The sequence below is a fragment of the Ambystoma mexicanum genome, chromosome 1p (assembly GCF_040938575.1).
Source record: "Ambystoma mexicanum isolate Mex_15411 chromosome 1p, UKY_AmexF1_1, whole genome shotgun sequence".
NCBI classification, from domain to species: domain Eukaryota; kingdom Metazoa; phylum Chordata; class Amphibia; order Caudata; family Ambystomatidae; genus Ambystoma; species Ambystoma mexicanum.
Window position 1 is genome coordinate 1,320,723,517 of NC_090921.1, and position 1,153,433 is coordinate 1,321,876,949.

The 1,153,433-nt window shown below is 44.9% G+C and overlaps 3 protein-coding genes across 6 annotated transcripts; all 3 read right to left on the reverse strand.

The window, feature by feature from the left end:
* Window positions 1-21,746: 21,746 nt before the first annotated feature.
* Window positions 21,747-281,923, reverse strand: CD5L (CD5 molecule like). Its single transcript, XM_069606596.1, has 6 exons — window positions 281,695-281,923; window positions 280,500-280,526; window positions 212,321-212,635; window positions 119,795-120,112; window positions 31,983-32,300; window positions 21,747-22,011 (listed from the first exon to the last, which is right to left on the reverse strand). Exons 1-6 carry the CDS (start codon window positions 281,720-281,722, stop codon window positions 21,995-21,997), a joined length of 1,023 nt encoding a protein of 340 aa, XP_069462697.1. The 5' UTR covers window positions 281,723-281,923; the 3' UTR covers window positions 21,747-21,994.
* A 163,703-nt stretch (window positions 281,924-445,626) lies between these two features.
* Window positions 445,627-945,805, reverse strand: LOC138453575 (scavenger receptor cysteine-rich type 1 protein M130-like). 4 transcript variants are annotated; one of them, XM_069606556.1, is made up of 22 exons: window positions 945,653-945,805; window positions 903,154-903,186; window positions 886,212-886,526; window positions 884,389-884,490; window positions 866,118-866,219; window positions 819,759-820,073; window positions 791,554-791,868; window positions 751,544-751,858; window positions 749,819-749,986; window positions 700,791-700,892; window positions 682,607-682,708; window positions 668,019-668,120; window positions 650,207-650,308; window positions 635,621-635,722; window positions 617,930-618,031; window positions 597,098-597,199; window positions 579,286-579,387; window positions 566,501-566,773; window positions 543,472-543,780; window positions 507,790-508,062; window positions 506,434-506,742; window positions 445,627-447,519 (listed from the first exon to the last, which is right to left on the reverse strand). In XM_069606556.1, the coding sequence occupies exons 1-22, from the start codon at window positions 945,675-945,677 to the stop codon at window positions 447,104-447,106; spliced, it is 4,086 nt and encodes a 1,361-aa protein (XP_069462657.1). In that variant the 5' UTR covers window positions 945,678-945,805; the 3' UTR covers window positions 445,627-447,103. The 4 variants fall into 4 exon arrangements, with proteins under 4 accessions (XP_069462657.1, XP_069462667.1, XP_069462683.1 ...); XM_069606566.1 differs by lacking the exon at window positions 866,118-866,219; XM_069606582.1 differs by lacking the exon at window positions 751,544-751,858.
* A 90,953-nt stretch (window positions 945,806-1,036,758) lies between these two features.
* NAT14 (N-acetyltransferase 14 (putative)) lies at window positions 1,036,759-1,091,283 on the reverse strand. Its single transcript, XM_069606603.1, has 3 exons — window positions 1,091,178-1,091,283; window positions 1,053,389-1,053,499; window positions 1,036,759-1,042,205 (listed from the first exon to the last, which is right to left on the reverse strand). The coding sequence occupies exons 2-3, from the start codon at window positions 1,053,467-1,053,469 to the stop codon at window positions 1,041,666-1,041,668; spliced, it is 621 nt and encodes a 206-aa protein (XP_069462704.1). The 5' UTR covers window positions 1,053,470-1,053,499; window positions 1,091,178-1,091,283; the 3' UTR covers window positions 1,036,759-1,041,665.
* Between the last annotated feature and the right edge of the window lie 62,150 nt (window positions 1,091,284-1,153,433).

Below are 1,153,433 nucleotides of genomic sequence, written 5' to 3' on the forward strand. Positions count from 1 at the left end.
TAACCGTCACTCTGTTTCCGGCTGCCCATGCGAGTAACACCGAAGACCCACACGCTCCTGCCTCAGAGCCATTTTACCTGCCTCCTACTGCCCTGAGCTGCCTCGTACGAGCCATCTGCTGCTGCCTGCCCACTGTGTGTGCCTGCTGCCCGCCTGCCCTGCATTTTAAGTGCCTGCTGTCAAGCCATTGCCAGTGCTACTGTTCTCGGCCCTGTGACCACCTCAGCTGATTTAGAAGACTCGCAATGTTCCAGAACATCACCACCGCCGCTCCACAGCTCAGCCCCAGGACCACCTTGCCCACCCACACCTGTCTCGGGGGTTGCCATGTCTGAGCAAACATCTGCAGAGGCAAGTGACAACCACATGGCAGCAAGGCAGAGGGCTGTCAACTTCAAAGCCAGGGAAGTTGACATCCTAGTGGAGCATGTCCTGGGGCATTATGATGCCCTCATCAACCCTGCAACGCAAGTCGGCAAGCAAGGATGGAAGCTGATCTGGGACCAGATTGTGGGTGCCATCAACGCAGAGGGGGTGGCAACCCGTTACTACCAGCATGTGCACAAGCGCTGGGAGGACCTGAAGTCCAGGACCCACCCACGGGTGATGGGGTGGGGTGGGGGTGTCCCATGTGGAGGGGGATTGTGGAGGGGGATGCCTGCAGGGTGGGGTCACGGGTGATGGTGTCTGGGGTGTCCCATTTGGAGAGGGCTGCCTGCAGGGTGGGGTCATGGGTGATGGGGGCTGGGATGGGGGTGTCCCAGGTGGAGAGGACTGCCTGCAGGGTGGGGTCACAGGTGATGGGGGCTGGGGTGTCCCATGTGGAGAGGACTGCCTGAAGGGTGGGGTCACGGGTGATGGGGTGGGGGTGACCCATGTGGAGAGAGCTGCCTGCAGGGTGGGGTCACAGGTGATGGAGGCTGGGATGTCCCATGTGGAGGGGGCTGCCTGCAGGGTGGTGTCACAGGTGATGGTGGATGGGGTGTCTCATGAGGAGGGGGCTGCCTGCAGGGTGGGGTAGCGGGTGATGGGTGCTGGGGGTGTCCCATTTGGAGGGGGCTGCCTGCAGGCTGGGGTCACGGATGTTGGGGGCCGGGGTGGGGTTATCCTGTCAGGATCTGCTTGCCGTAGATTGCGAGGTACAGACGCACTATTTGACTGGAGTGCGGCCGGGGATTGCGAGGTGTTTTCGCGTGATTACTCTGGGGTGCGGGCAGGGATCACGCAGAGTTTTCACATAATTTGGCTGGGGTACGGCTGGGGATTGCAAGGTGTTTTTGTGTGATTACTCTGGGGTGCGGGTGGCGATCTGCAGATTTTTCATGTGATTTGGCTGGGGCGAGGCCAGGGATTGCCAGGTGTTTTTGCGCAATTACGCTGGGGTGCGGCCGGGGATCACGCTGAATTTTCACGAGATTTGGCTGGGGTGCGGCCAGGGGTCATGCAGAGATTTCATGCAATTTCGCTAGGGGGCTGTATGCTGTCCCAGGGATGGCACGGAGGCTTGCGCCTTGTTAGGAATTTCTCTTAGTTTTTCTGTGCGTGGGAGTGTGTTGGGGGCGTTACTGGCACAGCTTGCTGTTCCTTGCGCCTTTACTGCGCCAGATTCTATGAATCAGGGCCTTAGTCTCATCGGGCATGAGAAAAACATTTTGGAAGCGACAATGGTTGATTATTCATCACTGGTATCCAAGGCGTCTTTTATAACCTATTCTGTATAGCTATTTTTTTAATTTGTTTCTTCGCTCTTTATTTTGGGTATGATTAAGAGTTTGACGGTATTACCAATGGTAATATCCCCAAACTCATTTACTGTTACCGCATGTGGGAGGCATGCAGTAACAAATATTATCTGCATGATTCTGTGTCATATAGACCCTTTTGTTTTCCCCCATTTTAGAGTTCATAGCACATGCAGTGTTACTGCATTCAGTAATACCGCTTGGATTATACTGCACATGGTAATGCTTTTGTGTGGAGGATATTTACGTCGAACAAAATCAGGTGGAAAAAAGTATTTCGATACTGAAAGTCGGACTTTGGCAGAGGGTTAAAACATAAAGCATGTGAACATGTTGCATTTTTTATCACTACAGCCAAACTTGAAATCAGGTCAAATTGTGGGAGTTTTTCACGAAAATGTACTTTTATCTTTCCTTGGTTCACTGACTGAAATGTGACTACTCAAAATAAAAATGAAAAAGAATGCTCAAATGCTAAATGAAATATCTACATAAAAACACAATCTCGAATTTGAAGCTGTACAAGCGATTAAAAATGGGCCTGTTAAAATAACCCTTCAGTGGCTGAATGAAAGAGGAAGACCGGGGAGGCTGCCAAGAACAGTACTCTTGGATATGGTTTAGGTGGGGGTGCACATCAGTTTAAGAAGTTGGCCTAAGAAAAGTTCTGATAGGGTAGGGGTTTGCTAAACCATTATATGTTTGAAAGCCATTCAATATAACATTTATGATGTCATTGTACATAATATAGTTGTGCACTAGGACCCCAACCGGCCCATAGAGCTGGGATTTACCCAATAGCACTTTAAGATGAGGCAGGAGCACCCATGAGATGGATGGGGTGCAGATTAGTACTCTTGCACCCCATCAATAATGACAACTCAATGGTTTGGCAAAGGGGGTCCGTTTAATGACAAATACAAAAAACGGGGAGTTAATGAATATCAGCAATCGCTCGATCTTCCTTCTCGCTTCAACTCCAAGTACTTTAATAAAAAACACATCATTCATACTAAAAACTTGTCATCGCTGATGTGTAACGCTTAAAATCTTGCATGCAATTCTATTGGTTTTAGGAAGGTAACTTTAATATAGGTGCTATATCTGTATATGGTAACAAAGTGAGGGGATTGGATAAACAGTGTCAGGTGGGGCATCTAAGCCCTTCCTTCAAAATGGCTACTGTAGACGTCACTAAAAGTACGACGTCTCATTGGTTCTACTAACTATAAGACCCTAGATTACTTGGTCCACTATGATTGGGTTGGCATCAACCCAACTCATACCTTTCCACTAGCCTAGCAGCGTGCAGAAAAGCCGCCCAGGTGCAGTGAGTTTGTCTGCACCCCCAGCCTCCCTCCAATTATTGCAACAATCAATCATCACTTCAGTGATCATGTGTCAATTATTTCTTTGTATTTTGGCCTCAAGACTGCTTCTTGGTCTGGGAAAGTTAAGGCGTCTGGACATGGCACAAGTCCATGTGTAGGTGTGAAAGTTTCATCCCTTCTGCTTGCTCGGTCACGTGATTCCAACACCGTGAAATTGTCTCATTCTCCATGTAATTTGTGTATTTGATTTAATTTTGTCAGCCATTTGCCTTCTGTGGCTTATCTTGACCTTTCAGAATAGGATCCCCTGTTCTTTTCTTCATTAATTGTATCCACTGTTGGGTTATTTCAGCTTTACGACCATGGCTTCTTGGCATGACTTGCCTTCGTCTGAGTTTCTCTCTGTCTTTAATTCTCGATTTGTTCGCTGCAAAGCTCTCCTCTTGAGACCTTAAGTAACCTTTGGTCGGTTCTGCTCTTGTGCATAGTGGAAGTATACTTATTTAAAGTGCTCCTTTTGAGGTAGATATGTATATAAGTGGTGCTTGACGCAATGTATCTTACTACTAAGCTTAGCAAGCCTCATGAATTCTTGCTTCTTGCGGTTCCTTGCATATGTACACGTGTAAACTGGCTGAATATTCTAATCACGCTCAAGGCATACATTTCTGACATTTGACATCAATTATTTCACTTTAAACTCAGGATGTCACTTATTCATGGTGTTTTGTCTCTTTTCATTATTCACAGGTCGTCATATCTTCTATATGTGAGTCAATCCCAGTTCTTATGACGTCATCATTCGTCTTCTTTTAGCATCTTTTTAGCTTCTTCAGGTATTGCATTTTGACAATCATCATTCTGTCTCATTTGTCGATATGGTTTTCTCAATGGTTACCTCACTGTCTGGGTTTTCTTAGGAGTTGGTACTTCAATAGATGCTGTCACTCTGATATGTACTGGACAGAGCCCCACTGCTGCTCTCTGCTGGTTTGTTTGCTCAACTTACGTCACATATTTCAGCATGAACGTTCCTGGTACTTCAAAATGGGTGGTTGGAGTGCGAATTGTGCTTGGAACCTCCTCTACACTCCCCCCTCTGTGCGATCCATCGACCACTTTCACTTCTTCTTTTGTATCCACCTTTCCGTTATCTTTTGGATCCATTTTTTCTTCATCTCCTGAGTCCATTTTTCTTTCATCCTCTGGGTCCATACATTGAGGTCTGAAGAAGTGTCTCTTTGGAGTCCATATTTGTATGACTCCCTTCAAGCTTCCTGCTGTTCTCACGTGCTCATCCTTGTTCCATGTCATTATTTGGCATTGTCCACTTGAGCTGCAATAGCTCCATCTTCCCACATAGTTTGGTGTTTCCTTGGATACCGAAACTTTGTTCCTTCTGGTGCATGAAGGCTAGCTTTCACAACGTCTCTTATTTCTTCATCAGTCAGGTCCTTGGGTTTCCATCCAGGTTCGACATCAATCATGATCTTCATCCCTATGGCCTTTTTCGCTGTTTTTTGGCACAGATAGATTATTATCTTGATAACACAGAATCCGAGCAATATCATCACTAGCAGGACTCCTAGGAATTTGAATGCATCTGCCATCCATTGTGGAACCCATGAAAATAGTGATCCAAACCAGCTGTCATCATCAACTTCATCAGCTTAATCGATCATCTGATTCTGTAACTTTGTCAGAATACGTATGGCCTCTGTTAAAGTTCAATTTTCTTCGTCGTGAGATGGTATAAATGTGCAACATGATTCTCCAATGTTTGCAGAAACACCTCCATCCATAGCTGTGATCATGTCAAGGACATATCTGTGTTGTAGAGTCATTAGTCAAATTGCCCTCAGTTCTTCCCTGATTGCATTAAATCCTTTTATGGTCGCTTTGATGGTCTGCAGTAACTCCCATCTGGTTATCTGCAACCATTTAGTATTTGCTCCAACCTGAACTCTTGGCATAAAAATTAATGTGAACACCGAAGAAGTCTGACTGAACAGTCTATGTTCATATGGGAAAGCATCAACAGCTTCTATGGATTTGGCAGAAAAGTAATTATCTCGCTTCATTCGGTTCCTCAGTTCCACAGATCTCTTCTTCCTCACAATAGTTTAGAAAGTTTTGGCCATAATGGCTAGCATCCATTTCACACTATGTTGATGGTGGGCTCGTAGTGACCAAAGACCATCCATGCTCTGCAGATCACTACTCCTTTCTCCGATCCGTTTGGTGAAAGCACTGTTCCCCAAATTTGCATTTGACCTCTGTTCTTCCACTTTCGAGCTTGTTCTGGCGTCTTTCCTTGAACGTTCAGTTTGTGATTTGCTTCTCTTCTGATATCTGCTCCTTTAACTCCAGGCTTCTCATATCTGATCACAATGTGTTTTGTTTTTCCATTGTTTCTTGTCTTTATGTCTTGGACATAATCGTCTTCATCTGGATCAGTTGCTTCAGTTGCTTCAGTTGCCCATTTGAGTGGAGCATCACTTCCCAGGAACTGGCCTCTGGTCATGCACATTGCTACGTGTGATAGACAGTGCGCTGTCTGGACATCAATTTCCACAGCTACGAAGATCTTTGACTTCCCCATGCTGTAAGGTAGGAGTGCACAAACAAAGCATTCCTCCTCTGAATTTCGTTGTCCAACTTCTTTCATGTGTTGGTACCATATGTTATTTCCCAAGTGTGTTGTGCTGTCTAGGAAGTCATTTTATTTGTTGTCATCTTCTTGTACGTTTCTCTTTATTCTCAAGGTTTTCATGAAGTTTCATCTCAATCCATGGTTCAGGCACCTTCATCTGTACCATTTGAGTAGGCGAAGGCCTGGCAATTCTTTCCTTGTCTTCTTGCATCTTTTTTCTTCTGGTTATAAATGTCCATATCCACTCTGCTATTGGGTCAGTATATGGCTGTATTGTAGAACGTGTAATTGTCCCCTTCATTGGATCACGTGTGCTTGTCAATGCTGTCTCTGTTGGTTTATTCTCCAACTCCTTTCGTCTCGTTAAAAGTTCAGCTTTCTCCATTTGTCTTTTCACTTCACTTGTAGTAGAACTTCTCATAGTAGGTAGTCCAATGTTCTCCCCTTCTTTGGCCTGTGGTTCTGCAGTTATTGACACTAGACCTGGTGTGTGTGCACTTATCGTTTGTGTGCATGTATTTTTCATTAACCTTTTCTCATGCTTGCTCTGCCGACCCTGTTTCCGGCTTTTCAATTTGCTTGTTACCAAATGTGTGTGTGTGTCATTGCTAATCACACCCATTTAAAGTTCCCTCACCCCTTTGTCAGACTATCTAGGTACTGGAATGACTATAAAAGGTATGGGTGCCTTCGTGGGTGTCATGTGTACATTAGGTGGATGCACTGGAACCGGAACACTTTGTGCACCAATAAAAAATGCAGTCAGTGACAGTAAAACAATGAATACAATGCATAGGTACATTATACCTCTATAAGTTAACCTACAACACTTAGTTCTGGAACAGTATGAACGCCTCTCCTCTTGAGGGATGACAACGTTACTGCTTAAGTTGCGCATCTCTATCATTTAAGGAAACACAACTAACAGTTTAATACATTCTAAGCAATATTATCTCTGGATTCTGCTGTTTCTGCTCGTAGGTTACAAGTACTGGAACGATTGTCCGGTTCCATGTCATTTCATCGTGGGATGTTTTTTCGCTGGCTTTTTTACCGCAGATTTTTCAATTAAAAAAACTCATCGATTTTTTTTTTTGGGGGGTGTACCCTCAAACCCCCATCCCATTTATTTTTTTATATATCCCCAAACACCCACACCCAATATATATATTTTTACAAACCCCCCCAAAAGAATTTGATGAGTTTTTTCGGCAAAGAAATTGCAGTAAAAAACCCCATGAAAAAACATCCCACGATGAAAGGACGTTGTACCGATTGTCCTTCCTTGCCTGACGACTAGGTTGTTTCTCGTCACTGTACACAGTTCTCTTTTCTGGATATGAAAAAGTCAACATAAGGTAATAAGTTCAGTAAGTCTCTTTTTGTGCGTGTTCAAAATAAACAAGCTCCCAATCAATGTCCCTTATCTGTTTCACTCCAGAAGACATGTTGCTTCTCTGTCAACAAAAGTGTATTCTTTGTCAACACTTCCATGATCTGTCCCTCAGGGGAAAGTTTACAGTCTCTTCCGGAAATTCTGATGATGATTAGAAAGTTCAACCTGCATCACAATACCATGCAGGAGCATGCTCATCTGTGTAGAGTTTGCTGGGTCTCTCACGAAAGTGAGGACGTCAACACTGGCAGGCCTCCCCACAAGTTCTGTAAAGTCCTCAATTAGGCGAAAGAAGACATTGCTCGCCAATCTGCTATCTTCTGGTGACAGGGACATTTGCCTAGTCCTTGCTGAATTCTGGAACTGCGCGCTACTCACTGTGAGCAGCTTCTGTGGTTTCGATGAGCTTGAAGAGTAACCTGAATTATGATTCCGTTCAGGATTATGCTCAAATGTTGTGTGTTTGCTGGATCTCAAAGAAATGTCAAGACGTCAGTGTGTCTCCCAACAAGATCTGGACAGTCTTCAATTAAGCGAAAGAATAGCACGCTGACAAGCCTATTTGCTGCTTCTTCTGCTTGGGACATTTATCTTGTCCTCCCTGCATTCCGGAAGCAGGAGGAACTGCTCAGCAATCACGATCAGCAGCCTACTTATTGTCTTTTCGTTTTCAGGGTCTTGAAGAAATTCAGTGATGTTAGTGAGCCTTCCCACTAATGACGGATACGATCTCAATACTAGTTTGAAGTAAATTAGAACATTCTTAGTGATGTCGCTGCTGTTGGACACCATAAGTGAGTCCAAATAATGCTCCTGTTTGAAACGAGTCTGGATACTCTATTTTCTTCCAGTTTGAGTGTCCTCGAACAAAATTTGGCATATCCTTTTCTCATCAAGGCTTCATATGCCTCAGTCCAAAGTTCAAAGTCAACAGAATATGTTGTGGCTTATACGTGCAATTTTTCTTCTTCACCCTGCAACTAGGATGCACAAAGTGTCCGTGTTTTATGTCCCTATCCCCTTTTTTGCTCAGAGGAAATGTCCAAATTTAAGCCACAACTTGCACAAAAATCCTTTATCTTTGTTCTGCTGGTCATGTGTCCTTCCTCGTCATGGATCTCGTCTGCACGTGCTTTGGTTCTTCCCCGTTGTCTGTAGTCTCTGCATGTTGGGGTGCAGACAGGGGGCCTTCTCCGATGTATGGCTTGATATCACCCAGAAATATCCAATCTCTACTTCCTTCTAGTTTGACTGCAGAGGGAGTAAAGTTCTCCACTCTGAATGGACCATTGAACCTTGGCTCATCCCACTTCTTTCTCGTGTGGTTTCCCACCAGGACCGTGTCCCCAGGGAAAACTGGTGGCAGACGTAAACCTTGAATCGGGTCTGTTGTAGTATCTCCTTCTATATTCTATGCTGCCCTGCACCCTTTTTGTCGTCGCTGCAGCCGTCCTGAAATTATAATAAGACAAGATGTCATGCAATTCAAGTAATTTTGCATTTCAGACCCTAAAACTTCACCTGTTGGCTGAGCATCACATCTAGCTCTATCTCGGGGTGTCAGTGTCTCGGTGTGGTTGTCTGTGTGAGTACTGCTGTCATAACACTGCCATTCGTGTTTGAAAACAGGTAGACTCCCTCTGCATAATTGGGAATTCCTAAAACTGGTGCTGTGCAAATGGCTCCCTTTAGTTCGACAAATCCTTCTTCCATGGTATCAGTCCATTCAATTTTTTCTTTCGTCCCCTGTGCCTTCTTTAGGGCATGTAACAAGGGCTTGGTATATAAGCTGTAGTCAAAGACCTATGCTCTGACATAATTGCACAATCCTAGTTTGTTTGTTTGTTTTTTTATTCACTTTTTATGCACGCCAGACCCAAGGGTAGCAGGGCGCAGTGGCAAGAAAATGCAAAGTTTAGAGGTTACATCAAAGCATAGCGTACAATATAAAATACAGTGAATACAAAGTATGCAAAATTCGAGAAAGGTCAATCAAGTTACAGGTTACATCAAGGCAGAATGTACAGTAGAAAATAACGTGAGGTCATGGGACACAGATAATTACAAAATATACAAGGTTCAAGTGAGGGCAATCAGGGTTGTAGATGACATGGGTCATGTGAGGTCAGCTGAGGTCAGTCGAGGTGAGGAGTTGGATGACATTTTTTTCTAAAGCGAGGGTAGGGTATGTCCACTCTCAGGTCTTGTGGTAGTGAGGTCTTGTGGTAGTGAGTAGTGGTTGCAGCCTTTACCTGAAAGCTGTTACCTCCGATCGTCTTAAGTCTAAAGTTCGGTATTGTCAGGCAATTGGAATTGACAGTTCTAGTCGGTCTGAGGGATGTTCTCCTGTGGAATTTGTCAATCAGGTATTTGGGGGCGGAGTTATTAAGAGCTTTGTGGGTCAGGGATAACATCTTAAGTGTTATTTTGTTCTCAGTGGTCAACCAGTTGTGATGGTGTCTGGCGGCAGAGATGTGGGATCTTTTGTTTATGCCTAGTGCTGCTCTCAGGGCATTATTTTGTAATATTTGTAGTCTTTGCGTTATAGTTTTATTCGCTCCGGAGTAAAGAGCGTTGCAATAGTCAATCCTAGAGAGTATTAAGGCTCTAGCCAAGATTAAGCAACTCTTGTTGGAAAGGAAAGGTTTACCGGTTCTTATCAATTTGCACGTGTAAGCCGTGGAGGAGGCAAGGGATTTTAGCTGTTTGTTAAGAAATAGGGTAGAATCAAGATAGAATCCCAGGGCTTTTACGTCCTTGGATACTTGGATGATATTCCCGTCTATGTTAAATGAGGAGAATTCCTGACCTAGTTTTTTGATATTGGTTTGAGTACCCAGGATAATCAATTCTGTTTTATCATCGTTCAGACAGAGGCCATGAGTAGCCATCCATGCCTGGATGATAAGATATACCTTGCTCACCAATTCCGTGTCTTTCCCATGATCCCCAGAAAGCGGGAGGAGGATCTGTGTATCATCTGCATAGTTAGTGTAGGTGATACCGAGATGGTCCAAATCATCAAACAAGGGCTTGGTGAAGATGTTGTATAGAGTTGGGGAGATGCAGGAGCCCTGGGGGACATCGCATGAGATAGGGGTGGGATCTGCCCCTGACGAGGGGGAGAAGACTCATCGTTCTTTCACTCAGAAATGACTCAATCCATATGATGGCTTCCGGGGAGAAATGGGCGGCGGAATCCAGGTGACTACAGAGGACTTTATGATCCACCAAATCAAAGGCGGCTGATAGGTCAAGGAGTAGCAGAAGTACTGTTCTCCCTTTGTCTCGTAGCTCGTCAATTTGGGATTTCAAGTCAATAAGGGCAGTTTCAGTTCCATGTAGGGGACGGAAGCCCGATTGACGCTCTCCTAGGAGGTTGTGTAGTTCTAGATGCTTTTGAATTTGGTTATAAGTGGCTTTTTCCAGAATCTTGAGAAGAAACGGTACCGTAGTAATAGGGCGGTAATTAGTAGGGATGAGGGGGGTCTAATGTCTGCTTTTTAAGTAGGGGGAGTACCCAGGACTTTTTAAGATTGGCAGGGATGGTGGCTGAGGCAAAGGAGGCGTTAATCAGTTTGGTGATAAAGGGCGATAATTCTCTGGCAGCGTCTTTTATTAACTGTGCTGGGCAAAGGTCACCTTTACAGTTAGATGGTTTAAGCGACAGGATAATTTTTTCTACTTCCAAGGTGGTCATTTTAGAGAAGTGGAAGGAATCGCTGTACGCCAATAGATTATTAGTGTTGGGCATTTTAGGCGAATCCTGAATTTTAAGCACTTCTTTTTTTTGGTGGATTTTATTTTGGAGAGTAATAATTTTATTTGTTAGGGCTTGCTGGATATCTGTGCACCAAGGTTTGTCCTTGGTACAGGCGTCCGGTGTGGCGATAGGAGACTCAAGTTCCTTTAGAATAGAAAAGAGCTCTTTCATGCTGGAATTAGAGTTGGCTATTCGGTCATCATACGAATTACGTTTTGCCTGGCAGACCTCTTTTTTGTAAAGTGAGGAGAGAGAGGTTAGTTTGGCTTTGTTATCTACTGAAGGGAAGAGCCTCCAGGTAGTTTCACTTTTTCTTTTCAGGATGCGTACCTCTCTTAGCTGTGGAGTAAACCATTTGTTTAGGTGAGCTTTTGGTTTGCTTGGCCTGAGTTTGAGAGGTGCCAGTTTATCTAGGGTGACAAGCATGATATTATTGAATTCTTGCACCAGGGTGCTAGGGCTTAGATTAGCTGATAATGCATTGAGGGTCGGTAATATAGCTGGGATCACTTTCTCTACCGTAATGCATTTTTTATTTCTGGTTAAGCATGGCGGTGCTATTGGAAGGACTGTAGGGTTAGGTATGGAAGTGGCTAGGTTAAAGGACACTAAAGAATGGTCTGTCCAAGGTAGGGGTCTTATGGATAGGATAGTGGCTGAGCAGTTACAGTCGGCTATCCAATCTAGCGTTCTTCCCTTCAGGTGCGTAGGCTTGTCATCTCTTTGAGTTAGGCCTAGAGCGTGAATAGTGTTGGCTACCACTGTAGCATTAGTATCCGTGGTGTCATGAAAACCTAAGTTAAAGTCCCCAAGGAGGATTATTTGAGAACAAGGTTTGAGGTTATTAGTGAGAAGGTTGTGGAGATCCTCTTCAAAGGTTCCTAGAGGGCCTGGGGGTCTATATAAAAGGTGGATGGTGAGAGTTTGATTATTATTCATCTGGAATTTAGCAGATAAGGTCTCGCAAGATTGGATCGATTGGGTGGGTAGTAGTCTGAGTGAGAGGCTTGTTTCGGAGATTATGGCGATGCCGCCACCTCTTGCACCTTCTCGGTCATTTCTGATTATCGTATAGCTGTCCGGGATGGCTAGCATGAGCGAGGGTCCTGCTGCATTGTGTAGCCACGTCTCTGTAATAGGGAGAAAGTCAAGGTTGGCTTCTGAGATTAGATCGGCAATGTCTAGGGCATGGGCGATAAGCGATCTCACGTTCAGGAGTGCTCCAACGATAGTTGGGGTCTTGGAGACCTCTGTGGCTTGGGGGGATGGAGTAGTAGGTGTGTTAGGTGTAGTGGGCTTATTGTTCTGAGTTGGGCAGGTATTGGAATTGGGTGAAGGAGGTGGTCTAATATAGCGAGGATTACAAATCTGCTGGTGGTTAGTTTTCATGTTGGTAGGGGGAAGAGACCTACGGGGAGGTTCATGCAGTTTAGTTAGCCTGGCGCGGAGTTGAAGGTTTCTACTAAATGTATCACATGGATGTGATACAGAGGTGACTGTCTCAAGGGATCCATGGTTAGGATATAGGTATTGGCCTGGAGAGTTACAGGTCTGATGTATTACCGATGTCAAAGGAGGCAGGGTGTTAGGTAGGTTAACATCTAGCATGATGAGTAGATGTAGGATAGTCCTCAGTAGGACTGTGTAAATAGCTGGTAGATACATAGTTATGTAAGGAGGCCTATCTAGCGTACCACATTAGTAGTCGGTGGGAGCCGTTGGTAACAAGTACAAAGCACAATGTATGCTAGAGGTATTAGCATGTAGGAACGATTTGGTGGTAAAAGTCACCTAGATACTAAGTGCTAATATATATGTAGTCAGTGACTCAATATCAATGATTCAACTATACCGGCTAGGTAAGTACAGGCGCAAATGCAATCAGGGTCTCAGAGGCAGAGGTTTAACTGTGCTGGCTAAGAAAGTACAAGTGCAAGTGTAAACACTGACTCAGAGGTTGGGCCGACTAGGTAAGTACAGAATCAAATGCAAACAAGGTCTCAGTAACAAAGGTTCAGCTATGCTGACTAGGAGGGTACAGGACCAAAAGTACAATCAATAATTCAAGGCAATAGTTTGGGTAGGTCGAGTAGATGAATGCAGCAGGTTACAGGTAGGTAGGTAGACATCACAGTTATGTGAGTGGTGATCATGAAAGTGCAGTGCGGCATGCATGTGAACAATAGGGGAAGAGGTACGCGAGTGTCCATGAGGCACAAGAGAAGAGTACAGACACGAGTGTTTTGTGACCAAAGGTAAATTACAGCCGAGCCCGGAATTTTACCTTGAACCACTAGGAGTTAGGAGTCCAGGGGGTCTGGCAGACGGCAGTACTGGCAGATAACAGGCTGAGAACAGGCACCAGCCTTGTTTCCGAGGGCCTTGGAGGGAGAGGCCTGGCTTCGCCTGCCGGCGCCCAATGGCAGAGGATGTAGTCAGAGTGGCCAATCAGGCAAGGCCAAGACTACTGCTGTGTGCCTGGTAAGGCACAGGGTGAGACAAGCCTGAAAGCGGTGGCCATCTTGGAAAGGGTACATCGTGTACCTCGGTGCTGCAAACAGGGCGGAATCGTACTCTTGCAGGTGCGGGGTAGGTGTAGGGCTGCCTAGGTCCTTAGTAGGGCATCACAGAGCAATTGTGGGCATTTAGGCATCGATTTTGGATTTTCGAATTTGGATGCAATGAAAATTAGCACAATGTGGAGGCGCTTACCAAATTGCAGCAGCTGATCCGGGAATGATTCCTGGCTGGACCCGCTGCTCCTGCAGTGTCGGGGCCTCAGGAGATGAGCGCCTGCTCATCCAGGGGAATCTATGCTATCTCCCAGGCTGAGAACAGGCAACAGGAAACTCTGCATCTGTTTTATCGTGTGTGGCTTGGCTGTGTTCAATATGGCCTCAGCCCTTTCACAGGTAACCCTTTTCCCCTCATGTGAGATTAGCTGGCCTATGTACAGCACTTCTTGCTGACAATATTGTAACTTCTCTTTGTCAACTTTATATCCTTTTTCAGCCAATATAGTCAATAGCTGGATAGAATCGTGTCTGCACGTTTCTTCTGTTGTGCTGCACTTGTTGTCTGCGACAGTTGCATCGGCGACTGTTGAGACTGTCCTTGTGGAAAATGTATCAAGTTCTGAGGTTCCAAGCTTTGCTGTGCTCCTGGTACTTGCTGTTGCACCGTGTGATTCTGTGCAACTCCATTTCCACCCTGTTGTAAAAATACAGATGGATTCACCATTCCTACTCTTGTTCCTTGGTCGGTTTGCACCATGCCTTGACTTCTGCATGTGCGTGCTAGATGCCCTGTCATCCCACATGTCCAACATGTGGGCGGTGGTCTGATTATTTGTCCATTTGACATATCCTGATTGCCATTTTGCATGTTTTGAAAACCTCCCTGATTACCTTGGAAACCTCCCTGATTACTCTGCCATCCTCTTCCTCGAAAGCCTCTCCCTCTGGGGTAAAACCCATTACTGCTCTGATTAACCTGTTGTTGGTTATTGACCTGTTGTGTGTTCGATCCGTCTGTGCTAGTTATCATTGCCCCTTCAATGGCATACTTTTACAATTTCTTCTGCACCAATTTTGCCTTTTCAGCTTTTCATGCAGCCTCTTTTTTGCGATTCTTTTCTTGCAGTAGCCTGCAATAGTGAGCAATGGTCAACTGTATTTCAGTCCACAGTTTGGCCTCGATTCCTACCAATTTCTTGATCTGCTTCTGTACCTGATCTGGCAGCCCTTGGCATAATACATGGTAAAACACGGGTATAGATTTCCCCCACATCCCCGCGTTTCCAGCACCCAATGCATCTTGGAAGTTCTGAATGTAAAGTAAAGTATCTTCGGATTCCTTCATTTTGCGTGTCATTATAGTTCACATGTCAGATGTATCTGGGTATAGCAATCGTAATGCTTTCCATACCGCGACCCTGCAATTGTTAAATGGAGCTCCATCGTGCGCGGTATTAACTGTAGTCACGCCAGGATAACCTGCCTGTGTCCACACATCGTCAGCTCTATCACCAAGTGTGGCAATTAAAAGACTCTTAATATCCCCTATAGCTAACGTGTTCCCTCCCGTCATTTGTTCTAGCTCATGTGTGCATTTTCCGGCTCCCGATGTTAACATTGGAAGCGTATTTTTCAGATTTTCTCGATCCATGTGTGGCCAGGGTATATACTGTGGCCTCGTTCCTCCTTTTTCGAGCAGCGGGAATTGTAATACATGACACTCCTTTTCCTCCCTCATCATTTTTCTAACCACTGCAGGGGTAATAGTCCTGCAGTGCCGTCTACCTGGTAATGTCCTTAGTCGGCTCACATAGTGCAGTGGAGACACCCCACTCTGACTGTAAAATACTCCTTTGTGTCGATCTAATTGTGTGGCTGACTCTGATGCCTTAGGTGCAGACTCGCTAGAATCTGACCGTCTTATTCCTTTTCCTCCAGAGAAGCGTTTTTTGTGTCTCCTCTCGTCTTCCTTTTCTTCATATTCCTCTCTCACTGCGTCTGATATTGTCTGTGCCCAATTCGTGTAACTCCTCTCATCTTCCTCGTTCCTATTTAGTGTTAACGTATCTAGGGACAGCTCTCTATTTCTGCTACTTTGGGAGGCGTCCTCAGTGTCATACAACTGAGTGCTCTCAAGACGCTCGTCCTCTACTCTTCCTTGGGGTACCAGTTCTAGCCCCATTTCATCATATATTCTATCAATCATTCCTCCGATGCTTCTGGTGTCGAAGTCATCTTCGATATTTGCCCTAGCCGTGCCTGGTATAGAATCGTACTCAGGAAAGAATTCTTCTGTGTCGTCCCAGTCTACTACTGGATCTGATTTTTAAACCTCTCTTTCCAGATATTCAAGATCCTGTGCCCTCTGTCTTTGCTTGCGTTGTATGTCATCATCGAACTCTCTGCGCTTCCTCGCTTCCTCTCTGACTCTATCTTCTTCCTGCTTCTTCGCATATCTACGTTAATTTGCCTTTCGTATTTCCTCATCCCTTTGTCTTTTTATTCTCTTCTCCTGTATCTTTTGTTCTTCTTCCTCTATTCTCCATTCTTCCCACCTGTCCTGATCATTAGCTGCTCTTGGCTTATGATTACATTTCCTTTCTTGCTCTTCGCGATACAGCTGTTCTCGTCTCTATCTTTTTTCCTAATCCTTTCGTCTCTCAATCCTTTTTCCTTTTCCTTCTCTTTTTGCTTTGTATCGTCTGACTCTCCCTTTTGTCTCACATCCTCAATGCCCTTACCATCGAGTTTCAATAGAATCTGACCTCCCATCCATTTGTTCTGTGTGAATGCCATCTCATCATTTCTGTCCTCATCTCCTTTCCATCTCTTTCCTTCTCTATTCGTATCTGGAGATGTATTTGCTTGTGCCTGGATCTCCTTTTTCTTTCTCGCGCCTCTCCTTGTCCCTCGGGACTTTGGAGGTGATATATCTCTGTCTCTGTCTTTGTGTGGGTACTTTGCGTAGGTGACTCATATGCCGGGTTGCTATATCCCGTGGCTGCTTTAAGTTCCCTCAGCGAGTATAATTCTTCGTCTTTACTGGCTTTGCTTTTTGTTTCAGACGGGGCGGGTGGCGCAGAAGGCGTTTCACCCCCCTCTGTGCATATGTTAATTATCCAATCTAATGGCGGCTCCACCTCCTTATTCTCTTCTCTTGGTACATTTTCCAAAGCTATAAACTAGCAAGGCGTTTGTCTCACTTTTTGTCAGTATATGTGGCGTGCAAATATGTCGTCATGTGTTGCAAGACAGTTTTAGATAGCGAACCACCCTGGGGCCATGGCATAAACATTTTGTGGCTGGTTCCTTTAACCCATTTTGCACTGTACTTCTTCAGTTTAGGTGCATGTTTTGGCAACTGTTTGCACAAATGTATTAACGGTGTTATGTCTTCCATGCTTATATTTAATTATCTTCTCCTCATACAACACTTTGTTACGTTTTACGTTTCTTAAACAGAATCAACAATATGAGCGAGCGCCAATCGTCGCAAGCTCGAATCCCGTTTTTTCACAAAAAATGATTTGTACTTTTTCACACAACAATCATCAATTTGTGTCATACAACATCCTAGCTATACAATCGCGTAATTTTCATGCTGTTTCCCCCAAATAATGTTCTTACTTTATGATGTCAGAGGAAAAAAAAACATCAAACAGATGTAACAGACTAGACAGACTCCAGCCGGCTACACAAATCTCATGCCCCTATCATTATCCCGACATGGAATTTAAGCCCATCCCTTTCAGACCGCCTCTTTCATCGATTCTGGTTTCCTATTCTGCCCTATCTTTTCAGGACTTTGAATGCAGGCTTCTTCTAACCGCTATATTAAAGTGTACTTATTTGGGCGTATCCTCTCTCTGCTCAGGTATCCTCCTGGTATCCTCTCTCTAGCTCGTGTAGCCACCCGGTATCCCCTATGCTTGGGTATCCTACCGGTACCTTTGTGTATTGCTTGGTCACCCTTGAATCAATATTTCTTTCCCATATATATATATATATATATATATATATATATATATATATATATATATATATATATATATATATATATATACATTCTACTCTTAATGTAACATTATTTTTTGTCCCACCTCCATCCGTTACCTTCCCTTACTTGTTCTAAGGCATGAAACTGTTTGCCAAAATATTCAGTCTTTTTCACTCACTGTTTGCATTTTTTCCTCTCTGGATGCTCGGGATCACCGCCTTCATTACCGCCTCTCCTTGCTTTTCGCTCAATTAGCTGCTCAATTAGCTGCTCGTAGAAGTGGAAAGGGGTTTGTGGGAGAAAGCACAGGTTCCTTCAAACCTCAACCTGCAGGTTTTACACTTTAGTCTAACCACTATCTACAGGGAGCCTCTCGGTCTACTTAGCTGGATGGCAAAGGACTTGTGATGTTGCCGAGCACCTAGAGTTACTTATGTCGACAGTCAATGGGTGTCTTATCTAATCGATAGTCGATAAACCATCCTGTCTCTGCTACCAAGTGTGCACTAGGACCCCAACCAGCCTATAGAGCTGGGAGTTACCCAATAGCACTTGAAGAGGCGGCAGCAGCACCCGTCAGATGGATGGGGATGGAGATTAGTACTCTCGCATCAAATCAATAATGACAACTCAATAGTTGAACCGCCCAAATTGACGTTTGTTGTTACAAGAAATACCATTGTTGGGAGGTATCAAATCTGGTGACTTGGATAGAGTACAGATTAGAGCAAGAGGTGATCTATATAAAATACAAACTTGTGATGGACACGTTATTGAAGTAGCAAGATAATCTGAGATGTTTGGGTTATGATCTTTTGCCATTTAATGGCAACCTTCTGCTAGGCGAGGGCCCTTCTCAGGGGCCCTTCCTGGGGGCTTCAGCAAGGGCATAGGGGAAAGACATCACAACAACTGGGACAGAGTGCTACATTTGAAGATCAAGTTCTGTCCCTAAAGAGAAAAATTATGAACTCAGAGGAAACCAGGTACTGGTTTTGGCTCCTGGCATCTTCCTCAAGTTAGACTTTGAGGTCTCATCCTGGGGAGTAAACGGGACGGGGCCTCAAATGGGAAGGCTGGCCGCTTTTTGGTGTGCTCCTTAAACTCCAGAGGTCATGTTCACCTGTTCAACAATACATCCTTGGCTTGTTTACTTAGGCCACACACTGTGATTGTCTTACAAGAGAGCTTAGCTAATTGAAGGTGGTTACTAGCATTGACGTCCGCTTCGGGGTGTTGGCCACTCATATTAGACTTACAACTGGTGCGGATGTGAATGTGCTGACTGTTAACATTTATTATCACTTGGGTATGGGGGCAATAACAGAGGTGCTTTAATCCATCTCTTCATATGTGGTGAACTGGTACAATGCCACACCTGCAGGGCACATCCTGGTGGCAGGGGATCTTAACTCAGACTGTCTTCCTGTCCTAGAAATTAATGTAGGATGCTTACAAAATAAGGCATCTACATTTGGGAATGGAAGAGTTTGGGTAGACTGTTTTACAGGGATGGGACTCCAACCCCTTAATGGTTCAGTCTTTAGAGATATCCCCCCCTCTGTTACATGGTCAAATAGATGTAGTATTTCTACTATCGACTGACTATGTGTTTGTGGGACTCTGGTTATTGAGCATTGCTCTTGTTTTGAAATTCAGAAGACAGAATTAAGTGATCATTTCATCCTGAAAGCCTATTTTGATTTTTTAGACAATGTACCTGATCAGACTGAAACAAATCTGGGGCGGCGGGCTGTGGTACCTAAAGTGCAGGGCAACCAACTCCATTGGGCACCTCACATGTTACTAAGGGTGAACCAAGTGGTTGTGGAGGTTACAGCTGTTAAATCCAATCTAGAAATGTCCTCCCCATACTCACAGTTGAGAACTTTGAGTTTTTTGCAGAGGGTGTAATAATCGCCCCTAACATTCCTAGGGCAGGTATTGGGCAGTCTCGTTCACACCCCCACACACATACCTATAATGCTGAACTGGTTGTCAGACAAAGAAAATTGAGATGTTTGCTTAGGCAAATTAAAAACAACATCCACCTTTCCGAACTGTCAAAAGTGTTTCAAATCAAAAAAGCGCAGCATGGGTATAAAAACTGGCTCGCGCATCCAGAGCTTATTGTCTGCAATTGGATTCAGAAACAATGTTATCTGCACTTTTAGATTAGGACTCAAGATGCGACCAGTGGGTAGGATGGTGAATGGTGTCACAGAGGAAGACTAGTACAACATTTTGAATCCCTGTAAGCTATGCCCAACTCGTAAGTCAGATGTATAGGGGTAAATGAACTTCAAAAGGGTAACCCTTTGAACATAACTATATCTCAGCCATATTTAATGAAGTTAATTGGTAAAATCGGCAAATCAAGGGCACCAGGTCCGAACAGGCTTACAAATAGATTGTTCAAATTGAATCCACCACTTTGGGCGGAAATTCTACACACTTTATTGACATTATTGAACGTGAGCAATTTCCTCCATCATGGGGTAGTGCCCACATCTTCCACATTCACAAGAGAAGGGATAGAGCATCGCTTTTCAACTATCGCCCAATAGCCATGCTCGACACAGACTCCAAATTATTTTACTGCGTTCTGTTACAACACCTGAAAATCTGGGCCAATAGCCAAAATATAATACCCAAATGGCAAAATGGATTTAGGAAGGGTATGGGTACCATTCTGAACAGCCTGTTCCTAAAGTGTACAAAGGGTCAAGCTTGCACAACAAGGAGCAACCTGATTTATCTGGCAACAATCAACCTTGCAGCAGCATTTGATGTGGTCGACAGATCGCTGCTTTGGCTTAAACTTCAGAAATGGGATATACCACCAGGTCTACCAAGACTCATAATTGCGTGTCATAGCCGTTCGACCGTACAAATAAGTCTGAATCAACAAGGTTTGCTGTCTCGCCCAACAAAAACAAACAGAAGGGTAAGAAGGAAGGGGTGCGTACTAGCCCCTTGCACATATAATATGTATAAGGCAGATTCGGAACAACATCTACAGCCGATGACCCTGGCAACCCCTAAAATATCTATCTTAAGACCTTTATGGACTCACTAAGCAAATAACGATATAGTCTTTGATAATACCCCCATTGGCCTTCAGCAACTCTTGAATGGGGTTGTCGCCTTTGCAAAGGCTAATTCCTGAACACTGAATCCAGTAAAGACTAAGGTGGATGCCAAATTCGGTAAATTCTCCTTACTGCCCTGTAGGCATTTCTATGATGGCAACATCGTCCCGAAATTACTCTATGGGATCGAAGTATGTGATCTACTATTGATTGATAATTTGCATTTTTTGGAAGCCTCGATATGGAAAAGGGATTTGCATCTCCCATCTTCAACTCTGCTTGCATTCATCCAGTATGAATTGGGTTCCATCTCGCTGAAGGCAAGAGAATTTTGGTGCTACGTATCCTTTTATGAGAAAATGTCAACTGCATCGGAGAACTCACTGATGGGGGAATCTTAAAAAGGCATGTGAACGAGGAGAACTCTGTCCTTTGTCGGAGTTAAAGATGCCGGCACAACCTATTCTGACTGAGTTGGGATGCTCTATGTTAGATCTCATTGGCAACCCAGATAAAGTAAAGAAGGCATTACTTGCAGCGGATTGGGCTAACACTATTGCAGAATTTCATGCATATCCATCTCTAAACCACCTCAAATATGATCATAAAAAGCAGAGAGCATTAGCCCCAAATGTATCATTTTAGTCCAGTATACAGGTACGATGTACTTTGCTTAGATTTCGGTAGAATTTGGTCCGGTCAAAGGAAGTTCTATTGAGATATGGACAGACAAATGTGGACACAACTTTCTGTAGATCTTGAAATGATGAAACACCCAGTTAGAGACAGCTAGGTATTTATTGCTTGTTTTTGATACTTTGAAACCTATTAGGTCGAGAGCATTCTACAAGTACTAAATGAGTAGGAAATGCCAGCAGAATGTGGAATTACTGTTTGTCAGGTTCAAACACATCAATTGTAAATGCCTTCTCATCTTTCTTTGACGTAATTCATGTAGTCTATCTGCAAAATGGAAAAATGAATGGGCTGAAGATGATTATGACTTGTGTTGATTTGTGTTGATTGTACACACAGCTTCACTTTTGCGTGTTTTTATTTCTCTTAATCTGTAAATGGAAAGATGAATCTATTGTATGGCTTGATTAATTTTTTTGTCCTTTTTTTCTCCTTCTTTCCTTTTTTATTCTATTTCTTTATTTCTCGTTTTGTATGTTATGTTCTTGATGTGTTGTTCTTAAAGGTTGAATGGAAGTTTAACCAATAGAACAAAACAAAAAAATAAATAAATAAATGAATGCATGACCTGAACAAGTTTTAATAACACAACTGGAAATAGTATAAATGTAGCCCAGTGTCCTCAACAAACAATGCAAATGCTTGGGGAGAGGAGGTATATATTGATAATCTGATTTCCGGGCAGGCGACGTCCACCACAGAGCTCTTCCCATTCTTGTAGACAGCACGCAGGGTCCTAGAGAAGCAAAGTAATTTGGCAAAGTTGCTGAAGTGTGTGATCATGCCTGGAAGGAAGAGCTGAAGATGACTATGGATCTTGCACACCTGTATGGACAATATGAAGACGCAATTGGTTAGTAGGGTAACTCTTTAATGGAGAAAACGACTTTGTCTCAGGATTTCAAAATTGACTATCATGTGTACATATTGTAGGTGTTGTGTCAGAGGCATGCATCATACACCTCTGGCTTCTGAGCAGTATTGGTGAAATGAAATATGAAAATAAAACATTGAAGGCAGTTTTCTAAAATATAGCTATTAATAGCAGGATTTTTTGCTAAAATAATGCAGTATTTTATTTTTTATTTAAATGGATCTTGGTAGCAAAACAGGAAGGCGACCAGTATTGTCCACTCCCACATTCAATATACTAAGGCGTCATTACAGGTTTTGCAATAATATCACTAAATGGAATTACGGTTACTGGTTGGGGTAATATGGAGGGTTTGCATGATTCTATGGGCCTCATTACAAGTCTGGCGTTAACCGTGCCAGTAAAACCGGCAGGTTACCGCCGGACTTGCAACATTTTTCCGGCGCCTGATTTGCTGGAAACACCAGGGCACTACAGCCCCAGCAGTCCGTGAAGTCAGGTGCCAGAAAATGTAATTCCCCATTTCCATTGAGTCCCATACGACTCAATGTGAATGGGGAGTACGGAAGCACCAGCACAGTTAATAATAGTCCTGATGCTTCTGTGAAACTCTGCGGGTGGGTGCCGTTCCGCCAGGTCTGGGTCAGCCATAAATAGAATGAACAGGCAGGGCCAAGTGCCATTATCTATGTTTAAACAATACACCAATTGACATATGTACATTCCACAGTGACATAATGACTTGGGTTTTAGGTATATCCATTGGGAGGTGGTGGGAAGGGGGTAGGAGACACTCCCATGCTAGCTGGTGATGTTTGTGTCAGGGTCTAAAGAATCACACTGTTTGGCAGTTTTGATTGTAATTGGGAGGGCATCCCAATGTAGGGGAGGCAAGTAGAGAGATTAATCAGAAATGAGAGGATGCACCAGCAGGTCAGAATACAGATAGGTTGAAGAGAGTATAAGACCTGGGAGAATGGGAGGAATAGTAAAGAGAGATGGAGTCAGCAAGATATTGGGGTGGAGGCAGTCACTTGATAGATTTAAAGGCAAGCAATAGGCACTCTAAGAAGGAGTGATTGTGCATATAGATTCTTCCAGCTGGTGTCTCTAAGTAGAGGTGTGGGAGGTTCGAGGTAGGGTATAGAAGGTTGGTGTGGCAAAAATGAGGACTTGGTTCAGAGAGGATTAAGAGTAGAGGGGAATGCCGAGGTAGGCGGGAGCAGTTGTCAAGTTTGCCTGACTATGGTAGAAATCACTATCTTGGCTGTGAGATGGGCGAGGGGGGAGTGAATCTTTCTTATATTCAAGAGGTTGTTATTGGCCATTGTAGGAATATATTGATTGGATCTAAGGTTGCTGTCAAAGAGGACTCCAAGGATGCAAGCCTTTGGTGAGAGAGAGATAGGTGGTCAATGGGGAAGGGGATGGGAGGAGATGGAAGAGTGGAGTTTGCATTGAAAACTGTGAGAAAGATAACCCCTGTTTTGGAAAGAGTTTAGCATCAGTTAGCACAGTGCCATCCGGTGTTGGATAGCTGTGAGACAATTTACGATGTGTTCTGAGACGGCCACAGTCAAGGAGGGAAATGAGAAGAAACTGTGAGTGTCATTAGCAAATGGTTGAAATTGAAAGACAAAGGACTAAATAAGATTAACCTTGAAAGAGATTTGGAGTGAAAAGCGGAGTGTTCCTGGAACTGTTCCCTGGGAATACTGACCGGGAGGGAGTCAGTGTCCCCCCAGAGGGAGATGGAGTGGTTAGAGAGGCTCATATTCAAAGTTCATATTAAGGCAACCAGGTCAAGTGCAGCATCCATGAAGCCGAGGAAGAAGAGGGTTTGGAGGAGCAAGGTGTGGTAGGATGAGGAGGGAGCAGAGGTGAGTTTGGTTGGCAGAAAGTTAGCGACATGGACGGTAGTGTTTCCTGGGAATGCCTGATTGGAGTGGATTGCAGTGTTTGAGCCTAAAGGTAGTTCACAAAGTGATTAACAATGGCACACTTCCGAATTTTGTTGTGTGGCAGGAGAAAGGGATTGTTGGGATCAGAAATGAATTCCTTAAGTATGGGTATGACAGTGGCTAATTTATAGCAGGAGTTGAGGTGAGAGGAGGTGATGGGTGCCACTTCTTTAATACTCTGTATTGTTAAGGGGTCAATGGGAGCACAGAATGGGTTGGCAGAACAGAGGGTGGGTATGAGTTTAGAGGGACAGGTGGGAGAGCAGTGGGGAAAAGGGTGGTAGTTTGAGGAAAGGTGGTAGGGGTGTAAAAGAGATGAGGGTGTGCAGTAGAAGTAAGATGCAAAGTGTTCGGCAGAGAGGGAAGAAGATAGAGAGCAAGCAATTCTTGGGGAAGAGGGAAGCATGGCCTGAAGGGTCATAGATATTTCAACTGTGTGAGAGAGGATAGGGGTGTTAAGGTTAGTGTAGTAATAAGGTTTGGCATAATGAAGAGCTTTAGTGAGTAGAAGTGAGAGAGGGTTCACTATGTGTTTGGTGGTGCAGTAAAAGTACTGATAATTCCATTACCAGCGCTTTAACCGCATTGCAAAACTAATGTTTTGCCAGTGGGGGTCACTGATTTACCTCCTGCTAAGAGCCAGAGTTAAATTAGGCCCCCACCGGCAAGGAACTGCCGGTATTACTGACACCGGTAATACCGGTGTCTGTAATACTGGCATTTCCTTCCATGTAGTCCTATGGTACTCTATGGAATGGGGAAAGATAGCCCTTTCCGCCACCTGTAATATCCCGGCAATACCGGGCTATCAGGTGGTGGAAACGGTATTACCGGCGGGATACCAGCAAACTTATAGTTACCCCCAGTGTCTTTGTCAGTGGTAAGAAGAGTAGCAGATTGATTTTTCGGCAAAATTGTGTAGCAGCATGGCTATTCTTAGTATTTGTTAGCAGGAGAGATCAGTATGCAGAGCTGAGGGTGGGGAGGGTGAAGGAGTAGGCAGGGTAATGGCATTCAAGGGAGGTAGCCGGAGCAATGTTATATTTGATTAAGGCGTGTTCAATAGAGTGGGAGAGGGGAGGCGAGAAAGTAAGGAGGGAGGACATGGTTGACACAGGAGGGCATGGATTCATGTTTTCATTTTCTCTTGGAAATTACAGAAGGAGGGGGGATGCATAGAGAGGGGGAAGAGATGGTGAAGTGGATGGCGAGTGGTCAGAGGTAGAGGGGATGACAGATTGAGCAGAGGAGTTAAGAGTGGAGGATAGAGAGATGAGACTGACAGAGTTCCCTAGGGTGTGAGGATGAATATTATGCATGTTATGCAGGCAGTGATCAGAGGTAGTGGTGGTAAGTGGGGGTTTATAGACCTTTGTCATGTTGGCGAGGTTGAAGTGACCATAATGACCATAGGCACACCAGTGGGAAGTGTTTCAAGTATTAGACTAAGAACAGAGAAGAATAGGTTGAGAGTTCCAGGTGGACAGTAGATGAGGAAGATCAAAAGCGGCATCCGGCAGAGATGTTGTTTAATCCCCCGAAGGTACAAAATATGATCATAGGTAATGATTGGCATGTCAATAAGTAGGAAGGCTTGGGTTTTCAACTATACACCCAAGCTGTGTCGCCTCAAAAATGGTTTGTGTCTATGAAACAGTACCTACATCGTTACCCTAGTAAGGGAGTTAGAAACAATATTATGCGCTTTTGCTTCAATGTAGCGAAGACCAATGAAATACTTTCAATTCGTGACAAAGCGGGGGGAATGAAGGGTTTCTATATGTATTGCCAGATCAATCCCGAGGTATAATCACTATTTCACTCATTGCTCATGTGTTCAGTTCTTTAGAACTCGAGATTACATTATTTTAGGTCTTTTGGAAGCAACCCAGAATGGGTTACGAGTTACTTGTTTTGGTTATCTATGTTACACGGGGACTCTATGCCTTTAAAGTTAAGAGTGTTGTCATTTCTAAAGAAGGTTTGCAATTTGGAGGGAATTACGTAAAATCAAACAAAGCACCATACATATTGACGTTTGGAACGGTTGGTTCAGTCTTGTATGGCCTTGTATGTACCCTTTAAACCACTTGGGACTGTCTTGTAAGGTTCGCTTATTTTTATCCTTTGTTTTAAAGACTCAACCATTAAATTGTCAGCTGAGTTAGATTGAATGAAATTAGTAATGTATAATGTATTATTTTAATGTTAACTCTTAGTTTTGTAAATGTTTTATAAACCATATACAATTAAAAAAAAATAAAAGATGTATTTGAATGAGGAGGGAGTATGATGGGAGGACAGATAGTATTTGCTGATTATTAGGGCAACACCATCATGTGTTTTGTGTGTCTAGGGCAGCGGGAGAAGGTGCTAAAGTGAGCATGGAGGGCAGTTAGAGAAACAGGGCTGTTGGGATGATCAGTTTCAGTGACAGCCATTACTAGTTCCTGCTGGTCAGTGAGGAAAGACTTTTGATTGATGAGGGATTGTGCATTCCAGTGGTCCAGAATAAAGTCAGGGGGAGAGGAGGAGTGTAGAGGAGTAGAGAGGGGAGGTTGGTGAGTGGAACGATACAGTTAGAGTGGGAAGAGCATGAGGAAGGAGCACTTAGAAGGGGAGAAGAGGAAAAGACAGAGAGAGACAGGGTGGGGAAGACGAAGAAGAGGGGTAGACTATGTGAGTAGGTAGAGAGCCAATGCGAGGGGGAGGGAGCAGGTAGTGAGGTGGAGAAGCAACATAAATGGGAGCATGGTGGAGTGGGGAAAGTAGGGTTGTAACATAGAGGGTGGAGAGGACAAGAGGGACATGAGCAGAGGTATGGGGAGACATTCCTTATCTATTTCTCTGCTTAGGCAAGCCAATTGGATTAATGTGCATATTAATTGTAAGAAATGGGGTGCCAGCATGCAGTCTACTAGGATGACCAACTGTCAGGAGGACTCTGGCAAGCTAAAGTGCATTGATAGAGATATTAAACATGCCCTTAGACAACCAACAAGCAAAGCTGTAATGCAATAATTTAAAACAGGGGCTTAGCTGACCCACCTATAAGGTGATGTGGATTGAATTAAACATTGATGGTAAGTAAAGAGGGCCAAAAAAGGAAGGTCAGAGGAAGGGTGCACAATTTTCCCAGGCTGTTACAGAGCCATACAGACCTTAATGTATGCATTTCTGGCTTTCTGCTTTTTGCAGTGACAGTATGCCTTATAATGCACAGTCGTTCAAAAGTAAAATGCAGGTGAGCGGGCCGGCCTATAAAGTGGGGTGGTGTGGTCGGTGAAAATTTGAGGGGACTTTTACATAATGTTTTCCGCTGTAGTCAGCCAAGTGGTGGTGTGCTGTCTGTCTCATTGGTAGAGAAATAGATACTTCCTCACAGGTGAAGTCATGTTATTGTCGTTGAATGTTCGTGGGCTCAACAATTATGTAAAAAAGTCAGCCTGTGTTGCTTTCTATGCATATGCTTACCGGCACCGTTGTTACTGGACCGGCAAAGTACAAGTTTGCGTGCCGGATGCCCTTCCGCCCGCCAAGTCTGACTTGGTGGGCAGAATGGCAACCGCCCGCAGACCTTCGCGTAAACACTGGCACCGTTATTAACAGTGCCAGTGTTTCCGTGCTCCCCATTGTCACACTCTGCCCCTTGTCTCACCCGTTTGTCCTTTGAAGTCTTCTTTCTCGGAGGTCTTTCTTTGTTCTTGGACGTTCGGGACTTGTACAGGTATGGACGGGTATCCTCTGCCTCCAGTGTGTAGACTGGACACCAGCCTCGGAGAGAAGGTAAGCGTTCAATATTCCAGGAAGATTAGGTGAGTAATGATCTATGTCCGGGATGGATCTAGGAACCAGGGAGGAGTCGTGGTACTCGCAGAGTCCAGAAGGCAGTATGCGAGCACGGGAGGGACAGGACCGAAGGCCCGGGAAGGAAGAGGAACGAGCGGACCCTCAAGCGAGAGCGCAAGGAGCAGCACAATTAAATACCAGGAAGGATAATTGGAACCGCTAACTAGCAGGGGAGTAGCACGGAAGAAGAGGGAAATTTAGGTACACACTTGCCAGGTACTCGGAAAGGTAGCGTTGAGACACGCAGAGCCACGGGGGCATGCTTATTTTCTAGGAAGTGGCAAGTCTTGCATAAACACTAGACAACGGCTTCTCTCTGGTGTCGGGCACGTTGGTAGAATAGCGGCTATGACGTTGCGGTGCGTGATGGACCATTAAGTCCAAAAAGGGCAGAAACAGCGAATCATGACAGCATGCCCCCTCTTAAATCTCGATCCACCGGGTTTACCTGGATGAGTTAGATGGAATCTCCGTACCAAACGGAGGTCATTCATTTTGGACACTGGTTCCCATGTTTGTTTGCCGGGGGGATAACCTTTCCATTCCACCAAGTATTGTAGTCGACCTCTCCTATATCTGGAATCACATATCCTGGAGACCTCAAATTCGATCTGATTATTGACGAGCACAGGGGTAGGTCGATGAGCTGACCTGATGGATTGAGAATAGGGTTTGAGCAGGGAAGTGTGAAAAACGGGATGTATCTTCTTCCAGGATTGTGGTAATTGAAGTCGGTATGCCACTGGGTTAATGATTTCCTTGATGGAAATAGGCCTGTAAAATCGAGGGGCAATTTATTGGGTCGCAGGTGTCGAGGCAAGAGTCTAGAGGAAAGCCAGACCTTGTTGTCAATGGCATACATGGGACCGGGTCTCCTCCTGGTATCTTTTAACATCCATCCTGGCTTTTTCCAAATGATTCTTAACATCCTTATGCACAGTGATCAGATGTTCAATCCAGGAATCAACCGAAGGAACCGGGGTGGAGTGAGGTAGGAGTGTTGGCAGGACAGATGAATGGAACCCTTCACTGCAAAAGAAAGAGCTTGTCTTGATAGCTGAGTGGTCAGAGTTGTTGTATGCAAACTCAGCAACTGGGATTAAAACTGACCAATCATCCTGGACCTTGGCTACAAAGCATCGTAAATATTGTTCTAGGGTCTGATTTACTCGTTCGGTTATCCCGTTGTACTGAGGATGATATCCTGAAGATGAGGCACGTTGAATACCTAACATTTGGCACAGGTACTTCCAGAATCGGGAAATGTATTGAGGCCCACGATCTGAAATGATCTTGGAAGGGAAACCATGCAGCCTAAAGATGTGGTTAAAAAATATCCTTGCCATTTCTTGTGCTGAAGGTAACTTGTACAATGGAGTGAAGTGGGCCATATGGGCGAATATATCGATGGTAACCATAATGGTAGTGAAACCCTTGGAAGGAGGTAATTCCACGATAAAATCAGTGGCAATTATTTCACAAGGACGGTCTGGCAATGTGGGTTGATGGAGAAGACCTGCAGGTTTTCTATTGTTGCACTTGTTCTGAGTGCAAACAGTGCAAGCTTGGATGTATGCTTTTACCCCGTTCGATCATTCTAGGCCACCAAAAATGTCTTGGGATGAGATGGAGAGTAGCTGTAATGCCCCAATGCCCGCAATGGAAGGTATCATGACAGAGGTTTATTATCTTGGTTCTCAGGGTCTGAGTAGGTATCACCAATCTCTTGTCCTTAAAAAGGTAACCATCTTTAGCAACTAGCCCAAAACTTTGCATACAAAAATAATATAAAACCTGATGAAAACAAAGGTAGATATAGAGTGACAGAATGTGAAGGCAGCTTAGCGAAACTTACCAAACAAAGCTTAATTAATCATATCAAATTGTCATTAAAAACTCCTCAACAGAAAGAACTATATTACATGTCCCTGCTACAACTTTTTAAACCATGGAGAAAAGAAGAAAAGATACTAGATAACTATGACTGCTATGAAGACGCTTTCAAAGCAAATGAAAGCACTATCACCGATGTGAACTTTACGCAGTACAAAACAATGTTGCACAATGAACACCAACACGAAGAAGAACTCCAGGCCCAACTACATAAGGGCACTTCCGACAGTAGTCAACCTTCTGTAACAGGAAGCCAAGAACCACTGGGACATTTCCTATGCTGCCAAGAGTAAAACAGAAAATGTGCACCAAGTAAATCAGCCTAGGTGACCAATCAAACTTGTAAATTCCCGGAAAATGTGGGTGTTTAGTTGTCACCATTTACCCCTCCACTCTTAATTCTGACACTTACAGACATCTCATATGTGCCTTTAAGATTGCCTGCAAATCCAAAGGCTTGTTATCCATGGTCTTTGGGCGATTGGACAATTGTGTTCTAAAAATGTATACTGTGCCCTTATTTTTTCAAAAGATTTTTCAGCAACACTCGAATTACTCTTCGGGGATGGTGGTCTTGCTTGCTTTGCTTGTACTTACATCCTACCTGTTTCATAGTGTTCAAACCAAAATACTCGTAAAGTTTAGACATATCACTTTTTCCAAGTATTGGAGATTATTTCAAATCAATAACTAAAGCCTTCCTCTGAGCATACGTGACATTTCAAATGAAGCCAATGTGAGACTGAGAGGGAGAGAGGGGCATACAGAGTATGGTGAAACTCATCATTCTAGCCACTGAATTCTGCACAAGATTATATTCCCTGTCCATGGCATGAGGAGAAGGTCCATTCCAATGGACCACAATCAGACAAGTTGCCTATCACTCACATTCTCTTATCAGGATTTTGCCTGAATGGCTATTTAAAGGAAATGGTTATGTTCACCTTTCCTGTCTTGACCAAATATGCAGGGGTGGAATGGGAAGAAAAGAGGCCCTGGAAATAATTACTGAGAACCAAAAGAGGGCATGGAAATAATTACTGAGAACCAATAGAGGCCATGGAAATAATTGTCAAAGTGGCACCATATTACACATTTCAATGCTTTTCCTATGGGAACATTTTGGAAATACCACACAAAAGAGGCCGAGGGTGCAGAGCCCCACCGGGAAATCTCCAGAGTTCCCTATAGGCCAGTCCACCCCTGCAAATATGCATTAATATTCTCTGACTTAAATGCAACTCATTAGTAACTCGGCAAAGACTGCACTTTCTTTTAAGGGCCAGCTACTGGGGAAAGAAATAATCCCATCCAATCTTGCATCATCAATAATCTTAGGCAATAAAGATTCCAAAGTGATCCTGTGTTTGCTGTCAGATGTACATTTGGATATTGTGATTTCATTAGCTAGATGTGCTCCATCAAATCACATTGCCAAAGTTCACTTTTTCGGTGGTATGTTGATCTTAATAGTGAAACCTAGTTTTGATAGGTGCAGCTATCTGTTGACGTCGAGCACACTTTCAACCCGAGCCAATAAGATTCATTTTTGTTATCATGTACTCACTTCCAGTCCCCCCTTTCAGCCTCCAACTCCTCCACATGCTCTTTAAGCTGCCATGGACATACTCTGGAGCACAAATGATTGCAATTTCAAGATTAATCAAAATTGTAGGTTTTTGTTCAAGAATATGTGCAACTTAAACAGAAGAAATACAGTTAATGTTTTGTTGCTGGAACTATATCAAGGTGCTCATCAAGTTTCCTATTTTTTCACAAATCTCCAATTGATTCGGGAAAGATTTTAAATAGGGACATTGGGGCAGCCTTGATATATTTTCCACATATTTTTTATGCATGTGGAAAAAAATGTAAATTCTCCTTATTTGGATAAAGAAACACTGAAACCAATCTACAAAGAAGTTCACAGGAGTAGGTTGGTTTACAAAATGGTTATCTGTGGTTGCTGTAACGTACTCTTCTCTTTCTAGGCAGAAGTTAGGAGTAACTATCTACCTTTTTTTAATCAAATAGCCCTTTCCAGAAGAAAGTCAAGAGTTAGAGTTATTATCTGTAACTTCTTTGCAAATCAGCCCGGTTGGTATGAGCCCAATCCTACGCAAGGAGATGCTTCATCGGCTAGCTAATTGTAGATTACATTCTGGGTTTTCTTACTGCACAGTCAACATGGCCACATATTGCATGAAGTATTGCCACACCTGTACAGGTCACAGTGACGTCCTCTGCGTGAGTGCAGTCATGGAAACCCCAGATGCGATGCTTGCAGTTCTCCAGAGATGTTTCGCTTCCATGGCAGGCCACGTCATCGAGCCAGATGCGCCCCGAGGCCATGCCAGCCATAGGCTTGAGTGCTTTCCTGTGTTCAGGATGTCCACAGGCCAGCTCTCTGCACACCACCTTTGCATCGTTCAGGTCCCAGTCATCGTTGCACACTGTGCCCCACTCATGCTTGAAGAACACCTCAAGTCTCCCTGAGCACCTATTAGGGCCGTCCGCCAATCTCACCTCGAAGGGCTCTGAAGGTAAAGAGATGCAAAAGTTCAAATTGTTAGGCAAAGCATTGAACCACAACGTCCTCTTTGAAACATCAATTCCAATTAGATTGACATGGCTTCATGTCACTGTGCTTTTCTTATGACTTTCATTCTCAATGTCTGATCTCTGTTATGCAGTAATATATTTCAGGAGCTTCAATATGGACAATTGCAGAAAAAACATGTCTGTGCAAAAGAGCTTTTTCCCCTCATAATGCGCCTCCCCCAATTTACACTGGCTTTTAAGTTTTTAAGTTTCATGTTGAAAACAAAAATGTTTTTTAAAATTAAGATGGAGAAGAAAAAGGGCAACACATGCATTTTGCAGACGGTAAAGATACAATGTTAAGCAATATACAGTGTATGCTGATCAAACCAAACTAAGCACACTTGGCATCAAAATAGAAAGAATTATGTTCAAACAGTCTGTCGTGGCCCTTCCAATTTTCTTTTATATACATAAAGACACACAGAAGAGACAACAGCATAAACTGAAGGAAAATAAATCGGCAAGGGTAAACACAACAGGAAAAGGAATGTGGGGGGGGGACTTGTATAAACTCCTGCACCCCAAAGCACTTGTGTTTATTGACTAAATACTTAATTGAATGAAACTGCACAAAAGCTGCAAAATCTGTAGTGCAAATAGCTGTTGATGGTTGAAGTGGTTCCTTCCTGGCTGCAGGAGTACCCCGCTGGAGACAGATCACACCTTGTGCAAATGATAATCCCCTCTTTACTGCTAGTAGAACAGCCACTAAAGATAGATAAATAAAGTTTGGCTTTTCTTGCCCTAGTATCATTAGTTTGTTCTTGCACAAAGCTTTCCTTGGAAGTCAAGGGCACAGAGTATTATCTGCTATGGGGCAGGAGGTAGTGCAAATTCAGAATTGTGGTGCTGCTGGTCCACCCATCCTATCCCCTGCCACGACCCGCTCTCTTTCTCTGTCAACGTGCTTCTCTTCAAACTTCCTGCAGCCACAGTATGCCACGACCCACTCTCTTTCTCTGTCAAGGTGCCACGACCAGCTCTCTTTCTCTGTCAACATGCTTCTCTTCAAACTTCCTGCAGCCACAGTATGCCCTGACCCGCTCTCTTTCTCTGTCAACCTGCTACTCCTCAAACTTCCTGCAGCCACAGTATGCCCTGACCCGCTCTCTTTCTCTGTCAACCTGCTACTCCTCAAACTTCCTGCAGCCACAGTATGCCACGGCCCGCTCTCTTTCTCTGTCAACATGCTTCTCTTCAAACTTCCTGCAGCCACAGTATGCCCTGACCCGCTCTCTTTCTCTGTCAACCTGCTACTCCTCAAACTTCCTGCAGCCACAGTATGCCACGGCCCGCACTCTTTCTCTGTCAACATGCTTCTCTTCAAACTTCCTGCAGCCACAGCATGCCACGATCCGCTCTCTTTCTCTGTCAACGTGCTTCTCTTCAAACTTCCTGCAGCCACAGTATGCCACGACCCGCTCTCTTAACGTGCTTCTCTTCAACCTTCCTGAAGCCACAGTATGCCACGACCCGCTCTCTTTCTCTGTCAACGTGCTTCTCTTCAAACTTCCTGCAGCCAAAGTACCCTGTCATGCCTGAGGGATGGAGCACCCAGCTTCATGGGGCACTTTCAGGCATTCTAACACCTCCACTTAACTTTCTTGCTCATCATTTCACCATGAAGAAATGCTGTCAGGATTTCAGCATTATTCAGAAACTGAAGTTATGGCACAGCTGCAAAACTAGGTGAGGGGTGCCAGTTGGGAGGCATTCCATTTTGGCCTAGGGCTGTGTGTACTATGTTAGACGAATTTGAGGCATGTGGGAGACACTGAGGGTATGATCCAAGGAACAACAACCAGGGATTCTGCCCCCATCACCTGACAAAAACCTGAAAACACTTTGTGGGCAAAGGTCCCAGCAGTCCCCTGCATATAGCACCTGAGCAAGTTAGGGTGTGGTTTCAGAAGGCACTCTGCCTGCCAACCACCACATTTATTAAAGTGAAGGGGTGCCTGGGGTTATCATATCTCAGGCATCTCTGAATCAAAACTTATGGTAATAAGTTTCATCTCCAGGCTGCCCTCTTCCCACATCTCACAATTCCCAGATTCTTCAGGCACATAAGATATCCATGAGAAACAGAGAGTGAGAGATAGAGAAAGAGAAGGAGAGAGATAGAGACATGGTCTGACAGTGGCAATGTGAGAAAATTAAATGCAACCTGTCATCAAGAGGCTGGACACAGGAGCATTACGTGTGAGGACACATGGTTGTAAGGCCAGTTTCAGCTGCTCCTATGACATCTAATGCATTTTGAGAATGTCCATGCCTTTTTTTCATGCCTTGCTATGCTGTGTTATGATCTGCCATATCTGCTTTTGGGTTTGAAGGCCCATCACGGTCTCTAATTGCTAGCCATACTAACTTGCTCAAATTCTACAATCCAACACAAAATGTGCATACCAACAATGCTTCGGGAGGATAGCTCAGGGCAACGAATTTGCCTTGGAAGCAAGACAATGAGGAGCAACACGGGTTCGATCTCTGGGTCCATGCTTAGAAACCTCTGGTTATTACGCTCGTTATAAAAAACCAATTACAATTACAGCAAATCCACGCACACATGGCAACTGAACACCTCTCATAACAGACATCAAACACCATAACACTTAACCACTACAAACAACTTACACTCTACACCAAGACAATGCATCCTGGTACCAAGGGCACACAAAACTCCCCTTTGGACACACATTCTCCTATGCTCTTGACACAGAACACCTAGAAACTGACCTCCATGTAGAGCTCAGCGTACTTCCCGATCTGCATTCATCAGTACAGCAGCAAAGCTATCTTGCATTTTCCCAAGTATCCACTATAACCTCACCCACTGCCCTCTCTTTCAGATATGCCAGAGCCCCTGGATACCATGCAAATGGCATCTGAGTATGTTATAATTTCCAAAACATAGCATGATAAATAGCTGTTATGCTTATAGAATCATTCTCCATAGATGCCAACCTACTTAGAGCATCTAGCACAATATTGGCTAGTATATTGTTCAAAATACTAGACTCCCTACTATGTTTGGACCAATCAGGCCTAAGGCAGATACTTGGCAGACCCTACTAGGCTCCAAGGTCAGGTCATAGAGAATGGACCGGCTGTCGCTGCACTTTATTATCTTATGCCTTTGACTCAGAGAAAACATTCCATTGGGCCTCATTGTTAGGATTTCTAACCTTTGGTGTTCATTGAAAGTGTGGACCCCATTGGGGGGGGGTTTATGTCTGTTTCCAGGAAGATGGTGGCCACCTGTTATGATGCCCATACATAGAGGGCAGATGCAGCCATGTCTGCGGTGCTAAGAGAGGGAGAGTCCTAACGTGCATATATCGGCAGGTCAGCACACGCGTCAGGGATTGCATCCCTCTCTCTTCATCCCTTTGTTGACATGTATGAAGACTACGCAGAAGGGTAATTGAGGAATCAGACATTACAACTCGTCCACAAACAGAGGACACGCAAACAATCCTTCTCTTGTCATGCACCCACCCTCTGGAACTCAATCCCAGTGTCAGCTCAGAATGCCCGCACAATTCTCCAATTTCGCAAATCTCTCAGAATATGTCTCTTTCAAGAACATTTGACCAAGGGCTAATTCCAATAGATGCACATGCTGATGCACAGACCTGACAGTACTACTGCGGTACTGTTAAAAGATGCCAGCCCAAATGCCAGCTAACCCACACTCTGTACAGCGTTCCGCTGCTCTCAAGCTAGGTCTACACTTTAAACAATAAAATAAAAAAGAATAGGGAGGTGAGAAAGGGGTTACCTCCTATAATCTTGGTAATTATCGCTCCTGTATCAAAATTACTTTTGCTCTGCAGGAGATCAGGGATGAGTAATGGATAAACCTCCAACTCGTTCGAACCCTGCTACTAAACCAGCATTAATCCCAGTCATAAATGTTTAACAGGTACAACCCAACGAGTATGTCTCCTTCACCATTTGGGGTAGCAAAGGTTGATCGCAGCCTGTACTTTTCAATGGGGGATGGGAGCTGGTACAGAAGCAATCCAAACAGAAATGGTATTGTGATACCAAAATAAAAGAATGTCCAACCATGGTTCTATAAACATAGGATCTTTAATTAAACCAACAGAAATAAACACAAGTAAGAACAACACTACTGACCTACCACTGAAATGGAAAACATGGGGAAAGCATAATTTAAAATGAAGGGTCACTCTAGGTTTGTAGACAGGGGTGTTCAGACAAAGATTTCAGCAGCAGAAAGTTACTGGAAATGTCTTTCAAAAAGGTAGAGAAAGGGTTGTTAAAAGTCACTAGGGCCCTTTAGGTTGACCAGGGGGACAGGGCCAGTTCAAGTACCTTGAATTCTTATCTTTCAGGGCTTAACAGCATCAAGCCAGGCTTTTCAGGTTCGAACCAGGACTCTTAGCGCTTTTGTTGCCAGGCCAAGGTCGAGTTGGAGAGTAACAGGTTCCAATGGTGCAGTGCTGTTTGGCAGCCGCAAGAGCTTGCAGGTCGAAGACACTGAGAAACGTTAGGTTCTGTCCGTCCAGTTAGCATCACTGGAAGACACTCTGACCTTGGGAGCAGAGAAGTGGAGAGTTGCCTTCAGTAGCAAGCAGGCTAAACTGTCTTAATACAGCGTCATGGTACCGCATTGTTGATAGCTTAGAGCTTGTAGAGGCTTGTAACCAGGTAAGTGATGTTGAGTTATGGAGGCCAGAAGACAAGGCGGGTGTCGGAGACAGAGACAGTGGAATTTCACTGTCTGCTTCGAGCAAAACTTGGATATGGAAAGGAGGTTGATCATCCAGGTTAAAGATGACTCCAGCGGTTCCTATGCAGCAGCTTAGGTGGCATCAAAACTGCCCAAACTGAAGTTGAGGCCTTTTGGAGATGCAATAGCAAAGGGCTGCTTCCTCTGCTTATTTTGTGCCGGACGATCCAGTCCAGGGTCTGAGGAGTTTCTCCTTCCCAACCAGGAGGTTTTGTAGAGAGCACTTGCAGGTTTCTGTCGCCTCCAGTGAGCAGTGACCTGGGCATTCTTAGGAAGAGGATATTGCCTCATGCTTGGATATTCTGGTCTTCACCTCTGTGACTGAGGACTGTATTCCCAATCAGGTTACAGTCAATCTTTATTCAAAAGTATTCAAAAGATTAGTCAAATAAGAGGAGGATCTCCCCCCTCATATCAGCAAAATGCTACGTTGGATTGGTGCACAGCAAGCCTGCTGTTAAGGGTACAATCACGGCTGCTGTAACAAGTGTCATTTGCCTACTGATGTCATAACCAGAGTGTCTTGTACGCAGGAACTAGGGAGGGGGACATGAGGTTTGGGAGCCCTTGCAAAATCCAAGATAGTGAGACTCCTCTGTGGACTAAGTTGGCATTAACCATGACTCCATAATATTTTCCTGTGAACAGGAAGACATTCTCTGTCTGTACATGATATTTCCTGTACCAGAATAGAAGTTCTGTATCACAAATTAGAATAGCGATAGAGCTGCGACCAAAACACACGCATGCACTGGACAACAGCCCATGACACCCGACACGAGTGCACACTGTAAAAGCATTGAGGCAGAAGAAAAATCATACCTTGTCCCAGAACAACATACGTTGATGGGTCATGCCTAATTGCACATGACAAAAAAAGGTGTGGGGCAACATTTGTTTGGCTCTGCTTTGGAAAGAGAGTACTGTGTGGGCTGCTGCTGCTTGGGTAGGTGTATTTAGGCTTCTTCACCACCTATAGTGTAAATCTTGAAGAAAAGTTACACCTCAATCCATGCGCTCGTCTCCAACTGCTAATAGCTTATTAGCTACAAATTGCCTTGGAATAAAGATGTAAATTTGCAGCATCAGTAGTTGTGTCTCCTCTCTCATAAATGAGGATGTGTTCTTCACATTTCTGAAACTATTTATTCCATATTATTCCATGTTCCAAACGAAACAATCTGTGGTTTGCAAAGATTACAGATGCCCAAGGGTCACACGTGTTTCAACCTTTTCGTGGTCTTTATCAAGGCTGGGCTTATTCCACACGTTTATTCATTAGGGGCACAGCCCAGAAAAATAATAATAGCTCAAGTGAGCCGTTCCTTGTTTCATCAGTAACTCGCTCAAATGCGATATGAGGAATGTTTGCGTGTTGTCAAGGAAAGAAAAAGTTGCCACTCCTTCCCCTGATGGGGGTTTCAAAGTATCCAAATTGGCAACACACAGCCTCAAATCACAGCTACGAGAAAATGCATTGTTCACAATGAATCCAGTAGAAGAGAAGAAAACATTGACATTGCCAACAGTTGGGCTTTTGTGTAGGCATGGGAAAGGCACTTTCCAGGCACTGCCATAGTGGTGTTAACTGTCCATTGATACTATCAGCTACAAAATAGTGCGAGTGCCTGGCCATCTGATAGCACTGCCTGGCAAGTGCCTAATACCTATACACAAGCCAAGACGGTTAGTATTGTTTGTATAGTCCTTATATACCGAGCTGCTCAAGGCAGACCTGTTTAAGACATTTTTATTACAACGGCAGCGTGTTTACAGCTCCAATTAAGTGATTTCCCCTCAAATGTTTGTCAGTATCCTGGAGGTAATACTGCCAGGATACCGGCAAACGGTAATACCATTAGTGGCCCCTAATCTGCCAGAATTACCAGCAGATCACAGGTGCCAGTAAGGGCAGGGAAATCCCCATCCCATGGAGTCCCATAGGACTCAATGGGGGGATTGCCGGTATTACCGGCACCAGTAATACCGGTACTGGTAATACTGGCTATTTTTTTGCTGGTGGTGTGCCCGACTTCCCTCTAGCTCTTGGCTGGAAGTAAATCGGGCCACCCCACCAGCAAACTTGTAGTTTGCCAGTGCGGAAACATACCAGTAAAAAGAATTACAGGCACATTTATTCCAGGCCAGCAACCCTGTATTTAGACCCATAAACTCTCAGAAGACTGCTTTGACAAATGTTTGATGATAAGGCTTGAGTAAAGTCAGCTTAAAGAGTTCCCATGAGGGTGTGTTTGGGGCAGTGAGCGGCATGAACTGGGTGAGAATGGCCATTGGGATTAGCATGGCATGGGAAGTCAATGGGTGGGCAAATAAGAAAACAACACCTACAAACTTTGTGTCCCTCCATGTATGCTCTTTCGCCCCATCTATACTCTAATGCAATCGTGTTGGTTTATAGGTGGCGTTAAAGCATCACCTAAGAGGCCAAAATAATAAAAAATGCATGAGTCAATTGCAAGTAGGGCGGAGGAACTAACACACAGCAAGGTAGTGTGACACCAGTAGCCCGGACTAAATTGACAAGTACACATGTAGGACCTAAACTTTGTTGTAAAAATGCAAACATTATAATCACATGTGCTACTCCCACGAATTGTGCATAGGAAAGACATACATGTTACATTAAAGGCCATTTATACCGCACACTATCACTACCTGAGTGGTCCCCTGGCACTCTGGCAGATCTGGAAAACAAGCCAGGACTCCTCAGGACATGAAAAATAGCCACAGTACTTTAACAAGTCACTTGTGTGTGCGGGCTCCCGCCAGAGCACTTTATCATTAAAACGCAGTGTCCATCGAGGGTTTCATCCAACAAACCGACCTGCCGATGCTTCTCTGGCAAATGGTGAAACAGAGGGAGGTGGACGGGCCTCTGGGACATAAGCACCATTACAACGGATTCCAAACGCATCATCTTTTCTTGAGAGCCAGAAGGGAAGCAGGCGATCTTAAAATTCCATGAGGTGGGGAAGCTGAACCGCAAGGTCATCCCAAGGGATGGCTGTTAGGGAGAATTCTGATTTCTGTGCTAATTCCCTTCAACCTTAGAGGCTCCCAGCTCTTTCGCTGGACTTTAGGACTTTTACATTTTTATCCTGGAGTGAGCAACACTTTTTCTCACTGTCTCATGTATTTTGATTTGATTCGGATTATGTGTTTCCTTTGTTTTTGGAGTCTGACAAAATCCATAGGCATCTACATTTTGAATGGTGACACACTTTAGATTTCTCATAAGGTTTAAATACCTTTTCTTGGGTGGACTGCAGCTCCCAAGAAGAGTAACGTAAAATTGACTTTACTTACCTTTTTCCTATGTAGGTCCAGCACACCCCATCTTATGTGGCGTGCTGGCCGGGTTACTTAGTAACCCCTTTTCCTACTTACTCATGTAAAAAAAAAATGCCATGTTACCCTCACTACTTTAAATCGCTGGTGGCAGTGGTTTAATATTCCTACCATTGTGCTTTTCCTACCACAAGCTGAATCTTCAGCTGCAGTATAGCACCCATGGGTGGCCATTGTGTCAAAATGTCCCCGGTCTTCTTTTTTTGCCTTTTCTTGTTTGTGAGGTCTTTCTTGGGTTTTACTCTGCGTGCCAAACCAAGTTTAACCCTTTTGTTAATTTTGTCTTTGACGGTCTTCACTACTGAGACCCGCCTCTGGCTCCAGTGTATCTGGCAGGGCAGGAAGTGAGTGAGGTGTCCGAAACTCCCCTGACCTTAGTCTCCTTGGTTACCCGAAAGTACCCAGTCCAAACTGGCTGGCTGGCTGGCTGTCCCCTGCTGTGTGAGTGACAGCTAGGCTGTGAATGAATGGGAGAAACCTGCATAAAAGGCAAGGCTTCTTAGACTGAAGACAGGGTCGACCACTGGACAAAACATCCAACAAAGGAATTGTGAAGAGAAGCTTGCTGCATCCTTCTGGATTGTTGAACTGCCCGGTGAAGCCCTGCTGCTGTGCTGAAACTCCTTTTCCAAATTGACAAGAGAAGCTCTGGAGAGGACGACTTGTTCCCTTGGATTAGTGGGACCAACTAACCCTGAGACGAACTTTGCTTGAAGACCTTCCCCAATTGGCTGTAATTCTTTGCTGCTGCTGGAACCGAGTGTCAGGGGTCGAGAAATCCATAGTCGAGTGCAACATCTGTAAGCTGGCCAAAAGCGACAGGAGTCTCCTGAGGACCATCCCGAAGCAGGACGACCCAAGCTCGAGTCACCTCACCGGAGTGCTGGACTCAAGGAGTGAAGGAAGCCCAACCAGTGTCCAAGATCCATGGTGGTGCTGTTTACCACGCTGAAACCACGAAGTGCCGCTGAATTGAAAAGAGCCCGTAGCTGCAGCCGACCTCCGAACTGCTGTGCCGGAGTCCTCCAGACATCCTCCCCCTTGTCCCCACGACTGAGGTCCAGGAATACAGGATCTTCAACTCTGCAACCAGGACAGAAGCCAGCTGGATCCTCTTCTTCTAACCTAAGGTACTCTGTTCTGACTAAGGGTCCTTGTCTGTAGCGTGCTTTTCTCAGTTAAGATTTGCAGTAGTTGCTTTTCTAGAGTTAATCCCCAGCTCTTAACTTTCAAAAGTGCAACAGCTTGTGGCTCAACAGTGATTTTCTACAACAAACTCTCTAACTTTGTTCAAGACTTTTTGCTATCTAAGAAGTGCCTGGCCTCCATAGACTTTGTTCCAACTTGACTTTGGCTGTCCTGGCTCTCTGCAGACTCTTCTAACCCATTGACTTTGATTTTCACTGTCTCTCATAGGTGATACATTGGTTTGTAACTAATATTGCTGGGAAATGTTTTATCTATACTTCATTGGGGGATTTAAAAGTGCTCACATGCTTTGTGAACCTGTTAACCTTTTTCCTTCCATTATCCATTCCTTTTTGCCAACCTCAGAATTTTTTAAAGTACACACGTGATATATAAATGCCAATAGTGTTCTAGTTAGTGAAGTCACCTCAGGGTGTAGGAAGTGTGCATGAAGCATCTCTAAAGAGTATCTAATTGATCTGCCTTGATTCTGAGAAAGTATTTTGAAGTGTATTTTTATTATTGCATATTGCCCTTTTTAAAGAATGCTTATTTAAAACTGACCGTTAAATAAATAAATCATTATTTTACTAGAAAACCTTGAGTGTAAGTGTGATTTGGATACTTGCATTTGAGGATTTCGATGCTACAGCTCTACAGCTCGCATTTACTGCTCTTGCGATAAGGCTGGCTGCTCAGTCACTCTGGCAACTTGTGTAGTACCAAATACAAAGAGGACACGACTGGTGTAGTCTCCCAAAGAGTTACTGCATCAAATCTTGCCTACCAATGGCAAGCTTTGCTCCTCAACAGCCAGATAAAGGTAAACAGAATATGCACACTGTTAATGAATGAGCTCACTCAACGCCTCCTGCAGGGTCTTCACGGACCATTAACTTTATTACTCGCCCTATGTTTGATATGTGAACTGAGAGGGTTGCTGTACACAATGGGGCAACAGCTAGCAAAGAAAAGCAGTTAACTCTGGGGCACGTCTCTCCCCTCTTCCTTTACAGGGGTCTTCGTCAGGGACACTGATGAACACTTCAAGCTATGTAAAGTTTAATGTTGGAACCAACCATAGTGTAGTCAGGACAAACTAAGCCCTGTGTGCTCTGAAGCATGGTAGGAAAGACCTGACGCTGGTCACTATGGCGCCTGGAAACACTTGTGTACACGGGCGCGTTATAAATGCCAAATCATATCATACTGCTGCTGCAATTTAAAGTGCCTCCATATGAGGCTCTGCAGTTCCAGAAAGGGACAGACAGAGGAAATGTAGAGTTCCCTAACACCCCCCCCAAAAGAGGATGTTTCTTGGCGGGCTCAGTTTTGAGTTCAAATAACCTCATAGTTTGGGGGGCACTTATGTGCCTGTCGGTATCTCAAAGCTAGACAGATTGTGCTGGAGGCAGGTGTGCAAAAGGATGAACACTTTATTCTTCAGTCTCTCAGTTCATTACAAGCCCTCAAGTTACATTAAGACAAGAAGACACTCACTGGGAACCTCACTCATTCTAGTTCCCACCCAACTGATCTAGATATGAAATAGCCACTTACAGGACCCGCCCAACACTCTTTGAGCTCTCATGCACACAGCACTCACCAACATTCTAACTCCAATTCATGACAGGCAGGGCCAGGCCTAACAAGCAGGTAGGCTAATATCACAGCTGTTAAATGTGAAGTAGATTTCACAGTATTTTCCCCACTATGACTCCTAATGCTGTTTTTCTGCTCCAGTTTTAAGATGGCGAGGACTAGAGGCACACTTCATGTCCCTGATTTTCATCTTTACCATGAGTAGAGGATCCATGATTTGCTCTCCTCGCACATCCTTTCTATTAACAGACTGTTCGCTACAGCCTCTAACGCAGTGCTCCAGGAAACATGATTGGCCAAGTTATAGGTTGATAATAATTCCCATAGAGACATCGTATGCGGCAAACAAGAAATACTAATGAGAGGCAAGTTGCCTACATGACGTAGCTGGTGAAATAAATAATACGTTAAGTGGTTTATATAATGACAGTGACCTGCTGCTATTTGCTCAGATTATAGTTAAATTATGTCTCCCAACATTGGAGAACTTCCACTACTGATGATTGAAATTGTGTCTCACCTGAAGGAGGCACAAAGGGCCTGATCGCTGGTTGGGCGTTATCCCGGCTGGGATACCGCCCAACTTTATTAGCATTAGCAGCCATCACGGGTTGGGCACTAACTGTTAGTCACCATTCCCAATTGGGTCCATTGGACTCAAAAGGGAATGTTGGTGCAATTATCGCACAGTAATACCGCCAGCGATAATTGCGTTGAAAATGGGAATTTTTCCAGTGTGTTTACCCCGAGCTAAACACTCAAGACTCGAGATTAGGAGGAGCATTTAAGGGCTGACACCCAACTCGTGAGGAGGCCCAAAAAAGAAGCCATTCACTACCCCTCAGATTATGTAACTGGTCTCTGGGAATCAACAGGAGAGAGGCCAAATGGCTTCCAAAGTGTATCATGTCCGCAAATAGATATTTTACCTGGCTTTTTAGCTCCCAGGAGAAATGGGAAATCATTCCGGGCTCAATCAATGCATCAAATGCATGGGAGGCCATTTGCAGGAACATCTCTTTAAAGGTGGGTCTATTGTCCATTTCCCAAAGAACTATTTCAAACAACAAAATGTGTTATGGTCCCCACTGAGAATCCACAAAGTGAATCTCTGGGAATCGCCATTATCATGGCACTGCAGCTCAGAGGACGCCTCTTTGAAGCACTTGCTTTTTGCCTTTCTGATACGCAGGGCATACTGGTCGGATGTATGGAATCTTATTTAGGATATCCTCCGGCTCCAGAGAAATACTTCACTACCTTTCAATCTTTTAAGGACAGTATTAGTGGAAGACATCCACCGTCCTAAAATTGATCGCATTGGAAGTCGGTCAAATTCATTTCTGTGCACTGACGTTATCTGGGGCCCGCTGTATGACTATGTTACCAGTAATTCCAGCTGATTGATAGTACCAAGTCTGCCGTGATATTGGAGATTACTGGCACTCCAGTAAACTCCATGCGGCTGAGAGGGCATTTGGTATTTATCAACTGCTGATTTACTCATTTTCATCTAAATGTAAAGTTATAAATGAACTGGAATAGATTGATTCCTTTCCCTCGTTTACTATGGGGCTTATTACATTTTGGCCTGTGTGGAATTAACATGCTGCTATTACCGTATACCAGCACGTTTCCGCACCGGCCGACTACAAGTTTGCGGATGAGATGGGCGGAATGACCTCGAGCTAAAATCAAGAGGTAATTCTGCCACCTTACTGGCAAAATTGCCAGTATTGCAGGCACCTGTAATACTGGCACCTGTAATACCGGCAAATCCCCCCATGGAGTCCAATGTTACTCCATGATTGTGGATTTACCACTTTCACCGCCCCTCGTACTCTGTAACAGTACTACAGTTTGCCGGTGTCTGGCCAATTTAGCACAGGATACCGGCAATCCTGTAATGAGGCCCTTGGAACCTCATCACAAGTTTGCCGGTCCGGGAACTAAGGTACCAGTAAGCTTGCTGGTACCGAAGTTCCCGAACCGGCAAACTACGAGTTGTTCTTGCGGGTGCCTTTCTTTCTGTAATGGATTCCGGCCCCTGGCAATGGGGACATACAGGGACTGCCAAGGTCGGAATAGCCCTGTACGTCCCCATTGCCAGGGGCTGGAAAAAAATGCAACTCGGCAGGAGCAGTGCCTGTCTGAAAGGCACGGCTACCGCCAGGGATGTAATGAGGCCCCATATCTCCTAGCAGGAAAAGACAATTCACAACATAAAATATATCTTCAAGCAACATCTTGGCTTTCTAGTTGTTTTCTTAAATGTGTACCATTGAAATCACGTGAGTCCATAGTCCAATCATACTTACCTTGACTCCCCTATAAACTCGCTTCCTATTCTGAACTATTCCCCTTACATTGCTGCTCTGATCAGTGGATAATTACTTCTGTGAGGGCTCAGGATTATCTTCAAAGTGAACTATTCCTTCACGTCCACTGCTCGTTATCTCCATAATCCCTTCATTCAAACAGCATTTTAATATTATAATATCTAGTGTGGAGGCAGAAGAGTGACTGGAGTGTAGCTCATGTGCTCCTTTTCAGCCTTCCACTTTCAGCTGCTTGAGTGGAGCAGTGTTTGGGGCTGAGCTCATGCTGTCCTGCTTCACCACCATGCTCTTTTTATGTGTATACCTCCTTTACAGAACTTCACCACCTCGGGTAGACCCCAGTAAAAAGGAAGCCGCTCTAAGGTCTCAGGCATTTGCTGGCACTGAATCTCAGCGCATGTCCCTGGAAGGTGCTGCAATACCCGAACTGCAAGGATTGGCTAGACGGTCACGTGTGGCACCAGTGCGAACCACTGTTCATGCACAGTTACTGTGATATAGCTGCATTAGTATTTAGTGAATAAAGTGCAAGCTCCTAGCCTCCTTATTTTGTGCCTCTTCAAGATCCAACGTTCACTCAGTGCTTCCCAACTTCCTTGTGGTGGCATGAAGGCATATTTTGTCACTCTATGACCAGTTCTGCAGAAATTGGCCGGGAGGAAGCGGGCAGGCTTCCAGAGCAGTGCTATAAAGAGGAACGGTATAACTCACATGGCTATCGCAAATAGAGTCCAAAATGTAAAGCATGACCAAGTAAAGCCTAACACCACCTTAGTTTTGACGTTCAATAGGATTCTGTGAATCGGTGGACTTCACAGTATGCACCACACTTGCTGACATAATGCGACCAATACAGCAGCAGCTGGACCCCATGGAGGCAGGTTGGCACCAAGGAATTCAAGGGCCCACTGGATCTCTCAAACATTTTCACTTAACGATGACCCCGAGCAATTGGTTGGTGCTGGTGAATGGATCTGGAATGATCCAGTCAGGGGAATGCATGATGCCCAGACAAAGCATAGAAGAATGTCATCCTTATGGTTAAATCGGTCTTTAAAGGGATTCAAATGTGCTTCACCATTAGGGTAAATTGCCCAGCATCCAACCCTTCACCCTGGAGACAAATCCATGGGTTTATCATGACTCACTGAGGAACTAGATCTGCAAGGTGAATGCTGATGATACATACCATGAGGAAGGATTCTGAGAGGAATGGCATGACCATAAATTCTGGACATTGACTGCCTTACCCGTGCAGCCCAGATACATGGAGAAGCGGGAGTCGAGCATGGATATGTTCAATTCAACGTACTTTTATCACCCTTAATCTTCTGAACGGATATGGTCTGCTTGGGTGGCTAAATAAGTACAAGAATAAGTATGCAGAAAGCCCACTACAAGTAGTCATGTCCAAACTTAGAGCTGAATACCCCAGGCCTTTCTCGGCAGGTAAAGTGGCACCTACGCCTGTTGTAGACGTGCACATCTTGATTGTCATTTCTAAAGGACACAGAACCCTACAAGAGTAATGATTGTTCATGATAGTTCTGTAAAGAAAAGCTGCTGCACATCTCAAGTCCACTAACAAACATTATAGACCTCTATGACATGGCCCCAGACACGGCAGAACCTATTGATTGAGTTGTGAGGGCTGACTGGCCACCGGGTGCAGTTACATTCTTGCCAATGTTAACTGCACCATCTCAGCTGAACACCATAGGGGTGTGCTGATGAAGATGAACTCCACGGTCGATGTGTTGGTGTTTTTCATTAAAAAAAGAATGGGAGAAGAGAGTCTATGGTGTTCGGAAAAAATATTTTATGATTATATGCACATATGATTCAAATCTTAAATATATTGGTTATTTATGTTTATTAAAATTTCAAGCAAGCATTTTTCCAAAGGTTTCTCTGAAAAGGCTAACAAGATTGTCTAAATGTCTTTGAGTGAACACGATTGAAAATATGTTTGGTTCAAGATTGTCCATAAGACTTTTGACGTTTAAAAGGTGATTTTAAAATGACAAGCCTTTGCTCTGAAAGCAAGTTGGACAGTTATATGATTGCCGAAAACCAATTTGTTCCCATTTGCAAGACAAAATAGAACAAAATACTATGTTTAAATTTGAAAACCATGCTCTGAGAAATTATTTTTATCTACTTTATTTTAAAAGTGGATGGATTATGAACTGCCATCAAAGTAATGGCCTTTACTAGGCATATGACTCTAGTGTCCACATAGAGATTTAGATTAGAGATCTTTAGTGATAGATAATGCCTTTACTAGGCATATGACTCTAGTGTCCAAATAGACATTTAGATTAGACATCATTAGTCATAGATAATGGAGGTTTTATGTATAAGTATACATATATTTAGAGTTCTGTAAGGATATTTGGCGTGTTACAGCACAGAGTACAGCACTACTACACAGGTAGCAAACAGCACAGAGTACAGCACTACTGCACAGGTAGCAATTTTTTTTTGCAGCACCACCACAAGGGTGCGGTGCATTGCTATATGTGTTACCAGATTAACAAGAAAAGACAGGCTATTCAGTCAAAAACGATTTTAACATATAAGATGCAAATCTATTCTTACAGTTAAAAGCACACTTGCTCATTTAAAAATGCACACTATTTTTCACCTGAAATGCCTATGGTGCGAGAGACACATTTGAAAATAACAACTAACATAACTTATAACTAACCTGACTAATGAAACATAATCCACTAATAAAAATGTGTCTCCACTGCAGAATTAGGCCTATTCTGAAAGTGAACTTTTAAACGCACATCCATTTTTTTTCTGTTCTCTCTGCTGCCCTGTCCACATAACTACAGGAAGCAAATGGGCTCGAAAGGACAGGAAATCAGTTGGTTACAAAGTATTACTATAAAAATGAGCCATTGTGTAGAGAAGGAGGAGATGGCGTGATTAATTCTGATTGGAGCAGCGTCATAGCAAGTATCATGCTAGAGGGAGTGATCAGGTTTTTGCTGGGGGGAGTTTGAGGAAGAGGAAAGGGAGTCAAGATTTGGCAGAGCTGGAAGAAGGACCTTTCCCCTGGCTGAGGCATTCCTATCTGCAAAAGCTGAGGATTCCAGATAATGACCCCTGTTTGAGAAGGCAGGCGTTCCTTTTTACTGGGGTTAATCTTCAAGGGAGCCACATTCAGAAAGAGAACAGCTAAAGAAAACTTGACTGAACAGATAAGGTAATTACATAAGTGTGAGAGATGAGTGTAGGAGACGAGAATGTTCAGTCAGAGTAGGAAAAGAGATTCCAGTGCCTTAATCACACGTTAATGTTGCAAATAGTGTTCTGTTCTCCGCCAAGTTTTTTTTCAGAGTATTACAGACAATGCTGTTAATGTGCTGTTTTATTTATTTCTGTAAAGAGTGAGATCGTGTTTAAATGCAACTTTTATAATACAGAAAAATACTTGAAAGCAGACAGGTGGTGTGTCTTCTATTTACCAATACAGTGCTGATGATGAGGGGAGATTTTTAAACAATACAATTGTCATTTTAAGACAGATGTGTGCATGACATATTCAGTATGGAGGGTTGAGAGTGATTGTTTGTAGCATAGCTCGTTGGAGGTACATGAGCCAATGGGAAGAGAGACTCTCTGAACATAGTTCCCTACCGTATATAAGGTAGTGGAAATTACCACAAAATTACCACATATAGCTCTCTGTCGTAAATAAGTCAGTGAGATCACCCATGGTGGCACACTAACACTAACACTGAAAATGTGGTATTCCTAAAATGTAGGTCTGAGGTCTCTCTAGTGATTACACGAAAAATCTAAGCAAAGATAAGGGATTCTGGACATTGGGGCCACAAATAAAACAAGGGAATTATGCTCACCAAAATACCACCAACCACGTATACCAAATATGCATGTCTGGGTGCTGAAATAATGCATGTCCACTGTATTATTGTTGCACATGGCCAAATCTGAATACAAAGAGTGATTATTGCTAAGTTATTTTTCGGCGATAATAAAATACCGTCAGGCCCCAAATCTCCACAAAATACCCTACAGTTCCGAGCCATGTACGCAAGGGAACTGGGTTTAACAATTTCAGATATGTCAAAAAATGCCAACAACAAACAAATATTAAAACATATTCAGAAAATGTATATTTCTCAATATAACACACGGATAAAGTGAGTTTTCTCTGCATTATAGAGTTCCAAGTCATCTTATTAGAATCAGCACATGCCTTTAAACATTTCAGTGTTATTTAGCATACTCATATATTAATACAAATGATTTGGAAACACGTATTTTAAGAGAGATAAGCACTCATTCACATGAGTGGGGGGATAGAATGGAGGAACTGTCTCTGATTAAACTCCAAAACATTTAGATCAATGGGAGTTTGGTGGGTAGACTTTTTGGGTATGCATTTGTGAGAGAAAGCCAATCGAAGTGCCTTTCTAACATAATACAACTGAGTCAGTTTACACTGTTATCAGCAGTATAAGAAGAATACATATCAAAACCCTATGGGGAGTGGAAGATATCATTTTATGTTAGTACGCTGACAAACTAGATATTTTGATCAAGGAAATTCCTGACAAATTTACAGAGAAGGAGCTGTGGCACTTAATTCCAGAGCACAGGAGTATTCACCAGCAAAGCCAGATGGAGGGCAGCGCAGGGGATCCCTTTGTACCTTGATCTAATATATGAGAAGAAGAGTCAAATTACCAAGTTTTAAGATTATTTTTTCAGCTTTACGACAGAAGGGGACATCACCAACCAAAGGGCCCAGAGAGATACTCATCCCTGATGCCGACTAATACCCAAAAGTTTCTCCTCAACAGTTGGGATCCTAAGTGAACCGATGTCCCTTTTGTGTATTTATCTGAGTTTAACAATATATGTCTATGCTTTGATATTTTGTCTTTGCCAATAAAGTGATTCAAATGTAAGGATTCGTTGTTAAGAATAACCATTCGCTTATAATTACAAATTGATGTATGACTGTTTAAATAATGTATGTTTTTCCTGTATTCTATGATGACTGTTCATTAATAAGACCAAAAATATGTAGCTTGTATTAGGGTGACATATAATATTTTATGACAACCCATATTTAAGTGTAGTACCTTGGTGACTTCTCACTGCTGAGACTTGGGGATGTCTTGGGGATCACTTGCATTTACATTAATTATATAATTTTGAAAGAAATTAAAGCAGAATATTCTAGCCTAAAACAGTCTGTTTCTTGTCCCAGATTGTGGGAGGGAATGTCTTGCAGGGACAATTAAACTGGTCTTATTCTCCTCCATGTAATGGCCTGGATTAAATGGTTGTGTGATTTTTGGTGGGTTGTTAAATTGCCCAGAGGGGAGTATCGCCCCCTATCACATTTTTTGATTCTCGACAGATTAACTTACATTTAATAGGCTAGTCTAATGGTCTCATGTTCATTGTCCCTTTTACCAAGAATGTCATTAAGTTTGGGAGAATGTACACAGCCTTAGATAAGGCACAAGCATCATTTCATTCAATAATTCAATATTCCCTCAAAGATTTTTGGGAGGACTGGCCAAGGAAGGTGCTTCAGGGCTGGCCCCTTCCAATCTAGTCCAAACAGGTTCCATTGGGGTAGGGCACATCCAAATGCTGCGCCTTCTGTCAGCAAAGCCCATTCCCACAGAATATGGGCTGAGGTAGAGACAGCCATTTATAAAGGAACACCTGGCAACAAGTCACTACCACAAATTGATTGAATTATTGGCTAAGAATAATTACATATCACACCTAAATTTTGAGAGTACTCTGGGAGCCGTTCAGTGAACTGCTAGTGGAAGTGTAATATTTGTACTTGTTTCCTGATATTTAACCCTGTTGTAATGATCTTAGGTTTGGATCTACGAGTTTCCCTTGAATGCACAGGAATGATGAATTTAGTGCTGCTCTGCAGGAGTACAGAGATGAGCAGTTGCTAAACCACCTACTCAGACCAACACTACTACCAAACCAGCAGTGACTCCAATCACAAATGTGAAACAGGCACAGCCCAAAAGGAATGCTTCCTTTGCCTTGTGTGGTAATGCAGTCTGAAGGCTGGACACATCTCCAGAAGAGGTGTGGGCTTATAGCCATTGCATACTGGCTCTCTGTCCGCACCAGGAAGAGAACTCACATCCAAGCACGCATCTCTGCAGCACCTAACAACTCGGCTGAACTCTTTAAAATCTCCGAGGAACTGGGCAATCCTGCTGCAGTCTCTGGGCCTCATTACGAGTGCGGTAGTAAGGGGTTAACGGCGCCGGTAAGGATGCCGGTGCCGTTAACCCCTTACCGCTGCTTTACGAGTTCCTTTAGCGGGTCCCAAGAAGGCTGGCTGGTAAAACCAGTCGTCCTTAGCTGGAGCCGCTAAGGGACCAGGGAGCTAATAACGGCCCCACTATTTACAGGCCCGTTACTGGCTCCCTGCCCATTCCCATTTAGCCCTATGGGGAAGGGTATTTTCAATGGGGACTTACTGGGTCCTCCCAGGCCCTCTGCAGGGCACTGGCTTCTCATTTCATCTCCAAAACTCAGGACATCCAATCCTCTCTCTCTTCCTCTCCCCCTCACCCCTCTACTCCCTGCTCCTCCTCTAGCCTTTCTTTGGCCACCTTTCCTCCCTCCTTCTCTGCCCTTCCCCTGTTCTCCACGGATGAGGTTTCTAGACAAGTCTGATCTATGAAAGTCTCATAAAAACAGGTTCAGCCCTGTTCCTCCAAAACCATCAAAGCCCACATTGACACCCTGGCTCCTGATCTGGCTGACTTCTGCAACCACTCCTCCACCACTGGAGTCTTCCCTTCCCTCCTGAAGCACTCCCTTGTGCACCCTCTTCTTAAGAAACCCTCTGCCAACCCATCCTGTCCGGCTAACTATCGCCCAATCTTCATTACTCCTTTCCTGGTAAAACTCCTGGAAAAACTGGCCATCTCCCAGCTTAATCTTCACACTGTATCTGTTGGTTGTCTCCATGACCCTCAGTCTGGCTTCAGAGCTGCCAGAAGCATGGAAACTGCTCTCCTGAACATCCATAAAGACCTGCTCTCCAACCTCGATTTCAACACCCCCTGTGTCCTCATCTTCCTTGATCTCACTTATGCCTTTGACAGGGTCAACCATGCCATCCTGCTCAACCGTCTCCATGATAACCTGGGTATCACCGATCAGGCCCTGGCTTGGCTGACTTCTTTCCTCTCTGATCGACCCTCTCAGGTCCAACCTCGGTCCTTCCTCTCCTCTATCTCCATCTCTACCTGTGGTGTTCCACAGGGGTCTAATCTCTCTCCTTGGCTGTTCAACTAATACCAGGCACTTCTTGCCCACTGCATTGCCGCTCTCTGCTCCAACTTTCAGTGCTATGCGGATGACACGCAGCTCATTTTCAGGCTCCCTTCAGCCACCTCTTCTCCTTCTTTCATCTCCAACTGTCTGTCTGCTATCCAGGAGTGGTGTGCCGCCAATGATCTCTGCCTTAATGTCATTAAGACTGAGATTCTCCTCATTGGCACACCCGCTCCGTCCTTTCCTGTCTCCCTCTGGCCGGCCTCTCTTGGTCCTCTACCCGCTCCCACCTGTGAGACTAAAAACCTTGGGGTCATCTTCGACTCCACACTCTCCTTCTTGCTTCACATCTCTGATGTCTCTAAGAAATCACACTACCAGCTGCACCCCCTCAGAGGTATTCTTCCTTTCCTCTCTGTCCCCCAGATGCTCTCTGTCTCCAGAGCTCTGGTTCTCTCTAGGCTGGACTACTGCAACAGCCCCTTTCTAAATCTGCCTGCCTCTGCTCTCCGACCTCTACAACTCATCCATAACAGAACTGCGAGACTTGTCTTTCGCCTCAAGCCCAGGGATTGTATCTCTCCAGGACTGAAATCTTTGCACTGGCTCCCAGTGGCTGCGAGGATTATGTTCAAAACCATCTGCATTGTCCACAAGGCCTTCTGGGGCTTGGGGCCTCAATACCTTCAACTCTCTCTCTTCCTAAATATCTTCCCTCTCTGGCTCTTTATTCATCTGCCTCCAACTCCTTCACGGTCAGTCGCTTCTCCAAGCAACAAGTTGGCGGTAGATCTCTTTCTTCAGCTGAGGCCTCCCTCTGGAACATCCTGCCTGCCTCTCTGAAAATTGAGGAGAACCATCTCTGGTTCCGGAAGCACCTCGAGACCTTCCTCTTTGCCTCTGCTTTCTCTCTTCCTCTCCCCTGCTGAACTCCTGGCTGAAACTGCACTTGTCACCTGTCTACCTCTTTCTCGGGGCTAGGTCCCCTCCCCGCCAGATGCACACATGCCTCCACTGCCCCCCTGGAAACCCTTGCACTATGGGGCTGTTTCTGTATCCCACATCCCCCTACCAGCACTTGACACCTGATGTCTGCGCGTACCTGTGCACCTGCCACCAGCTGGCCGCACTTCTTATATATTGTTCCTATTTATTATTCTATTTATTACTGTTATCCTATGTACTGCACTTCCCCTCTCCCTTCCCCATCTCACTTTTCCCCTTCCCCACCTCCCCTGCACTTGCGTGATCTCAATGTCACCTGGCCTAGTAAAATCGTTGTCTCTGTCGTCCCTCTGTTCCCCTCCCTTGCCTCGTTGCACCTTGACACCCTTGTGTATAGGCTTGTTATAAATGCCATATCATATCATATCTCAAGCCACTTAAGTGCTTGGCTTAAGAAAAGAATGGTCCATCAAGTTCATCAAAAAAAAACACTTTCAGCAAACAATCAATGCAAACAAACCAAGGGAACCACAGAGAATGCAGGCCTTAGTAAAAGCACTCTCTAGGATAAAGAGGAGGTGTGTCCGGCCAATGAGATTGGGCAACAATTTCAATGTTTAAGAATATGTTGTTGGAAGAGAAAGGTATCGAAGGGGGCTTAAAAGTCACTATGGTCCCAAAAAGTGGACAGCATGGGGTCCTTACAGAGTACCTTTATTCGTCTCTTTGGGGCACAACAGCATTGAACCAGGCATTTTGGCATTATACCTGAAGTCTCTGCGCTGTTGGCGCTGGTCAATTTTGACTCGGCGAGTGGTGGTGCAAAGTCCAATGATCTAGTGCTGTACTTACTATTTAATTTAATGTGATTGTTTGAAGTGTGGCCCTTGCTCAAAAGTAGCAGAACACAGATCAGGCGGTGGGTAGCCAGCATTAGGGCTGGTGTCATTTAACAGTAGTACACTACTGTGAGTTGCAGTCTGTGCCTCAGTCTATGAGTCAATCAGGATAAGTGCTTGGTCAGGCGGTAGTGACAGCTTGTGGTTAGGAGGTGCTGGCATGTCAGGCAATGCTGGGTCGATGTCACTGGAAGACCCTTAGCCCTCTGGTGCAGGGAGGTAGAGAGTGGCCTTTGGCAGCAACTTGCGTGGCTGGCTCGACACAGCATTGGGTACTGCAACTGAACTGGTTTGCAACTTGAAGAAGCTAGCGATGAAGCAGCAGTGACCTGTTGTGTACGCTTTAAGAACTCCGTTGTCGTAGCAAGAAGACAGAGATGTTGAGGTGGCTGGCCATGGGGTCAGAGAGGACTCTGGCGGTTCCCGTGCAGCAGCCTGGATGGCGACAAAGATTCCCAATCTAGTGTAAATGCAGTTCAGAGATGCAGGAAGGGCAGGAGTCACTATCTTGAGTTGGTGGTCCGAACCCAGGAGCTCAAGGACAATGCGAGTCATTCTATGCTACACTGCAATCCAGCGAGCTGACTAAGGCATACAATTATTATAGTCTGCTGGCTATCCTAGCAAAGGTACATGTTTGCAAGAACACTTTGGCTGGGGGCATTTATGAAAGGGTGGTCTGATAAGCGGACATCATTCTTTTAATATGTAATAAAAATCACAAATCGAAAAAAGCCAGGGCTTTCACATCCTCTCAGATGGTAATACATCACAACGGGGACCTGAGGGCAAATTCGGGAAAGCAATCTGTGGGTCAGTGGTAGGCGACAGGTTCCCCTGCTCTGTGATCGTTCACTTTTAGATCAGAGGGGAGGTCTAGAGGATGTTATACCAAGCTTCAATACATGTGAACATTTAATGCCCCCACTGGAACTGATAGAAAGGGAAGTACTCTCAGAATCCCCCAGCAGGATTGGATGAGCAGTAAATACCAATTGAAGTCAATGAATGATCAACAAACATTTCTATATTGAAATTATGATTTAACCCCGCTCTGAGAGTAATCTTCATAGTGATGAATAAATAACCCCTCTCCAACTCTGGGGGTTGATGGTAGCAACCCAACGTTAACACATTAATCTCAATAAATATGGAATAATACCGGGTCAGATAACAGTCCATAGCCACTTTGCATATTAAACAGTGTGCATTTACATACAACATGTAACATATTGTATGTACAGACAACTCCAGGCCCAGTGATGTGTGCTTGTGATTCCCAATTCCCCTCTCCCTTCTTTCTCAATTCCTGGACTTTATAGTTCTTTCCCAGTTCGTTTTGGAACCAGACCTAATAAGGCAGTTCCTGCACAATTTTACATTTGAAAAGGGCATTTGGTCTTGTCCGAAAATACAGTTCTAATGGATCCTAAACTAAACACTGTTCCTAAGAGTCAATGCTAGCAAATGGTACTGCAGGCTAGCAAAGGAACAAAACAACAAAGCAAACAAGAGAACCCTTTGGATGCCTGGTAAAAGGATACGAGGGAAAAGATAGGCTTACATTTTCTTCCACAGTACCAGCTTCTGCACATTGGGCTGTCCAGGCCTGCGGGATGCACGTGCAAGCGGCTGGAGGTGAAGGCTGCTGGAGGTGAAGGCGGCTGGAGGTGAAGGCTGCTGGAGATGAAGGCTGCTGGAGGTGAAGGCTGCTGGAGATGAAGGCTGCTGGAGATGAAGGCTGCTGGAGATGAAGGCTGCTGGAGGTGAAGGCGGCTGGAGGTGAAGGTGGCTGGAGGTGAAGGCTGCTGGAGGTGAAGGCGGCTGGAGGTGAAGGCGGCTGGAGATGAAGGCTGCTGGAGATGAAGGCTGCTGGAGGTGAAGGCTTCTGGAGATGAAGGCTGCTGGAGGTGAAGGCGGCTGGAGATGAAAGCTGCTGAAGGTGAAGGCGGCTGGAGATGCAGGCTGCTGGAGGTGAGGGCTGGTGGGGGTGAAGGCGGCTGGAGGTGAAGGTGGCTGGAGGTGAAGGCTGCTGGAGGTGAAGGCTGCTGGAGGTGAAGGCGGCTGGAGGTGAAGGCGGCTGGAGATGAAGGCTGCTGGAGATGAAGGCTGCTGGAGGTGAAGGCTTCTGGAGATGAAGGCTGCTGGAGGTGAAGGCGGCTGGAGATGAAAGCTGCTGAAGGTGAAGGCGGCTGGAGATGCAGGCTGCTGGAGGTGAGGGCTGGTGGGGGTGAAGGCGGCTGGAGGTGAAGGCTGCTGGAGGTGAGGGTTGGTGGAGGTGAAGGCTGCTGGAGGTGAGGGTTGGTGGGGGTGAAAGCAGCTGGAGATGAAGGCTGCTGGAGGTGAAGGCGGCTGGAGATGAAAGCTGCTGGAGATGAAGGCTGCTGGAGGTGAAGGCGGCTGGAGGTGAAGGCTGCTGGAGGTGAAGGCGGCTGGAGGTGAAGGCGGCTGGAGGTGAAGGCTGCTGGAGGTGAGGGTTGGTGGTGGTGGGCGGCTTCTTCTGATGAATCTTCACTGGATCATCTGTAGCTTCCCAGTGATAGAGTTGAGAAGCTGGCTGGACTTGAGAAGGTGTCCTTACAGGCTCTGACAATTCCTCTGCGCTGAGCCAATGTATTTCTCTGACTTACCTACACTCTTATTATTGATCTTAATCCCATCCTAGGGCCATTTTGTCTCTTTCTTGAAGATACTTTTCTAAGAACAGCCCAAGGGCATGATGGGTTGAGACTGCATTTTACTAAACATGTTGTTCGTTGCTAAATGTTTTACTTGGGCACAGCAGGGCATAGTTTAGCTTTAGGTTTCTATAACGTTTCCTACAAAGTGGAAATACTTGCTTAGTCACTTCACCCTTATTTAATTAGAGGTCCTGACGGTCAGAGGAAGGTGCGGATGAAGCCTGAATGGGAAGTACAGAGTCCTTCAGTGGAGCCTCTGGGAAGAAGCTGTGTATTTACTCTTTAGATCATCATGCTACTGGTAGGCAGGCAACATGGGATTTAGTGCCACATTGGTCATCCTTTGTTCCTTGCTAAATGTTTCTCTATTCCACCGAGACTGCCCCTCAGAAGTCATTGGATGGCTTTAAATCGGGCCTATGCTGGGGATTAACAGTGGACCTGGGCAGCAGCCATTGTTTTTTTTTCTAACCTTCTGTTACTCAGCATGGCGAGTTGCAATAAGGGACTTTTTTTTTCTAGTCTATGCTCAGTACGCTGAAATGGCCAGGGATGCATGGACAGCGCTTCCCAAGGAAGCCAGAAGTGCTGTATGACAAGGTCGTCTTCTTTTTCATACTCCCTGGTGCTGCTTCCAGTAGAGACTGCACACATGGACTGAACAAACCCTTCTTCTCTACTAACTTCCCCTTGCACCAATAGGTTCCCTGCAGTGCTTTTCTCTAGCATGGTGTGTCAGTGACGTGATTCTTTTTCCTGTAAGTGTAATATGAGTGGCAATGAGGCAGCGCAAAGGATGTCTGAGCAGAGTGGGGGGAACTGGGCCTAGCTGTGTTCTGGGCATGGGCATAATGTTAGGGGGAGACAAGGGTGTTTGTCCCCCTCAACTTTGGTGGTTAACCAATGTATCCCCCTGATTTTATAAGGTGGGGGCGGGGGCCTGCTGTCGGTCCAGTGCGGTCCAGCGTCAGCATGTTCAGACCTCACCCTTGCTGGGCTGACTAAATTCAGAAGCCAGAGGGCTGGCCTGGGTGGTGGTGGGTCCAACTGCAGCAGACTGCCGCTGGACCTCCGCCTGTGTGGCGGTCACTGAGCGTGTCACTCTGCAGCTGCGCAGCAGCGCTTGTGCAACAGGAACCAGGAAGTGCTCCTGCAGATCTTCCTGGTTTCAGTCTGCATGGAGCAGGCATGGCGGAACTGGGGACAGCAGGGCCTGAAAGTCAGAGCATCAAGGCGCCGGCACTATAAGCACAGGAATACTTTTTATTTAAATGTCTGAAAATGTATGTGTGTGTTTATGATATATGTTTGCATTTCTATATAAATATGCGTGGGTTGTGTGCACAGTGCACGCGAATGGTGTGCATATGTGTGCTGTGTGTGTGAATAAATGAGGATGCAATGTGTTTGTATGCTCTGGGGGTGCAGTAAGTGCGTACAGAATGATGTGCGTGAATGTTATGTGGTGGCTTCTGACTGCACGTGTAAATGTCAGAGGTTGTCATACTCAGGTGTGACTGGGTGAATCAGAATGAATGGTAGTTATGGGTGTGTGTATGCAAGAAGTGCTGGGGACTTAAGGGGTGGGCCGCACGATGGCATTTATTATGGGCATCTATGATAAAGCAAGCATGATAATTGTTATACCATGGCCATACTGGCATTTTGGTGCAGCCAGCCTCTAGCCATTCAGACTTTGGCATGCTAATATGTTATACTGGGCATCTATTATAATAATAATCTTATTGTGAATTAGTCCAAAATCTGAACTTTACACAAATAATACAAATCAATCATTCAATCTAATAAGTATATACAGTCATTACTGCTTTAGAAAATGACTTTGAAATTACTATTGTACATAACCTATGCGTGTGACCTGAGCTTTGAGTCACATGCAGAGACTAAGCAACTGAGCACACTTTCCACCTCCTGCTATCTGAAAACATGTCCTGTTTAGCTGAAGGTAAGTAGAAATTCAGCTATGCAATACTTATTGTATTGATGAATTCCTTCTTACATTCAGCTAAAGAGGGCACCAGTGGAGTAACTTTGCTGAAAATGTTGGGGGGACAGAGGTGAGGTGGAGGGAGGGCGGATGGTATCTCGTAGGGATCGTTTCAGGGCAAATTGTTCGAAAATATTTGGTCAAATGGTAGATTTGACTGAATTCGGTCACCACCATTAGTTCGAAGCCGAAGATACCGAACATGGAGAGCTGGGGTTGCGGGGTGTCCCACGCTCCCCATGTTCAGTATTTTTGGCTTTGATGAATGCCTGGGTGTTCCCTGCTTCCTCTGCATTAGTGGCAGGGGACCCAACAAAAAAAAGATGAAAAAGGGACCCTACAGCGCCAGATGTGACCCTTGTTAGATGGATGGATTTGACACTGCAGAGTACAGGAGAGGCGGCGGATGGAGAAAATGTAAATAGGGGTGGTTATGGGTGTACTGGCAGTTTGGGGGGGGACATGGGTTTGGTTTTTTATACCAAGGTAAAAACGTATTCGCAGCGAAAATGAGTACAGTCAATTCCACCGTGATTGTGTACCTTGGTCAAACAACCTAAATCCCTGAGGGATAACACTAGACTACTACAACACAAGAGTCCATTGCTGACGCTCTGTTATAACTTTCATAATAAGACTGGTGGTGTATCTTTAAAATTCAACTGGCCCCCCACACATCTTCAGCCAGCCATGCACCTAGTGACACAACATAATCTTCACAAACTTAATTCCAATAGAACATACAAACAGTGCATTATTCATCATTTATTCAGACACAAAAGTCAACACACATACGCTTGCATACACTCTCACTAACACACAAATCCACCCAGCACCTCCATCGACATACACTGTGTGCACACAACATTTATATGTACATATACAATAAAACATCAAAACAGAGGCGCAACATCCATTGAGCAGACCAGACTTTATCACCCCCCGAAATTTTGGGCCAAGTTGACTTGACCTAGCTGAACTATAAAGCCATGGCCGAAAGGAACAGATTCACTGGAATGTCAGCAATTCCCTTGATGTTTCCTTTCATTCAAAAGCAGAAGCCATCGGTTAATGCAGTGCAGTGGGTGTACAAGTATACTTGGTATCAATTTCTAAATGCCATATATCTCCAAACTTGGGTTCTGCACAGCACCTTATATCTGTGCATGTTGATAGCTTTTTTCTACAAGATTCTGACAGATTAAAATTAAGGTATGTTTTCCTGTGTTCAAATTGCTCCAAGCAGTGGAGCACAGAGTGGGAGAGGCAGAGGGGGCAAGCTGCCCCCTCCGTGGCTCTTTTATGAGCCAGACCGGAACATTTGTCATTGGGACACCTCTCCCGTTCGGCACCTCAAAGAGGGTTCCCAACGGCAAAGGTGTCCCCTTGGCAGGACAATGTGTGCTGAGCAATTCCTGCTCAGCACGCTCATTGTTCTGGCAGCAGGGCACCTTACTCGTTCCGAATGGTAGAGGAGTCCCGCTCCCATGACAATGTCCCAAGGAACTACGGGTAGCAGAGGGTCCTCGCGTTGCTATGCATCAACAGAGCATTACAATGTGAGCCATTAGGCACTGATGGAAGGGAGGGGGTACTATTAGCAGGGACTTTTGTCCCTTTAGAAATCGGAATGGGAGGGAGTGATCAGAAGTGAGAAGGGTGCATAATGTTGCATGCTTTATGAAATAATGACTATGGCTTTAAAACCTAAGGGGGATTTGTTAGGCTCACATTAATCTACATGATGCTAATTTGACTTTGCATGCAGAATGGGGAGAATGAAACTAAAGCCATACTCCCATTGCTCAACATATTTCTATTACACTGTATATAGTGTATGGTTAGTTTACTATGAAAGGCTAGTTTATTATGTAATGTGGTTTGCTTCCAAGGCATTGGTATAAATAATGATTCAAGCACATGAAATGTAAAGTTGCTCCACATATAACAATAGTGCAAGTTAGGTATTTTGCACCACAAAGTTATTTGTCACTTGGTTTATTTATGACAACTTATTCTAAAGTCACTTCCATGGTGCCTCCAAGTATCAAAGACTGATGATGCGCCTTGCAATGTCATTTTCTGTGAAGTCACTTCTGTTGGTGCAATCCATATAATAATTAGGACGTGTGCATGTATTTTGCCTCAGAGGGCCTGGGAAGAGCTCTAATAGATGAGTTTCCTGCATCTGGAATGATCCTGCAGTTTTATTATTTTTGTTGTGTGTTAAAATGCCATCTTCCACTAATGTTACCAAAAAAGTAGATTGGGGAAGGGGTGGGCGGTTTGGGGGCACCAATGATACCATGTGGAATTCCACACACTGCATTTCGTTGCTCACCCGTGTCCCCCCACACTCGTACAATGCTGGATACTCCCCTGCTTAGTTTGGTAAGTGAAGCCGTTTTTGGTGGCCTGTAACCTGAACCATGACAACCATTTACTAATTTGCACCAAACCGTCCAAAAAAGTGTCTGGAAAACTCGAAATACTTTTTGCCAGTTTGGTGAAGATCATTTTTGCCAGCAGGGGGAAAAGTTATACAGGGCTCCTAAAAGTGTTCATTTAACACAAAATCCCATACGGTTCCTTCTGCGCACTTAGATCAAAAACTGCTTAACAAAAGTTCACCATGTTTGGAAGGCTTGGAGTACAACAGTTTTGGGTAACAGGTTTTCTCAGCGTGACTTTTTCCACTCTACTTGGGGAGGGCGCACCTTCCGCCAACTTCATTTTGAAATTAGGATGGTGGTGCTTTAGTAGCATCTGAAAAGTGACAATACTAATTTTAGAGGCGTTGGAGAGCTGTGGCTTGCCACAGAGAATGCATCATTTGTTATTGTTAGTGTGTCTTCATAATTGTGGCCTTAATGTGTGCTGTGAGCTCTGCTCACGTTGTCCAAATGTGATGCGCGCCCTCTATAGGGTCAGCCGCAGCCCAGCCCCCAACAAACATACACAAACACAATTAAAAATTATGCATAAAAAATACCTCTGCTCTGCTTTCAAATGCCGACTGGGCCACGTCTCATGTTACACCGACCAAACCTCTTCGCACTCACGAACCTCCAAACAGAAACCAGCAAGCTGAATGAGCTTCCTAATTCCTGTCTGAGTGTCTCATAAATACAAAGCCGGAAACCCCTGGAAGGGCTGCTGCTAGCGTGGCAGCACAGGCGCCATGCCCTGCAACACCCAGTTCAGCACCCTGGCTGGTGACTTTGAGTCAGGCCAGCCAGGGTGAGGGACTGAGCCATGCAGGGCATCCAGGACCTGTATGTGTTGCAGCTCGGCTGCCAGGCATCTCAACATTATGTAATGAGACAGCGCAAGCCTTGGTGGGCACCCCAGCCGGGCTTGCGCTGTCCAATTACATAATTGATGATTGCAGCCCCCCTGCCCTCCTTCCAAAATATGGGGGGGACAAAAAGGCATGCGGCAGAAGTTGGGGGGACAAAACCCTCTGTCCCCCCCTATAATTACCCCCATGCAGGGCACCTTTGCTTTATCTTTAGAATTGAACTCTAAAGGCACGGCATTGTTACAACTTTCATAAGACTAGTGTGTGTCTTTTATGCCAGTCTTAAGAAAGTTATAACACAGCACCTGCAAGGGACTTGCGTGGTCTAGTGGTTTACTGTTACCCCTCACAGCCACATTCCACCCTTCCTCCACCCTGCCCCTTTACTTCAGATGTCATACTAACCCCCACCTAGCACACAGCCATAATGTAATCCTCTACACATGTTCCCTCTTCACCAGCAAAGATACAGTGCAGGTGTCTCTGCAGCACACCCCAGGCTCATAGGGAACCACTTGCACACCTTTACTGGCCACATACAGAAGGTGCTGCAGTGTGCCAGAAATGACAACCTACACAAGGACTCAAAAGGTCTGTACAGGTACTGCTTGGAACATCAATCCTTCTGTTTTTTTTCTTGCGTGAGGGGACCGCGTAGGCATGTAGATAGGCGGGCTGGGCTGCTATGGTATCCCATAGCAGCCCAGTTCTCCCACAGACACCTGGGTTTTTCCAGTATTTAGGCAGCCAGGTGGCTGCACCACTTTTTTCTGTCCCAAGAGTGGCTACAGGCAAATGTTTTTCATTTACCTCAGAAAAGTACACTTTGTTCCCGTGCTGGACCACATTGGATGTCAGCCGTTATGCGGAGTGGCCAATCAGGTAAGTAAGAATGACATTTAAAATGGTGGCTGTGTTCAATTGATTATATTGCTTTACAGGAAAGGAATGTTTTGTGACAAACAGGTCATGTATGCAGTTAGAACATAACATGATTACACAAACAATGTAAAACAAACCAAAATGTGTTTTTTTCTTTTTTTTTAAAGAATGTGCATTACAATTACAATTAACAAGTAAAAAAGTGTTTTAACCATTTACGGTGTGCAGTCATAATGTCGACATCAATAATGTCGACAGTCAAAATGTCGACAAATTAATGTCGAAAATCAATAATGTCGACATACAAAAATGTCGACATTTTACATTAATGTCGACATTTTTTCGAAATGTTGTATAAATAAATAAATATATATTTATTGTTGTGTTGTATGTGTTGAGTATGAGGGGTGGGGGGTGGCAGGGGGTATTGGGTGAGAGGGGTTGGGGGGGACATCCCCATAGTAAATGATATTCTTTTTATTTATTTGTTTATTTATTTATTGAATAATAAATAAATAAATAAATATATAATTACTATGTGTTGGGAATGAGGGTGAGAGGGTGGTTGGGGGGGGTGTGGGGGGGTGTCAGGGGGGTGTTGGGTGAGGGGGGGTTGGGGGGGGGGCCCCCCCCATAGTAAATTAGACTCTTTTTGGTTATTTATTTATTGAAAAAATAAATAAATAAATAAATAAATAATTAGATTGTGTTGAGTATGAGGGGTGAGAGGGTGGTTAGGGGGTGTGGTGGGGTGGCAGGGGGGTGTTGGGTGAGGGGGGGTTGGGGGGGGACCCCCCCATAGTAAATGATACTTTTTGTTGGTTATTTATTTATTGAAAAAATAAATAAATAAATATATAAATAATTAGAATGTGTTGCATATGAGGGGTGGGAGGGTGGTGGTGTGGGGTGTGGGGGGGGTTGCAGGAGGGTGTTGGGTGAGGTGTTGATAGTGTTAAGGGTTTATAGTCATATTGTCGAAAAAAAAATGTCGACATTTTTTTTTCGACATTATGACTTTTTCCATTAAAAGTATAGAATGTCGACATTATTATTTTCGACATTATTTTTTCGATATTTTTGTCTGTCGACATTTTTTTGTCGACATTATGACTATAAACCCCATTTACAATGTGTCTGGGTCATTATTTCAAAGAAATAGTAAATATGTTCACATGACATAAAAACATGTATTCCAATAGAGACCACATGGCCTAGTGAACCCTAAAAGTATGTGGGGTTACACGTTAAGTTACCCAATATTTTGAATCTGGCTGGGGCGACAGACAAGAGTTTGAACTGTCAGAATGTAATAGAAGACGAGACAAATGTCCCAATGTACGAGAATGAACATAAATTACCAACAGGGGAGGACTAGCAACATTTTGCCTCAGGGGCAAGTTTACTTTACTGGCCCATAGTGTAATGGCCCAAGCCCACAGTGCAGCAGCCCCAACTTCCAGAACAGGTAATCTCAATCCCACACACTGCCAAGGATATATAGTAGACATTATTGACATTACTTTCCTTTTATGCAGAATATTTTTCAGTTATGCTGTGGTTTCTCAGAGACCTGGACCCTTGGAAATGTTCCCAAAACCTAATAACATTATAATTAGTGGAATTTGAAAACTTTGATTAGAGCCCGAGTTAAATGTGTTTCAGTTTGTAATTTGATAGCAGGCTACATCTCCTCCCATCTCATCTTTAGTTTTAGAACAATGTAAAAAGGTGGTGACGCTAAAGAATTTATTGGTAGAGCAGAGCCATTGCTGAACCAGAGAGTCTGAGTTTCCTCTCCGAGTCAAACATGAGCTGGAATGGCAAACAAGCAATTCCTGGCTTCCTGCCTGCTCAGCCCACAACACAAAACCCATACCTGCACCCTTTGTACCCACCCCTCACAACATAAGACCCTCACTTGTCACCCTGCCCCTTCACCAGTTTGCTTAACATACATTGTTAAAAATGTTTATAGAGTAAAACTACAGAGCATACATCCATTTAAGTGAGATGTTCTTTGCAGATAGTTAAGGAAAGTAAGTCACTTTCCTTAAATGATGAAAAGTGATTTGCACAGGATCACGTAATGTATGAAGCGTGAAGGTGAGGGTTTGAGCCCTGTCTTTCTGGATCCATGGTTTCCAATTCAGGAAGCAGGGGGGACTTCATCCCCTATTCAATCTTCAATCTTAGAATCAGAAAAAAAAATCTGTAGTTGTTATTCAAAGGTAAACTAGTATACTGTTCAATAAATCTGGTTTTCAAGTACCAATGTATCTACAAGGGAGTCGCTGTATCCCGAGGCAAATACATTTAAAAAACAGATTAAGATAATCATTAATTCTTATTCTAAAACCGAAACCATGGTAGCTAAAAGCAACAAGAAGCCATGGTCTAGGAAAATCAATCTTGTTATTGACAGTGCAAATGAAGAGGTTCAACTATTTGATTATCTCGGCATGCGTTTCTCTAGGGATGGGACACGGAATAAGGAAAAATCAATCTGCACTGTTAAACGGCTCTCGGAAAAGACAAACCCGCCAAGATACTGGAAAAGGCTATTACCGTTTCTGGCACTCAGTCCGGTGACACTGCTGCTGTATTATGAGTGCCGGAGTGATGGTGTTAATCCCCATTCATGGAGTCACATAAGACTCCAAGAGGGGATTTGTCGTTTTTACTGGCACTGGTGATACCGGTTCAGGTAATGGCAGCTTTTTTTGTCAGTGGGGTGCCTGCCCTACCTCCAGCTTTTAGCTGGAAGTAACTCAGGCGCCTGACTGGCAAACCCGTAGTCGGCCTGTACGGTAAAGTGCTGTATACATGTATACCGGCAGTTTAATACAGGATGACTCGGAATAAGGCCCATTGTACTTTCACAACAGCATGGCCAGAGAGCAGTTTGGCCTACCCTTGACTGTCTTTATGTCCAATGTCAGACAAGCAGCTACTTATGGTGACGTAATATGGGGTTACTCACAGGATACATGTTTTGGGACCTCAAAATAGGTTATTAAAAAAAGTGGAATGTGCCCTCAAATCGACGCCTACCTTGATTCTACACCTCGAACTCAACTGGCTGGGAACTGACTTAATTCTGAAGACAAGATCTCTTTACTATTGACTCTGTCTCTGGTCATCACCAGGTCCCGCCAAGTATAGGGAAGCAAACTCAGACCTGTTGAGTACCCAAAACAGCAGGATCTTACAGTGACTATGCCACATTAAATCCCTTTGTGTGATGTTTGGCAGGGTAAGTTAGTGGACTTCCACCAGCATTGTAGAGGTTAATTCAAAGGCCCTACTAAAATCTCAAATAACTAAGTGGAACCTCCACTTGCTGTTGAACAGTGCTGGTTCTATGTTCATTCATCGGCAGTTCATTTTGTTCAGCTTTTTTTGCCAAAAATGTTTTGCAGAAAAAATGCATCACCTTTTCTTTATTTGGGGCTAGAGGGGGCCGGGTCCCCCCAAACCTCCCCTCTGGTTTTTGTTTATTCCCTATACCCCACCCCCACCCTACCCCTATATGCCCTTACCCCTCCCCGCACCCATATTTTTTGATGGTTTTTTCCAGCAAAACATTTTGGGCAAAAAGTGCTGCAAAACGATGAATGCACGTTGTACCGGTCAGGAAGCCTTCTGATAGGTTTTCTGTGTGTAAAAGATGAGGTTGACATAGAGAAATACCTTGTTAAAATTCCATTTACACGCACCTTCCTTTTCGAACTAAGGGCAGTCATTCTGCCTTTGGGCACATTTACATGTAATTGGAAGGCTGTTGGCTGAAAAAGCTGTCCCTTTTGCTGTGAACAGAGGGAGACTTTATCCCATGTTTTATTCATCTGTCCAGCTTATGATAAAATCAGACAAATTCAAAACCTTGCCTTAAAAATCATCAAATTGTTTTTATTTCTTCGAGAAGCAGAAATATTTTGCAAGAACATGGAAACCATTGATGTTATTTTTGGCCATTTCCTCACCAGGGCTTGGAACAAGCAGGTCAAACATGTGAAAATGGCTGAAACCAACCGTATAATTGCTTCTACTGAGTCCTCAAATCCCACTGAATTTACTATCTAATTCAGCCACAATATAGTTATAGCTAGGAGGGGGTCACACTAGTATTATCAATAAATTTGCCTGTGTGATGATGATTTTTCCACCTCCCTTGATTTAACTTAATTTTTTGATTAGGTTGTTTTACTAGGTAACTAAATACATTATTCCCATCTTGTATTCATACTAAGGGAATACAATCTATTATAGAAGGCCATAGAGAAGGATCTAGGAAAATGGTTTCTTTTATTTGATCAACCAGAATGAAATAACTCTTCCCTCTCTGGATCTAGTTATTATGAGAACTTGAATTTCCTTCTTTGCAAATCTAATTTACTGATTTATTGATGTGTTTTGATTTTAACAAAGCAAATGTTGAATCCTCTGCTTAGTCAAACACTGATTTTAAAGTTCTTCTAATTATTACGTGAAACAAACAGCAAAACGTTGTTTCCACTTTTATGGATGTTGTATAAATTAATACTTCCTAAATTGTATTTCTTTTGTTGGTGATTCAAATGTATGTATTTGCTTGTATGGCTACTTTGCCGAAATAAAGCTCATATTGATTGATTGATAATTGAATGAAAATATACCACAATTATAATCTTAGTCTGTACAACTGTGTGTACTTTCAAAGCATCAAGTCGAAAAAGTTACCTGAAAAAACATAAGAGAACTACGGCCCTCATTAAAACCCTGGCGCTAAACCATGGCGCTATTAGCACCATGGTTGGTGCCGGTGTTGTAACGAGTCCGCCAAGGTGGAATGGGGAAATACCGCCCCATTCCAAGGTTGGCGGGGCGGTATTTCCCCATTTCACCATGGCCCTTCCCCATTCCCATTTTCGCCCCATAGGGCTCAATGGGACTGGGGAAGGCGCTAAGTACGGTACCGCAAATTGCGGTACCGTAATTAGCACCAAGGTCCCTTTGCGGCACCCTAATTTAACGGCTGGTAAAACCAGCCGTTAAGGTCGGGTCCCGCAAAGGGACCTCGTAATCAGGCGTTAAGGGTTTAACAGCGTCGACACCTTTTACGGCGCCGTTAAATCCTTAACGCTAGGGTCGTAATGACCCCCTATAAGTTGAGACATATGTCCATAAAGCAAGTATGTATCACTTAGGAAAAAGAAATGGGATCAAGCCAGTCCCCCAAAAGGGTGCACCAACAGGCAACCTGCTGGCCTACCATTCCAGGTGTGTACCTCCATCTCATTTATGTTATTTTCCTTACCCATTATTCTACAGTGTCCTTCCCTTGCACCACATTCCCAATGCTCCCCTGTTTCTTACAATTAACTTTCAGACCTCTGCAATGCTTATGAGAAATACGAGTTAAAACAACATGGCGTTGCTGGGCAGCCATCTTGGGCACTCATCTCCCATCACCGTAATGAAAGTCTATGTTTTTCATGGGCTCAGCAGAGTAAACATGCACCTCGGCAGTGAAGGCAACTCAAGGTCACACAAATATTGTTGCTGAGTGGACTTACTGTGGAGAATAGTTATTGTATTTTCCACTGAAGGACTAGCCAGCGAGGGAGTCAGAGCGCTCTGCAGGTGCAGTAATAAGGGGTTCTGGGAGAAGGCGAGGAGAGGGAAGCTGGGTTTTTCCACTTCAAGCAGGTTTTTTCTGCTCTTTACCCTCTTCCACTTGTGATCTGCTCTTCGGCCGAAGGCAGTCATAACTGAGAAGGGCGGGGACAAGCCCCCATAAAGAGAAGAGGTTTTTCCTTCGTGGTAAGCAGTTCGAATCTGGACTCCCCCACCCCCGGCCCTGGGTGATGCAGTCTCGCTGAGAGGAAGGACGCTCCACTCCAGTCGCCGTTGTTACGCGTGATCTCTTCGCCTACCTGCTCTGGGACTAAGCAGTGTCGTAGTGGCCAAGATGAAGGTGTCTTCTGTGACATTAATATCAGTGATGCTCTCTTTTTCTATGTATAACAGACTATGGGCCTCATTACAAGTGAGGCCGTAAGCGGTTAAAAGTGCCAGTAAAGGTGCCGACGCCGTTAACCCCGTGCCGCCTCATTACGAGGTCCCGCGAGGGGACCAGCATGCTAACAACAGGCCCGTCATTAACGGGCCAGTTGTTAGCATGCTCCCCATTCCCATTGAGCCCTATAGGGGCTCGAATGGGAATGGGGATGGTCCAAGTTCCCTGAATGGGGAAATACCGAGCCCTCCAAAGTCAGAATGGCCTGGTATATCCCCATTCAGACACCATGGACCCGGACCTGAGTTTAGAGGCAGCCATGCCCTTGTCAAGGGCATGGCTGCCTACAAACTCGTAATGAGGCCCTATGTGTTTATTTTGTGTATGATGTGTCCATATATAAAGAGTGAATAAAGGGCCTATAATGAGTCATTTACATTTTTTACCATAACTAATGGTCTATGTGTAATATTTACCAGTCTGAGTCCAAAAACCTGTTTTGCCATGGGCAGGGGAAAGGTAAGTCTAAGAGGTCTCCCTACGTGGCCAAGCAAATCCAAAACAAACTCTGTACCACTTTTGCTCCATCCTTTAACTATTTATTGCATCCCCTTCCCTCACCTTGTACACATCTCCTTGCCTTACCCACAGATTCCTTGCCATTCATGTACTATAAATGGCCCATCACACCAAGCCCATTTCTTGCCCTTCACCACCATTTCTGTGGCTTACATTTAGACAGTAGATCGTCTTGATTTGCCAGTCAGTCTCTGCCAGGCACAACAAGAAGCATTGGACTGGGTCTTGCTGGTAATTGTGGCTATGGGGTTTGCACTTGGATAATGCAGAGCAAAAGACGGTGAGGCATTGTGGCTTTTTATGTGCTCCCACGTTGCTCAAAGTCAGCTGCATATTTCAACTCACGGAAGCAGAGAGAACTGCAAGGAGAATATGCCTTGGATCTGGTGATGGAGAGGGAGCAAGAGCAAACTATTTTGTGTATGTGTTTTCAAATAAGGTGAAGAGTATGAGTGTGTGTTTCAGTTTCTGTGACTAGGCTAATGAGTTTGAATGCATTTGTGACAGTGTTAAGTATAGGTGGAAGGATGTATCTGTGTGCATGTGACTTTGAATCTATATATCTGAATCTGGTATTAATTTGCATGTGTGTCTTTTGCTGGTCACAAAAGAAGAGTGTTCTGGACAAGACAATGAACAACAATCACAGATTTAGGGGGTCATTCCGAGATGGGTGATAACATTAAACTCTTCAGTATCTGGCAAAAATCATTGAGTTTACCATCCACCCAATTCAGGGTTTGATCAAATACCATTGGTCATATTCCATGCGAATACCAGCAGTGGTATTTTAGGTGGACATTTTGGAGAATATTTGCCTATTGTTACCTCCACCTTTAAGGTGTAGATTAAAAAATCCAAACTGGCCCCAAATGTTTTAAATGTTTATGTTTCTGTACAGAACAGAAGCACATGTGCGTTCCTTCAATAGAGTGAAAAAAGGTTTTACAAATGGTCATTCTGAGGGTGTAATAATTTTAGCATTTCTGATTGCCTCCTCTCACCACCTTATCTAGATAATGCATAAATGGGCCTGACTTGACCCTGTAGATAACCTGTTTCTCCCTTCACATTGATGGGAGCAAAGGTTGAAAAACAATGCTAAAAAGACCTTTTCATATTACCGCCATACAAGGTGGTATTTATGAAATGTCACTGGAAGTATTCCAGAAATACCACCTCTGCTAGTGGTGAACTTTGAGTTAGGTGGATTTCCAGAAATACCACAGTTGGAGCTGGTAACTTTCTTCAGCAGTAGTAAACAAAATCCATCAAACTCTGAATGACCCCCTTAGTTTGTAGTCTTCTAATAATTAACACTTGAATATTACATCTTTGTATGTGTGTTTTTCAACTGTGTCCAGAAGTACCACAAACAGTCAAACAAACATTTCTATAACCACTATGTAAGTATCATCACTGTGTGCCATTCAGGTTGCTATGGAACTCTTTTTGGATTAAATCACTGGTGATGAAGAAATTCATCAGAACATAGGGGAAGCATTCATACAGAATCAAACACATAACAGACTCTACTAAGATATGGACCCTTACTTACTTTACAAGGAGGGGTCATGATAAGTTGCTGTGGATTGTAACAGGCCAATAGTGTATGGGGAGCATTTGTACCCACAATATCATCCAGGGTCACATAATCTGTTATTTAATGATAATGATGTGTTATTTATATAGCGCCTTAATCCAAAGCGCTTTACAGAGCTCATATTTACATACAATATCACCCAACCGAAATTGGTACTCATTTATCGACCTCGGAAGGATGAAAGGCTGAATTGGCCTTGCCGGGATTCGAACCTGCGACCAGCAGATCACGCTCAGATTGCAGCAGCGAAAGCTCAACCCGCAGAGCTATTTTACCGGCTTTAAATGCATACACTGCCACTGGATGGTATGGACATGCTTCTGCAGCCTAGAATCCTCTCCCCCTCAATCACTGTAGAGGTCCATGTGTGGGGGCTATCCAGGCACATCCACAACACTGCTGACATCAAGATGAATGCCTCGCCCTATTTACACAGAATCTGAGCAGGCTTTGCAGGGCTCAGTACCTTTGTCGCAGGCTAGATTCTGAAGGATTTGGTCTTTTTCGATTATTTTATTTTACATGTTGGAACTTTGGCCCATGGGGCAGCAGCCCAGCCAGTCTTTGGGGCAATTGCCCCTTTGCCCCCTCCCCCCCTTGCCAGCCCGCCCCTTATTACCAGTATTTTGCTCGGTGCCAAGGGAAGCATTTAAACTGAAGACTGGCCAGTTTGTATTATATTCTTTCATGGCCCCTGTTGGGGGGCGGTCCTGAGCCCTCCCGCTGCGTTCCCGTAAGCCCCAGCCCCGAAAGGAGACACTGACACAGCCTTTCGGTCCGGGCTTCCCGGTCGCTCTGCTCGTGGCCGGGAACGCCCCTTTATTTATACATTAGGCGGCGGCGTGCTACGTCACGCCGCCGCGTAAGCCATTCACTGCGGGCAACGCCACACTCCTCCTTTTTCGGGAGGAACCACAAAACAGTCCTTTTATTGTCAACCACCCGGATCCCTGCTTCACAATTTACACGCTAAGTGTCCAAGAACATACTCGTTGAGGTAAGCAGGTTTCCCTCGCCCAGCCCTCTGGGGGTACCTCCTGCCTACCTCCGGCCCATGGTGTCCCTCAGCTGCGGCTCCCCGGATTGGGGAGTCCGGGACCTCGTCCCGGAAGTCTCCGGCGCCGGGGTCCTCTGGTGGGTCAGGTTCCGGCAGAGTGTCAGTCCGGGGATCACCCAGTTTCTTGAAAAAACTCACATTCCGGGTGACGGCAGACCGCCCATCCGAGGCCGTCACCATGGACCCCTTGACAGCCACCACATCCAAAGGCTTGGGTTCATAGGGGAGCGAGAGCTTCCCGTGGGGGTGTCGGTTGCGGACCAGAACTTCGTCTCCCGGCTCCAGCCGTTGAGGCCAGAGACCCCGTTGTAGGTTTTCCTGGTCAATCCTTATTCTCCTCTCCGTCGCAACCCGCTGATCGTCAATCACTCCCGGTTCCTTCTCCCCAACCTCAGGGAGCAGACCTCGGGGACATCTTTTGAACAGCGCTTCCGCGGGAGCCACTCCAGTTGAAGCATGCGGGGTGGTTCGATACACCCGCAGGAATTGGTACAGGGCCCGTTGGAGGGGTTGACCCTGTCCCTCGGCGATCCGGAATGTCTTATTAAGAGTCTGCATGAGTCTCTCTGCGTCGCCATTGGCTCGGGGCGACAGCGGGGACACCTTCCTGTGCTGCACCCCTCAGCTCTCCATTAGCTCGGAGAACCGCTCACTTTGAAAAGGAGCCCCATTGTCTGAGCACAGGGTGTGGGGAAACCCGTGGGCTGCAAAGATCTTCTCCACCGCCACCACCACATGCTCAAACGCCACAGATTCGACGAACTCCACCTCTGGATATCTAGAGTATTTGTCGACAATGGCCAGGAAGTGGGTGCCCACCGACGTCAATCCAAAATCCGCATGGACGACCTCCCAGGGCCGGGTACTCGAGGCATCACTTCTATTTCGGTCTCCCGTTGCAGAGGAGAGGCTGCCTGGCACCACACGCATGCCGCTACAAAGTCATCAACCTTCCTTTCTAGTTCGGGAAACCAGACCTTCAGCCGGAGTCGTGCCTTGGTCTTGGCCGCGCCTTGGTGTCCATGGTGTGCCAGCGTGATTACCTCCCTCACTTTTGACAGGGGGACGACAATCCGGTCACCGCGGAGCAGAAGGCCCGACTCCGAAAACGACAACTCATCTTTGACCTTCCACAGCTGCTCAAGCGTTGTTTTGGCCTCATGTGTCCGCCCGGCCACCGCCTCAAGGACGGACTTCCAGGAGCCGTGTTGCATCGAGTGCCTTAATACTTGAAAGCACTCATCCTGGGCCGCCGCGGCCTCCAGCTCCGCCAGCGGCATCGCGTTTGGTGTGGCTGCCTCCACCACCATCTGCACATGGCCATCAGCCTCCTCCTCACAGGCATCGTGCCCCTCTCCCCCGCGCACCCCCGGGTGGCGGGACAGGTAGTCTGCCGCATTATTGGCCCCAGGCAGGTACACCAGGGTGACAGAATATTCAAGGAGGGCAAGCATCCATCTCTCAATCCTTGCCGGCGGCTTTGACGAAGACCCCACCAGAATCGGGAGCAACGGCTTGTGATCGGTTACCACCGTCACCGGACGACCCAGGACATAGAGTCGAAAATGTCTGCAGCCCCACAGCACCGCCAGGGCCTCCCGCTCGATCTGGGAGTACCTCTGCTCAGTCTCTGATAGTGCTTTACTGGCATATGCCACTGGTCGAACTCCCCCGTTGCTGTCCACCTGAGTCAGCACGGCCCCCAGGCCAAAAGGACTGGCGTCAACAACGATCTCCGACTCCAGGGCTGGGTCGAAGAACGCCATGGTGTCTTCCGTTGTGAGGGCTGCTTTAATGTCCTCGAAAGCGGCCTGCTCAAGTGGGCCCCAGTGCCACGCTGACTCCTTCTTTGTCAGTGCCCGGAGTGGTTCCGACCTGGAGGCGAGGTTTTGGATGAAACGTCCACAGTAGGTCACCATCCCCAGAAAACTCCTCACATCTGACACTGACTCTGGGGGCTGTGCCGACTTGATGTCCTGGACCTTTCTTGGATCAGGCGATACCCCTCCTTCCTTAAACACGAACCCGAAGAATTCGATGGAAGTACGCATGAACTCGCATTTTTCCTTATGCATGGTAAGGCCCAGAGATTGGAGTCGTTCCAGTGTCTTGCCCAGCCTCCTCATGTGAGCAACTTCCGTTTTAGCAAACACCAGGATGTCATCGCTGATGTTGAGGACGCCCTCGAGATCTGCCAGGGCGCCCCTGATGATATTCTGGAACACCTCCGCTGCAGATGACACTCCAAAACTCAACCTTTTGTACCTGTACAACCCCCGGTGGGTGGTAAACGTCGTTATGTACCTGGACTCCGGGTGAAGAACGACCTGGTGGTAACCAGCTCGGAGGTCCAGTTTCGAGAAGAACCTCGCCCCCTGCAATTCCACAATTATGTCGTCGATCGTGGGGGTGAGATGCCGCTCCCTCTTTATTGCCTTGTTGGGGAGCCTCATGTCGACACAGATGCGGACCGAATCAGGCTGCTTCGGCTTTCTGGCCACCACGATCGGAGACACCCAGGGGGTTGGGCCCTCCACCTTTTCTATAATGTCTAGGTTTACCAAACTGTCCAACTCCTTGTCCACTTGCTCTCTCAGATGAAACGGTACCCTGCGATGTTTCAGGGCGATCGGTTGGACCGACTCATCAATGTGAAGCCTAACCGGTTCGCCGGTCCTCTTCCCGATCCCACTGAAGAGGGCTGCGTACTTGTCCAGGAGATCATTGATGTCTTCCAAGTATACTGAATAGGCGAAGCTGACGATCCCCAGGGCCTCCGCGGCCGCACAGCTGAGCAGGGTGTTGTCACTCACCGGGGTAACATAGAAGCGAGCCTTAATCTGTGCGCCGTCATGCTCCACACGGGCTACAAAGGCACCATCCAGTGGTATCGGTTCCAGCCCTCCAAACGCAAAGATGCGAGCTTTCGGTGCGTCCAGACCCGGGAGGGGATCAAGCTTGTCATAATGTCCTCTGGCCATTACATTCACGGAGGCCCCCGTATCCACGAGCACCGGGACTGGGGAGTGGTTGACCTCCACCACACATCTGGGCTGTCTCCGGCTCTTCCTTTTCAGAACCTCCACACTCGAGACGAAGAAGATGTTCTCCTCGTCCTCCTCCTCGGCACCCTCCACCTGGGGATCCACCTCTCCCTGATCCACCTGGGCCACATTTGGCGGCGGGTTCTGGCGTGGAGTCCACGTCCTTGGCTGGCATCTCGGCACCATCACGGGCAGGGCTGCACGGCATACCCTCGAAAAGTGGTCGGCCAATCCACATCTACCACAGGTTTTTCCAACCGCCGGACACTCTGTCGGGTGAGGGAGGTTGTATCCGCACTTCTGGGACGACTCCACGGCTCTGCCTGCCCTGTCACGGGGTCCTCCACCAGGACGTCTCATGCCTCTGCCGCCTCGCCACACAGCACACACCTCCTCCGATCGCACTGACCGGGACCCTGCCTCCATCTTGTTGGCCCGAGCCTCTGCCACCTCATGGCACCGGCCGAGCTCCAGTATGCGGGGCAGAGTGATGCCTGGCTCTCTGAGGACCTGCCTTCTGAGTTTGCCGGATGAGCATGCCTGGATAAGCATTGTGCGCATCATGTCTTCTGCGTCCGTCCATGCACATCCAAGGGAGAGGCGGCGCAAACGGCCATAGAAGGTGTCCAGTGTCTCATCATCCTTCTGTTTGGCCGACAGCATGACAAATCTCTCATAGTCCACATTAGCAAGGGGGAGGAAATGTGCAAGGAGCGCCGCCTTAGCCGCATCATAGGAGGCATTAGCAGGTGTGAGGGATTCAAATATCTCCTGGACCACAGGTCCTGCGGAATACAGCATGGTGGCCACTCTGCTGTCATCATCCGTCACCTGAGAGGCTCTGAAATACATGTCCAGGCGACTCATCCACCTTCTCCACCGGGGGCCCATGCTCGACGGTGGCCCTGATGCATCAAACTCGGGAATGGGCTGCAGAGCAGCGTGGGCCGTAGGAGCTCTCGCCTGAGCCATGATGGGGATTCCAGGTTGGGCAGCTGGCAGCACTGCGGGAGGTCCTGGCAGGGGCAACTGTGGAGCCGGTGGCGGCTGTTGCAATGGACTCACTGGAGGCTGCCCAAGCAGTTGAGGAGTTGGCGCAGCCCCAGCTCCGTCATCCGAGTCTCCAGAGTCACTCATAGGTCTGAGCGCACAGGCACCCCCACCAGTTACCCTGGGGGCCGCAACTCAGCCACGCTTCACCACCCACAGTATGAGTGCCTTCAACAGTCACATCCGATGTCAAGTACACACCTGGGACGGCCACCAGCTCCCAAGACCACTACCACAGCATACAGGTGTGAATGGCTCCCAATCCCAGCCTTCCCCGATGATGAAGAGGACGAAGAAGAAGCCACAGCGACTTGATGATGAAAGGGATGAAGAAGATTGCAGTCTCCATCCACTGGCATCCACCAATATCTTGGTAGTTCCAAAAATTAAGCCATAAGCATGGCGTAGGCTAAGCAGGTCCAGCCATATTAACCCTTCTCCTGGCTTTCACACGACGTAGTTACACCAAAACTACATAAAAATCCACAATCCAAACATGGGTGTGCAGATCAAGCTGCCTGCAAGCAGAATTGCCAAAAATTAGGCCCGGATTCACTTCCCCTTTTCAACCGGAGCTCGGAGAACATCCGCGGCCTGTCACACAAAATGGCCTTCGGCCGCGTGTACGAGCGGCAGCCACGGGTTAACACGGAGCATCCAGGCGCTCCGTGTATGCAGAAAAAAATTCGGAAGCCTGCACCGCCGGGCCCGGGCATCCGCACTCGCTCGTCGCCACTGTTGGGGGGCGGTCCTGAGCCCCCCTGCTGCGTTCCCGTAAGCCCCAGCCCCGAAAGGAGACACTGACACAGCCTTTCGGTTCGGGCTTCCCGGTTGCTCTGCTCGCGGCCGGGAACGCCCCTTTATTTATACATTAGGGGGCGGCGTGCTACGTCACGCCGCCGCGTAAACCCGTAACTGCGGGCAACGCCACAGCCCCTAAGCCTATGCAGTGACTGTTGGGGCTCAGAGAAATGACCCCCCCCTGTGGAGGCCACAAATCAGCCTAAGAGACATACTCTGTAGTTGGTCAATAAAACAAGAGCGGGTGCTGGCATACAGAGCATTGTCATATTCCAAGCAGGAATTTACCAGTGCCCCTACAGAAATGGCACACTGATGCAAAGAGAGTAAAGGGAACACTTTAATAGTTTCCGTTGGAAGAAGTTATCGCTAATATCTGCAGAACCTATTGCTAATATCTGCATTGATCCGTGACCGTGATTTAGAAGACAACGCCCAGTGAAATATGACTCCTAGATGTGTTTACCTTTGAAGTTAAAGGAAGTGAGTAACCAACCAAGAGGGGTACCTAGAGATGCTGAACATGCCTCCTTTTCCCTCTGCCAAATAAGTTACCCACATGCTTAGAACCATTTAGATGTAAATGATACTCTTTGGCCTAAGTCAGTATTTTGTCAAAGCAATGCAAAAGGGTTGATATTCCCCCATACATGTATAGGATGTCCATTATACCGATGTGTCGTCTGCAATTTTATTGTAACATTACAGGAACAGATGTTAAACACTGAAAAAGCAGAATCAAGTATGAATTAAAGAGTTCTAGTAGAGGGGAGCAACTGGGGTACCTCCTCAGAGGGGACCTCAGAGGTGGCAGAGGAACATAAGCCACCCATTAGAAACGATTTAAACCAGTCATAGTTCACCACCACTGCCGCCAAGTTGTCCTCCAAGATGCCCAAAAGGGCTATTTCTGTCACAAGAGATTGATGACAGCTGGATTGAACTGGGGAGAGACACTGATGTTGATCCACAACTTTTCACCTAATTTAGGGACCAGCGAGAGGTTAGCCATCCGTCTAAAACTGGCAGCTATTGTAGTATCTCAGGAAGACCTTTTTGGTAAAGGTGGTAGAATGCCAGATTTCAGGAGTGGGGCACACAGCTGAAAAGTGAGTGCGATGTGTCTGCTGTATAAGCCAGGGACAGGATCAACCTGAGTTTGTGAGTTTCAGGTAATGTATAAAAACCTCAATACTGGTGATCATTGCAGCAGACCCCCAGCAGGAAGTTGAACACCCATGTTTAATCAGATCTGGGTTTTGATATCAGACAATGCCTGGGTACTGAAAACAGTGGTAAGGTTCCAGCTAGAACGGTATGGGGTCCCAATCCAGGCAATGCGCACCCCCCCTTGCCTTGTAGAACGTAATAGCCGTTGCCTCTTCGCCAGAGGGTTCTTCAGTAATCTTTTTCTAATACAGAGGAAGGGCAAGATTTGACTCGTAATCCATCTTCAGAATTTCAACAGCTGTGTAGTTTCCTGCCATTCCAAAGTGTTATGGATATTTTTGCTCACACGTATGGAAGGAGGTCCTTTGGTACACCTCTTAAAAATGCATACTGACAATCCCCATATTTCATCTCCACAGGGGGTTTCCTCAGTTATGATGGGCCTGTCAAATAGGGAAATTTATAAGCCTCTCTTTTTTATGAAAATCTGCATACACCAGCTTTTGTTATGCAAAGCTACTAAGGCTGGTGGTACCATTCTCCATGCACAGGGAGTTCAACTGCTGATATATTTGAATTGACAGAACATGTCAGAACAGGTCAGGATGGTGATACATTTCCTGCAGAGCTTTGATTTCCATACCATCTGGCATAAATCAAACATGACCTGGCAACTAGAATTTCTGGGACGTGGTTACAGCCATCCAACATTTACCATTGAGCAAGGTGGGGTACAACAAAATAGAGATTTGCTCTGTTATAGGAAGTGGGGTAGTCTCTCTCAGAGAGTTGGGCGGTCTGGTGGGCCTCTTACGTCTTATATTTAAGCAATCTTTCCATGACTACTGCATGATAGTGCACTGCAAAGACAGAAGATGAGTCTTCAGCGCAATCACTTATATGTTCAGCTCATGCCCCAAATGTGGAATTTCTGGCCGAACTTCAATGGTGGATGGAACACATGGACTCATTGATCAACCAAACCATTTTCAGGTCTGCCTGAGACATGGTAAAATAATCAGATGCATGCAGGTCACAGTGGGAAGACAGGTGTGGAAGTATCTCAAATTATCAAATTGGGGGAATTGGTAAAAAGTTGAACTTGCAGATCAGCTGCTTGGAGCTCCTGGCTGGTTACTTTACGATAAACTCTTGGAGTTGTGATCATGAGGGCGCAAGCAACCTGCTCAGGATGGACAATATTTTGACAGTAAAATATATCAACCACTTAGGAAGCCTGGGGTCCAAAATCCTAGATTTCTGGAATGATTGCTTGCAGAGGAGAATATCAGTGATAGGAAATTATGTTCCAGGCCCTTTCACTATGGTGGCCGACAGGAACTCCAGATATCTCAAGGATCTCAGGACTGGATCTAAGCAGGATCGTGAATTGTTTGGTAGATATTGGAAATTATGGTCCCACTCCAGACAGATCTCTTTGCATCCAAGCTCAAAGCTGAATGAGGTCCTGGCAATTTCTCACAGGCCGAGCGGCACCAGGCAAATGCTTTTGGCTCTTTGGTGACAACTCAGGACGGTACTTGTGGCCACTAATTTTCTGGTGGTTGATGGAGCAAGCCGGAATAGATGAGTCAACTTTTGGGGCTCATCCCTCCAGGTGTACTATGGAATCCCAGGCTTTCTCTTTGGGAGACAGGCTGAAGACACCAGGAAATTGGCAGATCTGAAGATTCTGTTTCACTGAATTATTTTCTAAGCCAATTGAGTATGTTGCAATGTTGTTGGTGAGTAAACTTTGAATGAACATAATGCTATATCATGCATTAAAAGATCATTCTAATTCTATTAAAGACACAGAGGTGAGTATCATCCCATTCCATGGATGCTAATATTATGTATCTTGAATTCATGCGCAGTATTAATGTTCTGTGGCATAAGCTTAGTCCCATCCCAATTAATTTTGGTTACTGTTCTTAATAGGTTTGGATCCCAAGACTTCTTGAATAATAAGGTATTGTCTATCTCTTCTGGAGGAATGACACTTCGGCCAACTGCTGTTCGTGCAGTTTGGGCATTATGTTGTTCATTTTTGGACTGTCGACTTTCTTGGAGTCAACAGTGAACTAATTTAAAGGTCACTAGTCTTTTGTTTATTGGTTGGAATGCAGGTGGATGGTCACACTAAGGAGTTCAGTGCAGGACTGTGAAGGCAGAGGAGAGCTAAGCTGTGAAGTACTTGAGTATGGCATAAGATTGTTTCAATGTTATGTTTTTCTACTGAAGGATTTAGAAAAGTAAATAAGGTATAACTTGTTTTATGAATATGAACCTGAACCCCCTTGCAATACATAGAATGGGGAATTTATATTGTGACCATTGCAAGCATTGTGGGAATTATTTGTCTAGCATGGATGCATCAGCTAACAAATTGTGGGAGTACAACTAATATATTTATTTGCTAAACTGTTTGTAAGTTAAGCTTGATTATACAATTACGGAATTGTTGGCTAACTTTACAATGAAAATCTACTGGTGTTCTGCTGATTCTGACTTGTGCTTGAATTGCATTTCAATACTATATTTGGATTTTTTTTTAAGTATCTTGCTAAGTGTCTTTGTCAGGTTTTGTGTATAATTTCCCTTTGGTCTTTGACAATACTGGCAGAACCTGTCATAATTCACCAGTGTAAGATGGGTCAGCTCCTTCGTCTGGCAATGTCAACTGGCAAATTATTGTCAAGGAATGCATAAAATGGTGCCATTTTGTATGTGAAAGAAGCTCGTCATCGGTCCTAAAATGGCAGATTGTTACATTGAGAGAAAGGTACTAAAAGTGAATGTGTTGCTATGGGCAAAGTTTCCAATGAATTGCTAAGAAGTGTAAGCCTGCTAGAACCAACTTGACAAAAAGTTGAGGCTTCTGACTGTTTCCATGTGATAATGTCCCTGCAAAAATGTTGTCTGCCAAAAATGTTGCCAAAAAATGGCTGTGGTTTGCAGGGACATTTCACATTGAACATGCAGGGGACACTCCTGCAACCCCCTAAACCTTTTTTTTTTCAAGGGGAGACAGGGAAACCCTAGTAACCCTTGCTCCCCTTGACCCCATATATATGGTCACCATATATAAAGTCACTACAGCCTTTTCCGGCGACCACATATATGGCGATCATATGTATGGGGATAATATTACCAGATAGCATCTGAATTTTGGGTGGTGCGAGGCTCCCCAAAACCTTTTAGCTGACCTTTTAGGTTTTAGCAGGCACGGCTGTTCTGTGGTTGCAGGCTGCCATACCTTGGAGGACCCTATAATATGCCACATTGGCCTGCACTTCCAGGCCCTAGCAGGGCATTGAGAACATATATTCTAGCACTCCTCCATGAGTTGGAAATCAGTTAAAAAGCTTTTCAATTTTTTTGTCCAAGCTGATCATTTTTCTATTTCCAATGAAAAAATACTATTTCTATTTACAGAAATAGAACATGGATTTGGAGGGCCATTATAGACATCTTATTTTTTTTATCTCTAGTGCAAGCCAGTCAAACTGTGACAGAGAATGAAAAAGAAAAACACCAAGATCACCACATTACAACATTACCACATTACAAACGATGTACCCGAGTATTGAAATAAATAAGTGAGGGTTGGCTGGGCTTAGAAGTGGACCGGGGGAGGAGGTCATTGAAGCAGCCTCGTCCAAATGAAATTGCAATGGTGTCGCCTAATAGATCAATGCCCTTCTACGTTGAGATGGTTCAGTGCACAATTGATGACTCACTCCATAGAGAGTTTTCACGTGAAGCCACCAGTCCTTGAGGGTGACTGTATGTGCAAACTGTGTGTGGTCTTGTAAGTGTAAGGTTTCTCTTAGCTTTGTGCTGTGTAGATGCAAATGTACAGCAGGGCTAGATTGGGGGGAAAAGAGGTGATGTTTCAGTACTGCAGAGACTCTTTTTTTCAACTGGTGCAGTAAAGACTGTGGTGATGGCCCCTACTAGCCCCTACTAGCTGTATATTGTGCCAGTGGTCATGGCCTCAGGACATGCTTAGTGGACATTGTGCCACTGGCATGCTCTTCACCAAGCCCAGGTTCCACAAAATGTCCTGATTCAGCCAAAGGGCCTGGGCTGTAGCCATGAATAAGAGGGGGTCTTTTGCCTGCCTGGTAATAGGCTCTCACAATGCCTGTGCCCCTCCAAGACACCCATTTTGCAAACTACCAATGACTGCAGACTTGCCCAATGAAACATGTGCCTGTGGCATGGCCTTTGGCCATGACAAAGGCACCTCCTGCTTACCCAATGTGCCCAGAGGGCATACAGTCAGGCCTTATCCTTTCAACACTTTACCAAGGGCATAGTCTTCAACTGTGTCACTAGCTACTATTAGCCAGCCATTGCTTCTACAAGACCTATCAAGCAACCTTGTCCAGTTGGCACTGTGCCCAGGGCATGGCACCAATGCGATAATGGACAATGAGTGTGCTCTTTCACCAGGACACGGCCTTCAGCCATTCTTTCTACTGGCACTTCCAAACCACCTGTTCTGCCCATTGTGTGTAGCCTGTGGCTGTGCCTAGTTGATACTGTAATCATGCTTGTGGTATCTAATCTGTGGGATAGCAGTGACACGGCACCAACCAGGATCAGGTCCAGCGATCTATAAACTGAATCCCGTGCCCTCACAGACCCGTCTCATACCAGGTTTCCTGCAAGTGGGCCCCAAAATGGGCCATGATCAGTGCCAGTGGGCAAACACAGGCGTGGCTCAGACCTGGCTTGTGGCCTTCCCAAGCTGGGTAAGCGATACAAAATAGACCACGGTCGGAGCCTGTCAGCTCTGAAGTAGATATGTGAGCTCACACAAACTTATCTAAGACATGGTTCAATGTCTTTACACCTCAAGCAAGTTTGCTAGCCACCAAAAGCCAGGTTCAGATAGGAATTTGGGCCCAGGATTTCACAGCTGGGTCCATAGCCAAGAACAGATGCAGCACAAACCCGGCTCAGAGACTAGAGACTATAAGTAGAGTCAGCAGGGCCACATCAACCTGGCCAGACCAGGCCTAGGTTTCAGGAGTCCAAAGACATGCTATCACACCAACCGATACTAGCTCAGGACCCACTGTCTTCAAAAGAGGTTCACACTTATAGACCTAGCACTGTTGATCATGGAAACTCTAATGGAAATGTTGATGCCGCCAATACGCTGGAAATTCCCAGTTTGACACAGCCCTCAGAGAGAGCCAGCAAGAGTGGTGTTGAAAAACAGTCCTGTCCAGTGAGTCAGCACCCTACAGTAATAAACCAGTGCGAGAGGAGGAGGAGAAAGTGGACTGTGATGGATTTCCATCTCCTAGCAGGAATTTCCTGATTTTATTTTACTACGCTTCGCTCGGGCCCTAAACTTGGGCAGCAGGGCATTACCGACATGGTCGACCCACTGCCTTTGGGGCATATCGCCTCCCTCTCAGAGCACTCTAATGAATGCCAATCAAAACAAATGATCAATTCAAGGTACTCTGCATCACCCACAGAGCACTTGAAGGTCAAGGAGCAGAATTCCTACAAAACAAAATGCACTCTACCAATCAACCAGGCATAAGAGCGAGAAACAACATACTATTTGAGACCAGAAGATTTTGTAGAGAAAGGTGCAACGGCTTTGCCGTTTCTACTATGGTGGCCCAACAATGAAATGCACTACCAAGGGAAATCCACACCCGAGAAGTAAAAAAATTGTCTCTTAAATGTTAAACAGACCAAATGTTTAACCTACACCTATCAAGCCATAGAGGCTCCTGGATGTCTGCCTAGTACAAATCGCAAGGCGTTCAAGAAATTAAAATGACTGAAACATATCACATCAAGATACCACAAAAACCCTAAGAAAACACCTTCTCTGTCTCCCGGAATATCTGAACCTCAGTCCAGGACATCTTGACGTATCAACCAGTATAGCCAAACAGCTCTCACCATAACCCAACAGACAGCAAGACCAATAATTACACAGTTACCACAGTAACCCAACAACATCTTACTCACCACATACAAATGAAAAACAGCCATTCGCACACAGTTTTAAAAAAAGATCCCCTCCCCAGACTCGACACATCACAGAATTACACCTCTATCTACAACTGAGATACTCACCCACTGGCCAACCCCCAGCCCCACCACATTATAGACCTGAGGTCACCCCTCAGTACACAAAGTGATCGAACCTCTTGCACTTCACACCTACAAACCTTACACGCACTCCGAGCTCAGGTTACGTCCGATCTGCAACCTCATCACAAAGCACTGGAATCTCTTCTTGCCTCCGATCCCAACTAACCAAACCCACGCACACTTTTCTACATCTGTCAGAGTGCCTGGAGATCATGCAAATGCCAGCTGTGTGCAGTACAATCCTAATAAAACACCATAACATGAAAGTCAGATCAGCTACAGACTCACTTTGAGTGTGTTTATGCCCAGATCATCCTGGCGGCCATTGGGTATATAAATGAATTTACTGGCATCCATATGTAAGTCACGTGTGTACACTTTCTGCTCAGCATCAGTAATTGCTATGTCAGCAGATGTTAGACCACACAGTACCCAACATAAAAGTATCCACTGCTGAAAGTGGGTGCATGCGGAAAGTGAATAACAGTTTCTCTTGTATTTTTTTATCTTATTTTGTTTTTATTTTTATTTTTTCTCATGTAGGATTCCTTTTTAAAACCATAATTGGCACTAAGGAAACCCGTTCACATAATGCGGCTGCCTATTGACACAGCTCGCCTTATTAATCCAGTAAAATCAGATGGGGGAAAGAATGGTGTGGAATTACAGACAGTCTTCTACAGCTAAAATCCTCTTTAGCAGCACTTGCGTGACACATGCAAAAGTCCACCAGCCAATGTGTTCACTTAAAAAGTGTAACCAAGCTTTTGGTTTCCAAATCTGCTCCGAAAGGGGTCTACAAATTGGAGGAAATATTCATAACTGCAACAGGATGGAGTCAACAACCAATTTCTGATGACTGTCTAGAACCAAAGTTATCTAAATTTTGCATTGCCGTTTCAGAATAAAAAAGAGAATTCCTTTGAAAGTAAGCAAACATTTTAATTGTTAACTGTATACAACCCCCCGCCCCAACACCCAAGACTGTGTGGCCGTTTGGTTAAAAAACATATAAAGCTATTTCTGGTTTTATATAGTGGTCTATGAGGAAACACATATGAGTAGGCTTTGCCCCCGGGGCAGGGGGGGCAGCTCAGCAGCTTCCTTGTCCTCAGTCTAGGAAACATGACATTCCCCCAAGCAGTAGTATGGGTGCTGATGCTTAAAATCCTCTGCCAGCACAAAGGGGATATCATACCAGCAAAATAATGACTGCCGCCTCGTTGGTCAGGTAGACGTGAGAATGGATGTAGTATGTGGAACCTAGGAGAATATCTGTTCACAGATGAAGAGTCCCGCCATCTTGCTTATGTTTAAGCACCCCACCTTATTGGGCCCTCTCCCAACTTTCCACAGAAAAGGCATTCTATGACAAGACAGGAGGCTCGCATTATGCTTATCTTTCTTTAATACTGCCATCTCAGCTTTTCAAAACTTCAACTTTTAACTTTTATGTTTTGGTTTTTCTTACATGTTACTTGGAAAAAAACAAAGCAGGAAGTTACAAGTTTCATCTCTCAACTTAATCAACTAGGTTTTAGAAACCACGCTTCCCATGATCCTGAGGCCCTTTGTAGTCCTGACCTCTACTCCCACACCAATCAGAGGCCAGATAGGGGTATAAACACTGGCTCCCCTAAGTCCATTCCTCTTTCTTTTTGCTGCCATACTGAGATAAGTGTTATGTCTCATGTTTCTGTTCTTAAATTGTCGTTTCCTATTATGATTTAGTCTCTAAATGTACTCATTATCTATGATAGTTAGCTGATAGACTAACAGGTGTTTGATTGATGGCTGTCGAGAGCTTATTTTACAGCGTTTGTACCGTTGTGTAGGAAGCGCGCGCGCGTATTACCAGTGTTTTTCCCCGTCATGCTTTTATTTCAATTATAACAGGAACGGGAGTGAGGAGAGGCGGGGCGGAGCCGCGGGCAAAGCCACTCGCTTCTGGCAGCTGCCCCCTTCTCCTCAGGCATAGCCGAAGTCTTCGCTCGTGAAGGCTCTAAGACCCTGCGGCAGCCTACATTATACGCGGCTGCGCGGAGGCGGCTCGCGCCGCCGAACGCGCAGGGCTTTAGTATCCAGCAGAGCAGGTTCAGCCTCATATCATTCCCGCATGCTCCACGTTCCCCTAACGCTCGCTTTTCGCGCGTACACATAGTGAAACGGAGCGGAGGGTCGTGTGAGTCAGTACCTCAGAGGAATTTTTTCAAAAAAAAAAAAAAACATTCCTTGGTGGCATCTGTTGGATCTACAGAGAACGTGAAACAGTTCACAGATAAGCTAGAAGGCGCAGAGTGCACAGGAGGTAAACTCTGATTTAGAGCCTTAATTTTCAGCTGTCCCCAAGAAGTTAGCGCTGCTAACAGTATTCAATGGCTCACTCATCGCACCCGAGAGATTCCCAGTCCACCTCACCAGAGTGGAGTGAACAAGAGTGGGAGGAAGAACCCACCTGGCAAGACACAGATTTATCCCTCAGCTTCAAGAGGGTACTGGGAGACTCACTTTCTCAAGCAGTTTCCCAAGGGGTGCAACCTTTGACTTAAAGGTTAGAAATGCTCGAAGCATGCATGGCTGAGCAGCAGGAACAGCTGGCGGCCAGGAAAAGACGGGCCGACAGCCCTGGAGAGGGGACCTCAGCTGGACATCCTCAGAAGAGGGTTGAAAATAAGGGAGGTAAAAAAGCCTGGAAGAGCGCTGACTCATTGACCCCCTCGGGCACAAAAGATAGGGTTGACTCCGTTCCCCAAAGTGAAAGCGACCCAGTCGCCAGATTGAAAGAAGCCTTTCTAGCAACATTAGCAGATGGCCACATCAGACCCCCTGCCCCGGGGGTGGATAATTCAGGGGAATATGAAGAGGGATACGCCCCCGACGAAGAAGGCGGCGAGGAAGAAGAGTTCCCTCAGCCAATTCCTCAAACTCTTCCCGAGGAAGAAGACAACGTAATAGATATGTTCGACCCGGAGTCCATTAGACACCCAAAGTCTTCTGAGTGGGTGCCCTCACCCAGAGTGGCATTATACATGTCACAACACATCAGGAAGCCGCTGGACAGAGAAGTTCGATCCCGCATGCGATCAGAATGTCCACGGCCTGAACTGCCCGGGAAGCTGGCAGATACACCAGAACTAGACCCAAAAATTGTCACTTTCGTGACCAAAACTGCACGAGACGTTAGGAAAGGCATCGATCGTGTGTGGACAGGGTGTCAAGATAAGCTCTTGGACTTAGCGGGTCCACTGGCAAAGATTATGGACCTTGTCGAAAAATCAAAAGATACTGGTACCCCAGTAGATATTCACGCCCTAGGTAACTGGGCTCAAAGGGCAGTGTGCTTGTTGGGTAACGCCAACTGTGCACTCTCTTCGGAGCGTAGAAGAGGCATCCTCCTAAAGATCGACAATAAGCTCAGCGATCTAGCCACGTATGAAGCAGGTGAGGGTGCCAAAGGCCTGCTTTTCGGGGAGGCCTTCGCTAAGGAAATGTCTCAATTTGTTGGCACCTACTCAGCCCTCGAGAGAGCTCAGAGCTCTATAAAGAAGATATTTCCCGGTCGTGTTTTTTGCTGGGACCGGACGAGTCAGAGGTCGTTCGTCCGGTCGCTACAACCATCAAAAAAGGCCTCAAGGTCCACGCGCTCAATATTGGGAAAACCGTCAACAGGACATCTTTTTCCCGGCCAGAGGAAGACATCCAAGACATCCAAGAGGCCGCAGAGGAAGAGGTTCTTTCCGCCAGTCCAGCGCAGCAGGCGGTGAGTACACCAATTGTTCCTATCTGTTCGTTTTCTGAGAGAATGGCAAGCTTTGTCATGCGATGCTTGAGTTTTACAAGCAGTAGCGGGCCTTCACCTAGATTTCATAGACATCCCAAAGAAGTACAGAGAACCTGTCCCCATTTACACGCATCTAGAAGAGAAAGCGCTTTTACACAGGAGTTAACCAAATTAGTAGAGAAAAATGCAATAGAGCGCGAGAGCACAGAAAGTCAGTTTTTCCTCAGCAATATGTTCCTGGTGCGCAGAGGGGAAAAGATTTGTCCAGTCATAAATTTAAAAGAATTGAACAGTTGGCTGCAATACAACCATTTCAAGATGGAGGGCATCCATCTCCTCCGAGACCTATTGCGTTCAGGAGATTGGCTAGCCCGTCTAGACGTCAAAGACGCCTATCTAGTGATTCCGATAGCAACTACCTTTCGGAAGTATCTCCAGTTCCGATGGGGAGGAGAGATTTGGCGCTTTGCATGCCTGCCGTTCGGGTTGGCGTCAGCACCATGGGCGTTCACGAAAGTGATGAAGCCAGTGGCTGCAGCTATCAGGGAGAGAGGTATCCGTATGATTATCTATCTGGACGATATCCTGGTGATGGGATCCAGCAAAGAGACCCTAACGAAAGATGTGCAGTGGATTTTCAAGTTCCTATCATCTCTGGGATTCTTAGTCAATTTAGAGAAGTCCCAATTAGCGCCAGTTCAGAGGTTGGAATTTTTAGGCTTCACCATAGATACCGTGAAAGCGACCTTAGAGCTTCCAAGTCACAAAGTGAGAGCGATAAAGAAGGAGCTCAGGACAGTGATTGCAAAGCGAGTAATTTCGCTTCGGAACCTGGCCAGAATAGTAGGCCTGCTTGCAGCCTCCATCCAAGCCATCTTCCCGGGACCGTTACATTATCGAGCGTTACAGAGGCTCAAGATCAAGCATCTCTGCGGAGGCCTGAAATACCATCAGCTAGTGCACCTAGACCAAGAAGCCATGACAGAGCTACGGTGGTGGCTAGAGAACATGGAAGCCTGGAACGGGCGAGCGATCTTCGGAGATGTTCCAGAACTGACCATCGAGTCAGACGCAAGCAGGTCAGGTTGGGGAGCCAGGTGCGAACAAGCCCAGACAGGCGGGAAATGGTCCGGCGAAGAGTTGAATCTCCACATAAATTGTCTAGAACTTCTTGCAGGCTCCTTCGCAGTTCGAGCATTCACAAAGGACAAAATAAGATGTTGCGTATTGCTCAAGATGGACAACATCTCAGCAGTCCGCTACATCAACAAATTAGGGGGAACGAGAACCAGAATGCTAGCGGAACAAGCGAAACATTTCTGGCATTATTGCCTTCAGAACGACATTTCGGTGACTGCAAGATATCTTCCAGGGAGCCAGAACAGTATAGCAGACTGGAAATCTCGGTATCTTGTATACTCCAGCGATTGGAAGCTACACCCTCTAGTTTTCAAGCGCCTCCAAGACATATGGGGACCCCTAGACATACATCTGTTTGCGTCCAGACTGAATGCGCAGACGCAGAAATATTTCAGTTGGAGGATAGATCCAGGAGCAGCGGGTACGGACGCTTTTCTAAATCCGTGGAACGGAGCAGTTCACTATGCCTTCCCGCCATTTGCAATGATCACAAGAGCTCTAGCGAACGTCCCCAGAGACAAAGCGGAAGTAGTGATGGTGCTACCCTGTTGGAGGGCGCAGGCCTGGTTTCCAGTAGCGATGGAACTTTCTACGGATTTTTCAAGGATAGTTCCGAGCATCCAGGGCCTTCTACTCGACCCGACCGGTCGGGTTCACCCACTCATAGAAGCGGGCTCCTTGCAGCTGATTGCCTGCAGGGTTTCAGGAGAAGATGGAACTTGCCAGGAATTTCGAACATCGCTGCAGATTGTATCCGAGATTCCTGGGCGCCTTCCACCATTAGAAGCTATAACACGGCTTGGAACGGTTGGGCGCAGTGGTGTTCAGAACACAGTCTGGATCCCATTTCAGCACCTCTAGTGAGCATCCTGAACTTTTTGGCTTCAAAGTTCCAGGAGGGTTCTGCTTACAGAACGATAGGAGTATACAGATCCGCAATTTCAGCAGGGCACAAGAAAATAGAAAATAATACAGTAGGAGAGCACCCAGCAATCTTACGGCTCCTCAAAGGTATAAAACTGAGAAAGCCGCCAGAGCCAAAGTATGCGGTTTTATGGGACGTTAGAGACGTTTTTCAGTTATTCCTTAGGTGGCCGGAAAATGAAGCTTTATCCCGGTCACAATTATCAGGTAAATTAGCTATGCTTCTATGTCTAGTAGCGTGCAGGAGAGTGTCAGACGTGAAAGCATTGGAAATAGATAGAAAGATTTTTTATCCAGAAGGAGTAGCGTTTACTATCGCGAAAAGAACAAAGACCGACTCCAAAGTAATTTCCTACCCATATTTTGCAGAGAATAAGAAGTTATGCGTAGCTCAATGTATCAAAGATTATGAAGCAGCTACAGCGCATCTTAGACCGTGCGGCGTAACTCAGTTGCTTATAGCGCGTAGGAAACCTCACCACGCAGTAGCGACAGTGACCATTGCGAGATGGGTGAGGGAGGTCATGCAGTGGGCAGGGATAGACTTATCCTTATTTGGTGCACATTCCGCTAGGGGAGCAATGGCTTCTAGAGCGTTTGCGACAGGAGTAGCCCTACAAGATATTATGAAATCTGCTGATTGGTCTTCTGAATCCACCTTTAAGACTTTTTACTTCAAGCCAGTATCTGATATACCGAATAGAGTAATAGCAAGCTTTGAACAAGCATAATGCGAGCCTCCTGTCTTGTCATAGAATAAAGATTGCCCACGCTAATAGCTCAGGAAAGTCTTCATTCTATTAAAGACAAGGAGGCGAGCATTATATCCCACCCTAATGTATGAAACAAATGAGATCAATGACTGAGCGAATGAAAACTGCCATGCATGCTGTTCCATTTGTAGTTCATTCCCGCCCTCATATGATTTTCTGTTCTCATAGGAGACGATCAGAAGGCGACATGAGCGAGTCAGGATATGCACCGAGGATCTTCTGGCAAGTTGTCCCGTTGGACCGAACAGTTACGCCAGCTGCGGATCGAGTGCAGGCCTTGTGGATTGTGTTTGACATTTTGGGGACTCTGTACTTCTAGAACTGATGGCAAAAGAAAGAGGAATGGACTTAGGGGAGCCAGTGTTTATACCCCTATCTGGCCTCTGATTGGTGTGCGAGTAGAGGTCAGGACTACAAAGGGCCTCAGGATCATGGGAAGCGTGGTTTCTGAAACCTAGTTGATTAAGTTGAGAGATGAAACTTCTGACTTCCTGCTTTGTTTTTTTCCAAGTAACACGTAAGAAAAACCAAAACATAAAAGTTAAAAGTTGAAGTTTTGAAATGCTGAGAAGGCAGTATTAAAGAAAGATAAGCATAATGCTTGCCTCCTTTTCTTTAATAGAATGAAGACTTTCCTGAGCTATTAGCGTGGGCAATCTTTATTCTAGAGCTGACACCAGAGGGAAATAACTCTTCATATAACAGCCGAGTTTGGCCTGCAAGTGTCCACTAGCAAGGGCAGAAGAAAGACTGACCTATCCCCAGAGACCCAGTGCAGGTTCTCTCAGCACCCAAGGTATTGGTGTTTGGAAAGTCTGCCTGCTCCAGGAACATTGGTAGCCAAGGCTCTGCCTACTGGAAGTGGCACACTTGCACGTGTTCTTTGGCAGCCTTCCTGGCTGGGAAGGATATAAGCCACACTCACCTTTCATTAGAGAGTCTGGGAAGGGTGTCACAGCACTCAAGGGAGACACAAAGGTATATAACAGTGGTTATGCCCCCTGCCGTTCACATAAGGGCCATATTGACAATTACGAACCAATTGTGTAACTTTTTAAAAGACATGTGGTCTCATTATGGGTCTGGCGGGAAACCGTGCCGGTGCTACCGGCGGGTTGCTGCCGGACCCGTAAATATTTACCGACGCTTGACTTCCCAGTGCCACTCGGAGATTACAACTCCTGCAGCCCGGAAAATCAGGCTCCAGTAAAATGTAAGTCCCCATTCCCACAGAGTCCCAAAGGACTCTATGGGAGTGGGGACACAGAAGCATCAGCACTGTTGCTAACGGTGCCGGTGCTTCCGTGACAGGTCTGCCTACCATGCCCGCTGTGCCCAGCAAGGTCAGACCTGTCAGGCATGGCAGCTCCGGCAGGCAGACCTGTAATATGCTGGTCCGGTGTTTCCTGACTGGCAGGGTCATAATGAGGTCCATAAACTTAAAATTGGTCACTGCAGCAAAGGTACTTGCTTGAATAGCCCTGACATTATACCCAAAGTGCCCTTGCAACCAAAATTCTGCCATTCTGTCTATTTCATTGCATAAGTGGGTTGTTGGTATTTTTATTAGTTTGTCATTTTAGTTTAGCTTATTTGTAATAGAACCTAGATTGGACATGTTTTAATTTTGGAATTGGTATGGACTTTCCTCCGTTTTATTTTTCTTTATCTTCAAGCTAATATGTAAGACCACATTGACCAGCATGCAAGATGCGAGACTTTCTGTGTGTAAATTCTCCTTTTCTTTAATCTGATATTTAAGTCCACTTCTTTCAGCAGGCAATGTGAATTACTCTCCTCTGATTCAATACGCCTAATGCTTGTGCTGGCATTTGGGACCACATACACCAGCCTGCAATATGTGTGCTGTTTCAGTTCTCTATCAGCTTGAGTTGGCAAAGGGGACATGTATACCAGCATGCAATGTGATTTACTGTCCTCTACTCCAAGCAGAGTTTGGAGGACATCATAATGAGGCAGGCGGCATGAGATGTGGCCAAGGAACTGAATAGAATGAATCCAAGCCCAAGCAGTCATCAGAGGAATACATCATAGGCCTTGGGCTGGATGTGGCCAGGTTGCTCCTGGAGTGTGCTCTGTTTCTTGATACCCGGGTCCTCTCCTTCATCTCGGTAAGGGCCCCCGTGGTTCAAATTGAAAATATATTTCCATCAGGGAGAAGTTAATTTCTCAACGCCCACTCTGGCACCATGTATACAGATATCTTCTGACGAAACAGAGGTGATGAGGAGTGCCTGCCTCATGATGAAGCTCTGCTAGTGCCAATGAGGAATGAAACATGTTAGACTTTTGAATCTGTGCTGATGTTGGTGAAGTCAATCCCTTTGAAGAATTGAACTGCATGAGTAGTATGGGACTGACATATAGAGGCAAGGGTCTGTCTCCCTTTCGGCATTATAATTTATATGTGTTAATATTGGGTGTTTTCCCCCACCTTGGCGACACAAAAGGTTGAGAGCTACGTAAAGAACCTATGATGAGTAATACTCCTAGCTACAAGAGTAGACTCTGAAGTATTGGATAAGTTCAGAAATGTCACCTCTGAACTGTTTTTGAACACTATTGACCTGATTCACAAAGCGCTTATCAAAGGGTGCATCCCATTCAAAAACACATTGTGAATCAGGCACATGGCTTTTCAGCCAGTTGTCACTTTCACCAGCCTTCCCAAGGCTCAGTCTCTTCCCTTCCTCCTCCGCCTCACCTGTAGAATCCGATTCTGGGCCAGAATGCAGCAAAGGTCTATAGTCCTTCTCTTTTTTTTTTCTTTGAAGAGATTGCCTCTCCCGAATTGAAGCCACTATGGAGACTAATTGACAGCCTTCCTAGTGACCCCCTTCCGGAAGGAGACTTGAATGGGGGAAAAAGCACTTGCGGCATAAAAAACCCTGTGTAGGCAATTTCGAGGTGTACCAGCAGCATGGAAGATGGGCTCCTATGACGATGATACCAGATACCGAGAAAAGGTATGCCGAGCCGACTGCCAACAGAAAGCGGAAGCACCAACCTGCTTAAACCCAGTCGGAGAATAGGGAAACCCTGCAGAGAACAGGGTGGAGAAGGGGAGACCGCAAGAAAGGAGCGGAAAGTGAGGGAGCAGGAAGAAGAGCGAAAGACAAGCAGGAGAGAGAGCAGGGAGCCGAGACTCCAGCGGAAAGGTAAGCAAACCGAGCTGGAACAGAGAAGGGGGAGCGGGCGAAAAGGGAAGAGCAAGCGGCAGGCGCTAAAAGAAGAGGAGAAAAGTTACAAGGAAAGAGGGTTCCTGGCAAGGAAGAAGCGAAAACTCACAGCGTTGTAGCAGCCAAATCGAAAGTAACCAAGTGGTTGCAATGCGACGTGGACCTGGATGGGTGTGTCTAAGTAGCCCCAGTGGGCGTGGAGGACTAGACCGCTACTAGGTTCTGTGAACATGGCGGCCAAATCAATGGCTGCCCAGTCGTACTCTGGGCCACAGGCGCCACGGTAAGAGGCGCATGACACCAGTAGTTAGAAATATATTTATGTTTTGCCCAATCAGAGATGCTAGCTTCCTCCTACTAATGGCTATTCACCTGAGCACCCAGTTGCAACATAGTTAGGAAAACTGGCCACACAAAAATATCATTGGAGCACAAAAAGAAAACTGGAGGGACCTTTGCATCCTTTGAAATATACTGCCTATATATTGCACCCCGGAAACCAGTCTTGTCCTGTTTTACGTAACTCTACAGACTTTTTCTCCACATGTGCTCTGGCACATATTAGTGCCTGTGATTTCTAATTGTATGGCTTTCTACGTTGACAGTAGGTTTGCAATCCGTCCTCCCTAAGAAATCTCTAAATCCTTGATATTCGACATCAATGGTGTACAAAGATTCCCCAGAGAAATACTTCTTTTGTTTGATATGTGAAAGGATTTTCAAACTTGAGCAGAGCGCCCACTCTATGGACGCTCTAGTGGTGGTTGTAGGGTGTTACTGCTACAAGGAACACACATTGTGCCCGATTACAAGTTTGGCAGTATTTCAGTGGTAAATCTGCTGAAATATTGCCAAACGGAATTGCTATTACCACCACTTCGTCCCCCAGATTTTACAGTGGTATAACAAGTGGTGGTAGGGCAATGTAAGTCCCCATTTTCGCAGTCCATAGGATTCCCTGCGGATTACATGCAGATTTTTGATGATGGGGTGGCAAAATTACCTCCAGCATCTTGCTGGAGGTTTGTCCTCCACCTTACCACCAAACCTACAGTACGGCGGTGTGGTAATGCAGTGGTAACAGAATTACCACCACGTTACTGTCATTTTTTCCTGCAACGTGATACTCGTAATGAGGCCCACTGTCTTTCTGATATGCTTCCTTTGGATGGCACTGTGGTCACAGCAATGGGGCTGAAGGCTCACGCAGAATTGCTATATTGCTATTGATGGTGTTCATTGGCCCACACGTTAATGTTTTAATCAGAGCCTTTGCTTGCACAAATATGCAACTTTCCAGTTCTTGGGCTAGAGTCATACTGGTGCATTGGATATCATTAATAGGGCATGGTGAAATTTCCTGTCAATCCTAAATAAGATGTTTGAAAATGTGGCGCCTGGAAACACTTGCGTATAGGCGCCTTAGAAATGTCCAATAAATAAATAAAGTATGCTTCCTTAAGAAATGTTTGACCCCATGTTAGTTCGGTTTTGAAGTCCCACAAACACAACGTCATGATAACTTTCTTGGAATGACCAAAATATTATGCTGGGATGATGACATTTACATTAACACAGTTGCAAATGTTTCTTTTAGGTATAAACCCCTTTTAGCAGGTCTACAAGTATTTCTTATATATAGAGTAGTTTGTTTAAAAGGTGATTTGTGCACTTTGCAAGTTGACTCTATAAAACAGAGCAAGTTATCTCCTGAAAGCCAAAGATGCTAAAACAGTTGTGCATTGCTGTATAAATAGACCTTGGAAGAGATGTGGTCGGTTGATTAAATCCCAGATTGGGATCCAATTCCAAAATCACGATTTAAATAAAGTGTGTGATGCTGAGCTTAATCAAAGGGTGTGATCGTGAGCAAATAATTGAATCCCGCTCCTGCACATCTTAAAAATGCCTCACTTATAGATTAATTTAAAACAGTGTTGCTCAATATATAATAGCAAAGGTGATCATTCATATTTCACAGTATAAGGCTGTTCCTTTGCTCACTCACGGCAACACTTCCTAAAACCATGGCCCTGTTCTGACAGGAATGTTCAATGCATGATATTTTACACTGTTTAGTAGCACGGTTGATTTAGATGTATGTATATTTACAAATAAACATTGAGGAGCTATTAATAAAATTAGTAACTTGGCAGTGGGGAGCCGTTACATGTTGACTTACATGTAGGCGGACCCCCGCCACCAGATTTCGCACTTTTGCACACCTCTGTGCAAAGTGAGTAAATGATGCCTGTCATGCTCGCATGCTAGACAGCGTTTGCTTTGAATTGTGAGCGCCGTTTGCCATGCTCAAATGGCAAGCAACGCTCATAATTACAAATAAATGCTGACCGACATGCTCCCATGTCAGACTGCATTTAATTTTCATTGTGAAAAAGGCTTACCATGCAAGCATGTAAGCAGTGTTTACAATTACAAAAACATGCTTGTTATTGGGTTTGAGGAGGAAACGAGCAACAGAACAACCAAAAACATATGCAGAATATATGCAAAAATATATGCATTTTCAGCCATAGGAAGTGTGGAATTCTTTCAAGATTTGGTATAGCTAGTTATAGCGCCTATCAGAAACTGCCACTTTACCGTCCAATACAAACTGACTTAAAGGGGGCGGGACCTCTACTATAGTTTATTAGGGGTTTTATTCTTATCCCTGCTTCCAAAACTGCGAATTATTTATTCGGATGTATTATCACGACATGGTGGCACTTCCTTACAGAAAGCAAGTGACACTCACCCGCCCTCCTTTTCTATACCGAAGGGCCCAAAAACTATTCATAACTCAATTGTTTGGAGGTGTGCAAAATATCAACACAAGGAATTGAACACCTTGTGGGAAATAGTTCATGCTTGTCAACCTTTGGATCATGGTTAAATGGGGACAGTTCAGTTTACAGGGGGCCTCAGCAAAAGTTAAACGGGGTGAAACCCTGAAAATAATCTCTAACAGAGTAATAGGGCAAAAACACCATATAGACTTATGGTGCAACACACTGGACACTGAAAAGGTAGTGCTAGTCCCGCGTCGTCAACAGCTGTCCTCCAAGTGGGGACATGGATAGCTGAAAGGACAGGGTGAGCAGCTAAACTACCCTGCCCCTAGGGTAGCGCTCCCTAATAAACGCGGGCGTGCCGCCTATCTTATAGTGGATGGTATACTTTCCAGGCAGTAAGGCACAGTCTAATCTCATTGATCTTGGTAATGAGTCTCTCCATTCCTCATCTGCCTCTGATTCTCATCCCTGGGTTAAAATGTATGGGACAACCAATATACTATCTTTGGTAAAACTAGCTTTATTAGCCGATATACTGTCCATTCCAACTCCTAAAAAACAACACATTGGTAAAAATACAAAGACCAAATTGATCACTACGTGTACGCAGATCGCTAAATGCCATCTCTACAGTTTCTTTGTCGACCGGTTTCAGTGGTTTAGTATTGCTTATACCCACTTTCTTCAGGGCGGTCTCCTCATTAATGAAGTGGTATACTCACGGTTACTCAGTTATGAGGCTTGTGGACATTACTTCTAACCACACATTAGTAATGTTGCATCAGTGATTAGTCTGCGACCATGACTCTGTAAAGACAGAATCATAGTGCCACAGTATTGTTACACACACAATAAATTAATCCAGAAAACAATTTTGCATTTAATAGCAACCTCTGTGGCCACAGAGAACCCCAACAGCTAATTACACTAGAATGAGCAGCATAGGTTTTCACTGTTCCCCATACCAGGAATTAAAAATATATAAATATCTTTGTGTCCCTATACATACTAACTCCAGGGGTGGACTCACCTTGGTAATGGCCATACGTCCCACTCTACCAATGCGAGTCAGGACCTTTGGTTCCTGCTTTGGGCCTTAAATGTCCTGTTCGACTTTCATATGGTTCTGCAGGGCATGGCGAGCTCTTTGCTATTCTCTAAGATAGGTGAATCTGATTATCAACATGTGAGGTGCACATACTGGTTCTAGTCATTCTCGTATTAGCCGTTCTAGGTACGTACTGTTTGTTTGCTTCTTGTTAGCTTGACATTCTTGCTTAATTCAAGACGCAGCTGCAGGATACGTGGCTAGTGTTCCCGGCACCGTTATAATTTCTTAGCATTGCAATAACCGTACAAGTTGTGCCACATGGATTTCCACATTGTTGGCACGTTCTCTATACCTGACGTGCGCCCGAAAAGGGGGTCAGGCAACCGCTAGGTTGTCCTCTGCGGGTACAAGTGTATTTGCCTGGTTTTACATTTATCGTTGGCTGAGATTTAAAGAAGGTGAATTACTGTGTACAGTCATCACTACCAAAAGGCATATAAATTCGAACAGCCTCTCAATATTAGTCCACTGGCTTGGAGGTCCCAGGTGGGATCATTAGGGATTTTAATGTTGTTGAGCCGGTTGCCTTTTGGTTATGTTAGTGCCAGTAAGCTGTAGGATTATTAGTCCTACTTATTTATTCACCATGGTCACAGTCAGTTGTCTGCTAGTAAGAGTCGCAATACTTGATGGTTAAATATAGCAGATCTGGCTATGTGTTAATTTAGTATGGATGTAATCATTGTAGAATGGCATGAGTCTGCCATAATGTCGACTTGTTTAGGCCAACTTTGTCTGTTTTTAGTTGAAATATCCATCTCTGTTCCCTCTTTAAGAGGAGGGCCTGTATGTCTTCCCCCATCCATGACAGGTCACTTTTTCGATGATGGTCCAACACAGGTCCTTGGGCATGTGCCAATGTCTCTGAAAGTGTTCTACTAATGGAGCATTTGCTCACCCCGAACTAATGCAGGACTTGTGTTCTTCGGTTCTTTTTTCACGGTCTGCTGGTCATCCCCACTTATTTGAGATAGCAGGGTCACGTGATAAGATATATCACATTGCCTGTGTTACAATTCGTCAGGTTGTGTGGTTTCCACAGACTTTTCAGGCCTAGGTCTATCGGCCGTGTGCAAGACATTAGTGTGCAAACAGTGCACTGGCCACAAGGTGAGTGGCCCTGTGGTTGTTCAGAGCCCCAGATCGTACCTTGAAGTTCTACAGCAGCTGGCGGTTGGTAAGACTGCATAAGTGTGTCTCATACGTTCTTTCTTTTCTTGATTGCAAAGTGCGGTGTCGGTAGGTTTGAGGAGCCCACATTTAGTACTGGCCCTCATTTTTAGGATTTCCTTTTTTATCTTGTTTGTTTCATGGGAATAACTCAGGACAGCAGTTATCTGATGTTCTCCCCTCGGTCGCTGTTCTTGTTGTTAAGTAATATCCTTGGGATATTACCGGCTCAAGTGAGGACAGGCCAGGTGTCAACGAAATCACACGTCATATGATTTTAGGGAAATAAACAAATGTCATGCAACCTCATTTAAACAACCTGTAATAACAGTTAGGACTTGATGATTGTCCTGTCGCCTGCTCCCGAGCCTTCCCTGATTGGGGCCTAACGAGGTGTTTGAGGTAGGGGATAGGGGATAGAGGGGGGGGGGGAGATAAGGGCCGAGGGAGAGTGTCGTCGGCGGCGGCGCCGCATATAAAAAAAAAAAAAAAAATTAATGAGGGCGGGGGTCGCGGGCCCCGAATAGTCGGGGGTACCGTACATAAGGTACCCCCCCCGCCCCCTCCTTACCGAAGCCGCCGCCCGCGGGTTGGCTTTAAGCAGGGCGGGTGGTTCGAGGCGGCAGTTGTTTTTTTTTTTTTTTTTTAGTGAGGGAGCTGGGCGGTCATTCCCTCAACGGCCGTAGTGTGAGCCCGCAGGGCGCGGCATTGATGTTGCCGGCCCCCGCGGCTCTTTAGTGTGGGGAGCCATGGGTTAGTTGAGCATGCGTGTGCTGGGCTTCTTTTCATAGTGCGCGGTGCCGGCGTGCAGCAGGGAGGGGGCAGAGCGGCCCTCTTAAAGGGACAGCTCCCCCTGTTATGATCCCATTGAGTCTAAGAAGTTACTGCGGTGCGGCGTTGGGGCCACTAGGGGGGGGAGGGGCGGGGGGGGCAGTAATAAATAAAAAAAATTAAAAAAAACAAAAAAAAAAAAAAAGAATTTAATAAAAAGAAAGGGAAAGCAGGAATTAGGGGGTTTAAGGAAAGGAAGGGGTTTTTGAGCAGGGGGTGGAGGGTGGGGGGGGGTCCTGTGGGGGGTTTTTTCGAGCGAAGCAGCTCGTAAGGGAGTGGGAAAAAGGGGGGGCTATCCGGGTGCAGGGGGTGGTTGGAAGTGGGGGGGGGGTTTAAAAAAAAAAAAAAAAAGCTAGTTTCAAAGCTAGCATTTTTTCAGTTTGGGGATTAGGTCCATGAGTAGTTTTGGCTCGGGGGCTTAGGTTTGTTAGGTTCATTTGCAGGGGGCATATATATTGTGCACAATCAGATTAGTAGTGCACGATGGTGGGCCAGAGAGCCGGCAAAAAGGGCCGGGTTAATGCGGAGGCTCTGAGGGAGGCTTTGGAAATAATTAGTTGGGCATCTGGGGCCCAGTGGGAGAGGGCAGTGGGGGAGGTCACAGGCGGAGAGGCCATGGGGGGGGGGAGATAAGTGGTGGTAGGCCGCAGCGTAGAGCAGCGGCAGATGGGGCTCTCGCGGCAATGGTGGCCTGCACCCCATCGGCGGGGAGAGGGGAGGTTTGGGAAATTAGGGGCGGAAAGCGAGAAAGGGGATAGACAGGAGGGCGGCAGGGGGAGAAATGATTTCGGGTCATGAGGTGGCTCAGAGGAATAAGAAGGGGGCAAGTGAAGGGGTGCAGAGGGGGGTGACAGGGCAAAGTGGAAGAAGGGGTAAATACCTGCAGAGGAGTGCAGGTGGTGAAAGGAGGGAGAGGTCCCCTTCAAGTGAGGAGGTTAGAGTGGGGCGCGGAACGGCCCCCCCGGGTAGGAGGAGTGAGGGCGGAGGGCGCTGCGCAGCCCCCGTTGGTCAGGTGGAGGGTGAGGGTTTCAGTACGGCCCCGCCTCAGTCAAGGCAAGGAGAGCCTAGAGGGCGCAGCACAGCCCCTAGCAATGAGGATTCCGGGGTGGAGGTCGGAACGCCTCGCCCGAGAGAAGAGGACCAGGCAGGGGTTCCCACAACTCCGCTGAGAAGAAGTCAAAGGAGCGGCGGGGCGGACGCCCCGGGCTCGCAGGAAGATCATCAAATCATCCCGGGCAGGAGCTCGCATCCACAATGTAGGAGCCCTCTAAGAATGGAGATGAGGAGCACCGGTGTGGACGCCAGGCCGCAGGTGGCAGGTGTGGAAAGAGGTGAGCGGGAAAGGGAATGGTCATCTGCATGGCAGAGAGGGGTTACAAATAGGTGGACAGGGGAGGAACGGGCAGGTTTCCAAGGTGTAAGGAAGGAAGTTGGTGTGCAGGCCATTGGAGCCGAGGGGGTTGGAAAGAGCATTTGCTCAGTGGAGGTCCAAACGGACAAGGTGGTGGAGACATTGGTGCTCGAAGTGCAAGCCGGAAAAGATAAGGAGTGTGAAGTGAAAAAAAAAAAAAAAAAAATGGCCATACATGGGGTTAACAAAACCATTGGGGGCGCACTTGATGGCAGCGACCAGGGAGAAGATTCAGGCAGGGGAATTTGTGGATGTCTTTAAATTGCTCCATAGGGAAGTGAGAGCAAAGGAGGGGTCTAAGGAGGAAGAGAGGGAACTGGCTTCACGCCCAAGGGTCCCGGTGACTATTGAGTGGACGTCGGCGTTTATTATTTATGCCAGTGTGTACTGTGAAAAATTCCCGGAGCGTTGCATGGCCCTGCTTAAATATATGGACGTAATTAGGAAGGCTTTCACGAGTTTTGGGAGTTTGCCTGGGTACGCTATGATGAGGAATTCAGAGCGAGAATGGCGGAGGACAGTCAGGCGGTCTGGGGGGAGATAGACATGGATCTTTGGCTGCAATGGATGGCTCCAACGAGGCCTGCCCCGACATTACACACAGCAAGTGGGCTGCCTGTGCCTTACCGGCCCTTTCTTGGTCGCCCCGCCCATGAGGGGGCGGGGGGAGGAGGCGGAGGACAGCCCTCAACAGCATGTTGGGCGTTCAATAAAGAAGGCTGCACGAGGTGGATGTGCAAATTTAAACACGAGTGCAGCAGGTGTGCGGGTCGGCATCCGGTTACAGATTGTTTTCAGGCAGGGGACAGTGGGTCAGGGCGAGGAGCGGGGCAAGGAAGTGTGGGGGAAGGACCGCATACCAGGTAAATTGGGGTGTGCTGGTAGGTCGGGCTCAGTTTAATGTAAAAGGAGGGGGGGCACAAGGTTTGATGAAAGATTGTTGGGGGCAACTTAAAGGGGGGCAGGAGAAGGGTGAGGAGGAAGACACGTAGGTAGGGGAGGGCCGCAGGGGGGATGTAACGGTGGTAATTGTTAAGGGGAGGTAGCTGTCGTTTGGAGGGCATGGACGACGGTGGTGAAGCCCTCACGCTTGCCGCACGACAAGGTGAGTAGGCTTCAGGCTGCATGGACGGAGGTGCGGGAGCGCCTCTGGTGCAGCAGGGGGAAGTGAGGAGTTGGGTCTGCATGGACGGGGGTGCACTAAGGCCCCTGGTGCAGCTAAATTAAAAAAAAAAAACAAAAAAAAAAAAAACAAAAGTGGAACAGAGAAGCGAGGTGCCGGAAGAGGAATTTATGTGTAATGGTCTGCATGGACGGGGGCGCAGGTTTGGCCCCTGGTGCAGCGGTGGAGAGGAGTAAAGGAAAAAAGGGGGCCTGCATGGACGGGGGTGCACTAGGACCCCTGGTGCAGGTGGGAAACAGGTGGTAATGGACGCAAGTAGCTTGAAGATGGTGATATGGAAGGAACTGCAGGGACGGGGGCGCAGGTTGGCCCCTGGTGCAGCGGTGGAGAGGAGTAAAGAAAAAAAAGGGGCCTGCATGGACGGGGGTGCATTAGGGCCCCGGGTGCAGGCGGGAAAAAGGTGGTAATGGATGCGAGGAGCTTGAAGAGTTATATGGAAGGGACTGCATGGACGGGGGTGCAGGTTTGGCCCCTGGTGCAATGGCGAGAGGAGGAATAAACTAAAGGGCCTGCATGGACGGGGGTGCACGTGGGCCCCCGGTGCAGGGGGGACAATGCAGGAATGTAAAGGAATAAACTGGGCACAACAAGTGGAACAAATGGTTTATTGCTTGTAGGGGAGCTGTCTGCGACTTGTTTTTACGTGGTTATTGTTTGGGGGCTTTCAGGGTTTTTAAGTTGGTCGGGGCAAAAGGGGGGGTAGGGGGACTGCAGTGGGAAGATGTTCAAATTACAGAAGAAGGTTTAGACATCAAGATTAAGAGGTCTAAGACGGATAAGAAGGGAAGGGGCTCTTGGTTTCGGCTGGGTCGTGGGAGCAAGGTCTTATGCCCAGTTCCAGGTGCTAGGGGTATCGCGGAAGGAGTTGGTGGCAGTGGGAGAAAAGGAAGAGGATTTCGGGACTCATTACTTTAGGTTGGGCGCAGCATCTGAGGGTACCGGGCTGGGTTTTTCAGAAGACAAGGTGAAAAGATTGGGACGTTGGAGGTCTGGGAAATATAAGGGGTACGGCAGGGAGTTTGATAATGGGGATGTTGAAAAGGTGGTTAGGACTTTGTGGGCCAACTGTTGTTGAAATATTTTTGACTTGTCAGTGATTTTGTATTTTCTTTTTCAGATGCTGCGCGAAAAGAAGGGGAGTTGGCGCAAGTTTTGATTTGTTGGCCATTCAATTGTTAAGTGGGCTGGGAAGGAAGTGGAGAAAAGGGGTTTGGAAGGTAACAGGGGTGCAGTTACAAGGAAGTGGTGGTGAGACGGCACGGGTTGGGTGGCCTGCGGTGGGATCAGCTGCTTCCTATATTGGCAGGGATGAGGGAACGCTTGGGGTTCCAGAGGTGGTGATTCTGCATGCAGGGGAGAATGACCTCGTGAGGGATACGGGTGGCTCTTCTTGTTTCTGGGCTGGGAGACTGGGTAAAAAGTTTGAGGTAGAAAAGTTTGAGGGGGGGGTGGGGCAGAAAGAACTCCTCGGGGGAGGGTTTTTCTGGTGCCGGGGGCATGGCCCCTTTTGATGTGGGGGGAGGGAAGCACAATGGGGGAATGACACGGGAAAGGATGGGGTGGCGCTGTTTGCACAAGCAGGTCACCCCGGGGGAACAGGTATTGAGCCTGGAGGGGCATGGCCCCTGGGAGAAAGCGGGACGCCTGGAAAAGGGGCAAGGAGACGGTAGGATACAAGGGATCATTAGGGAGGAATTGGGTTATTTAATTATTTAATTGTTGGGGGAAAATGAAAATGTTTAATTTATTTAAGTGGTGGTTAAAATATTCCTTTAGTTTGTTAGGCCATGGAGCCAGTTAAGCGTTTGATTGTAAGCTTTGGCCTGTCACATTAAAGCGACCTTTTCCACTTTTAAACGAGTCTGGGTTTTTTGTGCATTAAGCCAAAAGGGGGGCCCCGGGGGGAACGCGAAGCGTTTCCCCCCGGGGAGATTTTTGGCGATGCACATGGCCAGCGAGTGGCCGTGGGGCAGAGCGCCTCCTGGGGGGGGGTATTTAAGGGCTCAGGGAAGGTTCGGGAGGCAGGCGACAGTTAGGACTTGATGATTGTCCCGCCCTCCCACCCCTTTCACTTCGTTGGGTAGTGTCTGGGTATGTAATATGGGGGGGTCCATTGTTCATGGGATTATGCAGTTTTTTTTTTTTTTTTTTTTTTTTTTTTTTTAGATGACAGGGCGGGTTCATGAGTTTTGGGGTCTGTTAGGAAGGTAGGGTTGGTAGTTTTGTGTGACAGGTCAGGGCATTGTGAAAGTGTGTGTAATATATGTTGCTGATGTGGCAGGTCAGGCTGGCTGCAGGTCATAGGAAAGGGGGAGTTTGGTGTAGAGGGGAGTTTGAAGGGTGTTGAAGTGGGTCGGGGCGCCGGGGGCATGGCCCCTTTTGATGTGGGGGGAGGGAAGCACAATGGGGGAATGACACGGGAAAGGATGGGGTGGCGCTGTTTGCACAAGCAGGTCACCCCGGGGGAACAGGTATTGAGCCTGGAGGGGCATGGCCCCTGGGAGAAAGCGGGACGCCTGGAAAAGGGGCAAGGAGACGGTAGGATACAAGGGATCATTAGGGAGGAATTGGGTTATTTAATTATTTAATTGTTGGGGGAAAATGAAAATGTTTAATTTATTTAAGTGGTGGTTAAAATATTCCTTTAGTTTGTTAGGCCATGGAGCCAGTTAAGCGTTTGATTGTAAGCTTTGGCCTGTCACATTAAAGCGACCTTTTCCACTTTTAAACGAGTCTGGGTTTTTTGTGCATTAAGCCAAAAGGTAAGCAAACCGAGCTGGAACAGAGAAGGGGGAGCGGGCGAAAAGGGAAGAGCAAGCGGCAGGCGCTAAAAGAAGAGGAGAAAAGTTACAAGGAAAGAGGGTTCCTGGCAAGGAAGAAGCGAAAACTCACAGCGTTGTAGCAGCCAAATCGAAAGTAACCAAGTGGTTGCAATGCGACGTGGACCTGGATGGGTGTGTCTAAGTAGCCCCAGTGGGCGTGGAGGACTAGACCGCTACTAGGTTCTGTGAACATGGCGGCCAAATCAATGGCTGCCCAGTCGTACTCTGGGCCACAGGCGCCACGGTAAGAGGCGCATGACACCAGTAGTTAGAAATATATTTATGTTTTGCCCAATCAGAGATGCTAGCTTCCTCCTACTAATGGCTATTCACCTGAGCACCCAGTTGCAACATAGTTAGGAAAACTGGCCACACAAAAATATCATTGGAGCACAAAAAGAAAACTGGAGGGACCTTTGCATCCTTTGAAATATACTGCCTATATATTGCACCCCGGAAACCAGTCTTGTCCTGTTTTACGTAACTCTACAGAGTTTTTCTCCACATGTGCTCTGGCACATATTAGTGCCTGTGATTTCTAATTGTATGGCTTTCTACGTTGACAGTAGGTTTGCAATCCGTCCTCCCTAAGAAATCTCTAAATCCTTGATATTCGACATCAATGGTGTACAAAGATTCCCCAGAGAAATACTTCTTTTGTTTGATATGTGAAAGGATTTTCAAACTTGAGCAGAGCGCCCACTCTATGGACGCTCTAGTGGTGGTTGTAGGGTGTTACTGCTACAAGGAACACACATTGTGCCCGATTACAAGTTTGGCAGTATTTCAGTGGTAAATCTGCTGAAATATTGCCAAACGGAATTGCTGTTACCACCACTTCGTCCCCCAGATTTTACAGTGGTATAACAAGTGGTGGTAGGGCAATGTAAGTCCCCATTTTCGCAGTCCATAGGATTCCCTGCGGATTACATGCAGATTTTTGGTGATGGGGTGGCAAAATTACCTCCAGCATCTTGCTGGAGGTTTGTCCTTCACCTTACCACCAAACCTACAGTACGGCGGTGTGGTAATGCAGGGGTAACAGAATTACCACCACGTTACTGTCATTTTTTCCTGCAACGTGATACTCGTAATGAGGCCCACTGTCTTTCTGATATGCTTCCTTTGGATGGCACTGTGGTCACAGCAATGGGGCTGAAGGCTCTCGCAGAATTGCTATATTGCTATTGATGGTGTTCATTGGCCCACACGTTAATATTTTAATCAGAGCCTTTGCTTGCACAAATATGCAACTTTCCAGTTCTTGGGCTAGAGTCATACTGGTGCATTGGATATCATTAATAGGGCATGGTGAAATTTCCTGTCAATCCTAAATAAGATGTTTGAAAATGTGGCGCCTGGAAACACTTGCGTATAGGCGCCTTAGAAATGTCCAATAAATAAATAAAGTATGCTTCCTTAAGAAATGTTTGACCCCATGTTAGTTCGGTTTTGAAGTCCCACAAACACAACGTCATGATACCTTTCTTGGAATGACCAAAATATTATGCTGGGATGATGACATTTACATTAACACAGTTGCAAATGTTTCTTTTAGGTATAAACCCCTTTTAGCAGGTGTACAAGTATTTCTTATATATAGAGTAGTTTGTTTAAAAGGTGATTTGTGCACTTTGCAAGTTGACTCTCTAAAACAGAGCAAGTTATCTCCTGAAAGCCAAAGATGCTAAAACAGTTGTGCATTGCTGTATAAATAGACCTTGGAAGAGATGTGGTCGGTTGATTAAATCCCAGATTGGGATCCAATTCCAAAATCACGATTTAAATAAAGTGTGTGATCCTGAGCTTAATCAAAGGGTGTGATCGTGAGCAAATAATTGAATCCCGCTCCTGCACATCTTAAAAATGCCTCACTTATAGATTAATTTAAAACAGTGTTGCTCAATATATAATAGCAAAGGTGATCATTCATATTTCACAGTATAAGGCTGTTCCTTTGCTCACTCACGGCAACACTTCCTAAAACCATGGCCCTGTTCTGACAGGAATGTTCAATGCATGATATTTTACACTGTTTAGTAGCACGGTTGATTTAGATGTATGTATATTTACAAATAAACATTGAGGAGCTATTAATAAAATTAGTAACTTGGCAGTGGGGAGCCGTTACATGTTGACTTACATGTAGGCGGACCCCCGCCACCAGATTTCGCACTTTTGCACACCTCTGTGCAAAGTGAGTAAATGATGCCTGTCATGCTCGCATGCTAGACAGCGTTTGCTTTGAATTGTGAGCGCCGTTTGCCATGCTCAAATGGCAAGCAACGCTCATAATTACAAATAAATGCTGACCGACATGCTCCCATGTCAGACTGCATTTAATTTTCATTGTGAAAAAGGCTTACCATGCAAGCATGTAAGCAGTGTTTACAATTACAAAAACATGCTTGTTATTGGGTTTGAGGAGGAAACGAGCAACAGAACAACCAAAAACATATGCAGAATATATGCAAAAATATATGCATTTTCAGCCATAGGAAGTGTGGAATTCTTTCAAGATTTGGTATAGCTAGTTATAGCGCCTATCAGAAACTGCCACTTTACCGTCCAATACAAACTGACTTAAAGGGGGCGGGACCTCTACTATAGTTTATTAGGGGTTTTATTCTTATCCCTGCTTCCAAAACTGCGAATTATTTATTCGGATGTATTATCACGACATGGTGGCACTTCCTTACAGAAAGCAAGTGACACTCACCCGCCCTCCTTTTCTATACCGAAGGGCCCAAAAACTATTCATAACTCAATTGTTTGGAGGTGTGCAAAATATCAACACAAGGAATTGAACACCTTGTGGGAAATAGTTCATGCTTGTCAACCTTTGGATCATGGTTAAATGGGGACAGTTCAGTTTACAGGGGGCCTCAGCAAAAGTTAAACGGGGTGAAACCCTGAAAATAATCTCTAACAGAGTAATAGGGCAAAAACACCATATAGACTTATGGTGCAACACACTGGACACTGAAAAGGTAGTGCTAGTCCCGCGTCGTCAACAGCTGTCCTCCAAGTGGGGACATGGATAGCTGAAAGGACAGGGTGAGCAGCTAAACTACCCTGCCCCTAGGGTAGCGCTCCCTAATAAACGCGGGCGTGCCGCCTATCTTATAGTGGATGGTATACTTTCCAGGCAGTAAGGCACAGTCTAATCTCATTGATCTTGGTAATGAGTCTCTCCATTCCTCATCTGCCTCTGATTCTCATCCCTGGGTTAAAATGTATGGGACAACCAATATACTATCTTTGGTAAAACTAGCTTTATTAGCCGATATACTGTCCATTCCAACTCCTAAAAAACAACACATTGGTAAAAATACAAAGACCAAATTGATCACTACGTGTACGCAGATCGCTAAATGCCATCTCTACAGTTTCTTTGTCGACCGGTTTCAGTGGTTTAGTATTGCTTATACCCACTTTCTTCAGGGCGGTCTCCTCATTAATGAAGTGGTATACTCACGGTTACTCAGTTATGAGGCTTGTGGACATTACTTCTAACCACACATTAGTAATGTTGCATCAGTGATTAGTCTGCGACCATGACTCTGTAAAGACAGAATCATAGTGCCACAGCATTGTTACACACACAATAAATTAATCCAGAAAACAATTTTGCATTTAATAGCAACCTCTGTGGCCACGGAGAACCCCAACAGCTAATTACACTAGAATGAGCAGCATAGGTTTTCACTGTTCCCCATACCAGGAATTAAAAATATATAAATATCTTTGTGTCCCTATACATACTAACTCCAGGGGTGGACTCACCTTGGTAATGGCCATATGTCCCACTCTACCAATGCGAGTCAGGACCTTTGGTTCCTGCTTTGGGCCTTAAATGTCCTGTTCGACTTTCATATGGTTCTGCAGGGCATGGCGAGCTCTTTGCTATTCTCTAAGATAGGTGAATCTTATTATCAACATGTGAGGTGCACATACTGGTTCTAGTCATTCTCGTATTAGCCGTTCTAGGTACGTACTGTTTGTTTGCTTCTTGTTAGCTTGACATTCTTGCTTAATTCAAGACGCAGCTGCAGGATACGTGGCTAGTGTTCCCGGCACCGTTATAATTTCTTAGCGCTGCAATAACCGTACAAGTTGTGCCACATGGATTTCCACATTGTTGGCACGTTCTCTATACCTGACGTGCGCCCGAAAAGGGGGTCAGGCAACCGCTAGGTTGTCCTCTGCGGGTACAAGTGTATTTGCCTGGTTTTACATTTATCGTTGGCTGAGATTTAAAGAAGGTGAATTACTGTGTACAGTCATCACTACCAAAAGGCATATAAATCCGAACAGCCTCTCAAGATTAGTCCACTGGCTTGGAGGTCCCAGGTGGGATCATTAGGGATTTTAATGTTGTTGAGCCGGTTGCCTTTTGGTTATGTTAGTGCCAGTAAGCTGTAGGATTATTAGTCCTACTTATTTATTCACCATGGTCACAGTCAGTTGTCTGCTAGTAAGAGTCGCAATACTTGATGGTTAAATATAGCAGATCTGGCTATGTGTTAATTTAGTATGGATGTAATCATTGTAGAATGGCATGAGTCTGCCATAATGTCGACTTGTTTAGGCCAACTTTGTCTGTTTTTAGTTGAAATATCCATCTCTGTTCCCTCTTTAAGAGGAGGGCCTGTATGTCTTCCCCCATCCATGACAGGTCACTTTTTCGATGATGGTCCAACACAGGTCCTTGGGCATGTGCCAATGTCTCTGAAAGTGTTCTACTAATGGAGCATTTGCTCACCCCGAACTAATGCAGGACTTGTGTTCTTCGGTTCTTTTTTCACGGTCTGCTGGTCATCCCCACTTATTTGAGATAGCAGGGTCACGTGATAAGATATATCACATTGCCTGTGTTACAATTCGTCAGGTTGTGTGGTTTCCACAGACTTTTCAGGCCTAGGTCTATCGGCCGTGTGCAAGACATTAGTGTGCAAACAGTGCACTGGCCACAAGGTGAGTGGCCCTGTGGTTGTTCAGAGCCCCAGATCGTACCTTGAAGTTCTACAGCAGCTGGCGGTTGGTAAGACTGCATAAGTGTGTCTCATACGTTCTTTCTTTTCTTGATTGCAAAGTGCGGTGTCGGTAGGTTTGAGGAGCCCACATTTAGTACTGGCCCTCATTTTTAGGATTTCCTTTTTTATCTTGTTTGTTTCATGGGAATAACTCAGGACAGCAGTTATCTGATGTTCTCCCCTCGGTCGCTGTTCTTGTTGTTAAGTAATATCCTTGGGATATTACCGGCTCAAGTGAGGACAGGCCAGGTGTCAACGAAATCACACGTCATATGATTTTAGGGAAATAAACAAATGTCATGCAACCTCATTTAAACAACCTGTAATAACTCTGCATTTCTCCTAGACAGTGATGGATGAAAAAGGCAGTCTGTCTTCACCTGAAAACTTTCAATCAAGTTGTGTAATGAAAACAATTTTTATAGACTAAAAAGAAAAATGACAGGGCTGTACACTGATGCACCGGGAGGTGGAGTTATTTGTGCAAGATCAAATCCATGTCATTCCAGTAGGGAAACAGAGATTAGGATCTAGGTATAGCTCCATTGCAGATAACTTGGCACTTTAGAAAATGACCTCCTTTTTCTATCTTTGGCAAACGTTTTGATCCATTGGAACCCTTAATTTTGGTGTTCGATGTATTTCAACACATTCCCACATTTGTCAGACAAAGAAATTGCAGCATATTTTTCCCAAACCACACATTCAGAAAAATGGGACTGGGATCAGAATCAAAAGGATGACTTCAACCCTATTGAAAACAGTGTCTTGGACAGGCCCTATCAACCTATCAACTTAAGCCCGATCACAGCATCCACTGATGATCACCATATTTCTCACTCGCTTGCCATCACCCAGACCATGGAATCATAACCCCTTCTCTGAAAAGGCCCATTCAGACCTGCCTGCAAAAACTAGTTCAATGACTTCCTCAAACCTCTCAAAAACAATTGTTGAAAGTTAGACACCGTGTGACAGAAACAACAACACACCATCAGCAATTAAAAAGCAATGTATTCCATTGAGCCTTTCTTGACACCAGGAAGGAGTTCTATCCTACAAAAAAGAGTCAACCAATCAATTATACTCAAGAGCTCCTTAGATTTGCACATTCCTTCTTCTCCCTTTCCTGTACCGGATGTACGATCCAGAAGACTCTGTGACACATCTCCTCCGTTTTCATACGAAAGCTAGAGAAAATGAAAGAGGTCATCGCATTAACCCCTTTTTCCCAAATTACATCCGTATGTGGCCCTCAAATGTCTTCAAATGACACACCATACATTCCTACATACACCTTTCAAGACGTCTGAGTGGAATCCTTGTGAAAGCTGCTCTTGGCACTGCAGCCAGGACAGGGCACAAGCACCGCTGTACAATATCCACTGTTCCTAGCCACCTCAACATACATGCACAGTTCTTATCTACATTTATTAACAGCTCATTGCCAATGGAATTAGTACTCATCACATTACTTGATCACCCCCATTATTATATTTTTTTTGAAACCTTCCTTGGATCTCAAAACTCCTGGCCATTTCTGACCCATCACTGGACTCTCTTGGAGTCAGATTCCCACCCCTTCGACGGCACAGAGTCAACTTTGGTTGCTGCATGAGACAATACAGTGTTACTTGCTGAGTCTTGCATGTTATCTATTCTTGTGCTACATAACCTCTTGGCACCCTTCAACACTGTCAACCATCCAATATTCCTGCAGAAACTTCAGTCAATCACAGTGGTCTCTATTATTATTCATTAACATTTTCAAAGTGCGGAGCAGCCCGTGGGCATCGTGGCGCTGTAACAGACAGTTCTTGATTGCATACTGTCAAGGGGTTACCCCCTTCTCACCTGAGTTCGATCCTTGCTGGATTTCTTGGTTGATGCCTTCTTGCAGACGGATCGGGTCTTGAATAAGAGTCTCTTCCGACTCCAGCGTGTGTTCAAAGTTCCTGGGATGCAAAGATTCAGGAATCCGGGAAATTTACAGAGTGCGCTACTCAGCACACGAGTACAGGAATCAAGGAAGGAAGGAAATGGACTAGGAATGGGGTTGGCTGGGAAAGAACCAAGGAAAGTAATACCACGAGCTACGGAGCACACGTCTGGTCGCTACTTCGCAATAGTATTGAGACGCGCGGAGCCGCGGGAGGCGTGGTCTATAAATAGAACACACTACGTCCAATGTGTAGAGCGAGGAAGGTGTTTCACAGTGGACGGCCATGCTGGGAGTACCAGGGAGTGTAAGCCCCGTTGAGACAAGGACCAGGAAGTCCAAAAGGGGCGTGTTCTGTAGGTCATGACAGCATGCCTCCTCCGAAGACCCGTTCCTCTGGGTTTGCCCGGGTGTATAAGGTGAAATCTTCTGAGCAGTCGAGGGGCCTTGAGATTAGAAAGTGGTTCCCAGGTTCTTTCACTAGGAGGATATCCTTTTCATTCAACCAGGTATTGAAGCTGAACCCGTTTATACCTGGAGTCACATATTCGGGATACTTCATATTCCAATTTGTTGTCGACCAGCAGAGGAGGAGGTAGGCAGGATTTCCAGGAGGATTGGGTGTAGGGCTTTAATAAGGATGTGTGAAATACTGGGTGAATTTTCTTCCAGGAGTCTGGTAGTCTGATCCGGTATGAAACTGGATTGATAATTTCCTTGATGGGAAATGGACCCTAGTACCGAGGGGCCAACTTGTTTAGCTGTAGATGTCGGGGTAGTAATTTCGAGGACAACCAGACTTGATCACCAATTGCATAAGAAGGGCCTGGTCTTCTTTTGGAATCCGCATACCTCTTAGTCTGTGTTCTGGCCTTCTCTAAGTTTTCTTTGGCCTCCTGGTGTACGTTGATGAGGGTTTCTATCCAGGAGTCGACAGTAGGTACTGGTGTAAGATGAGGGAGAACAGAGGGTAGAACCGATGGATGGAAACCTTGGTTACAATAAAAGGGACTGGTCTTAAGTGCTGAATGATCGGAATTGTTGTAGGCGAATTCAGCCACGGGTATCAGGAGCGACCAGTCATCCTGAACCTTGGTGGTGAAACATCGAAGATACTGCTCCAGGGTCTGATTAGCACGTTCTGTGGTCCCGTTGGTTTGGGGATGATAACCAGATGAAAGGGCGCATTGGATTCCCAAAATGCGACAGAGATGTTTCCAGAATTGAGAGACGTATTGAGGTCCTCGATGAGATATGATCTTGGAAGGAAGTCCATGCAAACGGAATATGTATTCCAGGAAGATTCCAGCAAGCTCGGACGAGGATGGTAGCTTACACAGGGGTGTAAAATGAGCCATATGAGTGAACAAGTCTATGGTAACCATGATGGTTGTGTATCCTCTGGAAGGTGGTAATTCCACAATGAAGTCTGTAGCAATGAATTCCCATGGCCTTGTTGGCAGTGTAGGTTGCAGTAGAAGACCCTCCGGTCTCTTGTCATCATGTTTATTTTGACTACAGATAGTACAAGCTTTGATGTACTGCTGTACGTTGGTCTTCATTCCAGGCCACCAAAACTGTCTTTGTATGAGACGGAGGGTGTTGGTTATGCTACGATGTCCGGAGTGAAGGGTATCATGACAGAGGTTTATTATTCTTTGTTGTAATTTCTGTGTAGGAATGACCAGTGCATTGTCCTTGAATAAATATCCTTCCTTAACTCTTAGGTTCCATTGATTTTTCCTTGAAATTTCCTTCCAGAGATCAGAGGATTGGATTTGCACTCGAATTTCTTCCAGGAGATTGACTGCTTGAGCTACAAAGATCGTGTGGGGAAACATCTTAGGATAGGCCCTATCTTCAGTAGCTACATAGTCAGGACGTCGAGATAAGGCGTCAGCAATCAGGTTTTGTGATCCGGGAACATGAGTGATGTGGAACTGGTTCTGGGCAAAGAAGTAGGCTCAACGCGCCTGACGACTGTTCCTACACTCCAATGACTGTAGAATTTGAAGATTCCGATGGTCCGTGCGGACCTGAACTGAATATCTAGCACCCAGAAGTAGATGTCGCCATTCAGTGAAGGCTTGGTGGATGGCTAACAGTTCCTTTTCCAGGACGGAGTAATGTGTCTCACTGGGAGTCAGGGTTTGAGAAAGGTAAGCAATGGGGTGTTCCAATTTTTCCTCAAGTTCCTGCTTCAAGACCACTCCTATGGCATAGTTAGAGGCATCCGTTTCCACTAGGAATGGTCGATTTATGTCGGGTTGGGCCAAGATGGGGGCTTGCGTGAACTCTGTCTTTAAACGTTGAAATGCCTTATCTTGCAGTGTAGACCAGATAAAGGGGGTGTCTTTCTTCAAGAGAGCAACGATCGGCTGAGCGATCTCGGAAAAGGTAGATATGAACTTCCGGTAAAAGTTGGCAAGCCCCACGAAGGATTGAACTTGTTTCACGGACGTGGGAGCGTGCCATGCCAGTATGGCCTTTACCTTTGATGGGTCCATACCAATTCCTTCTGGGCTAAGGATGAATCCTAGGTAGTGAACAGAAGTAACGTGAAACAAGCATTTTTCAGGTTTGGCTAAAAGTTTGTGTTCACGGAGTCATTGTAATACTGCCTTTACATGTTCTTCATGCTTTAGAGGATCCTTGGAAAAGATCAATATGTCATCCAGTTAAACAATGACGAAGAGGAATAACATGTCAGAAAACACCCTATCCATAAAACGTTGAAAAACTGCGGGGGCATTAGCTAGTCCAAAGAGCATGACTAGATATTCGTAGTGACCAAAGGGTGTTCTAAAGGCTGTTTTCCATTCGTCTCCTTCCCGGACACAGATCAAATGATAGGCACCCCGGAGATCCAACTTCGTGAATATTACGGCGCCTCTCACAGCTTCCAGGATATCCGAGATCAGGGGCATTGGGTACCGATCTTTGAGGGTGCATTGATTTAAGCCACGATAGTCGAGGCAAGGTCTAAGTTCCTTGCTGTCCTTCTTGGGAACAAAGAACAACGAAGCGCCCGGTGGAGATTTTGAGGGTTTTATGGTGCTGTTTTCAAGGTTGGTATCCAGGTATTCTCGGAGGGCCTTCTTCTCAGGTTCGGAAAGGATGAACATTCTGCCTAAGGGAATCACTGCTGAGGGATCTGTATCTATGGCGCAGTCTTCAGGTCTGTGAGTGGGTAAGGCCTGAACTATGGCAGTTGAAAATACATCAGCATATCCCTGATAGGCCTCTGGGACTTGTATGATATTGGAAACCATGAGTGGTGTTTGCTGGTCTCTTGGTGGTTCTTTAGGGGGTGTCGAGGAGGGATCCAGGAAAAGACAGTGGGACATACAAAACTCTGAGCCTAGGAATAGTGATCCTGCTGTCCAATTAATATACGGATTGTGCTTCTGTAACCAGGGCATACCCAATACCATGGGGTAATGAGCTGACTTAATGATGTTGAATGTAATCCGCTCTTGGTTATGGTTTACAGAAAGCTGGATCTCTTTTGTCTGCAGGCTTATGGGTCCTGAAGTGAGGGGTCTTCCGTCGATTGCTTCCACCGGCTGCATGGTGCTTCGTGTCTCGTATGGAATATGATGACCAACAACCCAATCTTGATCAATGAAAATGCCCATAGCTCCGCAGTCTACCAAGACCACAATGGGATAGGTCTTATTCTTGGAGGATCACCAAATTGTATCACCAAATTGTTTTGTCCAGGAGAGTTCAAGGATGGAATTGATGTGGAGCAAACATCTCTCTCCCGAAGCTCTGCTCCATCTAGGATCGGGAGCTTGCGTTTCCCGAACGCTGAGGAGGGGCTAGAGGACACTCCATAACAAAGTGTTTGTCTGATGCACAATACATGCACAACCCCGTATGAATCCATCTCATCCTTTCTTGCGGGGGCATAGGTCCACGGAAGGCTCCTATCTGCATGGGTACTGGTTCAGAGACTGAGCCTGGGTTTGTGTCCGTCTTGGTGGTACTCTCAAGGGACACTTTCGGAGGATTACCTCTGGATTTCTTCTTCTCTGCCTTCCTTTCCTGGATACGGAAATCTATTTGCATGGCAAGGGTAAATCTCGCTTCAGGGGACCAATCAGCTTCCTTGACTAATTGCTTGAATCGGGTTACATAGGTGAGCATATCCTGGGATCCTTGCTGAAAGTCTAACAGGCATTCCTGGGCACTATACACCTGCTCTGGATGGTCAAACATGGTCTTAAGGGCTTGTATGAACCCATCATAGTCATCTAGGAGAGCATCGCCGGAATTAACGAGGGGCGTAGCCCAGGTTAAGGTGTTTCCTGAAAGGTGGGAAATTATGAACCCCACCTTAGCCCTGGGAGTCGAAAAGTAGTAGGGCTTAAAAGTAAAGTGGACCAAACATGAATCCAGGAATCCGCTAAGGGTTTTTGCTGACCCATCGTATTTGTCCACTATGCCGCCCAGCAACACACTTTCTTTTGTGGCAGAATTACGGGATAGAACTAATTGTTTGAGAGCAGCGTTTTCCGCTTTTAGATTCTGCACCTCGGTTGAAAGCTCTTGCATGCCACGCATCAGGTCCTGGACGGCCGCTTCCATGTCCAAATCGAGTTCGGTCGGGTGGCGTCTCAAACTGTCAAAGGGTTCCCCCCTTCTCACCTGAGTTCGATCCTTGCTGGATTTCTTGGTCGATGCCTTCTTGCGGACGGATCGGGTCTTGAATAAGGCTGCACGAGTCTCTTCCGACTCCAGCGTGTGTTCAAAGTTCTGGGATGCAAAGATCCAGGAATCCTGGAAATTTACAGAGTGCGCTACTCAGCACACGATTCCAGGAATCAAGAAAGGACGGAAAGGGACTCGGAGTGGGGTTGGCTAGGAAAGAACCAAGGAAAGCAATAACGCGAGCTACGGAGCACACGTCTGGTCGCTACTTTGCAATAGCATTGAGATGCGCGGAGCCGCGGGAGGTGTGGTCTATAAATAGAACACACTACGTCCAACGTGTAGAGCGAGGAAGGTGTTTCACAGTGGACGGCCATGTTGGGAGTACCAGGGAGTGTAAGCCCCGTTGAGACAAGGACCAGGAAGTCCAAAAGGGGTGTGTTCTGTAGGTCATGACACATACTACTTATTAGTTACAGGAAGACAAGCAAAAAACATACTTAGTACATGATGAGCAAGATGGACAGGGAGGAGGGGGGTCAGTAGCAAGAGGAGAGAAGACAGTGTTAGTTGAAGAGTGTGGTTTTAGCATTTTCTGGAAGGCTGAAAGGGAGGTCTCTGCTCTGACTGTGTTTGGTAGGGCGTTCCATAGTTTAGGTGCTATGTGGGGGAAGCCAATCTCCCTGGCTTTGGCTCTTTTTATGAGTGAGTATTATTGGTCTCTAGCCATCCTTTTAAATAGTTCACCTCCTTTCTTGGGACATAAATCAGTGTGGGACGACGCAACTTCATCTCACCACCCAAACCGGGAGTCCTTCAGAGTTCTCGAGGGCTCCATCCTCTCTTCTCTGCTACTAAACCTCTACAGCAAGGCATTCATGGACCTACTGTGGACACATCATCTTCTCTTTGAATCTTATGTGGAAGAGCCATTTCAAGGGACTGCATTGACTCCCGGACGAGCGTCAATTGTATGAAGCTCAAAATGCACAACGACAAAATCCTAGTGATGGGGCCCACACATCATCAAAGCAAATAGACGCGTCCTGACTGCACCCCACCTTTTGTGGAGAATCAATTCCCATCAAGCCCAAGGATGGGGTGGTCTTGTGAGGGTAGAGCTATCTATGAAAATGGAGGGCATGAGGCTGGACTGGATACCTGAGCAACACAACATCCAAGCTGTGTGATTTGCAATGATTTCAAATACTGTCTGAGATCCTTATCTCTTAAACAGTCTGGCGGTCGTCCTAAATATATTCAATACGATCAGCATTGCTAATTCTCCGGATGCTTTCATAATTAATTATCCCCGGTGGTGATCATTATGTGAAATTTCCCAGCTGCTCATCATCATTTCTAAACCATTCAAGATGCTACTAAACATTGCTAATAATTAACTGGTGGCATTATTTCTGACATCTAGCCTGCAGGTTAATATTGTGAAATCTGTCTGGTGGTCCTTATTTCTAATTATAATGATGGCCATTCATGCTAATCATGCCTGGTGTCATTATCTGTTCCTATTTGTCAGAGCCCTTAATAAAACAAAATGCTTCAAATGCAGAGGGAGAAACACCCTTAAATTGACTTAACATTGCTATGTTTCCTTGCTCGGTGGCTCCCAATATGTTGTCTTAGAGTTGTCTTAGAGCGGGAAACATTTCACATTGATGCACCGTTTGTGGGAATTCATTTGTTTGCTGGGGGATTTTGCAGTGTTGCTTGTTATCCTATCCCACTGATGCTATGTCAGGTTCATTCTCAGGCTCCTCTGCTTTCTTACTCTTAACTATTGATTATATGTTTGCCCACTGCTGTTAATTCTACAACACTCTGAACCTTTGCATCAGCTTCTGTTTAACAGGTACTGCAATACATAATTACATTAATAAACCGGTTTCACAGGCATAGTACTTTACCCATGCATTCGATGCCGACGTCTTCTGCATGTGTGCAGTCATGGGCACCCAGCGTGTTGGCTTTACACTCTGACAGTGTAGATTCTTGCCCGGTGCAGATCACTTCATTCAGCCATATGGGCCCGGATCCCTTCCCAAAGGCTTCACACTTGTTAGCAGAGATGGGTCTACTGCAGCCCAGCTCCTTGCATGCCACTTTGGTATCCAGCATGTCCCATCGGTCATTGCAGACGGTTCCCCATTGGCCATTGTAATTCACCTCTAGTCTACCGCTGCACTTATTTGGGCCATTCACCAGTCTAATGCCAAGATACTTCTCTGAAAGGGAAAAGATAGAGCATGGTGAACAATACAAATATTAGAATCCAACACTGCAGTACATATGTACTCCACCCAGAGGTCAGATCTTCATTCTATGTATTTCACATTGTTGCATTGATTTGTAAGCAGATTTTGGACTTTGAACAGAAACTCTGCTCAGAAGATTAACTACTGATGGTGGAGCGGTGCCTCTTAAGGATACTTTGTAAGAGGAACGAGTGATGCAACAGTAGACTGTGATCCTGAGATTGGCATGTGAAAAATAATAGCAAAATTAAATGCGGACAGAGAGTATTTACAGTATTTACAAATAATAACATGATTTAAAGAGTGAGTTTCTTCCTGAAACATAGACAGTTGAATTCTATTCTGAGATGGTGTGCAGGGACCTTCTGAATTAGGGGATAGGGGATTCCAGCAGGACAGGAGTGTCAGAGGAGGGATGCAATGACGGCGCGAGACTGGAAATTGGAAGCAGCATGGGCGGAAGTGGTAGGGAACGAGACATTGTGTCAGCCAATGGAGTGAAGGGTGCAAGTAGGGGAGAAGTGTGTTATAGGTTAGTAGGAATTTTGAAAAGGATTTGGGGCTGCATAAAGAGCCAGCCAACAGAGTCAATGTGAAATGGTGGGAGAAAAGAAGAGGAAGCATTAAAGAATGTGTGCAGTGAAATGTATAATTTTGTTAAAAGGTGAGAAGGAATCGAGAAGGTGGACCAGAAATAGACTAGATGACTGAGTACTAGAGTGTATACAGGCATGTGTGTTGAGTGGCGTGTTAGATGTGGCAAATATTTCTGATGTTACGAAGCATGAGACAAGCACTGGTCACGGCAGAGTTGGTAATTGGTGAAGTTTGAGACTTCTTCCAAGGAAGATCCAAAAGTAGTGATCTTTGCAAGATGTATGTGAAGTTAAGCAATGAAAAGGGGGTCGGGGGAGAAGGGGCAATGAGTCATGTTTGGCCAGACAGTAGATTAATGTGATTTTAGAGGAAATGAGTATAAGAAAGAAAAGAACCATCCAGTGGTGCATAGCTGAGAAAAAGCAGGAGAATTGAAGGAAGAGTTTAGGGGTAACGGCAGGAGAGTAGAATATCTGCATATCATCATCAAACAAGTGCAGTAGAAACTGCAGGGTGAAATTAACTTCCCTATTGAGAAATGAACTACCCTGCAGAGCCTTGAGGAACACTCACTAGATGGGGACTATGATTAGATGTTATCAAGTTATATGAAATGGGGAGGGATTGGTCACAGCAGTGGTAGGATTAAATATAGCCACATGCATTGTCTTGGGCGCAAAGGTTAGAGAGAATGTGGAGGGAAGTGGAGTGGTCATCTTTATTGGTGGCGGCCAAGAAGTGATAAAGGATGAGGATAAATCCACACTTGAAGTGGTGGCCAGTGATTGAGAAGTTAGAGACATGGGTCAGTGGTGTTTCTGTGAAGTGACTCTTATGGAAGCCAGATTACAGAGGGTTGCAAGGTCAAATGTCTTCTAGGTAGCTGGTGATCCAGCTGAAGAGTAAACATTCAATGGCTTTAAAGTGATAGGAAGGAGAATGTCTGATCATTAGGATGTTTACTTGGGTTAGCAGCAGTAACTTTTCTAATTGGTGGTAGCTCCCTTGATATTTATAGGCAGACATGGACATTGAGGATAGACTCTATTTCATCAAGGGAAGTAGGGAAGAAGAAACCAGGGAAGGAGAAAGCCTGGTTTGAAGGGTGCTGGATAAAGAACGTTGGCAGAGGAAGAGAGATAGAGGAAGATAGTTAGATGTTCCTGTCTTATGAAGGTCTTGTAAAAGATGTGCATGGCAAAGACATAGGCAGGCAGAGGAGATGGAGTGAGGATAGATGAGGCAGCATGGCCTGGCCACTAGTAGATCGTCTGCAACTGTTTGTTCAGTGAGAGGAAAACAGGTGGTTGAAATAGCTGGACTATGCTAATTAAAGAGCGGTAGTCAGGGTGAAGAGGGCGATGCCTTGAAGGAGGCCAGGATTAGTCGGGAATGATTGCTTGTCAGCATCATAGCTAAAGATGCAATTTGGATTGGATTTGGCAGATCTCAGGGGAGATCCAGGGCTTTGAGTGAGAGGTAATGGAGCAACAGCTGAAGAAAAGTAGCAGTGAACAATTGTGGATTCCATTGGCGAGTTGAATTATTATCGTCTCACTCCTGCTCTCCTCACATAACGGACCTTGCCAAGAAGGCCCACTTTCAGCTTCACCTCCTCAGAGGCATTCTCCTCTTTCTAACCTTCCCCCAGAAACTCAATGTCTCCAGAGCCCTGGTTCTCTCTCTCCAGGCTGTGCCTCAACAGCCTCTTCCTCGATCTACCTAACTCCTCCCTATGCCACCTTCAACTTGTCCAGAATAGACTTATCCTTGGCCTCAAGCCCAGGGTCCGCATCTCTCCAGCTGTTAAATCACTACATTGGCTCCCAGTTGCTGCGAGGGTCAGGTTCAAGACCCTCTGCATCATCCACAATGCGTTCTGGGGCCTGGGACCCCGCTACATCCAACTCTCTCTCCCTAAATAACTCCCTGCTAGAGCCTTTCGCTCATCTAGTTCGAAATATCTGCAAATCAGACACTTTTCCAAGCACAGAGTGGGGGGTTTATCTCTCTCCTCTGCAGATGCCTCCCACAGAAATTGCCTCCCTGCCCCTCTCACACTTGACCCAGATCTCCTTAAGTTCCAGAAGCTCCTCAAGATGTTTCTTTTCTCTCGTCTTCCTTCTCCCTCCCCTTTCCATGCTAATTTCCCCTTCTGCCCTAGACTGGTGGCCTGGTTCCTTCAGAGTCTTACAGGGCATCAGCCCCCCTCAGTCTATCTCTGCACATGTCCTCCACTGAGCCCCCCCAGTCTTACCTGCGTTTGCCCTCAAGGGCCCCCGCCTAGACTTGTCTGTCTGGCTTGCACCCTTGGAGCCATTCCAGCCCCTCAACTTGAACATAGCTGTGGAACCCCTTCTCTCCCTTCTTCCCCCTGACCCTGTCCACCCGGTCTCCCCTGGCACTCTTTCCCAGGGCCCTTCTGCCCAGTACCTGCACTTCTCCACCTCCCCTCATCCTTGCACTTTTTGCTACCGCACTTGCACAATCTGAATGTCGCAAAGCCTATTAGGATCGCTATTTCCCCAATCTATCCCCCTTCTGCTCCAGCTTTGCTGCACCTCGAAACACTTGTGTATTGGCGCATATCAAATGACCAATAAATAAATAAAATAAAGGAGCAAGTATTGATTTACACAGAGATTCAGTGCTTGATTGAAGCCTAGGGACGAGCAATCAGAAAGTGAATTATCTATTGATAGGATGGGGGAAGACAGGGAGGATCAAAGCAATAAACTATCAAGTTGAGTTCCAATGGATGGGGATACAATGGTCAAGGAGTATGATCAGGGTGTGGTCTAAGAGAAGGATTCAAATGCAAGTTGATGGATAAAGTAAAATCTTAGAAAGATGGCAGCCACATAGAAATAGGATAGGAAAGGAAGTCATGAAGCTGGTCAAGATCAGGGAGAAAGAGTCGAAAGGATGGGAGGCCTTTAGACAGCAAGGGCAAGGAGAGAGATCTGGGCCGGAACTTGGTAGCAGTGAAGGAGAATGGCAGAAATTAATTTAAAGGATAGTGGGTTGTAAGAAAATATATAACATTTTAACATGTAAGAAAAATTATAGCGTTTTACCAAAATGTAAAGGTAAAGGCATACTGTTTATTGTAAAGTGCAGTGGCATTTTATTGCCAGCAGTAATGTGGTACATACATTTATCTTTGTGTTGCCAGTATAACATGTGAATGTGTTGTTGGTTGCATGCAAGGTACAGAATTCATAACACAGCAAAAGCCCAATGTGAAACTGCAGAGAATGAAGTGCACATTTTTTTTTTTTGGAACCTCATACATAGCAGACTACAATATTTATATAACTGACTAATTCAATTAACATTACTAAATACTAATTCTAACTTTCTTAACATTATAATGTAGTCTCATGTGCAAAATGAGGTGAAAATACTTATTTTGGTGGCACTGCTGAAATGCATTTTAAATGCACAATGGCATTTTTTTCGTTTCTGTGTTAGCTTGTGGAGAGCAGAAAGTATGCGCAGCAGGAAATAAATGAAACAGTTGCTCAGAGACCAAGGATTTCTTTGTTCTGGAAATGAAGGGAGGCGCAGAAAACATGCTTTTGACCTGATTGGAAGAAAGTGTCTGCAGACATGCCACGTAAATAAAGTAGGAAGGCTCTGAGTTTTGCTATTGGCAAAACTTGCGGAGAGTAGTTAGTTCGTGGAGACTGGGCTGTGAAGAAAGAAGTCCAAGGTGTCACAGAGCGTTGGCTAGAGAGTTTCTCGCCATTCTTCATAGACACACAAGATGTACAGAAGCATTCCGTGCTGGCTGGACCTGTCTTTATGAGTGGAGCAAGGTCGCGTGGGGGACTTTAAAGAAACATTTTGAGTAAGATAAGTACAAGTGAGGATACTGTTAAATGCCGCATGAATGGCTGAGCTTTAGAACAGCGTAGAAAGGCAGGGAAGTCACTACATTTATTTGTTCGCCATGTTCAGAATGGGGGAAAATTAACCATGCTTTAAAAGGCTTGTTTGTTCTGTTTTGTCTTTCTTTTTGTATTTCAGATGATGATGCAATATAGATTACTGGACGTCCATGAGCCAATAATACTTTATGACATAGATCACTGGATGTAAATAAGTCAGATGGATTTATTTGCAAAGTAGCCTGACACGTGTTTCGAGTCTAAACCGACTCTTCATCTGAGGCTGTAAATGGGAGATGGGACCTAAGATAAATTGAATGAAAGCCAGTGCCAGAAAACTCTCTCACGGCTTTGCAATTGCGGTAATTTCAGCACAGCAGGAAAAGCCAAAGTGATGTGAAAGGAAGCAGCCTATGTGCACTCTTAATATTTATTCATACAAGCGCTGCGGTTTTGTGACTTTTTCTGCCAAACCTGGATGTAAATAAGCCAGTGATACCAGCCACAACCTATAGGTGGTTCTCTAAATAGAATCGTTGGGTTTCTATTATGTGCATAGGTCCAAGTCTCTGTATAGACCACTGGGAGGTGATCTAATAGAAAGGAAGGTTTTGCTTTATGATGGGGTTATAATATAAGTGAGAAGACCATGCTCACCACTAAATACCGCCCCAATATAAGATAACAAGGTATGGTCACTAAAATAATATGAGGCCAAACCCAATCTAAATGCAAGGCTAATTTAACACCAAACTACCGCTCATATTTTGACAGTAAGAACATACCGTCAAACCCCAAATTTACCCCAATAAGACGAAATATCAAACAGATTATGGTGCGTTGGCCGGGAAAGTGGCTTTTGAGCGCCTACTGGGCATGGCAAGTGTGTCTCACACTACCATACGTGCATTAGAAGGAACCCATTTTATGAGAGCAGTGTGACAGTAAAAGTGGATTTCAGAATGTCTCAAATGGAGGCCACATTCCCAGAGCTAGTGCAATATCTGGAGGCAAAGCTATATGCACATGGAACTTGGTCATCAAATAATGCCACAGAATGGCATGACCGCATATATGGTGAAGTGCAGAAAGAATCATTGGACAGCATCTTTGCAGAAGGTAGCATAATCCAAGTCTGTCTCTTGAGATTATTAAATGCTGCTGATAAACATGAAGAGAAAGATTGTCTAATACAGCTATGTATCAAGACATGATTCATATTAAATAGGTCTCTTCAATTGCAAGAAAATGATGACAAGCTGATTAGCAGATTAAAAATTGAGATGGATGGAGCTAGTGAACAAGAGGAAAAATTAAGAGCAGAATTAGAGGTATGTCAAAAGGACATCCAGTCAAAATGTAAAGATCTTGACATCCAATTGTCTCAAAGAAAGAAGCACTTTGAGGATATTGAGCAAGAATTAAAACACTTGAAAGCGTGGGTAGATCATATTAGACAAGATAAAGATGAAGTTGTTTTGGAAATGCAGCTTTTACAAAAAAGAACACTTTAAAAATGAAAGTGATCTTCAAAATGCTGTGCAGGAAATGGTTAAAATGTTTCAAGAAAGAGACAAGAGAGACAAAGAATTCAATTAATGCCAAATGCAAATGAGCGATATGCAAAGTGTGATTAATAAGATGAGTGATGAAAACAATTATTTGCGTAAGGTGGCATATAGGCTCCTTAAAAAGTGCAAGGATTTGGAACAGCAAATATGCATTTCCAGGTCCCAGGACAAACGGCAGGGTACCACATTCAATGGAGTTGAGGTGAATTCTATTTCTACACAGAGAACTAGTGCCCCAGTGGCTGAGCCGGTGACTGAACTTGGTTGCAGCACCCTGGGGGGATTTGACACACCCATTGGGGGCCGCCACCAATCACATCCACCTGAAACAAGGGTTAAATCACAAAGTAGTGCAATTCCATGCATAGCAACGAGTAGCCCTATTAAAATAATGAAATCAATCAAGGCTCTGATCAAACCATTTAAAAAAGGAGGGGAGCACTGCATAGAGGACCACTTAGAAGTGGTGCACGATATATTTAAAGCCCTTCAGATACCTAAAGAACAATACAGACAATGCTTTCACTTAACTCTGGATGCTCACACAGCCAGCATCATTAGGGGATTAAATGAACAGCAGAACATGACATGGGCAGAGTTTGAAAAAGAGATTAGATGTCACTTTTCTCCATTCCAATCATTACAGGAGGCGAAGAAAGTTGCTTACACAATTACGGCAGGGTCTAATATGTTACTTCACCAATTTTTGCAAGATTTATGAGCTAAAGAAAGACATCATATCATAGTTAGTCCGTGAATGTGACCGTGACAAGTCCCTTGAATGGATTGTGCACCAAAGTACAAAACTATATGAGGTGCTATATTGTCAGGGTAGAGAGAGTGATACAATGAAAGACACTAGACCAAAATCTAAAGAATCCTCAGCAACAGTGATGGAGATCAGATCAGCCAAAATGCCCCTTGAGTGCGCTCAAAGTCCAGGTAAAAATAATGTGACACCTGAACAAAGGGGTAATCATCAGAGGTTGTCAATCCCTGCACCAATGTTTCAATCACATGATCCCAGTAATAGGGAGAGCTACATTAGCCCTGGGTACTTAGGAGACAGAACCCGAGCAGGATATCGGCCTGATATGTCAGGTATGAACAATAAGGATCAAAGAAATAATGGTCCCTACCAGACATTGAGGACACAAAGCAGATTTGACCCCAACAGCATGATTTATGGTAATCAGGATAGACCCCGATATGTGGATCGATTTACTGAAAATGGAAATCAGCATAGGGGACAATACTCACAAAATGAGAGACAGGACATGAGGCAAAGTATGAATTATGCCCCGCGTCAATACAATGAATCACAGCCACCAGGGGACTATATCCAAAGGACAGGTACAACAACAGTCATCAAAGGAGGGGGCAGAAGGGCATAGTAATGACTGGGTGACTTCTGATAAGTGACTAAATATTAATGATACCTGTAATACTAAAAAGACAGATTGCCCAGGTTTGATTTGGCATAATGACTCTGAGATGCCTAATGATTCAAAAACAAAAAGACCTGCAGATAAACATGAGACAGAAATTACAAATACATCTAAAAAAGAAGTTCTGTTTAACCTGGAGTTAAATCAAATGTTGGAGATTTGTACAAATGAAAAAGGAAAACATGAGATTCCAAAAGAACAAAGGTACAGATTTAAGAAAGACAACTCATGCATGGGGAATACAATTGAACAGGGAATTAGTGGGGATGTTAGAACACTCTCCGTAGACAATCAAAACAATAATAAAATATAGGCAGAAAGAATAAGTACTCAAAAGAAGGGTACATATCAGTCACCTGAAGAGTTCTTTGAGCCACAGATTTTTGAGGAAGTTAAAAAGATTGGTACCATGCCAAACATCCACAGGTGCACAGAATCAGAAAATGAAAAATTATCAAGTGATGTATCTACGCATATTCAGTTGGAGGGTTGTAGTGTGAACTCTGATGATCCCCGGATGGAAGGGCGAACAGTGGTCACACTCCAAAGGACCTCTGAATATGGGGAAATGAGTAAGGTTTTTCACATGGAAAAGGACGAAAAGGAGGGGAAAATGTCCTTTCATTTACCAATGTGTTTAGCCAAAAGTGAGAAGGGGCTGAGAAGGGGGAATACTGAAATTAGTAAGAATTTGCACTTTTTGTGTGTGTTAGAGGAAGTTGAAGACAGATATTATGCTCCCATTACAGTGGAAGAGAAATGCAATACATTTGCAATGATTGACACAGGCGCACAGGCCACAATTATGTCCAAAGAATTGGTAAAAAGTATCAATGAAGGGAGATCTCCACAGAATCAGATCACAGTGAGGCAGAGTGAAGGCCCAGTGCATAACTTTAATGGTGAGGAGTGTGATGCTGGAAATGCATTGGAGGGACAGGGCCTCCGTATCCTTGTCCTTTACTGTTTTTTATCATGTGTTCTGTCGTGTTTTCCGTGCAGGAGTTCATGTGGGACTCCTGGCGGTGCAGCTATCTTTCTTTTGGTTTGGTGAATGGACCCGTGGGATACCCTTATGGCACCCATGGGTGGGGGTACAAACCTGTGCTCTAGTGTATGTTTTTGGGCACCTGTGGGTGGCCCACAGAGCAGGGTATGGGCTGGTGGCAGCTCCATGCTGAATTTGACAGGTGCGCGGAGTATCCTCCATTTTGAGATACCCGGGCCCTGCCATTGGGATCAGTTGATTCCTGATGGAAAACAAGATGGCCCCGGTGGCCTCTTGCTTTCTATTACCCATTACCTTGTTTTCCCAAAGTCCTGGGAAGCCCTGACTCTGTCCCTTGCCCCTGACTGGCTGTTGGGTGGAAGTGCCATATATGGTGTTGTTGTGAAGGCCCAGTCAGACTAGCTAGAGCCTTCCCGGTGATGTATGTTGTGGGTACCTCCTGTGGGTGGGACCTGGGTGAATAGAGTGTGTGACGAATATGCATTCTGTGTTGTGGGTGCCTAGTATCTGGTGGTTGACACAATGACTGAGACAACCCTGCCCGAAACCGGTATGAATGCTGCTTGGAGTGTTGAATGGCTCGGTACTTGTCCCAATACACATAACTTGTTGTGAGTGTCTGGAGAGAAGTGAATGGCCTGAATACCTCGTGTGCCTGATTGGCTGCCTGCCTGCATGAATGCCCGTAGTCGTGATTGGATGCTTGAGTGTGACCCAGCGGAATGAATGGGAGATCAACAGTATATCTGGGGACCTCTCACTGCTAGGAATTGTGTTCAGAAGCTGAAGTCCACTACGACGAGTAACTGGATTAACTGATGCTTGACCTTGAAGCCCTGCTGGATGAGAAGAATTGCTGTTGCTCTCCTTCACAATCTGAAAGCTTCGGTGCCTTCAAGGACTGACCCAGAGAGGACCTGGGAAGGCACCATCGTGCACAGCTGATCTTTGCCAATGCTCCCTGGTAGACAGACCTTCAAAAGGCTGCCGACCCGATATGGGGACTGCTGCAGAACTCCAAGGAGAAGCACTCGGACTGTTGTCCGCCACTGTAGACGACCGCCGTTGCCGACCGGAGCCTCCGTGCCCCCGTTTGCCTAAGAACTTCAATTGATCATCGGACGCTCTCGTCTGCATCGTCATCCGCGTGTCTCCCGCTGGAGAAGGCCCGACCATCGACGCGCTGAGGAGCATCCACCGGTGGGTTTCCCGCCACCTAAAGACCGCAGAGACGCCGACGACTCGAAGCCCTCATCTCTTTGCTGTCCAGAACTATTGTCGCCGAGGTGCCCCGCACGCCTCTTCCTTGCAGGACGTCAACGCTCTGTCATCGACGAGCACCGCTAGGAACGAAGCTGCCACTTCCCGGCCATAGTTCACCCTGTTCACCGTCGGATGTTCGATGACCCGTGACTCCTGCCTTAAAGGGAGGGCACTCAAGAAGGGCCGTCGATTCCCCGACACCGAACGCCAAGTTCCCCGACACCTCTACACGATCCGTGGCTCCCGCCTGAAAGGGAGGCACTCAAGAAGGATCGGTCGGTGCATCGTCGGAGAACTCTACTCCACCAGGTACATTGGGGGGGTAAAACCTTAATAGGAAGAAGTAAGACTATAGGACAATATATGGACTGGGCTTGTGCTATATATCTTTATTTACAGGTTGCCCAGGTGGGGGGATCTCCACAAAGAACTGTGCCTAGCGGTAGGGGTCAGCATTCTGCCTATTGTTTCAACCATTTTACGTGTCTGCCTATCTCTATTGCTGGTTTACTCATTATTGATCTGTGTGACATTTTAACCGTACAGTTGATGCACTTTAATGAGATTTGATAACATTAGTGGTTCCACTTTATTTTTTTTTTAATAACATATTTTATTTATTTTATAAACGTAAACATATACATACAAGTTAATAACAAGTCATCGCTCGGGCATACAGGCAATCACTAAGCATAGCTCTTCATGCACATTGCAAGTTTCAGAGTTTTAGGTCCTTCATGAAATGGGTTACTAGGCGTCCAAATTATACATTGTGCAGATGAGTCTTCGCAGGACTCCAAACGTTTATCAAGTCTATTCATGGGTTCGCAGATCCCTACGTGTCTTCCCATTTTTGCCAGATCTTGCGTGCTTTCCCTGTCAAGTCTATTCATGAGTTCGCAGAGCCCTACGTGTCTTCCCATTTTTGCCAGATCTTGCGTGCTTTCCCTGGGCACCCTCTGGTAGTGTATATTCTCATTTCCATTTGCACACAGATATCCACGTCTGTTATCCATTGGTCACATTGAGGGGATAAGGGTGAGCCCCACAATTGGGCCAGATTCCTCTTTATGAGTCCCGTGGTTGTTGCCAGCATGAGTTTCTCATATCGGGGGATGTCTAGGTCGTCATCCATCCCTAGTAATAGCAATTTGGGGTCCATGGGTATTCGTCGGCCGATGACTGCCGATAACCTGTCACAACATTTCTGCCAGAAAATTTGGATTCGTGGGCATTCCCACAAGATGTGAAAAAAGGTCCCCCTCGCCTGTTGGCACCTTAGACAGTTGGGATCAGTTGCTCTCCCCCATTGATGTAAAGCTTCTCTCGGATAGTATACCCTGTGTAGAATTTTGAGTTGGATCAATCTGATTCTAGCCGAGATGGCAATTTCCCTCGGATACATGAGTGCTTTGATCCATTCTTCCGGTTGTATTGGTCCCACATCTCTTTCCCATTTTGCTTTCAGATCTGTAAGTTCCGTTGTGGCGAAAGAGGCTATTGCATTGTACATTGTGGAGGTTATTTTATTATCGATACGATCTACCACGATGTTTCTCTCAATTGGTGTGCAATCTGGAATGTTCGGTGGGTCGATCTCACATGTGATAAGTGCGTGATGTATTTGTCTGTAATGGAAGTGTTCTGTGGGGGGTAGGTTGAATTTGTCCTGCAGGGTCTGGAATGGTATTATTGCTCCATCTTGTATTATGTCTGCTAGCCTTGTTATCCCAGCTGATTCCCAGGTCGCCCATTTTGGGATTTTACTTAGCTCCGGCAGACGTTTGTTACGCCATAGGGGCTGTGCCAGCGTGAGTTTCCCATCCCATCCCAGGTGCTTGTGTGCATCTAGCCATATTTGCGTTCTATGTGCTCTAATCGTGTTGGGGATCATGCGTACCCTACTATTGTAGAGGGTCTCTAATGGGGTGAGCCCGGCACTCATCTGGCTATCCGCTTTAATATGTGGTAGTTCAGGGTTGTTATGCAGGATATCATTTATCACCGGCATCTGGGCTGCCCAATAATATGTTTGTAGGTGGGGCAGTCCTATACCTCCTTCCCATGCGGAACGTTGTAGGGTTTTGAGCGCGATCCGTGGATGCCCTCCACCCCAGAGGAGCTTTCTGAGAGTCTCATCTATTTTTAGGAATTCTATCTTGGGTACATACAGTGGGGCGTTTTGGAGGATGTACACGAATCGTGGCAGAGTGAGCATTTTAAACATTGCCGCCCTTCCTAGCAGGGTGAGGGGTAGGGTCATCCAGTGTTTCACATCATTCGCGAATCTATCTCTGATTGGATGGAGATTTTGGGGAACATATTGCGTGAGGTCCGTCGCAACCTGTACCCCAAGATATCTGAAATGCTCGGTTTCTACTCTATATGGGCAATTGTGTAGAGCTGTCGTATCAGTTCCTTGGATCGGAAAAAGGATGGATTTGTTATAGTTTACCCGTAGACCACTAAATGCTCCGTATCTATTTAGTATTTGGGTGACGATGGGGTATGATACTAGTGGATCACTCATGTAAATCAGTAAATCGTCGGCATAGAGGGAAACCCTATCCTCCCAATCTCGGGCCCACCGGAACCCCTTCCACAACTGTGATTCTCTCAGCATTATTGCCAGGGGCTCGATTGCCAGTGCAAATAGCATTGCCGAAAGGGGACAGCCCTGCCTGGTCCCTTTACCCAGGTTAATACTACGTGATGTCCACCCGTTTACCCTTATCTCAGCTGTCGGTGTGTTGTAGAGCAGCTTGACCCAGCCTATGAATTGCTCACCCAACCCCATTTTACCCATAATGCTCCACAAGGCCTCCCAGTGGACTGAATCGAAGGCTTTTTCGAAATCAATCGCGAGGAGTGCTAGTGCATCCCGCAGCGATGGAGACTTCTCAATGGCGGCATGTAGCCTGTGGATATTCATTCGTGTGGATCTCCGTGGCATAAAGCCACATTGGTCTGGATGGATAAGGGTGTGTATGACTGTCTGGAGCCTGTTAGCCAGTGTCTTGGCCAGTATCTTAGCTTCTATGTTTATAAGTGAGATCGGCCTGTAGGAGCTGCATATGTTTGCTGGTTTGCCTTCCTTATGTATCACCACTATAGTGGCCTTTCTCAGATCCGGGGGCAGAATTCCTTTACCTTTGGCATATAGGAACATTTTATGCATCTGTGGTACTATGTGCTCATTGCCGATCTTTTTCCAAGCTTCCACTGGGAAGCCGTTAGGCCCTGGGGTTTTCCCATTTTGGAGTTGGGATAGGGCTGTCGACAGTTCTTCCTCTGTAATCTCTGTTTCCAAACTCGCTCTTTGCGTATCGCTTAGGTGTGGAATGGTGAGTGTGTCCAGGATGCTGGGATCCAGTGCAGTCGTCGGGGGAGCGTACAATGCCTCATAGTACTCTGCAAAGGTTTCAGCAATGCTTGAGTCGGTATAGGTCTGTTCTGCATTCCTGGTAGTGATACATCTTATCTGGTGTTGACCCTCCTCTCTTTTTTCCAGCCACGCCAGCATTTTGCCGGCCTTGTCTCCAGTCTCGTATAGCCTGGTACGCATTGTCCTGTGTGCCTGTTTCGCACAAGTAAGTGTGACATCATGCAGCTTCTTTTGTGTCGCTTGTAGGGCTCTGTTGTCATCTGATGCGCCTGTGTTTATATATCGCACTTCAGCGTTTCTGACCTCTGTTTCAGCGTCTTCAACCTCCTTCCTGTGCGCTTTTTTGTGTGCAGCAGTCCAGCTCAGTACTACCCCTCTCAGGGTTGCTTTGTACGCCTCCCATATGGTTCCTAGGTCCTCTATCGAGTCCTGGTTTGTTTCGAAATATGAGACAGTGGCTTCCTGCATCTTTTCTACTAACTCTTTGAACCCTAAATAATACGAGTTCAGGCGCCAAGTCAGTGGAGGCCTGGGTCGTTCTGTTTCGAGTAGGATCTTCAGCGGTGAGTGGTCCGAGATCCCCCTGGGCTGGAGTGTTGCCTCCGTTACTTTATGTATGTCTACACCAGGGAGGAAGAAGTAGTCTAGTCTAGACAACGATGCATGCGCGCCTGAATGGAAAGAGTATTGTTTCTCCATCTGGTGCAGATCCCTCCATGCATCCTTCAGTCCCAATGCTGTGGCAAAGATGGCTAATTTCGTCGGTATCATCGGATTTCTCCCCCTGATATGTGTACGATCTAGATTAATGTCCATTACATCATTGAAGTCTCCACCTACAACTAGTATATCCGCGGTGTTGTTGGCTATGATCGGTGTGATGTCGTCGAGTAAGGTATTTGTGAGCGCCGGGGGAGCATAGACCGCCAGTATGGCAATGGTTTGATTCCATAGCGTTCCATTTATGTGGACAAATCTCCCTCCGGTGTCCTGGGTTATGTTGGATATCTCTATAGGGATTCTTTTGTGTATTAATATAAGCACACCTCTCGAGCCCATTGAGAAACCTGCATGTATTGCTGTACGGTATTTGGTTCTTTTGAAAAATTGGCATCTTGTGCCGGCCAAATGTGTCTCAGTAAGCAGTATCAGGTCCGGGTTGTTTCGATTCAGGTATTGTGTTACTAGTCTTCTCTTGATACTGCTTCCCAGGCCATTGACATTCCATGTCATGATGTTAAGTTTTTTGGTGTCTGTCCCTTTCGCACTCATTTCTTATCTTGTTCGTATGTCTGTGCCATTGGTAGCAGTTTAGACGAGAGGAGTCCTGCTCTATCGGTGTTTGGACTGCCCTGTTGTCTTCCCATTTCAGCGTGCTTGTCTAAGCCGTGCTTTCCTTGTTGCCAGCATAGAACGTGAACAAATCCCAACTTACCCCCCTCCCTATACTCCTTCCCCAACTGAAGCATCTGTCGCCCACACAACCAAACTTAATCAAACCGTTGAACTTGGGGTATCTCTTGTCACTGTGGCGGTGGAGGTGCCGTAGTGAAGAGTCCGTAACTTGCTTAGGCCGCCGTGGGTTGGTGGTACCACGGCGGGTGATTGCAGGGTCTGTTCTATACCGATTGCAATCGGGGGGGTGGCTTGCGTGATGTGTCTTAACGCAGCCGCCAGCCGTTCTGAGTAGTGTTCTTTCCTGCTCGTGCCTCCGTATGTTTGTCGGTTGTGTTTAGGCGTCGGCATTCTGTGCTATTTCTTCCATCGGTTGCTGTGGCGGCTCATTTGGTGGCCTGTTTGGTCGGGGTCTATTTCTACGGTTTTCCTGTCTTCTCCATGGGCCCCATTCACCTTCTAGGTTGCGTTCTGCCCAGCTCCATGCCTCTCTTGGATCAGTGAAATGCACAGTAGTGCCCTTATGAAAGATTTTTAGCTGGGCTGGGAATAGCAGACCATATTTCACATTCAGCCCTTGTAATCTCTTTTTGAGAGTGTCAAAGGATTGCCTTGCTCTTTGTACCTCTTTGGTGAAGTCGGGGAAGAAGGCTATCCTGGAGCCGTTATAGGTCATGGCTCCATTCGTCCTTGCCATGTGGAGTATCGCGTCGCGATCTCTGTAATTTAGGATCTTGGCTATTATCGCTCGTGGCGGTGCTCCGGGAGTTGGTCTGCCAGTTGGTATCCGGTGTGCCCGTTCAATTGAGAAGAAGTTTGAGAGAGATTTAGGAGCGAATAAATCGGCGAGCCATTGTTCGAGGAACAGCTCCATGCTGGGTCCTTCTTCTTTCTCTGGCAGGCCGAGGATGCGGATATTATTTCTTCTCGATCGGCCCTCTCCCTCTTCCACCCTCTCCTCCAGTAGTTTAATGCGACCTAGTGCTGCATTCATTTGCTGGCCCATGCCTCTCACATTGTCTTCTGCCACTGATATGCGCGCCTCCGCCTCCCCTGTACGAGATGATAATTTCTGCAGGTCATGGCGCAGCAGAGAGACCTCCGTACAGATGCTATCCATTTTGACTTCCATGGCAGATCGAGAATTGGAGATAGCATTCATCACGTCCCTAAGGGATATGTCGGCCTCAGGGTCTGGTGATTCATCGGTTCTATTCTGGGCCGTGGAAGATGTCGGGGCAGGCGTTGTGTATTGTTCCATTGTGTTCTGGGTTCCAGTTCTTCTAAGCCTATCTTTGCCCATGTCCGGTGTGTGGGGGGGTGCTGCTCTTGTGTTTCCCCCCGTTATTCTTGGCAGAGGTCGGGGAAGCGTAGGCGGGCTGGCGGACGGTAAGCCCGGGGTGCCGTTTGCTAAGTTTCGGTGTCTCAGGATCGCGTCTCCCCTCCTCCCCTTCCTCCTTACCGGCTCCGCCGTATACCGCTCACCAGGCTTCGTTCGGCACCGCAGCGGCCGTTGCTGCTGTCGAAGGATCGGAGCGCCCGCTCTGCTTGGTCTGTCGTGCTGGTCCCGCAAAGTCCGTTGTTGTTGCAGGCCTCGGCGAAGCCGGGGGTCATTCCGATAGATGGGCGTCCCAGCAAGGACCGCGGGGAGTGGGGGGGGTCAGCACTGATAGCTTGGGCGGCTGAGTCCCCCAGCGATGGTTGGCGTCGAATCTGCTGGATGGGCCCCTCCCAATTTCAGACGAGTTTCTTTCGATTTCCACGAGAGGCAGCGCCTGTGGGTCTAGATTGTGTCTCTGTCGGCCATTTTGATTTCCGTTTGGCGCCGATTGCTTCTCCTTCTAAATGCCGATATCTCGGGATTGGCGCTTCGGAATCAGCTCCAGTTGCAGATATCGTTCCTACTAGGGTTCCGCCACCCTGTAGGAACCTTTTTTGGGGCTGGATTAGCCCAAATTCGCAGGATATTGCAGGATGTAGCTGGCGGCTTCGGGAGCTCTACGGGCTCACGTCTTCATCGGTCGCCAGTTGGCCACGCCCCCAGTGGTTCCACTTTAGACGTGTATATATTTTTAACATTATTGACTTCCAAGTACAAAGTGCGTCATTGTGATCGTGTACATACCTTTGAATATTAATTATATAAAGACTGTGTTTTCAGTAATACAGTGTGTGGACATTCCTTTGTGGGGGTTCGGGGATTACACTGTACTTAAGAACCAGCCCGCATCACCTCCTGAGAAGCTAGGCCTTGATTGTTCGTCCATTGCTACCTTATAGAGAATCTTGGCTGGGGTCTTCGGTGCCTCTCCTCTACCATATATAGAGCGGAAGTACGGACACCCCCTACCGGTCTTTACAAGGAGGTGCCTAATGTGGGTGTCACTGAGGTTGACATAAAGTTAGGAAAACACAGAATGAAACAGGAAGTGTTGATCACATCTTTTTGTGAAATTCCATTCCTAATGGCAACAGCTTGTCTGAAAAGATTGTCTCCTCTCATAGATGGGGTAAATGGAGTACTGTGGTCCTTAACAAAAAAAAACATTAAGACCTAAGAAAATAAAATCACAAAACAGCAGTATAAATGAATGCTACACTGTTGCTAAAACGAATGAAGCAGTGGAGGTATACCTACAGAATGTCAGTAGCGCTCTTGCCCTCGTAGTGTAGCCGAGGAATTCTTCTCGCCAATCTACCGAACTAGTCAGTACAATGAACAACCAGAACAATTGATTGGTGGAAAGATGGAATGCCAATGAAGATCCAGAACCGCATGGTACAGGATACTGGAACGGGATGTCTTCTCAAGGTGTACAGGCAAGACCCCCAGACAGCTGCAATAAGAGCAATAATCACACTGATGCGACTCTATGCCAAAAATGCAGACATCAAAATAGAAACCAACCACTAACCTGTGCGGTTCTTCAGAATCTCCGAATATCCCCAGGAAGGAATAAGAAGTAAGGTAGTGGCAAACCCAAAACGAAAGGACCAGGAAATCAATCCAGAAATGAAGGCAAAGCAAGAAGCAGGGTGAAGATCCAAGCTGAATGTCCAAAGAGCAAAATCTAACCCGACGGCACGAGGACGCCTAAAGGTACATTAAAGGCAGTCTCCAGTCCGTGTACCAATGGTGCAGAGTTCCAATGCAGGAGAAAAAACGGTAAGCGGGAGACAGTACAAATGAGTAGCAGGGCAGGTCCGTGGACGGTCCGAGGTCGAAGAGCAGGGCTGGCAGCAAAAGTACAAAGGAGTAAGCACTGCAGGTCCGTGGACGATCCGAGGTCGATGAGCAGGGCTGGCAGCAAAAGTACAAAGGAGTAAGCAATGCAGGTCCGTGGACGATCCGAGGTCGATGAGCAGGACTGGCAGCAAAAGTACAAAGGAGTAAGCAAGTCGGGTCCGGAGGCAGTCCGAGGTCGAGAAACAGGAAAACAAGGCAAAAGGGACAAGAACCTGGATACGAGAGAAAGCAAGCCGCTAGAATACAAGATTCAGAAGCGCCGGCAAAACGCAGAGGCATGGCTTAAATAATAGTCACATGATCACTATACGTCTTTCAACGTGTACGGGGAAAAGTGAAAGACGTGAGAGGACGCCATCGTCTCCATGCCAACTTCCAAGCTCCCGGCAGACGAGGTCTTAAAGGGACCGTAACCACTGTTCGTCGGCAAATACGAGAACCACAAGTATTAGGTCTCGTGGAAGCCGTGGAAGCCGGATAATTACGGCGTCCTAACACTGATGATTTCTGCCGATACTTGACACAGAATAGCTGTGTGCATAGTGTCACTGTCATTTTGATGTGTCAGGATAAAATGCAAGATGAAAAAGAAAAACAATCTGTGCAGATTTATTTGGATCCCAGGAAGAAATGGCAAACTGAAATAGATGAACACACATTGCGCTTCTATTTCAAAAAGAGGAAATGTCAACAGAATACTATCCCTAAAACAGACACAGAAGAACACATTACCACCCTTGGTGAAATAAATACGGATTCACATTTGTATAAATGACCATTCTAGAGTGATAAAAGCTACTTTGGCGCTTGAACAGGAAAGGAGTTTTATTAATGAGAAATTACTGCAGAAAATAATGGAGAGGGAGGAGATCACAAAATTTAGAATTCAAAATCAATATGTCTCTGGTTTGGACAATCCAGACTTTGAAAACCGAATTGCAGGAAGATGCATGCTAAAGATTAATATTGGACAAAAAACCATTTACCACAATGTGTGCCTAGTGAGTGGAACACAAAATGATTTTTACATGGGCAATGATATCATGCACAGAATGTGTATGTTGTTAGATTTCCTTCATCAAAAAATATGGTCCCGTTTAGGTGGGCCTGCACCTGAATTTGAAGAGAAGAGAAAGGCTTATCATTTTGCACAATTGGTACCATATGCAATTGAATTACAGGTGAAAAAAGGTGTTACCATTCCTGCATTCACCAAGAAGGCTACTATAACACTAAAGTGCAAGAATGGACAGCAAATGAAAGATTCTGATGCATTCTGTGCTTGAATGAATCAATAGAACAGCAAGGCCTGGATTATGAATACACCCCATTGATAGATGTTGGAGAACGATCTGTCAAAATTATGGTGAATAATAAAGGGGGTCAGGATATTCATTTAGAAGATAATTTTTCTTTAGGAATGGCCATACAAAAATCTCATTATACTGCAGATTTCAATAACATGGTAATTGGAAATATCCCTGAGAGATATGTAGATGCACAGGGTGTGTTGCCAGAATATTTGGATTCTCAGCCCAAAGGGATCTTTAAAATTCAATCTGTATATCCTTATGATTCAAATGAGACAGTGTGCTGTCACCAAGAGAATTGTATAGTGTTTGACTTAAATGAAAATGAAATAGAAAATCAGCACATTGAAGTGGAGGCTGATATGCCAACATATTTAAAAGTGGCAGCTTTACAGAGAGACACCGCTAACAGTTGGAAGAAAGCACAGAGATTCCTCCCCTGGAGGATTTCCCTGAATTTTCAAAAATGGTAGAGGAACAGATTTTGTTAGCATATATCTGTGTGATAGCGAAAAGGATAAAAATGAATTGAGGAAAATATTTATGGAATTTAAAGACGTGTTTGCCAAAGATGCATATGATTGTGGCCTAACTAATTTACATGTTGCCACATTACTGGAAGGGTGTGGTAGAAATCCAGTATCTGTGTGCCAATATCGGTTACCACTGGCATGTTTAGAGTCATTGGCAGAAATAATTAAAAATTTAGAGTCTAGGGGAATTATTAGGCCCATTCATAGCACCTCCAACACTCCTATATTGGGTTGGTTAAAGCCAAATGGTCAATGGCGTCTGTGTGGAGACTTGAGAGAATTAAATAAAAGAGTGCCAGTGTCCAGATGGACACTGCCATTCATTGATCAAGGCCTTGCTCAGGTGCATGGCTCAAAAGTATTTACTACCTTAGATCTCACATCTGGATATTGGTGTGTGCCACTGCCAGAGGATATTCAGAATCAATTATCATTTTCATTTGATAAAACGCCATACGCATGGGCTAGAACGCCATTCCGGTACGTCACTAGTGGGAGCAAATCTGGCATATTTTTGAGAAAAACTATGCCTGATGCAGCGGAAAGAGGAACTATAGTTTCTGTGGATGATGTTCTGATAAAAAATGAAAACTTAAAAAGCCATTTTGATGAAATTAGACATGTACTTGGCCAATTGCAAAAGCAGGTGCCAAAGTATCTTTACAGAAAGCACAATGGTGCAAGAAAAAGGTGAATTTCCTAGGCCATGAAGTAACTGAACATGGACTAAATCCACAAAAGAAAAAGGTCGAGGCCATACAGAAATTGAAAGATCCTAGAAATGTAAAACGTTTAAAAAGTTTATTAGGAATGACAGGATATAACATGAAATTTATTGAAAATTATGCTGAAATTACTCAACCATTAACTAAACTATTGAAGCTGAATACACCCTGGAACTGCGAAAAGGAGCAATCTGAGGCAGTTGCTAAATTAAAGGAATGTCTCATAAAGGCACCATGTTTAGCCTATACCATAAAAAGCAGGGATTTCTTTATAGAAATAGGTTTCACTGAACATTGTATGTCAGAAGTGTTATCTCAAAAACATGATTCCAACCACAAAACCATTGCTTATTCGAGTAAGGCATTTTCGCAAGTTGAAATTAAATTCTGTGAATGTGAAGAGGACCTTTTGACCACTGTGTGGGCGTTGCAGCATTTCCGCCCCATTGCTAAGGAGAAAAGGTAATCATTGAGACAAATCATCAACCATTACAGTTTTTACAGAGTAAAAGGATTAGGTCAGGCAACCTAGCACAGTCCAGAATTACTTCATGGACATTAGCATTACAAGGCTTTCCTGTAGAAGTAAGGTATGGCCAGAATAAAAAGAGCCCAGTTTCTCAAGGTTTAGCGGATTTACATGACTGTGCAGCTGAATGTGTATCAGATGAAGTAGAGGTGGAATCTAGTTTGCAGGAGTTTGAACAGTCACCACACAAAGCTTTTGGTGAAAAGACATGCAAGAATTTACCAACTGTATATGTTGACGGTTGTGCTTTTCATGTTGAAAATGACAGTAATAAACAATTGGTATCAGGAATTGGGAATGGCTGGTTGAAATGTGAAGGCATTCCTAGTATAGGGATGAGAATTGGGGCTAGGAGTAGTCAGGTAGCAGAATTGGCAGCCATTTATAAAGCAATTACTACTGCAGTTGATAATAAATTCAGTGACATTGTCCTGGTGACTGATTCTGATTATGCACGAAATAGCTTTGTGAAATATTTGCCTGGCTGGAAAGCAAGAGGCATGCTTGCATATAATAAAAAGCCCCTCAAGCATGGAAATATTATACAGGCTATAGACAAATTAGTGTCAGAGAATGATTTGACAATATATTGGAGGAAAATACATGGACATTTAAAAACTCCAGGAGAAGATAAGGAGGGAAATGATAAAGCAGATCAATTAGCCAAAATTGGGGCTGTGATGGGGGAGTTGCTACCCATTGAACACTTAATTGGTGAAATACAGATAGATGCAGTTACGCGCTCTAAGGCTCCAAAAGAGGTAGAACAACCAGTAGTGCAATGGAGTTATGATACACCAGATCAAGATCTGATTAAGGCACAAAAAGATGATCCAATTTTGGGAATCTATTATAATCATTTAATGGACCCCGAACAAAATCCTTTAAGTTAGAATGATTGTACAGGAAAAGAAGAGTTGAGGGTATTGTTAAAGAATAAAAAACGAATTAGACTACAAGATGGACTCATGATCAGGGAATCCATAACAGCAAAAATACAGTGAGTCGTACCCCTTTCATTCAGAGGGCTAATGCTACACCATGCACATGATGCAATAACTGCAGGACACAGAGGTTCACAAAAGACCTTAGAGATACTGAAAGATTGTGCTTACTGGCCACATTTGTCCCAATATGTGGAATTATATACTAGGGGGTGTCTAGTATGGGCCCAATTTAAACCCGCTTCACAAATGCATAGAGCTCCACTGATGAAAAGAGGTTTAACCCTTCCATGGTCAGATTTGCAAATAGACCATGTAGGGCCTGTAAAACGGTCAAGTAGGGGGAACCGTTATATTTTGAGCATGGTTTGTTTGATGTCAAAATGAATTAAGTGCATTCCTGCACCAGATTGTAGTGCGCAAACCGTAGCTACATTACTGGTAAACCATATATTTTAAAGATTTGTGTTACCACAAAGAAAAGAATCAGATAGAGGAAGTCACTTTACAAGCGATTTAATGAGTAAAGTATGGCAGATACTGGGGGTGAAAAGAAAACTGCATATTGCATACCGACCCGCCTCTTCTGGGAATGTTGAACGTTGCAAAAGATCTGTTGTGGAGATATTAAAGACAATTGTGGCAGAGGCAGGTTCCAGCTGGGATTTACGATTACCCTTGGTTTTGATGGCAATCAGATCGACTCCTGCCAAAGCAACAGGTATCAGCCCTCATGGGGTGTTAACAGGAAGGAAAATGGTACTGCCACAACATTTATTATACAGGACACATGAACAGACACTTGTAAGCGCATCTACAGTTCACGAATATGTGGAAGAACTGAGGAATCATTTACAACATGCACATTTGTGCAGCAAAAGTTGGAAAGGGCTGCTGACAGTGCAAAATCATATTATGATATAAAGACATCCGTGAAAGAGTATAATGTAGGGGATCAGGTATATAAATTGCATTTTGGAAAAGGTAAACAAAAACATTCTAAATTTTTGGCAGCCTGGCAAGGGCCTTTTCAAATTGTAGATAAGGTGTCTCCAGTAGTCTACAAAATATTGAAGACAGAGGGTGAAACGGTAACAGAGCAATTTGTTCATGTCAACCAAATCAAGCCCTGTCATCCCAAACATGAAATCAGGAGACTTGAGCAAGTAGAAACAGCTTAAGTTCCCTGAAGACATGGAAAGGAAGACACAGTGGCTGTGCTCATAATATCACACATCATGGAAACAAATATAGTTGTGGTCCCTATTATAGAGATAAATGTAAATGAAAATACCATGGGTGTTAAACATTGACATACATGGCTGAAGCAGATGGAATTATTATGGTACAATATTTACATATTTTGATGTATAATGGTGTTTTATGTATATGTTTGTTTTCTCTCTAACATGTGCTTAGTTTCAGCGGAAAAAAGCAAAATGTTTTGGATTTTTTTTATGATAGAAAGAGTGAAATTGGTATTATGCTATGTAATTAATCTGTCTCTTTTCTATTTGATTTAGAACGACTAATATATCTTTTGAGGTCGAGGTCGCAGGACCGGAGGTCACGAGAGATGACGGAGTCCTGGAGTCCACGGGATGAAGATCAAGTAATGCCTCTGGACCGAAATATGGAGGTGAAGACAAAGTAACCGGGAGGCCCAAAGAGATGACTTCTCTGGAAAAGAATACAAGGGTGCCAAAATGGATTTCACTGGAGGAACCAGATGTTGAAAAGTTGATGATCTAGATGATTGAACTTATTGAATTGAATTGAATTGAATTGAATTGAATTGAGATTCTGCAGTCTTGTGGGTGAAGAAGATTATCCCGTGTGACTGGAAGCATGGGCGATGGAGTCCCACAACTTTATTGTTTTATTTAATTATTTTAATTAGTTATGTTAGTTCTTTGTTTTATTTATTTATTTTATTTTATTGTTTTGTTATTGTAACTTTAAATATTGATTTCACAATTGAACAAAGACATTTGAATACACATGGAAATTTCAGTTGGAAAGAAACGTGTACAATATTTTATAAGGATTTATGAACTCAGTTGAGATGAATTTTACTTTTATTATGATTGAGCAGTGATGTATTATGAAAACTTTCAATATTCATTTTATTGAGTTGCTATGATGGAAAGAAAAAAGGATAACAATTTGGGTTTCCTCAAATTGTGGATTTGGGTAGCCATAATTGTCGGAAAAGGAGGGAACATGTAAGAAAATATATAGCATTTTAACATGTAAGAAAATATATAGCGTCTTACCAAAATGTAAAGGTAAAGGCATACTATTTATTGCAAAGTACAGTGGCATTTTATTGCCAGCAGTAATGTGGTACTTACATTTATCTTTGTGTTGCCAGTATAACATGTGAATATGTTGTTGGTGGCATGCAAGGTACAGAATTCATAACACAGCAAAAGCCCAATGTAAACTGCAGAGAATGAAGTGCACCATTTTATTTTGATACCTCATACCCTCATACATAGCTGACTGCATTATTTATATAACTGACTAATTCAAATAACATTACTAAATACTAATTCTAACTTTCTTAACATTATAATGTAGTCTCATGTGCAAAATGAGGTGAAAATACTTATTTTGGGTGCAGTGCTGAAATGCATTATAAATGCAAAATGGCATTTATTTTCGTTTCTGTGTTAGCTTGGAGAGAGCAGAAAGTATGTGCAGCAGGAAATAAATGAAACAGTTGCTCAGAGAGCAAGGATTTCTTTGTTCTGGAAATGAAGGGTGGCGCAGAAAACATGCTTTTGACCTGATTGGAAGAAAGTGTCTGCAGACATACCATGTAGATAAGTACAAGTGAGGATACTGTTAAATGCCGCATGAATGGCTGAGCTTTAGAACAGCGTAGAAAGGCAGGGAAGCCACTGCCTGTATTTGTTCGCCATGTTCAGAATGGGGGAACATTAACCATGCTTTAAAAGGCTTGTTTGCTCTGTTTACTCTTTCTTTATGTATTTCAGATGATGATGCAATGTATCCAGGGTAAGATTTGTTAATATGTGAATAAGGTTCCAAATAATAGGTATTCATGAAAACAAATGGCTTAGTGTCATTTTTGCATCTGTGAATTTATGTATAAATATACAGGGGAGATTCATTTTGTTCAGTAGTGCATTTGTCAATCTGCCACTGCAGATGAAACAACAATCCAAAAGAAGCTAATAATATTCAGTGATAAAGCAGTTTAGGGCCTGTATGTGTGTGTGTGTGTCTTCATTGCATGATGATGGGAGGTAATCTGAGATGATGTATAGATTACTGGACGTCCGTGAGCCAGTAATACTTTATGACATAGATCACTGGATGTAAATAAGACAGTGATACTGGCCACAACCTATAGCTGGCGCTCTAAATAAAATTGTTGGGTTTCTATTATGTGCATAGGTCCAAGGCTCTTTATAGACCACTGGCAGGTACTCTAATAGAAAGGAAGGTTTTGTTTTATTTTGGGGTTATAATATAAGGAAGAAAACCATGCTCACCACTAAATACCGCCTCAATATAAGATAACAAGGTATGGTCACTAAAATAATATGAGGCCAAACCCAATCTAAATGCAAGGCTAATTTACCACCAAACTACCGCTCATATTGTGATGGTAAGAAAATACTGCCAAATCCCAAATGTACCCCAATAAGACAAAATATCTTACAGGGTGAAAGTTAAATGGAGAAAGAGAGAGATGGGTTTGCCATGTTGACTGGGAGTTCAACCCAACATATGCCTGCCCATTCAAAGGGACTGGGAGAAAGTAGAAGTCTCAGTATGAATTATGTGGTAGATGTAGGTGGTCATGTCGGCAAGCTGGTAACTGTGCGTTAGTAGAGAAGTAAGTCTTTTTATAAAGTTATTGGGTATTTCATATGTCCATAGTATATGTAATATGTAAATAGCAAGAGGATAAGTAAGAGGTAGTGAAGTTGAATGGATGCAAGAGGATTCTGTGCATGTCACCAGCAATTATAATTTTGCCTGCAACACAACGCACCGTTGTCCCCCAAATACAAGTCCCTTTTTATCTGGAATAGGCCTAAACTAATTGCTAATCTCCACTCTCTCCACACTGTAGCCCTAGATGCAAACTGCACTGCTAATGCAGAACGTTTTGGCCTGGTGATATGTCAAACGGCTCTTGTGTATGGTTGGAGAGTCCTAAAATACACATTCATAGTAGTGAAGTGGTACTGTATTCGTGCTGGTTTCCAAAATGGTGGCTGTCATGGGAACTGGGTTTAACTCTCCGATTACTATTTTTAATTGGCCTTTTTTATTTTAGTTTATTTTGTTGCTTTTGTTTTCCCAGCAGAGACAGTAAAAAAAATAGTCGATATTGATTTCAAGCCTATAAGCTTGTGTATGCTTAGGGCAGCAATTAGCTTGACACCTTAGTAGCTGAGGGGATTGCGCTCCTCATTTGCAATAACATCAGTACTCTGGAGGTAGTAGAACACAGTTCCCAGGCTCGGAATCCCTTTAGAACCAATGCCATCATTTTGCATTCAATATTTACAGACAATTGTATTGTTTTTTGTAGCAATTGTTCACAATTGTTTATTTTTAAATCATTTAGAGCTACATGTCCGATAATACATTTAGTAGAGACATCGGGTTAGGGCCAGTTCTGGGACCATCAGCACTATATAACAGCCTTCTATTAAATGCATGGCTTATACACAACCCTCTCTGCCCGTCTCAGGTGAGATCCCATGTCATCCACAATGAGCAAGTGTCCGTGTTGTCTCAGGGCTCATTGTCCATGCTGTTATGTTTTCCTTCCATGGGTCAGGATGGCCAGAAATCGACACACAGACAGAATTAAATATGTAGTGCAAGAGGGTTTATTGAGGGATTGTGTAAAGTTTGCGGCCAAAACAACAAATGGGGTGGACAAACGCAGCTAAAAAGTCTGTCATGGTTCACCTTCTTACCTCTTCCTTGTGTCATTTCCCAATTCAGTCTCTCTCGCTGCACCCAGATCCCAGCTACGGTGGACTCTTCTTCGATGTTCCCAGTGTGAATTTAAAGGGGTTACCAGACTCAATTTAAATAAAGTCCAAATATGTGTTTCTGGGCAACTTCAAAATAGCTTCACAGTTTCTCATGGGGAGAGGGCTGGCTCAGACTAGGTTGACACCCCCTGAGGATTCCAGTCTCTATCGAGGTTCTGCAGCTTTCCCAGGCTCTGGCCAACCCTGTCCCAGTCATCTGTCTTGGATAAGCTCCCTTAATGCTGCATTGCCACTGGTTCAGTCCTCCTCCTCTTCTACTAACTGCCTTACAGTCAAACCCTCTCAAAACGTGTGCTGCTGTCTGGGTACCTGATTATTAACCAGATGACGAAGTACCCTGCTTCAAAAACATGCATATACGAAGAGTATGCCCACTAGTACGCCCGGCCCAAGCCGACGCCTGCAACATGGATCAGGCTGACTAGAACAACAGCCACAAGTATTCACATCATTAGAGATGACATGACGACATAGCCAACAGACAAGAACACACGTGCCACCATGCACACTGGTCACTCACACATCAACCAAAACCAAGAATATACTCAGTGCTATGACGTAGCGGACTGACATACCCACGGACATGCATCGTTGTTATTTTTCACATAGGTCTTCTACAGCACCGCAGAAACGCAAGACGCCTGAAGAGCTTGTGTATATGCCTGCCGATGCTTTCTTGCTACCTATCACTATGAAGATGCCACCATGTATATCTAATGCTGCGTATGACACTCTGTCACCCTGCAACCCCCATGGTCTGGATTATGTACCGCCACCCATGAACTAGGCCCAAGTAGGCCGCAAGCAAGAGTCCCCAGGAAGGAGTCTTGCAAACGAAAATCCTCTCAGAACGAAATGCAAGTGCAAGTGCTGACCATGCAGAACGAGCCCCAACGAGAGCCCACAGCCAAGGCTACGATGTTGCAACCTGCATGCCGTGCACCCAATGCCAAGGTTATCCCTACAGGTGCCAAGCCCTCAGAGACAAAATACAAAATCTAATGCTCATAATTCTACTCCAGCTACAGTCTCCCCACATGTGGCTAAGCCGAACTGACAAGGTGCCAAGCTTACGAGACAGAGAACCGCCAGGGTCCCACGTCTGGGACACAATCTGCAACAACGAAGCGTCAAGTTGGACACCTACAGCCATGGGAAAGACCTGCTCACCAGCCCGTAAGCAGACCTGTCCATTGTCCGCACAAACACATAGTTTCACATTGTTGCTAATGTCAGGTGCACCGCGAGCTGGGAATGACGATGGTCCCAGGCTTGGGGGCTCGCGGGACAACCAATCAGAACACAGGGGGGCTCATCACTGACGCTATTACTCTTAGCCAATCACCAAAGGTTCTCTTGTAACAATTCCAATGTAACAACTGTTAGGGACAACCCAAGTGTACCACCTGACCCGTCCTTATCCACTAACATTTCTCTCCATAGGGGGTCTTTACTAACCCTACCACTCTGGGAACCAACCCGAAGTGGTGATAGGTTTTGTGATGTTTTTCCCAGTTGACACAAGTAGCGCGTCATACTGCTGCAAAAAGGGCCTGCGAGCCCCGCTAACGACGAGAGCCTCTCCGGATGCATACGAACTGAGCGTATCCCTGCTGTTACTCTAATAAACAGCAGTAGTTGCCTTGCTCCTTGAGTGTGTCACATACTCCTTTTGGGACACGGGAGGAGTTGGGGCCTCCCTAGCCCCAGAGGTCTGCGGACGGCTCTGCCGGCCCCCGGGAGATCATCCCGACAAGTTGGAGGCACTGCTGAGATCTGTTTGAGGTCTATTGCCCTGAGAGCACCACTCCAAGGCCTCTTGCAATGAGGAGGCCCAGCAGCGCGGCCCCCTCTGCCGTTTCCCCCTTTTGAGGACTACTGGACCATCGCGGAACTGAGAGAAGACTGGCCTGCGCAAACCGGATATTGGCCCTCGGGAGCCGACTTGAGAACTATCCCGCCCACAGTTGGCGAGTGTCCAGACGTGGTCCAGACGAGGGGAGGTGGCAAGCCCCTTTGGAGGGGTGCACGCAGTCGGGCGGCCCCGCCTCAAGAGGACTTGGTGAGTATGACACACCCAACAAGCAAAGTAATGATGTGCGGGACAGGGGAGGAATTGTGAAAAGGGAGGAGGGAGGTGTTTACAGTGTGCCGCAAAAGATTCGATAAATAAGTAACGATAGACGAGTGAGTGGTGGCTGGACAGGCATGAGGGCCATCTCCTACCGCGTCATGTAATGAATTGGGTGGAGCCGAAAGGCACTATGTGTGGTTGTCGAAAGGCACTGATTTGTTCAGATCACGGGCACCTGTAGGGAAGGGGTGTGGCTTTCCTACAAATTGGCGTTATAGATCCATGGGTAGATGAGGATCCCTACTGATTGAGTGTTGAAGCTCGTTAGGTAGATGAAGTTTCCCCGCAGGAGGTAGCTAGTTTGTTCCCAAGTGCGGAAGATAATTAGTTTAGTTAAGGTAGTTTATTTATAGAGCACGACCGAACCCTTGGGTAGCTGGGCGCATAATCGTATGGTCAACATAGTTACATATTGTTGCGCACAGCAAGAAAAGTACAAATACAAGAAGATACATTCAATGGTACAGACAGAAGTTGAAGTAAAAAATAAGCAAAAAATACAATAGATAATAGCGGACCGGGTTACATAGTGATCCATTTCATGTATAGTTAAGACCTAGCGTGCACAAGTAGGTAGCATGGTGTTAGGCAGAGAGCCAGGATTTCACCATGGCTCTGAATGGCTAAAATTAAGCTTCCAATCTAATTGCAAGGGGGAGGGAGTTCCAACATTGAGCTGCAAGAACCGGGAAGCTGGAACCTCCTGCTGTTTTTAGATTGAATTTAGGGACCTTGAGTTGGTGCAAGTAGGGAGTTCTGGTGGGCCTAGAAGTGCTGCATCTAGCGAATTTGTCGGATAGCGGATAGGTATCGCGGGGCAGTCAATGACAGGCACTTGTGTATAATGACAAGAGTTCTTAGCTTGATTCTGTCTCGAATTGGGAGCCAGTGGGCATCTTTGCTAGCCGTGGAGATGAATGCCTTGCGCGGGAGGATGAGAGCGCATCTTAAGGCATTGTTTTGGAGGATCGGGAGTCTGTCTAGATTTTTGGTGGTGGTGCCTAGGAAGAGTCTGTTACAATAGTCTAATTTAGACAAAATCAGTGCTCTGGATAAGGTGAGGCAGCTGGAGGATGATAGAAAGGGTCTACAGGCATTGATAAGTTTGTTGGTGTATGTGGTTGATGAGATGGTGGCATTTATTTGTTTTTTTAACGATAGGGTAGAGTTGAGGTATCCACCTAGTGTTTTGACCTCTTTGGAGACTTTTATGATGTTTCCATCAATGGTGAAGGATTTGTACCTAGAATCTAATTTATTGAGGTGGGCCTGAGAGCCTACGATAAGCAGTTCCGTTTTATCGTCATTAAGGCAGAGACTGTGTGTGGCCATCCAGGAATGGATTTCTAGGTAGATTTCATTAAGCTTTGCAACATCTTCTTCGTAGCAGCCGGTGAGTGTGATGAGGACCTGGGTGTCGTCTGCATAATTAGTATAGCTGACACCCAGTTCGTCAAGACGGTCGAAGAGAAGCTTCGTGAAGATGTTGTAGAGTGTGGGAGAGATGCAGGAACCTTGGGGAACTCCGAATTGGATTGTGATGGGGTCAGCAGCCGCTGTGGGGGCGAAGACCCTAGTCGATCTATCAGACAGAAAAGATTGAATCCAATTAGTGGCATTCTGTGAGAATGCAGCAGCCAAGGAAAGGTGTTGTGTAAGGATCTGGTGGTCAACCAGGCCAAAGGCCGCAGAGAGATCCAACAGGAGCAGGATGGCCAAGTTGCCCTTGTATTTGGCTTCATCCATTTGGATTTTTAGATCCAGGAGGGCGGTTTCAGTCCTGTGCCTGGGTCTAAAGCCGGATTGTCGCAGGCCTAGGAGGTTATTGTCTTCCAATTGGCTGGTTAAGCTCCCCTGGTGAGGGGCGTATCACATGCGAGGCGACGCAGCATGCGCAGTCCGATTATAAGAGTTTGTTGTGAGTTGCCTTGCTCCAGTTGAAGCGAGAGGACAGCTGTAGGGTTTACGGGGGACAAAAGGGTTAAAGCATATCGCGCGCTCTTTTCATCTTATAAAGGTTTCTTACCGGTAATAGGTGCAGAAGGTGGTGACGTCACCCGCAGGGCTTGTATAGGACACCGCGAACATCTCGGGTTGATCTAGTGGTGGCTGGGGGATAGGAAGTGGGAAAGGGCGGGATAGAAGCGGTGAGAGGTGGCCGCACACGGAGAACACAACGGTCACGCTCAGCAAGGGGGTTGGAAAAGGGGAGGGAGAGGTTTGAAGAAGAAGGAAAGGTGGGCTGGCTGTAAAAGCACGCAACACAAGGCACGCAGCCGCAGGGGGCTTCATGCGCCATGGCCATAGGGGGCCATACTGGTGACATCAAGGGGGACAAATTATAAAGGAAAATAACTGTTTATTTGGCAATTGTATTACTTTTCAGCGGACGGTCAGAAGTCCCCAGTTTACGGGGCCAGGTAAAGAAGGTTGATATTGAGAAAAACAAAACTGTAACATGGTCACGTACTACGGGTCGGGGTCTCCAGTGAGGGGAAACGCTTTAACTACACCCCTCCAACACATTTGCACGTCACTATCACCATACAAGTAGAAAATTATCAAGTATAGTATCGACTAGACACAAGGAACAGACAATACAAAACTGACACCATGGCCGCCTAACGGCAGCTTTGACTTATACACCCAAAACTCGCTATTGACATACATACACAACACGTACAAGGGAAAGAAATTAGCTCACCATATAGAGATGTTTAACTTATGGAAGATGTTTCAGGGAAGAACTAATCAAGTTGCACTCCTAATTTTTACACAAGAGTATTTTTAAAGATATATCCTAAGAATTATTAGTTTTAATGTGCGGAGGAGAAAAATAACAACCCTGGCAAATAGGGTGAAAAAATGTACACAATAGATCAAGTTCCCAAATGTGGGAACTCCCGTCCTCTGCACTCTATGGGTGGCTCTGTGAGGAGTCCTTATATGTTTGATTATTTGTTAAGTAAGTGATTCAATAGTTTGATTTGCACAAAAATATAAATAATTTGCTTAGTGACATATATCAATACATATATCAATACACATTGACACAGTTAAGTATTTTTAGAAAATATCCATTGATTTATTAGAAGCCCAACGCGTTTCGTGAAATAATTCACTTCTTCAGGGGCAAATTGCTTAATTTTTCTTAAAGCAATCTGGAAGACATAATATTGAAGTAGATGCATATTAGTCCCAATAGTTCACAAAAGAAAATTGTATAATTTCCAATAGCAAAAAAACTTTCATGGACGATCCATATATATCCTATTGTCGAATATCTCATTAAGTTGACATGAGTTTAAACTTAAAGCAAATCATACAGTGGTGACCAATAGTGACCATTTAGAAATATCCTCACGTTCTAAACTTAAATCATGAGTATGACATGAGTTTAAACTTAAAGCAAATCATACAGTGGTGACCAATAGTGACCATTTAGAAATATCCTCACTTTCAACAATGATCAGTACATTGACATTTTTATGTTATAAGTAAATTACCTATGGACAAGATTCCATTGTTCCAAAATGTTGGCTGTTCATCACAAAGAGAGAATTTGTCAGTCTCCTGTGCTAGTACTGTGGTCTTAGTCCCTAGAGAGTTAACAAGAAAAAGTGGGAGAAGGGGGGAAAAGTCGTCAGGAAAAGAAATCCTGAATCTAGCTATCAAAAGATTAGAATAAATTAAAAGTGATGACTTACCACCTTATGTCAGAAGAAGATGGTAAATTGGGTAAATATCACTTCATCTTTTAGAACCTTTTGTGTAGGAACAAGCATCCTGCCCAAAGTGGGCGAGTTCCGAAATACCTAAGAATAAACAAAAATGTGGACTAAGTATATAGCCAAGAAGTCCGGCTAAAATAGCACAGATAATCCCAGAACACTTACAATTGAGTAGTCTTGTGGTGTGTAATGGTCGAGATCGTGATCTGCTTTCAGGACTTGCTAGTCAATACTGGCGTTGGCTTTCCTTAAATACCCATAAGATGGCTGCTTAACGTCAAGCGTATGTGCGTCAGAAGACGCATGACGTCACGATGTAAACATTGTGATGTCATTGCGCGCATGCGCATAGTCTTAATTAGATGTTCAATTCGATAGGATAAACTCGATGCACAAAACTGTTAGCTCCCAAGGGGGGCCTGAATATGACAAACGATAGGTTTTGAGAAAACGTAAAGTGCAAAGATACGCTTGAGGTGGAAAATGTGATTATTGTAGCTAGCGCTGGTTTAAGGTTAATACATGCCTGCTAGGGAGTGGGAGGACTTTAAAAAATAAATATGTAAAGGGTTAAAAAAAGGGCAGAAAAGCTAAATTAACAATTGAGATGAATCACTGAAATTTGATTGAAAAATGGTCACATGATCAAAGGACAGGCTGGTTAAAAGGACAGGTTGGTTAAATGTCGTAACATAATCATGAGATGTAAACTCACAAGATAACAACATGAAAAGAACCAGGAGATCTACAGACATGGTAACAGGTTATTTTAGCTTCTGTAGCTCTCTCATTAGGAGCTCACATTCTGGTAGGACACAATTTAATGGCACCAAATATAATTTGTAGCATATGCAGATTTTGGAGATTACAACCTATATCACAAGTCTTCAAAGTCTTGTTATGAACAGTACTGTGTTGTTCCCAAACAGTAATTTCAAGGATTCATTCATAAAAAAGGACCCATATAAAAATCTTCATTTAGCCCATGTGGGGCCAATGAGTCAAGTTTATGGATCCAATATAGCTCTCTCTGAGCAAGACGTTTTGCCAGGTCGCCTCCCCTTGGTAACTGCTTCATGATTTCCAAGACTACCCATCTAATTTGGGAAATATTATGTCTATTGTCTTTAAAATGTCTAAAGACTGGAGATTTCTGATTGCATGTTCTTATATTAGATTTGTGCTCCGTGAGCCTCTCTTTAATTTTTCTTGAGGTCTTCCCCACATAATATTCACCACAAGGGCACTTGAGGGCGTAGATCAGATTTTTACTCTCGCACGTAGCAAAGTCTTCGAGTGGGATTTTTTTGCCACTGTTGGGGTGTCTGATGTAATCTCCTTTCAGGATGTTGGAACAGTGTTGGCAGTTTAAGCATGCACATGTGCCATGCTTAGGTTTGGTTAAAAAGGTTTGTTGTTGGCTTTTCAGTTTTTCGGCTCTGATCAATGTGTCTCTGAAGTTTTTGTCTCTTTTGAAGGCTAACATTGGAGGTTCGGGGAAAAGTTTGTTAAGATTGGCGTCCGAACTGATGATGTCACAATTTTTCTGAATTACTTTTTTGATTTGGAAACTTTGGCTAGAGAATTTGAGGGTATGAATCAATCTTGTATTTTCTTTCTTCTTTTTTTCTTTAAGGAGTTCCTTCCTGTTCAAGGATGTTGTTCGTTCGATGGCTTGGTTGAATGTGCTCTCCGGAAAACCCCTTATCTTGAATCTTGTTCTCATGTTATCAAATTCTTGTGCCAATTGTGTTACATCAGATGTAATCCTTTTTGCACTTAGGCATTGGCTGTAGGGTAAGTTCTGTTTTAGATGTGACGGATGAAAACTAGCGAAGTGTAAAGTACTGTTAGCATCTGTGGGTTTTCTATAGATCTCAGTTGTGAATGAGTTGTCTATTCTTGTAATGTTCACATCTATAAAATGGATCTGTGGATTATCAATTTCCAGTGTAAATTTGATCTTATCATGGCAGCCATTCAGAAAGCTGAAAAATTGTTGTAAATCTTCATGTGATCCATGCCAGATACCGAAAATATCGTCTATGAATCATTTCTAGAAGAGCAAGTTCTTTTTCCACGGTTCTTTGTTCAGAATATATGTTTTTTCAAAATGATACATAAAAATATTTGCATATGCTGGAGCTACTGAAGAACCCATTGATGTGCCTGAGATCTGGAGATAAAATGTGTTGTTAAAGCGGAAGTAGTTATTGTAAAGGATTTTGTTAATTACTTCTATCGCAAATTCCTTATGTATAGTGAAGTCCTCCCACTCCCTAGCAGGCATTTATTAACCTTCAACTAGCGCTAGCTACAATAACCACATTTTCCACCTCAAGCGCATCTTTGCACTTTATGTTTTCTCAAACCCTATCATTTGTCATATTCAGGCCCCCCTTGGGAGCTAACAGTTTTGTGCATCGAGTTTATCCTATCAAATTGAACATGTAATTAAGACTATGCGTATGCGCGCGATGACATCACAATGTTTACATCGTGATGTCATGCGTCTTCTGACGCACATAAGCCTGATGTTAAGCGGCCATTTTATGGGTATTTAAGTAAGCCAACGCCCGTATTGACTAGCGAGTCCTGAAAGCAGATCACAATCTCGACCATTACACACCACAAGACTATACAATTGGAAGTATTCTGGGATTATCTGTGCTATTTTAGCCGGACTTCTTGGCTATATACTTAGTCCACATTTTGGTTTATTCTTAGGTATTCGGAACTTGCCCACTTTGGACAGGACACTTGTTCTTACACAAAAGGTTCTAAAAGATGAAGTGATATTTACCTAATTTACCATCTTCTTCTGACAAAAGGTGGTAAGTCATCACTTTTAATTTATTCTAATCTTTTGATATCTAGATTCAGGATTTCTTTTCCTGACGACGTTTCCCCCCTTCTCCCACTTTTTCTTGTTAACTCTCAAGGGACTAAGACCACACTACTAGCACAGGAGACTGACAAATTCTCTCTTTGTGATGAACAGCCAACATGAACAATGGAAACTTGTCCATAGGTAATTTACTTATAACATAAAAATGTCAATGTACTGATCTTTGTTGAACGTGAGGATATTTCTAAATTGTCACTATCGGTCACCACTATATGATTTGCTTTAAGTTTAAACTCATGTCAACTTAATGAGATATTCGACAATAGGATATATATGGATCCTCCATGAAAGTTTTTTTGCTATTGGAAATTATACAATTTTCTTTTGTGAACTATTGGGACTAATATGCATCTACTTCAATATTATGTCTTCCAGATTGCTTTAAGAAAAATTATGCAATTTGCCCCTGAAGAAGTGAATTATTTCACAAAACGCGTTGGGCTTCTAATAAATCAATGGATTTTTTCTAAAAATACTTAACTGTGTCAATGTGTATTGATATATGTATTGATATATGTCCCTAAGCAAATTATTTATATTTTTGTGCAAATCAAACTATTGAATCACTTACTTAACAAATAATCAAACATATAAGGACTCCTCACAGAGCCACCCATAGAGTGCAGAGGACGGGAGTTCCCACATTTGGGAACTTGATCTATTGTGTAGATGTTTCAGGGAGCCAGGCCAGGGGCAATGGGGATGTTTACTATGGAAGGGGCAGCCGAGGAGAAAGGGAGCAGAGAAACGAATGGAGGCAAAGAGGAGAAGGAGAACGGAGGGGGCACGGGCACGGCGAGCAGCAATGCTCTATGCGCAGAAGAGAGCAAGAAGGAGAGAGAAGGATCAGGTAAAGTATCAGAAGAGAAGGTGAAGAAGGAAGGGACAGAAAATATGCCACTGGCGAAGGTAGTGAAGAAGGAGGAAGGAGGGTTGTACCCAGTAACGGAATTAAGAGAAGCCGCCAGACAACAACTGACAGCCGCTGAGGGGTACTCCAACCCCGCATACAGCCCGCCACCATATGCCCCTACAGATAGCTACCAGAGGGGGGAGGAGGTGACAAGCACTATGAACTTAAACTCCATACAGGCAGGCACGAAGGGAGGGAAGGAAAGTGGGGAACATATCGCAACCATAGGACCAGACGAATGGGTAGCAGCACAGGTGCTCCTAAAGCTCTGAGGGACACTAACAGGGGAAGAAGAGGACATAGTGAGGAGGATGGCGAAGGATGAAATGGGTATCACACAGACAGGGACCGAGGTGAGTAAGACAAGAGAAGGTCAACTGTCACAGGTAGAGGAAGAAATGCTGGAGGAAAGGTTTGTTGAATTAAGAGATGCACAAAGTGCACTGATCAGACAGTTTGAGCAAGAAACACGAGGAAGGAAGAAGGAGAGAAAGGAGAATAGGGACGAGCAGGAGAGGATGAGGGAACGAATAGAAGAAAGGAAGAAGGAAGCAGAGCGGATGAAGGCAATAGCAGAGAGGGTGTCACGAGCGGAGCAACGAGAAATGAAATGGAGGGAGGAAGAGAAAGAAAGGGAAATGGAACTGTGGAAAAAGAAAATATTATCTGAAAGCGCCCGGAAATATGAAGAAGGTAAAGTAATAGAGAGCATATTAAAAAGGGAAATGGCCAAATGGGAAAGGAAGGAAGAAGAAGAGAGGATATTAGCGAAGGTAAGTGAGGAGGTATTGGAAGAACTAGAAAGGAAGAGAGCGGAAATAGGCGGTGATATAATAGGGAAAAAGGATGAGGAGAGTGGAGATAGGAGAATGGAACATGGAGTAAGAACATACACACGCCAGGATTTGGAGGTGGCTACAACGTCAACACAAGGGGCAGCTGTTAAAGGAGGAGAGCACAAGGAAGTGAACTTAATAGATCTAAGGACGGTGACAGTAGGTGGAAAATGCACAGAGTGGGTATTGTCTTTTCCTGATGGATTTTGCAGCGAGGAGGAAGAATGTTTAGGGAAAAGTGGAGGAGATGGCAATGGGGAAAGTTTAGACAAACTGTACATTACACGCACCAACTGCGAGTCACCATGGTCGTGCGAAAGGAGGGAAGAAGATATGAAAGGTGAAGAGAAGGTAAAAGAGGTAGCAAGGAGAGCGTCACAACCATTAACACCGACACCAGTACAAGCGCCACGCCCTCTAACAACACAACCTCTAGCACCACGCCCACTGACACCAACCACTGCGCACACTCCATATGTCGACAGACTTAGGGACCTCCCAGGGCGCAGACAGGAAGAACGGGCAAGCACGCCCACAGTGAAAGAAGAGGGTTAAAGGAGAGGGAGGAAGAATGAAGAGGACGATAGAGCAACTAACTGTAATATTGACATGATTGAAGAACTACCCGACACAGAGGAGAAGGACGAATACACAGACATAACCCCACGGGCACGGGGGGAAATGAGGGGGTACAATTTAATGCCACTTCTGGAAAGGGGAGGGGCCAGACCACAATATGTCCCCTGGAAGCATGCCGATAAAAAGAATATTAAATGCAGACATCCATCACTAAGTGGAGGAGTAGGGAAGTGGATATATGAGATGGAAAAACACCCTGCGGGGCAAAAACTAGCAGTAGGGGACGTGAAGGGACTCCTAATATCAATATTGGGGGATGTTGCAGATGACATTTGGAAAAGGGCGGGCTTCCCAGGGGTCACTATAACTGACACATCACATGATGGAGCACCATTTGCCAACTGCAGACATGTGCTATGGCAGGCTCTAAGGGTCCAGTACCCAGACACGTCAGACATAGGAGCTATAACGTCATGCAAGATGCGTGAGAATGAAGATCCTGTTAATTACATCCAGGAGATTCAGGAGAAGTGGCACCTGGAAACTCGGGAGCCGTGGGATAAAACGCTAGCAATTTTTTACTATATATTAGTACAAGGGCTCCCAAAGCAAGTACAAAGACAGCTGAAAAAATAGTGGGGATAGAAGCTAAGGCCTGGCCAGAAATAGAACTAACTATAGTACACCACTGCAGGATGTGGCAAGAAAAGATGAAACAAAAGGGGGAAGATAGAAAGGCAGAGGAGGCAAAATTGGTACAGAAAAAGCTATCTAAATATGCAATGGAAGGAGCACTAATAACAACGCCTGTGATAGTAACACCAACCCCCACACAAGTTACAGTTGCACAAGACACAACACAACAACAGGTAGCACAATTACAGTAGCCAGCCCAAATTATAACACAGCAGATGCCCCCACCCCACCATACTCGGCATATGCAGGAGGAGGATATGTGCCAATGGGAAATGGATACTATAACAACTACAGGGGGAGGGGCTGCATAATAAGAGGGAGGGTCTATGGCGAACCTGCACAACAGCAAGGCGGAGGGTTCCGGGGCTACTACCCAAACGGACAGCAAGGGTACCAGGACAACACGGGGAGTTTCCCATGGCAAACCAGAGAACCACCAATATGTTGGGTTTGCGGGATGGTGGGACACATGTCACGCACTTGCAGAATGAGGCCCACCCAAACAGCCTGGGGGAACAAGGGCAGCAAGGGCTTATGGGGGAACAACAAGCTTACCAACACCAACAAGGAATACAACAATGCCTACCACAACAACAAGCGTCACTGCAACAACCACAGCAGCAGGTACAAACATACACACAACCACAGCAGCAGGTACAAACATATACACCACCACAGCAACAGGCGATAGCAACGCAACAACCTCAAGTACAACCGGCACAACAGCTTACACAAATACAGGACAATGCAATCTCAACAACTGCTGAACCACTACAGCAGACACCGCTGGGGAAGGTAACAATATTGGGTCACAACCCTTACACAGGAAGCGGTCAGTCACTATATCCACAATAGGACAGCCCACAGATGTCTTTGATGTGTCTCTTCCTATCGGTAACACCTAATACTGCGGAGGAACCACGCATACAGGTAGCGATAGGTGACAAAAATATGTCCTTCCTAGTTGACACCAGGGTCACTAGGTCCTGCATAAGGGAGGGTAAATTTAAGCTGTCAGGCGAAGCCATGCACACTCAAGGATTTTCTGGGGCTCGAGGGTTGGTTCCCTTCACTGATAACATCTTTTTATCTATAGGAGATCACGACATGTCTCTCCCACTTCTGTACTTGAAGGAGTCACCAGTAAACATACTTGGGAGGGACATAATGAGCAGATTAAATATGACCATCTCCTTCACGGAGAAGGGCATAATTTGCTCTACACCAGGAATTAACATGCTCAAAGCACGACAAATACTCTAGGCTTACTGTGCCCAAACAGTGGCCCGGGCTGAGCCTGTTGATGCAGAGGTCTTCCAATATGGGACAGACATGGCAATTGCATGGTTGCCTGGAATTGAGGGCAACATTTGGAGGAGGCCAGCAGCATACTTATTCAGACCAGAGACACCAGCAAGTGAAACTGAGGGGAAAATGATTTCAGTGAGCATCGAGAGCATTATGGTAACTGCTGACTACATCGCAGTACATGCCTAAGACAAGGAGGGGAGAGCTTGGAGAGCTATAATAGCACTGATAGAGGGATGCAGGCTTACACAGGTGTCTGATGAGGAGCTCTTCTCAGACGACAACGGAGAGGGAGAGATGGTGTTTGGGATGAGCATCAACATCTGGTTGAAGGTAACATACAAGAAGGTGGCACAGATAATGGCAATGGCACTCGAGGCACCTGCCCCTACACCAGTGCCATTTTACGAGGAAGACATGGCAGCTGTACCAACATCACTGTGGACCACCAGTCCATATGAAGTTGGCTGCATCAAGAGCATTGGTGGCGTAAAAATAAAATTGAAAAAAGGAGCAATGCTACCAAGTGTCACGCCGTCTACCCCGGCCTCATTCCAGCCCAATTACCTGATGCGGCGTGCCACGCCTTGGAGGGTTTACCCCCGCTTTCGCCTGGGAGGTACAGGGCGTGCCGTTCTGCGCATGCGCGGCCGACCGCTTCCCGATTTCCGCGCATGCGCGGTGTACAAAGCCCTTGGCTCTGGCGGGTTTGCGGTCCAAGCCTTGTTTTGGGCCTCCCAGCACCTGGGAAACAACACGGCTTGCGTTCCAAGCCTCCCAAGTGTGGGAGGCCCTACTTAAGGAGACCGGCGGTTCGGTCAAATTGCATCTCAACGCGGTTTGATCCAGATCGTCGTTTCTCGCTCCTTGTTCTTGCCATTATCCTGCTCTACCTTGCCTGTTCCCTATTCCTTTCCCTGGTTCCTGGTCCTGTCCTTCCCAGTCCGGTTAGGGGGTCTCCCTGTTCCTTGCTCTTGGCTCCCTCCTTCTGCCTGGGGTGTTTCCCCCCTTCTCTGCTGTTCTCTGGTTCGCCTGGGTTTCTTGGTCCTCTCTGGTTCTCCTGTCTCTTGCCTTCCTCCCTTGCTGGTTACTCCTTCCTGGACTCCTGCCACTGGATTCGGCTCGCATCTTCATCTTTACCCAGCTGTCTTCAGAGAACTTCAAGCCAAAGACCATCAGGCTCCCCCTGCCAGTGCTTGCACTGTCCTGACGCCACGCTAATCAGGGGTGAGCAAACTTGTGGCGTTGGGAGCTGGTTCACCTCCAGTCCAGTACCTATTTGGACAGGAGTTGGGCTGGTTCCTTGCGTCATACATCACTTCACCACAGAATTCCTGGCATTCTGGCATCATCTACAAGGCCGACTACTGGACGAACAGGTACGCTGCGCCCAAGTGACGCCATCTTTAACAGATTGAGACGCCAGGCTTCAGGCTCTTCGGAATCGGAGATGGATGAGGGCACTAGTCTTCGTGATGAAATGCAAGCCTTACATACGGAGATGATTGCACTCCGCCAGGAGAATTTAACTCTACGCCAGATGGTAACCCAGAGCGCAAGTGTTGTTCCTCCACCCGAGAGAGCTATGGCGCACACCGCTCCCATCAAGTTCGATGGAGACCCCAGACGTGTGGGGGAATTCTGCAACCATTGCCGGATACATTTCCTGTACCGTCCAGCCCACTTCAACAATGATAAAGCCAAGATTGGATATATTTTGGGCAATTTGTCTGGAAACGCTCTTGCTTGGGCGACTCCACTTGTGGTTACTAACAGTCCCATTCTCTGTGACTTTGTGGCCTTTGAAAAGGCATTTCTGGAAGCATTTCAGTCTCCCAATTTGGCCTCAGCAGCTCAAAACCAGCTAATGGATATAAAACAAGCCAATGCTGACATAATCACCTATATTGGTCGTTTTCGTCAGCTAGCAACTGATTCCCAATGGCCTGAGATAACACAGAAGACTCTATTTCGCTGTGGGTTAAGAGAGGAATACAAGGATGAATTGTTACATATTCCTGAACCTGAAGATCTACAGAGACTCATTGAACAGGTGCTAAAGATCGACCAGAGACTGGCTGAGAGAAGAGGCGAAAGGCGTTGTTTTGAGAAATCGTTCCTCAGACCTCCAATCCCGCCTACTGGAACACCGGTGACTTCGAACACCACTCAAGAACCTATGTAGCTAGGCGCCGTCAGGGGTCCCTTGTCCGAAGAAGAAAAGAAGCGGAGGAGGAGCCAACTCCTATGTCTGTACTGCGGAGCCGCTGGTCATTTTCTGGGTACCTGTCCCCTACGACCAATCAAGAAAGGGGGAAACTGGGTGACCTGTCGTGTTCCGGAAAGGCCCCGACAGGTCCTATTCAACCACCAGTCCTTTCCCGTTCTGAATCTGTGTTTCCACCCATGCAGCCTGCAGTCCTTATGATCCTGAAGGTCAGTCTCAAGTGGCAGAATAAGACTGTCGAGATCCATGGGTTGTTGGATTGTGGAGCCTCCGGGAACTACATCAATGAGCGCTTTGCCATCAACAACGGCATACAGTTGCTTACCAAGGAAAAAACAATCCCAGTGGAAGTCATTGATGGAACCCCATTGGCTTCTGGCCCCATACAATTGCATACTATGGGTATGCTGCTACACATCAAGGGACATAAGGAAAAGATTGTGCTAGATGTCATAAGGACACCTTCATATCCAGTGGTGTTGGGGCTGCACTTGCTTCAACGACACAACCCCACAATCAACTGGGAGACACGCACTCTTGTGTTCACTTCCTCTTCTTGCCTTCAAGACTGCTGTAGCCCCAACACGTCCTCTGAGACGTTCGTCTCGACAGCCCTACTCCCGGGTAGAGGATCGTCTGGTTTGTGTTCCTTGTCTCTGATACCTTCTGAATATGCTGACTTGATGCCTGTATTCTCCGAACCAAGGGACATTGCACTTCCACCTCACAGGTCCTTTGACTGCTCCATAGACTTCGTTTCCGGAGCTGTGATGCCACATGGTAAGGTGTAGGCCCTCACCCAGTCTGAAAAACAGGTCCTCTGGGATTATCTTGATGACTGCATCAAGAAAGGATACATCGTTCCTTCTAAGTCACCTTCGGGTTTCCCATTATTTTTTGTAAAGAAAAAGGAAGGTTCCTTACGGCCTTGTATTGACTATCGCCAAACTGAACGACATCACCCTTAAGGACAGGTACCCGTTACCATTGATTCGGAATATCATGGAGTCCTTATGTGCAGCCAAGATCTTTACAAAATTTGACCTCCGCGGAGCCTATCATCTCGTCAGAATCAGGAAGGGAGATGAATGGAAGATGGCTTTCAAAACACCATTCAGGCACTATGAATACAAGGTAATGCCCTTTGGGCTGTGTAACGCCCCGGCTGTCTTCCAACGATTCATGGACTACGTTTTCAGTGATTTAATTGGCATCTCTGTTTGGGTGTACTTAGACGACATCTTGATCTACTCAAACAACCTGGAGGAACACGTCTCCCACGTTCGTGTAGTTCTTCAACGGTTATTACAGCATCATCTGTTTGCCAAGGCCGAGAAATGTTCCTTTCACCGGGATGAGATGGAATTCTTGGGATATGTGATCAATAGCACAGGAATTCACATGGATACCGGTTAGGTCCGGGCTATTCAGAACTGGAAACAACCTCAGGACATGAAATTACTTCAGCGGTTCTTGGGATTCGCAAACTTTTATCAGCGTTTCATTTCACAGTTTTCACGTCTCACAGCTCCATTGACGCGTCTGACCAGTGTGAAGATACCCTATCTCTGGGATGCTGAGGCATCAGCGGCATTCAATGCTTTGAAGTCAGCATTCAGTATGGCACCTGTTGTTTGTCAACCCAACGACGAGATGCCTTACATCGTCGAAACCAGTGCTTCCAACTTCGCTGTTGGCGCAGTCCTGTTGCAGAAACATCCTACTACTGGCGATGAGCATCCTGTGGCCTATTATTCACGCAAACTCTCTTCTAGTGAACAAAACTACTCTGTCATCGAAAGAGAGCAATTGGCAATCAAGACAGCGTTTGAAGAATGGAGACATCATTTGCTTGGTGGTCGCTTTTCTGTAGAGGTCCGCACAGACCACCGCAACCTGCAGTACTTGCGATCTCTGCAGTGTCATACCGCCCGTCAAGCTTGATGGGCCTTTTTCTTCTCTCACTATGATTTCAACATCACATACATTCCTAGTGCCCAGAATCTAAAGGCCGATGCTTTATCCCGCTCTTTGGAAAGAAAGGTGGAGAACGTCAATCAAGCCATTTCATTGATATCCCCCAAGCTCTTTCTTCTCACGATATCTCCTCATTTGCAGAGGATCCTCCAGGAGACTCAGATAGACCCAGATCGCGCCAACCTACTGCTGCGTCCACAAATCATGGTGCATGAGGGTTTCCTGTTCTTCTTAAACCGGTTGTACATACCTTCGAGATCTCTTCGCTTGGACATTCTCCATGGGTTTCATGATTCACAAGTAGGAGGTCATGGTGGCATCAAGGCAAACCAGGAGTTGATTGCCAGGCAGTTCTGGTGGCCGGGTTGGGCTAAGGAGATCAAACAATATGTGGAGAGTTGTCCCTTTTGTGCCCAGACCAAGACGCCCAGGAGAAAACCTTTGGGATTGCTTAAACCCACTAAACTACTGCCCTATCCCTGGCATACCATAGCCACAGACTTTATTGTTGAGCTTCCACCTTCAGAAGGACACACTTGCATCATGGTTGTGGTTGATTGTTTCACAAAGTCTGCACATTGCATTCCTTTTTCCAAGATTCCGACTTCCTCTCAAATGGCTTTGGCATTTCTACACCACATCTACCGCTTACATAGGTTACCGGAGAAGATCATCTCGGATCGTGGATCTCAGTTCCTCTTTTCCTTTTGGCATGAGTTGTGCAGTCACCTTGGAATTCGCAGAGCTCTGAGTTCAGGTTATCACCTGCAGACTAACGGGCAGACTGAAAGAACGAATCAGACTTTGGAACAGTACTTACGTTGCTATGCTAACGCCACCCAATCCAACTGGATTAAGTATTTGGATTTGGCGGAAGTTTCCTACAACAATGCCACCCTGTCAGGCTGAGAGGTCCTGTGTCCGTGGAAGCTGCTGAACCCCCGACGATCCCCTTGAAATGTAATTCCCAGAACTAGATATTAATTCGGCTCTGTAAACTACACCCCAAAGGGAAAGGGGGAAGTGGATAACATAACAACACCAGGCTGACTGCATCAAGGCTAACCAAAGCTGAATCTGCAGAGGATCCAAGAAAAGCAGATAGAAATCCTTTTATTACTTACTTAACCTTTAGAGTTGGAAAGACTTTAAATCCTTCACTAATAAGTAAGAATCATACCTGCTTCTTCTCTTTAAATTTCTTAGAGAAGCTTGTAAAGAAGCTGAAAATCTCTCTTACTTGAGTCTCTTGAAATTCACAGCAACTTCTTATTTTGGGCAAACCTGGAAAGTTTTGCTCTTTGCCTTTTTCCAAAGTTAACTAATTGTCAGTTAAATTGTGTTTAATATTTTCTCTTTTTTCTTTCAAACTTTTCTTTAGTTTCCAAAACCTTTTACAATTCTATAGAGTTTGAGAATTATTGAAGAAACACGTGCAAAGCACACGCGTAGATGATCTCAATGCTGAAGATTCGCACGTTGAAAACTTCCCGCGCTGAAGAACACGCGCACCATAAGAAAAGTCCACGCGCAGAAAACACACGCGCTTGTAAACACACGCGAAGCAGAATTCACGCGCAAACGGATTCTCGTGCAGAAAACACACGTGCTAGAATTCACACGCGCTGTTGAACTCCCGCGCCTATTCACACGCGCCTTATAACCCTCGCGCCAAAAAGTTCACACGCGGACTGAATCTCGCGTAAGAAAGCACACGCGCTGGAAATCACATGCGCTATTGAGTTCTCACGTAGAAGCACACGCGCTTGAAATCAAACGTGCAACAGAGTTCACACGCGGTCGGATTCTCGCGTTAAAAAAGCACACGCGCTGGTAATCACACGCGCAATTGAGTTCTCGTGCAGAAGCACACGCATTTGAAAACACACGTGCAATAGGGTTCTGACGCGTCGAACAGATTCTCGCGCTAGGAAGCAAACGCGCTGGAACTCACACGCGCAGTTGAATTCTCTCGCCAGGAAGCACACGCACTGAAACTCACACGCGCAATTGAATTCTCGCGCCGAAACAACGTGCACTCAAACAGTTCAAAATATAAATTCAAAGAAAAACATTTTACGAGTTCTCACTTAAATGTCTTTAAGATAAACAGAGCGGCAGTCTAACAATCTCTAAACAAAGTCACTTATCTCCAGAACGATTTCCTAAAGATCTTCAAAGTTTCCTGTCTTCAAATCGCATTCCTGACGGCTGAGAACTTCTCCTGAAACCCCCAAGAAAGTAGCCGCTCAACTGCTAGCGCCTGAAGGAATAAAATCCACCAGGCCCAAGTCTTAAGCAGGAGCAGCCACTACACACGTCCTCTCAGCTGGGGCTTAGATGATGAAAAGCAAACAGTGACAGTTTAGAATGTTGATTGTTGTTCTGCAGTGTTTTCTAACCAATCAGAGCTGTCACTGTGAAACTCCATTTTGCCTTGGGTCAGAACCAGGATTCTGAATCAGGAAGTTAAGGCCAAACCAACTACAATAGAAAACTTCCCTCCCACACAAGGCTAATCTAAAAAAGGATAATAAAAGAGAAATAAAGGGAAAGAAACTTGAATAAGGGAGAAAATAGCCTGAATAGGGGAAGGAAACCTGACAGTACCCCCTCCTAATGCCCAGTCCCTGGGCCTACCTTATGTGGATTTTTAGCATGAAATTTAGCAACTAAACTGGGAGCATGTACATCAACTGAATCTTCCCAAAATCGTTCTTGAGGTCCATATCCCTCCCAATCAATTAAATACTGCAACCTTCCCCTCACTCTCCTGGAATCCAAAATTTGCTTAACCACAAATTCCTCAGATGAATCCTTCAAAATCACAGGGGAAGGTGGTGTTCTAAATCTAGTTCCTGAACAAACTGGTTTTAAAAGGCTAACATGGAAAGTAGGATGTACCTTCAAATGCTTGGGTAATTTCAATCGTACTGCCACAGGGTTGATGATTCTCTCTACCTCAAATGGGCCTACAAATCGTGGACTGAATTTATTCTTCCCCTTAATTTTTAGGTACCGGGTAGAAAGCCAAACTAAGTCTCCCACCTTATATTCAGGACCAGCCTTCCTTCTCAAATCAGCACACATTTTATATTTCAACTTGTTTTCTCCCAGCACCTTTTTTGCTCTATCCAAGTTATTCTTCATTACCAGCAAACGATCTTCAACTCTAGGATTCCCGGAATCCTCCAACACCTCAAAACTCAGAAAGCGAGGATGAAACCCACGACCCAAAAAGAAAGGGGATATAAAAGTAGCATCTTTATCACAATTGTTGTAAGAGAATTCTGCTAACCATACCAAATCCACCCATTCCTCTCCAGCTTGTAAGTAACACCTTAAAAATTTCTCCAATTCCTGATTTACTCTCTCCACTTGTCCATTAGTCTCCGGATGATACCCAGAAGTTAAACTAACGTCTACCCCAAGATTCCTACAGAAGGCCCTCCAAAATTTTGAAATAAATTGAGATCCCCTATCAGAGATAACTTGACTTGGGAGTCCATGTAGTCTAACCACACCTTGCAAGAAACTATGAGCCAGTTTTTCCACGGTAACCTCTCCCTCCATTGGTAAAAAATGCGCTTCTTTAGTAAGAAGATGCACCACAACAAGAATGGTAGTACAACCCTTATCTTGAGGGAGATCAACAATGAAATCCATAGAAATAGTGTACCAAGGACGAGGAAGAACAGGTAACAGCTCCAATAAACCATGCGGCTTCCCAACTTGACTTTTTGCTTGTGCACAGACTACACATGTTTTAACAAAGTTCAATGTGTCTTGGCGAATTTTTTCCCACCAAAAGTTCCTTTGAACCAATTCCAGAGTTTTTCTGAAACCAGGATGTCCTGTAAAAAGGATTCATGACAATTTCTCAAAACCTTTTCTCTTAACTCTTCAGTAGGTAAATAAAGCTTGTTATCAAAAAATGGTAAACCGTCTTTCAAACTTCTGGCTGGATCCAGTCTCACCCACTCCTCCATCTTCTGCAAGGACAATTTCTGGCGAACTTTGTTCAAAAAATCCATTCCTTTAATGGCTCCGGCTAACAAAAAACGTTCTGGAGCAATTAGAGGTTCTGGCTCCAGAACCTCTCTCTCCTCACTACCAGGAAATTGGCGGGATAAGGCATCAGCTTTTTTGTTCAGACTTCTGGGTTTAAAGGTCACAACGAAATCATAATCGGCAAAGAATAAGGACCAACAAAGTTGTCGTGGAGACAAAGGTCTTGCAGATTTTAGAAACAATAAATTTCGATGATCAGTAAGAACCGTTACCGTATGTCTTGCCCCTTTCAGAAAATGCCTCCATTCTTCAAAAGCGGACTTTATTGCTAACAATTCACGATCTGCAATTGTATAGTTCACTTCAGCAGCAGAAAACTTCCTAGAAAAGAATGCAACTGGATGTAGCTGACCAGTAGTTTCATGCCTTTGAGAAAGCACCGCCCCCAACGCTAAATTTGAAGCGTCTGCCTCCACAAGAAAAGGTTTAGAGAGATCAGGATGAATTAGAATCAGACTAGAAGTACATTTTTTTTTTAACTCTTGAAAAGCTTTTTCTGCTTCAAGGTCCCAGTCAAATTTCACTCCTTTTTTCAAAAGTCTCATTATAGGAGCAACCAGCCGAGAAAAACCTTCGATAAATTTCCTATAAAAATTGGCAAACCCCAAAAAACTTTGTATTTCCTTAACCTTAGTAGGAGTGGGCCATTCAAGAACTGCTTGAACCTTTTTAGGATTCATTTCTAAACCCTTAGGTGAAATTATAAAACCTAAAAACTCCACAGAATCTGTATGGAATTGACTTTTTTCCAATTTGGCAAACAAATGGTTTTCTCGTAACTTTTGTAAGACTAAGCGAACATGTTTCTGATGTTGATCCAGGTCAGAAGAGAAAATCAAAATGTCATCGATATACACGACAACAAAAATATCCAGGAATTCTCTAAAAACCTCATCAATAAAAAATTGGAAAGCCGCTGGAGCATTGCATAAACCGAATGGCATAACTTGTTATTCATACAGCCCAAACCTGGTCTTAAACGCTGTCTTCCATTAGTCCCCTTCCTGCACACGCACAAGATGGTAAGCTCCTCTCAAATCTAATTTAGAGAAAATATTTGCTCCTTGTATTTGATTAAGCATTTCCGAGATGAGAGGAAGAGGATACCAGTTCTTAACAGTGACTCTGTTAACTGCTTGATAATCTATGCAAGTTCGAAGTGTTCCATCCGGTTTTGGTACAAAAAATAAAGGAGAGGCCCCGGAGACTTAGAGTGACGAATAAACCCTTTGGCCAAGTTTTCCGTCAAATATTCTTTTAAATAATCATTCTCTTTCTCTGTAAGAGCATATACTCTACTACTAGGCAAAATTGTTCCTGGCTCCAGCTCAATTTTACAATCAAAGGGCCTATGGGGTGGTAATTCTCCTGCCACTTTCTCATCAAATACGTCCCAAAAATCTTGGTAACACTGGGGAAGTTGACCCACTACAGCTCCCACATCATGACATCCAATTCCAGTCTCAGCCAGAAAGCTAGACACTGAATTACTTTGTGTTGTGTCTTGACTGTCGTGTAGCCGAAGAGTCCTCTGTCCACAAGTGCCGCACAGAGAGAATCAAAGTCACTCTCTGTGCCGCCTTTGAGGCTACAGGTGGGAGATGTTCTTTCCGGAACTGCGGTACTCGTGGAACCCCAAACCACTGTAAAGGAAACACCGGTTAAGTGTCAAGCCAAAACAGTATCAACAACCAATCAACAAGTAAGTGGAACAGTCTTACCAAAAGGTGTCTGTGGAGTGGCGGTTTAACCTATGGGAAGGTTCTGAGACCCAGCAGGGCTGTTCTTCCAGAATGTAAGTATCCCAGCAAGGTTGCAAGTGCCAGGCCCACCTGATGCCAGAATCCGCACAAGAAGGGCGGAACGTAGTAGGAGTCCGTGAAGCAGTCCGTGGTCGTAATAATGATCCAACAAGCAAGTACCAAAGCCAAGGGTTATCCGTTGCCAGTCCGTGAAACAAATCCGAGGTCAAGATCCAAAAGATGTGAAACAAAAGGTATGTAGCGCCTTACAGGAATCTGAAGAAACAGCAGTGAAGCACCGAAGCCCCGCAACAGAGCCGTTTAAATACTGCCGCTGCTATTTCCTCCCAGTCACATGACCCGCGAGCGCATCACGTGAGTGTAGTCCAGAAACACGTGAGCGGAAGGCGGCGGTCATGTGACACGGAAAAAGTCGGTCTAGCAGGCGCCACGGAAGACGCCAGGGAGGTAGACGTCTCCACATGCAAAGAGCATGCCGACCCAAGCTTTGTGGCAGTCGGCGCCGTGGCAACTGGACCGAAGAGACAACCTGTGAGTCCCGGAACCGGGCAAGAGGGCGAGGGGTGTTCGGGGCACAGGGATGAGGAATGGGACCCCCAGAGGGAGTGGAGTGCGTGACACTTTGTTTGACATCTTCCTCAAAAGACTTCCTGAAAAGCAATTCTCTTTACAGAAATCTGACTGCATGTTAATTGTCCTAGCACTCCAATCAATCAAAGGATTATGGAGAGTAAGCCAAGGCATACCCAAAATAATCTTTAACAAAGGAGCATCAATTAACTCGAACAAAATTATCTCTCTGTGACCTCCTGTTAACTTCAAAATTAAAGAACCAGTTCTGTGAGTAATGGGACCAGAAGATAGAGACCTACCATCAACAGCCCTAACTTGCGCTACAACCTCTTTCTGAAGAATTGGAATTCCCAAAGATTTTGCCAGACCCCAATCCATGGCACCTGAGTCAATCATAACGGGACCATTTACCTTACACTCCAACTCAAGGAACAAGGATACATTTACGTTATATGGGGAACAGCTGTCTGCACAGTATTGGCGATCTGTTGTACCTTGGCCGCTTAAGTAGAAGTCTTCTTGGGAGTTGTAAGGACAATTCCCTAAAAAGTGCCCACCTCTTCCACAATATAAACACAGATTGGTATCTCTCCTCCTAGCCCTTTCTTCCATAGTTAAAGGACCTCGGACCCTGGGAGGTGGATTATTCCCTTTGGATCTACTCTCTACTTTAGATATATCCACTTTAACTAGAGACTTTACGTCACTCTGACTATGTCGCCTCTCTGCCTTCCTTTCACTCAAACGAAAGTCTAATTGAATAACCAAATCAATCAGAGCTTCACAAGTAGAAGGGCGCTCAACCACTCCTGACAATGCATCCTTTAACTCATCTCTAAGGCCCCGATAAAACAACGAGGCCTGTTTATCCTCAGGCCACCTGCTTTCTAACACAAGGGACTTAAATTGTGTTACATAAGCGATCAAATCTCTATTACCTTGTTTTAGTTCTAAAAGTTCACCATCCACTTCCAGAGATAACTGTCTTCTATTAAACATCTTTCAGAATATCTCTAAAAAACTGGTGTAATTTCCTAGAACCGTACTCTTTTGACTCATCAACAATCCAGCCCAAGCAGATGCCTCCCCAGAAAGAGAGGACAACATAAAAGTTATCTTAGATGCATCCGTGGGAAAGATCTCTGGTCTACTCAACAAATGTAATTCACATTGCGTCAAAAACACCCTAAACCTCTTGGGGTCCCCATGATAACGTTCTGGAGGCGCCAGAGGAACTGGCATAATTAAACTCCTTACTCCTTCAGCCACTGGAGGGGCCCGTTGTATTTGTGGTAATCGATCTCCACCTTCCCTTTCTAACTCAGGTGGAGAACCAGCACCCCCTGACACCTCATCCTCTCTCCTTTCTCCCCTATGTTGAATTTGTATTACTTTAACACTCAAGTCATCCACCTTTTGACTAAGTAAAGCATTTTCATCACGGGATATTTTCAACTCCTCCCGTAACTCCCTGATCAAAGATCCTAACGCCTCCATGGATTCGTCGGGGTTCATGACAGCTCAGGTGGACAAAATTATTGGCCTTTCATTCTGTCAGGCTGAGAGGTCCTGTGTCCGCGGAAGCTGCTGAACCCCCGAAAAATCCCCCTGAAATGTAATTCCCAGAACTAGATATTAATTCAGCTCTGTAAACTACACCCCAAAGGGAAAGGGGGAAGTGGATAACATAACAACACCAGGCTGACTGCGTCAAGGCTAACCAAAGCTGAACCTGCAGAGGATACAAGAAAAGCAGATACAAATCCTTTTATTACTTACTTAACCTTTAGAGTTGGAAAGACTTTAAATCCTTAACTAATAAGTAAGAATCATACCTGGTTCTTCTCTTTAAATTTCTTAGAGAAGCTTTCAAAGAAGCTGAAAATCTCTCTTACTTGAGTCTCTTGAAATTCACAGCAACTTCTTATTTTGGGCAAACCTGGAAAGTTTTGCTCTTTGCCTTTTTCCAAAGTTAACTAATTGTCCATTTAAATTGTCTTTAATATTTTCTCTTTTTTCTTTCAAACTTTTCTTTAGTTTCCAAAACCTTTTACAATTCTATAGAGTTTGAGAATTCTTGAAGAAACACGTGCAAAGCACACGCGCAGGTGATCTCAATGCTGAAGATTCGCATGTTGAAAACTTCCCGCGCTGAAGAACACGCGCACCGTAAGAAAAGTCCACCTGCAGAAAACACACGCGCTTGTAAACACACGCGAAGCCGAATTCATGCGCAAACGGATTCTCGCGCAGAAAACACACATGCTAGAATTCACACGCGCTGTTGAACTCCCGCGCCTATTCACACGCGCCTTATAACCCGCGCACCAAAGAGTTCACACGCGGACTGAATCTCGCGTAAGAAAGCACGCGTGCTGGAAATCACACGCGCTATTGAGTTCTCACGTAGAAGCACACGCGCTTGAAATCAAACGTGCAACAGAGTTCACACGTGGTCGGATTCTCGCGTTAAAAAAGCACACGCGCTGGTAATCACAAGCGCAATTGAGTTCTCGCGCAGAAGCACACGCGCTTGAAAACACACGCGCAATAGGGTTCTCACGCGTCTAACAGATTCTCGCGCTAGGAAGCAAGCACGCTGGAACTCACAAGCGCATTCTCTCGCCAGGAAGCACATGCGCTGAAACTCACACGCGCAATTGAATTCTCGCGCCGAAACAACGCGCACTCAAACAGTTCAAAATATAAATTCAAAGAAAAACATTTTACGAGTTCTCACTTAAATGTCTTTAAGATAAACAGAGCGGCAGTCTAACAATCTCTAAACAAAGTCACTTATCTCCAGAACGATTTCCTAAAGATCTTCAAAGTTTCCTGTCTTCAAATCGCATTCCTGACAGCTGAGAACTTCTCCTGAAACCCCCAAGAAAGTAGCCGCTCAACTGCTAGCGCCTGAAGGAATAAAATCCACCAGGCCCAAATCTTAAGCAGGAGCAGCCACTACACATGTCCTCTCAGCTGGGGCTTAGATGATGAAAGGCAAAGAGTGACAGTTTAGAATGTTCATTGTTGTTCTGCAGTGTTTTCTAACCAATCAGAGCTGTCACTGTGAAACTCCATTTTGCCTTGGGTCAGAACCAGGATTCTGAATCAGGAAGTTAAGGCCAAACCAACTACAATAGAAAACTTCCCTCCCACACAAGGCTAATCTAAAAAAAGATAATAAAAGAGAAATAAAGGGAAAGAAACTTGAATAAGGGAAAAAATAGCCTGAATAGGGGAAGGAAACCTGACACACCCACGCTGCCCCTGATGCCAGCCCGTATTTTTGCTCTACCGGACAACATCCCAAGCTGTTTCCTTTTCGTCCAGTGCCACCCAGTGCCGTTCCATCGGCTGATCAGTTGATTCACGTTATCCAGAAGCAACATGACTTGACTCGGAGTGCCCTGGCAGAGGCACAACAGCGCATGAGGGTGCAGGCTAACTGGGTTCGGACCATTGAACCTAGCTTTCAGGTGGGAGATTTTGTTTGGTTGTCGTCCAAGAGATTACCTGTACACAATCTGCCCACTAAACTGGCACCCCGGTTTTTTGGGCCTTTTAAGATCTCCAAGTGCATCTCTGCAGTGGCTTTTCGGTTGGTATTGCCCCAATCCTGGCGGGTACACCCTGTCTTTCACGTTTCCCTGTTGAAGCCCTTTGTGAAAGACAATTTTGGGCGTTCCGGACCGCGTCCAGCCTCGATCCAAGTCCAGGGGGTTCCTGAATTTGAGGTGCAAGAGATATGTGATTCCCGGATTCGTCGAGGTGTGCTCCAGTTTCTGGTTGATTGGAAGGGCTACCCTGCTCGTGATCGTACTTGGGAGCTGCACAGCTTTGTGCACGCACCTCGCCTTGTCTGTGACTTTTTTCACCGATTTCCCTGGAAGCTTGGGGCCCCGGTTCTTTCTGGGAGGGGGCATGGTGTCACGCCATCTACCCCGGCCTCGTTCCAGCCCACTTACCTGATGCGGCGTGCCACGCCTTGGAGGGTTTACCCCCGCTTTCGCCTGGGAGGTACGGGACGTGCCGTTCCGCGCATGCGCGGCCGACCGCTTCCCGCTTTCCGTGCATGGTTCTGGCGTGTTTGCGGTCCAAGCCTCGTTTTGGGCCTCCCAGCACCTGTGAAACAACACAGCTTGCGTTCCAAGCCTCCCAAGTGTGGGAGGCCCTACTTAAGGAGACCGTCGGTTCGGTCAAATCGCGTCTCAACGCGGTTTGATCCAGATCGTCGTTTCTCGCTCCTTGTTCTTGCCATTATCCTGATTCCTGCTCTGCCTTGCCTGTTCCCTATTCCTGCCCCTGGTTCCTGGTCCTGTCCTTCCCAGTCCGGGTAGGGGGTCTCCCTGTTCCTTGCTCTTGGCTCCCTCCTTCTGCCTGGGGTGGTTCCCCCCTTCTCTGCTGTTCTCTGGTTCGCCTGGGTTCCTTGGTCCTCCCTGGTTCTCCTGTCTCTTGCCTTCCTCCCTTGCTGGTTACTCCTTCCTGGACTCCTGCCACTGGATTCGGCTCGCATCTTCATCTTTACCCAGCTGTATTCAGAGAACTTCAAGCCAAAGACTATCAGGCTCCCCCTGCCAGTGCTTGCACTGTCCTGACGCCACGCTAATCAGGGGTGAGCGAACTCGTGGCGTTGGGAGCTGGTTCACCTCCAGTCCAGTACCTATTTGGACAGGAGTTGGGCTGGTTCCTTGCGTCATACATCACTTCACCACAGAATTCCTGGCATTCTTGCATCATCTACAAGGCCGACTACTGGACAAACAGGTACGCTGCGCCCAATTGACGCCATCTTTAACACCAAGAGTGAAACTATACCCACTACCAAAAGAGGCAGATGAGGGCAGATATGAAACAATAACCGCCCTAATAAAGAATGGTATACTAGTACCATCAGAATCACCTTACAACACTGCTGTGTACCCTGTACGCAAAGCGAAAGGAGGGTCTTGGCGTTTTAACCAGGACCTAAGGCCCTTGAACCACATTGTAGAGGCAGAGTACCCCAAAGCAGCTAACCCGGCTACCATACCTTTGCGATACCAGCAGAGGCATCACGGTTTACCGTGATTGAGCTAAAAAAGGCCTTTTTCTCGATACCTCTGCACCCAGACTCACAGGACCTGACAAGCTTCACATACCGCAACACAAAATGGAAACACACTAGGATGGCCCAAGGGTACTGTGAGTCACCATCCATCTTCAACAGAGTGATACAAATGGATTTGGGAAACATCGAGATGGAGAGCACGGTGCTGCAATACGTAGATCATTTTCAGCATCACAGAAGATAGGTGTAGGAAGGACTCAATTAAGATGCTCACAGTGTTGGCTGAGAAGGTGTCATGATTACTGCCCCTCATGTCCCCAGCCCTCCAGGATGTCAGGCTGGAGCCAGTCCACAATCACCTACATGGCCCTCAAGGGCCTCTCCATCCCTCCAAAGACCCACTTGGAGTCAGACTTGGCGCTTGTGGCACCAGACTCACTCACTCCCATAGGCTAACATTGGGGATTCGACTTGTAGTGCATTGATGGGGACAAGATGGATGCCCCCACATATTTTGGTTCCCAGAACTGCATGTGTAGTCAAGTCTTTTGGGTGTGGTTCAGCCCAGAGACACCTGGGATACCCAGAGACTATTTAAGCCACGCCCAGGCTGAGAAACATGCTTTGTGTTTTCTGCACCTGCAGCGTGACACTCACCGTGTTCGGATCGGTCTCCAGTAGGCCTGCATCTTTCTTCTGTGCTCAGCTCCTGCAAGAACAAGAACACCGTTAGGAACAGCCTTACCTTGCAGCGCTTCTGCCCATCATTCATTGCTCCTTCTGTTCTGCGGGCATCTTCGGCGGTGTCATTCCCATCCCGGCACGCCACTTCCTAAGGAAAAGGGAAAAGAACGGAAAAAAGGCATTAGTAGCATTCAGCAAATCTTCACTTATTTTTAAAGACTGTATGAGCTTCAAACGCTTACCTGAATCCCAGCCGCTCTAGGGGAACTCTGTCTCCGGAACTTCTCATTCATCTGACAGAGGGAAAAGACACTCCAGGTTAGCGTGGAAACATCTAGAGGTGCTGCATACCGCGCTTACTCACCGCATTTCTTCTTCATAACCGGCATCCACGATGAAAACGTCGCAGCACCCAAAAGGCACAGAAAAAGAACTCAGTTCAATACAAATACGAAAGGATCGAATCGCGTATCGCGCTCTCACTCACCTTCAGCGCTACTCATCTTAGCAACACGTCGCCATCCCCGGACGCCGGCCATCATCTAAGGAAGGAAAGGAATGAAGTTAGAGAACTGTTCAAAAGACTCATTATACTCACCTGTCGGACTCTTGCCAGTGAAGTAACGAGGCAGCAACAAGCTCGCATCAATCAACGCGCCCCTGCGCTGAAAGCAGGACCGAGAGCACACTTTCCAAGAAAACAAGGTGACCTGTGGATCAAAGTGAAGGGTTGGACCCCGGGGAAGAAGGGGTTCAAGCACACAGAGACAATAGGGAGTTAAACTCTACCAATCCTGTCTTTCAGGCCCAGTCTCCAGTCGAGTAGACTACAGGGAAAGGTTTGAGGTCGTAAGAGGTCAGAACATCCCTGTGGATACCAGGTGAGCGTTACAGAAGGGGTACAAGGTAGACAAGGAAAAGCTACAGTACTGCCGAGAACAGGTACTCTACATTGGTCAGCTCATCTCACAGAATGGAAGGAGAATTGCACCACAAAAGGCACAAGCAATAACGAATACACCACAACCACAGACAGTGAGAGAACTGCAGCAGTTTCTGGGCCTATGCAACTACTGCAGGGCGTGGTTTTTTAACTACAGCTCATACATAGGACCCCTGCTCGAGGCCCTCAGAAAAGCACAGAAGGGGGACAAAAGGTTGGGGTGGACACGAGAAATAAAAGAAGCATTTGACTAATTAAAACACGCCATCTCAACAGCACCAGTACTAGCCACTCCAAACTATGACCATCAATTTTTTATCTTCTCACATTGCGACTCAGCAGTAATGAAGGCAGTGTTGACACAAAAGACAAGCATGGGAGACAAGCCTGTAGCATTTTATAGCCGACACCTAGATCCTGTAATGTTAGGTCACTTCCCTTGCGAACAGAGTTTGGCCGCTGCAGCCTTTGCGGTGGAAAAATCACCATCAATAACAATGGGGTGCCCCACCACACTATTTGTGAAACACGCCCTCTTTGCAATATTGAACAATCCCAAATCAACATTGACCACCCAGAGAGCATCAGGCTACGAAATTATTTTATCTAGACTGGAATTGAATTAACAATTCTAAGGTGCAGCAATGTAAACCCAGCGAGATTTATAGCGGAGGTGGTTGAAGATGGTGACTACCCTCATGATTGCACACAGGCCATCGAAATTTACTGCAGCACAAGAAAGGTTGAGGAAAATGCCTTAGAGGGGGGGGATACTGTACATTGATGGGTCCTCAACAATTGACCAGAGTGATGGGGTAAGAAGGACAGGAGCAGCAGTGGTCAGGCTGACAGAGGATTGGATGTATGTCCCAGTAAAATGAGTACAGCTGCCACAAAATTACTCAGCCCAAGCGGCAGAACTAGTGGCCCTAATATTGGCACTTAAAGAGAGCTAAGATAAAAGAGTAACAATATATTCAGACAGTGCATATGTCACATCAACGGTACACTCAGGTTTAATAAAATGGCAACGAAGGGGGTTCAGAAGAGCTGATGGTACCCCAGAACAACATGCCCTACTACTTGCTGAACTGATTGAAGTAATTAATGACCCTAGAGAAATAGCCCTGGTGAAGTGTCAAGCACACACTAACAGGGATGACCCTATCTCAAAAGGAAATGAAACAGCAGACTCACATGCCAAACATGCTGCATACTTTGGTGAGATGTGGACCCTCCCACAGAAACAAGAATATAAAGGGAGGGCGGGAGCAAAACAGATGCTAATGAAGGAGGGATACACTCACATCCCTGAAACACAGATAATGGAATTACAGGCAGCAGCACCCATGGCGTAAAAGGAGCTATGGGTTAAAAGAGGGTGCACAATGTCCCCCACAGATGCATTATGGCGTCCGAATAATACAGGCAAGGTAGTGATGCCCCTAGCCCTATTGAAAACAGCCCTGGCTCAGCTACACCATCCAGCACACACAGGAAATTAAGTGATTGCAGCACAAATATAGGAGGCCTGGTTCTGCCCCAAGTTAAACTCACATGTTGCAAACTTCATCAGCAAATGTCTAACATGTCAACAGTTCACAGCCGGTCACACGCTGCTAGTGATAAAAGGTACTATACCCCGGCCAGAAGGACCCTTCCTGCGCCTGCACATTGACTACGTTGACATGATCAATGTATGTAAAGGACACAGATACATGATTGTAGTGGTATGCCCTTTTTCAAGGTGGATAGATGCTGGGCCCTGCTCTCATGCAGATGCCTTCAGAGCAGCAAGAATTCTAGTGAGGAAAGTTTTCCCAAGGTGGGGAGTTTGCGAAGTGCTGCGGTCAGACAATGGCCCGCACTTTGCAAACAAAATGTTTGAACACATAACTGCACTACTTGGCATCAAACATAAGTTTGCATACGCATATCACCCGCAGGCTACCAGTTTTTGTGAATGCCTGAACGGCCTCCTGAAAGAAGAAATTGCAAAGATCCAACAGACAATTAAGAAAAGCTGGTTATACTGTCTCCCCTTGGCTCTGTTTGAGTTAAGGAATAGGCCAGGGTCAGATCACCACCTCACACCCCACGAGGTGGTGACTGGATGTCAGATGCGCCTTCCACTAACGCCACCATCAAGTCCTTGACAGATTATGACAGCTCTGCAAATGTTTCTGGTGATGAAATGTATCACTATGTGTCTTTCTTGATTACTAGTGTCGCCTTTATCTGTCAACAGCTTGAGCGTACGTGGGGCGGGTCGAAAACAACTGGACAAGAAGAAACAAACGAGGAGCAAGGACAAAAATCTAACTGGACCATTGCGGAAGGAGACCATGTTCTCCTCCGCAACTTCAACTGCAGGTGGAACAGCCCCAGATTTACTGAGCCCCACCAGGTGGAAGAAGTAGCTCCTCGAGCTGTAAAGCTCCGTGATAAGAAAGTGTGTAACCACTTACATGATGTCAAGCCCTACAAAGACCAGACCCGCCCTTGCGTTGACGACAGGGTCAACACTGCAACAACAATAACAAAGGGCAACAAAGCAGCAGCTGCAACGAAAGATAATTGTGACTCTGCCCCTGACCCCTCCCCAACCACAGACTATAAAAACTTTGGACATTTGCCCACAGCCCACCCCATGGTCACGAGATCCCAGGTCAAACAAAACGCTGCCCCAGCCAGCCCACCCCTGCCACTACCCAAATAAAGGACATTGCCTAACAAGTTGTTACGTTGCACCACACTTGTAGACATGTGCATGTTTTCTCTCTCTTTTTTGTCTCGCACATGCAGGTACTGTGCACAACTGTTTATGTATAAGAAAAAGTGAAGAAACTAACATTGCGTTTTGCCCAGGGGTAAATGCTACCCACTGATGATAACACCCCTGAAGCTTTGTCACACCAATTTGTATACGCTATAAAAAGACCAAAATATCTAAAGAAGAGAAGGATACGTGTATATTACAACACGTTCATTTTGGCCATAGAACAATCATTCCCACATCTCCACGAGAACTTACCAGCTCTGAGAGATAGGTCGCTGAGGTTAGCGTGGGAACAGCTTTTCGCTTGGGCATTAAACGACTACCTGATAGGGAGAGCTTAACAACTAACACTGAAACGCATATTTTTTAGAAATTTTCAGACGTGCACCTTTAACATCACAAAGAATAAGCTGCAGGACCGCAGCAAAGGTAAGAGTAAAATGCCAGTGATATTAGCTATTGTAATAAAAATTGTAGGAGTGTTGGTCATCACTGGTCTACTTGCTGCCTCTGTCTGGCAGACATACTATGCTTCTCGAATTATGGCTGCACCTAAAACTAATATACCCCCTCCCACAGCTGCAACAGGTCTGGTGTCAGGTGGTACAAGTAACACAAGAGGTCATGGGAATAGGGTTAAATGTAGCACACATGGAGATAATAATGGGATTGACACATATCTCACAGATTCAGCACACGTCACGAACAACATGTGGTATCAGCACATGTCAAAATTGGTAAGCAGACAACTAAGGACAATTGCTACGTGTGCTCATTGATCCCATACGCCATGAGCGCATCAAGGACATTTGTAGCTACTGAAGTACCGGCAAAGACAGTTGAATGCCTGATATATATGGCACTGTTCCAAACAAAAGGACGATTTAAAGGGACAGTGGTAGCATTGCAATGGAAGACAAGAGACTCAAACCCGTATGAAAATAACTTCATCAAAACACTTAGGATGTACAACAGCTACCGCCTACACTCTGAAGGGTTCCGATACGTAACGGATGGCCCTGACAAAGGAGAGACGAAGAAAGTAACGTTGCAATACCTGCCATGTGATTGGTATGCAAGTGAAATTGCTGGTGAACAAGATTGCTGGGAAAGAGCTCTCATTGTAATATATGGGAAGATATATACAAATGAAGGATGGACAGAGGGAGTGGTGGGGAGCAATATGTTAACAAACAAAAATATGAACTGAATAAACGAAACAAACCACAAGTGTTGGATGGAGTGGGTGAAAAGTGTACCACTGTTAACATGGCTGGAGAAAGATGAAGACCCGATAACTATACTACCGCTGACTGCACCTACACTATGCTATCAACACAACGGCCATGTTGATGTTGGAAATAACAACAACTGTAAAAGTACAATATGGATACCATAGGGGGGTGCCGGCACAGCAGTTCTAATGGACCACTATTGGGCCTGTGGCGATAGAGCTTACCCCACATTACCTGCATCATGGAATGGCATATGCACTATGGTACACATCAACATACCATCTCTGGTTGTGCCTCAGAAACATGTCAACATGGCCAACTTCCCCAAGATGGACGAAGGAGACAAAAGGAGGAAAAGATCTGTGACGTTTAAAGAAGGTGATGAGAACAACGACACAAACATTTTGTCGAGAGTGAAAAGGCAAGGAGAATCGCTGACGGGAAACTACCTGTGGGGAAGATCAGAAACAGCTCTCACTGCCATTCCACCGGAACACAGACTATTTAGCAGAGCAGCAATGTTCTTCTCATCAATAATACACCCAGGACTGCAGGCACATGCAAATGCAAAATGGCTCCAGATAACCCGATGGGAGCTAATGATGACAATTAATAACACCGTAAATGGATTTAATGCAATAAAAGAGAAACTGAGGGTGGTACGCATGGTAGCCCTACAAAACAGATATGTGCTGGACTTCCTCACGGCAAAGGAAGGAGGAGTTTGTGCAAAAATTGGACAATCATGTTGCACATTTGTCCCTGCTAATGACGCAGACAATGGAACACTTACTGAAGTAGTATCACAACTTGCCCTGATGCACTAGAAAATGGTTGAAGAAAATAAAGGAGTAAAGAAAGATGACAGCTGGTTCTCCTTTTTATAGTCATGGATGCCCTCATGGCTGATAGATGGACTGAAATTGATAGTTGGCTGTTTATTAGTAGGAATGGCCGTGTTAATTGGAATGAGGGTTTGGAAAGCAAGAAAAGCACGTACAACTGATGAGATGATGGAAATGGTCGGCATGCACGCCCTGCTACCAGCCGAAGACGACAAGCACACAGACATGATTATACAAGAAAGAGAAAGGCTGCGCAAACAGATACTTGAAAACCACCTAGACCCGCCATCTGTGAAGGTGGAGAACCCAAGGAACCCGAGGAGCTATGTTGGAAGATGGGTATACTGTAAACCCGGCGGCGGATGCATTTATATGTACTGGTCATTTGAATATCATGTCAACCACTATGGACACCTGGCTGGAATAACGAAGGTATGGAGAGTAAAAGGAGATAAGGAAAAGGATGATTTTGTAGTCGACAAGTCGACCAGAGGGGGGACTGAAGTGGGATAATGGGATAACATCCTCCCCCGATCTCATCCAGACCATGGCCTAGGGGATCACGGCCCAGACACCCCCCACGAGAGGAGTTTGCTTATTTACCAGATGGCAAAGTACCCTGCTTCAAAAACATGCATATACGAAGAGTATGCCCACTAGTACGCCCGGCCCAAGCCGACGCCTACAACATGGATCAGCTCGACTAGAACAACAGCCACAAGTATTCACATCATTAGAGGTGCCATGACTAGATAGCCAACAGACAAGAACACACGTGCCACCATGCACACTGGTCACTCACACACCAACCAACACGAAGAATATACTCAGTGCTATGACGTAGCGGACTAACATACCCACGGACATGCATCGTTGTTATTTTTCAAATAGGTCTTCTACAGCACCGCAGAAACGCAAGACGCCTGAAGAGCTTGTGTATATGCTTGCCGATGCTTTCTTGCTACCTATCACTATGAAGATGCCACCATGTATATCTAATAGTGCGTATGACACTCTGTCACCCTGCAACCCCCACGGTATGGATTATGTACCGCCACCCACGAACTAGGCCCAAGTAGGCCGCAAGCAAGAGTCCCCAGGCAGGAGCCTCGCAAACGAAAATCCTCTCAGAACGAAATGCAAGTGCTGACCATGCAGTACATGCCCCAACGAGAGCCCACAGCCAAGGCCACGATGTTACAACCTGCATGCCGTGTGCCCAGCACCAAGGTTATACCTACAGGTGCTAAGCCCTCAGAGACAAAATACAAAATCTAATGCTCATAATTCTACTCCAGCTACGGTCTCCCCACACGTGACTAAGCCGAACTGACAAGGTGCCAAGCTTATGAGACAGAGAACCGCCAGGGTCCCATGTCTGGGATACAATCTGCAACAACGAAGCGGCAAGTTGGACGCCTACAGCGATGGGAAAGACCTGCTCACCAGCCCGTAAGCAGACCTGTTCATTGTCCGCACAAACACATAGTTGCACATTGTTGCTAACGTCAGGTGCACCGCAAGCAGGGAACGACGATGGTCCCAGGCTTGGGGGCTCGTGGGAGAACCAATCAGAACACAGGGGGGCTCATCACTGACGCTATTACCCTTAGCCAATCACCAAAGGTCCTCTTGTAACAATTCCAATGTAACAACTGTTAGGGACAACCCAAGTGTACCACCTGACCGTCCTCATCCACTAACATTTCTTCCCATAGGGGGTCTATAGTAACCCTACCACTCGGGCAACCAACCTGAAGTGGCGATAGGTTTTGTGATGATTTTCCCAGGTGACGCAAGTAGCGCATCATACTGCTGCAAAAAAGGCCTGCGAGCCCCGCTAATGACGAGAGCCTCTCCGGATGCATATGGACTGAGCGTATCCCTGCCGTTACTCCAATAAACAGCAGTAGTTGCCTTGCTCCTTGTGAGTGTGTCATACTCCTTTTGGGACACGGGAGGAGTTGGGGCCTCCCTTGCCCCGGAGGTCTGCAGACGGCTCTGCCGGCCCCCGGAAGATCACCCCGACACTATAATCCCCCCATTCTCTCTGTAGAGCACCTTTCACCTGCTGATCCTCTCCTCTCCTCTTCTTCCCTCCAGTATCTAAAACATCTTGCTATTTTCTCCTGTATCTCTTTATCAACCATCTCCTCTAAAAACACAGCACTTTCATACTCCTACTCAAACTTTCAAATAACATCCTCTTCATCATTCTCCTCTTCCACCTCTGGTAGGTCTTCTCCTTCTTCCCTTTATACCATTCTCATTCTCAACTTTCTGGGTTCCTGTGTCTCTCCTCCTACTACCTCTTCAATCTTTTCTCCTTCCATTTCTCTCATGAGTTCCCTTACATATTCTTTTCCCCTCACGTCAAGCTCTCTCTTTCCTCCACTACCATTCATCTATTACGGACTTGCCCTCCCCAAGGATGCACCAAAAAGTCCAGGTGATTTTTTATTGTTTAAAATATTTTTAGAACTCTTCTGATTTAGCTAAAGCTGGCCCTCCAATCATTGCTAGGCAGCTCTTCTGTGATAACTGTCCCTAGTGGGAGCTGTTGTGCCGCCTATCTAGAGTTAGGGGACAGACTGAGAAGGCTAGTCCTAATTTATTTCTAACTGCAATCTCAGAGAAGGGTAACAAATAGCATGTAGAAAATAAATTCCATACTATACTAAAATCTGGAAATAAAGGACGAAGAAGCACGGCAGAGAGTGTAGTTTTCTTTTAATACCCCATACTCATCTGTTTACTTGTACAACTTTACTCTGGTTGGTGTTCAGACATTCTGCAATAAAAATGGTTGACTGGTTTCAATGGGATACCAATCGCTTCTGTTCCACATTATTCAGAACCCAAATACAGGCGTGACTTCTGTTGTGGCAAGTCACTATAAAGCTGAACGAGACCAGACTGCTAAATCATCACCCCTGTTGTAAATCATATTATTAGTGCTGTCTTTTAAGTGTTGTGCCAGGATGTGCGTCCTTTGTCACCACTGTCTGGTTTGGGGGACACAGCAACCGAGCAGCACCAGCAGACCATGGAGTGTAAGTATTGGCCCAGTCACACGGCAACTGTGGGTGTGAGGGGGGGGTATCGAGTATTGTCGAGCATTGTTTAGTATCGTCAAGTATTGTCAAAGTATTGTCTAGCATTATCAAACTTAGTAGGGACGGGAGCACAAGGTAGATATCATTAGTTGTGGTTGGGGCATATTCGAGCTTAGAGGTGAACGGTTCTGGTGAATAACCTAGACTATTGACTCAAGGGCACGGATGACAGAAGTTATGTAAATAGTGGATTTCCTGTGGGTTGGGCATTTTAGCTTGGGTCATAGATGACGGTATCCCTCTAAGGGTTAGCGAGGTGAGCTGGCATACATTGCGGAAGGTGAGTTGACTGTTTGAGTCTCCTGGAGGTAGACGTTTTGCACGTGAGGCGACGCAGCGGGTACAGTTTGATCACAAGAGTATAGTGGTATACTCTGCCTGGAGGCAGGAAGACAGCCGTGGGGTTTTGTGATGGGGGTCCACTATATGCAGTAGAGACTCTCAGTAACCAATCCCTCATGGCGATAGGTTATTATGGGAAGGGCCCGAGTGATGACACCATAGGGATATAAAACGGGCCTGGGTGCTGTGGGGCCATGAGCTGTACCTGAATGTTCCTGTTTTCTTGTACTGATCGCTGTTTGTTCTATTTGCAATAAACCACAGTTTGTACTTGCCGTTGACTGAGTCCTCTGTTTGTTCTGGGGAGGTTGTTGGGCCCTCCAAGTCCGCTGACCCCCAGCATCGCTCTAGCAAACCTGGGAGTCTCACCCCAACAATCACGAACATACATTAGGTCATTCACTACTTAAGGATCTTTATAATGTAAATAGTCACAGCATTGTCCTCACCTTGCTTTATATGAATAAAGTCTCCTGAATCCAAGTAGGCAGGATGATGCACAAACTGTCCCAACAACAGCAATCTCTGGGTTTGTAAGAAAGGGCAATCTGTCAGGATGTGCTCTCTGGTCTGTTTCACGGCCTCATTCTCACATAGAGCACAGCCTTTTGGATATTCCTTAGATGGAGATCCAACAAGACACATTTCTCCAGTGTGCAGCAAATTTAGCCTGTATCTTAAAAATGCAAGTCTCCAATATCCTTTGGGACATTTTTTAAGGTATCTAGGAATTACTTCTAAAGGCTTGTCGTAAGCTGATAGGCTTTTATACAGCTTGAATGATCTCATCCCTGCAATGGTCCCTATCCAGTCTTGTACAAGTGACATTTTCATGACCCTGTTAGGATTACTAACTAGGTCACTAGGAGATAGTTCCAATCTATCTAACACCACCATAGCTCTTTTTCTAAGGTTGGTCAAAGATTGTACCGTAGATCGCTTCATAGCATCTGCAAGATCCTCATACAGGGATCCCGTGGAAGGAACCAACAAATTCCTGTACAAGGACAAGATTCGCCAATCCAGCTCACAACCCAGCAATGTTAATTCCAATTCAGATCTGAGTGCAGGTATAGGCAAACAATCCGGTTACCCTAGGGCCTGTTTCCACACCGTAGACTCAACCGTATTCTCCACTAGTATAGTCATCCCTTCCTTAAACCTGAGCATTGTAAATTTCCCATGCTAACCTATGAGGGTAGCAGGCTGCTAGTTACAGGGCTTGTCCGGCTGCTACATGATGTTCCTCCCCGAAAACAGACCAGGTGGATCCTGCAAGCCCGTGACTCCCACCAAGTCATTGTCTTTCATCCCCAATGTTGGGGTTGACCTTTCCTTCAAATTCTAGAGGGAAGATGTGCTTGAGGGGGCCAAAAAGGAACTTCAGAACAGAAAACTGAGGCCTTTGGGGCTCAAAAGTGGAACCTGAGCAATGCCCATAGTCATGGCACTAAAACCCAGCCAGGCCGGCTCACAGTTTGCTCAGACATGTGACACCTTAGCCCTGAAGGCAGCCCCAGATAATAACAAACATCAGATTCCAACTGCCAGAAAGCACTACAAGGGGAAGGGCCAGTCCATGCACCGGAACAACAAACAAAGGACCATCAAATGAAGATTGTTTGCAAAATCACAGTTTTCTCTAACCTTTGAGAAATTACATTACTTGCTTACCTGAAAGGTTTCAAGCAGGAAAGCATTCTAGGACTGCACATTCCAATGTTTACCACATGAAATGTTGTCTGCCGGAAAGGGGTCATCATGTAATGATGCAGTGCCTCTGCTTAAAGTAAATCCAAGATGGCACTGCAATCACATTTGAAGCTTTGCAGCCCCTTATTAATTGTAATAGAAGCTACCAGTTAAGGAACCATTGCCAGAGGTGGACCAATGAGAGGAGTCAAGGACTGACAAGGCAATAGCCAATCTCAGGTGAAAGCCCTGGAACCACTGTTCTGGAAAGCCAGCTAACTGGAGGAAGGCATTAGAGGTCTGGAGAGGCTGGAAAGGAGTGTCTAATCCATAGAAGCCCTGGAAAAAAGGCTGCCCAGAGGGGTACTAAAGCACCTCTCAACTCCTTGGAGGAGCCGAGGAGCCAAAGCCTGAGGCTTTACTCCAGAGGCCCCTGATAAAAGCTAAGAAGACAGAGGCCATTGCAGAAAGACACAAACGGTATTGGCTGCCTGAAAGGGACCCAAAATTAGGGTGAGAGAAATACTAAGCCCATTCCAAATGGTATGTGACACTCAAGGTCTGGGAAGAGATTGTTTGTGAATTATCAGACTGTGAGTACCTGCTACCCAAACCTCCCTAGAGGAACAGTCCTTTTTTGTTGTAGTAGAATAGGTACATACTCTAAAGAGATGTTTATGAACTATTTGATGTGTGCCAAAGCATTGGTCTTTAGGTTATTAGCTTAGAGTAGCCAGAAGGCTACTGACTTATATAAGTTAGGATTGATACTTTTCTAGTTTCTATTCAACCCTTTGGGGCTTTCTTTATTAGAAGTAGGGTGTATCTGGAAGGGCGAGGACTTATTGAAATAGGTTTGGATTTTTATCTTTTAACACAAGAGGACCATCTGAAGCACTCATATCACAATTTAGTGTATCCCGTCATGATAAAGTGTTATTCCAAGTCGCTCCTTAGTTGTAGAGTTTTCCGTAGAACCTGTTAGGCATTTATCAAACCCTAACCAATTTGTTATAGAAATCAAGATACTGGTTGAAACACTTTTGAGCGTGATGTGTATCATTGCCTTAAGTACCTCAAAGGAGGTTGTCTTGACCTATTCATTCAACACCCTACCCCTGCAGGGATCAAAATAAAGATTAGGAGTGTGTGACAAGGCCAGTAGGCTTGCATTGACAAGAGGCGATGGAACCCCTCTCAGCCAGGGGGAAGGAGGGTGGCTTATCAGGAAGAATGCCAGAGCCCGTCCTACCGCTGAGGTGGATGTTTGCAGTTAAGGAGGGGCCAGTTCCTAACCCATGGCAGTGTGATGTAATGAAGTACCCAATTGTCTCACATCATCTTCCTGTACAGAATGATCCAGGGTTTGTTTTCTTTCTTCCACATAGACACCATGAACTCTCTATGTGAAGATTATTTCCTACTCAAAATTAATAATTTGCATAATGCTTGTGTCAAAAACACCCCAATAAAAAAATAGACAACAAAAAGAAAATGAATATATGGTTCTCTAATTCCCTTTGTGTCCAAAAACTGATTATCGTAAAAAAGAGAAACAATGGCAAAAACAAAGACCAAGTTTCTCATCTTGCTGCTAAAACTGCCCTCAGGGACTACAAGCAAAACATTTTTGTCAGCCAAATCTACTTTTCTACGGGTAAATATCACACAGGCTGTGAAAAAAACAAAAGAACTGTTCGAGGTTATAAAGAAATCTTGTAATCCTCAATGTGCATCCTCTAAATTGCCACCCAACGTACAACTGGCCAATGAGTTCAACAAAATATTACGGAATGAAGTTAGTTTGATTACAGGCAATATTGCTAATTTACCAGAAGGCCGTAAAAGCATACTTTCTACCCAAACCATACATTGATTACTCAGTCAAGCTTTGTGTTCTCGCCAGTATCAACTGAGGTTAATTTGTTAATACTCGCCTAACTGAAACCTACCAACTTTACTATGACTCTCTCCCAGCCTGCCTTGTGTGTCGCCATGCTTACACCCTCAATGAATTTATTTCTTGCTTTGCTAACATGTCCATCACTCAGGGGATGGTTCCCCAGGAGCTGAAAGCTGCTATCCCAACACTTCTACTAAAGGAAAACCTTGTTGATCCACTATATTTTGCAGAACTACCACCCCAAAGCCGGCCTTTCTTTGCCGGCAACGATACTTGAAAAGATAGTTACGCTTCAGCGGCAAAATGTCATTGAAACTAACCATCTATTAAATTCTTTTGAGTCAAGATTCAGGCCCTGCCATGGAACAGAAGCAGCCTTGTTGACCGTCTGGGGTGATATCCTGAAATCTGCTGATGAAGGTGCCCTTCGTTGGTGCTGCTCGAATTATTGGCAGCATTCGACATGGTGGACTTTGAAATATTGCTCTCCAGACTCTCCAGTGTCACCCACATTTCTCATAATTCCTTAAAATGGTTCAAATCAATGTCATCCAATAGGACTAAGCAGGTTAAGATTGGACCATACTACCTACTCTAGTTCCATACCGGTCACTTGTGGGGTTCCGCAGGGCTCGGTCTTGTCCCCAAATCTGTTTAATATATGTATCCAACCGCTCATGGGGATTTTTTCAAAATGTAAGTTAAACTATCACTCGTATGTGGAGGATGCATAGATTTACGTGTGTTTAACGATCTCCTCGGTCCATTACGGATTGTTCTCTAAATGTTCGAAACTGGGTGCAGGCAAATAAATTGCAATTAAATCCCTCTAAAACTGAGGTTATCCTTTTGGGTCCTAAAAACACCCACAGCACCCAATCAAAGCTGCCTTCTTGCCCTTTCCTGTTTGATCTCCTGACATCGTTTGCCCGTCAGGTGAGGAAACTGGGGTGTATCTAGCAATCAAATCTTGTCTTTGACCATCATGTAGGGGAAACCATGAAGGCCATCTATTTTTGCCTTCGTCTTCTACGACCTACTCTTCCTCTCATCCCCGAACCAGGCAAACCCCTATAGTGTTAGATTTTTAAATTAATTCTAGGTTGGACTATTGCAACTCCATTTTGGCTTGGATCTCGGTAAATCAACTCACACGGCTGCAAAAAAGCACAAAGGGCCTCATTACATGGACGGCAGTAACCATGGAGCTATTAGCGCCATGGTTGCCGCCGGTATTTTACCGAGTCCGCCATGGTGAATGGCGGAATTCCCGCCCTATTCCAAGGTGTGTGGGGGCGGTAATTCCCCATTCACCATGGCACTTCCCCATTCCCATTTTTGCCCCCATAGGCCTCAATGGGAATGGGGAAGGCGGTAATTATGGTACCGCAAATTGCGGTACCCGTAATTACCCCTGAGGTCCCTTTGGGGGTCCCGTCCTTAACGGCTGGTAAATCCAGCTGTTAAGGTAGGGTCCCACAAAGGGACCTCGTAGTAAGGCGGTAAAGATTTACCGGCACTGGTACCCTTACCGGTACCGGTAAACCCTTACCGCCATCCATGTAATGAGGCCCAAAATGTTGCTGTGAGGATCCTTTTTCAGGTCCCAAAAGTTTTCATCAGTTTCTCCATACTGGTGTTATTTGCACTGTTTACCAGTACAGCAAAGAATCACTTTCAAGATTCTTTGTCTTGATTTCAAGTGGCTTAATGGATACGCCCCTGCATATCTTATGGCTAAAATAGTTCCTTACTGTCCATCTCACACTTTGCGATCCTCTGATCAACCTCACCTGGCAGATGCTGCCTCCCACTTCATTCACAGAGGGGACAGGTGCTTTCCAGATCTGGGCTCTCAGCTATGGAATTCATTACCCACCAAACTCAGACAGACACATTCTTACCAGGCATTTAAAAAAGCCTGGGAATCCAAGATGGCTGCCGACGTGTGAGTATGTGCTATCCTGTCCTCTGTCTGGGCCTACAATAGCAGGCCTATGGGCTAACTAAGAAAGGAAACAGCCCCCGCATACATTAAGATTTGGAAACAGCAGACAAGCAGAGAGCATATGAATGAAGCTGTCCCTCACGATCAAGCAGCTATGACGTCCTCCGATGGAGAGGATCTCTAACCCCTACGAGCTGCGACGCGCTGGTGGAAGCAAGAAAGGGACGTGCCTCCCAGGGCCATGGATGAGCAGCAAGGGTCGTTTGGGAGTGGATCGGAGCGGTGGGGGCGTGCAAGCCCTAAAAGACTGGACGTGCCGGAGCAGTCTCAGGAAGCAGGTGGACCGGTACCATCTCCCGGAACCTACACAGGGGCGGCCTGACACCCGTGGCAGAAAACGGTGAGTGAAGGGAGGTGCGGGGTGGGTGAATTCTTCCCCGATGACCGTGGGAAGGCACACCGACTTCGAGCTGGTGCGGAGGCCCCTTCCCCTCCCCCTCTCGCTCCCTCACTTGGACACTGACGTGACTACACAGACACAAGGAGGAGGCTGGAGGAAGTGTGGCTGAGCCGGCGCAGGCTTCTCTTCCTCCCTGGGGTGACGATCGTGCTGATGAAGGCGGACAGGTCCTAAGAGATCACAACACCAGTAACACAATAAGGAGCACACCAAGAGAACAGTACAGGGGAGCAGGACAGGAGCAGAGACGGTGGCACAAGTGAAGATGGCAAACGCGACATACTTGTGACCGCCGATCCTATGAGAAACACAGAGGAGCACTGAGGGAATCCAACTGCTGCATACTTGCTCTGAGAAGGACACTGCACGCAGTAAGTCCGGGCAAGCCAGAAAGCAGGAGTACACCACCTGTAATGGACTGCAAAAGGAGGGGATAAGACACAAGCACAGGGATATAATCCCCATTGACTATTGGAAGCCCCTGGGCTAAATCAACATTGAGACTTGAGACAGATCGAGTGGCATCCGGGGCAAACTGGTGGCCTTTGACTCCCCCCACCTCCCACCCGTGCCCCGATGCCTCAGCATACTACGGATCCACCCACGAGGGGAGGACACCCAGAGGGGGTTAGTGGACAGGGGCTGCAGTGGTGAGCCTATTTGTTTCGGCAGCAAGGAGGGTGCAACTAAGGAGAACCCGATGAGAGCCCCATAGATGCCAGGAGCCAGGGGGAAGACCACCCCTGCCAAACTTACAGGGTCATCCGACCCACAGGAGAGACAACTTGGACAGTGCTGGTGCCAGGAGTCAGAAGAAGTCTTGAGTGCAGGCTCTGAGTGCCAACCGAAAGGCGGGCCCAAGGAGGGGTAACCCTATACCATGGCCCTGAACAAGGAGGACCTGCATGAGTGTCTTAGAGGCATGGAGGACAGAATGGTGAGCTTCTTCCAAGACCAATTCATTAAGTTGAAGGAGGAGTTGTGGGGCCCTCTGCAGGAGGTTAGGAAGGAGGTTACGGACTTGGGTGCCAGAGTGGACATGTATACACGGGGCCTGTCAGAAGTAGCGGAGGAAGTGAGACAAAACAGTGACCTTTTGGAACAAGTAGCTAGAGCCACCGGTAACCTCAAGCTGCAGTCGGAGGATCTGGAGAATCGCACCCGCAGGTCGAATATCCAAGTGAAAGGCTTGAGCGAGCAACCCTCGATAGGGACCTGAGAGACAGCATACAACAGTGCTTTGTAAGCCTTTTGACAGAAATGCAACCGGAAGATGTGAGAATAGACCGAGTTCATAGGGTCGGACCTAAGAGGCAAGATCCAGGGTCGAGACCTAGAGACGTCATAGTGGCCCTATCATTTTATATAATGAAAGAAGACATACTTCACGCAGCAAGTGCCCACTCAGGAGTGACAATCAACGGAGCCCAAATCCAACTCTACCAGGAAATGGCACTGTTTACTTTACAAAAAAGGAAGGCCATGAACCTGATGACTAACGCACTAATTGCTAAAAATATCTCTTACCAATGGACATTCCCGTTCGGATTCTCTTCCAGTGGGAAGGCAGACAACAGCGAGTCACCACATGTGAAGAGGGTCTGTCAGTGATGAACTTGGAAGAAGAAGAAAGGAATCCGCTTTGAGTATCCAGACCCTTGTCTCCTAACGGGGGCATCAAACCCTGGGAATGGACGGGAGTTCATGGAAGGAGGGGCAACAGAGGCACAAAATTGAGAGGCCCCCCCAGTCAAGACGGGAGGTGCACATCCCACTGATGGAAAATGACAATCTATTGGTTGCTTAAAGTATAATACACCAATTATAAAGTATGTTGATGTAAAAGATCCCCTGAACATAGTGAAACAGCCAAAAAGTACGGGTGGGAGCTAGGTGTAACAAACCAGGCGGAGGGAGGGATGTCCCCAGAGTTTCATCGGGACCGAAGCCCTAGGATAGTATCTGGGATACTTCTCGGGAACACTGGCCCTGACCGGGACAGGGGGGAGTTAAAGTTACTGGGGTTAGGGAGGGTGGGAGTTGCGTTTTGCTGAGTTTGGAAGATGGGGACAGTGCCTGAAAGGAGGGGGAAAGAGATGGGATTGAGAAAGACTCACATGTACAGAATAAGCTGGCAACTCATTAATGCCCCGGTAAAGGTAGGGAAACAGGAAACAACCCACAAAGGTCACAATGTCACTCAAAATGATATCCCATAATGTAAGGGGATTAAATTCCCCCGCTAAACGCAAGAAAGTGGAGAGGCAACTGAACCGTTATCGAGCGCACATAATAATGCTCCAGGAGACTCACATTAAGAAAACTGATAAATCTGTTCCCCGCTTTCACCACTTCACACAACCCTACCAGGCAAACTCACAGGGAAGGACGGCAGGGGTCTTAATAGGGCTCAAGAGCTCACTTCAAAGGGGCAACACACATTAGAAGACAAACAGGGGAGGTTTCTATTTTTGCAGGTAAAATTGGGACTTAATAAAGTGACTCTGGGGACATTATACGCAACAAATACTGGGCAAGAGGGCTTCCTATGAGATGCATTGCTGAAGCTAGAAAAGTTTGCAATAGGTGAAATTATCCTCTCGGGTGACTTCAACCTGGCATAAGATCCCAATACGAACGGGAGCTCAGGGAGTAGGTTTGGGGGAAGCCCCCCTACTAATCTCTTGAAAAATGCTTTCATCAACTTTTTCTCAACAGGCCTTTTCTCCCCTACAGGATTCTCAAACTTATGTGGCCTCATACTGGTTCGAGATTTGAACTACCACTCACTTCTTGTCTGCCTTCTTCCTTACAGTTTCTCCCTTACCCCCTCCTCTCCCACCTACTCTATGGTGCTCTCTGTCTCTTCTATCTTCTCTAACTGCTTCTCTATAGACTATCCTGCTCTCCTCACTAAATCTGGCAGGAAGAAGTTTAAAAAGGACATCCTGGTCTCAAACCCAGGCCTCCCTATCGCTGACACCTACACCAGTGCCTCCTCCCAGGAAACTCTCACCGACATCCTCTTTTTCGTGCCTTCACCTAACCTATGGACCCTTCATATGGTCTCTGTGCTCTCTCCATTCTCCACCTCTCCCATTAATGGAGGCACCCGTTGGGATGTCCTCTTGGCCTCCTTCCACTCCTCTAAAGCCATCATTAATGTCTATTCTAATGGGACCGTCCTGGTCCAAGGCTCTCAGGCCAACCTTCACCTCTTTGATAGACGCTTCCCGCGCCTCATCAACTTCCTTTCCTCTCCTGCTGTCCTCTCTCCTCTGTCCTCGGCTACCTTGCCTTCCCCCTCCCACCCTGCCCCCCTTCTTGCTCCTTCTTCTTCTCCGCAGGGCGTACCTCTTATCTGTACCCCTCCCCGGAAGTCCTTCAAGGATGGCAACCTTCTCCACATTGCTACTCTAAACTCTCGCTCTGCTGTCAAACATTCCTCTGATATCTGTCGCCTTCTAGTTGAACTGGACCTTGATGTCCTCGGTCTCACTGAGACATGGTTCAGGCCAGCTCTGTCACCAGCTTTGACACACTCCTACCTGACGGCTACAAGATCCTCTCCGTGCCAGTGCCAATGCCCAACCGCACTAGTGGGGGTGTTGCCCTCATCTTCCCTGAGTGGATTCCTGCCACTCCTACGCAGACCTACTCCTCCTTTGAATGCCTTGTCTGCTGACTCTCTCTCTCTCCAAGCCATTCCCTTACTGTGGCTACTATCTATCAGCCACCCTGGCAAATTTCCTCCTTCCTCTCCGAGTGGGCGGACCTCTCCTCCTCACTCCTGTCCTCAACCACTCAACTCCTCTTTCTTGGAGACTTCAACATCCACCTGGATGCCTCCTGTCCCCCCTCTGGACAATTTCGCGACCTCTGCGACTCTCTCCCACTTTCTATTCTCCCATCTGGGCCGACTCATTCTGCAGGGCACACTCTTGATGCCCTGATCTCTTCTGACCTTCCCCTCTCTGTCCCTCTCTCCACTCCTCTCTCCTGGAGTGATCACTTTCTCCTATCCTCCCACCTCCTCCTCCGTCCCCCTCATGCAAAGCCACCTTCATCACTGCCACCCTCCTTCTCCGTCATCCGACCCATGAAGCGCGTGTCAGTTGAGGCTTTCGCAGTGACCATCTCATCCCTCCCTCCCCCTTTGGCTGACTCCCACCCTGATACAGCCCTCTCCACTCTCTACTCTGCTATATCCGATACTCTTGATATCCTTGCCCCTGTCATGAGAATCCGCCTGAAGCCCAATGCCAAATGTAACTCCTGGTATAACTCAGATCTCGTCACCCTAAAACTCAAGTGCAGGGTGGCAGAGAGGAAATGGCGTGCTTCATGTTCATCCTCTGACAAACTGGCCTGCCGCCTGCTCCAAAGGCAATACCGGCTCTCTGTTCTCACCAAGAAGAGAGCCCTTCTCCAAGCCCGCATCTCTGCGGCATCTAACAACTCGGCTGAACTCTTTAAAATCTGCAAGGAACTGGCCAACCCTGCTGCAGTATCTACCTCTTCTGTCCCCTCCCAGGCCCTCTGCACGGCACTGGCCTCTCAATTCATTTCAAAAACTCAGGACATCCTGTCCTCGTTCTCCTCCTATCACCTCCCTCCCTCTATTCCCTGCTCCTCTGGCCCTTCTGCAGCCACCCCTCCTCCATCCTTCTCTGCCTTTCCCCTTTTTTCTGCTGATGAGGTTTCCAGACAAGTCCAATTTATGAAAGTCTCGTCAAAACAGGTTCACCCCTGCTCCTCCAAAACTATCAAGGACCACATCGACTCCCTGGCTCCTGCCCTGGCTGACTTCTGCAATCACTCCTTCACCTCTGGAGTCTTCCCTTCCCCCCTAAAGCACTCCCTTGTGCAGCCTCTTCTTAAGAAACCCTCTTCCGACCACTCCTGCCCGGCTAACTATCGCCCAATCTCCATCACTCCCTTCCTGGGCAAGCTCCTGGAGAAACTGGCCATCTCCCAGCTTAATCTCCATGCTGAATCTGTTGGTAGTCTTCAAGACCATCAGTCTGGCTTCAAAGCTGCCATAAGCACAGAAACGCTCACCTGAACATCCGTGAAGACCTGCTCTCCAACCTTGACTCTAACACTCCATGTGTTCTCATTTTGCTCGATTTCTCTTCTGCCTTTGATACTGTCAACCCTGCCATCCGGCTCAACCATCTCCGTGATAACCTGGGTATGACTGGTCAGGCTCTGGCATGGCTGACTTCTTTCCTCTCCAATCGACCCTCTCAGGTCCAACTGGGATCCTTCCTCTCTGACATCTTTTTCTCTACCTGTGGTGTCCCCCAGGGATCTAACCTCTCTCCCTGGCTGTTCAACCAGTATCTGGCACTCCTTGCCCACTGCATCGCCGCTCTCTGCCCCAACTTTCAGTGCTATGCGGATGATACCCAGCTCATTTTCAGGCTACCCTCGGCCTCCTCCTCTCCTTCCCTCATCTCTGACTGTCTGTCTACTATCCCGGAATGGTGTGCCGCCAATGACCTCTGCCTTAATGCCAGTAAGACTGAGATTCTACTCATCGGCACACCCACTCCCTCCTTCCCTGCAGCTCTCTGGCCGGCCTCTCTTGGACCTCTTCCTGCTCCCACCTACAAGGCAAAAAACCTCAGGGTCATCTTCGACTCCACACTCTCCCTCTCTCCTCACATATCTGACATCTCTAAGAAGTCACACTACCAGCTGCACCTCCTCAGAGGTATTCTTCCTTTCCTTTCCTTCCCCCAGAAGCTCACTGTCTCCAGAGCCCTGGTTCTCTCTCCAAGCTGGACTACTGTAACAGCCTCTATCTAAATCTGCCTGCCTCTACTCTCCGCCCTGTGCAACTCATCCAGAACAAGACTGCGAGACTTGTCCTTGGCCTCAAGGCCAGAGACTGTATCTCTCCAGGACTGAAATCTCTACAGTGGCTCCTAGTGGCTGCGAGGATTAAGTTCAAAACCCTCTGCATTGTCCACAGGGCCTTCTGGGGCCTGGGGCCAAAATACCTTCAACTCCCTCTTCCTAAATATCTTCCTTCTCAAGCTCTTCTCTCATCCGCCTCCAACTGCCTCAGGGTCAGCTACTTCTCCAAGCAACGAGTTGAGGGTAGATCTCTCTCCGCAGCAGGGGCCTCCCTCTGGAACAGCCTTTCTGCCTTCCTGAAACTTGAGGAGAACCATCTCCGGTTCCGGAAGCACCTCAAAACCTTCCTCTTTGCTTCTGCTTTATCTCCCCCTCTCCCCTGCTAAATTCCTGACTGAAACTGCACTGATTCTGGAACTGGGCCACTCTCACCGATCTCGGTCCTTGGCCCAGCCACTCTCCCCTGCACTGCCTCCCTGGCAACCCCTGCACTGCGGGACTGTCTCTGTATCCCTACAGCCCCCCTTCCCAGCACTTCTCTGCACTTACCTTGCACTTGCCACCATCTGGCCCTTATTATTTATCCTGTTATTCTTCTACACCTGTACTGCACTTTCCCCTCTCCCTTTCCCCTTGCCCTTTTCCCTTCCACTCTACCCTTGGACTTGCACGATCTGAATGACACCTGGCCTAGTAGGATCGTTGTCTGTCTGCCCTTTGTTCCCCCCCCCCTGCCTCGTCGCGCCTTTAAACACTTGTGTATAGGCGCGTTACAAATGCCATATCATATCATATCATATCATAACTTAGCTCTCAAGGATATCTGGCGAGTGAAGAAAGGGGAAGAAAGTGGGTTCACCTGTTTCTCACATGTTTATCAGACCTTGTCAAGGATCAATTACGTCTGGGTGTCGGCAGCTCTTCTGGGAGAGGTGGAGGAGGTAAAAATAGGAGCTATATCGCTATCTGACCATGCACCGCTAATAGTCAAAATACAAAGATTGGAATCGCATAGAGGGCTGTGGGCCTGGTTACTCCCCCGGGAGATCCTGGCAGATGATGTGATGGTGGGGCATCTGGGAGATAGGATAGATGAGTACTTTACAGACAATGACAACCAGGAAACAACACATGAAGGGATCTGGGAGGCCTTTAAAGCGGTAATTAGGGGGGAAATCATAGCTCTTCAAGTCCAAAAGCAGAAACAAAGGATGGCTATGGAAACAGACTTATAATCCCAGTTACAAGAGACCATGTTGACCTTAGGCAGGAGAAAGTGTAAAGCTACTTATAAAAAATTGAAAGAACTAAGAGGCCAAATAGAACAACTCCAATCGCACAGAGCAGAAGGCTTTCTACTTAGCACAAGGCAGTGCTACTACATAAATGCTAACAGGGCAAACAGGCTCTTAGCCAGACAACTGAGATGGGCCGAAGCAAGCCATACCATAATGAAACAGACAGATGGTTCAATAGCTACAGACACAAAAACGATTATGGGCTCCTTCAATGAATTCTATGGGTCATCATACAAATCTGATAATCCAGACCAACAAGCAGTACAGCAATACTTGGGGAATTTTCAAATGCGGAAGCTTACAACTTCAGACAGGGAGGAACTAGAGGAAGAAATCACTAAAGAAGAGGTGGAGGCTATTATCAAAGGACTGCAGAGGAACAAAACGCGGGTCCCAGATGAGTTTTCAGTGTGGTTCTATCAAATGTTCTGCAAACAACTGAGCCCAAGGTTGGCCCATCTCTTTAACGCAATGAACCACAGTGATTCTGTGACTCTGTTGATGATGGAAAGAAAGGTGGTGTTGCTCAGCAAACCCAACAAAGATCTGATGATCTGTGGGTCCTATCGCCCCATAGCACTGTTAAACCTGGACGTAAAAATGTATACAGGCGTCCTGGAGGCTAGTTTGTCACCTTTCTACAGGATCTGGTGGGTAAAGGCCAAGCAGGATTTATAAGGGGATCACGCTTGATGCTGAAAAGGCCTTCAATCGTGTAGAATCGCTCTTTCTGTTTGAGACAATGGAACAGATGGGGATAGGCCCTACATTCATAAGCAAGGTTAAGGCCAATTATAGCACCCCCACGATGCAGCTATCAATCAATTCCAACCTATCACAAAAGGTACACATTTCAGGAGGGACCTGAGAGGGCTGTTCCTTGTCTCTGCTTCTCTACGCGTTGTACCGCAAACTGCTTCTGACATTGATTAGGCATAATTCAGCCCTAACGGGGATATGGTTTGGGGAGGAGGAGCACAAGGTAGCCGCCTGCTCTGATTACATGATGATGACCCTGACAGACCCAGAAACTTCTATACTAGCATGGCTCATTGGTCTCTCCGACATGGAGACGGTCTCAGGACTAAAGATTAATATGACCAAATCCAAGCTTTTGAACTTGGAGCTTACAGAAAACCAGGTAATGACACTGCCGTCGCTCCCCCCGTTTAAGACGGCTAAGGGCAGAATCACTTACTTGGGAGTGAACTTAACGGAATCTATCTCTGGTCTACATGGGGCAAACTACCCAGAGCTGCTGTCCAAGCCCAAAGCAGATCTAAGCAGATGTACCCCATTCGCATATCCTGGATGGGTAGGATAGCTACAATAAAAATGACTTCACTTCCTAGACTATTATATCACTTGCAGTCGCTTCCCGTTAAAGTTCCACAATCATTCTTCAAGACAGTAAACAAGCTGGTATCACAATTCATATGGCAAGATAACACCCTAGAATAGCTCTAGAAACCCTAATGGCTCCCAGATTGAAGTGTGGGCTAGGGCTGCCAAATTTCACCAAATATCATGAAGCCGCCCAGCTACGGGTCCTACGCAAATGGTTCTCAAATTATACGTCTAAGCCAGGAGCTATGGTGGATCAGGTGGTAGCAGGGACTCCCCTGGAGTGACTGTTCTGGTTATAAAGAGAAGACAGGCCTCGGAATGTAGGGTTGAGTCAGATATTACTGGTATTATGCGGCCTCTGGGATCGCCTTCTTTGTCAGGGTCAGCTAACGACACTCCCATCTCCGTTTACTCCTCTGTTCGGTAATCCACAGGTTTCTCTGGGGATGAACAAAGGCTCATTTGTGAGATGGCAGAATGTGGGATGTAGAAAGGTGGGAGACATGATGGTGGATGGAGAAGTCAGGTTATTCGAGGATTGTAAGCAACAACTTGGGCTAACAGAGAAAGACAGATTGGAATATTACCAGTTGAGGCACTGACTGAAACAACCCGACATAAAGAAGGCAGCGCTAAGGGGTCTGACCCCATTCTAGAAGTTTATCACAACACAAGCAGGAGACAAACAGCTGGTATCGAGACTATATACGATCCTACAGGGGGAGGGTCCAGAATGTACTTGGACGTACATGAAGCGTTGGCAGAAGACAATCGGGGAAGAAATACCTGTAAAACACTGGGAGACCGTTTGGGAACAAATACTGAAATTAACTAGATCCTTTCAAACTAGGGAGGCATAGTAGTACAAGGTAATGGTACAGTGGTAGTACACTTCAGAAAGATTGCACTCAATGTGCCCAGGGGTAACACAAGAATGCTGGAGGGGTTGCTCAAGAAGAGGGGACTGGAGACTTGTATGGTGGGACTGCCCGATACTGGAGGGTTTTTGGGAAGAAGATAGGGGCCAGATGCAACAAATGGTAGGTGGACCGCCAATCTATTTGCTCAAGGAATGGATGTGCAGACTCTTTGACTCTAAGCTTCAAATTCCTATGAAACCCCAACGGCAAGCATTCATGATTCTGTTAATAGCGGCCTGGTTAGTCTTGGCAAGGAAATGGAAACAAAAGGCGCCTCCCACGAATATTGAATGGTTGCATAAGATCTTTGGGATTCTAGCTATGGAATGGGTGACATATGGGATACAGGGTGAAAGAGATAAATTCCACAAGGACTAGGGAAGGATATTGGACTACCTTCAGGGAGATTATATGCAACAATGGTGTCCCCAAAATTTGAAAATACTGGACATAATGTAAACGTTAAGTTACATCTGGAGGTGATAATATACACACGGTCTTACTGGAGTCAAAATCAGGCACGGGGAGGGGAAAAGGGTTGGGGAAGGGTGTGGGAATGTTTTTTATATGTTGAAAATGCCAATAAAAACACATTTAAAAAAAGAAAAAGCCTGAAAACCCACCTTTTTCAGCAACCTTTAAGAATCCATACGTATGTGCTGCTTAGATTATTATATATATATATATATATATATATATATATATATATATATATATATATATATATATATATATATATATATATATATATATATATATTTGGAATAGATGGGCATTGAGGTTGGAATCTAAGTTGTCAAATATCCCGACGATTCTAGTCCAGAGCAAAAATCAGAGAGATGAAATGCACTATGCACTTTATATTTATATCTCATTTAGAGATTAATGAGTGAAGCGATATGGCTACTGCGTATATTTTTAATGCATATTTTTCCTGCGTAGTTTTTGTGTTTATTGAACATGCATCTAGATGTGATGTCCAGAGCCTACAATTGTGAATGCACAGGATGGATGGCAGTATATATCTATACACGGTTGCAGTTACACAGATAATGGGGGACCAAAGAGTTCAGCCAGCCATACTCATGGACTATTGCATTCTCTCCTGATCCTGGACACCCAAAATACTGTGGGACTCATTAGGACATTCTATTTGACAAATAGATAGAATTATATTCTCCACAAACAACAGGCAACATTACTTTCCTCTACAAACACCATGATGTAAATTATGATACATGGTGCTATTTTTGAATGCAAACGTGAGGTTTATATTTAAATTTATAATCTGTATTTTTGAGAATTTCATGCAATTATGGATGTGATTGTATTGGATATTTGATATTGCAAATATATACAGACTAAGCATACATTAGGAGGAACATAGGGTTGCTCACGTAAGTATACGGCAGTGGAACACGCCTAAAGAAAAAACCTGGAACACAAAACACGAGATTTTCGAATTGGTCCATTGTTTGTTTCTATGCCCACTATGTGGAGGGAAGGGGAACGGAATAAAAGAGTGACTAGAAAGTACACAAGATCATGTGACCAAGCTACAAGGTGTAACAAAACGCGTCATCTGTGGAGCGCCTTTGCTCGGCCGGGCGAGGGTTGGAGGTTTCTCTTATGAAATTGTTTTTAAACCTAAATTTTTGAAAAATAAAGCCAAACTTTTTATTTTTATTCTATTTGGATTTTGGTGCAGTTTGTGGATTTGAGCTAGGAGCCTGCAGTCGGAAGTTCACTCCGTGAGTGCGGCTCAACCTCACTCCGCGCAGTCGGAGTGAAAGGATTGGAAATGTGTTTGCGCTGAAGTGTCTCAGCGTGGAGCGAGCACCAACTGCAAAGGATTACTTACAGCGACATACAAAGCGCGCAGCATGACATTTTGAAGACTTTAATGTCCCGAAGCAGCTCGAAACGAAACCTTTTTTTTGGACTGCAGCGACGCTGATGGAGGCCAGAGGCGGAGACACGATAACCGACAGGAACACGGAACTGGTTCGTCGGAGGACGCGGTGAGGCGTATACTGGACCGGTGAGTGCTCTTGTCTTTGATCCCCCCATGCACATTGAGAATAACTTCAACCAACTGCAGTCTGAGGTGACGAATCGTTTTATTGTCGTGCAGCTCCCACAAGAAAGACATCACATCTAAATTAAAAGTTAATAAAACCGGACGGAGTGTCCGAAGCTATATGACTCTCCGGCTCTACCACTTTGCACCATTATACTCGGCTTCATACTAGCTTTGAACCGGGTTAACAGTTGGGTATTTTTTCCGGCTGAATAAAACCTCCTCCCACAATGCAAAACGCCCTAGCCACAAAGGAGGCTTCTAGAAGGGAATTGGCATCCAGTTTATTTAATGAAACACTAAAGATCTCAAGTGGCTGCAGCAAAAAGTAAATCACCACCTCCCATAGAGACTAATGAAATTACACTTCTAAAGGAACTTGAAAAACTGTGTTAAAAAAAGAAATCAGCAAATGGTGGGAGGAGCATTCGCTCCAGAATTATATTGATGTTAAAAGGATCCCAAGAGGGCTAAGAATATTGACTACTCCCTCATTCGAGGAACAAGATCCGGAAATGTTGGAAGAATGGGGCGCAGCTACAAACCATTGTTCACAAAATCTACTTACAATTTTGGTGAAATATGCGGGAAACGATAGGAAAAAAATACTCACTAAAATCACTGAGATAGAAAAGAAATTGGAGAAACTGAAATTAAGTGAAGATGCAACGAAATTGAAAACCAATATTGACAAAAACCTCATTACCTATGAAGAAGAAATTCAACAAAGGAAACAAAGGAAATTTTTAAGGGATAAAGAGGACTATGAAAATGGCAGAGTGTACACGTTCGCCAGACGCTTTGATCAAATGAGAATTCAGACGAAAATGAATAAAGCACCCATGAATGGTAACAGAGCGGGAACTTCCAATGAGGAATCTACAGCCTCAGAATCAGATGTTACTGAAAATGAAAGTGAAGAGCCCCCAATACGCCTTAATTTTTTAGAAGAAATGCGCTTGCTCTGTCAGGATGGGAGGACAGGAAAGCAACCCGGAGGAGGAAAAACCCGGGGTCGAGGAAAAGGAGGCAAACAAAAACGAGGAGGGGCCAAAGGGGCAAACATGGAGATAAAGAACATGTCAGGGAGATCATTGCGCTCTGGGAACTAAATGAGAAGGCCCTAGAGGAGACTGTACAGATGTCCATTGTCAATCTTTCAAAGCATACACTAACGAAATCACAGCGTCAAGTACTTAGCTTGGGCCTCAATTTCTGTCCTGCACCAGAGTTCGACTATCCTCAAACTAGAATTGATCTTGATCAATATATTCGCAAAATTAAGCTAAAGAAATTTTTTGCAATGAATCCCCCGAAAGAAAAACAAAAACTGATACAAGAAGGAAGAACAGAAATCTCAAGACAAGATCTAAACACTCTATCTACACTTGTGTTTCTGCAAACAGGTGAAGAAGACACCTCTAAAGAAGTGGAGATTAATGCAGACGAACTAGATGTCAACATGGAATGGTACAAAGCAAGTAAACTGAAAAACAAATCTAAGTTTAATCCACCTATCATCATGGGGAGTACTATAGAGACGTTCCAAAATCTGGTCATTGAAGATCTTAAGAAAATAAGATGTAAAGAAGCGAGAAAATTCAAACCAAATATGGGTAATGAATATTTTAAATCTCTAAAGGAATTAAACCTTCTATCAAACTGCATTATCAAATCTTCGGACAAAGGCCGGAATATTGTACTTATGGACAGGGATCAATATGTACATGAGGCCAATAGACAACTTAATGACAGAACGTGTTATGAGAAACTAACAGAGAATCCAATGCCAAAGTTGGAATTAGCAGTGCAGGAATTCCTCAAAGAATGGTCAGATAAAGGAATGTTAGAAGATCTAGATGTGAGGTTTCTTTACAAACCCCTGCAATTACACCCACGATATATTTCCTTCCCAAAATCCACAAATGTGCTTCCAAACCTCCAGGCAGGCCAATTGTCACGCTAATGGGCTCATTACTAGAGAACATGTCTAAATACATCGACAAATGTCTCTTTCCCTTTGTTTTAACATTGCCATCATATCTGAGGGATACGAAGGACTTTCTGTCGAGAGTAAATGAGTTACCATGCGACCCAGATTTCCTGTTAGTCACTATGGACGTTGTTTCCCTGTATACTTCTATTACACACCTACAAGGAATGAAGGCTTGCGAGTATTTTTTAAATACCAGATCCTTAAACTATACTCGACATTCAGAAATGATCATGGCCATGATCCACATGTGTCTAACCAACAATGTATTTGTATTTAATCAAAAATACTATAGACAGAAACAGGGAACTGCTATGGGCACGACTTTTGCCCCGTCCTATGCTAATTTAATTATGGGATATTGGGAAAATCATGAGGCATGGAAATAAGAACATGGAAATTTCACTAACAAAGTGATCATGTGGCAGCGATACATTGACGACCTCTTTATCATTTGGAAGGGTACCTCCGAAGAATGGGTGGACTTTGTGAAATTGTTAAACATTAACAACTATAATTTACAATTCACAGAAACACATAGTCCCAAAGAGGTGGTCTTTTTGGATGTGACAGTCTATATAGAAGATGGTATAATCATGACCAAATTGTTTCCAAAACCGACTGGGGTCAATGCCCCATTACATGCAAAAAGCGTACATAGTCAGAATCTTATTTGGAGCATACCCTACGGTGAGTTTATCCGGTTGCGGAGAAACTGCTCTGAGATTACCAGCTATGATGAGGAAAGCAAAATAACAGCGTGGGATTTCAAGAAACAGCAATACCCAAAACAGATCATCCAACGTGCCTATATGAAAGCAAGGCAGAGTGATAGATCGTTGCTGTTAGTTGATAACGCAAAGAAGATCCCCAGTCTGGAGAAAGATGAAACAACACGCCTCATATTAACATATGGTCATTCAGCAAAAACGATTAAAACCATCATTTGGAAACATTGGAAGCCACTAGTGGTAGATACAGATCTAAAACCACTATTGGGGAATTACCCCAATTTTGCATTGGGAAAGTGTCAATCCATTAAAGACAAATTGCTTAGCAGCTACATGACACCAGAAACAACTCCCAGTCAACTGACTTGGCTTAACAGTAGGAACAAGGGTTTCTACAAATGTACGAAATGCAAGATATGCACATTTGCAGATGAGTGCTCGAGTTATCTACACCCTGTACTTAAGAAAATCATTACTATCACTCAAAGAATTACTTGTGAATCAGAGTACATAGTGTATGCACTCAAGTGCACTTGTAAGAAATGGTACATTGGCAGCACTAAGTGCAAATTGAAAATTCGTATCCAACAGCATATCAGAGCGATCAGAAATCGTGATTTTGCATATTCCATAGCCAAACATTTCTGGGAGAAACATAATGGGAAGCTTTGTGATTTTTCATTTATGGGGCTACAGCAAATAAACATTGGATTGAGGGGAGGAGACAGAGAAAAATTATTAAGACAGCAAGAAACACGCTATATTATTGACTTTGAGAGCAAGATCCCTCGAGGACATAATATAGATGAGGAGCTGTATACTTTTCTTGGACAATAATCAAGGGAATCTTGTACAATATTGGTGATGTTTACTTTTTTGCACAAACCATGAGAAACAGGGCACAATTGTGTGCTATTACAAACTATGATTAAATCCATTATTGAAGTTGGGTAATGTTGGATAGCCTATCCCCTCACACTGCTGTTTATAGTGATTGTTCTTGTAACATTTTGAATACTCCTGCCTTTATGAAATCAATTGTGAGGAGGCACGGAGCTTTTTAGGAGTAACTTTGGACACTCTGTAGGATTCCGGATATTCCCCTTCTTTTCCCTTTAGAGTGAAATCTAGTACTTACCACTTAGGTCTCATAGATGGGCATTGAGCCAAAAAATGGGTATTAGTTGGAATCTAAGTTGTCAAGTATCCCGATGATTCTAGTCCAGAGCAAAAATCAGAGAGATGTAATGCACTATGCACTTTATATTTATATCTCATTTAGAGATTAATGAGTGAAGCGATATGGCTATTGCGTATATTTTTAATGCATATTTTTCCTGCGTAATTTTCGTGTTTATTGAACATGCATCTAGATGTGATGTCCGGAGCCTACAATTGTGAATGCACAGGATGGATGGCAATATATATCTATACACGGTTGCAGTTACACAGATAATGGGGGACCAAAGAGTTCAGCCAGCCATACTCATGGACTATTGTATTCTCTCCTGATCTTGGACACCCAAAATACTGTGGGAATCATTAGGACATTCTATTTGACAAATAGATAGAATTATATTCTCCACAAACAACGGGCAACATTACTTTCCTCTACAAACACCATGATGTAAATTATGATACATGGTGCTATTTTTGAATGCAAACGTGAGGTTTATATTTAAATTTATAATCTGTATTTTTGAGAATGTTATGCAATTATGGATGTGATTGTATTGGATATTTGATATTGCAAATATATACAGACTAAGCATATATTAGGAGGAACATAGGGTTGCTCACGTAATTATACGGCAGTGGAACACGCCTGAAGAAAAAACCTGGAACACAAAACACGAGATTTTCGAATTGGTCCCTTGTTTGTTTCTATGCCCACTATGTGGAGGGAAGGGGAACGGAATAAAAGAGTGACTAGAAAGTGCACAAGATCGTGTGACCAAGCTACAAGTTGTAGCGAAACGCGTCATCTGTGGAGCGCCTTTGCAGGGCCGGGCGAGGGTTGGAGGTTTCTCTTATGAAATTGTTTTTAAACCTACATTTTTGAAAAATAAAGCCAAACTTTTTATTTTTATTCTATTTGGATTTTGGTGCAGTTTGTGGATTTGAGCTGGGAGCCTGCAGTCGGAAGTTCACTCCGTGAGTGCGGCTCAACATCACTCCGCGCAGTCGGAGTGAATATATATATATATATATATATATATATATATATATATATGACCTGGGCCCAGAAGCAGTGTAGTCTGCACCGTTCTGCTGTAAGCAAAGTTATGCACTTGACAAATAACTCAACTTCACCATGACAGGATGGAGCAGAACTGAGCACCTGAAGAGTGGCAGCAGCCCACAAGCAAGCAGAGTCACCCAGATGGAGCCACTGAACAGGAGGTAGAGATGTAATGGGGCCACAGAGGTTGCAGGACCATGAAGCAGGCATCAGTCTGGCCCAGAGCACTGGCAGGTGCCTAGCCTGCAAAGTAATCCAAACCCATGACCACCAATGACATGGACAGGGGGCAGAAACCCCACACAAAGACATAACAACTTGGGGGAGTGGCTGCTGAGGCACCCGTGACATGAACTTGAGCAGGATGAAACCAAGTCCCAATTTTTGGAGTGTGACAAACCTGTGCAAACGCTCTGGTCTCCCACACATGCACTTAGGAACCAAGATGCTCTCTGTTTCCGATAGCTAACTGGTTCCTGTTACTGCTGTGCGGCTGGAGCTGGAGAGCTTCCGTAAAGATGTCGTTGGAACCAGGACAGCAGGTAATGAAGTGTTTGTATGTATGTATGTATGTGTGTATGCATTTGTATCTAAGTGAATAAATGAGCACTTGTTGAGAGAGAGAGAGAGAGAGAGAGAGAGAGAGAGAGAGAGAGAGAGAGTGTGTGTGTGTCAGAGTCCGAGAAGGCCTGTTATTGTGCAGGGTTTTCCCATGCACAACCAGCCACTGATTGAGAGTGTGGAAAGGGTCTGCCTGACTTCCCCGCACACAACCAGCCTCTGATTCTTCATGGAAGTGACGGAGGTCTAGCAAATTTGGCCTTTCTGCACGCTTTGTGGTGCTTTGCCAGTCTGAGCTCTCTCCCTTCGGATCCCATGCAAATAAGTGGAATTCCACATGACTCCTCCTGAGATGTAAGCATTCATTGGTGTCAAGAAGGTAATTAAGAAACCTTTAATTTCTAGGGTACCCTGGTGAGGTGACATTTTACCATGAGTTACCTGGCTGAGAGGGATCCTTCAAACACTAACTTTGCCTGTGCTCACACCGAGTGTCTGCCATGACCTAATTCTGGGAGAAATCTGAAGGACTGTCTTCAGCAGCCTTTTACCATGCTTCATGCTGAGGGACCTGGCATACGTAAAGAAGTGTCTGTTCTCTTACCCAGGCCTGAGGGTTTAGAAAAACATAAGCCACTGCTGCCTTTACTGGTCATGTAATGTGCTCAGCCACCACTTCCCCAAGAGACTTTTTTGGAAGGTGTATAGCTGCTTCGCCATCACACACCTCTACCTCTCTGGAGCCAAGTCAAGCCAACAGACACCCCACTGCTCCTGCAAGAACCGCTCCCACAGACTCATAGGAAAAACACATAACAAGTGTGCTCTAAACATCCGACCCATTGGAGAACATAAATATCCTGCTCAGTGTATTCAACCACTCTACAGGGCTTCTGACAGCTTTAACATAGATGGACTTAGCTTGTACAACCATTGTTGGAAACTAAAGTTGTCCAGCAATTTGTGGTGGATTACATGGTACTATTACAATGTTTATGTTAAACATGTTGTGACCTGAATGGAGAGAATGCAGAATACCCATTGCATTCACATGTTTACAACATAAACATTTTGTATCTGTTCCTCTGTTCCTCACATTTTGAAAGTAATTAATTTAACAATCAGATAAGTCTGATTTACTCTTCTTAGAAATGTATATCACAAACACCTCTTGGTAAATTATCCATGTAACTCCTAAATTATTAACTGGGAAAGAAAATGTTGGGTTATTTATTTAAACAAAGTATTACTAGAGAAACATATTAGAATTTCAACAAATATAAATATTGTACATGTTTTCTACTGGGGATTTTGAACTCATCACACAGTAGTGGGAACACAGCTCCAAGTGGCACCATCTATCTCTGTGAAAGATCATGTGTTGCGGTGGAGTAAAAGAATGGATGCAGTGGCTCCTCATACTGCATGATGCTTCTGAAATGTTAAGTTACATCTGCCATTCCATTAATAAAATAAGATCAAATATTACAATAATCAGAAGTGGCCACAGAAGCATTAGCAAATTGAGATGAGGCTGTTTCTTGGAATTACATTACACATTTCTGATGCAATGTTCCATGGGAATTTCGGCACACCTGGTGAAAGCGCTGATGCTGTTCTGCAAAGTAAAACAAACCCGATAACATGTCTGTACTAACAGGGTGGTAGCATGTGTTTCTGAAATACATTTCACCTAGCCTATGAAACTGCCAATCCCTATCGCACTATAAAACCACTTTACACTCTCATTTGACTAGCTTTATAATGCTCTACTAGATACTTCAGAATTTGCACTATTGACCCTTTATCCTGGAAAATTGTAATAAGAAACTATAATATTTATCAGGACTAGGGGTACTGCTGATGATCCCTCTTCTAAGAACATCTCTTGGCTGTTTCCATCGTGTCCCGGTTAATAACAGCGAATGTTCACTGCTTATCTTTTGTCCTTGTAAACTTTAGCAAAACAACATTATTTAACAGGACAATGGGCACTGCTGACTGCTTCCCCTAACGCGATCTCTGAGCTGCTTTGATGGTCCCCTGGTAAAGAGTAGAAAATGTGCATTGTTTAGCCTTTATCCAGGCAAATAGTAAACATTTTGCACTATTTACCCTTTGTTCCATCGTCCTTGCAAATAGTTAAACTTTTGCACTATTTATCCTTCATCCCATCCTCCTTGCAAATAGTAGAAATGTTTCACTGTTTACCCTTTTTCCTTAAAAATAGTACACATTTTGAACTATTTACCCTTTGTCATGGCAAATAGTACACATTTTGCATTATTTACCCTTTGTCCTGGCAAATAGTAGAACTTCTACCTAACCTTTCTACTAGCGTCTATTCGCCAGGACGAAGGGTAAATAGTGCAGAATTTCTACTACACGCAAGGACGATGGGATGAAGGGTAAATAGTGCAGAAGTTCTACTATTTGCCAGGACGAAGGGTAAATAATGCAAATGTGGGTAAGTTCTATTTGCAAGGACGAAGGGTAAATAGTGCACATAGTGTAAATGATGCACTATTTACTCTTTGTCCTGGCAAATAGTACACATTTGCACTTTTAGCCTTTGACCTGGCAAATAGTAGGATTTCTGCACTATTTACCCTTCATCCCATCATCCTTGCAAGTAGTAGAAATGTTGCTCTATTTACCCTTCATCCCTTCATCCTGGCAAATAGTAGACTTTTTAATCTAATCAGATCTGTTCTGTCAGATTAAAACTGTGAAACAGATATAAGACAAGAGGGAAAACAATATTTATTTTGGGTCTATAAATTGGTGCAATTTAGGTAAAGTGTATTGCCCTCTTAGCCCTGTAGAATCTCAGGAGGCGCCTGCAAGAAGGTTACCTGCTGGAGATTTGCACAATTTCTTAAAGAGCTTTGTGTGTGGTCAATGTTGGACCGGAATGCCGCTCAGTCTGTTTTGTGCAGGAACTCATCGAGGCAACTGGATAGACTCACTGCCTGAGTTCAGTGCAGTACAACCGATAGTTTCGGCGCCTGGATTAGACATGAATAAACTCAGCTGATGAAAGAACATGACTGATAATGACCATATTTCCACTCTATTTCATAACTATTTAATAAAATATAAATAGAAGTGAGAAGCGGTGAGTCAGGGGGGGCATTTCACCAATGCACGCTGGCACTATGGGCGCACGAGGTCTCCTTTTCGGACACAAATGCCTAGGTGCATTTAACAGAACACACCTAGAAACTCATATGCACAGAGGTTAGGGTGCTTATGGTCTGAACGCACCAGCTCAAGCGCACAGTAATCTTCAATTTTCCCTCTCATCCTGACTAACCGACTGCCACACTCTCGCTTTCAGATGTGGCAGCGCATCTGGAGACCATGCAAAGGGCAGCGGTGTGTGGTACATATTCGAATAGCATAAAAAAACATTTAAGCCTGGGAACCATATTGTTACCTTGAATTGCAATGCCAATTTCCACATATTGAAGGCACATTCATTAAAGGACAAAGTCAATAGTATACTTTTGACAGACACTCCATTACCTGCACAGCCCACACCAGCATCTTCGTCATGGTCACACGTATCCTCTCTTTTATAGTTACATTCACCCAGGGAATGTTCTTGCCCTGAACAATATAACTCTGAAATTAAAATTGGATCAGAAGCCAATCCTGGCCCAAACTTAGGCGAGCTATATGCTTCTTGAGCTGGCCCGCAACCCAGTTGGCGGCACACAACGTTTGCAGCATTAAGAGACCAGCCGTCATCGCAGACGTTGCCCCAGCTCTCATCTACGTAGATCTCCACTCGGCCAGAGCACGCGGTCCCGCCCTTCAGTCTCACCGAAAACTGCGTCTCTGCAAAGAAACAAAGAAGCAAGTGAGCAGCCGGGCCAGAGCCCTGCAACAGCTCCCATGGAGCACAGCACTCACCAAGTGCAACTCTAACAGAGAGAGGCGAAGGCAAACAACTGCAGCAGGACACCTGTTTGACGGCCCTGCACCTGAACTTTAAAAACACATGATTCCCTTTCAAGCCCATTTGAAACCATTCAAACCACAATAAAGTTAGCACAAGGACACGTTTGATTTTGTTAGTGTGTTTTGTTATGCGATATGGTCATTAGTCCAATATACTGCAAAGTGAAAATGAAACAAAATTGCATGGGGGCAAGCATGGCATTGGTTAAGTAAATGTGAGAGTTCCAAATTAAAGCTGTAAAAGAAACCACATTATATACAGGTAAAATGAAAACAGTGGCTACTACTCCTGCTTGAATTAGTTGGATAACACATTATAATCTTTCTGTTCCTAGCATGAAGCTCCAACTTCACTGCACGTTTGCTCTGGGGTTCAGGACTGCCAAAGAGGACCCCGAATATTCATTGAGGACATACTTGTTAGAGAAGTGACCCAGGACTATTTAAGGGTTAGACTGACCTCCTAGAGGGACTAATGTTTATCGGTAATGGTTTTCTAAATACAAATTATAAAAAATATATCTTCACGTAGAATGGCCAGTTGGTCCACGTATCCCAAGCTCTTCGTACTATCTACGCAAACCAAAGTGCTTGGGGATGTTGGTCCAAGGATCTCTGATTTACTTAGTTGGAGCAAAGGTGCTGTTATGGATCTCTCACTAAAAGAGAAGAGTAGCAGTCAACCCTATACTCTCCTGCACCATTCACACAGACGCCCATCAATGCTGCCATTACGTACTTGGAATCTTCATTGCTTCTAGTCCTATTCTTCCTCATCACACTAAACCACTCCCAAATTCATCTATATTATTTCTTTTATTTGCAGCCCCCCCACCCTTACTTGTGGTTCCAGAGTGATTCTCCCGGCAAGAACCCAGGAGGAGTTGGAACACTTGAGCAGGATCTATTTTCTTTATTTGTATTTATTCTTACATTTATAGATATGTTATGCAATGCAAAGCTATGCTGTGTTATGCAATGTTATGCAGTGCTATGCTATGCAATGCAATGCTATGCTATGGATGCTATGCTATGGATGCTATGCTATGGTATGCTACATTAGGCTCTCCCATACAGTTAGGCCTCAGACCCTCCATGTCACCTCCCTCTGCTCCCTCTGTGTCCCTCAGCATGCAGCACCCGGGACAGGCCCAAACTCCTCCTAGGGCAGAGGAGACGTCGGACCTTCTCTTCCACTTATTCTCTACAAGTATTACATTAGCCCCATATATGGGAGATAACAATAGGGTTTCTGCGAATGCCACTTATCCATAATACAACACAATGTCCATGCAGGGCTGCATTACAAGGTCACAAGTGAGATGTCGACAGTACTTGCCAAATGTCTGCAATATCATGCCAAGTAACACCCCCATTGTGAAAGTACTGTAACATATTAATGTTTGCCTATGATGTGCTATATAACCGGCACTCTAGAGAGAGCTCTGTGTGCTGTCTGCCGGGACACATGTCTCTGCCGGGACACATGTCCTTCTGATTTACCACCAGTCTGTGGTCAGACGATCGTCTTATTTGCTACAACCTGAGGCTGATGCAGAGAGGAGCCCTTGGCCACCAGAGACCCATCCCGCTCTCAGCCTGTTGACAGAGAAACGAGAAATGCACTTCACTCATAGCACCCTCCTCTCCTTCAACATTGATGTATCATTGGTGTGAGAGACGTTATTCACTCAGACAGCCATTCAGAGCATACCCAGATGATGTTACAGATGAGACTAGCCTGCAATCAAGAGAGCAAATCGACTGACTGCAATCACAAGGAGCAGATGACGTCACGACTGACCTCATGACATCGATGCATTAGACATGAAGTACATATGCATCAAAGCACAAAGTTACACAGACATTTTAGTTCATTGCAGACAGACATGAAGGAAATGCTTATGACTCACATAGTTAGAGGACTGACCCACACACATATACTCTTTTGCTAAGCACAATCCTGCAAGATGCACGAGAATACATATAAACAGCTTGCTGACGCTTATTCATTCTGGTTAGATAGGGATGCCTGTTTGCATAGAGCTGGAGGCAGTTGGATGCAAATGTAAAACAGGTTCAAAGGCATATGTTCTGTCGCACGGCTTAGGAGATCGGAGAATGTAACTGAATGGGAACATGTAGCAACTTTGGAGTTGTTCCCACTACCTTGAGTAGTTGCACTCGACCTGGTGTCTGTCCAAGGCTCCAATGCTGAGAAGACCCTCTTTGTCAAGTCTCTGTTCACCATTCAAGCTAAGCTTACACTATGTTGCATTGGCCAACCACCTTTCACTAACTTGTAACTCTACTTTTGATACTTTTGGAGGTGGTCTCATTGGATAAACCATATCTGGTTGCTCATCCTAAGCATACTAATCCAGTATAGAACCTATATGTAGTTTGCCTCATTAACCAATCCCTTCCCATGTTAGGTTTTTGGAATGTAGCCGCATTTTGCGACATCATTTGTGAACAAAACCAGCTGACAACCGCCTAGACCATGGGAGTGTGTGGAGAATGTTACGTTGTTCCTGCTGCAATCCCTGTCATTTGAGTGTGCAATAAAGACAGTTGAACTTTGTCTTATGGCTGGGTCTTCCTTTCTTGGTGCAGGGGATTTCCAGGGCCCAGTTCCTCTTGCATGTAAATTGGGAGGCTGTTAATAGTCTCCTGACCGCCATTACTGGATGAATGAAAGTTAGGCCTGAATAGATTGGATCAATTAGTTTGTTTGTTTTGTTTATTTATAGGGCGCCAGAAAACCCTTGGGTAGTTGGGTGCACAGAATAACAAGAATGCTTAGAACTTGGGTTTTTATGTAGAATGTTACAGTTACAGAACAGCTTGTCAAGGTATTGGAGGTCGTCAAGGGTAACTATAAAGGTCTTAGCATTGGGTGAGATGGTGACGTTTACTAGGGATGTCACATAATTCAGTGGAAGCATGAGCCCAGGGGTGGGGAGGAAGCTAGGGTAGACACGGGTTGACAAGGGAGGGATGGGAAATGCTGAATGGCTGAATTGGTGAGAGCGACTCCGTGGAGCATAAGGGGACGGAATAGCTATGTCAAGCATATCAGGGTGGCAACATATTACGCAGGAAGAGGGTGGGGATCACTATGCTCTAAGAAACGCACCTCACAGTAGAGAAACAGGTCACTATTTATTTATTGAACATTTGTATGGCGCCTATACATCCAAAAGTGTTTCCAGGCGGCACAAGACAAGGGGATGGGGGACAGAGGCGGAAATAACAGTAACGGTCCTACTACGCCTTGTGACACTCATATCATGCAAGAGAAGTATCAGGAAGTGCAGGGAGTGGGGAAGAGGGAGAAGTGCAGGGGACAGCCTGGGACTGGGCAAGTGTTAACGGAGGCCCAGGAGGGCAAGTTGTGCTCCGGGAAGAGGGGATGGAAGTCAGCCAGTGTGAATTAAGGGGGGCGGACCAGACTCAGTAGGCTAGTCGGGAAAGGGTGCTGGAGGGCAGTGAAGGTAAGGGGTGAAGAGGAAGACTAGTTGAAGTTGGGCCTGGCCCCAGTAAGACTCATAAGGGAGACAGGCAACCAGACATAGTGGCAGGTGGAGACTAGCAGGGGAGGGACGGAGGGAAGGAGGAGGAGAAAAGGAAAGTCTTGAGAAGCTTCCGGAACTTAACAAGATCCGTCTGAAGATGGAGAGAGGGATAAGCAAGTGTTGTGAGCACAAGGGTTTCCTCAATTTTTTAAGGGGGCTGTGGTATGTGAGGAGAGATACAGCAGAAAAAAACGTACATATACCACTAGCTACCCACCTCTAACACACTGAAAGGTGGCTACTTGTCAGAAATTTACCTCACAGTAGGAATTTCATAGGATTATATCTCCCACCATAGACAAAGAAATGTGTTTAGCATATTTAAATTATTATATCAAACAACATGGTAAAACAACATAAAAAACCTATTTCCAGCGTTCGTTATTTGTAGAAACACAAATGGGCAGAAGAAGCAGACACCAAAACATTTGCAATGTACAATTAGCGTGATGTTAGTAATGGTGTATTTTGATCGCATTTTCAATTATACAACAACATGGTATAATAGCGTCAACATTTGAATATGTTTCTAGGGAGAAGGACAACACTGTTGCAGTTTAAAGCTCGTCAGTAAAGTCCAACGCCCCGTCTTCAGGACGCGATAGGTTAAAGAAACACGTTACACTGGCAACATGGCGCCTATGTGTCAGTGTAGTGACCTAAAAAGATAAATAAAAATTGTTTTACTCAAACATGATAAAAACGCTGATGGTGGTATTTGTGTGCATACAAAACAAGTAACCAGGTTGCTAACCTTAAAAGTGATTTCTTTTGGTGTGATGGGCAAAGCGATTGCATGAATCAATTTAATTGAGGCGGCAGACCAGTTTTTTCAGGGACAGGGGAAACGCGGGAAAGTCAGACAATGGGGCAATCGCACGGTGCCGACCAGACAGTGGCAACCGCCAGAGAACAACTGGTAATCCCGGTTTTCAATCTTAGTTCCCACCATCTCACTGAGACAGAAACCAGTGTCTTAAGTAAGGGACTATCCTTTGTTCCAACCAAAGCTGCCGATAAATTTACCACTGAGGCACAGATGAGAAATTTCTTCAGACTGATAAGGCTCAAGTATTTTTTGCGCAATCCGAAAGAGGGGCTGACTCCAGACGATAATATATCAGGATTTAAATGTCCTTCATCTTTTACACCAACACCAGCCATGATCTCTCCAGAAATTCTCACTTTCGAAAACAAAATAATAAGAGAATTAAATTATCTTTTTAAAAACAAAAAACAACAAAAAGATAATCTAGCACAAGCAGAGTGAAGAGCTCTAAAAAATCTTGAAAGCAATACCTCCTTTCTAGTGAAACCCGCTGACAAAAAGGGAAAAAGGGTGGGTATCATACTGTGGGATGTGAATACATACAATCTGGAAATTGAAAAACAGTTAGATAACCAACTCTGTCATCGGAAACGTGTGGGCAACCCTACTACGGGATTGACTGAAGAAATTCTGAGCCTTATGAAACATGCACACGATCAAAAGTGGATCTGTAAGGATGAGCTGATGTTCCTGACTAGACCCAATCCGACCACTCCTGCCTTTTACTTATTACCCAAAATACATAAGAAAGCGATTCATCCACCTGGTCGCCCGATTGTCTCAGCTATAGGCTCATTGTTGGAGCCCTTGTCCATCTATGCAGACTCCTTCCTGAGACCATTTGTGGCTAAAATGAAATCATATGTGCAAGACACTACAGCTAGGATACACATCATTGCCAGTCTACACCCAGGGGCCGATGACATCTTGGTCACCCTGGATGTAGAGTCGTTATACACTAACATCCCCCAGGACCACTGCATTGAAGTATTACATCAATATCTAGAGACAAGAACTGACCGTACAGTGCCATCCAATTTTATCATCGAATGCGTGAGGCTGGCACTGACAAAAAACTTTTTCTTGTGTAATCAAACCTTTTACCAACAAAGGCAAGGGACCTCAATGGGTGCTACATTTGCACTAGACTTAGCAAATTTATACATGGATCACTACGAATCTAATTTCATCTACACGGCGACTAATCCCTTCCATGAACACATTAGTTCATGGCATCGTTACATAGACGATGTGTTCATGCTTTGGCACGGAAGCCAGGACCAACTAGATCTCTTTTTAATATGGCTCAACAGCCAAACTCTAACCATCAAATTCACCATGGGGGTCATTACGACCCAGGTGCTAAGTACGCCACCTTTACCACCATGGTGTAAACTACGTTTACACCATGGTGGATGGCGGATTTACCGCCCCATTCCAAGGTGAGTGGGGCGGTAAATCCCCATTTCCCATTTTCCCTTCCCCATTCCCATTTTTGCCCCATAGGGCATAATGGGAGTGGGGAAGGCGCTAATTACGCCACCGTAAATTACGGTGGCGTAATTAGCATCATGGCGGGTGAGCGCCATGGATTTTAACGGCTGCTAAAAGCAGCTGTTAAAATCAGAATAGGCGTTAAGGGTTAACGACGGCGTTAACCCTTAACGCATGGGTCGTAATGAGGCCCCATGTCATCAAGCTATGACAATATAGCCTTTCTTGATCTGAAAATCTTCAAAAAGGAAAACCAACTGGGTACTAAATTATTCAAAAAACCCACAGACAAGAATACGCTTTAATTGTTCAGTAGCTTCCATCCATCTAGTCTATGGGAAAATTTACCCTACGGACAATTTCTTAGAATCCGACGGAACTGTAGTGAATTGGCTGACTTTAAAATCAATAGCCAGTTCTTGAGCGAAAAACTAAAACAGAGACAATATCCTCAGAAAATAATCAAGAGATCTATGAAGAGAGCACGTAACGCAAATCGCGAAGTGATCCTTCAGAAACACACAAAACCACAAGATGATAGAATTACATGTGTCTCATCTTTTTCGCCCTGAGTAATGACCTAAGAAGGGTGATACTAAAAAATTGGAAAATCATTCATACCGATGATTTTCAACCCAATTGTCCTAGATTTGCCTTCAAGCGGATGCCTAATCTGTGGGATAAATTAGTACACACTTACCCTATTAAAAACATTGAGACACCCATTCAATCTACATTATGGGGACTGCCACCAGTCAGTGGTCATTATGCATGCGGACATTGTTCAGTCTGCCATTTGACCAAGAATTTGAAACAGATTGATCTGTATGACAGGCTATGGAAATACCAATCCTTCTCAAATTGCTTGACTAAATGGGTGATCTATGGGATAAAATGCCCTTGTGGGTTAATCTATATAGGCAAAACGATCAGGTCAGACAAATTACGAATTGGCGAACAACATCGCTCAGCCATACAGAATGGTACTCCGGATAAACCATTGGTGGCCCATTATTTACAAGCGAAACACACATGCGAAGATATATTTTGGTTTGTTATTGAGACATCTAAAGCTCACCCACGGGGAGGGAATAGGGATTATGGGCATGGGAGAAACATCCAAATTATTTTTCCCCACTTAGCAAGCCCCGTCCACCTGGTGCCTTCCTGGTTGCACCTCTTTTTCGCTACTTAAGGAGCCCTTCAGACTCTTTTCCTTTGCAGATGGGGAGCAGGTGCAAGTGGATCTAGGTCACCTGGCCTAAGCCCTGCCAACCTGGTGCCTTCAGGTTGCAGCTCTTTTTTCCCACTTAGCAAGCCCCGCCCACCTGGTGCTTCCCTGGTTGCCGCTCTTTTGATCTACTTAAGGAGCCCTCCTTAAGTATTTTCCTGCATTTTCCTTTGCAGATGGGGAGCAGGTGCAAGTGGATCTAGGTCACCTGGCTTAAGCCCCGCCCACCTGGCGCCTTCCAGGTTGCTGCTCCTTATCCACACTTAGCAAGCCCCGCCCACCTGGCACCTTTCTGGTTGCCGCTCTTTTTCCCCACTTAGCAAGCCTCGCCCACCTGGTGCCTTCCTGGTTGCTGCTCTTTTTCCATACTTAAGGAGCCCTCCAGCCTCTTTTCCTTTGCAGATGGGGAGCAGGTGCCAGTGGATCTAGGTCACCTGGCCTAAGCACCACCCACCTTCTTAGCCCTGCCTTTTCCTTCATGCTCTTAACTCTTAGATCAAGTGTGTCTCTCACCGGGGCGTCCGTAGAGAAGGGCAGATGAAGAAAGGGGCAATTCCTGTTTGGACCTGTTTGGACCAGAAGGACCCAGGGCCTGACCCTCTGCTCATATAGCAGGTAAGCATGCACCAACATGTGTTTACTCCCTCTGTACCCACAGGCCATCCCCTCCCCCTCTCATCCCCCTGTGATGTTCCCTTGTGCCCCCCACCCTTCTCGCACACAGGTGTTGCCTCTGGTTTCACCGTCACTGTCTTGTGGCCAATGCTGATTTGACTTTTATGGACTTCATTGATTCACAGTGCGTCACCCTTTCTCAACTCTCATGCTGAACTTGCTTTGCATCTTGTACTCATGGTGGCCCTGTTCCCATCTTCATCTTGTATCCTGGCTTGCAACATTATGTTTCACTACTGACTTCTGCAATTGCATTCGCCCTCCCCAGTTGCTTCTCCACTGTTTCTGGCTGCTTACTTCCTGTTCTCTCCTCCTCTCCCTTTCTTCCTTTTCTTATCCCCTCTCCTCCTCCCCTTACTTTCTTCTATGCACATACTCTATCAGAATCGTCCCTGGACCTATTATGATAGCAATCACGTCTGTCTCCTCCCCCCTCCCCTTACTTGTTTTTTTTCCTCCCACCCCCCTCCAGCACTATCTGAAATGTCATCAGGCCTAGTGCGATAGTCGCTTGTTTTGTTCCTCCCCACCCTTTCTGCACCCTTCCCCCTCACCTTTTGTTTTTCTCCACCTCTACCAGAAATGTCGTCAGGCCTAGTACGGTAGTCGCCTGTCTGTTTCCATTTCCTTCCCACTCTCCCCCTCCCTTCCTTATATATGTCTTAGCTCTTGCACTATCTGAAATGTCGTCAGGCCGAGAACGATAGTTAATTTCACATCCTTAATGTTCATGGCCTGTAAGAATGTCATTGTATTTTCTCTTGTTCCCTCCCTTGCCTTGAAGCGCTTTGAAACACATTGTGTATAGATGCTATATAAATAAACTATATCATATCATACGAAGGAAGCAGGTGAGGAGAGAGAAACGAAGGAAGGGAGTTGCGGGTAATCTAGAAAAGTTAGAAGTGAGGCATTGGTAGATGAGGGTGCATCAGGGGAAGCAAGTGGAATGAGAAGACTGGGCAAGCTATGATGAGGCACTGAGGAGGATCGCGGACAGTGTTGCAGATGCGAGGAGGGGCAGGTGGGTCTTACCCACTCATTGAGGCAAGGTGATCCGGCATCTGATGATAAGGTGGCACAAACAAACAGGCCCCTCCAGGCTCGGACAGGGCCATACAGGGTAAGTCTCTGCCCTTTGAAGGAGGCCCTTCTATGGGGGCCGGCATTCGCCTGCCGGCTCCTGGCCCTTGCACTGATGTGAAGGTGCCGGCAAACAATCAGGTGATACGAGGGAGGCTGGTGAATGCCTCAGAGGCCAGCATTTAGTCTGGCGGCCATGATGGAAAAGGTCCAGGCTGGTAAAATGAATGCCAACCTTGAAACCCCAAGGGCCTTTGCAATGAGGTGACTTGACCGAGAGCTGGAAAGAATCAATAAATAGTGGCATGGTGGGGTAGGGTACAGTTCAGCATTTTCCTCCTACAGCCGGGGGTTCCTTATTTAGACAGGTCCATAGGTTCCTCTTTGGATGGTGGGAGTCCAAACAGATAATGAAGGGCATATGGGCTTGGTACATAGGTATTTAGATAATAGGGAAGGGTGCCTTATTAACACTTACTGTTCTAACCATCATATGTCCTCCTTTTTCTGATCCCTATACAAGAGACTGGCCCCCTTTAGAACGATTATGTAGATCTGAGGAGGAGACTTAATTTGTACATTGGATGCCACCTTGTAGGACTCTTTCAGATCACTCACCCCTATTTGCTGACCGGATAGTTAACGAGGACCTTCCCCCTGTGCCGACATGGAGGCTGAGAGAGGAGACCCTTTTAGACAGTCCTGTTCAGGACCGTATGGCAGAACACATTGATCAATATTTTGATATTAACAAGGGAGTGTGGGTAATAAAGAGGACACGGATGTGAAAGGAAAGTGGAGCCGTAATATCACTAGATGGAAGTACAGCGTTTGACTCGGTGCGGTGGGACTGGCTTTTTGCCACCCTTGAATTATTTGGGTTGGGGGAGGGGTTCCTCAGATGGGTCAACATTTTGTATGCAGCTCCCACAGCGAGAGTTAAAATGGGTAAGCAGATATTAGGACAATGGAAGGTACAGAGGTGCACGAAGCAGTGATGCCTGGTGTCCCCCATGTTCTTCATATTAGCTCTAGAGCACATAGCAGCGTTTTTGTGGAAATTATTTAGGGTGGTGGGGGTGACTGTTGATGGGGTTAGGCATTTTGTCTCCCTTTTGTTCATCCGGTACCCTGGGGGACAGGGTGGAATATATCCTAGAGTTGCTTGATAACTTTGCAATGCTCATGGGATTACGGTAAGTAGGGAGAAATCATGCATATTCCCATTGGCAGGATGGATGGGACTAGAGGAGTCTCGATTGCCGAATTTGGGGCTGAAATGGGAGATTCAGTCGTTTAGGTATTTGGGGGTCAACATGTGCCATGCCATTAAACGGTCACATGAATTGAATACCATGGAAGCGAGGCAGAGTTTAGTAAGATTCATCGACTTTTGGAAGAAATTTCTGCTCCGGTAATGGGGAGAGCGGCACTGATAAAAACTGATGCCCTTCCGCTCCTGCTGTAACACCTGATCGACATGCCGTATTTCATACAAAAGTTTTCTTCAGGGAGCATATGTCTGTAACTAGTGGATTCCTCAGGGGCACTGATAGATGCAGAATGGCCTTGGGTAAATTATGCAGATACTACCTAGACGACAGGGTGCGGTTGTCACATATCGAGCTATACTACCTTGCAATGGCAATTACAGTATGTTGCATAGTGGCTCTCAGATGAGGAAACGCTGGAGAATATCCTACTACGAGAGGCAATTGCACTATACTTTTTCAAAGGAGGAGCTTTGGCTGGCACGTGATAGCATAAAAGATGCTCTGCATATTTTGCTATGGGGAAGGAAGATATGGATTCGAACTAAGCAATTGCTAAAAGTGGGTGTAAAGAATGGAGGGGGGTATCTGTGCTTTTGCCCACTATATGGTTAAGGTAGAGGCACAGAGCACCCTAACCAAGGTTCTCTAATGGTAGCAATGAACAAGCAATCAAGGCTGAGACTCAAAGGAGGTGATGCATGCAGGTTCTCAGGTACAGTGAATCCCCAAGCAACCACAAAGGAATGTCCACGCACTATGTTATGTGTTAACACATTCACTATAAATAAAATAAGGTTCAAGTAAATATATACCCATAAATAACACACTATCTTAATACTGGTAAATATTTACATATCTATGTGGTATGACAAAATACTTTAGGTTCAATTTAAAATTCACCAACTGCTAACAGTTAATGAAAAGCATAAGAATCATAAAGCACTAGATAATTGCATAGGCATTACTGTAGAAAGGCAGGTTAGATTCAGGACATGGGCAGTATACTTTCTTAAGACTCAAATTAGTGACACTGTGTGAGGATCTCCTCACCAGGGAAACGTGTAACGGAAAAGTTAATTTGTACTTTATCTTATATATTATGCCCAGCCCAAATATGTTCAGTAAACAACAAATCTGGGACCCCTGGATGAATCCTGAGGATGTAATATGCTCTTCTTCATCACAGTAACTTGGGCTTTGGCAGGCATAGTGGTGGAGTTTCTCTGCTTTGATCAACCAGAACCCTGGCGGATGGATCCCCAATCCCCATTGGAAGAAGGAGTTGCTGGGATTTTCGGTGCTGAGCAGGGAAGGGCCCCAAGTAGTGTTGGAAAGGCAGCAATTCAGACAGTCGCAGTGGTCTCTGTTGGTGGGTTGTTACTATAGTTGTGGATGTCCCACGAAGGTGAAACTTCCTATGAACCTCGACAAGGCTTGGGCAAAGAGGATACAATCCTTGGTGTCTGTTGGTGACCTTCGGTGGCGATGGGTGCAGTGGCAGAAATAGGTTTCGGATTTTGGTATTTTGCAGATTACTGCCATTTAGTTCCTTTGTGCTGCAGCCAAGGCACGGACCTCAGGATTGCTTCTGGTGACCTGGACATGACCAATGGACTGCACTGCAGACCTCCACCAAGTGTGGACCCTCAGGACATCTGGCTTGAATTTTGGTGGTGGGAAACCTACTGGTGGACACTCCTATGCAGGCAGCAACCTTGGATCTTCTCCCGCATTGAAAAGTGGTCAGATGTCAGGGCAGGGATGTCCCTTGAAGGATTCTTCAATCAAGTGGAACTCTGGAAGCTCCAGGCATCACAATGCCTTTGTATCCCCTCTTCCGGGCAATACACAGCAGCTTATCTTCCAGCAGTCACGACCACCCCACCGGACCATGGGCAATGCAGATGGACGTCTTGGGCTCAAGATGTCCAGGCACTTCTCTTCTGGACTCCTGAAGATCCCTTCTCCGGATGGCAGGCACACAAGACTGGTATCCAGGATACTTTGGATGAAGAGCATCAGTTTCACAATGGTTTCTTGTAACTCGGAAAGAAAGAGGTTGCCTATCCAGTTACTCTCTGGGCCAGTCCTTGGAACAGCAGAGCAGTCTTTGGATTCCATGAAGAGTTGCAGCAACAGACTTCTTCCTCCAGATGGATTCCAGGGAACAGCTTCCTCTGGTTTCTGACTTCAGCTTCCGAACAAGGAGGTAATTGTGGGAGCCTCTGTTATACAAAAACACTCCCCATTCACTCAGGCTGATCCAGGCTCAAAAAGCCAATCACACACAAGTGCATTCAGGCAGGCAGCACACAATCACGCTCACAGGCATTCAGGCAATTCACCCAAAACCAGACACCCAAAACACTGGATGTGGATTGGAGGCTACTCCCCAGCCTTTCAGCACACTGCACTGCAATCACTCCAGTTCCAGTCAGTGTGGGCTCCGGCATTGTGTCATACAACCAAAACCAGACACCCACAACACAGAATGGGATTTGACTCCTCACTCTATTCATACAGGCTCCACTCAAGGGTAGGCCTTCAGCACAAAGTTCCTGTGGAGGATCCAGTCAGTCTGGCATGGCTTCCCAACAGGACTATATATGGTTCTTCCACCCAACATCCTTTCAGGATAAGGGAACAGAGCCAGATCTTCTTGGGACTTTGAGAAACAAGGAGGTACGGCAAAGGAAACAAAGAGGCCACCAGTGGCCATCTTTCCCTTGTGTATGAATCCATCGATTCCTATGGCAGGGCATGGGTATCCCAAAAATTGAGGATACCTAGTGTGGGATATTTTGACCCACTCAGTTATGCTTCACTACATCACCTTGCTGCATTGGAGCAAGAAACAGCACAAAATGGCCACGCTGACCCCTGTGCGCTCTAAGATCTCGAAACTGCATTTTGTAATAACCAGAAAATGGCTGCACTGCCCTACCAACACCATTTCAGGTGGGGGTAAAACAGAGTACTCACTGCAGGAAAGTGCCAGTGTGCTCTGCAACATTTTACATGGAGCAAAGGAAAGAAGCAGCATTACTTTGCTGTAAACCCAAAATGCCTCTTTAAAATGTCATCTTTTCAACCTTCAAAGTGCTGTTTGGCACTAAATTCATCAATTCCTCCTGAACCACTATGATCAAAAAGGCCCTGCAGTGCCCAGGATCAGTCTTGAGTCTCAGTGGAACCGGGCCTCATTTGAATGACAGCTACTGACAAATGTATCCTTGACAAATCAACCAGGGACTGTGTTTTTCATTTTTCACGGGAAGCACAGCTATTTCTTTGCAACAAGTATCAAGAATCGGCTAAACAGAGAAAGACCATAAACAGATGCATGATACATGTATCCATACTGCAAACAACTCCAGCACTCAAGGAAAGAAATAGAGCTGCCCAAAGTGTGTATTTTCTGCAGGTGAAAACCGAATCGAAAAGAAATAAGTTAAATGTGCTTTTTCCTGAATGAAGAGCAAACTCGCCTATTCAAAAGTACAATGTGGTGTAAAGGCATGCTCATTTAGAAATGTAAAAATATTTCTTACTGGTAAAAGTACTCCTATAAACTGTAGGATTCCTAGGTTTCAGGCAAGATTTAAAATGAGAAAAGAAAAGCTAAACCCAGGATAAGTTGGTAAACTATATATAAGAAAAAAACCTGCTCTGCCAGTGCTAGCCCTACGAAAGGGTGACACCTCAAACTGCTGGAAAGGCTAATTGCTACCTTGGAGGCTTTAAATATCCAGGACAATGGAGCTTTCCAAGTTACATTAGACATTCGTCTTTGCCCCAGGCTAAGACAATAGCAGGCTAAGACTCTCACCTTTCAAGTGGGAGGGGCAGGAAACTTCAGTCAAGGTAGAGGCCCCTCATTCTGCTTCAAAGGGATTGACATTTGCTTACACATGAAAAAGAAAAGAAAACTGACAAGAGACATTTGGTGTTTAAAAAACCTATTTTGCAACTGAACTTTCAAGACATTTAACTTTGCCACAAGAATGAGGAAACATCTGAAAGTTGGTAGTTTTAACCTAACTTTATTGTATTCATTTGAAGACTTGGTAGGACTCAGTACTGCATAAGGAACAGAAGTTATAAAGAATGACCGATTGCGCAGAAAGTATTAATATTGCAAACATAACATTGTGTACACATATCCCAGGGGTAATTGTGCATCTATGTACAAAATTGGGAAATGTTAGGCCAAACCTGTCATGGTTAAAATTGCTAAAATGTAGCAGAAAGGCAAAACCAGGTCCCACAGATTTGGGATTTGGATTGAAATGTGACCCACAAAATATGTAACCTGTGTATCTGATTTTCTCAGAGGTTCTAAATGCATGAATATGTATTTGTGGGAAAGTTAGATTTTGGTTCCAGTGGCTAGGGGAGGTTTCTGGACATTGTAAAAGTAACACCATTAACATGACATCCTTTTCTGTCATCCAATCAGCGAAAAGCTAGGTGGAAACTGTGCTCCTGCCCAATCCTAGCATTAGGGGTGTGGACAGTAAGCCGGCCCTTGCCATATCCTTTAGTGATGTCATTTGGTATGATAAATAAGGGAACTTGACACACACAAAGACACACTGATTCCTGACTTCTTCCTGATTTTCTGCGTGGAGTCCTGTTTCTGATTTCTTCATCCTGTTTGATCCTGATTCCTGATTTCATTACCAAGCCAAAGCCTATGCATTGCTGAACTCCTTTTTCAGCTAGGCCTCAATTTCTAAAGAAATCCCAAAAACCCAAAGGAAGCATTTTGATCCGGTCTGCTTGTTACTACTAAATGCACGTCTGCTGCAAACTCGCCATCCCATTGATCTCCAATCTCCAGTAAACCGTAAGGGCCAGTCCAGTACCGTCCAGGTGACCAGAACCGCCCAGCTGACCCTATCCTGCCAGATGTGCCCTGCTGTCCTTGGTTAGACCCGATCCGTGTGATGACCAGAACCCTTGATGGTCCAAAATCCTAAATTAAAGTGGACTGTAAGTATTAATAGAAGCATAGCAAATAATAGCATACCATGCCTTGTTTTGTTCCATCCCATCTCTAAGTCATCCAATCCGTATCCTGATCACTGTAATATCCTCACAACCATTCTTGAATCCCTGCCTTTGATTCTTTGCGCTAGTGCTAAATTCTTTAAATAGTTTTATCTTGTGAAATCCTAAACCTTTAATCCTCCCTCAGGTAATTGGATTGGATCCGCCAGGGCAGGCGCGGAGGTGCTAGGGTTGGTTCCGCGGATCAACTCTAGAGCTTACTGTGTTTCAATCTGGTAACCTAGCCTGAATGCCCTAGTGTAGAGCATAACTATCCTTGTAAAAGTTGATTTCTGTTTTCTTTTTTGCGCCTTTATTTTCCAAAAATGCCTCTCATTCAACATTGCAAAACTCACTCAGTTTAATAGCTATAGACTTCATTTCAACTCTGGATTATACCTAAAACCTATAGCTACATCCCAACTCAAGAATCAGTGTATTTCACCTGTTTTTCTTAAAAACCGTTTGGTTAAATTTAGGCGTGAATCTGCATTTCTGCAAAGTTTTACACGTGTGAATTTCATTCTAAATTATTTCCAACCTTCCAGTAAGATTCAAAGTGTTTACTTTTGCTCAAACTATAGCTCATGATTGTTATTATCTTTCCAATGATGCTCCCATAGAAATTCGTATTGATTTAAGAACTTTTGCACACTTTTCATTGTTTTGCTAAACCATTTTCGAATGTTCTTTTAAAAAGTGTAAGATTTCAGATCCGTTTTTCTCTCTTGTTTGGGGAGGGAAGGTTGTATTCAAACTCTGTTTACTGCTCTTTATTCCTGAATACCTGCTGCTTCCTTATATCTGTTCAGAATTGCTTATTTGTGGGTTGAGAAATATTACAGGGGGAAATTCTAATTTAAGTGCTATCTTTCCAAACAAGCCAAACGTGTTCTTTTCTCTGATGTTTTATATATTTTTTGTTGCTGAAAGTGAATGTAAATGCCTTACATAGCTTCTTATCTATTATTGTCACCACATTGGTGATTGCTGCTCCCTATTCCAAAGTAGATGTTTGATTTGAATTTTAAATAAATAAATAAATATTACCTTTACCTACCAGCCTGGTTCCCGGTCCATTGTGACCAGGGGTATTTTGAGAAGGTTGTGATATGAGTCGTATATCACTCAGAATATTGAACGTATAGACACAATAAAATAAGCAATTCAGCTGTGCGCTGCATACTAGGCTGAGACCAGAGTGTATTGCCTGATTGAAATACTTAACACTAGAGCCACTGTCACATCAGCATGTAGCTGCTCTGTGGGCAACACCCATGTGACCAAAAGCATATACTAGGGGTAACCACAACAATGGGTGCCATAAGGGAAGCCCATGGGTACTGTTCACCAAAAGGTAAAATGAAGAGCTGCACTTCCAGGGGTCCAGAGTGGACCGTCGTGGCAGAAAACATGCACAGAGAAGTGGTAGGACAAGTACTCAGAGGCCATGCCCCTCCAAAAGGCAGTTCCAGAATCACATTCACCCCCCAGACTGAGGTTAGGGTGGACTCATTTCCCACGAAATTGTCACCCTCATCCAGATGGTTAACATACTTTCTCAAAAGGCCATCTGCATTGTCATGACTCTTCCGTGGTCTATGCTCAATGGTGAAGTGTAGCCCTTGCAGACTGATGGACCACCTGAGCAGTTTGGGGGTTTCAGCCTTCATCTGCATAAGCAACTTTAAGGGTTTATGGTGAGCTTGGACCCAGTAAGGTAAGTTCTGAAATGCCTAAGTGCCCAAAATGATGCTAAAACATTCCTTTTCAACAGTGGGCCACCTAAGTTGTGTACATTTCAGTTGCCTACTGATGAATCCCATGGTCTCCATGGCACTGCTGTTTTCCCACTCGTAATCCATTTTAAATCTGGACAACGAAGTGGTGGTAACAGTATCTGAGTTGGGATTGACTTCCAAACTCAGAAGACGGCCCCTTGCCCTGCATTCCTTGGGTTGGACAGGAGCAATTTAACCATGGCTGGCTCTTGCTAACTGCATATGTTTTGCTGCTGTTAAAGCCTGCTCACAGACATGCCCACCATTCATGGGCAAAACGTGCGGGTGCACTGGGGCCCCTAACATTGGGGGCCCCCTGGCTTTCCAAAATAGTGTTGTTCACATGTAGGCTGAAGCCAAGAATGTTTTTTTACAGAATGACCAGTCCGGGGAAGCAACTTGTTCTTTCAAAATATTATCATGTTAATTTGTGGGGGGACTAGGAGGGTCTTAATCCAGTGTCCTGTCTCAAGTGTCTCCCTAGCTTTGATAATGGATTTTGGTAATCCCGGCGCCCTGTAATGCACTTAATATATGGCGATGCTTGTATTGGTTTTACAGGGGGCTGGAAACAGAGGGACCAGTTCTTTATGGAATGGAGACAATTGCACCCAGAGATGGTCACCACAGCTTTTACTGTATTTTTTTCTATTTTTTATTTTTTTACATTAGGGGAATCAGTTTACTATTCAATCCTGTTGTCAGAGACTTTGGGCCTTAGTCTAAGATTGGCTGGTAATTCCCGGATAATCACAGGCCAAACCTGGTTGCTGCCACCAGTTACAGTGGAATTTCCTTTCCTCTCTGTCCCCCCAGAAGCTCACTGTCTCTAGAGCTCTGGTTCTCTCTAGGCTGGACTACTGGAACAGCTTCTTTCTAAATATGCCTGCTTCTACTCTCTGCCCTCTGCAACTCATCCAGAACAGGACTGCAAGACTTGTCCTTGGACTCAAGCACAGGGATCGTATCTCTCCAGCACTGAAATCTCTGCATTGACTCCCAGTTACTGCAAGGATTAAGTTCAAGACCCTCTGCATTGTCCACAAGGCCTTTTGGGTCCTGGGTCCTCAATACCTCCAACTCTCTCTTCTCAAATACCTTCCTACTCGAGCTCTTCACTCCTTCACCTCCAACTCCCTCAGGGCCAGTCGCTTCTGCAAGCAACGAGTTGGTGTTAGATCTCTTTCGTCGGCTGGGTCCTCCCTCTGCAACAGCCTCCCTGCCTCTCTGAAACTTGAGGAGAACCATCTCCGGTTCCAGAAGCACCTCAAGACCTTCCTCTTTGCTTCTGGCTTCTCTCTTCCTCTCCCCTGCTGATTTCTTGTCTGATACTGCACTGGTCGCCTGGCTACCCTCTGATCCGGGCCCAAGTCCCTTCCAGCCCATTTGCACACCTGCACTGCCTCCCGGCAACCCTTGCACTTGGGTCTGTATCTGTAACCCTACAGTCCCCATACCTGAACTTTTTGACAACTGCTATCTACACTTAACCTTGTACCTGCCACTTGCTGGCTGCACTTCTTGTTATTGTTTTGATCCCATGTACAGCACTGCCCCCTCTCCTTTCCCCTGGCACTTTCCCCCTCTATCTCCCCTGCACTTGCAAGATGTCAATGTCATTTGGCCTAGTATGGTTGCTGTCTCTGTCCTCCCTCTGTTCCCCCTTCCTTGTCTCATCGTGCCTTGAACCACTTGTGTATAGGTGCGTTACAAATGCCATATCAGATCATATATCATGAAAATGATGGGATGTTCTCTACCTTTGTCGTCCAACTGGGACAAGGGAGCTCCAATTGCGGGATTCTGTAGGCAGGAGCACACAGCACAAGTTCCCTGCACAAACGTTCTTTCAAGCTATCAAAGTCCCTCTGACAGTCTTCGTTCCAAAGAACCTTGCTAGGCTTTTTGGGTGATGTTAGAGCTGTCAGAGGGGCATCAATGGTGTCATAGTCTGCCATGAAATATCTGTAATAACAAGTGAGGCCCAAAAAAGCTTACAGCTGAGTTTGAGTAGTGGGCGTCTTCGAGTCTTTTACAGTTTTACGAAATGTGCGCTTGCTGGCAGCAGCTGCAGATCCGCCCGAGGGGCAGCCCGCCAGGTAGAGGGCTCCCTAAGTGTCACGTACACCGTATCCCTCATGAAGGAAATTTCATGAAAGTCTGGGTCGTTCGACACGGGGATAGGAACCCCACCGGGTTATAGGGTGCAGGAGCCGATGTAGGAGTCGGCTCAGGCGCTCGTGCCTTAGCCATGCCGTAACTTCGGCCGCTTGCCCCGCTGCTCAGCAGGCACGCAGGAGAGTCAGAGCAGGATCAATGGATCGCTGGTACCTTCAGTGGCACTTCTGTTAAGATGGATTTCTGAACTCTGACCTGGTGGGCAGAGGTTCAGAAGGCCAGCCTAGTTTCTTGGAACAGGGTAACCTTCTAGACAAGGCAAGGTAGCATTGGCAGCGGTCAAGACTAGATCTCAGGAGGGGTGAGGCTGACTGAAGCCCACAATGAACACACACAGTAAAGGACACTACAAATAACTCCCAGTCAGGTGTATATATAATAAAAATACATGTGCATTTTTTCAATGCCTTTGAGTTTCAACACACAGTAATTATAAACAGTAATACTTTTAAACCAAAGCAATCCTACCACAATACATATATACAATACCAAGTGGCCTAAGGGGTTAATGCATGAAATGGTTCCACACCTAAAAAGGAAAAGGAGCAAGCAGTGAAAATAGTCTTTAGGCAATTCTGCAGTAATCAAATCCTAATCGAAAGGCAGTACAGTCCCTACGAAGAGTGGAACATATTCCTCAAATGTACTAGCAATACTGGTGCACGCGGTAGTGCAGAAGGGTGAAAACAGGGTCTCTTGTAGGGTCTGCAGCAGCTCAGGAAGGTGGGTGAGGTGATGCAGAATAAGCTCCCCCTATTTGTGGAGGGTCTCCCCAAGAGGGCAGAACAAGTTCCAGGAGTTGGGAATGGGACAGTAGCTCGGGCTACCTGTGGAAAGGTGAGTGGTCACACATTTGTAAAAATGCAGCAATTGTGCGGCTCTGCGGCTTTCAGCGGCGAAGTTATAGTGTTGATTCCCAAATGGGACAGTGGTGATTTCTCTGCTCCTGGTGGATGGATCAGGCCAGTTTTACTGTAGAAGGCTTCAGGGCAAAGAGGGACACAGCAGCAAGGCTCCTGCGAAGTTCGTCACCACGGCAGGGCGACACGGTAACCGCGTGTACTCCGGTTCAGACGCTCTCTCTTTACTTCAGACCTGGGAATGCCAAGTGTACGAAATTTGGTGTGAAAGTGCCGTGTACACAGAGCTTGCGATGTACCAAGTTTACTCCTCGAAACAGCAGCAGTGTGAGAGCAAAGGTCCTTCGCAAGCTGGGAAGCACACCGGTTGGCCCAGGAACACTTCTGAGAAGGCTTACTTGCAGGGTTTGATGAAGGTGCCGAGAATAGTTAGTGCCACTGTTCAAATGGGTAGAAGCATCTTCACAGACCTTCTAGTTCGATCAGATGCAGAGGGGTCCAGCAGGACAACAGCGGTCTCAGGGTGACAAACCTTCCAGCAGGTCACCAGCGGTTCCTCGACTCGGCTTCTTAGCTTCAGGATGATTGGATCCTATCCTAGGTTCAGTGAGAACTCAAGAGATCTGGTATGGGTGATTGGAGCCTTCTCTTATCCAGAATCTCCTTCATGCCAAAACGAAGAGGACCCAATGGGACATCTGCTCACATATACCAGACACCAGATGTAGACTAATCATGGTCCACAGTGGCCCCAGTCAATCACAGCACACCAGACTCTCTGGCACCCAGGATGTGGATTGCAACTAGACAGTCCAGTCCACATCCTGGGGGCACACACACAAGGCATGCAGATGCCCATGAAAGCTTGGAGTTTCGCGGGAGAATGCATGCCCAAATAAGGACTGACCCGGGTTGGCTCGACCTGGGGTAGGTGAAGGGGCAAGATGGCCAAAGGACAGGATAAAGAACCTCGTTGCATGGCCATTTTGGAGCCAGGCCACCTTTCTGTGCCAACCCCGGTAAATGTGGTTTGCATTGCAAGAAAGGGTTAAAAATACATGAAAAGATAAGCTGCCTCCAGCCCTGTCCCAGGCAAATCTGTACTGCTCCTAAAAAAATCCTTTGAGGGTGTACCTCTGGAAATGACAATAAGACCCAAGCGCACTGTACTGTAAGGTACATTTTGCACTTGTAACATGTTGCAGAAAAGTTGCAACATTGGAAAGGACTAAGGGAAACAATGGGCCTTATTATGAGTCCGGCGGTAGCTGTGCCGGAAAAAACGTCAGGCTGCCGCCGGACCCGTAATACCATTCCGTCTCCGTGATTGCCGGAATCACCGGGGCATTACAACCCCGGTGACCCGGTAATTCTGGAGGTGGAACTCTGCAAATCCCCATTATATTGAATCCCCATTGGAGACCATAGAACAAGAGTGCGCTTTTTAGAGACATTGGGCCTCATTACAAGTCAGCCGGTCCAGAAACTTGTAATGACTTGTAATGAGGCCCAATGTCTCCCAGTACTGACTGTCTTTAAGGGCATGTCAGTTTCCCCATAATAAAGTGAGCGGAAAGCCCAGTGGAGTGCAGCTGAAGGCTGTGCCCCACTGGCAAAGTCAGACTATGGTGTTTAACAGCAGCAACAAGTTGGGGGCTACACAACTGGAGGGAAATCTTCACATTAATTGGAATCTTTCCTATCAGTAACTTGCAGCCTCTTGACGGCGCTGTGTGCCGTAGCTCTAATGAAGATCCGCCATCTTAGCCAATGCGCAACAGCACCCCTATTGTACGTTCTTTTGTGATCAAAAGAATATTGTGCCTCCTGTATATGAATATATAAATAATTAAGTACATATTTACAGTTGAATATGCCCCCAGGACAACATCTTCAGGGTTATGCAGTTTTTTGAACAGTGGTGCATATTTTAAATACAGCCCCTGGACTGCAGATACTTGGGTGTCACTGCAGCTGTCAAGAGGACATCTGTGGCCTCTGAATCTGCTCTGTGACACTGGTAGAGCAGGTGTTGCGAATCAGGATACTGATGCAGCAAGGCACAAGTACACACTATTCTTATGGCATGGAGTTTATGAAAGGGGAATCTGATTAGCAGATTTCCCTTTCAGAGACAACATTATCTGCATCATTTTATTCTTTAATGAAAATCTAAAAAGTTAGGGCTTTCACACCCTTTCCAGATGGCAATTCATCACAAAGCCTAATCCCATTCAGCTCATTTCAAATATGCTTAAATATGCTTAGTGACAGCTGGCTCTCTAAAAAGCACACTCTTATCATAATGCAGGCATGCCTAAGGTATATATTGAAGCAGGTTCCACCTATTGAAACAGCCTAACAATGTGCCAACAAACAATGGTTACAATTATTCCAGATTGTGCTGTAAAATAGCACTGGTTATTTGAAGCTGTGCCTCTGTGCGGAAGGAATTTTTTTAATAGACAGACAACTCCCGTTCCCCACCCCCTACATTTGCACTTCTAGCACCACTCTCAATTCTCTTGACTGCTCAGTCCTGCTCATGGAAGCACAGAAGAAAGAGACACTCTGTGTGTATTTTCTCTCCAATATATGTTTTTTCATCAACATGGTTAAAAGCCTTGACGTGGTGTTAAACAAGCAACTTAATCGTTTGTGTTAATTGTAACCATTATTTAGATAAGGATGATGAACCAACCAAAAGCACAATGGCGGGTTTCCTATGAGCTCTAGCTACCTTTTTTCTGCAGGGCATTCATTGTGAAGTATGTGACGAATCAAATGCCGGGGTACCAGTGTTCCAGGGGTGAATATCGGTTTCTAAACCATCAATCAGACCCACAACTCTAATACACCAGAATGGATCTGAACAGATTGGATTAAACAAGCATACAATTAAAATGATATACCTCCTTGGTAAAGTGGATGGAACAGCAGGCGTATCTCTTATAAAGATCAAGGATCTTTGGTTAGTTGCAACACAGTGAAAATACAATTATGCACTCTGGATACTGGCAGGAGAGTCGTCTGTATGGTTAATAACCACAACAGTTTGTTAAAGGTTCTTGGCATTAGCACAAAGGTGGAAAAAGGTGTACAAATGTCACTAGGGGCCTTCTGGGAAGGACCAGTGGCACAGAACCACAATGTACCTTTTGCTATTGGTGTTCTTGGTGCTCTACAGGGTTGAGTCGGCTTCAGGGTGCTTTGCAGGCTTCTGTGACAGAGTTCAAGATGAGAGTCAGCTGCGGGTATCAGGCGGCAAGTTCAGCTCGCAAAGCTAGACAAACGGCTGCAGGCTGGCCTACATGGCAGCTCAGGGTCAGGAATCATTGTGTCAGTGCTTACCTGCTGCTCTGAAGCATTGGTCGAGATTTATCGGATGTCTTTATGTGACTGTGACTTGACAATGGTCATGGTTGTAGTCGGTTGTGAATCGAGGAACTCGAATGTCTCAAAAATGTCCTTTAAGGTGGATGTCGGTAGAGGCTCGTCGAGGCAACTTTCCCACCTTATTCAATGGGTTTGTTGCATCCTTTAAGGCAAATGGCCCAAAACTCAGGAGTGTGTTGCAGGCAGCTGCCTTGTCTTTTGTTTCTGGTCCAGAGAACTTCGGGCACTCCCTGTCCAGGGAGCTTGCTGCAGAGCCTAGCACGGCAGTATGTGTGCTAGCTGGGTACCACTTCTGGAGCAGCTGGAGGCCCTCTGAGTTCCTTTCCCCCCTCTGTTTCCTGGGAGAAGTTTATTGGAGGGATCCTGCTTCCCCCTATGGATACTCTGGCCTTCCTTCCATGACGAAAGATGTAAGGCAGACTGTACCTTCAGCCACGGTCCAAGGTTGAGTTCTTCTTTCTAACTTCTTGTGAGGTATTCAGATGATCTGCTAAAGAAGGGGCTCAGCCATTTATTAAAGCCAAGTGGGCCACAGTGATAGGTTTAGGCTAAGCCTACCTTAGTTAACCAATCCTGGGGCCCCTACCTACAATCTTCTGCATGTGTGAGGCCCTAACCAGAGTGCTTTGCAACAGGAAAGGTAAAGGGGTGAAAACAGGATCAAGGTGTGCCCCAGAACTAATATGGCAGAACCCTTCTCTCAACAAGATGGAGCTCTGTGCTCACTCCCTTGTGCTACTAAGCCCCACCCATCTTCCTCTCTGTTGTGCTCAAATAGTCTTTCTGGTTTTTGGTCCTCCCTGTTTGGTTCCTTTTAAAGTGGCAGGTCTCCCTTGAAGCTTCTGAGAGACCAGGCTCTCTGGCTTCTGCAAACTAGATTCTCGCACCTTATGAAAGGGTTGCCCCTACCAGGGCTGGCCTACTGGAACAACAGACCCATACATGACAGTTCACTGCCATTGATACTGAGAGGCGGGAGATGGCTTCAGGTTGACACAGTTACATATAAAATGTTGTTGGGTATCCTGTCTCATTTGTTATCCTCTGCAGCCAGGCCCCATGTTGGCAGGTTTGAAATATTTGTATTTGTATTTATTAGTCTTATATAGCACTTTATACCAAAGCGCTGCACATTTACAACAACAGGGTACATTTAACATAACAAAAACCGTAACAACAGAAGCAAATTACAATCTCGAATCAGTCACCAAAAACAGTATGTAGAGCAATTAGACAGAGGGGGAGGGCAGAGGAGAGGGAGAGCTAGGTGGAAGAGGGAGGGAGGGTAGGAGGAGGATGGAACGGAAGGGGTGGGGTGAGGATGGGTTGGGGAAAGTGGGGGGAGAGGCTAAGGGGGAAAGAAGGAAAAGGTTGGGGGAGGGGGAGTGAGAGGAGGGGGTGTCATGGTGGGGAATGGAGAAGGAGAGATTTAAGGGACGTGCGGAAAGAGGAAAAAGTAGGAGTAGAGCAGAGAGAAAGAGGTAAGGAGTCCCAGTGGAGGGGGGCCAGGAGTTGGAAGAAGCAGAAACGGGAGGAGGCACAAGTGGAGGGAGGAACAGTGAGGAGGAAGTGGTCAGCGGAACGAAGGGGGCAGGAGAGAGTGTAGAAAGAAAGAAGGGAAGAGAGATAAGGTGGAGCAAGATCGTGGAGAGATTTGAAGAGCAGGCAGAGAAAGTGAAATTTAAGTTGAGAGTGAAAGCCAATGGAGGATAGGGAAGCAGAGATGGAGTCTCGGGGGGGAGAGGAGACAGAGGGTACGGATGGCAGAGTGATAGATAGATTTGAGGGGGGCAAGATGTGAAGTGGGAAGACCAAAAAGTAAGGAGGAGCAGTAGAAGAGGAGAGAAAAGATAAGGGAGGAGATTAAGAGTTTAGTAGCATGGAAAGTAAGGGAGGGGCGACTTTGCGAATATTGTAGAGGTGGTAGTGACAGGCACGAGAGGTGAGTGAGATATGGTGGGAAAAAGTGAGAGAAGAGTCGAAGTGAAAGCCTAGGTTATGAGCATGGGGGGAGAAAGTAAGATTAGAGGGAGGAAAATTAATGAAAGGGGGAGGTGAGGGAGAGGGAAGGGAGTTGGAAGGGAAGAAAACTACTTCAGTTTTGTCAGAGTTAAGGGAAAGAAATCGAGAAGCCATCCAGTTTTTAATAGCAGTAAGACAGGAGGAAAGTTTAAGGTGGACGTCAGGAGAGAAGGAAGAGAAGGAAAGAAAGAGCTCCTTTTGGTATGATAATTGCTGCCACCAGCTGCAGAGCCTAACAAAAGAGCAGGGTGATTCCATGGAGCCTTTGTCAGTTAATCTGTCTGACCATGGTAGCAGGAAAGTTGGCCCCTCCCTTCCTTGTATGACATCATGCCCTCCTAGGCTGTCACATTCCAACTGAATATGGCAGGGGCAGACTGTGCCTGTAGGCAGAGTCCAGCCTCGAGTACACAGGTATATGCTTTTGTCGTGGTGTGAGCATAGGAAAATGTGTGTGTGAATTAGCCCCACACATTTTCCTGAGGTCGGTCTACCATCATTCGATTTAAATACAAATTTCAAAAAGCCCAGATGAGCGCATGCCCACCATGCGGATGGTCGAATTCCTCACAGTGCTAAGTATTCTTGAGATCCTCCAGCTCTTATTTTAGCACTTAAATATGAGGCAGAGGGCAGACTGATTGATATGCCACAGTGTCTGTGAAGCTGATTGACCAAAAGAAACACACACAGAGTAAAATGCACACTGATCTCTACAAAAACCTCCCACAGCCCAGTGCTGGCTGGAAATTCGAGAAAGCTTTAAGAAAGACATCCTACCATGTATGCACACACTCCCTGCACCCACACACGCCCTGTGTAACCTTCGCATCAAACTCTGAGGCACAAGGTCACCCATGTCCATAGACCTCACGTCATATTACTAGTTCTATGATTTGCCATGCCCCATTTGGCAAAAGATGGGTGGGTGTGGCGTGCAGGGGTCCTAATTTACATGTGTATTGATGCCAGAGAGAGTGGTATAAGACTTTGAAAATCAAAGGTATCGTTGCAAATTCATTGCAAGACGTTGGGTAGCCGTCAGTGTGAACTAAATCCCTTTTAGGAACTTGTGATCTTGGCAGGTAGTGCACAGATAGATTACATGATTTGCCCAAGTTCATGCACTTTAAGTAAGTGCCAAAGGCAGGGTTTGAGACGAGTCTGAAACTCGTCATGTGACTACATGGTTCCTAGCTGTAGCATTATATATTTGGCTTTCATCAATATGCTTTTTTATGACGATCACTTGAAAAGTATACACACACCCTACTAAAAGCCGAATTATTTAAATCCTTATAGAAATATGTTCAGCAAAACGGGCATGCTTGTAGAGGTTTTTTTTCCCATTTGAAAGGAAGGCTATGAGTTCCAGAATACAATTCAGCACAAGACTACAAAATGGTCTCTGGGTTTTGTACACTGTTTTTTTTGAGTAACCACAGGGTGTGTTTTTTCAAGGATAAGACTCCAGCGGGAACTGATTTTGCAGTGAATAGGCTTTGCTCTCGCCTCACAATCATGTCAGCATTGTGTAGATTTCTCCAGGAGAGCTTTGCAATAATTGAGACCAGAGGAGCGACTTTTTCTTGAATTGTAAATTTTAAGATGTATGAGACATATGAAATAGTTATTAGAGTGTTTTTCTTTTTTCTTCTTTTTCCTATCATATATGCTTTTATCTTTATTGTATTTATCATTTTAATGGTTATGAAAGGTTTATTTTAAACTAGAATCCCAATTGAAAAAAATAATAAAATAAGATTCTTTGACCAAGGCATGCTGCATATATGATGGGAAGAAAATGTGATTTTCCACCCAAAAAGCAATCACTTTTGGGAGCATAAGCGAAACAGCTTTAAAAGTATTTTTTGTCACATATTTTAATTTTCTTGAAAGAAGACACAGGTTTGCACAGTTTACGGAAGCTTTGTATGGGCTTTCAGAATAAAAAAGACCCATTACACTTTTTATTCCTGAAATGTGAACATTTAGGAGTCATTTTAAAATGGGGGTTTGTGAAATGGAGGTGTAAAAGCAAGGTGTAATGCGTTTATACCTTTCTTCAGACTCCAGTAATTGTAGAGTTCTCACAAGCTGGAGAAGGGCTGTGGAGAAGAGCTAACATCTCTGTCGTGCTTTCCTCCTCGGTCTTGTCTGCACACCGCATTTTACGCTTGCTTAAGAGTTTCATGAAAGCGTAAAATGAATACATTCGTTTAGAAGGCTGCAGTCAGCACGGCTTTAATGGGTACAGGCGAAAACAAGCATTGGTAATGCCAATAGTTTTGGTGTTTACTATTGCTCTTTGCATTTTGTATTTATAGGCACTAGGGTGCAAGGAGGAGAGTTAAAAGTTTCAAAGGTGGTTGTGATAGGGGCTACAAGTGTGCAATAGAACAGAAGGTGAATAGAGGACAGGAGGAAGCTATTAATAGAGAGTGCACGGGTGACGAGCAAGAGGAAATATGAGCAAGAAAGGGTGAGAATGTAAGAAACCAGCACAGACATAGGGCCTCATTACACGGAAGGCGGTAATCCAGGGTGCTATTGGCACCCTGGACCATGCCGGTAAATTACCGCCACTGCCTTGGTGGAAAGGGGAATTACCGCCCTATTCCAAGGTTGGTGGGGCGGTAATTCCCCCTTCCACCATTGCCCTTCCCCATTCCCATTTTTGCCCCATAGGGCATAATGGGAATGGGGAAGGAGCTAATTACGGCACCGCAATTTTGCGGTGCCGTAATTAGCACCAAGGTCCCTTAGCGGGTTGGTTTTTAACGCCTGCAAAAAGCAGGCGTTAAAGCACCAACCCGCTAAGGGACCTCGTAGTAAGGCGTTAATGGTTAACGGTCACCGTTACCATTAATGGTGGCCATTAACCATTACCGCCTTCCGTGTAATGAGGCCCATAGTGAGAATGCAGCGAGAGACAACACAGCGAGAGAGACAGCACAGAGAGAAACACACAGTACAGCGAGAGAGAGTTTGGCGGCAAAGAGAGAGCGCGGCAGCAAAGAGAGAGAGAGCAAGGCAGAGCACAGAGATCAAGGCAGTGCAGAGAGAGAGAGGCTGCAGAGAGAGAGAAAGAGAGAGAGGGTGAGCAGCACAAAGAGAGCAAGGCAGAGCAGAGAGAGAGGGGTCGCACAGAGAGAGAGGCAGCACAGTGAAGGAGGCAAAGCAGAGAGAGAGGCAGCACGGGGAGAGAGAGGGGAAGCACAGAGTGAGAGGCTGCGCAGAGAGAGAGAGAGGTAATGCAGAGAGAGAGAGAGGCAATGCTGAAAGAGAGTGCCAGTGCAGAGAGAGACAGCAGAGAGAGACATAACAAAATGAGTGACAGCAGAGAGAGAGAGGAGTGACAGTGCATAGAGCGACAGATAGAAAGGCAGCACACAGAGTGAGTAGCAGTGCAAAGAGTGACAGCATAGAAAGAGAGAGAGAGAGAGAGAGAAGGCACAGAGATTGACATGTATGGTAAATATGTGCATTGTAGGGTTGCTGCATCTACCAGGTAAGTCAGTGTTCATCAGTTGCAAGGCAGACAGGAAACTGTACTGAGCTGTGATGGGGCACGCCCCACAATCGCGATTCCAAATGCGGCTTAACAGCCTAGATTTGGCTCAGACTCCAGTTCTGGCTCCTTGTTGAGAGTGGTGAAGGTGGAAAGACTGATTTATTTTTGATACCCCTCCTTTGCATTACTGAAACTACAACTTTTTCGATCTGCAGCTCTGAAACCTCCCACCAGTGCTGATGTGGAAACATGCAGTAAATTGTTTGTATACAGCTTTGCTTGCTGGCTAGTGAAACTGACACTGAATAAAAGCCGAAAATGTAAAGCAAAAGTAAGTGGCCGACTACATTGTAACTCAGTGGCACGTTGGCCTATCATGTGTACACATCATTCAATCGTGCTGGCCAGTGAAATTGACATAGGGCCTCATTACGAGGTTGGAGGTAGCCTTGCCATAAAACCGGCAAGACTACCTCCAAACTCGCATCCGGGTCGGGCAGCCGCGAATGGGCAATTACCGGGCTATTCCAGCCCAGCCGGACTCGGTAATTGCCCTTTCGTGGGTGCTGGGCCCGGTACATCCCCATTCCCATTGAGCCACATAGGGCTCAATGGGAATGGGGACATGGGATGCACCAGCACCGTTTACAATGGTGCCGGTGCATCCGACATGCTGTGCTCGTGGGTGCCGCACTGCCCGCCAGGTCAGACCTGGTGGGCTGACAGGCACCCGCGAGCACAGCTCGTAGTATGGCCGTACGGTAGCAACAGTGTCGGTAGCACTACCGGCACCGTTGTTGCCTTACCGCCAAACTCATAATAAGGCCCATAGTCTGAAGGCAGGATTTGAAAGAGGTGATTTGCCATACTTTACTTTGTCGAAGTGCGGTAAATTGCCTATCTGCATACAGATAGTGGGACACTGCCGATCAGATGCACGCTCAACCTGCTGAGCTAACCTGTTATGTGAACCTAAAACCTGCAGAGCAACGGCGTGCATGCTCAATCTGCTGAGCCACCACCAGCGTGCGCTGTGCCAGTGCAGCCTTAATGCACCGTCATCCTGCATTGCCTTTAGCATATGAGCTATCAATGTAGTTGTCTGTGTCTCGCTAAAGAGAGCACGTGTGGCACACTGCTCTATTTAACCTTCTTACTTTCTTAACCATTTGTTGCTAAATTATAAAAATATGAATAAAATAAACTGCGTAAAGTGAGAAGATTCCTACCTCAACAGGTAAAATATTTTGTCAGGGAAAGAAGTCAAGTCTTAAAACGCTGGATTATTTAAGGCTCACAAAACATTCAGCTAACAAAGTCAAATTACACTGAAATATATTAAAGGTCAGTGCACAGGAATATCTACATTCCATAATAAATTGTTAATTTAGATTAACTTTGGGGGACAACCCTAGGATTTATAGGATGCAGAAACAGCAAGGCACTGCGCAATAAGTAGCATTTGTGATGGTGTCACGTGGGCGTGACGGCAACGCTCTCCGTCGCGCGTATTCTAGAAAATAAAGTGGCCATGCCCCAGGCTCGGCATTGCGCGCCAGGAGCCCAGTGAGTTAAGTCCTGTGTCTCCTTTCAGGTACGGTGGGCAAGGCCTGACCACAGAGGTCCCGGGTGCTAATACAAGTATCACACTGGCGACAAGGATGCTACTGGGCAGGGAGTTAACATTCTGACAGGTCATTTTGCATCAGTAATTATTTCTGACATCTGCCAGGAGCATTAACCCTTTCAGGGACTTTTCCACCGCAATTTTGTGAATTCTATGGTCGTGGCTCCATGTGTGGAGTGCTTGTGCACTATAAGAACACTTTTTGGAGCTAGAACTTCCTGTGAAGGCCACAGGGGCCATAGGGGATGCCATCCAAAAAGGATCTTCTCCTATGAGGACAGCATTTAACATCCAGAGGTGGGAACCTGGGAACCTAGGACAAGACCACCTTACTCAAGAGGTGCACATAGAGGTCTACACCACAGCCCTTGTGAGGGTGCCTGTGCAGTTGCGACGCCACGGTGGTCCATCGGAAGACGCAGATTGGGGCCTTCACGATTGTGAAAGGTGCCAATGCAATCTGTCAGCATGAGCAACGCCGACAATGCCGTCCAAGGAGTGGATGGGGCCCCACAAGCTAGAAGATTGCCCCGTCAGCAAGGCACACTGGCCCTGATGCCTGAGTTCGATACATCGGGTACCCCCTTGAAACTGGGGCCGAAATGGCTACTGTGGGTCAAAAAACTTGCATGTACTTTTAAAGTAACTGTTGAGACGGATGATGAAGCCAAAGTGGCGACACTCATCTATGCAGCCGGGTCCGAAGTGCATCACATCTTCAAATCCCTTGTTCCCACCGATAACTCATACCAGGCTGTGAAAGACTTCCTTAAGGAACATTTTATGCCACTTGCAAATCACGATTTTGAAAGATTCGTCATGTGCAGTGAAAAGCAGAGGGATGATGAATCCCTACATCAATTTTGTGGAAGGCTCCGCTGGTTAACATGCACGTTCCACTGGGAGAACAAAGAAGGCATGGTCCGCAACCAGCTGATGCAAGGGTGCAGTTCAGAAAATCTATGCAGACAGGTCCTCTGCGAGCCAGGACTAACGCTGGGTCGCATTCTCGAGATGGGGAGATCCTACGAACTTGCATATAGCCGCGCTACTAAAATGGATGCTGCAGGTAAGTCTCTAAAAGGGGAAGACGTCTGTGCAATTGGGTGGCCGTCGAACATCGGCCCATCAAGACCCTGATGGCCACCAAGGAGAGCCGAGGCGCCACAGCCATGCCCCAAATGTGGCTATGATATCCCACGTGCAGGTGACTGTCCGGGGAAGGAGAGAGTGTGTGGGCACTGTGGGGCAGCAGGGCACTTTGCGAGAATGTGCCGAGCAGCTGCTCCAGTTGCCATTCCCCGGATGACTAATGACACGCCTCAGCAACAACGACAAGTGGCTGTGGTGGAACAGGAGATGCAAGTCCTGGAAATAGCTGAAGAGGAGGAAGAGGTCTTCTTTATTTCGAGCATTGATTCCCTCAAAAAGCAAAGAAGACAACCCACGTGCATGGTGGCTGTATGTGGAACATTGACTCCGGTGCTTGTGGACACAGGTGCCTCAGTTTGTGTGCTAGCGACCCGCCATTATGAGGTGCTCCCAGGGCCTCCAACGTTGATGAAGGCACGTGCCAAAATATTTTCTTTTGGAGGGACCCAACCACTGCCCCTCAGGGGTGCTTTTGTGACTCAGGTGGCCCATGCAGTCAAAGTAATCAGAGCAAATTCTTTGTGACAGACATCAGCACACACTTCCTCTTAAGCTGTGCTGCATTGGAAGCGCTGGGGATTGCACATTTTACGCTCACATTTTACGCAGAAGACATCAACGACGTCTTGGAGAGTTTCGCCAAAGTATTCTGAGGAGTTGGATAGCTCAAGGGCAAGCCCATTACATTGCACATTGATGAAACGGTGCACCCAAGGGCACTAAAACATCGGTACATACCATTTCACCTGAGAGAACAAGTGGAGAAAGAACTGAAAAACTTGGTTGACCTAGACATAATTGAGAGAATAGAAGGCCCCACTCAGTGGGTGTCCCGCATCGTGGTAACAGCCAAACCGAAAAAAAACAGGGTCTGTCCGCATCTGCATGTACATGAGGCTGCCAAACCTTGCCATCAAACGCGAGGGACATATCACGGATATACTGGATGACGTGGTGGGGGAACTACAAGGTGCCAAGGTGTTCTCTAAACTTGATCTGCCGTCTGGGTACCACCATTTAGAACTACACTCGGACTCGCGCTACATAACAACTTTCACGACTCATCAAGGGTTGTATCACAAGCAACTGAGCTTCGGAGTCTCTTCGGTGGTTGAGGTTTTTCAAAATGTCATCAGGGGAGCTCTGGTCAGCCTGGAGGGTGTGATAAACTTAAGCGACAACATTTTGGTCTATGCTACATCAGAAACAGAACATATGACTCGTCTGGAGAAGATGCTGGAGAGGATTAGGAGTTTGGGATAAGTGAAAAGTGTGAATCCCTCAAAGAAAGTATCACATGTTTTGGTTTTGTCTTTCATGCCAACAGAATCGCCCCGTATCCACAAAAGGTCAGAGACAAGAAAACATCTCAGAGATTAAGAGTTTCCTATGCATGGTGACCTATTGCAGGAGGTTCATTCCAAATTTGGCAACTCTCTCAGAATCTCTCAGAACCCTGACCAGAAAAGACACTGCCTGGTCGTGGTCAGAAGCTGAACAAAAGGCTTTTGACACCATCAAGAAAGGGCTCACAGGAGATGAGACGATGGCTTTCTTTGATCCAGGAAAGGAGTCTGAAATCATTGTGGATGCCAGTCCGGTCAGACTCGGGGAAGTGCTCCTCCAGCCAGATACCCAATGGCAGATGAAGCCCATCGCCTATGCCAGCAAGGTGCTCACCACCACCGAACAAACATACTCGCCGATTGAGAGGGTGGTGCTGGCGGTTTTAATGGGTTGCTGGCACTTCTGCATCTACATTCTAGGAAAACCTGTCACAGTGATTACCAATCACAAGATGTTGATCCCCATCTTGGGAGGATCCTCATCCAAACTACCCCCTAGGATAGAGCAGTGGATGCTAGCTATCATGGAGTATGGGGTCAAGCTGAACTACATGCCAGGAATCCACAACCCTGTGGACTACCTGTCGCAACACCCCAGGAGTGGCAGTGACAAGAAAGTGACAACGGCGGACAGTGAGGAGCAGGTCGGCTTGGTGGTGGGCGCAGCAAAGCCCTTGGCCCTTATGCTGGAGGAGGTAGCAGAAGCCTCGAAAGAGGACGAGTGCTACCAACTGATTCAAGAAGCCATCATCAGTGGTGATTGGAGGTCGGTACTATCCAGTGCCAATCGCAGAAGCCAGGAGACTCAACGAGAACTGGAACAGATATGGCGAGTCAGGCATGAACTCTCGGTGACCAGAGATGGTTTGTTGCTATGTGGCCGACAGATAGTAGTTCCAAGGACACTGGTAGAAAGTGTAGTGGAACTGGCACACTGTGGCTACCAGGGCATGGCAAAAATGAAGGCGAGTTTATGCCCCGAAGTGTGGTTCCCAGGTCTCGAGACAAGGGTAGATGAGTATGTTGTGTCTGGTGCCAGGCAACAGCACCTGTGAACCGGGAGCCAAGTATTGAATCCATGGCTAGAAGTAACACCCCTTGGGACACCTTACATGTGGACTTCTGGTCGACAGGGAGATGAATGTACTTTCTTGTGATGATCGATCAGTGGTCAAGATACCTGGAGGTAGAGCTGGTAGAGTCGACATCCTGCGAACAAATCATCCAGGTGATGGAAAAGGTGTTCGCCACCCATGGGTTCCCACGAGAGATAAGCTCTGATAATGGACCGCCATTTCCACGGCGGAAATTTTGCAGAGTTTATGGCAGACTGTGGTTGTACACACCAGAAGGTGATGCCTGGATGGCCAAGGGTAAATTGAGAGGCTGAGTGTTTCATGCGGACGCTCAACAAAGTGTTCCGCATAACCCAGGGTCAAGGTAGAGAACTGAATAGAACCCTCTACCAGTCCCTGAGGGAATACCGAACCACCCCTCACCAGTTCATGGGAGTACCTCCAGCGGAAGCCCTCTTCAACAGATGCCCATGAGGGCTCATCCCAGAAACGGAAGGCCTACCGCCAGGCATCATCGATGACCTCAGGACATCAGAGGACCGACTAGCACACAACGAGGGAGAAAACATCAGACATCGGCTCAAAAAATCAGACATTGAGGTGGGGAACACTGTCCTAATGAGAAACCGCCATCTGGAAGGAAAACTATTCCCCAATTAGGAAACCTACTCCCATGAGGGTAACCCGAGTAAAAGGCTCCATGGTGACCGCTCCTGATCAGAAAGGGGCGTTTACAAGGAACTCCAGCTTCTTTCGGGAAGATGGGAGGGGTAGAGAAGCAGAGAGAATGTTGAAGTGAAGCCTCCCAGCGCCGAACCGTGGACAGAGAACAACCCCCAGAAGGAGACGCCAGGGATCCAGAACTCGCACCAGTCTACCTAGAGAGAGAAGGGTGAGAGGCAGAAGCAGAAGGGCGGTACCCCCGCAGAGAAGGCCGTTATTCTCCCGTGCGGTTCAAAGACTACATCATGGGTGACACTTGAAGACAAGTTAAGTGCCCTTGTATTGCCCACATTGGGCCCACCATGTGTTCATGTGTTATTAGATGTATATCTGTCATGTTGACAGCAGTTTGTGATTAACAGCTGTGTTTTATTTTTGTTATGAAAAAGGAGGAGTGTGATGGTGTCACATGGGTGCGACGGCAACGTTCGACGTTGCGTGTATTCTAGAAAATAAAGTGGGCATGTCCCAGGCTCGGCAGTGCACGCCAGGAGCCCAATGAGTAAAGTCCTATGTCCTGTGCCTCCTTTCAGGTACGGTGGGCAAGGCCTGACCACTGGGGTCCCGGGTGCTAACACATGTGTCACAGCAATAACCATTGCAATGGTGCCTAAATCATTTTTGCCAAAAGCCAAGTCCTGTGCTCATAGTGGATCTCATGGTGGGATGGGTGTTTAGATTAGGCTGATAGCATAGCTCTTTCACGTGCTATACACTTCACACAACGGGAGTCGAGCCCGATAAACCACTGTCATATGCAAATCGGTAGTTCTCCTCTGGCGTGGCACAGATATCTAAACTGAGATGCAGATCGTCATCCAAACCATGGCCTCACCTACCCACATGCACGCGAAAGTCCACCCGTTTTTCACAAATAAAGAGATTGCGTTTCCTCGAAACATGGCAATCTGTCTTCACGGTGGAAGCCGCCCTGCTTACAACGTGGGGGGCACACACAATGCATTGCGCGTAACCAGGACCTCCCATTTAACTCTATTTGGCTCGGAAGCCGCCATGCACATAACGCTGGCCAAATGCACTTACACATACATGGTGGGCGTAGCTACCACATAAAGCCGCAAACTAACTTTTCTGCACTAATTCAAACATCCACGGTTTCAACCCTTCTTGGCTATCATGTGAACATCCACGGTGATGGTAGCCGCACAACGAAGCAACATGGGCTGATGCCCCCAAACGTTGTACAGAAACCGCGACTTCCAAGCAGAGCAGAAAACTTAAGGTACTTCGGACACCCAACCCGCCATCATTAGTGACCATCAATTTCAGTAATTGTTGTAATTGCTTTTGGTGCCTACCGCAGTGATATGCACGAGCGGCGCCTGCCGTGTTCTACAATTAATTCATGAGTCACACAGTGCCACCACAACGAAAGTGGCGTGAAACCAGTGCCCCCTATTATTTTCACCACATGCATTACTTCGGGCTAATTGCCGGCACAACAGGCCAGCCACCAGCGGGCTGGCGCAACCGTCATCAAAACCTGTGCCTTGCCCTTTCACACGCTGGACACTTGCAGCACGGGTTAAACCAAAACAAAAACTGTGAGGGCCGGCGTCAGGATGCCTGGCCCCTTCAACTCCAGCTTCCATAGCCTCCTCACTCCTCTGTCCTCCTCACTCTGCATCTAAAGCCATTGTCCCTCTTCCTTCAATCCTGCTTCACTTTGTCTGTGGCTGCTGAACGGGACATAGTTCGGGGGCTGCAAGAAAGAGATAAATCTGCAGTGGACATTAAACATAGTTGGACAGAGGTTCAACTAACAAAAAGCATTGTTTGTTGCATGTCACCCTCCTGGGAGTATGTTAGCTCCCAGGACTTGTGCCTTGGTCTCATGGTGGTAACCATTTGACCTACCTAATAAAAGGGATGAGCCAGTTCCGGCTCGTCAGTCGATCAAGAGCTGACTCCTGCCTCTTTGTTTGTTGGCACCATGCTGGTGCTGCGCAGCATGGTGAGGGCCTACCTGCGTGGCCCAGTATCCAGACGGTGCCTCTGCTGGCCAACACCATCCCAAGGGATTTGTACTGCCATGTGATCATGGCCATTTCCGCAGCCTAGGCCTGGGTGCCCCCACAACCGAGGCTGCTGTTCGCTGGGTGCCCGCAGCCAAATTTAACAGCCATATAGTCACGTGCAATCATGTTGCTCCTACTTCGGAGTATGCACTGCTCCCCGGCAACAGCAGCAGGCCGTCAAATATGAGCGAGAGAGTCAAGGCCTTGCTAATTCTTAGGCCATTTCATCCCAAGTGTTTGGCAGGTTGCCATGCAAATGCCATACACTGCTCCCGAACTCCGCTTCACATTTCTTTTTACTGTAGCAACTTTTTGGCAATATTATGGTGTTTTCACCACCAAAATGCCCCAATACAAAAAAGGACCTTGCATCTAGAAGCAGCCCCTCTAGAATACACTATTTTCATGAGGTGGTATACACATGGTAGCTGCTGGCTGCAGTGCCCACATTGGTGCAAACCCTGGGAGACACCACAGAATACCTAGCACAAGGCATAACTGGTACTGGCCAAGAGGAAGAAACCATGCTACTCTACACCCACTTATATTACATTGCACTACTTGCGGATTGTTTGTGGGGGTGGTAGTATTTTTTTAATAGCCCACCCTCGATGTCCTTAGATGTATACATCCATTTTGGGTGTTATTTTTTCTGTTAATGAAATGTGGTAAATGTAACACTGATTGCATTGCACAGAGTTGCATGCACCGCATGTCTGCAGGATGAATTCTTTTAGGTGAGTTGGCGGCGTGTTGTCGTTGTTGTGAGATAAACCCCTGGTGTGGGTTGGTTCTGTGATATATGAGCACACGTTTGGGTGTGGTGTGTCTCTTTCCTGTAGTTATGGCCTGGCGGTAGGGCATCAAGTGTTGTTTTGTCTTAAGGCAGTTGTACCCCGTGGGTAGAGGTTTGGTTGATAGTGAGCAAAGGTGTGCTCTGTTGAGGTGTTCCTTGAGTTTTTGAGGTGGGCAAGTTGTAGTAACCTAAAAGGGTTATTGTGTTATGTGTCCGGTGTTGGCAGATCCCAGGTGTTTAGGAGTAGATTATGCGGTTTTAAAGGGTCGGAGTTCTGTGTAGGTTTTGTGGTTTGGTTTATAGGGAGCAAGGGTGTGCTCTGTTGAGTTGTTCCTCGAGTAGTCAGAGTTATGTTCCCATTATGTTTTATTGTCCTTAGTTTATTGAATTTTTGCTGAGTAAAGTGTTCTCAGTTACCTATCTTCTAGGGATTGAAGGTGGGAGATGTTGGTTGGGAATGTTGTTTTAGGAGTGGTGCAAGATGCCGAGGAGTACAATTGTAGCGTGGCAGGTTTACAAAAGTAGTGCTGAGTGCAAGTGTTTGGTTCGTTAGATTTTGGATTTGTTGTTTGTGAGTCCCTCAATGGGGTTTTTGGGCAATTGTTGTGGCTCGTAGTTGAGCTGGTTAGTGGTCAGAGATAGCAGCTCTGAGGCTCTAGGGGGCAGCCCAGAGTAGAAGGAGTTGGAGCGTTGTTGGTCAAGTTTGTTAGTTAGTGGTTGTTCTCTGAACAATTGGTACGCTTAGGCGTGGCAGGCCTAAGGTTCTGAGGGTCAGCTCGGGACAGGTGGAAGTGCAGTTTTGTTGTTTTCAGTCCTCTGTGGTCTCTGGTGACGGATGAAGTAGTAGTTGTCTTTTTATTTCCAAGTCGGTGGACATTGAGTGAGTGTAAGGAGGAGTGAGTGAGGTCTGAGGAGTGAGTTAGGTGGTGTTTGTTTAGTTGGGCATTTGGCATTTTGATTGGTCCATTTGGCCTGTGTGTCATGATTCCAGGAGACTGACGGCTCTGGAATCATTGGAGGCATCGACTCCATTGATATGTTCCATCACGCACTGCAAGCTTCGATCTGCACGGTCTAGTGTTTCGGCATCATAGCTGCCGCTGGGTGGCTCTTAGCCATTGCTCTCCCGGTCGCTGGTGCATTGCAACTTGTCAGGTTTTTTCCTCTTTGTTGTTGCCTCGCTCCCGTTGATGTTCCCTTAGCGCTGCTCCACTCGCTTTCCTATTTTTCTCTTTCCACTCCTGCTGCTGGGCTCCAACTTTGCCGGGGGGGGGGGGGTTTCTGTCACCCTTTGCCTCTCCCTCACCTTTCTTTCTCTTTTGCGACACTTCCTTTGCGGTTCTCATTCTCCGGACTGCTCCCATCCTCCAGCAGCCTCCCTCTCTCTTACTGATCACGGTCCAGGCTCCTCTTACTCTTCGCTTTTCTTTATCTTTCTTCTCTCGTCTTTTGTCCTTTCACTTATTTTCCCAGGATTTCTCAGTTCACCCACTTTCTCCTCTGGGTGCTGTCGTTCTTAAGCAGTTGTTTCCTCCTTCTCTCCGCCATACCACGAAGGAGATATTACAGAGTTTGCTACTTATCTGGACCAGTCTTTATCTGTGTGGCCGTTGGTTTTTTTATGCCTGAAGGCTTTTTCCCCATTTTCCGGCTGTTCCGGAAGGAAAGTCACTGGCTTGCCTTGCTGCATGGCCACAGTGGCTTCGTTCCATAACAGCCCATATCTTCTAAAAAAAAAAGCAGCCTCCATGCGCGAAGAAAGAAGAAGATACCTCCACCAGAACCAAGCACTTCAGGTGAGGAGGACGAGGTGGATTTTGAAACTGAATCAGCTGACTCTGAAGAGGGTACTATTGACACTGTGGAAGGTTTCCTCTTGTTTTCTTTGTTCTGGATTTTCGGGACATTGTCGGCCACTTTGTGTAGGAAGTCTGGTGCATGTATGCGTGTATGATGAGTGTGGGTTGTGCAGGTCACGGTTCCCTCTTCGTTCTATGTTTTGTGCCATTCCAAGGAGGGAGAAGTGTAGTAATAGTTGGTTTGGTGTCTGGTGATGTCATGGCACTGAATGTGGAATGTGATGCTCTGTGTGTTCTGTGGGTGACGGTTGGTGCTGGGAGTTGGAGAGTTGCTGAGGATGGGTGTGGGGAAGCCCAGTGTTCCTCTATGTAAGTCGTGTCTTCGTGTTCCCTACCATCCCTAGAGTATACCCGGTGCATGTATGCGGGTATGATGAGTGTGGGTTATGCAGGTCACGGTTCCCTTTTCATTCTTTGTTTTGTGTCATTCCAAGGGAGGGAGAAGTGTAGTAATGGTTGGTTTGGAGTCTGGTGATGTCATGGCTCTGAGTGTGGAATGTGATGCTCTGTGTGTTGTGTGTGTGCTGGGAGTTGGAGGGTTGCTGTGGAGGGGTGTGGGGAAGCCCAGTGTTCCTCTATGTAAGTTGTGTCTCCGTGTTCCCTACCATCCCTAGAGTATACCCTGAAGACGTGCAGGACCAGGACATTAAAGCAACATAAACATGCATGGAGTGGCTTACCTTCTTTATAACAGACTCTCCATCAGAGTATAGAGACTCTGATAGGGGTATAAATCAGCACCCCTCCCTGTTTACAAACACCTTTGTAGGCTACCTAGGGGGCTAGGTTTTACAATTACCCTATACACTACATCGCAGGAGTACATGGATTAGTAGGGGTGAAATGGCCCACTTAGCCCTCTCACTTCTGCATACAAACACAATACAATTATAAAGGTAAACAGGGACAATCAAGAGATATACCTCCTTCACCTCTTGTGCTGCTGTGGCCGAGGTAAGGCTATACTCCTAGGAGGGGTGTGAAGGTTAACCAGTAGTGACCCAAACAACACAGTATTACAGTCCAAAATAAAGGGAATGTCCAATCAAGGTGAAGTGTCTGTACAAACCCAGGCGAGACGTAAGTGCAACTCCAACTCCAAGTTTATTTCATAAACTGTAACCAGACCCGGAGCCCTGCACTGCTTCCACTTGCTCCATTCACCCGTTCCTCACTCACACTTCCACGTTCCAAGAATCTCTCTAACTTCCAAAGTAAACATTCTCTCTCATGCCTTCTCTCACACACACAGAGGCAGGGTGCCCCATGCACGGTAATGAAGTAAAGAACTGGCATAGAACTGGAATACTACATCACCCCCCCCCTATCAACAATTTAAAAGAAATTAACACAAAAATAAAGAACAATAAATATAGCCAAACAATAACTGAAGAAAACCTCACTAAACATATCGACAACGCCCTCAACAAAATCTTGTTACACGCAAGTTAGTCTCATCTTCAAAATGTTCATGACGTAAGTTTCACTTGTCCATGACATAGTCCTTTGACCACATAGATAGTTTCCTGAGTCTTGAACTACGAACAACTCTATCATCATTAACAACATCAGAAATATTCTCTCGATGTACATTTAGCTCTCCTTCTCCATTTCCTTGTTCCATATTTGTGTCACTATTTTGTGGACAGACATTATCCCCAAATAGCTCAACAGCTCTTGTGTTATATCTCTTCTCCTTCTGTTCTTCCACTCTATCTCCACCCTTCCAATTCCACTTACTCACCCTATCTAAATTCCAAACAGACCCACCACGAACCTTAACGGCTCTTTTAAATACTTCCACAACTTTAACAGGACTACTGTACTTAGACTCATCTTTTCTCACATCACGTCCCAATTTGATTCTCACCAAATCATCAGATGAGACTTTTACTCCACCTTGTTTCCAACACAAATCTTTTGCATCACGCAGTCTTTCTTTCCTACAATTTACCCACACCGGATTAAGCAAAGTGTTAGGTACTCTCCCTCTCATCATTTCAAATGGCGACCTTCCTGTGTCACTCCTGACAGAAACTCTCACACTCCACACTTTCTCCTTGAGTGCCTCATCAACAGGAATGTTGTTTCTCAACACTAGTTTCACTGTCTCGGCAATGACCTCTCCACCAAACTGTTAGTTTGTGGGTTATAAAGTGCTGAAAATCTCCACTCAACTCCTGAACATCTGGCAAGTTCCATCATCTCACGACTTTTAAACTGTACCCCATTGTCACTGATGATCACTTTGGGATAACCCTCCCTCCTAAAAAACTTTTATCAAAAATGTTATCACTTCATAAGAATCTATCTTATTCACTGACTTGACTTCCAACCACCCTGAGTAGTAATCCACCAACACTATCAAGAATTTCTTTCCATGTGTCAAATTTCCATAAGGGCCTACTATGTCAATACCTACCCTGTCCCACGATGCTTCTACTCTAGACATGTTTATATGTTCCAACTTAACACTTTTGCAACTTTTGCCACTATTTTGGCATGGCCAACAATTTCTGACAAATCTTTCAATCATCGAATCCATGCCAGGCCACCAATATTTAGCCCTTACATTGTTTTTGTTCCTGTAATACCTGGATGTCCTTGGTGAGCTTTTTAAACTAACTCCTTATACAACTCTTGTGGAGGAATTAATTTCTCCCCCCTTACTAAAAAATCATCTTCAACGAATAGTTCATCTCTAATCTCCCAGAACTTCATGCAGTCATTACAAGCTAACCTCTTCTCAGGCCAACCTGATTTGGTATATTCCATGACCTTTTGTAACGTCTCATCCTTATTTACTTCACTCAACCATGTTTCTTTTGATGTCACTTCAGAAACAGCTGCTACCATTTCACAGTCTTCCTCAATGCCAGTGTTCCTATCTATTAAAGGCAATATAGATAAGTGATCAGCTATACCATTTCTTTTCCCAGGCACATACTTTACTAAAGAATGATAATCCTGCAATTTGAGGCTTAATCTAGCCAACCTGGGCGAAGCTCTACACATCCCACGTATAGTAAGTACTTCAAGCAGAGGTTTATGGTCTGTCTGTATTACAAATTTGCTTCCCCATAGATATTTTCTAAAATAGTTAACTGCCCAAACGCAAGCTGCCACTTCCTTTTCAATAACTGAATACCTACTTTCAGTATCAGAGATCGCTATAGAAGCATGGTTTATAACCTTTTCATAACCATCATCAGCAATCTGTGACAAAACCGCTCCTAAACCACTCCCACTGGCATCCACAGTTACTCTGGTCTGTCTCCCAAAGACAAACCCTCCCAATTCCACAGCTCCACAAATTTCAGATTTTATACATTCAGTTGCTTTATTACATTCATCACTCCACTCAAAATTAGAATCCTTTTTCATCAATCTCCTCAAGGTTTCAGTCACACTGGCAAAATTCTTAACAAATTTATAATAATATTCGCACAACCCAAGAAACAACCTGAGCTCATCCTTATAAGTGGGATTAGGCGAATCTCTAAGTGCCTTCATGGCCTCTGACTTAGGCTTGTGCCCCTTTCCATTCACCAGGTGACCCAGATACTCGCCCTCTTTTACTTTGAACTTGCACTTACTATGCTCTATTTTCAACCCAACAGCATTCAACCTTGTTAACACCTCATTCAATCTTTTATCGTGTTCTTCAGAACCTTTACCAAACACAATAATGTCATCTTGGTATACTAATTTTCCGGCTAAGCCTTTTAAAACATGAGTCATAACTCTTTGAAAAACCGCTGCTGCGGATGCCAATCCAAAAGACATCCGCTTGTATCTGTAAAGACCATATGGTGTGATAAACGCTGTGATGTCTCTGCAGTCCTCTGTAAGTGATATCTGGTGATATGCACTCGATAAGTCTAACGTTGAAAATACATCTGCATCCCCAATACGGTTTAACATCTCCGATATTATTGGTAACGGAAATATATCTGTAATGATGTTCCTGTTAACATCTCTCAAGTCCACGCAAATTCTTGGTTTTCCATTTTTCTTTACAGCTACAACAATGGGACTCACCCACTGTGAAGATTCAATCTTTTCAATCACCCCTTCTGATTCTAATCTTCCTAACTCTTGTTCAACTTTATCAACAATGGCGCACAGTATTGGCCTGGCTTTTGTGTGTGTTACCGGAACTGCTCCTCGTTTGAGTTGTATCCTATGGGCAACATTTTTAAATAATCCCAAACTTGTTTGTAGTTCATTTCCAGGAGTTGATGCAGTTTTCTTACTTTGTTCTTTGCTACTGTTCACTATCAAAATGTGTTCTTCTTCACCCAGATCCAGCCTTTGCCAAATAATGTAGCTGTTCCTATGCATACGCGCATGTGTGTGGATTGAGCCTCTGTGCAAGGCAAAACTTTGACTGGCTCACAGGAGCCGACCCTTTTTGATCCTGCTTCATCTGAGATAGCCAACAGCACAAGCAAACACCAATGTTCGCTCGGAGCAACCGCTCTCTTTAATGTACTTTACATCCTCTTGTCGTGTGTACTGATGACGCCGGGTCAATCCTCGTCGCCAAATGAAGTGTCTGTACAAACCCAGGCGAGACGTAAGTACAACACCAACTCCAAGTTTATTTCATAAACTGTAACGAGACCCGGCGCCCTGCACTGCTTCCACTCGCTCCGTTCACCCGTTCCTCACTCACACCTCCATGTTCCAAGAATCTCTCTAACTTCCAAAGTAAACATTCTCTCTCACGCACTCTCTTACCCACACGCAGGCAGGGTGCCCCATACACGGTAATGAAGTAAAGAACTGGCATAGAACTGGAATACTACACTAGGTTCTATAAAAGTAAAAACACTTAAATTAAACACACCATTTGTACGTAGAACAAAAAAGAGATTACTATATAAAAACCCAACCCAAAGGGAAGAACAGAGAAGATGCAACAGAATGGAAAAAGAAGCACTATGAGTGTAGTTCCAGGGGTGGTAGTTAAGGTACTACCATAAAAAGGATATTGGGTTGAAAACCAGAGCGATGATCATGACCTAACCAGTCTCTAGGGTCCCATTGGACCATGGGGGCAGTTCAGGGTCAACAGTACCTGAATTCAGTTCATGGTGGGCTGACACATCAGCCCTGGTGTCAAAATATGATGCAAGCTCAGTTTGGGCATGCAGGATCATGGAGGCTCTGGCAGCAAGCAGACGTTGAGTAGGGTCAAATGCAGGTGCTCTGTGAGGTTTAATGTAGGCAGTTCAAGGGATGCAGATCGGAGCAGACCCAAAAATGCTTTGCAGTAGGCCAGGCTGAGTCAGCCTTTAGCCACTGGGAGAGGTTGGAGACTGATGCTCCAGCAGTTCAAGTCGTCGGTCGACGCTCATCAAAGTGTTAATCGAGGGTCCGTCGAGGTGCAGTCAACGAGGTGGCAGTTCTCGGACTAGCTGCGCTGAGACATGGTTGTAATCCTAGTTAGAATTGGCGAGTGACCCTCCAGAGATTCGGTTTGGGGACCGGCATGGAGAAGTTGCTTTAGGCCTATCAGAAGACGTGCATTGCTAGGACATGATGCAGTGTCAAGCTTGTTTTAGATGCAGTGCAATGGTTCAGCTAGTTGGAGGAATGCAGACACCAGCACCAGCAACTTCCCTATTGTTCATGATGCGGGGAACACAGAGTGATCGGTTCTGTGTTATAGAACAGGGAGCATCAGCTAGTCTGGTGTGCCAGTTGCAGAGAAGCCTTCGCAAAGGACTCTAGGACAGGATGCTCCATTTCAGGGCCTTCTGTTCTGGCACAGAGGATCCGTTGCAGAGTGGCTGGTCCTGGTCCACAGCACTGGTCACTACTGATGTTCCCTGGGCATGGTTAGGGGACAGATCTTCCTTCTGTCTTGGACAGCTCCTTCTTTATCTCCAGACTGAAGGCTTTGGACAGTAGAACTGTCCCAAAGGAAGTCCAGGTGAGAATGTTCAGAATGTCTCTTCGGCCTTAAAGGATCCTTGAGGAACTGAGGGGATTCTGCTGAAGGGGTGTGAAATCCCTCCTTTTAAAGGCACAATTGCCCGGGTGATTGGTTTAAAGCTAGTCTGCTTCAGGGGACAAATCCCTGCTTCTGGCTGGAGTGGACTTTGCACTGTTGATGTCACACCCAAAGTGCATTTCTCTAGAGGAAGTGGCGGAGACAGGAAAGGGAAAGAGAGACAGCGAGAAACAAGATGGTGGAAGCCTTCTTCCAGTGTCCTGAGCAGTCCTGCATATCCTACTCCCTGCCCCTTCCCTCCTACTCTCAACAAAAACAGCACCCTCATGTGAGGCTCCTCAAGGGGTGTGCTCATTTGATACCTGGGCCCAGGACAGCTACCTACTGTGCTGCTATCTCTGGGGGAGGTGGTTACTGGCCCTCACAAAGAGAGGCAAGGTCCTCAGGGTTTCTGTCCCCTGCATGTGGAAGCATTGGCCCATCTGACCTCAATGCATGTTCCTTCCACAGCACAGCTGACTGACAGGAGCTGACAAATGTGCAATGTCAATTGGGATGTGGCGGCGATGATCATAAGAAGCGCCATGCATTATGCTTAAACAACGGAATCGTTTTTTCTTAGAGATAACTCTACCATCCACAAGCAGTACTCAAGATCATGTAGTATGGGCACAGGGGGGCATACCTTAAATGTCGCCCCTGTGCTGCAGTGATGTTTCCATTGCTGCAGCGCTCAAGTGGGCATTTAGCCTACTCTGCGCCATGAGCAGAGCGGGTGCTGCGGATCAGGCTACTGATGCAGCACGGCACAAGTACACTATGATTTTGGAACGGAGTTGAGACAAAAGGGGATCTGGTTAGCGGGTTACCCTTTTGGAGAAAGAATCCTCTGCATCATTGTAAGCAGTAATACAAATCAAAAAAGCCAGGGCTTTGCATCCTTGCCAGATGGCAATTCCTCACATACACCCGCTGGCTAGGCTTCTGACTATACATGTGCCCAATCACCTGCCAAGTTTAAGGAGGAACAAGTAAACCAGCCTCCCGGAGGTGCGTCCCCAGGACAACCAATCACAAAAGACGCTCAGCAGGCCCTGCAGAGTTAAACCGCATAAAAGAGGACAAAGGATGGGTGGCCGATGAGAGAGAGAGAGAGAGAGAGAGAGAGAGAGAGAGAATGCCAGTGGTTCAGGGCAGGACCGCGACCTACACCAGGAGAGTTCAGCGAGTCGCAGCTGATGGCTGGCCAGAACAGCCCCAAGTATCTGCGCGAGAGAGGAGGGAGATCCTGGGAAGGCTGATGGAGCTGAAATGTTGTGTAAGGGATCAAATGAACAGTTTTTGTACGCATCTTCGCCATAATTGCAAAGTTGCAATGAAGAGCTTGCAGTACACCTCAAGCAAAGACTGAATGGAAGGATTATGCTACTACTGGAAGTCTGCTTGTGAAAAAAATTAAGCCAGTGCCAGGCTGACGCCAGGCAAGAAAGGCAGAACAGAGAATCTGCCCAGTGAGGCAGGGAAGCTGATTCACTAAATCGGCCCATTGTGAGCCTGATTCAGCCCTGAACATTTAATATGTGCATGTCCGCATGAGCCCTGACTGCAAGCAAGTGCATGCCCCGCCCTGCGACTCACATGACATCAGCACTTGGTGAGGTATAACAGGCCAAAGCCTAGCAACCAGTAACAATTGTTACTGGGAACCAAAGGGGCAGAAAGGAATTGATTTGACAAGGTCTTGAACTATGAAACCAAAACTGTATGTACAAATCTAGTTAAACCGCCAAAGAAAATAGAGAGAGAAATGTAGTAATAAAGCGATAATTATAGAGAAATGTAACAAAGGGAGTGAATTTGTGGAAGAAAGAGGCGTATATATGTAAACAGACCATTGCAGACAAATGCAAGTAAACTCAAGCTGGGCTTTACACCCATTAACAAATTACTACAGTAACAAAAATTTCAGTGTGTACCGCCAACCCATTTTTCTCGCCAATGCAAGGAAAACCTCCCATCACATGAAATAAGTGGGAAAAAAGGGTTTGAGCACTATGTGCAAGCTGCATATGGCACGAACAGTGCACGGGAAAGAAAGAATATTTGCTTATACACTGCTTGGTAACTTTTGGCCAGGATCAATTTGAGAACTTAGCACCATTAAGCCATGCAGAAAGCAAAGGACCTATCATATATGAAAAATGCATCAAATGCTGGACAAGCACTATGATAATAAAGTAAGTCTAATATTTGAACAATATAATTTTGGAAAGAAAGTGAAAGGTGTATCAGTGGCTAGATACATAATGACCCTTCATGGCCTCGCTGCCTCATGCAAATTTGGACCTGGTCTGGAAGAACATCTTAGAGACCAATTGATGCTGCAGTGTAGGGAGAGCAAAGTAGAGGTCTAAAGGGAACTAACTGATCCTTGGAAGAAGTACTCTCTGTAGCCAAGGAGGTGGAACATAGCAACCTGTGTGTGCAGTAGCTGGAGCGGAACGCACACTCACAGAGTTGCCCATAACAATCACAAGCATCTTCAGAAATACACCTAGTACAAAGCAAGTAAATAAGCTCACAAGTGGGAGAAATGGGCACCAAGAAGAGGTGGCAGGATCAATCATTTGGAGAAATCAGACTGTGATGATAAAAGAAGGTGCTATCGCTGTGGCATCCCGTTCCATCTCTCCAAAAGGGACGCATGCCCAGCCAACAGCAAGACATGTAATAAGAGAGACCAGAAATGTGTATTCCTCAACAAACTGCATAGAAGAACTATGTAAATAACTGAAATAATCTGTTTTCAGAGTGTAAGAGGCAACAGAGCAAAACCAATAGCTCCCATGAGGTAGCAGGAGAAGTCATAGAAATGGTGCAGATTTGGATGCAAAAGTACCAGAAAGAATGCACTTGTTGTTATTCCAACACAGCACATATTTGAAAGAAAATGATATGGATCAAGCACATCAAACTGATAGAGTAGTTCTGAGCAAAGCGCGTTCCAGAGACCAGAATGCGGGAAGAAAAATATATGTGTCCTGATATGGGAGTACACCATTCCTAAGTTAGTCACATCAGAAGAGAGTAGGGAAACGACTAAAACCCCAAGGCCATAGAGTTGGTGTTTCCTTGTGATAGTGTGCCCAAAATGAATCACAAATACAGAGCAGGAACCGCAGTGGGACATGAGCATGATATATTCAGAGAACAAGTAGTTTGCCTCACAGGTTTTGTACATTGTTTCAAAGTCAAGATTTCCTGTGGTTCACAAAGTCAGAAGCGTAACCATCTCCATACAGGATGAATTTAAAGCAGAACTGAGAGCAATAGAATCCCAAAGCATCGTTGAGACAGTGGAGACAGCATTACGTGTCTCTCGTTTAGTAGTAGTATGCAAGCCTGGCAGAATAAGGCTATGTATAGACCATAGGAGACTCAATAAGTGCATTGTCCCAGACAGTCATCCACCATCGAATATCACAAAATGATTGAGCACACTAGGGGAGGCCGGTGTGTTCTCCACTCTTGATCTTAAATCGGCATGCCACCAAGTGAGACTACATCCATCTTCCAAGAACCTCACTGGCTTTATTACACCAAATGGTTTATTCCAGTGCCTGGGGATGTCCTTAGATTGGTGTCAGTAGTGGAAGTTTTTCAAAGCGTTACATACCAATTATTTCAGGATGGAAAGGTCATAGTTTGTTTCCCAGACGGCATACAGATTCCTTGGAAAAACCCAGAAGGCCAAAAAGTGAGATTACTTTTAGTGTTGGAAATACTCAGCAAAGCAGGAATGACGCTAAGCAAAGACAAGTGTACACTAAACAGGAGCGAAAGTCAGTGTCTTGGACATGTGATATCAAAAGGAGGTATACAAGGCAGGAGAGATGTGGTCACTGCAGTTCACAATACTCCTGTCCCTCAAATTAAAGAAAAGTTTACATCCTTTCTAGGGACAGCTAAGTACTAGGCCAAATTCATACCAAACTTTGCAAACGTTACTTGTATTAAAAGAAAACGAGCGAAGAGATTTGCCTTCTTTGTGTGGGAGTAGAATGTCAAGTGGGGAAGTGGAGGGCAAGTGGTTACATATGGCACATTGGCTACGCTCAGTCTCTCTTCAGTGGCAGCTGTTTTGGAGGTGGAGCATTTACAACACTAACCATTAAAACCATAGCGGCAGCGCAGAGTGTGGCATGGGAAGTGGACGGCAAGTGGTTTGCTGTGCTCGCAAAGGTCAGCGACAGACTTTACGGTTAGTTTTGTTCTCTTTTAAGACTGACTTGCATGACTGTGCTCTCAGAGTTTGCCACTTAGAAGTGATGCTCTCCCACTCGGATGGAGTTAAAATTACGTTGCTCCCTGTATTACGCTGCTATTGAAAGTAAGGTGTGTGATGCCATTGGCAAAACGTAAATAGTCACTACGCAGTAAGGAGCATAGGGCTTGTGTCTGTGCAATATTAATGAGCCTCATTTTGAAAAAGAAAAGCTCTACTAAATCAAATATTCACTCCAAGTCACTAACTGTCCGTATTATGGATGACATTTGCGATGAAAAGGGTCTGGATGCAAAGGAAAAAGGGACAATTACTGCATTCCTGAACCGACTTTCAAAGGAAACACCTGAATGCATACATTCCCACAAGTATCTTATTGTAATCCCACCCAAGGAAGTGCCAACCACTATGGAATCATCGCTTTAGAACCCCATAGATAATAACGCACTCCTAAACATGGTTCTAAGTTTCCAAAAGGAATCCTCAACAGGAAACAATTTAGTGGTTATTTCTGGTTCAGAGGTCACAAACAATGAGTCTACGAATTTAGCTGCTGATCTGGAGGCTTCTATTTACTCTATGCAATAATATGTACAAGGAACATAATGTCATTAAACAGGGTTTAGCTAACTTGGTAGATGTAGTCTTTACGGCACAAGTCCCTAGTACGGAAAAGATTGGTAGAGCTGAAACTTCTCAGATCGATTCTTTAAATACTCTGATTTTTGTCAGTCCAGAAACAGTGCTGATTCAGGGAGATCACCACTCTGGCAAAGAAATTCCATGGTCACCAGATCTGTTATCATGGATAATGAAGCCGCCTCTACCTCAGGTTGCTGAGTAAATAAAATTGTGGTAGAGAAGAAGAAGTCACAAAAAAAAAAAATATGTGTAACTAAAACAGGAAGACCAGATAAGAAGATCCATACTGCAGTTACAGTAGCTACTCGGGCTCTGAATCAAATGTTCCAATTAACTCAATTTGTTGTGAAACTGATAGGAGCTTTCATATTGTCATGAATCTGGTTCCTAAGCTGGTCAATGGGAAAACACAGAGTATTATCCCTGATTCATGGATTAAAAGTAATAATGGGGAAAGTGTGATGGTATTACCCACTACAGCTGACCACGCCCATAGGGCCAGTTATTATTTTATGGATAATGCAGTGGGTGAGGAAGAAAATATAGTATTTGGGATAACCAAGAAGTGTCCTATGAAGAGGTTGGATGTTTAACTAATGAGCAGAAATCTACTTCCAAGAGCTTAAAGGTAAACTGGCACAATTTAAATGCCCCAGATAAAGGAACCATGGGGGAAATGGTAGTACTTTCCATTGGCTCAGGTATATCCATGACAAAAAAGATCAAGATACTGGATTTATATGCCATGGCACCCATCCCTTTTTTCAATAGACCTATTGTGATTGAACTAATGCATCAAATACCTACATTAAAAATGTTTTCTACTCATGATCTTACACTTGTAGAAATTCCAAACGTTTCTTGGGAGGCTAACTGGTTGGCGATTCATCTCCTCTCAACCATTGTTACAGAGCTTCTCATGTCTCAACTTTAAAGTTTTCTGAAGCTGGGATATTAGTTTGAAAAGTGTATAGAACCAGAACGAACAAGGGAAAAGTATTGGTAAACCAGTTGCAGACCCCTCTCCCGAAATTAAGACTTCAGATGCTATTAAGGAAATACATTGTTACAAAAATCTGTGCATCTCTACATTTAAATACTAATAATGAGACTGGTAACAAAGGCACAGGAACCATCAGCACTGAACTTGATGATGTAGAATGACGAAACAAGTGTAATTCCAATCAGGAAATTATTAGATCTTTGAATCAAAGAGGATTTAACTCTTTTTCGGGTCATTCACAAGGCTCAAGCTACTTGTTAATATCTACCAGTTCTTTGTTACAAGAATCATGGCTAATGCAACAATTTTTCCGAGATGGGTTCAACGTTTTTTCAAGAAATGGCACAATGAAATTGGAAAGGTTGACATTTAGGGGGCTAAATTATTGGTTTTACCTCTCATATGGATGCAGTTGAATTTCTACCATCACATCAATGTCCAAATGTAATTGCAGTACATTTTAAACTTAAAGGAGAAAATGAAAAAAAAAACATTCTGCTTATTAATGTCTACACCCCCGTGATGAAATTGTTTATGATAATCAACCAAATTGAAATACTTATAGAGAAATGGATAGAGGACTATCCAAAGAGCCAATGTTTTGTTTTGGGCGATAATAGCAAATAAGGAGGGTAGTGTGGGTGAACTACACATGTTGAGAAATAACTATGGCATCCAAGCAATTATTTTCGATGAGGATGAGCAGATGGATGTAAATGAGGATTGGTTATAATTTATTCACACATGGCAGCTAATCCAATTGATTAAAATTGATAAGGCTTGTTTATCTTTTATCTGGGCCAATGGTATTTGATTTTCATGGATTGACTATGTGTTAACTAATGAAATGGGCTATGATATGGTTAGGCACTTTGCACTGATCCCTAATAACATGAGTGACTATGCGGTAGCGCTGCTATTTTTTGTTTGTTGTCAAGGTGAACACTGTGAATACTTTAAGGGCCATTTTAGAAATAACAACTCTGGAAATACAATAAAATGGCCTGAGAAAAATATAAACAAGTTTGATAAACTCATACAACACAATCGGATGGGTGCTGATTGTTTAAGTTCTATTATCTGGAGAATTACCATCAAGTAATAGCTTCTACTTATAAGGAAGTTGAAAAATTGCAAAAGAAGCTGTTCTCTAATTTATAAAAGGAGAATAAAGATTATGATATATAATAGCTTACAAGAAGAAAGAACTACAGCTATTTATAAGACAAACAAAATAAACAAAATAAAATGTTAAAAAACAAACTATTGGTAAATTGAGGTTGAGATTTAACAACTGGATAAGGCTGCACAAGGGATCCATTGCTTCAGATCAGTGGCAAACTATTTACAGAGCTCTCAGGAACTCAGATTTGCGTAAATTCCTGCATGTCTATCATGAACATAACCATCTTAAATCGGGAAAATTAGAAATTAACCCTATCTTTAATGAAATGTGGAAAGGTTATATCTTGCATAAGTATTATAGGAAGGATATGCCTGATTTAGAAAATGATTTCCATGATTTTCAGGACCAAGGGTCCTTCACTTTTACTGTAGGGGTCATTGAAGATATTATACTGAGATTAAAACCATCTAGTGCCCAGGCAATGGTGGATTGCTAGACGCACTATATAGGAAAAATCCCAGGTTTTGGTCTCAAATCTTGTTTGTGATCTTTAAGGAAATTGTGTTAACATATTGCTTCGTAACAGCTGGAAGTGCTTGATGTTAATCCCTATTTATAAGAAGGGCTTATGAAAATCTACTTTAAATTACCAGTTTTTAGCCATGAATGATTCTAGTGCAAAAGTGTTTGCACCGTTGCTTTTAAGGTTTATAAATTAATGGTTGAAGAAGGAAAATATACTCAAATGTCAACAAACAGATTTTAGGAAGGGTTTTAGCACATTATCAAATCTTTGGACTTTAATGTATATTCGAATGACTTTGGCATCAAAAAACAAATCATTATATATATGTTTTATTGATTTACCTAAGCTTTTGATAGTGTTATTCATCATGTGCTATGGAAAAAAAAATAAAGATTGGAGATTATACACACACACACATTGTACTTCGTCAAAGCACTTAATTCTGACTCTATGGCTCAAATCAGAACCAACCAGGATGGTTTGGATATTGAGATTTATCAGGTTAATGAAATGCTGAAAAAAGACTGTACATTGGCACCAACTTTATATAATATTTACATTTAGGATTTAGATAGAATTTTTGAGTAACTGTCATAATTCCCCTCCTCCCCTCATGTCTGACAATGTCCAATTGCTTGGTAGTCCTGTGCAGATGATAATGTGGTATTGGATCCAACAGCTATTGGTGTCCAAAGCAGACTTTCAGGCCTTTAGCAATTTTCAGCGGGTTATGGATTGATGATGAATCTTACTAAAACTAAGGTAATGACTTTTAAGGCAAATAGAAAGCCATTAAAAAGTAAAAATGGGTGCAAAAAGAAATTCTACAAGAAGTAACTACTTGCATGTATTTAGGTATCCTTATGACCAGCACGATTGACAGGGTGACTTTCAAAAACTGTTACAAATAAGATCATGGCTGTTTCAAGCAATTAGATCATTTATTGAAAGGGCTGGTGGATACTCTATTGATAGTTTATTGATGTTGTACAAAACGTGCATTGTTCCTAGTATTTTATATGGTCTTGGAGTATTTGTATCAAAGGAAGTTGCCTGGCAAAGTGTATTGTGTGTTTTATTAATTTGTAATATGAATTGTAGGCAGCTTGTAGTCTGCAAATAGTTTTTTTATTGAGGATGATTTAATATATTTTTTTTAAAAACACATTGTCTTAATAAGATAATCTTTGTATTGTACAAGAAAATGGTCCTAGTAGTCAAGTGCTATTTTCAAATGTTTGTGGGTGTCTGAACCCAATGGTGTGTGTCGTCTCGTCCTTAAGGTTCAGCATGAAGGCAACGAGGTTCCTAAGTTAAGTAACTCTCGCTAGTTGTGTAAGGGGGACGAATCTGGAGGCAGTTAAATTATTCCCCTCAATCTTCCGATTGTACATGAAAGTGTATTGGAAGTCAAACTTTGGTGAAGAGCTTTGTGCTTCTCCAAATCTGTATCCGTAGAAGTGATTTGTAATGAGCTGGGGATCACCACCTTGAAACACTTGTGTATAGGTGTGTTATAAATGCCATATCATATCACCTGTACCATGTATCTAGAAATTGTAGGTAATTGTAATAATTTAAAGTCTATTCACTTTTTATTAATCAAATGGACCTTGCAACTTCCTTACCTGTTTTAAGAGTGTGGTTTGAAGAGATGCAGGCTTTTTTTAGGGGCTATAGGTTGCACATTGGTCGCAGAAGATAATCTGGCTTTAAAATAAAGAAAGTGGCTGTTTGGGATAGAAACAATAGAATATCTAAACGTGCAGTCTACGTTCAAGGATTATATACTTCAAAGCTTTCCTATTGAAGCACCACGTGACTATATAAAGAACTTGAAAGACGCCAAAGTTAGATGTTTCATTAAGTGTTTAAGATTGGGTCAGATCCCCATCCTCTCTAGAATAGTTGCTTGGCAAGCGATTCCATGATTATGTAGGTTATGTAAGACAGACATAGAGACACTCGGACACATTTTGACTGATTGAAACTCTTTGATGGACATTTATGAAAAAGGTTATGCCAGCCTATCATATGATTTCTACATACTGATTAATTTTGGTCTTTGATATTTGCAGGTGAAAATGTAGTTATGAATTTTACAATGTTTTATATCCGTTAAGGTTGTTGTGATGATAATCTGTTCAACTAAGTTTTTATATTTTAAAAGTATGTATGTTTGAATTGGTATATTAGGAGTTGTTTTAATGCAAGTAACACTTTTATCTTTGTGATTTGATATTTCTGTGTTATAAGGTTATATTTCACCGATAAAACACAATCAAATAAATAATAAAATAAATAATGTCAAGCGGCATTCATCATTCTCAAACAAACACTATAGAAGGCTAACAGGAAATGTGTCATTACAATGGGTGCCTGTAATAAAGGTTTAGGAAAGGTATTGATGAGGAAGGAAGGAAGGAAGGAAGGAAGGAAGGAAGGAAGGAAGGAAGGAAGGAAGGAAGGAAGGAAGGAAGGAAGGAAGGAAGGAAGGAAGGAAGGAAGGAAGGAAGGAAGGAAGGAAGGAAGGAAGGAAGGAAGGAAGGAAGGAAGGAAGGAAGGAAGGAAGGAAGGAAGGAAGGAAGGAAGGAAGGAAGGAAGGAAGGAAGGAATACACAATAGCATTTGCGACTAGAGTGCTGAAGGAGGCCAGGAAATACTATCCCATGATGGAAAATAATCTTTTGCAACTAAGTGGGCAATAGGAAAGTTTAGACCCTTTTTGTGGAACACTAGGTTTGACATGGAATTTGACCACAAACTCTTGAAGGAAACACTAACAATCAAAGGATTGGATACAGTTTCATTCCGTATCTGGAAATGGATAGCCAGTCTGTAGGAATACATGTGGGATGTGGCATACGTGTCCGGAGTGAGTAACAAGGCAGTTGATTGTCTTTCAAGACTCAGATACGGAAGGTGACAAAAATGATGGGGTGGAAGACTCACAGCAGAGCAAGAAATTGTATCAAAGGAGGAGTGGGAAATAGCAGGTCTGCCCTTGAGAACAATAGAGCCAGCAAGAGTCTGTTTCAGACATTTTTCAGTAAGGGGAATGTGATGCTTTGTGGAAGTTTAAAGAGGAACTGCACCTTAAACAAGTGTTTGTTATGAGAGAGAATCAAATGTTACCGGCAAGTGGTGTATGTGAGTGCATCATCAATCTAGCTCATGAAGGCCTCCAGAGCATGAGCAAAACTCAACAAAAAGTCAGGCAAGATTTCTGGTGGCCTGCATGTGATATGAGGTTAGAGTAATCAAAGAGTGCCACCCATGCGTATGCAGTGAGAAACCATGCTCAACATGCACCAATCGGTTGAGCACAATGACCATCACCAACATTCCATGGGAAAGGGTGGGTTTAGATAAGTAGCGACCCCTCCCGCATATTGCATAGTGCTGGTACACTTTGTAACCAGATGGGTGGAAGTACTTTTTTTCCCCCAGAACATTTGCACCAGGAATATCATCCAAGTAATGGTATTGAACGATGCACAAGTGCAGTATATCATCCAGAGACCAACAGGGATGTTAACATTTTCAATAGGGTAAGTAAGAGAAGCATTTAAGGGGCCTTGCCCACAGGAAAAATTTGGAAGCAAGCTCTGTGTTGACAGGCAGATTAATACATCATTCACAGCTAGCGCCCTTCCCCGACCCCACTATCACACAGGTGGGAAACACTGCTCATTAAGCGACTGTACCGCCCTTATTCAAGGCGCAGCAGGAAATGGACTTAATATAAATAAAATGGCGAGAATAAACAAGCTCACTGTGAACTGAAACACATGCATGCAATAGACACAAATCAAACAGGCAGTCACCTGGAAGAAACACAGACACTAGGTTAAATATGCATTTATACACAAAGAATATCACTTGCAACCATAAAGGCATGAAGAACATAGCATAAGCAATGTATACGCTGAATACAACATGAATGACACACGTATATAGCTCACTAACATAGAAACGTGACAGTTTCTGAGCAGCCATCTTTTTCAAAATGCGAGCAGCAACATGCATAGAAATGAATGAATTTAAGACCTCGAGGCTCAGTGCAAACTCAAACTGTTGAATTCACTGAAATACAGACCCATGCAGCGCACAGACAGTAGCTTCGCGGACCCAGCCAAGAAAGCAGTTCCTGGGCCTCTATCCCCCTACTCTCATCTGGCTCATGTGTTGACAAACTGTCAGTTGCCCATGCTTAGTCAGTAAGATGCCAATCAATGAAAACCCTCAATGCTAGGCTGCCCAGTGCATGTTGTAGTAACAAATCACATATTGTAGAGTTGACATGTATTCAATATTATCAATTTAGAGGTGGTCTCAGGTGGAGCCATCAGATATGTAAAGTCCAATTAGAAGACTAACCCCTATGTAACACATATATAGTCAATTTCCGTAACCAATCCCTTCACCGCATAGGTTTGTGAAACTAAAATTGTAGCATGATGTCAATAGTGACGTGGTATTGATTCATAGTTTGTTATTTTGCATGAGAGCTCTGAGAGATACGAAAATTCAATGCTTGTATGCTGTCCCAGCTTTATGTTGGATTGTTAATAAAGTGGGTTTTGCCTTTCACTCTATTTCCCGTAATGAGTACATGATTATCAGGCCTCCAATTTCTGCTTCAACTGAGGTTTCCCAGACCGTCGTAACACCTGATTGAGACCGACGCCCGCACTCAATGACACATGTCTCGTCATTTGAACTGCTAAGAGGTAGGAAACCCAATATGTCCCAACTTTTTCCCAGTGAAAGAGAGGGCCAGTTAAATGAGAGTTGATTTGGATACTATTAAGTGCAGCATTAGTGAGATGTAAGTTAGCAACTAAGTCCAGTATGTTAAGCACAAGACAGTGGTCATGAAGAGACTTTAAAGGAGGGGATTGGGTACACATTAAACTGCCACATGCTTTGAAAGGGCGGGGACAGGCATGGTCATGGCCATGTAGGTTAAAAGAATTGCTGCATCAGGTGTTCAAGATAAAAAAAGGAGGGGTGTGGAACCTCAGCCGAGTGTGTAGGTGGTACAAGCGTAGGATGAGCTATGGGTATAGCTATCAGACGGTTCTATGTGAGATTTCTGCTCTTTGAAGGCCGCACTTAAAAAAGACTGGTTTGTTTGGGTTGATTTTTCTCAGCCCTCAAAAAGCACGAAAAAGCACATGACTGTAGGTTGTCTTTGAATTTGGGTGTTTCACCCCTAAGCACACCTTTCCACCTTGCTCCCATGCACCCCCCACCACATACACACACAAGCACGCAACCACTTCCTTTTCCCCGCCCTCCCCTCCACAAACATTACTTTTCACACACAAGCACAGACAGACAGACACACACAGACAGCATCTCACTCACAAGGAACTCGGGCGACTCCTCCTCTGGGTCTCGCTGTGCCTGCCAACCCCTACGCGCACTCGTGTGCATCGCAGGGGCTGACAGTCCGATTTAGAAAGACGATTTAGAAAGACAACTCGGATCGGTCTCTGAGCTGTCTTTCTAAATCAGTCATTTTTTAGACCGATCAGACAGGTGGCTTCACAGGGAAATAATCCCAAAATAAGAAAGCATGTGGAACAAACACAGGTTGTTATGCATGACCATGGTGTTGGGCTTGGTGAGAAAAAAGGAATATGAACTTAAGAGAGTTAGAACGAAACCCAAGTACTCGACGGATTTTGTGAAGTAATTGTCTATTGTCACATGCACATGCTATCTCATATGCACACACACCACCGCACAAGGTGACACACACATATATGCAGACATACCTGCGCCCTAGTGTTGCTCTCCCCACCCCACAAAGCACATCACACCTCACCTTCTTGTTTGTTTTTCCCACCTTGTTTCCCCTCTTTGCTTCCCTATATCCCATGTTAGTGATGGTGGACAGGGGGATGTGTGGTATCCACGTGCATTTATGAACCCACGCTGAGGATCTGGAAGGAGTGAGGGGTAGACTATGGATGATTGGGAGCAGAAGCAGAGGACCGGTGGGGCTATGAATGAAGAACCCAAAACATAAATAGTTTACTACCTAATGCAGTGTCTTTGCCATCCTTGCAGTGTGTGCTTGTTTTTGGTTTTTGTAATGATCCCGCAACTTGTATAAGCCAATATACTATCCCAGCAAGGGCATCTCAGCCTTCGTCCTTCTGAGGTCGATAAATGAGTACCAACACAGGTTGGGTGATATTGTGTGCTTATTTGTTTTATAAAAAAGAGCGTAAGTGCTATACGATAACGGTATCCAGTTAAAATGTCGAAAACATTTTTTCAAATGCAATAATGTCGAAAAAAAGAATGGCAAAAAAAATTCAAATGTGTTTTTTTTTATTTGTATGTTCTTTTGGTTTAGCTAGTAAAAATAAATTGTAAATAAAAAAAAAATAAACAGGGGGTTGAGAGGGGGAACCACCGATTAAAAAAATAATCGAAATTATTTTTTTCAGCATTTTATTTCCCCACATTATGGCATTCGAAAAAATATCATTCGACATTCACTATAAACCGTGTGATAACATATTATCATTTGGCCTTTGACGTCTGATTCCATTCACAGTAATTTTACAATATGGATCTATACACACAGATATTAATGATACATATGTTGAACCATTCTTGTATGAAATGTATATCACATTAGTGACATCATAACCATATTTTTCTTAGTGTACGTAGGAACAATGCTATTTGATGGCACTTCCTGTTTTGTCAAGGGATGAAAGGTCGTATTTCTTCACTTCCCGGGATGTCACTCTCGGGTGGGGTCAAATGACATCACTTCCGGTGATGCCATCAGAGGTCAAGGGTCGTAAGGGTTGGGCCACTTTTTGGAGGCAAGGGGTGGCCCAATTTTTCTTGGGTATCCCGGCCTATTTCTTGTCCCAGTCTGACCCTGCCCACTGCTCTCTTTCCTCTCCTCTTGAGTGCAGACCTGGCTCTACTCCATGGGCACCAATATAAAGTGCCATTTTAGGTTTATTGACTTGAATATTTGGCCATGTAAATCCCTTTTCTTTCAGCCTCCTAAACATGTAAAGGAAGCTGCTAACGTTCATGCAAACGATAACAGCCCTCCAGCCTGCAGGCAGAGAACAGGCTTGCTCGCAACTTGTTGGTGTTGCATTGAGACTCCATTGTCACTTAATTATTTAATATTTCCCGTAGCGCAATATCGTCCATGCGTATCGCAACGCTATAAAGTTGCACAAACTAAAAAACCCAAAATGACAATTATATGACTACAACTATACAAAACAAAAAAGGCCATATAATAGATAAATCTAGGGCAAATATAAACATGTAATTTGAAAGAAAGATCACATTATCCAAAGGCAGAAACAAACACCCTCAACTAAAGACCTTCAAATAATAATAAACACGAAGTTCAAAGGCCTGAACCCATTGAACGAGTGTTCCAAGTGCGTGCAGCTGGGACCGCAAAAGGCTGCAGCCGCCTCCTGGATCTTACTTTTTTGATTCTGGGCGTTTATCCTCGGAATGCTACAGATCAGCGTTTCTCTCAACCATAGACACATCCAGCTTCTGGGCAGGGCAATTAGGCCTGCTGGTGTGGCTGCAGGAAAGAGACCACGTCCCACTACTGGGCTTTCAATTCTCCATCAGTTGCCTCCTGGGAATCGTAGTGTTAGGTCGCTTCCATCTAATATGTTAGACTGAAGTAAAACAAAGGTAAAAGCAAAGACCGTGAGTGGAGTAGGGCGTCCCGCGTGGCATGGAGTCACTTGGAAACCTACCTGCTGGTATGAAGGACTTTGTGGGCAAGACTGGGGATCTTAAATAATGACCTATGTTCTAGTGACAACCAATGAACAGCCCAGAGCGTTGGTTGTTTTAAACTCTTTTACTCAAAGGCAGAGCTGCAGGGGGGAGCCCTGCTTTCAAGGGAGGTGCAAAGTCCATTGGATAGCCAGCCTGAACAGCATCACCCATAATTGGGCCCTGTATGACCGTATGTAGGCCAGCCGCCTGATTTTGGTATGCTGCTACAATCCCTTAGGTGCTAAGGGTATGCATGTTCGTCCTGAATTCCCATAAGAAATCATTGTAGACTCCGCCCACTCTCGCTGTAGTAGACTCCGCCCACTCTCGCAGTATTTATTGCAACGGATTAACATTTTGGAGGGTAACAACATTAATTCAATGCTTAGCTATAAAAGAGGGTGGATTAGGGTCTTCAACCTTCAAATGAGGGTCACCACCAAACTATGTCTCTGATGATCCCTGGTTTATGCCCACTGCCAGTGTGTCGCACAGGGGCATGACCCTACTTTCTGGGCAATTGCCCTGATCCCCTCATCCTGCTCCGGAGTGTTTGTCCCTCCTCATGGGCGACCCCCTTTTGCTTTTCTTCACCCAGCATCAATCTGTACCCCAACACAGGCCACTCGTTTCAGGTCAGAACAATTGGGAGCTAAGTAAGTACGCATCTCTACACATACCTTGCAGAAAACCATCTAGTTAGAGATTATCTGTCGGATTTCAGGGAAAGGTTTCGCACGGATATCGCCATTGTTTGGATGATGCCCTGTACATCCTTGACTCAAGGGAAACAAGCCTTTTCTTTCTACTCGACCCGTGAATCACATTCAGTACCAGGGAACACACTGTCCTACTCAAAACAGGCTGCGTAGAAGAGACGTGCTCTTAATCTCGTTCCCATCTTTCCTGCAGACCCGCTCTCTACTCAAATCTTCACCATTACCAAGCACCACGTGATACGTGGAGGCCCAATCCTCTTCAGGACACCTTTTACCTTCTATATGCCGCCACACAGGGACCTGATTGGCAACATGAATCTATCCATTTGCCTCAGATGAGCATATACCAGTGTACTGGGTCCCAGGGTGTCAATGCAAAAAGACATTCATTACACGGATGGCGGTGAACCATGGCGCTATTAGCACTATTCCAAGGTTGGCGGGGCGGTAATTCCCCCTTCCACCATTGCCCTTCCCCATTCCCATTTTTGCCCCATAGGGCTCTATGGGAATGGGGAAGGCGCTAATTACGGTACCGCAAATTGCGGTGCCGTAATTAGCTCCCTAGGTCCCTTTGTGGGTTGGATTTTAACGCCTGCAAAAAGCAGGCGTTAAATTCCCCAACCCGCAAAGGGACCTCGTAGTAAGGCGGTAAGGATTTACTGGTACCGGTAAAATACCGGTACCGGTAAACCCTTACCGCCATCCGTGTAATGAGGCCCATTGCCCACTGGGCCCACTCTCTGGCTCCTGCTATTAAGTGCACGTGACTACATGGCCTGGTTACATTTATTTACAAAACAAGACAAATATTATTGCTCTTCTGCATCTTGGAACGCCCAATTTCAGTGCTGGATGCCTACATTCCCGCAGCAAGAGCTCTCCCCCACTTCAGTGCCTAAAGCAGAGTCATTAGGATTCACCTTGACTCGCACACAGCCAACATATGGCAAATGGAGCTGTGCTATACCTGTGAAGAACTTCCCAAAGTGTACCTAAGAGCCTAACTTGTTCAAAGTGGTTCAGGCTTTGTCCGCTTCAGACTAAACCACTGAAGTGCTTCCCTGACAGGCCTCCCAAAAAGCTGCGTGTCCCATCAGATTCATCACTGGCTCTCATTGCAGCAAAAGGCAACTTCTTATGGAAACCCTCGTGTTCAAGAGGAGAAAACCTTTCTCCGGGTGCCCCCGGAGTGTTCAAGAGGAGAAAACCTTTCTCTGGGTGCCCCCAGAGTGTTCAAGAGGAGAAAACCTTTCTCCGGGTGCCCCCGGAGTGTTCAAGAGGAGAAAACCTTTCTCTGGGTGCCCCCAGAGTGTTCAAGAGGAGAAAACCTTTCTCCGGGTGCCCCCGGAGTGTTCAAGAGGAGAAAACCTTTCTCCCGGTGCCCCCGGAGTGTTCAAGAGGAGAAAACCTTTCTCCGTGGGGAACACCCCACCTGCTCAATTAGGCTGCAACACTTCTCTTGCCATTTTCAAGAAGGATCTGAAAACCCATCTTAATAAAAAAAAACATCTAAATGAAGTGCCCTGAATTTCCTGAACTGAATTTAGCCCAAACCCAAAAAGTCCACCGCCCGCCACCTCTCATTTAAACCCCCTAAGCTTTCCCTTAGACCTGACCTGGTCCGCTCTAGTCATGGGTATATTCACAAACTAGCAAACTCAGAGCTAGCTATCTTTTCCCCTGGAGAGATTCATGTGATAAAGTGTTGCTTTCCTCCCATTTGTAACCTTCCTCTGCCCCGTTTTTCCTGCCCCCCCCCGCCACCTCCTCTATTGAGCATTGTTTACAGCTGCGCACAGGTCCGTCAGCTTCAGGGGTGGACTGGCCCATAGGGAACTCTGGAGATTTTAGGGAACTCTGGAGATTTCCTGGTAGGCTTCTGCACCCTGGGCCCCTTTTCTGTTGTAACCTATTTTTTTTTTCAAATGTTCTCATAGGAAAAAGGCTGGGCTTGCTGAAAATGTGTAATATGGGGCCACTTTGAAAATAGTTTCCAGGGCCTCTTTTGGTTCCCAGTCCACCCCTGGTCTGCTTTCTCCCTATTCCTGGCATTAAAATGTAGGTGTACTGAGGCCTCCTTTCCTTCCGACATCCTAGCTCCAGAGCCTGCATTCTGGGCCCACATTACAAGCTCGGCAGTAGCAGTACAAGCAGGCGGTATTTCTATTATCAGTATGGCAGTTACGTTATAAAGACAAGTAGACTCGTGGACTTTCTCATGCGTTATGGGTAATTACAGCATGCATAAATATGGGCGACAAATCTGCTCTAGTTCTTTTGAGACCCATAGATTTGACAAGTCAAGACACCTGGAAACTTTAACTATATGTATGTTCCTATCCATTATGCTGAATCGTGCCCTACCTAGTAGCCCTTTCATGCCAATTCTCTGTATATCTGCCATTTTGCAATGGTCCCTGTGGGACCTGGACTGGGCTATGAAAAACGTAAAAGAAATAAAGTAGCAAAACTTATCATTCGAACATACATTGGGCCTCGTTAGGACTCCGGCGCTAAACCATGGTGCTATTAGCACCATGGTCCATGCCGGAGTCCACCATGGCGGAATGGGGAATTACCGCCCCATTCTGAGGTTGGCGGGGCGGTAATTCCCCATTCCGCCATGGCCCTTCCCCATTCCCATTTTTGCCCCATAGGGCTCAATGGGAATGGGGAAGGCGCTAATTGCGGTACCGCAAATTGTGGTACCGTAATTAGCACCAAGGTCCCTTTGCGTGTCCCTATTTTAACGGCTGGTAAAACCAGCCGTTAAGGTCAGGTCCCGCAAAGGGACCTCGTAATTAGGCGCTAAGTGTTTAACGGCGCCGCAGCCTTTTACGGCGCCATTAAACACTTAGCGCCTGGGTCATAATGAGGCCCATTGTCTTTTTTGTTCTTGTAGTGGCTCCTAAATTGAATGCAATCGGAGTCGACAAGACTTCAACATTGTCAAATGTCACCACATCAGACAAATACGTTAATGTTAAAGGATATTTGTACTGCGCACTATCACCACCGGAGTGGTCCCCCAGTGCTTTGGCGGCTCTGAAAAAGGGAAGGGGATGGGGGGTGAGTTAGTGGGAATAAGCAGGAAAAGTGCAACAGAGCAGTGATGTTCTCTGACTGACTGACACCCATGCCTGCTATATTTTAATAAGATACGGCCGTTCTGTCCACTGAGAACAAAGACATTGAGAAAACCATTCCAAAATGCGGCTCCTGGCCAGCGGTTTCAAGCAGAACATATTTACTTCCGGTTTATGATGACATTTATGAGGTCAAGTGAGCATTGTTGCAGGAAGGATCCATCAGGCAGCCTTGGGCTTTGGATTTGGCATCTTCGCTATCATCCTTAGTTCACACCTGGCCCCCCATTTCATCACTTTTTCGTACCCCTTCCCATCGGTTTCACATTGCCTTTGCTGGCACTTTGGTTAACCCCTCTTGAGCCTGTTTTGCTAATTTCCCCCTGCTACCACAGATCACTTGGCAGCTAAGAATTCACTTTGTGACCCTTTTTTGAACAATGTACTTGTTTGTTGCCTCGGCGTGTTTATAGTTGGGTGTGGGGAGGAGTTGGGTGTATTTATTGCATGAACCTTGCATGAACCCTCCATTTTGTCTACTTTTCTCTGCTTGTCCCTTCAGTTAGCACATTTGTCATGGGCTGGATGCGCAATTGTAGAATTCTGGGTGTTAGTCATACCTGAGAACTAAGCCAAGGCACTCAAGGGTATGCCTGGCCACTTAACCACTCTTGTCTTCTCTAAACTGGACTGCTGTGCCAGCATCCTCTTTGGTCTCTGTAAATATGCTTTCTGTCCTTTGGACAAGATCATCAACTTCACTACCAGGACTCTCTTTGAACTCCCTCAATTCACACCTACTTCCTCGTACCGTCACCTGGCTGGATGCTGACAATTTCGCCAAATCTGATTTCTTATCTATTGTGCATTCATTTGTGATCAAAAGAGCGTTGCCCCGCCCTAGATATAAATACAAAAATAAATATAAATAAATTAAAAAACACTTTTTCTGGAAACAATTCTGTATTTTCCTCATGCACATCATCTAAACCAGAAGTGAACATTTCCTGTGTAAAGCCACGGGCCTAAATTCACCAGATTTAAATGGTTTTAATGATGTCTATGTTATCAGTCTTCTACCATATGTGAGTTGGTCATTTCTATCAGGTATAGAAATATTGAAAGACACCGCAACCTCCCTAAGATATACTCTTTCCCTTTGTTGCCCATCTGATGTCATCTGTGTCCATCCCCTCTTCCAGAGAATGGTCTCCGTAGCCGCTTTTCAAAGCCCTTGTTAATGCATCAGGGCAGATCAATAGCCCGCCAACCTCCATCGTCTACTGTTCCCTTGGCATAGGACCGGCATTGCACTCAATCAATAGTACCAACAACTGCAATCACAACAGCACACCTCAAAAGCAAAGCAACTGTCCCTCACACTGGCCTTAATTGGGGTTTTTCAGAGAGATTGACCCCATGATGGGAAAAAAATTGTTTTTAGAAAATGACAGAAACATTCTGGGGGTGTCCAATATAATTTGTATTGTGTTTTAACTGAGGGTTTGTAGAATAAGTGTTAATTATAGAACAATTACAGAAGGTGTATGTATATATGTTGTGAATAATTCATTGTATTATGTGCAGATATGTATTAATTGCATGACTGGAAGATGAATTGGGAAAGGTTTTAATTTCAAACCAGGCACAATTCATAATTAACTGGTGAAGGTTGCAAAGATGCTATACATTGTGCCCAACTTGTTTTTAATATTTTGAAAAGATGTGCCCCTCCATGTTGTTTCCCTATATAGTTTTAAAAAGGTCATTTATTTTTTAGAACCAAAAAATACGAGTTTGTCATTTTTGAGGACTGGCCTTGCTGGTCGGAGAATTAGTCTTCTGTAGGGGTTTTCCGATGGTATCAGCTGCAATGAATGGGGCTAAGGGGCACATTACTGGATCTGCAGCAAGTGTTTTCAGATTTTCCATTCCATAATAGGTTTGCCGGAGGTATAGCTGGCCTTGTCCATCTGCTCGAGACACATTTCCACCTTATTCCCTAGAGGAGTAACGAGCTATCGATCATGACTCTGCAGCTGCGGCAAGCATCCCTTCTTAGCCAAATCACAAGCGTTCATGTATTTGTCTATTGCACCTCTGCTACTGCAGAAGGGACCCCCAAAATGCAGTTATTGCCGGTACCGGTATTGCCAGTGCCGGTAATGATGGCAAACCCCCATGGGATTTACACTGTCATTCCGGCACTCGTAATCTGGTGGTAATGCCGCTGGACGGAGTACCAGAAATGGTAATAGCATTTGCCGAGATCCTGGTGTATTTACTGCCAGTATACCTGCACGGTAGTCAGGAGGCCCAATGAATCGCATCAACAACATTGAACATTGGCTACTTCAGCACGGTTATTTCCTACTGTGCGCACCGTGCTTGACATAGTGGATGTGGGCTCTCCCACTTTGAAAACAAACCTATAACCTACCAAAACAGAAAAGCACAAACTGAAAGTGCTAGCCATTATCATCCTGAGACCGTGCGACTTAAAGTCACAGGCTTTCTTGACTGTGAGGATGGTAGTGCTGCAGACTGTGCATGCAGTGAGCTTCAACTCCTTGACTTAAAGGGCCTGATTCACAGAAGCGTTTTATAATGGTGCAATCCCAAGGAAAACGTTCTATGAACCGGTCCCAAAATGTCTTCCAGCAAGCTAAGGGAAAAGGCTTCACTCGAGTTTTCCCACTGTGTGCCTGATACGAAATCCTTCGTAAACGTTCGAAGGATTTTTTGTCAGCAATATCACAAGAGGCGTAATTGGAAAACAAATGAAATCAGGCAAAGTGAACAATGATGAATTTCACTCAATTACGCTGCCTGCATTTTAATTTCACACGGCCCGACCGGAAACGATAAAATCTGGGGACCAGGTTTCAGTGATGGCCTTCAGGCTCTGCAGACAAGTTAGCTCGGGCACCCGAGACATGCAAGTTAAAAACAGCATGCAAACAAAGGACAAGGAAAGAGAGGGAATGCAAAGCGTGCTCTGTACCTGATATGGCGACTCCCAGGCAGGAGGCTGCAAAACAAACAAGTGGCAGTCATCATCCCACAAGGCGGAACAGGCAGTCAGATGTCACATAAAACCAGTAGTATTTCATCTGGAGAAGAGGCCCATCTAAAAAGATGTGCTTGGCCGGAAATCTTATGTGCATCTGGTGATTGCGCGATGCTTCATTGCCACGTGGCTAGCGCCCAGAAAACTTTCACATAGTCCAGGCACTAGAAAACCATGATCTGAATGGTGGCCCTTGTTTACTGCCTCAACACTGATGCCATGGCTTAAATCGGCTATAAAGGGAGAAATTGCCTGCCAAATTGTTGATAACCTCAGCCATAACCTATGGACTAAATGGTTCTGGTCCTGGACACTTAATTAAGTACCACCTCACCCAACCCATGCATCGCCCCTCGTAGAAAGGTTGACTTATATACATGGAGTGCCTCAACTGGGGGCTTGGCACCTAATAGGACCTCTTCTGAAACATCTGGTGGGCACTGGGGAGTTCCTACATTTCCAGCCAGCCTTGGGCATATGAGAAGACCCCTAATAGCTGGTGCTACCACCTGCTGGAGGGGCTGCAGGGGTGTCTCTTAATCCCTGTGCTGTACCCCATGTATGGAGAGGCAGACACTGTTTGCTTGTCATGATTCTCTATGCTTCAGATTTTGTTTTAGGGTGACCTCAACCATTTCCTACAACGTTCCTATACCTCCCTTAAAGGTCTTTAGCTTCTTGGGGCCAGATATGGAAAAAGATATGGAAACGGGGCCAAGATGTTAAATGCAGTAGCGTATCTCTTTCCATTGGACCAAAAAAAGCGTGCACAATATAGGAAGAACATCTAAATGTGTGCATTGTAGATACCAACAGTGAGATGACGCTTTCCCAAAGCGGGGCCTGAAACAGACCTTTCTATGCATTTTAAAGTGCATCCTGAATTCACAAACAGGATGCACTTTGGAATGTAAAGAAAGACAAAAGCGTTCCTTGCTCCTGGGGAAACCAAAGCATAAGAGGGTAACTTATGAATGTGAACCACTGCTGTACCACTTGCATTGCTATCCCTCAAACAGGGATAGAAATGCAATAAGACAATGTATATAATACAGATGATAAATAACTGCATTGCTGCCTCCTCTATAACCTATCTGCAAGAGGTTCAAGACACATAACTTGTACTCACCGACAAGAAGTGGTAGAAGAGACAACATGATGCCAGGAGTTGTTAGTCTTGTGTGTGCAATGCCCGTGGGTTTGGCTGTGTTTATGTGATGTGCTCCTCTGAGTTTCTGAGAACTGCTTCTAAAAAATGGAAATTCAAATGTGCTGATTGTCTGCAAGATCAGCTTCCAATTCCCCGCAACGTCTTTGTTGGGTTTCCCCTGATCACTTTGAGGAACCAAAAGTGAAGGTTTCAAAAAAACAAGAGTGGCATGCATGGCAGGGGCAACACTGAGGGGCAGAGATCCACGCAAGGGAGCCATGAATACATATGATGAATACCACAAAGCTATTTCTATCAAACCTCTTGCTTCTCTTTCCGGCAAGGAGTGGCTTGTGGCCTGTCCAATGCAACCTCAGCGTCTCCTCTTCTCTCTTTGAGCGGATTGCTTTGCAAACTCAACCGCAGTAACAGGCGGAATAATGTTCTGCGGCGAGCCCAGCCCATTCTTCTTTTGTCATTCCAAAAAGAGGCCTTGCTGGTATGCAACCAGGCCCAGCTGGTGCAGGACATTATACTCCCTCGGGCTACGTGCTTTGTGGTGCCCCCTCTTCCTTCCCTTGAAATTCGGACACAATCACTGTTTACAGAGCCAATTTGGTAACGATGGTGCCACTAAGTTGTAGATTTCTCCCTGCACAGGAAACAGGAGCTGGCTGGAGGTTTAGGAAGACATCTTAACCTCTGAACAACCCTTCAGACCACCGTTCTTCAGCCTGCCCAACTATTCCAAACAACCATTGGCAATGCGAACAGTTTGGGCTTTTGTGTAGGCATGGGAAAGGCACTTGCTAGGCACCACCGTAGTGCAATGAACTACCGATTGTTGGCAGCACGGGCAAAATGGTGCGAGTACCTGAGCATCTAATAGCAGGGCCTGGCAAAAGTTTAAAACGCATGCACAACTCAAAATGTTGCTTTTGCCAAAGCTTGTTTTAAACAGGACTTTAGGGAAGGACACACAGAGTGCTGATAAATCGAGTGGCTGAAGGTTGTGCTGTTAAGAGATTTGCATACACCAGTTACGTGTTTACAATTCCAATAAAGTCATTAACTCTCAGCAGACTGCTTTGAAAAAACATCGGCAGGCACTTTGAGTGCTACATTTTTAGGGTAAGGCTTGAATAAAACAAGCTCAAAGAGTTCCCATGAGCAGGTGATTTGGGCGGGCAGAGGCAGTAATGGGTGGGGATGGCCATAGGGATTAGCATGGTCAAGGGCAGGCAGTGGGTGGGCACATAACCAACCAATCTACACCTACAGACTTTGTGTCTCTCCTCATATGGCATTCCTCCCTATCTGTACTCCAATGTAATAGTTTTGGCTTATAGGTGTTGCAAGCGACACCTAATAGTCTAAACTGAAAAGAAAAACAGAACCACAAGTCCCAGAACACAAGCGCTGGTGTCTGAAAAGGCAGAACTGGCTCAAATTGTCCACTTGCAGCCCTGCCATTTCCGACCCTGCTTGCAGTATGGTAATACTTAGCATACTGGCAACTATAAAATGTGGAGGTAATTGGACTGACAAGGCAAGGGGCCTCATTAGGAGTTTGGAGGTAGCCATGCCGTTTATAGCGGAATGGCTACCCCCCAAGCGGGTACTGGGTCCGGGTCCTGAAAAAAGGGAATTACCGGGCCATTCCGACTATTGCGGGCCCAGTAATTCCCTTTTCTAGGGTCCCGGACACGGGACATCCCCATTCCCATTCGAGCCCCCATAGGGCTCAATGGGAATGGGGAGGCTGCTAACAACGGACCCGATAATGACGAGTCAGTTGTTAGCATCCTGGTCTGCTCGCGGGTGCCAGTATGCACGTCTGGCCAGACCACACGTGCACTCTGCACCCGCGAGCAGACCTTGTAATGATGTGGATGAGCGATAATGGCACCGGCAGCTCTACCAGCGCCATTATCACTCTACCGCCTGGGTCGTAATGAGTCCCAAGATCTTTTAACAGAACTGAGCCGATTGTGACATGTGGGAGCGGGACTCAATTCAATTTGAGATCTCAAGTTGACTCTTGTGAGGGGTGAAATGTTTAGCCAGTCTTAGCCTTTTAGCTCAAATCAGTTTACAGGCTGCCACTTGTTTTCTTTTACGCCTATGAAACGCAGGATTACTGGACTCAGAATGCAAAGTGGTGTATGCTAAAAATCACGGACTAGCTCTGAATCGCATAAAACTGGCATAGGCTATGTTAGGGAGAATTCTCCAGAATGGCTAATTTCCCTTACCTACTGAGTCACTCAGCAGCTTTGCTTTTTGTGCTTTTCACCGGGTTAGAGTGTGAGCCTTTCTTCCCACTCTTATATGTGTTTTGCTGTGTGTTTTACATTTTTGTGTTCATAGACTATGGAGCCTCACCTACTCCATAGGCATCATCTTTTTACTGTGTGTCACACAGCACCTTTAGTGCAGCCACACAGGGTTGTCTTTTTCAGACTTCCCACTTTAAACTCCATTTTCTGGGACTGACTACTATCTCCCAGAACATGTAAAGTTGCCATTGACTTTATTAGTCTTTTTAAATTCACAGACCCACTACAATCTTACATAGAGTACTGGAAAGGGTTACTAGTTAGCCCTTTTTGTCTGTCTCTCATGGAACATTATTTCGTTCCCCTTTCTTTAAGATTTGTCTGGTGGCAGTGGTATCTACCATATTTTTCCTACCGTGGTCTATGAAAATAGCCTTGGTACTGTTTTAAGCTATGTTAGTAGCCTGGAACTTAAATCCGCTGGACCCCATTTACTTTTATTTGGTTCCTGCCTGGTTTATTTGCCATTTCTTTTTGTAAAGGTCTTTCTTGTGTTTTACTCTGCGTGCCAAACCAGGTTTGGTTCCTTTGTTTGCCGTCCTTTGGTGGGCTTCTGCACATAAGCCCTCCTTAGGCACCTGAGAGTCTGGGTAGACAGGATGTGAGGGAGGGGTTTTAGGACCCCTGCACAGGATTCCATTGGAAACCCAAGTCGCACTCTTCTTTGATTGGCTAGGTGACTGTCCTGCCAGGACAGCCACCCTGCTGTGTGATTGACGGCCAGGCTGTGAGAATGGGGGGAAAACTGCATAAAAAGCATGTCTCTGGGACATGAAAAGCAGAGTTGCCACTGGATCGAGAGAACCGAAGAGAAGCTGAAAGAAGAGGACCACTACCAGGACTGAACCTCCCGGTGAAGCTCTGCTGCGGGTCTCCAAACTTCGATGACAGAGAAGATCTGCAAGGAATCTTCTTCCCTTGAGCTGGTGGGAACAACCAGTTCGCCAAACACCAAGCAAGGCCTCCCTTCCCTGGTCGAATTTGCTTTGCACAGCTGGAGTGAACCGGCTAGCCAGGAGGACCGGACCCTGTTTGGGTTTTAAGGAGCGCACCTTTAATCGTTGCTTTGCTCTGCTGCTGGTTTCTTTCCTGAGCAGTGCAGGACCCTCCAGTCTTCCTTCTTCATGTCAGTCCGACAGTTGCTTCAGGAACCGTGAGCCTGCAGTATCTGCCAGGAACTTTTGCCTCAGCTGCAGCATTCTTCTTCTTCTAAGCAACTGTTCAAACACGTTTGTTCGTTCCGTCCGACCGCGATGAAAGTGTTTTAAATCTTTCACCAATCCGAGGGCTTGTCCTTATTTAAGTAACTTTTCTTCCGACCAACTTCGTTTCGTACTCTTGGCAAAGACTTAACCGCAAACTACTCTAACTATGTGATCTTCTGCAAAGACTCTGAACTATCAACATTGGGCCAGGCCTATTGATTTGAATCCTCATTGTAGCAAGCCTTTTCTAGATTGCCCTGCCTACTTCCTTGTTGGTGCTGCTTAATTTTGTATAACCTTGTCTTTCCTGCCCTTTTTTAATTGTTGGAGTACCATTTTGCTCACACTTCATTTTGAGCTTAACTTGTCCAGAATTGATTGGGTGTTGTGTAGTATATTATAGAGTGTGATTTTTCTGCTGCTTTATTTAGTGAACTGTTTTTACAAATGAATGTATAAATAAATGTATATTCTTTTACTCAGAAACCTTGAGTAAGTGTTTGTTTGAACCATAGTAATTGCTGTGCTTTGTGTAACTGTTGATACTGCTCACTTTACTCTTGAGATAAGTCTGGCTGCTCAGCCATCGCTACCACTTTACTGTGTAGTACAGGCTTGTACCAAAGGTGAATTTGTACTTGAACTTGTAGTCTTAATTGTGTGTGGTGTTTCCAAAGGGTACTGCATATGATTCTGCCTAACAGGCTATTTAAGAAAGTCAGTGAAATCAAGGGATAGAGTAACCGAATGGCTACAATACCGCAACCTTCGGATTCTGGCCTTGCATTTAGCAAATCAATGAATTCTTTCCTTTGGACTTTCAGGTCGTCGATGCACCAGTAGAACTACAACTACCAGAATGCTTTTGTTTTGCAATACACAACATTAACCTGAATTCCTGGGCTTGAAGCTTGCTGTCTCTTTGGCCCCCTTAATATGGAACCATTCAAGAGTGAAGTAGCATGACAAAGTGTGAGACCTACTTTGCAATGAGTGGGACTCGCAGACAGAATGAGTTTTGTGTCAGACCACCTTGTGAGATTCTGTTCTTTTAAGAGTCAAAACACCTGCGGGGGGAGAAACGCCTCAAGCCGCCGACTTGTGTGCGTCAGAATATTCTGCTGTGCCTCTTTCGGGTAAAGCCATGTTGTGCTTGTGTGTCTAGTTAGGGACGTCATTTGGGGGTCTCCAGCGGTCGCTGTTGCAACCCCTGAGGTCTCCCTTGCTACCCCTGTGATCTCCCTTGCTACCTCTAGAAAAAAAACTTTTTTTTTAAAAACTTTTTTATTTTACTTTTTTTTAATGTAAGCTCCTGGGCTGTGTGTGGCCAGTGTCATGTGGCTCTTTATCTTTGGAGGATGACTTATAGTAGTGTACTTAGGATCAATATGTGATGTCCCTTCCTGTTTTGACAAGGGGTGAAAGGTTGGGTTCCATCGCTTCCTGTGATGTCACTTCGAGGTGGGGGTCAAATGATATCACTTCCTGTGATATCAACAGAGGTCAAAGGTCATGTGCTGTCACTTCCACTACCCCTGGCATTTTGGTGAAATGATGTCCCTGTGTCTAGTCTTGGTGGACTCCCCGAGGTTTGCAGTGCTTTAGGCATTGTGTGGCTCTTAAAGTTGTGCATTTTGTTTGTAACGCGCTTAGGAGTGGATGAGCCTTTGATGGCTCAGTAATTTGGGACTAAAAGGCTAGAGTCTTGGTGTGGCCATATGGAATGGCCGAAGTACTGCAATCTCACCAGCTTTGCTTCTTCATCCCATAGGCCTTGATTTGATTTGTACACAGCGCTTATTATTTTAGGTGGGAGTTTGTTGTGTATGTGCTCTAAGATGTCAATAAAAATAGAATTTAACAACAAAAAAAAGGCTAGCGCAGGTTCTGCTCACGGGTTAGTGTATTTGTCCACGCTGCTGAGTACACATCTTAACGAAAACAGCATAAACCACTTGAACATGTGTTGTTTCCTCAGTATTTGTATTGGCTTTTGTATAAATTGAGCAACCCTTCGACTTCATGTCATGATGTTTACAACTCCAATGAAGTCATTCATTCTGAGAAGACTGCTTTGAACAAACAGTGGCAGGCGCGTTGAATGCAAAGCCTGCTGGCAAGGTTTGATCACAGTGACCTCAAAGTGTTCCAAAGAGGAGGAGTTTTGGGCGGGCAGAGGCAGGAATGGGTGGAATGGCCATAGGGATTAGCATGAGGGTGGGCAGGCAATGGGTGGGCACATAACCAAACAACACCTATAGACTGTGTGTCCCTCCTCATATGCCATTCCTCTGTGTCCCTCAGCATATTACATTCTTTGCTATCTGTACTCCAATGCAATAGTTTCGGCTTATAGGTGTCGCAATCGACACATAACATCCGAAACTAAAAAGGGGAAAGACCATATGCAAATCAGGCTTGGTCCCACTCCAAAACTGCTTGGTCACATCCCTTCTGCACGAGTCCACGAGTGCCCCTAGACATTCTTGGGCCTCAATGGGTGTCATCAGTGAGGTGTAGCAATCAGGGTGACTAAAGCAAAGAAAACCAGGTGATGGCTGGAAGGTTTAGAATAAAACGGTACACAGTGCACCGAGGGGCTAACAATATATTATTTAAGCCACTATCAAGCACTTTCCCCAAATATTTTAGGACTGGAGTTTGTTTATATAATTGCACCAGTCCTGAAAGCGCTTTGAAGCACTTCACCTGTGTATAAATGCTTTACAAATAAACAATTACAGTAAACAATTACAAATATGTTTGGTGGGTTAAAAAATATATTGTTCACCACCAATGAATCTTCACTTCTGCCATAGCTCTGGCTAATGCTCCACACCATCGTTCTTCAGCCTGCCGAGCTATTACAAACAAGAATTGGCAACGCCAACAGTTTGGGCTTTTGTGTAAGTATGGGTTAGGCATTTTCTAGGCACTGATATACAACCTGGCCATAAGATTGCAACACCTGGAAAATTGAGTGATGACCTGGGCATATGATTTCAGTACCTGCAAAATGGCTATCCAATGTATCGAGTCAAAACCGCTGGCCTTGTCTTTGCTTTTTTCAACAAGGCCTCAGTGCAAGAGACATATATAAATCAAGTGGTTAAAGGCTTGGACATTGACATTGACCATGAACTAACAATTGACAAGGCACCATTTGGAGCATTTGTTTCAGAGTAGTTGCGCCCTGCCCTGCAGAAGACATGGCAAACCATGCAGGGGTAGCCTTTCTTCTTCAAAGATCTGACCTCTCCTTAAGTGTTACAGATGAGTGATGCACGCATGTTGTGTGCATGATTCCTACCCGGGGACAGCCAGCATCAATACTTTTCACAAAATGTTCCTTTTTACTGTTGGTGTCCTGGTTTCTATTAGAGTGTTCTCTGTGCGCCCTGCAGAGCAGCGTGTACCTTCTGCATTGTTACCCATTGTTTCTGAAATTGTTGCTTTGAAATGCGTGATTTCAACCCAAGGGCTAAGGTGAAGTACTGGCCAAAAGCTTAGTGCATTCGATTAGTTGCGCTTGCCCGTTTCCATTCAGGGAATACATTTACACTGCTGCATTTGACAAATTCACGTACAGAAACTGCGGCACGCATGGTTTTGTCGGAGTGGGAGTTTTGCGCCCATGAATGTAGTTAGGTAGGTCTTGCTATCTTCTTTGACCATGCATTGGGAGGACCCAATTCCCCCCAAAAAACAGGACATTCTCCATAGTTCTCCCCTCACCCCCAATCCTGTCCCGCTGGATGCTTTCCTGGGGTGCAACAGTGAGGTGAGCGAGTCCACACGTTTATAATATGGGGCTTAGGACCAGAATTGACTTTTCCAAAGTGCAGCCTTCTGCTTGACATGCAGGGGTCTGGCGCGATTGCTGTCAGCTGGAGAGGAAGTTTGGGCAGGGAGGTGTGTGGGTGCATCCGGTTTCTTAGCGGGGAGGGGTAGTTCACCTTTTGCCGTTACCTTTTCCTAATCTGGCAATTGCTCTCCCATACTATCACATCGCTGGGGTCACGTTACCTTGGACTCATATTAAGGGACCGGTGCTGTTTCTGGGGAAATAGTTCATTTGAAAGAATTCACGATCTATTCATTTGGGAAATGGGAAATTTTTCAAGGATCTAAAAGAAGATTTGTTTGGGGTCACGGATTGCTTTTGCGTCTTACATTGGAGGGTGCTACATCCGAGTATCTCTATTCCATGGAAAGTAATTTACAGAGACGCGGGACCGTTCTCAGGACCCATCTATAACTAGTGCTTTGAGGAGAGTCACAATAGTCCATAACTAAACGGGTGGACTGGAAATCAAAAGAGGCCCTGGAGGTTATTTTTAAAGTGGCCCCATATTACACATTTTCAGCAAGCCCCAACGCTTTCCTTTGAGACCTTTACATATGGAAATAAAATAGGTTACCACACAAAAGAGGCCAAGGGTGCAGAGGCCTACCTGGAAATCTCCAGAGTTCCCTATAGGCCAGTCCAGCCCTGCACACCTAGGAGCTCTTGCAACGGTTCTTGCATTTGCATTTACTCTACATAATACAATGGCACACTTTCTCTCTTTCCCCAGTTGCCTTGCTAAAAGCCTCACAATCAGACGTCTTAGGTCTTTTAGGCACTGCTCTTCTTTGCATTAAAAGTTTTATTCCAACATTTCAGAATACAAACAACATAAATGAACAACAAGTTTCTTATGCAAATACAAATAATGAATAATAAATACAAAATCAATTCAGCAAATGAGAAAAGTAGACTAACCAAGTGAAAAAGAAACCAGCAATTGAGAAAAGTAGACTGACCAGGTTAAAAAGAAAGAAAGTAAAGAAAGGAAGTCAGAAACCCAGAAAGGACAGAAAAACCAGGAAACAATCAGTAAGCAAATGAATCCAGCAATGCAGAATCAAAAAAGGGTACAAGCATTAATGAACACAGCAAAAGCATATTCCAGTTACAGAGATTGAAATTGAACCGTACACCTCCAGGAACCCGTTCCAAATGCCCCAAAATTTCTCAACATCATCCGCATTCTTGTAAATTGCCTTCTCATATGATGAAACAGTCAAAAGTTCATCTACCCATTCATCAATGTTAAGGGAGTTACTTGATTTCCATAGTCTCAATATCATCTTTTTGCAATCATGCTGGCACGGAGTATCCAAGTTGCCTGTCCAAAGGAGATGTCATCAACCTTTGAAATATCCCCAAGAATCAATAAGGAGGCAGAGAGGGGAACCGTACAACTCAGAACCAGGCCCAACCTCGCATATGCACTCCCAAAATTGCTTTGTCCTAGGACAAAACCATATCAGATGACCATGGGAACCTCTAGCACTCTTACACTTCCAACATAGTTCATTGTACATGAGATGTCTCTTAAACAACCGAACTGGCGTCCAATAGGACCTAAAGAGCAATTTTGTTTGTGATGCTTTAAGACCCCAATCTAGACTTACCAATCGGGTAGTTTCACAACAGCGCTGCCAACAGACATCGTCAATTTCTTCTCCTAACTCCTCCCCCCAGATAACTGGCAGCCTCAAATCTTCCTTCCTGAAGGATTTCAGGAATCCGTACATCGTGGCAGCAGGTCGGGCTGCACTTCCACATAACTGCAACATAGACAAGGCCGTATTCGGTTCTAATAAATCATCACCACCAAAACTAGCAGTGACAATACCTTTCAAATTTCTGTACTCAGAGAATGAACAACCAGCCATATCATAAGTCCGGCACAGCTGTGCGTACGGGATCCATCGCCCTGCATCAATGAGATCACAGAGGTACTTTATACCTGCCAGGAACCACTCTGGCCAGAAAAAAACCTTCCCTTGGCTTTTTAGGGCTGGATTCAGCCAAATGGAGGCCTCTATATGCAGGTAGGGGTGGGCCCCCATGTGTCTTGAGATGTCACACCAACATCCTTGCAGAAATCCAGTCAAAGGACTCGCACCCTTCGAGTTGATCTTTCTCGAAGTCAGCAGAGCTCTGGGTTATTGCTTTTCTCAAATGTGTATGATATGGCCTTAGTACGGCCGCAGCATAGGCTTGGCTTCTCTTTTTTTCTATCTCGCGTTGTACAATTTAATCACCACCCTTGCTCTTCATGTATGAGCAAATAGGGTGTTGCATTACATTATGTACATGCATGGCGTTACGTTTTCCAGAATCCTTCTTCGCCTGCACTGCCAGTTTGGGTCGGTCTCTAACAATGTCTAGCCCACCAAACAGGGAAGGGAGAGGATACTGAATACAGCGCGAACATTCACAGGATGAACAGCCATTTCGAGGGTGAAACAGACTTTCAATATTAAAGAACGGGACCGGCCACCAACATAAATGTAGGACTATGATTTGACAGTGGCTGCTAGCACTACACTTCTGTAGTGGGACAATGGGTGGTGGTGGCGGCTTCCTAACATACCCCAGGATATACATCATTCACCTTTGGTTGTGACTGCAAGTCATGCTAAACGCAAAGGAGCGAGTGCTCTGTTTGCTATTCCAGGCCTGCCTATGAACATGTGTATGCCAATCACTTGATGCAGGTAGCTGCTAGCGGAAAGGTTGGAGGTTCGAGGCCAGCAAGAGATCTGGTTTACATGGCCATTTAAACATACAGTAACATTTAGGACACAAAGATTGCACTGCCACACCTTTACCTCAACGAGCTTACCCTCACTAAGAGGCCATGATGGTATGGCTCCTAGAGGATAGTGAGTTAATCCTTGCCCTCCCTCAGCTTTCCTTCTATGTGCCCGGAATTTGCCCTTCACGCCACCAATTCTTCTTTGTGTAACCTCTGACAAATGGAAAGCGAGACCCTGTTTTACGGTGCCTCATATCAGCGCTGACAAACTTTGGCCAACATTTTAATAGGAAACGTCAAGCACTTCTTGGGTCCATTCCGCGCAAAGATTCACTAATTTCCAAAACACTTCTCTCAGAAGTTTTAGGAAAGCACCTTAACAGGAAAATACTCGTCTCGCTGAGGAATCACATTTACAGTTCCTTTCAAAAGGACCATTTTTTTCCACCACTGCATGAAGGCCATACTTATGCACATAGACTGCCACTTTCCGCATCCCCTTCGTGCTCATCCCTTTGGATTTCAATGTCTCTCATCACCTTATTTCTGTCTCTAGTGCTAAATGTATCCTTACCAATACTCTTCCTTTCGCTAGACTATGGTCTGGTTAACCCTTGCAGGATTGCAATGCCCCTGTTTACTCGACTACGTCTTTGCGCCGTAAGGCCACCATGGTGTCAGCCGATCCAGACAGCAGCCTGCAGAAGGAAGCGGTGTAAAGAGGGCAAGATAAGAGGATGGTAAAGAAGGAGAAGAACGATGGTCAATAGAAGAGAGGTTGCAGCAACAGGAAGAGAGTTTTTGTATTTTGTATTGGTGCCTGTGGATCCTTTGGGTGGACCATATGTCAAGTATGAAAGAATGCATAGTATATACAATCAGATTTAGTTCGAAATAAGTTATTCACATGAGGCATTTTCAATGCATATTATTATATAATGATCATAGAGAGGTTAGTTCGGAGAAGGGCACAAGAAGTTCTCAAACCGCGTAGTTTGACTGGTATAGATCTTAGACTGGTTGTTGTTAATTTCCAACAGTTAGTCAGATCTGGGATGGTAATTCCAGAGAACCTACCAGGCCTAGGGACAGTAGTGGCCCATTCAAAAATAGCCCATGTGAAAATGAGGTATCCGGTTAGAGAACATATAGGAAAGTGAGGGGGTGCGCTCTTCTTTTGATAGTATTTCAGGAGATACTTCAAGCCTAGTGCTGAAAGCAGAGGGAATCATCAAAAATGAAAGCAACACAGTTATGCTAGACTATTGTGGCTCGTTATTATGGTGGTCATGATTAGAGCTGGCTATATATAATAGGGGATGAGTATGACACGGGTGAAAATACATATATATATTCATGCCTCATTAATTGTCACAATAATAGATTAACCTCCAGAAGCACCCAGTCCTTCAGGCTGCAAAACAAATGAGGATGACAGACTGATAATAGCTTACTTATCCAAGACACTCTCACCCAGTCAATTGAATTATTCTGTCCTAGAAAAGGAGCTGTTGGCAATGAAATTGGCTTGCGACGAATGGCGCCATCTGCTCATGGGGGCCCGACATCCCTTCCTTATCAGGACTGACCCCAAGAACCTGAAAGCCCTCCAGGAAATGGAGTGTTCTAATTCCAGGCAAGCACGTTGGGCCTATCTTTTCTCGCAATATGATTACCAGATTTCTTACATTCCTGGGTCACTAAACCGTCTGGCAGACCCCCTATCCCACAAGGACTCCAGCAAGGAAAGGGCTTCATTATCCGCTGAACCCATGTTTCATCGCAACCGGATATTGGCCCTGGTTAGCTCTTTCCTATAAGAGGTAAAAGCCGCTGTGGTTCAGGAACTTCCCAAATTGCCGCTACACTCCGACTCTCCTTACCAGGAGAAGGACGGCTGGCTGTTTTTCAAGAAACGACTGTATGTTCCGGAAGGCATGCTGCGGAAGAAGATTCTAGATTGGTGTCACACTTCTCGCCTTGCAGGTCACCGCGGGGGAATCAACACCCTGGAGCTCATCTCGAGGAATTTTTCCTGGCCCACCGTGAGAAGAGATACCCTGGACTTTGTGAAGACCTGTCCTATTTGTGCTCGGTCTAAATATCCTACAGGGAAACCGTTGGGGTTACTCACCCAAGTTGAGATGCCTACTCGCCCCTGGGGGTTGGTTTCTACGGATTTCATTGTAGACCTACCGGTATCCGAATCCTGTACCTGCATCATGGTCACGGTAGATGCGTTCTCCAGGATGGCACAGTTCTCTCCTCTTTCTGGTGTTCCTACAGCCACTAGGATGGCTGAGGTGTTTGCACGAGACATCTTCAGACTTCACGGTTTACCTGACAAGATCATCTCTGATCGGGGTAGTCAGTTCACCTCGAGATTCTGGACAGCCCTCTGTAACCAATTGGGGATTGAGAGAGCACTCTCTTCGGGATTCCATCTTCAATCCAACGGATGACGGAACGTCTGAACGCTACTCTCGAACTATATCTGAGATGTTACGTCACTCAGCATCAAGACAATTGGGTTTCTCTACTGCCTACTGCAGAATTCTCGTATAACAATACCAGGCACGCTGCCATTGGTCTCTCGCCATTCTTTTGAACTTATGGGGTCCACCCTAAGTCCATTCTTCCGGAGGTTCCCAGTTTCACCAACTCCCCAGCGGCCGAAGAGGTATTGGATCAGATCAAGGATGCCCATGCCACGGCATTGCGGAGTTTAGAGAACAGCCGGAGACGATCGAAGATCGGAGCAGATAAACACTGCAAAGAATGTCCAGATTGGAAGCCAGGCGACAAGGTGTGGTTGTCCACTCGGTTTTTACCCAGATGGACAAGGCCCTCTAAACTCTTCCCTCGGTTTCTGGGTCCCTTTCCCATTCTTCTCAAAATCAATCCTGTGGCTTACCGTCTTCGGCTGCCTCCTTCTCTGAATCGCATTCACCCTGTTTTTCATTCGTCTCTCCTTAAACCTTTCTATTCCGATTCTCATCACAGACCAGTGCCCAGACACACTCCCACACAGACACCCAATCAAGCAGAATTTGAGGTCTCCAACATTAGAGACTCTAGGTTCTACCGAGGAAGGTTGGAATACCTTTTGTCCTGGAAGGGTTATCCGGAGTCGGAGGACTCTTGGGAACCTGCTTCTCAGGTGCATGCTCCTCGCTTGCTCGCCAGGTTCCACCGCCTGCACCCGGGGAAGCCTGGGGTGGTACGGACTGGAAGGGGGCATACTGTCACCCGCAGGCGTTCCGACTGGCGGTTTCTTCCACGCTGGGTTTTGGGACGTAGGTACGGGAGGTACCAGTCCCTCCTTTGTGTCCGTTACTTTCTCCTCCTTGTAGCGCGGGGCCGCTGAGAGTATATCTTCTCTCCCGGCCCAGCGGTCCCTGCGTTGCAACTATCCTTTGGAAGCTCTCGCTCTTCTGGGTTTCTTCGCTCCTGCCTCGCTCTGTCCAGGCTTCAGTCACTCGTGCCCTCCAGCGAGTTTTATTCTTACTTTCTCTCCCCTCCAGTTTTCTCTGCTGCCGCCGCGCCTCGGCGATTTCTGTTTCTCTTCTCTTGCGGCCCCGTCCCCGCGGATAGGCGCTGCCCCTTTCCCTTCGCTTTTCTTTTCTCTCTCCGCTACTTGCCTGGCGCTTTTCTCCTTTGCTTACCTCTCCTCCGGTCCTCGCCCCGCGTTTCGGCCTTGACTGGTGGCCGTTCCGGCTCCCACGACAGGACTCCCCTGTTCCGCTGCAGTGTTGCCTTCAGTTACGCATGCGGATCCAGTCTACTACCTACCTCCTACCCATCTGAAAGTCTACTTTCTGCTGGAACTACGCCTTCCGTGCTACAGACCAGAGGAGTCCAAGGGTTTTTCCCCATTCAGGTTTTTTTCCCTATTTCGGCTTGGTTCCGGAAGGGAGGTCCTTGGACAGCTGTTCTCTTCAGCGGTCACGGTGGCCTCCCTCCGTGACAAGCAAGCTCATCGGAAAAAGGAGAAGGATTATCTACTTCGACGGCGTCTGCAGGACCCCGACAGCGATTACGGCGGTTCAGGTGAGGAGAGTTCGACAGAAGGGGGAGAAAAGGGAGACCACGCATTTAAACTGTCACAAGAGTATTTGATCTCACAGCTATCTTGTGATCTGGGCATGCTGATCAGAAAAATAAAGCACATTTGCATCATGTTTCCTCATTCCATATGGTTGACTGCTGTAGTTTCTTGAGTTGAACATCTTGAAGAATTCAGACTGCCAGGGCATGGGGTGTAATGTGGATGGCCATGATGCCTATGGGCCACAGAAGCTTAACAGCTCCATTGGGATGCAGGAGATATTGGTGTGGCCTCCACACTCTCAGTGATAGTTTAGGCCATGTGTTTGTAGACAATTATTTTAGCTCAAGATGACCAGCCATGGATTAGATGTGTCCTGGTTCCAGTTCTGCCTGCTCCAGGTCCAAGTAAAGGTTATTTGGTGAATCAAAAGTCAGCATTGGCACTGAACGTGGGAGGTGAGGGTACAATTTGCATTTAGGTTCATTTGTTGTTTTATTCCTGCCTGTTGTCCTCTTTGACATGCCTGACGCCTCCTGTGCATGATAATTGCTTCCCTTGCCCTTGCAGTTGCCCTGCCGTTCCTCCGTGTGGCTAGCTAGGCATGAACGTATGACTACTCTGGATGCGGGTTGCCAGTTTTCTGGTGTAGGACAAGCTGCTAGTCTAGGACATTAAAAGCCTGCATTGTTGATTGTAGAAGCTAGAGCAGGCTTCACTGATCCTGAGGGTTGGGACATCATTCCCTGTAGGGCTTTCATCATACTTACCTACACCCCTCAGCAAAGCCTGCATTGTCTCTAGGTAATTGGTTGTGACTCTTCCGTCGATAGCATGACCACTGAGCAGTCTGCGAGGATGCTCAGGGAATTCCATGCTAACTAAACTGGAATTCTCCATGTTCAAAGATGGGGACTATGTGGCAGTATCAGTATCTGAAGACACTCCTGGGCTAACTTCCACCACATCTCTGCTGCTGCCAAAATAATATTGCAGATCTGGGATTTGTGTCTCCTAGTTCCGTTACCATTTTGTGTGCATAGCTATGCAGAGATAAAACTTCTGTTTGATACCAAATTTTAGGACACATTTTACCATTATGATTACCCAAAGTCAATGTCAAATGCTTTTCTTATAATTTGTATTTTTGGCTGTGGCAATTATAGTGGCACAACCACCAAAACATCTCCACCATTGGGACATAAAAGAGAGATAGTGTAAAAGGGGACCAGAAGGCTGACTTTGTGGTTGGCATGACAACTGAAAATGCTGTGGCATGATCTGCCAAGGCACTAAATGTTATTTCTTGTTTTATTACGCCAATGTAATCGCCTATTCGCTTGTTTAAGCTATTTTCTCCCAATCAAGAGTACTGTAACATGTCGTGTGTGTGTCAATTTCAAAGCTGGGGCCACGTAGTGATCTAACGTTTCTGAGTCAGAGGGAGCTGGCTATATTTGGGCTACTATCCTGGCTCTATTGGGCTACAGTTAGGTTTCCCTTTCTGGGTACTGTTGCAATACAAGCATTGTTATTTTGTAGAGGTTCAGTACCAATCATAACATACAGAGGTCCTCATACGAAATCAGAGAGAACCTTTGTATGCTGTCAGTGGTACTGCAGCTCATCAAAAAAGAATGCTTGTAATGCAAGCATTATTTTTGGAGAGGTGCAGTACCACTGACAACATACAGAGCTTCTCATGAGAAATCTGGGAGGACCTCTTTATGTTGTCAGTGGTACTGCACCTCTCAAAATATATGTTTGTAATGCAATGTAATGCCCAAATCCCAGTGATCATATCTGCCTTACGTTTTTATTGGTGGAAAAACATTAGTGCTCCGAGTGTGTCCCGTTTCTGAATTTGGGATGCACTTTGAAATGGTTTGAAATGCCCTTTGCCCTACGGCTTTGTCCAATTACATAACACGTTGGAAAAAGGGTATCAGAATGTGTTAATCTATGACTATGGATAAATGGCTCATTTCTTTTGAGCACATCTGTTCCGTGCCAAAAATGAACCCTATTGAGGATAAAACTACAATGTAGGACTACTACGACCAGGCCGCAATTCGACACACAACAAACAGATGTACTGCCCACTTGCACTTTTGGTCCTTTGGCCACTTGTGCTATGCCTCCCCCCACTCTTGTGCTTCCCTCCTCCCCGCTTTGCACTGTCCCTCCTCCCCTTTGCACTCTCTCTCCCCCCTTTGTGCTGTTTCTCCTCCTGCTTAGTGCTGTCCCTGCTCCCACTTTGTGCTGTCCCTCCTCCTTCACTTGCGCTGGCTCTCCTCACCCCTTGCACTGTCGTTCCATCCCTTCTGCACTGTCACTATGTCCCTTTTGGGGCGTCACTCCTTCCTGTGCGCTGGTGCTCCTTCCCCTCTGCACTGTAGCTCCTCCCCATCACAATGTTGCTTATCCCCCCGCGTGCTGTCACTCCTTCCCCTTTGTGCTGTTGCTCCTTCTCTCCGTTGCTCTGCCGCTCCTTTACCCACTTGCTCTGTCACTCCTTTACCCCCTGGCTCTGTCGCCTCCTCTCCCCTTGTTCTGTCACTCTTTGCCCCCTTTGCCTTGTCACTCCTTACCCCTTGTACTGTTGCTCCTTCCCAATTGTGCTGCTGCTCCTTGCCCCCTTAGCGCTGTACGCCTTCCCCTTGTTGTCGCTCTTTCCCTCCCATTTGCTCTACAGTCTCCCCCGGTCATTTGCATGCCACTCCTTTCTCCAAATATTGTGTAATGCTCCTGTGTTCTGTTGCTGGCCTTGCTTTCATTGATTGGATTTTTTTATTCTCCTTCATATGGCTATTTACTTCTTATTCCTCCCGCCGCAATGCTTCCCTCACCCCCAGCACTGCACTTCATTCACTCCCATGCTGTTATTTCTTCTTCCCTTTGCTGTCATCCTCATTCCTTCCCTCCACACTAAATTTAAAATACAATAAACAACTACAAACGCCAAAACCATTGGCATTGCTGCTTATTTTAGAAATGTATTGACATGAATTTCCACAATCAAAATGCTGCATCATTGAAAACGTTTCCACTGAATGACTTTTTTTCTTCATTCAGCAACAGCTCCTGAAAGTGCAATGAGCTAATTAATTGAAAAAATTATATAGTTTAATCAAATAGGCATCTTAGATTAACAATCAAATTGTTCTAATAAATGTCTCAAGGTTAATGTTTGTGTTTGTAACAACCAGGACCATCTTTCTGTAAGGTACTCACAAGAGTTTGCATTTTGTCTTAAATTTATAATCCAAAGAACGATCTCACATTTACACACAAGACAATACAATACAAAAAAGAGAGAGAAAATGATCAACACTTACCATCATAATTAATAAACTCAAAAATTCAATAAAGTCAATGAAGGATACAAAAACATTTCAAGGTAGTACATCCAATATTATGTATGTGATCTGTTATGCAACGTGTACTCAAACAATTGATTGTAACTGCACCCAGATACCTCCTGGTGAGGAGCGCTATATAAATGAAAAAACAACCAAACAATGTCTTAAATATGGGTCTGCATTTTTTCCCAACCTTTCCATACATTAAATAAGGCAATAAAAAAAACTTCCAGTGCATGAATTAATGCACTATTGCCAAAAACCTCCCTCTGTCAAACTAAGAATCTATGAGCAAAGCGTGCAAAAAAATGTAATCTGTAACTCCTTCATTCCCAAGCAAACAGTTAGAACGTGCCTGGCCGTTTCGATCATCAATGGGTATTTGCAGATATGCAATCTTCTCTAGGGATTCCTTGACGAGAGCCCACAAGAGAGAGCGTGGGTAACAAATTGCATCCAAGCAGTAGGTAAAATCGACGAACAGGGATCCAACAGCATTTTTAAAAAATATGGTTGTGGGGACATGAACCTATACATGATCTGATAATGACTCTGGAAGCTATGCAACCCTTCCAAGTATGAAAAATGTGCAATCCAATCCCAGAATTGAACTTCACTGACCAGCTCATCCTTCAATTTGAAGACGTCGAGTGACCATTCAGGGGTCCACCCAACCAAATCAAAGAAAGCCAAGGACATGTATGACAATTTACAGCAGACATTACCCTATATGTCATTGTACATTGCCTGCCCTAACAAATTAAGCAAGGGACAGCAAGGCTCTTCCAGGATTTAAGAAGAAGAATATCTCTTCTCATCTTAGCCTGTGACTCCAATGAAAGCAACCCCATTTCCAAATGTAGTCTTTCAATGGGGATTGAATTGGGTAAGCCTAGAAGAACACGCCAAAATGGAGCTTCAATTCTCTTGAGCCATTTATAATCACTCTTATGGGTTGTCTCCAGGTCATAAAGTACAGCCGGACAGAAGCTCTGTTTGTACAGTTTTATAATCCCTGCATCGCTAAATCCGTCTGTATTTGTCATACATTTTTTGATGACTAATGTTTGCCCCCATGCCTTATGCCACTTTTCAATCTTCAGAGCTACGTATTGTGCCTTATCAGTTTCTACCACCACATACCTATAGGTCAATACACAATCTATAGTGCCCTTAGATGTCACAAGGGGATCTACTCTACCTTTCCCAAAGCACATAAACAGGGTCTTTTCAAAGTTAATCACTAGATTGCTCATTTCCATGTAGTTTATTAACAAATTGGCTGCTTTACGCATGCTGACATAAGTGTGATCAAAGATCACTATTTTGTCCGCGTAGGACAGCCAATTGAAATGCTCACCTTAAATTCTGGGAGGATATCTACATATTAGCCTAGAAGCCTGGGAGGTCTGCCAAATATAAGTTGAACAGAAGGGGTGCGAGCACACATCCCTGCTTTACCCCACAATTAGTTGGGACAGTTTCTGTGCTCGCGCCACCTCCATCCAACTGTACATGTACACTGGTATTTGTGTAACTGCTAAATTGCAGCCAGTAGCCAAAGAGGAGTCCCCATGCCCTCCAATTTCACCAATAAACATACTCATATTCACTGTGTTGAAGGTGGCACATAGATCAACAAACATCATATACAGAGACAAGGCATCCTTTTTTGTAGCATTTTGAATCCAAAGATCAACAAGATAGATATAGTGCTTGGTTGCTGACTCTGGCGTAAAGCCAGTTTGAAATATATCCAGGATATATCCAGGATTCCAGCACGGTCGACCCATTCCAGAAGTAGTAAGGCAAACATTTTCCTGGTGACATCTAGCATGGCTAGAAGGCGGTAGTTAGCAGGATCAGTCCGCTAAGGGTCTTCTGTTCCCTGGGTCAGTCACAACCCGGGGACTGGTGGTTCTCCATCGGAAGCTTAGGCAACTTGGAACTAGGTGTTCTTTAGTTTGACACTCTGCTTCTTGTCCAACCACTTCTTTTTTATTACATACAGGTGTGATGCTCAATAGTGAGGGCATTGGCTTGATCTGTGAGCCTGATCCAGTGTGCATGCCACTGGCTCTGCATGGTGTGATGTCCAGGCATATGGTACATGTGGGTCTGGTGGCTGTGGATGAACTCCACCATCAGGTCCACCTCACCTTTGGTGAAGTTCATCTTGCACCGGACCTCCTTTTCAGCTTCCACTTGTGTAATTGTATTTATTGATTGTGAACTGTGGAGGTGGAGGCATTTGACTCTGATTGGGATGTGTGCTTCATTCAGTTTCATTGTGTTATCCATGTGCAATGCGTAAGGTTGAGTGTGTGGGCAGGTGTTGTGACTGTCATGTGACCAGCGATGCATCTTTTTCCTTGCGTGCACCTTCTTTGCTGATTGCAGAACCATGAAGTATTGATGGTGGCACATGTGTGTGCATTTGTTATGCTTGTGTCCTAGTATGTTTTGCAATTTGTATGTGTTGCTGCGGTGATGTTTATGTCCTGTGGATGGTGTGTCTATCTTGCATGGTGTTGGCTATGTTGACATGGTCGAATTAGTCGTAGTATACATGTGACATCTGGGGTATGTTTTTCCATTCTGTGGCATAATGTCAGAGCGGGGTGTGCGGCAAGTAATGTACACACGTCAGTGGTGTGCTTTCCACCTTCATTCTCCCTTTCCTGGCCATGTGGTATGGGCGTTTCTGTGGGTGTGTCCAGTGAATTGTGAGCATGTGGGTGTGTGTCTGTTTTTGGTGGGTGTGTTGCTGTTAATGTCCTTCCATTTTGGGATGGGTCAGTGGGTGTGTTCATGTTTTGTTAGGCGTGTCGGGAGCATATTGAGTCTCAACGAGTGTGATGCTCAGAGTGTAAGTATGATGGTATTTACTAAGTGAAGTCAGATCTTCGGAGATGTGTGGGAGTGTCGTGAGTTAACCATAATGTTGGTGGTATAAGTGTGGTGTGCGATGCAGGTACGTTTATTGATTTGCGCTGTGCCAACAGGGATTTTTGGTGAAAGTGTGTGGGTGCACTGGAAACATATTTGCGGGTGGTATGTGCACATCTGACTTCATTTTTTCTTGACAAGTTCACTTACAATGACATGTCTTTTGCCAGCGGAAGTTATGTGGGATATTTTTGGACAGCAGTTCTTTTTCTTAGTAAATCAGGTGTGACTTGAATCTAAATGTATGCAAGTTGCATGTTTTGTTGTTTTTCCGTCTCTGACTTAGTAAATTTAGCAATCTGGACATAACTTTATATGATACGATATGATAAATCATTTATAACGCGCCTGTACACAAGTGTTTCTAAGCGCGACAAGACAAGGAGGAAGAAACAGAAAGAGGACACACAATGATCTTACTAGGCCTTGTGTCATTCAGATCGTGGAAGAGGGGAGGGGAAAAGTGCCAAGGGGGGAGAAGTTCAGGTGACTCAGTATGTCCTGCCAGTGGGTGGCTCTGAAGTGAAAAGAGAAGGGTTACAGATACAGACCCTTAAGTGTTGAGGGAGCCCAGAGGCCGTGCAAGGGCAACTGGACATGGAGGAGCCTGGGCCCAATGTCAGGGGTGGCCAGGTGACCAGTGTGTGGAGCTATCAGGGACATTAGCAGGGGAGAGGAATAGAGAAAGAGGAAGTGAAAAGGAAGGTCTTGAGTTGCTTCCAGAACCGGAGGTGGTTCTGCTCAAGTTTGAGAGAGGCTGGGAGGCTGTTCCAGAGGGAGACCCCAGCCGAGGAAAGACATCGGCCCCCCCATACTCTGCTTGGAAAAGCATCTGACCCTCAGAGAATTGGAGGTGGATGATTGGAGAGCTTGAGAGGGAAATTGTTTAGGAAGAGAATGTTGGAGATAGTATAGTCCCAGGACCCAGAAAGCCCTCTGGACTATGCAAAGGGTCTTGGGCTTGATTCTTGCAGCCACAGGGATCCAGTGCAGAGATTTCAGAGCATGAGAGATACGATCCCTGGGCGTGTGGCCAAGGACAAGTCTCGCAGTCCTGTTCTGGATGAGTTGTAAGGGTCGTGGAGCAGAGAAAGGCAGATTTAGAAAGAGGCTGTTGCAATAGTCCAGCCTGGAGAGTACCAGGACTCTAGAGACAGTGAGCTTCTGGTGGAAAGTGAGAAAAGGCAGAATATTTCTGAGGAGGTGTAGCTGAAAGTGAGACATTGGAGATGTGAGGAGAGAAGGAGAGGGTGGTGCCTATATTTATTTTATGATATGTCTTAAGTGTGTTTAATTATATATTTCTAAATGGAAAATATATGTTGATGTTTTCATGTAAATTAGATAATTTATGAAATTTTTGTATATATTGTGTTATTAAAAATGTATTTTTAAGTACATTTTTTAAATAGGTTGAGTGTTTTTCATTTTTTAATATACCTGGTATAGATGGATTACAGGTATAGGTATTATACTAATGTGTGTTTTTAATTAGATACATTAATAGTTTTACATAGTTTGAAATGACGTTTTATTATGTGTCTGATATTAGGATATTTAAGGTTACCATGATATTTGACTTAAATATAATTATTTCATATAAATGTACTGATAATGGTTAAATTATGTTGTTAGTTTAATGTTATTATTTCTAATGTTTGTAGATTTTAACTTTTTTGGTTGAACCCTAACTGTTTTGTAAAAAAATTGTTTCTTTAAAATAATTTCCTATTTTTTTTTAAGGTTTTGCAATGTCTTAAATACTATTTAACTATTTCATTATATAATACATATTTAATCAAAAATAAATGAATGTGGTTATTTGTTGGAATACTGTTTATTTATGTAACTGTGCTAAATAAAAATTATTTATATTTGTAAACATGGAAATGTAATCTTTGTGGCCGCCTACACATCCCCCTTAAAGCTGTCCCTTACTTTAAATTTTAATACGAACCTTTGATAAAGAGTACAATTAAAAACAACTAACTATACATATTTAAAATTCCAAATACAGTTTATTTATGTATAATAGATGTCAGAAAAAATACCAGTTAAAGGTTCTTGTAATTATAAAAAGAAAACTTGTATGTAAGTGTTCAATGTTTTCTGGATATCATTACAAAAATCTCCAGAAATTGAGGAAGTGTGTACAAGTAGAGTTATATGTTATTAATATTAAATACATATATTTGATTGACCTTTATGTTATGTTAAATATCTTGGTACTTTTAAATTGTTTAAATTATTAAAAACTGTGCGTATTGTTAATGTACAGTATATTTTGTTCAGTATAAAGCACAGTTAAAAACAATATTATGTTTTGTGTGTCTTGTTAATGGCTGACATTATTTTAGATTGGTATAAAAAGATTTGATTTTGCTAAATATTTACTTTTTAAAAGCATTTCTTTGTTGATGATGTTTACATTTTTGCAGATGAGTATATGAAATTCTTTCTCTGACTGCAATTATTGTTCCACATTTTAAGCAGGCTAAAAAAGAATGAGCATACTCAGGATCAATACTTTGTAAATTTGGAAGTGACACACAATCACCAACTTGTTTTAGGAACTTTAGACAATCGAGGTTCTTTTTCTTTTTCTGGGAGTATAATATTTTTATTTTGCAATATAAACAGTTACCGTTTCTATATGTTTCCTTTTAGTATTTGCTTTTTATGTTGTACTAACTATGGTGGAACAGTATTTTTTATTGAAGTTTGTTCAGTAGTTTGATTTTTATAAACATGTGTAAAATATACCTGTTCATGTTTATTTTGCATATATGCTTACATTGCTGAATTTCCTAAATGATATTTTTGAGGGTTACCCCTTTTATCATTTTGATTTGCATATGGTGCAAATTACTTCAGTTACATTTCACACACCATCTGGGGCAGGAGTTTCAAAGTAGTCCCAAATCCAAGATATTAGTTTGCAATGAATATTAGTTCAGTTGTTGACATTTACGATGTAAAAGTAGTAATAAGGGGCACATTTATTTTCTGTTTGTTTTGTGGACCACGCTAGTTTGACATATGCCAAATGGAATTGTTCAAGAGGTAGTAATATTTTTGGGATGTTGCTTTTTGTTTTTGCTAGCACTAACGCTTGAAATGCTTTGACTAGTGTCAGTACTACAAACATTTATTTGTGATATCTGATGTATAAGTTAAAGGAGTAGTAGTAATAGATCCATTATATATAATATTGTTTTGTGTGTCACACGCGTTTCACTTTTTGAAATACTACTGCTTAAAAGTGATGAAGTTTTAAGTGTTTTTCTGCTGATGTTGTAGAATTTCTTATTCACATACTATTTGTTTTAGTTTTAGTTATTACAGAAGTTTTCTTTTCCAACATAGAAGTGGTATAAGTTCTAAGTTGTTGTCTTTGGGGTTCACTAAATGTAGTTAGCATCATTAAAATGGTACTCGTATTAGTAGTACTAGTAGTACTAGGGAATTTATATTATCTTTTTCCATTTGCATTTCAACTGTTGGGATTGTAGTATGTTTATAATTTGGTGAGGTAGGTTCTATTTTTTGTGGTGTAACAGCACTTTCACTTATTAAAGTAGTGCGCTAGAAGCAGTAATAGGCACTGGTGGTTGTATTTGTGCTGTAGGTTTGTATTTTGATAGGCAGTTTGTACTTTTGAAATATATTTTGATGTATTTTGAGTGGCTTTTAGTCATATTAATTTGTTAACTTGTGTTGTTTCGCATAGTGAATTTAATTAATGAGATGTGGTACAGGTAGGTTGAGTGACTAACATTGGGAGTACTTAAAAGGGTATTACTTATTGTTGTGGTTTATTTTACATGTATTAAATGATTTGTGGATACAGATGGTGCGATTTCAATTGGTTCAATAAATATTGTTTTGTAAGTTGTTCTTTTAAAAATAAATGTTCCACTACTTCTTGCATAATATTACCAATAGTTGGTATAGTTGTGCTGTCATGAGTTGTAATGTTTATTTGGCTAGTTATATATGTACCTTTATGTTATTTTAGTTTGTGAATTTTTAAATAATATTTGTACTGTTTTCCTTCATGTTTTTTCCTTTTCCGGCTATCTTTTCATGCTTGTGCTTGGTTGCTGCAATAAAATAAAAATGGATAAATAGATTATTACAATTTCTTTTTAATGCATTTTTACAGTTCCATGTTTAATATCCAATTAAGTTTGTGTTATTTGTGAAATCCTACATTTTGCGAACATTTCTGTGCTTTTAGAATAAATGATACAAGATCTAGGATGATGATTGTGTTTTTTTTGTCTTGTTGATGTTTGATCTATAGAAAATGAGACATGTTAAAATATGAGATGTTGTGCCAGTGGTATACTATGTTAGTGCTTATAGTTGTATTGCCATTTTGTATATTGTGCTGATAACATTACGCTAGTTGCTTTATGTGTATTAACATTTATTTAGCATTAGAAACATGTGAATGTTGTGTACACATTTATTGAATCTATGTAGCATAAGAAGCGTATTTCCTCGTCCAACTGTTTCCTGTACCCATCTATATGTTATAATTGTAAGATTGGATGCTTCTGCTTAAATTTGTATTAACATTATTAGTACTATTTATAATGTGGTAGTGCCTACATTAGTATTTACGTTTGTCATTTTCTGTTGATGTTGATGTTTCCTAAAGAAGGCATGTTACAAAATAAAATGTTGTATTGTTTACTGTATACAGAGTATGCTTTCATTTTGAGGAAATGTGATGCTACTGCTTAGTGGGACTGGTATGCCCCGACGTGTGTCCTGTGCCGGCTGGTTCTAGAGACCCAAGCTGATCCTCACTGATGAGACCCAACAAGGCCAAAACATGTCTGGTGATGCTTGTTGTCTCGTGCTTAAGGGATGTGACCTGGCAGTTCGGGCTGGACTGACACTTTTGGGGTGGGACCAGGCCTGATTTGCATATGGTCTTTCCTCGTCTGTACTGGCTTGGCAGGCAAATAACAATGGTCTGGAGGGTTGCCCAGAGCAATGTCAGAGGTTAAGATTAATTCTAAACCTTCCAGCCATCACCTCTTTTATTTTGTTTTACTTGTGAGGGCATGTAATGCTACTACTTTGATTTATTTTAATATTTTCTATATATTGGTATGTATAATACACCATTGGCAAGACGGGTATTTACAAGTTAGGTATAGTGCTATTAATGGTATGCTAGTAGCTACCTGCATATTTTTTTTCATGACATAGTGCTAATAATACTACGCTACTGCCTACATTTGTATTTACATTTTGCATATTGTAATATCATCAGCATGCAAGTGGCTACATTTGTATTCATAACATTACATGCTATTGCTTAAATTTGTATAAATATATTTTATCCAGTGACATCTTCAGTACAGTAATGCCTACATTCGTATTTACATTTTGTACATAGCGCTGTTTTTACTGTGCTAGTGCCTACCTTTTATCACCATTTTGCATTTTGCGCGCTCATCAGTACACAAATGGCTACATTAGTACGGATGACATTAAATACTACTGCTTACATTTGTAATTTCTATCTATTAATATTATTAGTATGGTATTTTGTGTACAGTGCTAGTTATAGAATCTGGGTAATACTGCTCACTTTGCGCTAATCAGTGATTGACGTTGTTGTGTATTTAACTGTTAGTGATCTTTGGACTTTAGCTGCCCCAGGTGCCGAAAAGGTTTACCTAAAACCTCAACATGCTCAGCATAGGTTTAGTTTGCTACGCTGGATCTGGCGCTAGTCCTGTTGCAAGTAGTAATGGGCTGCTTGCCATTAATCTTATTTGAAAAATCTGTTACTGGAATCTGGGGATTTGGCCCCCTATATATAATTTTCTGCATGCAACACACAGTGACTGTGAGCGTTATAGACACAAAGGTTCTTTTGCCCAGTTTTGAAAAAGACCTGTGATGAGGCTGAATCACATATCAACACAACACCGAGGGCACCCTTAATAATAAAGTCTTTCATTGATCACCACATCTTTTCAAGCAGCTCATATTACTTGCATCAGGACTAGTGCCAGATCCACCGTACCCAACTAAACCTAGTGCTATTTATTATTTAGTTCCTACATTTCTATTAACATTTTGTGCATCATGCTAACATAATTTCAGAAGTGGCTATATTTGTATTGATGACAGATGCTACTGCTTACTATCTAGTACTATTTATAGAATGGTAGTTCATATATTAGTATTGCAAGTTCACCAATGGTGATATTAATTATATGCTAGTGGTTTATTTTGATATTGCATTTTGAAATAAGTAAATAAAAGTGTATCTTTTATTATTGACAACGTTCACATTTAAACAATAGTTGCATTCAGTAGTAAAAGCAGAATTTGTGAAAAATTGTTCATTAACCTAGCTCTGTTGAAGGCTCAAAAATAGTGGTTGTTGACATTTTGAAATATGCTGCAATTAAATAGTTATATACTATTTATTTTAAAGTATAATATTATAAAGTTATAAGTTTAACAAAATTTAAAAAGTATTTACAGTTGTAATGAGTACTTACTTTGCATCAACATTGGTGGCTGTCTTCAATTGAAGTGATTTATATTTTTAATTGGCTTTGTCAAATAAGCTGCATGCTTAGGTGAAATTACGTGTTTGCTTGTTGTAACGAAGTACAGTGGAAGGTTTCTATATGTTGATTAGTTGATGCACATTACTCATGTGTAGTTAGTTATTATTTGCACATGCTGTTTGGTAAAGAAGAAGTTGTGGGGTTTTTTGGACAATTTCACAGTGAAGTTTTCTGAAAATGGAACACCAGGTAAGTGTGTAAGCAAATGTATTGTGTATGTATTATGTGTATTTGTCAATATTCAGTTTTGAATGTTTGTTAAATAAATATTCATCAACATCCGCAATGTGTCATTATGCATGTGTGCGTATTTGTCGTGTTGCTGTGTTAATCAAGTCACGTGATGGTAAGTATAGGTGCAGCGTTAGTACTGTTTGCATGTGCACAATGTTTGGAGCTAAAAGTGTGTGCATTGTTCATTAGGCATGTGTGCACATATGATGCTTGGTATGTAAGGCAAATTATTGCCTATACAAGTTTATTTTTAGCATTCTTTTATGTATATTTGTATGCACGTGATTAAAATTGTATTACTTATGATGTGTTTATTTGCTTTTTTCACATGTGTGTGTTTATCTAAACATTAGAAACACTCTTAATCATATGCGATCCATGGGTCTATTGACTGTACCATTATATTCGACACATGCTCACTGTTTCACCATTTGGTAATGTGAAGGTGGAATGGCTTGCTTTTAGAGGTGGCAAATTGTCAGAAGTTATAACATTTTGTTCATTTTGACAGTGCTGTGATGCAGCCCGATTTGATTTTAAGAAATGGTGGTGGGAACTATCTTTGCTACAGAAGAGGAACCGAAATCTGTTGTAACATTAAAACGGATATGCTATGCCTAGCAGGATTATTTCCAGCAAGGAAGATTTGTGTGTTTGGCAGCATGTAAAGGGTGGATGTGGGGAAGTATGAATCAATGAAAAATGAATCGTGCTTGCATAAGTGTAAATTGGTGTATTTATACATTTTCATTTGAACCTCAACTGCATTTTATTTTTCACAAGAACATTAAGAGTAACATTGACACGTTTTTTTCCAGATAGATGGAGTACATTTGACAAATGAGGGGAATAGATTTTTTCAGACAATACTGTTATGTTTCCCAGTAATGTGCTCCTTTCATTTTTTTTATTTAATAGCATATACTTTTTTGTTAATGCATTTGTATGTGTTGTAATTTATGTATATTATTGTGTATGTTGTGTGTGGTTGTTTGAAATGTGTACGCAGTGGGGACAGTAAGTATGCCGTGTCTGGTTAGGGTAAGGTCTGAATAGTGTTGATGTCATGTCTTTTCTTGCTTGAGTGTATGTTGGAATGCATATGCAGCGGGGGTAATTGCGTATGCTCTGTGTGGTTATGGTGATGTCTGAATATTGTTAATGGTATTATGTGTTTTGTAGATGCACTGTATGTTGGAATTTGTACACAGTGGGTGCAATTGAACATGCTGTGTGTGGTGATGGTAATGTCTGAATACTGTTGCTGGAATTATGTGGTTTTTAGTTTCAGTGCATGTTGGAATGTGTCTGGGAATTCTGTATTTCTTGCTTGAGTGTACGTTGGACTGAATTTGAATGTGTACGCAGTGGGTGCAATTGCTCACACTGTGTGTGGTTATGGTAATGTCTGAATACTGTTGCTGAAATTATGTGGTTTTTAGTTTCAGTGTATGTTGGAATGTGCCTGAGAATTCTGTATTTCTGACTGTGTATGCAATGTGGGTGGCTGTGTATGTTGTTTGTGTGTGTGTGTTGGGTGAATTATGTATTTGTTGTCTCAGTGTATGTTGTTCTATGTCCACAGTGTGGATGTGTGCATATTTTGTGTATGTATTTTCTATTACCTGTCTGAGTTTATGTTGGACTGTGTATGCAGTGTGTGGGGTTGCCTATGTTGTGTCTGTTTTGTGTGAATTCTGTATTTCTTGCCTGAGTGCATGTTGAACTGTGCATGCAGTGTGACTCTTTGTATATGTTGTTTGTGCATGTGTTGAGTGTGAATTCAGTAATTCTTGACTGAGTTTATGTTGGACTGTGTATGCAGCCGGTGTGGGTGGTTGCATAAATTGCAAGGTTTGCATGTGTGAATTCTGTAATTCTTGCTTGAGTGTATATTGGAATGCAGAAGCAGTGTGGGTGGATGCGCATGTTGCGTGTGTGTGAATTCTGCATTTCTTGCCTGAGTGTATGTTGGAAAATGTATGCATTGTGGGTGGTGTGATGAATCATTATACAACGTCACTTCTCCCAGGGGGAGACCTTCCCTGTAAGGCAAGGGTGGTGCTTCAGCTAACCAATACTGGCCCTACAGGCGGTAATATCCAGGAGGACCTTCCAGGGGAGGATTCCCCTCTTGGGGATGGAGACGTTCATTCTGTGGTTCCCTTCCCTGAGCCCGTTCCATCAGAAATCCCAAGCGACCCACCACAGTCTTGTAAAACTCCTCATGGTGCCAACATTCTATATTGTAATACAGTAAACTCCTCAAGTACTGAGATGAGGAGGCCCCCCGAGGAGGCATGAAGATCAATCCATTGAAAGTGATAAAGGACTCTGAGGGAGGAACTGATGACATTGTATAAAAAGAGACAGTAGACTTAACAAAGTGTCAAGTCCAGCTGGGAACAGCAGTAGGAGTGGAGCAGACCACAGGCGGGAGTTACAAACTCTGAGGACAGACTGTAGAACAAAGGATGCCAGCACCAACCTGAGAGAGTACAGCAGGGCTCTAGCAGAAGCAGACCCAACTATAAGCCAAGGGAGGAGAAACTGTGGTGTGACCTTGACAAAGTGGACCATTCAGTCCACCAACTACTCTGATATCAAACAGAGGAAAGGATTGCTTAGCCATTGCGGAACAGCAGAAACAGAACGGAAAAACCAGAGCAGCAACCGTCAACATGGACCCCAGTCCCAGGAAGAACCAATGACATGCCACAGCCCAGAAGAAGGTAAAGGGAGGCCTGGGAGACACGGTGGGAATACAGGGGAGGCTAAGTGAATGGCTGTTATTGAAAGAGACTGTGGCCTGTGAATCAGGTGTAATCTCCCTCAGCCCAGTGGCAGAGACAAGACTATTAGTGGAAGTGGATGTAACCTGTGCATTGAAAGTGATCTCCTTTTTGCCCAATGGTGGAAAAAAGCCACTGGTGGAAAGAACTCTAATTTCGATAACGGGGTGTTCTCCCTCATCACAGTAGTGGTGGAGATATTACTGAGGGAAAGAACTGTGCAGTGTGAGTCAATAGTAAAATCCCTCATACCAATCCCATCAAGAGAGATACTGCTCAAAGTTGGGAATTATTGTAAAATCCTCAGAGAACCAAAGAGAAGATCTTTGGACCATTACCCAGGGTGCAAAAGTGCAACACCCATTGGGGGAACTGTGGCAGGAGTTATAATGCCTGATGAAATGTTTTTCTTGATCATATCAAGGAACTATTTATACCAGGAGAAGTGAGACATTCTACTGGTTGGCAAATCGGTCCCCACACAAACCGAAACTTTGGAAATCCTTTTTGGAACTGCATCAGTAGAAGGGAGTCATTCTCCTGCCGTCACAATTTGAATTGTAAATGTTTAGTGTTAGAAGGTTAAAACCTTTTGTCAATCAGGAGGAGGGAGTCATCCTCTTGAATAGTATTTAGTGATTTTCTGTTAGTAGTGATAGGGCTAGGTCAGGAGTTTGGACGGAGTAGAGATTTGTTAGTTGAACGGGCATTCTGACTAAACTGACCCGAGATTATTGTTTGATAGGTAGGGCAGCCCCTCTAGAGTTAGGGATAGTTAGGTTTTGTTTTCCTATGAATAAATCTTACTTGGAATCATGCCACCTCTGTGTCTGACTCTTGCTTCTGACGCCTTGCCACAGTGGGTGCATATGTTGTGTGTGTGTGTGTTGTGTGCGAATTCTGTGTTTCTTGCCAGGGTGTATGTTGGACTGTCTTTGCAGTGTGGGTGGTTGCATAAATTGTGTTTGTGTGTGGTGTGTGAATTCTGTATTTCTTGCCTGAGAGTATGTTGAACTGTGTACGCAGTGTGGTTGGGTGTGTGTGTTGTGTGTTTGTTGTTTCATGCGCTCTGTTTGGAGGTTATATGAAGTATATGCATTGATTCTGCGCATGCGGCACATATAGATACATTTCAAACATTAAAATCTAAAAATTGGACAAGTTGATTTTGAAAATTTTTCTTCACTGCCCTAATCCCAGATACAATCTAGGTGTGTGCAAAATATTAGCAACACCGAGGCAGCCAATTTTGAGATGTTTGGGCTGAATTTCTTTTTTCCCATGGAAAAATTCAAGTAAAAAGCTATTCAAAGCTCGGTCATAGTAAACCGTTTTTACACTTAGAAGACTTTAATGTAGAAATTGGAAAGTTTGAATGCACAGGCAGCTGCCTCGAAATATTACTCATGAATATTTTCAGATATTTTCATTCAAGCGTTCCAAAGTTATTAAGAAAAGTCATTTTCTGAAACACTGTAGAGACTTTGTTATAACCTTAACTATGTCTTGCGCTGACGTGAAGGCATAATCAGATTTAATTTGGTGTACAAGTTGATTTGTTTTGACATGAAACATGGTTGAAAAGATAGAATGGTAAATGTTTTTATGTTTTTAATGGAGAATGTGGAAGAATGGATTTTTTTGATTTCAGATTGAAATTCAGACTGAAAATGGAGCAGACATATATATATAGGATGACTTAGAGAAACCATGTTGCTTTGTTCAAAGCAACCTAATAACAATGCTGAAACATGATTCAGATTTAGAGGGTTCCCTGGGATTCAGGGTACAAATAATAAAATACAGTTTCATACCTGAGCTTTTTGAGTGAAGGTGACAGCATAACTTTAGGCAGACATTTTGCCCCATTACAAGCTTGGCAGTCTGGAAATAAAGGTGCTGGTAGCAATGTACCGGCACCCTTTCCGGACCGCCAGACTGAAGGCATACTTTTCACTAAAGCTCTGGCACCATTACTAACGGTGCCGGTGCTTCACGTTTCCCATTCCTATGGACTCCTGTGGGACTCCATGGGAATGGGAAATAACCGTTCCTCAGCCTATGATATCCCGGTAGCACGGGATGTCAGGTGGCGGAAACCGTGTTATGGGGTTAGCAGCAACTCAATGGTTACTGAGTAGTTGTACCACCAACCTCAGAATGAGGTCAAATTGATATGATATGATTGTTTATTTATATAGCGCCTATACACAATGTGTTTCAAAGCGCTTCAAGGCAAGGGAGGGAACAAGGGGAAATACAACCACATTCTTACAGGCCATGAACAGTAAGGATGTGAAAATAACTATCGTACTCGGCCTGACGACATTTCAGATAGTGCATGAGCTAAGACATAGATAAAGAAGGGAGGAGGAGAGTGGAAAGGAAATGGAAACAGACAGGCGACTACCGTACTAGGCCTGACGACATTTCTGGTAGAGCCAGAGAAAAACAAAAGGTGAGGGAGAGGGGCGCAGAAAGGGAGGGGAGGAACAAAACAAGTGACTATCATACTAGGCCTGACGACATTTCAGATAGTGCTGGAGGGGTGGTGGGGAGGAAAAAAACAATAATGGGAGGGTGGAGGAAACAGACGAGGTTGCTATCATATTATGTCCAGGGACAATTCTGATAGAGTAAGTGCATAGAAGAAAGTAAGGGGAGGAGATAGGAAAAGGGAGAAGGGAAAGGAGGAGAGAAAAGAGAGTAAGCAGTCAAAAAGAGTGGAGAAGCAAGAGTGGAGAGCGAATACAGTTGCAGAAGTCAGTAGTAACACATAATGTTGCAAGCCAGGATACAAGATGAAGATGGGAACAGCATGATTCAGGGCCACCATGAGTACACGATGAAAAGGAAGTCCAGCATGAGAGTTGTGAAAGAGTGACACACTGTGAACAAATGAAGTCCATAAAAGTCAAATCCAGCATTGGCCACAAGACGGTCATGGTGAAGGAAGGCACCAGTTGGGCGGGTATTGCTAAGTGGTGAAAAAGAGCAGCAGGCAGGAAGGTACCAGGTGGGCGGGACTTAGGCCAGGTGACCTAGATCCACTTGCACCTGCTCCCCATCTGCAAATTGACCTGAAAAACCTAGGTGAGCCTCAAGTAGACCAAGAGCGTAGGGAATTTGAGTGGGATTGTTGAAAAGGACTTGTGTTTGTTTATAAGATTTGTATTTTGTGGGATGTAAACAATAAAATATAAATGAACGTGGAAGTGTTACATTTTGTGAGTTTTATGTGAATTGCCCCATCTGGCCCATCTGACTTTCTCCTTCTCTCCTCACTTCCAGTGTTATGCAGACGACACAAAACTCTCCTTCAAGCTTCACTCTACTGCCTCCTCTTCCTCCTCTCTCATCCCTGACTGTCTGACTGCTATTCAGGCGTGTTGTGCTGCCAATGATCTCTGCCTTTAATGCCAGTAAGACTGAGTTCCTTCTGCTTGGGACACCTGCTCTCTCCTTCCCTCCTACCCTCTGCCGCCCTCCATGGGTACACTCCCCTCACGCTCTTGTGAGGCAAAAAACCTTGGCATCATCTTTGACTCCTCTCCTTCTCTCCTCATATCGTGGGTGGACCTTGCCAAAAAGGCCCACTATCAGCTGCGCCTCCTCAGAGGCATTCTCCCATTCCTCACCTTCCCCCAGAAATTCAATGTCTCAAGAGCTCAGGTCCTCTCTAGTCTGGACTACTGCAACTTATATCATATATCATTGTTGTGGATCCATACTGACTCTGGCTGGTCTTTTCAAATGCAAAAGAGCGGACCGAATCTGCAGGGGTGCTTGGCTCTCCACCCGCATAAACCTTGTCACATGGACATATATGCAAGCTGATTCTCTGCACAAAACAGGGAGATGCACAAACCGGATTCACAACCCGTGCTGCACTGCATGCTGTGAATCTGTTCTGAAAGATCATGTGTATGCAGAAAACCCTTGGCTCAGGGGGTTTTATGGCATTCGTGCCAGTTTGTGGGGGCACTGAAATCAGGCTGTTAGCATTATGATTGTATCTTAAGAGAAATCTGAATTGTGGCTTAGAGGTTTATATAGAACCAGGTTCCCCCTTACCAGTATGGCATCACTATTTGAAATAAAAGTAGGGTGTCTACAGGTGCCAGCTTACACTGGCAGGTGGAAGGAGAGTGACAATGAGGCACGCAGTGGTTGCCCTCACACAAGAGCGAGCTGCAGAGTTGGTAGACAGCCCGGGGTTAAACGGGCAAAAGCTCCTCCTAAGTCTCTTTCTCCCTAAACGTTCCTTTCACCCCCACCCTTTTCCTCCAATCACCATTAAATATCACCTGCAATCGGTGAGCAGTTAACATCTCACGTTATATCCAGCAGTTTTCAAAAGCAAGTGGTAGAAATTCTGCAAAATTAAACTGTAAGCCACGCCTTTTACCTTTCTGCATTTCTCAAAGGACACCATTAATCGCAATCGTTTGGATACGCACTTTGAACACTAGCATTACACACATCCATTGTTTGCAATGTTTAATTTGTATGGTCCTGTCACCCTTACTTGCTGCGTCAGGTTGAGTATGAGGCTCCGGACATAACACAAAACAGACTTTAAAATTTGGCTGGATGACTTAATCCAGTTGGCAGCAGTAGAGAGGAGATTGTCAATTATAGAAGAAAAGTGTGAATGTATTCAGGAAGACGTGCTAGACCTTTGTGGCGTGTGTCAGGGTGACATGACATGTCTATTGCTTTGGTATTAAGCCGAGTGATCCATCCTCTAAAGTATCTCCCTCCCCAGCCCCCGACCTTACCCCTCCAGATGACACTGTTTAGTAACACTGGCCAGTGGCACAATCTAATGCCTTGATGATTCTGAATGTATAACAACATGGTTCATTGAAATGTGTTAACAGGTGGTAACTGTATAAAGAGCATACATATTACGTCTCAATTTTAAAACAATATCTTGTTACAAATCTTCTATTGGAAAGTCAACAGCTCAAATCTTGTTATTTCAAAAATCTTGATTTCACAAGCTAAAAAGTTGAAAACGAGCAAAAGTATAGTTTAAAGAGTCAGGCATACAAGGCATGTTTCTATGGAGTAAACGCTATAGAAAAGAATATGACAAGGAAGGAGAGTATAGCTGGTGAGAGAGGGTGGGAGAGTAAGGGGTTGGGGACTCCATCTATAAAAGGTTGAGTTGGTGTATGTCCTCAAGGAAGAGAGCAGGGAATTCTTGGGTTGCCCGCAAAAAACAAAGCAGTCTGAAACAAACATGAGTTAGTTAATCATAAATAAGTGACTGTCATTTTTTTTAAATTTTTTATTTTGTATAAACTTTATTTAGATTACCAATATTTCATTAAAAATATATTGTCATGGCCGCCCTCTAACACTACTGCAGTTCTCGTAGTATGCCCATCTCCACCAGTGTCTTCCTTAGCGCCACTTAAGGTCTCTCTCCTCCATCTCCCCAATGTATCTCTCATTTTCCTTTTTTGCTCCATCTTTCTCCCAGCTTTCACATCATTCCTTTCAACTCTTTTATATTCTGAATGACTTCTAGCTTTGTGTGGTGCACTGTCTGTACCAACGTCCTAACTCATTCATCCAGTAGTCAATATACCCATCTGTGTCTCTCCCACCTCTACCTATTATCGCGTCACCTCCCACCTCTTCCATCCTACGTCTAATCTCCGTCACACAGTTTCCTTTGCATTTCTTGCCCAACCTGTGTCATTATTTAATCTCCACTGTTCTCAATTTTACTGTCATCTCCACGGCTCCCTTTCTCCCAATTTAAGCTCCCAATGTCCTTGTTTCATTCCAGACATTGTCCTCTATCCGTGTAATCGATATCCCAGACATCTCTTTCCAAATTCCTATGTCTCATTTTCTTTTCGTCTTGGTAACTCGATCCTTCCCCCTTTATTTCTCACTATATCTATTTGAGTCTCTCCTCTTTTATTCCTTTTACTTTACATAATCTTTCTTTGCTGTACCCTTTTTGTTTTGTTGTGTCATTTTCTCGTTTTCTTTTTAATTATTTGACCTCGCTCCTCTCTCTCTCTCTCTCTCTCTCTCCTTCCTTTCCTCTCCCTTAGTCGCTGCCACCCACTACTTCTCGTTTGTGGTCGACCATTTCCTGCCGTATTCCTTTAAAGCTTTCAGCTTGGAGATCTCCGGTGCCAGCGGGAAACTTGAATCACACATAAAAACATTTGAAAGACACATTATAACAAAGGTGTTAGAATTTGTATCCTCTTTGAAAATCCCAAAGATCAGTTGCTTCCCTTAGCCTCGCAGCCTGACCCTTGAATGCCCGTGGGTCCCTTTGTGAATAAGTGGACCTGCATGCACACCCCTGGGGACTGGATGGTTGCATTTAGGTGGCTGATAATATGGTGAGAAAAGTGGGTTTATTTTAGATGACTTCAAGTAGGTATGATAAAAAAAAACTATACAATCAGTAATGTTTTTCTTTTTCCTATCATTTTAATATTTATTTGCTCAATGTCATAATAGTTAATAAGCTTCATTGAGGGGAATTTGTTTTACCTCCTTTAAATTGACATATATGTTTATTTTATTTGATATATTAATATTGCGCCAAAGCCCGCAGACATCAGGGCGCTGAACATAAAAACAGAGATAACATGTAAAAAGACAGGACAACCAGTAGAGTACTATCTAGCGGTAGAGCCCGTAGCTAGAAATAACATGATTTATTCAAATAGCCAAGTCTTCAATTGTTTCTTGAATACTGAAAGTCATGACTTTAAACGTAGATTCCATGCTACGGTGGTCCGAACAGCAAAAGAACACCCAAGTCCTTTAGACTTTTTTGTTCTTGGTACTGTCAACTGTCTTTGAGTGCTGGAATTGAAATGTCTAGATACTATGTATGGGGTTAGATGTTTCTTAAGGTAGATGGGGGCATTCCCAAATACTCATATGTGAGCTATAGAGAGGGTCTTGAAACTTAGTCTGGCAGATACAGGCAGCCAATGAAGTTCCCTTCTAGCCTGTGATATATGATGTCTTTTTTCTGGATGTCATGTAAAATTTGAACTGCTTCATTTTGAATAATCTGTAGTCTGGTGTTACATTGTTCGTTAGCTCCCAAAAGAAGAGCATTACAGTACTCCAGCTAAGGTGCAATAATGGCTCAGGGTTTTTTCTGGAACAGAAAGGACTTGTCATGCCTCAAAACTCTACGATGGTATTGAGAGCTGTTGACCACTCCATCAACATGCACCTTTGAGCTAAGAGAGGCTTCCAAATAGATACCCAAGGTTTTAACTGTATCTAGGGTGCCTATACGAGTACCCTCTAAATCCATATCCTTATGTTCCGGGCTAAGTTTTGCTCTTACATGTGGAGAGCCGAAAGCATAAGCTCTGTCTTAGAAGGATTAAGGCAGAGTCAATTACTAGACATCCAGTCTTTCATCAAGCCATAGGTGGAGTTCAACCTATCCGAGTCGATCTTATAGTCACCAATCAACTCCATCACGAGCTGAGCATCCTCAGCTTAGTTGCCAAAACATACTTCGCGAGTGGCTAGCAGATCAGCAAGTATAGGTTGAACAGGGCAGGAGACATACAAGCTTGTTGCGGAACTCCGTAACATGTTTTGTTTGCATCCGAGGACGCATCACCCCAGCCCACCCGAGATTTGCTATTGCTCAGAAAAGAGTAAATCCAGTTAACAGCTTCTTCTGAACAGTCGCCTTAGTGTACAAGACAGCCAGCAAAGGTTTGTGATCTAACAAATCAAACACAGCTGATAAGTCTAGAAAAATGAAAAGGCCAAATGTACCTCTTTCCATAAAATCGAGCATGTGTGACTGGAGAGCCAGTAAGGCACTTTCCGTGCCGTGAAACCATTGGATGCAGAATCGCTGATTTTAGCTCTTACTTTTACATTTCCCTTGTAACTGTTTTGACAGTTTTAACCACTTTCTCATTTTCTTTGGTGGTTTGTGATTCTGAATGTACTTATTTACTAGACTTGGTATGATCTGTACTTAATCAAACCTTGGAAATATCCCACACTTTGGGTTTCATTCCAACGACTGGATAATCATTTGTACTCAAAACGTCTTTGATTCCAGTAATAGTCTTATTTTCTCTCGATTATTTGAATTCTTGGTTTGTGTTGGGATGTTGTGTGATGTGTGCAGAGCTTGCACACATCACAAAATATTAATTGTGTCCCTTTGTTTTGTTGTGTTCTGTACCTTATCCCACCATTAGAGCTTCACGTGCCAAATTCTAAGGAACTGATTATGATTATGGCAGTTGTAAAAACATGGGCTATTTCAAATACTGCATACTTTTACTGCCCATACCAATTTTTAGAATTGAGGGCTTTACCTCAAGAGGGCTTTTAGAAATGTTGCACGCTGCAAATATATCATGATGAGCAAGAATCAGCAAGAATGCACATTTCATGATGAGCAAGAATCAGCAAGAATGCACATTTCTTTTCCACCACCCAGAAGGTGAAGGTAAAACATATTTTCATCCACCTGCTCGAATGCACTCTGTCACTTAAGGTAGAACCAGATTCTGTGATGTATTGTTCACATTCTCACCCACATCTCTGCATGCAGTTCCATAATGCACAGAAGGGTCACTTCCAACCCTTTCGTGCATTTTCTTCAAGGGATGTTCCATATGCATTTCCGTTTCAAAACGGGACTGGAAAGAATGTTTACATTTGCCTAAAAACCAAGCATTGGCTATTTGTGTAGTGTTGCACGCAGTATTGCAGAAATACTACATTTCTGGCATGACCTCACTAGCTCGATGTTGTTGAAGCCATAATGAATGTGGACCTCACAGAAAATAGCATATGCAAACAGTAATTACTACATGTGGTATTCCTATAGGCAATGCCATAGAACTCACAATAAACTCCTCATTTTGAGAATGTTGGCTCTACGGCTAGTGAACAGAATGTATATGTATCTATTTTTCTGTTTTATTTGTTCTGTTCATACACCAAAATCTTTTAGCACTACAGATAACTCAAGATTAGTCGCTCAACTTCCGGTTCCACTTCTCTTTTTTGTACCCACGCTTGTGCTAATTCAAGATCAACAGGTGCTTTCCAGATGTCTGTTTATATTTTCCATGGTATATGCAGTCAGTCCATTTCTGATTTCTTTCCCGTGGCACCAATATTTCTTTTGTGCAATTTTATTCCATTTCTTCTATTTTTGATTATTTTCGACATACTTTTCAGAATGTGGATGACTGTACGCGTTTGACCGTTTACCTTGCTCGGAGACTTTAGAGGGATGGGCTTTGAGTCCAATATAGGCACAGAGCTGCTCTATAGAAGGCTGTCATCGGTGGATAGCTATATGAGTAGAACGTTGGTCTCTGACAGGACGGCAACTTGCACTTTGGAACAACTTAGCCTTTCATCCATCAGAGGTGGATAAATCAATAACCCTTACAAAATAGTGTACAAAAAACACTGGCTATTGCAGCACATACAAGCTCAAGCAATTTGGCATGGAACTTCAGATAAGAACACAATTGGGCCTCATTACGAGTGTGGCGTTCCAGAAACAACATACCAGCACCCTTTCCAGCCCGCCATACTCTGAGAATGCCGCTAGGTGCAACGGATCCCCTGGCAGGCCTGACTTGCTGGGAAATTGTGCCCCTACGGCCATGTCTCTAACTGAAACACTAGCACCGTTATTGGACTCCATGGGAATGGGGATTTACAGTTCCGCGGCCGCGTGTAATTTCCCGGTGCCACCGGGATATCAGGCGGTGGAATCAGTGTTATGAGGTTGGTGGCAACACGCCGGTAGCACCGGCGGGTTACCGTCAACCTCATAAGCCCATTCATTCATACTTATAATGGAGTAACTGTTGAGTATTTGTCGCTTTTGATGTTGGTAACTAAGAGGATTGACCTGTAACAGTTGACAGCAGTTAAACAGTTTTGGGGATATTGGCTGCTACCCCATTGTACCCCCATTCTGAATCATATGCATTTTGGGTGATCCCATGCGCTGTTTGACAACTGATATTCAAACATGTTATTAAGAATACTCTGTGTCGTCCCCAACATTATCCTCATATGCCTTAACAAAGACCAATCTGATCCAATGACTGAACATTGCAACCGACAGTGCAAATCCCTTTGTGCCTTTTCCAAAGGAAACAAAGAGATTACCACCATTTCAGAACCGATTTGGAAGCCCTCTTTTATGAATAAGGGAGGGCTACATGCCTCACATTCATAGAAGTTAACCTCATCCTCCCCTCGGAGACAGGGTGAGGGAGAACGACATCCTGATCTAGATGGCATGGAATGCAAATCTTGGGGCTATACTCTGGACCAGAATCAAAATAAGGAGGTCAGACTGGTCAGACTGGTAGAGCCCCGAGATCACCCAAACTGCAGCCAGAGGAAATCACTTCTACAAACTGCATGTGACTTTGCAATTTCCCATCTCACCTGCGGGTGTGTCTTTGTACAATGTGCTACTGAAGAATACATGTTTCCACTATATAGAGGGCAGAGATGACAGAGGTTATGTCACTCTGAGGTCACCTCAGGTTAGCCATTGGCACCCTGTGTTAACCACAGAGCAAGTGGAGAAAGTGTGCCTGTTCAGCAGAAATACACTTTGTGGCAGTCAAAGCACCATCACGTTGGGTTACAAAAATGAAAAATTCAGAATAGTACTGCTTCTCAGGTGGCATTCCGTACAAGCCTTAGGAGCCATGAGCGCCAGTTCTTTCTGATCCAGGGTTGTATTGAATGTCCCTGAATCCCTAAAGGGATATGGATACATGCAAATTCTCCGGATTCTCCCAATGTCTACTCATTAACCGCTTTGGAGCTATGTCATAGGTCTGAACTGTGAAGTGGGCAGCAAAGATGGGTCCCAAGTTGTGGACTGGCCACACAAAACCAAATATTGCTTTTTCAATAGTTGCTCAGTTACGCTTCCTCTTTTTCAACCTTCTTCTAATGATGTGACATTTTTCTTCCCATGAAGAATTTTGTAGTGCTAAAACCTCTTACCAAAATCACTAGAGTCTGTCGGGATAAAGAAAGCTTGGCCATCCCTCAAGCTCTATAAGGTGTTTGGCAATTTCCTAGACATCAGTTCATTCAAGATACAAGCAAAAGAACCGTTCCTTTGATAAAGGAGCAATAGCACCTGATGACACTAAGGGCCTGATTGACAGAACGTTTTACTATGGGATTGCACCATCATAAAGCACGTCTGTGAATCAGGCACTAAGAGTCATTGGGATGCCTCATTCTTGAACAACTTCAGCATGAGCCTGGAGATTCAGTTTCTTACGTCAACTGACCTTGTGGTATAGGTATGTTATAGATACCTGCACTATATAACACTAGATGCTTTGATAATCAGGCTCGCCTTCTGCATGGCCTGGACTACTTGTTTCAGGTGGGATAGATGATCGTCCCAAGTGTGAGTGAAAACTGAAACATCATCTAGGTAGGAAACACTGAGATTTAGCACCCTTTGAAAAGTGTCAGGTGCATTTTTCTTGGGCAAAGTGCATTACATAAACTGCAAGTGAAATGTTGGTGTTTAAAATGGTGTCCTCTTCTTGACAACATATGTTATGTCAACTTGCTAGTGCCGTGCCATGAGGGTGAATGTACTCGTATTGGCAGCGCCCAAGTTATCAATGGACTCATTGATTCTGTGTATGCAATATGCATCCCTCTTAGGAACATAATTGATCCCTTTGTAATTTACACAAAAGTGAACTTCGGTAGTTCGGTTCTTCTAGTTCCTATTCTTGGGTGCCAGAACCGCATCATTCGACTATGTACGGCGTGATAGCTCAATATCGCCTAAAACTTCTTTGAAACTTCATTCTTGATGTTTTCCCTCATCCTGCCTGATATAGAGTGAATCATGCTCTTCGCCGGTTTATTGTCTCCTGTTTGTGTATCATGTATGCCTTAGGCACTCATTTCGACCCTGGCGTTAAGGGGTTAAAGGCGCCGTAAAAGGTGTCGGCGCCATTAAACCCTTAACGCCTGATTACGAGGTCCCTTTGCGGCTCCCTACCTTAATGGCTAGTCTGGACCAACCGTTAAAGTAGGGACCCGCAAAGGGACTTTTGAGGTAATTACGGTACCGCAATTTGCGGTACCGTAATTACCGCCTTCCCCAGTCGCATTGAGCCCTATGGGGCAAAAATGGGAATGGGGAAGGGCCAATGGTAAATGGGGAATTACCGCCCCGCCAACCTTGGAATGGGTGGTAATTCCCCATTTACCATTGGCGAAATCGGTAAGTTACCGGCGTTAACCAATGGTGCTATTAGCGCCATTGGTTAATGCCGGAGTCGTAATGCGGGCCCTAATCTGTTAAACCTGGAATCGGTGAGAACATTCCTATCCTAGCATGCGCCCATACTCTCACAGTTGTTTTAGCAACATGTGTATGTAATAAGTATGTAATAGGTTAATCTGAACCATTGTCAATTACAGGAAACATAACCATGTCATCTCCGCTGTAATCTGGTTTCTGCTGGTTGGCTAGAAAGACCCTATGCACTTGCTTAGGAATCTTTGTGTCAATACAGATGTGAGCTTCTGGAGTACCCTGTAAGGTCTAGACTACTTATCGTAGAGTCCTCTGGGCATGACCGGTCCAAATTTCCAAACTACCTGGCTTGGAGTGTACTCTGTCACAGTGACTTCCTGGTTGTGACAGTGTTTCACCAATGCCTGACTTGCTCTCAGATTTTCCAACAACATTGTCCATGTGCTGGGCCATTTTGGATCTGAGACCTAGTATGTAGGCAACTTAGTCATGAATAGGAGTTTGGACGCTACCCTTCCCAACCTCCTCTAACGAAGTTAGGACTACTCTCACAGGAAGGCCAAACAGAAGCTCAAATCGACAGAATCTGACTCCACCCTCTTGAACTTCCCTGTAGGGAGACAAGTGACCTGGCCCATGAATATCCTATTTTCTCCTTTGTGGATCTTCCAAACCATCCAACATGCCTTTAAATATTTTGTTCAATTCCACAAACAGCCCATTGCACTGTAGATGGACGAATGTAGAGAGCTTATTCCTTTGGTTCCTCTAACAGAGAAAACCTCTTTGTGAAAATCCATTTACATGAAAATCCCACTCCGATCCTTAGCCACTGGAAGGGCCTTGATACTCCACCAGGAACAGCTTCTGGTACTGAATAGCATGTTCCACATCCACTGTGATACACTGGTTCATGACACTGTTTGGAGACAGAATGGAAATAATATCCATAACAAGTCTCCCAAAAAGCCTTCCAACAACTGGTAGGAATTAGGGGGTCCAGGTTGTGCCCACTGTCTTACCAGATACTTGGCAAGCGTGATAGGCATAAACAAATTCTTTCATTTCCATCTGCGGCCTGTACAAATCAACTCACAACCTATCCAGTGTCTTGGTCACTCGTAATTGACCTGCCAAATATATGCCTTGAGCCAATTCCATGTGAAGGATTTTCCTGCATCATGGTGGGTTAACCCAACTTCTGTTATTCTCTAGCAGGTAGGATGTGTTCTCATTCTAACTGCGCTCTAACACAAAGGAAAATTTAGTGCAAAGGTCAATGTACATTTGAATTTCACAACGATGCACAATTGCAACTCAACAATCAACAATAACACATCCAACTACCAATAATGGTTAAGTACAGAGGCGATTTGTGATGTCATCTTTGATGTACTGGGTGTTTGTCTAAGCAGTGCAAGGTGGTGACGTGATTTAAGGTTGCATAGACTACCATAACTGGCGAATTTCTTTGGTTTTTCGATTTTACCTTGCAACCATAACGTCCCTTTAACAACTTTTTTAAAATGATTTCATAGCTTTTGTTGGTGCAACTTAAACATATCATCCGTTTAACAACGTGTTTTCAGTGAATTTCATAAGATTTTCTTAGTGAAAATGTTTCATGATCTTACAGCACTGTATATAAGTTATTCATAATTCTTCTTTTAACGTATATGAAAGAACTATAAACCTCCTTTAACAAACTTTTATTTTTGCAGTGCATACTGATGCGTGTTGTTTTCAGTAGCACATGCTGGGGATGCCAGTCATGGTTGAATTGGCTAGGGCATGAGGCTTGACCATGACCCCATCCCCACCAAATCACCTCTGTTATCCACTGCACCTAGCCTGCAATCTAGACCAATGTCCACTATACCCCCATAATGTGACCAATGCCCAGTGCTCATGGCTTGCAGCCATGACAAATGCCCCAACAAGCAAATCAGAGTAGACATTTTTCTTTGCGGAGGGTCAGGCTCACTCCCCAGGCTACAAAGTTATATCAAAGCTATATCACAATTTTCTGTACTTACACTTTGAAAATAAAACACAGGACAGAATTGCAAAACCATGCTTTCAAGTCCTTGCTGATGCTCCTCATGCAAGTTTGTTGCAATACTGTAAAGCACTTCGGGCTGTATCCGCAATCAGAATCTTATTTCCCATTCAAACCTATCCCTAACCCTACCACATAGCTGGTCCCTGGTGGCCAAGCCCAATTTAACCGCATTTTGTCTGTGTTTTATTTTTTGAAATAGTGTCAAAATATAGGTACAAAAAATAGTGATATAACTTAGCCCCCACTTGACAAAATCCATTCAAACTTTGCAAAAACATTCAGTTCCATGTGTTAAAATCGCAGCAAAAATGGCCATTTACACAAAAAATCATGGCAAAAAGGCTGTGGTTTTGCCGCCATAATCCATGTAATTAATGCGGGGGACACCCCCGCAATGCGCAGACCCATTATACTATTTAAGGGGGCCGGGGGACACCCTCACAACCCCCGCTCCTCTTAAATGGTATGATGGGTACACCTTTACCAGGTCAAACCACACAAATGTATAAGCTGTTCAAACATTTTGGGACCCCCCTCCAATTTTGCCACCTATTGTCAAAAAGGCACCACACTTTCCTTAGGCATTGAAACTTGGGTCTACAAATATATTGCCAAATTTCATGGAGTTTCATTGAATGGTGCTAAAGTTATAAGCCATCCAAAAACTGCTCTTCACCAACCCTGTAATGCATGGATGTCCTCAAACATTTGTCAAGTTCGCGAACATCACAGCAATGTCACAGAACATCTGAGGACATCGGAAAAAGAAAAAAACACATGGTTTTGGCTTTTTCCAGACATATCGCATCCCATCCTTATCCCCCCATAGATCCTCAGCGATTGTTTCATTGTTTGACAAATGAAATGTTGTGTTTCTCAATACGGTTTTACTCCAATGTCCGCGGAATACGGGCGCAGTTCGGGAATCCATCATGGTGTCCGTTTCAAAGGTTTTGATGTACCGCACGTTTTTAATTTACCAATCAGTGGGTACGTGTTATGTCCGCAAACGTTACGCAGCTCCCTGATTTGTACAGAGGTGTACGCGGACACCGTACCAGAAAGTGAGTCCACAGACAGGACGCAGATATCACTCTTTTTATTTGAACCTACTTTTTGGCCATTCAAAATAATCTACTTGGATGGATTAACACCAAATTTGCAAAAGCCTACTTTTGGGACCAGGCCTCCGCTCCTCACGCAAGTTTGGTGCAAATCCGTCCAGTGGTTTGGTTTTTAGCTGTGTCAGATGTATGTCTATCCGGATTACAAAACTTTTGGAATGCCCCTTATAACTTTGCTCCCCCTTGACGAAACCAAACTAAACTTTGCAAATGTATTCAGCGGTGGCCAAAAAACATATTAAGGTTTTGTGCAAATTTGTTGAATGGTGGCAAAGTTTTAAGCCACCCAAAATCTGATTTTTCTATGGGATGAGCAACTTAATCATAACTACAGGGCTGCTAACGCAGTCCCTGTAATAAATATATATATATATTTAGCAACAAAGAAAAAGCTCTCAATGGCCCACAAAGCTCCGTACACCAGTATCCTTGCGCAATAGTTGATTACCTAACAGAAACCGACAAAAATAAAAGCAGGAGGGAGGTCCCCGAGCGACGGCATGTTTCACCCTACCCGGGCGGGCTTCAGTCACATCACAAATACATTAAACCTACACCATTATATGCATATGGTAGTCCTTCTATAGAGCCCATGGTTCTCAGCCCCTATATGTATACATGTTTTACAAGGCAGTCATCTTATAATGATAAATGTACTATACACTATAATGCATCACATATATAATCCGACATATAGTTTGTCCTTTAATAAGTAAAACATTAAAAAGTATGACATGTTATTAGCACATAAACCATGATTGATCAGAGACAGAAAATTCATAAACATCATACAGTATTAGAAAAATTAAAAACATGAAAAATAATCTAAGCAACAATCCATAACTGTCTTAATAACAATAATCCATTAAACATTGATTTCAAGATGGAAAAACAGTCAGGTGTAAAAATGGGGCACCATAATAAATCAAGAATCAGAATAAAGTGAAAGTGCATATGCATGCATATTAACATATTAAAAGAGCGTCAATGGTACTTACAAACGGGTAAAAACAATCCTACACTGTGTGAGTAAAACCACAGTAAGGATAAAATGCACATGCAAAAATGCAAAAGGTGCAAAAAGCATCTGGATTGCACGCAGAAGGCTAATGCATGTGTGCATATACAAAGGTCTAATCCTGTTAATAATGAAAGCATATGCAAATATGCAGCATGGTAATGCATGCATGCATATATATCCCCATGAGCCAAGGTCTGACTGTATGAACAATGAAGTGCAAATGAACAAAATACTTTTTTCTCCTATGACACCGAATATGGGCCTCAAGAAAAATAAAAGGCAAGCATACATCATAAATACATTTCCAAAGGGCTCATATGGAGAGTGGAAATATACATAGCACCAAAAGGTAATAATAGTGTGCAGGCGCACACAATGACTCAAGCCTGTGGGGATCAAACATAAGCCCATCCCTACAGGTGTGCCCCAAATAAAGTTCAAATTCTAGTAACAGAACAATATCGAAGCTTCCATCACAATAGATCAATCCATTGAAAACGACCAAGTGCTAATGCAGGCGGTCCAAGGCTGCCAAGGATATCTAATGCCTGAACCTACAATAATATAAATTGATACATTAGAATGATAAAAATGCTATTACCCATATGAAGAAGCACCGAAAATGCCTATTAGAGGACTAAAGCGCAAGTGCACATAATTTCCTAGACAACCTGATCTGATCCTGAGAGAAATCAAGTGCAAGGGCAAATAATGAATCAGTCTCCTAAATGAATGATGATTAACTACACAAGTGTTAAAAACATCATAAAGATTACAAGGTCTTGTGCAAATGTACGCTACATTTTCAAGGATCACTCATGCAACATTATCTTCAAATCATATCTGACTAGGATATCAGTAGGGTTTGCACGGCCCACATATACCACAGTAATAAGGGGAAGGCAATTAAATTAAGAACCACTCATGCTAATAATGCCATCCCAAATGGGCACTGAACAACATATTTAAAACAATGAAATAATAGAGTATAATAAAAGGATAATAAATATACAAACATTCCAGGAATGGTACCAATCAGGCAGCCAACATTATCATCATACAATAGCACCACAGAATGTCATCATCAACAATAGACCATATACCTTAACCAATAATTAGGACCATTAATAGGCATAAAATGTCAGGAGGGAAAGGTCCATCACAGAACTCATATGTGCATATTATTACAGCTCCAGTTTCTCATAGAGATCATATATAGAATGAGTATGCATTTCTTCACTGGTCGACTATTGTAAATGTTTATTCGAATAAGAACTATTTATCAAACACATACATGTAACATCAAAGATAAAACCATTACATATTAAATCAATTGAAAAGGAAAATAGCAGTAGAACACATATTTTACATAATTTTAAAAAGCAGCAGCTTGTCCTCTTAAAAAACCTCTTCTGTGAAACATGGCAGCCTTCAAATAGAACAGCAGGGCCCAGGCCGTCAATTTCGTTTCCGCCCTTAATAAAAAAGACATTGCTGGCCTATATTGGAGCAAATCTGTGCATTTTAGAACTTGCAGGATGGTACGTTTTCTTGTTTTCTCATAGCCTGGGCAAAATAAGATGAAATGGCTAAAATTTTCATTCGGGGCACCACACGCTGGGCAGCTTGGATCATCTGGATAACCCACCCAGTTCACTGTATTACCTCTCAGCCGTAAGCAATTGAATCGTGCCCTTGTAATGAGCCAGCTTTGAATGTTTTTCCCCTGGGCTTTCATTATAAAGTGACACAACGTGGCATTTTTGTTCCTCCATATTCCCAGCCATAGGATGCTTGGAAGTGAGGATTCCCCCATCCTCTTCTTCAAAGTGCTTGGCCATAGGATAATTAGGATCTTTGTTCTGTGTGGCCCTAATATGTTGCAGAACACATAACTTCACTTCATGTTTGGTACTACCAATATAGCACTATACCACTTCTTACAAGCACATTGTAAGACATACACAACAAACTTACTGGTGCATTGGATTCTCTTGTTGATCATGACCTGTTTTCCAGTTCTAGGATTCTTATACTCCATGACTTTGATGCCATATCGGCATGCCTTACATTTATCGCATTTGAAGAAGCCTTTCTGATTTATTTGACTGTTTGGTTAATAAATACACCTTTTGCACAGACATTTGTAAACATTAGCACCAAAAAACGACATATACATCCACAATTATTATTATTTTGTTTTTAAAACATGTGATGCTAGTTAAAAGAACTTCACTAAAATTAAGTTTAGGCTTCAAGAGGAGAGCAAGCTCACAGCCTCCAGGGTGATCTATGGTTGCAATGGCTCAATGCCCATTAATTTACTTCTTAGGAGCCAAACGCGGTGGACATACCTAGCTGAAGCAAACACTACTGTCCACTCCAACGTACTGGTGAGGAACTGCATTGCTTCCCTTGTATTTCTTAGCTCCATATCAACTAGAAGGTGTTTTAAATACCTGTGCCTAGGCTCCATTAGGCTTGGACATATCAACGTGAAATTATTTAGTGTTTCATCTGCTTGGTTACAGAGTGGACAAACACCAGAGTTGTGTGGGGACCATTCACGAGTATACCAAGCCGTGTGCAAAATGTCCAGCCTAAAACAAACATATAGAGAGCGTTAAGGTCGAAACCAAGCTCCTTACATTTCACCGAGAAGATGTTAAGGGCCACTCTCAGCCCAGCTGGAGTAGTGGCGAGGATGTGCATGTCATTGGCGACAAATAGGGTATGCCATTTTTTTACCCAATTTTTGGAGGAGCCAGGGCACCTACCTCTAATGCATCCACAATTTCCTGGATATATAGCAGGAAAATAAGCAGAGCCAGAAGGCATCCCTGGCAGACCCCCTTAAATACATCGAAGTGATCGGTCTGGTCCCCTCCCAGACAATATTTCACTGTGACCTGGGTGTGCACATAGAGAAATTATATTGCATCAAGCAGCTCTTTCAGGACTTCCTGCTTCTTCAGAATGAGCCACAATAATGCTCTTTGTATGGAATCAAACGCCATTTTGAGATCCAGAAAAAATGACATATAAATACATTTTTAATAATTTCGTGTATTTCTGGATTAATAGTCAACAAAATCAGTGATCCACAGTGCCCCAACCAGTTTGAAATCCAAGCTAGTCATTACTGATAGTCCCTGTATCCTCCACCCATTTCTGAAATGTTCCCAACAGGACTTTTCCAAATGTTTTCCCGTCGGAGTCTAGTAGGGAGATTGGGCGATAATTTTCAGGCTGATATTTGGGCCCTTTTTTATGTATGGGTACTATTGTGGCCTCCATCCAGGATTGCGGAAGTTCATTGGGTCGAATGGCAGCACTGAATACTCCACATAAAATTGGGACCCAGATGATAATTTAATCCCGATAGAAATCTAAAGGGATCAAATCGGGCCCAGCCGCTTCCCCCCTTTTCTGTGAACCCAATGCCTCTTCCACCCACTTGAGTGTTATAACAAAGGCTAATGGGTGAGTTACGTCCAGTTCATCCACGATATGGTAAACAACGTGCCTTCCATGGGCTGCATAGAGATTTAAAAAATATCTTTGCCAGACTGCACCCGAGATGCAGCATTCTAAAGACTTGCCGCCATCCAGCTTACGCTGGGAAACCAGCTTCCAGAACCGCACCATATCCCTTTCTTCCATGGCCTCATACAGAGCGGCCCAAGAAGCTTGGGCGTGCACTTTTTTCTTTGCGAGCAAAAGTGCTTTGTGATTATGCCTCAGTTGTTGTAGTACACCTTTGTCCATAGGTCTCACAGTTCTTACATGCAACACTAGGTCTTTTTTTGATCAGCCCTATGTTTGGTCTTTGCATTTGTCGAGGACACTAGGGATATAATTGTTTTGCCCAAAATCTCGAACTCTGTGAATAGGGTAGATGCTGGTATGCCAATGTTACCAATATTGCCCAGATTTCCCACTATTGCTGCATATGTCTTGACCTTCCGCCTCTCTTGATCCACTCTGGCCACTTTATCGATGTCCTAGCATGCCCCTCGACCACTATATGTTGACGTGCCCCCAACCACATACAACGTCAAGAGAGTCTTGGGGTATATTTAACAACCACAGCAACACACCTCCAAGAATAAAGAATCAACACTAGACAAAAAGTGGTCCTGTGCTTCTATGTCACTCCTATAGCGGGTACTGCCACAGACTCTTAAAAAAGTCTACTAGACTCACACACAAATGTTCAGATCATTTTCAAGTATTTTTTTTTACTTATATTAGTCAAAGGTTCACTTGAATCATCAAAAATTCATCATCATAGCAATCCCATCAAACAATTTATACAGGTAAGGTGGATACTTCAGAACACATAATGCACAAAAAATTACGTTAAAATAAAAAACAGGGTATATCACATTAAATTAATCACCACTTCCACATTCATCCCATTCATACAATCCAACAACTTATACTCAATCACCCAACATGTTTCATTCCTTCCAGTCAATTTAAAAATGTATTAGTAAATTCTTCAGTGCAGCAATATTTTAAAGTCACAACATCCTATTTTACAATCAATAATTTGCTTTCCTTCATAACTTCTAACATAGTATCTTCTTCAAACTCTTTCAGGACTATGCCGGTTATTAACCCTTGCTATTTCTTCTTAGCCTCATCAGTTTGTGCTTGTCTGCGGGAGTAACCTATAGGACTGACATACAAAGAGGGCTTAAATACCTCAAATTCAAATTCCATTTTTTATTTCAGCAGATTAATTTATTTAATCGCACTATGAGCACATATTTTGTGCAAGGGAGAAAACATAGTTCTCTATATAACTATAAGAAGAACTACAATGTATGCCTACTCACCCAGCGTGAGTCTTATTGCTGAGGCTAGTGGAGCAGACTAAGGGGGTAATTCATAGATTTCAGCGCAGAGTCAGCGCACGTGAGCAGCGCAGAGAGGGATTGTGCGCCAGCGTGCGCCAGGCGTGTGCGCTAAACAGCTAAACAGCATTCTGGAATTCCCAAGCTAAAATGAGTGCTGGTGCAGAGAACATCCCGCAGCGCCAGTGATGCCCCCAAGAACGCCCCTTGCGCAAGGAAAAGCCATCAAAATCCCCAATGCAGCGCAAAGGGCTGCCCTAACCCTGGACCAGCTTACAGGGCCGCTACACAGCAAACGCTGAGCGGGGAACGTGTATTCCTGGGGTGCGCTGGAATTATCACACGCAATAGGGCTTGTGCGAGTGGGGTACGTGTATGTTGGGGGTGTGTGGGAAGTATCACACGCGATAGGCCCTGTGCGAGCTGGCTCTGTGTATTTGGGGGGTATGCGGGGAGTCTCACACGCGATAGGCCCTGTGCGAGCTGGCTACGTGTATTTGGGGGGTACGCGGGCAGTATCACATGTGGTAGGCATTGGAGGAGCTGGGTACGTGTGTGACTGGGGTTCGCGTGGAGTTTTACATGCGATAGGCCTTGGCCGAGCGGGGTACATGTATGTTGGGGGTGCGTGGGAAGTGTCAAACGCGATAGGCGTTGGGCGAGCAGGGTACGTGTGTGACTGGGGTTTGCAGGGAGTTTCTCATGCGACAGGCCCTGTGCGAGCAGGGTACGTGTATTTGGTGGGTACGCGGGGAGTCTCACACACGATAGGCCCTGTGCGAGCTGGCCACGTGTATTTGGGAGGTCCGCGGGGAGTCTCACACGCGATAGGCCCTGTGCAAGCTGGCTACGTGTATTTGGGGGGTACGTGGGGAGTTACACACACGAAAAGCCTTGTGCGAGCGGGGTACGTGTATTACGGGGGTGCACAGGGATTCTCACACGCGATAGGCCCTGTGCGAGCTCGCTATGTGTATTTGGGGGGTATGCGGGGAGTTACGCGAAAGGCCTTGTGCGAGCGGGGTACGTGTATTACGGGGGTGCGCGGGGAGTCTCACACACGATAGGCCCTGTGCAAGCAGGGTACGTGTGTGACTGGGGTTCGCGGGGAGTTTCACACGCGATAGGCGTTGGGCTAGCGGGGTACGTGTGTGACTGGGGTTCGCAGGGAGTTTCATACGTGATAGGCCTTGGCCGCACGGGGTACATGTGTGACTGGGGTTCGCGGGGAGTTTCACACGCGATAGGCATTGGGCGAGCGGGGTACGTGTGTGACTGGGGTTCGCAGGGAGTTTCACATGCGATAGGTGTAGGGCGAGCGGGGTACGTGTGTGACTGGGGTTCGCATGGAGTTTCACATGCGATAGGCGTTGGCTGAGCGGGGTACATGTATGACTGGGATGGCCCAACGAGAATTGCCAGTGTGTGTCCTCCCAGGTGGGCCCTCACCACCCTCCCCAGGGCCTGCAGGCACCCCACACCACAGGGGACTACCCTGCACCGCTGGCCATGCCCCGCAGGCAGCCCATCCACCCTGGTTATGACCCCCAGCCAGGCCACAGTCACCATGCACAAGTGAGTACTGACACATGTCCCCCTGCACCCCCCCACCCAGCAGTGAAGGGCACCTGCTGGCAGGCCCCGACTCATGTCCCCCTCACCCCCCATTGACAGGCACCTGCCAGCAGGCCCCGACACATGGACCCCTCACCCCCATTGACAGGCACCTGCCAGCAGGCCCCTGACTCATGTCCCCCCACCCCCCATTGACGGGCACCTGCCAGCAGGCCCCGACACATGTCCCCCCACACACTCCCCATTGACAGACACCTGCTAGCAGGCCCCGAGACGTATCCCCCCAACCCCCATTGACAGGCACCTACCGGCAGGCCCCAACACATGTCCCCCACACACCACGTCATTACAATACAGACCCATGGCCCTAATGCCAACCCAAATCCCACCCCTCCACCCCCCAGTGCAAACACCCAACGATCCACTGCACCCACTCCCTAGTAAATCACCCATTCCATGATAGTCTGAAAAGAACCAGCATGCCCATCAACAAATGTCCTACAGAGCCGCACAGTTGCAACACATGACTGTGCCAATGCTCATGGAGACATGCACAAAATAAATCACAGTACACCACACCAATAATGTTGAATAATGAAATGTATCAAAAAGTATAAAAAATGACAAAATGAAAAGCACACATGCAAATGAAGAAATAATTTGTGAAATAAGAAAAAGAAAGTCAAATCCAAGGAAAAAAAACAAATCCAAAACATGAAAAAATATAAGTGGTCCATCCCCAAAGTCCATAGAACGAAATCCGAAGATGAAAAGCATAAAAAAGCATTACTCAATGTGAATATAAGTAAAAGAAAGTATGCACATGTCCGGAAAATTGAAAACGAAAGTCTGAAGGGTCCATTATCCCAAAACCAAATGAAACCTACCAAAAACCCTATCTAAAATACAATTATATACAAAAAGTGGAGTAAAGTCCGTGGACTCCAAATCAGAATAAAAAACAAATGAAACCTAAACCTAAATAACTATATACAAATGCGGCGGGCTAGTACGACGGCTCACTTATAGATGTCTCGGGCCAGGGCATCATCGAACTCCACCTCTATGTCCTGGAGGCGGTCCTCTTCCATGGCCCCGAGGGTTCGCAGGGACGATGCCATGTTCAACTCCAACTCCCTGCGAATTGCCTCGAGGCACTCGGCCCGCCTCAGCGCCCTCTGCATGGAGTTCTCCACCCTGACCATTGTGAGCCGTGCCTCTTCCGCCCGCCGCCGCTCCGCATCTATGGCGTGGCCCAACCGCTGCCACACGGAAGACACACCCAATCCTGGGTCCTCCTGCCCTCTGGCCGATGCCTGCCCCTCAGATGTTGATGGCCCCGAGCCATCATTGCTCCCACCTTGTGCCTGCTGCTGCTGTGCCTGTGCCCTGGCTCTTGCTGCCTGCACGTCCTCCTCCGGCTGGAGTGCAGTTGTTGTGGTGGCCACCCCTGCTGGACGTCCGACTCCCGACTGTGGCAGGGACGTGTTGTCCACCAGCCTGGCCGCTGGGTCAGAGGCAGCTCCACAGGGTACCCAGGTGATACATGGGCAGGAAGATGTCATGGAGGATGACTGGCGCATAGGGGGCTAAGGTGAGGAGGGCGTCGGAAGAAGGTCCATCACACGGAGGAATCCAGCACTGGTGACCCGTCCCAGTAGGTCAACGTGGTCAAAGAGGCATCCGAGATGACATGCAGTGCCTTGACGAAAACATTGCAGGTCATCTTGCATGCCCCGTTGACGCAACACTATCCCAGCCAGGACATGCTCAACCCTGTCCCGGATTGCCACGTCCACAGGGAGAGGAAGGCCAGTTGTTGTGTGCTCATCCCCTCCCTGAAAACGGGTCTGGACGTAGGCATCCCTGCTGGTGCGGGATGATGCAGTCAGAGGATCGGGGACCGGATTACACAAAGGCACCTCCGTGGCAGCCTCTGCTGCCTCCTGTCCCTGCCCCTGCACTGCACCACTAGCACCAGTGGAATCCCCACCTCCAGACCCTGTGTGTGTCCCTTCCACGGCCTCCTCCTCCACCAAACCCCCCACCAACCTGGATGACTCCGTGCCATCTTCCACCGTCGGACCCTGTGGGGTCTCAGCTGCCCCTTCTGCTGCCGAGGAGTCCACCTCCAACAACCGCCTTTTGGACTTATCCTCGGCAGCTGCGGCCTGGGACGGGGCACCAGACTCCTCACTACCGACAAGATGACAACACGGGAGGGGAGCTGGGCCTTGCGTCTCCGGCTGGTGGTGCGATCCGTGCCGGTTTGCTCCACAGCACCCTCTCTGCCCTCTTCATCAGTTGACGCTGCAGACAGGGAGAGATAGAACACAGGCATCAGGGCACTGTACAATGGACTGATACACACATGACAGTAGTACATGAGTGGTAGTGTCAAACTTCACACATGTCATCACACTCCCCAACACACATGTCATTTAAACTCACACACATGAGCAAATCAACAGGAATGTTGCACCAGGCAGAACCATCCATATACAAACAACAGAATGAGCAGCCGAAGGTGAACCTGATGTCACATGCAACACGGGGAGTGCAGAACACATGCACACACGCCACTAGACTTACATGCAACTGTACATCTCTACCACCGGTCGCATTCATAACACGGCCATCCATGTCACATCTGGCAATCAGCCTCCTACATGTCAGTGTCACTTGCATCCATGTTGCATCACAGTTGCACACTTGTCAAATGCACACACATACACATGTACATAGTGCAGAAACATGCAGCAGGAACCAGCATCCATGTGTGACACCACAACCATGGCACAGTATGTACACATAATTTTTTGCATGTGTGGGTGCACACATGCTTTTGCACAGCATGCTTACCAACACATACACCATCAATGTGTCACACATGGGAGGAATCACATGTGGCAGGGTCATGTCCCTACAAAGACATATGTGCAACCTGAACACTCCTGGCACACCACAACAAGCACAGCGTCCAATCAGTACGCATGTACACTTACCACTCGACTCCAGACGGGTCTGCCTCTCAAGGACCTGGACTTGGAGCTCTGGGCATATACGTTCCAGGATCCTCATTTCGCTGTTGTTCAGACGGGCCCGGCAGTCCTTGTAGAGGCTCCTGGACCTGAAGTCCTCCCAGCGCTTCCGTACGTGTTGAATGTCGCGGACTGCCACCCCCTCCTCGTTGATGGCAGTCACGATGTCCATCCAGATCCTCTTCCGTCCTTCATTGTCGAGGCGTGAACTTCCGTAGAGGGCATCATACTGCCCCAGGACTTTATCCACCAGGACACCAACTTCACTGGCACTGAAGTTGGTGGCCCTCTGTCTCTCTGGCTGGGGGTTGCCAGTGGTGCCAGATGGTGTTGTGTCCGACATGGTAACCCCAGAGGCAGGTGTGGGTGGACAACTGGGTCCTGGGGCTGGGCTGTGGAGCGATGGAATAGCAGTCGGGACTCTACTGATCCAGCAGCGGTGGTCACAACAACTGGACCCATGCAGATGGCTGACGTGCAGGCACCAAAAAGCAGGACACGTGGGCAGCAGGCAGGCAGGCACCAGCAAATGGCAGGTGGGAGCGTGCTCGGGGCTCTGGGGGGCAGGGAAATGGCCTTCAGTGCAGGAGCGTCGTCTTCCGTGTGTTGTCGCCTGGCCAGCTTGATACGGAGTGACTTGGCACGTGAAAATAGTGCACGTCAGCGTGTAATTCGAGGAAAGGCCCTTAGTGCGTAAGCGCGTCTGTGACGTTACGTGTGCGGGCGTTTCCCTTGTGACAGGTGCACAGTGATTCAGCACATGAAAAAACAGCACGTCCGGGTGTCACTGCGTGTAATTGGAGGAAAGGGCCTAAGCGCGTATACGCGTAAGTGACGTTGCAGGTGTGGGCCGGTTTAAAAGGTACGCGTAGGATGCCATTTTCTTGTACATGCTTTTTGTGGAGAGCGAGTGGGTGAATTTTGTACTTCTTGTCGGTTCACACGCGATTACTTCACAACGGTTCCAGTTCGTACTCCCTGTTCCCTCAGAGAGCGTTCAATTCTTCTTTTGGCGGGGGTGTTGCCAACGCGCACACGCGCATCTTTTTCACGTTCTTTTTCCAGGCAGACGGTGAGTCCCGCACGTATTTTCCAACTGTGGTTGCCCCGTGTGTCGCGTACCCCTTAAGAGGTTATTGTAGGCTGCATGTATCACGCATACGCTTATTTTTGTGTTTCTGGGTGCCACAGCGTAGTGCGGGTTCTTTCTTCCACGCACGTGGTCTACCAGGGCTTGCGTGCATGTTAAATTTTGTTTTCGGGGTGCCTGTGTGTTGCGTGACCCGTCATCTTCCCCCAGGGGTCACAAACAGCCTTGCTAGAGTACTAGGGTACGAATTCCATCTAGTACCCTACCCCTTTCACCCCAATTGCCCAGGAGAATTGTTTACTGCAACTCTCATACGCACAACATCATCAGGGCCATGGTTGGGAGGCGACCAAGCAGTAAGGGACGCAAAGGTGGCCGAGCGCAAGGAGGTGGGTGAGGTGGACGCGGTAGGGGACATGGTCAGGATGTTCAGGGTGGCCCAGGAGGCCAGTGTGTAGAGGACCAATCAGGCACAGCTATGCCCCCCCCGAATGGGTCGGGGAGATGCAGCAGACACCATCCAACCTCAGGCCTTATTATTCACCCCCATATTGTCAACTGGACCAACACAGGATGATTCCCAGGCTGACTTCCGTGTCACCAAGTCTAAGCCACGTGTGGCGGTGAAAGTTGCTGTCACCAGGCCACGTGGATCTGGGGCAGCAATGCCATCTGCTGCCCCAAGTAGCCAGGGTGAGGAGGCTGCAGGGGCAGCTGCAGCTCAATCGACCCCAGCTCCAAGTCTCCCAGCCAATACAGTGTCGGTCCTAATCCATCCCACCGAGGTTGTTCCTGCCACCATCACCCTGCAGCCAATGCCTGCAGTGACACCTATGGTCATTGTGCCTTTGGAAACTCCTAGTAACCAGTCCACCTGTGGTTCTGCACCTACCAACCAGAGCGGTGTAAGCCACTCAGGATCTGCACCACCTTCCAAGAACAAGAAGGGTGCTCTTGCACTACAGGCTGGGACCCCAGACACGGCTACACACTCCGGCACGTCAAGGAAGCCTACCTTCAATGACGCCGAACTAGATGCACTTGTGGGATATGTGTCGTGCCATAGCCGCGAAATGGTGGTGACTGCAGGGTGCAAGACTACGTCTGCTCACCGTAGGGCCGACTGGCAGACCATCGGGGACCACATTAATGCCCTTGGATTTGTGAGGCGCACAGCTGATGATTGCTACAAGCGCAGAAATGACCTGAAATGCAGAGCAAAGAACAAGCTGGCTTCTCATCATGCCTCTACTCTGGTGACTGGCGGTGGGTCTCCACCAGAGGACGACCAACTCACTGAACATGAGTATGTTGCTGGCACCTTCATCACAGAGGAACAAATACGAGGCGTGGGAGACCTACCTGATCTTGAAGCATTGTCCGGTGAGTGGCAATGCATGTGTGTGCAATACATGTGTATGTTGCTTGGGTGATGTGTTCTGATTGAGTGCCAGGTGAGGCTGTGTAGTCATGACTGGTATGGGTCACCCATGTGGTCCCTCCAAAGCATTCCCCGGCCTTGGGTTTGTGTATGACAGTATCCCTTCTTAACACAGATGTCAATTTACTAGAGATTACTACAGTTGCCCTTCAACTGTCATCTTGCATCAACATGTGTGAAAAAATGTTCCTGTTCATTCAGCCTGATTGCTTAAATCCTTGCCATTTTTATCACAACATTTTTTCACGCACTGCCAATAATGTTCCATACTTCTGTCATAGATTACACCCCACAATGGCCCACATTTATTACCTTGTAATGGGAATGATTTTACCAATCAGGCTGATTGTGTAATGACCTGCACACAATCATTTTGGCACCTGTGTGAATGTTGAACATGCCTGTTGTTTTCTGTCAAGGTGAAGTGACCAAACATTGATATATCCATCTGCCTGCCATCACTGTATCAGTGACCACTGGATCTGTAGCAGCGTGTGGCACATGCATGTTTTGTCACACTATTTTGCATGTATTATCTCATGATGTCCATCTCACATGGATGGGTGAATGTACTCATTTCCTACCATATGGCTGTACTTGTGAAATGTACCATGGCTATTCTACGTGCCATCTGTGTGCTGGCATGTGTCATGTATGTGTATTGGACATCCCACTCACAGGCTAATGTGTGATGCCATTGCTATCCAGCATGCTGCAAATGTGTTGGTTTTCCGTCATGGAGTCCTCAGTGTCTGCTTTTTGCCTCCCCTTCCAACTCATTGACAGTGCATGCATTCCAGGGTTATAGTCATGTGGGACATGTGTCATTTATGTACTGCAATTCTGCCTCCTCAGGCCTATGTGTGTGCTACGGTGCTCATGCCTGTTTCCATTTGATATCTTTCATGTTTTTGCAGGTGATGAGGCACTTGATGCTGTTGAGGTGGAGGAGATGGTGCAGACCCAGGAGGTATCACAGCCACAAACGGGCATCAGTGGAGGACGTGGGGTGGTGGTGGGTGAAAAACCTATCTTCCTTCAGACCATACTGTCCACGGGTGTCACTGGGTACGGCTCCGCAGACCTCTATGATTCAGGTGCTGAATCGGATGATGAGACAAGTGAGTGTTTCTGGCAGGGATGCTGTTCTGTCCACCACACCTGCACCGGGGGTACAGCCCTCTACGGGGATTTTAGTGTTGGAAAGTCCACCTTTGGTGGTTACGGATGCAGGGTCACACTCCACAAGATTTGCTGCTGTTCCTGGGCCAGCAGAAGATAGGGGGAATGCAGTCCTGCAGCCTCAGGCAGTACCAGCACAGCAAGGTGCAGATCGCATTGCCGCACACAGGCGTGGTGCCCACCAACACGGTGGCTGTCCCCCACCTGGCAATACTGTATGGGAGAATTCAATTTACAGTATTGCAGCACAACAGGGAGAATCATGTGAAATGATGGCTCAGGCAATGGATAGGGTGGCCACTTCCATTCTCCCCCCTGAAAGGCAGATGCAGATTCAACAGCAGGCAACAGACTCCATTTGCCAGTCACACAGGGAGGACATGTTGGCGTCCAACAGGGACCGGCAGGCGGGACTGGAGACTCTGCGCAAAGCCATATCTGTAGAGTCACAGGCCCACAGGGAAGCCCTCAAGTTAGAACACAGGTTCCTCAGGGATACTCTCGGTGAACTTGAGGCTTCCCGAAATTTTAGGTCAGAACATGTTAACCCACTGTATATATATGTAATTAAAGCTGTTGTAGCACAAATTTTAGGTAAGAATCCACAAACAGCTCACCTTGACTCCAACTGGGAGAACCAAAGTAGATGGGAAGATTTCCCAGTGACAGTCCTGGCCACTCAGCCCAGGGTAAAGTGACCCAGGTGAGAGGGCAGGACTCCCAAGGAAACCCTCAATGGGAAGAATACCCTGAACGAAGTCCGCTCGTGCAGATCAGGCTGATGGTAGAAAGTTGGACGTCTCCGACAGGAACCCCCAGGAATCACACAAGACACCTTGCCTGCAGTTATGAGAAGGGAAGAAATAGGGAGCAGGTTAGAGGAGAACCCAAGGAAAGAAAATGAAAGAGAGATCACTGGAAATCCTCTCACCCGAAAAGGACTGAGGGAAGAGGACGAAAGTTCAGATCTGGAACCTGGCTGAGTAGAAAGGCTTCGGGAGAATCTGGAAGGATAACAGGAGATGAGAACCAGGTAGAAATACACAAGGGAACCCTAGAGGATGGGAACTTACTCAGATGGGAGACTGGCCAGAACGGGAAACAAATGAGATTGATCCGCAAAGCTGACTGAGAACGAAACTAGCGAAAGCTGAGGGAAGGATCTGATGAGGGAAAGTAAACACAGGGTAAGTCGGAACCGCAAGCACAGAGGGAAATGATAGCATGGAGAGAGAGGAGGATTCAGAAGCAAACTCACAGAGCGTCGAAGGCAGAAGCGACGCAAAGCACTGGCTGCTTTGTTTCCGGATAAAGGATCACATGATCGGTCGGCCGCACGTCAAAGGAGCGTGTAACAACTAGACCGCTACCAGCCGGTCGGGGAATATCACAAGCTTCCAACTTGGCGGTGTTAGGAATCAAAGCGCCGCACAAGCGGGTCCGTGCCCATAGAGACCACTTGCGGCGATGTGTAACAGAACAGCAGCTGGAGCAACTCACATGTTCACTGTCAGCAGAGCTCCAGTCTACCCGTGCGGCGATCCAAGCATCACGTAAGGCCATGCAGATAGAAATGCGGGCTACAGGTGAGGTGCTGCATGGGGATCTCCGCACCATCATCCTCCAGAACTAAACCTTCCACGCCCGCATGCTTGCTGCCATGGAGGACCATACCAGGGCTTTGTGTGGGCTGCCTCCCATAGCACGCCACCTCCTGATATTGCAGCAGAGGAGGAAGGAAGCGACTGCAGTTCTCCCACAATTGCGTAGCCATGCAGGCCATTAGCCCAAGGAGGTATTTTCTTTTCGCAACATCCACGCATGTGGGTGTGGGGGTGCACCCTGTCCTCGAACCTCCTGGGTGGGCCCCCGGTCCACACATGGGCATTTTATTTATTTATTTTTTTAAACAGTGTGTTGCCTTGTGTGGCTCCCGTGGGCATCCACTGTGTATTCCAGATGGGCACATGCAGGCTTGTCCTGACTTTGGGTTATATGCTTGGGTTACTGACACACACACCCCTCCTGCTTCCCCTTTCCATGGGCTTGCAAAGGGTTTGACCAAGTGACAGTAACTTACACAGTGACATTGGGCTCCCATGAGCTGTGTGGGCAGTCTGTAGTCAAAACTGTGTATACATCCCTAGTGGGGATTGTTGTTGGATTGTACACTGCATGGTGTATTGATATGTGCTTGTGAATTCATGTCTTTATCCTTATTCACATGTACCTTCTTCATGTTTTCGCAAGGCCGTCTCCTTTGCAGATGCAGTTCATGTCGTATGCAGTACACTGACACATTTGCCGGACAGCAACACTCTGCAGTTGGAAGGGGTTGATGTGATGCCTTATTCAGGTTGTGAGACTTGCAGTACTTGAATTTTAGACTGTTATATTTTTCCACTGTTTAATCCTATGTTGCTGTTTTGGGTTGCTGGTAAGTATTTGTTCATGTGTGCTGTTTCTTATTGATTACTGGGAGCATATTGTCTGTGGCCTGTTTCCATTAGGAACAGTGCACTTTGTGTCACTTGTGTCATGTGTTGTGCATTCATTTGGTTGCGTTCACATTGTATGACATGCCATGCTGTTTTGAGTAGCTGAGATGGGGAGGGGTTGGGTGGCATGGCACTCTTTATATGTGGTATTTTGCAAGGGGGTATTCATTCATGCTGCATGAATGTGTGTCTTTTTGTCACACAGCATTGGTTGCCTTTAAGTAGGTAGGGAGGCACACAATGTAACACTTCCAGGTGAACTATCTCAGGCTGGTATGGTTGTGACAGTTGACTGTCCCTTATGTCATCATCATTGATTGTCAGCTGGTATGTGCCAGGCCTGTGTGCACTCCACAGGGGTAGGATTTTAGGTGAAGTAATTAGCCACCAGCTGGGTACGGGCTGCCTCACCACATGCCCTTTCACCTCCCATGCGCAGTGGGCGTGCATGTGCTTGGGGGTGTGGGGGCACCACCATGTCCACCTGCCGGCCCCGGCGGGTTTCAACGTTGTGCAGGACACATGCTGCCAATATGATCCTGCACACTACTGGGGGCGCATATAGCAGCTGCCACCCAGAGCGGTCAAGGGAGCGAAAGCGTGACTTGAGCACTCTGAATGTGCGCTCCACTATGCCCCGGGTTGCAATATGGGCTGTGTTGTATCTCACCTCGGGTGGGTTGTTGGGATTCCGAATTGACGTCATCATGTAGGTGCTCAGAGGGTAGGCACTGTCCCCTGGGGAGGTGATGATGGGTATCATTAGTGGGGTTGTGACATTACTGTGTATCTGACAGGCATGCATGTGCAGAGGCATTTATATTCACCAATCAGCCACGTGTCGCCATGACGCCCAGCTTCTAGGTCCCGGTTTAGGGGTGACATTCTGAAAATGAAACTATCATGGGTGGACCCTGGATACTTTGCATATACTGAGGTGATGATTCCCTTGGCATCACATACTACCTGCACGTTGATGTAATGCCAGTGTTTATGGTTTCGATAGATGTGCTCAGTTGCGCTGGAAGGACGTAGAGCCACATGGGTGCAATCAATGGCACCTAGCACTTTGCAGAAGTGTGCCACCCCGTAAAAGTCCTGGACGGCAGTCTGCCTTTCTGCATGTGTTCTGGGCATGTATATGTGCCTGCGGACTGAGGGCCGTGCAGTCATGATGGCCAACACCTGGTGTAGGCAGCGTGACTGCGTGGCCTGTGAACCCCCCCCCACTATGGCACTTGTCCGCTGAAATGAACCAGTAGCCAAGAAGTGCAGTACATTGAGCACCTTTTCCAAGAGACTCAGTGCTTGGGAGCACAGGGTGGGTGATGTGAGGTCATCCTCCCACTCAGTCACCAGGTCGAGTATTATGTGTGGTGGAAACCTGTACCTCCCATACACCTGGTCATCAGGCATCCCAAAAAGGCTGGTCCTGGGTAAAAAAATGCAGGCCCTGCCTATCCTCCGCCTCCTGCGGTGTCCCATGATTACTGCTGCGAGGAACGGTATATTCATCGTAGGGTGTGAGCTTGTTTGTTGTTTGCACACACTTTTATGCTGCGCGGTCCACGTACGCTTGCTTCCTGCTGGAGTACGTGTTTCCGGATTAGCGCATCATTTTTGGCGCACGCGTTTCCCCTGTTCAATTCCATGAATACGTGTTGTAGCCCCGCGTCTGGGCGTTACGAGCATTTACCTCCTGTACTTCCCCCATAACGCCCACATTTTCACACGTTGTTCCCCATTCCGCGTGTTACGCCCTGTGTTATGCCCACTTTTGTTGTGTGCGCTGCGCTATGTGTGCTTTCGCTGTGCGCATAGCGCACACCGTTTAATGACGTGTGCGCCCGCATGCGCAACCCACGATTTTAGCGCACATCCCAGGATTTACACGTGCACTGACTTCCATGAATCGATGTGCGCGGCTTTGGCACGATTGTGCTGCGATTTTTTTGCTTGCGCTGCGATTCGCACGCTTGCGCTGCAATTTTTGGCGCACATTAATTCCATCAATCGGCCTGTAAGACGTGCTTCCACTTTGTGACGTTTTTGCAAGTATACAGTCACACACTGTGCCCACTGTTGTTAACTGCAACCGTAAGAGTGGTCTGTAACTCTCTCCTGGGCCCGCAAAACTGTGGTCAACGGTGTCAGTCACTCTTTTGACCTGCAAAGGATAATACTGGGCTTTGTCACTGTTGTGATAACTACCATTAGATCATTCACAACAGCGGACACAGTGTGTTACTCTGTATCCTTGTAAAGAAGTCAGCAAAGTGGAAGCACGTCTAAGTCTACTCCACTAGCTTCAGTAATAAGACTCACATAGGGTGAATATGCATAAATTGTAGTTCTGTTTATAGTTATATAGGAAACTATGTTTTCTCCCTTGCCCAAAATATGTGCTCATAGTGTGATTAAAATAAATTAATCTGCTCAAATAAAAAAAATTGAATTTGAATTTGAGGTATATAGCCCCTCTTTGTATGTCATTCCTATAGTTTACTCCCGCACACAAGCCCAAACTGATGAGGCTAAGAAGAAATAGGAAGGGCTAATAACAGATAGTCCAAAAATAGTTTTGAAAAGATACTATGTTAGAAGTTATGAAGGAAAGCAAATTGTTGATTGTAAAATAAGATGTTGTGACTTTCACACATTGCTTCCTTGAAGAATTTACTAATACATTTTTAAATTGAATGGAAGGAATGAAACATGTTGGGTGATTGAGTATACGTTGATGGATTGTATGAATTGGATGAATGTGGAAGTGGTGATACATTTAGTGTGATATACAATGTTTTTTAGTCAACATCATTTTTTGTGCATTATGTGTTCTGAACTATCCACCTTACCTGTATAAATTCTTTAATGATAATCCTATGATGATTGATTTTTGATTAATACAAGTGTACTTTTGACTAATAGAAGTTCATAAAATACTTAAAAATGATATGAATATTTGTGTGTGAGTCTGGTAGACTTTATTGAGAGTCTGTGGCAGTACCCGCTATAGGATGTCACAGAACCATAGGAACACTTTTTGTCTAGTGTTGACTTGGCCCCGACCCCCATTCCCCCCGAGTTCCACTGTTTCCAATGCAGCAAGAGAGGGACAATGGTTTATTGTCACTCTTCATACAATCAATGATGGTCAGGTTCCGGGTTACTGGCTAGTGGCTGGCTGAAATGAATATGTAGTCGCTACCTGAGGCTCCCTAGCCGCTGGTTGAGCGCCTGACAATCTGCCATTGCATGCTCTAAAACTCAAGCTGCCAATAATGCACGCTGACTCTACCGCTGCTTTATGAACTCTTTTTGGGGGTAAAGACAGTATTCGGGGATAGACCACGCAAAGGTCCTGATCTTCCCAGAGATCTTCTGTTGCTGCTAAAGGGTCCACTTGTAAATTTAAGTCCTGAGCCACCAAAATGAAGTGGCTTTTCAAAGTCAGGAGAGTGTGGGAGTTGCACAATTCTTGTAACTTCAATAGAGTGTCCAGGCCCGTGTTCACACTCGGCCTATTGTATAAATTGAAGATCAAGAATCGCTCCTCCCCTCTACAGTCACAACCACAAATTGGAGATCCGCAGAACCTGTTTCATTGGGTACCACTTCCCAGTCAAGCCTAACATCATACCAAATCTGGAGCCCACCCTTCGGTCTTCCTCGATGGCCTTTAGTGGCCAGAATTGTGATGTTGCATAGCCCTGAGAGTCAACTGGGTCCATAGCCCATGTTTCCTGGAACAATATGACCTGATATCCTCTAATGAAGTTACTCTAAGCCGGATCGATGACCAATTGATTTAAGCCGGCTCTATTCCAAGAAAGAATTCCTAGGGGGGTAACCACGTCTGATCTGTTCCCCAACAGTCAAACCAGCTGGTCTGAAGCAGGGTAGTGTCAGGGGTAGTGTCTGCACCACCTATAGTGGCCAACAAGGTTCCCCCTATCCGACCCCATAATGTGGGGCACAGAATTGGGTTTCTTGGGGATAGGGCCCCTGTGTCTAAGTTTGGATTCAAAGATTTGATGAGAGCGTACCTAGATCTGTACACCCTTAGGTGGGATGGCACGCATGTCAATGCCTAGAATACCCTCCACTAGAGCCCAGGAGCTTAAGTGCACCTCAATATAGTCTGTGGGAGAGTTCAACGTAGGGCCCCTAGCACATTTTAGGAGGTGCTTCCCAATTACCGAGAGGCACCTCCTGCTCTCCCTGAACCTATATAGGCATCTATTTCTAAGGGACTCAGCATCCTGAAACGCCCCTCTTGCCAAGCATGGAACATTGGTCAGGAAAACCTTTTGGACTGGTACTCCTCTTGGCGCACTGTTCCCCAACTGCTGCTGGCCCTTCCCCCAAGTGGCCCCTAGGGGAAGCTTGTTTGGGCCAGAAAGAGGGGGGCCAAAACCATGGTATGGGGTGCTAAATTGTCAAACCTGGGAGGCGGGGGTTTAGTCCTCACTGGGTGGGCAGGTGGCACATGCACCCGCAACTGCCACATACTCCCCTTTTCTAGGGGTTGCCTCCAACTGTCGTCAAAATGTCCTTGCCCCTACATAGATCAAGAGTTCTTACTGGGGCATTAACACATCCTGGAAGCTTTCCCACTACTCCACTCGGGGTCCTCCTTGTGATAACCTACTTCTGGGCCCTGCCCTCATAACCCCTCTTGCTCGGCCCCTTGGTGAGGTGACCACTACCTTCCCATTCTGGCCTAAGGCCTTCCACATTGCCCCCGAGTGGAGCGATCAATCCCCTGAGCACCTTTAATTCTTCAATGATGGTGCTCAGCTGTTTGCCAAGGGTCTTGGCCAAAGCTTCTTCCAATAGTGGGATGCACTGGTTGACTAAGTTGGTCGCCAGATTCTCTGGAGAGCTATGTTCATGGTCATGGCTAAAAGGTTCAGGGACTGAGTTTTGCAAATCGGTCTGAGTGCTCATTACTTGGGACCTGGGATGCTGTGGCCCCTTCTTAATAGATTGCTTTTCCAATAGGGGTGGCCTACATTTTTTCCCCTTACCCCTTTTTTTGTCGAGCCACCAACTTCCATTGGGCCTCTGGACAATTTTTTTTAGCCAGAGGCTCCACATGTTTCCCATTCTAAGATTTCTTTTAGGGGGGCATCAAACTGATTGAGAAGTTCAGAAGGGGTGTGGAGGGGGCTATTAGGGGTGGAGCGGGTCGCCCACCACGGTTTGCGTTCCCTCCCAATGCTCCAGTAATAGCATCAGTGCCCCAAGACACACTGAAAGCTGCACCTTTCTTCGTGGGGGTGGGGGAATGGGTCTCCACAATACTTAATGCAAGTGCCCCAGGGTATTTGCCTAAATGTTTTGCACAAAGCACACATTTCCGCTACCCTCCTGGGTAGAAGTAGGGAGAATTTCCAAAGGTGCCATATGATCCACCCTTGTAATATCCAGGTTTGAGCCAGCCACCCTCTTCTCCTTATCAGGGGGAAATTTCACAGAAGGTGATCAAGACCCCAAAATCTCCTGCCACCCAGTTTGAGGCTGAATTTTACAGCACCCTTACCCCTCGCCCCCATTTTTTGCCATGCCCGGCAATCCTCCCTCGGGGTCATCGATGTCATCCAAAACCCCCTTAATTCCAGTAACTAGCATATTGACTTCATTAATAGGTTTGAAGAGTCTAGATATTTTGGTCTGCCCCTCCCCCTGGAATCATGCCTCCGGCCTTCAATTTAACCATGATGGTCCAGTGATAAAAATAAGATGTATACTATGCACCACAATTATAGCAATTAACTTACCAAACATTAAATAGTTCAATATAGATAAGAAAAAACATATAATGCAAATGCTTAAAATGCTAAAACTGCTTAGATTGGCAATTTTGAGCAGCAAATTGGTGGAGGACACAAGGGCACAGCAAAATGTTTTAGTGGGAGCGTCACTGCTAGTCGCTACTGGTCCGTTGCTAGACTCCCAGGGGTTAAGAGGGCAACAATAGTCAATGACCAGTAGACCGTCAAGAATAAATCAAGTGCATCAAGTGAAGATTCCCACCATGGGGTGGCATAGGGAAAGGCAGGGCAGAGACCCAGTCAGGGTAATGTGGACAGGGCATGCCCGATTGCTCAGGAGGCAGTCAGAGTCTGTCTCCTCCCCCCGGTTCCACCTGGAGTGGGGAAACTAGCCTGCAAGTGGCCTCAGTCCACTACACGTCACCAGCAAGCAGTTTTTCAAGGAAATACAGAGAAGTTTAAAGTCAACGCCACTCCCCCCTCGATCTAGCACAACTCACGCAAGACACTCCTCGCACTTCCCACTACAAAACTTGCCTTATGCCTTGTAGCACTTCCACTCTACCAGACTCAAAAGATGTTGTGAACCGTCTACCATCCAAGGCGGCTGGGGCACATATAGAGCTGACTTTATTCATCCCTCGCCTTTTCAATGGTGCCGTGACAGTGGGTCTGGTGGCTCCAATTGAGCCAAGGTCAACCTCTCTTCCCCAGAGGACCCACAGACCACGCCTTCCCACCAAGACTGAATGCACCATAGACCCTGCAACAGAAATGTATGAAACTGGAGCAATGTTGCACTAAGGAGATTAACACATTTTGGGAGATCTTTACATTACAAATATATCTTGAACAAGACAAAATACCTTCTGGCCTCAGAATAATCATTTTTCCAGATTTTAATAACCCTTAGGATGTTGACATTGCCACCAAATGGGAGGAAAGCCTGACAAATGGCAAAAAAATGATCTTACAACTTATAATTGAACACGCCGAAAGAGAGCACAAGAGATTGGTGACAGAAATCGACAGTCTCAAGTCGAAGATTGAATCCAGTGATGCACTAACAAGCACTAAGGAACGTAATTTCAAAATCATGTATGACATTTTGAAGAATCATCAGGACGGGGTCAAGCTTAGAAAATCCCGCAAGTTTGCACGAGATGAACGGGACTATCGAAACAACCGTGTATATACTTTCAGGCCTAAATTCAATGACAACTGGCATTTTCTTGACATGCAAATGGCATACATTTAACATGCAAATGTACACAAGTTTGACTGCTAAACCAGGGCAGCAATTGTGCCCCAACCAACACACCATTAAAATCGACCAGCTTTAACATCTAACTGTGTCCTGCAGTTATTGGAGCTTTTTTGTTGGTTACTACCATACCGCATGCCAACTGCCATATCCAGCGCCACTTAAGCCAGGGTTCCAACCCCAATTTCTCAATTTTCACAATCGTTGGGACTTCAGGAGCTCTGTCCCACTGGAAACCCCGGTGTCGGCTGCAGGAGAACTATTATCAACTTAGACAGAGAACAGATCAGCGCAGGGGTCCCCTTTTCCTACAAGCTCCTACCTTCTCTTGCATTGAGGAACTGTCCTCAGCCTCGATCCCCCCTGCTTCTCTTAGGCTCTACACAAGGCTCTTTACAAATATTGCTCTTGACCTCACCTAAAACTAGTGTAGGGGGGAGATAATGAGCATTATAGTCACCTGCAAGAGTCACCATGCCGGCAGGGTATAAGTTAAGCCAGTGTAATAGTGGTCTCTCAACGTTTTTTTTAATGGTTTTAGTAACAAGACCTCTGGGAGGGTCATATAAATGAATAATTAGGGTGCTGTTAGGGGCGAGAAATTATCTTCAAAAATCACAGATAGAAAATACTGGATGACAGGTCTAGCCGTGAATGCCTTCAATCCAAAGTGGGCGTTAGCTCCAATTGCCACACCCAATTAGACATCCCCTTTCCTTTGATATTGCCGGCTGACACAGCACACTGTAGCCAAGCAAATTAAAGTCTCTGGTCACCCAAGTCTCTTGTAGGAAAAAGACATCCCTTGGTGAGATAAGAGTAAAGCCCACTGGATGACAAAGTAAAGATGTGTAACCCCAGGTGTTCCAAGAAAGCGATTTGGCACGATCTGAAAAAGTGGGGTGTCAGTTACTGGCAGCTCCTAATGTGTCCAGGATACAACAGTCCACTTCATGCAAGCTTGAGAGTCTATCCACAGTTTTGGTGAATTAAGCAAAAAAACAAACTCTTTCTGTGGTGTGATTGCAGGCCGATGTGAGCCTCTCAGACTCAGTCGATGGGAGCTGCACAGCGTCAGTGGATAAGATGCGGATCACACCGTCAGTTGGAATACTAGAAATTTAATTTCTGTAAAATGAAGAGCTCAACAATTCCACCACAATTTGAGAAATACATTCAATCAGCACCCAATTAGATGGACTGTCAGTCTCAGGGAGTTTGATGTGAATTATGTCCTCCAAGCCTATGGCTTTAAGATGGGGTATTTGAAAGAATAAATCCAGTAATTAGCAATGGTTCAAGAATGGGCTTGCACTTGTAGGGTTAATTTCCCCCAGTTTTAGCCATTTTATCCAAGCGTAGGGTTGCCTCCACAGCCATCGAGCCAGCAATGTCTGGGATGTAGGATGTGTGGCAAGCTAAAGTCAAGGCATGAGCATACTTAGTTTGGAGGGTGGCAGGGATAGCCCATGCGGTAGATGCAGGCAGCCTCAAAATAGGGGCAGGAGGAATATGCAAAGGTTCCATAAAATCCCCTGGAGCCGAGGGCCTCTTGTGATGAAGAGGGTACCCCACATGAGACTGGAGTCATTTGCGAGTTTGCCATGACCCTGGGGTCCCGTCTGTCTTGATATTGGGCAAAATCTTCCTCGGGGCCAGCCCTTTGAGAGCAGAAATACCCAATTCAGCCCAAAATACAGGTTCTATTGTGCTGAGCAGTGATCTCATGCTAGTGACAAATGACACCCTCAAAGCTTTAGCATATTTATTCTAAGCAGTGAATTTCATATACATTTGGTATTAATGTTAGAGAATATTACAAAGCATAAAACAAAGAGCAATGCAAAATATAGTGAAACATGGAACTTAGATAAACATAGAGAAACATAGAGAAATATAGAGAAAACATAGAGAAACACAGTCTTACGTCCCTTAATCAGCACTGGGGAGACCTTGGGCCCTCATAAGCTAGCTGTAAACAAGCCCCGCTCAGAGGACAATGCTGAAGGACACCGTATGAGCCAATGCCGGGCACCTGTTTCTGCACGAATCAAGTCCACAGGCGATCTCCCCCTGATCCATGTGTGCATGGATATTTTATAACCTCTTGCTGTCAGTCACCATGACGCACAGTTCCAGAACTTTCCCTGTGCAACTGGCTCATGGAAAAAACCCAGCTCTCTCTGAGATGCTCCCTGCTCGCTCCTACCCCCTCCCTTGTTCCCATCTGCGCTGGCTGAGGAATGTCTTATCAGTACCTTCCCAGAGAAAAGGAAGATTAGCTTGGAGCCAGGGCTAACGTTAGTGAGGCTGAATATTCTAAGGGAAGCAGGGATGTATTAACCCCATCTGCAAGCTCTAAAAGGCATGCACTCATAGCTTAGTGTTTATAGCGCTTAAGACTGGCTATCTAAGCGCTATATAGGTGCCATGATGTTCCAAACACTCCAAAAACCTATTAGCTACATAGCTGGGGGCCCTCCCTGCCTGTCTATCAACAATGTGACCTATTTCATACTAGGCCTGCATATTCCTTGTAGCTCACTACTGCATAATGGAAGTGCTACAACAGACTACTGTCAGCATTTTTAGCACATACTTTGAATACACTATTGGCTTTCAGCGGCTAATGCTGTCATCTAAAGCCCTGATTGGCAAGGTTGCAATTTCGTGTATCACTACATTCCACCCCTATTCAACGTTTGTGCGACAAATGCTGACTAATACCTATCAATATAGTATTTAGTGCAGTGATAAAGACCTTGGGGCTTTGCAAGAGGTTTAAGCAAACTATCTTATAGCGGTTAGTTAGCGTGGCATGCAAGGTAAAACACTACCTAAACAAAAATGTACACAAAGTGAACAGTGACATATACCCTTGCCAAAACCTGGCCTACACAAAAATACCTACGCCAAGTGAACATGGACATTTACTCTAGCCAAAACCTGGCCTACACAAAAATACCTAAATCAATTTTGTATAACTGATTGTCAGTTAAAAAGCAGCATGCAGTTAAAATGTCAAGGCAATCCAGTGTAGTCTAATCTACAATGCACTATTGCATTTATGTATGGTTACCAATTTTAAAACCTGGCAGCCTTTCACCCTAAGGGCCTACCCTCCCCCTGATCCCAGGGCATTCAAGCGTGACTATGGGCTGTGTGACTAGACACTTCCCCCAGGTAGGTGGAACCCAACCAGAAACCATCTAATTTCGTGAACAAGGTGAACCCATGAGCACCAGGTTGTCTAAATAAAAACAATTCTACTAATTTACATCAAAGCATGGCATGTGTTATTCATGCAATCAAAAGCAAGCAATTCAATCCATATGTATGCTGGTAACTGTAGCTCTGCGTGCCAGTGTGTGGAGGATGGTCGCCCCCACCCAGTAAAAAGCCAACACCTGCTGATTTAACAATGTTTGCCATACAATGCATTGTATGTATTTAGCAGTCTTGTTGACCTGCCCTATGGCAGACAAAAATGTCTACATGTCTAAAATTCTGTCATCTTCAATTGGCTGTCAATACTTGTAGCAGTGCTGGGCATATCAATGGGCCCCACTAGGCCAGAAGTTCTATAGCAGAGCTGGCATCAGAACCCATAGTGGCTAGCTTATTGTGCACAGTTTCTATGTCACAAGCATATAAAGCTCCTGCAATTAATGAATCTAGCTCCCTAGCTACGCGCACTCTAGTGATGGGCCATAGAAATGGACTCCATTTGTAGCAGCTTGGTAGTACTAAGGAAACATTGCCTCATGATAAATCTATGTCTAAGTGTAGCACTGTAATAATGAAGGTGTGCATTACCAGCCTACAATTTACATGTTGCCTTACTACTGGAAAATCTAACAGGTTCACAGTGTCTACCTTCTGTGACTTGGAGAATACCCTTCTTCAAGTGGGATATCTACCATATACAATATTAACTTTAGCCACAAACACCATACTACTATCCGGCAGTGGCTGTTTCATCACACCATGGAAAAAATTCATTTAGTCAAGTTATAGTTCATAAGATCTTGGCGAGAACACTCGCTGCAGTTCTTGGTCAGAAAAACATCACATTAGACAAATTAAACAAATGGTATCCATTCAGTGACAAAAGATGCCTGACAATGTGCCAGGCCAGTACACTAGCAATTCCATGTGGATACTCATTTGTAGCGCTTTTCCAAAGAATTATTCCAAATGTTTACAATCAAAAGGTGACTCTTTGCATTAGTGTGCTGGAGACAGCTGTCCCCACAAAAAACATGAAACTGGTTGGTTTAACAAAAAACCGTGTCACACTCTGTGTCATAAAATCAAACATCAAGTCAGTCATGGTTTCATTTACCTGCCTTAAGCTGGCTGTAAAAGTATCCAGTGTTTCAAAGATTACCATTTCAAATTATAGCTCATACACTTGGCAGCATTACTTCAATTAAGAATCTTAACCTACGCACAGGTGACTTTGATGTGCGCACTCATCTTATCTCAAAATTAATTACACTCCTGCTTGCATAATTCTGCTGCCCCAACAGTTCATAAATCATTCTCCTGCCTACGTGCAATGTAGAATATTTTTTTTTTTTTTTTTTTTCAAAAAACAAAACATCTCTGGTTAAAGCAATTCAGTTGGAAGAGTAAAACCATTTGGTTTTTTCAGATTCATCTCAACAGTGCATTTAAAAACCATTTTTCAATGTGTTAGCATTCAATTGCTGTGTCACACAGCTGTATGTGGTGCCTGATGTTACAGTCCACAATTCATTGTCCATAGTCCTTTAAACAAGAAAGGGCAAAACATGTCATTTAAATGTGTAGCATCAAATACTTGATAATTAGCCAAGTCTGCATCGTGCCAGTTCAGCAAAAGTTATTACTCTGTTGGACACTATTCGCAGGTTACAGCATTGAGTGCGGTGCAGGGCACGTTAAAGTTGAAATAGCATGTCGCAGTGGCTCGCTTTCTCTGAGAATGCGTCTGACCCTTCTTTGATCAGTGTCACCCACAAACTGCATATTAATTTCTGATATTATGAAATGTCTTGTCGTGCTTTGCCTAGGCAAAATACAAACAGAAATGTTAGGATTTCATCAAAACTTCAATATCAGCGTTATCCACCCCTTCCCATAATACCACCCCCATCTTCAAAAAGTCTCATCAGGTAACTACACACTTTGTCATTGCTACTGCAATTATTTATCACCTTTCTGCATGTTTCTGGGGGCTTATTTACACTCAACCATACGGGGTGTAACTGCCTAATCACAAACTCATTTGTGCAATGCAATCATAGCTGGTCAATGGTACCTCAGACTGATCTGTGCTTTTACAAAGCCATATAGTAAGTACCCAGGTCGCACAATGCTTTTCTTTTTCACCAAAGCGATCACAAATGCCAGGCGCCAACTTGCTTCCAGTGTCTCATGATCTTGGTTTAGGTTGCCCTGCTGGCATCACTCCATTTTTCAAAGGTAAAGTCTTTCAGTCCAATACCGCTTGCAGTTGTACAGGCAGCTTTGTTTATTTATCTTTCTTTTCTTAGCAGTGTCTTTTCAAGCCTCTGGTTTTTTCACTTGTCATTTTTTCAAAGGGCGTTTGCTGTTTTTGAACCACCCCTTTGAGTGCGATAGTCTAAGCCAGTTTCTTTTGTTGCTTCAACAAATCATTCATTCTTGCACTAAGCCGTGTGGCTTCTGGATCATGGCTAATGTGCAGTGTTCATGTTGTACTTCAAAGCCCCGCTCTGCATGTTGTCTCTTGCAAAACGGCTAAGCACTTTTGTCAGTTTTGCTTCCATCTGGAATGCCATAATGTCTTTGTCAGTTACTCCATCCCCTGGCAATGTAGCTTGCAGTTTGCCAGATGTGTATTTTCTCTTCTCAAAGCGCCTAGAGGTTTCTTCTCCAGTGCACAGCGCTTTACTTCAGTTCACATCACATGGAGCATTGGAATGCAGCTTGCACAGCAATAGCGCTTTACTTCACTTCACATCACATCACATGGGAATGCGGTTTGCACAGTAATGTCTGTTGGAATGGGCAGCTGTCTTTTCTTGGCCCATTCACAGATGCATAGGTAAATGTTCAGATGTGATGTGCCCGTCTGCCATCCTGCATGAAGCCTTTGCTCCGTACCACAGTTTACTGGGCAAATTCTTTACTTTTTGAACAGCTCTCTGTTTTTGCTCCCCCTTCCTCAGGAATGCAGGCATGTTTATCTTTCGTGTGCACCTGGCAGCGCCATTAGCACGCAGCTTATCTCTTTTGCCTATAACTCTTATACTGTGGCGGCTTCACTCGTTTCAGACAATTCATCCAGATTACCTCTTTCTTGTACTGTTTCTGCTTTTGTTTGCCTTCCTGCACCTCGCCCAAGACAGCTTCAAGGCACAAGCTCTGCACACACAGCAAGACTCTTGTTTTCAAAAGCGGCACTTTTCTTGTCATTTTTCTACTCCATGTAATTTTGCAAAATGTCAAAGCGTCTTTTTTTTTTCTTGTAATGTGCGATCTTTCAAGAGAACTCACAACCCATTAAATCTTTGTGCTATCTTATCACACACAGATGTTTCATTCTGTTGTACCATTGCCAAACTATAACCACTCAGTTCAGTGCATTTAAAAATAAAAATGCCATATTTAGTGCAGCTCCCTGCACGTTTTTTTTCTGCAAGAACAACCCACACTCTATTGCTTGTGGGCTGTTTAATGTGTCAACAACATTTTTCCCCATGTATCACAGTCAACAGGACACTATTTCCAAAGCATACATCACTTATAAGGCAGCAGCATAAATCCATGGCATAGCATGGGGACAGTCAAAAATACTCCAGGGGCAATTTAGAAAAATATAAATTGTTTTTCTCCCCAACCGTTGCAAACTGATTCTGCAATTTCAAATCAGTACACAAAAATCGAAAATCCAAATAACATTCACTCACTTTCCTTTTAAGTGAGTCTCTCACCCAATATAAGCATGGCACAGCCTAAAATGCAATATAACCATTTTAGTGTGTTTCCTTTAAACAGAATTTGCCACCATTAGCACATGGAATTTTACAGTTGCCAAAAGAAAGAAAAAACTCTTTAGGCTCTCAGCACAGATGTTACTCATTCTCCTAAGCATGGCTCATTCCCCTTCCTCATTATTCAGGAATGCCAACCCTTCAAAAGCATATATCAAAAAAGACGAACCTTCGCCTCCGAACATTACAGCCCCCACTCGCTAGCACACTGGGGCTGAGTCAATGGTTAAATCACTATTCACAATTTGCATGTCAAATACCTGCAATTATTTTTTTTTTCCTGCCCTCATGACAGGATAGAGATGAGAACTCCGTCTCATTATGCATTCCAAATTACAACTTTAAACTGGGAAACCACATGATAAAATTCTTTTTCTAATTGAGCATACATCTTTCTTAACCATTCATCGGAGTGCTTTAAACAAAGCCATTTCCCGCTCGTTTATTGCCTTGTACTCCCTGGCACCAATCCCATGCAATAAGTCAGTCACGACTGATTTACTGAAGGGAGTCTTAACCACACAAGCTATCGGCCACGGCAAGCCGACACAACATTGCTGCCTTTTGAAGTCTCAGAGCTGCAGTGAGACCATCAAGGAAATGCGACAGCCTGCTCCCCACTCTACACTGTGTTCTCTCACACCATTTGTCATGTCAGCATGGCACTGCTCTTCACAATCCCACAAAGCTGCCACCAAATGTCTTGATATTGGGCAAAATCTTCCTCGGGGCCAGCCCTTTGAGAGCAAAAATACCCAATTCAGCCCAAAATACAGGTTCTATTGTGCTGAGCAGTGATCTCATGCTAGTGACAAATGACACCCTCAAAGCTTTAGCATATTTATTCTAAGCAGTGAATTTCATATACATTTGGTATTAATGTTAGAGAATATTACAAAGCATAAAACAAAGAGCAATGCAAAATATAGTGAAACATGGAACTTAGATAAACATAGAGAAACATAGAGAAATATAGAGAAAACATAGAGAAACACAGTCTTACGTCCCTTAATCAGCACTGGGGAGACCTTGGGCCCTCATAAGCTAGCTGTAAACAAGCCCCGCTCAGAGGACAATGCTGAAGGACACCGTATGAGCCAATGCCGGGCACCTGTTTCTGCACGAATCAAGTCCACAGGCGATCTCCCCCTGATCCATGTGTGCATGGATATTTTATAACCTCTTGCTGTCAGTCACCATGACGCACAGTTCCAGAACTTTCCCTGTGCAACTGGCTCATGGAAAAAACCCAGCTCTCTCTGAGATGCTCCCTGCTCGCTCCTACCCCCTCCCTTGTTCCCATCTGCGCTGGCTGAGGAATGTCTTATCAGTACCTTCCCAGAGAAAAGGAAGATTAGCTTGGAGCCAGGGCTAACGTTAGTGAGGCTGAATATTCTAAGGGAAGCAGGGATGTATTAACCCCATCTGCAAGCTCTAAAAGGCATGCACTCATAGCTTAGTGTTTATAGCGCTTAAGACTGGCTATCTAAGCGCTATATAGGTGCCATGATGTTCCAAACACTCCAAAAACCTATTAGCTACATAGCTGGGGGCCCTCCCTGCCTGTCTATCAACAATGTGACCTATTTCATACTAGGCCTGCATATTCCTTGTAGCTCACTACTGCATAATGGAAGTGCTACAACAGACTACTGTCAGCATTTTTAGCACATACTTTGAATACACTATTGGCTTTCAGCGGCTAATGCTGTCATCTAAAGCCCTGATTGGCAAGGTTGCAATTTCGTGTATCACTACACCGTCCTAAATGTAGCCATTTATCAATGGGCCCCTGTAATTGCACCTGGCAGACGGAACCGTCCTCTAATAACCTAGTGATGACTGTTTTACTAGCTAATGTCTTATCTTTGGAGGAGCATTGATAGGACGGGTCTTGCTTGGTGTTTGGTGTAAAGGTGACTTATTTGCACTTGATCTGTTTATTGCTGATTTTTTGGAGGAAGTGCAGACAGTAACTTCTTTTCAGTAGAGGTTGGAAAGATGGTCCAAACGTCCAAGGTGGTAGCATTTTCATCTCCGAAAGCGGAAAGGATTTGTGAGCTGAAATTCCCTTCATGGACATTGATTTTCGTGGTTTTAGATTTAGTGCTGGGAGAGATGGTAAGGAACGGTGAGTAACGGTACCATTATTAGGTACAGACACTGTCACAGGAGCCTGCAGGACTCCAGGACAGCAGGGCAAAGCAGGCTGACACACTGGGTCAGACATGTTTTTATTCTGTGCACTTACTTCGTTGTAGCTCTCAGGATAATATCAACCACCCTTGCTAATATTCATTTCAGGGCCTGTTCTTCCTTGGCCATATTTGAGCACAATGCGAATAGTGCATCAACAGTGGAGTCCACTACATTCACTGTTGCAGTGGAGAGCGCCCCCTCTTCAAAGTAAGGCGCTGATGAAAGAGAAGAAGGGTCCACTTTGCTGTCACTAAATGAGGTGTTAGAGAATGATACCAGTCTTTTTAAATCCGGTGAGGCAGATTAATTCGTCCTAATAACATTGTCATAGAGTTCCAAAATGTCTGTCACTGTTTCCGGTAAGTTAATCGAGTCTCTTTGCAGACTTAGGCAAAGATTAAGTAAAGAGTTGTTATTGTCGATGGTGGGTGAGATATTACTGCCGGGGGCGGTTGATGGTTCACTACTAGCCGTAGTCCGAGGAGTAGAGCAGACAGTGTTACCTCCTTCCACCATGGAAGTAACGGCTCCAAAGAAGCCTGTCATTTTTGCTTGGGCTTCAGATACTTTTAACGAGGGGCTGTGCGCCCTCTTGCCTGTTCGCGCTTGGTTGGTATGCAAACCATAATCCCAAGATTTAACAGGTTTCATTGTGGCAGGCTTTCACTTTTGACAATATAGCATTAATAATAAGTTCAGATTAAATTCTAGTGAGAACAGAGCTTATCTACCAGCAAAAACATCCCACACAGTGGCCAACCCCGACCACCAGGCTGCTCCAAAACACTTTCCCCAACACAATGTGAACGCTTTGCGTGGAGGTGGGCACTTTGAAGAGCCAATACCTTAAAGGCACAGGCACAATCTAATTCAGCATTCTAAGCAGAAGCAAGGAGAAACGACCAGCGTCATCAAATGTCCAAACAGACTGAAACACTTCATGCAACACTTCATGAACGCTTCGCGTGGAGGTGGGCAATATTCAGCGGTCCGAGCAGCAGAAAGGAAAAGCGTTCAGCGGCATCAAATGTCGAAACACAGTGAAACACTACCCGTAAAATTTTGCAAATGCTTCACATGTAGGTGGGTAATTTGAAGAGCCAATTTCTTAAAGGCACACCCACAATCTGATTAAGCCATCCGAGCAGCAGCAAGGAGAAGTGACCAGTGGCATCAAATGTCCAAACACACAGAAACACTTCCTGCAACACGCTCTTATTTTTGGGTTTTCATTTAACCAGCATCATGATCCATCTGGCTAACTTTGTCAGAGAGAAAGAAAGAGTCAGCCGTCGACAACGGCGGACATTACAGATGCACACTTTTGCGCTGACACTCAGCCAAGCTATTTCCTTGAACTTAACGTATAAACTGAAATTCTTTTTTTGTAAAAAAATGCAAAAATATAAAAATATGTGTGTTTTTATTTTTCCATTTTTTCTCTTTAACACAGAGTTCTTAACAAGTTTATGATTCACTCATTTAGACCTTCAACAAAATTTCGTATCATTATATACATAATTTTTTTCACCTTCCTAAAACATATAACAAAATGTGTGACAACAAAAGTTTTTACTATAAACAAAATTCAATTCCACTTGAATACAATAAAATGTTCAAAAAAAGTGTTTCTGATATCCTGTATCTGTTGTTCTAGTATAACTGCCCTAATGACGGGCTTCTGGGATTTCCACTACGCGTTTCGGGCACTTAATAAGCCCTTCTTCAGGTGGGAATATCAGATTTTTCTGTCTTTTTTCTACAAAATTAAACGTAGAGAGGGAGCTCAATTAATATCTTTTTCTGTTAACAATATATTTAAACACATTAGTTAGGACTATTTACACTTCACTAACCTCTGTTCAGGTAAACCGTTGTGCGGTAATACTTTGCCCGCTGCTATATGATGGCTGCTTGTATCTGCATATAGCTGTTAGTATAATTGCTGGTATTCATCAAACTATAGAGATAAAACATAAATCAAAATACCAAAAATCACTACTCTGTTCCATATGTGTAGAGGCTCACACTGCTATGTCAGAAATAGGTAAATGTGGAGCGATCACGGGTGGGACCAGTCGCTAAAAACAGCGCTGGGTCCCACCCTGTGATCACATATTAGAGAAAGTAGATTTTCAATTCTTGTTGGACTCACCCATTACTGATGACTCAGTCCCCTTCTAGATCTTAGTTTCGGCGCTGAGTCCATTAACCATTCTGTATCTTAGTCGAGAAACGGGCTGTGAACAGCCTAATTTTTAATGTCCCGGACGGGGCTCCGCGTCCTGCCGTGGTGTCCGTACCACACAGGCCCTCCCTCGCTGTGCAGCGTCTCCGTGTCCTATACTTTTCGAAAGGATGTAAACGTGTTGCTGTAATTAAATCTCGCGTGGGTGTTATGCCTAGAAAACTCTTACTCTCTTTCAACCCTTAGTCGATTCCTTAGCTACACTGTTCGTTACGGTCACGGTACTGAGTTCTGGGTCCTGCATCGTCAGGTTGCCATGCAACCGCTCTCCACTTTTCTGTCTATTCCGTTGCCTGTTCCAGTTCAGGCACCCCTTTTGATGGTCGCCATGTTGGGTGAGGATGTAATCTAAGATGTGCAGATTAAATCGTGTATTGCTGATCATGTTTGTTAATACTGACTGTTGACTTATTTACAATAATGGTGAGTTTTAAACAGTACAATATAATACATTAAAACGCACTTTGAGAAAGAAAAACAGTTGGTGTATATTACATTTGCGAATACTGTTCTCAATGAATTACTGCATGAAAGTTCTCCAACAAGATAGTGAATGATGAACATTTCGGGCGATATAATCATATCTAAATCCATGATATCACATATACACATTTCCCTACTATCACAGATGACTCATAGTCCACAACTTCTCAATGTTTCATTCACATAAACCAATCTGACATCACATAATTTTAGTGTGTTGGTATATGCATCAACAAAACATTTCATTGATTGAGTGTGAGTTGGTTGGTCACCACTATACTCAGTGCTGGTTCAATGGGGGGGGTATAAGGGAGTGGAAACACCTTAGTTCAAATTTACAAAAAGCAATTTAAATCCCATTCCATATTCATGCCCCTCGGGTACATACTTTCCAATTTCTCTATCCAAAAAATCTCTCTCTGCTGTAAGAGTTTGTTCAAGTTCCCCCCTCTCCTGGGTAGGGTAACGTGTTCCAGAATCACAAATTTAATTTGTGCAATTGTGTGTTTTTCTTTCACAAAGTGTTGAGCCACCGGAGATTTTTCTGAGTAACTTTGTCATAGACCATATTGATAACAGCCTTAGGATATCGGTGAGCCACAAATCTTGTGGCCATTTCCCTGGAATGCCTGATGAAATCATCCAAAAACTCTGACGTAAAGCAAGATCCACGCACCAAAAACAAGGATTGGTGCTGATCAGATGCAGTACGCCACCGCGATAATAAATAGAAAGCAGAGGGACACAGACTGTGCCTAGATCACAATCACAGAAACCACAGTAATCCAAGACACAGGATGTCGTTAATTCAATTTAAATGGCATTTGATTCAGATGATCCCACAAGAACATGGGGGAGCCGCAAGAAGCAACACGTTTCGTACCTTCCTGGTGCTTGATCACACAAATGAACACAGCCTCACTAATGCATAAATAGCATTTACAACCCCTCATTTGTTTCTAATTACTAGACGGCCTAAGGCTAACAGTTTCAAAGTCCAAATGTTGGCCATATTGGAATCCATTTCCTGCTGATTTTAAAGTGCATAATGCAAACAGCAATTGGTTATAGCTTAATGGATGGTCAATCAAAAAATCTTAAATATGTATGGCAATCGTGTTATAAGTAAACTGCTCGATATAAAGTGCCTAGTGAATACAATGATGTGCTTGAAAGTATGACTAGCCTATAAACAAATTAACAAGAGGGGTCCTGGGAGTCCCTCTGCCAGACATTAGTCCTAGTTACGAGAGACTTACCCAGAGTCTTTAGCTCACTATCTTTCACAGAGGAGAAATATCCAAAACATATCAGTCTTTGTCCTGCTCTGGGGCAGTGCAGCACCGAAATGCTAGGCAATTCTCCTATGAACAAGAATACCAACAGCAACCCCAGACATGTGTTTCGGTTTGGTTGGACTTCATCTGTAGGATGGAGCTGTGCCTCTCTAAGAATAGTGAGCAAGGGATCCACGTCGGGATTCCCCTAGTAACTTAGGGTGAGACACAAAGTTACTTAAATATGCAAATTAACAAGGGGGGTCCTGGGAGTGCCTCTGCCAGATATTAGTCCTGGTTATGAGAGACTTACCCAGAGTCTTTAGCTCACTATCTATCACAGAGGAGAAATATCCAAAACATATCAGTCTTTGTCCTGCCCTGGGGCAGTCCAGCACCAAAATGCTAGGCAATTCTCCTCTGAAAAAGAGTACCAACAGCAACCCCAGAAACACATGTCTGGGTTTGCTGTTGATACTCTTGTTCAGAAGAGAATTGCCAGGCATTTCGATGCTGGACTGCCCTTGGGCAGGACAAAGACTGATAAGTAGTGGGTATGTATTTCTCTTCTGTGAAAGGATGGTGAGATAAAGGCTCTGGTTGAGACTCTAACCCGGGATATAGGCCGGTAGTTGAGAAACTCCCAGAACCCCCCTTGGTTGTGCATATTAAGTAGATTTGGGTTTTCACCCTAAGTTACAAGGGTAATCCAGACGTGGAACCCTTGCTCACTGTTCTTAGAGAGGCACAGCTCCACCTCACTGGCGAAGCCGAGCCAGGCCAAAACACGTGTCTGGGGTTGCTCTTGGTACTCTTGTTCAGAAGAGAATTGCCAGCCATTTCAGTGCTGGACTGCCCATGGGCATGACAAAGACTGATATGTAGTGGATATTTCTTTTCTGTGAAAGGTTGGTGAGCTAAAGAATCTGGTTGAGACTCTAACCCAGGATATAGGCCGGTAGTAGAGAAACTCCCAGAGCCCCCCTTGGTTGTAGCCCATAAACAAATCATCCATCTATATGGCAGCCATCTGAAGATGAATCAGCAGCACATTGTCAATAGTTTAGTTCAAATAGAAATATACCTGAGTTTTATGACTGGCCAGTTAAAGAACTAAAATAGTAACAAACTATATCAGGGTACAACCCAATTGCCAAACAAAGAAGAAAGAACAATACAAAGTGCAATTTCGAAAAAGAATTATAAGCACACACCAATAAAACATAGAATAATAGGTCTGTTATAATGATAAAATGTTACCTACTTGCCTTTTGCAGAATAAACACACATTTGCTACAATGGCATGCTGCATCAACACAAGACACAGTAAGGTACTAGGACATACATCAGATCACTAATATTCAATGGAAACGCCAAGGAGTAATACTAGAAAGGAATACAAAGTACATAGTGCAGAAATCAGCCAACACTGACAATAATTAACCTCTTAAATGCCGACATTTAGAGTAGGACAATGCCAGATACAGTTCTCGAAATGCCTCGCAGTTGCGGAAAGCTCAATGACCGTTTGTTTCAGTCTACTAGTGTTACCATTGCAGGTGCATTGTCCTACTCTAAATGTGGAGTTCTTATTGCTGCAACCTAAGCCTCTGATGAAAAGCTGTACACAGCTTGAAACACGTGTCAGGCTTCTCTTCGCACAAACAATAAAGGCTTCTCTTTGCACAAACAACTAATTATAATTTCTTGGCGCAGTGAGACTGGGAACACCTTTGTTTTTCTTCAACTATTCCTGTGGATGTGTATTGGCAGTACACCCACACCGCCCAGATACCCGCAGCCTTGATGTTTATTTTCTTAATCACTGTATAAGCGCTGTGGACTCGTGACTTTTTCTGCCATAACTTTGTTCTCTGCACAAATAAGTGTATTTGTTGTTACAAGCAGTATTGCAGAAGGAAGAATTGTAATTCTGTAAGTGTTTTGCTTTTTGAAGGTGCTGGTGGCCTCTTTCTTTAAGGGGTTCTTGAAGTATTTAGACATCTGTTGGCATATTTGAAAAGGAGCATTGCAGTACTTTAGATGTAGTTAGATACCAGTTGGTGTATTCTAACCATTGATACTTTAATAGCTCTGAAGGATATTTTTTGAAGCAGTTTGATACTTGTTGGTGTATTCAAACTATTTTGCTACTCAAAGGTAGCATTGGAGTAGGATGGCTGCAGTTAGATACCACTTGGCGTATTCTAACTGTTGATAGCTTTACAGTTTTAAAGGTTAGGTTTTGAAGCACTTTATTCCTGTTGGTGTATTCTAGCTATTTTGCTATTCAAAAGTAGTACTGAAGTAGTATGGCTGCAGTTAGATAAAATGTGGCGTATTCTAACTTTTGATTTTTCCACAGGTTAGTGACTAAACTTTGTAGACCCTCATAATCAGTACATTCTAAGTACTATGGGTGGAAAAACATTAGTGTGTGTGTTGCACAGCTGTTGTTTCTGTTTGCATAATCATTGGGTCTTTGGAAACGAAAATCTATATAGCATTACCAAAAATGTACTAAAGTTATATCTCCTGGCATATTGAAACTGCTTTACATTTCAAAAACACAATTGCAGCACTATGGATGTAGTTAGATACCAGTTGGTGTATTCTAACTGTACATAGTTTTACAGTTGTGAAGGGTATTTTTTGAAGCAGTTAGATACCTGTTGGTGTCTAAAGTGCACTAACATATGATAGTTCCACAGGTCAGTGACTAAATTTAGGTTTAAGGAACATAACGTAGGCATTTGTTAGATTTGCTGGTATTTATTTAATTGTTTTAATTTTGATAAAGCGCCACACACCCGTAGGCCTCAGAGCGGATGTTAAACATACCAGGACGACCACCAGAAAAATAAGGAGAAAGTTAGGGTTCAAGATTAGTGCAGGCAATAGAAGGAAACTACTAGATCAATACAGGTTGAGGTTAAATAGATGGGTTTTAATTGCCTTCTTAAAAGTGGGCAGATTAACAGCTAGAGGTATGGGGGCAGGTGAAGATTCCACAGTAGGGGAGTCTGAACATCAAAGCAAGTTCCTCCGAAGTGGGCCAGTTTAAATCTAGGCTGGTAATCTATATTTTATAGTAATGGAAGTGTCATTGCATTCAAACCAACCACATGTTTTTTAATGTAATGTATGCAGTGGTTGTGGCACCAGTGTGGTATATTATGACTACTGTTGTGAAGGTTTTCTTGCCAAGAGATACTTGCCTGTGTGTGAAGCTAATAAGCTTGCGGTTGTTTTTGGTAACATCTAGGTTGTACCTTAAAAGCATTACTATTACATATTGGCTATGTGAGTTTATGTGTAAGGTGGAACGAATGTCTGAATTGCATTTGCATTTTGCACCAGCTTTTGAAATGGAATGGATTCACAATTATGTATAGATACATACACAAATCATTAATTAGGGATGTGCTCTTGTGCAACATGTTTGCAGAGAGGGCAAGTATGCTTCCACGTGTATGAAATCTGGAAGATTTCCTTTATAGGTATATGTTTGCTTTCTAGTACTTGCAGTAAGTACATTGGACATTCTTGTGGATCTTCGTATGGGTTTAGTGAATTTGGCCATTCCTGCACAGTAGTCAAATTCTTGCCTTATTCCTGAGACACTGTAAGTGTTGTCAGGATTATTTTGCATTTCTATTAAGGATGAGCATTTGCAAACACAACTGGTCTGAGCCGATCAAGTTTATGTTTTGAACAATTGGTGGCAATTGGAACAGAAGATTGATTGCTACATTTGCATAGCAATTTACACCAGTTGTGTTTGAAAATTTAAATGGAACAGAGAGTTCTGTCTCTGTGTCATTTGCTCGACCTCCACTTATTTTTTTAGAAGACATATTTCTCTTTTTTTCTGCTGATGGATGTGCGCTTGCATTTGTACTACATAGCTTTGTGGTTGTACTACTTGATGCAGTAGTAGTTGTTTTTAGTTTCTTTGGTGATACTGTTGGGAGATCTCTTATAAATTCTGTTTGCATTAATTTTCTTTTAAAAAGTGTACCTTTTTCAGGAACAGGGTACATATCGAGATGCGGGTGTAGAGTGCATGTAGTCTGTTGTACTCTACGATGCAAGGAATGTCAGCCTTGACTTTGTTTGCATCCAAATTTACTAGAAATAGTCCTTCGAGTGTACATAGACGTGACAGTGCTACATAACTCATACCTTCTTTAAAGACTGTGCTGCCAATGCCAACCAATGCCTGATCTAGGGTTATACCTTGTGATTTGTGAATAGTGACTGCATATGCAAGAGACAGAGAGAATTGTTCTCTGTGTACATAAATGTCTTTGAAAATAAGTAATCATGCTGTTGAGCAACCTATCCTTTTAACTTCTGAAAGTGTGTCAAATTGGATGTTGACAAACTGAATGTTGTTGTCATGTGGATACGCCCGGAAGCCAACAACTGTACCAATTGCTACATTGACTAAACCTTGCTCCATGTCAGGGTTACGTTTCAGAATTACTCTGCTGTTTAAATACAATGTTAACATTTTCTCCAAACCAGCTGTGTTGGAGATACATTTTTCTAAGCTATTTAGTTGTGCTATTGCTTGTTGGCACATAGGGAGTGTCATGCCATGCACTTCCAGTTTGTCTGTGGAGCTAATATGCAGTATTGGATGCATTTCTTTTTTAACATGGTCTGATTGAATTGTGTACAGCTTGCTAGGGTTGGCATTAAGGACATACATTTTACATTTTTCTGTGCTAATTATTCCATGACATCAGGAGCAGATGTGTCATGCCCAAATAGCTCATGTATGAGTCTACTATTGAAGATAGATTGTGCATCTTTAGAAAGAAGACTAGTCCTAATGCTTTTTAAAATGTTAGCATAGCTGAGGTCTGCTGACTGGCACATGTTTTGAGTTAGTTCTCTGTATTGGAAATGTTGCCAGAGATTTACATTTCCTATGCTGCCAAGTGTGTTGCGGCACTGTTTGTGGCCTAAGGTTTTAAAAATAGGTTCACCTTTCACTGGTGTTAATTGTAAGAGATCTCCAGAAACAATAAGTGTTTTTATCCAAAGAGTTCCACGTAGTCCGTTTTAAGGATTTCTTGTAATCTGAGGTGAATTACAACCAACATTAGGTTGGAGACCATGCTTCCTCATCTATTTTTCATTTGTTTCAGAATTATGTGTGGTTCAGTAGCAGCTTCGGTTGATAGTTTGTAGTACTCTAATTGGTTTTGGTGTTCTACTGGAAGGGGTAGCAGTCGGTATCAAGTAACACCACCGATTTTGTAGGCAACTAAACCTGTGGGGCTGTGGTGGGGGCTGTTGGGGCTGTTAGAAAAGCTGAAAGGTTGTTGTTGTTTTTTTAACTTTGTAGGGATTTGCTGATGATTTTTATTAAGAATATTTTTCCAAAACCAGCTTCACCACTTACATGGAGGAGTACAGGTTTATAATTTTGACAGCTTCAAGTTTTACTTTCATGCTGCAAACCATGTTCAATTTCTTTAGTCATTACTAGGAAAATGCTAAGTTGCTCATCATTTAGTTGTGATTTCAGCAGTGCCAAATTTTCTTCTGATTGCTAATATTGATACCTGGTGTTCTCTACTTCTGTCATGGCTAATTCTGTTCATTTACTATGAGTGGCTTTCCAAGTAGTTATTGGCTTACTGTAACAGAAGGTTAACTGCCCTCAGGAGTGTCTTCATTTAGTTGTGCTTGAACTTCTTCCTCTTGTTGGCATTTATTGTCCAACATGTTTCTCTATTGCTTGGAATTGACATTTGTTATGCTGCTTTCATTTGCATTGAATGCAGCTTCAAATGAGTCATGGATGCCTAATAAATCTTCTTTTCTCCATGGTTTAATAAGTTGGAGTAGGACCATGTAGTAAAGTTCTCTATGTTGAGGAGTGTTAAATGATAACTTAATATGATTAATTAGGCTGGGTATGGTAAGTTTGATGATACTCCCTTCACAAGCAAAGACCATGTATTTTCCACTTTTTTCATCTTGTTTAATATTATTCTTGTAGGAGGAATGTTGGGCTATGTGGTATAGGCACATGTTTTCCAAAGCAGTACTTCTGTTTGGGTAGTATGTTTCTAAGAAATTGTTTTTCAAAATGTCCTGGCTGTTGGGATCATTTTTGGCTATTGTTTCTATGTCTTGGTACGATTTCAGCACTCTTTTTCTGGATGCAGCTGGACCCAGGCTTAGCCAGACTATGGGCCTCATTACGAGTAGGGGGGTAAGGGATACCGGGCGCTGGTAAGGAGACCGGTGCCGGTAATCCCCTACCGCCCTATTCCTAGGTCCCTTTTCGGGGACCATAAGGAATGTGGGGTCAGACCACATGTCCCTTACGGGTACCGCTAAGGGACCAGGGCGCTAATAACGGGCTTGCAAGTCGCGAGCCTGTTATTAGCGCCCTCCCCATTCCCATTGAGACCTATAGGGGCTCAAATGGGAATGGGGTATGGCATGTTCAGTGGGGACTTACCGGTCCCGCCAGGGTCGGGCTAGACCGGTAAGTCCCCATTGAACTACACCAATGCCAGACCCGTTATTGGTGGCAGTCATGGCACAAATAGCACCATGACTACCATCAATCTCAGAATGAGGCCCTATGTGTTCAGATTTGCCATAAAAGGCTGTGCCTGTTAAATGGTCTGCAGCTTCGTAGCATCCACATTCTCTATGGGAGAGCATTTTTCTGCCAAAGCTGTACAATTTTTGTGTCAGTGTTTTGTCAGATGATATGTCATCCCAGATGTCTTTTAGCACTGTTGTCTTAGCTTTGGTTAGGTAGGCTGTGACATATCTTGCAACAGCAGTGGAATTGTCTGCAATATAATGTATATCTATGTTTGCCTTCTACAAGAGGGCAATGATTACATTGTAATCATTGATGTACTTTGAAGCTTTATTTCATTTAATGCAGTATGTGTTTTTAGGCGATTTGCCTTTCACACTGGCCCTCATTACAAGTCAGGCGTTAAGGGTTTAACGGCGCCGTCGGCGACGTTAACCCTTAACGCCTGATTCATACTTTAACGCCTGCTTTTTGCAGGCGTTAAAGTCCAAGGCGCTAAACGACCTTGGTGCTAATTACGGCACCGTAATTTACGGTGCCGTAATTAGCGCCTTCCCCATCCCCATTATGCCCTATGGGGCAAAAATGGGAATGGGGAAGGGCAAATGGTGAATGGGGAATTACCACCCCACTCACCTTGGAATGGGGCGGTAATTCTGCCATCCACCATGGCGGAATCCGGCATGTACCATGGTGCTAATAGCACCATGGTCCAACGCCTGACTTGTAATGAGGGCCACTGTGTTTAACAGAAGACATGAAGCTGTTTACTTGTCCTTTTGCAGAAACTGGTCTAGGTAAACTAATGCGGCATTTGGTGTAGTATTTACCTTTGCTTTTATATCTGCTTCTACAGTATTTGCCACTCTTATGTTTTTTGGAAGCGTAAAATGTGTGTATGTAGCTCACTATGTGTGGTTTCTGAAGGAATGTTGCAGGTCATGTATTTGTGAATAAACTGCTAAACAGTTGCATCACTGTCATGACCAAATTTAGGAGCATCTTTTATTCACAAAAGCACATGGATGTGTGGTGCTCCTCTGGATTGATATTATTTTCTCCAAAAGAAGTGTTCCACTTCTCTGAGGGGAGGAATATTTTTATTACAGATGAAGTGCAGCATGGCAAAAAAGCGGTGTGAAAGTATCTTGATACATTTACAAGGTCAAGAGAGCAGCGTTCTCCTGGTGTTTTTATGTCTATCCCTTCTTTGTTTTGGTTTGCTATGTGTACGAAGTCATGCAAGCCCTCCAATGCATATTCTGCACAACTTAAAGTGACAAACCATGTGGGTGGGCCAAGTTTCCTTAGCATACACTGTACATCAGTGTGAAGTCGGAACCAGTATTCTTTTGTACCACACATGTTTGCCAAGAGATTTGTCATTCTTGACTGCAAAACATCACGTTTGTCTTTTATCTTTTGAAGTTAAATAATAATAATAATAATAATAATAATAATAATAATAATAATAATAATAATAATAAATGTTAGGTAGCAGACATGTTTTAAAAATTGCAACCTGTTTTCAATGTGTGTGCAACTCTGTACCATAGAGTTGCTAGTACACTTTTGTACAGGAGCTGGAATAATTATTCAACATTTTGTCTGAATCTGGGGTCTTCAGAATACATTCATAAATAGAGGTATTCTGATGCTGTCATTTCTGTCCATCTTTCATCATATATTCCCCCTTTTCCTGTAGGAAAGATTTGAGGAAAGGATTGTGCTTCTACACTTTTCTCCCATATGCTGATTGCAGATCCTTTGGCTTGATGCATTTGATATGTTTCTAATGCATCGTCTATGGTGTCTTCGGAGTCTAGTGGGTGAATTGGGTTCCATGTGATAATATTGCCGCAAAAATATTGCCATACAAACATTTCGCCATTTTTTTGCGGCGATATTAACCCATGGAACCTGCGGGGGACACCCCTGCAACCTCCATATATTTTAAAAGGGAGCAGGGGACACCCCCGCAACCCCACCATCCATTTACCCCATGAATTATCTCCACCAAAAATATTGCCTATGGCCGTTCCTGACGACCATTTGTACGGCGATATTTTTGGTGGTGATAATATTACCTGATACCGTGAATTGTATACTGGTCTAAAATATTGGATGACATAATAGGATCGACAAGTTCAAATTGGCCAGTTGGTGAGGACTGCTGAATTATTGGGTGGTTTCCCTTAAGTTCTGTTCAATGTTTATATCTTTGTAGTAGTCAGTGTTTTCTTTTAGATATTGTAGGGCTTTTCTAACTTTGTTTAAGTCTACTAGTTGTTGCCAAATTTGTTTGTCTTTCATTGGCACACCATTAACTAGGATAATCAAAGAGTGATCTATTGGCCGTTGCACTCCTAAAGTTTCTACATTTTCACTAAGATCTAATGTCAGATAAACTACTTTGACATGAATGCCTTGTAGCAATTCAGAAGGAGGCAATTTGGTTGCTTTTGGTTGAAGGCGTGTTACAGCTTGAAATATGTGTACTGTTTGGATTATTATGCTCTCATACAAATTAAGCTGCTGGAGAGTTTTGGGAAGTGGGAATAGTTCCAAGTTATTAGTGATAGCCCATGAAGGCATTTGGTTATTATCAAGCTTTGTATTGCAGTATGTGCAACATACTGAGGGTCAGTTATTTTGTATTTGTTTTCTGTTATTAGATATAGAGCTAATTGAAACCATTGTGATTCCTCATTGTCTTCTATTTTGTAAGTCATAGCTACAGTTGGTGTGCTCTTTTTATAAAAAGATCTGCAACAACACACACATACTTGGTTTGGTAGTTCAGCAGATGCGCTTTCAAACGTTGCTATTTCTTTTTTGTACGTCTTTATTAGAAGATTGGCATTTGGAAGATTTTCGCTAATGTTCTCTACAGTTACTGAATTTTCTTACCGATCTTCACTTCCAAAATATTTTCCTTGGATAATCAAAATAATACAACAATACTGTATTGTTTGGTATGGCACCTTTTTATTGAACATTCATATTATTATTCACTGCAATAAAATGTCTTGCAGTTAATTTCCACTTTGGTCTAAATTGATTATATCCTAAATACTCTCTTTAGGATTTAATTATGTCCTTATTTTCTTTGGATGTTGTCTATTTGCTGAAGGAGTTCTTTGGCTGTCCCATGTAGGAGAATGTTATTAAAATGTTGCAGTTGTAAAGCAGGTCTTTTTGCATTGTACAGTCTCTGGAGAAGATTCTGTATAGTGGAATGGTGTGTTGCTAACATTTTGATGTGGTAGAAGATGCTTTTGCAAGCAGGTCCCTAAATGCAGGTTAATGAATGTCCTCTCAGTCCAGTGCAATTGCGCACTGAAAAGGAGTCCATGGTTTGTAGAGTTTTTATTCTAATTTTGTCTTTTACTTTCACATAGTGATTGAGGAATTGTCATAAAGATTTGAAGGATTGTTTCTGTATGTTACACATTGAGGTGCATGGCAATTTTTAGACTGGATGCATTGGTTGGGGGAAGGAACAGTTTTTTGGGAATGTTTTTCAACGAGGGTTTCTTGTGCCATAATGGTGTTGTCTAGCAGTTCATAGCCTCGGCCACTACTATGTATGGCAATTGGGTTTTCTGTTCTTGTTTGTAAGCCTCTTCATTGAAATATGGTTCTGTGCTGCTTGTGTGAATCCATTCACCTGCACAGAAGTTTGCGAAGATATCTATGTTGACATTGCGCATGTTTAGAAGTACTTTTTGTAGTTTACTGATTGATTTTGTTAGTGGTTTCTTTTTGAGGAGCATTGCGCTGTCAATGAGAGCTTTCAGGATTAGTCATCTGCGGTAATTTTTAAGGGTCGAGCGTGAATTTTCTGCCGTTTTTATAAGATTCAGAAGTACTCTACGGTGGAATTTATTTTGTAAAATTCATTTTTTGGAATCCTTAACTGTGGCTACTTTAACATTGGTAGATATAGTGGTAGAGTTATTAGCAGCTTTATTCTTCTTTATACATTTGTTTTTATTTTTGCATTTTGTAAGAGGGGCGCTAGTTTTTTTTAGTGCTAGCTGGTTCAGTTTTGTTGACTGAGGGTATTAGCAGTTTTGTTTGAACATTTGCTATAAATTCTGCTAGAGGTGGATAAGTATTTTTCATGATTATATTTTTATCTGCTCTATTTTTTCTTTGTCTTCTACGGAGTTGCTTTTCAGTAGGCATTCTGCTCTCTGTCTGTTGGAGAAAAAAGGAGAGTGTGGGTTTGAAAGTTGTGGAATATATTTGCGTGCATTGTGAGTGAGTGTGTGAATATAAAAAAAAGAAATGGATATTGAAAATATTTGTTTGAACACTTTTTTTTTTTAACTTTTGTTTATTGGCATAAAGGGTTAAGACAGGCACAGCACAACTTACATAGCAATGAGCCGATAACATAACCGCACCTTTGACAGCCCACCATGGTTAAGATGACCATCAGAAAATAAAATCGAGGGGTAACGCAGAGAGATGTCCATAAGCACACACAGGAAAGGGGAAACCAATGAGAAAAGTTAGACTTCACATGGCATATCGGGCTGACCTGGTGGGGGAGTTGGAGTCCATTCCACCTCATCTCTACTATTCAAGTAGCTACAAAATTCTGACCAGACATTTTTGGGTCGTGATCTCGAAGGCAGGGAACCAATGTATTCTTCCTCGCACGTTTGTGTCCAGGTGAGGGCCTTTAGCCACATCGAGAAGGTGGGAGGATTGCGGCGCTTCTAACATTGCAATATACATCTTTTGGCCACAATAGCGCTTACATTCAAAAATGTTGACATTTTCCTTACATTCTCACCTTCCCAAGCACCAAACAATAGGGCAAGTGGCTCCCTTTTCACTGGCGAACCAACTATTTTGGAGAGTGCCTCTGTTACGGCCGCCCAGAATGTGTTGAGTACGGGGCAGGACCAGAACATGTGTATGTGATCTGCTTCGTGGGATTTACATTTAGGACACACGGGAGCTGGGGTTCCTTTAAATGACGCAACTCTGTACGGAGTGTAGTAGAGCCTATTAAGGATCTTAAATTGTATGCAGCGGAATCTAGCGCTAATGGAGACCCTACGTGTGTGTGTGCACATTGTGCCCCAGAGATCGTCTGTAATTTCCATTTCGAGTTCCCTGGCCCATGCGTCGCGTGGTTTGAGAGGGGTAACCGCAGATTTACTCAGCTGCATTTTGTACAGATGGGATATTATACCCTTGGCACCTCCGGAGTTTGCTATATATTGTATTTCAGGAGAGTCTGGGGGTTCAATAGGGCATGAGGGCCACACCGTCCGCACAGCGGCCCTGAGTCTATAATACTGCAGCATTTCAAGCGGAGAGCCGGAACGTTCAGGGCGCCATGTCTGAGGGGTGATAAAAGCTCCATCAGGGAAGAGGTCAGTAAGGGCACGGTAGCCCAGGTTTTCCCAGTGGTGTACAAGATGTTGGTCATGCGTGGGGGGGAGACCGGGAAACTACCACAGGGGAAGCCATTTATAGTAAGGGTGCTGTTCTTGGTCAGAGCCCAGGATACTCCCCCATGCCCTGAGCGTAATGGCCACCGGGTCTGCCTGGGCGTCAGTATGAAACGCGCGGTGCAGTAGTAGCGTCATGATATTAGTCCCCCCTCCCGCCAGTTTCTCAAGTTTTACATTTATGGGCGGATTCTGGAGCGTGTACCAATGGGAGGCGTTCTGGGCCTGTGCCGCATTCCAGTACAGGCAAAGATCTGGGGCTGTGAAACCCCCTTTGTCATAGGGCAGCGTCATGTGTTGCCACTTTTTCCGGACCGAGTCCGGGTGCCAGAGGAATTGTGCACACTCCGAGTGGAGCCTTTTGAAGTATTGTATCCCATGCCAGACCGGTACGTTAACAAAGACATACAGGAGCTTGGGGACCACTATCATCTTTATTAGAGAGAGCCTGCCCGCCAGGGACAAGGGTAAATTGCGCCATTTGGAAAACCTGGAGGTGACAAGTTGTGCCGCGGCTTCGTAATTGTCTTTCAATAGGGAGGACTTGTTTAGTGATACCTGCACTCCGAGATACTTAACCCCACCCGGGGACCATCGCAGAGGGTACTCACAAGACGGTTGTTGAGTTGCCACAGTCAGAGGGAAAATGTCGGACTTAGAGTAGTTGATTGTAAAGCCTGAGAACGTACCTATTTTAGTAATATCACGGATGATCGGGTCCAGGTTCGTGGAGGGATTTTTGACATATAGGAGCACATCATCTGCATATAGAGAGATGATCTCTGGTGCATCCAGTAGTCGAATGCCTTTATTGCTGTGGCGTCCTCTAACGTGGTCAGCCATGGGTTTGATAGCGAACGCAAAGAGGAGGGGAGAGAATGGGCATCCCTGACGAGTGCCCCTGTATAGTGTGAAGGAAGAGGAGGGAACAGAGTTAACAAGGACCCTAGCACGTGGGTCCGTGTATAAGAGTTTTATATACGAGGTCATATTTGGACCCACCCCCATTCTCTCCAGCACGGCCCATGGATATTGCTGGGCCATGAGACCATATCAAAAGCTTTTTGGGCATCCAGCGTAACCGCCACCGCATCGGCGCCTGGGTCGATTCTGGACACCACATTAAACAGGCGGCGGATGTTAAGCGCCGTGGAGCGACCAGGGATGAAACCGCACCGGTCCGCGTGGATCATGTGGGACATGAAAGGGAGAAACCTTTTTGCAATTATCTTAGCAAAGATTTTCATGTCAGTATTAATAACGGATAGGGGTCTGTAGGATCCACATTCATCCGGAGGTTTTCCAGGCTTGGGAAGGAGAGTTATCAAGGCTTCCGTAAGGGAGGGAGGGAGGCATTTCAAACAAAGTGACTCGGACCAGACCCCGTGTAAGACAGGCGCCAATGTGGCCACATGTTCCTGGTAAAACTCGGACGTGAGCCCGTCGGGGCCAGGCGCTTTGTTTTTAGGAAGGTCCGATATTACTTGAATAATTTCCTCCAGAGTAAACGGGGCGTCTAATATTTCCCGGGTGTCTTGGGAGATGAGGGTCATAGGGATGCTCTCTAGTAGGTCGTCTAGGTCTAGGGCCGAATGTTCCAGTTGGGGACCGTACAGATTGGCGTAAAAGCTAGTGAAGGTATCTAGTATGGATTTATCTGACCAGTGTCTCACTCCACCCCCGTCTATAATGTTATCAATGCGGGCCCTGCCAGTCTCTGCACGCACTAACCTGGCCAGGGTTCTGCCCGGTCTGTCCCCCTCTCCATATTTACAGGCAGCAGCAGGGCGTGTATAGTATAGCACCTCACTCGTAGCCAGTGACTCAAACCTTTCCAGCTCTGCTCTGATCGCAGCTAGGGTCTGTGTGGACTGAGTGGTCAGGTACTCCTGTTCGAGTTCTTTAAGTTTGGTTTCTGAAATGGTTAGGGCTTGCCTTATAGCTTTCAGGACTCCTGCCTCCCTAGAGATGCACATCCCTCTGATATAAACCTTAAAGGCTTCCCATCTAGTCCCTTCAGATGTGTCGGTTGTATTGTTCTTTTCGAAGAACGTGGTTATATCCGCCAGTATCTCGGCTTTAAAGACAATGGGCCTCATTACATGGACGGCGGTAAGGGTTAACGGTCACCGTTAATGGCAACGGTGACCGTTAACCCTTACCGCCGTACTACGAGGTCCCTTTGCGGGTTGGAGGAATTAACGCCTGCTTCTTGCAGGCGTTAAGTACCAACCCACTAAGGGACCTCGGAGCTAATTACGGCACCGCAAAATTGCGGTGCCGTAATTAGCGCCTTCCCCATTCCCATAGAGCCCTGTGGGGCAGAAATGGGAATGGGGAAGGGCAATGGCGGAAGGGGGATTTACCGCCCCTCCAACCTTGGAATGGGGCGGTAAATCCCCTTTCCGCCAAGGCGGTGCCGGTAATTTACCGGCATGGTCCAGGGTGCTAATAGCACCCTGGATTACCGCCTTCCGTGTAATGAGGCCCAATGTCAGCCAGGGCGGTGGATTTGAAGCGCCAAGCGGGTCTCGACGGCAATGTGTCGCTGAGTTGTATCCGCAGGAGCACGGGGGAATGATCAGAGATTGTGCGTGACAGGATCGCGACCTCCGAGACCCTCCCCACCAGTCTGCCAGATAAGAGGAATAAATCTATTCTCGAGGAACTGTCATGTACAGTTGAATAGAAAGTGTAGTCTCTGTCATGGGGATGGAGCGTTCTCCATACATCGTGTAAATTGAGAGAGTCCATGTGTGAGAGGAGACGTTTGGTCACTCGTGATGTGGGTCTGCGAGTGGTCGTCGTCCTGTCCAGCACACTGTCCAGTATCAGGTTCATGTCTCCGCCCCATATTATAGGGATGTCAATATATCTCATGAGTATGGCCGCCACACCGTCAAAAAATTCGGGGGAGTCAGTATTGGGTGCGTATACATTGACCAATAAGCATTCTTCGTGGGCCAAGTGTAGGATCACATATCTGCCTTCTGCATCAATGTAGGATGAGCGCAGAGTGAAATGGATTGACTTGTGGATGAGGGTCAGGACTCCTCTAGCTTGGGTGGAGTATTGGGTGTAATATCTATTAGGACCCCAAGTTAGCGCAATATTCGATGATAGGTGTTTAAGAGCATGTGTCTCTTGTAGTAGGAGTACCTTGACCCCGTGCCTCTGTGCGTAGGCCACAATCCTACGAGACTTCGTGAAATTCGTCAGACCGCGAACATTCCATGACATCATTGTGATCGCCATGCATGCAGCCTACGGGACATCCCAAACAAAACACCTGCCTCTGCAAAACGCCATGAGTGCTGCCACATCGTGATTGTGCCACCCTTTGTAACCCGTCTCAACCCCTGTGCCATTTTGATTGTAACCTACCCCAACTTTCCACCCCCCCACCCTCACCGCCCTGACCCAACTAGCGGTGTGTGAATACCCACCCTTAGAGTGACCTAATGCATGCCATCCCCAACTTGGCAATGCCTGGACCAGCGCCCAACAAGGGCAAAAACACAAACATTTAGATTCTACAGGAATTGCAGCTGCAGTGGGGGCCGCCGCTGCCGTTCCGCCCACCAGTAATAATACAAATTACTATTAAACAACCTAATTTGAAGATCGGCTGATATAAGTGAGGTTACAAAGCAAGGATGCATGTATTGAAGGGCATCAGGACACAATCATAGGGGGAGAGCAAGCGGCCGTTTCTAGTCGTTGTCCATCGGCACCTCGGGGGAGTCCGCCAGTGGGATCTGCGGCTTTATGAATTTTACGGCCTCGTCCGGGACCGTGAAAAAGTAGAGCCTGTTTCGATGGGTGAATTTAAGGCGTGCTGGGAAGAGCATTGCATACTCGATCTTCCTCTCCCGTAGCATTTTTTTAAACCTGTCGAATCTGCGTCTCTCCAGCTGCACCCCCACTGAGAAATCGGGGAAGATCCTGATTATTTGTGAGTCCAGCCTCATTTCCCCCTTTTCCCCCTTTTCCCTGGCCAGACGGAGTATGTGGTCCCTGTCTTTATAGCTGAGCAGTTTAGCTATGATGGGTCTGGGGAAATCTCCCGGCCGCGGCCGAGGTGCCAAGGAGCGGTGGGCCCTTTCAACGGTGAAGAATGGTGAGAGGTCGGGGTCATCCAGGAGATCTTTCATGAGTTTTTCCACCGCTAGTTCCATGCGCCCTTTGAGTGCAGATTCAGGGACCCCAATTATGCGAATATTATTCCTTCGCGACCGTGATTCGAGGTCGTCGCATTTAGATTTGACCTGTTTCATGTCACGGACCAGCTCAGACACTGTGTTTTGTAGGTTATGCACATTGTCCTCAGTAGTGCCAGTCCTCTGCTCCACTTCGGTAATCCTAGCTCCGTGTTGGTCAAGCTTGGCCTTTAATGACGCCACATTCGCATTAATGTCATCTAGCTTTTCATGAAAGGCTGCAAAGTTTTTGGCCATAGATTCCATCATAGTGGCCCAGTCTGGTTGCGGACGGTCCGGTGGGAGGTCGACCCCCTCCTGAACTGATGCGGATGATGCCTGGTCTTCCTTGGGCGTCGGCTTGGCGAACTTGTCCATAGCGCCCATCTTGCCAGCGCCGCGCGATCTGTTGGACATTGTTCCAGGTAGGAATCGAGGCTGACACAGAGATATTGGTGTTGGTGGAGGAAGGGTTCCCACCGCCGGGAAGATAGATGAGCAGTGGCACCAAAGCCGTCACAGGGGGAACAGGCCAGGGGGAGAAGTCCAAAGGGACGTCGCAGGTAGTGGCACCAGAGTATGGCTGGTTACAACAGACAGTGTGCCCCCAGCGAGGCCGGCGGATGCAGGTGACGCTGTCCCCCTCTGAATGTAATAGGGAAGAGGCTGCCCCCCCTTATCTTTAGTGCCTCAAGTTAAATGTGTGGATGTTCCAACAAGTGCGCGCATGCAGCCAGCAAGACGTCCAAGAGGTGATATTTGGATCTGTCCACGCACACACTGTCAAAGAATATCAGGGGAGGCAGGGCAGGGTGACCCACAAGCAGCGACACTGGGAGAAGGCAGGCGGAGGGGTAGGAGGGGGGCAAGAACACCCACCGCTTCGCTGTGTAGGGTGGCCAACTCGCACGTCTCCAGTGCAGCACCGTCCGTATAACAATGAGGGCACTACCTCCGGAGTCCAGGCCTGCCCCAATCCCAGGAGGCGAGGCAGCTCGTGAGGGTCCTCCACAGCAGCAGCGACCATGAACCGAGTGGAGCAGGTGGAATCCAATGGGTCCCCGCAGGTCGGCGTGTGCAGATCGACCCGCCCAGGCGGCCGCCGTAGGCCCGATGGCAAGTCCACGAGGCGAGGCGGGAAGGACCCGCACTACCAGCGGGGCGCGGGCCGGCACATATGATCACCCCGGACTCTCCAGGCCACACGAGCGGGGGAGCACCTCGGGGCAGGCCGCACACACAAACGGTCCGCCGGCCCTCGAGCAGGCGCTCCGCGGAGGCCCAGGGCCCGCCCGATGCAACAGGCGGCAGGCAGGCGACAGTGCCCGGAGCGATCCAGCAGGCCGAGAGGTTGCAGCGGGTCCAGGCGCCCGAACCTCCGGATGCGAGCCACGTTTTCTCCCCAAATTCCGTCAAGAGCCTCCGAAGAGCCCCAGCAACAATCTCCAGGCACCAACTCAGCGGAATGTAGCGGATGAGCGCCGATGTAGCGGATAAACTGGTGGGCGACAACGGAGCTCCCAGGCTAGGCGGCCATCTTCCTTGGCTGCTCAACAGCGCCCCCCTGTTTGAACACTTTTAAGTGGCACTTGTGTGAAGGTTTGTTATGTTGTTAGTACATAGATACTTGCGAATGGGATGTATTGTAGTGTGTTCATGCTTATTAAATGATGGTTCTTTTGGTTGTATTGTGGGAGTTGTGGTTGCAGTATTTGCATTAGAAATGCACTGCAAGTCCCAGAATGCAGAGAAACATTGAGAAGCCAAGAAGCATTAACAGATTAGAAAAGAGAATGTTAGCTAACAAGTATGCATGTGTGGGAAAGTTAATGAAATTGTATACACTGAGTGTTATTGCGATATGTTGGAGAAATTGGTTCCATTTTGTTTAATTCATGTCTTAAAAATTACACACAGCACTGTTGTAAATGTATGCATGCATTTGTTTGTTTTACTTGAAATGGTGGTGAAATTAATAGTTTTAAATGCATTGCATTTTGCCATTTTTCATTCTATGTACATGCCATGCTTTAGTAACATGCATGCAGTTTTCGTTTTGAGTTGAATTGTAGGAGTTTTAGTGCAACTTTGTTATTGGGACAAGTGGTTTTAAAAGTGACAGAATGAAAGAAGAAAATAACAGTTTGTACATTAGAATGGGTGATATGGGCAGCATTCATGTCTTTGTAATATATTGAAGTTTCACACAGGGTCTGACACTTCAACATGCTGTGGAAATGTTTCAAATGTGTTTTTCTTTTCTTTCACAAAAATGACACAAATATGTGCAAATTGCAAATATGTGTTTTGAAACTGTAATGAAAATCTTCATTAATAGAAAACTTTGCAACTTCACAGCATTGTAAGTGAGTGCCATTTGATGTCAGGAGGTGGGACAAACGGGAGTATGATTATTGAGTAAGTTAATGCAGGGTAAGTGGAAGGAACCCTGTTTATATGCATTTGTAAAAGAGTTGGAAATGTAATTTTAAAAATATATGCATACCTGTACTTTGTGTTGATAGATGCAGATGTGGATGAATCTGCAAGTAGAAATCTTTGAGAGTTTTACAGTATTTTTTGATGCAGGTGCTTGGGAGTCACAGGAGACATGTACTCTGAGTGTTCAATAGTACATCTGAAGTGTTGAACTGAGATGACAGAGTTAGATGTAGAGTTTTTGGATGTGATTGGTGGATGGGTGTATAACCGCTTGAAAGTAGCCAATGAGGGAGTGCTACAAAGATTAAAGTGGAAAGGGAAGACAGGCTGTTCTGTGTTAGGGTGTCCGTGGACAGCACAGTAGTCAGCAGACAGGGCGTGCCACATCTGGGTCTTTTCAGGATGCCTGGCATGGAAAGGGCACTGTGGGAATTAGCCAATCAGGTCTTCTGGTTGTGCTTTATAGGAAGAGAGGGTAATAGTTTTGGTCATTGCTGTGTGTAGTGAATATGGCTGTTTTTGCAGAGTTGAAAAGGCTCACTGTGTGGATGGTGGGTGATTGTTTTATGCTTAATTTGCAGAGGTACACAGAAATATGTGGCATTTCTGCCAACCTTGGACAGGAGGGAGTGCAGGCTTTTTGGTGTGGTGTACCTGGGCAAAACTTGAAAGGTTTATTTGCCTTTGCAAAAATATTGCTGTTTTCAAAACTCCAGATGTGATTGTGGTGCGTTGTGGAGGACAGAGTTTGGGGTACATTAGTGCAATAAGTTTGCACAGTGGTGCACGAGTTATAGTTGCTTACCTTACCATAACTGGTGAATTTCTGGGGTATTTGGATTTTACTTAAAACCATAATAACCTTTTAGGAAAGTTTTTTCCACTGACTTGGTTAGGTTTTTAGTAGTGCAACTTAACCATAACGTCCCTTTAACAAAGTTTTTTCACTGAATATATATATACACATATATATCAAGATACAAAGTCAACTTTTTATTTACTATCAACGAATCGTGATTATCCCACGGCCATGAAATAAAAATAAACACAACACACTACATTTTCAATATGATTAAATACCTTCTATAGATGGCTTTTAAAAGAGTTGTGTTTTTATATTAAAATTATACCAAAAAAATACAATTTTATTGTGAGAACCCCTCTACTTCTCTAATTCCACTACTGCAATCCTTCAAAGAATTCAAAAAAACTTGCAACATATCTCTCTGCTTTCCCTTAGATGGTTTATTAATTTTCTTTTCCCCAAAAGAAAATATCCTGTGTTCCCACTCAAAAATATCTGTCCACAGCATGAACACATACCTCCTTTTTCTAATACTCCATCTAAAGTGATGTTGTAAAATCAGAAATATTTAGTTAGCCATTGCTTTTCCTAATGTCCCCCTATATCTTCGACATCACTGTTAGTCTCATCCTCAAAATGAAATGTTCCTCCATAATCTTCTGAACAATCAGATTCATCAAATGACAACCCAGTGAATTAGTTGTCAGAATCTGCTTCTAAAACCGTCTCCATTGTTCCAACTCTGAACAATATTTTAAAAATGTCCACCAACAACAGTATATATGCACTCTTCAACTCCACATCTGCTAATGACACACCTCTCCCTCAAGACAATGGGGGTCATTCCAAGGTTGGAGGTAAGGGAAAAACGATCCCGGTAAAGGATTACCGGCATCGCTTACCGCTATGGGCTATTCTGACCAACCAGACTGCTATTTACGGCATCGTACTTAACAATGCCGTAATTAGCGGTCTGGGCGTGCACGCGCGACACACCATACTGGCATTAGCGGCATGCCGTAAACCGGAGATGATCACAAGTGATGCGGACATGCAAATAACGGCCTCCTGAAGGCCGAAATAGTGCTTACCAGCATGGTGTAAATACCGGCATCACCGACCAGGCATTAAGAACCCTAAGCAGTGTTTCCAAGTGCCACAGGTGCACACAATCAGCACATGTGGAGGCAATGGAGTCAGGGCCAGTACAAAAGGAGCACACACACACACCACACCCCCTCCCACACCAAGATGATACCAATAGTAGTAGCATTACTGGAGCTGGAGGCTCTGCTTGCAATGCCTCAACAACAACAACAACAGCCGCCACCACAGAGGAGACGCAGGAGGAGAAGGAGGGTGAAACAGACCCAGCAGCCCCACCAGTGCAGCCACCATTACCATGCCGGCAGCCCCCAATCCCGCGCATCAGAGCCACCCCCTTCAACCTAACACCTGAGCAGGTCCACACCATGTACCGGCTGACCGTGACACCATCACCACCATAGTGGACCTGATACACAATGACATAGTGAGCCTCATAGAAATACGCAGCGCCATCCCCCCTCTACTGAAGGTAGTGTCTGTGCTCCACTTCCTTGCCACAGGCACCTACCAGCACACAGTGGGGCACATGCATGGCATATCACAACCCTTATTTTCCCGTATACTGAACCAAGTGCTGGATGCCCTCCTCAAGCACATAAGGGACTACATATCCCTACCACGGACTCCCTAGGAGATATTCAAAACAAAAGTTGCCTTCCATGCACTGGCAGGCATGCCAAATTGTGTAGGTGCCCTCGACTGCACCAACGTGGAGTTGGTGGTCCCGCATGCCATGGAGGTGGTGTATCGCAACCGCAAGCAATACCACTCCATCAATGTGCAGATGGTATGCAACGCCAGCAAGATCATCACACATTGCTGTGCCCAATATCCAGGATCAACTCATGACTCTTTGGTACTGCGGAACTCCACGCTACCACGCTACATGGAGCGACATGCTGGACGACGTGCCTGGCTGCTTGGTGAGTTGCCTGACTGGGCCATGGCAGTGCATTGGGGTTGTGAGGTGGGTGGCTGCATACTCCACCTGGGTGGGAATGGGTGGGTGCATACTCCACCTGGGTGGGAATGGGGGGTCATACTCCACCTGGGTGGGAATGGGGTGGATACATACTCCACCTGGGTGGGAATGGGGGCGATGCATACTCCACCTGGGTGGGAATGGGCGGATGCATACTCCACCTGGGTGGGAATGTTGACGTCAGTGCACGATGTGCACATCACTGAACACTGTGCCCCAAAGCAACTGAAATGGTACATGACAACCAAATCCCATAGTGATGAAGTAAGGCCAACACCCATCACTACATGACCAACAGGTAATCAGCCCACATCCCACAACACATGCACAACTCATCACCGTCCCTCAGACACTGTTAGGTCATCCAGCACTCTGCACTGCATATGCGCTATGTTGCTGACTGCCGCATTTAACCACACAGGACAGTCATCCCTGGCCTGCATTGAACTGAGTCGACCTGAGACACCACAGTGTGTCACTGGTTCGGCACACCCATAGGAGTGATGCATGTCACCATGGAACTGATCAGTGGAGAACGCCCAATATAGAACTGACTACAGCCAAAACTCCCTACTACCAAATTCCACAGAGCACTACTCATCACTCATTTTACACCAAAACTGCTGTATGCATATACTATTCACGTGCAACAAGATGTCAGTGCACACCATGACCCATCTTGAAGATGCAACCCACACCATTAGTCCATTGCACAGGGCACATAACGGGGCCAGAAATGGGGTCAATGCATCCAGGGACATGTGCGTGTGGGCACAAATTACCTTCTTCCATGTGAGACTAGTACATTTGCCCTACATGAATGTGCGATCACTTACCTTTATTCCACTCTCATGCAGGTGATTGTGGCTATCCCTTGAAGCTGTGGCTCATGACCCCTGCCTGAAACCCACAGACCAGGCATGTGGAGGACTACAATCGTTCCCATACCCGTACACGTGTGGTGATAGAGCAGACATTTGGCCTGTTGAAGGCACGATTTCACTGCCTCAGCCGGTCGGGTGGGGCTCTCCTCTACAGCCATGAGAAGGTGGCCAAGATCACCATGGCATGTGTAATGCTGCACAATATGTGCATCCGTCAGAACGTGCCCCTGCCCCCTGACATGGAACTGTTACCACCTGATGATGATGAAGGGGAGGAGGAAGATGTGGTAGGACATCATCATGGTGCCAATGCACAGGAGGGACGTGCCATGCGGCAGTCATTGATTGCACAATATTTCTGACACACAAGTCAGCAGAGGGTGACATAATGTTAGGACATAGGGCACTGGGTGTGGGGATACATGTACACTATGCACTGTGCAAGAATAAATGACACATGCGCAATGATGAATGTCCACTCTGTACATTTTTTTGATGAACAACCGGTGTATTGAAAGTGAAAATATCAACGTGAAAAACAAACCCTCCACCACCCTCACCCCCTCCCCCACAACTCCCCAACACAGCCTCACCCTCCCTCCCCCTGCCCCACAACTCCACAACACACCCTCACCCTCTCCCTCTCCCCCACAACTCCCCAACACACCCTCACCCCCTCCCCCTCCCACCACAACAACCCCACACTAGTCCCATAGGGTCCACATAGCCCACATGTGGCTGGCAGTAAAGTCACTCTGCGCTCCCGGAGCCAGGGGGAGGCATGTGCGGTGGCGCAGTGCACAGAGCGACCGACGGAGTGGGCTGGGCTGGGTGGAGTTGCTCGGTGAAGGTGTGTCCTCATTCTGAGGCTGTTGGCCAGGATGAGCAGCCTCCAGAGCATCGGCTATGCGGCCGAGCACCTCGCAGAGGCGGTTGGTGCTTTCTGTTACTGACTGGCCCAGTGCCCTCAATTCAGCACGCCACTCCTCTCAGGTCTGCCAATTGTCCTGCACAAATTCTGTTATCAGGGCTGTGAGCTGGTCAGCCCACCGTGCATCGGCGGATGAAGCAGTGGCCCTGCTGGGGATCGGGCTGACATGTCCTGCCGGCACTTCCTCAAGGGAACTGTACACAGGACTGCCATGTCTGTGTACAGTCAGACTGCTCCAGTGTGTCATTCTCACCAGAGTCACTGAAGGATACCTGGGGGTTTGAGTAGTCTTCAGGGGTGTGCACGACTTCCACCTCCTCAGCCACACTGGACTCCTCGGGCCGTGGCATTGGGCAGGTGTCTGCAGCCAGTGCAGGGAGGGGTGGGGGTGGTGCACCCTCCACGGGTCTTGCTGGTGCTGGTGGTATACGTCCCAGTGTTCTCTTTGTTGCTGGGAGATGGCGGCCCCTGCCTTGGCCCCTGGAAGTGCTGCGACGGTTGCTCTCCTGCTCCTCACTGTCATGCTCACTGCCTGTGGGGGTGGAAGAGAGGGACGGCATGAGTGATGTTTGGATAGCCAGCATTCATACATGGCTACGATAGCACATTCTGACAATTGTGGGTAATCGGCATTTGTGTAGGGAACGGCACATCATTCCCTACTTGGGTGGTCAATGCATGCATATGTCGGTGTCACTCATGTTGGCCAGGTACTGTGCTGTCTAACATGCACACTGTTTACATCAACTACCCTGTGTGCCTCATGGGATGGGCAACTTTGTGTGGTATGTGGCATGTACGTTACGGCCTTGCACCTGGCACTGGCTTGGGTCTCACTTGCTTCGGCATGATTTACAGGGGGGGTGTGGCCAACCATGCCGTGACTCTTTGGCCAGACATTAGCAGTGACTTTCATAACATTTGCGTTAGCAGTATTTACTTTGGACACTCACCTCCATCAGCGGATGACGTCGCACCACACTCCATTTGTCCGACCCCTTCAATGGATTCGGCCCCTATCGTGGCCGCACATGTCTCCCCCCACTGGTTTCTGTTCACAGAGAGGATGCTCCGCACCCTCAGCCGCAGGTCATCCCACCTTTTGCGGCAATCCTTTATGGTGCAGGGGGTATTGCCCACTGCGCTCACCTTCTGGCATACTAGTGCCCAGATTTCTTTTTTTTTCAGCACCGCCTCCCTCCGCATGTTGCTGCTAAAAACAGTCCAAGCATGCTCGTGCAGAGTATCTACAAGCATTTGCAGCTCATCTGGGCTGAACCGCTCCTTTCGGAGGCGGGCAGCTCCCTTCTTTGGTGCTTTGGGCATTCCTGGGTGGTTGCAGTTAGTTTCCGGTAGGTCACCAGTGTGCCAGGGGTCCTGTCTGGTGAGGATGACAATGGATTGTGTTTTTAAAGATGGCCGCCGTGCTCCTTCCCGTTCCTGTGCGATGACGCTATTTCCGGTTCCGCAAATTAACGGTGACCGTACATAACGGTGACCGATATTTACAGTCACCATTAATGCCGCGTTGATCTATGCCGGTAGTGTTGTCTACGGTGCGGTTCATGCTGGTAGGGGAGTTTTCGGTCCCTTTTGCGGCATGCCGCTACGTCCATTACCTGCATGGTGCAAAGCTCGTGCCCGCAAACTCGTAATAGTGCACTTTTAGCGGTGTATTGCAAGCCCGTACACGCTATTTGCGCCATGCCGGTAAGGGACGGTACTTACCTCCAAACTCGGAATAAGGGCCAATATAAAATAAATAACACCTTCCAATAACATAACATCTTGCAAATGGACCTTGTATCAACCAATCACCTCATTACGGGTCCGGTGGTAACCGTGCCGGTGCTACCCGTAAATTGCTGCCAGACCCATAATGATTTACCGGCACCTGACTTCCCGTTGCCACCAGGAGATTACTACCATGGCGGTCCGGAATATCAACCGCTTGTAAATTGTAAGTCCCCATGGGAATGGGGACCGCAGAAGCACTGGCACCGTTGTTAACAGTGCTGGTACTTCCATGAGGGGTCTGCCTACCGTGGCCACTGTGCCCGGCAGGGTCAGACCTGTCAGGCATGGGGGCTCTGGCAGGCAAACCCCGTAGTTTGCCAGTCCGGAAACAACAGTGCCGGTAAGCTTACCGGCACGGTTATTACCGTACCAGCAAACTTAGCATGAGGCCCAATTAGTTTCAAACTCATAGGGCCACATTACACGGAAGGCAGTAGCCATGGTGCTATTAGTGCCATGGCTGTAAGAAGATTCAATTCAACACTACAGCTAAGTCAATGCCTAGTCTGGGATACTGAATGGAAACCCTTATTGATATATCTTTATGTCCAGTTCATGAGTTCTGGATGACTACCCCTATATAACACCCCTCTCTTAGAATCCCCCTGACCCTACTGAGCCAAGAAGTAGTTCTGTTTTGCAAGTTTAAAAGGTTTATTTGAGAAATAAGACAAAATATAGATACCACGCTTTTATAATAAATTAATAATCGATATCGCCCTTATAAATATAATGTTAATCAACAATGGGTAATCTGACACTAGCACACTTCTTTATAATCAATGAGGAGTTAGTATAGGATGGATCAAGTAGCAAAAATACTTTGATGATTTCAAGGGAAAAGCAATGAGGAATAAAATGCAGTACAGAAATACTTGAGATGATTTTAGCAAAAGATAATATAATCACTTTTTCTCTGGCAATTCACCCACCTCCCCTATGCAATGTAAGACATGGAAGTAGATGGAAAGGAGCACACAGTTCTCAGGAATGCAATCAAATACAATACGAAATTCAGTTCCCCCCCAGCAAGCTTAGAGAAAACCGGTATGAGTTTTAAAACACAGGCCCAAGTTCTTTGAATGTGGTGGCAATGAAGTGAGAAATATGCTGAAAATGCTTTTAATTCCCTTTAGGAGGTTCAGGGTGAGTGAGAGATACTTGGGATGAGTCCAGGCTCACTTTAGCAATGATGCAGAGATGGTGATGAAGAGGCAAACGAATTTTTAGCAAGGAAAGAAATGACTGCTGATGGTTACACGTGGCTGGATTTTTAACCAAATCGCAAATCGCGGTAAAATTCGCGAGTGCGTGAATCGTGATTACGGCAAAAGTATAAGGAGTAGCAAGTCGGTTCTAGGTTCGTTGGAAAGCTGAGATGCTAAGCTTTCAGAGGAAATTTCGTTCCTATCCCAAACGGTTCCGGAGATACGGACGATTAAATAAAGGTAGTTTTTCGGATTTAAAGTAAACTCAAAATGACAGGTGACAGCTTGCAGCTTCAGAATTGACAGGTGACAGTTGTGCAGCTTTACAAATGACAGATGACACGATTTCTAGGAGGCTGTTCTACTTAGGTTAAAATAGTTTGGATAAGATTATTTTAACTAAGAGATTGGTTCTGCACAGTTCTGCTAGGTACTCACAATATAAATTTGAAATAGGCCTCGCCACGGATCTGGTCAGGTTTTGGACTGGACTCCGGTTCTGGTCTCGGCACTTCACAGTGATCTGGGACAGCTCTCTGGTTCTGCTCACAGCGGTCTGGGTCACTCTGGATCTCTGGTCTGGTCTGTCCGGATACAGCAGTCTCTGCACGGCTCCTGGATCTCTGCACTGGTCCTGGCAAAAGTTCTTGACAAGGGATTCAAGCAGCTCGCCCGGCTGTGAGTAGCTTGCAATGATTTGAGGCCTGCTGCAGAGAACTCAGCTTGTGGTTTTAGGCCTCTGATTTAGGTTCTAAAGTATAGGTTCTAGGTTCTGGAGTATGTAGCTGGAGTCAGTCTGGAACTGGTATCTTCTGGATGTTGTGTGGTCCGGCAAAACGTTCCGCAGCAACTGGATTTGAATGTCTCTACCTGTCCCAGCAGTCTCTTTTTATGTGTTTTGAAAATGGGTGTGTGCCTGGGCCTAGCTAAGCCTGCCCCTCTCTACTTGTCATTGGCCCAATTCTCCCCTCTCCCATGATTGGGGGAAGGAAATGTGAGTCAGAGTGATGCTGTAGGTTTTATGGGTCAGAGGATCCTCCCCTGGTCAGTTTGCCCACAAATCTATATTTGATTCAAATACATCCTTCCCAGATATAAAATTTGTTGGAATTACATGTGCACATTATATATTCCTTATGGTCCATGCTTGTCCACCTCTGATCTTCCTGGGGGCTTGCATTCAAAAATGACAACATTTTGCGCTTTTTAACTGGTTTTGCAATATCGGACATTTACCCAAAATTACACACATGTGCGCAAGGAGTATGGACATTAATTGATGAAGTGTCAGATTTTTAACATGCAGACATTTGGAGTGAGACCCTATTTTCCGCTAGCAACCTCCCAGAATACACCACAGGGTCCTAACGCATCTCAAAATGTTCACAGAAAAATCACAAAAATAATGATATTACTTATATAATTCTGACAAGTCCGCACTTTGAGTTATCTATCTTTTTAAAATTATGCCCTGGTCAAAAAGGGGTGTGGCTTCCCACATCACAGGGTGAAATAACTGGTTTATCCACTTCCCCCAAGCTAAGCTGCTAGCAGAGGCACTGCCCCTCCCAGTTTCCCCTAAGAGGAAGCCACTTTACAGCCCCCCAATATAACATTTGCCTGAGTCCCGGACAGGCCTTTGTTCAACTCCCTGTAGTCCCGAGCTGCTCCACCCATAATCTAATCAACAGGGCCATGTGACCTCAGGATGCAGCCAGGCCTGGCAGCCAGGCCTGGGAACACAGCTGTTGATCCAGTATCAACTCCTGTCGGGGGTAGTTGTCAGGCAGAATTCAGTTTCATTAAGCCAGGTTTCAGCTAAATGTCACTTTTTGTTCCCAGTTTTCTACATTCAAATCAAACTGACGATTTTTACATATACATTAAATAATTACTTCCTTCAAGTCATTTCAGAATATAGTTTTACATTGTATCCACCTCTTAGCAAGTCTTTCCTTGGTCTGGTTTTGTTTCATTTGTTCAGTTTTACACAAAAGTCTGGTGGTTTTAAAACGCCGGCTTTCTGATAGTGGTGAGTACTGGTAATGCAACCATTTTTGGGATTAAGAAAATGAATTCCCCACAAGAAGGTTGTATCTTTGGAGTGGTCTTGTGCCAACTGCGCAGTTCTCCTATTCTGGCGTGAATGTGGGCGGCGATAGCTCATCCCCACATCCACCCAGTCTATTGATTTAGTTTGTTCTGGGATAGAATAATGGGCGGCGACAGCTCATCCCCACATCTACCCAGTCTATTGATTCAACATGGGTCAAAACCCATGACAAATCCCCCCGCCCGACTGCGCTTTGATTCAAGTCGAGGGGAAGTCGGGTGCAAAGGAGGTTTTGAGCCCTTGCGCTGGTAAGTCCCCATTATCTTCTTCCAATCCTGTAGGTGGCACAGTTCAGCATCTTTTCCTCCCTCCAGTCGATCAATCAGTTCTCCGTGCTGGTCCTGATGGGAGGATTGGGCGGTACCCTGGGCCCTTCGGGTCTCGGCTCCCGGTCCCCGGTCATCCTCCTTGGTCAGTCTCCAGGTTTTCTTTCTCCTAGGACGACAAAGGAAAAGCGGCAATACTTATTCGTAGACATTTTTCCACCACTATTAATGGTGTGATTCAAAGACAGTGGCTTACAAGAGTATAATATTTTAGAGACTATATGTGGGATATTTTAGGGTTGGAACTGAATTAATCTGGAGCGGTCCCCTCTGGTATTGCAGAGGACTCCTCCAGTTGCTGCAGAGTGTGCCTGGGATGGCAACACTTTAGCTGATTTATATGTACCCACTTGTCTTCCCCCTCTGCCAAACCGCCTTTGGGGATGCGGATCTTGTAGGGCATAGGGGAGATCTTGTCTATAATTTCAAACGGTCCCTTCCATGTAGGCAAACATTTTCTCTGTTTGGCCTGGTTTCTTTGGAAATTGTATAGATAGACCCGATCACCCACCTTATATTCCTTTCGGGTAGTTTTTAAATCATAGTGGGTCTTCATGCTCTCGGCTGATCTTTCTAGATTCCGCTGAGCATAGGCAAAAGGATGCTGAAGGTGTTTCCTTAAATTCTCCACATACTCATGAGTTGTGGAGGCATTTATCAACGTTTGCTCTTGGGTTCTGTAGAGTAAATGCTGGGGAAGCACCATCTTGCGTCCAGTCATCAACTCAAATGGCGACATTTTGGTTGCAGATGAAGGGGTAGATCTGATGGCCATTAGGACCAGAGGTAATCGGATATCCCAACTTGGCCCAGAATCTGCCACAAACTTTTTTAAGATGCTCACAATGGTTCGGTTATATCTCTCCACTGCTCCAGAAGAAGCTGGCCGGTAAGCAATATGTAGCTTTCTTTTGACCCCCAGTATCTCCCACATCTTTGTCATTACTTCACTGGTGAAGTGGCTACCCCTGTCTGACTCAATCCTTTGAGGTAGACCAAAACGGGAAAAGATGTGGTTAATCATCAGGGCAGCTGCTGTTTCTGCCTTGCAGTTTGGGGCTGGGAGACATTCCACCCACTTGGTAAACAAGCATGTAACGGTCAACATGTACTTGTTTCCTCTAGACGAGCGAATCACAGGGCCTACAAAGTCGATTTGCAAATCTGACCATGGCAGTGTCATCCCCCTCTTTTGGAGAGGCGCACGGTGTGTGAGGGATGATGGCTGAAATTGTGCACACACAAGACACCCCTTCAAGTATTGGTCGAGGTCCTGCCCCATGTGTGGCCAGTATGCAACCTCTCTTAAGATTTCCAGTGTTGTGTGAAACCCCCTATGACCGGCGGTGGCCGCATCATGGGCGTGACTTAACATCAGGCTTCGGAATGAGGTAGGAACCACCCACTGATCATGGCCAGCTTGGGATTTCCTTACCAACAAACCGTCTTGGATTCGGAACATTTTTGGACATTTCATCAACACTCTTAGGTCCTCTTTCCCAATGTAATCGGTATCCGTCAGGGGAAAGTTCTCAGGGTCCTCAAGGTGTTGGTAAAACTTACCAATAATTGGATCCCCCTTCTGAGCTGTAATTAAATCAGCATCAGGGGTCTCCTTACTCCATTGTGCAGTTGAAAGATCATTGTGAGCACTTGTCTGGGACCTAGTGATAGCGATGACCTGGATTTCCCCCAACAGGGACTCTATTTCGATTAGATCCCCTTGGATGGCCCCGGTTTTGGCCAGCTGATCAAGTCATTTCCAGTTTTGTCTGGTCCCTCTACTTTGGAATGACCCTTGATCTTCTTCCAGTAGATGGTCATCCCATTCGAGGTGACCAGATCATCAATGTTTTGGATTAACTTCCCATGTTTCAGGGGTTTGTTATTAGCGCATAACATGCCTCTGGTTTTCCAGTTGACCAGGTGCTCCACGAACCCGTTCCGTACATAATCCGAATCTGTGATTATGACCAGTTCCTGGAGTTGATGCTGGACAGCAGTGAGGATGGCCTGATGCACAGCCATCAATTCTGCCACCTGACTACTTCGGGGACCAATTTTGTATCCAGCGTAGGGTTCTGGGAACTCCTTCACCCATGCATTCCCTACGCCAGCCACCAGTTCTTTCTCCCCGTCGTTGTCAACATGGTAAGAGCATCCATCCACATAGACAGTGGGCATTCCCTCACACTTGTCTTCTTCAAAGACTTTGTGTGGGGAATTAAGGTATGCCTCCATGTTGTCCTTGATTTTTAGACTTTCGTCCTCGAGACAGCTTTCTCCGGCACAATCATGCAAGTCAGCCAGACCTTGCGCGAGGGGACTCTTCTTGTTTTGGCCATATCTGACCTCCACAGGAAAGCCTTGCATTGACAGAATCCAGGAAGTAATTCGGGAATTACTCACATTTCTGGCCCGGATTCTGTCACTTTGGAGATATTGCAGAGGTTGGTGTGGAGTCTCCACTATGATGTGTTCCCCATGGATTTCCGGGTGGTAATTCTTCAATGCCCACACCGTTGCCAGGAGTGCCTTCTCACAATCGTTGAATTTTTCCTCCACAGAGGATAAAGTTTTGCTCGCATAGGAGATTACTTTATTGACCTTGTCATGCTTTTGGTATAATACTGCCGTCAAGCACGTATTAGAGAACCCTGTCTCCAGGACAAACTCCTTGTTTCTATCAGGGTAAGCTAGGCAGGGCGCTTGTGAGAGGCTTCTTTTGAGTTCTCTTACTGCCTCGGCTTGTTCTGGACCCCATTCCCACTGGACCCCCCCTTCAAGAGATGAATCAGGGGTCTAGTGATCTCTGCGTAGCCTTCAATGAACTTTCTGCTGTAATTAGTCAGTCCAAGGAGGCTCCTTAGTTCCCGCAGAGTGGTGGGGTCTTTCATTTTCTGGAGTGCTTCCCCTTTCTTTTCTTGGGGACAGAGACCCTGAGGAGTAATCTCATGCCCCAAGAAATTAACACGGGTTCTACACCACTGTGCTTTCTGAAAGGAAAGTTTTGCTCCGGCGGCCCTCAACTGTGTCAGAGCATAATGGATCTCCGCTATGTGTTCCTCCACAGATGAACTTTTGATGAGGACATCATCTACATAAGCTAGGTTACCCCTCGCACCCAGGTCGGGCATGGCCTTATGTAGGAAAATGTTGAATTCATTGCCGGAGTTGAGGTATCCGAAGGGAGTCTGGGTCCAGGTGTACTGCTGGCCCCCAAAGGTAAAAGCCAGTTTGTATTGGTCCTCCCTACTGACAGGCATGGTCCAGTATCCATTGGTCAGGTCTATTGCAGTGAATACTTGTGACCCTTGAATCTGGGCCAGCCCTTGGTCAATGTAGGGCAGAGGCCATAGGGAAGTATGGACCCGTTTGTTGAGCTCCCTAAGGTCGGCGCAGAGTCTCCACAGGCCGTTTGGCTTCAATATCCCCAGCACCGGATTATTGAAGGTGCTGTGTACTGGACGTATTATTCCCCGGGACTCAAGTTTCTTAATTATTTCAGTAAGGGACTCCATGGAGGCGAGAGGCAAACGATATTGCTTCACAAACACTGGAGTCATTCCAGGGTCCGTGGGAATTGTTGTTGTGTGGATGTCGGTGCGGCCACAGTCATATGAGTCTACCGCAAAGAGATCTTGGAAATCCAAGAAAACTTGTTTCAACTTTTGCTTTTGTTCCAGAGTCACACAGGCATCAACTAGGTTGACTCTCTCTTCCACCATCTGCCTGAAGCCTGGAAAGACTTCTGGTTTGGCTATCTCAGTGGCCTCCTCCAGCTGGGTGGAGAAGTCCCTGGTCAGAGTGCTGATTTGGACTGGAGGCCTCAGGTGGGAAAGGCAACCCTCATGGACCTGGAAAATCACCTCATCCCTCCTGAAGTCACAAGTCACATCTTCCTTACCATAGGGGCAGGAAGTGTACACCAGGAAGTTCCCCCCATGCCGGGTAAAAATCCTGTCTGGTGTTGTATTGTCATCACTGTCACTGTCAAAACAGTCCTTGGGGATTGGTCCTAACAGTTCATTTCCTAAATTGATGGAAAAATGTCGGTCATCAACCGCCATTCCAATAATGGTGCCTGCGGCTAGAGTAATACTCTTTAAGTCGCTGTTATCCACCTCTATTAGAATGGTGTCATGTTCTATGTTGACTAATGGAGTTGGGTTTACCCCCAACCCTTGCTGTTGGAGAGAAGTGTTTAGATGTATGTAAGCATCAGGGTTTTTCAAATGTTGTCCTCTTTTAACTTTCACTTCCAGTGAGAATTGTCGGGTCCTTTCTGGGATGGTGACTTCCTCTTAGAGCTGAATTTCAACTGCATAAGGTAGCAATTGAGCTGACCTAAATGCTTTTTCTGGATCATCAAAGCCCATGGGATTATCCGCTAATCGGGACTAAGCTTTGAAGTTTATTAGGTCCAAACTAATGGCAAAGCGATTGAGAATGTCACTGCCTAAGTAAAAGGCGGCAGTGACGTCTCGCACGACCCAACAATTATGGACTATGCTCTTGTTGCCAATGGAGATTTTGAGCATACACCTGCTTGGCAGGAGATGTTTGGAATTAGGTGCTTCCAGGTCCATTTCCCATTTGTCTATCAGTTTGAATGTGGGAATGGCTGGATCTTTTGGGAGTTGGCGGAACATGGCTTCGCTGATGAAGCTCTTACCGTTGTTCACACACACTCGAGCGAGAACAGAGTCCTTCCCATCATTTAACTGAACAGGGATTAACAACTGCTCTCCAATTTGCTGAATATCAGCCATGCTCTGAGCTGATTTCACATCTTTCTGGACTATAGGAGTGGGAGTGTCTGATTGTGGATTAGTAAAGAATTTCAGGGTGTTTCCTTCCAGTGTGGAATACCACCTTAAACTGGAAGGAAGGTTGATTTTCAGAAATAGAGAGGACCCCCCATCACCAGTCTGCTGTCCTACTGCTATTACTGTCACGTCTGGAGTTTGGTTGTTCTGGAAGTGAAATTCTACTTGGTCAGATTTTTGTTCAACCATGTGGCAGGTGCCGTTTAAACTAACATGGTTGACACTCTGTTTTAATTTTATTGGTCGGCTAGTCTGGGTCCAGAGGACCTTGTTTACGCAATCTATTAGGGGTGACAACCTTCTCAGGAGGTCATTCCCTAGTAAACAAGGGGTGCCCTCTGGAGTCACTACTATGAACGGTGTTTCACCTTGTGTCGCCCAATTTTGATGTCCAAATCTACAGTCCCCTCGACAGGAATCTCCTTCCCGTCAAAGTTCTGCAGTTGTCCAGGAAGAGAGGTGAGAGGCATATGGTAATTCTCCCCCCTTCCTGCATTTAGTTCCTCAAAGGCCCTTTTGGACAGAAGGGTAGCTTGGGATCCAGTGTCCACCAGTGCCACAATTGTACCCTGCCCCTGTACTTGTACCGGGGCATAGTATCTTCCCTCCTTCTCCTCAAGGGGGCACAGATAATGCACATTTTTGGACAACTGGTGGGCTAATTTTCTGGTTTTGGACATGGCGAGAGAAGAGATTTGGGCAGAATTCTGTGGAGAGTCTTGGGAATCTGAAAGACAAAGTTGGCAACTGGAGATCAGAGCCATTGTGGGTTCCCCTGGTTCCGGTTCTGGGCCGCCCCCCCCACTTTTTGGAGGCAGTCACCAGGATGGGTTTGAACCAGGGGATTTTGGTATTGTGGGTTCTGGGATGAGATGATGGGCGGCGGTAGCTCAGTCTCCATATCTCCCCAGTCTGGATTGGAATCCCTTGGGACCCATTTTTCTTTGGGAGGAGTTCCCCCATCTCTGAAGGAGAAGATCCTTTTCCTAGGATCTTCTGAGGATCCCTCTCCCTCAAATTGGAAGACCTGTACCTCCTCCACAAAGTGGGTCTGTTTGGGTCCTTTGTTTCTCCTACCCCCCCTCTGCTCCTTGGGAGGCAGGCTTTCAGGGGCAGGAGATTTTGTTTCCGGTTCCTGGTTTTCCAGGGGCTGTTTACAAGTTGGGAAGGAAGCTTCCTCCAAGGCTTTACACCCCCTTCCCCTTGTGCCTCCTCCCTGGGAACCGGTGGGTTATCGGGGTGCTGCCCCCGTCATTGTTCTGGAGCACCAGGTCCCGAGTTTGGGGCATTCTGCGGTGGCATGCTCATCTGAGGGTTCTGTTGAGCCCTCAGTATGTGACCCAGATCTCGTGCCATATTTTGGACCTGGCGCTCAAGTTGTGAAACCCGCTCAGGCTGATACGGGGCTCTATTTTCTCCCCTGGGCTGATCCCGGGAAGGGTAGCTATCCCTTCTCTGGTAGTACCCCTGGTTGGGAAGATTTTGGTACCCCTCCACCCTTGGCCTCCCCTCTCCCGGATTAGGTTGTCTGGGCTCAGGGAATTGGGGAAAGAAGGATGGATGATTTTGGGGCTGGAAATTGGTTGGATACCTGGGGAAAAGTTCTGCCCAGGATTTGGAGAATTTCTGCCCTCCTGTGGGAAGTTGGGAGGGAAGTTCCCTGGGTTAGGTGCTTGGCCGGATCCCCCCCCCTTGGGCTGGAGGAGTCCACACATAACCCAGGATTGGTCGGTTTCCCTTATAGCGGGGACTTACATAGTCAGGGGAGCGGGGGACCCCATTTGTGGGACTACCTCCTCGGCTCCCTGTCTGTGACTGGCCCGAGGGCCTTCTGGGCTGTGAATTATTTGGTGCAGGCAGGTTTTTAGGCCCCCCATCTCCAAATCTAAAACGGGGGCAACCTTTACCTCTGGCACCTTGGCAGCAGCAGGGGTGCTGTTGGTTTTGCGGTTTTTCAGCGCGTTATTTTTATTTTTGATAGGCTTCTGCACCTCATAGATCCGGGTAGCCTGTTCAATGACCCAGTCTAAAGATCTTTTCTCATGAAAATCTCTCACGATCTGGGTCATTTTATATTTAGGGAGAGCATGGAAAAATGTATTGACAAACTCTTTGCTGTCTGTGCGCACCCTTCTGGTGGTCTGGGCAAAAGCAACCTTTAATTCTTGCACAAACTCTTGTGGGGCCTGATCCTCCCCACATTGCAAATTGTAGGCTGCCTTGCGAGCCTCTTGGGGATTTCTGTGCACAGAAAAATGTTTCAAGATGGCCGCCCTGTATGTGGACCACCTTGAATGATTTTGGTCCTCCAGCCCCGCAACGAAACTGGAGTACTCTGGTGAGAAGGTCCACTTTACATATTGAATACAGCTTTGGCTGTCCTTCAAATGAAAAGTCTCCATCATTTGCTCAAACAGCTCTAAGTGCTCCCAAACAGAATACTTGGCGTTCTTATGATAAGGCTTGATAACACTCCTTATTGCCTTTATTTGCTTCAATGGGTCCTTAAGCAAGGCCCTTTTTGCCTTATTGGCCTTTTTGGTTTGGGTAACCCTGGTCCATTCATCCTCTGACTCAGAGGCACTGCTCCCAGAGGTTCCTGTCTGATCTTCCAGGTTTTCCCGGATTCTGCGAGCCTGGGAATGGCTGGCAGAATGTGGGGACCTGGTCTCCTGTGTCCTGCGCCGTTCAGAGGAGTCTTCAGATTCCTCCTTGCTGCCAGGATTTGATGGGTACCCCCCCACTGACCTAACTGGGAAGAAGTTTTCAGGATGCCCTTAATGGGCCTACTCTCCTGGGGTTCCCCACTAAATTGCACTGTGCTTGGGTGCCCATACCCGGATGCCCGCCCCTCCATTCCTGGTAGGTACTGGCCTATGAGCCCCATACTTCTGGTTGGATAGTAATCTGCCATCCCTGTGGCCCGGTGCTCATGTGCGCCAGGGGACATGGGGTTGGCAGAGTCCAGGGACTGAGAGATATGAAGGCCTCTGGTACTAGGGCTCCTGAGGTTATGCTCTGGTGTCTCCCTCTCCCAGCGAACCAGGTCTCTATCCGCCCCTGCTCCCTGTTGCAATGCAAGAGCCTGCGCTTTCAGTTCCTCAGTTAAGGCCTTACTAGACTCTATCAGTCTCTCCTGCATCGCTACCTGTTGCTGGAGCATATAATTGTGCTGACAGAGAGCCTCATTTTCTCTCTGTGCCTCCTGATTGGTCCTGGAGTATTGGGCCAGTCTCTGCTGCAGGAGGGTTACCTTCTGAGCTGTGTCCCTATTGGCCTGCTCCTTTCTTGCCAGAGCATCCTCCACCCTCCTGGTGTGCTCTAACAAGTTCTGGTGTTCTTTTTGGAGGTCACCCAGCCCCTGGAGGGCCAGGTGATTTTCTTCCATTTTCCTTTTTAAGTGGCAGACTTCCTGGCCTAAGGTATCCCTTTCCTGACTAAGAGTCTGCATCTGTGCCACCAGGTCGTCCCTTTGCCTTTGGAAGGCACCAGCTTTCTGGTGTTCTTCATCAAACTCTGCCTGGGTATCCAGGTCTTTCAAAATCAATTTATTGCTTTCCTCTTTCTCTCTGTCTAGTTGGATTTGCAGGGTGGCTACCTGCCCTGTGCATGCCCTGTTGAAATTGATCTGTTGCTCCAGCTTTTTCTGGCTCTGCAGTAAGGAGTACAGACTGTCTTGGTGCTCCTTCTGCAAAGCCAGAATTCTGGTATCCTGGTCCGTCTTTTCCTGTTGCAGGATATCCATATCCTTCTTTATTTTGATGATGTACTGTCTACTCTCATTTCCGGACTCCTGGCTTCTGTGCAGCCTCTGCTCAGAAGAGTCTAGATCAGATTGGGCCTTCTGTAATGCCAGCAGTTGCCTACTCGCCAGATCTTGGCCTTCAGCACATTTGTCCTGCACGGCTCCCATATGTAAATATAAATATGCCGCTACCCTGGCAATCTTGTTGTGCTCATCCTTGGCCTTAGGGGCCATATATAGTTCACTCAGGGCCACATGTAAGGGACCCTGGTCTCTCCATTTATCTGACCCTGTTTCAGTGATCTGGAGTGCGATTGCCTGCAACCAGACCGTCTGGTCCTGATGAGTCCACTCACCTCTCACAAATAGCTTATGTAAGAAGTGCTCTCTGGCTATTTTCATATCTACCAAGGTCGTCATTCTGGAATTTGAGTTCCTTCCTGACTTACAGAAGTTTGTATTTTATTTTTGCAAAACAGACCTTTCCCTTAGAGCGTCCTTTTGAGGAGTGCTTTACAGCGTAACACAGCGTGGTGATCCGACCGGATGTATGTATCTTTCAGTTAGCACACTGTATTAATCTGCACAAGTGATAGCTCTAATCTGGAATCCCCGGCTACGAGCCCCCAATTTGTAAGAAGATTCAATTCAACACTACAGCTAAGTCAATGCCTAGTCTGGGATACTGAATGGAAACCCTTATTGATATATCTTTATGTCCAGTTCATGAGTTCTGGATGACTACCCCTATATAACACCCCTCTCTTAGAATCCCCCTGACCCCACTGAGCCAAGAAGTAGTTCTGTTTTGCAAGTTTAAAAGGTTTATTTGAGAAATAAGACAAAATATAGATACCACGCTTTTATAATAAATTAATAATCGATATCACCCTTATAAATATAATGTTAATCAACAATGGGTAATCTGACACTAGCACACTTCTTTATAATCAATGAGGAGTTAGTATAGGATGGATCAAGTAGCAAAAATACTTTTATGATTTCAAGGGAAAAGCAATGAGGAATAAAATGCAGTACAGAAATACTTGAGATGATTTTAGCAAAAGGTAATATAATCACTTTTTCTCTGGCAATTCACCCCCCTCCCCTATGCAATGTAAGACATGGAAGTAGATGGAAAGAGGAGCACACAGTTCTCAGGAATGCAATCAAATACAATACGAAATTCAGTTCCCCCCCAGCAAGCTTAGAGAAAACCGGTATGAGTTTTAAAACACAGGCCCAAGTGCTTTGAATGTGGTGGCAATGAAGTGAGAAATATGCTGAAAATGCTTTTAATTCCCTTTAGGAGGTTCAGGGTGAGTGAGAGATACTTGGGATGAGTTCAGGCTCACTTTAGCAATGATTCAGAGATGGTGATTAAGAGGCAAACGAATTTTTAGCAAGGAAAGAAATGATTGCTGATGGTTACACGTGGCTGGATTTTTAACCAAATCGAAAATCGCGGTAAAATTCGCGAGTGCGTGAATCGTGATTACGGCAAAAGTATAAGGAGATACGGATGATTAAATAAAGGTAGTTTTTCGGATTTAAAGTAAACTCAAAATGACAGGTGACAGCTTGCAGCTTCAGAATTGACAGGTGACAGTTGTGCAGCTTTACAAATGACAGATGACACGATTTCTAGGAGGCTGTTCTACTTAGGTTAAAATAGTTTGGATTAGATTATTTTAACTAAGAGATTGGTTCTGCACAGTTCTGCTAGGTACTCACAATATAAATTTGAAATAGGCCTCGCCACGGATCTGGTCAGGTTTTGGACTGGACTCCGGTTCTGGTCTCGGCACTTCACAGTGATCTGGGTCAGCTCTCTGGTTCTGCTCACAGCGGTCTGGGTCACTCTGAATCTCTGGTCTGGTCTGTCCGCATACAGCGGTCTCTGCACGGCTCCTGGATCTCTGCACTGGTCCTGGCAAAAGTTCTTGGCAAGGGATTCAAGCAGCTCGCCCGGCTGTGAGTAGCTTGCAATGATTTGAGGCCTGCTGCAGAGAACTCAGCTTGTGGTTTTAGGCCTCTGATTTAGGTTCTAAAGTATAAGTTCTAGGTTCTTGAGTATGTAGCTGGAGTCAGTCTGGAACTGGTATCTTCTTGATGTTGTGTGGTCCGGCAAAACGCTCCGCAGCAACTGGATTTGAATGTCTCTACCTGTCCCAGCAGTCTCTTTTCATGTGTTTTGAAAATGGGTGTGTGCCTGGGCCTAGCTAAGCCTGCCCCTCTCTACTTGTCATTGGCCCAATTCTCCCCTCTCCCATGATTGGGGGAAGGAAATGTGAGTCAGAGTGATGCTGTAGGTTTTATGGGTCAGAGGATCCTCCCCTGGTCAGTTTGCCCACAAATCTATATTTGATTCAAATAGATCCTTCCCAGATATACAATTTGTTGAAATTACATGTGCATATTATATATTCCTTATGGTCCATGCTTGTCCACCTCTGATCTTCCTGGGAGCTTGCATTCAAAAATGACAACATTTTGCGCTTTTTAACTGGTTTTGCAATATCGGACATTTACCCAAAATTACACACATGTGCGCAAGGAGTATGGACATTAATTGATGAAGTGTCAGATTTTTAACATGCAGACATTTGGAGTGAGACCCTATTTTCTGCTAGCAACCCCCCAGAATACACCACAGGGTCCTAACGCATCTCAAAATGTTCACAGAAAAATCACAAAAATAATGATATTACTTATATAATTCTGACAAGTCCGCACTTTGAGTTATCTATCTTTTTTAAAATTATGCCCTGGTCAAAAAGGGGTGTGGCTTCCCACATCACAGGGTGAAATAACTGGTTTATCCACTTCCCCCAAGCTCAGCTGCTAGCAGAGGCACTGCCCCTCCCAGTTTCCCCTAAGAGGAAGCCACTTTTCGGCCCCCCAATATAACATTTGCCTGAGTCCAGGACAGGCCTTTGTTCAACTCCCTGTAGTCCCCAGCTGCTCCACCCCTAATCTAATCAACAGGGCCATGTGACCTCAGGATGCAGCCAGGCCTGGCAGCCAGGCCTGGGAACACAGCTGTTGATCCAGTATCAACTCCTGTCGGGGGTAGTTGTCAGGCAGAATTCAGTTTCATTAAGCCAGGTTTCAGCTAAATGTCACTTTTTGTTCCCAGTTTTCTACATTCAAATCAAACTGACAATTTTTACATATACATTAAATAATTACTTCCTTCAAGTCATTTCAGAATATAGTTTTACATTGTATCCACCTCTTAGCAAGTCTTTCCTTGGTCTGGTTTTGTTTCATTTGTTCAGTTTTACACAAATGTCTGGTGGTTTTAAAACGCTGGCTTTCTGATAGTGGTGAGTACTGGTAATGCAACCATTTTTGGGATTAAGAAAATGAATTCCCCACAAGAAGGTTGTATCTTTGGAGTGGTCTCGTGCCAACTGCGCAGTTCTCCTATTCTGGCATGAATGTGGGCGGCGATAGCTCATCCCCACATCCACCCAGTCTATTGATTTAGTTTGTTCTGGGATAGAATAATGGGCGGCGACAGCTCATCCCCACATCTACCCAGTCTATTGATTCAACATGGGTCAAAACCCATGACATGGCTACCCCCTTACCGCCGTCGGAGGCCGGGTTCCCGGAATAGGGACTTACCGGCCAACTCCGACCTTTGCGGGACCGGTAAGTCCCCATTCCGGGAACCATTCCCCATTCCCATTTGAGCCCCCATAGGGCTCAATGGGAATGGGGAAGCAGCAAATAATGGTAGCGCAATTTGCGGTACCGTTATTTGCACTGAAGTCCCTCAGCGGGTCTTGTCCTTAAACTGTGGTCTGACCACACGTTAAGGACAGGACCCGCTGAGGGACCTCGTAGTAGGGCGGTGGGAGATAACCGGCACTGGTGCCCTTACCGGTGCCGGTAATCCCCTACCGCCTTCCGTGTAATGAGGCCCATAATCTCATTGGTCTAAACTTTTCACCTTTACCTGTATAATCGCGGTTACAATATATTTAGGTAAAAGCCTATAACCGCGGCTACCAAAACAACAATTATAGCCATGGCAATGTTAACCCGCCAAAATACACAACGTCCTATTGACCGATTCATAACCGCGGCTATATGCGCGATTTATCCGTGACTACTCTGCCGACACGAAACAAAGTTTAAAATAACATTTCTCAAACAAACATCCCCAGGACACACCAAAATCATACATGTGCAACACATTAATATCACAAAAAAGATGATTTTCTCATTTTTATTCGTGTTTATTTTTTGGTTTTCATGGCCCATTAACGCTGCTATGAAAGGCAATTCCCTATTGGCTGGCAATGTAACCACAGCTCCAACCGTGCCGTTTTAACTGCAATAACCAATGCACACTGAAATTACACTATGACCATTTGCTGACAAATTAACTGCAGAAACTGCATGCATGGTATGACCACGTTTACTCCAAAGACCTAAAAAAAAACTTAATATAATATTTCCCAAACACACAACACCAGGCCACATCACAAACAAACATGATAAATTAATTTAAATTAATTAAAAAAAAGTTTCCAGTTTTTATGTGCTTTCTTTTTCCGGGTTCCAGAGCCCATCACCGGGGTTATGCAAAGCAAATCCCCATTGGCCTGCAACATAACCATGGCTATGACCTGGCCGTTATAGCCATGGTTACCAATGTGAGAGGAAATCACACGATGGCCATTGGCTATTGTCATAACTGCAGCTATAACCACACTTACACAGCCTCATGTATGATAACGATGGCTATATGGGTGGAATTACATCAGTGAACACAGTTTTCCCATGGCTACATGTCAGATTTAAGACAAACCTTTTTTAGTACAACAACCATTGGCCACACCACAATCAATAATTTCTGGCCCATTAACCACATGAGAAAAGTCAAAATCATAAATTTTCAGTTCATTTTTTAAAATAGGTTATTGTGTCCTGTAACCACGGTTATGGACGACACCCACCACATAAACATAATAACGCCTACCACAGCTCAGCAACGTGGCTTCTGATTGGTTCTGTCATAACCGCAGTTATTCCACCACACCTGCAAGAAACCTGTATGATTCTCTCATTGCTTTTTTACTTCAGATGAGACATTTCCCACTCCAAGAAAACCAATTTCAATCTACAAATCCTATTTTTCGTTTCCCTGTTTACTTCCCTTATTCCTAAACATCTCTCCCTTGTCTTGTCATCTATAAGCATTGTGTATTCTTTATTTTAGCTTTTTTTTCCCTTTTTTAAAAACTTTTTCTTTTAGGTGGCATTGTGTTTTGTCTAGTCTTTTTTCTTTACTGTATACATGCTCCTTCCTGTCCTACATATACCATCATGTCAGGACACAGCAGTGACAGCAGTAACGACGTAGAGAGAGAGTCATAGTGCCTCTGCAAGACCATGATGACATCTGGGCTGCCACTGCCTCACCCCACCCTCGTAAGAAGTCCTGCAGCATAATTATGGCCTCCGACCACTGGAGGCACTTCCTGGTTCTGGAACACCACAGCCTCGAGGGGGTGGAGGAGGTCCGTTTGCACCTTCTGCCGCAAGGTACTGTGACGGGGCCATCCAACATGCTGACCCTAATCCAGCATCTAGTGAGGGTGCACTAGGATGAGGTGAATGAGCCTTCCCGGCAGGCCCACTACAAGCAGAAGGTGAAGGCCCAAGGACTTCAAGCAGCACAATGTGCCACATGTGCTGCATTCACCTCCTCACCTGCAGCACCATCAGCTCTGGCCACATCACCTCCTGCGACATCCAGCAGGCCACAGCTTCAGTACCTTCAACCAGTGGGACAATGGCAGCTGTACCACTTTCAACCTTGCTTGCTGTCATTCGACCAGCGGTCAACCTGAGCGAATACTGTGCCTCGTATGACACAGCAGGATTCCCGCTGTAGGTGCCAACCTAGATGAGTGGGCAGATGCATTTGCGAACCACCATGTCAACTGCCAGTGCTAGGCTTTTCTTTTTGTTTTTAAGTGGCACATTTTTTCCCCTTTGTTTAACAAAAAAACACCAAAGAAATTAAAAAACAAGAAAGAAAAACAAAACATATATGGTTCCTTTTCTATCCCTGTTACATGTTCCAACCATAATGTTCTCCCCATCCAAGTTCCTCTCCTTCTTCCACCTCAAAACGTTCTTTTCAGAATCACCCTTCAAGTAATAGAAATAAAAAAAGACCACTCAGACTGTATAAATGGATCAATAACCCTTATATGATCCATTTTATGAAGTATGTGTCAGTAGCACCCTATGTATGGACTTATTTTCTGATAGCCGCAGTTATGTAAAATGCACCATAATGCACCTTTTCATAACCACAGTTATTTGATGGAAACCGCACACATGCATTTTTCAGTGTTTGAACACCTCAAATATGCCTCAATATACCCAGTTACCCTGTCCACACCCAAACACACTCTGCCTCCCTCCTTATGATGCACCAGCACTGCCTCCTAATATATACTTTATGTTTTCTGTGACACACTTGCATTATCCATATTTCACGTTATAGATGAAAAGTCACGGTTATAAACACGAGTATAGCTGCAGTTATAGTACATTTCTTTGTGGCAATCTCATTACCTCCTTTGTCCTAAACTCCACAATTTCACATGGTGTGCTCTTTCCCCATTTCCACATCTAGCATGATGTCACTTCGTCTTTTTTACCCTTCCAAATGACTTTTTCCAACTTTTTATTTATGGCTAACCCTGGTTATAGCTACATATGCCGACATATAGCCGCGGTTATTGATGCGACTATAGGTGTGGTCATTGTAAATTCCTTTGTGGCAATCTCATTATTTCCTGTATATTAGACTCCAACATTTCACATGGTGTGTCCCCTTTCACCGTCCCCACCTCTAGAATGATGTCATTTCATAATTTTTCCCCCACTAAACAGCATTTTATTCACTTTTAGTTTTCAACTAACCTCAGTTATTCCTGTTATAATCCTGGTCATCTCTCGCATTGAACAAAAACAAAATGGTGGCTTTTCATCTGCTGCAAAGCACCATGGGAGATATAGCTATAATTTTGGGAGAAGGGGGCATTCCCTTCCCTGTCAATTATTTTAAAAATTACTGGACCCAATAACCTTAGATAGTAGGGAACTATGATGAGAAAGCGTGAGGTGGGGTAGTGGGCGATTACGATGGGGACGAGGGAGGTGCAGTAGTTTGGCACCGTGACGAGAAAGAGTGATGTAGAGTGAGGTAGCGGTAGTGGGGGACTGTGATGAGGAAGAGTGAGTTGGGGTAGAAGGTACTGTGAGGAAGGAGAGAAAGGTGGGTGCAGCAGGGGTCTTTGACGAGGAACAGTGAAGTGACAAAAAAGACTAAGGTGTGGTAATGGGGGACACTGACGAGGAAGAGTGAGGAGTTAGTGGGGCGCTGTGATGAGGAAAATGGATGTGGTAGCAAAGGTAAGCCTATTTATTTATTTATTTATAACACACCTGGCCTAAGGGCATCCGGGCGCATAACTTGGGATACAGACAGAATAAGCATTTACAGATAATATACAGGGAAGCATTTACAAATAATATAGAGAAGAGGAGGTCAATTGACAAGAAAACAGCAGTTACGAGTAAATAAACAACAAAAATTACAAATGTACAACAGGCAAAGGTTGGTTTGTCTAGGCATGTGGGTGGTGAGTGAGCAGTCTGACGCAAGGGTGGTTGAGGGCAGATAACCAGGCTTTAGCTTGCCTTTTGAATGCTGTGAAGGATGGTTCTGCTCTGAGGGGGTTTGGTAGTGAGTTCCAGAGTTTCGCCGCCAAGACAGGGAAACTGATCCACCCTGATCTCTGTAGGTTGAAATGAGGTATAGCTAGACGATAAGACTGAGCACTTCTGAGGGGTCTGTTAGAGGTATGGATAGTAAATCTATTGGCGAGGTAGCAAGGTGCTTGGTTGGCTATGCATTTATGAGTAAGAGCAAGGGTTTATAGGGATACTCTTTGTGTTACTGATAACCACAGAGACTTTGTCTAGTGTCAGAGATGTAATGATTCCTAGGGATGTTTAATGCAGCTCTAATAGCATTGTTCTGAATAATCTGTAACTTATTGAGGTTACCTTGGTTAGTGCCAACATAGAGGGCGTCGCAATAGTCAATTTTAGACATTACCAGGGTCCTGGCTAATGTGGTACAGTTGGCTGGAGATAAGAAGGGGCGGCAGGCTGTAATGAGCTTGCATGTGTAAGCTGCTGTGGACAATACTGCATTGGTTTGCCTAGAGAGAGAAAGGGTGGAATCGATATAAATGCCTAGGGTTTTAGTGTCCTTTGTAACTTTAATGATGATGCCATCAATGACGAAGGAGTTAAACGAGGGGTCAAGTTTCTTGAGTCTTTGATGGGTGCCTATGATGAGAAGCTCTGTCTTTTCGTCATTGAGACAGAGTTTGTGTTGCGCCATCCACGCTTGGATGACTTGGTAGATGAAGTTAACGGCGAGTATGTCAGCTGTATGATCACCAGTAATAGGTATGAGTATCTGGGTGTCATCCGCATAGTTGGTATAGATGACACCTAGATAATCCAAGATATCGAAAAGTGGCTTTGTAAACACGTTGTTTTATTGGGTACTTTGACAGGGAGAGGGATGTGGGGAAAATGTAAGAGTACCATTAGGTACTGGAATGCGCAAGAGGTATGTGGCGATAAAGGTACAATTACCATTGGGTACTGGGACAATGAAGAGGGATGTGGGATTAATTACATGGATTTCAGTTTGGTACTGGGACAAGGAAGAGAAATGGGATAGTAATGGTAGGATTACAAATGAGGCAATGGGACGAGGAAGAGGGATGTGTTATGTTATGTTATTGAAATCTATAGAGCGCACGGTCACCAAGGACATCATGGCGCTGGAAAGAAGGGTTCAGTAATCCATCAACCATCTGGCTGTGAATCTAGAACAGATAGGTTTTAAATGCTAGATGGTTTGACAGATTTGTCAGTGCCAAAGGGAGATCATTCCATAATTGGGCAGCAGCCACTGAAAAGGCCCGGCCTCTGACACAAGAAATGCAGAATGAGGGAATGCATAGCAAGCCAGCCAAGCGGGGAGATAGTGGATGAATTTAGCATGCAGGTATTCAGCCCCTTGGTTGTGCAAAGCACGATGTACCAAGCAGAGCACCTTAAACCTAACATACTGGGGAGCGGGCAACCAGTGCAGAGATTGCACAACAGGCAAAAAATGCACCCCATAGGGAGAGCCCGTGGCCACCCAGGCAGTCTGATTATAGAGGCGCGGAAGCCGCTGGACTATGCCCTTATGCTGTGCCAGGTATAATGCATTGTAATAGTCCAGATGACTCAGCACCAAGGCTGCCACCACTGGTAGCCTGATGTTCGGAGGAATAAAAAGAAGTCCCTTTCTTGGTAGCTTCAGATGGAAATGGCCGGCTTGACAGACCACCGATACATGTGCCTCCATAGAAAGGAAAGTAGAAATGGCCACCCCCAGATTCTTTACCTTAACCACCGGGACCGGAAGAGGACCAAGAGAGGACGGCCAAAAAAAAAAACGAGGGATAGGGAGTAGAACCCACCACCAACACCTCCATTTTGTCTCCATTAAGCTTTAGTCAATTGTGTTTCATCCAAACTCCCACGGAAGACAGGCCCCGATGCAAGTACGATGACAACTCAGCCTGATCCTGATCTGAGTGTCGTTGGCATAAGAATGTGGGAGTAATGCTATTGACTAAGACTGGGCTACTGTGGCAAGGAAGAGTGAGGTGTGTGTAGTGGGAGTCTGTGACAAGGAAGAGTGAGGCGGGTTAGTGGGGGACTGTGATGAGGAAGTGTGAGGTGAGGTACTGTGGACTCTGACAAGGAAGAGTGATGTGAACATAGTGGGAAAATGTGATGAGGAAGGTTGAGATGAGGGTAGTGGGGCACTGTCACAAGGAATAATTAGGTGGGTCTAGTCATGGACTGTGTAGAGGAAGATGGAGGTGGCGAATTTGGGGACTGTGATGAGGATGTGTGAGATGGGTTTAGTGGGGAACTGGGAAAGGAAGAGTGAGGTGGGGGTAGCAGAGACTGTGATGAAGAAGAGTGAGGTGGGATCTTGTGGGACACTTTATCGAGAAGAAGGAAGGTGGAGGTATTGTGATGAAGAAGATGGAGGTATGGTTATTAAAGGTCTGCGAGGAGGAAGAGACAGGTGGGGTAATGGGGGACTGTGAACAGAAGAGTGAGGTGGAGGTAGTGGAGGTCTATGACAAGAAAGAATGAGGTGGGGTAGTGGGCTGACTGATAATGAAGACTGCAATTGGGTAGTGGGGGAATGTAATGAGGAAGATTAAGATGGCATTATTTGGGAATGTCACGAGGAAGTTTGAGGTGAGAGCAGTTGGGGACCGTAATGAGAAAGAAGGATATGGGGGCAGAGTGCAGACTACTATTGCGTATTGGGACTGCTATTGGGTATTGGAACAAGGAAGAGGGAGGTGATGGTAAATATATGATTAATAATTAGATATTGGGATGAGGAAGCGGAATGTGATAGTAATGCTATTGATTATGATTGGGGGACTGTGATGAAGAAGAGGGAGGTTGGGGCAGTGAGGGACTGTGATGAGGAAAAGAGGGTGGGGTTACTGGTGAGACAGTGACAAGGAAGAGTGAGATGAAGGTAGCACGAAAAGAAGTGACTTTAGTGCTTTCCTGAAAGGAAAATACTCAACCAGTGCTCTCAGATATAGCGGAAGAACATTCCACAAGCTAGGGGCCAGCACTGAAAAAGAACAGCCACCCAGACGTTTTCAATGGTATTTAGGAATCTTAAGAAGTGCATGAGATTCAGAACGGAGACTTCTTACTGAACAATACCTTTTCAGTTTCCTTTTCAGATAATGAGGACAAATATTGTGCATGGCTCGGTGGACAATATACAAAATCTTAAACTCAATCCACGCTGCCACCGGCAGCCAGTGCAACCGATGTAGAAGAGTGACAGAAGGTGTCAGACAAGGAGCTGTAATCGCCAGTCGCGCTGCTGTATTCTGAAGGACTTGCAGCCGCTGAATCTGGTACTTCGGTTGTCTCAAATAGATACCATTACAATAATATAAGGAGCCCATTATAGTGGATGTCACCAGTGTAATGCGGTTTTCTAAGGGAAGTAAGGGCAGAATTTTCCTCAGAGCTTTCAATCTTCCAAAACCAGAACTACAAATGGCATAAATCTGGGCTTCGTGATCCTTTTGGAAGGAGTTTCACTCCAAGACTCTTTACTGAGGCACAGGGGGCTGGACATGGACCAAGTTATTCAGGCCAATATTGTGAATTCCAGAGGTGATCCCTTCCATGGGGCCCAACCACCAGTACCTCTTTTTTGTTTCAGTTTAATTGCAGCCAACTGGCTGCCATCCAGCTACCAACTTTCTCCAAGCAGTCACGCAGCTTCTTGGGAGATGCAGCTTGAGAAGAGTCCAGCTGGAAAATCAACTGTGTGTCATCCACATAAGAATAAAAGAGTACTCCACATTCTGTAATGAGGTTGGCCAACATTCGAACATACAAATGAAACAAAAGGGGGGATAAGGCCGATCCCTGCAGGACTCCACAAGACAACGTCACAGGAGAAGAGAGACACGCTTGAAAGGACACTGTTTGAGAGCGGCCTTCCAAAAAAGAACGAGTGTGGTGCTGGTAGTGGAGGACATTGACAATGAAGAGGGAGTTGAAGGTAATGGGGGACTGTGATGAAGAAGTGTGAGGTGAAATAGTGGGGGACTGTGACAAGGAAGAGTGATATGGAGGTAGTGGAACACTGTGATGAGGAAGAGTGAGGTGAGGGTAGCAGGGATTGTGATGAGAAAGAGGGAAGTGGAGAAATTGGGGGACTGTGACAAGGAAGAGGGAGGTGGGGTTAATTGGGGGCTCTGAGGCGGGAGAAAGAGGTGAGGGTAGTGGGGGACTGTGACAAGGAAGAGAGAGGTGGTGTTGTAGTGAGCACTGAAAGAGAAGAGTGAGTTTGGGTAGTGGCGATGTGACAAATCAACTTCCGGGGCACCGGTGGTCAAAGGATGAATATCGATTTCTAAACCATCAATCAACCCCACACCTCTAGTACACCAGAAGGGATCCGAACAGATTGGAATACAAGTGAATTATAAGAACCCGTTGTTCATTTTTGTTAACATGGACAGAACGGCAGGCTTATATCTGCAAGGTCATGGATCGTTCATTAGTTGCAACACAGAGAATATACAATATTACCCAATGATGAAAGGGACTGTCCAGTCAAGGTTGTATAAAAATATCTACTTTATTATCACTACAACAGACAATTCTAGCACACTACAAAATACAACCCACACTGTAAAGGAACACAGTTCTACCTCCAACTCTCTGAGGGTCATACGCTTCTCCAAGCAGTGAGTTGGGGGCAGATATATCTCCTCAGCTGGGGCCTCCCTCTGCCTCTCTCAAATTTGAGAAGAACAACCTTCGGTTCCGGAAGCAACTTAAGTCCTTCCTTTTCGCCTCCGCTTTCTCTCTTCCTCTCCCTTGTTGATGCACCTGACTGCTCCGCACACTGGTCACCTGGTCACCCTCTGAACTCGGGCCCAGGCTTCTCCATGTCCAGTTGCCTTTTCCCTGCCTCCGGGCTCCCGAGCTCTTAAGGGTCTGTATCTGCAACACTACAGTCTCTTCTCTCTGCACTTATGAGCCAGCCGCTGGCTGCACTTGTGAGTTAACTGCACTTCCCCCTTCCCCTCCCCCCTGGCGCTTTCCCCTTGCCTCTTCCCTGCACTTGCACTATCTGAATGACACAAGACCTAGTAAGATCGTTATTTTGTCCTCATTTGTTTCCCCCTCCTTGTCTTGTCACGCCTAGAAACACTTGTGTACAGGCGCGTTATAAATGCCACATCATATCATATCACAGAGGACAGACATTTTCACGAGGGTAAGGGATGCACTCTAGATACTGACAGGAGGGCAGTCGGTAATGTAATCAGTCTTACTGTTCAAGGTTATTCAGTTCCAGCACCAAAGGGGCAAAGGCTTGTAAATGTCTCTAGGGGCCTTCGGAGAAGGACCGGGGGGGTAGAAATACAATGTGCCTGGTGCTGAAGATGTTCTTGGTGCTCGACAGCATCGAGGCGGTTCCAGGGCACTTCGCAGCCCTTGATGCAGAGTAAGTGGCAGGAGACAGCTGTATGTACCAGGCGGCAGGCAGTTCGGCAAGCGAGGCTGGATGGATGTCTGCAGGCTGACTGGCACGATGGCTCTGGGCCAAGAATCGCTGTCTCTGTGCTGGCTGGCGGATCTGCAATGCTGGTCGAGGCATCTCAGACGGCTCTGGTGACTGTGGCATGACAACAGTCAGAGGTGCAGCCGGATATGGTTCGAGGACTCGAATGTCTTGAAAATGTCCTTAAAAGATGGACGCTGGATGATGCTTGTGTGGCACTCCTAGCTTCTTTGCAGGGCTCATGTCCTTTCAAGGTGGACGGCCCAAAGCTCAGGAGCGTGATTGCAGACAACAGCCTTGCCCTTAGTTCAGATACTCTCTAGCACTTCGCACGTAGGAAGCTTGCTGGCAGAACCTAGCAGGACACGCTGTGTGCTAGCTGGGTCCCGGCTCTGGAGCTGCTGAATGGGTCCTCTGAGTCTGGTATCTCCCTCTGTGTCCTGGGAGATGGTTAGGGGACGGTCATTGCTTCCCTCTTGGATTTCCTGGCCTCCTTCACTGGTGGAAGATGTAAGTTAGACTGTACCTTCAGCTCGGGTCCAAATGAGTCCTTCTTCTTACTCCTTTTGAAATATTCAGATGATCTGCTAAGTGAGGGGTTCAGCCGGCTTTTAAAGCCAAATGGGTCCAGTGATTGGTGCAGGCAAAGCCCACCTTTATGAATTTATGCTTATATGAAGTTTGATCCTCTGTCAGAAATGACTTCCTTGGGGAATCCAACACAGGAGAATATCCCAATCAGAGCCTTCACAACCACGGGGGCTTTGATGCTCCTCAGAGGGACAGCCTCAGGGTATCTCGTGGCGTGGTCCACCACCACCAAGATATATCTTTTCCATGAGCTGGTTTGAGGATCCAAAGGACCCACAATATCCATGCCTATTCTCTCAAAAGCCCGCCCAACCACAGGTAGTGTAATTAAGGGGGCCTTTGTGGCACCACCTGACTTGCCAGAAGCTTTACAAGTCACACAGGACCGGACAAATTCCTTAACTTTTACGCCAAACTGCTGCCAGTAAATGTGCGCAGATAACCGGTCTGATGTCTTAGTCACTCCCAAGTGACCTGCTAAAGGAATTTGGTGAGCCAAATCCAAAAGGAACTTCTGTGGCAATGGGGAACCACCAACCTTCTGGTGTCCTCGCCCTCAGAATCCTTTGGCACACTGTGCAGGATTCCATCCTCCCAGTACACTTTGAACAGTCCAGGGGCCTAGCCCTTATCCTGCTCCTCCACCCATTTCCACAGACCCGCCAGAGTGGGACACTCGTTCTGGGCTGTGTAGAAGTCTGTCGGATCTGGGCCCCCAGCTGATGCAAACACATCCAGCTTGGGCAGACCCTTCAGATCTGCGCCCACCTGGTCCTTCACCTCAGGTTCCTGTGCTGTGCCAGACAACTCTGAAGTCACGGAGTCCCCTGCTACCAAAGTAGGGTGATCCGTGGCTACTAGCCCCTCTTCCACAGGGGTTGGCAACTCAGTAGTCTGTGGAACTGGACTAGGGGCTACCGGCCACACCGGTCCTTCCAACACACCCTCCGGAAGCACTGCAGTACCTAAGGCTCTGAGAGCGTTCAATCTGGTGATCTCTTTGGCCCTCGATCGTGTAGCCGCTGTGACTATTTCGGGATCAGGAAGATCATTACCCAACAGACATGGGACAGGGATGGAGTCTTTCACTGCTACACGGTGCTGGGTTGTTTCACCTCGTCAGCTAAACTCTGCTATCAGCAACGGGCACTTACTCTTGCCATCAAATCCACTTATGCACAAATGAAGACCCAGAACTATACTGGCCTGGCCGTACCCACTGCTGGGTGACAGTGGTGACGCTAGCCACGGTATCTCGTACCGCAGGAGTTTTGTGTCCATTGATGTACACATGCTCTAGATAGTTGAGGTTTTTGGGAACTGGGGTCTATTGTGGAGATCCGGTACCGTACCCACTCATTGTAACCAATCCTAATTTGGCCACTCCCTGACTAGTGGGAAATCCTCCTCTCAAAGGCCCACAATAATGATGGCCTCCTCCATGAGTACAACATTCACTATGGCTTGCTTGGTTAAGTCTTTGCAAGTAGGGTCCCCTTTCCTATGTCCCAGCGTCTTACACACGAAACAACCTTACGGTGGTGAGAACGCAAGTATCCCAGTGTTAGGGGTGCCTGTGCTCTTCTTTTCGGTGTACACGGCTGGACTAGAGTTTGGGGGTTTTCCTTTGTTCTTTTGGGGACCTGCTTCCCATCCTTGTTTACTTTTTTGTCCACCAATTTCTCTTCCGGTTTGGTTGTGCTCTCCTGAGCCTTTTTCTGGACTCCAGTACTCACAAACCTGTCTGCATCCTTTGCAAGCTCCCTAGGGTCTGTGATAGTCTTGTCCACAAGATTCTGGTTTAGGTCAAACTCACAATGTTTCAACACATGCTCAAACGCAAGCAAATTGTACATTCCTTTAAATGTGTCAACTTTGTTACCAGTCACCCATCTGCTCAGATATTTCAACGACAAATGTGTGAACGCTTCAAATGTCTGCACACTTTCCTTTCCGAGCTCTCTGAAGCTCTTGAGATACTGTACTGGGGAGAGCTGCCTTCATGCTCTCATAAACAGGCCTTTCCTCAGCAGTTAGCTGAAGAAATGCATCAGTCCCTGGTGTCGGTAAGCGACTCATCAGTGCTGCAAACCCAAAGTACCTAATCCGCCTCCTGCAGCTGGAATGCCAGCTTGAGCACTTCAAACCAGTCAAACATATCCTTCCCCACTTCATAAGCCTGTATGAAATCTTTGGGGATGTGGCATCGGGGCTTATCTCGGGCACTCTGGTTTGAGCCACTACTGCTGTTCTCGCTAGATGCGCACCTGTTGGCCTCTTTCTGCTCCTCATGCGCCAGCTTGTGCAGCTCTATGGTGACCTTGTCCTTCTGTTTCTGTTCCTCTAGCGCAAGTCTCCTCTCCTCGAGCAGGCGCTTTCTAGCCGCTACTTCATTAACAGCCGGAACAATTACTGGGCCTCTTAGAGACTGTGCTGAGGCCTGGGACCTGCGGGATGCTGCGCTAGCCCCTGTCCTCACTTCCATTCTCGAGTGTTGAGAAACAATACTTGCCGCCTGGCGGGATGATTGGTGAGAAACAGTGCTCATGTGGTCATCCTCGTCATTTACCCCCTCTGGAAGGTCTTTTCAATTCAGGTACACGGGCCCTAGTCCGTCTGTCAAGACTTGAGGGTAGCGTGGAGTATATATACCTCCGTCCCTAAGCAACCAACAGTGAGAACAAGATACTTGCTGTTCGAGGATTAGGGCCACAGGTGGCAGGAACAGGAACAACAGGTCCTCCGAGTGGCTGCTGTAAGCAAAAGAGCAGGTTAGGGTTAATGGACAAAAACAATTCTCTATAGTACACAATAAGGAGTATAAATAAAAGCACCTACCAGAAGATGGAAGACTGGGCAGAGCTGTAGAATATGTAGATGGACACAGAGAGGGGAAAATACCTGATGGTAAGGGTAGCCCCTGTTAGCTCACTGGCAGAACCTGAGTGACGCTGAGACAGAGCATGAGGGCCAGACTCTATGAAGTACGTGGTTTACAGAAGCAAGAGTTCAAGGATGTAAGGTAAGTCCGAGCTAAAAAGGATCCAAAGGAATTGCCAAACAGTCCGTGGTCGTAACCAAGAGAATCACAAGGTGCGACGTAGCAGTTAAGGGTTTAGCAAAGAATATCCAGAGAACGTAGTCTGTGGTCAAAAACACAGTGAAGCACAATCCAAGGGCCCAGAACGCCAAACGCCGAAAGATCAGATGAGAAGCAATGTTAGCCGGGAAACAGCTGTTTTATTATGTGGCTACGTGGTCACGTGGTCTTAATGCGAGCATCAAGTGATCAGATAACAAAGCGTGTTGACATGGAGATGGACGTGAAGCAGTCCGAGACACCACGTCACATGATCGTCACCCTCACAAGATGCTCCTCCTGCGCATCGCTGCAAACGGCCCCTGCTGCCTCGTCACTCGTGTATACAGATGCCATGGAAGCTGCCATGAGTGACGGGATCTCGTCCGGAATCTCTGTGGTGCTCCTCCAGACCTCCGATGCTGCAGGTGAGTAACAGGATGCCCACAGGGGTGCGCTGTCTGGTGTTTCGTGAGGGGCCAAGCCAGGGACACCCCGGGCATACCAGAAGGGGTCTGTGAATGTAGGGGCTGGGACAACGTGTGCATGACAGACCCCCCCAAGGGCCCCTGACCCCGTGGGCTGGAAGGATTATCCCGATGGAATTGAGAAACAAAGAGGGGGGCATGAACAGCAGAAGTGGGCTCCCAGGACCTTTCCTCAGGACCATACCCCAACCAGTCAACAAGATAGAACAAGCGACCGTTGGTAACACGGGAGCCCAAGATAGAGTTGACCTTGTATTCCTCGGAACCATCCTGAACCACGGGAGTAGGAGGCAACATCAATCTCGTGGCCTCGAGGAAAGGCTTGAGGAGGGAAGTAAGGAACACAGGGTGAATACGCCAGGAAGGGACAGACGGAAAGCCACTGGGTTCACAACCTTGGTAATTTTGTAGGGCTAACGAACTTTGGAAGTAGCTTCCAGCAACCAGGCAAATGAAGATGTCTTGTGGATAACCAAACCGTGTCCCCTGTCATATAACCGGGAGCTGTGGAACCCTTTTTGGTAGCAGCACATCGTATCACCTCCTGGGCTTCACGCAGGTGTGTGAGTGTGGGTGTCTGTGAATATACCAGGCACAAATCCCTAACACAACCTGAAGCGGCAGGAGTCTGGGAAACTGACAGAACAGGGAAGGGAAGGGAAGGGTGCACGTTTTTTGACCATACAGGGAATAAAAAGGAGAGAAGCCAGTGGAGGAATGAGGGGCACTATTGTAGGCAAATTCTAGAAGATGCAACAACCGATACCAGGAATGTTGGTTCTGAAGGGAAAGGCACCGTAAGTATTGTTCCAGTACTTGGTTTACCCGTTCGGTTTGCCCATCTGTCTCTGGATGATACGAGGAAGAGAACCGGGCATCGATTCCGAGCAACCTGGTTAGAGCCCACCAGAACTTGGATGTAAATTGGGAACTCCGATCGCAAACGAGAACTGAAGGCAAACCAAAAAAACAAAAGACCTCCCGAAAGAATAACCCTGCTAACTGGGGGGCCGTGGGAATGCCTGAACATGGAACAAAATGATCCATCTTTGTGAATGAGTCCACTACTACCCATACCTTGTCAAACCCCTTCACCCTAGGTAAGTCCGTAACAAAATCCATAGTGAGTCGGTGCCATGGCCTAGGTGGTATGGATAAAGGCTGGAGCAACCCCAGAGGACGTCCCTTTCTGTTTTTGCACTGTGCACATACCGAACAGGCATTGACATAGGACTTGACGTCTCTACGCATCGAGGGCCACCAACACCAATGTTGAAGTAGAGCCAAGGTGCACTTCTGGCCTGGATGTGCATTGATAGGGGCATCATGGGACCACTCTAGGGCCTGGTAACATGTATCTGGAGTGGGAAGGTATAGTTTCTCCTGAAAAAGAGGTAAACCATCATGTAACACCAAATCCCATTCTGCCAGTTGTTCTGGATGGGTAGACATCCAGTTTCGGACGGAAGATAGGTCGGGTGGGGGCGTACATAAACAAACTAAATGTTTTTTGTCGAGTAGTGTGTTAGGGTAGATCGGAAGTGAAACACACTGTGGGGAACGGGATAAGGCAATGGCTTTCCCATGTGTGCTACCAGGTCTATGTTTGATGATGAAATCGTAAGCAGAGAAAAACAGGTGCCAACGTACTTGTCTGCTATTGGCGCATTTCAATGACGCTAGATCTTGTAAATTCCGATGGTCTGTATATTCCGTGGTCTGATGAGCGGCTCCCAGGAGGTGATCTCTCCAGATCTGAAAGGCCTCCTTTATAGCCAATAGTTCTTTTCTGTGATCGTATAGTGTGGTTATGCAGCAGTAAACCTACGTCAGTGAAAGGCTACAGGGTGCAAACGACCTGTGGTCGGGCAGGTTTAGGAAAGGACTGCACCCATAGCAAATGAGGAAGCATCAGCTTCCACAATGAAGGGTACTTCTGGGTTTGGGTGTTGCAGGACAGGTGCCGATGTGAAAGCTTCTTTCTGTGTTTCAAATGCTTCTTGTTGCACGGATGTCCAGATGTAAGGGACCTGAGGGCTGGTGAGAGTAGTGAATGGAACCGTGATAGATGAAAAACCTGACATGAAACACCTGTAAAAATTGGCAAAGCCAAGGAATGACTGAAGGGATTTTACAAAGGTAGGAACCGGCCAATCTAAGACCGCTCGAATTTTAGAGGCATTCATGGCTAAACCCCCTGGAGTTATATGAAAGCCCAGGAAATCAACTTGGTCCACATGAAACAGGCATTTTTCAGGCTTTGCAAAAAGGGCATGAGTATGGAGTCGGGAAAGCCCCTCACGTACATGAACCACATGTTCTTTCATGGATGGAAAGAAGACCAATATATCGTCCAAGTAGATGACAACAAATGCATCCAAGATGTCACTAAAAATGTCGTTCATGAACCGTTGGAACGTAGCGGGTGCATTACATAGGCAGAATGGCATAACCATGTATTCATACAATCCGTGCCTAGTACAGAAGGCTGTTTTCCATTCATCAACCTTGCGTACTCGAACCAGGTTGTAGGCAACCCTAAGATCCAACTTAGTGTATACAGAGGCATGGGTCAATCGGTCAAGCAGGGGACCAATGAGAGGGATGGGATAGCGGTCCTTGATAGTGATGGCGTTCAATCGCCTATAGTCAACACGGGGACGAAGATCCCCTTTGCGTTTCGGGACAAAGAAGATAGGACTCGCTGCAGGTGAAGTAGAAGGTCTGATGTGACCCAGACGTAAAGCGGTCTCTATGTATTCCTTTAGAGCCTGGTACACTGAAGGTGATAGGGAGTATATCCTCCCTGCGTGTATGTGGGTGTCAGGCAAAAGATCTATAGGGCAATCGTAGGGCCTGTGGGGTGGAAGGACTTCTGCAGATCCCTTATCAAACACCTCTTGGAAATCTTGGTACTCTGAGGGAATCCCTGTTGCGATGGTTCCCACTACGTGTTGAGGTAGATGGAGATCAATTAGTAGTGGCTCATTAAGAGTGAGTTGAGCGATGGCTCCTAGTACTTGGGATGGAGACTCAGCATCGACAGAGTGTGTAAGACATGCAGACTGACAATGGGCAGACTCAAAGTACAACTGGCCTGAGGCCCAGTCAACAACAGGGTTATGGACACGTAACCAAGGTATTCCGAGGATTAGTCCATATTGAGGTGTGGTTATCAAGTCAAAAAAAATAATCTCCTTATCAGTGTCCTGAATCACTTGAGACAATGGTGTTGTTTGCTGCCTGATGGGACCTGAGATCAGGGACGTCCCGTCTACCGCTTGCACTGGCTCTGGTCGGTTTTTGCTCTGCAACAGTAAATTGAGTGTGGCTGCCAAGGAAATATCTATATAATTGCCGGTAGCTCTGGAATCGATGACTAGGTGAACCACATGTTTTGTGTCAGGAGTAAAGGACAAGGTAGTCTGTACTGCAATGGGTTTCATAGGTCCATAAGTGAGTGTGGACCGCAAGGGGGTCGAGTTCTGGCCCGTCCGTGCCCCCAAGTCTAGGGAAGGGCCTTCGGAAAACCCTGTGTTTTGGGATCTGGTCGGCGGGGACATTCCTTAACGAAATGTCTGTTAAGGCCACAATAGAAGCAACCGTTAGCCGACCTCCTTCGTTCTCTCTCTGTGGCTGTGATCGGGCTACGGACCCTGCCTATTTGCACGGGCTCCCCTTGCGTTTCAGTAACTGAGAAGGACAGGGTGGGAGCAAAACTGTTCTCCGCCTTACGTTCGGAACGTCGAGCATCAACCTGTAGGGCCAGATCCACAAGTTTGTGGTATTGGACGGGTAAAGAAGGGACCACAGACGGAGCGTCTTTCATGGCATCACTCATGCCTTTGTAGAAAACCACAGCTTTCTTGTCTTCGGTGATAAACTGTTTCAACAGCCAACTGCTTAAATCGGGTGATGTATTCACTGAGTGATGACTTGCCCTGAGATAGATTGAGGAGCTCAAGGTCCTGTGACTGTGCCTTGTGTCGTAAATCAAAGACCTTGGTCATCTCTGCCAGTAGAAGATCAAAGTCATAAAGAACAGGGCTATTGTTTTCGAGCAACGGATTGGCCGAGGTGGTGGCGATACCACCCAGATGTGATAATGTGAAGGCTGCCTTGGTGGTAGCATCCGGAAATGCTTGTGGTCTACACAAGAAGTGCAACTTGCACTGGTTTAGAAATGTACGGAACTTACAGGGGCCTCCCTGAAACTTCTCGGGAGCAGCCAGAGGAAATGGAGTGGGTGCATACACTTGTGCAGTGACGGATGGGTTAGCCTGGGAAACACTAGGTTGTGGTGGTAAATCACCGAATTCAGGATCTACAGGCAGTGCAGATGCTCACTTTGTATAGTGTCTAGGCGTTGATGGATTGCAGTTGTGGCGGCTGCCATATCTGAGCGAAGTACCGTAATGGCTTGGACCAGAGCAGCCACAGGGTCCCCGGCGGAGGGATCCATACTCCAGGCTAAGGGCTTCTCTGTCTGTCAAGACTTGAGGGTAGCGTGGAGTATATATACCTCTGTCCCTAAGCAACCAACAGCGAGAACAAGATACTTGCTGTTTGAGGATTAGGGACACAGGTGGCAGGAACACAAGGTCCTCAGAGTAGCTGCTGTAAGGAAACGGGCAGGTTAGGGTTAATGGACAAAAACAATTCTCTATAGTACATAATAAGGAGTATAAATAGAAGCACCTCCCAGAAGATGGAAGACTGGGCAGAGCTGTAGAATATGTAGATGGTTAAGGTGTTCTATTAGTGTCCCCGTTCCCTCAGTAAGCTAAATGGAACACAGAGAGGGGAAAATGCCTGATGGTTAGGGTAGCCCCTGTTAGCTCACTGGCAGCACCTGAGTGACGCTGAGGCAGAGCCTGAGGGCCAGACTCTATCAAGTACGTGGTTTCCAGAAGCAAGAGTTCAAGGATGTAAGTCGGAGCTGAAAAGGATCCAACGGAATTGGCAAACAGTCTGGGAAGCAGTCCGTGGCTGTAAGCAAGAGAATCACAAGGTGCGACGTAGCAGGTAAGGGTTTAGTAAAGAATATCCAGAGAACGTAGTCCGTCGTCAAAAACACAGCGAAGCACAATCCAAGGGTCCAGAATGCCAAACGCCGAAAGATAAGCTGAGAAGCAACGTTAGCCGGGAAAACAGCTGTTTTATTACGTGGCTACGTGGTCACGTGGTCTTAATGCGAGCATCACGTGATGCGATAACATAGCGTGTTGACATGGAGATGGACGTGAAGCAGTCCGAGATGCACTTCACGTGATCGTCACCCTCGCAAGATGCTCCGCTTGCGCATCGCTGCAATGGGCCCTCCCTGCACTGTCACTCGCGTATACAAACACCATGGAAGCTGCCATGAGTGACGGATCTTGCCCGGCATCTCGGTGGTGCGCCTCCAGACCTCCTATGCTGCAGGTGAGTAACAGGATGCCCACAGGGTAGTGCGGTCTGGTGTTTCATGAGGGGCCAAGCCCGGGACACAGCGGCATACCAGAAGGGGTCTGTGAATGTAGGGGCTGAGACAACGTGTGCGTGACACCATCCCCTGAGGTCTTCTACCCAACTGCCCTTGCTTCAACCCAAGCTTGGGGGCTGGTCAGCAACTTATGTTTATTAACCTTCGTGCTGTGGGGAAGTCCCCTCTCTTGACATAAGACACGGAGGACATCCTTGGTCATGCCTTTTATAGTATCCATGTCAAGCTCATGACTATTACTATTACCTAGCAGTGACTAAACATTGCCTGCAAACGTCCTTTTATCGTTGGGTGACTAAGCTTTGTGCAAGGCTCCAACTGATCTGACCGCTTGCCACCAATGTGATGAATCAACTTCTGTGGCACCAGTGGTCCAGGGATGAATATCGGTTTCTAAACGATCAATCAACTCTACATTACCCCACATTACTAGTACACCAGAAGGGATCCGAACAGATAGGAATAAAAGTGAATTATAAGACCCCCTTGTCCAATTTCGGTAACGTGGATGGAACGGTAGTGTACAGGAGGAGCCAAATGCCTCTACCAGAAGGTCTGCCCCCTCCTTGCCTATATGTTGGGAACCAAAAATTGTGACAAGTAAAACACCAGTAATGATACCTATAACACGAAAAGCCTTTGAGACAAGGTATCCATTGAGAAAGCCTTTTTTCATGTATCCTCAGAGAGCTGACTGTCTCTTAGGGAAGATCCCTGAAGATGTGTAAAGATGAATGAAAGAAAAGATAGGGGACGTCACATGAAGCAAAGACAACGCACCAAGAAGAGATGCCATGGGAGAAGATGAGCAGACCGTATAGTATCTGATGACGAAGTGAAGAATCGAGTGACCTTTTATGTGCAGAATGGAGATTTCACATGTGAAGAGCACTGAAGAAAATGCAAGCCATTTATAAACTGTACAGATGCTGTAACGCAAGTAGACTAAGTAATCATGAAGGCTAGCTATACGTAGTGAATAGACTGCAGGTGGTGCTGTCATTATATAGAATCTGGATGTTCCATGTCAAATTTTAGCAAACCAAGACCTCATGAACAGAAGGGCTGAAAGTGTGGCGCAGCAGAGAAAAATAGCTGACAATCGAGGAAGAATCGAGAAGGATCCCTGGCCCAGTGTTAAGGGCCAGGGCAACCAATAACTGGTTATCTTCAAGAGATGCAAAGGACGTGAGAAGCGAGATGAGACCCTGTTAAGGTGTGAAGGAAAGATGCCATGAGTGCCAAGTTTTATTCATTTAATACCATTAAATATGAGCAACGGGAGCTCAAACACGGTCTCCTGTCACATGGTCTGGGTGAATGGAGAAAATGGACAAGCTACACCGAGACTTGAAGATAAGAACGTGCTCATACTCCCTTCTATACACAGGAACAGGGATACTTTGCAAGGCTGAGTTCAAAGACAATTCATATGGCAGAAGGCATGAGTGATGATGGATGTGAGGCTAATTGGGTGTGGAGACATGGTCAAGTCCACCCACTAACACCTAGGGTCCCAGCTTGCATACTGCTAGCCTAGCGAGTGGAATATTCCAGAAGGCTACAAGCATGCCAATCAATTATAGAGGGCCACGTAGCAAATAGCCCTATAGTTTGAGAGCCAATGAAACATTGTGTATTTGAAGACAATGAAGATGACTTGCACTAGGGGTGGGCATAGTTATCCATCTGACTGTAGAGACCCAATCACAATCCTATCCCCCATAGAAAGTATACCTAGATGTTCCCCTTATGCCAACCACAATCCCAAGTAAATTTTCTTAGTTTGCCACGTAGTATGACATCAATGATGATGAGTTTTTATTATAAAGATGTATTTTTTCATGTGATGCATTGAGATTATGCTGTGCGATGTCCGTTGATGTAATTGAAATTATAACAGCTTTGTTTTGCTAACTTCCTGAGTCGGTCTTATTATTTGGTGTAAGAGTAAATTCTGCATCCCCATCCATCTAATAAAGCGCTATCTCACTTAAAAGGGCCATAATGGTTAAGTAGGCTTATCTCCGTAAGTTTGTGGATCGTAAGGTTGTGGATCGTTGGTTAGTTGCAACACATTGAAAATACAATTATTACCCAATGATAAAAGGGCCTGGTTGTATAAAATTATCTACTTAATTATTACTACAATAGACAGTTCTAGCACACTACTAAATACAACCCACACTGTAGAGGAACACAGCGGACAGACAGTTTCATGAGGGAAAGGGATGCACTCCGGATACTGACAGGAGGGTAGTCGGTAAAGTAATCAGTCTTACTGTTCAAGGTTATTTGGTTCCAGCTCCAGCACCAAAGGGGCAAACGATTGTAACTGTCTCTAGGGGCCTACAGAGAAGGACCAGGGGGGCAGAACCACAATGTACCTTGTGCTCAAGATGTTCTTGGTGCTCAACAGCGTCAAGGCAGTTCCAGGGTGCTTCACAGCCCTTGAGACAGAGTTAGTGGTGTGAGACAGCTGGGGGTACCAGGCGGCAGGCAGTTCGGCAAGCGAGGCTGGATGGGCATCTGCAGGCTGTCTGGCGTGGTGGCTCAGAGCCAAGAATCGTTGTCTCTGTGCTGGTTGGCGGATCTGGAATGCTGGTCGAGGCGTCTCAGACTGCTCTGGTGATGAGGCGTGACAACAGTCAGCAGTGCAGCTGGATGCGGTTTGAGGACTCGAGTGTCTAAAAAATGTCCTTAAAAGATGGACACTGGATGATGCTTGTGTGGCACTTCTCCTAGCTTCTTCGCAGGGCTCGTGTGCTTTCAAAGGGGATGGCCCAAAGCTCAGGAGAGTGATTGCAGGCAACAGCCTGCAGATCTCTTCAAAGCTCGACTTAAGCTTCACTTACTTTCCAAAGAGAGATCTCCACCTGCCCTCTCCCCACCCGCCCTACCTCATCCTGCCCTCTCAGTGCCGCGTAATATTGTAGGTTTGTACATTTGTATTGTATGCTTCTTTAGTGTGCAACATTTGCCCCACAAGGTAACTTTTACTTTGTAACTCCCCTGCTTCAAATATGTGTGTTTTGTTTTGTCCCTGGACCATGTCCCACTTCACACCCTCATAAACTGATAAACCGGCTCACAACGTGTTTTCATCCTTTTTCTATTGTAGAGACACCTTTATGGGAAATATCTGTAATGTGCTATTGCAAGCACTTTCTGTTCAAAATTGGCATCACTGCCATTCAAATAAATACAAATACAAGTACAAACTCTCTGTCACCATGCCCACAATGCCAATCCTCTGTGTGACATTGTATAATGTAAAGTGTGCAGAGCACGAGAACCCTGGGCCATCTCAAAATACCAGGATGCGATAATGAGATCATTCAGAACATGCACCTACATGAAGAATATTCTGGTAAACTATTAAGGCATGGGTTGGGTCAGAATGTTGAAGGAATGAACTCCTTCATGGACGAGGAATGAAGATTTCTTATAGCCAATGTTTAAATGAATGACTGTGATTTTGTATCATTAATATATAAATGCCCAACACGAAGTCCCATGGTCTCTTTCATACCTTTGTACACTGTCTTTAAAGGTTTGCAAGAGACATAGCAGGCAACTATAAAGACCTCTTAGCCGGAATCTCTCAGTAAATACTGTAGATACAAAAACGGTGCTGCCTGTTGTTTCTTGTCTTAGTGAGCCTCTCTTTAATTTTTCTTTATTACTTGCTCCTGTGTGCTGCTACTTCAGAATTTCCCAAGTGTGGTGCCTATAGTAGCCTATTGCTGCCTATTATTGTTTATTGTCTGTGCCCAACATACCAGTCATGTTGCTGAACATTGGTGCTGTTTGGCTTCCTGTAATCATTTCTGCTCATATTTATAGTAATAGGAAGCTGTGAGGGGTCAGAAATGTGAGGCGGACAACTTTGTGAAGGTTTTTCAAAAGATGCCATTTTATTAAACTCAAAAAGGGTTTGATAAATGCCTCACTATCCCTGCTCTGATGAGGATTTCGCTGCCTAAAATAAACTAAATGAACAAATATCAAACTCAATAAGGCACCATATGGCAATTCATATACAACAACATTAACACTTATATTCAAGATCAAGTAATTGTTTCTCCTTGTAGCCTGGGTGAGTCTCCCTTCCCCAGATTCAGTCAGGATATCAACCACGGGTGCAAAAGAATAAGAAAATCCTGTCTTGCAACTAAGTTCCAATATAGTTCCATTAGGTCTCTCAATTGGACTTGACCAACAGCTCATATTGTTCAGTAAGTCTTTTATCTCTGCGGGTGGTAGAGAGTTCCGCAGAACTGCTTCTCGGAAAATAAATTCACTTCCACATTTCATCAGTATCAACAAAAATACTACGGTCAGGGCACCTCTGCAACAGTTCACAAAATACTTGGTTCAGCAATATGGATTTGTCAGGATGATTACACAACTAATCACAATGTGCTTTTGAGGTAGGTCTTGTCACTTCTTCTTCAATGCTTTTAGCCACACCACAGTACTTCAATGATTTATGCCTGGTCCACTCACCTTCCAGGCCTATACTACAAGGTTCCTTGTCCTAGTGTACTGCCCTGTCAGGGCTAGCAAAACTACTACTACTTCTATAAGTATTCCTATTGTTTAGATTTGTCTTCAATACAACTTTAAAGTCTTATACGTTTATCAATAACAGTTTGGACTACTTCTTTGGGGAAAACATGAGACACATTGGTGCTGTTTGCTCATCGCTTTTGATTGCCAAATGTAATGACTGTTATGCTCCTCTCCTCCTGAACACCTTTTGTCAGAAGGGCAGCCTTCCTGCCGCTCTTGCTTTCTCATGCTTGCATTAACCGAGTGCTGACAATGGCTTTTTTCATCACTTCTGCATCTCTTTGTCGTCGGCAATACTTATTTAGGTCAGTTCCCCCTATTGCTTCTTTCTTCCTCTGACAATAGGGTTTACAAACAACTTGTTTCTTAATTGTTCCATCTTGGCTTTGGCAATGGGTGTTTATGTATGTTGCTAGCAATATTGCCCCTTTGCACTGTTGGTAAGTGTTCTGACCTTTGAATTCACAATGATATTCTGCTGGTATGCTTGCCAAGTTCTTATAATGCCACTTTCTCCACTTTGTGTTCGCTTGGTATGCAAAATAATTACCTTTCTAATTTATATCAGTTCAACATACTTCATACTTATGTTTCTGCAATGTTGCTCTTTTTCCATTAGTTCGATATTCAAAAGACCAGTTTCGAGCAGCAGATAGTTGCAGAGCACTCCGGGGTCACAACACAAAAGTGAACTCACTAGGTTTGATATGCGCCCCATTTGCTCGCCTCGCTGCCTTCGGGTTCCTGGCCTATTCTGCAGCAGGAGAAAACAGCCTCACTGGCTTTTCCTTGGCCCGCGCTGAGCAAAACAGAAGCGTTCCGTGCTCCAAAGGTTCTCTTGTGCTCGCCTGCCAACAAAGACTGCCTTGTTGGGGGGAAGACTTCTTATGTTCATGCTTCCCGGCGCGCTACCTCTGCAACCATGATCATCAGGAGGAAAGCTTGTAGAATTTATGCTTCCCGCTGCACGACCTCTGCAACCATGATCTTCATGGGGGAAGCTTGTACCAATAACACTTCCTGCTGCACGATCCCTGCACCACATGCTTCTGAAGGAAGAGACCCTCTCAGAGCCAGCATCCCTCTTGCAAGCCACAGTGGTTCCGGCATCTCTACTCTCCTTCAGCTGCAACTGCAATGTGGAGCTACTGCAACCACTCCACCTTCCACTGCTACTCTTCTCTACGGCCTGCACCTGAGGGGGCCTTTTATGCCTCCCAGTTCCCATCAGGTGTGGGTCAATAACCCTATTAAGCTGAAATGTACAGTCTAGGGCCTCTGCATCCCTCTTCTTCGTCCCAGTACTTTCAGCATTATGGGACTTGAAGTCCCTGTTGTACAAGTAGCTCATTTTAAAGGGATAATTGTTCACACTTTTGTTTGTATTCTTAATTATCTTTTTAAAAGAGTCTCACACGATTCTACTGAATGTTTCTGTTCTCTAGGGGAATTAGGACTCTTAGAATCTAATAAGTTAACCTTTAAAGATTCAACTTTAACATTCTGAACATGGGAGCTTTCACCTCTACATTTGTGCTTAACTCTGGGAAGAAGATTCTTACTCCCAATACAGGATTGGTGAGATCAGATTTTACCATCATCAGGATGAATACCATTGGGAAATAATAGCTCCCTCTGAAAGCAAGCCATTACATATTCAGGTATTAATGACTCTTCATTCTCTGAGGTAGAAAGATGCTGCGTCCCCCCCAACAGAGTCCCCCCGCTCCCTCAGGAACCTTCTCCTCCCAGGTGATCCTCCCGGCTAATACCACCTCCAGGGTCGGGATCAGGTTGCGGCTGCCTTTGCCAGGGAGGAGAATTTAGAGTCTTGTGAGGACTCTGCAGGATTCATCATAAAGCACCCTTCCAGAGGGAACGACGAAGGAGAAGGCTCCTGGGAGTCCACTGAGGGAGAATAGGAAAAGGTTAAATTTGCAGGTATTAATACTGCCAATAACATCAAAGCACACTCCAGCAATCTAGCTTTTGGGAGCTTTCAGTTGAGATTGAGTCAAGCTTGCAATCGTACTGCATCCCTATATTACCATTAGCGTTTACTAGGCTAGCTCAGCTAAACCCATTAGTGAATTCTTGGATACCACTCTTGTGGAGGAGATGCCCATAGAGCCACAATTGGAAGCTATTTGGAAGTTTTTTAGTGACAGTCAAAATATACTGCCACAGAAGAACTATTCCTGCTCCGGGTATTACATTTTCTGAAGCAATGCAAACGCCGGGCTTTTTAAATTTGGGGGATGCAATGATAGACATTGAGGTGGTCATTAAGAGTATCCCGGTCTGGTAATAAGGTGCCAGTAATAAGATGTACCAGAACCTTTTCCAGACCAGCATACTCCGAGTCTGCTGCTAGGAACAGTGAACTACCGGTAGGCCTGATCTGCCGGTAGTTCAGGCCCGTACCAGCAGTGAATTCACTGAATCACTGGCACCATTAACAGCGGTGCTGGTGATTCAGTGGTTCCCATCCCATGGAGTCCTATAGGACTCCATGGGACTGGGAGCTTACTGTTACTCCACCACCCTTAATATCCCAGTAATACCAGGATATCGGGAGGTGAAAACTTACTGGCAAACTCATAATGACCCCCGTTGCATTGCCCCTGGTTGAACATGGTGGTATGGTCTATTTCAGTACCTACAACAGATGCTACATTATCAAAAACTGAGCAGGATTTCAAGGAGTTAGCTAATGGTGCAAGTGTATCATACGCACCTCAAATGAGGTTACAGAATTTCAGATGAAATTGCATTTGTTTCATCAAGCCATCTTATATTTATGGTGAGCCGCGGCTTCTGTGCTAACCAACTTTCAATGCTGAGTCATGTGATTGACCTTCTTAAGGAATAATTAGATGAAGACTACTTTAGAAGCAATTCACTCCAATGAGTTGCAGATTGATTTATTGATTGATTGTGGAGTTTGTGGCAACTGTAATTGCATCTAGGCACAGTTATTGCAGACAGAATCCATTATGAAACACCAAGTCCGGAAAATTGCTATAAGGTCCTGGACCATGTATCCACCCTCTATTTAAATAGATATGTTTTTAGATTTTTACGAAACAGGGACGAAGACTCTGCATTCCTCATATCTAAAGGAACACTGTTCCATAGCTTGGTCCCCAAGACTGCAAATCTCCAATCTCCCCTAGACACACAGCGAGTTGTGGGGATGGCCAACAAAAGCTTATCCTTTCATCTAAGGGACTGTGCACACGGTTTAATTTATTTTCCAGGTATGAGGGGGATAGACCATTCAAGCACTGGAATACCATGCATCAAATCTTGAACTTGATCCTGTCCCCCACAGTCAGCCAGTGGATTAAACGACACCGTCCTGAAATTGGTGTGGACTTGTTCACTCCAAACACCAATCTCACAGCAGACTTTTGTGCTTTCTGCAGGTGATAAATTTGCTTGGCAGAAGCCCCGACCAGTAAACCGTTACAATAATCCAGTTTAGAGTTTAGCAGGTCTCCTACCACTGCCGATTCTTCTGGGGTACGTATGGAAGGGCTTGCAGTAGCAGTTGCAGGTTTTAAAAGATGGCCTGCACTTTGGCCCCAATTTGCCGTTCACAGCTAAAGTCACTCTGCCACACACAACCAAGATTTTAAATCTTTTTAGCGTACTATAATTCTGATCGCAGAAGAAACAGAGTTGCGGGGCATCTACTTTCACCTAAGAGGTGCTTCGGCCCAAACACAATGACTTCAGCTTTGCTTCGGTTGAGTTGGAACCAGTTAGTGGACATCCATCCATTGCCTTCTTCCAAACAGCGACTCACCCATGAAAAGGATTCCTCTATATCATTTAACCTGAGGAACACCTGAGTGTCATCTGCATATGGCTGAAAGCAGGCCTTATAGCTTCTCAGGATGTCCATTAAAGGACGAAGATATAGATTAAATAATAATGGTGAGAGAGCGAACCCCTGGGGAACTCCACAGTGGTGCGGCAGAGCCTCTGTGGACCCCAACCTCACTCCTTGTTGCTGTTCAGGCAGGAAAGAGGTGAACCACTTGATTGCGCAATATGAGGCATTCCCTATTGTCCTCAATCACTCTATAAGTGTATTTTAATCCACTGTACATAAGGCTGCGGAAAGGTCTAACATCACAAGCAGTGAAAGTTCCCCTGGGTCCCCTACGCGCAATAGTTCATCCCAAACTGAGACCGACGCTGTTTCTGTTCCAAATATTGGGTGGAAACCAGATTGTACAAGGTCCAATAGGGAATCTCTCTCTACATACTGCTGAAGCTGCATGGCAAACACTTTCGCCAAGATTTTACCAGGCCAAGGAAGGCCTGCAACTGGACGGTAATTTTGCAGGCTGTCAGGGTCTAGGTTTTGTTTTTTCACAAGTGGAGAGATTATGGATATCTTCAGATCAGCTGGAACTACCCCTTGACTCAGTGACGTTTTTACAAAACATGTTATAAACGGAGCTATATCTGCTGCTAAGTGCTTTGTCATACAGGCAGGGAGATGAAATAACTAGTAAATTGTTGGTTTAGGGCAGGTAGTAAGGCCCTTATAGTTTCTTCCAAAACTGTATTATAATAAAATGATATAGCGTTTAAACTATTCTCTTCCCTCAAACAGAGTTCCAGTGTTAACAGAGTTAAATGCCTTACCTCCCTCTGAATCTCTTTCATGTGTTATGTGTTATGTGTTCCTGGACTTTTTACATTTCATCCAGGAAGAAAGGGTTGCATGCTTTGGCCTCCTCCACTGACGAGTTTATGCCTACAAGTGCTTTATTTTGATGTGCACTGTTAGAACAATTCTCGTGCATAATTTAACACTGCATCTATCTTCCCACTTAAAAATCTGATTTGGCCCCAGAAATTGCTGTTTTGTACTTTTTTAATGTTTTTAATGTTTCCTTAACCTTACTGGCCCATTCTGGTGTTCTGTGTTTTTGCCACTTTCTTACCAGTGCTCTGTAAACTCTCTTCAGTTCTATGAAACAGGGGGTGTACTATGATTTTGAGATTTTTGTAAGGGGGTTTTGATCAGAACGAAGCATAACTAGAACAAGTATTGTTCATGATTACAGCTTCTTGTTTAAAAAGGCATCACATTTAAGTGATGAATCAATGGAGTCTAGACCTGGAGATGTTCTCTAGCTCTTTTTGTTTGCTGGTGAGTAACAGAGGCTTGGAACTACCTAACTGTTCTCTAAACTTCTAATGTTTCACTGAGAACAGTCTTAAATAGTGACCTTTCCATTAGAAAGGTAGTGAGTCCCTCACAGCAATTCTGGTTCCTCTACCCAGTAGCACATGGAGACAGTGCCCATGTATATGGAATGCAGATGTTACTAATGGAGACAAATCATGCGTCTCCATTACTTCCCTCAGTCGATTGGAGTCAATCCCCGATTGATCCTCCAACCAAATATTGAGGTCACCCAGGCAAAGAAGTTCCTTATCCTTGCTGCCTATGGTTGAAAGATAATGTCCATACCTTCCAAAAAGGAGGTGGCCAAGCCAGGTGGTCTATAGACAAGCAGTATTCTCATGGAGCTGTTTGGAAAGGTCCATACAACCAGATGACCAATCTAAAATGAGTCATCCCAGTTCAACTGTTCAAAATGGAGGTTTTTATCTGTGATCTATGCATCACCGTGATTCCCCCTCCTCTCTTTGTGAGGCGGTCAATATGTTGAATAAATTAAGTATCCCTCTGGGAGGAGACTGAGACATAGCATGTGATGTATCCACAAACCAAGTTTCTGTTATAAACATAATGTCCAGTGTAAATTCCTCTATGAGGTCCCTTTTTTCAGATGAGTGGCCCACTGCTGACCTCACATTTAATACTAATTTAGCAAGGCCACATTCAATGTAGCACCTACTAAGAACCCTGACTCTATGGGATTTAGACCACTCTTTTCTTCAATACCTGCTCTACAGATCTTATTTAAAACACGAAGCGAGATAGAACCCATATGGTTCCTCATGGTTCGAAGCAGATTTCCCTCATAATTAATGATATGCATGTAGCTTCTGCAATCTCCCGTATGCCAATAATTCTATATTAGAACAACAAGGTAATAAGCAAAAAAAATCCTTATTAAATGGAATCCCAAATTGGTGTAAAAATGGGCAGCATCTCCCGCCGAACCCAGAACCAGGCCGTAAATGGCCTAAGCAGGCTTAGCGTCATTGGAGCCTTCCTGCCGGCACTTGGCGATCAAGTGATTAGCTCCCATGCTTCCTCACATCTAATTCACCTGACACTCATCATCTAACCTCCAGTCCCATAGACTGTTGCTTTCTATACTTTGCCCTTGCGCCCATTGGACGCCACCCTACGCTCGGGACGGAGAGGCTATCCCATACTGTGCGTACATGTCTCAAGCCTCACATATGCTCTTGCACTGCTTCAGCTGCACGTGTCTCCATATCTAGCACTTGGTCGTCTAGATCACGAAGGCCAAATGTCCCACTGACAAGCCACCGATTAGACTCTTGCAGCATGTAACTGCTCCTGTTTGGAATCTATGCATCTGACATTTATGTAGCATTTTGCTGCCTATGGACGTTAGCTACTTTTGTCTCTTGGCCCAATGCAAAATCTTTAACACACCTGTAATAACCTTACTTTGGGCATCATTACAAGTATGGTGGAGTGGAAAGAAAATGGTGGTAACGTAATAACCCCCACTTTTCCTGCACTGCCATACTACGAGTATGGCCCTCGAGTGGGGAATTAAATCCTCCCGCTTTCCGGTGAAAATCGATATAATCGGCGGGATTACCGAAGCGGTAATTCCATCGGTCGTAATTCCACAAAAAATGATAAAAATGGGGATTAACTCAGCCACCGCCACTTCTAATCCGGAGGTAATCTCGCTAGACCAAGTGGAGGTAACGGTAATTCAGTTGGGTGGGTTTTTTTATGGATTTACCACCGGAATACCGCCCAACTTGTAATGAGGCCCTTTGTCTCTTCACTCTGTCATTTATGTCTGCCTGCACAAACTGATGGAGCCCCCGTACCATTAGGTGAGGCTTTGCCAGAATATGCATTCACACTTATATTGTCACTCACGTTTATTTACATAACTGTGTAAGTGTGCCAGAATGTGCATTCACACTTATATTGTCACTCATGTTTGCTTACATACCTGTGCAGATTTGCCAAAATGTGCATTCATACACATTTGGTCACCCATGCTTGCTTACATTCCTGATGTAGTCCCCCGTACCATGAGGTGAGGCTCTGCTAGTATATGTTTTAACACCTGTATTCTGTAGCCAGAATGCATGAGCATGCACTTTGAAGAATGTCACTTTGCACTTACTGTAACTAGTGCCCTGATGCCTGAGGATTTGGTGTGCTGCTATAATTGCTCAAATAAATACATAAATGAATAGTGTGACATCCTGGCATACTCAACAATTAGCACAAAGTAATCTGCACCAATTCAAATGTGGACTCAGTCTTCTAGCATAAAGTTGGCATCTTCAGTGAGGTAAGCACCATCTTGTAGACAACACTAAAACTGAAGTCTTTTGACTGAGACACAGAAACAATCCAGGTCAAAGGCATACGGTTTCATGGAAAACTGTGGGATTCAATGAAATGTATTAACTCCACCACTGCTTTTAATTGTAAATATGTCTTCCTGTGATCTATGCACCATGCATAATGGCAGAATAGCTATTGTGGAAATTATACTGTGCATGGGTAGTCTCCAGATTCCCACACTCGTGCCACTGTATGTTGCAACCCATTGGTTAAGGTTTTCACCACTCTGTGGTGATCTAGCTAGTCCTCCCATGCAATGATGTTGGTGTGAATATCGTGAATGTGTCATCGATCATTTCAACTACTAGACAGCAGGCACAACAATGTTTTGTATAGTGGACTAGTCCTATGTCACACAGAGATTTGTATTGTTATTGAAACAGTTATACATTGTGACTTGGTTCTGCTCCTATTCTTAGTGATGGTGGATTGCCCCATATGGGACTCTGGAGATTGTGGGCATCTTGTGTGTGGGGTGGGTACCCAGGTTTCCAGGAATAATAGCACTAGCACATTTTTTTTTATTTTTTTTATTTGTTTGTAATCTATACAGATTTTTTAACAAAAGAACACTCAGGTAGCAGAAACACTTCAACACTTCGACAGTCCGGCGAATCTGCATAAAGGTGACGAGGATTAGATCGAAGATGCATGATGTTTATTGTGGCGAACTGCCATGACTGTTTGTCGCCGCCCAGCAATTTGTTCCAACAGGTTTCCTCGTCTTGAAGAATAAAGTTTGAGAAGATATCTTTCAAGTAAGTAGAGCGGATGGCTTGTGTCGCCGGACAGTTCAGGAGGAGATGACGGATGGTTTCCTTTGCAGTGGCAGAGTTACAAATTCGGCAGCAGTTGGATGAAGATAGTTGTCGAATAGCTAAAACTTCATTAGTTTCTAAAAGGTTCAATCGGATCTTTAAGAAATAGTTTTGCGCCGACCTATTTGGAAAGAGTTTTAGGTAAGGTTGAACAGTATCCAGTTTCTTGAGGAAAGGAGGGAGATGACTGGTGAGTTTATATTTGGCAGCGGTCTCATTTGTGTTGATCCAATCCAGCTCTCTGATCTTTTTGATGACCCTGACTGGGTTTGTTATGAGCTCTTCCGTGTCGCATTCTACTGAGTTTAAGATGGTCAAGTTCTTGGTTTCCCATCTTCTCAGCATTTGGCAGGTTCCAAGCCGAATTTCCTCGCTTATCAATTGGTAAGCGTAAGGAGTATGTTGCTGTATACATTTCCGGTATAGCAGGACACTGTTACAGTCAATCAATGTTTTTAGGGACGCAAGGGACAGTTCTCGTCTGATTAATGTTATTGGTGTGGATTTTGGAAGGCCCAGGGTTGTTCTCCAAAAAATTGCTTCAAGTTTTGGCCATAATTCTGGGGGAAGATTCGGCATTGCGTCCGCACCATAGGTCAAAGATGGTATCACCTTCTTTTTGTAAAAGTCTCGGACGGTAATGATTGAAAATCTGCCGAATTTGAAGTCAATTGCTTTCCCTTGGGTTGCCAAATTAGTTGTTTTTGCGTACAGGGCCTCTTGCATCGCTTTTTCTTTGGGCGTGCTGTCTAATATAACACCAAGGTACTTAAAGTTGGTGACTCTCTCGATTGTTGACGTGGCCAATTTAAGGCAAATTTTATCTTTCTTTTTCACAGTCTTTCCGATGACCATCATTTTGGTTTTTGATTAATTGATTTCCAGGTTATTTGCCGTCATGTATTGTTGCAGGTTAGTTAGCTGGCGTTGTAGGCCTATTGGAGTGTTATCCAGAAGAATTAGGTCGTCAGCGTATAGAAGGCGACTGATCAGGTCGCCTCCTAGCTTTGGAGGGAAAGCTCGAACCGATTTTTCTGTTTCCTGGAAGTCACCTAAATAGGTCCAAAACAGGGCCGGGGCCAAAGGGCAGCCCTGTTTGACACCTCTGGCCGTTGTTATTTCTTCCGATAGTTGATTGAGGCGGACCCGTATGGACGTGTTGGTATAAAGGGCCTTGATTGGATGAAGGATATCGGGTGGGCATTTCCATTGGGTAAGTTTCAGCCACAATCTTGCGCGGTCCACTTTATCAAACGCCCGGGTAAGGTCGACGAAAGTGATGAATAGACGAGGTCGGCCTTCCAGAACTTTACTTTTGAGTGAGCTCAATATTAAGATGTTAGCGTTTGTGCCCAAGTTCTTTTTGAAGCCAGTTTGCAATTTATCTTGGCATGGGGCTTTGTTGGCCCAAGAGGTAAAGTGTTTTAGGAGGAGGGACCCAAACAGTTTACCTATAGGATCCAGAAGGGCGATGGGGCAGTAGCTGACTGGATCTGACCTATTTCCTTTTTTGTAAATAGGGACGACATTTGCGCGTGTCCAAGATGGAGGAATGGATTTGGTGAAGGAACAGCGTCTAAAGATTTGTCTCAAAAGAGGCGACCAGGCTTCGGGGTGTGATTTCAGGTCGAAGTTGGTAATTCCATCTGGGCCTGGAGCGCGCGATGGTTTCAATTTTTTGATCATGTCTTGGATGTCTTCGGTGTTGTCCAGGCAAATCCAAGGAGCTTCACTAATTGCCGGTGCTGGGTCGGAAGTTGTAGGGCTCCGGAAGAGGGTTTTAAAGTGGACTTCCCAAGCCGATTGGCCAATTCCATTTAGTTGGCACGGACGAGCACCTGGTGTTGTTGAGTGGAGCAATGACCAAAAGTCTCTGGCATGATTGCCAGCGATAGCCTTGAGGATATCTTCAGCGTCTTGTTGGAAATGTTTGTGTCGATGGCCCCTCAGCCATGATTTGTAGGCTTTTACAGCTGTTTTGATGATGATAGAAGATTGCTGGAATTCAAGTTTCAGCGCCTGTCTTTTTGTTTTCCTCAGGTCTCGTTTTTTTTTCAGCTATCAGTTTGTCGTAAATGTGTTTTTGATCTGTCGTTGTTGGCTTTTTTTTCCTCCAGGACTCTAAAGATGGTCAATAGTGGCGTATAATCCACATCCGTCCTCGATGGTTGGTTACCACTGTCTTTGTATAATGCTGTTATCGAAGTTATGGCCTTTTCTGTCATCCTGAGTCTTGTTCTATGCGATGTTAATTCGATGTTTGTAGTCTAGCACATTTCACATAGACAACACATCAGTGCAATGTCTGGCACTGGTTACATGCCATACCTAGAACCACACACCCCATACACAAGCACTGAAACAGAACCCCATATCAGGTGAAAATTAGTGAATGTATTTACAAGTGATGGTGATCAGTGGGAAAAGGGTGGGAATGGGATCAGCAGGCAGCAGTAGCCCATTGGTAAGTTTCAGATTCCTACAACGAAAGTTGCTGGTCCTGGCACAGCAGGTGGAAGGATTTATTACACACCAGGGAAGTGTCTTTTTGGCAGGGTCAGATGTGATGCTTTTATGCGCAAAATGGCACCTCTCGATTTCCCTCAGCTGGTATCCTAGGTAACTAGATAAAATTGCCTTTCTGAAACGCTTGGTTCTCCGGCAAAGTGTGTTGGTACTAAGTAGCATGGCAGGCTCAGGCAAGGCATCCTCTTTCGGCATTCGGCCTTTAGACTTCGTTTCCTGGGAAGCATTTACAAAAGACCACCCAGGAAATGTGGTACCAGGCCAGGTGTGTCTTCCTTGTTATGTGCTGTTTGAACGTGAGGTGTCTGTCGATGTTGTGCCCAAGGGACTTGGGACAGGGGACCAGCTGGGGTGTGAATCCCTCGAGGTTCATAACAGAGAGTCAGGTCGGGATGTCAGGGTGTTCGGTGTTGTTGGTCAGCAGTAGGAATTCAGTCTTGAAGGAGTTCAGCTTCAGGTAAGCACTGGACATCCAGGACTGGATCAATGTGAGGCAGGCCTTAAACCTGTGGTTGTCTTCAATGGAGGATATCTTAAGGTAGATCTGTGTGTCATATGCGTATTGGTGAATGTGGATGCTGTGTGGAGAGAGGAGGCTTCCGAGCGGTTCCATGTAAAGATTGATGATCACGGGGGACAGGATGGATCCTTGTAGGACTCCACAGGTGATGGGTAGAGTTGGTGATCTGGAAGAATCCCTTTTTACAAACTGTTAATGGTTTGCATGGTAGGATTTGAACCAGCTGAGGAAGATCTTGCTGATCCCTATGGGGCAATGTAGATGGTCAATGAGTGTCTGGTGGTCTACTGTGTCAAATGCTGCTGAGAGGTTGAGGAGAACTAGGAGGCAAGGATGGCCATCATCGAGGATTTTAAGGGCATCATTGATCACCTTGATGGTAACTGTTCACATCATACCAGAGCTTCTTCAGAGTCTGCCAGGTCAGAGAGGCCACCCAACATTTGGGCCAGTTTCTTCTGCATCTCTAACTCCTGAAAAAAGGAAACACGTCTCCGAAGTGGAGGTCCTAGCATGGACATACCCCACTTATGTGTGGGCCCGGCCACATCTCTACCAGAAGGCTACCCGCTTGAACATTATGCAGGGGGAATTACGGGGCTGTTCAAGCTCAACCAGCACAATGGGTACCAGCTGGTCAGCAGTTAGGAAGTTCACCTCCACAACCTCAAAATGCACAGCTGCTGACACATCTCAGAGATACAAACCACATTTTATGATCAGCAATGGATGGCATTTTCCCTGCCTCCTGCACAACACCCTCATCTTTGGTGTCATGGTTATCTCGATTTACTTTCCTTCAGGATGAGTAGGATATTCCTCTAAAGGCGACATGACCACCAGTGGTGCCAGGGGCATATAAGTCCTTTTCCTCTGCCTCACGTTTTTTCATCAGATCTACTGCAAGGGATACATTGTGCTTGTTAGCTAAGACATTATGGTAAGAACCTCCTTATTTGGATATTTGGATATTGACAATTTAAATTCTGCGCAAAGAGTAGGTCTTAAAGGAGATTACTTTTGTGTTGTGCTTGAAATGTCACTTTCCACAGGGCTCAGTAGTCTTTATCGATAAAGATTAGACCCTGGCTGGCGGGTGAACATGGGGTTTAACGGCCCGCCAACCCAAAATTTGGTAGGCCTGAGCTGTGGGCCGTTAGACCCCATGTCTGCCTCAGCCGGGGCGTAAAAGCTATTCACACCCAGGGATTTACTGGGGTGTCGATATATACATATATATTTTTCATCTGACGGGAGATGAGCTCTGTGCGAGCCCATCTCCCGTTGGAAAGAAAATGCAATGGAAAAGGAACCTAGTTAATTAAATAATTGGTCCCTTTTCTATTTCGATGGTGGCCAGCCACGAGGACCAGTGGGGACCACGCAAGTAAGTTGGGGTGGGAGTAAGGGGAATTGGGGTTTTCTTTTTTTTAAATCAATTTTAATGGCATTTATTATGAGATCAAGACATTTCAAAAATTTTGATTTCAATAACAAGCCACATTACATATCGGCAGTCTTGAAAATGTGACTAAGCCTTATATTTATGTATGTTTGTTTAATCACTGCTCAAATCCTCTTCACTCATGAATTTGACCCTCTCGTGGAACACTCACCTTACCTGCCGTAAAGACGTGGCCGATTTAATAGGCCCCTCTCGAGGGATAGGCACAAGAGATGCAGAAAAGAGTAGGTGGTCGAAGGACTCAAGAGAGAAGCTATTGGCAAAGTTAAAAGAGGGAAAGAGAATCTTCAACACTGTGCATGCTCTGCTCATTATAGCCACTGCACCATGTATTGTATGTACGTTTCCCACTGCTTTTCCGGACCGCCAGGCTTGTAATGAGGCTTTTAAATCGGCTGGCATGGAGGCATTGGAAATTGGCAAGTCCACATCAATGCCAACACAGCCCAAGTCATCTCGCAGATGTTAATCCAGTCTTGGGTTTTCTTTTGCACTCTGGCACTTCGAGTTCTGCTCTTACCATCATTAATCTAGGATGGGAGGAACATCTCCCAAATGAAATTGCATTCTGAGGAAGGGTTTTTAGTGGCTCCGCACACTGCTTTTAATGTCCACTGTCTCCTTGATAAAAAATCATTTGAATATTAAGTTATTCCAAGTGATATGTTATTGTTAAATGCTATGATTTTGAGATTTTTTATGGATTTCATGATTCTTTAATGACATAATGGTGAATATGTGATTTCATATTTCTAAATTGTAGAAGGGAGTTTGGATTACATGCCCATTCAGTCCTTGGCCTTGCTGATAAAACTTTCCACATATCAGATCAGTATATCACTAGATCAGGGCAGAGAAGCCCTGCTGAACCCTTCCAATGCTACAGCATTAGACACGCAGAATCTCTCCTTTCAACTGCCAAACTGTCACTGAAAGTGCATTAATAGCCTGTCAGGGAGTGGTGGTAGGTGTTCCCCCTTCCCACCTATGTGCATGAATATTGCATAGGTTATAGAGGCGTTGGGACTTGGTGCCCATTTAATTTGTGTCCTGTTCAAATCCATACCCACAGCATATCTACATATACAGCAACCACACGTCCGAAGCAAATTCGTTCAAATCTACCATTCGTTCCAATTTTTTAGATTGATTTGGGTAATACCGTCAGTAACAGTCAGGCACCCGATTTAAAAGACCAAAGATAGGAAAAGCATTTAACCAGGGCTAATGGGGGTATTATTAACATCTAGTGCTCTCCACCAGGCAGGTGTTTATCACCTTAGCACCGGATGGTTGAAACATCTAGAGGTGAGTGCTGATGCCATTAACAAAAGAACAAAAAAGGGCCGTGTCCATCATCCTTCCTCTTTGCCAAGGGCTGCAACAGTCTTTTTTCCTTTTCTTTTTAATGAAGAGGGAATGGCTTCCATGGAGAGGAAGGAAGAGAGAAGAGGAAAGGGAGAGTCTTTGTTTTTTCAAGAAAGGATTTGGAGCGTTGAGTGCAGCAGAATCCATGCAGAGTTGCTCGCAACCTATGCTGGAATCGTTAGATACAGCCCACCTACCAAGAAACCTGGAACCTTCTTTCATCTGAATTTATGGGGCTCAATCTTTCTCGGGTTCTCAGTTTGCCATTTAGTTCAACAGTCAGATCTTTAGTGGGATCATCCAGTAGGATTTTGTCGCAGTCATTATCATTGGGTTGTCTTGAGGAACTGTGGATCCCAACAGAATGGACAGTGCGCAGATGCATCACGAACTGGCAAGAGGGCCCCCAGTCATGTTTGTGCTCTAAGATTTCTGATAAAGTAGTGCCATCCAATGTAAAATAAATATACACGCTCTGTCATTGGTAAATGTACTGAAAAAACATGTATTAGTTCTTCTGTGAAACTCGGCAATGCTTGCAGATTTCTTGATCTGGACAATTAAAGTGAGAGTCTTACATTGTGTAGCAAACAGAGAAAAATATTCAATATTTTTTTTCTTTGATCTCAGTTTACTAGTTCTTAGTTAGGTTTCCTACTACTATCACATCCGAATTTCCTGTGCCAGTTTCTCTGTCCATTTAAGCACAGCTGTATGGAAAGATATCTTGGGCCTCATCACAAGTTAGGTGGAGCGGTAAAAAAGCAGCAGTAACACAATTACTGCCGCTTCACTGCTCTGCCCAACTATAAGTTTGGCGGAAAGTCGGCAGATATAATTCCAGCTCTGAGCTGGGGGTAAATCTGACGACGTTCCCCCCATTTTTAGCACAATTTACGTGTGGCGCAATTAGCACCGTGCTAATTGCGCCCAAAATGCCCCAGAGAGTACTATGGGACTCTGGAAAAATGGGGACTTACAGCATTGCTGCATTTCCGGGATCTGGCGCTAATAGCGCCGAACCGAGTTGCAGTAACGCTATTTGCGTTGGGTGGTATCTTGGCGTATTTACCCCAGGGATACTGCCCAACTTGTGATGAGGCACCTTGTCTCTACATTTGCTGCCTGGTTTCCGATTTGATTAATTTCTGCAAAAATCATTCTTCCATGTCAGGTGAAATATTCTGTGGTCGGCTACTTTGGCTACAAGATCAGCGTTGGTAAACCTAACGTGGCAATTATGCAAGATAAGGGTTATCCTTCTATCTGGACAGGCACGTCTCAAAAGAAATTACATGAAAGTGGTGACGATGGGGTTCTAGTCACCAACATCTGTCCATGCGTCAGTGTGAAGTCTTGGGTAAAGGTTATAGTTAAGTGGTGTGGAGGGCCGAGAGGATAGCTCAGGGGCAAGGCGCTCGCCCTGGAAGCAAGACGACGCAGAGCAACAAAGATCCGAATACCGGGTCCGCCTTAGAAACCTCTTTGGTACTAATATAATACATTATGCGTGATTCGCAAAAGTTGAATCTAACTACTGATAGGATACTGTACATACCAATGCATTTACTATGGACATGTGACTTACTCTCAATGGAATGCCCATTTAGGCAGAGCTAGATGGTTCTGGGGGTATTAGCATAACTGACCTAAAAACATTTGATCGAATTGTATTGACCTTTTTTCGATCAAATTTAATTAAATATATATATGGGAGTGGGTAAGGGTATAGAGTAGGTTGAGGGGAAGTGGGGGGGGGGGGTTGTGAGGGTCTCCCTCCACATTTTAGACAGGAAAAAAGGTCAAATAAATTAGATCAAATGTGATTAGTTCAAATGTTTTTGGTCAAATAGACCCAAACTGGTTCTGGGAGTGGCAGCAAGAGCATGGGTTACTGAGTGCCCAATCACTCACTACTTGAGTGAACATTTGCAAATATTTTCATTTGATTTCCCACACTTAACATTACTGATTTGCAGCTGAATGATCCAGTGATAAACGGTGCAGTGAGCGAAAGGGGAGTTTACCAATTGATGTTACACTGCCAGCATGTGTTTAGGAATTAACACTAGTTATACACAAATTAGTTTTACTCATTCAGAAAAAGTGAAATAAAAAGAAATACTGCATTGAGTTGTTGTACCCTGTAGACCTAGAACATTTTATTCAGACATAAGTATGCATAGTGTGTGATTTCTTCGAAACTACATGTCATTTCCAGGATGCAGAACTCATGCATGTGATGCATGCAGTTTTCTACCAATACTGCGTCCACTTGTCGTTTTGGACTCATAGGTGTATTGTATACACAGTGTACATTATAGATAAATCCTTACCTTTGTGAATCACAAACATATGATCAAAGTCTGCAACATTGCTCTATAATTACATTTTCCATTCAAGCTGTGACAAAGCTTGCTACATCTCTAGCATCCATAAGAGAAATGATTATTGTAACTGGACACACTTGTCAAATTCGATAGATCCTCAAAAAACCTGAGTGCTCCAAATGAAATCAAATTGTCGCTGACTGGTTGATGTTTAAGAAAACACAAATCGTGCTCTTTTTCTGTCTAAGTTTCCAGTAAGTACCTAAGGAAGCCACTACTAGGAGGGCTGGACTTTGGTTTTCACTGGCGTGTGCCAACAAAGGGCCTGGGACTCCCTTACCTTCCAAGCGTTCCTCTTATAAACTAAAAACGTTACTTTGCTAGCCCCATCAAAAGCGTAGGTTTCTTAAGCAAGCAGTAAGAGTTCTAGTGCTCTTCCAAGCAGAATACCTTTATTAGGCAACACGTGTGCTAGGCTACAAACGTATGATCCTTTCATTTTTCCTTGCTTATTTTCTTGTCTGTAGCCAGAGGCGTAGACAGGGAATGGCCGGAGCAGGCAAGGCCTACTCAGCAGCGTTGTGTGGGCATTTACAGCGGTGGGCCCAATTACAATGGCCTCAGGCCCCACTTTTTAGACAATCCTAGCTACGCCTCTGCCTTTAGCAGGAGAGGGGCGGGAGGGGGGGGGGGGATATCTGGCATTTTGTCATGCAAAACTGAAGGCTTGCCCTTTCCAAAAAGTGCGTTGTGTTCTGTCCACACGCAGTTTATAATGTTGTATCCCATGCTTAGCACGTTAAAACGTATCCCATGGAGAGCACAAGGTGAGGCACTGTGTGTTTTCTTCGTGTGTGATTGAAGCAGCTCCACACTACAGGGCCAAAACCAGCTGTAGCCACAGCATGCTGGTCCTTTTCATTAAGTTGAATTTAGACAATATTGCAGATACAAAGAATTGCAAATTAGGAAGTCAGTGATTTCTGGTGAGGTCTGTCCATCTATCCAAATGCTGTATGCAAATATCTAATTCTCACAATCAACCGGTCTCCAGATGATTATGAGGTAAAAAACATTCCAACACTAAGATCCCCCTCTTGAGACATCCAGTGCCTGTACCTGCTATGACTTAGTATTGTAAGGTGTGGAAATGTGGTTTTCTGGATGACCAATAATTCAGAGCAGATAGGCAATGGTTACAAAACACAGATACACATTCCCATAGGTTAGTCAGAGTGGAACAGCTGCAGATATGTTAAACAAGAGATTAGTAGGCATAATTCACTGGCTGGGGGTGCCCGATGGCATACCGGTGGGAGTTTGAGGTGTTTCATCACGAGATCTCGGGGATGTGAGTAAAGGGGCTATCTCCAACAGCCGACGAAGGGATAAGGCCACATCCTGTAGGCTGTTGGCTATGGATGTAAGTTGCTGTTGGTTGCGCTCTAGTGGGTGAGTAATCGAGCTGAAGTCTTTCTGCATCTCTCTCAGGATCTTCACCAGCTCTGGCATTTGCTTTGGTTCACATGCATCATCCTTGGATTGATGCTGAGGACATGTGTCTTGCGGCTCTGATGGCCTGGAAGGTCCCTCCGGAAATGAGGGACTTTCACTCTTAGTCACTTGCTCTGAAGCCAGTGGTTCATGTGTTGTGAGGACAGTAGTATTTCCGGCCATTTCTGGCTTGCTGGTGTTCTCTGTGTAAAAAGGTGGAAACAGGTAAATGAGCCAATAGTGAGAGTCATGATCATTTCCAAGCAAAATAACTAGCCAATGAATTAATTTAGAGAGAGTGAATATCATGTGAAGGGAAAATAAGACTTTACAATATCACAGCACTCATCAGGCAACCATTCCTCGTATCACAGCTACATTTTTTCACTTTTAAAGAGTAAATCTTAAGGTTGATTTAAAAATCCAAATGAGGGGTTTTAAGAGGCGATAGCAGGAACATCTCCCAAAGGGGTACCCGCTCCTTTGGTGCAATCCTTGCTCCTACAAGCAATCAGCAACAAAGGGTGGGTTATTTGTGTTACCCTTAGTTGCAGGTGGCTATGAGGAATGCAGTCTCTTTTAAAGGGATACAGCTACATGTGTACATATTAATAGTGTAAAACATACTAGCTGTACCAAGCATATCATATGCCAATCTAGCACTTTCTCTTCCTCTGTCTCTGTCTCTCTGTCTCTGTCTCTGTCTCTCTCTCTCTCTCTCTCTCTCTCTCTCTCTCTCTCTCTCTCTCTCTCTCTCTGTCTCTCTGTCTCTCTCTCTCTCTCTCTCTCTCTCTCTCTCACACACACACACACACACACACACACACACACGCACACACTCACTGCTTTCTCTGCCTCACTCTATGACTATCTTTTTCCATGCTGGCAAGAGTCTTGTCAGATGTTTGATGGCTATAGCGACCCCAGCCATTGATGACAGCTGAATGACCAGAGAAAAAATACACATATCTTGTGGCAAGAGGGCATTGTGTTTTGACAAAAAAATCAGCTATTAAAAAACAAAAAAGGAAATGATTTAATTGTTCTGATATTGTATACTGGCTCTTTTACAATGCTCATTTTAAAACATCATTTCTGGTATATATTTTAGTCATAATCAAAATGTTAAATTGGTCAAACCTTTTGCAACCTCATATATTATTATCTGATAGAATGTTATCCTTGTCAAACGAACAACCTCATACACTCCTATTGTACCATTGAAAAGACCCCTATTAGTCAGGGAAGGGAAACAATATTAGCAATCAGGGTCCCAGCCAGGTTTGAATCGAACTTCGGCTTCTAGTAAGTATTCAGCCAAATTCAGGCTATTCAGGGTATGTTGCATCTGTGGCATATCTTCAAATACGTCCAAAATGTTACCCAATGGCTGGTCTTACCACTAAGGTCATTAAGGAGGTCATAGGTGTGCCCTACCAGGTTTCTCAGATACTTTCATCACTGATGGCATCTGACAGGTCCTAAGTGATGTTATATGTGATGTCATCAGTGATGTCATAAGTTTGCTTAGGGGCTCTGCAATGGGGGCCTCATACTTAATGTGGCGTAGCTGCCAACACCTCCTACATTTTAGGGGTTCAGCGCCTTAAAGTCACAACAACTCAACATTTTTCCCACTGAACTTCAAGGGTTTCGTTACATCAGATAGTTTCACATTAACAGTGCTTCAACTAAAGTTTTGTCACCGAATTTCAAGGGTTTTGGTGCACTGAATTCATTCACCTTAACGGTCCCTTAAATAAAGTTTTTCATTGAATTTCAAGGGTTTTGTTATGTCATACCTCCCGCCACCTGTAATTCTGATGTTTCTTTGATACCACAACAGATGTCTTATCATTTGTTAACAATATGTGTTCTTTAGCTACTCAACATTGGTTTTATGAAGTATTTCATCTTCTTTTGTGTCCACTAGAAAATAAGTGATTACTAATGGTGTACTGTGACAAGGAAGAGCGAAGTGGGAGTTAGTGAGAGACTGGGATGAGGAAGACTGAAGTGGAATAGTTGAGGACTGTAACGAGGAAGAGTGGGGTAGAGTTGTGGGGGACTGTGATAAGGAATAGTGAAGTGGTGGTGTTCGGGGACTGTGACGAGGAAGAGTGAGGTAGAGTTGTGGGGGACTGTGATAAGGAATAGTGAAGTGGTGGTAGTGGGGGACTGTAATGAGAAGAGGTGACATGGTGCTAGTGGGGAACTTTGAGGAGGAAGGGTGAAATGGTGGTAGTGAGGAAGTGTGATGAAGAAGAGTGATGTGGTGGTAGTGGGGGACCATGATGATAAATGGTGAATTGGTGGTAGTGGCGGACTGTGACGGGGAATAGTCAGGTGGTGGCATTGGGTAAGTGTGATGAGGAATAGTGAGTGAGTTGTGGTGGGGTACAGTGATGAGAAAGAGTGACCTGGTCATGGTGGAGTACTATGATGGGGAAGAGTGATGTGGTGGTATTGTGATGAGGAATAGGAGTTGTTATATGAGGGCAATGTGACAAGGAAGATTGAGATGGGGTTGGGGAGACTGTGATGAGGAAGAGTGAGATGAGGAGTAGGTGGTAGTGGGGTGATGTGATGAGGAATGGTGACATGTTTGTAATGGGGCACTGTGATGAGAAAGAGTGAGGTGATGGTTGTGGGGGCCTGTGATGAGGAATAGTGAGTTGGTGGTAATGGGGTACTGTGAAGAAGAAGTGTGATGTGGTGGGAGTGGAGGACTGTGATAAGGAAAAGTGACATAGAGGTGGAAGTAGGGTACATTGATGAGGAAGGGTGACATGGTGGTATTGAAAGATTGGAACAAGGAATAGTGAAGTGGTGCTAGTAGAGGACTGTGACAGGGACGAGTAAGGTGGGGTTAGTGGACAACCGTGACAATGAAGATTGAGGTGGGGTAGTTGGACACTGTGACAAGAAAGAGTGAGGTAGGAGTAGTCGAGGACTGTGACAAGGACGTGTGAGATGGGGTAGCATTGTACAGTTATGGGGAAGAGTGAGGTGGGGATAGGGACGGACCTTGAAAAGGAAAAGAGAGGTGGGGATAGTGGGAGAATGTGATGAGGGAGAGTGAGGTTAGGCTTGTGATGGACTGTGATGCGTTCTAGTGAGATGGGGTAGTGGAGGACTGTGACAAGGAGTGAGGTGGGAGTTGTGGGGCACTGAGATGAGTATAATTCAGGTGGGGTAGTGGGGGACTATGATGGTGAAGAGTGAGGTTTGGTAGAGGGGGACTTTGAAAGGTGAGGTGGGGTAGAGTTTATTTTAGTTTATTTATTTGTAATGCGTACCGAACCCTGGGGTAACTGGGCGCTAGAACATATGAGAGGGTTACAGGCATACAAAGGGATTAAGGCAAACAAAAGTGCTGGTCGACTGGTGGTTACATCATAGTCGAGTTGCAGATAAGTACAAGTAAGCATGTGGGAGAGATGCCAGATGTTACAGTTTGGGCGGCAGTAGAGGGGGACTATGACAAGGAAGTGTGTGGTGGGGTTAGTTGGGGACTGATGAGGAAGACTGAGATGGGGTAGTGGGGACTGTGATGAGCAAAGGGGAGGTGGGGGAATGGGGTACTGTGACAAGTAAGAGTAAGGTGAGGTTATAATGAAGAAGACTCACATGGTGGCCCTGTTGTACTGTGACGAGAAATAGGTAAGTTGTGCTAGTTGGGCAATGTGATGAGGAAGGGTGATATGGTAGTGGGGTACTGTGATGAGGAAGAGTGATGTAGTGGTAGTGGGGCATGGCAAAGAGGAAGAGTGAGTTGGTGGTAGTGGAGTACTGTGACCAGGAAGAGTGACATGGTAGTAGTGGGGTACAGTGGTGAGAAGTAAGGACCTAGTGATAGAGGGGGACTGTGGCGTGAAAGAGTGATGTTGTGGTAGTGGGGTACTGTGATGAGGAATAGTGGAGTGGTAGTAGTGGGTGACTGTGATCAGGAAGAGTGAGGTGGTGGTAGTGGGGATTTTGATGAGGAACAATTAGTTTGTGATAGTGGGTACTGTGACGAGGAAGGATGACATGGTGGTAGCAGGATATTTTGACAAGGAATAGTGAGCTGGTGTTATTGGTGGACTGTGATGATGAATTGTGCATTGGTTATAGTGGGGTACTCCGTTGAGGAAGGGTGATGTGGTAGAGGTGGGGTACTGTGATGAGGAAGAAAAACATGTGGTAGTAGGTTAAAATAAAGAGGAAGAGTGATGTGGTAGTGCGGGACTATGATGTGGAGCAGTGACCTGATGGTAGTGGGGTACTGTGATGAGGAATAGTGAAGTGGTGGTAGTCTGGGACTGTGACGATAAAGGGTGAGGTGGGTTAGTGGGGGACTGTGATGAGGAAGAGTGAGATGAGAAATAAAGATTTGGTGATAGTGGGGTACTTTGATGAAAAAGGGTGAAGTGGTGGTAGTGGGAGACTGTGCTGAGGAAGAGTGATGCAGTGGTAGTTGGGTACTGTAAAGTGGAAGAGTGTAATGTTGGTAATGTTGAACAGTGACGAGGAAGAGTGACATGGTGGTAGTGGGGAGATGTGACGAGGAAGTGTAAGGTGGGGTTCGTGGGGACTGTGATGAGGAAGAATTAGGTGGGCAGTCGGCCACAGTTAAAAGGAAGAGTGAGGTATGCGCAATGGATGATTGTTACAAGGAAGAGTGCAGTGGAGATAGTGGGGGTCTGTAATGAGGAAGAATGAGGTGTGGTAAAGGGGACATGTGAGGAGGAAGAGTGAGGTGATGTAGTGGGGGCATGTGACATGGAAAAGTGAGCTATGGTAGAGGGAGGCTGTGACAAGGAAGAGTGAGGTGCAGTGCACACTACCAGCTACACCTCCTCAGAGGTATCCTTCCTTTCCTCTCCTTCACCCAGAAGCTCACTGTCTCTAGAGCCCTGGTCGCTCTCGTAGCTGGACTACTGTAACAGCCTCTGTCTAAATCTGCCCGCCTCTACTCTCCGCCCTTTGAAACTCATCCAGAACAGGACTGCGAGACTTGCCCTTGGCCTCAAGCCCAGGGACCGTATCTCTCCAGGACTGAAATCACTACACTGGTTCCCAGTGACTGCGAGGATCAAGTTCAAAACCCGCTGCATTGTCCACAAGGCCGTCTGGGGCCTTGGGCCAAAATACCTTCAACTCTCTCTTCCTAAATATCTTCCTTCTCGAGCTCTTCGCTCATCCGCCTCCAACTCCCTCAGGGTCAGCCGCTTCTCCAAACAACGAGTTGGGGGCAGATCTCTCTCCGCTGCAGGGGCCTCCCTCTGGAACAGCCTTCCTGCCTCCCTGAAACTTGAGGAGAACCATCTCCGGTTCCGGAAGCACCTCAAAACCGTCCTCTTTGCTTCTGCTTTCTCTCCCCCTCTCCCCTGCTAATACTACTGAAACTGCACTGAATCTGCAACTGGGCCACTCACCGTTCTCGGTCCTTGGCCCAGCCACTCTCCCCTGCACTGCCTCCCCGGCAACCCCTGCACTGCGGGACTGTGTCTGTATCCCTAGAGCCCCCGTTCCCAGCACTTGTCTGCACTTACCTCGCACTTGCCACCAGCTGGCCCTTGTTATTTATCCTGTATGGCGTATGCTAATAACCCTGTACTGCACTTTCCCCTCTCCCTTTCCCCCAAGCACTTTTCCCTTCCCCTCTGCCCTTGCACTTGCGCGATCTGAATGACACCTGGCCTAGTAGGATCGTTGTCTGTCTCCCCTTGTTCCCCCCCTGCCTCATTGCGCCTTGAAACACTTGTGAATAGGCGCGTTACAAATGCCATATCATATCATATCAGTAGTGGGGTACTTTTACAAGAAAGAGTGAGTAGGTGGTAGCGATATACTGTGATGAGGAAGACTGGGGTACTTCAATGAAGAATAGTGAAGTGGTGATAGTGGGGACTGTGATTGAGGAAGGCTGACATGATGGTAGTGGCTATTGTGATGTGAAAGAGTGACGTGGTGATAGTGGGGCACTGTGACAGGGAAGAGTGATGTGGTGGTAGTGGGATACTGGGACAAGGAATAGTAAGTTGGTGAAAGCCGGGTACTGTGAGTAGGATGTTTGACATGGTGTTAGTGCGGGAGTGTGATGAGGGATAGGGATGTGGTGGTAATGAGAGATTGTGACAAGGAAGGTGGTGGTAGTGAGCAAATATAATGAGGAATAGAGAGTTGATGGTAGTGGGTACATGACACGGTAGGGTGAAATGGTTGTAGTGGTAAACTGTGATGAGTAAGAGTGACATAGTGATAGTTGGGTAATGTGATGATGAAGAGGGATGTGGTGGTAATGGGGTCCTGTGATGAGGAATAGTAAAGTGGTTGTAATGGGGGACTGTGATGAGGAAGAGTCAAGTGGGGTTAGTGGGGCACTGTAATGAGGAAGAGTCAAGTGGGGTACCTGGACACTGTGACAAAGAAGAGGGAGTTAGGAGTAGTGGGGGACTGTGATGTATAAGAGTGATGTGGTGGTAGTTGGGTACTGTGATGATGAAGTATGATGTGGTGGTATTGGGGGACTGTGATGAGGAATAGTGAAGTGGTGGTAGTGGCATACTGTGATGAAGACTATTGTGTTGGTAGTTGTGCGGTACTGAGACAAGGAAGAGTGACATGGTGGTAGTTTATACTGCAATGAGGCATTGTAAAGTGGTATTAGTGTGGGACCGTGATGCTGAAGTGTAAGGTGGTGTTAGTGGGGGACTGTGACAAGGACAACTGAGGTGGGGTAGTTGAATACTGTGATACAGAACAGTGAAGAAGGAGTAGGGGGACTGTGAAGAGGAATCGTGAAGTGGGGTAGTGGCATACAGTGATGAGGAAGAGTGAGGTGGGGTAGTGGGGACTTTGATGAGGAAGAGAGAGGTGCAGGTAGTGGAGGACTGTGATGAGGAACAGTGTGGTGGGGTAGTGGGGTACTATGATGAAGGGGAGTGAGGGGGGTTAGTGGGCGACTGTGACAAGGAAGACTGAGATGGGGGACTGTGACAAGGGAGTGAAATGGGTGTCGTGGTGCACTGAGATGAGGAAGAGTGAGGTGGGGTAGTGGGGGACTGTGACAAAGAAGAGTGAGGTGGGGCAGTGGGGGACTGTGACAAGGAAAACTGAGGTGTGGTAGAGGGGTACTGTGATGAGGCAGAGTGACGTGATGGTAGTAGGGGTACTGTTACAAGGAATAGTGAAGTGGTGGTAGTGGTGGCCCTTGACAGGGAACAGTGTCATGATGGTAGTGGGGAATTGTGATGAGGAAGAGTGATATGCTAGTAGTGGGGGACTGCAACAAGGAAGAGTGGTGTGGTGGTAGTGGGGTACTGTGTTTGAGGAAGGGTGACATTGTGGTTGTGGGGGAAGGTGACAAAGAAGTGTGACATGGTGGTAGTGGTGTATTGTGATGTGGAAGAGTGACGTGGTGATAGTGGGGCACTGTGACAAGGAATAATTAGTTGGTAGAAGTGGGGTACTGTGAGTAGGAAGTTTGACGTGATGGTAGTGGGGGACTGTGATGAGGAATAGTGATAAGGTGGTAATGGAAGACTGTGTTGAGGAAAAGTGAAGTGGTGGTAGTGGTCAACTGTGATGAAGAATAGAGAGTTGATGGTAGTGGGGTACATGATAAGGAAGAGTGAAATGGTGGTAGTGGTAAACTGTGATGAGTAAGAGTGACACAGTGTGACGATAAAGAGTGATGTGGTGGTACTGGGGTCCTGTGTTGAGGAATAGTGAAGTGGTGATCGTGGGGGACTGTGATGAGGAATTGTGAGTTGTGGTAGTGGGGTACTGTGACAAGGAAGGATGACATGGTGGTTGTGGGGGACTGTAATGCGTAAGAGTGACATTGTGGTAGTTGGGTACTGAGACAAGGAAGGGGGACATGGTGGCAGTAAGGTACTGTGATGAGGAATAGTGAAGTGGTGATAGTGTGGGACTGTGATGCTGAAGTGTAAGGTGGGGTTAATGGGGGACTGTGACAAGGAAGACTGAGGTGGGGTAGTGACATACAGTGATGAGGAAGAGTGAGGTGGGGTAGTGGGAACTGTGATGAGGAAGAGGGGGGTGCAGGTAGTGGAGGAGTGTGATGAGGAACAGTGTGGTGGTGTAGTGGGGGACTTTGATGAAGGGGAGTGAGGTGGGATAGTGGGGGACTATGACAAGGAAGACTGAGATGGGGGACTGTGACAAGGAAGGGTGAGGTACGGTAGTGGGGGACTGTGACAAGGAAAAGTGAGGTGTGGTAGAGGAGTACTGTGATGAGGAAGAGTGGTGTTATGGTAGTGGGGTACTGTTACAAGGAATAGTGAAGTGGTGGTAGTGGTGGCACTTGACAAGGAACAGTGTCAGGATGGTAGTGGGGTATTGTGACGAGGAAGAGTTATTTGGTAGTAGTGGGGGACTGCAACAAGGAAGAGTGGTGTGGTGGTAGTGGGGTACTGTGTTTGAGGAAGGGTGACAAAGAAGTGTGACATGGTGGTAGTGGTGTATTGTGATGTGGAAGAGTGACGTGGTGATAGTGGGGCACTGTGGCAAGGAATAATTAGTTGGTAGGAGTGGGGTACTGTGAGTAGGAAGTTCGATGTGGTGGTAGTGGGGGACTGTAATGAGGAATAGTGATGTGGTGGTAATGGGAGATTATGTTGAGGAAGAGTGAAGTGGTGGTAGTGGGAAACTGCTTTGAGGAATATAGAGTTGATGGTAGTGGGGTACATCACAAGGAAGGGTGAAATTTTGGTAGTGGGGGACTGTGATGGGTAATAGTGATGCAGCGTGGTGATAAAGAGTGATGTGGTGGTACTGGGATCCTGTGGTGAGGAACAGTGTAGTGGTGATAGTGGGGGACTGTGATGAGGAATTGTGAGTTGGTGGTAGATGGGTACTGTGACAAGGAAGGGGGACATGGTGGTAGTAGGGTACTGTGATGAGGAATAGTAAAGTGGTTGTAGTGGGGACTGTGATTAGGAAGAGTCAGGTGGGGTTAGTGGGGCACTGTAACGAGGAAGAGTGAAGTGGGGTACCTGGACACTGTGACAAAGAAGAGGGAGTTAGGAGTAGTGGGGGACTGTGATGAGTAGGAGTGACATGATGGTAGTTGGGTACTGCGATAATGATGAGTGATGTGGTGGTAGTGGTGTATTGTGATGAAGAATAGTGCATTGGTGGTAGTGGGGTACTGAGTCGAGGAAGAGTGGCAAGAGTTGGTAGTTTGGTACTGTGATGAGGCATTGTAAAGTGGTGGTAGTGTGGGACTGTGATGCTGAAGAATAAGGTAGGGTTACTGGGGGACTTTGATAAGGAAGAGTGAAGTGGAGTAGTTGAATACTGTGACACGGAACAGTGAGGTACAAGTAGGTGAACTCTGGAGAGAAATCGTGAAGTGGGGTAGTGGCGTACAGTGATGAGGAAGAGTGAGGTGGGGGTAATGGGGGACTGATGTGGAAGAGTGTGGTGGGGTAGTGGGGAACTATGTTGAGAGGGAGTGAGGTGGGCTAGTGGGGACTGTGACAAGGAAGACTGAGGTGGGGGTCTGTGATAAAGGAGTGAAGTGGGAGTAGTGAGGCACTGTGAGGAGGACTATTGAGGTGGGCTAGTGAAGGACTGTGACAAGGAAGAGTGACGTGTCGTTGAGGGGTACTGTGATGTGATGAAGAAGAGTGAGTTGGTGGTAATGGGGTACTGTGATGAGGAAGGGTTACTTGGTGATAGTGTGGGACTGTGACATGGAAGAGTGACATGGTGGTAGTGGCGTTTTGTGAAGAGGAAGAGTGGTGTGGTGGTAGTGGGGTACTGTTATGAGGAATAGTGATGTAGTGGTATTGAAGGACTATGATTAGGGAAAGGGGGGTGGGGTTACTGGGGATCTGTGACAAGGAAGAGTGAGATGAGGATTTGTGAGTTGGTGGAAATTTGATGTGGTTGTAGTGGGTGACTGTGATGAGGAATAGTGACATGGTGGTAACGGTAGACTGTGATGAGGAAGCGTGAGGTGGTGGTGGTAGTGTGGGACTGTGACAACAAAGAGTGGTGTGCTGGTAGTTTCTTTATATGACGAGTAAACGTGACATGGTGATAATGAGTTACTGTGATGAGGAATAGTGAAGTGGTGGTAGTGGGGTCCTGCAATCAGAAAGAATTATGTGGGGTTAGTAGGGGACTGTGGCAAGGAAGAATGAGGTGGGGTAGTTCGACACTGTGACAAGGAAGAGTGTGGTAGGAGTAGTGGGAGATTGTGACATGGGTGAGTGAGGTGGGGACTGTGACAAAGGCATGGGGTTGAAGTAGTTGGGCACTCCGATGAGGAAGAATGAGTTGTGGTATAGGTTGACTGTGATGAGGAAGAGTGAGGTGGCATAGTGGGGGACTGTAACTAGGAAGAGTGTGATAGGGCTAGCTACATGGGGTAGTGAGGGCTGTGATGAGGAAATTGAGGTAGGGGTATTGGGCAACTGTGATTTTGAAGAGGGAGATGAACATAGCAGGAGTAAGGTGGTTTAGTGGAGCACTTGGACAAGGAAGAGTGCAGTGGTGTTAGTGGGTGACTGTGATGAGGAAGGGTTGCATGGGGTATTGGAACACTGTGATAATTAAGAGTGAGGTAGTGGGGGACTGTAATGAGGAAGAGGGATATGGGAGTAAAGGTAAGATTACTATTGTGTACTGAGACAAGGAAAAAGGATGCGGGGGTATTGATATGATTACTATTCTGTACTGGTACGAGTAATAGGAATGTAGGTTGAAAAGGTAGGATAATCACTTAGGTACTGGGATGGGAAAGAATGATGTGGGGTGTATAGGTAGGATTACTATTCAGTACTAGGACGAGCTAGAGATATGTAGAGGTTCTGGCAGGATTACTATTTATGTACTTTGATGAAGAGGGAGATCTGATAATGATGATATCTCCTCTGCTGACATCAGGAGTGAATCGAGACTTTCACTGTTTAGTCAAGTGAAAAGCCTGTCCAATCAAAACAATGGATATAGTATCGAGACTTTCACTGTTTAGTCAAGTGAAAAGCCTGTCCAATCAAAACAATGGATATAGTAAACAAGCATCGGCATCCCTCTGTCATTTGTTACACACGTTAATTAAGCAATTAAAAGCTTTTAGAGCACATTTATCACCCCCAAAACACTAATAGCTCCCTAATACACCCCTCCTCCACATTTTAAGTTCATTTAAGAAGCAATCCCTGTAAAGGTTTTACATTAAAAATATTGATTGCTTCCTAAATTTGCTTAAAATACTCCTCTTCCATCAATTGGCAATCATTCAGATTGCCACATCTCAATATATTATAGTTTTGAACTACATACTTTTTTTGCTACTCGACCTGCAGCTCTAGATCTCGGCAAAATACTTGAAATAAAATCCATAAAACTATAATATCCCCAAGCCCCAAACCTTCATAAATCATCCTTTCCTACCCACTCCAAATGTTCCCTAGCCTCCAAACTATCCTACTTACACACCTCATATCATTTTAGCGCAGTTTCCAAAAACGAATCTAGATTCAAATCAAGATTTCTATAATGGCGGATGTTCAGAAATCAGAAACACTGGCACCAGCAATGCATCATGGGAGATAACACTTTTTGGGTACAGGTGCACCCCGTTCTATGCAAAAAAAACAAAAAACTGCTGGATGGAGTTACACCGAACCAACAAAGGATTTCCTTTGAGTGCTTTGTGTCCAACTTGTTTCTAATTTGTCACAAATCTGTCCAGCAGTTAGGGCTGTGCATTTTAAGCAAAAAGTTGACATTAAGTATATGCGAAAATGAAGGAGAAGTGAAAAACACAACCTTTTATTTTTACTCTATATATTGTTTGAACCGTAACACAGATGGGTTAGATTTGTGTTTTCTGGTGCGCATATGCAAGAAGCACCCCAGCCATTGCTGTCAGAAGTGCTACCAGAGAGAAACAAATACAGATTATTTGAAAAAGGTATACTATGTACAATGAGAGCAGCCATGACAGAGGCATCCCCCAAGGTGGGAACTGGCCTGGAATTTGGAGGCACACACTGTCATAATGTATGCCCTGCAAGAAAGTCTCTGTTACACTCAGGGTGCATTTTTTGAATGGGTGGAGTTGACAGGAAATTAGTTTAATAATATGGTGGTGCAACAAGGACTTTTTGTAGGTAAATTGACAGTATTCTGTCGATTTACTGCCAACATCTTTTACTGTTACTACCACTTGGTCCTGTGCCATTACCACTGGATTATGAGTGGCAGTATGGTGATGTAAATCACCTTTTGTAGTCCATAGGAACACATGGGTATTTGTGTCAGATTTACTGCAGGCAGCAATTCCCAATGGTAAATCCACTGAATACTGGAGGTAAAGTGAAGGATTTACATCCAGATTTTTCCTGCAGGTAAAACCTCAACTTTACCTCCAAACTCACAACGTGATGGTGCCATAAAGGAAGTAGTAATTCTGTTTCTTCCAAAGAAGCAATAGCAGAATTACTGCCATTCTTTTACAGCACTGCAAAACACTGTTTAGCTGGGTTGGACCACTAATTTCAACCGGGATAAGTCTAGGTTTGCCATCCACAGATCCAAATCTAACAGGCTGGTTAGGCCAGCGGCTGTAGGCAGCATGGCTGAGCAACCTCAGATTCAGACACATTTCCTCTGTGCTCAATTGAGATCCCAGAGAATAGCAACCAACAAACAGCAGAGTGAAGCAATCCCAACTCAGGAAGTGACCATATGAGAAAACCAGCACCCCTCACCAAAGTTGTACAGATTAACCTTCGGGAGATACTCTAACTACAGGAAGTGAAGCTGTGCAGTAGTGCTCTCATTGGGACATTGCAAACACCCAAGGTGTCAGATGCATGAAGCTGTCATATACATCACCCTGGTACTGGTCAACAGACGACAGCAGACTATGTTGGCTGTCCAGAACCCATGACATGCATGAGCAGAAGCGCAAAAGAGGAATCACAGAAGCCCATACGAGAGGGCCAAAAATGACTTGCGCAACAGTGCGGACAGGAGACAGGATTATTAGGATCTCCCAATAAGGGGAGAATCAGGTTTATCCCTGTTGAACATGGTACTCTGTGATTTCACTGACTCTGTTTTGAAAGTGACCACGTTGTTGGTTACTTTTTTACTGTCCGTTTTTGGTCGACCTTCTCTCATTTTGATATGCGGTGCAGTTTAATCATTCCTAGATGCTTGCCGTGTTGGAAGACCCTGGTTAATCATTAGTCAACAGGTCAGTTCAAGATAAACACGTGACTTGGCTCAGAGGTCATCGAAGGTTGAAAAATGTTCAGCAACTAGCATTTCTCTTTGAAAGCATCTGAGGAGAAGCCCCAACCACCCACCAATTCCACCCTGCTCCATCCCCCAACTCATAGTTCCTTCCTGGTGCAGAAGTATGTGTGGGACAACACATTGACTGAACCCCTATGCATTATGAGATTCCCCCTCTCAAATGAACTCAGGGTCATTCTATCATCAACCTCAATTTGTTGTTTGACTCCAAACTGTGACAAAAACTGTCTTTCTCCCCTGGTGAAGGTCTGCTCCCTCTCCCTTGCAACTTGTGTGTGAGGCTATGCCCTCCACCCATTCACAGAAAAATTCCCTGTAACTACAATTAGCCCTCGCCTGCAGTCCTGCTGACTCAGCGCTGTATGGAAACCTGCCCCCTCAATGTGTTCACGTACTGCGCTTGTGTAATTCCTTTAATTTCTTTGCTACAATATAGCGATTAAAAGCCTACATTTGATTTTTCTTCATCAAGTTTTTATAGCGTTAGATTAGAACTTTTCGACCTATATGTGTACTGAAAAGTTGTGTCGATGAAACTACAGCATAATGTTAGACATATAGTAAATCATGCTTGCCAGTCCTCCAGTGACCAGTGAGTTTAAGCAAACTGATGTTGCAGAGGAGAACAATAGAAGTTGTAATGTTAATACTTTAAATCCATTGAAATAAGCATCACTTGATGAAACACAATGGAGAAGTAAACGCTGGCTCAACAATGCACAGAGACTACAGAATTTCACAATAAAATATCATTCAGCAGAATCCAGGCAGGTCATTTTTTAACTGCAAAATGCGAGCTCTCATGTTCAGTGGAAAACGAGGGCTGTACAGGAAAGGCAAACACAAGACTCATAAAAGCAGAGATGACCCTCCTGAACTTACACCAGGCCTTATGCTCACAAAAAAGTAACACAAAAGCTGGGTGCTTTTGAGGTGACTGGAATAATCTGAATGAAAAGTAACTACAGCTTAATCCAGAATAACGTCATCATTGGGTCACAAGAAGGAGATAGAACGGGTGGTGACCCATATATTAACTGCCTAAGATAAATGTGACATATTTCAGAAAACTCAGTCTCTGGGTTACCTAGAGGAGCCTCATTAGAAGGACTGGAGATGGAGATTAACCTTAACTGGGCAAGCATGTGAGATGACAACCAGTTCTTAGAAAAGCCCAAACACAATCGTAAGACCCAAGCATGAGGTTGGGGTCCTGTATTAGTCACATCACTGGATAAATCGTGCAAGTGACGTGATTTTTATCACTCCTACCTCCAGAACCTTCCCTTCACCAACAGAGGAGTGTTCAAGACCCCCCCAACGGCAGGGGCTGTGGTAGGAGATGGAGTAGGGAAAGGCATATACCCGTCACTGTGCATCGGCAAAGAGAGTAGGCAACAACCCCTGCAGTAGGCGGCTTATCTCTTTCATCTGCAAAGGAGGGGTTTACAATGTCACATTTATTTGTATTGATTGTCCACTGCTCACACCATTCCAGTAATCATTGGTGTGTATTAAAATACATGTAACATATGTAACGCATCAATCATTTAAATAGATGGCCCATTCTTTAAGTCCATGTTCAAATAATTCTCACAGAACACTCAGAAATGAACACTCAATGGATGCTTCTTACGCTCTCATGTAAAAAAGTAAATCTTTTAAATATGAGAAATAAGCAATAAAGAAACATTGCTATTCTTATTTTCACTACACACAACACACGTTAAATGCAAAAAGTCACTAATGAAAAGGCTGAAATAATTGTCTATACCTCTACCTGTATTCAATACTAAGACTGATCAACCTTCTCCAAGACATCATAGTCACCTTGAAAACCAACCTCACCAGGTCGTGCTAGCTGACCTCACCAATCTTGCTAGGTTATCTTCATAGAAGCTTCTGCCTCACCAAATCATAATAGGCAACATCATAGAAGCACCTGCCTCAATCAATATTTCAATACCTTTCTCAATGTGATATCAATGAAGGGTAAAAAGCCTCTCATACTCGGGTAGAGGTAGGGGGATGAGAGCTGGAGAAGACTGGATGCCTGAAGCAGTTTACACAATCCAGGAAAAATGTCAAAACATTGGCAACAAATTGGCAAAAGTATCAAAAACCACCTATCAGAGCACCAATAAAAAGCATACAAATGCAATGATAAATTAAATTGCCAGTCTACTCTATGTGATTGAGCCGAAGGGGAGTAGCACTGTGCCACAGTCGGTGGGAAGAAAGTAGGGAGGAATAACAGTTTTAAACTGCGTGATACGAAGGAGGGATGACCTTATAGTGGTGGACCAGGGAGATACCTCAGATAAGGCAAGCGCCCTGATCAGAAAACAAATAGTGGGCCAGGCCACAAAAGAGTGCATGCGGAGGCAGGCCCAAAAAATCCAGGGAAATAATAGTCTTCTTCTGTCATGCACTGCGGTAGCTGGCGCCTTTGGAATCGTTAGCGGCTCAGCCACCATTAGTTGTTCCACCACGTTCTTCCTTGGGCGCTGGTTCCGGTCTAGTGCTTTTTTGCAATGGCCGCCGCCGAGAACCATAACTACCATTGAGTTCCGTTGGTCGGCGCATTGCAAGCCCACTTCGTTGCCTTGCAGTCTTCGGGTTTGTTGCGCTAGTATTCCTCGTTAGTATTGCTATTTCCTCCCTGCCTCCCCTTTGCCAAGTGTTTATTTTGACTTTTGTTTCCGTGCTGCTTTTCGCATTTTCTACGGCTGGGTGCTTTCTGCCCCAGCCAGCCTTCTCTCTTTCCATCTGTGCTTTCCTCTGTACCCTCCACCCTCCGCGGTTCTGCACTCCTTCCTTCCGCTTCTTCTAGTTCCATTCTTACCTGGGCCTTCGTGCTCTTCCTCCTTGGTTCTTATCTCCGTTTCTCTCCTCCTCCTGTCAGCTGTTTTTATTCCACCTTCCTTTTCGGTACTCAGGCGCCTTGTAGCCCTTCCAGTTATGCTCGCACTTCTCTCTTTCTCTTCTCCTCTCTTCTTTCTGCTTCCGTGCCCTATTTCTTACCAGCTCTGAGTCTTCCACATTTTCCTTTTCTGTTCACCGACTATAAGAAGCTTCTACTTACTGGAGCCCACTTCCCTCTGAGACAATATTGCCATCATCTGTCTTCTGACCCTTCAGACACCCAGAGTGAGCAGGAGTAGTGGAAGCACTGGACTTAATACCATGTTTTTTTTCCCCTTACCGGGCTTGTCACGGGAGGGGGTCCGGAGGTGGCTGCTCTTTGGCTTTCACTGTGGCTTCCTCCCAAGGCAGGCCATATCTGCACCCAAAAAAATGAAGGAGCTTGGAGAAGAAAGAAGAAGACTTCAACTGTAACCAGCAGTTCAGGTGAGGAGGAGGGGATTCATGAAACACTAAAGACAAGAGGTATACACGTGACATCCTCACAGCCTTACTGGAGGTGGGAAAAATCCCGACAGGCTTCGAAATACCCAATCCGCCAAATGCATGTGCAGGAAAATGTTATAGCATCCCTGTTGAGTTTTAAACAATCCCACACTGGTCAGCACGGGGGAGGAAGAAACAGAATTACCACCAATGAGTAGGAACTAGCCTTGGTCATCTACCCGCCTGAGGTGACAACTAAGAATCGGTTCCAGCTACTGGCCCATTTGACACAGAGTCAGAACTTTTAGTGGAGGATGCTGTCATAGCTAACATTCCCCTAGCATCAGAAAAAAAGAAGAAGGGCCTGTCCCGAGGGCATGGACTGACCTACCACAACAAGTATTCCTGGGAAGGTTATAAGGTCCTGCCACACATTTTAACCCAATGTAAGCAGGAAATTGAGAGGTTACAGGGGGGCACTGGGGGGTGATAGGGCAGCCATAAAAGAAACCAGGGCACTTATAAAGTCTTTCATAGAGGGAGGAGGGTGTTGAAATGAAAATTAGCCCAACCCCTATGCAGACCTGGAAATACATCAGGTATAAATTCAGGCTCAGGGAGTGGGGTGCGTATGGCCTCATCGAATATAGTTTGGGTGAATAAGCATCTAACCGACAAGGACTGGTTGTAATGTATCCAGGAGTTTGGAATAATCAGCTCACAAGAGACCTGGGCAATTGATCTGCCCCACCTCCAGGGTTATGCCACCTTTGCGATATCAGCCACTCAGGGAAGAGGAGGAAGACCCAGTGGTGGTCTTTCAACTTGGGTCAATGCTGCCCTCTTTCTGTCAATTAAAGTCTTTGAGAATGGGTCCTATCCCTTCCTAGAATTACATGTAAAAATGGTGGATGGCTTGAGTGCCCTCTTCTTAAACATGTACAATAGACATGTGACAGAAGGCGGGATGGGGCTTTCTGAGCTCCTGAAAGAGAGCATAGATATTTGGAGGACGAGTAACATCTATTCACCCAGGCTGATAGTGATGCGTGATTTTAGCATCCAATTTGAACCGCTGGACCTAATGACAGGGATCATGGAGGAGGAGGATGAAGTATGGAGGGTGGAAGAATGAAAAGCTTCTAAACTGAAGAGGAAATATAAGAAAATGCAAGAGGTGGCCTGTATAATTATGGACTCCCACCTAGGGGCATGCAATGGTAGGTTTCCGGAGGATAACCACGCAAGAACAACTTTTAGCGGGTGGTAACCACACATGTTTAATAGAATATATCCTGGTAAATCTCGAAGAGTGGGCCCTGATAGGTGATTTTGCTTTGCTTCCATGCACAGAAAGTGACCATTTCCCTTTGAGTACTACAATAGATGGCATATTCCTTGGAGCTAAACAAGAGAATGTTGGTAGCCCAAATGTGGCAGTCTCTATAACAGGACAAACATCGGGTGTTGCCAACCGATAGCCCTATGCCGCACTCCAAACGGGACACAGTCCCAGATAAGTTTATGGCCAGTTATGAAGTGGGGTCTCCAAATAGGTGGAGGCTGCAATTCAAAATGGTGGTATAGAGCGCTTAGTTATGTAGAGTAATACTATGCAAATGATTGTTCATTAGATGCACATCTGTGCAAAAAGATGGAAAGACTTCCCCCTGATTCAGTATAGTCAAGAGCCACCAAGACCGTACACAATTTATGTAACAAAATAGACAAACATAATCACGCTGTTAAGTTATCAGCATGTACAAAGTAAATCAATTTGGATCCAAATTTCATAGATACAATTGGATACAATATCAAGATCAGACCTGTAAAATCACACACAAAACCAAACAATATTCACTTGAATTTGAATACTCAGCAAAATCATCAGTTCAAGTCAAAGACAGAATATGTGTGTACATCAGTAGGAGCAGTAAAGTCCCTTCTGCTCTATCTTTTGTCCTAAACACTCCTAAATGTTTAAAGGTGCCAAAGTGTTTCGGATTCCGATGAATCCATCTTCAGGGCAGGATGTGAAAAGTTTCATTGGGTGATTAGGGATTTTCCTAAAAAGAATGAAGATAGACTAATTAACTCTCAGAGGATTACTAGTAGTTGGGGATGGTAATTATTGATCTAAGCCACTAACCTTATAGTCGAAGCAATGGAATCACTTCAACCTACATTGAAAGCAAAAACAAAAACATTGCTCAGCTCTTATGAACCTAAAATTCTGCACTCTTAAAAGTCAATATGATAATGTTAGCGCCCCTCACCCAGTCCAGAGGCAAGTGAATCGCCCCGGGTGTGAGTAGACTGTTGGGAGGTCAGTCACACGGGGTACGTACTGTAGGATATAGAGATCAAAATGTGATGCTTAATTGCGGGTTAAGTTGGTTAGAGTATCATAAATAACAAAAAGTCTGCTTGAAACATATATGCGAGAAAAGTAAGGACCGAAGTCTAATCACATTCACATAAGTGTATACAAAAGCATGAAGGCACCGCTCACGGGTGAATCTATTGGCGCGTGCTGTATGATTATAATATGCATATATACTGCATGTAGAGCGCGCCTTGGTTGCTCAAATGTAATACCTGATCTCATCAGTGGAACGCAGCCCTCGAGGCGCCCATCAGTCAGACGCGCAGCTCGAAACTGCGATCTGTTATATGGTAACCATGGAGGCGGCGCGCATGCGCACTGCCGCAATCAACGCCATGTTGGTGGGGGCATCAGTTCAAACAGAAACTGAAAGTGGGTCAATCGATAATTATAGATTTATGTTGGCAAGCGGAGCAATCCCAATCCGGACGCTCTGGAAGGAACGTGCATGTGGTAATACACAGAAGCCCTACCCACATGTGTGTCTATCTGCACACTGGTAGGAGATGTAGAAGCTCGTATGACGGGCTGGTTGCTATAGCAACAACACGACCCAACAGTACGTTGCATTCTGCAGCAGTTTACAGGATTCACTCGTGCAGACAGTTTGTGAGTAATTAACTCCCACTGTAGTGAGCAACATAATAGTGCAAGTTGATTATGCACATCCCCCCCTCTTGGGCCTACTTGCACTTGTTCCAGAATAAAGCATCTCAACTGAGCAATTGAATGTCTTGTCTCTACAAAGTGCATTCACACTGGTGATCTCAAGTTTTTAGTTCCGAATGTTCGACTTATGTTCTGTCCATCTCAGTTTTGCATTCCTCGTAGTGAGCCCCACATAATAGAGGCCACAGGGCCATTTGAGAGCATACACTACATTGGTCGAATCACACGTGCAAGAGTGTTTGAGTGTGATGGATTTGCCTGTATGTGGATGTGAGATTGTGTTGCCTAGTAGTATGTTACTGCTGGCAGTTGGAACAAGGTTGTGTGCCTCTATGCTGTGTAGCCATTGGCTGGTCCATTCGTGTCTCAGCCCGAATCAGGCTGTTCCTGAGAGCCCTACTATTCCTATATGTAAAGATGGGAGGTTGTTGGAAGAGAGATTGTGTTTCGGGATCCATTTGCAACATGGGCCAGTTCTTATGGATAATACTCCAGATTTTTTTGCTTTGGTTAGAATGTGTGGTCACATATACCATACAGTGGTCTTTGATCTTGGCTTTGGGCGTGAGCAGGGTATCTCTCTCGATATTTGCCACCTTTTCTTCAATTCTGGAAATGGAAGCCGGTTTGTATCCCCTCTCCCTGAATTTGTGACGCAGGATCACTGATTGTCTTGCATACTCTGACTCCTCTGAAATGCTCCTCCGATAGCATAGGAATTGACTTAATGGAACACTCTCAATTGTCCTATGCGGATAGAAACTTGTTGGCAGTAAGAGGCTATTCCTGTCTGTTACCACTCAGACCAGTAAGTCAAAGATCAACTTCCTGGATGTAGAAATCTGCGTCAAAGGAGCAAATCTTGAAACTAGAATATTTACCAAGGTAACAGACAGGAATAGCCTCTTACTGGCAACAAGTTGCCATCCGCATAGGACAATTGAGAGTGTTCCATTAAGTAAATTCTTACGCTATCGGAGGAACATTTCAGAGGAGTCAGAGTATGCAAGACAATCGGTGATCCTGCATCACAAATTCAGGGAGAGGGGATACAAACCGGCTTCCATTTCCAAAATTGAAGAAAAGGTGGCAAATATCGAGAGAGATACCCTGCACATGCCCAAAGCCAAGAACAAAGACGACTGTATGGTATATGTGACCACACATTCTAACCAAAGCAAAAAAATCTGGAGTATCATCCATAAGGACTGGCCCATGTTGCAAATGGATCCCGAAACACAATCTCTCTTTCAACAACCTCCCATCTTTGCATATAGGAATAGTAGGGCTCTCAGGAACAGCCTGATTCGGGCTGAGACACGAATGGACCAGCCAATGGCTACACAGCATAGAGGCACACAACCTTGTTACAACTGCCAGCACTGCAGTAACATACTACTAGGTAACACAATCTCACATCCACATACAGGCAAACCCATCACACTCAAACACTCTTGCACGTGTAATTCGACCAATTTAGTTTATGCTCTCAAATGCCCCTGTGGGCTCTATTATGTGGGGATCACTACGAGGAAGGCAAAACTGAGATGGACTGAACATAAGTCGAACATTCGGACTAAAAACTTGAGATCACCAGTGTCAATGCACTTTGTAGAGGCAAGACATTTGATTGCTCAATTGAGATGCATTATTTTGGAACAAGTGCAAGTAGGCCCAAGAGAGGGGGGGTAGGGGGGAATGTGCATAAACGATTGTTACAAAGGGACATTTTTTGGATTGCCTGAGTCCAAGAGGCATGAAATGAGAATTTGATCTTATGTGCTTTGTCTGATGGGAAATATTTTTACTTGCTTTGTAATTTCCAATTGCTTTGTAATTTCCAGTTGTTGACTGATTTAGGCATATCTGTTTTATTGAGTTTTTATTGACATGGCAATGCTACATTGCAGCACCCTAGTTAGACACCAATTTTGTTGTTGGACTTGGGTTTATATGTACTACTGAGCCTCTGCTTACATAGTTAGTAATCATGACAACCTAACATTGTTGTACTAATGTCACTTGTAACCTTTGCATTGATTTTTGTCTGATTGACACAAAAGTAGATTTTGCTTCTGATATGTGACTATACAAGTTACTGGCGCTCTGCTACAACACTAGGAATATCTCACACACATCCTCTAACAGATGTGGCCAGCACATCGAAACTGTCTTTGACATTGACTGTGTGTATGATTTAAGGAGTATGGTGGAGCTATGACCTATTAGGAAGTTTAGGGATAGGTGAGTGGCTAATACTCTGCACAAGTTAATTGACTTCATGTTACACCCTAACGGTCGGGACACAAGGACAACCTCCTCATGTGATTCCTTGTCCGGTCGGGATGGACATTCTGAATGGTTGGCGTGAGGTGGGGCACCACGCAGTTTTTGGCTGCGGTGGTGCCCCGTCTCATGCCTCTTAATTGGTTATTCTTACTCACATTTAGCATCCCTATTACTGGGATAAATAGTATCTAACCGAAGGGGAACACACTTCCCTGACACCCTAGCGGGTGTCTATTTTGCATTCCATTACGGTTTGTCAGCAGTCATGACAAGAGGGACACTAGTACGTCATCCATAGTCATTCCTTGTCTGTCTCTCAACTCGCACTATTATGTTGCTCACTACAGTGGGAGTTAATTAGTCACGAACTGTCTGCATGAGTGAATCCTGTAAACTGCTGCAGAAAGCAACATACTTTTGGGTCACGTTGTTGCTATAGCAACCAGCCCGTCATATGAGCTTCTACATCCCCTACCAGTGTGCAGATAGACACACACACGTGGGTAGTGCTTCTGTGTATTACCACATGCACGTTCCTCCCAGAGCGTCCGGATTGGGATTGCTCTGCTTGCCGATATAAATATATAATATTGATTAACCCGCTTTCAGTTTCTGTTTGAACTGATGCCCCCACCAACATGGCGTTGATTGCGGCAGTGCGCATGCGCGTCGCCGCCATAGTTACCGTATAACAGATCGCAGTTCCGAGCCGCGCGTCTGACTGACGGGCGTCTCGAGGGCTGCGTTCCACTGATGAGATCAGGTATTCCATTTGAGCAACCAAGGCTCACTCTACACGCAGTATATATATGCACATTATAATCATACAGCACGCGCCAATAGATTCACCCGTGAACGGTGCCTTCATGCTTTTGCATACACTTATGTGAATGTGATTAGACTTTGGTACCTATTTTTCTCGCATATATGTTTCAAGCAGACTTTTGGTTATTTATGATACTCTAACAACTTAACCCGCAATTAAGCATCACATTTTGATCTCTATATCCTACAGTACGTACCCGGGGCGATTCACTTGCCTCTGGACTGGGTGAGTGGCGCTAAAATTATCACATTGACTTTTAAGAGTGCAGAATTTTAGGTTCATAAGAGCTGAGCAATGCTTTTGTTTTTTGCTTTCAATGCAGGTTGAAGTGATTCCATTGCTTCGACTATAAGGTTAGTGGCTTAGATCAATAATTACCATCCTCAACTCCTAGTAATCCTCTGAGAGTTAATTAGTCTATCTTCATTCTTTTTAGGAAAATCCCTAATCACCCAATTAAACTTTTCACATCCTGCCCTGAAGATGGATTCATCGGAATCCGAAACACTTTGGCACCTTTAAACATTTAGGAGTGTTTAGGACAAAAGATAGAGCAGAAGGGATTTTACTGCTTATACTGATGTACACACATATTCTGTATTTGAATTGAACTGATGATTTTGCTGAATATTCAAATTCAAGTGAATATTGTTTGGTTTTGTGTGTGATTTTACAGCTCTGATCTTGATATTGTATTCAATTGTATCTATGAAATTTGGATCTGAATTGATTTACTTTGTACATGCTGATGACTTAACAGCGTGATTTATGTTTGTCTATTTTGCTACATAAAAAATATATGCTTTCTACCTGCATTGTGTAAGGTCTTGGTGGCTCTTCACTATACTGAATCAAGGGGACGTCTTTCCAACTTTTTGCACAGAGGTGCATCAAATGAACATACATTTGCATAGTATTACTCTACATAACTAAGAGCTCTATACACACCATTGTGAATTGCGGCTTCCACCTATTTGGAGACCCCACTTCATAACTGGCCATAAACATATCTAGGACTGTGTCCCGTTTGGAGTGCGGCATAGGGCTATCGGTTGGCAACACCCGATGTTTGTTCTGTGTTTTCTTGCTTTGGATCTCGAGTGGCCTCGAGGTTGACCCTGCTGCACCTGAAGTCTAACTAATTGACCAACTGAACTAACTAGAGGGAGATATCTACTCCACATTTACCTCACGAAAAATAACCTTTGTTATTCATTGTTGTGCCTCGCACCCCATGCCTTTTTTCCTAGTCTCTAAACCAGGCCACGCTAGACATAACAGTAAGTGGGCATAGTTGGACCTCGATCTTCTGATCCCACAGGTCTATGACAACATACTCCCAGTGTTGGAAGCTGTTTTATTACTAGATATTGTCAATCAGGCAGGGATAGTGGATGCTTACCAGAACCTACACGCTAGCCTTGGTGGTTTTTTCACAAAACCATGCAAGGCGGCAACCCTCATGCACAGGAAAGAACGCCCTAGTATGATGAGGACAGCGCCGCGCCAATGGTTGCCTGATTCAGCAAGCCATACGAGTATTACTGGATAGTGGGGGCACATTACTTGAGGCAAGATTCAGTGATTGCAGTCTTATGAAAAGTAGGAAAGCAGAATATGTTGAGGAGGTCTGGGATTCTCTTATGGCTGCAATTAAAGTGGGAGATACTCGCAGATTTGGGGCGATAATGGGATCAGGCAACCTAGATACCTGCAACCCTAGCCAGGGCTGTATTATGGAAAAAGTATGGGTCAAACATTTCACAGGTCTTTACCATGAAACCAGGGAGTTCTAGGCTCTAGTACCCCGAGTCATGGGGCAGGGAGCTGTGACACCAGGTTATACTCCCCCAGAACTGACAGAAGAGGAAATAAGAGCTGTTCTATGCAGTCAAAAACATGGTTAAGCACCAGGCTGCATAAATTCCCAGTAGATTTCGACGCATCTGAGACCACTATCTGGGTCCCCTATTTCTTTACATTGTTTAATGCAGCACTAAGGCATAATGTTGCATCCCAATCATGGAGCTGGGCAGAAATAGTGCCCCTTCTTAGAAAGGGGTACAGGAATTCACCCTGCAATTACCAACCTATTTCCCTGTTAGATTATGGGGACAAAATATTGGTAAGGGTTATGCTAGCCGCCTGGAATCCTGGTTGGAGGAACACAACATCATAAGTCATCTGCAGTAAAGTTTTTGCATAGCGACTTCCACAGTGGATGAGAGCTCGAGACTGCGCCTTCTGTGTAATAAATATGCCCTCCTTAGGAAGATAAGACTCTATGCTGTTTTCATAGATCTGCAAACGGCATTTGACACAGTTCCCAGGGTCAAATGGTGGAGCGTCCTATATAAATTCTGGATGCCGATGCCCTTGCTAAAAGTCATCCAAAGCTTGTATACTGGGAGCAAGGCAGTGGTAAGATGGGGTATTGATGGCAGCACCACAGAGCAAGTTGAGATAGAGATGGGTGTACCCACGGGTGGGTCCTGGTACCCAAACCGTTCTGTGTCCTTATTAATGGAGTAATAGAAAACCTGCTGGAAAATGTGACTGATGCCTCTGTATTGTCTAAGGATAAGATCCCTATACTTATGTCCGCAGAAGATGCAGTGATACTTTTCCTAACCCCAGGAGGATTAAGAACTCAATTCAGTGTTTTCATACTGCAACATGAATGGATTGGACATCAACGTTGGAAAAACGAAAGCGTTGATATCTATGAACCCCAGGCAGATGCCCAATGGTACGCTAAGGCTTGAATTAAGAGATGGGCATATTGAGCAAGTCGATTCCTATGACTGTTTGGGCATGAAGGGGACTGGAGAGTGTAAATGGGAGGGACAAATCACTAGAGCAGGTGTAGCACTCGCTGGATACAGTGGGGTACTAGCAAGAATTATGGGGGAACACGGCAACGGGGCAGTTAAAGTGTCCCTCGAGGCATATAAGGCACAGGCGAGGCAAGCAGCCCTCTACAGGGCTGAACTCGGTGGTCACACAAGCTGCAAGAAGCTCTCAACTATTGAAATTACATTCTCAAAGAACAGCGTGGGTCCTACCCACCAGTGTGCCCGACCTCCCAATTTTCTTAGAAACTGAAATGCAAGTAGCAATACTATTTGCAGCGCAAAAGCAGTGCGCAGTTGGGCAAGAGTCTGGACCGTAGAACATCTGGGGAAATCCAGGCAGTTCATCGTTGATATCCTGGGACAAGTGGGTGGAAAATCCCTGCCGTGGTTTCGGCACATCTAAAAGGAACTTTGCAGCATAGGGCGGAGCGCGTTTTGTTATAGCCCCGATTAAATAACCGCCTATGGTAGTAAAATCGAAGCTGAAACCTGTGACAAAATAGGTCGCTCTAGTCTGCTGGCCAGATACTGGGGCTTAAAACACACGCTTGGCTACGAGGCATATTTAGATGATGTGTCCCCTAAATTCACGAGTGCATTCTATATGACGCTTTGCCTGGCCATATTACCAGTGGCTTCATTATGGAACAAGTGGAACTGCAATAACAGCCCCATGTGTTATTTTTGCTTGATCCAGGCAAAGAGGCTCATCCATTTTGGTTCTGGTCTGTCCACACTACATAGCCATTAGGAAAAATACCTGAAGCTCCCTTTTAGGGAGAGGCAGATAAAATCCACAGAGGAGGCTATTAGGTTGTGGAGTCTTTCTAAAGACACTCTGGCAGCCCCTTGATCTGCTAAGCATTTAGTGGGGGCATGGAAAAGAAGGAAGGCCAAAATACCATCTAAAACACGCAATTAGCATCTTATATGTGTTATAGATGTATTTGGCCATTGTGACAGCATTTGCACTTTATCGAATGATGTATGATTCTTGGGATAGCATGCCCATATTAACTTTTGCAATTATTGAATAAGGTTGGCTTTCACATGAGCTCGTTGTGTATTGTTTTAGCCAGGCATGTTCTATCCATATGCTTATTGTCAGTTACCCACAATATGCTTTTAGCGACCATGCAATAAGCTCATGCATGGAATACTGTTGTTGAGCTTCGAGATTGTGATTGTTTTGCATACACTGTGTGATGTTGTAATGAATGATGAACTGTATTGTATTGTGCTTTTATTGTACTTGATACCGAAATAAAGCTCTACTGAACTGAAAAAGCATACATAATAGGAAAAGATGCTTCAAAAAGAATTACGTTTAGTATCCATCATCATCATTGACCTTTATTCAATGTAGATCATTAGGTACACAGTACAGTATACAAAACAGCAGCACACATAAATACTTAAAAGTTATGAAGTAACAAAACACATCATGTCCATTAATACATTTTATAAGAAAAACCTGTATAGAACATTATAAAAAGTAAAGCATCCAATAAAGCGTTATTACAATTCATGTATACAAGGTAAACAATTAAATAGTTAATACTGTACTTTATAAGTGGGAATCCTTTGATCAATTTGCTATGCTTCAACCATGCTCTGTGGATCTATTTTGCCACCCAGTGCACCACATCTCGACATGGCATCTGCAGTACAACGGAAGTTCCAAGCACGAAAAAGGGTTTTAAATAAGCTCTTCTCAAAACTGTCAGCGCTTCAAAGAGCAGCAAAACATGAATCACTGATCCATCGTGCCCGCTGCATAAAGGGCAGGTACTGGTGTTAATAGTGTCCCAAGTCTTAGTAAATGTGGGAACCCTACGAGTTCCAAATCTAAATTCCAGGAACAAATGCAAGCATGTGGGGGTGAAATCCAATCTGGGTATCCCTCAAAGCCAAAATCAAACTTGTGTTTCAGATAATCTGAACCTGAACGTAGCCCTCTGCACGCCTCCACCATTTTTTTCCTGCTCGACTTTATGGCACCACTTTTTATCAGCATATGGATAGCTTTGATGTTGATAGACGGGCTAGACCAAAGATTGGGCAAATGAAGGTCTGCAAGAGTATTCTCAACATGGACCAGCCATGGAAGGCTTTTCCCGACCTCTGATGTCAGAATGTACTTCATTTTGCATCCCTAAATTTCCCCAAGCCTGGGGTTCCCCATAGCCTAGCCCAATACACAGCCGGTCTCAAATTAATCTCATCTTCAATAGGTTGCATATCGACCTCAAGCCTTAGCAGGGCGTTGGGCGTGCCCGTTAGTAGTGCAAGTAGGCACATTAAAAACTTGTTTTCAGTAATTTGGAGCATTCGAGTGTTCGTATATCCATAGCTCTCCACACCATAAAGAGCAGCGGATCTCGCCTGCAGTTTGTATATTTCTAGGGCTGGGGAAACTGCACCCTTACCATGCTTTCCAAAGAAACGTCTTGTGCCGCCATTATATTTTGACACATTGATGCAAGATTTTCCCACCTGAGATTTACAGGCGCCAGTTTCAGTAAACGGGATCCCCTGATAATCATACATGTCAACCAGCTCCAACCTGGTATCGTCTGTCCTGATGTGTAACTCTCTTCTCTTTGTGTGCCCCGGGGGCGAAAGGCCAATACCTTTGATTTGCTGGAATTAAGGGAAAGTCCAAGCTCATTACCCTTGTGCAAGAAATTCCCCAAAGTATTACTCAAGCCCACTGGTGTAGTAGAAAGGAGTGCTGCGTCATCCTCAAAATGATGTCTACTCTCATTTTAGAGGGGTCCAAACAATGTAACAGCAAGTTCTCGATCACCTCGTTAATATAAATACAAAATAAAGGCGGGGCGAGGTCACACCCCTGTCTCACACCCCTATGAACCCAAAAGGCGGAGTAACTTCCCCTGGCAGTCCAAAGTGAACTACTGCCTGGTTTCTAAAATATAGAGGTTGGACCACTGAGAGCAAGTGTCTGGGAACGTTCTTATTTTCCAAGACCTTTCGAAGTGATTCCCGGTGTACAGCGTCAAATGCAGTCTTTAGGCCCACAAAGACTGCATTGAGCTTCACATTCTTGAGGACAATATGTTTCTTTACCAACAGAAATAACCGGAACCCCTGGTCCACGGTACTCTTTGCGGCCTGGAAACCAGCCTGCAGATTACTAATTATGTCTACCCATTTTTGAAGATGTCGCAGGATAGCCTTGGCATAGATTTTGCCTGAGCTATCAATGAGCAAACTTAGCCTGTAATAATTCCCTCAGTTGTCGCTCTCTGTCCCTTCAGAAAAATGTGGACAATTTGAATGTTTTGCCAGTTTTCAGGAACTAGGTTCTCCTTGATGGCTGAATTAAATAGGCAAAGAAGTACCGGAGCCCAGACAGTCAATTCCTCCTTGAAAATATCAATGGGGATACAGTCTGGGTCCTTCCCAATCTTTTGGGATTTGATGGCCTTCTGTACTTCAATTAAATTAAAAGAGAAGGTAAATTCTAGTTGCAGATGGGGCCGAGGTCCAAGTGAGCCAGCCTGAAGCACGCTTGATGGATGCTCAGTGAGGGAACAATAGAGTGCTGAGAAGTGCTGGTACCAGCTGTCAGAGTTAAAACTACAAATGCAGGATATTATCACCATTACACTCCTTGGCCATCGGCAACTACCAGACCTTAATGGAATCTCCATCAAAAGTCGCATCTTTTAGCTATTTCCATTTGAATTTGCGAAAAGGAGTCTTTTTTTGTTTGTTTTTCTTAAAATGTATATCTTTTTTTCTCAAATTGAAGTAGATCTCTGTCCACCACCGCATCAGTAAGCAGGTAAAACATCACCTTTGATTTAGCATTCCTACAGTCTATATCATACCAGTTTTCCCTGGCCACTGCTCCCCTTCTAGCCAATTTCATGGGGCAAGTAACATATGGTTATATAGATGCAAATAGATTGTTATAATAATCCATCCCGCCATGTCTACAACTTCAGGATTGCTTATACGTTTGATATATGTAAGGGTCATTCTATATATCGCAGCCATAGCGGTTATATCCTGTATCTTTTCCCACTTGATGTTTTTACGGGCATGCCCAACTTGAACTATTGGGATCACAGAGTCTTTACACTGTGGACGGTCATGATTATTGGATTGGAGGCTAAAGGTAAATCTCAGTGGTTTGTGGTCGCTCTCCCAGCCTACAACCACTTCAAACTGCACAATTAGGCGCCAATCTCTTGCCAGAATCAAAATGTAATTAACACAAGAGGCACAGTTTACACCACTAAAGGTCATACTGGCCGGTTGGTCACCCAGGAGGCTGCCATTTCGGGCACATAACTCGAGATTCAAACTTAACTGGGTGCACTCTAAGGCTTGTGGATGGGCTCTTTTAGGAGTTTCTGCATTGATTGTAGGAATCTCCCAGGCTTTGCCCTGGTCCTCCCATATACCCTGTAAATCTCTGAGTGGTAAATCTGTAAATTAATATCCCCTGCAACCACAATGTGCACAGTATCCAGAGCTTGACAATCCCTGTCCTTAATTAACTGATGAATTGTCCCAATTGATGGGGAATAGTATTCAGCCTATTATAGACATTGAACAAGTAGTACACGTGTTCTCCGACATAAGCCAACACAAATTGCAGATTACACATCCCTTTATTATGTACAACCATGTTCCAATTCAACCGGACACCTACCCAAAAGTAGACAATCAAATGGGTGTCCCCGGGCACACTTGCTAGCCGGGATGGTGAAGGACTCAAAGCCTTCAAATTCAATCTTTTTTGGAAAAACTACATATTATATTCCTGAATAAAATGACACCAATTGGAATCAACCAGGTGTTTGCCAATCCTGGCAATATTGCAGGAGAGTAATTTACATCTAAGGCTGTTCAGCGGGGATGCAATTTCATAGTTGAGAGACAATCAATCCACCCCCTCAAGACCACCGTCCTGGTTAGCTGGGTTACTGTCCAGTGGTCTCGGGGCTAGGGGAACAAAGCCTTTGGTATGTGTGCCAGCAGCAGGTCTAGGAGGCACAAGGTTAATCCCTTGATTATTAAAAATTATTTGAGGCAGAGGACTTATAACCATTGTTACAGGAGCTCTAAGTGTCATCCCAGAACCCACTGGTGGATAAGTACAATAATCAATCACCAATAAACTCTCATCCAGATGTTTATTGATAAAGTAGATTTGTATCTAAGCATCATGACTGGGCATTTCCCTTCTTATTCATCACACTATATCGTCTCTAATTATTGACACGCAACCTTTAACTGAGCGTATCCAGTGTGTGCATTTATTCATTAAACACTCCTGAGATTCATACGCACTTGATAGTACCGTGGGTACATTATACATTGTTACTGAAGCTTCATCCCTACAGATGTTCCCTCATGCAGTAGAGTGTGGAGAAAATTGGGTGATGTCCCTGCTGTTTCTATCTCTAGGGTAACAAGCGAGATAGGGGCAGGAGGGCAGTGATTCAGAGTGTGTTCATTAACAGCGGTGACTAATGGTCTGATCCAGTATTCCCTCTGCACACCTCTACTGGTGCTGTGGGTCCCTTTTTATAGGTTTGGTGAATACAGGCTTGCTCACTCCTTGAGGTGATTTGCCACTGGTTAGTTTATAAATCTTGGGGTAAGTCAGATCAATAGTCTCAGGTGGAGCCGATCTACACCCACACACTTTATTTTCCAATGTGGCCTTTGGGGGCATTAGGGCATTCAAACGCAGTTGATCCACCTTGGCAGCCAAATTCAACAATATTTCCTTAAGTGCTCTGATCTCAGTGAATGCACTCTGAAGCAATTTGTCATTTTGATTGCCATTGCCATTTGGTGTAATCACTTGGGGTTGATCCCTCTTACCCCCATGGCACCCCTTGTTACAATTCTTAGGAGTGCCAAGTGACTTGCCCAATTGTCTAATGGCAGATGGCATCTCCCTTTTTCCGTTTGTTTCCTTTTTTTAATATTGACAATGGTCCCCCCTGTCAATAGCAGAAATCGAGCTATCCAAAAGCTCAGTCATAGATGGTTCCCAAAAATCATCCAAGGGCAGAAATGTAATAAAGAGCGGAATTCTGGCATCAATTACTGCAACTTCCCCCTCTTCTCTTCACTCATCAGGGAACCTCTCACCCACGTTTTCAGGTCAGGATCATCATCACTATTGAGGAGCGGGATACAATCAACTATATTGTCAGTACTGAAAGGGATGTGTAATTCATCAATGTTAGCAACAGCTGCAGCCTTAGCACCAGGCGCAGAGACTAGGAGCTGATCACGTTTCCCCCTTCCTGCCCAGAATGTTTCTCAACCTCAAAATCTTTCAAATGATCACCAAGCTTCAAGGGACAAACCGGTTTTGCAGGCCCCTGTAGTTAAGTCATTTGCTATGATGGGGTCAAACTCAGTCCCAGGTTCCCCCCTTAGGGACCTTCCTAATTAGCTTAAAGGGGTCATCCTCATCCAAATCATGTAACAGATCTTTGATTTCAGTCATGAGGATGTTAGCGTTATTTCTTTTTACTTGCCTGGGGGAAATATAAATATTAGAATTTCTTTTCGACTTTGCACTTCATCCACAAAGTAAAAAAAATGATATAATTGTTATAACAATAGCAATAGCAAAATCACCAAATTAATCTAAAAGTAATATACCAAATGTAATAAAATTTAAATTAATTTAAAGGTTCTGCACTACGTGGTCCATGAATGACAAGTAACTAAAAACACATTTAATCAATAATAAAACATGTTTAAACAATGCATCTTAAAACCAACAATGTAATTTACAAACAAAAAAACAAAAGAAAAACAGATAAACCCAATCACTCAGACAATTACTGTTGACCCCTCGTGAACAGGAGTAAGTGATAGCCCAAGCGCAGTTTCTAAAATGAGTTATTTGTCCAGCCGAGCGAACAAACATGTCCAATACTAAGAAGCAAAATTTAAGAAAAGAGCAGCGTTGGAAGCACAGGGGCTCTGGGTACGCCCATGGAGTTTACAGAGCACCCACATAGTCCGATTCTGTGCCCCGGTACGCCACCTGCAAGGTCACCTGGTCACCTGCAAAGTGAAAAGATGTGTAGAGGTGGCTGCTACAAAACATCCACTCTTATACCCATGATGTCATATGATACATTGATGGATTACAAAAGGCGGGTATCAGAGGGGTGGCGGGCTAGTGGAGTGTTATGAAATGGCTACAGGCCTCCTCTGGCTGTGGGGAATCTGCAGTAATTTCAAAGCAGTGCAAGCCCCATCCCATGAGGAAATACACCAAATTTGTATCCAAGCAGATGCAGTGCCATTTCCAGCTTGGACAGACTAAAGCCAGAAATCAACAGATTGCTCTTCACTCACCAGACGGGGAGACTTATGTACCAGTCACCCACTCAGCTTCCTAGTAAAAAGGCAGATGCTGCTGGGGTCCACACAAAGATAATCAACAGCAATCATGCTGACCTCATGCTAGCCCCATGCCTAACAGCGCCAAACAGCAGACAGGCTTGTCCTGTGGGGGGCGAACCAGGAACACATTTAATGCTACTCTGCAGTGTCCTGCTTCCTCCAGGGGGTGGGTCTTCACAGTTACAACGGTGCTCCAGTGCCAAACAGCACAGGGGCTTGTCCTGCAGGAATTAAATGTCAATTGGGATTAATGGTGTCAGCATGTAGCCAATCAAGAATAAGGTCTGCCCTTAGGTGGTGAGTTGATTTGCCTTGGGGGAGAAAAGCAAAACTATTCCCCATACAGCTCAATCAAAATCAAAGTTCTGCTCAAAAGTCAGTAGGCAGAGTCCTTTGGGGACAAAAAATGGCTAAAATCAGCCACACATCCAGCTTAGTGGCTTTAAAATTCAGCTAGGATATAAGGAGTGACTTGACCCCTCCCTTCTCAAAGGCATCTGCTTCTCCTTCCTCCATCCATTATTGTACCCCGTCATCTGTCTTCCTGCCAGCTCCTCTGCTGAACAACTGCAGGCGGTACTTAAAGCCTGTCTTATTTATACTATCTGGGCTTCCATTGTTAATGTCTATAATAGCCTAAAGCTGTCTAAAAAATGGGAGGGAGGAGCCTAGCTCAGTTAGCAGTGGTATCACCAATCGGCATCTAGCTTGTGACAAGCAAGGAAGGTCGGTTTAGCTCTTTAAGCAACTTAAAACTTCCCAAACAAAATATCAGTGAACAGCATCTAGCTTGTGCAAACTATCAAAGGTCTGCTGATCTCAATCCATCAGCAGCTTAAAGCTGTTGAGGGAGGTTTGTATTTTTTTCACAGTTTTGTAGTTCCTACAAATTGCTATCTCTTCTTTACTATATTTCCGAACACTTGCACTTGTCCCAGAAAAGCCTAGAGAGTAGTGAATGCTTTGTTTATAGAAAAGTATTAAAGTATTCCAGCTTCAAGGTCAATGGCGCTCGTCCCAGTTTCTCACATAAGAACACTCCCGTAATTTAATTTAATATTGCAAAAACTGATCTTGTGGCTCATATTTTACTAAATGTTAAATATATTGAAGCTGGGCTATGGCTCAAATATGCCGCTTTAAGCATGGCATGGGCATAGCTATAACTGAGGTTACACATCAGCCCCCCCCCCCCCCCCATGAGCTGTAGATCAAGTCATGGAGGCATCATAGGAATCATGGAAAAATGGAAAGAAGAGTGAAGAGACAAAAGATCATGTAAAACATTAGATAAAGATTAGTCACTAAAAGTAATATCTTGGGATATTCACTGGTTACCAAATACTAGAACAAACATTTTCATCTTGAGAAGAGCCAGCTGCAGCATCGCTGATGGTTGCTGATGAATCAGAATCAGAGAAGAGTGGATGTTCTTCACACGAAAAGTTACAAACCGCTCTCTTCTTCTGTTAGTCAGGATACAGCCTTGGTTCATTGAACAAGTTCTGTGCTACTTGTCACGATAAAATAAAATCAGCATCAGGATGAATCCAGCTGAAAGGATGTAGAACACAGGTGTGATTCCAGAGCCTATGTTTCCAAAAAAGTCCAAAATACTTTTCAATGGATTAAAAGAAAAAATTGTATTTGTCAACCAGTTTGTAATGGATCCCAGGATGTAGATCCCAATTGTTGGAGTTGAGCTTTCCAACAGGGCTTGAATCTCGTTGGCCAATCATGTCTTCTCTCCAGTAGATCTTTGGCCAATTGTAGTGCTCTGATTGATGCTTCCATAAAGTTTTCTGTGGTGCTAGTGATGTCTATCTTCACATCCAGGAGGTATGCCAGTCTTGGTGATAGCTGCAAAAACTGCAGCAGTGATAGCTTTATTTCTGAACAATTCAATAGCACTAGTTCAGTCCGCACTGGTGGATGAAGAGTGATGTTGCAACATTATACCATTTTTGAGACAGTGATCAAGCTGGCAATTCCCATAAGCACACCACAGCGTAAAGCGTTAAACTGCATGATGTAGGATCCATAAGGTAGTGGTAGAGCTTCACCACTGAAGGTTTCCATTTCAATTGCACTCAACATGCACTGGTTTATCTTGGCACAAATAGACCCTGGGGCACAGGCGGTGGCCGTGACCCTCGACATACAAAAGGCATTTGATTCTGTGCCTTGGCAGTTCATGTATTGTATTGTATTGTATTGTTTATTTATATAGCACCTGTACACAGGCAAGTGTTTCAAAGTGCTCAAGGAGGGTTGGAACATGGGCACGAAAAAAAACAGTCGTTCAGAGCCCTTGAAACTCTGAGACGATAATAGTCTGCACAGGCAGAGTAAGTGCATAAAATACATTTAACAGTGTAGGATATAGCAAATAGGCCTGACAGCGATTCTGCAAGTGTTTAATAGTACAATTGGGGTGGAGTCAGGGGAGAGACAGACAAGACAATCTTCAGGCGTGGTGCCAATGGATTGAGAAGTGCACAGAGGGTTATAGGGAGGGGAGGGTCAAGTGCCACTGGTCGGTTGAGACTGGGGTAAGTGCAGAGAGAGCCACTCCCTTGGGTACATTTCTTAGTGCATTGAGTGAGGGTGGGGTGTAGGGTCCTGAGGCAAGTGCGAGAGGACTGGCGTGGGTGCTGGGGACCAGTGAGATTCTGAGGTACACCAGGCGGCCAGTCAGCATGCTGTAAGGTATGGGAGTGAGAGAGGGAAAGGAGAGAGAGCTAGGTTAGCAGGCTAGGAGAGAAAAGGAAGAGGAGATAAAGAAGAAGGTCTTGAGGTGTTTCTGGAATTTCAGGAGATCTGGCTCAAGACGTAGGGCAGCAGGGAGGCTGTTCCAGAGGGAGGCACCTGCTGAAGATAAGGATCTCCCGCCAAACCTCTGCTTGGAAAACCAGCTCACTCGCAGACGGTTGGAGGTAGATGAGCGGAGGGCTCGTGAAGGACAGTATTTAGGCAGGCAGCATTTGAGGTAGGTAGGTCCCAGGCCCCAGAAAGCCTTGTGGACAATGCAAAGGGTCTTGAATTTTATCATTGCAGCCACAAGGAGCCAGTGGAGGGATTTCAGCACCGGAGAGATGCAGTCCCTGGGCTTGAGGCCAAGACTAAGTCTTGCGGTTCTGTTCTGGATGAGTTGCAGAGGGCGCAGGGCAGACAAAGGGAGGTTGAGGAAGAGGCTATTGCAATAGTCCAGCCTGGAGAGAACCTGGGCTCTGGAGACAGTGAGCCTCTGGGGGAAAGTGAGAAAGGGTAGAATACCTCTGAGGAGGTGTAGCTGATAGAATTTTTTAGAGATGTCTGAAATGTGAAAAGAGAAGGAGAGAGTGGAATCAAAGATGACCCCAAGGTTTCTTGCTTCACAGGTGGGTGCAGGTGCAGGGCCAAGGGAGGCCGGCCAGAGTGCAAGTGGGAAAGTGGGAGCAGGGGTCCCAATGCGTACAATCTCAGTTTTAGTGGTGTTGAGGCAGAGGTCGTTTGCGGCACACCATGCCTGAATGGCGGACAGACAGTCAGATATGATCGTGGTGGAGGAGGAGGCGGCTGAGGGTAGCCTGAAAGATAGTTGCATGTCATCCGCATAGCACTGGAAGTTAGAGGTGAAGGTGGCAATCACCCATGCCAGGGCAGCCATATAGATGTTGAAGGACCAGGGGGATAGGTTAGATCCCAGGGGAACACCACAGGTTGAGAGAGTGATAGTCGAGTGAAAGGCTCGACTTCCACCTGGGATGGGTGGTCAGAAAGGAAGGAGGTTAACCATGCCAGAGCCTGACCTGTGATTCCCAGGGTGTCATGGAGACGTGCAATCAGGATGTTGTGGTTAACCATGTCGAAGGCAGAGGAGAGGTCAAGGAGAATGAGGATAGATGGTGTGTTAGTGTCATGATTTGAGAGAAGGTTTTCACAGGTGTTCAGAAGAGCAGTTTCAGTACCTCTGGATGCACTAAAGCCAGATTGGTGGTCGTGGAAGCAACCAATAGATTCAGCGTGTAGGGTCGGCTGAGAGAAGCCAGTTTCTCCAGGAGTTTGCCTTGGAAGGGAGTGATGGAGATAGGGCGGTAGTTTGCCAGAATGGAGGGGTCGGCAGAGGGTTTTATGAGCAGGGGGTGTACAAGGGAGTGCTTCAGTGCAATTGGGAAAACTCCAGTGGAGAAGGAGAGATTGCAGAGGTCAGCCAAGGCTGAGGCAAGGGAGACAATATTGTTTTTAATGGTTTTTGAGGGGCAGGGGTCCACCTGTTTGGATGAAGCCTTCATAGATCAGACCTGTCTGGTAACCTCATCAGGAGTCACAGGTGAGAGAGAAGAGAGGGTAAGTGGAGGGGGGCCAAGGGAGGCTCTGGTGTTGGTGTATGCTGTGGTGGGTAAGAGATGTCTATGGTTTTTGTAGTGAAGTGTGCAGACAGGGGCGAGCAAAGGTCCTGGGTGGGTGTGATAGACGAAGATGCAGCTGCAGGATTGGGCAGCTCCTTGCAGACTTTGAAGAGTTTGGCTGTGTTGTTTCCTGTCGCGGAGATGCAGGCTTGAACAAAGACTCTTTTCCTGGTGCGTATGCAGAGTCGATATTGCCTTTGAAGGAGGAGGCTGGCCAGTTTGTCAGATGGTTCGCCCGACGCATTCCTTTTCCGCTCAGCTGCCCTACATTTGTGTTTAAGGGCAGCCAGGTCAGAGTCGTACCAAGAGTTGCACTTTTTGGAACACTTCAGTCGGACCCTCATGACAGGGGCAAAGGTGTCAAGGGTGTTGGAGATAGAGCGATTGAGGTTAGCAAGGGCTGTTTCAGGGTGGGAGTCTGCCAAGGGAGTAGGGGGGTGAGGGTAGGAGGAGGCAAAAGCAGCCACGTTTGCGCTATTAGAAAAATACAATTTCGGGCCACACTTCATTTCATGGATTAAACTACTGTACGCATACCCTGTAGCCAGGGTAAATATTGATGGTACCTTACAATATGTGGAGGGACTAGAAAGGGCTGTCCTCTATCACTGCTGCAGTTTGCTATGGTGATCGAGCCGCTGGCGGACGACATTCAAAGCAAACACATACAAAGGGGGTCAGACTCACACGAGAACCAGAAATTATTTAATTATATGCTGATGATGCGTTGCTATTCATAACGTGACCCTGCCAGGCACATGGCACCAATAATGCTGACCGTCCACAGGTTCGGAACTATGTCCAGACTGCATGTAAATTATACAAAGTCGTAATTATTTCTGCTAACTGATTTAACCAGTCCCCCGCCAGATCTAATGGGTTTTACTTGGTCACCATCAGAAATAAAATATTTGGGGATAACTGTCACGCGGCAGAAAGCCTCCCTATATGCTCGGAACCTTGGCGAATACCTACCTCAGTAACACACTAAACTCTGTACCTGGGCAAAACTCCCAATTACCATTGCAGGTCGTGTCGCACTCCTAAAAATGCTGGTTCTTCCTAAACTGCTAGATTACTTCGTTAACGTGTCACTGTGGTCAGGAGCCGTGTTTTTTTGAGAAGCTGGAGAAAGCAATAAATGGCTTTATGTGGCATTCTGGTGCGGTGCAGCTTAAATAGGACAGACCGGCTTGACCATATAATAGAGGGGGTCTAGCTGCCCCTAACTTGGAGCGTTAATGGGTGGCGGCACAAGCGCACTATTCAGCCTACTGGTTCGATGGTGATATGCAACACCCCCACTTAAAATTAGAAAGGCTTGCTGCTGGTACCTGAGATGTGCGCTCACTTGCACTGCCACCATGCAACAGGATACAAACAGGCAACGACCCAGGGACTGTAACATCCCTTGGGTGGGATCAGGGGAGTTGCTAGGTCTGGAAAAGACCTGGGGCTAAGCTGATGTCGGAACTGTTGGGACTGGGGTCTAGCTAGTCTTTTGGCTGTAGCTCCTGAGATTCTATCCGGGGCTACAACCAAAAAATCAGGGGCTATAGCACCCTTAGCCCCCCCCCTAGCAACGCCCTTGGGTGGGATAAAATATAGAGAATATATCATAAAAATCTGAGGCTCTGGAATGCTTTCCCATCACTTCTCACTATAAGCAAGGTCAAAGCACGGCAATGTGCTAGTGATGGATACGAGGCAATCGGAGATGTGTACAATAGGGACTCCTTTATGGAATACAGAGACTTTACTAAACCCCTCCATGGGCAGTCAGTGCAGTGGTTACAATACGCCGGGCTCCGCCACGCTATTAACCACACATGGGGCACATTCTCGATACAGCCACTTGATGAACCACTTCTAGACACCGTAATGAGGGGTACCTCTCCTGAGGATGGGAATCTATGTGCCAACAAACCCGTGAAGTGTCCTTCAACACAAAGTTCCAGTTGATTGAATTCAAAGTATTACACCACTTCCATTACACCCATGTTTGGCTCCACCACTTTTCACACACGCACCCGTTCACATGCCCCAGATGCTCTGCAAACCAGGCCAAATATATACATATGTTATGGAGCTGCCCGATGTTAGAAGAGTTCTGGGATGGAGTTTGTGAGACCATGTCAGCTATACTAAACTCTAAATTAAGCCCTACCCCTTCAATGTGCTTATTTCATCAATTTGAAAATATACGGGGAGGTCTCTGTAGGCTGGAAAGTCTATATATGTTAGTAGCAGTCCGCTGTATCATGCTGTTATGGCTTCGCCCGCCCCGCCCAACTATTCCCCAATGGCTCAAAGCAGTTACGTGGGCATCAGTCATGGAGGAACGTTGGTCTGCTTTACAGCCGATGAACTCTCGGCCAAAGGACATATGTCCCCCATACCGCAGCTATCTTGTACTTACCCAATCGTGTTCTGAAAGCACCGAAGATTCACCTGCCGAAAAGTGAGGCAAAATTCGGACCCAATGTTAATAGTTCCACCCTATGATCTTCCCACTCGTGATGTGCAATGGTGTGTGCCCCCACTTCTATACAATATTCACTGTAATGTCTAGGTAAGAATGTATAATTTGCTGTACTGGTTGCTGATCATACTGTTCTTGTTGTGATGTCAAACACACTTTCATAGATAAAGGTTTAAAAAAAAAGCATGCACTGGTTGAGTTTGAATTCTGCTCACATGGGCTGATCTTGAGAATGTCCTTGCATCTTGCATGGTGTGTTCCATACAGTCCTTCAGGGAATACAGTTGTACTGTAGAGTCCTCATGGGTCACACAGGCATGGGTATAGGGCACCTCATAGATGGTTTGTGTCCATTGTTCATCCACTTGGTGCATGGTGCCCCACGGCTGCAGTTCTTCACACAACAGTGGTGTTTCTGCTGGCACGGGAATGTTCAGGATCCCATGCCGTGTCCATGGCAATGGGTCTTTGTCCCACGTCGATACCCCAGAGAATGTTCTCTTGAGTGCACGCATCAAAGTATAGGTGGGCTCTGAAATGGCCTGTCTCTGAGCTTGTCTTGATAGATTCAGTTCTGTCAGTTGCTCTGGCCATGTCATGGTAGACCAGTCTGGAATACCTCTAGAGAGTGTGCCCAGGAAGTCTAGGATCTTCAGAAGTTCAACGATTTATTGTTGTTCATCCTGTAAAGTTTCCAGGTCTTCTTGAATTATCTACACCATGTCTACTACCACATCTCTCAGCGTGTAGATTCCCTGCTGCAATGCAATGAAGTTGTCATCAGCTGCAAAATGGCTCATCTCGATGGGCAATACATGCATTCCTTGGATGTTTAGGACAGCTTTCTTCCAGGTAGGTTCTGCTTCTTTTGCTTTCCCTTTTGGCCCTAACCTTTTCTAGATGACCTATCTTGTCTAGAATTGCTCACCCACTACCTGACCTTCCCCATGTGTCTAGTTCACTAACAACCTCATGTAAAGGTGCTTGCTTTACCATTTGTTGCCATGCTTTGCCTATGGAAATAGCATAGGTTTGTGAAATGTTTTATGAAGCCCAAGCTGCGTAAGGCCCTACACTTAAACATTTGTACCTTTTTTATGACATTCATCATTGACCACGATTCCAGTCTACTGGAATACCTGAAGCATTTGTAATATGTTTATATTTGTTTTCCTTTATTGCTTTGTTAATCTGTGCAGTTGTCCACCAAAATGTACCCTCCTTGACTTCCCAGTCTGGATGTGCGGATAAATGGTCTGACCTACACATTATCGCAAAATGAGTGTGATTGACGAAAAACATCAAATGTGGATTTCTACATGCTACATCAAGAGTGTCTGTTTCATGTGCTTGCCATGATTCACCTCCCATGACGTATTAAGATAGACTGTGTTTTGCCATGTTTTCTCTGTCATTTTGGCATAAAATGTTTTATCATACACCACAGAATGTGCAGACCACATATACTGGCCACCTGTAGGAGGTTGGGGGAATATCTATGTACATTTTGTGCTATATGCTTTCCCTTCAGCTGGGGCTTTGTTACATAAGGAAATGGTGCCTTAAACTCTGGTGGTGTGTTCAGAAGAGGTACAGGACAATGCTCCCATAGTTTTATGTCTAACCACTGCACTGGATTTTGCTTATAAAAAAGAAAGGAGTCCAAATATTTCACAAAACATACATTGTCTGCCATGTCATCTAGCTTTTCTAGATCATCTGTATGATTTAACAGTGCTCCTTCAGCAAAAGCTGCTATCTTAGATCTCAACAGGTCTCTATTTATTTGTGTAGAGACTCCTTGTGTATTGGGTCTTGTGTATGTGCTACATCTAAAGTTGAAATGTTCAATTGTCAGCTGATCATTGGGATGTCCATTGGGATGTCCCAAAGTCAATAAGACAGAAAAGGTGAGAAGTATTTTCCACAGCAAAGTGTAGAACAGGGTCACTGGTCCACTAAATAATGTACAGTTTCTATTACACCTCAGTCAAAAAACCTTTGGGTGGACATTGCACTTGACTGGAAAAATAGACACTTTTTCATAGATTTCTGTGGTTTCTGGAGCTATTGTTAACTTCACATCTTTGTCTATTATTGCCTGCTTGTCAGGTTGTTAAAGATAGAGAGCCTCCTCCCTCAGGAACAGGGGCATAACAATCTAGAGCTGGCTTAAGGTGGTCAACTGACACTTGTGTACCTTTCTTATGTTTTCAGGGCTGGACTGTTTTTTCGATGCCTAACCTTGTCTTCTATTTTTCCTTGCAGGCGCTGCTGTCGACGATGGAGCTTGTCGTGCTGCGGTGCCAAAAAGAAGATTCCAGCGTTCCGGAAAGTGTAAAGATGAATACTTGGTTCGCTGAAGAGATGTACAGGTAAAAACAGCTTCCCCCGTTGGTAAGTATGCTGGCATGAAGCAGGATGTCCAGGAAGCAGGATCTTCAAAGGTAAGTCTGACTTCAGGCGACGGTGAGCGTTGCACTGCTTGCAAGTGCAGAATAACGTGAAGCGTCTGTCTTGAGGATCGGGCAACTTATATAGCTGAGATCGTGGGCACGCCTATTAGGGCCGGCTTACCAACCACACCCTGCCACTCCTAAAGAGTGAGCACGTGCAAAGGCAATCCATTAGTAGCCACACCCAAGAATACAGTTGGGGCTGCTTAATGGATGGAATGTTCAAGGTTAATGCATCCTGCTTAATGGATGAAATGTTCAAGGTTAATGCATCCTGCTTAATGGATGGAATGTTCAAGGTTAATGCATCTGAAGTGCTATGTCCATAATAAAAGCTTTTTGGTGTTAAATGGATGTTCTTGTTTACTTTTGTACATGAGCCTGGCGCCAACGACGCCAGGACAGTGTCCACCCAGGACTCCTGTGCATGCGACCCCTGCATGCCTGTGCCCCTGACTTCATGACCATGAGAGCATGTTCTGTACAGCCTCTGTAAGTTTAATATCATTTTAAGTTCTAAAGTCTATAATCAGCCGATATGGATACTGGAAGTAATGATGCATTGTAGGGGCTTGCCTGTTGTATAAGAAACCCTTGGTCTAATAACTGATCCATAATTATGTTCAAATATGGTATAGCCATGCTTTGATTGGATATTGTATATGAGGCTTTTGTGTTACTAATACTGGCATTTTATGTGAAGGGCAGTCAATGCCATGTCCGACATGATTTTTGCACAATTGTGCTGCACATAAAACAGCCCTTAGGCTGCATAGAATCTCACCAGCTTTTCACCATCATCATCTGAGAAAGCTGGTTTGATCACTTCCTTTGCACTAGGGTTTTCCCTAACACATAGCCTGGGCCAATTATGTTCTGCTAAAAGGCCATCTTGTGTTATATGCAAATTAGACTAGAATTGTGCTTCTATCTCCGTTGGATGTTCCCCTTCAAGTTGAATTGTAACTATATACACATTATTGTCCTCAACCACTTCTCATGTAGAAGTGATGACCTATACTTTTTCATTAGCAGGGCTATGATGTAAAAGCTTCTTGTGTCATTCTTTGAATATGGAGACTTGTTTGCCAGAGTCCAGTTGTATTACTAACCAATTCCATGGATTTGTAGTCAGTGATATTATTCTGTGAGTCCAGTTTAGAGTGTTTACCATTGTTGTCATCCCACACTCTCAAAGCTGCAGTTTGCTTCCTTTCTCTTTTCTTCTCCTCCCTCCTGGTGGGCTTCTGCTCTCCCTTAGGAGCAGAGCCCTGTTTTTCTCTTTCTGTGAAGGAGAAGAAGGGTAGTCTGCATCGCTGTACCTTAGTGGCTGCCTGAGCTGTGCCCCATCCCTTAACTGACCAGTACTCCGTTCACCACTTCTGCCCCTAACGGGTGTTCTATCCCAACCATCTTTTTGCCTGGGACTGGTGCTATCTATTTCTACAGATATTGTTCTGCTACAAAAGATTTCCCTATCTTCTTTGGCAGGGGGCAAACAGGACGCTCGTGTCCTTCCCTTTCTCCTTCTAGCTGAGAAGGTATTTTTGCCTGGTTCCTGCCTGGTACCAGTGGTACTAGTAGGTGGTGCTTTTTTTCAGCCTCATTAGCGGTTGGGCAGAGCAGTAAAAATGCTGCGGTAATACTGCTCCTTGCAGTTCCAAGTTTGGGGTGAAAGTAGCAGATTTACCTCCAGTTTTGAGCCTGTGGTAAATCCTGTCACTTTTGGCCCATTTGCAGTGCTATTACTGCTGCGCTTTTAGCGTTGGCGGTAATAGCACCCATACTGGCCATAGAGCCCTAAGGACTCTTAATAAAATAGGGAGTAACAGCATAATCACGCGGGACCGAGTTGTGGTAATGCTATTTGTCATGGCGGTATCCTAGCAGAATTTACGGCTGGGATACCGCCAATCTTCTGATAAGGCCCTTAGAGTGCTTAATCTCACCTAACTCCTTCCTTTGCCCTTCCCCAGTGGTTCCACCCAGGCCATGGCTGCCTTGGCACCTATAAGTAGCTATTACAATGTGACCAAACTGGAATTTACTTTCTTGGTCACTCCGCAATACTGCTAGATGTCTAAAGACTGCTAGTCTCACTGACTCACATTTTATGAGGGGCCTACGTACTCCTCCTATCATGGAATAATTGCCCCCAGCTAGTGCCAGTCCTAAACACACTGCTGCTTCTGTTCCCTGGATGTTCAATATCTCCCATGATGGAGGTCAGTGCTGTAATTGAATGAGTCCCAATTAAATGAAGGTACAACCAACTATACACAGAAATGCAACTATCACAGAGTTCCATAGGTAGTTTATTACCTGTTGCCATTATAATTGCTTGTGCCCACTACCTCCCCTGAGGAGTGACCTGAGGGTAGGCTGCCACCAGCTGGCTCAGTTTAGTGGAATACCATTCAGGGATGCCCTCTTGCCTTGTGGGATAGGTGCCCAATAAGGCTTTGAGGTTCTGGAATGGAAGTGTTCCTTTCTCCCCTGCTATTATTTGCATGGGTGCTGCTGGAGCAGCTCCACGGCTCTATATTCTACAGCTTGAGCAGGAGCATAGTCAAAATGTCTCACCAGAATGTCATAGTGCTTCCTGTTATATGGGTAATTTGCCTCCCTGTTTGGATGGAACCTAAGGATGTGTTCTAAGGTTAATCATTCCATAGCAAAAGGACCATATGTAGCCCGTGTGGTGGGGTATGTCAAGCCCGCTTGAGACCAGTTCTGGTGGTCTACCTGCTGCAAAGCTACTTCAGATTACCCATTGGGTGTGTGCTGTATTTGGTCTAGATCACTCCTTAAGTGTAGGGTTTCAAACACTTCCCCTGGCTTGTTATCAGGTGTCTTCATATGTGTGAACAGGGTTTCCCAGGCAATCATCCAGGCACTGCCACTGTAAAGTTTGGTTTAGCAATCCTAACACCCCCTTCCTGTTACTACCTGGTTACTGCAAAGCAGCAGTTGGCAGGTATAGGGATAACAACTTGTGGGTTAGCCATTTCTCTTTGCTAGATAGATGTTAAGAGTACTTACTTGAAAAGACAACCTGCACTTCACTATTGTTTTGAGCTATTTTTTCTATAGCCTGTTCTTCATGAGAGTATTTATTATTCTTTGTAACACCAGGCCTGTAGCTACCCCTGTGGCCTCTCTTCAGTAGCTACATGGGGAGAATATTGTTAGGGTGTAGGAGAGGGTGAGCAATTTCCCATCTGGGGTGCCAAGGTGATGTGATTCATACCACACCTACCTGCAGCGCCTTCCCTCCACCTTGAGAGGAGTTCCCAAGATTCCCACAGCAGGGGATGTGGTAGGAGTAGGGGTAGGGAAAGGCATATACCCATCACTCTGCAACAGTAAAGAGATTAGGCAACAACCCCTGCAGTAAGCGGCTAATCTCTTACATCTGCCCAGGAGGGATTTACCAGTGTCACATATATTGTTCTTGATACTCCACTGCTCACACCATCCAGTAACCATGTGTGTGTATTAAAAGACATGTACCATATATAACGCATCAATACACAATACATTTAAATTGATGGCCCATTCTTTAAGTTCATGTTCAAATACCTCTCACAGAACACTCAGAAATGAACACTCAATGAATGCTTCTTACACTCTCATGTAAAAAAGTAAATATTTTCATTATCAGCAATTATGAGAAATAAGTAATGAAGAAGCATTGCTATTATTATTGTCACTACACACAACACACTTAAAATGCAAAAAGTCACCAATGAAAAGGCTTTAATCATCGTCAATGCCTCTACCTCTATTCAAGAGTAAGACTGATCAACCTTCTCCAAGACATTGATACTGATAATGATATTTAATTTATATCGCACTCATACACATGTGTTTCAGAGCTCGAAATCATGGTCACCTTAAAAACCAACTACCTGCATCACCAGGTCATGCTAGGTGACCTGACCAATCTTGCCAGGCAATCTTTAAAGAAGCTTCTGCCTCAGCAAATCATGATACGCAACCTCATAGAAGCACCTACCTCAATCAATACATGTGATATCAATGAAGGGTAAAAAGCCTCTCATACTCAATAACTGTAGAAGGTAGGGAGATGAGAGCTGGAGAAGACTGCATGAGTGAAGCAGTTTACACAATCCACGAAAAATGACAAAGGATTTCCAACTAATTGGCAAGAAGTATCAAAAGCTACCTATCAGAGCACCATCGAAAAAGCATACAAAATAAGAATAACATTTAAAAAAAGAAATACATGTCAATTGGTATTAATGGTGCCAGCATGTAGCCAATCAAAAATAAGGACTGCTCTTAGGTTGTGAGTTGATTTTTTTGGGCGAAGAAAGCAATACTAATCCCCATACAGATCAATCAAAATCAAAGTTCTGCTCAAATGTTATTTGGGGACTCAAAATGCTTCAAAACAGCCAAACATAATGCTTCTTGGCTTCAAAATTCAGAAAGGAAAAAAGGAGTGACTTGACCTGTCACTTCTGGAAGGCCTCTGTTTCTCCTTCCTCCAGCCATTCCTATGCCCTCTCAGCTGTCTTCCTGCCAACTCCTCTGCCGAACAACTGCAGGCAGTGCTTAAACCCTGTCTTTATATTATCGGGACTTCCACTGTTAACTTTACTTTATTTTTACTTTTACAAATGTATAATGCGCCTTAGCCCACAGGCATCAAAGCGCAAACAGAAATATACACAAGACAACCGAATAACAGTAGGACAGGACCAGAGCAGAGGCAATCATCATTGGGAGTAGGGCATTACAGCAATTCAAGCAAAGAGCAGAGTCTTCAATCTTTTTCAAAACACAAATGGATTCTATTCTGTATGAAGATTAACTGGGAGCAAGTTCCTTGCTCTGGAAGCATGCACAGGGAACAAGCGACCACCCCCTCTGGTTCAACTGAATCTGGGACAGATCGATTTGAAAGTTCCAGCCAACCTGGTTGGACGGGAAGCTTGTTGTTGATTTAAACACTCTTGCAAATAGAGAGGAGCTAGACCAAAGAGACATTTGTGTACCAAAAGGTTCAATTTGAATGTAACTCTCACTGAAATTGGAAGCCAATGGAGATCTCCGCTATAGATTGAGACATGTTCTCTTTTTGGAACATACGTTCAATGCGAACTGCATCGTTCTGTAAAACCTGTAACCTGTGTAACTTGTGTTTACTGGCAACACAAAACAGGGCATTACAGTAGTCCAATTTAGGTATGATTACTGCTCTCACCAGGGTTTCACAGTTCTTCTGGGACACAAGGCTTCACAAGCCTCAGTAATCGCAGGTGATATTGGGATTTCTTAATGACTTTATCCACCTGAGTATCGGCTCCTGAGGATGCATCAAAGAAAACACCAAGTTTTTTAAATTTTTTTGCACCCTGAATGTCATGTCTCTCGATGCTGAAACTGGAGAAACAGGGGTCTAACTTTGATCGAGCTTGGGGGTGAGCCAAAGATCAATAGGTCTGTCTTTGAACTATTTAAGCATAGCCAATTAGTGGTCATCCAATTCTTTACCACATTATATACCCTCTGAACCTTGTCTGAATCTATGGAATAGTCATTTGTCAGTTCTATAAGAAGCTGAGTGTCGTCCACGTAATCCGCAAACGCAATCCTAGAGTCTTACAATAATTTGCATAGAGTGCGGATGTAATTGTTGAAAAGAGCAGGTGACAAACAGGCACCCTGATGTATGCCACACATGAACCTGGACTTAAGGGATGATGCTTGGTACAGAACCACACGGGACATGTCGTTATTAAGAAAGGATCTAATCAATGTGATAGTATTGCTGTAGGATGCACTGACTGTCTGTAGGGCTGATAGAAGCCTGTCATGTTCCACCAAATCAAATGCTGAGGATAAGTCTAATAGTATCAAATAACCAGATTTGCCTGTATCTACCATGTCCAGCATTTGTGTCTAACGTCTATAAAAGCCAAAGGCTGTCCAAACAAATGGGAGGGGGGATCCTCGCTCCATAGCAGTGGGATCAGCAAACAGCATCTAGCTTGTGTCAACGAAGCAAGGTCGACTTAGCTCATCCAGCATCTTAAGTTTCCCCAAACAAAAAGTATCAGTGAACAGCATCTAGTTTGTGTAAACTAGCCAAGGTCTGCTTAGCTCAACCACATCCATCAGCAGATTTAAGCTGTTGAGGGAGGTTTGTAGCCTTTCAGCTGTTTTGTAGTTCCTCCATATTGTTATCTCTTGTTTACTATTTATCAGCATACTTTGCGCTCATCGCAGAAAAGCCTAGAGAGCAGTGAATGGCTTTGTTTATATAAAACGACTATAGTGTATCAGCTTCAAGGTCACTAGAGCTCGTCCCAATTTCTCACATAAGAGCACTGATGTAATTTAATTTAACATTGCAAAGGCTGATCTCGTGGTTCGCATTTTACTATATATAAAAGCGTTTGCATCGAGGCTGGGCTATGGCTCAAATATGCCGCTTTAAGCATGGCCTAGGCATGGCTATAACTTAGGTTACATGTCACAAGAGTACATGCTGAAAACAGTAGTATACATTTAAAGACTAATGCATTTTGTTAATCCCCTACCTTTCTGTTAAAACTGAACCGGGAAAGAGGAGGGATCTTCGAATTGCTGTGGAAATCCTTGTCAGCAAATAATATGGCTATATTCCTCTTAAATATAAGGGTCCGATTCATAAGAGATTTCTCCACTTATGTATGCCAAGGGCACACTTAGTTGTAAAATGTGTGGGATTGAGCATGCCACAGGAGTGGCGGATGCATCCAAGAGTTAATTTGTGATTATCAAAGTGATGTACTCTCGGAAGCACCTGTCTGTGTGGTACATCCTTCAGTGACTGGCCTGCCCTGTGCTAAGCCAGGCACAGATTAGAGCAAGTACAGACTGGGATATTTGACTTACATTTCCACCATAAACCATGAGTGAGAATGTAAAATATGGATTTGTGAAGACAGGTTCTTTAATGCCTGCCACTGACTCAGACTGTTAGCACCCTGTAACCATTTTGGAGGAGGGAGCATTGCAGTTATGTGTTTGTAGAATGGCCAGAGAGTTTCCAATTGCCATATTTAAATGCAAATGTCCTAGTGTGTATCCTTTTGACGTAAGCACCCTGAGAGGTGTTGGGGTATATTGATACTATCACTTCTCTGATAACCAGGAGATGGGAACTATGCGTCACCTGAGCTTACAGCTGTCATCAAATAAACTGGCCCTATGGGCCTCATTACGAGTTTGCTGGTAAATCGGCAGTAAATCAACCAATTTACTGCCAAACTTGGTTATCGTTACCATCCTTTGAGCCTGTGTCATTACCACTGGATTATGAGTGGATTTTGAGTGGTGGTAGGATGGTTGTAAATTCCAGAGTAATACAAACAAGTCAATCTGCAGATTTGTGGCCTAAAAATGGAGCATTTACCTGGAGGAAACTCCTCACTTCAAGCTAAAACTCAGAATTCGGCAGTGCTGTAAAAGTGGTGGTAATTCCGTTATTGGCAAGAAAAGTGGTGGTAACAGAATTACCACCACTTCTTTACCACACCGCCTAACACGTAATGAGATCCATAAATTACAGTTTACTTTACTTTATATTATTTCTAAGGCATGACCAAAGTGGCCCAGAGGCATACGGGCGCCTACAAAGCAGTGGATGTTGAAATGAGGCAAAGGAGGACCATACTCAGTACAAAAAAGATCTAAAAACACATCTAAAAAGATGTGTTTTAAGATTCTTAAAGCACTCCAGGGATGGACACTTTCTTAATTTGAGGGGCAAGGCATTCCATTTGACAGGTGCGGCCACCCAGAACGCCCACTTTTTTACCAATTCGAGCGAGACTTTCGGTATCTGCAACATTTTTGCTTTGAGTCTACAGGCTATATAAGTAGGGTAGAGCCCTGCCAGAGATTTTTAGGTGATAGTGAGAAGCCTGAAATCTATCCTAAACATTATGGGAAGCCAGTGTAGATTTCTACGCACCTCTGACACCTGTGCATACTTCTGCATTCCCATCATCGCTCAGATGGTGCTGTTTTGAACTACTTGAAGTTTGGAGAGTTCTCTATTTCCCACCCCCACTAAATGGGAACTGCAGTAGTCCATGTTTGATGATATAATGGCTCGGGCTACCGTTTCGCAGCCCTTTTAGGAAAGGAAAGGTTAAATATGCAAAAGGAGCCATATATAATAAGCCGAAGTTGAGACCAGGCTATCGACCTGGGCTGACATGTTAAGTGATTGGTCAAAAATCACACCCAATATTTTTATGTTTTTTTTTGGTGGGGATAGCGTGATTCGCAGAGGGAAAGGAATCACAGTCTGAGTTTAACTTCACAAGTCTGCACCTGTAACCCACGAGAATGAGTTCTGTCTTACCAGTCTTACCATGGTTCAAAGCCAGCTCACTCATGTCCATCCATTCATGAATCAGCAACTGAAATGGTCTGCTACCTCTAAAGACGTGCCACCACTTACCATTTTGAGGGGCTCGTAGGTGCTCCCAAAACTACCCATAAATAGGAAACTGACTATACAGAAAATCCCTTCATTAAAAAAAAGGGAGCGAAACTGAAGGCGGAAATTAGCCTTAATATGTAGGTACACAAACTTAATACAAATCTATATCGTTTTTGGTACCCCTGAGGAAGGTACAACATTTACAGTATATGGGACGAAAACATGTAGGGTTATGACAATACATTTCAAGCATTATTTCAAAGTGTTATAGTCGCTCTCATAATAATATGGTTTGAATTTACCACATTGGAATACTAATACCCACTATACTCAGTGGGCTTTAGGGACACTCATTGTATTTCCACTATGTCTTTAGGTTATGACAATACATTTTGAGTATTGTTTTCAAAGTGTTATGGTCGAACATATCATAATATGGTTTGAATTTAGCACATTGGAATACTAAGAACCACTAAATTCAGTGGGCCTTAGGGTCACTCATTGTAATTCCACTATGTCCTTTGTTTCAGTGTGTTTTCTTGTTTGGAGTTGTTTTTTTAAAATGATATGTATATGTGATTATATGTGGTATTACAATTGCTTGATAAAATAAAGTTTTGTATTAAGTTTGTGTATGTACATATTTAGGCCCATTTCCACCTTTAGTTTTCCCTTTATTTTGAATTGAGTTTTGTTTTCCCAGACAGTAGGTTTTTTGAGGTTAACTCCCCTCAAGTTTCTGGGTTTGTGCTGTATTTGTTTGTGTATAGAAAACCCCACCACCTTATGAGTAAAAACCAATTAATGTGCTGGTAAACAGTCAGACTCTGAGTCATATAACTTGTCAATGTACAAAGTATTACATGGATCCAGCCGTTTTATATAGGATACAATACCCCATGAATGAATTAATGAAATAGATAATTTGTGATAAAACATACATATAACTACATAACTTTTATCACCACCTAACTGATTGGTCGATGGGTGGATGAGAAGCACTCTACCATAGGGTGACCAGTCATCCCGGTTTTCCCGGGACAGTCCCGGGAAATTGCCCCCCGTCCTGGCGTCCCGAGAGTTTTTTATTTTAATAAACCCTGTCCTGGGATTGGATGGGTGGGTGTCTGGTGTGCTGGTTTTTTAGTCCGACACCGGTGAATTAGCCTGCGCACTGCTTCTGTGAGCAGGGCGCAGGCTCTTAGTCTCATTTTCCCTGCTCCCCGCCCAAGCCGGAAACAGCTTGTGACGTTGCAGGAAGCTCGACCTAGTTTGGGGGAGTTATGGTACCGGCTTATTTAAGAGGTGCAACTTCGTCTAGCAGCATTTTATTTTCTCTGCGATTTGTCTGGAAACTAGTTGCTGCCCCTCTGCTCTGCCTGCACTGAAGTCGAACTTTGAGTCTGGACTCCACCAGCTGAATCAACGATCGACACCAGACGAAGCATTCTCCTCGTGGACCTACTCCCTGCCTGCAGTGCATCCATCTCTTTTTGTGGCCCTCATCTCTGTTGCAGCACACCAAAATCGTTGCGCAATATCCAATAGGTAAGGAAATCAAATTTGATATTCATTTTGAGATTTCACACTAGCAGTTGACTTAAAGAGTGTTTAGTGTAACATAATATTCTTCAAGCAGAAGAAGTTTTATTTCTTTTCAGCTAAACTTTAGCCATTGCAGTCCTGTCCTTCCCAATACTGTGTAGTTTGAAACAGAGTATTATGCTTTCAAATGTAATTTGATTATCTTGATACTGAACAGCATTGTTCAAATGGGGAATTTGTTGTTGTTTGTTACTTGGCAACAGTGATTGTGAAAGCAAATCCACTCTCATAGACATTGGGCCTCATTACAATAGTGGTGGTCTGGAAACAAGGGTGCCGGTAAGTCTACCGGCACCCTTGTTTCCGGACTGCCACACTCCGAGTCTGCCTGCCGGGGCCGCTGCGCCCAACAAGTCTGACCCTGCCAGGTGCAGCGACCCCGTAGGGCAGACTGATCACGGAAGCACCGGCACCGTTAGTAACAGTGCTGGTGCTTCTGTGAATCCATTCCCGTTGAGTCCTCCACAGGAATGGGGACTAACATTTTCCGGCACCTAACTTCCCAGTTCACCAGAACTTGTAATGTCCCGGTGGCACTGGGAAGCTAAGAGCATGTAAAATGTTACGAGTCCAGTGGCAACCCCCCGGAAGCACCGGCAGGGTTACCGCCAGACTTGGAATGAAGCCGATTGATGTGAGTGCAGAGTATTTATTTTACAATTGTATTTATGTATTTATTGATTATTTCTAAAGCGCCTATACAACAAATGGTGTTTCAAGGGCACCACAAGACAAAAAAGGAGGGGGGACACGGAAGAAAAAAACAATAATGGTTCTACTAGGCTTTGTGTTATTTGGATCGTGCAGGTAAAATAACTAACAAGAAGTACAGAGGGGAGGGATTGGGGAGTGGGGAGGAGTAAGTCATGTGGAAGGGACAGTTCTAGGGTGGGAGGCAATACCCTCTCGAAGAAGTAGACCTGGGTAGGCTGTTCACGGCATGCAACTTTCATCCATTTTCCATATGCTTTGCAACTTCAGTAGGTTCAGAGGTTATCTTGCATTGCATGGCGCTTCCTACCATGGGTTATGGCGGGGAAGATATTAAATGGATTTCAGAATAAGGGCTCATTGTTGACCCAATAGTTTTGTGCTTTTAATTCTGCAGAAATTCTTAGCTGACCTTTTGTGACATGGTTTTATGTGTACTTTTTGGAATAGATCTTTCTTTCTAACTTGTTTAGAATGATATATTCCAAATAGAACACCAAAGCCAGAGCATAAGAATGAATACTAGTGTCTTTCCCTCTTGCGTCTGGAAATGTTTCATTTCCGTTTCACTGCTCCTTATGCTTGCCTTTAATTGCCTGCCCAGTTCCCTCCTGCAATTCAGGTACCACTTTCCACTATTTTCTTTTTTGGGTTCTTTGGCAAATTCAGAATAGAAATACATTAGCTGTCACAAACACATTTGGGGATTTAATGACCCTTCAGGTATACTACAGCAACCGTGGTTCAGTCATCACAATATATGTTTTTGTTGCTGCATGAAACAAACCTCACCATATCAAGATGACTACCATTACTTTTTTTTTCTCAAAGCTCTGTCTAGAAATACTAGCTAGGTAGCTACCAAAGATGCCCAAGAGGAGATGTACCACCACTGAGGAGATGCAGACGTCTTTCCCATTTCTGAGTAAGGTTGCGAGTAGTGACAGTGAGGTGTATTGCAAGCACTGTAAATGCTCTTTTTCTAATCGCCAAGGTGGAAAAGCGGATATTATGCAAACCAAGAAGCCCAAATCTTGGTCATCTACAGCCAGCAGCAGCAATATCACACCGTTTTTTGGGAAGGTTATTCCCGTGGGCACAGATTTCAGTAATGCTGCTGCTGAGGATACGTTTGCCTATCACCTCGCAAAGCGCAGCCACAGTTTTAGATCAATGGACTGTACATCCTCACTGATAAGGAAACTGTATGATGAGAAGTTTACCTGTGCCCGCACAAAAGCAGAAGCATTAATATCCAAAGTGCTGGCGCCTTTATCTGTGGAGGATCTCAAGCGTGATTTGAGTAGCGTTACCTGTCTATCAGTTTCAGTTGATGCTTCGAACAGAAAAGAGGTGAAGCTTATCCCAGTTGTACTCTGCTATTTCCAGGACCTTGCGGGCGGGGGGGGTTGAAAGTTAAGATTGTAGCATTCACCTATGTCCCTGGGGAAACCTCAGTAATATTATTTGGGGAACTGCTTTAAGCTCTGGAGAAAAATAATCTAAGGGAAAGGTAAACGCCTTTTTGTGCAGATAACACAAACACAAACTTTTGTGGGAAAGCAAGAGCTGGGAAAAACAATGTTTATTGTAAGTTGAAGGAGGCAATCCCTGAGAATAAAATAAACTAATTGGTATGGGGTGTGCAGCACACATTGTGCATAATGCAGTGCAAACTGCTGCTGATGGGCTCCCCCTGGATATAGAATCCTTCATATTAAAAATGTATAAATACTTCCATATCTATAATGTTAGAACAGAACAATTGAAGGAATTTTGTGAATTTGTGGAGGTAGAATGTCAGAGCCTCCTTGGTACCAGTAACACACGCTGACTGTCCCAATTTCCAGCTCTTGACAGGGTGCTCCAACTGCACCCAGCCCTGAAGTCATACTTTTTTTCACAAGAAAAACCCCTACAGCAGTTATCAGGTTTTTGGCAAACCCGATTGGTGAGGCTGCAGAACCAGCTTGTCATTTTTAATGATACAATTAAGGTTTTAGAAAAGCAAAATACAAATGCTATTGATGTTGGCCAAAGGTTGATGAGACTGAAGAAAAAAATGATAGGGCTGCGTGATGCATGTTTTTTTAGCAATGAAGTGAAAGGCCTCCTAAATGCCCTCTGTGAACAAGGGCAACTAATGGAGCCCATTTCAATGAATGTGTGTATTCATTTTATGACTGCTGTTTGAATTAACTTGAAGAATGGGGGGCACATTTCTCAGAACTGAACACTTTTTCCTGGGTCCTCCTAAACAGTGTCCCTGTTTGGGAAGATGTAGAGGGCACCCTACAATTTGAGCAGTCTACATCGGGAAGATTCAAACTGGATGACACAGAGATTTCTGATGATCTGAGCTGTGTACGGAATTACACAGCTTGCAGACTGGCTCAGTGGAATGAGCAGAAAAAGTCTTCAGATGAACAGGGGTTGGAGGTTTTCTCCTATTTTTCAAAGCAGAGCATTACAATAAAAAAACTTGAGCATAATGGTTAAGTTTGCTTTATGTTTGCCTGGCACAAATGCACCAGTGGAAATCTTTTTTTCCATAATGAACAATACATGGACAGATGAAAGAAACCGAATGGAAATTGACACTTTGAAATCCCTGTTGGTTACTAGGGTAAATTCCAGCCTGAGCTGCTCTGGGTTCCATAGTAGACTACAGAAGGACAAAATGGTGCTACATAGAATTCATTCATCAGCAAAGTACCCTGACTAGAAATAAAACATGTACAGCAATTTATGGGGTTAGGGGAGCATTATCTTTTGCATTTCATCTTCACAGTTGTTTCCCTACTTTGCCATAAAGGCATAGTTCTTTTGATCACTAAAAACCTTGTTAGGTGAAATAATTCCACACTATAAAGGTTGTCATATGCCTTTCATGGGGCATTACTTTTGTGCAATTCAATGATACAGGGGAGTCAGCAGGTCTTAATAAAGTGTGTACAGGTAATCAGTATTTATTGTGAAAAGGCTTGCTTTAATTTCACATCGAAATATTGTTGGGTTGACAATAACCCCAGTCACTGTAGTGCTCTACCGCAATATAGACATGCCCTGTAAAGGTGGATTCCCAAGAATTCACTCTAAAAACACAAAACAAACAGTTCCACAGAGTGGTTTCACAGGAATCTGTACATGAATGCAGCATTTGACAGGGATAATTTGCTGTGGCCGGACCCCAAACGTATTCATGTTGGTCAGTGCTGTCATTAGTCCTATGTCTGTAGTCCCTCTTTTGTGTTTATAGCTGGTACCGATATGTAGTACTACTTTTGTTTCGGTGACCCAATGAAATTGTAGTCCTACTTCTATGTTGGTGGCCTGTCCTTGTTTTTTATTTTGAAAATCTGGTCACCCTACTCTACCATACACACAAATATAAGCCTACTTGCCAAGTCACACTGTCTACAGAACAACATCAGAGGGTATATGGCCATTGCATCGACTGCCAAACCGTTGAATGCCATACCATTGAAAAAAAAGCATAGAGAAAAAAGCATTGAATGCATTTTTTTAAATGGTAAAGGGTTTAGTTTAATCATAATGGGTTTTAAAGGTTTAAAAAGGAGAGTTGGGGGAGAACCCCCCCATTAAAATATATATATATATATATATATATATATATATATATATATATATATATATATATATATATATATATTCTTTTAATGCATTTGATGCTTTTTTTGATGCATTTTTTTCAATGGTATGGCATTCAATGGTTTGGCAGTCGAAGCAATGACTAGGAACCACATCAGAGCATCAACACTTTGCCAAACCTACTTTTCCTCAAAAACACTCATGGGCACAAAAGAAGCGGCACTTGAATAACATTGTAGTGACCAACACCACTTTCTCTCAGGCGCACCTGTGGAGCACTCAAGAAGCGGTGTTAGGGTAGCGCATTAAAGACAAACACCACTTTCTCTCAGGAACACCTGGGGGACACTCAAGACACGGCTTCTGAGTAGCACTTTAGCGACAAAAACTACTTCCTCTCATGAAGTGCCCAAGAAGCCCTGGAGGACTCAATGAGCAGTGCTAGGACAAAAGAAAGGGACCAGCGTAATTTTTCCGGTTTCACTGCATATTTCGCTGCTTTATTCATTGGGGGCAAGGCCTCCAAACCCACTTCTTACCCTGCACACTCCAACCTCTACTCCCCTCCCAATACAAAAATAAATATTAAATGCACCCTTATTACTTCACCGCCTAAACAAATGCCAAGTAAAATGTGTCGAGATGGACACAACGAGGTGAGCTGGTACCAAAAGTCCTGAATGTCTGGGAATAATTAACCCCAATTTGATGCAGAAGGTGCCACCTGTGCATCTGCAACCTGTTTGGTCTCTTTATGTTAAGAATGGTTTTCCTGCCACTCACAGCGGCTCCAGTTTGCAATACTACTCCCACCCCCCCCCCCCCAGCCCCCCAAAACCCCTGCACGGCCGTGTTTCATCACAATCAATTAATTCATCTAAAGCCATTGGGCTGACAAAGCTAGCTTACACCGAGTTTCATACAATGCATGGCTTGTTTATAATGAATGCTTTGCACGTAGGGTTTATATAGGACCCAACCTTGTTGCGTTGTTGTAAAATATTTGCAATTACTTAAAAGTAGGTTTCAAGTTGTTGTGTTGTAACGAGGACAGACTCTTTAACCGCACTGATATGGGCAAGTTCCCATCACAGCACAACATCCTTTGGAGGTCCAAAAACTGAGTTCAATTTAATTGGGTCTTAACACAAGCTATTATTGCAGTGCTTAGACATAAGAGGAATATGGCATAAAGCACTACATAACGGAATATTATTATTCTAGGTCTGAAACTAGCATCCATTCCAGGGCAGGATGAATTCAATTCCCTATGCTATGGTGCATTTCTTCTGACTAGAGTGACTTAAATGGATCATCTCATTCCAGTTACTGGTTGCAGGGTGAATGAGTACGATTTGTATATGCCCTGGTTCTATACAAACAGATACACTGAAACTGAGGTCAGCAGGAATGTAAGCAGAGACCCCTGTTGGAATTCTAAGCAGAAACAGGCACACAAGGCATGCATTTCATGATCCAGTATTCTACCTTCTTTTTCTTTTCTTTTTTTTTTATTTGTTTGGCTGAAATTCAACCTTTCAAATTTTTAGTACAAAAGATATAAATATGTATAATCTTAAAACCATCATTACATTACAATTCATCATTTCATAATATAAAAATAGAACTTCTTTATACTTTTGGTAATCAAATTAATAAAGAATGGTAGATAAGAATTTGACTAAGGCAATGTATATGGCTGAGCGCTCACTATTAGTCAAAAGCCCCCAAATGTCTTCCTCCGTATGAGAGCAATAAAGCTGCAGCAAATTTTTTAAATATGCTTACCGTAATGTTTCCAAAGCTGGGCAGCACACTATTAAATGCATAAGAGACTCAATTATCATATTATTTTTACAAAACCGACACCATTTACTTTGCTTCAGTTCATTATCCCTTCTAGCCCAGATTTCATAGGTAGGATGGAGATTTAAGCGCGTTCTTATCATTTGTAACCTCACATAGTGAGAAGGACATTTTTGAAGATATTTCTCCATTATACCCACACATATCTTGGGTTACAATCCAATCATATCGAAACAGTGTTTTCTTCGCTTTGGAAGGATTTAGAATTAACAATTGTAGAGAAATATTAGCTTCAGTTCAAATTTCGAGTACACATTTGTACCACACTTTTGGAAATTTGTCAGTGGATGTTAAAATATAGTGTGCAATGGTGTTCAACACATTATTCTCAGAGGCACCCACGAAGCACTTCCTGAAGAAGCAACACATTTTCCACATTACGTGACAATAGATTGAACAGGTGCCCATTTCAAGTTTCAACAGAGCAGTAGGTGTAATCTACCTTCGCAATGGACTCCTGCGTCTTCACTGTGGTCGCAATCATGACTTCCCCATGGCTCCGAATTGCACTGCATCAATGATGACTCAAATCCATAACAAGAAATTTCATCCTTCCAAATTGGGCCTGATCCTGGCCCATACCACTGAGAAACCGACACTGCCAATCCACAGCCCAGCTCTTGGCATACCACTTGGGCATCAAGCATATTCCATCCGTCATTACAAACAGAGCCCCACTGCTGATTGTGGTAGATTTCCACACGCCCAGCACAGTGACTAGGGCCACCTGCTAGCCGAACCCAAAGCGCCTCTGAAACAAGAGAGTTAAAAAGTGTTTATTTCATGTCACAGCCGAGGAATCTAGAGAAGATTCAAAGTCACATTATACGGTTCAAGTATGAAACCATTCCAGACTCTGCTAGCCACACACACATACCTTGGCAAACTTGCCTTCTTACACCACAATCCACCCTACCTCACTGAGTAGACATGACCCCAATGACTACATTCCCCATAACGAATTTTCAGACCTATGCGTGTTACCCAAAAGACCACTTACCCTTCAGGTGGTTTAGGGCAGGGGGATGTACCAATACTTATGAAATTACTTGTTCAGAAAAGCAGGGTGGATGTGGTTAGCCATTGCCTGGTGTTATCCAACCTGCGGCCCTTGGGGAATTTTGGACTGCTACTCCCATTCTCCCTTGTTTATGCTTGCTAGGGCTGATGGGATTGGCTTCCAATGTCTGCCTTTCAACCTTTTTACCAGTGTCTAATTTCAGGAAGGATACACACTGAACCCCCCAATGATAACTAGTGCTTCTTCTGCTGACATCGTGTACCTGTATTTGGCTCTCCACTGCCCTTTTCCAATATGTTTTTCTCAAAACTCTCTTTATTGGCATTTATTAATACAGAAAACAAACAGTTAGCACTCTGTGCCTGCAACCCTTGTTAACCTCTCCCCCACCCCAGGTGCATCCCCACCGTCTCCAAGTTAAACCAATGTTCATATATCTTGACTTGTCAATATTTTATGCCTTGAGTCACTTCCAGTCTTATACTGGGATGGCAGCAATGGTGTGGTTGCTTCACCGTTGCTCAGCTCTACATCCACGTTTTTAGACTGTACTTATACAATTTCACATCCAACTTCTGGTGTGGGTGGTGCTTCCTCCGTGTCTGCAGATTGTTGGATCAAGAAGTGTGTATATGCATCCCAACTAGTACTAATAATTCCTTGATTATGATTCAAAGAACCCCAACCATTTTCCATATCAAAACAATACATTAAGAGCAGTGAAGACATCTGAGGGCAAAGAGGATGCGGCTTCTAGATACAGAAGGATACACGCACCTGGAGATTGATTTGAAGAAACAACTGTAGGCTGAGTAGTCCAGGCCTTTGAAAGCTCCTGGGCATCAACAGCTGGCGAATAAGTGTTGGGGTCTTCTGGAGCATCACCATGGCTGCTGTCAGTAGACCTAGTGATTGGCCGTTGAACAGGTGGAGAGGAATTCCCATGCGAGCCATATTGTGGGACTGTGCTTGATTCTTTGGTCCATGCGCTGGGCGCATATGTAAGTGCTGGTTCTGATGTAGAAGGTGTTGCTTGATGAAACGAGAACTCTGTAGGAGAAAAACAACTACTTTTCACATAACAAATTAAAAGCACTCTTTCACTCATGATGTGAAGATTGCTAGTGAAAGCCAGATGTAGGATGATATCCAGTTTAGAAATACTAGTGATTCCACAAACAGCAATGCTGCATTGTTCAAAGTGAGATGATCTGTGAAAATAACCTGCACAACCATGCTTCATTAATTTGTCAAACATGAAGGAAGAACAATTATGCTTATTCAAATATTATAGTAATTGCTAGAGTATTTTGATGCAATAAAAGTGCCAAAGATTCACGAGAGTTACCAGGGAATAAAGAACATTTGATTTCCAATATTTTTGTCAAACCTGCATTGATGGTATCGTATAATGTGGAAAGAAAGCCACTTCCAAAATGTTGCCATCGTCATGTATGATCTCCAACCATATTCAAGAGCTCGGAATCTTATGTCAAAGGAAGCCTTTACCGAAATTCAAAGACCATGAGCTTTCCCTTCTGTCTGCTTACATCATCAACAACTGACAATATCATGATCCGTTCCTGCAGTCCGTGGTCCCTGAATGGGTAAATACAGGGCCATTCCGACTTTGGAACCCGGACCATCCCCATTCCCATTGGTTCAATGGGAATGGAGAGCATGCTAACAACGGGTCCGTTAATGACGGGCCCGTTGTTAGCATGCTGGCCCCCTCGCGGGACCCGCAGAGGACGTCTGGTCTGACCAGAGGTCCAGAGCGGGTTTCGCGAGGAGACCTCGTAATGACACGGTATGGGGTTAACAGCGCTGGCACCTTTTCCGGCGCTGTTAACCCCTTACCGCCTCACTTGTAATGAGGCCCTTTGTTTCTCTCCTATTAATGACAATTGTTGGGACAAGACAAAACCCTCAGAATTAACACTTTGCTTGATTGTCTAACACCATTGACAGGTATTGTCATCAGAGAAAATCTACATCATAGACATTGGATTTAATATGACTTTCTTAATCCCAAAAAAATCCTATTCTGAATGTACTGTACAGTGGATTTCTAGTTTGGTCATGTATTTTAAAAGCTCAGAGTGATATGTTGAACTAGTAATCTATCGGTTTGGGTTCAGTGAATGGCGCTTTCATTTTTTGAAGCGCACAATATATGGGTTGATTAAAAATATCTCACCCTCGTGAAAATATGATTCTCAGAAGGGATAGGAACTAACCACTCAATCATTATTCGCTCTAGAAGTCCACTTAATACAGAGTCATTTCATTTCTGAGCAATGTTATTGGAAAGATGACCATGGCTGTTTAAGTTGACATCATTTTCTTTGGAATAAAATGGACAAGTACAAACCTTGCATTACTCGACAATGGTATGGCATTACTCAGATTTCTCTTTTTATATAACTTCCATAGGTCACATGCTCAATAACCTGTTGTAAACTGTGAATATGTTGTACAGCATTCACAGTTCCAGTTTTAAAACACACATGTGAAAACACAGCACTTGATTTTCTTGGATTCTGTCAAAGACAAATATGCATTTTGCACTCAAAATGCTATCAGCATTATACTTTAAATAACTTCCCCAATTGCTTCCCTTTTATCCCAGTTTCCTTCATGGGCTTAGCGGGTAAACGATTGCACTAAACGACTTTCAGTTGCTATCATGGGCCTTGACTATTCATGGCATATTGATCTGATTGCATAGGGAATATTACACTCACTCTTGATTTGTCATTTAAAGTCTCAGGAGAAGTATCACATCTCACAGCTCCAGGCAGCTTCAACCAGTCAGCCTTGCCTCTCAGCTGTCCTCTGCTTTCAAAGTCCCTTCTCAGGGAATTGTGTTCTGTGTTGTGCAACATTTTATGCATCAACCCTTCTCTGGACCAAAAGGCTTCTTAAGAGGGTTATCCAGCTATTTCCACGGTCTAAACCAATAAACAGAGTCTCCCATCTGCAGACTTTACTAGAAACATAGACCTCTATGTACTTCCTGGGTGTTTGGGTTAAAATCTATGGTAAATTGTACCCATGCAGTGACATTTGACACAGCAGTTGGATGGGTTTTCTCATTGGTTCACTTCAGAAGTTGATACTCACAGTGATACACCCCTTTATTAGGATACGTCCAGAATATATAGCCATGTGCCAAGAGGAGATTCTGAACATTCAGTTAATGCAACAACAGCATTGCATTTTGAGGACGTTTGTTTTTTACCTCGAGGTTCCCAAAATGTAACTTACTTAGAAAGCAAAAGATGCTGGACTTTTGCCCTTACCCAGAGTAACCATAACAACAGCTGAGTGAGCTAAAGGTCACCCGAAACTACAAATGGCTCACCTCTAAGAACTTTGTATTTTATATCCAAAGACTTGGAAATATGAGGCTCAGTGTGAGCTTTTTTTCCAAATCTCGAACCAATGTACTGAGAAAGCAAGGGCCTGCGTCTGTAATACACGTTTTGTTATTGTTGAATTCCACCTAGAAAAAGGCCTCCTGATATAGGCTTTTCGTGGCAGTAACATATCTAACATATCTAGCTCCTGCATTGACTTTTCTCTCACCAAGTTGAAGCATTTGGTAGCAGTTACATAAAAACATTGGTCCTTCTCAAACTCATCATCTGCATCTGAGCCAACCCTTGCAACCGTAGTGAGTGTAGGATCCCCTAGTGAAAGACTGGTGGAGTGGTACAGGTTGTGCTGGGGAAGGATCCCTAACAGGTGCAAGCGAATCTTGCAGCAAATTCTCAAGACCCAGTGCAGAACATTTGTCACTAATGTGTGATATAAAACGACCCCAAAACTCAGAAGACAGGGTGGTTACAAGGACCTTAGATGTAACTTTTTTCATACAACTTTCCATGTTTAAACCTGGTGATGACTGTGCTATAGGGGAAGATTTTTTTTTTCCAACTTGACTTTTATTAATTTTGACATTGGATGTGAACATACAGGTGGATACATATTATGCATTAAGAGCTATTTCACGAAATTGTTCCAGTCCACCTTAACAATATTTGCTCTAGTTGTTCCCGAAACAAAAATTGGGTCCTTAAAGAGAGTCTTGTTGCACCGCCATTTGGAGCATCTTCGAGGAAGGGCCATTTGATCAAGGGTGACCATGACCATATCGTGGTCTGACCATGAGACGGGGATTTTAATGGCTTCAGTCATTGCTGTGATGAGGTCTGCGGTTAGGTATATATAGTCTATTCTGGAAAAGGTTGTATCGGTGCTGAGAAGAAAGTAAAGCCAGTTTGGTTGGGATTGGTATGTCTCCACGCATCGGTGAGACTGTAGGCATCTATCATATCTGCGGCCGGTGGGCGTCCAATGCCCGCTTGAGGGGGCGTAGAGGTGCGATCTGATTGTCTATCCTGTTCCGGATCCATCCACGTGTTCAGATCACCCCCGAGTATTACGTCGCATTCTGCTTCGCTCATGACTTTCGGATTATACTCTGCAGGAATCTGGCTTGTCCTGTATTGGGGGCGTATATTGACGCAAGGGGTAAGGGGCGTGGCTAGGAAGCCATGTGAAAGGACGTGTCTGTACGGGGGCTCCCGAAGATCCGTACATTATCCGACTGAAAACCGTGCAAGGACCGATGTAATTTGGCTGAGACTGATATGGCTGCGTACATGAATCTCAGGTGCACGTGTCGACACATTTCGATACGGGCCTGCACCGTGAAAGCGCAACAAGAAGCTAAGAGAAAACTTGGAGGCGAGAGTGCGATGAACGAGAAAATGGCCGCCGCCGCTTAACGAAGGAACAAGGAGTGATTGATCTGGGCGCCTGACGATCGCACTGGAGCGTGGTGGTAGTGAAGGAGCATGACTCGGGTGCATCGTGGTCATTAAGGACACCCGGTCCCGCGAGGCCGACGGCGTGGACCTGGGAAGGGAGCAGGGCCTGGCCGAAGGTACTTTGTAATCGGACGTGCGGATGGCAGGGGAGCGTGCGGTGTGACCTGAAACTGTGCCCCTGACTCTTCATGGCCTAAAGTGCGCTTCAAAGGGTGAGACGCGACCTGGCCTAGCTAGGTAGTAGACAAGATGGCCGGGGGAGCCGGAGGACAAAGGAACTTTGTGTCGGAGATGTGGCGATAGCGAGGGGACACCCAAAGAGCGCACTGTGACACCCTGCCCCAGATCTGAGTGGGGATAGAAGGACGGGAGACATGTCTAATAAGCTCCTGAGAGCGAAGAACAAACAGCCCACGCTCGACGAATACGCTAAAACGCCTCCCGGCCCAGACGGAGCCAGAAGCAAAGATAAAACTCAGGCCAAGGAAATGGCCGCCGGGGGTGCGAACCAGGAGGTCCTCGCTGCGATCGCGGACCTGAAAGCGACCTGGGAGACTAAGCTCCAGCTCGCTGTGGCTGAACTGAAGACCGCAATGGAACTCCAGGTTGGGGCGGTGCAGGAGGACGTGAACCTCCTAAGGCAGAACATGCGTACTCTGGCAGAGCGCACAGAGACTTTGGAAAAAGAAATGGGCCCTACCGTGGCGGACTGCGCTGTGCATAAGCGTGAACTCCATGCCCTGGTGCAACGTGTGGGCAATTTGGAGAGTAGGGCGGAGGAGGCAGAAGGACGCGCCCGGAGGAACAACATCCGTATCGTGGGCCTGCCGGAGGGAACTGAGGGCCATAATCCAACGGAATTTATCGAAAACATGCTACTGCAGGAGATCACAGGAGGCACCCTGTCGCAGGGTTTTGCGGTGGAGAGAGCGCACAGGGCCTTAACTAGGAAGCCACCGCTGGGAAACCCGCCCAGGCCGGTGATTGCCAAGATCCTTAATTACCGGGACCGGGAAAGGATCCTTGAACACTTCCGCAAGGGAGGCACAATACAACGAGGAGCAGCGAACATAACTGCCTATCCCGATTATACCCTGCAGGTACAGCGCAGTCGTATGAACTTTGGATCGGTGAAGAGGAGATTGCGGGAAGCAGGGTTTAAATACATGTTGCTCTATCCGGCCAAACTGAAGGTTTTCTTTCAGAGCAAGCTGCTGTTCTTTGACACTCCGGAGGATGCCATGGAGTGGCTGGATGCGCAAAACTGCCCTCAGGAGCCAGATGTTCAGACGGCTGGCGGAAAAAAGACGAGATAAGTGACGCTGTAGGCCCGGTCGGGTTACGAACATTGGGACTTGAATATAGTCATTGAACTCGCTGGAGAACATGTGCGCGTCAGTGGTTATGAAACATGGTCCGTGAGCACGGACATGGTTGCGAGGGAGAGGAGCCTCCAGAGGCCACTCTTTACACCCCTTTTTTGTGTTTAGTTTAGTCACTGTTAGTGGGGTGACACCCTGTCGGGTTCTCTATTTGGGTTTCCCAGAGAGGACCGAACACAGGGATGCTTGAGATCCAGGGATGGAGCTGGGCAGTTGTTTGGGTTAGGGGTTTGGGGTGTTTTAGTTTTTGTATGAGCCTGGGAGTGAAATCGGGATTGGGTGTCCGCAAAGTGGGGAGGGATTGTCTCGGATGGGGGGAGGAAACTACTGATAGGCCATGGGAGACCTCAGGATATTAACGTGGAACGTTAGAGGGCTTAACAGTTATCTGAAGCGAAATAAAGTCATGTTGTATCTTAAGAGGCAGAAGATAGACGTAGCCCTGCTACAGGAGACACATCTAAAGCGAGAGAAACTGGAGCTGGTAGGGAGGAAGTGGAAGGGGACAGTGGTAGGATCAACGTACTCCGCCTATGCCAGAGGAGTGCTGGTGTGGGTGGCGCCACATGTCCCATTTAAGCTAATTGAGGAGGTTGTGGAGGCGGATGGGAGGTTGGTTATGGTGAGGGGGCTGGTAGAGAACAAAGTAGTGTGCATTGTAAACACATATGCGCCTAACCAGGACACGGCGACATATTTTAGGACGCTGTGCACTAAGCTCAGTGTCGGGATGGGGGGCACGGTGATATGGGGTGGCGACTTTAATTGTGTGTTGAATCCCAGGGAGGATAGGTCGGATGACAAGATGGCTAAGCCCAGTCCGGCGGCCAAGGTATTGCAGACGCTGCTGGCGGATTTTGGCCTGGTAGATGTGTGGAGAGCGAAACACCCGGGCAGGAGGCAATACTCGCATTATTCGGCCCCGCATCTACTGCACACGAGGCTTGATTACTTTTTCGCCACGCCGGACATAGTCGCGGAGTGCGACCATATAGACTACAGGGCGAGAGTGCTCTCTGACCACTCGCCCCTGGTCATGCGATGGCAGCTGTATTCCCCACGAGCGCGTATACCAACATGGCGCCTCAGGGCGGAGGCGCTCAAGGACCCTGCCTTCAGAGAGGATATGAGGGAGGAGATAACTGCTTATTTTGAGGTGAACACAGGTAGCGTTAAGTCGGCTGGCACCTTATGGGAGGCCTTTAAGGTCGTAATGCGGGGGATCGCCATTGCAAAGTCTAAGGGATTGATGGGGGGAGTCCTGGCGGATCTGCATAGAGCTGAGACTGAGCTGGAGGAGGAGCTGGAAGGTGGTGGGATAGATGCGGAGGCGGTCTCCAAATTGCAACAGAAGTGTGCGGAACATTGGGACAGGCTCTGTAATCTGAACTATAGAAAGTATATTGAGAGATTGCATGCGGGGGGAGACAAAACGGGCCGACTCCTAGCTTGGCTGTACAAGAGCGAGACCCCACGATCCCCGATCAGATTGGTAATCAATGAAAAGGGTGAGGAGGTGGACACCCAAGAAGGCGTAAACAGGGCATTCGTGGAATACTATAAGGTCTTATACGAAGATTGTGAGGGGGGCAGCCAGGGGGAGATAGACGAAGTGCTGGAAGACGTAGGCTTGCCCAGGGTCAGTGACGAGGAGCGAGAGGAGCTGGATGCTCCGATCACCCTGGAAGAGTTGAAGGAGATTGTGAGGCAGTTACCCACTAGCAAGGCCCCAGGGGCGGATGGGTTCCCCAGTGAATTTTATAAAGTATATGCGGAGGAAGTGCTCCCGCCCATGCTGGAAATGCTCAACGAAGCGTACGAGGTGGGACGGCTGCCGGAGTCACTAAGGGAGGCGATTATAATACCGCTCCCCAAGCCAAATAAACCGGGACACGGTTGTGGCTCCTACAGGCCCCTGTCGATGCTGAACCAGGACAGCAAGATCCTGACAGCTGTCCTGGCTACTAGAATGCGTAGAGTGATCAGCAAGTTGATCCACCCTGACCAGACGGGCTATGTCCCAAACAGGAACATTACTCACAACCACAGACGCCTCCACAGGGTGGTCGAATGGGGATGTAGTGATGACGGCGAAATGGCGATAGTGGCATTGGACGCGGTTAAAGCGTTCGACTCTGTTCAGTGGCCTTGGCTGCTGGCGGCTCTGAGATGGTACGGGATGGGACCAGGTTACGTTAGGTGGGCCGAGATGCTATACAGTGCACCACTGGCCAGGGTCCGCATGGGTACAGTGGTGTCAGAGAGATGGCAGTTGGGCAGAGGCACTAGGCAGGGGTGTCCCTGGTCCCCAATGTTGTACATCCTGGCCCTAGAACCCTTGGCAATTTACCTCCAGCAGCAATATGACCCCGTTGGCATTGATGTAGGAGGAGAGTGTCACCTTATATCCCTGTATGCAGATGATATGCTGCTATACCTAAGATATCCAGAAGAAAATTCGCAGTATGTCTTAGAGGTGATGGGGAGGTATGCCTGGTTGTCCGGTATAGCAGTAAACCCCCGGAAATCCACTCTATTTCCGCTGGGAGGCTATGTGGGGACTCCGGTGGAGAGGTTGCCAGTGTTGCAGATCCCGTGGGCGACGAGCTCCTTCCGATACTTGGGAATTGACGTGTCTCACACGACTGAGGAAGAACACAAGCACAACACTGAACTTGCTGTGGGGAAGATCGAGAAATGCATGAGGTTCTGGGAAAGATTGCCATTAGCGATGATGGGCCGGGGAGCTATGCTTAAAATGGTGGTACTACCCAGGCTTTTGCATTATTTTAACAACATCCCTTACATGATTCCTAAGAAGTTTTTTGTGAGGCTACATAGTGTTTGCAGGGAATTCCTGTGGCACGGCACGCGTAACAGAGTCGCACTGTGGAAGCTGCAGAACTTCTACGAGAAGGGCGGAATTAAACTGCCGAACTTTGAGGCATATTATGTGGCAGCGCAGCTGCAATATGTGTCCAGGTGGCTCTCTGACGACGAGACCCCTGAACACAGGCTGTTTGGGAGGGATTGTTCCCCTTTTTATCTGCGAGAGGTGATCTGGGTGACAAATGCATGCATGAGGGAGCGGCCTAGAATGCTAGCTTTGGGACGGAACATGTGGAGACGGGCCTGCCGTTTGATGGGTAACTCTTTGCCGTGTGTGCCGCAGTTACCATTGGTCGCACTGGCGAAGGGAGACGGGCAGCTCAGAGCAATCATCCGGACATACTGGGAGTCAGTGGGGTTGGTCACCATGGGAGATATTTGGCAGGATGGGACCATCATGGAGTTCGAAGAACTAGAGGCAGGGTCGGGATTGCACAGGGGTCAATATGTGACATATCACAGGATAGTGCAGGAGATCCGGAGTAGGTGGCCTGAAACTACCTTGGCCGATGAACCGGACGCCACGGTGGAGATACTATACGACACATCGGAGGGCGGGCATGAGGTCTCTAGGTTGTATGAGATGTTGATGACAAAGGTTGGGAGTGATTTAGTGCACTTGAGACTGGAATGGGAAACGGAGATGGGGGCCCCGATGGCAGATGGGTTGTGGGAGCGTGCCTTGGGGTATCATAAAAAAGTATCGAGGAATGCCAGGTTTAAGCAAATACAGCTTTATATAACGCACAGGGCATACATGACCCCCTTGAGAATATCCAAATTTCGGGACATTGGACGCCAGGCGTGCCCCAAGTGTGACGAGGAGAATGCAGACATGATACACATGTTCTGGGCGTGCCCAGTAATTGCAGATTACTGGGGTGAAGTGGCGCAGAAACTGGCAGGGAAGGGTATCACGCTCAAAGTGGATTCAGCCTGGGCCTGCTTACTGGGGGGATATCCCAGAGCGCGTAAACTCAGACATGTTGAGAAATTGAAAGATCTGGCTTATGTGCTTGCTAAACGTAGGATTGCAATGGGATGGAAGGAGTGTCATAAGCCACGAGTGGAGGTCTGGTGGAGGGATCTCCAAAAATGGGCAGAGGCCGAGACGGCGGTGTGGCGGGATAGCAGTATTGCAGGGGAGGAGGAGGAAATGTGCTCCCTCGCGGCATGGAAATTGATGATAGCCGAACTGTTTGGAACGGGGTCGGCTCCAATTGAATCTGAGAGCGATGACGCCCCTCCGTTCACAGCGGATACCGATGGCGGACACCATACAGGCTCATAGGGGGGAGGGATGGGGATTGCAGTGCTTTTGTTGTTAAATGTGTTTATTTATGTTCTGTTGTATTGTTGTTTGGTTTATATATAAAATAAAAATATATTTAAAAAAAAAAAATATATTGACGCAAGGGTGATGACGGTGCCTTGTATCCTGCCCACTAGGACTAGTGCTCTGCCACTGGCATCCATCCATGACTTCAAGAGTTCAAATTGGATAATTTTATTGACTAATATGCCGACTCCCGCTTTCTTCAGCGGGCCAGAGCCCCAGTATTCAGAGCCTAGCTTAGCATATAAGACCTTCCTCTCGTCTCCCTTACTGTATCGTGTTTCTTGTAAAAAGAGGATATCTAGTTTGGCTCTCTTGAACTCTCTCGTTACCAGCGATCTCTTGGTGGGGGAGTTAAATCCCTTAACATTCAGCGTACCAATTTTAAGTATGCCCTGCCTGTCACTTGATTAGTTATGTCTGTGGGACATTAATATGTTCGTGGAGATCGGTCGCTACGTCACGCTGCCTATTGCAGGAAATTGCCATGCTGGAAGTAATGTAGTAACTGCCTCTACTTAACAGAGGCTTTACCTGAGGGTGTGCCATTCCCTGTCTCCCTTCCCCCACCCGCCCCTGTAGGGTATTGAACATCATACTCTTTGCCCTCTGTTCTGTCATATTGCTCTTTGGTTCTTCGATGAGGGTCTGTGTCTGTTTGTGATGGCGTCCGAGTTGGACTGGATGTGAACAACCGGTCTACTGTCGGACCACCAGCAAGGGTCGTAACCACACGTCCCCGTCAACTAATAACATCAACATATCATATTTGAGCCCCCGCCCCCCCCTTTTATAAAATTCTGTAACAAACGACAGTATTGCAAACAACAGCAACTTTAACTGTAAGCTAGTATATATTATGCTACATGCGGTTTCCGGAGTCTTCATTCCTCGGCAGTTCGCATTTGCGGTTCAAGCAGTTCACGTATCATATGATGGAATCAATGACAAAGGAGTGCTGTGATCCGGGATGTAGGTAGGTCCCCTGCAGGGACCTTGGAAGCAAAGATCACCAGGATATAGAGCTTGGGCGCACAATGTCATTTGTTGTTGTCTGGTGTGTCGTTGGGCCGCCTGTACTTTCTGGATCCCTTTGCCCGTTTCCTTCTCCCCCGAAGTTCCCATCCTGATCTGTCCTGTGTAGGGATATCCTGAGTTCCCTCCCCCAAGGTCGATCCGAGGAGGTCGGCGATGCATTCTCGGATTTCTTCTTCAGAAAGGAGCAAAAACTTCCTGCTCCCATGTTCAAACGCGAGGGAGAAGGGGTATCCCCTTTGGTATCTCGTTCCTTGATCTTTTAGCCATCTTGTGAGAGGACCACAGAGGAGGCGTAGGGCCAGTGTCAGCGATGAAAGATCCTGGAAAATGGTAATCTGGGCCCCTCCAAGGGTAAGGGTGCTCCCGGACCTGGCTTTAGCAAGTATCCTTGTTCTGTCCTGATATCTGTGGAATCTTGCGAGGACCGATATCAGGCCACCTGGGGGGCCGCCAGCTCTATGAATTCTCTCGGTCTTGAGTTCATCGATGTCCTCGTCCGCCGTCAGGATTTTGACGATATCGTGTATCGTTTGTTTGAGGTCTTCCTCTGTCTCCCCTTCTCTCTCCAGAATTCCAAAAAACCATAGGTTATTCCTTCTCTCTCTGTTTTCCAAATCATCTATCTTAAGGCGAATCTCGTCCTCCTTCTTCTCTATACTTCGTATTCTAAGCTTCATTTGGGCTTCTAGAGTGTCGATTAAGGCCTGGTTGTTTTTGACTCCCTCTGGTCTCTCCTCGATGTTGTCTACTCTCTGGGTCATCTTATCTATTTTACCGCCGAGGTTGGCACCCATGTTCCGAATTTCACTTAGGAGGGCGGCGATGTCTCCCTTGGTAGCAGCTGCACCCGTTTCGGAGGCTTCTAGTGACATTATTGGCCGTGGGTCGGGATCCTGCGGCAGCGGGGTGGAGGCCTATTTGGCAAGCTTACTTGGAATGTTCATGGGGCACTTGCATGCGAGGAGGCACACGCCCCGCGATCGGGGCCCTACCCTCGGTCCTGTTGTGTTGAGAGGCACGTAGGCACGGAGGCAGTGTTGGGGGGCACCGGGGTGATGACCCTCTGAGCGGGGATTCTTCAGTGGGAGGAGGCACCCGCCCTGTCTCCAGGGGCTCTACCCTCCGTTCCGGTCAATTTCCTTTGGTGGGTCCAATGTCGTGTCAGGAGGGCCTGAGTATGGATGCCGGCCCGTAGTGGAGCTCGGGGGAGAGTATGTGAGGCAAGGCCCCAAGGAAAGGGTCTTGGGTGCAGACGAGGTGGGGGGGTGAACACCTCCAGGTATTCCGCTGCTCTCTGATACTGGGCCACTTATCCGTGTCCTGATCAGGCAGTGGGCTGGGGCCTTGCCAGAGGAGGGCACACGCCCCAGGGATGGGGGCCCAACCCTTTGCTAAGCCTCAATGCACAGTCAAGTTTGTTGCCGTGTGAGGAGAGGCCTCGGGTGGTGGAGTCTGAAGGGATTGCGTGGGTAGGTCCGGCTAGAAGCAGTGGAGGCTGGGGCGTAAGCGGCACTTTGGTGACTTTATGGCCCAATGGGGTTGGTGCTGTGAAGAGTGGGAACCAACATCGCAGCCGGTGTATGGAATGCGCTGGGCCAGCGGCTCCCTTCAGAGATTAGGGCCGCCTCCTGCTGGGCCCTAGCACTCTGGTCGATGGGGTCCCCTGGGGTGACAGCAAAGGGGTTCCGGGGGATCAGGCGCATGGGCGGCCCATCCATGAGTCCTCGCGGTGCCAGGTCCTCAGTGAGAGCAGGGGGGCGGGGGTCACTTTGGCACCCCCCGCTCGGCTGTTCAAGTCCGGGCCCCGGGCAGGGCATGTTCTGGGGAGGAGAAATGGGCCCCATTCGAGGTGAGGTGCCTAGGAGCACTTCAGGGGGGGTGGGCACTCACCTCTGCAGATTGGTTCTGCCTGTCACGGGGCCGGTGTCCGGGGATGCAGAGGCAGCTGCGCAGTGAGTGCGCACGGTGACCCCTGGGGGGGGCGGTCGTCTGGCCCCTGAAGTACGTCGGGCGGTTGGGTGTCTGCAGCTTTGCCAGGAGTTACAGCGCGGCACAGATCCTCTGCAGGGAGAGCAGAGAGAGGAGTCGGGTGCCGCGGCCCGTGGTGTCCTCGTGGGTGAGGGGGAGGCAGGTTCCGACGAACTTTTCTCCTGGACTGGAGGTCCCATTTCTGTTGGGTTTTCGCTTGGGAGGTGGGGGGGCGCTTTCGATGGCTCAAACTGCTGTTGTTGGGCACGAGGGGGGGGGCAAAAGTGGGGTCTCAGGTCACTTTTGGGGCCCGTGGGTTGAGAGCGCACACGGAGGCGATCATCGTCCGTGCGCCACCTGGTGGCCAATTCTACACATTTTTAATTGCAGTCAGCCACAGGTTTACATGGGTACACACTAAGAATGACTGGTATGTGGACCTGAACATTAGCATAAAACAAAAACGGCAGAACTGGTGGAGGAGAAGATATCGTAGTTTCAGTCTCTGTTCTGAAGAAATTACTTTCTTCAAAATCAAGAGTCCCAGAAGGGAAAATCCTGAGAGAAGATAAACTGTATTCTCGCACTGGAATCTTTGATATCTGACCTACGGGTGAAGAAAAACTATTTGAAGCTTTAAAGTCTTCAATGCCAGACACAACTATGCTACTTGCCACTACTACCGCGTTGGGGGGAAATCTGTCTTAGTAGAAAGAGCCTGATGGCTCATAGATGGTGTTGGTGTTGATTAAGATACCTCTTTGACTCTAGAGTTTAACTAAGGGTCTTATTCAGAGTTTGGCAGTGAGGTAAAAAAAAAGAGTGGTGCTAAAGGAATTGCCACCGCATTTACCTCTTTTTTTGTAGCACAAAAAAGGGGTGGATAAACCCAAAGCTTTATGGAAAACCATCAATATTGCAAACCTTTATCCATCCCTCAGGAAGAACTCTTGTTTCCATTGATCCACCTGCCCGTAGAAGTTGCGGGTGGGCTGCCCATCTAATAGGGATAGGTAAGAGACACGTCCCTATTCATAAACTCCACTAAAGAACAGGCTAATTCAGTAGAATTACCTATATAATATTACAAAGAGTTCTGTTCACACCCCTTTGTATAAATAACAACACGGAGAACTGGTCTCCTCTTAAAAGACGCGGATACCTCGAGAAAGGTACTTTAGAATACTTTATTCTGCCTCTTTCTTGTGGAAATATCCCCAACTCAATTGTTAAAAACTACCACTCAAGAGTGTTGGATAAACCCCCCCCCCCCCCTGGTTGTATGCCAGTTCTCAGCGATGTATCCCTATCTATTGTGAAAGGATATCAATTATTATGGACGGTTGACCAGTTTCGGTGCACCATCTTCATTATGGTGCGTTCTTCAAGATCTAGTAAGATATGTATGAATCACTGCCACTCGATATTGTGTCTTAGACCTGTAATTTGACCAAAAACCAAACATTGGAATGAGGGACTTACTTTTCATCCTGACTGAGTGTGTTATATTTATGTTATTCAGAATCTATTGTCAATTATTCACATGTGCACATCAAAGCAGTGTGAGACAGTTATACCTCTGCAAGTACCAGACAAATGTGTAACATTCACTTTGGCATACCTTAAATTTCATCCAAGATGCATACTGTATCTAGCCCGTGTGTGCTGTGATGGTCCACTTAATTCCTTGTAATAAGGGGGTGTTGTGTCCACAGTCTGTCAGACTGAGATCAATCCCCCTATTTCTTGCCTGTAACTATAATGGTCAAACACCTAATCAGTTTATGGGTTGCCGTATTCCAATGCTATCACCTACAAGTGTCCCCCGGCATATTCTCTTTTTTTTCTTTTTCTCTCTCTCATTTGCTAAATGCACCATTGCTCCTCGCTACTTGTATAGATAGTCCCTTTCTCATAAACTACTTCTGAGTATATTGATCAGTTGCACACCATTTATGATACCCGGTTGTATTTTGAAAACGTGTGCAGTCCTCAAACTAGAATATGGCCCATGTAAATGGAGCTATATATTCCCATGTGTTGTCTCCTCCACAACCATGTCCATTTGTCTGTCTCCAGTGCATAAACACTCTCTTTATTTGCTCTCTAACGTGCCTTTGGACCATCCAATATTCATATTGGGCGTACAGGTATGCACAACGGATATTGTTTACACATCCTGCTTTGCATTGTCCTGGTGTGTCTCTACCTGTATCCCCGTATCACTCATCCAGTTTAATTATTCATAAATGTAGTACACCACACGTGTGTATTGGTCGCACGGGTAATGCTACAGCTTAAGAGCGTTTGCCCTCTCCGTTTTTCTTAAAACATTTCCTGAATTCTGCCTCCACGAGACACTTGCGTAGACCTTGCGACCATCTTCGCCTCCCCAGTAATCTCTGCAGGCAAACGGTTTATGTTTGCTTACCTCTGTTCGAGGTTTCTGCACCTATGAATTCTGTCCTCGGCTCTCCCGGTCACATTAGGGAAAACCTGGGTGGTCGCTCTCTTAGCCACGTTAAAGAACAGCGTTGCTGTTGCCATCATCTATGGTCATGGCCAGACAGTATTGTATATAGAAGCGTGCCATCTTACCCTGTTTGCATGTCCTGCATCAAGCTTGCTTCCAGTGTATTTCGCCCACAGGACGTGGCAATAAATTCCAAAACACAGTATATGACAACTGAATATAGTGTAATAAATGCATACATCGACTGTTGTCTTCTATTAGTACTTTTGCATTTCGGGATTCAAGTTCTGGTACAGCACTACCCTGTTGTGTAGTTACAAATATATGGTACTGTCCAATATCACACACATAGGGCAGTAGTCTGTTTTTTCATAGAATGCTGATAAATATTGCTCTTCTGTTGCATCGAACTCCTGTGTGTTACTCAATGGCAGCATGTGCCACATTTACCGGTTACTGACACTATTGCAACTCCTATACCTCATCTGGGTGGCGCCTGCCTTATCCTACACTGTTCTGTATGCATCATTGTCTTCTTCATCAATGCTGGGGAAATGTATATTCTCTAATGTTCCCGAAATGGGCAATGCTGTCCTTCTTTATTCTCATACTGCATAGATGCTTTCGATATTGTCCACACAGGTACTAAGTTCATGATTCTTACTAGTGGCACTTTCGTCACTTACAGATTGTTAATCAGTGTTATCGGTGCTACTGCTGGCATTGGTCTACGCAGAGACCATCATCACTGCCCCAGGGTAGCTAGATCGTGCCATTGTATCTGTTCATTATGACCCTGACTGTTTGTTTCCAGGTGAAAAATCCAGCATTGTTCCTGTTTTAGGAGAATGACTGCAAAATGTCCTCCTCTGCTGGGTACATGTGGTTTTTCCAAGATAGTCCCCTCTAGTTCTTCTGCTGTATGTTTTATAACTCCATAAAATGGCTCACCAGTGGTGCTCTACATTTTCTCGCCCTAATACAGGATTTCTTTTTTAGTATTCTTTTCTTAATTGGCCTGATTGTCATCCCCACATACCAGAGACTACATGGGCAGGTGATCATATAGATTACCCCTGCTGTGTTACAATTCATAAAGGTCTTTTGTGCCCATGGCTTCTGCTAGCCAATATCTATTGTTTATGTCTGTTTTCTTTGTATGCAGGCCACACAGGAGCCACAGAGAGCATGCCCCGTAAGGCCTAGTTCACTCCAAAGTTCTCTTTGTGCTACAGCCTGTGTCATCTCCAGGACCGCTGTGTGAACTATCCGATCTCTATTGTTTCGTCTGAGCTTGATAGCAAATCTTGGTGATTTCAAAGGTACTTTCCTGTATTCAAGATTGGCCACAGGCAAAGGATCTCTTTCTTCAGTCTGCCAAACATTGGTGAGTAACTGAAGACTGCTGTTATCATCTCCTCGGCTAGTTCTTTTCTTTTCTGTTCCAAGGTATTGTTCCTCAGTATGTTTCGTGCTCTCTTAGCAGCTCTCTTCACCTGTTTGCGTGGGTATCCTCTTTGTACCAGACGGTATGTGAGTACATAAGCCTGTTGTCTATATTCCCCTACTTCTGAACATGTCCTTCTATAGTGCAAAAATTGCCCAAACTGTAAATTATCCCATAGGGCTTGAGGATGGTAACTCTTGTAATGTAGGAGCGAGTTGCAATCACAGCAGTTGTGAGTCACGCATCTGTAGCTTTGAATTTAACATTCAGGAAATCTATCTCAGTAGTGCTATACTGATGGGAGAAATTCAGGAAAGAATTCTGGCAATTCAGCCAGCCAAAGAATTGTTGTAATGATTCCAGGGACCCCTCAAAAATTTTAAAAATATTATCAATATTTCAACGCCAAACCTTCAGTTGACTCAAGTGTAGGTTAGTGGATGTATAGATCACTCTCTCCTCAAATTCATTATCATAGATATTGGCTAGGCTTGGCACAAATGTTGCCCCCATTATGGTCCTAGATATTTGGTCAAATAACTCATCTGCGGTGTGCTCGTAATATGCTTCTGTGCTGCCTGTGTGAAATGCTACAAATTGGGCTTTAGAGAATCTTTTCTTTGTGTATCCTGTTTGTGAGGAGGTCGAGACAGCACAACTACTTAAACACACTGAACCCCCTCTGCTGTTCTCGCAGTGTGTTTCCGTGTTTAGAGTCTCGCCGCCTTCCAGCTTGGTGCTCCTGGAGCTGTTGGGACAGCTTCTTGTGAACGAGCGGGGTCGTTAGACATGAGACAGAAAGCACTTTCAGAGCGTAGTCGTGACATCAGAGAACAGTTTTCTAGTGAGTGCACAAACTCCCTACAACCCGCTAAAATGGATTTAATCTGTATTGATGCTGACTTTCCACAAGGAAGTCTGGATAACTCAGTAAATGTATGTGAAACAGATGCATTGGCTCAGGGTACGTCTGTAGCTATATTTGACTGTACCCCTGGGCTGGATTTCACATTAAATGCTACAACAATTCAAAGGAAAATTGTGGAATTTGTTCCATGTCTCAATGCTGGACAAACAGATCTGCAACAGCCTGTAGAAATCTTTAAAAAAACAAATTCTGAAAGTATGAGTGATCCGGTGACGTCATCTGTGAGGGATCTACAAATCGATCATGAACAAAATGAGGAGGAGAAAGAAAGCTTGATTCCACCAGAAAAATATATGCCACGAAACTGTCAAATAAATCAGAGTTGTTTAATACTCCTGTGGGGGAGGAGGACATACCATTGAAGGATTTGGCGATACTATCTAGTTCTACAGAGTACTCAAACCCAGTTAAAACAGACTTGGGCCCGCAAATTTTGGCAGCCTTGAACTATGTTTTATCTTCATTGGTAAAGGTATTTGACATTTTAAAGGAGAGGTCAGGGAAAACTCAGAGCAATTGTTGGGAATTCAAGAGTCCTAGAGTCTTTTACCTGAAAAAGAAGTTAAATGCTCCTTCAAAAATGAAGTTCAGGCATTGTGAGGGGTGGCTATTCAGAACAAAGTTAGCTCCATGACTTTTCGTGAGAAAGTGACTGAATGAAGAATTCATTTTTTTTTGGTTGTAGACAATTATTTAGAAATTTAAGATGGGTTCCCGAGTGATCATGCAGGATTAGTAGTGAATATTCCTGCTCCGAAACAAGTACTGTATGAGGAGAAAATGACTAGTGTTAATGTGTCTTTGAGGAAAAACATATTGATTTGGGCACAGAGAGACATCTGAAATTTCCATATGCTAACTGTGATGGAACAGTTACATGAATTTGGAGAAACAAAAAGCTGTGCCTCTACTGTGCAATTTTCTGATTTCCATAAAAAATATTTTAGTGCAGAGGAAATTGAAAGAGAATCCTAGAAGTCCTCTTTACAATAAGTGTCATAAAATAAGGTATACAAACGAAGTAAGGAAAATTAAACAACAGAGTGTAGTAACCCCTCTCAGGGAGAGTCGGTTGAAGAGGTTAAAACAATGGAGTTAAAGGCATTCAGACTCTGACATATCAAAGGGAGGCAGAAAAGAGGCTTTCATGTATCATGGCAAAGTCTGAAGAAGGACGCCTGCCTTTTGAAACCCACAGTAAGCCAAATTGAAAATATTATAAAATCTGGCAGCAATTCAAGGGCACCAGGCCCTAATGGGATAGAGTAATCAAGGGAGATCCTGAAATGTGGGCGGAAATACTCTGTAGTCTTTCCCAGTCTATCATTTCTTTAAAGAAGACCATGGAGACATGGAAAGTAGCACATATAATACCCATTTCCAAAAAAGGTGAGAGGGACACTCTTTTAAATGATAGGCCAATCGCTCTACTAAATGCGGATTCAAAAATGTTCACGTCAGTAGTGCTTTCATCTTTCAAAGAGTGGGTGGATGAAAAGGGCATCCTTAAGCCCAACCAGATGGGTTTCCAAAGAGGATTGGGTATAACAGTAGCAGGGTGGGTGCTAAACTGTCTGCAGCGCCTGACCTGGAAAGGCACTGCAAAGGAGGTGTTTGTTATTACAGTGGATCTTTCTCTTGCTTTCAAATGAATAAACAGAGATAAATTATGGTTGAAATTACAGAAATCGTAATTGCATGTGGGTTTGTTAACAATATTGATTCATCTCCATGAGCACTCTGTTCCGATGGTAATACTAAACCAAGAAAGAATGCTGTCTGCCTTGATCCCTACGAGCCATGGCCTCCGACAGGGCTGTATTTTAGCCCCCTTTCATTCTGCATCACTGTATGGAAAAGAGGTTTAGGGCTTCCTTTGTCAATACCTATAAGTGGTGTTAGATTTGAAATAGGGCTGCTGTCATTGGAAGTTCATATGTTATGAACATTTTTTTATTGTGTCGTAAACTCAAAAGCCCTCCTAGAAATTCTTTTTTTGTGTATGGTACGGAAAAGTACTCTAAATTGAATACCATTATTGGTATCAAAACATTCGAGAAATTGGAAGAATATGGTTTGTGGGGAAACTCTGTCTTTCAAGAACCCGGGAGCACACAAGCAACATTTATAGCTTACAGATTGGTGTCGCACTTGTGACTCTGTGGGAGGGTATGACCGATATAAGAGATTGATTAGCAAACACAAAAAGTTAGGGGTGTGTGGTGGATACAGCTGTAGATTTCCATCTTGGAAAAAAAAGCCAACTCCTATTAAGGTTTAGATTAGACATCTTACCCACAGGAGCAAATTGTTTTAGCTGGAAGAAGATAGACTGTCACTCAGACAAAAGCAGATTTGGTTTAGAACATTGCAAAATGTTGCAGCAACTATTTTTAGTATGTGAGGCATTGGGTGAACAAAGACAACATTGTTTTGAAAAATATATCAACAGGTTTGTGTGCGATACAGGGCCCACAGTATGAAATATGTGTTGGTCAACCCTGCTTTATCAATTAAGCAAAGCATTGATTCAATTTCTGGGCATGATACAATTGGTGAACTAGAAGAAAGTTAATGGTCAATGGAATGTTAACAGTATGTAGGATCTTCCAATGAACAGGACAAGGACATTTTTAGGAATATTGGGTATTTGCTGTGAAAAAATGAAGAAATTAATTAATGGAAATGGTTGTAAGTATTTGTGGTTTTATTGAAATGTTTGCTGAAATGTATTAATGTAAAGATTTATTAATGTAATAATGTGTATTGTTGATGATAATTTGTGTAGGATTTTATCTTTTATAAAACTCTGCACAATAAAAAAAAAAAAAAACTGATCTTGATAACAGAAAATGTTATTGGTGAGTGCAATTTCCACTAACTGTAAGATAAAGATCGGTGGTTCTCCCATCAAGTCTCTGTCCAAATATGTTTGCGTCACCAGCAGGGTTGCCTCCTGTTGGATCTTACTATATAGAGACTCTATAACCATAGTCACCATGTACTGGATCTCTGGATTGTATTCAATGGTCCTCAAAAAGTGGAGCATGGCTGTTGAGTCCTTCATGAAGGACTGCATATTTAGAATTGCTCTCTTCACATAATTATCCACATATTGGGATAGTGTCTGCAAAATCAAACTGATGCCTGAAAAATATAGGTCTACCTGGTGGGGGCACGATGACCTTATGCATTTTAGGTAAGGCATACAACATTGGTAATTTTGGAAATTGTGGTGTCAAAAAATCTGCCTCCTTAGTGCTAATAAGGCCTTCCAATTCAGCTGCCTCAATTATTTGAGCTATTAATGCTCTTAACTCCTCTGTAGGGTCTGTTACTCTTTTTTGGTAACATGTTTAATCCGACTAAAGTCGCATGACGATATTGTGATAGTAGGTGTGATCAACAACTATAGCCCCACCATTATCTGCAGGTTTTATGATGATCTGACGATTAGTTTCCAAGGTTGTCAATGCAGTGAGTTCTGACTTTGTGCAATTATTATGTAAGGTCGGAAAAGTTCCCGCTACTTCAACCAATTTCTCTTCAATTTCTTGCTCGAACGTGAGTGATTGCAGCGAGATTGACTGTGGGGGCGGATAAAAGTGGGATGGAAGATGTAGACCAATTACATCACTCACACGGTTATCTTTCATGTCTCCAAAACATTTTTCAGCCTTATCTTTCTGATGAGTTGGCTAATTTCTATTCTCATCTCAAAAATATCATGTTTTGCAGGGGGCACAAACTAGAGTCCTTTCTGTAGGATTTGAACCTCAGAAATAGATAAGGACTCATTTGAAAGGTTTACGACTTATTGTTCTTCTGGTATGTTGTTCCACGGACCCGACTCTGTGTGATTCTCGATGAGTCGGCTTGCCATCATCCTCTTCTTCTGTTTCTTCCTCGTTGGCCTAAAAAAGGATGTGGGGGTAACTCATCCACCTGGACTGGTCTCTAGTCTTCAAAGCGTACTTGCTGGTCCTGGCTGCGGTTCTCCCTCTTCCAGTTGATGTGTCAGGTCTCTGTTTGTCTTCTGAGCTATTACTAGAGTAATCCCAGTCTTCGGAGCGTGATCTGTAGGGTCTTCCCATCCGCAAATAGTTTCTCCTCTGGTATCGCCTTACTGGTTGCGCTTCTTGCTGGTAATACTCATCTGTGATGAATAATTAAACTGGATGAGTGATTCGCGGTTACAGGCAGAGTCGCAACAGGAAAATGCAATGCAGGATGTTTAAACAATATCCGTTGTAGATACCTGCGCACCCAATATGAATATCAGATGGTCCACAGGCACTTTACAGGGCAAACAAAGAGAGTTTTTAAGCACTAGAGATAGACCAATGGACATGGTTGTGGAGTAGACAACACCGGGGAATATATAGCTCAATTTTCATGGCCATGTTCTAGTAGCATTACTGCACATGTTTTCGAAATACAACATGGTATCATCAATGGTGAGCAACAGACGAATGTACTTGGAAGTAGTTAATGAGAAGGGGCTATCTATACAAGTACTGAGGAGGAATGGCGCATTTAGCAAATGAGCGAGAAAAAAAGAGAGAATATGGGATGTGACACTTGCAGATGATAGCATGGGAACATGTCACCACATATACTGAGACAAGGCACTGATTAGGTGTTTTACCATTATTGTTGCAGGCGAGAAATAGGAGGATTGATCTCAGCCTGACAGACACACAAGAAACGGTGAACACAACACCCTCTTATTACAAGGGATGAAGTGGACCATCACAGCACACAAGGGGTAGATGCAAAATGCATCTTGAATAAATTGTAAGGTATGCCAAAATTAATGTTACACATTTGTCTAGTACTTGCAGAAGTATTACTGTCTTGCACTGCTTTGATGTGCTCATGTGAATAATTGACAATAGATTCTGAATAACATACATATAACACACTCAGTAAGGGTGAAAAGTAAATCCCTCATTCCGATTATGGTTTTTGGTCCAATTACAAGTCCAAGATACAATATTGAGTGGCAGTGATTCATACAGCTGTGCAATGAACTGTTGATCTCCATTGCTAAGTCCTGAAGAATGTGGCATAAGCAAGAAGGCACACCAAAACCGGTTCGACAGACCATGCTAATTGATATCCTTTCACAATAGATAGGCATCCATCGCTGTGAACTGGCAGACCACCATGGGGGGGTTTATCCAACACTCCTGAGTGGTAGTTTTTAATGGTTGAGTGGGGATACTTCCACGAGAAAGAGGCAGAATAAAGTTGTGTGAAGTACCTTTCTCGAGGTATTCTCATCTTTTAAGAGGAGACCAATTCTCTGTCTTTTTAGTTATACAAAGTGGTGCAAACAGAACTCTTTGGGCCTCATTACACGGTAGGCGGTATGGATTTAACGTTACTGGTAATGGAATACCGGTAACGTTAAATCCCCATGCGAATTACGACCCGGCTCACCGCTATTAGCGGCACCGCTAAGTACGGTGCCACTAATAGCGGGCAGTCCGCATGCGCGCAACCCACCATCCCGTAAATTACGCCATGCCGCTATTAGCACAGCATCACAAGGCGAGCGGACATGCCAATAGCGGCATGGTAAAGCCCCCAAAACCCCTTACCGCCATGGCGCAAATACCGGCATCGCGAACCACACGTTAAGAGAACTGAGCAGCGTTCCCACCTGCCCCAGGTGGACACAATCAGCACAGTTGGAAGCAATGGAGACTGCTCCACTTCCTGGCCACAGGCACCTACCAGCATACAGTGGGCCAGATGCATGGCATCTCTCAACCAGTATTCTCACGCACGCTGAACCAGGTACTTGATGCCCTCCTGAAGCATGCGCCTGAACACATATTCATGCCACGGACTGCCCAGGAGACAAACACCAAAGTTGGCTTCTATTCACTGGCAGGCATCCCAAGTTGCATTGGGGCCATCGACTGTACACATGTTGAATTGGTGGTCCCACATCGCAATGAAGTGGTCTACCGAAACAGGAAGCAATTCCACTCCATCAATGTCCAAATTGTATGTGACGCCAACAAGATAATCACACATTGCTGTGCCCGATTTTCCGGATCAACCCATGATTCCATGGTCCTGAAGAACTCAACTATCCCACGCTACATAGAGCGACAAACCGCACAACGTTCGTGGCTACTTGGTGAGTAGCAGGCCAAGCACATGGCAGTGTGATTGGTGGGGGGAGATACATACTCCAACTGGGTGTGATGGGGGGAGAGATACATACTCCAAATGGGTGTGATGGGGGGGAGAGATACATACTCCAACTGGGTGTGATGGGGGGAGAGATACATACTCCAACTGGGTGTGATGGGGGGGGAGATACATACTCCAACTGGGTGTGATGGGGGGGAGAGATACATACTCCAACTGGATGTGATGGGGGGGAGAGATACATACTCCAACTGGGTGTGATGGGGGGAGAGATACATACTCCACCTGGGTGTGATGGGGGGAGAGATACATACTCCAACTGGGTGTGATGGGGGTGAGAGATACATACTCCAACTGGGTGTGATGGGGGGGAGAGATACATACTCCAACTGGATGTGATGGGGGGGAGAGATACATACTCCAACTGGGTGTGATGGGTGGGGAGAGATACATACTCCAACTGGGTGTGATGGGGGGAGAGATACATACTCCAACTGGGTGTGATGGGGGGAGAGATACATAATCCAACTGGGTGTGATGGGGGGGAGAGATACATACTCCAACTGGGTGTGATGGGGGAGAGATACATACTCCAACTGGGTGTGATGGGGGGAGAGATACATACTCTAACTGGGTGTGATGGGGGGGGGAGAGATACATACTCCAACTGGGTGTGATGGGGGGGAGAGATACATACTCCAACTGGGTGTAGCTTGTCGTCTGTCTGCAAAATGCACATACAGATGTATGCCAATGTCCATCTGGGAAGGCCGCAACGTACGTGAGATGAACCGACATGCAAGTATGAGCTACACAACACAGATGACATTTCAGGTCTAGTAACATCAAACACCCATCCACATACACATTGCACAACATTCCACGCCACAAAATACACAGATTTCATACGTGCCATCAAGATAGTCATCCGGAATCAGTCCAGCACAACATCAATAAAGCAATGTGCCCTATGGTGCATGCAAAGGGATCAGCCCTAGCCATAGACATAGCATTTCACCACACACCTTTACCACCACTGAAGTGATACCTCACTGCATGGCAACATCTATGTTGGAATGGCAGTACAACAGCAGTGAGGAACCAAATCTGCCTGGGCCCAGGGACACCTAGGACCTCGCCTCACCCAGGACATGTCAATTACTGTTGGAGGCATTAATGGGGCATGTCTACTTGCATGGTCGACCTCACCCTTGCACATTGCTGTCACACAGGCCAACTGCATGTATGCTGTTGACTGTGTACTTGAATCACAATGCAATGTCAATTTGTGTGATATGAGCAGGCCGCACTTGAGGTGAACAGTAACAGGACCCCATTCGTTCCCCCATACAGGTGATGCGGGCTATCCCCTGAAGAGCTGGCTCCTCACACCTGTACAGAACCCACAGAACAGGCACAAAGAGGAATACAATTGTGCACATACCCGTACCCGCATCATGATCGAGCAGACTTTTGGCCTTTTGAAGTCACGGTTTCGGTGCATTAGCAGGTCTGGTGGCGCTCTCTTGTCTGGCCATGAGAAAGTGGCCAAGATCACCATGGCATGTGTCATGCTGCACAATATGTGTATCAGAGGGAATGTGCCACTGCCCCCTGATGTTGAAATAGAAGCACCTGATGAGGATGATGATGGTGATGAGGACGGAGGTGAAGGGGATGCAGGTCTTGCAAGAGGGGATGGGCCAGAGGGACGTGCTGTGAGACAGCATCTGATCAACCAGATATTCTGAGGAACATGTTTTGGTACTGTCACATGGATATGGGTAGTAATGCACTGGTGTATGTTTAGAAGCACGCAATGGACCCTGTCGCCAATAAAGTACACAAACACAATGAAGATGTACAAGCCTGTGTTTTGATCAGACACCAGTGTATTAAGTACATCCCACCACCCTTCCACCCACCCCCCACAACAGACTCATGACACCCTTCCACCCACCCCGCACAACAGACCCATGACACCCTTCCACCTACCCCGAACAACAGACCCATAACACCCTTCCACCCACCCCCCACAACAGACCCATAACACCCTTCCACCCACCCCCCACAACAGTTCCTCATGTGTCTGCCATGTTTGTGTTGGCCCATGCGCGCAGAAGAATCGCCATTAACCCCCTATTGGCCATTATCTGCTGCAGCATTTGGAAGATGGGCAGACATGCGCCTGGTGGTGCGTGTTGAGCGGCGGAGGGGGCTTGTTAGCGTCGAACCGGCGGATGACGACGTGGCAGACTGTCCTGGTGGCGTGAAGTGGCGGTCCATTGTGTCAGCTATTCGAGTGAGGACCTCCCTAAGTCTGGCTATCTCCTCACACAGCCTGTCAGTACAGGCCTCCATCCTCTCACTGGAGTGCCTTGCCGTCTCCACAATATCCTCCCTGAGATGGGCAGCCTCCTCAACATGCTGGCCAACCAGCACAGTTAGTTCCTGTTGACGATGCCGGATGGTGGCCAGCTCGAGGGCAGTGCTGGGTGATGGTGTAGTGGCTGCTGTGCCCTCAGATGCATCCATGACAGCAGGTGAAGCCACCATGGGGGACATTATGGCTGGAATGTTGTCCTCACCAGTAACATCAGACCCAGGTGTCTGGAATGGTGCTGGCTCAGGGGTTCTAGGGGGGCTTGGGGTGTGCATCTGCTTTGTGCCAACTGTTGTGTCCTCAAGATCAGATAGGGGGGCAGTGGCAGCTGCCTCTCCAGAGGAGCTTGGCGCAGATGATGGTGGGCCCTCAGTGGCTGGTATTGATGGTTGTGGGTTCACCTCCGGTGGTGGGGCTGTAGTTGGTGGTGTGGCTACTTCAATCCTGGCAGTGGTACTCCTCCGATGCTTCACACTCATCATGTGGAACCTTCCCCACTTGCCCCTAGATGTCGTGGGGGTGTCCTCAGAGTCCTGTGCCCTTGGTCTCTGACTTGTAGGCGGTGCCTGGGATGCATTTGCGGCATCCTCACCATCTGTATGTGAGCCTGTCAGGGACAAGAAGGGGGATGGCATTGGTTACGTTTCTACGTACTTCATGCAGGATACATCAATAATGCAGTTGTGGCCATTGGAACTTAATAGTTGTGGATGCAGGTGATGTGTCAGTTCAGTGCCTCATCCATGCATGGTTGTGTTTGGCACTTGCCTCTGGTGATGTGTGCATGTGTGTGTGTTTGCGTCTGACACTGACATGGGCAGGGATGGATGCATGTGTGGATGTGTGTCCATGCATGAGAGGATTCTGGGCTCACATTTGGGGGGAACAGTACATTCACATAGCATCCTGTCATGTGTACACTCACCTCCATCCGAAGTGGTTCCCACGCCTTGCTCCATAGTGCCTACTCCCTCAATGGATTCCACTGCGATTAGGTTTGCGCAGGTCTCCTCCCATTCCTTTAGTCTGATGGGTGAACCGGCTCCACCTGCAGTGGCTATTCAGTGGTTTTCGGCAAGGATGCCCCTCACCCGCAGTCTGAGGTCGTCCCACATGTTCCTGCACTCACGCACCGTGCGGGTGCTGGTGCCCACTGCACTGACTTTGACCGCAACTTCTTCCCAGATGGACTTTTTTTTAAGTAGTGTCGCCCGCCGCATGTCGTTGGCAAAGACAACCTCAGCATTGTCAGCCAGGGTCTGGGACAGCATGTTCAACTCCTCTGAGGTAAATTTTTCTTTGCGCTGCCTGTCGTTGCTTTTTTTAAATGCCTTGGACATGTTGAAGGTGTCCCGGATGATTTGCAACTGCAACCTACTCCAAACAGGTCCAGGGGGCAGTGGATGGCAATGGATTGTGTTTTTAATGATGGCCGCCGTGGTCTTTCCCGTTCCTGTGCGATGACGCTATTTCTGGTTCCGTTTAACGGTCACCGCTAATTGCGGTAAGCGCTATTTGCATGCAGCATGTGGGAGGACGTGCAATCTGCACTTTCGTCGAGGGCGATAAGTGACTTTTTTGGGTCTTTAACGGCATGGCGATAGGGTCTTTACCGGCATGGCGCTATGCTCGTATCCGCGTACTCGTAATGGTACGCTATTAGCACCCTCTTGCGAGGGCGGACACGTTAAGAGCGCCATGCCGGTAATTTGAGGTTTTTACCGCACAAGGTGTAATGATGCCCTTTGTATTATTATGTAGGCAACTATAGTTTTCTATCGATTTGACATGTTATTTAGAAGAGTTTAGGATTAGGGAAGGCTCTCTTACCTATCCCTTTTATATAGGCAAACCACCACCAACTTCGAGGGCAGGTGGATCAAGGGAGATGAGAGTTCTTCTTGAGGGACAGATACGGTTTAGCAATAGGGCTGGTTTTACACAAAGCTTTGGGTTTATCCACCCTTTGTTGTGATATAAATGTACACCCCAGGGGTGGAGGAACCCCAATTTGTTGTGGGGACAGTATAACAGTCATTGACCTGTTACGTCTTAGTTTACCACTTTTACCTCATTCAAGGTTTTAAATTGTAACTCGAAAAAACTTCCTGGGTTTCTGTGGACACATTTTTATCTACTCAAATGTATTACTGCATGCAGTAATTACTACATGGGGTAGTACCCAATCTACTAGAGTCCATTGCAGCAGTAGAACACATAATGCTCTGAATGGCATGTAATAATGGGGAATTACATAAGCTTCTGCATTACTCTAGTTTCATAGTACTTCCAAAGAAAATACCCAACATTCTAAATAAGGCCCTTAGAAGGTGTCTTGTCACTGTGATGTTGTTTCTTGTGCTTGTTGTGCTTAGATATGGTATCATGAACTTTAAAAAGCAGCAGGTCCCTGCAAAAGTACCAATGGTGATTGCAAGAACTTCTTACTCGCCCCCTCTCCTTTTTATTTTGAGTGGATGACTGGCTCTTTTTAAGACTGCCTAACCTCTTAGGAAAAAACAGTAGGAACGGTTTGGTACTGGGACCCTGAGTGGAGTTAAGCTCACTCTGAAGTGTGATACTCAATCCAAAGATGGAGGCACAGGTTTGGAAGTTTGGGACAGGACGATGTCCTATCAACTCCAGCAGACACAGTGAGCCCCATTACGAGGTTGGAGGTAGCCATGGTGCTATTAGCACCATGGCTACACCCTTACCGCATTCCAGGTCCGGGTTCTCAGAATAGGGACTTACAAACGGGTCATTCCAACCTTGGAGGACTGGTAAGTCCCCATTCTGAGAACCATTCCCATAGGGCTCAATGGGAATGGGGATGGCGCTAATTAGAGGGCCCGTTATTAGCTCCCTGGTCCCTTAGCGGCTCCCGCTAAGGGCGCCTGGTAAGATCAGGCGCCCTTAGCGGGTGCCACTAAGGGACCTCGTAATGCGGCGGTAAGGGGTGAACGGCATTGGCACTCTTACTGTTGCCATTAACCCCTTACCCCTGACATCGTAATGAGGCTTGGTATGTGCTTGGTATTTCAAAGCACTGGCACAAGGCTGTGGTATCTTTGTAAACTGATCTCAAGTTAAAATATTATCAGATACTGCAAGTTACATGTCAATCAGATGAGGAGTTTTCCCAAAGAGAGGTACTTGCTTGTGGGAGTGGCTGGAACTCGTGCTCTCTAACTGGGAAGCCAAAAGGCGCTAAGCGGAGGAGGCCACCTTTGTGCTTGGAGTGGCAGACACAGCTGAATTTGGTAACCACAGTGTCTACCCCACACAGAACACATAGGAGCTCACTGTGTCCTGGTTTCCAAAAAACGTCAGGTCGGTTTGGTGTGGGTCAGCCATGCACAAAGGTCGGCCACAACCAGTGCATCTCTTGAAGCCAGTTTTAAATTTGGTGTGCTGCCCAAAAGGAGGTGATTGAGATGCAAAAAACAAATTGAATTAGTAAAAAACGGGAAAGGACACTTCTCCGGGAGTGATTAAAAAAGGACAGGGTCAAAAGAAAGTAAAGTTAATCCAAGATGCTTTCCTGTGACTTACCATAGATGTAAAAAAAAAACAGGAACAAAGCATGGCTTTTGGTGATGGTCTATACGGTTGAGGCAGGCAAGTGAGGTGACACTGTGCGGGGGGCATGATGCTAATGTCTTAAAGTAACAGCACTTCATTTTTCTATGAGATGCTTTTCAGTCTCTGCCTGCAGTACAAAGCAATTTCCAACCAGTTATTATTTTAAACATGGCCAGCCCTGCTTTTCTTCAAGAACACCTTCTCAGGAATCTAGAAACAGCACTAGAATAACATTTTGGTGACCAACACCACTTTCACACAAAGGCAACTGCGGGGCGGTCAAGAGGTGGATCTGTAATAGCACTTTCAAGGCAAATACCATCCTCTCTCAGAGGTACCTTTGAGACACACAAGAAGTGGCTAGAGAGAAACACTTTAGAGACAAACACCACTTTCCATCATGAGCACCTATCGGACACCAAAGAAGCAGCGCTATGGAAAACAATGGTCTGAACGCGATGGAATAAATGTAAATCCTGCACATATAAGAAACACCGCCAGAGAGGCTTTCAATCTAACAGTAGAAATAAATATGAACAATTAAGGGCTGATTTGGAGATGAGTTGAAAACAAGAACAAGCAATATGCCACCCTTCTCTGGACTTCTAAGCCATTACCCCTGCTCTGTAAACTAGCCCCCATTCTGACATCTATCAGTCAACCAGTCCACTCACTGTTGACTGATGCCCAAGCTTACCAAGGGTTACACATGGGCTAACAGAAGGTATTCTTCCTCTTAATAAACTGTTCTGTTAGCAGAAAGCAATACAGTTACTCTGTGTAAAATGGATCTATATTTGTATGTTGGGGGTCTCTTCCCTCAGCTTGGAGGAGCCTCAGGAGTTCTGCATGCGAAAAAGCCTAGACCTGGGACTTAGCTTTGCTCCCCTTACCAGAAACTCTGAACAAACCAGGCTGCAGGCACCAACCCCCTCTGTAACCACAATCCAGTCTTAACTATCAGAATCTGTGTGATTACGTTTCTATCATTGGCTGACTACATTGTCAATCAAAGTGGGTCCTCCCTGGTCATATACAATGGCATAACACTCCCCACAAGGCGAGACATTGACCACCACAGGGATGATAGGTTGACCAATGGAATCCAGTGATGTCTCTGATCAAACCAGACAGAGATAATAACCCTCTGCTCTCAGGTAGCAATTCCAAGGGGGCACATAAACAGAGAGGCATAAGCAATGGCTGCTACCAACCTCACTTTGAGCAAGGGTCTGGATATGAGTTCAGAAGGAATGGTTTTGAACAAAGCTTGATTGTCAACTTGTAGATCTTAGACCCATTTGGTCTCTTTATTTTAAGAATAGATTCTTAAAATAAAGAGACCAAATGGGTCTGCCACTCACAATTTACCCTGTTTACAATACTATGTCACCTGACCACATTCCATAACAATGATTTCATTTATCTAAAACCATTGAGCTGAAAAGACTAGCTTGCACAGAGATATTTGTATTGGAGACCTTAACATGTTCATGTGCACATGGTGCTGATGTTAGAGGATGTTGTCTGGGTTTGGATTACCTAGACGTCAGGAAGGACCGGGTGTAAATATCGTACATGTTTATTTTCTATTTCTTATTCATTCTGAGTTTTTACCATTCATTCAACAAGTATGTAATTTATACAAAAGATGTATTTCAAGTTTTCTTAAAAATGAAGCCTTTATTCTTTAGACATAGGCATTCTTTGGGTTGTCCAATGCATTTCGGTCTCATAGACCATTTTCAGGGGCCAATTTCTGCCTGCATCCTCTATTGCTGCTCTATATGCTTCATATCTTTGTATTTCTTGGCACTGCTGAGCTACTCTGGGATCCATGACTTCGTCCTCTGCAACTCTTTAGTGACCTTTAGGTGTGATCCCACATTAAATCGCCACTTCCTGTTGTCCTATGGATATATCCTGTTTTTGTGTAGTTCAGCCATCTCTGGACAACAGGATCCTTCAGAATGTATAACAAATAGAACAGAAACATGTGAGATATTCACATAGGTCCGTCGAGACGTCTAGGTAATCCCAAACCAGACGACATCTTCTAACATATTATCCACCCCGCAGTGCAAGTGGGGGCAATTTGGCTACAAGACTCAAAATATACTTCTACCATAGAGGGTGAACTTAAAGGACAGTAAATAACGTAATCAATTAGCTGTGCCCATTCAACCAGAATCATCCACATGGTGCTGATGTACAGAATTTGTAATTGCTTTGAAATAGTTTTAAATGTGTTGTATCTCTTGGAACCAATATCATAGTTTAGCTCACAACCAGTTATTCTTCTTCTCAATAGCCCCTGTGTTAAGTGCTCACCTATGATACGCTTTGAGCAAGTTTGAATCCCAGCAGGGCTGACTCAGACCATCACCTTTCTGAGCTCAATGATTCTTTTTTATTTTTTATTTAATGTATTTGTATAGCGCAAAACAAAAAGGCCCTGAGCCATAGAGGCGCTTGTACAACATAACAACAAACAACAATACATTTAATACATTAAGGGAAAAAGGGAAAACAGACAACTGAAAAATAAAACATAGTCTAATGGGCAAAGAAAGTCACATAAAACCAAAAATAACGACTTAAATTATATTCCAGGCAGGGGACATAATTCACAACTGGGCATAATTAGTCCAATGCCATAAATAAGATTGTTGTCAAGGATGAGAAGTTCAAGTTTTTACAAAGACACAGAAAACGGGGGAGATTGTTGTGGTCACAACCAATAATAATGCAATGTTTGTTAGTCCCATGACACCAGTCCTTAATTTGATCCGTGTGGAAGAACCTCAAAACCTGAGCTCGAACGCAACTTGAGCCCACTCTACGCTGCAGCACAGAACAAGACCTTATTTCTCAGGGCTTCTCTGGTTTCATACCTCTCTGGTCTATCCACATTGGTCAAAACTAGATTTCTGTGATCACTAAACAACTTTATAAAGTCAGGATCACTTTTAGATTTTTTAATACCAATGTCATTTTCAAAAGGATAGTTGGCCATTCCATTTCCGACGTCCTTAAAATGATAAGAAATATACTGAGGTGAAGAACCCATAGACAATATAACTCCAAGAGAGGTCATATAACTCCAAGAGAGCTGGACCAACCGGTACAGGTTGTCTTTCAGTGACTCCAGAACCAGCACTAGGGCCCCTATCACACTTCATAAACTTCAACTTTTTTACATGTGGCCATAAAACAGTCAAGCCACTTTGGCTGGCAATCTCTGTGGTCTGCACCTTTGTCTGACATGGTGCATCAGCCCTATCTACTAATGGAGGCTGAGGTATAATATTGTCTAAAGAGTCTTCCCCGCAGTTTAAAATCCATCATGTTCTTGCATTGGATGAGGTCAGAGATCATTTTCTCTTTAATAAGCTGCCAGAGATTGTGGACCAGTTGGTCGATATCAGGTGCCTTGGTTTCCACAAGAGGCTGGATAGACACCTCATTAACCCCTTTCTCCGAGGACTTAATAGCCTGGGTTCCATTAACGGCATTACAGGGATACTAGACCCCAGGACAGTGACTACACATTTTTCTGATGGCGTAACATAACATAAGAGTATCCCTGCTATAATTAAACACACACAAAGTTTACCAGAATCCGTAGGCACACGCCTCTTAAAGGACCCAAGTAACCAGGACACCAATCAACAAACTAGATTCCACGCCGCACTACCTGCCTACATACGCAGGATACCTTAAACACATTGCTGGATTGTGAGGAACACTTCCTCTATGCAGGCAAACGCCCCCACCAAAGAGCCTATCGATCTCCATTGATTGGGTCATGATAAGGGGAATTAGTACCCAGCGAAGGGGGTGGGGGGCAGCCTCCTAGCCAATCAGGAGGCCCAGAATAGGGGCTTTACCAAATGGTAAAATCCCCGTTCCTACCCTCCTCGGAGCTGGAGGCCGCCATCTTCCCTCGCCAGGGCACAAGGTAAGTGGTCTTTGTGCACCTGCGTGCCCCCATGTGCATAGCTGGCCCAAGGCTTGTGCGGTCTGTGCCGAGGCCCAGGGCCCCGCTGTCCAAAGCTGTCAGAGGGGCCCTGCAAGGCAACCAGTGTCTGCCTCAACTGCTGTGCAGCTTCCATGTACAAGGCTTGCATGAGGCCACGGTGGTGCCTCCAACCTCCTGTGGCTCAGAGAGAGACATCTGCTCCCCCGTGGCCCATCAGATGCTGCGGGCCCTTTAATGAATGCTTATCACTTTTTTTTTCTTCAAGCACCCATTAAAGTGGCAGTGATTTACAAATGATGGCCCACTTAAAAGACCATTGTTTTGGAGGAGATCTTCATAACGTTTCTGTGTTAAGCAATGCAAATAGACATTTGTATTCTGAAAGCACACACAAAGCATAATTTAGCTGCCTAAATCTGCGCTCTCCTCGGAGTCAATTACACTATATCAAACAAAACATCACGTCATACATGAACCCTGCATTTGTCTTTCCACACATTACATGTTGTTATACTTCTTGAAAATACATTTTCATAACCCAAAGGCCATTTATTTGCATTTTGCTGAATAGCATTCTGGTATTTGTAGTCTCCCAGTCAAGAGGGGTGAATACTGCCACAATTGTACACTTTTTGCTTAACAGATTGCTGTGATGATTTATATATTTGAATGGGTACCTTACTATGGTATGTGTACTTTTGAAGTCATCTTTATAAAGGGGGTACATTAATGAGGCTACCTTTTTTGACAGTCAAAATAATCCTTATCTGAAATAAAAGCATATTGCTAGTTTGAAAATATGCCCAAAAACAGACAAAATAAAAATAAAAACAATAGTGAAACTACTGCAAAAACAGAAGTTAGTTTCAGATAGCAAAATACAATCACCATTTTTTTAAAACCAAAGTTTCAAAAGACCTTTTGCAAACAGTATGTCTAGCAATTACATCTGGGAAGAGATGTGTTCAAGTTCCTGAATTGCAGACTGCTCTCAAATCCGGCCTTTGCCACTTAACCAAAGTGAGTGCTTCCCCACATTTCTATCACACTATGCCTTATCTGCCAAAATTAGAAGTCTGTACAAGGTATTCAGCTATCTGCTACTTCAAAGAAATACCTCACTCTTAATATTGCCACACAGGTAAATGGTAATATTGACAATCCGAGTATTTGTCTACTACCTTACACATGGCAACATGTTTTTAATTTAACTTCCCATGATACCTTTGCGTACTAAAGACTCTGAAGTCACTATTTTTGTAAATTAGGGGGGTCACACCTTTTACCACCCAGGGCCCTCCCAAATCCCAGAGCCGGCCCTGCCCGCATGCCACGCGTCCTCTCTGCCCCCTCACCCCTTTTTCCAAATATTTAGATCCCCTCGCCCCCGTCCCACTTACCTGGTGCTCCCGAGTCCCTCGCTGGAGCATCCTTGACGGCAATGGCCACAATGGAAAGGGAGAAGGGACTGTGTGAACTTCCCTTCTCCCCGATCCTTGGCGCCATCTTTTTGTGTAGTCGCGAGTTGAGAAACGGTAAACACTCTGTTTCCCAACTTGAGGAAAAATCACTATTAGTACACTGGTACAACTTTGCCACGCTACTAATAGCAATATAACCTGAGCGGGGCGGGAGGGGGGAGCATTACTTGTCAGGCAATGCCCTGGGATCAAAGTTGAAGCCTGAGCTTATTACATCACTCAGAAGCATGTAGATTCCAGCCTGAAGTGCTATATAAAAGAATTATTATTATTCTCGGTCTGACACTAAAATGTATTTCACGTCAGGATGAGTAAAATGTCGTTTGGAAATGGTGCATATCTTCTGACCAGAGTGAGTTAAACTGAATATCTCACTTCCGGTACCGGTTGTAGAGGATACAATGAAATCAAGATCAATAGATACTCATATGTTAGTTTGTTGGCAGTATCCAAAAATGTACAAGGAAACTAAAGTCAGCAGAACCCTGGGCACAAAACAGTGTTGGAAATCTAAGCAGAAATAGGCATACAAAGCATACATTTCATGTTCCAATATTATACCTTCACAAAGGACTCCTGCGTCTTCACTGTGCTCGCAATCGTGAATTCCCCATTGCTCTGAATTGCACTGCAACAATGATGACTCAAACCCATAACAAGAAACTTCATCCTTCCAAATTGGGCCTGATCCTGGCCCATACCACTTAGTAAACGACACTGCCAATCCACAGCCCAGCTCCTGGCATACCACTTGGGCATCAGGCATATTCCATCCGTCATCACACACAGTGCCCCACTGCTGTTTGTGATAGACTTCCACACGCCCAGCACAGCGTCCAGGGCCATCTGCCAGCCGAACCCGGATGACCTCTGAAACAAGAGAACGAAAGATCATATTGTGTTCAATTGTATAATGGCAAACAAATGCATATTATTTGATACAAAGGCCTTGGGATCGATACATGACTGCAAGTCAGGTGATGAGGTTCAAGTGCCTTTATTGTGACAACAGGAAACTAAGGGATTAGGTTTAACTGAGGACACTGAATGCAAATTCAACATAACAGAACAAATGAGGGTTATTTGTAGGACTGTAGTTCTCAGCCCTTCCCTCTTGCCCCTAGACTCCGCCTTCCTGGAGAGGTTGGGGGGGGGGGGCAGGGGACATCATCTACTGCAGTTGCCTGCTTGTCTTTTGCACATGATGATAGGATGCTGCACTGGGCCTAAAACATTTCTGGCACAGCAACCCTGATGCCTTTGGTAGTCTAAACCAATGCCAGGCCTCAGACTATTTCATTTCCTTTGCAGGATCACAGTGAGCCCTACGGTGGTTGGTCTTAACCTTCTGGCAGGCTGACAGAGACCGCATTGGGCATTACTCCTCCATCAAGTTAGGCATTTCCACCACCCCTCTCTCAACTTGTCTCTCTCTTTTGTGACCTTCTCCTCACTATCTCTTTCCTCCTTGCTGACTGTCACTTCCTTTTCTCTGTCTCTCTTTTGTCATTCCCACCTAAATAATCCACAATTCTCTACTCTGGTCCTCCTTCACCTATTTGCCACTTCTCTTATCTTCTCCTCCTCTCTAGTATTTCTCTGCAACTTCTCCTCTCTATCACTCCACCTGGGTGCTCCTGTACTTTCTATTTTGCCTCCTCTGCTTCTTCTCACCATTGCTGTTTAACACCTCCTTCTCCTCTGTCACTTTGTCTCTTCTAATGATCTCTCCTTCTCCTTACTACTCACTAATGCACTGCTTTCAGTTTCACGCTTCGTATCTCCAGAATCTCCCCTTTTCATCCTAACTGCTCCTCCTTATCATTGTCACATCTGCTCCTCCTTTTCTGGAGTAATGTCCCTCTCTTCCTCATGACTGATTCTCTCCAACTCCATCACCACTTTCTTTCAATTCTCCGATGGTCTCCCTTCCTCCTTCTCACATCTGTCACCTAATCTTCTTTTCCTCTCTTTAATGGTCTCCCGTATTGCCCCTTTCTGCTTTGGCCTCGAGGGAAATTGTAGAACCACCATATTAGGACTTGTAGAAACACTTCATAGTTTAACAAATAATTACACACTTGTCCTCATCAATGTTATCTAAACCTGTTATAAAATAAAGTGTTCAAATGTGTCACATGTTTTGTCAGTACACCACAGGAGACTCTAGGCACCTAAATGGAGATGGCTGGATAAAGTAATTTACAAAACCAATAGTTCTAACTTCATTGAAAGTTTAGCCTTCACTTTCCGACCTATCCACCATATGACCAGGGACAGACCCATGTATCCCGGAACTAAAATGATATGCCAAGTGCATTCACATGCAAACAAGAATTGACAGCATGTGGAAGATGTAGCCTCACATTTTCAGATGCTACCGAACTATCCTAGTTGATACCCAGCTATGAAGGATTGGCATTTGCCAAGGGTGTAAAGGCCCAAGTCGAAATAATAACCATATCTATGTTGGTATGGTGATTGGTATTTCACATAATTATTAAAGCCACATCAGATTTTTAGTATACCATTGCTCAGGCACATCCCTGTCTGCATTCCAGTGAATGAGAAAAAAGGGCAGGATGCATGCCATTATTGACTCTCTGAGAGTAAAGGTAATTCCTCCCTGGCCAGGTTTGGGATCTGCCAGCTTGAGGTGCCTTGAAAGCCTAGTCTGCCTCACACTAGGGCAGTGCACACAAGTGAGCATGTTAAGCTGCAGGCTGATAAAGGGATAGAGTTAGGACAGTCTGGGAGCAAAAGCGGATTTGAGGAAGGATTCATGCATCCTACTTTTCTCTGGGCTTTTATCTTCTTCCTGTCCTCTCCACTTCCTACAGAACAAGGCACTCTGGGAATGACATCAGAAGGCAAGGGGAACTTGTCACAAGGATAGGTATTTAACCCCTCAAATCAGGCTTGCTTTCCTCCAATCCCATGTGGCATGTTGCCTATAAAAAAAGGGAGTCTCACCCTCCTTCTTTGATTCACATTTGGCCCTTCAAGGACTTAAGAAAGAATTAATTTGAACCTCTTTTGGGAGAGTTGATCTTTCCAAAGCCCTAAGCCACTGAGATGAAGAAGGAGTCTCCAGGGCAGAGGTAAACTCTGCTCCCTCGGACTACCGTGTGTGCATTGTGCTGTGGCTCTTGCTGTGGACCAAGGCCTACAACTCCGCTAGCAAACGTTCCTAGGCTGGAAGCGCAGTGACTGAAATGACTCTATTTACTTTAGAGCCTACAGCAGTGTGTCCCACAGCACCACACGGGTTAAAGCAGACAGGTTTGCGATTTCTCATTGCTCAAACCAACTTGAACTGCATTCAAACAGTGTTTGATGCATTTGAGCATTCAGGATCTGTGATGCTGTTATAGACACCTTCAAACTTGGAACCGCTGATACTGCACAATAAAACTGGCTCCACGCCACATCACTGCAGCAAAGCCTTGTCACCATTCCAGTTTCAGCACCAGCACACCATTCGGATGACTTTGAACTACCGCATCAATCTGTCAGGAATTTGAATCACAGCTCGAATCAAACTGCTGGATCATGGCGTCACTCAATGACCCGAAGCAACTGTAGCCATTGCGAACCACCTTGATGGTCAAACTGCTCCTGATGATCTATCGACCTGCATCGCTAGACAACACCTTCAAACCACACAGAGCACCACCAAACCGACCAAACACACACACTCACCATCTGGGATCAGTGAGACTTGCCACAATTAAACCCAGTTCCACCCGCATCTACAGCATCCTGAAGCCTGGTGCTTTTTACGTCTACCAGCAAAGGTACAGTGGATCAGGTGCCAATCCCCACAGTTTCTGAGAGCCCATGCCCCTGTGTCACCATGCACAGGGGAGAGGCCCAGGGTGCAAGAGGTTCATAATGATGCCTGTAGCATAGAGTAGTGCTCTAGGAAGTTGCTCCATGTCGGGACCTCTCTCAGCTGCCTGTATGAATGGGATTGGACGTGAGAATAAGTAGGGAAGTGCCTTGACTCCCACATTCTACCCCAGCCGAAAGAGAGACTAGCCCCCTCTCCTTAACTTGAGAATCCATCGATCGATGCAGTGTCAGGATAAGTCTGGAGGAACCTAGCAAACAGTCATTAGAAGTGAGCTTCAGCAGTCCACGTGTCTTTAACGTTGATGGTGAGATATGATATTATATGATGGGCCGTGGACCAGTGTCGAATTACATTGGATGGCAAATCAAGCCGACAGCAACATAAGCATTGCTTGGCAACTCATTCTGGTCCTTTGTCTCTTTTATATTCTCTTCCTCTCATACCGGAAGTGACTCTTTTCAGGTAAGCAGAGCGCTATCTTACAAAGGTTATTTCATCACATGAAGCCAACACCTGATTCGACACTGTTAAACCACCTAACATTGGAATCAGGTACTTTCAAGTTACCTTGTCCACCTGGTTCACCTTTTCGGTCCCTAGACACTGCTTAAGTCCCCTTTGCACTTTTTTACACCAAGACAAATTCTTTTAACAACATTGTTGCATTTCTTGCCTGTTTCCTGCCTCACAAAGTATCTAGAGTGGTTAGGTTTCCCTTTCTGCATTTTCTATCTTCTTTTACAGGCGTGAGTTTTTACAGTGTATTTAATAGTTGAATGATTGATTTATTTAATAAAAATATATATAATTCATAGAACCTTGATTGGGCATTCTTTGATTTTGGAACTGTTGTACAATTGCTGTTTGGGTTGCTACTGTCTCACATTCGTACTTCTTCAGAAAGCGCAGCCTTCAGTCGGCCCACATTACGACGAAAGGCAAGTGAGGTATATTTCTGAGCTGTGGCTGTTTTACCTTTATGATTGAGATCACTTTTGGTGTGAAGAAGTGTGGAGGCTGAGTAGACGGTTTACCTACTGCACACCCTTGTACTTCTGCGGAAGTCATTTTGTAGTGTGACCACATGTCCCGGTTTTCCCCGGACAGTCCGGGGAAATCGCCCTCCCTCCTGGGGTCCCGGGAGTTTTTTAATTAAATGAACCCTGTCCCGGGATTGGATGGGTGGGAAGCTGCGGTCCCGGTTTTTGCCTGAACCAATTCTGAAATCCTAACATTTGGGGCCTGCGCAACTCAAACTTTGCGTGAAGGCTTTTCACGACCCCATTTCCTCCCCCTTCCCCTCCCTGGATGCTCTACTCCAATCAGAGGAGTGTGCCTGGAACACACACCCTGCAAGAGGCCGGCAACATAGAAGTGGGACTACAGTTTTATTGGAGTCCAGTTTGTGTTTACTTTAGTCCTACTTCTATGTCTGTGGCCTGTCGTGTTTTCTTTTTTGAATCTGGCCCCCCTCCATTTTGTCACACTAACTCCTTTTAACTCCTGCTTTTCTAATGACAACACCACAAATGAATATTGTTAAGGTTTGTAAGCCATTAGCCAAAGTCCCCTTTCCAGCACTCTCACCACTCCTCTCTCCTGGAGTGATCACTTTCTCCTTTACTCCCAGCTCACTCTCACTACCCCTCAGGCCAAGCCACCTCCAGCACTGCCGCCTACCTTCTCGGTTATCCCACCCATTAAGCGTGTGTCACTTGAGGCTTTCGCCGCCACTTTCTCTCTCCCTCCCCCTTTGGCTAACTCACACCCTGACAAAGCCCTCTCTGTGCTCCACTCTGCTCCATCTGATACTCTTGACGTTCTTGCGCCTGTCATGAGGATCCGCTTGGAGCCCAAAGCCAAGTGCAATTCCTGTTACGACTCAGACCTTGCCACCCTCAAAGGCAAGTGCAGTGTGGCTGAGAGGAAATCGCGTGCTTCTGGTACATCCTCTGACAAACTGGCCTGCCGCCTTCACCAAAGGCAATACCGGCTCTCTGTCCGCACCAAGAAGAGAGCTCACATCCAAACCCGCGTCTCTGCAGCAACTAATAACTCGGCTGAACTCTTTAAAATCTGCAAAGAACTGGCCAATCCACATGCAGTCTCATGCAGTCTCTACCTCTCCTGTCCCCTCCCAGGCCCTCTGCACAGCTCTGGCCTCCCATTTCATCTCTAGAACTCAGGACATCCTGTCCTCTCTCTCTTCCTCTCCCCCTCCTCCCTCGAGCTCTTCCTCTGGCCCTCATTCGGCCACCTCTCCACCCGCCTTCTCAGCCTTTCCCCTCTTCTCCCCCGACAAGGTTTCCAGACAAGTCTGATCTATGAAAGTTTCTTCAAAACAGGTTCACCCTTGTTCCTCCAAAAACATCAAGGAGCACACTGACACCCTGGCTCCTGCTCTAGCTGACTTCTGCAACCACTCCTTTGCCACTGGAGTCTTCCCTTCCCCCTGAAGCTTTCCCTTGGGCACCCTCTTCTTAAGAAACCCTCTGCCGAGCAGTCGTGCGAGGCTAACTATCGCCCAATCTCCATCACTCCTTTCTTGGTCAACCTCCTGGAAAAGCTAGCCATCTCCCGGCTTAATCTTCACACTGAATCTGTTGGTTGTCTCAATGACCATCAGTGTGGCTTCAGAGCTGCCAGAAGCATGGAAACCGATCTCCTGAACATCTGTGATGACCTGCTCTCTAACCTTGATTTCAACACCCCCTGTGTCCTCCTCTTACTCGATCTCTCTTCTGCCTTTGATACGGTCAACCATGCCATCCTGCTCAACCGTCTCCGTGATATACCTGGGTATCACTGATCAGGCCCTGGCTTTGCTGATTTCTTTCCTCTCTGATCGATCCTCCCTTGTCCAACTTAGGCCCTTCCTCTTCTCTATCTCTATCTCTCTACCTGTGGTGTTCCCCAGGGGTCTAACCTCTCTCCCTGGTTGTTCAACCAATACCTGGCACTTCTTGCCAAACGCATTGTTGCTCCCTGCCCCAATTTTTAGTGCTATGCGGATGAGACTCAACTCATTTTCAGGCTCCCTTCAGCCACCTCTTCTCCTTCTCTCACCTCTGACTGTCTGTCTGCTATCCAGGAATGGTGTGCCGCCAATGATCTCAGCCTTAATGGCAAGACCGAGATTCTCCTCATTGGCACACCTGCTCCCTCCTTTCCTGTCACTCTATGGCTGGCCTCTCTTGGCCCTCTTCCTGCTCCCACCTGTGAGGCTAAGAACCTCGGGGATATCTTCGACTCCACACACTCCTTCTCTCCTCACATCTCTGACGTCTCTAAGAAGTCACACTACCAGCTGCACCTCTTCAGAGGTATTCTTCCTTTCCTCTCCTTCCCACAGAAGCTCACCATCTCCAGAGCTCTGGTTCTCTCTAGGCTGGACTATTGCAACAGCCTCTTTCTAAATCTGCCTGCCTCTACTCTCTGCCATCTGCAACTCATCCAGAACAGGACTGCAAGACTTGTCTTTGGCCTCAAGCCCAGGGATTGTATCTCTACAGGACTGAAATCTCTGCACTGGCTCCCAGTGGCCTCAAGGATTACGTTCAAGACCCTCTGCATTGTCCACAAGGCCTTCTGGGGCCTGTGGCCTCAATACCTTCAATTCTCTCATCCTAAATATCTTCCTTCTCAAGCTCTTTGGTCATCCGCCTCCAACTTCCTCAGGGTCAGTTGCTTCTCCAAGCAACAAGTTGGTGATAGATTTCTTTCTTCGGCTGGGGTTTCCCTCTGGAAAAGCCTCCCTGCCTCCCTTAAACTCGAGGAGAACCATCTCCGGTTCCGGAAGCACCTCAAAACATTTCTCGTTGCTTCTGCTTTCTCTCCTACTCTCCCCTACGGAACTCCTGACTGAAACTGAAACTGCACTGGTCACCTGGCTACCCTCTGATCTCACGCCCAGGTCCCCTCCTCCGCCAGTTGCACACCTGCACTGCCTCCCTGGCAGCCCCTGCACTTAGTGATTGTTTCTGTATCCCTAAAGTCCCCTACCAGCACTTGACACCTGATGTCTGCATTTACCCTTGCACTTGCCACCAGCTGGCTGCACTTTTTCTTTATTCTTTTCCTTTATTCTATTACTTCTACTGTCAATCCCATGTAATGCACTGCCCCCTCCTCTTTCCCCCCACACTTTTCGCCTTGCCCCTTCCCCTTCCCCTTGCACGATCTCAATATCACCTGGCCTAGTAAGATCATTGTCTCTGTCTTTCCACTGTTCCCCCTCCCTTGCCTCGTCACGCCTTGAAACACTTGTGTATAGGTGCACTATAAATGCCATATCATATCATTATACTTACATATATCTAAACTGCACTTGAAAAATTGACTCCCCATCCTTGCTCCCTTCCATATAGGGCTGTGATTCTTTTGCAAAGGATGTCTAGCACGTCACAACAAACGTAGAAAAAATAAAATCAATAGATAACATAAATTGATGCTCATCTATAGCTAGTAATGAAGAGGTAAAGACTCTTGCACAATGACAGATGTTTTATGCAGATGCAGTCTCATTTCATTGGCGCAGCCTGACATGCCGTTTGTAGTGCTGCCCCTTTAAGAGACTAGCACGCGGCGGAGTGACGTTGCACTCCGCCGCGTGCCTTACAAATAAAAGGGGCGTTCCCGTCTGCGGCATTGCGGCCGGGATCTCCAACTAGAAGGAACGGCCCTTCACTCATTACACAGTGGTCGAAGTGTACGAAAAGAAGTAGTGGAACTATGTTCCCTGCAGGCCTGAACCCACTCCCCACAAACCCCATCACCACACCCCCTCCCACACACAATACACACCACCAAACACTTGCACCTGCTGTTTAAGGGAACGTTTAGTGCAGTGCACTGAAAGGGCAAGTTTCAACTTCTTCTTACACTTTTATTTTAAAACTAAACAATCCTGGAACGGTTTCTTTTTAAAATAAAAGTATAGGAGCTGTCAAAGGTAATTAAAAAAAGTAGAGGAGCACCGCTCCCGACTGCTCCCGCTCACTTCGACCACTGTCATTACAGAGGTTGCACCGTACACAGGTGATACATTTCCCAGTATGCACTCTGCCTCAGTTAGTGCGTATGTCTCTATGGGAATACATTTTGGGTAACCCAGTACAGCTGGCTTAGAGGACGGCACGTTCCACAGTGCCCTCTCCTCACTCATGAAAGAGACGCCATAATATTATAATATTACATTTCCAAGAATGCAATCTGGCTCCCTTAGTAGAATGCGTTTCATAGGACTATCATAACACACTTTCCTCACGGATAGGTCATAAAACAATGCCGATGTTGTAAGCTCTTCTGCCCACCCATTCAGACTCCAGTGGCCTGGGAGTGAGTGGGTTGGCTTAGCAGCATGGCTGAGAAGGCTACCAAAGAGCTTAATCAATCAGCAGATGGCCAATCATTTGGGAGGCAAACTGCTGACTGCCTCTTACTACCTTCCCACCAAGTCGAAATGCTCTATCATTTAAAAAATATACCTAACTGTAACCTGGTCACCAGAAATGAAAACACTTTTACACAATTGTGGCAAACTGTGACTGCCTTTTGGCACCCATTCGTCATATTGTATGCGTTCATTCTTTGTTTCAGATGTATTAACTGCATATGAGATAAATCAATCTTTTGCTGGAGAAAAAAAAGGAGGATGAGAGCTCTTCAGGTGCCCCATGTAAGGCGTAAGTAGTGTATTCAGTCGTGTTTTTTCCTAAGCATTCTGTGACCTGTATCTCCACATTTAAAATAGGATTAGTAGAACAGAGCCCATGGGCGTGAAGGGTGTTATAAAAATGTAAAATAAATAAATAAATAATGACCCTCATTATGAGTTAGCCGGTCTGGCAATAAGGTGCTGGTAACAATGTTACCGGCACATTTTCCGGACCGGCTCACTGCGAGTCTGCGGTGGCGGCTGTGAACAGGTCCCTACCGGCAGATAAATCACTGAAGCACCGTCACCATTAACAAGTAATATACCGGTATCACTGGGATATCGAGAGGCAGAAACGGTAGGCTGCCGGTACTACCAGGTGTCTACCGCCAACCTCGTAATAAGGCCCATAGACCGCAAAGGAGAACATCTGGTTGGATGAGCGAGTAATGTCTGACATGGAACAATTTGATTGCCCTGGAAGAGGTAGGGTGAGAAAGTTGTTGATGGTTGAACTTGGAAACACAAGTCCTATAACCTTTCCCATGTGCAGTTGTCTTTTTCTGGGTATTGCATTTTGTATTTGTTTAGATTTCTAGAGTGCTTTTGCCAAAGCGCTGAACAAATTAACAAAAGCGATGCATTTCAACTTGGAACAATGGAGCTGGATTCAGTCTGCAGACGAAGGGTGGTGGATGGTGCAATCAATTGCTTGAGGGAACAGAAAGAAGTTGAGATTTCAGATTCACTTGGAAAATGTGTAAGGAAGAAGAAGAGTGGATAGAGAAAGGGAGGGTGAAATGATCCAAAAACCTTCTTTATTCAGGAGTACATGTAACACCCCACCGGCTTCTTATCTGGTCTTTTCCTAATTGCCTTTCAATCCTGCATCTTTCCTTCTACGCTCTACATTCCATATTCTCACTCTGCATCACACAGAATGCTACAAATCTCTCTTTTTTACAGTATTGAAAACAACACACAATACTAAGCAAAAAGAAACATGACTGATTACTATAAATATGTACTAGACTAAGAGCCTCATCACAAGTTTGGCAGTAACGCTTAAAAGCAGCGGTAATGGTAATAGTGCCACCAATACCGCTCCGCCGGATCATGAGCCGGCGCAAATACTGCCAAATGTAAAAGCAGGTGCGCTATTACAGCTGCGCAAATACAGCCGGTGCCATTACACCTGCCCACACGAAGCACAAACACAGCTGCATCACAAATCCATCCTTGGCGGTACCAGCACCGAAAACCGGCTGGAGGTAAATGGACACAGGAGGCAGAAATCAAGGCACAGTTGCAACCAATCCACTCCAAATGGATACCCCAAACACTGTTTTCCACAAAATGCTGTCATTCGCCGCTGGGAGCTGGGACAGGCAGTTGCTCAGGCTGCATCTGGAAGCAGAGAGTCAGGAGAAGCAGGCCAGGGCACAAGGAGCACAGGTGGAGAGGAGGAGGAGAAGGAGAAGAGCACAAGCAAGGCGTGCATCCATTCCCAGGGACAGGACCTCACTCTGGACCCTCACTGACTCCCAGTTGGTGACCCTGTACCGCATCAACAGGGAAACCATTACTGAGCTGCTCAGTACAATACATGAGGGCATACGGAGCCTATCTCTACAGCTGTGCCCCCATTGCTCAAGAAAGTGTCAGTATTACAATTCCTAGGTACTGGCACCTTCCAGCACTCAGTGGCCATGATGCACGGCATGCCACATCACACATTTGGTGCAGTTCTTACTGAGTTACTGGATGCCCTGCTGTGGCATGTCCAACACCACATCGCACTGACTCCCTCCCCAGCCCAGGTCAATGCCATGAAGGCAAAATTCTATGCCGTAGCCCAATTGCCTAATATGATTGCAGCCCTGAACTGCACCCATGTTGCATTGGCGGCCCTGCAGGCCCACGAAGCAGTGTACCGAAATCGCAAGTACTACCACTCCCTCAATGCGCAGGTGACCTGCGGCCCCAACCTCATCATCAACCACTGCTGTGCCAGCTACCCAGGTTCCACCCTCAACTTCATGGTTTTATGGAACAGCACACTGCCAGAATACATGGAGAGGCACATGGGACAATGGACCTGGGTAGTGGGTGAGTAAAACTGCCAGCACCTGTGCACTGTGAAGCACCTGACTAAATTGGGGGGTGGGAGGGAATGTGAATAATAACACAAAGCATGGCATGACAGGGAAATGCAAAACCAGTTTTTGGCCAGCTCCCACACCTATAACAGGGTAGAGCCCAGGCATCATGCACATGTTGAACACACCTGAATGGACATGCAGATGAATATAAACAGCAGCAATTCATTCCACACATGACTACAGGTACACAATGCATCATGCACAATCAAAAGCAATAACAAAGTACCACATTGAAGCACACAACAGCAGCACTGCCAGTGCCACACCCATGTGCCCATGTTCACCCACCCTGCAATGCTGACTCACTGCACCCAGAAGCATAGGAAATGCCGAAAGGCAACCCAGCAAGCCACATGCACAAGAGCAATACCCAGCCACAAGACAGCCACCAGGTACATATGTCAGCGACAGACGCATCACGATACATCTGCTGCAATGTAACAGGGTGCATGTGATGCCAATACAATGCCTGATATCAGTGACACTGCATGCACAGATATTGTGCGGGCACATGCAATTGGATGAACTCCCATATGCATACACATGATGACCATTGCCATGATGCTGTGTAAGTCCACCCCCACACATATCACAGTGACTAATGTATGTCCCTCTCCCCAGGGAGGTGACTCCAGATACCCACATGTGCCCTGGCCAATGACTCCTGTGCGTGATCCACGAACACTGCACGACATAGCCTACAAACACACACACTGCAGGACCCTTGTGTGCATTGAGTGCACCTTTGGACTCCTGAAGGCACGTTTTCGCTGCCTACATCGTACAGGCAGAGCCCTTAGGTACGCTCCAAAGAAAATCAAAAAAATAGTGCTTGTGTATGCCATTCTACACAACATCTGCATGTGAAGGAATGTACCTGACGTAGATATGCCAACCCCAGAAGATGATGATGAAGGGCCTGAGGCAGGGGCCACAGCAGGCAACATCAGAGATGATGTGAGGGGATTGGAAACTGGCTCACCAGGCACTGATTGACAATTTATTTTAAGTAATTTCCCTGGCACAAGTCATGCACCACTGTTTGACTGTCACGTCTGTAAATAAACTCGACAATGACACAATCAGAAATGTCCTTGCATCGATGTAATTTAACTGTTGTATTTTAACTATGTGCCCTAATTAGCCCCCTCCCACCACCAACTCCCCAGCACACTATTCCCCCTGCACCATCCCACCACCAACTCCCCAGCACACTATCCTCCCTCCCCCCTCTCACCACCAACTTCCTGGCATGGCCACTTATGTCATTCACTGTTACGGCCTCTCCCCCCCACCCCTCCTGCCGGCCCCAGGTGACCTCGGGCGCAATAGTCGCTGTGACTGGTTTCGTGGAGTGCCCAGCTGTGTACTCTCCGTGGGTGTGGTGGAGGTGGATAGGACGGACTCCCCCCACAAAGTTCCAATGCCGTGGCAGCTCATTTCCATACCGTATGGCTTCAACTAGGGCAGAGATTCCCTCCGTCATATCATGGACACGCTGCTCATAGAGTGTCAGGGCGGACGTGTTTGCACTGATCTTGGCCCTGTTCTGTACTATCTGATGCACTACCCTTCGGGTGGCCCCCTGAATACAGTCCCTGATGGTGGGCAGGTGTGCAGAGTTAGTGCGGCCGATCACTTCCATCCCAAGTTGCCTGCACTCCATCACATCCAGCCTCTGCATTAGCATGCTGTGAGATGGACTACAGTGTCTGGGAGGGGGGCTCTGCACTGTGCTAGGGCTGCAAGCAGGTGAGCCATTGTTTTGGGTGTCCATGTCCGGCTCGGGTGTCATCACGTGCTGGTGGCACGGAGAGCTCCCTGGGTACTGATGACACTGGCTGCGTGGAGTGCTCCCTTGGGATGGATGCCGCTGGCTGCACAGAGTGCTCTCTGGGGATTGATGGCCTTCCGGAAGTGGTGACTCTGGGTTGCTGTCCCCCTGTGGCTCCCAGTGTGTGTGGCAGCAGGTGTTGCTTATATCTCCATGGCTACGGTTGTTTGTGTTGGGGCAGGGCCTGCGGGCCGACCTGCAGGCCTGGCAATACTGGGTGCAGACGTTGCACGGAGGTCTGTGTGCCTAATCATGGATTGTGTGGGCCTATGGGGGATGGTGGTGGCAGGCCTTGAGGGTCTTGAGCGCAACTGCCGGATGGGCCGGGAGTCTCCTCCTACAAAGCCTCTGTGTAAGTGCATGTAGGGGACATTGGGGATGTTGTCAGGTATGGTTCCCCCATGTGTTCTGGCATGCAAGACACAATTGCTATGGTACAGAGTGTAAACCAACAGATTTGGGCAAATGGGCATGGTTGGCCGTGGGAGGATGCATGTGGGACCACCGTCAGGGTGTAGCATGAGGCCATGGGTGTGTGTCAATCACCATTCCTACGTTCACCCCTTCAATTTCAATGGTAGATATAGGCTTTTCAATATCAGCATCATCATCATCTTGAATTATAGTAATTTCATCAGCCGTACCCTCAATGAGACATGTGCACTCTTCCATATCCTCACATAACTCATCCACACAGTCAACACCTTCAAGGTTGGTTCTACAACCCAAGTAATATGTCCTTGTTTGTTGCATTTCTTTCATAAAGCCTTGATGGCTGGATGCTTATCGCTACTAGCAAAATGAAACAAACTATCACATCCAAAACATATTTTCCTATCTTCTTCTTCCCTCTTCTCTCTGAACTTCCCAAGTCTCTTTTTTACTCCTTCTTTCTTGATGCCCTATTTCATATTGTCAAATGTCTTTCGCTGTACTGCTGAAACCTCCAAAACTTGTACATCCTCAGTTTTCTTCATGTGAGACTAAATTCTCTTTCTAACTCCTCCAAGCATGTGTGTATGCGCCCCTTCCTTTCCAACCCTAATGACCTCATCAATGCAAGGGTTACTTTTAGACCACAAGTCTTCCCTCACTTTTCCATCACTGCACTCTTGCATGAATTGACCGTGCATCCTTTCATTCATAGTGCTCCCAAATTCACAAGATGCTGCCAAACCCCTGAGAACTGCAATATATTGTTCCACAGATTCTCCATTAGGCTGTTTCCTCTTGCCAACATATCTTTCTAATATAATACTCACAGATCTATCATAATGTTTATCAAGCATCTGTACTCACTTCTCAAAGATTTGAGAACTCCTCAGCAGACAACTGTGGTAAATTTCAAATTGTTCTTGCCCATAGTTACCCAGACAATGCATCAAAAGACACTTCTTTAATTCACTAGTAAAGTTCATACCATGAACTACAAGTACGGTGTGGTTAAAACGCTTTTCCCATCTTTTCCAGGGTATGCTGGGCTTCCCATGGATGTCCAAAAAGTCATTTGGAGGAGGCACACCTTGCATAACCATGTCACCCTAGTACTGTCACTGCGTAACGTCTTGGCAACTGGTAATGTATAAACTTATCTTGTTTATAGATAATTTATAATTAATTTTGATCATTCCTCCTTTGGCGTTGAGTATGCAAATACACCTATGAATTAAACCTTGAAATGCTGATCCAGGGCCTATGTCACCTCTACAATTGACCATATTCTGGGTAAGTCATTTAAAGTCCTGGTACCTCTGTTTCCATATTTCCATAAATGTTCAATCTTTCTAGACATACTAAACACTGTAATTATGCACTGTATTAGAACTGAACATTTATAATCTCACTTAATTTTAGGGGGTGTGATGAATCCTGCAGAGTCACCACTGATTACCTGGTGATGATCTCCTCCCACATGGCCAGGGGATGGCAGCTGCTACCTGATCCTGACCCTTGGGGTGGTATTATGAGGGAGGACCATGCGTGAGGGGACAACTATCAGGGGAGAATGATGACTCCACTAGGAGAGATGCAGTATTCTTCCCCCCATTTGAAGAAAACCCCATGACACATAGGACCCTGATGTCATACTGTCATACTGAGCTGAATACCATTCACACCTCATATGTATATAACACACACATAGCACCTTCTGTTTCTGATGGTTTTGCGCTAACTGAAAATCCCAAAACAAATCACCTTAAAAATCCCATAAACCCTATGGACTCCAACTCCCACAAAGCCTTTAGTACTAAGACGAGGAAGAGGAAGAAGGAGCAAATATGGATCAAAAGAAACACTAAACTGAATACACAGGTTAGTTGTTATGATGAGACCAATCTGCAGGCTTACCGAAGGACGAGCAAGAAGTCAGCGGAAGAGCGGAGAGAAAGTCTGCACCGCGGAAAACGCCATTTCGAGGTGAAAGCTTCACTGCAGCAACATGCCACAGGTCGGAAGCATTGCCAGACACCCGTGAGTCTGCTCAGAGATGTTGGGGACCCCTGGACACTCCTACAGCCATGTGAAACCTTAGGAACTCATTTTGAATATCGAACAAGCAGAAAACAAAGACAGAATTTGCCCAAATCCTCATTTATGAATTAAAAGACAAAACCTGAACACATCTCCAAATACAATATCTCAATATGGGGAAAGTTGGAGCAAGTGTTGCCAAATGCAGATGAATACCATTGAAGAAATAAAAAGGTCAAACTTGAACAAGTCTTCATATATGAGATGTCGATGTGGGAAACTTTGTGAAAGGTGATACCTTAAACCAGGACGTATACAGTGAAGGAATACAACTGTGTTATACTGAAAGACAGTGGGAACATTAAAAATAAGCCCTAGTGAAAGAAGCACATTAGGCAGTAAGAATTTGGGGAGAAGATATCTGGCAGGAGAGTATACCAGGGGATCCGCAGACCCCAGAAAGGGATTCCTGGCAGGGGAGTATTCAAGGAGTTTCTCCATAAGAAGTTATTGGTTTGAAAGAGACATTTTTGCTAACCATTGTAAATGGATGCTTGAAAGAGTCACTTTTGCCATCCTTGAGAAGTGGTTGTTTGAAATAGACACTTTTGCAAATTTTAAGGAGCCATTATTTGAAAGAGACACTTTTGCCATCCTACCCAAGGGAAACCCCTCTGGATACAAGAATTAATTTGCTGAATTTGTCTATTTGCTTTTTGAACACTTTTGAACACTTTTGACCAAACTTACATCAGAGACACTTTCCTTAGAATCTTAGTTGTTCAATTTTAGTGTGAGGGTGAGATTCATGTTTTAGACACAAGGACAATGTATATAAATTTGACAATGAGACACAGACTGATCTTTAGTTTTAATTTCCTAGGTAAGGAAACTCTCTTTAGGATCGGGAGAGATAGGCCTTTATCCAACCCTTTTCTTTCAATAAAGATGTCTATTGTTGGAAACACTAACACTTTGCGTCAGCCTCTCATTTCTGACCCCTCACAGGAGTCTCTGAAAGCCAATTTTTTTAAATGTGCTTTGTTGAAAACCATGCACAGAAGATTATTACTTTAACAAAATATTGGTATAGGTTGATTTGGTGGAATCTGTTTGGTCGTTGAAGAATTGGTTGAATTTCTGTTTTGACATGTTCATTTTCCGAGTATAAATATGCGGGAGATAACCCCCCGCCATACCTCCCTTAATCCCTGCAGATTATTTATATGCCTAAACCCACTCCCCACATAATTATGTGGCAAAATGGGTCCAATTCTCCTGTGACCAACTCTCCAACGCAGTATTCTGCCAATCCTGAAATATCTTGTTCATTTTCTCGCACTCCATGAAGACCCAATTTTTCGTGTGTCCTACTGGTAGGTTTGTTCCACTACCTCATCATAAATTTGGGTCTGCAAATAATAAATGCAGTGCAGTAAAAGCAGGACTGGATGAGCTATTCTCTCATGACATAGAGCAACAAAAGTTCAGTCAGCCAAGAGTAGGATCTTGACAAAGGAACTTTAAATTCTCCTGTGCTCGGCATGTGATTTTCAGGCATTCCTTACTTTTCAGCTCTGTAAAGAGGTTATCAATTAAGTGAGACTGGTGACCACTGGGGGATGGGGGCAACCACCCACTATGCGATGGGATCTCTGGAGGCGGATGATGGAGGAGCAACCAGTTTGCCATCTCTCCCCTCACATTACCCTAGAGCAGCCCACCCAATACCGTCCATACAAGTCACAGAGAAATGTTACAATGAGAGGACATCTTTATTGTCAGGTCCATAAGATATGAAGGATGCACAAGGGGGGAAACCACAAAAGAACCAGTCCCTTGATAGAGTATGAAAATATGCAGTGTCTGCAAATACTGTCTGCAAATACTTTCATGTTCAACTTGGCCCTGCTTGCAAGGATCAGGGCTCAACAAGTATGCCCCAGCAAGGAACGCAAGCAGGAGTTGAACCTAAACCCTAAGACTGCAGCCGAAAACACAAATAGAGCTTCTACAGTCAGCGGGAGGACACTTGGAAAGAGAGGTGTAATTTATAGTGATCACCAAAGTGAAAGAAGGAGGATCTGCGGGACACCATCACAGGGATGCCTGACCCCAACATAGCAGGAAGACCCTTTATCAGTACAGACCGCTATTCCTCGGGGGGCTGTTCAATTCAGATTATTAATACACCATCCTCATCAGTTCCCCACATGTTTCCAAGTGAAGACTGAGAGCAAACACACAGCAAGTAAGTAAAACAATTACTCTAGGGCCAATCTTAAATCACAAAGTTCATGGGAAAACACACATGGTCTTCCAAGTGAGAGCTGTGTTGCAGAGAGAAGAAACAGAAGGCAAGTAAGATCATTTGAGCCACCGTTGGCCAGACAAAAATAGGCCAACTAGAGGTATGACAGACAGGAATGGAGTAAGCAAAGCCGATTGAACTCAATTTAGACCTGGTCAGGTTGAAGGATGAGGATAGATGCAGGAGCTTGCTAAGAACATGGGCCCAGACGCTGCTAGTAGCCAGGCCTAGAAGAAACAGTCAGGGAGCTGCCAGCTGGTGGTGCTAAATTAGATATTTGTCGTATCTGCAAGACCACAAGCCCAACTAAAAAGCTTGAACCCCTAGAAAACCAGCTGTGGTTGAAAATATCTTATCCATAAATTCTTAGGTAAGGTGGAGACTTTCTACCAGAAAACAAAGTAGGAATATCGTAGGGGATGAGTGGTACATTACAACGCTTACATCACTAGCAGTTTCTAGGCCACAACTGCTTACAGAAGAAGACATCAGGAGAGGCTTGGTCATCAAAGAGAATGGTTAAGACGAAGTAAAAAACAAAGGCAAAGATCATGAGGAGGAAAAGGCAAAGAGAAAGAACTGGACTGGGGCACACAAAACCCCCTGTGACTGTGAGTGACTTGGTAAACACTGGCGTGGGCAGATGCGCTCAAAATTTTACTTAGACTATGAATTGGATTCAGGACACTAGGCTGTTTTAGAATAGGGTCCTTTACTGAGCTTTCTTTATCTGACTCCCCCCTCAATGAACCTCGGAAACGCTGGCTTATTTTGTTTCCTTATCTGAATAGGTGTTCCAGCCACCAGTCATATGAGGAAAGAGAATACACGACCAAGGGTTTGAATCATCAATAACAACCTAATAACACAGGCAAACCTTGAAACATTTATCAAGATTCTTTTGGTTGTACTAGCTACCATAGAGCCCATGGGGCTTGTAAAGTTTGTGTTGGTTTCACTATCCTTCCTAAACCCACCCAGTGTTATTTCTTTACAGAGAAAGCTGGTTAGCAACTAATGTTCGAGTTTCTTGGTGTCCTTTTCCTACTTCTCAGGACAGCCCACTCTGAATACATTAACTGTCTAAAAGTAAAGCTACAAGTCCCAAGGGAATAAAGAAAGCTAAACATTTCAGACATGGAAAAAAATAACTTGTGGTACTTATTCCAGACCCTGGATGCATAATGGCATAGACAAATGACCCATAATGCTGAGTCACAGAAGTCTAAGTGGCAACGGCATATTGACACCACAGAGCGGTAGGGAGAGGAGACTTGCAGACACGCCAGACGGTTGAGAGGGAATGAAGGCCAGAGGAGTCCAGAGAGTGAGAGGTGCCAAAGAAAGATTCTAAAGGCTCGAGAGTCTGAGTAGATGTCCACCCCGCAGTATAGGGAAACAGGATATTGGGTCTCATTCCAAGTTTGGCAGTGCAGGAAAAAGGTGGTAGTAATTCCGTTATCGCTAGTTCATTGGCACCGCCAAACTACAAGTTTACTGGTGGGAGTTGACTGAGTTACCTCCAGCCAAGAACTGGAGGTAAAACGGGCCCCCATTGGCAAAAAAACAGCCAGCATTACCTGTCCCGGTAATACTGGCAATCCTTAGGACTCTATGGAATGGGGATTTACCTACCGTTGCTGGCACCTGTAATATTCCGGGAAAACTGGGATATCAGGTGCTGGTAATGGTAGGTCCATTTGCCAGTATCCTGGCAGATTTACTGCCAGAATACTGGCAAACCTGGGATGACCCGATTGATCGCTGTAAGCTTGAATTAATTACAACCACTGGCATTTCTCTGGCAACCATCCAGACCATTGTTTTCTACCATTCCATTACAAAAAGGGAAAATACATATGAAAACAGGTTTGGTCTCACCCCATCGAGAACCTTTAGGTCACATCCCTTATGCATGAGACCACAAGCAACCGCAGAGATGTTGTGGGCTCATTGGGTATTATCAGTAAGCTGCATCTTGGGTCTCTAGGAAAGGCAAGCTCAGGAACCATGTCCGAGGATACTCGTACTACTCGTGGTGACTTTATCAAAAGAGAAAAAACTTCCCATCATCAGTGAGCTGGCAAGACCCCTCAGACAAAGCGTGTGACCTACAGAGGTTTGGGAAAGACACCAGAATATAAAATCAAGGTCCACTGAGCAGAAGTGAGTGAATATAATTGTGGAATTAATTAGTGGAGCTTGTGAGGCAGAGTCACAAAGCGGAAGTGACCAAGCCAAACAGCAAGCATCAGACCCTGAGGCAATAGAGCAAGATATCAGCACCTGAAGAAAGGCCTGCAAACTAGAGAGGGGCGGTCACCAGGAACGATGATTGATGGCATGATGAATAGATCCGGAGGCAAGCTCTCTAAACAGAGAGGTGAGAAATAAACAAGCACTGCATTCTGGGAATCGTACTCCACTCACTAGTACATTATGAAAGTCTTAGAAGAAACATTACAGCACTGCACTCAGATGGAATGAAAAGGTCCAGTCTCAGAGCAAATGCGATTAGACCCCCGAATTCTGGGAGACTTATGGATATCCTGAAGCCTTGGAAAACCAAGTGAATGAATACTGAACCACTGTGCTCCAGTGGAGAAAGCAAAGTATCAAGGTGCTGCATTTTTAGGACACGAGGCACATCCCCTAAGATTCAGGAAAACCAAGAAGGAACATTAAACACCTATGCTCTGATAGAGTGTTATTGTTAGCAGAACAATATAAAAGTGATGAAGAAGCTGCATTTTGGGAAACAGAAGCTCATTTCTACACACCAGGAAACTAAGAACATAAACATTGAACGACTTTGCTATGGTGGAGCAGAAGAGTCCACTGCGAGAGATATAAAGTGATGTATGTGTTGCATTGTGGGAGAAATAATTCCTTCCCAAAACACCACAGAAACATCAAACAACAGAGAGAGTGGCAATAAAAAGTGCTGCAGGATGGAATGGAAATGTAATCCTGAAGCCCAATCACAGCAGAGACGGGCAGAAAGTACCAAGACTAAAGAGAGATAGGGAAGTTCCATTAACACTGTCTCAATCCTACCCAATTGAAATGTCCTTAAGAAATGTGGTATTTGTATTTGGGTTTTATATTGCACAAACCTAGCTATGAAGCAACAGAGCGCTGCACATGTCTCAGAGGGTATCAAATGAGGTAAGGATGCAGGGTTACATTTTCTGTTTCTGGCCATGGGGGTGAGATATGATGCAGAATGTTTGAACTTTATGGTTATTGAATTTGTAAGGACACCACATTAGGACACTCAGTCCCAGAGTTGATATGTTTAGGAAGCAGAGGGCATGGAAAACTGGTGGAAAACAGGATTTAAAGCATCACATTCCTGCAGAAGAGCAGCCCTCTTTGAATGTACCCTCAGCAAGTTAAAGGTGGGCACTTGTGCTCTCGGCATAGTAGAGGCAGTAGATCCCTTCCTCAGCTTTAGATGTGGCCGGGTACTGCTTAAACCTGGGCATAACGTTTTTGTAAATACAGAGTTGTGCTTCATGCTCTCAGTAGCTCAATAAGAGGCATCCTGGAAGATATCATTGTGGGCTAAATTGTATCCAGATCAAGCAAAAGAAAGTTGAAAGGTAAAGGTTCTAGATCCAGGCCTCCCAGAAGTGCATCATAGGGCGTTGTGGGCAATGACGCGTTAACAAGTGTATCGCCTACTTTCTGCTCTTCTAGTGCACCAGCACAATGCACTGCGGATGGATGAAGTGCACAGAGCAGATTCTGGCTGCTGGACTTCCAAAAGACCTGCGGATTGCATGATTGGAAATGTGCCCCTTTCATCTCAGGCATGCCAGGCGGTGAGGAATATTGTACAGCAATACTCTTTCCATGCCATGCCCTTCTGCCACAAACACGAATCTTGAGGCACTTGCCTACTAACACCAGAATTCACAATGCCTCACTCAGAAGGCATTTCTGAGGTCAGGGGGTTTGCTTAGGGCCAGGGATGGTATGGTAGCATATCATCCACCTTGTTGAGAGAAGACAGGAGGGGGTGGCTAGCTATTGGCTAGATACACACTGCAAAACCATTGCACTGCAAAACCATTCCATCCTTTACTAGCCCCACAAACATATGATGGCACACTTGCCTCCTTATACCAGAATTCACTCTGCATCACTCACTAGACGTCCCAAATTGCTATATGCCCCACAAAGTACCTGGTACATAAGTGAGAATGGTGAACCAAGTGAGGAAAGAACCACCTAGAGAGGCTTAGTTTGGCTGACGTCATGGAGATATCCTTATGGTCAGGGTTGGTATGGCATTATATGACCTACATTTTTGAGAGAAAACAGGAGTAGGTGGGTAGCCTTAATACCCTTCCACAGTGTCTTCTGGCATTTGAATGTTAAACAATTCCATAATCTGCCATCTCCAAAAACTGACCTTCACACATTTAGTACTTACACAGGAATTATCTCTCCCTTACTCAGTATACACGTGCCATATGATTGCATAACCCAAAATGGTTCCATGTGATAATGTCCCCGCAAAAATGTCACCATGCAAAAAACTAGCTGAAAATTGCCATTTTTTGCAGAGACATTATTACATGGAAAATGTAGGGGACTCCCCCACAATCCCCAAAACCTTTTTCTTTTCCCGGCGACATTATGTACAGCGACTATATATATATCTAGGGACATTATTACCTGATTCCCTCAAAATATGTCTGGCTCATAGGAGATAATCGAGAACCACAAACCAAGGGACCTCTGTAGCCCCCTCATTGCTATCCAACCCCTCCCCCAACACACCCTAGCTTTTCTTGTCTGGATTAGGGCAGGGGTTTGTGCTTATGGCATCAGAAAAGATGACTGATGGGGGAAAAGCCAGGGTGAGGTGGCTATTCATTGGCTAGGGATCTGCAACCTCGGACCCTTCTGATATTATAACTCCCAGGATCCCTCATCAATGATTTATTTCTGACTGGAATGAAGAGGCTGGTGCCAAACATTTACCTTTCTAGCCTGTTAACTCACACTCCTTTCAGGACGGATACACACTGAAGCCCTAATGATAACTGATGGACCTTCTGCTGACATCATGGGCCTGATTTGGCACTTCACTGCCCTTTCCAATGTGTTTTTGTCTATCCTTCAGATCCAACAACTCTCTGCCCAAGAGCGAAAGCTTGCTCCGGCTACAGATAATTAAGAATTACATAACCTGGAGATTTCTGGGTGTGAACGCCTGCAGGATTAGCAGTGACGATATCTGATGAGATAGAGGCAGTGAATTCTAGAGACAGAAGGATACACATACCTGGAGATTCATCTGTAGAAGTAACTGCAGATTGAGTAGTCCAGACATTGGGAAGCTCTTGGGTGTCTCCAGTTGGAGAATAAGTGTTAGAGTCCTCTGGAGCATCAAGATGAGTGGTTTCGAGAGACCCAGTGATTGGCTGTTTAACAGGTGAAGAGGAGCTGCCCAAGGAGGCATACTGTGAGCCTGTGCTTGATTCCTTATTGCATCCACTGGGCACATATGAGAGTGGTGGTTCTGATGCAGATGGTATTGGTTGATGAAATGAGGACACTGAAAGAGAAAAGCACAACTACCTTTCAAATAAATTAAAAGCACTTTTTCACTCATGATGTGAACATTGCTGATGTAAACAAGATGTAGGATGATATACAATTGGGAACTGCTAGCTTTCCTTATGTACATCATTACTGTATTGTTCACAGTAAGTTGATGTGAGAAAATGAACTATTTAAAAAAAAATTGTTTAGTTGCGAAACACAACTTTTCAAATATCATACACAAAACAATGAATAAGATACAATTCATACAATTTTGAAGCATAAATTAAAATTAAGATTAACGAAAACAAATGTCACATTAATATATTGGAATAAATTTGAATCAGCGAAAGACAGATGTCACATTGATCTATTAAAATATTCACTTTTCAACAACTTTCAATGTGACACTGTTGCTTCTAGAAAGTGGACAATTGCCGGCAATCTTGGACACGAAAAGACTAATTGCCATATTTCATCTTGATTTAACTGGGTGTTCAGATCGAAAACATGCTTTAAAAATTGTCTGCGGATTGAGGAGAGGCCAGGACATGTTATCACGAGATATTGCAAGGATTCGAGCTTTTGCTCATCTAAGCAGTATCGGCAATGCCTCTGACTCCTAGGAATTAGTTTCCTCCTAAACAATATTTCTCGGGTGTGCCACAGGTTGAACCTGAAGCACATGTATTGGCTTTGAATATGTGGTGATAGACATTTGGTAAGATATGCCGCCATTTGCCTATATTTTTTCCTCCCAAACAAGGTTATATCAAAATCCTTAAAGCGGGCACAAGCAGTTATGTTATATATCCAGTCAAATTGGAAAGGTTCGATTTTAACTTACCCAGGATTATTGATTAATAAGTCCAGATCAAGGGAAGCCGCTACAATGACATTGAATACAATTTTACACCAATTTTTAGAGAATGGGGTAGAATTTGCCAAAAGATGTTGCGCTACTTTGCTCAAAATGTTGGGTGTTTGCATTCCCAACAAGCATTTACGAAGTAACGAGCACATCTTCCACAAAAATTGTGAACATAGGGACAAAGATCCCAACTCGTAGCGTGTCATGGGTATCGGAGTACATTTGGGTAGGTGTAAGACTTGTTTCCAAAATGTGGACTCCAATTTATCCCATTCCTCTCTTTTCTCAAGGCAAAAGGCTTCCATGCTTTACATCAATATTGGTGATACTTTCATCTGATAAAATGTTAATACATGTTTAAGTGAGTATTTACCAAATCTACAGGCTAATTATTTTGCTTGTGAGGTTAAAGCCTGTAGTTTGGATTGCAGTTCCCACTTATGACACGCTAAATTATTTAAGTTTGAGAACATGATTCCTAGATATTTATATTGATCTACAACTGTCAGATTTATGTTTTGTAACCTCCATCTGTATAGCTGTTTCTTGTGATTTGTACTGTTCTTACACACCACCAGCTGTGATTTGTTGATGTTTATTACCATATTGTTTTCTTTGACATATGTGTCATGGGTATGCAACATATTTTTTAGGCCTCTTGGGGTCTGGGACAGTATCACCAAATCATCGCCGTATAAAAGATGTCTTATTTTCTGATTTCCCAGTTTTGGCGCATCACAAGCTGTATTAATAAAAATCTCGCCCATGTCAAATATAAAAAAATTAAACAAGAATGATGCAAGTGAGCAACCTTGTTTCAAGCCCCTCTCGGTCGCTATTGGGGCGGACAGGGCACCCTTGTATGTAAATCGCACTTACATCATTGTTTGTGTATGAAGTAACCTGACTAGGGCTAATACAGATGGTGGACAATTATGTTTTTTCAATTTGTTATATAACATAACCCGGTCAATTGAATCAAACGCTGCCTGAAAGTCAATGAACGCCAAATATAATGATTGACCCTGTGCAGTGTATTGCATTTTGATCAGGTTTAGACATATGATATTTGGAACAGTCCCCATTCCTGACACAAATCCCGCTTGAAATGGATCTTTTAGATGATTCTCTGTGATCCATAGATTTAGTTCTTTTAGCAATAACCTCCCATAGATTTTACCCGGGACATCTAACAATGAGATGGGTCGGTAGCTACTAGGCATCTGGCGATCACCCTTCTTAAATATTGGGAGTGTGATTGAATATGTCCAACTTTTTGGTAATGTGTGGGCAAGATTTATAGCTGAGAATATCTTAAATAATATGGAGGCCCAAAGATCGGGATGCGATTTCAACATTTGATTCTTCAACCCATCAGGGCCCGAAGCCCCTGAGTTGCTTGCTGTTTTAATGAGACATAACAATCAAAGTTGAGATGGAATTTTTGCATAAGCTTGCTAGAGTCTAAGCTTACACTGCCATGAGGTACAGAGTACAGATCAGTGAAGTATTGTATCCACCTTTGTTCATTCACTGTGCTTGATTGAATCGCGATCTGTGAACCCAATGCAACCTGATTAATGATTGACCACATTTTTGCTGTATTCTTGGTTGTGAGAATGCTCAGCATGTTAGCACCATCGTTTTGATACATTCGTGCTCGATGTTGTTTTACCCAATTTACATAGTGATTCCTAATCTTCCTTAGTTGACTGGCCTTCAGGTCTGAGGGGTAGTGAGCCACTTTCCTCAATTCGGCATGGTGTAATGTTTTCCTCATTTTAACGGCCTGATCAAATGAGTGGAGGTGGAATTTAGCTTTTGGTTTGTTATAATTCGATTTATGCTGCCGGAATAGTTGCATTGTATTGCTATACTCTATTCCTAGGCAGCCCATTCCCCAACTATTCTCACTGTGTGAGTTTGCCAGGAATTGGTTAAAGTGCTGTAAACCCTCCTCCGACCATCAGAGTCGATTCAACCCAGGATTGACAAGTAAATAGCTTCCTCGCTGAGAATTTGCACACTCTGGGCTTTGATCTTCACTCTCCCATGTCATCGCTAAGATGTTGTGATTACTTAGCTTGGAGTCTCCAACCTCAAAGTCCAGTACAGCTGGTAACAAATTGTCATTCACATATATATATTCAATTACAGAATGGTTGTTCCCTCTTTTCCATGTTGCCTGAGGCGGTATGTCTGCTTTGAACATACCATTTAGCATGTGAAGGTTGCGGTACTTAATGAACAAATTCCAATGAGGTATTCTTGCTCCATCTCCTCAAGCTTTTTCCTCACAGCAGTTGATGTTTAGATCCCCTGCTATAATTAGAAAAGTCACCATTGGATCGAGCTCCACCAATTCTAGTAGCATAGTTAGATCTTTATAGAATGTATTCTCTGGTATTGCAATCACATTCCAATATACATTCAAAATTGCATACCCCGATTTTTGGATCATTACCTTCACCATGATCATATGGTTATTTGGCATGGCCTACAATTCTGATGATGTTTCTTCATAGTTTTAATAGCGATTAACAATCCAGAAGGGGGTCTACCAGATACTGGTTTATAAGCAGGTTTTAAATAAATGTCATGGTTGTCCCATACTGGAGCAGCCGTGAGCCACGTTTCTTGCAATAATATTATATCAGCTGCTCCCAAATTGCTGCTATCGTTGATGAGCAGATGGCTAAAGCCTCTTGTATTCCAACTCAACAGCGTGATGGTCTTTTTTTGACTTATTATGTCTAGTTATTGTTTCGCCTGACTACATTTGCATTGACATAGATTGACTTTTTGTTCTGACACTTTGTCCAACAGACTCTGGGACGTGCTCGCCTTGGATTCATTTTTATGATTTTTGTCTGATGTATGATTTATGAGTGGATGAGTGGTGTTGACTCTATTTTTAGCTCAAAACCCATTTCATATAGAGCCATTTTTGCTGACCAAATTACATTTTGTACCACCCGTGAGTTCAACCATAGTCTGACTAAATTCAGCCTACCATCATTGGTGAACTCCACACAGTCGATATCTGATGAAGTTATATCCTCTAACTGTGCTACATCAGAAAAGATGGCCATTACCAACCTCCCATTGAGATCGTATTGCACACATGGAGATGGCGGCATTCAAGAATCAAAGAATGCATTGCTAGTCACCTACCCTCTAACTTAGTTGGGGGGCTAAGTTTGTCATTTTTGACAACGTTATGTACATCGCTCAAAGTAAGGGGTTTATTTATGAGTTTGATGTTCCTTAGAGCTATTTCAATTTGTTGGAGTACTTCTGCTGTGATGTTTAAACCATTACTGTTTGAACTGTTGTTCCCCCATTTAACTTACTGCTATTTATTCACTGCTACGGCTGGTTCAATATTCAATTTGGGAGGAGTGGGCAGTGAATCACCAATATGTGTGGCTTGCCGAGGCCCCCATCTCCCAGGCTAGTTGTTTTTTTTGCTGAGGGTCTTTGTAACTGTACTCCTCGATTCAGTTTGTCTTTGTAAAACAGCATCCTGGTGGGACTCCTCTACCACAACTGACTGCCCCTTTGCCTTACTCGCACCGAATAAATCTGTGATCATATGACCAGCCATAAAGGCATTAACGGCTTTCCGTATCTCCTGTCTATGATTAGCAATTGCCTCATGATCTCTTGCTTGCAGCAGCTCAACATTTGCCGCTCTGGGGCATTCGGTGGATACATGAGCCCCTGTTTTCAGACGGTTCTCGATGTTTCCATTGTTCACTTGTTGGACTAACTCATCTAGAGGGGCATAATCCAATTGCTTCGCACCATTGTTTGCCTGACACCCATTATCCTTGAGTAGTGGTTGCTGCTTATATATTTTTTTGATCGCCTGGGAGGCAATTGTAACATTCTTCTGTGGAATACTAATGGCCTTGAAGAACTGCTTAGTTCCCGATCCCACAAAACGTTTTGTTGTTTTCTGATTTTTAGATAACTTACAAGGGAAACTGCTTTTAAGTTGCCCCACTCTGCCTGGATTAAAAATGGTATGCACTATTTTTGGGGCTATGGTAAGCGCCAAGCTAGGGGCATCGTTTAGTACAGACTTCACTGTGGGAGGAACCTGTACAGGTTCTGTTATGGCAAAGATTACTTTATCAATGCACGGTAATACTGTGGTTGCTTTTTTTTAACTTACTTGGTGACTGTAATTCACTGTGTTTCAGTGTTTGACACGCTACTGTTGTCACAGTTGTTTTTGCGATTTCACATGGCAACTGAGAAATAGTTTTAGTACTCAGTTGCTGGCCAAGTGACTCCTGCCAGATTCGCATATTCTCCAAGACTCCTGTCTGATTGTTTAATTTGGCGTCTATTGTTTCAAATAATTTGCCCAACGCTTGTATGGCCAGGTTCATAGCTTGAAGGGTGACTTCTAACAACCTATCATTTTGTGAGCCGAAATTCGGCTCATTTACATTTGATAGTGAATTGTGCGCTCTCCTAGGCGTTGGGTGCATGAACGAGATGCTTAATGCAGAACTGCTATTAGCAGCATCCGGATAATCAAACATCACAGGAGAGTTAGACAGGTTATCTGGCAAAATTTGTACTGAAACGACTGAACCTTCAGAGTCTAAATCAATGATTGCAACGTCAGTGTTAGGCCGCTAAACCGTTTCAGATGTAGGTGACTTTGCCGTTGGTGGAAGCGCCTTTAGCATAATGCTATCGTATAATGATGCCCTTGTTGATAATGATGCTCCTGTTATAGGGGTTGAATCAGATAGAGAGTCTGAATTAGTTGTTATTGCAACACCGGGGTTGATTGCCATCGGTATTGCAGGTGACTCCAGAGCCCACTGCAATGTATCTCTAATTGTAGTAGGGGGCGGCATAATCACTGTTGCTTTCGCTGTGTCTGGAGTACCCACCCCCACCCCAGAACTAGTATCTGTTGCAATTCTTACACGAGCATCTTTCCAAAATGCTCGTATATCTTTACAATTACCAATGTTCGGGGATGCAGCCACTCTTTTAGAGGGTGTCCGCATGCGCGGTGTGGGTTGAACATACCATACTGGCAGTGCGTTGTCCAGCGACGGGGGTCACAAGAATCCTCTCACCCCGAACCGCTCGGTTACCAATTATTACCGGCATATCTGTTTTGAGTGTGCGTGGCTGCATATTGCCCTGCGATATTAAGCCGGAAGGACCGCGAAGTACCTCTCCTCCTCGACACCTCGGCAAAGAGGCCAAGAGGTACTTCACAGGTACTTCCACTTGGTGCTCGCGCGCTGGTGCATGCACACGGATGGTTATATGGCCTTACAACAAAAGGGGGCATGACCTCAGCGGATGATGCTGTGCTGTGGCCCAAGAAACAGCGTTTTCTAAACAAGAAAATACAGCAGAATTAGCACAAATTACGGGGAAATACCGAAATATCCACTTAGAGTCTTTGTAAAGGGTGTTAGTTGACACGTACTTCCAAATTGATCACAATAAGTTTCTCACTACTCCACCAGCATACGAGGCCAAGAGGTACTTCACAGGTACTTCTGCTTGGTGCTCACGTGCTGGTGCGCACGCACGGTTGTTTATTTGGCCTCACAACAAAGGGGCGTGGCCTCAGCAGATGATGCTGTGCTGTGGCCCAAGAAACAGCGTTTTCTCAACAGTAAGTGTTTTTTCCAAATTGATCACAATAAGTCTCTCACTACTCCACCAGCATATAAGGCCAAGAGGTACTTCACAGGTACTTCTGCGTGGTGCGCGGAACTATACAATAGTACTTCAATTATTTTCCTAAGCATTACAAAATAAAAAGACACAATTATGTTGATTCAAAATGTTTAGTAATTATTTAATTGGTTTAGTCGTAAACTGCGATAAGGACAAGTGATCGTGGGCATTACCAGAAAGAAAGTTAATTTGATTTCCAACATTCATGTCAAGTTCTGGTGTGCTTGGGAAGGTACCCAGAATGGTCCCATCGTCATGACTGCTACAACCAGGCTTGACTGGTCTATAGGGCAATAGGCCACTGGCCGAACCAAAAACATAAAATGCTAGTGTGGGCCAGTTATTTTATTCAAAGTGGGACACTTTTTTGGCCAGTTTAATGAGTTAATTCACTTTGCGGCTAGTAATTATGACCTGTGTTGCTGATCAAATATTCTTTAAAATGCACAATTTGCATCACACTTTATCCAAAAAACTCCCCCTTGGTTACAATTCCAACAGTGTCACAAAAGAAATTAATAGCCATTTGCAACCGTGGGCCACTTTTTCATTGGTGCCCGATACAATTTTATGGCCCAGTCCGTCCCTGGATACAACTGTATTTAAGAGATGCAATGTTATGACAAGCAAAGTCTTGATAGCAGGAATCTACCTTAAAGTTTACTAATCCACGGTGCTGACATCTCAGTTGGGGTGATGGTGCTGTTTTGGGGTACAGAATTAGCCCTCTATTGTGTATGCAAGAGACCAGAATATTCAGTGGCGGTCTGCTGTTGTCAGAAATTCGCAAGAAATGTGTTCAAGATGTAATCCTAAGGATTTTTAAATATCGCGTGTGAATGGATTTCAATGGAAGTCTATTGATGTATGGGCATGTGTACAGCCCAATATAGATAGACATCCTGACCCTGAGCCCCGGCTTCACCGCTCAGCAACTCCTCCTCTAAAGGTCTGCAAGGATTTTGGGGAGAGGGCACATTATCTCGAGAAGACCATTTTACCCTTGCATCCAAATCCAGAGTCTGTCTCAGAATTAGTATATCTGGTTCATGGTTACACACAATGTTAGGGTGATTGTTGTAAAAAATTAAATTAGCACCAACACCGGTGTGCATTGTGTACTTGTGTAAAAATGAATGATGAGACTCTGCAAACACGTATTTTGCGTCACTTACCATGGTCTGAGGTGGTCTGGTTTGCATCCAATGTGCATGCTGGAAATTAATATCTCTGGCCTAGTTTGTGATTACATCACTGTAATAACACACTCACACCCAGTATAATACCAATTTAAACAGCAAGGCTCATTTTGTTAAAAGTGGTAATTGCATACCGTTAGCACATACATGGCGCTGGGTCCACTGCCTGCAATATTACCTTTTTTACAGAAAGAAAGAGTACATTCAGGGATATATTACCTTCACTCTTTCATTTTACTCTCCATTTTGCAGATTGAAATTTAAATGATTTCCATGGGATCCATGTGCTTTGAGCAGCTTTTTTTTTGAAAAAATATTTTTATTAGTTTTACAACATGAACAATCAATATAACACCCTCCATCCCCCTTCCCTCTCCCCCCCGGGATGTCCACCCTTCTATTTAGCTTCTGTTTGTAGACTCAGTGACTTATCTGAACATATCAAGAATTCTAATTTTATGTGGACACCACTGTTCCATATAGTCGCTTTGTAGGTACTCCAAGGTGTCCGACCAATCCTCCGTGAATTTCTGATAGTTCCCTTGTAAGTTCTATGTCATATGTTCCATTGATATATGGTACCATGCTCTTCGTATCCAGTCTATTGCAACTGGTGGGGACCTTTGCTTCCATTTTTGGGCGATTTCCAACCACACCCCAATTAGAAGACCCATGAAGTTTCTTTTCTGTGTTTTGGAGAGGGTTTTGTCCTTCGGGTTCCAAATCCCACAAAGCCACACCTCCTCCCCCAGAGTCTCAGCCCCCTGGAACATTGAGCTCATGTGGTCTTTCACATCTGTCCGGTATTGTTGAAGCTTTGGGCAATCCCACCAAATGTGTCTCCAATTTCCTTCCCCTCCACATGCCTTCCAGCATACATTGGGAGAGTCCCGGAACATTCCGCGGAGCCTTTCTGGCGTGTTGTGCCATTGTAGGAGAATTTTCATCCACATTTCTTTTGAGTGGATGGCACTCGTTAATTTAGATATCATCCTCCACGTGTATTCCCACTGCCCCCTTGGGATCGTCCTTCTCAGGGTTTTTTCCTACCTCTTAATATATTGCCAAGTGACTTTCTCTCCTGCGGAGTTGATGAAACTATATCTATTTGATACAAACTTCTTTGACCCGTCGTTTGACATGATGTATTGCTCAAATGGGGTTAGTTCTCTGATGGCTGCTTGTCTTATTCTCGGTGTGTCTAGCCAATGGTACAGTTGGTCGTTTTTAAACCTATCCGTCCCCTTCAGGTGCAGTAGGGTCGTGCAATCTTCAAAGGTCCTTATTTCTTGTTCCTGACACATATCCCCTACCATATTGCAACCCGCTTCCTCCCACTTTTGGAATGCCTTATTCTCTAGACCTGGCGGTAATTCTGGGTTTCTGAATAGAGGCATGAATGGGGCTCAGTCTTTGGTTAGGGTACCTTTCTTAGTTGCTCCGTCCCATATTTCCAATGATGCCTGCATGATTTCGCTTATGCGTAGATTGGGATGTCTGTGTGTCTTCCCTGCCCATAGCATGTGTCTTGTCGGGGTATTCGCCACTGCCCTATCTTGAGCAACCCACAGTTTTTGGGACTCTTCCGGAATCCATTCCTTCAGGACCCATAGTTGGGCTGCCTCATAGTATCTTCTAAAGTGGGGTAGAGCGCAGCGCCTGAAATAGATACAAGAGTTTGGGTAGGATGGTCATCTTGACGACCGTTATCCGCCCCCACAATGATATCGATAACGGGTTCCACCTTTCCATGTCCCGTTTGACTTGTTGCAGCAGGTTCAGGGAGTTTTGGGAGTATAATTGCTGTATTTTATGTGTTAAGGTGATACCCAGGTATTAGGTCCCTGTCGTAGCGATTTTTAGTCGGAGGGCGCCTACTACCGATTGGATTCGGGTTGTGTTTCCCGCCAGTATCAGTAATTCGGATTTCTGTCTGTTTATCTTGAGGCCGGATATAGAGCCATATTTGTCTATCTCCTGCACTAGTATAGGGAGAAAGTTTTTGGGATCTCCCAACGTTATCAACATATCATCAGCATATGCCACAGTTTTGTGGGTAATACCTCCCATGTCTATTCTCTTTATATTTTGGTTGTCTCTTATTCGCGCTAACAGTGGTTCCAGGAAAATTGCGTATAATAGGGGGGATAGTGGGCAACCTTGTTTCGTCCCTCTCTCGATCCGTATTTTATTAGACAGGAACCCATTCACCGCTATTCTAATGCTGGGGGATTTGTAATTGGCTTTTATCATTTTAATAAATGTTTCTCCTATGCGCATTTTCCTCAGTATGTGGAATAGGAGGGACCATTCTACTCGGTCAAACGCTTTCTCTGCGTCCAGCAAAGGTTAGTATTGCTGCAGGCGTGCCCGTTATTTCTATCTTTTCCACGATGTGGAGGACCCTCCTAATATTATCATGTGTTTGTCGTCCGGGGACGAAACCAGACTGATCCTGATGGATCAGTTTTGGAAGCACTTGAGTAAGTCTGAAGGCCAGGATTTTAGTATACAGCTTGGCGTCTAAATTTATCAATGCTATTGGTCCATAGGAGGTTGGAGATTCGGGATCTTTCCCCTGTTTGTGTATCACCAGCATCTTGGCCTCATTCATCGTTGGGGTGATTTTGTGTTTTTCTTTGAAGGAATGAAATAATTTGGTCAAGATCGGGGCCAGTATGTCCCCATATTCCTTAAAGAATAGCGCTGTGTAGCCATCAGGACCCGGGGCCTTATTTCTGGGGAGTTCCCTGATTGCCTTATTGACCTCTTCAATCGTTATGTCCCTATCTAATGTGAGTTTTTCTGTGACGGATAGCACTGTAAGGTCCACCCCCTCCAGATATGTTTTTTTGGAGATTTTCATCGGGATGGTCTGTGGAGTACAAAGTTCTGTAGAACCGCTCCATTATCTCCCCCATTTCGGTTGTTTGGGTCCTTCTTTTCCCTTTATCGTCGCGGAGGGCCAATATCTAGTTGCTTCCCCTTAAATAAGTTTATCTGCTCTGTTAGCCTTAGTGTAGTACCTATGTTTTAGCCTCAGCAGGTGCCTTTCTGCCTTCTTAGTGTGGATCGCTTCTAACTGTCCTTGGACGTGCCTCAGGGCTTTTTGTAGCTTTATAGTTGGTTTCAGCAGTATTTCTGCCTGAATACTCCCAATTTTGGCCTCCAGCTCCTTCTCCCAATGATAGTTGAGCTTTTCTTTTTGGGCCTTCAATGCAATTAGGTGTCCCCTGGTTACTGCCTTTAGAGCCTCCCATTGTGTTTCAATCGATATGTCAGGGTGGTTATTAATTGTATTCAGTGATTTGTTCTCGGATTTTATTCCCCATTACAGGATCTCTAATTATGTCCTATGGGAGTCCCCATTTCCATAGCCCAGACTTGAGCAGCTTTTTAATGCAGGCAGATTCCAATAGTGTGATGCTTGTATGAAAATCTCACACATGCATAAAGCTAGGTTGCTTCATATTTCCCCCTACTGTCTTCCACTCTACCTGCAAAAGATTTTTCAAATTCCCCAGAGCAGTAAAGCAAGTCTAAAGACTGGCATGAGCTTGTGTGCCTTATTGTTACACGTATTTTACAGCACCACTATTTTAGAATTAGCTCCAATCACCCCCATTCTGTAAATAAAGCACCTATTAGAGAGGGTATAGAGACAAGTAACACCTTGCTGCTTTTCATAAAATCAAAAAGCATTTTGGAAACTTTTGTAGGACCACAGGTGTTTATGTTCGACGAATATGTCTGTGAAAGGGTTTTCGCCTGAAATACTTCGGAGCACGCAATGCACACTGGGGCTGGAGCACATTCTATTGGCACACACGTCATCCTAACAGGAAAACATTTCTAAACCTTGGGGCACTCTTTTGGACATCCTCTGGTCTTGGTTATCTGGCTTGGGCACTCCTGCTTACACTGAGATGTCTCTAGATGCATTCATTTCCTTCAAGTCCAAGTAGTGGAACATTAGTCTGGGATAGAGGGTCAATATTTGGAATGACCAAAGGTAATTTTGCATATTGTGAGGGGTCAGTAAACCTTGAACCGCCTGGTACTTGTGCCCATGTATTTATGTATGCATCTCTTGCTATGCCCTTTTCGCTTCCTGTGCACCGTCTAATTATCCCACTATTCCCCTGCCTGCTTTTCACTGTCAATCGATCTCTCTCTACCAGCAAACCACCCTCTCCTGCACCCCATTATCTCTGTACCCCTTTGTCATCTTCCTAGAACCCTTGCATATTTGCAGATCTCCAGAGCAAGAGACACAATGGTCACTATCCCTTTCTCCCAGGATAATCCCAAATGAGCAATTCTCTCCCTGTTTCTCCCAGAATAACCTACCTGGGAAATTCTCTCATTGTGCATGTCATCAAAGTCATAGTCAAGTCAGGCTCTAGGAAATGTGATTATCCAACCACCAAAAAGCAAATCAACAGGCAAAATTAAGGAGCACTCAGTTCCAAGCAATTTGACACATAGGACAATGATGCCTTGCGCACGGGGCAGCATCCTAAATACTCTAATTAGCTGAGTGAGCACAGCAGCAACCATTGCATTCAGTGAGCCTTGTACCCCAGCTGCATTCACTGAAACAGAAGAAACACTTGCCCCTGGAAGGTGCAAGCAGAAACAGATGAAAGAGTGAAGTGCAAGAGAAAATGGACATAAACAATCATTTACACTCCACAGGAAATGGGTAACAATGCTTTGTTCCTTTACCTGATGACGATTTGTCAGAGTTTTCCACTTTTGATGGTGGAGTTTGGCCCATCCAATCGCTTCTGATGGTCTGCAAGAAAGTGCCCAACGTCTCCTCTTCCACTGTGATAACACAAGTAATGATGACATCTTTATTGTAGGGCTAAACCCACCCTACATGAATGCTCTCATCACTTATCACAGACTGCACATGGCTGGACGATAGGTTTATATGCAGCAATTCCCAGCTAGAAGCTTTTCTCTCGCATGTTATTGTTCATAGCTTATTGTTTGTCTTTTACATTTCTACGGGACTAAGTACGTAAGTAAAGGCCAGTATCACTTATTTGAAATAGTGAGTGGATACAAACCCTACGTGCCAATTTCTATTCGTCCTCGTCCTGCTCAAGACAACACATTTCTAACTTTGTTTCTTTGAATATTCCACCTCTTTGTTAATCAATTTATGAGGAATACGAATATCTTTTCAGTTTCTGTTCATATGTATTTTAATAGGACCTTTATTTGTAATCTTGCTTCACACATGGTATGTGTAGGAGTGGAGGCTGGGCTACAGGCCGATGCCCATAAGGCCAGCTTGATCTTCCAGCATGCATCGATTTTCTGGTCTAATGTGGACCACTGTCATGGCATAGCACACTCTGCTGCGAGCAGTTAACCAATGCTACCGATTTAACGTGCTTTGAAATAATTGGACATAACTGTTTTCCCTGGCACTACTCAAGTGGTTTGATGTGAAGGGGACAAACTGAGCTTTGCTAACTCAGGACACTTTCCCTGGTGTCATAGACTATTTTTTCTCCCACACCGAGCCTGTTATTTGGAATTAGTTTGATCACCTTATGACTCATGGGTGTTGGAACTATTCACAGATCTGTATCCCTACTCCTTGTTCCCCCCTATTTTCACAAAAAAGGAAGCTACAAAAAACGACGAAAAAGCGCTGTCTTCTGGCACTAGATGAATGGTGCCGCGGTCTTCCATTGCAAGTCCATAGCTAACAAGAGTTCAGGATGTGCATCTGCCTCTATTTGCCCCAGCAATCAAACATTGATAGATACATTCAAGCACCACAGTGGGAATCCCAATAGCGGAAGCACTCCGAGTTACCCCTAAAATGGGTAACGTCCATTAATGTTCCTAACATGGAGTAAATTGTGTCCCCAAAAATCTGATTCCACCAAAATGTACCCATTTCCATGCGGTGAATCTGGATTTGTTTTGTTATTTGAATTGTTGCATGCCAGACAGTGTCAGGCTCTCATCTTCAGAGAGCCCGAGCTAACGAGGGCATTATACCATAGAAAGGAACGGTGCGAGCTCTGAAGTGTGGTGTAAAATGTCTTCAATTAACTCCTTTTGGAAGAGATGAGTAGGCAGGCCTTCCACTATACATGCCTTGCCACTTGGCCTTGCTGCCCTAAATGTTCTTATATTTCTTATTATGCTGATTCATCTTGTCATCTTTATAGCTTCATGTGTGTGTCCCCCCCCTCCTTGACCACCCGCAACACCTCCTCCCAGTGAGTTTGGTTCATTTAAAAATAAAAGATAGTGCTCATTATGACCAATAACACATTTTCCACATGCCAGCTTTTGTAGCTGAGAAGTAGGTAAATATCGAACAGTGTAATCACTGGTTTAGTCTCAGCATTACCTCATTTGAAGTTTGGCAACACATCTGAACCGTGATTGCTATTCAGTAAGACTCTTCACTGAGGAAGTAGTTACATTAGGCTATTGAGGTGTGTTGTGTGCATCTAACCACCCAGAATAGTACCAAGATGCAAAAGGTTGGGCAAGAGGTCTAGAGAGGCATTGTAAAAAATAAAGGGAATTAGGGCCTACTTAGAAGGATCTTTAGCAGTGCGACAATTGAAAATTGATCATCAAACTCTTTCAGGGATATGGGTTAATTGTTCGAGAGGTTAAAGGTCTTGGATGAGAAAGATGATGCCCCAGTTCTTGTAGCAAATCTTTAGGGTTAGCAATAGGCGATTGTTAGCTAACCATAGTTTTCATTGGGGCTGGTAATGTGTGAATTTATGTCACAGATATTCCCATGTGAACTAACAACCGTCTTCCTGTTATGACAAGCCCTTGGTCATAGGGTTCACTCATCAAGGACACTCAGGATACTCAAGACAGCTACTCTTAGTGGTTACTTTATTAGCTTCATAGTTCCAGGATCAGATGTCATCAGGTAATTGAGAGATCAAGAGGAACAAGGGACATTGAGCCCACTGGCTCCCACCACTCAGGCTCACATATTGTAACTCTGGGATAGAACCAATTCAACTCCAAACATTCTAACCTCACACTCCACACTCACAGCCTACATTCTGATGATGACATCAATCCTGGCACAGCACACATGCAAGCATAAGAGCCAAGCCTAACACCTCCTTTCCTACAACAAACAAACACACCTCAAGCTCACCTGGAGGAAGCAACCCCAACACCTCCTCCTCTTGCATAAAGCACTAAATGCAGCCATCTCTCAGACAGCCTCTTTAATCCACAAGTGTCCCTTCTGGACCTGCCTGGACAACGGCAGACCACCCATGCCCCAGCATCCCCTTGGAACAGGCTGCCTCATTCAGCCCTGGGTGGTGGGTGCTAAACAGTCCATGGGGGCAGTGGGCTCTCCCTTTCTCCAAACAGTCTCTTTTGTCCTCTTGCCTGCACCCCCCGCAGCAGAGTCTGGAGGTGAAGGGCTAGCAAAGCAGTATGCCCTGGGGACTGTCGTTGCCAGGCATGTGAAGCCAGGCATGAGAGGTGAGGCGAGGGAGCCATGCCATGAGCACAGCGGTGTCCTTCGGGCCTTTGGCGCTGGAGAGATCGTTTGTGTGAGTAGATCGCTGTGTGACTCAGGACGTCACGACAGCTGAAGGAGGGGATGGCGATTACTTGGAATGTTGCTCCTATCCCTTGTTCCTCTTGATCTCTCAATTACCTGATGACATCTGATCCTGTAACTATGAAGCTAATAAAGTAACCACTAAGAGTACCTGTCCTGAGTATCCTGAGTGTCCTTGATGAGTGAACCCTATGACCAAGGGCTGGTCATAACAATTGGCGACGAGGATGTTCCAAGGTATGGTGTAGGAGGACCTTGGAGTGGACATCATGAAAGCAAAGAGAAGGTGGTACCTGTGTGATGTTATGTGAGAGAGGAGAAGAGACTCTGCTGCGGGGGGTGCAGGCAAGAGGACAAAAGAGACTGTTTGGAGAAAGGGAGAGCCCACTGATCCCATGGACTGTTTAGCACCCACCACCCAGGGCTGAATGAGGCAGCCTGTTCCAAGGGGATGCTGGGACATGGGTGGTCTTCCGGTGTCCAGGCAGGACCAGAAGGAACACTTGTGGATTAAAGAGGCTGTCTGAGAGATGGCTGCATTTAGTGCTTTGGTGCTCCCGGGATTATGGTAAAGGCTGTCCAGCATCGTTTTCAAAAGCATGGTGTTGCCCGAGGGCAGAGGGCTGCAGGGGAGCCCCATGGCTGGAGAGTGAGAAGTGGCATGGGTACCAGTGGAGCATTTGTGTGCCGTTTAAGAAAAAGAAAAAGGGAGCGAAATTGTGCCTTCTGTTTTCCACTTCACATTTGCTGATGTTGGAGGTGAAGGGCTAGCGGAGCTGTATGCCCCTGGGACTATTGTTGCCAGGCATGTGAGGCCAGGCATGAGAGGTGAGGCGAGGGAACCATGCCATGAGCACAGCGGTGTCCTTCGGGCCGTTGGGGCTGGAGACATCGTTCGTGTGAGGAGATCGCTGTGTGACTCATGACGTCACTACAGCTGCAGGAGGGGATGGCGATTACCTGGAATGTTGCTCCTATCCCTTGTTCCTCTTGATCTCTCAATTAACTGATGACATCTGATCCTGTAACTATGAATCTAATAAAGTAACCACTAAGAATACCTGTCCTGAGTATCCTGAGTGTCCTTGATGAGTGAACCCTATGACCAAGGGCTGGTCATAACACTTCCCTATTGGCCAGTCAGCGAGAACTACAGAGCACAATCCCTAACTGACCAATAGGGCAAACCGTTGAACAGGAATTGCACCTGCCAGACACTTTGTAGCTGCAAAGAAAAAACAATATAAGTACACAACTATCGCAAAAGGAATCCCACTGACCTATCCCAACTTCTTCCATCTTTATGACATACCTGTGGCATTGATAGGTGATGTGATAACAGCAAGTAGGAAAAGGGGGAACAGAACCTGGGTGGCACGAGGGCGCAGCTAGGGAAAAGGTAGAGCTAGACCCGGACTGCATGAGGGCGCAGCTAGGAACAGGGAAGGCCAAAAGGCCAGAAACACCAAATCCAGGGAGCAGTTCCACAATGCAATACACAAGGCAGTCCACAGTTCAAAGGCAAAGTTCCAAAAATGCCAAATCCAACGAGTGAATCAAAGAGGCGGTCCAATATCCACAAGCCAAAGTTTCAATGTTCCAATATCAAGGTAGCCAGATCCAAAGGGCGATCCAAAAGGCAGTCAATTGTCCACGCGCCAAAATCCAAGAGCCAGGAAAGAGAAGAAAGCAAATCCAAATGCCACCTGCCAAAACAGCTGAGAAGCACTGGAAAGCATGCAAGAGCAGTTTAAATAGCCCAATGTGAGTCTGTTCCGGGTAGCGACATCCTCAGTCACCTGAGAACCATGGCGTCATGTGATCATTGTGTACGCCTTCTCTGATGCATCATCCGTGACCACTGCACTGTATCGGCCAAGCACCAAGGAAGCCGCCACTAATGTTGCAACATCCAGGAGCAGCGGGGAGCCCCGGAGGACACCGGAGGACACCGGAGTACGGTGCTGCAGAGGAGAGGTAGGTAAGTGCATGAACATTTAAAGGTTATGAACATGGGGCTGAAATATTGATAGACTTTATGAGTAATGCATACACTTTTTAATTCAATTCTTTTGTTGATGGAATGCCAATGAAGTTGAGGAAGGATTGGAGAGAAATATGATCCATTGGGTATTTTTACAATTACATCCGGACAGCAACATGAAGTGGCCTCTGTGACAAAATGATTACCGCCCATACAAGGATGAGCAGTGGCTAAACTACTTTCTCTGACCTCACACGTCTACAAAATAGCAATGATCCCCTATCATAAAGGTAAACCAAGCAGAGATAAGAGATACACTTCCTTTGCCTTTTATGGTAAACTGTGCCAAGGGTAGACTACACTCTTAAGAGGTGCAAGGAACTCATGGTGCCAACAGTAAAACAGACACAAGTGATCACAGTTTAAGGGTGTTTATTAAACTGTATTGGATGGTTGGAAAAAAGCCTAATCTAAACCTAAATATAAAATGGGAGCAAGCTACGACCATCAAATAATAATAAGGCAGTCCTAGTGGCATCTTGCCAAATAAAAGGGCCTATACTAAAAAGAACCTATTGCCAATACTTACAACTAAATACAAAAAGAGCGTGGTATACGGTTCATAAGAAAGAAAGAAGTGTTCACAAATGATAAGTCAGGATATGGTAGCCGGGGGTCTCCCTTCCCCACGTTTTGAGCACGGGAAAAGGCGGAACTCCAGAGCACAGCACACTCTTGAGCTTTCCCAGCATGAGGCTACAGTTCCATTCTAACGTATCAGGACCTTTGGTGGTTAAGCCTCTTTCTACAAAAAGTCTCCTGCCTCCGAGTACCTGATGTGTTCAAAATTACTAACCAAAGGTTATTTTCCGTATGTACGTTGTGTGATGACTTTTCACCCTTGGATTCCCCTCTTCGGGGCTCAGACCCTTCTCGAATGTTAGCCTCCCTCCGTCGGATTCACTGTGGCTTTTATTCCAAAAGATTTCAACTGTCCCATTCACAAGTCTTAATGTTTTTTTTAATCAGTTCACTGTTGACCTCCCTCTGTCGGGTCCACTCTTGTCAACACAATATTCACTGGGGCATCATGCTTCACCCCTTCCTGTCCGCATCCCTCCATCTGGTTCGCTCTTACCAACCACACAGTTCCTTCTCCTTTTTCACTATGCAGGATTTGTCTCCCTTAGCTTTCCAATTACGTGCCAGTCAAAGCCTTTCAACTGTATAGGGGATTTTACTAGACCCCTGTATGACCGCTTTGACCTCCTCCTTGTGACTCTCCTATGGGCTTCTGGTCTTGTTAGTTTCAACTATAAGGCAATTAAGTAGAGCCTCCCGAGTGAGCACCCACGTGGTGCCGGACCACTCTGGAGCTGGATCTCCCCTGAAGAGTTAACAGTTCTTTGATTTCTCTTTAATTTGCCACTTTCATCTTTCATTCAACACAGTTCGGTTTCTTATTGGCTTTTCCCTCAGCTCACCGGCTGTGATGAACCGCTTGGCTTTTCTTTTCTCTGGAGTCAAGGACGGTACCACAGTAGCAAGAGTCTCTCCCTGTCCTGATTATCAGTGTAGGAGGCCTCTGTGTACTGTTGACATCTGCTGCAAGAAACGCTGGCTACTGTTCGCTGTCTCATGATTCCCTTCACAGAGGCTTTGTGGGGCTGGGTCGGTAAGGGCAAAGACGCTTCTCTCCTTGTCACCCATTCGTTTCTCACCACCTTTCTCCTCCTCTTGAACTACTGTGCTTGGATAGCTCTCTCGCCGTGTGGTGTGCCTTGCTCATAGTGTCTTCTCGTGCTCCACCTTTTCTCCCTGTGGGAAAGGAAAAGGGCCGTCAGGTGCGTGTGATTCTGGTCAATTGCCTGATTTTGCCTGACCCTTGCATTGGGACATTTCAGGTAAACAGCTCTGGTGTTAGTCCATTGACTTTTGGGGTGTGTGAAATTATTTGTGTCGGAAAAGGAGGGGGTAGAGTTTCTGAGTATCCTACGTGGTAGGATTGGAAAAGGTGTTATAAAAAGGGGGATACCGCGTCTCACCTGTCAGTGTCCCACTTCCACTCCCAAGGACCCCCCATGCAGTTAATCCTCCCTGACTGGTCTACCCCCAAGAACTGGATCCAATACTGATGGCCGTGTCCTAGCCACCTGGATGACAGATCCCAAGGGACTAGGGAGGGAGACACCTTCAGGTTTCTCACAGAGGGCAGTGAACGTAAGAAAGTAGCAGCACACACAGCAATAGTACAACCCTCCAAAATAAAGGAATGTCTAGTGAAGGTTCTATCAAAATATATACTTTTATTAAACACACCAATATGCAAGGAAAACAGTTCCAGAAATGCTAACAAAAGCACACCTCTGTGAAGGAAGACAGACCAATGTAGAATTAAATGATGCAAGCACTCTGGATACTAACCAGGAGGAGAAGGCAATAAATCACTTCAATGTTGGTAAAAAGTATATGTCTTTTGCCAAAAAGGTGCAAAAGAGGGCTTAACCAGTCTCTAGGGTCCCACCAAATGGAACAGGGGAACTACAGCCTTCCAATAGTACCTTAACCAGTTACTGGCAGTTTGACAGCATTGACCCAGGCTTCTTAAGATTGTATTGAGCAGGTTGAACCATGTACATTTGTGGCAATTCACAGTTATCTAGATGGGGATCAGGCATCAAGTCAAGTTCAAGATGAGTCTCGCTATGGTCTGATGCAGTGTTTAAAGGTTGCGTGTTGATGCCAGCTATAAGGGTCGGTTTGGTGCGTGAGCACAGTTCAGTGACGTAGAGACTGGTGGTTTGAGGAGCTGTTTGACGAGCAGTTCAAGGCATGGTGGTTCGTAGGCTTCGAGAGTGGCAAGCTTCATGTTCAAGCCGGGGCAATTGATGAGCTTTGCTGGTGCAGTGAGGCAGTAAATTGGTTTGAGGAGCAGCAACAGCAGTTTGAAGAGGTTCAAAGTAGTGCCAAAGTGAGCAGTGCAGGTTCTGTTGGTTTGAATGCACTTGAACACAGTCGATGATGGTACAACAGGGGTTCGACATTGTAGAATGCAGGAAACCAGCTGCTTTGCTTCTTCAATTGCTGTGTGTCCCAATCCGGGGGCCCACGGACAAAAGGTATCCATGTTCTTTTTCTCCCAACCCGAAGGCCCTGGTTTACACCTGCAGGTGTCCTTCGCCTCAAATGAGGTCTTACGCACCATTGTAACTGGCAGAGTGGTTGGACTTGATCCAGCAGCCTGTCACCCCCAATGTGCCCTCGAGATGGATCAGGAGAAAAGCTTGCCTTTCCCTTGGAACACTCATTCTTCACTGGTGAAGAACTTTGGAAAGGTCTGCTCTCTCAAAAGATGTGCAAACTAATAAAATAAAGGGCAGGAGCCCCTTTCCTTATAAATGCAGCATGCCACAGAAAACTGGTTGAAAGCAAGGCTGCTTTAAGACATCCAATCCTTGTTCAGACTTGCATCATACCGAAAGTGCTTTGTTGTGCAGGAAGTGTGGGACACAGGAAGGAAAGAGATGTCCACAAAAAATCATGATGACGAATCCTTTTGCCCGTGTGCGGTGCCTGCATGTCTGTCTCAATCCACCCTCTTCTCTAGGCCTGCACTTCAAAGGCCCTTTGATGTGAAAACGCCTTTTTTGAGGCAAGCTTTTTGAATGGGATTTTCGCTTTGAAGCCAGGCTCTCGTGGGGTCTCCTGCTGGGGGATCCCAGGCCTGGAAAGGGAGGAGCTAACTTTCCTCCCAGAGAGACAACAGAGGGAAGTCTCCTGTCCTTTGTCCCATTCACTGGAAGGCAGATAGCCAGGTGCCAGGCATCTGCACTGCTTCTCATAGCTAGTCTGAGCACACAGATTTCACACTGGTACGTTACATTTCAGATGTGGCTTTTAATAATGCTATGAACCATCAGCCACCATACCAAAACCTAAGTGTGCATACTTATTCTTCCATATTATCCTTCCACCAGATTGAGAGTTTATTGTAATGATGTGGTTGTGTAGCAGATATGCAGACTTAAATGCAGTTTCAATCCTACTCTCCACATTTGCAAAACCAGGCTTTTGGCTTTGACAATGCTTGTTATAATGGCATCTATAAGGCATTCGGAGCATAGTAAAGGTGTATGCATAAGGCTCTTAATCCATCATGGCAACACTTTTAGTAATAATAATAATGATCATTAAAAATAAAACACAATGTATATATATTTTTTTCTACCGAACAAACCCAATGTAATGCACCACAAAAGTGTAAGCACTAGCAAAAGAGAGAAACCCGGAAGATGCACATTTCAATGGTGTGATATAATGGGATATCACCATATATCAAAAAAACTTGTTCTGGTTACGTTACAAGTAGAAAATGTGTTTGAAAAACGTTTTGATATCTGTGCCATGTGATTTAAGCGGGGGAAAGACACCTATTCCCGGATCGTATTGTGGTGATCAAGAAAGTTGCCAAGCCGCAGACCAAGAAGCAAATAAGAGGGTCCGGATTGTCAGTTACTGCAGATAGTGGTTCCCGGGGTATGCCTCTATGGTTAAGCCCCTTCAGACCCTCATTTATAATTCAACTCCAGAACATCTGCCATGGTCCCACCATGCTAAAGACGCCTTTGTTACCATAAAGCAAGCACGCAAAATGTCCCTAGCGATAGGTCTGCCTGAATATGATAAGCCATTTGTATTGTACTGAAATGGGCACAATGGAGTGGCCCAAAGAGTGTTAACACCGTTGCATGGTAATAAGCATCGGCCCATTTCATACCACAGTATAGCACTCGACTCGGTAGCAGCAGGACTCCCAGCTTGCCTGTAGGCGGCTGCCGCTGATGCCCTGTTGATAGAGAAGACCAATCAATTGGTACAGGGCCACCCTGCCACATTTTCAGTACCCCATTCAGTGCTGGTCTAGCTGCTTAAGGGGAAGACAAAGCATGGTTTCAATTCCCTTTTCACAAAGAATAGGAAATTGCTAACTTGTGCTGCAGATGTAATATGGAGCAACTGACTTGTCTTGGACCCCCCTTCTCTGTTGCCCACCCCACAGGACGGAGTACCAGATGATTGCCTAGTGGTTGTCGAAATACTTCGGCTATCTCCTGATGATTTATTTGATGTCCCACAGCAGAACCCTGGCCTGATGCTCTTTGTTGACGGCACATGTGTGCGTAGCCATGGGACAGGAGAACCTCCCTCTGGTTACTCTGTATGTACACCCCACTCCATCTTCGAGGCCTATTGACTGCTCACTGCCAGGCCTACACAAGTCGTGGAACTTGTAGCCCTCACACAAGAATGTACCCTGGCATGGGATAGGTCGGATACGGTTTACACCAACTCCAGGTGCACTCATGGTGTGGTGCACGATTTTGGTGTCCTATGGAAGCAGGTTTAAAAGCCACTTTTACTCCATATTCCCAGCTTCAAAATATAAGGAGACAAATCCACACACTTTGGCAACTTATCTTGATCCCTGGCTCCAGGATTCAGCACAAGCTTTCTCCCTTTCTCACAGAGCTTTAATTATTCTTTCATGGAGATTCCCAATACTTCATTTCACCTTCTTCATTGGTCCTCCTCTGTCCTTCCTTTAACAGTCCCTTAACTATTAAGGCTTCCCCTCCTGGGTTGCCTCTCACGAAAGGTCTCCTCACCTTGGTTAACATTGCATCACGTGGTCACTCACCCTCTTATGCAGCGTGTGTTGCCTCTGTCCTCCTATCACCTCCACAGGTTCCCTCTCTCTGACATTGTTAATGGCTTTGGTGTCTGAAATTAAGTAATTAATCCCTCCTAGGGTTCTTCAGCAGTTTCATCGGAAAGCTCCCTTTGTCTTTCTCTCAGTTGTCCAGTTTGCAAGCCCTACCTTTGCTTTTTGGGGTACACTGTTCATCCTTCTTCCCCTCTAGCAGGATCACCTCTCATTGATCTTTTATCAGCTTTTCTCCCTTACACGGAGCTGCAGATATGCTCACATCGCTGTAGACATCAAAGACAGACTTCAAAACGTATTGATTGATATTATTTGACAAGGACACTTTACCACATCTGCATGCACAAAACTCTGAAAGTGGATATCAGGGAAAATAAAGCTTATGCAACCTACAAAGAACCATGTGAACACGTATCGAAGACATGACATTATTGGCCTAAGCATGAAGGGTTCCAGGCTGTTGATTACACAGGTATCATCACATCACTAGAAACAACTCAAAGCATCCACTGTTTGAAGCAAAGAAATCCCATTGCTCACAAAAGGAGCACTTCCGCCTGGCCCATCAGAGACTAACCACTAGCCCTCTCAGGCCCCCAACCTAAAATAGGTATGTCTCTGCCACACTTGGGTGCCAGTCCACCAGACATGAGTGTGTTCATGTACATAGGAAATATTTAAGTGTCACATCCAACCAAAAAGCTACTTTTAAAGATAAGAATCTTGGAAAAAAGATGATTTATCAAAGGATGTGGTGAGTGAAAAGCTGAGCTGGTGTTGATACTAAATTTGTTCAAATTGATTGTTTTTATAATTGGCAGTACATCAGCTGTCAATGAACACATGGCTCTTGGAACACTAGAGGATTAAAAAAGGTATCTGCTATATTGGTCAAGTAGAGAAAATACCTTTTTATGTTGTTTAAATTTGGTTGGTGTTTGCCCAATTGTAACTCATCATTATAAAGATACTGAATGTTTTTTAAAATGTCAGATACAGTAGGGGCTCTGCATCCAACTATGAGTTTAATTATATAATTATCAACATCAGAGAGCACTGTCCAAGCTCAGACTGAATATTTAAGGAAACACTCAGCCTTCACATTCTACTTTTAGTCCGTTACTCTCATCAAATCTGCCTGGTCACAAACCTATAGGTGTGAATCTGCACATCCACAACTTACTTTCGGGAGTTGCCAACTGTCGTATTTTGCATGATTCCCATTAGGTCCTAGAACCCTTCATGTTCTGCCAAAAAAGAAAAAAATCTCACAGCAGTAAGCATGTTTATACCTCAGTTAGCTACGTGGGGACTGCAGGAAGGAATATTTATACATAAGGGTGGGCCTGAGGCAGACACAGGTGGGCCCATAAGGGAATCAGGAAGGTTCTTTACAGGACAGTGCATTCAAGTAGTCTGCAGTGTATCATCTAGTAACCCTCTAGAGGAGCAGCTGAATGCCTCTGCATGACGTCCCACCCCCCTCCTGTCTGGATGCTGGCGGGCGAAAATCATGCCAAGTTTGACTCCAGCAGTTTTGACTATTCCGCAGAAAATCTTCGAAGAAAGGTATCTGTTAAGAAAACCCTATCAGATGTATCCCTGAAGAGATGACAATCTGTTGGAGGAGATCCCCAAAGGAATATGAAAATGGGAGAAAGAGAAGTTGGTGACGTCACAAGAAATGAGCATGACGCACTGAGAAGATTGGCTGACGAAGAGAATTTATGGATCTTATAGAAACTGATGATGAAGTAAAGAATCAAGTAAACTTTCAAATATGAAAAGAGGATTGCACGTGCGAAGAGCACTGAAGAAAATGCAAACTGTTCAATGACTGTACAGTTGTTGAAACGCAAGTAGATCAAGTAATCTTAGAAGCTGACTATGCATAGTGAATAGACTGCAGACGAAGCCACCATTAAATAGAACCTGGACATTGGTGTCACAACTTTAGTAAGTTCAAACCCATAGAGAGAAGGGCTGAGGGCTGTGTCACAGCCAAAAAGCAGCTGTGAGCATGGAAGGATCGAGCAGGGCTGTCTGGCCTGGTATCAAGACTCCAGCAGCCAAGAACTGGTTATCTATCCTTGAACGGAAACCGTGAGACGCTGAATCATCCTTTGTTAAGGTGCTAAGAAATAACACCATGAGTGCCAAGTTTATTAATTCAAGTCAATTAATTGCTGGAAAATGGGCTGTATTGCGGTCTCCTGTCACGTGAGCCAAGGATGGAAGTAGAAGTTGGGCACGCAGTCCAGAACTATGATAAGCGGGTGCCCGCACTCCCTTACATTCCCAGAGACGAGAATACATTGCAAGGCCAAGTTCAAAGTCAATCTTCATGGCAGAAGGCATGGGTGATGAGAAATGTTGAGCTAATTGGGTGAGGAGGTAAAGTCATGCCCATCTCCTGACACCTGGGGTATGAGCTTACATGCTGCTAGTGAATCAAATGTTCCAGAGGGACACGGGCGTGCCAACCAATTGTAGAGGGCCATATAATGAAGGTCCTTATAGTTTATTAGCCAATGGTGTTTTGCATTTCTAATAACTGTTGAAGATGACTTGCACAAGGAGTCGGCAAAAGTTGTTCCACCTGACAGCAGATACCCAACCCCAACCTGACCCCTTATAGAAAGTATACTTAGATGTTCTGCTTGAGCCAACCACAACCCCCCTTAGGTTTTCGCTTATTTGCCACATAGTGTGACGTCACGTATGACAAGTTTCTGTAATAAAAGTGTTGTTTTTTAATGAAATGCTTTGAGGGAAATGCTTTGCGACGTCCATTGATGTCCGTTGTAACTCCCTGTTTTAGACAATTGATATTAAAACAGTAAATAAAACTTTGCCATCTTCCTGAGTTGGTTTGATTATTTGGTGTAAAAAGTTACTCTGCATCCCATCCATTGCATGAGACACTACCCAATTAAGGACCTTATGTTCAATCCCCAAATTAAAAAGGTGTCCTTCCTCTTCTTGTCTACACCTATACAAACCGCAAATTAGTTCTGCGGCCATTGACAATTTGAACCTCTTTCTTTTGTTACTTATGAATTAGGTGTAAACTTTTTTAAAGATTCTCTAACTAATTACTGAAATTCTACCAGAGGTTCAGACACTTGAAGTAATTAAAATCTTTTTCATGTGATAAGGATTACTTGACAAAGATCAAAGGACGACTCCAAACTAAGGGTACACATTTGCAGATTTCCATAGCAAGAGACACCATGGTCAGTATAACTTTCTCTGAGGACAATCCCACATGGGCAATTCTCTCCCAGTCTCTCCCAGGATAAACCCACCTGGGAATTTCTCTCATTGTGCATGTCACCAATGTGATAGTTAAGTCAGGCACTAGGAAATGTGATTAATCAACCACTAAACAGCAAATCAACAGGCAAAATTAAGGAACACTCAGGACCAAGCAAATTGACACATAGGGCAATGATGCCTCATGCATGTTACTACACCTGGCCTCCCTAAAGTCACTGCTTCCCTTACTACAAGTACCACTCTTAGTGTGGGCAATTACCTGGACGTTATACCTACCGCCACCCAACTTAGCTGCACTCAGCGCCTTGCACACTAAACCCATGGACTCCACACTTAGACTCGCTGATTCCTACCTAAGTATTGCACCGCAAAACAGCAACATCTACCTTAACGATCCGGCCTTATGGCTTGCCCATTTCGCCAAAAAGCCCTCTCCTAACCTACCGTGCTCCATCGCTCTCAGGAACGAAAGACTAGGATCCAGACTCATGGACAAGAAGGGTCACCCTATGTACCCGAACTTACACTCGAAAACAATGACGCTTAGCCCGCCCCTACAAACACCCACTTCACCTATGCCCTCTCACCCTCAGACCAACACAGCGTCTAAAAGCAACGCTGGTTTAATCAAAGCTGCATTGATCAAAGCAAGGTCCTTAGCTGCCCATGCTCTGGACATCGCTGATCTCATCAAGACTCAGGAACTTGACTTCATCGCCATTTCTGAGACTTGGTTACACGCGGCATCTGGCCCTGCACTCTCTCTAGCCATCCCCACAGACTACTCCATTATCAGATGTGATCGCACCTTGAGAGGTGGAGGAATTGCATTTATCTCTAGAAACTCATTAGGACTCAGAACCATCCCAAGCACTAAGGTGGAATCTGCAGAGGTACTCTCTGTCAAACTCGGACTGTCAGCCAACCAAACGGTCACCATCCACCTCATTTACAGACGCCCAGGTCCACCCACATCCTTTGTGGATGACATCACTGCTTTAGCACTCGACAATGCAAAATCTAACTCGCAAACCATCATTCTTGGCGACCTCAACCTAGGACACCAAGACCCTAATGATACTGCGGCCCTCGACCTTGCTAATACCTTATCAGATTTAGCATTTTCACACCACATACAGGAACCTACCCACATTAAAGGGCGGTCCCTTGACTGGCTCAGTGACACCAATTGCAATATTAGCGTACTTTCCAATGCCCCTTGCATCTGGTCTGACCACCACGTCATCACCTTCAGTATTGAAGCAGCCTTACTACCTACACCTCCGGTCGCCCCAGCCACCCTCACTAGAAATAAAAAGAACATTACTGCAGAAAAATTACTCCCCCTCATCCTTCCCACCCTAAACAATGCTCCTGACACTTGTACAGACACTACCATTTTAGCCGACATGTACAACCAGTCTGTGCTTGCAGCCATCAACTCTATTGCCCCACTCAAACTGAGGAAACCCAAACAACGAGCTCACTTCAATTCGTGGTTCACTCCCCAACTCAGAGTGCTACGCAAAGAGAAACGGACGGCAGAGTCACATTGGAGAAGTCACCATTCCGACGCCCATAAGGACGGTCTCCTGATAGCTACCCTTAACTACAAAGTAGCTCTACTTCAGGCAAAAAATGATTCCTACAGCAACCGCATTATGTCTGCCCAGTCTAACACCAAGGAACTGTTTAATATTCTCAAGGAACTTGAGACACCTGCAGCCCCCCCGACTCCTGTACTAAAGATAGCTCTTGGTGCTCAAATATTCAGTCAGCACTCCTGGGTAAAATTGCCACCCTCCAATCTAAAATTAGAGACAAACAGAATGCCTTACAGTCTGACCAACCATTGACCGCACCCACACTCGATACTCATCAAGTTAATCTTTCTCATAAACCTTTCTCTTTCTCCCCACTCACCACCGTTGAAGTAGAGGGAATCATAAACAACCTCAAACCATCCAATTGCCAAGGTGACCCTTGCACAGCACCCATTATCAAGGAAGCATCTCATGAATTAGCCCCTTTCATTACAGCCTTCATAAATGCTTCTTTCAAGACAGGTATTGTCCCGGATAACCTAAAGGATGCCTGGGTTATCCCACTCCTCAAAAAACCTACCCTCGACCCTAACATCCCAACTAACTTCAGACCAATCACAACAGTCCCATTCTTGCTTAAGATCTTGGACCGTGCAGCTTACCTGCAGATTCAGGATTACTTCGAACTAAAAAATCTTCTAGGCCTGAGACAATCAGGATTCCGCCCTAAACACGACACGGAATCAGCTTTGATTGATTTAAAAACACAGATGGATACACTAAAGGACAATGGGAAGTTAGCCCTTCTCCTTCTCCTCGATCTTTCTGCGGCTTTTGATTTGGTCAACCACCAAATACTATGCCAACATCTTAAATCCGCAGCCCATTTCTCTGACTCTGCCAATGCCTGGATCCACTCATTCCTGAGCAATAGATCTATGAGAGTCTTCTCACCTACGGCATCAGCTGTCCCCTCCCCATTCACTGTAGCGTTCCTGAAGGATCATGTGTATCCCCTACGTTGTATAACGTATTCACTAAGCCCCTCTTCGACGTGCTTGACTATCTGGGTGTCTCCTACACTAACTACGCGGACGACACCCAGATACTCATCCCTATCACGGGAGACTACACAGCTGACACCAAAGCCCTCAATGATGTCTACTCGGTCATTCAGGCTTGGATGGCACATCATGAACTCTGCCTTAAAGATGATAAGACCGAGCTCCTACTTCTAGGTTCAAACCATCAGCTTAACAAACTAGATCAGACCTACAATTCATTCACCATCGACGGCAACAATATTAAGGTCTCCAAAGACACCAAGACCCTAGGCGTCTATCTTGACTCCACGCTTTCCTTGAACAAACAAACGCAGTTAGGTCAGCATCTGCCTATACTTGCAAATGTATCACCGCTTGTAGACCCTTCCTTAACTCGACCAATTGCATCACCCTCGCCAGAACTCTCGTCATGGCCAAAATTGACTACTGCAGTGCTCTTTACCTAGGGACTAGCCAGTCTAACCTCAATAAACTGCAAATTGTACAAAACAATGCCTTAAAGGCAGCCTTAAACATCCCGAGATGTTCCCATATCTCCTGTGTCAGATCGGACCTACGTTGGCTCCCGGTAAAACAAAGAATTGCCCTGAAAACGCTAGCCTTGACTCACAAATGTCTTAACAACAATGCCCCACCTTACCTATCTGCCCGCCTCACACTACACCCATCATCTCGTCCAATTAGAGCAGCCCAAACTCACAGCCTCACGTTGCCTAGATTTAAACTCCAAAAAGCGGGCGGGGTGAGCTTCCCTGTCCTAGCCTCCAAACTTTGGAACACGCTTCCCACTCCTATCAGAACTGAACCATCGTTCCAAGCCTTCAAGAACAAAGCCAAAACTTGGCTATTCTCCCATGATCTATGAGACCCTCACTCTATCTAGTACTCTTGTGTGGCTTAGGTCATGCTTATACACCTCACTGTACTTACACTACAATCTGCTATGGTACTCTTTCTGTACATCTCGGTATATTACCGTATATTGTGTGTAATCTCTTTGTAATTAATTAATTCTGTAATTAATGTACTTAATGTAATGTAATTACTTGCTGTAACATGTTTTCAAGAGTATGCGCCCGGTTGCCCCTGGGCCTGGTTCTTTGCACTTTATAAATAAATAAAATACAAAATACAAATACAAATACACGGGCCAGCATCATCAATACATTCATTAGTTGAGTGACCACTGCAGCAACCAATGCATTCACTGAGCCTTGTACCCCAGCTGCATTCACTGAAACAGAAGAAACACTTGCCCCTGGCGAAACAGATAAAAGTGTGTAGTACAATAGAACCTGTAAATAAACAAGCATCCACACTCCACAGGAAATGGGTAACAATGCTCTGTTTGTTTACCTGATGACGATTTATCAGAGGTTTCCACTTTTGATGGTGGAGTTTGGCCCATCCAATCGCTTCTGATGGTCTGCAAGAAAGTGCCCAACGTCTCCTCTTCCACTGTGATAAGACAAGTAATGATGACATATTTATTGTAGGGCTAAACCCACCCTACATGAATGCTCTCATCACTTATCACAAACTGCACATGGCTGGAAGATAGGTTTATATTTAAAGTCCAGTATCACTTATTTGAAATAATGAGTGGACCCAAACCCTACGTGTCAATTTCTATCTGTCCTGCTCAAGAAAACACATTTCTAACTTTCTTTCATTTGGATATTCCACCTCTTTGTTAATCAATTCATGACCAATAACAGTATTTTTTTCAGTTGCTGTTCATGTGTATTTTAATAGGACCTTTATTATAGAAATACCTAGGAGTCTGGATTGACAACTCCCTGAAAGACAATACCATCCAGAAGTCCCTGTGGGACAAAACTAGAAACTTAACAGCACAACTAAAAGCAGTAGATAAAACATTTGGAAAGTTCTCGTGGATCCCAGCACTGCAATTCTATAAATCAAAAATTGTACCAGCTTTAACATACAGAATGAGTGCAAATCTAACACTCCCCCCGGAATTTTGGACTAAGTTGGAAGGCTTTGTGTGAAAGCGGTGTTGGGCCTGCCAAAGTCAGCACCCACTGCAGCAATTCGGCGCGATCTGGGCCTGGTGTCCCTAGCCTCAGTAGTTGAACAAAGTGCCCTCCAACTGTATAGAAAAACCCTTCTGCCAAACTCCCTCCCGGTTTTCCAGGTGGTAGCAGATGAAATAAAGAAAGGGGGGTGTAATCCTCTCAACACATGGGTCAAAAAACTACAAGAAAAACTGGAAGCAATAGCCTCCACAGAGGTGCTGCTGATCGCAAACCCTAACAGGGTAAAAAAAAAAAATAGAGCAACAAGAATGGATCGCCACTAACGAAAAGATTTTGACCCACAAATCTCTCAAAGACCAGCCCCCTAGACACAACAAACTGAAAATACCCTTGAGATACTGTGAAAAATTCCCTGAGAAGGAACTGAGAAAAACCTTTATGAGGGCACACCTAAATATTCTCCCAACCAGAGAAATCCTGGCGATCAGATTACAGTCATCGACAGACACTTGTCGCCTGTGTGAAAACTTGGAGCAAACAGAATCAGTCAAACATCTCCTCATGACTTGTCCTGAAATGTCTAAGGAAAGAGAGGCGTACTTGGCACCACTCATATCCCAACCATCAGTGGTAAACGAACAAATAGGTTGGAGTCAACTCATGGCAGGTGACTCAGCACGATGGTCCAGGGCGGCAGCGAAACTTCTGGACATAGCGCTGAAAAGAGCAAATCTACCAAAACCAATTTAAAACGTACAGAACCCAATACCAACCCTAAATCTAAAGTCAAATTGAACACTTCTCAAATTGCACTTCTCAAAGAATATGTGCTTTGTAAAAATCTTTTAATGATTAAACACACAAAAAAAAAATAGTACCTTTATTTGTAATCTTTCTTCACACATGGTATGTGTAGGAATGGAGGCTGGGCCATACGGTGATGCCCATAGGGCCAGCTTGATCTTCCAGCATGGATCGATTTTCTGGTCTAATGTGGACCACTGTCATGGCATAGCACACTCTGCTGCGAGCAGTTAACCAATGCTACAGACTTAAATTGCCTTGAAATAATTGAACATAACTGTTTTCCCTGGCACTGCTCAAGTGGTTTGATGTGAAGGGGACAAATTGAGCTTTGCTAACTCAGGATACTTTCCCTGGTGTCATGGACTATTTTTTGATCTGTATCTCTACACTTTGTTCCCCCTATTTTCACAAAAAAGGAAGCTACAAAAAATGACGAAAAAGTGCTGTCTTCTGGCACTAGATGAATGGTGCCGCGGTCTTCCATTGCAAGTCCATGGCTAACAAAAGTTCAGGTTGTGCATCTGCCTCTATTTGCCTCAGCAATCAAACATTGATAGATACACTCAAGCACCACAGTGGGAATCCCAATAGCGGAAGCACTCCGAGTTACCCCTAAAATGGGTAACGTCCATTTATGTTCCTAACATGGAGTAAATTGTGTCCCCAAAAATCGAATTCCACCAAAATGTACCCATTTCAATGCGCTGAATCTGGATTTATTTTGTCCTTTGAATTGTTGCATGCCAGACAGTGGCAGGCTCTCATCTTCAGAGAGCCCGAGCTAACGAGGGCATTATACCATAGAAAGGAATGGTGCGAGCTCTGAAGTGCGGTGTAAAATGTCTTCAATTAACTCCTTTTGGAAGAGATGAGTAGGCAGGCCTTCCACTATACATGCCTTGCCACTTGGCCTTGCTGCCCTAAATGTTCTTATATTTCTTATTATGCTGATTCATCTTGTCATCTTTATAGCTTCATGTGTGTGTCCCCCCCCTCCAGCACCTCCTCCCCGTAAGTTTGGTTAATTCCAAAATAAAAGAAAGTGCACATTATGACCAGTAAAACATTTTCCACATGCCAGCATTTGTAGCTGAGAAGTAGGTAAATATGGAACAGTGTAATCACTGATTTAGTCTCAGCAGTTGAACCATGATTGCTATTCAGTAAGACTCTTCACTGAGGAAGTAGTTACATTAGGCTATTGTGGTGTGTTGTGTGCATCTAACCACCCAGAATAATACCAAGGTGCAAAAGGTTGGGCAATAGGTCTAAAGAGGCATGGCAGAAACAAAGGGAATTAGGGCCTACTTAGAAGGATCTTTAGCAGTGTGAGGATCGAAAAGTGATCATCAATCTCTTCCAGGGATATGGGTTAATCGTTCCAGAGGTTAAAGGTCTTGGATGAGAAAGATGATGCCCCAGTTCTTGTAGCAAACCTTCAGGGTTAGCAATAGGCGATTGTTAGCTAACCATAGTTTTCATTGGGGCTGGTAATGTGTGAATTTATGTCACAGATATTCCCATGTGAACTAACAACCTTCTTCCCTATTCGCCAGTCAGAGAGAACTACCGAGCACAATTGCTAACTGACCAATAGGGCAAACGGTGGAACAGGAATTGGTCCCGCCAGACACTTTGTAGCTGGAAAGAAAAAACAATTTAAGTACACAACTATCGCAAAAGGAATCCCACTGACCTATCCCAACCTCTTCCGCCTCTATGACATACCAGTGGTATTGATAGGTGATGTGATAGTAACAAGTAGGAAAAGGGGGGAACCGAACCTGGGCGGCACAAGTGCGCAGATAGGGACAGGGAAGGCCAAAAGGCCAGAAACACCAAATCCAGGGAGCAGTTCCACAATGCAATACACAAGGCAGTCCAGAGTTCACAGGCAAAGTTCCAAAGTTCCAAAAAACGCCAAATACAAAGAGTGAATCAAAGAGGCGGTCCAATGTCCAAAAGCCAAAGTTCCAATGTTCCAATATCAAGGTAGTCAAATCGAAAGGGAGATACAAAAGGCAGTCCATTGTCCACAATCCAAAATCCAAGAGCCAGGAAAGAGAAGAAAGCAAATCCAATTTTTTTTTTTTTAATTAAAATGTTTGGTTTGATTTTACAAACTTTGCATTAAATTCTTTTTCACTTTCATATTTTTTTAAAAAAGAATAAAAAACAAAACAGAACATTTTTTTCATTTGCTCTGTGCATTTCTACTCATTTTATAATCTCAGTCCAGAATTTGATTTTTGTAATTATTAGCCACTGATCATTTCCTCTTAGAAGATTAGCCCATCTTTCTTCTGTCGTCACTGTTTTATTCGAAATTCTAAAGAAGCTTCTGAATAGTTCACTTTTTTCTTTCAGCATCGGACACACCATAATTAGATGGAATAAAGTTTCTGGTGTTTGCAGTTCTTTACAAAATCTACAGTTCACAGAGGTAGACCCAGTTTTATAAAATGTAGCTAGATAGTCCCTGGTTGGTAGTATATATTCATTTGACCCTGTGCAGTGTATTGCTTTTTGATCAGGTTTAGACATAAGATATTTGGAACAGTCCCCATTCCTGACACAAATCCCGCTTGAAATGGATCTTTTAGTTGATTCTCTGTGATCCATAGATTTAGTTCTTTTAGCAATAACCTCCCATAGATTTTACCCGGGACATCTAACAATGAGATGGGTCGGTAGCTACTAGGCAACTGGCGATCACCCTTCTTAAATATTGGGAGAGTGATTGAATATGTCCAACTTTTTGGCAATGTGTGGGCAAGATTTATAGCTGAGAATATCTTAAATAATATGGAGGCCCAAAGATCGGGATGCGATTTCAACATTTGATTCTACAACCCATCAGGGCCCGAAGCCCCTGAGTTGCTTGCTGTTTTAATGAGACATAACAATCAAAGTTGAGATGGAATTTTTGCATAAGCTTGCTAGAGTCTAAGCTTACACTGCCATGGGGTACAGAGTACAGATCAGTGAAGTATTGTATCCACCTTTGTTCATTCACTGCGCTTGATTGAATCGCGATCTGTGAACCCAATGCAACCTGATTAATGATTGACCACATTTTTGCTGTATTCTTGGTTGTGAGAATGCTCAGCATGTTAGCACCATCGTTTTGATACATTCGTGCTCGATGTCGTTTTACCCAATTTACATAGTGATTCCTAATCTTCCTTAGTTGACTGGCCTTCAGGTCCGAGGGGTAGTGAGCCACTTTCCTCAATTCAGCATGGTGTAATGTTTTCCTCATTTTAACGGCCTGATCAAATGAGTGGAGGTGGAATTTAGCTTTTGGTTTGTTATAATTCGATTTATGCTGCCGGAATAGTTGCATTGTATTGCTATACTCTATTCCTAGGCAGCCCATTCCCCAACTATTCTCACTGTGTGAGTTTGCCAGGAATTGGTTAAAGTGCTGTAAACCCTCCTCCGACCATCAGAGTCGATTCAACCCAGGATTGACAAGTAAATAGCTTCCTCGCTGAGAATTTGCACACTCTGGGCTTTGATCTTCACTCTCCCATGTCATCGCTAAGATGTTGTGATCACTTAGCTTGGAGTCTCTAACCTCAAAGTCCAGTAAAGCTGGTAACAAATTGTCATTCACATATATATATTCAATTACAGAATGGTTGTTCCCTCTTTTCCATGTTGCCTGAGGCGGTATGTCTGCTTTGAACATACCATTTAGCATGTGAAGGTTGCGGTACTTAATGAACAAATTCCATTGAGGTATTCTTGCTCCATCTCCTCAAGCTTTTTCCTCACAGCAGTTGATGTTTAGATCCCCTGCTATAATTAGAAAAGTCACCATTGGATCGAGCTCCACCAAATCTAGTAGCATAGTTAGATCTTTATAGAATGTATTCTCTGGTATTGCAATCACATTCCAATATACATTCAAAATTGCATACCCCGATTTTTGGATCATTACCTTCACCATGATCATATGATTATTTGACATGGCCCACAATTCTGATGATGTTTCTTCATAGTTTTAATAGCGATTAACAATCCAGAAGAGGGTCAACCAGATACTGGTTTATAAGCAGGTTTTAAATAAATGTCATGGTTGTCCCATACTGGAGCAGCCGTGAGCCACGTTTCTTGCAATAATATTATATCAGCTGCTCCCAAATTGCTGCTATCGTTGATGAGCAGATGGCTAAAGCCTCTTGTATTCCAAATCAACAGCGTGATGGTCTTTTTTTGACTTATTATGTCTAGTTATTGTTTCGCCTGACTACATTTGCATTGACATAGATTGACTTTTTGTTCTGACACTTTGTCCAACAGACTCTGGGACGTGCTCGCCTTGGATTCATTTTTATGATTTTTGTCTGATGTATGATTTATGAGTGGATGAGTGGTGTTGACTCTATTTTTAGCTCAAAACCCATTTCATATAGAGCCATTTTTGCTGACCAAATTACATTTTGTACCACCCGTGAGTTCAACCATAGTCTGACTAAATTCAGCCTACCATCATTGGTGAACTCCACACAGTCGATATCTGATGAAGTTATATCCTCTAACTGTGCTACATCAGAAAAGATGGCCATTACCGACCTCCTATTGAGATCGTATTGCACACATGGAGATGGCGGCATTCAAGAATCAAAGAATGCATTGCTAGTCGCCTACCCTCTAACTTAGTTGGGGGGCTAAGTTTGTCATTTTTGATAACGTTATGTACATCGCTCAAAGTAAGGGGTTTATTTATGAGTTTGATGTTCCTTAGAGCTATTTCAATTCGTTGGAGTACTTCTGCTGTGATGTTTAAACCATTACTGTTTGAACTGTTGTTCCCCCATTTAACTTACTGCTATTTATTCACTGCTACGGCTGGTTCCATATTCAATTTGGGAGGAGTGGGCAGTGAGTCACCAATATGTGTGGCTTGCCGAGGCCCCCCATCTCCCAGGCTAGTTGTTTTTTTTGCTGAGGGTCTTTGTAACTGTACTCCTCGATTCAGTTTGTCTTTATAAAACAGCATCCTGGTGGGACTCCTCTACGACAACTGACTGTCCCTTTGCCTTACTCGCACCGAATAAATCTGTGATCATATGACCAGCCATATTGGCATCAACGGCTTTCCGTATCTCCTGTCTATGATTAGCAATTGCCTCATGATCTCTTGCTTGCGGCAGCTCAACATTTGCCGCTCTGGGGCATTCGGTGGATACATGAGCCCCTGTTTTCAGACGGTTCTCAATGTTTCCATTGTTCACTTGTTGGACTAACTCATCTAGAGGGGCATAATCCAATTGCTTCGCACCATTGTTTGCCTGACACCCATTATCCTTGAGTAGTGGTTGCTGCTTATATATTTTTTTGATCGCCTGGGAGGCAATTGTAACATTCTTCTGTGGAATACTAATGGCCTTGAAGAACTGCTTAGTTCCCGATCCCACCAAACGTTTTATTGTTTTCTGATTTTTAGATAACTTACAAGGGAAACTGCTTTTAAGTTGCCCCACTCTGCCTGGATTAAAAATGGTATGCACTATTTTTGGGGCTATGGTATGGGCCAAGCTAGGGGCATCGTTTAGTACAGACTTCACTGTGGGAGGAACCTGTACAGGTTCTGTTATGGCAAAGATTACTTTATCAATGCACGGTAATACTGTGGTTGCTTTTTTTTAACTTACTTGGTGACTGTAATTCACTGTGTTTCAGTGTTTGACACGCTACCGTTGTCACAGTTGTTTTTGCGATTTCACATGGCAACTGAGAAATAGTTTTAGTACTCAGTTGATGGCCAAGTGACTCCTGCCAGATTCGCATATTCTCCAAGACTCCTGTCTGATTGTTTAATTTGGCGTCTATTGTTTCAAATAATTTGCCCAACGCTTGTATGGTCAGGTTCATAGCTCGAAGGGTGACTTCTAACAACCTATCATTTTGTGAGCCGAAATTCGGCTCATTTACATTTGATAGTGAATTGTGCGCTCTCCTAGGCGTTGGGTGCATGAACGAGATGCTTAATGCAGAACTGCTATTAGCAGCATCCGGATAATCAAACATCACAGGAGAGTTAGACAGGTTATCTGGCAAAATTTGTACTGAAACGACTGAACCTTCAGGGTCTAAATCAATGATTGCAACGTCAGTGTTAGGCCGCTAAACCGTTTCAGATGTAGGTGACTTTGCCGTTGGTGGAAGCGCCTTTAGCATAATGCTATCGTATAATGATGCCCTTGTTGATAATGATGCTCCTGTTATAGGGGTTGAATCAGATAGAGAGTCTGAATTAGATGTTATTGCAACACCGGGGTTGATTGCCATCGGTATTGCAGGTGACTCCAGAGCCCACTGCAATGTATCTCTAGTTGTAGTAGGGGGCGGCAAAATCACTGTTGCTTTCGCTGTGTCTGGAGTACCCACCCCCACCCCAGAACTAGTATCTGTTGCAATTCTTACACGAGCATCTTTCCAAAATGCTCGTATATCTTTACAATTACCAATGTTCGGGGATGCAGCCACTCTTTTAGAGGGTGTCCGCATGCGCGGTGTGGGTTGAACATACCATACTGGCAGTGCGTTGTCCAGCGACGGGGGTCACAAGAATCCTCTCACCCCGAACCGCTCGGTTACCAATTATTACCAGCATATCTGTTTTGAGTGTGCGTGGCTGCATATTGCCCTGCGATTTTAAGCCGGAAGGACCGCGAAGTACCTCTCCTCCTCGACACCTCGGCAAAGAGGCCAAGAGGTACTTCACAGGTACTTCCACTTGGTGCTCGCGCGCTGGTGCATCCACACGGATGGTTATATGGCCTTACAACAAAAGGGGGCATGACCTCAGCGGATGATGCTGTGCTGTGGCCCAAGAAACAGCGTTTTCTAAACAAAAAAATACAGCAGAATTAGCACAAATTACGGGGAAATACCGAAATGTCCACTTAGAGTCTTTGTAAAGGGTGTTAGTTGACACGTACTTCCAAATTGATCACAATAAGTCTCTCACTACTCCACCAGCATACGAGGCCAAGAGGTACTTCACAGGTACTTCTGCTTGGTGCTCATGTGCTGGTGCGCACGCACGGTTGTTTATTTGGCCTCACAACAAAGGGGCGTGGCCTCAGCAGATGAAGCTGTGCTGTGGCCCAAGAAACAGCGTTTTCTCAACAGTAAGTGTTTTTTCCAAATTGATCACAATAAGTCTCTCACTACTCCACCAGCATACGAGGCCAAGAGGTACTTCACAGGTACTTCTGCTTGGTGCTCACGTGCTGGTGCGCACGCACGGTTGTTTATTTGGCCTCACAACAAAGGGGCGTGGCCTCAGCAGATGATGCTGTGCTGTGGCCCAAGAAACAGCGTTTTCTCAACAGTAAGTGTTTTTTCAAAATTGATCACAATAAGTCTCTCACTACTCCACCAGCATACAAGGCCAAGAGGTACTTCACAGGTACTTCTGCGTGGTGCGCGGAACTATACAATAGTACTTCAATTATTTTCCTAAGCATTACAAAATAAAAAGACACAATTATGTTGATTCAAAATGTTTAGTAATTATTTAATTGGTTTAGTCGTAAACTGCGATAAGGACAAGTGATCGTGGGCATTACCAGAAAGAAAGTTAATTTGATTTCCAACATTCATGTCAAGTTCTGGTGTGCTTGGGAAGGTACCCAGAATGGTCCCATCGTCATGACATGTGCTACAACCAGGCTTGACTGGTCTATAGGGCAATAGGCCACTGGCCGAACCAAAAACATAAAATGCTAGTGTGGGCCAGTTATTTTATTCAAAGTGGGACACTTTTTTGGCCAGTTTAATGAGTTAATTCACTTTGCGGCTAGTAATTATGACCTGTGTTGCTGATCAAATATTCTTTAAAATGCCCAATTTGCATCACACTTTATCCAAAAAACTCCCCCTTGGTTACAATTCCAACAGTGTCACAAAAGAAATTAATAGCCATTTGCAACCGTGGGCCACTTTTTCATTGGTGCCCGAAACAATTTTATGGCCCAGTCCGTCCCTGGATACAACTGTATTTAAGAGATGCAATGTTATGACAAGCAAAGTCTTGATAGCAGGAATCTACCTTAAAGTTTACTAATCCACGGTGCTGACATCTCAGTTGGGGTGATGGTGCTGTTTTGGGGTACAGAATTAGTCCTCTATTGTGTATGCAAGAGACCAGAATATTCAGTGGCGGTCTGCTGTTGTCAGAAATTCGCAAGAAATGTGTTCAAGATGTAATCCTAAGAATTTTTAAATATCGCGTGTGAATGGATTTCAATGGAAGTCTATTGATGTATGGGCATGTGTACAGCCCAATATAGATAGACATCCTGACCCTGAGCCCCGGCTTCACCTCTCAGCAACTCCTCCTCTAAAGGTCTGCAAGGATTTTGGGGAGAGGGCACATTATCTCGAGAAGACCATTTTACCCTTGCATCCAAATCCAGAGTCTGTCTCAGAATTAGTATATCTGGTTCATGGTTACACACAATGTTAGGGTGATTGTTGTAAAAAATTAAATTAGCACCAACACCGGTGTGCATTGTGTACTTGTGTAAAAATGAATGATGAGACTCTGCAAACACGTATTTTGCGTCACTTACCATGGTCTGAGGTGGTCTGGTTTGCATCCAATGTGCATGCTGGAAATTAATATCTCTGGCCTAGTTTGTGATTACATCACTGTAATAACACACTCACACCCAGTATAATACCAATTTAAACAGCAAGGCTCATTTTGTTAAAAGTGGTAATTGCATACCGTTAGCACATACATGGCGCTGGGTCCACTGCCTGCAATATTACCTTTTTTACAGAAAGAAAGAGTACATTCAGGGATATATTACCTTCACTCTTTCATTTTACTCTCCATTTTGCAGATTGAAATTTAAATGATTTCCATGGGATCCATGTGCTTTGAGCAGCTTTTTTTTTGAAAAAATATTTTTATTAGTTTTACAACATGAACAATCAATATAACACCCTCCATCCCCCTTCCCTCTCCCCCCCGGGATGTCCACCCTTCTATTTAGCTTCTGTTTGTAGACTCAGTGACTTATCTGAACATATCAAGAATTCTAATTTTATGTGGGCACCACTGTTCCATATAGTCGCTTTGTAGGTACTCCAAGGTGTCCGACCAATCCTCCGTGAATTTCTGATAGTTCCCTTGTAAGTTCTATGTCATATGTTCCATTGATATATGGTACCATGCTCTTCGTATCCAGTCTATTGCAACTGGTGGGGACCTTTGCTTCCATTTTTGGGCGATTTCCAACCACACCCCAATTAGAAGACCCATGAAGTTTCTTTTCTGTGTTTTGGAGAGGGTTTTGTCCTTCGGGTTCCAAATCCCACAAAGCCACACCTCCTCCCCCAGAGTCTCAGCCCCCTGGAACATTGAGCTCATGTGGTCTTTCACATCTGTCCGGTATTGTTGAAGCTTTGGGCAATCCCACCAAATGTGTCTCCAATTTCCTTCCCCTCCACATGTCACGAGTAGTGGAATCTAATGCGGAATCCTCCAAATCAGATAAGTCACAATCCACCTCCCCTTTCTCCTCACCTGTCACTAGAAGAACTCCTTGTCTGAATGACTTGTCTTTAGGTCTTTTCTTCTTTGTGAAGAGATACGGTCGTCCGCGGGAAGAAGCCACCCTGATTCCCTGATAAACAGAGAAGCAGCCGGCCCCTGTCCCGAAGACGCCAGGAAGAGAGGAAAAAAGCAGCCGCTTAAAAAAACCTCTCGCCGGATGTTGTTGGTAACGAAGAAGTGCAGGAGGAGTTGACTGGCGATTCCGTTAAGCAGGTGAAACAATGAGGTATCTCAGAAGTAGCCACTGCTGTAATTCTGTTTAACCGGAACAGTTAGGATAGGAGCAGGAGAAGTCCGAGGAACCGGAGTGAAGGAACTAACTAAAGCCAGAAGCCGGAAACAAAATCCGGACAGCAGGAGTAGCAGAAACTCCAAAGGGCAGGGGAACTTATGGAACGGAAAAACAACAGAGAAAAAACAAAGAAAGGATAGGAGCAGTAAAGAAATCTGCTTAGGTACTGAGTACACAAAAACACAAGCAAGGACTGGATACACTGTAGCACGGCAACAAGCGAAGGAAAACAAGTTGCAACGCACAGAGCCCAGAGAGGGGCGTGGTTAAATACGGAAAGAAAAGAAAAGACTAGAGCGTTAAACCAGGAAGCGAAACGAAAGACCCACAGAAGAAAGGAAAGCTAGACCGCCAAAACAGGAAGTGAAAGAAAAACACCCGGAACCTCTAATGGCGCCGCCAACGCCAAGCTTTCCATAATCGCCAGCGACCACCATAAGACGGCGGCATGACAGTATGCCCCTTCCCAAGCGGCACCCCCCCCCGGTTTACCCGGGAACAGACGGTGAAACCGCTGAATCAACACCGGGGCGTGAACATGGGAGACCGGTTCCCAGGAGTCCTCCGAGCGTGGATAACCTTTCCAGTGGATGAGATACTCCAAACGACCCTGATGATAGCGAGAGTCACGAATGGAAGCTACCTCATACTCATCAGAAGGAACCACCTTGGGAATCGGATCTCGAGGCAAAGTGCGATGGTATGGATCACCCTTGCATTCCCTTAGAAGAGAGGAATGAAACACCGGATGGATGCGGTGCATATGTTTTGGCAACTGGAGACGAAAAGCCACAGGATTGATTTGGCGAAGTATAGGAAATGGACCCAGATAGCGGGGAGATAGTTTAGAGGGATGAAGCCAACGAGGTAGAAACCTAGTAGACAACCAGACCTTGGTGCCCCTACGCCAAGCTGGAACCGGTTGGCGTTTAAGGTTGCAGTAAGATCGGTACCGGAGATTGCTAGCTTGCAAGCAACTCGTGGCAGACTTGTGAGCATCCGAGATGCTGGACAGGAGAGCATCAACAGATGGAGTCGTAGAAGGAGGAAAAGAGAGAGAAGGAATAAAGTTGGGATGGAAACCATAGGAACAAAAGAAAGGACTGAGACCAGTGGCACTGTGCTCTGCATTGTTATATGCAAACTCTGCAGTAACCAACAGACTAACCCAGTTGTCCTGTTGGGCATTAGTGAAACATCGAAGATACTGCTCCAGAGTGGCATTCGTTCTTTCTGTTTGTCCATTAGTCTGTGGATGGAAACCGGATGACAAAGCACGTTCCATACCTAATCTTTCACAAAGTTCCTTCCAAAACTTCGAGGTATATTGAGGTCCTCTGTCAGATATAATCTTGTCCGGAGTACCATGTAAGCGAAATATTTCTTTGGCAAATACAGCCGCCATCTCAGCTGCAGTAGGAAGACCCGCCAAGGGAGTAAAATGTGCCATCTTAGTAAAGCAGTCGACTGTCACCATGATGCATGAACAACCTTCTGAAGGTGGCAGATCCACAATGAAATCTGTAGAAATAACGCTCCAGGGTCTCTTAGGTAGATCCTGTTGTTGGAGAAACCCAATTGCCTTCTGAGTGTTGTGCTTAGATCGACAACATACCGGGCATGACTTGATATAGGAGGTAACTTCTTTGGACATCCCCGGCCACCAGAATCTGCGAAGAAGCAACTCCAAAGTGTTCTTAACACCTCTGTGTCCTGCTGTTGGATCATCATGACACCATTTCAAAGCTGACTGACGGGTGATGCTGTCTGGTAGAAATAATCGCTGTTGTTGAAAACACAAACCATCTTTCATGGACAAATCCTTTGGAAGGGGGTAAGTGGATTGCGTGACCTTACGGACTCTGTCCAAGAATGACTCTACGGAACAGATAACCTTAACTTCCGGTAGCATGAGGCTGGGGAATTCTTTCAAAGCCCTGTCTGGATCTGGCCTTCTAGAAAGAGCATCGGCCAGTATGTTCTTGGAACCTGGCAAATAGGTCAGTACAAAATCATATTGGGAGAAAAAATGTGCCCATCGAGCTTGGCGTGAGTTGACACATTCCATCTTTTGTAGAATCTTAAGATTCTTATGATCTGTTCTGATTTCAAAAGGATGATTAGCTCCTTGGAGGAGATGGCGCCATTCTTCACATGCGGATTTCATTGCCAGTAATTCCTTTTCTATTACCGAATAATGTGTCTGGCTGTCATTAAGTGTTTTGGACATATAGGCAACGGGGTGTTCTAAACCTTCATGTTCCTGTAGGAGAGCTGCCCCAATTGCAGCAGAAGAAGCGTCAGTCTCAACAATGAATCTTAGATTCTGATCTGGTTGATGAAGTACTGGAGCAGTGCAGAATTCCTTCTTGAGAAGTTGGAAAGCCTGGTTCGCATCTGAAGACCAGGTAAAGGGCATGGATGACTTTTTTAGCAATCTTGTAATGGGCAGAACTCGATCCGAGAATCCTTGGATGAATTTACGATAAAAATTGGCTAAACCCAAAAATCTTTGGACGTCTTTGATGGTATGAGGTATAGGCCATTGTAAGATGGCGTCGATCTTAGCGGGATCCATGCGGATTCCTTCTGAAGACAGAATAAAGCCAAGATAATTGACCTCTGAAACTTGAAAAATGCACTTGTCAGCATTGGCCTTGAGTAGATTGTCTTGCAACCTTTGAAGGACTTGGTGAAGATGATTTGTATGAAGTTGAGCGTCTTTGGAATAAACCAGAATGTCGTCTAGATAGACTACAGCACAATGAAACAACAGATCAGAGAAAATGCGATCCATGAATCTTTGAAATACAGATGGAGCATTGACAAGACCAAAAGGCATTACACAGTATTCGTAGTGTCCGAAGGGAGTTCGAAAGGCCGTCTTCCATTCATCACCGGATCGTATCCGTAAAAGGTGATAGGCTCTTCGTAAATCAATCTTAGAGAAGATCTTCGCTCCTTGAACAGCTTCCAGGATATCCCCGATAAGTGGCATGGGATATCTATCTCTGAGAGTAACTTGGTTCAGACCCCTATAGTCTATACAAGGGCGAAGTTCGTCAGACCCCTTCTTAGGAACAAAAAAAAGTGAAGCCCCTGCAGGTGAAAACGAAGGTCGGATCAGGCCATGTTGTGAGTTAGCATCCAGATAATCTTTGAGTGCCTTCTTTTCCTTAAGGGAGAGAGAAAACATTCTTCCAAAAGGGACTACAGCGTTGGGCTGGAGAACGATCTGACAATCTTCTGGTCTGTGAGGAGGTAATATCTGAGGACCATCGTCTGTAAACACCTCTTGGTAGCGGAGATATTCTCTGGGAATGCTGTTTACCTTTAACACCTCCGAATTAGAGCTTGTCTCTGAAAAAACATGAATCGTAGTATGTTGGGTCTGTGAGGAACATGAATTGCGACAAAAATCTGATGTAAAGGATAGTTGATTTTTCGTCCAATCAATAGTTGGGTTATGTCTCCGAAGCCACGAGACTCCCAGGATTAATGGGAAGTGTGCTGCTCGGATGAGGTCAAATTGAATGGTTTCTTTGTGATGTAGGATCTTCATCTGCATGGAAGGCGTAGTATGAGTGATGAGGCCCGAGCTGAGTGGTCTTCCATCGACACCTTCCACCTTCTGATCCTCGTCTTTTTGTAAACGACGAATGCCAACCTTTTCTGCCCAAACCAAATCCATAAAACACCCTGCAGCTCCACAATCCAGTAGTGCCAAAACTTCAAAGGACTGTTGAGAGAGACTTAACTCTACTCCAATTACCATAAGACGGTTGTCTTCTGTGGATGGCATGGGTGTGATTGATAAAGAAACATAGGGACCAGGATATCCCCCTCGGTAACTTGTCCCAACTAGTTCCGAGGACTGGCGTTTCCCGAACGTCTTGGAGGTACATTGGGACAGTCCCTAAGAATGTGTTGATTTGATCCACAATACATACACAAGTTGTTCTCTCTGCGTCTTCTTCTTTCTTCCGAGGTAAGTGGTCCTCGGGTAGTTCCAATCTGCATCGGTTCTTCTTTCGATAAACAGGTGGGAGAGGAAGAGGGAATACCAGGATCAGGTGTAACCGGAAATCCACGCTGTTTTCGACGTTCAGACCGTCGTTCTGAAATGCGGAAATCCAGCTGAATAACAGTAGACCATAAGTCATTTAAAGTAGCTGGTCTGTTAACCCTAGCTAGTTCGTCTTTAAGGTCTTCCCTTAATCCTCTGCGAAAGATGGTGTACTGAGCATTCTCTTGCCATCCTGCGTCAGCAGCCACCCGTTTAAATCGGGAGATGTAAGACAAAAGATCCGAACTTCCTTGTCGAATATCCAGTAACTGTTCGCTGGCTACTACTGCAGACTCTTGCCTTTCAAACGCCATCTTGAATTGGGCGGTGAATCCGGTATAATCTTGGAGTAATGGGCTGGCACTGGTCACCAGAGGGGTAGCCCACGAAAGAGCGTTTCCCGTAAGGTTAGAAATTAGAAATCCTATACGGGCTGAGTCTGAGGCATATGTTTGCGGTCTGAAAGTGAAATAGATTATGCACGCCTCCATGAACTCTCTGAATCTAGCTGGAGTGCCATCATATTTACCGCAGGCTAAAGGCATGGGGGGCAAATCACTCCGGGACTGTTCAAAGTGATCGACACGCTGCCTTAAAGCAGCGTTTTCGGCTTTTACAGCCTGTAGTTCTAATGTAACATTCTGCATTGCAGTGAGCAGATCTTGGACTTGATCCGAAATAGACATAGTGTTCTCTTCTGGGCGTTGCAAACTGTCACGAGTAGTGGAATCTAATGCGGAATCCTCCAAATCAGATAAGTCACAATCCACCTCCCCTTTCTCCTCACCTGTCACTAGAAGAACTCCTCGTCTGAATGACTTGTCTTTAGGTCTTTTCTTCTTTGTGAAGAGATACGGTCGTCCGCGGGAAGAAGCCACCCTGATTCCCTGATAAACAGAGAAGCAGCCGGCCCCTGTCCCGAAGACGCCAGGAAGAGAGGAAAAAAGCAGCCGCTTAAAAAAACCTCTCGCCGGATGTTGTTGGTAACGAAGAAGTGCAGGAGGAGTTGACTGGCGATTCCGTTAAGCAGGTGAAACAATGAGGTATCTCAGAAGTAGCCACTGCTGTAATTCTGTTTAACCGGAACAGTTAGGATAGGAGCAGGAGAAGTCCGAGGAACCGGAGTGAAGGAACTAACTAAAGCCAGAAGCCGGAAACAAAATCCGGACAGCAGGAGTAGCAGAAACTCCAAAGGGCAGGGGAACTTATGGAACGGAAAAACAACAGAGAAAAAACAAAGAAAGGATAGGAGCAGTAAAGAAATCTGCTTAGGTACTGAGTACACAAAAACACAAGCAAGGACTGGATACACTGTAGCACGGCAACAAGCGAAGGAAAACAAGTTGCAACGCACAGAGCCCAGAGAGGGGCGTGGTTAAATACGGAAAGAAAAGAAAAGACTAGAGCGTTAAACCAGGAAGCGAAACGAAAGACCCACAGAAGAAAGGAAAGCTAGACCGCCAAAACAGGAAGTGAAAGAAAAACACCCGGAACCTCTAATGGCGCCGCCAACGCCAAGCTTTCCATAATCGCCAGCGACCACCATAAGACGGCGGCATGACACCACATGCCTTCCAGCATACATTGGGAGAGTCCCGGAACATTCCGCGGAGCCTTTCTGGCGTGTTGTGCCATTGTAGGAGAATTTTCATCCACATTTCTTTTGAGTGGATGGCACTCGTTAATTTAGATATCATCCTCCACGTGTATTCCCACTGCCCCCTTGGGATCGTCCTTCTCAGGGTTTTTTCCTACCTCTTAATATATTGCCAAGTGACTTTCTCTCCTGCGGAGTTGATGAAACTATATGTATTTGATACAAACTTCTTTGACCCGTCGTTTGACATGATGTATTGCTCAAATGGGGTTAGTTCTCTGATGGCTGCTTGTCTTATTCTCGGTGTGTCTAGCCAATGGTACAGTTGGTCGTTTTTAAACCTATCCGTCCCCTTCAGGTGCAGTAGGGTCGTGCAATCTTCAAAGGTCCTTATTTGTTGTTCCTGATACATATCCCCTACCATATTGCAACCCGCTTCCTCCCACTTTTGGAATGCCTTATTCTCTAGACCTGGCGGTAATTCTGGGTTTCTGAATAGAGGCATGAATGGGGCTCAGTCTTTGGTTAGGGTACCTTTCTTAGTTGCTCCGTCCCATATTTCCAATGATGCCTGCATGATTTCGCTTATGCGTAGATTGGGATGTCTGTGTGTCTTCCCTGCCCATAGCATGTGTCTTGTCGGGGTATTCGCCACTGCCCTATCTTGAGCAACCCAAAGTTTTTGGGACTCTTCCGGAATCCATTCCTTCAGGACCCATAGTTGGGCTGCCTCATAGTATCTTCTAAAGTGGGGTAGAGCGCAGCGCCTGAAATAGATACAAGAGTTTGGGTAGGATGGTCATCTTGACGACCGTTATCCGCCCCCACAATGATATCGTAACGGGTTCCACCTTTCCATGTCCCGTTTGACTTGTTGCAGCAGGTTCAGGGAGTTTTGGGAGTATAATTGCTGTATTTTATGTGTTAAGGTGATACCCAGGTATTAGGTCCCTGTCGTAGCGATTTTTAGTCGGAGGGCGCCTACTACCGATTGGATTCGGGTTGTGTTTCCCGCCAGTATCAGTAATTCGGATTTCTGTCTGTTTATCTTGAGGCCGGATATAGAGCCATATTTGTCTATCTCCTGCACTAGTATAGGGAGAAAGTTTTTGGGATCTCCCAACGTTATCAACATATCATCAGCATATGCCACAGTTTTGTGGGTAATACCTCCCATGTCTATTCTCTTTATATTTTGGTTGTCTCTTATTCGCGCTAACAGTGGTTCCAGGAAAATTGCGTATAATAGGGGGGATAGTGGGCAACCTTGTTTCGTCCCTCTCTCGATCCGTATTTTATTAGACAGGAACCCATTCACCGCTATTCTAATGCTGGGGGATTTGTAATTGGCTTTTATCATTTTAATAAATGTTTCTCCTATGCGCATTTTCCTCAGTATGTGGAATAGGAGGGACCATTCTACTCGGTCAAACGCTTTCTCTGCGTCCAGCAAAAGTTAGTATTGCTGCAGGCGTGCCCGTTATTTCTATCTTTTCCACGATGTGGAGGACCCTCCTAATATTATCATGTGTTTGTCGTCCGGGGACGAAACCAGACTGATCCTGATGGATCAGTTTTGGAAGCACTTGAGTAAGTCTGAAGGCCAGGATTTTAGTATACAGCTTGGCGTCTAAATTTATCAATGCTATTGGTCCATAGGAGGTTGGAGATTCGGGATCTTTCCCCTGTTTGTGTATCACCAGCATCTTGGCCTCATTCATCGTTGGGGTGATTTTGTGTTTTTCTTTGAAGGAATGAAATAATTTGGTCAAGATCGGGGCCAGTATGTCCCCATATTCCTTAAAGAATAGCGCTGTGTAGCCATCAGGACCCGGGGCCTTATTTCTGGGGAGTTCCCTGATTGCCTTATTGACCTCTTCAATCGTTATGTCCCTATCTAATGTGAGTTTTTCTGTGACGGATAGCACTGTAAGGTCCACCCCCTCGAGATATGTTTTTTTGGAGATTTTCATCGGGATGGTCTGTGGAGTACAAAGTTCTGTAGAACCGCTCCATTATCTCTCCCATTTCGGTTGTTTGGGTCCTTCTTTTCCCTTTATCGTCGCGGAGGGCCAATATCTAGTTGCTTCCCCTTAAATAAGTTTATCTGCTCTGTTAGCCTTAGTGTAGTACCTATGTTTTAGCCTCAGCAGGTGCCTTTCTGCCTTCTTAGTGTGGATCGCTTCTAACTGTCCTTGGACGTGCCTCAGGGCTTTTTGTAGCTTTATAGTTGGTTTCAGCAGTATTTCTGCCTGAATACTCCCAATTTTGGCCTCCAGCTCCTTCTCCCAATGATAGTTGAGCTTTTCTTTTTGGGCCTTCAATGCAATTAGGTGTCCCCTGGTTACTGCCTTTAGAGCCTCCCATTGTGTTTCAATCGATATGTCAGGGTGGTTATTAATTGTATTCAGTGATTTGTTCTCGGATTTTATTCCCCATTACAGGATCTCTAATTATGTCCTATGGGAGTCCCCATTTCCATAGCCCAGACTTGAGCAGCTTTTTAATGCAGGCAGATTCCATTAGTGTGATGCTTGTATGAAAATCTCACACATGCATAAAGCTAGGTTGCTTCATATTTCCCCCTCCTGTCTTCCACTCTACCTGCAAAAGATTTTTCAAATTCCCCAGAGCAGTAAAGCAAGTCTAAAGACTGGCATGAGCTTGTGTGCCTTATTTTTACACGTATTTTACAGCACCACTATTTTAGAATTAGCTCCAATCACCCCCATTCTGTAAATAAAGCACCTATTAGAGAGGGTATAGAGACAAGTAACACCTTGCTGCTTTTCATAAAATCAAAAAGCATTTTCGAAACTTTTGTAGGACCACAGGTGTTTATGTTCGACGAATATGTCTGTGAAAGGGATTTCGCCTGAAATACTTCGGAGCACGCAATGCACACTGGGGCTGGAGCACATTCTATTGGCACACACGTCATCCTAACAGGAAAACATTTCTAAACCTTGGGGCACTCTTTTGGACATCCTCTGGTCTTGGTTATCTGGCTTGGGCACTCCTGCTTACACTGAGATGTCTCTAGATGCATTCATTTCCTTCAAGTCCAAGTAGTGGAACATTAGTCTGGGATAGAGGGTCAATATTTGGAATGACCAAAGGTAATTTTGCATATTGTGAGGGGTCAGTAAACCTTGAACCGCCTGGTACTTGTGCCCATGTATTTATGTATGCATCTCTTGCTATGCCCTTTTCGCTTCCTGTGCACCGTCTAATTATCCCACTATTCCCCTGCCTGCTTTTCACTGTCAATCGATCTCTCTCTACCAGCACACCACCCTCTCCTGCACCCCATTATCTCTGTACCCCTTTGTCATCTTCCTAGACCCCTTGCTTATTTGCAGATCTCCAGAGCACAAGACACAATGGTCACTATCCCTTTCTCCCAGGATAATCCCAAATGAGCAATTCTCTCCCTGTTTCTCCCAGAATAACCCACCTGGGAAATTCTCTCATTGTGCATGTCATCAAAGTCATAGTCAAGTCAGGCTCTAGGAAATGTGATTATCCAACCACCAAAAAGCCAAAAAGCAAATCAACAGGCAAAATTAAGGAGCACTCAGTTCCAAGCAAATTGACACATAGGGCAATGATGCCTTGCGCACGGGGCAGCATCCTAAATACTCTAATTAGCTGAGTGAGCACAGCAGCAACCATTGCATTCAGTGAGCCTTGTACCCCAGCTGCATTCACTGAAACAGAAGAAACACTTGCCCCTGGAAGGTGCAAGCAGAAACAGATGAAGGAGTGAAGTGCAAGAGAAAATGGACATAAACAATCATTTACACTCCACAGGAAATGGGTAACAATGCTTTGTTCCTTTACCTGATGACGATTTGTCAGAGGTTTCCACTTTTGATGGTGGAGTTTGGCCCATCCAATCGCTTCTGATGGTCTGCAAGAAAGTGCCCAACGTCTCCTCTTCCACTGTGATAACACAAGTAATGATGACATCTTTATTGTAGGGCTAAACCCACCCTACATGAATGCTCTCATCACTTATCACAGACTGCACATGGCTGGAAGATAGGATTATATGCAGCAATTCCCAGCTAGAAGCTTTTCTCTCGCATGTTATTGTTCATAGCTTATTGTTTGTCTTTTACATTTCTACGGGACTAAGTACGTAAGTAAAGGCCAGTATCACTTATTTGAAATAGTGAGTGGATACAAACTCTACGTGCCAATTTCTATTCGTCCTCGTCCTGCTCAAGACAACACATTTCTAACTTTGTTTCTTTGAATATTCCACCTCTTTGTTAATCAATTTATGAGGAATACGAATATCTTTTCAGTTTCTGTTCATATGTATTTTAATAGGACCTTTATTTGTAATCTTGCTTCACACATGGTATGTGTAGGAGTGGAGGCTGGGCTACAGGCCGATGCCCATAAGGCCAGCTTGATCTTCCAGCATGCATCGATTTTCTGGTCTAATGTGGACCACTGTCATGGCATAGCACACTCTGCTGCGAGCAGTTAACCAATGCTACCGATTTAACGTGCTTTGAAATAATTGGACATAACTGTTTTCCCTGGCACTACTCAAGTGGTTTGATGTGAAGGGGACAAACTGAGCTTTGCTAACTCAGGACACTTTCCCTGGTGTCATAGACTATTTTTTCTCCCACACCGAGCCTGTTATTTGGAATTAGTTTGATCACCTTATGACTCATGGGTGTTGGAACTATTCACAGATCTGTATCCCTACTCTTAGTTCCCCCCTATTTTCACAAAAAAGGAAGCTACAAAAAACGACGAAAAAGCGCTGTCTTCTGGCACTAGATGAATGGTGCCGCGGTCTTCCATTGCAAGTCCATGGCTAACAAGAGTTCAGGATGTGCATCTGCCTCTATTTGCCCCAGCAATCAAACATTGATAGATACATTCAAGCACCACAGTGGGAATCCCAATAGCGGAAGCACTCCGAGTTACCCCTAAAATGGGTAACGTCCATTAATGTTCCTAACATGGAGTAAATTGTGTCCCCAAAAATCGGATTCCACCAAAATGTACCCATTTCCATGCAGTGAATCTGGATTTGTTTTGTTATTTGAATTGTTGCATGCCAGACAGTGGCAGGCTCTCATCTTCAGAGAGCCCGAGCTAACGAGGGCATTACACCATAGAAAGGAACGGTGCGAGCTCTGAAGTGTGGTGTAAAATGTCTTCAATTAACTCCTTTTGGAAGAGATGAGTAGGCAGGCCTTCCACTATACATGCCTTGCCACTTGGCCTTGCTGCCCTAAATGTTCTTATATTTCTTATTATGCTGATTCATCTTGTCATCTTTATAGCTTCATGTGTGTGTCCCTCCCCTCCTTGACCACCCGCAACACCTCCTCCCAGTGAGTTTGGTTCATTTAAAAATAAAAGATAGTGCTCATTATGACCAATAACACATTTTCCACATGCCAGCTTTTGTAGCTGAGAAGTAGGTAAATATGGAACAGTGTAATCACTGGTTTAGTCTCAGCATTACCTCATTTGAAGTTTGGCAACACATCTGAACCGTGATTGCTATTCATTAAGACTCTTCACTGAGGAAGTAGTTACATTAGGCTATTGTGGTGTGTTGTGTGCATCTAACCACCCAGAATAGTACCAAGATGCAAAAGGTTGGGCAAGAGGTCTAGAGAGGCATTGTAAAAAATAAAGGGAATTAGGGCCTACTTAGAAGGATCTTTAGCAGTGCGACAATTGAAAATTGATCATCAAACTCTTTCAGGGATATGGGTTAATTGTTCGAGAGGTTAAAGGTCTTGGATGAGAAAGATGATGCCCCAGTTCTTGTAGCAAATCTTTAGGGTTAGCAATAGGCGATTGTTAGCTAACCATAGTTTTCATTGGGGCTGGTAATGTGTGAATTTATGTCACAGATATTCCCATGTGAACTAACAACCGTCTTCCTGTTATGACCAGCCCTTGGTCATAGGGTTCACTCATCAAGGACACTCAGGATACTCAAGACAGCTACTCTTAGTGGTTACTTTATTAGCTTCATAGTTCCAGGATCAGATGTCATCAGGTAATTGAGAGATCAAGAGGAACAAGGGACATTGAGCCCACTGGCTCCCACCACTCAGGCTCACATATTGTAACTCTGGGATAGAACCAATTCAACTCCAAACATTCTAACCTCACACTCCACACTCACAGCCTACATTCTGATGATGACATCAATCCTGGCACAGCACACATGCAAGCATAAGAGCCAAGCGTAACACCTCCTTTCCTACAACAAACAAACACACCTCAAGCTCACCTGGAGGAAGCAACCCCAACACCTCCTCCTCTTGCATAAAGCACTAAATGCAGCCATCTCTCAGACAGCCTCTTTAATCCACAAGTGTCCCTTCTGGACCTGCCTGGACAACGGCAGACCACCCATGCCCCAGCATCCCCTTGGAACAGGCTGCCTCATTCAGCCCTGGGTGGTGGGTGCTAAACAGTCCATGGGGGCAGTGGGCTCTCCCTTTCTCCAAACAGTCTCTTTTGTCCTCTTGCCTGCACCCCCCGCAGCAGAGTCTGGAGGTGAAGGGCTAGCAAAGCAGTATGCCCTGGGGACTGTCGTTGCCAGGCATGTGAAGCCAGGCATGAGAGGTGAGGCGAGGGAGCCATGCCATGAGCACAGCGGTGTCCTTCGGGCCTTTGGCGCTGGAGAGATCGTTCGTGTGAGTAGATCGCTGTGTGACTCAGGACGTCACGACAGCTGAAGGAGGGGATGGCGATTACTTGGAATGTTGCTCCTATCCCTTGTTCCTCTTGATCTCTCAATTACCTGATGACATCTGATCCTGTAACTATGAAGCTAATAAAGTAACCACTAAGAGTACCTGTCCTGAGTATCCTGAGTGTCCTTGATGAGTGAACCCTATGACCAAGGGCTGGTCATAACAATTGGCGACGAGGATGTTCCAAGGTATGGTGTAGGAGGACCTTGGAGTGGACATCATGAAAGCAAAGAGAAGGTGGTACCTGTGTGATGTTATGTGAGAGAGGAGAAGAGACTCTGCTGCGGGGGGTGCAGGCAAGAGGACAAAAGAGACTGTTTGGAGAAAGGGAGAGCCCACTGCCCCCATGGACTGTTTAGCACCCACCACCCAGGGCTGAATGAGGCAGCCTGTTCCAAGGGGATGCTGGGACATGGGTGGTCTTCCGGTGTCCAGGCAGGACCAGAAGGAACACTTGTGGATTAAAGAGGCTGTCTGAGAGATGGCTGCATTTAGTGCTTTGGTGCTCCCGGGATTATGGTAAAGGCTGTCCAGCATCGTTTTCAAAAGCATGGTGTTGCCCGAGGGCAGAGGGCTGCAGGGGAGCCCCATGGCTGGAGAGTGAGAAGTGGCATGGGTACCAGTGGAGCATTTTTGTGCCGTTTAAGAAAAAGAAAAAGGGAGCGAAATTGTGCCTTCTGTTTTCCACTTCACATTTGCTGATGTTGGAGGTGAAGGGCTAGCGGAGCTGTATGCCCCTGGGACTATTGTTGCCAGGCATGTGAGGCCAGGCATGAGAGGTGAGGCGAGGGAACCATGCCATGAGCACAGCGGTGTCCTTCGGGCCGTTGGGGCTGGAGAGATCGTTCGTGTGAGGAGATCGCTGTGTGACTCATGACGTCACTACAGCTGCAGGAGGGGATGGCGATTACCTGGAATGTTGCTCCTATCCCTTGTTCCTCTTGATCTCTCAATTACCTGATGACATCTGATCCTGTAACTATGAATCTAATAAAGTAACCACTAAGAATACCTGTCCTGAGTATCCTGAGTGTCCTTGATGAGTGAACCCTATGACCAAGGGCTGGTCATAACACTTCCCTATTGGCCAGTCAGCGAGAACTACAGAGCACAATCCCTAACTGACCAATAGGGCAAACCGTTGAACAGGAATTGCACCTGCCAGACACTTTGTAGCTGCAAAGAAAAAACAATATAAGTACACAACTATCGCAAAAGGAATCCCACTGACCTATCCCAACTTCTTCCATCTTTATGACATACCTGTGGCATTGATAGGTGATGTGATAACAGCAAGTAGGAAAAGGGGGAACAGAACCTGGGTGGCACCAGGGCGCAGCTAGGGAAAAGGTAGAGCTAGACCCGGACTGCATGAGGGCGCAGCTAGGAACAGGGAAGGCCAAAAGGCCAGAAACACCAAATCCAGGGAGCAGTTCCACAATGCAATACACAAGGCAGTCCACAGTTCAAAGGCAAAGTTCCAAAAATGCCAAATCCAACGAGTGAATCAAAGAGGCGGTCCAATATCCACAAGCCAAAGTTTCAATGTTCCAATATCAAGGTAGCCAGATCCAAAGGGCGATCCAAAAGGCAGTCAATTGTCCACGAGCCAAAATCCAAGAGCCAGGAAAGAGAAGAAAGCAAATCCAAATGCCACCTGCCAAAACAGCTGAGAAGCACTGGAAAGCATGCAAGAGCAGTTTAAATAGCCCAATGTAAGTCTGTTCCGGGTAGCGACATCCTCAGTCACCTGAGAACCATGGCGTCATGTGATCATTGTGTACGCCTTCTCTGATGCATCATCCGTGACCACTGCACTGTATCGGCCAAGCACCAAGGAAGCCGCCACTAATGTTGCAACATCCAGGAGCAGCGGGGAGCCCCGGAGCACACCGGAGGACACCGGAGTACGGTGCTGCAGAGGAGAGGTAGGTAAGTGCATGAAAATTTAAAGGTTATGAACATGGGGCTGAAATATTGATAGACTTTATGAGTAATGCATACACTTTTTAATTCAATTCTTTTGTTGATGGAATGCCAATGAAGTTGAGGAAGGATTGGAGAGAAATATGATCCATTGGGTATTTTGACAATTACATCCGGACAGCAACATGAAGTGGCCTCTGTGACAAAATGATTACCGCCCATACAAGGATGAGCAGTGGCTAAACTACTTTCTCTGACCTCACACGTCTACAAAATAGCAATGATCCCCTATCATAAAGGTAAACCAAGCAGAGATAAGAGATACACTTCCTTTGCCTTTTATGGTAAACTGTGCCAAGGGTAGACTACACTCTTAAGAGATGCAAGGAACTCATGGTGGCAACAGTAAAACAGACACAAGTGATCACAGTTCAAGGGTGTTTATTAAACTGTATTGGATGGTTGGAAAAAAGCCTAATCTAAACCTAAATATAAAATGGGAGCAAGCTACGACCATCAAATAATAATAAGGCAGTCCTAGTGGCATCTTGCCAAATAAAAGGGCCTATACTAAAAAGAACCTATTGCCAATACTTACAACTAAATACAAAAAGAGTGTGGTATACGGTTCATAAGAAAGAAAGAATTGTTCACAAATGATAAGTCAGGATATGGTAGCCGGGGGTCTCCCTTCCCCACGTTTTGAGCACGGGAAAAGGCGGGACGCCAGAGCACAGCACACTCTTGAGCTTTCCCAGCATGAGGCTACAGTTCCATTCTAACGTATCAGGACCTTTGGTGGTTAAGCCTCTTTCTACAAAAAGTCTCCTGCCTCCGAGGACCTGATGTGTTCAAAATTACTAACCAAAGGTTATTTTCCGTATGTACGTTGTGTGATGACTTTTCACCCTTGGATTCCCCTCTTCGGGGCTCAGACCCTTCTCGAATGTTAGCCTCCCTCCGTCGGATTCACTGTGGCTTTTATTCCAAAAGATTTCAACTGTCCCATTCACAAGTCTTAATGTTTTTTTTAATCAGTTCACTGTTGACCTCCCTCTGTCGGGTCCACTCTTGTCAACACAATATTCACTGGGGCATCATGCTTCACCCCTTCCTGTCGGCATCCCTCCATCTGGTTCGCTCTTACCAACCACACAGTCCCTTCTCCTTTTTCACTATGCAGGATTTATCTCCCTTAGCTTTCCAATTACGTGCCAGTCAAAGCCTTTCAACTGTATAGGGGATTTTACTAGACCCCTGTATGACCGCTTTGACCTCCTCCTTGTGACTCTCCTATGGGCTTCTGGTCTTGTTAGTTTCAACTATAAGGCAATTAAGCAGAGCCTCCCGAGTGAGCACCCACGTGGTGCCGGACCACTCTGGAGCTGGATCTCCCCTGAAGAGTTAACAGTTCTTTGATTTCTCTTTAATTTGCCACTTTCATCTTTCATTCAACACAGTTCGGTTTCTTATTGGCTTTTCCCTCAGCTCACCGGCTGTGATGAACCGCTTGGCTTTTCTTTTCTCTGGAGTCAAGGACGGTACCACAGTAGCAAGAGTCTCTCCCTGTCCTGATTATCAGTGTAGGAGGCCTCTGTGTACTGTTGACATCTGCTGCAAGAAACGCTGGCTACTGTTCGCTGTCTCATGATTCCCTTCACAGAGGCTTTGTGGGGCTGGGTCGGTAAGGGCAAAGACGCTTCTCTCCTTGTCACCCATTCGTTTCTCACCACCTTTCTCCTCCTCTCGAACTACTGTGCTTGGATAGCTCTCTCGCCGTGTGGTGTGCCTTGCTCATAGTGTCTTCTCGTGCTCCACCTTTTCTCCCTGTGGGAAAGGAAAAGGGCCGTCAGGTGCGTGTGATTCTGGTCAATTGCCTGATTTTGCCTGACCCTTGCATTGGGACATTTCAGGTAAACAGCTCTGGTGTTAGTCCATTGACTTTTGGGGTGTGTGAAATTATTTGTGTCGGAAAAGGAGGGGGTAGAGTTTCTGAGTATCCTACGTGGTAGGATTGGAAAAGGTGTTATAAAAAGGGGGATTCCGCGTCTCACCTGTCAGTGTCCCACTTCCACTCCCAAGGACCCCCCATGCAGTTAATCCTCCCTGACTGGTCCACCCCCAAGAACTGGATCCAATACTGATGGCCGTGTCCTAGCCACCTGGATGACAGATCCTAAGGGACTAGGGAGGGAGACACCTTCAGGTTTCTCACAGAGGGCAGTGAACGTAAGAAAGTAGCAGCACACACAGCAATAGTACAACCCTCCAAAATAAAGGAATGTCTAGTGAAGGTTCTATCAAAATATATACTTTTATTAAACACACCAATATGCAAGGAAAACAGTTCCAGAAATGCTAACAAAAGCACACCTCTGTGAAGAAAGACAGACCAATGTAGAATTAAATGATGCAAGCACTCTGGATACTAACCAGGAGGAGAAGGCAATAAATCACTTCAATGTTGGTAAAAAGTATATGCCTTTTGCCAAAAAGGTGCAAAAGAGGGCTTAACCAGTCTCTAGGGTCCCACCAAATGGAACAGGGGAACTACAGCCTTCCAATAGTACCTTAACCAGTTACTGGCAGTTTGACAGCAATGACCCAGGCTTCTTAAGATTGTATTGAGCAGGTTGAACCATGTACATTTGTGGCAATTCACAGTTATCTAGATGGGGATCAGGCATCAAGTCAAGTTCAAGATGAGTCTCGCTATGGTCTGATGCAGTGTTTAAAGGTTGCGTGTTGATGCCAGCTATAAGGGTCGGTTTGGTGCTTGAGCACAGTTCAGTGACGTAGAGACTGGTGGTTTGAGGAGCTGTTTGACGAGCAGTTCAAGGCATGGTGGTTCGTAGGCTTCGAGAGTGGCAAGCTTCATGTTCAAGCCGGGGCAATTGATGAGCTTTGCTGGTGCAGTGAGGCAGTAAATTGGTTTGAGGAGCAGCAACAGCAGTTTGAAGAGGTTCAAAGTAGTGCCAAAGTGAGCACTGCAGGTTCTGTTGGTTTGAATGCACTTGAACACAGTCGATGATGGTACAACAGGGGTTCGACATTGTAGAATGCAGGAAACCAGCTGCTTTGCTTCTTCAATTGCTGTGTGTCCCAATCCGGGGGCCCACGGACAAAAGGTATCCATGTTCTTTTTCTCCCAACCCGAAGGCCCTGGTTTACACCTGCAGGTGTCCTTCGCCTCAAATGAGGTCTTACGCACCATTGTAACTGGCAGAGTGGTTGGACTTGATCCAGCAGCCTGTCACCCCCAATGTGCCCTCGGGATGGATCAGGAGAAAAGCTTGCCTTTCCCTTGGAACACTCATTCTTCACTGGTGAAGAACTCTGGAAAGGTCTGCTCTCTCAAAAGATGTGCAAACTAATAAAATGAAGGGCAGGAGCCCCTTTCCTTATAAATGCAGCATGCCACAGAAGACTGGTTGAAAGCAAGGCTGCTTTAAGACATCCAATCCTTGTTCAGACTTGCATCATACCGAAAGTGCTTTGTTGTGCAGGAAGTGTGGGACACAGGAAGGAAAGAGATGTCCACAAAAAATCATGATGACGAATCCTTTTGCCCGTGTGCGGTGCCTGCATGTCTGTCTCAATCCACCCCCTTCTCTAGGCCTGCACTTCAAAGGCCCTTTGATGTGAAAACGCCTTTTTTGAGGCAAGCTTTTTGAATGGGATTTTCGCTTTGAAGCCAGGCTCTCGTGGGGTCTCCTGCTGGGGGATCCCAGGCCTGGAAAGGGAGGAGCTAACTTTCCTCCCAGAGAGACAACAGAGGGAAGTCTCCTGTCCTTTGTCCCATTCACTGGAAGGCAGATAGCCAGGTGCCAGGCATCTGCACTGCTTCTCATAGCTAGTCTGAGCACACAGATTTCACACTGGTACGTTACATTTCAGATGTGGCTTTTAATAATGCTATGAACCATCAGCCACCATACCAAAACCTAAGTGTGCATACTTATTCTTCCATATTATCCTTCCACCAGATTGAGAGTTTATTGTAATGATGTGGTTGTGTAGCAGATATGCAGACTTAAATGCAGTTTCAATCCTACTCTCCACATTTGCAAAACCAGGCTTTTGGCTTTGACAATGCTTGTTATAATGGCATCTATAAGGCATTCGGAGCATAGTAAAGGTGTATGCATAAGGCTCTTAATCCATCATGGCAACACTTTTAGTAATAATAATAATGATCATTAAAAATAAAACACAATGTATATATATTTTTTTCTACCGAACAAACCCAATGTAATGCACCACAAAAGTGTAAGCACTAGCAAAAGAGAGAAACCCGGAAGATGCACATTTCAATGGTGTGATATAATGGGATATCACCATATATCAAAAAAACTTGTTCTGGTTATGTTACAAGTAGAAAATGTGTTTGAAAAACGTTTTGATATCTGTGCCATGTGATTTAAGCGGGGGAAAGACACCTATTCCCGGATCGTATTGTGGTGATCAAGAAAGTTGCCAAGCCGCAGACCAAGAAGCAAATAAGAGGGTCCGGATTGTCAGTTACTGCAGATAGTGGTTCCCGGGGTATGCCTCTATGGTTAAGCCCCTTCAGACCCTCATTTATAATTCAACTCCAGAACATCTGCCATGGTCCCACCATGCTAAAGACGCCTTTGTTACCATAAAGCAAGCACGGGAAATGTCCCTAGCGATAGGTCTGCCTGAATATGATAAGCCATTTGTATTGTACTACAATGGGCACAATGGAGTGGCCCAAAGAGTGTTAACACCGTTGCATGGTAATAAGCATCGGCCCATTTCATACCACAGTATAGCACTCGACTCGGTAGCAGCAGGACTGCCAGCTTGCCTGTAGGCGGCTGCCGCTGATGCCCTGTTGATAGAGAAGACCAATCAATTGGTACAGGGCCACCCTGCCACATTTTCAGTACCCCATTCAGTGCTGGTCTAGCTGCTTAAGGGGAAGACAAAGCATGGTTTCAATTCCCTTTTCACAAAGAATAGGAAATTGCTAACTTGTGCTGCAGATGTAATATGGAGCAACTGACTTGTCTTGGACCCCCCTTCTCTGTTGCCCACCCCACAGGACGGAGTACCAGATGATTGCCTAGTGGTTGTCGAAATACTTCGGCTATCTCCTGATGATTTATTTGATGTCCCACAGCAGAACCCTGGCCTGATGCTCTTTGTTGACGGCACATGTGTGCGTAGCCAGGGGACAGGAGAACCTCCCTCTGGTTACTCTGTATGTACACCCCACTCCATCTTCGAGGCCTATTGATTGCTCACTGCCAGGCCTACACAAGTCGTGGAACTTGTAGCCCTCACACAAGAATGTACCCTGGCATGGGATAGGTCGGATACGGTTTACACCAACTCCAGGTGCACTCATGGTGTGGTGCACGATTTTGGTGTCCTATGGAAGCAGGTTTAAAAGCCACTTTTACTCCATATTCCCAGCTTCAAAATATAAGGAGACAAATCCACACACTTTGGCAACTTATCTTGATCCCTTTCTCACAGAGCTTTAATTATTCTTTCATGGAGATTCCCAATACTTCATTTCACCTTCTTCATTGGTCCTCCTCTGTCCTTCCTTTAACAGTCCCTTAACTATTAAGGCTTCCCCTCCTGGTTTGCCTCTCACGAAAGGTCTCCTCACCTTGGTTAACATTGCATCACGTGGTCACTCACCCTCTTATGCAGCGTGTGTTGCCTCTGTCCTCCTATCACCTCCACAGGTTCCCTCTCTCTGACATTGTTAATGGCTTTGGTGTCTGAAATTAAGTAATTAATCCCTCCTAGGGTTCTTCAGCAGTTTCATCGGAAAGCTCCCTTTGTCTTTCTCTCAGTTGTCCAGTTTGCAAGCCCTACCTTTGCTTTTTGGGGTACACTGTTCATCCTTCTTCCCCTCTAGCAGGATCACCTCTCATTGATCTTTTATCAGCTTTTCTCCCTTACACGGAGCTGCAGATATGCTCACATCGCTGTAGACATCAAAGACAGACTTCAAAACGTATTGATTGATATTATTTGACAAGGACACTTTACCACATCTGCATGCACAAAACTCTGAAAGTGGATATCAGGCAAAATAAAGCTTATGCAACCTACAAAGAACCATGTGAACACGTATCGAAGACATGACATTATTGGCCTAAGCATGAAGGGTTCCAGGCTGTTGATTACACAGGTATCATCACATCACTAGAAACAACTCAAAGCATCCACTGTTTGAAGCAAAGAAATCCCATTGCTCACAAAAGGAGCACTTCCGCCTGGCCCATCAGAGACTAACCACTAGCCCTCTCAGGCCCCCAACCTAAAATAGGTATGTCTCTGCCACACTTGGGTGCCAGTCCACCAGACATGAGTGTGTTCATGTACATAGGAAATATTTAAGTGTCACATCCAACCAAAAAGCTACTTTTAAAGATAAGAATCTTGGAAAAAAGATGATTTATCAAAGGATGTGGTGAGTGAAAAGCTGAGCTGGTGTTGATACTAAATTTGTTCAAATTGATTGTTTTTATAATTGGCAGTACATCAGCTGTCAATGAACACATGGCTCTTGGAACACTAGAGGATTAAAAAAGGTATCTGCTATATTGGTCAAGTAGAGAAAATACCTTTTTATGTTGTTTAAATTTGGTTGGTGTTTGCCCAATTGTAACTCATCATTATAAAGATACTGAATGTTTTTTAAAATGTCAGATACAGTAGGGGCTCTGCATCCAACTATGAGTTTAATTATATAATTATCAACATCAGAGAGCACTGTCCAAGCTCAGACTGAATATTTAAGGAAACACTCAGCCTTCACATTCTACTTTTAGTCCGTTACTCTCATCAAATCTGCCTGGTCACAAACCTATAGGTGTGAATCTGCGCATCCACAACTTACTTTCGGGAGTTGCCAACTGTCGTATTTTGCATGATTCCCATTAGGTCCTAGAACCCTTCATGTTCTGCCAAAAAAGAAAAAAATCTCACAGCAGTAAGCATGTTTATACCTCAGTTAGCTAAGTGGGGACTGCAGGAAGGAATATTTATACATAAGGGTGGGCCTGAGGCAGACACAGGTGGGCCCATAAGGGAATCAGGAAGGTTCTTTACAGGACAGTGCATTCAAGTAGTCTGCAGTGTATCATCTAGTAACCCTCTAGAGGAGCAGCTGAATGCCTCTGCATGACGTCCCACCCCCCTCCTGTCTGGATGCTGGCGGGCGAAAATCATGCCAAGTTTGACTCCAGCAGTTTTGACTATTCCGCAGAGAATCTTCAAAGAAAGGTATCTGTTAAGAAAACCCTATCAGAAGTATCCCTGAAGAGATGACAATCTGTTGGAGGAGATCCCCAAAGGAATATGAAAATGGGAGAAAGAGAGGTTGGTGACGTCACAAGAAATGAGCATGACGCACTGAGAAGATTGGCTGACAAAGAGAATTTATGGATCTTATAGAAACTGATGATGAAGTAAAGAATCAAGTAAACTTTCAAATATGAAAAGAGGATTGCACGTGCGAAGAGCACTGAAGAAAATGCAAACTGTTCAATGACTGTACAGTTGTTGAATCGCAAGTAGATCAAGTAATCTTAGAAGCTGACTATACATAGTGAATAGACTGCAGACGAAGCCACCATTAAATAGAACCTGGACATTGGTGTCACAACTTTAGTAAGTTCAAACCCATAGAGAGAAGGGCTGAGGGCTGTGTCACAGCCGAAAAGCAGCTGTGAGCATGGAAGGATCGAGCAGGGCTGTCTGGCCTGGTATCAAGACTCCAGCAGCCAAGAACTGGTTATCTATCCTTGAACGGAAACCGTGAGACGCTGAATCATCCTTTGTTAAGGTGCTAAGAAATAACACCATGAGTGCCAAGTTTATTAATTCAAGTCAATTAATTGCTGGAAAATGGGCTGTATTGCGGTCTCCTGTCACGTGAGCCAAGGATGGAAGTAGAAGTTGGGCACGCAGTCCAGAACTATGATAAGCGTGTGCCCGCACTCCCTTACATTCCCAGAGACGAGAATACATTGCAAGGCCAAGTTCAAAGTCAATCTTCATGGCAGAAGGCATGGGTGATGAGAAATGTTGAGCTAATTGGGTGAGGAGGTAAAGTCATGCCCATCTCCTGACACCTGGGGTATGAGCTTACATGCTGCTAGTGAATCAAATGTTCCAGAGGGACACGGGCGTGCCAACCAATTGTAGAGGGCCATATAATGAAGGTCCTTATAGTTTATTAGCCAATGGTGTTTTGCATTTCTAATAACTGTTGAAGATGACTTGCACAAGGAGTCGGCAAAAGTTGTTCCACCTGACAGTAGATACCCAACCCCAACCTGACCCCTTATAGAAAGTATACTTAGATGTTCTGCTTGAGCCAACCACAACCCCCCTTAGGTTTTCGCTTATTTGCCACATAGTGTGACGTCACGTATGACAAGTTTTTGTAATAAAAGTGTTGTTTTTTAATGAAATGCTTTGAGGGAAATGCTTTGCGACGTCCATTGATGTCCGTTGTAACTCCCTGTTTTAGACAATTGATATTAAAACAGTAAATAAAACTTTGCCATCTTCCTGAGTTGGTTTGATTATTTGGTGTAAAGAGTTACTCTGCATCCCATCCATTGCATGAGACACTACCCAATTAAGGACCTTATGTTCAATCCCCAAATTAAAAAGGTGTCCTTCCTCTTCTTGTCTACACCTATACAAACCGCAAATTAGTTCTGCGGCCTTTGACAATTTGAACCTCTTTCTTTTGTTACTTATGAATTAGGTGTAAACTTTTTTAAAGATTCTCTAATTAATTACTGAAATTCTACCAGAGGTTCAGACACTTTAAGTAATTAAAATCTTTTTCATGTGATAAGGATTACTTGACAAAGATCAAAGGACGACTCCAAACTAAGGGTACACATTTGCAGATTTCCATAGCAAGAGACACCATGGTCAGTATAACTTTCTCTGAGGACAATCCCACATGGGCAATTCTCTCCCAGTTTCTCCCAGGATAAACCCACCTGGGAATTTCTCTCATTGTGCATGTCACCAATGTGATAGTTAAGTCAGGCACTAGGAAATGTGATTAATCAACCACTAAACAGCAAATCAACAGGCAAAATTAAGGAACACTCAGGACCAAGCAAATTGACACATAGGGCAATGATGCCTCATGCATGTTACTACACCTGGCCTCCCTAAAGTCACTGCTTCCCTTACTACAAGTACCACTCTTAGTGTGGGCAATTACCTGGACGTTATACCTACCGCCACCCAACTTAGCTGCACTCAGCGCCTTGCACACTAAACCCATGGACTCCACACTTAGACTTGCTGATTCCTACCTAAGTATTGCACCGCAAAACAGCAACATCTACCTTAATGATCCGGCCTTATGGCTTGCCCATTTCGCCAAAAAGCCCTCTCCTAACCTACCGTGCTCCATCGCTCTCAGGAACGAAAGACTAGGATCCAGACTCATGGACAAGAAGGGTCACCCTATGTACGCGAATTTACACTCGAAAACAATGACGCTTAGCCCGCCCCTACAAACACCCACTTCACCTATGCCCTCTCACCCTCAGACCAACACAGCGTCTAAAAGCAACGCTGGTTTAATCAAAGCTGCATTGATCAAAGCAAGGTCCTTAGCTGCCCATGCTCTGGACATCGCTGATCTCATCAAGACTCAGGAACTTGACTTCATCGCCATTTCTGAGACTTGGTTACACGCGGCATCTGGCCCTGCACTCTCTCTAGCCATCCCCACAGACTACTCCATTATCAGATGTGATCGCACCTTGAGAGGTGGAGGAATTGCATTTATCTCTAGAAACCCATTAGGACTCAGAACCATCCCAAGCACTAAGGTGGAATCTGCAGAGGTACTCTCTGTCAAACTCGGACTGTCAGCCAACCAAACGGTCACCATCCACCTCATTTACAGACGCCCAGGTCCACCCACATCCTTTGTGGATGACATCACTGCTTTAGCACTCGACAATGCAAAATCTAACTCGCAAACCATCATTCTTGGCGACCTCAACCTAGGACACCAAGACCCTAATGATACTGCGGCCCTCGACCTTGCTAATACCTTATCAGATTTAGCATTTTCACACCACATACAGGAACCTACCCACATTAAAGGGCGGTCCCTTGACTGGCTCAGTGACACCAATTGCAATATTAGCGTACTTTCCAATGCCCCTTGCATCTGGTCTGACCACCACGTCATCACCTTCAGTATTGAAGCAGCCTTACTACCTACACCTCCGGTCGCCCCAGCCACCCTCACTAGAAATAAAAAGTACATTACTGCAGAAAAATTACTCCCCCTCATCCTTCCCACCCTAAACAATGCTCCTGACACTTGTACAGACCCTACCATTTTAGCCGACATGTACAACCAGTCTGTGCTTGCAGCCATCAACTCTATTGCCCCACTCAAACTGAGGAAACCCAAACAACGAGCTCACTTCAATTCGTGGTTCACTCCCCAACTCAGAGTGCTACGCAAAGAGAAACGGACGGCAGAGTCACATTGGAGAAGTCACCATTCCGACGCCCATAAGGACGTTCTCCTTATAGCTACCCTTAACTACAAAGTAGCTCTACTTCAGGCAAAAAATGATTCCTACAGCAACCGCATTATGTCTGCCCAGTCTAACACCAAGGAACTGTTTAATATTCTCAAGGAACTTGAGACACCTGCAGCCCCCCCGACTCCTGTACTAAAGATAGCTCTTGGTGCTCAAATATTCAGTCAGCACTCCTGGGTAAAATTGCCACCCTCCAATCTAAAATTAGAGACAAACAGAATGCCTTACAGTCTGACCAACCATTGACCGCACCCACACTCGATACTCATCAAGTTAATCTTTCTCATAAACCTTTCTCTTTCTCCCCACTCACCACCGTTGAAGTAGAGGGAATCATAAACAACCTCAAACCATCCAATTGCCAAGGTGACCCTTGCACAGCACCCATTATCAAGGAAGCATCTCATGAATTAGCCCCTTTCATTACAGCCTTCATAAATGCTTCATAAATGCTTCTTTCAAGACAGGTATTGTCCCGGATTAAGATCTTGGACCGTGCAGCTTACCTGCAGATTCAGGATTACTTGGAACTAAAAAATCATGTAGGCCTGAGACAATCAGGATTCCGCCCTAAACACGACACGGAATCAGCTTTGATTGATTTAAAAACACAGATGGATACACTAAAGGACAATGGGAAGTTAGCCCTTCTCCTTCTCCTCGATCTTTCTGCGGCTTTTGATTTGGTCAACCACCAAATACTATGCCAACATCTTAAATCCGCAGCCCATTTCTCTGACTCTGCCAATGCCTGGATCCACTCATTCCTGAGCAATAGATCTATGAGAGTCTTCTCACCTACGGCATCAGCTGTCCCCTCCCCATTCACTGTAGCGTTCCTGAAGGATCATGTGTATCCCCTACGTTGTATAACGTATTCACTAAGCCCCTCTTCGACGTGCTTGACTATCTGGGTGTCTCCTACACTAACTACGCGGACGACACCCAGATACTCATCCCTATCACGGGAGACTACACAGCTGACACCAAAGCCCTCAATGATGTCTACTCGGTCATTCAGGCTTGGATGGCACATCATGAACTCTGCCTTAACGATGATAAGACCGAGCTCCTACTTCTAGGTTCAAACCATCAGCTTAACAAACTAGATCAGACCTACAATTCATTCACCATCGACGGCAACGATATTAAGGTCTCCAAAGACACCAAGACCCTAGGCGTCTATCTTGACTCCACGCTTTCCTTGAACAAACAAACGCAGTTAGGTCAGCATCTGCCTATACTTGCAAATGTATCACCGCTTGTAGACCCTTCCTTAACTCGACCAATTGCATCACCCTCGCCAGAACTCTCGTCATGGCCAAAATTGACTACTGCAGTGCTCTTTACCTAGGGACTAGCCAGTCTAACCTCAATAAACTGCAAATTGTACAAAACAATGCCTTAAAGGCAGCCTTAAACATCCCGAGATGTTCCCATATCTCCTGTGTCAGATCGGACCTACGTTGGCTCCCGGTAAAACAAAGAATTGCCCTGAAAACGCTAGCCTTGACTCACAAATGTCTTAACAACAATGCCCCACCTTACCTATCTGCCCGCCTCACACTACACACATCATCTCGTCCAATTAGAGCAGCCCAAACTCACAGCCTCACGTTGCCTAGATTTAAACTCCAAAAAGCGGGCGGGGTGAGCTTCCCTGTCCTACCCTCCAAACTTTGGAACACGCTTCCCACTCCTATCAGAACTGAACCATCGTTCCAAGCCTTCAAGAACAACGCCAAAACTTGGCTATTCTCCCATGATCTATGAGACCCTCACTCTATCTAGTACTCTTGTGTGGCTTAGGTCATGCTTATACACCTCACTGTACTTACACTACAATCTGCTATGGTACTCTTTCTGTACATCTCGGTATATTACCGTATATTGTGTGTAATCTCTTTGTAATTAATTAATTCTGTAATTAATGTACTTAATGTAATGTAATTACTTGCTGTAACATGTTTTCAAGAGTATGCGCCCGGTTGCCCCTGGGCCTGGTTCTTTGCACTTTATAAATAAATAAAATACAAAATACAAATACAAATACACGGGCCAGCATCATCAATACATTCATTAGTTGAGTGACCACTGCAGCAACCAATGCATTCACTGAGCCTTGTACCCCAGCTGCATTCACTGAAACAGAAGAAACACTTGCCCCTGGCGAAACAGATAAAAGTGTGTAGTACAATACAACCTGTAAATAAACAAGCATCCACACTCCACAGGAAATGGGTAACAATGCTCTGTTTGTTTACCTGATGACGATTTATCAGAGGTTTCCACTTTTGATGGTGGAGTTTGGCCCATCCAATCGCTTCTGATGGTCTGCAAGAAAGTGCCCAACGTCTCCTCTTCCACTGTGATAAGACAAGTAATGATGACATATGTATTGTAGGGCTAAACCCACCCTACATGAATGCTCTCATCATTTATCACAAACTGCACATGGCTGGAAGATAGGTTTATATTTAAAGTCCAGTATCACTTATTTGAAATAATGATTGGACCCAAACCCTACGTGCCAATTTCTATTTGTCCTGCTCAAGAAAACACATTTCGAACTTTCTTTCATTTGGATATTCCACCTCTTTGTTAATCAATTTATGACCAATAACAGTATTTTTTTCAGTTGCTGTTCATGTGTATTTTAATAGGACCTTTATTATAGAAATACCTAGGAGTCTGGATTGACAACTCCCTGAAAGACAATACCATCCAGAAGTCCCTGTGGGACAAAACTAGAAACTTAACAGCACAACTAAAAGCAGTAGATAAAACATTTGGAAAGTTCTCGTGGATCCCAGCACTGCAATTCTATAAATCAAAAATTGTACCAGCTTTAACATACGGAATGAGTGCAAATCTAACACTCCCCACGGAATTTTGGACTAAGTTGGAAGGCTTTGTGTGAAAGCGGTGTTGGGCCTGCCAAAGTCAGCACCCACTGCAGCAATTCGGCACGATCTGGGCCTGGTGTCCCTAGCCTCAGTAGTTGAACAAAGTGCCCTCCAACTGTATAGAAAAACCCTTCTGCCAAACTCCCTCCCGGTTTTCCAGGTGGTAGCAGATGAAATAAAGAAAGGGGGGTGTAATCCTCTCAACACATGGGTCAAAAAACTACAAGAAAAACTGGAAGCAATAGCCTCCACAGAGGAGCTGCTGATCGCAAACCCTAACAGGGTAAAAAAAAAAAAATAGAGCAACAAGACTGGATCGCCACTAACGAAAAGATTTTGACCCACAAATCTCTCAAAGACCAGCCCCCTAGACACAACAAACTGAAAATACCCTTGAGATACTGTGAAAAATTCCCTGAGAAGGAACTGAGAAAAACCTTTATGAGGGCACACCTAAATATTCTCCCAACCAGAGAAATCCTGGCGATCAGATTACAGTCATCGACAGACACTTGTCGCCTGTGTGAAAACTTGGAGCAAACAGAATCAGTCAAACATCTCCTCATGACTTGTCCTGAAATGTCTAAGGAAAGAGAGGCGTACTTGGCACCACTCATATCCCAACCATCAGTGGTAAACGAACAAATAGGTTGGAGTCAACTCATGGCAGGTGACTCAGCACGATGGTCCAGGGCGGCAGCGAAACTTCTGGACATAGCGCTGAAAAGAGCAAATCTACCAAAACCAATTTAAAACGTACAGAACCCAATACCAACCCTAAATCTAAAGTCAAATTGAACACTTCTCAAATTGCACTTCTCAAAGAATATGTGCTTTGTAAAAATCTTTTAATGATTAAACACACAAAAAAAAAATAGTACCTTTATTTGTAATCTTTCTTCACACATGGTATGTGTAGGAATGGAGGCTGGGCCACACGGTGATGCCCATAGGGCCAGCTTGATCTTCCAGCATGGATCGATTTTCTGGTCTAATGTGGACCACTGTCATGGCATAGCACACTCTGCTGCGAGCAGTTAACCAATGCTACAGACTTAAATTGCCTTGAAATAATTGAACATAACTGTTTTCCCTGGCACTGCTCAAGTGGTTTGATGTGAAGGGGACAAATTGAGCTTTGCTAACTCAGGATACTTTCCCTGGTGTCATGGACTATTTTTTGATCTGTATCTCTACTCTTTGTTCCCCCTATTTTCACAAAAAAGGAAGCTACAAAAAATGACGAAAAAGCGCTGTCTTCTGGCACTAGATGAATGGTGCCGCGGTCTTCCATTGCAAGTCCATGGCTAACAAAAGTTCAGGTTGTGCATCTGCCTCTATTTGCCTCAGCAATCAAACATTGATAGATACACTCAAGCACCACAGTGGGAATCCCAATAGCGGAAGCACTCCGAGTTACCCCTAAAATGGGTAACGTCCATTTATGTTCCTAACATGGAGTAAATTGTGTCCCCAAAAATCGAATTCCACCAAAATGTACCCATTTCAATGCGCTGAATCTGGATTTATTTTGTCCTTTGAATTGTTGCATGCCAGACAGTGGCAGGCTCTCATCTTCAGAGAGCCCGAGCTAACGAGGGCATTATACCATAGAAAGGAATGGTGCGAGCTCTGAAGTGCGGTGTAAAATGTCTTCAATTAACTCCTTTTGGAAGAGATGAGTAGGCAGGCCTTCCACTATACATGCCTTGCCACTTGGCCTTGCTGCCCTAAATGCTCTTATATTTCTTATTATGCTGATTCATCTTGTCATCTTTATAACTTCATGTGTGTGTCCCCCCCCTCCAGCACCTCCTCCCCGTAAGTTTGGTTAATTCCAAAATAAAAGAAAGTGCACATTATGACCAGTAAAACATTTTCCACATGCCAGCATTTGTAGCTGAGAAGTAGGTAAATATGGAACAGTGTAATCACTGATTTAGTCTCAGCAGTTGAACCATGATTGCTATTCAGTAAGACTCTTCACTGAGGAAGTAGTTACATTAGGCTATTGTGGTGTGTTGTGTGCATCTAACCACCCAGAATAATACCAAGGTGCAAAAGGTTGGGCAATATGTCTAAAGAGGCATGGCAGAAACAAAGGGAATTAGGGCCTACTTAGAAGGATCTTTAGCAGTGTGAGGATCGAAAAGTGATCATCAATCTCTTCCAGGGATATGGGTTAATCGTTCCAGAGGTTAAAGGTCTTGGATGAGAAAGATGATGCCCCAGTTCTTGTAGCAAACCTTCAGGGTTAGCAATAGGCGATTGTTAGCTAACCATAGTTTTCATTGGGGCTGGTAATGTGTGAATTTATGTCACAGATATTCCTATGTGAACTAACAACCTTCTTCCCTATTCGCCAGTCAGAGAGAACTACCGAGCACAATTGCTAACTGACCAATAGGGCAAACGGTGGAACAGGAATTGGTCCCGCCAGACACTTTGTAGCTGGAAAGAAAAAACAATTTAAGTACACAACTATCGCAAAAGGAATCCCACTGACCTATCCCAACCTCTTCCGCCTCTATGACATACCAGTGGTATTGATAGGTGATGTGATAGTAACAAGTAGGAAAAGGGGGGAACCGAACCTGGGCGGCACAAGTGCGCAGATAGGGACAGGGAAGGCCAAAAGGCCAGAAACACCAAATCCAGGGAGCAGTTCCACAATGCAATACACAAGGCAGTCCAGAGTTCACAGGCAAAGTTCCAAAGTTCCAAAAACGCCAAATACAAAGAGTGAATCAAAGAGGCGGTCCAATGTCCAAAAGCCAAAGTTCCAATGTTCCAATATCAAGGTAGTCAAATCGAAAGGGAGATACAAAAGGCAGTCCATTGTCCACAAGCCAAAATCCAAGAGCCAGGAAAGAGAAGAAAGCAAATCCAATTTTTTTTTTTTAATTAAAATGTTTGGTTTGATTTTACAAACTTTGCATTAAATTCTTTTTCACTTTCATATTTTTTTAAAAAAGAATAAAAAACAAAACAGAACATTTTTTTCATTTGCTCTGTGCATTTCTACTCATTTTATAATCTCAGTCCAGAATTTGATTATTGTAATTATTAGCCACTGATCATTTCCTCTTAGAAGATTAGCCCATCTTTCTTCTGTCGTCACTGTTTTATTCGAAATTCTAAAGAAGCTTCTGAATAGTTCTCTTTTTTCTTTCAGCATCGGACACACCATAATTAGATGGAATAAAGTTTCTGGTGTTTGCAGTTCTTTACAAAATCTACAGTTCACAGAGGTAGACCCAGTTTTATAAAATGTAGCTAGATAGTCCCTGGTTGGTAGTATATATTCATTTGACCCTGTGCAGTGTATTGCTTTTTGATCAGGTTTAGACATAAGATATTTGGAACAGTCCCCATTCCTGACACAAATCCCGCTTGAAATGGATCTTTTAGTTGATTCTCTGTGATCCATAGATTTAGTTCTTTTAGCAATAACCTCCCATAGATTTTACCCGGGACATCTAACAATGAGATGGGTCGGTAGCTACTAGGCAACTGGCGATCACCCTTCTTAAATATTGGGAGAGTGATTGAATATGTCCAACTTTTTGGCAATGTGTGGGCAAGATTTATAGCTGAGAATATCTTAAATAATATGGAGGCCCAAAGATCGGGATGCGATTTCAACATTTGATTCTACAACCCATCAGGGCCCGAAGCCCCTGAGTTGCTTGCTGTTTTAATGAGACATAACAATCAAAGTTGATATGGAATTTTTGCATAAGCTTGCTAGAGTCTAAGCTTACACTGCCATGGGGTACAGAGTACAGATCAGTGAAGTATTGTATCCACCTTTGTTCATTCACTGCGCTTGATTGAATCGCGATCTGTGAACCCAATGCAACCTGATTAATGATTGACCACATTTTTGCTGTATTCTTGGTTGTGAGAATGCTCAGCATGTTAGCACCATCGTTTTGATACATTCGTGCTCGATGTTGTTTTACCCAATTTACATAGTGATTCCTAATCTTCCTTAGTTGACTGGCCTTCAGGTCCGAGGGGTAGTGAGCCACTTTCCTCAATTCGGCATGGTGTAATGTTTTCCTCATTTTAACGGCCTGATCAAATGAGTGGAGGTGGAATTTAGCTTTTGGTTTGTTATAATTCGATTTATGCTGCCGGAATAGTTGCATTGTATTGCTATACTCTATTCCTAGGCAGCCCATTCCCCAACTATTCTCACTGTGTGAGTTTGCCAGGAATTGGTTAAAGTGCTGTAAACCCTCCTCCGACCATCAGAGTCGATTCAACCCAGGATTGACAAGTAAATAGCTTCCTCGCTGAGAATTTGCACACTCTGGGCTTTGATCTTCACTCTCCCATGTCATCGATAAGATGTTGTGATCACTTAGCTTGGAGTCTCTAACCTCAAAGTCCAGTAAAGCTGGTAACAAATTGTCATTCACATATATATATTCAATTACAGAATGGTTGTTCCCTCTTTTCCATGTTGCCTGAGGCGGTATGTCTGCTTTGAACATACCATTTAGCATGTGAAGGTTGCGGTACTTAATGAACAAATTCCATTGAGGTATTCTTGCTCCATCTCCTCAAGCTTTTTCCTCACAGCAGTTGATGTTTAGATCCCCTGCTATAATTAGAAAAGTCACCATTGGATCGAGCTCCACCAAATCTAGTAGCATAGTTAGATCTTTATAGAATGTATTCTCTGGTATTGCAATCACATTCCAATATACATTCAAAATTGCATACCCCGATTTTTGGATCATTACCTTCACCATGATCATATGGTTATTTGACATGGCCCACAATTCTGATGATGTTTCTTCATAGTTTTAATAGCGATTAACAATCCAGAAGAGGGTCAACCAGATACTGGTTTATAAGCAGGTTTTAAATAAATGTCATGGTTGTCCCATACTGGAGCAGCCGTGAGCCACGTTTCTTGCAATAATATTATATCAGCTGCTCCCAAATTGCTGCTATCGTTGATGAGCAGATGGCTAAAGCCTCTTGTATTCCAAATCAACAGCGTGATGGTCTTTTTTTGACTTATTATGTCTAGTTATTGTTTCGCCTGACTACATTTGCATTGACATAGATTGACTTTTTGTTCTGACACTTTGTCCAACAGACTCTGGGACGTGCTCGCCTTGGATTCATTTTTATGATTTTTGTCTGATGTATGATTTATGAGTGGATGAGTGGTGTTGACTCTATTTTTAGCTCAAAACCCATTTCATATAGAGCCATTTTTGCTGACCAAATTACATTTTGTACCACCCGTGAGTTCAACCATAGTCTGACTAAATTCAGCCTACCATCATTGGTGAACTCCACACAGTCGATATCTGATGAAGTTATATCCTCTAACTGTGCTACATCAGAAAAGATGGCCATTACCGACCTCCTATTGAGATCGTATTGCACACATGGAGATGGCGGCATTCAAGAATCAAAGAATGCATTGCTAGTCACCTACCCTCTAACTTAGTTGGGGGGCTAAGTTTGTCATTTTTGACAACGTTATGTACATCGCTCAAAGTAAGGGGTTTATTTATGAGTTTGATGTTCCTTAGAGCTATTTCAATTTGTTGGAGTACTTCTGCTGTGATGTTTAAACCATTACTGTTTGAACTGTTGTTCCCCCATTTAACTTACTGCTATTTATTCACTGCTACGGCTGGTTCAATATTCAATTTGGGAGGAGTGGGCAGTGAATCACCAATATGTGTGGCTTGCCGAGGCCCCCATCTCCCAGGCTAGTTGTTTTTTTTGCTGAGGGTCTTTGTAACTGTACTCCTCGATTCAGTTTGTCTTTGTAAAACAGCATCCTGGTGGGACTCCTCTACCACAACTGACTGCCCCTTTGCCTTACTCGCACCGAATAAATCTGTGATCATATGACCAGCCATAAAGGCATTAACGGCTTTCCGTATCTCCTGTCTATGATTAGCAATTGCCTCATGATCTCTTGCTTGCAGCAGCTCAACATTTGCCGCTCTGGGGCATTCGGTGGATACATGAGCCCCTGTTTTCAGACGGTTCTCAATGTTTCCATTGTTCACTTGTTGGACTAACTCATCTAGAGGGGCATAATCCAATTGCTTCGCACCATTGTTTGCCTGACACCCATTATCCTTGAGTAGTGGTTGCTGCTTATATATTTTTTTGATCGCCTGGGAGGCAATTGTAACATTCTTCTGTGGAATACTAATGGCCTTGAAGAACTGCTTAGTTCCCGATCCCACAAAACGTTTTGTTGTTTTCTGATTTTTAGATAACTTACAAGGGAAACTGCTTTTAAGTTGCCCCACTCTGCCTGGATTAAAAATGGTATGCACTATTTTTGGGGCTATGGTAAGCGCCAAGCTAGGGGCATCGTTTAGTACAGACTTCACTGTGGGAGGAACCTGTACAGGTTCTGTTATGGCAAAGATTACTTTATCAATGCACGGTAATACTGTGGTTGCTTTTTTTTAACTTACTTGGTGACTGTAATTCACTGTGTTTCAGTGTTTGACACGCTACTGTTGTCACAGTTGTTTTTGCGATTTCACATGGCAACTGAGAAATAGTTTTAGTACTCAGTTGCTGGCCAAGTGACTCCTGCCAGATTCGCATATTCTCCAAGACTCCTGTCTGATTGTTTAATTTGGCGTCTATTGTTTCAAATAATTTGCCCAACGCTTGTATGGCCAGGTTCATAGCTTGAAGGGTGACTTCTAACAACCTATCATTTTGTGAGCCGAAATTCGGCTCATTTACATTTGATAGTGAATTGTGCGCTCTCCTAGGCGTTGGGTGCATGAACGAGATGCTTAATGCAGAACTGCTATTAGCAGCATCCGGATAATCAAACATCACAGGAGAGTTAGACAGGTTATCTGGCAAAATTTGTACTGAAACGACTGAACCTTCAGAGTCTAAATCAATGATTGCAACGTCAGTGTTAGGCCGCTAAACCGTTTCAGATGTAGGTGACTTTGCCGTTGGTGGAAGCGCCTTTAGCATAATGCTATCGTATAATGATGCCCTTGTTGATAATGATGCTCCTGTTATAGGGGTTGAATCAGATAGAGAGTCTGAATTAGTTGTTATTGCAACACCGGGGTTGATTGCCATCGGTATTGCAGGTGACTCCAGAGCCCACTGCAATGTATCTCTAATTGTAGTAGGGGGCGGCATAATCACTGTTGCTTTCGCTGTGTCTGGAGTACCCACCCCCACCCCAGAACTAGTATCTGTTGCAATTCTTACACGAGCATCTTTCCAAAATGCTCGTATATCTTTACAATTACCAATGTTCGGGGATGCAGCCACTCTTTTAGAGGGTGTCCGCATGCGCGGTGTGGGTTGAACATACCATACTGGCAGTGCGTTGTCCAGCGACGGGGGTCACAAGAATCCTCTCACCCCGAACCGCTCGGTTACCAATTATTACCGGCATATCTGTTTTGAGTGTGCGTGGCTGCATATTGCCCTGCGATATTAAGCCGGAAGGACCGCGAAGTACCTCTCCTCCTCGACACCTCGGCAAAGAGGCCAAGAGGTACTTCACAGGTACTTCCACTTGGTGCTCGCGCGCTGGTGCATGCACACGGATGGTTATATGGCCTTACAACAAAAGGGGGCATGACCTCAGCGGATGATGCTGTGCTGTGGCCCAAGAAACAGCGTTTTCTAAACAAGAAAATACAGCAGAATTAGCACAAATTACGGGGAAATACCGAAATATCCACTTAGAGTCTTTGTAAAGGGTGTTAGTTGACACGTACTTCCAAATTGATCACAATAAGTTTCTCACTACTCCACCAGCATACGAGGCCAAGAGGTACTTCACAGGTACTTCTGCTTGGTGCTCACGTGCTGGTGCGCACGCACGGTTGTTTATTTGGCCTCACAACAAAGGGGCGTGGCCTCAGCAGATGATGCTGTGCTGTGGCCCAAGAAACAGCGTTTTCTCAACAGTAAGTGTTTTTTCCAAATTGATCACAATAAGTCTCTCACTACTCCACCAGCATATAAGGCCAAGAGGTACTTCACAGGTACTTCTGCGTGGTGCGCGGAACTATACAATAGTACTTCAATTATTTTCCTAAGCATTACAAAATAAAAAGACACAATTATGTTGATTCAAAATGTTTAGTAATTATTTAATTGGTTTAGTCGTAAACTGCGATAAGGACAAGTGATCGTGGGCATTACCAGAAAGAAAGTTAATTTGATTTCCAACATTCATGTCAAGTTCTGGTGTGCTTGGGAAGGTACCCAGAATGGTCCCATCGTCATGACTGCTACAACCAGGCTTGACTGGTCTATAGGGCAATAGGCCACTGGCCGAACCAAAAACATAAAATGCTAGTGTGGGCCAGTTATTTTATTCAAAGTGGGACACTTTTTTGGCCAGTTTAATGAGTTAATTCACTTTGCGGCTAGTAATTATGACCTGTGTTGCTGATCAAATATTCTTTAAAATGCACAATTTGCATCACACTTTATCCAAAAAACTCCCCCTTGGTTACAATTCCAACAGTGTCACAAAAGAAATTAATAGCCATTTGCAACCGTGGGCCACTTTTTCATTGGTGCCCGATACAATTTTATGGCCCAGTCCGTCCCTGGATACAACTGTATTTAAGAGATGCAATGTTATGACAAGCAAAGTCTTGATAGCAGGAATCTACCTTAAAGTTTACTAATCCACGGTGCTGACATCTCAGTTGGGGTGATGGTGCTGTTTTGGGGTACAGAATTAGCCCTCTATTGTGTATGCAAGAGACCAGAATATTCAGTGGCGGTCTGCTGTTGTCAGAAATTCGCAAGAAATGTGTTCAAGATGTAATCCTAAGGATTTTTAAATATCGCGTGTGAATGGATTTCAATGGAAGTCTATTGATGTATGGGCATGTGTACAGCCCAATATAGATAGACATCCTGACCCTGAGCCCCGGCTTCACCGCTCAGCAACTCCTCCTCTAAAGGTCTGCAAGGATTTTGGGGAGAGGGCACATTATCTCGAGAAGACCATTTTACCCTTGCATCCAAATCCAGAGTCTGTCTCAGAATTAGTATATCTGGTTCATGGTTACACACAATGTTAGGGTGATTGTTGTAAAAAATTAAATTAGCACCAACACCGGTGTGCATTGTGTACTTGTGTAAAAATGAATGATGAGACTCTGCAAACACGTATTTTGCGTCACTTACCATGGTCTGAGGTGGTCTGGTTTGCATCCAATGTGCATGCTGGAAATTAATATCTCTGGCCTAGTTTGTGATTACATCACTGTAATAACACACTCACACCCAGTATAATACCAATTTAAACAGCAAGGCTCATTTTGTTAAAAGTGGTAATTGCATACCGTTAGCACATACATGGCGCTGGGTCCACTGCCTGCAATATTACCTTTTTTACAGAAAGAAAGAGTACATTCAGGGATATATTACCTTCACTCTTTCATTTTACTCTCCATTTTGCAGATTGAAATTTAAATGATTTCCATGGGATCCATGTGCTTTGAGCAGCTTTTTTTTTGAAAAAATATTTTTATTAGTTTTACAACATGAACAATCAATATAACACCCTCCATCCCCCTTCCCTCTCCCCCCCGGGATGTCCACCCTTCTATTTAGCTTCTGTTTGTAGACTCAGTGACTTATCTGAACATATCAAGAATTCTAATTTTATGTGGACACCACTGTTCCATATAGTCGCTTTGTAGGTACTCCAAGGTGTCCGACCAATCCTCCGTGAATTTCTGATAGTTCCCTTGTAAGTTCTATGTCATATGTTCCATTGATATATGGTACCATGCTCTTCGTATCCAGTCTATTGCAACTGGTGGGGACCTTTGCTTCCATTTTTGGGCGATTTCCAACCACACCCCAATTAGAAGACCCATGAAGTTTCTTTTCTGTGTTTTGGAGAGGGTTTTGTCCTTCGGGTTCCAAATCCCACAAAGCCACACCTCCTCCCCCAGAGTCTCAGCCCCCTGGAACATTGAGCTCATGTGGTCTTTCACATCTGTCCGGTATTGTTGAAGCTTTGGGCAATCCCACCAAATGTGTCTCCAATTTCCTTCCCCTCCACATGCCTTCCAGCATACATTGGGAGAGTCCCGGAACATTCCGCGGAGCCTTTCTGGCGTGTTGTGCCATTGTAGGAGAATTTTCATCCACATTTCTTTTGAGTGGATGGCACTCGTTAATTTAGATATCATCCTCCACGTGTATTCCCACTGCCCCCTTGGGATCGTCCTTCTCAGGGTTTTTTCCTACCTCTTAATATATTGCCAAGTGACTTTCTCTCCTGCGGAGTTGATGAAACTATATCTATTTGATACAAACTTCTTTGACCCGTCGTTTGACATGATGTATTGCTCAAATGGGGTTAGTTCTCTGATGGCTGCTTGTCTTATTCTCGGTGTGTCTAGCCAATGGTACAGTTGGTCGTTTTTAAACCTATCCGTCCCCTTCAGGTGCAGTAGGGTCGTGCAATCTTCAAAGGTCCTTATTTCTTGTTCCTGACACATATCCCCTACCATATTGCAACCCGCTTCCTCCCACTTTTGGAATGCCTTATTCTCTAGACCTGGCGGTAATTCTGGGTTTCTGAATAGAGGCATGAATGGGGCTCAGTCTTTGGTTAGGGTACCTTTCTTAGTTGCTCCGTCCCATATTTCCAATGATGCCTGCATGATTTCGCTTATGCGTAGATTGGGATGTCTGTGTGTCTTCCCTGCCCATAGCATGTGTCTTGTCGGGGTATTCGCCACTGCCCTATCTTGAGCAACCCACAGTTTTTGGGACTCTTCCGGAATCCATTCCTTCAGGACCCATAGTTGGGCTGCCTCATAGTATCTTCTAAAGTGGGGTAGAGCGCAGCGCCTGAAATAGATACAAGAGTTTGGGTAGGATGGTCATCTTGACGACCGTTATCCGCCCCCACAATGATATCGATAACGGGTTCCACCTTTCCATGTCCCGTTTGACTTGTTGCAGCAGGTTCAGGGAGTTTTGGGAGTATAATTGCTGTATTTTATGTGTTAAGGTGATACCCAGGTATTAGGTCCCTGTCGTAGCGATTTTTAGTCGGAGGGCGCCTACTACCGATTGGATTCGGGTTGTGTTTCCCGCCAGTATCAGTAATTCGGATTTCTGTCTGTTTATCTTGAGGCCGGATATAGAGCCATATTTGTCTATCTCCTGCACTAGTATAGGGAGAAAGTTTTTGGGATCTCCCAACGTTATCAACATATCATCAGCATATGCCACAGTTTTGTGGGTAATACCTCCCATGTCTATTCTCTTTATATTTTGGTTGTCTCTTATTCGCGCTAACAGTGGTTCCAGGAAAATTGCGTATAATAGGGGGGATAGTGGGCAACCTTGTTTCGTCCCTCTCTCGATCCGTATTTTATTAGACAGGAACCCATTCACCGCTATTCTAATGCTGGGGGATTTGTAATTGGCTTTTATCATTTTAATAAATGTTTCTCCTATGCGCATTTTCCTCAGTATGTGGAATAGGAGGGACCATTCTACTCGGTCAAACGCTTTCTCTGCGTCCAGCAAAGGTTAGTATTGCTGCAGGCGTGCCCGTTATTTCTATCTTTTCCACGATGTGGAGGACCCTCCTAATATTATCATGTGTTTGTCGTCCGGGGACGAAACCAGACTGATCCTGATGGATCAGTTTTGGAAGCACTTGAGTAAGTCTGAAGGCCAGGATTTTAGTATACAGCTTGGCGTCTAAATTTATCAATGCTATTGGTCCATAGGAGGTTGGAGATTCGGGATCTTTCCCCTGTTTGTGTATCACCAGCATCTTGGCCTCATTCATCGTTGGGGTGATTTTGTGTTTTTCTTTGAAGGAATGAAATAATTTGGTCAAGATCGGGGCCAGTATGTCCCCATATTCCTTAAAGAATAGCGCTGTGTAGCCATCAGGACCCGGGGCCTTATTTCTGGGGAGTTCCCTGATTGCCTTATTGACCTCTTCAATCGTTATGTCCCTATCTAATGTGAGTTTTTCTGTGACGGATAGCACTGTAAGGTCCACCCCCTCCAGATATGTTTTTTTGGAGATTTTCATCGGGATGGTCTGTGGAGTACAAAGTTCTGTAGAACCGCTCCATTATCTCCCCCATTTCGGTTGTTTGGGTCCTTCTTTTCCCTTTATCGTCGCAGAGGGCCAATATCTAGTTGCTTCCCCTTAAATAAGTTTATCTGCTCTGTTAGCCTTAGTGTAGTACCTATGTTTTAGCCTCAGCAGGTGCCTTTCTGCCTTCTTAGTGTGGATCGCTTCTAACTGTCCTTGGACGTGCCTCAGGGCTTTTTGTAGCTTTATAGTTGGTTTCAGCAGTATTTCTGCCTGAATACTCCCAATTTTGGCCTCCAGCTCCTTCTCCCAATGATAGTTGAGCTTTTCTTTTTGGGCCTTCAATGCAATTAGGTGTCCCCTGGTTACTGCCTTTAGAGCCTCCCATTGTGTTTCAATCGATATGTCAGGGTGGTTATTAATTGTATTCAGTGATTTGTTCTCGGATTTTATTCCCCATTACAGGATCTCTAATTATGTCCTATGGGAGTCCCCATTTCCATAGCCCAGACTTGAGCAGCTTTTTAATGCAGGCAGATTCCAATAGTGTGATGCTTGTATGAAAATCTCACACATGCATAAAGCTAGGTTGCTTCATATTTCCCCCTACTGTCTTCCACTCTACCTGCAAAAGATTTTTCAAATTCCCCAGAGCAGTAAAGCAAGTCTAAAGACTGGCATGAGCTTGTGTGCCTTATTGTTACACGTATTTTACAGCACCACTATTTTAGAATTAGCTCCAATCACCCCCATTCTGTAAATAAAGCACCTATTAGAGAGGGTATAGAGACAAGTAACACCTTGCTGCTTTTCATAAAATCAAAAAGCATTTTGGAAACTTTTGTAGGACCACAGGTGTTTATGTTCGACGAATATGTCTGTGAAAGGGTTTTCGCCTGAAATACTTCGGAGCACGCAATGCACACTGGGGCTGGAGCACATTCTATTGGCACACACGTCATCCTAACAGGAAAACATTTCTAAACCTTGGGGCACTCTTTTGGACATCCTCTGGTCTTGGTTATCTGGCTTGGGCACTCCTGCTTACACTGAGATGTCTCTAGATGCATTCATTTCCTTCAAGTCCAAGTAGTGGAACATTAGTCTGGGATAGAGGGTCAATATTTGGAATGACCAAAGGTAATTTTGCATATTGTGAGGGGTCAGTAAACCTTGAACCGCCTGGTACTTGTGCCCATGTATTTATGTATGCATCTCTTGCTATGCCCTTTTCGCTTCCTGTGCACCGTCTAATTATCCCACTATTCCCCTGCCTGCTTTTCACTGTCAATCGATCTCTCTCTACCAGCAAACCACCCTCTCCTGCACCCCATTATCTCTGTACCCCTTTGTCATCTTCCTAGAACCCTTGCATATTTGCAGATCTCCAGAGCAAGAGACACAATGGTCACTATCCCTTTCTCCCAGGATAATCCCAAATGAGCAATTCTCTCCCTGTTTCTCCCAGAATAACCTACCTGGGAAATTCTCTCATTGTGCATGTCATCAAAGTCATAGTCAAGTCAGGCTCTAGGAAATGTGATTATCCAACCACCAAAAAGCAAATCAACAGGCAAAATTAAGGAGCACTCAGTTCCAAGCAATTTGACACATAGGACAATGATGCCTTGCGCACGGGGCAGCATCCTAAATACTCTAATTAGCTGAGTGAGCACAGCAGCAACCATTGCATTCAGTGAGCCTTGTACCCCAGCTGCATTCACTGAAACAGAAGAAACACTTGCCCCTGGAAGGTGCAAGCAGAAACAGATGAAAGAGTGAAGTGCAAGAGAAAATGGACATAAACAATCATTTACACTCCACAGGAAATGGGTAACAATGCTTTGTTCCTTTACCTGATGACGATTTGTCAGAGTTTTCCACTTTTGATGGTGGAGTTTGGCCCATCCAATCGCTTCTGATGGTCTGCAAGAAAGTGCCCAACGTCTCCTCTTCCACTGTGATAACACAAGTAATGATGACATCTTTATTGTAGGGCTAAACCCACCCTACATGAATGCTCTCATCACTTATCACAGACTGCACATGGCTGGACGATAGGTTTATATGCAGCAATTCCCAGCTAGAAGCTTTTCTCTCGCATGTTATTGTTCATAGCTTATTGTTTGTCTTTTACATTTCTACGGGACTAAGTACGTAAGTAAAGGCCAGTATCACTTATTTGAAATAGTGAGTGGATACAAACCCTACGTGCCAATTTCTATTCGTCCTCGTCCTGCTCAAGACAACACATTTCTAACTTTGTTTCTTTGAATATTCCACCTCTTTGTTAATCAATTTATGAGGAATACGAATATCTTTTCAGTTTCTGTTCATATGTATTTTAATAGGACCTTTATTTGTAATCTTGCTTCACACATGGTATGTGTAGGAGTGGAGGCTGGGCTACAGGCCGATGCCCATAAGGCCAGCTTGATCTTCCAGCATGCATCGATTTTCTGGTCTAATGTGGACCACTGTCATGGCATAGCACACTCTGCTGCGAGCAGTTAACCAATGCTACCGATTTAACGTGCTTTGAAATAATTGGACATAACTGTTTTCCCTGGCACTACTCAAGTGGTTTGATGTGAAGGGGACAAACTGAGCTTTGCTAACTCAGGACACTTTCCCTGGTGTCATAGACTATTTTTTCTCCCACACCGAGCCTGTTATTTGGAATTAGTTTGATCACCTTATGACTCATGGGTGTTGGAACTATTCACAGATCTGTATCCCTACTCCTTGTTCCCCCCTATTTTCACAAAAAAGGAAGCTACAAAAAACGACGAAAAAGCGCTGTCTTCTGGCACTAGATGAATGGTGCCGCGGTCTTCCATTGCAAGTCCATAGCTAACAAGAGTTCAGGATGTGCATCTGCCTCTATTTGCCCCAGCAATCAAACATTGATAGATACATTCAAGCACCACAGTGGGAATCCCAATAGCGGAAGCACTCCGAGTTACCCCTAAAATGGGTAACGTCCATTAATGTTCCTAACATGGAGTAAATTGTGTCCCCAAAAATCTGATTCCACCAAAATGTACCCATTTCCATGCGGTGAATCTGGATTTGTTTTGTTATTTGAATTGTTGCATGCCAGACAGTGTCAGGCTCTCATCTTCAGAGAGCCCGAGCTAACGAGGGCATTATACCATAGAAAGGAACGGTGCGAGCTCTGAAGTGTGGTGTAAAATGTCTTCAATTAACTCCTTTTGGAAGAGATGAGTAGGCAGGCCTTCCACTATACATGCCTTGCCACTTGGCCTTGCTGCCCTAAATGTTCTTATATTTCTTATTATGCTGATTCATCTTGTCATCTTTATAGCTTCATGTGTGTGTCCCCCCCCTCCTTGACCACCCGCAACACCTCCTCCCAGTGAGTTTGGTTCATTTAAAAATAAAAGATAGTGCTCATTATGACCAATAACACATTTTCCACATGCCAGCTTTTGTAGCTGAGAAGTAGGTAAATATCGAACAGTGTAATCACTGGTTTAGTCTCAGCATTACCTCATTTGAAGTTTGGCAACACATCTGAACCGTGATTGCTATTCAGTAAGACTCTTCACTGAGGAAGTAGTTACATTAGGCTATTGAGGTGTGTTGTGTGCATCTAACCACCCAGAATAGTACCAAGATGCAAAAGGTTGGGCAAGAGGTCTAGAGAGGCATTGTAAAAAATAAAGGGAATTAGGGCCTACTTAGAAGGATCTTTAGCAGTGCGACAATTGAAAATTGATCATCAAACTCTTTCAGGGATATGGGTTAATTGTTCGAGAGGTTAAAGGTCTTGGATGAGAAAGATGATGCCCCAGTTCTTGTAGCAAATCTTTAGGGTTAGCAATAGGCGATTGTTAGCTAACCATAGTTTTCATTGGGGCTGGTAATGTGTGAATTTATGTCACAGATATTCCCATGTGAACTAACAACCGTCTTCCTGTTATGACAAGCCCTTGGTCATAGGGTTCACTCATCAAGGACACTCAGGATACTCAAGACAGCTACTCTTAGTGGTTACTTTATTAGCTTCATAGTTCCAGGATCAGATGTCATCAGGTAATTGAGAGATCAAGAGGAACAAGGGACATTGAGCCCACTGGCTCCCACCACTCAGGCTCACATATTGTAACTCTGGGATAGAACCAATTCAACTCCAAACATTCTAACCTCACACTCCACACTCACAGCCTACATTCTGATGATGACATCAATCCTGGCACAGCACACATGCAAGCATAAGAGCCAAGCCTAACACCTCCTTTCCTACAACAAACAAACACACCTCAAGCTCACCTGGAGGAAGCAACCCCAACACCTCCTCCTCTTGCATAAAGCACTAAATGCAGCCATCTCTCAGACAGCCTCTTTAATCCACAAGTGTCCCTTCTGGACCTGCCTGGACAACGGCAGACCACCCATGCCCCAGCATCCCCTTGGAACAGGCTGCCTCATTCAGCCCTGGGTGGTGGGTGCTAAACAGTCCATGGGGGCAGTGGGCTCTCCCTTTCTCCAAACAGTCTCTTTTGTCCTCTTGCCTGCACCCCCCGCAGCAGAGTCTGGAGGTGAAGGGCTAGCAAAGCAGTATGCCCTGGGGACTGTCGTTGCCAGGCATGTGAAGCCAGGCATGAGAGGTGAGGCGAGGGAGCCATGCCATGAGCACAGCGGTGTCCTTCGGGCCTTTGGCGCTGGAGAGATCGTTTGTGTGAGTAGATCGCTGTGTGACTCAGGACGTCACGACAGCTGAAGGAGGGGATGGCGATTACTTGGAATGTTGCTCCTATCCCTTGTTCCTCTTGATCTCTCAATTACCTGATGACATCTGATCCTGTAACTATGAAGCTAATAAAGTAACCACTAAGAGTACCTGTCCTGAGTATCCTGAGTGTCCTTGATGAGTGAACCCTATGACCAAGGGCTGGTCATAACAATTGGCGACGAGGATGTTCCAAGGTATGGTGTAGGAGGACCTTGGAGTGGACATCATGAAAGCAAAGAGAAGGTGGTACCTGTGTGATGTTATGTGAGAGAGGAGAAGAGACTCTGCTGCGGGGGGTGCAGGCAAGAGGACAAAAGAGACTGTTTGGAGAAAGGGAGAGCCCACTGATCCCATGGACTGTTTAGCACCCACCACCCAGGGCTGAATGAGGCAGCCTGTTCCAAGGGGATGCTGGGACATGGGTGGTCTTCCGGTGTCCAGGCAGGACCAGAAGGAACACTTGTGGATTAAAGAGGCTGTCTGAGAGATGGCTGCATTTAGTGCTTTGGTGCTCCCGGGATTATGGTAAAGGCTGTCCAGCATCGTTTTCAAAAGCATGGTGTTGCCCGAGGGCAGAGGGCTGCAGGGGAGCCCCATGGCTGGAGAGTGAGAAGTGGCATGGGTACCAGTGGAGCATTTGTGTGCCGTTTAAGAAAAAGAAAAAGGGAGCGAAATTGTGCCTTCTGTTTTCCACTTCACATTTGCTGATGTTGGAGGTGAAGGGCTAGCGGAGCTGTATGCCCCTGGGACTATTGTTGCCAGGCATGTGAGGCCAGGCATGAGAGGTGAGGCGAGGGAACCATGCCATGAGCACAGCGGTGTCCTTCGGGCCGTTGGGGCTGGAGACATCGTTCGTGTGAGGAGATCGCTGTGTGACTCATGACGTCACTACAGCTGCAGGAGGGGATGGCGATTACCTGGAATGTTGCTCCTATCCCTTGTTCCTCTTGATCTCTCAATTAACTGATGACATCTGATCCTGTAACTATGAATCTAATAAAGTAACCACTAAGAATACCTGTCCTGAGTATCCTGAGTGTCCTTGATGAGTGAACCCTATGACCAAGGGCTGGTCATAACACTTCCCTATTGGCCAGTCAGCGAGAACTACAGAGCACAATCCCTAACTGACCAATAGGGCAAACCGTTGAACAGGAATTGCACCTGCCAGACACTTTGTAGCTGCAAAGAAAAAACAATATAAGTACACAACTATCGCAAAAGGAATCCCACTGACCTATCCCAACTTCTTCCATCTTTATGACATACCTGTGGCATTGATAGGTGATGTGATAACAGCAAGTAGGAAAAGGGGGAACAGAACCTGGGTGGCACGAGGGCGCAGCTAGGGAAAAGGTAGAGCTAGACCCGGACTGCATGAGGGCGCAGCTAGGAACAGGGAAGGCCAAAAGGCCAGAAACACCAAATCCAGGGAGCAGTTCCACAATGCAATACACAAGGCAGTCCACAGTTCAAAGGCAAAGTTCCAAAAATGCCAAATCCAACGAGTGAATCAAAGAGGCGGTCCAATATCCACAAGCCAAAGTTTCAATGTTCCAATATCAAGGTAGCCAGATCCAAAGGGCGATCCAAAAGGCAGTCAATTGTCCACGCGCCAAAATCCAAGAGCCAGGAAAGAGAAGAAAGCAAATCCAAATGCCACCTGCCAAAACAGCTGAGAAGCACTGGAAAGCATGCAAGAGCAGTTTAAATAGCCCAATGTGAGTCTGTTCCGGGTAGCGACATCCTCAGTCACCTGAGAACCATGGCGTCATGTGATCATTGTGTACGCCTTCTCTGATGCATCATCCGTGACCACTGCACTGTATCGGCCAAGCACCAAGGAAGCCGCCACTAATGTTGCAACATCCAGGAGCAGCGGGGAGCCCCGGAGGACACCGGAGGACACCGGAGTACGGTGCTGCAGAGGAGAGGTAGGTAAGTGCATGAACATTTAAAGGTTATGAACATGGGGCTGAAATATTGATAGACTTTATGAGTAATGCATACACTTTTTAATTCAATTCTTTTGTTGATGGAATGCCAATGAAGTTGAGGAAGGATTGGAGAGAAATATGATCCATTGGGTATTTTTACAATTACATCCGGACAGCAACATGAAGTGGCCTCTGTGACAAAATGATTACCGCCCATACAAGGATGAGCAGTGGCTAAACTACTTTCTCTGACCTCACACGTCTACAAAATAGCAATGATCCCCTATCATAAAGGTAAACCAAGCAGAGATAAGAGATACACTTCCTTTGCCTTTTATGGTAAACTGTGCCAAGGGTAGACTACACTCTTAAGAGGTGCAAGGAACTCATGGTGCCAACAGTAAAACAGACACAAGTGATCACAGTTTAAGGGTGTTTATTAAACTGTATTGGATGGTTGGAAAAAAGCCTAATCTAAACCTAAATATAAAATGGGAGCAAGCTACGACCATCAAATAATAATAAGGCAGTCCTAGTGGCATCTTGCCAAATAAAAGGGCCTATACTAAAAAGAACCTATTGCCAATACTTACAACTAAATACAAAAAGAGCGTGGTATACGGTTCATAAGAAAGAAAGAAGTGTTCACAAATGATAAGTCAGGATATGGTAGCCGGGGGTCTCCCTTCCCCACGTTTTGAGCACGGGAAAAGGCGGAACTCCAGAGCACAGCACACTCTTGAGCTTTCCCAGCATGAGGCTACAGTTCCATTCTAACGTATCAGGACCTTTGGTGGTTAAGCCTCTTTCTACAAAAAGTCTCCTGCCTCCGAGTACCTGATGTGTTCAAAATTACTAACCAAAGGTTATTTTCCGTATGTACGTTGTGTGATGACTTTTCACCCTTGGATTCCCCTCTTCGGGGCTCAGACCCTTCTCGAATGTTAGCCTCCCTCCGTCGGATTCACTGTGGCTTTTATTCCAAAAGATTTCAACTGTCCCATTCACAAGTCTTAATGTTTTTTTTAATCAGTTCACTGTTGACCTCCCTCTGTCGGGTCCACTCTTGTCAACACAATATTCACTGGGGCATCATGCTTCACCCCTTCCTGTCCGCATCCCTCCATCTGGTTCGCTCTTACCAACCACACAGTTCCTTCTCCTTTTTCACTATGCAGGATTTGTCTCCCTTAGCTTTCCAATTACGTGCCAGTCAAAGCCTTTCAACTGTATAGGGGATTTTACTAGACCCCTGTATGACCGCTTTGACCTCCTCCTTGTGACTCTCCTATGGGCTTCTGGTCTTGTTAGTTTCAACTATAAGGCAATTAAGTAGAGCCTCCCGAGTGAGCACCCACGTGGTGCCGGACCACTCTGGAGCTGGATCTCCCCTGAAGAGTTAACAGTTCTTTGATTTCTCTTTAATTTGCCACTTTCATCTTTCATTCAACACAGTTCGGTTTCTTATTGGCTTTTCCCTCAGCTCACCGGCTGTGATGAACCGCTTGGCTTTTCTTTTCTCTGGAGTCAAGGACGGTACCACAGTAGCAAGAGTCTCTCCCTGTCCTGATTATCAGTGTAGGAGGCCTCTGTGTACTGTTGACATCTGCTGCAAGAAACGCTGGCTACTGTTCGCTGTCTCATGATTCCCTTCACAGAGGCTTTGTGGGGCTGGGTCGGTAAGGGCAAAGACGCTTCTCTCCTTGTCACCCATTCGTTTCTCACCACCTTTCTCCTCCTCTTGAACTACTGTGCTTGGATAGCTCTCTCGCCGTGTGGTGTGCCTTGCTCATAGTGTCTTCTCGTGCTCCACCTTTTCTCCCTGTGGGAAAGGAAAAGGGCCGTCAGGTGCGTGTGATTCTGGTCAATTGCCTGATTTTGCCTGACCCTTGCATTGGGACATTTCAGGTAAACAGCTCTGGTGTTAGTCCATTGACTTTTGGGGTGTGTGAAATTATTTGTGTCGGAAAAGGAGGGGGTAGAGTTTCTGAGTATCCTACGTGGTAGGATTGGAAAAGGTGTTATAAAAAGGGGGATACCGCGTCTCACCTGTCAGTGTCCCACTTCCACTCCCAAGGACCCCCCATGCAGTTAATCCTCCCTGACTGGTCTACCCCCAAGAACTGGATCCAATACTGATGGCCGTGTCCTAGCCACCTGGATGACAGATCCCAAGGGACTAGGGAGGGAGACACCTTCAGGTTTCTCACAGAGGGCAGTGAACGTAAGAAAGTAGCAGCACACACAGCAATAGTACAACCCTCCAAAATAAAGGAATGTCTAGTGAAGGTTCTATCAAAATATATACTTTTATTAAACACACCAATATGCAAGGAAAACAGTTCCAGAAATGCTAACAAAAGCACACCTCTGTGAAGGAAGACAGACCAATGTAGAATTAAATGATGCAAGCACTCTGGATACTAACCAGGAGGAGAAGGCAATAAATCACTTCAATGTTGGTAAAAAGTATATGTCTTTTGCCAAAAAGGTGCAAAAGAGGGCTTAACCAGTCTCTAGGGTCCCACCAAATGGAACAGGGGAACTACAGCCTTCCAATAGTACCTTAACCAGTTACTGGCAGTTTGACAGCATTGACCCAGGCTTCTTAAGATTGTATTGAGCAGGTTGAACCATGTACATTTGTGGCAATTCACAGTTATCTAGATGGGGATCAGGCATCAAGTCAAGTTCAAGATGAGTCTCGCTATGGTCTGATGCAGTGTTTAAAGGTTGCGTGTTGATGCCAGCTATAAGGGTCGGTTTGGTGCGTGAGCACAGTTCAGTGACGTAGAGACTGGTGGTTTGAGGAGCTGTTTGACGAGCAGTTCAAGGCATGGTGGTTCGTAGGCTTCGAGAGTGGCAAGCTTCATGTTCAAGCCGGGGCAATTGATGAGCTTTGCTGGTGCAGTGAGGCAGTAAATTGGTTTGAGGAGCAGCAACAGCAGTTTGAAGAGGTTCAAAGTAGTGCCAAAGTGAGCAGTGCAGGTTCTGTTGGTTTGAATGCACTTGAACACAGTCGATGATGGTACAACAGGGGTTCGACATTGTAGAATGCAGGAAACCAGCTGCTTTGCTTCTTCAATTGCTGTGTGTCCCAATCCGGGGGCCCACGGACAAAAGGTATCCATGTTCTTTTTCTCCCAACCCGAAGGCCCTGGTTTACACCTGCAGGTGTCCTTCGCCTCAAATGAGGTCTTACGCACCATTGTAACTGGCAGAGTGGTTGGACTTGATCCAGCAGCCTGTCACCCCCAATGTGCCCTCGAGATGGATCAGGAGAAAAGCTTGCCTTTCCCTTGGAACACTCATTCTTCACTGGTGAAGAACTTTGGAAAGGTCTGCTCTCTCAAAAGATGTGCAAACTAATAAAATAAAGGGCAGGAGCCCCTTTCCTTATAAATGCAGCATGCCACAGAAAACTGGTTGAAAGCAAGGCTGCTTTAAGACATCCAATCCTTGTTCAGACTTGCATCATACCGAAAGTGCTTTGTTGTGCAGGAAGTGTGGGACACAGGAAGGAAAGAGATGTCCACAAAAAATCATGATGACGAATCCTTTTGCCCGTGTGCGGTGCCTGCATGTCTGTCTCAATCCACCCTCTTCTCTAGGCCTGCACTTCAAAGGCCCTTTGATGTGAAAACGCCTTTTTTGAGGCAAGCTTTTTGAATGGGATTTTCGCTTTGAAGCCAGGCTCTCGTGGGGTCTCCTGCTGGGGGATCCCAGGCCTGGAAAGGGAGGAGCTAACTTTCCTCCCAGAGAGACAACAGAGGGAAGTCTCCTGTCCTTTGTCCCATTCACTGGAAGGCAGATAGCCAGGTGCCAGGCATCTGCACTGCTTCTCATAGCTAGTCTGAGCACACAGATTTCACACTGGTACGTTACATTTCAGATGTGGCTTTTAATAATGCTATGAACCATCAGCCACCATACCAAAACCTAAGTGTGCATACTTATTCTTCCATATTATCCTTCCACCAGATTGAGAGTTTATTGTAATGATGTGGTTGTGTAGCAGATATGCAGACTTAAATGCAGTTTCAATCCTACTCTCCACATTTGCAAAACCAGGCTTTTGGCTTTGACAATGCTTGTTATAATGGCATCTATAAGGCATTCGGAGCATAGTAAAGGTGTATGCATAAGGCTCTTAATCCATCATGGCAACACTTTTAGTAATAATAATAATGATCATTAAAAATAAAACACAATGTATATATATTTTTTTCTACCGAACAAACCCAATGTAATGCACCACAAAAGTGTAAGCACTAGCAAAAGAGAGAAACCCGGAAGATGCACATTTCAATGGTGTGATATAATGGGATATCACCATATATCAAAAAAACTTGTTCTGGTTACGTTACAAGTAGAAAATGTGTTTGAAAAACGTTTTGATATCTGTGCCATGTGATTTAAGCGGGGGAAAGACACCTATTCCCGGATCGTATTGTGGTGATCAAGAAAGTTGCCAAGCCGCAGACCAAGAAGCAAATAAGAGGGTCCGGATTGTCAGTTACTGCAGATAGTGGTTCCCGGGGTATGCCTCTATGGTTAAGCCCCTTCAGACCCTCATTTATAATTCAACTCCAGAACATCTGCCATGGTCCCACCATGCTAAAGACGCCTTTGTTACCATAAAGCAAGCACGCAAAATGTCCCTAGCGATAGGTCTGCCTGAATATGATAAGCCATTTGTATTGTACTGAAATGGGCACAATGGAGTGGCCCAAAGAGTGTTAACACCGTTGCATGGTAATAAGCATCGGCCCATTTCATACCACAGTATAGCACTCGACTCGGTAGCAGCAGGACTCCCAGCTTGCCTGTAGGCGGCTGCCGCTGATGCCCTGTTGATAGAGAAGACCAATCAATTGGTACAGGGCCACCCTGCCACATTTTCAGTACCCCATTCAGTGCTGGTCTAGCTGCTTAAGGGGAAGACAAAGCATGGTTTCAATTCCCTTTTCACAAAGAATAGGAAATTGCTAACTTGTGCTGCAGATGTAATATGGAGCAACTGACTTGTCTTGGACCCCCCTTCTCTGTTGCCCACCCCACAGGACGGAGTACCAGATGATTGCCTAGTGGTTGTCGAAATACTTCGGCTATCTCCTGATGATTTATTTGATGTCCCACAGCAGAACCCTGGCCTGATGCTCTTTGTTGACGGCACATGTGTGCGTAGCCATGGGACAGGAGAACCTCCCTCTGGTTACTCTGTATGTACACCCCACTCCATCTTCGAGGCCTATTGACTGCTCACTGCCAGGCCTACACAAGTCGTGGAACTTGTAGCCCTCACACAAGAATGTACCCTGGCATGGGATAGGTCGGATACGGTTTACACCAACTCCAGGTGCACTCATGGTGTGGTGCACGATTTTGGTGTCCTATGGAAGCAGGTTTAAAAGCCACTTTTACTCCATATTCCCAGCTTCAAAATATAAGGAGACAAATCCACACACTTTGGCAACTTATCTTGATCCCTGGCTCCAGGATTCAGCACAAGCTTTCTCCCTTTCTCACAGAGCTTTAATTATTCTTTCATGGAGATTCCCAATACTTCATTTCACCTTCTTCATTGGTCCTCCTCTGTCCTTCCTTTAACAGTCCCTTAACTATTAAGGCTTCCCCTCCTGGGTTGCCTCTCACGAAAGGTCTCCTCACCTTGGTTAACATTGCATCACGTGGTCACTCACCCTCTTATGCAGCGTGTGTTGCCTCTGTCCTCCTATCACCTCCACAGGTTCCCTCTCTCTGACATTGTTAATGGCTTTGGTGTCTGAAATTAAGTAATTAATCCCTCCTAGGGTTCTTCAGCAGTTTCATCGGAAAGCTCCCTTTGTCTTTCTCTCAGTTGTCCAGTTTGCAAGCCCTACCTTTGCTTTTTGGGGTACACTGTTCATCCTTCTTCCCCTCTAGCAGGATCACCTCTCATTGATCTTTTATCAGCTTTTCTCCCTTACACGGAGCTGCAGATATGCTCACATCGCTGTAGACATCAAAGACAGACTTCAAAACGTATTGATTGATATTATTTGACAAGGACACTTTACCACATCTGCATGCACAAAACTCTGAAAGTGGATATCAGGGAAAATAAAGCTTATGCAACCTACAAAGAACCATGTGAACACGTATCGAAGACATGACATTATTGGCCTAAGCATGAAGGGTTCCAGGCTGTTGATTACACAGGTATCATCACATCACTAGAAACAACTCAAAGCATCCACTGTTTGAAGCAAAGAAATCCCATTGCTCACAAAAGGAGCACTTCCGCCTGGCCCATCAGAGACTAACCACTAGCCCTCTCAGGCCCCCAACCTAAAATAGGTATGTCTCTGCCACACTTGGGTGCCAGTCCACCAGACATGAGTGTGTTCATGTACATAGGAAATATTTAAGTGTCACATCCAACCAAAAAGCTACTTTTAAAGATAAGAATCTTGGAAAAAAGATGATTTATCAAAGGATGTGGTGAGTGAAAAGCTGAGCTGGTGTTGATACTAAATTTGTTCAAATTGATTGTTTTTATAATTGGCAGTACATCAGCTGTCAATGAACACATGGCTCTTGGAACACTAGAGGATTAAAAAAGGTATCTGCTATATTGGTCAAGTAGAGAAAATACCTTTTTATGTTGTTTAAATTTGGTTGGTGTTTGCCCAATTGTAACTCATCATTATAAAGATACTGAATGTTTTTTAAAATGTCAGATACAGTAGGGGCTCTGCATCCAACTATGAGTTTAATTATATAATTATCAACATCAGAGAGCACTGTCCAAGCTCAGACTGAATATTTAAGGAAACACTCAGCCTTCACATTCTACTTTTAGTCCGTTACTCTCATCAAATCTGCCTGGTCACAAACCTATAGGTGTGAATCTGCACATCCACAACTTACTTTCGGGAGTTGCCAACTGTCGTATTTTGCATGATTCCCATTAGGTCCTAGAACCCTTCATGTTCTGCCAAAAAAGAAAAAAATCTCACAGCAGTAAGCATGTTTATACCTCAGTTAGCTAAGTGGGGACTGCAGGAAGGAATATTTATACATAAGGGTGGGCCTGAGGCAGACACAGGTGGGCCCATAAGGGAATCAGGAAGGTTCTTTACAGGACAGTGCATTCAAGTAGTCTGCAGTGTATCATCTAGTAACCCTCTAGAGGAGCAGCTGAATGCCTCTGCATGACGTCCCACCCCCCTCCTGTCTGGATGCTGGCGGGCGAAAATCATGCCAAGTTTGACTCCAGCAGTTTTGACTATTCCGCAGAAAATCTTCGAAGAAAGGTATCTGTTAAGAAAACCCTATCAGATGTATCCCTGAAGAGATGACAATCTGTTGGAGGAGATCCCCAAAGGAATATGAAAATGGGAGAAAGAGAAGTTGGTGACGTCACAAGAAATGAGCATGACGCACTGAGAAGATTGGCTGACGAAGAGAATTTATGGATCTTATAGAAACTGATGATGAAGTAAAGAATCAAGTAAACTTTCAAATATGAAAAGAGGATTGCACGTGCGAAGAGCACTGAAGAAAATGCAAACTGTTCAATGACTGTACAGTTGTTGAAACGCAAGTAGATCAAGTAATCTTAGAAGCTGACTATGCATAGTGAATAGACTGCAGACGAAGCCACCATTAAATAGAACCTGGACATTGGTGTCACAACTTTAGTAAGTTCAAACCCATAGAGAGAAGGGCTGAGGGCTGTGTCACAGCCAAAAAGCAGCTGTGAGCATGGAAGGATCGAGCAGGGCTGTCTGGCCTGGTATCAAGACTCCAGCAGCCAAGAACTGGTTATCTATCCTTGAACGGAAACCGTGAGACGCTGAATCATCCTTTGTTAAGGTGCTAAGAAATAACACCATGAGTGCCAAGTTTATTAATTCAAGTCAATTAATTGCTGGAAAATGGGCTGTATTGCGGTCTCCTGTCACGTGAGCCAAGGATGGAAGTAGAAGTTGGGCACGCAGTCCAGAACTATGATAAGCGGGTGCCCGCACTCCCTTACATTCCCAGAGACGAGAATACATTGCAAGGCCAAGTTCAAAGTCAATCTTCATGGCAGAAGGCATGGGTGATGAGAAATGTTGAGCTAATTGGGTGAGGAGGTAAAGTCATGCCCATCTCCTGACACCTGGGGTATGAGCTTACATGCTGCTAGTGAATCAAATGTTCCAGAGGGACACGGGCGTGCCAACCAATTGTAGAGGGCCATATAATGAAGGTCCTTATAGTTTATTAGCCAATGGTGTTTTGCATTTCTAATAACTGTTGAAGATGACTTGCACAAGGAGTCGGCAAAAGTTGTTCCACCTGACAGCAGATACCCAACCCCAACCTGACCCCTTATAGAAAGTATACTTAGATGTTCTGCTTGAGCCAACCACAACCCCCCTTAGGTTTTCGCTTATTTGCCACATAGTGTGACGTCACGTATGACAAGTTTCTGTAATAAAAGTGTTGTTTTTTAATGAAATGCTTTGAGGGAAATGCTTTGCGACGTCCATTGATGTCCGTTGTAACTCCCTGTTTTAGACAATTGATATTAAAACAGTAAATAAAACTTTGCCATCTTCCTGAGTTGGTTTGATTATTTGGTGTAAAAAGTTACTCTGCATCCCATCCATTGCATGAGACACTACCCAATTAAGGACCTTATGTTCAATCCCCAAATTAAAAAGGTGTCCTTCCTCTTCTTGTCTACACCTATACAAACCGCAAATTAGTTCTGCGGCCATTGACAATTTGAACCTCTTTCTTTTGTTACTTATGAATTAGGTGTAAACTTTTTTAAAGATTCTCTAACTAATTACTGAAATTCTACCAGAGGTTCAGACACTTGAAGTAATTAAAATCTTTTTCATGTGATAAGGATTACTTGACAAAGATCAAAGGACGACTCCAAACTAAGGGTACACATTTGCAGATTTCCATAGCAAGAGACACCATGGTCAGTATAACTTTCTCTGAGGACAATCCCACATGGGCAATTCTCTCCCAGTCTCTCCCAGGATAAACCCACCTGGGAATTTCTCTCATTGTGCATGTCACCAATGTGATAGTTAAGTCAGGCACTAGGAAATGTGATTAATCAACCACTAAACAGCAAATCAACAGGCAAAATTAAGGAACACTCAGGACCAAGCAAATTGACACATAGGGCAATGATGCCTCATGCATGTTACTACACCTGGCCTCCCTAAAGTCACTGCTTCCCTTACTACAAGTACCACTCTTAGTGTGGGCAATTACCTGGACGTTATACCTACCGCCACCCAACTTAGCTGCACTCAGCGCCTTGCACACTAAACCCATGGACTCCACACTTAGACTCGCTGATTCCTACCTAAGTATTGCACCGCAAAACAGCAACATCTACCTTAACGATCCGGCCTTATGGCTTGCCCATTTCGCCAAAAAGCCCTCTCCTAACCTACCGTGCTCCATCGCTCTCAGGAACGAAAGACTAGGATCCAGACTCATGGACAAGAAGGGTCACCCTATGTACCCGAACTTACACTCGAAAACAATGACGCTTAGCCCGCCCCTACAAACACCCACTTCACCTATGCCCTCTCACCCTCAGACCAACACAGCGTCTAAAAGCAACGCTGGTTTAATCAAAGCTGCATTGATCAAAGCAAGGTCCTTAGCTGCCCATGCTCTGGACATCGCTGATCTCATCAAGACTCAGGAACTTGACTTCATCGCCATTTCTGAGACTTGGTTACACGCGGCATCTGGCCCTGCACTCTCTCTAGCCATCCCCACAGACTACTCCATTATCAGATGTGATCGCACCTTGAGAGGTGGAGGAATTGCATTTATCTCTAGAAACTCATTAGGACTCAGAACCATCCCAAGCACTAAGGTGGAATCTGCAGAGGTACTCTCTGTCAAACTCGGACTGTCAGCCAACCAAACGGTCACCATCCACCTCATTTACAGACGCCCAGGTCCACCCACATCCTTTGTGGATGACATCACTGCTTTAGCACTCGACAATGCAAAATCTAACTCGCAAACCATCATTCTTGGCGACCTCAACCTAGGACACCAAGACCCTAATGATACTGCGGCCCTCGACCTTGCTAATACCTTATCAGATTTAGCATTTTCACACCACATACAGGAACCTACCCACATTAAAGGGCGGTCCCTTGACTGGCTCAGTGACACCAATTGCAATATTAGCGTACTTTCCAATGCCCCTTGCATCTGGTCTGACCACCACGTCATCACCTTCAGTATTGAAGCAGCCTTACTACCTACACCTCCGGTCGCCCCAGCCACCCTCACTAGAAATAAAAAGAACATTACTGCAGAAAAATTACTCCCCCTCATCCTTCCCACCCTAAACAATGCTCCTGACACTTGTACAGACACTACCATTTTAGCCGACATGTACAACCAGTCTGTGCTTGCAGCCATCAACTCTATTGCCCCACTCAAACTGAGGAAACCCAAACAACGAGCTCACTTCAATTCGTGGTTCACTCCCCAACTCAGAGTGCTACGCAAAGAGAAACGGACGGCAGAGTCACATTGGAGAAGTCACCATTCCGACGCCCATAAGGACGGTCTCCTGATAGCTACCCTTAACTACAAAGTAGCTCTACTTCAGGCAAAAAATGATTCCTACAGCAACCGCATTATGTCTGCCCAGTCTAACACCAAGGAACTGTTTAATATTCTCAAGGAACTTGAGACACCTGCAGCCCCCCCGACTCCTGTACTAAAGATAGCTCTTGGTGCTCAAATATTCAGTCAGCACTCCTGGGTAAAATTGCCACCCTCCAATCTAAAATTAGAGACAAACAGAATGCCTTACAGTCTGACCAACCATTGACCGCACCCACACTCGATACTCATCAAGTTAATCTTTCTCATAAACCTTTCTCTTTCTCCCCACTCACCACCGTTGAAGTAGAGGGAATCATAAACAACCTCAAACCATCCAATTGCCAAGGTGACCCTTGCACAGCACCCATTATCAAGGAAGCATCTCATGAATTAGCCCCTTTCATTACAGCCTTCATAAATGCTTCTTTCAAGACAGGTATTGTCCCGGATAACCTAAAGGATGCCTGGGTTATCCCACTCCTCAAAAAACCTACCCTCGACCCTAACATCCCAACTAACTTCAGACCAATCACAACAGTCCCATTCTTGCTTAAGATCTTGGACCGTGCAGCTTACCTGCAGATTCAGGATTACTTCGAACTAAAAAATCTTCTAGGCCTGAGACAATCAGGATTCCGCCCTAAACACGACACGGAATCAGCTTTGATTGATTTAAAAACACAGATGGATACACTAAAGGACAATGGGAAGTTAGCCCTTCTCCTTCTCCTCGATCTTTCTGCGGCTTTTGATTTGGTCAACCACCAAATACTATGCCAACATCTTAAATCCGCAGCCCATTTCTCTGACTCTGCCAATGCCTGGATCCACTCATTCCTGAGCAATAGATCTATGAGAGTCTTCTCACCTACGGCATCAGCTGTCCCCTCCCCATTCACTGTAGCGTTCCTGAAGGATCATGTGTATCCCCTACGTTGTATAACGTATTCACTAAGCCCCTCTTCGACGTGCTTGACTATCTGGGTGTCTCCTACACTAACTACGCGGACGACACCCAGATACTCATCCCTATCACGGGAGACTACACAGCTGACACCAAAGCCCTCAATGATGTCTACTCGGTCATTCAGGCTTGGATGGCACATCATGAACTCTGCCTTAACGATGATAAGACCGAGCTCCTACTTCTAGGTTCAAACCATCAGCTTAACAAACTAGATCAGACCTACAATTCATTCACCATCGACGGCAACAATATTAAGGTCTCCAAAGACACCAAGACCCTAGGCGTCTATCTTGACTCCACGCTTTCCTTGAACAAACAAACGCAGTTAGGTCAGCATCTGCCTATACTTGCAAATGTATCACCGCTTGTAGACCCTTCCTTAACTCGACCAATTGCATCACCCTCGCCAGAACTCTCGTCATGGCCAAAATTGACTACTGCAGTGCTCTTTACCTAGGGACTAGCCAGTCTAACCTCAATAAACTGCAAATTGTACAAAACAATGCCTTAAAGGCAGCCTTAAACATCCCGAGATGTTCCCATATCTCCTGTGTCAGATCGGACCTACGTTGGCTCCCGGTAAAACAAAGAATTGCCCTGAAAACGCTAGCCTTGACTCACAAATGTCTTAACAACAATGCCCCACCTTACCTATCTGCCCGCCTCACACTACACCCATCATCTCGTCCAATTAGAGCAGCCCAAACTCACAGCCTCACGTTGCCTAGATTTAAACTCCAAAAAGCGGGCGGGGTGAGCTTCCCTGTCCTAGCCTCCAAACTTTGGAACACGCTTCCCACTCCTATCAGAACTGAACCATCGTTCCAAGCCTTCAAGAACAAAGCCAAAACTTGGCTATTCTCCCATGATCTATGAGACCCTCACTCTATCTAGTACTCTTGTGTGGCTTAGGTCATGCTTATACACCTCACTGTACTTACACTACAATCTGCTATGGTACTCTTTCTGTACATCTCGGTATATTACCGTATATTGTGTGTAATCTCTTTGTAATTAATTAATTCTGTAATTAATGTACTTAATGTAATGTAATTACTTGCTGTAACATGTTTTCAAGAGTATGCGCCCGGTTGCCCCTGGGCCTGGTTCTTTGCACTTTATAAATAAATAAAATACAAAATACAAATACAAATACACGGGCCAGCATCATCAATACATTCATTAGTTGAGTGACCACTGCAGCAACCAATGCATTCACTGAGCCTTGTACCCCAGCTGCATTCACTGAAACAGAAGAAACACTTGCCCCTGGCGAAACAGATAAAAGTGTGTAGTACAATAGAACCTGTAAATAAACAAGCATCCACACTCCACAGGAAATGGGTAACAATGCTCTGTTTGTTTACCTGATGACGATTTATCAGAGGTTTCCACTTTTGATGGTGGAGTTTGGCCCATCCAATCGCTTCTGATGGTCTGCAAGAAAGTGCCCAACGTCTCCTCTTCCACTGTGATAAGACAAGTAATGATGACATATTTATTGTAGGGCTAAACCCACCCTACATGAATGCTCTCATCACTTATCACAAACTGCACATGGCTGGAAGATAGGTTTATATTTAAAGTCCAGTATCACTTATTTGAAATAATGAGTGGACCCAAACCCTACGTGTCAATTTCTATCTGTCCTGCTCAAGAAAACACATTTCTAACTTTCTTTCATTTGGATATTCCACCTCTTTGTTAATCAATTCATGACCAATAACAGTATTTTTTTCAGTTGCTGTTCATGTGTATTTTAATAGGACCTTTATTATAGAAATACCTAGGAGTCTGGATTGACAACTCCCTGAAAGACAATACCATCGAGAAGTCCCTGTGGGACAAAACTAGAAACTTAACAGCACAACTAAAAGCAGTAGATAAAACATTTGGAAAGTTCTCGTGGATCCCAGCACTGCAATTCTATAAATCAAAAATTGTACCAGCTTTAACATACAGAATGAGTGCAAATCTAACACTCCCCCCGGAATTTTGGACTAAGTTGGAAGGCTTTGTGTGAAAGCGGTGTTGGGCCTGCCAAAGTCAGCACCCACTGCAGCAATTCGGCGCGATCTGGGCCTGGTGTCCCTAGCCTCAGTAGTTGAACAAAGTGCCCTCCAACTGTATAGAAAAACCCTTCTGCCAAACTCCCTCCCGGTTTTCCAGGTGGTAGCAGATGAAATAAAGAAAGGGGGGTGTAATCCTCTCAACACATGGGTCAAAAAACTACAAGAAAAACTGGAAGCAATAGCCTCCACAGAGGTGCTGCTGATCGCAAACCCTAACAGGGTAAAAAAAAAAAATAGAGCAACAAGAATGGATCGCCACTAACGAAAAGATTTTGACCCACAAATCTCTCAAAGACCAGCCCCCTAGACACAACAAACTGAAAATACCCTTGAGATACTGTGAAAAATTCCCTGAGAAGGAACTGAGAAAAACCTTTATGAGGGCACACCTAAATATTCTCCCAACCAGAGAAATCCTGGCGATCAGATTACAGTCATCGACAGACACTTGTCGCCTGTGTGAAAACTTGGAGCAAACAGAATCAGTCAAACATCTCCTCATGACTTGTCCTGAAATGTCTAAGGAAAGAGAGGCGTACTTGGCACCACTCATATCCCAACCATCAGTGGTAAACGAACAAATAGGTTGGAGTCAACTCATGGCAGGTGACTCAGCACGATGGTCCAGGGCGGCAGCGAAACTTCTGGACATAGCGCTGAAAAGAGCAAATCTACCAAAACCAATTTAAAACGTACAGAACCCAATACCAACCCTAAATCTAAAGTCAAATTGAACACTTCTCAAATTGCACTTCTCAAAGAATATGTGCTTTGTAAAAATCTTTTAATGATTAAACACACAAAAAAAAAATAGTACCTTTATTTGTAATCTTTCTTCACACATGGTATGTGTAGGAATGGAGGCTGGGCCATACGGTGATGCCCATAGGGCCAGCTTGATCTTCCAGCATGGATCGATTTTCTGGTCTAATGTGGACCACTGTCATGGCATAGCACACTCTGCTGCGAGCAGTTAACCAATGCTACAGACTTAAATTGCCTTGAAATAATTGAACATAACTGTTTTCCCTGGCACTGCTCAAGTGGTTTGATGTGAAGGGGACAAATTGAGCTTTGCTAACTCAGGATACTTTCCCTGGTGTCATGGACTATTTTTTGATCTGTATCTCTACACTTTGTTCCCCCTATTTTCACAAAAAAGGAAGCTACAAAAAATGACGAAAAAGTGCTGTCTTCTGGCACTAGATGAATGGTGCCGCGGTCTTCCATTGCAAGTCCATGGCTAACAAAAGTTCAGGTTGTGCATCTGCCTCTATTTGCCTCAGCAATCAAACATTGATAGATACACTCAAGCACCACAGTGGGAATCCCAATAGCGGAAGCACTCCGAGTTACCCCTAAAATGGGTAACGTCCATTTATGTTCCTAACATGGAGTAAATTGTGTCCCCAAAAATCGAATTCCACCAAAATGTACCCATTTCAATGCGCTGAATCTGGATTTATTTTGTCCTTTGAATTGTTGCATGCCAGACAGTGGCAGGCTCTCATCTTCAGAGAGCCCGAGCTAACGAGGGCATTATACCATAGAAAGGAATGGTGCGAGCTCTGAAGTGCGGTGTAAAATGTCTTCAATTAACTCCTTTTGGAAGAGATGAGTAGGCAGGCCTTCCACTATACATGCCTTGCCACTTGGCCTTGCTGCCCTAAATGTTCTTATATTTCTTATTATGCTGATTCATCTTGTCATCTTTATAGCTTCATGTGTGTGTCCCCCCCCTCCAGCACCTCCTCCCCGTAAGTTTGGTTAATTCCAAAATAAAAGAAAGTGCACATTATGACCAGTAAAACATTTTCCACATGCCAGCATTTGTAGCTGAGAAGTAGGTAAATATGGAACAGTGTAATCACTGATTTAGTCTCAGCAGTTGAACCATGATTGCTATTCAGTAAGACTCTTCACTGAGGAAGTAGTTACATTAGGCTATTGTGGTGTGTTGTGTGCATCTAACCACCCAGAATAATACCAAGGTGCAAAAGGTTGGGCAATAGGTCTAAAGAGGCATGGCAGAAACAAAGGGAATTAGGGCCTACTTAGAAGGATCTTTAGCAGTGTGAGGATCGAAAAGTGATCATCAATCTCTTCCAGGGATATGGGTTAATCGTTCCAGAGGTTAAAGGTCTTGGATGAGAAAGATGATGCCCCAGTTCTTGTAGCAAACCTTCAGGGTTAGCAATAGGCGATTGTTAGCTAACCATAGTTTTCATTGGGGCTGGTAATGTGTGAATTTATGTCACAGATATTCCCATGTGAACTAACAACCTTCTTCCCTATTCGCCAGTCAGAGAGAACTACCGAGCACAATTGCTAACTGACCAATAGGGCAAACGGTGGAACAGGAATTGGTCCCGCCAGACACTTTGTAGCTGGAAAGAAAAAACAATTTAAGTACACAACTATCGCAAAAGGAATCCCACTGACCTATCCCAACCTCTTCCGCCTCTATGACATACCAGTGGTATTGATAGGTGATGTGATAGTAACAAGTAGGAAAAGGGGGGAACCGAACCTGGGCGGCACAAGTGCGCAGATAGGGACAGGGAAGGCCAAAAGGCCAGAAACACCAAATCCAGGGAGCAGTTCCACAATGCAATACACAAGGCAGTCCAGAGTTCACAGGCAAAGTTCCAAAGTTCCAAAAAACGCCAAATACAAAGAGTGAATCAAAGAGGCGGTCCAATGTCCAAAAGCCAAAGTTCCAATGTTCCAATATCAAGGTAGTCAAATCGAAAGGGAGATACAAAAGGCAGTCCATTGTCCACAATCCAAAATCCAAGAGCCAGGAAAGAGAAGAAAGCAAATCCAATTTTTTTTTTTTTAATTAAAATGTTTGGTTTGATTTTACAAACTTTGCATTAAATTCTTTTTCACTTTCATATTTTTTTAAAAAAGAATAAAAAACAAAACAGAACATTTTTTTCATTTGCTCTGTGCATTTCTACTCATTTTATAATCTCAGTCCAGAATTTGATTTTTGTAATTATTAGCCACTGATCATTTCCTCTTAGAAGATTAGCCCATCTTTCTTCTGTCGTCACTGTTTTATTCGAAATTCTAAAGAAGCTTCTGAATAGTTCACTTTTTTCTTTCAGCATCGGACACACCATAATTAGATGGAATAAAGTTTCTGGTGTTTGCAGTTCTTTACAAAATCTACAGTTCACAGAGGTAGACCCAGTTTTATAAAATGTAGCTAGATAGTCCCTGGTTGGTAGTATATATTCATTTGACCCTGTGCAGTGTATTGCTTTTTGATCAGGTTTAGACATAAGATATTTGGAACAGTCCCCATTCCTGACACAAATCCCGCTTGAAATGGATCTTTTAGTTGATTCTCTGTGATCCATAGATTTAGTTCTTTTAGCAATAACCTCCCATAGATTTTACCCGGGACATCTAACAATGAGATGGGTCGGTAGCTACTAGGCAACTGGCGATCACCCTTCTTAAATATTGGGAGAGTGATTGAATATGTCCAACTTTTTGGCAATGTGTGGGCAAGATTTATAGCTGAGAATATCTTAAATAATATGGAGGCCCAAAGATCGGGATGCGATTTCAACATTTGATTCTACAACCCATCAGGGCCCGAAGCCCCTGAGTTGCTTGCTGTTTTAATGAGACATAACAATCAAAGTTGAGATGGAATTTTTGCATAAGCTTGCTAGAGTCTAAGCTTACACTGCCATGGGGTACAGAGTACAGATCAGTGAAGTATTGTATCCACCTTTGTTCATTCACTGCGCTTGATTGAATCGCGATCTGTGAACCCAATGCAACCTGATTAATGATTGACCACATTTTTGCTGTATTCTTGGTTGTGAGAATGCTCAGCATGTTAGCACCATCGTTTTGATACATTCGTGCTCGATGTCGTTTTACCCAATTTACATAGTGATTCCTAATCTTCCTTAGTTGACTGGCCTTCAGGTCCGAGGGGTAGTGAGCCACTTTCCTCAATTCAGCATGGTGTAATGTTTTCCTCATTTTAACGGCCTGATCAAATGAGTGGAGGTGGAATTTAGCTTTTGGTTTGTTATAATTCGATTTATGCTGCCGGAATAGTTGCATTGTATTGCTATACTCTATTCCTAGGCAGCCCATTCCCCAACTATTCTCACTGTGTGAGTTTGCCAGGAATTGGTTAAAGTGCTGTAAACCCTCCTCCGACCATCAGAGTCGATTCAACCCAGGATTGACAAGTAAATAGCTTCCTCGCTGAGAATTTGCACACTCTGGGCTTTGATCTTCACTCTCCCATGTCATCGCTAAGATGTTGTGATCACTTAGCTTGGAGTCTCTAACCTCAAAGTCCAGTAAAGCTGGTAACAAATTGTCATTCACATATATATATTCAATTACAGAATGGTTGTTCCCTCTTTTCCATGTTGCCTGAGGCGGTATGTCTGCTATGAACATACCATTTAGCATGTGAAGGTTGCGGTACTTAATGAACAAATTCCATTGAGGTATTCTTGCTCCATCTCCTCAAGCTTTTTCCTCACAGCAGTTGATGTTTAGATCCCCTGCTATAATTAGAAAAGTCACCATTGGATCGAGCTCCACCAAATCTAGTAGCATAGTTAGATCTTTATAGAATGTATTCTCTGGTATTGCAATCACATTCCAATATACATTCAAAATTGCATACCCCGATTTTTGGATCATTACCTTCACCATGATCATATGATTATTTGACATGGCCCACAATTCTGATGATGTTTCTTCATAGTTTTAATAGCGATTAACAATCCAGAAGAGGGTCAACCAGATACTGGTTTATAAGCAGGTTTTAAATAAATGTCATGGTTGTCCCATACTGGAGCAGCCGTGAGCCACGTTTCTTGCAATAATATTATATCAGCTGCTCCCAAATTGCTGCTATCGTTGATGAGCAGATGGCTAAAGCCTCTTGTATTCCAAATCAACAGCGTGATGGTCTTTTTTTGACTTATTATGTCTAGTTATTGTTTCGCCCGACAACATTTGCATTGACATAGATTGACTTTTTGTTCTGACACTTTGTCCAACAGACTCTGGGACGTGCTCGCCTTGGATTCATTTTTATGATTTTTGTCTGATGTATGATTTATGAGTGGATGAGTGGTGTTGACTCTATTTTTAGCTCAAAACCCATTTCATATACAGCCATTTTTGCTGACCAAATTACATTTTGTACCACCCGTGAGTTCAACCATAGTCTGACTAAATTCAGCCTACCATCATTGGTGAACTCCACACAGTCGATATCTGATGAAGTTATATCCTCTAACTGTGCTACATCAGAAAAGATGGCCATTACCGACCTCCTATTGAGATCGTATTGCACACATGGAGATGGCGGCATTCAAGAATCAAAGAATGCATTGCTAGTCGCCTACCCTCTAACTTAGTTGGGGGGCTAAGTTTGTCATTTTTGATAACGTTATGTACATCGCTCAAAGTAAGGGGTTTATTTATGAGTTTGATGTTCCTTAGAGCTATTTCAATTCGTTGGAGTACTTCTGCTGTGATGTTTAAACCATTACTGTTTGAACTGTTGTTCCCCCATTTAACTTACTGCTATTTATTCACTGCTACGGCTGGTTCAATATTCAATTTGGGAGGAGTGGGCAGTGAGTCACCAATATGTGTGGCTTGCCGAGGCCCCCCATCTCCCAGGCTAGTTGTTTTTTTTGCTGAGGGTCTTTGTAACTGTACTCCTCGATTCAGTTTGTCTTTATAAAACAGCATCCTGGTGGGACTCCTCTACGACAACTGACTGTCCCTTTGCCTTACTCGCACCGAATAAATCTGTGATCATATGACCAGCCATATAGGCATCAACGGCTTTCCGTATCTCCTGTCTATGATTAGCAATTGCCTCATGATCTCTTGCTTGCGGCAGCTCAACATTTGCCGCTCTGGGGCATTCGGTGGATACATGAGCCCCTGTTTTCAGACGGTTCTCAATGTTTCCATTGTTCACTTGTTGGACTAACTCATCTAGAGGGGCATAATCCAATTGCTTCGCACCATTGTTTGCCTGACACCCATTATCCTTGAGTAGTGGTTGCTGCTTATATATTTTTTTGATCGCCTGGGAGGCAATTGTAACATTCTTCTGTGGAATACTAATGGCCTTGAAGAACTGCTTAGTTCCCGATCCCACCAAACGTTTTATTGTTTTCTGATTTTTAGATAACTTACAAGGGAAACTGCTTTTAAGTTGCCCCACTCTGCCTGGATTAAAAATGGTATGCACTATTTTTGGGGCTATGGTATGGGCCAAGCTAGGGGCATCCTTTAGTACAGACTCCACTGTGGGAGGAACCTGTACAGGTTCTGTTATGGCAAAGATTACTTTATCAATGCACGGTAATACTGTGGTTGCTTTTTTTTAACTTACTTGGTGACTGTAATTCACTGTGTTTCAGTGTTTGACACGCTACCGTTGTCACAGTTGTTTTTGCGATTTCACATGGCAACTGAGAAATAGTTTTAGTACTCAGTTGCTGGCCAAGTGACTCCTGCCAGATTCGCATATTCTCCAAGACTCCTGTCTGATTGTTTAATTTGGCGTCTATTGTTTCAAATAATTTGCCCAACGCTTGTATGGCCAGGTTCATAGCTTGAAGGGTGACTTCTAACAACCTATCATTTTGTGAGCCGAAATTCGGCTCATTTACATTTGATAGTGAATTGTGCGCTCTCCTAGGCGTTGGGTGCATGAACGAGATGCTTAATGCAGAACTGCTATTAGCAGCATCCGGATAATAAAACATCACAGGAGAGTTAGACAGGTTATCTGGCAAAATTTGTACTGAAACGACTGAACCTTCAGGGTCTAAATCAATGATTGCAACGTCCGTGTTAGGCCGCTAAACCGTTTCAGATGTAGGTGGCTTTGCCGTTGGTGGAAGCGCCTTTAGCAGAAGGGTATCGGATAATGATGCCCTTGTTGATAATGATGCTCCTGTTATAGGGATTGAATCAGATAGAGAGTCTGAATTAGTTGTTATTGCAACACCGGGGTTGATTGCCATCGGTATTGCAGGTGACTCCAGAGCCCACTGAAATGTATCTCTAGTTGTAGTAGGGGGCGGCAAAATCACTGTTGCTTTCGCTGTGTCTGGAGTACCCACCCCCACCCCAGAACTAGTATCTGTTGCAATTCTTGCACGAGCATCTTTCCAAAATGCTCGTATATCTTTACAATTACCAATGTTCGGGGATGCAGCCACTCTTTTAGAGGGAGTCCGCATGCGCGGTGTGGGTTGAACATACAATACTGGCAGTGCGTTGTCGAGCGACGGGGGTCACAAGAATCCTCTCACCCTGAACCGCTCGGTTACCAATTATTACCGGCATATCTGTTTTGAGCGTGCGTGGCTGCATATTGCCCTGCAATATTAAGCCGGAAGGACCGCGAATTACCTCTCCTCCTCGACACCTCGGCAAAGAGGCCAATAGGTACTTCACAGGTACTTCCGCTTGGTACTCGCGCGCTGGTGCATGCGCACGGGTGGTTATATGGCCTTACAACAAAAGGGGGCATGACCTCAGCGGATGATGCTGTGCTGTGGCCCAAGAAACAGCGTTTACTAAACAAAAAAATACAGCAGAATTAGTACAAATTACGGGGAAATACCGAAATGTCCACTTAGAGTCTTTGTGAAGGGTGTTTGTTGACACGTACTTCCAAATTGATCACAATAAGTCTCTCACTACTCCACCAGCATACGAGGCCAAGAGGTACTTCACAGGTACTTCTGCTTGGTGCTCATGTGCTGGTGCGCACGCACGGTTGTTTATTTGGCCTCACAACAAAGGGGCGTGGCCTCAGCAGATGATGCTGTGCTGTGGCCCAAGAAACAGCGTTTTCTCAACAATAAGTGTTTTTTCCAAATTGATCACAATAAGTCTCTCACTACTCCACCAGCATACGAGGCCAAGAGGTACTTCACAGGTACTTCTGCGTGGTGCGTGGAACTATACAATAGTACTTCAATTATTTTCCTAAGCATTACAAAATAAAAAGACACAATTATGTTGATTCAAAATGTTTAGTAATTATTTAATTGGTTTAGTTGTAAACTGCGATAAGGACAAGTGATCGCGGGCATTACCAGAAAGAAAGTTAATTTGATTTCCAACATTCTTGTCAAGTTCTGGTGTGCTTGGGAAGGTACCCAGAATGGTCCCATCGTCATGACATGTGCTACAACCAGGCTTGACTGGTCTATAGGGCAATAGGCCAATGGCGAACCAAAAACATAAAATGCTAGTGTGGGCCAGTTATTTTATTCAAAGTGGGACACTTTTTTGGCCAGTTTAATAAGTTAATTCACTTTGCGGCTAGTAATTATGACCTGTGTTGCTGATCAAATATTCTCTAAAATGCACAATTTGCATCACACTTTATCCAAAAAACTCCCCCTTGGTTACAATTCCAACAGTGTCACAAAAGAAATGAATAGCCATTTGCAACCGTGGGCCACTTTTTCATTGGTGCCCGATACAATTTTATGGCCCAGTCCGTCCCTGGATACAACTGTATTTAAGGGATGCAATGTTATGACAAGCAAAGTATTGATAGCAGGAATCTACCTTAAAGTTTACTAATCCACGGTGCTGACATCTCAGTTGGGGTGATGTGCTGTTTTGGGGTACAGAACTAGCCCTCTATTGTGTATGCAAGAGACCAGAATATTCAGTGGCGGTCTGCTGTTGTCAGAAATTCGCAAGAAATGTGTTCAAGATGTAATCCTGAGGATTTTTAAATATCGCGTGTGAATGGATTTCAATGGAAGTCTATTGATGTATGGGCATGTGTACACCCCGATATAGATAGACATCCTGACCCTGAGCCCCGGCTTCACCTCTCAGCAACTCCTCCTCTAAAGGTCTGCAAGGATTTTGGGGAGAGGGCACATTATCTCGAGAAGACCATTTTACCCTTGCATCCAAATCCAGAGTCTGCCTCAGAATTAGTATATTTGGTTCATGGTTACACACAATGTTAGGGTGAGTGTTGTAAAAAATTTAATTAGCACCAACACCGGTGTGCATTGTGTACTTGTGTAAAAATGAATGATGAGACTCTGCAAACACGTATTTTGCGTCACTTACCATGGTCTGAGGTGGTCTGCTTTGCATCCAAGGTGCATGCTGGAAATTAATATCTCTGGCCTAGTTTGTGATTACATCACTGTAATAACACACTCACACCCAGTATAATAACAATTTAAACAGCAAGGGTCATTTTGTTAAAAATGGTAATTGCATACCGTTAGCACATACATGGCGCTGGGTCCACTGCCTGCAATATTACCTTTTTTACAGAAAGAAAGAGTACATTCAGGGATATATTACCTTCACTCTTTCATTTTACTCTCCATTTTGCAGATTGAAATTTAAATGGATTTCCATGGGATCCATGTGCTTTGAGCAGCTTTTTTTTTGAAAAAATATTTTTATTAGTTTTACAACATGAACAATCAATATACCACCCTCCATCCCCCTTCCCTCTCCCCCCCCTGGGATGTCCACCCTTCTGTTTAGCTTCTGTTTGTAGACTCAGTGACTTATCTGAACATATCAAGAATTCTAATTTTATGTGGGCACCACTGTTCCATATAGTCGCTTTGTAGGTACTCCAAGGTGTCCGACCAATCCTCCGTGAATTTCTGATAGTTCCCTTGTAAGTTCTATGTCATATGTTCCATTGATATATGGTACCATGCTCTTCGTATCCAGTCTATTGCAACGGGTGGGGACCTTTGCTTCCATTTTTGGGCGATTTCCAACCACACCCCAATTAGAAGACCCATGAAGTTTCTTTTCTGTGTTTTGGAGAGGGTTTTGTCCTTCGGGTTCCAAATCCCACAAAGCCACACCTCCTCCCCCAGATTCTCAGCCCCCTGGAACATTGAGCTCATGTGGTCTTTCACATCTGTCCGGTATTGTTGAAGCTTTGGGCAATCCCACCAAATGTGTCTCCAATTTCCTTCCCCTCCACATGGCCTCCAGCATACATTGGGAGAGTCCCGGAACATTCCGCGGAGCCTTTCTGGCGTGTTGTGCCATTGTAGGAGAATTTTCATCCACATTTCTTTTCAGTGGATGGCACTCGTTAATTTAGATATCATCCTCCACGTGTATTCCCACTGCCCCCTTGGGATCGTCCTTCTCAGGGTTTTTTCCCACCTCTTAATATATTGCCAAGTGACTTTCTCTCCTGCGGAGTTGATGAAACTATATGTATTTGATACAAACTTCTTTGACCCGTCGTTTGACATGATGTATTGCTCAAATGGGGTTAGTTCTCTGATGGCTGCTTGTCTTATTCTCGGTGTGTCTAGCCAATGGTACAGTTGGTCGTTTTTAAACCTATCCGTCCCCTTCAGGTGCAGTAGGGTCGTGCAATCTTCAAAGGTCCTTATTTGTTGTTCCTGATACATATCCCCTACCATATTGCAACCCGCTTCCTCCCACTTTTGGAATGCCTTATTCTCTAGACCTGGCGGTAATTCTGGGTTTCTGAATAGAGGCATGAATGGGGCTCAGTCTTTGGTTAGGGTACCTTTCTTAGTTGCTCCGTCCCATATTTCCAATGCTGCCTGCATGATTTCGCTTATGCGTAGATTGGGATGTCTGTGTGTCTTCCCTGCCCATAGCATGTGTCTTGTCGGGGTATTCGCCACTGCCCTATCTTGAGCAACCCACAGTTTTTGGGACTCTTCCGGAATCCATTCCTTCAGGACCCATAGTTGGGCTGCCTCATAGTATCTTCTAAAGTGGGGTAGAGCGCAGCGCCTGAAATAGATACAAGAGTTTGGGTAGGATGGTCATCTTGACGACCGTTATCCGCCCCCACAATGATATCGATAACGGGTTCCACCTTTCCATGTCCCGTTTGACTTGTTGCAACAGGTTCAGGGAGTTTTGGGAGTATAATTGCTGTATTTTATGTGTTAAGGTGATACCCAGGTATTTGGTCCCTGTCGTAGCGATTTTTAGTTGGAGGGCGCCTACTACCGATTGGATTCGGGTTGTGTCTCCCGCCAGTATCAGTAATTCGGATTTCTGTCTGTTTATCTTGAGGCCGGATATAGAGCAATATTTGTCTATCTCCTGCACTAGTATAGGGAGAAAGTTTTTGGGATCTCCCAACGTTATCAACATATCATCAGCATATGCCACAGTTTTGTGGGTAATACCTCCCATGTCTATTCTCTTTATATTTTGGTTGTCTCTTATTCGCGCTAACAGTGGTTCCAGGAAAATTGCGTATAATAGGGGGGATAGTGGGCAACCTTGTTTCGTCCCTCTCTCGATCCGTATTTTATTAGACAGGAACCCATTCACCGCTATTCTAATGCTGGGGGATTTGTAATTGGCTTTTATCATTTTAATAAATGTTTCTCCTATGCCCATTTTCCTCAGTATGTGGAATAGGAGGGACCATTCTACTCGGTCAAACGCTTTCTCTGCGTCCAGCGAAAGTTAGTATTGCTGCAGGCGTGCCCGTTATTTCTATATTTTCCACGATGTGGAGGACCCTCCTAATATTATCATGTGTTTGTCGTCCGGGGACGAAACCAGACTGATCCTGATGGATCAGTTTTGGAAGCACTTGAGTAAGTCTGTAGGCCAGGATTTTAGTATACAGCTTGGAGTCTAAATTTATCAATGCTATTGGTCCATAGGAGGTCGGAAATTCGGGATCTTTCCCCTGTTTGTGTATCACCAGCATCTTGGCCTCATTCATCGTTGGGGTGATGTTGTGTTTTTCTTTGAAGGAATGAAATAATTTGGTCAAGATCGGGGCCAGTATGCCCCATATTCCTTATAGAATAGCGCTGTGTAGCCATCAGGACCCGGGACCTTATTTCTGGGGAGTTCCCTGATTGCCTTATTGATCTCTTCAATCGTTATGTCCCTATCTAATGTGAGTTTTTCTGTGGCAGATAGCACTGTAAGGTCCACCCCCTCCAGATATGTTTTTTGGAGATTTTCATCGGGATGGTCTGTGGAGTACAACGTTCTGTAGAACCGCTCCATTATCTCCCCCATTTCGGTTGTTTGGGTCCTTCTTTTCCCTGTATCGTCGCGGAGGGCCAATATCTAGTTGCTTCCCCTTAAATAAGTTTATCTGCTCTGTTAGCCTTAGTGTAGTACCAATGTTTTAGCCTCAGCAGGTGCCTTTCTGCCTTCTTAGTGTGGATCGCTGCTAACTGCCCTTGGACGTGCCTCAGGGCTTTTTGTAGCTTTATAGTTGGTTTCAGCAGTATTTCTGCCTGAATACTCCCAATTTTGGCCTCCAGCTCCTTCTCCCACTGATAGTTGAGCTTTTCTTTTTGGGCCTTCAATGCAATTAGGTGTCCCCTGGTTACTGCCTTTAGAGCTTCCCATTGTGTTTCAATCGATATGTCAGGGTGGTTATTAATTGTATTCAGTGATTTGTTCTCTGATTTTATTCCCCATTACAGGATCTCTAATTATGTTCTATGGGAGTCCCCATTTCCATAGCCCAGACTTGAGCAGCTTTTTAATGCAGGCAGATTCCATTAGTGTGATGCTTGTATGAAAATCTCACACATGCATAAAGCTAGGTTGCTTCATATTTCCCCTCCTTTCTTCCACTCTACCTGCAAAAGATTTTTCAAATTCCCCAGAGCAGTAAAGCAAGTCTAAAGACTGGCATGAGCTTGTGTGCCTTATTTTTACACGTATTTTACAGCACCACTATTTTAGAATTAGCTCCAATCACCCCATTCTGTAAATAAAGCACCTATTAGAGAGGGTAGAGAGACAAGTAACACCTTGCTGCTTTTCATAAAATCAAAAAGCATTTTGGAAACTTTTGTAGGACCACAGGTGTTTATGTTCGACGAATATGTCTGTGAAAGGGATTTCGCCTGAAATACTTCGGAGCACGCAATGCACACTGGGGCTGGAGCACATTCTATTGGCACACACGTCATCCTAACAGGAAAACATTTCTAAACCTTGGGGCACTCTTTTGGACATCCTCTGGTCTTGGTTATCTGGCTTCGGCACTCCTGCTTACACTGAGATGTCTCTAGATGCATTCATTTCCTTCAAGTCCAAGTAGTGGAACATTAGTCTGGGATAGAGGGTCAATATTTGGAATGACCAAAGGTAATTTTGCATATTGTGAGGGGTCAGTAAACCTTGAACCGCCTGGTACTTGTGCCCATGTATTTATGTATGCATCTCTTGCTATGCCCTTTTCGCTTCCTGTGCACCGTCTAATTATCCCACTATTCCCCGGCCTGCTTTTCACTGTCAATCGATCTCTCTCTACCAGCACACCACCCTCTCCTGCACCCCATTATCTCTGTACCCCTTTGTCATCTTCCTAGACCCCTTGCATATTTGCAGATCTCCAGAGCAAGCGACACAATGGTCACTATCCCTTTCTCCCAGGATAATCCCAAATGAGCAATTCTCTCCCTGTTTCTCCCAGAATAACCCACCTGGGAAATTCTCTCATTGTGCATGTCATCAAAGTCATAGTCAAGTCAGGCTCTAGGAAATGTGATTATCCAACCACCAAAAAGCAAATCAACAGGCAAAATTAAGGAGCACTCAGTTCCAAGCAAATTGACACATAGGGCAATGATGCCTTGCGCACGGGGCAGCATCCTAAATACTCTAATTAGCTGAGTGAGCACCGCAGCAACCATTGCATTCAGTGAGCCTTGTACCCCAGCTGCATTCACTGAAACAGAAGAAACACTTGCCCCTGGAAGGTGCAAGCAGAAACAGATGAAAGAGTGAAGTGCAATAGAAAATGGACATAAACAATCATTTACACTCCACAGGAAATGGGTAACAATGCTTTGTTCCTTTACCTGATGACGATTTGTCAGACGTTTCCACTTTTGATGGTGGAGTTTGGCCCATCCAATCGCTTCTGATGGTCTGCAAGAAAGAGCCCAACGTCTCCTCTTCCACTGTGATAAGACAAGTAATGATGACATATTTATTGTAGGGCTAAACCCACCCTACATGAATGCTCTCATCACAGACTGCACATGGCTGGAAGATAGGTTTATATGCAGCAATTCCCAGCTAGAAGCTTTTCTCTCGCATGTTATTGTTCATAGCTTATTGTTTGCCTTTTACATTTCTACGGGACTAAGTACGTAAGTAAAGGCCAATATCACTTATTTGAAATAGTGAGTGGATACAAACCCTACGTGCCAATTTCTATTCGTCCTCGTCCTGCTCAAGACAACACATTTCTAACTTCGTTTCTTTGAATATTCCACCTCTTTGTTAATCAATTTATGAGGAATACGAATATCTTTTCAGTTTCTGTTCATATGTATTTTAATAGGACCTTTATTTGTAATCTTGCTTCACACATGGTGTGTGTAGGAGTGGAGGCTGGGCTACAGGCCGATGCCCATAGGGCCAGCTTGATCTTCCAGCATGGATCGATTTTCTGGTCTAATGTGGACCACTGTCATGGCATAGCACACTCTGCTGCGAGCAGTTAACCAATGCTACCGACTTAACGTGCTTTGAAATAATTGGACATAACTGTTTTCCCTGGCACTACTCAAGTGGTTTGATGTGAAGGGGACAAACTGAGCTTTGCTAACTCAGGACACTTTCCCTGGTGTCATGGAGTATTTTTTCTCCCACACCGAGCCTGTTATTTGGAATTAGTTTGATCACCTTATGACTCATGGGTGTTGGAACTATTCACAGATCTGTATCCCTACTCTTAGTTCCCCCCTATTTTCACAAAAAAGGAAGCTACAAAAAACGACGGAAAAGCGATGTCTTCTGGCACTAGATGAATGGTGCCGCGGTCTTCCATTGCAAGTCCATGGCTAACAAGAGTTCAGGATGTGCATCTGCCTCTATTTGCCCCAGCAATCAAACATTGATAGATACATTCAAGCACCACAGTGGGAATCCCAATAGCGGAAGCACTCCGAGTTACCCCTAAAATGGGTAACGTCCATTAATGTTCCTAACATGGAGTAAATTGTGTCCCCAAAAATCTGATTCCACCAAAATGTACCCATTTGCATGCGGTGAATCTGGATTTGTTTTGTTATTTGAATTGTTGCATGCCAGATAGTGGCAGGCTCTCATCTTCAGAGAGCCCGAGCTAACGAGGGCATTATACCATAGAAAGGAACGGTGAGAGCTCTGAAGTGTGGTGTAAAATGTCTTCAATTAACTCCTTTGGAAGAGATGAGTAGGCAGGCCTTCCACTATACATGCCTTGCCACTTGGCCTTGCTGCCCTAAATGTTCTTATATTTCTTATTATGCTGATTCATCTTGTCATCTTTATAGCTTCATGTGTGTGTGTGTCCCCTCCTTGACCACCCGCAACACCTCCTCCCAGTGAGTTTGGTTCATTTAAAAATAAAAGATAGTGCTCATTATGACCAATAACACATTTTCCACATGCCAGCTTTTGTAGCTGAGAAGTAGGTAAATATGGAACAGTGTAATCACTGGTTTAGTCTCAGCATTACCTCATTTGAAGTTTGGCAACACATCTGAACCGTGATTGCTATTCAGTAAGACTCTTCACTGAGGAAGTAGTTACATTAGGCTATTGTGGTGTGTTGTGTGCATCTAACCACCCAGAATAGTACCAAGGTGCAAAAGGTTGGGCAAGAGGTCTAGAGAGGCATTGTAAAAAATAAAGGTAATTAGGGCCTACTTAGAAGGATCTTTAGCAGTGCGACAATTGAAAATTGATCATCAAACTCTTTCTGGGATATGGGTTAATTGTTCGAGAGGTTAAAGGTCTTGGATGAGAAAGATGATTCCCCAGTTCTTGTAGCAAATCTTTAGGGTTAGCAATAGGCGATTGTTAGCTAACCATAGTTTTCATTGGGGCTGGTAATGTGTGAATTTATGTCACAGATATTCCCATGTGAACTAACAACCGTCTTCCTGTTATGACCAGCCCTTGGTCATAGGGTTCACTCATCAAGGACACTCAGGATACTCAAGACAGCTACTCTTAGTGGTTACTTTATTAGCTTCATAGTTCCAGGATCAGATGTCATCAGGTAATTGAGAGATCAAGAGGAACAAGGGACATTGAGCCCACTGGCTCCCACCACTCAGGCTCACATATTGTAACTCTGGGATAGAACCAATTCAACTCCAAACATTCTAACCTCACACTCCACACTCACAGCCTACATTCTGATGATGACATCAATCCTGGCACAGCACACATGCAAGCATAAGAGCCAAGCCTAACACCTCCTTTCCTACAACAAACAAATACACCTCAAGCTCACCTGGAGGAAGCAACCCCAACACCTCCTCCTCTTGCATAAAGCACTAAATGCAGCCATCTCTCAGACAGCCTCTTTAATCCACAAGTGTCCCTTCTGGACCTGCCTGGACAACGGCAGACCACCCATGCCCCAGCATCCCCTTGGAACAGGCTGCCTCATTCAGCCCTGGGTGGTTGGTGCTAAACAGTCCATGGGGGCAGTGGGCTCTCCCTTTCTCCAAACAGTCTCTTTTGTCCTCTTGCCTGCACCCCCCGCAGCAGAGTCTGGAGGTGAAGGGCTAGCAAAGCAGTATGCCCTGGGGACTGTCGTTGCCAGGCATGTGAAGCCAGGCATGAGAGGTGAGGCGAGGGAGCCATGCCATGAGCACAGCGGTGTCCTTCGGGCCTTTGGCGCTGGAGAGATCGTTCGTGTGAGTAGATCGCTGTGTGACTCAGGACATCACGACAGCTGAAGGAGGGGATGGCGATTACTTGGAATGTTGCTCCTATCCCTTGTTCCTCTTGATCTCCCAATTACCTGATGACATCTGATCCTGTAACTATGAAGCTAATAAAGTAACCACTAAGAGTACCTGTCCTGAGTATCCTGAGTGTCCTTGATGAGTGAACCCTATGACCAAGGGCTGGTCATAACAATTGGCGACGAGGATGGTCCAAGGTATGGTGTAGGAGGACCTTGGAGTGGACATCATGAAAGCAAAGAGAAGCAGGTACCTGTGTGATGTTATGTGAGAGAGGAGAAGAGACTCTGCTGCGGGGGGTGCAGGCAAGAGGACAAAAGCGACTGTTTGGAGAAAGGGAGAACCCACTGCCCCCATGGACTGTTTAGCACCCACCACCCAGGGCTGAATGAGGCAGGCTGTTCCAAGGGGATGCTGGGACATGGGTGGTCTTCCAGTGTCCAGACAGGACCAGAAGGAACACTTGTGGATTAAAGAGGCTGTCTGAGAGATGGCTGCATTTAGTGCTTTGGTGCTCCCGGGATTATGGTAAAGGCTGTCCAGCATCGTTTTCAAAAGCATGGTGTCGCCCGAGGGCAGAGGGCTGCAGGGGAGCCCCATGGCTGGAGAGTGAGAAGTGGCATGGGTACCAGTGAAGCATTTGTGTGCCGTTTAAGAAAAAGAAAAAGGGAGCGAAATTGTGCCTTCTGTTTTCCACTTCACATTTGCTGGTGTTGGAGGTGAAGGGCTAGCGGAGCGGTATGCCCCTGGGACTATTGTTTCCAGGCATGTGAGGCCAGGCATGAGAGGTGAGGCTAGGGAACCATGCCATGAGCACAGCTGTGTCCTTCGGGCCGTTGGGGCTGGAGAGATCGTTCGTGTGAGGAGATCGCTGTGTGACACATGATGTCACTACAGCTGCAGGAGGGGATGGCGATTACCTGGAATGTTGCTCCTATCCCTTGTTCCTCTTGATCTCTCAATTACCTGATGACATCTGATCCTGTAACTATGAATCTAATAAAGTAACCACTAAGAATACCTGTCCTGAGTATCCTGAGTGTCCTTGATGAGTGAACCCTATGACCAAGGGCTGGTCATAACACTTCCCTATTGGCCAGTCAGCGAGAACTACAGAGCACAATCCCTAACTGACCAATAGGGCAAACCGTTGAACAGGAATTGCACCTGCCAGACACTTTGTAGCTGCAAAGAAAAAACATTATAAGTACACAACTATCCCAAAAGGAATCCCACTGACCTATCCCAACTTCTTTCATCTTTATGACATACCTGTGGCATTGATAGGTGATGTGATAACAGCAAGTAGGAAAAGGGGGAACAGAACCTGGGTGGCACGAGGGCGCAGCTAGGGAAAAGGTAGAGCTAGACCCGGACTGCATGAGGGCGCAGCTAGGAACAGGGAAGGCCAAAAGGCCAGAAACACCAAATCCAGGGAGCAGTTCCACAATGCAATACACAAGGCAGTCCACAGTTCAAAGGCAAAGTTCCAAAAATGCCAAATCCAACGAGTGAATCAAAGAGGCGGTCCAATATCCACAAGCCAAAGTTTCAATGTTCCAATATCAAGGTAGCCAGATCCAAAGGGCGATCCAAAAGGCAGTCAATTGTCCACAAGCCAAAATCCAAGAGCCAGGAAAGAGAAGAAAGCAAATCCAAATGCCACCTGCCAAAACAGCTGAGAAGCACTGGAAAGCATGCAAGAGCAGTTTAAATAGCCCAATGTGAGTCTGTTCCGGGTAGCGACATCCTCAGTCACCTGAGAACCATGGCGTCATGTGATCATTGTGTACGCCTTCTCTGATGCATCATCCGTGACCACTGCACTGTATCGGCCAAGCACCAAGGAAGCCGCCACTAATGTTGCAACATCCAGGAGCAGCGGGGAGCCCCGGAGGACACCGGAGGACACCGGAGTACGGTGCTGCAGAGGAGAGGTAGGTAAGTGCATGAAAATTTAAAGGTTATGAACATGGGGCTGAAATATTGATAGACTTTATGAGTAATGCATACACTTTTTAATTCAATTCTTTTGTTGATGGAATGCCAATGAAGTTGAGGAAGGATTCGAGAGAAATATGATCCATTGGGTATTTTTACAATTACATCCGGACAGCAACATGAAGTGGCCTCTGTGACAAAATGATTACCGCCCATACAAGGATGAGCAGTGGCTAAACTACTTTCTCTGACCTCACACGTCTACAAAATAGCAATGATCCCCTATCATAAAGGTAAACCAAGCAGAGATAAGAGATACACTTCCTTTGCCTTTTATGGTAAACTGTGCCAAGGGTAGACTACACTCTTAAAAGGTGCAAGGAACTCATGGTGGCAACAGTAAAACAGACACAAGTGATCACAGTTCAAGGGTGTTTATTAAACTGTATTGGATGGTTGGAAAAAAGCCTAATCTAAACCTAAATATAAAATGGGAGCAAGCTACGACCATCAAATAATAATAAGGCAGTCCTAGTGGCATCTTGCCAAATAAAAGGGCCTATACTAAAAAGAACCTATTGCCAATACTTACAACTAAATACAAAAAGAGTGTGGTATACGGTTCATAAGAAAGAAAGAAGTGTTCACAAATGATAAGTCAGGATATGGTAGCAGGGGGTCCCCTTTCCCCACGTTTTGAGCACGGGAAAAGGCGGGATTCCAGAGCACAGCACACTCTTGAGCTTTCCCAGCACGAGGCTACAGTTCCATTCTAACGTATCAGGACCTTTGGTGGTTAAGCCTCTTTCTAAAAAAAGTCTCCTGCCTCCGAGGACCTGATGTGTTCAAAATTACTAACCAAAGGTTATTTTCCGTATGTACGTTGTGTGATGACTTTTCACCCTTGGATTCCCCTCTTCGGGGCTCAGACCCTTCTCGAATGTTAGCCTCCCTCCGTCGGATTCACTGTGGCTTTTACTCCAAAAGATTTCAACTGTCGCATTCACAAGTCTTAATGTTTTTTTTAATCAGTTCACTGTTGACCTCCCTCTGTCGGGTCCACTCTTGTCAATACAATATTCACTGGGGCATCATGCTTCACCCCTTCCTGTCGGCATCCCTCCATCTGGTTCGCTCTTACCAACCACACAGTTCCTTCTCCTTTTTCACTATGCAGGATTTATCTCCCTTAGCTTTCCAACTATGTGCCAGTCAAAGCCTTTCAACTGTATAGGGGATTTTACTAGACCCCTGTATGACCGCTTTGACCTCCTCCTTGTGACTCTCCTATGGGCTTCTGGTCTCGTTAGTTTCAACTATAAGGCAATCAAGCAGAGCCTCCCGAGTGAGCACCCACGTGGTGCCAGACCACTCTGGAGCTGGATCTCCCCTGAAGAGTTAACAGTTCTTTGATTTCCCTTTAATTTGCCACTTTCATCTTTCATTCAACACAGTTTGGTTTCTTTTTGGCTTTTCCCTCAGCTCACCGGCTGTGATGAACCGCTTGGCTTTTCTTTTCTCTGGAGTCAAGGACGGTACCACAGTAGCAAGAGTCTCTCCCTGTCCTGATTATCAGTGTAGGAGGCCTCTGTGTACTGTTGACATCTGCTGCAAGAAACGCTGGCTACTGTTCGCTGTCTCATGATTCCCTTCACAGAGGCTTTGTGGGGCTGGGTCGGTAAGGGCAAGGTCGCTTCTCTCCTTGTCACCCACTCGTTTCTCACCACCTTTCTCCTCCTCTTGAACTACTGTGCTTGGATAGCTCTCTCGTCGTGTGGTGTGCCTTGCTCATAGTGTCTTCTCTTGCTCCACCTTTTCTCCCAGTGGGAAAGGAAAAGGGCCGTCAGGTGCGTGTGATTCTGGTCAATTGCCTGATTTTGCCTGACCCTTGCATTAGGACATTTCAGGTAAACAGCTCTGGTGTTAGTCCATTGACTTTTGGGGTGTGTGAAATTATTTGTGTCAGAAAAGGAGGGGGTAGAGTTTCTGAGTATCCTACGTGGTAGGATTGGAAAAGGTGTTATAAAAAGGGGGATACCGCGTCTCACCTGTCAGTGTCCCACTTCCACTCCCAAGGACCCCCCATGCAGTTAATCCTCCCTGACTGGTCCACCCCCAAGAACTGGATGCAATACTGATGGCCGTGTCCTAGCCACCTGGATGACAGATCCCAAGGGACTGGGGAGGGAGACACCTTCAGGTTTCTCACAGAGGGCAGTGAACGTAAGAAAGTAGCAGCACACACAGCAATAGTACAACCCTCCAAAATAAAGGAATGTCTAGTGAAGGTTCTATCAAAATATATACTTTTATTAAACACACCAATATGCAAGGAAAACAGTTCCAGAAATGCTAACAAAAGCACACCTCTGTGAAGGAAGACAGACCAATGTAGAATTAAATGATGCAAGCACTCTGGATACTAACCAGGAGGAGAAGGCAATAAATCACTTCAATGTTGGTAAAAAGTATATGCCTTTTGCCAAAAAGGTGCAAAAGGGGGCTTAACCAGTCTCTAGGGTCCCACCAAATGGAACAGGGGAACTACAGCCTTCTAATAGTACCTTAACCAGTTACTGGCAGTTTGACAGCAATGACACAGGCTTTTTAAGATTGTATTGAGCAGGTTGAACCATGTACATTTGTGGCAATTCACGGTTATCTAGATGGGGATCAGGCATCAAGTCAAGTTCAAGATGAGTCTCGCTATGGTCTGATGCAATGTTTAAAGGTTGCGCGTTGATGCCAGCTATAAGGGTCGGTTTGGTGCTTGAGGACAGTTCAGTGACGTAGAGACTGGTGGTTTGAGGAGCTGTTTGACGAGCAGTTCAAGGCATGGTGGTTCGTAGGCCTCGAGAGTGGCAAGCTTCATGTTCAAGCCGGGGCAATTGATGAGCTTTGCTGGTGCAGTGTGGCAGTAAATTGGTTTGAGGAGCAGCAACAGCAGTTTGAAGAGGTTCAAAGTAGTGCCAAAGTGAGCACTGCAGGTTCTGTTGGTTTGAATGCACTTGCCCACAGTCGATGATGGTACAACAGGGGTTCGACATTGTAGAATGCAGGAAACCAGCTGCTTTGCTTCTTCAATTGCTGTGTGTCCCAATCTGGGGGCCCACGGACAAAAGGTATCCATGTTCTTTTTCTCCCAACCCGAAGGCCCTGGTTTACACCTGCAGGTGTCCTTCGCCTCAAATGAGGTCTTACGCACCATTGTAACTGGCAGAGTGGTTGGACTTGCTCCAGCAGCCTGTCACCCCCAATGTGCCCTCGTGATGGATCAGGAGAAAAGCTTGCCTTTCCCTTGGAACACTCATTCTTCACTGGTGAAGAACTTTGGAAAGGTCTGCTCTCTCAAAAGATGTGCAAACTAATAAAATAAAGGGCAGGAGCCCCTTTCCTCATAAATGCAGCATGCCACAGAAGACTGGTTGAAAGCAAGGCTGCTTTAAGACATCCAATCCTTGTTCAGACTTGCATCATACCGAAAGTGCTTTGTTCTGCAGGAAGTGTGGGACACAGGAAGGAAAGAGATGTCCACAAAAAATCATGATGACGAATCCTTTTGCCCGTGTGCGGTGCCTGCATGTCTGTCTCAATCCACCCCCTTCTCTAGGCCTGCACTTCAAAGGCCCTTTGATGTGAAAACGCCTTTTTTGAGGCACGCTTTTTGAATGGGATTTTCGCTTTGAAGCCAGGCTCTCGTGGGGTCTCCTGCTGGGGGATCCCAGGCCTGGAAAGGGAGGAGCTAACTTTCCTCCCAGAGAGACAACAGAGGGAAGTCTCCTGTCCTTTGTCCCATTCACTGGAAGGCAGATAGCCAGGTGCCAGGCATCTGCACTGCTTCTCATAGCTAGTCTGAGCACACAGATTTCACACTGGTACGTTACATTTCAGATGTGGCTTTTAATAATGATATGAACCATCAGCCACCATACCAAAACCTAAGTGTGCATACTTATTTTTCCATATTATCATGCCACCAGATTGAGAGTTTATTGTAATGATGTGGTTGTGTAGCAGATATGCAGACTTAAATGCAGTTTCAATCCTACTCTCCACATTTGCAAAACCAGGCCTTTGGCTTTGACAATGCTTGTTATAATGGCATCTATAAGGCATTCGGAGCATAGTAAATGTGTATGCATAAGGCTCTTAATCCATCATGGCTACACTTTTAGTAATAATAATAATGATCATTAAAAATAAAACACAATGGCCCTCATTACGACCCTGGCGGTAAGGGGTTTACGCCAGCGTTAGCTGCGCCGACCCCTTACCGCCAACTACGAGTTCCCAGAGCGCCCTGGTCATTTTTCCGCCCGCTTTTTGCGGGCGTAAAAATCCATGGCGCTCTGGGACCTCGGTGTTAATTACGCCACCGTAGTGTACGGTGGCGTAATTAACACCTTCCCCACTCCCATTGAGCCCTATGGGGCCGAAATGGGAATGGGGAAGGGTAAATGGGTCAATGGGGACTTACCGCCCCGCCGACCTCGGAATGGGGCGGTAAGTCCGCCATCCGCCATGGCGTAAAGGGACTTTGCGCCATGGCGGAAAAGTCCGCCGATGGCGGAAAAAATCCGCCAGGGTCGTAATGAGGGCCAATGTATATACATTTTTTTCTACCGAACAAACCCATTGTAATGCACCACAAAAGTGTAAGCACTAGCAAAAGAGAGAAACCCGGAAGATGCACATTTCAATGGTGTGATACAATGGGATATCACCATATATCAAAAAAAACTTGTTCTGGTTATGTTACAAGTAGAAAATGTGTTAGAAAAACGTTTTGATATCTGTGCCATGTGATTTAAGCAGGGGAAAGACACCTATTCCCGGATCGTATTGTGGTGATCAAGAAAGTTGCCAAGCTGCAGACCAAGAAGCAAATAACAGGGTCCGGATTGTCAGTTACTGCAGATAGTGGTTCCCGGGGTATGCCTCTATGGTTAAGCCCCTTCAGATCCTCATTTATAATTCAACTCCAGAACATCTGCCATGGTCCCACCATGCTAAAGACGCCTTTGTTACCATAAAGCAAGCACGCGAAATGTCCCTAGCGATAGGTCTGCCTGAATATGATAAGCCATTTGTATTGTACTGCAATGGGCACAATGGAGTGGCCCAAAGAGTGTTAACACCGTTGCATGGTAATAAGCATCGGCCCATGTCATACCACAGTATAGCACTCGACCCGGTAGCAGCAGGACTCCCAGCTTGCCTGTAGGCAGCTGCCGCTGATGCCCTGTTGATAGAGCAGACCAATCAATTGGTACAGGGCCACCCTGCCACATTTTCAGTACCCCATTCAGTGCTGGTCTAGCTGCTTAAGGGGAAGACAAAGCATGGTTTCAATTCCCTTTTCACAAAGAATAGGAAATTGCTAAATTGTGCTGCAGATGTAATATAGAGCAACTGACTTGTCTTGGACCCCCCTTCTCTGTTGCCCACCCCACAGGATGGAGTACCAGATGATTGCCTAGTGGTTGTCGAAATACTTCGGCTATCTCCTGATGATTTATTTGATGTCCCACAGCAGAACCCTGGCCTGATGCTCTTTGTTGACGGCACATGTGTGCGTAGCCAGGGGACAGGAGAACCTCCCTCTGGTTACTCTGTATGTACACCCCACTCCATCTTCGAGGCCTATTTATTGCTCATTGCCAGGCCTACACAAGTCGTGGAACTTGTAGCCCTCACACAAGAATGTACCCTGGCATGGGATAGGTCGGATACGGTTTACACCAACTCCAGGTGCACACATGGTGTGGTGCACGATTTTGGTGTCCTATGGAAGCAGGTTTAAAAGCCACTTTTACTCCATATTCCCAGCTTCAAAATATAAGGAGAAAAATCCACACACTTTGGCAACTTATCTTGATCCCTGGCTCCAGGATTCAACACAAGCTTTCTCCCTTTCTCACAGAGCTTTAATTATTCTTTCATGGAGATTCCCAATACTTCATTTCACCTTCTTCATTGGTCCTCCTCTGTCCTTCCTTTAACAGTCCCTTAACTATTAAGGCTTCCCCTCCTGGGTTGCCTCTCACGAAAGGTCTCCTCACCTTGGTTAACATTGCATCACGTGGTCACTCACCCTCTTATGCAGCGTGTGTTGCCTCTGTCCTCCTATCACCTCCACAGGTTCCCTCTCTCTGACATTGTTAATGGCGTTGGTGTCTGAAATTAAGTAATTAATCCCTCCTAGGGTTCTTCAGCAGTTTCATCGGAAAGCTCCCTTTGTCTTTCTCTCAGTTGTCCAGTTTGCAAGCCCTACCTTTGCTTTTTGGGGTACACTGTTCATCCTTCTTCCCCTCTAGCAGGATCACCTCCCATTGATCTTTTATCAGCTTTTCTCTCTTACACGGAGCTGCAGATATGCTCACATCGCTGTAGACATCAAAGACAGACTTCAAAACGTATTGATTGATATTATTTGACAAGGACACTTTACCACATCTGCATGCACAAAACTCTGAAAGTGGATATCAGGCAAAATCAAGCTTATGCAACCTACAAAGAACCATGTGACCACGTATCGAAGACATGACATTATTGGCCTAAGCATGAAGGGTTCCAGGCTGTTGATTACACAGGTATCATCACATCACTAGAAACAACTCAAAGCATCCACTGTTTGAAGCAAAGAAATCCCATTGCTCACAAAAGGAGCACTTCCGCCTGCCCCATCAGAGACTAACCACTAGCCCTCTCAGGCCCCCAACCTAAAATAGGTATGTCTCTGCCACACTTGGGTGCCAGTCCACCAGACATGAGTGTGTTCATGTACATATGAAATATTTAAGTGTCACATCCAACCAAAAAGCTACTTTTAAAGATAATAATCTTGGAAAAAAGATGATTTATCAAAGGATGTGGTGAGTGAAAAGCTGAGCTGGTGTTGATACTAACTTTGTTCAAATTGATTGTTTTAATAATTGGCAGTACATCAGCTGTCAATGAACACATGGCTCTTGGAACACTAGAGGATTAAAAAAGGTATCTGCTATATTGGTCAAGTAGAGAAAATACCTTTTTATGTTGTTTAAATTTGCTTGGTGTTTGCCCAATTGTAACTCATCATTATAAAGATACTGAATGTTTTTTAAAATGTCAGATACAGTAGGGGCTCTGCATCCAACTATGAGTTTAATTATATAATTATGAACATCAGAGAGCACTGTCCAAGCTCAGACTGAATATTTAAGGAAACGCTCAGCCTTCACATTCTACTTTTAGTCCGTTACTCTCATCAAATCTGCCTGGTCACAAACCTATAGGTGTGAATCTGCACATCCACAACTTACTTTTGGGAGTTGCCAACTGTCGTATTTTGCATGATTCCCATTAGGTCCTAGAACCCTCCATGTTCTGCCAGAAAAGAAAAAAATCTCACAGCAGTAAGCATGTTTATACCTCAGTTAGCTAAGTGGGGACTGCAGGAAGGAATATTTATACATAAGGGTGGGCCTGAGGCAGACACAGGTGTGCCCATAAGGGAATCAGGAAGGTTCTTTACAGGGCAGTGCATTCAAGTAATCTGCAGTGTATCATCTAGTAACCCTCTAGAGGAGCAGCTCAATGCCTCTGCATGACGTCCCACCCCCTCCTGTCTGGATGCTGGCGGGCGAAAATCATGCCAAGTTTGACTCCAGCTGTTTTGACTATTCCGCAGAGAATCTTCGAAGAAAGGTATCTGTTAAGAAAACCCTATCAGATGTATCCCTGAAGAGATGACAATCTGTTGGAGGAGATCCCCAAAGGAATATGAAAATGGGAGAAAGAGAGGTTGGTGACGTCACAAGAAATGAGCATGACGCACTGAGAAGACTGGCTGACGAAGAGAATTTATGGATCTTATAGAAACTGATGATGAAGTAAAGAATCAAGTAAACTTTCAAATATGAAAAGAGGATTGCACGTGCGAAGAGCACTGAAGAAAATGCAAACTGTTCAATGACTGTACAGTTGTTGAAACGCAAGTAGATCAAATAATCTTAGAAGCTGACTATACATAGTGAATAGACTGCAGACGAAGCCACCATTAAATAGAACCTGGACATTGGTGTCACAACTTTAGTAAGTTCAAACCCATAGAGAGAAGGGCTGAGGGCTCTGTCGCAGCCGAAAAGCAGCTATGAGCATGGAAGGATCGAGCAGGGCTGTCTGGCCTGGTATCAAGACTCCAGCAGCCAAGAACTGGTTATCTATCCTTGAGCGGAAACCGTGAGACGCTGATTCATCCTTTGATAAGGTGCTAAGAAATAACACCATGAGTGCCAAGTTTATTAATTCAAGTCAATTAATTTCTGGAAAATGGGCCGTATTGCGGTCTCCTGTCACGTGAGCCAAGGATGGAAGTAGAAGTTGGGCACGCAGTCCAGAACTATGATAAGCGTGTGCCCGCACTCCCTTACATTCCCAGAGACGAGAATACATTGCAAGGCCAAGTTCAAAGTCAATCTTCATGGCAGAAGGCATGGGTGATGAGAAATGTTGAGCTAATTGGGTGAGGAGGTAAAGTCATGCCCATCTCCTGACACCTGGGGTATGAGCTTACATGCTGCTAGTGAATCAAATGTTCCAGAGGGACACGGGCGTGCCAACCAATTGTAGAGGGACATATAATGAAGGTCCTTATAGTTTATTAGCCAATGGTGTTTTGCATTTCTAATAACTGTTGAAGATGACTTGCACAAGGGGTCGGCATGAGTTGTTCCACCTGACAGTAGATACCCAACCCCAACCTGACCCCTTATAGAAAGTGTACTTAGATGTTCTGCTTGAGCCAACCACAACCCCCCTTAGGTTTTCGCTTATTTGCCACATAGTGTGACGTCACGTATGACAAGTTTTTGTAATAAAAGTGTTGTTTTTTAATGAAATGCTTTGAGGGAAATGCTTTGCGACGTCCATTGATGTCCGTTGTAACTCCCTGTTTTAGACAATTGATATTAAAACAGTAAACAAAACTTTGCCTTCTTCCTGAGTTGGTTTGATTATTTGGTGTAAAGAGTTACTCTGCATCCCATCCATTGCATGAGACACTACACAATTAAGGACCTTATGTTCAATCCCCAAATTAAAAAGGTGTCCTTCCTCTTCTTGTCTATACCTATACAAACCGCAAATTAGTTCTGCGGCCATTGACAATTTCAATCTCTTTCTTTTGTTACTTATGAATTAGGTGTAAACTTTTTTAAAGATTCTCTAATTAATTACTGAAATTCTACCAGAGGTTCAGACACTTGAAGTAATTAAAATCTTTTTCATGTGATAAGGATTACTTGACAAAGATCAAAGGACGACTCCAAACTAAGGGTACACATTTGCAGATTTCCATAGCAAGAGACACCATGGTCAGTATAACTTTCTCTGAGGACAATCCCACATGGGCAATTCTCTCCCAGTTTCTCCCAGGATAAACCCACCTGGGAATTTCTCTCATTGTGCATGTCACCAATGTGATAGTTAAGTCAGGCACTAGGAAATGTGATTAATCAACCACGAAACAGCAAATCAACAGGCAAAATTAAGGAACACTCAGGACCAAGCAAATTGACACATAGGGCAATGATGCCTCATGCATGTTACTACACCTGGCCTCCCTACAGTCACTGCTTCCCTTATTACAAGTACCACTCTTAGTGTGGGCAATTACCTGGACGTTATACCTACCGCCACCCAACTTAGCTGCACTCAGCGCCTTGCACACTAAACCCATGGACTCCACACTTAGACTCGCTGATTCCTACCTAAGCATTGCACCGCAAAACAGCAACATCTACCTTAACGATCCGGCCTTATGGCTTCCCATTTCGCCAAAAAAGCCCTCTCCTAACCTACCATGCTCCATCGCTCTCAGGAGCGAAAGACTAGGATCCAGACTCATGGGCAAGAAGGGTCACCCTACGTACCCGAACTTACACTCGAAAACAATGACGCTTAGCCCGCCCCTACAAACACCCACTTCACCTATGCCCTCTCACCCTCAGACCAACACAGCGTCTAAAAGCAACGCTGGTTTAATCAAAGCTGCATTGATCAAAGCAAGGTCCTTAGCTGCCCATGCTCTGGACATCGCTGATCTCATCAAGACTCAGGAACTTGACTTCATCGCCATTTCTGAGACTTGGTTACACGCGGCATCTGGCCCTGCACTCTCTCTAGCCATCCCCACAGACTACTCCATTATCAGATGTGATCGCACCTTGAGAGGTGGAGGAATTGCATTTATCTCTAAAAACTCATTAGGACTCAGAACCATCCCAAGCACTAAGGTGGAATCTGCAGAGGTACTCTCTGTCAAGCTCGGACTGTCAGCCAACCAAACGGTCACCATCCACCTCATATACAGACGCCCAGGTCCACCCACATCCTTTGTGGATGACATCACTGCTTTAGCACTCGACAATGCAAAATCTAACTCGCAAACCATCATTGTTGGCGACCTCAACCTAGGACACCGAGACCCTAATGATACTGCGGCCCTCGACCTTGCTAATACCTTATCAGATTTAGCATTTTCACACCACATACAGTAACCTACCCACATTAAAGGGCGGTCCCTTGACTGGCTCAGTGACACCAATTGCAATATTAGCGTACTTTCCAATGCCCCTTGCATCTGGTCTGACCACCACGTCATCACCTTCAGTATTGAAGCAGCCTTACTACCTACACCTCCGGTCGCCCCAGCCACCCTCACTAGAAATAAAAAGAACATTACTGCAGAAAAAATACTCCCCCTCATCCTTCCCACCCTAAACAATGCTCCTGACACTTGTACAGACCCTACCATCTTAGCCGACATGTACAACCAGTCTGTGCTTGCAGCCATCAACTCTATTGCCCCATTCAAACTGAGGAAACCCAAACAACGAGCTCACTTCAATTCGTGGTTCACTCCGCAACTCAGAGTGCTACGCAAAGAGAAACGGACGGCAGAGTCACGTTGGAGAAGTCACCATTCCGACGCCCATAAGGACGGTCTCTTGATAGCTACCCTTAACTACAAAGTAGCTCTACTTCAGGCAAAAAAAGATTCCTACAGCAACCGCATTATGTCTGCCCAGTCTAACACCAAGGAACTGTTTAATAGTCTCAAGGAACTTGAGACACCTGCAGCCCCCCCGACTCCTGTACTAAAGATAGCTCTTGGTGCTCAAATATTCAGTCAGCACTCCTGGGTAAAATTGCCACCCTCCAATCTAAAATTAGAGACAAACAGAATGCCTTACAGTCTGACCAACCATTGACCACACCCACACTCAATACTCACCAAGTTAATCTTTCTCATAAACCTTTCTCTTTCTCCCCACTCACCACCGTTGAAGTAGAGGGAATCATAAACAACCTCAAACCATCCAATTGCCAAGGTGACCCTTGCACAGCACCCATTATCAAGGAAGCATCTCATGAATTAGCCCCTTTCATTACAGCCTTCATAAATGCTTCTTTCAAGACAGGTATTGTCCCGGATAACCTAAAGGATGCCTGGGTTATCCCACTCCTCAAAAAACATACCCTCGACCCTAACATTCCAACTAACTTCAGACCAATCACAACAGTCCCATTCTTGCTTAAGATCTTGGACCGTGCAGCTTACCTGCAGATTCAGGATTACCTCGAACTAAAAAATCTTCTAGGCCTGAGACAATCAGGATTCCGCCCTAAACACGGCACGGAATCAGCTTTGATTGATTTAAAAACACTAAAGGACAATGGGAAGTTAGCCCTTCTCCTTCTCCTCGATCTTTCTGCGGCTTTTGATTTGGTCAACCACCAAATACTATGCCAACATCTTAAATCCGCAGCCCATTTCTCTGACTCTGCCAATGCCTGGATCCACTCATTCCTGAGCAATAGATCTATGAGAGTCTTCTCACCTACGGCATCAGCTGACCCCTCCCCATTCACTGTAGCGTTCCTCAAGGATCATGTGTATCCCCTACGTTGTATAACGTATTCACTAAGCCCCTCTTCGACGTGCTTGACTATCTGGGTGTCTCCTACACTAACTACGCGGACGACACACAGATACTCATCCCTATCACAGGAGACTACACAGCTGACACCAAAGCCCTCAATGATGTCTACTCGGTCATTCAGGCTTGGATGGCACATCATGAACTCTGCCTTAACGATGATAAGACCGAGCTCCTACTTCTAGATTCAAACCATCAGCTTAACAAACTAGATCAGACCTACAATTCATTCACCATCGACGGCAACAATATTAAGGTCTCCAAAGAAACCAAGACCCTAGGCGTCTATCTTGACTCCACGCTTTCCTTGAACAAACAAACGCTGTTAGGTCAGCATCTGCCTATACTTGCAAATGTATCACCGCTTGTAGACCCTTCCTTAACTCGACCAATTGCATCACCCTCGCCAGAACTCTCGTCATGGCCAAAATTGGCTACTGCAGTGCTCTTTACCTAGGGACTAGCCAGTCTAACCTCAATAAACTGCAAATTGTACAAAACAATGCCTTAAAGGCAGCCTTAAACATCCCGAGACGTTCCCATATCTCCTGTGTCAGATCGGACCTACGTTGGCTCCCGGTAAAACAAAGAATTGCCCTGAAAACGCTAGCCTTGACTCACAAATGTCTTAACAACAATGCCCCACCTTACCTATCTGCCCGCCTCACACTACACACATCATCTCGTCCAATTAGAGCAGCCCAAACTCACAGCCTCACGTTGCCTAGATTTAAACTCCAAAATGCGGGCGGGGTGAGCTTCCTTGTCCTAGCCTCCAAACTTTGGAACACGCTTCCCACTCCTATCAGAACTGAACCATCGTTCCAAGCCTTCAAGAACAACGCCAAAACTTGGCTGTTCTCCCATGATCTATGAGACCCTCACTCTATCTAGTACTCTTGTGTGGCTTAGGTCATGCTTATACACCTCACTGTACTTACACTACAATCTGCCATGGTACTCTTTCTGTACATCTCGGTATATTACTGTATATTGTGTGTAATCTCTTTGTAATTAATTAATTCTGTAATTAATGTACTTAATGTAATGTAATTACTTGCTGTAACATGTTTTCAAGAGTATGCGTCCGGTTGCCCCTGGGCCTGGTTCTTTGCACTTTATAAATAAATAAAATACAAAATACAAATACAAATACACGGGCCAGCATCATCAATACATTCATTAGTTGAGTGAGCACTGCAGCAACCAATGCATTCACTGAGCCTTGTACCCCAGCTGCATTCACTGAAACAGAAGGAACACTTGCCCCTGGCGAAACAGATGAAAGTGTGTAGTAGAATAGAACCTGTAAATAAACAAGCATCCACACTTCACAGGAAATGGGTAACAATGCTCTGTTTGTTTACCTGATGACGATTTATCAGAGGTTTCCACTTTTGATGGTGGAGTTTGGCCCATCCAATCGCTTCTGATGGTCTGCAAGAAAGTGCCCAACGTCTCCTCTTCCACTGTGATAAGACAAGTAATGATGACATATTTATTGTAGGGCTAAATCCACCCTACATGAATGCTCTCATCACTTTTCACAGACTGCACATGGCTGGAAGATAGGTTTATATTTAAAGTCCAGTATAACTTATTTGAAATAATGAGTGGACCCAAACCCTGCGTGCCAATTTCTATCTGTCCTGCTCAAGAAAACACATTTCTAACTTTCTTTCATTTGGATATTCCACCTCTTTGTTAATCAATTTATGACCAATAACAGTATTTTTTTCAGTTGCTGTTCATGTGTATTTTAATAGGACCTTTATTATACAAATACCTAGGAGTCTGGATTGACAACTCCCTGAAAGACAATACCATCCAGAAGTCCCTGTGGGACAAAACTAGAAACTTAACAGCACAACTAAAAGCAGTAGATAAAACATTTGGAAAGTTCTCGTGGATCCCAGCACTGCAATTCTATAAATCAAAAATTGTACCAGCTTTAACATACGGAATGAGTGCAAATCTAACACTCCCCCCGGAATTTTGGACTAAGTTGGAAGGCTTTGTGTGAAAGCGGTGTTGGGCCTGCCAAAGTCAGCACCCACTGCAGCAATTCGGCGCGATCTGGGCCTGGTGTCCCTAGCCTCAGTAGTTGAACAAAGTGCCCTCCAACTGTATAGAAAAACCCTTCTGCCAAACTCCCTCCCGGTTTTCCAGGTGGTAGTAGATGAAATAAAGAAAGGGGGGTGTAATCCTCTCAACACATGGGTCAAAAAACTACAAGGAAAACTGGAAGCAATAGCCTCCACAGAGGAGCTGCTGATCGCAAACCCTAACAGGGTAAAAAAAAAAAAATAGAGCAACAAGACTGGATCGCCACTAACGAAAAGATTTTGACCCACAAATCTCTCAAAGACCGGCCCCCTAGACACAACAAACTGAAAATACCCTTGAGATACTGTGAAAAATTCCCTGAGAAGGAACTGAGAAAAACCTTTATGAGGGCACACCTAAATATTCTCCAAACCAGAGAAATCCTGGCGATCAGATTACAGTCATCGACAGACACTTGTCGCCTGTGTGAAAACTTGGAGCAAACAGAATCAGTCAAACATCTCCTCATGACTTGTCCTGAAATGTCTAAGGAAAGAGAGGCGTACTTGGCACCACTCATATCCCAACCATCATTGGTAAACGAACAAATAGGTTGGAGTCAACTCATGGCAGGTGACTCAGCACGATGGTCCAGGGCGGCAGCGAAACTTCTGGACATAGCGCTGAAAAGAGCAAATCTACCAAAACCAATTTAAAACGTACAGAACCCAATACCAACCCTAAATCTAAAGTCAAATTGAACACTTCTCAAATTGCACTTCTCAAAGAATACGTGCTTTTGTAAAAATCTTTTAATGATTAAACACACAAAAAAAAATAGTACCTTTATTTGTAATCTTTCTTCACACATGGTATGTGTAGGAATGGAGGCTGGGCCACACGGTGATGCCCATAGGGCCAGCTTGATCTTCCAGCATTTTCTGGTCTAATGTGGACCACTGTCATGGCATAGCACACTCTGCTGCGAGCAGTTAACCAATGCTACAGACTTAAATTGCCTTGAAATAATTGAACATAACTGTTTTCCCTGGCACTGCTCAAGTGGTTTGATGTGAAGGGGACAAATTGAGCTTTGCTAACTCAGGATACTTTCCCTGGTGTCATGGACTATTTTTTGATCTATATCTCCACTCTTTGTTCCCCCTATTTTCACAAAAAAGGAAGCTACAAAAAATGACGAAAAAGTGCTGTCTTCTGGCACTAGATGAATGGTGCCGCGGTCTTCCATTGCAAGTCCATGGCTAACAAGAGTTCAGGATGTGCATCTGCCTCTATTTGCCTCAGCAATCAAACATTGATAGATACACTCAAGCACCACAGTGGGAATCCCAATAGCGGAAGCACTCCGAGTTACCCCTAAAATGGGTAACGTCCATTTATGTTCCTAACATGGAGTAAATTGTGTCCCCAAAAATCGAATTCCACCAAAATGTACCGATTTCAATGCCGTGAATCTGGATTTGTTTTGTCATTTGAATTGTTGCATGCCAGACAGTGGCAGGCTCTCATCTTCAGAGAGCCCGAGCTAACAAGGGCATTATACCATAGAAAGGAATGGTGCAAGCTCTGAAGTGCGGTGTAAAATGTCTTCAATTAACTCCTTTTGGAAGAGATGAGTAGGCAGGCCTTCCACTATACATGCCTTGCCACTTGGCCTTGCTGCCCTAAATGTTCTTATATTTCTTATTATGCTGGTTCATCTTGTCATCTTTATAGCTTCATGTGTGTGTGTGTGTCCCCTCCAGCACCTCCTCCCCGTAAGTTTGGTTAATTCCAAAATAAAAGAAAGTGCACATTATGACCAGTAAAACATTTTCCACATGCCAGCATTTGTAGCTGAGAAGTAGGTTATGGAACAGTGTAATCACTGATTTAGTCTCAGCATTTGAACCGTGATTGCTATTCAGTAAGACTCTTTACTGAGGAAGTAGTTACATTAGGCTATTGTGGTGTGTTGTGTGCATCTAACCACCCAGGTTAATACCAAGGTGCAAAAGGTTGGGCAATAGGCAGAAACAAAGGGAATTAGGGCCTACTTAGAAGGATCTTTAGCAGTGTGAGGATCGAAAAGTGATCATCAATCTCTTCCAGGGATATGGGTTAATCGTTCCAGAGGTTAAAGGTCTTGGATGAGAAAGATGATGCCACAGGTCTTGTAGCAAACCTTCAGGGTTAGCAATAGGCGATTGTTAGCCAACCATAGTTTTCATTGTGGCTGGTAATGTGTGAATTTATGTCACAGATATTCCCATGGGAACTAACAACCTTCTTCCCTATTCGCCAGTCAGAGAGAACTACCGAGCACAATTGCTAACTGACCAATAGGGCAAACGGTGGAACAGGAATTGGTCCCGCCAGACACTTTGTAGCTGTAAAGAAAAAACAATTTAAGTACACATCTATCGCAAAAGGAATCCCACTGACCTATCCCAACCTCTTCCGCCTCTGTGGTATTGATAGGTGATGTGATAGTAACAAGTAGGAAAAGGGGGGAACCGAACCTGGGCGGCACAAGTGCGCAGATAGGGACAGGGAAGGCCAAAAGGCCAGAAACACCAAATCCAGGGAGCAGTTCCACAATGCAATACACAAGGCAGTCCAGAGTTCACAGGCAAAGTTCCAAAGTTCCAAAAACGCCAAATACAAAGAGTGAATCAAAGAGGCGGTCCAATGTCCAAAAGCCAAAGTTCCAATGTTCGAATATCAAGGTAGCCAAATCGAAAGGGAGATACAAAAGGCAGTCCATTGTCCACAAGCCAAAATCCAAGAGCCAGGAAAGAGAAGAAAGCAAATCCAATTTTTTTTTTTAATTAAAATGTTTGGTTTGATTTCACAAACTTTGCATTAAATTCTTTTTCACTTTCATATTTTTTTAAAAAAGAATAAAAAACAAAAGAGAACATTTTTTTCATTTGCTCTGTGCATTTCTACTCATTTTATAATCTCAGTCCAGAATTTGATTATTGTAATTATTAGCCACTGATCATTTCCTCTTAGAAGATTAGCCCATCTTTCTTCTGTCGTCACTGTTTTATTCGAAATTCTAAAGAAGCTTCTAAATAGTTCTCTTTTTTCTTTCAGCATTGGACACACCATAATTAGATGGAATAAAGTTGCTGGTGTTTGCAGTTCTTTACAAAATCTACAGTTCACAGAGGTAGACCCAGTTTTATAAAATGTAGCTAGATAGTCCCTGGTTGGTAGTATATTCAGTCAAAATCTTAAAAATAAATCGCAAATCGTCTTATGCGGAAAATGACTTAGGTATTCTGGTAGTTCATTTAAGGCTCTGACTTCTGTGTCACATTTAAGAAATCGCTTATAGATTTTTGTTTGTCTATTGTTTTTATCCAGTCATTCGTTTTTAGTTTTCTTTTCGCTTGCCGGGGTCTCTTTGTCAACATTTCTTCTGTGATTTCTTCCGCTTGCATTTTTCTTTTTATTGTTGTTGTCCATTTCGAAAGAGCTGTCGTTTGAAATGCTTGTTCTTTTCTTTTTAATATTTCCAGTGATGGAATCAGATCATCCGAAATGATTTTTCTATAAAGGTCCATTTGTTTCCATGTGACTATATATTCAATTGATTATAAACCTAATTCAAAACGGATCCTAGCAATCGGAAATTATTTGGGGAGAGCTAACGTTTTCCGCCAATATAGACCTTCTTGGACGGACCAGTTAATGACCTTCTCATTGATTAAGGATTCAGTAGCATAGGTTATGATTGGGACGACCTTTTGCCTGTGTAGTAATATTGTGGCCTTCGCTGAGTATGTACCATACTTTAAATGAAAGAATCTACCTTGTCTGGCCAAGGATTTAGCCTTTTCTTCGATGTTTTCGTACCATTCTTTTTCATTGTTTGAAGGATTTATGAGAGCACCCAGATACTTTATTGTCTTTGTGATCATAATTTCTTTATTATGATGCAAGATTTTTATGGGATGTTCATTTTTCCACTTCTGACTGATAAGTTTCATGATCTTGGTTTTACACGTATTGATTTGGAGATCATTTGTATACATGTAATCTTGTGTTTTATTCAAAGATTCTTGTAGTCCGGATGTCGTTTTATCTAGTATAATAATGTCGTCAGCATAGATAAGTGCATGAATCGATTTGTTGTTAATTCTTGGGGGATTTGCTTTCGTGTTTTCAATCTGTTCTTCAAAATCGTTAGTGTACAGGTTATATAAACAAGGCTAATGGGCAGACTTGTTTCAACCCATTCCAAGTAGGAATGGCTTCTGTGACCAAACCAGCATTTGTCAGTCGAACTCGAATCGAGGTATTTGAGTATAATTGGATGATTGGGTTTAAGATGTAAGTGGGGCAACCCCATGCTGTTAATTTGCTCCAGAGCTTCAGTCTGTTTACTGAATCAAATGCCATTTTCAAGTCTATGAACAAGGCATATACCTGTTGGTTTTTGATAAGTGCTTCTACTTTTATCATATTCAGTAACAGTAAGTTTACGTTTGTTCCAATTTTTGTCACAAAGCCAGTTTGCCTTTCCGCATGTTTTCCATTCCTTGCTGCTCAGGTGTTCAATTGTTGTTGTAGGTAGCTTGCAAATAGTTTTCCCAATGGGTCTAGAAGGGCTATAGGTCTGTAGTTACTTGGCGTCTTCCGGTCTCCTGTTTTGTAGATTGGGATCAAGATCGCAACTGTCCAAGTGTGAGGGATTTCTTTTCTTTTCACTATAAGTTCCAACAGATGAAAGACAAATTGTGCCCAAACTTCTGGTGTCGCTTTGAGGACTGCATTTGAAAGCTCATCCGGGCCAGGGGCTCGTGACGAGTTCAAGGATTTGATTTTGTTTGTTATATCCTCGATGTCCCAGTCAAATTTCCAAGTACACTGTTGTGGCCTTAAAGGATGACAGGATGCTGTAAGGGGTTCCAACTGTCTTTATTGTAAGACAAATGGGTGGACCTTAAACTGCCTTAACTCGGGACAAACATTTACTCACAGTTCGGTTCAGCTCAACTTCATGGCTTCCCTGTTAACCCACTGTGGGAAGGGTGTGCACAATGATGGCATGCTGCAAGCTTCTAGGGCCCCCATGTAGCCTCCTGTGGCTGTGGACTTATGCCCTAGAAGCTGTGACTGGAGGCTGCTCAAAACCTACTGTTATTGCCTCCTTATCAGGAGCAGCGCTGTGGCATGACCTGCTTGGTCTGCCGCTGCATCAACACTGGCGGGAACGTTTTCCCGCGGAGCGTGGGCTCGCGAGATCACGTTATGCCGAGATCTCGCGAGAACACGCTCCCGCGATCACGTGATGTCCCCACACACCTCCTTTGCTGGGAAAAGGATGGATGGTCATTCCATGACAAAGTCTGCAAACTTGCTGGGCTTCCTTCTCTCTCTCTGAGGTCTGCTTAGATCTGTATCTGGGGCAGGATTGCTGGAATACTCTTGAGGAGGTGCGGGTGATTCGAGTTCTCCTTGTCTTGTTCTTCGCTGTGCCTCCCTGGGTGTAGTTGGAGAGTTGGGGCTTGAGAACTCGTTGCCATGCTGTGGCTCCAAGGCATCTCTTTATGAGAGGCGAGGGTTTTCGAATGTCCCCTGGCGGTCTTGATCTTCTCCGGTATCCCGGTGTGGTTGTTCCCTGTCTTCCTTCCTGCAGTACATGGCCACTCTCTCTAGATTCCATTTCCTTCCGTCGCTGGTGCAAATGTGGTTTGACCCTCTCTCCATGACTTCTATGGGACTGCTGTATTTGGAGCCAGTCGAAGTGTCTTTGTGGGGAAGGCGTATTTTCACCAGGTCACCTCTGTTAACTGCTGTGTGTCGAGCGGCTCGACGCAAGTCCCCTTGGGTCTTCATGGCTTCTTTGTTGCGCTGCATGCGAAACGCGACGTCATCCATGTCCACGTCTTTGTCAGCCCTCACTTGATGGAGCCAGGGTGGTACCAGTGAGGATGCTGCCCTTCTCCCCCTCAGCAGATGGAATGGCGAAACACCTGTGACGGCGTTGAGGGTGAGGCAGTGGGCTGCTACAGCTTCCTTGACTGTCTTGTACAGGTCTAGGCCCGAGGCATGAGCCAGTTGTAGCGCCCCTTTGATAAAGCGGTTTGCCCGCTCAACCAGGCCATTGGCCTGTGGGTGGTATAGGCTTGCTCTCCACTGTCGAATGTTGTTGAGCTTGAGAAATTTCTCCATTTCTCGGGAGACTAGCGGGACTCCGTTGTCTGTGACAAGTTCTTCTGGTAGACCTTCCCGCTGGAATACGGCGGTGAGTGCTTCAATGACTGTGCTTGTGGTGATGTCTGAGGTGAAGTCAGCTTCCACCCATTTGGAGAAGTAGTCGACCATGACTATCCCGTATTTGTGTTCTGGGGGCATGTTGTCCAGGGGACCAATGAAATCCAAACCTAGTTTTTGCCACACCCCTTTGGGGACTTCGGTGGGCAGCATGGGGGCATGCCTCACGGCTAGGCGCTTGTCACTGTTGGTGCATTCATGGCACCTTTCGACCATTTGTCTTATGTCCTGGTCCATGCCTGGCCACCAGTAGGTGTCGCGTTTCCTGCCTCTGGTCATGTTGCATCCCAGGTGGCCTGAGTGTGCTCTGCACAGTATCACCTTGCGGATTCCGCTGGGCGGGATGATTTGATCGCCTCTGAGGATGAGACCGTTCATGGTGGTGATTTCCTCGTTCACTTTCCAGTAGGGACGAAGGCCTTAGGGGATTGCTCTCGTTTTATTTGCGGGTGTAGAACCTCAGCCTGTGCAGTACAACGTTCTCCTTATTGGTGAACCTCTTCACAATGCGACGAGTCGCTTCCTTGTAGACGTCGTCGTCATCATCGGCCGCAGGTATTGCCTTCAAACTGGCAAAAATGCGCTGGCCTTCAACCCCCAATGCATTTAACAGCATCGCCCTCTTCCTGACGGGGGCATACCGCGTGCCGCCCACTGCTTCCAGATAGGTGGAGAAAAGGGGCTCCCACTGTATCCATGGAATTGCTGGTGTCCCTGGTGAAGGGAGAAAGGCAGGGGGCAGTGTGGCACCTTGCATGGAGGGCCCGTGGGTATTTTGATATCCTCGTCGCCAATTATGTTGTGGCCTTAAAGGACGACAGGATGCTGTAAGGGGTTCCAACTGTCTTTATTATAAGACAAATGGGTGGACCTTAAACTGCCTTAACTCGGGACAAACATTTACTCACAGTTCGGTTCAGCTCAACTTCATGGCTTCCCAGTTAACTCACTGTGGGAAGGGTGTCCACAATGCTGGCACGCTGCAAGCTTCTAGGGCCCCCATGTAGCCTCCTGTGGCTGTGGACTTATGCCCTAGAAGCTGTGACTGGAGGCTGCTCAAAACCTCCTGTTATTGCCTCCTTATCAGGAGCAGCGCTGTGGCATGACCTGCTTGGTCTGCCGCTGCATCAACACTAGCGGGAACGTTTTCCCGCGGAGCGTGGGCTCGCGAGATCACGTTATGCCGAGATCTCGCAAGAACACGCTCCCGCGATCACGTGATGTCCCCGCATACACTCATCATTTTCTCCGTTTGTAGTCAAAATGGATGTTTTGCTATTGTATATTTCTTGGTAATGATTTACCCATGTGTGTGGGTCGACTTCTTGTATTAAAGTTTGTTGGGTAGCTTTATCATTCATCATTGACCACAGAATTCTTGTGTTTTTGTTTTGTAATGCACTCAAGATTGTTTCAGCATCATTTTGTTTCATCATCGTCTTGTTGCTTTTTAGAAAATTAGAGTATCTTTGTTTTTCTTTTTGTATCTGTTTTTTGAGGTCTGGATCCTTCTTTGCTTTCAAGTGCCGTATTCTCTTTTGGTGTTCTTGTTTTTCTTGTTTGATTCTTTGATTGTATTGATGGCTGTGAGAGCTTTTGGGAGTACTCTTTGATTTTGTTTGTGGATACTTATATTTTTCTAATATCCATCCATATTCCAGCTTTTCTTGATCTTCCCGAGAGGCCACTTGAAAAGTTGAAAGTATTTCCCTGGCTTGATGATTTCTTATTCTTAGTTTATTCAGCCCGTTGTATACTTCTAGTTCAGGGAAATTTATTTGGTCATAAGTAGTTTTGTGAGCAAGCCATGAGATTGAGATTTGATGGTGATCACTTTCTTCGTTTGGGAAGTTATTGGTTCCGGTTATAAATTGTTGTAAAGTGTCAGATGCAAATATGTAGTCGATAACTGAGGTGGAAGTTTGTTGTGTCCAAGTCGGGCAAGGTATCCCCTTTGCATTCATTGATTGTTTGGTTAAGGAAATATTGCGAATTCTTAGCTCTTTCATCCATTTCCTTGCCCGTGGTGACATTTCTTGTAACATGTATTTATTACCCTCTTTATCAAACAGATGCATATTGAAATCACCAGCTATGATAAATTCATTTCGATTGTTAGCTTGTATGATGGAATCAATTTCTTCACATACAGCATCGATTAACTGATTGTCATTGATTGCAAGCGGGTTCCAATAAATGTTAAAGATTGAGATACTCCTATGTTCCATTCTGCGTGTCTTGTTCTTATCATTGTTTTCGGGATTGTATGCTGGCATGCTAATGGTAATATATTGACACCAAGGATTGATGTTCATTCTAGCGTTTATAGACCATGTCACATTTATTTGCATCAGAATTAACATTCCTGAAGACGGTCTGCCTGTCTTCGATGGTATTGCGGGGTTCAACCAGTTTATATAACCTTCACATAGGATCTCCTCGGTTAATAAGGTCTCTTGTAGGCAGATTATTTCTGGTTTTGCTAACATTGTGGATTGGTTTCTCAAGAGATGTTTGTAACCCCTTGTGTTCCAGGACATTGGGGATATTTTATGTGCCTCGTTTAATTTGTCCTTTGGTTGTTATAGGTATGTTTTCCTTGGTTGTCTGGAATAGTTGAATTTTTCAGCTACATTTGCTTGCTTTGGAGTATTTGAATGATTACTTCGGGCGATATTATGATTTAGGTCATTCTTTTTGTTATTTTTCAGCCTTTGGTCGACAAGTGTAATATTCGTAGAATTTTTGCTAGCCATCAATCTGGTTACGTATATTTCTTCTGTCTTGAAGCCAAGTTTTCTTAATAGATTGTTTGCTGCTAAGACACGGTGCATGATTTCTTCTGAGTAGAAGTCAATGTGGGCTTCCTCCATGTGTTTCTTATTTGGAAAGATGATTACTTCGATGTCGTTCGTTTTTATATCTCCCAGTTGTGGGATTGCTTTCAACAGTCGGAGAATGTTGGATCTGTTTAAAGACAACAGATCTTCTGAATTTGGCGACAGTTGAAAGAGGGCCACTCTATAGGCATACGTACTACTCAAAGGATTCTGAAACTTGGGTCTCATAATGGGAGAATCTCGGGTAGGGCTCTGCTTATCTTCTTTTTTTGAATTCTGTGATGTTCCTGTAGAGGACCATGTTTCATCGCTCGAAACCGCGGAATAATTGAAGGATTCATTTCCCCCTTGGATTATCGATTCCTGCAGGTTTGTCGTTGAGGACAATATTGAGTCATTATACTCGTCGATAACAATCAACTCCTCCTCTTGATCATTGGCAATGATAGAGGTATCTTCTGATGAATTCCCAATTATTAGAGGCTCTGTTGCTATTACTGAACTTATTTTCAAGTTCTTATCGTGTCCAATTGTAGCTGAGCCCTGGCTTGTTGTCTGCTTGTTGTTATGACGGTTGATCTCAATTAATAGGTCGTCCAATGGTTCCTTTGATGCTTGTTTAGCTATTTGGGAAATTGGTTTTGAGCTGGATGTATTAGCCAAAGCCAGAGTTGGAGCTTTGAGCTCTGTATGTTTCATTGCACTAGTCTGCTTAGTTTGTGGTATTTTGTCATTCATTGATTTTTGCACCCTTTGTATATTTCTCAAAAATGCACGGGAACCCGTTTGCGATTTTTTATTCGCTTTTTTGTGAGTTGGTTTTGTCAGGTTATCCTGTCCTATTGATCCACGTTTTGTAAGATCAAATATGTCAAAGGGTGTGCACTTTGGAGATTCATTAGTATCTATTGTCATTGGTTTTAGCTGTGAGTTTATTTCGATCATCAATGGTTGCAACTCATACTGTGTTGTTTGATCGATGTTATTTTTATTTAGGCAACCTTTTTCTTCAGTTTGAGTTTCTTGTGTTAATATGTTAAGATGAGGTGTTATTTGTGAATGTTTTTTTGCTTTTTCGTCTATTAGTCTTTTTGTTATAGTTGATACTGTTTCCATTAGATTCTGTTTTTCAATATGCTCCACTCTTGCCATGTCTGCTAAGCGTGATTGCCATGTCCTTGACGTTTCTGCCTCGTATTTCATTCTTTCTTGTAAGCTATTTGTTAGAGATTCAAAGTGGGATTGTTTTGTCATGATCATCGCTAATAGCGTTGCTTGATCTTTTGTAGCATCGAACATTGACTCCTGTATTTTCAAGAATGGAATCATTGCATTTCACAAAACTGCAGTTAAAGTGTTTTGCAAGTCCAACATTGTGGTAGGTATTCTCAATGGAGAATTAATCAAGTCCCTTGTGCCGTTTGAGTGCATACTTATCGATGTGGATTCCTCAGTCTCAGATTTTTGATTTTTCACATAGCCGTTTACTTCATTCGTACATGTTTTTACTGTTGTTTTACTGTCTTTGTGGTTATTTGGCGTAGAGGTATTTATTTGTTTCGTAAGGACAGTTGAACGTTTTCCATTAAATACCTCTTGTCTTTTGTCTTGACAATCCATTAGAGCATCTATCTCTGTTATATCCAGTGACAATCGTGCTATCCTAAAGGGGAGAGCCTACATATTGTCATCACAAAGAGAATGAGTCGGACGATATGTTGTCTGCCACTGTTGTTTAGCAATCCATGCTCTCTCCTTTAAGGATGGTGTAAAGCAAGAATCATCCGATCTTATTTTTTTTAGTTGATTGGGCTCCGCATCACCTTGGGTTGGTGTCTCTTCGACATGAGCCAGAATGGCATCTGTCGGCTTCTGTTGATTTACAATTTCAACTGTTAAAGGGTATACCGGATCTGTCAAGGTTCTGTTTGGATAATGTGTTTCAGTATTTACAGTGTCCTCTATAGTAAGCGAGCTTTTTTGTGTTAAGTCACTGCTGGTGTGTTTTAGGTTGTGTTTCAATACAGTATTTGCTTTGGTTTTAGTTGGTCTTGGTTTCTCCTCTATATGCGTGTTAATTAGTTGAGGTTTAATACTGTACTGTACTCTGCCTTTGTCATTCAATGCTAACGTTTCTTCCAGTTTTTCTTGGAGTCTTGTACAAGGTTTTGCATTATCCATCTTTTTCGAGTTAAGTTTATGAACAAGCAGTCACTTTAAAGTACCAAGCATTATATGAAATTAGTATCTTACCTAGCCTTTTAGCCGCCTCCAGCCGCAAACAGCAGACAATAGCTCGCCCTTTTCACCACTCAGGCTTCTCGCCGCACGCAAGGGTCGAGCAGTTCTGCTTATGAGGCTGAAGCAGGGGGAGTGGCTTCCGAAAGTCACGCGACACGGGTCACGTGTTACAAGGGGATGCCGCTCACTTCAAACTGCTCGCAGCTGAGCTGGGAGTCTTACGCGATTTGGAGCGGGTGTTTTCAAATCAATCCCCCTCCTGTCTACAAGGCAAGTGTTTCCCAGTTCTTTACATGAACAAAGTCTTTTCCAAAGGTAGCAGCCGCACAGCAGACAACAGCTCGCCCTTTTCACCACTCGGGCTTCTCGCCACAAGGGTCGAGCTGTTCTGCTTATGAGGCTGAAGCAGGGTGAGTGGCTTCCGAAAGTCACGTGACGTGGGTCACGTGTTACAGGGGGATGCCGTTCACTTCAAACTGCTCGCAGCTGAGCTGGGAGTCTGACGCGATTTGGAGCGGGTGTTTTCAAATCAATCCTCCTCCTGTCCACAAGGCAAGTGTTTCCCAGTTCTTTACACAAACAAAGTCTTTTCCAAAGGTAGCAGCCGCACAGCAGACAACAGCTCGCCCTTTTCACCACTCGGGCTTCTCCATATCCAAATGCCACCTGCCAAAACAGCTGAGAAGCAGTGCAAAGCATGCAAGAGCGGTTTAAATAGTCCAATGTGGACCTGTTCCGGGTAGCGACATCCTCAGTCACCTGAGAACCACAGCGTCATGTGATCATTGTGTACGCCTTCGCCGATGCATCATAACACTGCACAGTATCGGCCAAGCACCAAGGAAGCCACCACTAACGTTGCAACATCCAGCCCCGGAGGACACCGGAGTACACCGGAGTACGGTGCTGCAGAGGAGAGGTAGGTAAGTGCATGAAAATGTAAAGGTTATGAACACGGGGCTGAAATATTGATAGATTTATGATTAATGCATAAAGTTTTGAATTCAATTGTTTTGTTGATGGAATGCCAATGAAGTTGAGGAAGGATTGGAGAGAAATGTGATCCATTGGCAATTTTTACAATTACACCCAGAAAGCAACATGAAGTGGCCTCTTTGACTAAATGATTACTGCCCATACAAGGATGAACAGTGGCTAAACTACTTTCTCTGACCTCACGCGTCTACAAAATAGCAAAGATACCCAATCATAAAGGTAAACCAAGCAGAGATAAGAGATACACTTCTTTTGTCTTTTATATAAGGAGCTCATGGTGGCAACAGTAAAGATAGACACAAGTGATCACAGTTCAAGGGTGTTTATTAAACGGTATCAGTAGGTTGGAAAATGCCTAATCTAAACCTAAATATAAGATGGGAGTAAGCTACGACCATCAAATAATAATAAGGCAGTCCTAGTGGTGTCTTGCCAAATAAAAGGGCCTATACTAAAAATAATCTATTGCCAATACTTACAACTAAATACAAAAAGAGTGTGGGATAAGGTTCATAAGAAAGAAAGAAGTGTTCACAAATGATAAGTCAGGATGTGGTAGCCTGGGGTTTCCGTTCACCACGTTTTGAGGATGGGAAAAAGCGGGACTCCAGAGCACATCACACTCCCAGCTTTCCCAGCACGAGACTACAATTCCATTCTAAAGTATCAGGCCCTTTGGTGGTTTAGCTTCTTTCTACAAAAAGTCTCCTGCCTCCGAGGTCCTGATGTGTTCAAAATAACAAACCAAAGGTTTTTTTCTGTATTTACGTTGTGTGATGACTTTTCACCCTTGGATCCCCCTCTTCGGGGCTCAGACCCTTCTCGAATGTTAGCCTCCCTCTGTCAGATTCACTGTGGCTTTTATTCCAAAAGATTTCAACTGTCGCATTCTCAAGTTTTTTTAATCAGTTCACTGTGGACCTCCCTCTGTCGGGTTCACTCTTGTCAACACAATATTCACTGGGGCATCATGCTTCACCCCTTTCTATCGGCATCCCTCCATCTGGTTCACTCTTGCCAACCACACAGTTCCTTCTCCTTTTTCACTATGCAGGATTCATCTCCCTTAGCTTTCCAATAACTTGCTAGTCAAAGCCTTTCGACTGTGTAAGGGATTTTACTAGACCCCTGTATGACCGCTTGACCTCCTCATTGCGACTTTCCTATGGCTTCTGGTCTTGTTAGTTTCAACTATAAGGCAATTAAGCAGAGTCTCCCGTGTGAGCATCCACATCGTGTCGGACCACTCTGGAGCTGGATCTCCCTTGAAGAGTTAACAGTTCTTTGATTTCCCTTTAATTTGCCACTTTCATCTTTCGTTCAACACAGTTCGGTTTGTTATTGGCTCACCCCTCGACTCGCCGGCTGTGATGAACCGCTTGGCTTTTCTTTTCTCTGGAATCAAGGACGGTACCAGAGTAGCAAGCGTCTCCCCCTGTCCTGATTATCAGTGTAGGAGGCCCATGTGTACCGTTGACATCTGCTGCAACACACACTGGCTACTATTCGCTGTCTTATGATTCCCGGGCTGGGTTGGTACGGGCAAGATTGCTTCTCTCCTTGTCACCCCTTTGTTTCTTGCCACCTTTCTCCTCCTCTTGAACTGCTGTGCTTGGATAGCTCTCTCGTCGTGCGGTCTGCCTTGCTTGTAGAGTGCTCTTGTACTCCACCTTTTATCCCTGTGGGGAAGGAAAAGGGCCGTCAGGTGTGTGTGATTCTGGTCCATTTCCTGACTTTGCCTGACCCTTGCGTTGAGATATGTCTGGTAAACAGCTCTGTTGTTAGTCCATTGACGTTTATGGTGTGCAAAATTGTTTGTGTCGGAAAGGGGGGGGTAGAGTTTCTGAGTATCCTATGCGGTAGGATGGGGGAAAAGGTGTTATAAGAAGGGGGATACCACATCTCCCCGGTCGGTGTCCCACTTCCACTCCCTAAGACTCCCCATACAGATAATCCTCTCTAACTGGACCACCCCCAACAACTAGATCCAATAGTGATGGCCGTGTCCTGGCCACCTGGATGACAGATCCCCAGGGACTATTGAGGGAGACACCTTCAGGTTTCTCACAGAGGGCAGTGAACGTAAGACAGTATCAACCCATACAGCAATAGTACAACCCTCCAATATAATGGAATGTCTAGTCAAGGTTCTATCAAAATATATACTTTTATTAAACACACCAATATGCAATGAAAACTGTTCCAGAAATACGAACAACAACACACCTTTGTGAAGGAAGGCAGACCAATGCAGAATGCAATGTTGCAAGCACTCTGGATACTAAGCACGGAGGAAAAGGCAATAAATCACTTTGATGTTGGTAAAAAGTATATTCCTTTTGGCAAAAAGGTGCAAAAGGGGGCTTAACCAGTCTCTAGGGTCCCAACAAATGGAAAAGGGGGGCTGCAACCTTTCAATAGTCCCTTAACCAGTTACTGGCAGTTTGACAGCAACGACCCAGGCTTCTTATGATTGTGTTGAGCAGGTTGAACCATGTTCATATGTGGCGATTCACGGTTATCTAGATGGGGATCAGGCATCAAGTCAAGTTCAAGTTGAGTCTCGCTATGGTCTGATGCAGAGTTTAAAGGTTGCAGGTTGATGGGGCCATAAGCGTTGGTTTGGTGCTTGAGCAGAGTTCAGTGACGTAGAGACTGGTGGTTTGAGGCGCTGTTCCACGAGCAGTTCAAGGCGTGGTGGTTCGAAGGCTACCAGAGTGGCAAGCTTCATGTTCAAGCCGGGGCAATTGATGAACTCTGCTGGTGCAGTGTGTCAGTAAACTGGTTTGAGGAGCAGCAACAGCAGTTTGAAGAGGTTTGGAGAAGTTCCAAAGGCAGCACTGCAGGTTCTGTTGGTTTGAATGCACTTGAACACGGTCGATGATGGTGCAACAGGGGTTCGACATTGTAGAATGCAGGAAACCAGCTGCTTTGCTTCTTCAATTGCTCTGTGTCCCAATCCGGGGGCCCACTGACAAAATTAATCTTTGTTCTCTTTCCCCCCAACCCGAAGGCCCTGGTTTACACCTGCAGGTGTCCTTCACCTCAAATGAGGTCTTACATACCATTGTAGATGGCAGAGTGGTGGGTCTTGCCCCAGCAGCATGTCACCCCCAATGTGCCCTCAGGATGGATTGGGAGAAAAGCTTGCCTTTCCCTTGGAACACTCATTCTTCACTAATGGAGAACTTTGGAAAGGTCTGCAATCTCAAAAGAGGTCCAAACTAATAAAATAAAGAGTGGTTGCCTGTCAAGAGTGGCACTATATTAAGAGTGGCACAGGACACCCAGAAAGGGTTTGGGTGGTTGTGCCAAATAAAGTGGACAGATAAGAACACACACAGCGGAAAGGAAAGAGAACGAAGAGTAAGCAAGAGTAGCAAGGGAAAAGATACAGAATGAATACCCTCTTGGGGTGTATGCAGATACAGGAAAAGAGTATTCCACGAACCTTGGAAAAACTCTAGCCTTCTGCACAGTTTGCTATAACAGAGGCCCACGCTGATTGCTCATGACTTGGAACAGCAGCTCTGGGTGTCTGTAATGTAGAAACAGGACAAGGGAAGGGGCAGAGGTTGACTGATGGGAACCAACAGACAAGCTCTGTACAAAAGGGTCTACAAACAGTACAAGAGAAGATACTACAGACAAATCCAGTAAATGAGGTGATAGCAAACTAGCAGAAGGAAATGAAAGGAAAGTCGTGTAACAGGATAGGATAGCAGAGGACAGTAAGGAACAAGGTTGAGAGCTCAGAGGAGCAGGAAAGCAATGAGTAAGCCCACAGGGGTAGGACTGTAAGGTAGAACGCCCAGAGGAAAAGGGCTTAGGGCAGCAGAGTAAAGCAGACTGCATGGCAAGGATCCCGTAAGGGCCGGGCAGTAAGGAGTGAACCCTGAGGGACAGGGCCGATGAACGTAGAAGGTAGCAGAGGACTGTAGAGAGCTGCTAGGCTGAGAACCCAGCGGAAAAGGTAGGTAGTAGGCAGTGAAGCAGGATAAGCTGCAAAGTAGGAAGGCCCAGAGGACAAGGGCTGTAGGTAGCCAGAGTGAGGCAGGCTGCAGGGCAGGGAGCCCAGAGGACAAGGGCTGAGGCAGGAAAGCAGCAGAGCGTGATCAGCTGCAATGTAGAGGGTACGCAGGGCAAGGGCGGAGGCTGGAAGGCAGCAGAGCGTGATCGGCTGCAATGTGGAGAGCCCGACAGGGCAAGGGCGGAGGCTGGAAGGCAGCAGAGCGTGATCGGCTGCAATGTGGAGAGCCCGGCAGGGCAAGGGCGAAGGCTGGAAGGCAGCAGAGCGTGATCCGCTGCAATGTGGAGAGCCCGGCAGGGCAAGGGCGGAGGCTGGAAGGCAGCAGAGCGTGATCGGCTGCAATGTGGAGAGCCCAGCAGGGCAAGGGCGGAGACTGGAAGGCAGCAGAGCGTGATCCGCTGTAATGTGGAGAGCCCGGCAGGGCAAGGGCGGAGACTGGAAGGCAGCAGAGCATGATCCGCTGCAATGTGGAGAGCCCGGCAGGGCAAGGGCGGAGACTGGAAGGCAGCAGAGCGTGATCAGCTGCAGTGTGGAGAGCCCAGAGGAGCAGGACTGTGAGGCAGGGAGCCTGGAAGGCTATGGCTGGAGGCAGCAGGGTGGAGCAAGCAACAAGGCAGGGTCCAAGCAGGAGTGAAGGTAAGCAGAATACAAGATCCGTAGAAAGATGCAAAAGGTGGAGGAAGAACTCTCAGATGCAAGAGGCTGAGCCACTGCAGGCAGCAGCCTTTATACTGCCTAGCCCAGCACAGAGGCAGGCTAATTGGTTGCACCTGGCTAAGCACACCTGCAGGCAATCGGCCACCTCCCTTTCTGTTCCTGGGCTGGTGGAAGCAGGGCAAGTCTCTAGGGCTTCTGGGGGGTGTAGTTCCATTGATAACCAATAGGAACAGCCAGGAATCGATGCTTGTAGCCAGGTGCATTATGGTATGCGTAGTTTGTTGGAAATAATAATTAAGCAGCAAAGTCTCGCAAATGGGAAATAAAGTTTCCAAAGTAAATATAGATGGATCCAAGAGTCTGTTGTAAATAAATGATAAACATATAGTCCAAATTGAGCGTAAATGGATGCGCCCATGGCGCAGGCATGACATTGCCCCTTTCCTTATAAATGCAACATGCCACAGAGGACTGGTTAAAATCAAGGCTGGTTTGAGAGATCCAATCCTTGTTCAGACTTGCATCATACCAAAAGTGCTTTGTTGTGCAGGAAGTGTGGAAGACAGGAAGGAAAGAGACGTCCACAAAACATAAAGGTGAGGAATCCTTTGGCCCGTGTACTGTGCCTGCATGTCCGTCTCAATCCACCCCCTTCTCTAGGCCTGCACTTTAAAGGTCCTTTGATGTGAAAGCGCCTATTGTGAGGCAAACTTTTTGAATGGGATTTTCGCTTTGAAGCCAAGCTCTCATGGTGTCTCCTGCTGGGAGATCCCAGGCCTGGCAAGGGAGGAGCTAACTTTCCTCCCAGAGAGACAACAGAGGGAAGTCTCCTGTCCTTTGTCCCATTCACTGGAAGGCAGATAGCCAGGTGCCGGGCATCTGCATTGTTTCTCGTAGCTAGTTTGAGCACACAGATTTCACACTGGTACGTTACATTTCAGATGTGGCTTTTAATAATTATGTGAACCATCAGCCACCATATCAAAACCTAAGTGTGCATACTTATTTTTCCAGATTATCCTGCCACCAGATTGATAGTTTATTGGCGGAGTGGCGGAGAGTGGCAGTCCTGCAGTCTCCTTTCTGTTTGGTCTGCTTTCTATGTCTACCTTTACCTGAAGGAGGAGCTACACCATAAAACCTTGGACCTACCGCGGAGCGGACCCGGAGTGGCGGAGTGTGGCTGTCCTGCAGTCTCCTTTCTGTTTGGTCTGCTTTCTCTGTCTACCTTTACCTGAAGGAGGAGCTACACCATAAAACCTTGGACCTACCGCGGAGCGGATGCGAGTGGCGGAGAGTGCCAGTCCTGCAGTCATGGCTGGCATGACTGGACTGACTGCCCCCCGCCCCAGTCTGCCCAAGAGGGTGAAAATGGATGCTTGAAAAGCTTGCGACTTCGCCCACAGTGCGGCAAACTCTTTCAAGATGAACTTCAAAAATCACCAAGCAGCTTAGCACCCTCCACTAAATTAGTTAAACCCACTGTTAAAACTACTGGAAATAAAGTGGGAAAGAAAGCCTCCAAATTATCCACATGGACTTCTACCAAAAACCTGTGGTCCACATCAAATTGCTCTCAACCTTTCATTGATCCTTTTCTGAAACCAACAGAGGAGTTGGAAACATCGGTCACGCATACTGAACAAATAAATACAGACTCTACTTTCAGACCGGCAAACATGACTCCAACCGCCAAGTCTCTGCACGCTCGCTTACCGGCTCACCCCGGAGGGGGTGCTGTGTCTACAGTTGAGGAGCAGACCTCTCGCGGGTCTGGGTCCTGGTCCGGATCTTGCCGTCTGAAATCACCAGCGGAGACACCGGCGGCCCCTCCAACATTGCTTGTCCCCTCCGTCTGCACCGGTACGAAGTCCTCGCGCAGGGCCTGGCTGATGAGACCACCGGAGATTCGAGGTTGCCCCGGGCCGCCGAGGAGCCGGCGGGCGACGGTGTACCTGTGGCACCCCGCATCGTCCTCGCCCTCATACATGCGGAGGGTGGGGGAGCGGTGCAGCCGCAGCCACGCGTGGAAGGCAGGGAGGTGCCCTGGCTGGAGCCAGAGACCACTACTGCGCACCGTAAATTACACGTCCCGCCAGAGACGTCATCGGAGCAGGAGCGGTCTGAAACCTTTGAAGATCCTGTTCCCCGCCTCCCGGAAGCGCAACTAAGCCAAAACACAAAAACAAGCACAACTAACTCAAAAAAACGCCCACGCCAAACGCAATCGACGTCCAAAAGAAAAAGAAAAAGACATCTTAAAAGCAACATCACTAAACAAAACAACGAAAAAAAACAAAAAAAACACTGCAAATATGAAATTAAGCAAATACAAAGGAAAACCCTCAAGTGAGAAAAATATAGGAGTAAAACTCTCCCCATTATCTACACTGGTAAAGTTTTTCCAAATGAAAAAACAAAGTGGCGAAAGCTGCAAAAGCAGCCCATATGAGCTTACGGACATTGAATTATTGGAAGATGTCCAGGAACTCAAACCACTCAGTAAGCACAGGAAAATCGACGAAAATGAAAATATTACTACAACCCCCTCAAAAACCAACCAACTGCTCACGGAAAAAAAACCTCAAACCTACAGACGTAGAAAGTGGTTGTATACCAGATAAAACTATCTCCATAGTGATTCCGGATGACTTCATCTTCGGCCAAATTCCAACTTTACCCCAAATCCTAGCCCCCTCATTACCTCCACCGACCATCCCCCATACTCAACTAACAAATAAGCCACAACGTGTCACGGAGCCTGGGGCTTATTTTTCTTGAAGCCTACGTCACAGCCCAAAAAGATACACTGAAAATCCCTTGTACGAGCTTGGTTGATATAAATGCACGCCTCCAGAAAATAGAATCGACCATGAGCCTTCTAGAAAAAAAATCATCAGCTAATGGAACAATTAACCAACCCAACGTCGCTGCACCAATGATTGATCTCACAGCTGAAAATTTACATAAAAACATCGAAGCTGAAAAAACGAATTAAATTCCTCCAAAATTTCAACAGTCATTATTACAACCCATAAACGGATCAATCACCAACATCGCCCTTATAATTGATAAGGAAGAAAATAAAAGTAAAGCAGCAAAAGACCCAATGGAACAACCTTATTCAATCTTTGACTCAATTAGACCCAAAAACTTAAACAATCCCTTTACCCCTGACACCTCAAACAAAGCTCCTCTGACAACAAAAACCAATTCCAACCTGGTCTCTAAATCTAGTACATTACCTACAAGTCAACAGACTTTTCAAAACAAACCACCGCAACATACTGAAAACCAAACAAGCTCCCGATCCTCAGTTTCAAGCCAGGTCACTAGGAGCTCTCCAAAAACAAGTGTGGACTCCGTACTAAATTCTGACTTAATGGATCTCACAGAGCACTTGGATATTACTTCCGATCCGGGCACCCCATCTCATCTACAAGAAAATAAAACCAACCTTTCTAATTTGGACTCACAAACCAAGACCACAACGAGCCACACCAACCCCAAAAAAAAATTATTAGAAAACTCACTGAGTTTTCTAACACTTGAAGAACGTAGAAAGAAGAGTGAACGCTTGACGTTAAATAAACAAAACAAAGAAGTAAACATGCAAACCAGAAACATCAGCTGGAAGGTCGACCAAAAAAAACGTGAACCAAAAGTAGAAAGTGGAGACAGTGTCCAATTAGAGCGCACAAACAAATCAGATAGACCAACTACAAAACACTTGCATGATCCATCACGACGAAGTCACGAACGGAGAAAGAGTCCAAGAAAATCCACCATCTACACTACACGACCCAAATACCCTACAACAAACTCACAATACGCTAAATCTGAAAATTCTATGGAAAAATGGGTACTTGAGCTGGAACAAACGAAGGACAATGGAGATGAAATCATATTAAACAGAAGAGGTGTCCTGACCTTGATCTTATCCCAAAATTGACCCAAATCACAACAGACGATTTGAGGATTGTCGAACCAAGCCATTATCACGGAAGAGCTAGATGCCAACTCCATATTACACCTCAAGAAGGATTAAAAACAAGCTGATAGACCAAGAAAGAGACTTCAGATCTCTGGGATACCACCTCTCACAACAGAAAAACATCTCTGAACACTCAAGCTTCAAAACCACTGAATCGACACGGAAAAAACGACCAGAAAGCAACAAAAACGGCCATCACTCAAGATTAAAACACAATACAAATTCAGGCTCATATGAACGCAAACACTCGCATCAAGACAACTCAGACTCTGCATACCAAAACCCAAATACCCCACTATCGACTCAGACCAAAGTTCCACCCCAATCAACTCAAACCTTAACTAAGCTTGATGATGATTCCAAAGAAGAGCAGGAAGCAAAAATAGCTTTCCGCAAAGAACGTTATGATCAACATAGGAATCTCACCAATACCATTCATCCAACACTAGAGCTACCACCAACACTCAAAACAAAAAAATCGACTTCAACTTTCTTTTGGGCATGGCTCCCAAATGCTCTTGCAATGCATCGATCAAAGTAGCAACTCATGGAAAGGCCAACTCTGCGAGACTCGACGAATACACAAAAAAGCCCACCTCACGATCTTAGACTCGGAACATGGAGCACTAGAGGTTTTAAGCACCTAACCTCACCCACCGACGTCAACCTAGGATTAGTCGATTTGTGGTGCTTCCAGGAAACCTGACTGACTAAAACTCCATCTCTCCACGGCTTTGATCTCTGTCTGGCACCGGCATCGAAACCCCCGATTGGTTGACCATCCTCAGGCTTGCTCACTGCATGCCGCATCAACAGTGGCCTGTCTATAACAAGCATTATCATCTCAAATTACTCACTGCTCGCATTATTACTAACATGGAAACAGTCTTCTCCAAATGAGGCACATAAACATCTAATTCCTGTGGCAATATTAAATGTTTATTGGAACCCAGCTGCAATCGACCAAAAAACTTTTTGAGCCTAATGGAAACCACAGTTGATGAAATACGAACCACCTACAATACGTTCTACATTATAATATGTGGCGACCTAAACGCCCTATGCAACCAGAACTCTACCAAAGAAAAAACACCAACCGTACGACGAGGTGAAGCGTGGACCAAATTGATGAACTCGAGACATTTGCGCAACTTGGACATAGTATATAAAAGCAACTCTCGCCCTCCAACATGGGCAAATAATAAATCAGCCTCTACTATTGATTACACTTTTGTTTCTGAACCTATCCTACACCTAATAACCTCCTTTGACGTCCATCAAACTACATCTAGCGACCACAATATTTTGCTAACTACATGGAAAACATCATATGCAAACCAGGACAAGATGGAGTTCGGTCTTGAACAAAACAACCAAATAAACAGATTACGGCTTTCGGCGCAAAATATAAGAGATCTAACAAACCGTTATGTGAACACAAATGAGACACTAAAATCGGAGGCCACGGACTATGCCCCCTTGCTGATTTCATACAAGATGCAGAAAGGTAACCATAACAAATACTCTCAAGCTCCCATCCATTCATATGATAAACTCCTGGTTGAGAGATGTTGCGCTTTTAGGAAAGCTAAAAGATCTATAACAACTCTTCCTATGAACAAAAGAACTATAGCTATTAAAGACCTAACGAGAGAATACAAAACTTGGCTAAGAAGACACAGATGGACCCTACACCAGCAAGACGCTGAAACTATGTTGAAATCCATCTGCTCAAATAACTTGAAAGAATTTTGGTCGCTACTTAACAAAACATCTTCAACCAACCAGCGGCCCAGAAATCACAAATTCAATCGATGAACTCACTTGGGCGGCTCACTTCAATCACTTTTTGAACTACCAGATGCCTCATCAGAATACAGGGTTCTACATCCATCGACGACTGAGGCGAAAATTCTTAAGCAAACTGATACCTGGACAAAGCTGGATGATTTAGATGATATCAGTGACATCATCAGAAAACAGAACAAATCTCGAGCCCCGGGTCCGGACGGCATCACTAATTTCGATCTAAAGTCACACCCTGTCGAATGGGCTAAATTTATAAGAACCGTATTTACACGATGCATGGCCGTAAAATCAATTCCTCCAACATGGCAGTCTGCAATAGTGGTCCCGATTTATAAGAAAGGCGAAAAACAGGATCCCTCCAACTATCGACCTATCGCCTTGCTTGACCCCATAGGAAAAGTCTTTGGCTCCCTCCTCTTGAAAAAATTCCAATCCTGGGCCACATGCGCCCTTTGTAATGACAACTTTCAAGCGGGCTTCAAAAAAACACTAGGAACCACGATCAACATCCTTCTTCTGACCATCTTAAAAAACAAAGTAAAAAAAGGCTACCCAAAAGTGTACACAGCGTTTATAGACTTCTCTAAAGCATTTGACAGAGTCGATCGCACCAGACTCTGGCAGAAATTATCCACCTGGGGCTGCCCAAGCGACATCCTAAATCCAATCAAAGCTCTTCACATGGATACTAACATCAAAGTGAGACTAAACCCCCAAGGCAGTCTATCTACTCAAATTAAAACACAGAGAGGAGTAAAACAAGGCTGCCCGTTGGCACCGGCCCTTTTTATCGCCTATATGGGAGATTACCAATACTCTGAAAAACTGATCAGATCTTTTCCACCGAGAATAGCACAAACAAGCATCAGTTAACTGCTTTATGCGGACGATCTTATCTTATTGGATCTAACGCCTATAGGCTTGCAACACCAACTCACCAAGTAACAACTATTTTGCAATGAAAATAACCTAGAAATTAACACCGACAAAACAAAAATCATGGTGATGGAGCGCTCTGCCAAAACACAAGTCAAACCAAATTGGTTCCTGGAAAAAGCCAAAATTGAAAAAGTAAAGAACTTCAAATACCTTGGCGTAACATTTGACAACTCATTAAAAGATACGGCCATGCAGGAAGCTCTGTTTGACAAAGCCCGAAGCCTAGCAACTAAAGGCAAAGCAATAGACAGAAAATTTGGAACATTTTCTACCATTCCATTACTGAACTTTTACAAACTAAAAGTGGTCCCCAGTCTAACATACGGATCAGAAGCTATGCCATGACTACCTAAGACTCTTTGGCCCAAACTGGAAGCCTATTTCTGGAGGACGACTCTCAACCTACCAGACTCAACTCTGATTATACTGATACGACGAGAACTCAGTTTGCTCTCTCTTCAAGGCACTGTGGACTGAAACACTCTGATGCTCTATAGGAAATGCATCCTCCCTAACCCTTCCTTCCTTCACGAGCTAGTGCACAAAGAAATTTTAGGAGGAAGCTGTCCAATCTTAAACCAATGGAAAGAAGAAAGTCAGGCTCTATTAAAAACCATTGAGTGCACAGAAGACTACCTGATCAAAAACCCCACAAGAATAACCAAAAAAATAAAAGAAATGGATTGGATACATACCTTAGATGCATCGTCCGAATACAAGCTCGTCTCTCACTTACCCTTATTATGGAAAAAACGAGACGACCTCCAGAACTACATCAAAAAATTCCGAGCAGCGCGCAATCTCATAATGAGAGCAAGACTAAATCTCTTAGACACAAACGAAATCCGTCATATAAGAAATCAATCGCCAACTAATATTTGCAGATTTTGTGCAAAAGAGAAAGAGACTGTTGGTCATCTTCTACTGTCCTGCCCAAATCTGACAGATATTCGCCATTCCTACATGAAATACATCTGCCAATATTCAACAGTAACTGATGAACAAACATGGTGGAAAAGAATGATCAGTGGTAATCGTACATCGTGGCAATTAGCAACTTTTAAGATCCTCTACGCCCTAACTGAAAAATTTGCCTTAGAAAGCAAAGCAAAATAAACCTTCTGTATTGACATGGACGTCCTATTACTCTCAACAGCAAACAAATTAATCAGTTACTTAAGACTTAAAGCCAAGAGACTAAAAGTGATTAAACATGATGAAAAGAACCTAAGATGTTGTAAAAATCAAATGTTTGATTAAATACAAAAAAAAATAGTTTATTGTAATTATGTGGTTTTGTAGCAGATGTTCAGACTTAAATGCAGTCTCCGCACTGAAGTGACATGGCTGTCACAGCAGCTGTCAAACAGGACCTGTGATCTCTGAAGCTGTTCTGTGCCACGATAGAGAAGGGTCCACCGATCAGGATAATAATGTCATAGGGCAAAGGCGTACACTATGCTTTTGGAATAAAGCTTAATTATGGTAGCCCAAACTCAGAGCTGGTCAGCCACAGAGCAGCCCTGGGCCACTTCTGAAGGCTCTTCTTCGTAGGACTCTGAGCTGACGTTGATAATGGAGATTCTCTCCACTCCAAGGATTGCAGCTCCCTCGCAGGACTGCTGAAGAACACCTCCAAGACAGGGTTCTCCCAGGACAGCAGCGGAAGTTGGTTGTCAGGCCTTCTTCCAATGGGTCTGCGGTCTCCTCGTGAGTCTTGCAGCTGGACAGTAGTCTTGGCTCCTCCAGTTTCTTCAGGGATCTCTCTAGAATGGGTGCCTGGGTCCTCTTCTTAGCCTAAAAGCCAGGTAAGAGCTGAAACTCCCACTAGCCAATGACAGATCTGGCCCACACACACACCCCAGCAGTAGTCCAATCAGGACCACTGGTGGCAAAACTCATGCATACCACTCAGACACACTGACACCAGTTTGCGGATTGGGACCAGTCAGTCCCAGCCCACTTCCTGGCAATAAACACGCATAGCCCTCCAATAGCGTGCCAAAAGCCTCTGCTTTCCCAGGCACAGAAATCCTTATAAGGATTTTCTTGGCCTCATAGGCCAGGAAGTAGACTAAAAGACAAGAGGGCCAAAGGACAAGCAAAAAAACCTTGTGGCAAAATGGAATGCCCCAAAAAGGAGTAATAAATCGCTGCTGCCACCAGCCTGTTCATTTAGCACACCTAGAGTAACCAAAAATCCTCCGAGTGTTAGTCTAGGGCAAAATAAAAAGTGTACCCCATTGAAATGCATTGTAGGATGCATTGTACAATGATAAAAGTTACCAGAAAGTGGTAACAAGTTCCTAAAAGTAGTAACAAAGTAACTAAGACTAAGGGAAACAATGTTTCCCAGTACTGACATCCTGAAGGACATGTCAGTTTCCCCACAACAGATGAGCAAAAGCCAGTGTAGTGAAGCTAAAGGCTTCACTCCACTGTAAAAAGAGCAGGTCAGATACAAAGATAAAAGCTAAATGTATCGGGTCCATAGAAATGGAAGGTAAGGTGCAGTAAAGACAAATCTTTTCTTACAGTTGCATTGCAAGATATAGGCACTCAGGCTCCACCACACATTTCAGCAACCATGAAGCTCTTCTTGCGTCCTGGTACATGTCTGCATGAAGCGTGGGAGTTGGAGGCCTGTCTGGAGAGGAGTATCCAGTCCCTCTGAGCTGGTCAGATTCGGGTCAGTAAATAGGTAGTGTGTTTGTGCATGCAGTTTGTTTTTTATTGCACATTTGTATGGCGCCTATACAGCAGAAAGTGTTTCCAGGTGCCACAATACTAAGGGGGAGGGGGAACGGAGAAGGATAACAACAATAAACGGTCCTACTAGGCCTTGTGACATTTGGATCGTGCAAGTGCAGCAAAACGGGAAGTGCAGGGGGAGGACAGGTCAGGGAGGGGGGGAGGTAAGTGCGAGTGGGAGGGGGGATGAAGGAAGGAGGGGTCACTAGGGGATAGGTAAGTGCTAAGGGGATCCAAGAGGGCAAGTGTGCTGGGGAGGGGATAAGGGTCAAGTGCGAGGAGGGGGTAAACCAGACTCTGTGTTCTAGTTAGGGAGGGTGCCCAAAGGAAAGTGCTGGTAAGGTGGTATAGGGGAAGACTGGTCGAGGGAGGGCTGGCCCCCGTATGACTCCAAAGGAACCAGGAAGTCAGTCATAGCAGCAAGGGGAATTAGCAAGGAAGGGGGAGAGGTTAGAGAGCAAGTCTTCACAGGTGTTTAGAGGAGAAGTTTCCATGCGTCTAGCTGCTCTGAGAGGGAAGGAGGAGGAGGCGAGGAAGGTCTTGAGGAGTTTCCGGAACTTAAGGAGATCCGGCTCAAGTCTGAGAGGGGCAGGAGGCCATTCCAGAGGGAGGCTCCTGTCAAAGAGAGAGATCTACACTCCACTCTCTGCTTGGAGAAACGTCTAACCTGCAGAGAGTTTGAGCTAGAGGTATGAAGGGCTCTAGCAGGGAGGTATTTAGGGAGAGAAAGTTGGATGTAGCATGGTCCCAGGCACTAGAAAGCCTTGTGGTTGATGCAGATGGTCTTGAATTTCATTCTTGAAGCCACAGGACCCAGTGGAGAGATTTTGATGCTGGAGAGATGCAGTCTCTGAGCTTGATGCCAAGGATAAGTCTTGCAGTCCTATTCTGGATTAGTTGAAGAGGGCGAATGGAGGAAAGAGACAGATTGAGGAAGAAGATGTTGCAGTAGTCCAGCCTGGAAAGAACCAGAGCTCTAAGAAGGTGGAAATAATGTGGGCAATGTAAATGTTAGAAAGCCACAGCGAGAGGATAGAGCCCGGAGGGACGCCACAAGTAGAGAGTGAGGTACAGGAGAGAAAATGACCCATTTGAAGCGGTTCCATGTCATTTCATTGCGAGATGTTTTTTGGCTGGGTTTTTTACCGCAAATCTTTTTTTCGAAAAAACCCATCGATTTTTTTTTTTTGGGCAACCCCCCATTGGGCAACCCCCCATTTTATAAAAAATTCGATGGGTTTTTTCCCAAAATAAATCGTGGTAAAAAAAAACAGCGAAAAAACAAACCCTGCGACGAAAGGACGTCGTACCTTTGAACCTGGGAGGGTCAATTCAAAAGGAAAGAGGTCAGCCAAGCCAATGCCTGGCCCATTTAGGAGGATGGCATCATTGACATTGTCGAAGGCAGAGGACAGACAGATCAAGAAGGATGAGAACAGGGGGAGAGTTGGAGTCGAGGTTAGAGAACAAGTCTTCACAAGTGTTCAGAAGAGCTGTTTCCATGCCTCTAGCTGCTTTGAAGACAGACTAGTGGTCATGGAGATAGCCAACAGTTTCGGTGTGCTGGATCAGTTGGGAGATGGCCAGGCTCTCCAAGAATTTGCCCAGGTCAAAGCGTTGATATGGATAGGGCAGTAATTAGCTGGACAGGACGCAGACAGCTTTTTTAGAAGGGTGTGCACAAGTGAGTGCTTGAGAGATAATGGGAAGGAGCCAGTGGCAAAGGAGTAATTGCAGAACTCAGCCAAAGAGGGAATGAGGGCGGCAATATTGTCCTTGATAGTTCTTGAGGAGCACCTGTTTGGAAGAGACTTTCATAGAGCAAACAGTCTTGGTGACTTCATCCGGTGCTATGCGTGAGACGGAGGAGAGCAGAAGGGATGGAAGAAGGGGGGTCAAGGGAGGCCTAAGTGCGGGTGGGGGAGGGGAGAGGAGAAGAGTGAAGACAGGATGTCCTGGGTTTTCATAGTGAAGTGGGAGCCAGAGCCGTGCATAGTGCCTGGGAAGGAAGAGGAGAAGTTGAGAAAGCAGTAGGATTGGCAAGTTCCTTATAGATTTTGAAAAGTTCAGCTGTGTTCTTGGTGGCCCCAGAGATGCAGGTATTAATGTAGGCCCGCTTCTTGGACCGGATGGAGAGTCTGTCATGTCTTTGGAGCAGGTGACAGGCCAGTTTGTCAGAGGATGAGCACATGCGCCAGCCCACGCAGGGGGCGCTAGAGGCACAGCTCACACAGCGGGCCGCCCCTCTGGCCGCCCCCTGTGTGGACTCACCTCCCCTAGGGAGGACGCAGTCAAGGTGCCCTCGGGAGTCCGGCCGGAAACTGCCTGCACCCCCGGGGGCTTAAATAGCCAGGGCTGAGAGAGCAAGTCCTCTCATCCAGCCCTGGCAGCAGCGACATCAGAGAAGCGAAGCAAGTGACAAGGACAAGGCAGGACGAGCGGGAGTAACAATCCATTTAAAAAAAGGTAATGTGTGGAGTTGAGGGACAGCGCGAGGGCGCTGGTCCTTGCCGTGGGCTGGAGCCCACGGCATTTCCTCCACGGTACCTCGAGGGCACAAAAGGGAGGTCGGGAGTTGATGGATAGCGCAGTGGCGCTGGTCCTTGCCGTGGGTCTGGAGCCCATGGCATTTCCTCCACAGCGTCTCGCAAAGTGATGTCGGGGGTAGATGGAAGGTGCTGTGTAACTGGCACTTGCCTGGGGGGCCGGAGCCCACTGCATTTCAGTTAGGGCAGACAGGGTTCTGCACACCGCATGTTGCTTTTGGGACGCTGCCTAGGGCTAGGGGGATGAGCGCGAGGATAGAGGTCCGAAGGTTTAGCGTTCACCGCCCCCCCTTTCTCGACAAGAGGATGTGGGTCCGCAGAGGAGGTAGGAGGGGATTTGAGGGGTCGGCGCATCCAGCGCCTGGCTTGCCTTTGCCGTGCTACTTTGGTCCTCGGCATATCCCCCACGGCGGGTTGTTTAAGGGAAGGTCTGTTTTTATCTTAGTGCGATCAGGTGTTTGGGCGATGTCGCCGTTTAGCATGATGTTCCTATTATGAAGTTTTTAAATACTGCTTGTGCTGCAGTCGGTTGCGCCCACGAGGCGTCGGCATACCGCGTGTGGCCTTGTGGGACACGGCCTGGGGGCTGGAGACAGGTTTGGGATTATGGACCGACGGAGGTCCGAAATTGTACGATTGATTGTTTGATTATGAAAAGTTTTTGGGATTAAGGACCGACGGAGGTCCGAAATTGTTCGATTGTTTGATTATGAAAAGCTTTTACGGAAGCGGCCAAGGGCTGTGTGGCTAAAAACGTTTACATCAGAGGAACTGCACGAGGTCTCGGTATGATGAGGGGGGGCACAATGTATGTCGTAGGTTTGGGAAAATAACCTCTGTCGCGAGGCAACACCTACGTAGGATGCAGTTTATGCTTTATAATATGTCAGGGGTATGAATGAAACGGGCACCGTCACGCAGTTCAGCCAAGATTGCTCACGTTTTTTGTAGGTTTGGTACTGGGGTATGGGAAGATGTTCAATATGATAGTGGTGGGGCACTATGTTGGGGGTCAAAACCTAGCGGGCAACCGCGTTTTCAACAGCGCTTGTTTGGGCGCGCAATGTGTGGGAACTGCACGAGATCGCATCAATCATCAGGGGTGGAGGGCCACCATTTGTTTTCGGGAATAGGGAAAGAAAGGTGCGACGCTCAGGGACGGATGGTTTAACGAGTTGTGCACATGAAAGGGCGGTACATTTTCTGTTGTATAGCCAGCGAGTGCGGGAAGCAAATAACAAGCAAAGGGGGTGAAAGGACTAGGGCTCTTCAGGCCGAGGAGGGCTTGATGGGTTTTGAGACATGCGGCGAGCTAGTTAAAGATGCGGCCCTACAGAACAGCTGGGACAAGCCACAGCCGTGCACATTACAGTGAAAGAAGGGTGTCAGTTTCGCTTGGGGAATGAAAGGATTTATAACGCGCCTATTCACAAGTATTACGGAGGCATGGCTTATTACGAAAGAACAGTGCACGCCTCAATGGCTTTTAGAGAATCTAAGAAGGCACATAGAACGCACTTGCACAGGAAGACATACTGAGTGGGGGCAGATGCAAGGCTCATGGGGAACCGAAATGTTGTTTTAATAGTTCATGGGGAAGGAACGGTTTATTTTAATATTATCTGGCTGAAGAGGAGGAAATTCAGGATGGGCACACACACAAGGGTGTGCAGTGTGTACAGAGAGAGGGTCAAAGGGCAGAGGTTGCAGCATGGGAGAGATCTATTAGCAAAGCTGCATTAGATTAATGCAATACAGGAAGTTTGAAGGGTGCATCGCGGTTGCCCACAATGGAAAGGTATAAAAGAGGGCCACAGGCAGAGGCCTGGCCTTCATTACATTTGCAATGTTTGGTAGGGCGGAAAGAATATGGGCCTAGACAATGGCCTAGTCTGAAGGATATTTTTAACAATTTATGTGTACTTTACAGATCACAGCGGATATCTCGAGGTAAAGTCGGCAGAGGTGGTTTGTTAGAAGGAAGAAAGAAAAAGATCTGTGGCAAGGAAAGGGGCCTACTGGGGGCTGGAAGTGGCTAGCAAATTAAATGGGCAGTCAAGTGGCTGCCAGAGGTAATGTGAACTGGGCTTGAAAGATACACAACTGAGCTCGACATTATATTAATCAACAAACTCTTGTTGCACTATTTTGTTTGCTTTCTTGCGCAGGGCCAACATGTCCAGCCAGGGATCACCAAGTTTGTTCGACAGTGGGGAGGGCACTTCCGACAGTGGAAGGTCCTATGAGAGCCAGGAGGAGGCCAGATGGTGGCATGGTTCCAAGAAAGGGTCCGAAATAAAGGTGCGGAATGGGCGAAAAGAATAGTGGAGCAGTCTCTGGAAGGACCAGCACCAACTGGATCACCGGACACAGGGGTACCTCCAACGGGGCCAGAGGTAGTGACACCCACTCCCACCAAGAGGAAGCGTGCACCCAGGAAGCAAAAGGGTAAGGAGCATAACACTGTAGTGAATGTGTCTCCAAATGTCTCTATTCCGGTGCCCACAACAGAAATGTCCCCAAGCACAGGTACTGACCAGGCACATGGGGCAAGCAAGGGGATTCAGCCAGTAGCCTTGGTAAAAACTGGTCCGGTGGGGGCGGTAACGAACACGGGGACATCGCCCCAGAATGTGGCGCAGCCCGAGGTAAGCGGGCAGACCATGGAGTAGGCGAAATTGGAAATGACTAGATTCATGGACCAGATGATGCTCCGGTTAGGACAGGTACCGGTGGCACCTCAAGTGGGTAACGGGGTGGGCCCACTCGCCGTCTGGGGTCAACCAACAGGGCCGGCTGCAGTCGCAGGGGCACAGGTAGGACTCCCAGGGCAGGTCAGCGGGATAGGGGCACCAGCCAATGGGATACCCCAAGCAGCAATGGTAATACCACCAGAGGGGCTGCCCGTGGGTTCCCTGGGGTCCAATAGGGTGGTACCACCAGAGGGACTACCAGTGACTTCCTTGGGTGCTGGGACATCCACGGTAAGCGGCGGGGTGCCATTGGTAACAATAGCCCCAGTACTGACAGGGAGAAGTACGTTGTCTTGGTACATTCCTAAAAAGGTGAAGGAACGGATATGGGCGATGGATTACTTTGACATATTTTCTATGCTGACATCTGAAAATGAGGGCCCAGATGTTAATGTATCAAAAGAGGAAGAGAAAAAGAGGCAAAAGCGGTGCAGGCCGGAGGAAACCATCGACAACTGGTCAAAGGCCTTCTCTCTGTATGCTACAGTGATGATGGAAAAGTTCCCAGAACAAGGGACTGACCTATGGAATTACAGGGATACCATAGTGGCAGAACATAAGACATATGGGACGACGGGTTGGATAAATTATGATAGGGGTTTCAGGCATAAGATGGAGAATTTGCCCTCAATGTCTTGGGCCCAGAAAGACACAGAGGGTTGGTTCGCATTCATGGGTGGCCAGGAGAGGTCCAGCGAGCCAATCAGAGATACGACCAAGTCTGGGTCGGGTAGGTACAACGAGGACAAGAGGGAAGCTTGGCAGCCCTTTCGGAACAGGCAGAGGGGCAGGGGGAGAGACGGCGGGAGCAGACCGAGGGCACGGGGGAGCGGCAGGGGCACCTCGGGGGGTGACACAGCCAGGGGCACGTGCAGTGGTTTTAATGCAGGGTACTGCCGCTTCGGCCGTGAATGTATATTTGCCCATGCCTGTGAAAAATGTAAGAGGTCCCACCCCGCCTCTTCATGCTATCAAGGGTCCAGCGGACCATGGGACAGGGGCCCAGGTAAGAACACCCAATGAGGGGAGCTGGGGGAAGCGACCTTCATCCATAAGAATGACAACATTACAAGGATGGCTAACGGATTACCCAAAAATTGGCGAAGGAAAGTTGATCTCCCAGGGTTTTTAGGGAAGGGTTTAGGATCCCTTATGAAGGACCCCTGACATCACGAGGGGCAAGGAACCTACCTTTAGCGGACAAACTACCAAGTATTGTGAGCGAAAAAGTGGCCGAAGAGAGGCCATTGGGGAGAATAGCGGGTCCATTCAGGGTAGCTCCCCTTCCTAATTTCATTGTGTCCCCACTGGGGGTTGTCCCTAAAAAGGAAGAAGGGAAGTACAGGTTGATTCACCACCTGTCTTACCAAGAAGGGGATTCTGTGAATGATTGGCTGGACCCGGATTATTGCTCCGTTACAAATATGCTTCCTTTGACAAAGCAATGGAGCTAGTGGGCCAGATGGGAAGAAGGGCATTGTTGGCAAAGGTCGACATTGAATCCGCTTTCAGGCTCCAGCCAGTCCATCAGGACAGCTTTCATTTGTTGGGATTCAAATGGGAAGGCCAATTTTTCTTTGACAGGTGCATGCCAATGGGGTGTGCGGTTTCATGTGCCTTCTTTGAACAATTTAGCTCCTTTTTTGGAATGGGCAGCAAAAGAAAAGGAACCAAAGGGGGCAATCACGCATTACCTTGACGATTTTTTGTTCATTGGTAGAGAGGGTACTGAGGACTGCGGAGCTGCATTAGCGTCCTTCCAGGTGCTAATGACAGAATTGGGGATACCCCTAGCCAAAGAGAGAACACAAACCCCAGTCCATGTCCTCACATTTCTAGGCATAGAAATTGATACTTGCAAAGGCACATGCAGGTTGCCAGCTGAAAAGGTAGAGGGGCTTATGGAATTGATTTCCAACAGCCTAGCAAAAGAAAAAACAACTCTGGGTCAAGTGCAACAGCTGCTTGGGAAACTCAACTTTGCAGTCAGGGTGGTACCAGCGGGAAGGGTGTTTGCCAGGAGGTTGGCGAGGGCCACAGCGGGGGTAACAAACAAACACCACCACATCAGGCTGAGCGCCGCACTCAAAGAGGACCTAGTCATGTGGCGGAAGTTTGGCGGGAAGCAATGGTTACCAGCAGTGAGTTACAAATGTATATTCCGACGCCTCTGGGAAGGAGGGTTTTGGTGTGATCCTGGGCACACAAGGGTGTGCGCAGAGGTGGCCAACACAATGGAGAAAGAAGGGAAGGTTGGGGAACATCATGGTGCTAGAGCTGTTCCCAATCGTGATCGCCCTCCTGTTGTGGCCAGGTGAGTTGTGCAACAGGAGGGTCCATTTTTGGTCAGACAACAAGGCAGTGGTCCAGGCCATCAACTTACAGTCCGCTTCATGCCCGGTGGTGCTGGGGCTGCTAAGGAAACTTGTGCAAGTGTGCTTGTACCAGAACATTGAATTTAGGGCGAGACATGTACCAGGAATTGTGAATGTGGCTGCTGACGCTCTTTCTCGCTTTCAGTGGCAGAGATTCTGGAAGGCCCACCCGAGGGTACAGCAGAGGGGCACAGAGTTCACACAGTAGTGGTGGCAAGTGGTGTCGTGGACCCAACGCTCTGGAACCTTGGGGAGCAGTCGCTCTCACCAGGAGTGCGGTCCTGGTATCAGTAAGGCTACAGTAAGTTTGTAAGGGTGATGCAGGAAGAGGGGCATACAAACTTGGGTCTTACAGCACGGGTAGAGCAGTTTGTTGTGTGGGCACACAACCAGGGGCAGAGCAGGAGCTGGGTCACAAGTCATTTAGCCGCTGTAGCATTCCATTCCAAACTGAAAGGAGAGGGGGACCCAACTAAGGAATTCTCAGTAAAGGCAGCAATCAAAGCATGGGCTACAGGCAGCAAGGAGGGCGCTGTAGTGGAAATAGGTAGCAAGCTTGCAGCATGCACTAACTCTTTACTACCTTCCGGGCACCAGGCGGCTGGCGATTTTGTAGGGCCATAGATGTATAAACTACTAATTTGGTTTTTGTGTCACAGGAGCAAAGGGCCAGGCAGAAGGTTGCCAGGAAGGTGATACAGTGGGGCAAAAGCTCAGAGTGGTTGGTGGAGCAGCACTGGTAAAGTGCACTCATACAGGTGAAGTAAGAAACATGGTTTGCGAGGGGAACTCGCGGAAAGGCCATCCATAGTGTCGTGGGGACAGGGATCAGTCAAAAGAGCTTGGACCCAACGCTGTGGCCGGTGCCAGGAGCAGGTCCAGGTGGCAGCTGGAGTTGCATGATGTTCTAGGAGGAGGGGCCCAAAGAAAACGGCAGGTAACAACCAGCAATGGGCTGCTGGTGTGGATGAGCTGTAAGGGCACAGGAATGCCCTGGGAAGGCCATGGGGCACCCAATGTAATTAAGGGTGAATATCAATGTACCGGTGGGCTGTTCACCAGAGGGTAAGATGCCGCAATGCAGAGTTTGCACCTTGGGGGGGGAATGACCTTGCAGATTTGGGGCAGGGCTGATTGATGAGAACAATGCAGGAGGGCATTAGGATCTTAGCAAGGACGCTGCCTTCAATGGAAATAGCTTGGTCAGAGTTGATCCCGAGGAAGGTATGGTGGGGAGCAGAGTTCAACGCTGCCATGGAAAGGTCTAGGAGGAGGGTGAACAGGAGCATGGAACTCTTCATGAAGCAGGAAGGGCTGGTTTTGTCAGACACCTGGAGTTATGTGAAGGGAAGCCAATGTACGGTATACTTCTATAGAGCCGAAAGCCCACAGGCATCATGGCGCGGTAACACAGAAACACTCACATTTCTAAATGTCGTGTTTTGCAATAGATTTTGGAGCAGGTGGAGTGCATCTTTCAGAGCACGGGATGGGCCATTTCAACTTAGGGCTATGGGGACTGATGGTAAGAACTGGGTGTAAATAGTGGTCGGTGAGTAAGATCAGGAGGAGGAATTTAGTGTGGGGGCATTTGGGGTCACGGGGGGCCACCCCAAAGCGTGGCGGAATTACGAGGGCGGTCCTAGAGAAGGAGGCACGCTGCGGTCTGGTCCGTGAGCTACAACCACTGGCTGCTTCAGGCAGGATGGGGTGACACGGGCGCTGATTCCATGGGGACAGTTGGGACTCCTCAACAACAGATGCAGTGGCCTTATTCACTCCATACTCTCTGGAGGAATGACTGAACTGGCAGTGGAATCCAGGGCGGGCCGTTCTCGCAAGAACGGAATGGTGTGGATGACTCACAGGCTTTTGGACATGGTGACTTTTGTAAGGCGGGATTGGCGGAGCCACCCGGCTAAGGACCATGGTTGGTGCCAGGCAGGCATAAGACCTGAGCAGGGATGGGGGGCTGCCCTCATAAGATGACTCCAAATTATGCAACCATATGTTTTTCCAATAAAATGTTACATATGTTTCCAACTTTCAGAAGGTCTCTGACTCTATCTTTGGGGCAAGCAAGCGGGAGATGTTATGCATGTTCCCAATATGATGTAAGGGGCCAAGGAGTAGGGGTTAGCCCCGCTAAGCAGATGCGCCAGCCCACGCATGGGGCGCTAGAGGTGCAGCTCACATAGCGGGCCGCCCCTCTGGCAGCCCCCTGTGTGGACTCACCTCCCCTAGGGAGGACGCAGTCAAGGTGCCCTCGGGAGTCCGGCCGGAAACGGCCTGCACCCCCAGGGGCTTAAATAGCCAGGGCTGAGAGAGCAAGTCCTCTTATCCAGCCCTGGCAGCAGCGACATCCACCCTCCCACCCGAGCTGCTGAGAACTGTGACTGGGAAACGGAGGATCAGGGGTTGGTCCATTGGGAAGGTAAAAGGGCTTAGAGACATTTTTATGGAGGGAAGATGAGTCTTTAGAATTATGGTGTTGTAAAAAAGTGATGGTGGCACTGAATGAATGTTTTTTTTTTTAACAAATTGTTTTTCAGGGATGGTGTTGACAATTGAAAGTACTAAATAATGTTTATGTCGCAGGCGGAGTTACGAGGGCGGTCCTAGAGAAGGAGGCATGCTGCGGGCTGGTCCATGAGCTACAACCACTGGCTGCTTCAGGCAGGATGGGGTGACACGGGCGCTGATTCCATGGGGACGGTTGGGACTCCTCAACAACCGATGCAGTGGCCTTATTCGCTCCATACTCTCTGCAGGAATGACTGAACTGGCAGTGGAATCCAGGGCGGGCCGTTCTCGCAAGAACGGAATGGTGTGAGATGGCTCACAGGCTTTTGGACATGGTGACTTTTGTAATGCGGGATTGGCGGAGCCACCCGGCTAAGGACCATGGTTGGTGCCAGGCAGGCATAAGAACTGAGCAGGGATGGGTGGCCGCCCTCATAAGATGACTCCAAATTATGCGACCATATGTTTTTCCAATAAAATGTTATATATGTTTCCAACTTTCAGAAGGTCTCTGACTCTATCTTTGGGGCAAGCAAGCGGGAGATGTTATGCATGTTACCAATATGATGTAAGGGGCCAAGGAGTAGGGGTTAGCCCCGCTATGCATGAAGCCAACCACTTCCGTTCCACAACTCTGCACTTGCTTTTGAGAGAGGCTAGGTTAGAGTCATACTAACTGTTGCACTTGGAGGCAGGCTTAATGCGGATCCTCATGGCAGGGGCAAGGATATCAAGGGTATTGGGGATGGAAATGTGAAGGTTAGCAAGGGAAGAATCAGAGTGAGAGTCAATAGCAGGAATGAGGGGAATAATAGAGGCAGCAAAGGGAGCTACTGATACTTGCTACATCAGTCGGATGACAGAGAAGGAGGCTGTCAGTGTGGGCAGATGCTTAGAAAAGGAGCCAAGGAGCTCCAGATGAGAGGAGAGGAGACAATGATCAGACCAAGAGAAAGGTGTGCTGACAGGGTTAGAGAGAGGGAGGTCAGCTAAAATGATTGCATCCAGAGTGTGACCGGCTGATTGAGTCGCTCCAGAGGGAAGAATGGTGAGGGAGAAAGAGTTGCAGAGGTTGTCGAAGGGTAAGGCCGCATCAGGAGAGTCAAGATGCATATTGAAGTCTCCTAGGAGGAGAAGCTTAGAAGTATAAGTCAGGAGAGAAGAGGTGAGGTTAACCCACTCCGATAGGAAGAAGGAGACCTGCCTAGGGGTCCTGTAGATAGTAGCAAGAGTGATCCAAAGGGTAGGACAGATGCAAAGCTTGCATCTTTGTGAGAAACTTTGCATCACAGATCAGGCTCAGGCCTGGTTGATCTCCTTCCTCCTAGGCTGACCCTCCAAGGTTCAACTAGGGTCCTTTCTCTCCACCACCTCTCTCTCCACTTGTGGTTTCCCCCAGGGATCTATAATCCTGCCCTGGTTCTTCAATATCTATCTGGCCCCTTTGGCACACCAGATCTCAACTTTCTCCTCTAACTATGTGTTATGCGGATGACACGCAGCTCTCTTTCAGGCTACCCTCAGCCTCCTCCCCATCCTTGCTCTTTCCTGATTGTCTATTCGCTATTCAGGTATGATCTGTCTCCAACGATCTCTGCCTTAATGCCAGTAAGACAGAGATTCTTCTCATTGGGACCCCTGCTCCTGCTTTCCCTCTCTTACTCTGGCCGCCTTGCTTGGGCCCCCTCCCCTCAGCCTCCTGCGAGGCTAAAAACCTTGGTGTCATCTTCAACTCAACTTTCTCCTCTCCTCACATCACAGACCTTGCCAAGAAGGCCCACTTCCAACTGCACCTCCTCAAGGGTATTCTCCATTTCCTCACCTTCCCCCATAAACTCACTGTCTCCAGAGCACTGGTCCTCTCCAGGCTAGACTACTGCAACAGCCTCTTTCTTAATCTTCCTAATTCTGATCTTCGCCCCTTCAGCTAATCCAGAACAGGACCGCAAGATTTACCCTTGGCCTCAAGCCCAGGGACCATATCTCTCCAGCCCTGAAATCCCACTGCTGGCTCCCAGTGGCTGCGAGGATCAAGTTCAAGACTATCTGCACCATCCACAAGGCTTTCTGGGGCGGTGGGCCTCACTATATTCAACCCTCTCTTCCTAAATGCCTTCCTTCTAGATCACTCCGCTCATCTACTTCTAACTCCCTGTGGCTTAGATGCTTCTCCAAGCAGAGAGTGGGGTGTAGATCTCCCTCCTCCACAGGTGCCTCCCTCTGGAATGGCCTCCCTACCACTCTCAGACTTGAGCCTGATCACCTTAAGTTCCAGACGCTTCTCAAGACCTTCCTTTTCTCCTTTTATTTCTCGCTCCATCTCCCCCGCTAACCAACATCATGTTTTGCCTAACTGGCTGCTTATTTCCCTCAGAGTCTCATAGGGCCAGGCCCCTCCTTGTAAGTCTTTCTGCGCTGCCTCTGGGGATCCCTCGAACTGCCTTGCTGGGGATGCAACTGTGTAGTCCCCTGGCCTCCAGGCACTCAACTCAGCCCTGAATGTACTTCCCCTCGCACCCTCTCCTCTGCACTTCTCATTACGCACTTGCATGATCCACATGTCACAAGGTGTAGTAGGATCATTTGTCTTGTTTTGTCCTTCATTACCCCTTACCTAGTGTGGTTGTGCCTTCAAACACTTCTGTAGGTGCATTATAAATACCTAATTAATCAATCAAGCAATCAAGACATTCAAAGGAGGAGTAGGATTGAATGGGTATGATAGAGGCAGGAAACCATTTAGGGATGATAAGGGACACTCTGGCTCCAGACTGGTTAGGTCTGAACTTTGAGAGGATATTATAGCCCTCAGGAAGAAGATTGTTAAAAGCAGTGGCAGAGCTGGCATTGAACCACGTCTCGTTGAGAGCGAGGACATCAAGGTCAAAGTCTTCCAGGAGGTGACAGATGTCAGAGGAGTGTTTGAGAGCAGAGCAAGAATTAAGTGTAGCTAAGTGAAGCTGGTTGCACCCTTTAAAGGTTTTCTGAGGAGAGGTACAGGGATGAGGTACCACTGCTGGAGGGGGCGAGGAGGAAGTGGGGTGAAAGAAGGGGGAGTGGCAGGAGAAGGGAGGAAGTTAATGAGAGATGGAAGGCACCTGTTAAGAAGTAGGTGGTTGGGCTGGGCTGAGAGCCATGGGTCATGATAGTGCCATTCAAGTAGACATTGTTGATGCAGCTGGATGAACGGAAGTGTGCCAAAAGCACTTCCCATCTGGTTCCACCCTCAATGGGTGATAAAGAGAAAGGGGAGAGGACAGAAACCATATGGGCAATCCATAGGTCCGGGGAGGGAACGGCAAAGAAAATGTCAGTAATAGTCTGCCTGGAGAGAGCATTGACATAGGTGTCGGCAATGGGCAGACCTGGGTTTGAGACCAGGAGACCCTTCTTATACGTTTTCCTTCAAGGGTTCGAAAGAGAGGGAGGATAGGTATTAGTGTAGCAGTTTGATTAGACAGGGGAGACGGAGAGTACCATAACGAGGAGAGAGTAGGGGAATGCCCAGGGAGGGGGAGAGAAACAGAGAGATGCACAGTGCATGAGATAACTCACCAGGCAGCCGAGCAGCCATGTAGCTATAGGAAAGCAGGTGCTTTAAACAGGAATCTAACAAGGGAGCTGAGACTAAAATGTCAAGATTTGAATTTTACACAAACATGAGCATGCCAGCAATTTGAACAGGGCAACAGGATTTAAACAAACCGAGATTTAGAGTTCCAAGGGCAGGCAGCATGCAGCAATTCAGATACGGTCAATGGATATTTCAATACACTCAAATTTTAAGTTCACATAAACATGAAAATAACAGCAATCTAAACTGAGCAACAGGGTTTATGTATGTATGCTTAAGTGCATGCCTGCAAGCATGTGTCTTTATAAATGCACGTGTGTAAAAGAGTCAGTGTGAATGACATGTGTGTGTGTATGGGTATAAGTGTGCAGGTGAATGTGATTGCATGTGTTAATGATTGAGAGAGAAAGAGAAGCTATATGGGTGAGTGACTGGTGGATGAATGTGTATCAATGTGTTTGTGTGTGTGTGTAAGCATGCGTGTGTGTGTGAGGCTGGGTTATTGGAGCACTTTATACATTTATTTACAGTGGCATGACCTGTTTTACTGGCCTTTTTGTGCTAATCCATCTTGATCAGTGTTATAGCATACAGGAGGATTTAGGATAGGGGGTTAGGGCACAATAGGACAGCTAGCCTGGAAATTCTCTTTCTGTGGCATTGCATTTTTATGCACATAAATGTAAAGACCATTATGAGGTGTTTTCTCACACAACTCACATTTGTGAAGCCAGCAAGGAAATGTTTTCTTATTATGGCATTGTATTTTGTACTAGCTGTCCCCGCCAAGCGTTGCTGTGGCTCAGTCTGGTTAAATGGAAAAGAAAGAAAAGAGAAAGCGCACGTTTCTAATATGTTTAATTTCACAATGCTTGTGGGTAGTTTTTAATGGCTCTGGCGGTTCTTCAAGTTGAGGCAGTTTAATTTTCCCGGCGGCGCAACACATTCCTTTCGTTCCTCCATCAAATTTCAGAGCCTTCCAATAAGGAAACACTTAAGTCATGGTGCCGATGAGAACATGCCGGCTCAAACTATAATCATCAGCTGGGTTGTACCAGAATGCAAGGCGATTGTAATCGTGTGATTGCTGAGCACGGAGTCATGTTTGACGCACAATGCTTGTGGGTAGTTTTTCATGGCTCTCTCGGTTCTCCAAGTTGAGGCAGTTTAATTTTCCCGGCGGCGCAAGACATTCCTTTAGTTTCTCCGTCAAATTTCAGAGCCTTCCAATAAGGACACACTTCAGTCATGGTGCCGATGAGAACATGCTGGCTCAAACTATAATCATCAGCAGGGTTGTACTGGAATGCAAGGTGATTGTAATCGCGTGATTGCTAAGCACGGAGTCGTGTATGATGCTGATCTGCTCAGCCACTCTCAGCCTGTCGCGTTCGAAGCAGATCTGAAGCTGCAGAACGTGATAGCTGTGCTCGCAACCGTGCATCCTAAAGTCTGGCTGCACTTCACTCTGCTGCTTCCTCGGCACGTATGTCAGCCAGCGTGTGTTGCTTTTACGTCCAACAGATGGCACTGGTTTGCAGTAAAATGTTTAGTATAGAGTGTGTTGCTTTTACATCCAATAGATGGTGCTGTTTTTCAGAAAAAGCATGTTTTAACCTGTCACAGGTGTGACATCTATGTATAGGGGCCGGACCCGGTACGTACCCATTCCCATTGAGCCCACATAGGGCTCAATGGGAATGGGGAGGATGGTAACAACAGTCCCATTAATAACGGGGCAGTTGCTGCCATCCGGTACTGCTCGCGGGTGCCGCTCTGCATGGTCTGACCAGGCATTCCGGAGCGGCACCCGCGAGCACACTCAGAATGTTGCGGCGAGGTAACAACGGCGCTGGTAGCACTACCGGCGCCATTGTTGCCTTATCGCAACACTCCTAATGAGGCCCAATGTGTGTTCATGAGTGGTGGGGCAGGCTTATGTATACCCAAGAAAGGATTTTTTTTGTATTGATATACAGCATGGTTTACTGGCGCTAGGGGCAAAGTCAACATGATGTGTTTTCTTTCATGGTGGTGGGGGATTATTTGTGCAGCCAGCAAGGAGATGATGTATTATATCTGATGCATGGCTTCTTTTACTGGCTTTAAGGGAAAAGCCAACATGAATGTTACTACATGGGGGGCGGAGGGGCAACTGTGCAGCTAGCCGTAATATGTTTTCTTCCTGTGCATGAGATTTATACTGGTAACAATGGGTGTACTGGCAAATGATGGCAGAGCAGGCCTGAACATGTTTTCTTATGATATCATTACTGTGCATAATGTAACTGGTGAATGCACAGAGGGTACTGATACATTTGGGTTCCTCGGGCCAGGCACAGCCCACTTGATTCTATGCTTGGTGAAAGATTCAAGGTTTGATTAAAACACATTCTACAATCTTTCACCTAGTGCAGTGCACGGTATGTCCCTTTAGAAGCATGGTCATCATGCGCATTGCACATGTGTGGATGTCCAGGCCAGCCCAAAGTGTGGTGCAGACCGCTCTTTGTTGTTGAACTTGGGGGAGCCCTCAGTATGTCTCGCCGAAGTGCCGTCACATTTTGTGTTGCGTCACTGTAGATTAGGATTACATTTAAGCAGAGTGCTCTTGCTTCAAGCCTACATACAGCAACCAACACACACCAACACAATAGAAGTATGAAGTAACTACTCACAACTAACTCTCTCAACCAATCTTTGGCATACTACTGAATTCAAAATGTTGTATTCAAAGAAGAAATTACAAGGAACAACCTTTAACCTCATATTGAGGAAAACAATGTTGAGGGAGGAATCCAAGAGGCCATAACACAAATGTCTCTCAAATATGCACCCTATACCTCAGAAAAGGTAGTGTCACCCCCACCCCCTGCACACACACTGCAAGGAATGCCCCGTCCAAATTGAGTCAGGAGACCTTCTAAAGTCATCTTGTCCAAATTTAAGAAAAAGTCATTCATACGGTTGCATCGGTATGTTATTCCTAAACACTGATAACAGCTCATACAGCATGACCAGAAAGACAAGATTGACAACATTGGAGAACCTCCCTCAGGTAACCCATGAAGAGGAGGGCACACAGCAGCGAGAAAGCAGAGGTGACGCGTTAAGGTAGGTTCCAGAGAGCTCTGATGAAAACAAAGGACTGAGGGCCGACAGCAGAATCAGTTCCGTGACAAGTAGCAGTTGCATACCCTAAACCTGAACAATTTGGCAGAGCAGCAGCATACCACTTAGTATGGAAGCAGGGTCTCCCACTTTATGACACTTGAACATCACAGGTCTAGGAAGTTTCAGGGGAGCATCAGCAGGCTGTAGGCACTGATGCACCAGCAGGGATAGCCAGATGGAAGATGAGGTGAGGAAGAGCCTGCAGCAAGATTCCACAGCACCAAGAGTCAGAGTTTCATTGTAGGGGTTCAGGAGTACAGTAGGATATTCAGCCCTGATGTCCCATCTCTCTAGCAGCCCTCAGGTGAGTGTTCCAAGTTCAACTATATGACCCAGTTGAATGGTTCAGGGTCTCCCTTGTTATACATACCCAGTGCCTTCGTTTACCAGAAAGTCTGCAATTGGCTACATCTGGGATCTCTGTTGCAGGGTGAAAGAGACTAAGTCTTGAAAGAAGCAGCAGGTGTAGTTTTGATATGAGATGGAACCCATTTCTTCCCTACCTTTACATAGAACTTTCTCATTAACTGCAAATGAATGGAATTCTGTGAGCACATCCCAGGGTATCCAATCCTCCCTCACTCTCCTCTGACTGATATGGCGGAAAAATAAAGTTGAATCGTGCGTGGTTCGATTTCCTCAATGAATGCTTCTCTCCCACATTTCTTTGAAGTGTTGGTGAATGGCTTTTTCGTCTGCTCCCTCCATAAGATCCGCCACCCTGATGTTCACACTGTGGAAGCACTTTTCTTTATCCTCACATTTTCACATTAAGAAAGAAGATTGTAGGTAAATGGCCTTTACTTCTGCTTAAAGCCGGGTTGTCTTGGATGTAGTTACTCATGTTTCAACAGTGTATACTCCTTCACCCAGCTCCTTTACTTCAGGCCGGTCTGAAGAGATGGACGGAGAAAGCTCTTAGCACAAGGCACTGGCCTCTGACTGTATATCCCCCTGCAGTTCTCATTGTAGGAAATTAGGCTTAAGTCCAGATCTTTTTTTGTAAGATCCATTGCTTCCCAATCCGTCCACTTTTGATCCTTTACAGTGTTCCTAAGGGTTTGCTACCTGGGTTGCCTTGGCAGGGATGTATTTTTCTAAATGTGTTTAGATTGCACTTTCATCTTTGTGAGTGGCATTTAGGCCTTTGGCAATAGCCTCACTCACTAAATTGATCCTTTCGCAGCCCACAACATGAAACCATAGATTTGTAAGCTCTGACACCTGGTACCATATTGTCTTGCCATTTGGGGGGTCAATACAGACCCATAGCACATTTTTAGTTCAAGATCTAAGGTTTTGGCTGGATCACCGTAAATGCAGTGTTTTGCAAGCTTCCTCAAAGAGGTCAATGATGGATGCAGATATATGTGCCTATGTTTTGTCGTGACAGAAATTTGCAGTGAGTTCTAACTGAGTTGCAGATGAAAGTGGACCTGGAAGCATTGTTCTCTATTAATTACTGGCTCTTTGTTGTGATAATAAGCACCACTCCAACACTGAGCGCTGCTTCTCTCTGCCTTGTGTTCTCTGCCATACCCTGAGAGCAAAGGGAGTCTTCACTGGTAGGCTCACTGATTCTCTTTGACTGTTCCATCTGTTGTACACAGAGGAAAGCCTCTGTTCCCTCCCCATCATGGCAGGTGCCACATTCAGGGCGCCCTTTGGTCCAGAAAAGGGAAAAGTGGAGTGCCCCTCAGGAGTCAAAATGGTGTCAATTGATGAGTAGATGTACGGATCACTTCTCCAGTGCAGCCACTCAGTTTGGTTTGCCACTGCATTTGGTGCCTTTCCACCTCCCGTGAACACAGTGAGGCCCAGCCCACGCAATGTGCTCCCCCCGATACACTTTCAGTATTAGGGATCTGAAAGCTTTTCCATTCTGGATCCAAGGGAGAGGAATAGGGGAGCAGCATCACCTGCTGACGCCCTCCATTGGACACCTAAATGGGGGCAAACACCAGGTGTCTGGGGAATTATATCTCCACTACAGACAGGGTCTATAGAGTTTCACAGTGCTGCAAAGGCCATGTCTTCCCCGGGCTCTTATGATGTGACCCACCCAGAATAATGCCTTTGCTCTACTGGCATCAATGTTAAGCAGGGAATCCCTGCACCCCACATTAAACTGGGCCAAGGCTGAGACGGTAAGATTGTGCCTTAATAATGCTTGTCTTGCTGCAATTCCAGTCTTGCCCCCCAATCACTAATAAAAGTTTAAATAAGTGTGATGTAACTATTCATACTTTTCTGTCACATTTTAATATAAAAATAAAAAATAAAAAAATAAATGGTTGTACTCTGTTTGCTCAGGTAGGCCTTCTGTTGGCCGTCCATATTGTACAGTAGACAAGTATGTACCTCTCCATCCATTGGATGCTGAAACCAGATGGACAGTCAGACCTACCAATGAGATGAATCCCAACAGTTGAATACAACTGAGTCAGGCACTGAAAGGACTAAGAATGCCACTCAAATGGAGAAGGGCATAACTCACCAATCCAATTCCCAACAAAATGTATGTATTACCATTTGCTCTGGTAGTAAGGCGCTGTATTTGAAGGTTCGTTTGGTGTGCCATTGATCTGACACTTATTTCAGGACATCAAAGGGCAAGAACTTAATAGACTAAGAGCATTGAAGAGTGAGCTTGCTGGGCATGGTCCTATTGAACTCCAAAGTGGGATTTGCCGGTATTACCGGCTGATTTATCTCCAACTCTTAGCTGGAGGAAACTCAGGTGCCCCACTGGCAAACTTGTACTTTGCTGGTGCGGTAACGTGCCAGTAAATGGAATTACCGGCACATTATTACAGCACCGGCAAAGTTACAATAAGCCCCAATGTGTAGAATTTGCTCTCCCGGGAACAGGGATATATGCAGGACTTGCACTGTTTTCTTTTGCTGCACATTCACATTTTTCCATTTATGGCTCTATTATCAGTCTGGTGGTAATGGTAAAAATGTAGTATTTGAAATACCTTTCATTTTTAAAATAACACCTAAATGTGAGTTGTAAACATATGACATGTTTATGGCGCAAGGTACATAGAAAGTATTGCATGGGGTAAATATTGCGTGGCATTCCAAAATATTTGTTTGCTGTATCCTTATGCTCAGAATGGGGCTTCAGGGGCCAGATTACAGAAACTGTGCGCCAATGAAAGGGCAAAGTTGCACGGTATTAGCACTAGGGAAAAATTTGCCCTATTTTTAAAAACAGTGGCACACACTAGAAAACTATTGCACCATGGCAATGGCAGTTTGGCATATTAAAAGCACTAGGGCAAAAATTACCCTAGTGCAAGAAAAGATGCATTTCTACTGCATTTTTGCATCAGTGCAAAGTTTGCCCTAGTACTAATACGGAATGGTATTAGCACTAGGGCAAACTTTGCCCTGATGCAAAAATGCATCAAAAATGTATCTTTTTTGCACTAGGGCAATTTCTGCCCTGTTGCTTTTAATATATCAAATTGCACTTGTCATGGTGCAATAGTTTTCTAATGTCTCCCAGTGTATGTAAATATAGGGTAAACTTTGCCCTAGTGCTAATACCGTGCAACTTTGCACTTGGACCGGTGCAAAGTTTCTGTAATCTGGCCCCTTGTCTTCCATACCTGATTGGTAGCATTACCGTAGAATTCTTCAAATACCATTTCCCCTAATGAGATTTCACCGAATATATTTCATAATAGGTGGGGTGTGTGGTAAGGGCATAAGTTAGGGTAGGGAGGGGTGAGGGCAGGCTAAAAAAAAAGAACAAATAAAAAGTAGATTTCAATTTTAGGTGAAATGGATTCGGTGAAATCTCCATTAGGAGAAACATATTCGAAGAAATCACATACATCACTGATTGGTAATGCATGTGTTATTTTATGTATTTATCTTGCTACCTGTAAATTACGTTGACTTGATCCCTTTATAACAATTGGGCCTCATTACGAGTTTGGCACTATTCTGGCGATAAATGTGCCGAAATACTGCCAAACGGTATTACCATTACCGCCACTTGCACCCGTGATTTACCATGCGATTACAAGTGGTGGTAGGCACTGTAAAGCACCATTTTATGGGGCTTTAATCAGAACAAAAAACAAGGTGGAATCCACAGGGACTGTAGGCTGTCTGGCCACAGGAAATACCACCCAGTAATTCCACCGGTGGAATTACCGGGTGATAATTCTGAAAATTTCTGCCCTATGGGGCAAAAATGGGAATGGGGAAGGGCCATGGTGGCATGGGGAATTACCGCCCCGCCAACCTTGGAATGGGGTGGTAATTCCGCATTCCGCCATGGCGAACTCCGGCAACCGACCATGGTGCTAATAGCACCATGGTTTTCCGCCGGAGTCGTAATGAGGGCCTATGTTCCTGAATTGTTTTTTTGGTTAAGAATCATTTTGTATAGTCTACACTGAGAACTGTATTTGAAACAAATGACTTTCGTGTAATGATTGCTTGTGAAGAATTCCAGGCTTAGTGCAGCATGGCCTAGGGTCACCAACACCAGTGATCTCTCCTCGGACTAATGGTCATCGAGAAGGCAAGAGGGGAGTTCGAACTCCATGCTCATGCAGACCTCGGACTACCTTCCCAGACTGCCAATGAGGACTCTATAACAAAGTATGAAAAGTCTTTTTGAAGTATCTTCAGTCCACCTGTTTTCTTTGGCCAGGAGGAACCAGATCAAAGTAGCAGAGTTAGAGAATTCCTTTTGGAATTAGAACTGACCTGTATACAGCGTCCAGAACAGAAAGTCACCTCCTAAATAGTTTACTCTTTCGCAATAAGGAATGGCAACAATTTAAGGACCTTGTAGAAAACGCTAGAAGGTCCCGACTTGTAGCACTCACCTGCTCTGTTATCTTGAGAGGGTGTCTGGTCAGGTGAGGATGGTGCTGCGCTGATATCACCCCGAGGAGAAGACGCCAACGTGCTATGCAACCGCTGCAGTGGAACTTTCCTCTGCTCCGAATTAACTGGATCGTGGCTTAAACTGGGTCTAGACTCCGAGAGTCCATCTAAACATAGGGAACAATCATGTGCAGAGTTACAGAACACAGGTTGCATTTGCCACCTTCTCCAGGTGGAGCAGACAGGATTAATAGGATGAACTGTGCATTGGGCAACGTCATTAAGCATTTCCAAGATGGCGCATAATATCATTCATTCACTTTACTAGATAGACATCTACGGCAAAAGCTAATCAAATGATTTCCATGCCCCGGAATAGCACTGTATCTCCTTAGGAATGCACAGAGAGCAATAACCTGGAGGCTACGGAAACTGTAACCACACTTGGAAGAGTGACACCATTTTTGAGTGCAGCCTTGTAGCGCAGGCCTATTGGGTCAGAGCTGAACTTTGCCCGCCCCGGAAATGTCCCAAACTTAGTAACTTGGGGGGCGGGGGGACATTCGGATAGGACTGAAGAGTATGCACATAGGCAGCTTCAACAAAGTATGCTTTGTCGACAAATCAGAACCTTGGAGCCTCACTGCAATTTCTGGCCTAGGTTTACGTGTGCAGCAATTACTGTTACCACATGTGATAAACGGACAGTTTTCGTATGATCATGACTTTATTGCCCTATCAGAAGAAAAGTATGCATATTTTTGGATACACTGCATGCTGAATTTATTTTAAAAAAGCACATGCAAATATAAATCAATTTCTATACCTATGTAGTGGCTGGAAGTTGCGTAGGTTGCGCGTCATACCGCTGCAGTGCCATGTGAAATAATGCACATACGGGCGACACTTTTGTGCATTCAACTGTAAAGTAAAGGGCAATTGAGGCATCCGAGGTGCCCACATGTTCACCCATTTTGAAGGCTTTTAACATTATTAACTACTCTTTCTTGACAGAGGTAAAGATTGCAGGATTTTTCATGAGGTGTTCAACCTCACACTCATGCAGCGTTTGTCTCTTGTGGCAAATCAAATGTTACACCAGAATCGGGTTGAGGGCTGTTGTGTGGATAGGCAGATTCAGGGATGGAATAGTTTCCCTGTTGGACCCATTTTTGTGTGGCACAGCAGTTGCCAGTCTATTATGCAAGTCTAGGCAAAAAAGACGACCATACTCGTCCTTTTGGCACTTAATATTTAAGGGGAGAGTGTGAGCAAACAAGATTAGTTCAGATTACATTGTAGCCACTAGACCTGGGTGGAGCGGGTTTTTTCCAACCGTATGCTGTCCATTTTTTCAGCATTTAGAGAAATACCGAATCGGCTGGCTGATAACATTTCCAGGCAAGAAGATAGGCAGGCATTAACAAGTCTGAGATTAACACGTTAATCATTTTAACTGTTTTCATTTTGTTCAATAAAGATCACATTTTCTGTTTTATTTTAGAAAATGTTCATCAGCCTGTCCTGATGTTGTGAGTTTTGATCTTAGGATTTCTGCTCAAGACAATAGGAATGCTGTGAGCATTTCGGAACGTTCGAAAAACAGGTCTATGACAGAATTCTAACAGACCTATCACACGTTGCTCTCATAGCCAGACATTCTATTTTGAGAATCTCAGCAAAGACCCGCCAAAATGACGAACTAAGACTATGTGGCGCATTACCTGAGCAAACAACACCAGCATCCTCGCCATGGCGACAGTTATGCACGCCCCAGGAAGCAGATGCACAGTCTGTGATGGAAGACTCCTGTCCAGTGCAGTTCACATTGTCCAGCCAGATTGGGCCCTTGCCTTCTCCAAAAAATGCGTTCCCAGGAGCAAACAGGGCGGACCCACACCCCATCTGTCTACATACTACTTCTGCGTTCCTCAGGCCCCACAAGTCATCGCACACTGTTCCCCAGACGTTTTCATAGAAAACCTCCACGCGGCCAGCACAGCGCCCTGGTCCATTCACCAATGTAAGAATCTTACCTCCTGGGGGCAAAAAAATAAAAGAATGGTTATGCCACCCGAGATCAGTCAACAGGAATAGGCAAAGCAGCAGTAATGTCACAACCCTCAACAACAATACCTTGGTTTTGTGGGACACAGTTCTCTATTGTTTCACTACAATTTAAAACTTTTCTCACTCAAAACATTTGGCATGAGCCCTATATCGCATGTAAACCTCTAATACATGCATGTCAGTGATCCTCTTCATAGGGGTTTTTGTTTATATTTGTGAACAAGTGTAAACCTTGCATGACAATCCAGGTGATCCCAGGTTCCTCTGCTGTGTTATGACTCTTCTCAATAGTCAACATTTGCATGCATGATGGACAGAATTTACATAAATCCCTATAATTGTTCCCTGGTCTTTGCAGGTATAAACGACAAGGGGCCTCATTATAAGTTTGCTGGTCCGGAAACAATGGTGTCGGTAAGCCTACCGGCACCGTTGATTTACAGACCGGCAAACTACAAGTCTGCCTGCCAGAGCTGCTGTGGCCAACAGGTCTGACCCTGCCGGGCGCAGCGGCCACGGTAGACAGACTTGTCACGGGAGCACCAGCACCATTGTTAACGGTGCCTGTGCTCCTGTATTCCCATTCCCATAGAGTCTGATAGGACTCTATGGGAATGGGGATTAACGAAATTGCTGGCGCCTGACTTCCGGCCGCCGGACTTGGAATAGCCCAGTGGCACCGGGAAGTCAGGTGCCGGTAATTCATTCCGAATCCGGTGGCAAGCCGCCAGTAGCACCAGCAGATTCACCGCCGGACTCGGAATGAGGCCCAAGGTGGAATCCACAGGAACTGCAGGATCTCCGCCCACATAAAAATTCAATGCAGGCGGAGATGCAATATTGTTGCAGGGAGCATTTGTGGGAGGTGGAAACAGATGATCCTGACAACAACAAAAAGACTGGTGCGCTTGAAATGTGACACATCATTGTTTTCAAGTCTTCGAACAACCACTTAACAATTCCCTGGTTCTTCCAAAATGTATAGAAAGATTACTCAATGCACTGGAAAAGCCTCAAATTCAGAGACCCAGCAGGCCCAATGTTCTCCCAGTCAACGTTTATAAGAACTTAGATAAACAGTTCCTAATGATGCTGCATGAGCTTCCTATGGTCTTTAGTACAATGACAAAAAGAGGCACATTCGTGTAAGCAATGGTTATGCTGATCCTAAACACAGATATTTTTCTCTCCGTTGAGTTGCAGCTGAAACTACCTTGTCAACGTTTACTGTAATTGAGATCAGTCAGGTTTGTTCTAAGGGAACATTTGTGCCAACCTCAATCTTCAAGCATAACAAGAAATTACCTCCACATTGAGTTAGTTGGATTCAGTCACGCTTCACCTGACTAGAATATTTGCTGCATACACCAGACAACACAAATTCAATTGAAACATACTTCCATTCTTATCTAGTATTGGTGTGCTGTGACCAAACAAAATGTAATTGACCATTTTTTTTTTAATTTTTTTTTTTTATTTCATTTAGTTTTTACAAACTTTTCGAAATGTATAACTATAAGAACACATTACGTATCTCTCTTCTCATTCTTTCACTTTCTTCTGTCAATCGATGACTTCACCTATATTTGTGGCGGCTCTTCGTCAGCTGATTCTATTGGATTGGTCTCTAAACATATTTGGATTTGATCTAGAAATCTCATTGTGGCGATCCTTAGGGTTTTGCTCTCGCCAGTGTGTAGATGCCTCCACCATTCTTCTGCATTGTATGTCAGAACTCGGTTCCTCTCACGCCTTAAACATAGTTCGCGCTGATCCTTTAATTCAGCACAAAACAATATCAGATGCTTTAGGGTTTCGTCTTCTCTGGCACACAACCTGCACTTGGAGTTACTTGTTTCAATTGACCTTCTCCAAATTAGAACTTCTTTTGTTTCGAAGATGTTTAATCTGAACTTCAGGTATAATTTTCTTAGTCGTTTGCACGGTGATAGCATTAAATAGTTTGCAAGTATGTTACGTTTTTTGGCTTCTGATGGTACATTATTCATACACTTTTGTGCCGCTCTTTTCTCACATACTTGGATCCAGTCTAGATCTAGTAATTTCTTTTTCACCAGGTCGGGGTTCTGCCATAACGTTTGTTCATCCGCCCCCACCTGTGCAAGAATCTCTTTACACTGGCTCTTCCATTCATCTAATGCAGATTGCCTTATACTCTTCTTTTGACTTAAAATTTTGACAGATGGTAAATTTGCTTCTGCATTCGTTTTTCTAAACAGGGCCAACTTATTCCAGGCAATCCGTGCATTGAGTGATGAAACCCCTACTTCGTACAGCACACAGGCCGTTGGCGTTCCTTGAGGAACTTGCAGTATTTTCTTCCAAAAGACTCCTTCACATCGTGACCATACCTTGTGATGAACCCCGAACATATTTTCAGCTCCATACGTAAGGATTGGGGTCACTTTTCCTTGATAGAATCTTCTTACGGGATCGTACGTAAATTTCCCGTATTTTTTCTGTATCATATTACCTTGCGTTGTGAGCTGCTTGCAACTATGTAGTAGCTTTCTCAACATTGGCTCGTCATTTATGTTGGAATTAATGATGGTTCCTAGATATCTCGTGTAGGGTACCTTATGTATCTTTTTTGGACCTACATACCATGATAACTTCTGATTTTTGGATTTCCGTCCTCTTACGTTTTCCAACACTAGAATTTCGGATTTCGCAGCATTGATCTCTAGCCCCAGGTCTTCAGTAAATGTTCTGAGAGCCGTTAATTTTCGTTGTAAGCCAATGGGAGTGCGGTCCAAGATTACCATGTCATCTGCGTATAGAATGTGATTTATCTCAACTCCATTTATAGATGGTGGAAACGACACCACCGATGCTAGTGCGGATCCTACATCAGCAATGTAAAAATTGAAAAGTGTAGCTCCTAGTGGGCATCCTTGTTTGACACCCCTCTCGGTCGGTATTGGTCTTGTTAAATTTCCTTCTTTGTCTAACCTCACTTGGATCGAAGTTTCAGAGTAAAGATCTTTTATCGCCTGGAGCAGACATGTGTTGCACCCTTTTTTTTCTAGTTTCGACCATAGGCTTTCTCTATCGACTCCATCGAAGGCATTTGCCATGTCGATAAATGCCAGATATATGTTTTGGCCAGTTCTTATCGCGTCGATTTTCAAGAGATTTAACATAAGCAAGTTAACACTGCAGCCGACTCCCTTGACAAATCCCGACTGGCGATTGTCGAAGATTTCTTGTCGCCTAATCCACTCACTTAGGTGTTGTAATAATAACGATGCAAACACTTTTCCTAGTACATCGAGTAGTGCTATTGGCCTGTAATTCGCCGGATCGGATCGAATGCCTTTCTTAAAGATCGGCACTATGATCCCCTGTTTCCAATTTGTTGGGATTCGGCCCTCTTTTGTTATCGCGGTGAACAGGGTATAGCAGAACTCTGTGCATTCATCTACATTTCCTTTTAAGTCTGCATTTGACAGGCCATCAGGGCCTGCTGAGCGTGACGCATTGCTTTTTTGGATAGTTGTTCTAATGTCGTCTCTCGTTATTTCTAATGTCCAGGGTTGGCTTGTGTCCATCTTTGTCAGACTTCCCTTTTTCCTTTTTTTGAATAGCTCAGTGTAGTGCTTTCCCCACTCATTTTCTTGTACTGCGCTTGACAATAGTGCTTTATCAGTGCTCTGTGTATCGTTTAGTATGGCCCAAAAGCCTCTCGAATTCTTTTGGTTTAGTGCTTTCAGGATCACCTCAGCATCTCTTTGTTCCAATCTCGATCTATGGTCTTTACACCAGTTATTATATCGTTTTTTTATCCTTTTTATTTGACTTTTTCCATCGTTGGTTTTGGATGAAAGGATTGTCCTTATTGCCTTCCTTAGTTCTCTTTTTCTTTTAGTCACCTCGGGATCATATTGGTGTTTTTGGAATCTCGGTCTGTTCCGGGAAGGCCACTTTTTCGTTTTGTAAACTTCAAGGAACTGTTGGTATTCGATTGAAGCGGATGAGCTCAGCTCTTGATATTGTTGGAGCTGATTGGTTACTGCCACAATGTCCTTCTTTCCCATCCGCAATCTGTTTCGGCCTGGGACTACCGATATTTCGTGTCTCCATTGTTCCCTTTTCTCTAATTTATTTTTGTTCCATTCAACTGCTACAATATGATGGTCACTTTGTTCCGTTGTGTGTATATTCAATGAGATCATTTCTGCCAGAAGATTCTCCGATACAAAGATGTAGTCTATAATTGATCTTTGGGTACCTCTTTCCCAAGTCGGTTGCGTCGGTATATCACCACCAGTTACTCCATTCATCATTATGAGGTTTCTCTGAGCTGTTTCTTCTAGCCAGCGGTCACATTTTATCCTCTCTCTGCTTTTTTGTACCGCCGTCGACTGCGAGATCTTTTTAGACCATTTTAGTTTGAATAAATTCAATAGACGTCGATATATGTCAAACAATATCTTTTACTTCATTGTATTACATCGGAATGCCGTGATCTTAAGATGTGATGCCTTTGGAAGTGTATTGAAAGACATAACTGAAATAGAACTGAGGTTTACCAAAATAGGAAGAAGCACTATTGGAAATGCCAACACATAAAGCAAGTTAAAATTGTTAAATGGACAGAGTTTGAAATTAACAAGATATATTTTTTGAGAAAAGACATTTACTCTGATTATATGTGACACCCCACTTGTTAGGAATGTGGATTAGCCTAGCCAAAGCAGGTGAAACATTTGAACATTTACTGTAAAGTGTACGTAACCATACTGAATACACAAATAAACAAACTTATTCACATCCTCACAGAGACTGATCAAGCAACAATTTATTACATTTCAATAACTTCCTCTTCCTAGGTAAAACCTCAAAGAACAAGAAACCATGTCACTAGTATCTGAAAAATAATGTAACAGACTAGTGATTTTTTTCTGAGGAAAGCAATGGAATGGCAGCGCCTGGATAAAACATTATAACAAGTCATTAGAGTACATGAATTCACAATGTCTGCATAGTCTAATGACATTCTACTTTCATCTGTCAAACTTTAAAGAGCCTCACTTTCAGCAAATCTGACAATGATATGTTCTCAACTATTATTGTAAACAAAATGTTATGGTTCTCTTTCTTTACCAAACATAGCCATAACATGCTGATTAAATTCATTGATTGTCATCAAAACAAAGATACCACTGATATGCAGTCATCCCTTAACTCTTCTGGAGGGAAGATATTAACCTATTAATATGATGCTATTGCCTCTGATCCAATAGCTTCTTGCAATCCTTCTTTGTATGTTCCACAAAGACATAAACAAAGGCTTTGCTACATTTCTGTGGGCCAGAAAAAAGAACTGTGTCTCCTTTAAGAAAGACTTAAGGATGGGGTCAACATACCAACATGACCAATTATGGCATGTTATATTTGGCCATTTAGACAATCAATCTGAACAAACAAATGACAGTGGGTTTCATTACAAGTGTGTAGGTAACTGAAACAACTAGAGGTCATTGAGTTACCTCCAGTTGTTTCAGTCCTCCTAATTATGAGTTGTAAAACATTATGGGAGGTATGCCTTTAAATAAATAGAGGCATTACTGCCAGTGGAATTTCCTCCAAAGGCAATTCCTCCATTCCCTGATGAATTCCTACGGGACTTCAGAATGGGGACTAACTACAACTAAGACTCAGGTGGAAATGTCTCAATTATCAGGGGTGGTGGCTTTAAATCTGTTTGGGAGAATTAGCATGGTTAATACCTCCAAACTCATAATTCATACCTCTCATAATGGTGCCATTGCACGTTGGTAGCAGAATCATGAAATTATTATTTGCATGCCAAAATACACTCAGGGATGAATGGTGATAGGCAAGTTAACATCATGAGTGCTGAGATAGTGTTTTTGGGAGGTAGCAGTTAGCGGAAAAAAGGAAACTGATTGATGAGAAGGAAGAACACATCTTTATGAAGGATACCCCTCCCCCAAAAAAGTAAATGCAACTACCAATTGAGATGTGTGTATCAGAAGTCTTTGAGTCAATGTTGTCGCATTTTTGTTTTTACATGTATTAGTACCTGACGAGGGCGGGGTGGCAGCCTCCCTAGCCAATGAGGAGGCTTGGAAAGGGGTCCTTACCACTGAAGAAAAGACCCCGCTCCAATCCCCCTCCGAGCGGGAGGCAGCCATCTTACCTCGCCGAGACCGAAGGTAAGTGCCATCCCTGTGTCCCCTGCCCCTTCCCCTACCCCCTTTTCCACATATCCGGTCCCCTCACTACCCAAACCCCACTTACCTATGCTCCTCTGTCCCTCGCTGGCGCCGGGAACAGGACTGTTCCTGGTGCATCTCTGTCACGCGATTAACCACCAGTGAAAGGGAGAAGGGACTACTCCTGGTGGCCATTTATTCTTTTATTTTTTTACAAGTCGAGAAACGGTTTCACTGCCATTTCTGAACTTGGGAAAAATTGCTATTAGAAACTCGGTACGACGTGCCAGGGTACTAATACCAATAGAACCATCGGAGCAGGGCATTACCGGTAGGGTAATGCCCCCGTATTATGGTAAAGCCCTAGCTTCACTCAGGCTTCTATCTATCGCCCAGGGGCATTACCCTACCGGTAATGGCCCCCTCTGAGGGTTCTATTGCTCAATTATTTGGACTATGAACTATCGCATAGACTTCATGCTCAATGAAGTAAACAATCGGATTAATTTCAGCCTAAACTACTACACACTTACCTAGGTGACTTTACAATAATTTCCCCAAAATGTGCTGCTTTTACTAGCATGGATGCGTGGAAAATAAGCAAATAACTCTCAATCCTATACTGCTCTCATACCATAGAAGTGAAGGTGCTTAACTCCAGGTGTATATCATGTGAGCATTGGCTTATGATATGATATGATAATTTATTTATATAGTGCTTATAAACAATGTGTTTCAAAGCGCTTATGAGTTTTACCTAACAAAATTAAAAAGTAAAAAATATAACTGCCTTAAAGACCTCATGAACATGACATACTATAAATGGTCTTGCTATGCAAACAATTTTATAAGCCCAAACTCAAAAGAGATGCTTCGCCTTCCACGTGCAGTTTCCAACCCAATACGCTGCTAAGACCTTATTTAATGGGAACATACACTTAAAGGAATAGTGCACTCAAAAATATTATTGTCCCGAGGGTTCGGGCATGTGTTTTTAAGCATACGTTGATCGATCGTACAAACATTTCCTATGCACCTTACCATAGTTAATCAGGCAGCAGGGCATGGCCATCTTGTGATAATCTTATCCGTTGCCACATCGCCCAAGGTGGACTGCCCTGGCGGCACTAAATCATATCCCCCGCCCCTGAGGCTGACATCACCAAACCTAGTGATATCCTCCGCCTATCTCCATGACCTTTACTGGGCGGCGTAGCCAAACGCGCCCAGTCATCACCTAAATGTTAACGTTAGTTGACGCAGAACCCGGAATATCAACACACATCATCTCACAATATAGCGCGTCCCAATTTTGAATATAAAACTATACTTTTAAAGGAAATAGCAAAACTGTACAATTTGTAAAGTACTTTTATTTCACAATAAATGCTCCGAGAACATCCCGTGATTGCCATATTCAAGGAAATGGGTCATTTCTTTCTTTGTTCTCGATCCACAAATGTTTATCGTGAGTCACGCGGGGTTCCTTTTGGGTAATAGAAGCACATTGGACGCACCGTGAATCGCAAGGCTTGGGCATCAGCTTGGTGCTAGGCCACCGTAAACAATGTCAGGTGGCTCCTTATCGCTGGTACCGCGTAAGGGCATAGCGGCCCAATTGCGATCGTCCAAAAAAAGTGTCATGGTGATCCAGAGATTCAAGTGTATCTGCAGCTGCCTGTTAAAAAACCTGTCAGTTGGTATCTGGAATCGATGACAATAGCAGAAAAGCAGGACATAGCTTTTTGAAAAACATAACAGAAATGTGTCTCAGTAGCCGATCTTTATTACAATTTATCATTTTACCCATTAATTCGGCCCCGTGTTAAAACTAATGATGAACACAGACGTGACACAATGGGAACACAGAGAAAACAACATGGAAAGTAGTCTACAATTTGCTTCAGAGGTTAGTGCTATGGAGTATGTTCTGCTCGAAATGGGATGCGGAAGCTGACGCTACAATTCGAAGAACCCATAGATGGCATTTTAATTCAATATTAGCATGGAATTTGGCGTTTGGGGAACCTGGGGGAACCCAGTGGTGGTCTACATTCATCTCGATGCTGGACTGCCCATGTGCCTGGGAGAAAGAAAAGTACACACACAGGTTGTATTTGCATGTCGTTGCAATATGCCACAAAGAACAACCCAGTACAATGTAAGCCAGCAATAACGGTCGGTTAATGATACGTTGACTCGTTGGTCTATAAAATCGTCGAAAGTAAAACTTGCATAATATTCGGCATTTCCATTCTCTCGGCGTAACGCAGAGACTCCGTTCAGATCAACGAATATTCATAAAATGAAATGACATGTTCCTTTGTACAGTTTTGGAATGGTGAACCTTATCATATTTGATGGTATTGCACCCCTCCCTTCATTCATTCCTTTTGGAATCCTCCCTTTCTTTCAAGGTCGAAAAACAATTGAACCTTATACTGTGTCTAATGTGTGGGTTTGCTCAGCTCGTAAGCAAAAATTCAAAGCCGCTGACCTTCACTCAGAATGGGACCCAATAGCCCTTCAGACCATAGTGGCATTACATTTTTTTGAAAAACATGAATTGTTTGCTGCCATCCACCAATGCAACGCAAAATTTCTGGTGATTTACTTTGTTCCTCTGGAGAACTTTGCACTCTCCCAGCGACTCCCACAGCCAGCCCACACCACCTATCAACTCAGCCCATCTCCTGTTCACACAGCAAATCACATAAACATTTTTCGCAGGGAGCAAGTCTCGAGCCCTGACAAAATGTGCTCGTACGAGAATGTCCGAGCAAGCCCTGCTGCAACCCCCTCCTGCCATCCTGGGGTCCCCTCAACCCATGACCGCAGTCCTCCTTGAACGCATCTGGTTTCCAGACCCTAACCCCGCACCACCACAACCTCACCCCCCATATACCTATTCTGTATTGGTCATATATTCTGGTAACGCTGACACCTACCCCCACTGCGTTTGAAATCGTAAGACTCCGAGGGCTGCAAATCAAAGATCGGCCCCTGTGATAAGACATCCTATAGTGAAGGCGTTCACTCCCCACACTGATTCACACACTTATCCTAGACATGCATTAAATAATGATCATCACTATAACTTGTAAGTATATTTTAGAGGCCTATAAATTGCACACGTTTGTTTGTACTATCCCACTTTAGGTCACTAGCGAGGTGAAGGGTGTGGGGGTTTTACCCCTGAGGCAACATGCAGGGTCAGAAATGATAGCTGACAGGTCTGGCACATCAGAGCTAGAAAGGGGGTGGAGTGACACATGTTAGTTTAGGACAGAATATACTGTGACTGGGGTCTTGTTTTATTGGGAGGCACTCTGGGGTGGTCAGCAAGGAAGGGTCACACTTCTGGTACATGAAAAGAATAGCTTTGGACGGGCACAAGGTTGAACAAGCAGTAATTTTCCAGCAGCGGGGGTGGGAAGTGCAGGAGAACATTTGTTGAGATGGATGAACAACTACAAGTCATGGATTGGCCCTGACACACACAGGATAATGATCTCAGAGGAAAAATTAAATGAATACATTCTTTGTTCGCAACATCTTGTCTCGGCACATCCATGAGAAAGGGACTTGAGAGGCACAAGCGCAGGAGGAAAAAGGTGGGGGCTGTCAGTGTTCACTGTGAGTGGCGCTATTGAGGGGGAGGGGAAACATTGCAATGCCAGACTGCGGCCTAGTAAAAAGTTGGAGTCGAGGGTACACAAAATGGAGTCCGAGTGTGTCTAGCAATAGCCCCACCTCTGCTTATGTCAGGGCCTTCTTCCCCATGGCTGCAGAAGGGCAAAGGAGGTGTCCCCCAGGAGTACAAGAGCAGGGTGTCACTTTCGCATATAATGTATGGGGGCTGGAGGCTCAATCGACCCACTCCTTCCTTACATTAGCAACGACCCCCAACACATGCCCCTATGAATATATTGGTCAGAGTGCAGCCATTTCTCCCCAACAACCCACTTTGATGCACTGTTTTGCTCACAGTCAGTGGTTCTTGCGTGCCGAATATCTTATCTAGCCTAGGTCTCATCCCTTTTGTGGGACGAGTAGTTATTCAGCTATTTGGGCAACTGTTTGGTAAGGCAACTGCAGAACCCCAAAGTTGCTTTCATGCTGTTATCCATCTGGCCCTCCCACGATCAGTGAAGGTCCCACGGTAGCTTGACGAAACTGGGAAGTGTGAAAGCACAGCGTTACATTGTATGGCATTCATAAAAATGGTACTTATTGAAAAAAAAATTGACAAAGAGGATAGATTTCAAAAGACAAATTGGATGCTTTATTTGGACACTTTATATAAACTTTGTTGATCAATAAAACAGATGGTAATCATTTGTACCTGGAAGTCAACTGTTCTACGAGCTCTGCTTTAGGTGGACAGGGTACGTTTGTAATGTTTTGTGGCAATGTATGTGTTCTCGGAACAAAATCACGCGCGATTCCGTTAGTATGTATGTCCAAGACAGTCATAATAAGATCTTTCACAAATTCGAATTCCATTTCCTCGTATATTGGCTTGACCACCCATATTTTGCTTCTTTTCGTGAAGGCCATTGTGTAGCGAAGCATCCCAAAGTTTCCCACAGTCCTCGATTGTTCACGCCCCACATTCTCATCATGTGCTAATACCGCTAGTAATGTCCTATATTGCATCTCGTCTATGTCGAAATGCAATCTCTTGGGCCTGTACTTTAGGCACATATTGTGGAACACCTCAAAATCTCCCATGTGACAGAATTCTGTGAGTCCCTTCAGATCCCTTGATAGAGTGTTATCAAACACAATCTTCTCAAGAGTTTTGTGTGGAGGTGAAGATGGAATCAACCACTTCTTCTTCCATTCCTGCTCCGGCGACAAAGGGCCATGTGCACATTGGTGGAAATTTTGGTTTTCTGTCCAAGAGTGAATGTTGGAACAGTGGTGCATTAGTGACCGCCATTTTCCGAGTAGAATTTCCACATACCCGTCACAAGCTTTGGAGCTCCACCAAAGATGGTTGCTGAGAGACTGGGACCACTGTAAAATATTTTCAGAACCTTTTTTTTCCTGCAGCTGAGATTTTTTTATTGATTGATTTGGCAACGTGCCATACTTCAAATTGATGGCGATATTTGGAAACTGCTCTCTCATCGTCTTGGCTATTGAAATGTGTCTGTCCATTGCTATGAGATCGATTTGCATTCGGAGATCTTCCAGGGATTTTATAAAACCAAGTTTCTCCATGGCCACTGAGGATTTACATTCAGACACCTGCACAATCACCGTACTCACAATTCTTTTAGCTTCCATGTCCTGAAAGTGGTATGTGCAGTACTTTGCTGAAAATCCTGGGCTGTCACACTGTCCATCGCCAGCTAGCCTTAACCGTTTTTCGGAGAATGTTCTTTGAATAGACATTTGTTCAATTTTCCAAGCTTCACTAATTGCAGGGAATAGATATTGACGTTGATATTTGTAGTACTGCGTTTTAGAAAGGAACTGGAGTCCCACAAATTGACAGAAACTGGACAACTTACTGAAACTAGAGCCACTGAAAAGTAAAGCAGCTGCACACAGTAGATTTCCAACTGGCAGTTTTCACAGCATCAGTTGAGCAGACCATGAACATTTTGCATGGAGCATTTCAGAGGTGGCTTGTATTTTGAGGTTACTGCATTGTGATATACGAGTCACATTCACCAATGGCTTCCCGTATACTTCCTCTCTCATTGGTTGCACACATTTCAACATCATTACAATCTCCATGAAGCAGCTCTCAAATACAATGTATTTGGGCTCCTTTATTAGACTATCATCCTGCATGAATGTTGTTTCTGACTCAACTGTGGTTGACACATCAGCCCAACTGGACAAACTGTAGTCGAGATCTTTGGCTAGTTCCTCGGTCAATTCTGTTGATGCTTCAGTCTCTGTCATTTCAGCTTCTGTTACTTGAACACGAATCGGAGAAAACATCACTGTCGATTGTTTTTTGGGTGGCCCTTTTTTGGTGGGTGTCGATTGTGTCAAGTGGTCTGCGACTAATTCAAAAGCATCTTCATTACATTCAGTTTCATCTTCATCTGGTGGAGCTCTCGCATTGTAGCAATGGTCCAACAACACTTTGCTGGCTTCGCCAGCCACATTCAATTCATTTTCTGGCCATTGGGCAAAAGCATCTTGAGTTTGCTTATTGATTTGAACACGCTGCGTCTCAAATAATAGTTGCTCCATGGTGAAATCAGCTTGGCAAGCAGCATCTCTGATTTCTGTAGCTGTCTGTGTCTGCATAGTTCGTACACTTTCGGGCTTCTAGAAGACGGGTTGGAAAAACATGTTCAATGTAAATCCAACATACAGTATATGGCACTTTAGGTTTAAAAAGCATGTTATGAAAGCACCAGCACAAAACACTGTTTGAAAATGAAATTGTTTGTTAGTTACCCTTGCTTTCTTGATTTTCTGTGAAACCTTCTTCTTCACTGTAATAACTGCACCAGCAAGCTGGCCCGCCAACGCGGATCCACGTGCCTCCTCTTCTATATCCCGATCTTGTATACATCCCTAGAAAATAGTATTCATTAAAAATAAGTCATTCGTATTTGAAATCAAATTATTCCATCGCACACATGGCTTACACAGATACCCTTGTACACCGTGTACGTCACTTAGTCAAAATATACATTTAGAATTTCACCTGATTGGTGGCTAGTTTACTCGATGAAAGATGACTGTGTGAAACGACTGATTGAAATGTTGCACTGAAGCAATTTGCAAAAGATGCTCGTTTATAATAATGTCACTGGGCCTCATTACGAGTCCGACGGTAACTGAGGCGGTAAAACCGCCTGGTTACCGCCAGACTCGTATTACCATTCCGCCTCTGTGATTCCCAGAATTACCGGGACATTACAACCCCGGTTTCCCGGGAATCATGGAGGCGGAATGGTGTTAATCCCCATTCCCATTGAGTCCTATGGGACTCAATGGGAATGGGGATCATGGAAACACCGGCAGCATCTCGTGATGCTGCCAGTGTTTCCTCGTCCGCCTGCAGCGGGGCGGTGTTAAACCCGCCAGGTCAGACCTGGCGGGAACATCACCTCCCGCCTGCAGGAGTCGGGATCAGGCGGTCCGGAAACAACAGTGGCGGCGGGTTTACCGCCACCGTTATTTCCGGACCACCTGATTTGTAATGAGGCCCACAGTCTAATGGTATCAGATCTAGGACCTACTTTCTTTCATTCGAGGGAACTGTCAGTACGCATACCTCTGGCTCTGTATCAGCTCCAAAGGATGATGTAATTGTAGTCGAAGTTCCAGCATCATCCTGTAACACAGTACCTGTTTTAGTATGGATGAAAAAAGTGAAATTGAACACACACAATGTGATGCAGACAATGGTACATATCAATAAAAACCTATAAATGAAACGTTATGTAAACAAACGACAGGATACGTAAATTTGATCATATTATCTCAAATGACATGCATAAAACATTTCTGGAACTGAATAGCTAAATAAAACTACCTGATGCGCGCTCGAAATTGTTGTTGACTCCAGGAAAGACATGGATGCAGAATCTTGCTCCTTCATATTCAGTGCATTGTCATAGAGTTGTAAAGGGAACATTAGATTTGATTTAGAAATGCTAACCTAAAAAATTGACATGTAAAGCAACCAATTACGAAAAGATTATGCTTATTTCCAAGGGTGCTATAGCATAGTTATCTGTGCCCATAAATCGTTTTCTATGATGCTCCTAAAACCAAGGACAGATGTTTAGCAAAATGGAATTTAGTTATAAAGCAATACAATCTTGGAAATATGAAAAGTATTATAAGGGACATTTACACCTAAAACACCAATCCGTCCATGTAGTTACCTGTTCAGTACCCCAAGGCCTACAGCTAAATAAGGAACCGTGACTCACCTGAGGCAGCATGTGCATGAATAGAGTCGGAATTGCATTTGGAAGCAATTCACGAGACGTTCTGAGTCGAAGCTTCTTTGTGTACTTCGATTGGTCATACATATTCGTGGCAAAGTGCAGGCTGCAGATGCGGAATTGATCACCCCTCGAGTCCCCCAAGACTTTATGGGCTCTACTTTCAAGCTCTTCCGGCGCAAATCCGCAATATCTGACTCATTCTCTTATTAGATCTATATTCGTCGGGAATACATGCATTGTAGTGCCTTTAGGTTTGTTATGGGTCTTAGAGCGGCAACCGCAAACCGTACATGCAGGCATTGTTGGAAATTCTCTAAAAATAAAAGGTCAACATCATTAGAAAATTACTTTGCATAAAAGCGTGAGAAAGATGGAATTATATCATACATTTTTCTATGCAATCTATGTTTAAGTCACCGAAGCAAAACCTGTGTAGCATAGCCGGCTGTATTATAGGATAACTTTCATACACAATTCATTGATTTGATGCAAATCGTAACATGTTACTCATCCCTTGAATGTACTATCGTACATCAAAAGGAAACATGTTTATAGACACGATCCGCGAAGGTTGCAATTCGACCCCAATTGACACTGATGACAATTGATATATATCGATAACATAACAAATTAAACTCAAGTCAATGGCAATGAGATGAATGAAAATTACACTACTGGGTACGTTTGTTTGAAATAGATAGAAATTTAAAGATCAAGGAGATATGATTAGGTGGACTGCCCTTACCTTGACCAACAAACAGTTAGATTCAGCAAGCAGGGTAGTTAGAAGCAGGAGAACAGAGAGATGTTCCATGACACAGAAGTTCTCAGTTAACACGTTCACGAGTTGACTTGCAGTGCTCAAACATGGTCTCATGATAAATATCAAGTGGTTTATAAAGAATTAGAAAAGTGGGTGTGTATGTGAATGAATGACGTGTATATGTGGTGGTCTTATGTGGATTGCAGGGGCGCGGCCTGCTTCAAGGGGAGCCTGCCTGGAGACAAGGGGTATGAGGAGGGCACGTGAACAATGACCCCTGCGCGTAAGATACCTTTGAAGTGTGCATGGTGTTTGGCACCTTGGCCGTTCCCACCCCTGCCAGCCCCCTTTGGCAGCGCACATCCACTGGTGCCAACTGCCTTTGATAGTGGAGGGGGGATGGATGGGCATGAGCCGTGCAGACAAGGCCCGGAACACTGTTGAATGGAGACACACTTGATTCACTGAAAAATTGATAAAAGTTCAGTTGTGTTTTATTTTGTTGCTGATTTTGATGGCACAAATGTACTACACATTATAAACTTCGGGTTGCAGCACAGTGTGGGAAAACCCCCTGTACTGACCAATGTCACTGGGGAAAGTTTCTCTAATGGCACCAAAAACACAGGCGGGTATTACTTGTCGAATGCAGTGTCCAAACCTCCCATGAAGCCACCATGTAAACGAACGATAGGCCACCAGCCTGTACCACCTGTGAAAGAGAAAGATACAAAGTGTTTTTAAATGAACAAGATAAGTGTATTAAACCTTAGTTGCAAATGACAATTCTTGTATCCAATGGCATTGTTGCCAGTACAGATGTTACCTAGACACTGTACAATATTGAACGACTATGAATTCCATTACATTTGGGACACAAAGAAATATTGCTTCATGGTTGTACATGAAATAAACATAAGGAGACCACTATGATTTCCCCAAATTGCTAGTGATGTATAGAATTGCAAGACTACATTCGTTTGGCATTGATAGATCAAAGTTATGACAATATAGGAGACAACCCTGAAATATTAGTGGCCCAAGTGACATCCCAACTAGAGTACACTTACTCGTTACTTGGATTGTGAAGGCGAACTGTTGCTCGAAGTTCATGCATAAGCACCATCATAATCCTCAACACGGACCGTGTGAGGCAGGCTGCCCTGAAGTCATGCAGCTCATAACGCATTGCGGCCATGTCTCGTCTTCCGATATGTAGGACAAGCATCCAGAGCTTTCTCAGCAGCAGCAGTTCTCCTCCTCGGTTGGCATGACCTTGCATCGATTGCAGGTACACCAGGTGGTAACATCATGCATGCTACTAGGTTCAGGCTCTTGATCTATTGATTCGTCCTCCCAACTGTCGTCAGAAGCCCCATCGTTTGTGCATCTTTCTCTTTCGAGTAATTCCGCCTCAGAATACTCCGGCTCGTACTGGTAGGGCTGTATTGTTGCCATTATGGGGCAAAATAAAAATGGATAGTAATGGTACTATTGTCTGTTCGCATGGGCTAAGAGCAACAAAGGTAGCTGACCAGAGCACAGAAATGAGGCACAGAATACTAAAAAAAGACAGTGAAACGATTGGAAAAGCAAATCTGAGGTTGTCTGATGAGAAGCAATCTGTTTATACTCATTGAGGAAAGAGGGGTCCTGCCATTTCCAGCTGAAGCGTAGAGAATGTTGAAAACGAGACACGCATTGGCCTTATGAAATGGGCGGTACGCGTCTAGTGATCTCAGCCTCAGGGGTGGGGGATATGATTTAGTGCCGCCAGGGCAGTCCACCTTGGGCAATGCTGCAACGGATAAGATTATCACAAGATGGCCGCGTCCTGCTGCCTGATTTCGTATGTGTAAAAAAGAGGAAAACTACGGTAAGGTGCATAGGAAATATTTGTACGATCGATCAACGTATGCATAAAAACACATGCCCGAACCCTCGGGACAATAATATTTTGAAGCGCACTATTCCTTTAAATATAAGGGCCTCAGTATTATGAAAATATAGTATTGTAGAGGGGATCTAGAGTTGCAGTTATAACCTAGGTTTTACTGTCATCATTCACATGGCTTGCAAATCCCGAGACGCACAGTTTAAAGCGGATCTCAAAGGCTGGAATCTGCTGAAGATACAGCACTGTGGGGCCTCATCACGAGTTGGGTGGTATCCCTGGCAGTATTACCGCCGGAGCCATTAGCGTTCCCGCCAAACCACCCGGCGCTATTAGAGCCAGATCACAGGTTTGGCGGAACGGTAAGTCCCCATTCCCCATTGGGCCCATTTGGGAATTCCCCATTCCCCATTGGGCCCAATAGGGAATTTTCAGCGCTACTACCGCCGGCGGTATTAGCGCGGAAGTAATAGCGCAGAAAATCGGCAAAATCACGGCGGATTTGCCCCAGCTCAGAGCTCAGAGCTGGGGGTAAATTCTGCCAAACCGGTAATTTGGTGCACCCTTAAATGTGGCAGAATAGCATTACTGCTGCATTTAAGGGTTACCGCCAATTTCGTGACGAGACAGTGAATTTAGAAAACTGTATCACATCCGACTTAGCTGCACAATTAAATAATGTCCACTCAGCAATATCATGCCAGAAACCTTTATATCAATCTTCCATGTATATGATTTGCATCTCTGATGTAAGAGGCTACATAATTAACGAAAAGTTGCACATGTTGATCAATACATTTTGACATTGCTCCTTCCAAAGATCATACTCCAGATATATTGGGTTTGTGCAGTGGAAAATCAGTCGTTTGCTTTCGAACTATTGGTAAAAGGTACAGTTTAGTCATATTTAGCTGGCAACTCTGCAAATACTTGAGCTCCTTGGTTGACATTAGGCCTTGGTCAGGCAGCTCTTGTAGGTGTTCAACAACCATTGCTACTTTCAACTTTGAGAGGATCTAATTGTTGGTAGCGACTGTACCAGCATGGTTTATTACTGGAGGTGTTAGATGTCGACCATAATTTCATGTTTACTCCACACCAGTTCTCATGTAGCTTGTTTCAGGCAGTTAATATATCATTCCTAGCTCCCAAAACTAGACTTACGCCACAACCACTTGGAAAAATGCCATCAAAGCTAGCGCTCTGACAATTGTAGATAACAAGCTGTCCTGCAGCGGTACAAACGCTGATTTAGGGCCCTCTCTCCCACTCTCTTTTTCTGTTCTCTCTTTTTCCCTCTGCCTCACACTTCCTCTATCTCACACTATTTTTGTTGGTGAGAACTGCACTGTCAAGGGTTTGCTTGAGTCACCCAGGCTGTTGCTGACAGCAGCAAAATCAGAGAAAAAACAGAGGGGGTGGGGGTTGTAGTTGAAAGTAGAATGAGAGCAGCAGCTACAGGGGCATCCCCGAGGTGGAAACCTGCCTGGAATTTGGAAACATACATTTTAATCACGTGTGTCCTGCAGCAATTTCGCAATATCACTAAGGGCAAATGATCTGCATGTGGGAGGCAAGAAGGAAGCGGATTGGCTGTGCTGGGGGTGCTGCGGTTCTGATAGACCATGGGCCTCATTACGACTTTGGAGGCAGCCATGGTGCTATTAGCACCATGGCTGCCTCCAAAATCGTGTCCGGGTTCCCTGAATGGGGAAATACTGGGCCATTCCGACTTTGGAGGGCCCGGTATTTCCTCCTTCAGGGAACCTGGGCCCGGTCCTTCCCCATTCCCATTCGAGCCCCCATAGGGCTCAATGGGAATGGGAAGGGAGCTAACAACGGGCCCGTTAATTACGGGCCCGTTGTTAGTTCCCTGGTCCCCTTGCTGGACCCGCTATGGACGTCTGGAAAAACCAGACGTCCAGAGCGGGTCCCGCGAGAGGACCTCGTAATAGTGCGGAGTGGGTTTAACAGCGCCGGCACCATTACCGGCGCCATTAAACCCATTCCGCACTAGTCGTAATGAGGCCCCATGTATGGTACTAGGATATGCAGTAATAGGGTCTACAAGTGTGTTTGATGTTTTCTGTTGATTATTAGTGTTTGTGCATATTGCAATTGTGCTCACAGGAGGAACAGGCAATTAATTCTAATCTGGGTGTTACCCTTCCCAAAAGGAAGGCTATTAGATGGTTATTCTCCAAACAGATCCCTCTAGGGTTGATCTTGTTCTTGAAAAAACCAATAATTTGTGAACAACCCATTCTATACATAATTTGTAACTCTTCCCTGAGAAAAGAAACTGTGTCATTCAGGTGCTAGAGTGTCTGGTAATAAAATGAGCCACGGAGGCCATCAAATATCATCTCATGGGGTGCAGATGTACTCTATTCACTGACCAGGTGCTTCTCAAAAGGCTTGCAACAAATAGAGACACACATGCCCATGTCCTCCAATGGTTTCTGGCCTTCAAGCCTTATCAATTTGCTACAATCCAATGAAAAGGATGCCCAAAAGCGAATGTGTACTTTATCCGTTGGCCTCCCCTACACCACCCCACCCTGAAGGGGGAGCGGAGGGGCTTCAATGAAATATGTTATGCAATGAAGTTCAATTATTTGTCCCTCAAGACAAGTGTTAGAAGGATTATGGAGGCCAGACACCACCACCCGCTATGGAGAGATAGCCAAGAGGTGGTATAAGTAGGGTTGTGACAAAATTACATCTTCTCTGCAGTAGTACAAGGATGAGTTGGGGCAAAAACGCCTACTAAGCCCCCACACTTCTACAAACCAACAATGATCCCAATCATAAAGGTAAAACAGGCAAATCTCAGAGATATACCTCCCTCGCGTTTTGTAATAATGTGGGTCGGGGAAAGGATATACTCAAGAATGTGAGCAAGTACCAACAGAAACAGCAATAGTACAAAAGTTCAAAAATAAAAGTGTCCAATCAAGCTTCTATAAAAATACTTATACTTTAAATAAACAAATCAATCCTCAAACTATTAAAAACACTATGCAAAAAAAAACCACCCCTGTAAAAGAAGACAGAAGATGCAGAAGAGAAATGAATAAGCACTTTCAATATTTCGTCCAGGCAAGAAACGCAAAACAATGTTGCTCAAAAGGATATGTCTTGAAAGGTGAAAAGGGCTTAACCCCTCCCTAAGGCCCCAATGTTGGGCCTGGGGGGCAGGGTCACCTGAAAGTACCTGATTCCAATGTTAGGAAGTTCAATGGTGTCACACTAGGTTTCAAGGTGCTGTAGATGCAAATTAAAATAGATTTGGGTGCATCAAGTTGTACTTTTTCATGCAGAGAGCTGACGTTGAGTTGGTTCAAATAAGGTGCTTGGTGATGTTTCGGATGCAGAGTTTGATTGATGCAGTACGGATGGCTCACCATGGTCGGTACGAAGGTCAAGTCGGTTTGAGACGTTGGTAACCTGCTGTTTCAGGTCAAAGAGTGACACAATATTCCTGCAGTTTGAGTCCAGGTCTGTCCATTCAAAGCTGTAATCCTGGTAGTCTGATGCGATGTTCGAAAATGCAGTATCTCGAATTTGTCCCTAGTGGCAAACTGGTTGCTTCCGCCGGACAGGTGACATGCTCTGCTTGGTGCGATGTGGAGGTGAGCCGGTTCGATGATTGAAAAACAGTGGTAGTTCAAAGTGAGAGGGAACCAAAAGCAACACTGGCGGATCCCTTTAATTTGAGTGCAGTGATCATGATTTGAATGTAGTTTGATCAGTTTGATGCAATGAAAGCAGGAATCCTTGATGTTCTGGCCCTCAGGCTCCTGTGAGACCCACTGCAGGGGGCTCCAGAACAAGGTAAGAACTCTGTTCTCCCAGCCTAGCGAGATTGGTATGCCTTGGCTCTCAGCGTCACTCACACTGTGCCTTGGGAGTGGACAGGGAGCACAGCCTGCCTTTGCTTTGGAACACTCCCTCACCTCAATGGCTGAGGGTTGTGGAAAGATCAACTCTCAAAAAGAGCTCCAAATGTATTCTTTGCTAGGTCCCAGGTGGTACAAATGGCAGGGACTCCTCCCCACACCCCCAAAAAAATATATAATTCTTTATGTTTTCCCTGTTTTAGTTTCATTCAAAAAGATTTTGAAGGAATTACATAGAACTGGTACAAACGTGTATCAAAAAAGGAGTGGGGGACCCCCTCTCTTAAAGGCAAAATGCCACACATTATTGGAGGGAAGCAATCCTGCTTTAAGGGCTCCAAACCCTGTCTTTGTGCCATTTGCCCCGTGCCTGCTGATGGCATACCTGCAGTGCCATGTTCCACAGTAAGTGGATGGGAAAGGAGAGAGAAAAGCCCACAGAAAGTAAAGATGGAGGAATGCTTCTTCTAACCCACCTGGGTTCTCTGGCTGTCCTAACATTGCTCCTTTCCCAGCCTGCAGCCTCAGAGGCCCTCCGGTGTGCAGCACCTAGTAGAAGACAGGCCTTTGTTATAGACTTGGCTCTTTGAAGCCAGGCTCACAGGACATCTGGAGCAGGGAGATTTCACTCCTAGCAAGGAAGGTGTTGCTTTCTCTCCAGACAATCAATAGAGGCATGCACATTGCCCTTGTTTCACAATGCAGACGGCAGGTACCTGAAATCCACACAACTTCTCATAGCCGTCTGAGCTCTCAGTAATGAAACTGGTATGCTGCAAATCATATGTGGCTTTAATAATTATGTGAGCTCCCACCCACCATATAAAAATAAGTAGGTTTAAATTGTCATATTACCAAAAGTGTAGACTGACATTTCTGCATAGCAGTGACTTGGCTGTCAACAGCAGCTGTCACACAGGCCACCTATGACCTCTGAATCTGCTCCATGACATGGGATTGCAGGAGCTGCTGCATCTCAGGATACTGAGGCACCAGGGAGCTGGGATACACTATTAATACAAATTTAAAAAACTACCCACTTCCTTAGCTGGTTTATTCTCTGACAGCATTTTCCTGGCTTCCCCTTTTTGGACTCTGGGATCTGAAAACGTTCCACTTTCTCCTCGCTCATGCTGTTACTGCCCATTGGTTTCTTCATGCCCAAAGCAGCTACATCCTCAAAGTGTCAGCCTCAGTCTTGAAATGCTGTGTTCACTCTCTGACCACATCTGTCCCAGAATCTATCACTTCCTCCTAAACTCAAAGATTAAGCTCTTCCAAAGATATCCATTAGATGCCCGAAGATTAAGTGCTTACGAATATATCAATTTTCTGTTCAGTATGCCAATGCGGAGGAAGGATTGGACAATTAAAAATGGTGTTTATATATTTTTTTTTCAAAGGTGGAGGGTTAAGAGAATTATTTTCAAATGATTGCAAAGGGTGTCACAAAGGATGTCTTTTTTCTTTTTCCAGTGTAATAAGGAAATGTGAGCAAGAGGTTTAGAAAATCAATCGGGTAACACAAAAGTATTCACATGGCTTTCCAACAAAGGGTTTGTTTTGTTCTTGTTTTGCATTTTTTGGTGAAAGATGGAAACCTAAGGGAAAAGGATAACAAATCACATAGGGTGTCAGAGAAGCTTTCACAAAGTTTTTTTTAAAATGTATTTGGTGGAAGGAGAAAAGGGAAAAGAACGGGATTAAACAAAAACAGTCGCAGTTTCACAAAGGGTTCCCCACATGGGAACTAAGAATTTAAAGAGCACAAATTGTCACAAAAGGCAGAATCAAGCCTCAAAAAGACACAAACAAAATGTATCTGACTGGCTAAATCAGATCTCCTCCTTGCACCTGCACAACCCAGGAGATTTGAGAAGCGAGCTGGGTCTTTTACCTGTTCACCAAACCCTATAAACTCACTACACGTTTGCCGGTATCCCACTGGTATTACCAGCGGAAAATCGGAAAACATTAATACTGTATCCCCCACTTGGTCTGACAGAATTACTGTCAGATTCCAAGTGGCGGAAACGCTGGTAAATCCCCATTCTATGGAGTCCCATGGAACAACATGGTGGAATTTGTCAGTATTACTAGCACTGGTATTACCAGGCCGATAATAACTGAGGTTATCTGATGGTAGGGTAGAGGATATACCTCCAGCTCAGAGCCGGAGGTAAATCCTCCACCCTACCGTTAAACTTGCAGTTGGCCGGTCTGGAAAAGTCCCCAGTAAACGTTATTACCAGCACTTTATTTCCAGACCGGCCAACTTGTAATGAGGTCCTATGTCTCTGACTGGCCCAATGAATCTCTGAGAAGCTAAGTGGCTCTGACTGTCCTGCTGAGCTCGAGCCCAATCCCAAGTAGATGAGTACTTAAAAAACGATCATGCTGTCCAGGCTGATTTAGTTCCTAGATCTCATGTCCTGGCTCATGGCAGAATGACTTGTCTTTGAAGCGGATGGTGTAAGGGCCTATTCCCTGACCTTGCTTCCTCTCAGCTGCAGAACATAAATGCTTCCTTCCTGTAGCTTTAAAGTGAACTAACAGTAACCGTCAGGTGATAACATTGCTGCACTTTGAAGGCAGCCAAGGCGATCATCCAGAGGCCACAAGATATGATCTGGTATCTTTGTTACTGGGTTTACATGGCAACAGAATCCGTTTGCTTGCCATGATAGTGAAGGCTATTCTTTTAACTACTATGTAGAAGAGACTGTCATGATTGAAAAAATGTTGTTTGACCACTTTTCGTGGATTATAGATGTACGCCAGACAGCATTCTCCCATATTTAATTCAATCAGCATGCCCTAAAGATAACTTCTTCTCTCCTATTTCAAATTTAAGGGAACCTAGGCATAGAGGAATTTTACACATTATTGCCTGTATTGACAAAGTCAGACTTTAAACAACCACCTTAAATTCTGAAAGTCAGAGGAAGGCAGCATGTCTAAGCAAGATGCAGGAAGCTGAATGGAGAAGTAGTTCCGAATTTCCCTAATACAAACATATGTCAATTAAATCACATCTCGGATATAAATTGCATTTAGATAAAAATCCCCGTTGTGCGTGATGCTTACATCTGAAACGTTGCTTGAGGATTCTACCTTTCACCTCTGGGAAAAGGTTTGGGAACCATGGGTCAAAGACAATTGTTTTTGTTTTATCTGACATGAAGGAAACAATATAGCACTGCTCATTCTTATGTCTGTTATGCAATTACCTTTGCAGTAACAATCTGAAACCATGCCTAAATGATCACCGCGTTAGATCATTGTGGACATCTACTCACCTGCCAGATGGCGTTTTATTTCTGCAGCAAAATATGTCTATTGAGCATGGCTTTGGAGAGAAAAGTTTACGAAATTATATAATTCTGTTCATTAAGTTGTCTGCACATTTTTATCAGTTGCGCCTGTTGTATAGTGTAGTCTGAGTTTTATATCCTAAAGACAACATTAAACTCGTCTTAATGATATGTTGCTATGGAAGTTATCTGGTATTGATTATTTATTAGTTAGTGCAATAAGTCAATGCGTGATTTCAGTGTATGCGGACTTTACTCCTTAGCAATGAACTTAAACTGATCGATATGCTACTATCAAGCAACTACGAAAGATGTAAGTTGGTGCTGTGTCACAATAATTATATTAAAGCCTGGCCATTAAATGAAAATTGAGCATGAAGTGTTGAACGGCCAAGCCCAAAGGACTCAATTCCTCTCAGTTGCTGTTAGCTCAACTATTAAACTGACATGAATACACTTAATTAAGTCTGGACAGAGATCCGTCCCTTCTTCAATCAGCTGTGCCATTCCGTGTGCACACCCAGATTTTATGATAAATATTGTGCACAGCAGCAACCAATATCTTTCGTAAAGACAAGTGGCCTTGATAAAGGCTGGAAAAGTCGAAACAGGCGTTCGCTAGGCAGCTCAAACAAATCAATTATGTAACATTAGTTAGTCAGTTACAATGTATTAAACAGGTTTCCTATGGGCCAAAATTAAGTTGTGGCATTACACCAAGCAATCAAAATTCATGGAACAACAGAATCTGTTTTGTTGAAATTGACCATTTATGTGAATCAATTTAGACTGTGATAACTGCATGATTATATAATTGCATTAGTAACAGCTTTGCAAACTCTAGAATACATTTTGTATGGTACATATTTATGGATGCTCACTTATCGTGTTTAGGAATGCACATGACTACACAAAACAATTTTCATTGATTTCACCATTTCAGTGGTTGGGACATAGCTACAGTTTCCACAGTCACGCAGCAATCCTATTATAAAACTGTATAGATGTTGGAAGCACAGAGAACACTTCATATTGCCCAACTCTTTCTCATTTAATTTATTGAGAGAAACTGGTTCTAGTTTGTGAGAGTGAAGCAGTGCATGAGAGAGTGTCTGTGAGAGTGAAGGCAGTGGTGAGGAAGAGATGGAGGCAGAAGTAGGGTTGTGAGGGTAATAGAGTTGGAGGATATGGGTGCTGGAAGAATAAGGATAGTAGGGAAGGTTGTAGGAGTAGGGTACAATGAGAATGGTGCAGGAGAGAAGCGAAGGGGTTGTGAGAATAGGGAATGTAGAGGAACAGCTGCATGCCTCCGCAGGAAACGCTGCCCCCCTTCCTCCCATATGTTGGAGACTTGAGATTGTGCAGTGTTAGACACCAGCAGTTGTGCAAATACCACAGCGTGTGTTCGAAAGAAGATACCCGTTGAGAGAACTCTACTGAATGTATCCCCGAAGTGATGACCACCTAAGGGAGGAACTCCCTGAAGGAATATGAGAAAAAGTAGAGAAAAGAAGCCAGTAACGTCATACAAAGTATGCAGGACGTCCCGTGATACTGACTAAAGAGGGTGTATCGATCCTAAGGAAACTAATGACCAAGTAAAGAATCAAGTGAGCTTTTAAATACAAAGAAGAAGATTACACGTGCACAAGGTGCCACAGAAAATCAACCGTTCAATGAATGTACAGATGCTGAAACACAAGGTAGACTAAGTCATCATAGAAGCTAGCTATACGTAGTGAATAGAGCACAGGCAAAGCCGCCTTTGTATAGAAACTGGACATCGGTATCATGAAAGCTAGGACCCATGAATCAGGAAGGGAAAGCTGTGTCGCAGCAAGAATAAGTAGAATCATGGTGCTGTAAAACAATGCTGTCTGGACTGGAGTCAAGACTGAAGCAGCCATGTTCAGCTATCTATTCTGGAAATGGGCGAAGGTGCGAAGGATGAATCATCCCTTGTCAAGGTGCAAAGAAAGAACACCAAAAGTGCCACGTTTAATTCATTTATAGCATTTAAAACCTGCAAAATGGACCAAATTGTGGTCTGCTGTCACATGAGCCAAGGATGAATATAGAGTTTAAACTTGGAGTCTCAGAACACAATAGTGAGTGCTCTCACTCCTATGTATTCCAAAGACAAGGATACTTTGCAAGGCCAAGTTCAAAGACAATCTTCATGGGAGAGGAGAGATGATGGGCTAATTGGGTGGGGAGCTAGTGTCATGCCCCATCTCCTTGCACCTGGTCCTGGGCTTACATGCTGCTAAGTGAACCGAATGTTCCAGACCTGGCACAAGCTTGCCAACCAATTGTAGTAGTCCACATATTGAAGAACAATGAGAAACTGTGTATCTAATGTTTTTGAAGATGACATGTTTTAGAGGTTGGCACATGTTGTACACCTGATAATTGACAGCCAATCACAATCCTAATTCCTCTAGAAAGTATACTTAGATGTTCCCCTTAAGCCAATCCTGACGCTTGGTAGGTTTTTCATTATTGCCACCTAGTATGACGTCACCTCTGACGTATTTTTGATATGAAGTCTATGTTTTGTAAAAAGATCGCTGAGAGAAACTGAGCATACATCCGTTGATGTTCGTTGTAAACTCCATGTTTTAGATAATTGTTAATAAAACAGTACTTTGCCTTCTTCGTGAGTTGGTTTGGTTATTTGGACTTGCAATTAATGTGTGTGATCCCATGCATTACATATGCACGTTCCTGAAGGACCCTAAGCTCAAGAAAGTGAGTGAATTAGGTAGGTTGAGAAAGAAACAGGTTAGTAGAGAGGGTTGAGCACGGCACCATATCCCAGGGACTGGAATAGTGAGCAGGCGACTATATCCCTGGGAGAGTGAGCAGGGGACTTTATCCTTGGGAGAGTGATCAGGGCCCCATGTCCCTGAATAGCGCAGTGAGGAGGGGTGAGAGTAACAGAGTGAGAAGGGGTATGAGTGGTAAAATAAGAAAGGGGGAGAGGAGAGAAGCTGCGAGGAGACAGAGGGAGAGTATGGAATATAACAGGGACTGGGCAGAAAACACTTAGGAAGTCCTGAAGGGAGAAAGATAGGCCCTCACTGCTAGCCAGTGAGTATTTGATAGTAGTTGTTACCTATCTCTAGAGTGCAGTCACTTTGGGTATTAGGGAAACCTGGGCTAGGGTGGAGGGCACCGCGGGACACAAGAGAGAGAGGGAGCGGCACTTACATGTCGCCACCACAACCTACCCACAATATCAAACCAGTGTGTTTGCACATATTTAATAAAAACACTTGAACTCCAAAGTTCTGTGGTTGGTTGATGCTATCGCTGACAATAAGCAGATTTAATATGATCCAATACTGATGTTAAATACATTACTTCCCATGCACACATTTGGTTATGTTTTCCATCAATCCAGTAATTCAGAGCCTGCTCAACCATGCTACCTGATAATAAAGACAAAGGACGAAGACAAAATCTTCGATAACCCATTAACTTTGGGCAAAAGAAAAGAAACAGGCATTACTGTCTTGAGACATAGGAATTGGCCACCAAACTCCAACAGCCATCAATACATCTTTTTCCCCAAAGTGTAGGTTATAGGGCATTTTTACGTAGAGCATGATGCAAGCAGTGCTAACATTTGCCACATAGCCTCATATGCATTCCACCCCCGACAAGTCATTTTTATCCCTTTCTCCCACAAATATCCCAGAGTGCCAAAAAATATAAATATGGCTATACAAAACTCAATAACATAACATAATTTCCCTTGCATTAATCTGAAAGAAGATATCATTATGGATTTATTGTCGCATTTAAATGAGATTTGCCTAGGTTTCCAATAGACAGAATAGTAGACGTCTACATTATGACAGTGCTCTACACTTGTTGGAATTACAAGCCCAAGGTGGGCGCTGTTGAGCAGCCCGAAAATGGCTGTCTAGCTGCAGAGCTCCGCGTGATGTGGAACTGAATCCGGCCTCATCAACGGCCCACACTGCTGCCATCGCCTGAAAACATACTGGTCTGTTGCATATCCCTTGCTGCCTGCCCTGTTCGAGCACCGGCCGGAATCAGGCTCCAGGAGACCTGCTACGTCTCGCTCAACTTTGCGGCCCGGCCGCGTGGGCGCTCCCTAGTGCTGCCGCGGGCCAGACAGAGGTCCTCCCCGGTGTGGGCCCCACCCGCATCATCGGTGGGCTTGGATGTGCCTGCCCACCCGCCGGCCTTCGGCGCCCAACTGCCTGGTTCCTGTGTGTGGTGGGGAGCAGTCTCCCCCCTTCCCCTGAGGGCCGTGGCGCCTCCTACATCTGCCCGCGCGGCGTGGGAGACTTGGCCTCTGTCTTGCAGACATCCGAGGCCGCCCCTCCTCCTCGAACTGCAGCGCTGTGGTCTCCGATCCTGTGGAGCGCTGCGGAGTGGCCGCAGCTCTCTTCCAGCATACTGGCTGACTGATTGTGCACTGGTGCTGCATCCAGGCCTCGGGTTCTGGGAGCAGGTGAGGAGCTGGTGGGGGGCGCTGATCTCTCCCGCGTATAACAACCAAGTGGGTGCCTTTCCGCTGCGGGTGCCCCCCTGTCTGGCCTGGACTGTGCCCATTGCTACGCTTGCCTGTGAGGCGCCAACAAACTCTTCAGCCTGATCCCATCTGCGTGGCCCCTCATCAAGTCTTTCTCACTCCTTTCAAGACCACCTGGTGCCCGTGACACTTTGGCCACCACTAACCCAACCAGTGGCTTCCACACAGCCCCTCTGCCTAGGGCTTGGCTACATATGGCCATAGGTTCCCCTGACTCGTGGGGACCGACGGCGGACACCGTGCATGTTCCAGTTCACCTGCTGGGGGGCCCTCAGCGACGTCATCTTTCCAATGCTGTAGTGCTGGGCTGACGGACGCCGCACTCTTATTGCTGCCCTAATCATTACCCTGGCTGACTCATAGCACGACCTGTCAGTGCTTGGATACGCTCAACGCTGAGGGCTGCATGACCAACTGACCCTACTGCACCCTAGGGCAACCGGCCCCATTGAAACCCCCTGGTGATTTCACCACCAATCTACTTTGATCACAATTGCTGGGCTGCCTTCCACCCCTGGCTCCTCCATAGGGCACCAACCTTGGCACTGCACGCCGGCGTCTTGCGCAGCTCGGGGCCCGTGTCTGCGGGCTCCCCCAACAACAGCTGCAATGTCTAATAGATCCAGGGGGGCTAATAAGGTGGGTGCCATGGACAAATTTGCAAAAGCCACCCCACGTGCGGAGGCCGAGCCTGCGGCATCCGCTCAGGAGGACCGTGAACACGAGCTTTCCTCCAGTGCACTTACCCCAGATCTTACCGTAATGATGGAATCTATGGCCAAGAATTTTGCTTCTTTCCACGAAAAGCTTGATGACATTAACGCCAATGTGGCAACCCTCAAGTCGCGAGTTGACCAGGCCGCGACCAGAATCACGGAGGCCAAAAATCGAATTTGGGCGAATGAAGACAGTCTACACTCTCTGCAGGACATGGTGGCCACTTTGACCCGAGACATGAAAACCGTAAAGGTGAAATGTGATGATCTTGAATCCCACTCACGCACGAACAACCTTCAAATTGTCGGGGTCCCTGAGAACTCCCTCAAGGGGCGTATGGAGCTGGCCGTCGAGACTCTTCTTAAAGACCTACTGGGTGACCCTGTCCTGTCCCCTTATTTCACGGTCAAGCGGGCTCACCGGGTCCTATCACCACTCCTCAAGCCGGGAGACTTCCCCAGGCCTATAATTGCCAGGATCCTCAATTATAGAGATAGGGATTTTATCCTCCGCCTGTCCAGCGAGAAAGGAGACCTCCGCCTTGACTCGCACACCATTCACATATTCCCCGACTTTTCTATTGGGGTACAACAGGAGAGACGCCAGTTCCTCGAGTCAAGAAACTACCACGCGAACGCAATGTCCCCTATGCAATCCTTTTCCCGGCCTGGCTCAAGATCACCTTCAGGGAAAAACTGTACTTTTTTACCGCCCCAGAGGAAGCCGTGAAATTCATAGAGTCTCAGATACCACTCCACAACATGAATGAAGACTCTAGAGACAATGACTGAACCCCGCTTGCCCAGAAGTTATGTAGCATGGTCACTGTTGCTTGCCTTTTAATGTGCTGATGGGAACAACACTCCACTGTCTTTATTATGCATATACATTTGTTACTTGAAATAACCACACCTGGTACGTGCCCTACTTGAGGCCATCCACGGTCCCTTCCCTGCATATCTGCTCTTATTCAACCGTACCGGGCCTTGCAATTGCTCAACTGCCCTTACTTCCTTGGGCGCCACCTGGGATGTGGGCACTCTGCTTCCTGTCCATATAGATTGGTGTGGGACAATGTGATTATTATGCGTTCTATTGTTTTATGTACCGCTTGATACTCCATGTTATCCGTGTTTTGTCCTACGTCCACCACACGGCAACAGCGCACGCCACTGCGATTGCAATGTTTATTTTTTTACACTGTTGTTGGGTTTTGGCCCCGGTTGGGCCGCTAGCGTGCTGTACCCACGTTGGGGATCCACCGCTGACCCACAGTTCTCAGGGAATTCTGGTTCTACAGGTAGGGGGGTGGTCAGATACACTACCCACAGGGATGGGGTGGTGCGGGTGGGGGGAGGGTACGGGTTGGGAACTGTCATTGGACAAGGCAGAGGCAGACTGGCAGACTACACCGCATCGGGACACACGCATAGTGGTGATTTACACTGCGCACATAATGTACGGCGATAGTCCTGGGATGTGCTCTAGACCCCTAGAATGCCTATTACAGTAATATCCTGGAACATCCGGGGCCTGAGCAATTATACTAAGGCCCGTAGGGTCATGGCCTATGCCAGCAGACATGGATGCAAAATATTACTCTTACAGGAGATGCACGCTATGGGCCCTCTTACAAAGTGTATGGCACCATCCTGGGGCCCCAACAGATATACCACTTTATACTCCACGCGGGTTAGGGGGGTCCTGACAATGATTCACAAGTCACTCAAGTTCGTATTGCACAAGAGCTACATTGACACGGAGGGGAGGTGTGTCATACAGTACTGTGCGATAGCCAATAGGGAGTACCTCCTGGTGAATACCTACGGTCCTAATGTAGACTCGCCCAATTTTATAGATCTGGTGGCATCCATCCTGCTGGGCTATGTGGGGGTACAGATCATATGGGGCGGGGATATGAATTTCATATTAGACATTGCCCTGGACAGAACTGGTACAGCCCCTAGCCTGCTGTCTAGTGCGGCAGTTAGACTGCTGGCTCACTATACAACTCTTGATATTCGTGATGTATGGAGGACACTGCACCCACAGGCACGCAAATACACCTACTACTCCTCAGTTCATGACAGCTCCTCTAGAATAGACATGTTCCTATTGTCAAGCGGAATGCTGGGTAGAGTGGTGGACACATGTATACTTGCCCGCACGCTGTCGGACCATGCTCCAGTCCTGCTGTCTCTGGACCTGGGTGCCCCTACGCCTACCATCAACATGTGGCGATTTAAGTTGGCTGCCCTTCAGGATATTGTATTCAAGGCAGACATCCTGGCTGACATTCAATACTACTTTGAACACAATACACCCCAATCCACCACTGTGAGAACCCGATGGGACGCCTTGAAGGACTTTATCAGGGGAATGGCCATTTCCAGGGAGGCGGGAGTCCTCAAACCTATCAGAGCAGCCCTCGGAAGCTAAGCTACGTGAGCTAGAACAGGCGCACCTGGCATCAGTTGACCCTGCCGTCCTCTCCCAGATTAGTGAAGAGTTGCAATCATTCAATGAACTTGCCACAAGGGAGGTCCAGTACTTTAGCCGCCCTCAAGCAGCCCGGAAGTACGGAGAAGGTGATAGACCTGGCAAAACACTGGCCGCTTTGACAAAGGGAGAGTGGGGCCACACCCAGATCACCTGGGTTAAGGATAGACGGGGGGCAAACCAATGGTCTGACCAACAGATATTAGACGTCTTCACAAACTTCTACACGGAGCTATACTCCCAACCCCATGAACACAGTGAATCCCACATGAGAGACCTATTTGAGCAAATTCCCATGACCTGTATCTCCCCCGCAACTAGAGACCAACAGGACTCTCCAATTCTATTAGATGAAATTGTCAAGGCCATATCCAGTCTCCCTAAGGGCAAGGCACCGGGCCCCGACTGGCTTACAGCTGAATTTTTATCAAGAGCACGTTGCCCTGCTGGCCCCTAAACTACTTGAGGTGTGGGACGAGGCACTCCGGTTGGGGACTCTACCTCCCACCTTGCGCGAGTCCGCTATCACTATACTACTCAAACCCGGCAAACCCAGCGATGAATTCGGGTCATATAGACCCCTCTCGCTGATGAATCTAGATACCAAAATTTTCGCTAAAGTAATTGCCAATCGCTTCCTCCCAGTCATGACATATATGGTCCACGATGATCAATCAGGTTTTGTACCTGGGAGATCCACATCCCACAATATTAGAAGACTCCTTAATGTCATGTCGCGAATAGACCAGGGCGCCAATGCAATTGCGGTTACACTTGATGCCCAGAAGGCGTTCGCCATGGTGTCCTGGAAGTATATGTGGTTGGTACTTGAAACTATGGGTGTTGGGCCTAACATGATTAGATATATTAAACTACACTGCCACTCACGCAAAGGGATACGGCTGAAAGATGCTCCTGAAATCATTTCACTCTATGCCAATGATGTACTACTGTTCATTAGAGACCCCGCCAATCATCTTGATCCAATACTACACTACATCACCCGTATAGGCCCACACTCTGGATTCACCATAAATTACACTAAATCCGAACTCTTCCCCCTCACCAGGTCCACCCCACAACCTGACACTGAATACCCACTGCGTTGGTCGCCGGATGGGGTTAAATACTTGGGGGTCCAGATATCCCTGACCAAAGAATCATTACTAGCTGACAACTACTTAGTGGTGGCACAACAACCTGAAGCCAAAATGGAGCGATGACGCTCCCTTCCATTATCGCTGGCCGGCAGACTTTCGCTTGTCAAGATGAGTCTACTCCCCAAGCTACTGTATATATTTAGTAATGTACCTATTTGGCCCGGAAAAAAATACTTCACCAGACTGCACAAGGCATGCGTGCAGTTTTTATGGCACTCCAGTGCGGTGCAGAAGAAATGGTCTGACATGACACCCCTGTACGATCGAGGGGGATTTACCGCCCCTGACATGATGCTGTATTGGATCGCAGCCCAGGCACAATTCGCCTCTTATTGGTACCCTGGCCCTCCTCCTCGCCCCCATGTTAAATTGGAAACTCTGGCGGCAGCAAGCATCAATGTTATGTCACTAGTACTGCACCGACAATACGAGCCAGACTCCTCTATTGATCCGGTTCATACCACTGTACACGCCTGGGGTCGAATATTTAAGTCCTGTGCCGACCACCACCCGTACTATAAGTGTCTCCCCGCTTGGCGGTTCCCCGGGCTGGAACCCACACATGATACGGCCCTGGTGCATCATTGGGAAACTGTGGGGTACCTCGCTCTAACAGATTTTTAACCAAATGGGCAATTTATTACGCCACAGACATGGAGACCGGGCCATTCTGGTTCAGCCCTGGAACTTCTGCAATATTATCGGCTGCGTGCTGCTTTTCGCACCGCCTGGCCTGGCTTCCCCAACGAACCCCCGGACTCCCCCGGGATTGCCTACATTGCCAACTCGGGCGGCACCCGTGGAGTGGTCTCCTCACTATACAAGATACTGCTACTGGGTGCCCCCACCCCAACCCTCCAGGGCCCGGGATGACTGGGTGACTGAACTGGAGCTGGAGCTCACAGACCACCTGTGGGGGAAGATGTGTTCACACACTAGTAGAGTCTCCCTTAACTTTCGTTATCGCACCATTCAGTACAAACTACTCAACAGGTTGTACTACACTCCATACAAGATCTCCAGGTTTGCTCGAACCAACTCACAACCCTGCCCTCGCTGTGGGGCAGAAGACGCCTGTCACTTACACATGTTCTGGGGTTGCCCAATGCTTACGGAATTCTGGGGTAAGATCCTGGAGACACTGACTGCGATCTGTGACACTCCGGTTGACCCAGACCCAATGGGAGCTCTGTTTGGGATTTGGCAGTCTGATGGAGCTAAATGTATGGCCACATTTTTGAATGTGGGTTGCATTGTGGCTAAAAAGTGTATGCTACAGAATTGGAAGTGCCCCCTCATTCCAGTAATGGCTAAATCTACTTACCTGGTCCCGCAATTGTGAGGAAGAGTTTTTGAACATGATCCCAGCGCGATCCCGCCCCAAGAACATTTGGACTGCCTTCAATAGTTACCTCCATGGCCTAGATGAGACCTCCTCAGGGGGAGAATCCTCCCACACCTCACATTGATGTAATGTACCATCTTGATATACTGTGACTCCGCTACTTTCTGCCTGCTGTGCTTTATTGCTTTATCACCACTGATGTGATCCAGGTATGGTTTGAATGTATTGTTCACTCAGATGTACGTGTTTGCTACATGCCTCTGCCAACAAAAATAAATATTTTTAAAAAAGGAATTACAAGCCCAAAATGTCTGTGGTTACCTGGAAGAGGACTCCTCTTTGGCCCAACTATGCCACAATAGTGCAGAACCATATTTGGCAAAAAGGATTGCCTCCCAAACTCTAGGTGGATACTATATGCAAATGTGGCACATTGTGTGCATCCAGTAATCTCTTAAAGAGGGAGAGGGGATCAAATCAGGCTTATATAGCATACATCAACATTGCAATGGAGTTTCCATTGTTTTCGATTATAAGTTAATTTTGCAATAACTGTCTACATGAGGGGCATTTGTTGTAGGAAGCATCCACCTAAAGGTATAATATTTGTGGGTCCAAAAAGTTCTTTTAAAAATTCTGTACTTGCCTGTTGCAGTAATTTCTGTTTTCTGTGTATGTGTATTGATTTAATGTGTCTGCCTTCCATAAGAACCCAACTATTTCCTTGTGATATCATGGCAGAAGATTATGGAATTCATAAACAACTGCCATAGCATCTTCTCAGGGTAATAGGGAATTTATGGAGCAGAATCCAATCTCCCACAATATCATCCAAACTGGGAAGTAGTCCAAGGTAAATTCTGGAAATACCTGTTACCAGTACCCAAGAGTCTACCTATCTCTCTAATCCGCTATGAGTTGGGCCTAACATCCTTGAGAGCAAAAGTCTGGTGGAACTCTCTAATGCTATATAGGAAATGCCTAATGACAGAAGATCATCAAAACTCGCTAATTCCCACATTTTCGGCCTCACTCAAGAAGGACTCCAATAGACATCTGGACTCATAGAGAGATTATTGCTTGGAAATAATGGCAATGGCAGGTATTGAGAAGTCTCTACTCATCACGAATCCCGCGATTTGTGATGTGCTGTATGACATGGACTGGATAAAAACTTACAAGGTATTTAAAACATCTTATCACCCCATGAAGATCAAATTCCGGAATACCTGCAAAAATATCCCTATGCAATCTACTCCTCAAAAATAATGAGAATGAGATCTGACCTATGGCCAACAAGATCCTTGCTGGCTCGAAGGAATAAAGACAATCAATTGGTGACTACATGCAGATTTTGCAAAGAGAAATGCAAGCTGGAAACCTTGGAACACTTGTTAATTTGTTGCACAGCGTTGCCTGACATTCGAAAAGAACACTATGAAAAACATTTTAATGCATACAGGACCATGCTAGAAGAGGATGCTTGGAAAACGATAATCAATGCCGAATATGTTTCAATGAATATAGCCACAATAAGATTCCTTGATAGGATGAACTTATAATTTAAAATCTATTGAAATGCAGAATCCATGCGCGAATGAGCCAAAGAAAGCGACTGATTTTATAAATATGTTTTTACAGTGTATTAAGTCAGGATTTTAAGATTTGCAACTAACTAAATTTTAAGGATGTAAATGTATTGATTTGTGAAAGGTTTAAACATTTAACCAAAACACAACAATAAAAACAAAACAAAAATATAGGGCATTATTTTCTGTCAGGTATTTTTTTTTTTTTGGTTTTGTGTTGATATGGGGTGAGGAGAGAGGGAACATAATATTTTTTAGGTGTTGCATACTTTCCTCAGGCCTTCCCTTTTCACCCGCAAGAAAGCTGGTCCAAAAGGACAGCACTCTTGGTAATAAAGGGATGCAGGTGGGTGTCATGGCAGAGGTATCAACAGGCAATTTGAAGCCAGGATCTTAAGGTTCTAGGCTCTTCATTAAATAACACATAAAGTTAAGGGACGGTGATATAATAGGGCTGTTAAAACGTGTGGATAACTTAAACAGGGAAATAATTCAAACATTCTGAAGGCCGGAGGTCTATCAATCTCCCCTCTCTCACTTAGGCTCGGCATCTGATGGGCAAAAAATCACTGAAATTCTTTTGGGTTCTAAGTTTCCCAACACTTCTTTTTTGACTCTTCTATAAATTGCTGGTCTTTCATTGCATTTGGAACAATGTTGTTCTTTTTGCGGTAAGAAGTCTCCACCACCAACCTTGGTACTAATAGTCATATGCATGTGGGCCAAGCACTATACCCCCATTGATCTTTGCCAAGATCACAATGGGCCCAGGCATCAGAAGAGCATAGGCTTGTTGGTGCAGGTCACAAACCCCAACTCAGTCTCTCCCAGATGAGAAGTTGACTGATGAGCACAACCTATCAATTAGTATCTTATAGTTGACCAGAGAAAATTCTGCTGAGAGATCCAGGAGCATGAGCATGGCCCGACCCACCCTGTCCAGAATCTGTAGCATGCTAGATTTAAGTTCTAGCAGGGCGTTCTCCATGGCAAGTACAGCCCTGTAACGCAACTGCCTGTGGCCAAATAGGTTGTGCCTTTCAAGACAAGGCTGAAACTGCAACTAAGCATCCCTGTCAATGATCTTTAGCAGAAAAGGCACATTAGTTATGGGCTGGACTGGCGGCCAACTTGAAGTCCAAAGACGTTTTTTTCAGAAGTGGAGTAATTAAAGCCTGGTTAATCGATGCCGGAATTATAGCTGAACTGAGGCAGGCATTAACATATTTGGTAATAGGAGCAGCCAGAGTAGGAGCACATTGCTTTACTGTAACTGCTGGACAAAGTTCCCCTTTACAAACTGTGGTTTTAAGAGACTTGATAATAGATATGACCTCTTGTTCCGTGACCTTGGAAAATATGAATGGTGGAAAGTCTGGGGGGTGGGGAGGAATCCATGGAGCTAGACAAGAAAGGGATAGATTTTTGTTTTACTAATTGCCTGCTGTAGTGAACAGATCTTATTCATAAGAGCCTCCTATATGGACGTACACCCAGCTCATCCTTACTGGAATTATGCGGTTTCACATTTAGAGATTCTAATTCTTGGAATCATAGTTTGCAGAGATGATAGGAGTCTCATACTATTCTTTCTTGGTTATAATAAACAAACTCTTGTATTTTTTGTATGTTGAAAAGTAGCTTTCCTTCTCACTAGCCAATAGCGTTCTAAGCCAATTTTGATAAAGTACCATTTTTATGAAGTACCTCCTTCTTATAACCTTTCTGCAACTCCTTCCTTTTGGTTGGTCTTTCTTCCTTGCCACTTCTACTGCCATTGTCTCCTCTACTATCCCCTACTTTTCTCCACTTCCTCTGTACTTCTCATCACACCTGATGTAACTTTACCAACCCGTTCTCCTGTGCCTCTGCCTCCGCTGTATCTTTCACCACTTTCTTTACCTTCAACTCAAATTCCTGAATATCTCTTACCATCTTCTCCTTCCCATCCAACTCCTCTGTGTCCTTCATGACCCCTTTCTCCTTTGTCAGCACCTCCTTTGTTCTACTGGGCTCTATCCTCACCGTTACACATTTACCAGACCATTCTGCCTACCTCTGCCACTTAACTCCTATACACTTCCCAATCCCAAGTTCCTTTTTATACAACAGTGAGCTGAGCTGTCCTGCTGACATTGTGATTCATATTTTTCAGCTGGGGCTATGCTTCCGCGCCTGCTCTATGAAAGCCCTACATGGTTTTCATGCCCAAGTTCTGAGCAACAATGAGATGCACCCCGCAGCTTCAATGTAGGGGCCACCATGCTGATTTCACTTGACTACTACCAGTGTGTTTCTTTTCCTTGTTGCTACTGTTCACTCTAATTCCAGGTTGCACTTTCCCAGGTTTGTGCTTGCTCACAGCTTCCATCCATTGGGCCTTGCAATCTCCAGTGAGATGCTGTTGTGTGGGGAAGCACATGGTAAGAGGACAGTCTGTTTAAACTAAGTGCCCTTTCTTGGGCTGCTGAGTTTGTGGGGTCCCATCTAGGTGGCCCCATGAACAAAGTTTGGGAGGTGTTGCCACTCACAAACATTTCCCCAGAATTAATCACTTTGGTTTCTAACAAAATGCCAGGTATTTCCAAGGGCCTGGTTAATCAAAACGGTACTATAGGAACTATAGCCTTGCTGGGTCTGACATCCTTGTCAACACACATGGAGTACTTAGCGGGCAGAGGTGTCCTCATCGTTACTGGGTTGTTCCAATCTGGTGAACCGAATCCTACCATCTCTCTGGACTGCTGAAGAAATATAGATCTCCTTTAACTTTTCTTATGGGCCATCTGATTCTAGGGACCTTCCCTTTTCCCCTACCAGGTTCCCTAGTGTGAGACCGATCAGAACATTAGGGTTTTGGTAAATTGATGACATTTTGGGACTGACAGACTTTGGGGTTTGATCATTAGATTTTAACCCAAGGCTGAATATGGACTAGGGCAGCTGCGGGAACCTCTGTGTGCCATCTTCTGTTCAACCATCACAGAGCGAGTGGTGGCACCCTCCCCAAAGGCACCCCAGTTCCATCAGCCAGCCTCCAAGGTAGCTTTCAAATACTGGGCATATCCCATCTCACAGCTCAGTGACATCATACACAATTTGAGCTTTGCACTCGTTGTCTGCCAGATGTCACTCAGAATCCCTTGGTGGAATATGCCCATGTAGTGTATATATCCAAAAATCAGAAACAGAGAAAGGCGTAAAAACAGTGGAGCTCAGGAAGGAGGGGGTGAGAGGGAGATATTCCAGCAGAGAGAAATAGGGAAAAATGAGAAGACGGGAATGCAAAAGGGGAAGGTGTAACAAGAAAGAGACTATATGAAATAAAAATGTGTGATAGTAATTAGGCAATTGAGTACCAACTGAATCTAGTTATTCTTACGAACACTTCCTGATTCATGGAACGTTTTCCTATGGGATTGCACCATTATAAAACACTTCCATGAATCAGGCCCAGTTCTATGCTGATGAACTCACACTGGTGCACGCTCGAGCCCTGCAGGTTCCGTCCAGTTAGTGTCCCTCCCCTCTAAATCCTTCCTCGTACCTTCCAATCCTCTTCTAGAGACAAAAGTTGCGTGATCATCCATTTTGTTTGAATCTTTCTGAAGAAGACCATTTTGTGGACCTGAATAGCTCCTCTGTATTTGTAGCCCTGTACATTACTGGCATTGATGCATAACAAGGTTTCATCACAGGAAATACACTGCAGGTAAAGGTAAGGTTGGCAAGTGCTGATAGCACAGATATTAGGATTACGTTGTTCTTTACCAGAGCAAACAAGGCCGGCATCCTCCATATGTTTGCAGTTGCTGATTCCCCAGGGCTTCGTTCTGCACTCGGCCAACGAAGATTCCAGTCCAGTGCAGTGGACATCATCAAGCCAAATCGGCCCAGTGCCTTGTCCAAACTTTGCTTTCCTGTAGACCGATAAGGGTGCTCCACATCCTAGCTGCCTGCATGCCACAGTGGCATCTCTGAGATCCCATTCGTCATCACACACTGTGCCCCACTGGGATCCGTGAAAAATCTCAATTCGCCCAGAGCAGCGGTCTTGGCCTCCCACCAATCTCACCGAGTTCTGATCTGAAAGCAGAAAAAGTCAGACCTTTGGGATTAGTTGAGCGCTAAGAAAACACCTTGAGAATTTTTCAGTTCATTTTTGACTGTCCGATAGCAATACTGTTTGGTTTGCAATTCTCAAGCAGCTATTCATTCATTGTCCTAAAACAAAGTCAAGTAGATAATAAAAGACACCATTGATGGAAGTGCATACATAATGGATATTGCAACCTTGACAAATGTATTATCAAGACAAAACGTGCTGATGTTCCTGCTGCACTGTTGTGGCTCCGCTGTGACCCACATGCAACACTCAAGAGTAATGGGTGGAAGGCTTTGAAACTGCGCAATGACCTTCCAGAAAGCACTTACGGCTGGATTTTACCACACAGTAGGAATTCAGGCACCTCTTAAGAAGAAACAAACCATCAGTCTATGGTAGCAGAAGCACACTCTATGAGCTAGAACAGCTGTGGAAAAAACAGCACTACTTGCAAAGAGGCTACATGCGGGCCATGGCAGCAAGGAAGAGACCTAACAAACTTAAAACAGAAAAGTTCAATTAAACCACCACAAATCTGCCCAACAAAAGCAATAAGGTAAGATATGATACTAGATCTTCCTACAGGAACATCAGCACACCAGCTTCCGAGTCAATACTAAACACCTAACAACCGCTCTAGCCTCTAGTCCTACTCTAACAGACACATCATCCAGTTACACCACCCCCTCACTCAAACTCTCCATGACCAATATCGGTGCAAAGTCCACATCCTGCACACATGAACCTGTCTGTGCTACCACACATATGCACATCAAATGCCAAATACCCATACCTATTGACCACCTCACATCACAATAGCACTTAAACACTCCATGTCAGTGTGACGAAATGACATCTGCTTTGCAAGAGTACAAGGATGAATAGTGGCTAAACTGTGACGCGATGTTCCAGCGGTTCGAGGTCCATCTGTTGAAAGCTGTAAGCCTGATGGTCCAATGCGATGTTCGAGTGGCAGCAGTTCCAATGCGATGTTCGAGTGGCAGCAGTTCCAAGTCTTCTACAGCGGTAAGCCGGTTGTTCGAGCCAAATATGCTCGACCTGGTACGATACGGAGGCAAGCCAGTTCGAAGGTGCAACAGAAGCAGTTCGATGTCATGTATGATGTGTTAGGGAGAATTCTCAAGAATGTGCTAATTTCCCTTACCGTTTGAGACCCCCAGCAACTTTGCTGGATTTCTAGGATTTGATGTTTTACCTGGGAAGAGTGTGAGCCTTTTTCCCACTCTTCCATGTATTTTGATGTGTTTTACTTTTGTGTTCTTTGGTTGTGGAGTTTTAAAACAACTCCATTGCATCATCTTTTCTGTGTGTCACACAACACCCTAAGTGCAGTGACACAGGGATGTCTTTCTGACTTCCCAAGGTTTAAATACCTTCTCTGGGACTGACTACTGTCTCCTAGAGCATGTAAAGTTAAATTGACTTTACTAGTCTCTTTAAATTTACAGACCCAGCACACACTATATTCCTGTAGAGTGCTGGAGGGGTTGCCTAGCTTCCCCTGAGTCAAAACACTCATGTAAAAGTCAAATGTTACCCTTTCCTACTTTAAATGGCTGATGGCAGTGCTTTAGATCAAACTACCATGATTTTTCCCGACCGCGAACAACGGTAGCTAAAAATCGGGTCAGCCATGTTTTTCAAGATGGCGCCCAAGACTTATCTGTAAAAACAGACTCCAGTCAACTTTTTTTGCCATTTCTTTTAGGAAAGGTCCTTCTTGTGTTTGTCTCTGCGCGCCAAACCAGGTTTGGTCCCTTTGTTTGTTGGCCTTTGGCGGGCTTCAGTGCTGAAGCCCTCCTCTGGCGCCTGAGTGTCTGGGATGGACAGGATGTGAGGGAGGTGCCCGAAACTCCATGTGCTTAGTCTCCTAGGAGACCTGAATGCACTCTGGTGTGATTGGCTGGCCAGACGACAGCCACCCTGCTGTGTGAGTGACAGCCAGGCTGGAATGAATGGGGGAAAACTGTTTAAAAGCAGGTCTCTGGGACTTGGAAAGCAGAGTCGACCAATGGAACGAAAGAACCGAAGACGAGCTGAAGGAAGAGGACTGCTGCAACTCCTGGACAACCGGTGAAGCCCTGCTGCAGGTCCAAATTGCCTGAAACTCTATTGACAGAGAAGCCCTTCAAGGTTAACTTCTTCCCTTGAGTTTGGTGAGAACAACCAACTCGCAAGCCACCTGGACACCGTCCCCATCCTGGTCGAATTTTCTTCAGAGTGAGAGTGCTGTTGAACTCCGGATAGCCAGGGGGAGGGAAACCAGATTGTGGACTTTAAGGCACTCACACCTTAAACTGACGTTTTGCCAAGCTTGTGGCCTCATCCCTGGGCAGTGCAGGAACCTCCCGATGTCCTCCTTCTTGTCCCCATGACTGAAGCTCAGGAATAGTGTGATCTGCTCGAACTGCCAGGAACAACTGCCTGAGCTACAGCTCTTCTTCACTTTAAAGGTACTGTGCAAACGCGGTCCGGAAATCTTTTCGACCACCGAGAAAGTTTGTGAAACTTTCCCAACTTCGAAGGCTTCTCCTTCCCTAAACATTCATCTAACTTTTCGCCTGACCAAATTCTTCTCAGATGCATGGCAAATACTTAACCGTTTACTACCAGAACTGTGCTATCCTATACAAGATTCTGAACCATTGACTTTGGCCCAGGCCTATTAAATTGAATTGCTGGTTGTAGTGAACCAAAACCCTTTGCCCTGCCTATGAAAGTATTTGTGCTGTTGATTCTTATAACCTTGCCTTTTTACCCCTTTTTAAAGTAGCTGAAGTGCCATTTTGCTCCCACTTCAGTGGAGCTGAACTTGTTCAGTAACTTATTGGTTGTGTATTTGTGGTTTATTAGTATATGATATTGAGCTGCTCTTGCTTGTGTAATGTTTCCAAACTGACTGTGTAAATAGATGTATATTCTTTTAACAAGAAACCTTGAGTAAGTGTTTGTTTGAATCACTGTATTTGTTGGTCCTATGTGTAACTTGTTCTACTTCTCACTCAACTCTTGAGATAGGTCTGGCTGCTCAGCCACTGCTACCACATAACTGTGTAGTACAGGCTTGTACCAAAGGTGAAATTGTACTGATACTTGTATTCTTAATTGCATGTAGTTTAGTGTCTTTATGTTCCCAAAGGGTACTACATGTGATTCTGCCTAACATGATATAAATAGTCATGTCTACAGTGATGCCATCTGTGATGCCATCATTGTGTTCATACACTGTGCAACAGGGGGCACATAGTTAAGGGGGACTTGCTTGAAATGTAATTTCTGAATTTCAGATTTTTCATTGCATTAAATCTGATCACCTTACCTGTCTCCTAACTAATGTTTTTTTACTGAATTTCAAGGGTTTTGTTATAGTATAGTTTCTCTTGGGCCTATTAACCATGCCCTTCGGCATAAAACTGTACATGTTACATCAATAGGTTTCTATGCTGTAAAACCAGATATATGAAGAGGCCTGGTATGTTATTATTAGTAATTCATTACTCATTTAGTGATTGATTCATCCATCATTCATTCTGAGTAGTGACATTAGTTATCCATTATCCATATTGTTCTGCCACATTTGTATGCATTTTCTAGATAAATAGGCTTGTTATATGAAGAGGCGTGTTTAAACATATGTTATTATGTAGGCAATTAGACACACACATGAATGTGCACTTAGTATGTATAGGAGTCCACATTATGTAGCGCTTTGGTTTGAGTGAATGTTGTTAGGCGCTAATGCATGAAACTGGCATTCTGAAGCAATTTCATTGAGAGACAGAGAAGCAGCTCCACTTTGTACGCAGAAGGATTGTTATGGTAGACTGTGAATTGAAGAATGTCAACAGATAAGGGCGTAGCTTTTGGCCTAGCATAAAGAATGCATCCTTGAGGCTTGTTCACAGACAGCGCAGACAGACAGAAAGGTGGAAGGCATTTTAATGCAGTGAGTGCTCTTGCACACAGGGAGTGAGGGATTTAGGTGGAGAAGAGAAGGAGTTTAGCTGAAGCTCAGAGCTGAATGAGAGGATTGTAGCATGATTTTGTAATGCATAGAAGGCCATAGATGCTGACAGATAGACATAATATTGAAAGAGGTTCCTTCTTGCTTTGAGATGTCGCGATGACTAGAACACACTGAACTAGAGAGTACAAGACTGACGTTGACAGACAGTCTGATGCTTGCCTGGATTTAGAAATGCTGGTTCGACAGAAAGAGAAATGCTTGCTAAGAGAGTTTTGGCATGTTACCATAGGGATGGGTGTAAGTCATTGAATAGTATATCCAGGGGTGAGGTTTGCATTGAGAAAGGAGAAGCTTTTGGAGAAGCGTTTTGGTTGCAGCAGAATCGGATAGCTTTGGCTGACATGCAGCTTGGGGAAGCATTCTGGGAGAGCAGATGAGAGCAGAGTTCGAGATCGATCTGTCAGAGAGTTGGCAGGAGACCAGACCACTTAGAGGCCAAGAAAGGGGCCTGTACGAGGCTGTGCAGAGCCCTGGCTGGAAGAGGGAGCTGGAAAGGAGAAAGGGGCCCGGTGCGAGGCTTGAGATCAGCCCGATGCAGAACGGTGGGGGCTGCCTGCAGTTCATGCAAAAAAGGGGTGTAAAGGGCTGTTGAGTGGGTAGCTGAGTTGTTGAGATTTGCACACACTAGAGATGGGTTGTTGACATACTGGCAGAAGGGGAGATAGGCACACACATAGAGAGTGCGATGTGTGCTGATGAGAGAGAGAAATGCTGACGCTTGCAAATTGTTATTAGGCCGCATTTGTTGTTATTAGGCATGCATTGTTATTGGCATTGTAGTGGCATTATAGATTTGCATTATTGCATTATAGTTAGAACCCATGCAGAGACGGTTAGAAATTTGCTTTGCCAGTTGTGTTTGCATCATGCATAGCAGTGCATGAATAAAAGTGTTTTTATTGTTATCTCATTTCGTGTCGTTTCTTAATGTTTGGTTTGGTTTGTCGTGTATGTCCTATTTGCAGTAACACAGTAACACAGTGCACAACTGCCCTGAGATATATTTTCAGGGGGGCCAAAGTGTTTCACCCACCCTGAGGTAGAGTTGCAGTTTGACAATGCGGCCCACTACCCATGGCCTTCAGCCGTGGCCACTGCACATGTTGGCCATGGCTGAACATGTTGCATAGTTTGTTGAGGTCTCACTAGCTATGGCCTTCGGCCGTGGCCTCTGTGCGGTTTTACACTAATATCTTTCTTTTGGGCCCACTAGCCCTGACCACAGTCCATGCCAAACCATTAATTTGTTATCAAACACCCATTACCCCCTGTCCAGTAAATGTAGGCACTGCAGATGTTCAATGATAATTTCACAGTAATCATTTCCAATAACAGAAATTCCTGTGGTAGAGTAGCTGTTAGCAGATTCATGTGATAATGGGAACAAATTGCTCCAAATTAAAAAGCCTTCCATGTCCTTGCATGCACTCAACATGTGTCCCCCTTCTTTTTTCCAGATCCACCCACTCCACTCAATTGCTTTTGCAGTGACACACATTTTTTTCAGAGTGAGTCTTCCGGCGTTGCCACTGTAATCTCCTGAGGTTTGTGTAGTCTTCCCCTGATAAACCAAACATGTTCTACCCATAACTAGCTTCCTAACCAAAATGCCCAACTTCAAATGGTGTCTTCTTTCCCACTCCCAACCTCTAGCCTAATTTGATTGCTATTGCTATTGATATTGGTTGTTTGTATAGTAGCTATGGCCCGGCCATCTAAGCGCTGTGGATCAAAACAATCAGTGTACCCAGAGGAGTGACTACTTAAAGAGAAGAGTTGTGAGTGTCTTTATCAAGTCGAGAATGTTATTAGAATCTGTAACGTCAATGGGGGAGTTAATTCCAAAGTTTGAAGGCATCCCTTTTCCTCCTCCAAATAGCATTTTAAAGTCTTTCATTTGCAACTTTTCCCAGTAATATTGTGGTACTCACTCACATCGAGCAAAAAAAAGTCAAAATTTAATTTCAGAAAATCCTCTCAGCCTCTCTGCTGCAAAGCACCAAGGCCAATATACATAAATGTATTAAGGACAGGGGGCAGCCCTATGTCTCTGTCAAATATTTTAAAAACTACTGGATAGATTTATACCAAACCAGTCAATGAAATTAAGTAAATGCTTTGAGCCCACATTGATTCTTACTTCGTCTAAATCTGCCCAACAGTTTTTGCACTATGGCTGTTCAAAAACTGCACTTTTTCTCGATGGGAATATGAATGGGATGAAAACCTTAAAACATTGCTGTTTTGTTTTCTTAATAACCTTTTCATTGTATAATTTGTTGTTTCCAAAATGTGCAGTTGGGGGGGGGCCTTGACAAACATTTTGTTTTGTAAATGTCCTACAAATCCATCCAGCTAGTTGAAAGGGTTATTAGCAATAGCATTTTGGCGAAATTGGCTGATTTTTCATTTCTGAAAAGCCTGTCAGCCACTCTGATGCATTCTGGGACACATATATAGCTATTATGTTGGGAGAAGGGGGCACCCCATACCCCATCAAATATTTTAACAACTACTGGACGAAATAACCCCAAACGCCTGCCGGAAATCAAGTCAATGCTTCATGCACAAGTTGTTTCCTATCTGGCCCAATTCCATCCAGCAGTTTCTCACATGCGCTCCATAGAAACTTTGCCTATTTCTCTATGTGGAAATAGATGGGAGTAGGCCGAAAATTGTGTTTTTGTTGCTTTCTTAATAATGTTTTCATTTTTTAGCTAATCTTTCCTGAAATTTCCAGTCTGTATGTGTGGGGAGGGGGACCGTAACCAACAGTTTTTTTTTTAAATTATCAGCCAAATCCATCATGCAAATCAAAATTTATTAGCAAATACATTTCCGGGTTGCCTATGTATTATGCTACTCACCCTAACTATAGTGCATCGACCGTATAGCTGGGGTTGTTTGTTTGGGAAGTCTTCATTTAAATTTTGTTTCAGTTTGGAAGTGGAGCCGTGGTTATACTGTGACTTCCATAAGAGTATGGGGGTACAAGACCAATACCTCCCTCGCAGAAGGATCATTCCTTGATAGCCTCAAAACTGGTCTCATAGACCCCTTTTGAAAAAAAACAACCCTAGATATAGATGACCTGGTGAACCACAGCCCATTACGAAACTCCTGTTTATTAACAAAATCTTGGAAAAAGTAGTTGCTATACAACTACTCGCCAGAATGGAACAACTCCACATCCTACATTGCTATCAGTCAGCGTTCTGCCCAAAGTGTAGCATGGAAACAGCTACCATCCAGCTGGTGGTTCCATTCAGGGGCTTGCATGCGCTTGTCTACTCTTCATGTTGCAACACGTGTAACACAGCGATCCTAAAAGAATCCAGAGCAATCGCGGAAACATTAGAACCAATAAGGTGAACTTAAACAAGTCTATGGAAATGTAACTTAAAATGAAGAATAGATAAGTAATGATGTGACCCCCTGAATGATATGACTAACAGGACATGCTCCAAAACATTACTAATGTAATAATAAGAATAAGAATAAGAATTACCCTAACAGAGAAGACACCCGTCTTATAGGACTAAGTAAGCATTGTTAAGGCTAAAAGCTGAAGACCAAATAAAGGATCTACAGCCAGAGAGAAGATTTTCTGAAACTGATTTAGGATAATAGGTAAGACATGACACAGACCTTATGACGTGACATGACAATAGTGAATCAGTAATCATAGACTTATTCCTGATCTAACAAACATCCTTCTGCTCTTATCCTTTCCTCTTTCTCTCTGCAAAGCTACTAACCATTGTATACCCATTAGCTGTTCAAGAACTTAGGAACCAATACTGTATAAAATATGTATGTGTTATTACTGTGAAGCAACAGTAAGAAAAGTAATGTTTATCAAGAAAGCTATTGTATTTAAGTCATAACTAACCAAAACAGCATGCATGACCAATGTATATGCTTGAAAGTAATACGCAGGAATGTACTAATTATGTCACACTTGTAAATGGTGGTACCTAAACACAGCTTTGTGCCTTTACAAAGCCTGGGTACGGACGGAACAATTGAACGTGAATCCAAATGGAGAATTTTGGCACTACCTAAAATCCCAAATTGATCTGGTATTAAACCAATAAACAAAACATTGACTCAAGGTCTGAGTAAAATATGTTGACCTATGGAATCCTAGGTGCACAATACAAACCTAACAAGCCCATACACCCTAGCTTATACTAATCGACTGAATAGTGCATATCAGTCATTGCTAGATTCTGCTGCCAGGCAACACCATTAACTGACCAACAATCTTATACCCACGGTAGGCACACTTAACAATATTCACTATCTGCCTATAGGGAAAGTTAGGCCTTTTTCTTATTATTTAACAAACAAGTACATGTGCCAATAAAGGGTCCACATCCTTCTGACCCTCCACAGTACATTATTTCCTTTTAAAGACAATTTCTATATACAAGTGCAAAGTCTGTGCATAATCGAATTACGTGATGGTTGTTGCTAGTGTTTTTTAAGATCTGTTTTTCTTGAAGGTTGAGGGAGGTGCACACTTTGTTTGTAATACATTTGAAAGCAAGGCCTAGATGGTGAGTAGTGCAATGTTATAATTTATGGATATAGTGCAATCATAATAATTCATTATGAACGTTTTTCTATTGAAGTCCTTTCTAGTGATAGGTTACTTGCATGTTGAGAAGTGTGTAATTGCAATTCTGACACACATCTAACAAATTCCTACGAATATTTTGGGGTAGGTTCAGTTATAATTGAACACATTCCCTGTCATGCTTGCATGGCTTGGAGCATGTACAATGCATACCCATGAGGGTGTCTACTTCATACACTCCATATAAAGCAGCTGCAACCCACAGGGATGTTATACATAGTATTCAGTAAATTAAAAAGTGTTGGCAACGCAAACAGTTTCCCAATATGTATAACTATCACACATTAGTTAGGCATTGCTACTATATGATAAGCTATGTACACCCTTTTGCTGATGCTACCATCAATGGCTAACTTAACATCTGCACAGCAGTACCTAAGAAATGCATTTGCCATGGCTACTGAAAATTAAAAACTGGTGGAATTTGTAATGATATGATATAATATGGCATTTATAACGAGCCTATACACAAGTGTTTCAAAGCGCGACGAGGCAAGGGAGGGGGAACAGAAGGAAGACAGAGACAATGATTTTACTGGGCCAGATGATGTTGAGATTGTGCAAGTGCAGGACAGGGGGAGGGGGAACGTGCTAGGGAAAAGGGAGAGGGGCAGTGCAGTACATGGGATCAACAGTAAAAAAAATAAAAGAAATAGATAAATAAAAAGTGCAGCAAGCTGGTGGCAAGTGCAAGGGTAAGTGCAGACGTCAAGTGTCAAGTGCTGGTAGGGGACTGTAGGGATACAGAAACAGCCCCCAAGTGCAAGGGTTGCCAGGGGAGCAGTGCAGGTGTGCAACTGGCGGGGACGGGACCTGGGCCAGAGATCAGAGGCTAGCCAGGCGACCAGTGCAGTTTCAGCCAGGAGTTCAGCAGGGGAGAGGAGGAGAGAAAGCAGAAGCAAAGAGGAAGTTCTTGAGGTGCTTCCAGAACCAGAGATGGTTCTCCTCAAGTTTCAGAGAGGCAGGGAGGCTGTTCCAGAGGGAGGCCCCAGCCGAAGAAAGAGATCTTCCACCAACTCATTGCTTGGAGAAGCGACTGACCCTGATGGAGTTGGAGGTGGCGGAGCGAAGAGCTCGAGTGGGAAGGTATTTACGGAGGGAGAGTTGAAGGTATTTTGGACTCGGGCCCAGGAAGCCCTGTGGACAATGCAAAGGGTCTTGAATTTAATCCTTGCAGCCACTGGGAGCCAATGAAGAGATTTCAGGAGAGATATGATTCCAGGGCTTGAGGCCTAGGACAAGTCTCACACAAACAGGATTGTGGAACTCAAAATGTTAACTGTACTGGTACTAGTCTATGCGCATCAGATCAATTAATTAGTTAACAGTTAAATAATAAATGAAACTATATCAACATGCAGTTCCTTAACGATCATATATACATTGTTTTCAACTGGACTATATATTACATCGGCATACTAGATTTCCTGAAATTCAGCTATGTGTTTGTTTTGGTGTGCCACCCCAAGATTTCCTGTGGCCTCATCAGGCCACCCCTATAAAACATTTCTGGGGGCGCCACTAGAAAGAAGCATTGAGTGGAAAGACTTACCAGGAAGATGCATTTTGAATGGATGGTGGGAGCTAACGGGTGTGAATGGGTAAATGGGTTTGTATGGAGCTTGAAGGGGTTGGGTGTATAAACAAACAGTACACCTCAGCTATGTGCCCCTCTTTTATGATATGTGCCGCCTACCTGTGTTGCAGGCGATTGTTTGTGTCCTACAGTTGGCATTAAATTATTACGTAATACAGAAAGTGAAAACTAGGTACCATGCATAAAGTGTACGTTTTTATTTCAGAACTATAGTATTTTGTGGTAACCATATCTAATAGCTAGGAGCTCCTAGACTGTATTCAATTACAAGTATTTAGAATCTTTTTATTGTTTTCATTAATTACAGTTTTTGACTGCATACTTCCTACTTCTCGACCTTCCTACTTCTTCTCTCCGTCCTCTACAACTCATCCAGAACAGAACCGGGAGACTTATCCTTGGCCTCAAGCCCAGGGACGCCTCTTTCTGGCGCTGAAATCCCTCCACTGGCTCCCCATGGCTGCAAGGATCAAGTTCAAATCCCTCTGCATAATCCACAAGGCTTTCTGGAGCCAGGGCTCGCACTATCTACAACGCTCTCTTCCTCCATACTCTCCCTCTAGGGGCCTACGCTCGTCCTCCTCTGCAGGTGAGCCGCTTTCACAAACAGAGATTTGGTGGTAGATCTTTATCCTCTGCAGGTGCCTCCCTCTGGAACAGCCACCCTGCCTCTCTGTCTTGAGCCGGAAGAACCTTAAGTTCCAGAATCTCCTCAAGACCTTCCTCTTCTCTTCCTTCTTCTCTCTCCCTCTCCCCTATTAACCTCTGTTCTTTTTCTCCCCCCTCCTTCCTCCTTCTCCTCCCTAATGCCGCTCAGTACTGCTGACTTGTTGCCTGGTTCACCTACAGAGCCTTACAGATCCCAGACCCCCCTGCCAGTCTTTGCACTTGTCCCCGGGCCACTGCACTATGTTCAGAATTACTGCACATTCTGCTCACGCTACATGAGCGAGGCAACCTCACTGCACTCAACCTAGGCCCCTGTTAGACTGGACATGTTTGTTACCACCCCAAACCCCTCTTCTTCGCACCTCTGTCTGTATGCATGCATTACCGAAATGTACTAGGGCTAGTAGGTTTGTCTGCCCTGTCCTCTCCACCCCCACCCACCTTTTTCTGTCACCCTTTTCTAGATGGGTCAAAACTGTAACACTTCATGCACTTGCACTAGGAGAAATGCTGTCAGGCCTAGTATGCTAGTTTTTCGGTTTATATCATTCAGAAACATCAAGGCCTATGAATTATTACTGTATTCCCTTTATCCCTGCTTGCCTTGAAGTGCTTTGAAGCACTCCACCTGTTTTTAAGTGCTTTACAAATAAACAATTTCATTACACACATTACAGTGATTGTATATTAAATGTATCATAAGTGTGTACATCGGTCTTGAAGTTTAAGTATTAATTATGTTTTTTTCTGAAGTACAGATTAAGAATTCCTTCAAAGCAATGAGTTTTACGCAACAGAAGAAAGGAACTATTTTTACAGGGAAGTAAAGTTTCTATAGTCAGTCAGTCAAATACTTTATTTTGACTGAGCACCATAAATGTCAGGAACAAAAAATATATACAACACAATAAGATAAAAATAAATCGCTATAAAAACATCGAAATAGTTGCATATGACAATGAGCCTAAAACTCCAGTATTCCAAAATATAAAGTGCAAGTGCATTGGTATTCCTACTTGTGATTACATTTTTCATTTGCAGAATTTACCATACACTGACACTCAGGTCGCACATCAGAACAACAAGAAACGTAACAAACAATTAAATACCCAACTCTTAAAAACGCTGAAGGCAAATGTTGTAGGAGTGCAGTTCTTTTCAAACAAGATCTGGCTATATATTTGACTACTGCAAACACATCACGGGGATCATTTGCCCTTCTACAGACTGACATTGTTTTGCTGGCTGACCCAATACCAAACCAAATGAATTTCAGCCTAAAGTACATCCTTCTATAGGGACGGTCCAAGGGCATGCTAACAAAAAATGTTCAATCGATTCACTCCTGTCTTGGAAATGCAGACATTTGTTTGATTCAACTGCATTCCTTTTCAATATCTGAATATGTTGAAGCTTATTTTTCATGTTCTGTACAAAGCTGTAATCAAAGTAATTTGGTAATGTATGGCAAAGAGCAAGCATAGGAAAATATATAATTTGAGACAGAAGCCATGTCAACTACTGAACACAGTGAAACTTCTCTGATTTCAAGTAAGACTGTGAATAGGAAGAGTGTATGAACATCATTTCAGTTAATGAAGAAGCAGGAGATTGTTTAAAAAAAAGAAAACCTAGTACTGCTTTACTGTTAAGAAATAGGAAACTGCATAAAAAGGTTTTTACTATCGAGTGTTCTCAAATCTTTGGAGAAGTATGAAATTAGATTGTGTTCCTGTCAGGTGTGTCTAGCAAAAAAAGAAATTAGAGTCAATCGCTGCAAATGCTTTTCATGTGAAAAGGAAATTCTTCATTTTAGTGTTGAAAAATGTAAAAAAGTTGACAAAAATCATGAAGGAATTGTAAGAAAAAGTAAATCAATTCATGTACTTACACAAGAACACTATTGTAATATGTTTGGAGGAGAGTGGATACACACTTCACATACAGAAGAGAGTTACATAAAAAAAATGCTATGTAACTCTTGCTATTGCAGAAGCTGGACAGGATATGAAGTGAAAGGGAATGTGATTTCCAAAAGAGAAGAAATCTGAAAATCCTGATCAGATGAAGAAGATACATTAGGCCAGGGTTCAATACAATTAAGAAAAGAAAATGTAGTATGGACATGTACTTTGTTGTGTTTTATTAGCAAGGACTCGTGTAAAGGAATTCGTACAATAATTACACACAAATAAAAATGTACAATGACAAATTAAGATGCAGCATAGTGAAGTCTGTGAAAGAATTGTACTTCTCTACCACTCTCTGGCCTGTCTTGAGAAAGGGAGATGTGACAGTCAGTTTCACCACATAAACATCATAGCAAACTATGTTATCTTCTTCTGAATCTGTATGAGTGCAAAACGCCAAGTATGTCACTTTCACTGTTAAATAAGGTGTTGACTACTGGAACTGTAGAAACTTTAGTTTATACCCTTGAGATGGTAAAAACCACTCATCACAATTATGAATTCCATATAGAAGAATCTCTTGTATCAAGGGGCCTTGATGATCCTATCTTTTCAAATGTTTCATGAGTATGGTCAAAGAATGTCAATTTTTGAGTCTTCAAGTGGAAACCTGAGTATGATTGCGTGTCCTGTTGGCGCACATTCGAAAGAGCACAAGGCTATACAGTGTACATAGAAAACAAAAAAACAGACTGTGGAGATAATGTTTGGAAGAAACCATATCTGTATTTGTTTGTAGAGGAGCGATTTAGTACAAGTGATGCACTATTTGTGTGCAGATACTGTTTCAGTGTGTTACAAAGAGAATATATTCCTACAAGAAGCATATTGAACAACATGCTGGTGTCTGAAATTCCTGTTGTGCTTCAAAATTTGAACATGTTTGAGGGATTGCATGGCAAAGTGTTCATCCCTTTCAGGTTATTGTTAGACTACAAAGACATCAATACTCACTAAAAAGTAATTAGTGGAAGGTGTGAAAGGCAAAGTTGTGTATTTGCCTCCAATTTGCAAGACAGCGTGAACGCTCAGGGGGTGAACCGTCACATTAATGATTGGTTGTTTGTTTGTTTTAGTGAACGGTGTTGCTACAAAGTACAAAAAAGTTTGGCAACAGCTTATAGATATTGCAAAGGTCAAGGGAGCTTTGGAGTTTGTAGTCAATCACAATCTACTGTATAAAGTCTGAATGTAACAGACTTGTCCATACTTGATGCTGGATTAATAAACAAGAACAGTAAAGGTCTGTTTCAGTTTCTTCCTGTTGCTGAAGGTAACAATTTGTATGAGCATTACACTATTCTTCCTCTACACAAACGAGATGTAATGGGTGATAGTCTTGAATTATATCAAATGAAACAAATGAAACCAACAACAGGTGCACCAGTCAGTTTGTGGGAAAATACTTTAGAAGCGTGCTGTTTCCCTATGCTTTTCCCACTGTTGAAGGTGGCAGATTGGATGACCTGAAAGTCCTAATTTCTTGCTCGGTATATTGTTGGACACCTATCTATTTGTAAGAGTCAAGATTCAGCAACAATATTGAATACATTTTTCACTTACTCTTTGAAAGTGACTTTTCAACACAGTGCTATTATGTTGTTCATACACTTAAAACGGGAACTACATTTCAAAATAGTTCTGCAAATGAGATGGTGCAACAGGTAAAATAAAAGAATTAAGTCCAAGGAGCCAAAATTAACAATATCCTTGTCACTATGATAGGAATCAACTAATACTGGTATCAGAGATATTATGAGGTTCAATGCATGCTCCAATACTTGTGTCCTCCAACTGGGTTTGTGACTTTAAGTTGTGCAGGATAGGGCTGGGATGATCTTGCAGACTGGAGTTGGCAAAGTAATCCAACAAAAACAAAATATCTAATCTTACTGATTAATGTCTATCTTGGTATGTTGCTATTCAACATGTTTATTTGTTGTCTGTTTGTTGTATGTTTCAGCTCTTTGACACCTATGGGCTTAAGCACTATAAAAATAAATAAAATAAATACGAATAAATAAAATAAACTGCACATGACACCAGCAGTATTGGGTGCCATGTACCCTTTCAGTGTATCTAGATTCTTCCATCACCGATTGCTAGCAATGTTACAATTTATATACAATAAAGAAAATGGTCCACTTGGCAATGTGGATGGAACATTACTTTAGGAGGAAAGAGTACCAGCCTCATGGAGCTCCACATATACATATGATTTTATGAGCTACAGATGTTCCACAGTTTGGCAAAGATAGTGATAGATGCATAATGCAATTTTTTGGAAAATATGTTAATTGTTCTATCCCTGCTCAGCATGTCAATACTGATGTATGGAACAAGGTGGAAAGGTTTGAAATGCACATGTGTGTAAAGTACTGTCTGAGAAAATGTGAAAGTAAAAACAAATTCTATACTAAGAGCAGATTTGGATTTCCTAGGCCTGTTTCCCCAGTTATGATATGATATGGCATTTATAACGCGCCTGTACACAAGTGTTTTTAGGCGCAGCAAGACAAGGGAGTACAAGACAAATTATCCTACTAGGCCTTGTGTAATTCGGGTCATGCAAGTGCAACAACGAGAAGTGCAGCGGGATGGAGAGGGGGAAGTGCAAGGGAGAGAAGGGGGAGTGTGATCAGGGCAGCATGGCTGTAAGTAAGTGCAGCCATGGCAAGGTGGCTCTGGGTAAGTGCAAGGAGGCAGGGGGTTTGCAGGAGTTACAGTTACAGCCCTTAAGTGCTTGCAAGGCCAGGAGGTAGTGCAAAGGAAGGCTGGTTGTTAGGAGCCTGGTACCCAGAGAGATTCTGTGGGCACCAAGCAACCAATCGGTGCAGCAAAAAGGTAAGTTTAGCAAGGGAGTCAGAGAGAGAAGGCAGAGGAGAAAAGTAGGGTCTTGAACTGCTTCTGGAACTTCAGGTGGTCTGGTTCAAGTCTGAGAGAGGCAGAGAGGCTGTTCTAGAGGGAGGCACCTGCAGAGAAAAGAGATCTACTACCCTTTCACTGCCTGGAGAAGCATCAGACCCTCAGAGAGTTGGAGGTAGTTGAGCGAAGGGCTCTAGAACAAAGGTATTTTGCAAGAGAGAGTTGGAGGTGGTGGGTCCCCGGCCCCAGAAAGCCTTGTGGACAATGCAGTGGGTTTTGAACCACATCTTGCCAGCCACCGAGAGCCAGTGGAGAGATTTCAGGGCTGGAGAGATACAGTCCCTGGGTTTGAGGCCAAGGATAAGTCTCACAGTCCTGTTCTGGATTAGTTATGGGGTGCGAAGAGTAGAGGTAGGCAGCTTGAGAAAGAGGCTGTTGCAGTAGCCCAGCCTGGAGAGAACCAGGGATATTGAGACAGTGAGCTTCTGGGGGAAAGTGAAAAAGGGTAGAATACCTCTGAGGAGTTGCAGCTAGAAATTGGTCTTTTTGGCAAGGTCTGTGATGTGACGCGAGAAGGAAAGAGTGGACTCGAAGATGACACCAAGATTTTTTGCCTTACTTGAAGGCGAGGGAAGAGGGCTCAAGGATGCTGGTCAGAGTGAGAGAGGGAAAGCGTGTGCAGGGGTCCCAATGAGAAGGATCCCTGTCTGACTGGCATTAAGGCAAAGATCATTGGAGGCGCACCAATCCTGAATCACGGACAGACAGTCAGGAATGAGAGAGGGATTAGAGGAGGCTCAGGGAAGCCTGTTTGAGAACTGAGTGTCATCTGCATAACACTGAAAGAAAGAGGTTAAGGAGGACATCACGTGGGCCAAAGTTGGTCGAGCAAATAGTGCTTTTACCTCTGTTCGACACCATGTAACTGGAAAATGGCCCAAGTATATATATCACTTAAAAAGAGATAAGGGATGCACATTTGTAAATGATAACAATCCTGTCATTGCTCAGCTTTGGAATGCTAATACTGATGTACAGTTACTGCTAATAACACAACAGCTTCTGCTTGCTATGTTATAGCATATTTGTAAAAAGATGAAAAGAGCAATGCAGCTAGGGTTTGGGCTGACTTATCATCAGACAAAGGTTTTAGTCAGAAATTGCTAAGCTTTAAGATCAAGATGCTCTCATATATAGAGAGTGGAAGCTATGAAGCAGCAGATAATCTGACTAGTTTGCCTGTGTATTGACATAGCATCAAGACATTGGCCAAGTCTTGGTCCTGAAATTAGCAGAAAATTGGGTACTAGACCTATGACTGAAATTGAACAGTTAGCTGATAGTACAGACATTTTGAAAACTAATTTAATTAATACCTATTATCCAAATAGGTCTTCAAATTTGGAAAACCTTTGCTTGTATAAAGTAGCAGAACACTATATCGGAATGTGGAAGTGAACAATGACAGAGGATGGTATAAAGTATGTGATGTACTGGTTGGCTGGTGAGACATGAAAAGCTAAATCTCATTAACCACATGAAACTGTCTTGCCAAACTGCAGAAAAAAAGGATTATTTTATTTTTGCCATTTTGCAGTTGTTCTTGCCATGGCGTGCAGCTAATTGTCCGCTTGGAAGTTTTGAAACTTTCAAAGAGTAATTTCTTGTAAATAAAATAAACATCATGTAGTCACATTTTAAACAGTACTTGGAATGCCTACAAAAAGAAATGTGCAAAGAAGAACGTTTGGCAGCTTATTTCTGTGAGGAGTCAGAAATGAGACGCAGACACAAAGTTGTAATTTTCTCATTATCAGACATCTTTATTAAACAGAAATGGGTTGGATAAACGTCTTTCTTTCCCTATCACAAGGAGAGTTTTCCTACATAGGAAACTAAAACTAAACTTCAGTCTGTGTCCTTGTGTCCAAAACATTCTAATCTGGCCCTCACACCACACATGAACAACTAAGGGTGCAAGGACATTTCTCTGACTTTATAGTTGAGAAAAAGTGCTTGTGATCAAAGTAAATAGATGAATCCAAAAGAAAAGTATTTTCCAAGGAGAAACCATTGGAACCAGAGGGTCGCTCCATTCCCCTACATATTTAGGTAGAATGGCAAAAGTGACTCTTCCAAACAACAGTTTCTTAATGTTTAGGTAGGATAGCAAAAGTGTCTTTAAAAAAAATGATCTCTTTAGTTCTTTTAGTTAGTTTCAGAAAGTTCTTATGCGGACAATACATTCCATATTATTCAACTTCTTTTGGTTTCTTTGTATTGAGTTTATACAACTTCTTACTCAAATGAGAAATTTCACACAATGTTTTCTTTACCTTCTCCTGTACTTTGGCGGATAACATTATGTGTTTCTTTATCAGGAATCCTCTTTTGAACTCTTCAGATTTCCTGCTGTACTCCCTTGCCATTTATATTATCACAATATCAAAAAGTATTTGTTCAACTTCACAACTTCAAATGCCTGGTGCATCTATCCACCAAGATATTCTCCATGTGTTTCCCAGTTCCCCTGGTATACCTCTCTGCCAGGTGTATTGCAACCTGGGTAAATTTCCTTTTATAACTTTAGTGGACTTCCTGTACACTCTACTGCCAGAAATACTTTGATAGGTTCTTCAGATCCCCTGGTGTATTCTCCTGCCAGGTAACTTCCCACAATTCTAAAGTGTGCATTCAATTTCAAAGTACCTGGTCTTTTTGGCTGCCAGGACTTCCTTTTTGGACTTCCTAGATCCCCTGGCATACTTCCCTGCCAGGTATCTTGCCACAATGTCTTATAACATCATTTTCTTTTGGTGGATTTAATGGTATACTCTCCTGACAGGAATCCTTCTTCGGGGTCCTACAAATCCCCTGGTGAACTTCTCCGCCAGGTATCCTGCTCCCCAAAAGTCAACTGCCTGGTATACTCCTTTCACCAGTACTTATCAATTGCACTGTCCTTTAATATGCAACAATTGCATCACTTCATCGTATTTCTATTTGTTGGCTTAAGGTTATACTTGTTCCAACTTTCCCCACATTGGCATCTCACACATAGGGACTTGTTCTAGTTTTTTCATGACACTTTATCTTATTGGTATTCTAATAGTCTTAATTCAGTCACTTTTGTTACATGCCTGTGGCTCTAGGGAGACTAACATGTGATTTGCTGTGTACCCGACCTGTGGCATGTCTCCATGGTGAAGCTTCCTCTCTGGGACGGACTCCGTCATGCTGCAGAGCTTCTTTCAGCATATCTTTCAGCTCTGTGCTCACCCGCCGGCTTCTTTCTCTGGACTGGACCAGAGAATGCTGCTTCCCAGCACAACAGTATCTATGGGGGCTCTGTTGCTGCTCCTGGTGCTCTGACGGTTCTCCAATGGTGCCGGCTGTGTCTCTCCCTCCTTCGCGTCAAACCAGTATGTGACTCGCACATTTGCAAGCTGCCGCATGGATGTGCCTGTTTTCTCAACTTCCTCCGGCACAGTCCTCTCCCATTCTTTCTACATTTTGAGTGTGGATGCCATTTTTAAATGTCCCGCCATCCGTGATTCAATGAAACAACTAGTCTGCATATTCAGTTTTAGGTTTCTTTCAATCCACATCAACCCCTTCCACCTCTTCCTCGTCTCAGTACTTGAGGTTTTATAGGAGTTAAAGTGCATAGAGATCATGGGATTTCTAACTTGATGTTGTTCAGAAGTCTTACTTAGAAACACATGAGAATCAGGAAATGTTGTAGGCGAGTTATGTATGTTTGAGGCATGCATAGAACTCTGCCTAGAGGGACTTAAAGGGACTTAAAGGAAGGGTTTTCTGCTTTCTACAAAAAGGAGGATTTCTGATTGATATCACGCCATCAAAAACCTGGGTATTATAACCTTTCCAGTGAGAGGGGAAGAATACCACATCTCTTGCAATTGAGTCACCACCTCCCCCAGCAGTCGTCTCCCCCCATGTGATCCTCCCTCATATTCTAACCCCCAGCCTCAGTATAAGGTAACAGCTGCTGTCACCTGGCCACATGGAAGGAGGTCTTTGCCGGGGAATCAGTGTTGACTCCAAAGGAGTCATCACAATTCGCAAAGGAGACCCCTGAGGGCAGTCAAGAATCTGCTGCAGATAGTGAAAATGCATTAGGAGATCCAATTATTCAAACAGATGTTGAGCTCACCATAAAAGAAGTGGAGAGTGCAATAGAACAAATTCAACTTTCACATACAAAAGTGTAGAGATGTTAGTAAATAAACTAAATGAAGAGCAAAAGGAAATATATGAGAAGATAAAATATGTCTTTTTGGATGGTCTTAAACATCATAAAACTAATGTTCCTGTGTCCAGTACAACCCTTTATTGACGTATGTTAGTGGATGGGCTGGTACAGACATTTCTTTTCTAATTCTTGCATTGAGGACAATGATACAGCATTTGAGAGATTACTCTGTGTCATGTATTCTGATTGCTCCCACAGGCTTAGCAGCATTCAATATAGGTGGTGTTACTTTTCATAAATTGTTCCTATCAGTGAAGCATAATAATAAACTTGATTATCGGAAACTTGCATCAAATGCAGCACAAGAAGTAGGGTGAGTTCTGAAAAAATGTAATGTCTTGATTGTGGACGCTCTGAGCATGGTGTCTAACTAGATGCTAGCTTTCATTCGCTTGCAAATGAAAGAAGTCTTGAGGACTGACTAGGATGTTTTGTTTAGAAGCAAACATGTCCTAGTTTTTGGAGATTTGTTAAAGTTAACTCCTGTGAAAGAGCATGCAGTCTTCAAGATAGATCAATCCAAGGATAGTCAAAAAACTATAGGAAGCATTAGTAATGTAAAACTTTAAAATTATTTTGAATAAAATGAGCTTACTCTTAATATGAGGCAGTCTGCAGATTTAGACTATACAGAATTCTACAAAACATGAGGACGACAAGAAAACAGTCTTAAAAGGTAGACTGATTTCTAACATGTTTCATACAGATTGCAGTGGACCTGATGGCATGTTGAATCGGCAACATTCCTTGTGTTGCTTTAATATCCACACTTGCAGAGTGTGACAAGTTCAACTCTGTAATGATGCGCTCTGAGAAAGAACCAATTATAGAGATACAATTGTGCAATGTTCTAGTGGGGCACCTTATGCCTCTGTAATTGGATAAAAAAGCAAAAGCTTGTTTAAGTCATTTACTAAAATCAATTTAAATAAAGCAGATCTAGAGCCTGTTTCATAGCTGTGCAGACTACCTCATATGGTGGCGGGGAAGGCGAGGCTGGCCGAAGGTCCACAACCAAAAACTTGGGAAGGTACCATTGAGCGGCAACCGAAGACACTCCAGAGGCGCTGTCAAAGTAACTGATGGAATAACCAATCCCTCCCCTTTCCTGCTACTCCAACATAACCAACACCACTATACATGACTAGGGGCTAGCCACACTACACATAGACACACCTTGAACTTATATAATTCACGCACTGAACCACCCCTCGAGACTCTGTAAATAACCTTTGAGGGAACGTACTAATACAAATAGTCCATTAATCCATTGACACTACATAAACACACAACACAATTCGATCAAACACCCAACAGTCATCCACGACTCTGGACCCCCTTATGGATACAACTAACCAATGTACATGACCACAACCCCACCCTAGCCCATATGACCGACACATCCAACACAAACACTAGCACATATCCGAGGCACTGAGTCCTAACCTTACGGTTACAACAAGCGTGACCTATCAACCAATTACCACATGAAAAACAATGCACACAGACACCAGTTCCTCATCGTTCTGAACCTATCCTATCCTCACTAAAACACTACACCCTCTTCTCTTGCAGAGCCACATGAGCGCCTGGAGACTGCCGTTGGGTGGTAGCGGTGCGCAGTATAAATCAACATAACATAACATACTGTATGCTCCTCATCTTGGCGTAGTACTGCTGAAAACAGTTAAAGGTGCCTTCAAAGAAAACTGTTTCTGTACCTTCTGTAAAAGAAGGCAATCTAACTGTGTTGGAAAGTAAAGTCGATTTGAAATACTCCCACTGTACATTTATTAATGAAACAGGAGTTGAATGTTACTGAAATGCAGCTTTGCATATGTTGTTTCAAATTACATCACTCGTGAAAAAAGTAGCTTCAACAGTAGAAAAGAAAGTATGTGGGGAACTTTCAAGTCTTAAATTGTTAGTAGTTGAAAGACCCCAAGACATTTATTCTGCAATGTCAATTTGACATCTAGTAGCTGCAGAAAAAGAAAATACTCAACATGATGCTCAAGAGTGTTTAGTGAGTATTTTTGAGGTGTTAGACAAAGAGACATCGAGTGTGAACAATTTCATAGGAATGTCTTATGGGTGGAACCATGAGTGCCCACAATTTCATAAACAACAAATGTGATGTGATCCTTTGAAAAAGTTTTTATATCTTCCAGTTTCAGATAAGAAAAGTGTACATTTTGCGGATCTGTTAATAAAAACCCATAATGTCATGAGATGTAATCAATGGGGTTGTGATTTGCAATCATCACTTCAAAATCTTTAGTAATGTTACAGAGATAAGCAATGGATGGCAGAAAGATTAATACTTCAATTTTAAACTTTGTGAATTCTCATGTGCCCATTTGTTATAAAATATTTCAAACACGTGCAATTATATTTCATGGGTGTGCATCCATTCATAGTGGATATTTCACTACATGTGTGCATACAGAAGTAGACTGGCTTGTGTGCAATGACTGTACACTATCACACAAAGCTAGATTGCCATTAAAAAATGGCTTCATAATAATATTATAAACAACGTTTACAATTATGTATGTAAGTACACAATAAAGAGTTGTAATGGAGAACATTTACTATGCTACAGTTTTAGTGAGTACTGTTTACACATTTAGTATTTATTAATATGGTATCAATGTAAAATCTTAGAAAGGTTTATAGTTGTACTTTATTTCCCTTCTCCACAATGTGTGTGCATGCTGTCAGAAAAAGGACACAAACAATAAAAGATTTGATAATACTTAAAAGTAGTGTATGATTACAATAGACATATTAATGTGCATATATTTTATTTTTTTCTGAACGTGATTATGGTAGAAACTATAAAAACAAGCATTCTTTAACCTTCTGCTTCTGTTTTATTATGCAAAACATTATGTATATTTGTACATATAATAATGTTTCCTCTAAGTACTAGGTTGTATACGTGGGTCCCATGTATATTATTTTGAGTGTAGTTTGAGATAACTCTTCACACAAGAACACCATTGTAAAGAGACCTATTATAAAAACATCACAGAAATAATATTTGTGGGTCCAAAAAGTTCTTTTAAAAATTCTGTACTTGCCTGTTGCAGTAATTTCTGTTTTCTGTGTATGTGTATTGATTTAATGTGTCTGCCTTCCATAAGAACCCAACTATTTCCTTGTGATATCATGGCAGAAGATTATGGAATTCATAAACAACTGCCATAGCATCTTCTCAGGGTAATAGGGAATTTATGGAGCAGAATCCAATCTCCCACAATATCATCCAAACTGGGAAGTAGTCCAAGGTAAATTCTGGAAATACCTGTTACCAGTACCCAAGAGTCTACCTATCTCTCTAATCCGCTATGAGTTGGGCCTAACATCCTTGAGAGCAAAAGTCTGGTGGAACTCTCTAATGCTATATAGGAAATGCCTAATGACAGAAGATCATCAAAACTCGCTAATTCCCACATTTTCGGCCTCACTCAAGAAGGACTCCAATAGACATCTGGACTCATAGAGAGATTATTGCTTGGAAATAATGGCAATGGCAGGTATTGAGAAGTCTCTACTCATCACGAATCCCACGATTTGTGATGTGCTGTATGACATGGACTGGATAAAAACTTACAAGGTATTTAAAACATCTTATCACCCCATGAAGATCAGAGACCAAATTCCGGAATACCTGCAAAAATATCCCTATGCAATCTACTCCTCAAAAATAATGAGAATGAGATCTGACCTATGGCCAACAAGATCCTTGCTGGCTCGAAGGAATAAAGACAATCAATTGGTGACTACATGCAGATTTTACAAAGATAAATGCAAGCTGGAAACCTTGGAACACTTGTTAATTTGTTGCACAGCGTTGTCTGACATTCGAAAAGAACACTATGAAAAACATTTTAATGCATACAGAACCATGCTAGAAGAGGATGCTTGGAAAACGATAATCAATGCCGAATATGTTTCAATGAATATAGCCACAATAAGATTCCTTGATAGGATGAACTTATAATTTAAAATCTATTGAAATGCAGAATCCATGCGTGAATGAGCCAAAGAAAGCGACTGATTTTATAAATATGTTTTTACAGTGTATTAAGTCAGGATTTTAAGATTTGCAACTAACTAAATTTTAAGGATGTAAATGTATTGATTTGTGAAAGGTTTAAACATTTAACCAAAACACAACAATAAAAACAAAACAAAAATATAGGGCATTATTTTCTGTCAGGTATTTTTTTTTTTGGTTTTGTGTTGATATGGGGTGAGGAGAGAGGGAACATAATATTTTTTAGGTGTTGCATACTTTCCTCAGGCCTTCCCTTTTCACCCGCAAGAAAGCTGGTCCAAAAGGACAGCACTCTTGGTAATAAAGGGATGCAGGTGGGTGTCATGGCAGAGGTATCAACAGGCAATTTGAAGCCAGGATCTTAAGGTTCTAGGCTCTTCATTAAATAACACATAAAGTTAAGGGACGGTGATATAATAGGGCTGTTAAAACGTGTGGATAACTTAAACAAGGAAATAATTCAAACATTCTGAAGGACGGAGGTCTATCAATCTCCCCTCTCTCACTTAGGCTCGGCATCTGATGGGCAAAAAATCACTGAAATTCTTTTGGGTTCTAAGTTTCCCAACACTTCTTTTTTGACTCTTCTATAAATTGCTGGTCTTTCATTGCATTCGTAACGATGTTGTTCTTTTTGCGGTAAGAAGTCTCCACCACCAACCTTGGTACTAATAGTCATATGCACGTGGGCCAAGCACTATACCCCCATTGATCTTTGCCAAGATCACAATGGGCCCAGGCATCAGAAGAGCATAGGATTGTTGGTGCAGGTCACAAACCCCAACTCAGTCTCTCCCAGATGAGAAGTTGACTGATGAGCACAACCTATCAATTAGTATCTTATAGTTGACCAGAGAAAATTCTGCTGAGAGATCCAGGAGCATGCGCATGGCCCGACCCACCCTGTCCAGAATCTGTAGCATGCTAGATTTAAGTTCTAGCAGGGCGTTCTCCATGGCAAGTACAGCCCTGTAACGCAACTGCCTGTGGCCAAATAGGTTGTGCCTTTCAAGACAAGGCTGAACCTGCAAGTAAGCATCCCTGTCAATGATCTTTAGCAGAAAAGGCACATTAGTTATGGGCTGGACTGGCGGCCAACTTGAAGTCCAAAGACTTTTTTTCAGAAGTGGAGTAATCAAAGCCTGTTTAATCGATGCCGGAATTATAGCTGAACTGAAGCAGGCATTAATATATTTGGTAATAGGAGCAGCCAGAGTAGGAGCACATTGCTTTTCTGTAACTGCTGGACAAAGTTCCCCTTTACAAACTGTGGTTTTAAGAGACTTGATAATAGATATGACCTCTTGTTCCGTGACCTTGGAAAATATGAATGGTGGAAAGTCTGGGGGGTGGGGAGGAATCCATGGAGCTAGACAAGAAAGGGATAGATTTTTGTTTTACTAATTGCCTGCTGTAGTGAACAGATCTTATTCATAAGAGCCTCCTATATGGACGTACACCCAGCTCATCCTTACTGGAATTATGCGGTTTCACATTTAGAGATTCTAATTCTTGGAATCATAGTTTGCAGAGATGATAGGAGTCTCATAGTATTCTTTCTTGGCTATAATAAACAAACTCTTGTATTGTTTGGATATTGAAAAGTAGCTTTCCTTCTCACTAGCCAATAGCGTTCTAAGCCAATTTTGATAAAGTACCATTTTTATGAAGTACCTCCTTCTTATAACCTTTCTGCAACTCCTTCCTTTTGGTTGGTCTTTCTTCCTTGCCACTTCTACTGCCCTTGTCTCCTCTACTATCCCCTACTTTTCTCCACTTCCTCTGTACTTCTCATCACACCTGATGTAACTTTACCAACCCGTTCTCCTGTGCCTCTGCCTCCGCTGTATCTTTCACCACTTTCTTTACCTTCAACTCAAATTCCTGAATATCTCTTACCATCTTCTCCTTCCCATCCAACTCCTCTGTGTCCTTCATGACCCCTTTCTCCTTTGTCAGCACCTCCTTTGTTCTACTGGGCTCTATCCTCACCGTTACACATTTACCAGACCATTCTGCCTACCTCTGCCACTTAACTCCTATACACTTCCCAATCCCAAGTTCCTTTTTATACAACAGTGAGCTGAGCTGTCCTGCTGACATTGTGATTCATATTTTTCAGCTGGGGCTATGCTTCCGCGCCTGCTCTATGAAAGCCCTACATGGTTTTCATGCCCAAGTTCTGAGCAACAATGAGATGCACCCCGCAGCTTCAATGTAGGGGCCACCATGCTGATTTCACTTGACTACTACCAGTGTGTTTCTTTTCCTTGTTGCTGCTGTTCACTCTAATTCCAGGTTGCACTTTCCCAGGTTTGTGCTTGCTCACAGCTTCCATCCATTGGGCCTTGCAATCTCCAGTGAGATGCTGTTGTGTGGGGAAGCACATGGTAAGAGGACAGTCTGTTTAAACTAAGTGCCCTTTCTTGGGCTGCTGAGTTTGTGGGGTCCCATCTAGGTGGCCCCATGAACAAAGTTTGGGAGGTGTTGCCACTCACAAACATTTCCCCAGAATTAATCACTTTGGTTTCTAACAAAATGCCAGGTATTTCCAAGGGCATGGTTAATCAAAACGGTACTATAGGAACTATAGCCTTGCTGGGTCTGACATCCTTGTCAACACACATGGAGTACTTAGCAGGCAGAGGTGTCCTCATCGTTACTGGGTTGTTCCAATCTGGTGAACCGAATCCTACCATCTCTCTGGACTGCTGAAGAAATATAGATCTCCTTTAACTTTTCTTATGGGCCATCTGATTCTAGGGACCTTCCCTTTTCCCCTACCAGGTTCCCTAGTGTGAGACCGATCAGAACATTAGGGTTTTGGTAAATTGATGACGTTTTGGGACTGACAGACTTTGGGGTTTGTTCATTAGATTTTAACCCAAGGCTGAATATGGACTAGGGCAGCTGCGGGAACCTCTGTGCGCCATCTTCTGTTCAACCATCACAGAGCGAGTGGTGGCACCCTCCCCAAAGGCACCCCAGTTCCATCAGCCAGCCTCCAAGGTAGCTTTCAAATACTGGGCATATCCCATCTCACAGCTCAGTGACATCATACACAATTTGAGCTTTGCACTCGTTGTCTGCCAGATGTCACTCAGAATCCCTTGGTGGAATATGCCCATATAGTGTATATATCCAAAAATCAGAAACAGAGAAAGGCGTAAAAACAGTGGAGCTCAGGAAGGAGGGGGTGAGAGGGAGATATTCCAGCAGAGAGAAATAGGGAAAAATGAGAAGACGGGAATGCAAAAGGGGAAGGTGTAACAAGAAAGAGACTATATGAAATAAAAATGTGTGATAGTAATTAGGCAATTGAGTACCAACTGAATCTAGTTATTCTTACGAACACTTCCTGATTCATGGAACGTTTTCCTATGGGATTGCACCATTATAAAACACTTCCATGAATCAGGCCCAGTTCTATGCTGATGAACTCACACTGGTGCACGCTCGAGCCCTGCAGGTTCCGTCCAGTTAGTGTCCCTCCCCTCTAAATCCTTCCTCGTACCTTCCAATCCTCTTCTAGAGACAAAAGTTGCGTGATCATCCATTTTGTTTGAATCTTTCTGAAGAAGACCATTTTGTGGACCTGAATAGCTCCTCTGGATTTGTAGCCCTGTACATTACTGGCATTGATGCATAACAAGGTTTCATCACAGGAAATACACTGCAGGTAAAGGTAAGGTTGGCAAGTGCTGATAGCACAGATATTAGGATTACGTTGTTCTTTACCAGAGCAAACAAGGCCGGCATCCTCCATATGTTTGCAGTTGCTGATTCCCCAGGGCTTCGTTCTGCACTCGGCCAACGAAGATTCCAGTCCAGTGCAGTGGACATCATCAAGCCAAATCGGCCCAGTGCCTTGTCCAAACTTTGCTTTCCTGTAGACCGATAAGGGTGCTCCACATCCTAGCTGCCTGCATGCCACAGTGGCATCTCTGAGATCCCATTCGTCATCACACACTGTGCCCCACTGGGATCCGTGAAAAATCTCAATTCGCCCAGAGCAGCGGTCTTGGCCTCCCACCAATCTCACCGAGTTCTGATCTGAAAGCAGAAAAAGTCAGACCTTTGGGATTAGTTGAGCGCTAAGAAAACATCTTGAGAATTTTTCAGTTCATTTTTGACTGTTCGATAGCAATACTGTTTGGTTTGCAATTCTCAAGCAGCTATTCATTCATTGTCCTAAAACAAAGTCAAGTAGATAATAAAAGACACCATTGATGGAAGTGCATACATAATGGATATTGCAACCTTGACAAATGTATTATCAAGACAAAACTTGCTGATGTTCCTGCTGCAGTGTTGTGGCTCCGCTGTGACCCACATGCAACACTCAAGCGTAATGGGTGGAAGGCTTTGAAACTGCGCAATGACCTTCCAGAAAGCACTTACGGCTGGATTTTACCACACAGTAGGAATTCAGGCACCTCTTAAGAAGAAACAAACCATCAGTCTATGGTAGCAGAAGCACACTCTATGAGCTAGAACAGCTGTGGAAAAAACAGCACTACTTGCAAAGAGGCTACATGCGGGCCATGGCAGCAAGGAAGAGACCTAACAAACTTAAAACAGAAAAGTTCAATTAAACCACCACAAATCTGCCCAACAAAAGCAATAAGGTAAGATATGATACTAGATCTTCCTACAGGAACATCAGCACACCAGCTTCCGAGTCAATACTAAACACCTAACAACCGCTCTAGCCTCTAGTCCTACTCTAACAGACACATCATCCAGTTACACCACCCCCTCACTCAAACTCTCCATGACCAATATCGGTGCAAAGTCCACATCCTGCACACATGAACCTGTCTGTGCTACCACACATATGCACATCAAATGCCAAATACCCATACCTATTGACCACCTCACATCACAATAGCACTTAAACACTCCATGTCAGTGTGACGAAATGACATCTGCTTTGCAAGAGTACAAGGATGAATAGTGGCTAAACTGTGACGCGATGTTCCAGCGGTTCGAGGTCCATCTGTTGAAAGCTGTAAACCTGATGGTCCAATGCGATGTTCGAGTGGCAGCAGTTCCAAGTCTTCTACAGCGGTAAGCCGGTTGTTCGAGCCAAATATGCTCGACCTGGTACGATACGGAGGCAAGCCAGTTCGAAGGTGCAACAGAAGCAGTTCGATGTCATGTATGATGTGTTAGGGAGAATTCTCAAGAATGTGCTAATTTCCCTTACCGTTTGAGACCCCCAGCAACTTTGCTGGATTTCTAGGATTTGATGTTTTACCTGGGAAGAGTGTGAGCCTTTTTTCCCACTCTTCCATGTATTTTGATGTGTTTTACTTTTGTGTTCTTTGGTTGTGGAGTTTTAAAACAACTCCATTGCATCATCTTTTCTGTGTGTCACACAACACCCTCAGTGCAGTGACACAGGGATGTCTTTCTGACTTCCCAAGGTTTAAATACCTTCTCTGGGACTGACTACTGTCTCCTAGAGCATGTAAAGTTAAATTGACTTTACTAGTCTCTTTAAATTTACAGACCCAGCACACACTATATTCCTGTAGAGTGCTGGAGGGATTGCCTAGCTTCCCCTGAGTCAAAACACTCATGTAAAAGTCAAATGTTACCCTTTCCTACTTTAAATGGCTGATGGCAGTGCTTTAGATCAAACTACCATGATTTTTCCCGACCACGAACAACGGTAGCTAAAAATCGGGTCAGCCATGTTTTTCAAGATGGCGCCCAAGACTTATCTGTAAAAACAGACTCCAGTCAACTTTTTTTGCCATTTCTTTTAGGAAAGGTCCTTCTTGTGTTTGTCTCTGCGCGCCAAACCAGGTTTGGTCCCTTTGTTTGTTGGCCTTTGGCGGGCTTCAGTGCTGAAGCCCTCCTCTGGCGCCTGAGTGTCTGGGATGGACAGGATGTGAGGGAGGTGCCCGAAACTCCATGTGCTTAGTCTCCTAGGAGACCTGAATGCACTCTGGTGTGATTGGCTGGCCGGACGACAGCCACCCTGCTGTGTGAGTGACAGCCAGGCTGGAATGAATGGTGAAAACTGTTTAAAAGCAGGTCTCTGGGACTTGGAAAGCAGAGTCGACCAATGGAACGAAAGAACCGAAGACGAGCTGAAGGAAGAGGACTGCTGCAACTCCTGGACAACCGGTGAAGCCCTGCTGCAGGTCCAAATTGCCTGAAACTCTATTGACAGAGAAGCCCTTCAAGGTTAACTTCTTCCCTTGAGTTTGGTGAGAACAACCAACTCGCAAGCCACCTGGACACCGTCCCCATCCTGGTCGATATTTCTTCAGAGTGAGAGTGCTGTTGAACTCCGGATAGCCAGGGGGAGGAAAACCAGATTGTGGACTTTAAGGCACTCACACCTTAAACTGACGTTTTGCCAAGCTTGTGGCCTCATCCCTGGGCAGTGCAGGAACCTCCCGATGTCCTCCTTCTTGTCCCCATGACTGAAGCTCAGGAATAGTGTGATCTGCTCGAACTGCCAGGAACAACTGCCTGAGCTACAGCTCTTCTTCACTTTAAAGGTACTGTGCAAACGCAGTCCGGAAATCTTTTCGACCACCGAGAAACTTTCCCGACTTCGAAGGCTTAATTGCATGTAGTTTAGTTTCTTTATGTTCCCAAAGGGTACTACATGTGATTCTGCCTAACACAATATAAATAGTCATGTCTACAGTGATGCCATCTGTGATGCCATCATTGTGTTCATACACTGTGCAACAGGGGGCACATAGTTAAGGGGGACTTGCTTGAAATGAAATTTCTGAATTTCAGATTTTTCATTGCATTAAATCTGATCACCTTACCTGTCTCCCAACTAATGTTTTTTTACTAAATTTCAAGGGTTTTGTTATAGTATAGTTTCCTTCGGGCCTATTAACCATGCCCTTCGGCATAAAACTGTACATGTTACATCAATAGGTTTCTATGCTGTAAAACCAGATATATGAAGAGGCCTGGTATGTTATTATTAGTAATTCATTACTCATTTAGTGATTGATTCATCCATCATTCATTCTGAGTAGTGACATTAGTTATCCATTATCCATATTGTTCTGCCACATTTGTATGCATTTGCTAGATAAATAGGCTTGTTATATGAAGAGGCGTGTTTAAACATATGTTATTATGTAGGCAATTAGACACACACATGAATGTGCACTTAGTATGTATAGGAGTCCACATTATGTAGCGCTTTGGTTTGAGTGAATGTTGTTAGGCGCTAATGCATGAAACTGGCATTCTGAAGCCATTTCATTGAGAGACAGAGAAGCAGCTCCACTTTGTACGCAGAAGGATTGTTATGGTAGACTGTGAATTGAAGAATGTCAACAGATAAGGGCGTAGCTTTTGGCCTAGCATAAAGAATGCATCCTTGAGGCTTGTTCACAGACAGCGCAGACAGACAGAAAGGTGGAAGGCATTTTAATGCAGTGAGTGCTCTTGCACACAGGGAGTGAGGGATTTAGGTGGAGAAGAGAAGGAGTTTAGCTGAAGCTCAGAGCTGAATGAGAGGATGGTAGCATGATTTTGTAATGCATAGAAGGCCATAGATGCTGACAGATAGACATAATATTGAAAGAGGTTCCTTCTTGCTTTGAGATGTCGCGATGACTAGAACACACTGAACTAGAGAGTACAAGACTGACGTTGACAGACAGTCTGATGCTTGCCTGGATTTAGAAATGCTGGTTCGACAGAAAGAGAAATGCTTGCTAAGAGAGTTTTGGCATGTTACCATAGGGATGGGTGTAAGTCATTGAATAGTATATCCAGGGGTGAGGTTTGCATTGAGAAAGGAGAAGCTTTTGGAGAAGCGTTTTGGTTGCAGCAGAATCGGATAGCTTTGGCTGACATGCAGCTTGGGGAAGCATTCTGGGAGAGCAGATGAGAGCAGAGTTCAAGATCGATCTGGCAGAGAGTTGGCAGGAGACCAGACCACTTAGAGGCCAAGAAAGGGGCCTGTACGAGGCTGTGCAGAGCCCTGGCTGGAAGAGGGAGCTGGAAAGGAGAAAGGGGCCCGGTGCGAGGCTTGAGATCAGCCCGATGCAGAACGGTGGGGGCTGCCTGCAGTTCATGCAAAAAAGGGGAGTAAAGGCCTGTTGAGTGGGTAGCTGAGTTGTTGAGATTTGCACACACTAGAGATGGGTTGTTGACATACTGGTAGAAGGGGAGATAGGCACACACATAGAGAGTGCGATGTGTGCTGATGAGAGAGAGAAATGCTGACGCTTGCAAATTGTTATTAGGCTGCATTTGTTGTTATTAGGCATGCATTGTTATTGGCATTGTAGTGGCATTATAGATTTGCATTATTGCATTATAGTTAGAACCCATGCAGAGACGGTTAGAAATTTGCTTTGCCAGTTGTGTTTGCATCATGCATAGCAGTGCATGAATAAAAGTGTTTTTATTGTTATCTCATTTCGTGTCGTTTCTTAATGTTTGGTTTGGTTTGTCGTGTATGTCCTATTTGCAGTAACACAGTAACACGGTGCACAACTGCCCTGAGATATATTTTCAGGGGGGCCAAAGTGTTTCACCCACCCTGAGGTAGAGTTGCAGTTTGACAATGCGGCCCACTACCCATGGCCTTCAGCCGTTGCCACTGCACATGTTGGCCATGGCTGAACATGTTGCATAGTTTGTTGAGGTCTCACTAGCTATGGCCTTCGGCCGTGGCCTCTGTGCGGTTTTACACTAATATCTTTCTTTTGGGCCCACTAGCCCTGACCACAGTCCATGCCAAACCATTAATTTGTTATCAAACACCCATTACCCCCTGTCCAGTAAATGTAGGCACTGCAGATGTTCAATGATAATTTCACAGTAATCATTTCCAATAACAGAAATTCCTGTGGTAGAGTAGCTGTTAGCAGATTCATGTGATAATGGGAACAAATTGCTCCAAATTAAAAAGCCTTCCATGTCCTTGCATGCACTCAACATGTGTCCCCCTTCTTTTTTCCAGATCCACCCACTCCACTCAATTGCTTTGGCAGTGACACACATTTTTTTCAGAGTGAGTCTTCCGGCGTTGCCACTGTAATCTCCTGAGGTTCGTGTAGTCTTCCCCTGATAAACCAAACATGTTCTACCCATAACTAGCTTCCCAACCAAAATGCCCAACTTCAAATGGTGTCTTCTTTCCCACTCCCAACCTCTAGCCTAATTTGATTGCTATTGCTATTGATATTGGTTGTTTGTATAGTAGCTATGGCCCGGCCATCTAAGCGCTGTGGATCAAAACAATCAGTGTACCCAGAGGAGTGACTACTTAAAGAGAAGAGTTGTGAGTGTCTTTATCAAGTCGAGAATATTATTAGAATCTGTAACGTCAATGGGGGAGTTAATTCCAAAGTTTGAAGGCATCCCTTTTCCTCCTCCAAATAGCATTTTAAAGTCTTTCATTTGCAACTTTTCCCAGTAATATTGTGGTACTCACTCACATCGAGCAAAAAAAAGTCAAAATTTAATTTCAGAAAATCCTCTCAGCCTCTCTGCTGCAAAGCACCAAGGCCAATATATATAAATGTATTAAGGACAGGGGGCAGCCCTATGTCTCTGTCAAATATTTTAAAAACTACTGGATAGATTTATACCAAACCAGTCAATGAAATTAAGTAAATGCTTTGAGCCCACATTGATTCTTACTTCGTCTAAATCTGCCCAACAGATTTTGCACTATGGCTGTTCAAAAACTGCACTTTTTCTCGATGGGAATATGAATGGGATGAAAACCTTAAAACATTGCTGTTTTGTTTTCTTAATAACCTTTTCATTGTATAATTTGTTGTTTCCAAAATGTGCAGTTGGGGGGGGGGGCTTGACAAACATTTTGTTTTGTAAATGTCCTACAAATCCATCCAGCTAGTTGAAAGGGTTATTAGCAATAGCATTTTGGCGAAATTGGCTGATTTTTCATTTCTGAAAAGCCTGTCAGCCACTCTGATGCATTCTGGGACACATATATAGCTATTATGTTGGGAGAAGGGGGCACCCCATACCCCATCAAATATTTTAACAACTACTGGACGAAATAACCCCAAACGCCTGCCGGAAATCAAGTCAATGCTTCATGCACAAGTTGTTTCCTACCTGGCCCAATTCCATCCAGCAGTTTCTCACATGCGCTCCATAGAAACTTTGCCTATTTCTCTATGTGGAAATAGATGGGAATAGGCCGAAAATTGTGTTTTTGTTGCTTTCTTAATAATGTTTTCATTTTTTAGCTAATCTTTCCTGAAATTTCCAGTCTGTATGTGTGGGCAGGGGGACCGTAACCAACTGTTTTTTTGGAAATTATCAGCCAAATCCATCATGCAAATCAAAATTTATTAGCAAATAAATTTCCGGGTTGCCTATGTATTATGCTACTCACCCTAACTATAGTGCATCAACCGTATAGCTGGGGTTGTTTGTTTGGGAAGTCTTCATTTAAATTTTGTTTCAGTTTGGAAGTGGAGCCGTGGTTATACTGTGACTTCCATAAGAGTATGGGGGTACAAGACCAATACCTCCCTCGCAGAAGGATCATTCCTTGATAGCCTCAAAACTGGTCTCATAGACCCCTTTTGAAAAAAAACAACCCTAGATATAGATGACCTGGTGAACCACAGCCCATTACGAAACTCCTGTTTATTAACAAAATCTTGGAAAAAGTAGTTGCTATACAACTACTCGCCAGAATCGAACAACTCCACATCCTACATTGCTATCAGTCAGCGTTCTGCCCAAAGTGTAGCATGGAAACAGCTACCATCCAGCTGGTGGTTCCATTCAGGGGCTTGCATGCGCTTGTCTACTCTTCATGTTGCAACACGTGTAACACAGCGATCCTGAAAGAATCCAGAGCAATCGCGGAAACATTAGAACCAATAAGGTGAACTTAAACAAGTCTATGGAAATGTAACTTAAAATGAAGAATAGATAAGTAATGATGTGACCCCCTGAATGATATGACTAACAGGACATGCTCCAAAACATTACTAATGTAATAATAAGAATAAGAATAAGAATTACCCTAACAGAGAAGACACCCGTCTTATAGGACTAAGTAAGCATTGTTAAGGCTAAAAGCTGAAGACCAAATAAAGGATCTAAAGCCAGAGAGAAGATTTTCTGAAACTGATTTAGGATAATAGGTAAGACATGACACAGACCTTATGACGTGACATGACAATAGTGAATCAGTAATCATAGACTTATCCCGGATCTAACAAACATCCTTCTGCTCTTATCCTTTCCTCTTTCTCTCTGCAAAGCTACTAACCATTGTATACCCATTAGCTGTTCAAGAACTTAGGAACCAATACTGTATAAAATATGTATGTGTTATTACTGTGAAGCAACAGTAAGAAAAGTAATGTTTATCAAGAAAGCTATTGCATTTAAGTCATAACTAACCAAAACAGCATGCATGACCAATGTATATGCTTGAAAGTAATACGCAGGAATGTACTAATTATGTCACACTTGTAAATGGTGGTACCTAAACACAGCTTTGTGCCTTTAGAAAGCCTGGGTACGGACGGAACAATTGAACGTGCATCCAAATGGAGAATTTTGGCACTACCTAAAATCCCAAATTGATCTGGTATTAAACCAATAAACAAAACATGGATCTCTCTCCGCGGCAGGGGCCTCCCTCTGGAACAGCCTCACTGCCTCCCTGAAACTTGAGGAGAACCATCTCCGGTTCCGGAAGCACCTCAAAACCTTCCTCTTTGCTTTTGCTTTCCCTCTCCCTCTCCCCTGCTGAGCGGCTAATTAATTTTCACTGAAGCTGCACTGATCCTGCAATTGGACCACTCTAAACGGCCTCGGTCCTGGGCCCTGCCACTCTCCACTTGCACTGATGCCCTGGAACCCCTTTGCACTGCGGGTCTGTCTCTGTATCCCTACAGCCCCCCCTCCCCCAGCACTTGTTCTGCACTTACCTCACACTTGCCACCAGCTGGCCCTATTTATTTATTTATTACGTACGCCTCTTACCTTGTACTGCACTTCCCCCCCTCCCCTTCCCCTTGCACTTTTCCCCTCCCCTACCCCTGCACTTGCGCGATCTGAATGACACCTGGCCTAGTAGGATCGTTTTCTGTCTCCCCTTGTACCCCCCTCCCTGCCTCGTCGCGCCTTGAAACACTTGTGTATAGGCGCGTTACAAATACCATATCATATCATAACATTGACTCAAGGTCTCAGTAAAATATTTTGACCTATGGAATCCTAGGTGCACAATACAAACCTAAAAAGCCCATACACCCTATCTTATACTAATCGACTGAATAGTGCATATCAGTCATTGCTAAATTCTGCTGCCAGGCAACACCATTAACTGACCAACAATCTTATACCCAGGGTAGGCACACTCAACAATATTCACTATCTGCCTATAGGGAAAGTTAGGCCTTTTTCTTATTATTTAACAAACAAGTACATGTGCCAATAAAGGGTCCACATCCTTCTGACCCACCACAGTACATTATTTCCTTTTAAAGACAATTTCTATATACAAGTGCAATGTCTGTGCATAATCGAATTACGTGATGGTTGTTGCTAGTGTTTTTTAAGGTCTGTTTTTCTTGAAGGTTGAGGGAGGTGCACACTTTGTTTGTAATACATTTGAAAGCAAGGCCTAGATGGTGAGTAGTGCAATGTTATAATTTATGGATATAGTGCAATCATAATAATTAATTATGAACGTTTTTCTATTGAAGTCCTTTCTAGTGATAGGTTACTTGCATGTTGAGAAGTGTGTAATTGCAATTCTGACACACATCTAACAAATTCCTACGAATATTTTGGGGTAGGTTCAGTTATAATTGAACACATTCCCTGTCATGCTTGCATGGCTTGGAGCATGTACAATGCATACCCATGAGGGTGTCTACTTCATACACTCCATATAAAGCAGCTGCAACCCACAGGGATGTTATACATAGTATTCAGTAAATTAAAAAGTGTTGGCAAAGCAAACAGTTTCCCAATATGTATAACTATCACACATTAGTTAGGCATTGCTACTATATGATAAGCTATGTACACCCTTTTGCTGATGCTACCATCAATGGCTAACTTAACATCCGCACAGCAGTACCTGAGAAATGCATTTGCCATGGCTACTGAAAATTAAAAACTGGTGGAATTTGTAATGATATGATATAATATGGCATTTATAACGAGCCTATACACAAGTGTTTCAAAGTGCGACGAGGCAAGGGAGGGGGAACAGAAGGAAGACAGAGACAATGATTTTACTGGGCCAGATGATGTTGATATTGTGCAAGTGCAGGACAGGGGGAGGGGGAACTTGCTAGGGAAAAGGGAGAGGGGCAGTGCAGTACATGGGATCAACAGTAAAAAAAATAAAAGAAATAGATAAATAAAAAGTGCAGCAAGCTGGTGGCAAGTGCAAGGGTAAGTGCAGACGTCAAGTGTCAAGTGCTGGTAGGGGACTGTAGGGATACAGAAACAGCCCCCAAGTGCAAGGGTTGCCAGGGGAGCAGTGCAGGTGTGCAACTGGCGGGGACGGTCCTGGGCCAGAGATCAGAGGCTAGCCAGGCGACCAGTGCAGTTTCAGCCAGGAGTTCAGCAGGGGAGAGGAGGAGAGAAAGCAGAAGCAAAGAGGAAGTTCTTGAGGTGCTTCCAGAACCAAAGATGGTTCTCCTCAAGTTTCAGAGAGGCAGGGAGGCTGTTCCAGAGGGAGGCCCCAGCCGAAGAAAGAGATCTTCCACCAACTCATTGCTTGGAGAAGCGACTGACCCTGATGGAGTTGGAGGTGGCGGAGCGAAGAGCTCGAGTGGGAAGGTATTTACGGAGGGAGAGTTGAAGGTATTTTGGACTCGGGCCCAGGAAGCCCTGTGGACAATGCAAAGGGTCTTGAATTTAATCCTTGCAGCCACTGGGAGCCAATGAAGAGATTTCAGGAGAGATATGATTCCAGGGCTTGAGGCCTAGGACAAGTCTCACACAAACAGGATTGTGGAACTCAAAATGTTAACTGTACTGGTACTAGTCTATGCGCATCAGATCAATTAATTAGTTAACAGTTAAATAATAAATGGAACTATATCAATATGCAGTTCCTTAACGATCATATATACATTGTTTTCAACTGGACTATATATTACATCGGCATACTAGATTTCCTGAAATTCAGCTATGTGTTTGTTTTGGTGTGCCACCCCAAGATTTCCTGTGGCCTCATCAGGCCACCCCTATAAAACATTTCTGGGGGCGCCACTAGAAAGAAGCATTGAGTGGAAAGACTTACCAGGAAGATGCATTTTGAATGGATGGTGGGAGCTAACGGGTGTGAATGGGTAAATGGGTTTGTGTGGAGCTTGAAGGGGTGGGTATATAAACAAACAGTACACCTCAGCTATGTGCCCCTCTTTTATGATATGTGCCGCCTACCTGTGTTGCAGGCGATTGTTTGTGTCCTACAGTTGGCATTAAATTATTACGTAATACAGAAAGTGAAAACTAGGTACCATGCATAAAGTGTACGTTTTTATTTCAGAACTATAGTATTTTGTGGTAACCATATCTAATAGCTAGGAGCTCCTAGACTGTATTCAATTACAAGTATTTAGAATCTTTTTATTGTTTTCATTAATTACAGTTTTTGACTGCATACTTCCTACTTCTCGACCTTCCTACTTCTTCTCTCCGTCCTCTACAACTCATCCAGAACAGAACCGGGAGACTTATCCTTGGCCTCAAGCCCAGGGACGCCTCTTTCTGGCGCTGAAATCCCTCCACTGGCTCCCCATGGCTGCAAGGATCAAGTTCAAATCCCTCTGCATAATCCACAAGGCTTTCTGGAGCCAGGGCTCGCACTATCTACAACGCTCTCTTCCTCCATACTCTCCCTCTAGGGGCCTACGCTCGTCCTCCTCTGCAGGTGAGCCGCTTTCACAAACAGAGATTTGGTGGTAGATCTTTATCCTCTGCAGGTGCCTCCCACTGGAACAGCCACCCTGCCTCTCTGTCTTGAGCCGGAAGAACCTTAAGTTCCAGAATCTCCTCAAGACCTTCCTCTTCTCTTCCTTCTTCTCTCTCCCTCTTCCCTATTAACCTCTGTTCTTTTTCTCCCCCCTCCTTCCTCCTTCTCCTCCCTAATGCCGCTCAGTACTGCTGACTTGTTGCCTGGTTCACCTACAGAGCCTTACAGATCCCAGACCCCCCTGCCAGTCTTTGCACTTGCCTCCGGGCCACTGCACTATGTTCAGAATTACTGCACATTCTGCTCACGCTACATGAGCGAGGCAACCTCACTGCACTTAACCTAGGCCCCTGTTAGACTGGACATGTTTGTTACCACCCCAACCCCCTCTTCTTCGCACCTCTGTCTGTATGCATGCATTACCTAAATGTACTAGGGCTAGTAGGTTTGTCTGCCCTGTCCTCTCCACCCCCACCCACCTTTTTCTGTCACCCTTCTCTAGATAGGTCAAAACTGTAACACTTCATGCACTTGCACTAGGAGAAATGCTGTCAGGCCTAGTATGCTAGTTTTCCGGTTTAGATCATTCAGAAACATCAAGGCCTATGAATTATTACTGTATTCCCTTTATCCCTTCTTGCCTTGAAGTGCTTTGAAGCACTCCACCTGTTTTTAAGTGCTTTACAAATAAACAATTACATTACATACATTACAGTGATTGTATATTAAATGTATCATAAGTGTGTACATCGGTCTTGAAGTTTAAGTATTAATTATGTTTTTTTCTGAAGTACAGATTAAGAATTCCTTCAAAGCAATGAGTTTTACGCAACAGAAGAAAGGAACTATGTTTACAGGGAAGTAACGTTTCTATAGTCAGTCAGTCAAATACTTTATTTTGACTGAGCACCATAAATGTCAGGAACAAAAAATATATACAACACAATAAGATAAAAATAAATCACTATAAAAACATCGAAATAGTTGCACGTGACAATGAGCCTAAAACTCCAGTATTCCAAAATATAAAGTGCAAGTGCATTGGTATTCCTACTTGTGATTACATTTTTCATTTGCAGAATTTACCATACACTGACACTTAGGTCGCATATCAGAACAACAAGAAACGTAACAAACAATTAAATACCCAACTCTTAAAAACGCTGAAGGCAAATGTTGTAGGAGTGCAGTTCTTTTCAAACAAGATCTGGCTATATATTTGACTACTGCAAACACATCACGGGGATCATTTGCCCTTCTACAGACTGACATTGTTTTGCTGGCTGACCCAATACCAAACCAAATGAATTTCAGCCTAAAGTACATCCTTCTATAGGGACGGTCCAAGGACATGCTAACAAAAAATGTTCAATCGATTCACTCCTGTCTTGGAAATGCAGACATCTCTTTGATTCAACTGCATTCCTTTTCAATATCTGAATATGTTGAAGCTTATTTTTCATGTTCTGTACAAAGCTGTAATCAAAGTAATTTGGTAATGTATGGTAAAGAGCAAGCATAGGAAAATATATAATTTGAGACAGAAGCCATGTCAACTACTGAACATAGTGAAACTTCTCTGATTTCAAGTAAGACTGTGAATAGAAAGAGTGTATGAACATCATTTCAGTTAATGAAGAAGCAGGAGATTGTTTAAAAAAAAGAAAACCTAGTACTGCTTTACTGTTAAGAAATAGGAAACTGCATAAAAAGGTTTTCACTATCGAGTGTTCTCAAATCTTTGGAGAAGTATGAAATTAGATTGTGTTCTTGTCAGGTGTGTCTAGCAAAAAAAGAAATTAGAGTCAATCACTGCAAATGCTTTTCATGTGAAAAGGAAATTCTTCATTTTAGTGTTGAAAAATGTAAAAAAGTTGACAAAAATCATGAAGGAATTGTAAGAAAAAGTCAATCAATTCATGTACTTACACAAGAACACTATTGTAATATGTTTGGAGGAGAGTGGATACACACTTCACATACAGAAGAGAGTTACATAAAAAAATGCTATGTAACTCTTGCTATTGCAGAAGCTGGACAGGATATGAAGTGAAAGGGAATGTGATTTCCAAAAGAGAAGAAATCTGAAAATCCTGATCAGATGAAGAAGATACATTAGGCCAGGGTTCAATACAATTAAGAAAAGAAAATGTAGTATGGACATGTACTTTGTTGTGTTTTATTAGCAAGGACTCGTGTAAAGGAATTCGTACAATAATTACACACAAATGAAAATGTACAATGACAAATTAAGATGCAGCATAGTGAAGTCTGTGAAAGAATTGTACTTCTCGGCCACTCTCTGGCCTGTCTTGAGAAAGGGAGATGTGACAGTCAGTTTCACCACATACACATCATAGCAAAATATGTTATCTTCTTCTGAATCTGTATGAGTGCAAAACGCCAAGTATGTCACTTTCACTGTTAAATAAGGTGTTGACTACTGGAACTGTAGAAACTTTAGTTTATACCCTTGAGATGGTAAAAACCACTCATCACAATTATGAATTCCATATAGAAGAATCTCTTGTATCAAGGGGCCTTGATGATCCTATCTTTTCAAATGTTTCATGAGTATGGTCAAAGAATGTCAATTTTTGAGTCTTCTTCAAGTGGAAACCTGAGTATGATTGCGTGTCCTGTTGGCGCACATTCGAAAGAGCACAAGGCTATACAGTGTACATAGAAAACAAAAAAACAGACTGGAGATAATGTTTGGAAGAAACCATATCTGTATTTGTTTGTAGAGGAGCGATTTAGTACAAGTGATGCACTATTTGTGTGCAGATACTGTTTCAGTGTGTTACAAAGAGAATATATTCCTACAAGAAGCATATTGAACAACATGCTGGTGTCTGAAATTCCTGTTGTGCTTCAAAATTTGAACATGTTTGAGGGATTGCATGGCAAAGTGTTCATCCCTTTCAGGTTATTGTTAGACTACAAAGACATCAATACTCACTAAAAAGTAATTAGTGCAAGGTGTGAAAGGCAAAGTTGTGTATTTGCCTCCAATTTGCAAGACAGCGTGAATGCTCAGGGGGTGAACCGTCACATTAATGATTGGTTGTTTGTTTGTTTCAGTGAACGGTGTTGCTACAAAGTACAAACAAGTTTGGCAACAGCTTATAGATATTGCAAAGGTCAAGGGAGCTTTGGAGTTTGTAGTCAATCACAATCTACTGTAAATAAAGTCCTGGAAGGGGGCCCTAGCATCTTTGTGGCTTTCATCGACCTGACCCAGGCCTTTGATCGTATAGACAGGGCAAGGCTCTGGTCTAAACTGGAGGAATGGGACTGTCCTGCAACCTTGCTGAACCCAATTAAGGCACTATACACAGACACCAGCATGCGGATCCGTTTGGACCAAAACGGCTTATTATCAAACCAGATACTAACAGCTAGAGGTGTGAAACAGGGGTGCCCACTGGCCCCGGCCTTATTCTTAGCATTTATTGGTGATATAAATGGCTCAGACACAACTATACGATCTTTTCCACCGAAAATTTGTAAAACACCAATAACGAGGCTCTTATATGCGGACGACCTAGTACTTTTGGACCACACTCCCGTGGGACTACAGCGACAAATGGCAAGTCTGCAGAAGTATATGCAAGAAAACCGGCTAGAAATCAACATCAAAAAAACCAAATTGCTGAGATTCGGGAAGGCGACTAGAAAAAGCAAAGGACCGAGCTTAAATCTGGAGGGCGAACCAATTGATACAGTCTTGGTCTTTAAATACCTAGGAGTCACATTAGACAGTACAAAACAAGACAAAGCCATGCAAATAGCACTAACAACGAAAGTAAACCTAATGGCAGCCCAAGCCAGGGCAATAGATAGAAAGTTTGGCAGATACTCGCTGATACCAGTGCGAGAATTTTACAAGAAAAAAGTTATGCCAACTCTATCATATGGAGGCGATGCCATGATAAACCTGCCTTTAGATATCTGGACAAAAATGGAGTCAAAGTTTTGGAGAAAAGTCCTCATGCTGCCTAACTCAACATCAGGTGCCTCGATTCGTAAAGAGCTCAGCTTGCCGTCCCTTAAAAGCTCTGTTGAACAGGCAAAATTGATGCTTTATAGGAAATGCCGGATGGCGGAGCCTCCATCAATTTACAATTTGATAAATCAGGAACTCGAACGAACCAATACTGGAAGCCTAATGAAATGGAAAAACGACAACATCCAGGTGTTGGAACAAATTCAGGAGAACGAAGAAACACTAACCACCAACCCGAAATTAGTCCTTAAAAAACTAAGAGAATACGATTGGATACGAACTCTGGAAATTGCAGAAAAAAACAAGTTAACCGCACATCTGCCTCCAAACGTAAAAAGACTAAACGAACTACAAGAATTCATCAAAAAATTCCCTTGTAGGAAGGGGAGAGACATGTTACTACGTGCTCGCCTCAATCTCTTGCCAACAAACGAGATCTTGGCAATAAGAGGCAAAACTGAATCCAATTTCTGTCGTTTTTGCAATATACAAGAAATAGAGTCAATACGTCATTTATTGCTAAAATGTGCTGCAAACCAACAAGTAAGAAGCCGTTACCTGAGACATATTTTTTCGGACTTTACTATAGCTGACGAAGACACTTGTTGGGCTCGCTTAATGGGAGGAGACAAGACAAAATGGCAGATAGCTACGTACAAAATACTAGAATCACTAAATCTGCCACGGGCATAGTCCGCGAGGACGGCACATTTTAAGCAACATTTTAAGCAACATTTTAAAGCAACACTTTTAGCGACAGCACCAGCTTTATGCGAATTTTACGACAAAAAAATCATTTTTGTAAAAATCTGTTGATTAAATACAAAAAAAAAAAAAAAATAGTCTTGAATTATATCAAATGAAATAAATGAAACCAACAACAGGTGCACCAGTCAGTTTGTGGGAAAATACTTTAGAAGCGTGCTGTTTCCCTATGCTTTTCCCACTGTTGAAGGTGGCAGATTGGATGACCTGAAAGTCCTAATTTCTTGCTCGGTATATTGTTGTACACCTATCTATTTGTAAGAGTCAAGATTCAGCAACAATATTGAATATATTTTTCACTTACTCTTTGAAACTGACTTTTCAACACAGTGCTATTATGTTGTTCATACACTTAAAACGGGAACTACATTTCAAAATAGTTCTGCAAATGAGATGGTGCAACAGGTAAAATAAAAGAATTAAGTCCAAGGAGCCAAAATTAACAATATCCTTGACACTATGATAGGAACCAACTAATACTGGTATCGAAGATATTCTGAGGTTCAATGCATGCTCCAATAATTGTGTCCTCCAACTGGGTTTGTGACTTTAAGTTGTGCAGGATAGGGCTGGGATGATCTTGCAGACTGGAGTTGGCAAAGTAATCCAACAAAAACAAAATATCTAATCTTACTGATTAATGTCTATCTTGGTATGCTGCTAATCAACATGTTTATTTGTTGTCCGTTTGTTGTATGTTTCAGCTCTTTGACACCTATGGGCTTAAGCACTATAAAAATAAATAAAATAAATACAAATAAATAAAATAAACTGCACATGACACCAGCAGTATTGGGTGCCATGTACCCTTTCAGTGTATCTAGATTCTTCCATCACCGATTGCTAGCAATGTTACAATTTATATACAATAAAGAAAATGGTCCACTTGGCAATGTGGATGGAACATTACTTTAGGAGGAAAGAGTACCAGCCTCATGGAGCTCCACATATACATATGATTTTATGAGCTACAGATGTTCCACAGTTTGGCAAAGATAGTGATAGATGCATAATGCAATTTTTTGGAAAATATGTTAATTGTTCTATCCCTGCTCAGCATGTCAATGCTGATGTATGGAACAAGGTGGAAAGGTTTGAAATGCACATGTGTGTAAAGTACTGTCTGAGAAAATGTAAAAGTAAAAACAAATTCTATACTAAGAGCAGATTTGGATTTCCTAGGCCTGTTTCCCCAGTTATGATATGATATGGCATTTATAACGCGCCTGTACACAAGTGTTTTTAGGCGCAGCAAGACAAGGGAGTACAAGACAAATTATCCTACTAGGCCTTGTGTAATTCGGGTCATGCAAGTGCGACAACGAGAAGTGCAGCGGGATGAAGAGGGGGAAGTGCAAGGGAGAGAAGGGGGAGTGTGATCAGGGCAGCATGGCTGTAAGTAAGTGCAGCCATGGCAAGGTGGCTCTGGGTAAGTGCAAGGAGGCAGGGGGTTTGCAGGGGTTACAGTTACAGCCCTTAAGTGCTTGCAAGGCCAGGAGGTAGTGCAAAGGAAGGCTGGTTGTTTAGGAGCCTGGTACCCACTGAGATTCTGTGGGCACCAAGCAACCAATCGGTGCAGCAAAAAGGTAAGTTTAGCAAGGGAGTCAGAGAGAGAAGGCAGAGGAGAAAAGTAGGGTCTTGAACTGCTTCTGGAACTTCAGGTGGTCTGGTTCAAGTCTGAGAGAGGCAGAGAGGCTGTTCTAGAGGGAGGCACCTGCAGAGAAAAGAGATGTACTACCCTTTCACTGCCTGGAGAAGCATCTGACCCTCAGAGAGTTGGAGGTAGTTGAGCGAAGGGCTCTAGAACAAAGGTATTTTGCAAGAGAGAGTTGGAGGTGGTGGGTCCCCGGCCCCAGAAAGCCTTGTGGACAATGCAGTGGGTTTTGAACCACATCTTGCCAGCCACCGAGAGCCAGTGGAGAGATTTCAGGGCTGGAGAGATACAGTCCCTGGGTTTGAGGCCAAGGATAAGTCTCACAGTCCTGTTCTGGATTAGTTATGGGGTGCGAAGAGTAGAGGTAGGCAGCTTGAGAAAGAGGCTGTTGCAGTAGCCCAGCCTGGAGAGAACCAGGGATATTGAGACAGTGAGCTTCTGGGGGAAAGTGAAAAAGGGTAGAATACCTCTGAGGAGTTGCAGCTAGAAATTGGTCTTTTTGGCAAGGTCTGTGATGTGACGCGAGAAGGAAAGAGTGGACTCGAAGATGACACCAAGATTTTTTGCCTTACTTGAAGGCGAGGGAAGAGGGCTCAAGGATGCTGGTCAGAGTGAGAGAGGGATAGCGTGTGCAGGGGTCCCAATGAGAAGGATCCCTGTCTGACTGGCATTAAGGCAAAGATCATTGGAGGCGCACCAATCCTGAATCACGGACAGACAGTCAGGAATGAGAGAGGGATTAGAGGAGGCTCAGGGAAGCCTGTTTGAGAACTGAGTGTCATCTGCATAACACGGAAAGAAAGAGGTTAAGGAGGACATCACGTGGGCCAAAGTTGGTCGAGCAAATAGTGCTTTTACCTCTGTTCGACACCATGTAACTGGAAAATGGCCCAAGTATATATATCACTTAAAAAGAGATAAGGGATGCACATTTGTAAATGATAACAATCCTGTCATTGCTCAGCTTTGGAATGCTAATACTGATGTACAGTTACTGCTAATAACACAACAGCTTCTGCTTGCTATGTTATAGCATATTTGTAAAAAGATGAAAAGAGCAATGCAGCTAGGGTTTGGGCTGACTTATCATCAGACAAAGGTTTTAGTCAGAAATTGCTAAGCTTTAAGATCAAGATGCTCTCATATATAGAGAGTGGAAGCTATGAAGCTGCAGATAATCTGACTAGTTTGCCTGTGTATTGACATAGCTTCAAGACATTGGCTAAGTCTTGGTCCTGAAATTAGCAGAAAATTGGGTACTAGACCTATGACTGAAATTGAACAGTTAGCTGATAGTACAGACATTTTGAAAACTAATTTAATTAATACCTATTATCCAAATAGGTCTTCAAATTTGGAAAACCTTTGCTTGTATAAAGTAGCAGAACACTATATCGGAATGTGGAAGTGAACAATGGCAGAGGATGGTATAAAGTATGTGATGTACTGGTTGGCTGGTGAGACATGAAAAGCTAAATCTCATTAACCACATGAAACTGTCTTGCCAAACTGCAGAAAAAAAGGATTATTTTATTTTTGCCATTTTGCAGTTGTTCTTGCCATGGCGTGCAGCTAATTGTCCGCTTGGAAGGTTTGAAACTTTCAAAGAGTAATTTCTTGTAAATAAAATAAACATCATGTAGTCACATTTTAAACAGTACTTGGAATGCCTACAAAAAGAAATGTGCAAAGAAGAACGTTTGGCAGTTTATTTCTGTGAGGAGTCAGAAATGAGACGCAGACACAAAGTTGTAATTTTCTCATTATCAGACATCTTTATTAAACAGAAATGGGTTGGATAAACGTCTTTCTTTCCCTATCACAAGGAGAGTTTTCCTACATAGGAAACTAAAACTAAACTTCAGTCTGTGTCCTTGTGTCCAAAACATTCTAATCTGGCCCTCACACCACACATGAACAACTAAGGGTGCAAGGACATTTCTCTGACTTTATGGTTGAGAAAAAGTGCTTGTGATCAAAGTAAATAGATGAATCCAAAAGAAAAGTATTTTCCAAGGAGAAACCATTGGAACCAGAGGGTCGCTCCATTCCCCTACATATTTAGGTAGAATGGCAAAAGTGACTCTTCCAAACAACAGTTTCTTAATGTTTAGGTAGGATAGCAAAAGTGTCTTTAAAAAAAATGATCTCTTTAGTTCTTTTAGTTAGTTTCAGAAAGTTCTTATGCGGACAATACATTCCATATTATTCAACTTCTTTTGGTTTCTTTGTATTGAGTTTATACAACTTCTTACTCAAATGAGAAATTTCACACAAGGTTTTCTTTACCTTCTCCTGTACTTTGGCGGATAACATTATGTGTTTCTTTATCAGGAATCCTCTTTTGAACTCTTCAGATTTCCTGCTGTACTCCCTTGCCATTTATATTATCACAATATCAAAAAGTATTTGTTCAACTTCACAACTTCAAATGCCTGGTGCATCTATCCACCAAGATATTCTCCATGTGTTTCCCAGTTCCCCTGGTATACCTCTCTGCCAGGTGTATTGCCACCTGGGTAAATTTCCTTTTATAACTTTAGTGGACTTCCTGTACACTCTACTGCCAGAAATACTTTGATGGGTTCTTCAGATCCCCTGGTGTATTCTCCTGCCAGGTAACTTCCCACAATTCTAAAGTGTGCATTCCATTTCAAAGTACCTGGTCTTTTTGGCTGCCAGGACTTCCTTTTTGGACTTCCTAGATCCCCTGGCATACTTCCCTGCCAGGTATCTTGCCACAATGTCTTATAACATCATTTTCTTTTGGTGGATTTTATGGTATACTCTCCTGACAGGAATCCTTCTTCGGGGTCCTACAAATCCCCTGGTGAACTTCTCCGCCAGGTATCCTGCTCCCCAAAAGTCAACTGCCTGGTATACTCCTTTCACCAGTACTTATCAATTGCACTGTCCTTTAATATGCAACAATTGCATCACTTCATCTTATTTCTATTTGTTGGCTTAAGGTTATACTTGTTCCAACTTTCCCCACATTGGCATCTCACAAATAGGGACTTGTTCTAGTTTTTTCATGACACTTTATCTTATTGGTATTCTAATAGTCTTAATTCAGTCACTTTTGTTACATGCCTGTGGCTCTAGGTAGACTAACATGTGATTTGCGGTGTACCCGACCTGTGGCATGTCTCCATGGTGAAGCTTCCTCTCTGGGACGGACTCCGTCATGCTGCAGAGCTTCTTTCAGCATATCTTTCAGCTCTGTGCTCACCCGCCGGCTTCTTTCTCTGGACTGGACCAGAGAATGCTGCTTCCCAGCACAACAGTATCTATGGGGGCTCTGTTGCTGCTCCTGGTGCTCTGACGGTTCTCCAATGGTGCCGGCTGTGTCTCTCCCTCCTTCGCGTCAAACCAGTATGTGACTCGCACATTTGCAAGCTGCCGCATGGATGTGCCTGTTTTCTCAACTTCCTCCGGCACAGTCCTCTCCCATTCTTTCTACATTTTGAGTGTGGATGCCATTTTTAAATGTCCCGCCATCCGTGATTCAATGAAACAACTAGTCTGCATATTCAGTTTTAGGTTTCTTTCAATCCACATCAACCCCTTCCACCTCTTCCTCGTCTCAGTACTTGAGGTTTTATAGGAGTTAAAGTGCATAGAGATCATGGGATTTCTAACTTGATGTTGTTCAGAAGTCTTACTTAGAAACACATGAGAATCAGGAAATGTTGTAGGCGAGTTATGTATGTTTGAGGCATGAATAGAACTCTGCCTAGAGGGACTTAAAGGGACTTAAAGGAAGGGTTTTCTGCTTTCTACAAAAAGGAGGATTTCTGATTGATATCACGCCATCAAAAACCTGGGTATTATAACCTTTCCAGTGAGAGGGGAAGAATACCACATCTCTTGCAATTGAGTCACCACCTCCCCCAGCAGTCGTCTCCCCCCATGTGATCCTCCCTCATATTCTAACCCCCAGCCTCAGTATAAGGTAACAGCTGCTGTCACCTGGCCACATGGAAGGAGGTCTTTGCCGGGGAATCAGTGTTGACTCCAAAGGAGTCATCACAATTCGCAAAGGAGACCCCTGAGGGCAGTCAAGAATCTGCTGCAGTGAGTGAAAATGCATTAGGAGATCCAATTATTCAAACAGATGTTGAGCTCACCATAAAAGAAGTGGAGAGTGCAATAGAACAAATTCAACTTTCACATACAAAAGTGTAGAGATGTTAGTAAATGAACTAAATGAAGAGCAAAAGGAAATATATGAGAAGATAAAATATGTGTTTTTGCATGGTCTTAAACATCATAAAACTAATGTTCCTGTGTCCAGTACAACCCTTTATTGACGTATGTTAGTGGATGGGCTGGTACAGACATTTCTTTTCTAATTCTTGCATTGAGGACAATGATACAGCATTTGAGAGATTGCTCTGTGTCATGTATTCTGATTGCTCCCACAGGCTTAGCAGCATTCAATATAGGTGGTGTTACTTTTCATAAATTGTTCCTATCAGTGAAGCATAATAATAAACTTGATTATCGGAAACTTGCATCAAATGCAGCACAAGAAGTAGGGTGAGTTCTGAAAAAATGTAATGTCTTGATTGTGGACGCCCTTAGCATGGTGTCTAACTAGATGCTAGCTTTCATTCGCTTGCAAATGAAAGAAGTCTTGAGGACTGACTAGGATGTTTTGTTTAGAAGCAAACATGTTCTAGTTTTTGGAGATTTGTTAAAGTTAACTCCTGTGAAAGAGCATGCAGTCTTCAAGATAGATCAATCCAAGGATAGTCAAAAAACTATAGGAAGCATTAGTAATGTAAAACTTTAAAATTATTTTGAATAAAATGAGCTTACTCTTAATATGAGGCAGTCTGCAGATTTAGACTATACAGAATTCTACAAAACATGAGGACGACAAGAAAACAGTCTTAAAAGGTAGACTGATTTCTAACATGTTTCATACAGATTGCAGTGGACCTGATGGCATGTTGAATCGGCAACATTCCTTGTGTTGCTTTGATATCCACACTTGCAGAGTGTGACAAGTTCAACTCTGTAATGATGCGCTCTGAGAAAGAACCAATTATAGAGATACAATTGTGCAATGTTCTAGTGGGGCACCTTATGCCTCTGTAATTGGATAAAAAAGCAAAAGCTTGTTTAAGTCATTTACTAAAATCAATTTAAATAAAGCAGATCTAGAGCCTGTTTCATAGCTGTGCAGACTGCCTCATATGGTGGCGGGGAAGGCGAGGCTGGCCGAAGGTCCACAACCAAAAACTTTGGAAGGTACCATTGAGCGGCAACCGAAGACACTCCAGAGGCGCTGTCAAAGTAACTGATGGAATAACCAATCCCTCCCCTTTCCTGCTACTCCAACATAACCAACACCACTATACATGACTAGGGGCTAGCCACACTACACATAGACACACCTTGAACTTATATAATTCACGCACTGAACCACCCCTCTGAGACTCTGTAAATAACCTTTGAGGGAACGTACTAATACAAATAGTCCATTAATCCATTGACACTACATAAACACACAACACAATTCGATCAAACACCCAACAGTCATCCACGACTCTGGACCCCCTTATGGATACAACTAACCAGTGTACACGACCACAACCCCACCCTAGCCCATATGACCCACACATCCAACACAAACACTAGCACATATCCGAGGCACTGAGTCCTAACCTTACGGTTACAACAAGCGTGACCTATCAACCAACTACCGCATGAAAAACAATGCACACAGACACCAGTTCCTCATCGTTCTGAACCTATCCTATCCTCACTAAAACACTACACCCTCTTCTCTTGCAGAGCCACATGAGCGCCTGGAGACTGCCGTTGGGTGGTAGCGGTGCGCAGTATAAATCAACATAACATAACATACTGTATGCTCCTCATCTTGGCGTAGTACTGCTGAAAACAGTTAAAGGTGCCTTCAAAGAAAACTGTTTCTGTACCTTCTGTAAAAGAATGCAATCTAACAGTGTTGGAAAGTAAAGTCGATTTGAAATACTCCCACTGTAGATTTATTAATGAAACAGGAGTTGAATGTTACTGAAATGCAGCTTTGCATATGTTGTTTCAAATTACATCACTCGTGAAAAAAGTAGCTTCAACAGTAGAAAAGAAAGTATGTGGGGAACTTTCAAGTCTTAAATTGTTAGTAGTTGAAAGACCCCAAGACATTTATTCTGCAATGTCAATTTGACATCTAGTAGCTGCAGAAAAAGAAAATACTCAACATGATGCTCAAGAGTGTTTAGTGAGTATTTTTGAGGTGTTAGACAAAGAGACATCGAGTGTGAACAATTTCATAGGAATGTCTTATGGGTGGAACCATGAGTGCCCACAATTTCATAAACAACAAATGTGTTGTGATCCTTTGAAAAAGTTTTTATATCTTCCAGTTTCAGATAAGAAAAGTGTACATTTTGCGGATCTGTTAATAAAAGCCCATAATGTCATGAGATGTAATCAATGGGGTTGTGATTTGCAATCATCACTTCAAAATCTTTAGTAATGTTACAGAGATAAGCAATGGATGGCAGAAAGATTAATACTTCAATTTTAAACTTTGTGAATTCTCATGTGCCCATTTGTTATAAAATATTTCAAACACGTGCAATTATATTTCATGGGTGTGCATCCATTCATAGTGGATATTTCACTACATGTGTGCATACAGAAGTAGACTGGCTTGTGTGCAATGACTGTACACTATCACACAAAGCTAGATTGCCATTAAAAAATGGCTTCATAATATTATTATAAACAACGTTTACAATTATGTATGTAAGTACACAATAAACAGAGTTGTAATGGAGAACATTTACTATGCTACAGTTTTAGTGAGTACTGTTTACACATTTAGTATTTATTAATATGGTATCAATGTAAAATCTTAGAAAGGTTTATAGTTGTACTTTATTTCCCTTCTCCACAATGTGTGTGCATGCTGTCAGAAAAAGGACACAAACAATAAAAGATTTGATAATACTTAAAAGTAGTGTATGATTACAATAGACATATTAATGTGCATATATTTTATTTTTTTCTGAACGTGATTATGGTAGAAACTATAAAAACAAGCATTCTTTAACCTTCTGCTTCTGTTTTATTATGCAAAACATTATGTATATTTGTACATATAATAATGTTTCCTCTAAGTACTAGGTTGTATACGTGGGTCCCATGTATATTATTTTGAGTGCTAGGAGTGTAGTTTGAGATAACTCTTCACACAAGAACACCATTGTAAAGAGACCTATTATAAAAACATCACAGAAATGTACATTGTAAAAAAACAAGTTAAAGAAATGATGTGTTGGGAAGTTTAGATTGTAGAATATTGTCATTAACTTCTTATGTGTGTAGGTGGGCAAAATAAAGAGGCATGCAGATGTTACAGTACGTATTGTAATGACAATAAAGACGAAATGAATTATCGATTTATGCACTTAGTGATATTGTAATATTTTGTCTTACTATTATTTCATATAATAAAGTGACTATATCTTAAAAAGTTTCAACTCAAAATAATGATACACTGTATGTATGGCTTTATATATTCAGTAAAACTGATAACATTGTTAGGTTATTTGTCTCCGTTTCCTTACTAAGGTTATGTAAACTACTCAGCATTTCCAATAAACATGAAACATATGCTATTTGTATATAGTTATGTAATGCTATGATGTTGTTACAATACATTTTAGTGTAAATACAATGTTATTTTGTTTAACTGTGAAATTATTTTGTCAATGACTTTGTATAATGCAGTTATCAGGTAGTAACATTATTTGTGTGTGTATCGTTTTGTAGAAAGTCATTTTACATATAGGAAATTGATGTAGTGACTATATGTACTGTGAATAGTAACAATGTGTTTTGAAACACAAGAATTATGCATGCAATAGTACTATTGCAAATAATATAGTTTAACACTACTACATTACTTAGAAACACTTGTTTTTAAAAAATGTGAACATTTCATACATTTTAGTTTATTACAAGTAAATATAGAGGCTTTTTCTCTCCAATGAGAATTTTTTTCCTCTACATCCATAAGGTATATATTTGGAATGGAAAGGGTTGGCACTGCTAAGTACTTAAATTAACTCCTTGACTTACAAAAATGTCGATTCGATATTTAGGGCACACCTTGAAACCCTGGCACAGGGTGTAAGTGAACAATAAACGAAAAAGATTCAGAACCTAATCTGATCCTAGGTGTGCTGCCCCTTGCTCTCCAATAGGAGTTCCAAACAGTGAAAACCGGCGTCTAACGAGGACGCGGGTTTTCGCAAAACGGGACGAGCGAGCAGCTGACGGCTGATATAGGTAAGTAAAGGACAATAGATGATAACAAATGAATAACTAGACACGAGGGGCACACATTAATTTACACGGTGACTCTTTTTAGGTCAACCGTGAATATACAATATTGAGGCATCACAGAGCATCAACAAAGGAGGGAGGCTGGTACAGCCTTTCAAGAGGTACATGATATGTCTTGAAACTAAATATTTGAATACATTAGATGCCCGTTTTAAATACTCACGTGCAATTAATGATTATATTTTTCCGCTTACCAATGATGATACACACCTGGTGAATTGAAACCTGCAACAATGGTATGTGACCTTATCAACTCTGGCTGATCTGATCTGGATATCCAAATCTACATATTATGATTTTGTTTTGAAACAATCAACCTTGAAATACAATCATGAACTATGTAATATTGAATTGAACCGAATGTTGGTGACAAAAACGATACATATATGTCGATTGGGTATTATTGATATTAACTTCATGAGGTTAAATGTGATTGAAACATTCAAAACATACGGATGTATGGTTTATGTTTTATGTTGTATGCTGTATATTTTATGTTAAAGTGTAATGAGAACGCCAAGAGCCCTGACGACTGACCATGTCCGAAATGCATTGGCATAACAAATCTAAAGGCGCTGATTGATTTGCATGATGGCCAAGCCTCAGTAATAAAACAGAAGATAACAACAATCTTCATGATTTTAACAAGTGACCACAGAGTGATTATTTGGAAATTGAAGTAATTACACTATAAAAAAAGTTGGAGCAACTCCTATTGGAGAGCAAGGGGCAGCACACCTAGGATCAGATTAGGTTCTGAATCCTTTGCGTTTATTGTTCACTTACACCCTATGCCAGGGTTTCAAGGTGTGCCCTAAATATCGAATCAACATTTTTGTAACTCAAGGAGTTAATTTAAGTACTTAGCAGTGCCAACCCTTTCCATTCCAAATATATAGCTTGTGGCACGCATACAGGGTGGAGGCATGCAACGGGAATGTCTTTTGAAGATATAGAAGCATTAACTAATGTATGAGCTGAAACTCTAGGTTTCACAACAGAGGAGGCAGAAGCAATCCTGACGGAAATTAGCAATTCTTCATGGTCAAGCAAGAAGGATGACACAAGTGATCCAGCAAACAAGACCAAACAATTAGAATACTTAATTCGTAAAGAAATAAACTGAAAATTACATGCAATAACCTTAGGACGTTTCTTCAAAAATCAAAGGATTCCACGTGGATTAAGAATTAACTTGAGACCAACAACGTGCAAAGAGAATAAAGAATTTGTTCAAAAATGGGAGGCAATACTCAATAGGTGCTCTTTGAATCTGATCCTTTTAACAATACAAGAACTAACAAAGCACGTAACATCTGTGAATACTGAAATAGAAGAGATTGAAAGTGAATTAAGCACCTTATTAGGCAAGGAAGAGTTAGATGAAATAGTTAAAGACATTAATGAGAAATTAGAATCATATAAGACAGAATTAGAAGGGAAGAAAGTAAGAAAATTCAGAAGGGACACATATGACTATCTAAATGGAGAGGTCTACACATGGATGGACAGATATACGGCTCCACCACAGAGAGATCCGAATAGAAGTAGCACAGAGAATTCCTCTAGCACAGATTCAGAGGATAGAGAGACCAAGGCAGAGCAACAGAAGAAAGATTAATACCACCACAGAGAGAGAATCTTTTAGTATCAACTAGAGCAACAACATACAGACAACCTTTTTTAGGAAAACCAAGAGAAGGAAGAAGACAAGACGAGGCAAAAGGCGACACAAGAGTAGAGACGAGAGCAGCACGTCTATAACAAAAGAAGAGTTAGTGATTAATTTATCCTCAAGGACACTAAACAAGACTGAAAAGGAGGTGTTACAAAAAGGTCTGAGCTTCGTGCCTAAACACAGCACTACGCTGTTTGAAACTAAAATCGACCTTTTTAAACTGGTAAGAAAAATCAAACTTAAAGTCTTTTTCGACGAATTGGAACCATCAGAGAACAGAGGCCCCAAAGAGCAGGTACTTAAAGAATTCAGAACAAAAAGTAATTTCATACCACCGATTACTATTCCTTCCATTGAGATTTTTCATAAACAGACTCTCAGCAACCTTAAGAAGATTTCCTACAAGCGTCCTAAATACAGCAATCCGAAACCTAATGAACTAGATATACTGAAAGATCGATTTGCAGATGACAAAATCACTATAAGCCCGGCTGACAAAGGGGGAGCCCTTGTTATCATGGACAGTATAGATTACAATAGAGAATGCAAACGACAACTCAGTGATACTAATATTTATGCAAAGTTAGAAGGAGATCCAACGATTGATATCATGCGACGACTGGAAATATTGCTTGACAAGGCAGAAGAAATAGAGTGGATTAACGACAGAACCAAGGACTTTTTATTGAATAAACACCCACGAATACCTAACTTTTATACATTGCCTAAGGTTCATAAATACCCTACACAACCGCCTGGCAGACCCATAGTATCAGGCATAGACAGTCTATTACAATCACTTGGTCAATATATAGACTTTTTCCTTCAACCGCTAGTACAAAAAACGTGTACTTATACCAAAGATACTACACACTTCTTGAACCGTCTGCAGGGTATTGGTTACATTGATAACTCGATCATGTTTACAATAGATGTTACGAGTGTTTTTACATCGATCCCCCATGACATTGGACAAGAAGCGATAGAATGGTTTCTTATGAATGAGGAAGGAGAAATTAGAGTAATAAAGGAATTTATCATGGTCCTGCTGGAGTTTATTGGCGAGAATTCTTACCTACAGTCCAAAGATACATTCTATCTCCAAACTTCAGGAACATCAATGGGGGCCACCATGGCCCCCACTTATGCTAACTGTTTCATGTATAAATTTGAACAAGATCACATATTAACACAAATAAACTGGAAAGGGGAGATAGTGTTATGGACAATATATATAGATGATATCTTTGGGATATGGACTGGATCACATGATAAACTACAGCAATTTTTCTTGTACCTGAATACCATTGACCAAAGAATACAATTTACTCATGGGAGTTCCTCCACTGAAATCCATTTCTTAGATGTAGCCATATCTGTTAATGAAGGAAGATATGTAACTAACATTTATCTTAAAGAGACAGACCGAACAACCTGCTACATCGACTTAGCTTTCACCAGCCAAGCCTGCTCAGAAATTTACCATGTAGCCTAATGAGACGAGTAAAACGCATTGTTAACGTTCCTATTCTATGCGAAAGAGAGATTGAAATAATGGGAAAGAAGTTTTTGGCCAGGGGATATAAAGAGACAGAGATAACAACAGCAAAAGAACGCCTGACACTATCGACACCTCAATCACAAGAGAGCAGTAATCTCAAGAAAACAGAAGCACCAATGGTATTTGTATCATGCTATTCCTTGCAGAGTAGCAGAATTAAAACAGCATTACTCAAAAATTGGCAGATATTGAGAAATGACTCAAGAGTAGAGCACTTATTTGAAGATAACCCCATTTTCGCACAAAAGAGGAGCAGAAACCTGAGAGACAGACTGGTAAAAACAAGACCGAAGATGCAACAACCTATTACCCGCAGAACAGGCACATACCTATGCCTACACTGCAGTAATTGTAATTTCATCACCAAAGGAAATATCATAAATCACCCTCGCACAGGAGAAAAAATTAAATTAAGGAGTTTTGCAACCTGCGATACAATAAACATAATGCCATCAAATGCCCTTGTGGTATGTACTATGTAGGACAATCAACAAGATCTGGTCGTCTCAGATGGAATGAACATAGATCTAACATGCGCACATACAACAAAAATTCCGCAGTAGCAAGGCATTGGGAAGAAAAAAAACATAACATCAACCAAATCAGGATTCAGGTCCTGGAAGTAATCAAACCGAGAGATAGACATGAGGATGTCTTCAAGAGACTTAATCAAAGAGAATCTTATTGGATGGACAGACTGGACACATTGAAGCCTGGTGGAATTAATGAAGAAATAAACTACGCTTGTTTTCTGTAATATACAATAATTGTGAATCAACTAAAGGATAACACAACAAGAACTCTGAACAGTACATATGATAGAGACCTTTATGACATTCACAAGTATATTGTGGACCTGTACATAACAGGGTGATGATGGTGAAGAAGTAGTGCAGTGTCTACAATGAGGGATATTCCCGTTCAGTACTGGTTCTTGACCGGGACCCAAGACAGGAATGTCATTCCTGTCTCAGCCTCCCAAGTTAGTGGTCACTGAAACTACTGCGGATTGTATGTACATTTACGCTAATGAATATTTACTTTATAAGGTATCTGCACTTGGTGTAGTCTACATTGCTATTGAACCACACAGAACCAATGCTATGGACCCAATAACGGAGAACTGATATGGAATTCACACAATCACGAGATTTTTGTAGAAGTAACGTCCTTACAAACATATAATTTAAATGTTACACAATGTCACTATTTTAAGAATAGAATTGATATACCGAGCTTATAATAATAATGAGCTCACATTAGGAGCAGCAGTAAGTACAATAACATTGAGCTTGCAATAACAGTTAGCTCACATTAGGAGCGACAATGCGTATAATGATACTGTCACTTTAATAGAGTTGTTGTCAGGAGAGACGGCGCATGGCGAGCACGAAAAAAGGAAAGTAAGCATCCGCGATGCATCGGCACATGCGCGGGTTGCGTAGCAACACAACCCAAACAGTGAAAACCGGAGTCTAACAAAGACGCAGGTTTTTCGCAAAACGGGACGAGCGAGCAGCTGACGGCTGATATAGGTAAGTAAGGGACAATAGATGATAACAAATGAATAACTAGACACGAGGGGCACACATTCATTAACACAGTGACTCTTTTTAGGTCAACCGTGAATATACAATATTGAGGCATCACAGAGCATCAACAAAGGAGGGTGGCTGGTACAGCCATTCAAGAGGTACATGATATGTCTTGAAACTAAATATTTGAATACATTAGATGCCCGTTTTAAATATTCATGTGCAATTAATGATTATATTTCTCTGCTTACCAATGATGATACACACCTGGTGAATTGAAACCTGCAACAATGGTATGTGACCTTATCTTTATATTTTGATATAACATGTTTGGACTTACCCAATAACTCTTGCTGATCTTATCTGGATATCTGAATCTACATATTATGATTTTGTTTTGAAACAATCAACCGTGAAATACAATCATGAACTATGTAATATTGAATTGAACCGAATGTTGGTGACAAAAACGATACATATATGGCGATTGGGTATTATTGATATTAACTTCATGCAGTTAAATGTGATTGAAACATTCAAAAAATACGTATGTATGGTTTATGTTTTATGTTGTATGCTGTATATTTTATGTTAAAGTGTGTAATGAGAGCGCCAAGAGCCCTGACGACTGACCATGTCCGAAATGCATTGGCATAACAAACCTATAGGCACTGATTGATTGCATGATGCCCAAGCCTCAGTAATAAAACAGAAGATAACAACCATCTTCATGATTTTAACAAGTGACCACAGAGTGATTATTTGGAAATTGAAGTAATTACACTATAAAAAAGTTGCAGCAACTCCTATTGGAGCGCAAGGGGCAGCACACCTAGGATCAGATTAGGTTCCGAATCCTTTTAGTTTATTGTTCCTCTACAGCCATATCATTAATAGTCACAACCTTAAGTGGTTGAGTACGAAGTATATGTTCAGCATTCAAACAGTACTATTATGAAAAAAGTTACTTTTTCCATTTTAAAGTATCTTACATTCTTAAAGAGAGGATCATTGTAATTTCTGTCTGTTGCTTTCAACCCAACAGCTGGGCCATATTGAGGAACCTAATTAAAAGACAACGGGATTTAGGAAGGGATGTAGTACGATTCATAGTATGTGGACATTATATCTACTTGCAGCTGATACATCATCACTCTCGAAAGGCAACTTATACTTCTGTTTCATAGACTATTCAGCAGCTTTCGATTGTGTGCCTCACTAGCGACTATGGAGTAAATTGGAAAATTGGGGCATCAATCCCACTTTGCTGTATTTTATAAAGTTACTATATTCTAATACTTTGGTATCTATTAAGCAGTCACAAGAGGGTAATCTCTCCAATGCTATTGCTATTATTAAAGGCTATAACCAAGTCTCCATAATCGCTCCCTTACTGTATAATCTGTACGAAGCGGATTTGGACGAATCGCTGCATAAATATCATAATGTTCTGCCAAAACTCACCAGTGAACCCACGTCATGGTTGGCATATGCAAACCACACACCACACACTACTGATTGACCAAACCCCTTTGGGATTACAGAGATAAATTGACACACTTTATCAGTATGTGGCCAATAATGGTCCAAAAGTGAATCATGGTAAAAATAAATTATGACTTTCGGAGCGAGCAAGCATCGTGGACAGACTTTTGTTAGGCGCATTGGTGGCGAAACCCTCAATATTGTTACTTCCTATACTTATTTGGGGTTTCTAATAAAATCTCACCCTAGAGCATTTTTTTATAAGGAAACTTTATCTTTAAAGTTGGTTAGAAAACGGCAGGTTATTAGAAACTTTGTCATTCATAAGTGTGGTGGTTCACTAGTAGGCTTGTTGAAATTTTACAAAATAGGTTATATTCCTACTGTTATGTATGGCCTTAAAACTCTGCCTGCACAATATATGAAATTGTTGGGTGCTATTGAAGGAGAGGTATTACGCTCCATACTGGGATTACCCGGAACGGTTCCTGTGGAGGCTTTGCGACTAGAACTGGGGCTCCCTTCATTAACTTTGTTATGGAAGATAGCATGTTGCAAGTTCCTTGCCAAGATTATATGTGCAAGAGATAAACAGGATATGTTATTTGCCTTATTTTCTAAACATGCATCTTTTAGGACCTGCAATATCACTCATTTAGATGTAGTTAACACTGTGAAGTTACATCTAGCCGCTATAGAATTCCAACTGCGCACGAAGTCAGAGATTGGCATCTTTACAGCTAAACTAAAAACAAAAACACTGAACTGGAATAACTGTCAATCGATGCAGCTTTAGCGAGTAAGAAAAGATGTGTGCAATACTCTACTCAGAGCAGATTTTTTGAACACCCACAGAGTTCTTTATTGAAACTTAGTAATATTGCTCTTAGCCGATTTATACTTTACTTACGCCTTAACATCCTACCAGTCTACGAATATATGGTGCGTGGGGTGGAACTCCACAAGAACAAAGGAAATGATGTCTTTGTAAAATGAATATTGAGACCACTAGACACTTTAACTCGTTGTCCATGTCTTTATGAATTTTATCAGAAGAGTTATAGAGAACACTGTTATTTATCTTTAAATAACTGCACTGATCAATTCTGGTCCGCTCTATTTTCGGAGGACTCATTGGTTATTACAACGTGTATGGCATATGGCTCTGTTACAACTGACTGAATCCCATAATATTATATAATTGCTATTTTTATATTATGTTTGCTGCTTTGTAGGATTAATGTATTGTATTTAATGTATATTTAAATTACTGTGCGAAAGGCTTAATTGTAGCCATATACACAATCATTAAAAAAAAGATGCAGAAAAGTAGCCAGCATCACCTTTACACCCAAAGTGCTCTCACCCATCAACGTATTCACCAGAGCCTCGAGTACCACTTCTCTTTCCATCAACCTCATATAGTTCTCTATCTGTTTCTCATGCAACTCTCATGGTTTCAGATATGATGTTAATTTTCTCTAAAACATACAAAAGTTTAAAACAGAAACATGCATACGTTGAAGCAGAGCTATTCCTCTGGGCTACAGGGCACACATTACTATCCCAGTAAACAGATCAGTGAGGTTATCAGCACACATCTTACGAATCATATGTGCTCAATGTAACAGCGTAAGGATTTAGATATGAGAATAAAAGGGCTGTAACATCTGTCACTCCAAGATAATGTTTCCTCTCCCCAAATACGAAAACTTCACAAAACCTTAGAAGAGGATGGCTGAGAGGGAAAGCTGGATGTCCTCATACCCCGATACAAAGACATTCTCACAGTGTTATCATTATAGGATAATCAAAAATGAATACGAATTTATATTTGAAATAGTATCCCTTTGAATTCTTCTAAAATATTTTAAATCAAAGGTTATATTTCTCTGTTTCTCTCACTGTGTTCTTCCCCCTATGATTGTAAAGTGCTCCGTTGCTTCCCGACGCTAGGTCCGCACTCAATAAATACCTTAATAATTGTAGAATGGTATAGGATTGTATCCCAAATTAACTTTTAAAGTAAGAGTTATAATGTATTGTAAGATCACGGTTATATTTATTGTGCTCAATGCATGATGTTTTCTGACTTCCTAGACTTGAGTGGTGGTATTATGGTCCACTGCACGAGCACAAAATGTATTAGCACCAGCGCACATACAGTGTAAATGTACGTGTGTTGGTGCTAAAGGAAATGTGCACACACAAATATTGTTTGTGACTGCGCAACTTTGTGTTTGAGCTACATACCGTTAAACCCCCTGGCCATTACAGGAGGCCTGCTTCTGCTTACATACTTGACCACATTATGGTTGTATGTGCTTTCATAGGACTTATGTATAGACACTGCTGGTATACACCTGCAGGAACAGGAGTGCTCACATTTTGCATTTGGAAATACCACTTTTCAATCATGCTCGTTATTCGGCACAAGCATTTCCACCCGCTGCTCCTGGAATCCTCTTTCTTTATCAGTCTGTCTTTTGCCTTTTCACTTAGAGTTTAGAAAAGCCCTTGACACCTATCCATCGAAAACAAAATATTTTTAGGTACTTTCAATATGTTTTTTAGATTAGTATATTAATGTAATTTAACTGCTTCTGATTGAGTACTAATTAATAGTTGTTATTTGTATGTATAATGATTGTATCTCACGCATTACTCTTCTTTAGGTTTCTACATACAACCGTTATTTTGGCTTTATTTTACAGCTCCTCCTTGTCTTTGGGACCGACTTCTTTTGCTATATACATTTTTCAGTAAATAATGCAGTGAATAGCGATGTTTGCCTAACCCTACTCTTACAAGGATGGAAATGTGTCTACTCATTTCCACTTGGAGAGAAAGTTGCCTGCGATCTAGGTGCGCCCATCAGGGAGTAGACACTCTTTAGGGGTTCGACTGTTAAGGAACTCCTGTTGAAATGCAGGATCATTAAATGAGGTACCCTTAACATCTATTATTGGAGCTCGTAGAAGCGTGCTGAAGTGCTACAAAAATGGTTGCTATTTGGGGGGGGGCACGGCAGTGCACATGAACATGAACATGAAATGGAAGGCTGGTCTAATGTTCAGCTTCCAGTGAATTCTCTTCTACCTCACCCTCGTGTGGTGGGAAAGCAATGCGGTAGTGTCCTCAGAGGAGATCCGGGACACACGACACAAGCAGTCATCAATCGCTGCCCTTCTTTCATCATGCCCAAGCACCACTGCACAAGTTGCACCATCCACCAGCAAGACCTTGTTCTTCTCCAAGCACCATCGCCATTGCAGCTGTTGATGTTGTTAGCAATGTATGAGTGCCGTTAGCCCTGCCTGTATTGTCAGATGACCATCAGTTGGGGGAAGCTGAAAACCACTGCATTGTTGGAGGCCATTGAGGGATACTTACTCGGGCACCGCTCTACTGTCTTGTAGGTGACTGGCGGGGCATTTGGCAAAAGGGTAGGACAAGGGCATGTGGAGTGACTGCCCTGAGATCCAGAAGGGTAGGCTGCAAATATTGTGGGAGTACCTACCTATCCAATTGTGGGAAAGGATCACAATGAAATTCAGAAGCTGAGTACTTGAACCACTCCCTGAAGGGTTTTAAAATGTGTGAACAAAGATGAGTAAGTGGTTAAGGAGTGTCAAAAGCTAATTCAGAAATGAATGGGCCAAACGTTGGACCACGTGGTTGCAATTCTTGACCTTAAGTTGCTGGGACACTACCAGAGAACCCTCAGATGACAGAAATTCAATGAATCATGCTCCAACTGTTCTTAATGTTTATATCTGCTTGTTTTATTCATAGCATGCAAAATACAACCAGCCAGGAAAAGGTGCCCACTCGTTATTCAATCGTCTGTCATGAATGGCAGAAAGGACAATTAGCCTCCTTGCGAGTTTGGCGGTAAGTGATAAAGTTGGCGCTAACTCTGTTACTGCCACCTTTACCACTACGCAAAATTACGTGATGGGGAAACACATATTGACTTTGGAAACGTGGGGTTTAAAGTAATCCTGTGTAAGAATTGATGCTCTACTTTGGTTTAATGAAAAACTGTGATGAATGGGATATGATCGGGTAATTGCAGTTAAAAAAATGCCCTGCTAGTTTCACAAACAAAAGTGCCACAATTTACGTTGAAGTGGCACCACCTTCTTTAGAGCCTAGATTACATTAAGCAAATGATTGATACAACAAAACTCTCAATTATTTGTCTGGTACTTGTATAAAAATTCAGGCAATAGCTTGTTATAGGGGAAAGGTGTTTTCCCTCAGCATAATGAATATTATGAGATTCCAAGCTGTCTCCAACTGCAAATGGAGCAACTGTTCTATAACCTTCCATCAATCTGTGCACAATGGAGATTGGGATAGGAAAGAGAAGAGGGACAACACAAATCCACTGACTAGTTCTGTAGGTAGTCGGAATTGATCCAAAACAGTATTATTATGGAAGTTAGCACGTTGGAATATAAATAAAATGATGCAAACAGTAGCTATACGAGTGTTCTCGAGGGTAGAGTCTTAATTGAAAGGTTAGGTCACTCCAAAGGAAATATCACAATAGCTCCATCTTGATGTGTAGATAAGAAGTGTGTCTATAAAACACAATGGGCCCCATTACAGGTTTGGTGCCCGAAATCAGGTGTTACCGTGATGGCGGTGACACTTGCTCCATCACCGCATGGAGGCGAAAATAAGGTTGAATCACGGCTTGGCGGCTGCGTGCCTCAGCAAAGTATGGAACCAGTGCCACCACAAGTACGGTAATACCGACGGAGACGGATACACCAGACAAAATGCCTGCGGTACATCTGTATCCGCCTCGTGCATACTGGACATAGCGGAGGCGGAAACACCGGTGCCGGAAATACCGTTACCGGCGGCCATTACATAAATCACAATCCACTGCAATCCTCTGGTATCACAAGGCCCACAGCAACTGTGACAGCCTAAAAACACAGAGGAAGATGTCATCCAGGATCCCAGTGAGCCGGCAGCAGAAACCCTGCTTCAGTGAGGTGAAACTCACCATACTTGTCGAGCACATAGTCGACAATGCAGGGGAGTTGTTCAGCACAGACCAGAGGTGCACCATGCTGCAGAGGCGAAAGGCCACATGGGCTGAGGCTGTCCAGAAGGTATCAGCTGTGGGGGTGACCCCCTCATACGGTAAAAGACTGCCGCAAGAGGTGGGATGACCTGCGGTTGAGGGTGGGGAACATACTGGTAGCCCACAGACCGCAATGCAGTGCCACAGGAGGCGGAACACATTCCCCACTGAAGCTGCTACTGTGGGAGGGGAGGTGCAGCAGCGTGCTGCACCTCGAGGGAATAGAGGGAGTAGGTGGAGCTGAGGCAGGAGCAGTGACACCTGGCAAGGCCGGTAAGTACAGAAAGTGCAAAGACATGAATGTGAATCAAGGTATACCTGCCACCCCTAAGAATGCACAGAGAAGCACATATCACAGTCCCATCAAGCCTAGCACACCCAGTACCCCCATGTGCCCCCCAGCAATGCACAGAGAGCCACATATCACAGTCCCCATCAAGTCCAGCACACCTAGTACCCCCATTTCCCCCCACTGGGCTAGATGGCGTGCACCAAAGTGGAACCCCAGACGCACACACACAAATGACGGCAGCACACATCAGTGCATGTAACTGCATTTTGATGATGCTTGAGGTGTGTGTTGCATGTGATTGTACCATAGACATCCTGTGATACCACTAACAGCATGAATTATAATCCCCTACAGGAACATCATCTGACACCAACGGGGGTCATAAGGGGATGTCCAGCGGGACTGGACGTGCCCATCGTTGAAGAAGACAATTGCCATCTGCGCAGGCACCTCCGACACCCATGGTGCAACTACGGTCCAGGCGCACCACGCTCAGGAGACCACCACCCCTGCAGTGCCAGCAAATCTGCAGGCACTGCCGGAAAATCCCCCTGCAGCACCATCAAACCTGCAGGCACCTCAGGAAATACCCCCTACTGCCACTCCAAGTACACCTTCAAGTGCAGCAGCACCTCCAGATCTGCCAGAATCTGATAGCGTGGAAAGCACATGAGACCATCATTCCAGTGAGGCACCAGGGTCAGGAAATGAGGGTTGCAACTCCACGCCAGATCAAATGGTCACATTCAGCCTAATGGGCCCCCAGAGTCCAATGCGCTCCAGTACGCCATCGCTGCAGGAGTTGACCTCTCGCCTGCAGGGCATAGAACAACGTCAGGACACGCTGGCCAGATTTGTGGAGCAACACCTGGAGGAATCAAGGCTCCAATGTGAGGAGTTGCAGTTGCAGTGGGAGAGCACCGAAAAGTCAGTCCGCAGGTTGGCACGTGCCATTGGCCGTTGTGCAACATTAAACATGTTGATGTCCCCAAGGGTACGTGAGGGCAACAGCGTGCAATCGAACATCGCAGAGACAATGTCGCTGGCCCTGCAGGTCAATATGAGCCGCCTTCCCCCACCGAACCCAGCTTTGCCCTCCTCCAGCACCACTCCATCGAGCTCTCTGGCAGGCAGCTCCAGGAGGAGGTCCACGCAGCTGTCTGGCCCAACTCCATGGGACATTCATGGGCCCAAGCGTGGAAAAAAATAGGGTGTACCCTGAGACACTGAAGTTACACATGATACCAAAGTGTCTTGGGCCTGGGTGGTGGGTGGGTACATTGGGGAGGTGTGGGTGGTCCAGAGTGGGGATAGCTAGTTGGGGCCTGAGCAGTGGGTGGGTACGTTGGAGAGGTGGGGGTGGTCCACAGTGGGGACAGCTAGTTGGGGCCTGGGCAGTGGTTGGGTACATTGGGTAGGTGGGCAGTCATGTGTGGCTATTGTTTTATTATTGCACCTGTTCCTATTTGCTCTTTTCTTAATACACTGGTTTGCAAATGTGAAATACGAGTGAACAATCTTCTTCCGTGTGTGTATCATTCATTTAATGTAAGTGTCACAAATTGATGTGCACCATGTGCGCTTGAAGTTGGTCATAAATAATTGTCAATAAGTGCTCCCCGTGCATGTAGTCCATCAATGGCACCCCAGCCTGGTTGTATACCTATTCCATCTTCATCGTCATTACCCTCATCTGCTGGCTCCATGTCCTGGGGCAGTGGAATGTTCCTGCATATGCACAAATTGCCTACCTTCACGGGGCTGTACTGCAATGCCCCGCTGTATCGGCTGAGGCAGCAGAACCTAGCCTTCAGCAGTCCAACGGTCAGCTCTATCATCCCCTGTGTCAGTATGTGTGCCCGGTTGTAGGCCTCTTCATGCCTGTTCCGTGGCCATCGGATTGGTGTCAGGAGTCATGGTGTGAGTGCATATCTGGCATCACCTGCATCGGACAGTAAGGAGACATGTTTGTGTTTGTGGTTTATTTTTGCAAACAATAGCATGTACAGACTCTGTATGAGATCAGCACACAACTCAGTACAACCCACAGATGACGATCTGGTATGACTTTGAAGAACATTTCTAATCTGCACACTTGGGTCACACATTCCTGAAGAGACTGTTTTGTCTGATGTCTCTATTTGTGATGTGCTGCTAGACAACTACATGTCTCATTCATTGCAATTTACACGATGCTGTGTTCAGATGTAGTAGGTGCCTCATGTATTGTAAGGTGCTAGCAAGATCTGCGTTAGGCAGACACAGCCCACACAATTGAAATGATTACTGTGCACTGCACAATGTGCAGACATTGTGCACGTGGTTGTAACTACTATTTAATCACCGGTGGAGATACTCGTGCCCACATGTTGGCATTGCATGTTGTGCCACTCCATGGCTAGGGTATTTTTTAAAGAAGCCTGAGAATGTATTTCCATGACATGGCATACTGACATTTGCCTACTGCAGCGGTAAGCTGGGAGGAATCTTGTGGTTGTCTATTGCCCCCCCACTACACAGCGGTCATGCATTGGTAGTTCTACTCACCCAACAGCCAGGGACACTGTGATGGTTGTCTATTGCCCCACTATACAAAGGTCATGCACTGGTAGTTCTACTCACCCAACAGCCAGAGACACTGTGGTGGTTATCTATTGCCCCCCCTACACAGAGGTCATGCATTGGTAGTTCTACTCACCCAACATCCAGGGACACTGTGGTGGTTGTCTATTGCCCCCCACTACACAGAGGTCATGCAATGGTAGTTCTACTCACCCAACAGCCAGGGACACTGTGGTGGTTGGCTATTGCCCCCCCATTACACAGAGGTCATGTTTTGGTAGTTCTACTCGCCCAACAGCCAGGTCCTTTCTCCTGCATAACGTTACATGTACCCTGGCAACGTGGAGTTCCGCAATACCATTGAGTCGTGTGTGGACCCCGTGAAACATGCACAGCAATGAGTGATGAGTTGTGTGCATCACAGACCATCTGCACTTTGAGTGAGTGAAATTGCTTCCAATTGAGATACACCGCTTCAATTGCATGTCTGATAGTCAACTCCACATGCGTGCAATCTAATGCACCAATGACATTGGGCATGCCAGCAAGGGCATGGAAGGCCACTTTGGTGGCAATGACCTGTGTAGGGGATCGGGGAAGGGCAATGTGGTGTGACACATAGTGCATCAGCGCATCCAGTACGTGGAAGAGTATGCTTGAAAAACAGGGTTGTGAAAGCCCGTGCAGCACCCCGACAGTGTGCTGATAGGTTCCAGTGGAAAGAAAGTGCAGTACCAAGACTACCTTCAGCAGGGGTGGGATGGCAGTCCAGATGTTAATGATGCTGCTGATGTCTTCTTTGATGAGGGTGACAATTGATAATATTGTGGTCCTGTAAAGCCGGTATAATGTGTGTATTGCAATTGGGGTCAGGTTCCATTGGAAGGCCCTGATGCAGGGTATTGCTGGCTGCCTGCAGGGTGTTACCTTCTGTACATTAATGTTTGGGATGGCCACTGGGTTCCTCATTTGCCTCCTGTGCCTACACCGCCTCCTCTGCCTCAGTGCTGATTCTAACTCCACTCCTGCCTACAGGTTCCCCATCCCAATTGCTGCTAGGCCTACTGCCAGCATGGTTGTCTTGAAAGGTGGGTTGGGTGTGGGTGTGGCCCTTCTGTAGATTCCCAGTGGCCTATGATGTGCAGCTGGCCCAATTGTGCACACCTGGGGCTTGTTGCAGCTCACCTGGCACTGTTTAATGCCTAGTCTGTGGTGCCGGTATTACAGACACGGTGCTCACGGTGCTACCACCATTTTTATGGCAGTGTTTCTGTGTATGTGGTACTCGCAATGTACCCAATATTACGCCATGCTGGTAATTCAGGGAGCTCCAGCGAGTCGTCCTGCTGTTTGCGGTCATGGTGCTACCGGGTGTGGTAGCACTGTGGGGGTCACTTTGCGGTGATGGTGTTTCCGCCATTGCGGGTCCGTTGATTCCGGACCGGCAGACTTGTAATGAGGCCCAATGTGTTAGATGCTGTCATAACTCGAGAGCGGGATAAGTATTGTTTGAAAGTAGCAGGTGTAAACAAAAGTTGTTAAAAAAATAGGTTACTCGCCCTGTGGAGGGGGACTATAGGCCCAATATCCAAGTAAATATCTCCAGTCTAGTCCAACACGAACATGGTCTGTGGCATCAATCAAGCTCTGGTTCCTGGTAAAAGTGAAACCATTTCTATGCGGGCAAAGACTCAGGTTAATGCCTTGGAGGCCACCCTTGCAGCAAACAAACAATAGATGTAGTGTGTCACTCCTCAGCCCAAAGAGGAATGGAGTGGCAAGGGGGCCTAAGGTGTGTGTTTGAATTTGTGAGGGAAAGCTTGAGGAAAGCAAGGGGCCCACACTGCCACACAAGGTGTCACTAAGTGAGAACCTGTCCTTACCTGAGTGAGCACAAGGTTTCCACAAGCCACAGCCAGCTGTCTGGTAGGAGCACTCCTAATCTGGGAGCCCACAGTTATTAGATGTGGCATCCTATGCTTCTGGGTGGTATCAATGAACTCCCAGTCTAATCCCCCAATATAGTCAACACTGAAAAAGATATTTTTTTAAATGTATTTATAAGTGTTTATGAGTCATACAAACCTTTACACAATAGTTAAAATGCGAATTCAGATCATTAATACATGTTAGTACCCAGCGCAACAAAAAAAAGAAAATCACTTACCTCAGGTTGGCTGGATTCAGAGCCTTACCTGATGGTAATCCCTGATCACGCAACGGCATGCAGCTCGCTCCCATCTTCAACGGCATTTTCATTCTGGAATATAGTCCCTTCTCCCTTTCCATGTTGGCCATATTCTTTGTTTACTATGGCTGCCATGGCAAGAGAAATCGGACTAGGTTTTCTGTCCATGGTGGGCATTTTAAAAAGTTTTTTTTTACGTTTTTTTTTTCATCTGCAAGATGCAACGCGTCTCAGAGCCGGGAAAAAAAATACATTAGTACACCGGTCTAATGGGCCGGGTACTAATGGCAATAAGCCCCTCAACAGCGGCCCATTACGGCCTCCGATAATGCCCCCGGGACCTGTGGGCTCCGGGGGCATTACCTTAGGTGGTAATGGCCCACCGTCTTGGGGCTGATTTCCACAGTATCATACTTAAGATATAGAAAGTGTTCAAACAGAATAAAGATACATTTAAATAGATAAGATCATATTATATGCAACAGAACAGATCAAAACAATTGATATGGTCGAATAAAATCATCAGATAAAAAAGATATTCTACCTCTTTAGAAGTAAACAAAAAAGTGCTTCTCTATATGTTCAACATGGAATAAATACGTCCAGTCCTGAAACCAGTGTATCTGTATAATCTTCTACATGTGGTGCAACATTGCTTAGTCACAAAGTATTGGGTGTGGAATTTCCAAGTAGTGTACTTATTTATTATGATGGCAAATCTGAGAGCTATTGTAAACACTCTATCTGTGATGGGCTAGATGAACAGTAAGGTTAATATTATTTTGTAACCAAAGGTTTATATGGAGTCATTAACGGCCATTCCATGATGTCGCTGAGATCATAAATATGGGCCACTAACCTCAGAATTCATTGTTGTTCCGTTCCAGACAGCCATAGTTCTAATGCGTTGCCCCACCTACTTGGTTGTCTTTTCGAGTACAGCCCAATACAGACCAGGGTCAGAATGTCCACAGTTCATGAATTGTTGAACCATGCCTGACTGAAACCTCCACAGCTGGATTCAGGAAAAAATGTTCACCAATAATTTTGGTGACTTCTCATGTATGTGTTCCTTTATAGACTTTTAGGTATTCTGTTTTTAGTGCGACCATTCATGTGTTTTTTATATTTCAAAGACACATGTGGGGTTAACACCACTTTTGCTATCTTAGTTAACTAGCAGAAAGCTATTTCAACAAAGATGATGGCCATAAATATGGTCTAAACCCCAGGCAGATGCAATAGGCCATTGTAAACTAATTTGTATTTATTGTTTAATGCTCACTGAAAGCTGAAAACTGTTAAATTTTCTAATTCTCCTGCAGGTTTTAGGATTTTCCAGTTGGTTTTAATATATTTGTGTTTAATTTCCATTTTGTAGCTAGAAAAAACTAAAACACAAACTGGTCATTCTGGGAAATGTACAATTTTTCTCATTTACTAATATTGTATGACCATTGACATAACACACTCAGACCCCGGCATTCAATATATTCTCTTCTTATACACCAAAGCAACAAAATACACTTTTGTCTACAAATAGTAGTTGGTATAGGCAATAAAAGACAATGCATGCAGTAAACGATGATTACTTTTTCCTACTTCTTACAGACAAATATTCGTCGTTTTTCTCAATAACTGTTATTGCCACTTATACAAAGCACAATTAGTTACATTGAATGCATATAATCTCCCCACACCTACCAAGATATGCTTAGCAATAGGCACTCAATATAATCTCTAGATGCTCAATTCGAAATATAAGACTTTTTCTCAGCAACTAGAATTTGGTATGGCCATTTAAAACAATACCCTCAGAGACTGTGTGGAGATCAGTGATATTGGGGAGTCCAGAATACCCACCAAAGGAAGATACCTTTGGTCTCAGCAGCTCTGATACCTTTTTGCCTAGAGCAATCCCAGAGGGAAATACTTTGTTTAGTTGTAGAGTCCCATAGGAACTTTAACAGGCCCCATTTCCTGTCCACACAGGAACGCAAAGTCTGGCGAGCACATCTCCACAGGGGAGAGTACTTCAGTCTACCTAGGAAATGTAGATTTACCATATTGCGGCGCTGACACCTTATGATATGACCCAAACTAACACTGTTAGCTTACATCATTTCCAGAGAGGTATTTCTACTTGGGTCCAATTGAAACCCATAGACGGACTGTGTGCTTATCACAATCCCCTCCTATGTTTGCATAACTTAGGTTTTACCTGCACTTTGGGTGTCATATGTCCTGTCAATCCACATCATTGCTTATCTTATTTTGGGCAATATGTAACTGGCCTAACATATCCACGGGGCAGTATTAAAAAGCATCACCAGTTTCAAGAGGCAAAATAGAGCTAGCATAAGGCAATTTTCTTTGTGCAATGTGAATATGGGCAACTCATTTAGTGGAAAAAATGTTAAATTAGCATCACAATTTGGTTAGAGCAATGTGAAAGTCACACAGCATTGTTTTGGGGACTATTGAAAATGATATGTCAATTTTCAAGAAACTATCATGGAAATTTCACATGGGCATTTTAAAATTGGCATAACAGTTTTTGGAGCATTTTGAAACTGGCATGGGGTCGTTTATTGAAGGCAATGTGAAATAGCATGAATATTTTCTGTGGGATATACAAAACTAGTGCATATGTATTTGTGGGGCAAATTGAAAATGACACTGATCAATTTTCTAGGAGCAACATCAAACTGACTGATTTTTTGTGGACAGTGAGAAACTAGCAGGCATATTCGGAGGCATATTCGGAGGCAAAGAAAACAATGGGAATTGACAATATTCTGCAGGAAATGTGCAAATGGAAAAGTATAGTACAGTGATATAATATGGACATTTTCAAGACTCAGTGCAAATGTATATTAGGCCAATTTTCTGGAGGCAAGGTAATCTCACAGGCAGTGGTTCTGCATGCAAGTGTGCCTAATTGGAGAAATGTGGAAGAGGCATGGCACTCTTGAAAGTGGCTTCGTTCATTTCTGGGGGCTTCAGTGTGGCATGAAGATATGCTTAAATGGCAATGTGTTAATACCATTCCACTTTTCAAACAGGCATGACAATGTGCTGTAGGCAATGTGAAAGTGGCATGGGGCACATTTCTAGTGGCAATTTAAAAACGGCATGGAAATTGTCCGAGTTCAAAGTGAAATTCACATGATGATTTTTAGGAGGTCATGTGCACTGTTATGGTATGTTTCTGGGTCCAATGTGAAACTAGTATGGTAGATGGCTGGGGTCAATGTGGAAAGTGGCATGATGATTAAATGGAGAAATGTGAAAGATCCACGGAAAATCGATAGACTGGTAAATTGAGATGAACTATAGAATATTTGAGCACCAACCCCCATCTGCCAGACACATTGTGTATCATATTATTAGTATTAGCCTGAAATACTGGTGTGGCAGTGATTTGGAATATTTGAGTAATAATCTGATCAACTTTAGAAATAACCTGACATCTAAAGGTAGCAGCCTGACACATAATGTGTTTTCATTTCTGTTGCTGGAATTTCAGATTGCATTCCGGTTACTAGCACAGGAACACTGATGTGCAATATATCTCTTACAACTTGGAGTTGGGATGCTCGAAAGCACGTTGGCTACTTCAAATAAGTGTGCCTGGGTGAGTTATATCTTCCTGCGTAATCAATAGAAGAGGGCACTCCCACTCTAATGAATCTCCGGTAAATCGTGTAATGAGAAGTGAGAGATACACCCCATTTGAATGTTTTAGAATGAACGGAGAACACAGGATTTAGCTCAAAGGAAGGTTTGGCTAATCAATACTGTTATGGTAGAAATATATTTTTCAAGATTGGGTATTTACAGTTCACATGTTGGAAATGTCACCTGCCACCATCTGTAAAATGACAGAAAAAGCACCTTTTTGAGTCTTTTCATCTTGCTTTACTCACCGATGCGAGGGACGGTGGCTTGGAAAGTCGGTATTTCCTCTGTTTCATCTTTGTCCTGCGATACTGCAGATGAGGTGGAAGCTTCCAGAAAGGTTGTTGCAGCTTTATGGAAAAAGTCAAGCCGTTAGTAAACAGTAACTCACAACCAATCGTCGCTTGCCTTGTTTATTCACTCATCGAAGATCAAGTGATTGTTTGCTGTAGAAATACATGTGCTTCATTTAAAACCTTTTAATGGGGCATGGATTCAAAGCAAATGAAGAAGAAGCACAAATGTGTCAAAGGATATCAGGCACCACACAAAGTACAATGCAAAGATCACTTTTGTAGGGGGCAGATGTTCTGACCTTTGGATCTCACTTTAGATGAGATATAACAACAGGTAAGGTGGAATAAGAGATGTGCGCCCAAAGGTTTCTATCAAAAGAAGGTAGAGTAGGGAATAATTGACCCGTCTGCATTCATTATTTTCCACTTTACACTTGAGCAAAATAGACTTCTGGAAGAGCACTCACAGTGACAGACAGGCTACACCACAGCACTTGTCCTATGCTTTCCACTCATTTACTTCCTGACTAAACCTCTTGCAATCCATAATGAGGATCTTATGTTCGCCTATTTCTTTTGCCCCACTATGTGTCAAGTTTAAGAACTTCCTCCCCCTCCTCCTCACCTGGCTCCTCAGAGGTATACTCTATTGGGATGGTCTCGGTCTTCTTTCGTTCCTTCCGTGAAGTGGGAGTCTCTTTCTTGGGTGTCCTGATCTTCTTTTCGTGCAAGTAGGGTCTGGCCCCTCCGGAGGCCACCTTGGCAGAGAAAGAACCCTAACCGCGGGGAACCCCGTGGGGCCAGCCCTAATCCAGGGAAAAAGCACAAAGGCGGAAAAAACCCTGTAAGTTCAGATGGGTTCAATTGGCTGTAATTCTCTTCCTTGATGACCGGCAGGCAGCCGGTGTAGGTAGAATTCAAGGGAATGCTTGTTTGTGGCAATATAAATCCTTAGAGTTAGGACAGGAGTTTGATGAATAGCTGGACAAGGAGGGTTCACAAAAATAGAAAGGAGCCAAAGAAAAATCCGATAGTGAAGGTGACAAGGATATGGTATAGAGAGAGACAGTCAGAGCTTGTAGTAAGTACAGAACAAGAACCAATAAGGTAAGCCGCCAGGAAGATGCTTACGGAGCGGAAGACCGCTCAGTAAACGAAATTGAGGAGCCGGGACCGGCTGTAGAAAATAGCAAGGGCGCTGTTAAACAAAGCAACCCTTTGCAAAGTATAAGGCAAGAAGACAGAAACCTGGAAGAGTGTCCAAACAAACGTAGGAATGGAACCGGACAGAAAAGGAGGATGCAAGGAAGTAGAAAAGTAGGACGTAAGAAACAATAACAAGGCAGGAAAGTCAGGAGGTGGCAAGGATAGCAACAGATGAGGACTCGGGAGAAGCAGGCAAAGGGGGCTACAAAAGGCAGAAGGGAAGTAGACGTTCCTACGAGAAGGAACAGGAGGGCTGAAAAGGCAAAAGAAGGGAAGAGGCAAGAGAATTTCTCGGACGAAGTTTCCTCACGAACCGTAGCGTTGGTAAACAGATACAACACGTAGGTTGGTGGGAGGAGTCAGCATATAAGGACTCGTCCGCCATCTTGGGTGAGGACTGAAACGCGCGTACGGCGATCAATGCCTCCAGCGTTTCCAGACCCTCCAATCCGAGTTCCTGACAGTATGCCCCCTTCTTCTCGGAGATCCCCCGGGTTTACCCGGATGAAGTCGGGGGAATCGTTGTACTAACTGTGGGGCATGGACATGGCTCACTGGTTCCCAAGTCCGCTCTTCTACTGGATAACCCTTCCAGTGGACCAGATAGTACAGTCGTCCTTTGTGGTATCTGGAATCCACTAGATGGGATACTACAAATTCGTCGGGGACAGGAGACACTTGAGTACGCCCTCTGAATACGGGTCTCTTGAAAGGATCCTCCTTATGTTCTTTCAGAAGGGAGACGTGGAAGACTGGGTGCACCCTTTTGAGATATTCCGGTAGCCTGAGTTTGAATGCCACAGGGTTTATCTGCTGTAAAATTGGAAATTGCCCAAGGAAGCGCGAGGAGAATTTGCCTTTATGAACCCATCTCGGCAGGAACCTGGTGGATAACCAGACCAACTGCCCTATCTTCCATGCAGGATTACCACTCCGTCCCTTGTCTGCCCATTTCTTTTGCGAATGTTGACTTGCTTGATGAGCTTCTTTGGCCAATCTGTGTACCTCCAGTAGGTCCTGTAGAACTCCGTCAAGAGCTGGGATCTTGGTAGAAGGAGGACTGAGCCAGGGTTAGTGTTGGGTATGGTACCCATATGTACAATAGAAGGGACTCATCTGGATAGAGGTATGCAGGGCGTTATTATAGGCAAATTCTGCCTGAGGGAGAAAGCAATACCATTCTTCTTGTTGAGGACTGCAGAACCATCGGAGATATTGTTCTAGGCTGGCGTTTAACCTTTCTGTTTGTCCATTGCTTTGCGGGTGATACCCTGAAGAGAGAGCCTTGTGAATACCCAGAATTTGGCAGAGAGAGGTCCACAATTTCGATGTGAATTGGGGGCCTCTATCCGACACGATGGTTCTGGGTAAACCATGTAAACGGACAATGTCCTGGAGAAAGGTTGCTGCCATCTCGGAGGCAGACGGTATCTGTTTGAAGGCAGAAAAATGGGCCAATTTGCTGAATGAGTCTATGGTCACCATGATGACTGTCATGCCATAGGATGAAGGGAGGTCTACTATAAAATCAGTGGATATGTGCTCCCAAGGACGGTTTGGTAAGGAATGCTGCTGCAACAATCCTAGGGGTCTTCCAGTTCGGTATTTGTTAGAGGCACAGACTGAACAAGTAGAAACGTACTGGTTTACATCCCTTCTTAAGGTTGGCCACCAAAAACCTCTCCGTAGGAGGTCATATGTTTTCCTGATACCTGAGTGTCCTGTTAAAGGCGTATCATGACACCAAGACAATATCTGTACCTGTAGCTTCTTGGTCGGAATATAGAGTGCACCTTCATAGTAGTACAATCCGTCCTTGTCTTGGCTCACTTTAGATGGAAACTCAGTGCACATCTGATACTGTGGTACCAAATCTTGTAGAAAGGAAACCGTAGATGCCAACACAGTAAGGTTTGGGAAAATAAGCCCATGTCCCTTGTAGGAACCAGATTCTTCTCCCAGGCTTCTTGACAAGGCATCAGCCTTCTTATTCTCTGTTCCTGGTATGTATGTAATAACGAAATCATACTGTAAAAAGAAATATGCCCATCTGGCATGTCTGGCGTTAGAACATTCCATCTGTTGCAAAACCCGAAGGTTGCGATGATCCGTTCGAATGGTAAATTGATGGTTAGCTCCCTGTAGTAGATGTCTCCACTCTTGACAGGCCAATTTAATCGCCAAAAGCTCATTCTCGATAACAGAATAGTTGCGTTCGCTACAGTTAAGTGTCTTAGAGTAATATGCTACAGGGTGTTCATATCCATCTTCCTGCTCTTGAAGTAGGACTTCCCCCACTGCTCCTGAAGAGGCGTCCGTCTCCAGAATGTACGGTCTGGTCTGATTTGGTTGGACTAGGATGGGTGCGGTAGAAAAGCATTTCTTTAGAAATTGGAGCGCCCTTTGGGGTTCATCGCCAAAGATGAACTTAACACCCTTCTTCAATAAAGAGGTCAGAGGTAACACCTTGTTGGAGAAGGTGGGAATGAACCTCCGATAAAAATTGGCCAATCCTAAGAAGCTCTGCAGCGTCTTGATGTTAACTGGATTCTTCCACTTGGTAATGGCCCTTACCTTGTTAGCATCCATTTCGATACCTTCCTTGGACAAAATGAATCCCAAGTAGGACACGGAAGTGGATTCAAAAATGCATTTCTCCGGTTTAACCAGCAACTGATGGGATTGAAGACGTCGTAGGACCTGTTTAACCAGTGATCTGTGATCTGAAAGAGTCTTGGAGAAGATAAGAATATCATCTAGATACACTACCACAGATACAAATAGCATATCCGAAAAAACCTTGTCCATGTACCTTTGGAAGACTGCTGGAGCATTTACTAGGCCAAACGGCATCACTCTATACTCGAAGAGTCCGAAAGGGGTACGGAACGCTGTCTTCCATTCGTCACCCTGTCTTATTCTTAGAAGGTGATAAGCTCCTCTTAAGTCAAGCTTTGTAAAGTATTCAGCTCCTTGAACCGCCTCCAGGATATCTCGAATCAAGGGCATGGGGTATCTATCCTGGATGGTGACCTTGTTCAAACCCCTGTAATCAATGCAAGGGCGTAGTTCTGCCGAGTCATTCTTGGGAATGAAGAACAAGGAAGCTCCACAAGCAGACTTGGACTCTTGGATGAGTCCGTTCTGTATGTTTGCGTCGAGGTAATCCCTTAATGCCCTCCTCTCCGGTAACGACAGTGGATACATCCTCCCAAAGGGAACCACTGCATCTGGTGTTAGGTCAATGCAGCAGTCCTCCGCTCTATGTGGTGGGAGTTGTCGGGGTATGGTATCCAGGAATACCTCAGAGAATTCCTGATAGTGGAGAGGAACAGAGGCAACTGTGATCCGTTCTGGGATTCTGCTTATGGAAGACTCGGGGTTCTTTGAGACCAAAGGTAATTCAAAACAGTGTGATTTACAGAACTTAGAATCGAAGTGTACCTTGTTGGCGGTCCAATCAATGTGAGGGTTGTGCCTCCTTAACCATGGAATACCGATAACCAAAGGAAAATGGGCTGCTCGGATCTGATCGAAGACCAGAAACTCTTCGTGGTGGCTTAACCTCATTCTCAAGGGGATTGTCTCCTTGTTTATCGGCCCAGACGACAAGGGTCTCCCATCAACCCCTTCCACTGGGATAGGTGTGGCCTTGGTTCTAGTGGAGACAAGATGTTCCGCAGCCCACTTGGAGTCTATAAAGTTCCCTGCTGCTCCACAGTCAAGCATAGCTAATACTTCAGTGGGAACGGCCTCTGTCAGCCAAAGGTGGACTCGGAACACCATCAAACTGTTATCCTCAGGAGTGTTTACTGCTCTTGTATGGTTGCAAGGGTGTTTGAGACTTCCCCCAAAACTTCCCTTGCTGTAGATCGGGATTTGAAGTTTCCTTGTCTTCTTGGAGGTACTTCAGGACAATCTCTTAATAAGTGCTTTGAAGAGCCGCAATACATACACAACCCAGAGTCTCTTCTTCTCTTTCTCTCTTCCGGCATTAAAGGTCCTCGGGTTGTTCCAATCTACATAGGTTCATCCGGGGGATGAGAAGACCTGGTGGGAGGATTAGATGAGGGTAGAGGGGTTGGTCGAGAAGTGCCTCGGCTTCTTCTTCTTTCAGATCGTCTTTCCTTCAAACGAAACTCTATCTGAAGAGACAATGTCACCAGGTCCTGAAAAGACGCAGGTCGGGCTACTCGAGCTAGCTCATCCTTAATCTCTTCATGAAGGCCGCGTCGGTAAATGGTTTGCTGGGCGGAATCCGGCCAATCCGCCTTGGCTGCCAGTCTCTGGAAACGGGAGAGATAGGTCTGGACATCAGTGTTTCCTTGTTCAACATCTAAGATTGCGTCTAAAGAAGAGTAAAATACCTCAGATCTGTCGAATCGTTCCTTAAACACCTCTGTAAAATGATCGTAGTCATCCAATATTGGTTCATTTCTGGTGACAAATGGTGTAGCCCATGAAAGTGCATTTCCCATTAGATTGGCTATGATAAACCCAACTTTTGATCGAGCAGTCTCGTAGGCGTGGCTACGAAAGGCAAAATATACCTTGCACGCATCGAGGAATTCCTTCATTCCTCCGGGGTGACCATCATACTTGCCAAAGGATAAAGGCATCGTAGGCAAGTCTCCGCGGTCGTCACGATGCATTACAACCTGTTGTCGGAGGGCGGTTCTCAGGGCCTGGACCTCCATAGTTAGATTCTGTATGCTGCCACCAGTTCTTGATACTGTTCCAATGCCATGGTGGGTTCTGGGCGTTGTATGCTGTCAAGTTTAAGAACTTCCTCCCCCTCCTCCTCACCTGGCTCCTCAGAGGTATACTCTATTGGGATGGTCTTGGTCTTCTTTCGTTCCTTCCATGAAGTGGGAGTCTCTTTCTTGGGTGTCCTGATCTTCTTTTCGTGCAAGTAGGGTCTGGCCCCTCCGGAGGCCACCTTGGTAGAGAAAGAACCCTAACCGCGGGGAACCCCGGGGGGCCAGCCCTAATCCAGGGAAAAAGCACAAAGGCGGAAAAAACCCTGTAAGTTCAGATGGGTTCAATTGGCTGTAATTCTCTTCCTTGATGACCGGCAGGCAGCCGGTGTAGGTAGAATTCAAGGGAATGCTTGTTTGTGGCAATATAAATCCTTAGAGTTAGGACAGGAGTTTGATGAATAGCTGGACAAGGAGAGTCCACAAAAATAGGAAGGAGCCAAAGAAAAATCCGATAGTGAAGGTGACAAGGATATGGGATAGAGTGAGACAGTCAGAGCTTGTAGTAAGTACAGAACAAGAACCAATAAGGTAAGCCGCCAGGAAGATGCTTACGGAGCGGAAGACCGCTCAGTAAACGAAATTGAGGAGCCGGGACCGGCTGTAGAAAATAGCAAGGGCGCTGTAAAACAAAGCAACCCTTTGCAAAGTATAAGGCAAGAAGACAGAAACCTGGAAGAGTGTCCAAACAAACGTAGGAATGGAACCGGACAGAAAAGGAGGATGCAAGGAAGTAGAAAAGTAGGACGTAAGAAACAATAACAAGGCAGGAAAGTCAGGAGGTGGCAAGGATAGCAACAGATGAGGACTCGGGAGAAGCAGGCAAAGGGGGCTACAAAAGGCAGAAGGGAAGTAGACGTTCCTACGAGAAGGAACAGGAGGGCTGAAAAGGCAAAAGAAGGGAAGAGGCAAGAGAATTTCTCGGACGAAGTTTCCTCACGAACCGTAGCGTTGGTAAACAGATACAACACGTAGGTTGGTGGGAGGAGTCAGCATATAAGGACTCGTCCGCCATCTTGGGTGAGGACTGAAACGCGCGTACGGCGATCAATGCCTCCAGCGTTTCCAGACCCTCCAATCCGAGTTCCTGACACTATGCACTGCTTGCATCAACCTTAAATGTACTCAATCGTGCCCTTTTCCACCTGTGTCCCTTGCTTACTGTGCCCTTGTTAAGACGGATTTCTGAACTCTGTCCTGGTGGCGCAGAAGTTCAGAAGGCCAACCTAATTACTTGGAACAGGGTAACCTCTGGACGAGCCAGACCAATCAAGGTAGCGATCGCGGCGGTCAAGACTAGGTCTCAAGAGGGGTGAGGGTGACTGAAAGCCCGCAATGAGCACACAAAGCAAGATCGCTTACAAACTACTCCAAACAGTTTTTATATCAAAAATATATACACATTTATTTTAAGGCCTTTAAAACAATGACCGTAGCGAGAAAATCACAATATAACGATATTAAACCAACACATACCATACCAATACAATATATATACAAATACGACAGTCGCAAGCGTTATATGCACGAAATGTGTAGTCCACCTGCAAGGGAAGGAAAACAGGCAGTGCGATACAATGCTTTAGACTCAGTTCGCCTTCAGAGGCACCTAACTAGATGGAAGTCCGAGCCCTGCGAAGAGTGGAGCCTTGTGCTCAAAGTACCTGCACGCGCTGGTGCCAACGGGCAAAAGGAGAAGCTCTTCGAAGGAAGTCAGGCAGTTCAGTTCAGTGCACAAATGAAGGAGAACAAGTTCCGCGACTCAAGCGCAGCCTCCACTGTGGGCAGAAGCAGAGCGCGAGTACGGCAAAAGGGTGCTGTTTTACACAGCGGGGAAAAGCAATGGGCTCCTGCAGGAGGGCGACCAGATCCTAGCTAAACTACTCATCGGTCCCCGATGCAAGCAGACCCAGGCTTCTCCGCGTCAGTTTCAGCAGCTGGCAGGTTCAGAAGAGCAGGGAACGCCTCGTCGTCGTGTTGAGTAAAAAGACGTCCCAATCGGAGAAACCTGCACAGTTTTGTCACCACAGCAGGGCAACGGAGCGGCCGTGTGTATCTGAGCCAAATGTACACTACTCACTTCAGACTTGGGAACGCCAAGTGTACGAAGCGTGTGAGAGTGACCAGGACTCGAAATACTACACAACCTGGCGGCGGTTACAGAGCAAGACTCCCGTGTAAGCTGGTCAGTCAACTGGATGGCCCAGAGACACTTCCGAAGGCTTACTGGCAGGAGATGATGAAGATGCCGAGAATAGCTGTTCCCGCTATTCCAAAGGTCGAAGTACCAGTACAGGCCTTCTGGTTCGATCAAAGGTGAAAGGGGTTTCACAAGGCGACAGCAGTGCAGAGCAGAAGTCCTTCAGCGGGTCACCAGCGATTCCTCGGTCCAGCCTCTTGTTTGCAGGATACTTGGCTCCTGTATTCCTTCGTTCGTGAGAACTCAGGAGATCGACATGGTAGTGGTGTTTCCAGCCCCCTCTTATCCACGGTTCCCTTCGCGCCAAAACGGAGGGGACCCAATGGGAGATCCGCTCATCAACACACACACCATTCGTGGACCAATCACGGACCACGGTGGTCCCAGGCATTCACACCACCCTAGACTCTCTGGCACCCAGGATGTGTATTGGGACCAGACATCCCAGCCCACACCCTGGAGGCACACAAAAGACATGTAGAAGCCCGCGAAAGCATCCGTGTTTCGCGGGAAAGTACATGCCCAAATAAGGAAGGCCCCGGGTCGGCTCGACCTGGGGAAGGTGAAGGGAGCAAGACGGTCAGCGGGCAGGACAAAGGAGCCTCGTGGTCTGGCCATTTTGGGAGCCAGGTCACCATTTTGGGTTAAGCGCAGAAAACGCGCTTAGAACGCCAAAAGGAGCTCAAAAAACAAAAACGATCGCTGCCACCATTCCCGTCCCTGAATTACTTGCACCGATCAAATACAATCCTAAACGAGTATCAAGGGCCTGTAGAAGGCTAGAGACCCAAGAGAGCTGTAACTTAGCTTACAGTGCCCTCTTGCGTTATGTTGCACAAAAGCCGCAACATGATAAAAGAAACTACGGGAAACAGCGTTCCCCGGTACTGACTGTTTTAAGGGCATGTCAGTTTCCCCATAAGAAAGGAGCGAAAGCCCAGAGGAGTGCGGCAGAAGGCTGCACTTCTCTGGCAAAGTCAAGAACAAGGTGAAAAACAACAGCAAAAAGTTTAGGGGTTGCCACATGGAAGGAAAATTACCTACAATTACGAAATCTTTCCTAACAGCCCTCTCCTTAGACTCGATTTTACCATCCTTTAACCCCTCTCCGTTACCGTCACCTATAACCTCTTTTCCCTCCCCTTTCCTTGCTTCGCCCTCTCTTTCTCTACTCTCTTGTTATTCCACTGCTGTCCTCTTACCTCTGTCTCCCCACTCCCTTTTAGACCCCCTTCCTCCTGCCCCCCAATTCCTGCCTTTTGTCATTTGTTTTCCACAGCGTGTTTAGAAGTTTGGACAAGCTCTATATGCACAGGGAGGAATGTTGACCATGACAAATATTTCGTTATGTAATTGTGGTGGGTTAGAGTTTGGTCTGCTTGCATCAATGCAACTTACTTGGTTGGTAACCAGGGGGGTGTATTAATCAAGCCTCATGGTGAACCGTGCACAGCACACACATACTGTGGCAGGGAACGGCCGACGTTTTGCAGCCCTTTACCAAAAGTAAATGCTGCTCCTGTGCACACCTGCAGCATGCAAAGCAGCCCAGCTGAAATGTGCATAATTGAGCAGAGTTAACCTGCTGCATTCAGTTGTGACTCTTATCAATGTTTTTTGGCCACCATTAGTGAGGTTAAAACCCTTGCATAGGGTAGAAAGGGGGGCCCCCACCCACAGTTTACTGCAGTCTGTCACTGCAACCCGTGCATTGTCATTGGGTCCCTCCTGTCCAACTTTCACAATGTGTCCTGGGCTTGTGCGGTGCATGTGTGCCATTTTCGGGGAACCACACATGCACAGGGCCTTTTATTTTAATATGCATCATTCACAAATGCAATACGATTTTCTTATTTTCATCAGGCATGCCCTATGCAAATGAGGGACCTCCTGACATGCATATAAAGGTAGTGATCAAGCAGGCACTATTAAAGCGTTGGGATATTACTGCAATGCAAATGGCAAAATACAATGTGTGCAGGGGGGACACTATTCGAAATGCGGCCGCATGAATCGTGGTGCAACATGATTCCTGTGGAAATGATGAAGAGACGCTTGACGTCCTGTTTTCACTACTTGGCATGTGTCTATATTTACATTCCTATTTATATATGACAGGTTCAGCAATAGCCTGTATTCATGGTTGTGTTGAACTGTCCACAGGAAGTGCAGTTTTGAGATGCTTATAACTTTGACACCGTTCGATGAATCTTCACACAACTTTACGACACGTTAGGTCCGATTTTGCTTTACCTGGCATCCCATAAACCTGGGCTTACCAGGCAATTTATCACATGAATCGTTGCTCTAACATATAGGCTGAATCAATGGACTGATTCTGATCAAATATCTTCTTGGTATCAGCTATCACATCATGCTTTTCCTTGTTTAGCCATGTGCTTCAAATCTGGTCAAAAGTAGTCCAAATCCAATTGCTATATGTGGGGTTGCTTCGTGGACCTGCAGGGCCGTTTTAAGGGTGCTGTAGTGTTCAAGCAATTTGCATTTGCGTGCATGCAATGGGTTACACATTGTATTAAGTGGCAACCACATTGTCTGATCGAAAAACTGCCAATCTGTTTGAGTATGGGAGCATTCTTTTACAGTTGCTGCCATTGGTGTTAATGTAGGTTTCACCGGGTCTTGTAGACCCAAAACTGCAAAGCTGTTTGAAAAACAGGAACATTGCAGCACCATGAGCAGGTCGGACTGGGGCATGTACTTGTCTCGGGCACCAATGAAAAAGTGGCTGACACTTGAAAATGCCAATTCATTCCTTTTGTGGCCGACGGTTTCAATAGTACCCAAGGGTGAGTTTTTTTTTTAAAATCGAAGGTAATGGAAATTGTGCAATTTAAAGAATATGTATTCAGCAACAATGGTCAAAACGACTAGCCACATAGTGAAGTAACTCACCAAACTGGCCCACATTGGCCAAACAAGTGGCCCACACTAGCATTTTCTGTTTTTGGTTCAGGCATTGCCCTATTGCCCTATAGGCCAGTCCGAGCCTGACCCATGGGCAGCCCTGAACCAAGGCAAAGTCAAGTGTGTCATAGAGGGATGCAATATGGCCCCAAAATGGAGAGCAGGGATGGATGTCCCGAAACCCAGCTTGGATGCTGTTCGCTGGGTCTGTGCACTTATACCAGCCAACACATCACCAGAAACACTGGGGTCCACAGGCCATGCCTAGTGGACCCTTCAAGTGGTAGCCTGCAAACCCACCATGGCTAATGATGGTACCTGGGGCAAGGCCATTTCGGGTGAAGTGGCAGGAATGGGGCCTTGGACTTCAATGATGCGTAGCGCAAAGTAGCTAATGGCCTTAGCCACAGGCCATGGCCAGTAGCTCGTGTATCCAAAATGGGGGCAAAAAGGTCACTGGGCAGGACCAGTGGCCACTTCAGGTGTCCAAAGTCATGGGTGAAGGAAATATCTTTGGTAAAGCTACCACTGACCATGTCTGCCGGCCATGAGCAATAGCCGGCAGGCTCCTAATGGGGACAAGAGGGCCACTAAACCCAGCCACAGGACAGGCCTAATAGCTGTTTCAGATGGTTTGGAGGGGTTCGGCACACGGAAAAAGGCAATTTTCCAAAAACACTGGTCATTGCGCCTGGCCAGGTGGTCACATTGTGTGTCTTGTTCGGGCTTGGAATATGGCCAAATGCTGGTGCGGTCTGGGGCAGGCCAACGTGGCCACTGCCCATGGATGCAGACCATGGGCATTGTCTCTGGAACAGCACTGGCAGCAAAACAACCATTTGGCATGGTATCGGACCAGGCCCATTGGCCACTTCCATGATCAGTGGAGCCCATGACAAAGTTGCCAAGACCAGTAGCAGATGACTATACCCCGCACAAAGTGGCCAAGGCCAGTGACCTGCAGACAAGCATAGATGCAAACTGGCCACTGTGGGTAGATTGTCAAGTCCCAGTGCATAGTGGCCAACGTGCTGATGGTCATTGGCCCATGGTCCTGCAATGAGCATTATATGACCTGCTGTGACAACTTGTGGCTTAGGTGGAGACCGGGCATGAACAAAAGCTATGCTTCTGAGAAAACCGGCCAGTAGCCCACATGCCTGCAATGAGGGGAAAGGTGGCCAGTGGGCAAGAACAGAGGCCAGGACCTGTAGGCACTTTTGGTGGCTTGGTTTTACGTGGAGCTTGGACAGGGCCTTGGGCCATGGCCAGTGGCCCCAAGATCTACAATGGGGGGAAGCGTGACAGCTGGGTGTGGAACTGAGCTGATCGCAGTGGCCACTTCATGTGGCTTGTCTGGTCCCAGGGCAAGGTTGCAACTGTCTGTTGTCACAGACTATGGCCAGTGGCCCATGGACCTGTAATGGGAGCAAAGGCCACTGGGCTTGGTCGCAGGGAAGGCCCAGTGGCAAAGTTACAGTGATTGGCAGAGCCCTGGGTATAAATGAATACCATTACTAGAGCAAAGTAGTCACTGTAGTGGTTGACGAAGGCCAGAGGAAAAAGGCCTTGTTTGCCGATTGTGTGCCCCATTCTTCATTCCACAGGAGTGCGAGAGGGCAGAAGCCCTTCTTCTCCTGCACCTGAGCTGATTCCTGATAACCCACATCCACGTGTGCCCTACGTGTGCCCCTCGAGCTCCAGCATCTTTCGCCGGATTACGGCCTGAATCATTAGTTTAGTGGTCTTGCACTCATCCCTGGCGGTGCGCACCCTGCAGAGCCATTCTTTTTGCCCATCGTTGCTGATTTTGATCAGCTGTTTCCCCGTCGGAGCCGCGCCTGCACCCATAATGGCCGGCGCAATGCGGCCTCACATCGAGACTCGTTCCAGTTACTAAGCAACACATTTTATTGTCACACATCCGCCGGCAGGAGGGAGGAAGCCGACCAGTTGACGAAGGCCAGGGGAAAAAGGCCTTGTTTGCTGATTGTTCGCCGATGGGCGCCGCTTGCCGCCAAGTCAAACTATTAAGTTATCCATTCTTCCTGACCCTACCATGCTATATTTTCACCGTTCAGGACACCCTTTTGCTGCTGATACCCACCCACAGGTTTTCCTGTTATCACCTTCTATGCCGCTGAAATTATGAGCTCCTCTTCATTGACTTTCTATGACCCAACTAATCCCTGCATTAACTATCGGTATAGCTTATTTGTTGAATGTGCCTGCAATAGATACTGCCATCACCAGTCACATTTAGCCCAGCCAGCCATCTTGTTACCTGTTCTGAGGGCTATTGTTGTCATATTGCCCACTGAAGTGTCATCTGTTTCTGCCTATTGCTGATAGTTTGCCTATTGGTTCTTGCTTATACTGTGCCCATTGCACTGCCTATTGAATAAAGCCTATTGCTGATAGTTTGCCTATTGGTTCTTGCTTATACTGTGCCCATTGCACTGCGCACTGAATCAGTCTACCACTGACATCTTGCCCACAGTTTCGACTCCTGAATCAAACTACTGTTGTTATTTTTCCTACGGTGTCATCTTTCCCAACCTCCTAACCATCCTAAGCCTGTTTATTTGTCTTACCACCATGTCCTCTTTCCACAGAGCTACACTGGCCTTGGCCTCACTCCTTCCCTTAGTTCAGACAGTCACTCCTTCTTACTCTCTACCTCCCCTTCTACCCACTCTCAATCATAGACCATCCAGCACAGTACCCCCAATCACAGCAACCATTGACCCACTCAGCCCTCTCGAATGGTTACTGCGCTTCACTACACCACCCACACCACTCATCCCTCTTTCAGCCCACACCAGAAACCAGAGACTAGGCTCTCGTTTCCCAAAACACAAAAGCACCTCTAACTCAAAAAACCTCAAACATGATACTAGCAAAAACACAGCTTGTCCTATCCCCCGGAACCTTATGCCCACACTTAACAATATCACTCCAACAGCTTCAAATATCAAAGGAGCCCTTATCAATGCTCGATCCCTCATCCCCATGCCTCAGAGATCGAGGATCTTATCATCTCAAATAGCCTAGATTTCCTGGCTGTTACAGAAACTTGGCTACACCATGCAGCAGGTCCAGCACTCTCCCTAGCCCTACCAGAAGGATATACCATTATCAGAGCCGACAGAATGTCAGGCAAAGGCGGTGGAGTGGCCTTCATTGCCAAAACCCACCTGGCCCTCAGAGCTACTCCCACCTCCAGCTTCCCCTCCGCTGAGCTCCTATCAGTGAAACTCACTCTCTCTCCCACCCAAACTATACTCTTGCAACTCGTCTATCGGCCCCCCGGCCCCTCTCCCTCCTTTGAGGACGACATCCTAAACCTCCTCTCCACTCACACCAAACGTGGATCCCAAACTATCCTCCTCATAGATCTGAATCTTTGCCTTCATGACCCTAACAACCATCTTGCCTTAGCAGTGGACAACACTATCTCTAACTTGGGATTTACACACAAAATCACAACACCTACCCACTCCAAAGGCAGAACGTTGAGCTGGGTGTCATTACCCAAAATGAACCCATAGCTTGGTCAGATCATCATCTCATCCTATTCTCCATCCCATGTCCACCTCCCATTAAAGCAGCATTAGCACCCCCCTCATGCTCTAGAAACTGTCGTAACGTCACCATAGACAGCCTCCAACCCCTCATTAGCGACATCCTTAACGAGACTAAATTCAACAAGCTCGACCTTTACTAACTTGGTAGACCTTTACAACAACACTCTTAAATGGGCATTAGATTCCATTGCCCCTTTGAAACTCAGGAATGCCAAACCCTTGGCCCACCTTAATAAATGGTTCTCCCCCAAATTGAAAAGCCTCAGAAACCTTAAAAGATGTGCTGAATCCACCTGGCGCAAATCACCTACCATCAACAATAAAACTGCATTTACATCAGCCTTCGCTATTTACAAAGCAGCTATCCTTTCTGCTAAAAAAGAAACTTATAATTTCAGAATCCATAATGCCAAATCCAGCACTAAGGAACTCTTCAGTATCTTTAAAGAGCTCGAATCCCCTGCACCGCCTTGACAAGACTGCATCAAAAACACAGAATGGTGTACAAAAATCCAGAAAGCCCTTGCAGATAAAATCACTCTACTCCAAAATAAGATCAAAGCCAAAAAGGCAAGCCTTACTCTTGATTCTCACTCCACCCCTCACCCACTAAAAACCCCAAATCCCTGCACTCCCTTCACCTTCTCTCAAGTGACTCCAAAGGAAGTTGAAAACATCATAAAGAGTCTAAAACCATCCCTCTGCCAGGGAGATATTTGCCCAGCCACCATCATCAAAGAGGCAGCTATACACCTAGCCCCTCTCATCACCTCTTTGATAAACTCCTCATTCTCATCCAATCAGGTGCCCAACAACCTCAAGGAAGCGTGGGTTATGCCTTTACTAAAAAAAAACAACCTTGACCCTAATGTCCCCACTAACTAGAGGACCATCACTACCGTCCCGTTCCTTCTAAAAAATCCTGGACCGCGTGGCCTATCTGCAAATCCAGAAGCGCCTAGAGGAAAACAAACTCCTCAGACTCAGACAAACAGGCTTCAGACCCAGACATGGAACTGAGAAGGCCCTTCTAGATCTAAAGATCCAAATAGATGAGGCGAAGGATAAAAGTAAGCTAGCAGTCCTCTTACTTCTAAACCATTCTGCTGCCTTCGACCTCGTCGACCACCTAATTCTTACTAAGCACCTTAAAACAGCAGCAGCAGTCTACACCAATGCATCCGACTGGATTAAATCCTTCTTATCAAACCGGACCACAAGAGTCTTTTCCCCTTCGGCTTCAGCAGATTCAGCACTGATACTTTGTGGTGTCCCTCAGGGATCCTGTGTGTCGCCCACATTATACAATATATTTACGAAGCTACTCTTTGACCGTCTGGACAACTTGGGTGCCATCTACACCAACTATGCAGATGACACCCAAGTCCTCATCCCCCTTACTGGCTGTTACGACCATGATTCCAAATTGCTAAACAACATCTACAGCGAAATGCAAGCATGGATGGCCACCAACAGTCTGTGCCTCAATGACGACAAGACCGAGTTAATGATCGTGGGCACTCAGGCACGCCTGAACAAACTAGACACCAGATACACTTCTTTCGGCATTGACGGTAACAAAATCAATGTGTCCAAAGAGATAAAAACATTGGGGGTCTACCTTGACTCAACTCTATCTCTTAGAAAACAGGTCAGCAGTGTGGCCTCCTCCATGGCCTACACTAACAAACTGATCTACAGTTGTAAATCTTATCTATCCACAAGCAGCTGTCTAACGCTAGCTAGAGCACTCACTTTATCTAAACTTGACTACTGCAATACACTATTCCTTGGTTCCTCTGAACAAAATCTAAATAGGCTCCAGGCACTCCAGAATAACTCACTGAGAGTTGCACTCAGTCTACCCAGATCCTGTCACATTTCCACTCACAGACACAACGCCAATTGGCTGCCCATCCGTGACAGAATCACACTACGCACCTTGGCCATCACGCACAAATGTCTCACAAACTCAGCCCCGAAATACTTGGCAGACAAAATTTGTAAACACAAACCTACATGTACCACCAGATCTTCTCTCTCCCATAGCCTGGTGGTACCAAAGTTCAATCTCAAAACTGCCGGAGGAGCTAGCTTCCCTGTCCAAGCTGCCAAATGATGGAACTCCATCCCCATCCCTCTTAGACAGGAACCTTCCTTCCTCTCCTTTAAAGCCAGCATATAAAAATTGGCTGAGCAACATGCCTCATCACTAAGACAACATAAATTTGTTGTCTGTTCATTGAATAGGCACGTTGTCGCTCTTCATCTGCTGTTTTACCAGTTGACTGCACCTCTTCTCCTGTTATCCGACCCACGTTCAACCAGGGACCCATTTATTGTCTTCACACCTGACTGTAATTTGCCTTTCTGCTTATGTATGCAATTTGTCTGCCTTCTTATGTGTGTAACCCTAAGCTTTCAAGCGCCCAGTTACCTCTGGGTTTGGTGCGCGATGTAAATATTAAACAAATACAAATACTGGTCATTGCTGGAATTCATGGCCAGTAGATATTTCAGATGGCTTGGTGGGGGCTATGCTCTGAGAAAAGTCCCTACTGGTCATTAAAACTGGGGCAAAGTGGCATTAGTCCTGCCCAGGCTCAGTGGTGTTGGCGAGACAAGGGCATGCCTGAACGTCATTTCCTGAGAACAATGTTTACTGGCCAAGGACAGAATCCCATCGATAGGCAATTGATACAAAATTCCCACTAAGACTGTGGCCTGGGAAAGTGACCACTTTGGTTGGATTGGCAGCACCTGTGACATGGCTAAAGCCCATACCCGGGTCGAAAAGGCCACTGTCATAGCCAGTGGCCCATGTATCCATCAGGTGACTTGGCAGGGCCTCGAGAATCACTGACGTCTATGACCTGTTTAAAGTGGCCACAGCCTCAGGCATGGCCAAAGGCCCTGACCTGGGCAAAGTGTTGAAGAGGCGCCAGATCATGCCTAATTGTTATCTTATAATTAGACATTTGTTTTTTTTTAAAACAAGGGGTATTCCAAATACTACATGGTTCTACTGTTAACACCATACTCATAATGAGATCCTTATCCTCTGAAAGCATGGACTATATCTTGCCAGCTGCATTTTTGGGGGTCTTCCAAAGAAATCTGTCCTTGTATCTGGCATATTCAAAGTGTCGCTTCCAGACACCTCCTTTTGATCCTTGACCACAATTACAATACGCTTTTATTTCACCAGAGGTAAAACCACATAGAGTAAGATCTTCTAGTACTCAAAATCATTCTTGATCATTAGCCAATACGTTTTTCTCTGCTCCCCCGTCTCCTCAAGAAAAAGTAGGGGGCAGATCTACACATTTTTTCTACTACTGCACAGGCTTCTTAAAGCCCACCACAGAGTATGAGCTGCAGGTTCAATTCTAGTTAGATTTCCCTATCTCGCTTAATACATTTTTCTGGGGAGACAAGCATCTGGTAGATCATGCAATATCTTGTCTGAAATTGAAATATGACATAACTCAAGTTCTTTGAAAGTGCAAAGCCCCTTTCGAGTCTTTTCGTCTTGCTTTACTCACCAGTGGGAGGCACGGTGGCTTGGAAAGTCACTCTTTCCTCTGTTTCATCTTTGTCCTGAGATTCTGTAGGTGGGGTGAAATCTTCCGGAAAGGTGGTTGCAGCTTTATGGAAAAAAGACAAGCCGTTAGTAAACAGTAACTCACACTCAATCACTACTTGCCTTGTTTATTCTAAGATGCAGTGATTGCCTGCTGCACCGAAGTCCAAGCCACCTCTAGCAAGATCACCACCATGCCTGGTCATCCTGACACGGACATTATCGATGGAATGTCAAGTGCCTCCAGCAAGATGATTTTTTATTTCAACAAAGGGAAAACCATAGAGAGTAACATCTTCTAGACCTCAAAGGCATTCTTAATCGAATGCCAATTCGTTTTTCTCCGCTCCCCTGTCTCCTCCAGAAAATGTGGGGGACTGATTTGCCCACATTCTCTACTACTGCATACACCTCTGAAAGCCCACCATGCCTGGCAGTATGAGCTGCACGTTTATTTTTATTTATATGTCTCACTCTTGCAACATATATTTTTCTGGTGGGAGCAGCTTCTAGTGGATCAGGTCGTTTTTGGATGAACTGAAAATATGCAATTATTCAAGTTCTTTGAAAGTCCAACATTTTTTTAGAGAGATCTGTCTGTGTGAAAAACACAAAGGATTTCAGCCTATAGAAAACCTACAAACTTGGCTATTACACAAACATTTCAAAATGGAAGATGTAGCTTTGCTCAAACTTTAAACATTTGAAAGATTGAATGGGGAGATTCGATCTGAAAGGTGGCTACCCTTTCATCTCAATCAAAGATCATCACTTGAGCTTCCTCGTGGCCCTCCGAGGGACAGATATAGCCAAGGCAACATATGAGCTTACACAAGTCACTGAACACCCAATAACACTGTGTAATTTCAATTTCTAAACCTGCATCATCCAATAAAACGAGCTGGTTCATGGCTAGCAATACAAGCCCACCAATCCTGCATGATGATTCTGAGTTAACAACTCACAATAACCAATCTGGTTGACTTAGTAAAAATGAACATGCCAATTCAGCCAATGGCCTTGGCAAATTTAGGTAAAACATTTGCTTCTCCTTGACGTGTGCAGAAATCCATTAGGTACAGCTTACCCCTAAAGAGGCTTGCCCTCTGCGCTGATGTCTGGGGTAAGTCCTGCTTAACATACTATTAATAGGACATGCCAATTCAGCTAAAAAGTCACTCATGCACACCTCCACCTAGTTTGCATCAGTGGAAGGTCACCTCCAAAACAGTGATGTGCTGCAGGTATGTAAATTGGCTGAACATCTAGCTTGTTGTCTATCGACCCAAGAGTAACAGCTCTGAAGGATGCAAAAACCAGCCCCATACTATTTTCACTCTCATTGGTGACCGTCAGTGGGTATAGGATGACATCCCTGAGCCTGGAGCATTAGGGCATGTTCTCCTTTCACCATTAATAATGCATAGCTGTGTGGCTCTGATCTGAAGGTGAACTACCAGTGATGGCTACTAGGTGGCGCTGTGCATGTGTGGCTTTTATTTAGCTGCAATGGCCTATTCTACTATCACATTGCAGGTAGGATGTTTTTCCTGCTTTTTTCAAACCCACCATAATATTTATGGTGAATGGTAAATTATTATTATTATGAGTATGCTGTTCTTAATTTCTATAATCTGCTATAATCTGCTCTCAATCACCTTCATGTCATTTTAAACTTGTCCCTCAAAACCTCAGCAGGTGTTCCAAATTGTCCCCAAAAACCACTTTTGGAAGGAGGACGCTCTACAATCGGACATGCCATCCTGCAAAGTAAAGCGATGGTACCTGAACACACCACGCTCGCATCTTCGTCGTGGAGGCAGTCATGCCTACCCCACGGAGGGTGGTGGCACTCCGTCAGGGATAATTCTGTACCTTTGCAGTTGACATTGTATAGCCAGATTCTGCCTGTCCCCAGGCCAAAAAATGCCCCCGGATATGCTCGGAGGGCAGTGCCACATTTCAGTTCTCTGCATACCACCTGAGCGTCCTTTAGGTCCCAGTCGTCGTCGCACACTGTGCCCCACTGCCTCTGGTGGTACACCTCTACTCTCCCGACACATCGATTTATCCCGCCAACCAGCCGCAGCAAAGGCTTTCCTGCAAAGAATGATGGGAAGAAACACTGCATGTTAATGAAATGGAAATTCATCATATCATTCTAGCATGAGGACTCAGAGTTAATGTCTTTGTAGTCCCCTAGAATTGATGTCACAACTTACTTATTGAATTATGTCAAGAAACCAACCTCAGTGGATGAAAAAAAAAAAAAAAAAAAGAAACCAACCTCAGTTAGCAGGCAGGGATTCATATATAACTGAGAAATAGGGCTGAGTTAATTAATGAGAGGACAGCTGCACTATCCAAAGACAAAAGTAAACTTCCCAATCCCTGTAACATTTCCAAAACACCTACAGAATGCCCATTATCATTTGGTATCATATGGAATTGTCTACCCACATTAAGCAAATGTACTGCCTATTATAAAAGACCTCGGACTTCAGTGCTTGCATGAAGCACCTCTTCCATGGGCTAGGGTGTTCTATATGGCACAAAACCTCTTACAGAACTGTGATGGTGTTTCACTGTACATTTGGGGTACATTATTCTGCATAATGCCATTGCGGCAGCTGGTGGTATGATAAATTGCATGATCGAAGATAGGGGGCATTAAAAATGTCGCAAAACCCTACAATGGTACAAAAAGAACATAACACTCACTTTCCAATTCTTGTTATTTTTGTTATGTGCCTTTTTGTTTTTCAGTGGTGGAAATTCGGTGATTAATAGAAATGAGAGTGAGAAGGTAGCTCACAATTCTGGAAAACACTTGGCACAGATTTTATCCCATCAATAAGAGCTAAACACCTATGCCTTCTTAATCCCTCCTCAATTTTTTAAACAATAAAGATTGCATTCATTAGACATAAGGTTACGTTTTTGCAGATAAATGAGAATTCTACACTTCTCTCTCAGCACATCAACCTTGTGTGGCCAATGTTGTCTATAATTTCAAAGACTTCCAGTACGAACATGTTTTAATGCAATATTGGTTCCACAAGAGACCCTTTCCCTGTGAATTATAAGCAGGCCTTAAACTCACGTTAAGTGTTTGAGCCCAAAAAAGGACAGCTTTATACAAGAGACACTGTTGCATTCGTTTTTAGCTCAATCCTATTGCTCAGCATACAATGTACTTCTTAAAAACCGATAGCAAGACAATTATCAAGAGTATACATTTAAGGATAGCATGTACAGTAGTTATAAGAAATTTAATAGAGGTTGTAAATAAAATAGAGTTCCCATTATGATTAAGCCAGACAGATACCTTTTTGTCTCTTCCTCGGTCCAGTTGGATACACATCATTGTCTACCCTCAGCAAAGACAATTTCAAAGTGCAAAGATTTAAATCACCCCAATATTACCAGTTATAAATGTAAATACATTCAATAAATAAAATATATAGCTTAAAGTACATAATTTAAGGTGCAATTAGGCTGTGCCCTCACTTTTTCTTCTTTAAGGCCAAGCTATAAAATCTGCGAGCCCAAATACCATCTTCAGCAAAGCATTTCTGCGGATTTTGCATGGATTAGATTCTGGCTATAATTTTCTCCAGTGAGTTGGTCATATGTGCTTTAGGCAAACTAGACCTCAGATATTGAAGGATGGGCTGTCAGGATTAATCAGGTGAGTACAAAGGCATCGAATATGGCAAGGGAAATGTGCACAAATTTGCACAGTGAATAACCTTGAATCAAACAACGTGCACACAAGAACCACGACTCATATATACTAAATCCCAGGAGTGCAGATAGAGTGAAACAAAAATACCAATATATGAAAAGGGATGTGGGGTAAGCACTTAGAACCTCCTTATGACTGAAAGGAAAGTCGGCAAACTCCTTACCCACTATGCTATTACAGATGCTGACAGCGCTAAGCCCACGTAGAGGGCAAGCAAGGACAGGATATGTGTGCTGACACTCTGGATGATACTGAATAAGGAACTTAGAAACAGTACTCACGAGAACCGGAAACACCACTTGAATGTCAGTAAACCCACAAACCCAGTTGATCAAACAGGGACCCAGAAGGCTATAACAGCAATGGGTGGAGGATAACTAAATACCTAAGACCTAAGTCAAGGAGCAAGTAGGAATTGTGATAAAAGAAATAGTGAGGAAAACAAAAGGCATTCACACAGAGACTAGTTACAACAGCACCCCACACCTAAATAATCAAATGGGAAATAAATGCCGAAGTGAAATGGAAAACATGGAATGGATCCCAATAGAAAGTAAGGATCAGGAGCAGGGAAAATGATATCACAAAAGGAAACCTTTCCCACCCATCCAAGGAGAAAAGGCAGGAAGCTAAATCTAAAAAAGGAAAGACTAATGCATCAAGTTTTTCAGTAGCAAAGGACAGCATCAAAGAAACAGAAAACACAGGCAAATTGGGCTGCATCAAAGGGTAAAGCACAGAGAAAGGCTGCCTGCAGACAGAGGAAGACAGAAAGGGAAATTCAGAAAGCAGAAATCAATTAGCACATGAATCCGAAATCCAGGGCGGAGGAACAAGAAACAGGAACTAGAAACTAAGCACAAAAGCTAGGAACAAGGAACAAGGGACTAGTCACAACAGGAACACTGCAACGATGACCAGCGCTGGACTGAAGTAAACTGAGGCTTTTAAAGCTGCTTAACGAGCACACCCCTCAGGTGTGCCGCCTGCTGCACCTGCAGCCACAGGTGTTGCCTATCCTCCACCCAACCTTGTCCTGCAAGGGAGGAGGTGAAGCAGTGAGCCAGGCATTCTGGGAAGCATAGTCATTTGAGTAAAGTAGCTTGCTGGCTGCCAAAAACCTGGAATGGATCCAGAAGGGAAGTAACTTGGAAAATAAGGTTTTAGCGCTCCCAATTCATCACAGCACTGTAGCATTAGGTTCGGAGGAAATGTCCAGTAGGGAATAAACCCCAAAACATGCCCCCAAGTGGCGGGAACAGGAGCGAAGGGAGCGAGTCGTGACAGTATACCCCCTTCCACGGCCGTCTCCAGGCGACCGTCACCCGCACAAAACATCTTCCTTCTATGATAGGAGCGCTTTGTCTTTGGAGGTGGCACTGATGGAAACGGTGGCCTGTGGGCAAAAGCAGATGGACTGGAATGAATAGAATCAAGCTGCAGTCTAGAAGAGTCATAGGCAGGCTTCTGGTGAGGAAGAGACTCATGGTTCGAAGAAAGGCATGAAGGACTTGCAGGACCTGAAGCAGAGTTGGAAGGTCCAGGAAGCTCAGTCACTGGGAGTGGACACTTATAAGTCTTTGAGGAGGGAGGCAGGCTGGTGCAACATGCCTTAGACAATGGTAGAAGCCCTGTTAGCCTTTCTGCCGAGAGTGGACTCGCAGGAGGTGAGGAAACTGCAGGTTTCAGGAAATGTTTATGTTCAGAAAAAGAAGGTGGCGGCCGAGGTAGAGGTTCAGATCCTTTTCTGTCATCCATCTGGGAAAAGTCTTGTGGTTGAAAGTGACTAAGGTTTGACTGCATATGTTTTATGCCTTGGAGGCCTGGAAGTCCTATGGGTTGTTCGAGGCTGGCACTCCCGGTGACAGTTGTGTAGCCACCTTGTTGCAGGGACGTTTGGCATACTGATAGGAGTGATAGACGCAGTACTTAGTACATCAGGCACACTCGCAGCAGGAGCAATAACAGGCACATCTTGAACTGCAGCAGTCATTCCCTTCCTTTGGCTACTAGCACCCAACTGGTGCTGCTGCTGGGGGGCCGTGCCCGTCCCTTCCCTCTGGCTCATGTGTGATCCGGCAACAAAAAAGCTGTCAAGTGGCTGATCCGAACCGGACCCCAGATACGAACCACCCAGCCCGCTATCCTGGTCGGCTACTTGTTCGGTGACTGGGCCGTGGTGGATGGTATCCGTCTCCCTCTCGTAGTACTCCAGGCAAGTCCAATGGCCTCGCATGTAAGGCTCTCCCGAGTCATGATCCAGCTTGATGTTTCTGAAGTGAGAGCTGGCAGAAGTTTCAGACTCAGATGTTGCATCTTCGGGAGGCTCTGATGCTACAGTCAAGCAGTTGGGAGAATTGTCTTGTGAAAAAGGCAGGCAATCTGGTGATCCCCCTGAAGCATACAAAGGGCCGGCTGGACCTTCATCGGTAATAAATGGTTGGGATTCAGGAGGAATCTCTGGAGCAGAAGAATATGCAGCAGGATCTGACAGTGTAGACAGGTACACCTCCGATATTGGCCGCGAGGGTGAGCAGGATACAGGTCTCTCATGAACTGAAGCCAAACTAGCAGTAGGCTCTGGGACCGAAGACATGCACTTAGAATGTACTACCGGAGGCTCCATGGCTGAAGGATAATCTGCTGGATGAGTCACTGTAGCCGAATACAGGCATGCCAGAGGAAATTCTGAGGCTGAAGGCATGCAAGCTGGAGCCATCTCGTTAGCTGAAGACAAACTTGTCAAGGTCTTTGGCACTGACCACGTACATGATGAAGGCTCTTGAGTGAATGGCAGACATGGCAGTTGTTCATTGATTGAAGACACGTGTGTCAAAGATGACTGCAGAGCTGTGGACTGGATAATAGAAGAGTCAATGGTTGTAGGAGGACAGACTGAAGTCCCAGAAGTCGACAGACACATTTGTGGCTCAGAAATGGAAAACACCTTTAGGGCAGTTGACTCCTTGGCACCAGTAACCAAAGACTGAGCTGTACCCCTGCAGTCCCTCTCCTTAGTGGATGGCACTGAGTCTCTTCCTTTGTAGAAGTCAATATCAACCAGAGGAATCACCATAGTAAAGTCTCTGTTAATCAGGATTTCGTCAATTGTCCATTCCTCTGTTTTAGCTTCTGAAAGTGGCAGATTAACAATCAACAGTTCAGGAATCGTCTGCCAGGTTTTTGGTTCAGTATACTGTGGAATTATCCCATCAAAATCTGAAATCTGTACTGTCTCTGACTGTTCGTTGTGACACAAATTGGCAGAAGGAAGAGCGAACACAGAGGTAGCATCGTTTTCCACATCAACTTGAACGTCTACTTCAGTCTCAACAGCAAGATCAAGGGCAGAACCTAAGCCTACAGTAGTGACTGATTCTGTGTATGCCACCATTGTGGATTGTATTTGGAAATCAGAAGCATGTATGTGTTCAAGCTCAGAATTATGGCAAACTGCTACACAGGAAATATTAGGTAAAGGAGTGGCTTGTAAATCTTCAGCTAACTGCAATCCCTGACAAACAGCAGAACAATTGTCAGAAACTGTGCCCAGATTAAGCGCTGTGCTAGAAGAAAGACTTTCACTCCCAATAGATCTAACATATTGACAAATATCATGGTTTACCAAAGTCTCTGCACTCAGGGGCTGAACAGTGTTCACTTCATCAACATCAACGGATAAAGTCTGAGGTGTATTCAGTAAAGAGTGCAAGGTCTTATTCTCCTCTTGTAAAGAAATGAATTCTTGTCTTAACTCCTCAAGCTTAGCTCTTAGCATGCCCTGCATTAACTGTACATCACTATCAGTAGGCACAGGGGGAGGCATAGTGGCATCAGGGCTGGATCCTGCACTAGCAATCTGGATGTGCAGCGATTGTACATTGTCATCTACTGCTTGCAGGTTCTGAGATTTATACTTTCTCTTACCAACTTGGTCTGTGTTTCCCTTAAGCAAACTATTGACATTAGACCTCTTGGCATTAGGGACTACAGTATGTACTTGTGCAAAGGAGTATGCTTTAGACTGAGGGTAGAAAACAGAAATTATGCAAGGAACCCCTCCATTCTTTATGTTTGTACCATGAAACTGTTCAATCTGAGGTGAAGCACAACTGGAATCATGGGGTTCAACAACAGAGGTACTCTTGTATAGTAAGTCTAAAAGTGTGTTGTTTTCTGCTGCTAAGGCTTGTGCTGACATAGAATCTGGATCAGAATAAAAGACAGAACTAGGATCAGGCAATGTAAGATGTGCCATCCTGTGGGAAAAATACTCTGCACGTAAATGCCCATTCATGACAAGGAGTTCATTTAAGTCAGGACTAGTCATTTGATTGTCACAGGTAAATGTAGGGGAAGCTTTCTGTACAAACTTGTTAGAGGCCTTGCTGCCTTTCTTTCTTAAACTTGCCATATTCAATGGGAATTTAGGGCTGGTCATTCTGTCAGGATTAATCAGGTGAGTACAAAGGCATCGAATATGGCAAGGGAAATGTGCACAAATTTGCACAGTGAATAACCTTGAATCAAACAACGTGCACACAAGAACCACGACTCATATATACTAAAACCCAGGAGTGCAGATAGAGTGAAACAAAAATACCAATATATGAAAAGGGATGTGGGGTAAGCACTTAGAACCTCCTTATGACTGAAAGGAAAGTCGGCAAACTCCTTACCCACTATGCTATTACAGATACTGACAGCCCTTAGCCCACGTAGAGGGCAAGCAAGGACAGGATCTGTGTGCTGACACTCTGGATGATACTGAATAAGGAACTTAGAAACCGTACTCACGAGAACCGGAAAGACCACTTGAATGTCAGTAAACCCATGAATCCAGTTGATCAAACAGGGACCCAGAAGGCTATAACAGCAATGGGTGGAGGATAACTAAATACCTAAGACCTAAGTCAAGGAGCAAGTAGGAATTGTGATAAAAGAAATAGTGAGGAAAACAAAAGGCATTCACACAGAGACTAGTTACAACAGCACCCCACACCTAAATAATCAAATGGGAAATAAATGCAGAAGTGAAATGGAAAACATGGAATGGATCCCAATAGAAAGTAAGGATCAGGAGCAGGGAAAATGATATCACAAAAGGAAACCTTTCCCACCCATCCAAGGAGAAAAGGCAGGAAGCTAAATCTAAAAAAGGAAAGACTAATGCATCAAGTTTTTCAGTAGCAAAGGACAGCATCAAAGAAACAGAAAACACAGGCAAATTGGGCTGCATCAAAGGGTAAAGCACAGAGAAAGGCTGCCTGCAGACAGAGGAAGACAGAAAGGGAAATTCAGAAAGCAGAAATCAATTAGCACATGAATCCGAAATCCAGGGCGGAGGAACAAGAAACAGGAACTAGAAACTAAGCACAAAAGCTAGGAACAAGGAACAAGGGACTTGTCACAACAGGAACACTGCAACGATGACCAGCGCTGGACTGAAGTAAACTGAGGCTTTTAAAGCTGCTTAACGAGCACACCCCTCAGGTGTGCCGCCTGCTGCACCTGCAGCCACAGGTGTTGCCTATCCTCCACCCAACCTTGTCCTGCAAGGGAGGAGGTGAAGCAGTGAGCCAGGCATTCTGGGAAGCATAGTAATTTGAGTAAAGTAGCTTGCTGGCAGCCAAAAACCTGGAATGGATCCGGAAGGGAAGTAACTTGGAAAATAAGGTTTTAGTGCTCCCAATTCATCACAGCACTGTAGCATTAGGTTCGGAGGAAATGTCCAGTAGGGAATAAACCCCAAAACATGCCCCCAAGTGGCGGGAATGGGAGCGAAGGGAGCGAGTCGTGACATGGGCGAAAGAAGAAGACACGGCCAATGTTTTGGGAGGAAAGTAATTACCATTGCAAGACACAGATTTATATAATGGGTTCTATTCCAACTGCTGGTCAGGGTGGCCATGGGAAGAATCCTGAGTTTGAACTTGATAGGCAAGTACCCCAATATTTCGGAGGTGCATTTTTCTAAACCAGTCTTTACATTGTAATTCTGTCATCCGCAATCGCTACCGCGGGTGGCGGCTCCTTCCACGTTGGAGGCTAACCGGCAGGTAGAGCGGTATAGTCCCTTCTTTGTGTCTAGTATTGATTTGTGGCCAATCACAGCACTGCCGGGAGTTTACCTGCCCTTCAAGCCCGGCAGTCGCTGCGTTTCAACCTATTGCTGGCCCTCGCTCCAGCGGCTCTGGTTCTTGCGCTCCCCCAGCGTCTTGCCCTCTGCTCGCCTCGGCGTGCGGCGGGTCTTCTCTACCTGTTGGCCGTTTTTGTTTTCAGCAGCGGCCTCTCTTTTCACAGCCTCTTCTTTGCCGATCCCTCGGCACTTTCCTTCTCGTCTCGCCGCTCCGGCGGCGGGCGTTTTTTCTTCTCTCCTCTTTGCCGCTTTTTACCCGCGGCTCTCCAGTTTTCTCTTTTTTCTGTCTGTTGCTGGTTTTTCTCTTCTTTAGTTTCTCCCCATGCCTTTAAGGTCCTTGGGCCGGTAGTTGTTTAGGCTCCCTTCACCTCTCATTGGTGTCGCATTGGGCTTCCCTCCCGTGTTCTACCCTGCGGACCTCGCATCTGCTTCCAGTCCTACAGATTTCAATCTTGGATCTCCACCTACCTCGTTACCAGAAGTATCCTAAGGGTTTTTTCCCACGTGTGGTTTTTTTTACCCTTTGTCCGGCCTGATCCCGGAAAAGGGGCCCCAGGACGGCTGTATTATCAGCAGTCACTGTGGCTTCTCACCGAGACAGGCAAGTGCTACCTAAAAAAGAAAGGGACTATCTGAGCCGGCGGAATCTACGGAACACAGGCCACTCTGAAGACTCAGGTGAGGAGAGTGTGGAGGGACGGGAAGACGAAAGGGTTCGACAGCTTATGCAGTCACAAATTCTCCCTGGATGGCAGGTTAAGCCTCTATGGCATTTCCCTCTTCTTCCTGGCCTAATAATTAGAGTTTGAGTAACAGCCTTAAAAGCATCCCAAATAGTACTTAGTCAGATCCCCCACTTACAGTTTCAATCCCAAAGGGACTGCACTTCAACTATCATGGCCAAACAAAGTGTTGTTACACTGCCATCTGCTAATCTCACACCTGCTGGTCCCATATATCTATCATCATTATCACCAGGTAATGGTCAGCCCATTTAACCACTTGTATATCACAATCCTAGGTACTGGGCCCAGTATTCCTTTCCAAAATTCAAAAGGATATCTTCAATTCTGGTCAGTGTCCAACGGGGTTTGGGTAAAAGGGGAAGCCTTTCTTCCCTGGATGTGTAAATGGCCGAAGGTCTTTTTGCCTCAAGATTGCAGAGAATCCCACAGTCTCCTTGACGTTCTGGTTAGTCAGATCTGTTTTATGGGAAACCAATCAAGGGCAGCCTCTGCGATAATTTTTACATTTCCCCCAAAGATCGTTAACCCTTCTGCCCAATTGTTAACTTAGTCTAAAGTCTCAATCAAGAATGCTATCTGTCCTTGGTGTGGCCCCTAAATCTTTATCAATGTAACTAATAATATACCACATAAATCCTTCACCAATAACAAATGACCATTGAAGCCCCTTTTAATCATCACTTTTTCCAAAGTCAACTTTTGACAGAATAAAATACTGACAAAAGTTCTGCGATCCCCTCTACCAGGAACAAACACAGCCAAATATTCTGTTCTATGGGAAAGTGCCCACTCAGGGGGGTCTACAGTCATGTTTTAGCTCACTGGACCTTCACAGAGGAGAAATATATTCATGTATTTATTTATTTATAATGTGATCATTTTAAAAATAATCTTTTCACATACAAATAACTTTGTAAAAATATACTCATATAAATAATTATCCAATACATCCTCAATAAAAAAAACTATCATAAAACGTTCTTTACCAATATCATTGAAATCAAACAGGGACCTTAATATACAATCACTAAATTCATAATTACATCACACAGTAAAGTCAATATTGACCATACCCTGTAAAGTGGCAGGTGCAATGCAGTAATTTTAGAGTTGAGGCAGTAAAGCCAAAACACCCTACTTCTGAACATATCATATTGATATGCTAATTTCCCCAATAGGCACATATATGTAGACCTCAGTGTTGTACATTCTGTCATGATACGCTTACCCATTTCTACAATACTTTCAATTTTACAATTACGGCAGTATTGATTTACCTCACAGACTTTAAGTAGAGGGCCTTGATTTGCCAATACCGGAAGTTGACTCTTTGCAACAACATACAAAATCTTCGTTCCACAGGAGATGGGCATAATAATAAATATGGCTGCGGAATCTTATAAATATGTACAACATTCAATATTTCCTTATAATTTTTCTGTGTTGGTAAATGATCATAATTACAATTACAATCCCATTGTTCAAGTTTTTTCTCAAAATGTTGCCTTAACAGTAAAACATTATTACAATCCCAATCAGGGAACCACACTATTTTTTCAAATTACTTGCCAATAGAATCCTTAAATACATTGTTTTTTGCATCATGGGCAAAGGGCATTTGGGATTGGTCATAGCCTTAATGAATACAATTCCCTGTTTTTCTTTTAAAAACAGAGCCTGCATACATATTAAACCAAGTTCCAACCTCAGTATTTCCAGAGAAACTGCTTGGGGAGACCTTAAAAATGTTTTCCCAAATCTGCCTTCCAAGACCTGTAACTAATAAAGGTCCTTTAAGATCAGTGCCTGGAGACCGTATAAGATTGCTCTACAAAAACGTTGCTTATACAACCCGATAGAGCCATCCAGGGAATATCCTGCCATCTGTTTAGCAAACTTTTCAATCAAGACAGTAAATTGGAGAGCTTTCCTACTTCTAGAGCTGATCAGCTCAGCCTATCCCTTTGCAGATCTGGTCTCAACCCCAAGATAAATATAATTTTCCACATATCCTATTCCTCCTTCGGTTAGGATCATCTTAGGACAGGGTGAAAGCCGATTATCAAACTGCATCATTTTGGTTTTATTCATATTAATAATCAAATGATTTTCTTTGGCATTTCATCATAGCTCTTGTACCAACCTCGAAATCCTCGAAAATGTTTGATCATAAATCACTAGGTCATCAGCATATGTCATACATACACAATTTGACACGCCTACCGTGGGGAGACAATTCTCAGCTGCCAACAGTCTTATTGGGAGATCTGCCAAATATAGGTTAAACAACAGTGGGGCCAATACACACCCCTGTTCAACCCCTTTGGTCATGGGATTGGGGGCATTGTGGCCCCCTTGGCATCCAGCCTTTTCTGCACCTGATTATTTTCGTGTAACAATTTTAACATCCATAAGAATCCCTCAAGGCAACCCAAGCAGTCCAACTTTTGCTACAGTTTCTTCCTGACAACTGAGTCAAAAGCTGCTGGTTCGAAAATACACAAAAAGTGCATAGAAAGCAGAGCAAGACTTACTTCTTGCTCTCGCTACCAGACAACAAATCAATCATAGATTATGGCAGACGCTCAGCCTGCTCTAAACCCAGTCTGGTATCTATCCAGAAAATAGGCTGCATCAACCCAATTGTGTAACTCCCTCAATAGGAAAGAGGAAAATATTTTCCCTGTAACATTTAACATGGACAGCGACCTATAATTTGCAGTCAAAGATCGTATTCTTTTTTTTAAAAAAACAGGTATTAATATAGATTGTCTCCAGGACCCCAGATTTATACCCTCCACACAAATTCTCCAGAACAATATTTCCAGAATTTTAGCCCAGACAACGGGGTTACTTTTAAGCACACATTGGCTAAACCATTTGGGCCTGGTGCCCTTGATCCTTTCAACCTTTTAATCGTTGTCTGTATGCTGTCCCGGTCAATGAGACGGAGACCTAGCACTTACCCCCACTCCCTCCTCTCTCTCTGCACTTGCACATTCTGAATGCATAGAAGGCCTAGTAGGTCCGCCTCTATCTTTCATGGGTATTTTTGCTTTCTCATTCCCGTGTTCCCTCCCTGCTGCCTTGTGGGTGCTTTGAAACACAATTTACTTGATGTATAAACGCCTTACAAAAGCACAATAAAATAAAATAGATTCCTTTACTCCGAGGGTGTTGACCATCATGATAATTTGTTTACTAATAAACCCACACCACTGAATCTCACCAATAGGGTTGGTCACTTTCTTTGCTTTATCCCCATTCGCAGTACCCAACTTTTCCCATATACTCCTAGAATCACCCCTTTTTATTACAGCAACCATCCTTTGCCATCTAGCATTTTGGCAAGACCCTCTCCACCACTTAATCCAGTTACGATATTTACTTTTGATTGACCTGATCCTGCTACCCAGCATGGAGGAGTCAGGGACATTTTTTTTGACATACCTGATATCGCTACGCCTTACTCGTTTTGCTTCCCTAATCTACTTATCGATTAATCTATCACCATATTGCCCTTCATTCGCAACATACTTTGCTTCCGACAGAGCAATCCCTGCAGACAAGTGTGCCAGCCATTCCACATTTTCATCTGCAGTCATTTCTTCACGCAGTACGAGCCGATCCTCTGGAAATTTCCCCCTACAAGCATTAACCTTATCTTTATTTTTAGCTGACCAAAACGTTTTAATTCCTCCTGAGTTAGCATCCACATCGCCAACTTAAATAGTTTCTTCTCCACCAACACTCGAGGAAGAGCACAGCGTCAAGATGGCATGATCACTGTATTGAATGATTTCCACCATCAGGCTATCGACCGTGGGCAGGAAGCCAGGACTAGTGGAAACATAATCTAAGGTTGCCCTCTTTTGGCCACAGGCCCATGTATAATTTCCGGTGCAGTCTCCTAAAATTCAGCCGTTCAGCATAACAAACTGCCAGTCTCTCAAAAATTCCGTCCATAATCTACCCTGATTATTCCCCTTATTCTGTAACATATACTTTCCCTACGGACGCATTTGGCTTCCATACCGACCTCTATGCTGATGCAACGGGCACTCAGGACTCCACTCAGTAAAACCAAGTCACAGTTTTCGTCATTTATCCACTCTCCCAACAATTCAGAGATACCTTCAAATATGTCTTCTATATAGACCCTCTGCGGGTCCTAAATATTAAGTATCAGTAACCTACAGTGCCTTTCCTCATTTCTGACGTCCATTTCGATGGCAAGAATGTTTTCCAAATTATTTGCCACTTTAGCACATTTTTCATTGTATTCTTAACCCCTATCAGGAGTCCAACATATAGTCAGCCCATCTCTCCCTCTTTTTTGCAAAGTTAGCCAGCACTCCTGCAATAAAAATATATCATTGGTTAATACATTTGGGAATCGGCTGAAGTTAGTACATGGCTATAACCTTGTGTGTTCCAGGTCGAAATTTAGCAGAATCATGGATGGGAGGTATAGGGCACAAGACCAAAGAGCCATTTCAAAACGTCCAGGCATGCTCTTGGGAGACATCCCTAATTATCAATTTCCCTAATTTCCCTGCAAAATTCTGGTATTACCCAAATTGTTTGTTTACAATTGTTCAAATGAACAATTGACCGAATTTAAAGGGTCACAATTGACCTTTTCACAATTGACCGCATATATATATATATATCCCCCTAACGTGAACAAGCGGTTTGTTGCCGCGAAACGCGTCGTTGTTTTCGTGTCTTTTTCTCTCTCTGGACATTATAATCATTAAAGCTATTTTCTGCCTGCAAACATCCTGACTTCCTGACTCTGTGTTTGGAAAGGACTCTTCAAATCCAAACCTCTTCCCGGAGTGCCATCCACTTTTCCTGCACCTTGGTACGGGGTTTTGTTTTCTGATATATATATATATATATATATCGCTTTGGTACTTTGGTAATATATATATATATATATATATATATATATATATATATATATATATATATATATATATATATATATATATATATATATATATATATATGGGGTTTGGATGGGGGGTTACGGGGGGTTTCCCCCCGCATATATGTTACAATTGACCTTCACAATTCGGTCAATTGTGAAAAGGTCAATTGTCATTCGAACAGTTGTAATACAAACAATTTGTATACAACCAACATTCTTGGTGATTTTTAGGTGCTCAGATAACCTATTCACCTCAGACATACCGATGGCAGTCGGAGGGTCAATTATCATGTCTAGCTCATTCCCTAGTGTGAGAAACGTTGTCCAATGACCCCGAATCATAAGCGCTGTGTCTACATAACAATGAATAAATGAGACATAAGCAATTTCACAATCAAGAGGACCAAGTCCCTGGTATCCAGGACGTGCAGCGGTGGGATTAATTGTAATACATGTAATACATCTGGTCTATTCATCCTCTTTTTACTATTCACCACTCATTGCATGTTAAAACGTAAAGGTTTTGCTATTGACCATGTTCGTACATCAATTCTCTACTCACTCAGGTATAGCTTTATCACGGCCAATGCCTTCATTAAACTCCAAAGCTCGTTTATGTCGCTCGTGAGTGGAACACCTGTCCTCAAAATCGGCACTACTGCAATGCCATCCAATTCAACCTCAGTGTCCTCAGTTTGGCTGTCCTCAGCAATCACCTCATTGGGCTTGGCATATTACAAGGCTCACTCTACCAGCCGGATCATTGCAGCTCCTCTTAGGTTTATTTTGCCAACGTCGTATATTCTGCTGTCTAATTTCCCGCCGCTGTTTATGTGTTAGGTAGGCCTCTGCAGTCACATTGGGTGACAAAATATTAACTTAAGTTTGTACTTGTGCATCCAGCTGGTTATTTAATTTTCTGCACCGGTTTTGATTCCCGTACTTCATCTACAACTACCAATGCAGCCACTTCACTTAATTTCCTATCCTCATTTATTTTACCCCATAATTTTAACAATATTTTCATTGCAAACTGTACTGTTGTCATAAATGATTGAATTTCTGCATAAGCATCATTTCCATCACTGATGATTTCCATCACGTCACTCTCCACAAGGGAAGCTGAGAGCTTTTGGCGGGAAGAGTGGGTGCAGGGGGTCGGGGAGGGCGCCTGATCTCACATGGGCATTTACTCCTCCACGGTCAGAGGTGTTTTAGCCGTAACATCGATTCAGTCCTCCGCAACAGCAGCCGCAACAATACTTTTTGGCAATGAGTAGCATAACTCCAATAACGAATTGTCGTCTATAGTGGTGGACTTGGAGCACTCATGAACCCCGCTGTTGGCTGTAGTTGGATTCCCTTCTTCACTACCGCCCACCACAGGAACCATCGACTTCACACTTTTAGACAACTGAGCCTCAGTTGGAAAAAAATATGTGGTTTTGCCACCCGTCCACTGTGCTTCCTCACCACAAAACCCATCCAACATCCTCAAAAATAGTTCTGCATCAACTTTCATTTCTAGCGCACTGACCACCAAAATAGCATTCTTTATTATGTTTTGGTGTTACTCATTCAGGGTAGTGAGGTCACCAATACTTGCAGAAGGGCACTGTCTAAGACCGCTTACATAACATGACATTTTATTCTGTAATTTATAAGCCGAACCTCCTATCAATCTTCATCTTCATCTTCTACCCCTCCCCATAAGGACCTCAAAGGAAAGAAATGGCTCAAATTCATAATTGTTTTGGAGAGGGAGTATTCAGCTTTTTTAAATGTTCTACCCAACATCTTAGGACAAGTCCCTCCGTGTCAGGCACCACCCCTTTCTCCGGGACTTCATTCTACTCATTCTGTTCTTTTACCTCTGGCACAAGTCTCAGAATATCTTTGTGTCCAAACACAATGCTTCTCCTCTGCCAGCTCAAACATTAACACAAAGGGTTAGCCACAATGATATATAATTTTCATATGGGCACTTGGACACCTGTGTGCAGCACCTTTTATTTCTTCACAAATATCGAAATGCCCTGCTTAGTGTCTGCCCTGCCCCATAAAGATCCTCTGTCCATGTGCAGGTTCCCCGAAATAGCTCCACATGTGATAGATTCTTCTATATCTCTAAGGTGAGTCCAAGGTGGCGTTCTCCAGCCTAGAAAAACTGTGATTCGCTTTCCATTTGCTGGCCAGAGTTGTCACAGAGCACCACTCCCAGAGATACGTAGCGGTGCAACTCAACTTTATCATACACCGTGGTGGCAGCCGACCTTAGCTGGCCCATGGGAATACAACTTCAAACCCCGATTCCGGGGCCGTCACTTCACCATTGCCCACAGACTCAGGTGGCCCATCATGCTCCTCAACTCCAGGCAACCAACAGCAGCAGTAGACCCAGCGCCAGGCCACAGCCTCGGTGTGCGGTCCTCTCTTCCGCTTAAGAACCTTCAGCAGGCCTGAGCCGTTCTCCCCAGCCTTCCGGACTCCGAGTCGCCTCCTCATTGCTCACACGCAGTTTTGTCAGATGCCGAAATCTTCTGTGCTTTTCATTCGTGGGTAGAGTCCAAAACTGTTCTGGGTGTCCTTATAAACTGTTGTTGAGCGAAGACAAATTGCATGATTTTGCAGTTGCGAGCGGAACTCCAGCCCTAGGCAGCCATCTTGCCTGTGTCCCATGGTGGTCCCACAAGACATCTTTAATATCATTATTGAGCATTCTCCTGTGCCTTATCGTGGGCTAATTGACCATCACATGCGTATGGGTCTGTTGCCTTTGTATCTGTACCCTTAATTCAGGAGATGTTTTTTTACCCCACAATATTGGAACACAGAGTGGAGTTATCATATTAAATGCAACTGCAAAAACAGTGTTCGAAAGTCCCATACACTGTCCAATTTGATGGATACTGTTTATGGCACAATGCACATTAATTACCAATTGACTGCTTGGTGAAGCCACTAAGGAGCACACATGCTCAAAATGTTCAACCGGTATACACACAGGAAAACAATTTAGATGGAACGTGGACTCTACTCATTTGAATTTCAAAACATATTCGATGCGAGCATTTTCTGGCAGAAAAAAAAGACCAATAATGTCAAAAGCAACTGTCACTTCCCACACTAGCCCATAATTTAGAAAGAAGAACATGTACCTGTTTCTGCCAAGGAGAACCCAAAGAAAGCAGCTGAAAGAAGAAAGAAATATCATTAGATACAGTGATTTTAAATGTGTCTGTTATCGGCCACATGAACATAACAAGTAATTAGACAATTTTGGGTTATTATTATCTCCAAAAGCCTCCCCAAGAGGCTCCCATACATATAAAAAGTGGGAAACTCTTGTACAGCAACACAAAATGTAATAGCAGGATTTGCAAAGAAAGAAAAATCTAAATCGCTTCCAACCGGCACTCTCGCACCCCCAAAGCCCTCACAGCAGTGACCATCCTACCCCCTTTGCCATCAACACTCCATGCTTCCCCAAACCCTCAATGTACCTGTCGCACCAAGCTCTTGCCTCCACATACACAGGCATTCATGCTGCCATGTTGCCCTACCAGTGCTCTGGCCGCAATTCCGGGGTAAATTCCACTTCAGCGACCTTTCATGATACACTTCTGATGTCAGGAATCCTGTGGATCCTGATCTCTGCCAGTGATAACCAGAGTCTGTTTGTAGAAGGAATACAAGCTGATCCCTTGGGTCCCCTAAAGGTTCCTGGGAATAAGCATCCCCGTTTTTGGCGGGTACCTGGAGATATCGGTATGAATGAGATAGCCTGCCCACGCAAGACTTATGAACTGCTTTGGAGAAGATTATCAGACCTTCCAGGTGACCATTTGTCAGTGAATTTAATGTTCGAGAGCCAGTCAGAAGTAAGCTGAGGGCGAGAGTTTGACATCCTACCTGACAGTACCATTAAATGCTTAAATGATACCAAATGCAGCTCTGAAGTAATATAAGTATGTGTGTAATTCTGACATTGAAATGACAGGGTCTCGAGAAATGTTTGTCAGATTTTTTAATGGCTCCTATCTGCTACCCCCTGAAAAAGAATTCTGTAGAGGTTTTTTTTAACAAATTAATGTTTTTTTTCATATTTTCCTGTACTCCCTGTACTAACATTTATACCCATCCCCTGTAGATCCGTGACATTACAGTCAAGGGAATGGGTTCCTGAGTATTTCTTTAAGTTTTTCTGACTGCAAGCCCTTGAAGTATGTACAAAATTATTTTCCTATGAGATTATTTTAAGAAGGATTCAGAATTTAGCCCATTTTTGATGGTTGAGAACTCACTGTAAAAGGGGATATTTAATACAGTGGGCTTCATTCCGGCTGTGCCAGTCTGGTAACAATGTTGCTGGTAAGCCTACTGGCACCGTTGTTAACGGGCCAGCACAGTACGACTCTGCGGGCAGGTGTTGCCCCGCCCACCCACAGTGTTACATGGCAGCACAGTGCTGGTGCTTCCGTGTTCCTCACTCCCATAGAGTCCTATGGGAATCTATGGGAATGGGGATTAACATTTTACCGGTGCCTGACTTCCCGGACCGGCACTTTTACCGCCGGACATGTGATGACTGCCTAGTGACTTGTACAGAACTGGACTACATCTGGGTTGGCATGCTGCCACCTAACACTGAGCATGTCCAAGACGGATCAGATACCATTCTCTCCCATCTCATTCAGAGAGCACACATAATGGGCATTATCTAAGGGCACGATAAATGGGCCCAACTGCTAGCCCCCCACACCCTCCGGCTCGAGACAGTCCTGGGTCATTGGACCTGTCCTGGGACCTGCAGTGCCCAGGGCATCACCATAGACAAGCATAAGGCAAGAGTCTGGGGACCTGAGTAATTATTTCAAGAAGTATTTGGCTATCAATGCACAGACTGGAACCACCTGTTTACATTCAGGACACTGTGAAGGCCTGGGTGTCCCCTTAAAAAAGAAGAGGAGCAACGGATTTCTCTTGGGTTAGAGATCAACAGGGACTGGGACAAAACTAAAGAAGGAAAGAAAACGGCACTGCCTAAGTATTGTATGAAAGGATGGTGTCCTAAGTGGGGAGGAAGGGATATGTGGAGAAAAGTAATATGAGGACTGAAGCATGGGGTGGGACCCATGCAAAAGAAGTAGAATAAAAGCAGGTCAGGAGGAGGTCAAGGACAAGTAGTTTGTCTCCCACAGGAGCCCATGAAGTTTCAGACAGGTCCTGACGTGCTAGTGGAAGACTATCACTCCCTTACTAGGCCTAATTCTACGGTGTGCTATGTGATATCCAATCTCTTACAGACATTCAAGGTGAGGATTACCCGCAAAAACCCTTTAAGTGAACAAATACACATGATCTGGTTAAGAGCGCTGACTTTGTTGGGTATTTACCTCAAATTGTGTTATCCTCCAACATCTTTATTTTTGTAACCATGCACGCAGACAACTGAGGTCTCTATTGGAATTATTTTTAATGAAAATAATTTATTTTGTGATGCTTTCGTGATGTTCCATACGATCCCATATTTTCTATGTGTTCTCTAAATGTAATGAGGTTTGTCAAAATATTTTTTTCAAATCAAATATCTCGCTTATGCTAATGACAGAGCTCCAATACTTAGTAAAAAAAAAAGTATTTGAATCATAATCCCTGTCTTCTAGGTTGCCTAACACTTTTACTTCATTGAACTGAAACCTTTTTTTGTATTTTCATAAAATGTAATGTAGCATTTAGCGTAATTTTCTTTTACTTTTTCATGTGAAATCTTTCCCTTTAGACTGAAAAGAATAATTTTGAGAGCCTTGCAATTACGTGTTTTGTAGCAAATATTTGATTTGCATCCGTTGTTTAATGCATGTAATGTAATTGGATCTTATATAGAGCAATGCCTGCCAATTATGGTGGCCACTTGGCACCAGGTTCTGCAAGAGGGGGGTGGGGAGGAAAGTTTGGTGGGAGAAAGGGTGGGGTAGGGTGTAAATCATGTCATGTTGATGAGGGTTATTCATGCCATAACGCAAGTGTTAGTGGAGGCTTTTGCTGTTATCTTCTCCCCTCCTTCTGCACTTTTGGCTGACTCACACCCTGACACAACCCTTTCCAACCTTCGTCTTTCTATCTCTGACACTCTTGATGTCATGAGGATCCGCTTGATGCCCAAATCCAAGTGCAACTCGTGGTACGACCCCGACCTCGTCACCCTTAAATGCAAGTGTAGAGTGGCAGAGAGGAAGCGGAGGGCAACAGGTGCACCCTCTGACAAACTGGTCTGCAGACTGCTCCAAAGGCAGAACAGACTCTCTGTCCTCACCAAGAAGAGAGCTCACATCCAAGCCTGCGTTTCTAGAGCATCTAACAACTCAGCCGAACTCTTCAAAATCTGCAAGGAGCTGCCCAATCCTGCTGCAGTGTCTATCACTCCTCTCCCCTCACAGGCCTTCTGAAAGGCATTGGCTTCTCATTTCACCACTAAAACTCAGGACATCTTGTTCACCCTCTCTTCCTCTTCCTCCTCCTCCTCCACTCCTGGCCTTATTGTGGCCGCCTCTCCACCTCCCTTCTCTTCCTTTCCACTGTTCATCCCTGATGACATTTATAGCCAAGTCTGATCTATGAAAGTCTTGTCAAAACAGCTTCTTTCCTGTTCTTCCAGAACCATCAAGGACCACATCAACACCCTTGTTCCAGCCTTGGCCAATTTCTGCAATCACTCTTTTGCCACTGGATCCTTTCTTTCCCCTCTGAAGCACTCCCTTGTGCACCTCCTCTTAAGAAAGCCCTATGCTGATCCTTTTTCTCCGGCTAACTATCGCCCGATCTCTATCACTCCTTTCCTGGGAAGACTCTTGGAAAAGCTGGCCATATCCCAGCTTAACCTTGATACTGAATCTGTTGGTTGCCTCCATGACCTTCAGTCTGGCTTCAGAGCAGCCAGAAGCATGGAAACTGCTTCCTGAACATCTGTGAAGACCTGCTCTCCAACCTTGATTCTAACCTTCCTTCTGTCCTCATTTCCTCGATCTTTCTTCTGATTTTGACACGGTAAACCATGCCATCCTGCTCAAGCGCCTCTTTGATAACCTTGGTATCACTGATTAGGGCCTAACCTGGTTGACCTCTTTTCTCGCTCACCGACCCTCTCAGGTCCAACTGGGGTCCTTCCTGTCTTCTATCTCTCTCTCTCTCTCTCTCTCTCTCTCTCACTCTCTACCTGTGTTGTCCCCCAGGGGTCTAACCTCTGTCTCTGGATGTTCAACCTCTCTCTCTCTCAAGACTTGTCCTTGGCCTCAAGCCCAGGGAACTTACCTCTCAAGCCCTGAAATCTCTTCATTGGCTCCCAGTGGTGACAATGATCAAGTTCAAGACACTCTACATTCTCCACAAGGCTTTCTGGGGCCTGGGACTGCAATACCTCCAACTATCTCTTCCTAAGTATCGTCTTTCTCGAGCTCTTTGCTCATCCACCTCCAGCGCTCTGAGTGTCATCTGCTTTTCCAAGCAGAGAGTTGGGGCAGATCTCTTTCTTCTGCTGGTGAATCCCTCTGGAACAGCCTCCCTACCTCTCTTAAACTTGAGCATAAACATCTCCGGTTCGGAAGCAACTCAAGACCTTCCTCTTTGCTTCCCCTTTCTCTCTGCCTCTCCCGTGCTGATGACCCATCTGTTCCACACACTGGTCACCAGGCCACCCTCGGAACTTGGGCCCAGGTCCCTGACTGTCTAGTTGCACCTCACACCGCCTCATGGCTACCCCAGCACTTGTGGTCTATATCTGTAACCCTCCAAGCACTTATGAGCCACCGTTGGCTGCACTTTTGATTACCTGCACTAGCCACCCCACTGGCTGCACATTTTGATTACCTGCACTTCTCCACCCCACCTTTTTGCACTCACTTCCCCTTCCCCGCGCGTGTGTGATCTGAATGACACAAGGCCTAGTAAGCTTGTTGTTTTGTCCTCCCCCTGTTTCCCCCTCCTTGTCTTGTCACGCCTAGAAACATTTGTGTACAGGCGCATTATAAATACTATATCATATTATACTGTGGATTCAGACGTACCTGCTGTCTTTGCACTGGTGAGATTTTAGATTAGGTGGATATGTGAAATGTTTTGGTACCATAGAGGCCCCAGGTGTGATGCACTATTGAATTTACCAAGGAGAGGCTAGACTGGAAGGCATTCAAAATGATGTGACCCTCAATAGATGAGAGACAGGTTTCACTGCATGTCCACCACATTCAATGACTCTATTCAATTGTCCAGCCACCTGAGAATGACATTGAAAGCCATCTGTCAATCCAAAGAGGCCATTGTGATGGTTGGAAAGTTTCTGGTACCAGGGTTGTAAGCAGTTGTAAGTTAGGTAGAATGGTGCAGGATTTATTAAACAGTAGCAGAGCTCCAAATAAAATCAGTACCCGGGATCAGAGGCATTGCTAGGGGAGTTGAGGAAGCTACAGCCCTGGGTCTTTTGGTTGTAGCCCAGGATAGAAGCTCAGGGGCTACAACCAAAAGGCAAGCTAGCCCTGAGTCCCAACAGTCCAGACATTATTGTAGCCCAGATCTTTTCCAGACCTAGTAACACCCCTGCCCGGTATGGCCTGCTCCCATGCCTCTCTTGATCCTGCTTTCTCTTCAATGTCCACATGGGGAGCACTGTGGCATGAAGGAGGCAGATGGGGGAAGGAGATCATTACAAGACTCAGCGCCCAGAGAGAGAGAGCAGCCTAGAGAGATAGGGTGGCACAGAGAGAGCGAGAAAGTGACAGAGAGAGAGAGAGAGCAGCAGAGAAAGTCACAGAGAGAGTGCGAGAGAGCGAGGCACAGAGTAAGAGGTGGCACAGAGAGAGAGAGGGTGGCACAGAGAGAGAGAGGGTGGCACAGAGAGAGATAGAGCAGCACAGAGAGAATGACACAGAGGGGAGAGAGACAATAGCAGAGAAAGAGAGAGAGAGAGACAAAGACAGAGTAAAAGAGAGATAGTGGGGCAGGGGGAGAGGAGAGCAGGTTGGGAAGTACCAGGCACAAGGTGAAAGAAAGCTGAGTAGGCCAGACTGGGAGAAGTGTAGCTTCTTAGGGCCTCTGTAATTCCTCTTCCCCTCATCCACTCATCCAGCACAGCACTGCAACCAAAAAGAGACTGAGCCCTGGTCCTCTGTCCACTTATAAGGCTGTTGTGCCACCCCTGCAGAGCCCGCCTGACCTCTCCTGCCTCCCCTGATGGGCAAAATAGTTTCCAGGTCCCAAGTGACAGGAAAAGGGTGGAGATTCATAGGGTGTCACAGCTGCCGCCATCCTCAGCTGTCCCAGGAAGGTGATGGAGGGACCAAGGAGGAAGGGTCCAGGGACATGACAGGTGGGCAAACATCCTACAATGGACACAATGGTTCCCACACACCTGTTCCATGATCCAGAGGGGCTGGTGAAAGGAAGAGGGGACAGGAGAGCAAATACTCAGGGACAACAGCTAAGGAATGAGATCTAAGGGCTCGTTCACCCACCCCCATGGGGACCACAGCTGTTTTCATGAGTCCAGGCAGGAAGGAAGGGGAGAGGATCACAGGGTTTAGGTGACAACAGATGCTGTTTACTGGGGAGGTAAGGAAGTAGTCCAAGGAAGGGTGGAAGGGGCAACCTAAGACTGCAGATTTTAAACTGGATGGGGAGGCTGGCGAGACAGGGACAGATACTCCCTACCTAGCTGTTGCTTTCCCCCTCCAGAGGGGAGGGGAATAATTTCTCAGGAAGAGATTCCATGACAAACGCAGCCATCCATGTGATAGAAGGGGTGGGGGTCACAGGCTGGCCATAAAACTGGCAGCTTTTAGCTGTCGCCTGGGTTGGTAACACGTTTAAAATACAGTGGGGAAATGAAACATCATTTAATACATTGAAAAACAACAATGCCCTGCATCTGGACCAGTGCCGTCACATATAGTGTAATATGAAAACACAATTGTGGAAATGAAAAGTTCTGCAATACATTTAAATGTAACAAGTGGCATATATAAGAAACACAGGTATGCAATACAAAAAATGCAACGGGTAACATATATCAGAAATAATATAGGCATCCACCCATGGAGAATTCCATTTCTACAGTGGGATGTGGGATGTGAGTTCCAGACTTGGGCAATCATTATTGATATTCTTGATGACATTCTAGGCGGTGTAAGATTTGAGCCATGTTGATGTTCTGATTGTCTGAGGAATCACTTTCTCATACACTGCCACTTGGTATAGATTCCAGATGGTCCCTCCTTCAGTGAAAATCGAATGTTTATGTTGTTTGATGATGTGCAAGGAAGGGCTGTACTTGGAGGACTTTTGGGCAGGGCCGGTCTTTGCATCAGGCAGCCCAGGCGGCTGCCTGACGTCAGTCAGCCTCTAGGGGGCGCTGCACCAGCAGTCCACAGTGCCAGTGCTAGAATACACGTGCAACACATTTGTTTCCTAACATTATATAAACGAATGTGCCTGTTCATTTTTATAATGTTAGGAAACAAATGTGTTACACGTGTATTCTACCACTGGCACTGCTTGTGCCTCGGCCAGGGCAGTTTCTAGTCCATTTGGTGCCCAGGGTGAAACAATAGGGTTGCACCCCCCCGCATCCCATCCCATGCGCCACTCCCAATGTACCCCACGCTTCACTCCCGCCGCACCCCGCGCACCACTCACACTGAACCCTGCACGCCATTCCCAAACTAGACCGCTAAGGAACTCCTACCCAAAGTCAAACAGTCCGTCACACAAGGAATGAATTGCCATTTGCAACGCTGGGCCATTTTTTCACTGGTGCCCAAGACAATTTTATGCCCCGGTCCCACTTAGGCTGCAGATAATGAGGACTGGGCACACCAAGAGACCATGAATATGGCATAGGATGCAGTATATACAACCAACAAAGAACACAAGATGCTGAAGAGGGTTTGGAGGCAAACTAAGCCAAAAGGGCAATGACAAGGAGACACCTGAACCCAATAAACAATCACTTTAACATTCTTTGAATGGGAATCAAGTGTATGCTTTGATACAGTAAAGTCTTGACTGTTGTAAGGATACATGGACCAGGATTATTTCTTTATTCATGCAATGTTTGTTGGGTACCTGCATATTTATTTATTTATTTATGCAATGTGTGTCGGATACAGGTTGTGACAAACATTGTATAAATAAATAAATTATATGTCTCCATGTATCCGACAAACATTGCATAAATAAATAAATAACCCGGTTTGTGGCTTAAAGAATATTTGCTCAGCAACACTGGTCAAAACTATTATCCGCATAGTGAAGTAACTCATCACCATTACCATGGAAGTGGTTTAAAGTGTAATTGATATATAGTTTGGAAAAGAAGTGGCATGAAAGAAATAGCGCTGCTTTAAACTATTATTTTGGCCATTTTCTGAGCTTGCAGGGACGCACCATGGGCCCAAATGGGTCTCCGTTTGTACAGTGTCGGGTCCCACGGTGCGTCCGTGCAAGGCATGCCCACTCCCCACGGCCCACTGCACCTCCCCTCCCATCTCAATGCCAGCACGAAACCATTTAGTGACTAATGGGCCACCATTAGCAGTTTCCTGGCGGCATTGTGATGGAAGGGGCTGGTTTTAGCTGCACGAGGACCTAAAGTGTTTTTATTGGTGTGCAAATGCCCCCCACCCCAAGTGGCATGAAAGTGGTCAGAGGGAACCTCTGACTTCTGTAATGTCACGTAGTACTTTTGTACTACGTGACATTACAGCCGGAAGGGGCAGCGCCAGCACCTGACCTGCGTAACTTTCCCAACGTCAATGCGCCACCCCACCAACTGGGGAATTCCATCCACTCCAGAGGCTCGAGGGACCGTGGCAATTGCACCCTGGGCAGTTGACCGTCGCCCGGGCCAAGAAACGGCCCGGGCCTTGGCCCTCAGACAGGGCAGGGCAATTGGCAAATAAATTAGCAACATTTGTTGCTTTATTACCTTCCCCCAGCCCCAGGTGACGCCGGCGCCGCTGGCGCCAGCCAGGCCCATGGGCGCACATGCAGTGTGCCCTCCTCCAGGCTATGGGCGCGCACTGACACTGAAGTGTGGATCGATTGGGGGTGGCTGGTGTTGTCGGCCCCGGCCATTACAGAAAAGAGGAGCGATTGGGTCACTAAATCCTGAAGTTGTTCCCATCACAAGCACACACTGCCAAGCAGCAGCAGAACCAGCAAATACAAACAGTTGCCGCATCCTGCCCTCGCTGATTGGACCTTGTTTCAGGAAATCCGGCAGTAACTACAGCCTGCCGAGGCAAGCACACTTCTTTCCTCCTGCTCCCGTCCTCGCAGGTGAGGCCTATTGCTGCATAGGTGTTTTATTTATTTTAAAATGGTATTACGGAGATGATTGGGCCAACCAAGAACGGCCTCTGGAGGCCACAAAGCTAGACACTTTTGTCAAGGCTCAAGTAGTCATGAAAAAGGAAGCGAGGACTGGTGGTGGACTCTCCTCAGGAGATCAAAAGGCCGGTTCTCGGTAGACCTGGGCAGAGTGTCACCGTCAGCAGATCTTAGACAGTTGAAAGTTCCAGTGGGGTTGGATTGGCCCGTCCGTCGGCCATTCGGCCCGTGGCCAGGCCAAAATCACTTCGAGGGCGAGGCCCTGGGGGCCAGTACTACGCGTGAGCCGGTTTGGAGGTTACTATGCCCCCCTAGTTCCCGCTTCCGAGCATATTGTTCGTCGTTCCCTCTTTCCTGGGCATGCACTGCTGACTTTATTTTAGTGCAAGAGTTTCATACATTTCACTGTTCGCTCAGATTTGTCTTATACTCTTTGTCGTTGTGCTTCTTTTGTTTGGAATAGCAATCACGCTAGTCTAACGAGATAAACACATACACGAACATGCCTTGTGAATGATGGTGTGAAGGATGGATGCAGGCACTGGACCAAAAGCTGAGCGAAGTCTGCACGGCAGCTGGCTTGGGAAAGCGACTCAGCAACTATAGTAGAAACCGTCTCAGTGGACAGTTGGCCCGTCTTCCGTATAATGCAAATACGCAGACTTGCAGGATGCATGCTTCACTTTCTTTGTTCCATTGGGGGCGACATGCTGTAGCATCAATTCATGGCCTTTAAAATACCCCGCACGGTGCAGCTTCCGATCTCCTCTAACACAAACGCTGGGAAATGGCCATGACTAGCTAACGCCACATTAATCAAAGCCAGGTCTCTAAATAATGGTTCAAGTGTTGGGGAATCACCTGCTCACACTTTCTGTTGTGTGACCAACCAGTGCACAAAAGGTGTTTCAGAGCGTGGGGCTCTTGATGCCACCCATTTCTGCATTTGATTCACCAGCAGCTAAACACACCCTTGGGAGGCAGCTCCTTCTGCATAGTCCATTTCTCTTCCAAGCTCGGGACAATGTTGTTTACCATAATGGAGAATGTGAAAAAGCGCAGGGCTGCAAGGCTGGGGATGAGGGTGGAGGGCAAAGCGCACTACTCTTGGGGTACACTGGAGATGCTTCCCCTGATACCCGCAGTACTCCAAGTCCCTTGAAATGAAATTCGTCTATACACTGCACAATGTGCAAGGGCCGCTGTTATTCAAGAAGCACGCAACTAGTAATTTGCAAAAAGTAAACTTAACGAGTCCCAAGAAAAGGTTGCCTTCCACCCTTTAAGAATTTGTTTTTGTTTTTATGTTGGGATGGTAGACATCATTTTTCTTTGCGATCTTACAGTTTCTTGGTGCTGTTGGGAGCTAAAATGAGTGATCACGAAGGAAACATTTAAGAATGTTGAGAGTTCACAAGCATGAGCGAAACAAACCCCAATACTCGAACTGCCATTTCTCTGCCACGGTAATGCACTGCAGTGTGTTTCAATGTAAAGTCCACATTGTAATGTCATCATTTTAGAACGTCACTGTTAGGCAGAAACCTGTGCAGTTCCCTTAGGGACCACTGCAAAAGATTTAAGACTACAGGTGTTGGCAGTAAACCCACTTGGTAGCAGTCTGCACCACCCAGATTTACCTGGTAGCTGTGGCTGAGCAGTCAGACTTCCCTCAAGAAGAGTTAGGCAGTATGCAAAGTATACTCAATAGGCACTCAGATACGATAATACAAGCAAACAGTGACCAGAGCTTTGGTATCAAAGTATATAATTATTTATTAAAAGTACACAGTTGAAACACTCCAGCACTCTTATTGTAAAATATTCTAAACACAGTTACTATTATGATTTATACACCCCTTTTTCCCTATTAGAAAATCACAGTAAAACACTACTTATTTTCATACAGAGGTGAGCGCTTAACTAGATTGCACTCTAATAAGTTTGTGAAAAAGTGAGGGAAAAAGACAGAATAAGCAGAGGTACACCACTCTACGATTCCAGAACACTGTTAGCAAGGCAGAGAGCAAAAAGTCACTAGTGAGCCAAAGTCCAAAGGCTGGGCCCACTCTTAGAGAGAGCAGAGCACAAATGCGCCCAAGATCACACAGTTACACTAGGCTTAGAAAGTCTTGCAGAGGGTTCAGCAAAGCGTTTAGAGAGGCTTAGAAAAGTTTAGCCAAGGTGTCCCAGGCTAACCCAGGTTCGAAAGCCGGGGGCTAAATCTACTCCGTACAGTCGGTAGCAAGGGAAGCCAGGCGGAACACAGTACCTTAAGTGGGAAGGATCCTCCAGCGGTGGTGGATTTTCCTGGTAGTGGTTGCAAGTTGCGTCGTCGTCCAGGGGAAGAGAAGATCTTGACTTGGAGGAAAGATGAAGGTCGTTGCACTACCAGGGCAGAAACCAGCCGCAGAGTTTTCCGGTTAAAGGTGGTACCTTGGTTTCGCGGTTGTGGTAAAACGTGGTATCCCGGTTGCCGGGGTGCTTGGCACGGGCAAGGCGGCCACGAGATACTTCGGGAAAGCGAATAGACGGTGAAAGTGGTTATCCCCACCAGTTAAAGGAAGAAGACTCTCAGGCGGGAGATCTCCTCTGTCTTTGGGAAAAAGTGGTGAGACGGTCCAGCAGGGCTCCACCGATCGTGGTGTCGTGGCAGGTCAGCTCAGCTTCTCCCTCGTCGGATTCTTAGGTCCTGTGGCGACTTCTGAAGTTCCAGTCCCCAAAGCCCTGCTTTTATGCAGCAAACCCCTATTCACTCAGTTTAGATGTCACTCAAACATGCTAAGTGGTGAGCCGGCCGGCTCACCACTTGGGCCAATCAGGATGGAGTGCGACTTGAGTTGCCTAGGCAACTCAGTCCAGGGTGCCTAAATTCCCCTCCACCCCTCCTAAGTACCCCAGACATAGTGGCACCACTTTGGAGGGCTTCTGTGGGGAAGCCCGCCAAAAAGTGGAACAAAGGGCTCGACTTGGGTTGGAGTCACAGAAGAGAACACAAACACCATTTTAGAATCAAGTTTTGGCAAAAAATACCAACCGGTGAATTAATATTAATTAAATAAACCAGCGGTATGTTCGAGGCTACCGTAAATAAATAAATAAAGATAGTAGCCTAAAACAATGGGAAATCCCATAGGAAAATATTCGCGGTTGAATATAAAAAGTAGTATCCACTGCCACCAGCCAAAACTCGATCAGGGGGGACGGAGACGTGCCCCCTCGACTAACAGACCCTGGGGCAATCGAATTGCCCCAGCCAGTACGTCCACAATATGATGTTTTGTACTGGTTCTGTTCAGAAATGAAGACTAGTATAGTCAATGGGGACTTTACATGCCCTGGGAGACAGTAGTCAGTCCCAGGGTATGGAGTCTATACTGGGGGGTCACTATGACACCCCTGTGTTACTGCACTGAGGGTGCTGTGTAACACATATCACAAAAACACATGAAGCCCTATGGAGTAAAAGACCCCATAGCCCATTAAACACATCCAGATTCAAAGAAACACACTCAAATCATGCCCAAGAGTGAGGGTAAAAGAGTCTCACTCTTGGCAGGAGAAAAAAATAAACCCCAAAAATCCAGCAAAGCTGCTGGGGGACTCACTAGTTTAGGAAATTCAGCCTAAACAGAGAATTCTCCCTAACAGCCACCTCTCCAACATTAACATTGGGAGCTATGTTGAATTGTACATACATGTCAACTCTGCATATGTTTAAAGTAGACTTTACCACTCACATGGAGTAGTGATATTGTTTACGTGTGTCCCTCCTAAATGTATTTAACCTCCCGTGAAATATTTGATGCAATACATATTGCATAAATGCATGTATTTTAATGCTGAGATAGACGGGCTTGTACAGCTATCGGTGGGTATGTTGCTGGTGCTTGTTCTTAGAGGTTCCAGTAACACTGTTCAAGACCAGTTCATCACCTTTTAAGAGTGGCTAAATGTTTGAGGTCATACGAATGACATTAGTCTAGATCTGACAACTGACATTGTCGATTCTCTGACCTGAGTCTCAGCAGCAAACTAGTCATTGTTACTAGAAATGAAGAGCAAAAGCAGACTAACATAACAAGGCCGGTTCGGGTTTGGCCCTCTTATTGCTGTTTTCTGAGGTTCATGAAATTCAGCAGATGCCAGCAATGACAATTTTGTTAACTCATAGTCCCCACTCGCACTGCTCAGCCCATGACACATGCATGAGATCACAGGTCGGGTGAGCGGGGGCGCCAACGATGCTTCCCGCCTGGGGTGCAATCTGTTGTAAGACCGGCCCTGCTTTTGGGGTAAGTCTCACTTTCATTTCGTCACCCAACTCAATGTGTCTGAATGACATGAAATGTGCTTTGTTGAAGGCTTCTACAATTTTCTTTTGTTTTAGTAAAACTCGTTTTTGTTCGTCTGATATGTGCGTGGATGAGTAAGGCATGTTGAGTTGAGTTTGGATCCGACTGGGATCCTCTACTCAGGGCCAAGAAGTGACAGTTGATAGTCTTCCTGTGTGTTGCTAATATGTGTTGAACCACATTTTGACAATCAATGCTGGGTGCCTTTTATGTTGAAGATTATCCATTATCATTCTGTTTGCTATTTCCACTTGACTGTTAACCCTTGGGTTGTAACGTGTTGCATTCGATTCTTACAGAGGAATATGAGCATTTCTCTAGAGATGAATTGCCCCTGTTGTTGGTGACAGTAGTGCTGGGGCATTCTTCCCTGCAAAAGATTTAAGTTAGGGAGAAAACAGTGGTAGCAGTGGTGATGGTCTGTAGCCTGCAATGACAAGAGTGAAGTCTTGTTCTAGAGGCAGGAATATGTTATGGTGGAGATGAGAGTTACACCAGGTCTGCCAAATCCCCACCTGAACGAAGGTGCAAACTGAGAAACATTCAGTAAACCACCAATGATCACACAACCGCCATGAAGAGTCGAATAGGCTGTGTGACACAAGTAGGCGTGCAGTAGTTTGCATTTACAGAAGTAAGAAAGGCTGCAGAATACCCAGATAGGGTTATAAAAGTAGTATAGAGACAGACAGGTAGGGAGAGGTTGTAGCATACACGGGCAGGGAAGAATAAAATAGCAGCATGCAAGACAATGAACACTAACATGACGGACAGAAGTACTGCCATTACTTAGACCAAACCCTGCAAGGCCTCAATTCTGAAACACTGCATCTTGGCATAAAATTGCTTAACACAAAGTTCCAGGCCTCACGATAATCAGATATTAGCCCAAGCACCAAGGTCAGTGTGCCCAGGGGAGTTCTGCTTACAAGCTGAAACTGCACGAGATAACGTTTCCCAAGGTACACAGCATGCAATTGTCAAAGTTAATTAGTTGTAGTTGATAGCAGTGAGAAATATATATATCCTTGAATGCCAGTTGCAAGTAGATACCGTTACAATTGATCTGATAATGAATTAATACATAGTGCCCCAAGTGACTGCCGAAGGAAAGTCCACACTTTAGGACAGCAGAAAATGCAATAAATCAACGAAAATTAGGTCTGAACAGTGGTCCTTCATCATGTGATCGAAAGAATGAAAATGCATTCCAGGCCCAATTAGATAGTGCACCTGCCACTTACTTAGTACCCCCATGCTTAGAGATGACATGCCAAGGCCACAAACAGACTGGCAGATAAGGCCTCAAGTCTGGGAACGAGAAGGGAGTCATTTGTTTAAAACTGGATCATAGCGGTTCGCCCATCTCTCCTTCCCCACCACATAGCTTGGCACCGCGTAAAAGTGCCCGGGGCCAGATGAACAAATAACTGACCAATTAAACTGTGTTCTCTTATCAACTAGTGTAGTAGAGCACCAACCAATGGCATATTAGATTGAAATGTATCATTTGTAGAAGGATGTATCTAGGAGGAGTTTGCGTTTGTGAAAGAACCAATAGTAATATGTTCACCTACAGATAACTATATGTTCGATATTCTACTAACCAATCGAGTGAGAGAGCAGAGGTTTGTATGATGATTACTAAATGACATCAGCTATGAAGTTTTCCTTGCTTAAAACCTTGTTGTTCCGAACACCATTTTGCGACTGCCTTTTGTACACTCTCCCAGCGGCCGTATGAATTTGAATAAAGCTGTGTTATCTTGTTCACTTTGAGTTACTCAGGTACTGAGTTGTTTTCCTCTTATTGATACATTTGGACCTATGTAAAAATATTCCATGGGGGCAATTAAATCAATGCTGATCTTTGCCTAAACGGTTTCAGTCCATGAGATTGGTGTCATGGATGTGGTGCACTTGGTGAGGCAGTTGTCCCCTTCATTATGAAGCAGCAGATCATCTTCTGCGATGATTTCTGATATGACTTTGACTTTGAGGTGCATGTACAGTCCATGGGGAAGGTTTCTTTGAGGGTCAGCCTGTTTTCATGTAGAATTTGATCAGGTGTAGACCGCTGTCATTGAGCGTGTGCTGCTTCCACTCTTGGTATGAAATGCATGTTGATGTATCATGAGATGCTTCTTAAACTATGCTATCCTGAGGAAGGAAAAGCAGGAGAGGCAGGTTCTTGTTTGTTCTGCCAACCTGATACATTATCCACTTCATACATGGAAGTCTGGCCAAGCAGTAGGGATGTTCCTGGTGCCATCTGGTGTGCCAGTGATGTGTGTGGTCTTTGCACAGGCTAACTTCCTCCCTGTGAGACAGTCATGGTATCAGGAGAGACACAGGGCCTCATTACAACTCAGGCGGTAAGGGTTTTACGGCGGCGTAAACAGCGCCGACCCTTACCGCCTGAGTACGAGGTCCCTTAGCGCCATGGCGGACTTAACTCCTGCTTTTAGCAGGTGTTAAAATCCATGGCGCTAAGGGACCATGGAGTTAATTACGCCACCGTAATTTACGGTGGCGTAATTAACGCCTTCCCCACTCCCATTATGCCCTATGGGGCAAAATGGGAATGGGGAAGGGAAAATGGGAAAATGGGGATTTACCGCCCCGCCAAGGTTGGAATGGGGCGGTAAGTCCGCCTACCACCATGGCGTAAACGTAGTTTACGCCATGGTGGTAAAGTCACGGCCCAGGCGGTAAGTTACCGCCTGGGTCGTAATGAGGCCCACAGACTCAAGTGTTATAGTTTCAAAACCTTTATTTATAATGCTGGAGTTGGTGTTACATCTAACTAGCCTTAACCCTAAAGGGATTGTTCCCTCAACTGATGTTTCGAAGGGCTGTCGATATCTGAAAGTCCAAAACAAAAGATCTGTCTGTGTCTAAACCTATGCTTGCCCTCACGCTTTGATAAAATGTGGTAGGAAGTCTTTTTAAAGAAAAATCGTGATTCAAAAAGAAATATATCCCAAGGCTGGTTTCAGGTGGTCTTCTCACCAGGTGTGGCTCTGTCAGTATCATCAAAGCTCAGCACAGTCAAAAAGAGGTTCTTTCTTAACTCTCCTCCACAAAGTTATTGCACTCTGTTCAAACCACTTGCAATGTTATTAGATCCTGGGAATTTCCTTCCCCAAGCTACAATCCTTCCAAGTTTCAGGCAAAACAAAACAAAATAGCACAGTTCCTCTCAGGCTTCTCATCCTTCCCTTCCTGAAGTGTATGCCTCTCTGTTTCACCACATAAGTCTTCACCTTTGTTAGGCCTCTGAGGGTTCCCTTCTCCAAAGTTAGGCCCCTCTAGTTTCAAACACAAAATTCAACTTGTCAGGATATGCCTTTTGCTTATATACAGTTCCTTTGACACACAACCTTCTTATGTGGGAAAATCAGAGACTTTAAAAAACACCAGGTTCTTTGCTCCTCCTAAGCGCCACCACTCTGATCTTTGGCCCCTCTATGCTATTTCCTGTACTTGCTTTTCTTCTATCCATTCATCTTCATGTGCTTTCTGCACCCTTTTGCTATCATTTACTTAGCTGTGCACACTTGCACCTATCACCTTCTTTGACTTTCTCGTCTTTCACCTTGTCGTGCCCCGGCACCTTCCTTTGATTCACATTCTCTCCACTGTGCTTCTTGCACATTTACTTCTTTACTTTCGTGCACCCTTGCACCTGTCCTTTTCCTTATTGTGCCCCTTGCACACTTATTTCGCTCTTCGGTGCTCACTTGCACCTTTCCTTTCCTTTCGGGTCACTCACACCCTTCTTATTCACTTTGATGCCTTTTGCTTTCTTTCCGCCATCTTAGTGTCTTTCTCTTGTTTTCCATTCATTTCTGCTTTCTCTCTTGCTTTCCGCTTCCTGCCGCTTTGCAAAATCTGTCTCTCACTTCGCACTCAAGCTTGCCACACGCTCCCGAGTTTCTCTTGCTTAATTGATTGAAATTTACCTGGTTTACCTGGTAGCGCTGCGCTGGTGAACGGTCTCTCTGGGCAAATGGGTTCGAGGTCAGGGTCTCACCACCTGCCTCTCACTGGTACACAGCCCAAGGGAACAAGAACTTTTCCGCACACCACCAACAGGACACAGGTTGCCTCGCTCCGGCTCCCTGGAGACAAGACTCCCGAGCGACGCTGCAGTCCCTCACACGCACTGGGCTAGCATCTCGGCATGTCGCTCTCCTCCGGATCCTCCAGGCTTCTCTCCCTGCAGCTCCCTGCCCCTTGTCTTCTCAGGTTTGATCAGCATTCACAGCTCGCTCTCCGAATTGTGCAAAACCGCACCTTTTATACTTAAAACGGAAGTCAAGTGGAGTCAGGTGTGAGTAGTCATTGTTAAATGCCTGGCCATTCCTGACTCCATTAATGGGACAACCTAATGGTAGTAGGTGGCAGTCTTACTTCTGTTTCTCAAGGTGTTTCTAACAGGTAATCCTCTCTACTATCGGTTGCCACTTCTTCTTCCCAGTATTAGCCGGAAATGGGGAGGGGGAGATTGAATGGGATTGGAAATGTCCCATGAAGGCCGAGGAATGGGTTTCTGATGGAAAATTTGTTGGCCTTCCCTGGCCACCTGAATGGAAGATTCTGGGGCAGTAGGTGGGAAACCACTGTCAGGTTTCTCACACTCTCGCAGACTGAATTCCTGACATACATGGTGGTCAAGGCTTGTGCACACTATTTCTTTTCTAGGAGCGATTACTTCTTCTCAGAGTCAGATAATGATCTGGGAGCAAAGGCAAATAATGAATCGCAATGTTCATATTGTTGCATCCGGATGGCCCTAATCAATTTGCACTGGCAATGATAGCAATGATGATAGGTCTGTCTGGATTAAATGATTGGAGAGTAGGGGCATTGACAATTTCAGCTTTGATTTAATTGCCTGCCTATTGAAACTGGTCTGACCAGTGGTATGTGACAACGTTGTATTATAAGGTGTGGAGGGTTTGGTCTGCTTTAGAAGAGCAGTTGTTGACAAATTTGGTGTACTGTTCCAGTCCATTAAACAGAGTTATTCCTTGTTGAATGGAGGTGGTGCATTCGTAACTGCCTTAACTAACTACATTTTTTGTGAACGCTTGCCACTGAAATGGTATACCCCAGGTATAAATGTGTTGCGTGAGACTACTATCTTTGATCTTCCATAAAACTCAGGCAAATGTTGTTGTGTGTGCAATGTCTTTGCTGTAGACTGTAGACTAGGATGTTACCTTGGACGTAGGTGACATTGGGAAGGTCATAGATTAGATCTGTTAGGAGTATTTGGAAAAATGAGGCTGCTAAAGGATGATCCAAAGGGCATACATTTGTATTGGATGGTGCCTTCAAGTATGCCGAACGCTGCATATGCTTTGAAATCTGGATGATATGACATTTATAACGTGCCTATACACAAGTGTTTCAAGGAGCGACGAGGCAAGGGAGGGGAAACAAAGGGAGGACAAGACAACGATCTTACTTGGCCTAGTGACAGTGAAAAGTGCCAGGGGAAGGGGAGGAGGAACAAGTGCAGGACACAGGATCAAAAACATCTAACAAGTAGTGTGGCCAGCAGGTGGCAGTGCAAGGGTTAAGTGCAGACAAGTGTCTGATAAGTGCGGGTAAGGGAACTGTAGGGTTGCAGATACAGACCCAAGTACAGGGTTGCCAGGATGCAGTGCAGGTGTACAACTGAGTGTGCAGAGACCTGGACCCAAAGTTCAGAGGGTAGCTGGGTGACCATTGCAGTATCAGACAGGAGATCAGAAGGGACGAGGAAGACAGAAGGCAGAAGCAAAGAGGAAAGTCTTGAGATGCTTCCGGAACAAGAGATGGTTCTGCTCAAATTCCAGAGAGGCAGGGAGGCTATTCCAGAGGGAGGCGCCAGCTGAAGAGAGAGATCTGCCCCCAACCTGTTGCTTGGAGAAACTCCTAAAGGAGTTGAAGGTGGCAGAGCGAAGAGCTCGAGTAGGAAGATATTTATGAAGAGAGAATTGGAGGTATTGAGGTCCCACACCCCAGAAGGCCTTGTAGACAATTCAAAGAGCCTTGAACTTGCTCCTTGCAGCCACTGGGAGCCAATGGAGAGATTTCAGGGCTGGAAAGAAACGATCCCTGGGCTTGAGGCCAAGGACAAGTCTTGTAGTCTGTTCTGGATGAGTTGTAGAGGAAGGAGAGTAGAGGCAGGCAGATTTAAAAAGAGGCTGTTGCAGTAGTCAAGCCTAGAGAGAACCAGAGCTCTGGAGACAGAGAGCTTATGGGGGAAGGGGAGGAAAGGAAGAATACCTCTGAGGAGGGACAGTTGGTAGTTTGACTTCTTAGAGACATCGGAGATGTGAGGAGAGAAGGAGAGGGTGGAGTCGAAGATGACCCTGAGGTTCTAAGCCTCACAGCTGGGAGCAGGAAGAGGGCCAAGGGAGGCTGGCCAGAGAGTGTCCAGAAAAAAAGGTGCAGGTGTACCAATGAGGAGAATTTCTGTCTTACTGTCATGGCATTCAAGAAGAGATCATTGGCGGCACATCACTCCTGGATTGCAGACAGATAATCCGGGATGAGGGAAGGAGAAGAGGCAGCAGAGGGGAGCCTGAAAGCAAGCTGAGTGTTGTCATCATAGCACTGAAAGTTGGAGCAGAGAGCAGCAAGGTGGTGGGAGAGAGGTGCCAGACATCGGTTGAACAACCAGGGAGAAAGGTTAGACCCCTGGGGAATACCACAGGTGGAGAAAGAGTTAGAGGAGAGGAAGCACCCAAGTTGGACCTGGGAGGGTCGGTCCGAGAGGAAAGAAGTCAGCCAGGCCTGATCCTGATCAGTGATACCCAGGTTATCACAGAGCCAGTTCAGCAGGAAGGCATGGTAGACAATGTCAAAGGCAGAAGAGAGATCAAGTAAAATGAGGACAGAGGGTAGATTAGCATCAGGGTTATAGAGCAGGTCTTCACTTATGTTCAGTAGAGCAGTTTCTGTGCTTCTGGCTGCTCTGAATCCAGACCGATGGTCATGGAGACAACCAACAGATTCAGTGTGAAGATTAAGATGGGGGATGGCCAGCTTTTCCAGGAGTTTGCCCAGGAAAGGAGTGATGAAGATCGGTGATAATTAGCTGGAAAGGAGGGGTCGGTTGAGGGTTTCTTGAGAAGAGAAGAGGGTGAACAAGAGAGTGCTTCAGGGGGTAAGGGAAGGTTCCAGTGGTGAAAGAGTGGTTGCAGAGGTCGACCAAGGCTGGAGTGAGGGTGTCAATGTGGCCCTTGATGGTTTTGAAAGAACAGGGAAGAACCTGTTTTGACAAGGTTTTCATAGGTCGACTTGTCTAGAAACCTCGTCAGGGGTGAAGAGAGAAAAGGCAGAGACGAGAGTGGGGGGTGGCCGCACGGGGTAGAGGAGAGAGTGGAGGGAGAAGCAGGAGAGGACGAGATGGTGGACAGGATGTCCTGAGTTTTAGAGATGAAATGAGAAGCCATGGCTGTACATAGGGCCAGGGAGGGGACAAGAGAGGTAGAGACTGTGGCAGAATTGGCCAGATCCTTGAATATTTTAAAGAGTTCAGCTGAGTTGTTAGATGCCGCAGATACACATGTTTTGATGTGAGCTCTATTCTTAGTAAGGACAGAGAGTCGGTATTGCCTTTGGAGGAGGAGGCAGGCCAGTCTGTCAGAGGATGTACAAGATGCCAGCCATTTCCTCTCAGCCACCCTACACTTGCATTTAAAGGTGACAAGGTCTGAGTTGTCCCAGGAGTTTCACTTGATTTTAAGCTTCATGCAGATCCTCATGACGGGGCAAGTACATAAAATGTGTCATAGATGGCAGAGTGGAGCATGGAAAGGGCTGTCTCAGGATGTGGGACAGCCAGAGGTGCAGGAGGGGGAGAGAGAGATGCAGCGAAAGCCTCAACTGACACACACTTCATGGGTCGAATGACTGAGAAGGTAGGTGCCAGTGTGGGGGTTGGCTTGGGCTGAGGGGTAGAGAGAGGGAGAGAGAGATGAGAGTAGAGGAGAAAGTGGTCACTCCAGGAGACAGGAGTGGTGAGAGGGTTAGAGAGGGGGAGGTCAGAGGAGATCAGAACATCAAGAGTGTGCCCTGCAGAATGAGTGAGGCCAGGGGGAAGAATAGAGAAAGAGAGTCACAAAGGTGTCCCGTGGCAGGACAGGAAGCATCCAGGTGAATATTGAAGTCTCCAGGGTGGAGGAGATGAGTGGTCGAGTCCAGGAGGGAGGAAGAGAGGTCCGCCCACTAGCAGAGGAAGCAGGTGATCTGACCAGGTGGCCGGAAGATAGTAGCCACTGTGAGAGAGTGGCCAGGAGAGAGAGAAGGCCTACAGACCAGACAGTCGAAGGAGGAGTAGGCCTGCATAGGAATGATAGAGGCAGGAATCCACTCCAGGAAGATCAAGGCTACACCCCCACCGGAACAGTTGGATCTGGGCACGGAGAGGATCTTGTTGCCATCAGGGAGGAGAGTGTCAAAGCTCATGACAGACCTGGCTGGGAACCATGTCTCAGTAAGACCAAGGACATCAAGGTCGAGTTCTTCCATCAGACGGCAGATGTCAGAGGAGGGTTTGACAGCTGAGCGAGAGTTAAAAGTGGCGAGTAGGAGAAGGTTGCCATTCTTGAAAGACTTCCGGGGAGTGGTTATAAATCAGAGGTACTCACTGCATAATTGAGGAATGAGCCCAAGGGTGGGCAGAGGTGGCAGGAGAAGAGGGCAATCTATCAAAGAGGAGGAGGTTGGCCTGAGGGCCTTGGACCAAGATGGTGCCATTCAAGTAAACATTAATGATGACCTTAGAGGAGAGGAAGGAAGTCATGAGGGTTTCTCACCGTGTGCCACCATTACTGGGAGAGGAAGAGAAAGGAGAGAGCATAGAGACCATATGAAGAGTCCATAGGTCTGGCGAAGGAACCACAAAGAGGATGTTGGTGAGGGTCTGTCTGGAGGAAGCGCTGGTGTAGGCATCAGCGTTAGAGAGGCCTGCATTGGAGACCAGGATATAGTTTTTGAAGTTCTTCCTACCAGACTTAGTGAGAAGAGTAGGATAGTCAATAGAAAAGCAGTTGTTGAAGATAGAAGAAACAAAGAGCACCATAGATGATGCAGAGGAGGGGAAGAGGAGAGATGGGAGGGGTGTGGGTGGGAGAAGAAGGAAGGGGGGAGACACTGGGGAGAACACAGGGAGGCCAAGCAGAAGAGACAGAACGAAACAGGAACAAGTGGTAAATAGATAACTAAACTGAACTAGATGGAGGGTTCAGGAGAGAGCACAAAAGAACACAGGACGGTCTGATGAACAACAACCAGGTTAGCAGGGCACCAAGAAACCAGAGCAGTTTTGACTGCTAGAAAGAGAAAGAGAACCTAGAGGAAAGAAGAGCACAGCAGTGCAAACGACAATTCACAGCAACAACAGAACAGAAGATGGACGAGGACCTAGAAGAGGGAAAAACAGAGCAGCACACAGAGCAGTACACATCAAAAACAGCAAAAAACAGGAAAGTTGATGAGGGACCTAGAAGAAGGAAGAGAGCGGTAGAGACATGCAGCAGTACAGAAAAACAGAGACCATTGAGCGGGAGAGCACAGCAAACACAGAGCAAAAACACTGAGGAAGGGAGGCGGCAGGGGGAGAGTGAGGAAAGGGCCAGAAGAGGAGCAAGGACGCAAAGGGGTGCCGCGTTGGTATTGGCAAACTGGAGAGGAAGGGCGCAAGGAAAACGTGATCAAGGGATTATGAGAGAACGTCAGGCAAAGGACGCGCGGTGTGAGCGACCAAGGATGTGGGTGTGAGGAACCAATGCAACTGAGGATCGCGTGGGTCCACGCGGCCTAAGACCCGCAGGCCTAAGTGGCCTAGGATGGAGGAGGCGCAGGAACATATGCGATCACAGGAATACAAGGGAAAACGCAGGGTGAGGATGCCTAGCACGGGCAGGCAGGGAACGGAAAGGACGCAGAGGCAAACGCAATTGTGATGAAATAGACCTGAAGTTAGACACTCTTGAAGTCTAACTTCGTGACTATCCTGAATTTCTTGGTTAGGATAAATAGTTCAGTGATATTGGGATGAGGGGCTGAGTCCATTAAGATAAGGGTTGTTGAGATTATGAAAGCCTACGCATTGGTGAAGGCCCTATCCATGTTGTTTTCCGGTCATTGTGACTGGGTTCAACCACTTGGTGGCTCTAGAGGTTCAATGATTTGTTGTGGGGTAAGTCATCTAGCAGTAACTTGAGTTTGTGTCTGGATGTAAATTATACAGGATTAACTGTGTGTTTCCCTGGTGCAGCACCCTTGCGAAATATTCTTTTGTGGGTATAATGTTTCAAAGCTTCCGTGGACTTCTGGAATAATTGGCATGGTGAAGTATAAGATCATCACATGTGAGTTGCTGTAAAGAGAGCACTTTTTCTTTAGATCATAGGTCAAGCCAGAATTCTAGAGGTCCTTGGTCGTCACACATTAGGACTGTAAACATTGCCTTTTAAAGTGAGTCCTTTGAAAGGGAAATTGCTGAATGCATCCCATATGAGTTCAATCCTATTCCCCCCCACGTAAGCACTTGGAAGGTGGTTGCCTTTGTGATTTGGAAACAATGAGAAGTAAACTTCTTTCGAGTTGATGGGGGAGACTGAACCAGAATCAGAAAAAAGTCTTGTAACTATATTGTCAATGATAATGTCACAGAGCAGCTTTCACTGGAGCAAGGACGCAGTGTCATCATTAACATATAGAACTAAGTGCAGCATAGATTGGGAGGTACTTGTTTTGCCATCCTCGCCCCCCCTTTCTGAAACTCCACCATTGTCACTCTCCACCTCATAGAGGATTACCTTGCCTTCAGGAAAGCCCTCAAAACCTGCCTGTTCCCCCGACCTCCTAATCTCCCTGCTTTTTCCCCTCGCCCATTCCACCACCACTTGCACACAAGTTTCATGCAGCCGTCCCCCCTGCACACTCCCCCCTCCTGTTCCTCTGTCAGCTACTAGCATCTTCTCCTTTCTTCTGCTATGCATTGCCACCACGAACCCCTTGTTGGGGGCGACAAACAAGACATGGATGACTCATGAAGGCATTCCAGTAAATTGCACTTGGAAAGAATCCTGAACATTGGGCCGGGTATTGCCTCATATGGGCTTGGGTGGTTGTCAATGCATCACACTTAAAATGCCACTTGGGAAAATCGATCTGATCATCTGGGGGAGGACAATCAGACACCTTGGATCCCTTGCTCATGGTTGGCACTGCATGAAACTCCAAAACATAGGAGGATGGGCCATGCCGTCAAATGTAATCATGCAATGGGGACCTTGATTGGCACTTGAAGAAACTGAGGATGGCAAATTTTCATTCTAAGATACTCTCAGAGGGAGAGTATTACACATCCATCTAGCACTTAGAACGACTGTGAAAGGTAGCGCTGCTCCTTGTACATAGATGCAACCCAAGATGTAGACATTGCTGTTCAAACAGCCAACCCATTTCTCCTCTCGCACACTGCACCTTCGCAATTTAGTGGAAGGCACGGGCTCACTCTACACCCCCTGCACTCACATATAGCACTAAACACTATTGCACAACACCTCTGCCATAAGAATGAAGCTACTTTTAATGACAAAAATTCGACCTGCAGCTTCCCACATAACTCGGTATGCCCTTAAACCCAGTCCTCCACCTTAAGTTCATAGTGTACCTCTGCTGCGCCCATACACACGACATTCAGACATGGGTGACTAGCAGGGTCTTGACCGCCCTCACATAACTTTAATGGCTGAAATGTACACATGCACAATAGCTCCAATTCTCCCCAATGTGGACTCTGGTCCCTCTGAGGGCGTTCAACCACACAGCGCTTTGGAACAATAATTATGGTGAAAGGTGCTATACAAATGACAGAAATAAATGAATGAATGTATATATTCAAATGATTCTTTGGAGTCAGTGTCACTCAATACCAGAGCAGTGCAATGGCACTTCGAGCTACCCATGGAAGGAAAATGTCCTATCCAGTTTCACTCAGGGCTGCTCTGGCCTATTTGGAACTCTGGAGATTTCCCGGTAGGCCTCTGCACCCTGGGCCTCTTTTGTGTGGTATTTCCAAATTTTCCCAAAGAGGAAAAGAGTTTGGCTTGCTGAAAATGTGCAATATGGGGCTACGTTGAACATTATTTCAAGGGCCTCTTTTGGTTCCCATTCCACCCCTGGAACTTGCACTCCAGGACATGCTGGTGACTGGACATGACCTGTCATTGGCAAGGTGAAAAGGACTACCATCTTGGCAGCATTGTCAAGTGTTTTCCCTAGTGTTGCCCACCCTCAGCTTATATTTGCTATCATCGTGTGACGTGCCATCAGTGTTGTGTTCTTTTAGTCAGAATGTCAATGATGTGCAGTTCCAAAGTCTTCTTTGGTTTGAGGGTGTGTGACTTCTTTCATTGAGTGATGTGAATGTTCAAGTGCCTAAACGATGTTGAGGGCCTGTTCAAGCGGGGGATCCCTGCTCGTCCATAGAGCTTCTTGAATCTTCATGTCATGGTAGTGTACAACCGACTGGTCCCTAATCAGTTCAAACATGCATGTGCTGGCTAATTCGTGTGGAAATGTTCTCATGATATCGCTATGTTTGGAGCCTTTCCCATTTTGCCTGTTAACAGGCCTGTTCCGGTTGTTGTCTCTATAATTCATGCCAGTGGGCATCTTGCAGAGTGCTGTGAATTTGAATAGCCTCTGCCGCCCTGAACGCAGCTGCACAATCTGAACGGAAGTTAGTGCCACCAGTGGCCTTCAAATATGTCTGAGACTGAGACTGAAACTGGGATTGTTGTTGAGCCCATGCGATTGGAGGCTCACCTGGAGGCTGAAGGAACATCAGCGGTGTATAAACACCTTGCAAGGCTGGGGGGGGGGGTGCAGGAGGACACTCCCGGTGATATGGAAAAGAGCGAGGAAGGGCTGGTGGGAGGTGGTAGGTGAGTGCCGGTGGTAGGCTGCTCTGGGGGAAATGTGGAACTGGAGGAAACTCGTTGTACTCTGGTGGTTGGAAATGCTCTGAACCTGTGTGTTTAAGCAGCACACAGGCAGCAGTGAGGAAGAATGAAGCACACAGCATTAAAAGGGAGCCAAGCTCAGTACAACACCAGCACTTGGGCAACTCTGCTTTCGTGCCCCTCTGTGTCTTTTGTTCCTCAGCGGTACCCACGCTCTGCACATGATCAGGGTTAGAAGTGGGGAGGGAGGACAGGAGATTTTTACACAGAAACATTCTTTTTTTCCTTTATATCTATCTTCAAATGTACAAGATAAGGGAATGCCCTAGTCTATATTCAACACAATCGTAGAATGTCCTGCGACATCGAACAAGGTCAAGGAATGCCCTGCCATACCGAACACAATCGTTGAATGCCCTGCCATTATGGACTTGATCATGCAATACTAGTTCATATATAAACCAATGAGAGAATGCCACTCAGTTAAGTTGTTGGGATAGGAAATTAATCAATTTCAAGCATAAACATGTGGAAGTCAGTTCATATTTTTGCAAGTCGAAATGGTTCCATGCATAAATGTACGAAGTAAATGGGCCTCATTACACGGTAGGCGGTAAGGGATTACCGGCACCGGTAAGGGCACCGGTGACGGTAATCCCTTACCGCTCTACTACGAGGTCCCTTAGCGGGTCCCTTCCTTAATGCCTGGTTTTACCAGGGGTTATTGAAGGGACCCGTTAAGGGACCTCAGAGCTAATAACGGGCCCGTAATAGCCGGCCTGTTTTTAGCTCCATCCCCATTCCCATTGAGCCCTAAGGGGGCTCAAATGGGAATGGCGAATGGTTCCCGGAATGGGGACTTACCGGGTTCTCCAAGGTCGGAATGACCCGCTAAATCCCTATTCCGGGAACACGGACCCGGAATGCGGTAAGGAGGTAGCCATGGCGCTAACAGCGCCATGGCTACCGCTTACCGTGTAATGAGGCCCAATGACTTTAATGACAAAATAAAATAGAAGTCACTCATTAGGTAAAAAGACAGGTAGAATTATTCTGCCTGCTATATTCCAAGTCTGAGAACAAAACAGAAGACAAAGTGTCAAATGGATTAGTAAAAGTGCCAGTCTGGCCAACAACAGTGAAGGAGGGCCTATGCAATCTGTTCAAGGAAAATCAAAGTAACATCAGCATGGTTAAGAATACCTCTCAGGCTACAGACCTGGAAGTGATGTTTCATTAAGCACTGTGCAATCTGTGGAAGCCAGAGGTGTTGCTAGGTCTGGAAAAGACCCGGGGCTATGCTGATGTTAGAACTATTGGGACTGGGAGCTAGCTAGCCTTTTGGCTTTAGCTCCTGAGATTCTATCCGTGGCTACACCAAAAGACCAGGGGCTATAGCCCCCTTAGCCCCCCCCCCCTAGCAATGCCTCTGGTGGAAGCCCTTGACCGCCTGGCTCCTATACCTTGGAAGCTTTTTTGACTTTTTCTGAAGTTAACATCACTGCACAATGGCTTAACTGAAGCAGAGAGCAACATGATCACGAAATGCTATGCCATGCATTGTACTCCATGTAATTTATCATCATGAAATGTTATGTCGCTTCCAACATAATCGCAAAAAGATTACGTCACGCACATGCAACGCAATCATTGAATTATTTGATATTCTACATGATCATGGCAACTGTCACATGTATCATGATCGCAGAATGCTATTGGAGCCAAAAAGATCACACAATGCTTTGTCACATGAACTCTATTGAATGCTATGTGCACGCAGCATACTCATGGGCGAATGTGTTGTATTCAACATCATTGCAGAATGTTATTTCAGATTTCAAACACTGAAATAATTTGTTGTCGCTACAACATGATCACCGAATGCTGTGTCCTATCCAGTAGCCCAAGACTGATGTGCTACTGAAGATACCTTTCTAGTGGAATGCCAAGGCAATCCTGCCATTCCTGGGCTGTTGCTTTACACGGCCAGCAGCATTACCAGAACAGAATGCTTACCTTTAGGCAGTAAAAACGAATCTCCTTAAAAATATGCTTTGCAAAACCTATAGTTTAGGGCCACTTAATAAAAAGATGGATTGTAAGGGGTGATTGAAACCGGACTCATGCGGAGAGAGGGATGGTGCCGTGGGAGGAAAGGAAAGGGTGAGAAGTGAAAGAAAGTGGCGAGTAGCAAGGAAAAAAGGGCTGAATAGAAAGTGAACATCAACCTTGCAAGGGCTGTCTGCAGTTGGACAGAAAGGGAGGGTGGTGCAGGGTAGAATATCTCCATGGGTGCCATGTTAGATGTAACTATCAGATGTAATTCGAAATTCCACTTGGCCCTTGAGAAACAGGTTCCACTGGATTTTGTTACACCATCTGGATTCTGAGATACTGGTTTATATTTAAATATTTCAGTGAAAAAAAGGTTGTTAAAGGGATGGTATACATAAGTACACCTTAAAATAATTGTTAGAGAAAAAAACTTTTTTTAAAGAGATGTCATTGTTGCAACACAAAAAACTCCACAAAATCAGCAGTTAAGGTCCTGAAGAAACCATGATAACTGTAAACATTATTCTGAAGATCTGATTTCCACGGTTACTCAGTACAACGCGAAACATCATGAGCAGTGCATGGCGGTGGAGAGAATTGTTTCACTTTGGCAGTTTGTGGAGATTTGAACATGATCAGTGAAGAGAAAGATGGTCAGTTTCCTACTCAGAGGGACGCACAGGGTAAAATCACAGCCCAGGGAAGAACATGGACTGATTTCATGTACTCAAGAGGCCTAACAATGCTAAATGTAGCCATTGCAGGAGACATTCTGGCTAATCCAACATGGACTACGTTAAATCAAAAATACATATTGGATTATGTCTATGTCTCATATTTTTTGACTCATGACATTCTATTTGTTAGTGTTAGGTTGTTGAGTGCCAAGCAAGAATTCCTGAGGTACAATCCAACCCTGGAAGCCATAGGGGGAAGAAATAAAATCAGGTGGTCAGAAGACCTTGCAATAAAATATAATCGATCCATTTTGTAGAAGATAAATGGCCTTGAACCAGCTGACAGGGAATCTGTGGAACTGTATGTACAGCTGTTAAATACTCTCATAAGCATTGATTTGACCCAATTAATTGTTGAAGCTAAGAAGAGAGAGTTAAGAGCGGTTATGAGGGATATTAAAAAAAGGCCATAGAGATGCAGGGAAAAGAAAGGTCCACACTTAGGTTGAGGTTCAGAAATTGGTTGAGGTCTCGTAGAGCGTTTTTATTTCAACAAGACTATGATGTCAAAAACTCTAGCTAGTAGGGACTCTGCCCGATTATGAAAACTGTTGAAAGATTGTGAACTGTCTGAGCCTGATCTGCAAATAAACCCTATAGAAGAGGAAGTGTGGGTGGTGTATGTTACCCCCATATATAGAAACATTCCAATTCAAGATGAGTGTGAAGTTCAAAGAGAGGAGTTTGAGTGGGATATTTTGATAGATGAAGAGGACATTCAAGCATTGATTTTGAAAAGTAGGTGGTCCAGAGCTCTCGGGTTGGATGGACTATCGAAATGCCATTCTAAAGAAGCACTCAGACATCTGCGCTAAAATGTTAACAACTATATTCAAAACAATTTTGAAGGTAGGAACGATTCCCTCCTCATGGAGGACAACTATAATTATGCCAGTTTAAAAAAAAAGGAATAGAACATCACCCTCAAACTACCATACAATGAAACTTTTGGACGCCCCAGATAAGCTCTTTGAGACTCTTCTGTTGAGGGAGTTGAGTGTTTGGATACGATCGGTCAGGCAGCTTGATAGGAACCATGCGGGTTTTGTCAAGGGAGTGGAAATGCCTTTCAGTGGGTTCCTACTGAACTATCTTTAGAGGAGGGCTATGACATATCTTGCCTTAATAGATTTCGCTACACCCTTTGACAGTATTGATAGAGGTAACCTGTGGGCTAAAATTGGGGGGCGCCCCCTGGTGAATGTTATTTTAGAAATGAGATGGAATTTCTTTCCCACACATGAGATTCTAGGTTCCAGAGGAAAGTGGAATTTGGATCAGAGAGGCAGTCGATTTTGTAAAAATAATGGTGAACTGGAAACATTAAAACATATATTGCTCTATTGTGACTTCGTCAATGCGAAAAGAGCCTTGGTTTTTGGCAAGTTTCTAAATCGGTACAACACATTAACCCAGGAAGCATGGTGGGCCATGATATTTAGTGGGCAATATTGTTCCTTATCCATAGCCAGATAGCGCAGCGAGTGCTCTACTCGCTGCGCTATCTGACTAGTTATAATATTGCACTTCATGCCAATATAAGAACTCAACTGGGTATCGAATAATGACGAGATTCAAGTGGTGGCAAAGCAGTGTGAATCCTCAATTTGAGAGTCCCAAGGACATTGGACGATATTTGGGGGTTCTGTGGATGATTAATCAGAAGGCACGTGTTCACTGCTGCAACCCACTGGCTTGACAACAAAAAGTTTCATGTGACAGAGACATAGCTTTCTTCCTTCAATAGCTTGCGTTTACAACTCAGAATGACATCATCAAATGACCAATGACAGATGATGCCCATGTCCTGTTTCACGTGTGCTGCCAATTCCTGCGCGGCAAAAGCATGAAGAAGGTGGGGACATGGAGATGTGCAAGCGCTCTAGGTTGTGGCACAATGTTGCATTCAAGGACCGCACATCATATGCCACAGTTCCAGTTAGTGTGGTACCATTCTCCAACGGTGTCAGTGGCTGCAACGGAGTGAGGAATGATACGCCAGCTTGTGACCGGTCAGGCTCTAGCAAGCGACCCCCATGACACTGGGTCAGGCTAACCATCTTCCCAACCCCAGGTCTGGATCAGCACTGTCTGACCCAGTGGATCCATCGATGAACAGGGCAACTCTATGACCACTAGCAGTGCAACCTCTTGCTAGTGGTGGTAGAATTGAGGGTGTAGTGTCATTTAGGTGGAGCAGGTGAAACAGAGTGATACAAAATGCAGAAACATACTGTATACATTGCCTAACCTGTCAGTCGGGGGAGCTGGATTCCAGAGCAATTGTGGATGCCATGGAGAGGCACATGGCCCAGAAATACATTGGAGCGGGAGGATAAAAGGCATTGTTCACTAGGAGAGTGCAGAAACAGGCATTAGTAGCACTTCTAGTTGGTAGAGCAAGATACATTGATCCAGAACCATCAGTGAATCCAATGTTGGTGTTACTCGGAATGAAGAAGTCAAGAATGATTATGTAGAGGTTGTTGTGTGGATCCGTTGGATGATAGAACCAAATACATTGAGCCAGAAACACCAGTTTGTGAGCATGGTGCTAGAACTCAGAGAGTGGCTCCAATGGTTGGTAACTAAATAGATTGAGGATGAATGAAACATTTAATTTTGCAATGAACACAATTACTACCTCCAGGGTCAAAGTCTCCAGCACGTCTCCCCATGCTGCTCCATCCACATGACTGCAGCAATTTGCACACAACATTTCATCATCTGTGAAATCTGTTGTGTGGTCTTCTAGGAGATGGGCCTGGTGTTTCCTCCTGCGGTAATCTTCAGTGTGAAGAGATGCAAGTCCTATATCATTAAGTAAACCGTCTTAAGCGTGTGTCATTGATGTGTCTTGTTTGGTCTGAAAGTTTAGCCTCAGCAGCACTAGACGCCTATTTACATTGCAGTACTAGCTTGGGCGATGTAGTCTTTCCACAGCTAAATGAACAAGTGCAGATGACCACACTGACTATTTCCCAAGCAGAAATTGCAGCGTATCATCATTACCACCTAGTTGGCCTGTGTCATAAAAATAGGGACCAACCATCTAGTCTGTGGTGGGCCCACTGAATTCTCATGGGTACAAGTGGGAGAAGAGTCTGTCCCACTACCCCTTACATTTTTTCACCCTCCAAAGTTGTGTCATGGTGCTGACTGAACTAGAGTCAGAAATGGTGGAAAATAAGTGGGCACAGTACAATAAACATCTTTATAGTAATGGAGTCCCAAACTGGGTTGTTGATCTGACCTTTGGCTCTTTTCTTGTTCCATTTAAGCTTTAAATGTCTCTTTTGTGCATCCTTTTTTCATGGCTCGCACATCCTCTCACAAATGACCACCCCGTGCGTTTTCCTCATCCTCGAGCACATACTGATTAAAACAAAGAAATATAACCTTTTTCCCTAACTCTACATACTGTAGGCCCTATTATCAATTTAATTCTACTCTTAACTACTGTGAGGGGCTGGAAAGAGAGACAGATAAAAAGTTGTAATATTCTCAGGGTCAGACATTTTATTCAACGTAAAATCGGTTGGAATAATTTGTATTTTGTTTATTTGTAGTGCACACTCTGCCCAGGGGCATCTGGGCACATATTTAGATAGGCAGTTACAGGTTACAGTAATAGGTACATTTTACATTTTATACATATTTACAGAATGGATAAGAACATTGCAAAGTAGAGCAGAGCGGTCCTACGTATACAGTATATACAATGTGCAGCCAGTTTGCGGGTAACAGCTGCTTGGATTACAGTGAGGTGGCCAGGGCATCCCGTTCGTGAAGCCACAGTTTGGTTTTATTTTTGAAGGATTGGATGGATGGAACATTTCTGAGAGCATTGGGTAGGGAGTTCCAGAGCTTAGCCGCAAGGACTGGGAAGCTCGAGCCTCTGGCTGTCTGAAGCTTGAAACTGGGAGTATTTAGTGTGAGAGCCTGTGCAGATCTCAAGGGTCTGGTGCTGTATGTTGTGTGAAGCGCGTGGACAAGTAGGCAGGTTCTACATTGTTTTGGGCCTTGTGAGTTAGAACGAGTGCTTTGAGGGCTATGCGATGTCTGATGGGTAGCCAATGCAAGTTGCGTCTGGTGGAGGAGATATGGGAGCGCCTGGGAACGTTGAGAGCTGCCCTTATGGCATTGTTCTGAGTGACCTGAAGTTTATCAAGATTTCTTTGACTAGTCCCTCAGTAGAGGGCGTTGCAATAGTCGATTTTGTACATGATGAGGGTTCTGGCAAGGATCAAACAGTTGCCCGTTGTCAAAAAGGGACGGCACGCTGTGATAAGTTTACAAGTATACGATGACGCTAAAACTACTGAATTGGTTTGTCTGGTGAGAGAAAGAGTAGAGTCTAGGTAAATTCCAAGTGTTTTACTGACTTTAGTGACTTTGATAACGTTCCCATCAATAATGAAGGATTTGTATTTGGGGTCAAGTTTAGTGAGTTTGGAATGAGAGCCTAGGATGAGTAACTCTGTTTTTTCATCATTAAGGCAGAGCCCATGATGTGCCATCCAGGCCTGAATGACAGTGCAGACTGCATTAAGTGCTTTGACATCGGTTACATAGTCGCCAGTGATAGGGATGAGTATCTGGGTGTCATCCGTATAACACCCCTCTAGACCGATCTTAAAGAAAGAGCTTCACTGCCTACGCAATAAAAACTAAGAATCAGTCTGTGTCATGTAGTTAGTTACTTAGAAACCATTCATGTATCCAAAGCATTCAAAACTAGCTCTCAAACCATAAACAAACTATTAAGGGTGCAAGGAAATGTTTCTGACTTATATTCAATGTAAAGTGTTCATAAACAACACTGAAAGTTAAATCCAAAAAGTGTTTTCCAAGGAGAAACCCTTGGATCCAGAGGGTGGTTCCCTTCCCCTGGATTATTAGGTAGCATGGCAAAGTGTCTTTTAAACAGCGTATCTCTACATCACAAGAGTGTCTCTTGATCCATTAATTCCTTGAGGTGTTTACTCTGGATTCAGAAAGTTCTTGTTCAGATAATAAGTTCCAAAATAGTCTTTCATTAGCTTCACTTGTGACACCAAACAATTGTCTGGTATACTCCTTCACCAGAATTGCTCTCATGGGTATTTCAAGCCTCCTGGTATACTCCCCTGCCAGGTATTTTTTCAAGATGTTCAAAGTCTTGATATAACTGCATAGGCCTGGTGTATTTACATGTAAATTTCTTTTATATACTTTTCAGATTCTCTGGTATACTTCCCTGACAGGTATTTTTTGTATCACTGTTAAACTTTCCTTTATAAACCTCTTTTTTTAAACTCCTGATATACTCCTTTGTCAGGAATTCCTTTCACGCCACTCCTCAGATTCCCTGGTATACCCCCCTGCCCGGTATCTTCCCCTATATGTTCAAAGTTCTTTTATAGATTCAAATGCTTTGTATATTTGACTGTTAGGAAATCATTTATTGCCACAATGTTAAAGTATTTGCACAACTTTGTTAGTTGCCTGCTATACTCCCATGTCAGATATCTTTCCTCCTCAAATATCAGCTGCCAAGAGTTCTTATTGGATTCAATGTCCTTTTCAATGTAACACATCAGCATCTGCTTGGTTCTGATTAATGTATTTACTTAAAGTAATACTTGTTTCAGCTCTCACCCACATTGGCATTTCATGTAAATGTATTTGTTCAATTGTCTTTGTTGCACTTTCTCTTGTCGGTATTCAAATCTGTTTCCGTTGAAGCATCGATTTAATGTTAGGTCTTGTTTGGTTTTAAATTGCCTTTGAGCATTGTCCGTAATATCAATCTAACATACTTCATTCACTTCACAATATGGGTGTGAATACGCCCTATGATCGCCAATGGCTCTGGGTAGAATCACTGGTTGTTTGCATCGTCTCCAACCTGTGACGCGCCTCTGTGGTGAAGCTTCTTGCCTGAAATGGCTTGTGGTGCAATGCAGATGTCTCCCCAGCATTTCCTGTAGCTCTGCGTTTGCTTGAAGGTTTCTAGTGGACCACAACCATACCTCCAGGAGCTCTGATGTCCCTTTCGGTGCTTCCAAGTCCTTCCAGTAAGTCTGCTTATGGTTATTTCCCATACTGCTTCTTTCTTTGATATTATGGATGCCATTTATAAAGGTCCTGAGCATTTAGCTCCAACAGAACAACTAGTCTACACATTAGTCTTTGGACTAGGTTTAGTTTACATCAACTCTTCCCTCTTCTTCGTATCAGGACTTGAGGCTTTATGGGAGATGAAGTCCATAGATGTAATTGGATTTCTGCAATGATGTTGTTTAAGAACTCCACATTAAGAAACGTCAGAACAAAAGATGTTTATGAGTGTTGTGAATATTTGAGGTATGCATGGTACTTTGTCTAGAGTGATAGAAAGGGCAGGGTTTTTGAATTTTATATAATAAGAGGGAATAGTGGGTTAACAAGCCATCAGAAACTTGGGTATTATAGGGTCTTCATCAGTGACAAGGGGGGAATTTTGTGCCTCATCCAATAGCGCCTTCCCATCCTCCCGGTAGTTGTCCTATCCCATGTGATCCTCCCTCATGTAACCCCTCCCAGGGTCAGGGTCAGGTAGTGGCTGCTGTCCTCTGGCCACGTGTGAGGAGGTCACTACCAGGGAATTGGTGATAAGTCCATCGGATACATCACATTTCACTGGCCTAGCTACAAATCCCTTCCCTAACAAGCCTGAGCCATTCCATTCTCGTCAAACACCAATTATCGGCTCACCCGAGTATCTACTCTCCAACCGCGCATGGTAGAACCCTGCAGAACATCTTATGTAGAAACTGGGGGAAAACATATAAAGTTTGATCCAGGTGAACCAATGAAAATTCTCAGGGCTCAAAATGTGCCGGCCTTGCTCAATTCCAAGAGATCCAGCCTCACAAACTCTTAGATGTACTCAAGAAATTCCTTGCAGACCTATGCAGCCTGTCAGATCAGAGTAATTTAGTGTCTAGAGAGTGAACAACAGAATAATTGTTTTACTCTCCTGTATATTGCTAGAGCCTTGGTCTTGACTGCTATGGCACACTCAAAGTCCTCTGCATAAAGCACTTCTACAGTATAACACAATACTTTGCTGAGCAGTATCACTTTTATACCACACATAAAGATGTATGCAGTTACACCTACGCAAAACACAGTTTCCTGTACAGTTACACTTTTATAACACATGCAACCCTGTACAGTATGGCCTCAATGTACCCTTCTTATATTCATTTCCTTCTTGTTAAAGAGATGTCATGATGTTGTGCTAGGCATTGCAAGGATGATGTCTTATGCTTAGCTGCTGGTTTGTTTTGGTTAGTCGTGTGGTATTAAGCTATGTTACTAAACCTTTTATGCTCAGTTATGCAAGTCTACTCTCCTGTGGTACTTAATGTGTTGCCTGCCTTTAATGTATCCTATATTTTACTGTCATATATTTTCTTACGCTGTGTCATTTACATCACATTGTGTTATGTTGTGCAATGCTATGTGCTTATCAGGTGCTAGGTAATGTTGTGGGATGAATCAACTTCCGGGGCACCAGTGATCCAGGGATGAATAACGGTTTCTGAACCATCCATCAGCCCCACACCTCTAGTAAACCCGAAGGGATCTGAATGGATTGAAATTGAGATTATAAACCTCCTTGTCCAATTTTGGCAACGTGGATAGACCGGCTGGCTTATATCCGAAAGGTCATGGATTGTTGGTTAGTTGCAAAACAGAAAAAATACAATCATTACACAATGATAAAAGGGACTGTCCAGTCACGGTTGTATAAAAATATCTACTTTATTATTATCAAAACGGACAATTTTAGCACATTATGATATACAACCCACCCTGTAAAGGTAGGCAGAGGAGAGACAGTTTCAAAGTAGGAAAGGGGATGCACCCTGGATACTGACAGGAGAGTAGTCAGTATAGTAAATGATCTCAATAGTTCAAGGATACTTGGTTTCAACACAAAGGGAGCAATGGCTTGTAAATTGTCACTAGGGCCTTTGGAGAAGCACCAGGGGGATAGGACCACAATGTACCTTGAGCTGTAGAAGTTCTTGGTGTTCATCAGGGTCAAGTCGTTTTCAGGACACTTTGCAGCTTCTGCAACAGAGTTTAAGGTAGGAGACAGCTGCGGGTATCAGGCGACAGGCAATTCGCTGAGCAAAGCTGGTAGGATGGCTGCAGGCTGGCCTACACGGCAGCTCAGGATCAGGAAAAGTTGTCTCAGTCCTGGTCAGTGGTTCTGAACCACTGGTCGAGGTGTCTCGGATGGCTTTAGTGAATGCGGCGTAATAACAGTCGCAGTGCAGTCGGTTGCATCTTGAGGAACTCAACCAGCTTGAAAATGTCCTTTAAGGCAGACATCAGTAGATGCTTGTCGATGCACTCCTAACTTATTCACTCGGCGTGGCCATCCTTTAAGGCGGACGGCCCAAAACTGAGGAGAGTGTTGAAGGCAGCTTCTGTGTCCTTGGTTTGGTTCAGAGACTCTCTGGCACATCCCACCTAGGAAGCTTGCTACAGAGCCTAGCAGGGCATGCTGTTTGCTGGCTGGGTACCAGTTCTGGAGCTGCTGGAGGGTCCTCTGGATTCAGTATCTCCCTCTGTTCACTGGGAGATGTTTAGGGGAGTTATATTGCTTCCCTCTTGGAGGTCCTGGCCATCCTTCATTGGTCGAAGATGTAAGGCCGACTGTACCATCAGCCAGGGTCCAATGCTGAGTTCTTCTTGTTACTCCTTGCAAAGCCATCAAATGATCTGCGAAAAGCGGAGCTAAGCCCTCCTTTAAAGCCAAATGGACCACAGGGATTGGTGTAGGATAAGCCTACCTTAATGAACCAATCATGGGTCCCCACCAACAATCGCATGTACGTGTGAGGTCATAACCAGCGTGCTTTGCAACAGAAAAGGTAAAGTGGTGAAAACATTCAATACTAAGTCCCACCCATCATTCTGTCTGTTGTGGATCAAAGGGTCCCTCTGGTTAATGATGCTCTCTCTGGTTCCTCTTTAAAGCAGCCAGTCTCCTACTGCAGATCCATGTAGCCTTTGTTAGTTAATTAGGCTGGCAATGGCAGGGGGAAGGTTTGGCCCTCCCGCTTCTGAGATGACATAGTATACTCCTGGCTTTCATATCCCATCTTAATATGACAGGGGGACTGTGCCCGTAGGCTGTGTTTACTCAGAGTACATGAGTCTATGCGTATGTCATGCAGTGAGCATTGGAAAATGTGTGTGCGGATTAGCCGCATACATTTTCCGTGGGTTGATCTACCATTATTCAATTTCATTTCAAATTTCAAAAAAGCCCATGCGACCGTACACCCGCTGTGCGGATGGTCAAATGCCTCAGAGTTGGTCATGGCATAATTTGTATACCAAAGAATGATGTGTGTATGCACGGAATTTCATTATTTTCTTACCTATGCATAGCCCCCATACGAGGATAATCAGATGAAATAATTCATATCCCTTTTACCTATTACACAACTGGCTTGAATAAGCTCATTTACGACTTGTCCTAAATTCAGTCATATTATGAGAATAGACACAAAACCACAGCCATTCCAAAGTAGGCACAATACAATTGCCAATATGGCTATTGTAAAACGTATCTTCTCTACTAATGCAATTGTCTCCGGAATCACAGTTCTCCTCTTCAGAGCTTCAAATCCTGGCAGTTAAGGGATTTACAAATGCCATGACAAATATCAAAATATGCTAAACCTTAGTCATTCAGTATTTGCACCCAAGGAACGGCGCTCAGCCAATTAGGTGACTTGAAATTGACACGAGAAAACAAAGCGTACCACCTGCAGTTTCCAGCCAACCGAGGCACTTCCCTGAGTGACGTCATCTTGATTGTGGGAAGGCAATACACCTCCCCCAAAGTCGTTCCCCTCCCTTTCCCCACTGTGTCCCTTCCCAATTACCTGCTGGACCGGAGCTTTGTTCTCCGGTCCCTGCGCTCCTCCCGCCCATGGCCACCATGGAAATGGAAAAGGGAATTTACCTATGGTGGCAGCTATCTTTTTTGTTTTTTTTTAACATCAGTTTGGGCTCACGCTTAGCCCAACTCCCATAAAAAACAAATGAAAATATTTGCACCGCGGGTGAACCCTATGGTACAGATAGCTATCACTCCCTTGTCAGGAGGCGTACATGGCCGGTAATAGCAGACAGCCCTCTCTGAGGCCCTCGCTTCACTGAGCTCGGTCTGGTGGGCCGCTATTGCCCATGTAACCCCCATGACACAGGGGGAATTGCTGTATTATTCCCTTTCTTTTTTTTGACATGTAAGTGCTATTAATTTTATCACCAACATAATAGCTAACTTCCAATTAATGTCAGTTATCTTATATGTAGGAGTCTAAAGGTCTTTCAATTGATCGTCTTAGTATCTTCCAACAAGAACTTGTCTCAGTTTTGAGGTCCAATCTGCTGATGTTGCTTGTTAAAAGTATCCCGATCTCCACTGTACATTAATATTTACATGCAGGAGAAAACCAGCGGATTGGACACCTGTTTACTTATCATTATGCAGCTAAATTCTATATATATAATTCTCTTTGCATATCTGTGCAATGAGGACTGAGAATGTGACCAGCCATCCTTTCACTGAGACCTACAGCTCTTGGAGCAACATAGAGTGGCTCGTGTCACTGCCATTTTATCCTTACATCCAAATTCTGATGATGTCCAAATTCGTGTAATATGGTTCAGTGCTACATACATTTTAATGTTAGGGGGAGTGTTGTGAAAATTTAAATGCGCACCAAGCCAGTATGCATTACGCATATAGTGATTCAAGCATATAACCCTCTTATCACAGGCATCATTTTCAAATGTAAATATCTGCATCCATTCTTATCTTGGTCTTATTCTTATACAACATGCACTTTGATTGTGTATGGCACAGGCTGGAACCATCACTGGTGCTATTTAATCCCTTGTCCCATCTCATAGGGGTATTAGAAAAGAGTACAACAAGAGTGTGCCAAACTCTCCTTCTTAAAATCCTAACTTTCTGTCATAGCATCATTTGGATGTTTATTTTCGAGTGAAGGCTCAGTAAGAGACAGTAAGAATTGATCATTGGACGTACACACTGACACATTTAAAAGTAACAATTTTACAGTGTTATTACAATTAAGAAATGTATGAGGTTTTTACTTTTCAATAGCTGCTTTTGAAAATGAATACCAGCCAAGATATCTGTGTCTTGTCTCTAGTCGCGCAACTGCCAGCGACAGATTGGGTGGCTCTATGAAATATGGGCCTGACCACAAAACTCTCACCTACGTATAAATAGGCATAGATATAGGGAGCGAAGATAGATAGAGTGAGGAGGAGAGAACGAGGGGAAGAGAGAGAGAGAGAGAGAGAGAGAGAGAGAGAGAGAGAGACACACATACATTGAGAAAAAGAGATAGAGAGAGAAAGAGAGAGAAAAAGAGAGAAAAACCGCCAAGAAAATGAGACAGAGGAAAATAGAGCTCGAAAGGCTTATAAAACACCAGGTGCATCAACCTTACACTTTTAAAATTACATTTACTAGTTCATAGCCTGATTTGAATACAGTTTATTGTGATCATTTTACTGCTTATGTTGGAAATGCTGTTACCCCCTGCCCTCACACTTCAGCTTCTAATGACTCCTTTGAAACTAATGAACAAAATCAAAGGGCCCGATTCTTTCTGCCTCACTGTTAATGGAATCTACCCTAGCCCGTCTTGCTGTACATGGAATCTACTCTATCCCTGTTAAGTGTGGTACTGTCCTTGACTGCTATTGTGTTATCTACCAATGGGATTTGACTGTTTCACCCCTCGGGGTCAACACTCCTGAACTTTGAGGTCACTTTAGAACCTGGGGGAAGTTAACAAAAAGTAAATACTAGTTTACCGTTCATTTTAAGGTCAGCAAAGGCACATACATGCCCTGAAGACCGTGTGGTGCAGAAACCTTGATTTGAATGGATCTATATACAGAGAAATGGACAATAAGCGATTGTGTGGCAAACACTCTATAAATAAGAGACTGTCACCTGGCCCATCAACTGCCACTTAAGCTGCTCACGTCAACGCAGAAACTTCAGTTCCTAGTTCAACTGGCTCAAGTAAAAAAAAGATGTGTTTCTTTTCATTTGAATAACATGATTGCTTTGTTCAATTCTCCTATTCTTCTGCATCTTTTGTTGAAGATGACCAATCTTATTGTGTGGCCGTTTCATGCATTGAAAGAAAGGGGGTAACATTGCTTAGTAAGAATAAACAAGGTCTGAAACTTGGTTGTATTGCATGAAGCGCAGTCAATCAGCCGGGGCAGCCTCCTTCTCCACAACATTTGTCTGCAATGGAGGAACGCACAAGGAAAGCATCGGGTGTGGAGGAGACAGGCAAGTTAAGGATCCTCCAGCCTGCCCGTCTATATAAAATTAACAAATGCAATTATGCATACATCTCATAATTGGTATCCAAGGGACAGCATATCGCGGCAGGTCATCCCGCCACTCTGTCTTATTAAGAAGGCCAATCTTAACAACTTCTCACAACTGTGAAATCATGTTACAGATCGACTTTAGAAAATATATTCAAGGGAGGGTAATGGAAAAAACATGGAACCACAGAAGAGGGGAAACTAGCAATTAATAGACAGCCAACTCTTGATTGGATACAACGTCGTGATATCACAATATAGAAAGATGAGATTGTGAGAGCATCAAATATTGAAAACATTGAACTTTTCCAACTGTCCCCAAAGAATGCCAGGTAGATATGCCCTCCCTAGCAAAGGATCTATAACGCTTAACATGACCTATTACACATAAGTACATGAATATGCATCTGCTCACAGCTGAGGGACTTCAGTAAAGTGTGTACTACAATCTACCAAGATTAAACCCAGCAATTCCACATAAGTGGACCACAGAATCATGAGGCTAGATTTCATGCTATGATGGTTATAGTCCATGTATCTTAAGCTTATAAACACTAAGAGGTTAAACCCCTTTTATCCCAGGAAATCGCTCATTCCTGTAGGCTGAATGTAAGCCCGAAAAGCAAGCTACACTTATGCAGCAGTTTCCATGAACGTTCCTCCCAGTTGGACCGGGATGTTAGTAAGTACAACAGGATCACTCACCCAGGAGGCAGAAAAGAATGTCCATTGTTGCCTAGATTTCAGACCGTAATCACGCGTCCATGAATCAATCGGGCACCACCCTCGCCTTCTCGTGCTCTCGCTCTCTGCAAATGTTGTTTCCACGTCAGCCAAAAGTGTCAGGGTCAGGAATTCAGATGACAGATGTACATTTATAGAAAAGGCAGAGGCTGAACTCCTCATGTCTCATGATCAGGAAGTGGCAGAATGAGGAACCTACCCCCTTTCCTCTTTAATGGCTACTTTCACTTGTCTTCCTAAAGTACGTGAGGAATGTAAAAGATAGCTAAAACTGATCTGTCTTATCTCTACATTGTGCCAGAGTTGCACCAGATTGATTCATGCACCTGTGATTACGTCTCAAAGCTAGGCAACAATGGACATTCCTTTCTGCCTCGTGGGTGAGTGATCCTGCTGTACTTAGGTGGATGCAGGACAGAAAGGGCTTACACAAATTAGTGCTGACTCTTCAACCGATAAAATAATAGCAATGTGGTTAGGCTTTCAGTATACCAACCCAAGATATGGATACAAACATGTACGCATACTTAATTCTATTTTATAATAGTTGCATATATTCTGGTCATTCTAAAATGCCATCTGAAATTTACCATTTAGTGGCTCAACAATGCCAGACCTGATGAAAAACCTAATCTGGCAGTTCCTAGCCACGATCAAAAACTCTTCCAACAACGAGAGGGCACTACTAGTGAAGGAATCTTGGTGGATTCACAAATTGAGTACACATATTACGGGTCTCAATGAGGAATTAGTGTGCCCATAATCATCCAGATATATCATGTAGATGTGGGAGGTCCACACACCAACAGAAAAACATAAATAATACTGAGTAATACGGTAAATCCACTAATAGATGGTCTTTACACCAAAGTGGAAGCGCCCCCTATACTTGGTGTAACATAAATACACAATACCTGGAGAGGACAGTCAAAACAGTCTAAACATTAAATAAAATCCAACCATGAGGCCCAGATGTAGGTGAACATGACACAACAAAGATACAGGCTGTTCATTATATGAAACCACTTGGCAATATGACAAAGAATGCCTCCAACAAACAAAAAGGAAAAATGACATACAATAAGACATTAAGAAAGCAGAGCTACTCAGGGATAAATGCACAATCATTGGTAACTTACTGCTTGCCAACGGAAGCATGTAGCATGCATCCAAATGTCACCTTACTGACACTTGAGCCATTTGGTAAACATAGGGGTGCAACCTCCAGCTTAGAAGCTCATGAATTCACCATACAAAATAGTAGAGAAGCGGCGCACGGACAGTAGAAATACTTTTGGAACAAAATAGATTGTCAACGTATAGATGTACATGCAAAGCAGCTTATGCTTCACTCACTACTTTTTGCCACATAATGTGTTATTGATACTCGCGCGGCTCACAAGAATGGCTACACAAAGGAACGGAGCCAAACAACCTGGTCGATAAGGGCTTGCCCAGCAGCGTAGATGCATGTAAACCCACATTGCCAGCCAACAGCAGGAGACGCACTAAGTTTAGGTACCTGCGAATACCAACTGCCCTCCATACCAACCAGAGAGCAGATGAAACTCGACGATGGAAGGAAACACAAGCCGCAAGATTCAAGATAAGATGCTCCCACAAACGATTGTCTCGCATCCGTCAGCACACAACAAAAGACAGCCCGACAAGGAAGTCGAAATAATGCAACACACAGTCATTCTTTCATGATATATCGCAGATTTGATCAAGCTTTGATTGAAGAGAAGTGAAAGCTCTTCCACTCACAATTGAAAAAAATTGAGAACAACGCAGGGAAGAAACTAATATCTGACACGGGAGCAAACGGGGGGAAGCAACAGCTCTGAATGCAAGTAAGTTACCAGAGTAGAGCCCCAGAAATACAAGCTTTCAAGAAAAAAGTGAAGAATTAAAAATGAAGCTATAGAATTCCCAGCACAAACGCTTTTATTTTATAGAGAAGAGACCAAGAAACGCAGCGAACAAATAGGGTGCAATTCGAAAATTGGACCACATGGATTGAGAAAACAGCCGTGAAGAGACAGGTGAGTAAATAAGATGGAAACTCTATGGCCCTAAAAGTTAAGCTTTCTAACACCTTAGGACTAATGTCCTAAATGGTAACACAGTCTCCTTCCATCAGAATTATGATAAATATATAAAAGTATTGCTGTTAATACTACAATCAAGGCATAACTGAGATGATCTAATTTGTTTTCACGGCCCTTATCAACACCTACTTAAACCTTGAAAGTTCAATACACAACGTACAGAAAAGGACGCCCATACCAAAACCCTGACTGAAGGCACATCACAAGTCCATGAAATGCAAAGTCCAGATAGGGGAAGAAGCAATGCACATGGATGTTTGACTATACAATTATAAACAAACAGATCAACGCAGTCAAAAATGGAAACAAAGAAGTAATGCGAGTTTCATGTTATGCAGATAACGGTAACCAAAAACCTAGAAGCATTTGACATATCTAAATGTCAATAATGGAATGGAAGGAGAAAAGAAAGCTATAGATAAGGTTAGGAACTTGGTGATTAACTCAAAACTGTAACCATTGAACCTTTCTCATCAACTAAAATTGTTTTTAATATGGTGTTTAGCCTGCGTTCCAAGGGCTGGAATGGGGGTCAACAGCCCTGCAGCCCAAGTTATCCACCCGAGTGAAGCGAGGGTGGTTAACGAGGGCTCTGGGCCATTCAACCCGATTCCAGCCATTGGTTTCCCTTATATCGGATAGTGTTGTAAACCACTAGTGGCCCGGGGACAAGGGTAAACTCGATCCAGTGTAGTGAAATGGCTACACCGTGGAGATAGAAGAGACGACCTAAGTCCTCCAGTGGGGAGTTGGTGGTCCTACAACAGTATATACATGCAGCCCTCATGGAACTGAAAGCCTTCACAGCTGAGGTTCAGACCTGGATGGTAGTCATCAACAAACGTGTTGCGAAGGTTGAAGACAGAGTAGAGGCAATGGAAAACAACCTGCTGTTGGTGGAAGTCTTGGAAGCCAAAATGGAGGCAAGGATCAAAGAGTTGGGGCACAGAGAGGGAGACAATGAACAAAATTGGTGATATAGAGTACAGAGAATGGAGGAATAACCTTGGGTTGTGGGGGCTCTCTCGGAAAGAGAGTGAATCACCAAAGGACCTGAAGCTGAGGCTGCGACTACTGGTTAAGGAGCTGTTCGAAAGGAGATCCTCTTCGATAGGGTCCACAAAGAAATTGCCTCAGGGTTGGGATGAAGATCAGGGGTTGCCAAGTGCCAATATTTTGTAGACAAGGAGGACATTTGCAGAAGGCCACAGATGTGGGCACTTTTTGAATGGAGGGGGTCTTGATTAAGATATTCCAAGGCCTGTTGTCATACATGCTATATCAGAAGAGGTGATGCAGGCCCTTGACGACATGGCTTAGGTCGGAAGGGATTTGCTATCAATGGGGGTAACCATTTGCTCTTTCCTTTGAGATTCAGGGCAAACAATATGAAGTGAAACAAGGTGAAATGGCTGAGCAACTCCTTCCTGAGCTGCAGGAGACACAGTCTTCACCAATGCAAGAAGGACAACATCATATGCATGAGATTTAAGAAGGCCTTTGCCCAACCTGGACTGCGCAAGAAAGTTTTTGGAGCTAGAAATGTCAGGAAAACGTCAGCGTCTTCCCTGAAGAACCTCAGATGACGTCTATCCACAAATATTGAAGCGATGGAGCTATTGTGGGGTGACGGACTGTGATCCAGGTGGCCCAGTGATGTCTGGACATCTCAATCTTTGAATTGAATTGAATTGATATTTTATTTCTATTGCGCTCGTACACTAGTCTTTTAGAGCACGAACACAAGTGTTTCAGAGCGCGACCACAATCTTGTCTGGTTGTTGAACCCTATGGCTTTGTTGTCATGGTTATAAGAAATTATGAATTTAAGGGTTTAAGCTTGTGGGGGAGAGAGCGTAACGAGAGGGTGGGGTAGAGTGTCTTTATTCCATGCATGTTTGTTGGGCAGGTTTCAGGGTAGGCCTGGAGAGCATGGGATTGTCACAACTAGAGATCTTTACTGGACAATATGGGTGAGCTTGAAGTGGCGACTCTAAATGTGAAAGGGGTAAACTCAATGCATAAAAGATCCCTGCTATGTGAAGCATTTTGCAAGTTGCACCTTACAACCCTTTATATGGAGGAGACACACTTTAAGCAGGGGGAGGAGGCAAGGCTGGTGGCAAAGAAGTGGGCAAGCATTCAGGGCCTCTTAAAAGGAGAAAAAGAAAGGAGGGGTAGGTATTGTCCTAGTGAAATCCCAGCAGATGAAAGAGACCCAAACTAGAAAGGCACTTGGAGGGAGGCTTCGCATGGTCAAGGGGTACTTGGATAACACAGAGCCTCTAATAGCTCTAATATGATGGAGCAATGCATGAGGCGGCTAATGATAGTGAGTGGAAATTTCAATTTGATGCTGGACCCCCAACCTGGGGTGGAAGTCTGGTTGAAGTGATACTCAAAGCGAGCGTAGTAAGGAGAGCAAGTAGTTCTCTCCTTATGGATCACATTTTGACTGACATCTGGAGAACACAATACAACCATCCGGGGGTGTACACTTTTGTCTCGCCTCCACACTGTACATATACATGGAAAGGCTTCACTCTGTTCCCACAGAAACAAATACAATATATAGGACTTACTGTGGTGGAAATGACAGCCTGGTCGGACCTTCACATGGTTGTGACTAAATGGAAATTGGGGAGGCAATGGAAGACCAGGTGTCACTGGTGCTGTAATGATGTTCTCCTTGGGGATTTGCTTTTTTCAGGACTTTCTGGAAAAGGAAATTGGGAGGGTATTTTTTTAGGCTAATGGCACTGGAGAGGTGGCCCTGAGATATGCATAGGATGAACCAAAGGCCACATTTAGGGGGCTTATTATTGCTGAATGAGCCAGGAAGAAAGAGAGAGAGGGGCTTTATGTAGGCGAGATTGAAGTAAGATGCACACTTCTTATGAGCAAAGTTATCCATTCGAGTGGCAGATGCGGAAACTGCTAGGATCTGCATGAGACAAGAGACAGAAGCTAAACTCGCTTCTTTTAACAGATGTTATTCACCAAGCAAAAACATTATAAGAAGGGCGATCGGGTCAGTATTATCTTGGCCAATAGGCTGCGCAAAACAAGCACAGACTGGAAGGTGAAACGGTTCAGAGGTAAGGGAGGTAGATTGAAAAAAGAAATAGAAGGGGTTCCCTGGTGGTTTGCAGAATTCTACTAGGACTAAGGGAGGGGTGCATGAGGCAGAGATCAAGGGATGCATGAGAGGGCTGTCTTTGCCATCGTTAACCACTAATGAAAGGAAAGGACTGGAAGTAAAGTTTATGACTGAGGAGGTACTAAAGGCTATCAGATCAAACCAGGGAAGGCGGCGGGTGAGGATGGTTTTACTTCTGGCTTTTCTAAACAGTTCCAAGACTGTCTAGCCCCCATCTGACTAAAGATTTTAATGCTATTAAGGATAACAGAGATATACCCCCCTCCTTCCTGTCTGCCTTGATAACTGTGATTGCCAAGCGAGGTAAAGACTGGCGCAGTGCTCGGCCTATATTTATACCCAATATTGATGCCAAAGCTGTTTATGCTAATCTTGGCGTCCTATCTGGAGGTCATCCTTACAATGCTGGTCCACCCTGATCAGGCAAGGTTTGTGCAAAATAGTCAGGGTTCAATAACCTCAGGAAGGTGCTGAATTTGCTTGCCTGCTCAGAGGTCGCACAAGGAGGTGTCTGTAGACACCAAAACGGCATTTGACCATGGTCGTTTATGAGAGCAGTCCTTAAAAAAATGGGCATGGGTGCGAAGTGGATAAGATGGATCGGAGTGCTGTATCGATAATGATAATGATGTGTTATTTATAAAGTGCCTTAATCCAAAGCGCTTTACAGAGCACATATTTACATACAATGGCCCTCATTAGGACTCAGGCGCTAAGCCATGGTGCTATCAGCACCATGGTCCATGCCGGAGTCCGCCATGGAGAAAGGGGGAATTATCACCCCATTCCACGGTTGGCGGGGCGGTAATTCCCCCTTTCTCCATGGCCCGTCCCCATTCCCATTTTTGCCCCATAGGGCTCAATGGGAATGGGGAAGGTGGCAATTACGGTACCGCAAATTGCGGTACCGTAATTGCCATGGGGGCCCCTTTGCGGGTCGCTACTTTAAGGGATGGTCCAGACCAGCAGTTCAGGTCGGGAGCCGCAAAGGGACCTCGTAGTAAGGCGTTAAGGGGTTAACGGCGCCGCAGCCTTTTACGGCGCCGTTAACCCCTTAATGCCAGGGTCCTAATGAGGGCCAATATCACCCAACCGAAATTGGTACACATTTATCGACCTCGGAAGGATGAAAGGCTAAGTTGACCTTGCCGGGATTCGAGCCTGCAGATCATGCTCAGATTGCAGCAGCGAGCGCTCAACCCGCTGAGCTATCTTACTGGCTGTATTCAACCTCCACATCCAGGACCTGGTGAATGGGGGGATTCGTCTGTCTTCCTCCTTCTTAGTGAGACTAGACAGGTTAGCCCATTGTCCCCTCTCCTATATGCGCTGGTAATGGAGCCCTTGGGCGCTGAATGTGAGTGGTGAACGTGGGAACCAGTGCATAAAAGTGAGGGGAATGTAATACAAGTGGAGTCTGTTTGCTGACACACAGGAATCGATTCCATATTTGCTACAGGGATTATCTATTTGCGGGAGGCTGTATGGGTTCAAAATAAACCTGGTAAATCAGTGGCCTTTCCACCAGGGTTGCTACATGCCAAAGATCTAGAATATTTTAGAGGCCTGCCGTTTGTGTTCTGGGATGAAAAGTTCAGATACCTGGCGAAAGAGGTTCCAAAGGTTCTGAGTAGCTTATTTGAGGAGAGTTTCCTTCCCCTCTGGGTTAACCGCACGTCAGATAAATACACATGGGGGAGAATGAAATTATCTTGGATGGCCATATTGAATAACAGGAAAATTACCATACTCCATAAGTCATTATTTTTATTCCAAAATGTTGCCCAAGGTAGCTCGCCTTTCTTTTACTTTGGAAGTGAAGAAAGCTTTGCTGATTTATTTATTTATTTATTTATTTATTTATTTATTTATTTATGTTTCTCAGGGTGGGAGCTAAATCCAGGGTTGCTTACAGTAAATTTGTTTTACCCAGGGATGACAGTGGGGTGGGATTCCCCAACATTTTATTATATTATGATGCAGCATAATTACAGGTACTGGTGGATCATCTTGACCTATGCACAACCAAGCAATGGGTAGGACTGGAAAACGCAATTCTGGCACTCGTATCTTTGAATGAGTGGCTGTGGGTCCTGCAGCACAGAATCCCTAGAAGGGCTATTGACCACCCTGTCCTGAGAGTACTATAGACTATTTGGAGGGAGGGGAGTGCTACCCACTGACTCACATCATCGCCCTCACTGCTGCGTTGCTTTTAGGAACCCCAATTGAGGGACCTTATTGATGAGCGAGTCACCTTTCAATTCTGGTATATTGTATGTACCTGTTGGACAAATCCAATGGCAACATAATTATAATGGTACTTTTATAGCGCACTTAATACCAGAAATTGGTTTCTGAGCGCGGGGTCAGGATTCAGACCTGTGTTGCGCTGCGTTGTCTTGCTTCCAAGAGGAACACATTGCTCCTGAGCTATCCCCGTCACCTATAGAAGAACTATAGCTATCATTCTTTGACTAACATGTGAGGTAGCCCCACAGTCTGGTAAACTGCAATATGACGACCGGCTGTGGTCTATAATGGGCCTTGCTCTGTGTGACCTGGGAGGGGGGTTTATACGATGGGCGTTATAGTGGGAGGGAAATGGATACTGTTTCGGAATGTATGTTTCTGCTTTTTTAAAGTGTCCAGATCGCCCTTTAAACCTGTAATAAACTTCAATTTTGAAAAAAGCTTCCACTAACAATATGCAAGTGGGAATTTCAATCGCTATTGCCCCTAATATTAGTTCAATATGGAACATGATTCGTGTTTATTACCTGCGGGAATATATACACTATAGATGATTGAGGGATGTGTCCGGGCTGGATTAACTTCTTATGAGCAGTAGTTTAAGCACATATTATTCTAAAGGTTTAGTGGAGATGGCTTTATGGCCATGATGGCCAGGGCACATTTCAGGAGCCCAATTTGGCCTTTGATGGCTGCAGCAGAGTATAAAATGAAATGAAGACTAATATCTAAGCTCCTCTGTGTCTCTTGATTGCAAATTATATCTGCAGATACATACAGACCATCAAACTCAAGTTGTCTACATGTTTTGGAAACCCCACGTTCCATCTTAGAATGGGATTTGCTTCAAGATATGTAGAACTATATAGTTGTAGAGCGATGCCTAAGATTTATGTTTAGGGGAGATCTAATGTTATCTAATGTTGAACCTCGCCAGTTGTCACAATGAGGTTAGTTACCTCCCTACAGGTCCTTTTGGGTAGGTTATGTATTATTAGTTTATACATAATTGTTCTACTTGTCCATATGTGCTAGTTATCCAAATTTAAATAATGCTCAACCTTACTTTCTTCTTTGTGGACCACACACTATCTATTGCCAGCTCCCTAAAGATATCTATATGCGGAAAAAAAATGTTTCAATCTTTGTTGGCTATGAATGAATTTAAGGAATATTATAGGAATTCATTCTGGAACTCTCCCTCTGCTCGCGGTTAATCCATATGAGCTATCTTGAAACAAGAGATGACAAGGGTCTCATTCTTTCAGAATAAATGAATTGGACAAGAACTTAAAACTTTGTTCCCTGTCTATTTCACTTTATTTATTTGCTGATTCTGGTGAAATCGTGCCCATGTTCACTGGCTTCTTTCCTTGGTCCCTGGATTCATGATTGGCATCGAGGGATCAGCTGCTTGGCATAAAATAGGAAATCCCTACCTCAATGGTGGCAGTATGATTCCTCAAATGTTTGGATTAGCGTTTGAGATGAGGTAGCTCTGACTGAGGATTGAGTGAGACATTGGTGATGTTCCGCTTACCAGGGAGGGTGTTTTGCCTCTTAGGTGTAGCTACCATTACTTCATGCATCCCTTCATCAGAGATATCAATTTTAATTTGCTGTGGTGTTTCTTTTGTTATTCTCCTCGTGAATTAGCAGAGTCTTTGTGGCTTCAGCAAATGTCTTCCCTGCTGAAAGTTTGGATAAAATCTAATGTTGGAAGAGCAGCTAAAAAGGAAGAGTGGCCAAGAGAAGTCCCTGCAGTGAGGCTGGGCATGCAGGGCTGCTGGAGGAGGGTCCCAATTGTTTCCACTGGTGTGGGACTTCAAAGACACCTAGGGCGGCCAAGCCACGGCTGAGAGAAGTCCCTGATGTATGTGCAGTTGGTGCTCTGACTTTGCCCCCCTCATCCCTTTCGCCCCTTGGGGTGCTCTGCTAGAGCTTTACAGATGATACTGATATTTGGAGGTCTCTACTGCGCTGTAAGATCTGTGCAGTGATCTGTATGGTGTAGACGAGTGCCTGGAGCCAGCGATGGCACTGGGGCTAAGAGCTCGAACAAGCTCGAACAAAGTGGGAAGCCTGGTGCTCAAGCAGGAGATGTGGGAAAGGAGAGGGTGAGATAATTCCACTTGGAGTGGAAGGTGCACTGGGAGGTGTGTTTTTTCCTTCCCGCCCTCATTCGGATGGGAGTGGGAGTGAGAGGGAGGAAGGGAGTGTCGCAGAACCCACTATTGTTAAACCCAAGCGTGCTTACCATGCCTCCGGGACGGTTTTAGCGATTTGCCACCCCATAAGGTTTTGTGGCAGGGGGCTGACTGTTGCTGCTGGCCGCTGCCACGAACCAGGCTACAGGAGGCTGGAGAAGCAACAGTAGATAGACTGTTAGATAGACAGTAAGGTGCTCTACAGTGGGAAGTCGTACTAAGCTAGCCCCTCAAGCCACTCAGGAGTGCATCTAGCACCCTGTGTCTTTTTTCTCACGCTTGCCAATTATTGTTGACTTTGGTCGATTTTGGACCTTATATTTTTAATTTAAAGGTTTTGACTCAATGCAACTTTTTTATTGATGTTTTCGAATTTTTTCTATTCGGTGATCTTGCTGATTCTGCAGATTTTAATCAGTTTTAACCGGAGATTGTTGATAGTCTTTTGTATTCGTGTATTTTTTGCATTATTCAATTAGTATACGTATTTAATGCAATTCACGTGGTTACACATAATCATGTGTTATTGCATTTGTTGCATTTCAATGCACTTTACTGCAACTTATGGGAAATCATTTCATACCTTTGAGTAATTTCAGATATTCATTGAGCAACTTTAAATATTTGAATTTGCATTGAATATTTATAATTATTGGAAAGCAGGGCATGTGCTCCCCGTTGCGAACTAAGATGTCAAAAAGCAAAGCCAACTCCCAGATTTCCCCAGCCCAAGATCTGAAAAAGTGCTCAAGCGATGGCTCCAATTAAAGAAGTCAACCTCCTGATTGATGAAATAAGAGTGTTACTCGATGATATTGATCAAAGAAATAAAGGAGAGAAGCGGGTGAAATCATGTGCCCCTGGGTTAAAAGGAACTGTAGGGGGGGGGGGGGTAGTGGAAGGAGTCAAGGGTCGATCAAAGGGGAAACTTCCACAAGGTAAACGATCACAGAGTAAATTGTCATTTTCCAACTCAAAGTACAAACTTAAAGAGATGAGAGGAGGCAAAAACATGTATGACTGTAAATTAATGGCTAGCCAAAGGCTAGATCCTCTGCAGTGGGGGCTGCATTATACATTCCCTATTGAGATTCACCCAGCATCTGATAAATTGAACTGTCGCCCGCTGAGAGCACCAGTGGATGTGTGCAACAATGCAGTGGTTAGCCCAGACAAGGGGGGATGTCGACCCGTCACGTCCACCTACTGTGATAATTTGCAAACAAATTCCAACTTCAAATCGGTTTCTACCATTGGCGGGGGTGGAAGTAGAGGTTGTTGGGTAATGTAATAAAGACTCCCCCATCTGTCTGATGATCCCCCTGTAAAAACTAAACTCCAACACCAGGGGCAGTGTGAAACACTGGGCTCTGAGAAATGTAGGTGTGAAGGTTGTCATTGGGCCAAATGCGAAATTCTGGCCCTCAAATTATTGATAAGCAAACTGAAAGGAGAGATAAGGGCAAAGAAAAGCTCCATGGGCACAGGCGGGGTAACCAACAAGCATGGAGGAGTGCAGGCCCTGGGGAACATGTTATGTATCTAACAAATGTATCAGAATTGAAGCATGGGGAGAGAAGAGAGGGGCATCCACAATAACAAAGGCACTAATTGGTTAAGACATAGAAAACAATGTCTCTCTGTGATAAGATCTGACATCCTGAATGCAGAACGTTTTTGTCAAGGTCCGCAGTTGGGGTTAGATTTGATCAAATTAGGACTGAGAAATATTATCTAAGGTCCGGTGTGCTGTCAATAGATGTGAGAGTGATTAAAGTAACTGACCTGAACATTAAGTAAAGAGGCAGACCCCCAATTCATAGTCCAAGGCAAACCAAACCCCCCTGTCTGCCCATTGATGACTACCACACAGGCTCCAGCTTTGCTTTCATATTCTTTGCCCTCCCCACCAATTGTTGGGTTGGAAATACCATACAAGATGAGACTCGGAACTCACCCATTGATGTGAAGTTAGAATCATGAGATGTGGCAGGCCTTTGAAGACACCTGGTCGACCCCCATTGGGTAGAAAACTATGAGCGTGTTTGATGTATTATATTTCCAGGAAACTTGGGCTCTTGATTTACATATGTTGGAAGGTTTTTAGGCATTCCAAATCCCGGCGATTAGATCTAGAAGTGCGTTAGGATGTTCGAGTGGAGGGCTATGTATTTTGATTAATGCATAATTTAATGCTGAGGTTACTGACGGAGAAACCCATTCCCAAAATCGACAATACCTGATAGTTGAGCTTAACCAAGAAAACAAAATCTGCATTTTTAATATATATAATAGACCACATGGTAAAAGGGCGATGGCAGTCTTAAACATTTTAGAGGAGCTGAAACTAGAAGTCAACCAACAATATGGGGGTCAACTGAAATTGGTGGTGGTATGGGATATGAATGTGCGATTCAAGCCCTTTGCGGAGTTGCAGAAATGTATGGATGAGAAGGATGCAATTTGAGGGATCCCCGAATTTACCACTGCTATAAAGAAACCAGTCTATAATTATTTGCTCCAAACTGAAGAAATATTGTTTCGTGTGGAGCTGCGAGCATGTGATGGCTGAGTTCCGCCTCCTCCGGCATACCATAGTGGTGATAAGTATAGTCATATTGACTATGCTATGGTAAACTTGGATACATGGGTCTTGGTTAAATCTTTTGAGCTACATGGGAAAAGTGATAGTGATCATAAAGTGCTTGTTTTGATCTTGATTGTGCAGGTACAATAAATGGAGCAGTTAAATGCAGCCCAAGTGCTTGCCATTTCTAGCAATAGACGGAAATTGAAATGGGGAGAACCGGCAAATAGTTTAAATGAAGCATACTTGCAGGCAATGCCAGATATTGAGGTTGTAAAGGTTGTGGGGCCGGAAAGCAATCAGGCTATATTTGAGTCGGTAGGCAGTATTATAACTATCTTTAGCAAACGGCTCACCAAGCCGGTCTAAAACACAAAGGATCTCCAACTAAGAAAAGAAGGTTAGTAGGACCGGGAATGTAGGCCTTTTGATTCCAAGTTATTGGATGCTCTAACAAATAGATCTTATGAGTCAAAGAATAAAATCTAGGTTCTTAGAAGAAAACAATGGAAAGCGTGAAGTTCATAAATGTGGGGTGGACAACTTTGTGAAATGTTTTCAAAAGATGCTATTTAATTAACTCAAAAGGTTGGAAAAACGCATCACTATCCCTAACCTGATAAGGATTTCCTTGCCTAAAAGAAACTTAAGGAAACACTCTAACAAAATCTTTCTGTCCCTCACACTTATACATACAACAACTCATCAAGATAATATACGGCAGTTCAAACAAAAATAATATGTGAGTTATGTTCACAACCTAATAACAGTCTCTCCTTTAGATCTGGGTAAATTCCCCTTCCCCCAATTCAAGCAGGATTCTATTCAACAGTTCTAAAAAGATACAGAAATCCTGTCTTGTAACAAAGTTCCACTTTAGGTCTCTTTTGGTTCCAACTTGATAAGACAAAGTTCCAACTTGAATGTAACCACCAGTTCACAAATATTCAACAAAGTTTTCCTCTTTCAACTTGTGACAAGAGTTCAAAACAACTTCTTCTCATAAACAAAGAATACTTCCATTCTTCATTAGTTTCAACAAAAATGTCTTTGTCAGGATATTTCTGCACCAGTTCACAAAGCCACTTGTTGGACAATATTAAATAATACTGCAGCAGTTTGCACAACACTTGCTTCCGCTATATTAATTTGTCAGGATGTTTCTATATCAGTTCACAAAAACATCTTAATGGTTCATCCACTTCATCTTTCAGACTTATTAACACACCACAGTACTTCAATAACTTCCACCTGGTCCACTCACCTGCCAGGCCTACTACTACAAGGTACTCTGCCCTGGTGTACTCTCTTGCCAGGACAGAATAAACTACTAACTAAATGTACTTCTCTGGTAAAGTTTATCTTCCAACAAGTTAGCAAAGTCTTTTGCTTCACAACATCAAAAAAACACATTGGTGCTATTTGTTACACACACTTGTGGTTGTCATACACAATGCAGGTTATCAGAAGGGCAGCCCTCCTGCCAATCTTGTTTCCACACTTCGGCATTAACCAAATGCGGAAAATGCGTCTCTCTCACTTTCACAGTTCTTTGGCTTTGGCAATGTGGGTTTAAGCTATTTCCTCTTATGATCTCATTTACATATGGACAATAGTCTTTACAAACTCAGTAATTCTTCATTGTCTTCTAATGGCTTGGGCAATAGGGGTTCTTTATAACTTGCCTTGGTATGGCGCTCTTTTGGCTTGCCAATAGTTGTTTGTATTTGTTTCTCTGGTTATTGCCATCTCTTGCTGTTGGCTTTTAATCTGACCCACATAGTTACAATCACACCCTTCTGGTATGAAACTTCTTGTTCTGCCATCTGCTCCTTTGAAGTCAGTTTGGTATTCAAGAGAATCATTTGCCTGCTTTATATCAGTTTGGTATTCAAAAAAATGCTTGTTCTTCAACTCTACTTTATTTAAATTGTTTATGTGCTTAAGGTCTCTGGACTTGGCCGGCGGGTGGTTACAGAGCCCTCCGTGGTCACAATTTAATAGTGAACTCACTGGTTCGGGCATGCTTGTCTGTTCGCCTTGCTGCCTCCAGGTCCTCTGCTTCTGCTTTCTTGAGTGGCCTGGCAACCTCTTCTCTGTGAATTCCCGCAGCCCGTGTCGATAGAAGCTCTACGGTGCTCGCCTGCCACCGGTGTTCGACTGACAATGCGGAAAGCGTTCAAATTGTGTTCTTTTTGCTGCGTGACCTCTTCAGCTCCAATTCGCAGGGGGAAAGCTATCAATCCCAATTCTTCCCACTGGGCATCCTCTGCAATCAAGGTCTCGGACAGCATAGACACTCCCAGGACTGGAATCCGTTCAGCATACAATGGTGGTCCCAACATCTCTGCTCTCTGCTAACTTGTGCTTCTGCTGCCATGTGGAAGTAGTACAACTACTCCACCTTCTGCTACTGCACTTCTTCAATGCCTGCACCCGAGGGGGGGTTTTATGCCTCTCAATCTCCCTCAGGTGTGTGTCATTGCCCCTGATAGGCTGCGACTTGCACTCTTGTACCTCTACAGCGCTCTTCTTCGTCCCAGTACTTTGGGAATTATGGGACTTGTAGTTCACAATATAAACCTCAGCTTTCATAATGGAATTATCAACACCAAGTTCATTTATTTCCTTCAAAATATTCCTTAAAGGAGTATTATACAGATTCAATTAAGTATTCTGCTTTGCAAAAGGGTTTTCAGGGTTCAAACTGGTAATAATTTAAGACTCCTCTTCATTAATCCATTGGGGTTCATATGAGCTTTCATTTCAGTCAGTGACTTTAAAAAGGGGTTTTCTTACTCCCAATACATGACTGGTTATGATTGTTTTTACCTACATTTAGATAGTTAGCTTACGAAAATAAAAACTCGCTCTGACAACAAGCCATTACATATTCTGGTATCACTGATATTTCCTTCCTTGAGGAAGACAGATACAGTACCTCACGTAACGGAGTCCTCCTGTTCCTCTGGGGCCCTTCTCCTCCCAGGTGATCCTCCCAGGTAATACCGCCCCCAGGGTCAGGATCAGGAACCGTCTGCCTTTCCATGACCACCTGAGAGGAAACTTTATGTAGGGTCTTTGTGAGGACTCCATAGGACTCCATAGGAGTCCTCACAATAGAAAGAAAGCAGCTTATTTTTTAAACATGTGGGAGTCTTTAAAATACTCCCTTGCTAACAATGATGCCCAGAGGTTCTGGAAAACCATGACGATGGGTGCAAATGAGAAGCAAGTATCATCTCTAAGCTGCAATCCTAGAAAGGACATGGTTTGACGACTTCTCGGGATTGCATCTTGAAAATAGAGTTGATTTTGTAAGTAACCAGGAATTTGTCTATGGGGCTCCCCCCAGGTGTTTGGATATACCACCGCTTTCAATGACCATGGACAGATTGGAAATATGGGTGCTATACTTGCATAAGTTGTTTAATGTTATATTGTGGACTGGTCTTAAATCACCGGCATTGAGAGATGCTGAAATTGTTATGATATTTGAAAAGGGTGAATGTGCTGACCCAGGAAATTATCAGCCAATATCTCTGCTATGTGTCAGTAGCAACATTTTTGGCAAGGTGTTACAAATGAAACTGGAAAAATGGGGGCTGACCAGAATGCAATAAGCAATTTAATAATGTATTTAAATCTGCAAATTGTATTATTTATTTCAATCTGCACTGCATGTGCTTTGCAAGCAGGCTACTGCCTGGCCACTTTAATTTCATTATTTATTTAAGTCTGCACTCCTTGTGCTTTGGAAGGAAGCAGGCTGTGGCCTGATGAACTTAATCATGTTTTACATCCCGCAATGTGTGTAATTACCTATTTAATTCTGCACTGAATATGCATTTGGCCGGTCCCTTGCAACATGTCATTCCCCCACGTCCCTACTTCCTTTCCCCCCTTGCCCTGCTTTTCACCTTGCTGACTGGCTGCAGCATGAATCCCAACATCATACACCTGCTGAGGCAGGCCCTCTCTGCTTTTCCACTCCGACATAGACTGCAGCAATATCCACACAGGTGAAAGCCATCAAAACTCGGTTGTACACTGACCAGTCGATCTTAATAATTTTCTAAATCCATCAATTCATGTGCTTTGGAAGCAGGCTGCTGCCTGGCCACTTTAATGTAATTTTCTGTTTTACTTCACACTGTGTGTGCTTTGGAAGCAGGCCATTCCCCTGCGTCCATACTGCCTTTTCCTCCCTTGCCCTGATTTTCATCTCCCATCCTCCCTGATTGGCTATGGGGCCAGCAGGAAGCCCTCCTAGCTGGATGTCCCAGGCAGTGTCCTGCCCGGGTAGCCTCAGCTAAGGGCCCAAGGCAAAGGGCAGCTCCCGAAGAAGCAGCCCCAGTCCGTGTGTGCCCATGTTCGCCTGGAAAGCCTGCCGCCCTCAACCATCAGCGAAGGACAAGGTAAGTGTGGTCTGGGTGGGGAGTACAGCAATTACTGTATTACAGAAAAGCCCTACCCCTCTAGTTACCTACATAACATAGCACACCAGTGCTAGCCAGATAGCAGGTAATCTCCCAATCATTGCTGTGTACCAATTTATAGGTGTTTCCATTTAATGGGATCTGCAATTTTGGTGTTTTTACCACCTCCCATGTCTCGTTTAGATAGAATTGTGAAGATTCACCAGGCATCACACTTATATAGAATTGTGAAGTTTAGTCATGCATCACAACAGGATCGTGTAGATTAGCCACATAGAAGAACTTAACCAGTAACCAATGTACTAACAGCCCACTCCTACTTTCTCAAACACACCACCTAAACACTATACATGCCCATTGGCCTAGCCAACCTATACCCTAACAAACACCCAACAGAAGTAACACACACATACAACAAACAAACCCGGACACTGGACATTACCCGTACGGACACAAGCCAGTGTGCACAACCTTTGACATCTGTCAATCTACACATAAAACACACAGACACACCCCAACACATCAGTCACATAGAAAACAACCCAGGCATTGGACCTCACCTGTACGGATAACACAAGCCAGTTTACGCAACCTACCATCTGCAAGCCAGCACACACAAATGCCAGTTTCACCAGGTTTTGGACCTATCCTATCACTCTACCATCACTAAACAAACCCCTCCTCTTTCTTGCAGAGCAACGTGATTGCCTGGAGACTGCCATTTGGTGGTAGCGGTGCACGGTATAAATCAACATAACATAACATTTGCAGGTGGGCTTTGTGAAATGTTTCAGCACTGTTGACCAGATATTGAGATTGAGCCTGATCCAGGATAAGTATGTGAGGCTTAACAAGGGCAGCCTTTACCTCCTATTTGTGTATTTAAAGGCTGCCTTCGATAGCATCCTGAGTCTGGCTCTATGGGACACGCTGTATAGGAAAGGCGTCCCGTCAAATTCTTTGAAGGCAATCACAGAATTGTATGATGACTCCACAGCTAGGGTAAGATGGAGCCTGGAGGGTGAAACTACTGAAAACCTTTGGAGTAATGTAGGGTGTCAATAAGGATGCACATTGGCCTCATTACTTTTTAATTAATTTTTTTACGGAATGCTGGATGATTTCCGAAGGGGTTATCAGATGCCCCCATTTTGGCAGGTGAAAAAATGGAAATTCTTTTTGTTGACGATATAGTTCTCCCTCTCACCCTGATGGGCTTAAAGAAGCAGATAATCAATTTTGTTCAGATTTGCTAGCAATTGGATGAACAATTTCCAAAAATGCTGGAATAAACTTTCTGTAGAAGTTAGCAAGCCCAAGGAAGGATTGAATTTGCTTAACGCTGGTGGGAACAGGCCAAGATTGTCATGCCCCACATAACGCGCCCCTTTTGGACTTCATGGTCCTTATCACAACAGGGCTTGCACTCCTTGGTACTTCCAACATGGCCGTCTAACGTGAAACGCCTTCCTCGGTCTTCACGTCGGACGTAGCGTAATCTACAAATAGACCGCGCCTCCGCGACCCCGCGTGTCTCAATACTATTGCAAGTAGCGACTAGACGTGTGCTCCATAGTTCGCTGAACTGTTATCCTGGTTCCTGGACCTTCTAATTCTATTCCCTTACCCCTCTTCCTTGTTCCTTACTTCCTGGACTTGTGTGCCGTGCTTGTGCACCTTCTTCGTTTCCTGGATCCCTGGAGTATCTGCATCCCGGAACTCTGAACGCACGCTGGAGCCAGAAGAGGCTCGCGCGGGTTTATACAAGACCAGGTCCGTGCGTAAGAAGACACCGCCCAAGAAATCCTGCAAAAATCACTCTCAGGTGAGAAAGGGGGAATTCCGTGACAGTTTGAGATGCCAAACGACCGAAGTCGAAGTCGACATGGAAGCGGCCGTTCAGGATCTCATGAGTGGCATGCAAGAACTAACAACCGAGGTACAGAATTTAAAAGCGGAAAACGCTGCTCTCAAACAATTAGTTCTATCCCGTGATTCTGCCACAAAAGAAAGTGTATTGCTGGGCGGCATTGTTGACAAATACGATGGGCCGGCAAAAACCCTTCGTGGATTTCTGGATTCATGTTTGGTCCACTTTACTTTTAAGCCATACTACTTTTCAACTCCCAGGGCTAAGGTGGGGTTCATAATTTCCCACCTTTCAGGAAATGCCTTGACCTAGGCCACGCCCCTCGTTAATTCCGGCGATACTCTTCTGGATGACTATGATGGCTTTATACAAGCCCTTAAGACCATGTTTGACCATCCAGAGCAGGTCTATAGTGCCCAGGAACGCCTGTTAGACTTCCAGCAAGGATCCCAGGATATGCTCACCTATGTTACCCGATTCAAGCAATTAATCAAGGAAGCTGATTGGTCCCCGGAGGTGAGTTTTACCCTTTTCAGGAGAGGACTGAATGAGGAGATTAAGGATGGGTTGGCCAGAGTTGCTCACCCAAACTCATTTCAAGCACTAATGGACCTTGCCTTGCAAATAGATTTCCGTAACCAGGAAAGGAAGGCAGAGAAGAAGAAATACAGAGCTAATCCTCCGAAGCTGTCGTTCGAGAATACCACCAAGACGGACACAAACCCAGGCTCAATCTCTGAACCTGAACCCATGCAGATAGGAGCCTTCTGTGGACCTATATCCGCGCAAGAAAGAATGAGAAGGATTCATACGGGGTTGTGCATGTATTGTGCCTCAGACAAACACCTGGTTAGGGAGTGTCCTCTAGCCCCTCCTCGGCGTTCGGGAAACGCCAGCTCCTGAACCTAGATGGAGCAGAGCTTCGGGAGAGAGATGTTTGCTCCACATCAATTCCATCCTTGAACTCTCCTGGACAAAACAATTTGGTGATACTACAGGCCTTCCTGTCACCCTCCAAGAATAAGACCTATCCCATCCTGGCCTTGGTGGACTGCGGAGCTATGGGAATCTTCATTGATCAAGACTGGGTTGTTAGTCATCATATTCCGTATGAGACACGAAGCACCATACAGCCGGTGGAAGCAATCGACGGAAGACCCCTCTCTTCAGGACCCATAAGCCTGCAAACAAAAGAGATCCAACTTTCCATAAACCATCACCAAGAGCGGATTAAATTCGACATCATTAAGTCAGCCCATACCTCATGGTATTGGGTATGCCCTGGTTACAAAATCACAATCAGTATATCAATTGGACAGCAGGATCACTATTCCTAGGCTCAGAGTTTGCATGTCCCACTGTCTATCCCTGGATCCCTCCTCGACACCTACTAAAGAACCACTAAGAGACCAGAAAACACCACTCATGGTTTCCAATATCATACAAGTCCCAGATGCCTATTAGGGATATGCTGATGTATTTTCAACTGCCATAGTCCAGGCCTTACCCCCTCACAGACCTGAAGACTGTGCCATAGATACAGATCCCTCAGCAGTGATTCCCTTCGGCAGAATGTTCATTCTTTCTGAACCTGAGAAAAAGGCTCTCCGAGAATACCTGGACACCAATCCTGAAAACGGCACCATAAGACCCTCAAAATCTCCAGTGGATGCTTCGTTGTTCTTCGTTTCCAAGAAGGACACCAAGGAACTCAGACCTTGCCTCGACTATTGTGGCTTAAATCAATGCACCCTCAAAGATCGGTACCCACTGCCCCTGATCTCGGATATCCTGGAAGCTGTGAGAGGCGCCGTAATATTCACAGAGCTGGATCTCCGGGGTGCCTACCATTTAATCCGTGTCCGGGAAGGAGACGAATGGAAAACAGCTTTTAGAACACCCTTTGGACACTATGAATATCTAGTCATGCCCTTTGGACTAGCTAATGCCCCCGCAGTTTTTCAACGTTTTATGGATAGGGTGTTTTCTGACATGTTATTCCTCTTCGTCATTGTCTATCTGGATGACATATTGATCTTTTCCAAGGATCCTCTAAAGCATGAAAAACATGTAAAGGCAGTATTACAACGACTCCGTGAACACAAACTTTTAACCAAACCCGAAAAATGCTTGTTTTACGTTACTTCTGTTCACTACCTAGAATTCATCCTTAGCCCAGAAGGAATTGGTATGGACCCTTCAAAGGTAAAAGCCATACTGGCTTGGCCCGCTCCCACATCTGTGAAACAAGTTCAATCCTTCCTGGGGCTTGCCAACTTCTACCGGAAGTTCATTTCTACCTTTTCCGAGATCTTCAGCCAATCGTTGCTCTCTTGAAGAAAGACACCCCCTTTATCTGGTCTACACCGCAAGATAAAGCATTCCAACGATTGAAGACAGAGTTCACGCAAGCCCCCATCCTGGCCCAACCTGACATAAATTGCCCATTCCTAGTGGAAACGGATGCCTCTAACTACGCCATAGGAGCGGTCTTGAAACAGGTACTTGAGGATAAAATGGAACACCCCATTGCTTACCTCTCACGAACCCTGACTCCCAGTGAGACACACTATTCCATCTTGGAAAAGGAACTGTTAGCCATCCGTCAAGCCTTCACTGAATGGCGACATCTACTTCTGGGTGCTAGTTATCCAGTTCAGGTCCACAGGGACCGTCGGAATCTTCAAATTCTACAGTCGTTGGAGTGCAGGAACAGTCATCAGGCGCGTTGGGCCTACTTCTTTGCCCAGTACCAATTGCAAATCACTCATGTTCCCGGATCACAAAACATGATTGCTGATGCCTTATCTCGACGTCCTGACTATGTAACCACTGAAGACAAGGCCTATTCTAAGATGTTTCTCCACACGATCTTTGTAGCTCAAGCAGTCAACCTCCTGGAAGAAATCCGAGTACAAACCCAATCCTCTTACCTCTGGAAGGATATTTCAAGGAAGAATCCATGGAACCTAAGAGTTAAAGAAGGATATTTATTCAAGGACAATGCACTGGTCATTCCTACACAGAAATTACAACAAAGAATGGTAAACCTCTGCCATGATACCCTTCACTCCGGACATCGTGGCATAACTAACACCCTCCGTCTTATACAAAGACAGTTTTGGTGGCCTGGAATGAAGACCGACGTACAACAGTTTATCAAAGCTTGTGCTGTCTGCAGTCAAAACAAACATGATAACAAGAGACCGGCGGGTCTTCTACTACAACCTACACTGCCAACAAGACCATGGGAATTCATTGCTACAGACTTCATTGTGGAATTACCACCTTCCCGAGGATACACGACCATCATGGTAACCATAGACTTGTACACTCATATGGCTCATTTTACACCCCTGTGTAAGCTGCCATCCTCGTCTGAGCTTGCTGGAATCTTCCTGGAACACATATTTCGTTTACATGGACTTCCTTCCAAGATCATATCTGATCGAGGACCTCAATACGTCTCTCAATTCTGGAAACATCTCTGTCACATTTTGGGAATCCAACGCGCCCTTTCGTCTGGTTATCATCCCCAAAACAATGGGGCCACAGAACATGCTAATCAGACCCTGGAACAGTATCTTCGATGTTTCGCCACCGAGGTTCAAGATGACTGGTCGCTCCAGATACCTGTGGCTGAATTTGCATACAACAATTCCGACCATTCAGCACTTAAGACCAGTCCCTTTTTTTGTAGCCAAGGTTTCCATCCATCGGTTCTGCCCTCTGTTCTCCCTCATCCTACACCAGTACCTACTGTCGACTCCTGGATAGAAACCCTCATCAACGTTCACCAGGAGGCCAAAGAAAACTTAGAGAGGGCCAGAACACAGACTAAGAGGTATGCAGATTTAAAAAGGAGACCAGGTCCTTCTTATGCTATTGGTGATAAAGTCTGGTTGTCTTCGAAATTACTACCCCGGCATATACGGCCAAACAAGTTGGCACCTCGGTACTATGGTCCATTTCCCATCAAGGAAATTATCAATCCAGTTTCATACCGGATTAGACTACCAGACTCTTGGAAGAGAATTCACCCAGTATTTTACACATCCTTATTAAAACCCTACAACCAATCCTCCCGGAAATCCTGCCGACCTCCTCCTCTACTGGTCGACAACCAATTGGAGTATGAAGTATCCCGAATATGTGATTCCAGGTATAAACAGGGTTAGCTTCAATACCTGGTTGAATGGAAAGGATATCCTCCTAGTGAAAGAACCTGGGAATCACTTCCTAATATCAAGGCCCCTCGACTACTCAGAAGATTTCACCTTATACACCCGGGCAAACCTGGTGGAACAGGGTTTCGGAGGAGGCACGCTGTCATGACCCACAGTGCACGCCCCTTCTGAACTTGCTGGTCCTTATCACGACGGGGCCTGTATTCATTGTTTCTTCCAACATGGCCGTATCACATGACACACCTCACACCAGCCTTCACGGCGGACGTTGTACGTCCCATAAATGTGCCACGCCCCCGTGGGCCCACGCGTCTCAATGCTATTGCGAAGTAGCGACCAGACGTGTGCTCCATAGCTCGCGGTATTGTATCCTTGCTTATTCCTGCTTACCCCATCCTATTCCCTTTCCTTCCTTTCTTGCTTCCTGGGCTCGTGTGCTTGTTGCGCACCCTGTTACTTTCCCGGACTCCTGGATCCCTGCATCCCGGAACCTTGAACGCACGCTGGAGTTGGAAGAGACTTGTGCAGCCTTATTCAAGACTCGATCAGTTCGCAAGAAGGCATCGACCAAGAAGTCCAGCAAAGATTGAACTCAGATGAGAAGAGGGGAACTCCTTGACATGAAGAGCATGTAAAGGCAGTCTTACAACGACTACGTGAACACAGACTCCTAGCCACACCCGAGAAATGCCTGTTTCATGTTACTTCTGTTCATTACCTAGGATTTGTCCTTAATCCAGAAGGAATTGGTATGGATCATTCAAAGGTAAAGGCCATACTATCTTGCCCGACTCCCACTTCCATGAAACAAGTTCAATCCTTCCTGGGGCTTGCCAATTTCTACCGGAAGTTCATACCCACCTTTTCTGAGATTGTTCAACCAATCATTGCTCTATTGAAGAAAGATACTCCCTTTCTCTGGTCTGCACCTCAAGACAAGGCATTCCAACGTTTAAAGACAGAATTTACTCAAGCCCCCATCCTGGCCCAACCCGACATTAATCGGCCATTCCTAGTTGAGACGGATGCCTCTAACTACGCAATAGGAGCAGTGTTGAAGCAAGAATTTGAGGACAAATTGGAACACCCCATTGCTTACCTTTCACAAACTCTGACTCCCAGTGAGACACATTATTCTGTCTTGGAAAAAGAACTGTTAGCCATCCGCCAAGCCTTCACAGAATGCCGACATCTACTCCTGGGAGCTAGACATCCAGTCCAGGTCCGCACGGACCATCGAAATCTTCAAGTTCTACAATCCTTGGAGTGTAGGAACAGTCGTCAGGCCCGTTGGGCCTTCTTTTTTGCCCAGTACCAGTTCCACATCAGTCATGTCCCTGGATCACAAAACATAATTTCTGACTCCTTATCTCGACGTCCAGACTACGAAACTATTGAAGATCGGGCCTATCCTAAGATGTTTCCCCACACGATTTTTGTAGCTCAAGCAGTCAGTCTTCTGGAAGAAGTTCGGATGCAAACTCAATCCTCTGAGCTCTGGAAGGATATTTCAAGGAAAAATCAATGGAATCTGAGAACCAAGGACGGATATTTGTTCAAGGATAATGCTCTAGTCATCCCCTCACAGAAATTACAATAAAAGATAATAAACCTCTGCCACGATACCCTTCACTCCGGACATCGTGGCATCACCAACACCCTCCGTCTTATACAAAGACAATTTTGGTGGCCTAGAATGAAGACTGACGTACAACTGTACATCCGAGCCTGTTCTATCTGTAGTCAAAACAAACACGATAACAGGAGACCGGCAGGTCTCCTACTGCAACCTACACTACCAACAAGGCAATGGGAATTCATCGCTACAGACTTCATTGTGGAATTGCCACCTTCCAGGGGATACACGACTATCATGGTCACCATTGACTTGTTCACTCATATGGCTCATTTTACACCCCTGTATAAACTACCATCCTCATCTGAATTCGCTGGAATCTTCCTAGAACACATTTTCCTCCTTCATGGATTTCCTTCCAAGATCATATCAGACCGAGGACCCCAATACGTCTCACAATTCTGAAAACATCTCTGTCGCATTCTAGGAATTCAACGCGCTCTCTCATCAGGTTATCATCCACAAACCAACAGAACTACGGAACGTGTAAACCAGACCCTGGAACAATACCTTTGTTGTTTCGCCACCAAGGTTCAGGATGACTGGTCTCTCCTAATACCCATGGCTGAATTCGCCTACAACAATTCCAATCACTCAGCAGTTAAGACCAGCCCCTTTTATTGCAGTCAAGGATTCCATCCATCAGTTTTACCCTCTGTTCTTCCACATCCCACACCAGTACCTACCGTCGACTCCTGGATTGAAACACTCATCAACATACACAAGGAAGCCAAAGAACACTTAGAGAAGGCCAGAATACATACTAAGCGATATGCAGATTCCAAAAGAAGACCAGAGCCTTCTTATGCAGTTGGTGATCAAGTCTGGTTGTCCTCGAAACTACTACCCCGACATTTACGGCCAAACAAATTGGCCCCCCGGTACTATGGTCCATTTTCCATCAAGGAAATCCTAAATCCAGTCTCATACCGGCTCAAGATACCATACTCCTGGAAGAAAATTTATCCAGCTTTTCACACTTCTTTATTAAAACCCTACATCCGATCCTCCCGGAAATCCTACAGACCCACTCCTGTGGTGGTGGACGACCAACTGGAATATGAAGTGTCCCGAATATGCGACTCCAGGTATAAACGGGGTCAGCTTCAATACCTGAATGAATGGAAAGGATATCCTCCTAGTCAAAGAACCTGGGAACCGATTTCTAATCTGAATACCCCTCGATTGCTCAGAAGATACCATCTCATACACCCAGGCAAACCTGGTGGAACAGGTCTTCGGAGGAGGCATGCTGTCATGACCCACAGAACGCGCCCCTTTTGGACTTCATGGTCCTTATCACAATGGGGCTTGCACTCCTTGGTACTTCCAACATGGCCGTCTAACGTGAAACGCCTTCCTCGGTCTTCACGTCGGACGTAGCATAATCTACAAATAGACTGCGCCACCGCGGCCCTGCACGTCTCAATGCTACAGCAAGTAGCGACTAAACGTGTGCTCTGTAGTTCGCTGAACTGTTATCCTGGTTCCTGGACCTTCTAATTGTATTCCCTTACCCCTCTTTCTTGTTCCTTACTTCCTGGACTCATGTGTCGTGCTTGTACACCTTCTTCGTTTCCTGGATCCCTGGAGTATCTGCATCCCGGAACTCTGAACGCACGCTGGAGCCAGAAGAGGCTCGCGCGGGCTTATACAAGACCAGGTCCGTGCGTAAGAAGACACCGCCCAAGAAATCCTGCAAAGATCGCTCTCAGGTGAGAAAGGGGGAATTCCGTGACAAAGATAGAATGGAGTCAACCTTCGAAGAATCCATTCCAATCCCTTTTTGGCTAAGAACAAATCCGAGATAGTGAACAGTGGACACGTGAAAGAGGCATTTCTCGGGTTTGGCCAGGAGTTTATGTTCCCGTAAACGTTGTAAGACTGCCTTAACGTGATCTTCATGTTTTTGATGGTCCTTGGAGTAGATCAATATGTCGTCTAGATATACAATGATGAAGAGGAACAGCATATCAGAAAATACCCGGTCCATGAAGTGTTGGAAAACTGCTGGGGCATTAGCAAGTCCAAAGGGCATAACTAAATACTCAAAATGGCCAAAGGGTGTTCTAAAGGCTGTCTTCCATTCATCACCTTCCTTTATACGAATAAGATGGTAGGCGCCCCTGAGGTCTAGTTTTGTGAAGATAACAGCGCCTCTGACGGCTTCCAGGATGTCTGAGATGAGAGGAAGTGGATAACGGTCCTTAAGAGTGCATTGATTAAGGCCATGGTAATAGAGACATGGTCTAAGCTCCTTGGAATCCTTCTTGGGAACGAAAAACAGGGAGACGCCCGCTGGGGACTTGGATGGATGAATAGTTCAGTTTTCCAGATTGGTATCCAGGTTTTCCCGGAGGGCCCTCTTTTCAGGATCTGACAATATAAACATTCTTCCAAACGGAATTACAGCTGAAGGTTCAATATCGATGGAACAATGTTCAGGTCTGTGGGGTGGTAGAGCTTGAACCATGGCAGTTGAAAACACATCTGAGTACGCCTGATAGGCCCTGGGAATCTGGGTGACGTTAGAGACTGTGACTGGTATTTGTTGATTCTTTGGGAAGTCTTCAGAGGCTTTTGGTAAGGTGTTCAGGGTCAAACCATGGGACATACAATGTTCCGAACCAAGAAACAAGGAGCCTGCTGCCCAATTGATGTAGGGGTTATGCTTCTGTAACCAAGGCATACCTAGAACCATTGGATAGTGGGCGGATCTTATAACATCAAATTGAACCTTTTCTTGATGGTGGTTTATGGAGAGAAGAAACTCCTTGGTTTGAAAGGTTATGGGTCCTGAAGACAGGGGTCTTCCATCGATTGCTTCGACAGGTTGCATAATCTCTCATGTTTCACATGAGATACGATGAGTTGTGACCCAATCCTGATCTATGAATATGCCCATGGCTCCGCAATCCACTAATGCCAGGATGGGGTAGGATTCTTTCTTGGAAGGCGATAGAAAAGCCTGTAGAATAACAAGGTTATTTTGTCCAGGAGAGTTCAAGGAAGGAATTGATGTGGAGCAGACATCATTCTCCCAAAACTGTGCCCCATCTAGGATCGGGAGCTGGCGTTTCCCGAACGCCGTGGAGGAGCAATAGGGCACTCTCTAACAAGGTGTTTATCGGAGGCGCAATACATGCAGAAACCAGTGTGAATACGGTGCATCCTTTCTTGTGGGGTAATGGGTCCACGGGAGGCCCCCAGTTGCATAGGTTCTGGGTCTGAGGTCGGAGAAACGGCGGATTCAGGACTAGAAGGATGATCGATGACAGTCTTTGGCAATGGTGATTTTGACTTCTTTTTCTCTGCCTTTCCTTCCTTGATTTGAAAATCAATTTGCAAGGAAAGATCCAAGAGGGCCTGGAAAGAATTAGGGTGAGCTACCCTGGCTAGCTCGTCCTTTATTTCTTCATTCAACCCTCTCCGAAAGAGGGTGAAGCTAGCCTCTTGGGACCAATCAGCTTCCTTCATAAGTTGTTTGAAACGGGTGACATAGGTAAGCATATCCTGGGATCCTTGTCTAAAATCAAGTAGACGTTCTTGAGCGCTATAGACCTGCTCAGGACGATCAAACATGGCCTTTAGGGCTTCCACTAATCCATTGTAGTCATCCAGGAGGGCGTTGCCCGAATTGACTAGGGGAGTAGCCCAGGTTAATGCGTTGCCAGTGAGGTGTGATATCATACACCCTACTTTTGCTCTAGGGTTGGAAAAGTAGTAGGGCTTGAAGATGAAATGCACGAGGCATGAATCCAGGAAGGCTCGTAGGGTCTTTGGAGAGCAATCATATTTGTCCACCACTCCTCCTAATAACACACTTTCCTTGGTAGCAGAATCCCGAGACAATACCAGCTGTTTTAAGGCAGAGTTCTCAGCTTTAAGGTTTTGAACTTCGGTGGTAAGTTCCTGCATGCCTCGCATGAGGTCTTGAACCGCGGCTTCCATCCCTGTATCCGTATTGACTTTTGGGCATCTCAATCTGTCGCAAGTCTCTCCCCTTCTCACCTGTCTTTCCTGTTGGCTTGCGACCTTCTTTCGTGACGTCTTCCGTTCAGTCCAGGATTTGTATAGAGCTGTGAGCGGGTCTTCAGATTCCAGTATGCTTCGTTCAGACTGTCCGGGATGGAACCAGGAAGGAACAATGTCCGCGCACGGAGGCATGGAAGCCGTGACTCGAGCGTGTTGAAAATCCAGGAAGTTGGGTAAGTTTAGAGGATGTAAGGAAAGGAGGAGGAATTAAGTAACCGGGAAAGGGGAATTTCAGGAGGAGAGCCCCGAGCGAACTCCGGCAGCACACGTCCAGCTACGGCGAACAGCAGCGTTGAGACGCGCAGCGCCGCGGGGGTGTGTCTGTTTAATAGTATCTGAAGCGCGGAACGTAAAGGCTGGCAAGCTACGTTTCCTATACGACGGCCATGTTGGGAGGGTTACTGCATTCAGAGCTCTATGGGTCAGGGACCAGGAGGTCCAAAAGGGACGCAGGCGACGGTTCATGACAACTGGTGCCAAGGAATCTACTGCCCTAAAGGTGCCCTCCATTCCTGAGCCACAAATGTGTCTGTCGACTTCTGAGACTTCAGTCTGTCCTCCTACAACCATTGACTCTTCTATGATCCAGTCCACAGCTCTGCAGTCATATTTGGCACAAGTGTCTTCAATCAATGAACCGCTGCCATGTCTGCCATTTACTCAAGAGCCTCCACCATGCACGTGGTCAGTCCCAAAGACCTTGACATGTTTGTCTTTAGCTACCGAGATGGCTCTAGCTTGCATGCCTTCAGCCTCAAAATTTCCTCTGGCCTCCCTGTCTTCAGCTACAGCGACTCATCCAGCATATCACTCTTCAGCCATAGAGCCTCCGGCAGTCCATCCTAAGTGCATGTCTTCAGTCCCAGAGCCTACCGCTTGTCTGTCTTCAGTTCATGAGACACCTGTATCCTGCTTAGCCTCGCTGCCAATATCGGAGGTGCACCTGTCTACACCGTCAGATTCTGCTGCATTTTCTTCTGCTCCAGAGATTCCTCCTGAATCATCCCAAACATTGACTGCTGATGAACGTCCAGCCTGCCCTTCTTAAGCTTCAGGGGGATCACCAGAATGCCTTATTTTTACACAAGACGATTCTCCCAACTGCTTGACTTTAGCATCAGAGCCACCCGAATATGCAGCATCAGAGCTTGAGACTTTTGCCAGCATGCCTGCAATTTCCTCACCTCCCGCATGTCCGCTCTCGGCAGAAAGGCTAACAGAGCATCTACCATTGTCTAATGCATGTTGCACTAGCCTGCCTTCCTCCTCAAGGATTTATAAGTGTCCGCTCCCAGTGACTGAGTTTCCTGAGCCTTCCAACTCTGCTTCAGATCCTACAAGTTCTTCATGCCTTTCTTCGAACCATGAGCATCTTCCTCTCCAGAAGCTTACCTATGACTCTTCTAGACTGCAACCTGATTCTATGCATTCCAGTCCATCTGCCTTTGCCCATAGGCCACCATTACCAACAGTGCCGCCTCCAAAGAAAAAGCACTCCTATCATGGAAAAAAGATGCCTCGTTCAGGTGTCGGGCACCAGAAGACAGCTGTGGGAGGGGGTATACTGTCACGATTCGCTCCCTTCGCTTCCGTTCCCACCACTTGGGGGCATGATTTGTGGTTTATTCCCTACTGAACTTTCCTTCCGAACCTTATGCTACAGTGCTGTGATGAATTGGGAGCGCTAAATCCTTATTTTCCAAGCTACTTCCCTTCCAGATCCATTCCAGGTTTTTGGCAGCGAGTATACTGCTTTAATCAAATGACTATGCTTCCCAGAATGCCTGGCCCACAGCTTCATCTCCACCCTTGCAGGACAAGGCTGGGTGGAGGATAGGCAACACCTGTGGCTGCAGGTAAAGCAAGCAGCACACATGCGGCGTGTGCTCATTAAGCAGGTTTAAAAGCCTCAGTTTGCTTCAGTCCAGCGCTGGTCATTGATGCAGTGTTTGTGACTGGTCCCTTGTTCCTGGTTCTTAGCCTTGTGCCTAGTTCCAAGTTTCTATTCCTTGTTCCTTATCCTTGGATTTCGAATTTATGTGCTTAATTGATTTCTGCTTCCCAGATTCCCTTTCTGTCTTCCTCTGTTTGCAGGCAGCATTTCTCAGTGCTTTCCCTTTTGGTGCAGCCCAGTTTGCCTGTGTTCTATATTTCTTTGACTTTGTCCTTTGCTATTGTAAACCTTGATGCTTTAGTCTTTCCTCTTTATAGATTAGCTTCCTGCCTTTTTCATTGGATGGGTGGGGGAAGTTTGCCCTTGTAATTTCGTGTTCCCTGCTCCTGTTCCTTTACTTTCTCTTGGAATCCATTCCATGTTTTCCCTTGCACTTCTGCATATATTTCCCATTGATTATTAGGTGTGGTGTGCGGTTGTAGTTAGCTCCTGTGTGAATGCCTATGTTTTCCTCACTATTCTGTAATCAGTATTCCTACTTGCCCCTTGCCTTGATTCTTATGTATTTAGTTATCCTTCCATTGCTGTTACAGCCTTTCTGGGTCCCTGTTTGATCAACAGGTTTCATGGGCTTGCTGACATTCAAGTGGTATTTCTCGTCCTCGTGAGTACTGTTTTTAAGTTTCCTTATTCAATACCATCAAGAATGTTAGATCACAGATCCTGTCGTTGCTTGCCCTCTACATGGGTTTAGCTCTGTCAGTACCTGTAATAGCAATTGTGGGTAAGGAGCTTGCCGACTTTCCTTGCAGTCATAAGGAGCATCTAAGTGCTTACCCCACATCCCTTTTCATATTTGTATTGTTGTCACACTCTGTTTGCACTCCTGGGTTTAGTATACATGAGTCTTGGTTGCTGTGTGTATGTTGTTTGACTCAAAGCTATTCACTGTGTGAATTTGTGCACATTTCCCTTGCCATATTCACTGCCTTTGTCCTTACCTGACATAATTCGGTGTTTAAAACCTGTATGGGTGCTGGCATTGCAAACCAGTGCATCACCTCTTTAATAGGCTTAGGTACTGTGAAGAGATCTCCCACCAGAAGTCTGAAATTGGGACAAGAGTGGCCCTGGGGGATGGGAAAGACCACCTGCTGCATGACCTTGACTCTGGAGGTGGTATGTGGTGGATATCCCATATCTTTGGTAACTCTGGTGGTTACTGTAGATAGTGAGAAGTAATGTCTTCAGTATCTTGGTTGAGCCCACGACACACATTGAACATTTAACACCTCGTCAGAGAGGAGAAAGTGGACACTTTACAACTATTTATTTTTCCACATCAAGGATTTTTGTGTTTGCATGTTACAGCATACCTTCTTCACCCTCCCCTCGCCCCCAATAAAGGACTTCAAGGATGTTTTGGGGCACCGAGCCATGTCAAGCCACAGCTAAAACCTGCACATATTGTAAGAAATTCAGCTCCAGCCTCTCCAGCCTTTGTCAAAGAAATAAAGTAGAGAACTCTTTGGTGACCAAAGGAACGCTTAAAGACAATTTCACTTACCAACTGTTTCAGTCTCAGCCTCAATCTTGGAATTCACATGCATCACCTGGATGCTGCCAATTGGTCCGTCCTTGTGCATGGTTATCCTGGATGATAGTGGTTGTGTCCGTTATCGCCAGATTATGTTGGTATTCTGCAGTTGGTTGTGTTCCGCAGTGTTTATACGTTTTTCTCTTGGCTTTCTAAGTACAGGTCACTTCCAAAGTGTGTCGTATTGTGAAATACCCATTTTTATATTCGAGAAACAAAGAAATGGGAATCCCCTTACAGGGCAAGGGCACAATATTAATGCTTCCAGTGACAGTCCTTTACCTTGGACCTGGGCCAGGTGGGTTGGCTCTGTGGATCGCACGTTTACCGTCTCTGTACCCAGAATAATGCCGCAGGTGGTGGTACCCAGCAACCTTCATAAAATCATCTACTATCACCAACACAGGTGTAGGGAAGGCGATGTACATGTCACTCATGGAGCCTGCCCCCTCACCTCCATCATATTGGAAGAACAGCAAGAAAGCACTGTGCATGACACCTGCTATCGTCCCAATACCGCATTGAAGATATGAAAGACGTTTTGCACTCAGACAAACATACCGAATGTACCCTCGATCTGAAGTGATAAAAGGAAGTCTGCAGACACCATCAGATGTAGAAGAACAACAAGCAAAGTCTGCCAGGGGTAAAGTGACGTCTTGACGAAAAGACAAGAGGGTGCACTGAAACGATATATGAATACTCAAAGAATGAAGATGTAACTGAAGTAACAAAGTAAATGAACATATGAGTATGAAGAAATCATATATACTGAGAAGATAAGTAAGAAGAGATGCAATAAATATATATATCCAGAAACGCAAGTTAGATGAGAAATATAGAAGCTTGCTACAGTAGAAAATATAACACGGGTAAAGCAACCATGTAGAGAAGATGGATGTCAGTTTTGTTTAATAGTAAGCTTAAAACCTCAACGAGAGAGGCCAAGGCTGCAGAGCTGACAGGCACCCAAATACAAAATCGTGCAAGAACAAAGAATATTTGTTTGGCTAAGGATCAAGGATGCCACAGTGTGAGGCAACTACAAAAGGAGTCGAAGAGGATAAGCCATGTACATAAGACATATTTCTCTTAGATTAAGTCAAGGCGTAAACATTTGCAAGTGCCAAGTGTTCGATGATTAAAAATGAAGAAAGGATATGCAAGATGGAACAACCAAGTCTCCAGAGGCCAAAGAGAATAATAGCACCCAGTATAATTGAATCAAATAGCACGAAATAAAAGGGCAGATAGAAGAAATCATGGTCTGCTCACACGGAGTGCAAGACCAGAAAACCAGGCCTATTCATAATGCTCCTGACGAAGATAGCAATGTACCCCAATCCCTTAAATGTTCTGGAGTAGAGAACAGTCAGCAAGCTCAACTAAAAAGAAGAGGCCTTGGCTTAGGGCCTAACTGATGAGAGATGGTAAGGCAAATTTTTTCGCACCTGGGTCATGTTTTGTTTATGTGCATAACGACCGGAATGTCCAAGGTTGGAAGGGGATGCCAACCAGTCAAGATGGCCTATGCAATGATGGACCATACATTGATGCAGAAGTCAATCTGCTACTGTTATTCTACTATTATCTGCATTATACGTAGTTAGAGGTTGTTCCAGGAGTGCCTACCAGATAAAGTGCAGCAAATGGTGTTACTAAAACCTAAATAAGCTATAGGTATATATGTTCTCCTAGCCAATCCCTCCGCCCGATAGGTTTTTACTATTTGCCACATAGGATGAAGTCACAGCTGACACATATTGAGGCATAAAGTCTTTGTGTAATGGAAATGTATTTGAGAGTGAGTATCCTGCGATTTGTTATGCTTGCCGGATTGTCCTGCTTTATTGAACCAATAATAAAGTAGTACTTTGCCACATTCTTTGAGGGTGTCTGGTTATTTAGGCCCATAATTAGTTGTTAGTTGTTATGGTAATCCTGTCCTACACTTGATACGCTCCAGGTTCTACTGCACACAGGTAGTGAACTCTGTCACAGTAGGTGATTCGCATGTTGAGAGCCTACATCTTTAGACTCCATTTATTGTTTCAGACCAGCCACAGGGCTTTTAGTTAGTGTATCTCTATGCAGGGAGACAATCCTTAGCTTTTTCACTGGGACATATCCCTACAGGGATTCAATATTGACATCCAGCTATGAAGGCCTGAAGGAAAATACTCTAACATAGATGGCCTCAGTAGATACTTTTGCTTAGAAGGTCAGATGGTTCCCTTAGAAGGACTTTGCCTAATATTTTGTAGATCTAGGAAGGCGATGTAATGGCATCTTAAAATGCATTTGTGAGTTCTTTTGATTTTGTAAACACACAATGAAGGTGGCTTAATGCAAGAAAATGTTTACTACCAAACAGGCGCACATTCCACATTTGCTCTCTCGTTAATGTGTGGTGTCAGTGGTTTACACCTGAGCTGAGTTCTGGTGCAAGGAGTGTGCAACTTAATCACAGCCATCCATATAGCGGAGACATGTATAGCTCTGCTTAGCAAAGTACTAGGCAGATGAATACTGGAAGCTGAGAGGTGAAATGGCCATATTTCAGATACAAACGTTACAAGGTCCACATAAGAAACTATGTAACAGCAGGTTCAAATTCATCTACCTTTAATACCTATGCCTTTTTTTATCAGGGGAGATAGACTTTGGAACTCTGTGAGTATGGGGGAGCCACCCATCCTATGATGTGACCCTTGGAGAGGTACATGTTTATCCCCCAGTCTTCCCTAGAAGGGTTCTCATCAGTTGTAGCCAACATAGAAAACTAATGACTCTGAAGGAGACGGGTCTTACATGAGACAGCTGACAGAAGGGCCACGGAAACAATCTAGTCAACTAGTCTGGAAAGTGGTGGATCTATCTGACAGATTGTTCTACTGAGGACCGCTTAAACCATGTGTCAGACTAGACTCAAAATCTGCCTGCATAGCTAGGGGCTCTGTATGTAGTGATTAAATGCTGGTCTGAATTCATAGTGCCCATGAAAATGTATGCCCATTCAAATAAACCAAAAGATAGAAATGTATTAGCAGAAGATCTGGTGACAAAAGAAGATTAGAAATAACATGGACTCTACATATGATTACGTAGATGAATGCAGGCTTCTGTCCTGCAAGAAAATAGAATCAAGTCTTGACTACCAAAAGGTGATTCTACCGTGAGCAAGTTTTCCCATCATGACAATCTCCAAAGGAACTCATTGAAATTCTGAAAGAATTCAGAGGTCCTTTAGCTTTTGAAAACTTAATTGCTCCATCACAACAGCTTTGTGACAATATTGATAATTTCTTCTTAGAGAAAATCAATAAGATTAATTCTGATATAAAATCAGCACTTCTAGGTATAATGGCTATCCTACAAAACACTCTATTCAGGCACAGTTGTTGGAATGTGTTCCTCTATATCTCGCATGTTTGTCAATTTGGTGGAAAATAGCAAAACAGCTAAGTCTCTGGTGCATCCACGAACCTGTGGATATCTTAAGATTCTTACAGCTTTGGCACTGAACCATATTTCCAATGTGTTATGTGAGATCCTGACTAAATTTCTTTGTGCCGTCCATGCTTGTGATTGTTTAAAATCAGCAGTAGTTATGCCTTGTTGAAAAAATCCAGCTGCTGATCCAGCCAATTTTTCTTTTTGCCAATTTTGAACCTTCTGTGCCTGTACAAATTGATCTAGAATGCATTGTTTCAACAATTTCAGGCCTTCTTTGAAGACAACAACATTCGAGGTCCACATCAAGCCGGGTTTAGAGGAGCACATGGGACGGAAGGAGTCATCTACTCCATCTCAGATGTTTTATGAATATGCTCCAAAAAGGGTGGCACCAAAGCTCTGCTTCATTTAGATCTGTCGTCAGCATTGAATACTATCTGCCATGAAACCCTAATACACAAGCTGGTGGCATGCTACTTAAGTTTTATACATTGTTTTAATGCAGCAGCTAATACTCAGTGGTATTGCCCCACATTTCCCTCAAATCTCACCTAATGAAATGAGGTGTTCTTCAGGGCTCAGACCTATCGCTTATTTGGTTCAATGTTTAAATATGCCTCTTATTGAAACAAGTTAAATCTTTTGGGGTCACAACAGATTAATATACTCATGACACTCACATGTAATCTGAATACTGAAAAGGTGAGTGAACACAGGCCAACAACATTTAATGTAATCCTGCAAAAACAGACATACTGGGTGAAGGCAACCAAGCTAGTCTTTTGGCCATTTTGCATCTGGCCAATGCATCCAGGTGAAATTGTGCACTTTCTCTGTTGGCCCAGTATCTTAGAGTACTGCTAGATTCCAATCTCTCTTTGATCCCCCCAGGTCAGCTTAGCAGTTAAGAAAAGCTTCTCCACCCTCCTCCTCCTGCTTAGGAGAGTGCTCCCAGTTTTATATGTCTCCAGCTGGTTGCAGGCAATTATTGCTCTGCAATGTCCCTTTTGGATTACGTGAATCAAATATACATGTATATCTACCTAAATTTCAAATAAGTAAACTTTTGGCATCTAGAGAATACTGTGGCCCAAGTGCTGCTTTGACTTCATACATTTGAACATTCCTCCCGTGCACTTATACAAATGAACAGGCTCCCTTTGGAGTACCAGGTGAATTTCATGGCTTTGTACATGGTACATAAAGTCTGGTCCCCAATGTCTGAGGGCAAATTCACCAAATGCGTACCCACTCACACATTAAGATCTTAAACTTAGTTGATCTTTCAGTACAGACTGAAATGTACAGGAGGAGGGCACCCCTTCTTGGTCTTCACAGCCTCTCTATGGAATTCTCTGCATTTGCAATCAAAGGCATTGAGACTGTGAAAGCTGTCCTTTTTTGGGTAAGATGTTGAGTGTTAGCATATAAGGAATGGCTGCATTATGAGGCTATGTTGATTGAAGCAGCACGCAACAAAACGTGCTAACATAATATAGTACCGTATTCCTTTAGGCTGAAAACCAGGAATGGATTCATGATTTCCTCACTGACCAAACGGGAAAAACCTAGTCAAAGCCCTTTTCCATTTTATCACAAACGACCAGACTCTTCAGACATATCGGTAAAGAAAGAGAAAACCCCAACTACCTTAATACCGATCAGCGAAGCCACCAGGGGATCTCCAACTTAAGCCCACCTTCCAGAAGATTGGAGAGTCTAAAAGGGACAGAGAACAACGCCAGCAGATATACTACGACTCCCATAAAGTACCAGTCCAACAGACTGAAAACCCAGAGTGGATCTGAAAATGCCAGGACTGGGTTTGGGATAAGAAAACTTGCAGAGAAGGACCAAAAGCCTAAACAAGCCATCCTTCTCAACTGAAACTGGGCAGCAGTGGGAAACATGCAACAGTTCTCCCGATTGGGAGAAAGTCCACTGGTTTTCAGACCAAAAACGATCCTTATCACACATGAGTAAGGTCCACACACTACATTCTCCATGCACTTATGTTTTTAGTATATGGCTGCAACAGCATATACACTGAATTCTGGGAGAAGTTACTGTGCATAAAATAGTTTAAAATAACGCTGCTGCTCATTCACTTGGACTGCAACGATGATAGGACATTTCTCCAGCAGTGAATGTCCAACATTGGCTCACTTCAAGATCTTATCGGCAAATCGCTCTCTTGCTGCACCCCAAGTTACCTTATCAAACAGTGTTCTGCAAATCGGAACCTACTCAACGTCTGGCCATTCAGATATAAGAGGTATTTTTATTTAGAAGTGCATATGGACAGGGCTCCACTTTTTGACATATATCCTGTCACACCTGCAAGCTGAGGCACATGTCCTTACATTTAGAGAGGTGTGTGTGTGTCTTCCATACGCCATACATTGAAGACGTACCATCTTAACATGTACACCTTTTCAAAAGCCAAGTGCGCTTCACGTGCAACAGTTCCCGTACCTCACCATAACTTGCATCCATTGCCAATCGGGCCAATTTCCACTGTGTACAAGAACCTCAACCATCCGCCGAGTACTCCACAGCCTGTTAGTGCTCTGAGGCTGCCAATGGGCAGTACAAGCCTGCAATGTATATTAATAAATAATTGCAAACAGCCACGGCTACCAATCACCGAAAGGCGAGACCTGGCAGAATGTGTTTCACTGCAAATGACATCCATAACAACATTGTGAGTCAATCCGGTCTTTGATCTGAACTGACAGATCCCCTGAAAATGTCTCGTGGCAGTAATGACCACCCGGGGTCTAGGCCAACATCTTGCACGGCTGCAGTTGCCTTGTCTGCCCATTGGTTCAGAGCAAAGCCTGTCAGTAGGGTTCTACTGGAAAACATATTCAGGGCCTGTTTCCAGGGAAAGAGACCCTGAAAGAACGACTTAAAAAGGGTGCCCCAATCATTGGTTGGTGCTTCTCTCACATACTCCCGCCTCCCACTGCTAGCCCATCTGCACAACATGCACACGCTCTCTCTTGAAGCCACATCACTAACAGAGGTAATCCAGGAATCAAATTTAGGAGGGGCACAGAGGGGGGCACAGACATAAGTGGGGGGCACCTATGAAAGGTAATGTGTGACGTCACACAAGCACTCCTGCAGAGGCTTTTTTGCACACCAATTACCCACACCCCACTGGTATCCCCTCCCATCAGAATGTATGCACGAAACCATTCAGTGACTAATGGCCCATCATTAGCACTTTCCTGGACTACATGCTGATGGGAGGGGCTGCAAGCTGCTTGATCACTGCTCGCTTTGAGACAAAAGGAGACATTTGCCTCAGTGAGTGTCATAAATAACACCAAGAACAGAGTACACAGTCACTGCTCACCTTAGGTAGGGGGGCACAAGGGGAGCACAGCATGTCAGGGGGGGGCACTGCCCTCCCCCCTCACCCTCCCCAGGCCTGCCCTAGCAACGCTACTGCTCTGGCGCCAGTTAGACTTCTGAATCATTGACCTGCTAAGGGAAACCCATGACAGAATATATTGTGCCTGGACTGGAGCATTCCTGAAGCCCTTCTCAAGGCACGTTTTAGCAATGATGTTTTGGAGAATGGTCCCAGACATCAGTGACCATGTGATATGCAGGCGTGAAGGAGCGAGGAATGCATGTGGCTTTCTGGGCAGTCAGGAGTATCGGTACAATTGTGCAATATTTGAATAATAAAATGTGTAGAGGTCCTCAGGGCACGCAGGGACACGGATCCTGTGTAATGTAAAAGGTGGAAAAAAGGACCCTGCCATGTTTGGGGACCGCTAGTTGGCATGTGGAAGAGTTTGACGTCATAGGGGTGGGGCATGCTGGCCTGTGTCCAATGCAGTTGTGTGACCTGGCCCAGATATCCTAAAGGAGGGGTTTCAGTACTGCCTCCGAAGGACCTTTCCACATGTGATGTCAAGCGAGGCGTGTCAACCAGGTCCAGCCAACTCTAATTTCCTGATTGCAGTTTTGAAGTGACAACGGAGCGGAGCGCTGATCCTCACGATCGAGGAAGCTGAAAACCAACCAGAGTCGTCCAAGAGCCAATACACAGCTGAAGGATGAGCGGCCAAGGCCTGCTGAATGGGCGCCCTTGTAAAATCATGTCCATGTGACTCAAACTTGAGCAAATGCAGTGGGAGTTCTCTCTGTGCCACCACATATTATCTAGGTTTCCTACAAACTCTCTCCATGGGAATACGGTGGTGATAGCGCATGGATTCCATTACATTTTGTAAGGGTGTGTCTACGGCCTGTTTGGCCAAGACTCTCCATATGTGTATCATTAGGAGCAGTCTCCTACTTCGGAGATGTGGTATTTTCGGCGGGGTGGCCAATTTTAGAAGGGTTAGGTAGGGTTGGCACATATCACTTAGAGCGTTGCAGGGGTAGGACAAGAGCTAGTGGGCACTGACCGTTGTCAAAAGATGTGGCTAGCTGTCAATTCTTTATTTGGCCATACCTCGTTTATCCTCCTGCTTCTCTTGTCCAAAGAAACAGATTATTCATAACCTGGTGCTCAATCTAGCTTTCAAATTCTTGTGGAATCTTTCCCTTGCATGTGTCCAATTAAAAAAGCTCAAGGATTACGTTTATTGCAGCATGTTACCATTTCACTGCCAATAGCTCTGCCTACTTTCGAGTGTTTGGTGATGAAATCGCTGAATACTTCTTTTAAGATGCTCATTAAAATGAAAAAGTTGATTGATTGATATATATCACATCTTTTCAAGCAATATTGGACCAAGTGAGATGCCTCTGGCGTGCTGACGACACAATTGATGTGTTGCTGCATTTGCTCTCAAAAAAATTATATTTCATCTGCAGGTGTTTCCAAGAGTGAGCGTAGGAAGCAGCTGTGCTGCGCATGTGCGACTCGTGTACATTCTCATATCCTCGGCCAATCCACTGCTTGCCGGTAAAAGCTGCTGGGCAGAGAGGGGTGTGTGAAAGCAGGGTGCTCGGCACAGGGGTGGGCGGGGGGGGGGCGAATTGGCAGGCTTATGGGAGGCAGCACCCATTTTGTAACAGTGTATTGCCAAGCAAACAAGCACAGGCCCTGTCCATGCTGCCCATTGTCTCTGTGGGTAAAGCTTTTACTGGCCTTGTCCATGCTGTGCCTGTTGTGAGAGAACCCCTGCCTATGCTGTACTTATACTGTTTGCGAATAAAGCTTGCACTAGCCCTGCCCCTGATCAACGTTTTTTATAAGGTAAGGTTGCATTGGCCCTGCCACTGCTGAAGCTGCCTTATTTTTGATGGAAGGTTGTGCTGGTCCTTCTCATGTAGTAACTGTGTGTGCTTTTGAGGAAAGCTTACACTGTTGCTGACCATGCTGTACCTGGTGTGTGTGTGTATGTGTGTGGGGAGGTGGGGGGCTGAGGGTTGTATGGGTGTGTGGGGGGGTGTGGGTGTGTGTGGGTGTGAATGGGTTGTGTGTTTGTGTGTGTGGGGGTGTATGGTTTGAGTGTGTGGGTGTGTGTGCGGGTGTATGCGTGTGTGTGGGTGTGTGTGTATGTGCACGCATGTGTATGTGTGTGTCTCTCTCTGATCGTCATTATTTCCAATCATACTGAATATGGTATTTCTTTTCTACTCCAGCCTGCCATTATTATTTCTAATCCTGCCTAAGTTCTAACATTGGCAATGTAAAAAGGTTAAAAACATGGGAATGTTGGGAATGTGGTGGATATGCCACCTATGCACGATGGCCAGAGCACATTTGGCGCAGGGCCATATGGTGTGGGTGGTGGGACGGGCTGGCGTGCCAAAAGTACCTTTCGCCTAGAACGGCAATCGCCCTTGCACCAGGCCTGCCTAAATGGTATATTATATATCAGCTTTCATGCATTGGATGTGGGTGATCGCTGGGGCGCCCTGGCTTTCAGTAAAAAGTGGAGTTCTCAAGTCAGTGAAAGGTTTTGCAACTTCCATTCAGGAAGGAGAGCGAATAGGAGCTCTATATTTAATGGTCAGAGCAATATGGAAATACAAACGTTGTGTGACAGATCTTGCAATGTGGAGGAAGGAACTGCGGAAAGGAAGTGCTCCGAAGGGTACTGGAGACACGATTTCTGCTGACAACTGTCTCCTCTCCTTCCAAAGCATGACCATCAGCAATTGCTTCAATCATACCGGGGTGACACTTTGCACGATGGTTCTGCTTTGCTAATTGACAATGTCTTGAGAATTGTGTTGCATAAGACGAATCTACTTGACGCCACATGCCTTTCCCAGAAGGAAAACAGAACTGAAAGATCTGGTCTCGTGAACACATTTTAGTTGTCGCCAGGGATAGTAGGTTCTACCCCTCTCCGCTGCCTTCTTGGGCCTCCTGCAGTTGCCATAATGTCCCCTGGCCGCAGTGCTGTACCAGGAATATAATGCAATCTCGACTAGATAACAGCCATTTTTACTTTCTGTGTGTCCAACCCCATATCCTTACCTCCCCACCCAGCGGGGACTAAGAGGTGGTCTTGCCCCTCACCTCACCCCACATCAGCTTCCTATTTGTTGATGAGAGTTTAGAGGAGTGAGAAGTGATGGGAACATGTCCTCCCTCTGCACAGAGCAGAGAGAGGAAAAGACCAGATACTGGAATCAGAATCGAAGTGGGGAAACATCTCTGCTCCATTGCATTGGCGACTGTGTGACAGGTCAGGCATCCCCCAGCAACCTTACCCTCCTAAGCACAACTGCGTGGGAGCGAGAGATTAGTGGACCTCACTACTTTGTGTAGTGGCCTACTCATCCCCCTATCCTCTGCCCTACACAGGAGGCACTGGGGAGGATCTTGGCTATAGTGGGAAGCATGAGGCTGGGCTTGGCCACAAGAGGCTACCAGCTGCATATGAGCAGGATCCCAACAGTGTATTTGCTATGGGGAGACCTTTATATCCCTAGGCTGGGTATAGGATTGCTGTATCTGAGCATATGATATTTGCACATATGAGGGTGCATTTGGAATATGATGTCAGCACCTGCACATGCGAGGCTTAGCCTGCTTATGAAAACTATAACTGGCAAGGCAAGTCTTACCTGGCATAAGATGGCAGTGCCGGGGCATTTGAGGCTGTGGTTGACATATGATACTAGCACACAGACCTGTGGGAATGGCCCTTGCATGTGATGACCATGTGTAGCTCATAGGACTTGCCTGGGACAGCAAGGCAGTAGTGGGCATTTTAGGCTGCAATTCGCTAGCTTTCGTCTTGGACTGTGGATGGCAAACTCATGAGCTATCCGACTGAAAAGTGCATTGAGATTCTAACTGGAGGAGTGCTCCTTAAGTAAGGAGGATTACCAAGTATTAGTCAGTAGGTGTGACCGGGAAAAGTAGGATGACATGCGCATGGTCGGAGGGTATGCCTGAACATCAGCTCATCATTGCATTTACCTCTGCCTGAAGAACCCCTGCTGTATTTCAGCATTGCGACACCCTATTTATGGAGCGGTCTCAAGGGCAGGTTGAGTACCGGGATGTGTTTTTCGTCTGTGGCTGTAAACGCTGTGGGATTGGGGCTTGAGGTCTTTTGCAGACATTAGAGTACAGTTCTGGAAAACACAACTAGGGATTCTAGCCCCTGCTGTGAATGCCTATCCACTGAGTCTAACACCTGGACACATTAAAGTGAGGTTTGGGCGGGTCCTCAGCCTAGCAACCAAGAGTCTAAGGATGCTAAAGTGAGTGTCTGGGGTTTTCATATCTCCGGCAACCCTTTTGCTGAACTAAATGCTCATGCCTTCCATAAGCCTTAGCACTCAGCTTATGGTAATGAGTGCAGTCTCCAGACTTCCCCCTCCCATTCGCCAATTCCCAGATCCTTGTTGCGCACAAGATGCAATGTATTTTTCCGCAGAATCAAGTCATATGTGTGTGGGGAAGAGACCAGGTTGCTGTGCCTTGTTAGGGTTTGTCATTCCTTTATCATGTCTTTCTATATGTGGCTTGATTGTTTGCACCCATCATTCACCTACTCACCAGTCTACCTTTCACGGTACAGAACACTGTTCCCGAGGTGACTTGAGGTGATCCTATATGTTGGGATTTTCTCCCATGTCTTCCAATGTAAATTGGCTCCTGGATGCCCCATTGTAATTTTGTACATTTGGGGGTTTGCTCTCTGGTTTCCCACTGAGAACTCGCACCCTGGTGGCCAATGAAATGAATGTCCTACTGTGAATTTGCTCCATTATTCCCAATTGAAATTCCGTGACTGACTCCTAGATCACACACTTCCACCTTATACCATGCTGGGTTGTTCCTAGGGATCCCACCAGGATTCTGCCCTTTCTACAATCCCTACTATGAACTCTCCTTAGGAACTGTTCTCACCCACTGTCTGCTTGACACCCACTGTAAGCACCCTGCATCTCCCACTCCTCCCTGTGTTCCCCACTTTCATCCACGATCAGTCGCTGCACGCTGCCAGAGGTACCAGTCCACCCCAGGATCCCTCAGGGCATTTCTTCACAAGTACCTTACCCAAAGTGTACCACTCCCAAGAGTCACCCCTAAGAACACAGTCCTTCACTGTCCTCTCTGCATCAATATTCTCAAACTCTGCAGTCTATCACACTGTACGAATGCCAACTAAGCCGCTCGCAAAGAGCAATTATACAAACCTCCAACAGACATCAAACTACAGAGCCCTACACCTCTAAAATCAACGTACGTATCACAGTCCCGGGCGGATAGCTCACCGGCAACGTGCTCGCCTTAAAAACAAGACGACATGAAGCAACACAGGTTAGATTCCTGGGTCCGGCTTAGAAACCTGCGGGTATTAAGCGCGTTATAAATACGCAACAAAGAGAAACATGTTCCTGTAACAGCGCCTCAACTGCCCTAATCCATCCTCTCTCTTTCATACCTACCAAAGCACGTGGAGACCATGCAAAGGGCAGCTTTATGCAGTATAAATCCCAATAACATAACTGTGTAAAGAACTATTCCCTTTCTTCGCTAATGCTCTTTTAAACTGCGTTCTACTAAGATCATCCAAGTCCCTCCTAATTCTTTTCATGCTCTTATGTACCAAATCCGGCAAGGTTCCACTGTGCCACGTCAAGTCTCTGATTGTTAGCTGTAAAGCATAGCGGGAGCAACTCTATCTAATCTCGCCTTCTGTGCCATAAGAGTTCCACTGAAGTGTGATGCCTTAGGAATGCGGGACACAGAGCTCTTGCTGACCCTAGACAATACAGACAACCTGGAAGCCAGGATGTAGTCACTGTGCGCAGTGAGCTGGTATATCCATCCTGTGGCCTCACAGTGCCTTAGACTTGTTGAGTACGCATGGAAGATTAGGTTGTGCTGGGCAAAGGACCACTGTAATTTTGGCCTTGGTGACTGCCCCGTCATATGATGGTGGCACCTGCAAATGTGTGGCTGAGTTTTCAATATAATGATTTTAATTGACATATGTGACTTTCCCTGGCATGAGATGGGGGCATGTGGGCATGTGGGCATTTGAGACCCCACTTGGCTGGCAGGCAGCATTTGGGCATATAAGGCTGCGGTTTGCATATGCTGGTAGCACACATAAATGTGAGGCTTCCCTTTTTATACTGTCTGTTATGTATAGCTGGGTGTGAGGCTTTAACCAGAATAAGGTGGCACTACCGGTGTATCAATGAGATTTCATTTGACACATTATTTGACCCCCAGCCTCGTGAGAGTATGTTTAGCATATGAGGGCTGTACCTGGCATGTTGGAATACCTCTGGGAAATCAAGTCACCAAGCCAAGTGATATATAGTTGGTAGCTTAACAGCCCTTGATCTGCTTTTGTAATTTTTTGTTATATTATTATTCTTACACTTGCCTTGCATTTTTTGTTTTATAACAATGTCACATCCTGTGACGTCATCGGGGTCAAAGGTCACGTGCTATTACTTTCCATTATATTCTTTGGGCATGTGATGTCCCTTGATCTCATTCTCACATTTTGATGAATGGATATTCCTGTCAAATGTGGTTGTAAAAGTAAAAATAACTCTATTGCCATCACCCCAAATGCCCTGCCTTCTCTGCAAATTGTAGTTGTATTTGTGCTTCATTACAGTTTGGGCAGATTCTTTAGCAGGAGTACGGCTGACGGTAGGTACCAGTGCCGCTGGTGGAATTCCCGAAAATCCTCCCAATCACACTTTACCACTGCTGCAGTGGTAACACGAATGGTATTGCTGAAATACTACTAGCAGAATTTCAGTAATACCACTTGCTGTATTTGTTTTTCTATCCATGTCCACCTCAATGTGATTGTTCATACCACTAATAAACAGTTTTTGAACTACAAAAAAGTGTTCTGCCTGCCCCCTAATAGGAAAGGTGGTTAGAGTGTGGATATTAGAGATGCCCCCTCTTTTCATCCCCTTCCCATGTCTCCACAAAAAATATTTTCCCCCGAACTAAAAGGAAGCACTTGAGCTTCTCTCCTCGGCATCAAAAAACATTTAACAAACTTCTACGTACTAGTTCAAATTTTTACCTGGTGGTGGTAAAAATTGACAGATTTTCAGAGTGAAAATCAAACTTGTTTTGGGACAGTATTTGCCCCAGTGATATTCCCTTGGAATACCACCAGAGGTATGTACCTCACAGCTTGTAATGGGGAGGGAAATAAAACAGGCAATAATTGGCAAATACTGGGCCTCATTACATGCCTGGTGGTATTGCACCGGTAAATCTGTCGGGATGCCATGAAACGGTATTACCACTTGGTCTGGAAGAATTACTGCCAGATTACAAGTTCTGGTAAATGCCATGCTGGGATTTGCCAGTATTACCGGTGCCGATAATACCGTCAGTTTTGGCCGCTTACTAGCAAACTCATACTTTGCCAGTGCGTTAACGTGCCAGTAAATGATATTACCAGCACACTAATACGGCACCGGCAAAGTTTTAATGAGGCACAGTGTCTGTTTTATTGTTACCTTCCAACTCGTAATGAGCCCTTTTGTATTTCATTTTAAAAGAACAGTGGGCCTCATTACAACGCCGTGCTGGTAAAAATGGCAGGCTGCCGCCAGAGTTATGCTTTTTTTCTGAAGCCAGGCACCGGAAAAAAATAACTCTGCATTCCCATTGGAGTCCCATAGGACTCAATCGGAATGGGGAGGACGGATGCACTAGGACTGTGTGCAACAGTGCCGGTGCATCCGTCAAAGTCTGCAGGCAGGTGCCGTTCCTCCTGCCAGGTCAGACTTGGCGAGCGTTAGGGCATTCCGGCCGCAAACTTGTACTTTTCCGGTCCAGTATCAATGGTGCAGGTAAGCCTACCGGCACCATTGTTATCGGACCAGCAATGTTATAATGATGCCAGTGTTTTGAACAGACACACTGCACATAAGATAACTTGGTGGGTAGTGGAGTCCCATAGTTGGTTGCTACCCTATAGTTCAGCAATGGACATTTGGATGACACATGAACATCACAAAGAGGACAGCAAAATGGACAAATGACACATATAATTAGGGTTTCCTGTTTTAGGGGTTTCTTTTTCTTTTACTTCCGGGGGTGGTTTTCCAGTGTTTTCAAAAAATGTCAGAATCAGTGTTTTCCCATTTGCCCTTTTCAAAAAACCACAGATGACTGTTTTTCCAGGTGTAAACACAGAAATGTTCTTTTATTGCTGCATTGCGTGCATATGTAGGAGCTGTATTTCCTAACACACTGTCATGTAACCAAATATGGTTTAAAGTTGGGCTGCCTTTGTGCAAATACATTTTTCTGCAAGAACACTGTAAAACATTACTCCACCAGTTTCAAGAAAGGCTTTTGTCAGTGCCTAACAAAAAGCAAGTGCGGATATCCCGCCCATCAAGTCACATATCAAGGAGGGGGCGGGGGGGTGAGCACTGAAGCACAGTTAGCCCAATGGTGTTGCGCGCCTGCACCTTGATGTGTATATACACACATGTAAAAGGTATTCTCTGGCCTCTCGTAATGAAAGGCAAGTCCAGGAATCATGAAAGGATAGGCACAAACGACAGACAGGCAACAAAGGCATTGAATAGAAAGGGTCAGGGAGTACAAGTAAGACAAACACATTAGGTTCCCACTTTAGGTGTACACAGAATGGGGAAAGAGTTTCCCACAAGGTCTGGTGAAACTCTAGCCATCTGAGCTGGGTACTGTTACAGGGCCCCACTCTGAATGCTCATGGAAAGGAGCAGCAGGGGTGGGTTTCTGTGTCTGGACCCAAGGCACAAACAAGGCAACAGTACTCACAAGACTGAAGCCTGTACGGATCCAGCAGGAACTAAACAATGACTGCCTCCTGAAGCAGGAACCAGCACACTGTTAACAATATGGCACAAGGTACAATACTGAAACACGACAAAGGAAAGTGGCAGAGATTGCCTGCTGGGAAACCCAGCCACCATGATCTGAACAAAGGAATTACATAAGAACAAGAACAGTGACAAACATATCCAGGGAAGAATAGGAAGTCAAAGTAAGCAAGTTTCAGGACAGAGACCGTGAATGAAAGAGAAAAAGGAAGAAGAAAAGAATCTAAGTGCAAGGGTACAGTTGACTGGAACTGCAGATTTTAAAATAATGTACTCAGGCTCAACATTTGGGGCCTAGTACCCACGGGAGCATCGGGATCAGCAGTTAGGGCTCTAAATTGCTAGGTAAGTGGTCTTTAGTGTCATTGGTGGATTTCTCAATCCCACCAGATCATGTCTGTGGCAACCAGTGAGTCTTTCGTCATCTGCTTGATTCAGTCTTACCTTGTTAGGCAAATATTCTTTAGTGTCATTGGTGGAGCTACCTGTTAGCCTCACTTTGGTTTGCTTGCTCATTGCGGTTTAGCTTTGGGCTCCACCAGCTCTCTGACCTGGGTCAATAGAGCACCCTGATGCTTTAGCTCTGATGCTGTGCTTCTTTTTCACCTCCGGCCTCACTGACTCCACCTTCTAACTTCTGACTCCCCCTAAGTACTTTAGCACTCCTGGCTTAACCAAACCTGTACTCTTGGAATGTCACTGTTAGCAAACTCTTGTTTCTCACCTCCTGACTACTTCCTTGCTTCCTCTGCTCCTCCTCTTGTTCTCTCTCCATGTGTATGCCTTCCTCCCACCTCCTCCTTTCTCCCTTCTCCATTCCCACTATTTCCCTGCTTGTACATTCCTTCTTCTTTTAGATGTTTCTCCTTGTCTTTCTCTTCCTCTCCTCTGTCCCGGTTTTCTCACTTCTTTTGCCTCCCATTCTGCAACTCTTCTCGTTCCCTTCTTCAACCTTCCCCCTCCCAGCCCTGGCTCTCTTCCTGGCTCCTCCTGACCTCTTATTATCCTTTATCTTTTCCGAAGGCCATGAAAACCGAAGATGCCCTAGGAAATCCACAAGATACCGTTCCCAGGGGTGACATTAGAATGCAGATTAACTTCTCTGTCCATCCTGAGTCACTCGTCCTGACCTTCCTGGCCCTGACAATGGGTAAGATAAGGAAAGTAATCCATTGGGACCAGCAAAGTTTCGTTCCAGGTGAGAGCATTACACATTTTCTAGTTTCTTTAATATCAGCTATGGATGTAGCTCAGGTGGACAGGGTCCAATTTATGGTAATAATGGTGGACGCAGAAAAGGCATTCAGCTGTGTGGCATGGTAATTCCTGTGGTGTGTAAGGAAGCATATAGATTTAGGTGATCCATATAAAGGTGAAGTGAAATATGTATATACATATGAGGGCTAGAGGGTTAGAGTGTGTATTAATGGTACTCAGTCCAGGAAAATCCGGTGGCGCCCACTTGGCCCACCTTTATTTAAACTGTTATTTGGAAACTTCAGCACATACCTTGATACAGATGGCTGAAATTAAATTGTTCTTGTTTAAGATTTGAAACAAGAGAGAAAAGCTGCGCCCTCATAGTCTTATTCTGCATTCATGCAAGGCAGGCCATGATAGGGAACTTCGACAGATCAATACATTTGGTGCTCTGTCTAACTACAGTATGATGACAATATAAAGGTGCAACCTGGAGACCTTCTGCACCAGAAAAATCGAGTTCAGGAATTATAATTTGAATAAGATCATGCAGAACACTCGCATGCTATTAGATTGTTGGGTTATTCTTCCATTAAAGGTGATTGGAGGGGTGATCATATTTACCTTTTCAATTCAGTCCTGTTTATATTAGAAAATGTTTTTTCTCTAGCCCTGTTTACAGCTAATCACTTTTCTCTCTCTGTCTGGACCAGACTTCTCCTGTCCAAGGCTTTACTTTAAAACTTGTGACGTCTCCAAACAATGACTGCAGTTCTTTTTCTTAAGGCATTGTTTCTGTTCCTTCTCTTACACTCCTGTATTCCTTATGCTCTATACCTGGATGTAACTGAGTCGGCTCATGACACTTACACACCCAATTGGTTTTAACCGCCTCATGAAAAACGTCCTTCGCCTTGAATGGCTGAGACCACTTTTGAGAGGATTTCGCTAGATTTGAGGGTAGCCTAATGTGAACCCAGTCCCCTACCTCAAACTCCCTATCACAAACTGAGTTACGATTATCATATGCAGACTTATTATTTCTTTGCTTCCTTTTGATTGAGATTTGTTGACCAGGAGCAAAAAACAGCTTCTGGGTATCTGGCATAACTAGTTAGGCAGGTGCTACCTCTGGAGAACCAGGAGCTAGTACAGACTGTGCAGCAAATCGAACTTTGCATTAGATGCAAATTCTAACTTTTTGTCCATTTACTGTTATCCAATATACTCTAAGTGTCCCTTAAGTGTGTTCTTTATCGTCCTTTATATACATCCCCAAGCATAAAAAGCTAATATCACATAGCTAGGTTTGCATTGCACCACTTGCCCAAGGCGTCCAAAATATCTCCTGGTAGCTGTTGATTTAAGCTAACCAGGCTCCCCTTGACTTTAACCAGGAACTAAATAGCTCCCAGCTCCTGACAATTTCATACCCTGATTATATCGTTGATCCCATTTCAAATTTGACTTACATTACATTAATTGCATTGTTGCAAGCATTTCTTATAGAAAACCATCTATATAACACACAATTCCTTCCTCTCTTTGAAATAGGTGATACATAACCCTCTGAAGAATCACAGCCACTGATAGTAGGCCAAATGGAATCCTCGCACACTGGTAAGGCCCTTCTGTTGTTATGAATGTTGTTAGGTTCCTTCAAGAAGAATACAGCTTTATCTCGTGGTATACTCTCTTGAGATCTAGTGGGGAGAATATTTCTGCCTCTCCTCGTGTGCTAAGTAGCTCCATTATGTTTGGAAGTGGGTACCTGAGAGGAACTATACCCACTTTTCCATCTCCTCCAGGGCACCAGTGGTTCATCTTGTGTGGACAAGAAGAATTGAGTGGTGGTGCACCTGACACATGCTGTATTGCAGTTTATGTTATGTGGTGATACTTTTGCAGCCAAAAGTAATCAAGGTACGTTTTTCTTTACACTCACAGACTGTTATTAATATTCTTACTAATTATTGTTGTTACTGTTTCTACTCTTGTTATTGGTGTTACTTCTCTTTTTTACTTAGTTACAGGGTAGCTCCTTTAGTGCTCCTCCTGACCTCTGCATTCCTCCAGCTTGTTTACATGGAGCGCACCTGTTGCTAGCTAACTCTCTCTGTGTGAAATGCTGTGGCATGTCCTGAGTTATTTTTTTTTTTTAACCTGGCCACCGGCCCGGGCCTGATGGCAATTTCGCCTAGTTTTGTTGCTCACACGCTCGCTGAGAGGATGTTCCGTTTTGGCAGTGACTGCCCGTGAACCATTCTGTGTGGTCGGCGTCAGTCACTTTGCAGGTTGAGCCAGCGGTCAGTCCCATGTGGCCATTGCGGCAAGCAAGGAAACCAATAAACACATGGTGAGCATTCTTGTATTTTATAACTGCTTCTTCAGTCCTTTGTTAGTCCCACCACCCCCCACCACCAACCGCCCACATTCTCTGGCTCTGCTCACCCAGAACTCGAGGCTCAGCCAGAACTCGAGCACAGAACTCTGGAGGCTCACGAGGATGCTGCAGTCTGTCTAAATGCAAACACATCCACATTGACGGAGGGGAGCACAGGGGCAATGGGCTGGTCTTGGAAGCAAGACCACGCAGAGCAATAGAGGTTTGAATCCCGGAACCGCGCTTGAAAACCTAACTCAGGTACAGTTTTAGGTCTTATAAAAAAACAAAATAAATAAATTCAATTCAAATCACCGTTTTCTGCTTATTTGTCGGACTTCAGTCTGTGTAGGTATGATCCTGGGATTAAGCTCTCCCTAGGAGGATGGAAAATGCACATCACTTACCATAACTTCACATATTATACCTCACTACTTTGGGGCCCATTACTAAATCATCATCTTTGCAGGGTGTTACCTAAATCACATGTTTCCCTTACCTATTGGTGAGAGGCGTTGCATGCTTGCACTTCTTGTGTCCAATGTATTCGCATACAGTCTGTGGATCTACAGAACCAGCTCCCATGTTGGCTTATCTCAGGATCTGTAATCTGTGTTTCCTTGAATGTGACTCCCATGATCTTTCACCATTGAATATGCTGGTATGGTCTGATGAGAGCTATAGTTCAAAACATTTGACGAGCAAAAGGTTGTAGACCCTTGTCTCATCTGTGGCTCCTCAATGACCTATTTCTCTTGAGATGATCTATTAACAACTAGACTGTCACTTTTAGCTCAATGAGCAGTCCAAGTACTGTGACAAACTCAATATTCCAAAAGATCATATTGAGACCGTTCTGTATGACATCAAGAAACTTGATCCAGTAAATATATATATATTTTCTTTTTGGAGACCCAAATCCATGTCCGCCCTGCGTCAGGACAGAGTTTATTTTTCCAATTACCTTCCATTTGAGGTTGGTATCTTGTGTTTAAAAAGCACAAGGTAGTGGGCTAAATCAGTGGAGTTGCTCCTCATATCCTGGACCACTGCTCCCCAATCCAATTTGGTACTTTACGCTAAATGTATCTCTTCAGTAAAATAACCTGCAGAAGCATGTTAGGCAATAAATAACATTTTGGGAATTACAATTCAAGAAGATTTGTTTTTGCTGCTTGATTCTTGAATGGATCAACTCTATTGAAATGATTGTAAATGGACATGAGGCATATTTTAACTGCTACTACATACCCTGGTCCTGTGTTCCCAGACTGGTGACTTGCTCCTGCTGTATCCCGTCCATCTGCAGCTGGCCCTTCTTCCCACACGAATGGACAGCACTGTCCTTCTTCCTCCCGTCTCCCAAGTGAGCACCGGCAGCAGTGCTGCCTTTCTCTCCTCCAACTCTTCACCCATGCCAGTGGTTATCCTGAGCACCACTCTCCGGCCACCACAGCTGCTGGTACCTGCAACCACTTCTTACTGCTGCCTTCCTTGTTGCACTGCAGTGCCCACTATGGACTGGTTCTGCTAAAGAGGCCACCCCTGCAATGTCGTCTCTTCTGTCTTCAAGGGCCTCCTTCCACTTCACCCAGCTGTACGCACTGTATCCCAGCTGGCAAGGCCCGCCCCTTCACATGTGGCATCCTTGCAAACTGCCTTCATTCCCAATACACCTCACGCCTACAACCGCACTCTATACGCTGCTGCTCTCGGGAAAGGTAGCCCCGCTCACAACGTAGCTACTTTGAAAGAAAAACTCGCTTCCAGATAAAGAGGCACTGCCTTCGCCCTCTGCAATCCCCACCCTGAAGAAACCTCATTATCAACTTGAAGCCTTTTTACCCACTTTTAGGTCTTCCGGCTCACATCTATTCACCCTGCAAGGTCTATATGCTTCCCCCTAGTTCCTCCAGCTCCCCGATTCCATGGAAAAAGTCGAAATCAGAGATGTATGGGTATTTAGATGCCACTGGCAGGGAAGAGTCCCTGCATCCAAGAAGAGGAGCACCCTCCCCCACTTCCTTGGCTCTGAGACACAAGACATTTCTCCAAACCCGACCTCTACAGCTGGTGGCATTGACATTGTTGAGAACCTAATTGCTCGCCTAGACAAATATTTTCCCAGACTTAGTTTCCCAATAGAACAATACTAATTTTACACCCACACAGAAAAAAGGGGAGGACTACAGAGCCGCCCTATATATGATTGCTTCTACATGCAACTTTGTCCCCTTTCTTGACAAAGTCCTCTGTGACCAACTCACAGTAAACACCTGCATTGGCCAAGTGCGGGACAAACTTTCCTCTGATCTTGACCCCACACTAGTCCAAGCCATTGCCCTGGCTAAAGGTGTGGAATGATTTTTGACTTGATCCAATGCGATAGAAAGCATCTGCCCCCACCTATCACCGCCTGAGATCAGTTCCCTTAATGGTGCCAAGTAAAAAGTCAGTACCTACAACAAAACTCACTCACACAACTCACAAAGCTACTGTTGTGGGACCAAACAGCCCAGATCAGGCTATAGACAGTGTCCTGCGATATGAAACGGGAGTGTCAACAGCTGCAAGCCCAAATACTTTGCATCCATAGGCAAACAAAGCAACATCTCTCAATATGCCATGTAACACCAGAAAACCCAATACCTCACTCTGTAGCCCAGTATATCAGCGAGAGACCAGAGACAAGGCAGAAGAAGTCCCTGTGATTGCTGAACTTGAAGAAGCCATGTGATCTACTGTCAGATGAGGAAACGGAAATGATTAGCAAAGTGGGAAATGACAAGGTGTCTTGAAGCTGGATGTCACAACTCGAGGTCCACGTAGACTAAGAATACCTCCGTCCCCAAGCACCGGTCAGAGAGATAGTGTACTCGCTGACCAGTTATTAGGGCCACAGGTGACTGGAACAGGAAGCACCAGGACTCCACGTGGCTGCAAGGAAGGAAAGCAGGTAGTGTAATGATTAAGCAGTGGCAAATCTTAATGATACAAGCAAGGGATATAATTATAACAATGCAGCACTTACCTGTGGTTTGCCTTCTAAATGTATACCTGAGGTGTGGTATGTTGTTAGGGATCCCTCTTACTTAGTGCTGGCCTGTTCCCCTTAGGATGGTGTAGCAGTGCGTGGAAGGACACAAGTTATGGCAGGAGTCTGAAGGCACTGCAAGAGGAGTCACCCGTGGGCTGAATCCTGTACTTAGATGTTCGGCAGTCCTTACTTGAAACAAGAAGTCACTTGGAGCGTGAACCGGACACTGAGAGCAAAGTGTTTGTGAGCAAAAAGCAGAATAACCAATGGGAAGGCAGAAGAAGTCCGTTATGGAAGTGCTGGGGTCCGTATCCATGTGAGCAGAGCAGCGAGGCGTAGAAGTCAAACAAGGGTAATCCAAAAGAAGTCCAAAGTCTGTAAACAAAGTTCCTGGTAATCCGTGAGTCAAACAAGAAGAAAGCACTACTCGCCGCAAACAACAATTGCTGAGAAGCGTTGAATGCGAGGCAAGGACGTTATTTATATTGTTGCCTGGAAGCACGTTGACGCGGTTGCGTCAGTACCGGCGCTCTACGCGGGTGGAGCCGTGTCATGGAAGAGCGCTCTCTGATTCTCCAAGGTAAACGCCAAAGCGGACCCAGTTGCCATGACAACCGCTTGCGAATGGTTCATGGAGAACACAGGTCCTGATGTGCCTGTCTGCCAACTTTTTTGTCCTTGTCAGTGTGCCTGAACCTAAAACGATGATTAGGTGAGAGGTCATGGACGTGTCCCTGATCGCGGTGTGAAGTGTGATTATGACTGAGGCCAACAGGCTGAGAATGCGTGACAGAGCTCCCCCTCCCCCAAAGGCCCATGCCCTTGTGGGCAGAGTGGATGAGCCCGATGAAAACGGGACACTAGTATTGGGGCATGCACATTCAAAGCCGGTTCCCAGGACCTTTCCTCAGGACCGAAGCCCACCCAATCAACCAGATAAATCAAACGTCCCCTGATAAAACGAGACCCGAGGATCTCATTGACTTCATATTCATCCGACGAACCACTCACAATGGGCGCAGGTGGCAATATAACCCGAGTGGAAGAGGGGCAAGCCTTCAGGAGCGAGGTGTGGGAAACAGGATGGATACACCAAGTGCTTGGTACGGACAAACGATAGGCAACGGCATTGATTACTCTGGACACCCGATAAGGACCAACAAAACGGGGCAACAACTTTCTGCAACCAGGGATCGGAGATGTCGAGTGGAGAGCCAAACCCTGTCACCGACTGCATGAGGAGGGGCCGAGGTACGTTTCCTGTCAGCAGCCAGGCACATAGATGTCTGAGCTTCACGGAGGTGTGTGATAGTCTGCCCATGAATGTGGTGCAAGTCCCTAGGACAGGAATCGGCCGCAGGCGTTTTCGAGGCAGGGAAGGGCAGGACCTGGGGATGTTGGCCATAGAGAACATAGAAGGGAGAAAACCAAGTGGAGGCATGAGGAGCGTTGTTATAGGCGAATTCGGACCTTTACCCAGGAATGTTGGTGTTGGAGAGAAAGGCATCCAATTTACTGCTCGAGGGTCTGGTTCACATGCTCGGTCTGGCCATCAGTTTCAGGATGGTATGCAGAGGAGAACCGAGCACCAATCCCTAAAAGAGATGTGAGGGCACGCCATAATTTATAGGTGAATTGTGAACGCTGGCCCGAGATGAAAACAGTAGGGAGGCCAAAGAGACAGAAAACAGAATGAAAAAAAAGAGATGCTAAAGCAGGGGCCAAAGGAACACCCAAGCATGGTATGAAAAGGGTAATTTTGGAGAAGAAGTCCACCACCACCCATATAGTGTCGAATCCCTGGATCCATGGCAGATCAGTGACGAAATCCATGGTAATTGTGTGCCAGGGTCTGGAAGGTACAGGTAATGGCTGCAGTAAGCCTAAAGGGCGTCCTTTGCGGGTCTTGCATTGAGCACAGATTGAACAATTACTGACATAATTGTAAATATCTCTGCGCATAGAAGGCCACCAGCACCACCTCTGGAGCAATGATAGGGTCCTCTGTTGACCTGGGTGGCCATGTATCGGGCATCATGAGACCATTTCATAGCACATGTCTGGATGTCAAGTGTAGGCAGGTATATTTTGTCCTGAACAAAGGGTAAACCATCGTAGAAGACTGAGTCCCACTCACGAACTTGTTCCTGATGTGAAGATGCTCATTGTGGATATCGGTTAACATACACGCAGGGGGTGTGCATAAACATATCACGTGTTTTCTCTCAAGTACGGTTTCTGGAAAAACGGGAAGATACCCCCCTGGGTATATGAGAAAGGGCATCGGCTTTACCATGGGTTCTTCCGGGACGATGTCGAATGACAAAGTCATAAGAGGAAAAAAAAGATGCCAACGGACCAGTCTACTGTTTACACATTTCAAAGCAGCGCGATCTTGGAGGTTACAATGGTCAGAGAACACCGTGACCTGGTGTTTTGCCCCCAATAAGTGGTGCCTCCAAGTCTGAAACGCATTTTTGACTACAAGTAATTCTTTTTCCGTGACTGTAAAGTGAGCCTCAGTTGGATTGAACTTGCGTGAGTGGTAAACTACAGGATGAAGGAGACCGGTAGCTGGACATACTCGAGACAGCACAGCACCCAGTGCAAACGAGGAGGCATCCGCCTCAACTAGGAAAGGGTGCTCCTTGTTTGGATGTTGTAGGACTGCGGCAGACGTGAATGCATTCTGAGCATCAAATGCTTCTTGTTGTTCTGAAGACCAAAGAAAAGGGACATGAGGGCTATTGAGTTTAGTCAACAGTGTGACTATGGCAGAGAAACCATTAATGAACCTAAGATAAAAATTAGCGAATCCAAGGAATGACTGTAGTGATTTCAAAGTAGTAGGAACGGGCCATTCCAGTATAGAACGGACATTGCTTTCATTCATGGAAAGCCCCCTAGGGGTAATGTGGAAACCTAAAAAATTGATGGCTGAAACATGGAACAAGCATTTTTCAGGCTTGGCAAAGAGAGAGTTACTCTTCAGACGAGATAAGAAATCTCTGACTTGGGTGATATGTGATTGCAAATCTGGAGAAAAAATCAATATATCATCCAGATACACAACGAGGTAAACATTTATGATTTCATGATAAAGGTTGTTCATGTACCTCTGAAAAGTGGCTGGGGCATTGCATATACCAAATGGCATTACAGTATACTCAAACAAACCGTGACGTGTGCAAAAAGCTCTTTTCCATTCTTCGCCCCTCCTGACACAGACTAGATTATAAGCTCCACGCAGATCTAATTTAGTAAAGATAACAGCGTGGGCCAGTCCATCCAATAATGGATTGATGAGGGGTATAGGATATCTGATTTTTATAGTGATCTGGTTAAGCCTTCTGTAATCTACACAGGGGCATAGATCTACCTCCTTCTTGGGTACAAAGAAGATGGGGCTGGCTGCTGGAGACTGCGATGGGTGAATATGGCCTAATTTAAGAGAGGTCTGTATATTTTCTTTTAACACAAGGTCCTCTGCAGGTGATAGAGAATAAACACGACCGTTGGGTATGTCTGCCCCAGGAACTAAATCTATGGGGCCGTAATAGGGCCGATGCGGTGGAAGATGTTCAGCACATCCTTTGTCGAATACTTCAGCAAAGTCGTGGTATTCCTTGGGGATATTAGAAGTAGTCGCCTCCTATGACATATCCCGTGGAATCTAGATTCATGTACTGAGGGTCGTCAATGGACATGTGTGAGAGAGCTCCTAGAATTTGAAACAGTGACCTAACCCCTGAGGAAGGGGCCAGGCAGTGAGTTTGGCAATAGAAAGCTTCGAAGAACACACTGCCTCGGGCCCAGTCTATAACGGGATTGTGTAACCGGAGGCAAGGTATCCCAAGAATGAGGCCAAATTGTGGAGTGGTAATGAGATCATAAGAAACCATTTCTGTATGAGTGTCAAACATGGTAAGGGTCAAGGGTGCAGTTTGCTGCCTTATAGGCCCAGATATTAATGAAGAGCTGTCAACTGCTTGTACAGGTTCAGGGTGTATCTTGATAAAAGCAAAAATAGTACTGCTACTGAAAAAGGCTCATCCTGATTTTTGTCATTGAGTAAAGCAAGACCTATTTGTTGTATCAAGGAACCTTTGTTGGTTTTACTAATGGAATATATCCTAAAGAGAATGTCCCAAAAAAAATGTCCAGAAGGAAAACCCACATACACACAAGGGGCTGTGGAAATAAATAATTTGTGTTGAAGCAAACACTTACAAATATGTACAAAACATGTTTTCTGAATTGTAAACAAAAACAAATAATAATATTTTCAACAAATCAATACAACTTGAACGTGAATGTTTTTGAAAGAAAATCAAAATAGAACATGTAACATGAATAAAGAAAATAGGTGTTTTGAATGTGCAAATAAAGTAACATGTCTATATTTATCGACAACTTATGTTATTTGACACTACCTAGAGTCAAAGTGCCTGGTGCATACATCAGTCTACCTCGCACCCTTGTTTAGAATTTGTTTTAAATGGAATACCTAGGTAGTTCCAGCAGTCTTAAATCTGCCTATTTTTACGGGTTCTATCAGAAACCAGTAGTCCCAATGGTTGGATGCCTATTTTAGTAGGTTCTATTGGGAAAGGGTGGTCCCAAATAGTTATATGCCGAAACTTCATTTTCAAACAAGGGGGCCTCATGAACCAACTCTTTGAGGTTCAGTGAAACAATACTGTATATGTGTTTGTTACGCATTAGGTGGAGTTTCCACCACTTTACCCCCTGCGACGTTGGCACATAGCTATTTGGGACCACCCTTTCCCAATAGAACCTACTAAAATAGGCATCCAACCATTGGGACTACTCGCTTCTGATAGAACCCATAAAAGGCATATAGCTAAATATAGACATGTGTTACTTTATTTGCACATTCAAAACACCTATTTGCGTTATTTATGTTATATGTTCTATTTTGATTTTCTTTCAAAAACATTCACGTTCAAGTTGCATTGATTTGTTCAAAATATTATTATTTGTTTTTGTTTACAATTCAGAAAAAATGTTTTGTACATATTTGTAAGTGTTTGCTTCAATACAAATTATTTATTTCCACAGCCCCGTGTGTGTATGTGGGTTTTCCTTCTGGACATTTTCTTTGGGACATTCTCTTTAGGGTATATTCCATTAGTAAAACCAACAAAGGTTCCTTGATACAACAAATAGGTCTTGCTTTACTCAATGACAAAAATCAGGATGAGCCTTTTTCAGTAGCAATACTATTTTTTGCTTGTATCAGTTTACTTTGTGCCCGAGTCTGCTACTCTTCACCACGGGCACACCGAATATTTGGGTTCAGGGTGTATCTTGTTCTGTAGGGGTAAATTGAGAGTGGCAGCTAAAGAGATATCATATATATATATATATATATATATATGCCCGTAGCCCCAGAGTCTATAACCAATTGGACATTATGTTTCACACCGTCTGAAACACTCAAAGAGGCCTGGACTGCCATAGGTCATAGGTCTAGTACGACTCGTGAGTGATGCAGGGGAGGCTGTGTTTAGGCTCGTCCGTGCCTCCTGTTCTAAGGACGAGCCCTCTGAAAACCCATTGATTTAAGGTTGGGGCATCTTGGACATTCTTTTGCGTAGTGACCGTTTAGCCCACAATAAAAACAGGCATTAGACACCCTCCATCGTTCTCTTTCAGTAGGCGTAATCGGGCTACATATCCTCCAATTTGCATGGGTACCACCGGAATGTCTGGAGTGGAGGTACCAGAAAATCCAGAGAATCTGTTTTTTTTTCCGGTCTCTAGTTTGCGTTCTGAGCGTCGGGCATCCACTTGAAGAGCTAGATCTAGTAATTCTGAGAATAGGGCAGGAAAAGAAGGGACCACTGCTAGTGCGTCTTTCGTGAAGTCATGTAAACCCCTGTAGAAAACGACTGCCTTCTTGTTATTGGGCCAGGCTGTCTCTACTGCCAGTTGATTGAAACAGGTAATGTAATCAACTAGGGAATTCCTACCCTGTGTTAAATCCAGAGGTTCAAGGTCTCGGGTTTGGGCCTTATGCCTAGTGTCAAATACCCTGGTCATAATCATAGAGAACAGGGCTATTATCCTCTAAGAGTGGATTGGCCCAGGCAGCGGCAATGCCGCTTAATTGGGAGAGGGTGAATGCTGCCTTGGTGGTAGAATCAGGAAATGATTGAGGGCGACACAAGTGTAGTTTACACTGATTTAGGAACGTCCTGAACTTCCAGGGTTCACCTTGAAATTTCTCCAGAGCTGCCAGATGGAAAGGAGTAGGGACGAAGACTGGGGTGGGGGCATTACCTCAAGGGTCTGGAGGTGGTTGGGGGTCCCCGAATTTAGGTTCTGCTCGTAGTGCATGACACTCACTCCCGATTGTGTCCAGTCTTTAATGTATGGCAGTAGTAGCAGTGGCCATATTGGTTCTCAATACCGTGATGGTCTGCACTAAAGCAACCACGGGATCCCCTGCTGAGGGGTCCATAGCTCAGTGGAGGGTGGCTTCTCAGTCTGTCACGTCTCGAGGTCCACGTAGACTAAGAATACCTCCGTCCCCAAGCACCGGTCAGAGAGTAGTGTATACTCGCTGGCCAGTTATTGGGGCCACAGGTGACTGGAACAGGAAGCACCAGGACTCCACGTGGCTGCAAGGAAGGATAGCAGGTAATGTAAAGATTAAGCAGTGGCAAATCTTAATGATACGAGCAAGGGATATAATTATAACAATGCAGCACCTACCTGTGGTTTGCCTTCAAAATGTATACCTGAGGTGTGGTATGTTGTTAGGGATCCCTCTTACTTAGTGCTGGCCTGTTCCCCTTAGGATAGTGTAGCAGTGCGCGGAAGGACACACGTTTTGGCAGGATTCTGAAGGCACTGCAAGAGGAGTCACCCGTGGGCTGAATCCTGTACTTAGATGTTCGGTAGTATAGGATCGGCCCTGATTCCTTACTTGAAACAAAAAGTCACTTGGAGCGTGAACCGGACTCTGAGAGCAATGTGTTTGTGACCAAAAAGCAGCATAACCAATGGGAAGGCAGAAGAAGTCTGTTATGGAAGTGCCGGGGTCCGTATCCGTGTGAGCAGAGCAGCGAGGCATAGAAGTCAAACAAGGGTAATCCAAAAGAAGTCCAAAGTCCGTAAACAAAGTTCCTGGTAATCCGTGAGTCAAACAAGAAGAAAATGCCACTCGCCGCAAACAACAACAGCTGAGAAGCGTTGAATGCGAGGCGAGGACGTTATTTATATTGTTGCCATGGAAGCACGTTGACGCGGTTGCGTCAGTACCGGTGCCCTACGTGGGCGGAGCCGCATCATGGAGGAGCGCTCTCTGATTCTCCAAAGTAAACGCCAAAAGCGGACCCAGTTGCCATGACTCAAGGTAATTGGGAAATTGGTTCAGTGTAACTGTAGCTAGCTACCTTGGTATTCAGAGATAATGTTGGTACTTTTGTTGAACTATCTGTTTGCTGCATGTGGAGCTTAAGACATTGCGACTGACCAATGTCAGGAGTAGTATGTAAAGAAGGAAGAACCACAAAGACTCCACTTGTTGCGCTCCAAATCAAAATTGTATTAAAAAAGTAAATTATACAGAATTACTTCATTCCATTTTTTTATACTTTTTCTCTTCCCAATTTTTCAATGTGATTCATTCCATTTGTTTTCATTATTTACCGATGTTTGAAAAATGCAGATTCATTTTCATTCACATTTGTTACTTTTTGAAGAAAAAAAGATTTTCCTTTGTTTACATTCAATATTGTGGTTAGTTGTTTAAGCTAACACCCTCTGGTTATTTGAGCTGACACCCTCTACACATGTTTCACCATGCTATCTTTTGCATGGTTCTTCAGGAGGGATTTAGGTAGCTTTTATTTATGAAAACACTGTCTGTGTTGCCATTAATGCAGTTCTACGGAAAAAAGGGAACAAGAGAAAAAAAAGGTTGTATATGACCATGGTTTGTGTAAGCCCTGCTTTCATTAAATGTCCAATGTCATTGATTAATTACATAGACAATACTACTCACTTGTGACATGCTTGAAAATGTGAGACGTTTCCTAGGTGCATTCCTTTGTTGCCTGCATAGTCAAGAGTTGCCGGTTTGGCAGTTCACCACTCGTGCTCTATAAAGTAGCAAAAACGAAAATCTTTTGTGTAAAAAATGTAAGTAGCATTTCTCTAGTTAATTTTCCTGTATGGCATTGGAATTGATGGGCTCACCTGAGTTCTTTACGGCTGTTATCCTGTTCAATTCTGGCACGATTTTGGGGAGATGCATCGGATTAGATTGTCCGATGCATCCCCCAAAATGGCCGCTTTAAATTTTGCGTCTGGAGCGTTGCGACGCTGCGTGATGACATCACTACGCTCTAGACGCTACATACACCTCCCGGTTGCCATTTTGGATCGGGTGGACGTTGTTGATTGTGATTTTGTGAACCCTAATACGAGAATTCTCTATATTTTCATTTATATAGATTGTTGGATGAGAAGGGCTTAATTTGGCCCGAATCTAGGTACGGACTAATTTATATTAGCTTAATGGAAAAATATTTTAGAATCCTGATGTTAGGTCCTATGTCTTATTTGTGCTGGTCAGTCTTGCACGCTGATATATGGTGAAAAAAATAAAAATAATAATAAAAATACACATAAAGATTAAGATAAACTGTTCATTACATTTTCCATCATAGAAACAACTACGTTGCCACGACACCCGCTTGCAAATGGGTCGCGGAGAACACAGGTCCTGATGTGCCTGTCTGCCAACTTGTTTGTCTTTGTCAGTGTGCCTGAACCTAAAACGATGATTAGGTGAGAGTGCACAGACGTGTCCCTGGTCGCGGTGTGAAGTGTGATTTTACTGAGGCCAACAGGCTGAGAATGCGTGACACTAGACCTGTGTTCATCAAATTGAATTGGCAGCTGTGTAGAAGGCTCTCAACGCATTTATCCCACCGTGTGGCGCAAACCAATTCACTGGGATGACCTGTGAAATGACTCCTTTAGCTTCAGTGTTCCAGCGCTGCATGGATCACCTTTTACAACCTTAAACATGTAATCTATTTGCAAGATGATCTTCTATTCTCTCCAGAGAGACAACAGCACCAGGCTACTCTTACACAGCTACTTTACATACTCCAAGACACAGGCCTCACCCTTAAGCCAGACAAATGTTTTTTCCTTTGCGAGGTAGTGTTGTCAAACCTTCACACAGGACATATATTGTGTACCCACACCGCCCAACAAGGAGGAGCTTCTACCTTTCCTAGGTCTATGTAAATGTTATACCAATTTTTTCTAAGGATTTGCAAGCCTGGTGGAGCCAAGGCAGCTCACCTCATCTCCACCCCTTCTCCGATAACAGGCCATCCGTCATCTCTGTTGAAGCCAGCAATAAAAGCCTGCCGGGTGCAGTCCTATCACAGTGGGGGGGGGGGTGAAGGAGAGAGAGAGAGAGAGAGAAAAATACCCTATACTATCCGGGCTCCCAGTCCAGCTGAAGTTAACAATTCAGTCATCGAGAGGGAGGCATTGCCTTGCAAATAGGGAGTTCAACACTTCAGACAGTTCATTTGGGGGTCTCCTTCTCTCCCAGAACAGATCACCATCCACAGTTAACAACAAATAAGATGAGAAAATTCTTGGAATCCTGGGGTATTTTTCACTGCACGGTAGCACTCTACCACAAAGCAGTGGGTTGGTGGTATGATTCAAAGTTATGTTTGGGAAATGCATCCTGAGAGCTTTATCTGGCAGCCTCTATGTGGGGGGTAAAGTCAGAAAGCTTGTCACCATATTCCACTCTGTATCTCATTCAATGAAGTACCCCACTTACATCTCATGATGGGTGGAAGATGCACAATTCTGGGACATACTATTACGGCAAATAGGAGAACTTTACATTTCAAATGTTGTGCTGTTGTCCCCCAATCTGAACGCGAGAACATCGAGAAGGCACACATGTATTCAAAGGAGCATTATGATTCCACCAAGGGCACCAGGCAACCAATATTCTGTATTGGCGATGTGGTGAATGTGAAACTTCCAGGTCACACCAGGAAAGATGTGTCAAAATATAGTGCTCCAATCAGGAATAATGGAGTCCTTAAGCCTGTGGTCTACATTGAGGATGTCATGGGGTGGAATGTTGAGAGATCAGCAAAGTACTCTAGAAATACTTCATTCCCAGCGAATTCACAGAATTGTAGTTTGGTCAACCAATTTGACCTGTCCGATACCCTTGACCACCCACAGACATACATGGCCTCCCACAGTATTCTCACAGGTCCACTGCCAGAAGACAATGGTTATGTTGCTTCAAGGGTCAAGGACAACCAGAGTGTAGCACATACTCCAAGGCACTTCTTAGAATGACGCTCCAAACTGTCAGCCCCTGCTGGGACAGTCCATGCCATGGCCTGTCCGCACCATCAGACCATGCCATATCCTAATGCCCTGTCTTTTTTTCTCACCACTGCCTACCTTGAATTTGGGGCTGTTGGAATATTTCTTAACCTGCGGTTCATCGTCTGGTTTTAGGCTTTTCAACTATGCAGTCTCTCTTGCATCCAGATGAGGAAGATGAGCCCGGTGCCACTTACCCCTGTTCCATCTCCTCCCTTTGCCCTTTCCCTGCTTGCTCGTGCCTACCTGTATTCTTGCATCACTGTATGCTGGGTTTCTGTACAGTGATCTCCTCGCTGGTGCTCCAAGGCAGTTGACTGGGACAGTGAAGGAGAGAGGCTGGCTGCTTTGATTAAAGAGACTTCATAATGAACACTACGTGCATCAGTTCTATGTCCCCACACAGTCTTAATTATCTCTTAAGGAAATGTTACTCTTCTGTAATGTCTTTATTAGGGAACCACTACTTTTTTAAATCAGGGTCCTTGATTCACTCCCTTCTAATACGAATGAATTGCCCAAATGGTAATGCCAATTTTAATGATATTTCCCCAAAGAATAGCAGTGTCCAAAATTATTCTACCTCTAAATATTGCAGGACTTGGACTCCCGGCTCTGCGTAAATATTTCTCTGCATCCGATGTGCTGATGTTGAGTAAAATTATGCTAGAGGGCTGACTTCAAGGGGACCAAGGAGGGATGCTCAAGTCAATGGCCTACCCTTCCCTACCTACTGGATGTTTGAGGTTTTGTTTTAAAATGTGGGCATTCATAATATTTTAAGTATTTGTGGTTAGACGCGTTGGTAACTCTTTTCCTCACCTGGTATAACATGTTATCTGCTACCTGTTTTGAATCTTCCCAATGTGAAATATTCATTTAGAAAATTATATCCATATAGTTTCATAAGACTTTACAGGTAGTCACACATTTCATATTTAATAACAAAAACATATACATTAACTAACTAAAGACAAAGATCACAAATGAGTAAGTAAATATATTACACATTACATAACATTTCATACAAAATACAATTTCAAATATTGCCTTTCTTTTTGTATAACATTGTGAATATGTAGTTAATTTCTAGCAAACAAATCTATTAACAACGCTACTGGGTCTGGTTATAGTTCCTGTGACGCAATCTTCCTCAGGGGCATAGACAACTTGAACAAATCGGAAGGTGCTATGTTATATTCATATTGCAAATAGGTCTTATCTCTAAAGATGGTAAAGGGGGAAAATGGTCTATGATTCTTAAAACATTAGCATTTTTGATACAGTTTATACAGTGATGTGCATTTCTGTTTTCTAACGTGATTTGACAAAAAATACATAATTAGTATACATGACAATTGCAGAAATGGTGTACATTTTATTTCGTGCAGCTACCTTCCAAAGAAACCAAGATGACTGAAGCAAGCAAGGTAGTGCCTCCTGAAGAGTGGGGCCTCAACCAACCACCACACAGGCTACAGGAGAGTAGAATAATCAAGTTGATTGCAGAAAACCGCAATAAACAACATGCCAAAAAAAAACAAATGTTGCGTATGATGGTCTTTATCGTTTTTCATCTTTCTGGGGTGCAGTGATACGTCGTCAACTCTAAACGACAAAAATATGGGGTCAGTCCTTAAACATAGAACAACTTTATTTCTAACGGAAGAAACTCTTAAAGCAGACTTAGAACAATGCTCACCAACAGGCGGCTCAATATCTCTAATATTAATCTTAAATCTGGATGTAGATGAAATCAGTCAGCTGTGGCAATCATGTATACAGTTCTCTAGCCTCAACAGATGTGGTGTACAAACAAGGTGCGATTAACTAACACACTGAAATACCTGTGCACTCTGAGTGAGTTAAGTCTCTCCCAAATAAATCTAATCTAAATACCAAGAGTCCTATAAGTATCAATAATGTCTTTATATACAACGATTTTTTAACTACAAAAATTATATATACCATACATTAAATAAAAAATAATTCATACTAAATCATACAAATACAAAGGATGGTTATTAACAACTCAAATAAATCAAAACAATCAATCAATCAAAAAAGTGTGATATAACAAAAATAAAATAAACGCATCCATCAGTGGGTAAAGGAATTGATGCCGATGTACATGGCTCTTTTTATGTGAATAACAAGAACACAAGTACAAATATATTCTGGATGTCCAATCTCTGCAGAGATTCTAATGGATATTTATAATCAACAAGTTGGTATTTGACTGGAGAGATGACTGCTAATACACTACGCATTTCGGGATATGGGTGCTCCCTTTTTCAGGCGTGGGACATCCTGTCTCACTAAAATATAACATATTCAACTATGATTGTTATTGTTATTTGGCATTTATATAGCGCGCTATATATAATTAGTATGATCGCAAAGCGTTTGTAGGTTGAACACCCTTGGGGACCGCAGTCCAGGTCAGTCAACAGAGTAGGGTAGAATACAGTTCTTGGGTGCTCTCAGTATATGTGCAGCCGGTGTGATTTGTGTGATGGTTGCAGCATCCTAACACTAGGTGTGCAGGTAGTGAGAGATCAGTCGAATGCGTGCAGTCAGGCGGTTGGTCTCAGACTGCATTCTGGCAGCATTAGACCTGTGTAGGAAGTTTATGTGTGCAGCTAGGTCAATTTGTTTGTGGGGTGTTTGTGGTGAATTGTTTGTATTTGTGCAGCTAGGCCGGAATTGATCAAGAGGTATAGCTGCATTCTATTGTTTGTTGGTGTAAAGTGGAGAGTGAGCATAGTGGTAGAAGTGGTGAATGTCAGGAGTGGATGGTGCACTCTTTGGAGCCCACTGGTCCTGTTACTTTGTGGGTCCGGATGAGCCAGCCGTGATCAGTCTCATGTTTCATGGTAGAGGTACTCCGAGGTAGATTCACAGGTTGGACCAGAGTATATTCTCAGGGTCAGCATTAAGTGTTGGAGAACCTGCTTTCGTTAAACTCATGATTCTATAATTGCAGTGAGTTCCATCAGGCATAAGTCATGGTTTACAGAAAAGGCCACGTTTTTAGAGCTTTACGGAAAGCCATTTAGTCTTGAGTATGTCGAATGTGAGGCAGGACTGAGTTCCACTGAGTTGGAGCCAGGGATGAGCAGAGGGACTCTCCAATCCTGGTTGAATTGGAAGCTGGAATCACTAGTAAGAGGGCAGTGGTTGATCTTAGGGTGCATGATGGGCGGTAGGGTATAATCTTCTCTTGTAGGTATGGTGGGCTGGTTTTGTGCACTGCTCGGTTGGTAATGCATAGAATTTTGAAAGTGGCCCTTCGTCCAACAGGTAGCCACTGAAGGGTGAGGAGAGCAGGGGAGATGTGATCCTTGTGTCCAAGTGCAAGAAGGAGACTGGTTAAACACAAAACTCAACTTATGGGGTACATAGGACAAGAGTCATACTGACTGGAGAGGGAGTTGAAGTATGCAAACCTCTAAAAATGTCTCAGGTCAGAGTGATAAGGCAGTGTCCAACTGTCTTCTTTTGACTATAGTGGTTTAAACTGCTGATGGTAAAACAAATAAAAGAAAATTCAATGGGTGCAATAGTCTGCCTACAATTGTTATATACTTTACGCAAATCATAAAGGCCCAATGTGTTCCTGAATGTTTAGACTAATCTACTTACTTCAATATGCTCTGCAAGTGTAAAAATCCTGATGATGGCAGAGGGCAGCCGAAAAAATACCCCTCTTACATGAAGAAGTCAAAGTCTTGTATCCTTCAGTCTGAAACGACATTATGGTGGATACATTTAATTATTTTACGGACAAAACTGACCAATGTGATGTTCGTTTAGGTTTCCTTGCTCGAATAAACAAGAGCTCTCCTTTTGGTTATGAAGATAAGTGAGGAGCGGGTCACGGGAAGGAAAGCAGCTTGCAAAGCGACCTCCTGTCCCGCGGCTGGCTCCAGACTAATATTCAGGTAAGTAAGCGCTGTCACTCGCCATGCAGTGACCAGCGTGGTGACATAGCGCAAGAGTGTATAAACACAAAGAAGGGACTTAAGTTGTATATCTGGGTCCTTTCTGATGTGCGCAAACAAACGTGAGGAAACTATACATTGTTTTATGTGTGTGCACTGAGCATGCAGCGCGCCGCACTAAGAAAAGGTAACTAAATGTTACCAAGCTGTATTACTCCTTAACATTTAGAAATTAACTTGATTTATTGTCACTTTTAAGAGACAAGGTGCCATTACTCTCTAAGAGTATCTAATATCACAAAAATAAATGAGTGACTCAGGTTGCCTCTGCAGAAGACACACATTAGAGATTCGGTTTCCAGAATGTATTAGGAGATGGTTACAATTAATTCTTGAGCAACTCAAAAGGTCCGAAATGGCATAAACTCTTTCAATGTAATTCCAAGCAAATATTATCATCCCTCGGGGACTCTCTTCCTTGTCTCTCCCTTCCATCACGCACATTCTCCTGTAAAAGTAAAATACTCATAGGGGGGTGACCTCTCTGCCAGGTGAAGTGGGTGGGTGGGTAGCGTTGCAGACGTACTTCAACAACTCGCCTTGTAGTCCCACGTTTCGGGCATAGCTCTCAACCTTTTGTGTTTCCAAAGCAGGTGAAAACACCAGATTTTGTTTTTGGTGGCCGAGAGCTCATTGGAGTGAATGGGTGTGCAGGAGGCTTAGCGAGTGAGCCAGCTGTTTACAAGGCAGATGACACCCGCCAAAAGAGTTGGAGTTGAGAGCTATGATCTTGCCAGAAGGTTCCACAGCATCTTCAAGAGTGGAATTTGGTTTGTAGGTTCTTCAGGTTTCCTGGTGGGCTCCTGACCACCTACTATACACTGGGTCTTGATGCTACAGCCACCCAATCTGCTCTTAGCTTCCTTCTCACTGATCTGGTGCTCACTCATGCCTATGAGCCTACAACTAAACTTGATACATGGCCCTCATGCTGTCTTTGGGCTAACCTCTTTGCATTTTCATCACAAGCTAATTTCTCCTCCAGCCTATCCCTTGCAACATGGCTACATAAGTTGTGTCTGGCCTTCACTGGTGTTATCCTTATATCTCTATGGGAGTTCCAGCTGTCATCTCGTTTCATCTCTCCTTCAGCGCTTCTTTTACAATTCCCTTCCTTCCCTCCTTCACAAATGATATGATATGATTTGATATGGCATTTATAACGCGCCTATACACAAGTGTTTCAAGGCGCGATGAGGCGGGGGGGGGAACAAGGGGAGACAGAACAATGATCCTATTAGGCCAGGTGTCATTCAGATCACGCAAGTGCAAAGGGTAGAGGGAAAGGGAAAAGTGCAAGGGGGAAAGTGAGAGGGGAAAGTGCAGTACAAGGTTAATAGCATGCAGCAAACAGGATAAATAACAAGGGCCAGCTGGTGGCAAGTGCGAAGTAAGTGCAGACAAGTGCTGGGAAGGGGAGCTGTAGGGATACAGACACAGTCCCGTAGTGCAGGGGTTGCCAAGGAGGCAGTGCAGGGGAGAGTGGCTGGGCCAAGGACCAAAAACGGTGAGTGGCCCAGTTGCAGATTCAGTGCAGTTTCAATAGTATTAGCAGGAGAGAGGGGGAGAGAAAGCGGAGGCAAAGAGGAAGGTTTTGAGGTGCTTCTGGAACTGGAGATGGTTCTCCTCAAGTTTCAGGGAAGCAGGAAGGCTGTTCCAGAGGGAGGCCCCTGCAGCGGAGAGAGATCTGCCCCCAACTCGTTGTTTGGAGAAGCGGCTGACCCTGAGGGAGTTGGAGGCGGATGAGCGAAGAGCTCGAGAAGGAAGATATTTAGGAAGAGAGAGTTGAAGGTATTTTGGCCCAAGGCCCCAGACGGCCTTGTGGACAATGCAGAGGGTTTTGAACTTGATCCTCGCAGTCACTGGGAGCCAGTACAGTGATTTCAGTCCTGTAGAGATACGGTCCCTGGGCTTGAGGCCAAGGACAAGTCTCGCAGTCCTGTTCTGGATGAGTTGCAAAGGGCGGAGAGTAGAGGCGGGCAGATTTAGATAGAGGCTGTTACAGTAGTCCAGCTTCGAGAGAACCAGGGCTCTAGAGAGAGTGAGCTTCTGGGGAAAGGAGTCTCCTCCAAGTTCTTCCTTGCCCATCTTCTGCCACTCGTTCCCTCACCTGGTCTAAATCATGCTTCTAAAATATCTCTTCCCTTCACCTCTGCTCTGCTCTTTCACTCTTCAACCTCCTCCAACTCTCCAATAATTCCCCCCTAGTCCTTTTATGCTTGCTTCTCTTCTGCGCCTCCAACTTGTCCTGCTTCAACAACTCCTCCTCTATCGTTAAGCTTCCTGCACCTTCATCCTCTTCCACACCTGCAACCTCTCCTGCAGATGGTCTCTGCTCCACTCTATTGCTTGCTGCTCTGCTACATCAAACTCAGATACCACTGTCTTGTGTGCTGGTATAGCCTGGATGTCCCTCCGCCTAAGCTGTGTTGGGGGTCTGCCAGTGTGATTCAGCTGCCTTTCCCCATTTTGATTGGTAAACATTAATAGACATATTATTCACATGTGCCACTACACGGCTTTCAGGCTCACCGCATACAAAGGCTTGAATATATCATTCCGCCATGTTTGCTTAACTCTCCTGTGTACACACAGTCAAAGATGCGACAGACCCATGTTTGTCCCTGTGGCAGCTGCTGCTCACTGAGTTGCCTTTGCACTGCCATACAATGTGCTGGGCATCACATTCCCGCAAGCTGCACTGTATGGTACATACGCAGTACTTTAAATCTCAGGAAAGTCTCCAATTTGGGGTTGTAGGATTTTAAAATGCTGGATGGCTGTAAAGGGACAGCACCTTTACATCCAGCCAGCATGAGAATTAGAATAAGAATGCTGTTTATGTGACATAAGGTGCAGCTTGTATGAATGTGATGGCCAGCATGTTGCACTGCAACCCCTTAATGCACCCCAAGGTGTCCTTTAAACTCAAATTACATTCCTAAGGGAGAGAAGACTTCCCGCCCATCCCAAGAATTGTTCTGCTTACTTTACAATTCCTCACTTGGACAGGAGCCAGCATAGAAGTTCCGTTACATAGAAATTCCTGCCTGCTTTCTATTTTAACTTTCAACTTCTTTTGACATATTCGACACAATTTGTCTTTAGACCATAATCCAACGTTTTTTGTTCAATGTGGTTAAAGACTTGCCTTAGCGTTGCAGCCCACAGATCTTTAAGACTGCGCCAATTCCACCTTTACAATATCTTGACTAAATGCCTGACACATGCATTGAAGATGTGTAAACATAAGCATTAAAAAGGCACAGGACTAATTAGCTTGCAACCCTTTCCTGTGTGGGAAGGTCTCTGTGCTTAAAATGGAGAAAAACAACACTGCTTGTCCTTGACATAATATCTGCCTTTTTGAGAAGCTCTCTGCAAGACACTTTCCAAAATGACATTCTCCTCACACTCTGGTGTGACCAATCAATGTCCTCTAGATTCATCATCTGAACCGCTTGTCTGGAGTCTATAGGATATTAACATCCGCCAAGCGGTTGCACCTTAGAGCAGGGGAATATCATCCTTCAGGGGGCCTTCACTGAAGCATCTAAAACCTCCCCTGTCCATTTTTGCTAGGACACCATGGGGTGGTCAAAAGATTTTAACATCTTGCATCATTTTCCAGTATCTCTATCTTTTATTCCACCTCCAAAATATTGGCCAAGGCACAACATTGAAAGTATGTGAAGACCTTCTCCCCCGTCAAGTCTCTTCTCTCCATTTACTGTGGGTCTACATTGCCCTAGTAGCTCCAAAGCAGAAAAAAATCATTTCGAATTATAGTAGCCGCCTGCCATTTTGTCAGGTCAGCTATTCGTAAAGTGCTCTTGGTGCTCCAGATCCAGGGATTGGAAATGCTCTCCTATGGTGTTCATGTTAAATGGGTTAGGGTAGAGATGATCTGGCAATAGGTCAGAAATACCTTGGTTGCTTTTGAGTCTCTGTGCTCCCCCGCTAGGTCCTTTGCTCCACACACGACCCTCATCCTGAGGGACAACTGCCTGCTGATGATCAGAAAGAGCCAGGTGCCACATCAGACCTGGCCCCTGTATAAGAAACCTGCAGACTACCCACATTCATGCGCACAGGGCAGCTAGAGCAAATGCCCAAACATTGCATACAAATTGCATGGACCCACCTTCTAAGATAAGTGGCGTCCCTGTCTGCTTTACTCCCAGAAATGTGTCAAATACTCCCAATAAATAAAATAACAGATAGGCTGGTGTCCACCCAACTCAGAAGCTCTGCAATTGTCTTAAATGATATTAAGAGGGTCTATTATATAAGCAACATGGTTTGATTTCTTGTAGCTCCTGGGCACACAAAGTTTGTGTTGCAACAAACAGCCACGGGTTTTTTAAAAAAAATGTACTATCTTAATAATTGCCTGAAAAAACTCCACTAGACAATGAGAAATAATGTTTTACCCCAGGTAAAATCATTTTACTAGTAACTTCCAAACGAGGGGAGCAAAACATTCCAACCTCAACATCTTATCTGGAGTCCTGCATGGAGCAAAGCAGCTCACCATGACACTACATGCATTTACAAGGTAGGTTTCCAGTCGTTTAGAACTGGCAGGAAACTGGCAGCGTCCAAAAAGCCACAACGGGCATGAATTCTCAGAGGGCCATCTGGGATGCATGATGATGGAAATGCTTCCATACTGAAAGACTAGAGACCATATGATTTTTTTTATGATACAGTATCTTCAAACAGATACCAAGTACTGGTATAATTACCCCACCACCCCACAAAGTCTATTCCCCGTATCCTGCCACACCACATCCTAGCACCAAATATCCCTAGGATGCAAAATGTGGTAAAATTCCTATCACCCACCATATTCCCAACAAAGCCAATAGTGCATACCTGGCACTATTCCTACCTTCACTGCAGCCCTAACAATCATCAAAGTCCAATAGTGCAAAGAAGCATTGGTCTGGACTGTGATGTATGTGTTTGTTGAAGAGGTTTAGCGTTCCAATGTTAGATGTCTTTCAGCGAGATGTTCTGCTACCACGTGTGGCTTGGCCTACTTGGTGCGAATATTTTATATGGTATTAGCATAACCGACCTAAAAACATTTGTTGTCCTTTTCTTTGTTCAAATTTAATTAAATATATATATATGGGGTGGATAAGGGTATAGATTAGGTTGTGGGAAAGTGGGGAGGAGGTTGTGGGGGGTATCCCCCCACATTTTAGACCAAAGAAAAGGCCAAATCAATTCGATAAAAATGTGATTAGGTCAAATGTTTTAGGTCAAATAGACCCAAACCTTTTATATTGGAAAGTAGACTTTGAGCCTGTGAGGTAGGGAAGCAGTCAGGGAAGCCATTGATGGCAATTTGGAGCATCCATCGACTGTGTCGATATCCGAGCAGTGGTGCACTTTGGGTAGAGTAATTGTGAGAAGTGCTGAACAACCACAGAAGGGGCCAGTGTTTCTAGTAAAGGGCATTGTGCCACGTCTGGTCCTAAATAAAATTGGACAAAGATGCCTGAAGACATGAGGGAGCAGGCAGCAGTGGCTACTTAGTCAAAAGTGGAGTGAAATCGTTCCAGGGGAAAGCTTCCATCGAACGCCTCAGATAAAAATTGCAGTGGGACACTGAGAAGCAAAATCACTGTGGGGTCAAATGACAGTGGGACATGTGGGAGAAATTCCCAGTGGGTAGAATCACAGTGGGGCACCTTGAATCAGAACATCAAGGTGACGCCTATGAGCAGAATTGCTATGCAATGCTTAGAAAAAGCACAGTGTAACTAAGAAAGTCGAATTTTGAGCGAGTGAGGGACACAATCTCATGGTAGTAGCAAGCAATCACTGCACCCAAACCAACGTGTTCACGGGCGTAGGCTATTGTAAACCCAAAAGCTATGTTCCCCTATACATTACTAGTGACGTCTGGAAGGTGTTAACGAGAATGCTCAGGTCCTGGCAGCTGCCAGATACTCACTCCAGTTACACGTGGAGCAAGATGTCGGATTGGCAGGAAGAAACCTTGGTCCAGGGAGAGCAAGGGGGCAGAGACTGAAACACGAACCAGCAGGAAACGCCCCCTCCCTGGGAGGAAACGCAGACCAATCAGTGGTCCAGGAACTGGACAACACACAACTGCTACCCATCCTCCTAAGAACATTTTCCAGATGGAGCTGGGATGGTATAAGGAGTAGATAGAGAACTCGGTAGTGTGGGAGTTTGGAGTGAGTGACTAAGAGGAGTGCTTTGGAGAAGAAGAAAAGAGTGCTTTGTGAATGGCTGGAGTAGATGAATGGGAGAGGATGTCAAGGATATTGAGAGAGAAGTAGAGAAGGCAGCTTGGGAGTAAGACGGAGGAAGTGAAGATGATCAGAAGATCAGAACATGCACAAACTAAGAGGGAAGGTCCAGCCATTACACCCTACATCTGCTATGTTTGCTCTCCAGTTCCTCTGGCAGTCTTCGGTCCTTCATTCTTTGTCACGTGTTCTGCATCTTGCATCCTTTCTCCCAATCTATACTGCTCTTCTTTATTCATGTTTCCCAATGTGCATCTCGTTACACCCTCTGGCCCACTGACACCCCCTCTGCTTTCTTCCCAGTGGCTCCCCCCTCTGGCCCACTGCTACCTCGCTGGCCAACTGCTCCTTGTCTGCTTTCTTCACCAGAGCTCTCACCATATGGCCTACTGTGCCCTCTCTGGCCCACTGCTCCCTCCCGTCTCCTTTTCCCTCTCATATTTTGACTATTTTGTAGTTCATTTAAAAATGCAGAGTTTGTGTTTTTTTAATGCCATTTTCCAAAACAGCCGTTTTCATTGATGTTTGTGCAAAAACAACAGGTTGTGTAATTTTTTGTAAAAAAACGGACGATTTCACAGTATTAATAGTAAGCAAAATCACTTTAAACTGATGGGGGTCTATTTTATTAGTTATAAAAAATAGTCCCTTTAAAACATCATCTAAGTCTATGAATTTCATTACTACCCACTCAGCTTCTCCAGCGTGTGTATGTTAATAGCCACCACAGCATCCAAGTTCAAAGGAAACATTTCTGGTCACTGAGTAAGTCATGACAATTTCTGCTGTGCACACCACCTTGTCCTAAAACAGCTCTCACACACAACTGTCTCATAATTCATTCACAAAGTTAGTGAAAGCCTCGTCTCTTATGGAGGGTTACTGTATTCCATCTGAAGTGTTAATAACCACTATGCGAGTAAACAGAAAATGGAACCAGGGAAGCTGGGAAACAGCGTCGATAAAACGTGTCGAGCAATGCATGAAGAACTGAAAGTGTCACGCGCACTGCAGTAAATCCCTAGCACACAGTGTAACCAATGCAAAGCCAATAGGCTAGAAACCTAAATCCTGACAACCGCGTGCCCACGCAAAGCGCTCAATGAACTTAGACATTGTAATTCTGTCAAATGTTCTTGCGAAATGGAAAAGAAGCTTTCTGTGAAGATCTGCAGACATCACTCGTGAATAATGGCCAGATTTGTAATGGTCTCATTCGAGGAGTAGTATTTCACAGATCTGCTAATGCATTTCGAACCTAGTCCATCATCAGGGCAACCTGCAACTGTCAAGCTCTCTCTAATATCTGCACCACGTTCAAAACGCCTCTATACAAAAAGGAAGGAGGGTCTACCTCCAAACTTAGGCAGGTATCAAATGGAAACCTGGTACCTTGGCTGTTTTTCTGGAATTAGGTTTCGAGGATATTGACTTTTAAACAGAAAATGCCCACTCAGCACAGCACTTCCAATCCCATTAAATCATTATGCAATTTTTAAAATGTTAACATAATTCCATTTTGCATCCATAATTCTGTATCACGGATATTTCACAATGTATTAATTTGAGCTGTGGCAAAGTCACTTGTGAGGGAAGTAAAGAGGGGGAACAGGGGGCAATCCGTGGGGGCAGAGGAAGCCACATAATTGGTGATGTTACCACTGGATGTGGCAAAGGGGGATCCCCAAAGCCTCCCGCCTCTCAACAATCTATTTTACAGGAATGCAGTACTAAGCATAATAGGCAGGCATGGGAGGCCGTGTGTGTGTGGTTTTTGATGCAGCCACAAGTGAGGCTAGGGTATGGGAGTGGGTAGCGGTGGCAGGTAATTCCTTTAATTGGCGGGACATTAATAGATCCCACAAATATGGCAGAGCGACCAAGCATAGCAAGGTATCCCGAACCAACCAAGAAGGGTTTGGGGGCTTCTTCCCACCTACCCCCCAGAAACTCTCTTGAATATTGGGTTAAAATAGTGCATTGTACAGCAAAAATTAAGTGAAAAATTGGGTACAAATCTAGACAGTTTGCAATAAGTTTTGTAGGGTAACTACATCAAAATATCCAATAGCAACAAGTCACCAACAGTTCACAGGGGCATTTCCCAACACAGTTTAATGGTGTTTTCCCCCACAATATATACCAGTATAAATAAATAACCATGCCTGTTGTGCTGACACATCTCCATGCTGGCTGCACCAATATAGCCCAATATTCCCATCTAAGAACATACCCATGTTTGCTTTGCGCATAATATCAGTAATGGTGCTATAAGAAAATATGTCCACGCTGGTTCTGCCAATATATGGCAGTATCCCCACATAAGAACATACTGGCTGCACAGAAAGCCAGTCTACCCACGTAATGACAGATCATACTTACTTAAAAATGCCATATCACAGTAAGATATAGCTAAACTGACTGCACGAAAATGCCACTCTAGTCACATAATAACACACCATGCTTGCTTTAACAGAAATGCCCAGTAATCTCCACACACTATTTCTTTCACTGCCTAAATGGGCTCTCGAGTGAGCTGGTGTGGGAAAGCAGAGGAACCAGACTGAAACAGACCACAGTTCAGAAGCCATATGCCCAGGGAGGGCTGACATTTCCCAACTTCGATGATTACAATCTAGTGGTGCAGACGCAATTTTCTGTGTACTGGTATCACGTGGACCAAGACTTTACATATATCCGAATGGAGCAGGCCAGTGCCCTCTCTAAAATGCTCAACAGCCGGACAACTGTAGAGAATAGACCTCCAACAAAATGGCAGTAGTAAAATTAGGCAAATAGTGGGCTCTGCACAACTTTCTAACCAGAGGTTTGGAATATGTTACAGAGGGGGCTAGACTTCAATGACATGTCCAGGTTGTGTAGTAAAAATGGGATTACTAAATGGCAAGATGTGATACAGTGAGGGTATTTGCCCCCTCCAGGAACTATTATTAAAATTACTGCAGGCAGCAACATTTGGAAATTACATTACAATATTACAAGATCGGAGCCACACTGAAACAACATTGGCCCATGTTCCCAGTCCCATCACACACTACTGACATGCTGGATTCGATAACAAAACTGAATTTGATAACGAGAGTTGGGACCACCACCAGGCTAATCTCTAGACTGTACAGCTGCCTGCAGGTGGACAGACATTATTCAGAATACTGAACTATGCTGACATGGCTGGCAGACATACTGGGCATCCCCACAGATGACCACTCGGCTCAAATATGCACACTCTTGAGAACAATCTCAATTTGCCCCGGGCTGTGCCTAATACATTACCGCTTAATACGACACACTTACTACTTGGTTGCACAAAATCGACAATGCAAAATCATGTGACCGCAGGAGTTCAGAACTCCAGCTGCCAACTTTTACCTCATGGTCTGGACGTGCCCCCAAATCCAAAAATACTACTTTCAATTTGTCTTTGCTGGGGAGCATGGTTGGTGCACTCATTGATCACACTCCCATGGGATGCTTACTGGGATTGTTGACAGAGAAGGGGAACATTAATTATAACTCCAAATTCGTCAAGAGAATGTCCTTGGTACTGGCCAAGCACAGGATTACGTTGAGTTGGATGGCAGCTGGGGCCCCAGGCACTCTGAATCGATGCAAAAGCTGGACTAGCTGCAGCAAAATGCCAGTATAGCCATTTAATAATACATGTCATTCTTGCTTTATCATAGATGCCCATTATAAATGCCATGTGTTATTACATGGCTGGTCCGGGCTACACGAAAATACCAGTCTAGCCTTATACTGACACTTATCATGCCTGCTTTATTAAAGATGCCCAGCCAATAATGTCATGCCACAGTAATAAGTGGCTAGACCGGCTGCACCAAAATGCCAGTCTAGCCACATGATAACACTTATCAACATTGTTTTATCAAAGATGCCCCATAAAAAATGTAATGCCACAGTAAGAAATGGCTAGACTGTTAGAAGGCCCTCAAGGGCCTTCTGGATGAAATGGAAGAAACATCTCTCTCACTATCTAAAATGGAACCCAAGATGGCGCCTCCTCAGCTCAATTTCCAAAGAAACCACGGGTCTAGTCTTTTTTGCAAGATGGTGGCGTCCGCTTCCTCCCGTTCCTATATCATCACTGGGGAGGAATGGGTAAGTGTGTCAATACATTGCTCCGCTTCGCTCTGCCTCAAGCTTTGCCTCAGTGCTGTTTAAGCTGCCCACCTTTTTCCTTAGCGGATCTCCCTCTTGCTCGATACACTCTAACTTCCTTTCTTTTCAGCATTCCGCTCTAAATTTCCCTGTTCCGCATCCCGGTTCGGCAGCCTTTTCTCTGCCTTTCCTTTCAGCCTTCCTTTTTTCCTTCCTACCGTTTGGTTCCTTTTCCTTCCTTCTACCTTTTCTGAGGGTTCTCTCGCCTCTCACTGTCTTTCCAGCCCCTCCTTCCCATGTCGGCTCCAGCTACTCTTCACAACTGCCAGATGCAGCGACCTGATCAAGCATTTTCTGCCTTCCATTGACACTCGCTGCTTCCCCAACTCTGCTCTCAATCTCCAGCCGCGGCTGTCTTTCCATCCAGGACCGCCTGCCTTGGCTATTTCACTCATAACGGAACACTGTGAATTCATCTACTACCACAGACAGTTTTCCTATGCTCCTCCTCGCAGCTGCTTGCAGCATTCCCTCTTTTGCCTGCCGGGTTTTTTGCCCCACAAGGGTTACCCGGGGTGCACAGAGCCCAGTCACTGGCCTCTGGATACCTTGTGGGAAGCATTCCTATCTCCACATCGACCAAGAGGGTACTTCTACCAGCATTGAAGACAACCACTGTGAGTACTTTCTCATTAACTACCAAGAGACATTAACAGATGGAGACGCCCAATGGATCAGCAAGTGCAACAATTGGTAGCAGCTGTCCAGAATCTCAATACGGAGGTAAAAACCTTGAGAAATGTGAATACAGTACTCCGGCAAATGGTTACCTCTCATGCGGAACTACCCCCAGGACCTTTACCTATGGGAAAATATGATGGTAATCCCGCAAAACTAAAGCAGTTCCTGCTATCCTGTACGGTCCCGTTTACCTTGAAACCTGCATTCTTTCCCACAGATCGCGGTAAAATCAGCTTCATGTTTTCTAACAAGTCTGGCAGCACCTTGACTTGGGCTACTCCACTTGTTACTACCAACAACCAGCTACTTACTCGGCAGTACGATTCATGAATAGTTTACAACCCATGTTCGGAAGACAAGAACTGGTGGTTACCGCCCAAGAAATAATTCTTGATTTAAAACAAGGGAACATGGATAGCCTCACCTTTATCACGCAATTCAAACAATTAGCCTCTCATACCGCATGGCCTGACGTTGCCCTTCTTACTATTTACAGGAGAAACCTATACGAAGAACTCAAAGATGAAGTTTCCAGAGTACTGCATCATCAAAACCTGGCAAAAATGATCACTTTAGTCCTACATATGGACTACCGGATATAGGAAAGAAACCTAGAAAGACGAAGAGGATGACCTAGACCAAATCTTCTTGTGCCTAGAAATGAGGCCCTGAAGACTTCAAGACCCCCAAAGGAAGGGGAACCTATGCAACTAGGAATGGCTAGGGGACCTTTGACTCCAGAGGAGAGACTCTGGAGACGGACATTAGGACTATGCATGTACTGTGGTTCCGACAAACACGTCTTAAAGGATTGTACCCTTATTCCCCCAAGACGTTCGGGAAACGCATCCACCCGTCCATAAAGGGAACCATGAGCGTTTTGTTTTAAAGAGTTCCCTGGAATGTCTTCCCAAGTCCCAGAATATGGTGTTCCTACCAGTTACACTGCGATTTCAAGATACGATACTGGATAGAGTCCCTGCTCTTGTGGACTGCGGAGCTGCAGGATTATTCATGGATTCTGACTGGGCCACCCAAAATAGCATCCCTCATCTCACTAAGGCAGTAGTAGTAACTGTAGAGGGATTGATGGTACTCCGCTGACTTCTGGGCCCATCAAGGAAAGCTCTGCAGTACTTATCATGAAGTTTTCCACTGACGAAGAAAAAAATATTTTTTTTTAAAAAAGATTTTTATTTTATTAATGTTTTCGAAAACATTACACGTATGCAGGAAACATTGCTTAAAGTACAATATGAACGACAACTTTTCACCGTCCCTTTCCCCAAACAAAACCTCATTAGCTTCATCGTATTTCTGCTTCCTCCCTCGCCCCTCCCCCTGTGGAACAGATTCTTCCTCAGCATTTATCAGTGATCATTAGCTTCATGGCCGTGGTGTGGGGGCCATTTGATCTTTTGATATCCGTCAGCGGTTTAGGCCGCTTCCTTGTGGCAGAGTGTTATATTTATTATGGGTCTACTAGGGTGCGAGTCCTTGAGTGTGTGCATTTAGCATTCCTGGGTGTGATCAACGAGCCAAGACAGTTCGGGTCCATGTTCCCTATACAGTGCGTTCTCCTAGGTGTTGGGCATGTATTTATTCAGAAATTCTCCCCATAGGAGTTCATATGGGGCTGACTTGCCATGGAGAACTGCAGTTATCCTTTCCATTGTACAAATATTGGTGGCCACATTATTCCATTCTTTCTTTCACAGTACCTTATCTCCCTTCCATTACATCAGAAGGCAAGCCTGTGCCGCTAGTAAGAGTGGTGCTGCCACCCCCTTCATTCTTGTGTGCTCCCCCTAGGTTTCCTCCATCCCAAATAGTATGAGGAGTGGTTCGCTTGTCCATTGGATCCCCTCCACTGCGCCTCCTCGTAATACTTCTGAAGATCTAGAAGGCCCACGCACCCCTTTCTTTGGGCAATGTTAGGACCTCATATGATACTCTTGCCTTTCTTCCCTGCCACAGAAACTTCAGGATAACCCTCTTTACCTCATAAGAGAAAGGTTTCGGAAGACGAATCTGAAGCATTTGGAACGGGTACAAGAACCTGGGCAGGCACACCATCTTCACTGCATTAAGTCTTCCAAGCCAGGATATAGTGAGTTTCTCCCATTTCTCTAGATCAGCCCATAGGCCCGAGAGAAGAAAAGGAAAATTTGCATCATATAGGGTATCTAGGTCTCTTGTTAGGTTTATACCCAAGTAGCGAAGGGTGTCACCTCCAATCATTAAACCTAGCGGGGAAAATCTACCAATCTCCATCTGGTCGGGTTTCCGGAGCGGGAATAGAATTCACTTGGCCCTATTAATCTTAAAACCGGCTAATGCCCCATACTGTTCAATCAAGTGGATCGCCCTGGGTATGGATGTTAGAGGGTTATGTATGTGTAACAGCAAGTCATCCGCGTATAGGGCTACTTTGTATTCTTTCCCACCCACCTCTAGTCCCTCCACCTGTGGATCTCCTCTAAGTCTCTGAGCCAAGGGTTCAAGAGAGAGGGAAAACAATATCGCCGAAAGGAGGCAACCCTGCCGCGTTCCTCTGCCCAGGTCGAACCATTGGTAGTAATCGCTGTTAACCACTACCGACGCCTTGGGGGATGTATAAACTGCCTTCACTCCCCTTCTAAACCTAGCACCCATCCCCACCTTGCGCAGGACTGCCTCCAGGAAAACCCATTCCACCCTGTTAAAGACCTTTTCTGTGTCCACTGAGAAGAGGACAGGGTCCCCCACCATGTTCTGTGACTCGTGGATCAAATGTAACATTTTCTGCATTGTGTATTTGCTCTGTCACCCCATTATGAACCAGACTTGGTCCGAATGTATCAGCTGTGGCATATGTGTTTCAAGTCTCGCTGCAAGTACCCTTGTGTAGATCTTGCCATCAAGGTTTAGTAATAATATGGGGCGGTAGGATCCACACTTTTTTGGGTCCCTGCCTTCTTTGGGGATCACAGTGATGAGGGCTTGCGCACAAGAGTTAGGGACTATTCCCGTCTCAAGAATATCGTTGAACAGTTTAACCATGAAGGGAAGGAGAGAAGAGAGGAAATATTTATAGAATCCCGCCGTGTAACCATCCTTCCCCGGGGACTTCCCTAGCGACAATTTCTTTACAGCATTCTTGATTTCTTCCGGGGTAATTGGGGCGTCAAACTCGTTAGTCTCCTATTGGGATAGCTTTGGCATCTGTACAGCCTCTATGTATTCATCTATTTCTGACTGCGCTCGGCCAGTTTTGGATTTATATAGGTTCTCATAAAATGCTGCAAATGCTTCCGGGATTCTCTCTGTCCCAGAATTCAGAGTACCCTCCCTCTCCTCTATGGATGTCACCGATCTCTCAGCGTGTTGTCCCCGGAGGCTGGCAGCTAGCAGTGTGTCCGCCTTATCTCCTTTCTCGTAGAACTTCTGTTTAAGGAGTTGTAGCTTCTGAATTATCTCTCTTACATTTGGCTTCCAGGACCTTGTTCTCCCTCTCATCCGTGACATTTCGTGCCGCTCTATCTAGGTGGGCTATCTCCTTTCCCAATCTATTTTCTATTAGTCGCCGCTCTCTCTTTTTTCTGGTGCCTTCCCTGATCAGGATTCCCCACCATGTTGCCTTTCCCACCTCCCACACTGTTGCCCTTGAAATTTCTCCTGTATTGTTCGTTTTGAAGTATTCCCTTATTTCCTCTTCCATTTCAGTCCTGAAGACTGGGTCCTTCCACAGGGACTCATTGTATTTCCACCTTGATCCCTTGTGTGGTTGGCCCCCCCAGTCAAAATCCACCATAACCATGTCATGATCGGACCATGTAATCAGGGAGATCACGGAGCGCGTTGCCACCTCCCACAGGCCGCCCGTAATGTATAGGTAGTTGATCCTAGTAAATGTCCCATGGGGTGACGAATAAAAGGTGTACCCTTTCACATTTGGGAGGAAACTTAGCCATGCATCTCTTAGCCCATAAACATCTAACATTTCCACAACCCCCACCTGGCCCCCATCCAGTGGGTCTCTTGTTTCAGGGTTGCCCACCTGCCTGTCGAGTTTAATGTCTGCCCAGAGGTTGAAATCTTCCCCCAATATTACATGTCCAGCGGCATCCAACATTACTTTCAGAAGTGTATTCTGCAGAAAATGGGATTGACCCGTATTGGGGGAGTACACCGTTGCCAATGTGAATTTAACCTTCTGTACGGTGCCCACTATCAAAAGAGCCCTTCCTTCCAGGTCGGCCCATACCTTGATCACCTCCAAATTCAAACCTCTCCTGACAAGTATCCCCACTCCAGCCTTCCTTAGGGGACCGGCGCCCCAGTGTTCAATCCCCAATCTCGGACCCAGTACCCTCTGTTCTTCTCCCCGTGCATATTTAGTTTCCGGCAGGAAGAAGACATCGAGTCTCACCCTTCGAAACTCCCTGGCCACTAGGGACATTTTCGTAGGTGAGGTCAAACCCTTCACGTTTAACGCCCCCACCCTGAGCAGACTGTCCCTTTGTGAACCTTGATCTACCACCATTTCTTCCTTGGTGTGTCCATTGAGCTCTTGTTGAGACCCGGCGGCCCAGCCCATGATTCAGCACCCCCTTTATCATTTGTAGTTTGCTCGAACAAGACCCTGTTCCTATCCTTTCACCCAAACCCTACCCACCTCCCTCCCCTTCCCAAAAAAGTCATCCGATACTGCCAGGTTAACATCACCAGGTCAAGTTCGGAACTCTGGCGGGAACCAGATACTTCTCTGTCCCTTCGCATAGCAACCCCATTAACATTGAGCCCTCACAGCCCCCTCCCCCTTCAATAACAACAAAAACATCCCATAAATTCAAAAGTCCCCAACAATTCTCCCAATGGTCACGCACCCTTTGTCATCACCTCCCCAGCCCTGGCATAGTCCCGACCTCCCCCGGTCTCCCTTGCTTACCACCCAGATGCTCGAAAACCACTTTGGCCCCAAGTTACCGTATTAACTTGGGGTCTGGCGTTAACATTTAATTCAGCATTTGTGCTGCTGCATTTTCCTGGATCCGATTGAGATTCTGTGGAACATTTCGAAGCCCAACCCCTTCTTAGTGATTTTGGGGCATTCCAGTATCATTCACACCCTGAGGGTTGCCCATTGGAATTAATGCGTATTTCTGCAACAGCAAGTTCCATTTACTTATGTGGTACTACAGTTTTTCTAATCGATGCTCCGTTACTTCCAAAGACTTTTAGCCGTCCATCCCTGGGAAGGCATTCACCCTCCTGTATTTTCTGGAGCCCGGTATGCGTCTCCGTTTTGGCCTTTGGATCTGCCATTGTCTGTCGTCGTCTCATCCTACGTCCCAGTTCTGCTCAGCTCCCTGGTTGCCCAAGAGTTTGGCCATGCAGTTTTCGATGTCCCTCCAATTCAAATGTAAGGGAAAACGGGTAGCCCCATATATAGCAGACTCCTTGATCTGTCAATCATTTTGTGAGGGGCATACATATCCGTCTCAGGCCAAAGTCAGAGACAAGTCTTGGAAAATCGTCACTCTGGCTGCGTCCAGGGTGACGGGGCCACTGCATTTCGCTTTCTCCAAGATTCTGGCCCTGTCACTGTAATTATGGAACGGAACCAGGACGTTACTCGGCAGCTCCTCCTGCTCTGTGTATCCTTTCTATTTTTGCTCATCGATGGAGTCATCTACAAATAAGAGTTTCATGATATCGTGGAGCATCCTTTTCAGATCTTGTTCCGACTCCACCTTTCTCTCTGGAATACCAAACAATTGTAGGTTATTCCGCCATTTGCAATTTTCCAAATCGTCCATTTTTTTGGCAGAATTCTTCTTCACGTGTCTCTATGTCAGCTATTCTGTGGTCCATCTGTGTCTCGAGAGTGTTCAGGGAGGTCTGATTATTCTCAACCTCATCGAGTCTCTCCTCCATCTTATCGATCCTTAGGGTGATTTTGTCGACTTTTCTGCCAATGTCTGCTCTCATGTTCTTGATTTCCTCCAACAAGGCCGCCACATCTCCCTTGGTTGTGGCGGAGTCGGTTCCTGATGCCGTCATGGTGGGCTTATGTGGGATCTCAAGTTCTGGCCGAAGTGGGATGTACCTGAATGTGGCTAACTTCTGCCTTATTTCCATACACTCTAGTTCTGGTGCATGTGCCTCACCCCTTGCCCTCTCCGTGTAGTTTCTCTCCTTTGAGTCCAAGTTCCAACTACCTCAGCGTGGCCCGGTGGTGGGCACACGCCCCTTTGTCGGGGCCTACACAACAGGGTGGGTGCCAAGTCAAGGGGTAGGCAGAGTATTTGTATTCCGGGGGTGTGTGTAGATATTTGAATTATTCCCTGCCCCAGAATCCTGAAGGAGGGTACACAACCCAACACTGGGTGCCCAACCCTTGGGTACGTGTTTTTAGTTTGGGTAGATAGGTTTCTATAGTAGCTCCAGTCCTGGGGAGACCACTTTGCACCTGAGAAGTTGAGTGACAGCATATTGCGTTGTTCAGATTGGCATCTGGGGGTCACCAGTGATCCTTCAGATAGGGGTGAACCCCCTTCGATGTACCCTATTTAAGAGGACTCTCAACTCATGTGCTTGGAGTTGTACGGTCTTGGGGTCTCCGTGCCCGGACCTAGATTTCCTTTGCCTAATCTTCTGTGCAACAAAGCTTTGGGCTCGCTCACTTGGGTGTCGTGTGGTCTCTGGTCAGCCCCCTTCTTGTCTTCCTTTATCGATCATGGGATGCATGTTTTCCCACCTTTGCCTCAGTGGTCTTGCGGCTTTCAACTTACCCTCACTTGAGTCCAGGTGGAGATCCCTTCTTGAGCTCTTTTTTCAGTCCCAATGCTTCTGCTCTTCATTTATCCTTTACCTGCGGACACCACTTTCCAGCTCCCCAGTGCTCCTGGTCCCCCCTTGTGTGTACCGGTCGTATTACCTCAACGACACAAGTGTTTGGCGTTCCAAACTCCCCCAATCCCAGGAGGAGGGCATAAGCCCCATTTCTGGGGGCCCAACCGTCACCGGGCAGACCGTCACTCTTCGTAGGTCCTTCTGCATTATTTGCCAAAGTCAGTCACTGGGTCACGGCCAGGGAGGGGTGTTCATGATCTCAGGTCCCACAGAAGAACTTGTTGGGCAGGGTCGCAGTTTTCTACCTCTTTCACTGTTGCATTCCCGCCCAGGCCTTCTGTTGAGCTCATGGGGAGTTGTCCCATGTATCTATACGGTTGTGGGGGGTTATGTGGGTCCAACAGAGACACAAACACTCGGGGAAGCCTCCCCTTTCTCTGACTTATTCCTCTGTCCCTGAGGTTCAGTTTTATTGTAGTCCATATTCCCTCCTGTCTGCGGCAACAGAGGAGGCCACTCACGCCAATGCTGGGGGCCCAACCCTCCCGCTGGGCTGGGTTGTCACATGGACCTGACAGTCAGTGGGCGCACTACTCTTGGTTTATTGTGGGAGGTGTCTCCTTGGTGACAAGGGCTTGGCAGGCAAGCAGTCCTGTTCCTCGTGGTGATCGAGAGCCGACTCAGGGGGCAGCTAATAAACTAACTCCCTGCAAGCACTCCACCAGGGTTGAGTGGGGTCCAGGGCGATGCTGTGGGGGAATATGGATCCCTGTGGCACCCGAGAATTGTACAGGCGAGTAGTTACAACCTCCCCAGGATGCAGGTTTCCAATGTGAAGGGGCAGGTTCAACTCCCACAACGTAGGGTGTCTCGGGGTGCTCTCAGAGCGCTGTCGTTTGACAAGGGCCTATACGACCGCCCGTGTCTCACAATGCACCAGGAGGCCCAGTCCCAGCATGAGACCCCCTGGGGACACAAGCATGCTCTAAGCGTGTACTGTCCACAAACCGGATAGTTGTTTGCACGCCGTGATCACTGTGCATCCCATGAGGGGGGTGGGGGGACCATGGGTCACTTTGCTGACTTTGCAGGCGAGCTCTGCAAGGTTTTAACTCCTGGTGTGCGTCTCCACGAACCGCCTCTGTAAGATGGCTCAAGTGCATCTCTCGGTTCTTGGGATGCAGGGCAATCTGATGTCCTTATTTCTCTCAAGTGTAGGGGTGGAGGGAACGGTCTCCTTCTGTCATAAATTTCTAATCTTGGTTGGCTTTCCTTTCATTCTCCTCTTAAATTCAATTTTCTGTACTTAGTTTTTAAATTTCTCTACAGTCTTTCGCCAATCTATCTTTCTCTGGTATCTTTTTATACTCAGGCTCGTTCTTGTCGCTCCCAGTCTCAATTTCCTCTGGTAGTAGTTCATCCATCATGTGCTAAATCCCGTTTTCATTCCTTTACATTGTTACAACCTTCTCATTGGAATTCTCTCCCACTGTCTATCTGCTTGATATACCTACACTCTTTATTTCATTCTTCACTAAAGATTAATCTTCTTGAAACTGATTTACAAAGTTGAGTGCTCCATTTTGTAATTTGGATTTTCATTTTATTGTACCATTTTATAATCTACGTACTAAAAAGGTCAACCTTTTCTGCCACGCTTTTGGTGTTTTTTTCTGCTGCAGAAACTTCATTTTTCCGGGTAATGTTTTTTTGCAGGTAGAAACACAACCAAAAAATGAAATTTTGGGGAAAAACACAATTTAAATGGGCAAAAGTCCCCTTTTCCCACCCATTATTTAATTTAAAACATAATTATGCGTGGGGAAAAGGCCCCAAAATGCCAATTCTGCTCCGCAGGTGAAATTGGCAGATGGATTGGGTGAATTTTGCTGCAGAAGAGAATTGAACATTTTCTCATGACACCGTCACAGGATACACCTGCCGTAATAGTTCTACACTGATGCCTTATTTATTTATACCACGTACAAGACAAAGCCCTGATGCATAGGGGCGCCAACAATACATAACACAAAAAGAGAATCAGAAAGAAAAAGCGGAGGTCAGGGAGAGTGGAAAATTAAGGATGGTCATAGGTCTACTCAACTAGGTAAGCTTTCAACCTGCTTTTAAAAAGCTGCAGACCAGTGCAGGATCTATGATTCAGTGGAAAGCCGCTTCATATCCGTGGGGCAGCATGAGGAAATGATCTGTGCTCCACATAGGAAAGAGATCTTGGCGTTTCTAGCAAACCAGTGTTGTTAGATCTCAGCACTCTGCACACGGCAAGGCGCGAAATGCAGCTGGCCAAATACTTGGGGGCTTGCCCTGAAATACAGTTGTCCGTAATTCACATCATGCGATAGATAATTCGGCTGCGAATGGGAAGCCAATGTAATGCTCTCCTAGCCGCCGTGATGCGTTCTCTCCTTTGCAGACCTGCTACAATGCGCACTGCGTTGTTCAGAATCACCTGCAACCGGTTCATGTCTTGTTTGGAGATTCCTAGCAGTAGGCTAGAGCAGTAGTCCACTAGCTCCTATAATGGCTTGTGCCACTATGGCGCGATTGGCTGATGACAAAAAGGGCTGTAGCTGGGCTAGGATTATTGTATTACATTATTGAACTGAGATATTGGATTTAATAAAGCGCTAATTCTTGTGTGGAAGGAAATGTCATTTTGGACACCCCTCCCCTTCATTCCCTTTCCCATATGCACTCTATGCTCACCCCACGACTGGTCACGCACCTCTGGCCAAGGGTGCTGAACAGCCTCGGGTCGACACATAAGCGCAGCATCTGTAAGAGGACTAAGAACTGACTCCATTTTGTAATGAACCCCGACTCCATTTTGTATGTGCCCAAGCAGGCCTCAAAGCAAAGCCAGCCTGCAGGCCTGCATCTCTCCCCTGGAGCTGCGCACAGTTAGCCAGCTACTTCCCCCCCCCACCTCCTCCCCTCTGGTGTCCCTGCAGCTGCCCTGTTCTCACAGAAGACTGGGCGCAAAAGGCTACAAACTAAACACGAACTCTCGCCTTCCTGGTCCTGGAAAAAACCATTCATCTCCACAAACCTGCCTCTTACTTGCAGACGCTGTCCATAAGATATATAAACCTATATAATCCCCCCGACCTTATTCTATTTTGATGTGGCAGATGTATGACCCGCAACTGTGTGCCACCATGCTTCAGCTGCAATACTAATCTCATCTGTGACTATAAATTCTCTCCTATGTTAATGTATGATGAAACAGTCCCTATGAGATGTAACAGAACGATCGATAAATAATACACCTAACAAACTGTAATGAACAAGATATCTAGAACTCACATGCCCTTGTTCAATGATGTAGGTTCATTGTCTTTTAGTACCGTGTACACTTGCAAAGGTGTTAGATGCTAGAAGACTCGTGTGTTGTGATGTAAAAGGTGCGGCCTACGGAGCCAATGTACATAGAGCACATTGTATATATGAAGATTATAGCCCACGATATACTCAGAAGCTCCTTTTTACCTGTTATAAATGAAGTCACGGAAAACATGTTCGAACCTCATTCCAATGGTTTACTTATAACTCCATTAATCAAAATAGGCCACACTTGGAGAGCCACAGGGCCTCCCTCTGCAGCAGCGCTGCGCACACCGAACACACAGGGCCCCACCTTTTTTCAGACCCATGATAGTACTACCGCCAAAAGCCCATTTCTCACTGATGCCTTAATGCAACAAATGCATCCTCTGATCCTTCCACTGGGCCCGCACGGAGTGTTCACCCCATGCCCCTTAATACAGATGACCCCCAAACCTTTCTCCTGATCAGTGATGTAAGATAAATATATGTATATACAACAAGTGAATTATATGACTCTCCCCCCAACTGTCATGAGGTCAATGGTTGCTTTTTATGGGTGTCTTTTATTGTGTACTTTGAAGTGGTGTGTAGATTAGAGAGTTAGTATCAATCACCTTATCCAAGGCCACATAACCTTCACCTCGTGCTGACCAGCCCGGCAGATGCACGTGATGTCCGCCTTCCCGCCAAGCAACTATCCAATCATCTGGAGGCAGCGCCTATGAAGCTATACTGCATCTGCAGCTCCTCCAATGAAATGTAACTTTTGTACCTTATACAATTTCGTCACTCATGATGCTGTAACCCTTTTTTAAGCAATGCTAGTGTAATGTTGAGCAGAGCGCTCTCGGAGTATGCAGAGTCCTCTACTTGCCCTATTTTGGTTTAGATAAACTTTGAGTTCAATAAAATGTTCTGAACTGAAAATAAAATGTACACACTTTATTATAAATACATGTTCAAATTCAAAAGTGCATCAACATGCGCATTAACATTGTTTTCCAGAGCAAGATCCAGTGTAGTTTGACTCCACGCCATTGAGCTGCAGTTTTGTAATGACATCTATAAGTCGTTCCTAAAAACAATTTTAAGTGTTCCACTGTAGTGTCCGTGGAGAAGCAACAGAGGCAATCTGTGTAAAAGCTCTTCACCGATACAGATTGCCCAGCACTGAATTTTGCTCCGCTGCATCATGACAGGATGCACGAGTTCCATAGTACAGTAGCAAAATGCTCAATAACGAGTCCATAAATAAATACGTCACATGCATAAATAAACGAGAACCCTGCTAATAAGGCTTAACTATGACAAACAAATGGAAAAGGACAGTTCCTGCTAAGCACTCTAGCAACTGACATTTTTCCTTTCACCATCTAAATGTTGTTCAAATAAGCGAAAGGACAAATGTTTGGCTTTCTTCTTCGTCACTAGAATCAAATATTACTTTCCACCTTTCTTGCCTCAGTTATGTGCTTAATCTTAAAAGAAATATGTGTTAAGCCATGAAAGGTTTCCTATATAGGACATACACATTTTTTTAAATATGTTACTTCTTGTTTGGCTTACAGTAGTCACACTACGTTCGGAAATACAGAAACTTTGGAAGAAGGAGATTTCACTACGAGAACACTCATCAAAATAGAATACAGCATCCAAACCTTTGTGGAACCAATGTAGCTCATAATTGATTTAGCAAACTCATGTACTTTGCTTCTGATGGTATATGGGGAAAAGACTACACCCCCCCCCCTAGTCCAAGAAGCCAAATATGGAATGATACAGTGGTAAGCTGTGATTGCTCCATCCCAATAATTAGTAATAGTGCAAAGCATTAGTGTATCCTGAGAGCACTTCATTATATTAACACATGGATTACATTATTCACCTTCTCTCAGCCAATCAGAATGCTAGAAAGGCAGTCAATGATCACTGTTATAGACCCGTTTCCAAACATTGTACTTGAGCATCAGCTTGACCAGCGGGCACAGAAGTAATTGTCTAAGGCAGAGAAAAGCATGCACAAACTAACTGTACAGTTTGTTACAATTCCATACTCATTTCAATATTACAAGTTGCCTCTCTAACACTTTCCTTTTTAGATGCACAACTCTATGGGGGAATAGCCTTATAGCCCTCAGAAGGGGCTATTATTGTCTGAGATAATAACCCTTCCACAACTTACAGCCCTCTGCGTAACCAAGGGCAAAAACCTGGGCGTGGTCATTATCTCATGATAATGACCACTCCCTAGCTCCATAACACGCATGTAGGTGCAACAATGCTACGAATCAAAATGTATGTAGCGCAACTGAGGTATCAACTTTAATGGAGACCAATTTTGATGCTTCACGTGCAAACCCCTGAAACAACTTGTAAAGACTGGATGCTCTTGCAAAACTAAGATTTTATATAATCTCTTTTGTTGTTCAAATGCCTTGCACCCTATCTGCATCTCTACTACTGACCAGCGCCCATGAAGAGGACAGTTTTTGCTAGTCAGGTTAACAGAATATCATTCAGACTGCAAACAAAATGTATTACATTATTAGTAACAGAAAACGATTCTGGGAGTTTGATTCTCGATAATGACAAAAAGGTAAGTTAAATATGAAAAACAAAAACATACGAATATCAAAAGCTATCTCCAGGATTCTGCGTGGTCAATTTTTTATAGTTACAATACTTTCAAAGTTTTACAAAAACGTTATTCAAAAATCCAAAGCAAATGCGCCCTGTGTCTCATTCCTTATTTGGCGCTTTTTCAAGACTTACATTTTTAGATATTTCTTTCATGCTTTAGTTTTGCAAACATTGCAAAATGTTAGTCAATTCATCTTTGAAGTACCAGTATGATAACTAGAAATACTAAGACAAATAATCAAATATGATGAATATCAAAAAGAAAAAGAAGGGCTACGCATTTCCACCTACCACCAATAAACGGGTGCTTCACATTGAACAATCATTTTTCTTCAACTAGAAGTTAAGAAACGATTCATATAGTAATCGATTTGAGTATTTTAAACAATTTCCAAAATTAAACGCTGCAAACAATGAAATGTGTGTGTGTCAGTTTTGTCAGAGTTTTTGGTCAAAACTTTGAAAAATCTTCAGGAGTATTGGAATTAGAAATGAATAGTTGACAGCACAGAGGGCTGGAGACATTGTTTGATTCTCAAGTAATTGAATATACTTGGCAGACGTGCATCACACCAGGAACTACATATTTGTGATAGAAATAAACAAATCTGGGAACTGCCCGCACCGCATGAACCCGCAGTTTTTCTTCCAAGACAAATGATGATTAAGTTGTAGCATCACTTGGGATGCTTGTCTGCCAGTTTGAGTGCACCTTTGCATAAGTGTGTCAATTGGAAACAACTGTATTCCAGAATCTCAGATAATGATCTGCTCGCTAAGGATTTTAATATTAGTTCATTTCCATCTTAATGCATTTAGTGCACAATCCAAAATATGTATCTCCTGTGGCTTCAAACTGTTTTCCCCCCAATTGTTATGGCAGTCAACATTGTTAACACTGGTGTGATTTCATCCAAACAGGAGGGGATGTGAAGGCCCGAGCATTTCGGTAGGGATTGAAGGACCGATTTTCTTACAAAATACAATAGAGGATGCAAAGCAAGTGTCAAGGTCTATGGCTCACTGACATTTAGCAAAGGTCTCAAATAAAAGAGTATGGATGCAGGGGATTTATCATATTCCACAGGATTTCACTAGGCAATATACCATTACTACAATGTGCAATGTAAACTATCAAACAGCATATGGGACACCAATGACCTCATTATGAGTACGGAGGAGCAGTAAAATAAAAGGCAGTAATGCAGTGCTAATAGTTATCACTGCATTACTACACAGCCGTACTACAACTTTGGTGGTGATGAAGAGAAAAAACCTCCAGCAAAATGGAGGTAAACCCACCGTTTTACCAGCAAAAAGGGGTCAAATCAGCACAATTACCACCACTGGTAATTCTGCCAAAATCCCCACAGAGTATGGACTCCATAAATGGGGAATAAAGCTGCCATACCACCACTTGTAATCCGGCAGTAATTCCACCGGACCAAATGACGGTAATGGTCATTCCGTTTGGTGGTACTCCAGCGGATTTACCGCCAGAATACAGCTAAATTGGTTATGAGGCCACAAGCATGCTCATCAGGCAAACTCTGCCAATTGCCACTGATGTAGAGTACTACTCCACAGCTTTTACTTCCAAATAATAGCCTATTCCAGCAATAGTGTGTTGGAAGACAGCACACCACTTGGAGTGGGCAGCAAGAAGGGACACCTCCAACATAATGTACAAATCTGCAAAAGGTGTTGTGTGACTTGAACCAAAGTTTGATTATTGTAGTAACTTGGATTTGAACACGTGCTGGTTTCCTCGATAGGGCAGCAGAATTGGCTATATATGCTCGTTTTGGCTGTATGTGATATAATCTCTGGAAACATCGAGGGTGACTCGATATTTCTTTTAAAGGCACTATACGCCTGCCACAACATATTTTAGGACTGGTGACATTATATAAATAAACTCCAGTTGTAGAATATTTGGGGACAGTGTTGGATAGTGTCTTTAAATAAAATATCGAGTCACCCTCAATGTCATTTCCAGCGATTATATCACTGGATACCCTTGTTTTGAATGGGACATACTGCATGCAATATCGCAATAGGGTGAATAGGGGATCCATAGAGAACAATAAGGACAGGTACTGAATAGAACAGGATGTTATGGCTAGCACAGGCATGAGAGAGTATAGACAAGATGTTGGCGCCCATTCTGCTTGCATTCTAGTTCTGTTACAGGTGGCTGCAGCACAGCCAGAAATTATGCTGTGCTCACTTTTTTTTAGCTGTTAGAATTCACTTCTGATTCTACTACAGGGTGTGTGTGCTTTCTGGGCTCAAATAACATTGTGTGAAATTCCCATACCATTCAATCTAAGGCAACCCAAATGCTAAGGTTTTGTTCCGAGTGCATCATCGTATGACAAGGATGTGATACAATATGAAAAGACTGAAGAAAGGGACAGAGAAAAGGAAATAAGGCTATTAAGTACATTTAGAAATCTGCCCCGCTACAATGATGAAACCATGGGCCAGGTTTTACAAAGGGGCATCATTACTACTTTGCAAGATGGGTAACTCCCCTTTGACACCAAGATAACATGAAGTACATCATTTTCAATGATGTCTTGAAACCAGTTGGATAGGCTACCAACAAATGTTGCTTGCAAGATCCAGATGAGGCTCTTGGGAAACAATGTAATGGAGAGAGGGCAATGTCAAAATATGGAACAAAGACTACAACCCAAATTCATTTACCTAGCCTAGGGGATTTCGTTTTAACCTCAAACTCATGGCATATACCTACAAGAATCACCAACAATAGAAGATGTAGGATAAAATGAGCCGGTGTGAGGAAGAGACTAGAACGTGTTAAAAGGCACAGTGAATGAAAAAACCCGCCTATCACTAATGTTTGACTTGTTTTTGCCTCCAGAAGCAGTAAACAGAGAGGACATGCACACTTCAGCAAGGCCTCCCTGCCAAATAACCGACGAAGCAGTGCAGTGGTGGTTGGGGAACCTAAAGATATAGCAACTATCAATTCCACTGATACCATGAAATCCAATGCTGCTTCGGGCATGTAGGCAGAAGATAGCCTTTGTCCTAGTAAGCTAAATAAAAGTTACAGTTTAGTTCTCAGTGCTCAACACTTTCATCCTCTTCTTCCTATTAGCAGAGCTACCTCCTCTGGACAGACGATGCACAGAGACATAAAAGGCACTGGCTCCCAAACAAGTTTACAAGTCCTTCGAGTACTCCTGCACAATGGTGTATCCCAGCCAGTTCCATCCTCCATTCTTTTTGTAACCACATTTCTCAAACAGTCCTGATGAAGCCTTGGAGACGACAGGCGTGTGCAAGACTACCTGGAGGAATCCCTTGTTCCTAGCGTGGGTCTCGAAGAAACGTACCAGGCAGGAGGCCACACCCAAGCGGCGGTACCAACGGCTGACCGACAGCCTCTTTAGTTCAGCCACGTGGCGGTCATGTGTGGGCTCTAGGGCCACGCAGCCACAAATGTCATCCTCATCATAGACAGCCACCCAGATCTTTCGATGGCCAGCAGTGTAGTAGGAGTAGATGCGCTTCAGGTCTGGTGAGCGCCACAAGAGCAGCTTCAAGATCACAATGGCCACCAGAACCGGGATGAGGAGAGCAGCGATGAATGAGTTGATCAAGAAGCGAAGGCCACTGCTGACCACGGCCAGGATAAGCAACGACATGGGGCGAGTCAAGACGTAGAGGATCAAGCGATTCTCAGTGTCCTTAAATCCATCCTGCAAAATAATGGAATTGAACATCTTTTATTGATCAAACAAGAGAAAAGGCTATTCGACAGACACAAAGACATTTTCCTAGGGCCCACTGCCCCAAACATTCCACATCACCTCAAAGCAAACCTGGTGTGTCCAGAATGCTACATACATGCAGACACGAGAGATATTAATAAACCATCATACAGCACTTTGAACCAGGGATTCCTCCAGGAAATAGACGAAAGAAATTCAACAAACTGACTATGTCTCACTCTAGTAAACTGCATCCACTGTTATACTATTTTTCTTTTATAAAGTGCGCCAAAATGACCTGCAAGGGGAACCAAGGCGCTAGGCTGAGAACACTACACAATAGAGTGGACGCTTGTGGTATTTTATGATAAGTTGGGCAGATAATGCATGTACAGCTTTTTGAAAATATGTGTTTTTACATGTTATCGGAAAGCAATATGATGGATACCTTACGGATTGCTAAAAGGAGCACATTCCAGAGGACAGGGGTTTTCGCTGAGAAACGGAGTCAACCCCATTTGTCATATCAGGATTTATAAACAGACAGACGCTGACGATGTAGTGATCATTCTAAGAATTTGGAGTGGGAGGTATTTTGTGCATTTAGCTCCAAGAAAAAGTGGGCCCAATTGGTGAAGAACTGTATTGACCATGCACAATGTCTTAAAGTCTTTCTTCCTGTGTATTTGTATTGCGAAATATGCTCTCTTTGATAGAGATGCACCACATTCGGGCTACAAGATTGTAAATTATGTGCGGATTCTTGATATGGAAGTATACAAGTGTTCACAATAGTAACATGGTGACTAAAAGAGAAGAAATTGAGTTATCTGCAGAGCATATGAGCATAGCACAATTAAAGGACACTGCTAACCTCAGAGCCGAGAGCAAGCTGTTCATCAAAAGAAAACCAATGTACAAATCGGAGAAAATGGAATTGGTGTTGGGCCAAAAATAGTAGGCCAAGTTAGTTTATCCTAAAGAGAGCTAGATTAACCACAAAGAAGAATCTCGGTTTTGGAAGCATTAAAATTGAGACATTTTTCATTCATCCATACAGTCACATCTAGTGTTCAGGTAGCAAACGCTTCTGCTATCATGTTGAATTGGTTGTCAATGCTGATCAGAATCTGCAAGTCATCCCCATTGGTATAAAACTTAATGCTGCGACCATGGAAAACGCCTGTCAAAGGCCACAAATAAAGATTAAAAAACAATGGGGAAAGGGCAGAGGCCCGAGGAACCTCACCGTATAAGGGTTGAATGCTTGATTAAAAAGGCCCCAGCCAACGTCTGGTTAGATGAGAAAGAGCACAGCCATTCCAGAATGCAATGGCTTATGCCAAACCCCCCAGGCGAGCTGAGACGATGGACTGGTTGGCTAAGAAGAGATCTAACAGCACCAAGGACCCACCACTGCTACCAGCCAATAACCTTTGGAAATCGTACAGCATAGTAACCCCTCACAATTCTAAATCTGGAAAGAAAGTGGTTTAGAAGATTACTGTATTCAACGTGCTCTCGAATTTGGTATACTATAGCTCTCTCCAGAGGTCGAGTCCGGAATGGCAGATGCAATAAACGCCTCCTGGGTTTGTAGGGTACAAGTCCCACTGATTGTTTAAAGTTGGTTGTAACTGCAGAGGAAACATGCAAACATATGCATTTAGAATGGCTATGGGAAATGAAACTTTAAATTGACATAATGCCATGACTCAATTTGCCATTATGAAATATGTGTTCACTTGAGAGACATGACTCAATTTGGCAAAGAAGAAGAACCATTTTGGGAAACGTGTATTCAGGATGAATGGAAACTGAACAAGCTTTTCAATTAGTGAGGTTGTGACAGAACAGAACCAGAGGACAGAAACAGATTAAGGACTTGGTGAGCTGGCTCAGCAAGAGTTGTACTGAGGGAAACACTTTTAAAAATCCTGGGAAGGCACATCAGTCAGCCTGTGAGAACTTGATATTCTGACCTGAAGCAACAGTGTCTCGATCCCGGGAAGGAGCTCGCGTAATGTGCTCTCAGCGGATCAAATGAACTTTGGAATCAAAGTAATCTACAATTTGGTAGCACAGTGTGATGGAGTAAATGAGCCATTTAAGGCATCAGATCATTGTAATTAATTCATGCATCTAGGTAGGCTCTGGGAAATTAACTACTGCTGGAAGCTCTATTGCAGTAATAGAAATGCCTGTCTTTCACCCGCATGTTATGGTTATATACTGGACAGAGTGTCGTCGGGTTATAGTCCGCATTAGACGCAATCCATAATCATTTTGCTTTATAGATCTCGCATTTCTGTCTGCTAGATGTGTGCTATACCAAGACTGAATTTTGATAAACTTATTCACCTTTGTCTCAACATTTCTTTTAGGGATGAGGGGTGTCAAAAACATAAGAAAGAGTTAGATCGGAGAGATCTAAAGCTTCTTGGGTGAGGGAGATATATTTGATAGAAGGCATATAAGAAATGGCCTTATTGACTTGACACATAAGTTCCATTGGTGAGTGGGTCCTGCAGCAGCAGATGTTTTCTGATGAAAAGTGCTTTTAGAGGCAACAATATGAATGTGAATAAGATAATGATCTGACCAAGGCGATTTGTTGGGGGTGTCCTGATGTGATGAGTAAGGCCAGTGACTTTTTGCACAAGACTTGGGCGAGTGGAACATGTGGATTTGGGTTGTCTGTTGTGCATCTTTGTTCCTCTCTGCTTTGCTGTATTGCCTTCACGTGCACTTCCTCTAGCGCTGCAGTGCTGTGGTGTCGGTTTTCGGGATGCGCGGTTCCCACGGCTTTCTTTCTCAAAGCCTGCACCTTGGCTTCTCCATTCCTACATTGTGTCTTCTTCTACGACTTCTGCCACGGCATCCCTCCCTTCAACACGGTGCTCAGTAAGCTTACAGTTTGTGAGGTAATTCAGCGTCTGCAGCTTTCCTCTCTCCTGCCGGCTGTCAGCTGCGACCAGCATGTATTTAAACTTGTCGGTTTGATTAATCATTTCCCAAAAACTAGACTGTGGCGTTCGATGCCTGGTTCTTGTAATCATCCTTACTCAGTCACTCTTCTCTGTAATTGGTTTCTAAATGACTTGGGGGAAGTGGATATTGAGCTTCCTGGGGAATGATCTTCACCACGCCCTGCCTCTTCCTCTTCCTCTTCCCAGCCAGCAGTATGTTTTTCCTAATGGGAGTTTGGGGTTTAAACACCCTAGAGTTATACAGAGGTGGGGTATACGTTTGCCAGTATGCCATTAAGTCATGCGGGACTGAGGAGACCTCCCTGAAAGAGAAAGGAGGGTATGTGTTTCCCTCCAAGGACGTCATTGAGTCTCCCTGAGAGTCAGCTTCCCCCAGGTGGTTCTCCCTCATATGGCCACCCCCAGGGTCAGAATAAGGTAGCGACTGCCATCCCCTGGCCGCAGAGGCTATCCCATGGAACGGAGTGCTGGCATCCGCTTCATCACAGTGTATATATATCAGCAAAATAAATTAGTTCAGCAGCACCGTTGGCCTGCACTTTGAGATCTCTCAGCCCTAATTCTACTGATTTACCTAACCCAATATCAGAAAGGCATATGAATGCGCTTGTTGAGTGCCATCTGTAGTCACTGCCATGCCGCCTTACTGAAATGAGAGCAACACACCTATTCACAATGGTGTGTGTCTATTTCCTTTATGAGTAATTACGGGAAGTGAATCAAGCTTCGAAAAGCAGCTAAAAGCTAAAAAAAAAAAGGAAACTAATAATGCAAAGAGTGAAACGCAATTTCTGGGAATAGGGACCTGCAAAAGGATACAGTTTACGACCTTTAAAATGGTGGTAGAGGAGAGAGAGGGTAGGGCAGTCGGGGTAGAAGGCCTGTCTTAGCACTATAAAGTTTTAATGGAGCAAGAACTGCGATGGCGAAGTCTGACAGTATTTTCTCGATCTGTTGAAGGTGTATAAATGATCTGTGTGGACATATTCTGGTTTATCCCAGCCCCCAGTTCCAGCAGAACGGTTAACAGAGGTATATCCTTCACACCGGAATCTGACGGGGAATGGACCACACCTTGCAGTCTCCTTCCCAACTTCGCTGAAGGTGAGTGGTCAGTAACTGAAGGCGAGCTGACTATTTGCTGGTCTTCAGACCTATAACGATATACAGCGTCATCGAAATGTTTATTATCAGCCGACATGCACGGTTTTCTTTTGCTGCTATCAGACCCCCGCACCTCAGTGAGCTGCCTCCACAAATGTATTTATTTTATCCCCATCACTGATATGCCAAAAAAAACAACCTAAAAGGCACCTCTCCACTGTGTGGTAATAGATGCAAACCACAATGCACGTACATGCACAGATTCAGCCATACCCAAAATGTTGCACTATTTACTGTCATGTCGTGTAGGGACTTACGGCCTCATTACAAGTTGGGCAGTGTGGTAAAAATCGGCAGTAGTGCAGCGGTCGTTCCGTTAACTGCTGCATTACTGCACCGCCCAACTACAAGTATGTCAGAAAGGAGTATTCACCTCCAGCTAAAAGCTGGAGGTAAATCCGCCTCCTTCCTGCCAATAAAATGGCAGAATCGGCAGAATTACTGCCAGTGGTAATTCTGCCGAAATCCTATGGAGTCCAACGGACTCCAATTAATGGGCACCAACACGGCCTACCACCACTTGTAATGCGGTGGCAATTCCATAGGACCAAGGGGCGGTAATGCTAATTCTGTTTGGTAGTATCTACCGCCGAGATACCACCAAACTCGTGATGAGCCTGTTAATGCCATCCTTGAGATGGCGCCCAGAATAAAGAGACATACAAAGCTTTCTTTAAGTGTACATATGCTTGAAAGTGCCTTACCAACTAGAGCATTTGTAGTGCAGAGGATCAGGCACTCACTCGACTCTGCAAAAACTGAGCAGACTTGAGAATTGTGTTCTCCACCAGTCCACAAGTGTAATATGTGTTTAATGTAAACTTTAAGGACCTAAAATGACCTACAATTAAACGCTGTTGGATTTAAGGTGCACTATTGTTCTGAAGACAAACTGCTCTAGTACCAAAAAAAAAAAGAAAAATACAACAAGGAAGTGTAAAAGGAGGCCGTATCCCACTTTTTATTTTGCCCCTTTTTATTTTGCTCCTCGGTGAGACTGCACGCTTCCCTTACACGGTACAGGTCATTACCAGGAGCATTCCGAGCCTAAACATTGCATATATTATATAGCTCTAGCTATATAAAACACCGAGCTCACAGACCCTACAATTTCAAAATAGGCTAAAGTCATGGAGATTCTGCTATCTGTAGAAAGGCTGCCTTCTTTAATTTGACCTCAGCATTTATTTTCACAATGCCAAAAACAGATTTTATAAGAAACCACTAGATTATCAGAGAGTCTGCATAACGAGTAAAGACTTCATCTAACAAGTTTAGATAATCCGTGGTATGTTGATGTCATGAAATATGAACACTTTATCATGATTCAGGAGATGCACGGGGCGGGGGGTCTGGGGGTACCCTTAAAGATAAATCCTACAGAACTGGTCCATGGATGGATTTAAAAATAATAGTGGCCAGAGTGCAGCATGACGCTCCACAGGCCTAATATCAAGCACATATTGACAAAGCAAGGATGGGGTGCGTTGCAGACGAATACATAACTTCCAGTAAAAGTCTGTTCTCCAAAAGCATCAGGGTACCTATGTTGGCATGTCCACAGAGCTCTGCCTGCCCTGTACAATGTACACAAGAAAGTTAGTCAATATATTTCTTATGTGTGCAATAAAGCGCAAGACCCAAACGTGATTAAGGACACCAAGTCCTAACTTCATTCATAAGGATAATGCTGCTCTTTACAATTTGGTCTGTCTTGTTCCTGATTTTGTAAGACTAATAGTCAGATCGCCCCAGTTAAATGAAACATTTAAGGGGTCCTATCTAACTTAAATTTGAGTCTCAGAGGTTCTCTGACCAACAATGAATATTTTGCACTTAATGGATTGGCAGGCGAACAAAGATGGTCTGGAGGGTTGCCCAGGTCAATGCCAAAGGTTAAGATTATTTCTAAACCTTCCAACCATCACCCCTTTTGGTTTACTATAATTACATAGTTACCGAGTGGGACATATGCCCAGACATGGGTCCCATGCCTGCTGGGCCTACAGACCCAAACTACTCATCACTGATAAGGCTGAAACATGTTTGGGGATGCTTGTGGTCTCATGCAGAAGGGATGTGACCAAGCATTTTGGGCTGGACTGTCCCTTTTGGGGTGGGACCAAGCCTGGTTTGCATATGGTCTTTTCCCTTCTGTAATGGCTTGGCAGGTGAAAAACCATGGTCTGTAGGGTTGCCCAGAGCGATGCCAGAGGTTAAGATTCATTCTAAACATTCCAGCCATCGCCCCTTTTGTTTTGCCAATGCCACCGTGAGTGGGACGGGTATGCCCAGACATCGGTCCCGTGCCAGCTGGGCCTAGAGACCCAAGCTACTCCTTGCTGATGAGGCCCAATGAGGTTGAAACATGTCTGGGGATGCTTGTGGTCTTGTGCAAAAGGGATGTGACCAAGCAGTTCGGGCTGGACCTTCTGGGCTGGGGCCAAACCTGATTTGCATATGACCTTTCCCATTTTGTAATGGCTTGGGAGGCAAAGAAGATGGTCTGAAGGGTTGCCCAGAGCAATGCCAGAGGTTAAGATTATTTCCAAACCTTCCAGCCATCACCCCTTTCGTTTTGCAATTTACACTTAATTACAAATCCCAAATGTGAGCAAAAAAGTTGAAATCCTTAGAACTACCTCGCGAGACCAACCTCAATTAATGAAACAAGCGCAGCATCCTCTGCATAAAGTAATCATGAGATGGCCGTGCCATAGAGAGAACATCGACACAGAGTTTTATGCACAAAACACTGATAAAAATAATTGGGGACAAGTACACATTTCTAGCAGACACCTTTTCCTGGGAAGATTTCTGTAATTGTCCATGTGTGCCAAAGCATAATCTAGGAAACTTATTGGAGTGGAGGGAGCATACAAATATAACCGTGTGCAGATCCAAGCCTGCAGTTGCTACCAACTCAAAGAGTTTGCACCTGTCTAAATCATCAAAGATGTACTTCAGGCCCAGGGATGTCTTATAGATGGGGGCTTTGTTTTTTCTTCTTTAAAAATCTTTTTATTGATTTTCAAAAAGACAAAAGAAAAGAAACTCAAACAATTCAGGAGTCAGAGCATTGTTGGCGACATGTTTAATATTGTACCTTATAACATAGTCCACAAGCACGATTGCGGATCATCCGCAAACAAAAAGTGAACACATTTACGCCCAAAGCCAACCCCTTTCAGTCAGTCGGATCCAGGGGCTTTGTTTTTAACATGTTTCACCACTACAGCATACTAGCTAAACTGCTGATCCATAGAGCAGATACCAGAGAGAAAAAATGGCCGGACAAATGACAGAACAAACCTAACAGAACAAACCTAACACAACACAGTCCTGGATCTAGTTCAATAGGAATTTACTAAAAATCTTGAGGGTACAGTTCAGTTAGGAAATGCGTTGATAATTGTGACTTTTGTTTGGGACTCATTTTTGTGAGGTGGAATGATCTTTGCTTTGTCTGGGAATGCTAAAATTGCCTTGTATGCAGTACAAGACGTGACGAGTTCCCCTGCCTGACCCTGAGGGTTAGTCGGTCTACTGTTCGACCAAAAACCTCTCAAATTTATTTTGCTCATTTCTTTTCTCAAATTGTACCACCAAAATGTAGATGGTGGGCTGGGGTAGGCAATATTAATGGGGAAGGGGTGGTGGATTGAGGAGGGGTAGTGACTGATTCCAGGGGGTCTCCACCCGCATTCTTTGGGAATAAATAGAGAAAAAGAAACTAGCAAAAATAATTTGATCTGTTTTTGTTTGGGCAATAGACATACATCCCCATGGGGACTGACAGGGGTTGCCATAGGAACCTGATGTCACCGAGAGCTAGTGGGCGCTGTGCCCAGAGGTAAACAGTGGATTTCTTGACCACCCTCACAAAGACCCTTGGGTGGGCCAAAGGAAAACATGCCAAGATCCTATGGAGGTCTATGAGGTGAGGATCAAGCGTGAGAATCTTGAAGACCAGTCTATCCATCTTCCCCTGGCCCAGGGGGAGCTGCCCTTTCCCGATACTGCAAACATGTTACCTAATATAAGGGTGGGTGGCAGCCCCTTTAAGGGATCAAAACCGCAGAGCTCAGAAGTCAGCAGAACCTTTAGTGATTCATTGTTACCCTCGGCTGCCTTGCCAATCAAACTTAAAATTCTAGACAGTGATTTTGATATTTTTTTTTTTCCAGCAGTGTTTTTGGAGAACACCGAGCCTGAAGTGTTTGCGATGCATGTATTCCTTCACCAAAGCTGGATAAATCACGCCAACAAACGACATGGACCACCATGGTTGGGGGGACATGTGCTGATACAGTCTTTCCACAAACAATTATTAGGAACAAGTTCAGTCAGATCTACAGGACTCGCTCATGTACATTGTCACATTCCCATTGTTCTCATACTCTTGCAAGCGTCACAGGCGTTACAAAGTGACAGCTCTCCTGTGAAAAACATTTAATTGCAGAAAGACTTTCTTACCTCACCTATCAGTTTTCTGACTGAAAGAGAAGAGGATTGATCAAATGCCAGGGACATTTTGGAATGCAAGATGGGGACAGAACTCTTGCAGACCCTACGATGCCTGGGCCAACCCACCCTACAGAGGTGCACCACCTTCTCCTATGCTAGACCTCAGGGGAGGAGGCCCCAGACTATGACAGCGGTCTTAGCACATCTCCAAGTGGGGAGGTTTGTTCAAGTAGGAGCTAGAGAAAAGGGTTTGGAGCAGAGCGGTGAGGTAGAGGCATATTGAGAAGAAAGCAGATTGGAGGAGTTAGTTGGAGGTTGGATGGAGGATGTGACGTTGGTGGATGAGGTTTAACAACTAGGAAAAAGTTGTTGTTTGGAGGAGGACGTTTAAAACCTAAAAAATAACTTGTTGGGAAGATGAGGTTACTTTGGAGGATGAGTTTTACTATGTGGGTAAAGGAGTTTATTACAAGTAGATTGTCTGACTAGTGGAGGGTTACCATATGAGAAGAGAGTTTAAGTGCAGGAATTCTACAGAGTCGCTCGTGGCAACCAATGAGGAAGGGCAGGCAGAGAGTCCAACTGGCTAGAGGGGGAGATGGTCACGTTACGTCTGAACAGGAGGACAGGCTACCCCTACATCCCTATTGGGTAGGAAGGCTCCAGCAAGCCAGATTGGTCTAGGGCACACTCTACATGTCAGTGGAGGTACACGTTGGTGTAACTTTACAGGAGGGCCAGGTAGTGTACGTTATAGCCCCCTCACTTCGCCCAAGTATGGGATACCCTGAGGGCCAAAGCCCCATGCCAAAAAAGATAGTCCAGTGACAGAAATGCATCCCAACCCTCTCCTAAGAACATGGGAGAGAACAGAGTAGAAGCTGTTCCCCTGGTTGAGACGGTCATGGTGAAAGCCGGCATCTCTCCTCTCAAGGACACTCCGGTTTGGGAGACCCAACCATGGGCTTACACTACCATTGGGCGAGGTCAGCCAGGACTCATACCACTGTCAGAATTGGCACTGAGAGAATCAGAAAGAGAACCAAAGTCACACGGTTACCAGTCATTTGGTCAAAACCAAATGATCGAATGCCATTTGGTCGAATGCCAAATGGTCGAAAAAATGGTCAATTTTTTTTTTTTTTTTTTAATTTTCTTTATGGGGGGTTCCCCCAAACCCCTTTTTTCTTTATTTATTTTTTTTTACCAACCAAAACGGAAAAAATATATAAATAAATTAAAAAATTCGACCTTTTTTTTCCAACCAATTGGTATTCGACCAAATGGTCATTCGATCTTTTATTTTCGACCAAATGACTGGACACCAAGTCACACAACCCTGTCCTGGAGAGTCCAGGGGATTGAATGCCTGGAAGTGCTCAGAAAACAGTAGCAACCAGAAGGCAAAGGTCAAGGTTTCTACAGAATTGCAGGCTGTGGACTGAGGCCTGAAGACCGGCTGCCACAGAGATTTGGGAAAGACTTGTTTATTTCGCAGAGCTGGGACATTTGACCTCTCAATTCATGGAGAACTGAGGACGTAAGAGAGACTTAACTGCTGGATAGGACATTCCTGTGGTATTTATCATCACCCTTTCTTTCACCCTTTTCTGTGCAGACATTCCAGTTTTGGGTGTGAGAAGTAAACATCTGCAGAACTCTATTGCTCCAGTTGTACAACCCTTCTAAACTATATATATACATATATATATATATATATATATAGATGTAGTGAAGTCATCTTTAGTTCCGTCAGTTCAGCACATTATAGCTGGAGACCCCAAATCCTCATTTACCTGACCCATTTCCCTCACATACCTGACCCAATACATCTGTTTGGTTACAATAAAATGCTGAAAAAGTGGATAACAACTTGTCTTGCATTCACCCTGTACACTCGTTGCAATGATTAAATATACTTTTATATAAAAGAGGGCAGATAGTAAGATCATAGTTTAATGTTTTAACAGGAGCAATGAGAGGACCTGGTGCTTTTGCTTTCTGAGGATGAACGTCCAGAGAAACTTCCGGTTGGGTAGCTATCTTGCAGTTCGTTCACAGGGAAGGTCTTGTGTTGAGCTGGCAGAGTGGTGATTAAACAGGGATATTTTGATGATCAAATATTTTACATAATAAATTATTCTAGACTTGGGTTTTTGGAACAGCACCCAAAGTTGAAAATCGTCTATATATATTTGACTTTTGGATGTCACTGCAGTAGATATTGTCACCACGAACTGCAGATGTAAACTTAATTACCCTATTTAAAGTAACCCATGCCAAAAATCACTCTTTATCAAACCAGGCATTAATTATCTCTTGGCGAGAGTATAGCCTGCCCTAGGCCCAGGTTGCCAAGCTCAGGTGAAGGAGGTATACCATCTACTTTGGTTTGTTTAACCGCAATGACTAAAACACCTCTGAGACAAGTTGTGATAAAGGTTTGGAAATGGTCATGAAAGACTTTTCCCCCACTTTGGCTGTTGGATAAAATATGATTTCATCATGCAAGAACAGTATTTTAATCATCACAACCTTCTCGTATATTACCTTTAACATTTCCAGCACAAGCTGCGATTCCTCTTCCCGCATCTCTCTAACACTGACACGGTCCTCAACCAAAGTTGGCATGGTCTCTTTTGTGTGGGAGGAGGAACTAACCTGTTGGTAACAAACAAAAACAGGCTGGTTTAGTGGGCATGCCATCCGCAGGATACTATCACATTCCCATTACACATAGTATTATAGATATACAATGCAGAGGCTTGTAGAACAGGCGCATTGTGAAACAATACCGTTATAGATATGACATGCACGTGGTTGGTTTTAGAAGCATGACTTACAGCATACAGGACAGCATGATGTTAAATTTGAAGTATATCTTTATTATATTTTAATTTCAAATTTCATTGCCAAAAGTACACATTCTTTTCATGTTTTCTTTAAATTATGATCAGTATGGCCCCTATCAATGACCCAGTAAAAGTCAGTTCCATTATATGAGTGAATGGTTATATGTTCGATTACGTACCTACTTCACACTAGATGAGGCTGGACATCTAGATTCCTTACATAATGAGCAATAATTTAAAAAGAATATGCTCTTCTTTCTTAATCGTGCAGTTTTTCTAGAGAATCCATCATACCACCCAATACTGCCACCTCTAGCTATCGTTCGACATAAAAGCTTCTTGAAGCGGTTAATTAATATGATCCATTGTTCCCTCCAACATGGCTTCAGCAAGCGACCTTTCTACCTAAGCTCCCTGCTGTGGACTAGGTGTAGGATGCCTTAGCAGGTGCTGTTTAAGTAGGCCATAATGGTGAGATCTCAGCTGCTGAGAACACCTTGAGGAGAATCCTCCATCTAAGTGTGGGGGCTCTACGTCTAAAAACATGCAAGTGCATACAATTGCAAAGCTGCTAGGTCAACTGGCTACTTTTTGTGTTTATTCCGTAGATAAAATGGTGACATCCCTATTTTCATCTGCGTTGTTTCACAGATGGGATATGTTGAACCCTCCAGTTCATGGGATGTATTTCTTATATGGGGACATTTAAATACCAGGTTCGAATCCCAGCAAGGCAACTCAGTCTTTCATACTTCCGAAGTCGATCAGTGCGTACCAACTTCAGTTGGCTGATAATTGTACGTAAATATCTTCTATGAACAGAGATTTGGCAAAAGCGCTATATTAATAACAAATCATTATCATTACCCAGTTCACTCCCTGAAGACCAATGTGTTAGTACACTTAAAAATGCTGCACTGTAACTGTTGGCAGGATAGTCCTCAGTAAGTGGCCTTTCTACTTTACAGTTCTGGTACATTTAAAAGCTATAAACATTTAGTAAATCCGTTGATCTTAAAAATGAGAAGTGCCTGGAGGTTTAATAAGCACTCCTACACTTGTTTCAGAATGAAGCTGTGAGTTTTGGGACATTTTGCCAGCATTTTCCATACACTGGAGTTTAAGAGACTCTGTTGTGAGGTAAATATCTTGGAGTTATAATTACTGCAATTTTAGATGGACTCTAGTACATACCTTATTGAAGAACAGTTATTTTATTGTATTTTATTGCTAATTTCTAGGTAAAACATGCATTATGGGTGAAATTATCTGACAGGATCATGGGTTTCAATTTGTTAGCACCTTGAAGAAGATCAGTCATGATTAAGAGGATATGATATATCTAAGCTTAAGTAAACATTTTATGGTTTATGCAGATGAATTTAGCTGTAATTGTGAGAATTGGATGCAGTGATTCAAGTAAGTAAATTGGTCGACCAACTTTGTAAGAAAATGTTCTTATGAAAATTCTTGCCTTATTATACAGATATTTCCATGATTCATTTAGATCTCTTTTGAATTATTTTGTTAACTGTGTTTCATGTAAATATTGATGTTAGTATAATCTATTGATGTTAGTATAATCTAAATTAAATGAATGGAACATTATTGTTTATCTGCGAAGAGGAATGTCCTGCACATGCCATGCACGGGCTATTTCCAGGCAGCTTGCTCAATTCCTGCCAAGATGATAGTAATCTACCATTTATATTTAGAGTATCAAGTCTAATGTCTCCAGCTTCTAATTGGTGTATTAATTTGCTATTATTGAATGCATGTCAAGCCAATGCACGTGTTAATTGTCCATTCCAAAGTAAAAGCAGAGTGAAGGCTGCATATGAGAAAAAGGAAACACAAATGCAATCACTAACGCCACCAGCACAAGTACATTTTGCAAAAGTGTTTCTTTTTAACGGAGGGGAGCACAGTGCTGTGACATTTGTTTCTGTACAAATGTATTGGTCAACCCCCATCCACACAAATATTAATAGACTACATTTAAAAATGAAAGTAAGCTATTTCGAAGGTAGCACTGACAATATGAGACTTGTATAAAAAGAATGGAAAATAAACTGTTAAAAGTAAAAGAAATGTTACTGAACAAAATAACACCGTATTTCTTCCATTGTAACCATAGGAATGCAATAGAGGGGACAAGATGTGTACAGCTGAAATGTTTGACATAAAAGTGACAACAATCAGGAAAATCTGAAACTCATATGTTGCGTTAAGTATTTGAAATTCAGGAATTATTAGGGGTCAGATTTATATCTGAAGAACAGGCCCCAAGTTCTATGTACATTAGGGTGACAGAGTTTTACGGGTGAGAAGTCACTTGTGTAGCACTATAAACATAGATTCTAAGGACTAAACTAAGCCAAAGCATTCTTGCCCGATTGTTTGCATAGGGTCTACACAGAATGTGGAGGTCTCAATTCTTTGAGAAGGTGATGGCCCCCACCTTCACAGGCCTCTTTTATAGTGCAGATGAAACAAGGGAATACACACAGGCACACGGAGAAGATCACCACAAAGTAGGGGAAAGGCAGTACCAGTTTGGACCAACTTCTTTACCGCCCCATATCCAAGGACACCTTTTGTCAGTTTGCGCTCCTGGCTCGCTTTTCGGAAGATGGCCATCCTGTCTGTATTGTTCAATACCCCAGGAACTCCACTCAGTGTTCTAGCTCCCCACCTATATTGGAGATATGACTCAAAGTTCAGGAAAAAGGAGTGATATAATTTCTAAAGAAGGAGGATGGGTGCCTCACTGAGGAGCAGTTCCTCTTTCTGTTGGAATGGCGAAGCTCAGTCACCCCAAGAGCTGTGCTATCTACTTGTACATCCTCAGCTTGATACTATGTGCTCTGGCAGGTGTTCGCATAATTGTCGTGTGGCATGCATCATGCACCCATCATAAACCCCTGTTGCTGCTTACTTCCTTATACTGTTACCCATCACCCAGCATGGACAGCGAGAAAATATTAACGCTTAATGGCTGTCGAGAGTTAGTTTCTCAGTGGCCATGCTGGAACGTCTTTTTGTTCTTTTTCCATGTATAAATTCACAAGATTCCATTTGCAGCTTGCCCTGTTTGACCAGCTTAGCTGCCCAGAGCAACTTGGCAATACTGAATGTTTTGAGCCCTTGACTCTCTTTATGCGCCGTCGCTTGGACACATACGTCAGGCTTCCACGCTCAGAACATTGAGTGTTGCCTGCTATTCTGTGCAAAATGGCTTAATTACCCAATTAAATAGTACACAAGTTATCGATCTTATAAGGACAAAGAGTTGCAACACGATGCCAGAGTAGAAAAAGTTCCCAAGTAGGCACATGAATATAGCCCATGGAATGGAACTCACTTGGACTAGAGAACGAGCAGGTGTGAATCCCCTGATATCTAAGTGTGAAGGCTCACATCCCGTGATTGTCATGGGAGAGGGAATTTATCCCATGTTTGATTTCTGTATCCATTACTGGAGTTTATACCATCTGCTTACAGTATGTATTTGAATTATAGTGACATGTAGTTGCATTTGTGATTTCTTCTGTGATTAGGTGTGTGTGTGTGTACCGGTTACGGATAGCTTATGTGCTGGTACGGTGCATGTTGTTTTCCGATCTACCATTATTTTCTATTTTGCAGATATGGGCATAACCAGACCAGGTCCTGTATATATTTCTCTGAAAGATGCAGGAAACCCTACACTCTGGGCTAGGGTAATAATATGACTAATTAGCTCAGAAGAAAAAGTCCAGAGGAGTGTCTGCCACATGCCTGAATGACTTGCAATGGAACTATTCTCTTCCAGTTGAGCTGTGTTGAGTGTGATATTTTATTTTTTAATTCGGGATGAGTCTTACCACTTCATTTTCAGAAGACACTTGAAGACCTGGTTGTTCCCTAGAGTTTGACTTTTTACTGGCGGCCTGCAACTGAGATCTGTTTCCAGCAGCTTGATGTCTCGTTTGAGGTGATTTGTTGAGCTTAACAAGATTTATACCTACCTATATTTTGTTTTTTGAGTCACTTTCCTATCAATTCCTTCTTTCGAGTGTTCCCTGTAGGAAAGGTGGAGAGGATTGGCGGATTATTTGATGGATGGTTGATATGGTGGTGATGATAACCAGTAGAATTGGTTAAGGGTTTCCTGAATGATGGTTGATGTTCCTCTGGGTGTTTGGTGGATGTTTAGGCCGGCTATCTGTGTTGCTGCAGTCAAGCTAGGAGGTAGATTGCTGAACGTATTGGTGATGCATGTTCTTTCTTCTAGTAAAGGAGGTTTTATCAGTGGGACATCAGTCTTTGATTGATGGATTCAAAAGGGGCTGGGGTTATGCTTCTGTTCTATGTGTAGCTAGCTACACTTTAGTTCTTCTATCATTATTATTGTTAAGGATGTGCATAGTATGCTAACGCCTGAGAGAATATACAATGTTGAGGTGTGTATAAGTATGTGATATTATGTTAGAAAGGTTTGATAGAGCGCAGCAGTCAAGCAAAGGGATCGTAGCCCTATAGAAGGTGATAACACATGGCATAGTCCAGAGGATTTTCTGGCTATTCAAGGGAGATCAAATGGGAAAAGGATTGTTAATAGGTTGGATTCTTTACGCAATGCGAATGGAAAGGACTTCCCCATGTTTGACCGCTAACACCATAAAGGAGCGGCCTGCAAGCCTTTTTTCCTTATAGGTTGGGACTACAAGCAGCACATCTGTGAGTTTCTAGGGATGATAGTTTTGGGATGAGATGAGGTTAATGCTCTGAAGGCTGCTTGATAGTCTTTTACCTTCTCCTGAATACTACGTACCAGTAACTACTGTAACAAAGTCAAACCCATTGAGGGGAACTGGGTAACCCAGGGGGCCAGTAGAGTCCACAATCTAAGTGATGTGACCCCTGAATGTGGTATAGAGAAGATCCAACCGCGCTCCCCAGTCGTGCCTCGGGTGCACAAAGGATGCAGCAGCTACCCATGTCAGGGAAGAACACTCATGTCATCGAAGGGGAAATACGCATCATGACAAAGGAACTATAGTGACAGCACTACTCCACAGTGGAAGAAACGCAGAGAAAATAAGCCTCAGGAAATCTTTAACATGTATGTGATACAAGTGGATGATACAAGAAGGATTTGGGGCAATCTCTGCGGTCCAATGAGCTGAATGGGACAATGAATGTGAGGGGCGCAAGGTCTGGCAAGAACACCAACAGCAGGTGAATAGACCTCCTATGGTAACAAGGGAAAACACGCAAATCGTGCAGCTATAGGAGGAAGCTGAGAGTAGGACGAAAAATAGCGGAACAACGAACCGCCATGACACTAATGCCTCAACCAACATGGCAAACATGTATTTTATCATTTTGGACCATGGGGGGGTGGTAAATGGTCCGATTCCAATTATTTAAACAAACACAAAAAAATTATCAAAAGAATCTATTGGCCAAACACCTGGGAATGAGGTGTAACCATTAGGGAGAAACCTATTGTGATCGACAACAGTAATGGGCAAACAGTGCTCTCTTTTTTATTTTTTACTGTGACCTTTGACACATAATTCCAGTAGTGCAATTCATAAGAATAAATACCACGCAAATACTATTCATATTTACACAGATCATATAAAAATAATAAAGGGATGGTTCACCCAAAATCTTTTATTTAAAAAATCGATAGGCAATATTAAAAAAAAAAAAAAAAAAAAAAAAAAAAAAAAAATCGATGGTAATTTATTTTTTCCAAGTCCCTATGTAAAGTTTTGAGCAAATCAAGCTCAAAGAAAGCACATTGGGGCATCCATATTGTGAAATGGATGCCCGCCGCTGTGCTCGCTTTGGCTTTTGTGGCACTAATGAAGGAAAAGCCAGCCAGCTGTAGTAAACAAAAGCTACCACTGGGTGGCTTTCCTTCATTGGTGCTGTATGCGGAGGACGGGGACCGGAGACTACAGGCAGAAAAGCTGCAGCTGCATCTCGGTAAGTGCTATTTTTTAAATAAAAATAAACACTAGCTGCGTTTTTTTTTCTAAGTTTTCCAGGCTGGAGGAGCCCGGAAAACTTAGAAATAATACCGCAGCTTTAAAAACGTTGTATTTATGTTTGCGGTCGCTTTTGAAGCGACCGCAAACATAAATACAACGTTATTATGTTTGAAAACGCTGCGGTTTTTCTAAGTTTCTCAGGCTCCTCCGGCTCGGAGGAGCCTGAGAAACCCAGAAAGAAAAAACGTAGCGTTTTCAAACACAACCGCATTGTGTTTCTGCCTGCCGTGGCTATCACTTTGGGTCTCCGGTGCTCCCCCAGGAGAGCACCGGAGCCCCAAATGGGAAATGCTAAATGCTGCAGTGTTTCTGCCTAAATCTACTTTCCCATTTGGGGCTCTCGGGCTCCCCACGGGGAGCACCGGAGACCCAAAGTGATAGCCACGGCAGGCAGAAACACAATGCGGTTGTGTTTGAAAACGCTGCGTTTTTTCTTTCTGGGTTTCTCAGGCTCCTCCGAGCCGGAGGAGCCTGAGAAACTTAGAAAAACCGCAGCGTTTTCAAACACTGGGGAGCCCGAGAGCCCCAAATGGGAAAGCAGATTTAGGCAGATCTCGGAGGAGCCTGAGAAATTTAGAAAGAAAAAACGCAGCGTTTTCAAACTCAATAACATTGCATTTATGTTTGCGTCGCTTCAAAAGCTACCGCAACCATAAATACAACGTTTTTAAAGCTGCGGATTTATTTCTAAGTTTTCCAGGCTCCTCCAGCCTGGAAAACTTAGGAAAAAAACCGCAGCTAGTGCTTATTTTAAAAAAAAAAAAAATAGCACTTACCGAGATGCAGCTGCAGCTTTTCTGCCTGTAGTCTCCGGTCCGCATCCTCCAAGTCCCGGCACCAATGAAGGAAAAGCCACCCAGTGGTAGCTTTTGTTTACTACAGCTGGCTGGCTTTTCCTTCATTAGTGCCGCAAAAGCCAGCACAGGCGGGCATCCATTTCACAAAATGGATGCGCCCATGTGCTTGCTTTTGCAAATTTTGAGCTTGAATTGCTCAAAAGTTTACATAGGGACTTGGAGAAAAAAAATTGCCAATCGATTTTTTTTAATATTGCCCATCTATTTTTGAAATAAAAAATTTTGGGTGAACCATCCCTTTAATTTTCATACCTCCTAAGAAAATATTTTTAAATGATCTAACATTAAAACAGTTATGTTCATCTCCTATTTAAGAAGCTGAGCTCCTTTAACATTCTTATAATTTCCATCGTTAAAAAGGTTTCATAACCAGAATGTAGGCGTTCCCATACACCTATCACATAATTATAGCTTATTTTTCAAAAATTACCTAAGAATTTTGTTATGTTGCATAAGGCCGGGCATTCCACCACCACATGTTTTAAAGTTTGTATTGCCTCGATGTTCTTACAGTAATCACAGTTTGCTTTAATAAAATGTTGGTTTTTAGTTCTCACAAATAACATTTCTACTGCATTTATAAGATTTAGCCGAAATCAAAAAAATTGTTATGAGTAAAAACACATGGAAACTGCAATAAGGATCTTGTCAGTACTCCGAATGCCTCGTCCAGATATGAAAAAGTAGAATGTAGTTCATAGGATCCAGTTCTAGTTATTGTTTCAATCCGGTCCATTTGCTGTAAACATTTCTTTACCTGGACAGGATTATCTATGAGATCCTCCTCAGTTTTATCATATCTAACTAAAACTGATTCAGCCTCCACTTTTAAGTAATTAAAAAAAGGATATGTGTTTCCATTTAACATAAAGGACAAATCCTAATAAAGTGGTGAGTTATGCAGTTAACTTAGTTTAGCATACATAGATACTGGTCACCAATTAAACCATCCTTGCAAAGATGACAGACGTAATTCAAAGTGTACTGATGATATTGGAACTGAGGAGGGAAGATTTAATACCTTTTTCTAGATTCTGCCTTCCAGCCGCTCCCAGGGCCACCCACATGCAGATGGATCAATCTCGGAACCATAAATAATCTTAATAACAACCTTCCCAGTATAGAATCTGATCCAGGGGCAATTGAGAATCTAAAATATTTATTATAGATGTTCCTAATTTGATAAACCAGCTGAACCACCATCCTGTCCACTCTTTTTAAAGTTAATGTCCTGCTTGGACGAGCCAATATTAAAAAGCCCAAATAGGAAATTTCAGTTACCAATGCAATTGGTAAATTGTCAATTGTTATTCTGAACTTGCTCATTTTTTTTACCATATCTGTCAAAGTGCAATACATTAGATTTCTTTTGATTAATTACCAAGTCATTATTTTTTGCATATTCACCCAAGGTTTTAAGAAGACGTTGGAGTCCTACAGGGCTGTCATCCATCAAAACAATATTATCGGTGTAACTCATACAGCAAATATGACGCTCTCCCAATTTAGGATTAACAAATGCTGGGTGCCAATATGCAGTCCTGTCTCAGTCCTCTTGACGTTTGTATTAGGGAGTCAAATTACCATCCATGTTTAATTTAATCTGCACTCTGCTATTATCGTGTATGTTCTCAATAATTGCCAATAAAGCATTAGGGATTCCCCACTGTTCAATCTTCTGCCACAGGAGTTGGCAATTGCCAGTGTCAAAGGCCTTAGAGAAGTAAATCATTGCCACATACATTGATGCCTCTTTACTCGGCCAAACATTCTCTCTTAATATGGAGAGGACCAGGACATTTAAACTAGTGGCCATTCCCTTTCGGAATCCAGTTTGTACTCTTATGGAGAATGTGATTTTCCATAGCCCATCCTTCTAATTTTTCCAAAATGAGTGCCACAAAGATCGTCCCGTCAGCATCTAGTAATGCAATGGGTATATCATTTGCGGGACCCGCACAATCTCCCTTTAAAAAAATGTGAATTATAATAGTATATGCAACAAGTGTGCCCACATTTCTACATTCTACTTCAGGATGGCATTAGACAAGCTATTAGGACCCGCAGCCTTTCAGGAGGAGGCTTTTCTGATTAATCGTTCTATATCAAACCCATCAAAATCTATATTCCACACTTCCACGCCTTACATCAATGCAGAGGATTCCACTATACCATTAATTTTCCCAATGTGGGTACACCAACGTTCTTCAGATACGATATTAGTCTGAAGCTCCATCTGCGATGTTAAGGAACTATTATTTGGGACCAGAAGCTTTGAGTGTTGTTTGAATCAAAGTTCCGAGCATAGATTTCCCATCTATTTGGGCCAATCTATATCTATGGTTGCGGTACAAATCATCAAAAATATGCGCATGGCTACATTTGTTGCCAATACGAGTTACATGTTGCCCATAAAACATTCTTGAACTAACTACTTGAGCAATTGGTTTCAGTTATTCCTCCGAGGCATATGCTACATAATCAGCCGACTGCTTCACTAAGAGGCTACCCCCCTTTTCAAATCTTCTAATTCGATGGCTGCTCTGATTAACCTCAAAGTTTTGATAGTTATTGGAGGAAATGACTCGCAAGTATTGTTTTAATACCACCACCAGCATGTTATGATCACTGTTAGTCGTTTCCTTAACTAAGAATTCCTTACAAACTTCAGGAAGTGGTTATGAAGAATCAGATAATCAACGATGGATGATCTAGCCCTGTTTTTCCAACTAAAATGTGGTGCTAGGCCATCCACCACCTACCCAATAACGATTGACAAATCCCGTTCCTCAAACAGGGCTCTACATTTTTTCCCTTCGCAAAACTGCATCTATTATTGCCACTCGACCTCTCAGAGCAGCTAGACTTTGAATCGCCCCTCCCCCCCTGTATTATATAATGCTCATTCATCGACAGCCAATTGCCTAGGATTTTGGATATCTCCATCACATAGTCATCCAATGCCATGATTACTTCAATCCAATACAAATTTACTACCGGTGTTCGGACATGATCTCCAAGCAGATTACTATTGATTTCCACTGCCAGGATACCTGGTGTCTTCTGCAAAACTATTTATATGTCTGAGATCTTAGAGTTCCTTGTAGCAGTGAGCAAACCACCTGATGGTCTCCCCTTATTTCTATTTGTTGCTGCCTGCTGAACTATAGTAAATCCATCAACATTAATATTAGATGTTAGCCATGTGTCTTGGAATAAGATGCTGTTGTTGATGTTCATGTCTTAAGAAACTATTAAAACAACAAGTATTCCCAATTAGTGTATCGATTCCATCTAAGACTAAATACATTTGTGTGAACTACCAGCTTTTGTAACCTTTTGCTTTAGGAGTGTTGATAACCAGGCCTAATCTGTCTGCAACTTATCCTATCCGTAGTAATCCAATCAATAATGTTTTTAATACCTTTAATTACTGAACAGTGCTCTCTTTGGGACCCTTATTACACCTTAAACTATTAAAAGAGTTTCTGTTTCTATTTGTCATTTACTGCAAACAAAGTTTGTATACAGTAAATGTCAATTAAATGTTTCAAACATTCCCATACTCCGTGGCAAGGTTGAGTACCATGCAATTGCCAACTAAAGAGGTTTGCATCATCGGGGATACATTGACTACATTGACTATAATTACTGCAGCCTGACTCTAGATGGAGGTGGGGGTAGGGAATCCCTACAGCAAGAGGGGAACCTACATGTCCTGCCTCAGTAAAGCCTCAAGAACTCATAGGGCCAGAGAGGTGTGATACATTGCTTTCACCAGTAGGTATCTCAAAGGTATTCCAAGTGTGCCGAGCACTTAAAACAACCATGAGACTGTAATAGGTCTAAGGGATTCTTTTCCTGGGCAGAGAAGGCCCCAGAAGCTGGTGATCTAGCTTAGGGAATGGACACTTGACTAAAGACAATAGGTCTTTTAACACTAGACCGTTCACTGAACTTGATTTGTCACTGCTTTCTCCCACTGTTGCCTTAGAATCTGCCTTTTGAGTTGGGTTTCCTTCCCAGAGGCATTCCTCTGACCCTTTCCCAGGAATGATGAAATAAGGAGGTCGGAACATCCTTACGTGTTGTGTAGTATGCAGTATTCACAACATTATGCTATTTACTTCAATAAAAAGATTCCCATTATGTAAATTCGTTGAAGTGCTGCTTTGTTCCTAGGCTTGCTGTTGTATTTACTTACCAGAGTGGATACCTCACTTAGGATAAAAATCTGGGTTGGCCTACAATCCCAGGGCTTCTGATTTAACCGCTAGAAAGAGTCTAGCTCACCTATACTTTTTGACTGAAGTGATTCTAACTAAAAAGACAGTTTTCACTGTACGTTTTATGTATAGAAGGACCCTAAAAGCTTAAACAGGAGGGTACAATGCATATGCATCGATTCTACCGTTCAATGGCTGTCTGCGGGCCCTCAAGGACACTGGTCATTTTTACTTCCAAACAGGGATCAATGGAAAACACCCATAGGTGGGCACCACAGTTCACCTAAGGCACTTGTCTCAAAGAGGGAAGGACGAATCAAGGTGTGTAGAACACCTGACAAGAAAAGGTAGGCACAGATTCATTACCAACTTCCGTTGGGTATTATTGTATTTAAATATGTACAATGTAAAGCGCTTAGGCATAAGGGCTATACAAATAACACATCATTACCTCTTCCTCTATCTTCCTTGCTACAGTCCTTACGTGTATGAAGGGCATCTGTGCCAAGACAGGCACTCTTTCCTCTAGGAATTAAATCTTTACTTGCATGCTCTTTCACCCGAGCTCTCCCTAGCCCTTCCTCTCTAGTGGGAAGGCATAAGAGCCCCAGTGCTCCTCCTAACATCCTGTTTGGTTCCTGTCTGCAGCAAGACAGGTATCTCAAGCGGTGCAGTGGTATTGCGAGTTAGGTCGAGGAACTTTGTTTTTTTCCTCATTTCAGGCAACAAGAGGAGTGGTACAGGTCTGCTGGGTGGCTGGAACAGGCCACTAAAGATCCTCCCTCTCAGTGAACCTGTGCTTCTTGTCCAGTATCCCAGGCATGTAAAGAGAGATGGAAAAGGAAATTAACATGGGTGGAGGCACGCAAATCACTCAATGTATCCTATGATGATGTCCTCACAAGGGGACACTTGGGCACTGTGGCTGAGTCGGAATGGAGTCGGAATGCACCTTGGGCCGAAAGGTAGGTATGAGACTTGCCAGGCAATCTCATTGTTAAGTACTGTGGTAAACCAGAATCAGGAGATGGACAAGTTGGCATTTTGTCTGAATTTCTTTTCTTCACAATAATAAACCTACTTTGTCCCTTCATCTGGTGCTTATACCTTTCTTTTGCGGGCCCCTGCTAATGTGTGGCGCCCGCCTTTCATTCAGCAGGTCTTCACGCGACCTGGGCTCTATGCTGTGATTCTTAGCCAGGAGTTCCCGGCTCCACGTTCAGCATGGCTCTCAGAATTCAGCATTCCGTGGCCTCCCTTGAGGCGACACGCACAGCGCACGCCTTCCTCCTCCTACCACCACAACTTCCAGGGGGGTGGGGGGTTCCCCACATCTGATGCTCCACGGATGTCTCTCTTTCCTTCTAATAATGATGGACTCTTTTTTCCTCTGTAAGGGGGTGGGACTTCCAATGACTATTTCAGTCCTTCCTCATACTGTGTCCATAAAGGGTCAGAAACCACGTGAGCCATTTCTGCAGGACGTTTCTGGTCATCAGTTATTGCTACCACCATAGATAGTAGGAGTCTTGGGGATAGGGAGGATAACTAATATCTTTTTCTATGGACCTCATGTCTGCTAAGGGGGTTAACCACGATGGGATCCTGCTTGCCCTGTCCCCTAGCGGGTGTTAAGCTAGGCTCACCTCTCTAGTCCCAAAAGGGGTGGCTCCCCCTTGTGTAGAGAGGACGAATACCCTGGTTTCATCACAGTACGCTGACAAAGGAACACTCCAGGGAATGTGTTTATACACACAGGGGCTGCTCCAGGTCAAGGTGCAGCGGGATAGGAGCAGCAGCAGACGGATCCCACTTTAGATGCCCGAGAAGAGATGACCACTGAAGGGACCAAGATTACTCCCTTCCCCATGTGAAAGACTGCTTATCCCCATCACACCCTTATGTGGTCTGAGGCTAAGGTAGAGATGTTCATATGGATGGAATATCTCTGCATGAAGGTCCACAACCAAAGTACAGAAGGACAATTACAGTAGATAATTTCCCAACCATGAGGTGGGACTAACCCTACTCAACAGTGTAAATGATACTTTTCTACAGGAGTGAAAAATAAAATCCTCAGTACTTAAATACTGGTCAAATAAAATGTGTACCCTTTCCAATATTTCAAGGAGAAATTCTCTGTAGTCTTGAAAATGGATACCATTATAATTACCTTTGCAAGCAGAATTACAGTAGCATCTGTGAACAATGCTCCAGGCGATATTACAGACAAGAGAGTCGGGTCAGAACTCAAGAAGGCCCATGCTGCCTCCTCCTGAGGGTTTGCACTTATATGGCCTAGACAACCCAGTATTTGCTATTAAAAAAAAGAAAAAATACTTTCAGTCCCTCCATACAGCCAGAAACAAAGAAATAATTCCTGAAGATACTGGATAAACAGCTTCAGTTAACCTCAGGCTTCTCCTCATGTATTATACTCAACCACCATGAAGCCTGTGCCCCATTGCCTGGGAAACAAATTTGACTATGTTACTGGAACCTAGAAGCCAGGTAGAAGGTTCTTCTAATGAAACTGTCCTTCCTGGGTGGTGCTGTTGGACGTGCAGCAAGATGGACGCATCTTGAGAACACTTCCAGCACCAGTGGCTAAATATTCTTTCAATGCATCCTGCTGGCTGATAAAATAGGGGGCCAAATATCTTGTGGTGTGATTCCGGAGGTCCAGGTGGCAGAAGTGAGCGGCTCTTGCCCGGGCTGATGGTTTGATGCCCGCGTGGAGAGTGGGGCGAAGTTGGGCCTGTGATGATTGGCCTGTGCAGGCACGTACCCCCGGACATGTTGGACTGCTGGGGTGGCCAAAATCATCCCGGGCTCCCACTGGGTGAAGGTGCTGCATAGACAGCCCACAAAAATGGCCGTGCCATAGGGCACCATGAGCAGCCCCCTGCAGCGGAGGCGGTTGAGAGTGCAGCCACTGCCCTGCAGAGCAAGGAAGGGTGATACATCAGGAATTGACAGCTCTGGAAGAGTTGGAATTCAGGGCAGGAAAGCACTCGGGCCCTACTGTTGGGAGCCGGGGTGCAGCTGGGGTGGCCAAAGTGGTCTGTGCTTTGGGTTGCCGCGGCCCGCACAGAGCACGGCCGTTGCAGCTGCATAGCTTGGCGTGTAGACAGCTGAGGCTACGCAATGCAAGTAGCCCCAGAACTGCTACAGAAGCAGCCTGATCAAAGTGGCGCGGCGGCAGGGCAGCTCTGGACATTACCTGCTCGCTAACACAATTATGGAGCAGAGGTGGGTATACACTGAAGACGGCAATACAAAGTGCCCTTGAGAATGGCAGATATCCAGGTGAGGCCCTGTGGGGTTGACTGATGCATGGATGAGGCCTGTATGAGTGGATCTAAGGTGGATATACCCAAAGATGGGAAGAGCTGTTTTCTGGCTGACACTGTAGTGACTTGGGGAGAGTAGGGCGCCGCTTACTTGGAGGTACTCAGCTGGTGCGCTGCAGACCTCACATGCATGCAGTCACGAGGGGCATGAACCGGGATGGGGGGGTCCATCCAGCAACCTTGGCTGCCGGACATAGTGGAGCTGGGACTAGATGCTGCCGGACATAGTGGAGCTGGGACTAGATGCTGAGATACGGTGGTACCATATCAGTAAGGGATACTGGAGCCCCAGATAATAGATCTGTATGGCCGGAGACTACAAGTGGAATACTGGCAACAAACAACATCCCTTGAGAAACTACTGGCATTCTAAAAGCTGCAAGTCCAATCCCAGGTGGTGGGAGGAAGCACAGCATGCCACCACACATGGGGAATCACAGGAAACAGCCCAGAACGGAACATTTTTGCAAAGCCAGCCTCCTAGGTGTCAGCTAGGGCGGATGATCTGGAGAGTTGATCCAACCAAAATTATTTATGAATTCTCAGGTTTCCCAAGTCAACCGCAATCGATCAGATGGAGCATTTATTGAGCGCCTATTAAGGGACATCCTGCATAATCCAACCCTGTCGGAAATGTTTATGGTGGAGCGGGCCAACAGATCCCTTGGCCCTAGGCCTGCGCTGGGAGCTAGGAAGAAACCCATAATAATAGCCAGGGTATTCAGTTACAGGGACCGGAAAGCTATACTTGGGGAGCTGGGGGAGGATTGAAGTATGGCTCTTCAATAATTTGCATTTTTCCAAATTTTAACCCAATTGTGCAGGAAGCAAGGAGACCATTTCAGGAAGCCAAGGCCCTGCTACAGAGGCTGGATGTAAGATATGCCATGCTATATCCCGCAAAATTGAAAATGATATTCAAACACGTCATTCTTCACAGACTCCAAGGCGGCCATTTGCTTTGCCAAAGACCTAGCACACGCGAAGAAAGTCCCTTGGTCCACATCCCAGGCTCATGTGGTCAATTGACGTTTTTTTTCCCTCTGTCTATATGGATTGCAACTCTCGAACAGGCTAATGCCCTCTACTTTGAGCCCTAAAGGTGTAATGGCTACCATTGGTCAGTGATAGGTTTTTTATGGGAATCGGCACTGTTGCATAATCCCGGGAGTGGGTGCAAGTAACGGCGACCCCCACCTAAGAACCTGGTTTTTGTTTTCATTGTTAGAGGGGTGGAGGGAGAATTGGGAATTACCAGCAAATTTAGGTTTCTGGTGTGGGTGGTAGGTGGTCAGGGATGTTTAGGGGGGGCATGTTCATGTTTTTTATCATCTATCCCAGCTTCATTTCATGTTCTCATGGGCATCAGGTTTTGGACGCACGTTTCGAATTCGGTTACGAGTACTGGTGGTTACGGAATGGAGACACCCAACATGTATGACAGGCACAATTACAACATCTCACTATTGTTGAGACAAAACGCCCGAAGGTCACTCTATTAACATGAAATATCAGGGGTCTAAAAGACGCTAGGAAGCTGCGCCTAGTAGTACAATATGCTAACAGACACCAAGTAAACATACTAATGTTGCAAGAAACTCACTTAGCTTTGAAGGATAGGATACCAGCTGCAGAAGCATGGGGGTGCACCGTTACTGATCGTCCTATTCTACAAAGTCACAGGGTGCAGTGACATACATACACCCCACACTGCAATATAGGCTGCACAAGAAGCTCTCAGATGATATGGGTCAATTCCGACTATTGGTGGGAGAAATAAATGGCACAAAGGTAGGGCTGATTAACATAAATGAGCTGAATATAGACTCACAGACATTCTTCCAGGCTTGTGAAAGTTACTCATATAAATTTGTGGGCTACAAAATCATCTGCGTGGGCGACTAACTTTGCAATGACTCTAGATATGGACAGAGCGAGGCCCTCTCTGACCTTCCTTCCCAAATCAATGGCGGCATGGGCTGAGATAGTGTTACACATGGGCACCGTCCCGCTCTGCTCAGCTCGCATTTCTCTCGACCTCGAAGAGGACGGCTGCCATTCCCTGCTTCCCCGTTCTGGAGGCTTTGGCAGTGGTCAGGGAAACCACGCCGCAGGAGTATGCTGCGTCGCTGGATCAGCTGGCCTTGACGCTTCCTCGATCACATAAAAACACACGTGACTCAAGATACAGCGCTTCTAATTAGCATTGCTTTTTCCTCACCGTTGTTCGTGTGTACTGATTTGGATATTTTCCTGTGCTCGACTCCGGACTTGTTACCTGATTTCTATTTCGCGAGCCCCTCGTCTGTCAGTTGATTCACCGGCTGTTGACTGGAACTTTGGAACGCCTACTGACATGCCTTCGGATTATCCTCCCGGCCAGCCCACTCGAAGCCCGACCTTGGAACGCTTATTGACCTGCCTATCGTCTTGTACTGATCTGCCATTTCTCTCCTCTTTGGTGTTAGTGTATTACGTTACACTCTTCGATCCAGTTCTTCTGTGACATTCCCTCTAATTATTGGCTGGACGTTTACCTCCATCTATCTTATTATTATCTTCAGCCTACCTACATTAAGAGTTGCGAGCTACTTTTGGATTTGTCTTGTTCATCAATTGAAATCTGCTATAAAGGAGTATTAAAACAGACTTGTGATAGCTCAATTGTGCAAGCTGGACACCCTGCTGATTCCTTGCACCACCCCGAACCTAGTTGCGACCCTCGTGCCGTTCGGGAAGCTACCCTCTACTAACCTTACCTGTTTGTTATTTTATACCTCTGTTGTGTTTCTCTTTTGGACATCTTCCAATCCATAAGGAGGTAAGAGTCTCTCTTTGGTTTTCTATCAGTATTACTCTCCTAACTAGAACTTCCAACACTAAGCCCTGCTTTTCTTTCCTCCATTTAGAACTCGCAAACCACTAGCTGCCAAACCTCTTTCAGGTACTTACCCACTTCCTAGATCTCCATCAACCTTTAACGTTCTAATATTGCCTCTAAACTCTTTTCTTGTATTTTTGCAGTTTAGTGTGGCGGTGTGGTTTTTCCCCGCTCTTTTGGGTAATACATCAACCTGCCTGTTCTACTTGACACAGTCAAGGGGGTTCATTATCTTAAAGAGCCGCCTCAAGAGAGGCAGTCCGGTCTGAGGGGTCCTTTTCAGACTATACTCAGCAGTGACAGAGGTTTCCAGTCCATTTGGTGTTCCAGTCTCTAAACGCCCCGGGCAGTCCTGCAGGCGGTGAGTAACAGATAGCAAGATATCATGGGCTGATTAGTGCTTGGAGAACGACACACCCAGAAGTGAAAGAGTTCATGTACCAATCACAGGCTCATGGTTCCTCCTCAAGGATTGATTATATTATGGTAACACCAAAACTCCGTAGAAATGGTATTGAATGTGTGATTTTCCCCAGAACACAATCCGACCATTCCCCAATCGTGCTTTCATTCGGATGGCTGGATCAACGTCACAAATACAGCAGATGGTGGTTCAAAAGTGACCTAACGTGAGACATGGTGATTCGGGGGAAGATCTCACATGATATCTTTTTATTTTGCGGAATGCCCCATCGGTTGCAGATGTAACATCCTCGGGGAAACATTTATGGTATACGTATTGCGATTGGAGGTTGAACTTGAGAATTTAGAAGTGGCAGTGGATCTAGATAAGGAACACTCTCTTAGCTAAATTGCATGAAGTAAGGCAAGAATACAATGATTTGGCATCCCGGTAAGTGTGACCATTTGAAGTTCCAAGTAGGGTGTTAGGGAGAATTTCTGTTTAGGCTGAATTTCCTAATTTAGTGAGTCCCCCAGCAGCTTTGCTGGATTTCTGGAGTTTTCTCCTGCCAAGAGTGAGATTCTTTTTCTCCCACTCTTGGACATGATTTATGGTGTTCCTTTGACTGTTAATGTGTTTTATGGGCTATGGGGTCCTTTACTCCATAGGGTCTCATGTGTTTTTACTAGGTGTGTTACACAGCACCCTCCGTGCAGTGACACAGGGGTGTCATAGTGACACCCCACCATAGACTCCATACCCTGGGACTGACTACTGTCTCCGAGGGCATGTAAAGTCACCATTGGCTTTACTAGTCCCAAATTATGAACAGAAACCAGTACAAACCATCATATTGTGGACGTACTGGTCAGGGCAATTCGATTGCACCAGGGTCTGTTAGTCGAGGGGGCACGTCTCCGTCCCCACTGATCGAGTTTTGGCTGGTGGCAGTAGATACTACTTTTTATATTCGACCGCGAATATATCCCTATGGGATTTTCCCATTGTTCGAGGCTACCAACTTTAATTATTTAATTCTCATAGCCTCGAACGAACCGCCGGTTTATTTATTTAACATTAATTTGCCGGTTGGTATTTTTTTCCAGGACTTGATTCTAAAATGGCGTTTGTGTTCTCTTCTGTGACTCCAGCCCAAGTCACTTTTGGCGGGCTTCTCCACAGAAGCCTCCAAAAGTGGTGCCACTCTGTCTGGGTACCATAGGGGGTATGGGAGGGGGTTTAGGCACCCTGAACTGAGTTACCTTGGTAACTCAAGTCGCACTCTTGTGTGATTGGCCCAAGTGGTGAGCCGGCCGGCTCACCACTTAGCATGTTTGATTGACAGCTAGGCTGAGTGAATGGGGGTGTGCTGCATAAAAGCAGGGCTTTGGGGACTGGAACTTCAGAAGTCGCCAAGGGACCTGAGAATTAGACGAGGGAGAAGCTGAGCCGACCTGCTACGACGACACCACCAGTGGAGCCCTGCGGAACCGACTCACCACTTCCCGACGACAGAGAAGATCTCCCGGCTGGAGAGTCTTCTTCCCCTGACTGGTGGGCACAACCAGTTTACCTTCTTTTCCTCGCATCCCAGGACGTCTTGTGTCGGATTGCCCGTGCCAAGCACCCCGGCAACCGGATAGCCACTTACCACTGGACCACGAACAAAAGGACCGCTCCTTTTAACTGAGAACTCCGCGGCTGGTTTCTTCCCTGGCAGTGCAACGAACACCTGTCTTCCTCCCTGACGAGATCCTCTCTTCCCCCGGACGAAGCACCGACTTACATCCACTGCCAGGAACGACTGCCCCCACTGGAGTATTCTCACCACTTAGGTACCGTGTCCACCAGGCCGCCCTTTCTAAAGGTTGCTACAAGGTAATAATAATCCCTTAACCTTCTGGACTGGGCTGACCGCCTTGACCATCTAACTGGTCCCTTTCTTTTGGTCCAACTCTTTCTGAACCTTTTCGAGACTTTTGTGCACTTTTCAACCGTGTGACCTTAGACACATTTCGTTCTGATCCTCTTAAAGTGGATCCGGCTTTCTGAATTCTAACTTCACGGTTTGACTCTGCCTTCCTCTCTTGCTGTGTTCTTGTGAAAGTGTTGGGATCTGTATCAATTTATATTCTGCCTTTCTCTCCCTTTTAAACCGAATTATTAGAGTGCCATCTGCGTTAAGGGCTCACCGCTGTCTGAAAATAAGTGGGGCTTTACTTAAGACTTGTCTAATATTCTTTTAAGGGAGTGTCTATCTTTTAGTGACCGTGTTTTTGAACTGCTTAATATTAGTGCCTGTGTGTTTTATTAGATGTGGTTTTAAATAAATAATTATATCTCTTTTACACCAAGCTCTGGTCAGTGTTTGCTTGTTCTACTGTGTTCTTTTTGACCTATTGTGAATACTCTGTATACTGCCTAACTCTTCTTGAGGGAAGTCTGACTGCTCAGCCACAGCTACCAAGTGAATCTGTGTGGTACAGACTGCTACCAAGTGGGGTTACTGCCAAACACCTGTAGTCTTAAATCTTTTGCAGTGGTCCCAGAGGGAACTGCACAGGTTTCTGCCTAACATAGGGCTATGAAGTATGGAGAAGGGGATCGTTCGTGTAAGACCCTGGCATGCACAATACGGAAAGACAGAGCACACATATATTTTAGAAGCAAAAGATGTTATAATATGCCACAAGGGAATCAATGACATCTTCACAATTACCGACAACTATACAAAGCGAAATCTGAGGCACCACTAGAGGATATAAAAGGTTTTCTGGATGGTGTAGCCTTGGGATCGGTGGACAAGGCCATAGGGGCTCTCTTTAGCAACACCATTTTTCTAGAAGACCTTAAAGCTGCCATTAGGGCACTGCCATCTATAAGACCCCAGGTAACAATGGCCTTACAGCCATGTTTTATAATACCTTTGTGGAAGATAGAACACCACACTTGAACCGCATGTTTGAGCGCTCACTTGAGATGGGTAGACTCCCGGAAACCACATGGAGAGCGGTCATGATGGTACTACTAAAGCTTGGAAGGTTTGTTTAAATGCACTTTATATCGGCCATTGTGCCTGATAAATACAAACAATAAGATCCTGGCCAAAACAAGTGCGAATAGACTCCTACCGCTACTACCCTCCCTGGTTCTCCCGGATCAGGCGGGATTTATACCCAGTCGTTCGACCCAGAACGACTAGCAAAGACTATTCCCAATGATGCATCACATTGATATCCATTGAGCCCCAGATTCTGGCTGTTGTAGCCTCTCTGGATGCAGAGAAGGCTTTCGACTCTCTCAAGTGGTCTTTTAAGCAAAAAGTATTACGCCCATCTGGGCTGAGTCTCCAGTTTGTGAGCTAAATTCATCTGCTCTACAGCCACCCTAGGGCTACAGTGCTAACTATTAAACTACAGTCAGCACTATAGCTTCCTCCAGAGGTATCAGACAGGATATGGGTCCACTGTCACCCATTCCATCTGCATGAACTATTGAACCTTTGGCATGTTACATTAGAGAACATCACAAGCATGGAGGTATTAAGCTATAGCATAATCTCGTTTTATTACTTTACATCAAACATCCGCAGCAGAAGCTTCAGCCAATCATGGTAGATGTTGGTGGGTTCGGTTAACTGTCTTGCCTAAAAATCTATTGGGAAAAGTCTGAGCTCCTTCCACTCACATCAACAGCAAGCAGGGTAGACATAACAACTAAACTTAAATGGAGGAGGACAACATTAGATACCTGGGGATTACTGTTTCCACCAATATGAGCACCCTGTACAAAGAGAATTATGTACAAGCCCTGGAATGCTTGGAGGCCGAAGTTGCTAAATGGATACGGCTCCTGTGATCCCAGATGGCGAGGTTGGCACTACCGAAGATGGTAATGGTCCCCAAGTTGCTATACAGCTTTAAAAAATGTCCCAGTCATACCCCCAAGCTCCTTTTGGCAATGGGTAAGGATGATGATGACCAAACTAGCATGTGTTGGTAGACGGCCCCAAGTCGCATATGAAACCCTTACACAGCCTTACGATAAAAGGGGGATGGATGCAACGTGCTACTTGTTGGTTCACGGAGCAGCATGAATTTCCTCAAGGCTGAGTAGAAAGGGCTATCTTGTCGCCAACCAATTTAAGGTCCGTACTATGGGGTAGCAGAATGATCAACAAATGGAAAATAGTTACAATACATACTGCTTATACAGTAGGGACAAAATGGCTGAGATGGTGGGATTGGATAAATGATATGCACCCAACTTTCCACATCCGTGGTGGAAGGGACAAAACTCACACATGAGAAGCTGTTTCACTCACATTTTGAACACTTGGGGATTCATGCGATACAGGATTTATTTGGTGAGGGGGGGGTTATTTCTCTAATGCAACTGAAGGACAGAGGTCGCGTCAATTAGAAATCACGGTATTTCTTTACATGAGGCTCAGGGGAGTCCAGAAGCAATATATTCGTAGCATGCTAGATGCTCTATTTATGTCCCCTCTCGCACTGTATATTACTTCTCCTCCAGGATACACCTGGGTAGTATCGGATATATACAAGATGCTCAATGAACAGAGGATCCGGGTTCTGGGCCAGATGGGAAAATAATATGGGGGAGGAGTTTACAGGTAAGCAAGGGACACAAACGTGCTTACTAACTAGGTCCATTTCGAGGTGTGGTAGATATAGGCTTACACACTACAAATATATACACAGATGTATTACACTACTAGTAAAATGGCAGCCTTTTATCCCAATACCTCAAGCGTCCTGCTCAAGATGCTCCCAAGGCGGTACAGACTTTATCCACCTAGCATTATCCTGCCCTTCGGCGCAGAACTTTTGGGCCCAAGTTACTGTTCGTACCAATGACATGGTGAACGAGGTAATTCAGACGTCTCCGAAGATGTTGCCCCTGGGGTTGTTTCAAATCGAGGGATTGCTCACTAGGACGTTTTTGAACATGGTCTCTATATGGCTCCATCACTGACAGCCAAACGGTGGTACACGGGCCCTACGCCCACATTGGCCTCGTGGCTTTGGATTTTGACGTATTGTGAAGTGCAAGAGGATATATTTGGATACACTCTTCCAGCCACAAGTAGGCCGAGGGACAGCTGGGTGCCCATGAGGAGCTATTTAATTCGTCATACCAATAGCGACGGGAACAATGGCTGAACTCTTAGCACTGGGGACCTTATGGATCGATGTAACCTTGTTCTATATGGGATGTGTGCAATAGAAGGACTTAGAGGTAGCTGATATGCTGACAGTGTGGGTGTACATTGGGAATTTTAGGGGGAGGGGAGCAAGGGGTTGGGGAAAGAAGTAGTAACACACTGAGGACAACAGGCTTTCCAGCAACATAATGCCGAGGACCATCCACTGACCAGCTCTTACTCTTCCTGTAAAAGGTGGAACAAGAACTGCTCCTTCTGCAGAAAAGATGCATGTGGTGTAGGTTGTGGGGGCAACCGTCCACCCCCCACTCCCCAGAGAAAGATAGGCCTCCTGTACCCAGTCAGGCACAGTCCCCCCGACTATGCAGGTCCCTGGGAGAAGTCTCTCAAGTTAACCCTCAGCTCTCGCGTTTTCCTTAAGCCACGACACTGGAGTTACGGCTTCATGACCTGTTACACAAGGGTGAGATCCTCCCTGTACCAGAGGAGGACCAGGTCCTTGGGGGTGTACGCCATCAAATTCATTGTCAAAACACTCAGGAACATTCTAGCCAATCCAAGACCTGAAACGAGTCAATAGGTTTGTGGGGACCATCTCTTTCAAGGTGGGGACCCTGCAAACCACAATCCTCATGAAAAGTCTAAGAGATTTCCTCATGCCACCAGATCTGGAGGATGTGAACTTGCGTGCCCGGCCCCTGCAGGACACAAGAGGGTCCTTTGTTGTGTGTCACCTCCAAGACATTTCCAGTTCAGGGCTCTCCCTTTCAGCCCAAAGTCAGAACTAAGGGTTTTAACCAAGGCTCCGGCTCCACTGGTGGGCATTCCTCAAGGCAAGGACATTCTTGTCCATCCTTATGTGGAGGACTGGCTGATTCACACAGAGACATTAAAGCAGGTCAGCAAAGGCAGTGTATCCACCATCCTGACGGAATTCGGATGGCTCATAAACCGAGCAGAGTCATCCTTCGTTCTCGATGAAAGACTGGAATTCCTTGGGGAGTCGTCAACAACTCGTTGGGTATAGTGTTCCTCCCACAGGAGAGGACGTCGAAATGACAGACCAGACTGCATACCCTGCTGGCCCTCACTTAAACATCAGTGCTAGTGGCTTCAGGTATAGTGGGAGATGCTGGCCTGTATCTTCACACACCCATGGCTAAGAACACAACATTACCCACTGGTGAGACAATGCCTGAGTCTTTGGTGCCCAGACTCAGGTGAGTAGAAGACAGTGATTCCAGACACCAACCAGCTCCACGCCTCGAATCTCTCTCAAGGAGTGGATCTGAACGTTCCCAATCCAGCAGGCTTTATGACGGATGCCAATGCAGGGAGCTGCCATATTGAACAAAATGTCAATTCAGTAGGACTGGCGTCCTCTAGAGACAGGCCGGTCATGGAACTAGTGGGAGCTGACCGCCACACTGGCAGACACATATCGTCCTGCCTCTTAAGCTCTGACGCCCTGATGAGGATAGACAACATGGTAAGCACGTTTTACATCAACAAGTAGCAAGGGACTTATTTTGATTTCCTGGCAGACACCATAGTGGTCTTGAATTGGGCAACACACACCCTGCTGTTCAACAGAACTTCTCACATGCCTGGGGTTGACAACTTCAGAGCACACTTCCCTCCTCCTTTAAATACACCCTCTGCCCAGTGTTGTTCAGGGAGATTGCAGCCAGTTCTGGAATCCGTTTGCTCCGGAAAGGAGTTCCCTTCTCCCGACTTACTGCACCAGATCCAACAACCCACAAGTCCACAGAAGTGGAAAGAAGATGCCACATCTTTTTTCTAACCACCGCTTCTCTATACCTTCACAGCCACTCCTCTCGTGCTGAAGGTGATAACGACGATACAGATGGGGAGAACATCAGTAATGCTCATCGCTCGCTACTGGAAGATGAAATCCTGGTCCCCCCCCTCCTCCTCAGGATGTCCGCCAGAAACCTCCTTTCTCTACCTATTGTCCCCTCCCCCTCTGGAGGGCAGACCTTCACACCAACTCCCTGGTCAGATCTCATCAGACTGTGTGTGGTTGAAATGAAGAGTCTCCAGTAGAAAGAACGTCTCCCTAAATCTGTTTACCCACTCGTATGTAGCTATTATGTGTTATTCGACTTTTTTTGGCAAGTGTTCCCCGAACACGTTGTTGCTGCACTATTTTTGATTACCGCTAGGTGGCAGCAGGTGACCATTGGAACAGCAGCATAAATCGAATAAATTAAAGCAAAGGTTTGGTTTCCTGTGACACCCAGAAGAGAGCTCACCACCTGAGGAGTACTGCAAAAAGATGAGCACTGGCTGGCGGCTGCAAAGTGGCACGTGACTGTTGGTAGGAGTGGTCTAGAAATTGTAGTTGGTGGGGGAAGAGAATATCTGTGAACTGAATGTGCACAGACGTTTTAGAGTTAGGAGGGGATGTCTTTGCAGTATCTGATTCCCCAAAAAACATGTGATTGGTTTAGGTGGATGCAGTGCTCTTGGAGGTCATGTATTTGGAAACAATTTCTCCCTTATCGTTTTCTCTCAGATTACTGGTGTAGCGGGTGTACATAGCGGAGACCTTTTATCGTATATACCTCTGCTGTGTCTAGTTTCTTTACACATTCCAGCTAAAGCTTAACTCTTATGCCGCGTGTTCCTCACAGACCTGCAATGAAATGCTCCCTTTCAAACAGGGGCAGGTTGGAATGCTGCCAGTGCCTTGGGTTGACGAGGCTGTAAAGCATTTTCCAATCTTTTGTCACCCCCCCCCCTTGTGACACAACCAACCGTTCTCTGTCCGGATAGGTTCATTCTTTTCTACAACCTCAGTATGTGTCTCTTGTGTGATGTTAGTCATTCTGAAATTGAGGTCCACGGGTACTCTTGTTTCATTTGGCATTTCCGGATGGATAATATGGACGCGCGCGCGCGCGCGCACACACACACACACACACACACTCCCTTCTCTTTCTCACTTGCTTCATTGTTTCCAGTCTCAGTCTTGGGCCACTGCTCTCTGCTCCTGCATTCTCAGTGTAGATCGGCCATCTCTAAGAATTGCCCGTCCATCTTTCCCTATGCTCTCCGAGGCCATCCCCTATGAATTCACAAGCTCATTTTGTCCTCTCACGCTATTGATACGATCTTGTTTCTCAATCTTTTTCTTTGCAGATCCAGTCATAACCTGCCCTCTTTCTTGCTATCTACAGTCCCAATCTCACTCACTTTATGTTGCCTCTCACCATTTCTAGTCTTGCTGTGTCCTAGTGCCCTCTCTGTTTCTATTAATTTCTAGTTTACCTCTGGTGTCTCACTGAATGCATTCGTACTAGTCTGCATCTCTCAAGTTTGAATTCGCATTTTATCTTCCACCGCTATTGTTTATGGAGAACATTCTCTCTTTCAATCTTTGCCCTTTCATTTTACCCTCTTTCACATTCTGTCGCTCTTCCCCTTGACTTCACTGCCCTCTTGTCTTGGTTCCCGCTCAGATACTTCTTTTTCCCTTCCTTCAGCGCCCCCGCCAGCCCATGTAGCCAGTTCCTGTAAGTCCCATCTAACATTATATCCTCTGGCTCCCACCTTGCTCCAACTCCAGCTCCCTCTCCTTTCCCGCGAACTCCAGCTCCTTTCCCGTTACCTCACCAATTCTCTGTTCTCTCCACCCGCTCTCCCCGTTCCATTTCCACTTTTTGCACATCTCCTCTGACTTGTTCTATATCCTCTGTGCAAAGATCATGCAATGAATGCATCATTGCTCACTGGCAGCAGAACCCTTTAGGCACATTTTGGTAGGCCCAAACACTCCAATTGTGCACTAAAGGATCTGCGAGTAGAGCTCTCACAATAGACACTCAGTTGGCACTTCTGTTCATTCACAGCTCTGACTTTCACTTCAGCAATCGTTGCAAAAGTTGCAGCATTGCAAATTAACAGCCTCATCAAGCTGGCCATGCCACACATTCAAGCCCTTGCATACATGCACCCTGCTCATTGGCAGGTGCTGCAAATGTAGCCCGTAGCCCAAATAGGGCCCAGCTAGATAGGGCTACATACTTGCCCCCCAAGGGAAATCTAGAAATAAAGGCACCAGGGTGTATAAATGAAAAATACTTTTTTTAGGCTAGTGTTTGAAAAACAAAACGGAACTCTGCTGCCCAAGAACGGCCTGAGCAGGGGAGAAAAGAATTCCAAGAACATTTTTTAGAATGAAAACCGTTAAAAGAGTGAGGCAGCAGGAAAAAAATAAAGAGCCCCATGAGGGGACTGCGGACTCGAGGGCCCACCATAGACTAAAGACAATTTTCTGGCTGAGCCACATGCGTAGGGGTGCGTTTGTACCATGGACCTGGGCTGTGAGCCTGAAGCAGTGTGGCCACCAATGGGGCAGTGGCAGTTGTGGCCCTCGCGGATGGGCCCAATCATCATTAAACCCCACCCACCCTCAAGGCGTGGCAAAGAGGAGAGAAGACAATACCCCATCAGCTTGTGTGAGCAGTGCATCCCTAACAGAGAAACGTGGCAGTGCCCCCTGTCATCCCACCCTGGGGCCAGTTGGGAAAGGCCCTGAAAAGAAAAGCCCTCCCAGGCTGCGATGGCCAGGCAGCCCACGAGGTGAAGAGGGAGACAGAGGAAGTCCGTCCGCTGCAGCCAGGTTGGTGGAGGAAGACCTGGCCCGTTGAGTGGCCCAAGGGAAAGAAAGCCATGGACTGCCGAGCAGACCAGGTAAAGAGAAATCCCGGGCCGCTCTGCAATCGTGGCCCAGGTGAAAATGCCCAGGTGAGTATGTGGCCTGCTCTCTGTGGCAGTGATGATGGCAGCATCCCCATGGAAACAGGAGCACCGCTTGAAGAAAAGATGGCACCCGGGTGAGGCAGTGATGGCAAGTGGCCCCCCAAGGCACGGGGCCACCAAAAAGATATTGACGTGCCGTGGGGCACTGCAGTGCCCTCCCCCCACTGGGCATGGGGGCCACCAATAAGAGTATGCACGGGGTGCACAGTGAGATCGGGTGGGACCACGTGGTGGACAGGGCCACCCAGAAGAACAATCTGTGGGCAACAGCCCCAGTTTCAACACGGGAAGAATGCCAGAACACCAGGACAGCACCAATGAAGGGACTGAGGAGTGGCTGACTACATAGTATATGTTGTTTGTGTATCTATTTAAGTGCATGTGTATTTTTACAGTTATATGTATGTTATAGTTTTAAGTATGTGTAGGGTATGCTCATGTTTGAGCTGGGGGTTACTGGAGCAATGTATATAGAATTAACTAAATAAGCGGACGCAAGTTATAGAGGGCGTTTTTACCCTGCTGTGATGCAGGTAAGGAAAGTGGCGGCCTACCAGAAGCCTCCTATGCAGTGGAACCACCCGCTAAAACCATCCTCTGGCCTACGACCACAGTGGGTAGCATGAGCTGTAGGACAGGGGTCAGTTCCACACATGGGTCACTCCCTGTAACCCCTTTAAGGACGGGTGGGTTGACAGAGCAGATCCTTTAAGAAAGAACCCACGCCAGTAGAACTTAGAAAATGATTTGTAATTAGAAGGGAAGGAATGGTTAATAATAAAAGGTTGTGTTTTTATAAATAAATATGTTTGGATCCCTAATAAATCCACCCTGGTGTCCACGTCTAATGAAGGAGCAAGGTAAGGACCCAGGGTGTAGCCCATCTCATGTTTTCAGCTATTTTATTTTATTTTGCAGGTGCAGCACCGCTCCCTATCCAGCTGGTCTGGTGAGGGGGGCGGATGGTGGTTCCCTTGGGGACTGTCTCTGGTCTGGGGTAAGGGAGGTGCACACCTTTGCCCTTGGTGGGGTCCAAAAACAGGGACGGCACAGTGGAGCCAGGACATTAGAACCTCATGCAAGTAGGCAGTCCTGCCCATCAGCAGTCTTTTAAATATGTTGGCCAGTCCATCCTGCAAGCAGGCAAACTTGAATCTTGGCAGCTGCTAGCTGTCCACGTTGGCTGCACCTATTAACATTTAACCCTGTGAATAACAATCCGTGTGAACAAGGCAGCCTGCACAGTAGCATCCCATTGAAATGGGTAGCCCCTACATCAGCACCCCTACAAGCTGGTAGCCCTGTACATTAGCAACACCTCCAAACAGGGTTCTCTGCATATTACCAGACATAAAGAGATGCAGCCAACTACATTTGTCCCTGCAAACCAGCAGTTCTGCATATTAGTAAACCCTGTACGCGGACATGCATCTACATTGGTAGTCCTGCAACCAAAGAGCCTTGCATATTTGCAGTCACTGCAAACAGGCAAGCCTGCACATTATCAGCCTTTGCAACCGGGCAGCCCTATTCCCAAAGTCTGTTACGGGCCATAAACATACAGGTTCAAAAAGAAGAAAGCCATTGAAGATATGGCAGAAGACAGCAACTAGTGATTTTTCTTAAGCCGTTTTCTGAGTTTATATTGCTGTGTAACCGGTTGTCTGTAAATAAGAAGGCACTTTTACAGTGTTTGCTAGGCTTATTTGCCAGAAGTTTCTGATTTAAACAAAAAAAGACGTTTTCGTCCAGTTAATGGGTCGAGTGCATTACTCTTTGGCCCAGTAGATAAATTGTTACTTGACCTACATGTCTAGCAGAATTGTAATGGTTTTTCGTGGCGTTGAACGGGATCTCTACAAGGCTCAAGACCCAGCACAATAACGTTTTTTTACTCACCAATATCCATTCTAATCCATGTGGTGGGAAAGGGGTGGCCTTGAAGCCTCTTACTCGATATCAAACGAAGGATTTCTTAATGGATGGGTTTGAATTGGAACTTTCAATTACCATCTTTAGAGTCAAGCTAGCAGCTGTCTGAATCTTGATGGAGCAGTGGAACAGCATAACGGTTGTTGAACTGTACATCATCTGGCTCCTAAAGAGCTTTGACATTCTAACCACAGTTTAAGGTCGCCTCTTCTGTTCTTGGGACCTTCCACTGTTGGTAAGACCACTGCAGAACCCCATTTCCAAACTCTAAACTCAGTCCCCCTTGGAATGCTCTCATCTAGGTTTGTATTATTGGTGGCTATCACGCTGGTGAACTTGGGGCACTTCCGAGTTCGGACCTTTTTCTGCTTTCTTCAGGCTGCCTTTTGCTTCGAAGTTGTCAATTATTTCCCTCACATACATATAAGAGGAGGCGGCTCAAAAAGGCACCGTGTTCCTCCGTATACGGTCTCGCGTCCCACTCTTGACTTTAGACTTAAGGTCCACTCTGACTTTCACATGAGCTATGAAAGTGCCTTCACCCATGTGGTGTCCCCAAAACTGCCTCCTTTATCTCTGCTCTACCTAGATGTGGGGAGAGGAGTTGGGATCAACTTAGAAATGGATGACTCCTTTAGAATCTGCATTTCTCTTGCACGTTTTAACAGGAAACTCTCCACTTCCATGTTGACTAGGTGCATTACACTATTAGCCTGATAATTGGCAAATATTCCCCTACTTCCCATGGTGCAAGGTAAAACCACTAGAGGGGTGCAGGCTTCTTGGGGAGACTGCAATGGAATTGTTGTTTTCGATGTCTTCAGGAAAGCAACTTGGGCCTTTCCCAACACATGTATTAAGCACAACACGTTGAACGTTGACAACTCCTTCGGCAAGGCAGTCATCTTTATGATTGAAGGAATAAAAGTTTCCCCATTGATTTAAGCATCAGTTATTACTGTGGAACAGCCCTTCCTACTTGGTACATACCAATACACATAAGGACTGTGACAAGGAAGATGGAGCAAGGAGTAATGTCCCACTTACCAGTTATGGTCATTACACCTACTCCATCTCCCCTGTCACAGTCGTATTCCCAACCGGTCTACCTGGAGGAGCAGAGATATGCGTCTGAGTGAACAGACCAGGAACTACATAGGAGGATTGGGGGTGCTGGCATTGGCATTTTTTAATCCCTGGTACTAAAAAGACAGGGGCTATGGTTAACGCACCAGATTATTTATCAATCAAAAAGGAAGCCTGTCATTGCTGTGATTCCCAATATACATGTAAAAACTGTGACAAGGATGATGGGCTAAGTGTAATGAAGACTACTGTTACTTTCCCCTTATAATTACACTGCCCGAAGCCCTTAAAATCTCCATCTACTATCAAAGCATTAATGACTCTGCATTCACTCTCAAATTACTCCCTCATGCTATGGAAGGAAGGATTGTGTCCAAAGCTGATCAGAGCAGACTCCTTAAAATAAAGCCTTGAGTAAAGAAGGGAGACCTGGAGGTAATACATACAAGGCCCTTTACAAACGGAGTGGCTATGAACCACTACGGGCTTTTAAGGCAAAAACAGTTAGCTAAAATGCCTGAGCTGGAAATTGGTACTTCGCTAACATGTGGCTGTGTGGTAAATGGGGTAGCCAAGCGTCCTGTATTTTTTGGAAATGTCAAGTTGTAAAACCTTCATTTTATTTCATTTATTTATTTGAATTTGTATAGCGCACTACAGCCCAAAGGAATCGAGGCGCTGTTCCATGATATTGTCTCGTTTACAAAAGAATACTTGGTTCATGGTAGTTGCCCCAGGGTTACATAGAGCATAAACTTCATAGTCGTTACATTACATTTCCTTTGATGAGGGGTATAGTCAAGAAACAAATACATTACAGATTTCAGATCAAACTTTGGAATAGGCCAAAGAAGGGTTGCTAAATAACATTGTTTTAATCGCATTACGAAAGGCTGAGTGTGAGTCAATCTTCCTAATGTGATGTGGAAGGGTATTCCAGTGGGTTGTGGCCATGATAGGGAAACTTGTGCCTCCAGCTCTAACTCTCTGAGTCTTGCGAATGGCAATTCTGTTAGTGTAGGCCGCTCCGATGGGTGTGGCTGAGAGTGGCTTAGCAATTCTTTGTGCCAGGTAGAGAGGAACTAGATTATGGACACATTTATGAGTATGGGCGAGAGTTTTAAAGATTATTTTTTCTTTGACGTGAAGCCAGTGGACCAGTTTCCTGGTCTCAAAGATATGCTCCCTTTTAGAGATATCTCGTGCGGCCCTAAGAGCACTGTTTTGTCCTATTTGTAGCTTAGAAATATTTTTTACAGAGGTCCCTGCAAAGAGGGCATTACAATAGTCCAATCTGGATCCTATTATTGCTCTTGCAATGGGGAGACAGTTCCGTTTTGAGAGGAAGGGTCTTGCTGCTTTGAGCAGTTTGGAATGGTACGCTGAGGTACAAGCAATGGCATTGGCCTGTGTGTCCATAGTAAGGGTGGAGTCCAGAAATACACACAAGGATTACAACCGGAGAAACCTTGATTGGTGTGTTGCTAATCAGGAAGGAACTATATTGTTTGTCCACTCTTCCGATAGTGGCAGGGGATCCAATAAGCAGAAGTTTGGTTTTCTCAGTACTGAGGTAGAGACAGTTTTCTGCCAACCAAGTTTGGATAGTTGAGTAAATGGAGTCTCCAGTCTCGCACAGTCTGTGCTGGATGGAGGAACATCGCAAATTTTACATATGATATTTCAAGCGCATGCAGCACGCGATTCCCCATGAGGTCTAACCTTGCATCAGAAGAGCATTACAAAGGAATCAATTATAGGTTGAGGGCCTAGACACAGGAAGCTGAGGACCATTTGGAAGGGAGATGTACATTTAGAGGAGTGACTGCTGGGTGACACGAAATGAGGGGGGCTGGATGGATGCATAATGCTCAGATTACTTACCAGCAATCTTCATTACTCCTAGTCCCACTCTTCCTCGTCACAGCACTCACCAATGAGGGCCGCCTCCCCTACGGGAACGTTTTTTCCCTTGGGGTTATTACCTCCCACTTACCCACAATACACAAGTACATAGCAAGCCTGTACATAAAGCAGGCCGTTCCACACCACGGGAGGGTGTGGAGGGTCGGTAGTACTGTGACGAGGATGAGTAGGATAAGTAATCTGAGCATTACCTCCATGTCCAACTTCCTCGTCCCTGAACTCACCAATGAGGCATTCTCAACCCAAACCAAATGAAAGGGCCCAAAGGAAAGCAGGAAGCAAGAGGACACCCAGGATCAATGCAGAAACACTAAGTTTAATGAGCAATTGAACAACAGAACATCACAGCTGGGCCACGGACAGCACCGCCATACCAAAGGTATCATCCCTAGAACTGCCCGCATTAACCCTGTAATGTGTAATAAAGGTATTAGGGTCTGCCCAGGTGGAGGCCCTGGAAATCTCATGTAAAGGAACAGCCCGAGTTTCCACCCAGGAAGCAGCCATACCCCTGGTAGAACGACCCTGTACACCCAAAAGGACAGAAAGACCAGAGGTCAAATACGCCATAGAAATCACCAACTTGATTCAGCGACTAATGGACACAACTAAAGCGTTTCTCCCCGCCCCAGCTGCACCAAAAGTCACCAAAAGACTGTTGAAAACGCTGAACAGATTCTGTCCTGGCCAGGTAATCCAGGACCACATAACGAACATCAAGGAAGTGCCAAGACACCTCCTCTGTGGACAGAGGGTGAGAGGAAAAAAAGCTGGGAGAACCACTTCCTCAGTCAGATGAAACTTAGAGGCAACATTAGGCAAGAACCGGGGATCACACCACAACACTAAGCAGTGAGGCAAGACCCGAAGAAAAGGAGGATGGCACAGGGGAGCCCCAATATCCCCAAGCCGACATGCAGAGGTGATGGCAACCAGAAAGACTGTCTTGAACGCAAGGTGTTTAAGATCCACAAGGACAATTGGTTCAAAGGGAGTCGACTGAAGAAAACGCAAAACCAGGGGCAGATCCCAAGGAGTGGAACCCGAACACACCTGAGGCCTAGAAGACGCCAGGCCCCTAAGGAACCGGCCCACCAGACCCAAATCCAACAGAGAAACACCAAAGCCCTCCAAGAGTGTCTTCAACGCAGTGAGCCCGCAAAGTGGCCACCTATCCTTTAACGAAGCCATCCTGCAAAAACTGCAACATCCCCGGGACACCACAATCTGGGGGGGAAACACTGCCCACACCACACCAGCTGAGAAAATGGGGGCACAGTCACTATGGCCCCCTTGGACAGAAGCTCAGCAACGGCCAAGGACATGGCTGCTTTCTTGGCAGGGTCCCAGGGCAGTGTAGTCAATATCCAGGACTGTTGAAAAAGAGGAGAGAGAAAGTCTATCCGGTAACGCTCCCGGACAATCGGCAGGACAAAGCATCGGAGGGCCACTTCTCCCACATGGGAAAATAACACAGGAGCCAGCCCCCCACAGGCCCACAGTGATTGTCAGGACTTCTGATGGCCATCCGTCGGCTTAGGACCCCCTGGCCTGGGACATAGCTCCTGGAACGATGAAATGGGTCATGCCTAGCCCCAGCACCACGGCTCTGAGGCCCAGCTCCTGAAGACTGCTGAACCAGAGGAGCAGGCTTACGCCGCAAACCTGTCAGCGTGCTTGTCAGCACAGGACACCTGATGAACTCTGTCCTCCAGAGAGTCCCTGAAAAGCTTAACACCCAGAAACAGAAGCCGAACAGCAGCAGCTTTCTGGGAGTCAGATTTCCAGTCCCACAGATGATGCTAACTACGAGCAGAAATGTAAGGGCCCATGGCCATGGAGGTGCCCCTGACGCTGTCATAAGAAAGATCAGAAAGGAGTTGGACCTGGTGCTGCATATAATCAAGCACCGGAGCGCAGTCCGATCCCTCTTTCATAGCCTTACGGAGAAGCCGGAATCCCCCAAGAACTGTCTCAGCCGTATAAGAACCATAGACATTGGCCTGCAGTGCAAGATGAGACCCCACATGAACCTTCTTCGGAGCAGCATTAGATTAACAGTCCACCGGGTCCTGAAGGCCAGCGTGCTCAGCAGCCATGGAGGAATGGCCCACTGAACTGGACAGGATATCAACCACCGCCACTGCGTACAGAAGAAAATCCTCAGCACCTTTCAGAGGATAGAGACGTGCCATGAAGTGCAGCATGGAGACATGTTCCGGGTCCTTCCCCTCAAAGAGCATCTTTGTCTTAATATTACAAATCAGGGGAAGCCCCAGCTTCGGGGTGTGCTTATATTGTCTTTTCTTAGGGTCAGAGGAGCACTCCCATTCCACTGGGACAGAGAACCCCTTGAAGTCCCAAACCTGGGAAATCACAGTCTCAACCTCATCCCAGAAGAGTTATCTGCTTTCGGCATCAGAGTCAGACACCATTGAAGAACGGGCAGAGGCAGTGGGGGCCGAGGAGCAAGAAGAGGAAGAAGAAGCCGAAGAGGAGGGGCTGGTCCTATGCCTGCACCTGCCCCTAGAACCCTCGTGCTCCTCAATGGCCTGCTTCATAAGGATCTTGATCTCTTTCTGTGACAAGGAAACTTCAAAGCCACTGGATTCTTGTACTTCTTCCTGACATGTCATTGGTCAGGACACCGGACACCTAGAACCAGCAGGAGAGTCCACATGTCTCCTCTTTTCAGAATGCTTTCCCATACTTGCCCACACAGAGCAGAAAACGCTGTAAGTCAAAGCAGAATGCAGCCGAAGGCAGAAAAACCTGTTACCCATCAACCGAGCCTCACAGGAAGCAGAAACACAGAGACGAGGCAATCCACACTGGAGAGTGTGTTATTCTGCATGTTGTCTGCTGGGTGCTGCTAATGGATTGCCTGTGGAATGCCTGATGGAATGTAGAGTGTGAGCATGGGAAGTTCCGAGAGTGGCTGTTGAGGGATGTTCAGCATGGGACTAGAGCTGTTAGGATGCATACCCTCTGTGTTCCTATCTATTTCCTAACCTGTAACTGAATAGTAAAGTACAAGCTTTCCTTTTGTACTTACTGCCTCAGCCTGGTCTCTGTGTCAGTCTCCTGTGCTGAATACGTCAGAAAACAGCCCTGCCCACAGTCAGGCCAACGACTCCTGCAGCCTTAATCAAGGATAGGAAAACACTGTCTGCACCCAGGCCCATGGCGACCGGCAAAGCTGTAGAAAAGGCAGACGAGCCAGCACATCAAAGAAAGCAACCAGCAGGAGGACTCCAACCCCTGCAGGAAGTCACCCGTCAGGTAGAACTGCTCAAACGAGCCCCAAGCTTCACAGCGATCCCGCATCTAACCGGATACACGCCACCACCCTGCAAGAGAACGTCACGACGGAAGATTCAGCACCGGCGTTCCCCAGTGCCCCGCTCAGGAAATAAATTATCCTGGTCGGAGGAAATTAACTGGTGTATGGTGGCTAAGTGGGCGGTTATACCTCTCTGTGACAAAAATAAAAGTTCCTGTAGGGGAGGCAGGGCCCCATTGGTGAGTTCTGGGATGAGAAAGAGGGATGTAGAGGTAATGCTGTGTGTTGTGTGCAATATGAAGTACAACAGAGGACCTTATAAAGCATTTCATTTTTTTCCCGCTGCGTGTGTCTTTGAATCTTGATAATAGTTTAAAACCCAAAAGACAATTCATTAGACTAACTTTACATTGACTGATGCTACTGTAATCTTCCATTCATGGTGGGGGGATCAAAGCAATAATCATAGATTTTTGCTTGACATGTTTCTATAAAAATGTAGATATTGTCAGTTTCGTTTCTTAAGTTGTGTGTGTACTTTTCAAGGCATCACAACAGAACGAACTAATATTGAAGCTCTTGAAACCTAAATCTTAACAAATACTTAAATGAACTGACCCTGGGAAGACATGCAGTCAAGTTTGTAAATTATAGCCTGAGCTCAAACGCCAGGTCCTCCACTTAATCAGTGAGTGGTCATGGGTAAACCGTTTAATATCATTGTATTATCTGCCAAAATGTGTAGCCCACTGAAATTATTCACCTTGAAGCGTTTGCTATTAAAAACACGAATTGCTCATTATCTTATAACATTGCTCCACTCGTAACAACAGTGACCATTCATATATTGCACACCACATGGAAGCTTCTTAGAATTTCACTACCCATGATGTCTCAAATATCAAAGACTCCGCTTGCAATGCCCTTCTTCTGTGCTGCCACTTCCGATGGTGCGAATTAGCGGGCCCTGCGCCATGTCTTTTGCAGACTAGATCCTCAGAAACCACTGGACGGCACCTCACGGAAATCTAAAAGGCGAGTGCCTTGTATGCATTACAATCCTACCGTTTTTTTTTTGTGCTGGACGTGTGTTAATCCAAAAAAGTAGATACATGGAAAATAAAGATTCAATTGGCACGAGAAGAGCCTGCAACGCACCAGTCTACGTCTGATGCGATTTCACGTCTAAATAGTCTTGCTTGTATAATAAAGTCGTGCATATGTCAGAGCGCTCAAAGTCATACCACGACTATGCATTTGCTCCTATGCGCAAAGACCACGTAATTTATTTACAGTTGTGTACTTGATTGAATAAAATGCTAAGGATAATGTAAAGAGGTCACGCCCACCGCGTGCATATGTATATCATCTACAAGCTCTGTGCGAAAACCATGAACACTGGTATATGTAGAGCATGTCAGAAGCAACCATGCTATCTCATGACACTTCTTATGTACATGCCATATATATAGGTTGACATATTCACACCATGCCTTGCACTCGTCTGATATACTCACGCAATGCTCCTATATTCACTCCAGACACAGTGTATCATATGGATAGTGGCTAGCTCTCAATAGAAGAAAGGACCAAGCAACGTGTTGCCATCACGTGTCTCACGTTGCATGCGTGGGACGAACACACAGACTTTGAGCATCCCATACACGCCGCAATTCCTGGTTTTACTCTTGTTGGTTGTGGCGTCTTTCTCCATTCTACCGACCGTCAGAGAAGCAAAATAACGGGAATAGGAAAACGTATTCGCCCGGCCAATACATAACAGTCCCCCACGAAAAAACGGACACAGGAAGTGAACATATCCTAAAGTGAAATATGATGATTTCACGAAGTGTATAGTTCAAATACACATTTTCCATACTAATGTTAAGAAAAGCCACGATTCCATTACCTCCACGTCCCTCTTCCTCGTCCCAGTACTTACTTGTGAGGTCCCCAGCCTTCATCTCAGGAATCCTTTGAAGCTTTTTACTAATACCATACCTGCCCCACTCCTACCCTAAGAATACAATACTCTCCCACCCCCACAACATGTTCTTTTTTTATTTCCTGCCTACTTGTCAGGATCTTGAGTGGGTGACTGGACCACCTTCTACTCTGTCGTTTCCCCTCCCTGCTACACCTGGAGGGGCACCTGTAGGTTCTCCTGCCCCCCTGCACTCCGCAATGAGCTTCTGTGTGCCTGGGGGATGGAGCGTTTCTGTCCCATTTGTTGAGCAGGGGGCCTGGGGGATCCAGTCCTGGTGCATACATGCCAACATTCAGATGCACCTGGGAGGGAGATTTCCACAGGGAAACTGGGAGACGCATATTTTCCCATAGGACTGCATTGGGGCTACAGCTATTTTAGGCGGGAGACCGTGAAAAATAGTAATATTTTTCACCTACAAATCGGGAGGGTTGGCATGTATGCTGGTGGTCCTGCTGGCCAGTATTCATCTTGCCTGGAACAGAGAGTCGCTCTGACCCTGGGTGGCAGTGAGTGGGGGCTGTGGACGAGGCCCTCAGTCTTCATTAAAGGGGATAGTGTGAGGGGCTGCCTGCTCCCTCATACAGTGTTCCGAATAGCTCCGGTCGCCATCTCTGATGCTGCTTTTCTTTGCCCGGCAACTGTGGTGGGGTCTGGTATGGCTAAAACAAAAGGGGTGATGGCTGGAAGGTTTAGACTGAATCTTAACCACTGGCATTGCTCGGGGCAACCCTCCAGACCATCGTTCTTCGCCTGCCAAGCCATTACAGAAGGGGAAAGACCATATGCAAATCAGGCATGGCCCCACCCAAAAAGGGGCAGTCCAGCCCGAACTGCTAGGTCACATCCCTTCTGCACAAGACCACAAGCATCCCCAAACATGTTTCGCCCTTGTTGGGGCTCATCAGTGAGGAGTAGCTTGGGTCTCTAGGCCCAGCAGGCACGGGACCCACGTCTGGGCATACCCGTCCCACTCGGGGTGACGAAGCTAAAACAAAGGGGTGATGGCTGGAAGGTTTAGACTGAATCTTAACCACTGGCATTCCTCGATGGTGGAGCTCTGTATTTTTTATATATATATATAGAGAGAGAGAGAGATTGCGAGAACTGCACTTGGCACTGAGGCGCAAGCGTTTGGTGCTGGGGGGGCTGTGTTCTTGGACAACAACAGACGTACTTACTGCATACATGCCAACCCTCCCGATTTAGGCCGGAGACTCCCGATTTTTGAATGAAAAATCGCACTATTTTTTACTGGCCCCCGCCTAAAATTATAACTCCAATGCAATCCTATGGGAAAAATACATTCTCCCGATTGCTGTCATGAAATCTCCCTCTTAGGGCCTGACGAATGTTGGCATGTCTGTTACTGTTTTCTTATATGGAGGGATATTGCATGAACCACGGCTGCCTGACTGGGTCGCCTATTCACATGGCTTGCCCAACCAAGTACATGGATGGAGGTGCGGCCAGAACCTGTGCTGGCCTAATTGGGAATTGGGTGCACCTGCTTGACACTTGCTGGCTTATATTTAAGGGGCTCTGATAGTTTCTTTTGGCCTTTGGACTTTTCCTGTGCTGGTGTCCTGCTCTTTAGGTAATCCTGCTGCAGTTTTATTGGGTCTCTGCTGCAGACTTTCTGGAGTTTTGCTGTTGGTTGGCTGAAGTTCTTCTGCTGTCCTGTTGAATCTGGCTGACATGGTAACTGGCAAAGAGGCGGTGTAAACTGAAGCACGTTGGCGTGTAGGGTGACACAGCAAGCTCGGTCTTCCTCTATGGGCTCGGACCCATGTACCTCCTCCAAACATAAGAGTACTCCTGCGATACGGATAAGCTTTTGTGCCGCATTTTTTGGAAGGCGCTCAGAAGGGAGGCTGCTGTGAGAAAGAAGTCCTGGCGATCCAGCCCTCCAGTGCTGTCATCTGCTTCTTCTTCTGAAGGGTAGTCCTCTTCTTCCTCTGAGGTGCTTTCCGGTGCTGAGGATCCTAAAGGGAAGTATCTGGACAAAGAGGCACTGGCTGCAGTGTTGGTGCAGGTGGCAGAATACATGGGATTTCAACAACCAATCCTCCGTGGCTAGTGTAGCATCTGGATCCCGGCCTCCTCCACACCAGTTTAAAGATACTATCAGGGTGTGGCTGCTGTTAGTTTCTGATATTCGGGAAGAAGTCCTTAAGGAATAACAGGAACGTGAAAAGGTGTTGATTCCTCGCTTTATGGCCAAGCTCTATTCCTTACGTGGAGAGGAGAGTACGCTTCCACAGGGACTTCAGGTGGATACTGTCCTGTCAAGCATGGTGGGTGGCTCATCGAGGGCAGCTGAGGATGCAGCCATCCGGGATACTGTGGACAAAAAAGTGGATTCAGCCCTGAGGGGGTGCACATGACCTTTTGGGCTTCAACAACATACGCCCTCTACATGGCTCAGACCACTTTAGAGGGGTTTAGGAAGTTGGCCCAGCTTGTGGAGAAACGGGCGGTCTGTGCTCCCCTTTTACAAGCCATGCAGTCACAGGTGGAGCTCCTGTTGGATTTGGTATATGATGGGGTTCGTGCTGCAGTGGCTACCATGGGAGCTGCAGTGTCGTGCTGTTTTCACTTACACCTCCAAGACTGGCATTCTGATGGGCATCAGAAGGCGTTGGCCTTGAAAATGTATTTGAGGGCAAGATGTTGCTTAGTGATTCTCTGGAGGACAGGGTGAAATGTGTGTTCAAGATCAGGGTGGTGGCTTCTGGTGGGCGTAATATTTCAGAGTCATGCTGTGTCGTGGGGGAGTTATTGGAAGCCCCGGGGTGATAGCTGGTCTAAGGGGCCACAGACGTCTGGTTAACCCTTAGTTCTGGCACCAAAACACAGGTGCTGATGCCAAATGCCCTGGGGCCAGGCTCTGCTGTTTTTTGTCAGCTTTGAGGGCCATGTCTTCCAACCTGTGGACAACAGCGATGTTTGGTGGGGATACCAAATCTAGTGTGCCTTGCCTCCACCATGCTCGGGAGCATTGTCGACTCCTCTTCCCAGGAGAGAGAAGAACCCTGTGGCCATGACCCATGGTGTCCTGGAATTGTTGGAAAAGGAGGCGATCCAGGAAGTTCCCAGGAAGGTGAGAGCTATGAGTTTCTACTAAGTTATATTTGTGGTGCCGAAAACCCCACTGAGTGATGCAAGGGAGCTTTAACCATATCCAGGTTGAAACAACACATTTTACAGCACATTTTGCAGTGGGAATAGAAAAAGGCCATATGATTTAAACTCTCTGAGCTTTCCACTTGTGACACAAAATGCTGTAGAATCAATTGTGCAGTTCAAAATAAACATTTATGAGGATATCTATCCACCAACTTTACGAGTTCTTTACAAACAACGTAAGAAACAGAGAGAGGTACCTTAGGCTTTGGGGAAGCTGATGAACCATTGAGCACTGAAGAGAAAAAGGGAAAAGAGCCTAAAATCTATCCCAATGTAGCCTTCGCCCAGCAAAATGAATCAGCCCTCGCTGAGGCTTTTTTACAAGCAATTCCTGAAGAAAAGGGTGTAGCGAAGGGAAGCCCTTTCTTCTTCTTAAAGCAGGGATTGCTATATAGAAAGGAAACATCTACAGAAGGCTAGAGTAAAACCCAATCAGTAATTCCCAAAACCCGCCGAAAGATCGTGCTCCAGAATGCACATTCCCATCTGAGAGGGGAACACTTAAGATAAACCAAAACCCAGGCACACACCAGCGTGAAGTTTTACTGGCCAGGTATCCATGCTGATATAAAAACCTTTATTCAGATGTGTAAAATATGTCAGAAAACCTGTACTCACATACCATTGCCTGCCCAGTTGAATCATTTGCCAATCATAGAAAACCATTTTTCAAGAATTGGGATGGACATCATTGGACCATTAGAAACATCTAGACTGGGCAACAAATATGTCCTTGTAATTGTCGACTACACAACCAGATACACTGAGGCATTCTCTATGTGGAACAACACCACTCAGAAAATTCTAAAGCACCTTTTACCATATTCTTCAAGGGTTGGCTTTCCCAAGGAAATCCTGATGGTTCAAGGTTCACATTTTATAAGTAAGCTCATGGGGGAAGTCAAGGAACGACTCCATATTACCACCTTATGAACTTCAGTGTACCATCCCCAAACATATGGTTTAGTATATAGATTCAATAGAATGCTTAAAATTATCCTAAGAAAGTTGGTAGATAAGGATGGGAAGGACTGGGCCCGTATGATCCCGTGGGCACTGTTTGCAGTGAGAAAACCCCCTCAGGCATCTACTGTATTCTCTCTTTTTGAACTACTCTATGGGAGAGAACCTAGAGCTGTCCTGGACATGCTGCGGGAGAACTGGGAAGAATGAGAAGAGGTGCCCATTCCCCTCTCGCAGACGGCTACCAGACTGCGAGAACATAAGAGACTTGTTCGAAATCTAGTCTATACTCATATGGAAAAGGCACAAATCCAGCTAAAATCTTCCTATGACAAAAAGATGAGCTTAAGATCGTTTTTTTTGTACGACAAAAAGTACTGGTCCACTTGCCTACCACAGAAAACAAACTTGCCTCTAAGTGGCATGGGCCATATAAAATACTGGAACAAGCATGAACCTGTACTTATAAGGTAGTACAACCTGACAGGAAACAGAAGGTCCATCTATATCATGTAAGTCTCTTAAAAGAGTGGAAGGATAACCCATCTGCCAACAATGGCACAATAGTATCCTGTTTGGTGCCAGATGAGGTAGCCAACTTTTAATTAATTCCTCAAGAGCTATCCAGTCAACAACAAAAAGATTTAAAAGATTTAATTATCTCATTCCCTGATGTATTCTCTGAGAAACCAGGAAGAGTGAAAGGCACCTATCACTACATTAGAACACCTAAAGGAAAAGTGGTTCATCTGAAACCATACAGACTCCCGGAAGCCTGCAAACAGATAGTGGTTGAGGAAGTGAATAAAATGTTAAGAGCGAAAATTATCAAACCCTCTTCAAGCCCATGGTCTTCCCCTATCATTTTTGTCACCAAACCTGACCATTCCTGGAGGTTTTGAATAGATTTCCACCATGTTAATGCCATTTCCGACTTCAATGCTTATCCCATTCCGCGCATCGATTACCTAATTGATAAACTCAGAAATGCCACATTTCTATCAACCTTAGACTTAATAAAGGGTACTGGCAGATCCCAGGGTATGGACCGGATAAGGAAAAGACAGCTTTCTCGACAGCCCTAGGACTGTTTCAGTTCAAAGTCCTCCCTTTTGGCATGCACATGGCTCCAGCCACTTTCCAACGGCTTTTGGACAAAATATTGCAGCCCTACTCTGATGTCTGTTGAGCTTATATTGACAAATTCATCATTTATAGTAAAGCGTGGAAAGACCACCTTTTCCATCTCTTTACCGTTATAAGAGCTCTCAGAGAAGCTGGCCTAACTGCCAATCCATCCAAATGCAAACTGGCTCAGTCAGCCATGAAATACCTCTGCTTCTTTGTAAGGAAAGGTAGTGTGCAACCTCAACATTAGAAAGTGAACGCTGTACTAGATACCCCTACACCTAAAACTAAAAGCGATCTCAGAGCATTTCTAGGATTAATCATTTATTAATGTAGGTTTATCCCTTCTCGGACAGGACAGCTAGGCTGACAGATAAACTAAAGAACGCCGAACCCAAGAAAATTCATTGGAATGACGAGGATGATATATGTTGCAACAACTTAAAACAAACCCTGTGCCAAAACCCGATCCTAAAGGTAGTAGATTTCTCAAAAGAAGTTGTACTGAAATCAGACGCCTTGTCATTGACCATTCTCCACTAAATTGGATTAGCCAACGAAAAGACTCTAACTCTCGAGTCATGCGATGGTACTTAGATGAGCAACCCTACTGTTTCACAGTGCAGCACTGAAAAGGTAAAGACCAAAGGAACGTGGATTTCCTTTCTTGGTTCCCCTGTGAAACAGATACAGCTACATCACATGGGGGAAGGTTATGTGAGAAAGCTGAAGGTGTCTCACCCGCTAGTCCCTGGGGATCTGTCATCCAGGTGGCCACGATACAGCCTTTATTTTTGGATCCAGTTCCAACGGGTGGATCAGTGCGGGAGGATCACCTAGATGAGGGGTCCTCGGGGATTCGAAGTGGGACACCGGAGGGTGAGATGTGGTATCCCCTTCCCAATAACACCTTTTCCCCATCCTACCAGGTAGTATACCTAGGAATTCAACCCCCACCACTCCCTTCTCCGACACAAACACTTTCTCACAGACAGTTCACCGTGAGCAACAACAGATTAACACCAGAGCCGTATACCTGACATGTCCCAACACCTTGGACACGCAAGGTCAGGCAATTACAGATTATCACACACACCTGACTTCAATCACACTTCCCCACACGGATAAAAACTCTGAGCGAGGCAAACCACACGAGGAAACAGCAGTTCCAAGATGGCACTTTAATGCAAGGAGAAAGACGGCGAGACCAGAGAGAGTCGCAACGAGGGAAGTAACTGTAACCTCCAAAGACTGCTACTTTCGTGAGCCTTGGAAAGTAAGAAATCGAAGACCAGTAACTAAGGCTGATCAGACCTGCACAGTGTGTCGGAGGTACCGGGGCTCTCCTGCGTCGATAACCAAGGTGGGGAGGAGAGTTTGCCACTGAAGTACTGCCGTTGGCTCCTGCAACAAAGTGGCATCAGAAAAGACAGCACAGCCGGTGAGTCGGAGAGACTGATACCAAACCAGCTTGTGTTTTGAAGCAATATTTCAAGTGGCAACATTGTATAAAGATAACAATGTGTGAGGCATTTGTAATAAGCAATGTGGATATAATTAGAAACCAAAGGAGTAGTTAAACTTTAGAATTGAACTTTGAGAGGCCAAGAAAGGATACCATACACACAGTGGTCCGGCGCCATGCGGGTGCTAATTCGAAAGTCTCTAATAGGTATCCAACTGTTGCTGAGCATGAGAAAAAGGAATATTGAGATCTAAGTGGTCATGCAACGGGTCAAGCTAAACTGTGTGCACATTCAAAAGTCTTTGTTAGCTTAAAGTACATTACAATTGGTCCAAGCCCAGCTGAGGGAGGCGAATTGAGTGAATGAAAGGGATCTGAGCCCGAATGAGGGGGATCCAACGTTGAGCTTTTGTTATGAAAGGGATCCGAGGGGATCCAGGTGAACACCCAAATTGCATACTGGAAAAGGAAAATAATGTTTTCGTGTTGTTTTTGTATACCAGGCCCTGTGAGTCAAGAGACTTACAAGAAGTAAAGAGGCTTGGACACAGAAGTTCTTGAACTGTGAAAATGGAATTGTACCCTTGTGTCGCAGAAGCCAGAGTGTGTGCTTTGCCAGAGTGAACCGCCTTGTCCCGTGCTGAAAACGTGGGGAAGGGAGGCCACGGCCCGAACATCCTGACTTATAATTTTGTGAACCCTTGTTTCTTTTTCATGAACATCACCCCACACTATATGTAAATTAGTAGTAAGGATTGGCAATAGTTTTGTTTTTAGAATAGGCCCTTTTAATTTGACAAGACTCCACTAGGACTGCATTATTATTATTTGATGGTCAGAGCCTGGTCCCATCTGTGGATTTAGGTTTAGATAAGCGTTTATCTCACCCTTGTGAAAGTTCAATAACACCCTTGAACTGTGGTCACTTGTGTCTGTCTTACTGTTGATACCATGCCTTCCTTACCCAGGCTAGTGAACCAGACCTGACAAAGAGACTGAGAAAGAAAATTGCTTTTGTGCTACAAACTGGGGGAGAGGAATTACCCAGAGTATTTGGTAAAGAACATTACTGTGAAACAAGTGGAGCCAGGACGGGGCACTGGGTTATCTTTAGGTTGAATGAACAGTGAACATTGAACTGTATACATTCTTTTTCTCATAAACTGCACTTTGGTGTCAACATGCAGAACCAGAGAGGTCTCCTTCTGGAATTAAGAAGACACCAATTTTGATTTGGTTTGTATTGAAAGTGTAAGGCGTGCAAATAGGTTTAAGACACAGGACAGTAGACATTTTTGTGTGATGTACATCCTGACCGGGTCCATAGTATTATTTTGTTGAGGCAGTGCAGTGCAACCCCTCATAGTATGATATGATATGATATGATGTGGCATTTATAACATGCCTGTACACAAGTGTTTCTAGTAGTTAGGGACAGTTAGGCCTTTCCCCAGCCCCTTTTCCTTTCTTTAAGACAAATAAAATCTGTAATAATCATTTCCACCAAACTTGTATCAAGTTTCTTACTTCTGCACCCTTATTTATTTATTTTAATTCTTGTATAGCTCCGCTCACCCGTAGGCTTCATGGTGCACAAACATAGACAGGACAGACAGCACAAATAAAGAAGGGGAGCTGGTAGGGTGCGAGACAAACCAAGTTGGCAGGTTTCTTAACCTGGTTTGAGATTGAACAAATGGGTCTTGGTCAATTTCTTAAAATCTTTGAGAGAGTTTACCAATCTGATGGCTAGAGGGAGCTTATTCCAGGCAGAGCTTGAGCCTGGGTTGAACCAACTGTGCCTGGTCTTGAGACAGAAGAGTGCGACAAGGAAGTGTGACCTTAAGACGATCAATGAGATATTGAGGAGCCTCATGGATCTGACATTTGTAAGTTAGGGTGAGTAATGTATGTGTCACACAGTGTTTAACGGGGAGCCAGTGAAGCCCTCTCCTTGCTTCAGAGACATGGGGCCTCATTACGAGTCCGGCGTTAACCGAGGCGGTAAAACCGCCTGGTTAACGCCCGACTCGTATTACCATTCCCGCCTCCGTGATTCCCGGAATTACCGGGGCATTACGACCCCGGTTTTCCGGGAATCACGGAGGTGGAATGGTGTAAATCCCCATTCCCATTGAGTCCTATGGGACTCGATGGAAATGGGGATCATGGAAACACCGGCAGCATCTCGTAATGCTGCCGGTGTTTCCTCGTCCGCCTGCATGTGGGAGGTGTTAAACCCGCCAGGTCAGACCTGGCGGGAACATCACTTCCCACCTGCAGGGGTCGGACTCAGGTGGTCCGGAAACAACGGTGGCGGCGGGTTTACCGCCACCGTTATTTCCGGACCGCCTGGGTCATAATGAGGCCCATGGTCTCTCTGGGATAGACCATGAATCGCCCGAGCAGCTCCATTTTGGGCAGTCTGAAGGACCCTGATGTTAGCTTGTGAAGTACACAACAGTAGACTGTTGCAATAAACCTTGCGCGAGTTCACAAGAGCAGTGGCCGGCAGGGAACTGTTACTGAAGGAGATGTATGAATGGATGGATGTAATTAAGTAATTTCATAATGTAGCCGCAGGTTGCTCGAATGTGGGCAACATGCGGCTTCATAATAAGCTCTGCATCACGAATAATACCCAGGGTTTTAACACTAGCGGCAACTGCAATTTTACTGCCTGAGATGATAAAGGACTTGTAATCACAATGCAATTTTTTGAGTCGTTGAGCAGAAGCCAGGATCAGGAGCTCAGTTTTTCCTGTATTAAGGGCAAGTGGGTTGGTTGTCATCCATATCTGGATTACTCATAGATTGAGTTGATGGCAAGAGTATCCTGAGCATAAATGCCTGACAACTCCAGTCTGATCTGAGTGTCATCAGCATAGTTGGTATACTGAACATGCAGGTCATCCAAGAGAGAGAGAAGAAGCATGACATAGATATTAAAAAATGTGGGGGAGATGCAGGACCCCTGTGGAACCCCACAGGTGATAGCCGAGGGCAAACAGCTAATGCCATCCACTGCCACTCTGGGGTCAGAGAAAGGATGATATCCATTGGGTGGCGTAGTCCATGCAGTGAGCTTGTTTATGTAACCTAGTCACAAGTAAGGAATGATCGACCAGGTCAAATACCGCTGAGAGGTCCAAAAGCATAAGGAGGGCAGGCTGACCTTTTGTCAATGATGCTGGCAAGATTAACTTTAAGATCCACCATGGCGGTTTCCATGCCATGCTTTGCTCTAAAGCCGGAATGCCGAGGATTGAGTTGTGTTGTTACTTTCTAGGAACTCTTGTAGATGCAGATATCCCACACGGTCCATAATCTTTAGCATAAAAGGGACATTCGTTATTTGCTGGGAATATTGGGTATGGAGGGACGCAAATTATTTTTCTTCAAAAGTGGGGCGATCCACGCTTGTTTGTGAGAGGAGGGAACATTACCCTCCATGAATGAGAGGGTCATCAATTTGGTAACCCATGTGGCCAGGACATTTATACTGTCCTTAAAGATGCTTGAAGGACAGCTATCTCCCTGGCAAGCAGTGAGTTTCATGCTGGCCACAATCGTACAAATTTGAGCCTCGGAGCATTGTTTAAATTCAAATTGATCAAAAAGGTGTTTTTTTTGTGTCACTGGGGGGCTTAGCAGGGCTAAAGAGACAGGCCGGTCTTTAAGGAGAGAACGCTGTTGGGCCAAAATAGCTTGTTCATGGCCAGTGATTTTGGAGGAAAATTCCTTGTGGAACATTTCGCACCAACCGGGGTCTTTAGCAGGTGTTGGTTTACACATGCCTTTACTCTCAAATTCTTTAAGAATTGAAAAAAGCTCCTTAGAGCTTGATTTAGCCATGGTAATTCTGTTTTTGAAACTGGCTGATTTAGCCTCAATGATTGCTGTTTTAAATTGTTTGACTGCATGTTTATAGCTTCTGCCACTCCCTTTCTCCATACCTTTTCAGGTGCCTGAGATGCTGGATATCTTCACTGAACCACAGGTTTCTATTCGCTTCAGGTTTTACTAACTTCAGTATCTCAGGGACGCGGACTGCTATGGCCTCATTGATGGTTATGGTCAGATGGCTGGCAAGGTCTTCAGAATTGCTAAAAGAGTCAAGAGGGGAGATCTTAGAGACAAGTTGCGCTGATAATTTCTGTGCAGTGATATTTTATTATTCCTGGTCATTTTAAGAAGTCTTGGTCCAGCATCCAGTCATGGAGGAGCTGACGGGCGTAGAATGTAAGTGTTCACAAGAAAGTGATCCCACCAGGGGCATGGAGATACGATAGTATTGTTAGCCAATAAATAATGAGTTAGAACCCAGTCAAAGGTAAGTGCCCCTCTGTGGGTACAGACACTAACCCTCTATACAAATCTGTTAGAGCCCAGAGCCTCAAGGAGGGACACCGCTTGCTTATCCTGCGGATTGTTAGCCCACAGATGGAAGTCCCCAAGGACAATCACAGGGGAGTTTGCTTTAGAGATGTTATTCAGCAGGCTGATGAACTGTTCCTCAAACAAGGGGGTCTCTCTGGGGAGTTGATAAATCGTAAGGATGGTAAGGGAAGTATTGTCATTGATTTTTATTTTAACCAACAGGCTTTCACAGCCTTCAGGAGATTCATATGCAACAACATGTAGGTTTAGGTGTTCATTGACCAGAACAGCTACACCCCTGCCCCCTCTGGCCAGGGCAATCAGCACGAATGATCGAGAAATTGGGCGGGATGGCCAAGGTGGAACTAGTAGGTGTTGCTTCATTCAACCAGGACTCGGTTATGGCAAGGACGTCAGGAGTGGCCTCCATAAGTAAATCGTAAATTTCCACCCCATGGCGTATTAATGAGCGTGTTTTCAAAAGGGAGAAGTTTGGGGAAGCCTTCTGCCGGATTCCCTTACAGCAGGCAGCAATGTGCAGCATGTCAGAGTTAGGATGGGAACAAGTTCAGTGACCTCTGATACAGCAGAGCCAAGAGATACTGGCCATGTGATTTATTATTCCTGGCAAACAGCAGCTTTATGAAGGTATCAAATTAATTTTTCGTGCATTTTCCGTGATTGGAGTACTAATGATTTTGATTTACAGTGGCCTTACCTTCTGTATTGAATGTTGATCATGGACTGCCTGTAACTCAAGAGGCTCATGCTTAACTGCATGAATGGGTGGGCGTGAGCACCAGAGATTACGGGTTCCTGCCCAAGCATGGTTTCTTCCTGAATAAAGGGAGATGTTCTAGCAGGTGGTTCTGATGCATTCAGAGATGTGACAGCAGGGGCCTGTGATGCTCTTGGAGATGTGACAGCAGGGAGCCTGCGATGAATTAATCAGGTGAAACTGCACTCTTTTGTTGTCAGCCGGAGCCTACCGAAAGTTGCTTTTGAAAGTGATTGCCTTTGCATTCGGATCAAAGTACATATGGGTTAGATGCCCGCCAGGCCAAACCCTGCTGCGGGTCTCTGTGCCATAGCACAGACTTCCCATGCTGGCTCACGCTACAGGAACCTGCAGCCCAGTGCAGATTCTGTGAGCAGGTGCCTCAGCCACACCAAAGGTATGCAGGCTCCAGCTGTCCTTTCACCTCTGAATCCAGGCCCATCTGACTACACTGTGACCTAGTTGTGATGTAGGGCCTAGCAGAGGTTCTAAGCAATAATGATGGAGGATCACACACTTGCTAGGTGCTCAGAGGTGAATGCCCCATTTCCAGACTTGTACCTTTCTTTATTGTTAGCACGACTACTTACAACTGCATCATGACCTATGCATCATGACACGCTCCACCACTCTTCTGCAGCACCACATCCCTCCACAACTCGGATGAAAAGAAAAGAAATGTTCACTGATGGCTTCAGCTCGTTTGTTGGTACACTCCATGCAGGACACACCCCCTTAGCTTTGTGGACGGTTGGGGGCATACATGTAGAGATTAGTGAGACCGGCTCACTCTACTGAGTGTTATGACGTCTTCTGGTGCTGTATCCTCTGTTCCCCAGGATGGTCCTTGGTGGGGTTAGACCAGCTGACTTTGTGGTGTGACCGCTAGGTCAACGTCATTATTTTGCTGTGTCTTCTCTGTCCCCTTGGCTCTTGATTCGTGTCAGCTCCTTTGTTTCTCTCCACATTGTAGGTGGTACATTCCGGAAGTGAGATGCATCCCGTGTCACCATCTCATTTTCTTGAGTTGTGGTAACCATCCCATATTCATTGTCAACAATCCTCCACGGATAAGATTCATAGGACAGAGTCATTTTCTTGGGAGGTGACCTTTTCTTAACTAGTATGCTATCCCCAGTGCCCAGGTCCTGATGGTGAGCTTGTTGGGCTATGCTTTCCTTCTTATTGTGAGCTTGCCTTGTCCTTTCCACCTGATCATGGTCGACTTCCAGAACAGTCCAGTTTTGATGGAGAGGGAGGCCCACCTGTATCGAGACTCCAAATATCAGAGAAGCTGGGTTCACATGTGTCAAATAGTACAGGGTCTGTCGGTATGATCAGAGGAACCAGTAGATCTCAAGTAACCAAAGGTTCTGTTGGTCCTTTGCTATCCTCATGACTTTGTTTAGGAATGCCATAAATCGTTCTGCATCACCGTTTGCCTGTGGTCAACAAGGTGTGATGCGGTGATGGCGCACATTCATGCTATCCAAGAACCCTTCTATTTCTCTTCCTTTGAAGGGTGGTCCATTGTTGCTCTTTATTTTGTTTGGTATTCCAAGGACTGTAACGCCCAAATCTTATCAACATAAGATTTCCTCCGAAACCATGCGTTATTGTAAAACATCAAACCCTCCTGTTGACATAGGTACTAAGACGAGGAAGGACTCAAAAACACTACATTCGAGCAGGATGAAGGCTAGAACAGCTGCTGTCAATTGGATGGATGTTGCGTTGGGGCCTTCCCTGCTGTTTAAACTGAATAGCAAAGGATGACTGTGTTCTTTTTCATCCTCTGACCAGACCGGCAATGGCCCATACAAGTCTGGCAAGCTGGAAGCTGTGATATTTTATTCATTGCGCATTTGTATGGCGCCTATACAGCAGAACGTGTTTCCAGGTGCCACAAAACAAAAGAGGCGGGGGGACAGAGGAGAATACAACAATAACAGTCCTACTAGGCCTTGTGACATTCGAACTGTGCAAGTGCAGTAAGACGTGCAGGGGGTTGGGGACAGTCGGAGAGAAGGGATGGGAGAGGTGGAGTGGGAGAAGTACTGAATTAGCGGTCCAAGGCTGGACAAGTGCTAAAGGGTGCCTGGGAGGGCAAGTGCAAGGGAGAAACCAGGGGGTATGGACAGGTGCGAGGGCAGGGGTTTGTACGGCCTTAGTAGGCTAGTCAGGGAAAGGTGCCCCAGAGCAAAGGCAAGTAGGAAGGGGTGAGGAGGAGGACTGGTCAAAGGAGGGCCTGACCCCAGTAGGACACATAAGGGAACACAGGCAACCAGTCACCGAGACAGGGGGAAACTTGCATGGGAGGGGGAGAGAGAAGGAGGAGGAGAAAAGGAAGATCTTGAGAAGCTTCTGGGAACTTAAGGAGATCCAGCTCAAGTTGGAGAGGGGCAGAGATGCCATTCCAAAGGGAGGCCCCCACCGAAGAGAGAGATCTACACCTCCCACTCTCTGCTTGTAGAAACGTCTGATCTGCAGAGAGTTGGAACTAGAGGACCAAAGGACTCTAGCAGGGAGATATTTAGGGAGCGAGAGTTGGATATAGCAGGTCCAAGGCCCCAGAAGGCTTTTTGGATGATGCAAAGGGTCTTGAATATGATCCTTGTGACCACCGGGAGCCAGTGGGGAGATTTTAGGGTCTGAGAAATCCGGTCCCTGGGCTTGATGCCTAGTATAAGACTTGCAGTCCTTTTTTGGATTAGTTGAAGAGGGCGAAGGTAGGAGAGAGGTAGATTTAGGAAGAGACGGTTACAGTAGTTAAGACTTGAGAGAACTAGAGCTCTAGAAACATTGAGTTTCTGGAGGAAGGTGAGGAAAGGGAGAATACCTCTAAAGAGGTGAAGATGATAGTGGGCCTTCTTGGCAAGGTTAGAGATATGAGGAGAGAAGGAGAGGAAGGAAGGAGACACTCACATTTTAGCCTCCCACGTTGGATCTCGGTCTAACTGGCCTTAAGGCAGATATCCTGAGCAACACACAATGCCTGAATGGCAATCAGGAATGAGTGAGTAAGGAGAGGAGGAAGCGGAGGGAAGCTTAAAAGAGAGGTCTGTGAAGTGAGGAGAGAAGGCGGAGATCAAGTAGGCCAGAGGGTCAAAGTAAATGTTGAAATGCCACGGTGGGAGGATAGAGCCATGAGAGATGCTGCAAGTTGAGAGTAAGGTAGAGGAGATAAAAGGGCCTAGTTGCACTTGAGAGGGCCGATTTGAGAGGAAAGGCCAACCAATCCAATACCCGGTTCATGATACCCAAGGTATCACGGATCTGGTTAATGAGGATGGAATGATTGACCATGTCAAAGGCAGAGGATAGATCGAGAGCAAGTCATCACTGGTGTTCAGGAGAGCAGTTTCCGTGCCTCATGGAGGCAGCCAAACCGATTCAGTGTGATGAATTAGTTGGACGATTGGCACCTTCTCCAGGAGTTCACCCAAGAATGGGGTGATGGAGATAGGGTGGTAGTTAGTGGGGCAGGAAGGGTCTGCAGATTACTTGTTTAGGAGGGGGTGCTTGAGGGGTGATGGGAAGGGGCCAGTGGAAAAAGAGTGTTTACAGAACTCAGCCAAGGAGGGAGCGAGAGACGCAATATTGTCCTTGATAGTTCTAGAGGAGCAGGGTAGCACCTGTTTGGAAGAGACTTTCATAGAGCAGACTGTCTTTATAACCTCACCAGGTGTATGGGCGAGAAGGAGAGAAGGGGTTGGGGGGTCGGGGTAGGGCTGCATGCAGGCAGGGAAGGGAGAAGAGAAGAAGAGAGAGAAGACAGGATGTCCTGAGATTTGGTAGTGAAATGTGAGGTCAACGCAGTGCAGAGGGCATGGGATGGAAGAGAAGTGGAGACTGCAGTAGGATTGCCAAGTTCCTTGCAGATTTAGAAAAGTTCTACTGTGTTGTTTGAGGCCCCAGAGATGCGGAATTGGATATGGGACTGTAAATGAGAGGCCTGGCAGCAAGGATTGTTGAACCAAAAAAAAAACTTTATTCAGGATGCAGGGATAACTGCTTCAACTTAAAAGGTTCTTAATAAAGATTACTTCTTACTTCTGTAATAAGGATGAGGCTTCACAAAGGTGTAGCTAGTTCTCATAAGCCCACAGCGTCTCGGGTGTTCCTTCTAAGAACTTTCAGGAGTTCTTCCCTTTCCTTTTCTGTTAAGTTAGGACCCCAGTGAACAGTCTGTGGTGTGGAGAGTTCTGTCTCGTTTTTCTGTAACTCTTGACTCCCCACATTCACTCTTTTTGGAGCTGGGCTTGAATCTTTCCATGCCTTCAGGAGGTTGACATGATAGTTCTTGTTTTTTTCCCTTCTGTCTGGTTGCTCTATTAGGTAATTTACAGGGCTGAGAACTTTTAGCACTGTATATGGACCCCTCCACTGGGCTAACATTTTGTTGTATGACGTGGGTAACAGTACCAAAACCTTGTCTCCTTTTTGGAAGGACCTTACTCTGGTATTACGATTGTAATACTTTTCTTGAATTAACTGTGACCGGTTCAGATTTTCCCTAGCCAGTTCTCTTATTTTTGTTAGGTTATCCCGAAGCTTGATGACATAGTCTGTGAGTTGGGTTTCTTCTTCTTGTTCTTCCCACTCACTGCGAGCTATGTCCAACACGGTTCGAGGTTTATGCCCAAACAACAGTTCAAAAGGGTAGAATCCAGTGGATGACTGCGGGGTGTCTCTTAATACCATAAGTACCCATGGTAGCGCTCGGTCCCAATTAGTGCCCACGGGTTCAGTTACTTTCTTTAACATTTGCTTGATTGTCTTGTTATATCGTTCTACCAGACCATCTGTCTGTGGATGGTAGATTGTTGTGCGTATCTGTCTTATGTTCAGCTGTTGACACACTCTCCGCATCACTCCTGATATGAAATTTCTTCCTTGGTCGGTAAGGATCTTGGCTGGTAGTCCCACCAGATAAAAAAACGGGACCAATAGATTACAGACCTGTGTTGCACTTATTCCTTTCATTGGAAAGGCCTCGGGGTAACGTGTGGCGTAGTCTACAATGACCAGGATGTATTGGTAACCATGGCTGTTAGGTTCTGAGGGTCCCACTATGTCCACCCCTATGTAACGCTCACCTGATTCCCACGGAGGCGCGGGTTTTGGCAGGAAGCTGTCTGTGACTCGAAAAGTGATGTGCAGGACTCGATTGGCTTCTGGGGTCGAACCTCTTCGCACTGTGTGTCGGACTCGAAGAGTGAGGTTTCTGCAGGTGAAAGAATATGGGGGTTAATGGTCTGGGTAGTTGAATGTCCCTCTCTCCCTCTCTCTTCCCAGCTTTTTCGTAGAGCCCCCAGGTCAACATGCTCACCTTATATAGGTGAATGCTGGGCTCTCCATCTGCGTCTGGTGCAGGGTGCCGTTGCCAGTTCCTTCACTGGTGAAACATAAGCCTCTTGAATTCAGAGGATGGTTACCGTCGTTGTCTGCACGAGCGGTGAGTTTCTGGACACCTTTTGTCTTTATAGTCTTTAAATGCGTGGCACGTTTATATGCAGACTCTATATAATGCTTTTCCCTTATGTATTGCAGGGCTCTTGAGATGGAAGATGAAGTAAAGCGCCTGGAAGTTTGTAAGTATGGCAAGCGCTCTAATTGTCTCTTTCCTTGCAGCTTAGTTCGTGTTAAAGAGACGCCAGAGTATTTGCAGGCGTTTTATTGCGACGAGCGGGATGGACGTAAGTAAATACCTGCTTAATGTCTTTTCTTTTGCCTTTCAGATGTTGGTTTGCAGCGCCGGAGTCCGCGGAATGCCAATAAGTTGTTAACGATGCTTTGTCTTTACAGGCGGCGATGCAGAACGAAGAAATCCGGAATCCACAGCGTGCCGGTAAGTATGGCAATGCTTTTGCCTTTGCAGGTGGAGATGCGGCGTGACGAAGCGGCCGCAGCCGATGGATCAGGTGAGTAAGTACTGCGTGTAAAGTTCGCCTTGCTAACCTGTTGTTTCTGTTCTTTGCAGGTGCTGATGATGTCTGGATACTGAAATGGTAAGTAGGATTCTTGCAGGTCCAGGATCAGAAGAAGAAAAGCCGGAGCAGACTTGGTGAGCGTTCTGCTGCAGATGCAGAATAACGCGAAGCACGCTTCATCTATCGGGTGTGGTTTAAATAGCCTTGGAGTGATGAGGCGTCTTCTTCCACGGCCCCGCCTAGGTAAGAAAAGAGTTCCAGTTTCCAGAAGAGTTCCAGTGCTGTATCCAGGGAGTGGAGCTGCCCCACCCAGGTAAGAAAGTAGTTCCTGTTCTTAGATAGCTTCTAAGTGGCTGGTAAGTAAGCAGCATGGTCTGCTGCAGGTAAGTCCACGCAAGCATCCTCACACCTATTATGAGCCCGGCGCTTCCAGTGCCGGGACCAATGGTTTTGATGAGCCTGGTGCCACCGGCGCCAGGACAAGGTCCAAAAGGTCCCAGTGGGGACCGGCTGGTGCCTAGGATTAGGGTTAGGGGCCTGCTTCCAAGGACGTTGGGCTGGTCCTGGCTCCTTGGAAGCAGTGATCATGACAGTACCCCCCCTCAAGGCCCCTCCTAAGCGTGTCTTCTCCGGGGGTTTCGGCTTGTCGGGGTGATTCAGATGGAATTTTTTGACCAGACGAGGTGCGTGGACGTATTCTGAAGGTTCCCAAGACCTTTCCTGGGGGCCGTAACCTTTCCAATCAACCAGATAATATAACTTAGATTTGGAGATTTTGGAGTCTAGGATGTTCTTTACTTCGAATTCAAGTTCTCCATCTACTAAAACCGGTTCTGGGAGTTCAGTCAATCGGGTTTCTGGTTGCACAGGTTTTAATAAGGAGACATGGAATACTGGGTGTATTTTCATATGCGTAGGTAACTCCAATTTGACAGCCACCGGATTAATTATGGCAGATATGAGATAGGGTCCAAGGTATCTCGGGATGAAGGTGCGGGGTCCCTTTAGAGGCAGGTGCTTAGTGGATAGCCAGACTTGATCTCCTACAGCGTAATGAGGAGCCTCTTTACGGTGTCGATCTGCTCCTCTTTTGAATTGAGCTTTAGCTCTTTGCAGATGGACCGAGGCTTCCTTAAAAGAACGGGTGATCTCCGAGTGCAAGTGATCCACAGCAGGTGCTTCGAATTCTTGGGGAGGATCCAGGTTAGAGGTTCTAGGATGGTGTCCGTATAGTAAGAAGAAGGTAGTCTTCCCTGTTCCAGAATGAATCGAATTATTGTAAGCGTATTCAGCGATCCAAAGAATATCCTTCCAGGGGTTTTCAGTTTGTTGGAGCATGCAACGTAGATATTGCTCTAGAGTTTGATTTGTCCTTTCGGTTTGTCCGTCAGTTTGGGGATGGTGACTAGTTGAAAGTCTTACATCAATTTGGGCTAGACGACAGCAACTGCGCCAGAAGTGAGAGATGAATTGACTTCCCCTATCGGAGACTAAAACCGAGGGAAAACCGTGCAGCCGAACGATGTTTTCTAAGAATTCTCGGGCCAATACTGAGGCTGATGGTAGACCCTTTAGGGGAATGAAGTGAGCCATCTTGGAGAATAGATCCACGACTACTAAAATGGTAGTATACCCCGAGCATGGAGGTAAGTCCGTGATGAAATCCATGGACAGGGTATGCCATGGACAGGGAGGGATGTCTAGTGGCTGTAGTAGGCCGGCTGGTTTTTCCTTCTGACTTTTATTCTGGGCACACACACCGCAGGAGATTACAAAGTCTCTAATATCCTTTTTCCATGACGGCCACCAGAAATGTCTTTTAATCTTTTCCATGGTTTTGGTAATGCCAGGGTGACCCTCCATTAGAGAGTCGTGATAACAGGAGATTACTTGTTGTTGTATTTTCTCACAGGGTAAATGCAATCGTCCTCGGAAATATGGTAGGTCTTGATCCACTGAAAATTCTTTCCCCTTTAATTGCCAATCTTGTAAATCGCCCGGAGTTAGGAGTGATTTAACCATGGTCTTGATGTCTTCAAAAGATTGAGCGCTGACCAAACCCAAAATTCTTTGTTCTGGAATTATGGGTATTGGTTCTGGATTGGTCAAATGTTCATCTACCCCCATCCGGGAGAGGGCATCTGCTTTTCCGTTCTTACTGCCTGGTCCATAAGTAATTATAAAGTCAAATTCGGCTAGAAACAGAGCCCAGCGAAGCTGTCTGGAAGATTGAGCTTTGGCTGTCTTTAGATATTGTAAATTGCGGTGGTCAGTCATTACGGTGACTGTGTGTCTGGCTCCTAGAAGATAATGCCGCCAGGCTTTAAAGGCCGATCTGATGGCCAAAAGTTCCTTGTCTGTAATTGAATAGTTGATCTCGGGAGGCGAAAACTTGCGGGACCAAAAGGCAATAGGATGTAGTTGGTGTGTGACCAGATCTCTTTGTGATAGCACTGCCCCCATAGCAAGACTAGAAGCATCCGTTTCCACGATGTAAGGAAGTTCTGGGCGAGGATGTTTTAAAACAGGTGCAGAAATGAATTTAGCTTTTAAGTCCTGAAAAGCTTGTTCTGCTTCAGAAGACCACTCAAAACGTTTGTTCTTTTTCAACAGAGCGGTGATGGGCTGGACTATCCGAGAAAATTCAGGAATGAATCTGCGGTAAAAGTTAGCGAATCCTAACATGCTTTGAACTCCTTTTACAGAGGTTGGTGATGGCCACTTGATAATTGCATCAACTTTCTTTGAATCCATATGGACTCCGTTAGGCGACAATATGAATCCCAGGAACTCGACTTCCGTTACGTTGAAAACGCATTTCTCAAGCTTAGCAAAAAGATTATGTTGACGCAATCTCTCGAGAACCTTTTTAACGTGTCTCTGATGTTCTTCTTCAGATGATGAATAGACGAGGATGTCGTCAATGTAGACAACAACACACACGTCTATGAGTTCTCTAAGCACATCGTTCATAAAATATTGGAAAGCAGCAGGAGCATTACACAGTCCAAAGGGCATCACTTGATATTCGAATAGCCCGTACTTGGTGCGGAAGGCCGTTTTCCATTCATCGCCCTCTTTTATCCGTACCAAGTGGTAGGCTCCTCTGAGATCCAGCTTTGTGTATATACATGCATCTTTGACTTGGTCCAGGAGTTCAGGGATCAAAGGTAACGGGTATCTGTTTTTAACGGTGATCTGATTCAGGGCACGGTAATCTATGCAAGTCCTAAGGTCTCCTTCCTTTTTCGGAACGAAGAACAAAGCCGATGAAGCTGGAGATTTTGAAGGACGGATAAACCCGTTAGCTAGGTATTGGTCCAGGTACTGTCTGAGGTGAAGGTTCTCTGGCTCGGTGAGGGCATAAATCCTGCTGCAAGGAGGAGTTGTTCCAGGTATCAGATCTATTTGACAGTCGTAAGACCTATGAGGAGGCAGGGTGTTAGCTTGATCCTTCCGGAAGACGTCTTGGAATTCCTGGTATTCGGGAGGTAATTTGGGAACCTCCTCAGAAGAGATTGCCGCCAGTGAAACATCAGACCGAGGATAACAAGTGGTAAAACACTCTGGAAACTGAACCGTCTTTGCTCGCCAATCGATCTGAGGATTGTGCTTCTCTAACCAAGGGATTCCCAGAATGATCTGGAACTGAGGGGCCTTGATTACATCGAACACGATTCTTTCCCGGTGTCCATCTTGACTCACTAGCGTCACTTCTTGGGTGGCATGCGTTACTGGTCCGGAGGCTATCTCCGTGCCATCCACAGTAGTGATGACGTCTTTTACTGCCTTAGGGACAAGGGGTAGATTCATCCTTGATACCATTTCACGGTCCACATAGTTACCGATTGCTCCGCTGTCAATGTGAGCTTCAATTGCATGCAAACGATCCGGACGTTCAGGACTAATGAGGACCATGGGTATCACGAAATGCGAGGTCACGGGACAGATCTTAACGCTCGGCAAGAGGACCTCTACTCTTGTCGGGCGAGGTTGTTTCCCTGCTCTGACTTTGTGGTATAGGTATCCGCGGCTCCTACAGTCTTCTTAGCTGGTTTCACTGGACAGTCCCGAAGAAAGTGTCCTGAGTTTCCGCAATAGAGGCATAATTGCAGCTGCCTTCTTCTTTCCCGCTCTTTCTGGGTTAAAGGTCCTTTCATGCCCCCTATTTGCATGGGTTCCACAGTGTCAGCTCCCTTATTCGAGGTCTGTGGTTTAGAAAACACTCGGGTCTCAAATCTGGAACGATCTGCCTTCCTGTTCTGTAGTCTATGGTCCAATTGGACAACTAAGTCAATATAATCAGAACATTCTTGTGGAGGATTCACAACTTGCGCTAACACATCCTTGAGCTCTCCGCGCAGGCCTCTGTAGAAAAGCGTTATTCTCTTGTCCTCGGGCCATTGTGTTTCCACTATGAGTCTATTGAAGGAGGCTATATAAGTCAAGAGGTCTTGATTACCCTGTCGTAATGAGAGAAGTTCATTGTCCAAGGCCTGCCCTTGTGCATGTCTTGCGAACAGTTTCTCCATGCTGGACTGGAAGGCCTGAAAATCATGTAAAACCGGATCATCCTGGGTGACTAACGGGATTGACCAATCTGCAGCGCTGCCACTGAGATAAGAAAGCACGAAAGCCACCTTGGTCTGGTCTGTTGGGAATGCAGCTGGTCGACATAAGAAGTGTAGGCGGCACTGGTTGATGAACACTGCGAATTTCTTTGGATCACCAGAAAAGCGTTCGGGCGGAGCCAAGGGCACATTACCGGGCAGATTGATTTGCACTGGATTTGAAGCTGATGCAGAAGGATAACTCCCTCATGGAACGGGCAAAGGTGTCTGTCCTGCCTGCGTTTGTAACAACTGCCTAGCAAGGTCCTCTGTTCGCTCCTTGGAAATTATCAGTTCTCTTCTTAGAGAGTTCGTTTCCTGACGAGCTGCATGTACTTCTGCTCTTAATTCCCCGAGCAACTGGGCTAGTCGATCAGTGTCTGAGGTTTCCATTGCGCCTGGGTAGGAGTTTTGTGGTGGGCTTCGCGTTCTGTAACGCTCACCTGATTCCCACGGAGGCGCGGGTTTTGGCAGGAAGCTGTCTGTGACTCGAAAAGTGATGTGCAGGACTCGATTGGCTTCTGGGGTCGAACCTCTTCGCACTGTGTGTCGGACTCGAAGAGTGAGGTTTCTGCAGGTGAAAGAATATGGGGGTTAATGGTCTGGGTAGTTGAATGTCCCTCTCTCCCTCTCTCTTCCCAGCTTTTTCGTAGAGCCCCCAGGTCAACGTGCTCACCTTATATAGGTGAATGCTGGGCTCTCCATCTGCGTCTGGTGCAGGGTGCCGTTTCCAGTTCCTTCACTGGTGAAACATAGGCCTCTTGAATTCAGAGGATGGTTACCGTCGTTGTCTGCACGAGCGGTGAGTTTCTGGACACCTTTTGTCTTTATAGTCTTTAAATGCGTGGCACGTTTATATGCAGACTCTATATAATGCTTTTCCCTTATGTATTGCAGGGCTCTTGAGATGGAAGATGAAGTAAAGCGCCTGGAAGTTTGTAAGTATGGCAAGCGCTCTAATTGTCTCTTTCCTTGCAGCTTAGTTCGTGTTAAAGAGACGCCGGAGTATTTGCAGGCGTTTTATTGCGACGAGCGGGATGGACGTAAGTAAATACCTGCTTAATGTCTTTTCTTTTGCCTTTCAGATGTTGGTTTGCAGCGCCGGAGTCCGCGGAATGCCAGTAAGTTGTTAACGATGCTTTGTCTTTACAGGCGGCGATGCAGAACGAAGAAATCCGGAATCCACAGCGTGCCGGTAAGTATGGCAATGCTTTTGCCTTTGCAGGTGGAGATGCGGCGTGACGAAGCGGCCGCAGCCGATGGATCAGGTGAGTAAGTACTGCGTGTAAAGTTCACCTTGCTAACCTGTTGTTTCTGTTCTTTGCAGGGGCTGATGATGTCTGGATACTGAAATGGTAAGTAGGATTCTTGCAGGTCCAGGATCAGAAGAAGAAAAGCCGGAGCAGACTCGGTGAGCGTTCTGCTGCAGATGCAGAATAACGCGAAGCACGCTTCATCTATCGGGTGTGGTTTAAATAGCCTTGGAGTGATGAGGCGTCTTCTTCCACGGCCCCGCCTAGGTAAGAAAAGAGTTCCAGTTTCCAGAAGAGTTCCAGTGCTGTATCCAGGGAGTGGAGCTGCCCCACCCAGGTAAGAAAGTAGTTCCTGTTCTTAGATAGCTTCTAAGTGGCTGGTAAGTAAGCAGCATGGTCTGCTGCAGGTAAGTCCACCCAAGCATCCTCACACCTATTATGAGCGGCGCTTCCAGTGCCGGGACCAATGGTTTTGATGAGCCTGGTGCCACCGGCGCCAGGACAAGGTCCAAAAGGTCCCAGTGGGGACCGGCTGGTGCCTAGGATTAGGGTTAGGGGCCTGCTTCCAAGGACGTTGGGCTGGTCCTGGCTCCTTGGAAGCAGTGATCATGACACCCTATTTGGGAAAATGGTTCCTTTATCAGGGGCATTGGTTGTAAAGGAGCTTTGGGAGGTATTTGGGGGTTGGTTTCCTGGCAAACAACACATTCTTCACAATACTTAGTCACATCCCGATACACTCCGGGCCAATAGAACCTTTTTAACACCATCTCCTGTGTTTTTTCCCTTGCCAAATGTCCACCTGTTGTCGTATCATGGGCGAACTTCAAGATAGTTGTCCTGAAACCTTGGGGAACCAATAATTGTTCTACCTCCATGTTACCACTATCTTTTGTTACACGTTATAACAGGCCTTTTGAGGATTTAAACCACGGGTAGCTTGTACTCTTCTCTGGATGAGTAATGGCCTGGTTCCATGCGGATCTCAGCGTACGATCTGTGGTAGCTCCCCTCGAAAAGTAGGATGTTTTTCATCTGGTAACCAGTCTATGACCCCCGTGAATTTCTGTCTACCCACTTTATCTTCTCTCTTCTTACTTCACTTGTACTTTTCTTGGGAGATCATGGGATGAGTGGTCTTAGTTCCGTTTGTGAAAAAGGGGCTGTTCGTAACCATTCTATTTCTTTTACACAATCCTGGAAAGAAGGGAGGTCGGTTCCCAGATGAACCGGGGTTGGCAAACTAGGCATAATGGCAACCTTCATTTTGGATTCTACTCCCTTTACCTCTATGGTAACTTCTTTAGAAGGGTATGCTTTAGTGTCCCCATGCACACACTTTATAGGGATTGGGACCTCCCACCCAACCTTCTTCCCACTTCCGGTCTGATTGCTGTTTGTTCGCTTCCGCTGTCCAGAAGAGCCTGTTGAGTTGTTCCATCCACACGGACGTCCAAGAAGTATGGCTCATGGCTCCTCCGGTACTGTCTTCTTTGAACAAATCCCATTTCCATTGGCTCAGCGGGCTTGGGTTTCTTTGGAAAGAACCTCGCTATATGGCCCCATTCCCCACAGTCAAAACACTGAGGCTGTCCGCTTACTGTTGGCCATGTCATGGGCTGGGATTCCCCTCGTAACTGCCTTCGATCTATCGGACCTTGGGTCTTCAAGTTCGTGCTTCGAGGAAAGGGATCAGTCGTGGGTACTCGGACTGATCCTGCTTTTTGAAAGGCTGAGGCGATGTCGATGGCTTGCGCCAGTGTTGGTCGATGGTGGTGCCTCACCCATCTTTGCATCGGCGATGGTAAAGCTTCTGTAAACTGCTCCAATTTTATTTTGTCCACCATGTCTTGATTAATGCTGCTGGAAGGATTTAACCATTTTTTGGTCAAATCTTGAATCCGATAGTACAATTGATGGGGTGTTTCCCCAGGTTTCAGTTTTGTCTCCCTGAGCCTGATCCGGTAAGCCTCATCGTCCATGCCCATACGCTCAAGAATGGACCTCTTGATTTCTGTATATGCAGTGTCTCCTGCTGGATTGCCGCTTGATAAGCGCCTTGCATACTGCCAGTGAGCAAGGGGGCTATGAAGTGTCCCCACTTCTCATTGGGCCATTGGGCGTTGCGAGCAACTCTTTCAAAATTGGTGAAGAAATAACACGGATCCTCACCAGTCTGGAACTTTTGTAAGACAGATGTAGGAGCCATCGGATTGCCTCTGCTCGTTACCACAGCCTCTGTCACCTTTTTCAGCGCATCTTGATTGGCTGCCTGCAACTGGAGTGCTTGTTGGATGGTTTGGCGGTCGGTCTGTGCCTGATGGGACTGTACTTGGATAATCTGCTGGAGTTGCTGTTGTCCTTCTGCCAGGGTTTTAATTATGTTCTCCATGGCGTGCTACCGATCCCACCGCTGCCACCAAATTTGTAAATGAGAGGCCTGGCAGCAAGGATTGTTGAACCAAAAAAAAAAACCTTTATTCAGGATGCAGGGATAACTGCTTCAACTTAAAAGGTTCTTAATAAAGATTACTTCTTCCTTCTGTAATAAGGATGAGGCTTCACAAAGGTGTAGCTAGTTCTCATAAGCCCACAGCGTTTTGGGTGCTCCTTCTCTCTCGGGTTCCTGCAAGGGAATGGAGAAGACACACTCAGTCTGTCATTTGTCTCCACCTTATATAGGGGCTGGAGGGTTGTCAACCAATCAGGGAGGTGTTGTTCAGGTAGTCTATAAAAGTTCCCATAAGCCCCGCCCCCTTTCTCTCGTAACGAAGGTTGCCTCCATGCCTGGTCCGCCAAGCCTGCGCAACCGAAAGGAACGCTGGCCTCCACATGAGCCGACACCGCCGCAGTCGCTGGACCTCTGCAACGAGAAATGAAAGGTGAACATTGCCGGGGTTCTCCGTAATCCAGTACTCCCACTTGCTTCTCTGTCGCAGCTTTCCACTGCCATGTGAACGGAATTGCTTGATGGTAATCCACCGGCTGTTGGGGAGCATAACTGGTCTGATTGATGGTACCCTGCTGACATGAGAGTATATTTCTTGGGTATAGGGGAGCGGCAGGGCCGGGAGGCTTCTGTTCCGGTCTTCTCTGACCCCACCTTCCAAGGACTTGCGGCCATCAGCCGCCTGTGACCATGTATGCCCTCGACATTGTTGTTCTACCCCCTTCGTTTGGTCTATGTCGAACGAACCATGCTTTCTTCCTTCCATTGCTCTGTAATTAATTGTTCTCCTTTGATCTTCTCTGTTCCTTCGTGCCACTGCTGGTGTCCTTTCTTCGGCCTTCCGTTCACAGGGAACATTTCTTGGAGCGGATAGAGTGTCGATATTGCCTCTGGAGAAGGCAGCAGGCCAGTTTGTCAGAGGATGTGCTAGAAGCCAGCCATGTCCGTTCTGGAGCTTTGCACTTGCGTTTCAGCATGGCTAGATCAGAATCATACCAGCTATTGCAATTGGTGGAAGGCTTCATGCAGATCCTCATGGCAGGGGCAAGGATGTCAAGGATGTTGGGGATGGAGAGGGAAAGTTTAGTAAGAGCTGGGTTAATAGTGGGAGAGGGAATGAAGGTGTCAGCAAAACAGTTACTGACACTCGCTTCACAGGATGAATGATGACGAAGGAGAACGGCAGTGTGAGCTGAGGCTCAGTATGATCAGAAGGAGAACCAGGCAACTGAGGGGGCTGCAGCGAAACCTGGAAAGCTGAGGCGGGCTTACAGGAGACTTCAACGAGGCTCATCTCCAAAACTAAGATGAAGAATAGCAGGATGCCCAAGAAGGGTCTTGCGAGTCGGTTAGGAAATGGCGTGATAAACCTGCAGAGACTGAAAGGTGGTGGCAAGACGTGCAGCGGGTGGTCCAGGTGGTCTGACAATGGTGTCGAGACCACCTACTGTAGAACAGTGTAGCAGATTATCATGAGAAGGTGAGACTGCGGAGGAGGCATGACCTGTAACGGCAGGATTGAAGGGTCCAACACATACACCGAGGCTTTCCACAACAACTTGAGGTAGAGAGAGGCGAGACACAGAGGACTATTAAAGGAAGAAGTTGAAGTAGGAAGAATGGACCCGTGACCCCTGGCAAAACCAGTGAAGAGTTCCCTGGGAGAAGGTAACGGGAGCACGCATAAGTACAGGATGGGGCTGGTAAATTAAGAGACTGTAAACCATAAAGAAATAGAGAAAACCATAAACCATTTTGTGATACAGTTCCCAAGTCAATTCCACAAAAGGGTGATACTGGAAAGTCAAGGGGGACTCCAGGAACGGCTTCATCTTAATTGTGTGAGTTTAAAAGGCTGCTATGAGATAACACCTAGCAGTGCGAGGTCAAACAGGCTGCTAGCTGACAGTTTTGTGGTAGGCCGACCTGCCAGAGCAGGAAACACACCATTTCCTGGTCATTGGCTGATCTGCAGGACTTAAGAACACTTGTCCCTCAAGTGTTGCACACTTTGTATGCATCATTACATTTTATGTTAAAGTGTTGTGTCTGTGTAAAGAACACCTTTTATGACTACAGGTCGTATTAAATATGAGCAGTTGTCTTAAATTAGTGTGAGGTTATGTCACCCCCCTCAAGAAAGTTGTCATAGATAAGAGATTTGTAGCACTGTGAAGCCATAAAAAAAAAACTTCTAGGAGCTATATTTGCAAAACAGGCCACCTATGTTGATGGCAAAAATAGGGCATACACATCCTAACAATGGTGAGTGATGATTACTGCATGTAAAACTAAATGAGTGGCTGTTGAATACATGAGCGCCTAGAAACATATTGTAGGTGCTAGGAAAAATAAAATGAATACATGCATCACACTTTGATGCAGTTAGTGGTTATGGCTAACACAAGCATACATTAATTGCATGTATTTAACAGTGAGGCATTCAGGAGAAGTCCAATATTCTGTTTTATATTTGTATTTATTAGGCTTATATAGCTCTTTACACCAAAGCGCTGCACATATAACAACAACAGGATACAATTAACATAATAATAGCAGTAACAATAGAAGCATTACCAACTTGAATCTGTCAACAAAAAAGTATGTAGAGCAATTAGATAGAGGGAAGGGGAGAGAAGTGGAATAGATTTAGGTGGAAGAGGAAGGGAGGGAGATGGGAGGAGGAGGGAAATGAAGGGGTGGGGATGGGATGGGGGAAATGGAGGGAGAGGCTTAAGGACGGAATAGGGAAAGGGTGGGAGGAGGGGAGACAGAAAAAAGGGGAGGGGTATTAATGCAGGGAATAGAGAAGGAGAGACTTAAGAGACGTGCGGAAAGAGGAAAAGGTAGGAATAGAGTGGATTGAGAGAGGTAAGGAGTTCCAGTGGAGGGGGGCCAGGAGTTGGAAGGAGCGGAAACAGGAGGAGGCACAAGGGGAGGCAGGAACAGTGAGGAGGAAGTGGTCAGCGCAACAAAGGGAACGAGAGGGAGCGTAGAAAGAAAGAAGGGAAGAGAGATAAGGGGGAGCAAGATTGTGGAGAGATTTAAAGACTAGGCACAGAAAATGAAATTTAAGTTGAGAGTGAAATGGGAGCCAGCCAATGGAGGATAAGGAAGCAGAGATGGAATCTCGTGGGGAGAGGAGACAGAGGGTACGGATGGCAGAGTGATAGATAGATTTGAGGGGAGCAAGATGTGAAGCAAGTAGACCAAAAAGTAAGGAGGAGCAGTAGAAGAGGCGAGAAAAGATAACGGAGGAGATTAAGAGTTTAGTAGCATGGAATGTAAGGGAGGAGCGAACTTTGTGAATATTATAGAGGTGGTAGCGACAGGCGCGAGAGGTGAGTGAGATGTGATGGGAAAAAGTGAGAGAAGAGTCCAAGTGAAAGCCTAAGTTGCGAGCGTGGGGGAGAAAGTAAGATTAGAGGGAGGAAATGGATGAAAGGAGGAGGAGAGGGAGGGATAAGGGAGTTGGAAGGGAAGAAAACTACTTCAGTTTTGTCAGAGTTAAGGGAAAGAAAGCGAGAAGACATCCAGTTTTTAATAGCAGTAAGACAGGAGGAAAGTTTAAGGTGGAGATCAGGAGAGAAGGAAGAAAAGGAAAGAAAGAGCTGCGTGTCATCGGCATAGAAATGGTGAGAAATGCCAAATGAGGAGATAACAGGGACAAGGAGGGAGGTGTAAAGAAAGAATAGGAAAGGACCAAGCACCGAGCCTTGGAGAACTCCGTAATCAAGAGGGTGGGTGGGAGAAGAGCGGCCTCCCCAGGAAACAGTAAAAGAGCGGGAGGAAAGGTAAGAGGATAGCCAGTTGAGTACAGAACCTTTGAAACAAAAGGAGGCGAGAGTGTTGAGAAGAATGGGGTGATCAACAGTGTTGAAGGCAGCAGAAAGATCAAGAAGAATAAGGACAGAGGATTGCTTAGGGTGACGGGCAGAGAGGAGGGAGTTAAGGATGTAAGTGAGGGCAGTTTAGGAGAGTGTTTGGGGTGAAAGCCAGATTGAGAAGGGGGAAGGAGAGAGAGATTAGTGACAAAGGTTGAGAGCTGTGAGTAGGCAAGGCGCTCAAGAAGTTTAGAGAGGAATCGGAGAAGTGAGATAGGACGGAAGTTAGAGCAGAGCAGGGGATCAGCTGAAGGTTTCTTCAGAATCGGAATGATAGTGGCATGCTTGAAAGCAGAGGGAAAGGTGGCAGAGGAAAGGCAGGTGTTGAAGAAGGAGGTTAGGTAGGGAATAAGAAGAGGGTAGATGTTAGGAAAAAGAAGGGAGGGCCAGGGTCAGATGGAGCAGAGGAGGGGTGGGCTTTGGAGAGGAGGATAGAAACTTCAGAAGGGGATACTGGGGTGAATACAGTCATGCAAGTAGAGGGTGAAGAGGGAGAAGGGGGATGGGGGAGAAGGACGAGGAATTGATTTTTTTCCGAAGAGCAAGAATCTTGGAGGAGAAGAAGTTTGCGAAGTCAGAGGGAGAGAGGGTGGAGGAGGCTGAGGGATCAGAGGTTGGGGGAGAGAGAAGACGAGAGAGAGTTTGGAAGATGCGGCAGGGGTGGGAGGCTTGGGAATGAAGAAGGTTAGAGTAGTAGGAGCGTTTAGCTGAGGAGAGGCAGGAGACATAGAGAGAGTGAATAGAGAAGTAGAAGGATTTGTTGGAAAGTGAAGGAGATTTGAGCCAGAGTCTCTCAAGACGTCAAAGGAGATGTCGCATGGGGAGGAGTTGAGGGGAGAGCCAAGGGTGAGAGGGTTTCCGGGTTGGACAGAAGAAGGAAATGGGGTGGAGTAGATCAGGAGAGGAGGAGATAGAAGAGGAGAGAGTAGAACGTGTGTCATTGGCCAATAGTGAAGAGTAGTCATGGAGAGAGGGGAGAGAAGAAGAGCAAGTGTCAAGAAAGAGGGAGGGATCAAAGTTACGAAGATCGCAATATGAGAAAATAGAAGGGGAAGGCATGGGGGGAGAATGAAGGGGAAGGGCGTAAGGGAGAGAGAGAGTAAAGCATGATCAGAGAGATGGAGAGGAAGTGCAGAGACAGTAGACAAGGGGTAGGAAGAATTAAAGATAAGGTCAAGAGTGGAGCCAGATGAGTGAGTAGGAGAGGAAGGAAGAGGGGAAAGAAGGTAGGAGTCGAGGATGGACGAAAGGGAAGAGGATTGAGGGGGAGGAGGGAAGTGAAGATTGAAGTCGCTGAGAACAGTAAGGGGGGAGGGAGTGGGAGAGTTGAGAGAGAGGAGGTGATCGAGGTCATCATAGAAGGTAGAGAGAGGGCCAGGTGGGCAATATATGATTAGAAAGGAGATGGGGTGAGGAGAGGAGAAGGATTTGTAGATAAACTCAAACGAGGTGAAAGAAGGAAGGGATGGAGGAGAGGGAGAGGAGAGGTATTTGGGGTTGAAGAGGAGGCCAATACCTCCGCCACGACCAGTAGCATGAGAGATATGAGAGAAGGAGGATGAGGAGGTGGTTAGGGAAGCAAGGACAGAAGTGTTGTGAGAAGGGATCCAGGTTTCAGTGAGCCAGAGGAAATGAAGGTTGAGACGGAGGAACATGTCAAGAACTGCTGCGGTCGTATTGCAGAGGGATCTAGCGTTCCAGAGAGCAATGTTGATGAGAGAGGAGGGTTGGACAGTGGGGGGGTAGAGAAGGTTAGGGTGGTGAGAGATGGTAGGTGTAGTAAAGGAAGGGTGGGGGGATTAGAGAGGGGAATGGACATGAGGAGGAGGGAGAAGTAGAGTAGGGGAGGATAGAGGAGGCGGAGAGAGGGAGGAGGGTGGGGAAGAGGGGAAAGAGGACGGTGGGGAAGGGATTTGGTCAAACGCATAACAGGAAGGAGAGGGATAAAGAGGTGGTTAGGAGAGCAGGGTGGGTGGAGGGTGGTTAGAGAGAGGGGGCAAGAGATAGGAAGGGGTAGAGCAGTGAGGACCAGAGAGCTGGTGGATTAGGGCTGGTAGGTGAGAGGTCAGGAGGCTGTACTGTGAGGTAGAGTTGGGTTAAAGGAAGTGGGGCACACAGAGGAAGCGGCAGAGGTGGGTCACTCAGCGGAAAGGATTAGCGAGTGGGCAGTTCAGAGGGGCAACTAGGGCTCGTAGTGGAAAGGAGGCCGCAGCCGTAGGACGGGGTTCGGGTTGAGAGTCTGAGGGAGGGGGACAGTATATGAGGAGAGAAGGTGAGCACTGAAGACCAGAGTGCGAGCGCAGGAAATGCACAGGAAGAGGCTCAGAAGGGCACTGAGGTTAGGGAGCCTACCCTGGAGCAGGGCAGGGAGAGGTTCCGTAGAAGACCAGAGAGCAAGCACAGGAGGAGCGCAGGAAGAGGCTTAGATGGGTTCTAGAGAACAGAGTGTCAGTGCAGGAGCAGCGCAGGAAGAGGGACCAATGGGCATTGAAGTTCAGCAAGCCAGCACTGGATCAGGCCGGGGAGGGGCTCCGTTGGGCACTGAAGACCCGAGTGACAGCGTGTGAGGAGCGCAGGAGGAGGCTCAGATGGGCTCAAAAGTTCAGAGTGCCAGCGCAGGAACAGCGCAGAAAAGGCTCCGATGGGCACAGAAGACCAGAGTGATAGCACAGGAACAGCGTAGGAAGAGGATCCGATGGGTCCAAGAGTCCAGAGAGACAGCACTGGAACTGCGTATGGAGAGGCTCCGAGGGGTGTTGAAGACTGGAGAACAGGGCAGGAGCTGCGTAGAAAAGGCTGTGATAGGGGCAGTTGGGATTCAGCCGATGAGAGGCCCACAGTAGCAAGGATCACACAGTCATGAGGAAGGGCGGGCAGTAATGACAAAGACTGGGGAGTCACAGGAGGCACCGAGGACCGGGTGCCCACGTCGGAGCTGAGGATGGGGGAGGCCACGCAAGGGTCCAGCTGGGAGTAAGTGATGGTGGCTCACCTCAAGAATCCGACAGGGCTGGGAGGAAGAGGCGGGAAGATCCTCCGCAGCAGACAGGGGTCTCAGCCTGGGCAAGATGGACTGCACTCACTGCAATGTGCCGGGAGCACAAGCTCCAGGCCAAGGTGGAGGGCGGGCTATCACGCGTTGATGTCAGGAGACAGGCTGAGGAGCCCGCGGTGAGGGCCGAGCGGAAACTGCAGAGGATGAAGCAATCAGGCTGTCGATGGCTTGACAGCGGGTCCGAAATAGGCCAGCAAAACTTGGGATTCAGGCCTGGGGAAGTCAACAGCACCCGTTGCAGTATGGATGGAGTCCCTGTTCAGGGCGAAGGACACAACGGCACCACTACAGACAGGAGGATTGAGGTGGACGAGTTCAGACTGCGCGGCAAGCCGGGAACTGCTAAGGAGGAGCCCGCTGTTGAATGGAGGCAGGCGGCTGTGATGTAGAGAGGGCCCGGGGCAAGTAATCAAGCTGACGGTAGCTCGACAGCGGGTCCGAAATAGGACAGCAAAAACTTGGGTTTCAGGCCTGAAGAAGACAATAGCACCCGTTGCAGTATGGAGGGAGTCCCTGATCAGGGCGGACACACCGGCACCACTGCAGACAGGAGGAATGAGGAGGAAGAGTTCAGACTGCGCGGCAAGCCGGGAACCGCCAGGGAGGAGCCCGCTGTTGAATGGAGGCAGGCGGCTGTGATGTAGAGAGGGCCCAGGGCAAGCTGCAGCGCTTCACGTCAAAGCCACAGGAGGCGCGGGCCAAGTCGGGGACAGCAGAGGAGGAGCCCGCATAGAATGGAGGCAGGCAGTTGTGATGCAGAGAGGGCCCGGGTCAAGCTGCAGTGCTTCACGTCAGAATCACTGGAGGTGCGGACCAAGCTGGGGACTGAAGAGGAGGAGCCTGCAATTAAATGGAGGCAGGCGGTGGCGAAGCAGAGAGGGACCAGGGCAAGGTGCAGCATCTCACGTCAAGGTCACAGGAGGCGCGGGCCAAGCCGGGGACTGCCGGAGAGGAGCCCGCTTTAGAATGGAGGCAGGCGGCGGTGGTGGTGGTGCAGAGAGGGTCCGGGGCAATCAGCAGCACCTCACGTCAAAGCCGCTGGAGGCGCGGGCCAAGCCGGGGACTGCAGAGGAGGAGACAGCAATTGAATGGAGGCAGGCAGCGGTGTCACAGAAAGGGCCTGGAGCAGGCTGCTGCACCACACGCCAAAGCCACAGGAGGCGCAGGCGCGAAGATGGCTGGCTGGTAGTACCGCGGCTGGAACTGCGGAGGCCACACTGTGGAGCCAAGCCCGGACTAGGCCAAAGGGAGTCCGGATCTGGAAGAGATCTCCGCCAGAGGAGTCCCCGAGCTCAAGGATCAGGAACAGAGAAAGATGGATGAAATTAATTGCTGTAAGTATTGTTTTAAATTGTCTGAAACAGCCTGGATTGAGGTGGCGCCGGTTCAGACGACCGAGCTTCTGCTCCCCTGGTGGATATTACTGTTACTAGAAATAGCTAGGAACACATGAATGAATGCATGAATATAATGTGAGAGATTTAGGTTAATTCAAACTCCTTACTGGCAATAGTTTAAAGGTAAGACAAGAGATTCTTTGAAAACCAATTAGAAATTAAGAACCAGCATAACTTGGGTCCTGAATTTCTGACCCAGTACTCTTTAGAACATGTGATCTTGAGCTTATTACCACATGTGTAAACCATCACAGTTTAAATTGGTGCTGCTTGGGGTAGACCAATATGTGAGTGCCTCTGTTACCCACAGTGATTTGCAGGTGGAGGTCATCCAATACGTATGTATGCTGTGTGAACAAACCTGTATAATGGTACAGGTATAATGCAGTATATTTTCAGTTCTGTGGACCCTTATTGTGATACCAGTAGTGACAGAATCTGCAGAATTTCAGGTTTTCTCAACTCAGGGTTTGCTGCTAATCTTTTGATGTGGGTTAGGAAGCAAAGTGGTGAAGGAAACACAATTTGCATGTCATATTTCTGCAAGGACATGGACATTGGCTTATTATGCCATTCACTCCTGGACCCAAAGGTATTAATCACTTTTCTCAAATGTGGTGGCTTCCTGGGGCTCAGGGTCATCTTGTGTCTGGCTTGAATCAGGCTTTGCGACTGGCGGCTCAGTTGTTTCACTTGCTGGTCTGTTGGTCTCATGGGAGATATTTGAACATACTCGTAATTTTTGCCGTTTGCTGTGTGGTTTCCTTTTCCTTGACATGCTCCCATGGCGATCTCTGGCGTCTAGAGGGGTTTCAAGGAAATCACAGTAGAACACTTGAGGGAAGAATCACACACATCTCTGTGCACGGACAAAGTTTTGGCAAGTCGAGTATGCCACAATGCAGGTCTGGATGATGAGACCCTGATCCCCACATTTTTGGCGAGAAGTGATTCCTCGGTGCACACTAAGCGTCTGGCAATAGCTAATACCATCAACTTCTTCCTGATCAATGAGAAAATGAAATGTTTTAGAAATTTAGCACATTGCTGGTACCCAAGGTGTCTGCATAGTTCAGCTCTGAACAGAAAACGAGTTGCTTGAAGGCGCTTCATGTTGCAAACATTCATAATTCAGTGCCTACAGGAGCATAAAAGAGAAAGTCCAAGTATTAGCAGCAGTCCACACAATGAACCAATTGGTGAATAAGACAGTATTTTAATGAATGTGGAGATGATTGGGGTAAAGGGTTTGATAAATCTACTGGTGCGCTATGTTTCCAACCTGTGAAGTAACTAAGAGAATGGCCTGCTGCAAATACACTTCCACAGAGCCCCCTAAACAAAGCTCAAATCTGGTAATAATGATTCAATGAAGTTGGAAGTGAGGTAACTCGCGCACTGCCACAGAGAGAGAACACTATGAGAGATTTAAAGTTGTTGTAGTCACAAATACACTAATGTTAATTTTACAAAGATTTTCAAGTGGGATTTATCCCCTTCATTTCGTGACATGGGACCATACGCCATTAGAGGCACGACTCCCAGATTCATTTAGTCTATGAGAAGACATCTCTATTTAATTGCTCTTGTGTCTACACAAGTTGGTGAGATGTGTTTTCGCCTGCATACCAGGATACTTCATTGGCAATACAACTACGTGCTACTTTATTGCCGTTTCATGCCATTTCATTTATGTGAAGGCCCAACCATATGATCATCCTACTTACCATTCAAGAATTCAGGCCTTCAGAATGACCGGTTAGATCGAAGCGTGTCGGCTGTTCACAGTCTGATTAAATATCTTAGTAAAATTATTTTAATGAATGTGTCTTGCGCGTTCAGCCCTTTTTCAAAGAGTTTTTGGCAGCCATCCTAACCACAGCAAAACCAGTATTAATGCCAGTTAACTGTGAGCTGTCGATTAAAGAGTGCGTGGCCTTTTCCGTTGTATCTTCGGCGGCTAGTAGAGATGCAATCTATTTGACCACTGCAGAGTGTACTTCAAGAGAAGGCTCTTCAATGCTGCACACTCTTAGACGCATGTTTTGCAGGCGTGCTATATCCAAGCTCAATGTTGGAAATTGTAACAGTATTAACTTGAGACTGGGCCAGTGTAGGAATTTGAATTGTGATGGCCTGGGTGGATTCAGAATAAACCCACAGAACTTAACGTGTATACTCACAGTGACCAGGGTTGGAACCCAATTGCAACATAACAACAGGACTCATTGAATTGCACAAGATATGAGCCATTAGATAAGCTGTTTATTTGACTGTGAAAAAATATTGCAACCTTGGACAAGTTAATTGCATTTATTTGTTCTGCCCAAGAAATTACATTCAAATCTGGGACTCCTCTGCTGAAAGTGTTCCGAAAATCTGTTACCAGAGAAAAACTTACTGCAGCTTCTTGGTCGCTTCTAATCATAGACAGGTCACTCTGAACCAATTCCAATACATCTGTAATGACATCCCTTAGCGCATAGAAGCCCTGCTCTAGCGCTTGATCGTTAGAATCTGATGCATGAAATCCTAGTCGCACTGCCTCACTTTCAGCCTGCAGGATTTGCATTATTGCTTGTGATCAAGTGTAAGCTTTACCTGTTATTGACGCTTGTCCCACCTCACAAGGTACTCTAGGGTCTGAGGTGGTGCAGGTAGCTGACATGCCCAGTCTGTGTGCGCCTCAGAACAGCAGCTGACTGCATCATAGCTGTCAAATTCTCTTCTTTTATTAAGTTATCTAGAGATTGTATCACCTCACTCAGGTAATACTGTGAAAGCATTCCTTGTTACAGCTTACCTATGGATATAACTTGTGTCAGGGAAGTGTTATGGGAATTCCAAGCCCCATATGGGCCCGCAGTGGTTTCTGCTCTTCTTTTATTGCATTCATTTGCTTTAAGCGCCCATATTACAGGACTCCCTGATGCATAGGTAATATGCTTGGTGCCATTGCGTTATTTTTTTTCTCTATAGGACGCACTCCAGAACTCACCTTCTTCCCTCTTCCAGTCAGGGTAGAAGCTCAAGTTTCTATTACTGCAAGTGGTTTGGAACTGTGTATAATTTAAAAAAATACATCAAATGTGGGAACCTACATGCCATGTCTAACGTGTGAACATCTTTGATTTGCCATATCTGCAGAGCACCAAGTAGACCACAGAGGGACAGTTTCCCACCATGTTTTTTCAGTCATGTTTGAAAAGTATTCTTTGTCAAAAATGACTGAATCTGCAACACACATGTTCTGTGCACCATTTGGCTCTTGAGGGAACTTATACTGATTTTCAAACATGCAATCCCTGCTTGGTATGATCTGAGTGAAATATATGGGAACTGTGCTTGGGATTCAGGACTATCGGTTTGGAAAGGCACTGGACAGCGTTCCCAGAAAGTGTATTTGGGCCACAGGATGGGCTCACTTTTGACAAGTAAAAAGGCATCGCAATATCGCACATAACACACATGGGACCCCATCTCATGGAGATCCTTAAGTTCATCATAACATCAAACAATGCATTTTGCACAAATGTGTGGAGCCTAGTTCTTAACAGTTCTCTATATTTTCTGGACACAGGATTACTGGATGCAAACAGTCTGGATTTATCAATCACAGAAAAAGTGTGAACTAGCAGCTAGCTTGGCGTGGCCATTAAGTGTTTTAAATGATAGCATCCACACATGACCCATGGTTAGCGGAAAACATTTGTATTGAGGCTGGAGTTCCTAGCTATTGGAGCTCTCTTTTCTCTCTAACAGGTGTTAAGAACTTAAAGGCTTTAGAACCACTTATTTGCTTGCAGGTGGAGTGGAAACATTGCTAAAATAAATGCCCCGTAGTCAGTGAGATGAGAAACACAGTGAGGCTCAGCCACAGTAGAAGGAAGTATACTGCCAGCATTACATAACACTGTTTCCGAAAGTCTGTCCAAAATAATTCTTTCATTACTTTAGCAACCAGAAAGGCTTTCTGTTTTCAAATTGGCAGACCTGCATTACTTCCCTGAATTGTGGAGTTGTTGTCAAGAGTGGCATATTCTTCCTCATTTTGCACGCCAATCATCATCAGTTGTCCGATCTCCATCTCTTCTGTTTCTTCGGCTCCTCAACTGGAAGAGGATGATTGCATGGAAACATCACGAACCATTTGGAGTGGGTTTCAGGTGATCCACAGAAAGTTGTCTGGTGCCTGTCTTGGGTGGAATTACGGGCAAGCCAGCAGTCCTGGAACCTTTCATTCTGCTTACTTGTACTGCTGGTCTGTAGGACGGGCCAAACAGAGTCTTATCATGGATCTTCTCCAGGACCCAATCTGCTTCTTTGAGAGTGGTCTCCGGACTGGCCTCAGCAGCTTCCACCTGGAGGGATTCCCTTAGCAGCGTTGTCTCCAGCAGTTGCTCATGCTTGGAGAGGAAGCTAGGAGAGTGTGCAGAACAGGCATAAACATCTTTCTCCCAAACAAGAGATCAAATGGAGTCTTACTGTTGCATAGAGACTGGCGTGGTAAATTATTTAAACTTCTGCTAACTAGATGTACGTGGTCTACTAAGTTAAACACCATCGAAAGGATGCATTTAGTCAGGCACAACATTATTGAGTGGTTTGCCCTTCCTATACACCCATTTCATCGCTAGATTATACGGGTTTAGAAAAGTGCAGCTCTGATTCCCAAGCCTTGAATGCCTTTCTCAGGGCCTGCCCTGCAAAAGCTGGACCATTATGGGCATGGAACGTTTTAGTTGTTGTCATGGCTACTACACCCTGGAGTGCCTGTATGACTGATTTGCAGTCTGCTCTCTTTTGAGGAATCATCCAGGTGAACCTAGTGCAAGAATCCACTATTACTAGTTCGCTATGCATACTTTAACCTGTTGCCTTAACCCTGGCCACCAATACCTGTCAAGAAGCAGCTGTGCAGTTGCAGTAACTCCAAAATGAGTAGATGCAAGTCCAGCATGTGTGGCTGCTCTTAGCTTTTCCCTGTCTGCTCTATTAGGTATTAATCTTTGAATAGGATCCCCTCTTTTCATAGGAGTTGTGACTACTGCTTTATTATTCTCAAAGTCATAAATATAATTACTTGGGAAACCTTTCGGCCTGGGTATAACACCCAAATAAGCTTCTTTTATTTCCTCATCCATTGCAGTTGCTGAACGAGTTAGGGCTGCTATCGTTTTTCTAACTGTGTGCTCGTTGGCATATTTATCTGCTAATGCATTGCCAATGATATGATATGCTATGGCATTTGTAATGCGCCTATACACAAGTGTTTCAAGGAGCGACGAGGCAAGGAAGGGGGAACAGAGAGAGGACAGAGACAACGATCTTACTAGGCCAAGTGACATCGAGAATGCGCAAGTGCAGGGGAGGGGAAGTGAGAGGGGAAAAGTGCCAGGGGAAAGGGTAGGGGGAAGTGCTGTAAATGGGATCAAAACAATAACAAGACGTGTGCCGAGCAGGTGGCAGGTGCAAGGGTAAGTGCAGACAGCAAGTGTCCAAAAGTGCAGGTATAGGGACGGTGGGGATACAGATACAAACCCAAGGACAATGGTTGCCGGGAGGCAGTGCAGGTGTGCAACTGGGCAGGTAGGGACCTGGGCCCGAAATCAGAGATTAGCCAGGTGACCAGTGCAGTATCAGACAGGAAATCAGCAGGGGAGAGCAAGAGACAATGCAGAAGCTAAGAGGGGGGACTTGAGGTGCTTCTGGTAGCGGAGATGGTTCTCTGCAAGTTTCAGAGGGAGGCTTTCCAGAGGGAGGCCCCAGCCAAAGAAAACGATCTACCACCAACTAATTGCTTGGAGAAGCGACTGACCCTGAGGGTGTTGGAGGGGAGGTGCAAGAGCTCGAGTCAGAAGGTATTTATGAAGAAAGAGTTGGAGGTAATGAGGCCCCAGGAGGCCTTGTGGACAATGCAGAGGGTCTTGAACTTAATCATTGCAGCCACTGGGAGCCAATGCAGAGATTTCAGTGCTGGAGAGATATGATCCCTGGGCTTGAGGCCAAGGACAAGTCTTGCAGTCCTGTTCTGGATGAGTTGCAGAGGGCGGAGAGTAGAAGCAGGCAGATTTAGAAAGAGGCTGTTGCAGTAGTCCAACCTAGAGAGAACCAGAGCTCTAGAGACAGTGAGCTTCTGGGGGAAGGAGAGGAAAGGAAGAATACCTTTGAGCAGGTGCAGTTGGTAGTTTGACTTCTTAGAGACATCAGAGATGTGAGGAGAAAAAGAGAGAGTGGACTTGAAGATAACCCCGAGGTTCTTAGCCTCACAGTTGGGAGTAGGAAGAGGGCCAAGGGAGGCCGGCCAGAGAGTGACAGGAAAGGAGGGTGCAGGTGTGCCGATGAGGAGAATCCCTGTCTTTCTGGCATTAAGGCAGATATCGTTGGTGGCACACCACTCCGGGATAGCAGACAGACAGTCAGAAATAAGAGAAGGAGAAGAGGTGGCAGAGGGGAGCCTGAGTGTCATCCGCATAGCATTGTATGTTGGCGCAGAGAGCGCAAATTCAGTGGGCGAGAGGTGCCAGGTATTGGTTGAACAGCCAGAGAGAGAGGCTAGATCCCTGGGGAACACCACAGATAGAGAGTGAGCTAGCGGAAAGGAAGGACCCAAGTTGGACCTGGGAGGGTCAATCAGAGAGGAACGAGGTCAGCTAGGCCAGAGCCTGATCTGTGATACACAGGTCATCACGGAGACGATTGAGCAGGATGGCATGGTTGACCATGTCAAAGGCAGAAGAGAGATTGAGTAAGATGAGGACAGAGGGGAGATTAGAATCAAGGTTAGAGAGCAGATCTTCAAGCATGTTCAGGAGAGCAGGGGCCGTGCTTCTGGCTGCTCTGAAGCCAGACTGATGGTCATGGAGACAACCAACAGATTCAGTGTGAAGATTAAGCTGGGAGATGGCCAGCTTTTCCAGGAGTTTGCCCAGGAAAGGAGTGATGGAGATCGGGCGATAGTTAGCCAGGCTGGGGGGGTCGGCTGAGGGTTTCTTGAGAAGAGGGTGCAAAGGAGAGAGCTTCACGGGGGAAGGGAAGGCTCCAGTGGTGAAGGAGTGGTTGCAGAGTCAGCCAGATCAGGAGCAAGGGTGTCAATGTGGTCCTTGATGGTTTTGGAAGAACAGGGAAGAACCTGTTTTGACAAGACTCAGACTTGTCTAGAAACCTCGTCAGGAGAGAACAGGGGAAAGGAAGAGAAAGAGGAAGGAGAGATGGCCACAGGGGTGCCAGAGGTAGATGAGAGGAGGAGAGGACGAGAGGGTGGACAGGATGTCCTGGGTTTTAGAGATGAAATATGAACCCAGGACCATGCAGAGGGCCTAGCAGGGGACAGGAGAGGTAGACACTGCAGCAGGATTGGCCAGCTCCTTGCAGATTTTAAAGAGTTTGGCCGAGTTGTTAGATGCTGCAGAGATGCGGGCTTCGATGTAGGCTCTCTTCTTAGTGCAGGCAGAGAGCCGGTATTGTCTTTGGAACATGCGGCAGGCCAGTTTGTCCGAGGATGGGCAAGAAGCTAGCCATTTCCTCTCAGCCACCCTGCACTTGCGTTTAAGGGTGACGAGGTCAGAGTCATACCAGGAGTTGCACTTGGCTTTAGGCTTCAAGCGGATCCTCATGACAGGGGCAAGACCATTAAGAATATCAGAGATAGAAGAGTGGAGTATGGAAAGGGCTGTGTCATGGAGCACAGTGATTGCCATTGGAGAAGGTTACAGGTTGACTGATGCCACTGAGGCGGATATGTTTAGAGACCACCCGTCAGATGATGAAATAGTATTTGAAGTGAGTATCACTTATTGGATTAAGACAATAAGAAAATGATAGTACGGCAGCGTCCCACATTTTTTAATGAAGACATGTGGAAAGTGCCTGTTTCATTTTATACTATAGGCCCTTATGACGTAGGCCTATTAAAGAGGGTTGGAGAAGTAAAGATTAAATTGAAGCCATGAGCATGTCAGTATCCCATGTTTCGAGAGGCAAACAAGGGTGTTTTTAAGACAATATCCCCCATGATGGATCAAGGCATTTTATTGACGTCAGAGTCACCATGCAATACCGCAGTGTACCCAGTGAAAAAATTGAAGGGGCGGTTGTGGCATTTAGTGCACGACATACACCCAATTAATCAGATTGTAGAGGGCGAGTTCCCTCTAGTTCCTAATCCAGTGATGATTTTATGTAGTATCTCTGTTGAAGCACGATATTTCACCGTGATTGACTTGAAAAAGGCATTTTTCTGAATCCCATTGCATGAAGATTCTCAAGATCTGACTTCATTTACATCCAGACAGACTAAGTTAAAAAGCACAAGATTACCCCAGTGGTACTCTGAGTCCCCATCGATTTTCAATGGATTCCTGCAGATGGACTTGAGCAATATTGATTTGCAAAGTTTTGTGTTGCAATACGTGGATGACATATTAGTCTGTAGCTCAACAGATGAAGGGTGCAGACGGGAATTAGTTCAGCTAATGATTATTCTAGCTGAGACGGGATAAAAAATAGAAAAGGAGAAATTGCATTATTGTCAAGAAGAGGTGTTATATGTAGGGCATTTAATTTCGCATGAAGGAAAGAAAGTTACACCTGCAAGAGCAGAGGCTATTTTGAAAACAGCAAAGCCACACACGATAAAGCACAGGCAAAGATTTTTGGGACTATGCAATTATGTTAGAGCATGGGTATCCGATTATAGTTCATATATAAGACCCTGTCATGGCCACAGACCCCAGAACACAAAACCCACACCATCTAGTGATGGGGGCAATGGGTCACTTGACTCACTTATGTCCCTTTGGGACCCATAAACACAGGGACCCTGGCTGGACTTTGCTATGGAAAAATAAACAATTTAATTGGTCCGCAGAGGCAGAGAAAGCCTTCCAGGAGCTAAAACGAGCATTTACCACAGCACCAATTCTACGGCATCCTCGACCAGAACTACCATACTTGGTCTAAACTGATTCTTCCAACATAGCAATGGGAGCAGTCCTGTCACAACGAGACCCCGAAACAGGTCAGTTGCATCCCGTGGCATTCTGGTCTCATTTCATTTCAGCCCCTGAATTGAATTATGCAATCACTGATAAAGAACTGCTAGCAATTAAGGCAGTGTTCAAAGCCTGGAGACATTAGGGGTCATTACGAGGTTGGAGGTAATGGCAAAATGATGTTGGTAAGTGATTACCGGCAACGTATACCTCTCCGGCCTATTACGACTCAACAACCCGGTATTAGCGCCACCGCTGATACCGTGCTCCCCCGTACCGGCATGCACGCGGGCACACGGCCCTTTGGTCCTGCAATACCGGGATGGCGTTAACAGGAGGACATCACAAGTCATGCGGACATGCAAATATTGGCATCATGAAGGCAGCAATAAGGGATACCTGGATGCCAGCATCACCAGCATCGCCAAACCACCCACAAACAGCAATCTGCTGTGTTCCCAACTGCAACATGTGCACACAATCAGCACAGGTGGAGGCAATGGAGTCTGGCCCAGCACAAAAGGAGCACATCCACACTAAAATGATCTCACTTGCAGTTGCAATACTGGGCCTGGAGGACATGCTTGCACAGCTACGCCATGTGCAACAACTACAACAAAGGAGACAGGAGGAAGAGAAGGAGGATGAGACAGGCCCAGCGAGTTCCACCAGTGCAGCCAGTGTTACGACGCAGGCAGCCACCAATCCCTCGCATCAGAGCCAGTCCCTTCAACTTAACTCCTTTGCAGATCCACACCCTGTACCGCCTGGACCGAGACCTAATCACCACCATAGTGAACATGATACACAACGACATTGTCAGCCTCATTGGCGCCTGATTGGCATCTGCACCGCCGTCAACCCTCTACTGAAGGTGGTGTCTGTGCTCCACTTCCTGGCCACAGGCACCTACCAGCACACAGTGTGGCAGATGCATGGCATATCACAACCATTATTTTCATGCACGCTGAAGCAAGTGCTCGATGCCCTCCTGAAGCACTCAAGCGACCACATATCCCTACCACGGACTGCCCAGGAGATCTCCAACACCAAAACTGCCTTCTATGCACTGGCAGGCATGCCAAATTGCATCGGTGCCCTTGACTGCACCCATGTGGAATTGGTGGTTCCACATGCCATGGAGGTGGTGTACCGCAATCGTTAGCTATACCACCCCGTCAATGTGCAGATGGTATGTGACTCCACCAATATCATCACACATTGTTGTGCCAGATGTCAAGGATCAACCCATGATTCAATGGTCCTGCGGAACTCCACAATACCACGCTACATGGAGCGACATGCTGGACGATGTGCCTGGCTGCTCGGTAAGTTGCATGACAGGCACTTGGCAGTGTAATTGTGGGGGGAGATGCATACTCCACCAGGGTGAGATTGGGGGGTGACTGGACAGTGCCCATACTGCAATACACTGTGCCCCAAAGCATCCCAAACTGAACATGACGCCGGAAACCCATATGAAAGATGTAAGCTGCATAACAATGCCAGACTTGCAACCAGACCGCATCCCTCAACGCGTACACTGCACATCATTAGACCGTACCCTGAGCAACACAATGTAGCAATATGCTGTGATTATGCACAACGAAAATGACGGCAGGACAGCACAACACCGGACATGCATCCATGATTGTGCAGAAACAATACACACCAAGGGAATACACCGATTGTCACTGGCCCACCACAACAGAAGCGCAGCATGCCACCATGTGAATATCAAGCGGTGAATGGCATATCATGACTAGTAGCAACGGTGCCAGGATCAATGCATACGATTCAGAACACATCACATAGATGATTGCAATTACTGTGTTAGGCAACCACAGTGCTTGAACACAATCAGGGAAGTGGACACCTGCATCATCTGGGTGATGCAACCCATACCTGTAGACCATGGGATAGCACACATTGTTGCAAGTTAAAAATGTGTGCATACATCCAGGGACAAGTGCATGTGAACAACAAATATCTGCAGGCATGTGAGTGATAAGTACAGGTGTCATTCCAGGAAATGACTTACACATACCTTATTATGCACCCATGCAGGTGATGCTGGCTATCCCTTGAAGCAGTGGCTCCTGACCCCTGTCCGGAACCCGCAGAACAGGCATGAAGAGGACTACAATTGTGCACATACCCGTACCTGTGTGGTGATCGAGCAGACCTTTGGCCTGTTGAAGGCACGGTTTCACTGCTTCAGCAGGTCGGGTGGGGAATGCCTGTACGGGCATGAGAAGTTGGCCAAAATCATCATGGCATGTGCCATGCTGCACAACATGTGCATCCGACGGAATGTGCCTCTGCCCCCTGACATTGAACAGCGACCACCAGGTGGGGATGAAGATGAGGAAGAAGATGGGGTTGCACATCATCCAGGTGGCGATGCACAGTAGGGACGTGCTGTGCACCAGTCTGTGATAGACAAATATTTCTAAGACACATGGATCCGGAGGATGCTATGGAAGTGGTACTCAGGGCACTGGGTGTGGGGGTACATGGATACTGTGAACTGTAAACCAATAAACCACACATACACAATAAACAATGTCTATTCATTTGATTTTTCGGTACACAACGGGTGTATTCAACAAGAAGTATGTACAAAGTGCTCTGACCCTCCACCCCACACACCCTCTCCCCCCTCCTCCCACAACCCCCCACACACCCTGTTCCTGCTCCCCCTCCCCCCAGAACTCCCCCACACACCCTCTCCTCCTCCCCCCACAACTCCCTCACACACCCTCTCCCTCCTCCCCTCCCCCCACAACTCCCCCACACATGGTGTGCAATCGAATGCTGCAGGAGTCTGCATCAATTGCCATATTTAGGCTGCCCCTGCTACTCTTGGCCTCTTCCCGCCTATGGTGGCGGCATGTCTGAGTACCGCATGGTGCGTGCAGACCTGTGCAGGGGGTTGGTCTGTGTAGAGCTTGAAGAGGAACCCGTGCCCGCTTGCTCCCGTCTCGGGACAGGTGTCCTGACGATCCTCCGGCTCTGAGTCTCCTCCTCCCCACACCCTGCACCACTCTCCTCACCTGTGGAATCTGAGTCAGAGGTTTCTTCTATTCCGTGTCGGTGTGCCAGGTAGTCTTTCTCCTTCTTAAGTGGAACGGACCTGTCACGGGTAGAAGCCGTGGTGGAGCTGTTATCTTCCCACACCACGGCTCCAGCACAGGGAACAGGCAGTAAGTAGAGGGGGAAAAAGCCTATGTTCTTGAGCAATGTAGGGGACACTTAGCGTCTGAACTGGATAGAGAAAGCACTCCAGTGGTAAGTCTTCAGCAAAAGAGCAGGCAGGCGGAAAATAGTTGGATGATGGAGTAGGGCGAACAATTGACTAATCTGTAGCTTCCAAACAGGAACGGAGATAGTAAGGAAGGCAAGCACAAGCTATGCCAGAGTTCAGTGAAAATATAAGGAAGAATTGAGCCTTCCCAAGGCACTGCACTGAGAACGAGGCAAAGGAGAAAGGCGAAAAGAGAGAGGAAATGAAAGTATACTTGAGCAGAGGAAGCAGCGATGGAACGCTGTAGAGAGAAAAGTTGGTCCGGGGTGCCGGTAACAAAGGGGACAAATAAGTAACAAGAAACAAGGAGAAAGAGAGAGACAGAATACAGAGTGCGCGAGGCACCAGAAGGACAGGAGGGTGAAAGAGAGCAACGGCTTTGGTGCGAAGCGGAATAAGAGAAATTACTAGCGTATTAACTGCAAACAGAAAGAGCAAGCTAACCTGACGGTTGCAACGCACCAACCGCTGGGATTACTGACCATAAGTAACTCCCAGCGGCGGCCATGTTGGTGAAACACCAGAGCTTTGCAGGCCGTTTGGATAGTGCGTGATGGAACAATCAATGGCGGCATAGTCGTGTGCGCGGTAACAACAGCCACTTGGATCAGAACGTGACAGTATGCCCCCTCTTAATTCCTGGGTCTCTGGGTCTGCATGGGTGTAGTCGTTGGAAACGTGCCAGTAGTCTGGGGGCATGAACAAAGGAAGCAGGTTCCCAGGAGTCTGCCGAACTTGGGTACCCCTTCCAAACGATGAGATATTCCAATCTACCCCGGTAATAGCGGGAGTCACGATTCTTAGAGACCTCATATTCATCTTGTGTTCTCCCCTGCATCTCCTTATGGTAAGATACTGGCTTGCGGTTTTTATCCGGTATGTACTCTTTTCAAAGAGATGAGTGAAAAACAGGGTGAATACGACTGTGGTTGGATGGTAGCTTGAGTTTATAAGCTACAGGATTGATCTTGACCAGAATAGGGAATGGTTCCAAATACCGGGGAGATAATTTAGAGGGGCAAACCCACCGAGGAAAAAATTTGGTAGAGAGCCACACCTTGGTACCTTCTGTCCAGTCTTTATTCTTGCGCCAATGACGATCTGTTTGCATCTTGTATGACCGAAGGCTCCTTTCCAAACAGAGCTTAGTGGTCTTGTGAGCTTCGGTAATATTGGCCAATGTGGACTCCACTGCCGGTGAACTACTGGGAATAGGAAGTATGGCAAGAACAGATCAAGGATGAACCCCATAATTACAGTAAAAGGGGGTAAGCCCTATAGCAGAGTGTTTGAAGTTGTTATAGGCAAACTATAAGCTGTGGGGAGAAGCTGAACCCAATTATCTTGGAGTTGGTTACTGTAACATCGGAGGTACTGTTCAAGAGTTGCGTTCAATCTCTCTATCTGGCCATTAGTTTGAGGGTGGAACCCAGATGACAAGACTCGATCTATGCCTAGATGGTTGCAGAGAGCCTTCCAGAATTTTGAAATATACTGGCTGCCACGGTCTGATGTAACCTTATCAGGAAGACCATGTAGGCGAAAGACGTCTCTGGCAAAGATCTCTGCCATTTTAGCTGCTGTGGGTAAACCAGACAGGGGAGAGAAATGAGCCATCTTGGTAAGGGTGATCATGATACAAGTGCATGAATCGGAAACTGGTAGTTCTACTATGAAATCAGTTGATATATGGCCCCATGGACGTGTAGGAGTCTCTGCTTGTGTGAGAAGACCCAATGGCTTCCCGTAGGATATTTGGCCATAGCACAAACAGGACAGGATAACAGGTAAGTCTCAACATCCATTCTCAGGTTGGGCCAATAAAAGGATCTTCCTATTAGCTCAGTTGTGTTGGACTGGCCTCTGTGACCCGCGGTCCTATTGTCATGACCCCAACCTATGATCTTCTTGCGCAGAGGACCGGGAGGAATGTACAATCTGTTCTGGTGAAACCAAAGTCCTTCCTTCTCTTAGTAAGCGGAAAAAAACAATATGCCATCCAAGTAAATTATGACTGACATAAACATGAGATCAGAGAACATGCAGTCCATGAAACGTTGAAATATTGCAGGGGCATTGACTAGACCGAATGGCATTACCCTATATTCGTACAACCCGAATGGGGTACGAAAAGCTGTCTTCCATTCATCCCCCTTGGTAATACGAAGAAGATGGTAAGCATTCCGGAGATCGAGCTTGGTGAATATCTTCGTCCCTTGAACAGCCTCAATTATATCAGTTATCAGAGGCATTGGGTACCTGTCTCTAATTGTCACCTTGTTCAATCCTCTGTAATCAATGCATGGTCTTAGTTATTTGGAATCTTTCTTTGAGATGAAGAATAATGAAGGTCCCGCTGGCGATTTAGAGTGCTGGATGAAACCATTGTGAAGGTTAGTATCCAGATAAGCGCGTAGAGCCCTCTTTTCAGTTTGGGAAAGGGGAAACATCTGGCCAAAAGGAACAAAACGTTTGGCTCTAGGTCAATGGAACAGTCCTCTGGCCGATGTGGAGGTAGCTCCGCGGGCTTCATCTCAGTAAATACACTTTGGAACCGGGCACAGAACCGCGGCAGAGCGTGTACACCTACGAACTCCTTTGTTTGGGAAGAAGTAGTTTGCACTTTACTATTGGTCATCTGGGGAAGACACTGCTGCTTGCAGTAGGTTGATTCAAAACTTAGTTGATTAGCTGCCCAGTCAATGTGAGGATTGAGTCTTCTGAGCCAAGTGATCCCCAATATCACCAGAAAGTGAGCAGCCCTTATGATGTCGAATCTCAGGGTTTCGGTGTGTTGAAAAATCATAACCTGGAGATCCTCAGTGGTATGTGTAATGGGTCCTGAAGAGAGGGGCTTACCATCCACACTCTCAATGGTTTGTCCCTTTTCGCATGCCACTCTTTTGAGACCCACCTTTTCCTCCCACAAGGTGTCAACAAAATTGCCTGCGGCACCGCAGACCAGTAGAGCTAGTGTTTCCAATTGTCGGTGATTAATGTCCAACATTATGTGAACCACCATCAGCCGAGACTCTTCTTGAGCTCCTGTCATCGATATGGATAGAGAAACATAGGGACTTGACTTAAAGGTTAACCCCCGGACACCTGTCCCTTTTAGGCCCAGGGTTGTTTGTTTCCCAATAGCCGGTTTGGCAATTCAGAACAATCCTTGAGGAGATGTTTATCAGATCCACAGTACGCACACAGGCCTCTTTCTCTTCAGCGTCTTCTTTCTTCGGCTGAGAGTGGTGCACGAGTGGTCCCGATCTGCATAGGTTCTTTTCTGGATTGGGAAGGTAAGGTTGTAGGAGTAGTATGAATATCACTTCCGTAAAGGTTTCCTCTGTGGTGTCTCCCTTCATTACGTCTCTCCTGAAGACGGTACTCGATCTGTAGTACCGCTGACAAAAGGTCGGTGAAGGTAGAAGGTCAAGGAGATCGAGCCAGTTCGTCCTTTATGTCTTCTTTGAGCCCCCTACGAAATATGGCATACTGGGCTTGGTCTGGCCAACTAGCTCCTGCAGCTAGGGTCTTGAAGGTTGTGATGTAGGAGAGAAGATCTGGGGTACCCTGGCGTACATCCAGAAGGTCTTCGCATGCCGTTTATGTCAGTTCGGGTCTCTCAAAAGTCTGTTTCAGAAGGTTCTAAAAACCCCTGAAGTCTTGCAGAATGGGATTGGCACTGGTTACTAATGGGATCGCCCAAGCAAGGGCATTACCATCATGTTAGAGATGAGGAACCTGACCTTGGACTAATCTGTGGAATATGTCCGAGGTCTAAATGTGAAATACACAGTACAGGCTTCAAGAAATTCCTTCACCCTCTTAGGTGACCCATCAAATTTGACAGAGGACAGGGCAATAGGAGGCAATTCCAGAGGTTGTTATTCAGGATTTGCCATTAATTGCTTTAGTACAGCATGTTCTGCTTTTACAGTGTGTAACTCCTGAGACAGTCCTTGTACTGCTGTCCAAAGCTCTGTCAGAATTCCTCTTCACAAATTTGACCCGTAGTGTAGAAGAAGAATTCTTCCCACCAATGTACCCCTTTGTATGTAAGAAATACACAGCGCAAAGGAATCAATTAGTTGAAAGAATGGATATCCCACCGAGACCACGTGGCTGTAGGAGGAAATAACACAATTAGTACCAAAAGACTGATGATTGAAAATCACGATTCTTAATCTAAAACTCAATACACTAACCTGAGTGAACTGAATAGTAGGTAAGTACTACCACGGTCAGGTTAAGAAAAAGCCCAGAAAAAGTTCTGCAAACAAACAATATTCACTATAAGTAACGCTATGTGCCTGAGAGAATAAGGATACTGAACTAGGTGAACTTTAACACAAGAATTTCCTTACCAGGGAATATCCATGAGGGAATCCGTAGAATGAATGGATGACAGGAGCCACCTTCAGCAATCCGTGATCACAAACAGTACTCTCACGGTGCGGGGAACAGTTCTACCAAGGGTTCGAATACCCACGTTGCAGTAGCGGCTGTCCCGCGGTGCAGCGGAGGCTGTCCCACGGAGCAGCGGAGGCTGTCCCGCGGAGCAGGGGAGGCTGTCCCACGGAGCAGCAGAGGCTGTCCCACGGAGCAGAGGAGGCTGTCCCACGATGCAGCGGAGGCTGTCCCAGATACCAGAGCACACGAGACGTAAATTCAGAATCCAAAAGAGTAATCCTTAAACCGGTCCGAGTCCAAATATACCTAGCGGTCGCCGAACAACAATCAAGGAGAAAGCAAAAACGAAATCAGGTCACAGAAGCCAGGGATCCAGGAACCATAAAAAACTATGAGGAAAATTCGCCAAAACAGTAGGGTAATCCAAAGCCAAAACAAGTACAAATCCGGGTCAAAACACGAGGAAAGATCGTAGAACTATGAGACAAGAAACAGAACGCCAAAAATGCTCAATCAGAAGCGCTGAGAAACTAAGGAGGAGGGACTAAATCCCCAAGATCACCTGATCAATGTCGTGATCATGCACGAACGTTACCCCTCCTTAGCAACGTGTCACTAAGCTTCCATGGCAACCTCCAGGCTCTGCCGCGGATCGCGTTTCTGGCAACCCAATGCCGCTGTCCCAGCGCTTTCTTTTGTTTACTTTGTCCAGCTGCTGAAGGTGCACGAGAACCCGTACGCAAATTCCCATGCCTGACAGTACCCTCCTCTAAAGATAGACTCCGTCTCCTTGAGGCCCAGAACTCCGAAATCAAGTGAGGAGCATGAAAGTGCTGTACTGGTTCCCAGGTTCTTTCCTCCGGTCCATAACCCTTCCAATCCACGTAATACATCCTGGTACCTCTAGAAACCTTAGTATCCAGAATTTTATGGACCTCATACTCCTGCTCCCCTTGCACTGTGATGGAAGGAGGGCGTGCAGGAAGAGTGGTTCCGGGAAGAAAAGGTTTGACTAGAGATACATGAAAAACGGGATGTATCCTCCATTTAGCTGGAAGAGACAGCCGAACCACTACAGGGTTGATTATTGCAGTGATATCATATGGTCCTACGTAACGCGGAAGGAGAGCTCTCCTGCCAGGAATATGCAGATTTTTTGTAGATAGGCAAACCTTATTTCCCACAATATACTGAGGAGCCGGGGACCGGTGGACATCAGCAAAGCGCTTGGCGTTTTCTTGTGCAACAACAAGGTGTTTCTTCACCTGATCATGGATTGTACACAGGTTCTTAATGCAAGAAGAAGCCGCCGGCTGGCGTGTGGGCAGAACAGGGGCAACAGGCAAAGACGAGGATGATGACCGAACATGGCAAAAAACGGGGAAGAACGTGTAGAAGAATGTAAAGAATTGTTATATGCAAATTCGGCCATAGGAAGCAGTGAAAGCCAGGAATCCTGATATTGATGAATAAGGCACCTTAGATATTGTTCCATGGTGGAATTGAGGCGTTCAGTTTGTCCATCCGTTTGGGGATGATAAGAACTGGAATATCTTTCATCAATTCCAAAAGAGGCAGTAAGTGACTTCCAGAAATGTGAAGTAAACTGCGAACCCCTATCCGAGATGATGACGAGGGGAAGACCAAAGAGGCGAAAAACGTTCTTCAGAAACAAATCCGCCAGGCTCGGGGCAGATGGTAGACCTTGACAAGGCACAAACAACGCCAATTTGGTGAAGTAATCAATGATTACCCAGACAGTGTCAAAACCTGATACCAGAGGCAAATCAACCACAAAGTCCATCGAGATCATATACCAAGGATACTCAGGAACGGGCATGGATTGCAAGAGTCCAACCGGTTTAACATTAGGAGCTTTACATTGAGCACAGACGTAGCAATGGGAAATGTATTCAGCAACGTCCTTAGACATCGACGGCCACCAACACCAGCGCTGCAAGAGGTCAAGAGTCTTCCTACTGCCGGGATGTGCTGCTAAACGTGAATCATGGCACCATTGAATAGCCTTCTTCCGAGTACCACTATCTGGAAGAAACAGTAACCCCTTGATATGTGGCAACCCCCGAATGATTTCAAGATTGAGTTTTGCCGGTTCTGCAGGATTGTCTCTCACCCAATCCTGTAGATCGCTTTTTAGTGTTGGTTGAATGGTACAACCACAAATCAATTGATGTGGTAACAAAAGAGGACCTTTCGATGTGCGAGGGAGAGATTCTCCATGGATACGTGAAAGAGCATCCGCCTTAGTGTGCAGAGCACCAGGGCGATAAGTAATCGTGAAATTAAACATTGAAAAGAACTCATGCCATCTGGCATGCCTGTCTGTGGAGCACTTAACGGACTGTAGGGCTACCAAATTCTTGTGATCAGTGTATACCTGAACAGGAAAAATCGAACCCAATAAATGGTGTCTCCAAACCATGAACGAATCACGAACGGCTAACAACTCTCTCTCTCTGTGATAGTGTAATTCCTTTCATAAGAGGTACGTTTTCTAGAGTGAAAGGCCACCGGGTGTAACCCCTTAGTTTCCGGACATTCCTGAGACAAAATCGCCCCTAAGGCTACGTCTGAAGCATCCGCCTCTACCACAAACGGTAACTTCGGAATAGGGTGTTGAAGAACAGGTGCGCTGGTGAAAGCGGATTTAAGATGTTGAAAGGCTTTGTTACAGTCATCATTCCAAGAAAAAGGCGTCTTATTGCTTGTTAAAGTGGTCAAGGGGGCGACCAGAGAAGAGAAATCTTTAATGAACCTTCTGTAGAAATTAGAGAACCCCAAAAATGATTGTAAAGTTTTCAAGGAGGTAGGGATTGGCCAGTCCAGAACTACTTGAACCTTAGACTGACTCATTTGTACTCCGTTACAAGTAATCTCATAGCCCAAAAATTCTACCTCGGATGCATGAAAAATGCACTTCTCTAACTTTGCATATAAATGATTGTCACGAAGCCTCTGTAGAACCCTTGTAACAAGTTGTACATGTAATTCGTAAGATGCAGAATAAATTAATATGTCATCCAAATACACCACAAGAAACTGGTCCATCATATCATGGAAAACGTCGTTAATGAAGTACTGGAAAGTAGCGGGCGCGTTGCAGAGCCCAAATGGCATGACTCTATATTCGAATAATCCGTATTTGGTCTTAAAGGCCATTTTCCACTCGTCTCCGCTGCGGATCCTTACCAAATTACAAGCCCCTCGAAGGTCCAACTTGGTAAATATCACGGATGACCCTAGTTGGTCCAAGAGTACAGAAATCAGTGGTATGGGGTACTGATTACGTACCATAATGGAATTGAGGGCACGATAATCAATACATGGACGGAGCTCCCCTTCTTTCTTAGGTACAAAAAACAAAGGGGAGGCTGCCGGAGAACGCGATGGGACTATGAAACCTGATTTTAAAGATTGATCAATGTATTCCTTCAGAATGACATCCTCCTTGTGGGTTAAAGAGTAAATTCTTCCTGAAGGAATTTTGGCCCCAGGGACCAAATCAATGGGACAGTCGTACTGTCTGTGAGGAAGTAACACAGTACCCCCACCTTCATCAAACACATCTCTGAAATCAGAACACTCAATCGGTAATTCGACGGCCATGACCGCCCCAATCGTGACTGCAGTATCCAATAACAGATGACATGTATTGCAAGTTGAAACCTTCCCCTCCAAACACCTGGATTCACAGTACTCAGATAGGAATTCAATATTGCCAGTGTGCCAGTCAATCGAAGGATTGTGCAGCTTGAGCCATGGAATACCTAATATAAGCTTGAACTGGGGCGCAGAGATCAAATCGAAATAAATGCGCTCTGAATGACCCTGAAGTGTCTCCATCACCAAATCCTCCGTCTGTTGTACCACCAGACCAGATATCAAAGTGGAACCATCAACAGCATTAACTACAACCGGGTTTGTCTTTTCAATAGTTGATACACCTAATGTTTTAGCATATTGAGTATCAATGTAATTTCCGGTAGCACCGGAATCCAGAATAGCACTGGCCTGGACGACCTGGTCTTGAGACATCCTAAATCTCACCTGTAAGGAAATAGGTCGGTTGAGATCGGAGTCCATAGAAACATTGGTACTCGACAATCGGACTCCTCTTATTGTCGAGCTTTCAAGTTTCCTTGTCTCCTATTGGGTTTCTTGGTACATTCTTTTTAACAGATGTTCAGAAGAACCACAATAAAAACACAAATTGTTCTTCTTACGATGATCTCTCTCCTCTTGAGAAAGAGGACCCCGTGTAGCGGCTCCGATTTGCATGGTTTCAGGGGTACCTGCAACAGGTGTGGGATTTACCTGGATTACAGGTGGAGCACCACGTTTTTCCCCTTTCCTGGCAGCCTTACGGGCATCGATCTGAAGAACTAATTCCAATAACTCTGGAAAAGTAACCGGAACTACCGGTACTAAAGCAAGAGTATCCTTCAACGAGTCTGATAATCCTTTATAGAATAATTACGCTTTCTTATCATCCGGCCATTCAGTTTCTGCAGCCAATTGATTAAATTTGGCTAGATATGCCAGAAGAGTAAAATCCCCTTGTTGTAGATTTAACAATTCCAGTTCCATAACTTGAGACTTGTATTGGGTATCAAACACTTTACCCATTGCTTCAATTAACGCATCACAATCAAACAATAATGGGCTACCCTCTTCCAAAAGAGGGTTAGCCCAAGCTGCGGCAGTACCTCCAAGATGCGACAGTAAAAAAGCCGCTTTGGTAGCGGAATCAGGAAAAGAACCTGGTCGACATAGAAAATGTAAACGACATTGATTCAAAAATGTCCTGTACTGCTTGGGATCCCCATGGAACCTTTCTGGGGGAAACAACGGGAACTGTGAGGTAATGTATACCGGCCAGCTTCTGCCGGTGCAGGTTCAACAACAGGCACATTGGGCATGGCCGGAGCCACTGGTGGTGATGGCTGAATGGCGGTTTGTAATTCGAGGATTTGTTGTTGTGTAGTAGCGTGAGCATGGGCCATATCAGATCTTAAATCAGCCACTAACTGAAGCAAAGTAGCCAGGGTCTCGTTGGGGTCCATGTTAAAGAAGGCTTCTGATTCTGTCAGAATTCCACTTCACAAATTTGACCCGTAGTGTAGAAGAAGAATTCTTCCCACCAATGTACCCCTTTGTATGTAAGAAATACACAACGCAAAGAAATCGATTAGTTGAAAGAATGGATATCCCACCGAGACCACGTGGCTGTAGGAGGAAATAACACAATTAGTACCAAAAGACTGATGATTGAAAATCACGATTCTTAATCTAAAACTCAATACACTAACCTGAGTGAACTGAATAGTAGGTAAGTACTACCACGGACAGGTTAAGAAAAAGCCCAGAAAAAGTTCTGCAAACAAACAATATTCACTATAAGTAACGCTATGTGCCTGAGAGAATAAGGATACTGAACTAGGTGAACTTTAACACAAGAATTTCCTTACCAGGGAATATCCATGAGGGAATCCGTAGAATGAATGGATGACAGGAGCCACCTTCAGCAATCCGTGATCACAAACAGTACTCTCACGGTGCAGGGAACAGTTCTACCAAGGGTTCGAATACCCACGTTGCAGTAGCGGCTGTCCCGCGGTGCAGCAGAGGCTGTCCCACGGAGCAGCGGTGGCTGTCCCTCAGAGCAGCGGAGGCTGTCCCACGGAGCAGCAGAGGCTGTCCCACGGAGCAGCGGAGGCTGTTCCACGATGCAGCGGAGGCTGTCCCAGATACCAGAGCACACAAGACGTAAATTCAGAATCCAAAAGAGTAATCCTTAAACCGGTCTGAGTCCAAATATACCTAGCGGTCGCCGAACAACAGTCAAGGAGAAAGCAAAAACGAAATCAGGTCACAGAAGCCAGGGATCCAGGAACCATGAAAAAACTGAGGAAAATTCGCCAAAACAGTAGGGTAATCCAAAGCTAAAACAAGTACAAATCCGGGTCAAAACACGAGGAAAGATCGTAGAACTATGAGACAAGAAACAGAATGCCAAAAATGCTCCATCAGAAGCGCTGAGCAACTAAGGAGGAGGGACTAAATACCCAAGATCACCTGATCAACGTCGTGATCGTGCGCGAACGTTACCCCTCCTTGGCAACGTGTCACTAAGCTTCCATGGCAACCTCCAGGCTTTGCCGCGGATCGCGTTTCTGGCAACCCAATGCCGCTGTCCCAGCGCTTTCTTTTGTTTACTTTGTCCAGCTGCTGAAGGTGCACGAAAACCCGTACGCAAATTCCCATGCCTGACAAGCTCCTCCACTTGCTCTGGAGTAGCCATGTTGCTTTCTTGGCGTTGCAATCTGTTCTGACGATCCTCTGGATACTGCTGTATCCCCTGGCTCTGAGGCTCCTCCACCCCACACCCTGCACCACTCTCCTCACCTGTGGAATCTGAATCGGAGGTTTCTTCCATTCCGAGTCGGTGTGCCAGGTAGTCTTTCTCCTTCTTAAGTGGAACAGACCTGTCACGGTTAGAAGCAGTGGTCGAGCTGTTATCTTCCCACACCACGGCTCCAGCCCCGGAAACAGGCAGTCAATAGATGGGGGAAAAAGCCTGCAGGCAGAAAAAAAACCCTAGGTTCTTGAGCGATGTAGGGCACACTTAGCGTCTGAACTGTATAGAGAAAGCACTCCAGTGGTAAGTCTTCGCTAAAATAGCAAGCAGGCGGAAAATAGTTGGATGATGAAGTAAGGCGAACAATTGACTAATCTGTAGCTTCCAAACAGGAACAGAGATAGTAAGGAAGGCAAGTGTAAGCTATGCCAGAGTTCAGTGAAAACATAAGGAAGAATGGAGCCTTCCCAAGGCACTGCACTGAGAACGAGGCAAAGGAGAAAGGTGAAAAGAGAGAGGAAACGAAAGTATACGAGAGCACAGGAAGCAGCGATGGAACACTGTAAAGAGAAGTGGTGGTCCGGGGTGCCGGTAACAAAGGGGAAAAATAAGTAACAAGAAACAAGGAGAAAGCCCCTGTGGCCCCTGTGCTGTCCCGGCCCTCCTGCCTTGTCAGGGCACCATCAGATACATACTGTCTGACTAGCCCTGTCAGCTCATCCTGGCGCTGCTCCATCAGTGCCATTCGCTGCTCCCCATCCCGGACACCAGTGGAGGTAGATGATGCATGTGGCAAGGGTCCCAATTAATGTGCGTCCTCTGTGGGGCTCCAGCTCTCTGGCCCTGCCTCCACTCCAGACTGCTCCTGTGTGCTGCCATTGGGGGTGCTGAATGGGCCGAGCTGGGGTGTTGGCCGGGGGCTGGGTGTGCCATGTAGGTCTGATGACACATCCTCCACAGGGACACAAACTTGGCCTTGGCTCTGTACTTCGTCGTCACTCTAGGGTGCCGTGGCAGCTGCCTCCCCGACAGAGCTGTTGGCAGCAGACAGGGCCCCATCTGTCACTGGCTCCTGTGCAGCGGATACAGCTGGTGTGGACACTGTTGCTGTGGCAGTGTCCCTGTGCCGCCCCAGTGCCATTGCATCCTGTGGTGCCTTCGCCTTCTGTGGCAGATGTGCCTTGCCTGGGCCTTTTGACGTAGAAGGCATGTTGCCATCTTCCATGCCCCTGGCCTTCTTCTTGGGAGTCCTGGCCTGCACTGCAGAGTCCTGGCCCTCGCTGTCAGAATCTGAGCCTGTGGTGGACCGAGAGAGGGACGGCATGAGTGATGGTTCTACATGCATCATGCATACATTGGAATTGTTGCAATTCTACACATTTGAGGGGATTCTGTATTGGAATTGTGACATACAGATTGCTTGCTAAATGGGGGGATCATGCAGGCATACGTCTGGTTGACACATGTATGAGGTGGTGTATGCTGTGTGACATGCCGTGCTGTTGTGGAATGCAATCAGTGTGACACATGCCGTTTGCATGCTTGTAGATGTGATGGTGCTGGGGACAGCATATACAAATAACAAAGAGGGTCCTGGGAGACTTTCTGCCAGACATGAGTCCTGGTTACAAGAGCCTTACCCAGAGAATTTAGCTCACTATCTTTCACAGAGGAGAAATATCCTAAACATATAAGTCTTTGTCCTGCCCTGGGGCACTCCAGCACCAAATTGCTAGGCAATTCTCCTCTGAACAAGAGTACCAACAGCAACCCCAGACACATGCTTCGGTCTGGTTGAACCACATCAGTAGGGTGTAGCTGTGCCGCTCTAAGAATAGTGAGCATGGGGTCCACATCTGGATTCCCCTAGTAACTTAGGGTGAGACCCAAAGTTACTTGAAATATGCTAATAACAAAGGGGGTCCTGGGAGACTCTCTGCCAGACATGAGTCCTGGTTACAAGAGCCTTACCCAGAGTCTTTAGCTCACTATCTTTCACAGAAGAGAAATATCCTAAACATATAAGTCTTTGTCCTGCCCTGGGGCAGTCCAGCACCGAAATGCTAGGCAATTCTCCTCTGAACAAGAGTACCAACAGCAACCCCAGACACATGTTTCGGTCTGGTTGAACCTAATCAGTAGGGTGTAGCTGTGCCTCTCTAAGAATAGTGAGCAAGGGGTCCACATCTGGATTCCCCTAGTAACTTAGGGTGAGACCCACAGTTACTTGAAATATGCAAATAACAAAGGGGGTCCAGCATATAGGCAGGGATGTGTACGTCTGTGGGTGATGGCCCATGCATTGGCTCATTTCAGTGTCACATTGGCGGACCAGCATCATGCTTTGCATTACAGTGGTTTGTGTGGACTTTCACCTCCATCTGGCGATGACGTCGCTCCCCACTCCATTTCTCCCACTTCGTCAATGGCCTCCATCCCTATGGTGCTTTTGCAGGTTTCTTCCCAGCGTGTCAGCTTAATTGGGGAGTTCGGTCTGCCACCTGTTCCCAGGCCCTGGCTCCGGTTCACAGACAGGATATTGCGGACACATAGGCGCAGGTCGCCCCAGCGCTTTTTCACATCCTTGACGGTGCGGGGGTGGTACTAACCGCACTGACCTTTTGTGCCACTTGCTCCCAGATTTCCTTCTTCTTAAGCTGGGCAGGTCGCCTGAGGTCGGCCGCAAAAACAACATCCCCATTCTCAGCAAGGGTATCAGCAAGCATGTTCAGCTCCTCCTCAGTAAACTGCTCCTTTAGCTGGTGCGCTGTGCCTTTTTTAAGGGCCTCGGGCATGGTGCTGATGTGGTGGAAGGAGTTGTAGCTGCTGGTATATTGATGCAGGTCCTGTGTATCGAGGATTTCAATGGATTGTGTTTCTCAAGATGGCCACCGTTGCATTTCCTGTTTCGGCGCGACAACGTAACTTCCGCTTCCGTTATTGCTGGTCCCGTTAATAGCGGGCCCGATAATAGCGTGGCCGCTATTTGTGGAAGGCGCAGGAGGTGTGAGCGCTTTACGTGATGCTGCTAAGAGGGAATTTGGGTTGTTACCGGCACAACGGTGCGGACCTTACCGGCATGGCGGTAAGCGTGTGCACACACTCCCGTAATCTGGCGATGTTTACATGGCTGCTACTCGGACACGTTATTAACACCATGTGGGTAAAGTCTGATTTTTACCACGGAAGTCGTAATGGCCCCCATTATCTTCTTGGAGCTAGACATACAGTCACTGTCGTCACGGATCATCGCAATCTACAATATCTGAAGACCGCTAAAGTGCAATCATCACGCCAACTTCGCTGGGCTCTCTTCTTTGCGGAATATGACTTCGTCATCACCTATAGACCCGGCGTATGCAATGGAAAAGTGGACGCCCTGTCTTGCATGAGTGAGGGAGAAGAAGCATTCACTACACCAGAACCCATGGCCATCATCCCTGAAGGACGAATCAAAAGCATGATTACTGCAACCACCACTCTAGACAACTTAAAATCTGACCTGCAACACTTGATGAGTCCACCAGCGCGGTAGGAATGGCTAGGGAAGGGAGACAGGTATACGATCGTGGACAACCTACCATAATACCAAGGACGATTGTACATCCCTGATAAAAATTACAGAATCAAATAATTGCAAACTATCATGATTAATTAGTAGAAGGGCATTTGGGAATAGCCAAAACCCAAGCTAAAATAAAGAAAAATTACTGGTGGCCAACTTGGTGAAAGGACATTGTCCAGTTCATCGCAACCTGTGGCACCTGTGCATAACACAAGTCCCAAAAACAAAGTCCTGCATGTCTGCTACATCCTTTAGAAGTACCCCAGCACCTTGGCATACGCTATCAATGGATTTTATTACAGACCTTCTCTCCTGTAACAGATACAATACCATCTTAGTCGTCGTAGATCCATTTTCCAAAATGGCCCACTTTATTCCCCTGAAAGGTCTCCCAACTGCTTCTACCCTGGCTACCGTGTTTTTGGAACAGATTGTCTGGCTACACGGGTTCCCATCAATATTGATATCAGACCGAGGAACTCAGTTTGTCTCTGCATTATGGAAAAGGTGTTGTAAAATTGCCAAAATTGACCCCCGGTTATCTACAAGCTGTCACCCCCAAACCGACGGCCAGACCAAATGGACTAACCAGACCCTTGAGCAATGTGTATGCTGCAACAAACCGAGGATACCTGGAAGGACATACTT

Bases quoted from the DNA above. Each gene is read 5' to 3' on its own strand.
- CD5L (XM_069606596.1), bottom strand. From the start codon at position 281,722: ATGTTGTCTCTTCTACCACTTCTTGTCG. The intron at 212,636-280,499 runs GTACAGAGCACG...GTTTCTTTGCAG, and splicing joins CCTGGGAGTCGCCATATCAG to AGACGCAGTTTTCGGTGAGA. The intron at 32,301-119,794 runs GTAAAGTACTAT...CTTTACCTTCAG, and splicing joins CGTCGGCATCGAATGCATGG to AGCCCTTCGAGGTGAGATTG.
- LOC138453575 (XM_069606556.1), bottom strand. From the start codon at position 945,677: ATGGACATTCTTTTCTGCCTCCTGG. The intron at 866,220-884,388 runs GTGAGTAAAGCA...TTTTCCATAAAG, and splicing joins AGCCACCGTGCCTCCCACTG to CTGCAACAACCTTTCTGGAA. The intron at 749,987-751,543 runs GTAATGCGCCAC...CCCTATGTTTAG, and splicing joins TGCTGGTGTTGTTTGCTCAG to ATGGACTCTCGGAGTCTAGA.
- NAT14 (XM_069606603.1), bottom strand. From the start codon at position 1,053,469: ATGCCAACTTTGGTTGAGGACCGTGTCAGTGTTAGAGAGATGCGGGAA. The intron at 1,042,206-1,053,388 runs GTAATATACGAG...ATTATTTTGCAG, and splicing joins TTGTGCTGGAAATGTTAAAG to GATGGATTTAAGGACACTGA.